The sequence below is a fragment of the Neodiprion lecontei genome, chromosome 3, assembly GCF_021901455.1.
Source record: "Neodiprion lecontei isolate iyNeoLeco1 chromosome 3, iyNeoLeco1.1, whole genome shotgun sequence".
Taxonomy (NCBI): domain Eukaryota; kingdom Metazoa; phylum Arthropoda; class Insecta; order Hymenoptera; family Diprionidae; genus Neodiprion; species Neodiprion lecontei.
Window position 1 is genome coordinate 25,810,153 of NC_060262.1, and position 1,153,433 is coordinate 26,963,585.

The window sequence follows — 1,153,433 nt, forward strand, 5'->3', positions numbered from 1 at the left end:
AGATCCAAGAACTAACAGCCTTCATCACAGCTATTTATTATTATTTTATTTTCCTTCTCCGTTTATTTTCCACAAACTTAATTACTCCCGTATCACACAGATGCCTGATACACATGAATATTTCATTAGCCCTTTCACTGCCCTGAACATACGGTGTTTCCATCAAGTGAAGAAAACATCGAATCAACCTCATCGCCCATAATTTTAACTCACTCCAAAACACAATGGGTGATACGCAAGTTATCACGTATCAGCGACTCGCTGAGGGAAAAAATGTTGATAAACCTGTTGTTAATATTTTTTTAATCTCATTATTTTTTTTTATTTAAGGCGGAAGAACTAACTTACCAATGCTTGCATAAGTTTGAAAACTCGTTCGAATGCTACGCCACGAATATTTTCTTATTCTTATTTTCTTTTTTTCCGTCTTTACGCGTTCATCGTTAATGTGCAATGGTACGGCAAACGTTACACCGTCTTTGCCGTATATTTCTCTGCTAATTGTCAAAGGTTAGTTTGCGTCTTTTTGAACGCAAACGTGATGCAATTATACTACACTTTCTCACCATTAATAATTTCGTTTGAAATTATGTCATTAGAAATAACGATCATGTACGTACGTAAGGCGTCGAGTTCCACAGTGTTACTAACAACGAGAGATTCCACAAAAAAGCCCCAAGGTTCATAGGAATTCCTGGTATTGATAGAACATGTATCCATCTTACTTTTACTCTGCATGTAAATTCTCTCGTAGACGTTTTACGTAATACAGGATTTTATGGTCAGAAACTTCTCGGATAGTCTGACGTCGTGACGAGTGGTACAGAGGCTCGAAATTTCGAATATCAACCGTACCAAGTCTATTTGAATTTCTCATGTCATCCGACTGTTCTGGCACTAATTATTCCGCCTCTGTTGAGTCGATAATCTGACACGTATACACCGAAGAAGGTGGAATACTAATGTACGGCAGGGATTTACACGTCTGCAGTGAATCGCGAGCTGAATAATATGTTCTGCAAGTTCCTCGATCCGGCAGTCTTCGGTGCTTACAGTCGTACCTTCGCGAATGAAAGTGTACACTGTGTAATAATGAATGCACCTTGTATAAAAGCGGAGCGAACCTGTTATAAAATATAATCCATTGAAGTGGACGTCGATCTTTCGTCATGCACCTATAATGGTGTTTGATCCAGCTGACAAATCACGGAGCACAGAATCAGGTGCATAACTACAGGGATAACATTTTCACGAGTCTCTTTATTAGATCCACTTTTGAATCGTTCGACCGCTGAAGGTAAATCTATCGGATCGCGGCCCCGCCCTCGGCCATACGTTAAACTCACTCAGATTTCTTTTTCGCCGTGAAAGCATCGGACTATAAGCATACGGTCAAACGGATTTGGATTAAATTCCTGCAGGCTTAAGAGTCGATGATCGCCGGCCAGTTGACATACATTAATAATACCAGCTGGGATATAGGCACTGTAAGGAATACCCGCAGCTTGTACCAAACCTGTTTTATTGTACCAACTGCAGTCACAGCTTCGTGATTTTGCGATTCTCATCAATTAATCCTACCTACTTCCTGCGTAGATTCATCTGGATTCATTGATCGTGTCAGAATTCTTGCTCTGCGATTTGGAACGCCTTCTAGTGACATTCGACCTTGAGTCTGAAGCTGTGGTCAAGTGTGGTGCAGATCTATGAGCTTAAGAGTTGATTTATCTGATATAGAAAAGGGCTGGAGAAACAATGGAGAACTGGTCAGGATCTCTGTTATATTCACATGATAGTACCTAGCAAATGACGCAAGCAGAAAAAATGTCTGCTACATTTAAGGTATCGACCTCTCAAATTTTCTCCGATTTATCCCGATATGTACTTGGTTTGTTTGTAAAATCGAGTTGCTAGACCAGAATGACCGTATCATAACCAACGAGATTAGTGAAGCAGACTGTACATTCCAGCTTACGGAGGTAATGCTAGATCGTTGACCACTGAGAACCCGGAATAGTCCGGATTGCCCGGTGATGTGTCAATGTGGTTGCTTCATTCCTTCGACATGATCTTCCCTGCTTCCTTTTTTTCTCGAATAGATACTCACGATCAGGTAACATATGCAACTGATGTACTGATGTTCTACCCAGTATCTAGACACACGCACACAGAATTCAGTCCGACTATTCGAATTGCAAAGTATTCAAAGATACAACAAAAAATACCAAGTTGCATACTAGTGTTCATTACGATATTTATTCGGTAATCATCAATTTCACTTTACGCAACATCTGCTTACAGCTTCGACGAGTGTGGCTTTTTTTACATTTTTTGCTCTCCGATTCACCTGACTCGTAATGATTTCGAATCTTGATTAATCGGACATTGCTCAATAGTTGGTAAAAGTAATTTTCGTTGAGAATTTATTCGATTCGTAAACCACTGTACGGCGATTTCGTGTTTGTAATATTGAAATGGAACATGGCGCCACTCTCTTGATCTTGAACTTTTCCATGCAGGCCTCTTGCATCAGCGAGTGGTGAGCTTCCGTGTATAAAGCCGGTTTCTCTGAAAAATGAATCAGATACTTAATTGTGAAACAATTTATCATGTATTACGATACTGTAGCTGACAGATTTAGTCACGTTGCAGTTATTGCACTCTGCGTGATGAGGGTTAATGACGATGTGATGTAACACGTCTTTATGCACGTTTTTTTTAAAACGACAACTCAACTTTTCAAACGCAACATTGTATTTGAAATCTAATGTTGAACATGGTTTGAAACTGACTATCGTTGTTCGAAATGAAACTTGAATCGTACTTAAGTGACATTTTGTTTCATTCAAAGATTAAAAATTAATCTTGGTAGAAGACTTTAACCACATAGAATGAATTCATATATGTATAGCAGTAGACGAATTACTTGTTTTCTACAAAAGATTTTCTTCTATTCATTATCACTGTACCTCAGTTTCTAATTGAAAATTAACGCCGAACTCTGTACAGCTTTGTTTCGTAAATTAACTGACAATTAATGGCTCAAACGCGTATATTTTTGAAAGGGTAATTGACGACCAAATGAATTATTTTTATCTCGCACGTATTCCATACGTTTATATTACACTAAATACCTTTTGCTTTTAAAAAACTCTGCGGCGTATTATTACTTTGTAGAAAAAAGAAGACAGAAGCAACATCAAGTAAATTTAGAACTTGAAAAATCAATTTGAAAAGATAAAGGTGCCACGTCAAGTCGCGACACTCTCGACTTTCTTCGGTTGCGTAAATTTTATTTGTAATCAAATAATGTAAAATGTAAAGTATCGATATGAATTCTTAAATAATTTTTGTCAACTTTGCAAAAAATTTTTCAAATTTCCAATTTTCATTGAAATTGCGAAATCTCTTTTCACCCAGTAGAAACAGGTGCTTAAATATGACAAAGTAAAAGCTTCACGGGAGTTCAGCTGTACTAAATTTTTTGAATATTGTGATTTCTGGTATTTTGACTACAGTATATGGTTTCAACTGCGAGTCAGAATGGCCAAAAAGAGCTCGAGCAACATCGGGATGCAATACCAATAAGAGAAAGGAGCTTTAGGTAAGGAATTTGAGGAGTAGGATAAATTAGGACCAAGATGTTACATTGAGCAACGACTTCGCGTGTCTAGCAGATCAATCAGCCGTTGGCTCAGGACATTTTCGATAAATTATCTTTCCACTGTGGATTCCCTCGACAGATTTCTCAAAACGATCAATCTGTTGGTTGCATATATGTTGCAATCCCTGTTGCAATCACTCGGATTCATCTGATGTAGTGGTGAAAGTTCAGTACGACAATTGCGTTAATTTTTGCATGTGCGACAGAATTATTGTTCAATATCCGCGTCACGGAACAACCGATACAGAAACCAGTTCTAAGTTTCACGGTCGAGATAAAAACTAATAAAAGAGGTGGAATGTGCAGAGGTATAACATTAACAAGCCTGTAACAGATTTTTGAATAGGCTGAAATATTCGCCATCCTCGCACCCTCAGCCTGGATTGTCACGAATCATAAAAAAAGTCATACAGTTTTATTTTAGTTGAAAATTTCGTACGAAAAGGAGCTTGTCGATTGTCGTGTGAAATTTTCAAGGAAATAAGAAGAAGCTGCGTTTTGATAATAATTTTAGTGATCGCAGGATTGAGACATCGAAAGTGAAAGTCTGTTAGAACAAAAATTATACGGGGTGGTCGGTTTTAATCACCCAAGGCGAATACCTGAAAATCGAAAGGATATTCGAGGAAAAATTTCACACAAAACTTATCTGATAGGGAGATCAAAGACGAATTTTTTTGACATTCATATATATATTTCTTACCTTAGTTTCCGCACTACTAGTATTAATTATACAAATAAGCACAAAAATTCATAAAAATGAAATTTAGAATAGACATAATTGAAACGATCTGGATTATTGGTAGGGTTGGATGAATGAATATCCAGTTCGTTGTCAGCCATTCAAACACAAATAAGTGTCTTATATTTTAACACGACATAACAATAATTTCTTCTTGTGGCCTACTTTAACTAAATAGGATTCATAATTAGATTTTTAAATTTAACGTTAAAATTTAACCTATCGTATCGCAACACTTCCACTTATCGCATACTTTTGCTACGTTATCCATCTATATCGAGTTGCGAGTATAACCCATGCTTAGTAATATTTCCACTGAATCGGCATTCCTTTTTCGGGGAAAAGCAGCTGATCTTTGACCGAAATGAAAACCACAAACTAATGAAAATGGAATAAACTGTATTGCAATTAAAGCTGTTGATTGTGATCCTTGAAAACAATAAGTAAACCAGTTTCCACGTATCTAAGTCACGTCACTCTATGAATATAATATTGCAGTACCAAACTTAAAGAGTACTCGGTAATAAATAACAATAGGAAGAAGTAATCCATAAATAAAGTTAAGGCGAGTATGAATGCGATCGTAAATGGCAACAGAATCGTACGTCAATACACATATGACAAATATGGCTAATCATTACATTCAATTGTCGGGGCTGATCTCTCGTGAACAATATTGTGATTTTTATCTCTAGCAATCGACATGTGAAGTCAATTTGTTAAGATATACTATTTTTCATCGTTGATATGTAGGGCCTCTTTGATGTCGGACACAAAAATCTTTCGAAGATATTCTGCCAATTTCTGGACTTCCGCCCAACGGGTTCCATCAGGTTGTTCCAGAGTGCATTCGCAGCTGAAAACATGTTAGAATATAGATTTAGTCACGGAGTTCCCGAATTTAACCAAAATTAATTAGGTATATATTACGCATACTTTGAAGTTATACAAAATCTCTCGTACGAGTTATTGGCTAATTAATTTCATGATGTTTACAAACGATCGAATACGAATACCTGTTTATATTTATTGGAACAGGTATTCGCAGTAGTTGTAGAATAACTCAAATGTATGATTATCCGTCGAGGAGTAAATTGAATTTATCCAGGGAGAATCTAATATTGTATATTACGTAAAAGCGGGTGAAACGAAGAGAAAGGAGTAGCGCGAACTGTCAAGATAGCGTGGTCAAAAAAAGCCTGTTGACCTGAGATGGAAGATACTATTTTTCAACGGCTATCGCATTACGGACTCATGAGCGTGAGATTTATTTCTTTGGGATGGAAAGTTTACTTGTAAAAAATTGAACTAATCATGGAGTAAAACCTCGGTCTTTATCTCAATAGTTAAATTCAGACCATCGAATATTCTAAAAGGTTGCGAAAAAAATGTGACTCATAAATTAATTCATTTTCTAGATAACAGTGACTGCTGGGTGATTGAAAATTATCTTAAATGTACTTTATCGCCTCTGAATACTCAGTGTAAGGGGCTATTCACTTATAGTCCAAGTGACGATCGAATTAGAACGAATCGTTCCAAGCTCTCGATACGATAGCTAACAAGTGATTTCGAACCATTTAAAAATGACGTAAAACAGTTTGAAATTGATTTCAGAGATTTCCAAACGATTTTCGAAAGTTGTCGTGCAATTTTAATCCGTTTCCAACTGATCTTTAACTATTTTTCAGTGATTTAAAACGGTTTCAAGCGACGTGCTTTTGCGATAGCGACGAGTAATTGCCTTAATCCCTCCAAATTTCTTGGCAACTCACTGCACTGCTTATCAATTTTCCCCCTTATATAATTTCTGATGAAATCATTGTCCAAGCTACTCGAAACTATTGTTCTCCTAGCCTGGTTTGTAGATTTCCAACCTACGCTAGCTTAGAGGTGGGCAGATAAAAATCTGATGATATTATTGCAGAAATTATGACATAACAGTGTTCCGCACCTGCTGTCATGTTACGTAGAACAATTCCTGGCTCGCATTGAGAACCCTGTCATGCAACGACACGTGAGTGGGGGAGAAAGAGAAAAAACCCGTTGACTCGCTACTTTTGTCAGGATAACAAAGATGCCGAATTGAAAAGAGCCACGGGCTGTGTTGCAAAGCATATACAATTCGTTGCATAATAATATATCGCATGTTTTGTAAATTACAGGTGTTTGTCTTGAAATACTGCAGCAAGAGAACGAATTTCTGGTCCCCTGGCATTCTCACACTGTTCTTACTCGTCGGTACAGAAAGCGAATAAATCACCTCCGAGGCTAACTGAATTTTCGAATACGAATGAGTCCCGGATTTAATTTGAATTCATACAATTATAATAAATGTATATGTACGTATTTAATTTTACAGCGGCACTCACCTCTGGCGTAACCTTTTTGACTGAGGTGAAAACAGTCTGCAGATGAGTAAGTGAAATCTGTCAACCCGGACGTTGTTACCGGAAACGATATATTTGTTGTAAAAGGCTGAAGTACGATCGCGAAGTCTTCCCTTTGAAATTCCGGAAGCGTCGCAACTTCCTCCTCAATCTTTTGCCATCTGTTGATAAAAAAGCGCTCGGTAATACGGCAATTGTCGAAGTGTTATAGCCTCTGGTAGCCCAGGTAGCACACTTGTCGAAATTTTTATTATCACTTGATTGATTGAAGCCGACATAATATCAACAGGCGAATAAAGACGAGACGGTGACTGAGACATGGTAACGTCTGTTGATAATCTAAAAGTCAAAACTGGGCAAGTCGTATGTCAACGAATGGTCTCAGGAATGTCAAGATAACGACAAATCCAAAATTAGAATTGAATATCGTATAGAACTTGCTATAGTGAATGTACCTAGTCGGATAGAATAATGTAGTAATTCTCGAAATTTTAAGGGCTCACTTGACTATTTTTTAGTGACTAAAACAAGTCAATTTTCAGTCAACTTCAACGGTATTGATTGTCAAAATTGACAATCTAGTGGATATGGTTGACGCGTAGTCAACTATTGGCTTTAAATACGCCCTTTTCATTGATCTCCGATTAATTGATTTGATTTTTTGCCGACAATTAGTCAAATGTCAGTCGACCTTGCGGACCGTATGCTACCTTGGAAGAAACCATACTGTTTTGTCTTGTTGGCTGGTCCAATAATTATTATCAACTGTCGGTACATATACAGTGAAATATGAGAAGATAATGTGATACTTGTGGTAGATAAAAAGAACTAACACAACTAGTTTGTTCAACTTTACTGCTTACGGATTATCGGACCCGCATTGAAAATCTGGTATCAAAATAGGCTCTGGCATGAATAGTTTTTTGTAAATCATTGGATTTAGGAACATCAAGTTTCATTATCGGTGTAACTTTTGCCATTCCGAGACTATTTATAATTTGGTTGATAAAGTTTGTTCAAGAGTCTAAGTGAAACACTTATGTAAGCCACTTACTCGCGCATGATTGCGTAGAATTCTTTCTTTCGCCACTGCCACCTTAGACCAAACAAACAGCTGCATTCCACATCGACCGCTATATCGCAGATTGGTTGTCGTTTAGTAAATTCTACCAATACTTTCAAGTTTGGCGGAGGTATCAACGCCACTATAGTTCTGGGTAAGTTGTCTCTGAGTATTCGAAACACCGTTATAAGGTCTGATCGATGTTTCGCTAATATGGACGAAGGTGAACTTTGGTAACACATTTCGGAGCAGAAATCATTTGGACCTATCAATAAGCTGATCATCTAGAACAATGAACCGAATAATGTGGCTTAAATAATATCCGATCAAGAGTTTCCCACTTTACATAAATTCACTGCTTGATAATTGTGTCGGATATCTTATTATCCAATTTAAATCTCCAGTTGAACAGCTGACCAAATTTTGTAACCTTACATGTAATGAAATCGAATTATTTCAAATAAATTATTTTTAGTCATCTTAAAAAACGTTACATCTACTTCGCACAGCTCCAAAGTTTCGTTGGCAATAACGGAAATTTTTCAAACCTTGTACATCCACAATAAAAATAATTCTCATCAAGGAACAGAAATCGTAATATTGAATGGACAAAAAACACAAAACAACATAACTTGGCAAAAATATAATTCGTTGGATTCCAAATGTATGCGTACTTTCCAATGCGTCTTCAAGTTAATCCTTGGATCGTGCTTAATTCGCTTGATTAAAACCTGTGCCATGAAGGGCATATCGGCGGACATTGCTAAACCTTCGGCTACATTCAGTTGGGATTCCTTGTGAGTTGTGAATGAATCGGAGAGCGCGTAACCGATGAGATTCGGGTTGAAAACCTTCAAACAAAAAAAAAAAAGTGCCAAAGTTGAATGTACACGTGATTCCTGATTGATCAGAAGCCGACAGCGTGAATTATGAGCATCGATGTAACCGTGAGATGAAATAATTATGTAAAACATGCCGCTTCTTCAGCCAGCCGTGCATAAGATAAAATAACCTTTATAATGTTCGGAAGTGTCAGATATTCTCTCCAGCTTGATTGGCCTCCTCCGGACCAGGATACACCACGATTTTCAACGACAACGTGAGGAAACTGCGTTGCTACCGCCCCAAAACCCGCCGTCAAGGAGTCCCCCATTGCTGCAATTACGTCTATGTCACCTGGCCTCAACTTGTGAACAGACGTGGGAGGCTCGGGGGATCTTGTATCTAGTGTGAATGAAGCAATGGAATGACAACGATCCAGTGTTGCACTCGCTTATGTTCCTAAATATTATGATACCCTAAATTCAACGACATACTTGTAAGTGCGCAAGGAAACGGAATGTTCGGACTGACAATGTTTTGTAATTTTCGTTGATCTCTTGCTCGGGCCAATTGCCATCCTCCTGGAGTACTCGTTCTGCCTGCAAGATTCGATATTCACTGTAATTGGTTTCGGTATTTGCATCCATATAATTGTTCGTCAAGGCTGGTCCCTTTACTGTATCCTGGATACGGTTGAGAGAATGCATTCTGCATGTGATGCGGTGAAAGAATGATACCATTTTTTGTTCTATCATGGACTCGAGACGTCATTAAAAGCATGACCTTAATCGATTTCATTAATGGTAAGTTAATAGTAGTTTCATTGCCATGCCACTGAATTAATAGAAGATAACTGTAACGTTAAAAAACCATTCTAATTCATCGTATACCTATGATATTCAGAGCAAATTCACGAACATTCCGGTACACTCCAATATTGTCATCCAGAGCCGTCCGCTGGGATTGACAAATCGTGCATAAGACCAGAAGAAGTTGAATAAAGAAATAGATCCTCATTTCCGCGGTGAATCTAAAAAATTAAACAACCGTGATTGAATTTTTAAACGTAATGTAATTACGGGAATTTTTTTTTCTATCTGAAACATTAAATCAAGCTTACTAGAGACCTGCTAATAAAATTTAACTTGTGCGCAATTGGTATAAGATATTATTGTTTCTTATTTTCTCATCTCTCGTGATGCATAAGTAATCTTGGAATTTATCGCACGTGCGTCGTAATAGCATCAACGTAAAGTGTTTCCAAGGACGTTGGACTAGATGCCAAGAACTTCTTCTAATTATGCATTCGAGGATATTTCTCGTGATTTCTTATAATGCTTGATATCGTTACAGATAAGAAATTCTGTATTTTTTAAATGTCATGCATAATGACGTTACTCTTCAGGCATAACTTACGATTTGAATCAAGGAATTTCTACTCTACGCCCTCAGCTAAGAACGCTGTGCTGTAGAATAGTTTAACGCCATTGAAAATTACAAGATACCCTAAAAAGCGAGGAATTTTTAGCAATTTATTAACTAAATTTCAGCATACGAACACTGCGAAGGTCAAAAGTGGAAAACAACAAACAAAAACCGTGAAACGTGTAAATGATCATCAGTCAGAAAAAGACACGTTTCAAAAACTCACGTTTGCAAATATAAATGCAAGTTCTGAGAAGGGAATCCATATACGGAAGTATTCTTGCAAGCAACCAACATGCGTCCGCAGAAACTGTGATTACAATCTCGGAAGACGTACTGGAATTTTTTAAATTATTAACCGATACGCATAACCGTAAAGATTCCTGGTTCAACTATGAAAACTTATGAACGTCAAATTTCCAGCGCATTATTTTTGCACCGTACTCCTAAACGTGGGTGAAGGATAATTAATTCGGGAAAAATTTCAGAACCATTGCATTTCAAATTACTCATTTAGATCACGTAATTCCTGTTCTTGGAATTGAATCGATGATAGAACCAATTGTGAAAAGTTATTAACGAATTCTCAGACGTTTCACCCGCGGTAGGAATAGCCAATTTTATTCGGCTATGCTATATGAATAAACGGCACGCCTTTGTACAGTCGTAATATGATATGCTCGATATCGTAGTACGCAGATTGTTTTTGCTATCACTTTTGAGGAGGATAAGATTTTTGTGACGTCTATGAACTAGAAAAGAATATTACACTACAAAATTCGTGGTGCAATTCATGCACGCAAATCATGGATACAGCAGCCATAGTATTGGTGTGACATTACTATTATACTAGTATTACTGAACGAACATTATTGTGAAAATGTCAAGCACTTGTGTTAAAGTATCCCCACTGATATTCAAAAGGTTTCCATACATCGGCATATAACTTCCACACACTTCCACTGTATATCAATCCGTTGCAGGGATATTTGTTAAACTATAGTTGTAATTTGGGTATAGTTTAAAGCAGAGTATCACACGTGTAACTATATTTCAAAACTGCGTCAGTTAAGGAAAAGTTTAACGCAGTTGATTCAAGTTACTGAAGATCGTATATTCGAATTCTGCAACAGCTGGTTTCGACTGACTTATACAACCGAATAACTACGACTACCTAGCGTTTACAAATATTTATAGGTGGGTGTATTTTCATTTAAATTTGGTAGCCTTGGCTGTTATAAAAAAATCAAACGAATTTGCACGAGCAAATTTGAATATGCAGTAATATCATCGAGCGTTACTATATTGATCAAGATGTTGATAGACCTAACGTTTTTATATAGCCGACTTTTTGTTCGATTTTAAAATAATTTATTTTATTTTGTTAATCTCGCCTGTTTCCTGTTATTAATTGCAGACTGGCTGAAAAATGGAGTAATGGCTTTTACCGAAATAATATAGACTTATAATTACTGACAAACTCGCGTGTATCAATCTATTTCGTAATGACGTTATTAATCGCGGTATACATTGTTTCATAACAGGGTGAGGCAAAAGTATGGAAACTCCTAGAAATCTCGCTGGGTTCGGTGACAAAAAAATACCCAAGGTTAAATCTTGGGAAATTTTTAACAAGGAATTCAATAGTGACCTTTGATTTGATCTTGGACTTCATCTTCAAACCTTGAAGTTTGATTTCAAGATCAACTTTCAAAAGTTAATCAGACCGTTCTGAAGAAACCTGGTGACTTTTGAGTGCAACATTTTGCGTCAGATCCGCATCCTCAAAAATATCCACGTTATTGTTACCAGTCATACTTTTGACCTTTATTTGACCCGTAGAGGTCACGTTGACCCTGAACCTTGACACATATTGGAACGTAAGAATTCCCGCTTTTTCCGATGCTGGCAACAGAAGTGGGGGTTCCCGTTTGAAAAATCATAGTCGACTTCAAAATGATCTTGAAGATGAGGTTCAAGGACAAATCAAAGGTCGCCATTGAATCCCTTGTCAAAAATTTCCTCAGATATAACCTTGGCAATTTTTTTTTTCTTCACCAAACTCTGGAAGATTTCTAGGTGTTTTCATAATTTTGTCTCACCTTGTATAATAAACTCACGACATCGTAAAATCGTACTTAAGTGACGCAAAAAGTGAGGCTATAAGTTATTTCTATACTCCATTTTCTGTTCTTATATTCTTTGTCCAATATTGCCATGGATATGATTAAATTATTATTGTTATTATCATTATTATTATTATTATCATTATTATTTGGTTTTTCGTTTTTGATCGGCTTAAGAATAATGCGATCGTAATTTATAATTGCATAAGAACCGAATGTCGCGGAAACGCCAGAGAAGGGATGAAAGGGGGCCAAGGCTGACTGGTACAAAATTGAATATCAAGGGATTTATCTGTTGTCAAAAAACAGCTTCACTACAAGTTTTTGCCTCTACGCATTATGTAATATCGTTCAGATTCAAATCAATATCAGTGGAAATTTTTTTTTTTTTTACTGATGTGAATATAATCTTTGTTAGTAAGGGTCTTGTACGTTTATGCATCAAATTATTTCTAACCCTTTCAAACCTTGATTTGATGGTTTTGTAAAAATGTCTCACGCTTGTGAAATCATTGCGGAATAATTCGGAAATCGGTCGATTGAGAATGAATCACATGATCATGATCAGTTTTTGTTACAAACTGCACAATTATTATACAATTCACGATAGGTTAACCACACGTATATTTTATCTCGTGCATTGCTTACTCGCAAAATATTAACAACCGGAACGATATGTGATAGCTAATAAGTGTATACCGATTGACAATTGTTAGATGCAATAATTTTAAGAAGTCGCTTTTGGCCCATATAAAACGTTTGGGTAACGAACCACTTGCATAGACAGTAACAAGATTTAAGATGAGAGCCCTGATTCTAGTTCTGATTAAATGGGCGATAATCAACATCGGTCTACCAAAATTATAGGTTCGAAAAAATGTCCGCACGTTACGTCACTCGAAAATTCATAGTAATCTGTAAGCAGATTAAGAAAAAATCATTCGCTGAAAGCTGCAGTAATTTCCCGTTAGACGGTTTTGAGAGTAAGTTATACTTTGAGCACCGCAAAACACGGCGATTTCTTTGTATTCTTTCATCGTCCGGTATTCGCTGTCATCAATAAAACTTGCAGCGTGCGTGCAACGCATGGGGTACCGATAACCGTACATTTTTCCGTTTATATCTACTTGAGATGCTAACTGAGAATAATGACGCGGCAAGCATACCTTCCCGGATCATCATGGATTCGACCGAGCATCAGTAATGCTCGTCCTCTTCATTCGTAGCATTGATTTAATGAGGGAAAAAACCACTTGCGTTTGTGTGAACTTTCGATGGAAAGATGCGAGATGAAAATGCCGATGTACAGAATAGTGATATTGCAATTGCACTCGTATTATACCTTTGATTCGAGAGAAACCGCGCACCAATATCCAAAAATTTGTCCAATCCACGTGCATCCGCGACACTCGAGAACCGTCAATGGAAAGGCAGACAGCTTTTGACCACTCGTGCAGAACTCTGGATGAACCTCCAAACGAGAACTATATACCACCTTGTTTACCGTCTGATCGTGCAGGTGTCAAGGTTTTCTTCTTGCACCGCAGATCTGATAACCCTGGCCGATGGTAAATGCACTGCTGCAAGGACACTGGGCGGAAACGTTTCTGGCTGAAGGAGAAAATTAAATTTATCTCACAAATAAAGCAATGCATCCAGAATCTTGTTCGGATGGAGCCCCACGTCACAGTGTCATCGGTTCAAGGAGAAGGACTATGTATTATACTTACACGCATTTGCAGTGAGTTTCTCTGTCTGCGGAACGATGCATTCGACTTATTTAAGCAATTGGAGTTACAGCAGCCAAACGTAAAAAAAAAGATATCACAGCTCAACAAAAAAAAAAAAAGAATTTTTTTGTTGTCCTGATTTTGTCGATGAATATTGGAGTTTGAGAACGAAGAATTTAAAAGTAAAATCATGATTATTATATTCTCTCTGGTTTTTATGATATTACAGTATTGTAAAGGGGGAAGATAGTTTCTGATACATTCATTATATTATTTTTAGATTCTTCGTTCTCAAGCACTAAAATTCACAGAAAAAAATCAAGGCACCAAACCAAATTTTTGTTTGTAGTGTTTTTTTTTTCATAAACTTTGGATATTAAGAATAAAAATCGAATTTTTCATCTGAATATTGCCTTTTTGCGTTGATCACTGGAGATAATTACGGAAAATTACGCTTACTCCTTGGGTATGTTTCTTTTATTTATTGTAACACCGGTTGCTTGAATAAAGTGGACGCATCGTTCCGCAGATCAGACAAAGAAATTCACTGTGTAACGCGTGCCACTCATTTTCCTGTATCGACACTTTGAGGAATCTTCCCATTTTTCACGACTTATACCATGAAAGCGTCGGTGCGTTACACGGAAATAGAAATTGCAATTTTACAAATTTGAGAAACTTTACGTACGATTTGCTTTGCTATGACAGAGTTTCTCGCAATTCTATTCTATCACTCACCTTTATCGGTTGTAGCCTAGCCGAAGTAACGAGACACTACCCTCATAGCCATCGTTGGAAATAAACTAGAGAAGCACTGCACTGTATAACGGTATCTTATTAACCTAGAGATAGGATAAAAGACTGAATGACTTTACGAATAAAGTATCCTCATGATTTTGAACTGCGCAATCAAAATTGATGCAACCGTACCCAATGCCTTTGATAGACGATCTTATTCCGAACCTAATGAATCACATTATAAAAGCATTTTTCTGTCATCCAATGGTTGAATACTTGGAGAAGTATACCGAGTCTGGGAAAGGGCGATTTTTGATTATAATTCCCCAGGCATCTTTACATATACGCGCGACGTATGAGAAACAAACCGTGAATAAAAATGATATTCATCGTTGCAGGCGAAACCGGGCAATGGCAATTGTGTGAATATATGAAAGGAATTTTAATTCACGCTCGGTTGTTTACCGAGTCATTTTACCTAGGCGGACGTCTTACTCTAGTCATATTACGCTTGAGGCTAGTTCAGTCTTAATTGATAAATTTCTTCGAAAAATCGTCACTCGTGAGTGCGCAAATTTGATTGTGCTTTAAGATCTTTTTCGAAATGACTTGAACTAATACCGGTCGTAATTTCACGCGCTCGATGTAGTCCATAACATTATTATTCATAATTAATTCAACAACTATTGATTTCCTCTCTCGAACTTGAATTTTCGTAGGTATAGAATCGAAACGCTGTTTTAGCTCGTCGCAAGTGAAGTATCTACGTTGGGTAGAGCAGCAGAATTGTTTTCAACTTCCCGTTTCTCTGATTTCAGAGAAAATAGGAAGTTATTGTAATCACCCCGAAAATGAAAAGTTGAGTTCTCACTAGATCTCCACGTTTTGAAGTCCGGAGAATCACCTCCAATCACCTCCATTTTCAAATGGACGTCTGTGTGTATGTATGTATGTGTGCATGTACGTGTGTGATCAATTTTTTGTCCGACGATATCTCGAGAACGAGTAGTTAGATTTTGATGAACTTGGTCTTAATCGACACACCTCTTTCAGACTTAGACTTGGTTAGATTTTGGCTGTGATTGGTTTAGTAGGTTTTCAATAATTTGAAAAACCAAATTCACAAAACTAAAATAAAAATGAAGTTATCTTCGCAACGGATGAACGGATTTGCATGAAAATTGGTATCCGGAAGTGTTTGGGGTCGCTGATCACATATCTGAAGTCACATTTGCAAAATAAAGATGTCACGTAGTAAATATGCTCGAAAAAAATTGAAACATTCGAAGTTTAATGATAATTGAAAAATTCATGTTCTTTGGGTCGCTGATCACGAATCTGAAGTCGGATTCGCGAAATGCATAATGACAGATGCAAAATTCGTGGAAAAACGCTCGTTTGGCCTCTTTTATCGGAATATACTAGTTTCGAGCACAAATAACAGGAAGTTCAAAGGCTGGCTCACAGTCAGCCCAAATCCGCTTGTTCGAAAAGTGTTCGTATGGAAAAAAAATTCAGAGTAACTGTAATACATCACGGATGCGCTAACTTTGATCGAGATGAAATTGATGCTCCGTATATGAGACAGTATTCAATGCAGTGTAGCGATTTAAAGACCTAATAAGGTGATAGGGAGAGAAAGAACGAAGCTTCTAAGACTTCAAATGTATTTGAACACACATTTGAAAGGTTCGAGCAAAAATTGTTTTCATCCACTGTCGCAGAACGGCAGCGTTATGAGCTGACCCGTTAACTGAAGGATATATATTCAGTCAACGGCTGACCATCGAAGGGCCTGGCCGCTTGAGTCTGGAATCGGCAAGAGACATAAAGTGTGTATTTCTTGTATGAAATGTGAAACCTAAACTCATTATACATCATATCATACATCATACATCATACATCGTACATCATAGATCATACATCATACAGCGTACATCATACATCATCATACATAGTATTGAAGGTCGAAACCAAAGTTTGGATGTCGGATGTTCAGAAAGTGACGTCACCAATTCAAAATCAGCTAGCCGAATTCCTCAGTCGGGAAACAACCGCGCAGTAGAGCGGACGTATGAGAGTCGCGCTCCGCAAATTTCGAGTACCGGGTTCTCAACCTCCCGGATTCCGCGCTCCGGCTCCGCTACGCGGTGAAACTCGACTTCCAGGATAAGCGCTCCGTGGTTCCTGGTTCATGTTTACAATAAATTATTTCAATTCGTTTTTCGCGCAACCCCAAATTCAGTAGCTGTCAGTGCGCTAATAAAATTTCTATAACTTTACAAACTTCTCATAATCTTTTTGGTAAAATATGTCGATAAAAAAATTATATCAAACCTTACACATTATTTTTGATTTGTTCTCACGCTGAAAATATTTATTAGTATTCGAGGTATAACTCGAGGTGGTTGGCGGTTTTCGTTGGAGGTAGTTAGGGGTGGTTGCGGGTAATCTCGGTGATTCAGGAGGAGGGGGACGAGGATTTGTGCTCGGTGAGTAAAACACTTTTATAATATTTCATGGCAATTGTAATTATATTTTATCTAAAATATTTCAAACTAGTCATCTTTACAATAAATTATTTTAATTCATTTTTCGCGCAAGCACATATTCAGTAGCTGTGAATAAGCTTATACAATTAATTCTATTATTAATTAATTAATTAATCAATTACTCAATTATATTAATCCTTACACGATATTTTCGATGTGTTCTTATACTGAAAATATTTATTACTATTCAAGGTATAACTTGAGGTGGTTATCGGTGGTTGTTCGAGGTGGTTGAAGGTGGTCGGAGGTGGAAGAGGAGGAGGATGAGGAGGACGAGGAGGACGAGGATTTGTGCTCGGTGAGTAAAACACTTTTATAATATTTCATGGCAATTGTAATTATATTTTATCTAAAATATTTCAAACTAGTCATGTTTACAATAAATTATTTCAATTCATTTTTCGCGCAAGCATATGTTCAGTAGCTATGAATAAGCTTATACAATTTACCATATTATTAATTAATTAATTAATCAATTATTCAATTATATTAATCCTTACACAATAGTTTTGATGTGTTCTAGTGCTGAAAATATTTATTAGTTACCACCGCTAACCATCTCGGGTTAGCGGTGGTCGATGGAGGTGGACTTGGCGGAGGACGAGGAAGACGGGGGGAACAAGGTGGACGAGGAGGACAAGGATTTGTGCTCGGTGAGTTTGACAATTTGATAATATTTAATGGCAATTGTACTTACATTATATTTAAAATTTTTGAAACTTGTCATATTTACAATAAATTATTTCAATTCATTTTTTGTGCAAGCAAAAATTCAGTAGCTATCATTGTGCTAATAAATTTCATATAATGTTTTATAATTTTCTCAATCTTCTTGGTGAAATGTGTCAATAAGAAAATTATATTAATCTTTACACAATATTTTTGATGTGTTCTGATACTAAAAATATTTATTAGTATTCGAGGTATAACCCGAGATGGTTAGCGGTGGTCGTTCAAGGTGGCTGGGGGTTGTTTCGGGTGATCGAGGTGGACGAGGAGGATAACGAGGAAGACGAGGCGAACAAGGTAGATGAGGATGACGAGGATTTGTGCACTGTGAGTATAACATTCTGAAGTATTGAATAGAGTAGGAGTAGGAGTAGGAATAGCAGTAGAATCAGGAGTAGGAGTAGGAGTAGAATCAGGAATAGGAGTGGGAGTCGGAGTCGGAGTCGGAGTAGGAGTAGCAGTAGGAGTAGGATCAGAAGTAGGAGTAGGAGTAGGAGTGGGAGTGGGAGGACCCCCTATCCTATCGTACTCTACCCTGCTCTATACCCTACCGTACACTACCCTACTCTACCCTACCCCTTCCCACCCCACCATACCCTACCCTACTCTACACTCCACTAGCCATCCCGCCCCTACGCTCCTCCTATACTCCTACTTCTACTACGATCTTACTCGAACTCCTAATCCGATTCCTATTCCTACTCTCATTCTTAAACCTACTCCTGATCTTACTTCTATTCCTACTCCTACTCCTAATCCCACTACTATTCCTACTCCTAATTCTGATATTAATGTTATGGAACATGTAAGACTGCGCGTCGAATTAAATCCCATATCGAAACGAACAATTCTTTTATTGTCATATTATAGCCGATTATAGTAAATAATCTAGTATGTTTTCTAGAAAATTATAAAATTTATAGTTTGCATCACGTATTAATCATAAATGAATCATATATATATCAATGTCGTACATGGACCGCATATACGTTTATACTTTTTGGTCTCTGCATCATTATTACATCTCGTCTATTTTTATTCATGATCTATGTATACATTCTTCTCTCGGGTACCTATACTTTAATTAAATCACTGTTTTGCTATGAGTTTTGAAAGATATTTATTCTCATTATTAATTTCTTGTATCGCCGTCAAGTCGGTAAGTACACTCAGGCCAAGTACTGGCTTGGGCTTACCATTGCAAAGACTGTGTTACTCAGAAGGCGAATGCAGCTAGCATCATGTCGAAATCGGAAACGCTCTGATGTTCTGCGATAAGTTCTCGACTCTACCATTGAAATATATCACGGAGCAATTTTCGGTTGTCACATCTAAGCCCATGAGGGCAACTGTCTTTATATTCTTCGTCCAATGGTGAGGCTGACCCCTTCGCATTTTTGATGAAAATTTTCGCGATTTTGAAAAGTGCCGGAATAGATTCTTTCACTCACTATTCCGACGTAATTTTGCGAGAGAAATCGATTGGGCGCAGTCCCAATACGCTGCGATCAACGCATCGAAAGTTACAGCCAAAAAACAAAACCTGTGATTATATGAATCCTTACGTAATGTTTTTGATGTGTTCTTATACTGAAAATATTTATCGCTATTCCAGGTACAACCCGAGGTGGTTATCGATGGTTGTTCGAGGTGGTTGGCGATTGTTGGAGGTGGTCGGAGGTGAACGTGGAGGAGGACGAACTGAACTGAGTCTGAAAGCCCTGTTGACATAAAGGCAGCTATTCGATAGAAATTATAGTTTATAGTTTACACAGCCCATTGCATGATATTTCATTATAAATACATATGTTTCAATGTATTTAGGAATAATTTATCAAATATACAGAGTTCATGTGCAAATAATAAATGAATTGATTCGACCGCAGTTTGATGTATTCATTAGAGCTTTGACAATAAATTTAAGCTTTGTTACTTCTTTTATTTTATTATGGATAATCAAAAACATTTCCGACTATTCGTGCTGTGGAAGCATGGGGATTAAACCAACTGTAGCAAAAGTTTAGAAACAGTGTATGTAGAGTACGGGTATTTTTCTAATAATGCAAATAGAATAGAATACCACGCCTTGCGAATTAGCTTTCCAGACAGAGATGAATGATGAATTTTAAGGACTGCATTATCTTTGTTGAATACTTTATGGCTCATGGGAAAAGAAAATCTGTAACGATAAAATTGATGCACCGGATCATCGTCGACTTTAACTTTTGAAATTTCCTACCATTTCCGAACACCTCCAACCATCCTATTTACCTATATTACTAGATTAGCTATGATATGAAAAGAGAAGAATTATTCATTTCGAAATGGGATTCTATTCGACGCCCGCTCGATGTATTCCATAACATCAGTATTCATAATTATTCCAACAACTTTTCATTTGCTCTCTCGATCTTGAATTTTCATAGGCATAGAATCGAAACGCTGTTTTAGCTGGTCGCAAGTGAAGCATCTGCGTTGGGTGGAGGAGCGGAATTGTTTTTCGAAAAGTATTCGGATGGAAAAAAATTCAGAGTAACTGCAACACATAACGGATGCGCTAATTCTGAACGAGATGAAATGGATGCTTCGTATATAAGACAGTATTTAACACTGCGTAGTGATTTAAAGACCTAGAAAGGTGATAGGGAGAGAAAGAACGACGCTTCTCAACACTTCGAGTGTATTTTAACACACATTTGAAAGATACGAGCGAAATTTTTCGTTATCCAACTGTCGCAGAACGGCAGCGTTATTAGCCGATCCGTTCACTGAAGTATACATCTTCAGTCAACGGCTGACCATCGAAGGGCCTAGCCGCTTGAGTCTGGAATCGGCAGGAGAGATGAGGTGTGTATTTCTTGTATGAAATGTGAAACCTAAACTCATCATACATCATACATCATACATCATACATCATACATCATACATCATACATCATACATCATACATCATCATACATAGTATCAAAGTTCGAAACCATAGTTTGGATGTCGGATGTTCAGAAAGTGACGTCACCAATTCAAAATCAGCTAGCCGAATTCCTCAGTCGGGAAACAACCGCGCAGTAGAGCGGACGTATGAGAGTCGCGCTCCGCAAATTTCGAGTACCGGGTTCTCAACCTCCCGGATCCCGCGCTTCGGGTCCGCTACGTATTTCAAGTACCGGGTTCTCAACCTCCCGGATTCCGCGCTCCGGCTCCGCTACGCGGTGAAACTCGACTTCCAGGATAAGCGCTCCGTGGTTCCTGGTTCATGTTTACAATAAATTATTTCAATTCGTTTTTCGCGCAACCCCAAATTCGGTAGCTGTCAGTACGCTAATAAAATTTCTCGACTTCCTGGATAAGCGCTCCGTGGTTCCTGGTTCATGTTTACAATAAATTATTTCAATTCGTTTTTCGCGCAACCCCAAATTCGGTAGCTGTCAGTACGCTAATAAAATTTCTCGACTTCCAGGATAAGCGCTCCGTGGTTCCTGGTTCATGTTTACAATAAATTATTTCAATTCGTTTTTCGCGCAACCCCAAATTCGGTAGCTGTCAGTACGCTAATAAAATTTCTCGACTTCCAGGATAAGCGCTCCGTGGTTCCTGGTTCATGTTTACAATAAATTATTTCAATTCGTTTTTCGCGCAACCCCAAATTCGGTAGCTGTCAGTACGCTAATAAAATTTCTCGACTTCCAGGATAAGCGCTCCGTGGTTCCTGGTTCATGTTTACAATAAATTATTTCAATTCGTTTTTCGCGCAACCCCAAATTCGGTAGCTGTCAGTACGCTAATAAAATTTCTCGACTTCCAGGATAAGCGCTCCGTGGTTCCTGGTTCATGTTTACAATAAATTATTTCAATTCGTTTTTCGCGCAACCCCAAATTCGGTAGCTGTCAGTACGCTAATAAAATTTCTCGACTTCCAGGATAAGCGCTCCGTGGTTCCTGGTTCATGTTTACAATAAATTATTTCAATTCGTTTTTCGCGCAACCCCAAATTCGGTAGCTGTCAGTCCGCTAATAAAATTTCTATAACTTTATAATCTTCTCATAATCTTTTTGGTAAAATATGTCGATAAAAAAATTATATCAAACCTTACACATTATTTTTGATTTGTTCTCACGCTGAAAATATTTATTAGTATTCGAGGTATAACTCGAGGTGGTTGGCGGTTTTCGTTGGAGGTAGTTAGGGGTGGTTGCGGGTAATCTCGGTGATTCAGGACCAGGATGACGAGGATTTGTGCTGGGTGAGTAAAACACTTTTATAATATTTGATGGCAATTGTAATTATATTTCATCTGAAATATTACAAACTTGTCACGTTTACAATAAATTATTTCAATTCATTTTTCGTGCAAGCACATATTCAGTAACTATGAATAATCTTATACAATTTATTATAATATCAATTAATAAATTAATATTCTTATAATATTTGATGGCAATTGTAATTATATTTCATCTGAAATATTACAAACTTGTCACGTTTACAATAAATTATTTCAATTCATTTATCGTGCAAGCACGTATTCAGTAGCTATGAATAATCTTGTACAATTTATTATATTATTAATTAATTGATTAATTACATTAATCCTTACACAATATTTTTGATGTGTTCCTATACTAAAGATATTCATTACTATTCCAGGTATTACCCGAGGTGGTCGGAGGTGGACGAGGAGGAGGACCAGGTGGACGAGGAGGAGGACGAGGTGGACGAGAAGGAGGCGGGGTGGGTCGTGGGAGAGGACCTCTCCTCTCCTCAGAGGAGGGGCGGGGGAGGGGGAGGGAAGGGGGAGAGGTGGGCGGGGAGGGGGAAGGGAAGGGGCGGGGAGGGGAGGGTGGCGGGGAGGGGGAAGGGAAGGGAAGGGACAGGGAGGGGGGAGGGCGGGGGAGGGGGAAGGGGAAGGGGGAGGGGGAGGGAGGGAGGGAGGGAGGGCGGGAGGGCGGGAGGGCGGGAGGGCGGGAGGGAGGGAGGGAGGGAGGGCGGGAGGGAGGGAGGGAGGGAGGGAGAGAGTGGAGGACGGATGTCGATGCGAGCCCGTTAGAGTTAATGGAGCAGTACACCCCCCCACCTCTGGCGCCCGCCCTCCCTCCCTCCCGCCCTCCCGCCCTCCCTCCCTCCCTCCCTCCCTCCCCCTTCCTCGCCCCTCCCCGTCCCTTCCCTTCCCTTCCCCCTCCCCGCCACCCTCCCCTCCCCCTCCCTTCCCTTCCCTTCCCTTCCCCCTCCCCGCCACCCTCCCCTCCCCGCCCCTTCCCTTCCCCCTCCCCGCCCACCTCTCCCCCTTCCCTCCCCCTCCCCCGCCCCTCCTCTGAGGAGAGGAGAGGTCCTCTCCCACGACCCACCCCGCCTCCTTCTCGTCCACCTCGTCCTCCTCCTCGTCCACCTGGTCCTCCTCCTCGTCCACCTCCGACCACCTCGGGTAATACCTGAAATAGTAATGAATATCTTTAGTATAGGAACACATCAAAAATATTGTGTAAGGATTAATGTAATTAATCAATTAATTAATAATATAATAAATTGTACAAGATTATTCATAGCTACTGAATATGTGCTTGCACGATAAATGAATTGAAATAATTTATTGTAAACGTGACAAGTTTGTAATATTTCAGATGAAATATAATTACAATTGCCATTAAATATTATAAGAATATTAATTAATTAATTAATAATATAATAAATTGTATAAGATTATTCATAGCTACTGAATATGTGCTTGCACGAAAAATGAATTGAAATAATTTATTGTAAACGTGACAAGTTTGTAATATTTCAGATGAAATATAATTACAATTGCCATCAAATATTATAAAAGTGTTTTACTCACCCAGCACAAATCCTCGTCCTCCTCGTCCTCCTCCTCGTCCACCTCCGACCACCTTCAACCACCTCAGGTTATACCTTGAATAGTAATAAATATTTTCAGTATAAGAACACATCGAAAATATTGTGTAAGGATTAATATAATTGAGTAATTGATTAAATAATTAATTAATAATTTAATAAATTGTATAAGATTATTCATAGCTACTGAATACGTGCTTGCACGAAAAATGAATTGAAATAATTTATTGTAAACGTGACAAGTTTGTAATATTTCAGATGAAATATAATTACAATTGCCATCAAATATTATAAGAATATTAATTTATTAATTGATATTATAATAAATTGTATAAGATTATTCATAGTTACTGAATATGTGCTTGCACGAAAAATGAATTGAAATAATTTATTGTAAACGTGACAAGTTTGTAATATTTCAGATGAAATATAATTACAATTGCCATCAAATATTATAAAAGTGTTTTACTCACCCAGCACAAATCCTCGTCATCCTGGTCCTGAATCACCGAGATTACCCGCAACCACCCCTAACTACCTCCAACGAAAACCGCCAACCACCTCGAGTTATACCTCGAATACTAATAAATATTTTCAGCGTGAGAACAAATCAAAAATAATGTGTAAGGTTTGATATAATTTTTTTATCGACATATTTTACCAAAAAGATTATGAGAAGATTATAAAGTTATAGAAATTTTATTAGCGGACTGACAGCTACCGAATTTGGGGTTGCGCGAAAAACGAATTGAAATAATTTATTGTAAACATAAACCAGGAAACACGGAGCGCTTATCCTGGAAGTCGAGAAATTTTATTAGCGGACTGACAGCTAACGAATTTGGGGTTGCGCGAAAAACGAATTGAAATAATTTATTGTAAACATAAACCAGGAAACACGGAGCGCTTATCCTGGAAGTCGAGAAATTTTATTAGCGGACTGACAGCCACCGAATTTGGGGTTGCGCGAAAAACGAATTGAAATAATTTATTGTAAACATAAACCAGGAAACACGGAGCGCTTATCCTGGAAGTCGAGAAATTTTATTAGCGTACTGACAGCTACCGAATTTGGGGTTGCGCGAAAAACGAATTGAAATAATTTATTGTAAACATGAACCAGGAACCACGGAGCGCTTATCCTGGAAGTCGAGAAATTTTATTAGCGTACTGACAGCTACCGAATTTGGGGTTGCGCGAAAAACGAATTGAAATAATTTATTGTAAACATGAACCAGGAACCACGGAGCGCTTATCCTGGAAGTCGAGAAATTTTATTAGCGTACTGACAGCTACCGAATTTGGGGTTGCGCGAAAAACGAATTGAAATAATTTATTGTAAACATGAACCAGGAACCACGGAGCGCTTATCCTGGAAGTCGAGAAATTTTATTAGCGTACTGACAGCTACCGAATTTGGGGTTGCGCGAAAAACGAATTGAAATAATTTATTGTAAACATGAACCAGGAACCACGGAGCGCTTATCCTGGAAGTCGAGAAATTTTATTAGCGTACTGACAGCTACCGAATTTGGGGTTGCGCGAAAAACGAATTGAAATAATTTATTGTAAACATGAACCAGGAACCACGGAGCGCTTATCCTGGAAGTCGAGAAATTTTATTAGCGTACTGACAGCTACCGAATTTGGGGTTGCGCGAAAAACGAATTGAAATAATTTATTGTAAACATGAACCAGGAACCACGGAGCGCTTATCCTGGAAGTCGAGAAATTTTATTAGCGTACTGACAGCTACCGAATTTGGGGTTGCGCGAAAAACGAATTGAAATAATTTATTGTAAACATGAACCAGGAACCACGGAGCGCTTATCCTGGAAGTCGAGAAATTTTATTAGCGTACTGACAGCTACCGAATTTGGGGTTGCGCGAAAAACGAATTGAAATAATTTATTGTAAACATGAACCAGGAACCACGGAGCGCTTATCCTGGAAGTCGAGAAATTTTATTAGCGTACTGACAGCTACCGAATTTGGGGTTGCGCGAAAAACGAATTGAAATAATTTATTGTAAACATGAACCAGGAACCACGGAGCGCTTATCCTGGAAGTCGAGAAATTTTATTAGCGTACTGACAGCTACCGAATTTGGGGTTGCGCGAAAAACGAATTGAAATAATTTATTGTAAACATGAACCAGGAACCACGGAGCGCTTATCCTGGAAGTCGAGAAATTTTATTAGCGTACTGACAGCTACCGAATTTGGGGTTGCGCGAAAAACGAATTGAAATAATTTATTGTAAACATGAACCAGGAACCACGGAGCGCTTATCCTGGAAGTCGAGAAATTTTATTAGCGTACTGACAGCTACCGAATTTGGGGTTGCGCGAAAAACGAATTGAAATAATTTATTGTAAACATGAACCAGGAACCACGGAGCGCTTATCCTGGAAGTCGAGAAATTTTATTAGCGTACTGACAGCTACCGAATTTGGGGTTGCGCGAAAAACGAATTGAAATAATTTATTGTAAACATGAACCAGGAACCACGGAGCGCTTATCCTGGAAGTCGAGAAATTTTATTAGCGTACTGACAGCTACCGAATTTGGGGTTGCGCGAAAAACGAATTGAAATAATTTATTGTAAACATGAACCAGGAACCACGGAGCGCTTATCCAGGAAGTCGAGAAATTTTATTAGCGTACTGACAGCTACCGAATTTGGGGTTGCGCGAAAAACGAATTGAAATAATTTATTGTAAACATGAACCAGGAACCACGGAGCGCTTATCCAGGAAGTCGAGAAATTTTATTAGCGTACTGACAGCTACCGAATTTGGGGTTGCGCGAAAAACGAATTGAAATAATTTATTGTAAACATGAACCAGGAACCACGGAGCGCTTATCCTGGAAGGCGAGTTTCACCGCGTAGCGGAGCCGGAGCGCGGAATCCGGGAGGTTGAGAACCCGGTACTTGAAATACGTAGCGGACCCGAAGCGCGGGATCCGGGAGGTTGAGAACCCGGTACTCGAAATTTGCGGAGCGCGACTCTCATACGTCCGCTCTACTGCGCGGTTGTTTCCCGACTGAGGAATTCGGCTAGCTGATTTTGAATTGGTGACGTCACTTTCTGAACATCCGACATCCAAACTATGGTTTCGAACTTTGATACTATGTATGATGATGTATGATGTATGATGTATGATGTATGATGTATGATGTATGATGTATGATGTATGATGTATGATGAGTTTAGGTTTCACATTTCATACAAGAAATACACACCTCATCTCTCCTGCCGATTCCAGACTCAAGCGGCTAGGCCCTTCGATGGTCAGCCGTTGACTGAAGATGTATACTTCAGTGAACGGATCGGCTAATAACGCTGCCGTTCTGCGACAGTTGGATAACGAAAAATTTCGCTCGTATCTTTCAAATGTGTGTTAAAATACACTCGAAGTGTTGAGAAGCGTCGTTCTTTCTCTCCCTATCACCTTTCTAGGTCTTTAAATCACTACGCAGTGTTAAATACTGTCTTATATACGAAGCATCCATTTCATCTCGTTCAGAATTAGCGCATCCGTTATGTGTTGCAGTTACTCTGAATTTTTTTCCATCCGAATACTTTTCGAAAAACAATTCCGCTCCTCCACCCAACGCAGATGCTTCACTTGCGACCAGCTAAAACAGCGTTTCGATTCTATGCCTATGAAAATTCAAGATCGAGAGAGCAAATGAAAAGTTGTTGGAATAATTATGAATACTGATGTTATGGAATACATCGAGCGGGCGTCGAATAGAATCCCATTTCGAAATGAATAATTCTTCTCTTTTCATATCATAGCTAATCTAGTAATATAGGTAAATAGGATGGTTGGAGGTGTTCGGAAATGGTAGGAAATTTCAAAAGTTAAAGTCGACGATGATCCGGTGCATCAATTTTATCGTTACAGATTTTCTTTTCCCATGAGCCATAAAGTATTCAACAAAGATAATGCAGTCCTTAAAATTCATCATTCATCTCTGTCTGGAAAGCTAATTCGCAAGGCGTGGTATTCTATTCTATTTGCATTATTAGAAAAATACCCGTACTCTACATACACTGTTTCTAAACTTTTGCTACAGTTGGTTTAATCCCCATGCTTCCACAGCACGAATAGTCGGAAATGTTTTTGATTATCCATAATAAAATAAAAGAAGTAACAAAGCTTAAATTTATTGTCAAAGCTCTAATGAATACATCAAACTGCGGTCGAATCAATTCATTTATTATTTGCACATGAACTCTGTATATTTGATAAATTATTCCTAAATACATTGAAACATATGTATTTATAATGAAATATCATGCAATGGGCTGTGTAAACTATAAACTATAATTTCTATCGAATAGCTGCCTTTATGTCAACAGGGCTTTCAGACTCAGTTCAGTTCGTCCTCCTCCACGTTCACCTCCGACCACCTCCAACAATCGCCAACCACCTCGAACAACCATCGATAACCACCTCGGGTTGTACCTGGAATAGCGATAAATATTTTCAGTATAAGAACACATCAAAAACATTACGTAAGGATTCATATAATCACAGGTTTTGTTTTTTGGCTGTAACTTTCGATGCGTTGATCGCAGCGTATTGGGACTGCGCCCAATCGATTTCTCTCGCAAAATTACGTCGGAATAGTGAGTGAAAGAATCTATTCCGGCACTTTTCAAAATCGCGAAAATTTTCATCAAAAATGCGAAGGGGTCAGCCTCACCATTGGACGAAGAATATAAAGACAGTTGCCCTCATGGGCTTAGATGTGACAACCGAAAATTGCTCCGTGATATATTTCAATGGTAGAGTCGAGAACTTATCGCAGAACATCAGAGCGTTTCCGATTTCGACATGATGCTAGCTGCATTCGCCTTCTGAGTAACACAGTCTTTGCAATGGTAAGCCCAAGCCAGTACTTGGCCTGAGTGTACTTACCGACTTGACGGCGATACAAGAAATTAATAATGAGAATAAATATCTTTCAAAACTCATAGCAAAACAGTGATTTAATTAAAGTATAGGTACCCGAGAGAAGAATGTATACATAGATCATGAATAAAAATAGACGAGATGTAATAATGATGCAGAGACCAAAAAGTATAAACGTATATGCGGTCCATGTACGACATTGATATATATATGATTCATTTATGATTAATACGTGATGCAAACTATAAATTTTATAATTTTCTAGAAAACATACTAGATTATCCACTATAATCGACGGTAGGGTAGGGTAGGGTAGGGTAGGGTACTAGTGACACGGCAAGAACTAACTCACTGAGGCAAGTAGAGTGGAGGAAAGGGAAAGCTGACCGAGGCGCGACAGTCTGGCCGAGATGGTCAACGCCATGTCGTGGTAAGCGGGAGAGAGAGGCCAAGAGAACGGTCGGCCACAGGGACGAAGTGCAGTAATGCGAGTGCGGGTCCGCTCCGTACTGGCCGAGGAGCGGCGGAGGGGTTTTAGCCGGTAAGAATCCGGCACTATCCGACGACATCCAAGAACATCCGGATGTCTTTCGAAGATTTCCCCTTCACCGCTAAAAAAAAAAAAAAAGATAGGGTAGGGCCTATTCCTATTTCTACTCCTACTCCTACTCCTGATTTTACTCCTACTCCTACTCCTGGTTCTACTCCTACTCCCACTCCTGATTCTACTCCTCATACTACTCCTGATCCTACTCACACTCCAACTCCTACTCTATTCAATACTTTAGAATGACATACTCACAGTGCACAAATCCTCGTCCTCCTCGTCCACCTTGTTCTCCTCGTCTTCCTCGTTATCCTCCTCGTCCACCTCCGAACACCTCCAACCACCGCCAACCACCTCCAACGACCACCGCTAACCACCTCGGGTTATGTCTTGAATACAAATAAATATTTTTAGTATTAGAACACGTCAAAAATATTGTGTAAGTATTAATATAATTTTTTTATCGACACATTTTACCAAGAATTTTATGAGAAAATTATAAGAAATTATAGAAATTTCATTAGCGCATTGATATCTCCTGAATTTGTGCTTGAGTGAAAAATGAATTGAAATAATTTATTATCAACATGACAAGTTTAACCAGAACTACGGAAAATTAGTTCCGACGGTCAAAAGTCACTAGGTCAAGGACCTGGACAGCCAGAACCACTGAGCGCTTGTCCCTGAAGTCGAGTGTCACCAGGTAGCGGACGTGCAGCGCAGGAACCACGGAGTGCTAGTCCTGAAAGTCAAATTTCACCAGGTAGCGGACCTGGAGCATAGAAACTACGGAGCGCTTGTCCCGGAACTCGAGTTTCTCCAGGTAGCGTACCTGCTTCGCACGAACCACGAAGCGCTTGTCCTGATAGATCAGATTCACCAGGTAGCGGACCTTAAGCGCAGGATCCAGGAAGTACAGATCCCGTTACTCAAAATCTGCGGAGCGCGGTTCACATCCGTCCGCTGTACTCCGCGATCGTTTCCAGACTGAGGAATTTGGCTAGCTGATTACTGTAGATCGATCACGTCAAGAGAAAAAAAATTTTGGGTCACGTCATTTTCTGAACACCCAAACTTTGGTTTCGAACTTTAATACTATGTATGATGATGTATGATGTATGATGTATGATATATGGTGATATGATATGATGTGTAATTATTTAGTCTTCAGATTTCAGACAAGAAATACGCAGCATATCTCTCCTGCCGATTGCAGACTGAAGTGGCTCGGCCCTCCGACGGTCAGCCGTTGACCAAAGATATATTCTTCAGTTAACGGGTCAGCTAATAACGCTGCCATTCTGCGACAGTTGGATGAAAACAATTTTTGCTCGTACCTTTCAAGTGTTAGTTAAAATACACTCGTAGTTTTACGAAGCTGATTTCCATCTCTCCCTGTCAAAAAAAAAATCGCCGACAATCACCTTTTTTGGTCTTTAAATCAGGACATTGTGTTAAATACTGTCTCATATACGGAGCATCCATTTCATCTCGATGAAAATTAGTTCATCCGTGATGTATTACAGTTACTCTGAATTTTTTTTCCATACGAGCACTTTTCGAAAAATAATTCTGCTTCTCTACCCAGCGTAGAAACTTCACTTGCGACCAGCTCAAATAGCGTTTTAATTCCATGACTACGATAATTTCAGTTCGAGAGAGCAAATGAAAAGTTGTTGGAATTATTATGAATATTGAAGTCATAGAATACGTGGACGAGCAGGGGGACATGAGGACGATGGTGGTCGGTGGTGGATGGAGGTATTCGAAAATGGTAGGAGGTGGCAGGAGGCGGTAGAAGGTGGTCGAAGATGGCTGGTGCCAGCAAGGGGTGGTAGGCGGCGGACGGCGGCGCTGGGAGGTGGTTGGTGTGGGTTGGCGGCGATCAGCGGCGGTCGCGGAGGACGCGGACGATGACGTCGACAAGGGTGCGGAGGAGGAGGAGGAAGTAGCGCCGGCGGAGGGGGACGAGGTGGACGAATGTGGTCGTTGGTGGGAGGAGGTGGTTGTGGTTTTTGGCGGTGGACGCGGTTACGCGTCTTCTCACGGAGATGATGGAGCTGTTTTGCATTTCTAAGTCGCAATCGACAAGTAGTTCTACGTACGCATTTTGTACCGACTTACAATTAATCTCAAGCTTCCATACCGACGCTACTTTGGCTGCTACTCCGTGGCGGCTGCATGCTCGTTACGTAGAGTCGATAAAGCAGAACCCTCCTATGCTCCCAGGCCCACCAGAAAAAGGTATTCGTCGTTATATTCTTCAGTCAACGCTACAACGAAAGTAGCAATAATCATTCTGCCAATTTCGCATTCTCAAGAGTTGGTAAACATATGGTAAACGTCATCTAAGATCTAATGTCAAGTTTAAATCATTCTAAGAAATGTACTGCAATATTATGCAGAAATGCAAATCGAGTTTCCTTTACTCGATTACACATGCAAAAAGAAAAAGAAAAATACTGATGTGTCCAATATTTCTATTTTACTTCCGGCAGCACTCTATCAAGTGCAGTATACATGCAATATGTGTAATTTTGTCAAAAATTCATCTCAGTCCGTACAATTGTTTAACCCGCTGAAATTATGTTGCATATGAAACGTTACAGATTCGGTTCTAATTATATCTCGGAGCTTGAACTAGAGATAAGGCGGGAAATTCTTAGAATGAAAGTTAAATCTTGTAATCTCTATCTTCTCTTCTTCTCTTTCCAATCCCTGTCTCTTCTTCTTTTCTACGTTATAAAACTCAACGTCTCTTTGTCCGTCTGTTCGTATGTTCGTTTATAATTCCGGAACTACTAAACTGATGTTGATTTTCCTTTTTTTTCAGATACATACAACGTCTGGCCAGGTTTTAGGCTGTTTGTCGTTACAACCAGATCAAAAATTCTGGTAATATAACTATGTTTGTAAGCCAAGTGGGAATGGGACGACAGTTGAAGGATAAAAAGCGCGTGTACGCAATTGCATTAAATTCTTTACAAGTTTGACATCGGTCTTGAGGTATTTGCAATTTCACTAGTAAATCGACTTAGAAATAACATCTACCACTATTCAAAATAATTATGATTTGCCATAAAATGAATAAATAAAAGAGATCATCAAAACAAAGCAGTCGACGAAACGAGTGATCCAAATCGTATTCAATGGAATAACTATCGCATATACCTTTACCATATTGGCCAGAGTAACTGACAATTATAAGTATCATGCACAACTCTGAGCTGGACTCGTGGAAGCATGATGCGAATTGTCCGTGTTTTCTTTCTCCGCCTTTCATCGTTCAGCATCAGCATTTTCCTACAAGCATTTGAGAAAAACTTATCATCCATGAATACAATTTTACGCATATTTGTCTACAATAAATTTTCTGATCCTAGTATTTGAATAACTGGAGTACCGATTTTTGCACATGTGATGTGTCACAGCCTCGGTTTTCACTTACTCTGCGGGGGGGAGGGTTCTCTGCCGAAAATGTTCGTGTGATAAATCATAAGATATCATGACTGAGATCAACATGTAATTTATAACATGATTTATCTTGTAAATTCAAGAAAAATGTATAAAAAATTACGTAATAAATTGGAAAAGAACCGAATCATTAAATATACTGGATCAAAAATCATGCATGTTTGTTGAGCTAGGATATCTGATGATTCGTGTCTTTTTGATTCATTGCGTGACCTTTTAAATGTTTTTCTCAAATTTATAAGGTAAATCATGTTATAAATTGCACGTCGAGATCGGTCATAACATTACATGACTTAGGACGTGGTCATTTTCAGTAGGGTTTGTAGTTGCGAGGAAACACAAGTAAGATAACATCTGTCAAACGGTGGTATCAGGCAAGGATAAAGTGACATTTGACCACGAAAGAAACTTGAGCAATACGTCAATTTAATCGTGATACCGCTGCATGTTTCGCATGTACCAATTGTCAGAAGTCATCGTAAATGTGGGCTTGCCTGTCATTTGACTTTGAATGTTACACAAGATTTGCAAAAGTGGGGAAACTTCGCTACGAAATTCGGCCGATACTTATAATTATAAATAGCTTGCGACGTTATCACGCTAACCTCTGACTTGTTGTTCTATACTCGACCCCACGTTTTCTCGTCAAACATTGTTTTTATTACCCGTCAAATTTTATTTTCTCCACGTGTTACGTAGGTACATATTGATTTTTACGTGACATGATATGTCGCGCATCATTGTCCAAGATAAAATGCAATGTCTCTGCGAAGAGGTAATCGGCCCGATTATTGGGGGTAGACAATTAGGTATTCCTGTAGCTGGCATTCATGCACAAGGTCAAATAACTATCAAGTGAACGTATTTCAGTTCGACAATTGTTATCGGTCTATTCCTTCTTCTAGTGTCGAGTCCTTTTCGCCAATTCATTTACTGGCTCATCAGAAGCTACACCCTCGCCTCGATCGACGAATTCGGAATTAAGAAATTTCCCCCTTCTCGCTATAGACTGTAATGATTACAGCTTGATTAACTGTAGAAGAAGTTATAACGGAAATTGATAAATCTTGAAAACCGAGATTTGACAAGCTTGGGAGCGACGCAACCTTGACCTCCGGGCCCCTTCCATCCAATCTTACGCTGACAAAAAGCTTCATCTCCTAATCGATACATAGAGCCTGCCCCTGGAAATAGAAACCTGGTGGTGCGATACTCGACCTCTTAAAAGCTTTTCACCAACGCCACGTAAAACTACGATCCACACCTAACAGAAGGATTCATCCCCACAGCTATATAATTGATGGTGTGGTGATTTTCTCCTTAGGGTGATTACAACATGGATACAATCGATACTCAAAGCATTTAGGAATGCTAATTTTCTCCCTATGCCGAAGAAACTTAGGTTCGCATCACTTAGGAGGAGGACAGGAAGCTTAAAGAGAAGAGAAGATAAATTATTATACGTGAAGCTGAACGAAGGGGAGGATGAGATGCGTCACGCTATCAAGACGGCACGGCTGCTAATGAAGGAATACGAAAACATCTGCAGTTATTCCATGTTTACGCGTCGGTAGTTGATTACTGGGAAAACTGCAGTTCTGCCAACAAATGTTCGCTGCGTAATTCCAAAGGTTTTCCTTCGCGGTGAGAAATTGTCACTTGAGCATTTTCACAGCTAGTACACAGAAGTAACTGTAAAATGTGATTTCGGTTGACATGTGTAATAAATAACTCGCTGTCAGACGATAATAATAACTATGGAAATGAAAAAATGTAGGAAACGGAAAGCCGGAAGTGAAGAAAATAATTATTGGCATGTAAGAACGAGAGTAACACTGTTACACTTGTAGCCTTCAAATTAATCGCGGTAAGTACATTATATTTCAAACAAGGTAATTCAATTTCCAACAACTTGGCATGCCGTTGAAAAAAAAGGAAGTTTTGATGCTGGCGGCAATTGTATGCATACGTACTATAGATGTATATTATAACGACCTTGCTTCACAAATAGTACAACGCGTGTTGTTCGAATCGATGTGTAAACGAATTTCGAAGTGACAAAACGGAAAAAATCCAAATCTCATTATCGTCGAATAAATAACTTTATAGTCGTCGTAATCAGGATAAAAACGAACATAAGAAATTGATTAAAAATAATCAAAATATTGAAAACAAAATATATCAACCGCGTTGCATAATCATCATTAATCTCAGTATTTGGCAATGAACATAATTGGTCATGCAAACTATTCTTGTAAAATATCATACTTGATCTGTATGACGTAATTATAAATTACCTTGAGATTATCTCTACCCCGTGCGAATGCGAATTCGATTCAGCGATTGCGACACGTGATCCACACCAATTGCATAACGTATCGCAGCGATCATGTATATTTCACAACCGACGCTCCTGTGATCCGCAGTTTTTCAAAAACCTTATTTTACCTCTTTCAAGCTTACACACAAGTATCGAAGCGGCGGATTTTTTCGGCTCGAAGAAAGCTTGGTAGTAGTTTGATGTCACGATTTTAAACACAAAACGCGCTTAATCCGTTATAATAACACATCCCGACTGTAAAATCTGCAAGCGAGTTCTAGGCGTGATTTTTATCGTCTTTTTTACTACATCTGGACATTAGCAAATACGACAAACATTGCAAATTACATGGCGTAATGAAGTCTAGGCTTCGTATCATCTTGCAGTCAATTCGATAGTTAAATACTCTCTGTACAGCCGCATTAAGGTCATCGGATCAAAAGTCATTTTATAGCTCATATTATGAATTTTGCGATGAATGCTGGCTACGAGGCGAAATTATGAAATACTATGTTGAGATTGAAAATTTCCGTATCGCGATCATCCGTTGCGCCATACTCAGCATGATGACATAGCCTCGGAATACGGTTGAAATTTTTATCCATATTATCCATTAGCTGTAATCTAATATTAAACAAAACAACACACAAACATTTTTGCAATACACCAATGCCTTGTACAACGGTATAAACGTAAGTTGAGCGCTAATAACAGCTTTTTCCACTTATCACCATTCATTTAGCCACTTATTTTCGATCGCCGTTTTGCCACGAGTAAAAATACTCTCACACCACTCTCTTATTCCTGTTCAAGTTCAGAAGATCATGCGTCAAAGATCGAGCAAGGCCACCTAAAGAAGGGACACATTTACGTATGTGTACATATTATACATACAAATGGATAACGTTGTCAAAAATAGACTAATGATTGTTGCGGCATGATGTTAGAATCTATTATTCGTATCCGGACTCGGCTTCTGAATAATATATCATGAAGCATTACGTACTTTTTTACAACAAAAAGCGTTATGATAATTTGACCTCAGCATAGACCCGCTGCGGGGGTTATAACAACAACTCGCAAGCACGCGCGAACAACAAAGTCAATTTTTATTCAAACAACTCTCGCGAATAGAGATGATTCTCCTCATTTCTATACATCTACGAATGTGAATATGCCGCTTATCACCGACGACCGTGAACTTCACACGGAATCTGTCTAATTGTAAGTCAAAGAGGAATTTTAGTACAGAATTGAAGATCTGTAACCTCATATCCGGAGGTCTATAATGCGCATATAATAAATGGCAAATATCTAATTAAAATTTCATCATCTTTACGCAATTTTGATGAAATATTCGAGCGATGATGAAGCGGTTTCTTTTCAGTACTTATCTCTAGCTCTCGCTCTCTCTGCCTCTCTTTCTCTCTCTTATTTCGCACATTGCAAGAAGAGATTAGAAGAAAAAAAAAAAAACCAAGAAGTTTGTTGACATCGCGAATTAAAGTCGATAATATGTATATTTATGAAAATATAAGAAAATCACATCAGCTCAAGATTGCTTGAAAGGAAAAAATGTATCGACGTAAATCGTAGCAACGTTTGGGTATTCAATTTATTGTTAGTCAACGTCAAGATAAATCCGTCTGTTCGTATTACCCACAATCCAGTATTCTTGCACATCTATCTACGTATATACGCTTACAATTTATGTCCTTAGCAGCTATACGGGGATCTTTGGGTTATGGGTAGACGATCAGATTAATTTTAATCACGTGTAGAGGTCAACACATCCACTTCCCGCATATAATTTGATTATGATGTAGCTTACATGCTCGATATATTATTAGATTGCAAATCTAATTTCTAGTGTTGTAACAATTACACAATATTTGTATCCACAGAAATAAGCTGCAGTATCGATTTAACAATTATATCGTAATGAACTGGACAAGCCATTCGCGAGAACTTCAGTGGTTCACCGGTCTCGCTGTTGAAGTAAATAACGAAATGAATATAATCATAGTAAAATGGAAAATATCAAGAAAATACCGAGGGATTCCCTCAAGTTTGAGCGTGGCTGGTCTTCGTTTCATTAGTCCACATGGATAATTCCACGGTGTAATTAATACTGGAGACTATAGTATATCATTCGACTCAACGTACTATGCATGCGCTATAAGTATGTGGATGTCGGATTTCGTAAGACTTACGATCATGCAATGTGGTGAGTTATGCTTTTGATGATAATTAATCGGAATCAAAGTATACATAATATGGATTACGTACGTTAGTAAGACCATTGATAAGTTCAGTTTAATGTTATTAGAAAATATGTGAGATTGAGCGAGATATGGGAAATAAAGGGAATCCATTCCCTCCACATTTGCAACAATGCGTTTTGTAGGTCCATGAAAAAGTCGTGTTACAGTTATGGTGAACTGAGTTGACATCACAAACAAACCATACTGCAATTATCTTAAAAATCTAAAGCATATCGTGAAAAAGTTTCTAATTGATATTTTAAACAAAACACGAGGAATATAAATGTCATTTCTTTGTTATAATATCGTATATCATTGATAAAATCTCGTGCTTACATCTCGTGACCAAACGGTATTTACAAAAATACAAACACCCAGCTTTTTCCACCCTAATTATCAAGTGGTCCGATATGCGTGTGTAGCGTAGAATGGATCCATGAATAACATTTAGCTTGAATAACCGAACAGTATCGTAGACAAATGAAGCAAATAAGATTATAGAGTGATGAAACTTTAGTCAAATCTGCATGTGAACAGAAATTGAAAACATCTTATCTCTTTTCATTGGTGATCTAAAATTTTGAACAATCAAATGAATGAAAATTAATTTACTAAATATTTTTATTATTTCACAAATTTAAAAAAAAAAGCACGATATGTTCTATTCCCATGATATCTTTATGTGATCGAATAAAATATGTGACAAGCAACCCTGGATGTGAATTGTTTCTTATCCCACAATAGCCCTGCTCTTGGTTCTCCCTCTTTCTTTTCCGGTGATGGCTATATGGATTGGGAAAGCATAAAATAGCCGCGCATCGGCACGGGACGCTCAGTATTTATTCAATCGTCAAACTTTTAAAGTGTTGGTGGGGGTTTCAAGCCGGTTCCAAATATCGCAGAAACATTTGATACAACAATTTTTACTCTAAATTCACTAACACCACTCTCGCTTGAAATATATATTGTACACATCGAGAATCAAGGATTAATTAGTGACGGGCTGCAGGTGGAAAGAGGTAAACGAAGCCCAGACAATTTTTTTTCTTTTAACTCTATTAAATCAAATTCTGAGTGTCAGCTGTGCAGATTTTGCCCTCTATTTGGCGATGTGCCGAAAAAAATATACAAAAACATGTACAGAGAAATGTAAACCATCCCCCTTTCAAAACCAAAAGGCATATGAAATAAAAATTACGCATGGGGCTTTCCACCCTAACGCAGTAAACAGTTGAACACGGCATATTGTAAATTCATCAAGAATTTTTTTTTTATGTTAGGCGACCGCTGAACACCTTTCTGAAGTATATGGAATATAATTAATTCGAGTAGAAAAAAAAATATTATTTTTCATTGCAATTATTTTCAATTCCAATGTTATGTCGTTGCACCGAGATGAGTTTCTTGGTCTCACTTCTGTCACTTACAACTCATACGAATCCCGAATGATGCTCCATTTATCTTGCATTGCATACTTACATTCAACGGTATGCAAAAAGAAACTAATCTAATTGTTCGAATTAAACACAGAGACGTGGTTTGTACGATATTCCTCACCACGAGCATTTATTTATGGATTTTGCTGCATTTATAGGCGTCCAGCAATTTGATCCAATTGATTTTGATCGTCATACGTAAACTTCAAAGTTAGAATCGCCTGCAAGCCCGTAACAATGATTACTCAACTTTCAGGATCGAGACGGTCATGATAAGCAATTAGTTAAGACATGGCGCAAACAAACGCATCGTTACTCGACACTGTTAACACCGTTTCATTTAACTATAAGTGGTAATGAGTGTAAAGTAGTCCTGATTTTTCAGTATAAATCTATCTTGAATTCATACAATTCATCATCCTGTACGTCCATATTATCTGGACTAAGTTACGTACACTTTACGCACATTGGGTCGCGGAAAATTTATGTTTCACAAGTTGGGAAATACCTATTGAAGCATTATTTACCAGCAATCGCTCATACTTATCATACTACGTAACTTGACAGTTGAAAAATACTGGATTTAATACAATTGAATGCGTTTGTGCAGTGATGTATTTACCCGTTGACACACTATAGTTATTATTGTCATACTCATATTTTTGGTCGTTATCGTTTTGTCCAGAGAAAAAGTTCATAGTTCATTCGAACGATGACGTAAAGATAAACAAAAATAGATTCTTAGAAAGAAAGGAACAAGTGGAAACAGACGTCGTTATTCAAACGTACCAATAGGCTATCACTTATAATGATAAGAATTAACGACGTAGTTCAATATTTTTACGAGAGATATAAAATACCTTGTATATCCTGTGCAAATTATTAAAACGTAACTGAATACATGTCATCTTCTTTTATCGCATAATGTGGACATAACGCTACTTCCCTTGATTATAACATGGAATTTGAATATTTCCTCACTTAATAAAATCTCAAGTATACAGACGCGAATTCGTAACACGCGATTGCAATATGAACCGCAAACCTGCGCATGCGTATATAGTGCGTCATTCAGCGAGCTTGACATTTACAGGTTTGATACATGAAAAATTGGATAATTGAAATACTACAAAAAAGCGACGAATTGACGGTATCTTGTAAGGTCATATTTCAATTCAATTACAGGATATACGCAAAGCTTTAAAATTGAAAGAGTATCTCTCACACGCGTAACTTTCGATTTGAAACAGCTACCGAATGCTCAGATCGCGGCATTGATTCTGTAACCACGTGGTCATTCGATCACCAATCAGCGTTGCAAGCTTTCTGTCACATCTCCGCTTTAAGGCCAATACCGAAACAAATGTAATGGAAGGATTCCTTAGGACAAATCTCGCGCCTATTACCGGTGTTGGATGTCCGTCGAACGATCCTGTTCCATTGGTCCATAATCACGGATCATAACCCATCATCGCTGTAATATTCGATACGGTTGGAGCGATGTTCGTAGGTATGTAAGACGAAAGATGCGAGTGATCGCGATCTTGAAATCGATTGCCGATCGCTCGGCGAGCGCACGGAAGTACCGTCTATCGGCAGTGGCCGAAGACCGTGAATAAGTGACGTAAGAGTGAAAAACGCCGGCGTAGTCTGAACAGTCCGGTATTAGATCACGCAATCACGTGACAACTTGGCAGCCAACGAACGCTGCGCGTTTTTCGGCACGTTGCCGCCTGTCAGCCAATAACGAATCGTCGAGAATACGAAGAATCGTTGACCAAATTTCGCGCCGATTATCGGTGTTGGGTGTCCGTCGAACGATCCTGTTCCATTGGTTCAACGAACACTAGGTAATAATAGATCTTGGTTGAATTTTCAGGACGGTCAAAGAGGGACTTGATAAGGTGGAAGGTGCGAGTGAACGCCGTCGTTAAATCGAGCGCTGGCCATCGTCTCCCGTGGCAACGACTAGACCACGTGACCTTACCCGAGGTTACATATAGAAGGCGCCGCGGTGCGGGGAGCCTCTTTTCTTCCACAGTGCGTTGTGGTTGTGTGTAGTGCGATACCGGACCTGGGTTGACGCGGAAAACAGCAGCAAAATGCCCGAAACATCTTACCATATGAACGGCTACGCCAACGGCCACATGCCGCCGGAGCTACAGCAGGGAACCAGCTTCCTTTTCACCTCAGAATCGGTCGGGGAGGGCCATCCAGGTGCGATAATATATTATTTGCCATTTATTCCATCCCACTGGTATTCGCCAGTTATCGGCAGTCCGGTGCCGCCATGGAGAGTCGAGTCTCGACTTGCGCGGCGAGATGCGCGATCTATTCACGTCATTGATCTCATCCTTTTAGGCATGGTTCTTCAGGGAAAACAAAACACGAACGACTATTCGATCGTTTACGAATAATCACCGCATGGAATGACCGACCATTGTTTTACATTCGCTCAGATTTTCGAATCGTCGACGCACTTAACCCCAAGTAACCGACGGCCAGGCAACGTGAGTCAGTGCTGGGCTCTTATTCATCGCCATGTGCTCGGCGTCTCGCAACTTCGACTCATTTTTTTGCAAAAAAATATTCAACGGTGCATAATGTTGGAAAATTAACAAGTTTTCACGAAACTGGGTTAAATTCTATGCTGACGAAACGTCTTGAGACTATAAAGTCGGTCTTTTTCAATCTTTTTCCCTCCTTAATTCTCCAAATACTATCATTATTGTTATTACGATTTTCATTTTCATTCCTAAACGTGAAACTACACTTAATCAGTATTAACTTCTTTACTGAATTCTCTGATGAGTAAATTTACAGGAACTCCCAATATCCGTTATTACACACTTTTTTCTACTAAACGAGTAAACGTGTTTTTTGTTTTTATGTTTCTTTCAAAGGCCGCAGCTTGCCAAATTCAGCTCGTGTGTACTACAATGTGTTATTTTTATTGACCATAAACAGCTACTTCGCTTCGAATTGCAATTAAATTTCTCAATTCAATCGTCCAATTCGTTCGTAATCAAACAACAATTTTACAAAACTGTCGTTTCGCATTTCCCACTGGCTCCCACCATGCTACACCGTCGTTCGATTCTGAATTGATCGCCTCAGAGCAATTTCAGGTTATGCAAATGGTATCAGTTTGAACACGTGGTTTCTTGTGTCCAGAAGCTCATTGATTTACCTAATACTGTAACAGCGCGCAGTATCATGTCTGAAGAATTATCGATTCTATGGGATGTATTATAATACAGATGTGGATTACCATTTTGAGTTTCATACGTTGCACAGATCTGAGTAATGTAGTGGGCTAATAGATGTAATTAGAAGTTTCAGATGCAGCGACGATCCGTAGCTTTATCCAAGCGACATATGTTCCACACAGCCACAACTTTGGAATAATCTGAAATTGTATCACAATAATGTAATGATGCAGCTGATTGGAAAACACTATATGTCTAGAGTTTCGATCACTACCACCTAACTCATTGTTAAGAAATAGACTGCTCCCTTGCCTTTGGTTTAAAAGACTTGAATTAACAATTAACAGAGAATTATGCACAGACGGATATTATTATCGTGCAAAGTATACAATTTACCATTGTTCTTCATGTTGCTGTTATTATTATTATTATTAGTATAAAATTTCTGTCTAAACGTATGTGTAACTAATTTTTCACTACCTCGTGACATTCCTATGGTTGGTGTTGAAAGTACCGGAGAGCACAGAATGTTGTTTTGAGCAGCTTGCAATATTTTTATTACTTTTTCTTTCTGTGTTTATTTCCTCAGTACATCTGTTTCTCTCAAATTCAAGGTCTCTCTTACAGATCTACATGTATATTGTATTTTTGCGATTACTTTAGAGTAACGCTTTGCAACTTCTCGCTAGGGGTAGTAACTTTGAAATCTTAAATGTGTATTTCTTGAGATATTTTGATGTCTCAAGATAAAAAACTCACCCTGTATATTTGATGGAATTATGAGTGTTATTATAAAACTAGGTGTTTGATCTGGAAAACTTAAGAAACGACTACTTTGGTTGAATTCTTAATGTATTTTTTGATATACCATCATTTTATTCAGCCAAACGATTTTCGGTTCCATTGAATTGCATCTGTTTTATTCTCCAGACAAAATGTGCGATCAAATCAGCGATGCCATCTTGGATGCTCATCTGAAACAAGACCCAAATGCTATGGTTGCTTGTGGTTAGTATTCACTGTACTTATTTTCTTTGTAACGCGCTCAAATTTATTTATTTACTATTTATAAACTGTCTAGACTGGCCTTGAGCTAGTTACTGTAGACTCTGATCATTGTATTGAACAGATTAGAAAGAAAGTGAAGATCTTTTGTATCATTCAACTCGGAAATTATAAGAGAAAAATTGATTCCAATTACTTCTTTCTGTAAATTTTCATTGCTATCGTAAAATTTAGATACAGTTTCGCAATAATCTGAGGAAAAATTTACTCAGCCTGCTGTACCATACAATATTCATATGTAACGAACAGATTTAATATTCTGTCCAATTTGAATAAGCCATTTTACTTTATAATTCATTTGACAAGATGCATTTTTCACCGTTTAGAAACCGTTACAAAGACTGGAATGATTTTACTGTGTGGAGAAATTACCTCAAAGGCAGTCGTGGACTACCAGAAAATCGTCAGGGACACAGTAAAGCACATTGGATACGATGATTCGTCTAAAGGTAAGAATTGAACTTCGTTTCTCAGTTTTAGATGTTTTTCCAACCTAATATTGCCTGGAAGGCAACTGTCTTCGGGCAGTAGTCTGATCTGTATTTTTTTCGTGTATGTATAATTATGAATTGTAGATTCTGTGTGATTATTGACTTCGGAATGTTAAGCTAATGATTTTAGAAAATTAACGTGACGACAACACTCTAATTATTATATCTGAATTATGCAGGTGCGAATTTATGCAAAAAAAAAAACAGGTCAATCAACATCCACCTTTACTACTAATCAGTATTTTGCAATGATTTGCTCATCATATGTAAGATTTTTCGTTTAACAATTTTTTTTACTTAATTGAAGCTCTTCTCGTTTTGGTAAAGGTCAATGTTTCTGATGCTCTTCTTATCGAGTGACATAATTGGGCAAGCAATGTTTACTTCAAACACTTTCAAGTCCCTAATTCTCTTCAACTCTTAACTTTAAGTTCACTCCGGATATGGAAAACTTTCAGGACTTTACGTTTGTAGAGAATAGTGAATATTAGTATAACGAGTCGTAGGTTTCGCATCTTTGACTCTGGGATTCTTGATTTTAAACATTACATATTAACCAATATATGTAATATGTATATACGTCATATACATATAACCATCTGTATATATATGATACACGTTACACATACATGCAAATTCATATTGAAGCTAATTCTCACTTATAGCAATGATGATATCTCAGTATAAATGTTATGTAAACCTGATAGCGATTAACGTCATTGTTTTTTGTTACTATTTTTCTATGTTTGCTGATCAAGCTTAATTATATCAGCCAAGAAACAAATCGTTAGACTTGAAATCTTAACTATTCTTTGAAAGAACAGTACTTATATTTTCTTTGTTGTTAAAAAGCCAGGATTGTTGTTCCTCATAAAAATTTGGAATTATTTATTCTTTGTTATTAAGAAATTTCAATCTAAAAAATCCATTGAAATGTTCTGCTGTTCAGATAAAAAATAACTGATCCACAAATTTTGTATTTCCATACACATTGTATAACGTTTTACATGTATATTTAAAAATAAATGATTAAGTCTGTCTTCAACTGGCACTCCGGTCCACTGTTTATCATACAAATTTACGGATTCTTTTACTAGCTTATGTAATATTATGATCGTTCACTATCGCAGTAAATTGATCTGATTTTTATTATGCATATATGTGTAGCAGAGACTCGGGCAAAATATGTGCCAAAACGCATCTAAGAGAAAAAAAATTGCCTTTTACTTGTAGTAAAACTAATATCCATTTATAATTAAATTTTATTTGGCGAACACTTATGTTGTCCTGGTCTCTCCTACAAAAGTTTAGGAAAACGAAATTATTTCTATTATATTGAAAAAGGATTTCAATGTGTAGGTCTATTCATGTGTAAATTCTTATTTCAAGTGGTAAATTTACTCTCATTACATGACGTGTTTATTCGTTTGTTTGACAACTAAAAATGTATGTAATTTTTTTCTTTTTTTTATATCTTGTCAACATGTGATTGCAAGAATTTCATCTCGATGTAACCATAAAAGCGTGTTTGTACATATTTACTGAAGAAGTTGAATATAATAGAAAGTCGGCATGGAAAATGTAATGAAATAACAATTTATACGTGGGTAACAAGTATTGTAATGGTCGTGGCAGGGTTTGATTGGCGTACGTTGAATCTTTTGGTGGCTATCGAACAACAATCGCCAAATATTGCTGGTGGTGTCCATCTGAACCGTGAAGAGCTGGAGGTGGGCGCAGGCGACCAGGTAGATATAATATTTACAGCCCGTGCCCGCAGAGCAGCCAAACATAGATAAATTGCCACTTTATGTTTCTCTCTATACCTATCTCCTTGCAGGTATTGTATGTGTTGGAAATTACTGCGTGCTAATTGTGTTAATGTGAGAAAAAAAAGAAATGAAAGAAAAATACGTGTCGTTTTCAAAATTTTTATGCTCTCTACAAACTAATCGCATCACCGATTACTTTCTATTATGCCACTGTATGTCAATCAAGTTGTGACAATTTGACAAATGCTAACAACAAATAACCGTCTCCATTGCTCATTGGTTTCTTTCACTATTCTTCAATCCTTAAAATAATGCCCTTACTTTTGTTACACTCTGAACAGTTGACAGTATTGTTTTAGTGAAATTGACAGTCTGTTCTGTGAACAAGAAAACTTGCAGGTTTATTGGAATGTTGTTGGCATTTCGATATTCGCAGTAAATGTAGTTTGACTTTGAAATATCTTTTAAGAAATCTTGTATCATTCAGGTGAATTAGTCTGTATCAGTCCAGGTACATGTACCAGCTGGCCACCTCAAGTGTATCTCACTATAACTTTCGAGAGTTTTTTTTTACATTAATCAGTCATGAACTTCTGCGTAAGCGGAGTGATTATTTGTCGACAGAATGGCCCATTGTCCGCTATGGTTTTTATGTGTGCTACAATCTGACAGAAGTTGTTTGCCAAGGTGACAAACCGTTATGAACGAAACCTCCAAAATTTTGTCACTGGCATATATATATATATCAAGTGTAATCTTCACGTTATTAGAGGTAGTTACTACTAATTGTTGGTAAATACTCATCTCGGTTTTGAATGCTGTGCAATGTGCCACGTCTTATACCAGTGTAAGAATTTACTTCATAAACTCTCCCCTTTGAAAACAGGGTGCGTCTTATATTCAGAGGAGTCAGGGGTCGTATTATTGTGTAAATACGGTATATCTTGCATCATCTTCAATACTAAATTTCATGAGTTTCATTCAGTGTCCCAAGTTCCATGTTCTCCTGAAGACATGTCGGTTCATACTCAAATACTAATGTTGTGATGGGTTTCTGAAACGCAGAAGTCCTTTTACCAGTAATTTTAATTAGAAAAAATAAAACCATTTTATATTGTGTAAAACCTTTAATGGCATAAAGATTTCACTTTTCATTCAAGAACTACATTTTATACATGTTTAAAACCAAGATTTCATTTGCCGTGGATTTTACGGATTAAATTTATAATACTTAGATAGTTCTTTGTTGCATATTAGTATTATGATTAGTAGGTCGACCGAGTTCCTTCAGTAATAGAATAATAATTTGCCACTATGGCTGTTTGCCGGACTCTGATACATACGAAGCGACGATAGATAGTATCTCACCACGATCTCATTGCATAAAAAAAAATATCTCTTACAGGGCTGTTAAAAAAATTGTTGAAAGTTATCGAAAGAGAAAAATCAGTGATATTCTATTTAGGTTTGAAAGTGCGATGTATCCGTCTGTCAAGACAATTCATATTTAGGTAACGTAAATGAAATGTTATTCATGTGCAGAGTTAAGACATAGTATAAAATAAGGTGTTGACCCTAAAGATTGTCATTTGCAGGACAAAAAGCATTAGATTTAACGTAATTTAGTTATTTTTCTGTATCGTAGGTAAATAATATGGGACGTGTCTTCAGTGTCTCCAAGCAACTGCTCGTTACTCGAATATTTTTTACATATATAAAAATTTTTATTTTTTGTTTGTTTTTCATTGCAAGGTCCAAAATCATAGGAAATATCCATAGCTTACTCCTATAATTTCTGCAGGTTTTGACTACAAACTGTGCAATGTGCTATTGGCGCTTGACGCCCAATCGCCAAATATTGCTGCAGGGGTTCACGAGAATCGCACTGACGAGGAGGTCGGCGCCGGCGATCAGGTCACACGACATTCATCAATAAAATTCTTCTGTTCTTCCTTTTTCTTGTCGTCTGTCTAATCAAGCCAAGCCTGTGTTAGCCTAATCACAATTGTTGTAGCCTTCTTCTCTGTTAGCAAATAGAATTTTCAATTCTGTACATAGTTTTCTTCGTTTGTTATAATCTTCCAATAGTTTTCTTATAGAGTTTTTCGTTTAACATTTTCCTTGTTAATGTACGCACTAAGGGTACACAATCACGATTCACTTGAGTTAATCGTAACTGTCATGATGATAATGATTTAAGTGATTACACACCAATCCAAATGACGAAATCTCAAATTATTTGTAAATGATTTTGGTTCTTTTGTTGCAGAAAGATTTCCAGATTTTTCTCTTCGCTCTTCATCTTTATATCCTTGTGCGTTCATTCTGTGTATAACTTTTGTTTGCCGGTGGTGGTTTTATCGTACTTATTATGTCATTGTCTAATTTTTCTACGTATTTCACGAAATTTTAATTTATTCCGTAGTTCAAGGCTGCCTAATCATCAACTTTTATCTCTGTAGTTTGGACCATATTTTATTTCTGATTTATTTGAAATATTCTGAATCCCGGAATTAGTTTTTACACACACTTTCCTTTGGATTATTATGTAAGAACTATCATTTGTTAGATGCACAGCTGTACCCAAAACTATGCTTCCGTATACTTTGATTTCAGCATTCTGATCTATTCTACGACTTCTTCGTTGATACAGAAAAACGAACTTTGGTTCTACTTCATCAACCTCTGTATATATAATACCACAGTCTGCGAAGAATTTAAGCAAAACGCTATCATTGCATCTCATTCAGAAACCTAAAGATGCTCATGTACAGGTATCTCTGAACATGATATTAATAGCCAAAAAACAAAGAGCGATAAACTTCGTATGTATGCTGTTACGGATATGCTGGTCCTATGTTAACCGATTTGTAATTCGATGTAGAAACTTATTTCAGCGTAGCGATGAATCAAATGCTACTGTTCCGTTATTATATTATAGTTTTTAAACACTTTTTATCCAAGTAAACGCAGTTTGACACCATATACCCTGTAATTAATTCCCCAATCACTGCTCTGCTCTGTTAGGCACTTTTCTTTATTATGCATGGTTTTTGGTTTATTTGCTTGTATTTTTCTGCTCATATTTACTGTTACTCGCTTTGATACCGAGGTAATATAATACTTGGATTTATTCAGACACTGACTCATGGAATTGATATTAATTTGAGTTTGACATATCTTTTTTTCTATTTTATCATATTTTCAAATATTTTGTTATGACATTGAACACTTTTTCAATCAATATTCATCTTATCAAAGCATAAAATGTATTTAAATAATAAATTCTTATCACGTCGCGACATCACTTTACTTGCAAAAGTAGAAAAAAATTAGTGCTTCAATTATAATTCATGTAAAGTGAAATAAAATCACAAAGTTTTCAATTTGCTTTGATAGTTTTATTCAATAAATCATTTGGATAATATTTACTCTGCGTTAAATAGGGCTTGATGTTCGGTTATGCCACCGATGAAACAGAGGAATGTATGCCACTTACAGTCGTGCTTGCGCATAGGCTGAACCAGAAAATTGCAGAACTCAGACGCAGCGAAGAACTGTGGTGGGCTCGCCCAGATTCAAAGACACAGGTACAGTTTCCAGATTGTACTTTAACTGTTTCTACTAGAAGAAAGAAAAAAATTATAGTGCAAAAAACATTTATTTATCAAACTGTGTATCGAATGATGTCCAATGATGTTTTTCTTATGTATTTGCTACTCTTGAGTGCCATGATGATAATTGCAATTCTGAGGACCTTCATTCACTTAGTTATTATTTTATTAGTATAATTTAACAATCCAGCCTTTCAACACGAGTAAAAATATCTTCTCTTCTTGGTGAATTGGTTCTTTTGATTCTACGACTTGGATCATGGGTTATGTCAGTAATTATTTCATGTGCGTTTTGATTAATTACAGGTGACCTGTGAATACATAATGGATCATGGAGCCTGCGTGCCTAGTCGAGTGCACACAGTCGTCGTATCTTTACAGCACAGTGAAAAAATTAGCCTGGATGAACTACGAAAGGCAGTGATGGAAAAAGTGATCAAAAATGTTATCCCTGCTAAATACCTTGACGAAAGAACAGTTTTCCACGTCAATCCATGCGGCCTTTTCATCATTGGTGGTCCACAAGTACGTACCAAAAAGACAACCAGGTCACATTTTTATTCTTATTATATATATGAAAACAAATCTTGAAGTAATATAACACTGTTTCAGGCTGTTCAATGATTTTTTTCTCATACTATTTGCTACTTTTGAGTGCCGTGATACGAAACACGTTTATGAGAACAGCAATGTTTCTTTCAATTCTTTTCAATTTTTCAAATTTTATGCATGAAATGCTTCTGACTATAGTAATAATATAGATCAGTAATTAAATTTCCAATCTCACTTTAATTGCATTATTGGTTTTTTGAAGAGCCACAATTGTTATTAAATTTTCTTGTGTATCAACAGAGTGACGCCGGTCTCACGGGCCGCAAAATTATCGTAGACACGTACGGTGGTTGGGGGGCGCACGGAGGAGGTGCATTCTCTGGTAAAGACTTTACAAAAGTTGATCGCTCTGCTGCCTATGCTGCAAGATGGGTTGCTAAATCTCTCGTCAAAGCTGGTCTATGCAGGCGCTGCTTAGTACAGGTAAACTTGACTGGCAGTAAAAGCCAGTATGAATACATACGTTTATGTTAAAAATTGAGAATATTAAAACACTCACCAGTATTATGATTAATAATTATTATAAGGCACGTAGCAAATGAATTAGAAAACAACAGTTCACTAGATTTGAATAAATTGTCACATTACACTCTCTTTTATCGTAGGTTTCATATGCAATTGGTGTTGCTGAGCCCCTTTCGATCACGGTATTCGACTATGGCACATCCAAGTTATCACAGAGTAAACTGTTAGACATTGTGAACAAAAACTTCGACCTACGCCCTGGTAAAATAGTAAAGTAAGTTTGACCTTATTTTTTTTTATTGATATAGAACTTTCACGTTAAACTGTACACTGGAAGTGTTCCGGACGGTGTAAATAAGGAGCGAGAGGAAGTACGAAAGTTCCGGGCAACTTGTCATTCCGGGTGTTAGTGCTAAACTGATCTCTCGCACCCCAGTTTTCAGCTCGTCGCTTCGATTGCTTGTAGCGCCACCTGCCCGCGAATCAGATTTTCCACGCGCTTACCACATTTGATGGTGTATGTACGCGAGCGTATTATTCCGGCATACCCATGGAAGTAACCTCGAGCTTTGAATGCGAGTACTTGAGTTAGACGGGCTTCTTTGCGCTGTCTTTCAGAAGCACCCGTTACACCTTGCGTTCACTACTTGCGCCGCGCCTTCGGGGTTTTTTACTTGAACCAATCAAATCTTCGGTCCCCCTCCAGAGGGGAGACCCCCGCTGTCTCGGGGGTACATTCTTTCCATTTTCCGAGTAATCTTGATTCATAATTAATTCATAATTAAATCGTCTTTATGACCGCTCTCGTACAATGGTGTTAACGATAGTCGCAATATCGACCGAATGGTTTGTGGCAACGCCAAATCGGAGGTGGTAAGATTAAAAAATAAATTGTCTTGTTCTACGGGCTCGGTAACCGAGCATTTGACTATAGGAAGATATATACGATTACCATCATCATCTCGGTCATTATGTTAGTGGTGAAACACCGAAGACGTGTACTTTATAAATATACCTATGTGGTGTAATTTGGCTAACCTTATAATCTAAAGAATCTTTGCTTCAAAAAATTTTGAGTACAACATTAGGAAACAATTAGTATCTTACTGGTAAATTATTCGATCAAATCTTGCAAAACATTTCATTGTTCCGTTTACATTTTTATGTATTCGCAGATCAAAAGACCTTAGTCTTCTAGTTGTCAATAAGAGGAAATATTTATCGTAAATTTCTAAAGTAATTGATTTGAAATAAGATTTTTTTGACGGTAGAATGAATCACAAATATAAAATTGTGCGACTGATCTTGATAATAGTTCGTTAACAACTTCAAATTTTTATCCAAAAGTCATTGACAATTCCTTATTATTGCAATCTGTTTACAGGGAGCTAAATCTTCGCAAGCCAATATATCAACAGACAAGTACATACGGACACTTTGGTAGAGACGGATTCAGCTGGGAACAACCAAAGACCCTGATTCTCGATTGAACAGTAATTGATGAAATCGATACAGTTTCTTAACTTAAAACCATTAAACTTAGTAGGTTACGCTATGTCTTCTAGCCCCTGAACATTATTTTCCCCCAATTTGACAAGTGAAATTTATTAACAGGGTTTTATCTTCCTTATTTATTTATTTTAAAGCCCATGTATTGTGTGAGCCAAGTTGCATCGTCCTAATCAAAAATTATACAGAATAGAAAACTCCAGACCCGGGTTTGATCTAAGGTGACAAATACCTAATTTTAATGTCATGGCCGAAAGCCCGTCTGTATTTCCATAGTTTTTTTTTTTTCACAATAGTTGACAGCAATCTTCTGTAATTTTTTTTATCTTGAATGAGATATTAAATACATGTATATATATTTTTTTTTAATTAAAACATGTGCGTCTAGACCATTAAATACGTTACTCTAGTTTTGAAACCTACTTTTATTGAATGGGTTTCAGTACGATTAAAATCAGTAGTTGTTCAGTTCGAAAAAACAAAAAGCAACGCGATGTACACGGAAATTGTAACTTGAAAATTTTACGCAACTGATAATAGCAACAATATAGGTAAAAATTGAGCCCACGCATATATGGTACAAATACAAGGAAGTACAAACTATTCATAATACATAGAAGACAGCAACTTGGCAAAGTTTTTGCCATTGGAGAAGATTCAGTTACATTTTATTTGTAGACATCTACATAAATTGCTTGCAAATCTACGTATTATAGTTTCGTGGTAAGATTAAAATAAATTTTCAAGCTGTGAAGGAACAGAGAAAGATCTTCGAGGCAAGTGAAACCCTATAGTGTAACACATAAAACACAGTACACCTGGAAAATATTCGTGTCATCACCGAAAACAAAACCAAACCTACAAGTAACATTGAAATGAGTAACTATATACATAAGTCTGTATATATTGGCAGTGAAATGTCACATCCCTAGCTCTTAGGTAATACTTAAGGACATGGTATGAGAAGGGGCACCCAAAAAGCAGAATGACATTATTAAGTAGAACGGTAATGATTGCTTTAATCGCGATGCTACACTCAGGTGCTAGAAAATTAATGAAACGGTGGGACAGAGACTGTCTGCTACACGCGATGTCATCTTAACGTCACAATCGATTTTTGGTAAAATAAGACGGTAACTGTAATAAACTAAATTCAAAACAAAACCACCATTTCTTTGATCCGTAAACGGGATATTTCAACTTGAATGGCAGTGAGGAACACAAATAGTACCATACTATACACGATGACTTTTCGACTCAAATTTAGTGTTTTTGGATTTGAAATCATGAATACATAGAAGCAGCGTGATTGAATTATCACGGGTGCAAGATGCATGCCTGGCTACTATTTCTTTAAGTGTTTCTGTTTAGTGATTCTTCGTGATCTAATAGTTTGTAAGTTTACATGAATTTATCCCATAATCATGACCGAAATATTGTATGTGACTTAATGTAGAGGCTCCTAACTCGTCCCCAAGTTAGACACTAAGTGAATCGTTCGTTCGTACCTATTTTATTATTGGATGATACAATAATCTCTTGAATGAGGATTATGCTGGTATCATTCCTCGAGAAGCAGAGAAAAAATTTTAATTCGATTTCTTTAATCATACTTCCTCGTAGATGGAGCTGCATCGTTGTGCCGATTTTACCACTTTATAATTAAGAGCGGCCTCATAAGACACTATTATGTGTAAACACGAATGTGAGGCGAAGTGTATGAATTCAGCATTTTTTGCACAACGACACCCGTCAGAAGGTCTCAATACAAATGATAGTTACTCAGGCACCAAAATTGTACGACAAAGCTTGAAACGTTACTCACAAAAGAAAGAAGAGTTTATCATTGTCAGGCACTGTGGAACCAATTATAGTCAAAATAATGACAACATTTTTTTTGTCATGATATCTGATTTTTTGTAAGCATGACTAAATTCGTCATCTGAATGCAGAAAATGCATAATAAAAAATAATTTTTTAATGAACAGAACTCTTTTAATTCGTTTTAAAGAATAGCTATTGAAGGTGCATTGAAAAACAATAAAAATCTTCAAAAAATTGATAGTTCTATCGTATATACTCCTGTATTACTAACCAATTTTAATAATATTTTATCATTTCTGGTGCTCACGAAGAAATCAGACACACGATGCTGATGCTTGAATACTTTTTTTTTTACAGATACCGTATATGCCTATGCTGTATACTGTAATACTGGCCATCGAATTCTACTGTAGAAAAATTATTCTTTCCTCATCTATTTCCCATGTTTCACCATAGCCGGAGTTTTGAATTACATAGCCTTTAAAAATTTGAAGGTTGAGACGAAGGTAGATCAACATTTTGTTCATCCGGCCTCCTTTGACATTTGAATACAGATTGCAATTGAGTAAACGAATCGAAGCAACAATTCTATCTTCCAGTTAAATATGAAAAGTATTTAACGTGTAATTTCACATTTGACAAGGATGCAGGACACGAGCTGTATCGCTGCGAGGCAGTATCACGAGTAACAACATATAGGTTTGTGTTTGTGGTTAAATGAAAAAGAGCCTACGATCCGCGCTTATCACGTTTACAGTAATGAGATCGCCTTAAGTTTGTTCTGCGTGCCTAGTACAACTTGCCGATCAAACATTCAGTGGCTCTTGACGTCATTTATCCTCTTCACAACTGTGTTATAGATTGAAGTGATTTGAAGTAATTTATAGGAGTAACTAATGAAAACGTATAGTATAAGTAAATAATTGATTCACGGGACTTAAAAGTTGTTTCAGTTATTGTTGTCTCTTTGTTATAACAGATAGTGACCTTATTTAGTAAAAATTGATTATTGTGTCATTTCTAGACTATTCCTAAGAAGAATTATTCGGCACAGCGTATTGTACAAAAGCACAATTGAGAAAAAATTGTAATTTTAAAGTTTTAAAATGCTGCAGTCGTGTTGATGTGATTAGTATTCTATTGTAAGATGTTCTTTATCTTTGGGTTTCTATCTCTTTATATCAAGTGACGATGTGTAAGTGAGAATTCTGTATTTAGTAACTAACTAGTAACATTGTTAAACCCTCGTTATAAATATGATCTATATGCAATAAAGTAATTGGCACTCGTCAGCTAACGAAAGAGAAGACATGCTATAATCGCTTGACCTATACGCCCTAGCATGAAGTTAGTATCGATTTAAATTGAAATGCAATTTAATAAAGCGTAGAAAGTGCAATTTTTATCAATTCCGTACAGCATTTTATACTAATAATATGTAGTCCGGATCGTATACCCTGGAACTGTTCTATGGTTTATGATATTGAACATCTTTATCGCAGATTCAATTAGTGGTAGAATTTCTTGCGTACTTGGTGCCCAGGTACCACGGAATCGTAACAAAAGGATTAATTAGTCGGAAATTTTGGATTCCGCCTGACTCCGATTATTGTAACTGCGTGCGACCCGAGAGATTCGAGAACTCATTTCGTGCAAAACAGAAAAGACAACTTAATTTGTTCTTGGTTAATAAATGTACCAACTGCTTACCTCTATGAATGCATGTACAAGTAGAATCGCAGCGCTTCGCATCACAAATTCAAATTCAGGTTTTATCGGTAACTGTAGAAATTGCTTGAACCATTAACAAGGGTAAACAAACTATTATGGTCGAAGATAATCAATTAGTCTTAATTGATGTTTGATGTGTGAACTAACCTGCGAATGGTACTTCCTGGAGAAAGTGATTGCAGATCGACCAATTTTGTATGCCTGAGGGTCCAATTCGTGGAGAAAGGGATCTACAAATTGATTCTTAGGCTAAAAATTTTTGACTCCACATGGTGGCTACTAGTCAGAGAAAGCAACCGTTTAAAAACAATTTTTCTTGACGCGTTCCGTTCCATGACCATTCAATAGATCATGAAGGCATTTTTGAATACCGATTGATTCGGAGCTTTATTTATTAGATATTCAAATTAGCACTGTTCGTTCGAATTTTAGTCAACGAAGAATTATAACTTGATCAGGAATAATTCAGGGAATTTGTTGGATTATTTTTAGTGGCCACCACGCTTCAGACCTTTCATTTTTATGTATTACGTATAATATTCTTCAATTGTATTATTGTTTGTTGTAAAGTTTTCAATACCATATATACGAACTATACATAACTTAGCCGCCTTAGTTGTTACACACTATAATTCTTATTCCAAGAGTCTGCATCAAGTGTGTCACTGTTGCAATTTTCCTATCCGAAATGCAAATTCGCTCAGGCGCTAAGTAGTTTCATGGGTCCATGTGAAATATGTAACCCGGTAAAGCTCCGGTATGAAGTTTCAATTGGTGTTGACCAAGTAGATTTCCCTTTCGCAGTTTCTTGGAGCTGTAGTGAATAAAGTATAGATTAGAAGATTGGTTTCACAGGATGACGAGAATAAGATTAATAAGTCATTATCTGTTTCGAACATTTTATTTGATATTGTTGTATTCTGATATTCGATAGTTAACAAGCTGCGTAGAATTTCTCTAATACTAGGATTTCCGACAATATAAACAAGTGACTAGGTCATGAGCACGCAGCTCATGCTGTTGTTAGAATTACAAAATTGCCTTATTAAGAAGGTATACACGTCGGGACATTATTGGTTCTGTATGGTCTCTTATGCCTTACTAGCATTATGCGAATTACGAGTTTTAGAGAATTCAAAATAAAGGTTACGTGGAGCGTGCTGGGACGAGGGGACTCGTTTAATAAAATATCGACAGAGAAGAGAAAAACCAAAAGCCTTGATCGTCAAAACATTCGCTGCATCCGATAAGAAGTTGCTTAATAATGGAGTTATAATTGAAAAGATCTGCAAGTCGGTTAATGCAGCGAATCGTCTAGCTGCGTGATTTTTTCTCATATGAGCATTTATATCGGTGTATATTAGGTATACGCAATAATGCTCGCATTGGATAAGAGTGCTTGTAAATTTGCGTGTATACGTATACAGAAACAAAAATACATTCGAACGATCAACTTATAATAAGTAAAATAGAGATATCAGACAAAACAACAATTTAACTAAAACACCGTGGTAGTTATTCATTCTAAATTATAGGCTCAATATGAGCCGTCGTAATAGTTATAATAGTCTTAAATCGTTCTATGGTACAAATTATATAGTAAAATGCTACACTGTTTAATCCAGGGCAAGGAAGTTCTAAACATGCTACCTAGAGACCGCTTACCCCAAGCAATTCGTTAATTAGTTAATCACTCGAATGATCAATCGAGTAATTAATTAGTTTCGTAATACGTGTACACGCGACATTCTTACACCAATATTGGGAACATCAGCGTTTCATTAAAAACTATAATTATTGCTTTATACATTTATTTACATAAGTAATAGCGCTGCTCGGCCTCAGAACGGCATGGGCAGCTCGCATTCAGAATAATACTATACATACATAGTGATTTCAATTTTTTATTGTGTAAAAACGTACTCAAAAGCTACGGGGTACAACCCTCGTTTTGTCGTCGTACACTTTACGTTTCAGTCTCGTCAAGTCCATCGCGCCATTCTGTCTCCTGAACATCTTTTGTGCTTCTACGAGTGCATATAAAGGTGAAAATTTGTCCGTTTGAAAAAGGCACTTTTATTGATAACTCTATATCTCAAGTTGATTAATAAATAACTCGATTGGAAGTTTTTACACGGATATAGAGTACCGAGATGTTCGCCAATTGCTGCCATCGTTATTCTAGATCTGAGAAATTGTTGTTTCTGTACAAATTCATTTCTTGACCACCTTTCGTTCCAGACTTCAAGTCTCGACTCACTCTAGAACGATGCTAGCTTTGGGCTGGTTACAAGGACATAAGACACTTCGTGGTATGTGTGCTGCTACGTGGGCTTCATTGCCCACATCTCCCATTGACGCCTCTCTTGTCTTTCAAAATACGTACATATTTTTCTTAAATCTTTGTCTTTTGGCCGAGGTTTGACCTGAGCCTCGTTGCGCTTTGTTCCCGGGCATACCGACCCTTCCTTCGTCGAGATGCGGTATGAAGTATGAACTATCTTACGATATGGGAAAGCATTAATTACTGAATGGAAGTAATATCAAGGAAGGTCTCGAGGTCAATAGACGTAGATGGTCTTAAGCTGATCCTTGAGTTCTGGCGGAATGGAGCATGTTTCCATCTCGGGTTTTCTCTTCACTAAGCGTCGCCAGCGACCGCCAAGGTTCTTACGAAAACCTTTCGCAAAGCCGGCCCTCTCCGAAGGTAGTGCGTGTACGAGTGTGTCCTGGAATGAGAAAAAAGAGATTTCACCGTTAACATACCGCCACTTTCGTCGATCGCGTATTTGGAGAAAAAATTACGAGGGTAAAGGGTTCTAACGCAGTCACCCGATTTCGCAAGCCTCGTGGCAACGCAGCCCGCCGCAACATCCGTTGAAATCAAACGAGCGCGTAAAAGTCTACTAAAATATACCTGTATATTGTTGTAGAAAGAATATCAAGAGAGGAAACATTCCTAGGGATTGTCGACGATGTAATTTTTGTCACTGAATCGTCAGTCCGCGGCGTGCCGCGTTTTGTAACCAGATTTGTACTCCCCCGCGCTATAACCGGAGTCAAGCGTATAGAAATACCAACTCGCGTGCCTAAACATAGCATATGTTGCCTGTTGGTGAAAGAGAACTGGCCGCGTCGACCGGCCAGCCACTCGCCGTTTCATTTTGACGGAGTTTGCAGCCAGGTAGACGAGGTCTAGACTCTCGGACCGTTACGAAACAGCTTATACGTTTCGGATTTATACACGCTACGCGTTTCTCTGACGACTCTCTTACGAACGTAAGTAACGATTCCTCGAAGCTGCCAAGGGAATGCAGGCAGGCAAGCGAACGGATCCGACCGGCGCGGCGGAATCATTTTATATTCTCTCGGTGGGGGTTGACAGCTGCGCGAAGTCTGGCAGAATATCGAATTGCCGCACACACTCTAAATTTAAATTTCAACCGTTGGCCGTCAGCCCGAACAGCCTGGAGAATATTATAAAATGTTGCCCTACAATCGCTATCAAGGAAATTTACCGAGGTGCAGCCGGGTTGGAAAGGGTGACTGAATGAACTCAAGAAATTTTTTCCGTCTCATTTCGTAATACGGTCAGTAGTGAGCGTCTACGAGTAGACTGCTTAGAATTTTTAAAATGACATTCTAGCCACGACCTCTCACGATATCTAAATAACTCGCGCACGCGCCAGCGTCATTGTCCTTGGTGAACAAAGTCGATAGCGCCACCAACTCATTATATTGACCGTTAAATTATAATCTCACTACAGCAGGATAATCAGGCAGCGGTGTGTATTTTTTTTTCTTCTTCATCTCTCTCTTGCTTTACTTCGTTTCAACTTTATGTCTTCACAAGACACGATATAACGGAGGAAATGAGAAAATGTGTTACGAGCAAATACACCGAGCAATGCTGTAATTCTCGATGATGTTTGAGAACTTTATCGTCGTGATACAAAATTATTCGAGAGTTACTACCACGCGCGTCCAACGTAGATCATTTATTAATATGCGGTAGTGTTATTTCATGAGAAACAGACGTACCTGCGCAACGTGTTATACAAGGTGTACAAGAGACCGTGTGTCTAGACGATACGCATTCTAAGGCTACGTTTCGTATCTTTTTTACCTTTTGAACGATTCGTCACATACAGCTTTCAATGTACGGGCGACGGTCGCATTCTTTGGGAATAACCGGATATCCCCAGTCGTGAAATCAGGCGCTGAAATACTGTTGCGAACGTGAAACCGCGTGCGTCTATACAAGCCACCGAGGAATTTCCGGACCGACGGATTTTAATGTGTAAACACAGCGACTACGATGATTATTTTTTCACCTGATCTCCTTCATCGTTCAAAGATATACATGCCACGTTCTACTTTTGTCCGGCAGGCGGTCTCTGTCTTACTTACTTCTCGTCCACTCTTCCTTTCTTTTTTTTTTTTTTTTTGTTATAAATTTAAAGACGGCATTATTTTCTATTGTATGAAAACGAGGTCGTCACAGTGGCGCCGGCTCGAGTATTCGGGCATTTCGAACGAAGCTGAGTTGCGCAGATTGCGCAAATAGGGCGCCGCTGTAACGGTGCGCCAATTCAAAAAACGAATCGCGGACGAACAAGATATCGTTATGTGACTGCAAATGTACCCAATTGACAGAGCAAGAAGAGAGAGAGAGAGAGAGAGACTAGACCACGTCCGGTACGAGTAACGCTACTTCGAAATTCCCCACCTCGTGAAGTCCGAACCGCATTAGAGATAAGTTCGGTAGGGACTTGCGAGCTTTCGTACCAATACAAGTGGATACCAGCACTTTCCATTTTCTGGGGTAATCAAGGAGTTAGGGATTCAGTGTTACAGGGGAATAAGGAACTCGGAGGTTTCTCGGGGTAAAATTTGAATCGTTCGAAGGCTTACCTGGTCGTTACTGTACAGCGAGTACTGGGGCGGCGGTGTGTGCGGTGGAGGGTACGGTGGTGGAAATTGCCATACAAATTGACCGGCGTAGGTGAGTTCCGGGTCGGCGGAAGATCCGAGGTCCGTGCAGTGCGGCGGCATTGCGTCGCAGGACTGAAGGGCTCCGTTCGCCGTCGGCGATGCGGATGCAGGAACGGGCGCAGCCGCAGTTTGTACAACGGCTGGTTCGGGATGCACGGTGTTCGAGTGATCCTCTCGTTTCCGCAATTTACTGCGAACAAGACGTATTGCAAGCATCGTCCCGTTGCTCCCTACCATTTTATATTTAAGGTAGAGCTTCGTGAGTTTCTTCGGAATGTTGGAAGGAATTTTTTGGCCGGTATGGCGAACCCTCGAACAAGTCGAGAATTCTTACTTTTAATACAGGAAATGAAACAACAACAGCAACGACGGAGAGAAAATCCTTGATTTTTCCCTAATACTCCCAAACAGTCTTTCGACGATTCGTTTTTTCTTCCTTTACGCAAACTCTTTAGCCGAAGGTTTACGCTTTCTGATTTACTCAACTATGTCTTATGACTTTGGGTTGACGTTTGCACGGTGGTTTACTCCGGACGATGTAACAAGTACAATGTTATAATGTTTTTCTGTTATTGTTTCGATCTTATTCCCGTTTTGCAAAGACTAAATTGCCTTACTCTGTTCACAACACACAATGGCGTAGACGATGATCAAAATCGAGACAACGATTTGAAACGATTTTCAAGCACTGAACTTTCAATTCTTACACACGAAGAAGTATGATCGTAGAACATTGGTCGATTACGGTGGGCGTTAATAAATATACTAAATTAAATACACTCTGTACAACATTCGCTAATATTTCACTTTAAGTTACAATACACACATGTTAATGAATTGACTAGTTTTATATATCCTTGGTTTTTCGGTGTTGTTATTATTATTTGTTGGTTTGTTTTTTTTTCTAAACCTTAGGTTTAAAGTTAACTTTTAGCTGTCGGGCGAGTGATATACTCGAACGAGAACTGCCTCGCCGCGCTCATTTCAAAGCTAGTCTGAGGTCTGAGCGAATTCCCAGCGCGCGCGCGCTTATAAAGCTCAACGTGACGTCACTCCCCACCGATTTCCGATTGGTCCGCATAAGCCTCGGCCCGCCAATCGGAGCGAGCCTGTGCTGATTTAAACAGCATATTATGATTCTACGGTTCTCCCCAGACCTGCGTGGCCGTCGACAGCCGCAGACAGTCCTCCACTCCGCAAACGCGCAACTACCAACTGTCACCTTTCGGGAATATTTAAACTTTCGTAGAATCGGGTATGACGAAACAATACGAAGAATATGCCTGCCTGAATGGAAATCTTAATTTTCTCAACCGGGAAAAATATCATCGCGACATATATTTCTGTCGCATTAATACGGTTTCTAAGTATGCAACAGCTCAGTTTTCCACACCTTCACACATGGGAGGAATAAAGAGAAATGGACAATTAGTTGTTTAGTTTACCGTTGAGTTTCGCACATATTTGCCGTGCGGCAACCGAACTAAAATTTTCATTCGTGATTCGTGATTCCTCTTTGTTCGTCTTGAGAGTCGACGGATGAACCGCAACGTTGACGGTACCGAGTGACCGCGGTAATAATCTGCGTTAAAGTCGGTGCTCGCCGCGTGGCTTTGGTTTTACGATTGGTACACGGAAAATGAATGGAAAGATACGAACGGCTAAAAAATCGAAATTAATGATTTCCATCGCCCGTTTTCGTCTTGCTTATTCTGCGCGTAACGTGGTTGAGCGATTGTCCCCAGTCTATCCATTTCTTGCGAATGTCGAAACTCCCTTGAGAAACACTCCCATGAACGAGGAAAACTGAGCTGTAAGTTTTTGACAAACATGGCCGCAAAGAGCGTATATCGTTAGACAGGTGAAATTTATTTATTCTTACACTGTATCATCTTTCTCTTTTTCCCCTTCCATCATGTTAACGCGAAAGCTGTTCTGCCCGTCGGAGACATACGGGTTATATACCTAGTCTATTTTCAATCCTGGGTAATTGAATTCGTCTACTTTTGTGTCTAGCGTGGGTGGCGCCCTGGCCCTGCGTTCTCATGGGCAACCCTTCGTCGTCGGCTTGTACCTGGAAACAGCACGCTCACACGGCCTGTAACCCACCCTCGTTGCCCGTGACCAATCTAGTATTCCATTATTTTCTCTATTTCACTTATGTGTATACCCGTCGCAGCGAAGGTTACCCATTGCTCGGACCCCCATATCTACCTGAGTACAATTTAGGTATGAGCAAACCATAAAGATTAGGCATTATGGTTAGCCACCCGTCCGAGGTTGGACGGAGTGCTCGGTTCGAACCCGAAGTATCCGTATTTGTCTAACATCCACTTTCTAAGAGCCCGTGAGTCAATTGTCTTTAAAACGGTACTTAATTTTCGCAAGGAAAGTAGTGTCTATAGTTAGTGTAACCCAACCACACTCGCAAAATTGTACTTAATCTTCGAAAACGATATACCGTTAAGATTAGCAAAATAAGATCATCCGCAGAGTCAACAAAGGTACATATCGAGTACCTGAAACTCGTATCGGACCATTGATCATGAGCCATCGATAATAGTCGTGGAGTAATGAACGAATTAACAGTATCTATAAGCCGGATGACGCAATTTTCGTAAGTCTAGAGATTGATAGTTTATCGTATTAGTGTCTGGACTTGCTGGTTAAAATATTCCTCTCAGTGAAAAGGTATTATTCTTAAAATCTGGCTAACAAGTGCAAACGGTTACGAACAAACGTCCCTCGGATAATGACACGGTGACTGGGAACGCCGGGAGCAATCTAATAGATGAATGTAATTTGGGATCTACGTTCAGGAACTTCGATGTGACAAAATGATTATGCGAAACACTGAAACGAGATTATTTTACAGAGTCGATCAAGCTGAGTAAGTATCGGAAGCGTGACGGTTCGTTTCACTAATTATACAAGAACCGTTCCGAGCGCGACTCTTTGGCAAGCCTGCAGCTTATAGATAACGTTACAACCGAACGTGCCACGTGTTCGATACTCGCTGGGGGTTATTTGGGGTCATTTATAGGGTCGGTCTTCAGTCACCACGCATCGAACGCTGTTCTAACCCCCTTCAATTTGTAGCAACTGCAATGGCGCCTGTAGTATCGTCCAGCTATACAGTTTGATGCATTATTTTTAGACGCGTAAGTTTTACGCGTGCATCGATTGCACTCGGCGCAGTTTGTTCAATTCCCCAATAACGATGCATAAGCGGCGTTAAACGCGACCAGGTTTTTTCATGTGCCCGATAATAAAGAAGACACAATTTTAAAACCAACGACTTGGCGTACAATTCGTATACGTGTTGTATTTCTACACACCGATATGTATTGATAATTCATTGTTCTTCTAGCTGAGTTTACCTCACACTTGATGAGTGTACCACCCGTGACACGTCAACATGTTATAGCAGCCAGTCGCGACACTTTGACTATCTTTCTATTATTGTTTTGCAGATGGCGACATACGTCAGTGGATAACTTGTATACCCAATGTTTGACGACATTCATTCGGTAGATAAACTCTAAAATCGGTATTATTCCACACTTATCCCCTCCGAATTAATTCCGTTCGCTTCTCCTATATACGGGAAGCCAGTTCGCAAGATAAGCGAACGCGTGTGTCTCGATGGTAATTCGCTATGCCTATCAGATTTAGAAAATGGCATTGAACCTTACTTATGGTATTATAATAATTTCGGTTTTTTAACACTGTATCCGAGTTAGACGATTAAAATGAAATGCAAATTCATAAATTGAACCGCAGAGCAAATATCTCTGAAAAAGTATTCGCACGCGCAGTTTTATCAGAGTTTATGTGATAGGAGGAAAGAAACGGTCTCTATTCGTTACGCGAAGCTTGGATAATTTTGAATGGAATTTTTTTGTAATACCGGAGGAACAACCGTCGCGTTGGAAACTATTCAACGATTTAATCTTCATGCGAATTTTTTCAGCATAGTCTCCTGAGCGTCGGGAGCACTTAGTTTCAATGGCAACTGTCGTATTTGCCAGATCTCTCTATAAGGATACTGAATTTGTAATTTCGATGTTTACCGTAAAGAATGAAGTCTCGTCGCTTTCACGTTCTTCTTACATTATTACGAAGTATTGTCATGTGCGGTGTATCGTAGGTGATCTATAATCACAATATCTATAGCCAAATTATTGATTCTATTATTAGATGCACAGTCATATCGTAAAAACGTGCAGGGTGCTTATTTTATTGACTGGTACCCGCTTCAAGGAATAATGAATTTTTCGCACAATTTCATCTCCGTAAATCGGAGTCAACTGACCAATTAATGAACCCTAAAATATCGCGATAAAAATATTATTAATCAGACATATTTGCGCAATGATCCAGCGTGAGCTACATTGACGAAAAATTTCCGTTTACTCGTTTAGTGTACAAAATTGTTCATGACGTAAATTATCTAAAAACTTATTAATTTCGTTTCATAAGAATGGAAAAAAAAATTTTCGACCGAGGTTAATTCGGTGTAGTGGATAATTAATATGATACAAAAATGTATAAGCGAGTAGAATTTCCTGGAATACACTAACGGTGACGTGGTAAAATTCAGCGGGAAGAACTATTTATTATGTTTGTGTTACGAAGGCCTTCGCACGAAGAGTTCCCAGGCTACTAATATAGCTGCTCGCGCCTGCAACTCGTTTGTGGACAACGGTGCGAATCTAGCTGGCAAATTAGCTGCGATATGTGCCAATTGCGAAGTAGCGCAAAATAATTATTCTATACTTTTGAGAGCACTACCGGGCGTTTCGTTCGGCTGGGGTTTGTTTGAGATTGCAATCAACAGCCCGCTCCAATGTCTACTCGCATTAACTTTAATAACGGAGGGATGAGAGAAATGCGCAAAAGCAACCGATTAAATATTACGTGAACATGAAAATGGTTTCAAATGAGCAACGATTATATATATAATAATAATAATACGACTAGAATTTAATGTACGCAGGCGGAGTAGACATCACATCGTTCAAAATGCGTCATGGTCTGAAAACTGTTAAACAAACCATCAGAGGTGGATATTCTTTCGATAGATTGTTTTCTTACTTGAATCAGTGCAGTATGAGATTAACGCGATTTTGTTGCAAAAGTTTGATTTATTTTTCTTCCACCCAAAACGTCTGAACCTGGCAGTTTGCGAATTCTTGAAAACTGTCCGAGAAGTTTTTACGAAATATGTTTTATTTCTCCCCATCCTTGCGCAAATTGTTCCAAGACATACATTTGGCAATTACAGCTGCGAACAACGGAGAAGAAAAAAAGTTACACGCAGTTGAAATTTGTGGGTAGATTCAGATAATCAAAATTAGTTTTCTTCTGTTTTTGGACAAAATTTAGAAAGGATTTAACCAGCGCGGACGTAATTATCTACTCCGAGTACATAATCTTAACACTCTGGATCAATTGCGAATCGACATATTTGTTCGCACGCAATCAGTGTATTATATAATATGCTCAATTGGCCAGATGAATTCGCACTTCGCGTATGAACGTACATCGCGAGATATGAGGGACTGTGAATGTGAGCTACGAAAGTTGCGAAAAATAACGATCATCGACATTTTATCTTACGTTTTTCAATTGCTTTTTTTCATGCTTTTGTACAAGCGTGACATGACCTTGCCGTGTTATTGTATTTGCGCAAATATGAACAAATGACGCTGTACAAATATGTTGCAGCAATAAAATGATCATCCAAAATAATGTGAAATTAACCCCGCAACATGCGACTAACTGCAGTAATAGCCGCAGAGATCACGACGCACGAGCCTAAGCAAAAAGTCAAAGAAAAGAAAGAAGCGGTAAACGAGCTTGACGTAAACGATTTTGAAACGCGCTATATTCGCGGAGAGTAAGTCGGGTGAATTCGAATAACGGTTTAACGAAGAAGCGAAATGAATCACGAGTAGTACGTTTACTCATGTTAATTGCACTCGTCGGAATTGACAAATTTTTTAGCTCAAGGTGAGGCCGGTAAATTCCACGAGGATAAATTAATCCAAGATTCATGCGTGTATGCATGATCAATAGCGATTATATCATTCAAACTGGGTGCATATCACTTATCCCGCAGAGCTCGTCACTCGTCACGCGTTCTACGTTATGCGAGGAAAATTTTATTTCAACCGTCTTGCACGTGATGGAGAAACTCCAAGTGAATCCATACGTCGGTTTGCAACCGTGGTCACGCGTATACTTGCGTCTACGTATACGGTAGATGTGTGCACGCCGACTACCCAGCAACCCCTGCAGCGAGACGAGTGCGGTGTCCTCTGCATCGACATCGACGCGTTTACTTGTGCAACCGAAACATGTGTCGCAATTAATTGTCAATTTGTGTAGACGCGCGATCTCTCATGCACTGCCCTTAATTGATCTTAACCCACTTATTGACCCACAAACCAATTCAAACCCGTCCGGCGTATTGTTCTCCATTATTGCTATCTAGACGCGAATTATTATTACACATATGAATAGAGAGTCCGCTTCTGCGCTGTCATCTTCCTTGATTTGACTATTTGAGTCAACCTACCGCTTCGCATTCGAAAGGAAAGAAAGAAGAGAGTAAATGATATAAGAAAAGAAAAAAGAAACCAACGGTTATCACGTGCGCGTATGAATTTCTTGGGGATATACGAATGCGCGACTCGGTGTCAGGTTTCCGCGTTCAAATGACACGCCTATCGTTAATGCGTCTGGGGTCTACCGCATCTTCTCGGCCATGGCACTGGCAATACGGAGAAATGGGATGGTGATATGGCTATCAGGCTATGCATGTATGTGAAATCAATTCCAGTATGAATTATTATTTTTCTTATCTACCGAGAAGCAGATTAAAGAAAAAGGATGTTTCGATTTCTTCACTCATTGTTAACCGTAAGTATGACATGTTAATTGTGACGTAAGTATTTTTCAGGAAAGTGGGAAAATTTATATGGGTAGTCAATAAAATCGATAACGTAGTAGTGGGAAATCTACTGCAATATATTGCCGACGAGGTTCCATACGTATATCTCCTCTTTTAGTCAAAGACAAATGATTATCCACGACCGAGGATGCATAGAGTTTGTAAAATGGAGCTGAATTGCAGTGATTTAAGTATATAATACAGCGCTCTTATCAGCTATTAGTAAACCACCATGTGCGCTATTGACGTCAGTACCAGTATCTGTTGATTTACAACTCTCGTTTCACCATATGGATATGAGTAGTTTAGATGCTCGGCTATTTGGGTATTAAGTGTTTTAGAATTTTCGTCTCACGAAGCTCATCGCATGCGTATGATAATACTGTACAACGTGATAGTTTGAGAAAAGTATTATGAAACGTTTGAGATAAGGGTAAGAAGTCGTAGCTACTTTATCATATTTTTGCTCAACTCGTACGAAGCGCGTATATATGTTTCAACTCTCTGGAAGAGAAGGCACTGAATCATGCTCCTCATCTCGTAATATTTCACAAGACTGTTATCGCACAAAATATACGGCCATATCACGAATTGTTTTACTATCAGCTGCAGCTACAATAGCCTGTCGTGTCCTCCTATCTCCCGGTAATACCACGAGCTACTTGCCACGGAGCTTTTTCCGTGAAGTCAATCGTGAATGGACTGGCAACGAGAGGCAGGAAAAAGAATCGAACAATTTTCGAAATAAGAATGTTGCCTACACGCATAGCGGCTACTCCATGTTCCTGGAATAACTTGACTTTCAAATATACACAGATAAACCATAAATCTAGATTTGACACGCGAGTAAAATTTTTTACGCACGTATGTACCTATATTCATAACGTGAACCACACATCGTTCATGTATCTCCGCTTTGGTAAACTCGTTTCCTCTTTTCTTTACTGGCACAGTGCCACCAGGTGTTCGTTGCGTTAGCTGATAGCCAAACAATGATCGTACTTATCGTAGTTAGAAGAGCACGTCGTTATTACACCGCGGATGGACTTACCTGATCGTCACGGCGAGCAATACGATGATAGCCCCGACCAGGACCATGGCGATCAGAACTCCGCATATCATGTACACGCTGTCCACCGTTGGATCTGAAACAACCAGAAATATTCCTCAATTAAACACTGCGAATTGTGCACATTTCGATAAATAGTTCTCGTCACCTAGCTGGTGAAATTTGCGCAGGCATTTCACGATCTGGAACAATGCAGCGTTAACCTCGACGAATGTTACAAGTTCGATGCAGTGCGCGAACTGCGTGGTCGTGGAAAGTGGGCTGACTAGATTGAATTCTGCAGAGCTATAAGAACAAGTCACATGTAACGCGCATAGGCTTGCCTAGTTCAACCAGAAGTGTCGAGCCAAACCGTTCTTTGTGAACAATAATTATTACCAACGAATATACACGAGTCGTGACGTTCGTTCAATGCGCGGCAAATATTTAAATAATTAAATATTGACCAAACAGAAATCACAGGAAACGTGCAAGGATAAGTATAACAGGCGGTGAAGAATGCAGTCCATTCTCGACGGTCAAACTCACGATGTTAATCGTGAAGTGTCAAATACGTCTAAAATTCGCTCCCAACATCGTGACTATCAAAGCATTGCGGTATGTTATAATTTCAAGTCAAAGTGAACGAAGAAGAAACGAAACAGATGTACGATCCACGACTATATATAGGGTTGATGATGGATAATTCATTTCGAGTGATCGAGATGACGTTGCTTCGAGAATTCCATTGAACGTCGATACGTTTGGATTATTTTCTAACGTCACTGTAGATAAGGAACATTTCTACCAACCGATTTATCTTCCGCGGCAGGATATTTTACATATCTCGACGAACAATCGCACATGTTTCAATCTTGAGTGTCTGTTGGTACACACGTAACCAGGTATTGAAGAATAAGCGAAATATACTAATAAATGAGTCTTGAATACGTATTAATTATATTTTTAGGACAATATCAGCGAGGCTAGCATTATACCGTATGTGTGTCACACAAACGCATGATCCACGCACACCAGTCGTGATCTCTCGCTTCTAGATGGATTATACCTGACCGGTCGAACGGTTCCAGGATCTCGGATCACGTGCCTGTGGCGTGTAGGCGAAACCTCGATCGCGCCTCGAGATCGCAGAATTCGAGGCTCGCGATCAGCCGGCTCTCTCCGCGTAGCCGAGAGAACCTCACGGATCGGGCACTCGTGCGAATTTTTATCAATTTCCTCTTTCAGTCGCTCTCCGTGAAATCTAGCCGCCTTTTGCGCATCCGCAAGCGCACCGTTCGCGGTGAGACGATCGGCTCACCGTCTAGTCCGATCCAGTCGTCCGTGTCCCACATCGAGTCTCGGCTATTGGCCAGGGTTAGAGAGACGAGGAAAGTTTCGCCGCTATTCTCACCTTTTCTTTTTTTTCGCCTTTCTTCTTTTTTAGCATGACTAGATCGGCCAAGGTTTTGGCCGTCGGCTTTGTGCGAACTGTAATCGATTCGCGGACTTTATTTTCGCCGTTATGTTAGCCTCGACTCGACCGAAATCTCGTTTCGACGCTGAACCACGGTCTCTTCTGAAATTTTCCGTCCCGTATCGCAAAACCGATCCGGGAAGTCGGAGGTCGAAAAAACGTGGTACTTATCAACCCGACGTGTGATCTCCACCCGGCACTCGAGTCTTACGGCGTAATATTCCACGTATGGAAAAGCTGCGGGAAAAGCGACACCCTTTGATATATTCCATGTGACTTCAGCGTGTCGGGCACGCGCTTGCGAGAGAGTGAGAGCAAAATTTACACGTGTAGGTCTCGCTATCCAAACAAAGACCAGATGCCACCGCAGCTCGGCCCATGTGAGTAATGTAAGATCCCCGGTTCCCGGTTCACCGCTGTACGAATAAGCTTTGCGGAAGGAAATTAGAATATAATAGAAGAATTGTATATACACGGCAGACGATCGTTACCATAGCTACAGATCCCGCTAACCGAGGATCTTTGTTGCGCAACAAGAGTAAAATAAAGTTGCAGGAATAGCTTGATCGAGGACGAATTATTACGATCAATCGAGATTTCCTGCAAATCTTCCTTTTAGCCTTAAGCTACAATTAGCACGGGCGAGTATAACTACTCAGCTTCGTTAAAAATTTATTATGCCAAATATCCACGGCCGTTGATTTTTACTCGCGTTAAGTTGTATTTTACATTACACATGCGTCTGTATAAAATACTCCTTTCATTGGAAATAACACTTGTGCGATAAAAGTTTTACTACGTCAAGTCATGCATGGGACGGAGGTTTTTTTTTTTTTTTTTTTCTCTTTTTCGCGACGATAGCTTCCCGTGAACGTTTTAATCAGTTGAATGAATACGATAATTTTTTTTTCATACTACACATATAGGAATCGAGCTTACCAATCTCTACATGTTAGCTGAATTTTTTTCTTCGTTTCTTACGTCGTCGTGATAAAGTATTTAATTCTTCATAATTTTGCTTTATTTTCAATCTTTAACAGTTTGCGAAATTATTTTAATCGCGGCAAGACGCCTCGATTCATAATCATTACGCAAACGACATCATTTTCGGTATTTCTTAATTTTGTTTGCTTGCGTGAAAAAGTAAATTCTGCAACAATGTTTCAATCTTCAATGGAACTAAAAGATGCAGCTTAGCCAAAGGTTGGCAATTTTTTAAAATTAAATTCCAATGCGGCTGCTGATCACTATAAAAGTGTTAAGAAATTTCGGAAATTTCTTATATTGAAAGTATTACATTAACACAGGAAACTGATCGGGATTTTCTCCGACTCTGTTAAAACCGGTTTACATTTCATTGACTTGCAAACGAGTGACTGGTAGTGACATAAAATATGATCATGCCTTGTCACAAACATTGGTCAGCAGACACTTTTCCTGAAATTTCGGCATCGCATTTATTTCGGGCTTCCTAGTCTCGACAAAGTATTGCGATGAGTTGAAAAAAAATGTTCCGAGCCAATATCTCTCGAGAAGCGATGCAGGAGTCTTGTGATCCGAAGGACTTGACGCGACTCGTTAAAAGTGAGGCATCTCCTGTGGTCTCGCAGACATTTCTTACTACGTGACTATTTTTACGTAGGTGGGTATACAAGGAGTCCTTCGTAGTCCTAGAAGGGCCCTATTTGAATGTTTTTCCATGTAGCGCTAGCGTGAAATTCTACTTATTTATCGAAAGATCATTCCAACTGGCTTAATATTTTGTAGAATACAGTATTAACAAAATCTTCAAACCCCTTGTCATGATAGACTTACGGTAAGTTCACAATCTATATAGATTGCGTAAGATTTTTTTATCTCGTTTTCACCTTTAATTTGCGTCTTATAATCGACGTTCGTAATAACTTGTTCATTTATACCGACGTATATAAACATATTCGCTGTCTATACATTACGATTGTCTTATTACTTCCAAAGTATAGACAAGTGCCAATGAAATGCGTAGTAAAAATTTCTACATACGCAGCGAAGTAACTATGAAGAGAAAGATACAAAAAGCACAGTTAACTTTTTCCTGCACAGCCTCCTTACAGTTTGAGACAGAGACGTGATATCAAGTTTTCAAAATGAAATTCGACGAGGTTGTTTTTTACTTCAAAAATACTCGCCCGGTCAGATTCGCAACGCGCGTACGGCTTATTACGAGTGTAAAGGCGAAGTCTGAAGCAATTCGCAAGATACAAGACCGAGATGTAAACAAGCGCAGGTCGAATCAAGATGTGCAATTATTCGAGCGTTGATAAAAAGGAGCCTGCAACGAAGGATCGGCGTGGGTGGCGCGCTGGGAGTTTCTATGTAGTCGAGTCCGCCGCATAAAAGTTTACTTTGACGATATAGCGTAGGTGTGACAAGAGGTGAGATACGAGATCCGACCCTCTTCGCCTCGAGACTCCGGCCAATTCTATCGTCGCGTCGACGTGCAGGGTGCACTGGCCCCAAGTCAAGAGACTTTAAGCCACGTCGACGGCGTTACTCGTCTACTTATATTCTTATTTCCCTTATACGACGGCGAAGGAACTACGACGCACTTTCGCTAATTATAAACTAGCAGTTCGAATCGCAACCGCAATATCAGTTGCAGTGTCCGTAACGGACGTTTATTCGCACGTTTAGCCGACTGTCCTATCGCCCCTGAGGCGATATAAATAGGCCGATGTACAGAAATTATGAATGAGCCGTGCGAAAGTTTTATGTCTAGGTAACTGGAATCGATTCAATTTCGCGAATAGTACGCGAGTTGATACGCACGTCGGGTCGAGGTCGATACGCGTATTGCTGTATGCATCGGCTACCTGTATACGTATACATGCGCATATATTCACGCATATCCGTACAGGTTGGCGAAATTGTTTACCTGTCCGTAACCCTGACTGCGGAGACAGAGATCGATAGATTTTTAATCAGTCTCGTAGGTAATTGCGAATTGTTCGTTATACGTACACCGTGAGAGACCGGAAGGCATGAATTTGCCTCCACGTATATATAATAATTCTGCTGCTGCTATACTTTGCGAACGGGGTCGTTGAATCCGCAAGGCGTCAAGTATTGTTTGCGGCTAACGAAAGTTGTGTGCGCAGCTTGATTTCCGCCTTTTAAACCGATTAAATTATACCGCAACTTGAGTCATTACTTGTTTCATTTCGCAGGCACGCGTCCTCGGCTCGCTCTCATTACCGGATCTAGATTCGGCTCACGCTATCTAATATCCCCGACTTAAGCCCCGTGCTTTTTTTCCTTGTTCGATTTATACACAGGTACGTGTATAAATAGGCAGGCTATTGTGATAATGGACGAGGAAAAAAAAAAAATAATAACAACAAAGGAAACGACCAATCATCAATTTATCTTCATCCACACTAGTCGCGACCGAGTTGATGGATCACCTACGATAATCGTATTGAACGTTGCGCTAAAATACTAATTGCACGGTATCTGTCGACGGACAAAAGAGCCCGCACTATCCCGAAATAAGCGGCCCGAGGATTGAACTTTTTTCCTCCAAATTCCATTTCTGGTATACCCGCAACTGGTTGGCACCAGCTCGCGCCAGCTGCTGCTCTTCGCGATTTCGAGATGCGCGGATCGTCGTTCCTGGTATCGTTTTACAGACAATTTTCCCCTGAGCAACGACGGCGCGGGACAATGCAAGTGAGAAAGTTCAAGAAAAAACTTTCTGTCATGAGAGGATGATATCTTTGTGCTCTGCTCCTTTCGGCACGCTCAACTTCAGTTTGCTTCCGAAAAATTATCCACGTTACGACGGTTGAATGCGCTCTATATCAATTAAGGATATTAGTTGACCAAAAATCAATACCTACAGTTTATTAATTTCATTAATAGATTGTCGCAAATGATGTATTATATTTCTCTTCGAAAATACACAAAAGTATCGGAAATACTGGAATTTTAAACAAAAACTTAGATATCCATGCTGCTTCTGAAATCTCTTCAAAATATTGAAAAATCCGCAGTAAATTTCGTTCGACTTAATTCGACGGTGGCTCATTTTATTCACACGACTGTTTTTCTTTTGAAATATTTTTCTTTTATCTTGATTGTATCGTTAAATATTTAATCGAAAAATAATCCAGCAGTATTTCCACAGTACAGGTGTTGATTATGATCGACAATTGGCAGTATCGAATTGATTACTGGAAAGAAATCTATTTCAGTGACTTTGTAGAAAACAATAGTGAACTTGAACAATGCGAGAGCGATTTAAATGTCTAGTCAAGCATTGGACTTCAATGTTCACATGACGAGCCTCGGGGCAATGCAACTGACAGTGCGATGCTCGACGCGCGTTGAAAAATATTTATATATTGTTCTTATTCGTCAGTAGCTTGTAGAAAACGAGTGTATGACTCAGCTACTCTGGAGTTACGTTGCGAAATTTTGGCGTACCTGTAATAAGTATATACACGTATGTGCGAAGTTTGAACCAGCTATTGACTTACGCATCGAACGCAATCGCGTTTGACATTTTATCTTCAATACTTGCTTCAGCTCTATTTCCGTCACCAATTTATTGCCCTCCAATCGCATTGCATACAACAGAGAAGATTAGGTAAATGCAATATCCGCACGTGTAGCACGCAGATATTTAGAATATATAGCGTATATATATATACTGCAGTTTACCGGCTACAAAAGTATTCATAAGCCCGCAAGTGTTCGATTTGCGTCACATATTATGACGTTTTGTGTTTGGAAAAGTGAGTTGAAAAATAAGTGATACTATTTTTTGATATGCGTGACCTAAGGCGATGCGCAATTTTTCATTACACAGGTAGGATTGAGAACTGCGAACGATCCTCCGAAACGGTTAAACATCGCACATGGCGTACAAGCAGTTTGTTCCATTCCCGGTATGTTTAACCACTAATTAGTTTCCAGCAGGTACTCATATGCATACGTATTTATCAAGATAAATCTCAGTATTAATAGCTCCGAGGTAACTTCTTGGTACTCTCTTATATTTCCTTTTTGGTTACGTAGAATAACCACTTGAATTTGTCAAAATAACATCATCGCAAGAAACACGTTGCTCGATGGTGGGTAATTTAACAAATTTTGCTCACCGTGATGTGTAAACATCTAAAATCGCCCACGATTGCCGGATAAATTTGTAAAATTTGGCGACAAGGACCGGACACAATATCCCGGAATGCGCAATTGGGATAAAATTGTACAAATCATTATTTACATTAGCCGACTCTTCGATCAATGACTGGAGCGACGAGTGCGTCTTTATTGTTAGCTAATCGCTTTCCGAGCTTTTGGCCTTGGGTTTACAAATTTTACTGCAAACACGTTGAAAATTTTTGTGACGTACAAACGATTGTTTCAGAGAATCGTTGGTATCGTTTCGAGTCTGTAAACTTGAGCAAGAAAACCTTTATTCTCGCACTTGATCGATAAAAGCTCAAGAAACATCTCAAGTGTTTAATGAGATACGGAGTATGATTCAGATAGCTATCTTCGTTGATAGCGGTGATTACTTATTATCTATATTATTATTAGAACCTTATGACGATTATCTTGCATGTCCAATCTATTTCCAGCCTAAGTGAACACTTGATAATCATGCAGAGTCTTCGTTCAGCAGCTGCTTCGTATTGGAGAAACTCTTTACTCTGACTCTAATCATTTACACGGTGATATGTACTATCAATCTCTCATTAATCGGGTTCCGCTTAGTCATGCCGAAGTGGAGTTAAATCCCGGTACGCAAAAGTGAATATTTAGTTTTTATACGTCGTGCTTGTAGCTGAGAGCAGAGACGTATAACCGAAGAAGTTTCCGCCTGACCAGGAAAAGTATCGCGCAACTGCGTATTGAAAGGAAATTGGTTTCTGAACCTCTTCGGCGTAAAAAACTTGTATTTATCCTGGTTCTGAATCAATTTACAAAACACGCAATATCACATTTTAAACTTGGCGTGAAGAATTTATCCCCCAACTTTCTACCACCAACCGTAGTTTGAATTGGACGGTAAGCAGCTAGAAAGTTGAACTGATTCTGCGTATACCGATACAAATAAATTCGAACCGATATCATGATACCGTCGAAATTTCTCGTATACAAATCGCCTACCGCGAATCGACCATCTACCTTAATGTATACGGACGCGTAAGCAGATACAACGAAATGAAAATCAGGCTGGATCGTGCGACATGTAGACACTGCGTGTAAAAATAATCTTCCAAGAAAATCCAGTCGATCTTTATCCGGGTTGGCGATACAGCGGAACGGTCTGGAATTAATCGAAATAGGGTTTATCGTTAAGTTCTTTTTTATGTACTTGAAGATAATTATATTGTGGTTCAGTTCTGTTCGCATATTGCCTGGATTGAGTGCCAGGATCCATGTCGAGTCCTGCAACGGGTTCGTTCGACGGTGTTCAGCCATCCGAGTTCAGTAAGCTTTGAATTTTGAATGAGGGGAATAACGAACGAGGGCTATTCTCGCGGCAGACGCAGACATCCCAGCAATTCCGAAACGCTATTTAGATGGGCGGAATAATTTTTTTTTTTTTTTTTCACTCGTTCGAATATCTCGGCACTCGACTTCAGCTTCACTGCTACAATTAGAACGCGACTTTGAGGTCCGAGGTTGAATCTGTTTTCCTTGGCCCGCAAACCCACCATGCACGTTTCAAATTATCGCTAATCGGCCCATGTTTGTTATACCACGAAATCGCATCTCAGCACATGACGTTATACACAGGCTTAGGTAATCGCTGGAAATAATAGCACAGATGTTTACCGGCGGTCATTAGACCAAATTTAAGATAATCAACGTGACCGGTATATGAGATAACTTTGACAAACCGGAAGAATACAAATTCAGCCACGTAATTAAGATTGTTTTTGAGTTATTATACTTACAAGTTTTTAGACCAAAGTACTACTTTACCTTATTTGATGATCGGAATTTTTATGCATTGTGTATAATTGATGAACATATTATCAATTTTTGCTAAATCGTGTCATCTCCATATCTAGAGTTTATCAGTTTCCGTCTGTTTCTTGGAATTTTTGGAATTCTAAACGTGGCAGTTGAAACTGAAATTTTCGTAAGAAAATCCGTTCGTCCATAAAATTACTAAATCTGATCCCGTTGAAAAATGTCAACGTACGTACTCGATCCACTAATTCCTATCCACTCCGTGTATGGAATTTATCAGTACATAATATCAAAAGGCCTATAACCCCGTTGGTATAATATATGCCACGCGCTGGCCTTCTGATAATTGAGTCTTGAACGATTTGACGGTGATTAGCACAGGCGCCAGAAATCGAAATTTGCATATATTTCGGGTGGTTCGAGGTAATAATTACGGTTTTACGTCACGATTTAAGCGTGGTCGACACACGTACGAGAAAATCTGACTAATACCGGCGTAGGGCAAAGAATTTTCTTGGTCTACTCGAAATAGGTCCATTGGATATATACGTTGTACGACCATATGCACAGCCAAGGTTCGGCTCCGGCTGGCGCTCTTCTAAATCTCATCCTTTTTAGTACAGCTTGGCGGGCGTCGTCCGTCTGAACGCCGGGACGTCGTTTTGTACCCTCTTTTCAACCCGGAGACATCGCCCGAGGGAGAGGAGTTCAACCGAGAACGAACGGGCTCAGGACCGTCTGGTGGTTTACTTTCTCCCGGGCACTTTTACAGTAGGTACCGGAAATGCGTTCGGTTCTTTTGCAATAATTCATTCATTTTCTTAAATTCTCCAATGGAATGATGTATTCTACAATAGATGAAGACTTGAGTATGACGCGCAACTAAAAAATCAGTCGCAGTATTAGTTCACAAGTACAAGGTAATCGGTTCTTTTCTCAGAGCTTGTTGAAACTTGAGTGTGACCAGGAGCCGGAAGATGAATTCATCGTTGGTTGAAAAGCTCCTAAGACCAATTGTAATCGCCATTTCAATTATTGTATAACTCGTCACGTAGAGAAAAATTTTATTCAAAGATATTCTGTAGGAGTGAAGGGTACCTCATATCTGAAAATCGTTTCCAGCGAGTGACGCCAGTTCCAGGGAAGCTGGAAGCTGCAGCTTGGCACCGAGCAGGTGAAGAGAGTTTAAAAATTGTAAGTGCATTCTATTTGCAGACAAGACTCATTTCGCCTACGGACCTGGCTTCTTCAGCGGCCCTTACCCTGCACCGTCGCTAAGCAACGCCCAAGCCCATTTCCCAGCCCCATAGGCTTTTACAAAGCTGCAACAACTGCACGATGTGAAAAATGTTTGCTCGGAATGGCCGCCGCTCGTCTGTCGCTTGAGATTTACAGTGGTGCCGACGGATTTTCTTAAGAGCCAAGGTAACAGCCAGGTTAGGGCTGTGCAAAGGTGAAGACCTACGAGTTGTGGATACAAAGGATCCTAAAAATTTCACGGTCGGAAGGAAATACCGGTGTTTGAGAATCGGGGATGTATCGGGCGGCGTCGGATGAAATCGTGGAACATCGTTGAACAGGTGAAACAGAGTAGAGAGGTTGTTGGCTTGGGCGGAGCGGTTTCGATCCGTCGGTCGTCGGGGTAAAACCAGACTGGGAAGCGGCCACATACCCGACCCTGTCTCTGGCCATTCCCGGTAACCGGGAGATCGATCAGGTCTGCATTACCCCTCGTTGAATTTACTCAGCTGCGGCTAGGTTGGATTTCGAGAGGCCTGCATCGATGCAATTCACCTTGTACGTCAGCCATAGGTCGCCTGACCTTTTCTCTCACCGACAATCGTTCGTCCTGTGATATCGTACCCGTTAAAATCGGATGCCAGGCACACTTGACGCCGGTTCATCAATATCCTTTTTAAGCAGTTCAAAGTTATTTCGAAGGACCATGGGCGTGTTCGGACATTGACCGAAAGTACTGTCAGTACTGAAAATGGTATAGTCCAAGTGACATATACTGTAGATTTTCAGTACTGACAGTACTTTCGGTCAATTTGCGAACACGCCCCATATACAATGTCGACGGTCTCCGCACACCGTGAATCAGATGTGAATGCCCGGTATCGTGTAAGTCGTATCCTTTGTTGGTAAGAGATCCGATGAATATTGGCTGTCACGATTTCTCGCGTAAGTGTGCACAACGAACGGTGGCAATGTCCCGTGTTGCGGGTGTGCGGCGGATTCTATAAAAATTCCACTCAACGAAACGGACTTGTCGTTGTAGGATAGGGGCCGGATTTTATATACGGTATACCAACGTACCATTACGTTTAATGAGAATAAACGGGACTCGAGAGACCATTTCTTCATTTGCACTGACGTTCGCTGCAGAGAGGATCGAGAAAATATATTCATCCAAGAGAATATTCCACGTCTTACGGAAGAAGTTGGAGTAAATTGACAACAAGCGTATCGTATAATTTCGATACACTTGTACGACAAAATTCTTAGGATAATTCTGTTTGTACGAAACATTTACCAAGGTCTCCAGACGGACTTCCGTCGATCCTGCGTTCAAGGTCTTAACAGCACCCTATTCCGACGAGGCAAAGAACGAACTGCCCCTTGTCTCTGTCGCTCTCCTCTCTGCAGTCCGCCACGGTTTCCATTGGGCGCCATGTCAGCGGGCCAGGGATGGCTATGGCTATGGCTATGGCTATAGTTAAACGCCGTTCCCCGAGGCTTGGGATCGGTGCAGGGTTCAACCGTCCGACTTTGTCTGACTATGTGCGATCACGTGGGCAACCAGTGGCGCTCGTTACGAAATTTTCTTCCCACGAAGTCTATACACGCAGGTTGGGTTTTTCTCACTGCCTTTACGAGTCTTTATCTAGCCCAGTGCTGGAGCTTTAAATATAACTCAGGGCTTCGCGTTCGGCGTTTCGTCATTTTCAGTTATCACAACCATGATTTTCTCCTCTTACGTTATAAACATACATACATATGTATGTATATATGTATACCACTCGGAGATGTCGTCCTAAGATTACGTGTCTTAGAATTACGGTCAAGGAAATGTTTCGCGATTGTCAATACAGTATCTATTTTCCGGGTATAATATTAGACTCCACCTGTCAATTAACGTCAATATACACACGTATGCTATATCACGATCGTGGGCGAAGAGTCGAGTCCGACCAAATTTCGTGTACGCGACCTCGATCTTCCACGTGTAACCGTATTAGTCATAAGTCCATTGTGAAAAAAGCTCGGGAGGTTGTATAATATAAAACTCGTATAAAGGCTTCGCAAAGCTGGGGTGCAACGTAACGAATCGACGAGAAACTCTTATTACATGGAAGAAAAACCCGAGCGAAAATCAAAGGTGTATGCATATATGGAGCTCCGTTGCGTATACAGGCAGTGACGTGTTTTTTCGTTATGATCGTGATTTCTCAAGGACTTCGAGAACGATTACAAGGGTGAGCTCACTTCTTGTCAGCACGTTCGTTCGTACAGTCAGTTATAAACTGGTATCACGTGTTTACTGGAATGAGATATACGAGTGTACCACGTTACATGTATAATTTCCAAAAGTAATTGAAACAACCATTCGAGTAATTAAGCCGATTATATTCGCATTACGCGTTTGTGTATTAAGCTCGATAATAATGTATAAAAAAAAAGAAGAAAAAAAAAAACTGCAGTTACCGTCTAATTACATACATTTTCAGCCAGACGGTAGGACCTTGAAATTTGAAGGTTAAAAGTTCCGTCGAAAAGCGCAGAATGCATGTTGCAAACATTTCATTTGTGACGAAATCTCTACGACGTCGAAAAGTGATGATTTTCACGGTGGTGATTCGCAATCAAAAACCACCGACACGTTTGACATTTGCATCGAAACTGGAACAATTACTAGCTCACTAGATTTTACGATTCGATTCGCCATTATTTTCGACATGTGTGGGCAGTCGAACGATCATACGTATTTCTAACGCGCTTATTGTTACAGTCGCACGTGTAATTTTCTCGTGCCAAACCTGTGTGCAAAATTTACTCAGTCAAGCAGGTCATACATGCCGCGTTAATTCATACTGAAATAAAAGCTTGTAATATCTTGTGGATGTTTATTCATTCCGGGTATATTCAGTTGTAATTACGGATCGTTCGCCAAAAAAGCTGGATAACGAGTTCAAACTCGATCGTGAATATACCTCGCAATATAATATTCCTGTCGCAGGAGGTGAATGACGATAATTGATGAAAATAATCAGACACCGTGATGTTAACGGCGTGAAAACGGCGATAAAAACGTCGAGAGATCACCCCGAATGCGTCAGCCGCTGAGGCTACGTCAGGGGATAAAAATTGTTCGAAAAAGTTCGACGGCCTATTTATAAGCACGTGTTAATGTCCGGAAAACTTTTCGGAACGGATATTTTCCAAGAGTATCAAATAAAGTTTGAGGAATCATGCGTCGTGACATCATCTCAGATACGGAGCACGTACAACACAGTATATTCTAATGGAAGTCTGGGAACCAGTTTTGGATGAATAAATTTTTTTGTTTCTCCATGTACGATTTATACTCCATGTACGATTCTTTCCTGCATCGATCAAAAGATTCAAGGAAAATTGTAATCTCAGTCATTACTTGATAATTGTAAGGAGAAGTTGGACGTTTCTCAAGAAACATAAGCGGAAAATACGTGGGTGAACAGATGACCCGAAGATCAAAGTCGTATTGGGATCGAAAGTGTGTTTTGAATTCGAGTCCGAGCGTGATCGTAATTACTGTCCCGATTAAAATTCGTAAAATCGAAGTAGGTCAAATAGAGAATGAAGCGTCCTTTTGTCAGATGAGAAAATCTATTTCCGTTCATCTGCAATAATTTATAGCAATAAAAGTTGGCGTGGTGTAGAATTAAAATTGCGATACTCTATTTCTGTGACACGGATTAATACTCTGTAACGATTACGGCCGACCATCCAATGACCTAATTGATAATACATCGAGCTATAATTTGAAAGCTGAACCCAATTCCACCGTCAACATGACGACTATTCCACTTCCGTCTCTGCAGGCGAAAAGTCGAGGTCAACCATTCCGTTGAATAAATACGTAAGGTTCGATTCAAGCCAGCCGAGAATACAGTGTATGATCAATTTTTTATTTTCAATAGTGAATGCGATGTGAATAACCGTGGGCCAGTACCTTTTGGTACGCTGTCATAAGCGATGACTGCGTCCGAACGATTTTTACGATCGTAAAAGCAACGTAACGCAAAGTTCTTCGGAGATTAAAAAGTTGGGGAAATTAAGATCGTCCGGGATTATGTGCGGTAGATATATAAGTATAAATTAGGGCGAGTCGCAGAAGCGGGGAGCTCTGCATTTGAACCGGGTTCATGGCTCTGACTGTACCGGGAGTAGCTTATAGGTTTATTTATAGAATGCCATCCGTGGAGGATTGACCGTAATACTGGATCACGTGCGTAGAAATAACCTGCTGCATGAGATGCTGGGAGGAGACTCGACGCCGCCCCCCGATATAATATAATATCTGCTGCAGAAAAGGGGCGAGAGAGTTAATTACCCTACTTGAAGGATGCAAGGTGGTTGAGGGGGAATCCCCGGCCTGGGAAAAACATCGATGGTGAATTGTACGAACGGTTCTGCATAAGGCGTAACCGGTAAATCGTCAGGTGAACTTCCAGACGTGTTTAATTCTCGACCACTTTTTACCCCCGCGTTCCGTTTACGCTCGATCTATTAACGGGCTCTGTATCGGCAAAGCACTCTTGGTACGTTTTATGAGAGCTACACCTGAAGACTTGCTTCTGTGTTTTGCTGCAATTTGCAGCACGCAACTAGCGGAAAATAAAAAAAAAAAAAAAACCAATCACTTGGAACATCCCGCGATAGAGTCCATTTATGAAACGTGTTGTATAATGTGTGCAGGTGGATAATTGCTTGGATAAAATCGAAGGTAAATAATTTTAAGCCGTAACGACATGTCCGTGGTGGCAAATGCAGTGTATATTGAAACGGCACGTCGCAATGGACCGTGAAGAAAGTCTCTTTAGATATTTCTCAACGAAGTTATACGAGGAGAAATTCGCGCGTGCGTGTTGTATACACGCAATATACACAAATACAGAGGTACCTATCTACGTTTACTAACCGTGATTCACAATCAGAGAGAAAAAGTTTCGAGCAAATGGTGATCTTAACGTATGGAAGTTAAGCGAAATAACGGTACACTTCACAATGCGCTAATGAGGTATTGCAATTTATCGGCTTGGTTTCCAACCCCAAGGCGGTAACTCGTCTGTAACTATGTACTAGGGATCACCGTATGATGATTTGCGCACATCGGTTCGTAAGAATAGACAAGTATTGGAACGAAATTGAAAATGTTATAACCGATTCTCAAAACGTCAGTCCGAGAATAGACCGAGGCGATGTGACGTAGAAAACGACGACCGTTCACTTTCAACGACTGCGTTTTTATTTTATACTCTTCAACCTCTAATCGTATATATATATATATGCGAACGTCACGGCAGACGGCAGCCTTCTGCCGTGTATAATAATCCTTGCAGGAGTGTTTTTGTTAAATATAGTCGACTCGAGGTTTGGGACTTCCTTGAGCACTCCTTCTGCGTATACAAAAATTCCTTACGTACGAAGATTGTAACCGGTCCAGCAGTTCCCGCGTTATTACGTCACGACGGCAATCTCTGATAGAGACATGCGTAACTGATTTGAATATAACGATAATCAATAAATCCATAACAACGTACATATTTTCATTCTGAGGATTACATCTATTTATACATATAGCCTGAAATCCCGACGACGTTTCAACCGGGTAATTCCCATTCCGGACCACGTTTCAGGGTCTATTTTTCGGACCTACTACCAGTATAATATGTGAAATATGTGACTGTGAGGGAAATCCCAAAAATTGTTACAATGTAATTTAGGACACGTGCAAAAATTCGCTTCAATATCGCAAACTTTCATCACGTATAGACACGGTTTGCATAAGTTCCCTTCTTCCGTCGTTGCAACTGCACGTAAGGTTATTTTACAGATTTGACAAACCTCTGGAAGACCTCTGTTAGCACTTTTTTTTTTTGTTACGGCGTCTACAAGCCATTTTTCATAATTTTTTGCGCCATGTCTGCTGGCTGTACTCTTTGTATTGACGTTAATTCGATTGAAGAAGCGAATACTGTTTGCTTATTAAAGTGTCAAATATTTGTTTCTCACGTATATTTAGTATTATAAATCGTTATGATACCGTGCTCGCCGTGAATAAATTGTAACCGTTGCCACCAAGTCAAAATTACCACTCGATCGGAATTTACCAGGATCTTATTTATTTTCTTAAAAACAAATATTACTGATGTAGAAAAACTGTACAGATTATTTAACGATTTTGAATATTTTTCGAGGAATGTCTAGGTTCTTTTTCAAACAACGCTTTTCTCCATGTTATTACAGTAACTTTGCACTAATGGTTTTTATTTACTTCTCCTTGAAAATAATCATATGAAACGCGGTTGGGAATTGTTAACCATTTTATGAAATTTGTTCAGACGGGCATAACATTTCTCTCTTGTATAAAAAAACTTTGAATTTTTACCTGCACTGGCAACGAATCGATGAGAAGAATTGTCTAGAATCGAGTTAAAAGTTCCAAACTGATCGGAGATTCGAAAAAACCAGAAAAATGTTTGCATACAGTATATCGAATACGATATTTGGGGCATGAAGTAGGGTGAGAAGAGAGGTACAAAACACAAAAAAAAAAAAAAAAACAATATAAACTCAACTGGCAAATTATTTAACAAGTCCAGAAAGTTCTTTTCACCATTAGTCATTCGTACAATTCATTGACAAATATTTAACCTATGCGTTTGTTTTTAGGGCTTAGACGCGTCGCACTTTCATGAAAAATTCAGCAATTAGTATACATTATAGAGTAAGCGTAATGTACGTACTATGCAAAGCAATTACACCTGAGACACCTGAGCTCGTGACTCCGACTGTGAGAATTTCGTCTCTTTTTGCGTACAATGAATTCGTGTCCGCCAAGACCACCGCGAACTAGAAGCACGTATTAGGAAATAAATACCTATAGGTAATATCCACGCTGCTTAAACAGGCAGATGGCAATGTGGATTGATGGACTTCATTGAGAACTATAGAGCAAGAAATTAAGCGGTTCAACAATCAATTGTCATTGCGTGAATTTTACTTATTGTTAGACCTTTTCTCGCGCCGAGGCTTCTACGTCAGATGGTGAATTACTCGTGTGGCTACTTGACTCTTTACAGTGTCAGCTATTTCCAGCCTCTCTTATTGCGAAATTCAATCCAACCTCGATTTGCGCCTACATCGATTAAATCATGCAATTATCTGCGCGGTGATGAGAATCAATATTGTACGGATAATATTGACAGTTATTATTATAAAATCATGCTGATCCGACGGCGGTGCGTCGGACTTTGGAAAAGCTGGTTTATCAATTTTTCTTTCCAGTGTATAATACGGTCGATAGTACGTTGTTGAAATAAGCAGCTTATAATAAACTTTAGAGAGAGAGAGAGAGAGGGAGCGCGGAGTCTGCTCACATTCAACATCTTTATACAGGTAAATATTTTGCCAGCAGTTCAAGAAATGGTTGGATATATTATCCGGCAGTTCGGTTAGAATAACGAACGACGATTTTCAGAAATCGGTTAATTTTCATCAGCACATCGTGGACAAATTTACCTAGTGAAAACCTCTGATCCTGTTTATAGGTATAAGCGGAATGGCGAGTCGGTCGATAAACTGGATGATCTTAGATTTGGGTATCTTGTCCGAGTAACAAAGTGACCAATCGAATTCACGACCTGCCTCTGTTCGGCTGTTTGAAAGGTCAGTAGACACAAGGCGACCGTCAACTCCATGCCTACATGCTCTTTTCTCGTCAGCCTCGGACTTTTACTCACAGATTTGCACGATTGGAATTCAGGAACCAGAGAACTGAATGCACGCTCTGCCAGCTGTTAAAAGATCCCTGTATATTTTAATTCTCTGTGAGACGTTTGAATACCACCGCACGTGAACGAGCGTGCACACTCAGCGTTGCTTCCAGATATAAATTGTTTCTCATGGGATTTTCGAATAGCAAATTCGCGCTAGGGAATAAATCTTACCAACGCTGCTGAAAATAGGCTACTGGTGACTGTGGCATGGAGCGCAGACGCGCGGCTAGACGTTCGACCGCTGTGTTCTTGGGGACGCCCCCGCGATATAGGGAATAAGAAATCGTCTAGGCGTACAATAAAACCATAGACAATCACACGGGCAACCTTTCGAGGAAAGGCCACTCTGATTAATAATCAACATAACAGCGGGCGTCGAGCTATTACCACATTACCACAATTCGCAACATTTCGTGAGGTATACAGCTTCGACGAGGAGTCTTTCGAGTTGGCGTTGCTACAAGGAAATACCAAATCATGGCCATTGGCATATAGACGAATGAGAGGAGCAGCGATACAGGGAAAGCCAACTTTAGGCGAAGGTTACTGCTGGCTAAAGATAACTTATCTTGACCGGTGTGCATGTGGTCAGCATGTGATTATTTTTAGTGTATGAACAGTAAGAAAGTATCACAAGCTAGTCATATTTTCTTAGCAAACTGTTACGTTTTTTTCCTTGATCCCCCAGTTTCCGACTATTACGCGCTCCAGTTATAAATCGCATCATGAAACAAGGATCAGCGGTATCTCGGTAATTTATTCATAGATTATTCATCCACGGACAGAGAGCCGAGCTGCATATCTGCGAGAGTGTAAGAAGCCGCTGGGACAAAAAAATTGAGAGTCGGAATTCAGTGAATGAAATGCGAAGAGTAAGATGAGTCAAGGTTGTTAACTACGCATGCATTTGCAAAATAGCTTATAATTCTGTTGCATTATTTAAACGAGTGCACGCAACTCTCTACGGCCTGCACAAACGGTAAATCGCGATGGATAAACAAGTACGTTTGAAAGTCACAATTTCTGAAATATTTCCCGCAAAAGCATGTAAATTCGTTATTCAGACTTAATTCAAGGATATTTTACAGCCGAGCTCGAGATAAATTCGTTTGCAAGACAGGATTTGAGTGTTGAATTATGAAAAAAAAAAAAAAAAAATGAATGAATGAAAGAAATGTGAAGGAAATGAAGAGAACCACCGGTATATGGCGAACTGTGGTTAAACGCGAATTGAGAACAGTGTCGGATGTACAAAGACGTGCGTGAAAGAAATCAGGCATTATGATGCATGCGAAGCATGAGTGATAGAACGGGTCGCTTTCTGCCACGTTAAAATATTAAGCGATAACCTAAAGCTGATTCGAATATCCACTTGTATGCCGAGATAATTTTATAATCCATTGTTTGCGAATGAAAAAGATATTTGGTCGAAATGCTGCGCAAAATTTTCTTATGTCAGTGAGCGTTAGTTTGATAGCGTAGGCTTAAAACAGACTTGCCGCGATCGGTACCATTTTCCGCTCCCAATGGACTTTGTCGTGAGGCAATTCGTATATTTTTGGATTAGGTATATTCAACTATACTTTAGGGCTCACAAATTGAACGCTCTATGTTTGTGACGGGTATTCAATTATTGGATGAGCCCATAGCATTCCCATAACTTATCGATAACACGAGAATGTTTTTCAAGCTTAAAACAGGAAACGGAACTGTGCATACGAGTATGCGACGAGTCTACTATGTTAATGTGATCGCTAATAGGAATGTCACGCCATGTGTTTCAGGTGTCACAAGACGACCGGTATCCAGTGTTCCTTTGACCGGAAACCGTGTCCCCGGCATTATTCCAACGGCATTATATCGGAGAGTTCAAGAGCTATTGTTGTTGTTGCTGTTATTTATTTATTTAGTTGTGTGTTTTTTTTTTTTTTTTTATGCATACGGCAGAAAAGTAGAGGTCTCTGTTCAAATTTTTATCGACTCTATTATAATAACTCTCCAAGAACTTTGTTAAATCCTCTGTTTCTTTATTGTCACGATATTAACCGGTGAACATCATGTTACGCCATATACTGTGTTCATTCCGGCCAGAATCAGGAATGATTTACTGCAAATTATGGATATTTACTGTTTTTGTCACGACTAGAACTCATGTCTGTGATGTACGTGGATTGCTGTGGTACATATTACTCCAAGACCATTTTATACAGGTAATACGTTCGATGATAGGTCGTAGGAGTTCTAAACATCATAATTTACTGGTTGGTGTTCTGGCGATGAAATAGTCTCACGCCTAGAAAGAGAAAAGATTCGACGAAACTTGTCGACACACCGGCACCGACCGATAAATATATAAACAAATTCCGGGATATCTGTACGGAAAAATTACGGTTTAGAATATGAACATTCAAGTAAACAGTTCCGTTAAAAAAAAGTACTCAGGTAAAGTAGAAAATACGAGAAGCTAATTAGAATTGAGATGATAATTGCTTCGCCAAGTATCGCCGTAACTCCAGACTTGGTGAATCATCGGAATGAATTATTCTGTTCGAATAAGTAATTCTTGTAAACAATTCATCATGCGGAAACGTTCAAAACATTTCGGGAAACTTTTTAGCGGATTTAACTCGTCGTGACAAATGAAAATTTCATTTACTCAAGAGTAATTCATTTTCTTCTTGCAAACATGAGCCAATGGTACAAAAATCAATTAGTGTAGGATTTTGTAACTGTAATTACAGTTTCATCGTAAAAAGAATACATAATTTTCTTCTTTCAAGCGCGCATGACGGGATCGAGTTTTTTTCCATTTCCGTGACGGAATCACGTGTTACCACCTGACACAATAAGGTCTCCATTGGTGGTTCGGATATCACCGTGGTTTCGAATGCAGTGAATACTTCGCTAACGACCGAGAACAGGCAATTTCCGGTGTAGGTTTTTCCACTAATCATAAGCACGAACGGTTCGCTATGGAATAAAACTTCCCGTCGATTTGTCAGCGATTGTAGAAAATTCATAAATATAGCAGGTGAGTAATTGGGTACGCAATTAAGGCGATCATTCTCAAGTTGTTGTTTACATATTTTCTAGAGGGGAAATATTGGCCCTCTGACAGAATGAGTCAATGCTTACAGTGATTTAGCACTTGAAGCGAGACGCAGTGGCTTATCACTTTTTCAGTAGCCAGGTAATTAATGCACGAAAAAAGACGAGCAGCGTTCTGATACCCTGTAGGATTCAACTTTGATCTTCTCTGGCGATAGTTATAATACGGACAATAGACATTGTTCGGAACACTCTTTGCGGTACGATCGAATTATGTTAATTGATTGCGATAACCAAACAGAGGTCAGTTCCTCTGTTATTTTACAGGAAATATTTTACGTAGACTGACCAAGATCTGTTTGTTGTTATTTCTAAATATATGAGTGTGAATATTGTGAACAACGAAAATCCGACTACAAATTTCATATCTCATCATCATTTTCAATTCCTTATTTTACTTGTTGAAAATATGACAACTTCATCGATTTCTTCGTCGAATGGAAACTGAAAAGAGCGAAATTTTGTGACAGGAAAATATCCTACCGAACGACAGATGTAAACGCAACGAGTTCGCAACCGAGCCGTAGATTATGACAATACGCAAACACACATATGCAGCTACTTAAACTTCAACAAACATTGTATAATTGTTGTTTGCGTCACAGCCGTTTGACACGCTGATCACAATTTGTTCAATTACGTTGTCAGGATGAAAAGAGTAAAATGACTGCAAAAACAAGAGATACTCAAGGGTTCGTAGACAAAAATAAAGTGTGCTTGAATATTTTCATGGTGACATTGACGTTGTCGAAGGCTTTTTGAAAAGCTTTAATTAATATTTCAATGCAACGAAATAAGTTAAACTGCAGGTTGCACAAGACACAAGACTCGCTAGCGTTCGTAAAATATTATACCTAAATCTTTCGTTCAAATTACCAAATGCGCTTTGCTCAGCGGTTTATTCCACGACCTCAAAGGACGGCACGTGTCCGCGCGTGGGCCTTGGGGCCCGATACGCCTAGTACTTCGCAAGCCTGCACAGACAGCAGGTATTCAATTACTTGGCGTGTGCTCATCACGCTGACTTATATGCATAGCAACGGTTATCGGATCTAGGCAAGAGTCAGCGTCTGTAATGCATCTGCGACACATTGCACGTGTTCAGAGCTTGCGGGTAGTTTCAAAGGCGTGGATGATCTACGATGTGAAATTCGAACGAGACGTTTTGCGAGAATAAAGTATTTCGCCAATCACTGCAACGTCCGTAATGTTATTGTCTTTACATTTCACGAAGGTTATTGCACTCTGAAAATTCTGGTTTCAAAGTTCTTCTTCTTGTCTCGCGAGGCACGTTCTCAATTATGATTCTAAATGGCTGGCTCCGCTGCGTGGTAATACCGAGATTGCTATTTTGCTTCGTGTTTTCATCCCCATCGTCCTCACCGTTCCGAGCAGGATGGTGCTTGGCTACATGAATCGCGGGCATATTGTATGCAATCGTGCGTAATACGAGAACGGAAGAAAAAAAATGAGATTACGCTTGTCGAGTGTAATGAACGGTGATTAGCGGTAGAAAGAAAGAACCATATTCTTTGTCCGAAAGCCAACAAACTAGTGTCTTTTTCAAAGCTATTCAACGTCGCGTAATGCACTGTATTGTAATACATGTGTTACCTTTCCGAGGCTTGAATCTGTAAGTACCTGTAACGCAATTGTTTAGTTTAAAAACTTATTCCCATTGATGATTCATGTATTAACGTAAGTGACGAATAGTCTGTTTACCTGTGTGCAAAGTCGAAATTGACGCAGTGGGTAACATAATGCTCCTTAGAGAATCGAACGATGATGAATGGATGTTTGAAACTGGAAGTAGATTGTATACAACTGCAGTGTAACCAAAGGCGTTAGTCATTTTCTAAGGCGTTAATTTGCTTTTTTTCCTTCAATATTTTCATCGTTACATCTCATTATACGTATATTGCAAACTCGAACGACATTTGGCAAAAATAGCGGTCACTTCAGCAAATGAATCACCGACGATTACAGTTAGTTATGTGGCGCATGATAGTAAAAGGTGAAGTGGGTCATGATGCGACAACGAACTGTGAAATCACTGGAATTGAGTCTGAATAATTGCGAAGTGTTTACTGGATGAATCGAAACTTCTGAATGTTTTTTTTTCAGATTTTTCGTCGCCAATATGCAAAAATAAAAAAATCGCGTTGAACGAGTACCAATTTAATTTCATAGCAGTTTAAAGCAAAGTTCAGTTAGATATCTACTATTCTATATTGTACACGGGACCTTTCAAGAGACTTATCATTTCGCCTATGGCGCTGCATGCCAACATTTTCAAGCACACAAAATGTAGGAATACCGTATAAACATCGTTAGCACTAATTTTGCATCAACGCAACGGTCAAAAGTAGAAATTGCATAAGATATTGGCCCACAAACTTTAGTCCAAGTTTCGCTTAGAACAAGCCCAAGACCGAAAGGGTTCAACCGGAAATTGCGTGATGATGACACAGCGAAGAATCAGCGTTGGCTTGCTGCTACGTCGCAGAATCTATGAATTGAAATTAGACAATTAAATGTTCGGCGGTTGAGAGCACGGACAATATAGATGAGTGTACCAATTTAAAAGGTTCGCTCTCCAACGATGCGACATTTTACTGTCTGAGCGACTGCCGTGTCTGCATGAATAATCGTTGATGCGTGTCCTAGAGATAGGCGTGGTGTGGTATATATATATATATATATACATAGCCACGCGTAGATATATATGCAGTACACATACATAATGCATACATGTCACCGTTTGCAGCAGTTAAAATTCTTACCTAGCCGTAAAGGCACCGGGTTCGTTCGTTGGTCGTAACTTATCTGCAATCTACCTGCGTCAGAAACTCGAAGTACATAGGTGACTATACTGACCTGACACGACTAGCTATCAACGAAAGTTTGTTTTGTATTCCGTAATACCTTTCCATATAGGTAGAAAGTTCGCGGGGATTTGAAGGTTAATTCAGCTTGCCTGACAGTCAGTCCGACTACATTCAATCTGCGAAGTCTATTCAACTTTTAACCTTCGGCGACTCTGCGATGGTCATATTACCAGGGAGTTTTCCATCGGTCCGTTGTAATCATTCTTCTGGAACCTTGCAGTGCGCTATGACGTCTATTTCGAATGACATACAAACTTTAATAGATGTCGGATGTATACCTACGTTAGATGAGAATAACACAAAATTACCTTAGGATTTGAGCAAGGGGGATTACGAAATCGGATTAAATGGGATCTCGATATAACTGTCTCGGGTGAAAGTAAGATTTGAGTTGAATTTCAAAGCTGTGTTATACGGACAAGGCGCAAAATGTATCCGACTATACCTGTTAACGAAATGTGGCGAGCACTAGATAAGCGTATGAAGATTCTCCTCTGAAATCGTCATCAATGCTCAACGTTTACCTTGGAAAATGAAAGCCACCGAAGGTTCCAAAACTACATCCTGAATCTGTCGCCTGAGCGAAAAACTTCTTTTGGAACAATATCGACGAACTTACAATCGTGCCAGGGGATCGAATGGCGCGTAACTTACAACATTGTTTTGCGTTCACATCACTGATGCGTAGCTTTGCGTAATGTGACAGGCTGACAACGCACGGGATACACTCCTTAATTTGTCGAGCACCATCACTCACAATAAATACAACGCTTCAGTGCCCATGCCTGTCTAAACAACCCAAATGTTATTGCTTGTACAAGGTTAGAAAACAATAATACACCTTCCATTTTTAGTGACGTTTACTAAGAACGAGTATTAGTACCATCTCCGACCCACGGATATTGTTAAAATTTTGATGGGTCTCGGACCCTCATGCCGTTAAGAAAAACGTGCTGGGTTTTAATAAAGACTCACCGAGTTGTGAAAACAATTGCAAGGAATCTGAAACAAGAAAATGAAATGGTTAAAAATATCGCCGTCGGAAGTCAAACGCACTCTGCACATAGATCGGTATCATCAAATGTTCTCTCTGCCTCGATGCTGCATTTGGTCCTGCCAATTGTACTTGGGGACAATTCGTGCGATGTGTCTAACTTTCGAATAAACGAATACTCACCCCTGCGGCATAGGCGCGTAGACATGTTCGTTAAAAAATTTGAGCATCGATTAAACCAACTTGTCCAAGAAGTCAGCATGGACTCAAAATTACCTGAATAGACGGGGCAACTTTATGAAAAACGCTACAGCCTGACAGTTCTCAGAAGGATTTCGAAACTAGCGTATACGTTCCACTATTTAATGTGTTCGGCAAATTTTTCTGATGTCTGGAGCAGGTTTAGCATTACAAGATTCTCTTCGCTGCCAATATTGTATTTTATCGTCAGCACCTGGCAGCTATATAAACCGACTATAGATGAGGAACTAACGCCAATCGATATACGTACCTACGTAAACTCTCGGCGACTGTATTTTAACGGTCAGTGGGCTAGCCGGGGATCGGTAAGTTTGAATTATTTACCAACAAATCAAGGAATAACCTGTTCGTTTCATACATTTCTTACAGCCAGAAGTATTGGCGGATAAATTTCTCAGTGGTAATCCGATTGCCTTGAAAATTGTACAAATATACGTCCAAATTATTCCAACATTGGTGAATCATTTACTCGTTTGGCGACACTTACGATTGATTTTGGGTGAACGAAATCGTAGAGACAATTTAGGAATTTACGAAGGAGTATGTTTGAGGGAATAGATTAAAGTATTTTGTAACAGCTAAATACTAATGCGTCAATTTTACATTGACGGGAAATATTATTTTGCTAGTTTCACATCCAGTCATTCAAATTTAAGCTATACCAAGTTTGGTCTTTCACTTAAGAGTAGAAATTCGCGAGTCCGTTCCCATTATGAAATTTGACGCGCACACAGCCAAGCTGTTCCGCTTTTCGTATACATATACTTTGATTATTTTCTCGACAGCTCTTAAGAAATCCGCATTACTTCAACTGGTTGGTCGTCTGTACATTATAGTTCCCTTTAATGAAGAGACAAAAAAAAAAGGAAGTTGTTAACTCGTGAGATATATTAATTGCAGCTACTTTCACGCCACCTTACAAGCTCAAAGAGCACGAAGTTTCTTTTGATGGCCGTGTGCGGACGGAAGTGAAGAGATTTGTAAGCAGCGTTGCGCATCACTTTTACACTCAAGAACCCGGAGAAATAGTGAAAGAAAATGAAAGGAAGGCAGAAGAAAAAAAAATACGTGGAATAAACCAGGAATAGTGGATCAGTTTCACATGGATCTTGATCTCCGTATAAGAATTCTCGTGAAACTGGAGTCGATAGACGAATTTACACGCAATTTTATGGTAGACGTTGAAATAATTATTTAACGAAAACATAAACGAGTAATGTTTGCTCAAAGTTAAAAAAGTGACTCGGATCACCGGCTGCTGTTTGTACCAATGCCTGACATTAGAAGAAGAAACAAGAAAGCATTCTCAGTTTGATCGCGGATCACAGCACCAAAATAATACGACCCACCCGATCGTTGTAAATGCGTTCGCACTTTAAGTACCTATTTTTAAAATCACCAACACCATAAACAAGTACCGCTGATCTCACGCTGTTCTTTTGGCAGATCGAACAGATGACAGAGGCATACATTTGACCACGAGGAAAGGAATAAGCATTTTCGAGTAAACGGTTAGGTGGACGGATATAACAATATGGGTATGAGAAAATGCTCCTGCGATGCGAACGATGGTTCGATCGAACGGAAGGGATGTACTCGACTTGATCTGCGTTTCGGCTGCGTTTCTAAACGCGGCGCGTGGCTTCGTGCGTCAGTGCAGCACATATCTTGCAGCCGGAATAGATTACACCTAAATATGCGTGCCGACGCTATTTCCGAACGGCCTGGATCGAGGCTTTCGTGATCTAGCATGGCGCTGATGACACGGCTACACTTCATTATTTTTGGCTTCACTCGACTATTTATGCCGCCTGCAGGGTGCGCTGTGCGTGCGCACTATCTTATACAATATCAGCAGAGACACTGATGATACCTACGCCGACGCACCGTCTTATTCAACACCAATGGCGTGATTTCGCATAATTCAGGTTCACGGATGTCGCAGGGAACGCAGTACTCCCCTTACCGTCGAAACTGCGAAAGCAAGGATCGAATGCGAACGGTTCGTTAGACTAACGACAGGAGTGCCATGTATTAATGGCCAATAATGATGGTACCGCGTATCAATTAGTGAACTTTCATTTTTCAATGGTGCTTCGCAGCGTGAGCGTGTGCAGGCACCGATCGTTAGTAGACTTTGATCCGTGAATGGTTACTCAAGCAATAGCGGCACTGTCCGCAAATTGATATTGTTTGTTCAAGGATGGTTACTATTGACAAAGAATGGCGACACCCATCGTTGTCAAAAGCAACCGTTTCGAACAGACCGAACTCCTATTCACCAGTTCTGCGAACGTTTTAAGTGGTTTCCAAGTTAATTCTTTACGACAAATTACAATCGTGTCACTCGAAAATAAAAAGACGCCACGTGATTCGACAACCTTTCTGTACAGACACTTATGTTCTTTCCGCTCAAGGATTGCCGAAGCGAGATAACCTCAAGCGAAGTCCAATCAATCGGTAACGTGTTCTGGCCTGTCTAACGATGCCTGACACCAATACCCATCAGCCATTTTATTTCTAGCAATCTTCGATTTGATATCGAGCTGGTTTCATCACGGTTTCAATATGTCGAACTGGCGAGGAGCCCTTGGCCTCTCTATGCGACCGTCGTCCGACAACATACGTGAAATAAATCATCGTTCCGCGATGTTCCGATACGGCTGGATGACTCTCGGGGCGCCAGGCAAAGTGGCAGCATTCCTTGGAGACCTTTAACTTGGTTCGAGTTGCCTCGCTTCCCGTCCCGGTCGATCGAGGTGGTGTCGTCACGTCAGTAATGACCAATTATCGGAGCGATTAACTTTATTGGTTCTGCATAGAAAATCGAGAAGCTGGCCAATCGCCAGCAAATGACTTCAGGCTTCTAACGGTTCGAGCCTCCGGTGCCTCCAGTGCCTCCAGTTTGCAGCTTCGGGTCTCGTTTCAGTGAATCTTTACTCCGACCCGACGGGGTCTCTGTCCGATCGGTCGAACCTTGGTTCATGGCCAGGCGTGTACACCTCGGCGCGTCCGAGGAACGTGAAGAACACGCTTTGCTCGTATTTGGTTCGCCGATCGTCCATTTTGCTGCGAGCATCTGCTACACATATACCCAATCCTACTAGGCATTGTGGTTGAAATATGTGAATTTATCTGACACTTAATGTGATTTTCAAAATTCATACCAGCTCTTTCATGCCAGTTGTCGACTGGAAGCATAAACTCCTCTTCGCAATTACACTGTATTTCGCTCTGTGGTCAAACCATCATATTCCGAACTTGAAGCGTGTTACAAAGATAAGAGGTTTGAGTTTTGAATCGACCGTGCCTAAGAGGTCTGGAAATTTATGAACTCCACTGACGCAAGCTTATGTTTTGAAGAACGGAAAAAAATTTCTAACAGATGCAACATTAAGCCGCTCGCATCATTGTAGCTTCACCGACAATTCGTTCAATGGAAAGTGATGAAATCAGTGTGTTTCATGTTTGAACAACTGATGCGGTCATTCTTTTCTTCAATTGATACAATTGCGTGAAAACTTGTTGAGTTTGAACGAAAATAAATCAAACACTTGCAGGAAGTTTTCGAAATTAGCAGAGCATCGCACTTTTGTTACATGAATTTGTTATACATGTAAGGTTCAGAATATTTGGTAATTTTTTAATAAAATCCAGAGAATTTCATGAATTTTTGAACAGACGTTTGCATATAATTGCGAAGAAGTCAAAAAATATTTTATGGATTTTTTAAGCCACATTTTTGTTGAATAATGTACGTTATAGGGAAATTTCTTCGATTTCTTTTCGGTTCTTCGAATATCCATAAGAATATATCTAGAAGTGTGTGCGGCGTTCTGTAGAGAAATTTTGTTGACTTGAGCAGAGAAATATTTTATTCCGAGTTCCAAGTGTTATATTTCCCTTTATAAATTAGTTTTCGACCCAGTAACGTACTATAAATACGTAAGCGTTATGGTTTGCAGAAAATACGTATATTTGTTCTGTTTTTGGCGAGTAGTGTTTTACTTTCAAGTCTTCAATGTTTTCAATTTATTCGGCTGCTCTTATTGGCGCAGTACTTGATACGCGTCACTAGTGACAACACTGTAAAAAGAAATTGAACTTTCACTCGCCGCCATTATATAGGAGTAAAAAAAACAATTGTAATGCTTACGAACACAATGAATTTGTTCATGCCGACTAGTTTTTTCACGGACCGAGATCACGCGTCTGTTCGAACATTATTTGCAACGCAATAATTATGAAACAAAAAGGCACACATTTTGTGTGTCCGAAATAGTATATTTCAGAGCAGCATCACTCTGCCGATATGTTTTAATTCAATTCACTGATTGTTTGAATTTGCAAACAATAGTTTAAACTGTCTAAATGCATAGAAGATGGCGGGCAGGCGACATTATATTTACGACTATTTGCATAGTTTTCTTTTCACTTAATGACACAACTGTGCATCTCTCTATCTGAAAGTACGTACAAATCGACATTTCGGTTTCTATATATAATATATCTAGTAGATATGCGTGTGTAGATGCATACAAGTGTGCCACGTAATCGATACCGCGGTTTCTTTGCGAACTTTGCTAAGTATGTGCAATTCTCATTCCGCAATGAATTTTTTCACGATTAGACGTTACACGCTTCGTTAGGTAAGAGCGTTAAATGTCAGTTCTGCAGTTTGCACGAATCAAGGACGCTTCAAACATTGTACCAGATTATATCTACAAATATACAGTGCATGTGAGAAGGTGACGCTGACTAATCGCAATCCTCGAGTTCACTAGTGCCCTCAGACTTACGAACACGTAACGTTTTCGTCCTATTCAGTCGAAATTGATGTTGTGCATGCTCACGTATGTTTTGAGCAGTAAGCTTATGACGACGGTGTCTAATCGATAAGCGTAGTTCTGAGATTACTAGGATTTATTTCAACGTCAATTTGAATAGATGAAATCTCCATCTCCCGTCTCAATGGATGAATATCTGAGATCTGACAATCAAAATTTCAGGTGTGTTTAAAAATGAGCGACATGACAGGCAAAAGTCATTCAAAATCTGAATGATACAGGTACATATATGCTTGAATATATGTGAACACAGGGACCGTTCGGATTTGATGTGATTGATTCAATTGATTCAGACCGGGAATGAACCGATTTTATCACTCGATAGGTCTTGAGTTTTGATCGACGAATGATAAAAGTGTACATATGCAGGTTACTTTAACAGAAACATATATATTATATATATATATAATCGATCCGCGGTTCATCAGCAAGGAAGTGATTCATACAGCGAAAGTTGTGCATCATTTTTGACATTCCGCGATGATCCTGAACCTATTTGGGAGACACGAGGAAATGTAAGAAGATGCGGTAGAATATTGTGAACAAAATATCGATTGGTCTCGTTCCAAATATAAATGTCAACGAGACAACTGGGTCACGTTTTACAAACCATCATCTATGCGTTGACTGGTATATAGATAGCTGTATAGATATTCGTAGATAACGGTCAATCGTGCGAACAAAGCTGACCCAAAAACTCTGAAGCGCAGGGAATTCTGTATCGTCAAATGCCCAAATGAAGGGATACAGGAATAACCGTAAGCGTAATATTTCTCAATTTATGATCTTCGTTTTCCGGTAGTTACATTTTTCGTTTGTATCACGGGTCATCCCCTCTCTTTTATTGGCAGAAATAACAGACGATGATACATCGAGTCAAAGTGAGTCTGGCGTAACGTGCTGCACCTACGGACACATAACCATTCATCTACGTCTATTCTGATATAACCATTGGTTTCAATGTCGCATCGTCAATTGGTCTTATCGCATTGATCTCATAGTGTCTAAGTTGTGGATGAATTAAAGATTGATGGTGGTGAACTAGATGAGTGATCCACATTCGGAGGATCTTCCGTAATCTGTACAATGATGTCTAGAAATATTACAAAATTCCAGAGTCTGACTATAAGGGTGTTTCCCAGTCCAAAGTTAACGTAAGGTAAAAGAGCATTGCCAACGAGATTGTAATGACGTAACAACCTTGCCCATCATAATATTTTTCTGGGAAAAAATTAATTTCCCCAGCTGATCAAGCAACCGGATTTCAGCTCATAGCCGATATTGATCATCGAAGGATTAGAGCTGCCCTCTTTGTGTTGCCGTCAATAGTTTAATATTTAAATATTATGATTAAACTCGCTGAGCCTGCCGTGGCCAGTTTGTTCGCATATATTATTATACCGACGTTCCCGGTATTAACCGCACTTATCTGGCGTTACATTGCCATAATTTGCCGTAAGCTCTACCTGCGCAGTTGCGATATCGCGATGTAATGCAAAATTTCCGACCTCGCGATTTCTAGACAGGGATTTTCATAACGAAAGTTTATGACTGGTAAGCTGTATTGGCGGTGAATAGCAGCTTATTGCTTTGTAATTTTCCCGCGACACAGAATGATTTAGTCCGTACAGATTACATATCGTAAAAATAATTAATTACAATTTCGACAATGATAAACAGGTGAGAAATTGAACTGATATCGATCAACGAGCTACCGCGATATTATTGGTATCACATAAATAATACAAATTTTACAAATCAATGAAATTATTGCGTTCACCTGTTTTTCTATTGGAAGCTGTTTCTGTCATTTTTCAGAGCATGCACCTCAAGTGGCGAATATCAAACCGTGAACTCTGACAATGAACGGCAAATCGAGTCACCTCAGCCGGTTAAAGGGGTTCGGGATTTCTATCCGATTGCGATCAGCTCGCGAAGGTCAGGCGGCGACGCAATTATTACAAACCATATCCTGTTTATTCTTAATCCCGGTTCAGCAACGGTTTCTGACAGACAAATCATGCAACCGCAAATCTTTCGAGAGAGAAAGTAAATACAATATAATTCCAGGAAAAATATCTCTGGGAATACTCTGGTGGCGAACGACTCTCACAATTTAGTATTACACAATAACTGACGATACGCCTTCAACTATATATATATATAATGCACGTGGTCGAGTTCTGATTTCGCAAAAGTGTGCAGGCAGGGATAAACGGTCAGATTGTGGAAGCAACACGAAAGCATCCGCATGCTTGGGCATGGATTCTATTCTCTAGTATTTTCCAGAATACATCTAAACGATCTTACGTGATCTCAGAAGGACATTTGGTTCATTGTCACAGAAATACGTCACATTTTATCGCTGCAACGCCTTGACAGCTGGAACAAGGTGCTCTCCAGATCATTCGACGTTTTTGTCTGATCCAGATGCCTTTTTTTCTCAAATCCAACCCAAATGCTTAAACAGCACAGGTACAAGTGTGTAAAAGTCCAAAGAACACTAGTTGAAACATTTGCTTCATCAAGGTCGCAGAACGCGCTGTTCGTACCAGACAGCAATGGCGACTGACTGAGGTGATCACGCCGTTACGTCACAAGCAATCGTGCAAACGGAGGTTATATGCTTCAGAGGATAGATTATCTTTGTATACAGGCAGGTGTCAGACTGCGTGAAATCCTTAAATTCATTTCATATGAGGGGACTCGATCAACGCAGGTATCAGTAGGAGCTCTTTTCAATTTCACGCCTAAGAGAAGTCCGTCCTGTTCTGGATTTTGGTCCGAAGTTGAGCAATGTTCAAACATCTAATTTCGTTCAATCGAACCGCACAGTTATCAGGATGCCGCTGATTGACATATCTAGTCGTCGGATCTTATCGAAACCACATTGGAGTACCGGAAGTGTCGATAAAAAACACGAAGGTTGATTTTCAGATGAAACGAAGGAGTAACCCCGGAACTCGGTCTTGGAAGAACCAAATCCTTCCTGAGCGAGCGTCGCGACGCAACAGATCTTGTCGTGTTTCTTCACTGCGTAACTAGCTGAGCAACGGGTCGGATGGGAGTAAGTTTTCTTGCTGGGGTAGCTATTATGTTCGTTGGCTTCGGCATGGTTCGTCCATTATTAATACTTCATTACCTTGGGCGCGAAAAAACCCGGTGCATTCACCTTTGGCGATTGAGGTGAAATCAATGAAGGCTTCGGGAATCCACCGTTCGCTCCTCCTCCTACCGGGAACGGATCCCAAGATTTTTTCTCCGTCTGGTCCAGATGAAACTCGTCGACAGTTGTCTGTCTACTCATTGCCAGGCATGAAATTGGAATAGCGGACAAAGAGTATAACCTTGCTCGTTTCACAACCAGCCGCCGCGCAGCGTGATACTAATAACGCCTGGGATTGTTGGTCATTTTTTACCGAGCAATTGTATTTAGGAATCGTACAGCGCGGCGGGATGAGACAATCATTGAAGCAAGGTATTCTGAAATCACGATGTTGCGATACCTTGGCAATGCGGCAAATTACGTCACTACCAAATAGTGAAATTTCGTTGAATGTTTTCTTTACGACGCGCCACCACTTTTCACGTGTAAATAATAAAAAAGCCCCCATGCACTAAAAGGTTTAACGATCAACAGAGGTTTCGTTATCTGCGAGAAGCTGATTCTATGAAATGAGCTCGCATTATCGGAGATGAAGGACTCTCGCGTTGCACTCGCATATTTCGTCTCGTTTCGTTTATATTTTATGAGGCTGCAGAAAAAGAACGACGTGGCTACAGTCAAAACAAAGTGCCCTGCAGCTTGTTGTCTTCTTAATTGCTGCAGTTAAAATAAGACTGTTGACCGGTTGCATGTTGGAATTGCGACTGATTGTTGGCGTTCAAAAGTTACGCGTACGTACGTTTCATACTTAAAAAGGTATATATGAAAGCGCAGACAATGTTTGCCTAAAATCTGATTCGTCTCCGAATAAGTGAAACCAAGTGAATGAAAAAAAAAAAAAAAATAATTACATAATAAAAAAAAGTGAGTAAATCAATAAACAACTTCTCTCGTCTCGCTTTCGTGAGTACCTGATTCAAATTATGAATGTCGAAGGAACCGACAACGAGAATGAATCGCGCGAGTTGTAAAAATTCTACATTACGAAAATGGTTGCAAAGTACGCGCAGAGGCTTACGCGCAGGTTTTCTTTTCGTTTTTTTTTTTTTTTCAAATGACACTGAGCATACGAAAATTGACAAAAAGAAAAAAAAACTAGAAGAGCAAAACAAAAAATCACATTCTCTAGTATCATTTATGCTGGGTAAATTACCGTAGGAAGACAGTCGGGTATAAAGATCGAGCAACAACGAATTAGCATTCCTTGTAAGCCATGCATGTGTTATACCGTATCTCTAGAGCTTGATAAGTACGACCATAGCGGTAGCGTAATGTCGTTGTATTTGTTTTCGTTGGTTATTACCGTACAGTACATGTAATTGCGAACATATTACGTCCTTGGGCCTGCCAGCCTGTCCTCCTCTGTTTCAAATTTCATTCGCTGCCGCGTAATAAAAGGTTCACCAAAATATCCATCTCGTGCAAGCTTCTTCTCCGGAAGCTACAACGACATTCCGCATTACTCTCGAAGGGTTCACGATCTAGGCTAGTAAAGTGCCATACGTGCGTAGCTGTGTACGGTTTTGCTCAATGACGTTTCTAGGCAAGACAATATACGGGGAGTACGTCTGACTTGCTGCGCAATTGTTTAAGACCATTTGCAAATTTCCGACCCTAATTGTTATTGGTGATGTTGGCATGGAATACATGGCACGTAGTAAACGGTTCTTGTGATGCAATTACGAGAGAGGGACCTCCTGATCAACGGGTAAGATAAAATTCGCGTAGGTGGTTGTAAATTTTAATTTGCCTCTCGACATATACGATCGTTAGGCATAATAGCTACTCATATTTTTAACTTTCTAAGCTAACCAGGCCACTTTTTCTACTTCATGGTCACGGATTTTTATGTACAATCCTACGTACCCAACATGAAATTCAAGTATATGTATACACGTAGACACAACGCGTTCGAGAAAACTGATCGTTAGAGATCTGTATACCTAAAATAGTCAACAGGTTCCGCTGGTTGTTCATTTTCGTTCGGTCAAGTAAGTGGAACTGACTTCAGGCGGTTCATTTTGTAAACAGGATCATATAGTTTCAGGAGTCACGTTCAAGAGAATATGATCCAATTGTTGAAAAAGAGTACGATGCAAATTTGAACTTGAAATTACAATAACCGAAAGATTCCGGACTTGTGACAACGGAGCCATTCTTACTGTCTGTCACTACTGCCCGTGTGGCAAACTCAAATTGGACGCTTAGGTTTCGTTGTGCGATTTTCACCGAGGGAATATTGAACTCTTCACGTCTCCGGACGGCGTGCAGTTTGGTAAAATACAGACAGACAAGCGGCGTATAAAATATTTCGATTTAATTTTGGCTAGCCGTGAATACGATGATTTTAGATAGCGACAGGCGTCGATCATGCGCGTGTGAGAACGTGTAGGTATCACCTTCCTTGACCGAGCGGCATTCAATGTCAACGTTCAGTGAGGATCGGGGGCATGTAACCATACGTACCACATACACATACATATAGGTACGTACGTTCGCCGTTCGATAACGTCGCAAATACAGATGATTGTCGTTAACTCTGCAGCCTTTGACGATTGTTGTAAGAGCGCGGTTTTCCGGCTGTACTCTTTGTTCTTAAATTACCAACATGTATATGGCGAACACGCAACTCCAATTACCAGGGCAACAGCTACACGTCTGTTTAGAGCATAAATGCGTGCGCCCTCCGTGGTTGTTGCTTGGAGCAATAAGACGGTTGTGTCACCAAATTGAGCGAGAAACATATGGCCTTTGAACAGAAATTTTCATTGGCTTTTGGAATTGCTATTGGGTCAACGTGTTGTACGCCGGTGTAACCTTGGAGGTGAAACTTCAAAATTTCACCTTTATACGTAGGTACATACATAAAGGAAATATTGCAGTCAGGAAAGTAAAACTCTCCTACAGCCTTGGGTTCGATTTGTGCGACTCGGACATTTCTCTTTAGTCTTTACCTGTCGGCTCGTTATCGGACCTCCCGCTATGGAGACGGACGTTATTAAATTCTAGAACCGCACTTAGGTGTGACCTTTAAGAAATCTTGAATGTGGGAATTGTTTGCTCGAACTTTTTAGCCCGTCAAGAGTTGAACAAATGTTGACCAATTAATGCCTTTCGTCCGTTTCCCAATGACAATGAATACGTATGTTCAAATCTTATCCTCGAGTCAAGCCGAGGCGATCTCAGCACTTATTTTCTTTTCGAACAATATAATTGTCGAAAACATAATTTCCTAAAACGGACGAAGCAATCCGTCCGATATTATTAGATGAGAATATTTAGACCCCAGCTATGACCAGTGGTCACAACTGTGTACGAAAATTGTATGTTCCTCGTCTCAAGGTGCGTAACCTGAACCGTCTATTCTAAAAATGACAAGGTCACTGAGTTGAGAGAACTTTAACCGAGAGCCCTTGTGTTTTAAATATCAAGATATCTGAGCGTAGGATCGAGCGTTCCTGCTTGGTTGATAATCGTTGGCTTTCACGGAGGTCAACTCTTGTCCAGAGAATGAATAACCCTACAGAAGCTACACCTTTCGGTGGAGGACATTGGCCAGAATCGCCAAACTTGTTGCCAAGCGGTCGAGGCCGCCCGTTATAGTCAAATATCTGTTCTACGTGCCCCATAGGCTGCAGGCTCCTTGTATGCATGCGGCTCTTTGTAAATGCTGGCCGGGCCAAAGCTACTCAAATTTACAACAGGTTATATACCCGATTCTGTCCGCGCTTGCCAAGAGACTGAAAGTTATTGTCGGCAGGTGAGCGCTTAGCCGAAATATCAAACGTAATAAAATTTCGTCCGTTTCTTTTTTCTCTTACGTTTACCCCTGCACTTGAAATAAATAATTATGTCATAAGTTTATAATAGTTTATTTCGGGTATTAGTTTCGGGTACGGGTCTAGAATATATATTCCATTTATAATCGTGTAAACCCGTAGCAATTTTTTTTTTTTTATTACAGCCGACTAAATTCAGGATCAACATTGATTTGACCGTTCGTTCGTACACGACGAACGCATGTATAATTGACGTATTATGTTCGTTACTAGAATTACAGCGATAATTGTTTGAAGCATATTTCGGGCAGTCCGCCGAAACGGAAATGACGCGGACGCGACTTTTCGTTTAATTATTTTAAATTGAGATTAGTCCGCACCGTGGTCGACCATGTGAAAACCCATCGCACTTGCACGTTAATTATGCAACCATAAGTTAGGCTGTATTTTTCAATGTTATCATATTGTCGTTGGTATATAAAGTCGCGACACGTGTGATGATCGTGTTCATTAGGTCGTAACTACGTAATTCTATGACAGAAAAAGTATTCCTGCAGACGATTGTTTTGTTCTGTTATCGAAATAGTAAAAAAAAAATAAAAAATCAACAGCACAACTGAAAGATAAGTGTATCGATTTTGAGAAACGACGCGATAAGTTATTTCAAAGAACTAATCTATGTTTAATACAGTGATTAAGATATTGGATTTGATGGTCCCGAACAAACTAATTAAAAGTCTCGCCTTGCGCTGCAATTTTTCAGCGGTTTATTACACCGCGTGAACATGGCCGGTTTTACGAGAAACGGATTGAAAAAAAAAAAATTGCACACCCGTCGTTGACGGTATCATCGCTAGCCAAAGCTCGTTTAGTGAGCGTGTAAAACCTGTTACGTTAACAGTCGTCACGTAATTCAATTACGCTACTTGTCACACAAAATATATATACGTGTTTACGTTTACACATCGATCAATAGCATTAGGTGACGAAAGAAAAATACATGCAAAGAGCCTGAGGATATACGTATATATTTGATCAGAAAAATAGAGGGAGGTAATAATGGAAAGCTCGGTTTTATCGGCGGTAACAGGATTTGCACGGACATGAAGAATCGTACTTCCTATAGATACATGCCTACGTACGTACTGCAAAACAGCGAATGATCGGAATCGATAGACGATTTATCGGCGTAAGGACATAAGTCACAAGGCATTCCGTATTTTCGATCAATTATCGTTTTCTCTGGTGCGTATTGTTTTTCAACATCAAACAATCATTCAACCAGGTTGAGTACGGTTGAATATTTTCAATGGACAGGTGTCGTTGGTGATCATTCAGACGAGAATAATGAAAATAATTTCACTTGTTATTCCGCTCATCGTCCGAGCCACGTTGTGTGTTTCTAATCGATCATCCGCTAGGTGTGATCAACGCCGCGTTATTTATCGTAATCGAGAGTATGCGAATGTAATTCGTCTGTAGGTGATGCCTAGAAAAATCGAAGCCGGAAATTGTTTGATAATTCTTTGAATTGTTCGTGACGAATGAAGAGCTGTGAAGACTTCCGAGTTATATATCACGCTGCAGGCCCTGATACGCAGACTAAATAATTTGGTTAATATTGATGTACGTTAAACCTGCGAAATTTTGACTAACTCTACCCAAAACCTTGAGCGGACTTGGCTCGTTTCGCAAATAACTATTGTCTCGTACATGGCCACGTGCTTCTCGAATGCCCCTAAGGAGGAAGCAGCTGCCCGTGATGTGACTAAACTAATGTTGATTGCCGTTTCAAAGAAAAGGTCAACTGACACTTGAACTTCTAGCAGTTAATATTGATATTAGAGAACGATAATGTACTCCGAATGGCTGCCGCAGTACAAAGCGTCGATCCGTCCGTCAGCAAGCAGCGTCTATTTGTGATCGACGTATAAAAAGCCGATTAATTCATCACTCGACCGAAATTTCTAAATGTTCTCTAATCGCCACCACAATCGGCAGGCCGCAATTCCGTTCCCAATAATTGAAATCACATCAGTTATCATTTGAGTTGTGGATTCGCGATCTATCGACGCGATAGATCGTTGGATCTCGGCAAATTCGTACAGATTCAGGTACGCCCAGTCGGTATTATCGCACGCGATACGCCGGTAAGTGTGATTTGTCCTGCGAGGCTTGAGCTGCACAGGTTATGAGGCGGCCGAGTGACAGGTGATAAATTAACCTGCATCAACAAATCTAGCGTGTTATCGACGCACGAAGCGTCGTCTCGTCGGTAACAAATCCTGCGACACACACATCCATATACGGTACGGTATTTTTACAGTACTGCAGAGCTCTACTTTACAGACAGCGAGTCATACTCTTGCTAACTGCACAATTTGTACGGCGAGTAAACGAGCGAGTGTAAAGTGTGGTGTTAACACATCATTCTAAGGAATAAAGACCGACTGGAGGTGATTAGTCTGCACCTGTGCACGATGAGTTTTGAAAACAGCGGCTGATAAAGATGTCGAGATTTAAATATGCGAGCACCAAGTTATTCCTTCAATTTTTCGTTTCAATCAATTAATTGACGCGGATAACGGAAACCCAGGATTAAGGACTTTGAATTAGTTTTTAACATTTTTTCAGGAATTCGAATGTCCAAAACGCATCTCAATTGAATAACCATTCTTATTGCTTGTGATGTCAGGTTTTACCGAAGAAAATTTTGTAACGATGACTGCGCCTTATTTTTCTCATACTTCGATAGTATGTATAATACAGTCTCTATTAAACAGGATTTACCTTCAAATTTATACGAATGACGTGGTGGATTAATGTCGATTTAAAAGTCTGCAGTGCGTCAGTAAGGATGAACGAGCATGACGACCTCGAAAAATTATCCGAAAATTACCACAAATTATACAAACCGTAAAATAAATTTAAAAAAGTGTGCATCCTAGTATAAAATAAATAACTTTGACATATTTCAAATGTCAACGTATGGCAACGAATAATTTTTCGACAGCGTATGAATCAGAAGGTAATTACGGAGAGCTTGCATAGCATAACGTAATTAAATTACTACGTATATCGTATACGAGGTATTATAATTTCACGCGCACATCCGGACGAACAAGGCTGTCAAACACGCGTACATCCGGTGTCACGCTGTCTTACGTACGGTCTGCTCTGTGTTTAAATTTTCGCGCCATTTTCATGCCATAATGCAAACAGCAATGAATGAATCAGTAGAGATCTTGGTGCCGGTGAACTTGATGTTATTCTGATACAGAAGAGTCACTTTATTCACGTATGATATTAAACCTGGACAAAGCGAATTTTCGATACTAACAATAACGATAAGTCCGTTCCGCGGAGGTGAAATTGGTGTACCATCATCGTCGAGGAGGGGAAAAAAAGTATTTTTGGAACGCCTTGTGACAAGTATCTCGCTTTGCATAATAATCGCGTGTTGTATCGACACTGGCCTCTATTTTGCCGTGCGAGCTTCTTATTTCGATAAGAACGACGACAGTCCTTATTATACTTGAACAAAACACTTCCTTCGCTCCACGCATACATGTGCGATAAGTATAACGTGTTGAATTCACGTATGAGTATCATCATAAACGTCCACTAGGCGTTATATTCCATCAAGCTGCTGGCCAAGCAATTATTATCAAGAATAAATAACGATTTATTAAAACAGCGACATTTTGCCAGTTCTCATCCGCAGAAGGCACGGATACCTACGGTATAATATTTTGCAAACTATTTGCGATTTTCGCATCAAAGGTTACTGAACAGACGCCAATCAGGTTTTTTTTTTACTTTTCAATTCATTCGTAATATATTAATAAATAATGGTAATGCGGTGGTGATGGGAAGATGGTTTAAAAAGTAAATTCAATCCTTCGATCTACGATAATTTTCGTTATTTGGGACATGTATTTTGTCCCTCGCGATTTAGGGTGTGGAACTGTTACTTTTTTTTGTATTCCGACTTGTATCGATGCATATAATTATAAGGTTGTAAATAAATAAATAAATGCTCACCGGTATCGTTATCCCGTCCTTGAGTTCCATCACCACCGTCATCGGCAGCTGTTGATGGTGCTGCAAATGGAACGAACAGGTTAATATATCATAATACCAACGTATACACAACACGTGCAATTATTTATTGAAAATGATTGAGTAAACAAAAAAAAAAGGGGGGAGAAAAAAAATCAGATTGTATATTTGTATTGAATTTATACCACGATACGTTCGCAGAAATGAATATTTACGAGTTTGAGTTTTATATTGACAATGTACTTCCGAGATGTTCATTAGTATTGAATAAACTCCCTCCGCGTAATTCATAAATATTCAGATATTTGTTTTGCTCTCTGAGTATTACATTATATACGGCTGCACGGTAAGCTTGGTAATAAACGCGAGGTTTTTGATTATGATTAACTTTATACTGTCCATCTCTGTACTATAAAGTGTGCAAATTGTTGGTATCTTTAGCGGTACAAAAATCGACTCTTGCTGATTTTCGTCCATATAGATTGATGACATCACGAGAAAAAAAATTTTTGGTGACGTCACTTTCTGAATATCCGACATCCGACATCCAAAATTTCGTTTCAAACTTTAATGCTATGTATGATATGATGTATGATATGATGCACGATATGATGTATGGTTTCGGATGTCGAAAAAGTAACCCCTGAATTATTTCCAGATTATTTTTGCCACTGATTAAAAAGTTGTCTTATTCTCGTGCCAATTTACATCCCAACATCCGTCAGTCGTGTGTAAAAAATCATTAATGCGAAAACTCCTCGCGATGACGTGAAATGGACGGATATATTTTTTGCCGAGTTTTTGGCGACTTGGTATATTTTTTTGCAAAAATAGTCTCAAATCGCGATTTTCATGGTGTTGGCTACCTTCGATTTTCGTGAAATTTTTACCATAAATTCCTTGTGAAAATACAAAACTTTTTAGACTGCCGAATACGGAGACATTTTCCGTTTAGAAGTTTTAACAAAATGAATGTCGTACCTAAGCTAAATTTCTGCGGAAATGAGTTAAGCCTTAAAAATGAAATTATAAAAATCAAATTAAATATTCATTTATTTGGTAAAGAAAAGGCCGGGAGGTATACGTATAATAAATTACACCAATATGATGTTCAATCTATCACCTAACGAATATCTCTGATGCGTACGGTAAAACAATTTTTCTGCATTTTTATCAAGTACAATTGTTTATAGCCATGTGTAAAATAATATGATTATAGGCGCGATGGTTTTCAAATTGCTGTATTAAATTCATAGCAATATGCTGCTCTGCAGGGTTTATCCGGAGATTGCGCTACACTTATTCAATCAAACGGGGAAAGTACGTAATGCACGTGCGTATCATACGCGTATCGTACGTAAATAATCTCACATTTATTGTCCTGCAAAATCCCTGTTATACATAGCTAGGTACCTACGTAATTTTTAACACCTTGTATAAAAGTATAAGCGATAAGATATCCTATCGAGGGAAATAAATTACTACTTGAATCCTCCTTGCGACGCTAGTTGACAACGCGGCTTAATTTTATGTCTCCCTCCTGCCGCCTTGCGATACCGAAAACGTGAGGCTTGCGAAAATTTTCGCTAACCAACAATTTGCTCCAAATGGTCAGTGATCGATCAAGATTATTGCTTTTCGCGATGTATAACCTGATCCTTCGATTCGTGCGAGAATCCAGTTACGGAGAGAAGGAATCTGGTTCGAATATCGCGTATAACAGTATATTCGAAAAACCTGTACTTTCACGCATGATTATTTTTCAAGTTTTTTTTTTTCTTTTGCTAATCATTTTGAACTTTGACGCGTGTACGATAATCTAAAATTAATTCAGTTAGTCTTGACTGAACGGTGAGCGTGAGAAAATACACGACGTAAATAGTTAGATACGTGTTGAGTTTCAATAAACTAATTCACAGACGTTGTCAATCTTACATTTTGTTATTCATTCGAGAATCAGCGGATAAATTCGTTCTAATCATGTCTCGGAGATCGCATCGTGATTGTCGAATCATTGGTATTTTTCAGTTCTGCCTGAATGAGAAACAACAATGTAAAGCAACACGTGCGTAACAATGCAATATTTTTGAATACGCATTGCCGTCATCGGAATATAATTTAATCGATGTACGTAAAACTTTCCCAAGCAACGTATCTTATCGCTCTCGGGCGCACATTTGTCATTTCAGTTCAAATGCGACATACCTATCTAGATTAAAATGCTTACGATCGAGCATTGAAGAGAGTTAATTAAAGGATCTCAGAAGCATTGGTCAAGTCTATCTGTACCTAATTTAATACGCATATTACGTGAAGTTGAAATTCTGAAACAAGGTGAAGTAATCGAGTAAGATAATCATCCCTAGGTGATTCTTGTACAGAAATTCACTTCCCATTCTCTGTCACGTTTAAGTAAATTCTGCACAAACCTAGAATGAAGCATGTGCTTATCATTGTTTAAGTAGGTATAAGTTATAGCAAGCGTTGAATATAATAGCTCGTGTTGTGAATTTATTGATAATGTTATGCCGTTGTAATATATTGCTTGCAGTATGTTTAAAGTCAGGTTCATTTATCACTGGTCAACGTTGAATAATGTTTAATCACTATGTAGATTAATGCGCAGAGTAATTATGTACCGGCAAATAACAAAGCTTCGCATATTTTCACCTCAATAAGTAAATGTTCAATCGCGTGATTTCTAAACAAAATGTAATTTAAGTGCTGATATATATTGTGATCGGTATATTCAAGTGTTTTGTCAATAATCTATCCGAAATGATGCCGGACTGGTTCGATCGCATTCAAAGAGACACCTGCAGGGTATCCGTCATATGAATAGTCGGTTAAAGTAAAGAACAAAAAAAAGAACGCACGTGCTGACAATAATAAGGGGCATTAAAAAATGCTGATAAAACGATCATTGTCAAGTGCCTGTACTTGGTATTTCCGAGTCGTCGATATAATATCTAGTCTACAAGATAACCTGCAGTCTGACTAAAATAGTTTCCATAATTGCAAAATTTTGTTGCAAATATGACGAGTACTTAATAATCCGCATAATTCTCACCCGAGACTTTCTCCATATCAACAGAGGGCAATAAATTATCGTTGGATGATCGGTAATCGCGGCGATCGAAAGTAATCCAGGGATTTCGATAAGCAGACTATTATAATTCATGTACGCCAGTGTGTATTTCTCTAATCGACAATCTATAATGGGCCATATAATATACATCTCGCGATATCATCGGATGAGAAAAGAAAAATTGCACACCTATTAGCAGTTACAATTACGTTCATTCACTTTTATATTATTTATTTTTTTCCAAAAGAAGGGCCTGAACTCACCGACTTTCTCATGCTGTGCAGGTAGCATCGTGAAGAACCCCGAGGTAAATGCGACTCAAATACAGACCGTTTCAGGAAGAAACAGCGTAGAAATAAACCGCGTACGAGGAAAGATAATTCCAAATTGGCGTGTTATATATTCCTTCTGACGTAAGATAAACACCTCTCGCATTAGATCAGAGGGAGGGGAAAAAAAAAAAAAAAACAACTATCAAACGCGAGTATTTCTACATTATTTGACGCACTGTCCGTAGGGTGGATTCAGATCGTCGAGATGCATTTGACGTTTTATGCACTTACACCCCCGCACTGAACGCAGCAGCATGTACACCCCGCACTTCAGAAGCCGATGGAATTTAAAAACGATCGATCCTGCTCAGCGCGGCTGTAAATTCGCGAGAGGATCGAATCGAATCGGCCCGAAGAAAGATCGTCACCGCACTGCCGCCCAGCCTGAGAACGTACTTCCCTTATAAAGACTTAACGTCCGAGATACAAGCGATAAGATAATTATCGACGAGTAGTATGCTTCCTCGCGACGATCTTAAATGATAAAGGATTATTTATTTATCTTTTTTTTTTTAAACGCTTCTCGACGCTCTTGGATTATACATCACCATCCACGAACAAAGACGGCGTCAACGATTTTTCACCGCCGTTAAGTCAGCTGTTTTAGATCCTCCGGAGTTTCACTCGCCGTGGTTCAATTTCGCAATAAAACAGCTCGTATTAATATTAGCGTAAATGAACGGACGGATGTATTGTAAACTGCTGTGTTCAAGCGCCTTTCGATTACTACTGGCTCGTTCGAAAACATTCCAAGCAATAATATGTCAAAGCTAAGAATGATAAGAGTACCCTCGTTTCCAAAAGTTTGTAACGGAGTTTCTCATTCGCTTATTGCGCTGACTGTATTCGTGTACGCAACTCAAGAGGCCAGATACTAGCTAATTGCATTATTCATTCAGATCTTCGTCGCGGGCAGTAATAATCGTGCTCAAAATTGTGGACGGAATGTCTTATTCCGAGGATCGGATTCTTTATTGGACGGTACTCGTCCTGGGTAGACAACATTCTCCACATTCTTTCTTCCTCAACGTTTTGGTTAAATGGTCAATTCATGCGCTCGTGCAATTTGTGACAATGCCCAAATGGTATGTGACATATGGTGAGACAAATAGCGTACAAATTATTCTTTTTTGCGAATAAATGACCGTCATTCAAATTCCATTATGTATGTCAGTAAACCAATTGGGCGTTCGCATTTTCACATTTGAATATGAATAGATGTTTTTTTCTTTCTTGAAAAGTATAGAAGTCTTCGAATAATCGGAATCACGCTGATATTTGTGATAGAAAATTTGTTAGATCAGTTTCCGTGTGATTTACGATAGCCTCGGATAACGTAAATCATATAAATCAACACGAACCACTGAGCGTTAAATTTTTGCTACATTCGTATCACTTTATATTACTTGATGAAAAAAGATAAGGAGGCAAAAATATGCATCAACAAGGTAAACTGTATATCACCGTGCCAATTATAAATATTTACACGATAAGCCAGCAAATCGTTGTGTTATACAGTGATTAAATTGCGTATAGTGGAACAGACTACAATTCTGATTGGCACGAGCACGTGACACAATAAAATGTGTATCTAGAGTGCAGTGTAAGGTAATACATAGTCCTGTTACTTTTGACACTGGTGTCGTTTGTGTGCATTGGTGTCTCTTCGTCGTGTAAAATTCACAACATCTAACTAGGTATCGTATATTTTTGCGATTCACTAACAATCACTGGAAGTTTGAATTATTCATTCTCATGCCATCGCGTCTCTAAACAGAGAATTATGATTATTACCGTTGAAAATAGCATATACAGTAACCCGAGTTGAAAATTTCGTGACGAGACTATCGGCGATTCGTGACCGGTGGCTATAGACTGACAAGATAAAGTGTAACCATGAGAGGAGAGAAAAGGTGAGGGCTACGACTGGCCCATCAGATTACGAGGAGTTCTGCAGTCATAAGTTGGTCCCATGGTCGTCTGCTAATTAAGTTCAATTTACGTAACAGAGTGCAGACTTGACTGTTTCTTAAATTTGCGGCATAAAACCGCTTCTCTTAATCTCTGTTGCATATACGCCCTTTTTGTACGCCAGTGAAATCATTAAATGCCGAAAAACGATGGGATCCGCCATTTTTGCTTATTTCGTAGCATAAGAATAACGTAGTATATGCTTATAATAATAGGTCCGGATATGGGATGACTTAAGAGACACGCGATATATCGTAATACTGTACGCGTTTGCCAAATATGTTTGAGTATGCGAAAAATACCGTATGTCGCGCGATCGTTTGAACGTGTTCAAAATCGAAATCGCCCATACCAGTTAATACCAGATCTTATATGCGGCACGTGATCCGTTTATTGCATCAGCAATAATCCGCACGAGATGCTCAAAGCTGGCTAATGCGCTCGCTTGTCTTTCGAATCTTTCGATCTTTCTCAATTCGGCGATAATCACTTTCTGCTTGAACGCTGAATCGCAGGTGTTTGTCACTGTGCATTCGAATCGTTTTGATCACCCTCGTCGCACACAAAAAGTGTAAGAAAGTCGTGAAGTTCGAGTGATTTTATTACAGGCACTTATATCGCGTTAGCCGGATTTAAAGCAGCATACGATGTTATTTCGGCCAGTCACCGCTAGTTGTTTCATGCGATAACGACTCGGCAACCATTATTATATTATGTCGGCAAACCGACCTTTGTTTTGTTTGCTCTTTCGGCCTGCTGTATTCTGTGAAAAAACAGCCCAATGTTCTAAGTTGTGCGTCTTTGCGATGAGATTTCGTGTGACAAGCTATGAACCAGGGTGTAAATGAAAATTGTGACGCACATCGGTATGAAATCATCCAAGCAATTCTTGACACACGTGTATGAAAACTTTCGTAGCAAAAGTTACGCCGATAACCGCGATAATATGCTTCCAAGAAATTCTTTCCAATCACGTAATTTTTACTCAGGAAATGAGAAAGTAAGTTTTTACTACCGGTTCAAGTTTCCCAAAAGTATACGTTCTGTTAATTGATATCCGAGCAGCTAATACGATGCTATAAATTCACAGACGTCGCTTTCAGGCTTAATCTTCCGTTACAAGTAAGATGGAAAATTTTCCACGGATTAAGTTTCCCAAGGCGAACAAGATAAGAAGCGCAGCTGCATCGCCGTCAAATATCCGAAGAATCACTGGTCAGACCGGTATTCGGTAAGAAAACGACTTGTCTCGTATCTTTCCGAATCATTGATGCCGGATGAATATTGTACATTGATATATTCTGGCTAAAATTGTTCGCCGAATGGAGATTTTTAAACTTCAAGGAAGTGGGAGGAACGAATACTCGTGACCCAGGTGACGTAACGATAAGCTTGGAATTCGCGTGCCTCGTGATCGCAATAGACTCGACGACGAAGATTTCCGTATAATCTTGAGACACTCATCGGCATTACCGAAATAAAAAGTTTGTTAGTAGGTACGTACTGTTGGAGCAAATAAAAAAACCTGCAACGCCCTGAATTTATCAACGGTTCGATTTTTAATCAGCCAGCAGATCGTTGATTCATTAACGGTACCGCCATTCGCGAAAAAGTGTACAAGCTTTAATTACATGTTTACTCTTTCGCCGATGAAGATCGAGTCTATTATATGGTCGTGGCGTCATAATTATTTGAATTTTTATATACATTGACTCAGAGTGTAAGGTGGGTATAAAGTATGGGTATACGTTTTTGGCTCGGATTCTCACCGCGTCATTGTATGCTAATTGTAAGTAATCAAAATGTGTACATGTTGTTTCGTTGGATAAAAATTTTCATTCGTTGATATACTCCGACTGAACGAAATTACAGTTGCGGTAGAAATATAATTCGCAAAGAAATGTGTGAGAAAGATACAATCGTCACATGTGAATAACGGTGCAGCAAACTTGTTATTTTCCAGAATTTGAAATGCATATAATTAAGGTAATCGTTTGTAATAATTAGCACCCTATGCCTTGTATGAGAGGGACAAAAGAACGAGAGATATTTTTTTCGCCAAACGAGGTCTAACCGTCTTCGAATTCAAATAATTACCAGCTGTGCATACCACATTATAAGCGGGGAACGTTCTTCGATTATGCGCGTGTACCATAATAAAATATCTGACGATATCTTTCATTGCTTGTACTTCCGATCGTAAGTGTTGGGTTATTATTTACACGTTATGACGACGCGCGACGCCTCAATCGTGAATACCTTCAACATGTGTCATTAAAGTCCTATGATTTATTTGTTTCGTATTGAAGAATGAGTAAAAACTACCGTAATTTTCGTCACGTGTACTTTGTATTATATATTTAATTTTTTTTTAATAAAGTGATACCGTGTCTGTGATTTTCGGAATATTGCGGTATCTTGTAATAAATTTTATTCGAGCTCAAACTTCTGGAGTAAATGTAGCCGCTTGAAGATATCAAGATGTCATTGGCCCCTTTCAGTCGCTTATTTCTTGGGAATCAAGGTGTAGGTCATGTTTAATCTTTTGCGGTAGACGTTAAAAATTTATAGTCTCAGGGCTAATTGTAATTTTATCTCAAACTTACGACTGCAATGTATACACGTTTCAAAGAAAAACAAAAAATAGAACACTCGCAATTTTAATTTAACCGTAAATATAATCATGTATATACATACAATAACGACGAATTCAAAGGTATCTTCCATACAAAGAATTTCGCCACGCGGCTTCCTTCGCATTATACTTTCGCAAGTTTAAGCTTTCTCTCTATCAACGACGTTGTCTACTTGCACAGCCATGAGTATTGTTAGCCTCTCAGCCCTCGTTTGCATTATCCTATCCGCGAGTGCACTTGACGCAGCAGGAAACGCTTTGACAATTAACGTTGAAGTACAGTCAGACAAGTCATATCCATATACGTAGGTGTTAATGCATGTCGACGAAACAGGAAATTGAAAACCGAAAGTCGATGTAGCTGCGAAGAATTTGTTCCTGTGAGTTACGGAGTCTCGCATCGGTATACTTTTCAAATAATTTCAATTTTATCGTGCCATTCACCTAGATTAGGTATCTGTTTATTTACCGATCATTGTTATATCTTCGCGGATAATGATCATCCTTGTACTAATTGTAAAAGGCGCGTAGTGCAGGTAAATCCCATGACGATCACACTTGTCACGTTTATTAACCATCGGAGAAACAGGGGAACAAGTGGACTGATCCGCGAGTTCAATTTAACCTTATTACGAATATTTTCTTTACAAGTACAACTTGTCGATAATTGATTGAAAAAAGTAGTGCGTAATCAAACTTCGTTAATAAATTGTCCGCCACTTTCATGACTTGTACGTAATTGATTTTGAATTAACCATAGATTGTTTTTTCAATAATTCATGAAATCACAGGTTTAATCTTATAAATCGTAAGAAAAAAAGGAAAAAAATTATTGAGTAATCCATCGACCAATTGATATCTAAACGTTTTATTGATAACACATTAAGTCGCTTCGAGAATGAGCAAAGTTTACATGTAATATATTCACGCCCGCATGTTTTTCTCATGCTCGTTTCACTTTGTTCCTCCTGCAGCTGTTATCAATTGTACGATGCTTATTTACCACTTAAAGACAAATATTTTTGAACGCGTTAAGCTTTCGAAATAATATTATTTCGTTCTGGTTTTATTTGGAAATTTGAACAGCCTGTTTCCGCCGCAATCGTACAACCGCCATGCTTGCTCTGGCCAAAGTGCTTTGATTTCCAGGCTGTCAGATGAAAAGCGTATTACAGTGACGACGTATAGCGTATGCGAGCCTATCTTCGACGGATGAAACGCGAACTTGAAGCGCAGACTGACGACAATTATTTTTTTCTTCTTCTTCATTTTACCAACAAACTCTGTCCTCGTGAATTACGTATCTAACAATAAATTCCGACACTTGACGCATTGTGTTGCAACGTGATTCCTACCACTCGTATAACACGGACAATTGATGTTCTCATTTAGCCGAGGTCATGCTCACTCAGAAGACGAAAAAATGCGCAAGTAGGCGGAGAAGAGACCATCGTCAGACGGAAGATTCGGCGTTAAGGGGTCATGTCGGGTCATGGATCTAAAGAACGGACAAATATTGGGACAAATCCTTTCCTCCGGTTGATTATTTTTTCAAACAATTGAGACTGCGAGTCATATGATTTGTCTGTTTTTTTTCTTTTCAATACTACACATGAGTAAAAAAAATATTTGGCACAATACTGCCAAGTATCAATGAGAGATTATGTTATTAAGTATCAGCGTCTTGATTACGTGTATCATGTCAGCAACGTGACCGATTAATGATCGCTTTGAGACTAACGGTACAGAGCTCACGTTGATTTTTCTGTATTTCTCTCGAGACGTTTCAGATTTTTGAGCAGTGTCGACAAATATAATTAAAAACCGGTTGAATAACATGTTTAGACGGCTAGATTCACGTGCGAATAATAAGTCGGGACAAACGACCGTTGTCACTTGTACACAAATTGGTGTGGGATTTTTAAATTTAATAATTAACAACGTCGAGAGCGTTTTAAAATGGAACGTACGACTGACTCTCGGAATATCGCACCGCAGATGTATGTTGGTTGGCCTATAAAACTTAAGTTTAGACAGGTTATCTTGTCTAGTTTTTCCTTGAAATTCCAACTCCAGATTAAACACATTTTTTCTTTCCATTATTTTTCTCACAATCAAACGCCTCTGGGGTTATCATCGTAGGTAAGCGAGATATCCGAATATCTAATATCTTGTAGTTCTAATCAGGCTTCACCCCAGAATTCCAACTCTCTTTTTGTCTCACCTATTTGCCTCTTCTTATCTCGACATTATTTCCACTAGTGTAGGACCATAAAAAATGACACGATCATACCAAACGATAGGAGCTGATCAGCAGTAAATAACAATCTGCACGTAATACGATGACCTATAAATAAAGCCCGATTGATAATAAGAAATACTCTAAAAAATATGCACATATATTTTCGACCAGATACGTAAGACTGCGCGAAAAGTTGGAAAAAAAAAAAAAAAATCAACTCATACTCAAGGCGCAAACGTGTCAGTAAGGTCTTGGAAATCAACACTGGAATTTCGTGTATAATATTTATCAAGCTATTCGGTCTACGAAAATCGTTATCAATTTTCCATCAACCGCTATATATGTGATAAAAAGTAAGGTGTTAGGTAGACGCCGAGATTTTCGTGAGATAATTTCACAGCTTATTTACGCTGTACGAAAACCCTGGGCGTCGTTTAGATCGGAGATACTACAGTCACGTATCTACGTGTTTATGTAAAAGAATCTGTTTCAGAATCTGTGACCTTACAGAAAAAGCTTCAACCTATTGAAGCGATAAAAATATTAGGATCCTGCCGGGATTTGTCCAACTAAAAAAGCGAAAATGACCCGATTTTTAGCCGTTCCAAATTATTTGGTGCATATTTCGGTTTTCAACCATAAATCGTCTCGGGTTCAAGGACAGTACCGAACATGGAGTTCAACGAATTTATGAAGTTATCTGGATCCAGTGTCGCGTGGGCGAAGACGTCTATTTGCTCGATAGACGACGACGTTGGCATCATTCCCAGCATCATTATTGGGACCCCGCAAGTTCGCGACCTTTGCTCATTTCCACGAAACTGTGCAACGCTTAACACCAAGATGCGCGATTCTCGTGCCAAATGCGCTACAACTTTACACATTTATTTATCTTTCCGATGCCAACATTTTTTTCGTGTTCATGTCATTATGTCACAAGCGGAAGAGAGAATACTCTTCATGATCTGCAAGCTCTGGTAAGTACGCAAAATTTTTCAATCGAAGCAGCAAAACGATTTTTCGATACTTGGGAGGTTTTTGTCCCATGGTGGACGTTTTACTCACGCATATAATCGATGATCAATATTATCAATATTTTTTTTTTCACCCGGCAATGTAATGCCCGATGCCGTGTTCGAATCGAGCTTATCAATTCGAACCTTGAACACACGACCAATATTCCGTTATTGCAGATGAAATCTGTAAAGTATTTCGCCGCTGCAAGAGATAAATCGCGGTATTGCCGAGATTAAACGTTTTTTAATGAGACAGATAACACCAAATGATTCTCGCGAATATCATTGGAACCGAAACAAAACGAGTTCCGATACAGATTTGGGGTAGAGATTAAGCTCACTGCCAGAAACGGGCGTCTCTCTAAAATCGAGATCTTGAATTAGTGTTCGTTACACTTTCATAGAGTAATGCGACCTACATTATATCTTGATACGTCGTAATTTTCACGCGACGAGGAACTTTGCACGCTATATATTTATAATCGGGTCTGCGATCACCTAACGTCAGCGAATTGTTGTAAAAACATCTCAAGTGGTAGAATTTTTGCGAAAACTGTGTCAGTTTTTTGAAAAATATCGTTTCCTTTCCTCGTTTCACTGTTCGTCTGTTATTTTATCATCTCAGACGTTGAGTTTTTCAGAGTTAAATATGCAGTTAATACGTAATATGAGGCCATATTTGCATCATCATTTGTCGAGTGAATTCGTACGATATTTGTCTTAGAGCCCAATGGCGATTTATTATCAGCCGAAAATGAATCGTGGTAATGCAAATTCCCGATGAGCGAATGGAGGAGATTTGGTCACCCTGACGGAGACGAATCTGATAAGAACTACGCTATCACCTGGTCAGGATCAAACTTGCATACGTGAAAATGAGGTATCCTGGTATATTCTTACACCGAATGGCGATGTAAGATTTGTGAGATGAGTTTATTTGCCGTGTGAACTTCCGCTTTCGAAGTACATAATCATTTTCTGTTAAATAATAAATAATCCAAATATTCAGTTGCGTTTGAACGGACTAAAAACAAACTTTATATTCAACCTTCACGGCGATTGTCGTGATAACGTTTCCATTGTGAATCAATGTTTTTGCATCAGCACAAGAATGCTTATCCTCAAATCCTCCACAGTTCTCAGCCTCAATGACCTTAATTCTCGTCGTATTAGTACAGCTTCGATTTTTAATTAAATTTAATTAACGCCTGAGGCACGAAGTCTTATCTAATTACCAAAACGTTGAATCTTTATACCGCAGCATATTTGTTTTGTCGAGCAAGATTTCAAGCGCCGACTGATGCCTTCGGGAAAAAATAAAAATTCCAACAGATCTATTTCTAGATATTTTCATAAAGAGCTCTTGTTCTACCTGCGGCGCCAAAAACTTACCATCGTTGCGGCCGAAAAGAAGACTGTGTGCCGGTTTATGCGAGACACGCGGCTGTGTAACGCGTATAGTTTTAAGTAGTTTTTAGGAAGCGTGTATTTTTTGGCAAGCTTGCGTGAGAAGCTTATAGCTAATGAGTATGCAGAGCAGTCGTTGTTCCATAATTCCAAAATCAATCTTCGCCATCCGTACCGTCGGTTATTTATCGAGGATACGTTATTCGAAAAGAAAAATTCCTCCTGAATTCCATTTTATCTCATTCAATAACATTGGTCATATTTTATCAGTCTGCAGCGCAGATTTAGTTTTTGAAAACACGATTCCTCGAGATGCGTGATTTGGCATTTACAAAAGCAAACGATTATATCGCGCTAAAATTATAGCAATTTTTTCACCCGCTGCAAGATTTCTACAACATGTTGAGAAGTAGGTGTAATGCTGGATAAATAATTTTCTTCTGTTCTTACTGTATTATATATTTAGTGCAGTTCTGAATTGTACGCCTACTGGGTCTAAAAAGTCGTTATTTGTTCATTGCACATTGTGAAAATGGCTGTGAGCCAAAATTTTCAGATTTACGGTGGCAGACAAAGTCTCATAAATAACAAAACAAAACAGTGCATTTTAGAATATATTTTATACCTAGCTATACACAAATTTTTTTCCATTTTTATTTCTAACTACGTATGAACAGAGCACGGGCTTGTAACAAAGTTTAATTACTGGAATTTTCCATTTCTAAGAATCCCCGGTATACAGAAATTCATCTCTCCATTCCCACGCAATTTTACGAATAATGACTACACGCACAAAATAGAGATAGAAATAAAATAACTCAGGAATGATTATAGGTTATAAGATTGGAAAAAAATGCCAGGAACTGGATAATATTTTGTAAATCATGACGAAAATAGAATCGTTATAGTTGACCCACGATTTAAAGTAAAACGCGTAAAGAAATAGAGAAGCTAAATCTGTGAAATTACCGATCACCATCTCATATTGCAATCCCTGAATTTTCAAATCGTTTAAATCATCTCAAATTACTGAAAATCACGAGAATCCAATTAAGTAATTAGAATCATTATGCATCCCCACTAATCGTAAGCTCTAGAATTCTACCGTTTTCAACGTCCTGGTTCTTCAAGTTTACGAATCGTCGCTGGTTTTATCGATTATTTGCATGCTCTCTAAATTTGTATCAGTGAAAATTCACTGATTCCCAGTTATAAGTATACGACTGGAAAAAAACAGTGCATACGCACCGACGATGCAGAGACTTTTCACTGATATCTCACTGATTTCCAGTGTATATGTACTGATTTTCTTCAGTGGTATACTTATATAACCGATTCACATTTAGAGAATGGGCTCGATATCGTAAAATATGAGAGTCGCTGCTATCGCCGATCCTAAAAGTTCAGCGGATGCAGTTTCGAAACTTATACTAATGAAAACTGGCTAATATTCGACCATAAAAAAAAGAAACAGACCGTTTACACAGTATCACAAATTTGCTGACCACCGACGCTGATCAGCCCAAAAATAGCAAACGCAGTTGGCAGTTTTTCACGACCAAACTTAATGGCAAAAGTCTCAAGCTCACGCGATGAAACGACACAAAGATGTCACGAATGTGACGCAGTGAAAATTGGAGGAACGTGGAGTTTTTTTTTTTTCCGTCGACGTCACCGACGCCCTTTCTTCGTCCGTCGCTGCGACTGCGCATCTTTTAATGTTGACAGAGACGACGTCAAGTCTCTCGGAGGACTTCGAAAATAGCCAATGGCTGTTGGCAACTTACTTGCCTGTACGGATATCGTGCAACGTTCGCTGCCGTCCAAGATTCTTGGCTATTAACTCGCCGCGGACACAAGGTCCGTTTTATAAACAACTCGCGGTGTGCTTTTTCTTTCGCTCGGTTTCGATATCGTCGAATTTTCTCGATCTCGAGACTCGCTCCAACAAATACAAATTTTATTCACCACCCACCTATTGAGAACAGTGTTCTCACAGTTTTACGCAAAACTGCAAGTTTCCGTCTACATTCGTGCAAAATCAAGATTATCAGCCTTATCGTAACATCTCGTTTCGATCGCCGCCGACTACTTGGTCCTGATTAACATGGTCGAAGCTTGAAATAGTGTTAGAAAATATTTACGAAGAGTCAAATACGGGGTCACTGAACTAGAACAAGAAAAAAAAAACAACATTTCATCGAGTTCCTCACGATTGACATAACGATCAACTACGTAATTATTTTTCCTGTCACACGTGAAATTTTCTTAAAAAACAAAATTCTTATTGGCTCGTAGATTTGACGACTCCCGAAAGCTGTGTTTGCCTATTTTTACCAGCGTTTATGCTTAGCCGATTATTTTCAACAGAAATAGCGAGGACTTTCGTCTTTACTGCGCAGTGTTAAATTTTTTATCTCTATGATGGAAAAATCCAGTCTGCATGACGAGAGTTTGGATATAACAGTTATTTCAATTACGAAACAATAAAACAAAAACAGCAACAATGAAAGAAGAATCGCATTGCAGATAATAACCACGGGAATTGATTAGAATAATTCAACAGTCATGCGAACGATGCAGGTTAATTCAAGAGAACGAGAAGAAAGGGAAGTGTCCAGGATTACCTTAATAACAAATCGCCAATGTACGTATCAATGCCGATGTTCGATAGTATTGCGTCATTATTGTTTTTACGGCCGGATCTATAATATCTCACGCGTGTACCATCGATTATAATAAAATCTTCAGATAATGCTGATCGTTAAATACTGTTCGCGCTTAAATAATTCCGTACGGTCATTATCATTTGTATGACGTCGGTAGGATGGTATTAAACGTGACTTTTTTAATGGAATTATGTATTATATAAAAATTCGATGTATCTAAATTACTCGCATAGACAGGTCTTGCGTGATAAATAAATGATAAAAAAAAAAAAAAAAAAAACGGGAATGAAGTTTATTATATCTATGTTTTTTCATTCATTCTATTAATTCAAATTGAACTGAAAACAAGAATAGGAAAAAAATAAGCATTGCGGTCGGAATGAGGTCCCCGGAAACGCGCTCGTTTTACGGAATAACAATAGGAAACACGATCGGGAGTGCTAATTTGCCGCGAAGGACGATAAGCCTACTGGCACGAAAGACCCACAATTCGTTTGACTGCAGAAACGATCTGATTATGATGCCCTCGATGCACATTTTGTTTCAACGATTTTTATTGGTATAGAATGAATGGAGGTAAAAAATGTAAAAATATCAGTAAATAAAAGGGTCACAATATCTGTTTCATAAAAGTTTGAAATGTCTAAATGTAACTTGAAGGAAACCAAAATTAGAAACATCAGAATAAACGAGAACATAATAAGCCAAATATAAAATCGTTAGAATTATAAACTTTTGATTTTCTGTAGCCTACCTTTCTATACTTTGACTTCTTTATGTTTCAACTTTCTACCTTTAAGAATCATTCATTAAACAGATTTTTACATTTTCGAAACTTCTGTTTTCTAAGCATTCTGCTCTGTAAATTTAAATCAGTGAAAATTCACTGATTCCAAGTTATAAGCATGCACACTGACGATTTAGTGACTTTTCACTGACATTTCATTCATTTTCAATGCATACACACTGATTGTTTCCAGTGGTATACGCATAACTGATTCATATTTAGAGATTAATTTCTAATCTTTCTACGTTCATAACCCCATCCAAGAGACGAAGTGACCATGTTTTTAGTACTACCGATAACCCCGCGGCATGACGCGACCGAATTTCGCACATGATCCCTGATTATCATTCCTGAGCTCGTATTGAAATTGACCGCTGTCAAAATTGGCGATCAACCAGGTTATTGTACGGGACGTATATCGTGTTTGAAGAGAGTGTGTTCGACTTGACAGGCGACTTTACGGATGGCGGATTAAGTAAGCTGACAGCTCAAGCGCCTATTCGCGAGTGATAGCATATCGCGATATCGCGATGTAGCAGGCACTTCACTTTCGGTAGATTCTCATCTCAAGATACAGTCACTACGAAGTGAAAAGTTCGATGGTCCGGAATATTGGAAAGATTTTAGTATTTCCTTCCATCACAGTGACTCGCGAAGCTGCAAAAAACAAATGCAGTCTGTCCGAGTCTGGGATAAGGAAGCCGTGATTTTTATAAGTAAATGTAATCAGTGAGAGCGTGACACGATTATCACTAAATTGAAAGCTAGTCTCGCGATTTGTCCACTGGAAGCTCGTATCGAAGACCTTCTATAAATCAATAAATCTCAATTGGCACGTATGTATAAACGGCGGTATTATTTCATCCCACAAAACTAACGCGACAGTCGTGCGATAATATTCACTGTCAACAAAAACTTATCTCTCTGCTCGACAATACACGTGACGAGTGAGAATGAAGCTTTACAATACAAGTTGGACCAACTAAGTACCGAGCAGTAAGCTATAAAAGCTGTAAACATTGAACGGCAAACAATTTACTGTACACCTCGTGATTAACTTATATGCATGTATAATACCTGACACCTTTTATTTTCGCAAAATATTTTCACACCCGTGTACAATGGCAAATCTTTACAAGTATAAGACAAGTGCTATTGCATTTTAGACTTATATATAGCATCCAATAAAATGTTATTATCTTAGAAAAAATTACCGAGGCATTCCCCGCATGTAAAAAATTTGCGTATAGGTACATATATACAGTAAAACGATAAGAATTTACGGTGATGGAGTCTATTTTTTACCATCCGTTTAACGTTCGCACTTTTAACTGATGACACGTGACGTAGATTTTTGCGAAGTATAATAGAAACACGTGAGTAGATGTATCGTCTTCGATTGACCAAAACCCGATCACGAAACTTGACCCACAATCAGGGACACGGACTACGACTTTTACTCCGAGTCCGCTAATATAAGCGGATGAAAAACACAAAGAAAAGAGAACATGGCGACAACGCGATGTATGTCGACGATGTAGACGGATGTACATTCTGCGCTACTCGTAGGTATTATGCAGGTGGCGAACGGGCGAGAAAGTCTTTCACCGTGAGTCTCGCGTCTAGACATAATTGTGCGTGCAGGTGAGATTATCGTGTAGTTTTCAAAGGTGTTCACCGTGATGACGTATAGATTATACGCGTCATTCTACGCAGTCTGAAATCACTTTCATTTGCGTGGGGTCCGATCGCCAATGACGTTCTTGCAATCGATGTAAAAGAATAACTGTTCACCTTGCTTTTTGGATAGGAAGAAGCGAAGGCGGTTGCGGGACTCGGTCTTTGAAAGAAAAAAAAATCGATTAATCCTTGCGGGAACGATCGCAGAAGCGTGAATATATAATGCTTGTGGTGAATAATTCCGATAAGGAGACAATTATTGGCAACAAATTGGCAACAAATTGGTTCCATATAAGTATCTGATACAAGAAGGATGCCTAATAAATATTTCCGAGATGAAACCTGTAACACTTTCAAATTCTCAGCAAAAAATTAAATCAGTTCAATGTACAAAAAAATTACTATACTATTTTGCTTTTCGACCAGTGAGAACTGAACAAACAAATGTCCTGGACAATATTTTGTGGAAAAAATTAGAAAAGAAAAAATAAATCTCCAGACTACCAGGTATATTGCTTTTGGCGAAAGGTCGTAGAATTTTATTAAATTCGCATGCCGTGCGAAAAGCAACTGACTGGAAAATCGATAGCATGTATAGGTAAGTATTATCATGAAGGTGACTTGGGATGGATTAAGTATAGAAGCACCGGATAGCTTAAGCCACTTAATCTCAAGCAGTCGTGTATTGTCCACAGTGCACAGAAAGCAAAATATTATGGATATTACGTCTCCTATCGTGAATATACGGACGGCACTTTTTTCAAGTTAAATATAGAGCAATTATGCCAAGATTTAGAAATCCGATAACAAGAGTTACACAACTAAAGAGTTGCATTATGGTTAGATAGATCCACCACGATTGATGTAGATTTGACTCCAACAAAGTGTTATCCATATATCCACCACAAAAGATGCGAAAACTACGCACTTACATTTTTTTCCGTATGACATTCCAGGTTCAATTTGTAAAGAAGCTGTGATAAATTTCCACAGCGATTTTCCAACCGGGACAATAAATTGTTATAAAATGCTGCGTACGTTTTATGAAAAGAAATGTAATCTATCAGTACGACTCCGAGTCGATTGTCATGTGACGTGAGTCAATGCTCGATTTCATTTTCAAAACTTATGTGTTTACCAAGATTTCTTCGCGATAAGCAGAGGAATGCGGCTAACAGACGATAGGAATGAACTGAGATACACAGTGAAGATTCGAATTGCATTCGTAGATTAATCACCGCAATGTTTCGTATCGCATTGTTATATTGAATAAAAAGAAAGTTGATTATTCATGCGAATAAAGTTTTATTTTGTGCAATAATGCTTTTTCTTCAAGGTACGCTTTCGTATTGAATTTTACGAATTTGAACGTTTCGATGAAAATTTTCATGATTCGATATAACGTAAGGTTAGAAAAAAACACTGCCAAAACCGAATAAAATCACGACCGACATGGATGAATCTTCGGATTGACGGTGCAAGCATTTCATATGAAATCATTTCCTTAGCTTCGATTCCGCACGTGTGGCTAAAATAATTATTGCGAGTCCATAATCAAAGCTTATAATATTATATATACAGCTTGAGCCTGTGCATATAGAGTCACGGTTACCGTCTATAGAATTTAAACAGCGGATAATTTGACCATGACAAGCGTTCGCCAATGTCAAGTAGCCAGCCGGTCGAGGCTGACGGATATAATAAGTTTTGGAAATCGGTGGTATGCATATTACATATATGTAATAAGTACATAAACCTCTATGTAAGTGATTTTAAGTGTATACGGAATTTCTTTCGCGATTCGGTAATAAAAATACGAAAGTTTTTACTTCGGTTGAACGAGCTGTCGTTGAAATATATATGTACACGTGCACATTCTATTCACATCACGAGCACCAATTTATCCTGTATTTAAATGCCTTTCAGTCACGTTATACTTTCATCGCTGATCTTGATATTAACGTTGAAATTCTTCTGTTGAAAAATTACGTACTGGCGTTCTTCGATCTTCAATTTCGTTCATCGAGGTTTGGTACGCATTTATATATCCAAGACCAAAAACTCTGACAAACGTATATATATACATATACATGTATATATACATGTATACATTGGTGTAATAAATTTGCGGTTAGGCGTTTATACCGTACACATTTAGCATGAGACAAATTACGTGTACGGTTTATTCTCAAACGATGCATATGATTCGTATAACAAAAAACGAAAATAGAGTTCACGTTTGGACGTTAAAAGATGAATAGACCGTCCGACGTTCTAGACCAGGCGGAGAGAAAGGTTGTGGAAAGTAAAGTACAGGTGTAACAGCTCAAATCGAACCGCAATAAATTCGCGCGTACGTTTGTATGAACCTGAGAGCCAAATTCGCGCAGCCAAAAAGAACAAGAAAAAAAGAAAACCGCGACGCATGTTTCTTCGATCTAAAATTACAATCGTCTAGCAAGCTGACAGGGTGCTAACTGCTGCCGACCGGCGAGTTGTGGGTGCGGTCTTTTCGCCCTAATTTTAACGATTGCTAACTGACCGTCGCGTCGGATGAAAAGAGAGAGTGGAATAGGGAACCAGGGGACGGAAAAAAAGTTGCAGACGATTTATTAATTTGCCGTTTTCAAATTGTTCTATGATTGCAATTAGTTGAACGCGAGCGGTGGTTTAACTACTCGTGGATAATTGAGCGTGTCTCCTCAGTCATGACATTGAAAAATTTGTCTACATAAAAGATACATCTGCTTCCTAACCCAAAGAGCTATTTTTGGGCACGGACAGTTTAACGTTATTACACGGGCAAGGGGAGCGAAGAGGTTCGAAGCATATTGCAGCGGTATTTACTTGTATGCGACGTTAACGTAATTAAAAATTCACGCACGCGTGTATATCTGCGATACTTTGACAGGGAAGTTCTCTCTAACAATAAACTCCACGTCTGTGCACCAGCTGGTTTAGACCTGAAAATCATTATAGAACGACGAAAAGCGTTCGAGCGCATCGCGTTCCGGCAAAATGCGAAATTATCTTTCAATCTTTCAACGTATTCTAAAACGTAGCTATTAACCGACCGGTTCACCTTGTCGACTAAAAATCACGTTATGCAACTGGACGTTGGGGAATAAACTAGATACGGCCGGTTGTTTATTTATGCGCTGGAAAATATCAGTGTAGTAGACGAACCTGGGTTAAATAAGGACGTGAATAATCGACAGTGAGAAAAAATATCGTCAAATAGCGCCAGGCGCCTTGGAGACTCGACTTATACACAGATTCGTTGTTCGGAATTTGGTTTACGGCCAAGTCTGCGTCGTCTCGCCGTTTCATCTCAGGCACGTGACTTGAAAAGGTGAAGATACGTCACTGCGTTACACGCAACGTTTACTCTGTCAGCCGCGTTGCGTTACGGTTAATTTGTTATAAAAAAACAACTAAGTCCGTAGCACTTCGTCTGCCATGCCCGCTCACATATTTGCAATTTTTTCAAACATCGCGGATATTAAGTGTCGATGTATAAAACTTTTGTTTCGTCATACGAAACATAGCCACCGAAGGATATGAGGATATCTCAGTTTGGAAATTCCCGAAAATAGCCTTTTTTCGAAATTTCAACGTCGATGAGGTAGCGGTATAAAAAATTTTCAGCCCAGCCCAGCCCTTTTGCGTCAGCTATTTACTAGAGAAAAAGTTCAAGAATTTCGAAGAAGAGCGAAATCTAATAAAAGACCCTCTTCTGAACCGCCCTAATATGCAATATACAAAGTATGTATCAATCAGCCGATAAAATTGTATAAAACAAAACGTTATCACCTGCAATCACACGTAATTTGATTACAAATATACTCACAATCACTTTGAATACGGAACAACAAATATATAATAGCAATAGTAATAATAATAAAAATAATTCTCGAAACGTTATTCCGCGAATCTCAATCGCCTTAGGTTATTTTTATATTTCAATTTATTGTCAGCCATTGCTGCTGCAGGCTAGCTTTGATCACTATTTAGAGACACCGAAGCTGCTCTCGCTTCGTCTACTAAATACGGCTGCAGTGATCACCGCTCATCCGTGAGCTTTTCACTCTCAGCTTTTCACCGAAGGCGTTGAAGCCAAGTTTTTTTTTCCCACTAAATTTTCCTTAAGATTGATAAGCTGCGGTTTGCGAAATTCGAAATCTTTAAAGCATCATTTTTTATTTGCAAATGCCAAATCTTTCATACGTAAAAACTAAAGCAGAAAAAACATTTTGTGTTGTCATCAATTATACTGCTAAATTCAACTTGACGCATTGAACGCACGTTTTTTTTTTGGAATATAAATTTGGCGATGGACAAAAAGAAAGGCGAGTTATTCAACTACTGATAAAATTTAGTAAATTCATACGATGGACAAGAGTAATTAGATCCATGTAGGTATGTATAATTCCCCGTTCCTTGGAACGTGCGGTGCGGATAAAATCAGGTCTACCTGACGCAAAGTTTGTGGCAGGGATGAAATTTGAGGCGGAGGATTTCAGTAACGTGGCGCCATCTCTACCAGACTTTGAGGACGGTAAAATTGGATCTAGATTATACCTACCTTTGGGAAATAGGCATAACTCGGCTGAACGAAAATGAAATTTATTTTTTTACCACTTTCCAATTACTATATCATTTATTGGCGTAAATGGCACCTGCGCTTTTTGAGATTCTCATTCAGAATTCAATGCAGTCTATAGTGTACGCACGAATTAGTGAACATGATTGAAAGAAATTCGACTTGCAACTTGAATATTGCTGCATGAAATTGTGTGTGCAGTGTCTCCTTCAATTCGCTTCATTATCGTTTAATGACATTATGCCAGTCGCATTTTATACTGTCGTAAAAATTTCAACTTCAAGTAAGTGTACCATTTATTGACCATGTCCCAAATTATTGACCTTTTTTGGTTTTATCTGTTTCATCCTTAGTTCTAAAATTACCAAAAAAATTAATTTGTATCGTCTAACTCTCTAGCAATTGGTTTTTCGTCGTCAAATAATTCACTATTTGCGATGTAATTTATAATTTTGGAAAATAAAAGGGTGAATAATTGTGACTAAACATGTTGATAGGTGGTATACTCTTGACTTAACAATGACACGTCACAGACGGATATAACCCCAATGCCAATTACCATCAATTTCAGAAGGTCTAATAATTTACCATGAACTTACGTGCGATTGCTTTTACAGACCGTGCTCCCATTTTAGGCATTCAAATCTACCCTCGCGCTCTTGAAAATTCAATAACTGATGATTCCTTACCTGAAACAAAAATGACGAAAAAAAACTCATGAGTACAAAGCGATGGAAAAGAAATCGGTATATCTTCAATGTAGGCAAATAGTTTTGGCGTGAAAAAAGTGCGTTGTTAAACATTCTATTGAACGGTGAATTCTTATCGGATTGGCATAAGACGTACAGAAATTTTTGTCTATGAATTGCCCATGGACTTCTTTAATTGTACAGTGCAAGGCCGCAATTTAGTGTCAATCCGATACGTCGTCGAAACAAAATTTACCTGTACGCATAGGTATGTAGTTGCATAACTACCTACAAGGTCGCGGTGGCTTCCAGAGTCGCAAGCAGTTTTTATTACAGATCTTATTCACTCTTTCGGGCTCAATTAATATATGAGGTGAAACGTTTGCACGAGATTTATGAGAGAAAAACAGCGTGGGAAAAAACTACTATAAAATAGAACAATAAACACAATGCAAAACATCTGCTCGATAGTTTCGTGGCGAAATATCGCCCGTACTTCCGAACCCACGAAAATGCTCGATCCCTTTCAAATTTCACGTAAAACACGACCATTGTTGAGTGGAATTCTTCGTGTCCAGACAGGCGCGCTGTCAATTGACGGATAAAGCTCACCTTGCATTCCTGTCACACATCACGCAATTACAAATATCCATTCTTGTACAATTTTTTACCGCGTATCAAAATCGAACGAATTAAAAATATGACAAAACCGTCCTTACGTACGTTTTTTACTTGAAATTATCACAAAACAGTAGACGAACGACGATGTCAGAGTCGAGCTATCGAACAAGTTTCACAGTTTATCATATCATTGTAAAAGATGGATTAGCAAACAAATAAATGGTTCTCCTCCGATTTGGAAAGAACAAAAGATCGGAATGAAATTGCGTCACCTAACGTCCTGAGGTTTTTGCTCTCACACATGTAGGCGGATTTGCACAAACACGTACGATACGAGCAAGATCCAGAACCTGGTACAACGTGTTAGCGAGCTTGAGGTATTGAGGTTGTCAGTGTCAGAAGATACGGATCTCCATAAAGATGATATAGATAGATACGGCGATAGCGAAGAGATACGACTTCGCCGACTGAGGCCGCGTATTCTTAACGACACTGCATGTACAACGGCTAATTTCCCGTATCAGATTAAGGTATGTAATCGGAGATATGGGAGTGTCGATAATTCGCAATTCGCCGCGTATGACCGAACACGCGTGAAAGATGAGCAGCAAACTTCTGGCTTCAAAGTCGACCGAGTTATTATTATGCAAGCACTCATCGTCTCGCGAAGGCGTGTAAAGTTATCTTTCCTTATTGACGTTTCTCGCCCACGTGCAGCCCATTAAATTTCTCAAGCGGTGGACTTGCTTTTATTTACACCGCGAGGTACCTTCAATGCATCTCGTCCAGCTTCTTTCCATAAATTCTCATGACCGTCTCACGCGGTAACGTGATTCGAGACCGAAGTTGTTACAAATCGTTACTCACTTCGGCTTTATATACCGTGCAGAACCGAACGTGTCGTTGATTGAAAATTATTTGACAGGTGCATGTTTCGCGTATAATCCATATTATACACGATGTTTTTGATAGGCAGAAGTAATTATTATGGGTTGGGAGTAATCAGCGCGACGAGACTCAACCCTGGCACGGAATCCTCGAGTAAATCTATTCGCCACACCTCGTGATTCAACAGCTAATATTTCGGGCAGGAAAACGTGAATCGAATTTTATTGCAAGCATGCTGAGGCGTCACTACAATGTACAACGTAGTAGCTTCGATATTGCCCTGATTCTGGTATGCACCTACCGCCGTTAAAATAACTAGAATAACGCGATAATCGAACAATTTTAAACATCAAATGGTGAAATATGCCATATCTTGGATCAACTTTACGTATCCGCCGATACACCTTTCAATGAAAATCATGTCATGTTTTCTACCTTTTCAATACAATTTACCAAAAAAGGTTGCGAGCCGACGAAGAGAAATCAATTCAACGTTAAGTGCGTATACAGTATGTGTATAATAAATTGATTACCGCAAGAGATCTGTGCCATGCGTGAGAGTTGATGATACAGTTTTGGAAAGTGAAACACAGCTCAGCGTTTGTCGCAACACGTTTCAATTCGTACGGCATAAATCTCCTGGAGCGATAAACGGCGCAGCCAGTAAACCGAATGGCCAGCCACATGGTTCAAGATAGATAGGTATACAATTACTTCTACAACGTATATGATGATAATTAGATGCCGAATTTCGATTAGCCGTATGTCAACGGACAGTTGACAGCATCTCCTTCATCGTTGAAGCAATAAATAACCCGGCGATGGTTATCTCGAGATTGCGTCCCTTTTGCCGACTTGCCAATGTGACGACGTTTCAAAACATTTTTCACACTGTTCGTTTTGTTGGCTCGTAGTTACGTGGCGTCGCAGCAATAATGCATCAAGACTTTCAACGAGGTAGAAGTTTAGTAACGTTATCGTAACGAAACATTGGGGAAAAAAATCACCATTTTCTAAATTTTACAATGATTCGGAAGGAACCAAGATTTGGAAATACGAGTGTGATATGTTCCAAAATCGCTAAATAACGGTTTCTCCTCAGCATGAATCGTTACGATAACGTTACTAACTTCAGTATGATCATTTTCACAGACACTATTCGGCCTATGTTTAAAGTATACGTGCAACCGATGATCAAAGCTTGTCAAGGCTGTAACTCTAAGAGCTTTTCTGTACCAATCTGTGAGAAAAAGCTCACCGCAGGAGGGTAAAGCTATTTACAATCGTAGAGTTATCGATTGAACCAATGTACGACAAGTTATCTATCGTTTCATCAATTTGCTGGTATCGGTCTTCGTCAATAATGTAAAAACGAACTGACTTCCTATTTCCGCTCGGTGTATAACGCGTTATAAATGCCAAATAGCTGTTCGTTGTTAAGATATTCATATTCATGTAATGTTCTGACGCACCTCTGTTGAATGAATAATTATCTGGGAAATCCCGCGGTAATGAAAGGTCATCACAACAAGTTCTGGATGCCGTGAAATTTGTTGATTTTTTTCTCACGAATTATTTTTATCGAGATTAATCGCAGAGAAAATGCCGTTTATTATACGCTGTGCCTCGGTGAGGTCTTGATCGGAACTCAAGATGGGTAGAGCCGTATTTGCGCATCGCAGATGGCCGTGCTAGTCTGCCTGTTGAATAACCAACTAACTAACTAACCATAGTACCTGAAACTAAACGTATTCATAATCGTCTTCTTCAGGCAATGACACCGCGCAAAGTTCAGAATGAAGACTTCGAGGCTGGCGAGAAAAAAAAAAAAAAAAAAAAGAGAAGAGAATCCCCGTCACCATGAGTATACAGGCACATTTTTGCCGTTTCGTACAGACGATGACCACTTGCGAATTGCTCACGGTGTGAAGTCTTAAATCTTACATCGGTGTATATTTATTCAGCATTTAGAATTTTAATACAGGAATATATTTAGTTATTAGAATTTCATTATCCCTCGTCGGTTAAATTTATAAATCTGGTCAAAACACACGTGATTATATACCAGTAAGTGATATGCATATGCGAACGCCTAGAGTGACTGTATGCATAAAATTGAAGTATACAGATAAGATTTAAACGCGCGTATATTCCTCTCTCGAATAATGCCGAGACAAATATTATTTCATGACTTACGATGGGAATAACCGTAATCCAAGGTTCAAAAGGTCGAGAAAAGCAAATACGTATAGGTATGCAGCCTAGGAACCAACCTCATCGTTATCCTTATATTGATTCACGACATATCCAAACACCCGCGTGTACTAGCTTTAGAATTCACGATGGATTTACCCTCGCCGATCGCTATTGTCTTAAAGGGTACACCTACCTATTAGCTAGACGCGTTATTCCTTCACATTAGCACGGAATGTAGATGTACAAATCCGATTGCCGCTGCTAACATGTATTATAAATTTGCACTCCGGAGGATCGGGGACTGACGTTGAAGCGATTCAATTTATAACAATGTGTAAGAATAAGTTTCAGTAAAAGACCCAACTTATTTCAATTGTCTGTGAAGTTAGATTGAATTTCACATCATTGTGATTCTGCTTGGTACAGCTCCAGGTTCAATGATCGATACGCGCTCAATATGTGATTCTCAGTGTTGACCAGACCCGGCAGCCTTCTATTTAAATTCATAAAGATGAATGCCAAGGGTAAAATCACCGCATAGACGTGCTGCACGTTCATCCCGCGATCTATAGGGTATCATCAAATCGCTTTCGACCATAAACTGATAATCCGAGTAATGGTCAGCTAACGGGTATTCGCTCTAGTTAATGGGTCGTTTCATTAAGCCACTTAAGGATCCGTCGACTTACATGAGTTGGCGGCGCGTTGTCTGATCCAGTTTTGATACCGAGACTGCTTTGAGTTCACGTGTACGTTGATGCGAATTGGCGATAAAATGAATTGTAATGGTAAAACTGACGGCGACGGTAAACACTAAGAAAAGCTGATCAAAAACGAGCTAAACAAATATCGTGTCCTTCTGGAAATTATTCGTGATTCGTGACAGATTCGTGATTATATCCAGTTTCGATGCGTAGGACAGACGTAACGCGTTGTAATAATCAAACGAACCCTGGAACTGCAAAAGTCCCTGCATTCATCATAAATTCCGCACACGGTTGGTTGTTCCTTGGTTCTATTACTTATCTCCATTATCAACATTAATTGAACTGCAAGCCTTATGGCAAAACTCACGAATCGTGCTTCACCGACCTCTCGGTGTAAATGAAGCGGTATGAAAACTAGTCACGTACGAATATCGTTAACATTGCTAGTCACCCGGGGGTCTAGAGAGGTCGTTAAATCAATCAATCATTTGTTACGAGCTTATAACACAAATTCGTATTTCTCTAACGGTTATAAGACTTATAAGTTTATACGTACTATCGATTACTTACGTTATTTTATCGATATGTCACACCGGTGGAGTTACACGTGAACAATGTAGATTCGCAGGGCGATCGACCCATAAAGTGGCCAGATCCGAACTGTCACCGCATAGTTTGAAAGTCGGATCTGATCAAGTAGGTGATAAATCGACTTTGCACGAATGGAAATGGTGCGATTATCAGTCAGTTCCGCAAATGACAATGGCAATGGCTCTGAAGGGAATTTCGGCAACGCCTAACCTTCGTCGATTCGTGTCCTCGTATGCTGTGTCAAGAGGCGGAGAATTCCGCAGCTGCAGATATGTATGAGTGAATGCAGCGTGTGTGATTGGGGGATGGAGGAAGATGAATATCGTGCTTATTATATACAGCAGACGGACATTACTGTGAGTTTATTTTTATCATTAGCTGCGTTCTTCCTGCGCACACTAATCCTTGACGTTATTACAGCGAGATAATTTTGACTATTTCTTGCGTACCCTTTCAATCTCACTGATACGAATCGAAAATTCGTAAAAATCGTTCGATTCTTGACTACATAGACTCAGAAAAGCGAGTAAGTAATCTGTGGCACATTATATATTGCGCAGCACCGCATGTGGCTCTGGGGTTTAGATTTTCCTACTGCACTGACTCACTAGAACATCATTCTAATCTGCAGTTCATTTATTTAAAATGAGTAAGTTGTTATTGCCCACACAGCTCACGATTAGGTTCAAGAACATTCAAATCAGTCAGAATGATAACATTTGTAGTTAAAACGACATTGTATTTTCAGTTAACATTGATAGCATTACAAACACACAATTTTTACTGTTCCATTTTGTATAGATTATATATGAGACATTCCACCTCAAACAGACCTACGTCTGACCCTCACTATCAGCATTATTTTTTTTGGTTAAGTATGGCGTGGAGTGTTTAAAAAAACATGATTCACCGAGTTTTAGATCTTTCTGATCACAGGTTTGATTTTTAATGAAGGATTATGAAGGATTAGATATCTTGACCATATATCTATTGCAACTAACAATGCATATAAACAATCAAGGGAAAGTTTACCTTGTATAAGAAGAGAATAAACTCTAGTCAGGTATCATAAAATTCAAACAGGAGGGAGATAGTTCTTTGGATTAGGTGACCGAAGACCATTGACAGCTGCTCCAATCGATAAACAATGTAGATATGTAAGATTTTAACACTTAATAAATAAATTAACAGTGTGATATTCCGTGAAGCACAAGTCATAAAGTTAAAAAAGTTAAAAAAGTTAAAAAGACGCCGACCACTATAGTATTGGCATCCTCGTCTCCCGGTTCTCCGTATCAAAAACAATTCAGTCGACCGTTGAACGCAACTAGCAAACAACGACTCCTGGGAAAATCACCAGTAACCCCGAGTGAAGGCAAACAGGGATAGCATGAAGTAGGAACAATAGCAGAGTGGGAAACTCAAATTATGTACCACTTATTGTTAGAGCTAGACAAAGTGTGACATGTGGTCAGTAATAAGGGGTTTGTAGACATTGCTCAGGTGTTCGACATCTTGTCTAAGGTTAACAGAATTTTGAATGTCCTACAATGTTGCAAATTTCTAATAATAGGCGTTTGTAGTAATTAGGTTCTTCACAGAGGATGTTTACATTGTCGTAATTAAAAGAATGATCATTGTTGATTTTTAATGCTCTCAAAAACAGGAAAACCCGATCGATGGGCTTAAAATTTTTCTCCCTTTTGCGCTTTTGGTTTAGAAGCTACAGGTGAAACAAGTAATTGAAGAGTGAGACAAATATGATTAAACATAAAATTGTATTTTTTAAATGTAAATTTAATTCGATTTTTTCGCCGTTCAATTACTTCTTTCGCCTGTAACTTTTAAATCAAAGCTTGCTCGCTTCGATTTTGGTCTCAAAATTTTTGTTTTTTAACAATGAATTCATAAGAAAAAGTTCTGAATTCAATAGATTGGGTCTATTCATTCGAAAATTGGATTTTCGTGTTTTCGGGAGCAGTAAAAACCAAACCCGTGGTGAAAAAAATCGTAAACTCGGCAAAAGATGATTTTTCTTCGCTCTACGCCATACTTAAAAATTAAAAAAATTGTCAGTGGTGAGGTTCGGACGTAGGTTGGTTTGGGACGAAATACCCCATGTATAACATACATACGGTCGGTCGACTGTTAACTACAATTTCATCATACTTGTGGATAAAAATAAATCTCATCCTGATCGTGATTAACGCAATAAATGACGCAGATTTATTTAATGAATCAGTTTCTTTACCACGTGACATGGATACAGACGGCGGCCTGGAAAGCTTAGAGATTCGTGATATACATATCGCAATACTGTCTAGTCCCGCGCTGCAGGCGTGCAATATCACATGATTCGGTTATGTAGCAGAGGACCACGTGCGGCGTTCGAGTCACGTGAAATAAATTATTGCTAAACATTCGACGAGGAGAGATATGGATGGTGTCACCAAAGTTGGCTGACTAACGAGGGGGTCAACGTGCTCGACTACTGAGCCCACTCGAGTTGCGTGGGTGGATTAAAAATGTAATTCTCGCTGTGTACGCGAGCCTTTTTCTTTCTTTCCCATTGATTTTTAAAGTAATTATTTTTCAATATCCCTTCCGACAGTCATTTTAATCCATTGATAATTAATCAGCAACTCGAGACGGTTGTATCGTGACGATCGAAAAATGACAATTCTTCAGGTGGAATGAATCTGTTTTTTTTTTTTTCTCTACAATAATCGAGTCAATAATAAATTAGTAACAAGAGAATATTATCATAAGATACACAAATAAAATTTATCTACCGATTAAGCCGGACGCGACGGAAATTTTTTATTCAGTGAAACAAGTTTCTGTTTTTGAAGTGCGGTAATAAAATTTTTTTTTTACTTGTCCGAAATTTGTCGCGTTTTGCGTCTCCGTGAGATCGAAAGATAAGTTGACATTAGTATTGCAAATGTTGAGACAATTTTTATACTGGAAGTAAGAAAAAAATATTTCTTTGCAAAACAAATGAACGGATATATAATCAAGGTATTTTGATCCTTGGCAGGGATTGTCTATTCAAAGCACTGCTGTACCGTCTTTTCAATTCATAAAAGAAGCACGTGAAGGTTCCATCATAAATTATTACATACGTCACATGTTACTGGAAAGAATTTGGAGGCTAAATCATAGGTGATGTGACGAATCACATGAAATACCAATGAAATCAAGTATATGCTATGCGTATCCATAAAATCGGCAATATGAAATCGTAACACTCAATTGCCTAAACATAAATGCAAAAAGTGGCTGTGCAGCAACCTAAAAGCTAGAATAAGTCAACATAGGTTTCTGGTAATATACAAGGGAACTCAAAAAAATCGTAAGGGGTGACATTTGGTAAGTTCCGGTCCTTCAAAGGAGGTGCGAGCGTTTGATAATCATTTACGTTGAACAAGTCCGCAAAAATAGAAAAAAAAAATGTTTGCTCTTCGTTTCTTCTGTACAACTATGTATATATCACGGAGAATCCCTGGAAGTGAATGAGAAATTGAATCGAGATTCGGTAAATCCGAAAGTTGATATGCAATAACAAGTGATATTTTTTGTCTGTCGAAAGAATAAATTATTTTCCAAGAAACGATTATAAAACCCGATTGATTCTGAATTATTCCGCACTTTCTGAAGGCTGACATTATACCTAATATATGTAACGCTCCTCTTCTCAATAGGATCTGTTTACGTATGATTATTAAAAAATATGACGCACTAGATGTACTATAGTTATTATCTCCGTGTACAATTATTGACATAATATTGGATTTTCAACTGGCAATAATTGTTGAAACTCCATAAATTGTTATATGACAAATAATTGTTTACGACATAGCTTACAGATCAGAATCAGATAGCGTATAACATGTGTGCCAGAACCACACTTGACTCGTGACGATGGTATGCTGACAAACCAGTTTTATTTCAGTAGAAGCAAACTGTTGATACACGTTACATAAAATGCCTTCGTTTCCAACGAATGTTTTCTGCCGCTTCGCAACGCAATGGGCACAATAGCGTGCTGGCCGGGGTTTCTGTATGAATGCTTGTGGTACACATATACACTTACAGAATTTAGAACGAAGTTGAGTGTCTACCTCAAAGGCAAAGGTTTTCGTTTCTTCTTTTTTCACGAAACTTCTTGGGATTGTTTCAAGGTCCAACCGTGACGACTCGGTTTTACGATTTTCATAACGATCAGGTTTTTTTGATTCTTCACCATCAAGGAAGTTGATAAACATCACACCGCGATAAAAGTTCATGCACGCACCTAGTTTTCGTTGAACATTTTTTTTTCTACATTCGCACCTACGAGTAATATTGGTATATGTTCATAGATTACGACAAAGTGATCGAAACCGTGTGCAGTACGAAATATAGTGAAATTTTCAGAATCAGTGCTTAAGGTATTTACTGCCGATGCAAATGTCTCGTAGTTTCGTCGCCATCTCCGAAAACTCACCATATTTACCGTTTGGAAGCTCAATTAATTTTTCTCGTGCCGTTTCTAACGAATTGAAAGAATAAAAAATTACGTTTCCGCAATCGAAAAATGGAAACAATGTGCGCTTTCTGCAGATGAGAGTTACATTTGAATCGATAAAACAGCTGTCACAAATACAACTCCTGAAAAGAGAAAAATCCCTCTTAAACGTGGGAAATTAAGACTAGCACGAAAAAGAAAGAGAATTATAAAAATTATGGCGCGAGATTCCTGCGAAGGATGGTGCGATTTACTGCGGTATTTGCAACAAGACTTCGTTGAAATTTATTACCAGCCGCTGCAGCCATCGCCAATGCGAGGGGAGAGTAAGAAGGAGAAAGAGAAAGAGAGAAGGAGAGGAAGAGAGAGTACGAGGGTCAGTGGACTTGGTCCAGAGCATCCGAGGCACGCACTGTGCAGAAGAGAAAATTGGGATTCAGGGTTTCGGCGCATTGCCAACGGATCGATCCTCGCGAAGACTAATTCGCAAGGTATAACGAGGCGAATTAAACGGAATTTGATTTGGGCGAGTTCGAATAGAGTCCATAATGCGTCAATGTAACTGCATTGATGATCGAAAGAATTGCACTCCATGAATCAAACCGGAGGCGGCCTTGTTTGTTGCGATTTTATGAGGTTATCGGGTTGGATTTGCCGGCACGAAGTGTCGATACTCGGACCTCGTCCCAATACGAGAATTCCTTAGGCGAAGTGGTATAAGCATCGATCACGCGGCGGATTCGCGTTAAACTGTTAACTGAACTTTACACGACAGACGCAAGAACTTTGCTGATTGGCCTTTTCAAGGTAAGCCATAGGTGACTAGATACGAGAAGTTTAAACTGGAAAAGAAGTATACGGGGAATTCCACGCAAGCCCAACCAACGTCTGACCATAACCGTTTTTTATTTTGTTCAAATTTTTTTTTTTTTTGCATTTGGCCCAACTCTGAAACAGTACCCAAAATTTTTGGAGATTTCTTCAGTCTAGTAGTTAATTATTTATAAAAATTCTCACAGGCTGTATTTTTTTTCAAACATCCGAATACGACACGGAAAAAAATGTAACGTAGATTTTACACATGATCTGGTGAATATATGGACAGCACTTTTTTGAATTCAAATCTACATCAATTTTGGTAGATCTACCTAATTGTAAGCATATTGTTAATCTTACTATTGGTTTTGTAACTCTTATTATCGGATTTATAAATCTTGGCACAATTGCTCTACATTGATCTCCAAAAAAGTGATGTCCGTACATTCATCTCAAGAGATGTAAAATCTATAATATTTTTCTTTCCCTTGATGGGTCGATTGTTTTTTTTTATGGCACATTAAACTTTTTTGATTAACCAAATCATCGTTTAAACGGTTTGAAAATTTCAATAGAAAATACAATTTCTGAGAAGTTTTCAAGACCTATGAAAAAGGTCCTTTTCAGAATCACATTAAATATTTATAAATGATTGAGCAGTTGAATGAAAAATCTGAAAAAATTCAGGGCACTGTTTCTGATTTGGGACAATTGTACGAAAAAATGTTGAACAAAATCAGAAATGGTGTGGGTCAGACGTTGGTTGGGTTCGCACGGTATTCCCCATATATAGTCGCGAATTCCCCGCATCACGTTTCGGTCGCTCTAATAGCTGCGCATGGGGAGCGTGCTCCAGTAAAAAATTCGACATAGTTGAGCAATTTGACAAGTGGTGGAGACAGAAAACGAAAAATAACGGTACAAAGAAATGCCGAACTCTCGATATAATACCGCAGACACGGTAACAGAAGACGGTATAAATTCGGGGTTGCTGTTAAATATTTTAAATCGCTAGGGGGTCTGTATAACATTCTTCTCGTCAACTTTTCAATCCAATAATAACATCGTCATTTTTTCGTAATGACTCGAAAGTACGTGTCGTATAATTAAAAAAAAAATAAAAATTCATTTCTTGTTCAATGCTGAACTACATAAATCGTAGAATTATATCTAAAATCTGCAAACATAAGTAACAATAATTACAACAAACATTTCATTTGAATTCATTATTATTCCATAGTAGATTCTATCGTTGTAGTTGACGACCTGCCTATGCTCTCTGGATATGAATTGTTTAGACCGATTGTATTTCACTTATTTGGAATTAATGTCGTAAATTAATTCTACGTATGCTCGATGTAAGTATTCAAGACTATTGTATTCTCATTTTATTATTCGTCGCGTCAATGTTGAAAATATTTTCGGTAATGTATTCTGACCGTAAATAAATGCATTACAGTTCTCAGGAGGGCCTCCTTCAACGTACCGGAACGTAAACTGAAACTTGTTGTTTCTACATATATACCGACCCTTGGCACCGAAAAAACTCTTTCTGTATATCCCTGGAGGTCGAGAACCCTTTCACACATTATTCCGTAGCGTAAAATCCTTTCGTATGTATTCACCATGCGCAACTGTAATGATCAATCGTTCATACTTACCTATAATTATCTACACCAACAACTTCGAAATTTATTAATAAAAATTTTTCTTGCGGGATACGAGTCAACGTCTCTATACGGTTATATCAAATGATACCATACATTTTTTTCTTTCGCCCCCCCTTTTTTTTATCTAATTTTTTTCTTTTTTTTGCGACTGAATAAAAATCTGCGAATGCTTAAACCGCTTACGTTATATGCCTTGGCAAACAAGTTTTCTGTGAAATCAGAGAGGAATAATTTGCAAAACGAAATGTCGATAATTCGTTAAACGAATAGCAGCACGGCTTTCTACTTTGGCTGGATCAGGGATTTCAATATCCGTCTCATGCACAAGCCGGTACGCATAACCGTTTTCCTTGTTCAACCGACACCTTGAGTCGTGGGTTGATTCAAGCTTGAATAAAATCATGGCAATGGGCGGGAAACGTTATACGCGTAAGGCGATGCACTCCGAAACACCTAATCATTTTTCAAGTACGGATTCCTTTTGTGAGAACGGTCTATTCATACGGCATTCATGCGCAGTACGGTGCCGTCGTTAGTACATGACGTGTTCAACCTACAGAGAAGATCGGCATTTGAATCATGTTATTTTTCGAAATATGCAAATACACTGTACACGTATACCTTATACAAACGGACGACTTCTCGCTGTTTTACATTCAAATTTGACGCGTCTCGTATGCCGTGACAATTCGGTGAGGTGGTTCCCTGACACTTATGGCGGGGGCAAAGCTCCAGAAGTTGGTGCAAAGCATGAAATTTCTGTTGAATCGCCCAAACAGCCCGTTTCACAAAATCCTCAACACAACAAATTTATACAATGGAAGTGAATAACATATTCGTAAGACGGTAGATTATCTTGATCGATACATAATTACCGGGAAGAAATTTTCAGATAAAAGAGAAAAAGTTTATCCGTACAGATGTAATTTACTCTTAGATTTCTTGCAGGATATGGAAGTTTATAAAACGAGGAATAAAAATTATACCGCACATTCACGTGTAGGTGCAGACTTGTTTACTCAAGATCAATTTATTCACAGCATAATATCCACCTAGTTACGGAGAGTGGAATAACATTGTGGAAGAGTGTGATGCATCGGCAGCTGTGCTTGTAAAATATTGTGAGAATAAAAACGTGCAATAAGTAAAGAATAAGTCATTAAGCGGTCAATTAAGGATTCAGAGCAACGAGTACATGTGTATGTATGATATTAGCATGCATTAGCGGCATAATCAAATGAGAGTAATGAATACAAACAATCGCGAATAATACCCCTTCTCTTGTGTCCTGGAAAAGGAGCAAAAGGCCAACGAACGCTATGAAATTTGTATAAAAAATATGAAAAGTATAATGAAAGAAGCTACCTTGCGATTACTGTTTCTCAAGCAAAGTGCGTAACGCGCAATAAAGCTAAGAATAGACAGCTACACGGTCGACTATTCTTCTCTTATCGCTCATGCATGAAAACTAGATTAATCCCGTCAAGTGTTCAAATATTTGTTCTCATAACACGCCCCTTCATTTGAGCCGATTGAAATTCACCTCGGGGCCAGCTTGAATGAAAACAACACTCAGGTAAAACCAAAAGCTGTTCATATATTGTACAAGCAGACGAAAAACTACCAACTTGACTGAAATAGCGTTTTTTACTATCGTAATCAGAAAATTTAGACAGTAGAAAAGGTTGTCTATTAGGACTTATCTTCTCAGAATATAAAAACCGTTACATTTAAAAATCTGGTATCGTTGATTATTCTGAAATTTGATTTCTCTTTTCTTAATTCATTCTTTTCTTCGAAGATCAGACAGCGGATTACTGTGCTGGCGAAAGGGAAGAAATATCAGTGAAGCACCAGTTAAAAATTTGAAAAGTTAAAATTTTTATAAGCAGCGACAGTTGCGATATCACCGCCACTTCAAATACAAAAAAACAAACAATGTTGTACATTCAGCTGGGGTGATTCGTTTGTATTGTTAATTAGGGTGAATCGAAATTCGTTGAAAAAAATGTCATCTCTCTGTAATCAAACCATTCGTACCGCTTTGTCTTGACAATTATTGCCGGGACTTAATTTATAAGACCGACATGATTTGTAGTCATGAATATTAGATTCAAAGTTAGATGATCTGATGCCTGACTATTAAGGTGTTCTGCAATGTGCAACGGAGTTAAAATTCATGATATTCACAGTCTTCAACGTCATCTCTTGTCGCATATACTGCTTTTTTTTATTTTGCGTTGATGCAGGTACGCGCAATTACGCAATTATGCAACTTCTCTCAATTATAGTTACTTCTCTCTTTCTCACTTCATCGTCACGCCATGCGTGTTCTTTTTATTTGCATTTCATTCGGCATCACCAGTCGATTTATTTTTCAATCAACTGAATATCTCTGTTGCCGATGAATGGAGAAGGAAGACGAGTTGTAAAATATCTTGTAGAATAAAAATAAATAAAATGGAACTCAAAGATTATTTCTGAATTCGTCAAATTAACATAATTTTTACGAAATACTTCTCGGATTATTATTTATTTCATAATTTAATCATACAGGAAGATATAAAAAGTGTTAAAATACTAAAATACGTACAATTCATGCAAATATCGAGATTTTTTTATTCTGACCAGACTAATCAACGTCTGGCTCCCGAATCTGATACAAATGTATGTTCACATGACTTGGTTGAGTACGGTAATACCAAAAAGTCGAAAGCAATTGGATCGTTTGGTGTCTCGTCCCAAAATTTCCCCTACACGGAAAGATAATGGTTCAGCCAATCTCCGAAACAAGCGTACTAGACTGGATATAGTTCCTCAGTTCCTGTCACGCGTCCATTTTAGCATGATCATAAATTCCATAGAAAAATTACGTATCCTCGTGGCTACCGCATGATAATTTTTGATAGCTATTTATATATATATATATATATATATATATATATATATATATAAACTTACGTTGGAATAAAAAATAATGTAAGCTACCAATTATTCAATCATTTTGCGGATGTGGGCGTTAAAGTAATAAAAGTAACAGTTGCCAAGAATCTATCGTAGACCCCCTCACAGGAAGCTAAAAGCGCGATGGTGACTGATAATTTACGTTGTTATATACGTATATTGTACACACATGCACATAATACAATGTACCTACTCCTTGTCTAAAACGGCTATTCAACAGCTTGTGGAAAAATTGGTCTGGCGGCACGTTATCGTTGTGCCTGTCTCCCCGATCCTGCATAAAATAATTTATACTGGCTATAAATAAGTTAACACACAAGGTGAATCATGTGACTGTTAATACAAAGAAGAAATTGATTTCTCAACCGTTATCCTTCACTTCAGAACATCACGTCGATCAATTTCACTGAGTGGGGATTTTTCCACTGAATATCCCTGATACCAAAACTGATACCTAAACGTGTTTGACTCCGCGTCAAAGAGAATATAGAGCGGAAAGAACCCGGTCACGTTCGTCAACTTGTACCGTGTTTTCATTTCTACTTTCTTCTTCATTCCTTTCTCCAACCTCTCTTTCGCTCTCTCTCTCTCTCTCTCTCTCTCTCTCTCTCTCTCTCTCTCTATGTCTTTTCCAAGATCAAAAATTTTCTACAAACAATTTCAATATTTAAGAATAAACCCTGAGTGCACTTGATTCATGGTTCAATTTTCTCCGAATATTCGCAAAAAAATTCCAAGGGTATTTTCACAGAAAATTGTTAGCCGATAGAAAAACGTCTGGTATATGGATATTACATATTTATGACAATCCGTTATAGCAGTGTAAACCGTGCGTTAAAAAGAACCGACTTGTGTATAGATAAATTTCTTCCACGGTTCAACAAGCGTACTGAATCGATCTCGCCGTGCAGTTAAACAGAAGGTCTCTCCCGATCACCGGAATAAGTGTAGTACCAACACAGGTAGATGACAATAAAATTAATTCAGCACCTGGAGGAAAGACCTTGCGTGAAATGGAGCGCGCGTTTACAATATCAAAGGAGTTTTAAATGTACAACAAGCCTCCTTCTTGCAGTGTCGGATTTCCTCCCGCGGTGTGATGTTGTATTAAAAGCAGTTTGCAACGGTTGAATGTATCCCTCAGCGAGTACACCTCTACACTTGTTCGGAAAAGTTGAAGTGCCGCAATACAGATGGGAACAAGGGATAAGTGTAGGTACGAGTAATTAGAATGGCTATTTAGTCGATGGCTTAAGGTCGCTGCGGGTAATATGAAAACGAGGGCATAAAGCTCTCACTTACAATGCACGATACGATTTTTACAGGTGTTCGGCGTAGGTATGTTAAGGTACTCGAAGTCAACACGACCGCGTTACAGTGCCTATGACAATTAACGAGTTAGTAGACCGTTACGTGTCAATGTCTCTAGCGGACCGGTGGAGTGGGTATTTTTACGAAATTACCTCAAGGTTCCCACCTCGAAACATAATTGATTGTCGCTATATTGTCGAGTATAAGCTAGTACAATATCGGCAAACCTGCGGTCGGACAATCAATCCACTATCCTCGAAGGGATCGACGTCCCGACGTTAATTCTAAGTGACATTTCACTGCAGTTACATAGGTGTAATAAATTTCACCGGCTTAAGTTGGGAAAATATTACGTGTGTTTAATTTCCACTCAAATATTTCTACGAAACAACAATTGACGTTACAAATTTTTTATCATGCGAAAATAACCGAGTTCAAAGAAGAAGCAACGTGGTAAACAGGAAAGATGTCTTCCGCCTCCGGTTGCGCGTGTCTACAATACTGACAGGCGTATTATGGTATAACCTTACACGCTCGAAACGGAAACACTATATGTCTTAGAACACAACTGCGTTACACCATGGCTCGGAAGAATTTTGTCGTAAAAATATTTTATTAGGGGAGAATACCAGGCCTTCCGAGTGTGGGTATAAATAAATGATCAGGTGAAAGTAAACATCTTTGGAACGTCGAGTCTCGTAGTTTGTACCTGACGCGGACAAAGTAAAAGTGATTCCGAGTCGTGAGGTCTACGGGACCGCGTATATTTTGCCCGTGGAAGTATTATGGAATTACGTAATTTTTTACTGATTTAACAATGCCGCACCGTGCGTAGGACTCTCATCGTGTGGTTTTGAAAAAATATCCACATCATGTTTCAAACCATTCGATACTTGCCGAAAAAGACAGACTGTCAGAAAATCGTCGTGACTATTCACCACCAGGTTTTGTTTCAACGAACGATGAGAACTGCGGAAAACTGCTGTACGATCTGACTGATCGATTGATTTATCTAAAATTCGATCGGGATAGATCGAAAACTGACGAAATAAGATCTTGAAGACTCAATGACACTTATCCACATTCCTTGATCAGAATTTAGAGAAAGTGAAAATTTGAATTTGCTATAACGTGTGATTGATCGAAACTTCAGACGCTTTTCGCGATTTCCAAAAAATTGAGATCCAACGCTTCGACGACGAGACAAAACAACCAAGACCAAGGTGGCTAACAGCGTAATTCTGAAAATAACACCGTCACTCTCGGAGCGGAGTGGCGTCCTAATAACAAACGACCCGGACCGTATGAGGTCACAATGAAAGGGGAATGAAAGTGGAATGAAAGGAACGCTAACGCGGTTGGAAGCATGAGAACTCGGAGGAGCCGTACTGGCTAGATGCACACAAGAGGGGAAACGTAGACACGCGGTCGGTGTTCAAAGGTAACAGGTGGTCTCACGGCTCGGTTAGAAGAGGCGACGGGACAGGCAGGAGCCAGGTAGCCAGGCGTAAGGTGAGAAGGGAGAAGGAGGAAGGTAGACGCACCGCTGAGCGCAACGACCTTGAACTTGCACCGATGACCGTGGTTACCACTTTGCTAACGGTCGGAGCCATGCTTCCCACTGCCGATCACGCTCTTGTCGTTAGACCACAATTCGTCAGCGTACAGAGGGAATTTTTGACTGATTACTCTCAAAAAAATTTAGTAAACGTTGCTCTCTTGTACAGGACGAAGGACTTGTTACGGAAATGTGGGAGAATGTCGAAGGATTCCCATACCCCACACAATGCGGATCGATAAATAAGACATGATTGCTCAGAGATTGTACGAGAGACCATAATTGTCAGCATAGTACGCATTGCCGTGGCATAATGACGTGCGAAGGCAGTATAAGTCGGTTTAACAGTCGACAGCTACCAGGATAATCATAGAGTATCACGTAATCACTCGATCACATGTAGGCTGAAATAGACTAATGAATGAATGCCGCTGTCTCTCCTACACCCCTCTTTGCCGATCGCTATAATAAAATTGTCTATTACAACAAGACTTGAATTTTTAATGTCTGATTACAAGTCTTTTGATTGTTCAATTAAAGGAGTAAGTAAGTTGCTGACGATTGTTCGTAGCGGAGTCGTAAAAAAACCGGTTTATTGTTGAGGAGAATAAAACTTGGCGTGATCAGCAAAAGAAGACGCATCGACCGTAGGCTGAGGTATTTACTGTGCCCAGTAAGTACTTACTGCCTTGGCATAGCAAAGGAAGTGCTTTGGCAGACAGATTTTATCGAAGACCAATTGCTAAGCGACTTTCGCTACCATGGTAGTGGGGGGCTTAGACACAGCCGTACGAGACTGATTCTCATACTGATCAGTAGTAACTGCCAGGTATTTCATAACCATTCTTCAAGAGATGCGAGATAGTTAAAATCTGAATTATTTTAATGATATTCATAACTGATGTACCGCGTAAGCGATCATTTCGTATGTCGAATATGTAAAGTAATATCTTGTTTAGCTTACAATTGGTATAAAATGTTATGAGTCTACGAAACATAAGCGTGTAAAGTCATTTTCTACATAAGTAATAAATAGTCCCGTATCTAATGAAAATTTATTCTTGGATTATCATCAGCAGTAAATATGTTTATTGCAACATCGCTCATACCTACTTGGAAATAAGTAGATCGTACTATACTACTTTTAACACTGATTGGCATGAAATTAAAGATTTCTCCGCGACGCAGGATCATTCGGCAGTAGTATAGTAAAAAGTTACATTGACCTCGAAAATTTCAGCTTCCTGGACTTCGAACCCCTACAAGAGTTGCTCTATCGGGTGATCAACGAAAGTGGAAAAGTGTCGTTTACATTCCAGCGAAAATACCTCGACACAACTACCAGTGCACTAACAATCCGTGATTAGTCATCGTCATTAAAGCGATCGAAGTTGAGCTTCTGGAATAGCGGGCTATAGTTGACATGTCTACTCCTTGAATTCAACACGAGGGTGAAGTTCGTGACATTATTGTAATGATGAATTTTTATCAAAACCAAGTCGTTATTTTGCAACTTAACAATTGCCCGAAATTCAGTAAAAATTTATATTTTGCCAATACAACTGCTTCAGTTCTATTATATTTTGGAATTAAAGAATAGTGATTTATATTTCAATTTAAATTAACTCACTGTAAAATTAATTCGAGTACAGTCGTTGCCTTGTCATTCTTATGCAACGAAGAAAAAATAACACTCTTTCGTTCATATCAATCTCAACGTAAATTTCAGTGAAATTTCCTACGAAACGAAGGAAAAAAAGATGGTAATGAAAATTTAAGTATAATAATACATATCTTAACGATCTTCATCGGTTTATCGTTATGTCACGAGAATGAGAGAACCAGACGTAACTTGTTTGTCGCGTACTATTACCTATAGTCTTAAGTCCGCGCAGAATTGTCACTCACAACCGAAGAAGTATGATAATGCGTGCGCCATTAAAACCCCGTGTTTACGCATACAGCTAAACTAAACGAGCAAAATAACAACCATTATGCCCGTATGACGTATACCCGTAAATTTCAACCATTCGACTGTAAGTTCTAATGTCAGACCAAGGAGATTAGACTGTTTCAAAGGTTACCGCTGCGCGGTTGAGGATGAGATATCCACTTGACTCAAAGATCTCTCTATACTTTACCAACTCTAATGGATTACTGCCCAGACCTACATTTATACAGTATGCTGCTAACAAAGGTATTATTTCTTTCGCAGAAGACCTTTGTTTGATATTTCTAAACCGTACCTAATGTCCAGCAGTAAACACACATAGATCATAATTGTTACAAGTTGAAGGAATGAAGTAAGAAGGTTCAGTGATTCGCGTTGCACGCTGCAGCTGACATAGTTTAGAAAAGAGAAGAAAATAATCGGGTACATTGTAATTCGCATGGAACGCGGCCACGTGGAGCCAATAATCTCCACCAAGGATATAATTACATACGTTATAATGAAAATGCATTTCTGTTCTTTTTATCCTCGCGCAGCGCAGGATTATTTAATAACTTACAATTAAAACGCCGTGAGAACTTCGTCTGAACTGGCTTGAGAACTTTTCTGTGCACGACTTGTAGTCAGAAATCCACGACCGATTGCTTTTCTGATATTTCACCTTTTTTGACCAAGTTTTTATACATATCGTAAAAAAATTCTGAATTTCTCCGATCGAAATTGGAACATACTCACTTATCGCTGAGCCGTGAGACGAATATGAGCAATGAACGAACCACCCTGAAATAAGTGACATATAACTTGGTGTGGTCAGTCCGATTCCATCTGCGGCGATTCATTGTGTAATTATGTGGACCAGTCATTGCAGTGGCTACAGTTTTCAATTTGAGGTTTGGTTATAAATATCCGATGGCACGCGCAGAGAAATGCGCAGCGTCTTGATCAACGATATCGCAATTTCGCGAAATTCTTGGAGATAAAACTGAGAACGTTCATATAATCCTTTACACACAAAATGTCGCACGTCTCGTTTACGTTTTCACTTGCGTATGAGAATTATGTCTATGGGTGCAAGTAAAAAACTTGAAATATTGCGTAAGATACGTGAGGTAATTTTTTCTCTACAGGAAACTACGGCGGCCACGACCTTCAGTTATAAACCATTATGCTGAAAGATATTTTTGACGCTCACTTGTATGGATTATTTGGTCAGTGACACGGTGAAGTGAATTCCTAACGACTGCATGGTCCGTCGTCTGTTGAAACTTGATGCGCACGCGCTAAAATTCGTGAGCAGCAATTTGCCAGGACGACCAACCCTCAAAAATGTAGATGACAGATTGCCGCGATGTACGCACCTCAAAAATATTGACAGTTGTCGGTAGAGTTGTGCTTAATTCACAAATGTCAAAATTTTGTGGTTAGGGACAGCTGGTCGCTCTGGAAAACAGTTACTCTCGGATCGCAGTCGTTGCGAATTCACTCTGTATATATCCGAAGGTAAGTAAAGATCGGCAGAAGATGAATGAATTTTTAGTTTTTGTTCACCGAGAGAAACCGGTCAGAGCCGATCCGAGGAACGAAGGTCAAGCCGAGCCTTTTCAACAATTACGATATTTTGTTCAAGGCAATTCTCGGCAATATCTGACAATTTGGAGTGTCACGCGTCGGCGTGGCGCCAAAAATAACTGATAGCAATTGGGATAATTGACGGAACGTGTGTTACATATGATATCAAAGGAAGCGCGTTGTCTTAATGCGCGTTCCTTTTGGGACCTCGGAGTGGGTCCGAAGATTTTGTGTATAATATTACAAGATGGAAGAGTGTGATGGCAGAGAGGCAGAGAAGAGGCAAGAGTGATGGTAGACATCCGTTTGTTGTTCGGTTATTTCGATGCTTCTAGAAGTCGGCGGTTCGTTATTTTTTACACGGCGATATGTTGTTTAGTTCGGTTATCGCTGTATGTTTGGCCTATACGTTAATTATTATTAACCATATTACCGCGTTTGGCGAGTCCGCGACGTAATAATAACAAGTATCATAATGCCTAGAGAACGTGGCATCGACTGGGTGAAAAGAAAGAAAAAACAATCGCGTATAATGCCAATCCAAGCATTACGGCTTAAGGCCATAGCTAGCTAATTGTAAGATAAAAATAAACAACGAGTGAGCAGTCGTTCATATGTGCCAGAGTTGAGAGATAATTACGCACAATTCTAATATGAGCTAAATTTATCCGTACTTTACGTATGTATATTTAGTAAAAACAGCCTGCAGCTTCCACGATTATCATGTAATCGTGGAAAAATATAGCTGGATATGAAAGTTGCGAAATTGTCAGTTGAAATGAAAACTTGTTTACAAATTTTCCACGATGAATTTATATTATGAAAAAATAGGAATGAGTGAAAATCCTAACCGCTGTAGCGTCCTCGCGATCTAACAAAAATTATAGTCGTCTTTGGTAATGGAATATTAACAAAAAGGTGTCATTATGCTGCTATGCACCTAATATAGCTTGAGTAATCGATGCTGTATTTAAAGATGCCTGTAATAAGTCAAATTTGAATTGAAATTGCCTTTTATTCGGATCCATATGTGGCTACAAAGAATCAGTCACGATCGAAGAAGTGATGCTTCCTTGTTCATTTCCTTTTTCAAGTTCAATCCATAAAATTTGTTCTCAAAATTAGTCGATCTATTCTTCATCAATCACACTGATATGCAGACAACAACGTTTTTTTTGTCCTTCTCATTATTATGTGTAGTTATAATGGATATGATGCTCTTGAATCAAAACATAGTAACGAAAAATATCTACCACGTATACTTTCCATGTGATATTTTTTTTATAAAACGCTATTTTTGCTATAAAATTACAATAAAACATTACTGATAGCAACAATATTTATAAAAAAAATTATATCTACCAGTATAATTCTAGTTATTTTGTAGTCTTTCTTTTCATATCATCGATCGGAGTTTCACGGCGGTTTCTTCTCTTTCTAATTTTTTCATTTTAATTCCTCCTTTAAATTCTCTTTCTATCAGTTCGAACTGGTTTTATATGTACAGACACTATTTAAATAGATGAAAATTATCTAAACGCAAAAAAAAAAATACAACAAATTCTGAATTTTAAAGAATAAGAAAAAAAAAAAAAATTACATCACGTAATATATACGTGACAACAAACAATGAAAAACAGATATAGATTTGGCTCAATAAAACCATCACATCTATAATATTTTTTTTGAAAGACGATTCCGTTGCAGCCTGTGTCATTATCTCAAGTATTACATGTGCCATTACATATTACTGATACATTGTATTTCAACAGACAAGTAACAGCATAATTATACTCCAACATTCTTAAAGAAATATCGTTCCGAGCTGACAAAAAAAAAACATTAATGATCACAGGTGGGGCTAATTACAACGAAACGAAAAGTAAAGGGAATACAAATTATCTACACGTGTGTAAGAAGTGACAAATGGCGACAAATAACTGGGTGTTATTTGATACAACAGGCCTGCAGAAAAGCAACGCCGCGCAGTAAATTCTACACGCATTTATAAACTACAGATATTAAACTTGAGTTTCGGGTTAACGAGCAATTAAAGCTGCAACACCGGAGGCAATTCATTCGACGGCTGAAAATTGCGTTACGCTTGAGTCAAAATACAATTTCAGGTTGATTGCTGTACCTGAAACGGTGGTGAAAAATTTGGGTCAAGTTCACCGCACTCGGCCAACGTCTGCCGATTCCGGGTTTCGCCCGCCGAACCATGAAGACGGTAATTTTGTCGATTATTCAATCGTCTGTGATCTATTACGCATTTGATATATAATAATGATTGCCGGAAATTGAATCTGCGCTTTCGGCTCCGCGTAATATTCGTGCGTATCCATTCGTGTCGGGCTTACATCGCGCACGGAAAAGGCCGATGCATCGGAAGAGTCGACGCGATGCAAAGGACGTGTCTGGATTTCAATTCGAAGAGATCCGCGTCGTCACGGCCATATTTAACCGACTGCATAAGTCAAGTATACATGTATGCGATACGTATAGCTACGCACATTCGAGATGCTTCGCTGTGCAACTTATACCTTAAATGCGCAACGTATAACGCATCAGATTTTAGGTATAGTTCACGGCTGGTCTGCTCTTGCGCACTGTCCAGAATACGCTTAATCTCGAGACACGGTATATTCATTGGCAAATGCACAGCGCCATCTCATCTCAGTACGATGTTCTGGATCTTATTAATTACAACAAAATACTTTGGTTTTCGTTAATGGATTTTCCCCTAAGAACATATTTCATCAATTACAGCTGGAATCCAAATGATTTTTTAAATACCTATGTGTTTTTTACGAAGTAAAAAATTTGTGTCAGCTATGCAAGAAATCGACGGAATCTCAACCGAAGAAAAGAATTCTATAAGGTAACATGATGGTTTTAAATGAGAAGAACTTCTTTAAAAACTGACGATAAGTCTGTTTGCACTGTACACGTGGAAAAGTTTAATTTCTTTATCTCAAAATAAGAACTCCGTAACTAACGTAAGAACTAACGTAAGCGTGATAATATTTGCGAGCGTTATTAGCAGCAGGCTGGAATATTTTGCGATCTGCATGCAGTGAGATAAAATTAATACATAATTGCAAAACAAAACTAATAAAAACTGTGACGTTGATTATTAATGTCAAGTAATTTTTATCCCGTTTCCATCACCCAACGCCGCGATAAGATTGTATAATATTGTAATGATCGTTTGCGCGGCTTTACGAACGCGATTTGAATACAGAAAAAATCCAGAAGTCAGCTGTTATAACTTCTGTTTTAAAAATTCATTGATGCAAATTTGAGCGGACGGTATTTTTTGAACAATTGGTCATATAATGGTTGGTGAAAACCAAAGACGATTTTTTCATTAATATATGGTGCTTCAATCAACATCGAATTATACCCAGTACAGGTGGATGTACGTTTTTATCGCCATTATCTTTGCACGCTGCTTATATACACTACCAGTGGAATAAACGAATTAGAAGAAAGCGAAAGGTTTCTAATCTCCGAATACAATGCGCAACGCGTATAATAAACACCCTCAGATACACGACGGCCGGATAAGGTATCGTGAGGTTTTCAGGTATCCCGCACCATGTAACCTGTAATGCGAGATTGTCGAAATGAGACCCGAAATTTGCGAGGTATGAATTTTAAAATAATGAAATATCAGCGTAACTTCATCCCTTCGCCCTTCCCTTTTGCCCTTCGTAGTCTTATACATTCTCAAAAAAAAAAAAAAAATGCCGATTGAATTTATTTGTACATTTTTGTGTTCCCAATTTTCGTTTTTCTACAAGACAAATTTTCGTATTTACAGTCTGTCTACGTTTTAAACTTCGTCTCGTTGACTTTTTGGTCTTTCGCATTTTTTTACCCCACTCTAGAGAACACGTGCGATATAGAACACCAGACAACGGATTATCGCCTTAGCAAAATTACGGACAAAGTGACCTCTGTCCTTCCTAATATGTGTGTTTAAATACTTATAAAGATGCGTCAAATGTCCGCTAAACCTGACAGTTTGCTCAACAATTTGTACCCTGCTTTAATAAGCAGCTCACGAGTTGTATGCTAAGAGACGAAACAGCTGTTCTGCAGGCCGCTTATAATACCGGCTCGGTTCGAGACATCGCTGAACGCTAATGCAGCGCTGACCGTTTTCGAACGTTTATAAAATTGTAAAATACGATCTGCTAAAAATACACCGACTCTCTGTTGAAAATAGCCCTAGGTCTAAACTGAGCGTGAAATTGAACGCGTGGCCCATTTCAAAAATTTTCCCAACATACAATGTTACGCTTGCCCGACTTAGACTTCACAAAGGTTTCCCGCTTTTCGAGGGTTAAATATTCCAAATAAAATTTCTGAGCACCAGAGAAAAATTAAATTTTCATTGGCAAAACTTTGTCCGGCGTAGGATACTGAGCTTTGAATATTCTGATGATACGAATGAGCCGATGATAATCGAATCAGTGGTTTTTTTTCCGCATCACCTGTGCAAATGGTTAAACTAAAAATATAACGGACATCTGCAAGTGTTTCATTAAGTTGGTTTAAATTCTTCTTCGCGAAATATACGCAAATTTTGATGAAAACACGTCGATATATTATATGTACTTTGTGCACACATGTGAACATGGCGATATGTGGTAAGGTAAAGATACGCAATAACGCTAAGTTATTGAACAAATTTCAAGCGAAAATATACCGATCGATAACTTGGGTGGAATAAGAAGTTCCCGAGGAATTTGGAGAGAGAGAGAGCTTGTATTCTGCACTTAGCGACGAAAGTGGTTTAATTAGGAAAGAATGCCAAAATGCATTAGTTAATTGCGATCGCGGTTGGCGACCGGCGAAACGGCGTTTTGGCCTGAAGGCCGGGGAATGCCTCAGGCTAGATTACGAGGTACCTACTGAAGGGTCCGCGTTCGGGTTGGTATAATTTTGGGAGCGGTTTCTGCCGGTCAATTATCAGGCCCTCAACCCCGGCTCGGGACGCGGATCTTAGATCGTTTCGATCTCGGTTTCGCTTTCAAGAAGAGTTTACCCTCCTACCGAGTAACATAGGTATCTTGTTCAAAAATTTTTGGATCGAGAGTAATGATCCTTATTTTGTAAAGACTGTATCTTTGAATGCAGTTCAAGTTTCGTAACACAAAGTGGAGTCAAGTTACTTGAACCTGCAGTCTTTCGTAGTACTACAATTATTATAATTACGAATATTTAGATCATTAAAAACTTGGCCTCTGATTATTGCCTCAGGTTAATTCAAGTCGAAGTAAAAGGTCCGATTGGTCGAGGCCGAACCGGATGGATTTATAGTTGAATTTGAACATTTTTTTAGACCCAAAAATTAGTTTTTCGGAAGGGAGCTTTCTTGAGATGTGCGGGACATTAATTTTGTGAACATTTGAAAATAAATCTGGTTATAAAGTTATCTTGGTGCAGAAAATATTGTCATATATCTAAATTCTGTAATTACTTCTACAGCAAGCGAAAATCCTATCGTTAGATTTTATACAAAGTCATTTTCCTCAACGTAAAAAAAGTAAAAGCATTTGTCTAACAACAAAAATGTCTGAATTTTGATAAGTAAAATTTGAAAATGGTTAAAAAGAAAAAGGTGGCTGGTTAAAAATAATTGTATACATAATAAAATCTGTGCAGAATCTTCCCTATTACGCGATACAAGATTTTTGTTCGCTGCAGCCGCATCGATTGAACAAATGATGCTTCAACGTGAACATGGGCAGTAGGATGATCACGTATTCTGGACGATGGCAGATTGACGCGGGTGTCGATCGCTATACGCTAGTGTGGGAGTTACAGTTATAAGGTGTGTCGTGGGCGAGGAGAGAAATGTTTAAATTACTGCATTTCTTTCTTTTATTTTAAAGACGCCAGTGCACTGTATAGTAATGCAATTTTAAGCCGAGACTAAATGCACCGTGGGCCGATAAACGATTACGAGAAAAATAACGTGAAATAATAGTAGCTGCCAAGAAAGATCCACCACGGTAATTGACGGTGGTCATAGTGTCGTTATGGAAATCGGACTTACCCTTGACGACGTAATGATCCTTGGTATCCATGCCCGATATTTCAGTGGCGTCGATGATAATGTGAACATTCATTCTACCCTCACTAGAACAGTCACAATCCGTTTCCCGTTTCCCGATTCCCGTTTGTCGTACAATTGCACTATATCGTTAAAACGGTGGAATTGCCGCGGGTATTAAACCGTAAAAGCCACACCGCACCGCGAGACGGCGAACCACTTCACCACACAGTTACGTCTCGAAAGAAATCCCACCGAGAAACGATTTTATTTATTGCACGTTCAACCTAGTGTAATTTACCCGTGTTATATAATTTACACTTTATCACAGCTAATCACTTACGCACACAAAGCAAGAAGCATCAGCCGACGTCTGTTCGAGACGCGTTCTTGATTTATATATTTCTCCACCTAATCACACAACATCACCGACTCTCAGCTCTCACCTTGTCCGCAGATACATACACGTCAAAAACACAAACAATTCACTAGACTTTTCGGAAATTATTATCCTGTAGCACCAATTTACTTTCTTTACACCTCAAATATGTACACCTATACAATATACACATGTGTACATATATACGTATATACAAACTTCAAACGGTCACCGTCGCCTTACGTCAGAGGATACGTTACAAGTGCCTGTCGACTAAAGTCACCCAGTAACATTCGCAAGACTGATTTAACACAAGAGTTGAACACCGTCGTCAGAATCGAAAAAATGGATTCCGACGAAAACCAAACGAACAGGAAAGAAAGGAAAAAAAAAAGAAAATTGCACCTTATCACGAGTAACTCAAAGTCACGCTGCGGCGGTCCGTTCGAGCCTCTTCTCACGCCTCCCTCGGAGGCTGAAAGCTACAGCCTGATCGCGACGTTCAGCCGGTTCAAGTAGTCACGAGGGGTGCTCGACGAATAAGTACTGCGTTCATGTTGTCAAATATCATATTTATGCTTCGGTAGAGTGGCGAAGGTATAATATGTTATGGCCCGGCGTCTCACGCCTCGCGAGTAATCGTCGTTCTTCCGCCGTTGGCACTTGTCGTATCGCTTAGCGTAGCACTCGAATTGCCGGGGTAGTGGTGGGCAGCGACGCTCGTCGAGGTAAGAGGTGGGGGTGGGGGTGGGGGGCGAATCCCCGTCGAGTACAGGCAGGTTTCCCGCGGATCACCGACACCGAGGCACCGCGCACTTCTCTCCGTACGTCTACCTTGACTACTTGCCGCTGTCTGATCACAGCCGATCTTTACTACTGCGAATCTTTCGCGCTGCGCGCTGCTCGCTGTTTGGCGGTTACGATTCTATCACAATATCAGCGTTTCCGAGACAGCTTTCTTCGATTATCAGAGACTACTTGTTCGTGTCACGTGGTTTGTACGGAAAGACGGGTGTCCGAATAGTCGCAGGTATAATGTTAGGTAGTGCAATTTTTCATAATTCTTTTCGACGCTCGACTCACTTCCGATGTTCATTCGTCTCTTTGTTATTTGAAAATTGGCTTCTCGTTTATTTACTCATGTATACTAGGATCTTTCGATTCACGCCTATCGAATTTATGTTTCGATCGTTGATTTTTCTCCGTTTACCGATTGCGTTCGGTTCTCTCGATCGAACTCAATCGAGCTCTCTCGACCTTTTCGACCGTGGGTTGTATCGTTGGTAGGGGGAGTTGTTGATAAACTTAATCGTAATCGCACCGAAACGCGCGCGCGCGCGTTCCTCTCACTCGCAGTTCGTTCGACGGATTGCACTCCTCCTGGGAATGCGGAGGGTCATCTCCGGCGCTGCCCCTTCCACCGTCGGTTTTCCTACTCGATGAGCAGCGACGCGACGCAGGAATCAAGGAAGCAGGCAGGCCCGAAAGGCGATCGGGGCGAAATCGGACCGCGATCGAGTCGGGCTCCGTTCGGCCCGAGCTCGACGTACGAAACGGGTACGAACCGACACCCGGGAACCTCGGGGAAACCGTCGTAGCAATCCACGACGCGGCGGCCGCCGATCTGAGCCCAACGACAGGTGGGTCGAGGTTGTGCTCGTTGTACGAAAGGCGGCCCGAGATCGTGGTGGGGCGACACGCAGGTAAAAAGCTGCGCAGGTATCGTTCGACAGGCGGTTAGCTCCTCTGCATTCTCTGTATACGTGTGTGTTTGCATAGACGCCTCAAAGTTAGAAGACGTCTCTCCGTTCGTTATCGGATATATTTAGGTACATCGAGTAGGTATGAATACAATTCTGCCGACACCTGTACTTACGCTTTTACTACCAAAATTTATTTATATTCTTTCTGTGCTCGTTCTATTAATTTTTATGTATATATTGTGATACGTTAAGATGTGTCGCGGTATTTATTCTCCCGATCGTTCGTCGACGACGAACGACGACAGCTTGTCAGCTTGCGCATGTTACGCCTACCTTAGGTATGTGTTCTGGCTAAGGGCCTGTTAAGAAAGGAACACTCTATCTGGTTGTGACCTTCTAGCGCTTCCTTCGACTTCGTCTCTTATACCATACAGGTACACGGTCGATCGATCTCGCGTTCCTGTGTGGTTTTTGTTTTCTTCCCCAAAGGTACAATTTCCGTCGACGAACTGTAGCTGGTGATTTTTTTCATGGTACCGTTTTTGCAATCTCTAATACATGACAGTTTATCCTTTTTTGATGCAGTGAAAGGATGAAGTGCGTAATATTTATACTCTCACAATTTAGGATATTGTAAGTCTTCCGTTATAAAATTTTTTGAAACCAAGAAAAAGAGAATAAAAAAAAAAAAAAAGGAAATGGAAAGATGAATTACCCCAAATCGAGAGGTCGAGACATCTTCACATTTTGAGGTCCGGAGAATCGCCCCCCATAATTTTCAGTTTGTGTGCGATCTGTGATAAATTCTTTGCCCGATGATATCCTGAGAACGGGTAAACGGATTTGTATTTTGATCTCATTCGACGGGGCTTTTCTTAGCTTATACCGCTTGAACCTTGGAGTCGATGGGTCCAGTAGTTTTCGTATCGTTTAAATAACTCCATGAAGAAAAACATATTCATTTGTTAAGGATTTATGAGCTCGAAACGCATCTAAGCGGAAAGTTTTTAGGCTCGCCAATGAAGGTCAACCATGTTAACTACTTACTTTGTGTCACGATCATTCTATTTTTTCTTTTCCACTTTTGCAATACCGTTGTTTCATGCAACTGAACGCTGACATTTTGTCTGCAGTTTAATAAATAACACCTACGCTTTAGCAGATTCGTAAAGTTCACTCTTCAGTGAATTTCTACATAAAACTGCGGCCAAAAGAAAAAGCGGCGCATCGTCGAAACCAGCTGAATTTGCTGATAACGGTTGTAACGATTCATTTTTTCTAAATAAATGTGATTCCAATAAAAATCGGACGGTTATCTTCATTCCCAAAATAATTGTAACGATGAATCTGTAAATCTTTTCTTTTCAATATTTTGACGTAATACAATTACAATGCATATCATAACGTATTATTGAATTGCGTACAGCTCATTTACTGATTACCCAGGTTTAAGTTTGCCAGAAAAAGAATGTCTTAAAAATAATGTCGATATCGTGTTTTAAGTCGATATCAACAAAACGAATTTTTTTTTTTAATTACCTCATTATGAGTGAACGTTAATAAAAATTTTATTACAGAAATCACTGTTACATGATGTAATCATTTATTTTATAAATACCGTGCATAATGACGACTAGAACGCTCAATAAATTGACATTAGTGGTCAACTGTGTCTAAATCAATTAGAAAATGTTATCGACGTGCTTACTACATTTCCAAAAATTTTTAATTATGATCAAAATAGGTATAATAAGAATATTTTATAATTAATTTTCATTCTATTGTGAGTTTGAAAATTAGATACGATTCAAATTAAGAATCTCATTAATTCCGGGTGCATAAATGGCCATCAAAAATAAAAGTTTCTTCACAGTCCTTGATACGTTTCATCGAAGTCATAACATCCAGAGAATAACAGACTGGTGCTATAATCGTCCGAATATGATAGACAAAACACTCGACGCCTGTAGCAGGTAAATTTCCAAAGAGTATTGATTCCGGAATCGTCATTACTTGTCGTTCGCAGGGAATTGAAACCGCAACGCGTAAATTATCATCACGTCAGTGCTAGATAATTTATAAACTGCACGAATGAACAATACCGAATCAGCTGGAGTGAAAGAAATGGTGAAGAATGGGTCAACAAGTCGAGAATAACTCCGTTCTATTCAAATTCACAGTCATGGTCACGGCCACGATGCAAACGGTTACGTAAAGATCCGTCCTTTTGACGTGACCAACTTACATTTTTCCGCCTCAAAGCCCATGGTTATACTTTGCACGTGTCCTGGTAATTCTAATTTTCTGCAAAACACGTTCATACCACCTGCATTTATTTATTTATTTATTTTTTTTACCTTCAACACTGAAGGGAGTACTTTTTTGAATTGTATTTATTGTTTCTTCTTTTGTGAACAAAGAAAACTTGCAAACGCCTATAAAACCTAACTAGGATACTCGACAGTTCGAAGTCAGTGGAAGATTAGCCTTGATGAGACAACAAATAACGTCACCTAGAAATCATTTTAAGCCTGTCAAGTTATATTTCCTCTAAATTCTAAAGGGACCAGCTCTACCATGAATAATTCAAATCAGATCGTGTCCGATAATCCAACCTAATTATTTCGTATCAAGTTTTTTCTTCTTTCACCTCAAGCTTACGATTAGAGCCCAGTTTTTTTTTTCTTCAGCTTTGAGCGATACTTCCTCATGTCTATTTCGAGAAACTTATGCCAGTAAATTATTATCGCCAAACAGTAGTTTTTGTACATACAGAACAGCTACACCGACACTCTCTAAGCATAGAGGTTCAACTATGATAACTTATATATTTTGAAGTCCTATTACCTGTAGGCATAAACTTGTGGAAAACCCAAATCCATGGGATTTGTTGGGAAGAATTGAATTTATGCAGCTCAACGTACGCGACAAAGTGTCACAATATAGTTACTAATATAATCGATGGGATTCCCCGTGTTTATTAATTAAATTAAAAGATATTTCACAATCTTGTTGATGAAATTCCTGTACCTCGTAAGTTAATTATTGCCTAATATTCTATGCCAGTCTTGATTTCTATAATCGTTTCCCAAGAGAATCGACAATTGAAGATTTCCGTTGACCATAAAACATCCCCGAAAGCTACACAACCGTTTTGCTTGAGTCGGAACGAGCGCAGCAATTTTCGCATCAGAAATCTTTTTGATGATATACAGAGTCCGACTTTATTGCCCAGCCAATGTAGAATGTAGACGGTTGTATAATCTGTGAGTGAAGTAAGCGTAATGTTTTGCGAGATGAAGGGATGAGTGCAAAAAAAACTTTTCACTCCGGAAAAAAATCCTACGGAATTAGTCCGTTTGCCAGATATTTATATATATATATTTTTTTGTTTTTATTGTTGTTGTGGCAATGATAGGTTAACAACTTGTTTGGTATTTGCGTTGCTCAATTTCGGCATAAGTCACTCAAATATCCCTATTATCTAGGCTTTTTCCGTACTCCAGGTATTTAAAGTCATGGCAAATACTTGAATATGGAATAATAATATGCTAATCAACTCGCACGACACGCATTGCTCTTATCTACAGGAGAATCTTCGTTTGCCCTTCAGAAGCGTTAGACACGCTGCACAGGTAGGTAACATACGTATATTAAACATCTGGAAAGACCTTCTCGCCTGATTTGACCTCTCCGCACCTGTAACCCCTGACCTTTGCTTTGCCGCAGGCAAAATATAGTTTTCGCGTCGATAAATGGGTGTGCCATTTCTCCACCACGAAAAGTTTCGTCGACCACTCGTCCAGACGACACACACACGCACAGTTTGCTTCGGTACATCTAAAAATAACCCCCGGCAGTAATCTCTTATCGTCGAATTAGACGACCCAATTTCATCAAATCTCCACATCCGGATACTGCAGGTTGTAATGAAATTTCAGAAACGGTTGGAGGAAGTTTCACAACTCAACTTTGAAATAATCAGTTCTGCGGTAGAATTCGATTGTGGCAGCAAGATTACACGACCCAAAAATATCAACTTTATACAGTTCACCGCCAATTATTTCCCAACGATTTAAAAAATAAGTGTGTTGATCAACTTATTTTTCCTAGCTTTGTATTGGCTGTAGATGGGTTTACATGTTGCAACCGAATTCACTCTTATGTTAGGCATGAAGAAATCTACACACACGTACAATCGCATCTCGCCTATATCAATATCTGTAACGTTTATACATTTTACGTCGAGGCTGGAAAACGTTTCTTTATTTTTTTTTGTTTTTTCTTTTCAAGAAATCTCAAGGTAGATCCCGGGATTGTAAATTATCCAAACCCACCGCGAGAGCAATTGCGAATTACGTAGTGTTGCAGTTAGCGTTACATGCCATCAGCATTGCGCAATTCATGTCAGGCGGGGCTAGTCAAAGACTCGATACGCATCTGCATTCAGTGCGACGCTGCAATCCGCTTCCTGCAACATTCCGAATAATCTAATCGGGGGCGAAATAAAGATCGAGGCATACGTAGCTTCATTAGTCTGTGCAACACGTCGCTAATCACGGAAATGCTTTTCAGTTCACCAGGGTACGAAGTGCTCGGATATAAAGAACATTCCGACGAAGCATTCTCTTGATATTTTGCGCTACACCCGCCACTTGACAAAAATCAGAAAAAATTGGCAAAACTGATGCCTAAATACTTGAAAATTTTTCCACGTGCGGTGACTTTTTCTTTTTCTTTTTTTTTTCAACGACTTGATTTGATCATTGCTAAATAAAATTGCTTTGGTCCGGTTGCTGGCAGACGGTTGAAAACAAGTTGCAAAACGTTGCATGCAATTTGTGTCTCGCGGCATAAAAGTTGCGTTAAGTTTACCGTTCTATATATTTCTACAAGCGGTAAAAAGATTAGTTTTGTTTTATGACCAGCAACCTTATCTCTCGACTCTGGCGAAACCTTGGCTGTAATTCTACAAACGATTTGTCTGAGGTTCACGGACAACGAGGCCTGTTATACAAAACATGTACTAGACTCTTTACACTCGATTTTCATTTAGCGCGGAATATTTTCACTTGTCAATTGACATACACGGTGAAGTAACGGGGCGGGTTTGGCCCGTGGAATAATGACAAACTGATCATTACGCAGATCACAGATTGGTAAAAATTTACGGTCGAAAAGATTATTGTATACCAGTCGAGTGGAGTGAGCGAAACAAGTCAATATTCTTGGGGTAGGTTTGATTAATTGCTGATCTAAATTTTGAGTACCCTCGCAATAAACGTATCACCAGCATTATCAGTCTACGAACGCATCATTCTTTGTTACCAAAATGCAGAATAGTTAAACGAATTGCGACGTGAATCGAATCACTGTTTCGCAGACGATCTGCACGTCCAATTAACGTTAATTCTGACTTTCTAAAATAATTCTTCGTACAACACCGTATGCAAATATACAACCGACTGTATGTACGTCATGACGAACGAATGCAATGTGGAGACGTTACTTGAAATACGAAATGCTTCTCCGTGACGCCTTTGTAACACACACATTCTGGGACGCACGTATCGTTGTACAGCACGAGCAAGTACAATCCATACCTAATAGTAGAGTTTTACAAACACATTCGGTCAAGTCAATCGTGACGTGAAATAAATATTAGGATTCGCGAAGCGCGTTTTCACGCACATACGCACCATACAGACAAAATTGTCCATTAGTCACGGATGTAATTGCAATACTCCATTGCTGCCCGCAGCTTAAACGATGAAATAATGTTATTTTGGAGGTGCGCTGATAACTCGCTGCATCATGTTCGAGAGCACCTTATTGTCAGGGGTAAATGGGATGTCTTTCAGAAACGGGGAAATGACGTAAGAAGGAAAGAGGCGTTCTTACAGCTTGTTTTCCCAAGTGCGAAATGAACGAATCTGCTCAGAAGCACACCGATCGAAATCGCAATTATGCTGCAATTGACACGCTCTCCGCTACAGCACGACGTATTACATACGCAGGTGGCTATTTACCGATTGAAACAGTTCCTTTGGCAGGGAGTCGGCGAGCGGGTATTTTCAAGAAAAAAATACCTGTCGCCGCACAATGTCAGCGGTATATGCAATATAGGTATGTACAGTTATCGCTGGAACTAAACTTAAAATTCGCGACCTTGCCTCCACGTTGCGTTACCTGCACACCCGTGTCTCTGTAAACACCAGCTAGGTACGACAATTTACTCGCATACCATGCGCAATTTACACGTAATATTGTGGCAGCGATCTTTGGACCGATAATAATCGAAGAACAATACTTGCAGAATAAATAATAAATCACATCGGCGCGGTGATATAACAACTTGATTAACTGAAACATTAAAATAAGGCATGCAACATTCCAATTAAGTCACGATAGCGCATGATTCGTCAGACTCTTGCTTTCCTCGAGTCTCGTTGAAATTCAACAGTCTTATCTGATGAGCACTCAACGTTTCACATCGCATAACGTACAGTCGAAACTACGATATGCTGGATCATTATATTACCATATAAAATGTTCCAAGACGTATTTAAGTTTCAAACTAATCAGCTACGTTCTTCACGTCATGTATTTCGCGAATTTGCATCTTAAAGAAGTGAGCCTTGCAAATTCTATCGCGTGTCGCGCATGCAAATTTTCTGATCTAAAGTTTCTTAGTTGTAAAAATCGTCAATAAAAATTAACAAATTTACGAATCAGCCGAGTTTCAGGTGAACGGGTAACTTTTCCTATGGTCGAGGGTTAATTGGATCCTTCGTGCTGAGTAGATCGGATGCGACTCGTTGTCAAACTAAGAATCTACAACGATCGCTAGGGATAGAATAAGAAAATGAAAAATTACCAGTCCGACAATGGCACACCATCAATCTTCGTCTCTATCATGAACGCGTAATAAACAGCCCACCAATAGACATGGGCATTCATTCCAAGTGCGCACCACGGTTATGAGAATGCGGAGGAGCGACGATCCGGTGTTAAACGTCTTTGGCACTTGGTATGCGTATACAGTAAATTATATTTTGCTCAGTCGCACGGACGGAGACTCGTGGATGCGCATGTTCGTGTGAGTACAAAAATCCAGAGTCAACGCTCCTTCTGTCCCGAGGGTATCCTCTGCCCTATTTTGTTTATTACGTACGTACGAACTTTTACTCGTGGGCCAACTGACGGTGAGTTTTCTCACGCAATTTAAAAACGTCGGTCTTGGAATTGTTACCATTTAATCATCTCATAGCCTGATTGGCTTTAGGTTAATTAATTCTTTCGACTTCGGTTCACTTTGACTTACTACTCGTGCACCGCTTGGCAAGATCTCGCGTTACAACTATATACCTAAGCTTTTGCTGTTGAAGGTGTTTTAAACTAATTCTTTGTTTCTTTCTCTCCACGTTTAGTAAAATATTTGGAGCAATATTGAGAGAATTTCTGCTAAGCAATATGATCCAACGACTGGTAAATATGGACAATTATAAGTGATGCGAATCGTGAGCAGAAAATATTCGCTTAGCGTAGTTACGTTAATGTCACTGTAAATTTGTTTCGTTTGCGGTTTCGGTGTCAGGATTATGTCAATTGCGATTCGGACTGATAATTTACTCCGTATACATGCAAAGATATGCGTAGAATTGCGACGTTTCAAATACACTTTGCAGAAATAGAATTTCACTTACCTTATGCCACGACCCTGCAGCCTACTGTAGCACCGTTCAACGTATTTGCTCCCGTAATTTGGTTCATGGCTTTATTGAATATCAGATGAATATGTCGTTTTCATTTATAATGCCGGGTAGACGACAGAACATCTTACAGCCTCGTCACTCCACCAAATTGCTTCATCCATTTTTAGCGTGGGCCCACAATTCATTGCTCGAGTCTTCTCGATGTGTATGATTCACTCGTTATGCAATTGTCTTTGCCTGATTATAACCCCAGACCTTCTGCACGAAATTGATGATTCGCAATGACCCAAAATCAAAGGTGCGAACCCATATAAGGTCTCGTGGTCAACGAGTACGTAATTTATGCTCGGACAAATGATAAATTTATTCATCATCGGGATGAAAATATTCGCGAATCCATGTATCAGATGCTACTCCCTTACTTCAGATGTTCTAACGGCTGTTCTCAAATGCGTGAAGCATAAGTTGCTGAAAATGTCACCGTTGTTTTTTTTTTTCATGTGTCCTACGTATAGAGGCTTTTATCATCTTTAACATCTAATTTGCATTTTCATGAAAGGATTGAAATTACATATTTGTTGTTTCTTAAATTGAAATTATGAGTGTGGCAAAAAGATTGATGTCAATTTTGCGACACCTCTAAAGTAAAACTTGATCGCAATTCTCGTTTTTATTCTGCACAGTTTGCATAAGCGTCGCAAAAGAAATAATCACTGAATGCGCAAATCTGGGTTGAATAAATACGACAGTTGTATTTTTTGTGGAAAATCGAATGAGTTTGATTTCAAACATCATCCCGCAACTTCAAAAGTAGGTATAACGAGATTCATTTATTCCAATAGTCATATCACCCACAGCCGAATTGTTTACATGTCAGGGGCATTAACACCGGGCTTCTGATGAGCCTTAACAATCTCTCTATAACGATGCTGTCTGCGAATCAATTTTACACTCGGCACGGTTCCTAAATCTGAAGGCTAAATTTAATACCTACGGAATAGCGCTGCCATGCCGTCATTAAAATCAGGGTATTCCAAGGGCAAACATATAGGTTGTAAATATGTGAAAACCTGAAGGATATGTCTTTATTGATAAGTTTTGCGACATTGAGTGTGTTCGACGGATATTTCGACATTCATTGTACGTGTAATACGATAACGGACTGGTCATCGCGAGTCATTTTCCAAGCGTGTAAAATAATGAAGTTGACTGCGTTTAAACTTGCGAGAATTGCACGTGCTGTTGATCCTGACAGAAAGTCGTTATACATATTCATCTATCGTATCATCAAATGGCAATGGGAAGCAGGCACGAGTGACGCGTAAGCCGGAGCGGATCTTAAAAACCTGTTTCAATAGAAAACAAGATGGTTCGTTGATGATGAGAATTAGCCACTCATCCAGTCCGTATAAAATCCCACGCAGTTTCCGCTCGTCATTCAATTCCCATGGGGATCGGTGGATTCGTGTACACGAAACAAAAGCGTAATAAAGTAAGGTCCTCATCGTCTTGCGAATTCTATTATACACGGTGGCGGGTGATTTGGCCAAGGTCACTGGTCATTCCGTGACGAAGGAGAGTTCCGGGTGGGAGGAAAATGGTATGTCGTGCAAATGCTCGATCTCCCGTGTCTATAATGCGCATACAGCTCGGTATCACCGCGATCAACGCTGTTTACTGCATCGTAAAGTCAGAGCACAACAGGATTGCCGTTACAGAGTAGCAGAAGTTGCTCGAGTACGCGTGTAGTTACGCTCACACCTTGACGTTTGAGAATAATTAATCAATTCCGCGGAAGATGAAGATAAATTTCTGATACGATGCGTACTTTTATCACTGTCTGCGTCCCCGGTTCGCGTCTCTTGCTAGTGGTAAACGATTTTTGCACCGGCTAACCTGGACAGCTTCAATATGTCCTCGGCGCGATTCTTCACGGTCCAAAAAATTTCAAAATGATAATGAGGAATCATCTTTTTTATCGCAGCAAGGTAGCAAGCCAAACAATAAATTGTCCAAATCTGGTGGAGACGATCCTATCCTACATTCAGCCGAATAGACAAGAGAGTCAGACTGGAGAACTGCTTCAGAGTCATGGTGAACTTACCACATCGGCAGAAATTATCAGGTGGAGAGAAATCGCAATACGCCTGCATCGGTGGTTAGCTTGATTAGCATTTGTTCGATTGTGACATAGAATCTTTCTTTGATCACGCTGCATAACTGCAGAGGCTTACTTGCACTTGCTTACGTCATCAAACACTAGATTATGTATTTTTACACGTGCTAACACGCGCCACACGGTGAAATAGACTGACAACGAGCCCGCGTGTATGTGCAAAACCGATGACATGTGACAGCGTGGTAGTAGAAGCGGTGCAAACTCGACCTCCACCTTGTAGGTACACATATACTTATCGAATGCGTCGGACTTGACGGAACGCAAAGTAGCGGAGTCGAATGAATCGACAGTCTAATGAATTGTCGTAACTGACTTCTACTTCCGATAAAGTGTAACAGCTAATTCACGCGTATAGATCATGCATAATAAGTAGAGACACGTGCACCATAGGGTTGCGCGGAAGTGTTAAAAACTGATTAAAACCAGTGGCGATTCAGCCGCAGCGAATGCGATATTAATTCATGTCACCGGATACGGAAGTTCTTGGACTAAGTACGAAGTGTTTTTTTTTTTTTTTTAATATAGTCTAATTGTTTTTCATCTTTTTTCATTCGTCAAGTCCTGAACTGCTCATTATTTAATTCGCCACACCTCATTCCGTCAATGATTTTTAATATAGCGAACATTGCGCGATACGTAAGTACTTAAACAAAACACGGCGTGTTTGGTCTGTTGCTGGTCAAATACAACAAGTCAAGTTGACTTGCGGTACTGTCTTCTGAACTCATTAACAATCATTCCATATCGCTAAAAGCAGCTTCGTTATTGCTTGAAATGGGGCATTTCTCAAACCGCTCGTCAGTCGAGAACTTGTTAGTTTCTTAATTCACTGGCAATCTTTCACTGAAAATAGTTAAAACAGATGAAACTGGAAGACGTTATTCACATTAGCTCATCTAAACGTTCAGCTTTTGTTTCGATTAAGCTCAGGAACTTGCGGAACTTTGTTGGGGAAGAATTTTCCGCTTGGTTTCAGTCACGGAATCTGATTACATAGCCACATCAACTATCAATTTAGCGAAATCCTGATACAACTGGGTATTTTGGGCCGACGTGGAGACTCGAGTAGCGATTTATATCTGCAATATAAGCACTAGGTGTACAGGTATCGGATAATAGCTATTGTGGGAAACGCCAAGGACATTTCGGAGCTGCCACTCGCCGATCGAAGCGCGGAACATACAGCGTGTTAACTCAGGCGTAAAAGTAATTTAGATGCTGCTCCAAGAAGCCGTGCACACGCGTACACATTCGACTGCACGTGATTGTGTACGTGCAGATTTTTCGGGTCGGATGAAATTATTTACGCGATGCAGGTATGTGTAGAGAAGAGGCTCGTTACGTAATTTCACGAGCAAATAACTAGACGGACGAGGTATCGTTAGCCGTTTACTGGAAATACAGTCGATGTAAGTGAAACTTGAGATAATCCTGACATTATCAAGTGATTTACGGCAGTCGAAGCAGCCAAACCTCCGCACAAGTTTCTCCACGTTGAAATATGCGGCAATGCGTGTGTTCCAGTGTGTTTTTTTAATTACGCGCAACACCGTCAGGGAGTGGGACGTAATTGATATGCAAAATACTCGCAAGTAGGTATCAGAGAAATGTTTATCTCATATTCTTTCATCGCATTCCAACATCAGGACAGTGCGTTAGAATCCACGGTCGTTATAAATTTACCTATATCATCGTACTTGAATAATCAATTTGCTCCCAGGAATTAATAAAAAGTCAATTTTTACATTCAGGAATGTGCGGCTAACGCGTCACGATGATTTGCAGACTGCGTCAAATCGATCGGAAACACTCAGACCTCGCTGCACGTCAACACGTAATATGCATCACTCGTGCTTGGAAGAGGCTCAACCCAATAAGCGTCACAGTTGCTTCTAAGGGAATGACAGAAAGGGACAGAAAGTACACACGATTCGTATGCAAGTCGCGTGACTCGAGGTACGTTTTCCATTAGAGAATCCCGAAGGTGTACGCACACAAACACTCGACGCCGCGTCGTAGGATCATTCGCGATCAGTCGAGGTTAGCAATTGGCAGTTTGAACGTGAAGCATCTTATCGGTATAAGTGTAGGTACATACGTATATACGGATAGCGTGTCAGGGCCGGTTCTTAACTTTTGCTCACGTGTTTACGATGGACCCGTTCCAAGCCCTCCATCTTGATTGCCGTGTATCGCAAACGTATCGCATTCGAGTAAATGGCTGCTTCTTATTTTTCCCTCTCATCACTTCTCCCTTTTCTTCATTCCTGGTTGCACCGAGCTATTATTCCACTTACCAACTGTATATAATTACGCTCTTAACGCGGCGCAATTAACTGTTGCAGTGCACGAGCTGCTCACCCGCCTGGCCAATGAATGCATTAAAGGTATACGGTTAAATGAGAAATTCTCGTAATAATTCCTGCACGCGTGTACCCGAGCGGCAGAAGTTTTCGATCCGTGAAGCACGGGTATTTGATGTGCTATTGTAGTAACACGCGCCTGAAACTACCTATCAAGTACAAGGTCAGTGTCGTTTCTTACGGCTATTTCTTCTCGTTCACGCGTGTACCGCAGTTGGACAAAAGGATAAGAGCTGGTTAATCTGGGGAAAGTAAGAGCTCCGATCGAGTCTCCACCGTGTCGAATCAGTTCCGTTCCGTGATTTGCAATTCTATCAGAGACGCGAGCACGAGGCTCGCTCAAAAACTATACGCGACAACCAACGATATGGGTTTATCAACGAACCACTTTGACGCACACCGTCCCTGCATCAGCGTGATTGTCTCGATTGGATTCAATGGACAACGGTGCGCCGTCGGTTAAATCGTAGCCCTCGTCAACCTTCCACCGAGGCGACCCGACCTCGACGATAACCCGGCACGGAACAGCCACGTTTTTAATATTTCAATCTAATTATCCCTCCGTTCGTCTTCCTCGTTTCTCGGTGCGTCGGCAGAGTATTCCGATGCCATTAACCCCGGTGGACATTGTGGGCGGCGCGTTAAATGAATACTACAAAATTCGGGGCAAGTTAATGTTCGCCGAGAATTCATCGGCATGGAAAATTCAGCACGCTGCGTTCTATTGACCAAACTTTTCGGCCTTGCACTGAGCGGCGTGTTTCTTCTTCCCTTTGTTTCACCCGGTATATTAATGCCAGTTCAACATTTATGAAGCAAATCATACGGTGCAATTGTGCTGTCTGGTTGAGGGAGCCTTATGGCTACGTGAAGGTTATCAACGTTTGATTGTCTGATTGTGGACATGTCCGTCTCTTCTCTTTGTAGCGTATAGCTCACCTTCGGCGACCGCCGGAAGTGCCGGAGGAACGAGGCGAGGCACTCTGAAATGATATCTTTTCAAACGTCCTGATTATATCTCCGGGCTTCGGGAACAAATTGCTCGAACAACTTCGAGTCACAACTTCGACAAGACCTCGGTCACGTGAAAAGAATTAACACCTGAACGTTCGCGCAAACGATAACCGTATCAAATTCGGCACGGTTCAAGAAGAATGATTCAAGTACGTCTTCGCGAGGAGACTCTTTCGTCCAACTGACTACAAAGAGGAAAATGTATCCCATTTGCGAAATATGCGGTCTGTTTTGTTTGATAACTTCGGAAATTCCGTGCATATGTAAATTCGTATCTTTGTACATTCAGGTGCAGTATAACGTTTGAATACGTTATTCGCACGTGGAGAGTCCCCGATGCTGTATTTCACAACGCTGACTGCAGACGCAATTAGTGTTACATAACAAACCCATTGTAACTCGTCATAATCTCAAGGTTCGCTAATTAACATTGACCCTCAAACGATCCGCTGAGAATCTTTGTTGCGTCATCAATTTATTAGATCAAGTCACAGTGGAATCGTGCCGTAATCCCAGTCAGCCTTTCACTTCTTCCGTTGTTGGCTTTCGAGTGTTCTAGAAACAATCTTCAACTTTCATCTTGAGGTGCCTTTGTACAGAGTCGTGTGGAACATGCAGGGCTTCGACCACGCACAATTCCAAATTAACAAAATACCGAGTGACGATGGCTGGATTTCATCTGTTCTCGGACTCGATGGACAAGCGTATCTAGCTCGTATGATTCGTTCTGACTATTCATACGCTCACGAGCACCAATCGCCTAGTTTATAGTTATTCTTGTATCACCCGGAAACATTTCTTGCTACGTCTTCTTACATCATTCAAGAAAACACTGCATTAGACCACTTACTGTCAATAAAACGCAAAATTTTGTAACACACGTGAATTGTGCTAACTGGGTCGACACTAACGATGCTAAAGGCAGGGGACTCGTGCTAGAACCATGCTAATACAACGGCCCGAAAAAGGATCACATATTATCACCGTCAAAATCTGTTTATTCCAACTTTTATCGTATCTGTAACCACGCTATGACATACGTGTCTACTTTTGCCCATACAACTGCTGCCTGTGGTGAAAATATATTTCCGTCGGGTACATAGAACGCAGCTACTGGAGCATCTAAACAGAAATGTCAAGAGCTGACATTTTGGAGTCCGTCGGGTGTTATGTGCAACTTTATTTCCTTATGTACACTGTACCGGTACGCCTTTGCCGTGTGATTCTCACCACTGCGACGCGCTAAATCGAAGATCGAGAATTGGAATTATGGAAGGTATTACGCAGGAGTGTCATCGATATAGTTCTGATAATACTCATCGAACTACATCATTATACAGCTCCCTGGTGCTGTGTTTTGATCAATTAACGATTCTCAAAACTGGATAGAACATGAGTTACCGCTCGAGGAATCTCGTCAACAAGTGGTTAGTGCTGTTACGTCTTGTGTTTACAGATGTAACACGCGTGTAGGATCCGGGTAAATGGCTCGATGTGAATAGGGTCACGTAAATGGCTACAGCCTTGTGATAAAATACGGCCGTGATAAAGGCCGTCGGTCAACAGCGGTCAACAAAACCTGAGATTGGGCCTGTTGTTCAAACGAACGTCGGAGTTTGCAGTCGACGATAATAAAATAACTTACGACAGGAGTGCACATCTTTCTCCAAAATAAAATGAAATTCAACGATCGATATCCCTCCACACGATTCGAGATTCATAATTCAACAACTCACGACTGAAAAAGTGTGCAGGTACCTTTAAACACAGTTTAGGAGCTTCTCGGTTGTTCGAAACACAATAATCGTCTCAATTTCAAGGTCTGTAAACGGTTCCCTATTTCAATGTTCTTTGAAAATCGGAAGAAGATATATTACGCTTATTATTTATAGAAACTTTGAGAATACTGCCGAAAACGATTACTCGGCGTCTAGCCGCATTTGATATGTTTTGTCACCGATTAGGACAGAACCTTAGGCTATGGTTATTGAAGTGATTAGCCATGACTAAAAATTACGACATCTGACGATTGATCGATCTCGAGTGGAAAAATACGTGTCAAGTTTAACAAACGGGAAAAATATATTGCACGGTTATTTTCTGAAAAGCAAATTACTCTCGATCAGTAGTGGTTCATTTTCTAGTTTACGGTTTTTCGAATGTCAACTGTCAGGCTGGCCAGTCTCTTCGTAGGTCTGCGTTAAGATTTTCATCCGCCCAGTTATTTCAAACTAAGCATGATTTTGACATCGAATTATATGTTTCATATTGGAATATCTTTGCTAACACAATTTTTCACCTAAATTTTCTCTTTTCACGCAAAATGTGTTTTCAGAAAACAAGTTCTTCAGCTTGTCCGAGTCTCCGTCTTTCCCACTGCTGATCCACTCAACGAAGGGATATCTCCGTCTGCTGACAGGATTACTAATTCATGGTCTTCCCGAAGCACCATAGATTTTTAAAATTACAAGGATAGCAAGTGACAGCGATCGGGTCAGGGCGTAACGATCCTCCCAAAAAGGTGGAGAAACATTGAACAGAAATAGAATAATCGATGGCTTCTGAGAAATGGTGTTACCGCTGCGTCAAATATGGAAGTACACGAGGACACATTTTGCATGAAATTTTCTGCAGACGCTCCACGGTTAAGGAGTTATTTCGGTCATTTGTTGAATCGCTCTGTGCGTGCCGCCCGATGCTCCCACTTTAATTAAGTCTCCTGTGGTTCCTGCGGCTGGCCTGGCATTGAGACGGGAAGAACAAGGCTACGAATCTCTGCCCTCGCATCTGTACTAAGAATCAAGATTCGATCCGTTTTTCCTCACGACCAGCATACCGCTCGGCAACCTCAGTCAATCCGAAATGTGTCACCTCATTTCGCAGGAGAACGTCATAATATATTATAACAAATGTTATAAAAATACACGGTCTCGCTGGGAATAAATTCCGTCAATTACGAGTGAAAATAAATAATCCCAACATATGAGTAACATAGAAAACTTTTTACTTCGTACCGAAAATAAACCAGGGCGTCCAGCATTACTTGAAGTCTTGAGAGTTCCAGAAACATGTACGGCAAAACTTCGTGTGAAAATTTCATGTTCTACTCATGCCATGAAAAGTTTTTAAATGATTTTGTAATAATTTTTCACCCTTTTACGTACCTACGCATTAAAGGAAGCAAGTATAACTTCTAATTCCAATTACTTAAAACTTGTGAAGAAGAATGATGTAGAATAAAAATCATATTTCGTTCAACAGTATTACTTTAATCATCAAGTATCTATAACTCGGTACCGAAGTCAAGGAAGCTGTGCGATAAAAAAGATTAAAAAAACGTGTTTCTATCAGTATGGTATAGTAAAAATTAGTATAGTATAAAAAAAAGTAATGTAGAGCTTGTAAAATAAATGTATAAAAAAAAATCTTGTTGTTATAATATAAATAGCCCTGACAACAAACTTCTTCCTAGTATAATCTACGGGGACATCTGCGGAAATTGTACAGCAAGAGAACAATGGATTTAATACCAGGCGTATCAAGGTTATTTATGCACTATGCCTTAGTTCTGATTGTGCACTGCACAGTGTTATAATCGAATAAAAATTTTCTAATTGCTTCTAGTACATACCCTTGATACTTTTCACATTACGGCAAAGTGCAGAATCAAAGATTCTCTTCTTATCTGCACATTGTCACTTCCTTTGATACGAAAACAATACAATAAGTCCGTTTTAAATACTCGATTCGCGTACTCGTCACGACGAGCACGTAACGTCACGTCTTCGCGGTTTCGAACGAGTGTCCGTTTGATTGTTTAATGAATTTATCGCGGCAAACCAATCAGTTATGTGCGGCGACTGGTATTATGGCTGAGATATCCTCGACGCATTGTTACAACAAAGCGGAAGTGTTCTACTAACTAACAGGTAGTCGGTGATCCAGTCTGCATACCTTAACGCAAGCTACTTCCTGCAAAATATACCCAACACCGTCTGTTTATCACGTGCAATTACTACTCCGGTTTTGCAATAAATTTGTAGCGCGCGCATCCCGTCGATGAAATTCCATTCAAGCGATAAGCCATTGTTTCATTACGCAACTAGTTCGCGTTACAGAGATCGTCATTGTTACCAATTATTTCTAATCCAAGAATAGCCGTACAACACAACTTGCGCTTCGTTCGCACTGGTATAATATCTTACATCGATTGCAAAATAGATATGCATCGATCATAATACTACACACATTCCGAGCTATGATTTCAGTCTCGAATGTTTCTGCTGAAAGCTCTTTATTGCGTTCTGCAGCTGACAGCGGTTTTCTATCATCATAGTTTAGAAAGTCTCCACCTGCAGCGGAGACGCGACAATAGCCTCACTTGCAGTTAGGCAGTGCGAAAAAATTCAAGATTACTCACGACTGTAGAGTTTGTTCAATCCTCAGCTTTCCCTGTACTGAAATATATTGCATCGGTATAACTCGGATCGGTTTAGTTTTCTCCTTTCGTTTAATGATTGGCAGACAATATAGATTCCATTCTCACATTCCGTCGAAATGCGGCGTCAAGTGAGTTGACAACCATTCCGAATTTCATTTTTCACAATTGTCAGTCAACTCAATGCGCAGAAGAAACATCTCGCGCTGCATAGCTGCATCATTAGGCTTGCAGACTGATCTCATTTGGTACCAAGATCCACACAACATTAACACGTGACGATGCGATTGCGCAAGAAAACATCTTGTCGCGGTTTGACATGAGTCATCCTAATGTTTTCCCGCCCAGCCTTCGAATACCTGTAATTTACTTAGTAAAGTAACCGGGAAAGACTAATACGCCGTAAGTGCTCGTAAATGACACGAGAAAGTCGTGTGGTGGTTACCATGAACGGAACGGTCCGTAATATGCCGGCAAGTAAACGGGAGAGTCAAGGTTTGAAACCTACAGAGTTTAACCGGAAGTGAAGAGACAAAAATTGTGCGAATCCGCTCGGAGGATTCTACAGACGATGACTACCAACAGTTTCCAACTCTCGAAGCAGACCGGGCACGTGATTGGATAATATTCTTGGCAAGAGATGATTCGGCCAAAGTGGTAGGTGTGTTAATAAAATTGTGGAAGGAAGCGGCGTTTATTGCCATTTGAAGTATAACTGTGCACGGTGTGTGGCGTGTGGGGCGCGAGTTTGATTAAACAGCTTCGCGCAGGGTCGAACATAGTTCTCCAGGGTCAATTCAGTTGAATTCACTTAACCAATACACGTATGTCGTATCTTATTCGTGTGGTATCAATCTTTGTTTTTGAATGAAATTATATCCCGTAGGTACAATCGGCGAGTTTTATTCCGCCTGTCATGATTATAGTTTTACAACGCGGTTAGTTCGCGCGTTTAGGCATACGATCAATGTATCATTAGCGTTATGCAAGCGAGCTACGATCGCGGTTGGCTTAAGCACCTCTAAAATGATGCATCGACCGGTCGTAAGCCACAACCTCATGACGAATCAAGATTTTTCTCAAACACGTGCCGCGTCACGCATCACCGCATAATATACTAACGTGTGTCTGTTCGTGACACGCGGCTGTTGTTATCGGGACACGTAGACACAGCCATCGATGGACAGACGACACTGAACTCTCGTGCCGGTGATACGGAGAGATACGCAAATGCCTGTATTCGAAAAATAAATATATGGGTATGGACGGGACGCACTATGGCAACAAATATTTGCGGGTTGTCAGCATTCCTATATGCGATGAGAGAAGAATTCGTCTCGAGATCTGACTTTAAATTTATACCAAAGGACAGTCTCGTTAAAGAGCTGCTAAGACAGGAATATGGTATAACGAAGGATCGAACGTGCAACTGAAGTTGATCGAGTTGAATCCAGTTCGAATGATATTCTCTCAAAAGAGAAAAATTTTTAAAATAAGCGAATGAATAAACGAATTTCAGTTACAAAGCATGGTTATTGATGACTCGGAAGAGATCGCATTATTGAATCAGTTCTAGAATAAAAGAGTCGTATCGTTTGGCCAATCTGAATTAACTAGAACTGATTTTGTTATCAAATACAAACCAGGAAAATCATATCTTCTAGCTTGTGCCTCGCAAACAGTCGGTCAAAAACCATGATCGGTGAAATCATTATAAGTCATCAAAAGTCAACCGATGCCTTATTGGAAAATAATCTATCGCTATCCGAAATCTTACTTTACGGATTTGTAAATAATTTGGTTGCAAACAAAATGAATCCTAGCTTATTGAAATTGAACAAGCAGGAAAAGAACAATGCGATGTTTTTCGTTGTAGAAATAATTCAATAATGTTATCTCTTCAAAGTTTTCAATAATAGTGCTATTGGAGCTCAGAACTTATGTTATTTAATTGTTTTTCCTCTTTGCAGTAAGAAAATATTGTTTCAACTAAATACAACTCAATCAGCTTCATATCAGTTGCACCTTCGAAGCTTTGCTATATTATATTTCTGTTTTCATAGCTCTGTGACTGGACAGTACGCATGGTACATATTTAACAGAAAAATAGACATGTCCAAACGAGTATGTAAAGCGAAGCGCCGCGTATCAACACGAGTTAACGATTATTTACTGTTAACAAAATCCGATAAGAGCTCCTACAGCCAAATTATATTCCCAGAAATCAGCTGAACAGTTACTTCGTCGTTAATTTTTTCGAAATTTCGTAATTTGCAGACTTCACCGACTTCGAAAACAAGTTGTGGTGCATAATAACGATCAGTAATATTTTTCTCATCAAAATTGTCCTCCAAGATTTCCGGTTTTTGTTTCTTTTTTATCGCCAAAAATCAAAAAAATTTGCACAATCGCTATAAATTTCAATTTCTGGGTTTACCGTTCGATTATTCGCAGCTACTCGACGCCATGCTTTGACAGTTCGCAGAAAAATTCTCATCTCGTCCATTAGCGCGTTTTTTCGAAAAGAATCATGGAAGAATCAAGAACTTTTGCCATTGCAAAAATTTTTAACAAGCGAATTATCAATCTATCTGCGAGCATCGATCGCGGTACGTTACAGCTGAAATCTATGCATTAATAAATAATTAATAAAGGACAATGATTATATACCTGCTATATTAATGACTGTGCACCTGCAAAAAACGTGCAAACATTATTCATCGTCGATCACAAACCCAATTAATTGTCATGACAAATGCGTTGTCGTCGCAAAAGCAGACACGAGATGTGTGTGGTTGGAATAACAAAAAACCAGTCCAGATATTCATACCTCGCATTACAACAATGTGTGCAATATTTTTCTCGTAATTTCATACTTTGAAATAGTTTGGAATTCTCACAATTTTCCCGGCTCTGTACGATGCTCGGCGAAACAGCAAAGCGAGTTTTTCAATGTTTTTCTTTACTTCGTTCATCTGATAAGTTATTCACCTTGAGAAAGTCTACGGGAGAAATATAATTGCATGTGAATAGAAGATGCATGAGAATAACAACCTGTTGATGAGTCTAACAATCGATATACAAGTCATCCTGCGAAATCTATGGTACACCTCTAGGATCCCCGGCTCTTACAGTAAGCAAAGAAGAAGAAACAACAACAGACAGTGAAATCGAACAGCGAAAAAGCAGTCGTAGCTATAACTGCCCGAACAATTTTTTCGGTGCGCAAAAAGCAGACGAAAAGCAATTTACAGCATGATCAAACCCATCCACCTCGGATCTCGAGTCAAGGTATTTTTTTCCATCTTTGGTTCTGTTCCTGTCATTCATTTGTATTTTTTATTTTTTTTTTGTAATCATTGAACAAAAGCCGCCATTGAGAAGCGAAGGCGTGCTGGAATTCTTTATTCCGCAAGTTAAGAATGGAATTTAATACGTACTATTGAATAAAGTGTGTGAAATAAGTGGCTGTACGTAAGAAATCACGGTCGATATCGTCGGTGCAATTACAAGGTACCAGTAGGCATCGATAACACACCGTTGTAACAACTGCCTGCATAAAGCGATGTAATTATACCGGTATAATGCTCTTATCGCATGGTTGGAACTTTTTTCAATTCAATTTTCGCCAATAAACACCTCGCTCAATAATCGTCAATCAATCCATACGCTGTGTGAATTAGGGCTGAGCGAATAATCGATTAATTGATCGATTGTGGAGTGGATGATGTACACAATCATTATACATACGTGGAAACGGATCGAGGTGTTTGAAGTTTTTTTCACTTCAATCGATGCAAAATGAGCTTTAACGTAGAAATTTAAATGCGCAGGGTGTAAAATTGGCAAAAGTGAAAGCAGGTACATCAACATAAATATCCCACTATGTCAACGTCGCAGATCTCCACAGAGCCATAGAATTAATCACGTAGTTTTCAACCGATTCTAAATCGGAATACGACGCTACAATTACACCAGGACCGAGGGACCGTTTGGTGGGTATTTGATACGTCAATGGCACACTGTGGCCGGACGGTAAATGTTTCTAGGATAATACTAAATTCCATCCACATCCAGCAGTTCGTGGTTATCTATGTCAAGGCCTCAGCTAGATGGGCAGAAAGCCGTATATTTTATAGACGCAGGCATGGACGCATACGGTACATGTACTTGTCTGAAACTTATACCTCTGTATACTCGCGTCTGATGCCTCAGTGAGGAAAAGGTGCCTCCTTTCAAGTCATTGGCATTTCTAGATGCTACGACAATTTGCTTTTGCTGACAGATGGTTGAGGTAAAACCCTAGAGATAATTGTGGGAATTCTTATCAATGCCTACGACCCACAGAGAAGAAATTATGTAACAGACAACTAGCTACACCTGAACGGAAGATTTTTCTTTATATAAATATAAAAAGACTCGACTGTAGGGAGGAATTTGAAATCGGATTCAGAATGCAAGTTATCGAAGGTAGATAACGAAATACCGCTGATGCTATAAACCAGCGAAATTTAAAAGTTCCAGCTCAACATTTTAAAATGATACTACGTCCTCGGTGTTGGGATCGAAACGGTGATAGCAGATCATTATAAATCTCTTCCTGCAGAGTCTTGACCCGCCCAATTCCGACCCATTTACATATCCGGCAAAGATTTGCTCTCCTTTTCACGGACAGTTTATTGAATAATATGATTGAATAACGACTCGTTAAGTATCCAGTCACGAGTGGCAAGTATCGCTGTCTGATCGGCAACAGGTCGTTTTATCGGGGATTAAAATTGTGTGTAATGATCTTTGACATTTCCATGCTTTCGATAGCTAGTCATGGTGTAAGTTACACATCTACAGATGTAATTATCAGTTTCTAATGCGCAGATCGACAGAGATCTACATTCGGGACATAAGTCTAATGGACACTCCCGATGGCCTACTCCCAAACACCGTACGTATAATAGTATCCATTCAATTGACAAAAAGACACCGCGATTCAAGGTTCTGTGCACAAAATCCGCCCGTTAATAAAATGACGTTGCAACATCGTCTGCGGTGGGCCTGTAGACGAGAGTGAAGCAGATTTACTGTCCGCTGCGCGACAGTGCCGGAGGGTTCAAGTTCTTGGGACGTAATATTTATTAGGTAAGAACAACCGACAGAACTCTGCCAACCGCTATTGTATAAGTTCCCAACTGCTCGGTTCCTCTGAGACAATTAACGCCCATTAAACTTTTGGCATTCGCCGCAAGGGTTCCCGTCTACCCTATGGCAAAATACAGAGCTTCGGGCAAACGGTTTCACCATACCAGGTCACGGCAGGTATTCACATCCTATTAGAAACGAGGCTGGTACACTTGACGACTTTTGTCTTTCAGGATATTTATGAAGTTGTTTCAAAAAGTGGATCGAAATTTAAAGCAACACTTTCAAACATGCAAATACGTCAATGTACGCTTAATTGAAATACTACTGAAACATGGAAGTTAATTTAACAGTAAAAAAAAAAACTGTTATTCATAGATGAAAATTGTGGTTCTCTGGTATAATAAGCAGTGAAATTCACTACAGTGAGATTGTGCGAAACTCTGACGTGTGTTCATTAACAGGTTGGTAATCAAATGTCTCAAGTATCGATGCGAGGCATTAATACTGTCCGATCGGCATTAAATGCGAATTTAAATTTAGGAATAAAATTTTGTTCGTCGACGTATAAAGTACAGGTTGCTATGAATTGGCAAATCAAGCAGCTCACTTCAGTTGCGCGGAGATGTTTGAATTCCAAAACCTGTTTCCATATACCGTCGCGACGAGTGGCAAGTATTTAAATTCGGTGCATGTGACACTTGCCGAATTCTCAACCCCCCCACATATAAAAATACGCATATCTGTATGCAAATTAAATACGTCGCCTTCGCGGATTTCTCGAGAAATGAAAAGATTCAAATTTTAAGCAGCGAGTACGTAGGCAGATATTAAACGTACCCACACCGTCCGACGCGAGTAATCGACAATCTAATAAACCTGCGGACAGATATTATTATGGGCGTAAGGAAATAGGTCAATTTGCAGTATAGATGTAACCGTCAGCGTCTACAAATGTGCGTGCATGCTCGCATGCGTGTGTATGTGTGTATACAGCTGCCGAGCGGCAGTGGTAAGGCCTTCTGGAAGGCTGTTTTGAGTGAAATCATTGAGAATTCTGAAAAGCGACCGAGACCAGAGAGCACTGTGCTCCGCCGGCGAATAACCCAATCTTACGCCAAACCGCTGCCCGAGGCGTGAACGACCCGAGCCTATCAGCCCGGATTACCATACTATTACGTGAAATCCACGAGACTGGTATGTAAGAATTACGCCTAGATATACACACGGGATCACGGATACGTTGAGCGAATAATTGGCACCTGGTCCATTGCGAAACGAGCTCTTGACGAAAGACACGTGAGTAAATGGTAAATAAATCATTGCAGGTAATGCAAGGCGGAAAAATAAACACCGGGACGACTGGAGTCAGCGTCTTGAATGACAACCGTGGACGGAAAATCTGTTTTATACTCTCGGAGGTTAAAATTGAATTGCAACTACTGTGCAAGAATACCACGTGGGCGGCGGCCGGTGTCAGAAGCTTGATACCGCGGTACGTGATCGATGGAATAAGTCGAATCGAAAGCCGATGTCCAGTGATCAGGTAGCATTGGCCTTGGAGGGCATTCGACTCCAAGGCGAGAGGCTAATACACGCGGCTGGATGCGACCGAAACTTAAACGAGAATAATAACACGTGCTAGTTTTACTTAGCAAGGAAGCTGTGACCGCGGGTCTGACCCGAAGTGCTTAAAGCGATTTGCAAATCCGAGGACGCGGTCAGAGGAACAATTTATTCGTACAGCGTATCGGGAATATTATATTCGTCCCGCCAGTGACACCGAACGTCGTTGCGTTGACTCAAACGCAATATTAGGTACGCATAATCGTTCCTGGAGACTTGACATCTTTATGGTTAGAACCGATCGAATGGGTTCCGTTTTTTCTACGATCGTTCTGCAGTGGTCGCAGGGTCCTTGGCCGATAATTCAATTGACGACTGTTTCTAGTTGATCAGGTGATACGCCGCACAGAGAGAGTGTGCGTTCCGACGAAAGCTATCGAGGATCGCTATTTACTCGACTCGTGATGAACACATTTGCAGTAGAAGCGACTGCCCAGTTGGTCTCATATCCGTGAATTAGGATACGGTTGATTTCTACAACTCGATGTTACCGAATGGAAAAAATTCTATAACGTGTCTTTAGTGTCAGTGATAGGGTCGGAAGATCGATGTACCTACTTCGCAGCTGTGCAAACCATACCGTTGGAAACGTATTAACGAGCTGATCAGTGAAACGCAAGTGAAACTATATCATGCCTGGTTACTGAGAAAAAAGTGAATCGTAAAAGTGAGTGAAGAACGCCGATTTCAAACTCTTTAAAGGTCATACGGGACGACTTTCGATCTATACGATACCAACACTCCATGTCATTGTCGCAATTTCTGAATACAGTGAATTAATTCACCGCTTCCGAACCACGCTGAAATCAAATTCTCCCAAGGTCTTTTTTAAGTTCGGCAATTCATTGTTAAATTATTTTATTACTTCTCCTCGCATGGAACAAAAAAAATGATCGGCGAGTTTCAGAAGTAAGTCAAGTTGAACTGCAATGTCTCATTGTAGAAATTTGCGCAATATGTATGGATGCAGCGATACTCCTGAAACTTCTCGATATTTTTACAGTTACGTGAGCCAGGGTGATCACATTGCAATTATGTGGATTATTACAGTCATCAGGCACCGCAGATGTTGGAGCTAGGATTATTCTCTGTTCGGTTACCGCATACCTCGTCGTTGGATAAGAAACAAAAGCTTATTAAGTCATTACTCGTGAATGCAGCGGCTATTTAATGCCGCATAAATGATTTCAACGAGTTTTGCGGTTTACTAAAAACGTAGGTACAAGAGTTCTGTGATTGGACATAACCGACCACCGATCACATCGACCACTCTGGCAACACTGAAATTAATGCAAGTATGCTGAAAAAGCCAGCAATCTGATGCAGATCCAGTGCCGTGATTAATGATATTGTAATTATGTATATTTTCCACGTGTCGAATGTCGTAATGACAATTTTTATTTATCCAAGGCTGCCCTGGGCTCGCAGCAAGAAAATGTATTGACACCAATTACGCAATTATAACTACAACAAGGTATGCGGATGAAACGTATTATTACACTTAGAAATTGCTGGGGCATGTGTATTTGCGTTTGGCACATACTCGCGAATTTTTGGCAGATGCGATTTCCAACTTTCAAGATGATATATGTGACTCCTCTCGTGGCCGCAGGGGAATGCCTCGCTGCACGATACGCGAAGTATTATAATAATAAGAATAAGGTGTCCGAAATGATAGCAACCTTCGTGCCTCGTTCGTCACGATTGTATTTGTACAGTGAACCTACACAACCGATCATGGGACCACCAGAGGCCGTCATTGATATAGATGCAATTATCGGTACAACAAGCAATTGACTTCAACCGCACAAAATTGATTCTCGTGCCGTGATCGGCGATCCAGATAAAAATTCCTGAATTGTTTGGATTTAAGCTATCACATGGAGACCGAGTGGAGAACCTTGTCGTCCATATTACATAACGTTTTCGCAAATTAAATTATCACTCGGTTTGTAAGTTGCGAATGAATTCCACATGTCGTGATGGGTGAAATTATTTTAATAACATAGAACGAGTGGGAAAGCAGGGGTATGATTACAGGTTGCAAATAAGAAGAGACAACTCCAGTTCTGTACACAATGTCCGTTTTTTACATTTACTATTTTCTGCATTTTAATTATGCGAAAAGCAAGTTTGTCAGCAGCGTGAGACTGGCATACGTCAAGCTCTCGTGAAATTGAGCTTGACTACATGCCTACAATAACGTATCGCGAATTTCTCTTCTGAAATGAAACGTGGCCAATTATACACGCGCCGCAGCTGCGAGGCTTCTCAACGAACCTTCGGTTCAAAAGCCAAACTAATATCCTATCCGAATCCGCGATGTTCAGGTTCACCCGCATCGTTCAAAAGGAGTATAACAACCCGAATACATAGCGATGTAAGTAATTTAGCATTACGCACAGTGGTTCGCAATTGTTTAATTGCATTACTTGTCCTTCTATTGAATTGCCAATTACACGCGAGTCGTTGCCAAGATGCCATTGCTGTTCTCAATTCCGCTTTATCTGGCTCAGAGCATAAATTTCCGACCAGGAAATTCATTGCCGTAGTCAATTAACGCTCCTATGCATTATAAATCGATACGCCCGTAAGAGTGTAAAATCCAAACACTGTTCCGTAATATCTCTACATTATCATACAGAGTTGCAAATCCTGATCACGTCTCCGAGACAACAAGGAACGAACATGCCACTGCCACGCGAAGAGAGAGATTCCTCAAATAATTTTCCAAGAGCACAGGAATGGAAACAAAAAATGACAAAGCCGATTCGTAAGTAGGGAATGAAAAGCGGACTCACCGTCGTGATCATATTCCGGAGGTAGATGAGGCTGCAGCTGGTGCAAATGTGCGTAGTAGTGGTGATGGTGCAGGATGCACTCGAGGTCCGTACAGTTGAGCATTTTTCCAATATGTGTTTTTGCGGCTGTCCTTCGAAGGTGCGATCAGCAGGATCGCCGGGCGGTCCTTCCTCAAAAAATTTTTCCTTCCTCCTCTTACCGAATCACAGCGCGCGAATAAGCGATCGGTTATACAGCGTCGTATTTGATCAACCGGTTCACCGAATTAAACAGGCTGTATATTATGCGCGCATGTGTTACACGCGTATGTATTATACACACATGAGCATGCACGGTAGGCACGAATACATCGACACACCGAAGCAGGGAAGGAGGAGGCTCGTTTGTCGGACGACGCGTAGTCGGCTTAGCGAGGCGTTGCGAGAAAATGTGCGGACAAGAGAAGAAAAAAGGAAAAGAAAAATGGTTATAAAAAAAGATATAAAACGGAAAACCGGCGCGACAAAGGCGTCGAGCTCTGTATGTATACCATCCGTATCACGCGTGTACGTGCTAAAGGTGTTTCATCTCGCTAATCTCGGATTAAAAATACCGCACGGCCTGTGCTAATTAGCCTTCGTCGTCGAGTTGCGGTGCAGGTGACTGCGATGGTGACGGCGATGGCGATGGTGGGACACGCCGTACTTGTTCCTGCGGATGGAATGTCTCGATTCAAGGGCGCGCAGAGGTGCGAAACGATAGTCAACCCATCTTTGAGACTTTATTTCGGAGCACTGCTGTTCTGCGCTGAGTTAACCAAACGATAACTTCGAAGTTTAGAAAGTAGCTGAATTATACGCGGCGTCCTGGAATTCGCACATCGATCGGGGGAGCCTCGCGGTACGAGCACTCGATCGCTTCCAGAAGCAATCAATACATTAATATTTTAGCGCGCGTGTGTCTGTGTTCGCGCGTAAGTATATCTTCTTGTCTTTCTTTGGTTTTCTTTCTTGAGTTTTATTCTTTGATCTTGTTTAGCGGAAGAGTACGAATCCTGGTCCCCGATCGTCTCAGCTAAGAAAACCAATGTTATACACGTCAACCCGGCAAATATTTGACATTCTGAAATTAGCACCGCACGGTATCAGCATCGAAGTTATACTGAAGGTATCGCGGGGGGGAGTGAATGCAGGTATAGTTTGCGAATGAGAGGGAGGCACGGATGATCCGCGAGGTCCCTCCAGCGATGTGGCCGGTTCGCGGTGTGCTTAGGCTTTCTAAATTGGACCCGTAAAGGTGTCGGTCGCGACGCGGTGTCGAGGATCGGGCGCCCAAGGAACAGCGTAACGTCAGCGGCGAAGAAGAAGAACCGAGTCCATCATATCGATGCGAGAGAGTGAATTCTCATAAATCGGTTGAACACACATCGGGGAGACACGGTTGTTGGTTTCGCTTGTTACCCGAGAGCCGCCCGATGTTTACAGGCAAGTTAAATGTTTCACACTTCGCGAATCGGTCATGCAGGCACGAACTACTTGAAACTGTACGATAAGCTTCGGCGCGAGAGGCTTCGGTTCCTCTCAGGATCAGCTCTCTTATTTATCTCCTCTCTCGCGTCGTCCTCTCCGCTTCTCGGTTCCCCGGGATTTTTCGAATCTTCAACCACGGGGACCAATTTCAACGGGACCGCGGGCTCAGCAGTGGTCACGAGGTCCCGAGCAGCACCACTGAGCAAGCGCACTTTAACACTGCCGGTGATTTAGACTTATCCTACCGTGCTTACCGATTGTAGAGAACGGTATGTGACGTTGACTCTGTGTGTGGGTCACTCAGTCACTAGCGGGCAGTTTACTTTCCCGTCGCCATCTTGCCGCGGACCTCCCTCCCGCCCTCTTTCTCTCTCCCTCTCTCTCTCTCTCTATCTCTCTTTCTTTCTCTCTCTCCGTCCCTCGTGCTATCTTTTTCCATCGCGATCCCGTCTCCCCCTTCCTCTCTCTGTCTCTCGCAATGCAGACACTCCGATCCCCGCGAGCAAAACCTGCGAGAGCACACACGCACGGCTCTGGAATCGACACGTCGATACACGATGGCAAAATACTTTCAGCCGTGTAGGTGCACCATTCACCTCATCGAGGACGACCGAGGCCTTCCACCTTGGCGATCACCCCCTGCATCCGGTCCTCGATCAGCTTATCTACCTACTTCCTCATTCTGGACGCGGTGTTGCATGCATAGATCGAGGAAATGGTCTAATTTTAAGTTTGGCAAATAATGTGTATTAGCCGATGATAATTATGCGACAAGTTCAAAATTTATACGCCGGGCAGTTCTCGAGACGGTCGGAGGGAATAGGAAATGCCACGTTTTGCAGATCGAGCCTTTTCGCCGAGGGCGGGTTTTACCCTTGGGGATGAAACGTCGAGCACACCTGGCACTCCCGTGTCGCTCGACAATGATCGCTGCACCTCGCCGCTCGGACACGCCCGGAAATTAATACATTTTATGGCTCACCTCGACCTTCCTTCGATCCGGATAACGAGACGAGGGCGCGTTTGTTGGTGAAAAAATTTGCAAAAAAATGCGACAAAGCTTGAAAAAAATTATGAAAAAAAAACTGTTGCAAGAGCGATCGCGAAATATCGTACAAATCTACTCACGATATTATACAATACGCAACGGAGAGAGGCGGCATAATAATTTTCGAATCTTATAAATAATGTTGGGCAGGCAGTGATGCGCGCCGGCAATGGCAATGAAACCGAGGAAATTGCTCCTTCTTTTTATGCTTTTTATTAAGGCTCGTACGATCGGAGCGAATCGTGGTGTTCTCGACGTAGGTTACGTACGTACATGTATACTTTACGTCGACATCAAAGAGTTCCGCACAACCGACTGAATTGGCAACTTCCCGCGCAGGAAAGAATCGGTTTCGGACTGCAGACCTCGGAATCGTTCGAATCAAAGCCAGTTTAATTTTATTCGTAGAGTTTGAAACGTGTAGGTATGTATATAAGACAACGTCGGTAATCGAGCGTCGCGCTTTTTGCTGGGTGAAACACGAGTACAAACATCGGTTTTTTACCACCAATCGAAGGTGGTTCGATCGTGAGGATTAATTAATCAAATAGTAATCAGGCCAAGTCATTGTCTAGAAGTAACCGAGCAGTTTGTATAACAAACCTGATCGCGATAGTTTGTCTATAATTATAAGTATATATGTAATATATGTATATGCCTAGGTATAGATCAGAACGTGATCTTGAAATATTCAGTCATCGTACGAAAGTTGGCCAATGAGACCGCGAACAGTAGTTTTAATTTATCGGTTTTTTCGTACCTCACGCCCCAGTAATTTTTAATTATGGTAACGTTCACCACCCACAGGACGGTAACGACCGTGTTCGTTGTTCGTTACGTCTAGACTGCACAACGGCGATATAAGTCTATGGCATGGCAAATGGTAATCTGACCGTTGACGGGGAAACTATCATATTTTCGTAAAACAATTGTGTTCATTTGTTGAAGATCGAGGGTGAATGAGAAATGGAATATCGAGATTGAGTTAAAAAAAAATGCGCCATGATGAAATCGCTTGAATCTAAGAAGTGTATCGATTTAAGTGATGAAAAAATTATCGTTCAAAGTGATAAAAAGTTCGTTGAGAATAATAAAAGTTTCGTGTACAAATGAAACATTTGTCTTTGCAGTTACCTGCGAATAGATATTTCTCCGGTTGGGTCAATATTTCTACCTGTAAGTATAATATGTGCAAATGTATGAAAACAGGAATTCCAATCTGTGAGAAGAATTAGAAATTCCATGAAACGGCCGGTTCGCGACCTTGAGTAGTCTCAAATCAACATAATGTCATTTTGTTAATATCCTGTTGATTTGCTGTTAATTCTGGCATGAGCTCACCGTTTATCTTATCTTCAGCCTTGTAAAAGCTGCACATATAGGGTGTATAAGTATCGCGATGAGTATAATATCGAGTACACGGTGCATAATACGTGCGGAGCGGTTGGTTTTAATTGTATACGAAGGCGTAATCGAGATGTAACCTAGTGAAATTTAATATCCAACTTTCTAGATCCCGTCACAGCGTATAATAATTCTAAACTGTAACAAGTCGGTCTGCATCAGAGTTTACCACGAGGTGACTGTGGCGAGCCGAAGGTCTCGAGTTATAGAAAAAATGATTTATATAGTGGAACAGGTGCCACTGCAATAATATGGTGCAGGCGACGTGAAAAACCACAGGCCGACTCTGCAGGCATGAGAAACGCCGATAAGGTGCAAAAAAGTCTCATATTTACAATACACCTGTACCTACATGACGCGCGTGTCTCCTTGCACACGCGGTACGTACGCCACTCTTAATTTTCCGGAATATTCACGCCCTTTTGATGAACGGAAACGGAGAAGGGTGACCGAGTATAATCCCAGTTCGATAAGGTGAACAGTGACGCGCAGGTTAATCATGGTATCGTAATCGGAGGCTGCGCTCCTCGTTGAAACGCGAAACTGGACGTCCTCGAAGAGAGAAGTAAACCTGCGTGATTTGCTTCGCTACCTGGCGCAGGTGAGCTGGCTACATCTATACCTTATACCTACTCGCTTTCGTCTCTTCGACCGATGCTGTTGTTGTTATATCGACTCCGATCCTGACGTTGATCGTCGCCCCGCGAATTAGCTTTCAGTAATGTAGGGACTCGAAGTATAATATACCCATCCAACATCGCGGACGTATAACACGGAATTTCCAAAAAAGCAAGGTTAATCGTATACATACGTCTGGTTGCGAAGACTGTTATACCTACTCCTCCGGTTGAGATGATTGATTTCTGACGGCGGGAATGACTGTGCATTATTACAGGCGATAGGTATCGCCGTTATCGGTGTTGCTTCGGAGATCTCTTCGATCTTCAGCCTCTAGATAACTTTATGAATGAGGTAAGAACCGGTGCTATGATGGACAGTACGCGTATGAAATACGAAACTGCAGATCCGTATGGACGAGGTCAAAGATGAGATATTTTACGAGTCAGTCAATATCGTCTCCATGACTGCGGTTGAATTACTCTTAAGAATGCTAAAGGAAGCATCGTATTTTTCGAGTTCTTGTTAGGTGTCGAATGTGAGTTATTCATAATTTTGTCGGGAATTTCATTAGAGTTTTAGAGAATTCATAGAATGCCGGTTTCTGTGAAATATAACTAAATATCAATTAATATTGACTTTACTAGGTTTACCTTGTTAGAGGAAATATAGATAGCCATCCTGTTTCTTGTTGCGAGCTAGTATTTCCTTATAAGTTTGTAACATGTACAAAAATGTAAGAGGGGACTTGAGTTTTAATATTATGTAGTTGTAATTTCTAAGATCCTAATCTTAGCTTAATGGTACTTCTGTAAATTACTAACCCACCATAACAAAATATACTTACGTTATGAAAAAAAAAACTTTCTATTTCCCACTTGAATTCCGCAGCTTACGCAATGTAGGTATAAGATTCCGTGAAAAGTTTGGATAAACCGAGACTCGTAGTTTCAAGAAAAAAGAGTTTACTCGGCATCGAGAATCGAAAGGTTGTGAAACTCCATACGTCAACGTCTCGTTCCAGTAATATAGAAAAGCTACCTGTCGGAAAAAATGTGATTCTAAAACTTCAATTGTCGTAGTTTCAATCTGAGTCTATAATCCGGTTACGGATATGTACAATAAGCGAGAATCGTAATTAGTGAAAATTATTTACACGAAGATTGAAGAACAACACCCGGGTGTGACATAAGACTGGAGAGTTGGGAAACTTACTTTTGGTAAAAATTAATTTCCGAGTAGTCGCGTGAAGTTGGTACCGCGAACTTTGTACCTTTCTCGATTTCGAATCTCATAATCCTTGAAATTTGTCATACGAATCCTGCACAGAACTGTATAATTAAGCTCAAAAATTGTTAATCGAATAAAAAAAACTAAATCCCGGAATTTCCCGCTAAAGTAACGTTACGGGGTCAATTCTATCTAACAACGAGAAGAAGAATGACAGGTCTAGACTCTCTGCTGGGGCACTTTTCTATCAAAATAAACGGCTTGAATAAACGGAGACTTCAATTACGACTGTCCAGGTATTGGAACGAACTCACGTCTGATTGCCGAGGAAAGTGGCCTAATATGGAAACGACTCCTGATGAGAAGAGATCTGACGTCTGGGCGTGGTGCATGACCATGCCGCAGTCAATTAGTACAGCCCTGAGTGTTCACCATGTCAATGGTAGCTACTCGCTAGAAATGTCACGACCAGAAACTATTCTCGACAATGTCTAGGAATACTGTGAACTTGGTATAAATATCTACGACATGCGTTGTTCGTGTGTTTTGTTAGTGTTTTTATCTTAAGTGAGAAAGCAAAAGCGAGGTACCAAATACCGGAATCCTACTTCGTACGTTTGGTCGGAAAAAGGAAGAAATTCGAAAAGTCACAGCGACGAGTGATTAAAGTCCCTTAATTTTTCATCACGGATTTTGTTTGCACTTACGCATATAGTAATTAGCATATAGGTGAAAAAATGTGGACCAAAAGGGTCCACGTCGCCAGAGTTATACTTTTCTTCGATTCGTCTATATCTCTGTTCGAAAGTAGACTTCGATTCGGTAGGTTGTAATTTATATTTTTTACGCTCTTTAGAGAACAAAAATGTCTCCCCATACAAGGATACTTTCCGCCACGATCATGCAAGTGTGCGTGCGAATAAACAAGCGGAATCAGAAACGTCACGTGTATTAGAAGCGGAGCGTATAATGGGCTGTATGTAAGTTTGCGGCATGCGAGGCACAGTTATTCGTCTGCAGGTCGGATCATTCCTTACTTCGACACTACAGATATGTAGTACATAAGCAGCTTGTGTAGCCAACCAGATAGAGACCTCGAAGATAATTAAGATAATTGCTTTCCATATTGATCCATAGCTGCAGGCGTGCGTATCTAGGCAGGTGAGCTCGCACAAGATGCTATACGTCGATTCTTCGATGTCCACATAATAAAACATCATTCGATCTTCACGTGACACTCTACAGTTTTCGCTTATATGATCTACGAACGACACGGCACAGTGCTTGGAATAGAAAATTGCCTCACTTTAAATTTGCGTCTGTGCACGCTCGAAGGAAGACAGCGATTTGTTGAAACTAATTTCAATAGCGTGTAGATTTCCTGCGATTGGCTCTATTATCCATAGACAATGCGGCATAATCATCTGCCAATTTTTAACAGAATCAAAACTGAGGCGACTTGTTATTACTGCATACGTAAGGACCTGTGGCAATCTATGTGTTGGAGAGATGAATGGCCTCAGGTGCGGTCGCAAAATTCGAAGTAGGCTAGGTAGTGTTTGTCTTATTACGAAGGTGGAACGATGACATCATCGGAGCTTAAAAACCGGTGCGAAAACAATTTATGCCATAGGTTTATGTGCATATTAAAAAAAAGGCAATAATGATGATAAAAAAATTTCGCAATCATTATACAGCAAAGTAACGGTACGCTTGGAAACGGATGACTACATACGTGTAGAATGTTAATCTAGGAGAAACAAACATGTTTGCGTTTGTTTAAATATGTCCATCTAGGGGTCGTGCCCCCGTTTTTTTTCTTTCCGGCTGTAACATGCACATGGAGATATAATATTCGCTCTGAAATATCCGTTTGCTAAATTTTTAATGACACTGTACGATTGATCAAGTGTAAATTTCCGTTCGGTATACACAATGATGTGTGAGCAGCTATTATACGTGTATCACTCCCGAGATGACAGCTTACGATACGGTCGCAGCTGTCTTATTGAAATGCGGCAGCATTAACAACCGTCGGATCATCGTCAAAGGTGAAAAAATTTTGCGCAATATCAATCGGCTTGTAACATGTCTATGTTGGACTGGTCCAGAAACGACTATTTGTTTTTAGTCACACGTTTAATAGTTCTAGGGAGAGGCAACAGGACGCCTATGAAAATTTGAACCCTTAATGTTGACATTTGGTGGTTCCCGGACGCCATTTTCCATTTTCCATTCGAATAATACGAGAAAATAGTTTTAGTTGTATTCTGAATTTTGTTACTCAGTAATGAGGCAATCTACATGAATGTCCGATACATATTTTTGTAAGGAATTCAACGCTCTACAACAAAGGTCTGTTATAATTTTTTGACAGCTCAACTCTTTCAAAAGTTATTCAAGGTTACAGTTGGAATCATGTAAAAATCCACTTTTTTCGAGATTAATAACGAAAATCCAGACTTATCACAAAACAGTGTGGGTTTCTTTTGTGAAGTATTTCAACCGCTATAAAATCATAATAATTAGAAAATGAATTTGCTCACGTTGAGCATTAATTGAATGACGTGATTGTAATATTAAGTTTCCAGTTGATGTTTGAGAAGTGGATCCAACGACTTTTGCCATTGTTAATTCAATCTCATAAAATAGTTATAATTTAATATGAACTTTTAATTTAGAATAATAAGATTCCCTGTTGATATATTGTTGGGTTATGGATCGTGATATTTGGACTGAATACAAACGTCACGAAGTAAATAATAATTCAAGTGCTACAACGTGTTTTTTTACAAATAAAAAAAAAGCGAACAATCAAATGTGCGCGATCTTCCATATAACGTAGATCGTTCATCTTTTCACGGAATATTTCTTTTAACCCAAACTAACTTTTTGAGTGATGCCACGGTGGAAAATCGTGAATGATTTTTTTCTGAAACACCTGAATAAATACGTATCATTACTTGAAAGTTTGCAACCGCATGGCCAATCGACCACGCACTAAAGCACGCGTGCCAGACTATTTCGTTATGAAACGTTTAAGGCCATAAACAGTAGGACTTTACTGCTTCACGATACACGTGGTCGCAAAATTTGTGGATTCTCCAGATTGTTCGTCCGAGGATAATTCCAACGAGAGATTATCCATCAGCTCAGTTCAGGCTTGCACACATGTCCGACGGGGCCTAAATCGTAACGCACCTTTCACCACGCCCTGAAAGTCCCTGGGCTGTGTTCTATACGAAATCCCGCTTCGTGACGAAACGAGAAAAATCCGATCCGCATGTTAAGAAGTCCCGTCGTTTCGTCTTACGTAACTATAAAATGACCGTTTATGTAACTCTGGGTCAGTTTCTTCTGCGTCCCTCGGATGATAGCGGCGAAAAGCGTTTGCAACTGCTCAATCACGATATCGGAAAAATTTCATCGACGATATCAGTAGTGTAATTAAGATTGTAAAAAAAATAGTACGTATTTTTGATCGGAGTATGACGACGGAATGGGAAACGTGTAGCGGCCAATTTCACAGTCAATTATTGAAATTCTTAAAAGTTTTACGGAATTTGGAATAATTTCGACATTGTCGCAGTTTTGAGCTGCGCATTTAGTTACAGAGACATGGACTTGTCATGCAAATCTATGAGTCACCGAAGAACACTTTCTAGGAGAATTGTCCGCGTCGTCACAGTCGTTAGGAAAATAACCATACTAATTTAGACTTGGTTTGGTTAGTGGATCGTCGCATACTTGACTAGGCATTCGGCTACCTGGCTTGAATATTTATTTCCCCCACGTGTTACATACGGTGTGTGAAAGAATTCATATTTTTCGAAGTTTACAATAGTAATATTCAGAACGTCACTTTCAAAAGTCGAAAACATGCACGTGAATTTCTTCTATTGCACTAATCCTATCTCTTCACTCGAGTTCATCTTGTTAAATTCTAATTCTGTGTTCTCGAAGTCAATAACAATTAGTTAATTTTATTTAACCATTGAACCTTTACTCGATTTTATGAAGTTTATGTTTCAATTAACGACAAGTAACCAACTGCAGCATCCAGCTCTTTAACCGATAAAAAATTACTCTCTTGACCTTTGTTCAAGTCAAACGCAGAAGCGAATTACAGTTTTAAGCAAAAGTGTTTCGTCAGATCATTCAAGAATTAATCTACGACAATAATCTGAGATTTGCGATATACTGGAATTCATTGAACGATTAATCATATTCTGCTAGGTGACAAAGACGCCCGATTTATTTTTAGGCAATAAACGAACGATGTTGTAAGGTCTGTATAAATATTAAATAATCGCGGGTTTTGCATTCAAATTTTGCCGAACCGTAAAAACTTCGGACACATTACATGCAAGTGGCGGAACAAATGAGTTTCAATAACTGGTATAATTAATGTCTGTGATAAACACAGCGGGTCGATGGCAGTTAAATTGATGCACCATTGAATTACGGGCGATTTTGAAACAACGACGCGTTATTCGCGAGGTTTAACCAAACGGCGATTTCCGAGGCATGCGATAATCGGTGCCGCGTGCATTTCAGGTTCGAAACGCGATATCGAGCGGCGTAAAATAGTCTGAAAAACAAGGGGCAGTTAGTCAGTCACGTGGGAGTTATTAGCGAGATGCTAATTGATCGAAATATATACGCTGGGTGGGTGGTCGTTTCTTATTTCCGTATACCTATTAGCCGGGGTAAAGCAAACGGAAGGCCTTGCTTTCGACAATGACCCAGTTCTGCAATAAGGTACCTGCGACTGCCCATAAAGATCAGGTGCAAAACGCGGTGCGCAACGACCCGCCTATGTCGTTCCGCACACCGACATCGGATGCTGGTTTGGCCGTCCGCTCTCTCCGGATTTCGATCCCCGACTCTCTCACGCTCTCACTCTCCCGTTCATCTCACGTCTCGATCCGAGCCGGTCCTGGTTCCACCGACGACGCCGAGATCGGTTCCTTTCCAGTCCCCGACGTGCAAGCAGACTCTTCGTCGCCGGTGGACCGGCTAGCTGTCGTCTCATCGCGAGCAGACAGCCCGCAAAGAAATGGTCTTGACGAAGAGTTTCGTTTCCTCCTGTACGTTACAGCCGCCGGTTTGGTACTTCAGAGGGCGTTTCAGGGCAAATATTTGTCATAAACGCAAACTGGCCGGCTAACTAAGTACCATTTTGGTAGCGTTTACAGTAAACAGTTGCCGATTAGCATCGCTACCATAACGATCCGGAGTTGAAACCGTTCAATTTTACAGCGATCAATGGCCGAAGAGCTACCGAACAGTTTGTAACACTTGATGAATTAGTTTCTATTCGTTTTTTATTTTCGTTTTATTTTTGGATTTCTTTGCTTTGGAGTTTGGTTATCTGGTCACTTTGCAAGTAAGTGTCGATATGCTGTAATCACATGTAGTGTTTTAGTTTGATTGTATTTAGACGGAGGCGTATTATAGTGGTAGATTTGAGAGGAGCCTTCGCAGCTATGATGATACAGTGCTTATAACTCGTACCTCGACACAAAGTGGATGCATAGAAACGTTACAGTTCTTGCTCGAAAGGAGGTTTCATCGCTTACCACTTTCGTGAGGTATTGAGATGAAAGATTTATAATTTATATACACACGAGTTTAGTGAAATACTAACTTAGGAATCCTTCCACGAAGGATACGAGAAGAAGAAATGAAATGACGGGATATATGTATCAGCTTGGAACATTCTGCAGATATTTTACTATTCAGAATTTACAACAATCTGTGTCTGCATGGTATCAACGAAATAAATACACGTCTGTGTTTGAAAAAAATAATGACTGGTCTTAACTTGTGGAGAATTATTAGCCTCTTTGGGTTTCATCTACACATGCCGTATCTGATCCAATTTTTCAAAATCGAGACTCTCTGTATATGTATAAGGTGAAGGCCTCGAAAGAGTTAATATACGTATTTTCGTAATTTTTGTCGGACTCGGAATTCCTTGTGGACAGAAATTACATGACTGAGGGGCTGGAGAAAGGAACGACACAGAAATGAGCTGCTGAGTTGTCGTTTTCTTTTTTTTTTTTTTTTGACAACAACCTGCTATAAACAGACATTTAATTGACGGACTGACATCCAACCAAGACTTATGCCACGTCGTAAAATTATAAATTCTTACGTTGATCGATACAAATATACCCGATGTTTTGTAACATTTGTAACATGTTTAATATATCAGGTATTCGGAAAAAAGAAGACTTCAGTCACACGTGTACATCGTATACGTTGTTTGATAATACGTTAGGCTGCATAAATTTTCTCTGCAGTATTCTTCGAAGAAGGCGTTCCGTTCCAGCGCAGCGCTACAGCATTTGGATTAAATTCAATGTCATGTATCCGCGGTTTAAATTATGGCCGAAGGTATCGTGAACAGCATGCACGAGTGTTACTCGAGATAATTTCAACCACGTTTCAACTTTGCGATTTGCCGGCCGATTTTTTCGCAGGATGCGACGCATAATTTTGCTTTACAAATTTGATTCACACAAGATGTTCGAAGCCAAACAAACGTGACGCAAAATGCACTTTTATTCGCAATTCTTGCTGAAAAAATCGCACGGTGTAAACGTACCTTGATGGATTTGATTATCATATGAACGGTTCAGTGACAGAGTAGTCTAACCCACATTATCGATAAGGCTGGCTTCAACCATCCTAACCCATTTAAAAGGAACCTCATCGATCATATGGGTTGTGCTACTCTGGCACTGAACCCTTCATATAATATTAGCGTCATAGATCGCTGTATACAGATACTGCATATTATTTGATATCTTATTTATGTACCAAGGGCAGGAAAAAAAAATTGCCCTCCGTGAGAACGGTCACAGACCCCGGTCATTTCGGCCACCCTGTACAGAAAGAGGTCTCGTGTAGCCTTTCGAATAACCAAACAAGAAATTTCGTCATCTCGATTAACGGTTGCCTTGGATAGTTTTACGTATCGCAAATACCTACGGACACACGTGTACGTTGCGTAACCGAACCATTTCTTTTACGAATAGTATTTGAAATCACGGTAAAACGAACTAAGCTCCAAAGGAATTTGAAGTAGATACCCCGTAAATAATAGTCTAGTAAAAAATAACTCTGAAGCCCGAAAGGCGCCATGTGGTGGTGGAATTTATCGGCAATATTTCACTTGGTTTCAATATGTCACAGTTACATCTGAAACATAGCTGTAACTTCCTATAAAAAGCTTCATAGATGTCCCAAGTCTGTGAGCAATATATCGTATAGGAGTAGTACTGAAGTCAGTCGCTATAATGAAAACGTTCTTCGTGGATGAAAATCTATGCATCTATGCATTTGGAAACCATTTCTTAATCGTTTTTACAAGTAACTACGCCAGTATCGTATAAATAATATAGTTCAATTTATAACCATCGCATCGTCATTATATCCCTGACAAGAAATACAACATTCTTATTTTCAGACTGGATGAAATTCGCCTTCGAGTATTGTTCAGATTCCACGCCCTTAGTCGGTCTATTGACGGTAATATAAATTGTCAAAAGTAAAAGCAGCAACAAAATATTTCCACGCAAGCCTGGTTAACCGAAGTTGTAATATACTACAATACTCATGAACGGATGATCACGTGTGAGTTTCAAAGTTTTCGAACTATGTAACGTATACTTTATATTAACTCGATCGCTTGTTATAACTGCATAAGTGAAATATGAACGCATGCGTATGAAGATTGTGCACGATGATGAATTCTTCAGTTAAATTTTTAACCGACTTCCAGACCTGCATTCTGCTGTACTGGCAACATTGTTTACCAACAAATTCCGATAAAATACTTTTCTTCTGACATACTAATGGATTTCTGCGACATGACAAATGCTTCACGATCAGTGTACGAGTATGTAAAAACTTTGCAGCAGCAAAGAATGGAGTTTCTCCAAGAAATACGTATGCATTCACACGTAAACAACGAGCACATGCGAGGCTGAATCGCCTGACAAGTGATAGCCGACATGTGTGAAGGCATATGGTGAGTAATCTACGAATATGTCACACGTAGTAGAGAGCTTGACAGAAGGTGAGACTTTCTGGCCAGTGAACACTGCGTACGCAGATTGCATGCACGTGACTTAATGCCGAGATCGGTATATTATAATGTGCAAAGTTGAAAATCTTCTCAGAGGAATCACCGCGCCGTGTTTATTAAGCATTAGGTACATATGTATCCGTTAGTTTTTCTTCAGCACGCTGCTTAGCCTGATTACACGACACGTTCATTCTTCGCTCGTCACATGTTATGTCATAAAAGCGATAAACATTTAACATATGCACATACAGATGACAGAACGAATAATGCCGATACCTTGACGATTGGAAACGGCCGTTATGATATCTGGCGACACAGTCGGAGGATTAATGTCTCGATTACTAGCCCAGACAGTCGGTAAAAGATGTACGTAATACGCGGTCGTGAGGAAATTTTTTATAAGCTATCCATGTATTGCTTTGTCGGTACCTATGTGCATGATGCACGGTGCGTGTTTCTTTTTTTTTCACACTGTAAAACGATGACCCGTAAGTGACACGCTTGGTCGCTAAATCATTGTTTGACGGGAGATCGAATAATCGGACCACTTGAAAATGAATTTGAAAATCGGCACTGCGAATCACGAGACAGAGAAAGGAAGACTGAATGTTAATCACATTGACCTGCAAACTTTTAAGCAGTAAAATAACGCGAACCGATTAAAAACGAAGTATTTAAATGCGATTAGAGACATATGAAATCACTCGCTTGCAGGGGTTAAATCATTATGCTACAAATGTGGCTGCGGCTGGTTGGATTCTGCACGGATACAGGTAGGACGTGGGTTGCGGTACGCGCAGGTTAGTGTGCATAATTAAGCTAATGCAACATGTATGCGTCGCTGATTATCAGTGGGCGATCCGAAACCGTTGAAACAAGCCGTGCAGGGTAACCTTTGCCTGGCATGTACGCGTCATATACCGGACTAAAGCTTGTCAGATTTCGCAAGTACCGTTCGACACGAATTTCGCAAGAGTACGCGTAAAAATAAATTGCTTTCTAGATACCGAGAGTATCGTGTAATGATTGACGGTAAACTGGGAGAGAGAGAAAGAGAGAGAGGGAACAATGTTTTAAAATGTTTCTATTCTGTTGCAGTGATCCAAAACTGGAACAGGAATTCGGTGATTCGAGTACGAGATACGAGGGCTGCAGGTTAATTGCATGTCTTTTACGACCGCATTCGGAATCTCCGCAGGCTGTTGAAACTGGAGCAATCATCATCAGTTATACTGTTAAGGGCAGTGCGGAATATTGGGAACGAATTTCAAATTTGGGGCGTACAAAAGACGGATGTAAAGTTTAGTCGATGGTTTTAGTATCATAGAATTTTGTTGTTACGAAGTTCAGGGTAGGCTGCATTATGCGTTACCTTCGTTGAAATTTAAAAAAAAACTAATTAATAATTCACTCATACATTTAAACTTACGAATTGATAACCAGTTCAGCTTCTAAATTTGCAAACAAGACTGCGATTGTGAAGAAGAGTAATCGAGTACTCGTAACGTTGTTATTACATTTTTGAAAAAAATGAACGCTCATTCGTCAGATCGCCAGTAGTCGTGTCTCATTTCGTTCGTAATTTCATTACACGTCGTCTGAGGTAAATAAGTCTTCGAAATCGAATTTTTTACTTCTGCTATAAGAGTTCCCATAAATTTCGCGTAGTGTGCATGTTACATAGCGACAATATCCTGCATCTTAAATGCCAAAAGCAGAGCCGTGAAGTTTGTGAAATAGGTTTGTCATTGAAAAATAATAAATTATATATATATATGTTAAGGTTGACATGTGGAGTACGGGTAAAAAAATTTTTTTTCTCCAATTAGACCGTCACTCAATCTAAATTTATGCAAGGTGAATTGGGAATGAAAATATTGGCCCTTGTAGGTAGATGCATACCCTGAATACGAGAGATCTATCTTTGTATAGTAGAATTTGTGTCTACGGAACTCGCCAAGTGGGTTGTGCGTCACGTTTGACCCTCGACAATAGTCGTGCCTTGATCTTTATCTCAAAGTTGACATCTGCATGAGACACAAGATGCGGTAATTTCTGGCTGTAAGCCCCTTAGGCGCTTGCCCTTAATCTAAATTCTGCGCTCATATCTATTTCTCAAGCAAGTACGTGTCAACATTCGATGCCCTGTGCTACCTTTCTGCATGTTACGTTTTTCCCTTAAGGGAGGGGGAGAGAAGGGGCGTAAGCGTAGTCGATTTCGACGCTGTCGTATATATATCGAATTATCCAAGCCGCGTATCTGAAACATAAATAAGGGCATGACAGTCTCGTTATACGTAGAATTCTGAACAAAACCACTCCAATCTATTTTTATTCAACGCAAATGTAAAGAAATGGCGTGATGTTTGCGAAATCGCGATAGTAAATTCGTAAAAATCATGTCATTTCTTCATTTTTACGTTAAATGAAATTACGTTGCAGTGGTTTTGTTCAGAACTGCACGTAGAATGAGGCTGTTGTCCTCTTTTTTGCGTTTCAGATACGTGGACTTGGATAATTCGAGATATATACGACGGCGTTGAAATCGACTAGGGCACCCCCTTAAGTACATCGTAAAAAATCACGCAAATCTTAAGTACACGACTGGTTATACTAACCACGAGTTTCGCAATCAACGGCCTACGAGTCCATGCGAATTCCAGTGGAAAATTTACGAGCGAATAATTTCTACTTTAAATTCGTATAGACAGCGGAAAATATGACATTATTATGCGGGCGACGTTATTTATTCCATGCCTTTGCGGAGTACGGAAACTAGTAGAGGTGTCTTTAAAATTCTGACAAATAATAGAGTTTCAACACTTTGCAGATAAATACCGAACGTTTGGTACGTAAGTTTGCAGCTTGAAATTAAAGTTAATTACACAAACGATAATTACTGATTTGTCGCTTCGCTATCAAATATTGTGCGGTAATTGGAGGAATATTGATACATGTACAGTTACGTGTTATCTTTAATGATTTTGCCAACGTCAGAAGAGCAGTGCTTCGGTAAAAAATGATATTATACGCGGGTCAATCCGTTCAAACTCGTGGAATCGCTTTTATCACACGATGAAAATAAATTATGACGATGCTTCCGAATTTTGAAATTAACAGATCATTGATAGTACCGAATAAAATGTTTTACATTTCTTCTTCCTCGAAATTCACGTTCTTAATTAGGTACTTCGTAAGTTTCTCTATGACTGATTCTGCTTCACCTACCTTCGCAAATATCATCAAATTACAATAATTCTTCAAGTTCACAGATTAGGGCAAATTGGTCTGGATTGACGTTATGGATCACGATAAGACTCGTCGTCCAAACCTCTCCGCTACTTTATCCTTTCTAACGAGTATTGGATACCGATTGAAAAAGTTCAAAAAATTTCAAGTCACACCGAGTAACTAGACGAAACAACGAGAAAAGTCATCCAGTCCCAGTTAAAACTCTGTGTTCATTGTTATTTAGCAAAATCATATTTGAACTGTTAAAAAAAATTGTAGAAAATGCGTTGTAATATTATTCAACAACTTATCATCACTGTTCACCAAAATAGAGTTTCTATATCATTTCAGACACGTGAATTTTCGACAAAACTAGAATTTCACTACTTGAAAGCATAAAACGCTTCGTCAGTTTGTAATTCCAGCCATTCAACTGCAGATTTTCTCGAAACCTTGAGTTATCGTGGGGCCCATTGTTATACGATAATTAGCAGATATTTTCAATGGTTAAATGTAGAATCTACGAATTGTCTTCGATTTTTTTTTTTTTTTTCATATACATTGAATCGAGGTACTCGTTCGTCGTTTCACAAAGCAATCAAAGTAACATTGTTTCAACGCACATATGTCGTGCCGATGACGACAGAGACGAGAAATTTTTACCGTCAACTAAAGAATAATAAACATATATTTACGAAAAACACGGGTGTGAAATTGTATTTTTAAAACACGTGTATGTGTATATTTTTACAGCGAAGAACGCACGTGCTAGCTTCTCAATGTTAAAAGTGAAGGATGTGCTAAAATATCAACAACTATACGATACATGCAAATGCGAGATGGATAATTTCAAGAATCACAATTAGCGTCGACGTGTTTTTCATTCATCAGGATCATCAATTATAACGGGCTAAATCCTTGCACAAACTCCGACACACGAATGACCCTATTCGCGTCCGTATCGTCAATTTTTTCTTACTGCAAATTTTCAATCCCCACTTATCAGATCGCGTAGACACTCGAAGTTTATCGAATTCTTCGCCAATGTAAATTGGGCCCGATCCCACGGTACGCAACAAGGATTTACTCCGCAGCGTGGGCCGATTTACGGTTTGACCATGCCCTCCGGTCATTTTCGGTAAAATTATCATACTCGCGATGATCGGTCCAAGGTTGCCGATTCACACCACGACCCGGGTGCCCTTGACCGGGCTAATTCTGTTCTTTGATGATGATACCGCTTTTGTTGTTCTTCGCCCGACAAATATCACCGGTAAGATTGTAATAGGTACACGTGATACGTGTATAGTATGTATACCTGTTCTGCGTGTATCGTGCGATTCGCGCGCGAAACGCAAAACGAGGCGACCTCCGCGTAAGCTTCTCGTTGCCAATTGTCGACAAAACTCGAATTTTCACTTGCTGGAAATTTAGTTTTGGTGAAATTTTCCGCCACCCGTGTATTGCGGGATATTCATCACTTCAATGACGTTGTAATAAAGATGGAGGTGGAAAAGTAAGTTTTGATAGTGTGCAACAGAAGACTTATATGCGTTTAAACGAGGCGCTAGAAAAAAAAACTTCCCAAAACTATGACTACTTACTTCTTTTAATAGTAAAAAAAACTTTCAGAGCAAATCGGGGTTCACCTATTGAATTATTCAGTTTAAAATATAATTCATTCTGATAGTGCTAAAAATGCAAAAGGTAAGCAACGAAATCGCACTTGTCGTAGTTGATACGAATCTGTAATTAACTTATATCCATAACTTGTGCGTATGTACATCGTACACATAATCGCAGCAGACACATTGACGTGACGCAATACGATGCACATGAAAAATTCTACCTCTAGCTGCGAGTGTCTGGTGTTATTAAGGAATTGATATACCATCTACAAAAGCCTGCATAAGATCTCCGTTTTCATATAAGATTATGTAACACAATCTTGATCTGCTTCAGCTATCCTGACTACGGAAAGTTAAAACGAATCAGGACTCGAGAATTGCGTGCTTGAAACTAATCTCTGCAAGATCAAGGAAGCTTGCGGTTTTACATTGTGAAATACGGAACGGACAGACTTACGAAAATTAAAAACTACAAACAATCGTCACGCCTCAATGTAACAAATTACCAATCGCCAATTGTGACGGAGATTCCACACCGTACTGATCCAACGGAGGTGACAGGAGTGAGGCAGGCAACCTCAATATCGGCTCTATTGTGTTCAAAGAGAAACGAGGCAAGGACACGCGGAAGCCCAACTTGTGTATATCAAGATGAAAAAATCTCCACCTCAACGTGCGTCCATTGTTACAATGTACACGATGCATACTGCGAGTAAAAGGCAATTAAAAAATATTAATTATTCCATTTTTTCTATTCACCCGCGCATGAAAGCATAAATCACTCCATCGAAATCAGGAGACATCGTATCATCGTTTACTCTGAGACGTGTTGTTCGAAACATATGGTGCCCAAGCCAAAGAGGAAGCTCGGATTACTTCTGAACCGATAGCAATTGACGATACTAAGGACATCCAAATGATTGAAACTGTGTCAAAATTAATGATGGACCGGAGCATAACAAATCTAAGAGTTGAAGGTGATCAACAAAAAAAATTTTATCAGTATATTGTGCATTCTTTCGCATTCGTTTAACTTCACCGATTTATCTATAGGTACCTATTTAAACGTCTTTTGCACCCATTTGCTTTTGTCCGGCTGATTAGCCAAACACGTTTCATGAATATACATGAATTTATGATACACGAACGATAATTTGAGTATATTCACATCAGATGTATTACTGGAATTAAAATTATCTTTATAATAGTTTCAACTCTGAGAACCGGATGTTCTGAAGCTACAAATCTATTTTGTTCATACGAAAGACGATAATTATCGAAAACGAAAAATCGTTTCAGAAGTTAATGATCGCATGTCATCATCACAGTACAGGTTTAAAACATTTTTTTCATTTTATTATTTATAAATAATAACCTGTTCGGGCCACTGAAAAAAATCGCCAACCAATACTTATTACTACCGCGAAGAGAGATTAAGACTGCCGAGATTTAATAAAATATAATATTGGTCAATCAAGAATCTCAAAGTGCATTCGTGAATCTTCCACGACCTTTCAGATTCGGTATGAAAAAAAAAAACCAGTTCAAAGTCTGGTCAATGTATTTCTATTAACACGAATGATATCACAGAATGTTAATTAAAGGCATCGTCCAACCCGCCACTTCAGATCTCGAACCTTTTACGCGGTGCAATTACCACAGATCGAAATTAGTTGGAATTACTAGAGCAATAAAAATACAAGTTCCGTACTTAAAGAGTATTATAAAAATTCAGATCGTACACACGGTATAAGTATAATATAGGTACTAATTTACTAATTTAAGCCTAATTAGTTCGATTAAAAAATTTGTGAAATGTATTTTGAGCACTTCGGCACCAAACTGTAATGACGCGCCAATCATTGCTGAGAAAAAATGTACTAGTATGAATATTTCATTTGTAAATAGTTCGAATATATAGCTTCGCGGGTTCAATACTGTGACCTGTGAAATGTGAAGCTACATGGTAAGTTTGTTGAAAATAAGGTCGTTTAATGGAAAGATGTCTATTACTTGCCAAATAAAGAGCCGATTCTGTTGTTCATTCCGAAAAGAGATCAAGTCAAGGTACGGGATCGGGAAATTTGAGTGTGCGAATGGTTACAGTCAGTTTTCTGTTATATACGGCCTTCTTTGAATTGCATTGCTGTTGTTGTCGCCATGCATAGAATCCGATTGATTGAGTTGCTGTCCCTCGAGATAATCCCTCGCACGTGCAGCTTCTCTTTTAATGATTAGCTCCTCCGCCAGAAACGCTTCACGTTTTATACGCGCACGTAATTTTCGGGGTGTGCCAGACAGGCACCATTGCACGGTCATCGTCAGCAAACCGACAACGTTCTATCGCAACACAATAATGAAAAATTACATGTATTTATAACCCATAATTGGAGGATCACTCTCTGTTCGATGGTAACAAAATAAATGGCATTCAAAGCGATACGTTTTTTAGTCGATAATTACGACGATTTCATTTGTAAGAATAATAGTTTTCTCGAAATTTTGAAATTACTGTTCAAATTACGAAAGCGAGTCGGTTGAGGTTTGGGGGAAAGAAACGTATGGAATTCTTGCCAAAGGTGAGCTGCTTCGAGAATAAAAAAAAAAAAAAAGCGGAATTTGCAGTGAGCAAAATGGGCAGTTTTTAATGGAGTCGTCTTGTTTATAATTACCTGAAAGACGACGACAAATGCTAATCTTGCAGCCAGAATATGCCAGTAGATTGGAGGCCGTTTGTAGGACAGAACACCGAGCCCGTAAGGATTTCTGTACTCCGCATATCTACATACAGTGATATTTTCGAACTTGCTTTCCAATGGAGCAGTTTCATTAATAAAATCCGCTGTTCTGAAGTACGCAAGAGTATGGTTCAAGAATCCGTGGTCAGTCTTGTCCTCACTAACAACCATCATGTACACGAATCGCGGTATGTAATTTGACGAAAATGCGATTATAAATGCCTGTAACAATCACCCATAACTGAACAGTATTCGGGATTTATTGTTGAATATAGTTAAATAAAATAGGAACAAGGGATCCAAATATGCAAAAAAAATGATTATACGTACGTTAGTAGTAACTGAAATGCGTGCAAGGGCGTCCAGAATACGAGCCCAAATTCCAATATCACGTACACGTCGAGGTACTGGCCGTCTGTAATGTCGGAGAAATTTTTTTGCGTCTAAACGCATTTCGAGAACGTTATTAGCCAAAGCAAAAAACGGCGCCAGCGGAAACGCTGTGACGAAGATGGTTATGAACCCAAACTGGATTACCATTTCCAAATATTCGTTGTACAGGCCTCTTGAACCTGATAAAAACGAACGGTCAACAGAAATTCGTCAATCAAATAGTGGTTCCAGTCATAATATTATTATTGTTATTCAAATATATTCTGATTTTCGCTTAATTCCCTACGAGGGTAAATAGTATGTATTTTTTCACAGTCGAAATAATATAAAATATGAATGACTAGGGCACGTACCCCAATTAAGGAGTTTAAAGTCTCGAATCCATTGGTTCTTACTAGGAATGGGATCCTTTTGATTCAGACCCGTGTGGATTCGGAATAAGACCCACGATTTCATTATTACTGGCAAAATCATCTCTATTGCAGTAGACAGCGCCTGTTTTCCAACCATTATAATTGCCAGCTGTATACTGAGCTCCATAAAACATCCTCCCGGGCTGCATTCTTCCTGTCTGATTTAGTATTTGGGTATATACAACTTCACAACGGTATGCAAAATTCAGGGGAATAGGCTGTCTGAATGATACTTAAAAATTCAAACACGTACCTGTATCCTAATATTCGATTATACTTCTTGGGATATCCAACAAACTTGCCTTTCATAAAAGCTATGTAAAATATGGAAGCGTAGTAGTTGACAAATTGAAACAGGTATACTTTCAGTGTTAAGCTATCGTCAAATTCTGCTTGAGTTCGTAAGAATTCCATTTCCGTTAGGTACACTGCTAGCCAATCGTATATGTAATTCAGTGCTAGAATGCACACCTGTAGAATAATATTAAAACTAGATAGATTTGGATCTTCGAAAAAAGTAAGACTACATAATAAAAGGCTTAAGTATTATGAATTTTTGCAACAATCTCAGTCAGATATAGATAAATAGAACTCCTAACATTTACTTTCGCAATACTGATTTGTATATTTTCTCTCAAGTATGAGAGTGAATAAATTACCAAATTGAGAACAGCTGCGACGGCTGGCAGAGCAAGGGTCTTGTAGCTCGTGGAATCTACTTCATGGCCGAAGAGTGAGTAGCTCGTAATCATTGACATGCGGTACAAAACTACTGTGAAAACAGCGGCAACGGCAGTACAAGTCAGCAGAAGAACAACAGAAAAGCTGAAGAAGGTTGCTGGGACTCGTACCTTCCAGTAACTCACATGAGGCTCTATTTGACGCGTAACTGCATTCACCTAAGAAACAATGGAAAGGAAATGTCTAAAATGTGCAACAGGTTTGATAAATTTTGTACATTTCCATGAAGTACTCGAACACTAGAGATACTTTTTGTTTTATTCTGAAGAATGTTGCTTTGGCAAGGAGAGACAGATATCCTGGTCGAGGGTGTTCCGACGATCGATCCCATTCTATTAATCCCCAGCGATGGCTTAGTTCTACGGATCTTCGCTTCCACAATTCAAGGTACAAGGTAGTCCAAAATGACATAAAAACCGCAAATACTGGAGTAGCCGGATTATCAAACAAGTAAGTTACTTTCGTTAGCAAACACGTCTCGTTCAGTCTCCAATAGTCGCATCTTTTGTCACACTGAGGACACATCACAATCTCACTGGCGGTTTTATCACAAGCTTCGTTTGCCAACTGATTCGAATTTAAAGTAATCAATCCTGCATAAATATAACACCGAATTTCAGAACTAAGAATAAACATTGAACTTACAAGAAACTAAGAAAAAAAATTAATCTTACCATAAAAGAAACATAATAATCCTGCTATACTAGCAGGAATAAGCATGTACGTATAAAAGCCGAGCCATGCAAAGTATATCGCGAAATTTACTCCAAAATAATCCGCGATGGCGTCCAGGGGCTGCAGTTTTACCCATTTACGGGTGGAGCCCCATTCCTGGTAGAGCAGTGATCTTTTGGATCCAGGTTGCTTATAGGTACCCTGGCGAAACATATTGATAATATTATTAATTGTAATTTATGCAGTTGCAGCAAACTTTATTTCAATAGTTATTATCGACGGTTCGAATTCATTCTGCAATTATACTTACATCATGCAATGGATAAGCTGCTGAGTAAACTCCATCGATCAATAGAGATTCAATACCCTCAGCTTGTCTGGCAAGAATAAAATCAACTACCATACATCGTACGCTCCAAGGAAAAAAGTTTTCGGCATCGACGTCAAATCTTAACAAACAGAAGAAATCATGGAAAGTTAATGATGAAACACGACTTCTAGACTTCTTTCACCGATGCAGTGATTCTGGTATACCAGACTCAATTTCAATTACTTTAGCTTCACTCGCATAAAGTATCATTGAAATTTTCTCGTGTCGATCATCATTTCGAACAAAGAATCTCTGGGATATGAAAACAGCAGTGATTGACTAGGCACGCTAGTTTCCATAAATATGAAAGTTGCTGAAAGAAATTAATATTAATATTAAACAGGATATAGCTACTTACAGGTAAATTTTATCTTTAGAAAATTCAGTAGACAACTGATACTTCCGGGTAGGGAATTTAGCAGCATCCAATGTTGCGAAATGAAAAACTTGTGCAAACCAAGTACGTGCATCGTCGAATATGTCGGAAGGTTCTTGACTGCAAGCTCTTTCTTCAGGTGATAGTTTTATCGGCATACGGAGTTTCATAATGTCAGCATATCGGCAGAGCACCTCCTGTTACAAGGTTTAGAATATAATTTTTGAACTGTATTTGTTTACTTCACTAATTTACTGCTGTATAACAAATGATGTGGAAATAGAAATAATAGATGCTTGCGTATTAGCAATAGTGACTCACAACTCAAGGCCAGGTGTTAACAACTAAATCCTTGAATTTCTTAAATATAGGTGTAGCAAGTCATGCAAAGTAGTAGCTATACTACATGAGTTAAATTGATATATGTCATGAATAAATCAGCTTTTGAAAATACCTGAGTAGTAAAAATCTTGATAAAACTTAAATTGTGCTCGTGCTCATATTCTAGGCGTAGACCTTGATCTCGCAAATGCTGCTCAAAGATTTTTCTTCGCTGAGCATGAGATGTGTCCTTATCCACATAAGTGAGCACAAAGTCAGGAACTTCTTTTCTATCATTATTTAGCGAATCAATTTCCTGCAAGCATAATAACGAACTGCGACTCAATCTTACCCTTAATTAGAGCAGTTTTTAAAACCTTTCAATACAAAATGATTTTATTTATAGGTGAAAGTGAACCTTGTGAAACTATGTTGATATTAAACTCTTTTATAAATATATGGACTCAAAAAAAAGTTTGGTGTGTTTCAGTACTGTAACGTTTTACAAGTTTTCTTATCATTAAAGACGATATTATAACTCACCAATGGTACGGAGCGGTTTTGTTGCTCGAGCGCAATCATTTTTTGGCTCGCATCCCATCCAACTTCATCCATCCCCTGGTATGGGGACTGGCCATTGCGGCATAGGTCCATATTTTTGACAATTCTAGGAAGTGATATATACGGTTGGAAACAAGGAAAAAGAAGAGGGAAACACATGACATGTAACATTAAATTAATGAAATGAACAATAAGAATAATATTTATGGTGACATTCAAGGAAAATTTTGATGGGATAGAAAATATGATACACAATTTTGTTGGCACTGATAATATCTGTATTTCAGTATACAGTTCTTGGACTTTGAATATTGGACCTTCTGCTGGCGAATATGGACTTTGGGTGTGAATAAAAATGTTTTAGTCGACCGAAGATATCAGATGTTCAATTATTACCAATTAATTTGAAATGACGCTGAAACTAGCAGATAATACTCAGCAGGTAATACACGCCGAAGGGTTCCAGGGTATGATGAAACGAAGAAACTTGTTAGGATTATTCAGGGAACTATTTCGAATATATTCCGTGATATCTTAGTGTTTGCTCACTCCCTGAAAGCCTTGCTGTCATATTACCTGCTGAATATTATCTGCTAGTTGCAGTGTCATGGATTTTAAATGTGAATCCAACGTTTCAATATAATTTGATTAAGAATCTGTTCAAAATTCTATATGCTAGTGGTCAGACTAGCGAATATTTATTACGTATACACACTTTATTATATTTTCTCTTTGCTCGTAGAAATTCCAGAATGTTGTGCACATTCAGGATATCTAGTAGAAATTGCGCTCCAATATTTCCAGACAACAGGTTTTGTATATAAGAATTGTGTTTTTTTTTTTGATTGCAAGTTTTGAATAGCTTTTAGTAATGAAAACCACTTTCTTAGAACAATTGAATACTGTTTTACTGAATGGTACAAATTATTTCCAACTATTTTTTTTTTTTTGTTTTTGGAATCTGGCACAAAGAAAGTGGTCGAATTGATTTCTGCAGCCAAAACTACACTGCGGCCATGAGACAACAAAAAGCATTATTGATGGAACAAAGCAATGTTACATTGAAGATAAATAAAATGCATATTAGTTTTATAATTAGTAAAGCCAAAAATTAAAATACAGCTCATTCAATCCAGCAACTCCCTGGCAATCTTGGTTTCCCAGTTTTGTCTATCAACTAGATATTCCAGCACTAAACTTGATGACAAAAAGTTAAATGTATCGCTTATAACGTAATCTCACAGATATTCAGATTGAAAAAAATAAATGTTATGTAATCTACACTAAAATGTATCATAATGTGTGAACAGCGATACCACTGATTAATATAAATGAAATGTAACTAACCATTGAGAAATCTAAATGACTCATGTCAATATCCGGCAAAGCAGGGGCAGCGAATGACATTGAAACAGACGACTGATCCTGTACGTCCTTATATTTCTATGTTAGAAAGATCAGTCACAGCCCAACCCAGGAAGCGATTTATATGCAATATAAAAATATTAAAGTTAGAGTTTAGATAGCAAATGAAAGATATAAATATGAAAATACAAACCAGTTTATGCATAAGGCTTACATTAAATCTATTGTACTCACGAATTAATAATTTGGCCGTTTATTAGGTATAGCTGGTATTAGTGACTAGACATTTGGTTAAACGTGATTTAATCCACACTATCACATATTTGTCACTTGCTCGTATCACATGTTCGGCTCCTGCCGAATGGGTTTCTCTTCCTTTCTACCCGTCAACGACTCCTTTATAATATATCCACATCCCACGAACACGAGCCCGTCGGCAACTGATTTAAACTAACAGTAATCAAATTTTCCAACCACAACTCGCCGAGTGACTGCGGCCGAGAATGCGTCACCGACAGCTACGGTCGCGACGTGATGACGTCGGTACGATTAATCTGTTCGAAATTGTTGCCGGGCGACTCGAACGAGCATATACCTATATATCCCTGAGGAAGTCCTCCTGAGAGTACCATAGTAATTAGACAACATAGCGCGTCATACGGCTGAGTCGTTATCCGATCACATTCATATTTCGCAACAACCCGACCTCCGATCTTGGTGTGATATATCAATTCCTCGTGTATGGACAGAGCAGCGCGGTCACGTGACTCAAAACAGCTGTGGAAGCTGTGGAAGGGGAGCCGTGATTCACAATCGAAATCACTTGAAATCATGATCATCGAGCTTAGATAGATCGTTGACTGAAGACGCTTTTTCCAAAACAGCGTTGTGATTAAGGAGAAATATTTCGAACGATTTCATTTTCATCATTCCTTAAAATTTTCCAGATTAGCTGGTTAATAAATGTTTTGAAACAAAATACGACGCTTTTTTTACGAGTACACCAATGCGCGGGACGAAAGATATTCGAATCTACCGCTAACGAATTTTACGATAAACGTAGGTAAAAATCAAATGGTTATCGGATAATTGATCGGCAATTAGCGTACTTAGATATTTAAATATTCCGAAAAGCTGATTAATGTACATTAATTGTCCCGTATATTCTTATTACAAAGACAAGCCAACCCTTTACACGGAGATATAATTTGGCTTGATGTATTTTCAACGAACGTAGAGATGATTGACTTTATTATCAGTATAGATATAAACTATTTCAAAATAGTTACAATTTCCAATAAAAACATTAGCTTATTGTTAAATGATAAATGTATCGTACCATACATATAATACAACAATTATACAATATGTTGTAAATACGTATAAATATAAACTGCATTTGTACTGCAGCTTATGAAGAATCAATAAAATATTGAAAAAATAAAGAACTTACAAGCTATTCTATTGAAAAATGAAATAAAAAGATTGCGCAAGTCGCATTCTTTCCAAGATTTTGATGTTCAAATAGTATCCAGCTAGTTTTAATTAAAAAGAATGTTATCGCTCGATTCATTTCTGTTTACGTTACAAAATTACAATAAACTACGTCCTATAAATATCGGCATTACTCAATCTATCTATTACAATTCGTTTCCTAGAGCCAATACAAGATTTGGATCAGAGGTACTTTGATTTACATATGCGTATAAAATAAAAAATATTTCCTGATTGGCTCTACTGGTTTTAATATTAAAATCAGGTAGCCTCAAACAAACTAATACCACTATTAAGTGTACACGATATTCTAGAGATAATATTACACTATCGAAAATAATCAGTTTATGGAAATACGCGTCTCAGAGTTCGACTTACCGAATAACATATACATATACTATTATGAAACTACCTTCGATTCACGGCAAGCTTAGACAGTAAGAAAATACTCGCAATCCTTGTTTATTTCCAAGCATCGTTATTGCTGTGCTTGACCCATTTTATACACATCGTGATAAGCATTACGTATTAACGCATATGGGAAACAGCTCTCCAATAAATCCATGGTTAGAAAGGGTGATTCTTGAACGATCTGATCGAGGAGAAGGTACACAGATTCTCTATTCTTTGTTGCCTCTTTGTCTGCCTCCTGCCCTAATCTCAAAAGACTGGATGATGCCAGTGCCAAGAACTCCTTCATTCTGTCTTCAATGTCGTTTTGACCACATATCGTGAACAGTGCACCGAATATATTGTTTATGGCAGTGGCCATGCAATGTATATTGTTAGAATGCCCCTCCAATGAAGCCCTATAGAACGAGTTTTCGTTGCGAGCTAATTTCGGAATGGAAACAGCGACGAATACCATTAACAAACAGACTAAAAGATGCTCGTCTTCATCTGCTTCAGCTTTTTGACTCCTCAAAGCTGCTGCTAGGGTTGGATCAACTTTGCACGTCAGCCCCGCAGCAGATGTCATTTCGGAAACAATCCTCATCGGATCGCCCGAAGGCAAGTGGTGCCGAAAGTCTAATATAGAGCTGAGCAAAAATGGAATCCGCTCCTCCAAAACGTCGACCAAAGCTGCCTGGGCTAATTGTCTGAAGCTCAAAATCACCCCAACTATTGTAACCCTTTGAAGAACATTGTCGACTTGCTGTAGCCTTTTGAATTGTTCCTTCATCACTTCAGGCTTATCAAAATTCGTTCTCAATGCAACTAAGACGTCCTTATTACCAGCTACTAATTTTTTCAGTTCTTGCACCTGACTCGCGATGTGCCACATCAGTGTTTCATTCAACATTTTCATACCGTAAGGTCCAATCAGTTCGGCAAGAGCCCTGAGTTCGTTGATATCAGAAAATTCCTCAGCGTTGAAGGGAATCGCACTCTCGGCTGTGAGGCTGACGAATGCTCTTTGATTTCCTGAATAGCAAATGTTTCCTGCGCTTACTCGTCTCAACAACACTTCGGAGTACCACTGCATGTACAACGAAGCTATAGTTTTGTCCCCGTGGCTATCGAGCTGTTGAGTTTGTTGCAACAAAGCATTATTAAAAACTCTAGTTATATCGATGTGAACGTAGTTTTCGACAGTTTGCAATACATTCATGTAAGCTCTAACGCTGACAAATAACTCTGATGGTTTAGCAATGACGCTAGTATCCGGATTGAACATCACCATACCAACTAAAGCTTTGGCGAATCGTGTTTCCAAGTGTTGATGTAAGTACTCCCTAGGAGCAAATGTATATTCCCACACATTGATGGTGGGGCAAGAATTTATTGCGAAACACAATTCTGTTAGAGCCATGTGAAGTTTGTCCATTGTCGTAAGGTCTTCTCGCGTTTTTCTGTAGCTTTCAATACCGGGTTTATGAATCTCGTACATATTTTTCTTGTTCTTATCTTTTTTCTTGCGATTCACTACTTGAGATATTTGCGCTGCACAGTGCTTAGGCAGAAGCTTATCTGACATTGTACACTGCTCGTCGCAAATTATGGTTATTATATTTTTAGCCTCTTTGGCCATTTCGTCCAAAAACATGTTAACAACAGACAGACTTCTTTCTCTGATATGATGACGTTCTTCGGGGCAAAGTTCATGCGTACAGCTTTGAAAATGGCTACACATCAATGGAAAAGCAACAATGTATCGATTCTGGGCAGGAAATTCTAAACACATGTGAAATTGATCTTCGAATATCTTGCTGTAAAAGCAAAATATCGAGAGATCGGAAGTTTCCACCAACATCTCGTCTAAATTGTCAACCATTTTGGTGTGAAAAATAATACCGTCCATAAACGAAGCCAATTCCCTGTTATCCGCGAGATTCATATTGCACTTTGCAACCGACATATAAGCCTGCAATCTAAACCAGTCAAGCCTGAATGCACGAAAATCAAACAACTCGTTATCCTCGACCTGTTTTACTGTTAAACTCGCAATTGAAGAGCACATGTCGCTCAGAATGGCTCCTTCATCCTCAGGACACACAGGCAAATTTTGTATCATTTGATGCAGAGCTGGTGCGTCAAATCCAGCCAAAAATTGGACGTAATATCGTTGCAGGACTTGGGAATACTTTCTAACAAGAGCGCGCAATTCCTCGCAGTGAAACAAGAGTTCAGGGAGCTGCCTGTCGACGAGGTCATCGCCTCCACGACCCTTTCCTTTTCCCTGAATAGGTGGATTGTCACCGTGTCTCAAGAGCCACAGCACCTCGTCTCGGGCATGAGATAATCCCATGAACACTAGCAGAGCTTTTGGGCCCAAGAGCCCTGGATGATCGGATAATATCAGCCCCAACTCCTTCAGGGCTGTTCTCAAAAATTTTCGCCTTTCTCGATGCCTGTGTCCAGCTTTCTGAATGGCTTGACTGTAGCAGTCCTTCACTTCAGATACTCTCTTGCTGTACCCTTTCATGCTTTCAAAAAACGACTGAATGTATTGGTGAATATATATGACTTCGTCTCTAAACAGAGCTAAAACCCATCCTGATTCGAGGGCGGTGGTCCATAGTTTACTGGGTTGCTCCTGGTTGAGGACCGTGTGACAAAGAGTGAAACCGAGGACAACCCATCTTTCTAATCTATCTAAGCTCAACGTTTCACAGGACATCGTGTCCGTAACGGCAGCTTTAAGCAGCTGCCCTGGACTACCGACGAGGCTAAGTTTCTTGTCGGCTCTCCATGTGTCTGCCGATAAATTTCTTCCAGGGTAAATTGGCCACAGCGACATCAGCGCATTTATCAGTAATTTACCATGCGGCACAAACTCTTCGGACAATTTCTTGAGCGGCGCATCGTAGTCCATGATCATCTGGCCTAGTCTCGGAAAGCTGGGATCTGACTGGCTGTGGACCATTTCGTGGGCCGCGTTGAACAGGCCTAAGACAGCTTTTCGATCCTCAACTCTGGACAGAAGTATCATCAGGCTTACGTAGGTGATTACCAGGTCCAGGTAGCCCTTTGTCACGTCAAAATTTATCGTTATGTCCATGTGAACTCCGCAAGCGTCCATCGTAGTCAGCAGTTCACAGACGTTGTCCTTGAAGTCAAGAAGGTCAACAAAGGTGTAGTAGTAGAGGGACAGAGACTTGATAATCTCGGTGCGAAGGTTCGTTATCGCAGCCAGTCCCTTGATGTCGATATTGGGAAATCTTCGGATTATGTATTTAATCGCAGACTCCAACGTTTTGTCGGACAGAAACGCAGGCTTGGATTTGGCATCGCCGCATGCTTTTTTTATGTTGTAAATACGAGTAAGCATACCGGTGCCTCTGTCGTTCAATATAGCCAGTTTCTCAGCCAGCTTCTGCTGGCTAGGAATAATTGGTCGCGCCATATTCGTGGCCTGCTTGTCAATGAACGGCGGTGAATCAGTAGAATCGCCTCATAATTTATTGAACCAAGTGTCAACTGTGTTTCCGGATGACAGGAGACCCCACCCAGGGGTAGCTTGTAGGCTTGACAGGATTTCCAACGTAATTTCGGCGCACAGCGATTTCTGAAATATAACTGATCGATTATACTAACTCGAGTGAGCTTTTTTGACGGTTGTACAACGAAGTGAAATGTTTTCTTACCAAATTTATCATTTCATTGCAACATTGTCACAAAATTATTAACACCCACTACACATCGATGTGTAAACTTACTCACCACTTTAAGTTATCAGTCCTTAAACTCAGCTGCGGCGCTCTCTTGTTCACTGCATCCAACTGCTGTGTGGGGAAATATTCCTCACTAGGTTCCTCAATCTCGCGCAGGCAGTCGGTATGAATCGCTTTTACCAACCGAGAGAAGGGGCAAACCATATGACCATACCGAATACGTTAATGAGAGTATTTTGAAGACAAAATCCATCACGCGTCAAAAAGTGCACAGTGCAATTCCATATTACGGCGTATCACAGAGTATTGTTATGTAACTGTGGATATGCTACATCTTTACGTATTTTTCCGCCTTATGAACTCGCAGTGAAATAGTATCCGCCTGAGCATAGGCAATTCACATTACTTCCATAAGTTCGCAATCAGAAGTTTGTCTTGTAACTGGATTCGAGTCCATGCGTTCTCAACAAAGCTTGTAATTATTAATTGTTTACTTTCGCACACAAATATTGAGCGGGTTTAAGTTTCCATTGTACACATAGCACTACTGTTGTTCACTGACTCGTTTCTAACTGGTCTTTAAAGCTTGGTCGATGTGGTCAGTTGTCTGTACACAAGAGGATCTTCTATCCCGTTGTTCCGCCACGCCGCACGCTGGCTTTAAGATTTCAGTAGCTGGTGTGAAAAAAGTGAATAATATTTTATGACAATAATAAAAAAAAAAATCAAAAATTCACCAGAATGTTCATACCAAAACGTGATTGAAATACTCGGACATAAAATAGAAACGAATCGAGGAAAGGGTTTTTAGGAATCACAAGAACATCCGTTGAAAAATCTTATTGGCATTGTTATGTACAAAAATTAGATGAATGAATCTTTATACAAAGATGTGAAGAATGAAAAGCTTGAGAAAAAAATATACGCACTCCATTGAGGTGAAATTATTTTTGCTATTTCCCTAAATGAATTTCAGAGACACGAAAAAGATGTTGAAGTAAAACCCTTCTGGCAACGTACAGGTCCGTCATATGTGTTGTGATGGTGCTGAGAGAATACTGGTTGCAGAAATAAATATTATTATTCATGAGCAGCAAGATCGATTTCTAAGCCTACTGCAATAAATCTGAATATAGTTTCCATGCAAGTTCTGCGTTATAGGGATGGGTTCTCAGCTGCCGGGCCTTAGCGTGTTAAAGTTTCAAGCCACAGCTCCATGCACCTTACGCTACGGTATTACCGTACATTAAGAACCTCTACAGAAATTACCTACGTATATCCGTATATAGGCGCTGGCTTCCCTATGGCCTCGTTCATCGAATATCGACGTGCCAGAAACCTATTAAAACCGGCACAAATATATTACAATCCGTTCACTACTCCCTAACCAACCAGCAATCGAGAGACGTCCGAGTACAGTAACAACGATCGCTGCCGCACGTTTAAATCGTTGAAACTATATCGTATGTTCTATACTTGAAATTTTCCGCGCAAGTGTGGACATATGAAATTGCAAGACATATTGCGGTTACTGACTTCGATTTTATTACCAGAAGTACGATTTATGGTAACGATCGAACGAGATTGATTGGCTGCGGTATTTAAAAATTATTATAGCAATTTTGCTTTCTCGTTAATCAGTTTTTTTTCTTTCCTGACGATGTTTCAATTACTCTAAATTACTTTGCACTACTCATTTTTTCCCATAAGTACACATTCCATCGTACATGTATACTAATTTAGTGAAAATTTTTCCACATCTCTAGTTTCCTGTTTAATCCATGTTGACGTGACTCGGACAGGTAGATTTTCATTCGGAGCAATCACAAAATTCACGGAGCATTAACCTTGGCTAGGGGGGAAGATAGGAGAATGAGGGGAAAGGGTGAGGGATGTTAAGGGTTCGTAGTTGCCGGCTGGAGGAGGATAGGGGGAGAGGAGGAGAGGTTGCACTATCTGCAGATCCATGCTATTTGCGCAAAGTGGCCTCCACCCTGAAACCACCTACGTTTAGGTGGTTGGGAGGGTAATACATTGTTTGCTCTTCGTTCACTAAACTAAACCGCATTCGGAATTAATTGCACGTTAGGAGGCCGCGGGATAATTAAACCCGTTTGCTTACCCGTTTCCCGGCTGCATCCTATCTGGTTTGTTGCATTTTTCAACCGGACATCTTGTCCCGAAAAATCTGATCCAACACGCTTTACTTCTAATTAGGAGCAACGGCCAGATGCAGTTGTATGCAGCGTAGGATTTCCATAAGTTTTACCGTGTGAAATAGAATTTCATTCTTTGAATCATGCGATGTATCAAATAATTATTTGCTGCATCAGTAATTCCGATAATGAGCGTTCTGCGAAGAAAAAATATACCACGCGGTTCAGGGACATTTATAAAATGTAGAAGTTTTCACCCTTGCAGTTCACTGGACCCTGGATCTTATACAGTATAGAAAACGGTTGAACGGTTTTCGCGTTATAGCGTCGATGACATCGTAGTCGGATAATCTTCGCCCAGAGCGAAGTTGCAGTCTGAAGGGTTGGCTTTCCGACAGCAACGATCGGGGGATTATTACAGAACCCGATGTAGGAAGCTGCGACACAGATTTCGATTTCATGACGTTCCGTCTGGTTGTTAGGGCAGCAGACACAGTCAAAGAGTCGGATATCGACGCATCGATCTTGAACGGTGCGGCTTCGGGATGGCTGGTGCGGACTAGGCAAGAGAGGATCCAAGAGGGTGATGGGGCTCAGGAAGGGGTGGTCCCGACGCGTCAGCACTTTAGTCTCGTTAATGACGTCATTTACCAGTCTCGGGGCGCCGACCGGCGAGCGTAAAGGAGATGTCCAGTGTCGGCTATCTCTTCTCCTATACGGTATACGTATATAGTTATTCGCTGTTTTTTTCAACCCCCGTTCGCAGCTCCTCCTCTTCTTCTTTCTCTTCGCAGGAGAGAATCACCCTTTGGCCATTTGGCCGCTTCGTTCCACGGCACATACGTATTTGTAAAAGCTTCACCCCTACCTTCTTTATGCAGACAGTCCATGGCCCGTACTCGGCCACAGTCCATAGGATATTGCCTGTATATACGCCGTCCGTAGATGGGTGTCATGGTAGTTCGACTCCGCGACGGACGCCCTTGCAACAGTTACCCGACCATTTCCCATTTGGCAGGCACACCAGACCCAGCACTTTTGGTGCCAACCGATAATTGGACGAATCGTAGACACTCGGCTTGCGCCCGATTACGAGCGAAGGTTTCAACCCCAAAGGCAGATCAGGGTCCTGCTGCGGGTCCCGAGTTGAGGCCGAAGGGTTGTACCTACATCGGCCGATATAACGGCGTCCGGATTAAAGGCTCTCCAGAGTCCCTCATTCCGCCCAAAGGTTACCACCAAATATCCTACCTCGCTATCTCGACACTACTTACTTCTCGCGGTTATCTGCGAGGCAAGAGATATAGGCGTCGTGGCCAAGGCATTATCCTCTCGCCGACGAGCAAAACTGACCAGCAATTCTGTTTAATTATAATCGTTAATTTACTTTTGCGAACGTATAGTTTGAAAGCCTCATCATAAATGGTTTCAAGTCATTGATCTAACTTTTGTCACCATTTTCAACCATTAATTGCATAGGTCTGTGCTTTTTTTCTCAAAGTTTTTTTACTGGAGTGTGTCAATAATTCACGAAAGTAGTCCTGACTGTAATATAAAACGACATTCACATGATATACACCACGTCACATTACTTCACGTATATCTGCAGTAGGGTGAATATTGAGTCAGAAGCGTAATAACAGACACTTATTGGGAATAACGTTTGGAAAATAAGAGGCAAATGGATGAAAGTATTCATTGAGCGAATGAAAGAAAAACTGTGAAACGATAATTTATACGTATAATGTTTATGACTTTTTATTAACGTACAGTAAAACACAGGAGTCGAGACTAATATGAGATCGCATTCCACTCGTTCTTGAATCCATGAAATTATGGCATCGGTTACAAAGAACGTGACAAATAGTCTATCGGTAGGATATACCAATACGGCTGGAAATAATCCAGCTGATTACTCATCTCCCAATTTACTTCTATTCCCTGATTATCGATACTTAGGTGAGGCGGCGATTGTTAAAAAAAAAGATTAAAAATCTTCCCAACCGTAACGAAACGAGAATGGTTCATTTTTTGACTCGTGTTTTTGAATCCCGCATTTAAATCACGTAACTCTCCCCGGCTGTAGGATCGTTTGATATTTTTGGCAACAGAATGTGATTTCAGCTATCGCGAAATTGATAATCGTGCAATTGCCGTTAATGCCTCGTCGAGCCAAGTCCAGTAAGAGAATCGCCGGCCGCATCGGCGGGCAGTCTGTAACGCGTTTGGTTCGTACTCAATAATTCTCTCAGAACACGGAGCATCAAATCCTCGGGAACACAGTCGCCAACAAGCACGTGAAGCTATATTAACTCGTGAGCGAGGCTCCACGCATACGCGCACAGCTACGGGTATGAATATCTGCATACCATCCCACCAATTACGTCCCGTGTGGTATACGGCCGTCTGTAAGTACGGTTGCCGAACATTTCATGCAGTTATGATCACAGGCCTTCCGTATGCACGCAGGTACCGCAGCGATCATTGTTCCGGACAATCGTCATCGCTCCGGCGTTATGCAAAGCTATACGCGTATGCACGTGTGTGTATGCGATGTACGTATGCATACCTGTGTGAATAAAATCCGTCTCCCTGTACCTTCGAGCACCGCGTTTGATCGTCCAGACTCCTCTTTCTTTGATGTTGTTAACCGTTGCTTTTAGCTTCAACTCGCAGAGTGCCCATCTCTCGCTGTTGGTTGCAGGGAAAAACTTGAACCGGTCCAGAAGCCAGAGGCGTACGTCCACAGGCACCTGGATGCTGCAACCAATTACCGCTGAATTCTACGTCGGTTTATTTATTTTTCATTCGTTTCCCCAATTTTGTCCTATATTTAACTAGCTTGGACTTTTGACGTCGTATACCTCCACTCCGAGGTCGTTTAATTGGCAAAATGCGTCTGGAACCACCAGCCAACGAACCGTGCTTTACTAGTTTGATAACGTTGCGAAAGAATGCGGGGGAATAATAAATGAAAAAAATCTCGGTATTGGTAAAAATTCCGAACTATAATCAAGAATTATATCGATCGTTACATCGACTTCCACTAATTCCGAATTCTGGTGGTTACACGTTTAAACAGTAAAAATTTCGAATGATTCTGATTGATTACACAAAATTTGCACAAGGTAATACATGCGACTGGGATCCGTCCCTAAGATTATGCAAATTAGAACGACTGTAAATTCTGACTTTCCAGATATTCTAATATTCGGAGTTTCGACTCTTGAGTTCGATAAGATTTGACTTTTTTTCACGTCTATCAATGCAAGACGTGTCGGTGCAGCGAGAAAAGGTCGTTTGACTTCCCTCGAAATTTCCACCCCCCTACCAGCCAGCTGCCATTGCACCCCTGACTCACCCATAAATACGACAAGACGGTGTGTGCTTTTCTTACCGATGAACGGTCACCGAGCAGAAAGTTGGAACCAAGGAGGGTGGGTGGCGTATATGGGAACGGTTTTAGGGCAGAACGGCGCACGCCATGCTGCGACACACGGTTCCGATAACGTAGCCGTCGCCGTACTACGTACGGTATATACGTATATACGTGGGTGTTTTACGATTCTCCATCGCAATCCGTCTTTTATATCAATTTCATTTCCTTAAAAGTATTTTTATCGGTCGGTGAAGCTGCCGCGTTAGAAACGTATAGCGAACGGGTCCAGTAATCGCGCGTGCAATTCGTAAAGCCCGTTGACTCCGAGCGATATGGCTTATGTGGAGGTCCTAAATATGTCACGAGGGGCGCCTCTATGATTAAGTGAATGGCACGTAAATCAGTTGGCCACTCGTCCCCGATAACTAACCTCTCGGTCGTATCTTTGGAAAGGGATTTTTATCGCCAGTCGCGCCGCAGATGCGAGCTTTGAATTTCTTGTTATTTCGCTACCTGTGAGACGCGTGTGCTCGCCTCGAGAAAATAATCCCGTGATAGGGTGAAAAGGGGGTGGGGAAACCGCGTCTATACCTTCGCAAACACGTACACACAATCTTCCGCAATATCGAAGGAAATTACGTTCCCTGTTTACCGCGAGTCGTTACCCTGCACGACGGCAAGCTATACGTCTTGGGAATGTAGAAAAGGCGGCGTAAGCATTCAGAGCCGGGGGATAGAATCCCGGTCGAGTTTCTGCCCCCGGGTTTCCCTGGGGTGCGAAAAGGCTACGTTGTTCCAGACAGACGAAGCGAAGCAGTCCGGCTTTTCGAATGAAAATTCAATTTTATTTTCACTGCAGCTGAGTACAAAGTGATTTGCGATCGATGAATCGACCGAACACTGCATAGCTCTTTTTCTTCCTCTTTCTCTTATTCTTCCGTTTCTTCTTATAGTACGCGTAAAGTGGAAAATGCGATGAATCGAGATGCCTCAGGCTCAATTTTATCTCTCGACCAATGTCCATGTATAATCCAGCGATGAATTATTTTTCATTACCCAATTGAAATTACCAAGGATTTGAATCACGATCGTAGAATACTCTTGGAATTGAGCAATTTACGAGACCGATGCGGATAGCGTTACGGAATCGTCGGTGATCAAGGCACCCCCGAGTGACGTAGAGCGAGGAGTTTCAGAGCCGACACCGGAGCGCTCAGTATTTGTGTTTTTAATTTTCCCGAGCCGTTTTGTATGCAGATATCAAGCGTAATTTATCCGGACGGGTGGAGGAAGAAGAAAAGAGATTGGAGGTAGGGGATAAAGCTATACCGTATACGTGTGGCGGGTCGTGTCTCTTTCGCTGTGCGTTTGCACCAGCCATCGCTGTACGCACACTTTCAATTTCAAATGAACAGAGGAACAGAAGGAGCGAGATGAGGAAGGGTAGCGGAAGAAAAAGTAAACGAAGAAGAAGAAGAGGAGGGACGCAAGTTACCAATTCTATTACCGCGGCTGCAGAGCTTGTTTCGCACAAAAGTCGCGATCTCCTTGACTATTTTGCAGCCCGTTTTATTCTGTTGGTTAATATCGACGCGCAGTGTTGGAAACCCTTAGGTGGATATCAGATCTCGGTGATTGATTTTTCCAGACTTTCGTGAGAGTAACAAATACGGCTTCATAGGTCAGGAGAACTAGAACGATAGTTTTTTCCCATTAGTTACGTTATTCGCACCAGTTGAATCGTAAATTATTGTTATACGCATAAGGTGGATGCAATTTTTCTTCAAGATGAATTCTGATCAGAGTATATAACGTATACATTATACAAGCTCCTAAATACCTTAGAATATCGTTGAAACTATCCACCTAAGCTATGTAGAAGCCTTACAAAATTAGACGGAATCGGTGACCTTGTCTAGAAAAACAAAAGCAAAAAAATTAAAAATCTCTGTTCAGTGATCGTATTTAGTTCGCGGATTATATCCTAAACGTACCCGTTTTTTGTTTCAAAGTCAACAAGATCAGAGAGTAAGGTATATTATTCTGATTTAATTGATTCAGAATTACGGATTTCGAACAGTAATAATTTACACTAAATAAAATAGCCAGACGGTTGAAAAAGCTTTGTTCTTTTGCAATAAGAATGACCGTATTATTACGTTTCGAGTTCTCAATAGCTCAGTTCATTTCTAAAGATGATGGAACAGAAAATTCGGGACAAATTGTCGTACACCAAAAAATTGTGAGTGGTAAACGATACCGAAAGAGAAACGGATGTTATGGATTCTTTTGAAGTTTGGATTGCCGTCATTTTGTAACGGGTGGTAGGTAAACCTTCAAAAAATAGCGTCATATTTCCATTGAATAATTAGTTTTTTCCCAAAACTTCTATAAGTTCATTTGACAGTTTGTTCGAAATATATATATTCAGGATACGCGTCACTGAAAGTAGTAGAAGTTTCAAAGTTTTCGTACGGTAACTCTACCGAATACTTGATGTATCCACAAAATTTCGTTCAAATTGATCGAGCCGTTACTTTATAATTTAGGATACACGAAATAAGTATCGAAAAGTTAAAAAATTTGTTATTTCACAACCAAGAATGGTAGAAGATTTTCCCAGAATTCAGGATACATATTTTCTGTGTACAAACACACGCAGTCGACAGACATACACAAGTGTTGGAAAATATTATTAATAATAATAAAAAAAAAAAGAATAAATGATTGGGCGAGTGATGAAACGTGTTTCCAAGTGAAAGAGAATTTTCGTTTCGAGGCGACATTTTTTACGCTGACAAATATGGCAGGTATTCCATTTTACGATCGTGCCTTTTGGGAATATGACGCCCTTATTTTGTGTTGGTGTTGGGTCGGGTAGATAATTCTTGATTGCGGTCGGTGCGCGATAGTTCAACTATTTATGAAAAAAGTTTCATCCAAGTATTATATATGCAAACAAACATGACATCTTTTCTCATACGGGAGGTTCGTATAATATACTTTGTCTTTTTTACTTTTATTACTTTTGAAAAATACAGTTTGAACAAAATTATCCGGCTGTTTTGTCGCCGGTCAAAAAGTTCCGCTGAAGTATATAAATCGACTAGGTACCTACTTGAGTAGCCTAAGAATCGAAAATCATGTGAAACGGTGCTCGCTTGGCGTGAAAAGTGCAATCAGTCGCGAAATGCGGAAAACCGGGCATTTATTATAACCGTGCAGCGATTGTACAGGCGTAATAACCGAGTCGAAAAACGAGCCTTTTTATATCCTCCATCAAGATCGATCGTGGGATGTGCTTTGGGGACACGATTAACCGGACTGCAGCAGATTCGTATACCATCGACGAGGAATAGGGATATATACCAATCAGCTAGTACAGAGAGACGGAGAGATATACGGGCGAAATTTTTCTACTTTTATTGGTGGTAAAGAAAGCCAGGGGGAGGACAAGGCAACCAGACTCTTCGCCCTTTTTCGTTCCTCTCTTTCGAATGGAGGAAGAGCGGAGAATGGAATCGCGGAAGGGAAAACTGCCTAGCCGAGATTCGACTGAAAGTTGTTTACCACCGCGAAGGAGGTACTTCCGTGGTACAGCTACCTCACCCTCTGCCCTCCGCTATTCCCGGCGTTCTTGGTTCTGCCCCGGCAGGCCGTGAAATCGCAGCGCATCGAGTCGAGTGCGATGCAAATGAAATTGTGAAATTGGTTCGGGAGATTTATCCATTTATCCATTTAGACTCCAGGACGGTGCAGGTTCGCTGCTGGATGCTGTTTAAAGAGCAAAAGGCAACTTTCGAGGAATAAAAAAGCGCAAGCTAAAAAGCACCAAGTATAGAAGTTCGAGCTGGAGTGAGAAGTGCTTACTGCTTCTGCACGAGCTTCTCGTGCTCCGGGCCGTACATATACATATACATATAATACATTATACATAGCCAGCTTTCATAGGAAAATATGATAATACCCCGGCGACGACGGTAAGATTAATTGCCTATCCGCAATTCTAGCCGCTGGTTACACTCGCGGTTTAGTTGCGGATTAATGATTTCCTCATCACGTTCCCCTGCTCTTTGCTTCTACTCTTCTATTATTTTACTCCTAGTTTTTTCACCCTCATGTATTCTTCTTATACTCGTATATCAGTCTGCGGATCCACGGTCTCAAGCTGATCAAAGTTGTTTCATTTACAAGCACTCGAACTACCGAACAATTCTTTCCCTCTCGACGTGTGTAATCGTCGAATTTTCAACAGCATCGCTTCCAGATGAAAGAGATGAAGAAAAAAAAGCAACGCAATTTACGACGAACGGTTCTGCATATCCTCGCACGGTACCTGGCTGACCCGTTTTAAAAGGTTTACGGGGTAATCGCCTAACTTAATTTCGTTCATCTGGTATTAGGGTCAATGAAAATATAGCCACACAGGTATACGCACCTACGTTAGCTACATATACATCTCCACAGGGCTATCGATACTCTCTATATTCAAGATCACAACAGTTTGGTCAGAATTATACCCATGCACACGACTTGACATTGCAATCGGATGTGTACTCTGTAAAAATGAATATTACGGTGAGCGGTGAGTTCGAAAGCAGGGAAAAGTCACCGGAAAGTTTTCGGTAACCGTACGGAAGGTTTGGGGAAACGATGGTGTCCGAGGGGGAGGGGGGAGGTATAGGGCCACGATAGTGCACGAAGCTCAGTCGTACGGAAACCGAATTGCTGACCCGACAGCGTCGTCGCGGGGTTTCAATTAGTCTCCCCCTCATCCCCGCCTGACCCAGCCCCCCATCTTCCTCCGCTCTGCTTCTCGCCCTCCGTACCCCTCGCGACCCCTTATTCACTCATTGCTTTCCCGGCCCGCCCGGCACCGCGCTTACAACCCCTTCATCCAGATTGCCTAAGCTTATAGCGGGGCTCCTCGTCGCCGGATCCAATTATATCGCTGTTAATGACTTTTCCATTTTACCGTTGGACTGTTGGACGGCTTTAGAGGTGGCAGACTTCAAAATAATATTTGACAAATTTCTACCTCCGAACCAGCTCCTTATAAACGATAGAGAGAGAGAGAGAGAGAGAGAGAGAGAGAGAGAGAAAGAGAGAAAGAGTGAAAGACATTGTTGTGACGCTTCCACTCGAACTGCGAATGCAACGTTTTGTTACACGAAAATTAAAGATAACGTGAATTACAGACATTACAGCCGAGTTGTGCCAGTTTGTGAATATACTCGGTTCACATTTGATAAGGAGAAATTTATGGCGACGGAATTGATTGGAAGAGTTCGAATGATCGAATTAAAAGTAAGGGATAACCGATATTAGGCTGAGCGTTTGGAGCTCTTTGCTATGCCTGTTATTGTTCTGTCGAAAAGTTTTATTATCGTATGTAATTCAGGAATGGCAGACGAACTTATTGTTTATTTGAAAATGTTGCAGGTGATTTGCTAATTGACCTCAAAGCTGGAAATCAAGTGAAAAGCTGGCTTTTTATTTTCTGGCTGATTTTGATAACCTTCCCTGCTTTCTGAAAATAAAGATAGTGCACGGAAGTGGGCAAAATGTATCTCAAGATTCAGAAATATTGAAATATACATTACTTGTGATCGGCATTTGTACACTGAGAGAAATTTTTAGTTCCGATTACCACTCAGTCCTTAATTATTTTCATTTTTCACCACAATCGAAAAATACAGTTCTAGGTAGAAAATGAAAATTAATTTTGTAGCTGTTACCAGAAAGTCTAGTATCCGTTACTATTTTTTTTCATTACGATCACTGTTACTATATTTTCTTGTAACCGTTGCGAAAATTTAATGCTTGTGCAACAATAAATTGACGTTAAAGCCTTATTTAACTAAAAAAGTACGGTTAACCGAACAAACTGATTTTGCATTGCAACTACCAAAAAAGGAACGACAATAGCGCAAAATGGTTACGTGTACCCTGTATTTTGTAATTCCAACAATATTCAAACAGTTTTTTTAACGATACCTGCTTTACTGAATTCTTCTAGTTACTATAACAAATGAAATTTTTCTCAGTGTAGGTATAGGTATGGTTTCTAGATACGTTTTGGTGCATGCCCAATACATCTAACAGTATGATTACGTCCCTGATATTCTCATGATAACATCGTTTTCGAATATTATAAAAGAAGTCATGGGTTCTTTATCTGCGTGAACAATTTTCCTGGAGTCTGCAACACTTATGTGTAGGCCATTTGCACTGCAGGTTTAAATACTGTCGAAATATTGAGTGACGTCTGATACCATGTAGATATACTCGTCCAATTTCGGTCTGCGGTTTTGACCATCTGATAAAAACAGCTCCAACTATGATTTCGGCCCGTTTTGCGAGAACTGGTGGCTTTTGTTTTAAATATTGAAAAAATGATAGTGTACGGGCAGAATACCCGTATACATGTTAACGCAGGACTTGTGAACGAAAAATTCCACATCGATGCCCATGCATGTACCGATTTGTGTACCGAAATTACGCAAATCCTGCACTGCGATGTACCTGTAGTTATAAAATGGGTTCGCGTATCGGGCTGTACATGTGTAATGTACTTACCCGCACGCGTATAACACACAAACGATTCTGTGGGCTAGACAATGAACGGTGAACAAAAAACAGGGCGTCGCGGCTGTCCGGAGCTCGTCATTATCCTCGCTTCGTGTAATCGATAGTCGTGATGACCCAATATACGAATTTTCCTCCCTCGAGGTCTGGATCGGTCACAACTGCGATCGAATTAGTCAATCCTGCCGTGCAGGAATAGCTTGAAAATATCTTACGGATCAGTTGTCAGCGGTTCGTAGAATCGAATGTTGAAATTACTTTGATACTAATATGTTGACACAGTTATTGCTTGCGCACTGTTGAACGGCTTGTTAATAGAACTGAATATTTTCTATCATTGATCGGTTTTAAGCTGTTGAGTTACATTAATTGATAAACTCTACCGTGAATTGATTTGCATAATTTTTTGCAAAGAATAGTTCAATTGAAAATGATGCTTGTTCAAAATTCATATGTAATTCTACTTAAGGCGTAGATTATGACAGTTCGTACGAAAAGAATTTGGCTAAGACCGTTTGGCCGTTTGTGCTGATAGTTTATTACCCAGATGGCTGAGTAATCATTTCACTTTTATGGATCGAAGCGAATGAGTTCTTCTTTCCCAATGGGAAAGGTAATAAAGTGGCTGACCATGCGGAGAAAAAATGAAGTGAAAATGTCATGATTTACCTATACGAATCGTCGTAATGTGATAAATATTCATTCATCCTTCGTTATAACTGAAAATATGGATACCAATAACTGTTTTCGATTCAGCGATCGTTATACGACCAATTCTATATGATTCTAACCGATGTTCAGCATTCAACGGCATTCGGGAGTAAGAACATCCATCTGCAAGACCAGCAAATAGTTTCACAAAGGTCTCTGAATTGCTGTAGACAAAGATAGGTTCGCATGCAAGCCAGAGGCAGTAGAAGGAGATGTTATTATATTCATTAGAGCTCATCCGGCCAGATAAAAGTTACTCGACGCAAAAGGGTTTGAGGTTATTAATGATCCCGGGTAATATCCGTTTTTCCTTGTCTATTCCTACGCCTCCCTCTATCTTCATGCTCACTTTTGCTACCGTTCTACGTAGATGTATATAATACATATAAGTATATCGCGCTCGTATTTTGGCTAGGCCCGAAATACGTTTTACTATGGTAAATCAACCCGACACAACGCACTATTATCCTTCACGAGCCTGACGCGATTTATACATGCTAGTTTTGATCAAACCGAATGATTTTTCTCTGAATACACTTTGTCTCGCATGAATACAGCTTTATCCATGGGAGCTGGATCGATTTGCATAAGATGAACACGCAATGATGCATCGTTGAAAAAGTAAAATACCATTATAAAATACTCTCTTTCAAGTACCATAGGATCAGACAGTTTTCCACGTCCCGCATAAGCATCGATTCCTCAAGTAAAGTAGTTCATCGTGAAGGGTGAATCTTGCTTGAAGTCAGGTGTAAATTGAGCGATAAGTCTTTTCAACCTTAACGTCATTTAAACTTACTTGAAATCAAGGAAACACTGGAGGTCTTTCTTCTATCTTGTTGCTTCTGTATTGCTGGTGGACATTTTGACAAAGCTGAGTTGCGAGTGAGAAATGTAGAAGGTGTAAGCGAGGACCGAGGAAAGAATGAGGAAAAGTAGGAAAAGTGAGGAAAGGAAAACGAAAGATCTGGTCGGTGGAGGGATGACCTTTCTCGCTCAGGCTTCACCTCTCCCCCCCTCATCGCTCGCTCTGTCTTTTTGAGTTCCACGAGCAACGTTGTTAAACTCTTTACGACAGCCATTCGTCGCTACAATGGCCGCCCATACAGGCTCCACTCGGTATGGCGGGTATTCCATTTTCACAGCCTGCAAACTGGGGACTCCAATGCAATCACGCGGACTTTCGGCAGCGAGACCCGATATTGCGAGGTATTCAACTTTTCATTCCTCTGGGGGGCGAAAAATCCGTTGCGTAAAAACAGACCTGGGTGGGCCCGATAAGAAAGCGCACCAACTTTCTTCGCTATTTACCAGTCCTACACTTTCTTACTTCCACATACCTAACCACTGTTTCCCGACTTTGCCTTTGCAGCACGAGAACATTCGAAAAAAAGTATATGAATTTTCATTTTATTTAAAAAGCAATGCGAAAAGTTCTATTCGAAAGAGTGAATAACTGGATTAGCGTATCAGATCGATTGATTTTTTCGCTAAGAAATCCGTAATCATTTTCGAACATCAGTAAAGTCGAAGCTTTTTACCGAACAAAAATCACGCTCTCAAATGATTATAACTACCAACGTTTCAGTGTTCAGTTGAGACCCAAAGTATCGTCTCTGTGGTTGGTTCCGTTCATGGGACGACGCGAGTGTCTCGCTCCCGTCGCATACCGGTGACTTCAATTGATCTCTATAAGCTGTAACCTACTTTTTGAAAAAGGAGCTGACAGTGACTGAGTATTAATTGTTAAGATCTCGTATATACCGTAGAGTAACTAGAAATGAAAATTTATCTGGCTTGGCGGACCGTACGTGCAGGTTCGTTTGCCAACCCACCGCCGACCCCAGGTGACCTGCCGCTTCGGCGTGTACCTGTACCAACGGTAAAGCTGTCCCCGTAAGATAACTCTCGAGCCGAGCATGGCACCCCGCAGCACTCGGGAACACAGACACATTCGTATTACTTAACCCGACGATAAACTCCCCTCCTCCTCTTCCCCCGGGGTTCCAACCTCACGCGCATACACACCCTGCACTCTTTTCGGAAAGTTTGCTGAATTTTCGCCGGTATTAAACTTGATTTGTCGCACGTACAGCTCCTCGTATATGCGGGAAGTTTATCGCCACCTACCCATCACACGTCACAGTCCTGAGACGTAAGGTTATCCGTCCAAACGCAAAGATTCGACCAAAGTGCAAGAGGGTGTGAGTGGCCGGCGTATAGTTTTTCATTTTTGACGAGATCAGAGCCCTGTGTGTAACTCGCGGTTGATCGATATTCCGAGCAAATTGTGGATGGTAACTGTTTTCCAGTGTTAAGGGTACTTAATCGAGGGATTCGAACCGGCGTTTCGTCAATTTACGGGTAAAAAACCGACCCGCGGTATGACGCCGGCCTCTCGCGTGACGAGCTTTGCCCAACAAGCTCGTCGAATAACCAGTTTTATAGCTGGGCTAGGCTATCGGAGCTGCAGGGACGCTGATGCTCGATTCATGTTTCGGTACACTGCCATTACCGGGTTTCAAACTTTTATACCGATTCTCGATCGAGTGGGCAAACTGCGCACACCGGCTATCTTCAAACATTTACGAAACGTGTGCTTTCGTTCCCGACTCGCTTCAGGATAAGACTGCAGGAGTATTTTCACCAGGTGGGTTGGATATTTTGGTCAGGATATTGTTTGGCTTGTACAATAATCATTCACAATAGTTAACTATCACGCTGATTGATAGAAAATATTTCAAAAACCAAACTTGAAAGGTAACAGGATTTAGTGGTATTACGTATTATGAAATGGATGGTCAAGAAAGTTGGAACTGAAGTTGCTGAAGTCATGACCGTTCTCTCAAAAATCCGTTTTCTATCGCTTTTTGGGTAGGGTATTTTCAAAAGGGTTGACGATGAACAACCACCCCTTCACACTCGGTGAAGTGAATTTTCCACATGCCCTGAGTGCATGTGAGAAGACTATCCACGCCTCTCTTCGAAGCTCTCGATTGAGGCCATTTTTTCCGTTTTATGGCTCGTAGCTGAGCGCTGATCGAGCTTGCCCTTCGAACCCTGGTTACATTATTTTAAAACTACCTGACAATTGCCCTTATATGCTAAGACGGAGAGAAGGCTTTACTCGGCAAAGGCGCTTGTAAGACGCAACAGTGTGCAGTATAATTTCGTGCATTCTCGTTACGTGCTCTCCGATGCACCAGACGCATTTGTCGTTGGCTATCAGCCCCGCATAATACTCGCCAAGTTTATCCGAAATGTACGTGCATATAACCGTTCTTTCGTGACGGGGCGAATTGCTCTGTTGATGATTGGTATGTATCATATGTTTGGATGAAGCAAATATTTCTGGCTCGTGAACGTCGAGCTTAGCGATCCGGTGACGAATGGCTTCGTAGAATAAGTGGATTTTTCATGCTACTTTAACACGAACTAGGGAATTTTCAACCTCTCTTCAATGATCGCACGCGGATTAATTCCTCGCTCGGATTAATTCTACTTTACGACCTTGTTTTTACGCCGCTCATTTATCTTTCTAAAAAGGTGTTTTTCCGGAGATCGGGAATATTTGACGGGAACTTCATATCGTTTCAATACATAATAATTCCTTCGGGTACGAACAGCGGGCAGTTTTCATCGGTGATATATTGCCCATCAAATTTCGGTACAATCATGCTAAAAGCAGCAGCTGCGAATATATAGATTTACAAGGACTCGCGAATAATGATCTACAGAAACTGTGATATCGATAAAAAGTTCAAGCCCTCCAATTCGTTCGTGATCGAGGATCCACCCCGTCAAGATGATCGCACCCCCGCGAAACGTGGAAATCGAAAGCGACGCGAGTCGGCGGTGAATTCTCCAATGAGCCAGTTCATTAGATACTAACGCATGTAGGTACCCGATGCTAATGCGACATCAATTATGCACCAATAACATAACAATACCTAACACCGTTGCATTGCTTGCATAACAATGGGAGGTAATATCCTTCCATTACGTGCGCGGCCGACGTCGAGTACATAACTGAATGTAAACCGTAATGCGGGGAGTAATTTCATTACATCATGAAAGAACCCGAGTCCCCGAACCACCTTTCAACCTTTCCATGTCGTTTGTTGCAGTTTCGTACGTCTGTATATAGTTATTGCAAGCTCTCCGCTTCCCGCAAATCGATACGGCAATTCAATTAGGTCTCGGTAATTGGACGTTTTCCTTTCGGAACGGTTTACTCTTCGCTTACTCAACCTGTGGACCACTCCCGTGTCTTGGTCAGCTGGGCAAGGGCTTCCAGCTCCTCCTACGCCACACTCAGGTACAAGTGTAGGGAAAATAAAATTCTTTTTACCGGGTATCCGGCATAGCTAAGTCATTGCCTAATTGGCATTGCGCCGTTGGCCCGCATTTTCAGCTCCAGTATTGCACATATCACCAATTATTTTCTCGTTGTTCACCGTTTTTAATGTATGCGGAGAGGCGCCGTGAGGTTCTTTTTTCAAAATATATTCTCAACTGGGTCAGCAGCGCGTACTTGAATGCTCAAGGAAATATTCATCTGCAGGTATAAAAATTTAATTGTCCAATCAGAAGGTGCAGTAATATCACAATCGTAAATTGCTGGTTGTAAGAATCGATTTTAATCTGAGGTGGTGCAATTATTAATGAGAGGTGATCACAGCCACCCCTTATACTCCAAAGGGGCTCCGATAATTGCGGAGAATTTTTCATGCCGATTTCGAATTATCGAAGTTCTAGGATAGCTCGTTGAACGTATCGGAATATGGATATTACCTGCTTGAATTCGAATTGCCGTAAGTAGCGTCGGAAGAATTTTTACCCCAACACCTGTTTCTAGAAATATTTTAATATCACCTCGGTAGGATATTTTTCAAAGTAAAAGTACTTAATTGAAAATCGGACGCTGTTATATGCGCGCTGATAAAACTGGTTTTCGTATACGGCATATGTATAGGTAGTAAAATATCGTTTGTTACTGCAAATGTATAACGATTTTACCTCCGTTGGATTATACGTATTGACGTATGCTAAGGTGAAAGTTTTCGTCGTTCGAATCAAATTTCGGTAGAACTAACATGATTTTAGGGTTGACGTTGTATATATGGATGACGAACCGAGCTTTCTGCTGAAACAGCGAAAAACTTTTCCTTCTTGATTTTCTTCCCAAGACAAACAATCCACGTGGGTCGCGTTGTCATCATCGAGATTGTTCGGATCAATTCACTTTTCAGCACACATAGAGACAGGATCAGTTTGCAAAGAATAATGCTGCTGATCTTGAGTTGATGTTGAATAAGTGAGAAAAAGAGGCTGTAATCCACTTTCCAAGGCGCTGATTAGTTTCCGTGAGCATTGCTTTTGAAACGAGTTATCAGCTGAAAGTTTGTTGAAAGCAATTATCTAAGCGATTATCTTGATATTATTATGAATCAAACATGTTTTTTTGCTGTACGTAAGCCGCGCGATGCCGTAATTCAAGTCGATCGAACGCATGATTCATTCATTTTATAAGTGCTTTTTCAAAGACCTCAGGATTTTCACTTGAATCGCATCGTTTTCATGATGTCTTCAACGCATAATCTCGAGAGAAAAAATGATATGAAAAAATAGCCTGATGTTGCGAGTGGCGTAATCTGCGTGAATCCCTAACTGGTATTCCGTGTTGGGCCATATCACTTCGCAACTCTAGTGCGGAAGATAACCCTCTTGGCCCCGTGCTCATCCTAGTTTATAAAACTTGCGCGTTCATTCGTCTGGCGGGTGGTAACTTCTTCGAAACTCTCGCCGCTGTGAAATCGTGTAACTTCTTTGGGTTGTTGGGAATGGCAGGGGCTGTAGGTCTGTGGGGTAGGTATAAGGTGAGGCTGGAGGCGGTCGGACGGGCGGTTAGTTGATAAGAAGAAGGGTCGGAGGAAATTTTTCGTTTGTTTTAAATTAGCTCGGTTGTCTTCGCCGCGAGGGGTGACTTGACGTACAGTAAAGTCCGGGGCGAAAGAAGAAGAAGAAAAAGAAACAGAGAGGGAGAGAGAGAGAGAGAGCGCGAACGCAGAAGTAAAAGAGATGAAAAAGTGAAAATATTGAAAATACGAATATTACTTTTCCCGGGGGATGGGGTGACGTGTTTTCGTATTGGATAAGGGTGCAGTGCTCCCCGTCTCCTCTCCCCCGTCTCTCTTTCCTCCCTCCCGCCCTACGTACCTACCAACCTACCACTCCGCGTCTATCGATATCTCTCCGGGTAATTCGCCTTTCTGTCGAATTCTATCGTGTGCCTGGCAAAACGAGATAACGGCTGTAACAAAGTACATATCTACGTTATATGTATATACATAACTATACGTGCAAGGTATAAGGTACCCAGAAACGTGTAGGTATATATTTGTTTCACGAGGTCCCATTCATTTACTCCCGGAGTATTTCACACCGTTGGAAATCTCATACTGAGGAATCTCTTCCTTTCAAATATGCACTGCGAATACCTCCCCCACCACTTTGTACATATGAAATTGCGTCAGTTCTTTCCGTCTCTCGATCCTCGAGGTTGTTCTGTCGGGTCAGGCGACTTGACTGTCGGATACCGTAGCGTTCAATGACTCTCTCTCTCTCTCTCTCTCTCTCTCTCTCTCTCTCTGTCTCTCTTTCTCTTTGCGAGGAGGTAGCGCCGCCGCCCTCGTAAACTACCACAAATCGGTAAAATATTCTAGCGATCTCTCAGAGGATAATCTGGCTTAGGCGTGGCCCACGTATAACCCATCGGAGCAGCTAGGGTTGCGGGTTTCAGGGGAGAAACTGAGTAGTATGGAGTGCGGAGGTGATGCTGGCGGCGGTGGTTGCTGGTTCGTGGTGGTTCGTCGTGGTCGGCGGTGGTTGCCGGTGGTGACGCTGCATGCGAGCCGCTGAACTCTGCCTAATGATTATTTGTCGTCGCGGTAAGTGCCGCGCTTAAAATAACATTACTGAGCCGCAAGCCATGCTGGACCGTCCCATCCTCGTCCCTGCATCTCCCATATTTTAAAGGGCAAGATTCTTTTTCATTTATCTCTCGCCGCCTACGCCGCGCGCGTTAACCCTCAACATTATTCATCGCAGGCGTGCGATAAAACAATTTAAAAAAAAAAAAAATTTTTAAAGATGCACGAGCAGTTCTCAATCTAATCGCTTTTCTATCTCCTTAAATTTTCGAAATGGTCTCTAAACGATGCCTTACTACTCGCTATTGACGTTTAACAAAATGATCATCGGTCAAAGACATTTTTTTCACGGTAGAAAAACGAATCACAGAACATCTTTAACACGTTTTATGTTTATTCCACGTCTTGCGGTTTTTATCATGTGATCTTCCGCTTCCCGCCGTTAATTTGCCTCGATTCGTTGGTTAATGACTGATTGAGAACTATAAAGCACGTCGATTGCTTCCGGCAATCCTCGCTAGAACAGCGTGAAAAACTTGCAGCGCTTCATTCGCGGTCCCAATGGTCAATCCCATAAAATATATCGATATTGTTGCGGCAACGAGCTGTAGTTTTGACGATGGTGGATGATGGAGGTAATATCATTTGAAAATTGGTCGAGTAAATCGAAATTCAACAGCGGGGTGTGCAGCAGGCCGGTGCTTCCCTGGATATCATTTCACCGTCGTCGTAACGCCGCGTGTCCTGCGACCGCAGTATAACCGAATTCATAGCGCGGCGCAGTCTGTAATCGGGTATACGTAGGTATACCTTCATATCCGTGCACGGCGAGGCTCCCCTTGGAGCATTCTATCCGGCCCTATTCACTGTTTACGGCTCGGAGCATTAACAGAGAGAATCGTATTATTGTCTCTGCTCCGGCCCCCGCGGCCCATTTCGCCCCTGTTCACCCGCCGTAGCAATATAGGCCATTATTTTTCTCTCGCTTAATCCGGGTATTGCACTCAGCCGCCCCGATTCACCCTGCAGGATAACCTATCCCGACTATCCCGACTATCCCGGAACCTGCAGGACCTGCTACACCATCTACCTTCCTACCTACATGTCTGCACTGAGATACGTACGTGCAGCGCCGAGGTGCAGTTGGTAGAATACCCGGAGTTAATACAGTGTTAATAGTCGACGATAATATATCGGAGCGGAATATTAAGGGATTATTGCCTAGCTTGCGCAAGATGCAAAATGGCGCCAATGGGTACCTACGCGCACAATTCCCACGATTCCTTTACGTGTATGTATATGCAGTGCACACACTGTGGAAGGTACGGTCTTTCAGCGTCTAATTGTAAGCGTCAGTCTTCGCATTACTTGTTCGGAACCCTGTCTCTGTGGATCAGAAACGATTACACGGTTTGGAAGTAAGCGCAGTTCCCCAAAAGCTCGTCTGAATTAAGCTGTCAACGAGAGAAGAAGGCGAGGCTTGTACTTTGCAGCAAAAATTCTACGGTGTGGAATTAATAATCTCTAGGGTGAGATCGAGAAAAATATGTTTCGATTATGACTAGTATCGATGACTCCGACCAAAACCCAAGCACCTAACCCTGATGATATTAAGCGCAATATTTGCAATTTCACTTGGAAAATATTGAGCTTTTTCATAGTATATTTATTCACCATGTTACTCGTGAAGCCTGCGCACGCGGATGTAAATTTCGTACCAAGTGAAAACCGTGTGAATAACCTGTAAGTCATGGATTTGCCGTTGAATTGGCGGTACAAAATTGAAGCTATATACCAATTACCAGAAGCTCTCACCGAACGTCGGGTTCCCATTAGTTATTCGATTAATTACAGATGCGTGTGTTTTATATTACGCTTACCGGTCGGCGCTTATACGGCGCAGCGGTTGCACGATTCAATAATCCTATGTGCTCCGCTCCATACGTTTAGTTCCCGGTGTTCTGAACTCGGCTCGAACTCGGTTTTAATGCTACTCGAATGTTGTTTGTCACGAAATACAAGCCAAATCCAGCGGCGGTTTGTTTAGTCTATTAAACAAAACGTAACGACGTCAGCTGGTGTTCATTAACGAACGCTGCACGGACGCTTCATGGCGATTCATTTAACACCCGATCGCATCGTTAGCCAGTAATCGTCCGGCAGCATTTTATGCACTCTCGATACCTATAAGCTGAGTGCAAGCTCGACGCGTTTACTTCACAGTTACTTGTCAGATTTATTCGCAATAAAAATGTTCAAGGAAGCGTCGCACATTCAATTGAATCCTGTAATTATCGTCAACCGATCGCGGATTAGACCCATCGAAATAAATTTTTCAATCAACTCGACTGTGTTGCTTCCATGCTGGCTTGTTTGATGTTGATCGACTAAACGCTTCTCGAGTGAAGGAGTTGCTTTGAATGATTCATTTTGATTAACATGGAAAACGAATCGACAGGATCAAAAGAATATAAAGCACACTCATTCACTGGAGTATATTGTCAGATGGTATGATGATTGTCGGTTTTTAATGCATAATTGAACAAAAATGGCACATGCCGTATTAAAAATTTGTCAATTACTCGTATATTTTAAGTTACACTTTTTTACAGCAGATTTTAATTTCTAGTCAAGTCAGATCATGAGAGAATTGATTCATTTGGCTGATCGAAAACTAGTTCGAGTGCATTTCGATCATCTGAGTTTGGTATTTTGTGATGAACGAATGGGATGAGGTTTGAAAAATTCATCCAACCCTAAAAATTTCACGGCAGATTCAGATAAAATCGTGATAGAAAAATCAACGTATCCTTACGGGGATACAAGCAAAATGCATATAACTGAAAACAAGGATGCAGCCTTACGTATATATTCCAACCATTCGCTCAATTAATTAATTCGTAATTGACAAATCGGTATCACCAACAGACGGCTTCGTTCCAACGTAAATAATATTTGCGTGGATATTTTCATCGCGTATCGTAAGGTTGTTCGTGAATAATATTCTCGACAGAGTGTTTGAATTGATATTTTCGAGCAAATGCTGCGGCTCGGCGAGAGGCTCTCGAGGTGCGCATGCAGCCGGGCCTTTCAAAAAGCCAATGCACGTGCCGTATACATATACATATCTCTTGAACAATCTGCGGAAATAAAGTCCGGCTCGATAGACAAATTAATGAAAGCGTATAGATTTTTGTTATTGAGGGCCTCCGCCCACCTTTACCACGGTGCATCCCAATGTTCGGGGATGCAGGTTGCTGGCCGCACTCGTCGCTCGTTGCAGGTCTGATAGGATGCTGCACACCGATGTGGAGAGAATATACCTGCATGCCTACTCCGCCCGCCACGCAATCTGCAATAACAACCCTCGCTCTGCACATTCGCTTCTTCTATCTTCTTCCCTCGTTTTAACCTCTCGCTTTTGATGCCCCGACCTCCAACCTCTCGCCCCTCACCCCTCGACCACTGCCCACCGGTCTATGCAGATTCCACGCCTGTTCGCGTTAAATGTTGTAGGTACGTATTCCGCAGCGCGGACCGACCGACACTGCAACAATATCCAACTATGCTGCAGTCTCTTCGCCCTGGGCTCCGGTGTCGTTCTATTCCGCATATTTAAATGATGACTATTTATATGTATGTACTCGTTCGGCTGCGGTTCCGCAATGGCACCGAAAACTCGCATGAAACTTTGATGGAGGGGTTTGTAGGCACTCTCGGTATCCATCTATGAAATTGTCCCCACTATTGATCATCAACGACTGTGCAGTTAGAATCATTCAACGACTATGCAATTCGCAGGCTTCCAAAGTTGATCCTACCGAGGGGTTTGAATATTGCAGTCGCACTAAGAAAAAATTTTAACAGACACCAGGGGGGGGGGGGGTCCTCGTTATTCTTTTCTGTTTTATTTGGGTGACATTTATGAGAAATTCGAAAGAAGACACATGCTTCTGCTAATCGTTTAAGAATTTCGTTAAAAGACGAAAGCAAAGTGAAAATTGGACCTCGGAATTCAAAACAATCAGTATCATTAATTGACGTCGAAGCGAATCACCCGTTAAGATTTGGACAATCCATAATTAATTAACGATGGTTATTTTAAAGCGTAATGAGAATTCGAAACTATCCGAGACTGTTGGTTATGTTTATATGGTATAAACTCGAATAAATGTTAGCATGGCAAATAGAACGTAGAATGTACGGCGTCCCTGTAGCCAGGTTGAAAAATACTGGTTCATATTTCGGAAGAATAAAATAGAAGAGGAATGAAAATCGTACCGCAAAAAGCGTACACCTCGTTCAACAGTCAACTGCATTGATTATATGTACCTGTATATGACCACACCGAAAGCTGCAGTACGCGGTGAAGAGTTGGTCTTTTCAGTTCGCGGGGAACTGCACCGGCAGCAGCATCGGTAACACCGGCAGGCGAATGCTTGGGTTATTTCCAAAGCAAACCAAAACCGGGCGACTAAATGCCGAATCAATCACAACCCCAGCTTCGGATGTTCGAAATGCTGACCGCAGGTGCAGGGCGCAAATGTAAACGTATAGAAACCGGGCCGAGAGCATCGTTGCGGTTACCGGCATTCCGCGATTCATGCATAATAAAGGACTTTGTTGCACGGAACAGAGAACCAAGCGACATCAAATTTCAGATGATCCCGCATCAATTCTCCGGTCTACCAGCTAAAGCTGTTCCTTTATAAATCGAGTACAATAATGATGATTTTTTTTTATCTGCAGGGCGCGGAGTGAAATATTTCGCGACGAGCGATTATTGGGGCGGTTGACAAAATATCGATGTCATTTTTACTCGCTAGCAATAAAAGCACGCCTATAAACGTATCGTCGATAAGAGTACAGATCGGATTTAGCAACTCCGATAGTAAAATCAGTAAAATGTAATTGTGCATGTTACGGGGCTGTCCTCGCGTTCAGCTATCGCCATTAAATGAGCCATACATTCAATATCGAGAAATTTGATTGCCCGCGTGATAACATCCACGGGTAAAAATACCCTTTGATCAAACGCTTGTCATTCGCTGAAGAGAGTTTGCGCGAGGCACGCGGCTCGAAATTATGTCGTTGAATACGGGTAAAAGTTTATCATTTGGTAGAAGCGAAGCGAGATGACGAAGAAAATAATTCAGTTAACGGAGAAAATTGTCGTCGTGATAAAATACGTTTGCTTTAATTAAATTTGAACATTAAGCCGTAATTGAATTCCGTATGTACACAACGTGTGTCAGCCATCTGAAACCCGTATCACGTGATGGCAAAGACCGAACTTGGGTCACCTAAGTAAACCAAAAGTGGCCTAAACTAATAACCCAACCGTCCGAAGCAAGTGGCGGCGAGTATTAAGTTTGAAATAGAGCCGTGCTCCTATTACGTTACTACACTGTCAGTTCACGACCAGCCGAACAAAACCTCAAAGAAACATCTTCGTTTATCTCTCGTTTGGTCTCACGACTGCTTCGTCAATTCGATAAAACTTGTAAGTAACCTCGAGTCCTCCATGCGTATGATGGGGTCGGCTTTTCTATTTGGTTACAGAAGAACATGGCAACCAACTAGATTACACATAACTTTTTATGCAGTAAAAAAAAGAAACTTTGTTTTTGTCATTCGTCTCTGATTCGACGCATGAATGGTCATCTTGGATCGTGGATAGACTAACCGCTAAAACCTTATTCGTAATTACTGTTGTCTCGTTGTGTAAGGCTGATTCCCTTGAACGGGCATGCAATAGTCGGTACGGTATGCAGCAAACAGTGGAACGGTTGAAAGCTTTTGTGTGGTTGCATTTAACCGTTCATTGCGCGGAGGCTGCAGACCTTCGCGAGGCATTTCGTGAAACACTTGTGCATTTTTAACCACTTGCCTATGGATGACGTCTCGACTTCGTGTCTCACTGACATCGTTGTGTTTCCACAGACGCGTATGTCAACCCGCTCCGGAGAATGGTGAGTGGTCTCGTTAACCTCGAAGTTTTGGATTCATCCCTGGAGCAGAGAAGCTGCAATTATACAACTGCGGTGTATACATTCCTGCGGATACACTGCACTATGCATGAGAGCGAATTTATCCATTCGAAAGTAAGAATTTTTCTTCAACTGATGCGACGACGTATTGTATAAGTTGGGAAAACTAAAAGGCACTGGTCGAGGGAGTCCTTCCCTCAGCTCGCATTTGCATCGCTTATACCTACCTACTGCTGGTGAGAGGGAGGGAGGGAGCACGCTCAAGTTTCTTCTTGGTAAAATTAACCACCAGGGGGTTCGCGTCGAATTCCAGATAAAAGAAAAAGTCAAGGGGGGAGGGCTATTATAAAAGAGAAAAACAACTCGGGAGATAGTTGCGTTACGAGCGACCAGGGACGCGTAACAATCCCTATATACCCACTGACTTCGCTTGAGTTTGTCTTCCATGTCACTTTTTCATTAGCGATTTGAACGCAGGGTTGGTACTCGTTGAATCCCGGACTAAAATTCTAGATCCAAAGTTACATAATAATTAATAAGAAATGTGCACGTTCGTTGTTTATACACGTTTCAAAAAATTTGTACGCTGAGAAAAAATTTTTGCACATAACATCCGTCAGGTTCTGTTTCAGCGCTGTAATCATTGATCACTAAATTTTGACGGAATAAATGTGGTTGATTGTTTTTTAACTAAATGCATCGTTACAGAAAATTTCGCATAATTACGAAATGCTTGGAATTCACTGATGATGTATCATATAACATACTTCTTCAACAGCCAAGTCAAAGCAGCTACCGAATAGTTCTTCAAAGAATTGAATTATTCATTCCGAAATGAAACGGGCATTTCCTTTTTCTCGAGCCTTCTTTCGTCACAGGTATACATGAGATGGTTTCACGTTTTTAATAACTCGTCGTTATATATCACAAATGTATATCGCATGCATAGTACGGCGAATGAAAAAAAGAAGGAAAAACGAAATTCATCCGCTGTCTCGACGTTATGACGTCACGACGTCGCGTCAGGGCGTCATGGCTGGTGGTGCGGATATTGTTGGACATTCCTCGGGCCACACGAATGCGGTCATCCGAATGCCAAGCGCGTAAGCCACGCCGAATGGTCCCTCCGCCCTTTCACCCCTTTGCAACCACCCCCGCCGCTGGGGTGGCTGCGCTATCGTAGGGCTCAGCACGCGTGTTCGTGTCACGGGAGCCGCTCCTCTGGCTCGCCCGAGTCGCATAGCTATGCTACCAAATCGCCTTCGCGTTATTTTAATTAATCGACGTGAGAGGACTGCATAAATACTTAAATACACACTTTTAGGGAAAAGCCGGAGTAATTGTTTACCCGACGCGACGGGGTAAAAGGACGGGTGGATCGGTTTACCTTCACTACGGTATCGACTATAGCAAAGGGGTTGCCGCACCGCGAGCCCGGGAAACCCTGGAAATACTGAAAATTTTTAGGAATTCAGAATCTGTTGGTGAGAACGGGAAAATTTCGGGGAATCTTTGTATACTGGAATCTTGTGGTTTCAGCTATTCTGGCTGGTTATTCCACGAATGAACGCCCTGCAACCAACTTTGTTTTACAATTTACGGTTTCTGGGTCGATTACTTCCACGTTGTACCACCTGCGGTGAGCAAATATTTTCCTCATCGATAGCGAGGTGCTGGAAGTATACAGAATTATTCGATGAAGCGAGTTATCAACGATTTGCAAACATAGATGGATAAGTTGCAGCGATGTAACGAACGATAGGTTATACTCGTATTTCGCCACCAACTCCAATGCACGCAACAAACTCATTCCGGAAAGTGTCGACATATTTTGACGCGATGTGTTTGAAACCGGTTTCAGCGATAGTGGCGGAATCTCCGTTATCAATGTGCAAGGTGGGTGTGACTTTTTTTCGAACGATTCGATCCAGATCTTGTCTTGTTAACGAAAAATCATGAAATACGTCGAGTAGCATGAACTGAAATTGGGAGAAAAAGTAACCAGAAACCGATTGATCGACGGAAAAATGAAATAGTTGATAAAATAGAGTTCCTCCGATACTCTGGTATACATCTTAAAAACAAAATCTTATTTTATTCCAGTGTAAAGAAGACTAGTGAATCATTTATTTGAATCACTCGATACAAAGAGTTCTTTTTACTCGATTTTGCTTTTCATGCTGCGTCTTGACTAATCGTGCCTAGCAAATTTCACCCCGTCCATTGACGACTGAACAATATAGAATATATAACATTTCTAAACACATCAATTGCACTCCTCCAGCTTCGGTAAAAGCGAACCAAAGGCATTTAAAGTCTATCGATTAATCCCACGAGGCCCGAAACGAGGGGCAAAGAGGCAGAGCAAAAGGATCCGCAGGCTGTATCGCATTGCGGAGCTGTTAACTCGACTATCGCTAGAGCGCGGAAAAGCGACGGACGAAGGGCGTGGGGAGGGTGTAACAGTGGTTGCCGGGTATGACAGGGTACGTTTCGCGAGCGTCAATTGAAAAATACGCGAGGATAAAACACGCGTGCGGGAGCAGTTTGCGGGACGTAAAAAATCCACGGGGGACACAGCACGCGGTGCTGGGACGCAGTAAACGCGGAGTTTGCGCGGAACCGGAGGTCGCGTGTCGAGATACGTGCCCGGACCATCAACCCTCGCAGGCTTCAATCATGCAATTCACCCCCGGCGACTGTTTGCTTCATTCGACAGAGTAGACGCGTAGTTCGCACTTTTATTCCGGTTTAATTGCACGTTCGTAGATATTTTTCTGTTCCGAGAACCGCAGCTTTCACGACGCGGGCACGGCAAGGAGTGAAAGAGAAACCGGAAGTTGAGTCCGACGATTTGGGCTATGTATTCACCGTTGTTGAAAAATTCTTTCTCCCTCGAGACTACCGGAAGTTATCTCTGTTTCCGAATGTATGGAAGAGAGTCCTTCACTTTCCTTCCCCAGAAATTTGTCTCGTATTCCATTCGGCGGACGACCGCCACCGCCACCGCGATTCAAAACTCCGCAGAACCGAGCGACAGGGAATTGTACACCTACGGATCTCTCCCTCGGCTCTGCGTCCCTCTACGCTGTTCTACAGGGTCGGTATGCGTGCGTGAGCCTATGACGCAGGGTTGGGGGTGGCGGGATTCGCGAGGCCCTGCCTCTGGCGGGTCGAAACAACCCTGCAAGTCGTAAACAACGCTGGAGCCGTCTCGCGGTGCAGATATATGACGTAATATTTTTGTGCGTGACAGATCCTGCCGGTCTGTGTACGTTCCCCTCATTGATCGGACACGCATCGCCACATACGCGCTCCGTCTGGTCCGGCATTCTGGCCCGGAACGCTTCATGATTGGCTCCGATTTCACGCGACTTGGGAGTTTTTTTCTTCTGTCTTTTTTATTTACTATATTTCGCAAAACTTGTCGGCTTTTTTCCCGAATATGTTTTTACAAGGTATGGCGGAAGGAACTGGAGACAGTGACAACGATCACTGGGAGTTTCTCCCGAAATGTCCCTGGAAGCATAACGATGACAGTGTGAGAATATACGAACGTGTGAAAATCACTGAACGAAGTTTTGAGGAAGTGCCTGATCCTCAATCAAGTAAAAAAGGAAAAGACTACGCTTTGTCTCGCTCGGGGATAGATTACCCTCTTAATAGGATCCATGTCGAACTTTTTTTGCGTCAGCCTTTTCCCTTCATTTTGACCTTCTCCGATGGACTTTGAGTAACACGGTTAGTTCCATTCTTCTTCTCCTTTTTTGGGACATCAAGCCGAACCTGCCGTTGGCCAAAAGCAAACTGGGACGTATGAAAAACTTCCGGGAAATAGGGACATTCGATCAACGCATTAATTCCATCGGCAGACTTTTGCTGACGTTTGATTTTTTCCCGCAAAATAAAATTCCTCAATGACCAAGTCTTCGTTTTGACAAAATTTTACTTTACGACGAAAATGTGGACAAATTCTAGTCATTTTCAAGCTAGTGTGACAATATCGCACGTACGTTAGATCAATTCTGATTGGATAATGGTTCGTTTCTGTATCGAGAGCAACTTATCTTCGTTGTGGAACGAGCCTCATGTGCTGTGAGGTGCAGGCAAGCAATAGAGAAAGAATGAAACGCGGGGAACGAAAGGGTGCGCAACGGTTCCGAGAGAGTAAATAGGAGATGGCCGGCGCCGCGACGGTATATACGTCGGTAACAAGATATTGACACTGGCCGATAATGGTTCTTGGCCCGCGTCTGACCGCCGATGCCCGAAAAAAGCGACAGCTTGGGAAAATAGAGGTGAAATCGTTGGTCGAGGATCGCTCGCGATGGGGTGGAATTGCGGTGGTAGCCAGCCAAGGCACCCTCTGCACCGCTATATCCGCCGAACGGTTTTAACAGTCCGAAAAATGTTTTTTTCTATTCTTTTACCGCCGCGCGACCTCTGGGACTGCAAGCTCAGTTCTTATTACTGCAGACGTTAAAAGTTGATTCGGTTATCGATATAAACCGCCTCGTGAATATCGTGGCTTCGAGGATCAGCGGCGGTCGGAATGCAACTGTTACCAAGGGGCGATATTCATCTTGGTCTCCACGGTATCCGCGGTGTATGATTTATACTCGGCGATATTGGCTCGAAGATGGCGAAGTAGGTGATGGATCGAAGCATCGGGCCTACGTCGAGTCGTCCATATTCATACGGTGCAGAATCACTCGGTGAACCTCGGTTCTCTCCTTATAATATTATCGGTATGTGTTTGGTATCGAAAATTGAGGGAATGCCAAGATCGAACTGTAACTCGGATAGGTGATGCATCGGGCAGCTTTGTATATCGCCGGCAAAAACGCAGCTGACATGACTCGAGGATCTTGAACGAGCAAACTTAATAATACGCTAGCAGCATTTCGAAACAAATTACAGCGGGGAGATCGTTTGTTATTTTTATCACTACGATTCTTCAGCTGATGATCAAACACCGTTGAGGTGAAGTTTTTATCAGCCCCCCCAGTAGCGTGGATACACCCATAACAGAATCATTCCAGATTTATGGTTGCGCAAAAAGTTGCAATTTATCCTCGGAAATTGGTCCAACTGATGCAATATAAAAGTTTTGGAAACTTGGTACTAGAAAATAATGATTCTTCGTTTCTTTCAGGAATTTGTCAGTGTTCCACGAATCGGTGACCCCGAATCTTTACCTCGGAGTATCTTTGACTTGAGAATTAATGCTGTCACTGCAGTCACAGTTTCAGGCTCTTTTGCCCGGCTGAAAAATATCATTACATCGGACTATTCCCATATTCTGCGGCGCTAATCATTTTTCATGCTGGCAAAAAATTCCGGGGCCGTTATTTTTGTGTTGTTGACAAAACTCATTTTATATACCGGCATGCCGAGGCTGCTCATTAATATTTGTATGTTCCACATGATGGTCTTTCGTTTATTCCGTACTACCTTCGTCGGGATTTTCGTGCGTCGGATAATGTCTGCTGCCAGCTTATAGCAAGACGAAACCATTAGAATCGCGCGAAGTACGCGAAACACAACTTCCTCAGGAATTCACTTACATCTAGGAAGACGAACCGACTTAATATTTTTCGCTTTATTTTCCACTTTACTCTGCGTTTGACGGAGACATAAAACATTTTAATGCTCCATCACTTTGGTCAGTTTTTGCTCATTGACCCAGTTCAACCACAGGATGGAAGCATAAATTTAATCCCAGTCTCCACGAAAGTACGAAGATTCGTATATGTGATAGAAAGGGCGATATAGTGTGATCGTTTCTGTTGAAGAAAATTTATCAACGCTGACAAGAAAATATGAAGCAACGAAAATTCAATTTCGCTTGTAATCAAATGAAGGCAGGTATTTCAAAACAAGTACAATTAGTGTCAAAGTACACGTGATTCGCAAGTTTGCACGGTAAAGAAGAATAATATTTTTCCGTGCGACTTTTCTTTCTCAAAGCTCGTTGTCAGAACTGTCTTGCTTTGTTTTGAGCTATATATCGATCCTTGCAATTATCAAATATCCACCATAAATAGTCATAGTAAGCATTAGGGTGAAAAGTTATACGGTGAACCAAAGTAGAAATGCTGCACCCTGCAGCGCACCGGCTGTATCAGTTTAATGCAACCAAGGCATTAGCATTAATTCGGGTTAATTTGAGTCGCTGTTTATTTATAATACGTTGATATTAATTTACGGATAGACTAGCGCTAGAGCTAGCCTGGCTAAAAGCATTGTTCCGGTCGGTGCTTTGTCGTTGAATTTGCATTTTGGCGTGAATACATTACAGCTGGTTATTATTAATACCGCAAGTCTCGCGCATTTCGGAAGCACGAGAGTAGAATACAAATGAAGAACAAAAATTATTTCTGGAAATAAAATTCCGGCTATCGATAATCCTAAAGACGTCATTTGATTCCAAAACTCTTTTCTGCGGGGAAAAACCGCCGTTGGCAATTTTACGATGGTTTTTTTCTCCGAAAATAAATCAAAAAATTACTTCAAAATACGTGTGACGTATGAATATGTTCGGCCACGTCATGCATTAAATATATTCTCTGATGTCAATTCGTAAGCTAACGTATGAACGTACACATATTTTGTAAGAAAGGAAATTTGTTTCCACTCCGATTCACCCGGTTATTTTTCTTCTTTCCATGCATAAAATGTGATGGGCTCAAGTTTTTTTGGAGGAAGATCTCGTCTCTCTAAATCATGTTAATTTTTTTGCCCATTTCTTTTGTTGTATTCAGCCAAACAGTCTGAACATGATCTACGGGAATCGTATTTCCCGCATCCCAAGCTACCATGCGAACTATAATATTCAAACGAGAATATGCGATGTCGCTATGGTATCCAGATTGAAGCTCGTGACGCATCGGTATCATATGTATAGACTTAGTAGATATATTTTACTCGTCACGAAATGCATATATCGAACGCACAAGACACGTTCATGGAATACAAAGCAGACGCGTAACAACGGTAGCGCAATCAATGTATCGAGTATAGATGCGCGCAAATCAAATAGGTCATATCGCGAATCTGCAAATACTACTTCAGCGTCACGCTTGGAATGAACGCCTATTTCACGGGATTTCGGCGAGATAACGTTTTTAAACAATAAGTTTTCACTCACGTTGGAAATAGCTTAAAGTCTGAAGCGCCGTTGCGTAGAACTCTTGTCGGACATTCGGTGTTGCAAGGCGTATACCCCGGCCATTTTTCGCTTCGGATATTTTGAGAGCCCCGCGGCAACACGTGAAATAGTACCAGTGTTTTCTGCGTATATTTGCGTGGTCACGGGTCCGTTGAGCAGCTACGCGAAGCAAGTGCATACATTGAATAAATTAGCACAGGATAAACAAGGGTCTGGGTTCTCTTGCGTACCCCAAGCAGTCCGGAACTGCAACGAGTTTGCTCGATTGCAAGACCCGGCTTTTGTTTCACGGTGTTGTGCCGCTACCGGAAATTATGGGCTTCCTGTTTATTTTACTTTGCGTGAAAAGTAGCTTATATTAATCATTTTAAGTTTCTCGATATGAGCTAAAAAATCCTTTACACTAAAAAAGAATTACGCAGTTTTTCTCAATGAAAATCACTGTCTTGATCAATTTTTTAAGCCATCCACGATCGATGTTCACTTGTCTATGTATTAATAACGCTCGATCAATCGCAACATCTTTAAACTGGAACAATGACTAAAGTCACAGGAGCAGTTACTCGTCAGTACTGGTATCACTTAAACGAATTATAGCGAACCATGTATCGGAAACAATCATCGACAAAAAGTGCAATCGTCTGGTACATTGAGCGAGAGATACGTAAAGAGATTACTAATGATTCTTAAGATCATTCCGCTATTCTATACCGACGATCCGAGTGAAGATCTTGATCGGTAAGGGTAGGTCATGACAGTACTTAAAATCGTCGCTTCAATGAATAGGTGTACGTTGACTGGGGTCCGTGATATTTGGAGTGCTCACTAACCTGTTTCAGTTTCGCGGGGGCTCGTGGAGCGGGGCAAGAAGGGGAGCAATGTAATTAATAGGGAACACAATGGCTGGCTTGCGGGGGCAAAAGGGGCTGCTGGCGTTGCGGCCGGGTCTGGGATAAAAGCGGGGATGAAAGCGGAGGGAAATCTGCCGGAGGCCATGACTAGAGGCAGCCGAGAGTATCGCAAGAGGGAAGTAATGTGCCCTGACGGATGCCGACTGAGAAAAGCAGTGCCATCGTCTCCGAGATACCCGTCTCCGTACCTCGACTTCTAGGTCACACAATAGCCCCGCTTGTACTTTTTCCTTGGCAGGGATGCATCTCCCCTGTTTTCAAATTTTCACTACTACTACACCCTTCTTCACCCTAGCCATCGAGCCACGGTCTGATCAAACTTTTTGACACAACAATTTTGCTGCATTCATGCAAATAACACCGTGAAGGAATACAAAAAAATTGTTCAGAGCCGGTATCCGACAACGAGTATAATTGCCGGATACTAGAACACGTGTGATTCTCAACGCATTCGGAACGCTTTGGCAACGAATTTCTTGGAATGCTGTTCCCTTAACCGTCTTAACTTTTTTTTATAACGTATCGTGGTTTTCCCTTCCTTGAGTTGTGTTCGAAACCATAGGTAACTATGATACGTATCAAGTGGCAAGTTTATAGCGACGTTGGAAAAGGCTGACATAATTGTGTTTACAACGCTAAGATAACGCAGCGTAATAGAATATCTCACTCAAAACTTTGGGTACTTATACTTTGGTCGATTTCAAACATTGATGCTACGATTTTAACCGTGTCCCGAAACGTGCGGTAACAGTTGTGCGAGGAACCCACAAATTAGGGAAGAAGCGAGCAGTTCGGGAGAGTATGGGAAATGGAACCGCGAGGTTTTCGTACAACCGGAGGTGTAATTCTGATGCCGTCAGTGATTATCATCTGCATTAGTGATGCGAGGAGTTAGCAATACGGTGTTCCTCGAAACGCTCTTCGCGTCCCTGGGGATTAGCTCTGGCTCCGGTAGCTCTTGGGCTGTTGGAGAACTTGAAGTTGGGTGGCGAACGACCGACCATCTCACTTTTCGTCTCGACGCTGCTTTTCTACACCGCGGCCTGGGCTTGGCCCTGGCAAAACATGCATGGCTGAGCATGGATAAATGATTCAGAGTTTCGAAAATATGGAAAGTGAAGTAGTATGTGCCCATCGAGAAGGGAGAGCCGGAGCTGAGAGGAGGGAGAATGGAAGTAGGGACGATGGAAGGATCTACACGATTTCAAGAGGGTTCTTCAGGCTTCAAGATACCTTGAGACTACTGTCGTGAATCCGTCTCAAATATATTCGTACGGCATACATATATTGAAAGAAAGACAGTGGTGATCAAACTGGATAGAAATAGACAATGTGGGTTTTTTTTTTTTAGGGTTGGTGCGTGGGAAGGTTTTTATCAGCCATTTCTATCACCACTTTTCACCTTTTTATTAAGAAAGTCTTGAGGTAATGTGACTAAATAATGTCCACAATAATGTAATTTACTGAAATAGCTATCCGGTCAAAAGAATCTAGCCTGAATAGTAAAATTAGGGGCTTGACTATCAATTCTCCTATATCTATATTAGGAAGATTTTTGACACTGTCATTCCCTCGAAGAGATTGAAGATAAAAATAATCGTCATGTGTGAAATTTTAGAATTCTTTGGCTAAGATAACTTTTGTAGTCCTTAGTAATTTTCCGAAGTTATAAAACGTATACGAGGAATGAAATTTAAATATAGTGCAAGTAGAGAAAAATCGATTTTATTCATATACATACCAACAGTTGTGGGTGTAAGATGGCCGTAAGGTCTGCTACCAGCTTCTGCTCCCATTTCGTTATTGCTACACGCTACGAATGAAAACTTCGGCTCAGCGACCGAGTACAGCCCACGCATTTTGCTAGTTACATAAACCCGCGAATACATAGTAGATGAATAAGGAAGCTTTCGACGTTAAATGCTCATTGGCACGTTCAGAGTTCACAGCCGGCAGAGTTCGACGACTGCACAAATGCACCACAGGCTTGAACCTCAGCAGCAGCATTATAATCCCGTTGTTCGGCGCGACGGTAACTTGTGAAGAGAATGGGATTGAGAAAAAGCATAATTCGTATAGGAAAATAATTAGGTGTTCCAGAACTTGTGCTATGTTTCAATTCGTAGTTGACGTCCGGCTGGTTAAATTTGGTACAACCGATTTGAACGAGACTCGTCAGGCATTTGAGAAATGTAACACTGTTCGAAGAACCGAGTGTAAGACGTGTGTCGATACGAGTATATTTCTCAATTCATTTACGTTCAAAATTTTTTTCATCGACGCGCTGTGAGGCTCACCGACCAGCGTATATAGGTTCACCGACGTTTCGCAACAAATGCCGTTGAAATACTTTACCCGTCAAGACGCCAGAGGCAACCGGGAGCGGCAAGGCGCACCCTGATCGTAAAGCACGGTGTGGGTTATACGCTTGCATCCCTATATCGGTTACACGAGTGGGTATGCGATGTAGGAATTGCCCGAGCGCACGAGACTTTGGGATTACAACCAATCAATTACCCCGTTTGGCTGCTGTATTTTTCGCAACGGCGGAAATTATTGTGTGCCGGGAGTAATGAGTATGTTTCTCCCGGCGCCGCCGACGGGAGATAAACATCGCCGAAACACGCACGCTCACTTTTCACCCCGTAACCTGTACGTGCGTACCGAGGGATTCTAGGTGTTTACGCCAGTACATGGAATTCTGCTGTTTCCCTATTCGGATGATGAGGTGGACTCGAAATTCAACCAACACTTCATAAATATGTGGGTACCTGCTACCTACTGCCTACCTGCGCTGAAAGCCACGCCGAATCTCCATAGATCTTACTCTATATTGAATGTCCACGGTACGTGAAGAATTGTTCAACCATTGCTTACGGAAAATATTTTTCCGTATACTTCAAGTCAAACCCACGAGTTATTTTTTCAGATTTGACAAATGATGTTGTTGAATTGAACAGAGAGGTGATGATTCTTTTTCAATTGATGCAAGGGCTTTGACTTGACCAGAGATATTATCTCGTAGTTTTTCTAGTATGTTTAACAAGAACTTCGAATTCAGTTTCCCGTTACAAGAAAATCGAAGATTCTACGAAAGGAAGGAGCCTAGTAGGTAGTAAAATGTCCACCACTGACTGTAAGCATCAAGTTTCACCCAAGTTTCCGTCATAGAGAATAGATGATTCGCAAATCCCGTGCAGCAACAACCGTATTGTGTTGTTTCGAAATATCGAAATCCAGATGAAAGCGCAAACTGGATCTCGCAAAATTATGCAAACCTGTATATTGTGCACCTGTACGCTATTTTATACTCTCTGTTCGTCGGTGCAGGAGTTGACGTATAATTAACCCTGCAGCCTATTGTCAACGTCACTTACAACGCTGTTTGACTGCGCAAATCCAACCGGTTCGACCAAATTTTGTCGAGTTATACCGTGCTTATTATACTTTCATTACCGGCTGTTGGTGGGTGACCAATGGGCAGTCCGTTGCTCCTCTGAATAATATTTAAACAGGGTTGATATTGGCTTGGGTAATTGATCATGTGTCAATTATCACAGTCAGACCGGCAAACCGTAAAACGACACCTCTCCGTACTCCACGTTCCGCTTATCGTAAAATGGTGTTTCTAATACGCACAACGGTAAAATATCCGTAAAAATAAAGTCGCGAACGAGTTTCCTCGGAATTGGAAATTAGAGATGAAACATCTCCTCGCCACGATTCGCGCGACGTAGGATTTGCAAAAATCCATCCATGAGCCGTCATTATTTCACCTGGACTTATCACGTCCGCGTTAACGCTCGCCGTTGTTGGCAGCGAAACATCATTAATCGTGCAGGTACATTTGTGTGCGTGTATGTGTGCCTGGGAGGAGAGGGGAACCAACGCTATGAGTCAAATGTGTGTACGAGCGGGCCCGTTTCTGCGCTCGGAAATGCAGTTTTTGATCTACGACAACATTTTTCTCTGACCTGTCCGCCCAGGGTGTTCGGCTGGTGCAGAACTCGAGTTGCCACGTGACTCTACCGAGTTATATTTAAAACCCGCAGTCTTATCTCACGTGGAACAAACGAAAGCCCTCGCTCCGACTCTCGCTTTCTCCCTCAGAGTTGCGTGACGAATTTCATTATTTTTGGCCAATCTCCTGAACTTTTTGTTTGTTTATTTTTTTTTCTTCACGCTGAGTACGTTGATACGATACACGCTTTTGACAGCTTGAAAAACGCGTCAGTAATTGTTGAAGTGGTCCGGTTATTCACTCGTCAAGTTTTCAGGATTGTTAATTGATCTGTTTAGTAGGTATTCAAGTTAATCAGTGATTGTAAACGGGAAGGCTCTATTACTATACTCACTGCGTGTTCGATTCGGACGGTCTTTCGAATCTCCATTTTTATCTGAAATGCAGGTGACCGTGAGCCGTCGATAGTATGTGCGAAAAACTCCAAATCCATAGTAAAAAATGCGACGTGTAACGGAACGAAAAGAAACTATGTCCCAGTTGGTGTAATAATTTGGAGTAATAGCGAAGCAGGCACGCCGTGGAACAGCGGGTACCGTTGCGACATAAGGTAGGAGGGAGCGGTGGAAAGGAGGCGAGGACGTTTTGAGAGAACGCAAATTTCTCTCCATGAGCTTGCGACGGCGACGTCGGCGGGTAGGATAAGTAACAAATAATTTTGGGTGGGTAGAAGCGTTGAAACGGCGAGCATCTTGCAGCGCTCTGCTAATTCTCGTCGCTAATCCGGGAAATCCCAAGTCGACGAACGTTAAAGTAGTCATTGCCTAACAAGGTAACGCTTGGCGACGCTCTCGCTAATATGCACGCGCGCTTCCCTTGGCCAAAGTTCAACGGCGTTATATTAAGTTGCGCGTTGTCTACCCCTTACACAATACTCGAGGAGTAGCGGAGGCTAGGTGGTGAGTAGCTGGTGTGTGCAGGGTGCGGCTATGGGTCTATACCGTGTCCCAGGCATCCGTGTACGATGCGCATGTATAGGCGGAGGTAACGGTAAAGGGGTAACACATGCTTAATAATTTACGTCGCGCAAGTGGCCTGGAACTTACGATGAGTTATATCGTGCTTCCACACACTTGCGGGACGATACATTCATTCATACGGGGAAGAGGAATCGCTAAGGTAAAAGCATCCTCCCCCATCCCCCCGGTTGAATTATTGCCGGCAACATTTCTGGGGTTGTGTGCAAGATATGAAGTCGCTTTTTTGCCAACGGGGGATGGGGGAGCCTCCGGGAAATGAACCAACGTGAAATCAAGCCTTTCGCCCTCCGAGTATTACGGCACAAGTTTCGAGGGAAAGTTATCCTACCCTTACGGGACGAGAGCGGGGGGAATATACTATATATATATATATATATGTATATATAAGGACCGGGGGCTGCCCAAGGAGCGAAATTACTGCAACCCTTCAACGGATTTTGTAATCACCGCGACTTCGCAGTGCTTTGTTACAAGTATGTATACCTTTCATCGATGCCTTGGGTCAGACCTGAAACAGAATCCATTACAGGAACGTAGATTCGATGTAATATACTGTTAAAATGACGGGGAAGAAATACAGCGAAAAGCGATGTAGCGGGTGATCACTTTCAGCGTCACACGTCGTTTTAGTATCACACATCAGTATGGCAAAAGCGGATTCATGCATCAGTCCGACTGTCGGAAAATGTTATCACTCATTCCCCTAATCCTCCCTCTCCAATTAGAGTAAACGCGTGGGTTAATTAAAAACGTAATTGCGAGCAATCGGTGTACAATGGTAAAAAATGAAAATCTCTCAGTGTCAATTATTAACACGCGTTTTAATCCAAGTATCGCGCGCGCGCGCATGTGTGTGTGCTTCTCTACCTGTACTTCATACACGTCGTTCAAAATTCCACACGAATGATTTTATCACCACTGAGTGCTAAAATTCAGGGATATTTCAGCGGCTTGGTTACCCTTCGTTTCACACATGTTCGCTTGCTTTTTCCTGCAGTGTGTCAACGATCACCAACTAGCGTCGTTAGACGTGAGTATCAAGTTTCACGAAACGAAGGGTCGCAGAGGTATGGGAATGGGCAATCACGCGGTGTTTAATGACGTGCGCAGGGCTTTAATCTTGGATTCTCAAGGGACAAGCAAGGGTTGGATGGTCGGTCACACCCTTCGTGACAGGGTCAACCGTGACGAGGTCGAGCAGTAATTCCAAGTTCCGAACGATTATTCGTATGGCTGTGCCAGATCGAAGGTTTCAAGTTCCGACGCAGAATCGTAAAATATTAACTTCCGAGGTGGGTTAAATCCTGTTATGAATAATTTATTTAGACATTTTCCCTGGATTCTGAAGCTCATTTAATTTCAGTTTCAGTCAAGCTAGAGTCGGTCGTGTTTACGAAGACGATGAATTGCAGGCTGTCCATAGACTTGGTAATCAAGATAAATGTCTCGATGTTAATTACGGTTGAAAATAAACGTGTCGGAATCGAAACAACACCGAAAATGCTTATGTACAAGAGAGGAAACGGAGAGATAAGGTAAAATGTTCCTAATGGAGCCGAAACGTTATTCATGAGATAATGCCGAACAGAAGTTATTTACGCAAGGATGTCAGTGTCGTATGATCGACGGGAGTGATCCTCGCACGGACTGGTTTTAGAGAGAAAAGAGAGCACAAGAAATTGACGGTAAGCGATTCTACCGGGAAAGTAAAAAGAAGGGAAATTTTTTAGCAAAACACATTCGGAGACGCACCAATGAAAATGAAACAACAGCAATGATCGTAAAAGCCGTAATATCAATAAAACGGAGTGTAGAGATTAATTCCGTTCCACACGGGAAGACAGAGAGAGAAAGAAACGCAGACACACACTCGCACAGGGTTTTAGACTCTTTAAACGTGTTTAACGGCTTTTGGCCGAGCGTCGCGGATCTTATCTACAGACGTCGAAGACTCCGCTTGAGGAACTCGGGGTTACCTTTTCCTTTGTTAGTCGGGGCGTGAGAGACGTCACGTGTGCGTGCGAATCACGAAAGAATTTGTACAACCATATCGACCGGAACCAATCACCTTGCTAACATCAAGATTGCATAATCTATTCGAGGGAATTGCAGTGTCTCAGAAATCAATTGCAAGATAAACCTATTTGTGATTGGAAATAAAAAAAATTAAAGAGAGAGGGAAAATTACACTCACGGCAAGTTTGAGGGATTAGACAACGTTATCTTGGTAGAAGCTGGTTATGCGCATGTTTGATCAGATTAAACACATTATTTCAGTATTGAAATTGGAAAAAAATTTGGTCGTAATGACGAAATTCCAGGGTTAATAGACTAGAATTCGACTAGACGTTATTTTCATACTGCCAAAAAGTTAAGTTGATTTTATAGTGCGCGGAAAACAAAACGTTTAAGTTATATCTCAAGAAAAGTTTTGTAGAATTAAGACGTAACGTATTTTTTGATGGCAGTAATCGATTAATAGCTCTCGTGATTACTCGTGATTTCGTAAATTTTTCTAATCTTTATCCACCCAAGCTTTAACAGGCGATACGAAGCGATTTAGTTGAATCTACAACAGCCTATTCAATATTTTGGTAATACCATGAAAAAAGTATTATTTCATTAAATTGACTAACGACAAATTAAAATCGAGGTTTCGTATTTATAAGTATATTTTATTTAATTACATTTTCTGCGGATTTTGAAACAATTGTTTCATTAACTTTGGTATTTACAACAAGATATTGTGTTCCCAAGAGAAAAGTTTCTGCAAAATGTGTCTTCTAATTAATTTTATCAAAAAAGCAAACGGTTTTCTCTGAGTTTACTTTTCAGCTTCTGTCTAATTAATCAACTGGAATAATTGAACTCGTTTTTGTTTGATGGAATTATCATTGTAAAAATTCGATGACCAATGTCAATACAACAGTCACGTCTTACCTGGAAGCAAAAGGTAATGATACTACCGGTTTTACTGAACTGGCAATATTGATCCACCAAATATTCAGTGAGATCCGCTATTTGAGTCTAACGTCCTAATCGTACGAAAAAATTAAAGTTCAGGCCCTGGATGCAGTGAACGACTCTACCCCGATTAAACCTGGAATTACGAACACTGGAAGTGAATCATAAAAAGAGAAAAAAGGGTTTTACAAAACATTCTATACTATCGTATACCGCATTTCATTAGATTTTGTAGAAGGACACCTCGAAGCTGTGAATTTCGTATAACCTTCGATTCGGCTTATAACTCTATATCTTGCGTCCAGTGCAGCGTTGTCTAGCAATAAAAACGTGAGAGAGAAAATAACGTGCAAGTGAAACAACATTATTAAAGCAAAAGTATATGCGATGTGCTCGCACCCCAAGTTCGCCGTTGCTTTTTCTACCCTTACCTATATCAACGTAGGCTTGCAGGCAGGGAGGCACGAGAAGCTCGTAAGAAGTTGACTGCCGATCGATAGGCATGGAGCCAGACCATATGTTGAAACAAAATTACGGGCTAAATTGCTACATGCCGCGTGTGCATAAGGGGCCGATTAATAATAAACTCTCCAACGTACTACAGCGTCTTTGCACGTAATATCTGCAGGGGTGTGCGTGGCGGTTGCAGTTGCTTGTTGCCGGTCTTACCCTCGAGATTAACCAAGTTTCTGATTCGTAAGGTACGTGTCAGGATATCCGCGGGTTATTCCGTATTCCATGCTACACTGCAATCCTCGCTCGGGGAACTAAATAATTTCTAGGATTCCCCAAAGTTTTTCCATCAATCGACTTATCCTCTCGAAGGATTCTGTATCATCTTGGTCTCTAGACTCAGTTCGGAATTATATATCAAAATTGATTACGGCCGTCGAAACGCCGAGTTAATCTACACGGGCATGTTCCGTTTACACGAAATGTGAATCAGTGTAATTTAAATCTGTAATTAAACCTTGATTCAGTCAAGTAATAACGTTGCGAGGGTCTTTTATAAATTTTCGAATGGTTGTCGAAATTTCAAATCTGCTCTTAAAAATTTGTCACGGTATGGCAAAACTTTGGTCTGATTTTCAGCCTGTCTTTAAATGAACGTTTTACGCTTGCATTTTCGATATCTCTTCTCCAACTTCTCGCTCCTTTTTTCTTGGAGAAAACACAAAGAGGGTGCGTGCGTGTTGTTAATTACAGAACCCCGTAGAACTGTAGGCCACTGAATCGTGTCCCGCAGAACTGTGGAACAAAGTGCTATGTATCATTGCGATTTTACCCCTTAGAACTGTGGGTCATTGGGCCATCCCGTTCTTTCACAAATTCAGGAACTTGGCGTGCCAGACACTTAAAATAAGGTCTTTTTACTTTCAGAACGATACTTTTAATCGGTATCAGGGCCATTCATTCTCAACAATTTATTCAACATTATTTCAAATCAAGATTGTACAAAAGTAGGCATAAAAAATAACAACCGTTGAGTATTTGTTTCCGAGTGTAGGTTACGAATAAAAATCAAATCCATAGAGCAGTATTTTTCAACAGCTTATATACGAGCTAGATTCAAGCTTCGTTTGAAATTTCCGGCATTCGACGTTTGCTACCGACAAAGACTGTTAACGAACGTTGAAAATTGATTTTCGTGCCAACTAAAATTGAATTTGTTAATAGATCAAAAATTTATGTTCGCCCGCTCTCTGCACCCAGATTCGGATGACGCGTCATAAAAGTGGCCAGTATCATATCCGATGATTTTCACTCATCGGCCCGCATTCTCCCGTTGAGTAAGTTGTCGCTATACGCGATGCATTCCGGTTAAATCGGAGCACTCGAAACGACTGTGTTGCGTCAGTGGGCGCAGTGGTCGTGGTGCTGACATCGGATAACACTTGCCCTCCTAAAAGGGCTCCGAACCAACACATAATGATCCCTCATCCGGTAGGTAGCTCTATACGCATCGGGCTGTACGCTACAGGCTTTACCTACTGCTGCATGCAGCCTGGCTGAGTCATCGTGTCGTGTGATACTCGATAGCGTCATACCTACCGCACACATGCGCTCTCCTCCTCGAAGTCCCCGTCATCCCCGCGGACCCTTCTTCGCCATTCGGCACCCCTTACGTTCGGAACTCTCTTCACCCTCTTGCAGCCCGTCTAAGCCCCCCACCGTCGAGGCATGAACGTGAGAGCCCTTCAATCTGCAATGCCACCCCCCCCCCACACCCCCACGCCCCCGCAGCGCAGCGGGGATCCATTCGCGCACTGCGCACGCTACGTCAGAAGTAATTCTTATTGTTAGGGTAGGTATCAAGTTGTTTCCTTTCGGCTACGGGGAACATCTTTTACCTCTTGTTGGTGTTCAATTTTTTGTTTTTTCAACTTGTCCCCCAGAGTGAATTCCGCGGTAATGGGACGGAGGCGCGGTGGCTTGCTTTCCGGGTATTACTCAGGATCGTCCTTCAATCTTACAGTTCGTTGCGAGCTTTAATTTTTTCCTTTGGCATTGAATTACGCCCTCGCAATAGCCGCCGGCTGGCTTTGCGGTCTTTTCTTTGTTTCGAGAATGATTAAACACCGAGAAGGGAACCAACGTATCCCTGTCTCTTTTCCCTCTTGCTTCTAACTCGAAACCTGTTTCAGTTTCTTGTTTTCTTTTTTTTCGCATTCTTTCCTTAAAATTCCTCCCTCTTCACTTTGCCCGCAAGCTAATTGTACCTCGTTTCGCTTGGAATAATTTCACAAATCCGTCGTTCCGACCTGCGTAAATTAAACCGAACCGATTATCAGGCCAATGGGGTAACTTTGCAAATCGATATCTCTCCTCTTCACCCTTCCCATTAATCCGATCCGAGGAGTCGGCTAATGAATCCGTCGCGGACGCTGATCACTCGTGAACCAAATTATAAGCAACCCAAGACTCCCCGGAGGTGGTTTTTCTAGGTGGATACGAGGAGCCGGCGGATGCTGGGATGAAAGAAAGACACCCCGTGCCCTCGTGTTCGGCCCAGCAGGAGTGCCCGTATATTGAGATGGGGCGACGCTGTGACGGGGTCAGGGAGAGGGTGTAATTTCCCGGTGGGCGGCGGCGTCGGGGCGCGTGGTGCGGATCGGGGCGAGGGTTGATCAACCAGTGTCGTCTCGTCCTCGTGATCGTGAACGTGAACGTGAACGTGTGCTGTATTTGTGGTCGTTAGATTAGTTTTTAACTCGCTCCAGCGCCAAGCCAGAGCCACTTTTCTTTGCGTCAACCTTGTCAATTTTAGTTAAAACATTAATAGCAGTCCCACCAAGCTATAAAGCTACGTGACAAACCGTTAACAAAGAACGATCAAGCTTGTAAATAGGATAGCCTGCATCTCGTTTCTCGGCATCACTGTTGAAAATATTCCACTTACTCTAATCGTAATTATTTTTATTCAACGTTGCGTCGCACATTGGTGTTCTTCTTGTAGTGACGTGCATGTTAGGAATACCTGTTTAGGAAATAAAAGCACGTGTTTTGTGGGTCTTGAGCGCAGCAGAAATTTGCACGTTTTGTTGAACGTGAATCAACGGTACTTAGATAATAGTGCGAAGTGCGTTTTACGGTGATGTTCTTTTGTAAGAGATAGTTGAGCGAAAGTTGGAAATAAATAGCGTGCGATCAGTGCCTGGGTATAAATTTCAAGTGGACTTCGCATTGTTTACACCTGCGTAAAACCGACGATTCGGGGAAAAGCCGCGCATCTCAGCAACTGGTGTTCATATCATTGTACCTGAGCGTTGGTTTGTTTTTCAAAGAGAAATATTTATGTTTTGAGACCGTGTTGGATGTGCAATAATTTGTGTTAAGTGAAAAACAGCAGGTTGGCTTAATCACTCGTTTTCAATCAAGGATCGTAGCCTTTTCACGTTGTTGTCGGTGACGCGGTAATATCAGGAAAATTATAAGACTGACAAATACTGTGATAGCTGGAATAATGCAAATCTTATCATAGTGAACGTAACGGATCAATGTGTGAATTCTAGATTTTATTTTTGAGGAGATTTTAAACACGAGCAGAACAGTAAAGTTTCCGAATTTAACTAGTGACGTATATGAATGTGATTTGGAAAAAAGGTGTCCGGCAATCGACTCACGGATAAAAGGACGTGAATTCAGAGCCGGGGTCGTTATCAGACATTTCGTAAATCGGTATTCGAAATATGCTGATTCCCACTTCCGTGTCACCGACCTCGAGTAACGAGGATGGGGTGGTAAAGCTTTTCGTCGGACAAATACCGCGGCATTTGGAAGAGGAAGCTCTGCGTCCCATGTTCGAAGAATTTGGCAAAATCTACGAGTTCACCGTGCTCAAGGATAAGTACACCGGCATGCACAAGGGTGAGTCGAGAAAAATCATTGACGAGAAACTTTCGCTTTTGATACCGAATATCGATCATTCCTCAGCCGCTGCTGCACTGACTAATAAATAGCGAGATAAAAATGGTTCGGAGGGTGAAGAACCGAGCGGAACAAGGGTGGTCGGAGGGGATGATGGGGGGCTGTGGCTGATCGCAGTGGTCCATGGGGGGCGGAAGGGGGTTCGAGGGTGCGCGCGCACCACGTGCGACGAAACCACACCGGCAATACAACGTGGCTGCCTCCCTCGGCCTGATCGGCGGGCTGAGAGATTAGTCAGGATTTATTCTTTTGTCCTCGGTTAAGCTCGTGAAACAATAAATTTAGCCGGCATTCATGTCCGTCGGAGTCGGATGACCCGATACAGAGCCGTTCAGCCATGATCCCCATAGGCCGGCGTTATCCGGTTTCTTCCTTCTTGGCGGACCGCGGAGCGTTGATCGAAAACTGGTTGAAGAAATACGCCGCAGCGACCTTTTCTAATTCGTTGATAATCTAATCGCTAATCCGAATATATTCAGTTCAATTATTCGCGGTTTTATCGCGTCGCGAAATCCCGGGGCTAACGTGAGTCAGTCGATTTTCCGAGAGGCGAAGAAAAATGTTGAACAATCAATTACGAACATGGGGAAAGATCGTGGGCTCGCTAAGATTGAATTAAGTTGATGGATTTATCTCACCTTCGCGATCTTACGATGCTGTCGATAAGTTATGCTTCATTTCCGGCACGTTGACTTGTATGAATGAACTTTTATTGACGCTTGCTTTCGTTTCGAACCAACCCAGCTCGCCTGACTTTGCCGAGATAATCTGTCGGCCTGCAGGGTGGGCGGATGCAGATATTCTACAATAAATATCCGGCCGATAAGCCGCACGATTTTAATGCGGGGTGACCCGCTGCCTGCCTGATTTTTATTCTGCAGATCCGAAATATTTATTACTAACAAGTCTCCGTTACTCGTTTTCCTGTGTGTGAGTCGAGTTACGTATGTGCATTAATTTAACCTCCGGAAATAGTAAAATATTCAATGAGCAAAATGTAAGCTGCTACTCATTATAGTTTGACGTTATTAATGAACGACGAAGAAAAAAACAAACGGCAATATTGGCGCTCCATTTTTGCAGGTTGGCTACGGAAAATCCGAGGCCAATTTTCAATCCTGCGTTTGTTATTTTCGTACACTTTTACTCAGTATTGATGAATCGTGTTTTTTGACGATGTTCGAATCAATTAAAGGGTATAATTACGAGGTCGCATGAATAAAATGTTGTTAATAGAAGGGCGGCATAACGAAGCTGAATACTCGTTTCGTCGGGACACTTTAAGATTGCTTAAAATTCCGATTCGTTTTGTAATGTAGATCATCCAACGTGGCTCGCGTTTTAGGACAACTTCATAAATCGTGAAGACGATGATCCTGCTAATGAGTTTTTATGAATATTAATACATCGCGAAAGTAAAGGATCGGCTCAAATTTCTCACGCATAATATGTATTCGGATATTCGAGAATTAATGTCGCGGTACAGACTAACTTTTGTCGCTTGAAATATGCGACGGTGGTACAAGGTATAAAGAACAGGCAAAGCGGGATCGGCGGGGCAGGGGGAGACAGAGAAAGAGAGAGAGAGAGAGAGAGAGAGAGAGAGAGAGAGAGAGAGAGAGAGAGAGAGAGAGAGAGAGAGAAAGAGAGACGTGGAGGAGTTACTACTAGCACAGAAATCTCGTAGTTTCGAAACAGCTCTTCAATTTTAATGAGACACGGTCTATTCCGCAACTCCGTCTTCCCGTCACAGCCTTTGTGTAATTATATTTTGACTCGACGCGCTGCCTCCGCATCTGCACTTGTACATTATATAATCTACGATCTGAAATCTTCAATCTGGACTTGTACATGCATAGAGACACAACAGGGTAGGTATATCGCACACGTACATGCCGCGTTTATACTTATACGCGACTATAACCCACCCCTCCATCTTTGTCTCTTTATCTCGCCCCGGTTCTCTATATCTACGATGGCGGATGCTTGTTGCGAATGCTAATACCTCCATCCCCCCCTCCCCCCCCCCCCACCCGCCACCCCCCTGGCTTTCCAGCACCCCTTGCAGAAGCGCCGAACGCTCCGGGTAACTCGGCTCCCATCCCAACGGTTCTTGCAGATTGAGTTACAATCCAACACAAATAGAAAACTACCTCAACCTTCTTACTTTGCATTTACATTATTTCAATTTCACCCCATTGACCCCTCCCTCTCCCACCCCCACCCCACCATCGCCCTTACCTTCTACCCGACAATAATTACCAAGTACCGTTGGTTCGCGTGCTTTCACCCAAGTGGCAGACGGGCTTGAGGTACGGAAAACGGTTCGGGGTACGCGGCTCGCCTTGAATAAAAGCGGCGAAACTCGGTCATTACCATTGCATTGCCTCGGAGGTGATAAGTGTCTAATAAGGCGGGCTGTGCAGACACTCGCGGATTTTATCGCGGGCATGAGATTCGCTGATTTCATTCTATACCTGTTCCTTTCAATAATGAAAGTATCGGGACGGGGTCGTCGAGACGAGTTTACCAGGGTATTTTTCATCCCGACTTCTTTCGTGTCTCTTATTTCTTCTTGTTCTTCCTCTCTAATTGCGTTTTTCCGTTCCACGCGACCCCGCGGGTTCGATTATAAGCTCGTGATACTTTTAACGTCACACTCTATAATACCGCTGTTTTGTTATACCGGTTAAAAGAGTGAAGGATCGCGTTTGTTCCTTCAGGCAGGCAGGCTATTCGAGTTCACGCGAGAAAGAGAACGTTTGCCGCGCATGTTTAGATTCTGCTTTCAGGAAACGATTACTTGTTGCACTCAAATCCGCGTACATGCCACACGTTACCGCGAACCGCACTCTCCATTAATTATGTCTGTTATCTCGGTCACGATCCACCGTCTTCTAGCCGTTATCGCGTTTAACGCAACGAATCGGTCAGATTTTGTTTTCAATGGGTAAAAGTGTGGAACTTACGTGAATCGAGAATTTGGCGCACAATTGCAGCCTTTACTCGATTTCTTTCTGCAAATCTGTCAGGTCTCAAACCACTATTCAAACAGTTTCAACTTTGACATGATCCAAAGGGATTGAAAACAAAGGATGGGTGATGATTTTTTTTAAATTTCTGAATGGTTTTCGACTAAGTAGAAAGTTTTTTATGCTCTAGATTGTTTCGTCGTTCCTCAACAAATCTAGATTAGAATCCTGGGAGTTTTTCTTAGCGGTGTTCGGCCGGCAGTTGGCTCCAAAATATCCTCCCGACAAGCGGCGAGATAATAACATCTCCCTGCAACACGTTCGTATACGCCGGCTGAATGTCCGTCGGTCGTTTTGCCGAGCATCTTCCACGGAGGATCAATCTATCAAAAACGCCTGGTTGCCGAGTGGCCCATTTTTCAGTTCGTCGCAAAATAAGGGAGGAACTCGCTCGACTCGGCGTAACCGTAGCTTCCGTTTTTTTTCCCTCATCGTTTTTCTCCGTTTCTTCCTTAGTTTTTTCCCTTTCCTTTTTTTTTCCACTTTTCAGTCGTAAAAAATGGCGGCTGGTGGATCCGTCACGTTCGTATACCTGTAGCGATGGGTTCGTAGCTTTTGCTGTAATTTGGCGCAGCTATGTGCCGGCTAAAGGAGGTAGGTATACCGCTCCTAATGGCAGTCGTTGAGTGCTCGTACATTGTCCGCGACAAAGTCTGCGTTTTTATTAATATAACGCTATATTGTCCCGGTAACCGTTACTTTTTTCTATCCTGTTTTCTTCGATATTTTCATCAACAATTGTTTCGTGACCAAATGCAATCACTCCACGCTACGCGTCGCGCTAGTGAATTCTATCTTGTACATCAGCAATGTTTCGCTTAAGCGTAACGCGATTCCGTAACGCAGCGGCAGCTGATTACCCGGCATTAGGAAGGAAATAATTTGTCCTCTTGTCATTACTCGGCTCATTTCCCCATTTTTTTCAGCATTCAATTTATGGTGCAAACACGTTGTGGCTCTGAGCGCATATTCTTGTCCATTTTGTTACACGTACAGGCAGTACACTTACTTCGAAATACACGCATGACCTCCGCTCCGGCAGCGGGTTATGTCCCATTCGCGTGAATTGTTGCACGTACTACTCGCGTCATAATTTACCATATAAACGCCATACGCCCTATACCGGCCACGTTCCTACTCGCCCTCACCAGCTCCCTAGAATAACTCGGATGAAAATTTAATTAAACATGAAAATACAGTGACTAGTTGTACGCAAGCTATCGTTGCAGAACTCGCTCGTGATCGCTTCACTGTTACAGACTGCAGGAGAGCTCGTTGAAAGTATAAAGCAAAAATTACTCTAATGCTATTAAACTACGTTGCCATCATGCGTTGGTGCCCCACTGCAGTAACAACCACCAGCCGATGAAACGCAACGCCGTAATTCGTTTTCAAAAGTTTTCTAGATAATAAATTCACCGCATCGAAGCTGTTTTGTTCGAATCGCGAGTCCACGCTTTGTTCAAGAATTGGTTGAACGAGCAATTGTTCCGACATCACAGACCCAATGAAGTGGTAGAAACACTTCGTTTTGCGAACAGCGTATTATATCTGCTGCGGGACCGCGCGATATATTCAAAGCCGAGGACCCAGTCTCTGCAGCAACGGTAACTCTGCTGCGGTATGCATGGGAAAAATATATTTTCCGTCGAGATGAAAACGGAAGAAAAGAAGCCGAGCATGAGGCAGAAGTATACACGTAGCGGAAGTCACTTGGGAAATATGATAGAAACGAAGAGCTTTGTTTCAGCGTTGAAGAGACCAGAAAATGCTATGGGAAAACGGTATCGTTCTCATTATGCTGTGCTTGAAATAGATTTTCCTCGGGCTGCTTCTAGTACCTGAAGCGGAGCTATCCCATGTTCCAAGTCCGTCGCACTGATATTCCCCCCGCAGAGTTTCCGCGATTCTTTGCGTCCGTACAGCAAAAGGAGTCGCCTCTGAACGCTGACTTTACCTGCACGGCGGTTAGTTCGTTATCCTGGATATTGGATATTAAGGATATTAACCGGCGTCCGGTTGCTGCCTGCAAAATCGCTCGGTATCTGGCGCACGGAATACGTTAGCATGTTCACCCCTTTCCTCACCCTCGTCCTCGACGCTTCATCGTCGTCCCGGCGGCGTTCCGTTTCGTCGATGGAGGAAGGCTCGTTCTACGGCCTAATGTCTTAATCTACCGAGTGATAAGAGAGAGTTTTACCGAGGGTTGAGCCGAGTCGTTTGCCTCGGACACAGGGACCGTTATTAACTATTAATATGCGCGGGTTTTTTCACCTCGTAAGACTAACTCACAAGTGTTTGCGCACCATTCGGTCGAAGCGAGTCACTGCAGTTAGAGATAACGGATATTGGGACGATTAGGCGAAGTAATTAAAACTGCTATGCGGATTATGTGGACGTTTCTAAGGCATTCTTAGTTGGTACAATGCTCTTCGAGCGGCTGTGTGTAGAACTTGCTACGCTCATCAACGGGCTGCAGGTCGGTCGAGCAATTTCTACAACGGCGATATTAATTATCATAATAATGGTAGAGTAGAATTCTCTTCGCGGATTCATTCAACGATGAATAGCCCGTGAACTCAGGTCGATTCAAATAACTTTTCGCTTCTTTTTACCCTAATTTTTTTCCTTTACTCGCTCTTTCCCTTTCAAAACTGTCGTTTTAAATGGCTACTCTTGTAATAATTTTATTGCGCACATTTCGCCGAGCCTCTGTTGGGTGATAATTTCTTGATGGTTTCATAGCCTTACCCGGTGATTTCTTCTCTTTTTCCATTGTAACTAGAACTTCAATTTTCTTTCTTTTATTCTGGCTCAGAAATTTTCTGCGAACATTCAGGCGCTGATCAAAAGACTTGAGAGTGTTGGGTTCGCCGGAATTAATCAAGGGTGCAGATTCGAGTATTTTGTTTCTTCTACGACATCTCTTTTGGAAAATGTGCTAACAATCTCGGAATCGTTAAAACAGAATCAAACAGTTGTTAGGTATTATGCAACGTTTACGGCTAACAAACTTTAGGCGAAAGAGACATAAAAGATGCGTGAAGAGATATCAGGGCATATTTTCCCGGGTTTGGAAAAACAAATTTTCGACAAGGCTCGTTGGAAAAAAGGTTAAGCTGTGTAATCGATCATAAAAAAAATACAAAATTTGCGACGTAACGTAAGCGATTTTTGAGCAATTTTTATCACCCATGTTTACTGTTCGTTGAATTTTTCATGACATAATAGGGGGCCATTTAATCATACTGAATAATGGCTGAGAATGCCTCTGAGAATTCTTAACACGTGAGATGGTCCATAAACCGTTCTGCCAATTAAGTATACGATCTTCGAGAGGTTGAAGTTCAGCGTAGTCAGGTGGAAGGAGTGTCTAAGCCCATGCATAATACAGGCGTACGTGTCAGAGTGAACCTGTCTACGTAACTCGGATCGCTTTGGCCAGGTCAGGAAGTTCGAGGGTTTCAAGAGGTTCAGAAGCGGTATCGCCGATAAGGCCCTGCTAGATTATCATCGTTAACGAGTATGGAAATTGACGGGTCTATTTATTCATGGCACAGGTAGCCGCCGCGAGTAGGCTATGAAGACATCGGCCCGGCTCAGGTGCGATTTGTGAATGAATTAAAGGAAATTGCACCGATGAGGTAATCGCAGATTGTCAGGAAGGGCGGCAGTGTCACGGAGAGTCTCTGCAAATCACTAAAACGTCGTGACTCGATGGGTCGTGGATGAGCTTTCGGCTGCTGCTGCTGATGATGCTGGTCTGCCATCCTCGCGACACACTAACAAATGGCTGGGTCCTATATCGGCGTGGCGAAATCACCGGTTGCACGATTGAACGCTCGGCGTTAGGCTGACGTTAACAATTGACAGCTCGACGCGATCGATCAGCCCCTTTCACCCCCAGGAGACGTCGTATGTCCGGATGACGTAAGCGAGCGCGAAGACTGGAATGCATGACCGCGGCACGATACGGTGAGCGGAATCGATGATCCGATTCGCTGACGAAAAAGTCACGGTGATACTTTTATGCCCAAGTCGTTCCCCGTCTGTTATAGCTGAATTGGGTTCGAGGGGGTCCCACGATTTTCAAGTTAGCGATTGAGAGCGGCAGTAGGACCGGGCGAACGACACAAACACCTCCTTTCACCGACGCGAAGGGCGGAGGTGAAGGTGCGGGGGTGGCGGCGTCGGCTGCGGGGGCGGAGGTGGGGGTGGGGGTGGGGCTGGGGAGTCGTTCTCGCTTGGGAATGAGAGGATGCACGAGAGACTGCTCCAGACCGTGGAGGAGAGTGGCGAGGGGGAGACGCGGGGGAGGTGCTGCCTTGGGGTTCATTATTCAGGGCTATTGATTTCCATCCGACTCCTACCACGCCACTAGCACCGGCACCAGCAACCGGAGAGAGATTGACGGCGGCGAGGTCTCTCCCCGCTTCCTCTCTTCTTCCCCTTTTCGTCATCCACCGCATCAACCCGCATACCACTGGACCCCGGGGTACGCGCACTTATCCGGGGCATGCATGCACCTACCCGTGTTTACAACCACGCGATTTCAGGCCGTGGTCGTCGCACCCATCCGCACATTCCATCCCTCCGATCGGGGGGAGCTGGAGGAAATGCAGCCGAGGTCGAAGAGGATTTCTCGACGCAAGAAAAGCCTCGGGGATGAAGATTAGCCGGCTCTGAGGGGGCGAAGATTTGACCGTGGAAAACACGCTTCACCTTGCTTCGGCTCGATAATTCCAAACGAGCCGAAATGCGCCACACGACGCGTTGTTCGACGGGACGAAATTCAATTTCGTCAGGGAAACGACGGGAGGGAAAAAGGCAAAGGGAGAGGGATGAGGGGTCCGAAAGGGACGATGGAAGTCTCGAGTCGAGGAAGACGGAGGCCGCGGCTGACAAATTCGCAACTTTGGAATACCCGCACTGTCAAATAAATGCGGTTTTCACTTCGACAACTGCAATTCGGCGTCAGTATAACACTATCTGATGTTGAATTTCGGTATCGACTACTAAACTTAGTCTGTCGTCGTCTGATTTTGGTCAATTTTGATAGGACACGCGTTGATACGTACACTGCACCCCGAGATTCGAAGAGCGTGGGTCCATCCGATCCGGTTCAACAGCAGAAAAGGACAAGGGTGTCTGCGAATAAAAGGGATTTTCTGGACTCGGCATGTGCCGGTAAGAGGAAAGGGCCCTTCATCCAAGGTGTTGTACGCAGACCGTGAATACGGGAGTGTAAGTACTATCCTAGGTCTGTAGGTACCGCGCGCGGACGACGGTTCAGCGGTTCGTTGGTTCCGAGGGCGCGTATCGAAGTGAGGACGATAAGCGCCGGCGCGAACAGCCGCGTGGTGGGCTCGTGACGTCAGCTATCCTCAGTGTGCGGAGAACGACCGCAGTGTTCACCAATCTCCGTGTCGTCCGACCTTGCAGTTGTTCTTAGGCGTTCTCGGGTGTTTTTCGAACCTGGGGGAGTTCGCCCTTCCGGTAAATAACTATCCCAATCAACGGCCAATCGGCGTGTGAGCAAGACTGACGGAGGAATTGAGAGGATCAAATTCGAGTATAATCAACCGCAGCTGTAGGGGGTGATTGTGTTTTAGCGAGAACGAGAAACTTCACCAGTGAGAAGCCACGCGGTCGACAGACCTGAATCGGTTTCGGACTCGCACCGACCCTTGATACCAAGGTTATCGTTATAAGTGGCCGAGCGACGATATCACCAAGAAGCGAGGACAATTTTTTCTCACGGTACCTCTCTGATCTCTGTTCGGAGGATCGACGCTGAATACCTGCAAAAGCGAAAGCTCAGACTGCGAGAAGCATACCGATTGAGTTGTACCGGTTTCGTTGACGCACAATGGAGAGATTAACGCCAGGTATCAAGTTGACAGCGGAATTGTTAGTGTGTAAAAAGTATAAGTTGTAGTTGCCTTAAAAAAATAACAAAATTGAAAAGCAAACACCGTATACACAGTTAGCATTAAATAGCAGCAGTACGAAACTTTTCTTCTAAAAAAAATCTCGACGGGTTCAATTTTGTACGAAAATAATTATTCGAGTATAACGGTGTACGACGTGAGCGAGGAGTTGTTAAACGTTAATAATTTCTTATCTTCGAAGTTGTAAACGACGGGTGATGGTTGTCGAAAGTTGGTTTAAATTTGGTAATAAGAAATTTTGAAATAAAGTGGTAACCTTACGTGTAATTAATAACGTGATACCTGCGTGCCAAGTAATTAGGATTATAAATTATACGAGCGTCGACACAGACGCCTAACTGTAAAGAAACAAAAAAAATATGAGAATAGTAGAGTCTCGACGACGACCCAATAATATCGTCAGAAAGTGAGAGTGAGATTAGCGTCCGTCCACCGATAGAGCTCCAAAGGAATTCTTCGAGGGTTCGAAAGATCCGCAGACACGCGGACTAACTCAGGCAGCGTGGAGCGCTCAGGGAGTGCGTGGCCGCGCGCCGCGGAACTTTGCTTCTATCAGCCAGGTTTGCCCCTACCTTTCATCATCTACCGTTTACCATTACCATCGACCATTAACGATCCCATGCCCGACCTTCGGCGCTGCCTGCCTCAAATTATATTTCGAGCCAGTCGATGGTATAGCTAGAGTCCCAGAGGATGTTGCTTGGTACGGTTAAATTGGGCTGGTGCGATGAACGGATACGAAACTTACACCGGCCTAAACTTCTTCCAAATATCTTCACTCCTGAATAATTCCGTTTTCATTTGCGGTTCGCGGCGAGTGCGGAGTTTCCCCGGATCGACCATGTACCTTGCTGCCACGTTACTTTCAAATATGTGGGTTACAAGTGCCAAGGTGAAAGTGTTCGCCGAGAGCTGCGTGAGCCACCCTCACTCCTCCCTCCCTCCGACACTTTAAAGCTTACTTACAAATCGCACTGCGTATATTATACGTGCGTGTATACACTCTGGTTTGTTAGTAGATTTCCGCGCGTACCCACAGGCGTCCGCTTTTTGCACCGAAGCGTTGCCACCAATTTCATTCAGGTTGGTTTTCAGCCCGCGCGCAGATCTTCCATCGTCACGCACACGTCGTTCGAGACGAGGGCCTCGCGAGGAAACTTTACGTATACGTAGTTTCACGTCGTTCCATCTAAATGCTCGGCGAGGTCGAAGTTTCGTGATTGCCAGAGGGGACGAGTTTTTACGGGAATTGAAACGCTTAAGGTCCTGCGGCATTCGACCGAGAGAAGGAGGATCGCCGCTCCGCGCCAGAACGAGGGTGCCGGAGGATCATTCTCCGGAGTGACTCGAGGTTTGCTTTTGGCAGACCTTCTAAGAGTTGTGTTTCTCCGTATTTGTAATCGAAGCAGGGAGCAGCCTGACCCGAATCCTCAAGCACGTTGTCGGCCCGACACGGCACGTATAGTGACCGCCCCACCGACGCAACGCCAGGCGGTGCCAGGACCATCCCCGAGTTTTCGTCCTTTCCATCCTTTCATTCACCCTCGATTGACGCGTCGCACCGTTGTTCTTTCGGCATTGTACCTTTCCTAAGCTCCTCATCGACCAGCTTGCGGTGATAATTCCTACCGCGGAAAATCGGAAGACAAAAGGAACGGAAGCTTGATAAGTCGTTACAGTCCTTACAACGACCTGCGAGCTGGTCGATCACGCGCATACGCATCGTGGTTATGTATGGCAAAACGATTAGCGGACGGTTGAATTGGCTTGAAAGAAATTTATGCCAAAAGTTGGATAGCGAAGATCGTACCGTTCGATATCGGCCGCACGCTGATTCCGGACCGTCGGACCGGGGGAGGCGGCCGCTCGACTCACCGGGGAATAAAACCTGATTTAGGACTGCGGTCCTGGAATTCTCCGGGGGACCGGCCACTGCACACTCTCGTTTGCCGTCGTGGCGTCCGAGCCAAGCCATCCTCTTCCTCCCACTGTCCAGGTCCCCCGACGCCAACAAGTGCGACTCTTTACCAACAGCGTGTTGGAAATGCGAGTAGAATACTAATGCCAAAGGCGGCATGACACCGATGCTTGTGGCCGACGGTTAACCGTGTTCCTATTTGTTTTCGGTACCAGCAATCGTCCCGCTAACGCAACCCTTACATGTCGTCGGAAAACTTCTTTGGGCCACCGTTGCGTAATTGAATTATTCTTTTTTCTTTCTCTGAAAAGTACCGCACGTCTCGTATTAAAGCGATGTGTCTACGGTGGAATGACAGATATGACTTTTGCTATCAACTTTCATATGCTTTTTACGAGTTACGTTGAAAGATTTTTCTTTTCGACGAACTTGAACATTACGAATTTATAATGCGTGTAATGTAACAAATATTCTTTAGCCACGATTCTGACAGACTTTCGAAATGGTGAAATTTTAACGAAGTAGATCTTTCTTTGACGCGTCGCGTATTTCCAACAAGTGCCCAAGATCTGCTGGCTCCGTTGCCGTTGACACTATCTCAAACATTGCGCGATGAAATGTATGCAACGATTTGCTATCGCCACGCCCATAAACGTAGATCATGGCCAACAATGGTCCACCGGTAAGCGTATTGAGATTTTATACTTCAATTGCTGACTAGCTGCTCGCGGAAAAGCGTTACTCAAACAGCAACAGTCACGGAGCTGGAAGCATGGAAGTAGACAAAAAATAAAAAGCGTCGAAGAGGGACGCGCAGATATACACGGATACGTGAAGTCCTGTGCTTGGCATCGAGTCGTGGTCCACTTATCATGCATATACCAGTTTTGTACTTGATACGAAACCACTGCATCCCAGATGGAACGGTACGGATATTCGTGAAGAGAACGAGCACGAGGAGAGTGCTTGTGCACATCTACAGAATACGTAGATGCGTATACAACAAAGGGAAGAGGAGAGGCTGGGAAGTGATGACAATGGAAAATAAACGTAGCGATGATGCCACGAGTTTGAAACAATTAACATAACAAAGCGAGGGGTTGAGGAAGTAAGAGAAAGCGAAGTACAGTGGGAAGCTGCACGCGATACGGGGAAGGGAAGGGACGCCGGCAGCCAAGAGAACGATGAAGGGTACGTCGCTGAGAGAACGAGAGATGCGGATAACGGGGTTGGATTAGAGGGAGAAGCCCGCTCCTCGAGAGATCTTGGCATCGCTTCTACGTTGCAACGGCCTATTCTTCCGACTTGCGGGATTTCTAAACATTTTGTCTCGCTACGTCATAAGTCATACAGAAAAATCATAAAATCGTCGAAAGTTTCGACGGTACATACATATGCGACAAATCGCCATTCCATTGCTTGCTTTACCCCACCCCGATCCCTTCCCTCATCCCGCTTCGCATCCCGCCTCGTTACCCTTTCCACCCTTTTCACTTGCGCTGCCTTTTTTAATCTCCGGACCGCCCGAGGGCGAGCTTCAACTACCGCAAGTACCTGTACCTACTGCAGAAATTTTCCAAAAATACTTCCACTCAGCGTTCAAACGGTCTCTGTAAGAGGATCGCATTCATTCGTAAATAGACAGTTTCCGCGGTTTTATCTCCGGGTGAAATTACGTTCTTTCCGATCGACTGAGCCGATCGAGTTCACCGAGAATACGTAAAGGAGAGAAAGATAGGGTCAAAGATAATGGATCGTCGTATTTCGGGGTAATTTATACACCGTCCAACATTGGCCTATCATTAGTAAAATTCGGACACGGGCAAAGGGCAAAAAGTCTAAATTAAAGGTTGAAAATGTCGAGGGTAAGAAATTTTTCGTAGGGGTAGGTTTTGAGCGCCCTTTCCGCGCACGGTCAAAGGTAACGATTACGGTGCAGGAATTAACGCGCCCCGGGAGTACGTGAAGAGTGATGAGGTACCGAGTTTCTGCGTAATTTCCGTTGCCAAGGCTGCACTGCACTCCGCGCGTAACGTGATTTGCGTCGTGACGCAAGGCTCTGCGCTACCGAAACAGGATTTGATTGGCGGCAGACGAATGCGCTCGTTTGAAACGGGTTTTCAAAGACATTAGGACGATACAGCGATTTGTCGGGATTAATTGTCTCGATCGCAATGCGTAGAAACGGAGCAACCGTGTTTAATGGACATTTTCACGTTATGACAACAGTTTTCACGCAGTGAATTATGAAACGAGAGAAAAGTTTGAAAAATATGGAATGCGCAATTGAGGCTATAACTTTTTTTTTTTCCTTGCTTGTATAGTTAGAATTGGAGATTGCTCTTTCAAACTTCGTGCAGAGGTACAGGAAATATATTTCTTTTTAGCGGTAACTGCCATGAAGTTCGATGCACATCTTTTCTCTAGTTCAAGCAGAAAACTTTGTTGCCAGTACTTTCGATGTACCTTAATATTTTCTAGTCTATTGGAGACATTTCTCACAACGGTGGTATTACGTTTTTAAAATCAAGCAGGAAACTCCCCCGATTCAAGTGCTCAATCCACGTTCAAATCTCAGCCCGCGGTTTCGAAGCTACGTAGGTGCGCGCGATATACGCATTGAATAAAGTAGCCAATTTGTGTGCGCTGCACCGTGAAAGTATTTTCCTACCACGTTTGCTTTTTAAACTTTTACAATACATCACTTGGCTTGAAACTCGGGGCTATATTCAACTCTATCCATTTATGAACGCGTCAAATTGTTTATCCACTCGTTTATTCATCCACTGTTCTTTTACCGGGTACAAAAATCCCGTAATGAATGAACGGGAGTTTGCCTTTTAATCGTTACCACGTATTCAAAATAAAATGTACGTATCGTGTTAGTTGCGGTAGAACGGTATCTCATTGCGTAATCTAATATCTTCCGTCCATCGGATACGACATTTATTTGTCTCATGAGATGTAGAAATCGAACTATGATCATTGCGATATATCGTGCCGAGTGGTTAATTACTGTACAAGAACTCTGGACAAGCTGTGCTTATACCAGTGACTATGCGATCAATAATTCCTTGAAATTTCAACTAATTGCGAAGGTCGCTTCTCTGGCTGATTCGCAGACTGTGAGAGACGTCACGTTTTCTTTTAACCCTAAGTTGAGACTTACAGTTTTTTTTATATTCTCGATGTCTTATCTGGTTCATTTGTTGAAAATTTAAAAAACTCCTTCGGCGAGATACGTACTTGAGATAAACTATTTACACACTACTTCTTTCTATCTTTCGTTCACGTATATACGAATATAGTAATAACGTGATAGAGGAGGGTGAAAAATCAATCGGGCCATGAATACCTTATCGAGGCACCGTCTGAATTTTTTAGAAACAGCCATCTTTCGGGATAAGACGAACCGCGGGTGTTGTATCTTTTTGAAAACTGTTTCTACAGTTTTCAGATTTTTGCTGCTTCATTTATGTGTGTCGTTATACAGTAGCTGATGACCTCAGATTATCAAGAATATCTTCCGTTGTCGAGAAAAAGCAGAGATAAAGCTTCGTGGTGAAGGTATCAGTCACACGACCGAAAAAATGGTGGGTAAATAATTGCAGCTTGCATTCCGAGTTGGAGGTTCAAAGTTGGCTGGAGCTTGCGTGTTCCGGCAGCCACTTTCATTGCCAACACGCCGCAAAAATTAACAGTTAAACAATGGAATCCCGTTATATAGCCATTACTCGCAAGCCGAGGTAGAAATAATTAGGAAGTGAGGCCCTGCGCCTCACTTTTTCAACCCCTTCACCCCCCACTTCACCCTTGCCCTCGTCCCAGACCCAGTGAACATGAAAGGAACGGTTGTGCTTTCCCAGCACTCCATATACTCATACTTCCTCACACTTTGCGCATGGTAACACGGAGGAAGGCTTTCCACTGTTACGGCCAGCCTCTGCTAGTTGCTAGATGCTGCTAGTTTCGCGCTGGTTCTACCAGTGGATACATACACTGTCAGAGACTGACTCTTTATGGTCTTCTAATTAGAACCACTTTGTCGAGTGAGGACAGTAAAGCGGGAGAGGATAGGAAAGGTTAGAGAAGAACTGTTTCAAAAAGTTTTTTAACTCGTTTGTACGGGTATATTCACTTAGACCCGTCAAACACTCGTGAAACGGAACCAACTGCAGGAGTCTCTATGTTCATTGTTTCATTTGAAACCATACTAAATCATCTTGTGTTCGGTATTGTGGCTGTATTTTCAGTTTTGAATTCGCGAATGTGGGTTTGATAGCGTGATAAGTAGTTTTTTGCGACTCGTAGAGTTTCAACGAACTATTTCCTAATGCATCACTTCGCAGTTGGTATTAATGTTAAGTGAAATCTGGTTACGGGTGTTAGGACTGGTAAGAGATTTGTGCACAGTAACTTTTCACCGTTTCAACAGAAAAAAATCCTCTCTATACTGATTAGAAATGAATTTGCTCCACTGAAAATATCATTTATCGTAAGCACCACGGCCAGCTATGGAAACCATAGTTTTATCGGTGTTTGAGTACACGTCCCGTGCAAGGAGAGAAGGTGGGGTGAAAATCAATAATCACCACTGACAGTTGACAGATGTGCCCATTAGTATCCACCGTCGCGATACGAGGACCAAATTTTTGTTTGGCTTAACTCGAAATAATACGCGGACAGCTTGGTCCTCGTGTTTGGCTAATCAGCGGCTGATTACACGTGTACCATGCCACTATGATGGCGGGGCGGAAAGGGTAGCAGACGATGCGTAGGGACCAGGGGGGGACGATGATAAAGCCCATGGATCGCCGAGCCAGAATACCAGGGTGGCCTCATGGCCACAGCCTGCCTAGCGTCCCTAATCCGGTGGTCGGTGGTGGCTAGCCAGCCACTCTTCAGCTATTCAAAATCAATAGATAATTCAGCCGGCCTTCGTATATTTATAGACTGCACTCGTGAAACATTTCGAGCAAGCAGTTAAGCCGTGCTTGAGACGTTCGTCGCAGGATCGTACTTCGAAGTGTTTCTAAGTAGGCCCTTCATGATCAGAGGCTGAAGAGTTTGATAACGGCGACCTTCGACTTGGTTACTTCATCCGCGCTGTCAATTTAAGGTAGAATGAATTTAGAACGAGGTATTTTCTCCTCGCGCCCTGGGGAGCTTTGCTAATCCAGCTGCGAACTCCCACCGAATGGCGCAAGCACCCGTTCACAGATCCTCGGGAAATACAATTATGACTCTGTATATGCTTTAACGTAGGAACTTGGATCCTTTTGTGAATACGGGTATATGTTCAGGCAGTTCGTTGATTCTGTAACAAACGTAAGCCTGCTCCTTTGTACGCATTTCATCAAGTTGTTCTAGGTTCAACCAATCTCTTGTGGTTCACCGACGATAATATCCTCCTCATCAGCAGCTTCCTCATCATCAAATAGACATTTCAACTTTTTCATTACCTATCGAAGAGTTTCATAACTGCAATTGATATGTCGGGCCAGTTCAATACTGTTCGAAGATTAATAATGAATGACGATTTTCCTCGTCACGATTTCCGGGGCTCCAACATTGTGTGCTTGAAGTTAAAGCCGTATCAGCAAGGCTATCACTTCAGATTCTTTGTGGGGATCCTATCCGGAAGTAACTGAAGGTGAGATTATTATATCAACTTATCTGAAGTTGACTCTCTAATTTCAGTCGGACCGAAATTTTTAGTTAACTCAGACTTCTCTATTCAATTATGACATCAATTTGCAATCTCTTGCCACGACATGTCTTATAAAATATGGCAGTAAATGTGCGATGTTACATCCAATTACTTTCACGTCTTTCCTCTAGTATTTTATGACAAAATGTGTACATACCGTCGATGGTACAGGCTCATGAGGAGGGTAAATGAAAACTCGTTTTACGAAAACTATCAAAAATTATACCGCTGAGAAACCGGCTCCTTGGTAAGCATAAAAGAGGCGCTGCGCGCAAGCTTTGCATTTCTCGGTCAACACCCTTGGTGTAAATTACATGCTGTTGAGCATACAAAACCAATAGAGGGGGCTTTTTTTTAGTGCAGTAATAAAAATGAATTCACCAGCATTTCACACGGCCAAAAAGCATTAATTTGTAATTCCAACTTTTTTTTTTTAAATCTGCTCGTGGCGTTTGGTCGGGTTGACGAAGAAAGACCGGTAATGACCGTTGCGTGTAGTAATAACACCGCTGATGTTGGTCTGCGTCGGCACAAGACTGAAGAGAGTCAACGGCCTGCGCAATCCAGCGGCGACTGACCAGGGATCGATGGTCAGTCCAAAACTCCGCAGCCTTGTGCCATCAGCACTTATCTTCAACGACAACGACTATCGTCGCGATATGGCTGAGATAGAGGTTTTACGTATACCTCAGTATTTTGATAGCATGTCGTAAAATTGTTGGGTCATCTGCGCGACCTGAGAACTAGGGAATAGAGGGAGAAAAATCTCCGACAGCGATCCGGTAATATTTATTGAATCGAGCCGAAGGATGAGTCCAGATTTTCTGTTTATATTTTTTGCCAATGCAGTTCAAATTGCAGTTGAAGAATTCGTGAAAGTTACTCAAGGTGAATTTCAAATTCAGAATATATCAGCCGCAGCTATCGTTTAGTAACGCTTCGATGTCATTGGAAGTGTTCTATGGTTTCGAAATATACGAAAACTCCCCTCGGCCACTTTTTCTCTTCCAAGATTTATGCGTAACAAAATATTCCGTATATTGTTCGCGAGACGTGGCAAGAAGTTTCAGATTCAGCAACGTAAGGAGCAGCTGGCATATAGGGACGAAAAGAGAAAAAGGGAGAAAAAATACACATAAATAACAACAAAACATAAATAAAAATAAATGTGGGTTGTATAAAAGTTAACCGCCTCTTTTCACATCACGTGTGTAACATTGTATACGTTATACATACATTCTCCTAGTGTTCTATTGATTTTGAAACAACGTTGAAGGAGGGTATTTCTCAAATCAGACAGCCTAACATCGCATTGGACGGATAAGAAAACCACCCTCAATCAACTTTGAATAAAAATTTTCATGCGTTCCATTTTTACCTTTTGAGATATGGAACACTAAAAAGTAAACGATTATCCTCTAGCTTTTGTGACACACACATTTCCAAATAAGTGACTGACAGACATTGTTTGCATTGGAAGGATCGCAACGGTGGCTGGTCAACGGTAATTCGTAATATCGTTAACCAGTCGGCAGCGATTTCCTGCATCTGACGTTTTATTCCCTGGTTATTTTCTCTCTCTGGCCTAGAATGTATATATATATATATATAATATATAATAATAATATATATGTATACATATAGGTATAATATACATAAGACTCATAATTCCCTCTTTGTCTTATAAATAAAAGTTCTCTCTCTCTCCTAAGCTTTATTTTATTTCCTCTATTGTTTCCACTGTTCTCGCCCTCAGAGCCTAGTAGGCCTCCAAACCATCCCGCTTTCCCCGGTCCTCCTTTTCACCCCTTCTCTATCTCATTTTCCAGAAACGCGTCTACACTGACACGCACACTGCTCCATTCCTGAGCTTACGTCGCCCGCACTAACACAGAACCACGGGGGGCGGATGCTCGCATATACTGTACTCTCCGGTCCATTCGCTTCCGTATTATTTTGCCCAGTGGTCCCTTTGTTCCGGTTATTTTCTTTTTTTACCTTTCCTTTTCTCTGCGCTCCTTTTTTTTTATACTCTTCCCCCCGCCTATTGAACTGCAAGCGAGATAATACGCCCTATAAACTCTTGTCGGCGCGACACCTTTGGCGCGAATCCCTCTTTGTCTTAGTCGGATTATTTATTTCTCATCGCTAGCAGAGCGACCGCACGTGACTGCGCTGTTCTTCGGAATTACACACGAATTGGGAAGGTTCAACAGCGAATAAATGACCAGCCACTGTACCGACTCCCATATTTCACGCCGGGAGATTATCTCGAGGTCCACGTATTCGCCGATAATTTAAAACGCCCCGTCCGACTCTACGGGAATTCCGACTGATCGTGAGAAGGAGGCGGGCGGGTAGGATAATATTGTGCCGAGCTGACATCTTCGGTGTTATCCTACCCACCCGTTACCCTATACCGCTACCAGCTTCTGCACTCCGCTGGTCGAGGGTAAGCAACGTCGATAGTCAGCGGAGATCCTGCGGTCACCCTTCGCAGCAAAGCCCAAAGGCTTTCCCACCCCCTGCCTCCCGGTCCTCTTTGCGCTACCGATCCGTGAGCTGACCCGCCCTCGTCCTCGTCCTCGCCCTCGACCCACCCCCTTCTGTGCCCTTTCCTAGTTCAACCGTACCATTCCCAGGCGTTCTATTAGACTTTGCACTTTACCACTGCGATAGGTCAGCTACTGCGCGCTACGAGAGCTCTCGAACGAATGTGCAGCCCGGTTTTTAAGGTAGAAATGTTCCATTCACTTCCATTGTCCGAGGTGTGATCGAGCCGCAATTCCGTCTTTCGGTTTAGCGGTTTTTTAAGAGGGCTCGAAGGCCTGGGGCTGGTGAAAGAAACATTTTTGGAGTGAAATGTTAGATGTTGGAGCGGTGAAGTGTGCAACGTTGATGAGTTGCATCGTCTTCCTCATCGAGTAACGCCAAAAATTTATTTGGGGTATAAAATTCATTCGTACTTTGACTCCGCTAGTTTATCATTCTGACTCTTTCAATTTGTTGTAATATTTATACCTGTTGTATCAGAAGTTGATATCAAAATTTCACTCTCCTTTTTCCTTGCAGTATTTTACTGTCGCTTCGAATCAATTTACAATGTCATTTCTGGTCGACGTAACGCGAGGCGTCGTGAGCGATAACTCAATCTTTCATATTTGACGACGCTTTACCACGAGTCTTCAGACCTTGACTTATTCTTCGCAAGACTAACGTGCAGCAAGAAATTGTGATCAGAATCAATATAGGATTGAAAATACCCTTGGAAAAATGTCATTACTACTGAAAAATGATCGATAACACCATTTCTGTGCGATGTGTCACGAATCAAGAATTTGGGTATTTTATCATAGGAACGAAATGAACTCGGGCTAAAAGAAGATTGACAAAGCGTTTGCAGTATTCGTAGTACTTGATGCAGAATGGACTATACACAAGTACTTACAAACATCGTGTGTCACAACACACTGCGTTATCTGCATCGCGCATCTCTGGGTAATTCCTTAAGCTCACGAAACGTCATCTCCAGACTGGTAGACAGGCTTCCTTGGCACAAATTTGCTAGACTCGTCGTTATCTCCGGTATAATGTTTGCTCGTCAGCGAGACGATGCGGCAATGGTTGCCTGTCGGAGAATGTTCAATTCAATGAATTACCAGTGATCGTTGAAATTCCGAGGTCATCACGGAGTCAAGCACCGCAGTAATCCTTGAAGACTTTTCCCAAAGATTCCAAAAATGATTAGAGGTCCGCTCAGGATTTCCGTCTTCCTTTCGCCTTTCTTTGTCACCGCTACGGGCCATCAGGCTACCTTTTCACCGACCAAGGCTCGCCTTCTATTCTCGGTTCCCGGCTTTTTCTCCTCTCCTCAATTCCCGCCACCCCTTCTCCTCCTTTTCCTCGCTACCTCGTATATATTTTAATGCTACTCCCTACCTATCTCCGAGAATGCAGTCAAAACTGTTATTACGGTTTTAATTAAACGAAAATTATATCATTTCTCATACATCCTTGATGCGGGCAGGCGAAAAGCCTAGCGTTGCTCCATGGCTGCAGGGTATAGGTATACATACGTACAGGAGAAACATTGCGGGCGCCACAATTGCACTGTGGCGACTGTTTTAAACGTTTCGCATTGAAGACGGTTCAAACGACGTAAGCCCTTGGTGCTTCCGCTAGTTACAATTTGACAGTAGTCGGTTTTGCTGCAGGAATTTTCCCCCGACACTTTACGTGCTTACACTTATCCATACACGAGAAACTTTTGTCATGTGTAAATTTTTCAGTTCAGATATCTGGCTAATCCTTAGCCTGAAGCAGCCACGACTCCGAGACGTTGGTCATTCACCTTTTTCGACGCGCTGCCATATTTCATGAAAAGGTACACGGAGGAGTGACACGTTCCTTCGTACCGGATTTCAGTTTCTAAAGCCTTCCTGGATGTGTGGAGCAATATCTGAGCTACCTGATGATGGCGCCTTGAACGCTCACGGCTTCTAGTGGGCTCTTTAGCCGCTTCACCCCTTTCAGTAAAGCCAGGGCTATGAGCAAGGTGCGCACATCAAAAGCAATTTATGCAATTATATGCATCGCACGCCTTCAATGCACCTTAATCAAATAAGCCAAGCGTTCAATGCCGGCAGACAGTCGTGTTGATGCTACCCGATGTATTTCAAAAATGCAACAGTCCATTGAAATAGGACAACGAGAACACACGGGGGGCACAGAAAGGATATTCTTCCTTGGAGGAAAATAACGATCTCGAGCATTTATTGTAGAAGGGATCCTGTTTAGTGGCCATAATATGAAGGAGATACTCACACTTTATACGTACAAGATACCCAGGAGGGGAATTCGGCATTCAGAGGGAACCTTCATCCTTGTACAATATTGATTTATTTATTTTCTCATCTTCTCCGATCATTCAAAGTCCCTCGATTCGAGGTGTATCGTCTATTCAACCAGCTATTTTCGCTTATACGTGCTCGAAATCGCGTTACCGGCGCAGTAGGCTCGCTACTGAATTACCAAGTTGAAGATTGGCATTCTGGAAACGTTCGATTCCCGTATACTCGGTACGTCTACTAGAAAAGTCTGAGCCGTTCGACAGGGACGGCGCAGGGTACATCAGGGATCCCTGCCTCACTTTGAGCCAGAGAAACTTTGCAATTTCTGAAGCGCGCTTCGTCGTCACAGTTGCCTGTACACGGCCGGTGGCGACTAGCTTTTTTCCGAGAGGGAGGATCTCTCCTATGCCTTACCTGAAAGCGCTGCTTCTCCACGTAACAAATAGCTTCGACGTTCGATCGATTAATTCCCTCTGAAGGCTTCTCGTCATTGAGGTTTCAGGAATCTGGAGAGGGTTTTATTTAATCTTTCTCTTTCCTCCCCTGGATTATTTCGAGGAACGGCAACGCACCCAGCCGCTGCGTTTGGAGCTTCCGCTTCGATGAAGAATCACTCGCGCGTTTTTCTCCCGGTGTGTGGTGCTCCTCGGCCTATGTACTCTAATTCCGGAAGAAAACGGAAGGCTATGTGAAGCAGACAGAGACGAGGCTGAGATCGTATGCGCATTGGTTCGAATCAGAGAAGAATCTGTAGCGAGATGGGAACGAATGGGAATAAAAGGAGAGGAAGGGAAGAAAGGCAAGGAAAGGAAAGGATCATGTTGCGCGTAAGATTGGGAGTGTGCTGCTGCTGCTGCTGCTGCTGCTGTTTCTGCTTCTGCCACTGCTATAGCTAGGGTAGAGTAGGCCGTTCCTGTATTGATCAAGATGCGGGATGGAGTCTCCATCCGCTTGTAGTTTCTCTTTCCAAAAGAGAGAGCTTTAACTTCCAGTCTTAGCGCAACTACCAGGAGAGTGGAAGTCCTACGATTCGTCGAACGGCAACTTTTGATGGTTTTAGTCATTTTCAGTTTTGTTTCGGTACAACAAACAGCGTGTGTCACACATCTGCAAGATCGTTACAAGCTCGTCATCATATACGATGAAACACCTGAGACACGGTAGAGGTGAAATTAATAAATGTCAGGATATTCCACGCTTTACGTTTTACTGATAATGAGAGTGAGAGAGATTATACTCGTCAACTACAAAGTGAGCATCGATACAGGATTAATTTTCTTGTCTTGGTTTCGCTTGTTTCATACTTAAAATGCAATTCATTCGAGTTTTCGCTATTGTTTTTTTTTTTTATCACAATGCGAACACTCAATTCAACTCGTTTAACGTACATCTGCAACAAGATTAGCTAATTAGGGGACATCAATCCATGAACCTTGTCTGAAATAGTCAATTCACGAGAGAGCGACGAACGAAATATAAGATACTATATTCTTGTTCAAATATGATTATATATATTTTATACCACGCTCTTGGGGGGGGGGGGTACGTTTCACGAGGCAGACCATTAACTTGAAGCCCGTTTAATTGCCGACTCGCTATTAAATTCTGACAAGCGAAGTTCCTCACATCTTCCCATATTCACGTCCGCATAATTGTAAAATATGCGCTCTTGGTTAGGGACATACATATATACATTTTATATACATATATATACATAATATATATTTCGCAGGGCAGATTTTCAGGGGAGAAACGAGAGGTGGAGTAGGATATATAGTCAAAGATTCAGAGAGGGTGGTTTGCGCGGTATCAGGGGGAGGAGCGAAAGATGGTGGAAAAGAGGCTGGGTACAGGGAGAGGATCACCTACCGAGGCTGGAGACCATTTTACGCTCAGCTGCTCTGTCGTATCTCATTTTTCCATGAGCTTCGTCGCTCCTTCGTCGCTTTCCTCGTTTCACGTCCGCTCCTTTAGCCGAGAAATTCCGTGTACCTACCCTCTATATTCGCTTTGCAGGCGTCAAGAACCACACTACAGGTTCAACGCAGTTACTTGAATTCGTATATCGGCGAAGATTTCCCACCGCATGATCGTTATTTGACTTTTACTTTCGTAAAGGGTTTCCTATGAATAAATCTGTGTAATGGAGACGCCAAGAGTGCTGAAAACTTGACTGCAAAATTCGTATAACGTCCGAACAGTGAGTAGAGCTTCACGCTTTTGCGGGTTCGTTAGAAACGAAATCACTGCCGTGTTACAACGGCTACTTCAAAAACGGTCTCCTCGTGAAATTATCGCAACAGAGCTAACTCGCGGGCTCAATCAAACAGCCGCAATGGCGGGAATAGAGTCATTCGGATTTATCAACTTATTCGTGCGTTGGTCGTTGAAGAGGGTGCGTAGTGGGTGGTATATTTATTCGATGCATTACGTATTCGGGTAAATGACACGTGACTTGATTTACTTCGTCTGTCAGCGGAACGAAATGGGAATGGACAGATATATCTGCGCTGTCTATACGAGTGATTCCCAAATTCCGGAAATTTGAGTCGCTACCAGAATTCAGCTGCTATATTATTTCATGTACGAACGTGTTTCTTTCCATCTTCACAAAATCGTGTGCTCTCTGCTGTCCCAAGACAAGACTGATTTATTCAAACTTGTTTCACTCCAACGCGTCCCCGGCCGACGTATTTAAGAACGTGCAGCCTCGGAGGAAAGACAGAGACGTGCGAGAATTGAATATATTTCGAACGTCAATTTTCGCAAACCGGTGACAGGGATACGTGCACGGCCAGTAAGCCGATAACGTAAAACTTCAAGTACGTGACAGGTTAATACTTTCGTTATGACACCAGAGAAATTTTGATCTGTCGAAATCTTGTTTGTGATAATCAATGCCTGCAATGGACAGCACCTAATTGATTGCCAAATCAACTTTCAATTATCACTGAAATGCTAATCAGAGCAGTGAATTGGTTCAATTAACCCTGACCAATACTAGAACACAAACCCCACAGCTATTTTCCATGTCATTATGCAAATTTCAAACGCTTTTAATCGATATGCATCGACTCGTTCGTGTCCAGGCCTTCGACTTTACGTCAGCTTCGTTTCACCCTTTTCATCCCTTCGCACTCCTTGCGCACCCTTTTCAAGATCAGCTCGGAATTCCTCTCGCCCTCTTTGCCGTAGCCTGCACGTTTGACTTTTCGCCACCCCAGCGTTTAATTGATGCGCTATTTATCGAACTACGCACGCCTCGAGTCTTGGCTGCCTCGTTATTCATTCAAGCACTTTTCCGTACGCAGGCCTTGAAAGAAACCGCATCATTTAAACGAGCCTACCGCCGCTCACACGTACACACAGGTGCACCCTCGATTCTACCGGGTAACGAGGTATACGCAGGCCGGGACACCAAGCCACCCTGCATACTTAAAGGAATCAATACTGCGTACTAAAGTGGCCGAGTTTAGTGTGAAATATATCGCTTACCTCGTGTGAATACCACAGTTCACTTTATTTCACTGGAATGATACAGGAAAAGGGTGTGTCTAAAAAACACTGACAAAGACGAAAGAAAAAACAGTCGCCACAGCTGCCTGTTCGGGAAAATGAAAAGTTCAACGAGTTATTGCAGCCACACTCAATGTTAATTGAGTTCCGTTTTGGAGTCAATTCGGAAAATAGAAATATGGTGGTGCGTTTAATTTTTTTTTTGAATTTCAGTTCCGATTACTATAGAATTCAGAATACAAGTACTCGTAAGTTTGCCGGTTGAGGAACAAACTTGAGTGTGAACAGCCAATCAATATTGAGGCGAGAAATGTGCCAGTACAACTGTACAATGTGCATTCTCTGTATTCTCAAGTGTTTCGTCATTGTTCGGCACATGGTGTACCGTATATCTATACGATATTTGGCGCGATGATAGCGAGGCAGATCGAAATCGTCGATACATTCGAGGTAAAATACACAGAGCGAAGGGGATAGAGAGAAAGGGAGGTGGAGGGGAGGTGGAGGGAGAGGAGGAACATGGGCGAAATGAAGATAGAGGTGAGCTTGGCGACTGTTGCTCGCCAAGACCAAACCAGAGGCCAAAGATAGTAAGATAGAAGCTCCTTGAGTGGAGTGCCAAGCTCCTCGCGGCCTAAGTAAATGCACTCCAGCTGTTTCTCCGGTTTAGTTTAGTCTTTATACGATCCGGTTGGCAAAGTACGAACCGCTCCAGATTCCAAAAATCATCGCGAATAATCAACTGATTGTGAGCATGCGGAAAGAGGGCAGCTTCCATTTTCGTATGTTACGGGTTCCAGATATTCAGTTAGTTGAATATTGCATCGGACCTGAAAAATTCAGATTGGAATACCGGCAACAGTGCAAAGTTCGAGACAATTGAAACAACCTCCGGATTCGTGGTACACGCTGTCAGATTATTTCAATAAATATTGACTAAATGTAATTTTCAAAATGATCGGAATTCCCCTGTGTTACGTTAATACTGTACGATAAATTCCCGTTTCATTACTCATCGATTCGATACACTCTGCTCACCGTGCATTATGAAAGAAAGAACAAGAATTATGGAGGAGTAAAAACATTTTAAGCTATTCCATTTATTTCGCTTTACTCGTTGTGGCTAAGTCAATCGTCGTACGACGTTTAATAGCTTCTTCGTTAATAGATGATCAGTACCTTCAAGTGCATTATAATTAATTATCCACGGATCGCATAGATAACTGCGTAAGTACCGTTACGACATGCTATAAATTTGCCCCAAATTATACGTAAGTTGATTGTTTCACGTATGCCAAATTCAAAATTTTAAATATAAAAAATAATATATTGACGCTGTAAACAAAACTGTTTACCTACCTTGGTTGGTAAAATTCTTCATTCTTTCCAATCTGCAGGTGTGTCATGCTACTTTTCTTCAGTTATGGATATTCCATACCTGGCGTACATCAAGTATGGATTGCTCCATACCGATCATATCGAAGTCGCCGGCGATGCGTAACTTGCGCAACGGCAATTCGGCGCAGAAATGACGATGGAGTTGTTCCAGCGATCCGAAGACCTTGTCTCCATAGTCGAGGCGCAGCTGCCGTAGTTTTAATATTGTTCCACCGGAGTTAAAATATGAGGTTGTGCCTCCTCCTAGGTTCGGCTGGCCTCGCCGGTTAGTTTTACAGCCGAACCTTCTTCTTATATAAAGTCGAAAGCTGGCTGTGCCGAAGTTCATAATAGCTCGAAACCACTTTAAAATGCCAGTGGTGGCTTGAATTACAAGCAGGGCAGAAACGTATTCATCATCCGGCCGGGTTGAGCGTTGTTCTTCGGGGCGCTGCGCATGTGATCGCTCAACGGGTCGAAGGACCCGCCACGTCTACTCCCACTACCGGCGTCCATCTTTCAACGAGTTTGACGGATTTCCCTAGCGACGTGGACGGAGTGCCAGCTGAACAGTTAGCGGTCGAGAGGAAGCCCGCATCCTCTCGGGCGGATGTTCCAACACCTGCAAGGATAGATTTATCTCCTTTGTATTTATCGACGATAATAATTTTTAAAGGGAAACGAGAGACGGCGCAGCAACTTCTTCCGCAGCCAATTTCCTTCTCGCCGACATCGAACCTTCGGTACAAAATGTACCACGAATGTAACTGAGATACGATTCATCGATTGCTGCGGCACTCACACCCAGGTCCCCTTGCAGCGAACGTCAAGCAGCTCGATGAATTTGTCCCGAAGCACGTGTTACTTTTGCGCGATACTGAATTTCCCACCGCGGGATGAGAAATATCACCCCGTGTAACACTCTGAATCATTCCAGAGAGACAAGGGAAACTCTCGAGCATTGCGGAGCAAGCCACCCTCTCGCTCTGACCAACCGAGGCTCACTGTTGCCCTGTAAACAGTCGGCTCACGAACGCCCCTCGTTTGTTTCCATACGTCACTGTCGCCATCCTGCACGGGATATCGATATGTTATTTATCCAAATTGCGCCGTTGGACGAGCACACCGGGTACTCGGTCACCGCCACCGCCAACACCGACACCGTGCCTCCCTCGACTTTTCTGCGAGCTACATCACACAGAGAGAGAGAGAGAGAGAGAGAGAGAGAGAGAGAGAGAGAGAGAGAGAGAGAGAGAGAGAGAGAGAGAGAGAAAGAGAGAGAGACACCCCGACTACTCTTCGGATTTCCGTTTCGGATTTGTTTGGCTGGAAAGTTTTGTGTACCTTCCACCACTGCGTCAACTAGGCTGGAGCAACCGTTGCGTTTTAGTTATTGCCCACCTACTACCTCTCCCGCCTTCCCAACTTTTTAAACATGCAGTTTTCCAAACAACACCCGAGTATCTGCACCGACAGGATTCGACGCGCGTTCCATTAACGTCTCTACCTTGCCACGCGTTCCGCTGCTGAGAGTAATCCGCAATGCGGAACGAAGAAATTTCTTCTACGCTGAGTTTTACTCCGCCTAGCGACAAACGCATAGACCGTAAACGTTTGCACGTTCACTTCCCTCACGTGAATGATTTTTTTTTTTCTTTTTTTTTTCTGAACGTTGCGAGCAATCCCAGTCGTTTTTAAAGAGCCATCAATCACCCGGAACCCAATTATTCTGTCAGCAACGGTGAACGTTCTTCTTCACAAATCGCACGAGCTGAACGGAGCACAGTTTTTCAGACAGTTTGTCGAGTCAGTCAACGCGTTTTGTGGACTTTGCGACAACGTGTATACAGAGACGACATGCAGATTTGAGAATAGCAAAACAGCATCCACTTGCGCGCTTTGCTCTTTTTCTCTCTATCTCTCTCTCCTCCCTCCCTCCCTCCCTCATCATTTCTGGCTTTGGTTAGCGCACGACACCTCTTGATATACGCCGAAAAGTTGGTGCGATAATTTCAAACTTTAGCCAGAAAATGGGTAGCTGGAGTTTAGTCGGGTCTAGCCCTGCATATGTGGCTCCCGGAGGACCGAGAGTAATATTTGGCAATTTATTAGTAATATTTTATCCGGTATCGTGGAAATAATCGCGGTGGAACAACACGTCGGATTGACCGGCTTCAATGTCAAAATTCAATGAGGCTGTTCGCTCGCGGCGTCATCGGCGCAGCCCGTGTAATACTCGTGGATGATATAACGCGTGGATGCTCGCAGGTATGCACCGCGGTGATGTAGCGCAGGAATTGCTGCAGGACGTCGGGGAGGAGAGAGGACGGCCGTAATAAAATGCGCTATGCAAAATATTTCGCATTTCGTTGACGTACAAACGAAATGCAAATCGGAGCTTGCGCTATGCGCCACAGACGTTTGGCAACACTGTTTGGGTTTCACTCCAGGATTGTGTGGACGGGGTTTCAGCCAGGCGGCAACCCCGATGGTGTTGGGTCGTTGGCCCCCCGCCCCTCCCGCCGTCAGTCTATCCGTCCGTCCGTCAACACCTCTTCGCCCTCGGACGACCGAAACTATAAAACACACGTGACACCCTCGAGTCCCCTGACTCACCCCTTCGTCTCTCGGTGCATCGCCCTGCCTTCAGGTTAGACCTCGGAGTCCGGGGTCTCAACCTTCGCGAAAGCACAAGCCGGAATGCCGGGCAGGATCGCAAGCTCGACCCCTGATCGGATCAGCCTCTAGCGTGTTCTCCTTCCTCCCTTTATTTGATTTCTGCAAAGTTTAACAACGACGAGGTTCGAGCAAATTGGGGTAACTTTGGGCCGCTCCTTTTTGTTTTTGCGTTTATTTTCTTGCCCACTCGACGGATACCGACAATTACCCAAAGATTCTTAGTCACTCTTAGAACGACGTGTGCGGGATGAGTGAACTGTTCTTATCCTCAGGGGATGCATGTTTGTGCGTGTTCGCAGAATCGAGTATAGCAGAGACAGGGTGGCGGAGTCAGGAGGGTGTCGCGAATTCCAGAGGCTCTACGGAGAGGGGGGGGAGAGCGTACGACCTTATAAATGATGGGTTTATGGTAATGTGAACGACGCGCGCGGACGAGAGTCCTGGGACAGCGAGAGGAGAAAATGGAGAGAGTGCGGAGCGTGTGTTTTGCGCACTGTGTAAATCCCTGTGTCTCTGCGTATTTGTCGTTTAATTTAGACATTTGCTATACCTTCTTGTACCAACGGCAACGACTTCCTACTCCGCTCTGTAACCCCGTCCATTATAACGTACCGCGTCCATCTGCACCGTGGAAAGTTTTACTTTGCACCTTAAGTTTGGTAAACCGAATCTTGCAGTCATTGTCATATCACCTAGCATTATACGTCGTCCTCGGATGATTCGAAGAGCGATCGTGACTCTTGCGTTATCTCAAGTTTCCAAATGTACCTCGTGACTGGTAGTTATGCCGTATTTATTTTCGACTACGACAATTAATGGTCGAACCATTGAACTTATCGTAAAAAATACAATACGGATGTTATCAATACTGTATACAGTTATTCAGGCATACCTATACGTGTCGTTGAATTTTTCGCGATAGCGAATTTCCGGTACCATTTGACTCTTTGAATTTCATATTGCTCCTAGCCTCCACTTGTTGTTCATGTATTAAATACACGTTATTATCGTGGACTTATTATTAGTACAAGATGACGATGAAGTGCATTTCTAACACTTTCTTCACTTGGTCACTTGTACTCACCAACGTGAAGTTATCCAACACTCTTCTTTTCCGATTGTATGGCGCGTCGTGTTGTAACCTCAGCGCCAATTCTTTCGGTTTCAATGTGCAATAAAGCTAATGCAGGTACAACCGATTAACAAGCGACCCTTGCTTGTGTGTCAGCGGTATAGAGACGAACGGTTTCAACCACGCACGTACGTGACGATATAGTAGGTATACGGGGGTTATAGAACGGTGGCACAATCAGGCTTGATGCCAAACAGTCCTCGCCCTTCCTCGTTGGTCTCACCCATGGGATTGGTTGGCAATTACAAGATGCGCGATAATCCGCAGACTTGGCACCCGCCGCTACTTGCGTTAACCCACCAAGATTAACACTTGACTGTACGTAACTCTTGGCCTGGCTTCGGCATCCCTAAAACTTATATCACCTCGATATTATTAAAGTTACCAACTATACCCAGCGAAAAGGCAAATAAGAAAATAAGCCCCCACTTGATCGGTGACAGCAAAATTCATCCTTCGCAACTTTATGGTGAAGTTGTTTGCAAAACTGGGGGAAACAACAAGAAAAAAAAAAAGATGAAATATCTCAAAGAACACGAAAGTTACGTGTAGCCTCGTGAACTTCGTTTAAAATTTTTTTTAACCAGCGCTTTTCCTGTTTCTTCGACTAAGTTCCTTTTTCGTCTTTGCCGACAACGTTACTGCTTCGGTATCACCGCACGGTTCATCTCGCTCAATAGACTTTCAGTCGAACGTAATGGCCTTGAGAAAATGGCTAAACTACGAGACCGAGAGTGGTTAAAGGACATGAATAATGCAGCCGGCTGCCGTACCGAAACGCATTAAAAATACGATTAAGAGAAAATCGAAACTGGGCGCAAAAGAAGGACTGTGAGCTTTCACTTTCCGTAGCTTGTCCTCAAAACCTCACCTCGAGGAGATCAGATTTTCTCCGCAAAAAAGGTGAATAACGAAATCGACGGTTCGTAATCTCTTTATCCTATTTGAACTGTTTTACTTGCGGCAAAGAACAGTCGAAATTCAAATTCCAGGCAGTTTGAGATTACGACTTTTAAATAGGAAATTCCGTTACGTGCAGCCCTCTTGAAGATCAGCGCGAATCCTGCAGCGGACGCAAGTTGGCGGATAACTTTTCTCGTGTTTGTATACCGCAATCGGTTATTTTCCGCCGCTTCGCCCCGTCCTTCTTGGCATCCTTTACGGCACGGAAGGTGATAGAAACGTAAAAACCGCTTTATCACGGCTGGTAATCAATCGGTTTAGTTAACCAGGGGTGGGAGAAAGGGGCTGCCCGTTGCTTGTTGCATGACTCGTGCTTCGTCACGGCTTCCATGCTTAATCATAATCCATTTCGTATTTTCTCTCTTTTCCTTCTATCTCGCTCTTTCTGGACACGGCTGAATGCGTCGAATCCGTTCATTTTTTTTTCTCACTACCCTCGCCGTGGTCTCTCATATTTTTTGCACCGTAAAACATAAAGTAATACAGTCGATTCGGTTAATTAATCAGCACTGCGGGAGAGACGCGATTAAAACATTACTCTGTTCGTATACTCACATATGAATCCGATTATTAATGCACGTACATTTGAAAACTGATTCGGTCCGGGATTATGACGTAAGTATTTAATTATTCACCCTCGCCTTCACGTACGATGACTATAAACTATAAGGTGGTGCAAATTGGTGAGTAGGACATGAGGATATTATTTTTTACGGTAAATGTAACGATTGATTTCAGCAAGCCGAAATAATCCGAATTGGTTGATTTTGTTGTTATCTAACAGTATCTTTTAAATTTCATAAGGCCTTCACAGCTACCTTACATCATGAAAAATAACCACTAAATAATAAACCTTCGGTTTGTTTGTCTTACGTTTCCTGCCAACAAGGTGATTACCATGCAATCGTTAGCATAACAGTTTTTTACTTGACTTTATGTAATTCTTTTCTGCAGAAATAGATAAAGTTGCACGACGATGACAGTCAAGTAGTCTAGTAGTAGAATAAAGGGAAATACTATTTTATCGTTGGGTTCATCAACCCATTTGTCGAGTAATGAAGAATATCGCCAAACCGGTGTAGACTGGCGTTAGTCTTTTTTTGGGAACATCGCGAGTGCACAGTCGGCCAAAGAACTCCAAGACGGCATTCCGGTCTGAATATTCAACCGTATAGTGCTGCCAAGTAAGGTCTCATTACAGATCCTTTGATTTCAATCTCTCTACCGAATTCATCGTGCTTCAATACATTTTCCTTTACAATACATGGTAAAAATTGTGTTTTCCAAAGTAAAAATAGACTATCTACGTGTGTTCAATTTTAGTATTGCGAATAGTTACAAGTGCAGACAGCTGAAGAAAATACCGATGGAATAAAAAGCTTGAGGCCCTTTCATACTTATAGCTACAACCTCTTCATTAGATGCGTTGTAGGTCGTTCACCTCACCAAATGCAAGGAATGTATAAACGCTCGTGCTAAATACTTGCGTCCCTCTTTTAAAACCACGTCACGTTTCGCGCACCACGTAGGCAGGTATGTACCGATCAATTACTTCAGCCCTGTTAACATTGCTAATGCGATAATGGCGTTATCTTATCCTGCACCATCGCATATCTTGACACGAACTGTTTACAGAGCAACGTTTTATCCCAAAGTCATTCTATATTGCAAAACAGAGTTCAACGGTTATATTGAAGTGTTCATCGCAATACAATGCATCTGGCTATTTCGCGAGGTTCGAGTCAAGTTCCGTACTAATCGGCGAGAATTTTTTCAAGTGGTCGTAAATGCGCGTATCTTATTCGATAAATCACTGTCATTTGTACCGGTTTACGATAAATTACGAACGGTATATCCTTCAACGTTGGAACAATTCCCACGTCACTGATGACATCATTTCGAATTTGGTGCAAATCAAAGTACGTTTAGTATTAAAAATTGACCTAATTCCTCAAAATGTTTTCGATTGCAACAAGGCGCCGTCAAATGTTGTACAAAATTGACATTCGTCGAAATGGCTTGCTGCTCGAAAGCTTTCCACTTTCCCAGCTTTTCCCACACCTTCCAACGGTATAAGAGAACCAACTGACAAAATGCAACTGACACAGGTGTGATTTGTAGAATGGCGAAAGCGAAATCTGCCGAGAGAGAGAGAGAGAGAGAGAGAGAGAGAAAGAGAGAGAAAGTAAGATCAATCAGGATTGCCCGTGCAAACATTAATGAGCTCATGATCACTTACGCGATTGCTTCAACGCACGGTGCGTATACGACGCACGTGCCATCGTAAGACAGCGATGGCCGGTGCAGGGTAATTCCTGATTTAAAGCCAGCTCCGTCGTTCGCCCGATTAAGCTCGTTGACCCTCGAGTCACGTCCGATGCGTACAACTGCGACGGTCCGAAGATCGATACTAGTTCGGAGAAGACACCGTTTCGAGGGATGTGAAATCGATAACCGCGCCGAGATGGAAAATTTTTGCTCTATACACTTATCCAAGGACGCAATCTTCTCGCTGAGGATTATCCGTGCCGAAGGTTTATGCGCGAAGAGCTATTACGGGCCTGAAGTACCGTTTAACCGGGCAGACGGGGCCGTGTTCTATCGCGTACAAGTCTATTGAATTCTTTTTTAATTTTTTTCTATCTTTCCCCATACTCTTCAATTTTCTTATTTTATTTTCACACTACACTCTCACTCGTATACCTTCTCGAGTCTCGGCCGTAAAGTAAATAAGTTTGATAGCTGTATCTCGTCACCGCGTCGCCCGTGCTCTATCTTTCGTCTGGCTCATCCACACCTGCCGCAGGCGTGTCTGTCACATCCCTCGCAGAACGGACGAGGGAGTAATTGTTTTGATTATTAATTTATCGCGGGTGAAGCGATTAAAAAGTTTGAAACAAGGTTATGTTATACCGGTTTTCACAGGTGTGTGAAGATAAGAGTTGAATCAATGAAAGATCGTCGGATGCGCATCTGGAAGCGGTAAGCAGCTTCGGGTATGAAAATTAAGATCAAAAATTCTCGCGTGCGAATCCGACACGATACGTTTCTGGTCATGTATTTATATATAATACGTAAAAGTTTTGTCATCGTGCGGTGTAGCCTAAAGATACGCAGCTGACGTAGACTCTCGGAATGTGTAAGTGTACGCGTGTATTAATTGAGGAAGCGTACGCGGCTTCTGCGAAATTCAGTCGATTGCCGTGAGCCGCTTTCACGCAAGTCACTCGGTTGAAATTTGCGCCATTCGCCTGCGGCCTTTTGGACTCTCAGCCCCTCCGCGATGACAGCCTGACGCTTACGGTTATTAAACTTTCCTCAAGATCCAGCAACGTGAGCCAGGAGCACCAAGTCGCTCGCCCCCCACGTCTGACTGGCGTAGGGAGTTTCGTGTCACCGCGAAATTACCACCGAGGTAAGAGTCTGACGCGAAGGACCGGCGAAGTATCATATTCCATTAAAATGCCATTTTATTAATAATCGAGGAGCCTCCGGGGGATGCGGCACGGTGACAAGTGCCGCAGTAACGTTAGCGCCCAGAGAAACGTTCAACGCAGGCACAACGTGCGTGAGGAATGCCAGTTATAGCGGGTCCCGGGGTTTTTGACGCAGTAAATGTCCGTATACGGGTATAATGTGCGGGTACGTTGAGTGTCGTCGAGCTCAGGAATTTGAAATAACGTATTCAAGTCGTTCACGAGCTTTGATATCGATCAAGTTGGGCAAAGTTTATCCCTCCGATATATATATATATATATATATATATATATAGTGACAAAATTACCGCTTATCGTAAACATGCAAAAGTTTTAACCTGAAGTAATTACAGTTGTACGTCAGGTGTGGTGTGCAGACGGGTGTCATTAACGTTTGAAAAATAACTCGACGAAAGTTTTTAAACACTTTGAATTCACTTCTTGTAGATGCATGAGACGTTCAGTCGTTTCATTTCATAACGTCAAAGCTCGAAGTATCGCGGTTTTGAAGCAATGCTGTGACGCAAAATGCTGGGGGTTTGGGCTGTGCCTGTCTGTAATCACGTTGATTCGGTAGGACTGTGATTGATATGTTTGGCCTGCGAGATTTGAGAGATCGAATCACGATTGAGAAAGCGGTAAATTTGAAGAACCTGATTTGGCTACTTAAAGCAACGACTGCCTGGAATATAAGAGTAGGTACGTAACTTGTTGCTGTTCCTCGTACTCCACCGTTGCACAGTACCAGTGGAATTCGATGGTTTATTGGCTTTTCTTGGACGTGGTAGCATAAGGGAACTGCCGGGTCGCGGAGAAGCTAGGAGGAGGACTCTCCCGCGATATAGACCACGGCACCGGCTTGTTTATGGCGGTACGAACGCGCACCATGTGCTGAAAAATACTCGTTTTAAATTTAAACGTCCACGACGAGGACTGCGACAATATCCTGCGTCAGTAGGTACCTCGCGAGTCCTCTGAGCCGGTCACCTAAACCTGTCACCAGGTTCCAGGGGATGTCAAATTCCCCGAAGGAATGTAACCGATCGGTTCTAGCCATAGCGAAGGAACGAATGGATTCTCTTCTGTGACTTTTGGCAAGATTTTTTTGTCGTTAAAAAAACTCAGCGGTGAAGTGAGTAGTGTTCGCACAAGTAAGCTCAGCCGGTGCAGCGTAGAGAACAAGTACCCTGTACCGGTAAAAAACTGAGCTCTAGCAATTAAGCGCGTTAACTCGGCGTCGTCACAATGTTGTGCCTCTCAACCCCTTCCGCGCAGCTGGTCTTCTCAAAGGAACTTAACTACACCCAAGAAACTACGGAGCAAGGAGAGCGACTGAAGTGCCACGCGCCCCGAGTCACCCGGAAACAAAGATGTCGCCGGTCACACCAGCCCCAGAAACACACGGACGGCTCGTGCGGAAGGGCCGCGAGGTGCGACTGGAGCCTGGCTGCACAATGCTGCAGTTAGGCTTACAAGCCGCTCTTGTCGAGCTGCCAACTCTCTTTCTCTCCTCGTCTCTCTTGCTCTGCCTCTCGCTCTTTCCTAGTCGCTTTGCTTTGTCCACCGCGTGACAAACGCTGTGACTGACTACAAAGCCCTTGACGAGTCGCGAACGGTTACGTTTTACCCTGAGCTTGCCCCTTTGCCCGTTGACACCCACGTGCGATTGTCGCTGGATGCGAATCTTTGCCAAGAAATTGGTAGGGCTCTTTGAATTCTCTCATCGACCCAGAATCATTTCTCATCTCTTACCGATGAACATTTCCGGGATTAATCGAACACCACCGAATTCCCCGATGTCGTTGACTGTTTCATCCGCAGATTATAAAGAAAACCAGCCGGTCAATCGAATTTTTGCCAAGCGATAGGTGCCGCCTACGTGACCTCTGAACCTTCTAGGAGTCGATACAACGTTTCGAGATATTTCTTTGCATCGGTGGGTCTATTAGAGTCCGTTTGGGTCGAGTTGCACAATGTAGGTGAATGAATATGGGTATACCTGTATATGTACGGTCGAGACGGTTAACTCGGATTACACTTGCAGGGAATACGAGTTTTCAGAAAGCAGGGCACGTACGGCAAGGGAATCGAGGCTCTGGGCAGGTTGGCAATGATCGCCAGCCGGTGACTCTGCTGGCCATTAACGAACACATGTCTCTATCTGGACTGTATCCTGGAGAGTGGTGGAAGAGGTCCGGTGAACTCGAGACGCGGGACTTTCGACCCTGTTCGAAGACGAAAAGATTAATCGGTCCTCCCTTCAATATCGCGCGTTCATCCGTCCTCGAAGCGAATACCGATTCGGAACTTCACCAGCGAATTATCAAGCACGAACTTGGAATTGGAATTGTACCAGAAAGACGTGATGTTTGGCAATATGACGTTTGGTCGGTGTAATATATTCGGGTTACGCACAAATTGTGCAACTCGTCTGAGACTTTTGCTGCTGTAGTCAGGATCACCGAAATACTGACTCAGTGACCAGAAGAAGCTTAGTGAAATATTCTAACTGTAAATGTATGAAAATTTATGAATGTTTCATGTATTTCCTGTCACCGCTATAAATTTCTCATCAAAAATAGCTGTAGAACTTGCGATTTAATTTTGAGAAATCCCGTGGGGTAGTCAGCGTCAAATCGAACGGTCGGTTTTCCTGATCCATCTTAACCTGATTGACCTTTCTTTCACATAATCAAAGTGCATATGAAAGGATGCACTTTGAATTTTTTCAGAATTTCTTGACACATGGTTTCTTTACAACTCGTTCGATAAATTGATTTCGACAATGTGTTGATTTTTCGAGTCTACGTAGCTTAAAATTGGATGACGTATAAAGTTTTTTCACAAAAATTTTAGGTTTTCTTGTAAACTTTTTAAGAGTATTTTTTTTTTGGATTTTTCATACCTCGTTTCAGTGTAGTTTTGATACAAAATCGCGAAATTTATTCGTAACTGAAAACTGCCGTGATCGAATGGGCTGCAATTTATATACAACGTGCCTTCTTCAATGCGAAAGGTTGCAGGAAAATTTCATAGTGGGCGGTGCAGTGGTTCGGAAGATATATCGACAAATATTCACACAGTGGCGTGAATTCTGTTCAAACTTCGCAGCGCGGCAAGCAAGTTTTTTACTCTGCGCGTGGCGCTGCTGTGCACTCGAGAGCGATCTTCAATTGTTACGCGGGTTGTTTATAACAGTTGACGACTTTTTCTTGCGGAGTTTACTTCAGTCGATCGCTTATCACAATTCCTGACATGATAAGTGAGTTTCGTACTGCCGGACAATATTTTTGAAGCGTATTCATCCAAGGTAAGAATTTAACGAACTGTTGCGTATCGTAATACCGATTGTATAACTTTTACCGTTCATACCGCCGCATTACAGTGCGTATGGATGAGAAATTTCACAGTTCCATGGAAACTATTGTTTGTAACTTTTGAACTACTTTTCCGCCCACTACGAAATATACAATCTTCGGTATTGAAAAAGAATCCCTCGTATACATACGTATAATATGCCATCGACAAAATTATCGTTTAGTTGACGTAACACATTCTGGAAGCAGCACATCTTTATTCGAATAATCGAGCTGCTCAAATCCATCAGTGTTTTGATGGGTTATCACTCTTCACATTTTGGCATTGAATCGATTAATAATTGGATGATGGATTCTCAAAGTTTTCCTGTTGCTAATACACAAAATCTTTTTACTTTCAGACTTGTTAGTCACAAGATGACGAGCTTGTCAATTTTTCTTAGCATCAAGCTCGCCTCTTTTAACCATTTCATGGCAAAATCGTATCAACGTCAGAAAGTTAGTAAAACAATAAAAGCGTCAAAGTGTAATTATTTTTAAGCCATTAACCGTCGGAAATTAAAAATTTAGTTTCGAAAAGCTGAAATTCTTGTTAGAAAACAAGGAAACGTTATTTTCGTTATTCGCGTAATCATTCGAACGTTAGCGAGTTTCTTAGAATTAGACGAGTCCGTCATCCAGTCATTAGCCGAGGTCTTTCCTACTGGATTGAAGATGTCAGACGCTAGTCGGCTTAACATTTGGATATAAGTTAATTCGGTAAGCCGATTAGAGATACGAAACAGTAACTACACGCGGAGGTAAAACATCTCGGATGGATTTACCCTTGCAGCACACGCACTCGGTCTGGTTGATTAACAATGTAATGTTAGCGGTAAGGTAATCCTGTAATGGTTCAGTCATGTTTGCCGGTAAATAATATATCCATGTACAACGCGTATACCCCGGCCTCTGCACCCTTTGCACACGTATGTTCGAAATGATTACCGCGACAACGTGTTCGAGTATTATTCATACTACAAATATGGCTGGGGGTGCCGGTCGATTTTATATATTGGTAAATAATATCGCCGTTTGTTTTAACGTGTACTTGGGGTGCGATACGGTTTGTCAATAGTTTGATAGCGTCGTCGAATCTACCGCGTCTGCTGTTTCGGTAATTAAAACGCGATCGTTTGAAATCCGGAAATGTGTCATTTTACGGTGAATAAACAATCTGCGACTTCGACTTGATAGCTGAATAACCATTATCATCTTGTTGTTCAGCGCGCCGCTGATAATTGGGATCAGCCATTCCAAACGTGTGTTTCAGTTTTTTTTTGCACGTTCGGAATGTCTGTCTCACAATCCTGCGGGACATGCTTTCACCTATGAACGTGAATTAAAGCTTTCCGGCAATATATTTCGTATTGTTATGTAAAAGTTAAAGCTTGCATCCCTCGTCGAGCAATTCGGCACTCAGTTAAACACAATGGGCTTTGGACAGTCGACAATACAAAATATGTAAATACGATGAACGCTAGTCGTCCCACGAAAACAATGAACGAGACCAGTGCGCACTACGCGTTAGAGTTTTCCAGTTTTCATACGCTTATGAATCTATAAAACTCCCTGGTGGACACTGGCATAAATAGAAAAACTATGTTCCATTATTCTACTACGTTAGTATTCGGCTTAACTTTCTTTCTCGCTTTTTCATCACCGAATACATTTCTTCTTTAAATATGTATACACATGAATCTATTCGGAGCTATTGACGACTTTGCATTCTACCATGACTTTTCGGAAAAAATGCATATCCATATGATTTTCTAGTGACTGATTTATTCTTAGTGATTTATTGAGACAAATTGTGATTGTGCTCAATTGCTATCATATTAATCGCAATTGTATACTGTCTACATTTTGAATACAATGTTGATTAACTCTTCTCGCATTGATTTTCGGTTTAGCTAACTTCAATTTCACTGTCAATCGATCAGGTTCTGCCGGGGTATCATATCTATTTTATCAAACAGTTCGTACCGCAGTATGGAGTGAGTTTGAATTAAAATGACGTCAAAGTTTGTCTTGATTTGGATTGCCTATCGAGAAGATTTACAAATAGAAATACGAAACGCCGAGAAATATCGTCGTGATTAATAACGAATAACTGACTGCCTGTAGAAGCTATTCCTCATGGCCTAGGGCCCGATTCCATCTGAGGAAGCAAGTGTGAAGAATAGCCCCGCGTCGTTAACCCAGTTCGGCGGGCGGAAACTGTTGCTGAAATATACATATAGAACGCAGTTTTATGCACGCACAGAAACCGCGACAAGGACTCCCGATCATTGTCAGAATCGTGCACCCTGAGTGACACGATTCCCCAAGTGTCTTCACCTGTTTTCCAGTTAGTTGTAAATATGAGCGGTCCGTCATCCAGACAGTGACATATAGCTCCCGTAACTACTTTCCCTCGAATGCCCGTCCACCCTCTGGTTCTTACGGTACGGCACAGTTCCCTGGAGGAGCTTCCATTTCCGTCCAGAGACCCGGAGCATCCCTTCAGCAATCAACATCCGCGGTGTCGAGACGTTGGCTCTGCCACTTTTACGCAATGTCATAAAGGGCTCGTCTTACGAGCAACAATGGATGTAAAACGCCGTAACTTTTCTCCCCCTGAATATTTTCCACACCGTACTCCCGCTATTCATCGGCATATATACGTATACATGTATATATACCATTGTATACGTGTAGACATGTATAACCACTGTGTATTCTTTCCCTCCTCTTTTGGCAAAAATCAGGGGCTCGACTTCTTCGAGGTACCGCGTCGCAAAGTTATCTCTGTAAGAGACAAAGAAAGAGAAACAAAAACGTCAGAAGGCACTACGTACCGCATGGAAACTACTTTTCACCTTTTATTACGTTGACTCAGATTTTTTCTTTTTATGTTCTCGTAAAATTTTCTCAGTAGTTGTGCATTGCTGAAAAAAAAGTTTTCCATTATACCTCGAATTACTTTATTACTTGCTCATATACAAATATATTTCGGGCTGCAGCAATATATTTTCCAATTCAGCCTTCTTGAGTTTGAAATAACGAAGCAAGCTTACCCACGGAAAGTACAAACCTGCGGTTTAAAATTTGACAGCAAGTTTATTTTCGTAATCAAAAATGCTGTCATCTGGAACTGACATAAAACAAAGGATAAAACTAGCTTACATGCGGTCAGAAAATCTGGAAAAATCTTCCTGACGTTGTATTCGACGTGTACCGAAAAACACGAATTGAATTTTCCGCGTATTCCCCTGATGAGGTGGTATGGGCGGATGTAATCTGATCGATAGCCCGCCGAAAGCGGAAATACAAAACCTTAAACAGACAGGATGATTGGCGAAATTGACGTGTTTCTTCATTGGAACGTCCAGATACACGGTCGAAATCGGAGAATCGTAGGTGAGGGGTCGAGCTTTTCGTGTTAGTAGGACATTAACGGATTCGAACCGGTCACTTTTGTAGTCCACTCATCCTCTTTCCGGCATAGGTATCTGACACTTCCGTCAACCGTCGCAGACATGCCACCGTATTTAACAAATAATGTACGGAGGTCTTTCGTGGGTCGCACAATAATTTTGTGGTTGGCGACAGTTCGTATATTCACAGGGCCGGGTCTGTCCCGTAGGGAGCTTCCTGCCGCTCTCTGCCGCTCTCCGGTGCTCGCTTCCTCCGAAAGGGTTCGCATCAATTCACTCCTGGGCACCCTTCCACTCGGCCAAGGTTGGGCGCAAATTCGGCGCACTCTCGCCAATTTGCATCCATATGAATACCAACGTGGGAATTACGGGATCGGAATAAATTCAGTCAGTCAAGTTGAGCCTCTGTTGGGACGACGACAAGCCACACAACCCGGCAATCATCGCATTCTAAGCTCTACCTCAGATGTTATAAATTGACTTCGTTTGCCTCTGAAGTTCAACTTGGCTAACCCAAAGGGCCTTGGGTATGTTTCTCTTACATGATTAAAAGATGAACCAATTTGCAAGTCTCGTTTGTCGTGCGAGGTATCATTTCGCGTGTAAAAAACTCCGCTGATCACAAGGCTCTAATCTCAATACTCACCACGTCCAAGTTAGACCAAATTTTGAGGGCTGAAAAGACTCAACTCGCGTAAATGACGTTGAAGGAATCGACTAAAGGTAATTGGCGAGTTCAGGATACTCGAAGGATCTCAGGGCAAGTGTTGCCGCTTTGATACTCTGAGTCTCTAGTCATGTCCCGCCCAGCAGACAGAAGAAACAGATTTCCACCAATTAGAGGCTTAAATTTCTGGTTCTCAATTTGCCTAAATTAAATACCGGAAAATTAACTCGGCAGCTAATTTCGCTGGTGGGAGTAAGAGCCAGTCTGTAGTGCTTATAGAGAAGACCTTTGGGTTGGGGCTATATCTAGGTAGGTACACGAGAAACGGCAGTGAGACGGAGAGACGAAAACGTCTGGGGAAATGAACCCGACCCGCTCCCCCGCATCCACTGCGCCCATACTGCTCCATTGCGTTTCATCTCCGCGCAAATAATTTAATCTAGACTAAGTACATATTTGGGTATAGTTACGTAGTCAGTTGTCGGATTCGGCTTTTGGCGAAATGCCGGCATGACGAAAATTTTGTGTCTCCACCGTTACATCCGACCGGAAAGTGCAGACGGCTGCTGAGAAAAAAATTAAGCTACGTCGAGTGGGCAGTTGCAAATATGATAAATCGCAAAAGATTACCACATGCACATTGCCGTATCTTTCAAATTATAATAGTTTACAGATATACATGAATAATGTAAACGGTGCATTTAAAAAGAGCAAATGTTCAGGGTTGAAACTTTGTATGTCTCAACAGACCGTATCGTTAGTTTCTTTTTGAATTTCGGATCTTCGCTTCTCGGTACGATTCAAGTCCGAGTTACATGCTAGACCGATTTGACGGTGGCTTCACGTGAGCCATTTCCATTCAACACCACGATTGGTGCAGCTGACACGGAGAAGACGGGGATAAGATTTAAAGTTTCATAAATTGTGCCGGATTTTTATAGTTCTGCTAAAGACACAGCTAAATGGAATAAATTGCGTGCAGAAGGCGCGTTCTTGATGCAATTCTTAACGAATCGTTCCTACACGCGAAGAATCCAACTGTGTAATATCTTTATGTCAGGCAGCACAGATAGTCCGCAACGTGAATCGCAGGGTGAGGATACCACATTTGATCTTGTCACCGTGTTGGTATATTCGAATGCTGCAACGTTGGATGAAAACTTTTTCCGATCGATCACACCCGAGGTTCTTCTCAATACAATATTTGACGTTCGGACGAAGCCTGGGGCACCTGCATCCGGACTAGGATTTGGAGAAAAATACCGTGACGTGACCCTTCCTTCGAAGAAAAGTTGGAAAAGTTATTCCCCTCGGTGAAGGGACCCAGAGGCTCGCGAATAGCTGAGAATGATGAAAACGGGCAGGCTTGCAGAGGAGCCGGGGGAGGAGACGCGGGATATCGCGGCCTTTGCTCCGGTTCACTCAAAGCGTCGAGCTTACGGAAAAGCAGCGCTATATTTATGAAAGCAGATTAGAGCTAGACGAAGCGCCTCGTGGGATCGGGACTAAGATACAAGATACGAGATACAAGGGTGAATTTACGAGAACGCCGTGTCACGCGCGCGTCCCGTGACCTCACCGGTCTTCCGTGAGTCAAGACCCGTCCGTTAAAAGGCAGCTTGGCTTCTTGCAGTCGTAGTCACGGCTCAAAGTTCCCGTGAACAATACGGCTGGGCCGAAAATTTACGGTAATGACGAAAATTTCGTCACTAGTTCCAGCGAGAGGTGAAAACATTGAATTCTGTAACTGCAAACTTACACCCGGTTCGTAATTGATCGACAATCAACCGTCGGAACGATCCCAGTAAAAATCTTCGGTGCATTATAATAATCTATTATTTTCTAAGTCTCGAAGAACAAAAAACTGATAAATATTTGATACCGCGATTTCCGATTGAATCGCGGTGGAAGCGAGTGTGACCTGTTCTAATTGACCCCGTTACTGCTATTAATATACCCACCTCATCCCCTGGCTCATTCCCCGCCCGCTTTTACCTCCTTTCGCAAAGCTCCGGTACTAAACTAAAGCGCGCCATTGAGGGTGATTTTTATTCAAGAGACACCGCCCAGCTCGTGCACTCTTGGGGACTCTAAGGGGTGGCCAGCCCCGGCTTTAACTTAGATGTATGTCGAAAGTTTAGCCCAGAATTTTTAATGTCCCCGGGAAGAAATATATAAAAATACTCTTTCCAAACTTTTCCTGTTGACACTCAACTCCAAATTGATGAAGCGTCGTTCCACCATCTCTTTGAAGCCTTGGCTCTGTAACCTCAAGTAAAAGTTACAGTAGTTTGTCGAGCAACGCGCGTGGGTTCAGTTACCTACCGGAGGTGGTGAATTCTTGCGATTCAATTCTGTCAAGCATCTATTAATCCCTTCTCGAAGCATGAACACAAATTTCGGGGTATGACTCGCCATCGAATCGCATCTTCGTAATTTCACACACCATGGTAGACTATGCAAGCCTCCCTTTCGCAGCATGACGTTCCTGTCACTCTTCGTAGCGGCTCCAGCTCGGTTCGGAAATACCAATATAAGCTGCAGCCACAATCCTACCCTTCAAAGTGTCGAGTAACGTGATGTAATTTGAGCTGAATAAGATTCCGACGCAGTGACACCAAGACGTTGTATTAACGCCAGGTGGACTGATGTTGATCGTTAAAAGCCAGAAAAAATTCACGGTGTGCAGGGGTGGATACTTTTTTCCGATTGAACCAGTGATAGAGGATACTCGTATTGCATGCAGTCACCCGACTCAACGTGTCTGTTTAATTTCCGGAGGATGAATTTTTTCCCCTGGTGAAATATAGCCGACAGTGCATTAGCGAATTGCAACGGCGAAGCAAAAGTTGAGCTATGCGGCATACATCTTTCCGTAGAAGAATGCAGTCGCGAAAATATATAATAAAAAGCGTCCGGGGCACATCGCCACCTTTGGCCGCAGAATGGAAAATTTGCATTTCTGTAAGAGCCCGAGTGCCTGCGTCAGTGGAACGCGGAGTACAATGGACGCCAAAAAGTGTCCGCGAAATGGAATTCATAATACGAAGATGGCTTCTCACCGCTCTCCTCCACAAAAGGATACTACGAACGTTGCTAGGCATAAAGACATATAGCGTGGGTACGATATGACTGCATCGCACGGGCGTTACTCAGTCTGCGTATATGCACCTACGTAGACACGGGAACGAGGAATTTGTCGCGGCGATGGCCTGCAAGCCCGGCTGTGGTAGTTGGTGCGAATAAGGCGTTTCTACCTCTTGTGCAAACGTACGCGTCATTGATGCACCCCTACGTAAACAGCGTGTGAGTGTATGTTATACGGCGCAGTGTTACGCGGGGGAAATTGAAATATGCAAACAACACTGCAGTCGCGGCGTCACCTCGCCAGTGACTCGTTTTGAATATATTCCGTTTCCGAAATTTTCGCAGATTAAACTACGAAGGGTAACTGTAGTTGGAAACGGAGGTGAATTTTTCAGAGGACATGTCGGGACCATGATGTGCAACGTTGGACTCGAGAGTCGGGAATTTTGGGATGATTGTACAGACTCACTCTCTGCCTAACGGTACCCTTATAGAATCACCTACGTAGTGGGAAACACCAGAGAATGCACGAAAGCATATACTTTTCATGCTAAGCAAGCATTACCCTGACAACAGCGCCTGTCCTTTGCGTATTATAACGATAAAGACCAGTCACCAATGGCAGGCTTCACAGTGCTCAATAATCAGGTAATTTTATGGGAAATAGGGCAAAGTTTTGTGAAAATAGGGGATTATTACGGTTCCAATATTTTTGATTGTACTTACCAAATAGAGCGAAATTAGATACACACTGGGGTGTCCGTTATGATGGTCGTTTTGGCACCACAAAAATATGTTCATATTACAGAGAAAAAGTTCCCTGTAAATACAAAAATGTTTGGATAACATTAATACGTGCTAGGGGGAGATCGAAATTTTGAATGTAAAATACATTAGCGTTTTGAACCGAAAACATCAATTTAATGCTTGAAAACAATGTTTATAGTTCCACCTAAATGTAGAAACGAAATAATTTTGGCTGGGCACACGTGTTCCTTAGAGAACAACACTCAACTAACTAACTTGACTGTCTTACGGGCTTCGCATCAGAAGCGTAAGATTCCAAAATGTAAACACACTTACAGACATTCTTACAGTTGTGCTCTAGAGGAAGAACACTTTATATTCACACATACAACAGCACAAGAAAACAAATTTGAACTAACTGGTGATGAGAGGAATTAACGACATCAGAGTCAGGGCGGCTAGGTGGTCTAGTGAAGTAAGGCTCCGGTAAAGCATCGCTAGATACCAGGTTCGATTCCTGGCTCCGTCGTTAATTTTTCAAATTTACCAGTTTTTCAAATTTATATCTTCAACACTCAACTAAACCGTAAAAATTAGGGTTCTGTAAAATATCAGAGAGTTTTAAGATTAACCGAATTTTTTTCATTCTTCAGTCAAGTTGGAAGTATAAACATTGATCTTAAGCATCAAATTGATTTTTCCAGTCCATTTTAATTTATGAAACAAAAACAAATTTCTGGTAAAAATATGGGGGGCTTATAGGGGGAAATTGACTGCTTTAGGGTATATTTAGGGGAAACCTTCGGCTTGAGAGTTCTTACAGAGGAATAAAAAAATAGGATACTTTTAGGGAAAAAGGGGGCCCACTATCCACGGCCTGCGATGATGTCGAATAACTTATTCAAAAACAAAATGTGAACGTTGTCACGTTTCGAAATACGTACCCCAGCCTAGATATTGTATCCCTCGTAGAGTCCCGACTCAAGGTATATTGAAGTGAGGTTAGGCGTTGGCTGGATGTTTCTATCAATAAAGCAGCGTTGATAATCAAGTGACAAACGTGTGATGCTCTGCAGCCGTGTACTCGGCGGCGTATAGGAGTAAATCGGAGCGAGGTGGGTTAAGCCGAGGGAAAAGCGACGGAGGAGAACGGGAAGGACAACGACCAGGGACGTTGAAAAGAGGGAGAGATCTCGTTGTATCGATCGCCATCGTAAAATCCGTTTTATGACTTGGACGCTGTCCAGTGACTGGTGTATTAGCCGTCGCATTGCCTCGCAAATAAAACGGTCTTCTCCCCCCTCCGCCCCCACGACGCAGCATCACTTCGATGCTTCGTTCGTTTGTCCATCCGTCTGTACGTACCTCCGTGCCACCCGCATCAACTCTCTCCTCGACGGCATCTCTCGTCGGCGACGGGAAGTTTATAGGCAAAAACCCTTACGAGCCTCCCGTTCCATCGGGCGCCCCCTCGCTACCAAGTATTCTTATACGTCCTCCATCCTCCACTTTATACCCATCGCCGTCGTCGTCGCCCGTCCACCCTCCACCCCTATCTTCGCCCCGCCAACTGCACGGAGAAGAATTACTTTTATAATAGGATTCGAGCCAACCAAGAGTTACGACGATACGACACTGCAATATCGCGTGCAATATCTATTGTTTCGACAGATACGTACGTGGGCACACCGTCCCCCAAGCCCAGCCCAGCCCTCGGATCATCCTTCTCCAGCTCTCGATCCTGCAGGCTTTGGTTATCCCCCGCAGGAATATCTCGTCCTGTGGGATTCTCTATCGCGATTGCCAGATGTCAAAAAATGCGAGATCGCCGCGCCGGTTTCACTCCAATGAATTCTCTCGCTATTTTCAAAAACCCCCGTTTCTCTACCCCAGAAAATCACCCGTGCCCGTCTTCTCGGCCCGCCGAAACTACGCGGTCTTCGGGCCGATCGCGTGCCTGGAGAGATTGGGCCTCCGCCTTCGATCGAGCGGGTCCGACTCCTCCTCGGGTGTCCCGGGGGCAGCTATCGCCGGCGGGATCGCCTTATCAATCACCGGCCACCATCGAGGCCCACCGGCTCGCTACTCCCGCGTTAATGTTCTCTCGTTTAGTTTCGCCTCTTATCTGCCTTAGGGACTGTTTCGAAAATTTATAATATTCTCCCGGACTTATCTAGTGTCGGGAGCACCGAGGTTTCGGGGGGGGGGGGGGGGGGATCGAGAAGGGGGGGGGGGGTTCAAGTAAGGGGACTTTAAAGTCTCGAGGAGACGACGGCGGACGCAAGCGTGCTGCGCCGTGCTTTGCTATCTCGCGGGACGGTCACGCTTTCCTCTTATCACTGGTTGAAGGGCAAGCCCCTAACTTCTCTGGAGCGTCTGGAAGCCGTAGGAGAAACACAAAAAAAAAAAAGAAGAAAAAAATACCACCGTGTATCGGCTTATACTCTCAACGAGCCAAACGACCTGTAAACACGTACAGTCGACGATGAGACTGGATGCAAACCCATCAGCGATTAGCATCGGTCTTATACCTCACTCGTTTTCTCATCTTCTTTCCCGCTTTATCAAGATCGAGAACCGATACTTTTTACTCACTTTGCTTTGCTTTCGTTGCTTCTTATTCAGAACTCGACTGCAGGTCGGTCTTTGACTCCGATATACTCACTCGCGATATTCGGAAATTACACGTCCCTGTAAACGGATTTAACTTGCGGTTGTTTACGCTAGCACGAAGATTTCTACGTACCGCTGAGTGTACCTTGGTTTAGTCTGATGTTACAGATATCGCATGGAGGAAGAGTGAGAAATTTATGGTCGAATCAAAGTATGAGACCGAAGTAAACGAGGGATTGAATGTCGATAAAAGTAACAAGAAATTGATCGAGCTCTACAGGTACACAAAGTGGGATGGAACTACACCTACATTTGTCATCGTTCGTGCAAATCACCACCCAATTCACTTGTTATTAACTTATTATTTATAGTATGATAAAAATGTCCCAGGTTCGTAGCAGTGATCGATTCGGCTTCCCCGCAGACACGTCGCAGGGTGAAACCGGAGGTCAGATTGAATCGGTTTCGTGGATTTTTTTACGTTCCAAGAAAAGGAAGAAAAAGAACAAACGACGTCAACAAATTTGTCACGTTATCGTGTATTTGACCCACGCCATTCGTGTCGCGTGAGGTTCTGGATGGGATTTTCCTCCTCCCTGATCTACACGCATTGCATTCACGCTCAGGTAGGCCGATCGCGCGCTTCGCGGGGGTTCGTTGCACGTGTATCAAAATTTATAAAAGTCTTTCAGGGGTCGGCGAATGCGGTCGTCGCGACAGATAATATTAAACACCTACCTGCCAGGCGAAAGCGACCTCGAGTTAATTCGGCACCGCAAGTGTCGCACGCAAATCTACTCTTGTCACGCCTTGAATAAAAAATATATCCAAGTCAGTCGCTGTTTGGACAGGCTGGATTTACCGAGAGATCTGGACAGGAAAGTTTCGAGCCGTCCTTTTAAAAGTTTAATTCCGCTTTATAGTAGAGTGAAACTGCACCTGCAGATAAGGGGCGAACTCTTCGGGTAATTTATTGTCCCTGGGTTACACGGGTAGGTAAATTCACTTCAAACTCGTTGTCGTTATCACTTTATATCAATATTCTCGTCCTGGGTTGAAAAAAGTTTTTCACCCCAATCCAAACGTGCCATAAACCTTAAATACGTTTACAATGGCTTTCGATTCCCGAAATATTGATATTCGACGACTGTATTTTTGCGGAACCGATACTCGAAGGATCCCCGAAAGTTCACACAGCCGCCTATTCCTTCGATATATGGATTCACTAAGCTAGGAATAAATGTTGGATGTCGAGTTGTTACGAAACTGTGTCAGGATCGATGAAACGAACCATCTGTTCAGTATTCCTAACTCTTCGACGGTATATTTTCAGCGCTTTTTCACCTCGGTTGTCATTTTTTATTTCTATTATTTTTATCCGGACTTCGCGCTGATAATTTCTGTCTCGGTATTGTTTTTCTCCCCGAAATCTACGGCAAAATTTGCAAATACCCAATTCGTATGGTCGCAAGAATTTGCATCATGCTCGCCGTCTGCGAAAGCGTGCGATCTACGTCACAAAAATTTATCACGCAGACACTATTGCCAGAGGTTTCCGGTCGATTTCAATCGGTACCTGCACGTACGAACCGACCAGAAACCTTATGACGTCGTTAAGGTTAGAGCAATGATAATTAACCTCTGAATCTAAGCGGGAGCCAGAGTCTGACCATTATCGGCTGTATTCACTGCGGTCGTTCGATCGCTCCATCCTTGTTCCACTTACGCCCAGCCTCGTCGTCTTCGAGATTTATTTAAAGGGCTCACCTATATCTGATCGCCATTTGGTTATCTTGCCGCAACAAGACGAATGATCCTTGGCACGCGCGCATCTCTTTCGGGTAGGTTCGCAGTCGGAGTTGAAGTTTGAAAACGATCTTGTCGTTAGCAGTTGATCACCCGCACTTTGAAGACTTCATTCCGCTTACACTTCTCTTTTACTCGGGAGTAGATTTCAGTTGGCATTGAACCCTATTTTTTCCCTCATACGACACGAGTAATTGTCAGCTCTGCAATTTCGGAAGCCTTTATTTTTCGGTATTGCCCGGTGTGATAAACGGTATTGGCTCAGCTGTTTATCGAATTTCCGCCGAGTTTCATAATTAAAATAGAGAAGAGTGTAAAAAATGCTCTCGTCTTTTCTTTGCTTCCAGCCAGTTCAGCGTAGAATCTTCACGCTGATGAGGTTGAATTTATTTTTCCAACGACGTTCCAGACAGAAGCGTACTTCCCGCATGTGTCTACCTGCGTGCAGAGTTTCTGTTTTCTTCTTTTTCCTTTGCTTTTTATCTTAAAAAATTCCCAGACGGCACTTGGGCGACTTTTACGACGGCCAGTGTACCGTGTAGTTATCGATGAAATTACCAAGGGTTTCAAAGACGCGTCGTCGTGATCGTGCAGGAGGGCGTACTTTGCGCGATGCAACTCTGGTGCTTGTGCGAACGATTAAAGCTTCATGCATAATAATGGCGAGGCCACGCCACCTTTTACTTTCACATACATGTATACATATATGTATATGATGTATGTATATATACATCTATGTATATGTATTTGTTTTATAGAAATGGTGTACGTGTCGTGTGCCGCGAGTTGAACACAAGCGAAATGATTTAAAACTTGATATTAATTTTCAGAAACAAGGCTCATCTATAAAAATATTCAGAGGTCAAATTACTAGGCTTTTGATAAGAGATTAGCTACACTAGTCAAAATTCAATACAGATCCAATTAAGTTAGAAAACATAATTTCAGACATAAAATGGTGGCGAAACCGTTGGAGACTGTACTCAGCTGTTTGCAATCTTATAAGTGCAGAAGCTCTGATAATTTGCGATAACAGCAGATGTGACGAGTTTGTTCATTCATCTTATTTTTCAGACGCGTATATAGTTTTAGGTACTGCCGATCCATTGTACAAATTTGCTTTTTACGTAGGAAGTTGCCAAAGTGGTCATTTAACTATTTAAGTATAAAAATACAGCACCGGATTTCATTTATCTTCCTATTGAATCTATCATCCGTCATTGTGGATCGTTAACAGCACCTCTTTTGATTCTTCAGAATGTTACTAACAGAATTAGTATGCAAGTAACATTCTTAAGAGTGTGATTTATCGAATGGATAAATCGTTTATTAACAGCGATTTTTCTGTGTTATTACAGGGTGCGCTTTCCTGACCTACTACAGCCGAGACAGCGCGATCAGCGCCCAGGACGCTCTACATGAAAAGCGGACTTTACCAGGGGTGAGTTTTTTATTTCCCCATTTGCTTTATTCTGTGATTCGAAGTGGTCCAATTGAAGACATTATACCGAGTAACCTTGCTACAGTTTAAAGTACCCATCGGTAGTAGCAATGAAAGTTACAACGCAATTATTCAAAAAACATCTTTCCAATCATAAGAAAGGAAGCTGCTATATATTAAAAAAGTCACTAGCACATATATTGGTTATTATATTGCAGCAATAACAAAAATGATGACACAAGCTTGATGATTGTTCAAAGTGTAAAGTCAAGGCAAAACGTGCATCCTCGGCATTTTTTTTACATCCTGGTTTTAAACCTCACGTGGTATTTTAGACATTATTTGATCTATTCTTGCGACAAAGTTCGGTTGAGAAACGATGTTATGCCTTTTTTCAGTATTTTAAACTTGAATTGTCATTAAAAAAGCTGACATGTTAGGGATTCCTGACAACCATGTTTCGACCTCGCATTTAAAAATTCGCAAGGTATGCTTGATCTGATAACATGGAACATCATTCAGCAGCTCGTATAACTTAGGTTGAAAATGTGCAGCTACTTACGCTCGTACATTAAAGGTGCAATGCGACGGCTTCGCAATACGTAAATACAATGGCAGGGTAGATAAAGTCCAGAATCTTAACGCAGCATCATTCCTCGTCTCAAGCTATAAGCGTCTAATTTTATTGAATCTCACCGTTGCAATTTTGCTCGTAAGCCGAGGTAGGGTACACGTCTAGTGTGCTAATCTCTTGCTTAATATTTACTAGAAACGCAACGAGCCCCATGTAGTCGGTGTTTAGCCAAGGGCTGCAATGCATCATTGGATAACTACCACTGGAAGTGCCGTGTCTCTCGTCCCGCTTTTAGTGTTGAGGGTTGACGATACAATCGGTACCTATTTATTTTTACCGACATAATACCACCGACTTAGATTCTATCGAGGAATATCACCGAGCGTACCTTTCGTTATGGCAAATGAAATGAAACGAAGTCATAAAATAAGGGATTTATCACAACTTGAGATATTACTGTAAGTTTTCAAAGATCCGTATATCCTGTCAACTTTGCGTTTTACTCAGAGAATCGTCTCGTAAACACACGTTAAGTATACGTTTAAGAAACCTGTCACTGATTGTGAGTATAAGACTGTTAATTTTTTTGCATAAAAAAAAAATTCATTCTAGTTTTGTAAAGCTCGTACTTCTTTATTATTTATCGAAGATCCAAAGCGGGTTTTTAGCCAAAGAAATTGAAATCCCGACAGCCGGTAACAAATTTTCATCGAATTTTCAGCGAGCTAAAAATATTCACTCGGCACTCTGACATCGTTCCCAATTTGCATGCCAGGTTGCGGCATACGTTGGCGTGCCATTCGCATCATAGTCCTGGCACTTCCAACCGTGCACTTCCAGGACTTTCCGTAGGCAGGAACGGGAGTTGCAGTTACGTTTCGTTAATCTATCCCCGAAACAACACCGAAGCGGTCTTGGCACTGTTGCCAGAGGAAATCGTTTTAAATGTTATGCTGAGAGACGGGGTGGAGGCCTCGCTCAGAGTTATGACTTTATGAAGATAGATACACGCACGAGCCTCAGGCGTCGACCAGCAAAGGGAATAAATTACTCTGGAAAAATTAACAAATTGATTTCGAACCGTCCGGAGATCGTGCCTCGTGAATTTTTCAACAGTTTTCAGTTGTTTGTTCGTTCGGATTTGTTCAATTTTCGCTAACTGGTTAGCGTTTCTCAGTTTTTGCAGCCCCGCCATATTTTTTTATTTCTTATCCGTGATACACTACGCCTCGTTTAACGAACGTGAACCACTGAGCGCTACGTTGTTCTGCTTCGTTGATTGAAAGTTTGTTGAAACAAATAAAGCTGTTCGACAACACGATTCACAATGCGCGTAAATCGAAAGTATTTTATGCGAAAAATTTTCCATCGCGAACCACATGGTATAGAAAACGGAGGATATAACTTTCAGTCGATGTTGGCCTGCAAAGCGCAGCGCGGGAGCAACGAGTACGTTATGTAAAAATGCACTCTGCGAGCAATTGAATCAAATGGATAGTTACGGCGTCGGTGAAAAACATCTGGAAGCTCTTTTGGTCCGAAAAGCAGACGCCTCTGGTTAGAACCAACTTTGCATAATTCAACGTAGCACCGATTATTCAGAAGCGCAGGAAGCTATTGCATAGCTCAGGTGGCGCCAATTTTTCCGACAAAATTTGGCTCCATAACTTGAATTCTCGCAAGCATACTTTTTAGAAATGTAATTTTTTGCGCGACGCTTACGCCAGCAATAACTCAGTCAATAGATATTCATGCTCAGGTAAAATTTGACGGATGAGGACGTTTTAAATTTGAAATGACAATTTCTGCTAAGCCGCTATTAGTCGCAAAAGACAGATACATAATTAAACAACGTCGAAGTTTCTCTTCGCAGTGAAAATGCTTCGAAAAACGTTTTGTCTCTTAAGTAGTAGCCGAAATTGAGTACCTCCGTTAATCTGATTTAATTCGAAAGTTCTTGTCCAATCTGTCAAGCTCTGCCAAACGTTTGTGAGCATGTTTCGATACCGTGATTTTGGCAAAAACCGAGCTCACCGGTGCTGTAATTTAACGGAGCATGAACGAGGCTGTGATTTACTTGGACGATTGAGTAACGAACGCGAAACCTGCTTTGAAACTGAGCGATAGAACCTGGTCTAAAAGGATCGTGCAGGCAGAGCTTCTATACTTAGCTTTCGATTGTTATAAGTTTTTGGTTACGTCAGTGTGCATGACCCCGGTGAAAGAAAGAGTGTTAAGCGTGAAGAATGGCAAAACAGTGCTGAAGCCTGAGAGCAACGAATTGCTTCCGCTTCCGGTTGGCGAAAGTCGTTCTGGAAAATCGATCTTGCCACTCAGTTTTTAAGCTCACTACAATACATCATTCTTACAGAAATGACAACGCTTAGACATCGATTTTGAGCCACGTTTACATCGTTCCGAGTTCGAAATCGAAACCGATTGTTTGCCCTGTCAAAAATAATCTAACAATAAATTGTAAATTTTAACGATCTTGGAATTAGAGTTGTTTTCCTGTTTCGAATTTAAGTCGATTCTCTCGAAATACTCCGTCAAACGGTAAATTTTCAATTGAATTAAAGTTACTCACAGTTATCGGAATATTCAAAGATTTTCAATATATTATTTTTAGTTTATAATAAAACAAATAAAACAAAAAAAAAAAAAAAAAAACAATCTCGTAGGTTTTCCATAATAAAGAAGAGAATCTGACGATACTTATTATAGCGTATTACTCAACACTATACGAAGTGACCATACATTTTTTACGAAGAGGACTCGCAGATTTTCACGTTACGCAGCGTGCGGTTGTTAGAAGTAAAAAGCTGCGATCATTATTTCAAACATGTCTGAGAGATTCTTTCGCAGATTAAAATCCCGCATTCCCGTTTGTCGCCGGAGTGAGGGATTGCACAGGTTGGAAATGCATACACGTCTCACGTAACCGCGGTAAATATGTATCTTTGAATCTGACAGCTGAAACGGTGATATAGGACGTGTTTCGGTAAAGAAACGAACGGAGAGACGTATTTCACCGCCGTTAATCCATGCATGAGAGAATAATTTCTGCAAGTGTAAAATGCGACCGATAGCCGCCCCGAGAAATGCGAAAAGAAACGGACGCGCGGAGATCTCCCCTTCAGGTTGATATCGTCGAGTGCAGGGCTTCGATCCGTCACCGCCATCTCGAATTCTCCGCATTCTTTCCTAACGAATTTTTTGCACCTTCTTCGTGCACCTGCGATTCACCTTCGTCACGTCGTTCGCGACCCGCTTGGATGTTTGGACGTTCATTTCGCAGCTACTCAATTTTACCGGACTTCGTGATTTACCGATGACGTAGCCTGAATACACGCCTTGTGTGAACGAGTATTTCTGGATTTATTATACACATACAATGCTAAGTTTCCTGGAAAATTTTCGGCTCTTCAAATTCGGTTTTGCCCTATTTCTTTTGTCAAAACACTCACGTTGCGGAATTAAAGTCGAAACGGATCTAATTTGAGAAAATTGTTCTATTTAAGTCGCTGAGTTAAAGACGAATCATTATTGAATCTTTCCCACTTTCGATATCCGCAAAAATTCTCATACGAGCTGTAGATTTAATCTTGAATTCATCACAGAGGTGGAAATTTTAGAGTTGCGAGCAATTTTATTTCGGACTATAGTGAAATATTCCCAGCTCGTGCGCAAGTCAAATATAGTGTCATGGCTGAAACTATAAACACAGTTACAAATACCTACTAAATTTTGTGAGATATGCAATGGATTATATCCTACAAATTCTCGACGCTGACGGAATTTGAAACAGTTTATTTGCATACGAAATTTCATCTCATCTATTCACGATGGTTTACTGAAAATTTTCTGATGGACTTATTGGTTTTTCATCGTATTCTTCTGCCTTGATTTATATTTTTTCTATTAACGAACTGGATCATAGAAATGTTTAAGGCATCTTTTGAGTCATCCGTCAGCATCTCAGATGCCGTTTCTCAAAATTTAAGGATATTAACAAAACATAATTCTCGACCGCAGGTAATATCAGTCTAGTTTGCTTACGCAGCAAAAGTCAGCGCGATGATTTACAGCATCTGCGATACACATACATACGTACGTACACGCCCGGTGTAGCTAATCAAACCTAATTATGTAAATAGTCATAAATTTAGCTTGCTCACCACACGTATACATGAGCGAGCAGTAAACAAGGACGTTCTTCAATTTTGGTTACGAAATGAGCATTGAGTAACGCCGGCTCCTGAATAAATTTAAACATTACCAAATCGCAGTAGCCGGGTATGAAGCTTCTCCCTCTTCGATTCCAAACTTATTCCCCGATTGAAGAAGAGGATCGTAGAGTGGAAGATTCGAGAGCAGTCGATTTTTCGACGTCTATCCACCTCTTCGAGGGCGGCGGCTCCCCTCCTTCCACCATTTTACCGCAGACTTGAGATATTTTCACGTTGATAAACTGTCTACTTTGATCCTGCCTTTTTACCCTTTTTTTCTTAATTATCCACTTTTCGAGCACTCCGCTAATCAATTTTTTCTCCAGTATCCGCAATTACAGCGACATCGTCTCTCATCAGAAGAGTCGACGAGGGATCAAGTTGCGATTCATTATCAAGAGTTCGATAATATGCTTTTTCAACCGGATCAACATCCACAAAATGTGTAAGCGATTCTTTAATCGACCAGAAAATATTCTCGCATAAAAGTTCTGCCGTTTTACCTGCGTATAGTTTTTGTGATTCGAATCAGGGGAATAAACGTGGGTTTCCTATCATGAAAGTTTGAGGGGGGAGGGTCATAATTTAACCGTGTGTAAATACGTAAATCAATCGTCGATGCCAAGGAAGAGAAAAAAAATTGTAACCATCTTTCCTCGCGAATGTTGTAATTCGAGCGGATCCGCTTATGGTCGAATGGGGAGTGTAAAAAAATTGATCCATTTTCTACACCACACGTGAAATTCTGATAAACCGCAGGAACATCTGGCGATCTGTTAATGTTAGGCTACAGTCGGCTACGCCAGACTAACATCGCCGACCAACACAGGAACGAAACCTCCGGGCGGAGGCTTGGCAGACGCGGCAAGGTAAATAAACAGGAATTAAATATGGAAAGCTCTATACGCGAAGTAACGGCTTAAGCCGCGGTCGAAACTTCCGAAATTTCGAACCGGACCTCGCGGCCTGCACGGAATCGTTGTAGAATCGAATTGCCTCAATGGCGGAACTGAGCTACGCGAAAGAAATTCGCATTTCTAGAGATCGCAGCTGCTCTTTCGAGTAGGTGCTAAAAGTCATCGACCGTGTGACAAAAGTCCGTAAGACAATGAAGCCCGTTTCGCTCTAACAGCGAGCAAGAGGGCGAAGATTCTGATGGCTATTTTCAGATTTTAGGTACACGGAACGACGTGACAGGAGATACGCGATGGGAGATGAACGCGGGGCGGTCATCCCCGAAATTCATCACATCTGAGTAAACTACTTGATCGCGTGATCGCTCGTCGGTTCTTATCGCGATGTCGGATCCACCTAAGATCCACGCTTGTTTGATACAGCATTCGCGTGGTTGATGGTATGCAGCGGCGTCGAAGCTGAAAATTTTTACGAGCCGCACAGAATATTCGGACGGAGCAAGAATTCAAGGGGCAGGCTGACCTGGGTCGGTGAATCGGGGGAACACCGAGTGGCTTAAAGGTTTGGATAAATTACTCAATCGCGTGGGTGTCTCCGTGGGACTAAAAAATCCAGTTGTTCGTGACAAGGGTATCTGTATCTGCCCATCTCCACCGCCCTCTTATTCGTTCACGTGTACCTTTCCCTCCTCCCCATACGATGTTAAGGGAATTTATGGGTGTTATCCAAATTTCAATTGCGGTTTGGGACGCGAAGTTGCCGAGTCGCGTGAATTTGACGATTACAGGAGGAACTGCGTTCAGTTATTAATTAAGGCCGGGCTTCTTAGCCGCCCCACAGCAGCTCGATTCGACGAGGCGCTACGTTCTATTCCAAAGAATATTAACGACGCTGCATAGCCTTAACGGTTCAACGCTAGAACTATAAATAATCCAAGAGAATGCGGCCGTTGCTTCGCAGTCTTTCTGCGTAAGTATAATCAATATCCTTTGTCGCAACAGATACGAGCGGAGCGTTGAGAAGACTCCTTTTTTTTTTTCTTAGCACGATGACACGACGAGAGGTTGGGATGCGGTGATTGTCGCATTTTTTTTATACCCGCTTTTCGCTGACGATGAGCGTACTCATTTTGTATTCGCATTTTATGCCCTTGCTTTGAACTAGGTTCTTCAGACTCTCATTTTTTTTTTTTTTTTCATCTACGTATATTCACAATGTCAAAATACGGTATACACTTGAGACGTCTGTACTTGAGTGGACTGTATAATCGGCCCAAATTTATGCGGCAAAGTAAAGAAATGACTTATTTATAAATTGATGTATATATACAGACAATCTTAGCTCTCTGCTCCAGGCGAAATACATCACAGTGTACATCGCCTACGAGTATCTAGCCTGAATGCTGAATTTACGTAACATACCTATTTGTATACGCTGGAACATCGGTTTTTTTTCTTCTTTTCGCTATATCTCACCAGTAAACGTTCAATGGGATGTTTAATAATTTACTAGAAGTCTAGAAACAGCGTTTAACGGGAGAACAAGATATTCAGGGAAGATCGGTGAAGGGCCAAGTTACCACGAATTTTTCGGTGGTAAATCTTAAAGTGAAAAATCAGATTTTGACGAAACATCAAAGTTTCGAATGCTCGGAAACCTGACGCTCAAAGTTCCGGAAGGGCGTGACTCCGACAACTCAAGGATCCGAAAGTGCGAGAATGAGAAAATTTAGAAATGTGAATCATCGAAATTCTGAATGATCCAAGATTTTCAGTACTGTGAATTTCTATCTTGACGAAATTCATCTCTTTGATCTTTCATTGTTTTGGACTTTCGATACTTTGACGTTCGAAGCCTTGGTCATTCTGATTTTTGCTTTTTCTAATTTCTTACACCCACTCGTTGAGTAAACTAAGCTGTGTGAGCATATTTTAATTTTCGCAATTTTACTCCATAGAAACTTTATTTTTCGGAATTTTACTCTATCGGAACTTTGTTCTATCGTAACTTGAAATCTTGCATTTCGGAACTTTGAGCAGTCGGGTTTCCGAAAATTCGAAACTTTGTTGTTTCGTAAGTTTTATTCCTCTACTTGAAATTTCACTACCAATTAATTCTGCATCAGGCACTTTGGGAACTTTTCAAATTTGGAACTTCAGCCCCACCCTGTCGATGATTACAGTCACCCGATGATGAAATTACCTAATTTACAGACTTGTGCGAGGTTAAAATTTTCGATCTTAGATAATCTGGTTTGGTCGCATATCGTTTTCATATGGTGCAAACTAGGAATTATCACTGGTGAGAGGTGATAAGATTCAATTCTCACTTTCGATGTTCCGGTAAACAGCTGTAAGATACTGATCATAATTTTTTCGTAATAACCGTTTTCCTACCGCCGGGCAAATTCATCCGATCTACAACACATTTCTTTCCCCCTAATTTCCAAGCGGTGCTTTCACCTTCGCAATAAGCGGTACAAAAACTGAGAGAATCAGAATTCGCGGAAACAGTCCGATTGCCAGTATAACAACGTTAAAAACCCCGCGGAGGAGCGGCGGATTGATTTCGCGCAGGAATGGAAAGGTCCGCATATGTTTCATCGGTACCTTCGTGAGGTAGGCAAGGCGCGACGGGGTTGGGGGATCCTTATCGCCTCGCGTCCGGTTGGCATTATACAGACGTGGCTCTGCTTGGATAATAACGTACGCAGTGCGGGGCGAGGGGCGAGGGACGGCGGGCGTCGCGGCGCGGCCAGAGGCGTGCAGGCGGCGACGCCTGAGTGACCGAGCTCGCTCTCCTGTTCTCCGGTTTCCTCCCTCAGCTCCGCAGCTTCGCCGTGCTTTCGCCCGCCGCCGATAGACGTAGTCAGAGGGCTCCGTGTCCGCTCGCACCCCTCGCGACGCCGCGCGTCGCGGCGCCGCACCGATCAGCACCGAACCCCGACGAGTATCTCCGAACAAGCGCCTCCACCCTCGTGCGCGCCTCGTGGACTCGCGGGCGGCAGCTTCCTTCCACCGTTTCCAACGCTTCCAACGCTTTCCACCGCCTCTCCTCCTCCGCCTCCGTCTCTGCTTCCGCCGCCGCCGCCGCGGAGAAAATCCTGCCTTGGCTCCGGGCTGCGTCGCAGTTTCGCGCGGCCCTTTCTGCCCTTACCCGGCGTTGTCCTTTCGTCGTTAAATCACGAGCTTGCGCGCCCCGCGACTCGCATACTCTGCCATCGCATCTCGCCGCATCCTCCGACTGCATATCACTTTCCATCCGCGGCTATCCTGCACAATACAGCCGACCTTTGGCGATAACTCTTCGTGTATGACGCGGATTTGGTATCGAACGGAGTTTTGCGCGGGAAAAATTAACGGCTCACTATTACGTGCCGGGTTTCGTACTTGAGTTGATTTTTTAACACAAAGAAGAATCTGGAACAGTAGTTCTCTTCTTCTGCTCCAACTAATTCGTGACATTTCGGGTAATTGGTGTTGTTTGGAAAGTTGTCGGGCTGCGGCGATTGTACTCTGCTGAAAAGCTCATCACGTGTCGCGTGTGTACAGTGAGGGTGTGTATTTCTCCGTGTTTCTTGTGCTGTGCAAATTAACGGGGGTCAAATTTCTTGGCATGTAGAAACGTCCGTGTACTTGAAAGTGGCTAAAAAAGAGTTTCACGCTCGTCAATGTTTACTCTGTAAATATAGCCCGAAAGGTTATTTTTTACATCCTTCTCTTCTCTTTCCTTTTTTTTTCCACCCAAAGAATGAGTATTACATAAATGAAATCACTCGCTGCTACCGCGGTTGGCGCGTTTCAATATTAAATTGGTGGTGCTATAGGGTGTCACCAGCTGTTGACTGTACGCGATAAAAATATCATCATCAGTGATAGCCGAAGTAGTGAAATGAAAGTGTCGAAACAGTCACCGGTGGTTCGATCGCTTCAGTCAACAATATATCAATCGGTACGCGAGAATTCGGGAGGAAACGCGTGTCTAACAATTTTCAACCTTCCGAGCGCGAAGTGAACTTGCGCAGAAGCGTACAGCTGATAGCTGCGCAATAAAAGCCACGCTCAATTCGAAGCGCAGTGAGAAAGTGTAACGAGGAACGTGCGGCACGTGGCGTCGCGTTAAATTCAGTACACACACGTACCTAGATTATAGAGTCTCGAGCTCTAATTAACGTTAATCAAATGTTCCTAGTCGATCCGTATTCGTGATACATCGTCAAGTCGTTGCACGAAATTTAATTTTGACTCAAGAAAAAGCTGTTACTAATTGTCTTTGACAAGTGGTGCCTTGTGTTTACGAAGTTGCTCCAATTATACCTGCAGTTGTAACAGAGCAGAGTGGAATTTATTCAGTGAATTGTCTATATTGTGATCAAGAAATAATAACATACGCCAGAAGGCGAAGACGTCATCATGGTTGACTTCATTACTTATCCGGAAATCTCGTACCTTTACGGCGATCTTATGGTGAGAGCAGATTACACTTGGTGATTTTACATCTACTATTCTTGGATTTTGTTTTTTTTCTAGAAAACTACAGGTTATATTGAACGTGATTTGATCAGTTATCAGAAATAGTATCGACGCCTGCCAAACTCATCCAGGATAGAACTGAACTATTTTCTATCCATTCGAAAAGAATTTTTAGTTTAATTAAAATTTCACATAATTTAGTTTCACGCGACGCGTGCTTGAATAGAACGCCATCGCCGTTTGTACTCTGTTTTCGATCCGTGTCGGAGATGCTGAATATCGTATCTAAATACAATTTAAAAATAGATGGATTTTTACTCACTTTCTTTGTGAGGGTTGACGTCGATTACTTCACAGCCAGCTGCTACTTCTTCGTTAGATTTAGCCTTGAGATCGAATTGTGCTTGATTAACTTACTTTGATTTTCATAGCATGCTTAGCTCGGAGTATCAAAGTCAAAATTTTCGAAGATCTTGATTGAGAAAATTACGTTTCTCAATCCCCACCGAGGATGCAAAGTTGTCCATTATTACTCCAAATGAAAAAATCGGTCAAGCAACAATTTTAATTAAGTAATTTCGATAGTTTTTAGAATAACTGATATCAGCGTTAATTTATGAAATCGATTCGAAAAAAATATGTAATAAATTATTGCCATAAATCTATCAAAGCTCGCGAAATGCTGGAGTCTGATTTTATACAGTAATCTGACAAACTTATAAGGTTTCAATTTCAAACTTTGCGAATTTCATTAGTAATTGTTTCTAGAAGTGAATTTGATAGCTCGAAGTTTGTATAACGTAGCGTAAGTTTACCTGAGGGTAATTATTATATTTGATCTGTCTTTGAGATGTGGATTTGATTTATCGTTGAACGAGTGATAACAGCTGGAAGGATGTCGCAGTGGTTGATTTACGCGTGATAAATTTTGACTTGAAGTATGGACGAAAAAAGTGCGAAATGGAACGGAAAGGAAGAGCGAAGATGCGGCGAATTGGAACAGAGTCTCTTCAAGTTTTCAATCGCTCCGCTTCTTCCTAATTCCCGCTTCGAAGTGCTCTTGCCTCCGATTCACGAGTTAATACCGCAGCTTGATCGGGTTGGCTTTAGTTATGATTTGCATGACAATCGTCTCGTCGTCCGAAGATTCGGGACGCTCTGCCGTTCTTCGTCCACTCTATACGCGCTTGAGACGAGATTTCTGCGACGCCGAGTAAATTTAAGAAAGCTAATTAAAATCGGTCTAGATTTCCCGACAGACCGCGAGTTCGCCTTTCCCTAGGCGCTGGATCAAAGCGATGCTCACCCAAAGCGCCCCTCGTGTCGTAACTTCCACAAAACTAACCCTCTCAGTATGCCATTATCCCTGCAACCTCGCGCGAACTATCAAAGCTCGGCAGCCGCATGCCGTGATCCCTGCCTTTTGCAGGTATACTGATGCGGAAGAGAAATTTCGTTTTATCAAAAATCATATGGTGAGATTGAACACGGAATTCCTGAGATAAAGATAACTGCAAATTTCATATCAATTTCATTTATTACGGCACTTGTGGCGATGACCGCGCAAACCAATCAGACTTTAGGATAGTGTAGTTTCTTCGTGCTACAACAAAGAAGATGACGCGACGAAAGCTGTACGTATTTTCACGTTATTACCACGCTTTCGAGCACGAATCGTCGATGGCGAAGGGGAAATTGGAGAACCGAGAACCGTACCGTGTTTGCGAGTTTGAGAAAAGCACCGTGAAGGTAGAAAACAGAAATGCTGGAAGAAAATGTAACGGCTGCCAGTCAGAAGAACGGTGAACGGCGAACGGGCTGCGCCCCCAGTGGCTAGTCTAGCAAGAAACTTATTTCCTCTGTGCGAATGGCGGTGGGTTGGGCTGGCAGGCCAGAGCCTTAGTGGGTAGTAAAACGTTTTCGAGAAACAGGGGTGGAGTGAAAAAAGGAGGACATGAATTGCAGGCCAGGTGGTTTCGCCCTCGCAAGATTTAGACAACCTCCGCGGTCCGCAGCCGTTCGGCAGCTGCGGGCGAAGGTAATTTCTCGGTGCAATTCTCGGTGCCCATTGACCCGGAGATTTGTCACTATTTCCGCAAATTGCAGCGTCGTCGATCCGCACGCACGAGCAAAGAATTACACGCACAAATCACGCCCGTGTCTAGAAAGAGATAGGCCGGTCTAAACTTTGCAATTAATTTCCGCGCAATTAGCGGAGAGGTTCTGTGAGCCGAAAATTAATCCTAGGGTCAGAGTTGGCGGGTGTGGCTTTGGACCAGGCAAAGAAGTACATTCGGGCGTCGCGTCGCGTCGGGAGAAACGCGCTATGTACGAAAATCCATCCCTCACGCCTCCATTCTCCGCGTTTTATCTCCCCGTTTCTTTCAACGAATTAACCAGCTGCTCTCACCTTTTTTCCCTTCCTATTCCGAATACATTTTTTACCAACTTTGGCACCGACCCCGCGTTCGCTCTCGCTTCCTTCCTGCCTAATAGATATAGGTATGAGGACAGGGCGATTAAAGCTGAGGGTGAAGCAATGAGCAGCGCCCGAAATGGGGAAAAAATCACATGGAAACATGTTCAGCAGTGTCATTCTGAAGCAGTATAGAGGTTCTTTAAAAGGCACTCGAGTAGAACGAAAGTTCGGCTATTTTCGCTACAACTGTTTTTTCGAAAATCACATATGACAGGGTGAGTAATAAAATGGCACACCTATCTCAAATTTCTGCGCGATGACTCATTGACGTTAGCGCGAAGAACCAGCTAACGTACAAAATATGATATTACTCATACCGTAGACAAAAATTTTCGTTAGTTTTTGAAAGGCGGGAAGGAAAGAGGTGCCCCGTCGAGTCAGTGACCTCAATCGTCTTTCGCGCCAGCCCCAGGCGCGTAAATATTTAGATTAGGAATATACAAAGAGGGCTCGGAAAGAAATAATTTAAATAAACGCCCTCCGCTGCCGCTGTCAAAATTCTCTGCATCTTCGTATTTCAAACTCCGCCAAACCGAGAGAGCGCAGAATCTGCCGCGTGACTGGCACAACCAAGATTACGCATCCACCGTGCCTGAACTTTCGAGTGGTAATAGCCGATGATGGTTTATCATGCTTGCGGTGCTCGGTTGGAAAAACAGTGCAACATATGCGGTTGAAGCGTGGTTGTTGAATTTTCGAGTGTCGGCAGCAGCAACCAGCCAGCTCACTAGTCGAGATAGCCCCTCGCGTATTTTTGGTGGCGCACTTGAGATTGGGAATTTAACCATTACACGCATTCCACCGAGTATTTTTAATCATTCATATACTCGCGGCTTTGAGAGGCTGTTTCGGAAGGAAAAATAAAACGCGGAGGGAACTTGTCGAAGTATCCGTACGCTGCACTATTTCGGGAAATAGAGACCCATGCATTGACGACCGGTTTGTGGATCGATAGATTCGGTTGGTTGGAAAAACATATCCTCATGATTTGTGAAACTTCTGAATAACAGAGTTGTAAACTATTTATCAGGAATCACGACCATCTTGCATACGCATAACCGTTCCCCGTATTTTAAGTAAGAAAGCAAACACGAGGGGAAATCGCGGACTGTGTTACATTTTATACTTTAATATCCTCGATATATTTTCTCCACCCGTATATAGGTCGTAATTTTAATTTCTCGCCAAACCCACGTGTGCGGCTGGACAAATTAACACTCAACACACAGTTTAACGTCGGTCGAGATATTATCGCGAAGCTTTACACCCGAGAAATTCACCACCCGACAACTGTACGGGACTGAACAAAGCTTGTACGATCAAAATAATGTCTCCGGGGGAACGAAAGTACAAATATACCAGGATAACGACGCCCCGATATATTTTCCGATTTTAATGTAGTTGTTGAAATCGAAAGCTCGACTGTGTAAAATCAGAGATACAGCTCCGGTGAGCAGACGAAAGAAATGTAGTTTTTATTCTATTTACTTTCCTGAACGCTCTACTTGACTAAAAATACGAACAGCAAAATTGAATTCGCTGAACTATTCGTTTGTCTTCGGTGGAAAATAAATTTAGTAACGGATTGTTATCGTATTCGATAAAATATTTTCTTCGCTCTGACACCTGTGAACCCAATATTAAAATGCAAATTTCAAAATATCTCAAACGTTCTTCAGAAAATATTCACTGTCCCCTTTTGTTTCATCCTTGCTCTGCTAAACTTGTGCATTTCACTCGAGGAGTCTGTGTTCAGATATTCTGTCATGTCGCCGATGTGAAAAAGATCAGTTATTGGAGCTTGAAACAACGACGACCAGTAAAATGACCGAAATTTAAAATCCGTTCGTTAAAACAAAATTGTCACCAAACCATTTTTCCGAGTCACGGTAAAAAACGTATTTTTCAGTTTCACGGTATAGTGACATTGATATTGCTGTTTTTGAAAGAAACTTACGTCAACGTCAGCTAGAGCTTTTCCTAAATGAGTGATGGGTATTCGTCTAAGGTGTGTCCGTACAAGGCCTCGGCTGTAACAAACACACGGAACACGTGAAGAGAAATATACCCAACGAGTTCGTGGTTCGGACTGGTGTGTGTACCGCGTGACAGTGACAGACAATCCCACTGAAAATCCTTTCTGATCCGAGAGCATCTAGCGCTTCGATTGTTGCCCTTCCCTCCCACCCGAATCCCCGGCACTTTAGCGCCCCTGGCACACCCTCCCGTCCACCACGCCGACCTACTTCAGCTTGACTGGATGGCTGCAGTAACTTTGAGCCTAAATCTCGTGAAATATTAATGTCCACTGGGTCCGAAGGGTGGTGTGGCAAAAATTCAGGCTCAACGATGCACGTGTGTTGAGCCCGGGGCCGCGGGCTCGCCGGGTCTTCTTCGCGGTTTTACCCGGCCGAGGTTCAGGGCGCCTATAGAACTACGTGCATGCGGGTATTTTTAACCCACGTTACGTTACAACAGAAGGTGTATTGTATCGCGACGCCCTTTGCAAAAGCGAGCTGTCGGCGCGCTCAGAACCCGTATATGCGGTACGTTAACTGGAGCAGAAGCACAAAGCTTGTTTCGGGTTGATCCAGAAGGGGTGGGGGGACCCTGGGGCCCATGGGCCCTGTTCGGGGCGAGGAGATGGGATTACGGAAACTATCGCGCTTTCCCTCGTCGCTAGTTTCGGCTGCTTTGGGAGGGCGCGGGTTGCGGTCTCCTTGTTGATTAAGCCCGCAATTTGCCTTCTTGACAACTGCACACCTTGCCCTGGTGGTACTTTCTTGGATGATACTCTGCGGGGATGAATTTGAACCCGGCCGTTCGGAGTTAACAGTCGGGTCGGAGTAGCTCGTACCAAGGTATATCCTGTAATGGCTGGAGTGCAGAAAACAAAAATGGGACCCGTCCAAAGTTGCTGCAGGCGCTGCAGGTGAAATTATATAATTCTAAGCTGAGAGGCTTGAGCCGCGCGTGATTGCGAGGTTGAAATTATTTGATGCAGTAGTGTTATAACTTGATAAATTTGCAAAATGGAAAACTAGGGCAGAAACTTGAAAGTTTACGCTCGGCAAAGCCTCGCCGAGATAGTGGCAGCGGCATAATTTTAACAGAGGGGCTCTGATGAGCCAAGCTGGCCAACTCCGCTGCAGCACGAGCCTCGGCTGGAGCACGAGACACACCCTCAAAGACACTCTTGCTAATTTAACGATCCTCCGGCACTTTCCGCTCCCAGACTCGCGCTGATTCTCTTCGGTCTACGTTCGCAAGTGGATAATATCCCCAGAAGACGTACCACTCTTTTTTACAGACTCCGAGGGCAGGCAGCCTAGCTATGACAAAAACAACCCGTCTCGACTCTGGGGAGTGACGAATCCGCCCCCGTTTTGATGACGAAGATACTTTCGTGCAGTCCGGCCAGAGGGGACAATTTCTTCTCATTACACTCTGCGCCCCAGACGTGATCCGCAATTTATCATTGACGCATGCTTTCGCGATAATTACTATAAAATCAGCAGTCTTGTTTACCGCAAACACGCGGTCAGTCTCTGTTTAAATCCGGTAAAGTGATGCTGAAACGGTAGACAAATCTTTCACTTACAATCTCCTGAGACTACCTTGAGATCGGACTTTTAACTTGTAGCATACATATAAGCCAACGTAGTATGACTCGTATTAGGTATACGCCGAATGTTTGAGGGTGAACGGGAGGTAATTCTATGAAAAAAATACTTACCGCACGATCACCTTCGTAGACCGACATTCATCTGAACGAATGTCAGGTGAAATAAGGACGTCGACCGCAGTTCGAGCTTTACCGTTGAATTTGGGCAGCTCTGCGTGAGTTATAAAACTTTAGAGCTGTTCACCTTACCGACGTCAGCTTACTTATACGACTTTCAGGGTGCCTATAGAACTGTGCAAAGATCCGCGTATACTTCATAGCTATACCCGCCGGCGTCAAACTCGTTGCACGCACCGTATACCTATGCGGAGCTCGTTCCAACGTCGGTTTAATTTAGGACGCCATTCGTTTTGGGTTCGTACGTGGGGATTACAGGAACGGTGATGAGTTTCTCGAGGGTCACCGGCCAGCGGAAGAGTTGGAACTGGAAGCCTTTAGTGGGATGAAGTTAGCGGACGTCGAGAATTCGGACCGGAGCTGGGTCAGCGTCACCGGAGTGTATAATTGCCTTGATTGCCCGAGTCTAATCTGGTCCTCGTGTTCCCGTCGTACCGTTCCAGCGTGCGCCACGTACGCTTACCCCATCCGCCGAAGAGGACGACCCTCGGCCGAACGAACGAATCTACGGGCGAAGTAGCGAAGACCCGCGAAGAGCGAAGAAAGAAGGGAAGAACCGGCCCGCCCATCGACACGGGGAGCTGCCTTTTGCTTCTCTTAACTAGGCTAATGCGGGACCCCGTATAACGAGACCATTCCCACTTTCCTTCCTCAAAGTCTTCAAACTCTTCATCAAGGAAGTACTTTCACTTAAGCGAGGCATTCTCCGGGATTATGGAATATCTTAACACCTCTATAGTATACCAACATTTACGGTCTAAGGCAAGTAAATTTTCACGAAAATTTTGCACAATGAATTGTCGTGCCTAGTTAATGGAACTCATTCAAACTCTTGAAATTCTCATGAATGTGCGTGCAAATTAATTGATCTTTTATAGTATGTATAAAAGTTGTCAGTTACGAAATGCAACTTTCCATGGTGTCGGTATGATTTTCTAAATCGAGAAATCATTTTCTAAACATATTACATTCGCAATTATGCGATTACAGATATTCGTCATAAAAGAAAATTTCCCTTTAGTTTGAGAATGACGTTATTCGTGTGAACATCATTTCATGTTCATGATTCATTATACATACAATCTTGTGCAGATGATTCTCACGCGTTATTCCGTAAATTTTTTACGCGATGGCACAACATTTCACGCGGCACGTTCAGAATATTCTCGAGCCCGTAAAACATTCTGCTTTTTGCTTTTTACGAGGGAACGTATAAGAGATGGCCTGTAAAAAAGCAACGTGCTTTTTGACAAGCTGTATACTACCTGACCGCACAAAAGAAAAACAAAGTTCTATTTTCAAACCACCAGGGACTTCTAATGGAAATTGCAGTTTCGCGGATAAAATGACGTGCAATCGTCTAACTACGATTAGTAGTTCTCTGAAATCAACTGCATTCGCAAGTCGTTAAATGCACAAAGTTTCAGTTCTATGTGTGCAATGTTTATATTCAAAAAACGGCTGTTTCAATTTTTCTCACGGAATATCAATCATCCATTTTCGTTTATTGAAAGTTCAATGAACAGTGGTGACGGTAGATTTTTTTTTTTTGTGAATTGGTTGTTCGAGGTGTAGTTGCGGATTTGTGCTAACGCGAGCGAATTCTATGTCTCAAGAAGAAGCTGTGGTTTCATCATCGCGCCCCATCGACGATAAATGGTTGCAATAAAAGCACGAGCTGTGCGGATAACAGGGGTTAGTAGTCGGCAGTATAACCTGCGGCTGATATAAATGCTTAGTTGTTACGTTGACGGTAGTATGGATTTTGTAGAGGGGGGGATGCGGGATAACTGACTCAGGCCAAATTACGTGACGTTGGATGTTCGGAGCGTCATGCGTCAGTGTAACGACGTGTTTCCGGACAGATTGGTATAATGCAGGACACATCGAGAAACGAGAACACCGGCACAATGGAAAACATATCACGAAAACCGGTAATCCAAAAATATGGTCTTGCGTAAAAACAATTTTACTGGCAAAATTCCCCTGGCTAAAATTAAATACTGAATCCCAGAAAAATTTGCTGGCAGCTTTTTACCTCAATAGAAGGACAAAGTACCTACGAATAATTGAATTTTAATTGCACGGAGGGAAGCATCAGGAGAAGAGAAAATGAAAGTTAAAGAGACAGAGAACGGAAGAACTGGACTTGCGTGGAAAACAACGGGGGACGATTAGACTTGCAAAACGTGGATCTTGTTTTTGACTTTCAGATTGAATTATTTTTCGATTTTCTGTACAATTAACACTCTGAAAGCTGCAACAAGCTCAAGTCGTTATCTTTGACGTTCATCCACTGGTGGAAGAATCGAATAATCCCCGTACCTTATAACTCCTACTGACGGCTTGAGTTTTCGTTTGAACCAAGCGCCGAGGCTTGAGCGCAGACGTTTCTTTTTTCATTCGCGCAGATTCTTGCTTTCATTTATTCTCTCACAATCGGCTCCGTAACGTTCCAACAACCAAGCCTGGCCTTTGTGTGACCGGAGTCGTCAACAGCGCAGCAATTAATTACATTGAAATCGGAAAATAAATTAAAGACTTAATTGGCCCTCGTGAAGCAGAGTATGGATATTCAAATTGAGGTGTACTACACAAGTATACACTTGGAAGGAGAAATTTTGAAAGAAGAACAAATGCATATCAGGCGTTCCGCTACGTTACAGCGATGGCCGGTTAATCGCGTCATGTGTGCCTGATGGTAGTGACCGATCCATACACGTATGCGCACGTCAAAATATACCGAAGATTAATGCGAGTCATTTAGCATTTGAAACGCACAAAAAGTTTCGGCCAAATGACGACGCGCGACGAGGGCTCAGCAGCGCCGTGAGGTGGCGGCTCATCAATTACATTGTAGTTAGAGCACGAAGGCTACATCGACCTGCACACCTAGTCAAGTATATAGCTACGGATCTGAGGAAAATTAATTTCAATCGCCACTAACGAATCCGCCCCTCACTCCACACCCCCGGTCGTCCCCGATCTTCGTCCCGACGGTCGACGGCTTCAAGAGGCGAATCTCGAGTTTGCCAGGCAGATGTCTATCACCTCGCGAAGAATAATTTTCCTTTCTCTATCCCTGATACCATCCAGGTGAAATCTAATTACCGTCCAAACTCCACAAGTGCATTTGTTTCTATCCTAGGTTCCGCATCCGGAATAATTATAGTTTTTCGGGGCGGATTAGTCTCGAGACGACGAGCGCTTCGTTTGTTATGGCGATTCTTCTTCAACCGGATTAGCAGCCCTCCCAGCTTGAACCGGGTGAAAATGAATTCACTCTTGCAAGTGGATAAGAATATTAACACCGTTTCATGTCTCGTTAATTTCAATTAAAACTATTCAATGCAATTCTCGATCTTCGTATGAAGGAGGAAATTAGATTTGCCGTATAAACGCAAAATTATAACCATATCTGCCTATCAATTTAACATTCGTCATTGACTCAATTGGACATTCATAATCTGTTCGACTCGTAGTTGTATGCAAATCCAGCATGCTCATTTCAGAGAGTACCGATCTTCGGCGGAACGTCAGATACTTGCACTCCACGTGTCATGGCTAACTGCATCACATTAGAAAATTAAGCTGGTCCAGGAGCAATATGTGGGTGGCCAATGGCCGTGGATCTTTGGCCAAAGTTAAGGTTCCTGATTGCCCTGAAGACAAGATCTTGGAAAACCGTTCAACGATTTTTAGGCATCGGCGACGGAAGTCTTGGAAAATATAGTCTGAGCTAATCATCGGCACGTGGAGGGGGTTCAACGTTTATCGCGAACGAGCCACGCCTGTCACCATCAACGCCTCGACGATTAAGCATGCCGTAGCTATACGCGGTTTCTTAGATCAATAACGGTGTCTCGGCTATTCTCGTTATCTCAGAGCGCGTTAGAGCCCGGCAGCTTACTGCACTGAGTAAAAACAGGGAACGTCTCGTTGGCCTTTGCACCCGGCGTGCAGCGTGGTCGAAATGGAAACGTAGCACCGTACAGGCCGAACGAACGAAGCGCAGGAGTGCGAGGGTGGCAAATAGAAACGCGGTAGAGCATGGAGCGCGGAACGTAGAATACCGAGGGGAAGGAAACAGAGGGAAATAGAGGGGGAGACAGAGAGAGAGGGAGAGGAATGGCGCGGGCGAGGTGAGCGGCGCAGAGAGAGGCATAATGTTCGCGGTACACCGCGCCACTTCCGAATTACTCCGGCAGAATCTCATCCTCTCTTCCTCTTTCCCCCGCATCCCACTATCCCTTCCGTATTTGCAGCCTCCATTGGCGAAGACGGACAGAAATTAATTGTCTACTTGCTCCTCGTGCAGCAAACAACTACAATGAACTGCGATCGTTTCTCTTCTCCGTACAGTTGCATGTTGTCTTCTCCTCGAAGAGATCTCTTCTGTACCGATAATTAACTTGACAGATAAGCCATTCCGTGACGCGGTTCCGCTTCCGGATCTTTTTCTTTCTTATAACTACTGTTAAAAATTATTTCGCCAGTAAAACATCTCACGCAAAATAAAAAGGATCGTCGGTCAAATGACTGGTGTTTATTTTAAAACGTCGCCAACTGTGCAGGCACCGTGAGTAGGAAACTGTTCGACTGATTCCGGAAGAGTGCGTTGCACCGACACATCGTAGGGTTGTTTGTACATACATGCCTATTTACTGTAGCGAGGAGGAAGCCAGACGCCGTGAATCGTTAACACCGGATAACATGGGACTGCAAGTCTTTATGGTTCGTTGTTACTCACTGGCACTTTTGAAAGGAGAAAATAGCTAATATGTTCAAGTTATTACTTGCCTGCGTTTCTGTCGGACCTGCAGCTTACATATGTATATTCTCCACTTATAGCCACAATGTTGTAACAGGATTTGAAGAAAATGTTCTTTTTTCCAAGATTGAACTGGTCGAGTATTTTTTATTCTATATTCGTACAAGCAGAACTTTGATATTGCTAATCAAAGCTAATCGCTAATTGCAACACACTGTAAAAAAACGGAAAAAAAATTAACATCGGTATCAGAGTTAGTGGATAAATTTTTGGAGAATGAGTAATTTTATCAACGATTGTTTTAGTGTCAAAGAATTTCACTTGAATACGAACCAATCCAATTTCCGTCTTGCGGATAAATTTTCTACTCGCTATTCATATTCGGGACGCAATTGTTTTTCTTCAAACTGTATTTAGAGGCCTTGGCGTCTAGACTACCACAGTCTGAATACCAGAATAGCGAAGTGCAGCAGCCAAAGCCAAATATCACGAACGGTAACACCGCCGTTTCCATCTGCCGCACCTTGTTCTCCGGCGTGGTAAGAGATATCCTGGATGCATCGTAACGCTGTGGGTAGCAAGTCTAATGGTACCCGCAAAAAGTACGTGTGGCATTGCGACGCTCGGCGTCCTTCGGAGTGGCGAGCTTGCGGGGGGCGCACGTTTCCGGTCTTGCGGCGTCTACTTCCGCCGACGCGAGCGTGTTTCTGGCGCACGTGTGTACCCGGTACTCTGGGTTTCGAGGAACCGCTGTTATCCTCGTCATCGGTTTTTGTTCACGGATGGAGTTGTGACTAGATAGGGCTATGAATAAAGCATCCTAATTTTTACAATGGCATTAAAGTTTGGCAGACGAAGGGAAACGATCATCGTGAATGTGGATGAACGTGGAGGGAGATACGAGAAAAATTTATCGTACTCACGTCGCCTACGATGCGACGGTTATAAAACATCGGTGTAACGTATAACCGTTAATATCATAAATAAATTTTATCTTCCACGATAAAATGACAAATTGAGTTCGTTTTTTTTCTGTTTGTTTTCTTTTTTTTTTTTTTGTAGCTCATCTCTATATACACGTAGTATCGCGATAGCGTAGCGGACCGGCTTGACGATAGGCTTGGGAACAAACTCCCTCGATGTATTAAACATGCCTCTCTTCTCCTCCATTCCCCATTTCATTCCCTTACTCCCCCCTTCCCCCGGTATGGTTGGTCGGTAGCCCAGGCAGCGTCGTCCTTGTGCCGGAGAACTCCTTCAACTTTACTAATGGGGAATATGGAAATTCACCTCTTTCGAAAGGATTTCCTCTTCTACGTAATTATTTAATTAATGGAGATGACGGATTCATATTTGCAAACTACAATGACGTGGAAATGCACAAGCTGTCGCTATTTGTTACACGTCCAAGTAGATTTTTCATTCCGAACTCTCCATTGGTCTACAAATTTAACGCAATGCTCCATTGAAGTAACGTACCATCATACTTTCGCTCGCATAACGAGACTCCTAACGCTTAAACATTTCAATAACTTGTTCAAGCTTGGCGACACCTTGAAGACAGCCGGTCATTTTCCTGCAGTCAATTCTGAATCGTGGAAAAATCTAACTCATTCCAGAACACATGGTGCTGCATCTAGAAAGTTGGTATGTTCTTCTACGGAGGAGGAAAAAACTCGCCGACCTGATCAAGTGGCGTCTACAGTAAATACGTGAAGAACAGCTGTGTTAATTCAGCCAGGATCTTAAAGTTACGAAAGTGTTTAAAACCAGTCGTAACTCAGCTGTCTTGGAATTCAGAGTGCACCAAAATTTGATACTCATTGTCAATATAAGGCTATCATTCGGGTAGAACCATCAGTAATGGAATGAAATCCAGAGAGACGATGTTACGTTAATTCAGTGTTTCGCTGGTCGTAACATAAACTCGACAAAGGTAGAACACACAACGTCGTACCGAATCGAGGTGTCTGCCACTCTCTGGTTTTGGCTCGGTTCTATCCTCCTGTATAATAAAGCCCTCGGAGCACAGCGCGACGTCCTTTTTACTCTCCGTTTCTGTCGGTACAGTATTGTGCCCATGAATCATTGGCGAAGAGGTGAAGGAATCACGTTTTATCCATACGAATGACTGTGATCCAGAATCTGGGACGGGGTGAGTGGTGAAAAGGTTCATTCGACATGGAGTTGTGTTGTTTTTACGTAATTAAATCCGAGGGCCGGACGGATGTCGAGAGTCTGATAAATGAACGGGGACGGCAGTCCTGTGATTGAGAGAGAGCATCGGAGCCCGGGACATATCCGAATATTGAAGCCTGCACCCTCGCTTCTGTCATTCCTCTCCGTCCAACCACGTTGTCAGCCTACGGCTCAACATTTCTGGTAGCGTAAACCCCGATTCCTGCAGCCCCCTGACACCTCGACTGTTTATTTGAACTTCGTTGCTGGAAGCCAACGTGTTTTACGGAGCTAAAAAGTTTGGATAAATTCCTGCGGCCTTCTACCTGCTCGCTCAAAAACTCGGATGATATCAGGAACTTAGAGCCAGACCGCTATAACGCGGCTATCAGATCTGGTGGATTTGTTAGATTGCAGTGGATTCGGTGCAGGGTATCGAATAGTACGGTTGCATTCGAAGCCCAGGGACGCACGGTGTAGACACGTGTTTAACAGATCCTTTGGGATTAAAGGACGACCGAGCGAGAGAATCGATGTTGAAATAGGTGAATCCTGATACAGGCATGAGGCGCTCGGGACCTATTGGCAAAGATGAAAGGTTACGCAGGGGCTTGTATACCGAAATTAGTATTGCCGATTGCATCGGAATTGACGAAAAAATTAATGAACCTACAGTTTTGTTCACATCCTCAGCAACGTCGAGTACCGAAACTGGTACTGAAACTACTCGTCGATACACGCTCGCTATATCTTATACCAACTGTAGATTATTTACTCAAAGCTTATGTCATCTACCGTCGACAGCCTCTATTTAATTAGTAGTCAGTTTTCTCCGGTGATTAATTGGATTCCCTTCGGTTCATTCCCACTCCTGGTTCTAACACAAACCAACGTGGGACTAGGTATTATGACGTGCCAATGTTGAAGGCACTGCATGTCTCACAGTGTGCGGAGTGGTCCCTATAATTATTTATTGTTGTTATCTTCACATACTGGCGACAGAGTTGACTGTCGTAAAATATTAATTTACAGTCCGATAAATATACCCTGTAATGCAGTGTATGTTTAAAATCTCGAGAGTTGATTAATTTCATTGAAACTTGTCACGTGATGGCTGCATGTACTCGGTTTGCTACCGCGGTCTAAAAACAGGGAAACCTTAGTTGTTTCTTTTTATGCTTTGTACACCGTACTTAGACCCACTTACAGTCTGCTGATTAGCAATAATTATTCACTCAATTTACCTGGATTATAATGTTACACAGTGTCGTAATTTTCTTATCAAAATTGTATCGAGCATCTAGAACGTATCGCTGTACGGCGTTTGTATCAACATTTTCCTTTTCTCCTTGATTAATTGATTTCGGGCAGAGTTATAGGTATTAACCGTGTACAAAGGATAGCATGTGCATATATGCATGGGCACATCGAGTAGCATAGCAAGAAGCAATATATTCTCGGCAAGGCGAAGATTTTGCAATCTGGCAGGGAGTAATCTTTGCAGTTGTGTATGGTGAAAGCAATAATAACAGTACAACTCTCGCCACATGACCATACATCATCAGTTTCTCACCCCTCGAGTAGAGCGCAAATCTCTCATTCCTATCGAATCAGCTGCTCCGCTTTGTATTTAGCGCCGATATTTGGTTTGACGAAACGAAATCGCCTTGCCTCGCTTCGACTCGACTCGAGTCAACTCAACTCGCCTCGCCTCGCCTCGTCAGGGTGACGGTGGAGCTTCGTGTTTGAACTATAGTAATTTGAGGCAAGCTAATGAAAGTGCTGCGCAAACAGCGTCGCGACGGCCGACGTCAAAGCCAAAACCCCCGCCCACTTGCGCTACGTTACGGACCGAACCCGAGACCGTCGCCGTCGACCGAAACTCTTTTGCGGTATTGGATATTTAGGATCGACTCACTAAACAGATATAGGTTACCGTGCCTTTCTATCGTCGAGATTCAGTAACCAGTTTCATTTTCATCAGCATTCAATTTCGTCTTATCTTATTGCGTTGCCTTTGCAAATCACGAATAGAATTCACCTCTCAACTCTCGGAAACGCATTTTGTCTTTTAATTTATTACTTGAAATATTCGAAAATATTTAAATTGCCAGTGATTGAGAGAGTTTTCTTAGGGATAAGTATTATTTAAATAATAAAATAAAATTTTGAAAAATTCAGATGAGACTGCCTACTAACTTTGATTGTTGATGATTTTTTGCTGATTGCTTTTATGTGATTTGAATACTTGTAGAGGCTTGATAAAGGAATGAGAAATCTTGGGTGTGAAAATTTTATAATTCTTCCAAGTTATTAACGTTGACGTAAAGAGAAACGTTGAGAGAAAAATTGCTATTCAGCAGCTTTGAAGTAACTGAAGTTGAATTTACAAAATCTGAGTTCGTCAATGTTGTACCACAGTTTACTGAGTTTCAGGTAATTCTGAAGTTGCAAATTAACGAATGTTTCTGAAAATTCATTATTATAATAACGTAATAAACTTCAGTATGATTTCACGATCAAAGGTTATAAATTATGTATATGAATTGCCAAGAATAAAATCGTACCTACCAATGTAGAAAATAAAAAATTACCGTTTATCAAACTTCATTTCTGAAAATTGGAATAATTCGTTGAAAAATGTCTATGATTGGAATGTTTCCTTGAGCCTGTTCAGTTCGAGTTATCATGCTGTGTCTTGATACCATTTATTAGTTATCGCTGATATAAGACCATTGATAAATTTTTATTCAATCGTATTATAATCCGTCAGATTTATCTTGAACCTTCAAAATTCGCTCGCGTCATGATGAAATGATCCATAGTCCAATTCTCACTGTGTAGAAAGCGCCAAACAGAACCTTTCTCAACGGTGAGGTCAACGTTCGTTTTCAGACCGCACAAGAGTGCTGTGAGCGCAAGAAAATGGTGAATTTATTTTGACGTGCAAGGTACACAACACAACAGGATGCCGTACACCGGGTAAAATTCAGAGAGTTCGATTTATTATCGTATGTATAGTGAGTTAAATTTAGGCTTCTACTGATGCTGGCGGGGCGGCTACGGCGGGTTATTTGTGCCCAGGGCAGGTTCAATCGGAACAATCTAAACTTCAGAAACACCAACATTATCCGCACTCAACTGCTCACATACCCAACGGCAAACCGCTAAACCAACTTAATCAAAACATAGGTACACCGATATACCAATACGCGTCACGATTGCAGGCTATTTCGAGCTTTCACGAGTCAGTTCCCAGTTCCGATCTCGCGTTCTCGGAAAACTGATTTCAATGGCAACGTAACCTCTTCCACTCTCCGTGAAGTTACAGCTGCATCTTCACGGTGCACACATTCTTGGTACTGTTATACTCATTATATTATCAGCACTACAACTATATTATAAGTTTCCGGATGATCCGAGGTTCGAGTATGAGGATCCGGTTGAGTTTTACTTCGGGTCAGTTACCTTCGGGATGTCACGTATTGTTTGGAGTTTCAATTCTTACACTCTAGTCACAGGGACATTACCAAACGAACGTGCAGGCAATTTCTATGATAGCTGAAATAATTCATACTAGGCACTTAATGCTTCGGTGTACATTAATTCTGGACCTTAACGAATTAGTGTCTATGTGATCTCCAGCATCGGTCTTTTGCATCGGAATTGGCGATAATTTATTGCTGTGACTACCTTTTCTTGTCGAAGGGTAAAGAAAGGAATGATCGATACAAAGTCGATAAAATATAATGAAAAATTGTCACGCATTTTGAAAACGAAAAGAATCGTATTTGTATCGATTCAGGATGTATCCTAATTCTTTCGCATCATCTGACAAAAGGAAATATGGTTGTAAGTTGAGCTTTTCGGTCTGACATGTCAAGTCGCATTAACTGTGTCACCATTTCCTGAAGTGCCAAACATGCAATTGGAGCGTAACTTTTTCACATGCGTTTTCTACCTTAAAACACGAAATACATATTTACTCTGATCTGCGTGCCGTATGTGGAATGGAGTTCCGGTATCATACCCGTGTGAATTTTAGGTGGATTTTAAGGTACTCGAGGTGAATCGGTGAATAAATCGAGGAGAAGCTATTTTTCAGACGAGTAAACGTGGTATACGGTAGAGCGACGGTGTCGGTGGTGGTGGTGGAAGAGCCTGAATTTTCCACCCTTCGGCAGTGGCGTTGGTATCTGATGTATGAAGAGCCCGGATAATCCGTGGATAGTGTGCTAATGCAAGTTTTGGCAGGAACGCAAATACTTCTTCATTTTTCCCGAGGCGTATATAGGAGCCGCCTAGCTCCTTCACCGTATACCGACTTATCGCGGGGACGAGAGAATCCGCGAGGCGGGGGCGTTAATCTTAAGAAATATTTTGCCGGATAACTATAATCTAATAAGAGGGCCTTCTCTGCTTTCCTAGCCTTGCTCCGTCGCGTCGCCTTGCTCTTACCATCCTAAGGGTATACACCCTTCCTTACGCCGTGCCTCTTGCGCTAGTTGCTCGAGTTTGCCAAGTGGTAATTTCAGCTAATGTCGGCAGAGTGTTGAGTATTTCTATTAAACATACATCTATATATATATATATATATATATATATATATATATGTATATAAACGAGTAGTACCTATTTATTTTAATCTTGTTTATTTTTTGTATTTATGTTGTATATAAATACTAAATATATATATCTCGGGTGGTGCGGAATTTATACATCGCCCTGGTAGCAGCAGCTAGCGTGCGAGGGCGGACTAAACTCCGGCTAAAAGCTTAGAATAATTACGTTATACGAATATTTGCTGCGAGATTTTAACACCGGTACTTCACTCACTTTTCCTACCCGTGATGCGATGCGATGAGATGAGATGCGATGTTATCCCTGACGCTTTCAAACACTCGAGTCTCGATATAGACTCGGTAAACTTGACTCGTCGACGATGCGCTTCATCGTTCGGTCTTCGTTTATCCATCGTTTTTAATGTCCCGGGTGTCTATGTCGACGGATGAAAGGATGTAGGCCAACGAAAGGCATCTCATATCGCAGCATTATCGAGCAGATAAGCCTGACAGAAGCCTGGCATTCGCCATATGGCCGCATATGCTCGCTTTCACTTCACCTCATCGCCACGGGATTGACCTCGTGTGGTGGAAGACGCTGCTACAGAGTATCGAAAGACTTAGTTAAAGTGGTAGACGGTAGTTAAAATTTCACTTTATTTTCTCATCCTACTTAATACAGCGCTATTGGTGAACACATTTCAGAAAATAATCAACTCTCTTAAGTGGTTCAAAAAAGTACACGTATATTTTTGTCGTTAAACCCCACAACACATTTACTCTGAATAAGTCAAGAACGGCGAATTGTCGAAGAAGTTTTAATTGACCTTGATGTGTTTTCTACGACAAAGTAGTAGAGCACGATCGAAGATTCCTCAGCAAAACGGATAATCGAATCACACAATCTTTTTTTCGTATGGTGACACACCACGTATCATAATTAAAGATGTAATAAGAGTTTGATTTTCTGTCGAGTGCGTGTACAGGTCAATTACGAAAACTAGGTTTGTGATGGCTGAATCTGATAGTTTTTAAAGACACTTTAAACTGCGGTACTATAATATACGCGAGTCAAGTGAAAAACAAAGGCAGCGTTTCACTCCTGAGACTGAGTAAGAGTGCAGCAAGACCACTCACGAACGAGCGATATCTCACAAAGAAGTAGAGATAATTAAAGAACCAGTCGCGTGCGAGAATAACATTTAACTCAAAGATAAGAAAAATTGAAACACCCCCTGAGGAGTAGTAAGTGTATATTCCGGTACTCAAGGCCTTGCACCAAATCTCGGCGTTTTCTTTTTTTCGGGTTCTTTATTTTTGCATTTTCTGTCCTCTTGTCCATCCATCTCTGCCTCCATATACTCACGAAGAGTATTTTGATAGAATACCATTACTACCTTCACGCTGTATACCAGAGGCGACGATTATAATTTCACGCGATTTCATCGCGGTTTACTCCAGCTTATCTCTTCACTCTTATCCGCGCCGATCCGCAGCTGGGTTTTACCGCTAATACGAGAACTGCGAAACACCCTCGGCACGAAATTCCGATGCGTCACTCGGCCGTGCGAATCCACGTATCAGCCTGTTTTTCTTGATTCTTTTATTATTTTTGTTCCGCACGTCTCGAAATTTATTGCCCGTAATCACAATATTAAACTTTCAGTTTCCCGGAGTAATTGCCGACTCGGGTTGTACACATGAAATAGCACCGATTGCGCCATGAGTGTATTGCGTGACACACGATCCACTGGAACCCGACAAGTTCCATTATACATTCGCCGTTTAACGTCCCGTAGATAGATAGATACACCCTCCATACGGTACGTAACTATAGCGCTAATACAAGTGCGCTCAAACGAACACGTGGACACACTTACGCGTAAACATTTTCCATTGGGAAAACAAGTTTCGATCTACTCGTTGCCGTCACGTTTATTTCATTGTTGGGAGTAGTGCGTCTGAATGTTTACGGGCAAGCATGAAAAGAGATGAAAGTATAAACTATTGAAAATATTGCAATAACGTAAAGCTGTATGAACAAATTCGTGCCTTCTTGCGAGGTCATCGCCCTGTTTCTCGTGTCCCTTGCCTAATTTCGCAACTCAATTTCTCAGATATGTTCCTCAGTTTGGCGAACACTGCAGCATTGCAGTCACGAGGTAATTTGCCAGCAGACCACGTATTACCGAAACGCTCGAGGTTCCAACCATTTTTAGTTGTACTACCCACCCATAAAGATTCCCTCAGCTGATAATCATGCAGGCAAAATTGTGAACCTTTATCAGCGCGAGTTGTGCCGCAGGAAACGCTAAAGGCTATGCTCAAGTTAGTGAACTGATTGTGAGCCGGTTCATGTTTCGCGACAGCCCCAATCACGATCTCATTTCTTTTTGATCGATAAGCTTAAAATCAGCAGAATGTCAGTCAACCTGAATGCTTTTCAATTGAAGAAGCATCGAATTACCCAAACCGCGTTGATTGCAGGCCATCTCTCATCAGCTACTACGTTTCACCATTTTTCAGCTCAGGGTTGACCCTAATGATAGAGCGACGGTGAAAGAGCGAGCAAACCTGCGCCATACAGAAGAGTTCTGTCAATTTGATCTACCGGCTTCCAGTTCCAACGTCACCGAGCCTCGGAAACGCGTGTAGCTTATTTGCCATCCAAATTACATCTGCATAATAGGTGCGCTGGCTGGGCGTCCTATCGATCCGAACCGTCCCTTCGTTGGTAAGTTCTGCTCGTATCACAATTCACAAACGTCCAAAGGCGCACTCGATATTAAATCTTCCGTTGTTCTTCCCAACTCTCGGGACCGAGTGAGAATGAGAGAATTCTCGAAAGCGAGAGGGACTTTTCGAGGGTCGCAAGTGGAGTGAAAAGGGAGTGAGAGGTGAGGGAAGGGATTTAATTTGTACAAACCGTCGGTGGGTTCCAATAAGTTTGCGTGCGTGCTAGTTTCGGCTATAGCGAAGATCCTTTGCGTTTCTTAATGATTCGTGGCTCTCATCCTCGCCTCCTTAGACGATATCTAGTGGTGGCCGACGGCGCCGAGTGGCGAACCGGAAATGAATGAGAACCAAACTGACCCAATTTCGATATAAATTCGGAACGGGCCTCCCTCGACGCATCTGGAAGCACGCAACGCCCGACTTACGTTCTCGATTGAGGCTCAACTCCTTCCTTTATCCGGAATAATATTTATTCCCACGAAGCTCGTAGATTTGGTGGTTTCAACCACGAAAAAGGGGTTGTAGGGGGCCGTCGTGGGTAGGTAATACGTTAACAAGCCCTATTTATCAATACGGAGGTGTGGCAGTCTGTCTGTGCACGCAACTCGTCGACACGCATTCCCTGCTCGTGAATTAGCGTTGATATATTTGCGGTATCGTGTAGCACGTGCATTTCTCGATACGGAAGATACGTAATGGTCGTTCACTCCGTTTCATTATAGATTCTTCCGAATAAGCTGACTCACGATCGTTGGATGAGGACAATTTAACCAAGATTTTTTTATTCCCAAACACGTAATACTTACAAAATTTAGAATACCTGCACCGATTCGGATAGTAGTGGTGAATTGTATGATTGAAGAGATAAAAAGTTGAATTAAGAAATACAGCATTTCATCAAGTTAGCAACAAATGGCACAGTGACTACAAATGGCGCATTAAGCCTAATGCAAAGGTGAATGAACACGGACTGAAATCTCTAAATCTACAGTGGCACCGAAGAAGCGATAATGCAGGACGAGGCACCTGCCCCACTGATTCACGGGGCACAATCCAATAATCCAGGATCGAACAACGTTATAATTAGATCGTTTCACCCGCGCCTGACATTGATCACGCCCAGCCGTACCTCAGCGGCGGGCTGACTGCAGGCTATCAATATCTATCAATTCTGTGTGGCCAGGAGGAAATGTCATTCGCATGACTCACGAACGGTCCGCGCTGACCAACAAATCGACGCGCCCGGAGCAGACGCCTGCAGGAGAGCTAGTTAATATCTCGACGTCGACGAGACCCCAAACGTATATATCGTCATCTCGTCATCCCTTATCTGGAGGCGCAAACGTGTGTCCGCTTCCATCGATTCGCCGCGTAGATGAGACTTTTTATCAACACGCCATTAAATTTTCTGGCGAAATATAAAGTCTGCTTGTTATTCACTCAGATGAAGAATCTGGTCAGATATGCGAAACGGCAACTAATAAAGAAAAAATGACCGCTCCTCTTGTCAGGTCAGAAAGTTTCCTTTTTTGGCTTGATGCAGCCCCGATGTAAATTGTCTTTTTCAACTTGGAGATTGACGAGGCCTCGCGTCGTTTGAAGGTCCAGTTGTAGGTGAGGGGGTTATTTATCGCGAATTGCTGATGTGGGTATACCCTTTGGCCAAGATTCACCCGCTTACATTAGCGTGCCAACGAAGTTGTCGATCTACATTGTCCGACGATACAAGCCCGTTTAAAGAAACACACGCTCATGAAAATTGCGCTTTCGACTCGTCACGTTTCAAAGTTCAACTTTTACTTCTACAGCGGACGAAGTTTGATGACGAAAAGCGGTATGGCGATTGTCACGCGCTAGGTTAGAGAGAGGGTGCACCAGTTGTTCGAGCAATTTTATCCGCAGGTGGTGACGTATACGCTTTCCAAAATACACTGGAAATTCAGCCACTGCGAATCAGTTAGCCAGAACAAGAGAATTGTGTATGAAAATTTTGTTACGAAATCAGAAACTGAAGTTGGTCCGTTGAATTCGCAATCGGTGAAAATTATTGCTTTTCGGGGGGCGAAGCAGCGTTGGACAGGATTCTACGACATAATCATTCATCACGTCGTGATTGTTGTATTCATTGGTGATTAGGCATGACTCGTTCCCGAAACAACCAGGGACTAACGACCCGTGTCGTACCGAATGAACCGGCCGTGTGTGGACGAGGCTCGTCTCGCTTTACCCGTCTCTCCCTGCTTGTTTGATGTTCTATTACACGTGTCTCCATCCAGTTGCCGGTTTGAACAGGACTATGCTATGACGATACATCGTGTGAGTGCTGCCGTATCCGTAAGTAAATGTTATTTCAAAAATCGATGCCGAATATCGTTTTCATTTCACTTTTCACCGATACTGCTGAACATTCTACTGAAATGACTATCATGTAGTCATTTCTCAAAATCAGTAGTCATCTTTGACATGACGCATTCAGTTACCATGGACCATAATAGTCGATATACTCTGCACATTCTTCCCTACCAATTGACAGCGTTATATAATCTCAGTCTTGCGATACCATGACATTCCATTCATTGTGTGTAAGACGGTGAATTTCATGGAGAAATAAGCAAGGTTTGAAATTCTCGCTGATCGGTATGCATGATCTGACGTCTTCACAGCTCTGAGCATGGTTAGATATTTTTGTTGTCTTCCTTTTTTTTCTCAAGTACTTACAAACTTTATTTTCACGGGTCTCAGGGTGAGCATACACGTATATATATTGCTACCTGCTTTCCACGGGGAATGTCTTCAGACTTACGAGTTCCAAGTATTAGCGTAGAAGTTTCAAGTGTCTCTAGAAAGACGGGACGCAGTGGCGTTCTCTTTTTTCGATGTCCATTTGAGTTGTGGGGAAAATTGTGTTCTTTGCATGAGGTGACAAATGGAAAGTGAACTATAAAACATACCTTCTCCCCCTTTTTGGCAACTACGCTCTATTTGTCACTGTCCACCCTCCAACTAGATTTCAGAATCATTCCTCACCGGCTGTCACCACTCGAGTGCCTCTGCTACTGTAAGACTGCAGTTATGTTGTAATGAGAATAGGTTCGTATCTTTTGTCCAATGCTTTTTGCCATTGCGTTGAGATCACGATTCCTAGAAAGTGAGATAGCATTCCCTCTCGTCTTCAGGTAGGAAACCACAAAACGCTACAATAACGAATACGAGGAATACTTGTAAAGCTTTCTTTTTCGGGGCACGCGTCCTTATTTATTTTATCTCTTTACATTTGAATTCAAAACACGCTTATCCACGTTACTTTTCTTTTTTCATCATGATCAAGTAGAATCAAAAAATGAGAATACGGCTTCTGAGGGTGAAAATAAGTGCATTTTCATGAGCATTAAGCACTTGACGCAAGACTCTGCAAGTTACGAGGCACAGAAAAATGTCGAGTGCCCATCGAATGGCAAGGGAAACACCCGTCAACCCTTTGTTACGTGTATAATTCAGCTTTTGAGATCTACCAACTGATTAGCCAGAAGAGAAGTGTTACAGGCATTTGCAAAGTATAGTCGTGTGCTTTCTGACTTCTCAAGTGCGAATGCCACTAAGCATTATTCGACGCACCCTCCTTTCTGATTGTAAGTAGGACTTGTAGTGTCGGTAGTGGTATATGACTTCCTGAAGTAATGGGAAGTGATCGGAGAGACTATGACAAGCAACGGAAATTCTGAAAATGAAAAAGGAAACCACGTACAGTTAACGTAGTGGTTGAGCCTGAGTACCCAGTTACATGTCTTGATAAAATCTCCATAATGGCCACGTTCAGAGGAAAATTACTAACGTGCCTTCTATTTTCCGAGAAATCAAGGAGCCAAGTGTGAGGCTGCTGGGAGGACACAAGTGCGCAAAAGAGCAAAGAGGTGGCCATTCCGTAATTATGCCGAGTCCAGCTTGATGCGAGCCAAATGCTCGTGAAAACGCTCGGGGCAGCATGGGGACGGCTGGAGAGGGTAGAGTGTCCAAGAAACGTGCAATATGCTGCGGGGCCGGTTTGAGAAATGTGCAGAAGGATCCACGCTCCTAACGAGCGGACCGTTTGGTGAAAGTACGCAATTTGACATTATGACTTTATATTCTCACAGCGTAGGCCCGAGAATCACATGTTCGGGGTTTTGTAAGGATGTTATGCTTCTATGATATATACTTGAATTGATATCGCGTTGGTGTTTAACAAAATAGTCCCTCCGAACTGATTGTTCAGAATATTCCACAAGTGATTGGCCAGTAAGTTTCTGATCTTGTTCAAATCCAGTAGTTCGAGATTTGTCATTTAAGAGTTACTTTGGTGACGTTGACGTAACATGTAGGTATCATAGATGATGTGTTGTATAAATTGGTATCCGTACACAGCCACTGATGTAAAGGGATATTTGGAAAGCTTCGTGAAGCATGAAACGTATACAGTCATCATCCAATACGCAGCCAGTTCTCTTGGTAGGATTAAACCAGCCGGGTGACCGTTTGATGCATAATAATCTTTGGTATGGGTAGAGAAAGATGACCTTGAACGCACCCTCGAGAGCCAATTCAATGTGGCAAGGTGGCTTATCGATCCTTGTTCACAGGAGAATAGGTGCACGAGGTGGTGAATCCAGAAGTCGAGACAGCAAGAGACTTGAATTTCTGCACACAGAGTTTGGGTAACCAGGTAAAGTGTCATTCACCGGAGCGGTCTGCCAACTGCGATCGACGCCAGGCGTCCCTGGCGTCCAGTTATGAGTTTCGGGGCTGCTGGCGTACCTTATAGCGAGAGCGGTACCGGTTAATTGCTCGTTTATGTTAAGCGTAGTAAAACAACGAGCTCTGCACACTTGATGGAGAGAGAGAAGGAGAGACACACACCGAGTTATCTTGGGTTTTGCTCGAGGCTAGAACGAAATCTAGCCCCCAGGGGAGAGCAGCCGGCGTTTAATAAGCCAGCAGAAATGAAATCCGAACTCAATTAGGTTTTTTCTCGGGGTTGTGAGACCCTTCGAGCCCCACAGAAGCCTGTCGTATACTTTAACCACTGTAAGTTTCGAAGGGACAAATTGCCATGGGGTTACATCGATGGTAATTATTGACCTGAACCTGAATATGTAGATCAAGTGATCTTTGATAATTTTGGGAATAATTGAGCACTTCGGTTGAGAACTTACGTTACATATTCCAGTCGATGTTCCTGGCGTTCGAGTCGGTCATGCCACCATGCAGCACTTGATCGCAGGACCAGTGAGCATATAGGTGTTCAAGTTCGGGAAACAGAAATTATATTGTGTCGAGATATTGAGCTGACATTATTTGCAGCGAGTACCTACTTATCACCCGACGTAAGCCGGGGAAGTCTTCATGAAAGAGGTGAACCCTCGGGTCGGCGTAAGCCAAGTAACAAGCCAGTAACTCATTCGCCAATAAATTCTCAAAGAACATCGATCACAATGTTCTATTTTGCTCATTGGTGTTTTTGCCGGCGGCGTTCGATTCAATTCGAGGATGCGGTGAGTCGATATATCTCTCTGGGTGTCATGCGCCGCCAGTAATGGATGGTGGCCGTGCCCTAGGAGAGAGCGTGCCAAGAACTGCCCCCACCATTTCTCCTTCCACCCCTCAGCTCCCCGATCCTATAGCCTGCAGCTACCACGTTACCGACTCCAAAATCTTGATCCTCCCCGCTTCTCCCGTCCGCTGAATCGAGCCTGCCAATGGCACGGTCACTTTTTGCAACATTAGACTGCACGTGCACATTGGGAACGATAATGTTGTATTCTCGTTGTACAAATGAACACACACGTTGAACGATGCATCTGAAGCGGAGCATTTTTCACCTCGTAGACTGTGACGTAGTATTTTGACTAAGTATAAGGGTGCATCAGGGTTTCTTGGTTTTGATAATGATCGAATGTCGAACTGAGAAGAAAAGTACTCGAGCTACACCTTACCGATCTTTTTCTTTTGTCATACGTTACAGCATATGGAGAGATATTGGACATATCTCGAAAAATCAATTTTTTGAAAGTTCACGGTAATAACGTGAAATTCTTTTGTTATACCAATTGGATATTATTTACTATCAACACGTCGTGATAAGTGCAGGATTTTCACCTTTAGGGGCTGCAATCCTAATTTTTAGGGTTAAACTTGAGGAATAATTTTTACAGCTTGACAAGCTGAATTAGCCCGTGAAAAAAATACGCCTTCATTTTTGTTTACGCACCATTGCATATCACAGAATGAAAAAAATCGGTTAGGTACGTCTCGGGTCGGTACTTCCCTTCTGAGTTGACTTACGAGTATATTACTATTCCTAATGAAATATGTGATGTATAGAAGAGAGTTTTCTGAACAACACTTTAAAGCACATGTTTCTTATCGTACCTACACTTACGATTACAAGAGGTATTTGTCACAATTGATTTTCAATTTTTCATATAATTCATGTGCACGAAAAATGATACACTGAGAGTTCTTGGATCTCGTTTGGGAATACAATGTAATTTTTTAGAACGAAAATGATGTCGTGAGAAATTGAAAATGTATGTGTCACGATTCTGACGATTCAAAGAGTTTAAAAATGATATTTCGATAAACTCACTTGATACGCTAATCAGTGATCATCAAACTTGTAGAAAATCTCTTAGAATTGATACTAAAATATTTGCGGAAAACACGGAAAATCACGAACGGAGAAAGGTGTATCAGTAATGATATATTAGCTTGTACTAAAAATGACAAGCTGGAGTCTCGCAGTCGTATTATCTTGAACAATAATAAAAATTAGTCATTAAATTCATTAGAAGGAAAAATATCCTTGCGTGGTACATGAAAATCATTAATAAATAACGACTGTAATTGTACACGTAATTTGATTATTGTGTAGACCGATTTGTCGAGTGAAGTAAATGCGAGTGAGAAAGGTGATTGGTTTGATGTTACGGTAGACCACCAAGAATATTTTGGCGGTGCGGATTTCGTCGGCTGCTGCCGCTGCATCGCGGTTTCAGTTAATTAATTCTATACCGACGCGTGGGTGGAGACGGGGGGTAGGATGAACGCGTTTATAAATCCGCCGTTTGGTAGGGGAAAGAGGACTGGGTGCGATCTGAATACAAGACAAACGCCCGTGTAGCGGATTTATACCGTGTTGGCCGCGGCACAGAGCCGCTAATACGGCTTCCCGACAACAGACGCTCCCGCACCAAACCCGCGCGGTGGCGAACCAACAGCAACGCTCATCCCGACTCGAACGTTCGCGGGAATGAAACTTTCGCTTGCAATCTAGTTCCGGATAATCCCGATATTACAACGCCCACCCGCACCGTCTCACGCGAGAGACTTCCGCCAGCGTTCAGACGTCCTTTTGAAGACGCCGCTGCCTCCCGTGTCCCGATCGACGGCGATACAGACCCTCGTACCCTCATAATCCTAGTCTGGGAAAGGATTTGTATGACCGATCACGAGCGAGTTAGCCGAACCGGAAATTGAAGCCCGTAGTATCGCCTCCGCGGATTTTAGGACTGATCGCAACCCCGGGCGCGAAATGACGGAGGATCGCGAAAAGGCGCAACCCTGACGCCTTGTTTGTCTGAAATTACGTTTTGAGAAACACGCCGAGGACTCCTCTCGCGTAATTGAAACCGAAGCAATCTTATCTCAGTTCGGTGAACGCCACAGCGTCACCTGCAGCCTTGCTCCTCCGTTCTTCCCTCAGCAGGCAGCCTCCGCGATACCGGGGAACAACTATTTCCACGGAGTGAATAGTTAATTTCCTAAAGTTTCAGCCCGGGCGCCTGAATGCGGCATTGATTGGTACTCCAATCAGTTTGAGGGTGAGACCTGCCGGGAGGTGACGGGTGTCGGGTCGCCGCCCCACCGTCGGCTGGATGCACCATCCCGGCAGCCAACCTTCTACGCAAATCTGGCCTACCTCCGACACCGGGGACAAAATTGAGTCGTTCGGAGGTGATTATCATTCGGTGGAAGCGGGGATGGAGGCGGGCGCGGATAGGACGAGTCGAACTATTCTTTTTCTGCAACGACGGCCCGCCAAGATTGCTTTTATGAAAGCTATTTTTAATAACGCCAGGGTAATCTCGATTCGACCTCGCCGTGTCGCGAGGAAACCGAGCAAGCCTTGCGATTTGTAGACGCGTGTAATGAAATTCTTAAATGCGAACTGCTGATATTCTTCTCAGGGGTTGGTCGGTTCTGGGAGCTTTTGTAGAGTCGTCACGTGACACGCGTGACACGCATGATAAGCTTTCGGCAATATTTGAATATCTTTTTTCTCCGACGGACTGCGAAGCGTAGTAGCCCATTAGTATGCATCTGACGCTTCTTGCATTTTTAACCTCAACATCGTTTGTCTGTCTACGTTCTACAGATGACAATGTCAAACTTTTATTTGAATAGATATCCGTCTCGAGAAAAATTTAACCTATCGTACTTCAAAAAGTTCTACGCTACAGACGAAGGTCCTATATATCGATGCTGAACCTCGTTAATTAACCGTTGCTTCGTCAATTCAACTCCGAAGTTTTGATTATATGCGCACATAGTCAGATGACTGTCAAGAAATTTCGAGTCCTTAATTATAAACGACTCAGTTCTATATCCTTCAGAATCCTCACCTACATCTAATTCTGGCGATCTTCAAATACATCACTGAAGCTATAATAATCGCACGCGTATCGTGAAGGTGCTAAGTTATGCTGAATAAATTACACCGTGATACCAGGCTGCACCCTAATTAATCTTCGCAGCAGTCGTTCCGAAACTTCCATCCGAAAGCGCCTGCGCTCTTAACCGGTACGAAATTAGTGATTCAGGTTTCCTTGCATTAGTTTGATCACGTGCCAAAATTTCGTATCAAACCATCCTAGTTAAGGGTTATCACACGAATACGTGAACGGCGTGGCGTATCGAAACGTCAGTGGTACTTTCATGGAAGAATCGGTTTTGGTCTCGCGAAGAATGTCGGCTCGGCGATAAACCGCTGTTGGCGGCTGACGCTATCCGGTGCTATCTCTTCTCGGCAGTAGGAACAACTCCGCGGAGGAGGCTCAGGGCATTGCGCCAAACCAGTTTTAAATGCACTCTTAAATTTCCCCTGGCTTCAACCCCCGTAAACCATCTCGGTGACTCGACCGCGCATCATCCTCCAATCGATGCCAGGGAGGGATGCATCTCTATCTGGCCCCCAACCGCGAGCCCGAATACTCAGCTAACTGGTACCGAACACGCTCGAATAGACTTCCGCTATTAGAGCACTGGTTTACTTCTTCCCTTATGCCCGGAGATAATGGACATTATTACCTTAACGAGGCCCCAGACTCTTAGTCGGTAATTGCTTAGAGATATCCAGAAGTCGGTGTCTGGTACCCTGCACCCTGCAGACCAGACGACGTTACTACCGACGGGCTAGCTGCTCGTTCCCGACCTGTTATTGTTATGTTTTGCTGCATTAAGATGTACCCTGGATGCTAAACGAATGCGCGCATACGTGCAATATCCATTCGCACACAACCGTGAACCGGTTGGAGAGTGGACGCTGGGCATAGGCGATATTATAGGTCTGCACCATGTCGATGCCTGCACTTCGAACCGTTTTACGATGGGTTTAACTCAAGCGGTGATTCCGTCACTTTGTCGTATAAGGGAAATTCCGTCACCTCGTTGGCGTTCTGCAAGATCAAATCTCAGCGACGAGAATGAGTTCCGGGTCACGGATCATTGAGGCTGAATTATACGACTCCATTATCGACGAATTGTCGTAACCGTCTCGACTCGCCGGATGTAGAACCTTTGCGCGAAGTACATGAGTCACGATCAGGGCCTGAACGATAAGAGAGAATCAGAGTTCAATGGGCTGGACAAAACGAAAGCGTCGTGAAAGGAAACGAAGCCATCTGAAGTAATTATATGAAGAGTTTTATCTGACCCGAAATAACGCGGCCGGGCAAAACGCGCTGACTTGAGGCCGCGCGTGTAGCGCATTCCTATTTATATATTTATGCATTTATGTAAGTATCGTTGCACTGTCGCTCCGGACTGCATCGAACCCGGCATCACCGGCTCTGTTTCCGCCCCGTCAAAGCAGATTGCCTGCGGTTTCTAGTGATTTGCGTAGGGCACACATCGGATGTGGGGGGCGTGGAGTATTCGTGGTGCACTTTACGAGGTAATCAAATAAGTGGAGTTGAATAGATTATACGAGCGTCTGGAAGTGGAGCAGAAGCCACAACGCCGTGTCAGTCAGACTGCTTCACCGAAGACGAATGACTGACGGGGGGTGGTCGCCAAAACGACGAGCATTAACGCCAAATGCCATCTTGTCTGGCAATTTGACCAAACGGAAGGACCGAGTGCTCCTCGGTACCCGCCTGGATCATCAGGCCGCACTTTTAATCAGCGAAATGACGGTGTGGATGCCATGCAATATCGGGGTCGTCGAAGGCAGTATCGGCGATCGAACCCCAATAGAAGGAGCGAGGGAGAGGAAGGAAGGGAGAAGAGAGCAAGGACTCCCCGGGAGGGCCGCTCTCGGTTGATAGCTGGTGGCTGGCGACTGGCTGTTGCTGTTGCACGACCGCGGCATTACCTCCGCGCCATTAACCCGCGAAACTTTCCGCTTGAATCTTGTTCTCGACTCGACGATCCTTCGCCTCTCTTCATACACGAGCGAGGAGATCCCCATACTTTGCAAGCGGCACCACCGTAGCGGGAGCCAGAATTGAGTACATCGAAGTCCGTTTGGAAGTTATCAGGGTCCATATACGGACACATAGCAGCTTTATAAACGGAACACTGACCGGATGTCCATGACAATCCTTGCCAAGTCCTTTGAGGGTGCCGCTCGGCTCCATCGAACGGCATTTTTTCCGACCCATTCCTCGCCCTTGGTTAGGGTTGGTTAACTGCGGATCGATCGGGTCCGCATCCTCTGCCCTTCTCTCGACTCCCGAGAAGGTCGAAGATCGCGCTGCGGCGATTTACCGCAAAGAAAGGAGGGATCGACGTTTTTGGAGCGGGTGAACAGGGGGACGGGCGAACCTTTTGGGATCGAGGAACTCGAGGAAAAGTTTTCGAAAGTTCCCGAATATCTGCGAGCGCAACTCTGACGCACGCCTATATCTATAAGCAGTGACGGTAATGGTGCTGCAGGCGGCCGACGACGGGCTGTTGGTGAAGTCGGCGTCGCAAATAAACTGCCGTCTCATTTGGCCTGCCGCGCAATCGATAGTGCCTTCGGGTCTCGATGGGGTCCCCCGGGGGCCCTGCGACTCCCTATCGGGAGCTTTTCGTCCCAGGGCTAGGACAGACATTCGGCATGCTTCGAGATACTCCTGCTCCTTCCGTATTTCCCCTTTCTCTCGCCCCTGAGCCAGTCTCTCCGACACTCGCTTATCGAGGTGCCTCTCCACGGTCCTTCTAATCCCTTCTCCCTCCCCCCTGCCCCTGTCCCTTCTCTCTACTCCTCTCATCCCTGCCCTCCCACCCTCACCCGGGGTCTCTGTTTATATCTTATCCCGAGTAGGCCTAAGGCGGGGAATACCGAAGGAGGGCTGCAACCCGACCAGGGTTAATCAACCATATGGAACCTGATTGCGTTAGCGGTATTTTATCGAGTCTTCTTGCTAACAGGGTTACCCACCCTACGGACGAAACTCTAGTCCTTAGACTAGCTGTTTTTGCGCACTCTTCAAATCACACGTTTTGCCGTCTTCAATCTTGCCGCTGCCCGATGTGCTCTAGATGATTATTGTTTTACATCGAATGAAAATTGATGTGTAGCCAGAAAAAAGTATTTTTATACTCGAGGCACAGATTCGTGAATCAGACATGTTATCCAAAATATCGTTCTAGTTTTTACAAAATCCAACTTCATCTAATAAAACTATACCTTCTTTTATAAGTTACGTGAAAGAATTCAAAATTTTACATCTACAACCCGGACTCAAATTTCGTGTTGACTGCTGTAATTTATGTGTGACAATATTGTATTTCAGTCTGAAATGAATTCTTATTAAGCTTTACAAGATACATTATACATACAGTATAATGTTTTTCCAAATTTAATTCTTTACTTAGGGTTGAAAAAAAAAACAAACAGTACCAATATATAATTATGCGCATAGCAAATGTAAATACTAATATTCTAAATGTATGAAACCGTTGTCAAACATGGAGGATTCCTAATTTAGGTCTAAGATTCAGCTCAATACATCTATTAAACAGCAACCGTAGATCAAACATAACAATAATTCAGCTATAGTTGAGTTTGTATCGATAACGTAATTTTATAAAACAATAGACGATGTTCTGATTTTAATAATGTAATTTTCCTAAACAAACCGTTATAATTCATTAGAAAATATCCGACTACTCCGCAAAGTGAGAACATTCAATTTCTGATTTAGCCATAATTTTTTAAGTGAAAGCAGTACCATGTAATTCATATTTCACATTGAGCACAGAAGTTGCAGGAAATCAGTCACAATCTTACTTTTTTCCGCGTGCACGTCGTAATTTGGAAACTGTGTGTGACGATGTAGCGAATGAAATTCAATTTCCTGCAAGTATCGAGTGAAATTGTGCAAGCAATCCAGAATGCGGTTACCCGTATCGTTCAATTCGTTTCTTTTCAAAGCGGAGATAGATGAAAAAGGGGCTGTACCGAACGTACCTGCAGTCGACAAAAAGTAGAGAGAGTGAAAAGATCGTACATTACCGAGGGAACGTCCTTAGTGAAAATGGTCGTCAATCTGGTCGAGATGCTGATAGGGAGTTCGAGGCTCAGACCCTGTAATTTTCAACTCCAATTTGGGCAAAGATTTTCCAATTCGGCAGCAACGCCTCGCCGCATGGATGTAGCGGAAAGGCTGCAGCAGGCCGGGGGTTTCGCAGGTTGGAGAATAAAAATTCGATGGAGTTAGTAGACAGACAAAGCAGCCTTTGACCACGTTTTCCGGTTCGCTTCGCTTCGATCTTTATCTCTTTACTTCTTCATCCGTCTCGGCTCGTCGAGGCATTCAAGAGGAGGAGGGTACAGACGGGATATGCAGGAAACTTGGACGTTTTCATGCGAAGAGTGGCATCGAGTATTATTACTCTGCGTAGGTACAAGCTGACTGTCCGCTTTCGGTGCTTCTTCCTCATTCACGTACATTATGCGATTTCTAATTAATTTACGGACTGAAAATGTTTTGCTCTCGCTGCTGGCAGGCATAAAACGAGCACACTAGCCAATTAGCGATGCGAACATGATACCGGGCCGAAAACACAAGGCTAGAACCGTCGCTGCGGCGGGGCGAAAGCCTGCGGGGTATTCAAATTCCATTATTCATAATGCATGAAGGCTTTTTATACCGAACTTTCCTCGAAATTAAACAAACGCAGGACGGTGGATTTTCATTCTCTTTTCTTTCATTCTCTGCATTTATTTTTTTTCTTTTTTATCCTCGAGGAACGAGCTTGACTAAAATATTTCCTCCCTGTGTACAGAGGAAACGTCAAAGCTTATCACTGTCAACCCGACGAAGCCACCACGTTATCGTTATAAAATATTAAAATTAGCGACACCAGCTGACTTTATTATTCGTTATGGTTGAGGGTCGAATTGTTTTGAAAATAACGAACCACCTGAAATTGAAATCCCACCACCCCTTCTTCTCTCGTTAAGTGTCGGGGCTTTTTTACCGTTAATTGTACGCAATGATGGAAAAACTTTGCGTTGAGGTACGGTAAAAACAGTCACATTTAACTTGGTGTACTGCTCGATAAAAAGTATATTAAAATCAGTCGACTGACAATTTTCATTTGCAGTGAGAATGTAACTGACAAAAAATGATTAAATTCAACATTGACCTGCAGTGTGAGCGGACCAATTCCAACATTTCAGGTTCATTGACATATATTTAGGTTCAGCTGCGTCGAAATCTGTATCCCATCACTCGAGGGACGCACAACGATTTTATTGCTATTTGAAAATATTGTTCGTTCCGGTGTGGCTATTTAGCTTTGAGAGCAGCTTGTTCTCAGTAGTGATTTTAACGAGTTAATCAAGCGGCGACATTCTGTTTAACGGTTTATTAATTCTGGCTGAAAAAACCTTCTTGCTTTATTTATTCACCGCATTATATAGATTCTTCATCTGAGCTGAGTTCAAGTACAAGTAAAGAAAAATATTGTTACATCAACTGACTGTATTCAAATATAGCGAGAGTAATCGATAACGATTTATGGAAGTCTTTCGATCTTTCGAATTTATTGTATCAACGTGTCTGGCAAGTCAGCCTAATTTTTATTTGACAAAACAACACATCACTTCTCCGGAATAGTTGTTCAATTACTTTTTGACTTACAATTAATCAATTCAGCATTCGAAAATGTGGGGTGATTGTGCAAATGAATGAATGACTCAATGCAATATTAATCATTTGGCAGCTTGCGCAAATTTGTATATTTTGATTGAAATTTCACGAAAACTTGGTTTACAGAACTAATAATTTGGTTGGATTTGAATTTGTTGTAAATCCAACTTACGAAATGTCAGTCGTCAAGATGTTTGACTTTACTTTTGTCAAATTTGAAACCGAACAAATAATCTAACAATAAGCTTCACCACCAGCTACTGTAATAGTAGAAATTTTTATCTTGAATTTGATTTTCCCTGGCACTATAAAATAAATGTTTACGATGTTGTAACTCGTTCAATTTTCCAAATGACCAAAGTTGTTATAATTTTGTTAAAATTTTTGTGTTCTAGGTAAGTGATGCGGTGTATCTATGATACTTATATACGTAAAAAATCCATGACCAGAACCACTCCTGACGTAAGTGAATGCGCTTTTAAAATTTAAATAAAGCCATAGACGCTTGTAAAGCTCTCTTCAAATAAAATATACGGTGTAATTGTTATTCCGGTATTTCCGTATAAGAATGTCAAATGTACCGCACACTGCTTGTTCAATCCAAGGAAAATATATGCAAATGGGTGTCCGGAATGGTTGCACCCGAAAGAAAGACGCGGGCATTATGCGGGGGGGAGGGCGATTATCGCGTCGTTATCTGAATTCTTCAGGAGCAAGAACCGACCTAACTATCGAAATAACATCGGGCCATTACGACCAATGAGAACCCGACGCTATTTATACCCGATATTATTTTGTAAAAGCGAATCACTTCGCTCTCACACCCGATATCTGCCTTTCGTATGGCATCATGTGACGTTCGAGGGGCTGGCCGTGTGAAATATCACGTGATTGCGCAAGGTTTTTCATACAGGGTCGCTGTGATATATCCGTAATGACCGTGAATTAAATCACGTGAATATACGGGCCCTCCGTGTGATATCTTCTCCCCTCCAAATGCTGCACATCTGACCCCAACATAAAAAATAATTTTTACTTCCGTAAGCCATTGGAAAGGTATATTGTTTGCCAGGGGTGAGAGAGGAAGGGTTGGTTCTCCCTGACCCTATAAATTAGCGTTGTCAAGCATGAATTCGAACAAAGCGAAAGCCTCGGAACGTTATTCATTTTCGCCGATGCCCTTTACGTGGATGAAAATTCTAAACATCGTTCGAGTTTGATTTTTATTCATCTTCCTCATCAGCTTCTTCTCCATCATTTCCGTCGACTGAATAATCACGTAAGTTGGGTAAGTTAGTCCCGCAGGATTCACCTCGCAATCGATACAGAGGGTTGAAAAAATGTTAAACTGATTTAGATTCATATTGGTAGGGGTGACTAAGCAGCCAAGTAAAAGTTTTCGTGTTGCACGGACGGAAAGAAAACTTTCTAAGCCGATTCAGCACGTGCGCAAGTTTTGTTCTCCAATTACGAATTAATAAAGACTAACAGCTTTATTGTTCGACCATATGTATACCTTTATGTACACATAGTCCCATGCAGCGGATGGAATATGGGAAGGAGGTAAATGGATGATACTTCAGAGAAGTTAATTAGCAAAAGCAATTGAAATATCATACACATACGTACGTCTCTTATCCGAACCGCTCACTGTTGTTAATTTTTATCCTATGGATGGAGCATTCTACATATGGATAGAAATATTGCGAATGCGATCGACGTGCAGGTGAGGTATCCCAGCACTTATCGTTGAACCAATATTCCCAACTAATACACAATGCGTCCGTTTTGTCGAATGACATGTGTACGTAGGTGTCTAAAACGCGTTGATTGACAGCCATCCGTATAATGTATACATTCACACGGATAATCGCAATTTCAATTAGACGTACCTTCGGATGATAATACGTCAATTGCGACAGGTCATTTGCAGAGCATTGCCGGTACGGAGTAATTATTTGTACGGCCTTAATTGAACGGTAGAATATCAATTAACCTTCCGAAGTGTGGAATTTTCATACTTTTCGATCTCTTTTTTCACTAGACACATACATCATGGTTATTCAGTTCTTTGGCAGAACTTATGTTTAACCAAATAGATTCACTGGAGTATTTATTCCGCTACGAATAGACAGGCATTCATACCGATGCGGTTATAGAGATCATCCTTTGGGAAGTGAAATCAATGAATACGGGGACCCTGTGACCCGGTGTTAGGTGATTCGGTTATTCCCCCATTAAGTTGACTTTACAGCAGCAAAACTTTTAATTGCGAATTGTGGGGGCGTCGAAGCTCATTTCCCAACGGAGATTTCAGTGTATACACAAATTCAGGGTATTCTGGAAATACAGGAAATCCGCGTCCCACAGCGCAGTCTCTACGCGTAGTACGTACTCATATCACGCCCCCGATCATTTGCGCAGCTGTGTTCTGTGTCGAGAAATTTCATCTAATCAACTTTGCTCACCGGCATTTATACCTCAGCGGTGTAATTTGACTCGGAAGCAATTTGCATCGATTTTCCGATAAAACGGAAGAACGGAAGTTATCGGAATCTGGAAACAGCCGCGTTGCAAGGAGAAAAGCTGCATCGCTTCGAACGCGGTGAATTCTCGAAGGCAGCCTAGAGCGTGCATCGCGATGGCTGTGCGCCTGCAGCGAGAGGGATTACGGAACAGAACTAGGCGATATGAAACACACCGAATGGGAAAAATATCTCGACTATTTCATACCTGAAGAGCAATCGCAAAAGGTCGAAAAGAAAATAAAATTTCGCAATAACTCCGTTCACGTGTATTATAGAACGGCGGAGAGACCCTCTAGCGAAATTTTCCTGCAGGTAGCTCCGCGCCCCGTGTCACACACAATCGCAATATCACTTGATACACGGCTGCAGCACAATTGGCTAAAGGTAAATAAGACAGTGCCTCGACAAAAGGCCTGTCTGTCTGTCTGTCTGTCTGCCTGCCTGCTGGATTGCTTGCCTCTCTTACGTCTGGCTCAGGGTATAGGTACGCGAATTCGCGGGCTGACGGTCTGGTGCGATGCCTCCGGCAACGTCTGTACTGTATCTCGTTCCAAGTTGAACGCACGGATAGCCTCGCAGCTATATATATATGTTGAATAAATATAACTACTGTGTGCACAGATATTCCTCCTGGTCATAGCATGTACATATACGAATATGATAAAAAGGATACGGTTCGTTGGCGAAATTTTGGGAAAATTGAAAGTTTTACCAACCCTACTACTCGTTATCGAATGAAATTGAAGGTGATCGTAAAAAGGTTAGTTTGGCTTGAGTTCATTTACGAATCTTCGCAATGGAATATCGCATGCAGTATTGAAAGACAAGGTGATTTATCCGGGCGAAACGGAGAGCGTTTGAAAGAGAACGGAACATCTTCTTCCTGGCAGTGATATTTTATTCTGCGTTTTCTTACGATCTTAGGGTGAACAGGATTTGAGTATTTTCATGCGCTGCGTAATGCGGCGAGTGAAATTCCATCAGTTCTGTAAAATCACGGGGCGGCTTCTCGTCATGTGCGGTGGATTTTAAACCAAACGATATATAGAGCTCTGGAGGCGGAGAAGAAGAAGCTGAGAAGAAATCCTCGATGCCGGAATAATCCGGCTTTGAAAATATTGGGTTACTTGTGAGCCCTCGGTAACGGGCGGGCGGAGAAAAGGAATGGAGAGGATGGAATATTGGTAAACACTGAGCACTCTGCCCCCTTCCCCATTCTCTTCGTCTCCAACCAGGATGATTCCATAATCCAAATACTATAAATACCTGGTTGGCTTCTGACTGCCTCTTGGCTGAAATACTACGTTCCCGGTTCATCCGCCGAGGTAAGAGGTTTGAATAAATGCAGATTCAAATGCGAACTGAGGGTTGAATTACTTATATCTTGTTCACCATCTCTCTCATGCAAAATATCCATTGGACGTAGTATTATCGTAATTATCTCACGTTTCGAGGCTGGAAAATGGCACGTAAGCTAAGATACGCGCTCAATTATCAACCAGATTGAGAAATCGTTCAAAAAACGGAGTTTGTCAAATTTGCTGAAAGCTTGAATCGACGTAAGAAACGGGTTTTGTGAAAGAATTTTCAATTCGCAGATATTGTCAAGTAAGATTCTACAGATACGAAAACGAGGTGCGATTAAAAAGGCATGATTCTTGAGCACAGTCGGGCTGCTGTTATATACGGGATAAAAACTTCCCCGTATACCGAGAATGAAATATACGTATACACCGGTAAAAGTGCGCTTTAAATAATGTCATGCCAGTGTATATAAGGGGGATAGTTGCCAAGAGCTCGGCCGAGTATATATCATGCCGTGCCTATATTACACGTTGGTTCTTGGGAAATAATGATCACAATAACAATAAAAACGATAACATTTCCGCGTGTACCATTGAATGAACCTTACGACATTGAGGAAGAGGTCGGTGGGAAGCGAAAAAGAATACGAAACAGGATCGCAAGTACTGGGTCCTTCAAAATACTCCTGGCTATTTGTCTAAAATATTTATTGCCAGATTTTTTCTCCCCCGTTGGGATTTAACTTGGAGAGTTCGTTCAGGAGGGAGAAATCCCAGAACAGTGAAGCTCGACCGGAATTTCAATGATTCGTGATGCTGCTTGACCAAAGCTAAAACCATCGATAAAACTGAATCGCCCTATCGCTCCGCAGATTTACGTTGATCCGGTAGGTACAAAATCTCGACGCTTCCGTAACAAATAAATAAAATGAACCCTGAAGTTGGCGAAGAATTGTTTAACTTAAGTTGGACTTAAAATGTCAACTTGAAGAAACGATGTCCTATACAATACCGACCTTTCTCTCAATATTGATAAATGATAAGAACGTAGAGCCTGTCATAAATTGAGTCAAAATCTCGCTTTTTTGTATCGTATTAGATCTATTTTAATCCCAGTAACTGAGTGTATCGAATGATACTGACGCTTCGATAAATTCACCTTGTTATTGAGGCTGTCCTCGCCTCAGCAGCTGATCGGTATCCGAGTTCGCGTGTGTTACCACGAGAAGAAATACCCCAGCTTAAGTAATCGAATGCGAAAAAATGTTGGCGCTACTATTATTGTTATTTTTATGATTATTGTTATTATTATCATTGTTATCGTTATTTTTACTTGGTCGGAACGGTTACGCCGAAGACTAGAAATCGATACAATAAAGAAGGAGTATACGATTGTGCGCGCGATATTTCAAGATAAATGGAAGGATAGAAAAAATACCATTCCTATTCGTACCGGTAAAAGACTTGAGCGGTGGTGGGCACATCTGTCAAACGAAAGATGATGCAGCGATTTTATTTAAAATACTCAAATTTAGTCACCGAGATATCATTTGAGGGCGGGAGAAATAACTACGAGCCAACGTCGAATATGAATGCAATTTTTGTTTTTTTTTTCACTTTCCTCTTCCGCGTTTCATCGTGACTCGAAAACCCGATATTTAATGCCCGATAACATCGGGTGATGTGGCGTTGTGGCGTACGAGGAAAGGTGGTTAACGCTAACGAACGCTGCACGAAGGACGAACATATACGATGGATAAATGCGGGAGGTGTGACGCAGGGATTTTGAAATGCATTTATGAAACATATGTATATTCTTTCACCGCCAATATTGCGTCCGATGCCGCTGGTAGCTTGACGCTGAAATAGTGAAACGGAATGAAACCAAACGACATGTTAACGAGGATGCACGGAGAAAATAAAAGTCTTCTTATCGCCGGGGTGAGTATGTAAAGTTTAATTACAAGTTATCGCCGCTCGTATATTATTCCATGTATCAGAACCCGCAGTGAAATATTTGTTTCGCGGTTTGTCAATACCAACCGTCCCACTTTAATTACCGTGAATTATTATGATCGATGACGTACCGCTGTCATACGTTTCTGTTACCAGTCCGTGTCACGGACCATTGATTCCGCATCGGAGGACTCAAAACGAAACCCATCGATTGAAAGCTCCCGGACACTGCGAGCCCGCCATTCTCTTCGTTTCAATGATTGGCATGCATGCACACTGGCGTACGAAGCTCGTCCATTTCGCGGAAATTCTCTCTGATTGCGTTGATTATACGTTGTACTTTTGTGAAATTCGTTTAAACCAAATTCGAGGCAAGGAAGCAATCTTCATGAACAATGGGGTAGAAAGGACCGTCCACACCGCACGTTTCGGTAATCTAAACACGTCTGGAAGTCCTGAGAGACTTCAGCGATTTCGTTTCACTATTGATACGGAAAATGCATGGATGCAAAATTTCCCGGTGTTTCAGAGTGACAAGTTTGGGGATTTTTGAATCGATCAAGGTTGTAAGGTTTCGGAATATCACGAGGTGGGCAAATCGTGGAACTCGCGTAACGGATTGACCTCAAGCTTCCGTTCACCGCACTGCAGGCGATGACGGGAATTCAGTAGGGTGGTATGTGCTGCGGACCGGAAATCGAATTCATTCAAATTCAAACGACAAGGTCTTATTTCAGCCCGAAGTAACTCTTTTAGCGGTCCGACTCCGGTAGCCGCATCGCATCGCCTGCGACGAGCGTCCGATGCGGTATACCTTCCACACCTTCCGCACCATCTAACGGAATACTCCAGCTCGAGTGGAGTGCAGGCAGAGAAAATCCAATTGGCAAATTCCTGGGCGTCACTGGACCGCGAAATGGCTCGTCGAGCAGGCGGCTACTTCCATCCCTTCTCGTGGCGGAGGTGTGAGGCTGGATGAGAGTGGGGCTTGGGGTTGGGGGTGGAGATCGGAGCTTATAAATTGCATACGATAGCACATACTAGCCATGCGCCAGATTAAGATTGCATCTCGGCCGTCCCAATTGATTTCGTTTAATCCCTCCTCGTGGTACAGAGTTTTTCTAATAACTATCTGAAATGGAATTCAATCACTGCCTGAAATCATGGGTAAGAGCTGCGGGTCGTTGTATTGGATTGTGGAAGTCCGTCGAGACCAAACCCGTTCAGTTACGATAAATGAGTTTACGGTACAAAGAGTGTACGCCTAGCCATGTTTGTTTCATTCGATCTTTCGAACTCCCAACAACGTTGTCGCGGTGCCAGTATACACTTAATACCAGACCATAGTTGTTTGTCTTTCCCAACAATAAGCGAAACGGAACGAGGTCAGCCTTCTTCGAACAATCGACAAACTCTCCTGACAGTCCAATGAAAACACCCCTCCTCAACATTTTGTCTCCAGTACCTACGGAACACGACCAAGTACTAAACTTCGTTCAGAGACTCACTGTGGTGGGAGTTATCTGTTGGATCATATAAACTGTTCACGGCTGCTCACTGTGTCTTCGAAACGATTGCTCTTCCAGGTTTCAACCTTTCGTTTCAACGAATGATTACGAAACTGGTAGCAGCAAAACGATTTTTCGCATGCTCACATGGTGATTAATTTGCGAAAATGAAATCGTACCTGCTGATATTGCTTGTACCTTATAAATTTGGAATTTTTTCGCGAATGGTAAGCAGTTTTTAGCGGCGGCTGCGAAAATGGAATCTACACGAACAGGTCAGTTCGCTCTGCATGCGTAAATATACAGCCAGGTGTATCACCAAGTACGAGTGTGTTTGATGACCTGTTTGAGGTTTCATGAAGTGTGCCGCGTAGAGTATGCATATATAATGGTTAATCTAGTCGGTCGGTCGTTACATTTTTAAACTTTTGGTGAGTTGGGAATGCGGGAAAAAAATTGAGGTGAATTTCTGTGGAATCTAGGAAATAAATCATTGTTTCAGGTTCGGAACGAATAATCGACTAGTCGCTGTAGGAGGAGCGAGACAAAGGGGGGCGAGAAATTACTGCGAAAAGGTCGTTCGATGCCAGCAGAAGGCTTGCAGCGGCATGTTACTCGTCCTCCTTTCTTTCTCCTCGTAAAGTCCACTGGATCCGTTCATAATTTGATTCGAGCTCCACCGTAATGGGTTTATGATGTTCTATCAATTTCGCGCGAGCTCCGACCCCTTCTGCTTCAATCTCTCACCCACATACCCATTCCCAAGTCGAAGCTGCCGGTGGAGAACGACTTCAGGGCAAAGAGAAACCGGTCGAGCTTCCCTCGCGAGATATTGCGCTTTCGATTCTCCCCTTTTCGCCCTACTCTTCTTATTACTTTATTTATGAAGCGTTATACCCAACGCTTTCCAAACCCCTGTTTTAACACCGGATTCTTCAACATTAATATGCCCACGATAATATCGTATTAACAGCCCATCTCCAAAACCCGTTCATTCGTCATTGGATATTTGGTGAAACGGTCGAATTCATTCACTCATCAGATATCATGTTTTATACAAAACTCTGTACTGGCTATTGTTTCCAAATATATATTTGGCGTCAGATGCCATCATGGTTCAGATAACTGTGCGGTGAACTGAACTAGTTTTTGAGCTGATCTATCGTTCATTTTATTATTCGTAAAAGGTGATAAATTTTGAATGCAAGTGGCGAATGGCTAGACGAAGCGGAGAACGATAAACTCATTCTGAATTTAATCGTCACAGGTAATAATTTTAATAACTTATATTTTTCGCTTTCATACACTCGAGGCACGTGGTATATTTTTTTAAGCCACAGAGTAAGAGTATATTTTCTGCGGATTAACTTCACCCCGTCCAAATTAATTTTAAGGGTTACATGTTCAACGAAAAAAATAATGATTGTAGGGCTTGTGCAGCGCGTCGTTACGGCCTCGGGTAAAAAAAATTCATCGAATTTAATTCATTCAATAAAAATCTCCGGCGAGAGAAATTGAACTGGAAAATTGTTCCGACAAGCGGGTTTCAGTGTTGCTTGAAATGAAAGCTTGATATCTCGTCACGGCAACCTCACATACCTATAAACAGATATGACGTGTACCATATTTTTACTTTTACGAGATATTACGCCAGATGTTCCCCAAAAGTGTGCATTAAAGTACTGCCGATAGATCTGACGCTGCACGAAGGGTTGGAATAAAAATTTAGAACGATTTTCAGAATTGAGCGTGCAATAATATAACTCAACAAATAAAATCCAATTCGAGTCTAATCGTTTTTCAGGAATTTCAGTCACGTCAATACTTCTACGATACGAGCGGAGCGTCATTTTCTTGAAGAATAAAATATTTCCGTCTATCTACGGACGAAGAAAAAGCGCTCCATTGGTTTTTTTTTCGAAACGGAGAGAGATCCGACCTAAATTATTATAGACAATCGCCGAAGTGAGGGACTCAAGTGGCTTCCCAAAACCTTCTACACAAGCGCTTTATGCAGCGTCTTAGGCTTCCTTTCTAGACTCCTCTGTTCGAGCTTCCGAATTTCAAAGGAGAGAGGCTGGTGACGGAGACTGGAAGAATGGGTAACCAGTAATTGTAGGTTGGCAGGGATTCAATGTAGGTAAATACGCGATCCGCCGCCGCAAGGCTTGGCGACACCGGCGTGCGGCGGCCCCTTTCTCTCCTCCACGGACTCTTTCCTGCGCTGAAGACTCTCCTCCCACCGGCCTTCGCTTCTTGATTCTTGGCTCTCGCCTCTCCTCTCAGGCTCTCTTGCTCCTTTGGTAGGAGGCCAAGAAACCCCAATCTGTGCACCGGCTTCTTTTTTTCTGTTCAGGTCTGTTTCGGATGGACCAAACTTGCGCACAATCTTGAGGGAGATGAGATCTAAACTCAACATTTTATTGCTGCGCCTCGTGGCAGGCGAGGCTCCCTTTTCATACAGGCTTATTTCAACTTTTCATCGGCTTTTCCAAACTCCTTACCTAAACCTAAGCTTTCAAGTCTGCGGTAACTTTTCATTTATTTCGGACGAGGAAGATTTCATGTAACAATTTTATAAATTTACACCTATGTAACGTCTTAAAAATCAAATGTCATCCAGGGTTTCGGAAACAAGCACGATAAACGCGAAATAACGATCTGCAGAATTTATATTCAGAAAGGAAATTAGCCGGAAAATCATTATTATCGACTTCCAGGCAGACATTCCGAATCTGATAATGTGTGCTGCTCAAATTAACATGGCTTTAAAGACATTCAAAGAAGCGCAACGAGTTCATGAAATGATTTTGATCTACTTGCCGCTGGCGGCAAATATGTGAGAAATTATAACCGATGTACTAGCACGGATTAACCCGTATGTTAATTCTATTTTCTACTTGCTCTTGAAGAGGAAATATATGTAAATCGGCATCGTCGAGTAAATTTATGGATCCTAAAACGGCCGTCACACCTCGAAAACAGATCGTCGATTCTTTATTTTTCGCACGATTTACCGGATTGTTGGTATTTGTCAGCAGCCGCTGAAACGTAACTATGCGTCAGGCCCACCCCTAGTTGAAAGCGGCTTTATGCTAAAAAGCTGGAACAGTTTTGCAGGCGTCTAACGCGAGTGCCTTCAGTGTGAAATGTACTTCTTTACCGCAAAGAATTTTTGTGGCTTCTTTTCCACTAAATTTATCTTGTTTTTAGCAGTGATAATGTTATTTCGCTCGAAAACCGCGTTAAGAACAGGGAGAAGATGCTCGTTCGTCACGTGAATTTGAATTTTTGAAACTGTAAATCGAAATTTATCGTGCCCTAAAATGTTCAAAAAAATAAGTCTGACTCTTGTAACTTACGAAAACAAATAGCATATTATTGTGATATATAGATGAACGATCAAATTGTATGATCAAAAAAGAAAACTGAAGGGAAATGAGATTTGCACAGAACGCAAAAGTATTCAAACAATCTTCTCAATGGTTATACATATATTGCTAATATTATGCATAATAGATTGTTCATCTTCTGACGCGAGAAAATTTGTAATCGAAAAGCTGTCCTACCCATTAGAACAAGGCGAGATGTATAAAGTATCGCTTCTTGATGGCACAAATCCCGGTGGAATGTAAGAAAATCAATTCGACAACGAAGATCGGGCCGTGAGAGAGTTGCTGAAACGAAAATAAAAAGTGTGAATTTCTTTCTCGTGAGCTAGCAATACAACCGTGTGATTATCGGCTAGAATAATATAGTAAGTTTTTATGGAAGTTGTCATTCGGACAAGGCACTAAATGTATAACAATGAATAGCTGACAGTGATTTCATCTGCAGATACCGGTAATTTAGTAAAGTTGTCATGCGTACCGACACGTGTGTAAGCGAAACGTGACAATAGTACGAAACTACGAAGCTGCAATCGGTTGACAAGTAGCAAAGTTTTTCAGGTAGGTATATATCTATCAACAAATCGGAAGGAACGATTCAATTTTCCCCGATTCACTTTTGGAAATTTATCACCGTAGGTAATAACTTGAACGTCCGCTGGAGATGAAATCTGCCAGACATCCCTCGCAATCAGCTTTCAAGTCGCGCCTTGTTGGTTATTGGTACTTTCAGCCAGACGTCTGGATACATTCCGTCCGGTGACGTCGTCGAGCTGTATCATTATTTACCCACTTCTCGTCCTGTGCTCACAGAATGTTGTTCTTATTCTAACCGTGACGCATCTGAAGCAACAGTTTATAAGTACCGCGCGATAAGAGGACACAATAAGCATCATCAATTCTTGACAGCTTATCCGGAGTGGGGAATTTTCTGCCCATCATCCGCAGGTGGACAAATAAGAAATCACATTCGATATAAAAAATGGAAACGTGCAAGGTATTAATAATTTTTTAAGGGGTGACGGAAAAATGTAAAACTATGGTCACACAATTTGCGTTTCGTTTCAAAAACGCACGCTTCGTTTTATTGTCCGCCGTGCAAAAGCTATAATCTTCCTTCGGTGTATGAAGAAGTTGGCCTGGGCGACCTAGTTCGAGTTTGCAGTCTTTCATGCATGTGTAGTTTGGAGATCGAGGGCAGGATCAGAGGCCTCGCGGTAAGCAAAAGACGCGATTTATTTGGTAAAATCCAGAGCGACGTGTACAAAGCCGAGCTTCGCTTCCGGGGCTTCGCAGGAACAACAAGGCGGCCCTGGGACTTTGTGCCTGACAGACGCAAACAGACGCAAATGGAGGAGGGTGTTCTAGTCGGCGGTCGTATTTATGGGCCGTTTCCGAATTCACCTCGATGTGTGCAAAGCTTCGCCGAGCAAAAGTGTGGATAAAATAAAATATAAATAACAAACGAACGAACGCTAAACCGGCTCGGCTGATACGCGGGCAATAAGGCGAAATCGAAACCCTAAGACTTATTACGTTTTTTGCGACGAAGGGCCGCGGGTGCTAGCGATGGGCGACGAGGGGGGGTCTATTAGAATGTATTATGCATGCGCAATGGCGCGGTCTCCTCCAAATCACTGAAGCCACCGTCCCCGGATGAAGGGGTTTGTGGTGACGATGTGGAAACGTGGAAGTCTGCCAACCTTCGGTTGGTGGTCTTTTGGCGGCTTACGATCCGCTCCAATAGAAGCTTAAATTCAAGAAGATAAATTGCCCTCCTGGGTTTTCACGCGTACGCCTTGCCCGGAATAAGTAAAACCCCGTGTCTCCCGTATACATACATATCTGATCGGCCCCACGACGGCTTGAGAAAAAATTTATCCCTAATTCTGCCATCATTCGTAGAGCGGTAAACCGCCCTGATTATCCAGGATTTACGTTTCGTCAGTTATTATTTCAGATGTCAAAAGCAGGATTTTGATCGTACATAACTGTAACTGTTGATATAAAATCAATAATTCAAAACCACCAGTTTGTTGCACTAACAAAGTCGCTCAGACAAATACTTGAGACAGATTCATGAGTAGGTGAGTTATAAGCCCAATGGAATTGAGCAAAGTCATTCTGTGAGTACATTCTATTTTAATGAACATAATTCATGAAAGATTATGTCGAAATTCGCAGGGAATAGACCGACCGCAGACCAGACGACGTGAGACTAATTGTAACCAGACAGTTCTAACAAATTAAATTTTAAATATCGCCCGTTTTGTTTTAATGGATTAATATGATTTTCGAATTGTCACTCTGTTTAATTGTCGAATTAATGAAGCGTATGATGAATGCGCATAATGAGAAATTGTAATTACAACGTGATTAAAAAAGAGATTTGCTCCAGTGACTACGAAATTTTTTTTACCGTTGAAACTCAGTAATCCTGTTGCAAATTTTAATGGATCCGACAACTGTCCTTGAATATGTCTTTCTGTTTTCTTTTTCTTTTAATTTTCCGACATAGTTGTCACGTATTTCAGAATTTTTATCAAATCACGAGGAGGAAGAGTCCAATTTTTGTTTAATCACGCTTCCAACGTTACGCTTGGCCCATAATGCTGCAAATTAGTTTCACCGTTCCCCAATACAAACGAAGTACGTTCAAATACGTACAGTGCAGAGGTAAATGTATAATATGTATATGCATGTCTCTTTTCGTACGCGGACAGGGATCGTGAGAGCTCCTAGTTGCTCCCAAAGGCAGCTCCCAGCAGCATCCCAAGGTTAATAGCAGGCTTCTCTTAGGCGAATGACCCCACGTGACCCTGAGGCTTGCACCAGAGGAAGAATTTTGCGGGTGTAGTGGTACGGTTGACTTACCCGTTGAACACGCGCGCGTCCCCCGAGGACCGACAGAAATGCGGCCGCAGGGCTGGAGCCGGAGCAGGTATCCCTGGGGAATCCTTGAAATTTAATATAGAGTCAATTGGAGAACCTAATAAAATTGCTTTCGCCGAAGGCGCAGGCGTGCGACAAATGGCGTAAAGCTCTAGCCACAGGCTGGATCATCCTTGAACGAATCTAGAAATCGTCAATCGATCTGCATGGGACGAGAACCGGCGAGCGTCGAATTCCCGGGGCGTGAAAATATTCCGCGAACCACACAGGCCTGCAGGACTAATTATCATTCCGTTCTTCGAACCGTAGTGCACCACTTCAAAACTGGGGTGATGAAGCCAAGGTGAAACGGCCAGGAGGGCCTAATGGAACTCACCCACCGAATAATGAAACTGCTTAGCATTTTTCACGGAGGGGATGAAGATAAAATAATTAAAAACCACCGAACATGCAGAGCCTCCCTCGGAGGGGCGAAGGAACTGTGTCAAGGGGACGAGTAATGGTCGTTTGTAATTGGTAATAGGATGGAAAATATCACGAAGGAGATTGTTCCTCATTTCGAAGACGATGGCTTCTGGCTCCCGGATCGCCTTGGCTTCTTTTATTGCGTTCTCAAACTCTGTATGATTTCCGGAACAAGTTTGAAAAAAGAAGTGAAGCTCAGTCTCTCGTAGAAGTGCATTTCCAGATATTCATTTGCTCCAACGTCCAACGAAGTTGACCACAGCGAACGTCCCGAGTTTTCTTACCAGCGAAACTTGAGTTTAATTTGTATTATTTGCGACAAGAATGATCGTCCTGGAGCAAGGACTTGGCAACCTCCTCCGTACCAAGATCCAAAAAGACACCATGCTGCCCAAGATCCTCGGTACTATATATGACGCACGGGTATGTCTTCTTTACTTCACAGTTGGAGGTATTTGCGATAACTTCCCTAAGCATCGTACTCTCTTGAGGATTATTTATTTTCCAAGCTTCCGTTGAACTCCTTTTTCCGGTATACTGCCGGAAACAGCTCGCGGTAATGCGCAGCACTGACTGGCGCGTCGACTTCCCTATACGTTAAGAAAGAGAGGCAGGTACGTCGATAGTAGACAAAAAATAAACCTGCGAAATTTGGAATACAATCGAGTAGTTTGGACGAAAATGTCTTGCTGACCTCACTTATCATTGGCAAAGAAGTAATTGTGCATTAGCGTTTTCAACTTATTTCTTGAAAAACGTGAGGGAACGATATTGGATAAAACATTCAATGATAGATGCATTTTTTCCGCATTATGGTTATCAATGTGATACGAATCAATCGGGTTGAGCATAAATTCAGTTGTTAGTTAGGTCAGTTATCGTCTTCCAACGAGCAACTTTCTTCTTGATTGACATAAACTTTTACGTGTTTCGACCAAAATCGAGACATCCTTGCGGATAAAATTTATGTAAAAATTGCCACTGTTCATCTGGCGAAAACTTCTTTTCTGACTAGTTAGAAACTCCAGTCCTTGGACTCACATAAACTCGAATAAACTGAAACGAGTTTCTCTGTATAGCTTGAACATTCGCGTATGACAAAAACTTTTCCTATGTTGTTCGAAAAACTGAGACTTCTTGGAAATATAATTATAACCTGACTGAATCTGTATTCTAGATGGGAACAGAGAACAGGAAAGACTTTTGCAACTTTTAATATAACAGGATAACAGCTGTCATCGCAAGCGAAGGTGTATCTATTCACAAATGTTATTGCATACGGTGCGAAATTTCATATTTCTAGAAGTTTTCATCAAAGTGCGAATTGCAAGTGGAGTATATCTACCTACAGCTGCTTGACCGTGTGAAACGTACATGCACGAAGATGAAGGCTCGACCGAGTGAACGAGTTAAATTTAGAATGTAGCACACGGTACCTACTTTAATTGATTTCGCCTGGCCGACTTCGACGTTGTTACATAAATGTTGAATACTGTCAGTATTCCGCCATCGCGTATCGTAGGTTGTCTATTATTGTATGCATGCGATAACGCGTGTGTTGGTACGCGGGTATCGATAATGTGTGTAACAATTTCCACTCAAATCGTAAATGTAAAGTCTATCTCGACGTGTCATGTAGCATCATGAAATGAATATCACGTTTGCATGTACTTACCCACCTATATCATTCCTCAGCGGAGTATAATATGCAGATCGAGTAATAAATTGCAATACTAGAGCAGCACTGTGTTTAGCTCACAAGTGGCAATATAAATCAATGAGCTGGCCTTTAATTGCTGGCTGAATATTAATCCCGGTATCAATTTGAAATATTTCTATCGCTACATGCCTGTTCTATTAAATACACTAACAATAAAATTAGGTTATTTCACTATCCCGAAAGATTAACCGTTAGTATCTAATTGGTGTCGATGTATTGAATTCAAACGTATAAAACAAGCTTGATGCGGTGACCGCGAATTTTTTTTCAACTAGTGTTACTTCTCGAGTCAAAAATCGTTCATTCCAAATGCAATATTTCACCGAATGTCAAAAATCAAAGGCCAGCTGATAGCATCGGCGAGTAACGTATCGATTCTCTTGTCAGTACACGAATGTTTATGAACACATGAATACGGGCTGGCTGGCGAGACGAGATATATTTCGCAATTAAGTCGGGGAATATTGCGGAATATCATGCAGGAGTTTGCGGTGGCGGGCATTGGTCTATTAACAAAAAGCTATATAACAGGTTTTATGTAAACCTGGATAAAATCGCGCTAACATGAATCTATGGTAACGCATTTAATGCATTTTGCCTCGAGTACCGGCGCCCAGTAACATGCACCGATTCCAAATTAGCTTGGGTATGACGCTGCTGCGTTAGCTGCGGTAAGTAAAGGCAATTACACGAGCCAACTACTCCTTGCAAAGGTTCGATCTATCGGAGTAATCGTGAGTCCCGCAGTATCGAAATATACGTGGCTAATTACGGCACCATGCCGTACGTTTACGTGAGTTAGAATTATTCCGCAAGTAAATGCGTAACTTCGAGAGCCATTACTACGCCTGTAGATAAGCCCCCGACAGTTTATGCGAAGAGAATAAAAAACGTAACATACGCAGTCTCAGCCGGGGTTGTTCGTATCGGTACCACGGATGCAAGTAAAACGCGCGAGGCGTGCACGAAGACAGGGGTCGACCGCGACGTTGTATAGCTGCATGATAATTACGTCGATGAACGCGCGATAGGGTGTCTGTTTTGCATAATGGTTAGAAAACGGTAAATAAGCAGGGTATATGGAATCAGGAGAGTGATAAGAATAGAGTGGAAATTCGTAATCTTGGATACCCGTGGAATCGATTGACCTTTACGATCCTTTTAATTAATCAGCCGTATTAATATTCCGCCCGCGCACAGTAATTTTCTTATTTTCCAACGTTAGAGGGTGTTTCTGAGGGCTTGGTTAGACGCTGACGAAAAAGCCGACCTAACTCGGGGAGACGCGTCGTGCACGCAATGCGTCGAGGCGGAATAGACACGCAGAGATTGCTGCGTACACGCACCCTGATCGATCAACGCCTCTTGTAATCCGCTAAACTGTTTTCCGGACTGCCGAAGTGATGTCCGTCAATCGAGATCCGCACTCTCGAAAAGTATTCAAAGAACTCGGAACAGGTTGGATGTGCTTGCGTGAACAAAAAGAAAAAAAACAAAATGTTAAAAAAAAAAAAAAAAAAGAAATGTATCATGTAAAAATTATGCCGATATCTATCCACTGGTTATTTTTTCACTCATCTTTATACGAGTGTTACGCCAGTATTGAAAAGTTTGCATCACCGCTATAGTTTAGGTGAAATATTGAACTGAAATTTTTAAATATCCGTCAAAATAAATTCACGTAACGTAAACGTATTTGTTATTCTCTTTGCATCAACTCTCCCACTCGCTGGGCGGATGAAAATAAATTTTTAGATCTCGGTTGAGACCGTGCGATTACCACTTTGTAATTCCGAGTCAGGTTTCGGTGCGCGAGAAAAGCCGGTCGATAAGGGTTTCAGTTTCGGGTCCATTTATGGTCTAATCCGATGATAAGTCACCCCGGATAATAGGGATACAGCAGTGTACCAATGACGCGGGGCTCCAGGGGCTTGGTCACGTGGATAAAGCTAAACGAACGTACAGTGTCCAGCGGTGCTCTCTTTTTCCCCGAAAGCTCCACACGTCCGTCTGATTATTTCGCCGAAATTCACGACTCTCGTAGCTTGTAAAACGTTGGCTGGCAAAGGCAGAAAGAAGTGGTAAGTCAAGTGCGGTATAGCAGGATTACTTTTTCTCTTCAACTCGGTTGATTATTGGTTATACGTATAACCATTGGCGAATTGGCACAGGAATGACGTGGCCAGACATGTAATAGTGAATTGCACGAGGGATCCAAGGTGTGTACGTAGATGCAAGGGGTTAATCCTAGATCGTTCAATCATAATTCAAAGCAATTCAAAGAGCATACAGTGTGGTTATATTGCCGGTTACATACGGCAGCTGTGGTTCATTCAAATTACGTGTCAGTATCTAGGCATAACGAATGAATAAAACAGACGTCGATGCGTTTGCATTGCGTGTATTTGGTTGCGTGTGTAGATGGCGTGGCGCCCAGCTGCCGGGATAATGAGTGTAATCACAATCAGCCCACAAACTATACACCTTTGGCTTTGCGCAGTAAGCGGACCGTGTATGCGAGCGTGGAGGATCTTATTTAACACTACGTATGATTAGAAAAGCATGGACTACATTGCGGCTAATTCACGTCCTGCAGAGACTATATTCAAAAGTTACTAGTACTCGCCCTCATGTCGATAAAGCATGCATACAGGAAGTGCATTAATTGCGGGAGAACTAATTGCCGGATTCATTGATTAAATCATTTCCGTTCTCATGCATTGGACTGGTATGTATTTTTTGCCAACTGTTCGAAAGCTTCTGTGATCGATTTAGATGGATCTGAAGGTGACGCTATTTTCTCGGGTTTTTTTCTATTTTTTTTTTTTTTTTTTGCTGACAATGATCGAATGGAAAGCCTGCAATTTATCTTGGTAGCGATAGTAAGTCATTACCATTTTCTTGAAATCCATAGTATATGGAAAATTGTACCCAAGTAGTTTCATCAACGGTATACTCCAGAGATACGGACATATTTGCATGTTGGTTATTAAAATAATTGACTTCTTGTGTACCGATTAGTTACATCAGATCCACAGCACGCAATCTTGTTACGCGGTAAAAGCGATCGAGTGAACAGTATGAGCGACAGTGTCGTTTCTTCTGATCAGTATACAAAAAACTGTGTATATTCTTATGAGTTTCCCAAAGAAATAATCGCAGCATCAGTCAACTTTGTGTAATAATTTGACAAGGTTCTTACCTCACCGCTTGAATAAACGTATTATAGTTAATCGGGGAAACGTGGCCAACGAGCGAGTTTTTTCTTATTTGAATCTTATTTCTTTTCTTTGTACCAATTTCGTAAATTTCTTTTTCACGCTTAGAAGTCTTATCCTAACCCCCTCACTTTCGTACCTTTATTTCCACCTCCTCATTCCCTTTCTTCTTACGGTCTCATCCTGACGCTCCCATTTTCCTTCAACCCTCGTTATCTCAGCCAAGTCGGGCTGATCTTCAGCGTTCACCCCGCCGTCATTGTAGAAAATAAAGTTTCCGTACTGGCTCCGGGTTCTGATTAAAAGTTGGCCGATATTAAGAGATGATGTAGAGACTGAGGCTGCTCACCCGTGCGAGGAAAATGTATAGCTGGGAATATATTTTAGAACATCGGTGCAGACGGCGAAGGGGATAAGTGCTCGCTTTAAATGCATGGCGGCACCAATTCCGAATTTCTAGGATTACCTTCTCGCGATGCAGGGACATGAAAATTTTCTTCCTTCTCGACGCAGTGATGCCTCAGTACCAACCATTTTCAACCATTCATCTGAGACACGTTACAACACGTGATTACAATAAAGTAATTGCATAAATACATGAGCAAACTTGAAACTTTTTATTACTATTCTTCTTCAATACACACGTTTGAGTATGGATCTAGAGTTTTCGAAATTACAGATATCTCTTATTGACAGTGAATAGCGATGGCGTTTATTGGTGTAAGATGATTTTTAGTCATTTGTACGCTCTGAGCTAGATATTCTTACGCTTAGAAAATTTTGAATGGAATTTATTGAGTAAAAAAACATGAGCATTGCTAATAAGTTTCTTTTACTTTTGTTTCAGGTAAGTATTGAATAAAGCCTGTGAGATTTCGAGAGAATTCAGGTTACTAGATCGAGAATTCGTAAGTGAAAGTTAAAATTTTTGATACCTTGTACCGTAGATTGATAAAAACTAAATATCACACATTGGTGTATGTACAGTATACCAACCGGGAAGACTTCCGCTCGTGCATCAGTCTCTGCAGTACAATACGTATTAGACCGGGAATTGAGTCGAACAAAAGGTAAGCAGGTATAACAATGCTTGCAAACAGATAAACGACTGCCATCGACACACACCGTAATCGCTAACTGGCGACAACCGTTATCAACAGCCCATTTTTGAATTTTCCACACCCGTCATCATTCTGTCAACACGTTCTTCATTATTGTGGTAAATTTCTTAAACAGGTGTGTTCAAGAATCGAAAACAATTTAACTTCAAATTCTCAGTGAAAGCTTAATCGACACTGCGGCTAATGTATTTTGAGAATACCCAACGGATAATCGAGCCATCATCCGATAGAAGAACGAATCACGTAATCATTCCGAATTTGCGTCAGGATTGCGGTGCGAATCTGGGCTTGCAATTAAACCCTTCCGTGTCTTACCTTTAAAGGCACGTACGAGTAGGATAGCTTAAGAAGAAAAGAAAAGCGAGGGTGAAAGTACAAATGAAAAAGGGTTGAGAAAATCGACATTTTCGCATCGCGTCCACCGCAGTTCTAACGGGATATTTCCTTTTTACACAAACACGTAACCAGTGTCGTCGTGGTCCAATATCTCGCTGCGTCGCGAACCGCATCTGCATACCGTCTATGTACATTACACCCTCCATCGTACGTACATCTAGATACAAACGCATTCCTAGCTGTGTGCAGAGGAGCGAACGAACGGAGGCGAAGCGCTATGCAGAGACTCTAATGCAACGTCGATAGCTGGGCAGGTGGAGCGTAAGTGCGGGCCCACCTACGTAGCCGGGAGAAAGTAAAGTATATTAAGCTCATCGGCATGCGGAGACCGTTCGTCGGGGCAGCTTAATACGGGGCCGGCACCCCCTATCTTGTGCGAATCGCGCACCGGGGCTCCGCGACGGAAGGGCACGCGGCACGACGGGTGCGGCCCGGGATACAATAATTCTCTAGGGAAACCGTATCTCTTTCCGTAACACAACGCCGCGAAAAAGCGCCAGTTTCACCCTGCGAATATTAATGAACCTTGCACACTCGAGTGCAATGCGCCACTCCTCGCCGCTTTGCGCCCTTCGAAACCACGCGGGATCTCTTCCAACGTGAGGCACCATCAACCAGAATCTCTGACTCCGTTCAGAGAAGGACAACATGATGAGGATTGTTGTTTCGAAGATTTCGTGCACGTGGTCATGGCCAGTGGATTTTATTACTTCACAACGATGGATTGATTACTCGTATCGGTTCTTTCCTGGATACCAATTCTGTGAGTAACTGTGACACTGTCTACACCTAGCGTACACGATCACGTACGTGATTCAGTTCACAATTTATTCCCGATCTTTGCGTCTGTCATTCGGTGGGTGAAATGAAGAAAAAATGTATCCTCGATGGTAGTTTGCAGCTCATACTGGGCTCAATGGTTTAATAGAATTTACTTAACCACGATTTACGAGACATAAAGCAACCCTGGGCTGAAGTCTGTCCAGTAGCGAGGTAAGGCACTTCAACAGCTTGGATATCATTTTACTGAGGCTCATTTTCTCCCGTAAAAAGCTCTCGTGATTACCAGGGAGCTGGGAAATACGTCGTTAATAAATGACTCGTAACGTGATATGAAATCATTCACGACTCGATGGTTCTTTTTCGTCGTTCCATGAATGATGTTCGATTCTAATTCTCCCAATTTGATCTTAATCGTACAATATTTCTAAGGCGACAGCCGTCACTTAAGAAAGAATTCTTAAAGAAATCTTTGCTCCTGCCTGACATTCTCTTTCTCGAATTAGTGTCATCACTACATTGGATAATCAATCTCGATCAAGGCAGTAGAAAATAGACATTGGTGTCGTGGAACGTCTTATGATGATTTATAATTGGAGAAAGCAGTATCAGGATCGAAAAGATTAAGACTTCTCATTTCTTGGCGAAGCTCAACGGTTCAGGGAGCCTCTGAGCTCTAGCTCTTACAGTGACTCTCTCGTTCTCTCTCGTCTATTGTCCCTCCTTCGTAAGCTGGGGGCCAGTCCCATTCTTTTTTTCGCGACAGTTGCCGAGTCCTCTTCATAATGTCTCCGACGTTTCCAACGCCTGGTACGTATAGTCCTCAAGCACGTCCTTCTGGCGGTAGACGCGTATTTTCATTTCTCTTTTTTTACTGTCGTAAATTAATTGCCACTCCATTTTTATCGCCGCTTATTTACGTTGGCAGTTGCCGCCTCGTTCATTGTCTCTCTTGCAGATATTTGCCAAGTTCATGTGCTTGACAGGGGTTAATCTGCGTCTTTTTTTTTAGTATCTCAATATCGAGTCATTTCCCCGAGTCGCAAGAGTCTCGGATTAACGTCATGGTTCTTTCAGTCTGCGGTAAAAGATATAGCGAAGAAAGAAAACGATATGATACGGTTAGTGCGTTGTTTTCACTCTCGATGGATTGATCATTGTTTTTATTTTAAATTGGAATCTTCGAGACCACCTTATAATCAACACGTTCACAAAAAATCCTGTCTAATGACTATTTATCATATCGTATGCATGTAAGTTATACGCATCGTCGTATCATGGGGGTCGTCAAACCGCGCGGAGAATTACAAGTCGGCAAAAAAATGCAAGCACGACGAGACGATGTAACAATAAACTTTTGTCGGGATGGAATTTCGATTAAAAAATTCCTGAAATGCATCGAAGCGTAACTCGATCTAGCCACAGACATCTTCAGCCCCGATAGATAACTCTTCCCTATCCATTCTCTATCTAACTTTAGCATTTCTCTTAAAACTTTCCGGGGAAGCGAAACTTTCGGTTCGCCATCTTTCATGGATTGACAGGCAACACATCACATAGGCACAGGGCTAGGTATATTTTGGCTCAGGATTCAGACTTCGCCTATACATATATAACGGTACATTTATATAGGTATCTTGTGGATCTGTGTATGTTTCATGGAAGCCACGTATAGTTCTGGCATCGCGTTACGTCTGCTCTGGTATAAACAGTCTGCGCCGGCGCCATTGTGAGCACCTCGTACCAACGTGACGCTGCTAACTCGTGATGCATGCCATAGAACCCTGAGCATTCTGGTTTCCTTCTTATTAACGACAATCCGAACCCTGGCGCTAATTATGCACGCGCGTAAAAAGCCCCGTGAACAGCGCATAAAATTCTGCACACATGTTTCTAAACGGAAATACGTGTGTTGTTAATATTCCGTGCTGTGATAAGCTCTGTCGTATACGAGGGAATAAGTTTGCATGAGTAAATGTATACCAGCTGGTGGCATAGGTATTTTTCTTCGTGAAAAATAAAGAGAGAAATGGACGGTGCATACTGTTCGTCGCAAATTTATGTAAAGCACAAATTAATATTTATCAAATACCGTACGTGTTATTCCGCTCGACTGTTATACATTCATCGCGTTATCACCGATTTTCTTGAAGTCTTAAGAGACTAACATTTCACAGACGATGCCATGCTTTCTAGAATTGTAAATACATTCTTCTAAATCCTACACAATCACGGGGTGGAAAATAAATGCTTAGTTTTGTAAAATAGGTGTACCACCGTGTCATTAAACTAACATTAACTTTCTAAGGTACCACTTGGAAAGTGATTTGAAATTTGTTGCGTAGATTTTGTTGGCCATAGTGTTCCATCAGTCTATTTTTCGAATGTATCAGTCAATTATCGAGGTGGCTAATATCCAGCACTTCTTCAACTATTACAACACCGAGTATTACTGGAAAGTAATTTTTGTATACATAATCGATACGGCAAGTAAGGTAAAGTCGTTTACCCAACGACTTTCCTGCTTTGCTTTGCTTATCTCGTACCCAACCTTTAGTGCCATTAACCACTGCAGCCAGACAGCCAGTCAGTCACTCAGCCATCGGGCGCTGTGTTGCGTGTTCCTTGTTTGCGCATTCATCCCCTTTCGTTTCTTTCTCGCTCTGTTTGGTTTATGATTTCAAGGTTATAGGCTCGGATAACGACTCTCGAATACTGCACTTTCGGGGTCGGTCATTTTCTCTTACTAATACACGCGCGGTTTCACGTCTGGAGGATGAGTCGTAAACAGGTGAATTTTGAAGCTACGGGAAATTGAAGTTCGCCGAGAGTCCCTCAACGTATATCGGAAGTTTCATTCCCAAGGGCTAACGCGGCGGACCCACCATAGCCGCACACTGCTAATATACCCAACGCGGAACACGTACCTGGTGAAATTTACGCAGCAACTGCAGTTACCTGGGTCCAGAAACCGGCCTTGTCCTCAGCTCTCGCACATTGGGCCACGGGACTCGCGCCGCTGGTTGCTGAATATCGTTCTCCGCGTGTACGGCACAACTTTGTGCTTTCATTGCTCCATTAAAACGACAACTTTATGTAAGCACGACGCGGATGTCGCGTTATGACTGTCCCTGCACCGAGCTCGTTCCCGTTTCCCGTTGGCGAGGAAAAACACGATCTTTGTCTTCTGAGAGTTGATTACACACGCGTGCAAATGGATGTGCCTCCGTGCCGAGGAGCCGTGTATACTGGCTGGCCTCCGGCTGCTTTTACCGTCGTTGTCAAGCACGCGTGAATTTTGAAAGTAAGAGTATACGTGTCTGCACAGATCTGGAACGGTGAAACCTTGCAGAGGGAAGACGTCTTCGGCGGTTGTTTACCGGGTCCCACGGATTTGTTCAGAGCTGAACAAAGTGGTCGTAATGGGGCAAAAACAAGCTCTACGTACACTTTTCGCAGTTTGAACTTTCGCAAAAGTTACACCGCCGCGTTGTGCCGAGGAATAGAGGGTGCGGGTGCATCGCAGACATTTGTCACCTTTCTTCGAGGAGTCGTAGATGCGAAGAGACGCCCGAATGCCGCTTCTGCCTCCTCCTTGCTTATGCAAACGTATAGCCTCGACTGATGTTTACTTCTTTGCAAACCTAATTTCACTTCACCGGGATTCGGGAAAGGGATTTCTCATTCTCTCCCTTAGCTCGTGATATGGAGGCGTTGCCCGTTTTTCCTGACAAATACGTTTCGCGGGGTTGAAGGTGCGAATTACCGGAGCGAAGTAATGGGTATGATATTAATGATCGCGTGGGTGTAGTTTTGTCGTTTATCAATAAGCCTGGAGAAATGCCGATAATGAAAAGTACACTGGCACAGCTGTGGTTCGCGTTGTTTTTCCCTTTCGCTCTAATTGCGCTGCACCCTTGCTGCTATGTTCGCCCTATAGATGCTCGAGAAACTTTACCTTCCTCTCAGTTCCATGTTGCCTAAATTATGCATCTCTATATACTACACAGAAAATGCGATGCATCGCTGCACTTCTTACCTTCTCGGTCTTGGAGTTTCATTGTTACGTGCGCGAACTCGTCTCGACTCTATACCTTCTACTCGTCTTTATAATCCGTAAATTCCAACTGTTGGGTCCGAAAAGCACTGCCTCTTTCGTTTTACTACTCCAGGCGCTGCAACCGCTACAGCCTGCATTTTATTAGCACCCTCCACATTCATTTCACTCTTCGTTTTCGTTTTTCTTATCCGCTCCTCGCCACCCCAGACAAAAAACCCTACTTTTTCTCATTTCTCGGTCTTCTTGGTACCGTGTCTCGTCACTTCTCAGCACTTCCTCCGCAGCCGCTAAAATTCACTCAACTTAGTTCTTCTCTCGTTTGATAATAATGAAGTAGTGATTAGTTACATTCTAGCGATCTGACAGCGGAAAATCGTCTTTCGGATAATCGCATTGGTACCAACAATCAAGGCCATGACCAAATCAATCACTAACGAGTGCTGTAGTGTTTTCTGCTTACTCGTAAAAATTACAATCAAATGCTGGTGTAGAAAAATTCAGGTATTGAGTCGTCAATGAATTGAATTCGATCTGAACTGTAGCTGCAAAGGCCAACTCTTCATCAAATTGCAGCGAGTTTGAAACAGTTGACAAGATTCAAATTTTGACAATTCAACTTGACCTGGATGGAGGACTAGTTCATTCGTCGTACTGTTTGAACAGCCTAATTTCACAAATGACGTCTATGATCTCCCATGATTGGCCCTCTGATGATTAACACAATTTCTGTGTCCTTTGACTGGAGCCCCAGCTACCTGTCGACCCGTACTTTAACCCGTTTAGCCAACCTCTTTGGCACTCATGATGCAGAAGCTTTGAGCCCGGCACCCGTGGCAAGTAGTACTTCTCTCGGTCGTATTGGAGAAAATTTGACTGGGTTACAGGCGAAGAAACAAAATCGAACGCTCGATATTATACCATCGATTTTTATCGGATGATCTAATGACCGACGAAATGGAATTGAGAATGCCATTTTCCGAAAGTTGGGTAAACATGGCATAGATTTCCAGCGGCGTATGACGTAGACATTTTATCTGCTCTAGCCAGCCCTCCGTGGTACGGGGTAATGTGCAGACAGAAATACTGGCCAGAGAAATTAAGCGGCGGGAGCTGGATAGCCGCCTCAGAAGTTTTTAACGAATGCTACAATTATTATTCTTCCGACTCGAATCTTGGCGGTGCACCGCGGTGGGTAGTTCCGCATGGCTCAGACACTGCGAGCCGTGTTCGCGGTTGTTCGAGAGTTGTTTCGCGAAATCTGTACTCGCCTGAGTAACCAAGGGTAACTCGGTTCCGTCAGGTATGGTAAATGCGCATGGTAAGCTGTCATTAAAACGTTCCGCAAGATCGACTCCGCAGCAGGCTGCGGTCTGCGCCGATGGTAGTGCTTCACGGATCCGGGGGCGACTGAAAGAGGACGAGGGAGGTTCGGTTGACGGACGTCGCATTGTGCTCGTAATGACGCATTCTACTTTTGTAATTCGCCGGGTTGGGGCGAAGCCGGGGGTGGCCGTGGTTACGCGAGTCTCGGAGAAGGAAAGGCACCTTTACGTAAATAAGAACCACACGCCGACTGCATGTATTTCATCGTCATCGGGAAGAATCGCTCGCTGTGAGGGTGAGAATACAGGAGAGAAAAGACCAAGTGAAATCTCCGTCCGTGCAGGTTGACAGCCGATAGCTCACCGCTTGACAGCCGCAATTTCCCGTCTGGTCAACGAAATAAGTAATTTTTCTTCCATTTACTCGCCCTTCTTGCAGCGCTTCCGTCTGTTCCGTTTCCGGGAGTCCCGCGGTTGATTCAACGACCGCTTATCTGTCCCGGTTATAAACTCAGTCGAGGAAACTTATTTCCTTCCTCCTCTACGAGCCGAAGTAAACTTACCAACAGCAATTTGCGGTGAAACAATCGCCTCGACTTATATATATATATATGTATATATGTATACACATACATACACACTCGTCAAAGAAATCCGATCTAGATATCAAGTTTTCGCGTCGGAATCACCGCTCTTTTTGCTCGCTCACGGAAAAGCGGCAGCCTGGGTTTTCACGACAGGCTCACCCAGGGGGAAACGACCTTTCCTCGACATAAACCGCGAAGGTTGCTGTATAGTCACGGCGAGAGCGGTGCGAATGGGGCAAGGCTCGCCTGGCGAACCGCGTCAGGGGATGGATGGACGTGGGAAAGGAGAAGTGATAAAGGTGGAAGAGCACCGACGGAAACAAGGTCTGGGCACCGGGGGTGGTTGGAGCGACGGTCAAAGCAAGCGAGGTCGTCAAGTGGCTGCCACCACCTTCCGCCCAACGGCCGTCCATTTTATTAGAGCATCTTTCTACCACGGCGAATCTTATATCGCTTGTCCACCAAAGCCATTCAGCCCGCTCGTATTCCCTTCCTCGAACCTGTGCGGTCGGTGCTTGGCTGCTTCCCTCCTCGTTTCCTATTTCTCGTCTTCTTCGTCGCCTCTTTCCGTTCTCTTCGACGACCGTCCTCTCCTCGAGTACGCCAGAAAAGTCTCGCTCTCTCAAGCTTGGACGATGGTTCTCTTGATGCGGCGATTCCGCCACCGAAATGACGTCCACCGTCTAGGTCTGTCCTCGTTCAAGGTATATACGTCAAACTTCGGTATACCCGATCTTGCAGCTACTTTGTTGCTGGTGCGCAGTGCACCGGTCGCTTCGGAATTGCATCGCAATTTTCTGTCCGGAACCCTCCGTTCCGTTACCAAGAAATTGCGTCCGTCGCTACGGATTATCTCACTCCGACAAGATTTCGTTTCAACCCGCGGCGCTTCAAAGTACGAGTATCGTTTCACGGTGCGAACCTGAAAGCCGTGCATTTCGACTTTGGTCGGTCACGTTTCGCGTGTGCGGAAGTCAGGCCGCAGGCCGACGCGTCGACTGACGAAGAATTTACATAGGTACCGCTAAGAAATAGCCGATGTAAACTTGCGTACTTAACTCGACGATTAGAGTCTACAATCTCGTCCGTACCTAGGTATAATCGGTTAGTATACGCGGTGAAAATCCGGTATAATTTTGACGCTGCTAGACCGTGGCGTTTATTGCGAATTTATGCAATGTTTAGCCGCATGACCAATTAGGGCTGGAGCTGCCTCATCCCTGGTCGGCAAGCTCTGGCTATACACCCCATGCTTCTGGTGGAAAAATTATGCTTATGCATAACCGCACCGGGTTTATGGTAATGTTGTGGTCTGTGCTCGAATCTTGCACGCGCTTGCGGCCGGGATACACGCCTATGCGCCAACCGGTGCCTCGTTCCGCGACGCGTTTGCAAATAGGCGTTGCACGAGTGCAGTTATATACCTATGGCGCGGGGTACACAGGCGTATGAATAGCAGTAGCCAACTCGGAAACGGGGATAATGAAACACGTCCGCCGTCCGTCGATACGGTAAAAACTGAATTCAAGAGCTTCTCGGGGCGATGAATATTTCGTCACGATTATACGTAGGTACGTTGCGGTGTAACCGAGAGCCTAGAAATTCGTACGGTCATAGGTTCCATGTGGAAAAAGGAGCACTCGTGACCCAATTGTCGAAAGGAGTGCGTCGTCTAGTTCTTTCAGCCTCGCCGTCAACCCCATGCAGAGTGATTCTATTTACAAGAGATATAAAGTTGCCGCCGACTGGGTCTGTACACTTTGTGAAAAGAAGTGCGCGTCGGGTGAGCGGAGGGTTAACTAATTAAGACACAGACGTTCAACGTTCGGGAGAGCACGAGTGGGATGAACGCCAAAAACAGAAGCGACCCACCGTCAGTCGTTCATGGTTCACGCATACGTTACGCACACGTACGAATCGTAAGCATCATCCGTCACTCAGCGGTTGCTGGGTCGCTTTGTCCGCAACGTTTTTTCCATTCGCTTGTCCGGTACCCGTTTTGAGTCGCGCGGCATTCCGAGGCTGAGTACTCGAAAATAAATGAAATTAAAATTAATTCAAATGGGACGTAAATGTCGCCGGAGGCTCGGGGACTCGAGTACTCCTGGCGACCCGGCCGTCCCATCGTTTTCATACCCCCGTCGGAATTACGAGTGTATCAGGTGGGCGAAACGTGACTGTATGTTTCGGACGTCGGTTTTTCCATTAGTTTCACCTACCCCTGGATTTACTTCTGCTGGGCAGCTGCAGCATGGCTTCCGCAACATTTTTACGCTCGCTTTTACGAAGTAACGAACGGTACGCTTCAACCACGGTATTTTAATTATTCGATCGAAAAAATGTCATGGAATTTTATAACGCTGCCTGGATAGTTGCATAATCTGCGCGTGTGACTATATTTTTTATGCAAAACACAAAAAATGATCGCATTCGGTTAACGCATAACGTATTAAATTCTTCTAACATGGCGAGACTAATTGAATTATGTTACGCTGAAACTCACTTTTAATCGAGTATTAGTATTTATCGATTTTAATATACATTTTGTGAACTTTTTGGTGTCAGTTTTAGCTCAAGTTTTTCCCACGTTATATCTAAATACTTATACGGCATATACGATACTTCTTTATCGAGCTGCATAATTGTGAGAGCTCGGAATAACAGCTTACTATAGGTTTCATGTTTCTGGAAATAAACCGACGTACGTGGCGTGGAAGCGGGCGAGGGAGGGATGACTCGATAAGAGTGACTACGTGGGGAAAGGCAAACCGTTTGTTCGATTTTCGATGGAAAAAAATCTGCTTCTGCTCAATTCAAACCATTGCATTTTATTTACAAGTTCAAAAATTCACCGCGAAATCTAGAGAGAAAAAACATTTTTCTTCGGTCGCTGCTTTGCTCTGATTTCCATCACTGCGAAACTCACATACCCATAGCAGATGTTACATGGAAATTGGTTATATTAGAATTTGCAATTCTAAAAATGTAAATCAACGATCATCATAAACAAATATCATGTAGAACCGTCCAGCTGGTCTTCTGATTGCGTAAGACATATTAAATCAAGTTTGACAGAAGAAAGACTGGTGTATTTCGACTTGGATTTCCTAGTGCAGCTGTAAGCTTCTTCAAGATCTTCAAACGCAGCCTTGATTCAGAATAACTCGCTGTTAATATATCGTCGACTACCTTGGGCGATCCAAGTCGAATGAATTATTGCTATCGAATTATGAATGACACGGCAGTGACACCCATTCACAGCGTTGTCGTTAACTAATGGTCTACGGTAGAAAACCAGTGATGGCCATTCAGTTGAATGGTGCGCCTTATACTTGGCCACGTCCATTGGTCATCGGCATTTCGCGTATTGAACGAAATTACTCTTGGTACCGAGGTAAATACGCTACATGTACAGCGGTCTTTTTTGGGAAATGCGAGGTTCTTCACCAACTGGTAATAGGCTTTTCCCGTACAAGTAATCTTCAATTATTGCACAAAATGAGATTGGACATATTACAGAAATAGCGCAATTGTAGCACATCAATGTAGCTACTGAAAAGAATGGAATCTAGAAACTGTCCATTTTATTTTTAGATGTCCATGGAGTACAATTTTATTCTTAAAGCAATGTGCCGTGTTTGAATGTCCACGTATAGTGTATTGTTTACTGCTTATTGGCAAATGGATTCGAGTCGCGAGTAGTAACTACCGCGCAGCATTCGAATTTGCTTTGGCAATAGAGCATCCATTGCGATTGTTAGTTTGGTGGTAGTGAAGGAATGAAGTATATCAACGGGAATGGAACGGCATTTTTTCTCCTACGGGAGTTGATTTCGTTGACCGACGAGACTCGCCGTGTCGAGGGTTGGAGTCCGAAAATCACTGCTGGTCGAAAACACTCAATTAACAACGAATCTGCCGAGATGGGTTCAATACTCCCCGTACCGAGTGCATTGAGTTCAATAGTGGAACAACTACGCGGCGAAATACTGCACTTGATGTAAAAGCAGCGTCCTGCAGCTGGTACGCGTCGAACATAAAAAAAATATTAACGACCGTGGTAGCGGCAGGTGTATATAACCTATACAGAGTGAGAGAGAGAGAGAGGAGAGAAAGAGAGAAAGAGAGATCTACGTACGTTGGCGAGGTGCGGCAGAATATCGGATAGTACGCCCCGGTTCGTAACAGAGGAAATGAAATACCCCCGGACGCGGTGGAATTACGCGGAACTTTGTACAGCTGTCACGTGTATCGTACATTTTTGGGGCTGTTATATTTTTTGAATTATTGAGACTCCCCTTGCGGCTCGCGTAAATATCGTACACAGCGAACACTCGCAGCATCGTTAGGCGAGAATGGCAGACGCTGCATGAGAAGGTCTGGGCACAAGATATGGGAAATAGTTTTTGAAAAAGTTTAAAAGAAAGCAATTTTTAGTGCTGTGACACGGTGACTCTTGGTATTCCATTGAATGGCTCGAGTGTGCGGATGCTTTGGTACCTCGTTTATGAGTTGGCGACCTTCCCTCTTGAAAAAACCCAAAGAATATGCCCCTAATTACAGTAAAACAGCACGCTTTCCAAGTGCAGCCTGCATCAACGATACCCTGGAAAATGGGATGGCACCTTCACATTAATCATCCCGTAAAATAAATGTTTCGTGGTTCCGGTGTTGCTCATCGCATACCCGGCACTGCTGTGACTGTTACAGCTTGAAAAAAACGTATTGCAGCCGGACATTTTTCAAACTACTGAATAATTTTTAATCCATTTGAGTTGGTTCTCCTAAATCATGTTTACGTGTATACGGTACAAGCCACCAAAGCAATTTTATTTTTTCGTACGAAACATTTTACCATGCACACTTGCACCGTATAGACTAAAAATTTTTCAGAATATTCATCGCCTCCTCCGCGGGGCAACAATAATGCAAAACAGTTGGAACCCAATGGACACTCACTGATCAACTTCAACGTTGCCTGGTTGTTAAACTATGCTGACAAATTGCTAATTCTAGTATGATGAAATGTACACCGGGGTTGTCGTTTTGTGCATTTGTATTTTTAATTTTAATGTGGGTACACAACTGTCTGCGTAAGTATGCAGTAAACTAATTCTATTCCATTCCATATAAAAATGTTGGAAATTAGTAATTGATCGAATCGATTCGGGTTACATATGATTGCTCACTAAAATCGAAGAACTTTAAAATCGGCGGAAGGGTATTTTTCGGATGTGAACCTTTATTATATGAGTTTCAATTTTTTGCCCCATTTTTTCCCCCTCTCTTTTACTCCTCTCGTTCGCAAGCATTCATTAAACGGGCTTTCTTCAGCGATGTCTAACTTTTTTCTCAAGTTCATTAGGTGCTCCATTTTTCTCTGCCCCTCACTCTGTTCCTCCGTTCCATCTCCTTCCTTTTCACTCCGGCTTTCCCGGCGGTCCTTTTCGCCCCTTCGCCACGTTGCCTTACTCGCGTCACTAGTGTCTACTTTTTTCTTTACCGCCAGAGCACGTCGCCCGCATCGTGCTCCTCTGCATCTCTTCGCTCCCTTTTACCCATCTCACTCCTCTATCTTTGTCTCTTTTCGTAAGGGCAAGCGAAAACGCGTGTTCTGACGCTGGCCCTTTTTTCAAGCCTTCTTTTCTGTCTTCGATGTCTTATCTTGGCTTGATAGATCTTGCCTAATGGTCACACTGCTATATACGTTATTATATGTATATACACTAGCCACCGACTCCTAACGTCAGGGCAAACAAAACTTTAGGAACTGGACTCCTTCGCCGTTGGCAAATCAACTTTGTTTTCCCTCGAATTCTGTCATCTATTTCAAGTATACTAAAATGTAAGAATAGTACACTATGTAACAAGGGAATAAAGTCAACTTTCATTTGTTTTATAAGGTTTTTTTGTTTATTGCGAAAGGTTATATTCTATAATGATAAGTTATATACACAATTGAGAAAAGTAATATAGAATTTATTATAGACAAGAGCTCTCCGAGGTGGAATAATCAATCGAAAATGCGAATGTGTATAAGATTTCTTATTTCCATGGGATCAAGATATTCATTTGTGCGCGAACAATGCATTAATATTAAATTATTACAGATAAGGTGGATAATTATGTTGCGAAATAGTTCAGTATATAACTTGGACAAAAAGAAATAGTGTGAATTTAAAATTGTATAAAGACGAACAACAATAAGAGAAAATTAACAAAGAAATATGGGATATGATAACAGGTATAGCAGTGCAATCTGACTTATGATTTCGTAGAACATTCGTTCATAATGACTAATAGCAGTAACAAAGAAATAGGCGACACGGTAAAATTTGCATCGACAAAATTTGGTTTACAGCTCCGTAGAAATTTCTTCGCAATAACTATATAGCTTTAATACACATCGAAAAGGATTTTTTTTTAGGTTGCAATAAATAAAAGTTTCTTGAACTCACTTCATAGATCGAATATAAAATATTGTACGACAATATAGTTGAAACATGCGGCAAGCTGCTAGCTGCAATAATCGTCCCACTCCGTGGAACAACGTAAGAGAGCAGATTGCGGTATATAAATCTTCATCCCCAAAATGCCGAATCAAAAGGAGGCAAGATCAGCGAAACGAACAGAACGCTAATTGTAATGAAACAAAAAGAAACAGATGTCAAAAGCAACGAAAATTGTACAGAAGATATACAAAAGTGAACTTACCCCTTTTTGGGCTAGATAAGTGGTGTGAACCAATAATTATGACGTGTGGATTAGAACGATACATGGAAGTATAGATATATAAAGATTAACAAGTTGTATGCTGCGTTATCAAATCACATTTATTATTTTGAAACAGTTGCAATGCGAAAGATCCGAAGAGACCCGGAAGAAAGCATGAAAAATCATTGAATTGAGATTTAGGATTCTGGAAGCTCTCAGTAAATTGGATTTCGCGAATTTTACTGTCAGGTTTTTAGTACCTTGTTGAGTAGGGAATTTTGAATGTTCCTGGGCGATCGGACAGGCGTAGAAAATGTAGCAAATTATTTAATTTTAGTAACCATGATAATTTCTTCTAACACTGGAAAGTTACATTTGACGGTCGGAACGTGAGGCCCTAGAGGCTTTAATTAACCAGACTTGAAGAAGAATTAACGTCGTTCAGGTCGTAGCACCTAGCCTACTTGACGTCGCAAATTCGCAACGACGTTTCCGGAGTTTTCTTTGATATTTCTTACAAGAAGCCTTATTTCAGTCAGAAGTGGACGTCCTCTTGAATGTATAAAAGAACCACTCAGAACAATTATCTAATTCGTCGAGATCTTTTCGAGCTTGGCTCACCGATACTTCCATCTCATTTCATGCCCATGCTCTATCTTCCTTCCACCGATCTTTCAAAAAACAACGGCTGAAAACAATTAGCTAGTTGAACCTGAGTAACATATTTCTGAGTAGTTCGTAATTGGATTCGAATTGTGTAAAATCAGTTACAGGCGATTGCTCATCAGTCGGTCGGCGAATTCACTTTTCTTCTGTTTTTCAATCTTAATAAGTTAGGTCCAGACTGCAGTCAAGTTGAAACAATCGATTTTTTAAGTCAACTTGAAGTAATTGAGCTGTAAAGTTTTCTGGCCAGGCGATCGTGAAACAATGGGTAGAAGTTAAAATTAAAGCGAAAGGGAAGATTATCAAAGAGGTGCTGGATGGATATAAATCATTGTGTCAGAAACGGCAATAAATACGAACTAATTGAATTGGCGTTTGCCTACCGAAACTCGCCCGGCGCCTTTGCAGGCGTTGAATTATTCTTCCGCTTTGTACGTACATCCGCGAATATTAATATTCCAACTCTTGAGTTAATTGCACAGAATGGATTTTAGACGCCCCGCGAGTTTCTCTGCAGGAGCTGCAGATTGGGGCCGACGCAAATTTCTTTTGTCCGCAGGGCGTCTTTCTGACAATACCACCGATTCGCTCAGCGCCTCTAAGCCCCTTCGGTATCTCTAGCGCGAACTTTTCGAATTGTGTCAACGAATGAACGAGAATCGAGTATTTGTGCAAACGAGTGCTTCGAAGTTCGAGCCTCATGCTGGAATTACCGCATCACTTACACATACGCTGTAAGATATGAATTTGACCTTGTTTTTTGATCTCGTATCATATTCCAATTTGCAAATTATCATTTTGTCTTACTAGTATCAGCAGCCACGATGAAAATAATGTAAGAGCTTCGTGAGTTACACTTTCGGTAGATTTTAGTATGCAAAGTAAAGAGATGTATACCTTATGCTAGAAGGTCTTTGGTCCGAAACGGAATTGGCACGTTAATGCTTGTGAAGTAACTTGCCAAGATTGTCGAATAACTGATATAGAGTTTGATCTGCATAAATTTTGCTTGGTAATAAGTATCCCTGGCATGCATAATCAATCGCCAAATACGTAAGCTATCGCGAGCGAGTTACTCATACCTACCCCAATTCGTTCCATTCCTCCACCGAGAATGTAAAGTACCTCCTGGATTCCAATTTAAATGTCCCAGGGGGCTCGCTCGAGCGTGAGGAAAGGCAGTAATATCGAGGCCCGGGATAGTGTTGTTTGTTCGTCATAATCGCCGTCTAATGTCTTTATTTCGTTCACTGCAGGTAATCATCTCTGTACTTTGAGCACGTGCTAACGGTTAGAGAGGTAATTTCGGTGCGGACGTTCTACCTACAGGTATACGCTCCGGCATAACGGAAAATGAATTCAGAATGTCCCTCAAATGGGATACTTCAGCCTCCGGCCCCCCCCAACTTGCCTTGTTTGATTCTGCTGTATAAGGGAAGCGGTCTTTCGCGATTCGGCCTGAAGCGCAACATGTTGAGAGACGTACTGGATAACCAAGTGCGACTAAAATTAATCAGATTATACACTCAGTACTCCCCGAGGTGCATGGCAATTGGAGGGAATGGTAATTTCTAGTTCTCTGAATATCACTCCTCACAAGTTCTGAACATAAACTCGTGGCTCTAGTCAAACGAACATCCATCATTCGCCTGAACAGCCGAATGAAAACGTCTTCGAACGTAACAAGATTGCGTAATGGAATGTGAGAAGAGGGCAAAGCTTTCAGCAGGAAATGGAAAAATTGCACACGAATTTGAACAACCCTCGGGAGTAATGGCAAATGACCCCGTGGCCATCGAGCAGTCGTTCTCGGACCGGTCGATACCCAATTTCCTCCTCCAAGGATGTCACAATTTCTCATTATACAAGTTATCCCAAGAGGCATTCGCCGTTTCGAGGTCACGTCAGCAAGTCACCGGGATATACCCACTCTCGCGTATATATTAGGGCGTTAATGCTCGTATTGCAGCTGCACGTATGTTCCATAGATAGTTGGTTCAAGACATTTCCGTAAATTCATCGGCTACTATAGCTTCCATCTGCTGGCAGACTTTTATTGCAGAAATAAAACGTAATGTCGAGCCATCATCTACAGCAGATCACCGTCCGATATACTTTACCGATGGTCTTGGTTGGTTCGACTGCCCGTATCTATAACGGAATTATCTTAATCTGGCAGATCGATTGACAGCTCGCGAATGACGTAACTTTCGACAAGGAGGTGAATCTGCAGAATTTCAACCTCGATTCTACGGATACGTTGTTTTGGAACGGAGGGACTGCTGGGCGCTTGGTAAACCTATTTCTGACCAACGTATTGACTAGAAAAACTACGGTTCTCGGCATCGGAGATGTGGCAGAAATTTCGATAACCAGTGATCCGACGTTCCGAGCATTCCTCTGTAACGTCTTGTGGAAAAATCTTCGAAATGAGTAACTGCTGTCATAAAATAGCGTATTCAATCTTTCAAAGAGACTTGTTCCAACTTTGAAGTGCGCTGCTCAAGTTCAAAAGAAAACGTTTCGCGAAAGAAATATCATTATGGAATTGCCAGTGATTTAAAAATACCGAAATACGGGTGCAGTACTACTCGTAATGGTGGTAGACGGCATTCTTTGAACACGTTTGTTTACGAAACTGCGGACGGACTGTCGAAGCTTCGAAAGCACGAAACTCTCAACTTTCGGTAGAGTCCACTAGAAAACTCTAGTCTTCAGTCGAAGGTTTCTGCAAAGTACTTGAGACTAGCCTAACATAATTAGCAGACCGCTCTCCGACGAAACGCGATACGTACCAACCTTCTCTCGGCAGTTCCCTTTCCGTCACCGCTTTTCTCCTCCACTCTTCAATTAAAGTTTCGGCTCTCTCCCTGTCTTCGGTAAAGTGTTTCTTTTGAGTTCAATATCCAGCGGTAGGAGTTTGTGATATTCGAAACGCCCTGCTACGCCCTTGCCACCTTACCACATCGGTATTGAATTCGCGAGATTAGCTAACGTGCACGCTTTAAAATGAATGCGGGACAAGATGGAAAGCTGAGTTAAGAAGCGTCGTTCTAATTTTAAGATGGTCGAAACTAGTTAGTGAAAGTTCTGCTTATAGACCATCAACGAATTACTCCTGCGTGTCGAGGTGTAAGCGCGTGGCACGAAAGTTCAACACGGAGAGCTTAACTTGCGGCCCGGTAGAGTGAAACCGTAACTAGCATATGGTTGGTTTTAATAAAGTACAAAACGTGGCAGATAACTGCACCAGACTTTACCCTCTCGCAAAATATTCCTTGATATTAAAAATTTCCGTCCGCATGTTCGAATAAGCTGTACCCCTAACGAGGGAAAATCCGCGTCGGCAGGGACGAAATAAGGCTGCGTACCATGTTCTAATATGGATTATACGACCTTATTTCAATGTTAAAAGCGAATAAGCTCCGCGTCTGTTATACAATATGGCTTGTATAGTCAAGTATAAATGTATGAAGCGAGCAGAAGGTAATTCAGTTCACTTCATACGCATATTGTGAGTATAATGTCGTATTGTTTATCGTCTCCTCGTCTAACCACAGTCGCTAATTGAATCAGTACAATATCAAACGACGAAGATCAGCCCGGCTCAGAATTATTGATTATTACGAAAGACGTGAAAGTGAATACAGTTATTATGCAATATCGTTTTCATATCCTGCTAATTTATCAGACAGTAAAAGTATTTCAAACGTTTCGTAATGCACGTACACGCGCATCTACGTAACTCCAACTGTGAACTAAAAGAGGGTAAAAACTTGAAATACCAAATCCATACTGGTTTTCTCACGTTTCAAGTCTGCAGCTACATACATGCACTAAGCTTTTAAAAGAAAAATGTATAAACTTGAATATGATTGAAGGTGAAAAAGTCTGGTATAACCGAATGACATGGCGGCATGATTAAGAGTTAGAGCTGAACCTTACTCAAACTTACCGAGTCTTACAGTCTCGTGTCCACATGTCCATTACTCTTAGACATTTGGGCTGACAATGAGGAGAGTTTTGAGCAAGTATGCAAAATTTTTCACGTCATTGGACGCGGTGAATCTGTGAGAATTATGCGCTGGTTTTATACAACTGCGGAAAGTTCGCCAGTAGAGGCCCTGAAAACACGGCTGATTGTGACTTTTGCTAATTGACTTTACCCCCCAGCTCCATTGTCAGAATCGTATTGTTACTATTGTCCACTAGCACCCTGCATGGTCTGCGAGTGTCAGCACCGTATTCGCAGCCCATGGCTTTACCGTTGATGTATGGGACCGGGTATATATAGGGTGTTGAATAAAAAGAGCAGGGATATTTTTTGCCGTTGTTTTCGTCGGGAGTATATATAATCAGGACGCGTTATATACAGAAAGAGACTCTTTTGTTTCGGGGTACGGCGGTTCCCTTCTCACTGTATTTATCTAATAGAACGCCCTCTCTCCGCACAGGCCGCGACCTTATACTTCTCCCTTTTCCTCCCTGAGCCGTTGCGCGCACTTTGCGCCACCATTATACGGGCAGTTTCCTCCCCGCCCTAGCATGTCCTCGAAATAATTAAGAGTTCATTAACACAAGATTGATTGCTGTGTTTAGAGCCAGCCACCGCTGCATTCACCCAGCTCCGCAACCACACAACGAGAATCCATGAATAGAGCTCGTTGTTTATCGTTCCTTGCGTATTTTTAGGCGCAAGACATACGAGAACGGGTAATGGCTCTGAGACAATAGTCCGCGATTTATGCTTTGAAAGATAGCACCTCCTTTCCTCACCCTCCACCCCTCCGCCCGCGATAATAACGATCAGGGTTCGCGGCGTGTAAGCGTTTACGTACGACGCGAACACGTGCAAACACGCGGCGCTGTATGGCTCGTGCGAATTTCAAACGGAGAAACTTTTTTCCACTTGCCAACAGACGTAAGAGAAACATATTTTCTCGAGACCGTTCCTGTATCTTTTACGGTCTACTGCAGGCAGTGAATATTTTAGCCTAATCTTTCTTCGTGAATCGGAATTATTCAAGCTAAATTTAACGAATATATTATATCGGAATCGCAAAATCTCCAACGTGAAACCGGCTGTATTTCACGAACAAGATATCCAGCAAGGATCAATGAACTTTACCACACATGGATCTGTTCCTGAATCCCAGTTAAAAAATTCATGGAGCAATATGCCCGAAAATATATATATAATAGATGGGAATGGATGTTCGGGGAATTGCTAATCTACGATGCATTTTCACGCCACGTAGGTTCGAAGCTAAATTGATCGTGCTACCAAAAATTTGAATTGCCTGTTTTAGAACCTGTCTATATTGATCACAAAGTCTGTTTCTATCCTACGAGTACCTATTTATAATTATTTAGTTTTTTCCCCCTGTTTTTCGGGGAATAGTGATAATAAAAATTCATTTAATACATACCATAAATTAATATCTTAAGTGCGAATCAATTTTAGTAAACCCGTCACAGTGGTATCACATAGGAGATATTTCAAGTTGTTTCAGAAAAAGTATCTCTCAAATACCTGCATATTTCAACAATTCCAATTATTATTATATGATGACATATTCTATGTATTTTCAAACATGTATATTAGCTGTATAGACTCGCTGGCCTTGGACTGGAGAATGGCTCGTATGCAAAAGTTCAGAACACCGCATTGGATATAAATTGACTTTCGCCTCCCGCGAATAATGCTCGTTCTGCTGTAGATAAGTATAAAAAACAGGTTGGGTAAATTCATCTGTTATTGTACGAAAGGTGTTATCATCGTGTAGGCTGACTTATGGGATAAAAAACGGATCTTAGGCGCCTTACCAAGTGTAATTGCACATGAATATTAAGCTCCGCGCCTCACGTTTACGAATATGTATATATCCAGGATATCAGGCGCACTAGTGCCGGAGAAATGGCTACCGGGTAGTAAGCAAAACTTTGCATAGCCACGCGAAACTTCGTTCCGTGAACTCGCGTAATAATGGGACATTATTCGCGTGCCTAGATCTCTAACGTAAATAGGAGAAGACGTATGCGCAACGGATATTCTAAAAGCTCCGCAAGTTTGAGAGGTCGCGTATATTTGAATAATGAGGTTTTATCTTCCCGTCTAGCGTGGGGCGTATACATATTATACAATAGTGGATGTATACGTCTCTGTCTATATGCGAGGTTCTATAGGCAGGCTACGTGCGAGCTGATATTCCGCGGACTTACGTAAGCATACACATGTACATATTCACACTGCATACTCCGTGTGTTAGTTTTGAATGCATGGAATATATTGAACAGCTCTGCAGTATTGCATTTTTATTTTTATTCATCGCGAAATCCTTTTTTTTTTACGCTGCGAAACTCATGCCAGACGAGATTAAAGAATTTTTCTTTTATGTATAGACGGAAGCGGTGTAAACACGAAAAAATACATCTTACTAATTGGCGTGAAATTAGAACTCACTGTTACATCATAATTTCACTCTGTAGATCATTTCAACCCTCAGAAATAATGCCAATATTGGCTCTGAAGGTAACGAGGGGTCTTTTACGCTCGAAAAATTACGAATTTACGGAAACAACAGAAGAGGAAATTGTGACGATCATTATTGTTTGCGTATAAAATTTTCTTCGCCAGTTCCTCGAATTGATTATTCGCTGTGCGAGGAGTTAAATAAAGCCGTGGTTCAACTTCTCGAGATTTTATTCGTGGTTGGATTTCCCTCATACTTTTAAGGAGGAGCTGAGCCTGGGGAAGGTGCGAGTTAATTAGGCCAATCCTCTTGAGAAAAAACTTTATCCCTTGTTGGTGTTCTCCGAAAAAGTTAGCTCATTTTCACCGGGACCTGCCGCAGACGTTTTTTTCGGTTTTTTTCTCCTGCCACATCCCACCCTTCTCTTATTTATCATTATATTAAAGTGACTAGAAAAGAAAATCTTTGCGGTAAACTGTAAACGGCTTTTCATACAAGCTGGACAAGTTTAATTGGTTGTGCGAACAAATGTTTCCTAATATATTTTTCACCTCCACGTTTTACCTCAAGACTTCTTGCGATACAATCACATTTACCATCTTCACTCCATATCGCATGCAAGGTGAAATGTATATTATATATGCTTCATACATGACATGCATACGCGTAAGAGTTCAGACTGCCTGAATCTCTCTAGAGGGATCGAGTTTTATGCCGGAAGCGAGTTTGAGCGCCTTTCTAAAGAGTTCCGTAAAGGTTTGATAAAGCAGGCTCATGAAATTTTCCATAATTAACGACGTGGGTAGTCCCCATTCGAATAATCATGCGCATTATCGCTGGATCTTGAGTCGTATTCAAAGTGTCACGCTTGCGTTGTTGAGCGACGGATACGTAGCGACTGGCTTACTAATAGTGATCGCGCGTTGACAATTAGTGCCTTTGCTGAGTATATTCCGAAATGGTGTAATGCAGGTGTAGAAGTAAGAAAAATAAATTGAAAAATTTTCCCGTGGCGGAGCAGGCATAACGACTCTGATAAAGGGTCGCTCGCCCGAGCAAACATTGCAGTAGAAGAAGAGGAAGAAGAAGAAGAAGAAAAAAAGGGGCAGAAAGAAAATAACAAGAAAAGGAAAACCGCGTACCTTCAGGGGGAAAATGATCCACGAAGGATCGCAGGAGCCCCTCTGTAAGCTTGATCCCATTAAGTTTATTACACGGCATCCTGGAGAGTAACAAGAACTGGTGGATTAGGCCAAATCACCGCGGTGATCCGCCTAGCAATCAAGGAAGCCTTTTTTTCCTATCATTTCTGACGATTCCGTCTATACTCACACACAAGCCTGGGAGTCAAACACGTACACGTCGTTATACATATTATCGGGGTCTGCGACCGAGGAGACGAGGCCATTGATCCCTGTCTGTAACGAACTTAAAATTGACGATTGGATTGGGGAGGATCGAGATGAAGTGACCGTCTAGACCTACATCCACGTCTTACGATCAGATCTTCTCTGCTATCGCAGGACTCAAGACGATTCGTTATACGATATAGCAGAGTGTGCACAATTGGTGAAAATATCCGCGAGCTCGCAATTACAGATCGACCGATGAATACGAAGCAATCCATTCTTTGAAATGTGTAGAATTTTGTTGAGCGGAAATAGCATCGAATTCCAATTGCTGGATATTAAATGCAAGCAATTTTTCCGCTAATTGTATCGTTGTAACGTCGAATGGATGCCGCAACGGAACTCGGGAAAAAGATGCGTCTCCGATGGTGCGGGGAAGCTCTTAGAAATAAAGTGAGTTTGGTAAACCCGTGGTACAAGTCAAAGTTAGCTGGTGGCGGCAGGGCGACGGAGGCGCCGTAAAAGTTGGAGAAGTCAATTTTGCAGCTGGAGTTGGTAATGCGATTTGTGCGGGAATAAATAGTTCGACAGAGGAGCTCCATGCCCGACTTCTCTATCTTTCTCTCTCTCTCTCTTTCTCTCGTCCTTGCTGATGGTTCAAAATCGCAACGCGTCGAGGATCCCGCGGCTGTTTCACGGGTAAAACGTCGCCGGCACGTCTGCCGTCAGAGCTACCGGACGTGACGTCGTTTCTCTCAGATGTTTTAGGCGACTTAAGTCACGCGTCAACTGGAATATAAAGGGGAATTTCACCGTCAGAATCGCCGTCGCGTTGTTCAGTTTTCAGCCAATTCTTAGGCCAAGGGCGCGGAACGGAACGGTGTAAACGCCCGGCGTAGAGCCACCGAAATTGAAAATGTCTGCTCGGAAAGGGACAGATGAAGGAGGTGAAAGCGAAACACAGACGAAGAAGCGGTGGTACAAATTTTAAGTTCAAACCGCTCCAGTCTCTGATAGATCAGGCGTGAGAAACCGTTCGGAAATATGTAATCTTTTTCATTCGATGCGGGAGAACAATATTGCTACAATTGCACGTGCAGTTTTCCATCGAATCACACCTTGCCAACTAGACTCATTTGCGAGTAATTTTCACGGGTTCGCTGAACAGTCCTTGAGTACGTAATAAGCATTGCATATGTGCGGATATAGCAGGGAGAATAATCTTTTGAATTAAAATTTACGTTATCTAAACCGCTAATGGCAACGGCGTAGAGGTATCCTTAATTATTATTATGGTTGCCTAATCCAGGGAAAACGTTACGCGCATTTGCCTCCACTAACGACTTTCTTATTTTGCTTGCTGTTTAATACCCAGGAGTTTATGCGACGTATATCCTTTTACACATTTATGTATAATACGCTAATAAGGACAAGCGCATCCCTGGTGAAGAATTACAGCTTACGTAAATTGAAATCATTCGAAAAAAACAGGGGTCAAATATCACTTGTGTTAAAATTTAAAACAAAATCGTACTTGAAATTCGAAATTTTTGTATAGTTGAATGGATGTTTCGATGTGGTGAAAGTTCAACAAGAGCTTCTTATTTTCTCTCGTCTGTTAGCGCCGTCAATTAGATCGAATACATCAAATGGTCATCGATTCTTCAGCGTTTGAATAGTTCCTTAATGTCTCGTGATTAATACAAGTGTGGAATATCTCGATTTTCAGCTTCTGGCAGAAGAACGAAAATAAAGAAATATGGTTGGATGTAGGAAAACATGAAGGAAGGGAAAAATGAGGGTGAAGTGAGTTAGAGAAAGAGTGATGAGGATTACGATCAACTTGGTCACATGATCTAACATTTACACGATAAGAAAAACCGACACAGCGCTGCAGCGGCCAATTTGAGTGCAGACTCTATAATTCATAGGTGGAGCGGAGATTCTGCGTGGATCGCGAACGTTCGGCATATCGTTTATTCTTCCGTGCCGTTGGTGAAAAAAGCTGAAACATGTGTGGATTTAAATAACGAAACGGATACATGAATTGATAAACGAATCAATAAGCTTGTTCTCGTCAAAAAAAAGGATTTGATTTTCGCGTACCTGAAGTCGACCAAATCAGATAGAGAGAGGAATTTTTCAAACCGTCATTCGATCCATCCGCCGCTCCGAGCAAAACTCCGATGCAAGTTTTGCACGAATATAAAAGAGGACCAACACCCCTACTTTCGGGTGTATTTTTGCACTGTATGCAAACAAATTTGAATAATGCAATTGAATAAGTTTCGAAAGTGCATTAGAATATGGCATCTGTGCGAGGGTGCGAACAACGCTAGGAAGAAAGAAAGAACGAACGAAAAAGTCGGGTGCAATGCTGACAGGCTGCAGGAGACGTGCAAAACGAGATGCAGTGGCTCTGTCAAATAACAGCCCCTCCACCCTGCACTTTCTGCAGCGAAACTCCTTCCCGTCAGTACTCCTTGTTCGCTAAAAGAGTGGAAACGTGACCCAACAATACCGCGTTGTCCAGTCGCCGAGTTTTCTCTCTCGACACTGGGCATCGCAGTCGCTACATAAAACCTTTCTCGGTGGAGCCTGCAGTTGTAACACACCCGTGCATCATGCCCTGCACTGCTGCATGCAAACGCGCCTATTTCATCACACACTTGGATGCCGCGGGTGGTCCAGAAGCGGTTCATGACTGCTCAACGTGCAGCTTGTATTGAAAATCGTTATTGCCTGAGAGAGGGTGAGAGATAAAATGGTTGGATGAGAGAGAGGCGGAGGATAAAAAGTAAAATCAGCCTATTGATGTGGCTTCGCCTCTGTCCTGTCCCATTACACCGATCTTGAATACGTCGATGGTGTCGATGCGGTTTCGCGCCATTCGCCAAATAAATTATGCTGTAAGTTATATCAGCTGTGAGAATAAGCAAACATGACAGCCTGTGAGAGTTGCATATGTTGCTATAATATGCTGTGTGAAAGGTGGCGAATAATTTAATAAACAGAATTCTCCCGCATATTGACAACATATGGGTAAATATGTGAAATATAGACGTGTACATATGCTGCATGTATGTTTTTTCAAGTTATGTAAAGCGATTGACCTAAATAGTTATCCCTCCTGGACACTTGGTAAGCCTTTTTTAATCGTAGTTGATATGGTAATTAGTTATAACCGACGAACATTTTTTCGTATATTCCTTTTCTTTCTTTCTCTCTTTCTCTCTCTCTCTCTCTCTCTCTCTCTCTCTCTCTTGTCAAATTAAATCCTGTATGATTTATTCAACGGTTACACGACCTGGATATAAGTCGTTAATTAGAATGGTCGCATTTAAATCTGCAGTAAGCAAATAAATGAGTGCTTCTATGCCGGTAGATTTATATCCCGCTCATTGAATTCCGTGGAAAATGTAACCCGTTAGTAACGGTGAGGATTTAACTATTTGATGAATAGGTAAAAATACGACCAGAGGCTCACAATCTCCAATAGTTAACTGAAGTTTCAGAACGCTATTTGAATTAGGATAGAAAAAATAAACTCTGAGTGCGGTGAAGCGCGAGAAACAAAGCTCTGTTACTCAGCAAAAATTCTTGCATGCTAGAGAAAATTTCTTTTATAGTTCAGCTCACAGGCTTTTATGTATCAGAAAAGCTTCGCGGTAAAATTATAAAATTTTTGCTAGTCAAAGCTGCTTTTTTAAAAAAGTTGTCGTCTGCGTTTAAATAACGTTCTTTTTTTGCATGGCTTAGAATCTGTTCTTTTAACGAACAAGTAAAGTCAGGCATACCATTTGGCAGGTTTAATGAACAACACTTGTAACTGAAATAAGACCTTGCGGTCAGTAATGCAATTACAGTTCAGCGAATTTACCCGTATTTAATACCGATTGATTTTTCATCCTTGATTGAAAGTACGGCTTGCCAAATTTTGTGTCTTTACATGCCGAAAGAAAAGTATCATTATCCAAACGAATAATTATCCTTGACATTATCTTTCCATATCGCTCCGACCTACATCTTGCATTCTACGGTGTGAGTTCGATAACTTAGCTACCATACTCGATCAGAAAGCAGTCAAGCAGGTAATAAATGCGTTCAGGCATCGCACTTTGGCCTATGATACAAACGAGAATAGAACCACATCTAGCCAACTCTTCAACGATTTTCTATGCTGGGGATATTCTTTCCGATTTTGAGTCCATCAATCGACGCTGACACGTGAGATAGATAGAGAGATAGATAGAAAGTCAGCGATACTAGAATTCAGGTGATAGAATTATCTTTAACCATCGAGGTTAATAAAATCAACGTAAGAAAAGCATTAATTACTGGTTGACTATCGTGTTTTTGCGCAAAGATTTGCCCCGATTTGCACCACACGTATTTGCTAGTACCAGAGGGATCTCTCGCTTTATCCCTACGTAACAGTTCATATAAATACTACGTTGAAGAGATTCATTCAGATAGACATTGCCTTGTTTTTCCGAATAAAAAATTTCACTGACGGGTAAGTTCTTCTCAGAGAGTTTCATCTTTATGATAAGATCACGTGTTCGACAAAATTTCAGTTGAACAATCAAAGACCTAGTAGAGCGTGTTAGGAAGATAAACTGATCTTACCACGAATAATCACATGTGCACATCACACGGTAATCAATATTTTATGAAGAGGTGAAAAGCAGTAGTAACCATACCAAGTATTTGCAACTAAAACGCCCGAAGGCAGGCAGCATTGAAGAAAACGTACAGAAAAAGGATAAAAGACAGAGTGACGGTAGTAGTAGCAGCGGGTACTCTCACAGAGAGAGAGAGAGACAGAGAGAGAGAGACATGATTTAATATTACAAAATTTTGTATAATTTTTGAATTTCAAATTACTCTATAAGCTTCCATATTAAGCATTATACAATGGATTGCGATAAGTAACAAATACAATACACTAGTCGAGAGCATGACCGTTTCACAATGTCACTATCAAACGTAGTTAGACAGTAACGAGACACTTGATACACACTTGGATTTATTTAGCCATAATAAAATTTTTCAGACACTAAAATAAACAGCTATGACTAGCGACCTCAGAAATCAATGGAATTAAAATAAAGTATATAGATCAAGATCAAGAGAAACAAAATAATATACCATAGTATCGGTTGACAGGCCTCTGACTTATGGCAATGATCTCAAGTTCCAGTAGATGCGAGTAGCGCCACGCCTAGAAAAGTTTAATTCAGAAAGCTGACACTACTGTCAGGGGAAGAGAGGATTAGAAGTAGACTGATGATAGAGATACAGAGAGAGAAAGAGATTGAGAGAAGGGCGAAAGAGGGAGAGAGACAGCAATTTCAATATGCACTATCAGCCTGTGGCTAGATTGGAATCTTGGTGCAGGTTCTCGGCCAACAAGACTGACTGACCAAACTTTGATGTTGGGATTAAGCGCGTTGTTGGACCTTGCAGGTGATGAATTCGCCTTCCTGGAAGACAGGTCCAATTAACGCGAAGGTTATTCATGAAATTGTTACCCTTGAGAGCCTTGTGGTAATCGTGGTTCAGTTCGACCGAACATGTAATGGTCAGTTTTGAACCGCGAATTCAATCGATTGCACACCACTGCGCAACAGCGTAGCAGGAAATTTTTGCATTGCTAGTAGTTGCAAGCTCAATGAAACCAAAAACATTTCAAAAGGAATTGAAAACGACGCAGCACTTGCTGATTCTTAGTATTAATCATCTAGTTATTCCAGATCAAGAGAGTTCGAAACATCAAATGTTGACTCAGATGTCGTTTTGAGAAAACGTTGGGACCAAGACGCGCGGTGGTTGAATTATGCCAGATGGGGTTATTTTTCCAAATAATGCACAGCGACTCTGGATTGGATGGTAAAATCTTTCGCAATTCCCGAGTTTTGTCAGTCTTTCGTACGGTTCCTTGACGTTGGCAGTGTTTATGTTTCTGTGGGCGGATATACTTCCCGGAGTAACTCTTCTGGACAGAACTTGAATTCTTAGGTATTCAGCGCTTTATGACATCAGTGGTAGTTTCTACAAAGCAAAAGCGAAACAAACACGAGTGTAGACATTTTATTCAGAAATTACATGTTTCGAGACAACTGATGTCATGCATGGCATTCATTGATTGCTATATTTCTAAACTTTCTCCTGAAATGGCATAGCTTCAAATCTTACTTTCATGATTTTCTTGATTTTCCGTAACTCTGAGCAGAAATTGCCACTAACCATTTAACTGACTGAGTGCCTCACCTACGATTCAGTCGATTTAGGCAATGAATTGTGCCGTAAAAAATACAAACTCTCCTCCATTTTTACGATCCCGTCTAGTTTCGACAAAGCTTTGCTTTTTACGCCAATCGGTTGCGAGTAAATTGAAAATTCATTTCGATTACTGTTGAGTTCATTAGAAGTAGTCTTGCAAAGACAAGAGTCATGTTCAATAGGTAGACTAATGACCAAAGTCAAACGATGTGAGCGACTTTGAAGTAGGGATTACGGCTTACATTGCAGAACACGAGTTTCCAAATTGGAATGAATCGAAGGCTCGAGGCGAATCTTGAATACTGACCGCCACACGATATCCCCACCGCCTTTAGCGAGCTCCTGTGCACCTCTCACTTCACACTCGAGTATCCTATCCGGTGATCGAAATGGTTGTGCGTAAGTCTCAGTCCAGTGGTACGCACAACTCGTGTGACAGTCGACGTTAATAGAACGGTAACTGTGTCTTCGATAAATGACACCAAGCTGAGGAATCGCAAAACGATAAACGAAAGAGGAACAGCACGCGCAATGGATATCAGTATTTGGTTTGTCTCGGCAGTTGTACTGCTGACATCGGTGGCAGGAAACGCCGGAGCAACGGGGTTGGAAATCGTTTATCAATGGAAATACCTGGACTGGGTACCGCCGAGTGTTCAATTGGTCGGGAATAACTTCACACTTGGAAACGCGTTTACCCAAGATGTCGACATCGATAGGAAGGGTCGTGTGTTTGTGACAAGTCCAAAGTGGCCGGAAGGTGTGCCAATAGTATTGTCAACTATCACCGACGTGAACGGACCAGGAGGTCCTCTGCTGGAACCTTATCCCGATTGGACGTGGCACAGATTCACCGACTGTAACAGTATTGTCACGGCTTACAGAATCGCGGTAAATATCGTAGTCGAAGCGTTCTTAGCGACTCGCTACCGAAGCTCGATAATTTCCACTAATGATGTACTTTTATGCTGGTTCCACGTTAGGATTATTAATCATAGATATGCATCTTCCAGGAGGGCGTGTGAACAAGAAATGTTCAAGGCTTTTGCAAATTATTCTAATAGATTTACTGTTAATAATTACCAGAGTAAAAGCCTTGGCTGTTTTTTTTCTCACACTACTCAATGTCTCTCATAGATTTCCGTGTTTAAAATTGACGAGGTGTGACTTGTTGATTAATTTGCTCTGAAAGAATTCTTGTGCACGAAACGTAAGCATTAAAAATGATCTTGAATGGATCAATAATTTGACGGAGTATTACAATGCAGTATACATTTGTACACTGTTATTGATAATGCACGAGTATGTCGTTAAAATTTCTACTCATGCTTTCGCGATCAGAAGCGTTGAGAAAAATATTAAATCTCACAGTGACGTAATAACCTCACGGTAGATTTCAAGGTAGTGAGAGGTAGTCCATTCATTTGTGATACTCACGATCTTGACACAGTTTTTTCTTATAAATCACCCACCGCAATTTCTTGTTCATTCGTTATTTACTAGTTACATAATGAAAATACACTTTTAATTGACGCTCCATTATAATCGTTTCACAGCGTATTCCAACTGACATTGGATAACCATTAATATTCATAGAGTTCATTGCAGAAAACTAAAGTATTTTTCATGTTACAAAAGAGAAACAATTTATGCAATTTGCAAAATTATATTTGTACAATCATAAAAAATTTAAGATTCAAGGATTTCCAATTAGTTTTCACTTTGATTCTGTCTAAAGTTTGTTCTGTTCGTGTTACTTATTTACAATTATAATAATTTCTGATAAAAATCGATATTTCTGGAAGCTCAGAGGACCAAATATCAATAGATAGTGAACCAAAATTTTTTTTTCATCACTGATTTTTTCCATGTAAGAACTCAAGTTTGAGAATAGTTTTCATAGAAAAAAAAACACAAACAACCTTCCAATTCGATCGAAGCAGTGCAATTGCACCCTGACGTTGGGCCAGTACAGTTTTCACATCGCATTTGTCAAGTCTCACAAAGAATTACGATTATATACCCTGCAATTCAGATCGATGAGTACAATCGACTGTGGGTGACAGACATCGGTAGAATCGGTGCGGAACGAGTATGCCCAACCAAGATCCTCGTGTTCGATCTGTTTACTGATCAGCTGATACACAAGTACGTGATCCCAGATGAACATACGTTGAATGGAGCTGCAGCTCTTGTGACGCCCATTGTTGACATCGGAGATAGTCCCATCGATACTTTTCTGTACATGGCGGATGTAGATGCGAATGGGATTGTGGTTTATGATTTCAAAAGCGATTATTCCTGGAGAATCAACAACACCCAAAGTAATGCATTCGGCCCGGATGACGAGGCTATGGAGATAACTATCGTTGATGATACTTTCAATTTGACTGACGGCACTTTGGGTATGTCACTATCACCTAAGGGATTTTGGAGCACCAGGTATGCCATGTTGAATTCAGTATTTTATCTTCTATTAATGTAATTTTCAAATCGAATATTCTGCTTCAATTTTTAGTTAGTAGTAAAACAAACAAGATCCCATTTTGCTTCCGAGCGGACAGAAAAACTCTACAGTACTAGACTGGTATTATTTACGATGGGAAACAATTGAGACGTGTTTTAAAATTTATAGATACCTTTACTTCAATTCATTGGCAAGCTACTATCAAAAGTTTACGGATACGGATTCATTGAAACGAGCACAATACGAGGAACCTATCATTTTTCAATCGAAGAAACGGCGCCAAAGCCAAGCCGGTCCTCAGGCGACCTCGAGGAGAGGAATTTTATTCTTCCAGCTTGTACAAAACACGGCACTCGCCTGCTGGAACATAGAGAAACCGTTCAAACCAGAGAACGTAGTTGTTTTAGCCCAGGACGAAGTGGCCTTGCAGTATATAAGCGGCATCAAGGTTATTGTCAACCACATTGGCGAAGAGGAGGTCTGGTTCAACACGAACAGGCTTCAAAAAACGATAAACAACAATCGTAACCCTGCCGAGACGAATTACAGAATAATAAAAGGAAAAGTTGACGACCTCGTCAGAGGTACGAATTGCGAATCGTCCGGTCCCCACACAAATTACCTGGATATATCATCTTGGCGTCGCATTTAATTCGAGTCCAGTTTATGCCTCGTATTTGTTCACGTCATCTCACAATATTACTATTGCCCATCAAACCCAGTAGAAAGTATTCTCTGACGTAAACTTGGGAGGAAGAATAAGCAGTGTTCAATGTTTGGCTGATTGCGAATTAAATGCCGAATTCCGCCAGTAATAGACGTAAGCTTTTACAATTGTATAAATACGAACGTCGTACATCATTTGACCAACTAAGTCACTATGTTTAATTACATATTTGTGCTACATATTATATTATGTTTATCCAACGCAAACTCATGTGTGCTTTGTAATCCCCATCATTCAGATTGCTCGTCGATCTTAAAGGCGTTGACACATACCTAAATCCAGTCGGTTCGCGGTACAAGATCGTCGAGAAGTGTAAAACTGAATTGGATGTTTCTCAGAAAGCCTCCTCGAATTGAGATCACTGTCAACTACTGTATTCCTTTTGGTTAGACCCTTGAATTTTCTTACCGTAGACTTGTAGGTCAAGAGTTGCGAGGTATTACGTTGGTTGTGGCCCAAAAGGAGACTAATGTAACACAACTCGGCTCAAGGTTTGGCAGATCAATTTTTCCACGCCTAATATGTACGTTCGGACCGTTAAAGGGGTGAAAGAATTATTGGCGAGAGGGCAGCAGAGGCGGGGGAGGGATGCGCGTTAAATAAGCTCTCACGATCGTTCGTGGGTTGCATTTTAAAAAATCATTGTACTCGCAACAAAGAGAAACGAAGAAAAATCCTAGGATAAAGCTGCCTTTGCAGCAGGGTGAAGGGCTGGAACTTGCCTGCCATTTTAACGTTCCTAAAGCTGTGCCACTTATTTTTTCAGCCGTGATCAGAGGTGATGATATTTTCCACGTTTTCTCCGTAAGGGGTAAGCGCTGGCAGTGACAGGTAACATGTAGCTAGCAGTTTAGTTAACCGTTTCATTGCAGCCTTTCGAAACGTAACGATGAAGCCTGGAGTTGACAGGCGTATTATGTCGACTGGGAATGTTTCGGCTCTTCTAGATATACACATATACAGTTTCAGAAACTTTGAATCGAGAACAATTTGAGAGTTTCACGAACCTCCTTGTTACGGAGTTATTGAAGTCAGCCAGCCTCTGAAAACAGGTAGGCAGCGATCTCGGGCGTTTATTTCAGCAAAATTATACCGAGCTGTTTCTTATTTCCACCCAATTCCGCGTGTGAGTAACGGCACCGGCACATTCATAGCCGACCCTCCCAAATCTGCCAGTTAACCTTAGCCATCCTTAGGGTCTTGGTGAAATACTACACCCAGCCTTAAATTTGCCCCCCCCCCCCCCCCCCCCCCCCCCCCCATGTAATATCTAGGAATTGTCGTTAAAATAACTCTAGGCATAAAGTACACCCTAGCACTAATTGTAAGTGATACTGCTAGGTATGGGTTGCCGAGGGACGATGACATCCGAAACCCAGAACTGCGAACTGGCATGTTACATTACGTTTTACTCATCTTCCCCGGGTCAATTGCTTACCCTTGTCGATTCTCCCTATTCTCATTACGTTTTGCGGGACTATAATCCGTCCATGCGGACTACGCAATGGCCTAGGCAGCGGGTATTAGCCCGAAGGTATGTTAATTACATCAGCGTGGATGAAACGGTTCAAGGGCTCACGATGGGTCCACGCTCTCTGTCTTACCCTCCGCCCATTTAGTCCCTTCCCCTTCTTCCTACTCGGCCCTTCGAACCCTTTTGCCGAGTTCAGCCTCGTATGTTATTATTACACTCGCTGTTTTTAATCTGAGTTAATAGAGGGAATTCCGCGGAACGGTCCGGGTGTATTTTATGGGCTGTAGAGGGCTGCCGAGGGGACGACAAAACCGTAAAGGGTGGAGGGGATCGCTCGTCTGGAATTTAGATTTTTCACTTTACGCAGACGAAACGACTGAGCGTTGGTATATTAATCCCTGACGTATAATCCGAAACATAGATTTTATCCGAAACCTGAGAATAAGGTGTGCTTGCAGAGACTCTTGCTCTTCTTGCGATACGGCGAGCGATGCAACATTGTTCTTAGGCAGTTGCTCCCTTCAAGATTCGAACTGCAGCGCGCACATACTTTATACTAGTGACCATAAAGAAGAGTTCGTATATCTTTTCTTCCGGAAGGCAGTGTATACCAAAATCCCTCTGTACAGCCAGACCGCAGTAGTGACTGTACTACCGGCTGGGTATCAGTGCCAAACACTGGTAGTTATGTATATTAGGGGCAGTAAAACTGATGCAAATTTATTTCAAAATTCCACGCGGTTCTCGTAAAGTTGTTTTAAAACTACCCTCGTAAAACGATTTGAGATCTTTTCATGGGGGCAGCCGCGCAGGACGATACTTGAATTGTATAACCTCATTTTGTTTCCGAACCTGAAAAGGATATCTTACTGCCTGGCAAAAAATTACTGGAATGCAAATTTTGTCCCAAAAAACTCCCAGAATCATCTATTTCTGGTATCTAGAGGTACTAATCTGCGGGAGAATGTTTTGCTCGCAGTCAATAGTTGACAAGATAGTCTGAAACTACAAACCTACATAACTGGCGTCAGCAGCAGGTATTGTGAAATAAGAAACTTTCTAACTATCACATGCTCGGAGAAGTATATTTGTCTAATTACCACCACCACAGTATCTTGGTGTTCATAGATCGAGTATCACTTCGGTATTGAAACATGTGTTAACCGGTTGAACTGAAACATTCATGCTATCCATTTCATCGTTCATTCTGATCCCAGTATTCACGGCCGTATGCGGCTTTATACGTTTCTGCTCGTATAGTAAAACTGACTGGCATAATACATCCGTTGTGGCTGGTACTCGAGGCGATTTGAACTGACGATCAGTATAAGCGCTTGTGAGGGTAATTCGGTGGTAAAGCGACACCCGGGTATAGCGAGAGCAGCCTTGCTAATCCAACACAATGCTGGGAAATTGATATTCCGAGGCTGAGGTTCAAGCCCGTCCTCGAAACCGTGACAACTGACCGCTCTTGACCGCTCTCGACCATGCAGTCCCACTCGAAAGTTCTTGATAGATATCTTCCCGCGTCTGTAGTCGTTGGAATTTCACTGTTTCCTCGCCGAGTACCGGTCGGACAAACGGACGTCCGATTGGGTCCAGCATGCAATCGACCTGCACCGAAGATCCCCTACGGATCGGCTGATCTCTGCTGGCTCGATTTTCAGGCATACGCGTACATGCGGCAATGATCGGCCTGGTCGCCACCCTACCATTACCACTGCTGCTGTAACCGCACCACTGGCCCTCTCGCCATCCGCAGCCACTACGCATAGCTAGTGAAATAGCCAGTTGGTTAGACCAGGTAGATTACCCATTGACTCGGCCTGACAACTGCACTGCGCGCAGTCCTGCAGGTGACAACATACGATTACAGTCGTACCGTGTCTGCGTTACGTCTCTCTCTCTCTCTCTCTCTCTCTCTCTCTCTCTCTCTCTCTCTCTCTCTCTCTCTCTCTCTCTCTCTCTCTCTCTCTCTCTCTCTCTGTTACTCTATTTTATTTCCTTCTTTTATAATCGCATGGTTATATCATGGTATCATTGAATATCTGTGGAATGTAACCAATGCTGAGACATTAAATACCGATTTCGTTCGGCTAGGTGATGGAAATTATACCATCACTTGCGATCACGATGTGTAAATTTTACATAAATTTAGCTGGAATCAATGTTATTCTATCCTTTTGAGCTTTCTCCGGATATGGTTCAGACATATTAAAATCATTAGGCATTGACGAGTTCAAAGTAGCCTTGGCCAATACTTGAGTAACATAAAATTCAATATACACTCTTATACTGCATTTGTTACGAAACGTGTTAAAAATTGGTTTCGAATCTCGCTGTGAAGTTTCAATAAGTACTTTGAGATGCAGATGTGAAAGCAATAAAACAGCGCAAGGCGATTATCGAGAGTGAAAGCAAGCACCTTGTTTACCGATAAGGTTTGTTTAAACGGAACCGCTGACAAACATGGCTTGCGATGTAAGTTGGCGTCTCTGATTCACGGAGGGATTTCGAAATATACCGAAGACTTGGAAATCCCTGGTGAAGTATTAACGACTGGTAATATCAACTGCAATAAAGTTTCCTCGTATAGAAACTCGCTCGATCTTAAACCAAACTAAAAGTTGAATTCTCCGAAAGTCCATACACGTATAGGTATCAATATCAGCGAAAACAAATTTGATATTCATAGATACGATTTCTTACTTGATCCATCGACCTGAATATTATGCGGACTGGTATAAGCGGTTACATCATCGGGCACGTCTAGTTTCCTAGCGGTAGGTCTAATCTAGGCTCTGGTCCCGTCTCACTTTGGTGTTATTAAAATCATCGGTTCTGTTTCTCCATCAGACTTCGTATAGTGAAATGAATAGCGCAGAGTTGTATTACTTCAGAGGCGTGGTGGGAAAATAAGGCTGGACCGGCAAGCAGTAGCTGGCAAATGCATGGAAATGAATAGGCGTAAATATTACGTGTAGGTACCCGGTACGCCGCGTATTATGAAGTTCACTTTGTATGCAGGTCTCGTCGACTGAGCGGGAAAGTTGCAACCGCCTTCCCGCCTTTTCCACCCCTGCTAACCCCCACACACGCCCACCGCCTACTTATATCCACTTTACTTTTCTTCCCGAACCGTTAAGCCAACGAAAATTCCAACAAAATTCCAAATTCCAAGTGCATTTCAAGTGTACGTAATAACTACGAGTTTTGCTTAAAACGATACTCGAATCCCCCAACTTGTGTCTTCGAAATATTTCTGCGATCGCTTAAATTTACTGCCCTTCTGCAGGGGGTCTTTAATTGCCGGAAATCAGAGAATTTTGTTTTAAATCCAAAACCATTTTCGGACGAATAGAAAAAAATCCTGTAACGGCTACTTTACCAATGGTGAATATATACATATATTTGTTTTTTTTTCTTTGAGAAGCATAATATGCATTTACAATTAATGGTAAGTATTATGTTAGAATGTAATCGAACCCTGAAAATTATTGCGTGAAATTACATTAATTTTTGTGGCTGGCCTGGTCTGGACGCAGACATGTAGAAATATTTTTCAACCAGAGGGTTCTGCTCAAATATTATCTTCAAGTATTACAGTACGCAATTGGGTGTGTTGCAAGTGGTAAAAATATCTGTTTACCCTCTTTGTGTAAACCGGTCTGGATTACGCGGTATGTGTGTTCGGGAAGAGTCAGAGGATGGGAAGACACAAGAGTAATACCGTTTATCATCACTCTGATTACACTCAACCCTTGCCTTCGAAATCCAACATTCCGTTACAACGGAATTTTTCATTATCTCGACAAAGCATTACTCGAATGAGTCTAACTAAATTTTTCTTGTAACAGTAAGTTATCGTACCGACCATATTGTGAGCTGTAAAGATAAAGAAATGTGACAGATCCGTAACGAAATAGTAATTGAAGGGTGCAGTGTGACTTCGGCCAATTAACAAAACATGTGACACTTTCGAGGCAAACAGCTGTTGCCTAGCAGAGAAAACAGCTGTTTATATTAGCACGAGGTGGAAAATGCTTTTAGGTTAAACAAACGTTACTTTATCTTTTCCCGGGTAGCACGTGTTGCCTTTCCCAGGCACTTGGCTTTCACGCCGTTCGGATTTCTGCAGGGGGGAATAAATCTAGCCTATGTATATGCCGAGAAGTCGAATGTCGAGTGGGCGCCGGAGGGAGAGAGGGATCACGGGTGGGACGGAGGGTGGTCAGGAGAGCGGGAGAGCGGCAGAGAGGGAGAGAGGGAGACACTAATTCGCTAATTGCACGAGGGACGAAGTAGCTGCGTGCCTCTCGACCCAACGACCTATCGACCCATCGACCGAATTCACTCGCTCCCTCTCCATGCTCCGTATATCTCACGCTCTCCCCGTCGCCCCCTTCGCCCTCTCGCCGAATCTCCTCCCTGCCTTGGGGCTAACTTTCCCTCTTAGATTATTGCAGGGCGTAACTATTGGAGGGCAGCTCAAGATCCCTCTGACGGGAACGGTGTGACGATGTTGTTTTGTTTCAGGGTGTGATGAGCGACCGGCTGGCCGGGGGCGCCGCACACCTCCTCGGTCTGTTCTTCTTCTTGCCGTGTCCGCAACGCGAAATGTAACAACAACCAACTACCAACAACGAACTACCAACTATCTACCATTCTACTACTACCGAATACTACCTACTATCTACTGCTACCACTAAATGTGGTACGTCACTACTCTACCCTCCCTAGTCGGAGTATCTGGCAATGTTCCTTGTTCAATTTTTGTTTATTTACGTTTATTATATTGTTATATACTGTCACGCTGTTCTTAGAGTCATCGTTGTCGATGTTATGTACAGCTGTAACGTCACGATCATACCCACATATACCTGCAAATTGTTTATTTAATTTTCTCTTCTCACCATTTTTCATTTGTTTGTTGGAAAATTCTATACATTGGGCACACGGATCAAATGGCGTATCGAAGTTACGTTGCTTGCTCAGGAAACATTATCTTACATGTATTTACAATCGCTTTATGTTACAAAAATGTTCCATGACATATACTGCAGTCTAGGTATGTGAAGGCAAATTTGGACGCAGTTGTGTTCGAATTCACTGGGCAGGCATCGCATTAAAACTGTCGAAACTTTCCAATGTTTCACTCTCAAGTTCCTTATCCGATTCTGATCTTTTATCATATGTTAACGGTTCACTTTCGCGATCTTGTTCGACACTTTCTGCTAATCATCAATCGCCCGATAAAAATCAGTATTGTATATACCGTATTTCCGTGTGCTCTCGTAACACGATTACGTATCATTCACGTTTGTATAAATAATTATTTTTATATGTATACGATAATGCAATCTGTACTATATAATCGTTATTGTTATTACTCTTAATATTATTATACTGTTTCAACTATCTACCTCAGTCTTCGCTGACTAAGTTCTGTTGTATATATATAACAATGTGACGTTTGTCGTTGGTTTAGTACGTTGGTTTATCGGTGTTCGATGTTGGCTGCTGTTGTTGGTTGTTGGGTGTTTAGTGGTCACTCTGTGTTGGTGCAGTTCCTACTTTTGTTTCCGTCCTTGAACCTGGCGGTCCTCTCAAACCTCACATCTCATACCTCAGACCTTCTCCGTCTTCAGCACCTATAACAAATGCCTCAGCAACCTCATTTGTGATTGTTATTTATAGAAGTTGTGCGATCGAATATTGTTTCCAATATTACGAACCCATGCATTGACAGACGTCGAAGAATTACTTCGAAATTCCGGCTTCCCACGCTTCGCAAGACTCGAAGCGAATACGCGTAGGTAGGTACACAATTATACATACGCATGAGTTACATGTGCCAATTAAACTCAATACGCGGATTAAATGCAGTGCCTTTTTCAGCGTCACACAGCTGTTACGCGCTTGTTAAAATTTCACATTCGAAACGTCACGTAATAACAAACACGTGTACACAGACAACGTTTCGTTGTAGGGTTTAATTAATTAGCAAGTCAACTGATTCCGCTGTTTATGAATCCGTAAAACAGAGCTCCGCCTCGCGAGACTGTATTTAATTATCATGAAATACTCGATAAAACTTGTAATGAAAAAGGTAAAACAAATCCCCCGTCGTTACACTCATTTAGCAGGTATACATGCACAGACAATCGGTGTTAATGAGTTCGCGTTCCGCGGGCGTTGTTATTGTTGTTCCGGCGCGATGCCAGTTTGCGCTTGAAACTTGGGTGGAAGGAAAAAAATTTTTACTCTCCGAGTATCGATATTGTTATGCAGGGGTCGTTCACACCGCGGTATCTTTGCACGTTCTCTCCCCGGAGAGGCAACATCACGTTTCGGGGTTTTTGGGGCTTAGACCGCCATTTGATTAGAGGGTCGCGCGGCGAATCATTCCCTTGCCAACTTCGTTATATCCCGTCTTTGTTCCCCCTATCTTTTTATCTTTCGTATACATATACATTATGTGTGTGTAAAACGTATATACTATACATACAGAACCGCTTTATACGCCGCGGAAAACGAGTATAATTCCCGAGAGCGAATTGCCGCGAGATAAGATAGTAACTTCCGAAATTCTATCACTCCGAATTCCGGCTCTCATTGTTTTATCACAATGAAAATTTTGAACAAAATTACACAAGGATCATTCAACCGCGCGGATTCGAACTTTTTCACCCTGCTGTCTCTCGCCTCGGACGGCATATACGTACATATATATGTATATATATATACCTAAGGTGCAACGTAAGCTGGATATTGGAAATGCTTCTGCTCACCTGAGCTGTATTATTCGTTTCATTAGCATGGTAATGATAATTGCAACGGAAATCGATACCACTTTCCTATCCACCCTGCAATGGCGTGTAACGACACCCACGTGGGATGTTACACCCGAGCGTCGCGACGTCGCGAGCGTCTAAAGATGCGTTCAGAACGTTCGCATTCCAAGACTCCTGTATGTATAGAATAACTGGAATAGAAAGTGAAACAAAAAAGGAGCCGCGAATAAAAATTGATGCTATTGCTATCCTGAACACGTACGCAGCTATTTTTCTCTCTGTCGAATTCCGAGCTTTCGGGATTTTCAGTGTGTTTCCTAAGCTTCGCCGAAGCTTTTTCACCCGATGGTTTTCAAACGGCTGACCTCACCGCGGCGGTCGTAACCGCGACTTTACACGTTCGTTCGTTCATGTTCACGCTTGCCTCCCTCCCTCGATCACCTTCAACAATTTGCTCCTCTCTCACCCCCGCAGTGACGTCCTCTTACCCTTGCATCCACGGCACGACTCACCCCTTCACGAACATTTATACGCACAGCTACTCCGTTTCGCCTCCGAACAATATTAAAAAGTAATTGGATTTCGATCTCGTTGTTGCCGGTTCGGTAAACTGATGGCACATGCTTCGTATGCTTCCTCGGAAACCGGAATAACGGAATGTCGTTAAAGTTAATTGTCACATAATTACCAGGGTGCTGTTGATAAAAAGTATCTCCGCTCCGGCCAATTGCCAATGGCTGGTGTACCTATGTATGTGTATATATCTATATAAATCCCGTTTCACTTTGATAAGCTTCAATCGTCAAGATATTGTGCAAGTTGAATAAAAAGTTTCGTGTGACAATTATGTAAAAAGAGAAGTCATAAGAACGATTGAGTATTAGATCTGCCAAACTTGGTAAATAACTTACGCGTCCGAATTTTGTATTCATTCAAATCAGACATTTATTCAGATTGTCGGATACACGCGACGATGTCCTCGATCAGATTTCCGAAAAGCTACACATATAGATCTGTGCGAATCGACATAACCAGTGAATGATAACCGTATAGAAGAGACGGAGGAAGGACGAATGTCATTACGACTATCGTAATGTAAAATCGAGCGATTCACGTGGAGTCTGTGTTAGTTATCGCTATTTAGTCCGTTCCGTTCTCCGTCCTTAATTAATTAACGCCGGCTGAATAATAATTATCGAAATGAAAGATGGTATCTGTAGCTTATTTATTGGATCAGTGATATCGGGTAGGTAGCCTGTTCGAGTTCGCTTCCTCGCTCGTTCGCCGGTTCGTCCGCGTGCCCGAGCAGCGATAGCATATCTAAACGCGACTCCCTAATTGATTCATAAATTAATTTGCTCTACGTTGCGAATATTTACGGGTTTTAATTACACTTTGCCATTATCTGGTTTTATGTCTCCCCCGTGGTGCAAACGCAAATGTGACCCCATGGGCGCGATGGGCGCGGTTCCAGGGCATCGCTGATGTCTTCCTGCTTCACGGCCTGAGCGCATTTTCTAACCGACACCACGCGCGCCGCCATTAGCGATTGACGGCGATCCGACCCTAGGTAGATCCTAATCTCTTCCCTGGACGTCTCTTTCGACTCGGATTCTACTACAGCGGGCAGTTACGAATTCTTAGTACCTGGTCGAGCGAGCGGAAGTACAGATGATTAAATTCATAAATCTACATGATATAATGCGTTGAATATCGGTGCTTTGAACTGTTGCTACCGAAATTATGTTTCCACACACTTCAGATTTCGAACCGATCCACAATCTTCGTCAAACTGTTTGACGAAATATTTGTACACGCAATTTTTTTGTAAGCAGCGTCATGTCATGGGGAAACAGAATCTCTATGTCTGTACGTTCCAGAAAAGTCGAATGAATTTTCCAAACGTTAAAATCTTCGAATTTCGAACTAATTGCGTGTCACGATCTGAACCGAGACCTTCAATGAGACACGAAGGATTAGATTATCTGTATAAAGATTCGTTGATGAAATCTTCATACACTCTGCCATCAATATTGAGCATAAACATACACACTGTAAGTAACTAAGACATCAGGCACACTGAGCCCGTGTTATTCCGCCTTATCGTGGCGAAAATATTTTGATCTTGCGATCGTTACCGGTGAACTCTAGCTGCCTGGATGTCAGTCTGTGTCTGGAAACGGGGCGGGATGCTCTCTGCGAGTGATTTATTATCGCGAAGTATCCGTATAATACGCATATTACGCAGGTGCGATTCGTGAGAATGGTTTATCAGATACAGTGATGCAGTTTCGTGCGTGACAGTGACGTCGTGCTGAGATAGTTAATCAAAATAGGTGTGATCATGTGAATGTGCTAGTCTGAATTACAGAAGCAAATCACTATTTTATGAAGCCGAAGCTAGCAGCAGAGTTAGCAGCCAAACGTGTTAAACTTTTTGGAAATAGAAAAATGCAGTTCAGATTTACTCTCGTAATTCTAGTAATATCACAAAATATTGATTTGTGGACTTCGTTACCTTATTTCGAATGAATGTTAGAACGTTTGGCTGCTAATTCCGGCTGCTACTTTTAGCCTTGTCACTATTTTGCACATCGGATTGTGATTTTGATCAATAATCGATTCAACATTTGTTTATTGATAGTTTCATTGGAATTCTTCTCGCGTATCATATTGTGTCTTTGATTCGAAATTTGAATTTTTTTACTGATTCACCTGATCGTTTCTCAAGATTGTCACGGTATATTTCCAATAAATTGTGATTATTCAAGCCCAGTGATAGTGCATGTGGTTCACAATAGACTGAGTGAGATAGATTTCATCGTACGACACTCAACTTCTCACCTACGCTACGATGGAGCACGGATCTTTTCGAGGTAAAATACAACTTGTAATATTTAATTTGTTATTTAATCCTCAATAATTTAGCGGGAATAGATTTATCACAGAAAATGACGCGTCGTTTACTGCATTACTTTTAAATAGTGATGTATCAATATTGTCCGCATTGGAAGCGAGGAGAATTTCAAGGACAAGCGTTTATTTCAGTAACTTTCTGGGCACTTTATTGTTCATTTGTCATTATTTATCCCTGTGATCGGTTTACCTCATGCGGTTGAAATTATTATTAAATGTTTTGGATCCATGTGAAAGATTGCTTATCAAATACATGGCTGTGTATATTTGTAGATCAATCATTGAGATGATTTATACATACGTACATGTAGTACGAAAAAAACAGCGAACAGGACATTGTTTTTTCGTCAGAGGATGATCGCTGGTTATGTTGTATCTGTTTACCGGTTAGCTGCGATCTGGGTAGGGAGTTTATCCAAAAGTTTACGCGATATTTATTATATCCGAGTTCGTGAGAAGAGTATAAGGGCCACGCATACTGAGTAATTCGGCGCGAAGCCAAGAGAAAAAAAGTACGATAATTTATTAATTTGCCGGGTGCGTTTTTGGGTCAGAATCATATCCAGGCAGAATACTCGCTGGCAAGGTTCCCAAATGAATGGAAAAAAGAGAGGAAAAATGACGGAAGAAAAAAAGAGAATATCATGTTTCTGCAAGCTCAGCAGTTTGAGGAAGCTAGTACCCTTCTAGGGATGATATGACGTAAACAAATAAATAAAACGAGCCATAAGTGAGTCAGACGTATAATATATGTACATGAAACATTCAAGCATCACGTGAAGGGTGAAATATTTTAAGTATATTTTGACCCGCGCATGATGCGGAGGCGAAATGATTCACCGTAACAGACATATAATCCGTGGATAAAAGCTCGCGCTTGTGTAACGTAGGTGTAGAAAAACCATTGCCCTATCCACCCGCCGCCGTCACAGACTGGGAAACGAGTTTCAGTTGAAAATGCATTATGCTATTGGCAAAGCCGGCCGGCACTTTGGCAAGCCGATCTGTTTAAACATGTATTTCCTCGGATATCTGCGTATATTTTTGACAAAATATTCAGCGTCTATGTAAACGGCTTGTTCGGAGGGATTCGATTTGGGTGTATAAAATTCTGCGCGATTTATTCGACTTCAAAGTCTAGAAACTTGAAAGTTTTATCGCTCCAATCCCGAAGTTCCGTAAAGTTATTCAACGTTTACCATCTAATAAGGTAATGGTTCGCCTAATTCATTGATATCACGGAGCCGAACGTGAACGTGAAATGGAATTAAAACGTAGCGCACAAACATTCTCGCGCATGCAGCACTGCTGCAGCTTCGACGATTCCGGGGAAAATAAGCTAGTATTCGTTATTTCGATAATCCGATTTTCAAACTTCTGCTCTGCAGCGAAAGTTCGCCGAATTCCTTGAAAAAACACACCTCCGTCTAAACTCTTACGATTTTCAGTCCGAAATGGCACTCAGTAGGGACGCGAATGCAAATCGAATATGACGAATATCTAGGCTGTAACACACGTACCGAGTTGTAGTCGGTACCTGCACAGTAGCTGCTGTAAAATTTAATATACCCCGTATTCAGCTTTCCAGCTATGCACATCTATGCATTCATGTGCCTTTATATATCCGAGCCTTATTGGTTATTGAATTTTCATGCTTCGCCGTCGATGTAGATATTCGCATATAATATGTACAGGTATATGCATGCAGTGCGCCGGAGCGTTGGTGCAGGCGAGATATCCGAGGATCTAGGCTATCAACGATATGTTTAAATCATAGGGACACACGTCTGACTATTGTGATTCGGAATATACAATCCTCCTGTTATATCATACCGGCAGAGTACGTTATAACGCAGGGCATCGTATCGTGCGAAAAATGTAAACAAAATTGCGCGTGATCGTATTCATTCAATTATCCGAAATGACCGGGAGCGAAGAAACAACGGTTGTAAAAACGATTATACAGCATCGAACAATGCGTTGGTCGAAGGGACGGGTCAGAAGAAATTTGTACCGGAATTGGAAGGCGTGGGAGAGAACATGAGGGAAGGGAGTGACGGAACGAAACTGAGCGTATAATGTTAGGGAAAAAGTGATTCCTTAACAAATATTGATGAGGGGAAAACTGTTACGATGATTCAATTCCAGCGTGGGAGTCCTTTTCGTTTCGGGTATAAGATTAATGACTCGGGATAAAGGGAATCGAAGGAAAATTTTTCCATCGCGGCCTGTTAAATCGAGCGAAAAAATAAGAATACATTTGATAGAAATCTACCCTGGCTGCCTGCTCGAAGAGGGCGATGTATTATGTATACGGGATGAAATGGAATATAGAGAAGGAAGGAAAGCCTTCGCATATCGGGGCCTCTGAACCAATAGGGCGGCGTAATAGTTTCGTCGAACTCGCCCGATGCTGTCGGACAGTGATCTATGCCTCGAAAAAACCAAAATTCCTCAATTTCTTTCTCTAACTACACGTTATATGTATAATCTCACCAGAGGGTAGTGCATGCGAATATTGCCAATGGCAACAGGAAATAATTAGCTACTCGATGATTATATCCGAAATCGTATCGAATCGCGTACCCGCGCATGATGACGATTCAAAATTCAAATTGTTTTTGCCTGCGGCATCTTTTCGTTTTTAGTTTAATTGTGAATTCGAAATTTTCAAACCTGCATACACTTAACCCCCAGTTTCAACTTCCCATGGTAGTGAATTTCGCCAAGGGGGAATCAGGCAAAATCGTTATCCCTGCCTTCTGGCATTGATTTCGCGGTATCGCCACTTGCACAAAATCCGTAAATTTTGAGTAGGTACGTGCTCACAATAAATGCCAATTCATGCATATAACGGAAACTTATCGCTATTGCGGTGCAACCCGGCTACATACATGCTAATTTGAACTAGCAGAGTTGCACTGCATTGTGAGCATTATAAATTCTCACAGCCTCGGGCCTCTCTAGGCATAATTATTTCGGAAATGAAAATCACCATTGTCTGTGTATGTGTTTGTTAAACACGTATACTGGATACACATTTCATTTTTTAGGGATCTCGAACATTCGATTTTCACAAAAAAAAAAATAAATAAAAATATATGATTTATTTGCAATTGTCTTATTTATTGAATAGAATAGAACGAGTTAAAAATCATTGCGTATATAATCACATATAATGCGATATATGTTTACGTCCTCACATACATATGGCCATGTAGCTGCTTGATATCGGATATTTAGATTGATCGAACATGAATGTGAATGAAAATTGACTAAATTCCTGGGGAAATTCTTGATCTCCATAAATGGAATACCGATAATGTATGCGACAGAATATAATCCCATTGAATGCGGTGAAATGCAATGATTCGCCAGTGAAATCACATGACTGCTTTTGCTCCCCGCACACAGACACTTTGTGCAAGGCTATAATTACTTTATACGTTTATGGATCTCTACGTTCTTCGGTCTACACGTTCGCATTCATCTCTGCATTCGTATCCGCCACACCAACGCTTCTTCACCTACACCGCGTTACATTATACATATACGTATATCATATGAATTTGACTACGAATTGTTTGGAAATGGCGGACGTAATTGCAATACGACGCAGCTATGAAGTACGTTTAATTATACCGGAAACTAGCGTCAGACACATTAGGAAGAAGACTGGTTCAATCGCTCATGTACCGAAATATCTATTTCTTATCGTGTTTAAAATAATGAACATACGTTTGTTTGACACAAGCTTTTTTCTGAAATCCGAAAACTTGACTTCGAATTATCTGCAGTGTATATTTCACTGTCACAGTTATAAACCAATTTTACAGTTTTGAACAGTTCTATTGTAGCAGAAAATTTTTGACAGCACTGTCAACTTATCCAATTCCGCACACAACTGCTGACGTTGAAATGAACATAAGTATATCGTAATATTTACTCGTTTCACTGACTAATCAAGTATGCATGGCAATTTGGAGAAACTGCTTTCACTCGGCATGTTCCTTGTCAGATCGACGTGGAAGTGGGTCAGCCGCGTAGAGCTTTTTTTCACGTGTGTATGCGAGTGTGTAAGAGCTTCATCCTTGAAGTGGCCAAATGGAATGACAAACGAGCCTGCGCCAAGGGGGGGGCTTCAGGCAATCTCGTATCCTACTTTACAACCCGATGCAATTGCGAAAATAGTGCCGTGGTGGAGATGAGGAAACGCCCGGGCAGAATCTGCGCCGTTTATCGGGGTAACGACGAAAACGAGGCGCGGGTTAACGTGTCGCGAGTTTAGCCGGCAGGACACAAAACGCCGATCCGAGTTCGGTTCGTTCGAGCAAAGCCATTGGCTTAAATCGAATTCTGGGGTATACTGTAGGAGCTGAAACGGCGATGGCGGAAAGATTCGAAGCCAAGTTACACAATAACGCCAATATTTGACACACGTAATGCGAGTGTATATTGAACGGCGATGGCACAAATGCATCGCTCACGCGAGCATCGCGAATTACCGGAAATACGGTTCGTGAATCGATAACGCGATAGGTGGATGGCGTGGCTGCTCTGCTTCTGCATTTCGGTATTGCTGCTGTCTCTCTCTCTCTCTCTCTCTTTCTCTCTCTCAACTGAACAATGAAATTTAAGTACCTACCACCCAAATTTTGTTGCGCCCGTATGAGAAACGTTGCAAGAGTCAACTCATTATACCCACACTTACCCGAAAAACATCATCTTGCACACAAACCTGCAAAAACAATTTACTCACTGGAAATAACAATTTATTGTGTTGAAATAAATTTTTTCGAATAACATTTTTTTTTTATCTTTTACACCAATATATTCCGTTTTCTACATAACGATTTAGCACGCATCTTTACGATTCTTAGCGTGTTAACTTCGATGAGGTACGAGGTGGAAGTTAGTCACGTTAATATAAGAATATTATTGGTGAACCGTTACTATTTTCAAAATAATCCATGACTATTAAGGTGAGTCGAATCTGCAAAACGTGCGCATGATTGATTGCTTCGTCACAATGAATCACAGAATCCTAAAGATAATTCTGAAATTTCACAATACGATTTTTGTCCTACATGAATATGATTGAAATGCACGTTCTGAACTTTAACCTCACGATGATTAGCAAGAGATTTTCTTCGTTACATGAATTAATAAGTTATACCCAGTGTACTAATCATGTGAATCCTGTAAATAAAAAATCATTGAGAAGATCATTACAGAGTACGAATTGGAAAGGAACGATGGTTGAAAATTATTCGCGAATGAGGGACGTAGGAAAGGGTAAGAGGAGAAAACAAAGAGGGGAGAAAGGAGGAACGGGGAATGCAGAGGATAGAGGGGTGTAAATGACGTCGACGAGGATATGGATAATTAATTTCCTTTGTCGAGGCAGCCGAGAGATGCGAGATGCGTGCCACTGACAGGACCGACGACCTCGCGACTACTGCACAATAATTTTGCCCGCTGGAGGCGGCGGCGTGGCAGCCGGGAGTATAAAGCAGGACCGTCGCGAACAGAAACGCGTGCTTGCGCAATGAACGAAGAATCGCGTCATCGAAGTTGCGGGGATCTTGTCGATGAGGAGAATCGCGTGAAAATCGCTCCTTGAAACCCCTTTCGTTTTTAAGCCATGCAGCGCCGAGCCGAACTTGATCGGATATAATATAATTGTGCCAAGTTACACGGGATCTTTGGCTCGAGCGCAGCTTTTACTGCGGCAAAACTTTTGAATAACTTTTCTTCAAAATTGACTCTACCTTGCGCTTCGGCAAGAGTTTCTGTACCTGTAAACGCGCGGGGGAAACTTTTCGCCCGGCTTTCAATCTAGACGCTCCAATTCAATGCCCAGCTTTTCTTCAATTCTTTACGTTTTTGTTGATCAGGTTATATTGGTATAATTGGTAATATAATGCTCACTCAGCCCTGTGGAATATGGCTTGAGATCTAAGGCGGATCGCGAAGAATTATAAAGAGATTGGTTTCCGGGAAACGGTCAAGCCACTTATCACCGAATCGTAGAATTTATTGACTTGAAACGTAATTTGCATGTGCATCACGGGTTGATGGACAGTCAAGACGATTCATTCGCGAATATTCTGATGAAGCATGCGGACACATCGCAAGAAAGTATACCGAGAAATTATATAGCATGGGTACAGTGTGAACGATCAAATTAAAATCAACAAATCATTTAAAGCTACAAATATTTTGCACTTAAAGTAAATTGATTGTAACTGAAATACAGTAAAAATAGAATTTATAATATTTGCCAATAAAGTTCACGTAATGCCACATTGATTTTTATTTGCTAACAATAGTTCTAAGCGTATAGATTTTGCGTGTCATGATCCGGTTTAAAATTTGTTCAACTTATTCCGTTACTTAGTGTAAAATTTTTTCACGAATCGTGTGATTTCCTAATACAAATTTTCTCGAGGACGTTGGCCTTTTTACAAGTATGGCGTATAACTAATGCAATCCAGTGTCTTTTTTCGTTGAAATTTTCCCGTTGAATTCTTTGTCGGGTTGATGACTGAACAACGAAAAGACGGGTAAATGGCTTAGAAGTGGACGTCCTGCAAGATGCAAGAGGATGGGCAATGATCGCCAAGACGATTTTAGTGGGTGGTTTTCGTGTTTTCGGATAAAAAGAAATTTCCTGTTCAAACCGAAGACTGGAATCCTTGATATCAGTTACTGATATCTCAACCAGTTAGGAATAGTTCCGATGAAAAACGAGCATAGACCAAAACTATGTAATCGGGAATGGAACTTGCGTCGTAATTTAGAAAATCAATTACATTCGAGCTTCTGATTCGTACTACCAAACTTTATACATCTAAATGATTTATCCTGGATGCACAAAGCTGCTTCATCTTTGTGAAAAAAAAAAAAAAATGGCCGCATAATATGTAAAGCCACAGCGAGAACTGGGTGCGTCGAAAATTTAATTATTATATTTTATTCATCATACGAGTGCGCCTGATAAAAAATGACCTACTCAAATGCATGCAGGGGAATGCGGTACTTTCAAAACATTTTTATACGGAAGCGAAAAACCAGATTTCTGAAATACTTGATCACGTCATTGTTCCAAAATATTTTCGGCGATCCAGTTAGGATGCACATGTTTCTGATATCCATTTAACATTCTAAATTAAGCGAATGTAAAATTTACCGATTCATAGTGAAAATCCGAGATGCAGTTTTCAACGGAAAGATTGCTGGCTCGTACTTCTTTTCATAATACTGACGCGTCTGAATGAGATGTATCGTACTTTTATTTTTCATAATCGTCTTTTTATTCCGTGCACCGTCTGGCAATTTCAATCTACCTTCCGATTATTTTATGCCCTGTGAAAGTTCGGTTTCGCGTAGTTTTCTCAGCGAGTTTGAATGCAACACCGCCGGGAGCTTATTGCGAATCGTATATAGGAACGAGCCTGTGATGAGATTCCACTATACATGTAATCCTCCAGGGTGAGAATAAAGCGGGATACTTGTTGTTTGCTCCGGCAAATTCTTTTGTACGTTGTTGTTGAAACCAATTGAAATATGGTTCAGCTGAGAAAATTAGCAAAGAAAAGAGAGAAGAGAGACGGGTATATGTAAACGAGCGAATAAGAAGCATCGGCGGAATTGTCGTTAACGAAAGTCATTGTGTTAAGAGACTGCTCTGCGCCACAGCAGCGTGTACTTTTCTTTTCCACTTCCGCGCGGCCAATCTCTCGCTTTCTCCTCTCTCCTCTCTCCTCTCTCCTGATAACCTCGATCCCGTTGGATGCGTGTCGCGGTCCAGACGGTAGGGATATGCCACGGAGATGGAGATGGAGATTGGGATGAAGATGGAAGCAGAGTGTAAGAAGCGGTCGAAACGGGAAAAGAATTTCGAAGATGCAGAGAGCCAGGAAGGACGCGGATGGGAAACGAGCGGCCATGTAAACCGGAATGAATCTCACAGCGGCACGTGGCTTGGCCAGGATCCACACCCCCTCCTCACCCCAGTGCAACCCCAACCCCAGGTCGAACCGCCCTCCCTCGCGTTCTGCAAGCTTTTTATGTTGAGAATTTAAATTAGATACAACCACTCTCCATCCACAGCCACTGAAACCCACCGTGCCTACTGAATCAGCCCTGCAGCAGGAATACCTACCTACTTCCTTATTTTACAGAGGTTTACTTAATAGCGTTATTTTCTTTGTCTCCTACCTCGGATAAGAAATTTAATATTTATGCATTATTCAGAGCGTGCCAGCGCCCTTTGGAATATATATTTACGCAAATTTCTTGTTTGGATTGTTCGCGTTAATGACGCTGCGAGCTAGTTATTCTTATATATATATATACTATATATATATATAGGTAAGGCCAATGAGTTGATCCTTGGGAATAACAATTAAGTCGCTTTGAAGATCTGACTTTCTTTCTCTCGTCTGAATAATCCCTAGGGGTGAAACTTGTCGTTACATTGCAGCCTTCGTCCTATTACCGCAAACAATATCAATCCCGCAATGGGTTCTCAGCCACGAGGAGGAAGTTCGTGAAAACAAGTTATTCCCTCATTGTTAGTGATTTGCAATGGCTCATTATCCAGGCAATTAGTAGTTTGTGTAATGAATTTAAGTGTTTCCGCTCGGAATTAGCATGCTAACTGCTCTGTCTCTATCTCTCACTCTCGTCCTCGCTCTCTCACACTACCTCACCCTGTCTCCGCCCCCAAACTCTGCACCCTGCACGGCGTTGGGGAAGCGTTGCAATTCACGCCACGCTAAACTAGGTTCAAGCGTAGCCCGCTTGCATTCAGAGCAGCTCTCAAATAATTGATTTCATACGAGCCTCGTCGTTAGTCAAACGAGAAATCGGGTAGCTAGAGTGGAGAAGGTTATTCATCTTCCACAATCAAGCATACGGTCACCCACACTTTGAAGTCTCGAATCTTTGATTTCGCGAGTGGTGAAAAAATAATTTAGCCGAAAGGAAGCTGGGAAATTCGGTATCTAAAAGACAGAAAAAAGTTCTGTTCATATAACTAATCGTATCTATCAGTTGTGCGAAAAGTGATACATGTAACAGGGCCGAAAGGCGTTGGCTAACACAAATTTGTTACACTCTCGGAGCATTTTTTAATGCATCACAAAACCTGCGAGTTGGAAAACGTTCATACTTCAATTCTGCGATACCTAGCTGCAGGCTAACTTACAAATAATTTTTCAAACATCCGTAAGCCGATCAGTAATAAAGAAGAAGAAAAAAAAAAAAAAACTGTCAAGGCGAGTTTTATCTCGAGTTAATATTATACAGCGAGTCGCCCAACAGCCGTATAAGAGTTTTGATCTCCTCCGAGATTTATGAGCTTCTGTTTGAAAGGTGTTTCCAAAAACGAGACGATAGCACACATTTTCGTGTACATAAAGGATCGAGGGGTAGAGGAGGAGAAGAAGGATAGTAAAAAAATTCTAAATAACGGTAAATTCCAGACGGTACACAATATCTCGCTGATATTCCGATATATTGGTGCCCGTATCGATGTTTGCCAAAGCGAGAGGCAGTCCGGGGTGGGGGTGAGGTGCAAACAAGAAAGGAGAATACCTCGCGCCACGCCATGATTCCATACCATACCATGGCATGCCATGCCCAAGAACCAGGGAGACCCGGTTCTCGGATGGAGAGTGGAGGGTGCAGGGTGCTAAGGGTGGAGTGTGCACAGCGGAACATACACACTAGCTAGTCGATGTGATTGGCCTTGTGCCAGAGACCTCTAACGACGCTTTCCGAAGGAGGGGAATCCGACTCCGACTTCGTCGCCCGCCGTCGCCGTTAGACGTCGACCTCGAACAGCCGCCTAGCCGTGGAAGATACGTTGGGACTCCCCGGAACTTCGGGAACCTCCAGCGAGTGACGTGGTGAAGCAATGTTCCCGCTATCACATTTTGGCGCTCCTTCCACCCTTCGCCATCCACTATCGCTATCACTCCTCTCATCGACGTCGCTCTCTGATCTTTGCCTTACTTTACTCGCTTTCGCTAATGAAACGTAATAATAGCTAACAGGACTTACTTGTTGTGACACTGAATGAGCTGAGGCAAAGGTCTTGGATTACGGTGCGAGAATTTTCTTACATGAATTCACGTAGAGCGTGTGATGTGTGTCGAACAACCTCAATGTAGAATCACTCGCGATTGGTGAATTCTCCAACTTCCTTGCAGTATATTCTACCAATCGACTTTCAGCGATGTACTTCTGTTATCCAAAAGGACCGTGATAGTGTTACATTGTCAAGTGTGTACTACAGGGCTCTGTCCTCTATCCGGCAACCATGATCAAGTACTTTTTATGAACCGTAATTAACATGGAAGATATTTTCTAGCACCACTTGTAAAACACATGAATCTTCAATCCAGATATTCTTGAACTTTTCTCACGTATGTTATACCGGTTTATCTTCTCTTCTGATACACTCACGCCTTAGCACGATGAACTCAAAGATTACACCAAAGAAGAGGTACTGCTGTGTTGTAATGGTACTGGTACAGACTAATGAATTATTCAATCTTGGAAGGTGAGCAATGAATTTTGAGGCGGAATGAAGATGTTTCACAATCGGCGAGAAGTCGCTGTGTGCGAAAAGTTTCCAAATTTACTCCTCATTTCGTTGCATTAACCGAGGTGTTTTCTGTACAGCAACCGTTTAGCGTTCGTCTATATCGTTTCAATTCACGGTGTACCTAAAACGGGAAATGCTCTCCCAACTACCAGGAGTAAGCACGTTCGTTTATCCTTGCCAACGTCGGCACCAACTCACCCCAGAAACGGAAAGGCCCTCTTTGCGATGCGTCGAGCGTTTTGGCACATAAAGCTCGTTAAATCCACCAGCCACGTAAAAGGGGGAAATTAGTATTGAGAGGAGCGGATGCTGCCGGATTCGACCGGCGAGGATTTTTGTAATTAATACGACAAAGTTTGAGGGACTTTTTGCGAGGCATGAGTCGTCCCGTTTCCTCACTTCTCACTTCCCTTTCCACCGTAAATAGTCCTCACTTCCTCCCTCTTGTTTTCTCGTATATTCCACTCTCTCTCTCTCGCGAGGATACCGCCTTGAATTCTGATGATCAAGATGTTTCTCGATACATTGCATCACGGTAAAAAGTTTTAAAACCAAGGCAAGTCACGCGAGGATATTAATCCGGGAAAGTCTTTACCGTTGCACGTTAATAATACTTATGGGGCGACTGATTGTATTGAAAGGGAGAGAAAAAAAATATTATAACCTCCGTCACGTCTCGATGTTCGGAGATTCCATGATACTGAAGGCGATGCTGCGAATCGACGTGGCTGGGCCAGACATCTTTTATTGGAACTATAACACAGCCCCTCGCGTCTGCCTATTGTTCGAACTCTTTCACCAGCCGGTGCTCTCATTTAATATTTTTTTTTGTGCCTCCGTAAATCATCCCCGTATGATATTTGGGGTGGGATAAATTAATCGCCAAAAAGTTATCCAAGCATTGATCTCTGGATGGTTGTCATCTTTTCGGGACAAATCTAATCACAATTATTCGATACCAAAGATCAATTTGTCCAGATTGCAAGTCTGGGATTCAAAATTAACAATTTTTGATCCAATTACAAAAGTGGCAACCGAATGATCGGAAGAAAATCGAAATACGAGAGCCAATCATCTGACTGTCGTCAAATTCTTCTCGCACTTTACAGAAGAATTCAACTTGCCAATAAAAATCATAAATCAGTCTTGCAGATTTGTCTTTATCGACAATCAAAGAACGGAGCGAAATATCATTACTCTGTCGGAGAATAGAGTAAGCGAGAAATGTAGTCAGAGTGAGGAAGAAATACAGAGAGGATGAGAAGAGATTGGTAAATTGCTTGCAAGGGGATGGGAGGGACGATCGTTACTTTTTATGTTGATGTTATACCAAATTTATGTATGATCCAAAAGGACTGTAAATTTTTACGAGAATGTTTTTCCACAAAGAATTATAATCGTTGTCGTTTGCAGCTTGGAGCCCCCCTCCCCCCTCCCCTTCTTCACCAACCGCTCCTTTCTACTCGTCTCGTCGCTACATGTGTGCTGCAGTTATGTAAATTTCGAACCAGTCGCATCATCATATTCCTATTCGCCCTAACTCTCTTGTGTTTTCTGCTTTCAGGTAAGTCGACCTGAGATTTAACTTGAATTGAGTGTCTCCGAAGCTTCAACAAGGTGTAACCATATGTGTGTAAGTTTTTTTACCTTTAACTACCACAAACAATTACGTTGAGAAATAAGTTCCCCGGTCTGAAAGTGAAACGCGTGCCGTACGGCACGCGATTCGATAAAAGCTAGTCGAGGAATATCTCGGTAACGGGTTCCTAAATGGAGATCAAGAAAATCCGCCCATTAATACCAAAGTCAACGGTCACATTTGCGTCTTTTCCCATAAGAAGAAACGACTTCAGCGTCAACGCGTTCTAACTTGAATCCGTTTAACATCAGCGTCAGCTGTGAGTCGGCACCCCAAATCCTCCCCGGTTTTATTAACTTGATTCGCGGGGCGGTCGGTTTAGCCAAACAGACGATATACGCGGATAAATAGGCACCGGATTGCCAGAAATTGACGCCGTATCCAGCGATCCGCGCTCGCCTGCAGAGGGCTAATGCCGCCCCTGGAAACCCGGTCACGTATTCTGCTGCCGTCGTTCCCTAAGCCCCGACGGACTCCCGATGACCCCCTGACCCCAGGCCCTCTTGGGCCACAGTCAACGTGCATGGCTGATCGCCGCTTTCGCGAACGCACACGTCGAGGGCGCGTGAAAAAGCTCAGCCCTTGTGGCTATCCGTGGCTGTAACCTTGGACCGTGGCGCACGGGACCTCTTAGACTCAATCAACTATTTATCTAGGAGGCGATATCCAGGAGGAAGACGCAGCTGCACCGGATTCCAGTTGAGCGAGAGAATTGCGCTCCGGATCCCCGCACGTACTTACAGCTACCAAAGCTTCTTTTCCATTTTACACCGATGTACGTTTATGTAAAGGCCGTTATATAGGTGGGCGATACGTAAAGGCGATACATGTGCGATACTGCTGAAGGAATCGAGATTATCGACCCGGAGCTTGCTCGCGTATACAAAGCCCACAAAAGCCCTTCGGTGCAAAGGCCATTGTGTCTATTGCTGCATCGACTGTCGGGCCGGAATCAGAAATAAAAACGCGTATCAGATCACAAAATATACCCATAAATTCTACCCGATTTGATATTCCACTTTATTGCTTGGACGATTGAAGCCTCGAAACATATCACCGTGATTTCGTGAGAACAATTTTATATCGTTGAACGGGGTATTGTGAGATCGGTCGAAAAACGTGAGAGAAGAGAATTCTGAGAACAGTCGAAAACGAAATATCCATTGGTTGCGATCCAATAATCAGAAACCGTGGCAATATAATTACGAGAGATCTCGTAACACTTAGAGATCGTGTGCTTGTGTTATAACTCTTGGACCTTGATACTTGGAAGTAGTAATTTTTTTCGTTATAAGACTATGCTAAATGAACGTTATGCAGTACGGAAGCAATTACGTCAAAGAAAGAAACAAAAAGCTTCCTCACCGCAGCTTAGTTGACTAAGCCTCTTCAGTTTTCTGGAATAAAACGAACGTGAATACAATATGAGTTGTAACCAACATGACCTCCGATGGTGTAAATACAAACTATCCAACGATTTGCTGTAATAATGAGATATTGAAAATAAATTATTGAGATGTTCAGCTACTCACGACTAATGTACTGCAGCGAAACATTTTTACGTTTGAACAATTAACACGATTTAGACTTTGAAGCCTTCTTTTCTTTGTTGAACCCTAATGGCGCAAGTACATAAGAGGTGCACCACTTCTCCACTCTGTGAACAAAGAAGAAAGAAAAAGTGTCTGGACGAGAGGAGGAGAATTTTTCGCTTTGTGAAAAGGGAATTTATATAGAGTTAGAGTACACGTTTCCACACTCGCTTACGTATATACATATAAAATGTTACGAGGACGCGTGATGGTATAAATCGCCCTTATAAGGGTCAGACCTATTTGGCAAACCGGTAAAAACCGACGAAAAAGGAAGCGTCTGCTCCTGGAATTTCATCACGGCGTTATTACAAGATATAATTACTTGCTACGTAGGAAATCAAGGATTCTGATAAACCCAATTATCCCACGTACCTTTCTTGAAGCACGCTATTTTCATACAGATAGGAATTCCGGAGATGATGCTAGTTGTTTGAATCTTAGGATTTTTAGGATTCTTCCTGAAATCATCCTTTACAAACTTACAGCACTTCTAGTCTTTTCCTAGTGAAGATAGCAGCCCCAATTATATTATTGATCATTTGACACAGTATACCATACTTCAATATGATAGTGCTCGTCAAAATATTTTAAAACATAGTTTCCAATAATATGCACAATTTTCGTTGCAAAATGTGAGTTAAACAGAATATCAATCTTGTACTCAAAAATTCAATTAATAAAATTCTTGATATTTTTTAATATAAACATTTCAAAGAAAAAACGTCAAACAACGATAATTCTTATTTCATCTCAGAGAATTTTTACGTTTGCTCAACATCTTGCGTACTTCTTAGATTCATGAAGTCATTTCAACTATTCTCAAGCAATCAGGAGTTGGAGTATCCGTATTACGAGCTCATTTTCAGATAAATCAATGAAAGGTGAAAGTAGTATAGGTGTAGATTTAATCCCTATAATGACTAAATAATTGCGAGGGCCCTCTAATTGTTCACCGGCACGACGACGTGTGGATACTTGAAACTGGTACCTCAGCTCGGATGTCCCAATTATGAAAGGTTAAATTAAACCGGGCCGCGGAACGGCAAGGGCCGGGCTACTTGTTACATTACGGTGGCCCTAACGCTTCAGGTTTCCGTTGAAATCCTCAGAGTTTTATATCCGCCAGTTTTTCCACCGAGACTCACTCGAAAGCTGCAATTTTGTAGCAAAATAGTGTTCTAAAAGCGGATTAACGGGGGCATGAATAATGCATTCCCGGCCGTCTTGCTCTTACCGCTGATAATTATGTTTTACACCGGCGTTATACCGTGTTTCGTTAACCAGCTACGAGGGTATGACCGAGTTACGGTCGCTGGTCGTGGTGAATATGGCCTGCAGACCGCCGCACCTTTTCCCCGCCACTTTCCGACTCATGCATTACCGCCGGCATATTCATTACATATCGTTAAGGTATGACTTCAACTGCAAAACTTCATTTTTCAAAGTAGCTCCCGAAATTACCTGTCGTTAAAATAGTTATTCCCGAGCACCGGCTCTCTATCGTTGCTCTGCACATTTATTATTTACTTCGCCCTTGTAACATCAGATTTCGATCGGTTCTGAATAAGTAAAAAAATTAAATCAAAAAAAAAAAAAAAAAATAGTATAAGAAGACCAAGAACAATAAGTAGAAGGAAAAAAATTCACTCGTTTCAACTTTCCAGACTTGAAAACTCCTTCGTAGTTTTATTGTTCAGGTATGTATACGTACATACCTACCGGGTGAAGATTACTTTATACATACCAAGTCTTTCAAATCGTTTGAATCGAACGATTTTAAATAAAAATTAAATATGACAAGTACTCCTAATACTCTCAAGGGAAATTATGCAGTCCTCTGAGAAACCACTGCATCCGGTTCAAAAACGGGTAATTAGCGTTCGACTTGAAACATCGGAGCGTTTGATGTACTCGTAAGCCTGATCGTGGTTCATGTGCGACAAGTGCTGCCGATAATTTCAACTCGGTAGTGTAAACTGCATCTACAGTAGATCAACACTGTGACGAATATGGCTTTCCACCCCTTTCCTCATCGTTTGAGGAAATTAATTGAGACATGAATGTGAAGGATGTGGATGCGAGTATAAAGGGTGAATAGACGGATCGGGGCGGGGAAGAGGCGGTGAGTAAACAAGTCCGAGTATTATGCTATCTAAATCTATCAGACCCGACAGCTTAGTTCATTAGTCTACACCCAACGCTGAGACAACACGAGCTTGCGTACATACTACGTATGGATAGCAAGTATAAACCTCACCGTAATGAAATCATGTTGATGGTAGTTCGATATTTCATTCGTTTGATGTCGCCGAGACTTTTGAACATCTTCTTTTCGAGGCTTGAAAAGAGTTCGAGGCGTGGGTTGGGTCTTTTGATGGATGGGTAAAAGATCAGAGATCGGTTGCACCACCGGCATCATCGCTTCAAAATAGTGACCTAAATCTGATGTCAGGCTTTTCGAAGTACTATTCGATGGATTTTCCGTACATCCTTCAATATTCACCTGCAATATTAAACTCGAATTTACATCTGCTGTATCGAGTTTCGATGGAACAGTTACACGTTTCAGAAGAGATTGGGAATGCCGACCGCGTTAACGCAGTGACCAATGCAAACGGCAGAACCTACCTTGCATCATTTCTCTCATTATCAATATTGATCCCCTTATGAGTATAAATTGATTCCTTAGAAATCTCTGCTCGTCTGCCATAGGCATAGACGTTTAAATGTCTAAAAGTGAAACGGCGAACTAATCGGTGACGTTTGATCAGCCTCTGGGAAAGTCATTCGCCATGCCTCTGGGTATGTACAACTCCTCTCTCTGTTACTCGCCCGAAATTTATCGCTCGTTCAGTTGCTCGTTGACGGACGGGACTCAGCCAATTTCTACACCCCTATTCTCGGAACGAAGAGAGAAAGAGAGATACTTTTCCGGGACCATCTTCACGTAATCGCTTCACTTGGAGTGAGTGGTTTCTTCCCGGATCGCGTCGGCTAACAGACACAGCAGCCGGCACATGCGCTCGTATAAACGGCAAGTACATGTGTGTACGGACGTATCTGTTCGTATATATGTGTCATACACGTACGTGTGTATGCACTGTGTATGTATCGTACGATAGCGAGAAGCAACGGTGGCGCGAACGAGTTGTCGTCAAGAGCATTTTCGCATTGTCTCGTAATGAAGAGTGATGACGGAACCTTCGGAGCGGAGGAGTAGGCGTGAACGAACTGTGACAAGAAACTCGGGGCGTTTATTAGGCGTCATTCACGATAAGCCTCACTCTTTGTTTACGCGACAGGTTGCCGTGAATTAATGAACTAACACGCCTGAGGTGGTTTGAGATCGGTGAGAGAATGGACAGGTTAACAAAGTACACCCGATCGTACCCGAGATACACGCGGCTGCAACACCGACGGTATGTCTAGAGCAAACCACGCTAGTTATCTCTCGAGCTAGTCACTCCCTGTCATACTATGGACTCATTAATATCTAGCCCTAACGATATAAATTAGGGGAATCTCTTTGGCTCACGGCACGCTTAGTTGGTTGAACAAAATGATAGTCAACGCTGTTATAGATCTTGTAAAATTTTGTTGCCGCTGAAAATCATTATACCTACAATTTCGTTGAAAATGGTGTCTCAAATATTCTTGCCGTCAGCAATACCAGAAAGTGTGGAATTAATTCAAGATTCAGTAACGTAACGTATTGTTTTCTGATAAGTCATTGACGAAAAGAATCGGTCAGCATTCCATGATTATTGTACCAATACTTATAAGAAATTATTGATCTTGTCCCTGTCCCATTTTTGAAACTTTTTTGGTTGTATCTGTTTGATCCTTAGTTCGTAAATTACAAAAAAATAAATTTGTAGTGTCTCATCCTCTAGCAATTGCTTGTAGGTCATCGAGAAATTCACAATTTGTGCCGCCAATTTGTAATTTTGGATAATAAATGGGTCAATAATTGAGTCTAAGCGTGTCAATAACTGGTACACTTACGTTGTACCTATGATATCGATAGCGACCATGAAGACGTTTTTCGGAGGGAATAGCTAATGCAGATTCTCGTCTCGTTATTTAGTACCGCGAGTCCAACCCTCCAACTTTGAATCGCATATATCTTTTACCTTCCATCTTGTGACGAGCTGGGAGCTGTTCCTGCAGCACGCTTGATGGCTCGCTTTGGCTGGCGTGCGCTCAGCGCGATGGAGAAAATTTATCTTCGTCTTCGGCGAAAACGTGTTTCTCGAACAATAATCCCCATTATCGCGTTCTTCAAGTCGGAGAGCTCCACGGCTCTTCCATTCGCGCAAGGAATTCACATTTTCAGCTTTGAAATAATACGGCTGCAAGAACGGTAGGAAAGAAAACTTTTTCCCAGCTGCGTCGGATTACAAAGAAATAAGTAGAAGAAAAGAAGACTTTCATTCGATTGAAGAAGAAACAACATTTCAACTCCCGTTATGCGTACGCGTTTTTAATTTTCGAAGAAAAACCCTCATCTCGAAAAGTTTGAATGGAATTACGGCGCTCCGTGAGTGGGAGAAAATCGATCAATCTGACCTTATGAAAATTTCTTTTATTCTTTCTCAGAATTTTCTTTATTAAGAAAAAATATACACTCGTTATTTTCCGAATAACGAATATCAAAGCACAGTTCTAATTCGTTCACGCGTATACGAACGTAGTACAAAACGATCGTCGAGAGTGTTTTAAGAATCGTCTTTTCGGACTGGCCGTAAACCAAATACGTACCGCATTTTTTTCTGTGTCTTTTTTTTTTCTTAAATTCTCAGTTTTCCTCTTTATATTTCCACTGAGATGCGTCTCGAGACTCGGAGCCTTTTCCAGTTCACAAAACCCCGGATCGAATAGCGTATAACCTAGCAAATAGTACACAGCTTCAGTATTGGCTTTACATTTTACCCCATAAGCGGCTTTATTGAGCACTGGATGCCTGTACGCGAGACAAAACCTGTCTTTTCTAAAATCACAAGAAATTGTTCTTGAATTCAAATGCAAAAAATTCGCGCATAGTAAAACTCACGAGAATCTATACAGCTTAGAATTTCTACCTCGGCAGGTTTTTTTGCTGTCTTATTTTACGGTTTACGCGGCGCAATGGCCGAGACTTCATTAGCATAAAATTGAAATGGTAGCGAAGTTTTGCGCGTAAATAGTCAGCTGCAGAGTTGCTCAAGTTTCGTCGACTTCGAACGAACTGTTGGTGGCTATGTCGGAAAGTAAAGACAAGTGTATAAAGAAGTGTATCTGCCTTCGTTTAAGCTATGAACCATTTCGTGTCTACACGGCTGAATCTGTATCTGTACAGATCCGAGCTGCAGCACGGTATAGATAAATGGTTCCAGACGCATCGCAAGATCGTAGATTTTCTCCGCAAACCACCTATTTGCATGCGATGCTCCCGGGTACCGGCTGCGAGTATCAAAATTCTATCCACCTAGCTTCCCATGACAGAAACTTTGAGAAATCTGCGATTATCCCAGCACGTGATACGGCGACCATCGCGTGCCTCGTCGCGCTACAACCTCCACGGTGTAAGAGTCACATTTATTCTCTTGAATCGTTGGTACATTTTTTTTCTTCGCATTTCTGCGTTTTTCGAAGATTTTATAAGGTGTTTTATTTGTTGTGATAATAATAATAATGCATTGCGGAATACGAAATTTATTAGAGACAAGACTGAACAGGTGTGGGGTAATAGAAAGAGAAGAGGTGAATAGAATAAGATTTCTAATCGAGGTTATTGATTTTACAATAGATTGGAAACATTGATTTATACATTCATCAGGCGATTTGTGTAAAAGAATTCATTCGATTTTTGGATAATATTATCGAAAATGGTTACAAATTCACAATAAGACAACCATAATATTTCGAGATCAAAACAGAATTTAATATTAATTATACGTTTACCATACGGATCATATGCAAGAGTGACGAAAAAGTTTTAAGCTTAACATTGTAGAAATACAGTTTAATCGAGGCAAAAGCAGATATGATTAAAAGACACTTAAAATTGTATAAACACGATACCAGTAAGACTAACATATAACCTTGAGAACGAGGCAAAAGTAATATTTGTTGCAGGTGAAATTGATGTAATAATCACAAAAAAAAAGGTGCGGAACAGGTATAATACAAAAGATCCAGCACGTTGCTAATCGGTGCCTTGGCCGTTTCGCCTGAAACTAATTTGCTACTTTGATTTCTGAATTATGAATAAAACTCATAACGATGTCTGCTTACCATTTTCCTGTGATGCTGAGTACTCCTGATTTGAATTTTTGTGATTTCTTACTATTTGCAAAACATACCATCTACTGCATGGATTACAATGGGAAATTTGATGGTTGAAAACTTATTTACCGGGAAACAAAACATTTTAATTTTATAAATTTGAAAATATAATTACGAATATACGGTAAATTACGAATTATTCGAAAACGTACTCAGTAAAGTATTATTATAACCAGAAAAACTTTCAACTTAGAATCAATATACGACGTTACCGGGGTGTTTCGATAGGAACAAGCAATATTTTTCCAAATAGTGGTGACCGATAAACTGAAACTTTTGAAAGGCCACATCTTCCATTGATATTGTTAATTGTAATTTCGTTAGTCAAAGAGTACTATTATGCGATTAATCAATTAATCGGTAGCTTCTATCAATAATTTCTCGATTACTCGTTTTTCTGATTAATCGATTAATCGATCAACCGAACCAACGATCAATTGAAACTATACTCAGAAGTCAAATTCTCCAGTAATTCAATTCAATGTACAATTAAATATTCATTGTATCAGAGTTCTGAAATTCGCACGTACCTACCGTAAGGATTGTTGAGCTGCTGGACCATTATTCGTGGATGATGGCACGGCGATAGCTTCGAGCTCGAGCCTTCCGCGAGGTCTATTAATTCTAGAGGGCAGAGACTTCTTCGGGGCAAAGAGAGGAAAACGGGTGATAGAGGTTTGCGAGGCTTCGCCAGTCATCGCTTGGTTATTATTTTCTCGACTCGGGGTTACCGGCGGTTGTATCGCAGCAGGGGATGAGATGTATGCAACCAGCTGTGCGTGGCGCGTACCCCTCTACCAGCAGTTCCCAACCCCCTTGCCGCTATCGCTGGCGACGATGCGACCCTGAACTTGCTCCGACGCAAGGATCGATATCAGGTTCACTGTCCTGCCTTCTTGTCTCCGTCTTGCGGACCACGCCATTAAATTCCTCTCCATTATCCTGCAACTCTTTCGCCTTTGGGATACAAAATCATTATTCTCCTTCGAGACTTTTCTTGAAATGTCCTCAAGCATCCAACTGCACCGAGCGTAACGTAGGTACGTATAATACTTAAGATGTTTGGTTTTCGCTATGTAGTATTTGCCGTGAGATTCGAAACTTCATGTACGGTCAATATTTTGAATCCTATTTTAACCTCTGATTACCGAAGAAGTCAGATCTTGTGAGAAATCACAAACATTGAATAACAATCTTCTCCAACTTGAGTTTAAAGACCTCAAACCTCAAACTGGTTTGCCGGAATTGAGATGTCTGAATAGTTGAAGAAATGATGAAACTTCAACAGCGCTCCGACTTGAACGTTCTCTTATGCAACTTAGGTAACGTTTTCGATAGATGTTCAGTGGCTTAGAAGGTGTAAAGTTTTTAGGCGTCACGTGCCGGTAACTACCGGCGTTTCTTAATCCGGCAATAAATCGGCTTCGGTAATAACGCCTTGTGGAATTAGCGATAACTGCGATCACGCGTTGCCCAAACTCTCAGTTATTTTTTGCCCCGGACGTGCTGGATATCTTAACCCAAAGTTGGCGCACCCTTAGGCTTCGGCGTTCATTTCCCTGAAAGACGTTAGCAGACGGGACGGGGAGTGGGACGATGACAGATGTCGCTAATTGATGGTCTTTGCGAGACCTGCCTCCCGCTAACGTCATTAGATGTCATTAGCCGTCATTATATCACCCTAATGTGTCTCTAACGGAAGCATCTGCACATATCAGGATCGAGTCTTTGTGACATAATATGCCATGATGAAATTGAAAGCAGCCGCCCAACTTTACTTCTTTCGCGCTGATGACGGACTTGCTTTTCACTTGCACGATATTTGTGCACAGCGGTTTACTTGAAGAGTGAATAGAAAAAAACAAATCTACACCTCGAATTGTGGGATGAGTTTGGATAGTTAGGCATTTGATTACGCATTTTTCATCAATCCTAACTTGTTCTGAAGTTTTTAAGTGACATTCAGGAAAGGAACAATAATAGCTTACAACAAAGAATGCACACAATTGAATGAAGAAAGGCCCGTTAATGTTGTATTTTTACTATGTTCCGCGCTTTCTCGTACGACTTTAAATTTTTCGAATGTGATATTTCAATCGTTGCATCACCCTCACCCATCGGACCGTTATTGATTGACTGGTTTTGATTGCTTATTCATCTGAACGTTGCGGCGGCAGCCGGTAGGTACATACATTCTGGAAATAAATGTGACTCGTAGCTCTCCAAGCACCAATTAAAAACTGTTAACGTTTAATTAAAACATTTCGGCGCCTCCCCTGGGTCTGCAGAATGGTCCTGCCTTCACATAGACGACCTACATGCGCGGAAGGGTTTGACACATAGGCTGTCCCATTTAAAAGTGCAACTGGCCATGTTTACCTGCCGTTGTTGAATCCCGCCCTGTTTCTAATCCCTTCTTGCTTCAACGCGCCTAATGAACAACTTTCGAGGTATGCGCACACCTGCCTCTGATGTGTTTCAAGCTCTCGAAATGGTGCTTTGGGCAAAAGTTCTCCTTTCGCACTGAGACTGGTGAGCGACTTTTAATATAACTCAATGGGCGATACGGACCAGCGAACGAATTTTCTACTTGTCTCGAGCAATGGAAACTGTGCAAGCATTGTTGGGAACGTTAAAAAATAAAATCGAAAAATCGCACATAGACTATAAGAAGCATAAATCGATACGTGTATAATTGTGGAACCTCTCATCACCATTGATAAACGTCACAATGTCACTAAAATTAACCCTGAATCCTTTTATGAATTGGGTTTTTGATTTGAAAATTTTTTTCGATCAAGTATTGCGAAATTCCATAGTAATTTTATGATTTCGAATAGTCTATCGTGACTGGACGCCTTGTAAGAGCTTTGTGGGACGGCATTAGTGTGTATTATATTCAGCTTCTGGGCTTACGAGTCCGTTCGCGATGACACTAAGCTCCGCGTTGGTGCTTGCGCCGGCTTGAGACCTGGATATATACGTTCTTAGGCCATTACCTGCACCCTAGAAGCCCCAAAAGCACGAAAAGCTCCGCACGAGCTGTGCGACTCAATGGAACTACTTCGTGTGACACGGGTTTTACATTAGTTTTGCGCTAGATTTATCACACGTGCCTGCAAGACTCTCCGTTATTTGTCAACTCTGCTCGACACTCTTCAACACTGTTTTCCGATTCGTAGTCACAACCTGCAATGGTGTTCTTACGCGTTGCGAGCCCTTTATCCTTATCATTCGACAAACATTCTCTTCAAATGTCACCACAGAATTTGTTTTAAAAGTTATTACACATCGGTATTGTTCGTGAAATTAGTTTAAAATATTTTAATTTCGAAATTGTAGATTATTTCCTATCGCCGCATCGATGTTGGTTTAATCCGGACTGAGAATCACAGTCGTAATTCAACTGCTAGAAAACCATCGTCAACAGAGCTCGAAATAGTTTTAGGAGAGGGATCAGAAAGGATCCGTCTGTATCTGACTGTTTCAAGTGAAAGTGGTGAGATCCTGACTGTATAGTTGCGCAAATTAATAAAGTTTTAGATCCATCTTAATTCGAACAAGGCAGATTTATTTTTAAAACAAATATAAATCACTAATAACTCACGCCATGCTTTTTTTTGGTTAATGCGATCGCATATTCTGGTATTCTGATTTATTAATAAAAAAAAAGCAATCGATCGGATTCTTTGAGGGTCTAATAAAACGTGGCTTGAAATAAGAAATGAAATTCACCCTCGAGACGCGGTGGAATGTGAGAATTATAAGCGAATTAAAAAGTCAGCCCAGTATTTTAATTAAAGAAATATCTCCCAGGCTTCCAACTACGTGGACCATCTTCTCCTTTATTTTTCTTTTTCTCCTTCTTCTTCTTCCTCTTCTTCATCTTTCTCTTTTGCAAATGACAATAGCTGACTTCACCTCCATCATTTATTCGGAATGACGATGACGATAATGGTGATACAAAAAACTTGCGATACCGTAGATAAAATTGAATTTCACACGTTCCGACAGTGATCTATATCCCGGCTGTTTGTTCCGCAGTACTCATAACATTTGTGCTCGTATATACCCGATGATCGTGTACATGTATGTATAGGCTCTTGATTTTTAAAGCTCACGTAACGAAATTAATTACATGCAAATTATGCGAATTTTCAACGAATTTTCCCTATTACGGGTCCCATGACTGAGGCACGGTAGAGAAATTGCGCATACAGATACACGCGCGTATATATTTCGCGCGAATAATATCGCGAGCGGAACCGCGCAAACAATTTGTGCCCTACGGACATCCCGGTAGTACACACATATATATTTCAATGTCATTTTAATTTGCACACTCGGAATATTTTACCATCGTATATTTGCATTTGCATTTACATTACAGTGTGCTGCAATGTAATCTCGTCGATATTTTGTTATATGCTATAACTTCTCCCAGCGCAAAGCGTAGGTACGATACATCTCGTTATTTTAATTATTCAAATTTGAATATGTAAATGTGTCCAGGTAAAGTCCTTTTCGAGGATACATTTTTCCACCGAGACTGCTTAATTCTCGCCTTCAATCCCGCGGAGAGTCTCGCCTTTCCTTTACAGTGCAACTGCACCATTTTGCGTCCAAAAGTATAGATGGCTTCGCTCGATTCTATCTTTTGATTGCTCCGTCTTGAGAATTTAAATTAATCACCCTCACCCGGTTCTGCAGCAGATAAGCCGTGGGATTCTACCACGAGGCTGAAAAAGATCCGCATCAATCGCACAATTACAGTCCGACAACGTTCGCATCATCACGGAGATGAGTGAAACCAATCTACTCTACACACGCTGCTGAGTTACGAGATGACCAATCTCTGGCTAATGCATGATACTTTGCATAATGTAGGCCTTCAGAAAAGAGGTCGTACGTTCATAGGATGCCGCCAGCTGTGAGGCTCAGGGTTTGCAACTAGTTATAAATTCTCTTTGATACCAGTCGCCTCGATGAAAATAAGGCGAGGGGAGAAGAAATAAAAATACGAAAAGGAGAACATTTTTTTTTTTAACGCGTCCCGTAGCGCGCCTGTGAAATTAGCCGGGGTGTATGGAAAATTATTTTGCAGGCTTAGCTTATGGTTGAGCTTTCCTCACTTTCGCATGAACGTCGCGTGTATAGCTGCAAGCTCCTGCGGTACGGCGCTCGCAACCTGTAATAGTATTACTGTTGGGCAAAGGGTGGAAGGAAGACGGCACGGGTTAGTGTATTTCTCTGGTTTACAGCGCAACTTTGTGACGGTCGCCGCAAACACGCCAGCCAACGGAAGTGGGACTCGCTACCGACATTATACCTAACGATCCTCACCTCATTAAGCCAAGACATGGCCCTATAGTTTTCATTTACACGCACTGCAGAATGACGCACCCTATTAATTTCACACCCAAGCGAATTGCTCGCGAAACTATTTAAATCTGAGCACTAAATATTCTCAAACGTTCGTCGTAAAACGTTAACCATTAATCTCACCGTTGTGTAGGTTGTGTTTTTTCTATTTTCATCGGTCTAGGTTCAATGCTTCACCCAATTACCCCGGATCCCTGTACTCGATCTCCTGAAGTGATCTCGAATATTTATTACCCTTCTTCTATCCGTTCTAGGTCATGCGTAACATGATTCATTTCACGCTCCACGCGCCTACCTGATAATTTTACCATTCATTCAAAAACTCATCATGCTTAATCGGGTGAGCTTTATAGGTATGGGTTGACGTGATATTGTCTGTTCCATGGTCCATTATAACGTTGGATATGTTTTTCAAAGTCTTCCATTGGATTTACCAGCAGCTTGACTTCTCATTTGGAAACCATGTAAATCTCGGATATCAAGTTCGCACGATTGATATAGTTTCCGAACAAGTGTCGATACTCGAGATATCGAAAAGAATTCTTTCAAAGCATAAGTAACGAGGCGTCGTCGGGCGGTTCTTGGGGTGTAAGAATATCTGTCGAGAGCGTTGTTTGCCGGTGAAAGTTACTTATGTTCGGCAAAAGCTTTGACGCGAAGAAGTCAGTTTGAATATTTGCACCAACGTGCCTACGTCTTATACAGAATTTTGCGCCGCTCTCGCCCTCGAGGGAAAGAAGGAGGCTACATAGATGCGGCAACGTTACATACGTAGCTGGTGTGCACGTATAAAGAAGAGGTCGCGATCCAACCGAGGAGTTCAGTTTGCTCTCGAGTCTTCGTAGACCCGAGGGATGGGGTTGGGTTTGGGGGGGGGGGGGGGGGGGGGTAAGGGAGGCAGAGGTGGGCAAAGATTCGCGCGAGTCGACGCGGGCTCACTGACTTCTGATTTGTTGCACAAACATTTCAACTCATCCGCGACAGCGCTATCCGTATCCGTTGGTAACTTTATAGAGAAAATTGCTGTGATCTTTGAGCACTCCCGCGTGTGTGCCGGGACTCGGTTCGTTGCCGCGAAAAGATTTCTAGGCAAACGAGAGACGCCCGGATTACCGAGGGAAAAGCTCCACCGCGATTTAGCTACGTGCCTTCGAGGAGGTGGTTTCCAAACGTTCCTTGGTTAACATTTTCTTTGAACCGTACGATTTTACTTAAGGAGAGTACAATTTCGAAATTTTTTAGGTGAGTTGAAAAATTAACGACGGAGCCAGGAATCGAACCTGGTATCTAGAGATGCTTTGCCGGAGACTTACTCCACTAGACCACCTAGCCGCCCTGACTACACTGTCATTAATTTCTCTCATCACCTGTATTTCGAAATTGTTTTTGTTTTCGTGTCAACTCACCTAAAAAATTTCGAAATTGTACTCTCCTTAAGCAAATTTTTCTCGCTAAAAATATGATATGCGTAGCTCATATCGCCAAAATGAACGCGCAGCCGTTCAAAAGTAAATGGCTAAAGTGAATTTTAATTTCACATTAATAGCCACTTACAGCATATGTGTGTACATACCAACAAGCTTCACACACAAGTCTAAAATGTGTCTCTGCGACGAATCTCAAATGTAAACGTACGATTTTAATTCAAATCTCCTTCACCTTTGCGTCTACACCCTTTACCGCAACTCTCAGCTATTCAGCTACAGCTTCACCGCCATACCTCACCTTATACACCGAGGGGCTCTAAGTGCTTCGTCGCGTCATGCTTAAAGATGTATGTGGGACGGAATTCAATCGGTGCTACCTCGTTGGGTTCTGCCATCTTCGCATTCCTTTTTCACCACTTTCTGAATCTGGAATACTTTCGCTTCCTAGATCACTAGCGTGTTCCAAACTTGATTATGGTCAAGACGAGACTTTACCGAGAGTTTACTATTCGTGACTATTCCTCGTATTATGTGGACGATTCTTCCACGTACGGGGGACTGTAACGAAATGGGTAAAAGGTTTTTGAGCAAAAAGTATTTTGATATTTTTTATCGAAGACGGGATTTCACCTAAAAAATTTTCCCCAATTTATAATTATCATCGAAAACTCTAGAAATTATTTACGTACCGTAGCTCAATTACTTTTTTTTGTTTTATATTCGTCAAATTATATCTACATCTTCCATATTTATCTCACCATCAATATGTCAATTTTTTTTTTTTGTCAGAGAATACGCAATATTTGATTTTTGCCCCAACTTTGAAAATAGTGCGTCTAGCATATTTGTGCGTTCTATAATATCATGGTGTTGGTGATTTTGTATACGAAAGTAAATCGTACACCGTACACGTCAATCGAAATTTATCTTACACAAATTTTATGCCTCACTCGATATTTTTATCTCGTTCTCTTTGACTTGTTTTCAACCATCGTCTCCTTTGTCGAAACTTACCAGGTACACGATGAGATTACCTGACTCCTCGACGTCTTTCTCTCAAGTTACCAAAACGTGATTATCGGAGCAGCCCTGTTGATTACCAATCGCATTCGTGTCTGCACCGATGCAAATTCATTAAAATAACTGACAACGAAAATATTTCGAGTGAAAAACTGGAATATTCTCGAAATTCCGTATCATCTAGCTAGATTACGATGCGCCTAAAGTTGAGTATACGTGCTCTACCCGGCGTGGCGCTTCAATTTCACTTTGTATTCGGTCCCGTCGTAGTCTGCCGCCTAAAAGGCTAAAGGGTGGAAGGGGGGTGGGGGTGCAAACTGCAACTGCACGGGCCGAACGTTGCACAACGTGTAGGAATAGCTGGATGGCGGGGGAGGGTGGAGATGGGTTGTCATTAATATAACTTGCCGCTGCCACGGCATGGCCCATGAATATGTAAACCTGTTTTGTGACGAGAGGAACTCGAGCCTCTGAGAGGCGGCCTAACGTCATTTGACGGGGGCGCCTAGCTTCGTGCACGTCGTCTTCGCGCATGCGCCTTCCACCTTCCGTGCTTTTCCTTCGCCCTCAGATCCCTCCCGCGGTGCGTCCTTCGTGCAGGATACAAGATTACCCATTATCAAGGCCCAAGCAGCACCCGGCATCCTTGCCCTTCCTTCGCTCCGTCGTCCCTCAGCCAACGCCCAACAGGCCGACAACTATGCGCCGCCAAATCTAATCTACTTTTTGTCACGGGGAAACGTGATCCATCTAGTCGGGGCTGCGGGTTTCACGTTTCCGTCGAAAGGGGGCGAAAAATCCATTCACAGGATCCGCGACTTGTTAAGGCCCAACTTTCGGGACCTCAGGCAGTTATCTCGCGTTTTGCGGCTATCGTTTCCTACTTATCTCACGTCGGATTTGCCCCCATTTCTGCGTAATTACCTAGCAGAGCAGCGTCTGCGGGGTCGAATAACGCTCGGAGCTTATACATCGCGGTCACTGCGCCGCGAAGAGAAAACTGCAGCAGCGCGTTTTGAGCGAGGGGGGAAAAAAAGATCCGCGTCTCGCGGGGCGATGATTGAAACGAAATTGAACCGAGGGAAAGAAACGAGAGCCGGTCTTGCACCGGTGGGGAAAGATTTATGATTCTACCAGCTATATGCGAGCGTCAGACGTATCAGTGTCGGGATACTTGAAATATTGGAAGGAACCGCCGCGGCCATTGCCTTTCTGATCACGTTCCCGCAATATTGAATCACCCAATTAGCCTCGGTATAAAAGCGAAAAATTAGGATGACACACTCGTTAGACGCGGCGCGTGCGGTGGAAACACAGGGTCGAGTTGGAGGACCGGGATAGGGGGATGAATGAAACGCCCCGAAACCGAAATCGTGAACCCTGCATACCCTGATACATCCACGCGTCTTGCTTCACCGCGGCACGAATAACGATGCGGCTGCGGTGGCGGCCAGAATTATGAAAAGTTTTATAAACCGCGGCTCAGAGCTCCTCTATTTTCAACCACGGAAATATTATACAAGGGCTGCTGCCAAAAATTCCGTGCCGCAGTATCGGCGCAGACCACATCGTGTTACGGTTGCATGCGTGCCCAGCCAGGCTTACATTCCCGTCTCCGCAAGATAGCTTTGCTTCAGCGATCGATCGATCGCTTCGCTAATGTATCTTTTTTCAGCCTCTCTTTCTCTTTCTGTTCCATTTCTTTTTTATTCCATCCCTCTCAGCCCCTCCAGCCAGTTTCGTTTTTCTCCTCTTTCTTACGTACCCGCGAGAAAATTTATACAGTTCTAGCCCAGAGACACGTTGTAAAACCTTGGCCTATACGGTGATAATCTATGCCAACATGATGAAATCGTATACCCATTACCGAACACTGCGCACAGGGTGGAAGCGTAATTATACTGAAAACCAGTTTCGATTTTCTTATTCGATCGATCAAGCTGTGTTTCGCAGTGAAAATCACACTCAGGGTCCAAGCTATTAGCTTCCATTTCGTCCGAATGCACTTACGACTGCCACTGTGCCCGGGGCTCAGGATGCCTGGTTTTTACTCCCGACTACTCCATATGTGAGGCACTGCAATTTTTACGACAATAAAATCCTGTAATCTCACCACTTGATAAAATGGCTTTGAAAGCTTTGAAATAAACGACCAATTGTATTGAATGCCGGTAATCAAATCTATGAAATCGAGTTCAATTCATCGGCTGTATTATATTGACATATAGTGGCTCAAGTCGTGTAGCTGAAAACCTAGAAAGAAATTTGAACCGTATAGAATTCGCTACTTTTTACATGTTATGATTGTGCTCCATTTTTTTTGCGTTTATTTCTTCAAGTGTCTTCATCTATAAAGCCACATTGATTGTTAAGAACGTTTAATACGCCATTCGGAGTTTCGTAACTGAATCAAGTTGTTTCAAATCTGGTTCAAGAGAGAGTCTCGAAGAAACTTTGCCATAAATCCGTGACGGCTCCAGCGAATTTTCGCGTCGATTCTCCAACACGAAATACCTATACCCGTGTTTCTTTCGCCTAGGTTCTCGGAGTTGTCAGAATTTTTTCTTATTTATCGGATAGGCTGAAAAACGGAGCACGCATGGGGATGACCGGTCATCAATTATCCCCGTATGAAATGTTGGACGAAGGTGCTTCTGGATGTTCCGTGAAATAAAGGGGTCTCAATACGCGTAGGTATGTATACACATATACCTACACGCGCGCACGTATAATATATTCCGATACAGGAGAATTGGTGAATAAATAACCGTTTGTAATAAATTCGATAGTGGCCGTTTTCCTGCATAAAATATTCGCCAATTTATTTCACGTAGCGCACATAATTAAAGCACCACGTGTGCAGGAGCTCCACCATAAATCTCTGGGATCAGCAATAACGGGCTGTGAGACTCGAAGCCAGGCGGGTGTCGTCTGCGCCTCCAGGTTCTGCCTACAATTCGTCGACCACGTGGTGAGGAACGACCCGGTGTCAAGTCACCCGCGAGAAATTATGCGAACCTTATCTTCCCGCCCGACACCCAGGAATCGTCTTGTCGTGTAACCACGTCGTCGAAGACGAGGAGAGAATCCTTGAGCAAGGAGGGAAGAGGAAAAGGAAAGAGAACTGCAGAAGCTCTTATACCCTGACTAGACTCGGTTCGCTTGGCTCGTCGCAACTCTCCTGCATTCGAACCGATTTGCCTGGATTCTCGCTTCGCAAGAAAGTCGCTGTTACGCCAACTGTGGATTTATATCCCTAATCTTCTCAATTGTTTTTATCTCCGGGATAAGAAAATACTCCTCAAGCTATTTAAAGATCATTGGCACGTTAACTTCGTTGTCGGTTTCACTTTGCACCTTTTACAGCTATAGCCATTCAGACTCCGTACTCTTCGTCTAAGTTGTTGAAGGGGTTTGTGGAATTGGCGCTATTTTTGTACCGAGAATTGTGCTTGGCGTACAAAGGGGCCTTTAAAATGCCTCTTTGAATGCAATTATTTTCGTAGCGTCCATAAGAGAAATTTTTGCTCATTCTAGTTTTCACGCAACCCAAAATTTTCTCAAACCCCAAGACCCTTACATTCGAAATCCTATTTCACGAAATTGTATTTGAAACCCGTCGAAATCGATTCTAAACAAATACCGATAGGAAGCTAAATTTTAATGTGTACTCGCAGATGATGTGCGTTAATTGTATTACACTACGTGTCATTCAATCTTGTGCGCACCTTTACTTTTATAAGTCTCAAGTACGCGAATAGTTGGTGCACAAAGTACGCCGAGATTAATGCAATTGAGAAATGGCGGCGGAGGAAAGATTCCGAGGGAATAAAGGACTGGGGTGTAAAGGGGTTGGGGGAGGGGGTGACGGGGGTTTAGACGATGATTATACAGCAACATTGCGCTCGTTTGTCATTCCGGCTGCGCCAAGTGACAGCGATGCTATCTGTCTTTTCGTGGTAAGTTGCCCAACCCTTATTCGCCAGCATAGCCAGCAACCATGGAGACTCCGGGACTGGCTGCGCCCGCATCTGGACCGCCTCCAAGAGACCAAGACACCCGAGGAACCTGGAATCGCGGAGCGCACCTAGATTATAGGGCCAACTTCATAAATTCCCCAAACCCTCGCTGGCGGAGGCTCGTAACTGTTTCTAACCAATTATTATAAATAAAATGTGGGCAACCGTAATGACAAACGGCAGCGGGGCTCTACGGCTTTGGGTTCTCCGCAGCATTGGGCCTGCAGCCAGTGGCTTTGGGTGCTCATCTCTCCCCGTCCTCTTTTCGTCGAACTGCGCCACTGCCGCACGCATTTCATCTCCCTTTGTGCGTTCAAACACCGTTTTATCTCTTGTTTCCTTCTTTATTCTTCTCCCTCCTCCCCTCCCCGCGTGTAACCGCGGTATCTTGTACGTTCCGTCGTTGTGTACGTTATCGCATAAGAATGACAAATTTTGTAGGTAATGTTATACATACTTTCAAAGTGTGATAAATATGAATTTTCTTCATATTATCATTCGCAACTACGTATACTTTTATCCGTATGTATATACGATTCAGCCGGCTGCATGGTGATGAAGTTCTGCGTATTATACTATCCTTGCTGCACTAATCTTATTAGATCGGTTGCTGCTGCAGCGGCATTACCTTGTGCCAGCGAAGCCTGCCAGAATGAAACATCTGGTAGATCGCATATATAGGTTTGTGTGTGTGTGTGTGTGTGTGTGTATAATATATATATGGCTATATATGGCGGGTATATATGTACGTACTAAATAATAACGCGTTCTCGCCTTGACAAATGTAATATGGCTTTAATCGAGATATAAGCTGTAAAGCGTAGACGTTTATTTATATCTTGTTTGCTGCCAACTATCACCCGAATCTCATGAGCAATTTCGCGTGTTTTTAACCAGTGGCTTATATACGCCTGTAATATGGATGTAGAGCGATTATTTTCCGCTTTGTAAACACGTGCCGCCGAAAATTATTCCGCAATCGTGTCGATCTGTGTATAACAAAAACATAATTGCTGTTAGTCGGAGATAATATTTGCAGATTATGAATATATCGTCGATAACTTTTTTCCACTCTATTCTCTCTTCAGCAGTATCGAAGTCTGACCTCACTTTTTTCACGGTAGAACTAACAACCCTGTTCTTAACGGACCTAAATCAGGCTGATCATAAATTCTTTTGCAATGGAAGAAAATGAAGTCCTGCGATAAAACGTTATCGCATTGGGAGAGACCACGTGGTATGGCGCATATGTAGTATGGTGTAAAGTGATGCAGATGATTCAAGGTACTGCACAATGGGTGCGTGCCAGATAGAGGCGGTTCTACAGACCCACAAAGAAATCGCGGTTTCTTAATGATTCACCCCCTTCTCTCTCTGAATTACATACGTGACGTTCGCGGATACGCCCACCCTATTGTGGGTATTGTGTGGATGAATTTACTCCGCCACCCGGTGCCGTCGGCCGAAGGCAAAACGGAAGGACGGGAAAGAGAAATGCGGTGGGTATGTATAGGCGAGAGAGGACGTTATATCAACGCGTATTTTTGCGACTCTCGTATGTAATACGTGTATTCGCCGGTAGTACTTCCCCTTTTATTCTGTTTTTTTTTATTTTATTTTTTTCTTCTCTAACCCTGTTTTTTACCCTCCTGCTCTATTCCCCTCGTGAAATTACAGCTGAAAGTACTTCCTTTCAGCTTTAGTTACAGTCAGATCGTTCCAGTTTCTACCGACGTACATACTTTACGCGATTTCAGCGAGGAAATTGACAATGACACTCGTCATAAAAATTCGCGTCGCGCGAAGGACGTACCTACTTGGAAATCTCACTTCTGAAATATACGTTCGGTTCATACGCTTTCCGTATAGTCTGAAGGGCGGGTATAATATAGGAGATTTGTTTTAAGGAAGATCGTGTTGCATTTGCAGGATCTTGCCTCCGAATAAAATAACTAAACGAATCAGCGGGTTGGTTCTTTCTTTTTTTATTCGAAATCCTGAGAGTCTCGAAGGTAACAAGATCCTCGAAAAGATTATAGCCCCGATATCTGGAAAAAAAATGTGTACGAAGGCTATGAGCGTAAAATGAAATTCACCCCTGCTGTTTTCACAATTTTCGTCTCAAATTGGAACTCGAGCCTTTCACCGTGCCGTTTGCAAAACTCTCGGGTAGAAAATGAACGCAATTCATTTCTCCCTGAAATTTAAACAAAATTTCCCATCTCGTCACGAATTCTTTCTTTTCTCTCGCTCTATTCGTTTTTTGTTACACAAGTTGGGATTGGCGCCTCGCGAATTTAGACAGTACCTGCACACACATCGCAGCACGTAGAGTTAACAAAGTAACAATAGTTGTGGAAACGAGGGCACGTGCGCCTCGGTTAGCCCGGGTCGCGGTGTACTTTTCCGATACAAAGGAAAACAGTCGGTGGGAGGGGTGTATACAGGGAAAACGCGCCATCGTAAACCCCTTTACTTTATCCCAAAGGACTGGAAGGTGTGCGCGCTCTGATCGTTAATTTCACTTGGGGAGAAATAGCGAGGTCGTTCCTGCAAAAACCACAACGATTCGGTTTCCACTGAGCGCCTGTAGAGCTTTGGGAAACTCGGCCAACTTATTTTCTCCTAGTTTCTGATCTCCCCTCAATTCCAGCAAATGGAAGCTTCAAATCAGATCTTTTTTTACCTCGCAGGCTCGACGATCCGGCGATGGTCTCATCGAAAGTGAAATTTCTGATCCCTCAGGAATGTTCGGTTCACTGAATCGATCGTACGGCGTATGGATTGATTTGCGTATTTACATTTCCCTTTATACCGCTTTAACGCGACAAAGAGTCAAAATTCGAATGTCGAGAATTTCTGAAACTGTTTTCCATCGATAATTTCTTCGCAACTTTGCGAAGTAATTTACGATCACTTCGAATCTCTATCGCATTACATTTTTGTAAACACGTTATTCAACTTGGAATTTTCGAAAGTGTTTTCAAGATTAAAAGACTGGATAGAAAAGTAACTTCAAGGTAGTAGTCCGCGAAGTTGGAGGTGAGCAAAAAATAGTGACACGAACGGTGGCGGTGTTCGAAAATCTTGCGCGTCGTTTTAATTTCAAATCGACGAACAATTTCAGTTTGCTATTTCCGCTGAACTCTCTCACACTCTTTCCCGGTCTCTTTACACACGATACGTAATGCGCGTTCGTTGTACTGTAGCCGCTTCATTTCATTTAACAAACTGATCGGGCGACCACCGTTTGTTATCCTCCTGGTCGATCGGAGTTTGCTCGTTTTTAGCCGGGTTTATTGCTGATGACTAAAAAATTGATGTTGACTCATTAATGAACTTTCGCCACAACTGCAGTGTCACCTATCAGACGATCAATTTATACAGTGTCAACGAATCAAACAAAATCACACCGTGCGTGATGTTGATTATTTAAAACGAGTTTGTACTTTGTACTGCACCAGTGCGTGCTTGTCCTTGTTAGATGTACCGATTTAACTCTAATTCATAAAATTTTTCAGTAAACGTTTACTCTGCAAGCACTGTTCCAATCGAGGACTAAACATTACCTACGTAACTCTATCCAATTCAATCACGTGTAGTATACATGAGGTGATATAATTTTCTGAAATACAGACACGCGATAATTATCGGTTTCAATCAACGCTCCGAGGCGAACCAAGAGGTTAGTGATTCTGTAAGAGTGAAAGTAAAATTTTTTATTCTTCGTGTATGCTGTAGAGTGACCTTAAAAGCCGGGAAATCATCAGACAGAATGGTGCGGTTTATTCGAGGTGCATGCAGCGGGTGAGAAATAAAGAATTTTGCAGATTCATGTGGAAGCCGCAAATCGACTGTACGAGGTTTGAAAAAGAAACAGTCCACGTAAGTTGGTGTATAAAACTGCAGATTACACACGTTTGACTGCATTGTGATGCCGTCAACCACAATAATGGCACCTCGCCACCGCCGCTGCCACTGGCACTACCGAACCTCGCGATTCAGCGAACCTCGAATTTGCAAGAGCAAACATTTCCCTAATGCACGCTAACCTGACCGCAACCGGTCACCCGTACGAGACCCAGCCACGGAAATAACGAAGTATCTATACCCTGTCTCTCTGCAGGGCGGGCCGTCCGATTCGGAGGGCGCGGGGATTCCCGGTCACGCCGCTCGCAGTCAGGGTGAATATTTCATCCCCCGGAAATGTACCGTAACAACTTCCATACTCCGACGCTGTTCAGAAATTTTAGGGCCACGGGAAACTAACGGCAGGATAAAACGATCGGGGGGGAAGCGATATCATCTTCGTTTCAAATTATACTCAGCTTTAGATTTCATTCCACGCTGCAATAATTGCTTGATCGTATATTCATTGGCGATATGTACGCCTGCGTTTTTATGAAATTCACAGTTTTTCACGACGCATCTGTGCGTGAGCAGGACTCGACTAATTGTTTAACTAACTTTACATTTTAAGTTATCTATTATGTTTTGCTGTAAACTTGAAACACAGCATTCTGAATAACGACTATTTGACACATTTCTGATGCTGTATGCTGACTTATACAGAGTAAAGTGGAGACAAGTTTATGGTTTTGTTGAATTTTTACGATTTAATGAATTCTTCTGTAGAGCAAGTATATTGGGTTTATCGAAACATATCTCAGAGAACATAAATTTTTACAAACGAAGTCATAAGAAAAACGCGTAAACATAATTTTAGCTGTTGATTGGTAATTTTTTATTTTAAATCACGACGTCTAATATTTTGTAAAAATATTCAAAGGATTTGTATAAACTCCATGGGCGAGACCGGGCACGTTTCCAAGATAACAATAACCCGTGAAACGCGATAAGTTAACTAAACAATTCGCGCGTCGTAGCCGGAGACAGTATATTTCTCTTGATTTGAAATCCGTCGGTAAATTTCTACTCAGAAATTCCGCATGTTTGCCGGAGGGCACAAATCAGGGTTGTCTAATAAGGTCGTCGGGGTGTAAGCCTGAGCGATGAGCTTTTGGGGAAGGTTGGGCAACTGGATATAGCCTCGTCGTCCTGGCGCTTGTGACTGAGGGATGGGAGCCGGGAAAGAGCTTTCGGAGGACGGAAAAAGGGGGGGACGAAGCTCTGGGGACGTCGCAGAGTGCAGAACACGCGGGAGTCAATCCACTTATTGGAATGTCCTCCCGTCTCGTTTTCGCGTTGCTATCGCCTTCCAAGTTCGGAGCTTATTCCGTTCGATTTGTATTGTCGTCGAGAGTATCGCGCTGCCCTGCTACCGAGATTTTCCTGCCATGAGAAGCTGAACGGGCCGCCGCGTCTCTGCATTCTTGGCTTGGCCAATTCATTCTTGCTGCACTGTCCAATTTACAAACGCGCATTACCTGGCCCCTCGACCATTGTCAAGTGAGACTAGTTACCTCCGGTCTCGCAGGTATCTTATTCGATCGCCGACGCGAAGATCCACGGACTGCACGGTACGTTTGTGGACGTGGATTTGACCTTTTCGCTTAACTCCTCTTCTTTCATTTTCTTTTATTTTCAGTTTTATCGGTTATCGTATTTCTTTTTCCTCCACCCTGCTGCTTCCCAGTTCTGCAGAGCGTCCTGCGTTGATCTCACTTGAACGAACTTGAAAGCTCCAGATCGCAGTTCCTTTGGGTCGAGAAAAACTTTGCCGAGTATCGGGGAAAGCTGCCGGATAGTGGCGGGAAAGTTTCAAGTGAGATAGGTGAAAATCAATGGATGTGAAATATTTCTGACACTGCCCGTGCCACTTCAATCTCACGTAAAAAGAATCGTGACGTCCCGTTCGACCCACTGACAATAAATGGTAAATGGGTAATTTTATTTTTTCACCTGAACCGAAACTGAACCCACCCACTGTGTATAGGTATACAGAAAGAACCGTGCTAACGTATTGCGTAAATTCCCTGTCCCTACGGCATCGATTGGGTCTCATAAATTTCATGTATCGCGTAAATATTTGCTCATAATCTCTACTATGCACGTAACTTTTACGTCAGCCGCTTACGGATGTAGATACGGACAGCGGGGCGTCACGTGAACGATGAAACGGTTGCGTCAATATTCCTTCAAGAAAACTCTACATAAAAGCACACCAACGATGAGAAATGAAACGGAGGTATGCGTGGTGCGCGCGTCGTTTTCAATCATTTCAAAGTGATCACGTGTTTCCGCATTCTGAGCTTTCCAACGAAGACAATTGTGCCGCAGTTATCGGTAACCATAAAAATGCGCCATGTTATTGTGAAGGATAAATACGTTAGAATCGTGGGAGTTGGTTGAAGAGAAAACGCCGCCTGCCGGGCTTATTTTCATAGTTCCGTATTATTATATTTCACTTTGGAAGAATTACGACCGTGGCATCTAGGCGCAGTAGAGACTTTGTGTTCCCCATGGTATCTCTCGGAGAGGTACTCGAAGAACCTAGGCGAATTAAAAAATATCGCGAGAGCTCTTAAAGTGAGTGACGATAAAAAGTAATGAAAGTAGTAAAAGCTCCGCTAGGCTCCGGGGGACACTTTAACGATTCTATAGAGGGAACGTCACCCCGGGGCTTGACCAGGGAGATTGAACCCTCTTTTCTCGGCAGGCGTTCGTTCCCTATGTGACGATAGTACAGTGGCCAGCGGTATAGACGTGGCACCGGCGATAGTAGCAGTTTCCTACCTTGTAGACACAACCACCAACGACTTTATCTCGCGCACAATGTAATAACCATTTCTGAGAAAAGCAAAGAAATCACCGGGGACAAACGATTGCAACGACGACTCCACCGGCGTTCCCGGTAAAATAAAATCCTTCTGGGGCTCTTTCTTTTTTACAGTGTAATCTACGCCTGAACGAGTCTTGAGTGGTTCAGGATATATCATTCTGAATTTTCGATCTGGCTGTGATATTTTTCCGGGAACATGTAGAGTTCAGCCGAAAGACAAGTCAATATATTATCGATATTACGTTTCGTTACTCGGTTATACGTACAAACCTGTGGCCTGCGATGGAAGTCCATCTGCCTAACCAATATCAAAGCCTGTGATGCATCCATTTTACTAATTTTCAATACAGGATATGCCAAATTTCGTGAAAATAATGTTGAGCTCTGTAGGACCAATCATTAAGACCATTAGAAAAATGAAATCGTTACTCGGAATTGACATCGCTGTACCTCCTCTGTTTGTACAATTTAACCGTGTAGTGAAAAAGGGGATTTGAATAAACTTTTTATTCGTTCAGGGTGCGATAAGTACCTTGCTCAACGTTCGGCCAACTGCAGAGCTTCGTTGATAATTCTTCGACTAATTTAACTGGCGTGTGTAGTGCGGCGGTGCCGAGAGTGAGGAAAAAAAAAGTAACAAAGCGACGGCTCGCTCGCACATATATTCCCGGTAAAAACTATCGCAGCATAAAGCGGATACGGAGGCGGAGGCCGAGAGACCACCAGGGGTGGTAATCTTCCGGCTGGTATTTTATGTGTGTCCTGTGACCGAGGATCCCTCCGTCTCACAGGAGTATCTACCAGGATTTCACGCAGCCCTCTGCAGACTAGACAAAAAGAACCGGACCTTTACTTGCTTTCGCGTTTTCATGCGAATAACTTTTGTCGTCCATTCGTTTCACTTCGCTAAGGTTAAGGTTAATTACTATTCCCCATCAACGGATACGTGGCAGCACGATGAGATGGATGAATAAGTAATTGAAGATTACATAGAACTTCCGCAGCATCGAATTTCTTACCAACCTCACTGCAGAACAGTTTTTGATTTTTTTGTAAATTGTAGAATGTTAAATTGATTTTGATAAATTGATTTAATCAATTTAAATTGATGATGAACGAAGGTTGTTTGAGGTATGAATGGTGCGAGATTGCCGGGTTCATTTTTCGTTACTTCTCGAAACTCATTATCAGCTCAGCTGATCGGATGGTTCAAACTGTTACTATCCTCTCCGGTATACTTCTTCAGTCCTCAATAAATACAATTTGGCACCACCAACAATAAGAATGACCGAAGCTAACGTTAAAGATATCAACTCTCAGGAAATTCCAAATAGTTTCAATATAACAGGTATGAGCTATCGTTGCGTTTAGCGTCGACGCCCGAGGCTCGCGTTGCGTTATGTACGTCTTTGCGTTCGCAACCTGGTGTTCTATGGCACTGCTCACCGCTGCAGGCTCGAACCCTCCAGCTTTCCGTTTATCTATTCAAATAATTACACTCCGTATTAGCACTAATAAACTAGCTATTCGCATATACATGCTTACGCGTATAGTTGTATAGGTACGTGCGCATATTTAGCACAATCCTGCTGCACCTGGGTAGGTACATAACTATACTGGTGTTTAGCGATAAATTAACGTTTGCTCACGTGCAAGTAGCCGAAGATGCGCGGGCAATGTACATATGTTATAGGGAGAACAGACTAGCGCGTATTACATATCGTCATGATGCCGAGATGCATAATACTTTACGTGGAATTGCGTGACTTGTTATCATTTCACCAGCATTTGCCGTTAAGTTTTTAGATTTAATTTGTTTATTTATTTTTATTGTGCGAAGAGTGGATCAATATCTGACCATCGGATGATATCTAACTTTTGTTTCGATATGTACTTGCTTATTACGCGTGTATGTACATACTTACGTGAAGTAATACTCTTTTTCGCAATTTGCATTCGTGACCTCGCGTGGCGCTTCATGAAACGAACCTCGAACAATATTTGCAAACGGATGGTAAACATGTTAAAACAAACGACGAAAGATCGATATCTTCAACTGGGGCAGATTTCGTTGTATCAGATCAATCGATAGGGTGAAATATTTACACTGACAGAACACAACTCGTTATCGGTAAATCTCTACTGTAAAAAAAAAAAAAAAGAAATCTGAACAGCACGAAGGGTAATATTCTTGAAAAGCTCATCACGAAAGTTGATATCGATCAAATCTACCTGTATGCCGTGGGAAAAAATGAATATATCAATAGCTTTTTAATAATTTAACTTGGGAATTTTTAAACTTATCATTAACCTGCAGGACAGCCATGCTGCCTTTAGTTGTGACTCTGTGACGTTTCATCACGCTTAGCTTCTTCCAATTCTTCGTGGCGGAAGTGTAGGTACACGTAAAAACCAAGCAGATGCACGTATAAATTGTAAGGGTGGGTTTGGAGTCCAGATAGTGACTAACGTTTCAACGAAGCAATTGGAAATGTTTGCTGTTTTTAGGGTGGGCAGGGTGCATGTAACTCGTTTCTCCGTGCCAAGCATACAAAGTTATCGAATTTTATATCAAACGAACGGTGGGATGCGGAATCGCCGTTGCGTTGAGCATTTGCTGCGTGATATGCCAAATTTATGTCCATTGCGATACATGAACGTTTTATTAGCTTCTTACACGTGGATTGGTTATGTCTTGCGCCACCTCTTCTCGTTAATCTTTCGAGTATCGTGAGGATAGAGTTTGTAGTTGCTAGACGAGCAGAGGTGAGCCTGCAGTGTATACAACGTTGGCACGCGACGGCCTATCTACCCCATGTTTTAGCTTTCAGCCTTCAGGCCTGACACTTTCTTTCTTTCTTGCCTTTCTTTCCACTTTCCATCCTTGACTCATTCTTGCGAACGTTTCTCCCATTATTCGCGTGTCCCCCGTGTCTTGCGCTTTTTACTCTCTCATCCTTCTCTTTCTTCGTCACGTTTTTTGTCTCTCAAACATCTTGGAAAAAAATGAAGAACCAGTAAAGAATTTAAGCTCGAATAAATGGTAAAAGTCGCCTCTAGACAGTCGCCACTGACTCTCATTTGGACACCTTTACCAATTCGTAATAAAGGTCATATTAAGGGGTCACTGCGGTTTGTCTACTGGTGTTACCTCTTTGCATTTCCACGCATCTATTCTAGTCTATTCTTTATACCTATAGTTTTTCGAAAATCTCTAAATATTTGCTTTTGAAATCCTAGAACCATTCGAGAATCGAACATTTTGGGCAATGCTAGCGACGAAATGGCTAGTCTGCGAAGAGGTTTGATGACGTTTTCACATAACTCCATCTTGGAAAGGTGAAGATCGCTCGGTGCTTGCACCATCAATTTATTTTTTCATAACTTCCCTGGAACGTGGAAAAACGTGACGGAACTTCTTCGCTCGATTTACCTTGTTTTTGTTGTCTTGGAAATTCGTTCGGCGTTTCCCTTCTCAGCGATCCTCTTTGGGCTGCTGGCATCAAGTTCTCAAGCAATTCCGAGCTCCGATAATCCCCGTCAGCATTCCGCAGTTCCAAACTCCATGGGTCGTAGATAGTTATTTGCTTATTTATGCGCTGTGCACTGGCTATTCCCTTTGCACAACGACGCTTATAACTTGTTTGTTTACACGTTTTCGTGTCTAGCTTTCACCGTGAAATATGTAGGTGACAAAGTGATGAAAGTTCTAATACTCGTTGGCTTTCCTCTGGTATCGTGAAAATGAGTGGCTTGTGTGCCCAGATATTCTCTCTTACTCGTGGTTTCGACCGTACGCGTAGAAGCGTCACTTCGGATGTATGCACAGATTCGGACTGCTTTATTCAGTGAGTTCTTTATATTGATCTTGCTTGTTATGATATACCTATGCAGATAGTGGGAACTTTTTGTAATCCAACCGTTGAATATTCAATATTTCTTGCGGTCACTTTTTGATATTTCACGGTGATTTGTCGTCGGTACATTCTCTGGGCACACGATTATCTCGGATATATTTGCTCGTATCGTGTCAGGTGCCGGTCAAAGTTCCGAATGTTCAAAGTTCAGACAGACTATTAAACCAAATGATCAAAACTCTGAACGTTACCGACCTCCGCATATGCCATGAAACATTTATCGCATTTGCCGTGAAGCTTTTACCGCGTGCGTGTGTGAGAATGTTGTTAGCGTTCCGAGTTTTGGCTATTTAAAATTTTTACCCTTCGGAATTTTAAGCCTTCGTTGTTTTGACCATTCGGAATTTTGATCATTTCGGGCTTTGACCATTCGGGACTTTGATCTGCACCCTTAGATATCATATGCGTGCAATGTTATGCTTCTATGAAATGGTAATCACGATCATTTATTCTTCATAAATTTCTTTTTATTTAATATCTCAAAGCATTTTCACGATATTAACCTTCCACGCCTTACAATTATATGTCTACCTTACACTGAATATACGCATCAAGGTAGGGTGGTGGGCGTATATTATGTCATATCGCAGGCCTCGAACTATTTCGCGCGCTGCTCTCGACAAGATGGCACGATACGTTAGTGCTTAGCCAGCAACAAAGGGAGAGCTTTGATATCTGTATGCCATTTCACTCCGTTATAATGAATTTATGTGCTCTGTTCGAGAGTTGCAGGATTTCTGAACCATCTCGTGGGACAACAACGTCTATAGTATGCATGGTATACTCTCGAATACATAAATTCAGTGCGAATGGTGCGTCTCAATCTATTGATTTTTTTTCTCTTCGGTCATACGTGGTTTCACTGTATAGAGAGACTGGGTTGGGACCGGGTGACTGGATCGAGTTACGTTCAAAAACCGGAAGCGGGAGAAGAAGAAAAAAAAACGCAAATGGCGTGAATCGAATGGAATCGAGGGAGCAGACTAGACGATGCGTTTACGCGAACACGGACCGAATGTTGGGCACTGTGAGTGTGGAAGCTCGTATCGATCTAAACCTACTTTAAACTGGATTTCGGAAAGCCATCAGCGAGACGACAGCGCTATGATGGATTTAGTCGACCTTCTACCCGCCGTGAGCCATGCTGCTGTACCAAGCCCCAGTATCTATAACAGCCGAATCCATTTTAGTATTAGATTTCTTTGCATTGCGTTGGGCCACGCCACTGGCGGCCTTACGTCCATGATACATCTAGGGATGAGAATTGGATGAGAAGACGAGGAGCTCTGTTTATTTTTTAAATCATACCTGTCCTGAGATAAAAATTCTTCAGGACACTGAGTTCTAACTATCGACTGCGGAGTCCGAAAAAATTTTCTCAAGCGACAACACGACTCGTATAAACACGAGCAGCTGTGCTGCAGAAGAGGGTGAAAGGTACTGCCGTCAAAAAAAGAAATGTTGCCGACGATGAGTCCACGCGAAGCGGAATGGAGGAAATCGCTGAACGATCAATCAACGCTGGGCATTAGATGATGCGGAATGAACGTAGTGTGAGGGATTTTAGCAAGATGACTGACTTCTTTGTGCTCCACTCAGACACAGATATAAAACCTTTACCGAACCGAGGATCGACCCTGATTGAATTCTCTTGACAATCACCGATGACCAACACACGTGTAATCTTCCGACGGTGTGGAAATGAGGAAACGTCTCTTCACGTTCGGTTGCGAGATATTTATCGTCCCGTATGACAGTCGACTTGTCTAGTAACAAGGGAAAACTCCCTCGAGAGCTGAAAAATCAAGGAGAATCGTGACGAGTGTAGCGTAAAATATTTACACGCCGACGACAATCCATCAGCCACCTCCCCCAACGTATCCGAGAACTACCCGACCTACCCAACCTCCGCTCGCTTCACGCCTCTGCAACCTTCACACCTCGTAGAACAGAGTGGAGTGCTCTTCATTTCTTGCCACCCACCACAAACATGTACCACCTACGGCTGAGTCTCTGGTATAACGCCGTCAAACAGTCGTCGTGGATTACAGATGTTGGTGCACTGCCGTGTGAATGAGCTTGTGTCGAGAGTATTCCATGATGCATCATCAGCTAAATTTTCTATACCTTCTGCTTTCGAAGCCGGGTCAACGCGGCAGAAACGTAGTCTCGAAACTTTTTCTTTTTTCTTAAAAAAAGCTCGAGCATACAGAAAACTCCTTAATCCCCGTGGAGTGTTTCCTGTTCCCTTTTTTCCTTTTTTTGTTTTTGCTTTTCGTCGAATCGTCGTCGTTCTGACTTCTGCACCTGACGAAAAAGCGTCGTGTAGTTGTCTCTGGATTATTTAAAATATTTAGGCTCCTACTGCAACGTGATATTTCAGCCCCAGGCTAGAAACTAGCGTTGGATGGCACTGCAGGCTCCCCTAGGAGTTGAACAACTTCCTACTCATGTCTACCTTTAGTCGTTCATAATTCCTATCCTGGACATGGATCTCCGGTATTAGATACGTGCAGCTGATTTTAATCGAAGCGTTCTAATAATCCATGATCGCGGGCACCGTGTTCCGCTTTAACTGCAGCGGTGATCGGAATCTAAGTAATCCGGACAGGTGAACCTGCAGCTCAACTGAATGAAGCCGTTCGTTCTAGGCGCTCACCAATCCGACAATGCTTAATTGCGAAAGTACACGTAGAACGCAGAACGTTATACCGGCGGTGCACGATGAACGCAGCGCTTTATCTCCTGCTGTATCAAGTTGCGCAGTCTTCCACATTCATTTCTCGTCACAACCGATAAGCCGCAGCAGGCACCTTCATGTCGTAATATACCCGTAAACGTGTTCAACGTGAGATGTGAAAACGCGATGGTGTGTTCAGTAATGAGAAGTGTAGTTGAAGTCCTGACGGAGTAATTTTCGGCACTAACTAGACGGATTTGATATCGAGAACATCTTCAGCACTCACGCGCGACTTCCAAAATCACGTATTTCTTCGGAATACCTTTTATCGTAAGACTCACCATGTCACCGTTTCGCAAAAAATCGCTATAACGTTCTTCTACCGGTCCTGCATGGTTCCGTTACTGTCGGGTTCAATCACCTTTGAATGGTAGGTTTGTACATGGTCCATGGTGTATACGCTGCTTTTAGGGCCTCGTGGCGCTACCTGTTGGCCCGTCGGAACGTTGTCGATTGATTTATGATGGCCAAGCTACGTCTAGACGTCAGAAACGCCCTCGACGCCTGGTCCTGTCAGGCTGTGTCACGGATATTGGTGGTACAATACCGCTTTGCATATTATGCGAAACCCGGTATGTACAGCTAATTCCCATCTCGCGCTAATTCCGCCGCACGGAACTGAAAAAGTATTTCTGCACCGGGGGTCACCGAAAGCTGACATTTTTCAAGGGAGAGGTAATTACGCAGGGGAAATCTTTACGCCTACAGACCACAGGGTAACAATGGTAATTTCGTATGATGGGTGTCGTAAATTTTGATCCCCTTTCACAGTCCGACCAAGTCCACGTAGCTTGATCGTTATGATTACATCCAGCAATTACTATTGTAACCAATGTTTCGATGGAATAATTTGAATTTATATGTAAATTGAATATAATGGCCGGCGCGCAGAAGTACAGATAGCTCTGCGACCAGCCGGTACCCGGATCCCTCTCTCCGACAACATGATTAACGAGCATCCCCGGTAATAATTTCAAGTTCCCACGAAGTGCAGGCCGCGGGGAAGCTTTCGAATCGGACGCTGTAATCGCCGCAGTCTCGCCTTCATGGTTCAACTCACTGACGAGCCGCAGTACGAAAAGCGCAGAGCTTCAATAGCGCCCCTTTGGAGCGCTGCAATCGATCGCTGCATTTTTTACTGACGTGATTTAAACTGACGAACATATGACGTTATGCATGCACACGCAACTCATCCGACCGGCTTCCACAATGAGGTTTAAAATCATAAATGGAAACGAATTTATCGAGACTTTGTGTATTCGTGGTTGTACTCTGGTATGCACGCTTTTGTCGAACATCACTGAACCATCTATAGTTTCGTTACATTATACGAGTATACGCGGTGATACGTGAAAGTATAAATTAGTGATATTGCAGGGATGGTAACATCAGAATCTCGAATTTTGTGAAGGGTCTTAATTTTCATGGATTTATAATTTTTTCTTTACTCGTGGACAGTACATGATATACCTATTCCTAAACTACTCAGAGTTGGGTACACCGCATCACAGTCATACCTAGAAGTATTAATTTCACGTTAGTTTTGACGTCAGTCGAAGATTCTATTACACCGGATAAACATTAGCTGCTAAAAATTTCGTGTCAAATTTGCAATTGAGACCTTTGATCCACATTTTGTGTCCACGTCATGAAAATTGTAATTCGCGAAGGGATATAACTATGTGAAATTGTATAACCGCGATGTGATACTAGGACCTGAGAAAATGATTAATTGAATTCTGAACCCATTAAGTTCGTTCCTTTGAAATAAACATCGCCATTCACGACTTGGAGTGACATTTGGTCTATCTCTGTAACTGGACGTGACCTGCTTCCCCCACTGAATTCAGCAAAGCCGAGACTGTGCTGCGCTGCCCGTTGGTCAGGGATCTATCTTGTTTCGTCGCCCGTCTGAATTCATCTCGGTGAGGTTGAGCAACGGCAAAGCCAGGGGAGCAAAGTCCTGCCCAGATGGTGATGGGTTGTCAACCCGAACGAGCTGCACCACGTTAGGCTCAACGCTCTCGGATGTGGGTGTATTCGTGGCGATGCCACGAGCTAGACGTAGGTGGGTACCGACTACGTGCGGGCACTAGAGGGCATGTGGAGGGGGGTTGCCGCGGCCTGGTTAATTACTCACTCCCGTCCAGCTTCTGTCCTATCCCGGTTGCCCTCGGGCCTCTCCCGTCCGAGCCTGATGGATCACCCGGTTCACCCGCCACCCACAGAATGGCCAACAATAGGTTTTTGTTTCTTTTTTACTCCGCCTTTTTTTATTGGGAATAGTCGGGCCGCCGGATAGGAGGTCGGCCAGAACAGAACGTTTGGCGCTACAGCGGAGCGCGCGGGGCGCAGAAGCACCTTGAACCGCTTCCCTCGAAGCGTCCTTTCTTCTCCCTCATTTCGTTTGATTTCATTCGTCCCATTGTCATCCGGTTGTTCTTCACCTGTCAGGTTCTCTAACCCACTGTATAAAAAGAATGGGAACGTCAAGTTGGAGTGGTGCGTGTTCATGACGATTTTGACAATTACTTGCGCTGCGGTATCGTCGCTGATTCCATCCCCTTGGGGCATTGACTTCATATGCTTATGTCAACACCCGATTTCTCTATCGTGGAACATCATTTTTTTTTTGGTCCGTTGATACATAGAACAAGAAGTATCGGCGAGAACGGGGTGAGAGAGAGAGAGAGAGAGAGAGAGAGAGAGAGAGAGAGAGAGAGAGATAAAGAGAAAAACTTTTGAAACCGTTCCCTGAGGAAATCAATATGGTAATGCGCAGCCTTAAGTAATGAGAGCCCTTCTAAGCAAAGATGCCATTGCCGGATAAAGAGAGAATCGGCGTTAGAGACAACGAACAAGACAGCAGGAGCTGGTTGTGATGGAGGCCGAGGGTGATCAATCTTAGACACGAAGCGCTCGGGTCCCGGTGTTCGGCCCATTGTACGCCTTACCTATCCTCCCCCGACCCGAGACCCATCCACCGCATCATTCTTCGCCCCTGTATATAGTGACAAGATCACCGGTTCAACTCCTCCAGGCTCAAGCGGAAGAGTGTCGCTTCGTCTTGGGAATTCTGGAAACTCGATCTTATTGATCTTCAGCACGGCGCCACCGTGAAGACTCTTCGAGGAGGCTATCAACCGTAACCGTAAAAATCGTCACGAATGAAGCAGAGTAGACAGAAGAGTTCGTCGTGGTCGGGCCTCAGATCTTCTGTGAAACAAATGGCGGCGATTTGGTGAATCACGTTCCAATTGGTACCAACTTTAGACCTCCGCTGTAGTGGGATACAGCAGCAAACTTGTCGCTTAAATCATAATTGAATTTATCTCTTGGACTTGGATGGTTACTGCTAGACGTGGGTTGCTAATAGTACGCAGGGTACCTTGTTGCCGTGATGGCGAGCTCGCGGTAGTTTCGGGCTGTCTCGTAAGACCAAGGGGTCTCGCTTATTATAATGGGCACAAAATTTACATAATGAATACATATGCAAGCAACTAGCAAGCAAGAGGCTGCTCGACCTGGCCGTACTCTTGAGAGTTAGTTTCTGAACTCCCGGGCATCTTCGTTGTTAGTTGTTCCATGCTTGCAGGATCTAAGCCAGTGTCGCGGTATAACTGGACTTGAAATTATTCTCTGCTGCATGTTCTTCAGTGTCCACGTCTCCACCAGTTGACTGTAGGGCAAGAAACCACTGGCGAAGTGTATTTTCCCGTATTCTAGAATGTCAGTCAGCTGCAGTTTTTCGTGAAAAATTCATTCACAGGTACTACTAAAACATGTCTACCAGTTCCGACTATAGCCGTCATCGAATTCGTAGTTTCACCAAGAACTTTTGAGGTGGTGCCATACGTTTTTTGAATGAATCGAGACGTTTTTTTTATACTATATAAACGAAAAAAAAAACTGTTCGATTTACATGTACGAGTTTTCTCGCGGTATAATTACCTCGATGGTAATCATTGAAAAGCTCAAAGAATATTCACAAATTTAATCTCAACATGATGATAAATAATTCTCACTGTAATGTAAATATTTGCAAATGTTATAAACGCTAGCTTTATAACTATCAGCGACAATTATAAGCTTGCTACTTGTGGTCAGAGTGATGAGTTCTCTGAGAAACAATACATACACACCATTAATCGTACAAAGATTCGGACAGTTCTGCCTTTGTTAACGGCATAATTATTGCTAAAAAATTAATGTGAACAGTCGAGTTGCATTAAAAATACTTTGTTTATCATGCTTAAAGTTGTAAAATCGATATTCTTTGAGGACTTCATCAACAGCGTCAAGTTATCATCACGGAAATGGTTCAAACGGTGTTTTAGTCGATTCACGAGTTTGTTCCTCAAGTTTTTCGCCCAACAAAATCCCATTTCTTATGTTCACAGGGAAAAGGGAATCCGTTGAGCGTGATACTCACTTGAAACGCTTTAAGGATAGAGTGACGTGGCCTCGGAAAAGTTAGGGCGTATAAAATGAAAATGGCTTTAACGAAGCGGTGTTAGTTTAATTGTCAGAATTTCTTTCTTTGCACTAAGTTCATTATAGCGTGACTACACTGAATGCTAATCGGCGAAAGGTGAGTTCTATTGTAAAAATTGCGTGTTCGATGAAGATCTTAATTTCAGTGTTAACGATGTCTAGCAATGCTTTTGAATTAATACGAGCTTCTAAGAACGGAGAATATCAGATTTTATCGAGGCTAGATTGGTTTTTTTTGTTCGTTCTTGTCTTTTCAAACTCTGCTGTAGATTTTTACGATACTCTTTGGTTGTACCGACGTATTCCATTTGTCCACAAATCTTGCTCACCTCGTCCACTTCTAAGAGCTGAAATCTCTATGCTCCGGCTTTCCAATTATCACGTGTACTCGTTCAAAGCTACGCGAATGGCCTTCATTTACTTGCGTTTGGTTGAGTTGACAAAGTGAGGGCTTAACGAGCAGAATGAATGAGGGGCTGAGAGTTAACGAATTGAATAAGAGTCAAGGCAGATTTTCACCATTTCGTTAAAATCGCTTTCGAAATCCTTTGATACTCTCGGCACCATTTACCTTCGATTCTAAAATACGATCCTTTGACGAGGGGTATATTTACAATCGGTGAAATTATCGTTTCATGTACCACCCCTCAAATTATCTACTCTCACGACGCTTCGCGAGGGCTATAACTATTCGTGAAGTAGAATGACAGTGTATATAGCCGTTTCAGTCGAAAGTGTTTCCATTTCTAATCGAACGAACCCTTGCATACGAACTTTATTTCAAAATATTAATAAAAGTGACAGAGTAGATTGTCGAAAGGCAGCGAAAATACTGTGCTTGGGTTGAATCTTCTGCTCGTTGGTCCAACAAGGCCTGATTCGTTTCATTTACAAAAGTATACGAAACGATGTTGCCTAAAGAAGAAAAGTTTGTCACAATGCGTGCTGATGTTACTCGAGTTCGAGGCTTACATTAACGACATTGTGGTTTTAACGGAAACTCTGAGGTGTCTTTCCCGCGAAACTATCCCCAGAGAAATGGCAGTCGTCTCGTTGGTGTAATCGTGCTCCGGAGCAAATACGAGAAAGTTTTCGTCCCAGAAAGTGAGTAAGTTAGTAACCATTTGGGATAAACTTTGCAGGCACGTACACCATTGCGAAATAGTAAATTACTCGTGTCACATACTCGGTTCCCGTTCATTACGTCCAATCCAGCGAGGAGGAAGAAAGGATACTATCCGCTTCATGTGTCACCGGTTTCGTACTCACCTTGCTTTATCCCTATCAGACCAGTGGCATTCGCACCTGTGTATTTTATCAGTAAAGATACGCTAAACTCGGAAGACACGGTACCATGTGCACTATTGTTTCACTATCTCGCTCATCTTATCCTGTAAAGTTTTGAACCACAACATTTTAGGAGGGCTTAGATGATACTGCCCAACAACAGGCTCGCATTGCCGAGCGTAAGCAGAGGCTCCATTCTGGCGCAACACAGTGTGACGTCCATTGTGCCGAAGTTAGCATTGGTGGATTGTTCGGTGTGGCATTTCCATGCAAAGCCATTCTGCGGACGGAGGAACCTGCAGACGGAGAAACGAACCTACTAGCGTTATCCCGCAGGCCACAAGGCTCGTTCTGTGTCCTGATCGCTTGTAACTGCTCCATTTTACGTCTCATTCCTTCCGCATCCGCAAGCGCATAGCGTGCCCGCGAGATTCATGCACTTGTATGCAAACCCACTTGTCTACATCTGTACAAGGAAATAGCCGCGAGTATTATAGCCTGCACATCCTCTGTAGTCTTCGCTGTTGCGACATTGTTTCCAGTATGCGTCATAGCATTAATGCGGTATTTTAATAATCTTGGAATGGATAAATGGATTTATGACATCTATCATTCTGAAGACATCGACCTTTGTTGGCGCTGGTGAAGTACAGAGTGCAGAAAGACAAACGAGTTATCGTAAATCTGTGGTTAAGCACCGGGGGAAAAATGATGGGAAGATCGGTGTATCGTCTTGGCTTTTTCTGGTTTATTAAAATATCGGTGCCGATGGGAAAATTGCACCTCACCAGTGGGAGTACCATGTCGCATAACGTATAACTTCATGTGCCATATCTCTTTCGAGGACCGGGTACGCGTGCTGGTATAGGTAATGCATGGCATTGTATTTTGCGATTGCATTTTCAGGAACGCTCGGCTGCGCTTTGAATATAAAGTGCTTCTGGTCTGTCGGGTCTTCAGGACTCTCCGGGAGTTCCTCTGCACTCCGAACGAGCCACCCCCGATTACGCTAGGCAATAGAACCGATGACAGACTGCTGCTGCGGCTACCTGCAGCGTAGGTACTTGCCACGTACGAAAACGACCCTGTGAAGCCAGGAACCACTTTGTCGCATCCATCGCATGTTCGAACTCCTGGTTTTATTGGAATGCCAACTTGAAATTGCAGCAGGAGTCGAACAGTAGAAAAAAAAACCTCTTTCGTATGAGAAGAATTATTTTCTACTCAGAATCAGATAGTGAAGTCACGCTGACAATTATGATAGAAGAAATTCCGTTTTATTATATTATAGTCACTAGGGTATTGTAGTAAAATGAATATCATGTGACATCAACGCTTAGGTCGTGTATTACTAAAAGTAGTAGTGCACGTATAAACTATTTGTCGTGTGATTATATGTAGTTGTCAATACTACAATTGAGGTTTTGATCATATTATTGAATACCTCGCGTTTTATCCAGCTCAAATTTTTTTATATTCTCAACATTTCCGCCTCAATTCGATCTCTTGAACTTTTAATGCGAAATAACTGCATATGCTGCTTGAATGCGATCACGAGTGTGATAACTACTTGACAATTCGTGTTCGGTGAATTACTTATGGAGATGCGACGACAACGCGCCAGAATCGTCCGGAGTGCATGTCCACTGTATTGTTGGTAACTACAACGTTGGCAACAGCGAAGTAGAGCTGAGATTGCACGTCGGCGTGGATTGCCATGTGGAAAATGATCCAGTGCATGCGTGAATGCGGTAGTTTTCCGTACGGAGTCGATCAGAGGGGGAAATAAGTACTTTGATTTCCAACAAATCACTCTGGCAAGTGATCTTTCATCGTCTCATATTTTTTTATTATTATTCCTCTCTTTCTCGTCTTTCAAGCCGATTCTCCTGGCTCTCGCTACACACAGTGATAAATTAATCGCCGATTTCCGACTATTACAATTTGGTATGCTTCCAAATCGTCGGGACACTTTTTGCGGCTGTGAATTTTAGCCAGGCGCATTTTTCATCCGTGCACCGTTGCCATGCCCCTCAAAAAGAGAATATTCATCTTCCCTGGAGGCGCTCGGTCCCCGCGATTGGCTCGCTTCCAAAAATATTATAAAATTCCCAATTACGCGGCATGGATTGCCCAGGCAAATTGCTCTCGTAGGCGCGGCCTCTGCTGCCTTCACGCTACTACTCTTGCGCTGCAAGGTCCCCGTTTCATGCTTTCGAGTTCGAGACCAACGCAACGAAACGCTACGCAACGCGGCCGTCTCGTGCGGGCAAGACGCAACGCGTCGATCCGAGAGAGTTTCTCCGGTAATCCATTAGCGGAATGCTATTGGGTAATTGCAGGTGAGGGGGCTATCTAGAGACGTCGACCACCTAGAGACCCTGCGCCCTTTAACCCTCTCGCCCTTTCGCCCTCTCGTTCGCAGTCTCGAGCCAGCTAACGGGTCGATATCCCCTCTAATTAAGCACTGGGGGTACAATGACAAACCTATCTTGTAGCCGTGGGGAGGCAGGAGAGAGTAATTCGGTTAATCTAAGGCGGTCGTTGCGGCGTGACGCTCCACTAAATCACTCATTCGTGAATCGAGCTAGAAAGGCTGAAGGCCTGTCTGCCTGCCTGCCGCCTGGAAGTTCCGAGTTCGCTCAAGATTATACGGCCTCCCGTCATCCCGAGTGCTGTAAAAGTTGGGCGAAAACCGTCCTCATGGATACGACACTCGGAGTACGCGCCAAGAAGCATAGCATTTCATGACCGCGATATATTTGAAGGATAATTCGGAGGGTAACAGCGTCGGATGTTGTCGGACTACGATACGGGATAAAAAGGATTCCCCCGCAATTTCGGTGTGAATAATATCGTTTTTTACATATGTACCTACTCATTTTCTTTCAATCATTCAAAAGCACGATTATCAGTGTGGCGACGTACGAAGAATGGGAAAGAGTGAAAACGTGAAAAGACGTATGAAGCATATATCTATAAAAATATACGTAGAAATGGTGTATAGCCACCTGGAAAAGTATATATGTGCAAAAAATATACAAGCATATGTATTTTTTTTTTTTTTTTTATTCTTCATAAATGTTATGTATACAGCATATACTTTTCCATGCGGGATACAATGAATACCAGAAGACAATCAATAATTGTGATATGAAAACGTATAAATTTCATGGATATAATACAGAACATTAAAATTGATCCTTAACGAGCGAATTAATTAAATGCAAACTTTTTCGGATTACTCATCGACTTTGTTAGATGATTGAAATATTTTTAATTGAGACGTCGATCGGTAACTTGAATAATTGCACCTTGATACAGTGTCTAATGGTTAATTTATGAGGTATTAATAACCAGTATATCTGAAAAGTGATTAATGACGTAAAGTTTATTCTGACCCGGACAAATGTAGGCTTTATTTGATGTGTAACAAAGGATGAATTAACATCTGCGTCACGGAAGTAGAATGAGTTTTGAACGCCGTACAAAAATCAATAGCTCCATCTTTTCGGAGTTACTGATGAGAACGAACACGGTGAGAATTCCCACGGTGTTGGGAAAAAAATATTTTAATTACATTTAAACCGATAACAAGTGGTGTATTTGTGTGAATAAAGTGTTTGTTGAGTGGCATCATTAAAAAGACATTTCTAAAATATATTGATTTTTTGTCTTTATGATTTATGCCGGACTTGTCTTGTGGCTAATTAATAACCAGAACGTCTAGTTGGCATTCCTATGTGAATAAGCATTCTGCAAGTGCGACTCTGTTATTGGTTGGAAGATACGCATGCAGCGGTGAAATTTCCGTTGCTAATTTCGCTAAGACAACAAAGCGTGACGCGGTTCGTTTAGTTGCCCGAAATATTGAACCGGATTTGCGCTGTTTCGCATCCAAGCTCGGCCGCCATTGTACGGTATCATTACTCCGTAGACGGCTGACAACCGGTACAAGGCTCGAGGGGGTGTCAGGCACGTGTTGTAGATACATTACCGCATGCCTAGCATTGTGGGCATTGATGAATCTCCGGGTAATCAAGGACTGCTGTACGTCGTCTCCTCCTTCTCGGTCTCAGATGGGCTTATCATTGTGACCACCTACATCCGCGCACTTAATTAGTGGTAGCATCTATCGATGACAGGATGATCACTCTACAAATTGCTTCTCGCATCTGTGTCACTGCACGCTTATACAAGATTTGTGTCACATGTATGATTTATCTATGTATAATACGAGAGGATACTTATCAGTGTCGTAATCTTTGTAATTTCCTGCACATCTACAAGTTAATGTTCAACAGTTTTAAGCGATTCTGTAAAGAAGGAACTATTTTATACGTGCAAAGTAGAGTAAAATAATTTCTAAATTGAGGGGGTATCTATGCCAAATATACGGACGACGAAAGGTGAAACATAGTCTTCGCTGTTAATGTTTTATTATACTGTACATGCAAATTTAACGAATGACGTATTGGAATTCATGTGCCGTTCAGTTTATTGAAGAATTCTGTGTTCGAGCCTTGAAAATATAAGAATGGAAGTGTCGAATGGGTAAAGATACAGGTGAAGAGATTTTGAACTGACGCCAAGCTGTACAGCCATACGTTCCGCATCTCGAACAATTGGCAATTTTTTTTTTTCTTTTCTTTCCTCATCCTCTTCCACCTCTTTTTCCTTTCCGACACCGTACGATTCAAAGCCTATTCCCGTCCCCTGAAATCTACGGTTGAAGTAACTTGATAACGGCGCGTCGCTTATAAAGAATTAAGGTGACCGTTCGAGCGAGTAGGACGATTGAATCCTCGAACGCGAGCGGTGCAGGCCTCACGTGACACAAGGAGGCCCCTTCTGCTGTCCTTTCGTCCGCCTCAGTGAACTGAGAAATAGAAGGAGAGCGGAGGAACGGTGAAAAAGGAGGGAAAAAGAAAAATGGGAAAAGAGAAAGAGAAAAAGAGAAAGGGTGGGGTTGGGGTGGAAAGGGGTAGAGAAAATGGTCAGCGCCTCTGTATTGACCCTGCCATGTCGGGGGGTCGCGCACGAATGCTCTGCTCGTCCGGTCGGATCGAAGGGGCCGATTAAGGCTAGAAGATACCTTGGGTGGAAGTGTTATAAACGATTCTCATCAACCTTTTGATAGGCCTCGCTTATTGAAATTTGCCTCTTACTCGGTGGATTTCTTTTTTTTTTTCTTCTTTTCGCCTCCATTTCTTTTTCTTCCAATAAAACCATGCTCAGCCTTGAGTGCCCAAGCGATTAGTTCTGAACTTCCACTCAGCCTCCAGTCCCTTTGAAGTCTACGTTTTTCACGTGAATTTTTCACAATCACCTGTGTGCATAATGCATGTATAATTCAGACGGAGATTCATTTGCCATTTCCAAAGAACAATCTCTGCACGTCGTCGTATAAAAACCTCCGAAAACTAAAACATCTGCGAATCTCATATAGCTGTGCACATCTGCAATATACTTACCTGGGTATCAAAGAGCCGCGTTTCCAGATGTAGAAATATCGGCGAGGGAGCTGAGGGATAACAAGCAGCAGGAAGGAAAACAGGAAGGCACCAGGCGCCGCTTTTACTTCAATATATTATGGATATTCGTAAATTTTTAAACGATCTCGAGACCTCGAGTCACGTCCCTCCCCACGTGGCATTTGCCGTAGTGACTATTTTGGCCTCTTTAGTTCCTGAAAATTTGAACAACCATCATTGATTTTTTCACAGGCGTGTATATGTGCTCTTGCCTCACTTCTGACCTATGATTATGTGCTAGCTGATCGAAGGTAGTCGAATAACGTTGCCTAATGCAGCGAATAGACTGATGGTACCGGCGTACGATTTTTCATCAAGATAAGGTATTCTTCACAATATAACAACGCGCAACGTCCGTTACACCTGCAACGGAAAGATACATACGTGAGACTCCCATAAAAGGAATCTGCACGGTTATTTTTTACACAGCGAAATGAATCCTCCTCTAAACCCGGTGCAAATACGAACTAGCTTCTAGGAAAGCCAGAGCAAGATAGATACTCTCTACAAAATTTGCATCGAAGTACCATTTGCCACCTCAGCCGAACCCTCGAAGACGAGGATGTACAGCACGTTGTCGTTTTCGCGTCTAGGTGAATTTCCGCGACTGAATCTATTCGTCAGTAGCCGTTTCGCGGGATTGAAATATGCCGTGGACAAATTTTGTGGCTGAAAACCTTGCATATTTCATAGTCTATACCCACCATCGATGAAAAATTTCGGGGTTTTCCAAACAGCGGCATGCAAGCGGCGTTATCTCGCGTCGTATAACGTTAAAGATGTCTGGGATTCCCTGGATACTTTCTACGTGTTTACGAGTTCCAGAACAATAGCCGAACTTCGGTTTCGTTTTGGAACTTTGAAGGTTATGGGATGCTGAATATATATCGCGAATGCATCCGCTGCACGCGGCTTTTCGCGTGTGTTTTCTCAAAAAGTCGATAGACTTTAGGCTGCTGATACGAGCAAGCTTTATGCGCGGTTTTTGTACGTTTAGGATGCGTGTTGCGTAATACTGAAAGTCCTTTGGCTTCATATTCTGCGGTTAAATATTCAGTAAGTTTGCTTTGTAAATTCTCATTGGTTCGGGAATATGTGCAACTTCGTTATTTGCACGATTGCTGCTAATACTGTAATGGCTGCTGGTTAAAGGTGGTAGAAATTATCACAACCCGGCGATGCGACCGGCATCGCGGCACCTAGTATTCACGCCATGCGAATGGGAGTGAGAAGAACGTTAATATAATCTGAAAAACTACCCTGTAATTTTTTTTATCCGTAACCCTTTATTATTTTCATAGATTTTTCCCGCCATTCACCCTTATTTGTTTGGCTATATATGAATCGCCTCGGATTTTCTCATCCCCCTGAATTACACCCACACGAAATTATTTACTCTGGATTGGCCGAATAAGTCGGTGTCACGCTTCACGATCGTATATCCGTAGCGTGTCTTTTTCTCGTTTGGAATTTTCTGCAATAAAATGGAACAGGAAAATAAATAAAAAAACAAATGAATGACAGAACATGGTGGGAACTTTCTTCGTTCACAGGCAAAGATAGGCCAATATTCATTTGAGAAAAACTTCCTTGATCATCGAATATACTGTATAATTATAGGCTTAATTAAGATTAAGAAAATACTGTTCACAGTAGGGAAAGGTAATGCACCTAGAGTTACGGTCTGAAAGAATTTACATTTCATGAGCTAAATTGAAAAACGTCAATTACTCCCGGTAAGTAATTCATAGAATGCAGCGAATGATAATCCCGAAATATCAAGCAGGTTGAGCCCATGTATCACCTTTTGAAAGCACAAAAAAAGTGCCGACATGTTCAATGCAGTCCTCAACTGTCAAAAAAGAGAAGAAAAAAAGACATGAAAATAACGATATTAAGATAAAACGGGGTCAATTGAATTATTCATTAAAACGGGATGAGGTAAAAGTTGACCGAAGTGGAGGATAATAAAAATTAAAAGGTGATGGTATATCGAGCGCCAAGCGCTTCTCTGCTAACATGCATTAACGTCACTTGCCCGACGAAAAATATATTCGCGCTTAGGTAACCGCGTATTGTTTTACCGTAGCGGAATTTACATTTCACTGTAAATGAAATTTTAGCTCGTAAAAATTGCCAAAGAGTTCTTTAAACCGCATTTAGATTATGATATCAAGTATGAATCTACTGTTATTCTTCTGCCAAATGACTAAATTCCTAATTGCCAAAGTTATTTTATTCGATGAAACGCATTCGATATGATAGGAAAAATCCACCCGGAAAAGAGAGCGTTCTGTTGAACCGTTTTTCTCGAACTGCACGTAGCTGTGTATAATCGTAAAATTCCTTCAAGTTCGCGTGGCGGCGATTCATTGCCAGTCATTTTTAGGCATGAAATCTTGAGCGGTGCATCGCTGCAAGCTTAGCAATATCTACACACCGTATTTCCGCGTGCTGTTAAATACTTTCTATAGGACTAAATAGCCATTGTGCTACTCCGGAAATACCATTGTCGAAGCAACAGGTGCTGCGGGGGGGGTAATTATGAGACAGTGTGGGCACATAATGATCTTTCTATAAGTTTAAACCCTGAGGGTAGCCCTGGATGTACAACTTTTGAATGGCCAGGCGTATTTCCGTAGAAAAACGCTCGCCTGCGTCGCAGCTGCGGCAAATAAAAAACCAGTTTATTCGGTAATAATGAGAAATTATTGCGACAATCTAATCTTGCATTTTTTGCTACCAACCAACCCCGGTGACGAATAAAAAGGCTTGTGTGGTATATTTTTACTCGTGAATCAGTACCTGCACCCCGTGACGGTCGTGTTCGTATGGAGAGTGAAAGAAGAAAATAAGGTGATAATAAAAAGTGGAAATTCGCATACTTTGAACAAATGCACTACCTCATTTCTTTCCTTCAACGGTGAAAGGTTCCAATCTTCGAGAGTGAAGAGTGCTCAATCCAGCTGAGAAAGCTGAAGAAAAATGTCAAGACACCTTAGGAAAGGAAGCTACGCTATCTTTTAAACACAGACTTCATATAAATATTTTACGACTAGCCGTAAAGATAGGACAGCAGCCATGGTTTTTCGTGCAGCTGCAGAGAGTGGCTGTAATAATGTATATCGCTCCTGAGATACTACGATGCTTTCATAAAGATTTTTCCCTACCGAAAATATTGTAAATTTTCCTGGGTGCAGCGGCTGGCTGGCTCTGTACAGCAGAGCCACCCCTCGAGGTATATGACCTACCCCTCGACGTTATTATCATACGCGCTATGAGGCGTCGTACGAATTTTCATATTATACCGCCGCGATCGTGAATTTTTTTGTTGCGAACTGAGTTCCTCGGACGATCAGCATCCAAATGTTAACTTCGTCGAGGTCGTCAGCCGCGTGGAAAGCTTCGTCTACCCGTGTATCAGGCGAAACTGCAGGTCTCTGCGAATGCCATTCTCCCTCTATCGATCCGCAAGCTTTACGCGATTGGTGCCTCCCTCTGAAAGTTTCGGCAGAAACCAACGTTGCCAGAGGTGCCCATCCAAAGCTTGATACTTTGATATAAAATTCCGGATTGCAAATTGCAGAGCACAAAGCTCCGTTTCTTTCGGTCCCGTAACTCGACATTAATTAACCGAGCCTTTTCTCGATTACAACAATTACGTTCTAGTGAGAAAGAACCGATAGGTGAGATCTATAACAAACTGTAGTCATGAATCACTTTATATTGAAAATTTACAAATTCAATCGCATGGCCATTTAAAATAAAAGCATATTCACAGCATTAAAGAATTTTGCAATAATTTGTACTGTGGTAAGAATTGGCAAGTTCATGCAAAAAAAGTAATGCTGAAACGAACATATAATGCAGCAGGGTGGGTGAAAGCGAGGGGAGGTATTTTTGATAGCGATCCGCAAGTTGGGAATCCCTGGGTAATGCAAGTTGAGAGCTTTTCTGTCGGATGGCGCCAGTGACAAGCCCGAAAGCTTGAACCGACCGTCGAGGGATGCTGCCGTCTGTCGGATACCCGCAACCCCCTTCGAGGTTATACCAACCCGGCGGAGGAGCGTTGGTTAACAATCACCAATATTTCCGGGTCGATGATAGACGTTACCTACAGACAAATAAATCAACCCTGGTAAGCGCTGTTGATGCGTATAGCATGAAATTTATGTGCCAGTTATTTGATATGGCGGCGAATCGCATAAGAAGAGAATTATCTCTATTAAACTATTTTACATAAGCCGTGCATATAGAATATATTATATAATAATTCAACCCATCGGTAGATGATTCTTATTTCTATCGTCATTTCAATCAGCTGCTTATTCTTATGCTGATACGTCACCTGATGCCGTTCCTGGCAAATAATCTACTGACAAATTATACCAGAATAATAATCATACGAAGTGACATGGCTTTGGTGATGGCTTGTTCAAATAAACTGTAAAATCATCTTCACTGATAAATGCACGGTGGTATCCAGACTAGCTTCTATTTTTCTGTTGAACGCTTCCAGTTCCTAATGTAAAGCATAATTCATGGCACCTACGGGGGTAGAAAAGCAGCGTTTCGGGTGACAGTGGAGAGGGCTGGGCGGAAGTATTGAAATTTTTGTCCAATTAATAATTGAATGAATCAATTTGCCCGCCTCTTCTTGCTCGAGCTCCAATAAACCAGAGGCATGCTTCTCAGACCTCCCATTGGTCTTGAGAAGAGCGTTGCAGTCGCTGCCGCTACGCATTCAACGGAAGGATAAGCGTCGAAGGGTTCGGCAAGACGCCCTTGTCAAACCAAGGCCCACAGATGGCGAGAGTCGTTCGAACGGGAGGGCAAAGATTTATTCGCATTTATTCCCTGTACGATCGCACTGATCTCACGCTTCAGAAGTCTCCGGCCTCCGCAGCGGACGCTTTGCAATTATAAAAAGGGGGGAGGTTTTTGCGCCCTGGGAATGAAAACCGGGAACGTGAACCAGGGAGGCAATGAATCGAGGAGAGATGTATAGCGAGAGAGTGGGGACGGCGAGTGGCGAGCAAAATGAGGTGGAGGGGAAAATGCCGAGTGAAAGAGTGAGGGCGAAAACCTGGGGAAAGAGAGGCCCAGCTAGGAAACCGGAGAAAGAAGAGACGACTAAGGTGTCCGCCATTTCAGCATCCACCTTATCTGTTTGGCCTGTTGCGCAAGGTTTTTAATTACACGGCCGACTAATGAGTTAAATTCTGCCGTCTTGCGAAGAACCTCGAAACAGAGTGCAGAATTTTCAGAGGCCGGGATATTCGGATAAATGTGGAGACGTCTTGTGGCTGGGAACCCTTTAGAGCTGTTTAAACCGTGACTTATTGTGCCTGCATCAGCTGGCAAACTCGCTCCGCAATTACTCGTTTTTATTGTTCTTTTTTCTCCTGGCTTCGCCTATGCACATACCCTGATACATTTATTGTGCCCACCTCAGGTAAATTAACAGTTGTTGTTAGAGGTCAAGAAAACGAACGACGTGACAACGATGACAATGCAGAGCTCTCAACTCGTTTTCGGAAGTCCTCACGCAATGTTGCACATGTTAGTATGCATCTGGCACAGAGATTCATGGTCGGTCTAACTTTGTCGTGATAATCATCCACCTACAACAAAACTAGCGGGCAGCACTGAGAGCTTGAAAAAGTGTTTGCACAAACGTGTTTACTTGCATGTATGCAAATTTTTTTTTATTTCATTGTTTGCCCACTGATGTACCTACCTTGATGAAACAATGTTCATGGAAAGCTTTACAGAGTATTGAACTGGTACGAAAATGGCAAAATCCGTTACGAATAAACAGCTAGTGCTCTATATAAGGTTTCAATTAACGCCTTTCACCAAGTCCATCGTGTTGTGTACAGATACAATTAAAATTCCAACCGCTAATGGTGTTAAATACAATCCACGCAATGTTGTGGAAAAGTATCAAATTGTGGCGTCAAATTTACAACTCGATTTAATCTGTATTTCACGTCAGTGTTAATGTTGATGGAAATAGAAAATGATCTGCAGACGATCGAAGTAACATCGTTTCATCGTTTTAAATTAATACGCAGACACCACCTTGTGTACTTTGAAGGTTAGTTTGTCGTCGATGTTACGGAACACCATCGCAGTCATCACACACCGACCGCGTCACGGATAAAATACTTGACCGGTGAAGTTCAGAGGTCCGTATAAACTCTAATAGAAAGTGGAAACTTAATTAATTACATCCCTAGTCTGACTCTACTCTCTTCGTTTTTCGTTGACTTGTACAAACTGAAAGCATCCCTTCCCTCACTCCCTTTCCTTTTTTCCGTTCCTCCTTGTCGATCGTAAGAGAGTGGAAATTCCAATATAGCGCAAAGCTGATCCTTCGTCTTATATAAGCTCTTTAGGGCAGCGAACACGTATTTGAAATCGAACTTTTCTCCTTCATAAGGTAGGAAGTTGATCCACCATGAAATTCACCGTGTTGTTTTTACATAGAAAAACTGATTCGGATTCTATCTTAGGTATCGAGACCCAAAGCGAATTGCGTTTCGCGGTGAGTCGAGCTCCGTTACCTGAAAATCCATGTGGAAATAGAACTCAACGTAATACGATTTCCGTTGGTCGTTCCTCATAATACGCATATCAATGAAAATTTCTGAACTCGCAGCGATTTGTGGTCGCCATGTGATCGCCCACGGAAAAGGCGACCGGGTCTTAGGGCAAACGACGCATTCAATTGCTCGCGATCAAAGTACCCGCGTCACGTGGGCCACAGGTTCGGCGGTGGGGTGGATGGTTGGCGTGGGGCGGGGAGGAGGGCCGTTCAAAGCATAAAACGAACGCCACTAATTCCGCTGCAATCCGCTTACACCCCCGAACGAACGAGCGTGGGCCTCCGCGCTATGATGGCTGACTGCGAACCAAAGGGAGGTCGTCGGCAAAGACTCGGGGCAAGGGGCGGGGGGCAGTGGACCCGTGTCCGATCACTTGATTGGCTACCTTCCTCAAAAGCTCTCCCAAAGCTCTCCCGGGTCCTTGACGACGGGTAATAATGCCGGCTAGGCTCTGTATCGTCACTGAAGTAGTTTAGCAGTTTTGATGGTCACGTGTTCCCTCATTCGCTGACGTCGTTGGCATGTTACTGTGCCTTCGCAGAGAACCGGCGTGAATGCGCTATGCCGTCGCCGGTACCCCGAGCTTTTGACACTCGGCAACCGTTCTTTGTCGTGGATTTCTTAGCCGGTATCGCGAGTTTCGTATTCGCGGTAACATAGAGTCGAAGTAAAAGCTCTCGAAACTCAATGCGGATGCACGTGCATGGTAAAGGGGTTCGAATGACATCGCGCGAACTTCCTGGTCACCATCTATTCTCCTTTGATGCATGCGCCACTTCCTCGTTCCAATACCATATTCCTCGACGTATTTCTTCCAAGTTTTATGAGGACATGGATGCGGCAGAGAGATGTGCTACGTGCAGAGGTTTTACGGTATGTAAATCCAAGCGCTCCCTGCAGTTATATGTTGGGTTTATTCACCTTTTTTTTCTTTTTTTTTTTTTTGTACACATCTACTTTTCCACTAGTATGGTTTTGATCATTCGATTGCGGCTCGTCGAGGAGACTCACGTCTCTCCACCCTCCTATCAAATCGCGGGAAATCAGATTATTCCGCAGACGCGCAATGGCTGATGTATCGCAATATCTAGCCTCGGTAATCAAAAACCGTATATCTTTATCGCATCGACAATTTCGTGTCTTAGGTACTCTGAGATACGTCAAAAGTCTAGGGACTTTTCAGCCTCTTTTATAATTGTTGAATTTTTCGCTAGTTGTTCCTCGTAAATTACATACGTTTTGATCCGATCGTTTGTATTAGCTGCCTCAGGTGTCTCAACATAAATTATTCCAGGTTACGTGATAACCCTGGGTCATTTTTATAGATGACAGGGTTAAAGGGCCGTTCATACTTGTACACGTATCGGCCGTTACCCCGGTTTGAAATTAACCTTGATAATAGTTACCCTTGCAACTAATTGCCAGTAGGTACGTAATTCGTTGAAGTAAAATGGCATAGGTAGGTATTATACTATGCTGCTACACCGTCGCAGAAATTAATTGTACGAAATCTAAGATTAAAGAGGAATGTTCCGAAGGTAGATTACTTAATTAAAAAGCACTTTCCGTACCGAAAATTATTAAATTTATCCAAACTTTTCGCAGGACGAGAGCGGACACATACCACTAACCGTTCCGTTAACTGTATTTCATCACTGTAGCCTTACAACTTCCGTTTTGTAAATTCAGGCCGTTTGATATTACCCTTGGAACTCTGTAACGAGTAAAGCGTAATCTGATCTTGAATTCATTCCAGCAGGGATATCTTGTTGTTATATATAACTGTACAGCAAATCCCCCTTTTTGATTCAGCCGAATTTCTCATCTTCCCAAATCTACAATTACTGTCAAAAGTTTCGTAAGCAAATCCTTTTCGTTCCACTAATCGTTGGAGAGTATTATTTTCAAGAACTCCTGGTAAAAACGCGGGCTCCGGTCGACCCGAAGGATCCCCAGCTTCCGTTTTCCAATGGCTGCGGCACCTTCACTTCGTTGCATAAGGCTCTTTATATTTGCATTGTTTTAACCCAGCTTAGCGTAACTCAAGGGCTGAACGAAGGCGTGAGCGACACGGAGGGTCGAGCCGGCGGAGGCGGGTCGAGGATTCGGGACGCGGAGGAAAATATCTAAGCGCTTCGGCGGTTGCGAGTCCGCGTCCGGGCTAAATGCCATTTTGAAAAGGGAAGTGTGAGACGAGTCGGAGAGAGGCAAAGGCGGGTGGGGGATGAACGTAGAGAAAGTGGTGCGAGGGATACAGACGGAGTGAAAACAGCGAGAATACCCAGAGTATTTTAACAAATTTCTCAGAATCTATAGCCTTGCTCGTGATCAGCATACGACAGATTCCGCTCGAGTATTTAATTAATTATTAATAATTGAAACGACGGTAACCAGCGAAGGTGTGGGTGTGGGTGGGGGGGTGGGTGAAAACCGCAACGTTTGAATGCTCGGAGAACCAAGTAACTTCGCTAATTACCTAGCTCGGTGTAACGTAGACACGGGGAGAGAAACCCCCGCACATCGACAGGGCGGGGGGGGGGGGGGGGGGGGTGAAAGGAGGGCGGCGAGTCTTACGCAACCGCAAATCAGCGTCTATGTACGTAATAATAATACCATACGTAAACACGTACGTGCCCACGTGGACAGGTACGCAAGGTTGACAAAAAGCGATTCGCACACATATATACGCCAGGCATAACGAAGCGCCGATTCTGTGCGGGTGCGCGTTTCGGCGAAAGCTCGACACTTGCAGCGCCCGATGTGTGCGTGACGGGTTACAGGTGTGTATGGTGACGTGCACACAACAGCTGCCGGTAGATGATCGATAGATCTGTTGGTGTGTTATCGTCTCCCGCCTGTTCCCACCTTGGCCGTCCCGTGCAGGACGTCCTCCCGGCAAGCCGAACAACCGAGAGAGCGGTGGCTTCGTTCGGCCTCGAGCGCCAACCCCGCGTTTCCATAGCGATAGGTAAATGGAATCCGTAGCGAAGCCGTTGCCATGGCTACTCACTTCCCAGCCTCACCTCGCTCACCGCTCGCGTCTCACCTGCTTCGGGACTGATCAAAACGCCATCCACCTCTATCCGGCTTCATCCAGATTCATCGCGGTTCACCCCCTGGATTCACTCCGCAACGATTTACCCTCGCCCCCATTCCCCCGACCCCAGTCACCAATCCGCGATGATTAGTGTATTCGTATCTTTCATTGTTTTCACCTTGACATCCTGCTCATTTGTTACCACTGCCGTTGTTCTTACGCGAATCACGACGCTCTCCCACATGGCACATCTCCTTTAAACGTCGAGCTTGAACAACCCTTTGGAAGAGTGGGACTTTCGTTTTCTATTTTGTCGAGGTGTTTTTTTTTTCTTCTTCCTTTCTTTTTCATTCTCCTTATTTTCTCTACTCCTATTTTCACTTTCTTTTTTCCTTATACATCCTGGATACGTTTGACAGCTCGACACGTACGGCACACAAAGGAAAAAAAGATGTTACGAGACATATTTGTATGGAAATCGCACGCCTATATTGCCGTACGGAGTCTTTTGAAAATTTGAACGTTGAAAGTGAAAAATAAAGATCAATGCTGCGCGAACGCGTATTATGTATATAGCTTCTTTGTCCCGGGGTAGTACCTGTCTCGATTGAATTTTACCTACCCTGCTTCGGATATTTCTATGACGTTGAAATTATTTCCATTAAAATCTAATCCTAGCTGCCACAATGGCGAAACTGTGCAAATTTACACTCTGTGGTAATTTACAACAGGATCCACTTGACTAACGGTTGAGGTGGGGCTCCAGCCAACTTTACTCATTATCCATAATTCGATTTGGAACTCAATTAACCATTAAATAATGTCTACATGATAGAGCGAATAGACAATTATAATCAATTTTACAACCATATTCCGTGGAATTGAACCGTCCGCGTCTCGCTGAAATTCCGAATTCTCATGCATTTCTATTTTGACTTTATGTAATCGCGTACCGCCATCTCCTCGTTTATCCAGATAGTTGGAATATTTTCAGCGTCGTTAAGACGAGCGAATATCACGACGTTCGTATTCTTTCGAGGTCTGTATTCTAAATTTATGATGTGTAATCACAGCTGCTTATCCATATCCATACTTACCCTAGTCGTCATATCGTAAGGCATCACCGTTCAGCATTTTTCCTCGCTGAGTTCAAACTCTAATGCAGTCATCTTCTCGAGTCTAGTGCCTAGATTTTACATCCATGTACCTTGCATGTAAGCGGTTACCTGTCGAAGTTAGTCTCAGGTTCATTACAATGCTTTGATTAACGTCTGCCCTTGAGCACGGCACAGCTTCGAGTCTGTGAGAACGATCAAAGGGAACTCGGTCTCATGCTCCGGGTATGTCGAGTCCTTGCCACGTCTACCCGAAGTACAGCCGCTTATCCTCATTATCCATTATCAATATAGAATAATGATTAATAGCTCTCTGAGGAGCGGAATCGTACGCTCGAACGCCCCAGCGATCGTAACAGCCGAGGGCTTAAATTTATCCCAATGTCTAGGCTCCGGATGACGAGCGCTCTGGATTTTACATGATAGACATGGCCACATCTTTTTACGATCAAAAAACGCGGCTGCTTTCCATTTAAAAAGCTTTCGGTCCGTTGGAGAATCTTTCACTGTTTTTTATTTCGGTATCAAATGATTTGCTTCGCATTATGTAACTCGTAGATCGGTTTTTTGTTTCCAACGAAAACCGGTATTTCGCGTGATAAATGACACTCAAAAAAGGCAAATACTGTGTCTCAGAGTAATTTGGGAAGTTGAAAACTTTTTTTTCCCCCTCATTTTCAATTCTGTTTCCACTCAAACTGACTGAACTTCTAGCTATTGCTGGGTGAAATAATCATTCGAAAAGTGGAAGCGGGTCGTTCCGTTGATTCGAAGCTCAACATGTACTTGGATTATTATACCTGGGTGAAAACTCAGAGACTCGATGCCGGGACTTTGATCGTCGTCGGGCGGCAAGACCCGCTGAGCCGAGAACGAACGGGGCGAACGAGCGAGCTTCGGAGTGGCATGGCTGTACGAAGAGGGGCTACGTGCTAATCAAAGCGTTAATGAGCTGCCGAGGCGTGATTAACATCTCACCTTTCTGCCTTCCATTTTCTACGTTCGAACGCCCCGCCTCGCCCGTTTTATACGCGACAATGGATATTAATGAACTTTATATTAAAGATTTTTACTATCCAAGGTTCTCGGGTGCACCGCTTCTCCGCGCATATACCTGCACACACCCACATTCGTATCTCGTTAGAAGCCGTGCAGAAGGTACCTAAAACTTTTCACCCTTATTTTCAACGAACGGTATAGTATCTTGATTACAATATTTCTCTTAAACGTTACGGCAAAATTTCATCCAACTATGTTACCTGTTGTATCTGATTCCTTTCTTCTCGATTGTTTCAGGTGAGTGTTTTTAACCTGTGAGGATTGCCTGCTAGTGAAAAATAATCGTACCTGCGTTTGTGAGTATTCGTATGACGTGTGTTCGCCAATTACCGACTTGCGAGTGTTTTACTGTTTTTTTTTATTCACCTCACGTTGATTCAGTTATTAAGTTATGGAACTAGGGATTACAACCCGAGCGGACTATACCTTTTTCAACGTTTTACCTCAATTTCTGAAGCAGAAGATGCACTTTCATTACGTCTCTGTTTTCCTTCAGTTTCCATGCCATGTTTCATCTCGTATCATGAGATCAAGAATGTGCAATTTAGGCACTCCTAAGCTTCTACCAACTATTTTTATCTAATGAATAAGTAACTAGGATAACTGTAATACTACGTATGAGTAAACTCAAAATTAGCGGCTATGTGTAACGTATTCGACAACGCGAAAGCTCTCGTGCTGCTGTTTTTCTTGAGTGAAATTAAAATGAAATTAAATTTTGATCATAAGTAAGCTTTAGAGTTGTTTTATACTCTCCGTAGAATTGATATCTTCCTCTTACAAAAGGAGCGTGAAGAAATGATAAGAACGATGACGAAACATGTACTACAGAAATTTCTTTTTACAACCAACAGATCCTTACGACGGATTCCACATTGAATTCAGTCAAGTCAATCAGTGTTTTATAATTTTTCACGCTTTCTCTGTCATGATCGTAATCTTTTTCTTCTACGCAACAACTCACCATCTATACAACGTCAGTTCACAGGACTGTGTGTCTTTTCAATTGAGTCGCATTATATGTCACAGATAGTGACATTAGATGGAAAATAAATTCACACCCAAAATTTAGGACTTGCTGCTTATGCGAGTGTACATCAATGATCAATTTACTCAATGTTTTCAGCATAATATTGTAAATTTCAATTTACTCAGGAATGATACTGACCGTAACTTGTGCGACCTAACCGAACAGAAAAATTTGTACAATGTGGAGGTGTGATAAAATTTCTGAGGAAATCATTTTCCCTGATTGAAACGAAGTTCTTTCAACCGTCCGATGCAATTTGGTTAATTTCCAATTCACGATTAGATTCGAGAGTGTCATGTAATCGTCAGCCCGTGAGCAATTTGATAATAAGTATATACGATTGTTCGGAATTTGAAGAGCTAAATTTACCTGACAAATGAAATTCGGAGACGCAGTTTCCATGTTAAAATCAACGGAATGTCCAAGTGAAATTGATGCTCAATCCCATCATCGTGAATAGATATATTTTTCGAATGACCGACCTGTCGCAAGAAAATTTGTCATTCTTATGTAACTGATAGCTTCATTAAAACTCAGAGTCAAAGTAGGGCATTGTAAGTTTATCAATTCGCCGACAAATGTTGTTATTCTCACAATTATTCACCTTATCAAACTTCAAAGGTTGTAGGTATCTCATACTACAGCCACTCGGCTTGAACGGTATTTTAAATTGTGAAAGACAATCTTTCGCAGAGCTTGGCTTTTGATAAATTATAACCCAGAGAACCATCGGCTGATGTAGACAAATCTTGTTACCGAAAATTCATTTTCGGAGCCATCAGTATCCCAGGATATCCCTTTGATGTGACGATTTTAAGCCGTTACAGTGTACTTTCATCAATTTTTCATTCAATGTTATCAGTATAATGTGGCTGCTCATTCACCGGACATAAACCGTTCTTGCATAAGGCGGCCTGGCGAAAGCACGCTCTCAGGGGGCTGCTGATTTATACACATTACTTTGAAAGACGGGTTCAATATAACGCTTCCGATATCTCGCTGCTGCACTCTTCTCAACGGTGAATATAACCGCGAGCTTATGCCTCAGATTAATTGACCTAATCGTAAGATATATGTATTTTTTTACATACAAAGCCACTCCGGCCATTTTTTTTCGATAGAGCAGTGTCGAGTAAGTGTGAGTTGGTAGACGTGTATCTGTTTACCTATTAGAAGTAGCCGAGCACGTCTGCTCTCTTTTGCACTTCTTCGTATCGCGGAGAGCAGAATAAGACGTGACCTTTGCGGGACAAGTCTGACAACTTTCGAGGAAATCCCAATTTCCAGCGTTACCGTAGACTTTGGTTGCAATCCGGGCAAGGATCGACGGTGGCTTCTGCACTAAGACTACCCTCAGCGACTAACTTTATAAAGTGCCGTGAAACTTGTAATGCTGTAATCTGAAACTGTCATTATATTAGAGCGTTCGCCGAGCTGCTCGACAAGTTGTATCGTTTCCTCTACGTGGGGTCAGATCGTCACTAGGACCGTAAAACATGGCGTACGAACAACCGTGAATCCAACGGCTTGTTCAACCACTGTTATTGATGCTCGATTTATTTTCAGCGTTGAAAATCGTTAAAAAAAAAGGAAAAACGTATCGAATAAAGGTCAGCATCACAAACTCATCCCGCGTTATTTGCACGCGTGTACTCGTGGGCAGTTATTCGCAAGGTAATCTTCGCTCACGGACACCGAATTTTCCTATACCAGTGCACGGTTACGCGTACGCATGAAAGAGTCGAGAATATATCGATTTCACGATGTCCGAGTTATCTTGCGGAGTTGGGGGGCTGGAACCAGGGATGGTGATGGAGCTGGGGAGGGTGAAAACGGAGGCGAGCGAAGGGCGTCGGACGGCACCCCAGGTTAACGTGTCACCACTTTAATTACGTTCATCCTGTATCCTGGCTGCTCTACAAACATCCCTATCCGAGGATCGACTATACGCTGTACTTTCATGGCAAGCCGACGCGACGGTTCGGCTTGTGAAATTTAATAACCTTAAAACCATATTATGATATTAATAAAGCGGACAAATGCATGGAAAAGAATACCCATGCTCGGAGTAACGCGGAAAGGCGATGTATCTACGTATGAAGTATAAATTATCAGGATGTACGCGAAGTCATTGAATGCGCATCGGATTGGAAGATTGGTATTCTGTCGGGTATGTTGATAAATATGTGGAAATATACTACGCATAAGACTTTTACCCGGCTTTATTGTCCGGAGGGTAAAAATATGTGAAATTAAATTAACGGAACCAGACCATTCGTCGAGGGTTGCACGGATTGCATATTGTTTATACCGATTGTGAGCAAATAATGGATGACCCAAATGACCAATCAGGTGACTGATGGAAATAACACGTCTAAATGAGATCGACGACAAACGAATTGATTGAGATTATACCTGGTCGTATACTGGGCTTGTTCCTGTGGAAAACGGGTTAGGTAAATAATTCAAATGTTGCAAATGGATCACGTGAGGTCACTTGCTTTGGATATTGCACAATGCACATGCATACGAGGCCAACAGTTCCGATTCTCTCTTTCCACAGTACGTATTATTTACGAACAATTTGAAATTGGAGGCCGATGTTTTCCACGTATACGTGAATCTACGTTGCGTGATTTCCCTGCTTACACAAAATTCAACTAATAGGCTATAAAAGTAAAGATCGACCTGTACGCACAGCTGGCAAAAAAAAAAAAAAAAAAAATAACTTGAAATTCAATTCGCTACACGGACCTTAGGCTTACACATTTCCCGAGCGCTGCTATGTACACGAAACCACTGCGTCAGATAGAAGCTAGTGAAACTGAATTATCGTTGAAGCCCTTCGATGCGATCGAATCTCGAAACATCGACTTTTACGCGATATGCGACTGCGAAATTGCCCTCGCAGCGACCAGCTATCCACCGACGAGAATGGCGTCCACTTCTGTACTGCTGTCTATCAGAGCCAATCAACGTAAAAATTCAAAAAATTCAAGGACACTGAAAACACTGTGGCTTACCCGTGTTCATAGCTACCCCGTCGCCGAAATGTCACATATGTATGCGCTGCTCAACAGGATTACGGCAATTCATATGAACTGTTCGGAGAAATAGGAAAAATACAGTTCTGATGCGTACTTACGGTCATTTTACGGACAAAAAACTTCACCGGCTAACCGAGAAAGTTGGTCCTTGCAAATTAAGGTTCAGGTTTTTTCGAAACTCATTTTATAGTTTGAATGATCATCGTCAATTGATGCAGATAGCTGTATGTATATGAAGTACCTAATACAAATGAATCTTCATTTCTCCGCAAACTGCAAAATCTCTATATTAGAATTTCCGCGATCCCATCACAAAGCATTTTTTCGACAAGTTGTGTTCGGTACTGCGTTCCCAAATATTCTATTTTATAGTTTTATTCCATAGGTTGAAATAATTTCCGACGAAATGACTAGGCTGGCAAATGGGAATTTCTACACAACTGTAAGGGAGGAAAGGTCCAGGCGTGAATTTTGACACTGCTTTCTCGGACAGGCAATCGCACCACATTTGGCCAGACAATAACCGCGCTTTCTAGTAATAATACAACAGTCGAAGAGTAGCCCCCGAACGCTGATGCGGGTTTTTACCCAGGACATTTTGAAATACATTCAAATTACATCTTATTTCGGTTCACCCATTAGAAACTATCTGCTGCTAATTGTAAAGCTTAAGCTAGTTTCAGAATGTCTGAACCTTCTTTCACACTACTGAATGTTCGTCAATAATCTAACAAACTTAATAGCTTCAAGAATGATCAGAATTAAATTGAAACGTAGTTGACTCATCAAGATTTCTTGCGTACTTAAGATGCAATCTGTGGATATTCCGTATTCAAATACCTGTTAGAAGTCTGAATTCGCGTGAGAATCCGAAGCTGCGTATCTTCGATACAGTTTCAGATGTTACAACCCGTTGAACAACTCACGGTTCTTCTCTCAGAAGTTCTGACGTTGTCGGACTGATCGAACGGCAAATTAACACGACTTGGGACGTTGTTAGTGAAACTTAGATGCAGGTAATCAGTATTACGTCGGTCGGTCCATACAACTGTCGCTTTGAATTCATCTGCATCGCATGGAAGGACTGTCTTGTCCTAGCTTGGATTCAAACATGGCCACACGCGCATAACGGGTAACCCTTTTCATGACATAATTGAGTGTCACTTGGAGTCGTAACAAATGAAGGTGTGCGTACCTCGGTGGGTAGCCAGGGCTGAGCAGTCTGGCTGAAGGTACTCATATAGCTTGCAGCGTCGCCTGGTTCCGACCCCCGGCCTCGAGCGCTTGGGGTCAAGTTACCAGTGACGTCACTGATTAATGGTTCGACTTGTTTAACAAGAGAGGTCGCACGGGTGACCGTGTCCATGCTTCGTCCGCTAAATACTTGTGCTAATGCTTGAACCGAAGCATCAGTCACACCGACCCCAGCCACCCCGGCGGGACTCCCTCTTCTCCTTGGGGACCATTCACACGCCATCGACCGAAGGAACACGAGCTACAACTTGGCAGGAGCTGACGCGCTACCACCCGCAGTTTGTACCATGACTCCTGTATGGGTCTCAAACAAACGCGCAATCAAGATTCAACTCCTTAATCGTGCACGTTGGATCCCGTGACCACCGTTGCTTTATCGCAAGGATTCGCGTCACCATGTAATCATTCACCTCGTCTTTTTCGCGTGGTATAACTTAAGACCAGCACAAAGTCAATGGTTGCTTGGCACGAAAAATGTCATTCGACGACGCGATGAAGTCTGAAAATACAATCTTCAACCGTCACAGTATAAGTTAGTAAGAACAGTAATCGCGGTGCTTGTTAATGTGTACAGGTTTTAACAACCTTGAAATCGGTATTTTTTATCGAAAAAATTTCCAGAGAGTTGGTTACTCTCGGAGCCGCATACCCGCATGTGAAGTCTTAACAATTTTGCGAAGCGATGAAGAAACGCATTCATCGGTAAGTACAGGGTGAGAGGTTGAGGCTACGGGTGAGAAGCCTTTATTGTTTGCAACGGCAAATCTCGTAGTCCAAAGGTTCGCGTGTCTCCTATCTACTTAAATAAACTTTTAAAGATTCTCCGAGGCATCGACCCATGAAAGATGTTAATAAGGCAAGTTTTAACGAGCGACAGCCTGCTTTGCGGACCGAAGGCAATATTCCTCTACCCGCTTGGCACCGCCGCGCCGACCACCTCGCTCTGACGGATCTTTATTAATTGAGCGAGTTGCTCCCGAGGTGTCCCAGCTCCTTGCAGACCGGATTCCTTTTCCTCCATACCTACCAGGAACGCACAGCCCGCCAATTACGAAAGTTTAATTATGCACTGTGACTGGTGAACAAGCTACAGAACTTTCCAGAACTCACTCGTATGACGCAACGCAATGTGCAGTCAGCGTGTGTTTCCATAAACAAATTAGAATCACTCGCTCGCCGTAGCGGGTTATTTTCTCTCCCTCAGGGTTATAAGTACTGTCACGATTATGCCAATCCCCATTGCGCGTTAGAGCTTTGTTGCAAACGTAACGCGAGACTCGAGCCGTGACTTGGAAGAACTCCTATAGGTACGTTCCACCATTCCATTGGCTATCTTCGTCAAAGGAAGGATATTATCGCATTATCCGTTCAAACAAGCTGCCGCGGAGTTGAGAAGGTTGGAGGTGAACCGACTTCGTTGCAGTCGAAGTCGATAATAGTTGGCAAAGGGGTGCGGAGTGTGGGGTGTGGGGTGTGGGGAATGGGGGTGATAAAGTCGTTATACGGGCGACACCTGCCCACCCTCACCAGTCTCATTCCCTGTTTTCTCCCCTCCAGAATCTTCTTCTTTCTCATCTCTTCATCCTCCCTATTACGCGCACAATGTTAAAGGGACTCCTGCGAGATTGAATTTGCTAACGGAAAACGCGAGTGAGTGAAACGTATTTGCTTTTTGTCCCTCACTACATTGAGAATTTCTTCGGCTCCCCACTCTGTCGATCTGGAACCCCTTCACCGCTCCTGCGTGACTACCCTTCCGTCCCAGATTTTATCCTTGCGAATCGACTTCACCGCACGAACCGGCACCACGGTCTACATACATTTGAAGTATACGACGTTGAGAAGATTTTCATTTGGAAAGCCAGAGGGTAAGGTCAATGTTGCGCCTGCGATAGGATTACTGTTAGGATTCATTGGTATAGATCATTTGAAGGGATGAAATTCATCCCTTTTGGTGATGGGGACTTTGAAAAATGACGGAGCATTGATTGATTCCAGTGCGAGTACCACATACGCCACCTAGAACCCTTGTTTCCTCTATCGCTCACCACCAAATCGAATCAATTTCCGTTTTCCCGAGTTGTTTTGGATGCAATAAACTTTTCCAAGACGTGCAAATCTCTCGAACATGCTGCAGCGACGTACTTTCTCAATGACCGGACATTAAACTTGCTCCAGATGATGGCTCAAGCAGCGTAAACAGACGGATGCACAACGCGTGCTTGCCTGCAGTTACACCCATCCTGTTCCCTGCTCCAGTGTATAGTCTGAGATCGTGAAACTAAATTACTCTCTTCGTACATGCGTCATGCCGGTTTCATGAAACCTGGAGTTTACGGCCTTCCGTACACGCTGTGAAGTGCGTAACATGGGTACTTCCATGTAGTCGCTCCACGCCTCGTTTATGCGGCCACATCAAGTCGCGATACACGCGTCTCGAACGAGCCTTTTGCAGTGGTATTTTAATCTGTCCAAGCCTCTTAGGGTCATCCTCGAGTGGAAAACATCGCTCAGATGAGACACAGTAATCATTTCATTTAATACGCCTTTCGTTGGCCTACTCGAAAGCATCAACCTCTATCTCAGAGGAGAATAAGAAAAAGGTGCCAACTGATATCAGGTTGTGGAATTGCTGTCTGTATACCGTGAATTGAAACAACCTCGAGCATGAAAAACTTATACGAGACAGTATAAAGTAACGCGTGATTGATTGCATTGTGAATATAACGTGGCAGTCGAATAACGCTTTCTTCTGCTAGCTTTTGCAGCACCCGAGATGACAGCGGAATCGAACTGCGAATTGATTTCCAAAGCCGGGCTCAGTTACACCGTGAAATCTCCTCGAGCTGAAATGTATATATATCAAATTTTACTAAGGGCTCCATCTGAAGACTCTATACTTACGATATGTTCGCGTCATCGTACTGTAGTTTGTCAGGAGAACGTTTCGAGATCTCCTGAAACTGTTAGTTCCAAGTGAGTTGCAGTCAGCTTCAATATTTGTAATTTTTACTATCCGCGTTCATCTTCCTCAAGCTTTATGCAATTTCAACAACTGACATTTTCTTTTTTTCGTACCGACGTGTCTGAATGAACGACTAATCATCCGATGGAGTTTGTTCATCACAGTGATTTGATAGACCTATAAGTGATTTGATTAACCCAAGCGGTAAGTGACTATTTAATGATTCCCCGTACAGAGAATACCCGTCTGAATTCTGCATAAGTGCTTTCGAAATTCATCCTCCACGGGTCAACACTGCAACTTCGTCGACACGCTGCGCAGCAAGTGACGTGCGAACACGCCTGATGCTGTCCTCGTGCCGGTGCATTCTCTTAAGGCTTCGCATGCGTCAAGGGACACCCCTTGCCTTCGCACCCCGTCGAGAGGACCGTATCGCCAACAAGTCGATAACAAACTGGGTCAGTCGACGGCCTCACGGTACCTATACCTACCTTTCATATTAATGCAACGTATTTATAGAGGATATCGCGTATCGCGTCTCCCTCGGGGAAAGGGAGATGCGAAGCAAAAGTATTTGCAACGGCGAAAAGAGAAAAAAGGAATGCGAAATTTTTGCGACAATAACGATAAAGTGAGTGAAAGCGGTTCGGTTTATTGAAGAAAAGTTCGTCCAACGCGGATGCAGGTTGGCTCCGCCCAATATGCACTCATTGGCGACCGTTCGCGTCGGCCTAGTACCCTGGCCTATGCCCGACCGGGTTACATCGGAGCTTGCGACCCGCCGCGATGACTGGTTCTGGCATCCTGCCGCGTCGTCGCATTCATTCCAGCTTATTACGGGAACAGTTATTTGTTGCGGCGGGACGAATCTGACGATCCCAGGAGGACGGAGAAACGGGCGCCCACCCGACGACGTAACCTTGACAACCCTCTTCTCTCACCTTTCGATATACGTCACGCGTCTCAGCCCCCGTTCACTTTTCGTCTTAATCGCGGACTTCCCTCGCTAAAAATATCTTTACACTTTGTGCATGCGAGGTGTGGGCGCAGTCAGCTTCCAAGCTCACGTGCCCCTATAAACTTCAGCTTATAAAACGGTTACCCGATCATGCGTCGGTCGTGCCAACTACGTGCCTTTGCATCTAATGCACGAGCTTGAAAGCTCGAACGACGCATCGCGCCTGCATGCAGGGCGGTATTTCGCCCGCCCCTATTACCGTCGATTTGTCAGCTGGCTGCAGACGATAACGCATTTCCTCCCACAGCTCCCTACCAGAGCTGCTTCCAGTTTCGACCCTCTACCTCCTATCCCTCACAAATCTGCTGCTGCTCTATACGTCCGGTTCTCTTCTGTCTCTTTCTTTTTTTTTTCTGTTTGGTTGTTTCTTTTTTTACATTCACCCCTTAAGAATTTTATTACCAGGCCTTTTATGGATTCTATACTGTTTTCAGGAACGCATCAACCTGTGCGGGTGAAAAAAAATATGTCCCCTGAATTTACGTCCGATATTCGTTTCTTCAATAATTAATTTTACTATAGCATTCAAACGAATATTAAAAGTTGCGGTACTTGAGAGATTTTTTATCTTCGTTACGCATAACTTTTACTTCAGAGTTTGTACTTTTTTTTTTTTTTTTCTTACTAGAAAGCGGAGGTATAATCGTCTATACTTAAAAGAAAATAATATATTACGTGGAAAATGAGGAAAGTAAAAATGAAATGGTGTCAAAAATACTAAGGTGATGAAGAAACTGTCGCTCAAGACTATACGTCTTATATTGTAGTAAAGTGACACTACTAGAATCGGTGGCTCTGTAGCTGATTTCTCTTTTTCATTTCTATGCATAACATGGTGTCAAGTGAAAATTGAAGTAAAATGAGGTATCTCTATAATAAAATATGAATAGACACAAAGCTGGACCTGTGCATCGAATATCGGTATATCGTACGCATCGCCAATAATAATCAAGCAGAGCAAAATTGTCTGGCAGCTACATGCAGGCAACGGCTACCGGTATCGTCCGGATAGAGGAACACCCCCGTTTAATTACGGAGCGAATAGTCACCCGGATGATTTTCAATACGTTACGAAATGAAGGCGTCGGTTTTTTGAACTCTCACTATACGCGGAATTCAATGGACCTCTATCAGGAAGCCCTGTGCCGTGAATTCGCAACCAGAACGTGCGTGTACGTCGAATAGATCGCGTCACCGCGGATGTTGCCAAGGGTTCATAATTGAAACGAGCGAATGGAAGACAGGGGGTGCATTCGTGCAACGCGTATCGTGTTTCATCGCCGTCGCGATTTATTTGACGTTGCACGAAAAACATGAAATCGTAAAACTTGCCTACGCCTCCGTTGTTGCTCCAAGATGAGACGCGAGGTTTCGATAACTTTGGCCCCCTCTTAACGTCATACTGCAGTGTTGAATTGGAGCGAGGGCACGGAGTGGTTCTGAAGATGACAACGGCTGTCTCCGGACGTTTGCTAAGCTTTAATAAGCCGCGTATGCCGCGTGAAATAGATTCTTCGGCGCAGAGTCTTGTCGCCGGTGCTACCGAGCTCTATTCCCCGTTAGGTACACATAAAGCGCCCTAAAGACGAGGGCGCAGTAAATCAGTTTATACTACTTCCTCTGGAAACTACACCGATTTCCCCGGCATTGTTTGGCAAACAGTAATTCATTATACGATATGACTCCATGAGACTTGAAACCCTCCAGCTCCACTCCGTGCCCTGCACTTCGTTTTATTCCTTCTTCGTCCCGTGGTAGGTACCCGATACTTCAACTGCAAAATCTCCGGGTGCGTCATGAAAATCTTTGCCCTCTGTAAAAAGTGGGTTGATTCTACTCAATGGAAGCCCTAACGACTTGATAAGAAAGTTTAAAGGTCATAGATTGTACTCCGAAGCTGAACAACACGGAGGCTGCGTTCTATAAGTTTCGCGCGCAACACAGAATTGATGGATCAGACAGCTCGTCAGTTTCAAAGAGTGCATGCAAAAGAGTCGATTTGAAACTTCGATGAATTCAGAGATAATTAGACCCTATCAAACAATTTACTCTTTAAGAATCTTGCGAAAATTCGTCTTAAGCCAGTGAAAGTATGATGGGTCTTTTATTAAAAAAAATGTTTCGTACCGTAACTTTGACTCAGATCGTAGATTTTCAATTAGCATACAATTACATGAAGTTTGTGAACTCAATAACGGTCCAAAATTGAAATCAAAGACGTCAATCTCTTTGAAAGATTTGAATTGGATAATGAATCTTCATTAGATGGCGTTGGCACCAGGCAGCCTGTCCTGGTCCAATTACATCTGGTACAATGAGTACCTATTCGCTCGCTTCTCTCCGCGCTTTCTTTTTCTTTGTCTCTATCTCTCCGAGTATTTCCCTCGTGCGACCCTTACTGCCTTCTCTTCTATTTCCCTTCGGTCGTCTGATACTCTTCGCGCTTGACTACGAGAGATGATTGTGCCCCGAGCAATATGTTTTATTTATGCCACATCTCGTTGTCTCACGCTCGTCTGCCCTCGAGGAGTCTCTTTTGGTTAGTAATCAAAGGGACGATATAACCACGCTACATCACTTCTGATAGTCAAAGTGAAAGACGAGTGGAAAAAGGAGAAGAAATCAATCACAAATTTATTGAAATATGTATCTTGAAATTACCATCTAACCATTATATTCTTACAATTACTATTTCAGCCTGCACATGTGGATAGGTAAGAATAGAAAATACTAGAAAATTCAGTAAGATACCAAAGTAATTATCACTACGTGACACTTTCGAAATCATTTTCGATCGTTTTTCACTCAACGTCGCAGAGGTTAGCACGAAAAATTGAAACGCAGCCACGCTAATCGCTGGTGCGAGGTCATGGTGAACCGAATCTGATCCGCATTAACAATAAGCGGCCATCCGCGTGGCTAGACGAGTAACGAAAGTTTCTAACGAACCCGGCTCTTCCAAAGTGAAAAAGCCTGTAAGCGCGCCCTTCTACTTCACCTTGCCCTACCCCCTACCCCTCCCCCCCCCCCCCAGCACCATGAACGTCGGCGTTCTTCCTTCGCCTCCGCCTTTTTCGTCTTCTTCTTCAAAGATATTACGTGCCCGCGATTCGCGCGGATTCAACTTTCTTCGGTTATTTATTAGAGCGTCGGAAAGGAAGTTAATATTCATTACATCAAGGCGATGGTAGCGCGGGTGTGTTGTTCGTGGCTTGTTTCTACCTACCCCTTACCCCTTACCTCTTAGTCCTTATCCTCTGCTCCGCCCGATGACGTATTATTTATTTGCATCCATTACTCAGTACTTGGCCCTGATTATACCTGGCTCTCAGTGGTCCATGTGGGTGATCGCGTCTTAAGGCGAGCCAGAATACCGCGAACGACCCGAGAGGTCGGCAAACACAATTAAAACCTAAGCACAATACGGATTGGACTTGGCGATTAGGTACGCCGCTGTAATCTCTGATGACTAATGCGCGAGAAGAGCAATCTGTAATGCCTGTAAAAGGGATGAAATCGAGACACTCGCACGAGTGAGTAAAGCTTTTATACGCTTCTTATGTATTAGCAGGGAGAAATGCACTCTTGCGAAAAAAAAATCCCGTCAACTTTTGTTTCGCAAAATTCTTAGTGTCCCGTTCATAGGAATAGCGATTGCTTGAACGGTTGAACTCGTTGCGTCGGACATCCGTTAGGAAGGGAGGAATTTGCTTCTTATTAGAATCGCATCATATTTCTCGGATTTTCATTTCTCCGCGCCAAGCCTTCTTCTTTCTTTTATCTCCCTTATATACCTAGAACTCTGGCATCTATGGTATCCGGAAACAAAGTACTCGTAGGTATAAATGGCCTTCTTATTTTCGAGTGTGCTCAAAGCCGTAATTATGAACTACCACCTCAAGCGTAAGGCTGGCGAAGGCGAGAATTCTAAGACGTCGCAGCAGCGCTTGTGCTATAAAGCAGCTGAAAGCAACTTCCCTCGGGAGGAGGAGGGTAGGTAGGTAGGAATAAGATGGGTAGGCAGGCAGGTTCTGCGCTATAGCGTTCAGGTCTAGTTAGACAGGGACGGGGAAAATCTGTGCATGGTAAAGTGCAACGAGGTAGCAACGGATGGTAATGGTAAAGTGGGGCTGCAGGAGAAGGAGGGAGGGGGGGGGGGGGCAGGATGGCCCGGGATGCGCCAGGGAGTTTGTAGGAAGTTGTTGAAAAGATTATATTCGCATCGCTCATCGGGTGGATGCTGATGGGCGTATTTATCGCCTGCACCCTTTTTCCAACTTTTTTCCCTTCCACTTTCCAATGCAGCCAGTCGTATGCATGTGAAAACGCTTTGGTGATGATGTTGGGCTATGATCAAGCGAGGATCACAAATTTCATCGTCCTCAATCACCCTAATGACGTCACGTTAGACCACCGTAAATTTTCTCAACTTGGAACAATTTATCATTCATAGACAGAATTAATTTTTTCCAACCGTAATTTATCGTGCTTTCAAAGCTTCTGTGTGTAAAAGGGCTTTACATTTACAGTATGTTTTTCAAGCGAGCCCTACGAGTGAAGCAGTCGCTGCCGTTACCGAGATAATCCGAACTGTATATATGTATATGTATCTCTATTTAGAAAATTGAAAAACTTGGAGTGTTACGTTGGAAAATGAGTGCAGCGAGAAAGACTGAATAAAGCGTGGGGAGATAAAGAGGATGAGCTGGTAAGCGCGTGATCATCGAGGAGAGGGATAATGCAAAATATGCAAATGAAAATGAGACGCGATGCTTTGTTAGATAATATTGTGATTGTCCACGTAGCCATGGCGAGAAAGAGCTGGTTTTCGGTATCTTGGGTAGTTGGAGAACATTTCTATGCACCTGCTGTACAGCCTTAGGTGATTCACACTCTCTCAATTTGCCTCTTAGCGCACTCCTGCTAAATTTTTTTTCATCTACGTAGACATCTGCTAATCTGTTAATTCTACGCAAACGGGATTCGTGAATCTCCGTACCGGATTGTTCAGCATGAGTCATACCAGGTGCGTCAATGGACGTATAGATTGAGTCGTAATTTTGATGTGAAATCAATGTCGCTCTCGAGCGCATCTCGGACGGTCGCGTGTACGACTAGGGTGCCGCTAACCAGCTCGATCGAAGCCGAACAAAGAGAGGCGAACGCCGGAGCAAGGGCTAAGGTAAAGGTAAAGGGTATGAGCTATTTTGAGATCAGGGGCGAGTGACGCGTCGGAAAGACTTGCTTCAATGCTGAAAGTTTAACGGAACATCACGTCACCGAGTTCCTACATCCTCTTCCGCGATACAGGCCCTTGACAAGTGGGGCCCTTTGCAGCCGCTTTGACTTCAATCATGTCAAGACACCCTTATCGGAAGTGGTCAGAGCGTAATCAGTTCTGAAGAGCTAAACAAAGACCCCGAGTACCCGAGTTTCCTAATTATAATCATTTCACTTACAGCAACATATAGTATATACGGTTACCTGGCGGAAAAGTGCTCTAAGATATTGACGGTGAAAAAGTGTTTACATCATTTTTTTTTTTAGCTACATGGAAGACGTCCTAAGACACCTTTGAGAAATATTGAACAAAATTTTGCTGGTGAAGGTAATGCTGGGACGCAATATTTTTCGTCGATGGGATATATTGTCGGTGGAAAATTATTAGTTTGGGCAAAATGCCAAGGTAAAGGGTTTCGGAGCTATAACCTTTAGTTGTTTGTCCTTTCCTGATTCATCGAGAGTCGCGAAATTTTATCGTAAATAGTTTACCCAACTATTTTGCGTGAGCATCCCTCTCTGCCGTTGGCTGTTCTACTTAATTCTCCCTGGTGTGACGTCAATAAACATGCTAATCAGAAATGCTGAATTCTTCGTCCCCTACAAATTCTTTCTCTCTTTCACTCTCTCATACACTCTCACTCACCACCCCGACTGCCCATTATGCATATACGGCGAAACATTCTGAGCCACACTCACCCCAACCATCTATGTAGCCCTTTATCGTTCCACCCTTTCTGGCATTCCAAAATTAATTATGTTATAAATGAATCCTAGCGATTTGATCGCAAAAATTTCACACATCGAAGTAATATTCACGCTTTTCCAAAGCCGCGCAACAACGTCATCGCCTTGCAAATCTGTAATAATGTACAATAATGCTAAGAGTGGAAAAGCGCAGTGAATGTACACAAACCCTTCGAAGATGGTAACCGCAGCTTTGATGGTGATTGATAGGAGGTACCAATTTGCCTACCTTTGACAGGACTTACATCCATGCTAAATATACGTGAAGCGATATTTTGTACCTATTCGCGTAAACTCATATACGGTAAACTCCTTGGTTGGCGGCTACCCTTATAACCTACTAACTATATCCCAAGAGTTATCTGAAAATTTCCTTTACGATGGGAGAGTTAATAAAGGTAAATATTAGCTGTGGGAGTGGTTTGACGGAAGCTAGCAGGGAGCCTGGTTGAAGCCGACTTGTAACGGCGGAGCCACGAGAAAGGGAAGCAGGATGCCCGCAACTTTTCGTTCGTTATATCTGGTGCCAATGGAGTCTCGAGGTGGATTGTGAGAAACTAACTTCACAAACAACATACCCTTCGAGTTTTAGTACTACCCGCAGTCGATTCAACCATCCTGAGAACCTGCACTGCTGTAAAAAACATGCCTGGGAAATTCAACACCTACACAAATTGACTACATTTTTATCTTCGTTATAGTTAATGGATTTACTTTCGTAAATTCACTACTTAAACGATCTACTTGCCAGCCACAAGCGTAATCCTTTGTCTTTCATCCCGATCGATAGGTCAGCATCCTGGAATGCGGGGTACATCTAGTATTACGTAATTATGAAACATTGGTCGTCTGGGGCCATGTGCCAAACAAGTATCTCGAATATTTCATGCATCTAACCAGAGTAGAAGACAAACCGTGTGCTGAAGCCGTCCCCAGTTATAAATTAAATGTAAATACGCACGAGACGGAAAATGGATAGCAAATACCAGTCTGCCGTCCCGAAACAACAATGCGGCTTAGAGGATAGGCTCTCTGTGAAAAGGAGGTAAACGGAACGAACCTATATGTAGGTGGGCATGGGACAGGAAGGCACGTAGAACGGAAAGAAATCGGATGACGCCCTACATAAAACGAGATAAAATCAATATATACGTAGCCCAACCCATTTTCTGAACAAACACATATACATGCATGCCCATCAAGCACACAAATAATACGTATGTACTGCGAATGATGATAGGTGAATTGATCTTGCAAAAGCGAGGAAACTTGTCACTGAATTCGCAAACACGACAGCATTAACTAATCATCGTTTAAAAAATTTTAACGCACAAATGTCCAATCCAGAATCTTGGACAATCAGACAACTCGAAGTGGCTATTTCTTTCGCGTTTCGATTTTAAATGACTTGGCTGCCAATCGCTTATTTCGATCGAGTTTTATAGGTAGGTGGTTAAGTTTGTAGGCGTGGGTCTAGATGCAGGGTGACAAGAGCAGCTGACCGAGTTACCCACCTGGAAATGACCCGTCATCCGCAGCCTTGAGCTCCTGAATTAGATATCCCGAATCCTGAAACCCGAATCTCAAACGCCGAAAGTATTTTCCAATGGCCATTTTCCCAACGCTATAATCAAACTTGGCAAGTTATTTCCGTGAATAGACATGCTTTGGTGGGATTATTACACCGCGAAAGGTGATTTTATGAAAAATTCAAAGTGCTACTTGTAGGATCCGAAAAGGCTCGATCGTCCAGCCTTCGTGAATATTAATGGAGGTGAATTGTAACGAAAATGTTTCGATTCAGTATGTAATCGATTTCTACCGAAAACTCTCCCGATCTTGAATGACCTCTTAATTTCTTCAAAGTGTAGATAATTATCGAAATTTTCCAACCTTCTGCCTACATTTACCACTACCGCTCCGCAATTATTTTCACAGTGAGTGAACTTGCACGACGAATAGAAGCTCTGGAACTAGCTTTCGATTATAAGAGAATCTTGTATCAAAATGGACCGCTGTCCATGCTAGTGTGAATTCGACAGACCTGTAATGTAAACGTGTTTTTGTAGTCCTTGAACTATTTGCAGAAGCGAAAAAGTAAATTGACTTCACATCATATACCGACGGCGAGGAGCATGAAACGACAAGCGCGCGTGAGCTCACTTCGTGACATTGCAGCGAATCATTCGAGTGCAACGCGTCGCATGGCCGCAATCTCGTGACTGCAGGTGCAAATATAAGCTCGAATTTTTCCTATCCAGCGTCAACTAAGAGCGTGTGAGCGTATGTTACCGTAGCGACCCGTAATTGGGGATGCGCTGCACACCAAATTGAACTTTTTCATCAACGACATGTTATTCCAGTCAACTGACAATGCGACCTCGTATATCCATGGAAACTTAGTCGAACGGCTTATCATAATTTTATCAAATTGTGTATCTGAAACGAGATAAAGTTAGATATATTCGAACGCCGACGGCATTTTTTCATTACAATTTTGTTTCCTCGACCGTGGCCCTTCGCGTTGAAGGATATGGAGCGGCACGAGCCGTTGAACCTCCCAAATGGAAAACCATTGAAAAACAACGGTGTGCCATCCCTGGGATCGAGGTGCGGATACGCCGGGCTGCTCGTGGGTAAAGGTGGCTGGGTTTAGAGCGCGGGTGGAAAACAGTTTACCGCTCACGGTCCATTAGTCAAAAATGTCCACTGACACTACTTGCTGTCGATGCAGTGCAGCGCAACGACCGAATAAGAGAGATTCGCCGAGTTTTATAAAGTTACCTACTGTATTTCAATGTACGCGATAATATGCAAAAATACAATGTTGCGAGGGTGGCGTCGGTGCGCGTATCCGATGGACTCGTTGCCTTACACACGTGTGGCAAATGTATATCACTGATACATGGGCAAAGATATATCCGGTTGATAACGCTTCCATGGCTTAGACGGCGAGCCGTTTACTTGTGTTCTCTTGATAGCTGATAGCTACAGCTTCTGATCTGGCAAAGCTTTTTGGCAGATTGAGCTTTTGTTCTATTGAGTAGGACCTGAAATACCGGTTCACGAAGGCGTTACTTCAGCGCGTTTCTTCTCCCCCTTTCCTCATTCATCTACGGAGACGTTAAATTCTTTCCTGAGTGATTTGTTTATTAACGTTTGCATCCTCTTCTTGACAACGGCTATCCAATACTGTTCGATCAAATCGACGCTTCCAAAGAAGGTCGCAAATATCACAATGGGTTATGCTTTATAGATATTTATCGCAACATCGTCACGAAGGTTGATCAGTGTGGGGATTTTAAAAGTAATGAGATTATTCTCGTAGTATAAATACCTCGCGAACGGCAATTATCAATCGAAAAGAAAACATTCACCCTAAAATTTTCGCCTCCTACCGATCAGCACCTGAAGAAATTATTCATATTTCTCAGCAAATTTTTTATGTTCCATCTCACCCTTCGACATTCTTGACACGGAAATACTTTCGAAACCAGGTCAACCAACCGTCCAATACTAAACTTCGATCAGTACTTTTCCGTTGTTTTTCATTCGCAGAATTTTCATCATAGCATCGCAAGGGTGGAGTAAAAATATAAGAAACTTTTTTTAGTGACTTAGAAGTAAGATGGTCGGAGGTTGAAAGCGTATCGGTAACACAGAGTATACTATATATGATCGCTCCGACAGTAAAGTCCATTTTGCAAGGGTGGTTGGCGACTAGATGCGGCGAGACCGGAGGAAGAGGTTCTCCTCTCATTGTAGATTCCGGAGTAACAAATGTTTGCCGTCATCCGTCGGCCACCCCACCCTTCCTCCGTCGCATCCCCGATCTGCTCTCTCTTTCTCTTTCCCACTAGCGTCAAGTGCTTCATCCCTCTCGGAGATATGCCGTCTGTCTCCTTTCCTCTAATTATCCCTTATCTATATCTCGGCCCATTTAGTTTGCAATGACGTTATCTCGCTCCTTCGGACGAAGTAGACGCCTTGGCTATCTTATTACTCAAAGTGTCGGGTGTACTGCTGACGCTGTACAGCCTAGCCCTCTGTGCTGGGAATCTGTCAAAGGACGCTGCAGTGCTGCCACCACCCCCTCTGATCCCCCTAACCCCTTCTCTTGAGCCTGTATAAGTATACCCATGTCGTGTTTTTACCACTCTCTCGTGATTCGGCGGCGTAAAACAAAAGAGTTTGAACCGGTGCTCGTTTGAACTCTGGCAGCTTTTCACGTAGCTGAGAAAGGAACTTTGGTAGAACTGCGCTTTCCTCCCGATGGATGAACGTTAAGAATGAAGGAAGTTCGAAAAGAAAAATAAAGAAAAAAATGAGAACAGGTGGAGGAAAAGGGATACAAGGGTGGATGTAAAAATTGAGCATATAAACTACGAAGACGCGGTGGGCCACCTTGGCTCTCGTACTCCTCGCTGTCGCCCTCGTAAGGGTATAGCCTCCGGGGAGAGACCCGTGCAGCTAATGGTCTCGGAGCGACTATCCGAGACTATACGGAAACTCCGTTATTTGCGGTGAGCTTTCCTCCCGCCGTAGCTTACTACCACACTATACTAGGCCCACGTGTCGAATAAATAAAACTTGCATTAAGTATTCGAGAATCCTGGAGGACTTCGCAACGATTTGGGACGGTCTGTGACTAGCTGTCGACGACTTTCCTTCGAACCCCACGGAGCGATTCAAAATTTGTCTTCCACTCTATCCCTCTTCTCTTTCGTTGTCGTTGTCATAGTTTTCAACTACACGTCGACGGCGTTGTATCGTGCGTTGGTAAACTACTCGGGATGCTTGCGTGATTTCTCAGTGTCTGAACAAGGAAAACCTCCGCCAGGGGTGAGCATATTTTGTACCTTGGCGTTAGTCCTAGGGAAGAGAACAGTTTGCATTCCATTCCTCTGACGTCTGACGGGGTATGTTTCTGGTATGCCTATTACGTTTTTACCCTCCGAATTCTATTATCTTTCACTGGAATGAACGGCTTGCTAGATCGAAAAATTTTAGTCAAATTAATGGGACGCTAATGCTGGACATAGTTCAGGGGTAACGGAGCACGACGGAATAGTAGGGTCCTATTTTTCAACCGCGTTCTCATCTCACGCTGTACGAACTTGCCCGCCTTCTCTCGCGAAGATTGACTCTTTTTCGTCAAACTGAACCTGAGGTTTACCCGGAGATTTGACCTCGGTGTCACACGACGAACGGAGATTTACCCGCTTATTTCATCGAGTACCTTAATTAAATCTGTGAAAACGTTCAAACGCCAAACGGTAGTATAGATCGAAAAATTTACTCGCCGATTTTCCACTTTCCGTGAATTAACAAATGATGGAAGACACCTTGCGATTCCTTCCACCTCTCGGGTGACTTTCTATGGCGGAAAGGTTCCACGACGAGTTATGAATCGCTTATACGTAGTCTATTAATATAGCTGGGAACGGGGGCGTTGAAATCATGTGAGGCCAAACAAGGAGTGAAGCATGTGGTGAAAGGGTACAATAGCAGCGCTGCCCTCTTCGAAGGCATGACAGTCCCGTATAAACAGCCACGTACGTATCGCGTGACCCTGCATCTCATTGTCACAGAAGTTCCGAGAAAGAGTTCAGGAGGAATTACACCGCGCACACGCACGCGCGATTTGCGTTTTCCGTCTCAACGCGCTTTTGCAGACCCGTATTACAGATCGCTCGGTGCCTGTTGGTGTTGGTATCGCCCATGGTGGATAAGCACGCCCAAGTGTGTCAAAGATACTTGTTTATCTTTCACCCCTTGCCATCGCGACATTGGGGCGCACGTCTTCCTCGCATAGGAGTAAGCGTAACGTCAAGATGCGGCGGGTATATGCAGCGCAGTTTTCAACGCTGACTGCGTCATGCGCCAGGTCGTCGCCATGTCCTTCCGCCGATCGTATCTCTTGCTGTTCATCCGCGTACCGATCTTAGGTAAGTGCTAGGAGCGGTGCGTCCTGAATGTTGTGTACTGCAATATCGATATGTCAATACACCGTTCGAGGAAAGCCAGGGTGTATGGAGAGGGTGGAATCCGGGATAGGGGAGGATCACGGGTGCACCCGGGCTCCCGGAGATATGAACTTTCTCGGATGCAATAAAGTGACAATCATTGCGTGGCGTTGGTTGTACGGTTGACGTTCCTCTCCCCGTTATCGTTCCCTCACCTATATCTGTATATCTGCCGCTTGTTTTATAGTTTCTTGCATCGGTTTTCGCCTCGGCGCCTCGCCTCGTTTCATTCGATGAAATTCAATTCCTTCGATTTTGTTTCACCCGCGACTGCAGGACGCGCCTTGACGGGATGAGGGAGCCGGCTATTCGTCCTTGCGGGGGTTCAACCCCGTGGCCAAAGGCACATTGTAGATTATCCCAATGCGGTGGTAGAAGGACCTGGAGACCAACTTGACGCGAAGTGGAAGCGGTTGAACGTGCGCCCAGCTAGCGAGTACACATATCTCCGAAGTTACTTGCAACCAGCCAGGAATTAACTTAGCGTAATAAAATCGAACTGTTGGCTGATTAGTAGGAAGGAGGCTGCTGCGATGGCACACGGTGTTTGGAAACGTTATCATCGCCACTTGCTCTTCATTTAATTTTGTTTCTACAATATTCGGGGGAGAAAAACTCTCGTCCTACGCCCCCGTCCTCCATCCTTACGAGAACTTCGGTTAAACTTCCTTCTCGGTAACCTCCTCTTCGGTCGCACACAATATTACACCCTGTACCATCAGTGTTGTACGCGTGTAAATATATATTATATATACGTATGCGAATTCTCGCGTTAACGTGTCGTGCCGGCTTCTATCTCCCATCCACCTTTAGGATCGAGGCACGCCCCTTGTATTTTTCAGGAATTTTATATCGCCTTCTATATCGCCGGCAAGTCAAATTGGATAGAACTAAGCTCAGCGTTCTTTCTTTATGGCACGTTGCTGTCTTTCCGTGTGTGTATGTGTGTCGGCGCAAACGACGTTTGCCGCTTAGCGCACGCTTCGCGATATCCGCGCAAATACGACTTTGGCGAATAGATACATAGGTACTATTTTCCGTAGGATTTCTAATCTATATAACCCTTCTCCCGACGGATAAGCCAACCGCACACGTGGCGTAAGCAGTCCAGTTTTTACTGTTCCTTGGGTAGGTAGCGCTATCCGTGGCGTAAGTGATACGGCTTTTTTTGCTTCACTCGTATACATCAGGTACTGTGGTACTGACTATCTTGGCACCGGATTCAGTAATACAAGCAAACATGCGACAAGAACGTCACGGAGACGACGAACACGAACCGCGTGCGATAGACTAACAAAAGTCAGGAAGTCACGACTGCGATATCTTGAAGTCGGGGAATTAGGTATCGGAACGCATTCAATGCACACGGTGATTAGAGCGCAATTGGAAAACCGAAATCTCATTATTGCTTTTCAAAAAATTATTTTATTACCTACACATGAGACAAATGAACGTGTATAACTCAATACGGAATCTCAATATTTGCAAATATCACGATTACGAACTTTGCATACCATGGAGTAAAGCGGCACCAGACATAAGCGGCGGCCCTTTGATTGGAGTTTGAACGTAGATCGTTCAAGTACGGATTTCCTTTAAACTTTGAACGAGAGATCAAGTACTGCAGTTTTATTCTATTTCTACTCTTTGCTATATTGTACCTTATACCCTGTACGCTGTACCCATTTGTCTGTATAAAACGCCACGCCGATTTGTTCTTGTTGGTAGAAAGTTTTCTCTTGTTGTAGTTGATCGAGCCTGAGAAGCGGTCTATGCATGAATATTTATGGTAATTGCCTCGGAGAGTAATATCGGAGCCGTTCATCCGTATATTACTTACATAATTTTAATATTCGCATTTCGTTATCAATCAAGCTTATGCTTGTCGTGAATACTTGTAAAATGGTTAAGAGATAAGGTATTTCATTTATTTATGATATAAAACCAGTTTATTCCAGCGTCTCCGTTAAAAAAAGGCATGTTTTTTCTTCATCTCATAATCACATGCATGTGTATATATACAGCAAACACAGTGTATCTAACAGAAACCCTGAGTTATAAAGCTAGTTTCGTTAGATATCGTCAAAGTAACTGTGTGATTTATTTCATTCAAAGGTATGGAAAAATGTTTCCGCGGTCGGTCCTCAAACAGCTATCAAATGGTGTGAGTGAATATAGATACAACAAATTTTGTGGAATTAAATGTATGAGGAAAGATGTCAAATACAACGAAATATGCTTTGATGCAAATTTTTAATGCCTGCGTTTTTTAACCATAGTCCTATGTCTCTAAAAAATCAGTTCATTACCTGTTATATAATGCACAAGAGTAACGACCATCGAAATAATCGATGTTTATCGCGGCTGGTTGAATAGCGGTTTCGACGATGCGCAAAAATAAAATATCAAAGCCTTGGCGAATATCTGTACCAGTATACCTGTATGTAACCCTGCACCCTTGTAACTCTCGTACATAGACACATGCGAATTCGAGCACTCTGCGGAATAGACAGCGAGTGCACTGGTTGACCGCAAAACCGCGTTCATTCACCCGGAGGAAAACTAATATTCGATGATTATCAATTCAAAACTCAGCCTGCGGCACGGATTTGCGTTGGTTCCTACTGGTTGCGTATCAAGTTTTCTTTTTTACAATCCCCTTTTGGAATATAATATTCGTCCATTTTACATTTTTCTCGTCAAATGTGGAGTAAACGGCCTTTGAAGAGGTAGGGATACGCGAAACCTGATACCGTATAGAACAGACCCGCGTATCGGTAACGCCATGGCTAACAGCCGTGAGATCAAATAACGTTCAAGTAGGTTTAAAGGATCCTGGCCAGGTTTTCAATCCCATTGTGCTGATAATATACACATGTTGTCACTGTGCGCTGAAGTTCACGTTTCAAAAAAATTACAAACATGGGGATAAGCTTCGAGTAATGAACCACTGTAATGTACCACGGAGATACTTTTTCCATATCCACATTATGTGTCCGTCGCATATGTTGATGCACAAACACTGAGCATTGCGTGGTGATCCATAAATCACGGCTGCACTGACAGACTATAACTCTGTAATATAGTTTGCGAACGCATACTTGAAGCTTACAAGGCTTTCCGTTAAACAATAAGAGAAAACGGAATTGTCTGTCGTTGAAATATAGTCCAGGATTCCGGGGAGACTCTGGTAAAACAGTGATACAACCCCTGGGAGCGAACTTTCCGAAACTGTTTCATGCCTTCGTCTTATATTAGACAAACGATCTACGTAATACCCGTTCGCGACAATTTTGAAACTTTGTCTCCGGTGTCAGTTCAGTACTCAGAGGCTTTCAATAACTTACACGGAGAAATATGATACCGATGGAAGAAATTACTCATCCAAAAATAATACTCGCGCTTACGGTGGAATACTGATAAAACAGAGATTATGATTATTGTTGGCCGACGAAGATTTATGCATATTGCGATGAAACGAAGAGTTTAATATTCCGGGAAAGGATGTCGGAATGTGATAATTTCAACATCTAGTAAATAAATAAAGCTTACTCCAGCTCCAAATATATTCATATACGCAAATATAATTTTCATTCCCCCCGAACCGTCTGCTTGAACTTGAAGTCGCGGAAAGAAATCGTTTCGTAATTGCAAACTCGAATTTGACGAGGCAATATAAAGACTTTTAATTAGCGCGAACCCCTGCTCACGAACCAACCCACCTCAATCTTGAGGGTGAAATTCGTTGCCGGGAATTTCAACTGGTTTTTCACCGTGCTGAAACCGGAGTGGCAATTTGAATTACTCTCGCTTTACGAAAAATTTAGACGGTATCTCAAACGAACTGTAATCAGAGGTTCGTGATGAGTGACCAGTGAAACGGTTCTGATAATTGTGCGAACGTGAGATCTAGAGAATGTTCCATTCGTTATTGGAACAACAATGAACAGATAACAGAATAGAAAGTGAGTTTTGATCAAATTTCACTCCGTATTAGGTTGATTTTTTCTATATACCGATATGAAAAGAATATGTGTTTCATTGCGCATTGAGTACACATATTATTGAGCTTTAAGGACCTACGTGTGAACATCTGAGACCACTTGTTTTCTGTCATATGAAAAATCTTCAGTTTTCGACTTATCGTTCATGATATTGGCTTACAATTAGCTAGTTTAGTAAGGACCGCAGAGTCTTTTTTCCCCAAAAATCATAAATTGACGATACATGGTTCCCTGCTCTTTCTCCAATCATTCGTTGCTTTTGCCACTCGGAATGTCAAAACCGTTGTTACCTTTCCCTTAGCTTAATCCTTTAACCTGTTACATAGATCACAAACAATTCGTTGTTATTTTTCAATCCGTATTTTATCGATCGAGGTACAATTTGCAGTACTTACACGTGAATAATTATACATGTTTGCATGGTAAAAAAGGAAATTGGTGAATAACATAATTATTAGACTGAAAATTGCATGCTGGAAATGATTTCAAACTCACCTTTACGTTTCATTCTCATTTTGTTTATTGCATCAAGGGCAATTAAAAACTAATAGGTGCTCCGATATATCCAGATCAGTTTATGCCAGCTAACTAAATTTTAATTCGGTAAACAGAATATACGAATGTATGTATTTGTAAATCCACGTACAGTTCTGATCGCAAAATATAAGCTCGATTCAATGAATTTCAGCAGGCATGCCGGAACAAACAAATAACGCACAAGCCGTCTGACTCTGTCCCTCGATATTTTCAAATAATAAATATCCGGGTAATTGAAACTATATAAACACTGATATAAAAACCATTTCCCTCGTTGATAACCATTCCCCCCTTCCATCATATGTATGTATGATGTACATCATAAATTATTATACATGGACGAAACAGCAAATACTGCGATATTCCCAAGTTTTGAAAAAAACTTGCCTGATAATTCAAAATAGAAATTAGTGGAGCTTTTTTCACTAATCTGATTTCACGTAAGGAACTTTTATCAACAAGCATTGTATGAAAAATTCTATCAAAATGAATTCTCTTAGTTTTGAAAATTCAGATTCAAACCACCCCTTAGCACAAAGCGATACTGATCAGCTCTGCATTTTAATTCTTCAAGTTGTTACGCTGTCACTGCATTGTGATTAGCTGTGATTCTTCTGTACAACATACCACAAAACGACTCGCTGACCTTTGCACGCTTTCTGCATGTGCCTTACCATTTTCGTTTAAGCATTGTAACATTCAAAACGAATTAGTTGTTTACATATTTATCTCGAATTTCTGCCATACTTAAAGTTTACTTTAAGTGACAAAAGATTGATCCAAGCTTAGTAGTTTGTCAGATGTGTGAGATGTTCCGTGTGTTTACGTGCAAGCGTATATGTGCTCAATACGGTGAAATACCAACTAATCTTGAGATTGGATGATTTCTGTCTCGGGAAATATATGTATATCAGGTGCGTGATAGGCGATAATTTCTGTGTCGAAGATAAGGACGCACATGAGATGTTTTCGAAGGAGTATAACATTACGGGCAGTCGGGGTTTCGGTGTCGGTGGCGTTGCTGCTAGATATCGAAACTTAATTAGAGAGATCTCGGTTTATTAGTCGAAGTATGCGACTAGGGAGTAGTTATGGCGGAGGTGGGTTTGGCCCAGGATGAGTCGAGGGTGAACCGTGGGTGAACTCGAGCCAAAGTGGATGGGGGCAAAAAGGAGGGGAGATGCGGGGGTTGAAAAGGGAATTCGAAATTCTAACTAGAGACACTTGGTGGAGAGAAGTTTGCCAAGGAGGTGTTTACGTGAAGTTGCCCTACCAGCCTCTCAGCCACCGGGAGCATCGAGGCGCTAGGCCTCAGGGCGCTGTTAAACAACCCCTAAATGTTGTCACTGTATTAAAATAGTGAGTAGCTGATTGTAACTACCAGCCCAAGTTTCCGCGGATTATAGATGTGGGCCCAAACTCTGAAAGAATGTACATTTTCCTGACGTTTCAATCAGGAAACACACGAGTTTGGTTGCTCGTTGAAGGCAGACGGTGAATCGTACTCCGTTTGACGTTAAGAAATATACGAATCTTAAATTCTAATTGGAATGAATCCCGCAGAAGCGACGTTCCCTTTACTGCCGATCGATTCCAGTAATTAATTATCAAAAGTAATAAATTCCTGGAAGGGTAGCGGGGCTTGAGATAATAGTGGGTATAAGGCACTGCTACTGCTACCTTTCTCCATCTATTTATATCTTTCTCTCTCTCTCTCTCTCTCTCTCTCCCTCTTTCTCTCTCTCTCTCTATCTCCTCCTTGAATAATCTGCATGCTTTTCTTCCCCTTGGCTATGTCGCGGTAAGGAATCCTCTTATTAAATCGTTATTTATTGCTGTAAATTCGTAATTTCTCTCGGTGCGAATAATTGAATCGAATTGCGAACTGGTATAAATGGAAATTAGTCGAATGCTATACAACTCAACAAATTCATCAAAAATTCCTAATCAAAGAAATGGGTATCGATCCAACCAAATGAAAGTGCATCGTGGGACTCTCGGATAACCGTCAGAGGCGAGGATAGGACGTTGAATGCCACGATCAAAATAAAAACCACCCCCTCATCCCCGATTGCATCGAATACGTCGTGGGAGATCAAGGGGTGGAATATACAGACCAACGGCCAAGTTCACGTCGTCCCGTTCTTCGCATGTAGCATACATTTATCTTACTTGAAAGGCGTCTGGTTCAATTCACGATTTCAAGAAGAGGTTCCGGTATCCAGTGTGAAAAACTTACCCAGTGATTTTAATACGTCAGGAGCATGGATAAGATTTTCCTGAATAGTATAGAAAGAAAAGTAAGGGATGTGCGAAGAAGCGACATAAAATCAAGAGGATCGTACCTCAAATTGAATATACGCTTATCGATGCTCCCTCTATGTCTATTAGGATCTGAATCAAAGACGTTACGCGTATCCAGAGGAAGAACGGTATTCTTGAGAGAGAATAAAGCCGACTGGCAGCAAAAGGGGATTGGATCGCTGTGAGCTGTATCTCGCAGAATCTCGCCGGAAATTGTGAGCAAAATGATAGTTCAGCGATCGGATATTCTTCAATGTTTTTGTAACCATCCAGCTTCCGTAGTTTACAGCAAAAAATTTAAACAATAACTCGCTCAATGCGTTGTTTGGTTTACCCTGAGGAGATCACTTTTGCATACCGCTGGAAACATTTGTGCGAGTATGATTGCTCTCACATCCGGTACGAATATCGAATTACGGTAATAAGAAAGAGATGCATGATTCAACTGTTCAACTAAAATCATCCACTTCTTCAGACTTCATATAAAACGAGTTCGCATGGAATAAATGATGAGCTGAGCGTCAAAGACGTCGGAATCGGAACGTCGATTTTGTATCGAAATTTTTTTATTTTAATTTTTTTGCCAAGTCTCCGAATCTCACCCTCACCGGGAGCTTCCATCGATTTTCCCAGCAATAACTCAATCCCCTTTTGGAGAAATGTTAACGCTAATTGCCCCCTTTAATCTTCCCGCTAACACCGAGGTAAAAGTGGAGGATTATAAGCGAGTGTTGAGCGTCATTTGACGCTATTCCTGACCCCAGAGTCCACTTGTTTCGTCAAAACACCCTTTTACAACTTGCCGCGAGGTTTTGATGAAACACTTCTTTTCACAGGAGATAACCGCTCGCTTTTCACTGATGGCAGGTATACAACGTCTATTACTGTTATATGCTATGTGGGAATATCATACTCGGGCCAAAATTCGTCCATTTGATTTGACGTCTTCCAGTCTTCAACAGTCGTCACTTTGTCAACTGTATTATAGGTGGCATATCAAAGAAAGTATTACGAGTTCTATTCATGCTCTTTATAGAAGCGATAGAGTCTGGTCTAGTTCGTGAAATCCGTGGTGGCACAGTTCAACGTTCGTACTCACTTTCTTCGTCGAGAAGGATCATTGGAGATGGTAGACGCAGGTCTACGCCGTGACACTGTGCATTAATGAATCCGCTTTTGCCGGAAATTGTTCTGATCCGTCACAGAAAGGAACAGAGGGTGGAGAGGGATGGGCACGAGAGGAACGAAACTACCGATTGGAGAAGATAGTGAATGTTGTAACTCAGGTAGTGGACGACCGGCAGAGAGAAGGACACAAAAAAATACTTCGTGCATAATGATAAAGATCCTGCGTAGTGTGTACATCGTGGAAAAGTTTGGTATAATGGAAACTTGACATCATGATGCTGCAGAGTATAAATTTACATTAGGTACGTCGTACACGAAGAGGTATTTTTCACTTAACTCAGAAATGGAATAATATCCCACATGCGAACTTACAAAAGTATGGAGGTCGCTGGCATAATGCAAATCGTATTACCCCCTTTCATATGTGTTGAAAATATCATGTACGAGAATATAAATCAACATCTGCTCTCCTTTTGGGAAGGAGTTCGGGTAAAACGGAAGCATTCACTCGTTTGAATTGAAGACATCTATATTGGCGTAACTGCGAAGAGCGTGGAAAATCCGAACGAGACGAGTCCAATTGAAAAGTTGTAACTACACCGTACTCTATTCTACTTCTCGACATGCTCGCTTGCAGTTGAAAATCTTTTGAATCAGTGCTTCCTGATTTTACCCTTTTATTGTTACTTTCTTTTTCCTTGCAGTAAAAACCATGCCATGAATAGAGCAAAGTTCTTCTACGCCGATGCGAGAACGATATTCGAAGGACTGACTGAAACGTGACGAACACATTCAAAATTCACTGTAGGCTGACTCGATACAAGAACCGCGAAAAAATGTCAACTCCAAAGCTAGTCCGGTGTGCGCATATAGTATCGATATGTATGCCCATAGTTTGGAGGACATCAAAGCGACTGTCAAATCCGCATTGCAATTTCGATTTGGTGGGTTCTGTGTGTACCAGTCGGCGGTTCCTTTGTTACCTGCAGCCCATTGACGCCACGCTCCTGCGAACCCTCGGCTTGACCATCTGAGGTCCAGTGGTCCGAGTTACTCGAAAGAGGCGAAAGTAAGACTCGGCGATTCTGCGGGAAGTGGAGAGTTCGGCCAAGTCTCTCGAGCAGAGGTTGCAGGCGCGGTTAGTCTCGGTAGTCTGGTTCTGGTTCGCACTGGCTCTGACCACATCAAAGTAGGTGTTGGCCTTGCTTTGAGCACAAAACGCTCGGTGCCCTGCCTAGCTTTGTGACACCGCAGCCAATATACTCCATCCGTTATTACCTAGCCCCCATTCAATATCCTTAATTAAATTCGGAAGCTTATTCACTGAGGTTAATTAGAGTTTCGTTCTGCTGCCGGACCGCGTCTCATTGATGTCACTAAATAAGCTCGCGAGCTCTGGATTACTTAGTGGATGATTGCTACTCCCGGTGCGAAACGTAGGCTTTCAGATTATCCAAAGCCATAATCATTTTTCCTCTCGTGGTAACATGTATAAAGTGAAAGTACATTCATAGCAACTGTAACGAAACGACTTATTGATATTTTATGAAAAAGCAAATAAAAAAAAAAAAAAAAAAAAAAACAACACATCAGCACCAATGAACGGTGAGTTTGATCCAAGCTTTCGGCATTCAAACAAATGTTTCCGGTCGTCTCCTGATTTTGATTTACTCTAAAGCGTGAGACTAACTGGGTTGCATGATTACGGCTGATTGTGGAATTGATTGAGAAATGATGAAAGTTCGTCTGTTATTGGAGAGCAAATTGTAACATCGATCCGTCCAGCTAATCCAAAGCGAAAAGTCTCGAGGCGTTACCATATTCACTTTCTGCGCAGCATGAGAACGAGCTGAAGACTGGATTCCTTAATCGAACAGATGAGATCTGGTCGTTGAGTAATTTCCTTTCCCCTGCACAGTTTTGCACTCGTTTTTCTCAAAATCCCAATTACCTATACCCGCCGGTGGGGAATAGATGAAAGACGAGAGGGAGGTTGAAGTGAGGGGGGATAGTGATGGCGAGAGAAGGAACAGAGGCTGCGTTACATTTCCTCCTAGGATTACCGGATGCCTGCTCGTCGCTTTGTCTCTGGTTCCTGCTTCCTAGGACGAGGAGTGTTCGCCTGAGATTTGAAGGAGGAAATGAACTGGCGGTATCAACAACCTTCCTAATGACGGGGCCGTCGCGTCTGACTCTATCTTCGAAGCTCATTCCTTCTGCCGTTCTCAAACAATAGTCTTACTTGAAGCCGCGAGAGCCCTTGGCATCTAATGATAGTTTGGACAGGTTGCTAAATGAGATGCTTTACGTTTCAAAAATTCTACATTCGCTCTTGATCCCTGATGCGAAAACGTACAATTACAGTTCTGCTGGTTGTTCAAAGACTCATTTGTAGATTTTCACCCAGTACCTTATTGCTAGGCACCGAGCGTTGGTACGCTACAGCTTATCTTCAGAAAACTTTCGATACTACGTGAATTCAAAAGTGCAATATCATAGAATGGCTAGGGGACAAACAAGGCAATCGCGTAAATAGTAATCGCCTTTGAGTGGGACTTGACCTTCTTCGTTGAATCGTAGATGCAGTTGCTAACACGTAGAAAAACGTACGCGATGGTTCGCTACTAAGCCGTTTAACAAAACTCGGTCTACATTTGCGAGAACATCTACAGCCAGTTTTCCGCCAGGCATTATAAGTGCACTTGAAAATAAAGCTTCGCATTAGGTTCCATTTCGATGGAACCGAGATGATACTCCTGTCAGGAAACGTACACCTGTACGTGCCCTCTTGTTCGTGTAAGGCAAGCCGCTTAAATTCACGGTGGCTCAGCAAGCTCCTGCAGTCGAATACAGCAGTTTAGAGCTCGACCATCCTGATAATCTGTAATCCCATGATTGTTCCTGGGTGGAAATCACACACAAAGAAAGACTTGTTGTACTACGGCTTCCAGCTAAATAATTGCTTGGCTGAAAACATATGGTTTGGCATGGCAGACTACGAATTCGACCACGTTCATGATAACGCCGACTAACGTCCGAGTCGACGACGGCGGCATACTGGGTATAATAATAAATGTGCGAAAGAGTTTGGTCTTTAGTACCTATATGAATTTTCTCTCGTTTGTTCAGCGAGATTCACCGAGCGTGTATACCTGTAGTAACGTGCCAAACTTTGTTCGTTTCCGAGGCAAAGCTCCGAGCACGAAAACCTCATTTCATTTTCATACGCCGGTTGACACTTTTGTGTACACCGAGTTTTACCCTCCCACACGGCACGTTGTATATCTGCACATATATCACGCAGAACCGAATGCCATTCGATTCGACTAAAAGCAGGATCAAAATACCGAGCTGTGTCAGCTGGGTTTCCTATTACGCGATATTGCCAATTAGTCGAATGTTATACGAAACTTTCGGCAATGTTTGTATGGTATACCTTTCTGCGCGGTGAAGCAATCGATTATTATTGTACAACGGTAGCGTAACGAAGGTAGAAAGGTGAATTGCAGCGGCTCAGTCGTGTTCAACCTGAGGGAAAAATCAGGTAAAAAAAAAAATCCCATTGTTTCTCTGATGAAAGTAGTGAGGTTTTTTATAAAATAACTAATACACCGCGGTATATAACCTGCATCGGATGATCAAAATTCCAGGAATTTTTGCGAAGTAACAGATTGAACGAAGTTTCCGAGAGGGAGATATGCTCAAATAGAAAAATAATCTCAACAGTGAGATAAAAGAAAATGAAAAAAACCTCAGTATGGTACAGCAGACGTAAAACAGGGGCTGCTTTGAATGGCGGGTACTTACTTAGGCAAATGTCTGCAATTCGGATTAAGTATTTGTTCTAAAAGCTAGGGGGGGAAAGCAGTAAAGGCCACCTCTCTCCGGGAGGCGATAGGGTAGAGCTCGTCAGAATTTTGTTACCTTCGCCCTAGCGGAGCGACGGAAATGCCGGTGGACCGCGCGCTTCCGAGTCTAATAGAATACGTACCTGGGATAAGAGATTATTGCTAAAGACACAGGGTAAGTGGGTGGCCTTCAAATACAATGGTTCGAATGTTTTCAGGCAAGCTAATCAGACTTGAACGACCGTTTTACCACAAAGCTTTCGTCGATTCGTAAGAACATTAGCGAGAATATTGTGAACACTATACTACTCAGCTTATCGAGTTTCCGCTTCCACGCATGTGCTGGGAAGGCTTATTATATTTATTCGATAGCCGATATAGTGCTCGCGGGCCATTGCAGTTTACGAACTGAGAATAAACTTGGCAGTAGTGCCTATAACTATCCCGCATCGATGGATATACCGAATAATAGAATTACCTTGTGCTTTCAACGAGATTAACAATCGATGCTTCACTCTTTGTACTTCCTGGCGCAAGACGTTCGTGCAAACAACGCCAGCCAGGCCTCCACCTTAACGTTTTCCAAGTGGGACCAGAACATTTGTCAATTAAGAATCGTTCCAGCACGGTTTTGACGAAAAGAGAACAAAGTTCGTTTTGGGAAAGAATTTGAGGAAGTGAACGGTATTAAATACATCCGAATATAGATCATCCGATGATCGGGGTAGCAGACGACCTACGGCAATACAAAAGCAATACGGCGAAAATCTCATATAAAGCACTCTGACGAAACTCAGATTGCAAGATCGTAAGTCTGTACCCACTCCTTGCCTTTTATTAGATCATACATCGCTTCCAATTTGATTGCTTGAAATCTGATCTCAGCCGGTGGCCGGGGGGTGGGGGTGGACGGATATATACGGCGCAGTAGAATCAAGCGCGTAGAGGGTCGCTGAAGGAAAGGCACGAGTTATCAGTGCTCTCGTCTCTTCCTCGAGTTCTTTTCAAACTACGCAATTTCTCGAGGTTTTTCTTTGCCGACAACTTGACGAGAACATGAGAATTCGTGTTCGAAGTTTTGAGCGAAACTTTACGAATTCTGATCATTCTCCTGCCAATGAGAAATGAGCCCAAAAAAATAGAGTAAATAAAGAAGAACGAGAACGAGTAACGGAGAAAAAAAGTAAGAAGAAAAAAGTCGAACCATCATGTTCGCGAAGCGAAGTATGACTTTGATTAGCTTGGCCGAATCGTTATCAAAGCATCCGCATCCGTGTATACTAAGAATCCATTTTTACGATGATAGGGAAAGTTTGTCGAAAATCAAGTTGATTGCATGCATCTTGAGTAGACTATACATATATAATATAATGTATCAAAGTATACGCAGACCCCCTTTCGACGCCGGAATAACTTACCTCCCTTTCGTGGAATTAAATGTAGCTCGAACATGAGATAAGAATCTGTCAGATTTTCACGAGGAGACATCAATGAGAAGGATCGGCAAATCACGAAGCAAGTTGTTGCTTCTCCCTGACGGTCGTGTTTCACCCGTTTCGAGGCACAGAATTTCCTCCAGTCATCACCCTGCTCGCGGTAAGCTTGAGCCGTGGTTAGAAAAGTGCTGAAATAGGCGTCACTCCCTTCAGTCCCTCTTCTCCTTGGTCCCCTTTTCGCCCTTTCGTACCTTCTCGCAGCCGGCCAGCGAGGGGAAATAAAATTTTTCTCTTTGAAAGTGACCGCACCGGAATAGCGGTTCCAGTTACCGCAAACACTTTCGCCCGCTATCAATCGGCTTTTCCCCCTTCACTCCTCTCGGCTCAATCGTCGGCCGTCGTCGTCCCGTCTCGGTGCCATCAGGTCCAAGTAAGCCTTTCATACGAAACCGCTTTTACTGCCGCGGGAGCCCACAAAAGTGGGCGGGTATTCCAAATGAAGGCATTTGTAGGGACTTTATGAGATTTCAATGGGTCCTTAATCTAAAAGTGCTGACAAACCCCGCACAAAAGTTTCCTGCGGTGAACAAACACGAAAATAAATTGATGCCCCGGCGAAGCTGATCGAAGTCACGTTCAACCTTACCGTACTTATTAAACCTGCACCAAATTATTGCTGCGTGATGCACTTTTCAATTTTTACCGTACGAGCAGGCGATAACGCATATTTTCCGCATGCGGAGCGCCGCGGTTCTCTGCATATCGTGTTTGACGTGGTTTCCATCAATGCACGGTATTTCATGCCTCTCGCCCGGCAAATTAACGGAAGTATGTCGAGTAGCGTAGCAAAGTAACTTCGGTATCAAATAGCTAACAATTTGGATCCTCAGCGTACCCGCTTCGGGAGTTTGGTCATGATAAAACAAATTAAAAAAAAATGTCTGTATTAATCAAAGGCCGCGGTAATACGAGAGGAGAAATTCCAGGGTGAGTGCGGGACGGGGGATCGTGTGTTCCAGCAATAACGGCAAATTTCATTAATTGGACCTAATTGTCGGCATATTTCCCGCGCATATTGTTTCCATCCACGTATCCTGCGCCACGCCGAGGGCTCCGCACGTTCCAAAGCTCGGTTAATTCGGTCTAATTTATTCGCAGTTAGATTGGAGTGCGGCTACGAATTATTCAGAGGTTCAAATTGTTCGCGGTTTCGGTACGGAGTCCGCGAAACGGAGGCACACACGCTCGCCGGCAACAACAGGTACACGATTTCCGGCATTTCCGTACATCGGTGCACCAGCGCGGCATACAGCCACCAAACTCAATTCACACGTAACCGTATTATTATATCCTAAACAGCCAAACTATGAGATTGCGGGGGCGGGCAGGGGGGCAGAAGTGCGGAAGAGCGAAGGTCGCGGGTCTCACGCGGTTAATTTCTAGCATAAAGCTGCATGCTGAATTATTTCCGACCGCAGATTTTACCCTCAGCTCGTGATTAAATCGGCCTCAACAGCCTCGGAAAATTCTAGCTACGCCGGCAACGGCGGCGATTCATAGAAGGCACGCTAATTGATCACCACTTATTTTCAACGCCCTCCGATCGATACTTCAAAGAGCCATTCTGTACGGAGGATTTTAAATTGGCGCGCACCTACGTCCAGGACAAACTGTCTCGCCGAGAGTTGCAACGAACTTACGAATGACACCTGCATTTATCGGAGGCGCGAGGCAGATGCGCCGATAAGAGTTAAACCGTGAAACTAGCCGTTCGACCCAGGCGGTATTTCTTCCTCTCCGACTCCACTGCGGGCATTGGCACGCGGTTATTTGAAAGCGAGTGAACCACGTCGTATCGGATCGATTTTCGACACAGGTTCCAGGATCCTGCAGGGTGTACTTTCGCGTTCCGGGTGGGAACTGCAGCCTTCCTCAAGGCACGTGCTCCGAGGCGCTATTTCAACGCTCCCTTTTCACACCTCCGCATATCTGTGAACAGTGAAATACCCGCGATGCACTATTTCGCACACTCGTGGATCCTCGAAGCTTTCGAGCCTGCGATTTCTCCGCATCTTGAGAGCCGCGTCGCTCGTTTCAATACTCCGCGAAAGCCTCCAAGTCATCCCGGCATGACGCTTCTTGCAAATGTTCAGAGACCTGGCAGCCTCGATTCCAACCCCCGTACCCAATCATAGCCGGGCGGCAAGGTGCTTCTCCTCTCCTGGTGGATCCGAACTGCACGGAACAACTAAGCGTACTCCGTTAGATTTCCCGGAATTCGGCTTCTGCGGGTTTGCTTCTGAACTTCCTCCACTTTGACTGCAAGGACCGAGCTTGCGAAGCTCCGTACTTCGTCTACTCGCAAAACTGCGAGTACGTATGCACGCTGCAGCCAGCTTCTCTGACTGCTGCACACATGCAGTGTGGCCCGTTTTACTCGACACCTACATCGCGTACCCTCTGGTACGTTTTCCATCAAGTGTATGTATATAACAGTCTGGAGTACCTGAGCTACCGGCGATGTTTCGTAATTAATATAATTATGGAAGATTCCCGCTACACCGGGGCCATGATTCACCGGGTGATGAGTCGGAAAGTATATATACGCAATCAATTTGAGGCGAAACTTTTGTTCGCGAAGCGTAGGATAACCAATTATTCTCTTTCTCTCTCACACCCATCGTCTACGGTATCTAAATATATCTAGTTTCCAATTTCTTCGATGCGCTCTTCAATCTAGATTGTTTTTCAATAACTGAAATTCAAGGAAACGATGGCAAGAGATGATCAATCGATTTCACGAGGTTCGCGTTGCCCGAGATGGAACTCACAAGCAGCTGCGATGTGTAAGGTACCCGAAGTAGATTTTCCGACGCTACCGGCATCAATCAATCTTAAGACGTGCTTTTTCACGTTCTAGTGCGCTCTCTTTGCCGTTGAAAGTTAATCAACGATCGCCCATAATTATAATCTACGCGGATTCAAATTACATCGTAGAAACAAATAGACGAAGAGAGCAGCTAAACAGACACGGTTAAAATTGAGCGGGAGTTCATCTTTAATACCAGGATAAAATTACACTCGCTCCGTGTCCAGCCTTATATTACGAAGTTCATAGTTTCTACTCATATTAAATATTTCGCAGTCCGATCGATTTTTCCCTCTCACTCGCAATAAGTGTCTCTGTACTCTGTATATGGAAGACCTTCTTCCTCGCGCCACCCTTCATCCCTCCGACCATTTCCACACCCCGTCCAACGAGACACGCGAAGGGCGACCTCAGACTTCACTCCCTGCTCCAGCACCCCTGGCAAACGGCCGACCTAGACACGCGACAGGCGCGCCGTCCTCTGTGATGAATGCCGGCAAACTTTGCGCGAAAAGTCGTTTATAACGCGGCGCTATGCTGTTGCCTGTACGACGAACCCACTGTATGGGCTATACGCGAAGGATATACCCAGGGCTCATAACTCCCCCGTGACTCCCGCCCCTCGGCTCCTGCACCGCGAGCATCGTGCCTCTCGGTCTCTGTCTCGTTCGCAGAATGCTGGGTGAAAGTTCCCGGAGATCGGTGGATCTCGGTTCGTTGTTTGTTGCCTGTTGTGAAATTCATCCCCGGAATGAATTTGTCACTTTCGTCGTCGGATGAAAAGTGAGGAGACATTAGGACTCTGCAGACATTTGGAAAACACTCTACCTCCAATTATTGCTGGATCCGAGTACTGATTTTTTACTGTCTCTGGAAACAAATTACCCTTTACCATTTCGCATTAAAGGACATGCAAACCTGCGAGTAACTTTTTACCGTCATTTCGAGGGTATCCTCATGTACTCTTGTTCCGGGTTTATCGAGTAAAATTAACTTGCAATCATGCGAAACGATAATTCAACGTAACAGCCGTCAACTTTGCAACTTCAACTTTGTTTCATTTCATTATACATCTGAATTAGGATTTTCTAATTGAATTCCTGCAAGCATTCGATCAGAAATTATTTCGTACCGACACGAAGTACCAAAGCCAGGAGCGCCTGGATCAGCAGAATAGAAATACTGTGACGGTTACTAAAATTCCAAAATATTTCATTACAAACTAGACACCGATCTGACAACGAATTGACAACTTGGTATTATAAAAGTCCACCGCTGGAAGCCAATCACGTAGTTGAACTTGAATATCGTTTTCATCACCCTAATCATCGGAGTTCAAACGTGTCTTTCATATTTGCCGGAGGCCCTTGCTGGCACAGATCAGGTCCAAGAAGACCCGAAGAGTGAACGTAGGCAACAATAGAAACCCATAGCAGGCAGCCATTTGAAAGGCAGCGTGTGAAAGATTAAGAGTCAAACCGAGGAAATCCTTTGTCGTCATCTGCCGTTTTCGGTGGCTAGGTTCGTTGGTCCAGAAGACCAAAGCTGCAAAACGGTCAGAAGGTTGGAAAGCTGAAGGTGACAACGAGTGCTGCAAAACCGTCGTACGGGTTTCCAGGGCAGCTTTCCTCTGTGGGCGGAAAAAAAGAGTCCCACGCCCCACGCTGCACCAACTTTCTTCTTCGCCACGTCTCGGTCGACCCCTTTTCCAGCCTGTCATCGTAAACTATGGGGCTGATAAGAAAAGCGGCTTACCGTATTTCTAATTTTCCCGCTCGTTCGGCAAATATTATGCATACACCGTGAATCTATGTCTCCGTGCGTTGTGAAATATTGCCGACCTCGACCGCTGCTCAAACTTCAACTGAGCTGCGGAGAGGAGGAAGAAGCTGAAGCTGATGCTGAAGAAGAGGAACACGAAGGAAAAGAGGAAGGCGAAGAGGAAGAGGAAGAGTGGAGGGCGCGAGGGCCGTATCCGGTGGTGCAGGAGAAAACGGCGAATTTTCTCCTCCCCCCTCCTCCTCCTACTCCTCCTCCGCTCGTATCTTTCGAGAGTGCTGACGCAAGGAAAATCCGGCTATACACTTATCTCGAGATCGTCCCGGAATGGAAAAAGTGTACCGCTCGTAATTGCCCCGCAGTATATATAGCAGCTGTGTAATAACATTCCCGCCTATAGCTGTCCCAGTTTCGCGTCTCGCGTTCTTATCTCGTCCGGTATATAGCGAAATCAATCATTACAGCACGAGAGAAGCAGATCTGACCCTGCTAGTAAGAAAATACAAAAACAAACAACCCAGCAAACCCGCAAGATATATCACTACGGGTGGAGGTGACTCGATTGCAATATTTTTCGATTCGCGGAGGATTGCCGAATTGCAGGGGAGAGGGTGACGGAAGCGGGGATGCCGCGAATACTGGCATCGGACAAACCCCCCTCCCCCTTGTAATTATGAAATGATATGCCCGGAGGGAAAGGCTCCGTGTATCGACGCCAAACGTCGACACGCCGATCGGCCTGCAGCAGGTCCTGTCCGCGGGGGTTGCGGCGACGGCGAACCGACCACAACAACACAAATGCAAATTTACAGTTATTCAATTACTCAATTTCTATCCGCTCTATCAGCCCCGACATTAATCCGATATGGCAATGTCGCAGTTTGCACTGCGTCCCGCGACCCGGTGGTCATCTCTCGAGCTCTGAGGCCGCCCACGGTGCTCCGGAATCGAAACTTGTAATTATCCCATGCGGCCAGGTGCGACGATCGCGGGAGAGGGCCTTGACTCTTCTTCCGACGTGGCGTACGGGCCACCTAATTAGTAAGCCAAACTCAATTACAAAAGCAACGCTCGGCGCGGGAGTCTCCATATTTGATCTATTCCGGCTTGCATGGAGCTCGTTAACTGCTAACAAACATGTACACCGCTAGATATTACTTGTTTTCTAATTAAATTTTACCCGTTGAATTTTCCTCTCTCTCGCTATCTGTTTTTCAGTTTTTCAGTTTTAGTTTTAGTTCTATTAATTTATGCATAAGTGCGATCTACATTGTCAAAATTTTTATAATTTGTTACGTTATTTTTATTTACTACTTCCATCTTGTTAACTATTTGCCCCGTAGTTAAACTAGGGCATTAATAAATACCAATCAATCAATCAATATCTCTCTTTCTCTCCTACTCTCCCAATCTCATCCTCCACGATCTCGTTTCCGTTTCTTACTCTCACGCGCGCGCACATTTCATGAAACTCGCGTATTACGTGTATATTCCTAGTTCATATCTTATTCTCGTGTAGCAAAGTGCCCACGGTCCTACGCGCACCGTGGCTGATATATATTTTCCAAAACAATATCATTCTACTCATGGCTTATTCCTGCTCATTCAAATATTATATCTTATTTTTGCCAAGGAACAAGCAGTCCAATTTCACACCGGTGTACGTACACTTTTCTTATTTTTTGACATCATCAATTCTTCTTACTTTGTCGCAGTGGCGGGCGAGTTCCTCGACTCGCGGAGCTGGGATGGCTTCATTTATAATCATTTCCTGGGGATATATCTCCCATTTCATACCCGGCTACGGGGACGAGGGGCGAGCGCCCGAACCGTCAGTCCGTCAGTGTCACCCCCTTTTACCCTCTTCTACCCCCCCGCCCCCGCCCCCGTTCCTCTGTGGCAGTCATGCCTGTCAATCTTATACATATATCATTCATTGGCCTCCAGCTATAATTTTTTTATTTTACACGAGCTGCTTGCTGCAGTCAAGTATCTTTTTTTTTTGAATCAATAATTCAAGGGAAGACGAGCGTAATTGTTTTTCAGCGTTCGTCCGAAATGATTAATGGCATTGAGAATTTCAGGAGCGGAAATTAGGTACACGAAGAGAGAAAAAAAAAATTATCATTAAATCCATACGCACATTATAATTTTTATTCAAGGAGAAATTTCTTCTTTATTGTGAAAAGCTTGTATTTTCATAATCACACGAATATCCTGTATATGTAACCATCTGATTTTCATCGCATGTGACAAGATTGAACGAATTTCATAATCGATTCATTGAATTGAATCTACACTGTTCTAATTATTGTGCTCGTTTTCTTTTTCCAGGTAAGTTGCAGCACTGACGAGTACCTTATGTATCACCTTCAGAAATTGGGTATGTAGCTATGATCTCCATTTGACCAGAACTTATAAGGTCATATAGATCATTTCTACCGAAGTTGATAAATCGAGGATGTATCTGTGTAGATCGTACTATAAATTCGAGAGAGAAAAAAATTGGCGGACATAATCAACAGATCAAACGAACATATCCTAATTTTAAATGAAGTTCGATCTTAATCGTATGAACCGAGTAGTTTAAGAACCAAAGCACAGCAAGATTTGGATCGATTGCCTATCCGAACAACAGCTTCGAGTAGCCGTCGCAGCATATGATAAATTAATATACTAATTCGTTTACATGTATTTATTAACAGGCTGCCAACCGTGACACGATCTAGATTTTTACCTGACTCTCGATTCATATCATCTCTCGTAAAGACGCACAGTTAGCTTATCTTGTTCCAAATTTGGTCCGAGATTCGGAGCATCCGCATGTTCACCTGTACAGCGAGCATAAACGAAGAGAAATTTGGGTGTGCCCAAAGCGGTCCGCAGCCCGTGGAACAGTAGCAATCGTTAAATGCACGAGGCTGTTGAGTATCGTGTTGACTTGGAAATCAGCCCCCGGAGACTCGTACCTTGTCACTGTGCTCGAACGCGATTTCCTGTAATCCTTGATGCAGGCACAAATGCGTGCATATTCGCTTTGTGTTCCCGAATCGATTCACTCAAGTGTGTTTGGTGGAGCGAACCGGAGCTAAACGAGCTTGCGGAATTTCGTCCGGGAAATATTATCGAAAAGCCAGCTACTCGGAGATGAAAAATTCGAAGTCTTGATCGTTAAGCCGTGTAGACGAACTTTCGTGCGATTGCACGCGCTGATAAGATTTTTAGACGCTAATTTAACACCTCGTGGCACTTCTACGATCTGCGATAACGGCTGGCAGGCTTTGAATTTCGAATAACAGGGCGTGCTCGATTTCGGTCCAATTAAAACGGGCGTATAGGCATTTTATCGAATTATTCGTGGATTCTGTTAAGCTCGCAGCAGCGCGTCGAAGCATCGATAATCTTCTTAGCCGGCCGCCCGTGTTCCATCGAATGCGCTATCATTTGGTTCGTAAAATCCCGGGCCAAAGCTCCAAATACAACAGCTTCGCGTCATAAGCACGCAAAACGTGTCTGACTTTGCTTCCGCCAACAAGCGGATTTTGTTCATCGATTTATTAACGAGTGCGGAAAGGCAACTGTTCACCGCAGCTGCCTGCTGCTGATACACTTCACATAGTTACCGATGCTCTTTATTTTTCCAAATAATATCGTAATTTCCGATGTCAATTTAACTGTGTAACACTTCGTATACCTACCGTAGATTCTTATGTTTCAAACGTCGATGAAACACTCTGCAATGAGTCATACATCTCCTGAGTTTCCATATCATTTTTAATACCTCACTTGATGTCTGGACCAGCTTCATCAACTGCCTTGATGAGTAAGTTCTCACCTTTCGACAGTAAAAATGACTAGCCCAAAAATTTGTCCCAAATCGGACCAAATGTTGCAAAACTATTTTCTTGTGTACTAAAGTATCATCTTGTACAGAATCAAATCAATTATCAAGCAAGTTTTGGAGCAGTATCGAAACTGATATACTTGAGAAAAATAGCTGAAATTTTATATTTTAATTGAGGTTTTGGTGCAGGCCCAAGTCGATTTATTAAGTCGTTTACCTACCTCTTGCCTTAGTAAATTTTTTATTTTTATTAACCGTTTTTCCGACCTTTTCGAGTCACTCGAATGCGAAAATACCACATGACATGTTATTGTCTCTTGAAAACGATCCATTTCTCGAGATACGCTTATGAGCGTAACTAACAGTTGGTTTCATTTTACGGTTTATAGGCATCGAGCGTATGATTAAAAAATACAGGTAAGTCAAACTCGACGGTTAAATGGAATATGAGCTCAAGAGCTAGTTGTAGAATAGTTTTGAAACACGCAAGTGCTTTGTGGCTAGCAGCTGGGTAGTCATTACCTTCAGTCTCTCGCGGCCCCTTCCGTCAAGGTGCAAACGACCAGCTGCAACGTTCGGACAAAGTCAGAACAAAAAAATACCACCCCCATACGTCTATGAAAATGCGCAGAGTAGAATCTCATAGCGTTGGATGAAATTACTCTTTTCCAAGAAGGTGTATAAACCAGGGACCGCCGCGCGGTGCTTAATTTGACGAGGAGAGAGAGCTAGCCGCGATGTAATATAACTTTTCGTTCTCGGATCGGAACGAGTATTTTTTTTTTTTTTTTTATGAAGTTCTTGATTGACACCGCTGAAATTCTGCTACCGAGAAAGTTACGCGAGAGAGTAAAGAGCGAGACGGAGCTGTAGGACAGAGTGAGAGAACGATGTGACGTAATCGTGGAATTCACAGCTCCTGAAACATGGTTCAAAGTAAATATATCGGAATGTTTGACACGTGTCGTCCACCGCCAAGGGTCACGCTACGTTACTACAAGGTTGAAGAATTTCCAGTCTTCAAATGTCCTTTGCAGTCGAAGGTATCCATTCCGCCGAATCAATCAATATATGAACTTCCAACATATTTTCGGCGGAAACTCACCTTCCGTTTGATTGAACTTTTTCCACATGTTATTCGCTGGTGAACCGTCTGATCAATCTGTGGATATTGCGAGACTAACATGGCATATCAGGACACTGTCTATAATTTGGCATTTTTCCCTTAATTTCATGGTCGAGGGCTTCTCTTTCACCGCAAGTCAGCCGAACTTGCGTTCCTCAAACTTGTGATCTTTGGATCCAAGATACCTTATTACCTATGCGAGTCCCTTCGACTACAGGACAGGCGAAGTGGAACTTGGCCCTTGACATCCTCGTCCCTCGTACCCGATCCTTCGGTTCGCCGACGTTGCTGTCGAGCTCGGGGCTTCCTCTCTGTTCTTCTTGTTCTACTTTCCTGTCGAATTTCGTAATGCATGCATGATTGGGCAACTCTCCTAGCGAGTGAGATACCAGCGTGACCAGTCGGCCGTCGGCCAGCGCGTGCTTCTGAGAGTGCATTGCCAGAAATGCTTTAGTTCGGGACTCGAGGGAAATCATGTATAAAGTCCTGCGCTGTACCTTTTGCTCGACCCATCTCCCTTCCATCTCTTTCGCTCTGTTTTATTTTCTACAACCACCGTTGTCACACCCTTGTACGACTTAAAAGTAATTTTATCTAGTCTTTACTTTATTCCAAGTAATACGTCGGTTATCCTCGGAGTGTGAATTATCAAAAGGTTAGGAGTTACATAGGAGAAATAGCCTCGATTACCCGATTGAGACAATGGAAAAATGGTAATTGCATCAAGTTGTATTTGCTCATGGTAAATGATAAGCTTTCTTTTTAGGCTGGAAAAAAAAGTCAATGATGTTTTGACGTCATTTAGATCATTAGCAATGAATGACAGCTATCCGTATAAAATTAAACAGGCAGTCATTTTTTCGCGAAGAAACTCTGTTGCCTATAGCGTATTGAGTTTCCGTCGGATTACGATGATCGGAATCTTGTTTGCGGATACGAAGCTACGGTCACAATTTTGCTGATGCATTCTGAAATCACAACTCCAAAATTTGCGCTTTTTCACAATTATTTTATGAAAATAATATTTAAAAAAAGTTGAGGAATATTTCGGCAGTTCTGAAGTAATTCCCTTTAAATTCTGTTGACGAGCATCCGAAACTAAACTTCAGAAATAAGTTTGTACCATCCTGCACGCCTGACATTTATGACTTTCAAAAAAAATGATAGTGCCAAGTTTATTAGCGGTTTATTCGGATCTATATTTCTCCGACACGTTGAATTGAACTCATATCAATTTCCCTGAAACTGATTAACAATAAATCTACTCGCTCGTTCTTCTGAAATTCTGTTGAATATGTTGAACCAAGAACCGGCTCGAGCTCATATTCATGATATGAGGAACCGATGAAAATATAAAGTTGAGTAATACGTTTTAAACCCTGAAATCACCGATTCGACAGCAGCTTAGCCAAGTTGTTTTCCTCGACGTTCATTGTCATATTTTTCCTTCCTTCATCGTGGAAGCAGAGAAACGGTTCGTACGGAAAATGATGATTCGAGAAAACGAGCAGAATTTGCGACCCTCTGCCTAGGCGAGGAAGTGAAATTACAACTTTGTTACGGGCTGTAAAGGCTGTGGAGAGGTATTCGAAATTGTTTTAATTTATTCCCAACTAAATGCGAACGTAATAAAACTCGTAGTTTTAACACGCTGAGTGGATTACGGTGGTTACTCCTTGTAACTCGTATCAAATTACCCTGCATCAACCGGCCCGGCAATCTGTGCTTAATGCTTCGCGTTCGATTACCCGGTACGGCGTAAGCTCGAAAATCCACCGCGTTGAGCCATCGTTTAGTTTATGATCTTAAAACGTATCAAGTTACAACAAGCTGATCCGGCAGTGAAAATTGTCCGCATTACATTCTCCCACAATTTTCGAATAGCAGCAAGAAAAGCCGTTCATTTCACACGCGATGCAAGCGGAACTTGAATATTGAGCCTTCTCCGAGCAGGATCGAAAGACGGATAATTTTCCGAAAAAATTTCTGTTATTCTCAATCGAGTAAATCATTCATCTGGGATCACTGATTACGATTAGCCTGCACCTGAATCACGTTGTTTGACTAGCTGGGTATAAGATGACGTCTAGCTGGCTGTGAGACCAGTAGGAGGCATTGTCCGTGTTTGTCAAGATGATCGGACGGACCCTGGTGTCCATCTTTCATTGTTATCGCTAATGGAGGAACTTTTGCCTCTTCCTCTCTATTCTACCGGCACTCACTCGTGGTTCTCTCTTCCGTAAGAGAGGGACGCGACTTTTCCAAGAGTTTGGAATCAGAAGATGTGGATTCAGCTACTGCCTATCTTTCATCTAAACCACATTTTTAAACTGGAAACTTTGACGATCCGCACCAGCCAGATTTTTCACCTATCGGATATTTGCTGATAGTGATTTTCAACGCGACTGATTCGTGCACCAAGCTTTTTCAGGCTTTGCGTTCAATTCCATTTCTCTCGATATTATTCCTCTCATCAGTGTGTCTCACTTTACATTCCCGCCCGAATAACGGTGAAATATAAGGGTGAAAGACACTTAAGATTTTCAAATTTATTTCGGTGCTCTGGTCATCTCGTGCGCGATTCCCTGACAGAACTTTGAGAAAAACGTGATAAGGTCCAACCCAGGTTCTTTTATTCGACTCTCTTCCGAGGGATTGAACGAGACAGGAAATTAACAGTGAACAGAGCTCGTCAACGTAGTTCAGCGTTTAAATAGAACAACGAATATTTCTACAGTTTCTTTATCTTTTTCTTTTCTGTGAGTGGTCAACTGGATCCATCGATTTTCGCACTCGGAATCATATGTGACTTACTGCCTCGATCTGCCTAAAATCAGACTACTCAAAAACGCTTTATTTTGTCATGATCAGTCGCATGGTTCGTGTTTGGTGGTTTTTAGCCTGTTCACTGGACTAAGAAAACGAGACGGGATCCGCTGTACAGCGAGGGGAGTCATTGTTGTTCTTATTTTTATTAGCGTTCGAGTCGAGCCGCGGAAACAGTTTGAATGTACCTTCGGCTTAACGGAATTCGCTCGTGCTTTCACCCTAATTGACGAACGAATCGACGCGAATCCCAATTCCGATTCGGATTCAGCGTTGAAATCTCTCGCTACGGTTGCTCTCGCCTGCTATATAACCCCTCCACTACCGTTTCGGATGAATAAAACCGGCCCTCTCATTTAAGTATGACTGAAACATCCCTCAATAAAATGGCCAATTTGTAGAGGCGCCCGGAGGGCTTCGATCCTCAGGCAGCTCGTTAAAATAGGCTCACGAATTCGTAAGCCTGTCGTGGATGGCTGGATTTCGGCTGGGTTCACAAGAATGTTTCGAAGTTGACTTTTCCACTATTTCGCCCTCACGGTCTTCCGGCCCGTCGAATGTAAAATCAGTTTCCGTTGACGCGTGTGTTTTTATACGGTTGTTAATCCGTATTTGGGCGAAAAAAGAGTTGAAAAAAAAAACACAACAACACAGCGTATACCTTACTGTCGTTAAATTCAGTACTTCACATTGAATTGAATTGCAATTATTTTAAGACCCTCGCTCATTGCCAGTGTAGACGGCGGTCTTAAGTCTTATGTCCCGGGAATAAAGGCTTCAATCACTTTCTCGTGCTTAGTTACGCAACGACAGTATCAAACCCGGCAATTAAACTTTTGAAAATTTGATGGTCCTATTTCGACATCGGTGCGCAGGATGCTTCTCAATATATTACTTCTGTAAGGATTGTTATTGAGGGTGCCGTTAAATATTATACGTCCGACATGTTGTAGGACCATTTGCTTAGCGTGAAATTCTTAGTTGACTCTTCGAGTAAGGAAGGGTCGTTACTCTTTATAGATCTTCGACAGAGGAACCCTTAGGGCGTAATATCTTTTATTAAACTCTCAATGAAATGTTCAAATTTAAAACCAATTCCGTCTCGCAAAGACGAGGGTGAGGAATACAGAGCTGCTGCTCTTCCGCTGCACACTTGCACAAGCCTGGATCTGACTTTTGACTGCTCCAATAAAGACCCCGATTCAAACAGACGGTCAAACTTACGCTGCGGGAAAAACTTTGAATCTGTAGGGTGGATCTGATATTTTTTTAACGACGCGAAGTGTTTTAAAAATTGACGTAGAGTTCGGCTCAAAATACATAAACTGAATTACTCATTCTTTTTCATTCGGTGAGCTTCGCCAAACTTTTTTTACTCAGCGTTTTTCTGTCAGTCTTCGTAGCTGACTAATTCAGACCACGTCATTGGTATAATTTCAAAATCTATGTCCAGATGAATCTTCAATATTGTTACAAAAAGTATCAAATTAATTCTGTCGGCCAGGAAATGTATGAAGTGTAAAGCTCGTATCAGTTTTCATGTGACAGGGACACTTTGTGTCTTGGTAATACCTTGTGGGCGGTGATTTACAGAAATTCTTCAAGTGTAGGTTTCCCACACGAGGTATGTAATATTATTCAGACCATATACCAAGAATCCACCCTGAGGTGCTTTCAAGTTTTGATTCCGAGATAAAAGGAGGTATTAAATTATTCAAAAAAACGCTGTACACATTCATTCCCGAGTATTTCGATACCGCAATAATTTAGGACTGGTAAATTTCCATCAGTTTGAGACGAGACCGTAAATCAAACGGATCAGAATAATTAAGCCTTAGTTTATATCTGCGAGACATTCGGGCACATAGGCATAGACATGCACACATACACGGGCGTGCGGACGTATATGTTGCCAACGTAAGACAGAGCGGCACGGAGAAGGACTGATAAATAGAGGATGAGAAACGTCAGGTGAATCGAGGGGGGGTAGTAATAACGGTAATACCTCCACAGCAACTTAGGACGTTGCCGAAGTCTGTGTACTGCAGGGTCGAAGGGTGGGTGGTAAGCTCCACCTTGCCGGCTCCGAACCATCCTTCATCTTTCGTTCGAAACCTTCGACTACTCAACCACATCCTTAGCACGTAAACATATCAGAGACATGTCTGTATTATTAATCTGCCTCCGGCGGTCTCGACGGCGCCCGCCGCCCATACAATGCCATTGGCAACACTCCACCGATTCTGAGAGCCCACCTGAAAGAATATTATACCAATTAACGTAATTAGTTAGATTACGGGTTTGAGGTTGCCTCTTCAATAGATGGCTGAAACTCGTACTTGATAAGAAAAATCTTACTTTTCAATCGCTTATTGCGCTCTACTAATACTCGAAGTTTCACTGATTGTGAATCAGAATTAGGATCAGCGTTACAGTTTTTGCCGAGGCTTGGAAGCAGGCCCAACTCCTTGGCCGAAATGCCCCGGTAATGAGAAGTGTTTGAAGATGGGTCTTGAGCTGGACAATGACTGACCTCCAGACGCGACAATTTCACCTTGATATTTGAAGAAGAGTCTCGCGGATTGAGAATCAGTGTGTACGAGTATACGTCACCGTGAGCGTAGGAGGCTCACCTATCTCCTTGGCTTGACTTAGCTGCTAGCAGAGAGGAGTGGAGAGGAGAGTGGAGGACCGAAGGTACCTCTCTGTCTGTCATTCTCTCTCTCTCTCTCTCTCTCTCTCTCTCTCTCTCTGCTCATAGGGTACTCAAGATGCTAGGGCACGTCGAGCCCCTTCATATAGCTTCCATAATCAACTGCATACCACAGTGTTACCAAGCAGGCACGCTGCTACGGTCGCCTCCGGCATATGAATGCCGTTTGCAGACTCGAGTCGTGCCCGATATTACCAACGTCCTGCCGCGAATGGTCACTTTTTTTTATTCTTCCTCTTCTCCTCTCAACCTGATCAGACAGCCACGGACGCCTCTCTAAGATGATTTCCCCGGGGGTCAAATTTCACTACCGTCACTTGGCACCGCGGCCCGCGTCGCGGATCGTCGCAACCCGCTGCGCCGGGCGGAATCGACGTTGACTCCTACTCCACAGCCTGAATTTACTTCGATGCACTGTCATCGGCAGTGAAGCGAGTTCGTGGGGGCGCGACGGAAAATGACACCGATATACTGTCAACTCATTTTCGCGAACACCCGCAATTCCTATACCTATGTTCACAATTCTTGAACGCAAAAGGGTCGGCCACCCGCAAGTAGTTGTCAGTTGAAGCTCGAATCTTACCCTCAGGACTGAATTGAATCGAGATGTCACCGAATTGGTGAAAACATTTTGTCACATTCTCCCGGAATATTGGTTCCTACCCGTTATTGACGCGGGACGATGTTTCTTTTCTACACGCGACGTATGTCAGTTTGAAATTTTTTCTATACCGCGAAACTTATCCTTACGGTTCAACCTATCGAGTATATAGTTTAAAATATACATTGGATTCAATTTGAGGAAAAAATTTCCGTATATGTGACAATGCATTTTATAAAATTACGCTAAAGCTACAGCTCGCGTTTCTTGTTGCAACTTCAAAGTGATCCTCGTTTACTCAGATATTCTAACGACTCATAATCAGCAATTTGACAAGCGAATCAGCACGCTCTTATAAGAGTACCCAAGTTTCAAATACTTGAAAGGCAGCCAGTCGCAAATTCGGTCCCACTTCGAAGATAATAAATGAAATCTGAACCAGAAATTATTTCCAACGTTTCTCTGAATAAGCACTCGCTAAATGGATCAACGAAGTGCAGAAGGAGTGCGACACGTAAATCCACAAGACTTTGAGTGTCGACAAGATATATCCGTACTTTGAGACAAGAGGTTCCCAACCGTCTCCAACATCTTCCCTGTCCTGCCAACATTTCAATGTCCTCGGGAATTCGTGCCTTGATTCGATCAGCACTGAAAGCGTAATCAATCTGTTCAAACGGTTGCCGATTCGTTGCCTTCGCGATCAACATAATTATTCAGAATCTTTACGGAGTAGGAGTAACGGGAATCCCTGGGGTCTCTCTTGCGTTCACGTGTATCCATGTGCATGTATTTTTGCATTAGTATTGCTCGCGCCTGTGTAGTTCGCTGTGCGGAATGAGTTTATTTTGTAGCTGACGGATCCACGCCAGCAGCCTCCGAAGCCCTCGCTCTCCACTCTCCCGAGAGGTTCCATCGAATAACGCTTTTGCTTTGAGATTATTCCGCCACGAGTACATGGTAGGTACATACGGTCGCAGCGCCGCACTCTTTGCACGGTGGTTTCGCGGCGTTTCAGATCTTATCCAATCTATATTCCGACAAATTGACGTACCTGTACACATCTCGTGAACACGTGGCTATACATATATGCTACTCTCATTTCCTCAAAAAGTGGATTGCGATCATTGGTTACAAGCACAAGTTGTGAATAGGACATATTTACCGCATAATTCCCATAAAAATGGATACCTTGCATACAACACCACGTGTCAGAATTATTCAAATTTTCTCACAATAATCTCGAATCGTATTTATTACAGATAGAGAATACATAATTTAGCTATCGAATGAAATAGTTTATGATACATTTCCGTTATTCCAACACCCATATGTGTGCACGCGGACAGAACAGAATCAGAGATACCTTTCGAAGATATCCTGCGTTTAAACATAAATTTGAAAGCCGTTACTTGCCGCAGAAACACGCATCACGCTACACTGCAAATAATGTTTTAATAACATCTCTGCAAAATGAAAAACTTTCAAGCGAATTACATCGTGGCTTTTATCTCATTTAATATCGTACGTCATATTATAATTATAGAAGTTAAGAAAATGCGCGGGTAAGTTATAACAATGTGTCGTTTGGACACCGCCTCTAACAGTTAGTATTATTGGAGCCAATTTTTTCTGGTCAAAAGTTGAATTATATTCGTCGACGATTATTTTGCGACAGAGAAAATTCATTATTTGAAATCGAACACCTTCCGCTGAATTATTGTGTTGAACCAAATTGTAAATTTAGATCGCTGTCTCTCTGATTTCCCGGCAGAAACAACGATTGCACGGTAGATATAGTTTCAGCAATGGCGGTAGACGCTGACGGCGATTGGAACCACGGATCCCCCTTTTTGAGTATACAATTTCACTTATCTCCGTCACAGGGTCTCGGATCGTCGTGAGAATTGTTTTAGGGTCGGATCCGTATAATGTGTGGGCGAGTCGCGGTCCTGCCACCTGGCGGCGCTAATTAGTGTAGTGGGTCTATGTTCTACGAGAGGACAAGCGAACAAATGACTGCGGTTACCCGGGTGTCCCTTCCGGTCATTATCATTCGTCACCTCCGTGCCCCGCCGCCACGAGAATGATGTCGCGTAAGAGAGAGGGTTAATGATTGATAAGAGGTGATCTTTCGAGGAGGGCCGGGTATCCCGCCGGAGACTTGCAATATTCATGCTTACGTAAGCAGCCCGGTCTCTAATTGTATTACAGGTAATTTACAGACGGTACCGAAGTCACCGGATATGCGGAGCGCGTTGACGTCGTTTAGAAATGTGATCCTACCTTCGAGGAAAGGGGAGGATGAACAAAAAAGTATCGATCTCCACGCGATCCTGCGGGCTCATTCAGATTTTCTCTGACCTCTGATTCGGTAATAGCACGCGCTCACTGACAGGTTAGCAGGCATTCCGAAAACTCAGAGGGGATACAATTCTTCCGGCTAAACATTATTTCTTGTGTTTGTACGATGAAAAACAAAATTTCTCGTTCACATTCTAAGCGAATGATTTCGATTAATTGAAGCTTATTTAAAAATACACAGTCAATAGCTTACCTTCATCAGGGTTTTGATGGGACCTCTGAAGTGTAATCAATTTGAGCGAAAGCATGAGTTTTTATTTAAGAAATATGATGATTTGAACGAACAATTTGCAACCAAAACCGTAAAAGTCCAACAAGAAAAGTATCGGACCTCCGTATCACGGATTCTGTTGAGTCTTGTAGAGATGTTTTTTTTTTTTGCCTAAAATATGGATCTTCTGAATAGATAGTTCCATCTATTGTAAGGAATAATTATTCTGATTTCGTAATGCCACTAAAGGTGGAATATTCATTGGTCGCAACTTCTAATCACGCAATTGGAATTTCAAAAGAGCAAAAATTTTCGAACGAAAAATTGTCTTCAAATACCACTATACGTGTACCTGACACTGATTGTCGTCGTAGTACGGATTTCCATTATTTCCGTCCGAATCGATGCGATTACCTCAAACATACAACGAAGTTGATCTTGATTGTAATTGATCAAGCTATTCCTGAATCATTTGCAGAAATGAATATTGTTTCATTCCATATTATACGCACCCAAAAACAGATAGATTAGTACTTCAATTTGGTCCATCGGATTATCCTGACTCAACTTCGAATTGATTTTGAGCCAAATTTACCCAGTAATCTGTGAATTATTGGTGAATATAACGGGAATATCGGCACGTACTAAGATAGGATGGCTTCTTTCAAGCCGATCGATAAATCCTTATTTAACTTGTATGAAAAACAACTGCCTCGGTCTGAAAATTATGAACCATTCGAGCATGAATGAAAGAGTACTGTTGAAATATTCGCAGCGAGCATATGGGTTATGAATTTAGGCTTAGGTACGCGTACTGGGTAGTGAACGAGCGGAAGCGTCAAATTATTTGTCCGGAGTCCAATTAGGCAAATTGAGTCTTAAAGCTTCTTAAATTTCGCAGCGGACCGAGCCCTCAGTTTTTAGCGAATCAATACGCGGGGAACTCGCTCGAGCTTCTCACAAGCACGACACGAGGACTTCGGCTCCATTATATTCTGCTAGGCAAGCGAGCGCGGAGCTTTAGCGCAAGGCGTGATTGGTAATTGATTTTCAGGCTTCGATACGGAGCTTACTTGGCCCTGCTCCGCTATTATACGCCGTCGCGACGTTGAAATACATGTATATAACATGTACCGCCGGCGGAATTGTAAATATGTATAATAATACTTTAATAATAAGCCCATGCGGCGATTCAAACGACTTTCTATATCACTCCTGTTCGCTAAGCTTCCACTAACGATTGGGAGCTCGTGGAAATTCTCGGCTTAAGCTTCGAGTTTAATTAGTTATTAACCAAATCCTTGAACCGCTTGTGCCATGTTTGGTTCGCCTCTCTGACTTGATGCGATTTAATCTCACTTAGAAATCAGGATCGATATAACGAGGCGAGTATATGTATATTGCATGATTTGCCATCAGGGGATAATAATTACAAATCAGCTACTCACTATTCACGTAACGGGAATTCTTACTTTTCTTTGATAATTGTGATTTTTTTTCACCTTTGATTGGAACATCTGCAGATCTATGCTGTTGAATCTATCGACTGACAGTGATTATTTGACGATCAACAGTAACGAGTTTTTAATATAATTTGTAAATTTTTGTGAGAATGGTATTTTCGCCATCGAGTATCAAGCCGTGGGTCCATTTCGGCAGCTTTATCGTGAATTCCATTTTTTATATTTTTTCATTAGAATAAACAAAATTTTCAGCTTACATAATAAGCGCTGAATAGGAATCCTAGCCAATATTGGAGTAAAATCCAATTTCGCGGCATGCGTAAACACAGGATGTAGACTCGGTTCGCTTGATTTTCGGTAAAAAAAAAAAGCTACCTCCCAATATTGATAGAGAATACCATCCGCAACACACACGAGCTGCCGGATGCGCCCACCATCTTGTTTCCGATCCCACCACACCCCGGGTACGAGTAATGTTGGCAGAGACCTAACTAAATTTTCCGGAGGATGCTGTTGTGAAATTAAGTTGATCATTTCGGATGTTTGCTCTAACGATTATGCACGTTACACACTCGTTTATTGTTCCGTCCCGTGCACCCATGAAAATCCCGGCTGATATATGACGGTGAGTGGAAATACGCAGCAAAAAAAAAAAAAAAAATCGCACCCAGGCCATAAAGAAGAGGCGGCTAATATTTCAAACTTCGTGTCAATGACTTCAAAGAGCAATCATTCTATTCAACGTACAGAAAAGCCCCGTTTCGCAACCCTTTGCATTCCATGCAGTGGAATCACGGGAGTCGAGAGTGACCTACTTGTTCCTCAATTCGATTCACGATATTACGTTTCACTCGCCGTCAAGCAATGATTGACTTACTTACTCGGTGTTCTTCGCTATCCCGACTTCACAGGGGCGGAGTGGAATTCGAAGCGAAGGTACGTCTCGCCAATTTTCGGTTTTTTCACTGTGTATTTCACGACTTGGTCGGTGGCCGCTATTTGCGTTAGTGAATCGGATTACTTTCGGAGCTGCGATACGCGACACGTGATGCATTATTCAGAAGATCGGCAAACCTTCGTTTTGCCGAGTAACGGAAACAAAAAATTGTCCCGTAAAACCTACGAACTTCCGTAGTAAAATCTATCAAATATAATAGTTCAATGAACTGAAAACATCTACCTGATGAGGGTAACCGCTTAGTTGTATTAAATCGAAACCCCGTATTGAGTAAGGGTTGGTCGTGAATGTCTCAGTGCGCCAGATTAAATTGATCGAAGCTTATCCATTGAATCTGGAATCGAGTTCAAATAATAGGGACCGTCAATTTGGCTTCTGCCTTAAAAGCCGTACTATTTTATGAATGTCACGATCAAGTTTAACACACAGTTTCCACCTCTAAATTCAGAGTAGTCCGTCTTTTATCAGCGTCGTATGAGGAATAAATTGGAATTGATTTAAACCCATAAAAGGATTGATTCAATCGCTCATGTCGATCTGTTGAATGATACTTGCACGGTAAAGACAATTGAAAATAATTCGACGCCGTATTGCGGTAATTTAAGAACTGATAAATTTAAAAAATTTGAAATTTATCTAGATTATCATCGACTGATACTGGCGTGCGTGAAAACGCTTCTTCCGTGTATCATGGACACGTAGATGCCCATAATTATCCAGTGGTAAACATGCGGACGGCGCGTATATTCACACCGACTAATGCCAAGTCGGTAAACAGCCGGTGCAGAGGCGATTAAATGTTCGATCTATATCAATATTTGCTCGCACTATCGCACCGCGTCTTTCAAGATGGAGGCTAGACTTCATCCGACGTGTTTGCCCTCGCTTCCGTCGATGTAGGCGGGCGGAATTCTCCTGGGACGAGGCGACGTGCTGCAGGCCCGCTTAGCAGGCTTACCACCCAAATATCTTCTAACTCCCGGATAGTTTTGCCGACTAAAACGGTCAGGCACATTAAACGACCGTCGAATTACGATAACCGGATTTTCTCGTTTTCGTTCGCGAACAGAAAAGGCGCTTACACGCGAGGCTGCAGAATTGTGTATACCTGATGTAATGAAAGGTGAAAGAGATTTCAGAGGAGTTTTGCCTGGCGTGTAATGTCACGGATTGTAAAGTGTACGTGGAATTACGCGAAACTCGGTATAACTTGAAGGTACAGGTATACATTTCAAAGCGACATCGTGCAACCAATGTGGAACGAGGTGAAGCTAATGGGAACGAGAACGCACCTATGCAGGGAAGCGAGGAGGAAAGCTGACGAAAAAACGACAACTCCGAAACTCGGTTAACACTGAGAGAAAGAGAGAGAGAGAGAGAGAGAGAGAGAGAGAGAGAGAGAGAGAGAGAGAGAGTGGGCAGTTTTTCAATGGCTCCGCCCGAGCCTGAATTCTCGTTAATTTTTACTTTCTCTCGCCATCCGCTACGGGGTTCACCATTGTCCACGGTTTCGCCTCGAGCCCCTACAACGATAACACAGAAAACGCAGCGAACCGAGTATACGCCCAACAGCGGGGCTGTCGATAGCAACACTCTCCAATAAAGCGGCTTCACCAACAACGAGCCGCTCTTGTTCTCTATAGTTCCTCTTTCCTCTATACGTCGTTCTCTGTACGTCCCCCGTTAACGCAATTTCGACTTTCTATAGTATCCTATTTTTTGTTTCATATTTCCTCACGTCTGCAACACGCCACTTCTACCCCTTCCCACCCTTTCCTCCTACAAGGACGCGAGCGGCGAACGCACTGCGATGGCTCGGATCACTTCACCGAATCTGGTGAATGGACCATCATGTCGGTATATCTTCAAAATTTTCCAGAAAATCATACAATTTCACATCCCTCGTATAATGCTTCTGAAGTTCCGATTAGTCTCACTGCTATCAGGATTTTTGCTGTAATCAAGCGGAATTCTTCGGTATAATATGACCTTAAACTTTCAAGCTTGATTTACATTGTTCTAAAACTTCTTTATGGCCAATAGTCTCAACAGAGGGAGGATTTTTTTAACTATCATGATAGCTGGCTCGGATGAACGGAATAAAATTTAATCTTTACTGAACGTTTAATTGCACAGTTTTGACAGGATTTCGAATGCCCAACTCCGTTCTATGTTTGTCTGATTGTGAGTTATGGGACCAGACACTCGAGGCTTATACTAAAAACTTTGATCCATCCCAAACGCGAAGCACCACCGTAAAACGGCATCGCAAATACGTACCTGCGATTTGATTATTGCGACGGTGAATTTCCCAGGCCACAAATTTTGTGAGAAATCTGAATATCCCGAAAAAAACGCAGGAGGTCGGAACGTGTCCTTAATTATGCGAAAAGAAGAAAAGAAATTGACTGAAGTAAGCTCAAGTAAGTTTTTCCTAAGCAATCTAGTCATGGATGAATTTTACGTAAAGCATTGCAGGTTCTATAAATCTCGTATTAATGTTCGACGAGTACATCAATCACGTTGTAATGAATTATGCGATCATCTGCGGGTACTTTTCACGTAACAAATTATAATTTGTCCCCGAACGCAGAGCTACTGTCGATTTTTTTAATGGCAAAAGTTAGTGATTGACGTTAGTGTGCAGGAAAGTGGGAAACTGCGAAAACAGAACTTGACTAAGCTTGACCGAACAAAATGTTCGCAGTGGGTGAAGTCACGAGGAACACGGCGTGCTATCGGGTTCGCTGCCTGTCGCATGCACAGGCATTGATTGCTGGTGCTGACCACACCATCACACCCTTTTCTCATCCCCGTTTGCCGCATCGACCCTTTCCCATTACTCTCCGACAGCCTTTGGCAGGCTATCTGACGATAGAACGAAGAACAATCCCCCAGCTAAACTCCCTGATCGTTACAACATTTTCAATCCTTGGTTTTCAAACTTGTACACCCAAGGTGGGAAAATTGACAACCAAGAGCTTTCGGTTTTTTCGCGCGTATTATCGTCGTCACATGATTTTCGAGCACTGGAGTTTGGCTGAGCTCTGAAAAAAGTGTTCGTCGAAATTCGCTGATTTTGTGAAACCTGTGAAACAGAAATGATATTTAAAAATCGTGCCCGCAGCATTTCAACGTTTTCGCAAAAGTATTGAAACTTCTGCTCCGCTCTCACAGCAGAAATAGTGTATACATTTATCTATGAACATTTTTTTCGAATCTTTGAATGAAATATTTATTTCATGAAGAATTCAGATACTCGTTGAATCTTTCGTCGTCTATGTAAAACGTAGCAGCCGACCACATTTATTCACTGTTCAACACGACCGGTGAATTACAATATTAATCTATATAATATTTATTTGAATAGGAGTACGTTGTTGTAGGGTATATAATAATGTATGACGATCACACGCCTTTGTGTAATTGCTGCGTATAAAAAATGAACTAATTGGCCTGTCAGTTTCCTGCTTTTTTATAGCCATATTATTTCGCTCGAGGACCGGTGTTACGAAAGAATAGTAATATTAGAGGTTCACAGAAATATTTTGCAACGTATTTTCATTAATTCTTCTGACAGGTTTCTATTTCAAAATTGATAAATTTATACAAGAATAAGCCCAGTAGCGACAGAATTTTTTCCCGTTCAGTTACGATGCACATTTTAGAATAACCACCACGTAGGCACAATCTACCTGCACACGAATGTGTTTCTGATGCCTAACTAAAATAGAACGTGTGCTTTATAAGCTGCGAACGGTACAAACTTTTGTTCAAAATTATCACGGGTCATATAAGCGAATATCGTAGGTACTCGCGCCTTCGTGAGACATTCGACGTGTACGTATTAAAAGTTTGTACATGGTTATATATTATATACCCTCACGTTATACATAACGTTATACGGGAGGATCGGCAAAGTTGGGGGTGATTAAACACATGCGCGGACAACCTTTTTCAAACAAATCACCCTTTTGATACGTGATTTCGTTAAATTTCAAACCGAAGGACAGATCAAGGACAGATTGCCGGATTGTTTTTTTGTCATTCTCTCTCTCTCTCTCTCTTTATCATCCTCAATCAGTATTTCTCCTTTCTTCTGCGATAACTTGCTAAGCAATGGGAGGCGAAACTACGTTGAGTAATCGTTGACGATTTTGAAAGCAATGTAGATATGTTATTGAATTCTTTTCAACCTTGCACTGCGTGGGTACCGATATTAAGGGTACGCAGCAGCCGAGGAGAAAGAGCAAGAGAGAGAGACAGAGAATGGGAAAAACTGTATGCAAGCGATATCGTTGCTTTGGCAGAGAAGATATTAGAGGCCGTATAAGACACATGTATGGGAATTTATGAGACTATTTCGTATGTAGGCGTACTAAGCAGGTGTGGCTACACATAAATTTCGCATCCTCGGGCATATTTCAGTGGTACGCTTCTCCTTCGTTTTCTGGCTGCTGGTGTGAGGTAACTTACCAGAAGTTACCTGTCTGCCTGCCTGTTCCTAGCCCCTTTTGCTCTCGCTCTCCCTTGCCTTCCGCGCCTCTATCCCTTTTTCCCGCTCGCCGAGTCTCCGCTGTTAACCACCCTCCTCCACCTCGACCTCTGTCTCTCCCTCTCTTTCCATCCCACGGATAAATTCTTCCCCAGAAACTGTATTCCTAAATCACCTCGACCTCTACGTAGCTCTTCTAATTGCTCTACGCTACGTTTAAATTACTTAACCCCAAATTTGTTTCGGATACTTGAAAAGAATGACGCATTATCCAATGAATGTAAAGAACACAGTAGGAGTATTATCCTGCATCTCCACGGAGGGTAGAGAGGAAGAGTTGCTAGCTTGCTCCCACCAAGGGAATACTAATTTACTAATTCGTTAATTTACGGCGAATTCATTTGGCTCGAAGCTCGAGTAAGAATTTATCCTAAACCGGCAAAGGTCTCGGTCTACGCGCAATTTAAAGTCGTTATCATGGACTCGATACCCTTCGCCACCTTCGAGGCTTTCGTATCACGATCAGCAGCTAGCGTGCGCGCATCGTGTTAGCCGATTTTCTCATCCCGTTTTCCCCCCCGCCTCTCGTGCTTCCTCATCTTAGGCTTTTTCCGTGAGGAGTAGAAACTTTCCGGCTGTAGCCGAGGTGAAATAGTGCGACACCTCAACGCTGGACAGGGGAGACTAAAGACGCTGGAAAACCTGCGGCCACTACGTGTGGTGTTTGAATTTTGCAAATTAACAGACTTGCCAACTAGCCCGGGCATCAATCATACAAACGGAGGGTGCTCCGTGTCCAATGGAGAACTTCCAGACGAAGGGTGGCTCAAGGGCTCACGGTCATTAATTTTATTTTCATCAGACTTCCAGTCTCTGTTAACAAGTTAGCCACGTCAAGGGTGGAATATTAGATGACCAAACGGAGTCAACTCTTCAACCTATCCCGGAAACCGTATCAGCTTTGCCAAACCGAAGCCTGGGATAACTGGAAATTCGAGTCACATGCGCTCTCTGCGAATATCAGAATAGTTATTCGCTCTCTTCAATTAGTGGAAGGCATGCGGCTTTTTGCATTGCCGAATCACGCTCAAACGCCAGATCGTGGTTGATTACTCGTCAAATAATGAAGAGTAAAATATACCCGGTAAAATATTCAACAGTTGGACAGAAGCTTAGGCTGGTTAACAATTTTGAAATATAACTTGTCTAATCTTCGAGTGATGAATCGAATACTGAAAAAATCTCAAAGAAATTATTACTGTCCATTGAAAACATATTTATCTAATACACAGAGACCGTGTGTGCTTTATTCTGAAAATTAGTACGATATGATGGATTTCGTCCTCTCTAAAAATCCATTACAATTTCCGAGGCTTATCACAGTAACCGGTTGACTGCCATTTGGTTGAGTGAAACAGGTTTTACCGTACAATTCTAGTCACAATGGTATTACATTTTACCACTAACATATTCTCATTCAATTTTGTTATTGCTGCTCCAACATTTAAACTAAGCTTTGCCTTCTGAGGTACGAGTCTTATACGCTTTCGATAACTAGTTAAATGGTTCCAGTGGATGGCAGGTGCACAGTCACACACGAAGTAAAACTACAAAACGTGTTACAAACTCATTCTCGTGGTCGGAGAAGAATTTGGCGATGGAAGTCGGGACATACTCCATGATTTTTTAGGAGGGGTATCGCGGAGAGAGGGTGGAGGAGGGGGGGGGGGGGGGGGGGGGGGGGTATAAAACTCAAGGTAGGCACTCCTCTGGGAAAGGGGTAGCGGGATCCGGAAACATGGATCCGCAGTGAATCTTCGCCCATGGTATTTCAACGAGGACCGCAACGGTGGACCGCGTCCGGCTTTTCACCGCAAGTTTAGTTAATAATTTCTCGCGGTACTTTGAACCTCGCCTACCTATGACTCTGCAAGAGGTACTCTATAGGTCTGAGGGCTGATGTGAAATGACGTGGCTTTACCGTGGAAGGCCTTGGCGATGTGCGTTTCTTCCGATATCATAAGATACACCTGTAGGTGTGTACTGTAAATGGAGCCCAGATCAAGACAATAGCTTATTCAGATAGTTGATGTGCAAAAGGCCAAAGTACATGTACTATGGACTGCGGTATGAAAAATCGTGGTGACGAAATCGAGCCGGGACAAAGCAAAAGCCCTACCTACTGAAGTGAGTCTGCGACGAGGCGTCATCCAGCGTTTTTGGGCTACTTTTGTCTCCCCTGATTGCACTAGAGGTCGCCCTTATATGTGCGAAGCTATTCCTGTCAAATAGTTAATGATTGGTTTGGTATTTTGAAAAATTGACTATTGCTAGATCGGTTCGTTACTTCAATTACACAAGCTCTTGTTATTGTTGAAGAAAATCAAGATGTACTTTTAACTACTCGAACTTAAATAATTGCATCATGAAAACCACACGGTATAAAATAATCCGCTGGAAATTAGTATTTTCGGCAGAAGAAAAATTTGTACTTGTAAGGGTTTCAACTACCCAGAACTCCCAGCAACCGGAGGAAAAGAAAAGTGAAACCAGGAGCATAGTTCTGGCTCCGTAGAAGTGACATTGTACTCCCGGAAATCAAACGTTCCATTTCCAACGAACAGCTACCAGCGGGTCTTCGTGTTTCATAAGTCGACCATAACGCAACCATGTACCGAACCTCAGACCACAGAATCCCAACTGGTACGAATAACGTCCCTGCCACCCTCGGGACTTAAGGGCTCGGGGGTGTTGTATTATGATTCACACTTCAGCATGGGTCAGACCACGTCAGTCCCGCAGAATTAGTGGAAAATTAAGGAGTTTTGCGTGGACGTGGGAAAATGTGGTTTTAGGCACTGACGATTCGCGCCGGTAAATGCTGTTGCTCTACGCAGCAGTAATAGTCCGTCTAATGAAACCGGAGAGGTTGTTATTTCATTTTGCTTGACTACCCAAGCATTTTCCATTCGTACAGTAGCTTGGAATACCCTTTTAGCCACCATTGTTTTCAACATGCGATGCTCCGATCAGGATATTTAAATTGAATCCTCTGCAACAGGCATAATGTATCATTCAACGATCAATACTTAATGTAAAGCTCTTTTTATGAAGCTCTGTCTGTAACAAAGTTTACTGATTTTTCTCCTTGAGAAAATAATTTGCGTATAATGTACGTGACTGAGAGGTAAGATGTTGTTCGTAGCTTGATGAATTGAGTAATAACCGTCCACGTACGTCAGTTAGTTCACGGACGAGTCAGGCGAAGGTTTTGGATAGTTCAACACATAGAAAACGTACAGCCGGCAAAACATGTATGAATCCTCGTTAAAAACGATAGGGGTGAATTATTTCTCGATGCGTAGAAAATATCTTATTTAGCAAGTAGAATGTTGCTTCCAGTGCAGATGATATTCAATCCCGTTGTGAGGATAAGTAAGGCCTCATCGGAGCATTTTAACCGATGCACGTAGGCAGCCGACCGCTTCGTTGAGTTTCCTTTACATATTCATACCGACCTTTAAATTTGCATCCATGGTAGAAGTGACAGACGGACGATTTGGGAAGGGTTCGCTAGTGTCTTCATCTATTTCCGTCACCCGTTCATCTCTGCCCCTGATCCCAAACCCCGGTCTCCTCGCTCACTTTCTCCTTCGCCATGTTTAGCCTGCTCTCCCGGGACACTTCTGATGGCATAATCGAGTTCTGGCTGGCGAGAAACGCGCCATCTCACAAGCGCGGTATTCTAAGTTAAATGGGAAACGGGTACACCACAAGTGTCGCAATCGTAACCGCAATTATATTTTCTCTTTACCGAGGCTACATCCGTGGGGATTAATTTCGCCGTTTCATGACCTACCCTTCTCACATTATGCGAACTGGATAAAAAAAAAAACTGTCAATATGGTGAAATTTCACTTTTCTTTATGTATTACAGATCCTTGATCTTGAAATTGCATCTGAAAGCTTTTTTCGACGTTAACTTTTACTATTCTGAAACGTTTCAGCTACACTACTCTCCAACTCATTATCAAATGAACAGTATTTTCCATATGATAGTCGCTACGATCCTCCACAGTCTAGGTCTGTGTTTAAGTTCACCACTGTCGCTACTTCTCTCTTCTAGACAACCCGCAACAAGAAATGTCACGAACAGGGCCTAACATCCCGTGGGTTATTAGATTTTATGGAGGAATTCTCATCACTCGATAATCACGTCAAAGTGGCAGTAGTTGTATTTCGGTACAAGAATTTATTTTATTTATTAGACGTCTGTCCTGCGCCGTCGTTCCTCCGTTTCGGGTCCCTGACGTGCCGGATGCTCGAGGCGCCAAAGAGGAACGGGCAGGAAGGTCGCTCCCTCTCGTGGGACCTTGGCGTCTCATTAGACGCGATTCAGTGCCACGCTGGCAGATCCCTGCCTTCCAAATTGTTCCATTTTCCTTCATACATATTTAAATTATTGAAATTGCAGCATTACCATATTCCATTGATTTATCGATGCTTTCTCTCGAGCGACTCACACCCAAAGTGTTTGCTCGAGTGTAAGTAAGAAAGTGAGGGGCGGGACCAACCTTTTGTCAAAAATACACTGATCACGTCTTGAATAAGTCCTAAAATACATGCATCGCGAACGCGGTTACGTAGTCTGCCACTGATCATCGATGAGATTAGCCTCGGCATGGATTGTGTAAGCGATTATGAAAACCGGAGACACCTTTCCAGCTGGTGCAAGTGCGATCACTATTCTACAACGCAATTCAGTCTTCACTGCTGACTATTACTGCAGAGGACGATAATAACTGTAAGCAGTAACTGAAGCATACCACCTGCTTCGTGCAATGTTCCAAACCAAAGTGACTTCAGATGAAAATTGAGCTCGGCTCTTAGCACCAAATCAGATGTGTTCACATAAATCAACCAATCGACTTCGCGTGATGTGTTTCCAATACTAATTGATCATTGTGGACGATATTCAGCTGGGATACGCCGAGGCCATGCAATCTTCTTGTTATGATCCAACCCCTAGCCTAGTATAGGTATTCCACGGTACGGAATTTGCAGTTTTATTGCCAGCTTAAGCCCCAGCGTGTAGAAGAGAAGCTATAGCCAATTTGACGGCTTTACATTTGTACGATCACTCATTATAAAACATCCGTGGAAACGTGAATTCGAACCGCAAGGATTAGTCGATCAAACAGAGTTACACTTGTTTCATGAAGTTCTATATTGTAACTAGACGCGTGATAGGGGATGTCGTTATACGGTTGAAATACCGCAGGGAAACGTGTCGTCCCTTTTTAAGACGTGCCATTCGCAGTGGCATATGTGTACATGTATTCACGCGTATGCTTGAGTGCCTGGCGAAATACTTTGAAACCCCTGAAGAGTGAGGGTCTAGTTTTTGTTTTACTTTTCTCATCTTTTCCTCTCTTTCTTTTCACGGCTCATACACCGCCCCGCAAATTTCAATGGTGAAAACTCAAGTCAACTTTTTTGTGGATGAAAGTTTTCTCGACGAAAGTCATGCGCACACCTGTGTAATGCAGGTCCTAGTCTATGGTATCTAGTATCGCCGGCTTTATTCGCGATAAAAGCTTTCTCCTATCGACTCAGAATGTACAGCCCCTGAACGTGTATTTAACTGCTTCGGCAGACGTGCCCCAGGTGCCTGGTGCGCACCATCATCGTCCAGTGGTAGAGACTTTACTACCAATAAACCCAATGACAGGATTCGTGTGCAGTCCCATGCGTAAATTGTACATTTACTGCGCTATTCCTGCAGTGCAGTGGCCTTGCGATCAACACAGCAAATGTTATGTGGTCAATCGTACACACGTGAACGTTTGTCTCCGGCAAATACTAATCTGAGTTTTAGAAATGGCGAATCGACGATTTGAACGTCGTTCACGAAAACTCTGATTATTTTATTTCCTTAAAGCATCGCCAATTGCTAACATATTTTTGAAACGAGTTTCGGATAACACCAGCCCTCCAAATTTGCAAATTCGTTGAGATTGCGTAGGTTATTTGTTTTCGGTTGGCACGGCAGCCTCAGGCTGTGGAATTGAATCTAGAATTCGTGTTTAGAAGTCAGCCAGAACGTTGCAGATATTTGGGAACACATCTCCCGCCTCAGACCGCACAGCTCGCAATTAAATCCTGAAGTAAGTAACCGTGGCAAGTCGTGCCGAGGCAAACCAAACATTTACACTAAATTTGAACGGATTGAATGCCACCACATCTAAGTGTGTATCACTGAACAGAACTAACCCGTATGCAACGCGGAATTCGGACTCGTGATATCGAAGATTAACCGATGTAAACAGTGCGCTCAAAGCTCAATCCATTTTCTGGTAAATATCCCCTGAATTCAAAGATATCGATATCGATAATGCACTATGCACTCCACTCATCCGCAAGCTGGTAGTAAAAGCACAGTTTTTCTAGTCAGACTTTTATATCCGCGCACTGACCTTTTATAGCTCTTGCAATAAAACGAAAGTGCTAACATGTGGTACTTGAAGTGATAAACTATCAGATGAGAAAAGGAAGAATGGGTTTTAATATGTGAAACTGATCGTGTACCTATATTATTCAGTAAACAATTCATCGATGTGAACGAGATCGAGCTTTCATCGATTTTCCTTCACTACGCATGTACGCTACGATTGCACACATTGGTTAGAAATCTACTTCGTATCTTACGTTCACATAATTATCTGTATCTGTCTGTCGCTGTTTAATGGAGCTACTCAATTGACTTTTTTCCGGGTTTGTGTACCTGCGGCAAGTTGCAACTGGTTCAAACAGCAATCATGCGGAGCAAAGGATTATTCATTTGAAAACTTCGTGTCTAAGGTTCAATATGGCACATTTTTTATCCTTGTGCATTCATGGAGTGTACCTGTTGAAGCAAGATAAATGTCACTGGTACCAATCTATAGCCATATGTGGATAGAATAAGATATATATCCTAAGGGTCTGCGCAGTTTCAAAGACCGTTTGCCTCAAACCGTTCAAAGCGATGAAAGTTATTTCCAATTGAACAAAGGAAACACGTTACCACCAAACAGTGCCAATTTATGGGTGAATAATTCTATTCTGATACGAAGTGGAGAGAGTGGTGGAGCAACGGTTTGGCTTCTCACTCCACTCGCCTGCGAACCTGACTCGGTATATACGAAAGCTGGAAAAATTTTACTCGAAGCACGTGCGTATATTGCTCTGAGTGTGAGTCTGGGGCCGGTAGATATACAGAGTGAAAAATGTGAATTACTGCCCCTAAATATCGCCCCCGCTTGACGTCCGGCACACTACATTTCTCTCATTCTACACCCTCCCTTTGTTGTCCGGTTTTCTTCTTTCCCAACGAACTGTCCAATCGAATAAAAGTTTCAGGAGAAAGTTTATTCCGTTATTAACATTTCTCATTACCCGTCTGTCATTATGAGCCTTGATATCCTTTTGACAATCTTTCAAATATTTGTCCATCAGGGTCAAGAAAATATCGACCTAATTTTCCAACTACTGTTGTCATAGGTATTGAGATCGGAACGAATTGTATATATATTTAACAAGTAACGGGAACCTTGATTACAAATTTTCATTTCACATCAAAGTGTTGTAGAAACATCAATAATAATCAATTGTCCGTGTTGAGGGTCCGAAAAGCTATATTTACATGATCTGGTTTATTAGAAGCAAACAAAAAAATATAGGAATGGAAAATCGATTTAAAAAACGAGATAAAACAGAAAAAAAGGGGCAAAAACTGAAACCAATTCACCGGGCACACGTCGACCAGGCAGTCATATATACCGCATTTGCGTTTGCCGTACCGTACAACACGTAGAAAGCTGGACATGACGGCCCACTAGAACCACCACGAGTCTGCAGGGTGTAGCGGTGCTGTACTCCGGGTCGTAAAATGCATCTGCTCTGGCGCTTCACCAGCGATGCTTTTTATTGTGTTGCATCCCATCTCTGCTCCGCTTCGTTCCGGTTCCACCCCCTACAGCCACCCCCACTTACGACTCGATTCCCGCTTTCTCATTCCCTGCATCCTGCACCGCGATCCTGCGTTAGCGCAATGAAAACCGAAAAAATAAACGAATTAAAAAACAGCAACTGATTTATTAGCACTGTACTTTTTCACCCGCAGCCCGTTTCACCCTACGCTCGTTAAACTGATTCGATAGATTTTATTATGCCTACAGATAGGTAAATTATTTCACCTCTATGTGTGTTTGAACCTTTGTCACGCGGCGGTTACTCTTTACTCAGAAAATCTTTCTGCGACTTTTCAGCACCACGTGCATTTGACGTGCAACCCCCAGCTGCAGGAGACCGTGGTCCGCCTGGTCGTTGCGAAATAATCAGCAAATTGGTAACACGTGCGCTTTTCTTGTGGCCAATGGCACCGAGTAACAATCATGGCTTCTCGTAGCGTTTGAGAATTATTTTCACAAGTATGAAAGTAGAAGGACTTTAGAATAGAATTAAGGTTCCTCTAAATCATTGGTTGAGCACGTTACCCGTAAGAATAATTTTTTTTTTAATTTTCGAAAATCCGCAGCAATATATCCACAATTTACCTGAATACGACAGGAAGAGATTTTCCAAGCTTTTCCACAACAATCTTTGTTACACTGAGAAAAAGGCCAGTCGATTTATACTGATATTATAAAAACCTTATGGCGGTGTATTAATTTTTTAGTGTAAACAAAAATTACTGTTCCGAATGCAAGATGCAAACAAGTTTTGTGGTTGTAACTGAAAAATCTAGTATCCATATGTGACTATCAGTTCTGGGAACGGTAACGCCTCCTCGTCACTGTTACCATAATTAAATGTTAGTACAACAGTGAAGTGATGTTAAAATGTCATCGAAATAACATGAACGTAGTAGACTGAAAAATCAACTCACGAAAATCGTTACGTTGATAGCTATAATCACACACAAGAGTTACTTGTATCTTATTTTCTTGTCATCCTAACAATATTTCAACGTTATTTTCCCACTTTACGTGCAAAGCGTTCACAGTTTCGTATGTTCAATCGTGACGAATTAATGTCGTGTCTTTAAACCAGCTTAGCATTGAAAATTCTCATATATATGACGTGATATACTCGTACTGAAAATTCAACATCGCTGAAGTTGTTTTGTCGGTTTCAATTTAATTTGAGACGATGCTTTACGTTCCCGATAGTATCACTGGACTATTTGGACAAATCTGTGTCCGTCGACGTAACTTGATGGTTCTTGCACGCTATTGGTCAAGAGAAGACGATTGGGATTACGACTTGGAAATGGTTGCCAATCGTGACCCAATGGGACGTGTTATCGGGAGCTGTAGGGACAGCTCATGTTAGAATTTAATTGCTTGCGTAACGATTCGAATTAACTGATCCCGCCGTTGAAGCACGGAGCAATGCATATAACTTGACGTTACGCGACCAGGTGAAGGGTAAAGCGATGCCGAAAGGCTCGGATCTCGGCATAACTCGACAAACTGAGAGGGTTAGGTAAGAGTATTTTTATAGTACAAACGTGGAGCGATTAGGTTCGACAATCGTATATCTCCTCGGTGATGCGACGAAAGTGCTATAACATTACACCGCCGCACCCGCGTCGCAGCCTTTGTGCCCCCTCCGCAGGTACATCCTTTGTATCTCTTAGCCGGCGGCCTTTCGTCGCCGTATCCCTTTTTCCCATCGAAGAGGCTAAAGGCACGCACTTGCCTTGTTTTGTTATTCATTATACCCAAGAGGGTTATCAGCGGTAACGCTGCGCCCCTTTCCGCGCAAAATAAAAGGCGTTGAAGCCACGTTGAAGGGCATACGAGAGTGCTTCACGTTAGAGAGAACAATAAGAGCATGTCTGCTGCTATGAAGGCTCCCTCGCGTGCGCCCCGCTTCGGCCACTTTTCCTGCCTCGAGCTGTTCGAGCCCATCTCCACCCCCCACATCTTCACCCCCTCTCACATCATTTCGATAAAGTAACCGCAAAGCGCGGCTTTCTTGCGCCCTCTCGCTCCTCAATACCGTCCCTTAACCTCCGTAGTCACGCCGCTACGAGAGGAAAATCGATCTTCGATAATTGTGAAAATTTGTGTAGAAAACAGTTCGTGATCTCGTTGGCGCTCTGGAATGCGTTGCAAGGTTCAGGTGAACGGAATTAAATATAATTCACGACTTGTAAGAATTAAGTTGCGCGTTAAGTTGCCTCGGGAGAGAAAAGTTTGGAACTAAATTGCCGTTCTATGGCACTGAGAACTTGTTGCAGAAATTAGAATTACGAAAATTATAACGGATGTATTTGTACGTGTTGTGTATAAGCTTCTGGCGAAGCTGTGATAGGTGCCGGAAATGTTAGGTAATCAAGCAGAAAATTGCATTATTTTCATGCTAAGGGTGCGAGTAGAGCTGGTGGGGGTCTTACTATTTTTTAAATTAGGACTCACGTTTGCCTTGCTCTACTTACGAATCTCCTGAGTTCAGCGTCTCCACCGTCATGGTTATCTCTCGGCGAAGAGTGTCGTAAACCGTAGCGCATAAAATGCAGAGCTGTTATAATACAATTTCAGGAATATGAAAGAAATAACGTGGAATTTGATGCTCCAGAAATTACAGAACCTCATTGCCTCATCTTCGCCGCAAAATTTCAACCGTTGGAATTATTATTATTAATATTATGTATTTACTATCTCCGAAATGAAAATACCTTTCAACTAATGACTAGGATCTTCCATTTCGCTGTCTGTAACTTCAAAACAAGCAACCACTCGAATACCTTGCCAAAAATACACATTCCTAATTCAAACTAAGTTTTACCATGGAAACCAATAGCTATGCAAGTTTAACTAACAGAGTGACTCTATATCCTCTACATTGAATTAGACAATTCTTTTATGAGTTGGGTGCTTTGATTGAAATCAATCAAAACTGAACGTGTTATTGGCACAATAGAAATACGACGATTTAATTGTATTACGCTATATTGCATGTTTGATAATGTACGTGAAAAAAATATATATAATTTAATCTTTATTTTTCTCACTTTCAGGTAAGTGGATTCGAATACATCGATATAACACCATTGCATGTCGTAAGTTACAATCTAAATAATTTTCAATACTCATGTTTTCACACGGGAATTCCAAGTTACAAAATTTCCATGCCGTCAGTAATGTCAGACTTATAAATATAAAACCTTGTCCTACAAGGTGAGTATCAGATCTCCACATCACGATTCTGCTAAAACTTCTAAGGCTATTTCTTTGGCCGAATATATGAAACCTGTGATGTATAGTTCCATCGATTGGGCATCTCTTCACTTCGATCAAAATTTATCATATCAGCAGTCGATTGAGTAAAATGCTGTAGTAAAGAAAACCCGTTGTGTATTTCTACCTCAAATATTAATTCTCATCATACTCTCATGAAGTTTCCATGGTAAGCTCTCGTATAGATTCAAGTGTAAACTGATGAATTATTATTTCTGAGCCATAATGCGAGACAAAGTGCAAATTTTTAACAACCCGATTTACTGTGAATTGAGGAAGGAAAGGCCCATTGAATGAAACTACGCGCAAAAAGCTTCATATTTTGGGCCAAAGAAGCACCCTCAGAGGTTTTGACAGAATCCATTATCTGTAGTCTGTTACTTTCCTTGTTAGTAATGTAATATTTCCGCGTGACCAATGTACGTTTCAAGCTACAAACTACTGACGGACATTTAATGTGTATAAGTAATTGTTGGACGATGATCTAACCGCGAAATGCTTCATCTGCAAAACTGCCCTCGACCTCAGGCATTTGTTTGAACGTGATATTATTGTCAGGTAGACATTTGTAAAGAAAGAACGACCCAAGTCGTATTACATCTGTAACTATGAGTTAATTACGGACTACTCCGTGTAACTTTAGCAGCATTAGTTAGTTACCGTCCTACCAAGAGCGTCTAACTGCATCACGGATGGCATAGTACAGCATAAATATTTGAAAGAGTATAAAATGGTGGCAACCTGCATGAAACGCGAGGGTGATCTAATTGATAAATGATGAATTGAATCCACTGCAACATTATACAACTCCTTTCGGGGATGATAATTATCGGGGAGAAATGTAATGCGACGTACCTACGCTTCGACAAATTATCCCAGCTGAAATAAAAGGAACCTTGGAGCGCCTCGATTTCGCATTAATGTCATTGAAGAGTTATACGGTCCTTGGGTCAATGTGGTCATAAATTCGTGGGGCTGATTTGGAGTGGGTAAGAGGACGAGAGTTTGGTAAGGAAAGGCTAACTATAGGGGAGGTTTTGAAAAGAAGGAGGTAGAAGAAAGAGCTATAACTGATTTGTAGAGAAACTAGCAGCGAGTACCGCTATCGGCAATATACATCAGATGACAAGTTCGTTGAAGTAAACTGTGGTTACAGTCGGTGGTTATGACGACTAAGCAGCATATATACCCCCGTGTAAGTTATCACACTCAGTCATTTTCATGTGAAACTGAAGGCAGCCGAGGTACTCGATACAGTAGATTCAATGTAATTGCATCGCCATAAATGCAGAATAGAAAGTCCATAGTATCGATTCGGAATAGTTATGAGAAATCTCTTGGGCGTTTGAAAGATGGTGAAAATTTCAATTTTCTAGATATTCAACAAGGCCGAGAAATTTTAACGCTGATCATTGGTTGGTCGTGTCCCGGTCGTGAACCTAGCGATTAACAATAAATCAAACAGACGGATTATAAACAAGTGTGGTAAATATAACGACTACTGAATGTCTGGATGTCAACGACAGGACGTACTTTGGCTCAGAGAAATTATTTTCATTAATTGCTCTCGGCAATTTACGGTAAAATTCCAATACTCACATGGCTTTTAAATCCCTGTCACATTAGACTCGACACTTTCGCAGAAACACGCGGTCCAATTGCGTACCCCATAATTCCCCATTTTCTTTCGCTCCTCGCCACTGCCTTGCTCAGGCATGCCAGCGAAATGTCAAAAGCAAAAATCTCTCCTGCCAGTTCGTTTATTTTTCAGTGTTTTTCACTCAGCGTCATACATCTACATCCAAAAGCGGACTGGTATCTGTTGTAACACTTTCCGCCGAAAACGTTCAATCTTAACGCTTCGACTCTGCAGCTGCACAAAATTTATGTTCAACTTCACTCTGGATACTCAATATTCAATAGATTCTATCGAAAGCGGTTTCAATTTCGTTCCACCGCCACTGCCTTTGGTCTCCGCGGCTTCAAGTCGATCGAGGTATTTGTGATTGCCAGCAATTTGAATATTTCGGCGACAAAATATAAGGAAAAAGTTTCTTTTATCGAAAGTTACAACGACGAGTGATATCGAGCTCTGATGTGCCGTCTCGAAGTAGAGTTTTTTAGACCTTCAAGTCAACCCGAATCCATCGATATATTGAGAACTTACGAACCACGCTACAATTTTTTATTCATGATTAGTTTTTGCGTCATGATTCAATTTGCTAAAATTCAGAAAAAATATTATCTTAACCGTGCACATAGCGCTTCTGACAATTTATCCTCCTTGTATGCCTGAGACGTTTCAATTTGTTGCGGCCTTAAAATGCATCGCTATCTTTGCAGACGGCTCACAGCCTGTAAATATATCGCGTGTGGGATGGGCGATGAATAATGAGACGAGGAAGCGTTTCGAATTAATTAGTGCAGCATTACTCTTGCACCCCGGAACTTTAAATCACAATGTATTATAGGTAAAATACATTAATTATGAACGTTGATTTTCCAGAACGGTTCATAATGCAACTACAGGGTACTGAACTAATCCGATAATTTCATCATATTTTATCCATCAACCATGGTCCATGTTTAACATCAAACCTTGACGGGTAGCTGGTGGTTTGATAATTGCTTTACAAGGCGGCGTATTAAAGAGCCCCTTCTTTTTATAACAGCTATTTTCGATGCGGCGGTAATCAAAAATTGTTAATTTAATCACTGCAGAGTCGGCTATTCTGACTCTATAGATCTTTCCGGTAGAGTTGTAACTTACAAGCTGCAAATTTAAGTACAAAAATTAGTTTTTCAACCTCTGTCTTACGGTCTTTGATTCAGGAACCAGACACTCACTTCCGTTCTCTTGTTCCGTGTCAATCTTGATTAACTTCCCACAGCAGTTTGACGGGTAGTGTGAAATTTTCGAATGATGTCACCCGCGCATATCGCACACTTCCTCGCGTTCAAGATTCGGTTTTTCAACGCGTTCCGTCAACGGACATTGAACCAATTTTCATATTGCGACACGGTGATCGCGTGCTTCTTCGACGATACCCGGGGTAGAACGGTGACGGTCGAGGGGTGAGAAGCGGCGGATCTCTGTGTTGGGGTTCTGGGATTCCAGGAGGTGCAGAATGTCGACGGTGTCGCGTGAGCGCGTCCCGCGCTTGGATGGTATGTCACCCCTGATCAATACATTCTTGTACGCCTCGCCGACTTCGTCCGTTTTCCGTAGGTAGCAGGTCTCAACCTCGTGGGCCCTTTCTACACCTCTAGGCTTGATTCAACTAAGGAATAGCCAACCGGTGACTAACGTCATGGAAAACGGTGGCTGGTATCGAGGCTTGCCTATCTGATTGCGAATAGAGACAATCAGGACCGGTTTATACCGCAAGCGAAATACCGTATCTACTCGACGCTGCGGGGGTTTTGTTGCATGCTCTTGGCGGAAGCAAATCCGACCTGGGACATTGATTACACAGGTCTGCAAAGGTATCCTCCTTCAGAAAAATAAATAAATAAAAATATATATATGTATATATTATAGATACGAAGGTTTTAATGTACCAAATCTATATCCGCTTTCCATTTTTTATTGTCACGTACATATATCATATGATTTTTTTTACTGTCCAAAATTCAGAACTTGTGTTTCCTTTTTGCATTTACACCACTTTAATCTTTTTAAATTGTATCTGTACATACAAAACCAATTTGAACCGATAAAAAGAGAATATAAAGGAGAAATTAGAAAGATAGGAGATCCGCCGTGAAACTCCAATCGACGGTATTGAAAGAACGAAAACTACAAAAATAACTGTAATTATACTGGTATATAGATTTTCTGACGATTTGATTGCTTAAACTTTTTAATTTTATAACTTTTTTTTATAAATATTGTTGCTATCATCAGTGTTTGCTTATAATTTGTGAGCAAAAATAGCGTTTTATTTGAAAAAAAAAAAACATTACACGAAAAGTGTACGTGGTACATGTTTTTTATTATTATATTTCGATTCAAAAGCATCGTAAAATCTGTTATAATTACAAATAATAATAAGAAGGAAAAAAAAAAAAACTTTCTTTGCAGGCCAGTGTTATTGAGCCTTGAGATAGAATAGCAGCTCTGCTGCCACGATCTGTAACATTTCTGATTAACTGAGATGAGAAATGTTGAAATTTTTCGAAACAAAGTGCTTTGCTCTATTGGGTTGATGATTTCACCTACATCATCATCTTGTCATCTTATGATCCGTTGATCATATACTCATAGTTGTATTATGCGTGTAGGAAAGATGCGTACGAAAAAGCAGTGCGTAACGCCACTGCTTGAGGAGGAATCATTAGTAAAACTCAACAAACAAAGGACCGCACTGGACCAATCGTGGGAGAACGTGTGCTTGACGGGCAGTAGCGGTCCGTGACCACGCATACGTAACCTACCCGTCTATTGAAAGCATATCCATTGAAAAATGCTTGACGGGAGATTTTTAACATAATGAATCATGAGCTGTGTACTGTCATGTGAGAGCTGCGGCTTAAGAGATTAGCACGCTGTACAGAATTACATCTCTGCCCCTTCGAACTCTTGCAGTCATTTTGAATATCGTTACAAAAAGATAGATCGATTCGCGACTTTCGGATTAAAACCAATCGAACGAGTGAATGAACCGGTATCGAACTTCCTGTCGAGGTACTGATACATCCTGATATTGTTATAAAAACAATGTATTATGTTGTGAGTTTTAGAATTCGTTATTCCTGCCGTATAGTAAGCATATCAATCAGGCAGTCGAAATCATGCTAATGTTGTTGAGGGTAATGTCTGACATGGGATTTTGAAAATCATGAATTGCCGCGGGATTGTGATTTGGGTTCTTGCCTAAGAGTGGTCAAGCAAAACAAAACGCCGATAACTCGCACTTGTGCGTGAACGTGACCCGAAAAAGGAATCAATGTCAGCCCATGACTAGACGAGAGGTGGAAATAACCGGTTCGCGAAGGCACGTTCGTTTCGCCCCATAAAGATTCATGAATTTCATAAATTTTGACAAAGCGAGTCAAGCACCCCCCGCCCCTCGCCCCCTTCGGTGTGATGAACTTGGTGCGCGTTAGAAATTGGCCCAGATTACACTAAATCCAAAGGGCGGAGACGAAAGTCGACCACGGTTGGAGCGACTAGAGCCGAGCGCAGGGGTTGACGGATGGGGAGACCGCGAACCGTTAAATTAGTCACTACATCCTACACTTCGAAACCGAGTCTTGAACGTACCTCGAACATCTCGCGCGAAACAACGCAGATGGCGAATCTGGATGTTCGGCGAAACTGCGAGATATTAACCAGTGGAGAAGAAAGGAACGACGAAGGCGGAAAGTGAAATGTGGGGAAAAAAAAGAGCAATTGTGCAATTGATAATATTCTGTGGGAGAATACTTTTGGGTATTGTGTGGTAGGCAAGGGTTCATATTATTATGCGTATGCAAATGTGCATAACGCATTTTTACTCTGAACATCGCATTCGACATCCATCATCGACGTCATGTTCGAACGCATTGAACCACAAGTATATATGAATTTAGTCATGAACATAATTAAATACACAGGATATCAATTTCTCTGCTGACGGTCGGTTAATTGAATTTACCGATTAAACCCCAGCTTTTATGCAACGATATTCTGTTTGTCAGTATAATTGCAAAATTTCGGATCTCGTGACAGTCTATTAACGTACCTTTTTGTATTTTAATTTAAAACCATCGTTACATTTAATAAAAGTTGAAAACCACTGGTAATTTTTTAATTTTTTATTTTTTTTCTAATTGCTTTGTTTCGAAATTTACTAATTTCATAAGAATATAAACAATTTGTAAAGTCATGCTACCAAAACTCAAGCTGCAGAATGCAGATCACCGTCAAAGTCACCCTCTCAAACCTTCTATTGTTGTTGGCTCCTACACTAGCGCTTTTTTCTTGGAATATTTTATACGTACTTTAAATTACTAAACGATTATTGTCGATATTTCCGATTCGAGCAAAACTTTCGCCCTTGTTTTACATTCAATAAAGTCGGCGAATAACTGCAGTAGCGTGAAATAGCTTCGTGGGTGATGTATGCGAGATTTTGCAAGCGTGATTGAAGACGTGGATGCAAAGTTGCGGATAGGAAAAGTCGTCGGAGGTCGGTCGGCACATATTGCACGTGTGTGTTCTTCCAGCAAGCTTATAGCGTGTTTGTGCGTAAGCTTAGGGCTAAGTCCCCCGATGTAATAACATGCATGCACGTCCCTAGCTAAACTTTGTAACGAGCGCTTTATACAGGCCGTTTTCCTTTCCCTTATACCTTCCCCCCCGCCAACTCGCACCCTTGGTGTTATCCGCTGCCGCTACTCCTGTCGGCAGAATCCAGCCATGGCAGGACCAAGCCTAACCCACCGTCCCCCGACGGAGTGAGAAAACTTCGCGCCTGCACCTTAACGCAGCATCCATGGTGTTGTACCTTGTACATATACCGAGAACGGTGCAGACGAAAAGTGTCCGAAATGTTAGTGCTATCACTTTTCACCACCGACTCAAAGAACGGATGGCAACTTTTATCTAAATCAATTACGCGTCCTTGGAAATGATCTTCTCGAATTTTACGGGAGTGTGCCAAAAATGGAGCGACGCGATCCCACTGCGTCTATGTACTGGCGTGACGTGGAGGAAAATAAAAGATTTGAGTAAAAACACACTGAGGATCATGACGACGAGGAGTAGCGGATTGACGGATAGACGATTGGTGGGTCGGATCGACGGACGGATTCGGGTGAGGCGAGAGTGGAGGAGGACGAGAGAACGTGCCGCGAGTGACAGGTCATTTTCCGGAGCAACGCACCGCCATCCCTATACATACTCTTCGGTCCTCCTCCGCCTACCGGGCCCTCTCGCCCCCTCGGCCCCTCACCCTCGCCCTCCTCTTTGCTGGATCACGGATAGTCCACCCTCCCCTGAAGCAATGCTCAATACTCCGAGACCGATTTCACGCCGTAATAATGCGCCCATTCCGATACCTTATTCGATCTCTCTAACGCCCCTGTAGATCCTAGGGATCTGTTTTAGGAATCACGTTAGCCAAACTTCGGCTGCAACACGTGAGGGAATTGATTAGGTGCTTATAGTTTTCGTTGAATGTACTTTTCTGCTGATAAACTTTCATAAGCATAAAACGCAGTCAGTAATTTTACTGCCGTTGGCACGATTGAGTTACAAACTTTATTTCGTGCCGATCGAATTGATTTATTTTTTTAGATCAGTGTATGCGTGTGTAAGTCCATCGCGGACAGCAGTTACGTTAACACGAATACCAGCTTGGTGGTATGAGTCAGGTTTATACAGATCGAGATACACCATGATTGCTGGATTTAGCAGAAACTTCCGAAAATCCCTGGGCTCTAGGCGTCACGGTTCCTCGCATAGTGAAACTGCGTTTCACTCACGGGGGGAACAAGGAAACATGGCGGAGGCGCGTTTGAGGGATGAGCGAAATTCATCAACCTTCATCGGGGAATGAAAGCTTATACTCCTTACTTTTTTCCTCCATCTTAGTCCTCGCTCCGTTCACCTACTCCCCGGCTTCCCTGCCGTATGAATATTACCAATAATGTTCTATTCACTTCGCAATTTCGACCCCCTCATTCCGCGCATGATTGGGAAAATATTACCAAAATACCTATCCGCCCGGCTTGGAGGGGTTATAGACACCGATGTCTAAGCTTAGGAGATGCGCTCGAGTTCCGCCTAAGCGGAAATAGCTGTTCATCAATTTTACGCGAAATAACGCGCACTGCAGAATCAGACAAGGAGATCCTCTCCACATTCGTATATACCTTTACGGCTGTACCCACCTGAAGTAACGAAATCGCAAAGGATCCGCTAACGCAACCCGCCAATATTATATATGAAGGTTAGATAATCCGTTAAAGGAACCACTCCTGAGCCTAACCACTCGTGATACGTTCTCTCGTTTCTTACAAGTTCCACAGCAATATCCGTACTTTGACGAAATCTTCGGAGTCGTAATAAAAGTACCCTCAGATTTTCCGCATCAAATCTCTCAGATCAGTTCAAAAGATTTTCGAAAAACCTGCACGTGTACGATATCAAATCTGATTCGTCAACGTCAAATTCTAGCTGTTTTCTCGAACAACCTAAGTTCAAGTCTTCCGGGCATCGAATTGCGCAACCACCGATGCTGACTAAACTGCGATACCTATCCTATGGTTGCCTGTCACACATGCCCATCGAGCTCGAAACAATATTCGTATCATTTCCAGTCCATCCTTGGTTATTAGTTTTAATTCACCCTAAGATTTAGCGTGCCTCGATCGCTTCCCCGCAGGTGTTGTGGAAACTCGACAGTTCTGCGCACGTCTTTCGCAAGATACTGGGATGGACCACCATCATCGGCAGAGAGCACAAACTTGCCGTGTTTATGGCTCTGTTTACTCGCATTGATGCTGTCCAAACAGTGGCCAGACACGTACGGGGCTCCTTTGGATCCTCTCACGGTAAACAAAATATCGTTTTCAACGAACTACACCAGGCTGATTTCCCCGCCGTCTCCTGCAAAGCTAACCGTGTGACCGCGGTTGCAGCTACAGCTCGGAATACATGTTTCGTAGCCTGCATTTTATACTCGTTCAGCCAAAGAATGGTGTTAAAAAATTCAATACTCCATCCGACGTTCGTTTACCACTCATTACTTCGTGGCATGAACCACTGCACTCTTCGTTCGAGGAATATCAATCAGTCGTAACGTATGGTAAGTGGGCAATGAAAAAACCGATACACACTTGCTTCGAGCCACGTATCAAAGGATACCTCCGATCGATGTAATTGGCGACTCGTACGGTGCATGCATCACCGTCAGGCAAAAGCAATACTGCATGATAAAATTACTGCGCGTATGTGAGTGTTTTTCCCCGCAAGCCTCAGAGGGTAAACATCTCGCCTTGACCCCCGCTCCTCCCGTTATTGCCGTGTTGCGAGGTGTACACGTTGTATCGGTCTTTGCGGGATAATAACGCTATAATGGGGTCAATATATTAGTCTTCGTTCCGCGACGGGAATGAAACGAACTAAGCGAGAACCTGTGCCGAAGCGCCGGGGTGAACGACGGAAGGGATGAGGAAAATTATAAGATGCGGCGGCATGCCGGCATCACTCACTCCGACAAGCGAGACCTGGCCCGAGTAAACATCTTTCGCGGGAATACGCCGAGTAAAAAACGTGTCACTGATTCTCCTCCCTCTCTTCTCCCGCTTCTCCCGTCCCGCTTTTCCTCTTACTCTTTTTAGAAGGGTGGATTTTCGCCTGAGCTAGGAGACTCTGACTCAATTGGGATTTCATTACATCGGATCCGTAAATTTTTCGAATAGATTTCCTCACGTACCGAAGTGTAATCCTTCCCCAGAATATTCTCGCGGCGGGAGGTCCGTAAAAATCATGTGATCGATGGGGGAGGACGTGATGTATACAGTTACTAACTTCGCATTACTCGCTACCGAATCACGAATTACCTGAGCCTGCAGTCGTAAGGAAGCAATCCTTAGTTAAAAATGATATTATTATACCCGATAGTATTGTGCTTGCAGAAATATAGTAGAATATATTTCAGCATCTAATGCAGGCGTGTAAAGATCCTGAGACTTACTTGGTTTCCGATTTACCCTGCTAGCATGGCTTGTAAATTTACGAGACATTCAATTCTTGTTATTGTAAATATCTTGTACAGTGAGCGTAAAGATTTTCGACGAGCAAATTTACATGAAGATGCATGCGGACGAGCTGAGCAGTTGAATGCAGCTTCCGCCGTCTGAGGTATGTCAGGATGGGTATACACTGCTAAAGTTGTGCGAAAACTTATGTATCTAACGGCAGCCAATATGTATACGCATACATGGATATATTGTACATGTATTACATAGGTGTATGTACACATTGGTTCCCATTAGATCAGCCCTCACTTATCACGTCTAATATTTCCTCGAGAGCAATAAAAACTTGAGGTTATATACAGGTACAGTGTAACTTGTCCAGGGGATCATAATTTGTCACTTTCTCTCCATCCTCGAAACTTTTCTCGTCCATGACAGCTCTACGTGACGGACAGACGCAGTTATAACGCTCGGTAGAGGGCGGATGTAATTTGCGAACGAAGTTTCAACAGCCCTAATATTACATATCTCGTGTGGAATTAATTTCACCATTATTTGTTGAAATGCGTTGGGAGCATCCCTTGCACAGACGGATCCATTTCGCTCAATCTCCTCTCATATATTTCGTATAAAAACAGATTTGCTCTTGCGGTGGGACCGGAGTTGCGGGTTGAGAAGGGGGGATTATACGCGACACACACATGCGCCTCCACGTTCCACCTTACGTTTCCACACACGTGAGCGTACGCACACGTGGAGATCCCTTCTCTCGTATCCGAACTCCGGCTGTATCTCCGAGACACGTTATTCAATTAGAGACTAAGAGGTTCAGCGCTGACGGTGGGCGGAAGGCGGAAGGCAAAGGAACTCACCCTGCTCCTTCGCCCTCTCGGCAGCGCTCCGAGATGGAGTCATAGAAAGACAAAACCTCCCTCTGGATCGGGATTCTATACGGAGGGTGGCGGACGCGTGGCCGAGGTTCGAGCCGGGGGATGGGATGGGGGTTCGGTGTATTGAATTATAGACTGCGTGGATCTGATTGAGAGCGACTTCGGGCCACGGATTACGCGGTAACTACCGCTAAAAGGATCCTCCGCCTTGCCAAACTTGAGACTGAGGAATCCACGCTTTGTTTATTCTCATGCAACAGCACCGACCAAAGTCCCGTGACGCACTGATCTGTAGCGCCAAATTTGGAGGAGAAGATTCACGAGTTAGTGATTCCCGAGCATTTCTGCAGCAGCGCCTCATGTCGAACGCTTGGATTACCGTTCCGGTCAGGATACGGATACCCCTTTTCTCGTTTCAATTAGGAAAATTTCCACTAGCGTGCACAAGTTAAGAGGTCTGACCTGCACCGACGGAAAGAATTCCGGCAACGGAAAGGAAGGCGAGAAATGAAAAACAGGGAAGCTTGCATTTTACGACCCCCTTTGAATTTGAGGTAACTGTGTTATTTTGTTAGTTCTATTTACATTCTGCATAGATAAACAGATACTTTTGAACCATTCGAATTTCCCTTGAGGCTCGAGAAAAGCGGGACTCGACATCAAGCACCACCTTCGCCTCATCCGCCGCATTTGGATTTCTGAATTAACGCCAATGTCACTTCGCTGACTCTGTATTCACGTATTTATGGGGTAACACAGTTGATAAGGACCTCGAGCTGCTGATGCGACTGTTACGCTGTGATCGATATACTCTGAGAATGCGAGTATAAACATCGAACCCATTGAGTTTGGGTGGAAAAAATCATCCGATTCGTTCGATCACATACCCTTCTGGAGTATATCGATTCTTGCACACCTTTCCAAAGGAAGATGTGTGAAAATAAAGCTGCATCGACCTGCCAAGAGTTTTGAGTGGCAAGTTTCAAGATCACCCGATCAGACGAGTCCACCGTTATTACATTCACACCTTGATTCCAGTCTCTACACAGATATATGTATATGTGTATGTACAGCATGATGTGGAATGGCTCCTCCCTCTCTGGTTTTACTGGCCATACCGCTATTCCATCGGCTCGTTGAGCGTGAGTGGCTAAAATGACGAAGTTTCCTCGACGGAAGAGATACTACCGTCACTTATCCATCTACTCACTCTGGAATATACTTACATACTTTTTTCACTTTTATTTTCACCACCTCTGGTTCATACCTCATCTTTCTTCGACTTGATCACCGTAACTGGTCATTCCAAGATGTTTACCTAACGACGTTACGTAACGAGAGCCTGTCTCGCCCTCAAACATTAATCGAGTAGACACGATGACATGTGGAATTATATGATATAACTGCATAATTAACGTCCCTGTGCTATGCGCGTGCCGTGCTTTCGGAACGCGATTCGTTTCAATTTGCTCTTCCCCGAGAGATCCTGTCTAGGAACTTCGAAGTGAAACTAAACAAAATAAATGAAGAAATAATAATAGCAGGATCAACTGGGATTTTAAGAATGCGACAAGTGCGAGGCGCCATTCGAATAATACCACTTCGAGCCCGTGCTTTCTCGGGCACTGCAGGGCGTGGAATTATCTCGTCATTGTATAAATGCATAACAACAGGTTGGGCACTTTGTTGGTTGACGTCCTTACCTTGAATATGGGGGTTTCACTAACTGCTCCTGGAGTAAGGAGTGAAGGGGGCATCAGGAGCGTCTTGCATATTGTGAAGGTATTGCATAAATGCATATATATTCATGTACCACTACTCGAGGCTTTCGGGCGCGAAATTTTCACCCGCCCCTGCAAACCAGTTATGTAAACCACGATGCAAAATTTATTAGTTGTGTAACACGCAAGTGTTTATTGCTCCCCAGTTTATGGAATTCGTTTCGTAAGCTCTCTGCCGACCTGTACGGTTCGATCGTTGCGTAACTGCTTGGATGTATCCATTGAATTTCATACACAATCACTGTGGTAGACTGTACAACAAAAGCTCCGTAAATGCAATTCACAAACCCATAGCCTGGTGACGTAACGCGTATACGGAGACATGGAACCGAAAACGCGGTGAAGACAACCAACGGCAATAAGTGAATGGTATTTTTCGAACGAATATAATTCAAAAGAAAAACAAAGCGAATCCAGGAAATTGCTAAAAATGAAACAGTTTTCAAATATAAGCGCTGGTTGATACATATGCGTTTGCAAATCTTTCGTTACAAAGTTTTTCGCAACTTCTACGGATTGTAGCTGGGCACCCTATCGTCAAGTTAGCCTGTCTTTGGCACCTTATTACGATCGATCATAACTCGATTCCAATCTATCGACCCAGCGAGAACAGGAGAGTTTTCTGCTCCAATAATTAGACTGTGCAATGATAATGAGAAAAAGTTCATACAGAGTATATAGATGTATAGCACAAGTTATCATCATTAAAATGGAATTGAAAGTGTTAAGTGACGCTTCACTTATCTCTTCGGCGAGAGGTAAAACGGAGGCTTCTTTTCTTGAAATAAGGTTTAGTTCTTGAATACAACGCTTCAATCTTCGATCCATCTAAGAAGTTGCAGCCAGAAATAAAATAGGTAGGATAGGACTTGCAGGGAGTGGGCAAGAAAACGAAGTAGAAATGGTATAGTCTGGAAACTTTATCCACTTTGCATGCTGATGGTCGGCGATTCGGAAGACAAAATGGCGCGTGGAGCATCAATGCGGATCGCGATTTCCTTGAATCGATTCCCTTTGTGCCTGGGCGTTCGAAACTTTGTAGCCGATTTACGAGCGTTGAAGTCACCGACCTCTACAGAGTCCACGGTAATCCAACTGCGTTGAAAGATTATAAGGGACTCGTTAGGCGACATCCTGGAGTCTTGATACCAACAATGCCAAGGTCAGTGCAAAAGTCATCTGAATTTTATTCCACCGTCAGCGTTCGAAGAAATCGCAGCAGTCCAGCAGGGCCGGTCTATATTTAGGATTCGTCTTAAAACAATGTTATTCACTTGAAAAACATCACGGTCTAGCGCAGCACGCCCCGGGTTCACGGGGGTTCTCGGTGTGTCGATGCCGAACGAGGGTAGAGAGGTAGCTTGGGAATCGTTAGGGAGACTGGTTGAAAGGGGTAAGAAGCCAAATGCTCATAAAGAAGGTCAAACGGGTCGTAAACGCCTAGGAAATACCGAAAGCCCGGAAGACCGACGGCCCATAGGACCTGCGGTAAAGCCAGTCTGGAACGAAAACCCGGATGAATATCCCCCGCGACTTTTCGCCTCCAGGTTGTACCAGCTGCATGAGAAAGCTCTTCTACATCCCATGCATAGCTGTGGATAATGTTAAATGTACCCCGCGGATCAGTGTTCTGTAATGAACTGCACAATGGTACCTTCTAGTTGTCATACTTGTGGTGGTTGATGCGATTTAGGATTCATCTTGATAAGTTTTACCCACGAAATTATACACGTTGATAATTTTGTCACACGAGAACTTTATTTTCCTGCCATGATATGCTGTCTTTTAGCCATAAATTTATTTATTTTTTTTACAGAACAAAACTACTTTTAAGATAACCTCTCAAGTAGCGTTCGTAGCGAAGAATAAGACAGGAAATGTGCTGGTACCTTGGGGAGTGTATTTGTAGAACGCGGTAGATAAAGGCCATGGACAAGTTACGCAGCGGCTTACCGTGAGTAATATGCATGCCGTGGGGGGAAGTGGGACAAATACTTCCCGTCAGTCGAACTACGTGTAAGGAAGATGAGCGAACTGTTATGCGTACAGCTAATTGTAAGACATTCGGCGCTTGGGTTTCTAGCTCAGCTCGAAACTAACCCGACCGATGCGAGCTAGATTAGTAAATACTAATTACATTAATCAAAGTTCTCCAAGCCGTCGGCAGCTTCTTATTCTACGCCACTTGTACGGGGAGTATCGCAACCAATTTCGCGTCGCACCGCACCAGGTGGATGATTCTCAGCTGTTTCATAATTTTCGAAATCAAATATTTCATGTGTAATTCTCCAAGCCCATGTTGAATTACTTTACCCAAACTCCACGTCACAATGGATGAGAAAAACATTTATCAATCACCCGAATCAATACTGGATTTTTCATGTCATTTAAGTCAAAAAATTAAGGTCTTTCAATTATTAACGGTAACTAAGGTGTATTTAAATACTTTGATTTTGTCATATCAATATACACCTCGATGATCTCCGGCAGTTCATCGATTCAACGAGCACGTATTTGGATGCTTTGGGCCGATGGTTTTGTCCAGCGATAGATGAAAACCGAAATTGTTACTGAGAAGTTCGACAAAAGCACGGACTAATGCCGGGTTCTAGGAAAATTCCTCGGACATATAACGCTCAACCAGCGACATCTGCCCCGCGGCTGCACGCGTGTACGCATGAAGGTTTTCGCAAATCGTATCAGCCTAATTCATATTCAAAGAACGGATCGTATTTGCGAATGAAGAAACGAGAGAGCGAATAACGGTTTAGGTGAATGGAGTCGAATGGAGGCAAGCCTCTCTCTGATTTCGTCTCATTACGTAACACACTGGGCTGAATTTTCCATAATCTACATCAAAGATATTAGAATTGAATTTGGCATAGCGTATTGCATCGCTTTTCTTCATAAGTATATGTATTTGAAAATGATTTTTAGTCGAGTTCGGCCAAGAGAAAAGACTTATCTCCATAACCCAGCCATTACTTACTCTGTACCTTTTTTGCTAAAATCATTGATCCACTTTATACTTCTGCTCCATGAATCTTGTCAGAGTATAATGAAAAATCTAATCCAGTTCGATTTCTCAGATGAGCTATAAACGAACGAGTTTGCCATTCGCACGAACTCCAATGCGTCCATCTCTGGTGATAAGTTCTCTACTTGAGAACGTTTACTGATGACAATGATTTTTCTACTCTTCCACTCCACTTAGAATTGAAAATCGGACCTCATTGTTTCTTCTCTGCACATTCGTAATAACGACTGCGTGTAAAACAATGGAAATGCTTGTAGCGTAATACGTGCATCAATGCAGAAACTTTGTGACAGTAAACGTTAAAAAACAAACGTGGTAAAGTAGGTACTCGAAGTCTCGTGTTCAAGTATTGTGTACAGAAATACGTACTAGGCACACTTCAGGGTTTTGTTAACTTAGAGAAAATCTCCGGCAATTGCGGTAAATATTCATTTGGCGTCCCGCACCTTACTTCGACGGAATGAAAGGCCTGAAATAATCGGCTCAAGTGTACCGCAGGGTTGGGGTGAAGGACTACTTTTGTTGGTACACGTGCCTCTTGAACTCTGCAAGCCGCCGTTTTCCCCGCTCCCACGATCCCCGTCCTCGCTGCTGGTATTTCAGCCTTTGAGGCAAGCAGATCAGTTTCTATGGAAGCAAATAGCGAGCCGCTTGCCTCGATGTCTATGTCCATACCTACACAGGTACGCGATTCATCGCGGTGTCTAAGGGGGCGATATTCCATCCTTAATTGGTGCGTATCAAGACGCCGACGAATCGTAAGACGAGCCAGCTATTTTGGACTCCGGACCTCGTTCTCGTACCGAGTCTTACTTCTGTCCCCCGACCCCAGCTCCGTTGCGCCGCCACTCGTCTCCGGATCTATCCAACCTCCTGGAGAATGGTGGGTAACGAAGGTACGCGACGTAAACATAATTAGGTCGAGTATTCCCATTGGATTCTGCAAAATATTCCCCACTTGTCACAAGAGGCGGAAGATTAAGTTTCAGATCCCCGAATTGAAGTGGTACTCATTCAATCTGTGCGTTGGTTGTTGCTCAGTTGTTAAGAGTATTTTGTTATCGTTTTCTTTTTTTTTTAATTCCTTGGTTTTTTTTTTCTCTTATTTTGTACATTTCACAACCGATCAGCCAAGTAATTGCACGGTTGGTACGAAAAACACGTGCGCGAGAAATATTCGACGAATAAATAAATTGGGCAGTTTGTTTGCCCGTTTCTCTACTGCAGTGTTATTGGTTGATTGATCGCTGTTGCTTCGCGTCAATTATCGAATCAAACTGATAAACGAACGCTCGATATATCAGCATCATTTTTCAAACGCACAGCCACTCATATAATCGTGAAATATCACAAGTGATAGAAAATCGTATTAATTAGAGAAGGTAGGCATTTCGCAAAATTATGGCGGTACTCAAAAGTAACGCGATGTGTTGCAATATTTCCACGAATTATCTAAATGGCGATATTCAAATATCGATGACGCTTCAAAACGGCGTTTTCAATCGCTTCATTGAATCGGTATTATTTCGAAACAGTAGCTGGTTTTGCAATGAGTGAAAATAATTCATGTTCTCTGTGATAACCAACGTCAGCCTGCATCATTTCAAATGCGTACTTGAAGTAAGGTACCTACGACGATAGTATGCGATTTTACGCTGTCGCTTTTATTACGTTCAAGAGCAGAGATTCGACTTTGATGATTTATTTCATAAAGGTTTTGTGCAATCAAATTTATGCAATGATTTTTACACCACTAGATACTCAGATTAATTGTTTGCCGGTCTATGATTTTAAAACCTTTTTTCAAATAACATTTCCTTAACATCCGTATCGACAAATCATTGAGAAGTCATGAATCTCATTCTGCCAGTAAGACAAATAGGTATTTCCGTACTTAAATGTCTTTCTCAGTACTAACCTAATATTACGATTAACAAAATGTAAAATAATCACATCAAATAGTACTTAGACTAAAACAGTATAAATTCATGGGATTAAAGAAAATTCTTCTTGTATAGCCTAAAGATGGCCGGCAGAAACGTAGTTTTGTTAATAAAACACACAAATACCAACTGATTTTTCGCAAAAAAATGTCCTCTCGACTTTGTAACGACGAAAATTGAAGCGTGAAATAATAACTTTAACGGGATTTCCAATCATTGGGACAAATAATTATTTTTAGAGTCAAGATTTTCGGTGCGTACGCGATTCGATCTTCATTAATTGATTAATCCGATCGCTATAAAAGTACCACAACAAGAAAAATAAGATCATCGAGAACATGACAGTAGTATAAGTATAATAGTAGATATTTATCCAAATCGCAATTATTCGAAATTTGGGCGGTGCTACGTGGTCTGTCACAGAGCTCGGTAACAGAAACCCGTCATTATTACGTCAAGGGTGTTGTGCAGCATTATCCAAAGTGGCGAATGCTGATCACGAAGTGCGATGGGCGGGGATTGCGGCTTTGGGGAACACGTAACACGCGAAAAATTCGTAACAGGGTTCGTGTGATTTTGTTGCGGTTAACTCAACCCTTCGAATACCTACCACGAGTCACCGACACGCGAATCACACTATAACAAAATAACTTTACGTCAGCATTGTTTCCGGATTTTGCCGGGATACCATAAATGCTTGTCAAAGCCCGCATATTCATCCACACGACGCATTATCCACGCGTCATTTTTATTCACGTAACACGGGAAGATTAACGCTACTGTTTTAAAGAGTAGGTTTCACAACTTTTACTGGTGTGTCTTTACACACGATCCGGCAGTAAGAAAATTCTGTCTATACAGATGTTCGACGAATCCTGGAAGAGACTACGATAGGCTCTGATGGGTGTATTGATTTTCGCGAACGTGATCCGCAGCTTATGCGCGCTAATTAGTTACAATATCAAGCCTGTAAAGAAGTTTTAATTGCCTGCAACTTGATCCTGGAAAGCACTCGGTTGTTTTGGCGCTCTTCTAGAATATCACAAAACAAGTTCGTTTCCTATCGCTGTAAGGGCTGAGCGTGGGATGGAGGTGAAATCTCGGAATCATGTTTCACCGGGTTTCTAATCGATTTCAACTCAAACATGCGATAAAATTGAAACGCAGTATGACCCGTAGCAGTCAACATGGTGTCACACGATCGCAGCTTGAACACACGTATACAATATTATATCTCCGACATCGTCGTATCTTTCGCTGATCGGGAACCATTCGGGTTGTCATTGCACAATCGAAACGGATACCTGCCGAGAAACCGTTGGAGAAGGCTTGTTTTTGAGCGTGGTTACCCCGGCAACGCGTTTTGCTGCTCCGCGTGGCTTCGCGTCCGTCCTCCACCCCCGCGGCCCCTTCGGCTGCAGAGAGATCCCTCATCCCCGGTGGCCGTAGAGAGCGATCGAGAGAGGGAGAGGGAGAGGGAGAGAGAACGAGAGTATAAGCGAGGTGGGGTGTTACGCGTGGGTTAGCGAAGTCGCGGCCGTCGAAAGAGGCAGGGGGGGTGGAGGCAGGGGTAGGTTTCGCGAACAGTCACTATGACGACGGTGACAAGCGAGGTGTTAGTGCGCATCCGTGACCACGCCTACGTCACGCAAAGTGACGTCAGTCCGGCGACGGTGGCTCCGGGGCGAACGCTAACGTGGGGCGGCCGCCCCCGGAACTAAACGACGGCGGCGGTGGCGGCGGCGGCCGCCTGTTGCTGAACTCCGAGTAGTCCCGAGTTTCCGAGGCGCGCCACCCCCGGCCCCCAGCCTCGCTTTGCCGCCCCCGAAGCCCCGACAGCCCCGCGCCGTCAAGCGCCGAGCGGGAGTCGTCCACCCGCCGCCAGTCAGCCAGCCGACTCGCCGCAACGCCGCGCGCCTGTTTCTACCGCAGCGCATCGCAACGCTATTCCGTTTCGTATATTAAATAGGACACGTGTGAAACGGTGAACGCGAGATATCGACAGTATAACAAGCACGTTCAGGGAGAGTTTCTCCGTGTACCTTTATCCGCAGTACGGCTAGAAGCATTTCCCAAGTTTGTTTTTCCCTCGCGTCAACGAATCAACGGCACGCGTTCCGTCTCCACGTTGGAAACGCTCCTTCCATGGATCATAGGTTAGCATCAGGTGCCCACGTATGTCTTTCCGTACGCACGCATACGCCTCCCTGCGGCTGTATGTGTGCATACGTGAATCTATGTTTTGAAAAAACCGAAAAACGGAGTAACATAACAAACAAACCAAAAAAAAAAAAACTCGTTTTTCGCCCCTGACGAAGTGACACGCGTTCCTTTCGCGCGTTTAATAACGCCCCATTCAGGGATGAACGATGCGAAATTACAGAGCCGCAGATATCACCCACCGGAAATTCGCTTGTGCCGTGCGGATTGCTCCGTGAGCGTATCAGTGAACCTTACTCCCCTGATCACGTCCCCTTTATACGTGCGTGTTGTTATCCTCGTTCTTCCTCGTTCCTGTCAGCCTTCCACCCTTTTCCTCCCCACGCCCTCCCCTTCGTACGAGTTCGTTCGCAGAGGGTGGCGTTACTCAATTGCCAATTTCTGGATGATGGTATTTTTTTCTCTTTCTCTCTCTCTCTCTCTCTCTCTCTCTCTCTGGATAATCGGCCATCAGGTTGAAAATCAACGAACTCATTTTCCGAGTGAATTACATTCTATGTATGAAAATTGCTGAAATACTTTCCTTCGCGCAATCACCCCGTGCTTGTGGAACGCGTGCAATTCGCGTATCCAGCACGCATAACGAGTGCGCGCGCAAATTCGCGACGTGTCCATCTGGAACAGCTTGTCACTTTGATTATAGGGGTTAGCCTCATGCTTGAACTTGAAAACGTAACGTAATCGGCAGAATGAACATATTTATCGATCATTCGATCAGCTGTTGACCGCACCGACCCTCGTTTTTGGAGCCAACCACGGTTAGAGAAGGTTGGGGGTGGCGGAATCGTCGGAAGGAGGAGAAAACGCCATTTGGCGCCCACTGTCGTAGCGGTTCTTCGTCAGTACTCTACGATCTACACCTGGGCAGGCTAGCCGCAGTCGATCTCACCCTCAGTCCGATCAACTCAGCATCGAAGCCGTCCGAACCACTTCTATGACAGCCGCACCTTGCAGGTAAAAGTCACAGCCAGTTTTATTTCATTTTCCGAAAATCATTTCCGGTCCAATCTTCCATGCCGAATCACCGTCTCGCGCCAAATTTTTACATTTCCTGCACCGCGGTGCATACCGTGATTTCAGCTTCCGACTCTAAAAAAAAATTCATGCTTATCTTCTTTTTTATGTTGCATTTTTAGTCTCCATTCCCCGACAAATATTTACATTCGTTGTACCTAGAGGATGTAAAATTTTGTCCCGATCGATCAGGTGCGATGAAAGAAAAAGGAAAAAAGACACAAAAAATTCTCTCCGCTGAAACGTGATACATGGTTCGTCACGTTTGACAATTACCCACACGTATATGGTATTTTTCATTGTTCTTTGACGTTTCATTTGTGCGAAGGGCTGACTGCCGGTGGGCGATGGGTTATACAATCAAACTCCCCAGTTTGTTTCCGTAACCTAGTTAAGAATTCGTCTTGCTCAAGCAATTTTCCCAGAAGAGTTGAAGGTCGCGAAGAGTAGGTATGGTCGCAAGCTGTGTCACCTAACTACGTCACACCGGTCGTTCGAGCCAGGCACTGTCATTTGCATATCATCGGATTCATTCATTCGATAAATGTGCTGAATACATTGATAATGAATTTAATAAGCAAAACTAAATTCATGATTATTCATGAGGCAATTATTATCCCTTACTTGAGCAGTCGGTGTAGTCGCGTTCGGTTCCAAGGCTAGCTGAAATACAAAATGAACAAAAGTTAGTACGTTCGTTATGCAAGAAACGGCAAGGATTAAAAGGGGATGGATTTCGAGGGACGATTGCACCTCATATAGGTTAAACAATGCTGTATAGCGTTCATGGTGTAATGAATATGAAATAGTTGTCCAATTTACATGCTGATTATGGAATTTGAATAAGAATTCAAGGAAAATATTTGGACGGGTTGATTTTGTCGCTTAGAGGGCACACGGCAAATAGAATTTCCAACATCTGCAGTGCGTGAGGATAAATTATAGCTGAGGAAATTTTTCCACGAGACAAATCGATACTGTTTCAAATCAAATTTCAAGGAATAAGAAAACTCAAAACTTAATTGAAAAGATTTGTAACGAAATGCCTTACATTTATACCCTAGTATAATGCATGGCTACGTTCATTTCTCTGTGATCTAACGAAAGCTGCCTTCTCAGAAAACAACGACGTATGTAAAATAAGGCCACGCTGCGAAATAATACCTCCCCGCCCCTACTAAATATGCGCATTTCGTAAAGGCGTGTTCTTTGAAAACAAACCGCTTTCAAAGCTCGATAGTGATCTCCGGTTCGCCCGCGCTTTCAATGGTTACACCGGCATATAAATCCAAATTTTGCCTAAAATTATATCTCTTGCTCAGGTTGAAATATCAAACATTGCGGCTGCGCCCATTCAACGTATGATTAATATTATTCCTGATAACCATTTGAATACTTTCCAAATTTTCAGGGTTCAAAAATTCATATTCAATTCCATACTCATTTTTTTCAGTGACGAGCCGCAGTTAGAGTCCATTATTAGACAGCTATCGTGAACGAATGTGATTGAAATTCAGAGATTGTTTGTAATTACAGCGACAAGGTGTGAGGATTATATTGTGATAGATCTTGAACTTGATCATTCGATCTAATCATTCTACTAGCTAATCCTTGGATAGCAGCGAAACCGGCAGAGGCCATTCTCGTGCATGATCTCAACAATAATCCTTATTTGAATTGCATTTTCTTTGTTTCGTTATATTCTTTCGATCATTTTTTAAGACGAACAACGCACACGGTGAATGTATAAAGTAACTAATTACAATTCTAGACTCACATGAATAGTTTAGAACAACCTGCATTTCCTTACGTGTTACAGATTTTGTATTTTCCATTTTTTTTAGCAGATGGTAGGGTAAGGAGAATGCTTTTCACTGAGTTAAATGACGAGTAAATCGGATTCAACTGACGATTGAAGATTACTTGCAGATTTGTTGACGATCCTGAAATTCACACGGAATGATCTTAGACCGAGTTTTAGAAATTATTCGATGTTCCTTATTTTTCATAGCCATGTCGTGAAAAATATAATCGCATATGCTCTGTTCAAAATGATGCCGGGCCTAGATTGTTCCGAGTCCGTCATAAAAGCTCTGAGGGTGAGTTCCAGCTGTTCGTTCTATTGTTTTGTTCCGGTCGTTAAGCGAATTAACGATAGTTACAGAAAAAGGTTGCATTATGAGTTTTCTTTTCTGTCGCTAGCAAGAAACTACAACAAGAATTCATAGAATTTTTTATTTCCACACCGCTATACAACTTTTACGACTACTTGCGAACAACTGCGCTCGTCGTAAATGACCACTCAGGATCACAACTTTCTATTCCCAACCACCAAAACATCGAACACACTCCGGCGTGTCTTAGAATTCCTTGTCGATCTTCCCAGATCCGGAGCGAGAATTTTCAATCGGAATACTCGTGGCAGGTTCGGTATAGTCACGCGACTCATGGCTCGGTTAGGCAGACCAGAACTAAACTCCCGTGAAGCAATTTGACGGGGCTATAATGTACTCCCGGCTGGTTTACCGGCTGTATGCCTATGTCATGCAGAGAGGCGAGAAGGCCCATCAACCTAATACCACAGCTAAGAATAATTAATCATTCCGCTCTCGGCAACGCTGACTACTAAACGTCATCGCTCTCGGTGGTTTACTCCCGTTTCACAGCGACGATGTGGCGCAGGGGTGGCAGACTCGCAGTGAGCTGCATGGTGGCGACTCCACCTTATCGCCTAGTGTTTGGCGTTTCACGAACACGCGTAGCTACACGCTTAATCCGCGGCGTTGGACCTCGCGACACGACTCGGTCATCCCTGGAACTCCCGTGTACGGCCGCGTTAATGCCCGGCGTGATATTTCAAGCTCCTCGTAAAGTGTCGTCGGGCAAGTGGGGGGAAATTATTATGACTTTTCCGCCCGTTTTACAACCTCCGAAATATTATCGCTTTCACGAACCAAGATGAGGAACGTCGAGTCAAAAATGGCGCTCACCTTCGTACCGGATGGCCACAAATTCAATATTGTCAAGAGTTGTTAACTCGATTGGCAATGAGGGCAGTGGTTAAAAGCCAATTCGTTCAACCCCTAGTTCGGGGTTGACAAGCCGCAGTGTAACACCGTTAAAGTACCTATATTAGACGCAAATCAATACTAATCTGTAGGACGAGGAAAACAGGTAAGAAATATAACCCGAAATCTTTTCGATTCGAGTCAACCGCCGCGCCGTGGCAAAGATATATCGTATTCCACGTCGTGACACCGCCTATAATACCTACCCCTCTCAGCAGTTCTCACCACGTATACCACTTTCCATTGTAATTCCGTGCTCCACCATCCACTTGTCCTGGTCTCCGTCTAATATTGCCGCTAAGCTAAAACTAATGTACTTATACTTTCACTAGAGGTACAAGTAAACTCGCTCAAAATATCCGACTCAATTTATACTAGCTCGATGACTGCTTTCTTCTTTTGATATTCAAATAAGCATGTTTTGTCCGTGAATATTTTTCGTTGTTGTGTGAGGTGAGATTTGAAAGTATCTGTCTATTCGTACTTCATTTCCCCGAAGTTTAATCAAATCGAAAATTATCTCAGACGTAGTGGACAATTTTCATAAAAGTTCTTGCTGTTGTCTCGTTTGAGATCACCATCGGTTCAAGTTTGTACTGCGACATTTACGAACGATCGACCTGGAAGCAGAAGGAATACGTTGACCCTAGGATTTTTGCCACGTTGAGAGTGTGGAGGGTACGAATAAAATAGAAGGTGAGACGAACACAAGTTTATACCTGGTTAGAGGGGCTAAATCTTCCCTACAAAACCTGAGTCGCCCGCGATGCTCGCGGCGTTGGTGAAGGCGTCGATGAAACACGAGATGGCATCCGGAGATATAGAACACAATGGATGGAATTACTTGAACTTGAGACACGGGCTGCAGCTCAGCTCTAAAGTTTATATAGCAAAAAATAATTAATGACTCAACGCGTTTGCGAGGATTTTATTTCACTGTAAGATCCAATGCGTAACTGGTGATTCCTCGATCTATTTTCCGTCCAAAAGATTCCACACCCTCAGGAATTTCATGCCCATTCAAAAGTCAACTCGAAGCATTTTGGAAACCAATCTAGCCTAGTGGCGTTAGTCATTTCAGGCAAATAGATGCGCAGTGATCAGGTAAAGGTAGGCAATCAGGCATCTATTGGCCCGTCAATTCCAACATCCTGCTGGTCTCTCATGTATTATACTGTACGATAGCAAGCTGTATATCTGAACGGTTCACCTTTATAAAACAAAGTGGACAAGTACAAAGTTCACATGCCCAAAATGTAGCTGATACATTGAATTCTATAGACCAAACGGCCGATGGCTTCTCTGGCGGTATTGAATGTAAATTATGAGGTACTGAGCATCGATCTGGCCCAAAATCAAAGTCCTTTTCTGTCGTCTTTACGTTGAGTTCAGCTTTTTTCACTATTTAGCTTACGGATGTGTCATGGAGTGACTGGTTTACCGGGATGTCTGGATTTCTCGAACGTGTTTCAGTCACCGACATTAAAATGTTTCCTTACCTGTCCAATTGATTCGTTTCTTACGTAGAAGTGCTACCGGCTATGAAGTAGACCCAGAATGTTCAAATGTTCATTGATTATTTGTTTTCCAGTTCGATCACCTTTCTAAGTGAAAAGTTGAATGTGCCAAAAACTTTACTGTATTGTTACTCAGATATGTCTTATCAAAGTAACGTAGACTTTGACGTATTTCCAGGACGAGGTTTAAAAAGCTTGTGCTTTTGTTTTTCCAATGTAGAAATTGCAGAACCGTCTGTACTAGACTCAGTACTGAGACTGTTCAAGATTTAGAATCTGCACAAACTGATATTTCACGCATCTTCACGACCAGACTTTCCTTCGGTGAATATTTTTCATGGTATCGGTAATTGAGGTTCACGAGCAGAGCGAAGTGGCTGGGCAGGAACCACGGGTACCCTATACTGTTGTGAATAAATTCTGAACCGCTCCTCTATGAATCTTCTCCGCATCGTTTACCACTATATATAGGCTGAATCGGTATCGCAATATTGAAATCCGCATATGTCGGTCCTCTTCACGCTGTGCGGAGCCGTGAAATCTTTAGAAAGTCACAAGTGAGTTACTGACGACGTCAGGTTACAGTGATTATATGGAACTTTGATGTAATCGTTTACGACACAAGTTATTTTATATTATACATGATTTACTAAACGTATTACTTCACTGTGTATTCTCGTATCGATTCGATATCGATTGAACGATGAGTAACAAACCGTATAACATGCAACTTCCAGTACTTCAATGCCATAGGCAAAGTTCGCAGTAAAACTTCATCAAAGTTAACAAAAGAATTACAGAAGCGCCGGCGCGATGGATCTGGTTTGGTTACAAAGGGAATTGAAACGAGATATCCGGTTGTATGATTGGAACACGTTTCGAATTTCTCATTTCGTGACACCAGCGCAGTCGTTGAATTGAACGTGGCAATATACCCGGAATAGGGAATTTACTGCAATCCCTAAAATAGTTTTTTCTTTCTCTCTCTGTCTCAGGTAAGTGTTTTCAAATGGATCCGAGCAGCCGTATAAAGTATGTGATCCCGGTAACGAACTATACGTAAGTAATAAAGAATTCCCTGAAAATGTATTTTCGTCCCATGCGAGCTGTTTCCCGCGGACCAAATCCTGGTCCAATTTGTAATAAAAATGGAAATTAGCGCGCGCTACGTGAACTGAATACTCGGGGACTTCCGCAGCGTCGAATGACGAGATGTTGAATAAGGAAGACGACCGTCCTCTGCCATTCGCCGTCTCCATCGGTTGTGCGAGGCCAAAGGGCACTGTTATGATTGCTAATGGAAAACTATCCAATTCAAAGAACAAAGAGAAGTAATGAGTTGCCGTTCCTCTTGCGGGGAGAGACGGGTAACACAGTGGTAGCGATACCGGGAGGATTGTAGCCCACGGATGGAAAAGGTTGTTAACATTAGGATCAGAGGGAAAGGTAACCGTCGGGAAGCGAACGGCCATCTTTAACAAGAGCTGAAAATCAGCTATGAGAAGATGATGCCGATGAGAAATTTCATTACTCTTTGCCTCTGATTCTTAAATCTAACTACATAATTACTCTTACTTATCCTTAACTTCAAAGCACCGAATCAGCTGCTCTGCCAATTACTTGACAAGAAATAATGACGCGTTTCAGAGTTTTCCTGAATCAAGAGGGCCAATCGCGGCTCATGAGATATTATACGTCGCGTCCCAACTTCGCGGATTAGATTTGCAATTATCCCACGGTTAGTGGTTCCAGCTGTCTGACCCGCGTACACAGGTTTTTCGCCTGTTTCTTCCGCCTGGAGGCTGGCACCTTTTTGCCATCATGTCCGGGGTTAATTTAAAATTCAAAATTTCAATCTGGCTTGCAAATCTCCGGTCCGCCACCTGGTCGTCTCAGGCGCTTGTAGATTGATCTGATACAGCGTCGCGAGTCTTTGAGGTTGCAACGGTTTGTTCCTTTTCACAATCGTCTTGAATAATACTCGAAGAACATTCGGCATCACACCTGTGAAATGTACGATGTAATTTCAGTCTGAAATCTTAAATGATCATTGCCATTCCAGATGAACGAATGATCGTTCCATCACCGATTTGACAGAGCGAATTATCGATATATTTAAGTGTGCCATTATCGTAGCCATTCTGCAGAGCGCAAAATTCGTCGTCGCGTGTTACGGTTACGAGTATGACTCACAAAGACGCTCGTGACAAATAAGTCAACTTTTCCGGCATCTTTTTCCAAGTTTCCTGCCAGACGTCACTATAATTACTTTATGCGGACATCAGAGGTCTGCGACGACGAGTTGCGCGGCCCTGGAAACTTTTAATTCTTTTCGTCAAAAAACTTTAGCTACTCGTTACGGTATCCCAAGTGCATCTGCAGGAACTTCACGGCCTGGAGCTGTGAGACAAATTAAAATTCATGTCGCGTGCCTTTTCTCGGCCTTAGTCCCACGGGACCTCCCGAATGTCCTCCTCGACAGCGTCGTTCAGGATGGCTACACTCGACCAGACGAGGGTGGCTCCCGTTTCGCCTTTGCGTCTTGCGTTCACATTGCGTCTAACCGAATTTGCAAATCAAATTCGAATCCTGGTCTATGTGCGCAGTTGCGCTTATGCGGTGCCATTTCGGGATCGAATCTCACTCTCTTGACTGTAAGCACAGCTCTAGTTTGGTGCCTAGCAATATTAACCATTCGCTTAATAAAACGATGACAATTTTTCATTCGCATATCAACGATTGTGTATAGCGTAAACGCTGGAGCAAAAATTGTGTAGAAAATTATTATCGAAGGGTACGAATATAGCGGGTCATCTGGACGTATCATCATACGCCGAGCAGACATCACCATATCACTCGATATTCCATCGTGCAGCTTGTGTTTATTTTGTGAGTAAAATTTGTGAATACCCCTGGGACGAGCGGAACGAATCAGACCGTTGATATCGCCCATGCGTGAAGCTCTCGGCATGCTTATACAGTGGATATTAATAAAGCTACGCGAAACTTGGTAATTGAAAGTTTTTAACTTCTACTCATTCGATCCTTATCTTAGCGTATATCTCAGTCTCTTTCTCTCTTCTTCCGCTCTAAGGGAGTCAAAAACCGCCCCTGGATCAAGTATCTGGCGACAGAACAGTGCGGCTTGTTATTTCGCGAGGCAAGACAGCAAACTGCGACCCCACGCAGGGTTGTAGTTTTGTCCCCGCGTATTTGTCGCCTACGTCAACATCCCTGTAAATCCCACGGGACTTCAGTTGTCTCATAGCATGATCTTGACCGATGCAAATGCCGCGGGATTTACGCCTCTCGAATATCGATCTCAAGCACAGATTTTTGATCCAGGTACTTGCTTGAGACGCTATATTCTCCTTGATCTGAACTCCAAGGCCTGCGGTGCTGCTTTCTGTCGCATATAGATATACGGATCTTATACCGGTGTCGTGAAATTATTCTATATACTGCGGTAGTGCTGCCAGTAATTTCCGCCTCGAGATTAGCTTCCGGTAAAATTGTCAGGATCACACAGGTATCACGAGCTCCCCTCTGTTCAGTTCACCATAACAGATTTGTGTAATGACCGAAATCCCGGTAATAAACGGGTTTTGTGATTATACACGTAAGCCTTGTCTGTACATAACAGCCAGAAACGTAAAAATCAGATCCTTGTGTTCTTCTGCTTTTTCGAGGAAAGTTCTGAAACTCTCGTTACCCAACATCGCAAATCTTGCCAGTATTGATGTGATCTATAGCCTTCTAAAAGTCTTACTGTAATGGTAGGAATATTCATTTGACACCAAATCTTGTAGGTGTTAGGTTCAATGATTTTGACAGTTTTATCATCGGTTTATTTCTATTCGCGAAATTTAAATTTGAACAAAAACATTTGTCCCAACAAGTCGTGATGAGGAACGATTTCAAAAGATAGAGATTCACGAAAGTCTTGCCAGATCTTCTTAGGATGGATTATTATTTCAATGAAATAATTATTAAAAATGATTTTTTTCTAGTTTAACCGGTTTTTTAAGAATTACACAGAAATAATTGGTGGATTTGATAAACTTTATTTTACGAATTTAGAATCCAAATACTTCTGTACTTGTTTGAAACTCCTTTTTATCTAACCTCTATTTTCTAAACAGTAAAAGAAAAAACATTCAAACATCACTAAATTGTCTTTTTAGAGAAATTTTGAAACGTTAAATTAATTGCATAATCTGTCGCTTCGGTCGGTAAATATAATGTAATCTATAAAGCTCTAAATCGAACGTCACTCCTTTGGTCGTGAAGAAATCTTTACTTTGAGAAACAAACATTCGTCCGAGAAATAATAATAAGAAATTGCCAAGAATCAAATCAAGAAACAGTAAGAAATAAAAATCAAGAAAACCGAATTCATAAAATTACTCTATCCCCCACGTTATGAAATCACATTACAAATAAGTCATTATAAATATAACGTATAACATACTTTTCTGACCACTTGTTATTTCATAAAATTGCGCACCGAAATTTTTCCTCACTACAAGTATAAATAAATACTTATTGACGCACGGGGCGACGAGACGAGGTTTGTGCTCACCGGAATGCCACGAAGACGACGGTTGTGCCCGTCCTGCGTCCGCCCTGTCCTACCTCGGCCAGTATTAAGTTGGTTGGATTAGGCCAAGCAGAGGATAAACTTGCCCCGCAAGATTAACCTATTCTAGGGCTTTATAGAAACTCCGCAAACCGGGATTACTCTTCACCTAATCCCTTTGGTCGCTGTAACTCGCCGCAGACATATAGAATCCCAAACAGATGTTTCTGTTTACACCGTTGCTCGACTCTTGCGCCATGGCCGTCCTTCCCTGCCTTATTTAATTCTTTCTTGCTTTTTCCACTTATCCTCAGCGCAGTTTTCTCTTCGTCGGCCTGTAGTCATCGAGGCTCTTGGCCGACCGCCGCATGTCCCACGTGCTCTCGATACTTTCATTATTTCAACGATGATTGATTGACGTTTGCGTGAGTCAGCAAAAGCTCCGGAACTACCTGTGGTGTTGAGGGGATCCCAGTCAGTGAGGGCAGTGAACCGTTTGAAAAACGATCAGTATCCGATATCTCTCAGGATCGTTTGTTAGACAATATTGCTCACGGATGATGTTTTATTACATCGGTTATTTCTTGCTGATTGACCTTATTCTTAGTTGAAAAGAAGCATGAGAATGACATTCGTTTAAAAAGTTCCTTTTCGCTTCGTCTCTAAAAAGTTTACAAATTGTTCTGTGATTGTGGAAGAGAATTTTTCTGATAGCTTCAAGTGATCAACAAACGTGTCCGCTTCTGTAAACTTATATTCTTATTCACTGTTGATTAAAATGTATACTTGTAAGTAGTTAAAATAATACATCGCGACCTGCAACGTGTTGTCAAGCAGATTACGCGGGACAGTTTCTCAGCAGCGGTGTAAGGTACAAGGATTCGTATATAAATTCATATTGAATTTCCTCAAGTTGAAAATATTTAACTGCATATCTGAGAAAATTTGTGAATTCTTCTTGTCCAACGGGTGGGCGAGGAATTTTCGTATAATTTTCGTACGGCGAGCGTGAAAGGCTGACGGGAGATTGACGAGCCGCCAGAGAGAGGCGGGTGGTGCGCTCCCCTGGAAACGAGATTGGCTCGCAAAGCCAGGCGGCGCTTGTCCATCTGTTGCCAAGTTAAAGAAAATTGACAAAATTAGATCAGAGATTACGTGGGCCAGCTAATATTACTAAAGTCGGCATGTACATGAGGACCGGTTGCAATTTTTCTGAAAAAAAAAATCCGACAATTGATGCCGCGAAACTTACAAAGCTTGAGTTGAGTGAAATTTTAAATTTCTGATGCCACAGAGGTACTTGAAAACATTTCGTGAATGTGCAGTATCAAATACGGAAAAATTATCATAGTTACCCGTATAAGTCGATTATATCTTATCTTCCGAATAGTAAAAGAATTGAACAGTACCTGATGTCATGATCGGAAATTTGGACAGCTACCGTGTAACGCGCGTGTTTTAGGTTAGAGAGAGAAGTGCCTCGCTGTTCACTTTCCAATTCTACCATCGTACTGCAAAAGCGAGTCCGGAAACCCTCTTATTTAACTTCCAAGAGGCGCGAGGGCGAGAGCGAAGCTCTGCATAGATAAACTCGCGGCCCGAAAAAGACACTGGGACGTCAGAGCTAAGTGACGTTATTGAGATATAAATTGAGATATAGGAAGGGGTGGAGGATCAGCCGAGACTGTTAGTCTTGATTACACGGACAACCGGCTGCGGGTCTCGAAAAGAACGCCGTGCCGAGCTGATATCCCTTCGCGGGGTGCAGCACCATGCCAATATTAACATCACGAAAAGACGCATCGCCCGATCCTCACCCTTTAGTAGCGCATCCGTTGCCGAGTATTGAGACGCTCGAACGTTTCTCGTTTCCACTAATACTCGAACTCTCATTCGTTTCGAATGTCTTTTGAAGTGGCGCCTCGCGTTTACTTTTCTTGCGTCGAAAAACGTGGTCAAACTTCGGATGCGGAAAAGCTGGGCCGGACGAATAGATCGGTGAATGAGGCGATGACTGTGCGAAGAGACGGAGAGGAGCGAAGAGGAGGAGGCGGGAATGGGAATGCCTAGAGGTGGCGCGGACCACCTTTATATAAACTCGAGAGACAAATGGTGCGAGGTCGCTCGAGGGCGAAGCTGGAGACGGTGGAAAGACGCCGAGGAGACGCGGTCGGAGACGCCGGGCGTCCTGACGCCGTAGGAGGCGGGAGCAGGTGTATCGCCGAATACATACTGCGAGCGAATGGGCGACCGGTAATTAAAATGTCTCCTTCAGGAGAAACTTAACTCCGTGTAGAAGCCCCGACCTCCTGTTTTACAGTCTCGCCCCCGCTTCTCGCTAACTGTAAAGCTCCGCAAAGTATGATAAATTGTCGGCTGCAGCACCCCCTGCAGATTTGTTTACACTTAATCGAAACTGTTCGAGACGAATATGAAACCGGATCATCCCAAACCTGATACTCCATCTATCCGGACTTGTTGCAACTGATATTTTGTTGTCGAAGCTTACGCGGAGTATAAATGTTGGTGAAAATTGAGTGGCAGTTATAGGTACGTATTCTATCAGAGTCCGAGAAAGTGGTGGAAGTTTTTTCCTATAACTTTTCTTCGAACGCTACTGAGTTTTATTCTTATCAGTCGAACCTCGGATAAAACGAAGTTTCAATGAATATCAGATTTTTCCGATCGAACGGATTTCTGCAAGAAGTTTCCTACGATTCTCCCACTCATCGAACCTCCAAGGATTAGACGTTATACCTGGCATGGATAAAACCTCGGGAAAGAGAAGCGATGGAAAATGCGGGGAGAGAAAGCTGATTCGCGAGCAGTCGTGAGGTGAGTTTCTACCCTGGGCTCGCAGGGAATCGATCACGACTTTCAGCAGTTAATTAAACTCAAAGTTATTAAATCCGCAAAAACTGAACGATCGATGCTATATACGTACAATATCTATATATCCGCACGTTCGCCGCTCCGTACTTCTGCACCCCATCCTCACCAATCCCCGTTCCTTCATCTCCTTTGCCTACCTCTCATTTTCTACTCAACGTTCATCTTGTGCGAATTGCTCGAGGCTTCAGACGCAAGCGTTGCCTCGTCTCCGCCCTAAGTATAGCTACATGTGAAAATAATCCGCGCCAGGTAAAGGTGTCTTCAAAGATCTCAAACCCAACTCCGAAACAAAGGGTCACGGAATTTACCAAGCTTACGTAGGTACATTAATGCGTTCAGCCTACGAAACCCTGGTAACTGATGTACACGATTCTGTTTCATTATGATTGCGAATAGGGAAGACCGAGTCGCAATTAGATATAATAATTCGTATGGGTGAGTAATTTGGGCCCGTTCAATATCTCTAAATCTCATTGTAGAAGGATGACAATACACCTGAATTCCGGTACATACGATTACTCTCGGAGCAATTACATGCCACCGATTCACAATGCTTTCCGGTCCAACTAAACTATGAATGACTATTACGCGATGAAAGGTGAATATTCTTTTGTCAACTAGATTGGCGTGTCGTGCGATTTTACATGCGTGTGATATAATGTATTTCTCATATCTTCAATAGTGCAATGCTATCCTCGAATGTGAAAAAAAAGGTTATTCCGATGTTTTCTATGTGAAATGTGGAAGCGTGTAAAGTGTCCGAACAACGTCGCCTTCGGGAGATTTACATCCCACGCGATTTGTGAGTCAAATAACTATATAAACAGAATCGGAAAATTGTGAAGATACTTTACTGTTCTTCTGTTCCAAACTACTTTCAAGATTAATAAAATATACGAACATTCGTCATTTCTATTGCCACGATAAGTCTTCGGATAATCGTAATTATTGGTCGTCTACCAACTTGAACCTTAATTCAATAAAGTCGGATACGTATAATACATAGATATATTTCCAAATGTAAATAAATTTGTTCAACTTTCCATCCGCGGACTGTATTAAAAAATACAGAATAAGTCTTCAGAGTTTGTACGAGTAGCCAGAGATTTCACTATAGTTATAATTCCTTCGAATTAAATCTTGCAAAAAGTGTATAAGCGTAAAGATATGATTGAATTAGAAACATTCTTCCAGTATACAGTTTTGACCCCGATTTTGAACACTTGTTCATGGACGAAACAAATCGAATGAGCGAATCTTTTAAACTAGACACACGCAAGATACTTGTAATCAGAGACGCTGCAATTTGAAATATATTCAGCTGAAATTGTCAGGTCAACACCTCAATGAAGTTGAATAGTTGCAATTGGTAAATTAAAACGATTAGGAGTTCCCGACGTGGTGGGGGCAGCGTCAAGTGTCGCAACGAAACGAAGCAGAACTCATCCTTAATGTATTTAAGGATACAAATTTCGTATTGCATTGGGCGTTTTACGAACGGTGATACATAAGGTGGAGGAGGAAGAGCGATAGTGTGCGAAAAAAAAAGAAAAAAAAAACGGTAACATTTCTTTTATGATTGTGAATCTCGTGTATTTTACACCGCATCGTAAACTCCCTCGCGCGATGCTTAATAATGGATTTTTCCCTGAGCGAGGTACCCGGCGATGCTCGGTTCTCTCTCGACGAGAAGCCTAGGGCCTGATCTCCCTGTACCAGCAACCCCCGGTGGATGTACCCACCTCGCGAAAAGAGCAGACGAAGGCGAGAAGAGCGGAGGGGTGTGTGAGTTCAAAAATGTATTTTGCATGTGCAACGTATGCGGCACGGAACCGCGTACACACACCTTGTACATACCTACATAGGCGAGGGTGGAGGTGTTTTTACACGGAGAAGCTCCGGCTTACGTTCAGAAAAGCTACAAATATGTTGAGCGCTAGGTACGAGGGGCGGGGGGCGAGGGTGTCCGACGTCGCGGAGCTCATAAACGTGGGCGCTTGTGGGTGCGGTGCATGCATCGCGTCGGCGAGTGTACGTTGGATAAACTGCTGAGCGAAGCTGTTTGACTTGCACATTTCTGCCGGAGGAGTTGGCCACCCTCGGACGCCCGCCGCGCCATGGGCGTTATAAACGGGGTGGTTTAAAGCTCCCTTGAAATTGGACTGCTGGGAATGAGAGGTCCTGGTGCCATCGCCAGTTCTTCCATGGTGACGAAATTTTCCGGAACGAATAAGATAAGCTTGCCAATCTCGTTCTACATTATCTTTATATGCATCACTTCGGCACCCCGCGCAGACTCAACGGCATAGGTGTACCTCTAATGACGTCGACTCTGTGTTATCTAGAAATCGATTATTGGCAGCCAATTCAAATATTCTTTCATAGATCTCGGGTGTTTTATTCGTAAATCTTACGCGAATAAGCGAAAACTGCCCACGATGCCAATTTAATTCTGATCCAAATACTGGCGATATTTAGATGCTTCATTTTTCCAATGATAAAAACATTTCTCTACAGCTGCTTCGACGTTTTACTGTTTTGGAAGAAAAATATTAATTTTCAGGTACGAATGAACAAATTTGATCTTTTGTTTATCTATATCAATTTTAAACTCCTCTTTACATTTACTGTTCGGTACATTTATACAGGAAAATATTCAATACTGAATATTGTGAGAATCTGGATGTGCAAAATTTGATCAAAGATTTCAGATTACGAAAAATAAAACCTTAGACGTACCTATATGCCGTAAAATTTTTACAAGTCAACGTTTCGGATACTGTGCACAATTTTTCATAGCAAAGAAATTGCTGCAGGTGAATCCGCAGCGTGCACGGAAAAGCAATGCATGCGAGATTGGAGCAGCTGGGAGCTCGATCGAAAATGCATGGAAAGAATGAAGGGCAGCGAATCGGAAGGTGAAACACGGTAACGTGATTTCATTGATTGGCTCGAGCCACGAAATCGTAGCGAAAGTTATTACCCACGAGCCCCAAAGAGTTATATCTCATTGTCAGTCAGCCACTAGAGACCAGAGGGTCGAGGGTGCCGGTCAAATATAGCGCTGAGCTCTCAGATCCCAATTAGCCGGATTGAACTGAAATAGTCTGATCGGATTGGGTAATAATTCGGCAAGGCCAAAAGCCACGAAACACGAATCGACGAGCCGAGGATGCAGAACCCGTTTAGACCTGATATTCTGGCAATCAATAAATCTTCCAAACATTTCTTCGCGGTATGAAGAACTTTCATAAAAACAGAAAAGCTTGCACCTTCTAAAAAAAAGTACTCTACGTTTACTTTGTCAGTTTTGTTTATTTTGTGATACGTTCTGATACAAATTGCTAAATGGATAGTCAAAGATGTAAAAACTACCCTCAAACGTTACGCCCCCTCAAAGAAAGGAAATCAAACCTTTAGTTTAAAAACACTGTGATTATCGTCTTTGATACTAATTAATGCCCAATTGGTTGTAACAAAAACATTTGTATGTCATTGTCAAGAAACTCTAAAAAATCCATTTGCGGTGTTAAACCTTAGCGATGGTTTTGATCCTTTGAACGGCCAAATTGGCACGTGAGAAGAATACTTGACCAATGTTTTCTCATGCACTACAACATTTCACAGAATGAAGAAAATCAGCGAAGTTGTACCTCGGGTATTTTTCTATTGTAAGTTGATAATCCCGAGCCGCGATGGAGGAGGACCGCGGTATAGTCGAGGCGCGAGAAACGCAGCAGCGGGAAAAGAAATCTCAGACAATGGGGCGGGGGTGCCGTCGGCGGGATTCTCGAGCTTACACACCCCTGCAGCTGCTGGAACCTTAATTTTCAAATTAATTATGAAACGCAGCTGGTGCGGAAGTTTTCATTTTTCAGAGCGTCCCTGGAATCGACGTTTTCGGACAAACTGTATAAAGCTTACGCCAGAGTAAAACACACACACACACACACACACACAATACATACACAAAGAAGCACGCGAAAAGAGAGGGAGAAAGGGAAGGTGGATGGCGTGAAGCGGGACCGCAGCGCGGGGGTAAAATAATGGGACAGGAAAGTGCTATTGTACACGCATAAATACAATTCTTGGATTAAAAAAAAAAAGTATCGCCCCCTTTCTCGGCAGCGCTGGAGAGGATCGAGGTGGAGACCCGTTACCGCAATACTCGTAAAGAAGCGGTGGCTTCCTGCGAGAGATACAGCGGCAGTCTCGACCGGATCGAGAGTAGACTCGGTGAATTCAACCCCATACCACTAAGAAATGGCCCCTGGCAATGGGACTGACTGTGTTAAAAAACCGCGACTCAAACACACCCATTCTACACTCAAATACGTCCTCTCATTACTCTTGGATTACTCTTGCATTTTTCACATACCTTTCAAATTCCACGTGTTCGTCCAACTCACAAGACGTAACGTACCATATTTTCATATTGTTCAAACAGGTGACGGATTTTTATGCCCAGACACGAGGCGATCAACCCCTAGCTTTTTGGGGCGGGTGAAATTTTTTTCTCTCATCCTTCGCCTGGTTCGCAGCGACGTATGTTTCGCTTTTTGAACGGGGCGCATAGACGAGGCGTATGAACTTGAGGCGCCCGTTGAGATTTTCCGGTCAGGTCCTGGGGCAACGGGGAGAATGGATGACCGGTTTTTCGCATCTTCCCCCTCGCCCCGCCCAGAGAGAATATACTATTTTACGAACCATAAAATAATATCGGTCTGTACCCGGGTCCGGAATTGATATCGGACTTTTGCGTGCAAAGTGTCCGATATCAGGGCAAGCGACCGCACGCGCGCGAGGAAGAATTCGTAACGAGCCAATCTCCCCCGGAGACGTATTTTTTCCTTGCCTTTTTCCTTTCCTTTACCGCGCGCGGGTTCTCGTTGCAGGGAAGGGGGGAAAACGAGGCTCGGTCCAACTCAACCGAACTGTAAGACAACTTCTCGAAAGCAACCAGCCGTCCAAAGCTCGGCAGGGATGTACGGACAAGTCGGACGTATCCGGCTCAGTTTTATCATTTCAAAATCCTCCAATTCTCCTTTTATATACCTTACCTTTCCAAGAAACACATACCGCTGATACTCGCGGTGAATGCTTTTCTCCGTAAGTCATGTTCCACCCTCCATATTTACCCAAAAAGGATGTGGACAACCGTATCGCGAGCACGACATGTCGACCATTATTTTCTTTGAGAATCTCTTCGGTCCTTTATGCCAATGGTTTACAGTTTTTGAACGACCCTGTATTCAAAGCTCACCGTTTGCTGTACGTGGCATTTTGCGTGATTAAAGTTTCAAGAGCGGTCCGCGCGAGTCTACGAAAACATCTGACTTTGTTAATTTACAAAGAGAATGGGCAAAGAGAGTAAAGTCAAAAAGAAAAAAATTAAAACTTTATACCTGCTCTGACGTTGCCGTACCGCCTTGCGTTTTAACCTCCAGCGTTCACGGCTATAAAGAGATTGCACTGCATAGGTTCGAGCGCAAAGCTTGAGAACCTCGCTCTTTTCACCGTAACGATCATTATCATTGTTATTTCGAGAAAAGGCATCAACCACGCAGTCGCCAACGCGTTATCTCTCTATGCTAATGTCACCGTCTTTCTCCTCCATTTTCCTCCCTCTCAGTCTATCTTTTTCTCTCTTCCTCTCGCCGCCACCCTTTTCATCCCAGCCTTCCACACGCATTATAAAGCCGTTGAGTCTCATCGTCCCTATATTTGCATTGTCTCTGCCGCTAATTTTATTTCCCCGTTGGTTGTTGGAAAGCGCGTGCGCGTGTGTTTTTGTCTGTGCACGCGAGCGTGAAGACACAACGAAGTTGTAACTACGCTGTGTCTCACCGATCAATTTTAAAATAATTTACGTCAGATGAAATTTTTTTCCCAACGTGGTTTCGTCTTAAATCGATCGTAATGGCTTTTTTACCGACTATAAGACAGGTTGTTCTCCGCACCTAAATCGTTTCACTTTCATCTTGCTTGCTCCGTCTTTAATTTCCGTCTTCTTCGCGCAGGTTTTGGTACCGTGCCATCGAACACCTCCCCATATGTTTCAGAACTGGCTTTTCTCCCGAGCGAAAGTAAGTTTGCGCTCAAATTGTATTTCAGGGTAGAAAATTGACAGTTATATTCTTTAAAAAAAAGTATGCTGCAACGGCTTAAGAGCTCGTCTGAACCAAGGGCGGCTCTCGCGACAAAAAAAAAAAAAAAAAAAAATGGGTCGAGGAGGGGGGAGGGGGGAGGGAAGCAAAATTAAGGGGGACTGGATAAAGACGAAAATTCTCGCTGCGTAAAACGCGGATGAGGAATACACTCTTTCAAATATTTACCCCGCTAATGCACCAGGCAACTTTTAGTTTTTAATCCAGTAGCCGAGCAGCACGGGGTGGTCCGTATTCAATCGAACATCCCCCGAAAAAGTCTGGCGAGACGGGGAGCCGTGGGGAAAGTTTATGCGGCCTAAATTGCTTTTTAAATCCTACCTCGAGCCTGGCTCGCCCGGAGAACTCGGCGAGCATGGACGATGCGGAGTTTTACATTTCGCCTTGAGCCTTAGGCTCTGAGCGCAGCCTGAATTCGGGATCGAAAAAAAATGTCCGGAATATATGACGTGCTTTTTAGAGCGAGTCTCGCTTTGTTTCTTTTCGCCATCGTTCCAGCCCCTGATCTCGCCCTGTGCTGACCGAATGGGATAGGCTCAGTTAATCAAACCTGGAACAGGTCCCAGGTTCCTCTGGGAAGCAAAGGCTTTGCTGCACACGCGAGGGCGATAGGATACGTGAGTCGCCGACTGCCCCCGGGCTGTCATTAACCGGGTGTTACCCGCCCCTGCTCTCCCGGCCCTCCTCCTACACCCTACGTGTCATTCGTCTGCCCAGCAGACCGTATGAAAACAACGTTAATGTCATGCCACAGGGATCGAACCTCAAATTGCTCCTGCTTGATCATCCGCTACGGGAAATCGGGGCGAAGAATCCTTTAACGTGATTTACCTTTTCTCTAGTCCTTGTTGATCGACCGATTGTACAGACGATTTTCGATGGGAAGAATTAGTTTTTTTCAGTATCCATGCAACCACGAAGGTCTGCGAAATAAAAAAGGCAGGAAAATATATGATCTCGTAGATTAATTTAAAGTGACGAGTATGTGTGGTTTAAAGTACGTTGACGAGCCGTGACTGTGATGACTACAAATTGTAATAATTTTATTTCGAAATCGATGACAATTGCCATCAAGGTCGACCAATTACGTCAAGGGCCTTGATCTTAATTACCAATTCAAGGTATCAACTTGATATCTTCAGACAGACTAGGCCATTCTCCAGAATACTCATTTTTTCATTTCTTCGTATAACACCTATCAATCGCTACAGCTTATTGGAAAGTTGTGATATGATTTTTAGAAATCTTCAATCCACGGATCTTCTATGATCAATTCTATTGTTGGTCTGAAAAAAATAACAGGTTTCAAAACACACTTTTGACATGATTGAATTTGCACTTTCTCCAATTTGGCAAAGTTACTCGAATACCGCCTTGACGTCTTTCAAATGCAGCCAGACGTCGGGAGAAGGATGCCGACGATTTTCGCGAGCCTTTTCCACCTCTGTCGAAGCCTCTTTTTATACGGTTCGGCTGGGATACCTCAGAGCTAGCTCTGCCTTTGCAAACGTTTGCACAGTTGTCGTGCGTATTATTGTATGGGTTGTTGCCTGAAGCCTTTGCAATTTTGAGCAATAAAATAGCATCTTTACACGACGATGCCGGTGTTTTGCTTCGTCTTTGAAGTTCCACGGGATTCTGGACTCTTGGATGTTGCGACTGCCGAGGCAGACGTGTGTGGGAATATCTAAGGAGTTGCCTCTGCGAAACCGTGCAAGCAGAAAACGCCAACTGTGCACCGATGTAGGGCTCCAAAGCCTTCCCCGCTTCAAAGGAGACGCGCTTCTTGCTGTGGTTGCATTATCGTTGCTACACTGCAGCGTACTGGGATATACACATAATGTATAATAGGGTTATATATCTACCGTGTACGAGTTCAAACAGCATTGTATTTTTGTATCTTCGCTTCCACCTAAAGTGTACAAATGTTCTCGACAATCTTGCTTCAAACCATCGTTTGAAATCTTACTCCCTCTCGGAAGCAAATTCCAAATCTTATCCTCCTCAGATCGAGTTCAGGTATATTTGTACTCTTCCCCAAAGTCTCGTGTAACATTTTCAATAATTCGTATAGAATCAGAATTCGACAAAAACTTATCACCATAACAGATCATACTAGTTGTCTGCCAATGGAGTAAGATTTCACAAATTATCTTTCAATTTTTAAACTGATAACTCAATGTATTCTCTCTCTATGATAATATGTAGCGATTCTACAATACAGGTACGATACCAAATTAATACAAGCAATAAATTGTAATAATAAATCGCGGATGTAATTTTTTCCCATGGTTTGGGTATGATCGTACGTTAATTCCAAATATATGCAGCCTGCGCAAATTAGTACAACGCATAAATTATACGAGTAGGCAAATTATGCCGATCCTAACGGATATATATATATATATTTTCATTCATATTATTGGTCCAAATTGTCCTCGTCTGTTCCAAGGATTGGTTAATGGGTCGTTAATGTAACGAAACGCATCCCTTCGTAATGGAGTAATGAATTATTTAATGCGGCGGAATTACAAATTGATTAATTAAGAATCGAGGGACGTAGCTCCATGTGACATCAAAATTGGAAACCTGGAAATTTCGTCCACTATTTCAACTTCCTACTGTTTACTTGGAATACGTAGGTGATTCTTTTATGCGGGCCATTATTATTGTTTTCATTGTTTTTGGAGACCGTTGATACTTTGTTCAAACGGAAGAGCGACAAAGAAAAATCCAAGTCGTCGTATGAGTTTCCCCCTCTTTTCCTTTATTTTTACTTCGCTCTTTTTCCCACCTTTTCCTACATAAAAGCTGAAACCCAAACGCTATTGTCCCAGCTTAAAAGAACACGGGTGAAGGGCGCTTACTTCTACAAACAGATTTCGGAATGAAAAGAATTAGTTGAGTGATGAGCTGCTCCGCAAAAGGAAACTGCGCCAAGTATATTATCGTATAGGCCAGAGCTATGAGAGTAATTAGAAATACTTTGTTTGGCTCATAAGTAGACCAGAATTATTTCAGTTTGAATTTAAACCAGAGAATAATAATTACTGTCTCCGTATAACATTCCTCAACTGCGCTGCAATCCTCTTAATTGTAGGTATTTAGCTTTATACCAGTAGACGTAGGGAGTGGTGTGTCGACATAGTTGAGTCGGAATTTCCGCACGCGTAATAGCCAGACAGTAATTGTACTTTCCATTCTCGATAGCTGATTGTTCCGACTGAGAAATATGTCTCCACACTGCCACTTTGTTCTTATCCTCAATGGAACCTAAGATATCTTTGAAAACTGGCAAGCTCTGAAGAGCCAGACGATCTTGCAATCAGTAAGCTTTGCCATACAGCATAACATAATTAGTCGGGGAAGTGTACCAGCTCACCAAACTTTCCGATTCCAACGCCACCCTCTGCGAAAATTGTGCGTCAAGCACATATTTTTCAATTGGAGGAAGCAGTGCAAAAGGTAAATCAGAGATCAGGTGAATTGATCCTGGAACTTGAGACTCTGAGACTCGGTACTGGTCTGAACCCGAATTGATATACAAATAACAATAAATCGCAACAATTGGTGAAGTGCGGTGATAATTATCCTGCTGAAGTAATCGGGTTTAATCAAAATATCACATAATCACTTGATTGATTGGTCAATGACTTATAAGATAACATATCAACTTCAAGGCGTTATATTTATTAATGCAATTTAGCGGTAGCTCGATGATATTTTTAACCATGTTGACTGGATTTATCAGTGGTCATCGAAATTCTGAGGTTCGTTAATTCAAATAGAATTACAAATTAGCAGACAATGTGGTTTAATTTATTTGTACTGCGCAGAGTAATTTGTCACAATGGTTCTTCGAATATCTAATATCGGGAATGAGACGAAGTGAATCAATTAAAATCGTGCCTAGCTATCGCGCCGTGTGGCTGGTCACGCCTTTATTGCCGGTTGGTTAGATCCGCGCATAATTTTCACCGCAATTCTTATTGTTCCGTCTAACATTCGTAATTTACGCAAATTCGTAACTACTGCAGGATTGCTGCCATTTCTCCATTCGAAAGATTAAAATTAAGGTAGGTGAAACCTGAATATGGTTCGGTCCCAGCGTGGCCTAGTGTAATTACAAGTAATGTATTCAAAACTGTGTTACGGCATAGCACCGGGTAACGTATATAACACGAGGTACGTATTACGCTTCGATTACACGGCGAAGGCGGAATTTATTCTCAACCTTACGCTATGCACACATCCTCGAAGCTCAACGAGCCATGCTAAATATATGCAATGTATCGTATCCCGAGCGCACCGAGATGGTATTACTATCCGGATCCGACCTGATGCCTGGTGGTGAACGTCTAGAAGATACTCTCGTGAAAATCGGATCGTGATGGTAACTTTAATAGCTTGTGATTTCGTAGATTTTCAACGTATGCGAACCACGATACCTGTGGTTCTATGTTTCCAGAGAGTTGAAGGGACGCGGGTGGCGGCACCCGCTGCCACAAGTCATTAATATTCTCGCTTCTTCCAGTTTTCGTAAGGCACCACTCAAAGCATCCCGGGGTATTTACTCACTCGAATCAAGATGAATAAATATTATTTCATGAGTGTAAGTAAGCAAGCCACCTGCAATTTCACCTCCGGGAACTCTCAACGTTGAACGATAATTAATTCGCTCGGCAAGTACAAGCTGGATGCGTGTACATTGTACACATACGTATGCATGTATACGCGTATATAGACGCGTGCGCGTGTGTGCGCTTGGCATCTCTGATAAGTGACTCCCCGAGAACACGTGATAAACAAGAACGATATCGCGGTATAAGTGAACAGCGAAACGTGGAACGAGGTGGAGCCGCCGGTATTCCTGCCCCTCCAGAGATACGTCCCACACAGCCTCAATGCCATATCAATTTGTCATAACTCTCTCCTAATGAGATACTTACCATTAGGGGCACCTTGAATGTCTCTTCAAATTGCTGTACATTGTGTCGGCGTCTCGTCCTTATCAGATACTCTGTATAGACAGGGATCGCACGAGATGGGGGTGACAGTCTTGAATTATTCACGGCGTGCCGGCGGGGTCTGCGCAAGGTGGTCCTCGGAGCATGGTCACTGCCATTGGCCGGTGTACATGGTCCCGCAACGTACATACATATACCCTCTGAATGGTCTGTAATTAAGTCACAACATTGACGTACGGAGCACCGAGATGCCAGGAACAAACGCTCCAAATGAACACCCTCCGTGTGTCTTGACGCCGCGACGACCCTTCGAGAACGTTTTCACCTACGGGCGACTTTTATCACTGAAACCAGCCGACAGCGAACCGGCCAGGCTGGTGTAAGCTGAGAAAGGTGCCTTTAATGATTTTCATTCCTTCATCTCGAAATTTTCTAGTGCTAAATGTAGTGCTCGTGATATCAAATATGGCATGAAATGGAAATATATGTCTTTATACGCTGAGTCACCACGTAGGTAATTACGAAATCATGGTCACCGATGTTTCGAACTTACACTCTAGTTTTCTCCATTTCACATCGAGCCATTTTTCGGTGCACGTCATTTTTCTACATTGATTCTAAATTAAATCCGGGGAGTCTGAGCATGGTCTGAAACATTTCGCCGGGTGATTTTCTATGGCTCTAATATGGTTCTTCCAAACTTCTGATCTGCATGCCTAGGGTCACGACTTTGATTAATACTCTTCATCGTCGGGGACAAGCCAAGGGATGTGTAACCGGTTTTGGACGTGGAGTGAAGTGAACCGGCGTCGCGTGCGGTCGTATCCACTGCGTCCAGTGCTCGCTGATTTTCAAAAGGTCAATAAAGCTGCACTTTGTATACCGTAATTAAAGACCCGTGGAACTAATGGAGCAACCCCCCCCCCCCCCCATCCATCCCTCGACCCACCGTACCCGCGCATTAGTAATAACGCTGTTATCTGACTCTAGTACTACTTCCATTCCACTCTTTCTGTCTCACTCTGGCTTTGTGCCCGGCTTTTCATCGTCTATAATTACACTTTGTTCGCTCATTCATTTCGTGGTTGAGTTTCGAATTCGCCTGGGTATAGTGCTGCGAAATTAAATTGGACAATTCGGGCGTGTTGCTCGTACGTAAGTTTGTAGCGACGATGCTGCTTCTCTATTGATTATAAACTGGTGCATCGATCACGTTCATTTTAATTATTCTAACTGTGATTATTGTTACCTTCGTGAGGTAAAAGTTGGCAGGTTTGAAGGTTCGGCTCTTGAAGCACAAGCTTTGGCCAAAACGATCCTATTGGGCAAGTTTTTTCTCGATAGTGTTATTCGCTCGCGACACAGCTGGTCAAAGAATAGACTCTCATCAATTTCCATTCATCCTTCATTCTTTCCCTTTTACAGTAATAAATTACTCAATCTGTAGTTCCGCCACTTTTCCTCCTCTTCCATCTTCACTACCTTTATTCTATTTCTACCCGTTTCCACTGATTCGCACGAACAATTTAACCCGGGCCTATTTTCACGGTGCCGCGTCCCTCTTTTTTTGATACAAGCTTTTGAAATAAGATCCTTACACCGGTTAATCGCTTTTCTGCTTTCACTCCGTGCAGCTTCCTTTTTCTCACACCTTGCGTATGCTGATTTCTGTTTCGTCTTCCGGAGAACTGATATCGTTGCCAACCCCGTCGGACCCAGCAGCACCGTATCACCTTGTCACCAGCAAGATTTTACGAGCGTCGCTAGCCCCGGATCCGTGTCATCAACCTTGTTATTGTGGTATGAATATCCTCCTGAAATTCCAATTACGCAAACTTCCGACACGAGGCAGACGTAGAATCCAATATAACGATCGGGACTGCGAAGAAGCTAGGCGATGCGGAAAAGAGACACAGGGTCGTAGGCGTGTATCGAATTTCTCAACCTGATAGCGGCATTTTCGATGTATATGTATGAAAAACAATTTTCAAGACTTTTTCACGTTGCGGGATACTTGCTTTGTTTACTGTCTGGCAGTTAAATATGAGAAATTGTCCATAACATGCATTACCTGCTGTCTTGATTTGGTACTATCTGAATGTTTTATTTTTTTAACACTTGCCCTCCTTTTAACATTTCACCGTGAATCGTGGTGAAAATCACACTCGACGCAAAATTTTATCGTCGATCCAAGAATATGATAGTGCTCATTGGAATGTAGATCAATGTTCACGGAAATTATGCTAACGCAGTTGAGGGGGTAAATTCGTAAATGCTTAACGAGTTCTGAGTGATACGAATCATGATTCCCTGACAAGTTACGGCGATAGAAGAAACGAGTTAGTATACTGAGAGTGTATCATTTATTCAAAGAATTTTTTATGTCGTCAAATGAATTCTCTTTCTGCTGCATTCTCGATAAATCCACGTTTCCATAATTTCCACGTATTTAAATACAGTTGGTCTAATAATTTCGATATACAAAACCAGATCAGTTTTTTTCCGTGCAATTTTATGTTTGATTTATAGGGATTTAAGTATGAAGCACACCTCTGGGGAATACAATATTTCGCAAATAGTACTACCTTCCACCTGATTATCCTTCTTAGAATTAGTACAAAAAGTGCTGCGGCGAGATAGAGAGAGAGAGAGAGAGAGTTGAATTAAAAAATTCCCATGGGAGACATGGGACCTCGAAAAATACAGCATTACTTTTAACGCGTGAGCTGCACACGTCCCTCTTAAAACTTGCATCTCATGTAAAATGTATTCTGAAACAATCTGCGTTTATATTTTGAACCGTAATAACGTTGTTTTTATATTCTATGTTCCAGGTAAGTTCCAGCACTGATTACATTCCCCTCGAGGTACTATAGTTTTCTACACTATGCTGATAAAGCAAGAGGTGAGTGCCTATTTTTCCAGCACGTGAGTGCGCCGGGCATCGTACTCGGGACCCCATTTTCTTGAACTAATTTTCCACTCTCTCCCCCATGAAATAATTGTCCCCCTTCAGCTTTTAACCAGAAGAATATATATACACGTAACACTTAGTCGCAACTGTGACGGAGATTTTCTAGATTTTTTGTCGTCGAAATTACTTCAGTTGCCACCCCTGTAGCGACGGTCGTTGTTGTAATCAAAAAACTTGCGCTGTAAAATGACGCCGACCAAAATAATTCAAGAAATATACCTCGCCTGCAGCGAGGAAATCTAATGTCAAATAATACGCCCCTGGCTGCGCGCCTCCTGCGGCAATACGGATTCAACTTGCGAACGTTATTCTTACCGTACCATGAACTATTTTATCAAGATTTCGCAAAACACTCCGCGTATCCGAGTTTCACCCTGATCGTTCGATCTGTCATATCAAATCCTTTAGATATGAGAGGTCTATTATTTCCCTTATACTTAAAAAAAAAAAAAAATTTTATCACGTAAATCGTCGCGTAATTGTAGATCATTCTGCTCTGCTTATTCCAGTTAAATCATCTACGCCTAGAGGGTCACGCGTGATTATTAATTTTAAAGAGGTGCAGAAAATTACTGTCGCAAGGCCAATTTCTCGATCAATATCGATCGCGACCATTATTTTATCATACATCGGTAGCAGAACTTGAAATACATCGTACAATATATATATATATATGCGTGTGTGTGTGTATGTGTGGTAAAAAAAATAGCACCGAATTTTAATTTACTAATTCCTGGCTAATAAAATAGTACCAGGTCATTCTCAATCACCTCCGACAATATTCACCTCTCCGCACGTCGAAGTTACACCTCTATTGATATGTGACCGGGAAACGGACGTGGAAAATATTTCATTGACGAGTGGTGAAAAATCTTGCTGCTGATATATTTGGTTGAAAATTCAGTGAGAGAGATCATAGATAACTGGTATCTGTGTTCCTGTCAGGCATTTCACGCGTCGGTGAAAATGCAAATTCGCGAAAAATAAACCGCAGTTATAGCTGCGCGGTTAATGTTTCTACGTATATCTGCATTATTGTTCAAAGCTGCGAAATCTAAATTCAAATATTGTGTGTTATCCGAACACGTAAGGGAATACGATATCCACACACGGCTACTGCACCACTTCAGCACATTGTAATTTATATACCACTTAGCACTCGCTTAATTAGCACTAGAGTTATCATCTATTCGTTAACACGATAGCGCGAATGTGCAGTAATTACCTAGGGAGCGTAATACTGTGGGATCGTGTAATCGCCCATTTACGTTCCTCGCCGAAACGCCTTTAGCGATACTTTAAATCAGATCTTGGAACAATATTAACATTTACTCTAAACATTCAGTGATTTTCCTTGTAATGGTACATTTTTAACCATATTGTACGACGGTTGAAATCGTGTTTCCTTCGATACGACGGCTACCTCTTGATAAGTTATGAAAAATCACACAACCACTACTTCGAGTTGCGTCTTTTCACTTTGAAATAGAAGCTAATGAAAGATTGGATTCGAACAATGTCCTCATCCTGAATTATAGGGTCGTGCCAGTCTTTTTATCACGTTTCAAATAAAGCATCGTATGGTAGAAATACGTGGCATGCACGGTTGTATTAGCAGGCATGCAGTCACGTCTGAATAATACGTGTCTGTGCTGTAGAAGGAATTTTTTCAGAAATGTCTTGCATTGGCACGTGTGCACAAGGAGCTTTCTCCGGGAAAAATGAAGTATAGCTTGCAGCACCATCGCGAGATCGACGCAGTTTGCGTTTTAAATATCCAACACGTATGTGAGTTTAAAACAAAGGCCAGAGGCGTCGCGACGCGCAAGTCTGCCTTAATGCGAATTCATGAACGGTTTAATTTGGAACTCCGATAACAGAATGGAACCTTCGCACTTCGAAATGATCGCGGGTCGACAAGCACGGCTCTCAATTTCTCTCCAACACCCACTCGACACAGTCCCCGCAGATGCTCGAAGCCTCTTCTCGTTCCTGAGAATGATTCTCGCGGTATCAGTTTCATTCCCAAAGAACTTTCGATCGGCCCGTTTTCCTCGGCGTGCAAACACTCGCTGACCCAATCCTTTGAGTGAATCCACGATTGGTCAGCCGGCCGCGGCCGAACCTGGTAGCTGGGCTCGGCTGGGGAAGAATGGTAGATTCTCTGGTGACCTTCCTTGAATCCTCGGATTCCCTCCCGACCGCGAACCCGGTCCCTCGATCGCACGCGTTACTCCCAATGTTCCAACTATGAACGGACACAATGGATCCATCTGCCCGACCATCAATCCACTCGCTCGCCTACCTCTCGTCGTCCCTCCGTCGTGGTACACTTGAGCCGCAGAAATGTTTGCATTTACGCGGGGCCCGGGCAGGCAGCCCCGTGAAAGCTTTAGAACGAAGCGACAACCCAAGTACGCCCTACGCCACCCCCTTCGCCTCGCCTTACTTTGGGCTTTCGTACGCGCTACCCGCGTACACGTGATACGAAACTGCGACGCGACGACGCCGCGACGCCGAGGGACGAATGACGCGACATCGAAAGCTGGGAAGATTGAAAGAGCGTTCAAGTGACAAGGAGCAAAGTGCCGTGACCCGGTAAATAATTTAAAGAATGTAAAGCTGGGGGAATAACAGTATTATGTATTGACGGCATATATTATACGTATATGTTATGCATATTTGCTATGTCAACTTTGAACCAGAATATCGAAATTTTACTTTTTTTCTTTTCATACGTGTGTACAATAGCGCTGCAGGTCAACACGATTTTTGCGTCTGACCAATGAATGGATTTATCTGATTTCTTTCACCTTGATCAAATCGTTATTATGCTCCGAAAATTTTGTTCACGTGAGCAGAAGAATTATATTTTAGAGTTCAACGAGGATTAATTGGATCTAAATTATACCAACCGTCGGTGATCGGTTCGATCAGGTAATATCAAACTTTTCAACTGTAAGACAGGTTCACGCAGCAAAAAACAGTTGATAAATTAACCGTAATTGATCGGTGTGAACCATTATAAATTAACCTTTACAGTCAGTTCAGATATTTCACATGAGATAAAATATTAAATTTACACCATCTTACAGTCTATAAAAGTCTAGATTGAATTTTTCCAACAATGCGTTTTTGAAAAATTTATTCAAAATTAGCTTCCTTAAATTGGCAGTTAAAAGTAGACAAAGTTTCTTTCCTGAGGTTCTGATTACAGTAACAAATTTTGATCAATTGGTACGGACATCTATTTTCGTTCTTCTAGGCATAAGCATCAAACGTGAAATTGAAAGACATCATTTTAATTTTTTGAGTGGTGTAACCGATTTTCTTACGTTTCACGCGAAGCAGAACTACTGCCAACCGTTAATATCAAAACCGTAAAATAAAAAGTTTGCACAAATAGTTGGTAATGTCACCAGGCGGAGTCCATCGACCCACGGTCTCGAATGAAATTATTACCGATCCGCGTTATGTCTGACTCTAGCAGAAAGATGAAGGAAAAGCTTCGATCGGGGTTTAGCAAACCACGCTGCCCCGTCTCCGACCCATTACTATTATGCTTAAACCTACCCATTATTTTTCTCGTTCGTGTTTCAATTAGGAATTTAATAACCTTCATTACTGCTGGCGAATTAGCATAATCCCCTCCAGCTCCGCCAATTACCAACTGAAAAAGCGCCCGGGTTTTCAGAGTAAACGACCGCTTTGTATTGGCGAACGAATAAAACGATTCGAGATCAAAGCGTCGCGTCCTCCCGTTTCCGACTCGCGCCGCTGCTCATCCGCTCGATTCTTATAACTGATTCTCGCAGAGTCAATCCGAGGCTGTCTAAAGTACACGGTTTTTTCATATTTTTTCCGTCGTTTCTCATTCTCATTCTCATTCTCGTTTGTTGCCTCAATCCGTCGCTGAAGGCTGTCGATTGCCTTTTGTGTAGCTAATTGGAAAATTAACTCATTCGAAGCGAGAGAAGTTTTTGCGAGACAAGATATATGTTACGTAATACGTATACAGGTATACGCGATCTAAATTCTCGGGTATCTCGGCGAAGGTTTCCGATGTAACTAACAATATTTCCTGCCAGCGATATTAGTGGCATACCAGGTACTCGGTCGACGTTCGGGTTGAATTCAGAGTCCAGCGCACATTAACGGAGATAGCGAGTCCGCTCAAACGTATAATTGCAGGACGAGGCAATTGAGATACTCCCTTGGGAGCGGCCTTGCGCCACATGCCTCCTACCCTTCCTACGGTTCTCTCGATAAGATGCCATCCCTGTTCCTCTTCCTCAATGCTCTCCTTCTACGAGCCTCCAAACTGATAACCGAATTCGCAACGGTATCGTACAGCGATCAGCCCGCGATATATTCGCCACCTCCAAACGCTTCGAAGTTCGGTGAAAGTTTCAATGACCGTTGATAGCATCAATTGTTACCTGCATCTGCTTTCTTTGATCCTCGCATACGCGTGTTTTTATTGATTTTACGATGCGGAACGCTACTGATACGATGTGTTTACTTATTTTTGCGTCTATGAATTCGGGCAAGTAGAAAGAAATTTTTTCGGAGGAAATTGACAAAAGCAAGAAACACCATTGCGGGTCAAAATTTCTCATTATCATTTCCGTAAAGTCATATCTTCTGAAAATAATCGCACGATTACAGTCTGAAACAATATGCAAACTCCAGAAAAATCTAATATCCGCGAAATCATTTAATACCTGTACATACGATATTATTAAAGTTGCCACACGTATCCTCAATGCGGTGATTTTGTCAAGGAATTAATAAAACGAGGCAAGTGATACCAACACTGGGTAGAATGGCAGCTTGCCGAATGAATTGCAAACGGCGACATTTCTCACAAGTTGGGAATTTGCAAAGCGAACATACATGTGCACGCAGAGAGAGAGAGAGAGATAGAGAGAGAAAGATATGCACGTAGGTGTAACACGAGCGAATGTACCCCACCATCGATATACATATATGGAGGAGCCAGGGAAGTTGGCTGTACCCGCAACTAATTATACACTATTCCGCACTTGATTTCCCCGAGGGCAAAAAATAGAGGAAATACATCAGAGGGCCCCGACGAGAGTAATAAGCGCCATTAAGATCCGCCACCCACCAGCCCACTTTTACCTTCTTGTTCTCTCCCACCCCGAGAGCGGCTGCACCGGCCTTCGTTCGCGTCGCGGATTGCTTATTAATGGGCGCACTTTATCCAATTAGAATAAATTACCCCTATTCGTTCTTTGCCTTACCTTGCACAGCGGAGCTGCTCGTTCACGAATTTGGAAAAATTTTTCAACCGGGGAATATATTATGTGCTGATTTTTCACTCGTTATTCAACTATCGCAATTGCGAGCTTGCAGAAAACCGTCCGCCCTGCACTTATATTGCGCGAGCGTAGGTATGTCACTGATCTGTGAGCAGCCTTATAATATGTCTCGAAAATTCGAGGACGTTTATTTCAGACCATTTTTCTGCTAGCTTACGAAAATATCTAACGACGTCCGACTTTGCGGTGAAGAAATTTTCTTTACAGCTATAACAATCAGCGAATTATGTAAGCGGTGAAAATAAAGGTTTCAATTAGCGGCGGAGGAAAAAAAAACGCGAAAAAGACCTCCAATAATCGTGTCTGAGGAGTCGCGGTAGGAATGATGGGTGGGATGGGACGAGGGAGGGCCAAAGGCCAAAGGAATTTACCGGATATTCTTCGTGTCAGCAGTCTGTAGGCCGTACCTTCGAAGCGCTTAATTCGGTTCGACGGAATCGCGCTGCGCAAGCTTTGAGCAAACGAACTTCGATACGCGGGGTGGATCGGTGGGGTCCTTGGACCGTGAAGGATTCGATAGAATTTTTCATATTCAACTGCACGCGCATATCGAACTCCGCGCGTTGTACGTTTCAGTATACGGTTGCTGGGGGGAAGCAAGGTCAGTAAGTCTGAAGACGTCTCGTAGGTGCGTATGGGAAGGTGAAAAGCTGAGGGTACAGTTTCACTTAGCCTTAATCAGAAGATATTGCCAAGAGTACCAAAGGCACTTTGCCGACCGGCGGAGAAAGCCTCGGGCCGCCGCCGCCGCCGCGCTGTTATTAAAAGGCGGGGTGGTTGGTCCCTTCCTCTCTTTATTTTCCGGGCATGCAATAGGCTAGGACTTAAGAGTGTTCCTATGTCAACCTTTGTACTTTTTAGCGGGAATCCACAGCCACCATACATTTCCCATGTGATGCAATAAGACGACTTCCCTCCTCCTCCCGAGCTTCCATATACGCGGGGAGAAAGGGGAGGTTATGAGAGTGTATGCGGAAAGAAGAAACGGGCAATGGGGGAGGAGACGTGGTATTTCTTAATTTCTTTTTCAAACCATTATCGTGAAATAAGACAGCGTGAAAAATGGAGATGTCTTACATATTTTCGTAATAAAAAAAGAACGAACCCTCGACTCCGCTTTGCTGTTCCCTTTTTCATATCTATTTTCTTCTCCATCTGCGTATCTTACACGCTTTGCTCTCGTCTCTTTTGCGCGTGGTATCGTCGTTATACGTGCCAGAGTTTTCCTTGATCGATGCCAATAGATCATTATTTTTTACGATATTTCTCGAAGCTCCTTCGGCCTGAAAAGTTCAACCCTCTGTCGAAAAATTTTCACGAATTCATCCACTAGACCGAATTTTTCTAAACCTTTTAAAATCTCAGTCTTTACACAGACAGTTTTAATTAAAAATTTCAGCCTACGTTACAAGTGCGTATTAATTTGACGAAATATATCATTTTCCCTCGTTTCTAGCGAATGGTTATATTGTCAAAAAAGCGAGCTTGCAAAAATAGACTGCAAGTATTTCACAAATATCCAGCTTCACTTCACTTTGACGTACGTAAACTACACGGACGTATCGGCGATATGATTGATAATAATAAACGTGCTTTCGTCACTGTCACTACGTGCAGCGGCTAGCATCGCTGAAAAAAATCAAAATAATAAAAATCGCGCCACGTCAAAAGAGAGGAGAAAAATAATTTACAGCAGGTAAATAAAATTCGCGGAAGCTCGGAGATGGAATGGGCGTTGATGCAGGGGTTCGACTGGCTTTCGGAGGACGAGAGTGGAAACATCGAGAATTGGATATTCGTGGTGCGAGGTGCTTTATACTTGCCGATTGGAATCACCACGAGCCGAATTTCACGCAGAGTGGCTCAGACTCCGCCGAACTTGGCTTTACCGGCCGAATATACATGCGGTATGTAATACGCATCGTGTCGTCGGTGCGCTAATTAGTGCAATCTCCGTATCTGATTGAGACAAATTTTACGAATTTCAATTAATCAGCACAGCGTTTGTCTAGTCGGACAATCCTTGCCAATCCAATCGATCTAAACCATGAAATAATAATATACACAGCTATGTGAACGAAGATAAATTCACAATAACAAACGTAAATAGCCGTTCAAGTCGAGAAGACTTTTTTTTTATCGAAGGCGCAACAAGGCTAGAAAAGTAGAGGTATTTTTCTCCACGACGTGTTAACAAACGACTGACAATGAGCTCAGGAGAAAATTTCATCAATCACTGTGCGCACCCTGCAGGGCGCGAGGCAGAATGTGGAAGGGAGGTAGATGCGCGTACGTACACGTAAAGTCGAACCGATATTCTACGTCTGCTTCTGGACTCTGATTTAACATCCAATATTCGAGTGCGAAGGTTTTCAATCAAGACCGGAGTTTACACAACAGCCCGCGGCGGTAGGACCCAACTCGATTTCAGAATCCGAAGGCTTGTAGAAGCTCTGAAGAAGCGATAACGACGAAGATTCCAGAGACGTCAAGCAAGCCCAACTACTTTCCTCAGTCTCTTCACCTCTCCGGTAATTTCTCTACAGCGTTTTTCGTTTCCCAGCTCAGTAAAAAAATCTTTCTTTGATTTTTTCACTTGTTCTATTCGTCATCACCTTCCAGAGGAAACGCAGCGTGTCTACTTTCATTTCGCTCGACTTCTTTCAACGGCTTCATTATATCTGTATCGCTCAACGGGAGAATGCCGTATGCATACCGGAAGTGCCAAGATGGGATACGAATCCACGCGACGAGCGTGTATATTATTACTCACGCCTGCCTCCGCGATCTCGTCTGTCTACACGGAAGGCAGCCGTACTTAATACTCGTTCTGCAAAGTCAGCACACAATTCATATTTAGTTTCTTCGGTGCCTGTCGGGGGTGCGAGAACCGTGGGGTTGATGCTAGGCTCTGAGCCGACCTGCAGAGGGGTCAGAATTCCGAGGGGGCGAGAAAATGTCGGGGAAGTTGAAACTTCCGAGTTTAGTTTACTTAGGAAAGAATGCTTCATTAGTCCTACAGGGAGCAGGGGCCGCGGGACGAGATTTTGAAAACCAAACTTTTTCCTAAACTCCCGTTTCTACCCGCTGGAAGAAAATCGTATCGGGCGTAAGCTTTTTAAAGCACACGCAGCTTGTGAAAAATATAAGAAAAAAATCTGCGCAGGAATGATATACCTACACTATATTTGTTATTAATCTCATCATTTCAATCCATTCTTCTTACCGTCCGTTCACATCGATTTTCTTCTCAGCAGAAAAATATTTTTGGAATATCAATTTTTTCAATCCTATTTCGACGATACAATTACGCGGCACAACTTCCTCACAGCTATGAGCTGCCGAGGTTTCATTTCCCATTGCCGTGATAGATTGAAGCACTAATTGAGTTAATTTGAGAACAAACGATCTCGGAGGTAAATTCGATGCCGTAAAGTACGAAAGGAAGAGTTTTTTTTTTTTTTTTTTACACATATTCATATACCAGACAGGTAAAACAATCACACCCCGTAAATAATTTACGGATTTTATTCTACGAACGACAATCACATATCTACGGAGAAGAAGTAACGTCGCGACGGTGACGTTCTTTCGGCGATATATCGGTATTCCAACGCCTCGGCGTTAACGACGCAGGAGGCTGGGTTTGGTCGCATGCGTGCATACGTATATCCGTACGTTGTATACACGTCACTTGCGTACATATAGACGTCAGTGGAGAGAAGGAGGTGGAGGAGGTGGGAGTTTGCCGGGATCCTGGCTGCTCACGGGCCACCGGGGAATAGGGACGTCAAAATATACGGCACGGCATGACAGCGCAACAAAAAATAAGAGGGAAATATGATAGTTGTGTAGCCAGCTATTTCACGAGGGCGTTGCAGAGGAGGCGGAGGAGGAGGAGGAGGAGGGTAGGATTCCGTCGCGTAACACCGTCTGCGTATGCATGTTTATGTACGTATGATATACCTATGTATCCGCAGACGTATACATACACACATATGTACGTACACTTCGCGTACGCACGTGCAGCACATTGGTTGGCTGGTTGGTTGGACGGTGTACCTTTGAAAGCACCAAAGCCGCGATGAGGTGCAACCGGGGTAGTCGGTTGACGCAGTAGGTATCTGTTGCTGTTCGCCCTATTACGTGCGCTGCACATCTGAGTACATATAACCTTTGTGCGTCAGCATCTGCACAGTAGCATTGCAGAAGCCTTTGCGCGTGGAGTCTGGATGCTGCAGGGGTGGAGTTACCGGGCGCAATTAGAACATGCGATTAGATACGTGTTTATAGTTGGCTCGAGATGTTTTCGGACATTCGCGCACCGCGCGTGCAAAGATGTTTAATTGACAGCAACCGATGAACACCTCGTCGAATTATCGTGCAAGAGATGGATGGGTCGAAAGGTATAATGGTTATTACTGAATGTTAAGAAATTTCAATGGGCTTGAGCTGTTAATTGTGTATGCTTTACATCATCCCATCACTTTCATTCATCGCTTGATTGATCGGTGATAAATTTTAAGTACCGTAGTTTATAAGTGTATGGCTTGATGCTTGGGGAGATTTTTAATTGACAATGAATCGGTGTAGCTTTCGTTAAAATTGACAAAGGTCGATATGTGGTTATAGTAATTAAATCACTTACCCGTTTCATCTCACAACGAAATTATAATATAGTCATCGCGTGATAATTAATTTCCTGCTTTTATAGGTAAAGAATTCAAGGAAAACAACAGAAAAGTGTAAACTATGTAATTTAAGTACAACCTTTCCTACCGAATATTCCTTATGTGTTGGTGAATTTGATACATATTAAGACTAACTACAAAGATGAGAAATAAGCAGAAAAGGGGTCGAGAGAAGGAAAGGCATGAAAAAAGGTGCAGAGTCGGAACAAAAACTGAACCTTTCGCAGAGCGAGGTCTTTCGCTCTGTGATTCTAATTCTTTTCTTGTCTTCGTTTCTTGTACACCCTCTGTAATAATTTCCTCGGGCCAAACTTTATTTTTAATGCTTTATATTCAATTTTTTTTTTTTTTTTTTCTTTGCTGAAAGATCAACGAAAATTCCTAAGGAAACTGGAGCCGAGCGACTGCCTATAAATACATTGCATTATATGTGTACATACATACCGGGTACACAACATATTATATTACGGTTCATATACTGGACGTGGAAAGAAAGGGAATAAAGTTGGGACGGTGCTGCCTGAAGAGAGCGTAATAGCCGTGAACAGCTCATTTGAAATCGTTTTTGGGCTTCCTGACGTCGTTCCGGATAGTCGTCTATATTCCAGGAAGACACGAACGGTATATCGGCACACATCGCATGTAAATCGAACGACAATGACACTAAAGTGACGACGGCCATTCACACGTCTCTGCGTATAGCTACATACATGTAGCAAACTACCCTGCCTATAACCCTTCATCCGAAAAATTCGCCGCTTATCTACTCAGACTCCCGTCCTCAAGCTTATACTTTGAACCGTCACAGATTTTGCGATGCAACACGTGTAATATGAATCAGATATTTTTTCCTCCCCTTCGTACAAAATGATTGATTATTTTACTTTCACACTACTCTGTTGATCCTTGACATTGAAACCCGATTCTCGTATTAACCCTTGTCTAATTTTACCTCATTCATCTCATTGTCGTATCGATGGTATTGGGGTAGAGTCCCACTTTGCGTACTTCAATTCATCAACGTAAGTTTCATTGAGCGTAAAAATCTATCTGAGGTCTTTGCATTGAGAGAGCTGCGGTTTATCAGCGTTTTTGCTCTCAACCGTACAATGAAACACAATTATAATGCATAGTTCTTTTTGGCTTGTTCTGCGCGCTCTTTTCTCCGATGAATTAATTTTCGATTTTGGGAACCCCGTGACGCGTAATTCCCCCACTTATGCAAGAGACAGGTTACAAGAAAAGGGCTGAGGGACGAATGGATCGACTGACTGACTGAGTGACACCCTGGCATGCCGCATACATTCATTTCACGGTCTGTAATGCGGTACAGTGTGGAATGTATGCGATGTGTGCTGATGTGCCTGACACTGACATATTAGCGGGACGAGCAGAAAAGGTGGCGCCTTTTCTCTTTTCCTCCTCATCCCTTTTTCCTTCATTCACATCTCACACTCGAGAGTTGAGGAAAAAGTTGATCTCTTCCTTTTCCTTGGAAAGTCACGGAAATTATGTCGTCTCTCTTATTCCCACACTTTCTTCGCGGAGAAAATAAAAGAGTAGATTTTACCCAAAACTGCAAAAAAAGAAGTACGGATCTAGTTTTTTTTACATAATATACTTCATAAAATGCTGAATTTTTCTTAAAAACAATAAAAATCACTGTTGGCAGAGTAGAATCTGCTATATTTACAGTAAAAAATATAATTGATGTTGGTATTTTTCACCAAAAGCCTTGACGTGTTCCTCTTTTCCTGCAGTTTTGACTGAAATCTTCTCGTTTTCCTCTCTCCGTGTTCAAATCCCATCAAGCATAAAGGCAGCTCGTATAATTCACATCGGTTATAGGTACGACGCGAAAAGTGACAGCATTTGGCGTGTGTCGCCATCATTAAAATCCACTAGTCAAACGTTTCCCTATAGATATCAGACAGAGTTTACTTTATAGATACAAGCAATATCAATATTTTCACGGTACTTTAGCGTACCTCGTAGTTCACCGCCGGTGTAGACAAATAATATGTTTCCTGGTTGCATAGCGTGCGTTCTATGAAAAACGCCAGATAAAACGCCTCGCCGCAAATGACACCTCAATTGAGTCAATCCATCGGCACGTGAATTCGCCATGCATGAATTAGATCCATCAAACATATGATTGTATACAGTGTGTCCAGCACTCGTTCGCGAGCTAGGCGATTACGACGTGTTATTGGGGATTAGAAAGAACGGAAGGAGAAAGAAAGCGGAGAAAATGAGTGAGGGCAAGGGGGAAGAAACGCGGAGTGCGGGGATCGGAGACGGAGGGAAAAGGAAAGAAATCGATTTAGGGGTCGGTGTGGAACTGTACGGCATGAATATTAGGTAGATCTCGGTAAAAGGTTTGATGATAAGAAAAGACAGAGCCTGGCCTCCGGGCGGTGGATTGTTTGCTACCTACCTACGATACCTGTATATTATTACTGGGCGTATTTAACAGACCTCCGAAGAATGTAGCACGCTGCATAGCATAATGAAATGAAATACGCTGGAAATATTTAATAAGTTTCCGCGCGGAGAGCCGCCTCGGGACATCTTGAGGCATTCCCGCTCAAATTACGAAGACGCCCCGACTGATAGGATGTCTTCTCTTTGAGAGGAAGGTAGAGATAATCAAAAGAAAAATTACACGAAAAAATGAAAATAATAATAAAGCGAAAGGTAAATAAATGATAACGAAAAATGAAAACATACTGCATACACGTGTACTTAGCGAGTGGTTCTTGTTCTTCCATCATACCATCGGCAGAGCTTATATCCTCCCCGTCACGCGGCGAGCAAATTGAAAATCTCCGGGCCTCTCGGATCACGTTTACAGCTGTGCAGGGAATCTCCTTCTTCTCTAGGAAGCGAATTTAATTTTCAAACGAACCCGCGACGACGCTTCCTTCAATCTCCTGGTTCTGCAGAACGAATAATGTTCAAGTGCCCTTTCATTCTTTACTAACTTTCAACCCGGTTCTCCGTGTTCCATTGGTGAACCCAGAAGCCCGGTGAGCAACAACAAGGGGAAATAAGGCGAAAAGTATCGCAATTTTGTTACATTTCGTGCGCGTGAGGTTCGAGCGGATCTCTCATAACGCTCGGTTAACGATGCTATATGGACTCATAAGTTTGCGCGTACCCGGCCTCGAACCTAGGACCTCAAACCTCGAGCTTCAAGCTTCAAGCTTCAAGCTCGAACCTTGGAGCTCCGAGTTCGTAGACGTGCCCTCCCACACCCGCATGCCCGCATACACGGCGATTATGAAAATACGAGCAGCTAACTGCTGGGTAAATAAGAAAGTTTACTCGCGTGAAATTTCATTCCAACCTAAACTCGCGTAAGCGGTTTCACAGTCGTGTTCAAGGAGGCTGCTTATATTGTTCATTCGCACTTTCCGACGCTCGTACCTACTGCCAAATTTTTCCTTTCATCATTCGGCTCTAATACGCCTAAGCACCACTCGACTAGCTAATGAATCAGCTACGGTACACGGAAGAAATGTTTTGAGATCTACTCGATCTATCTCAATCTCGTTCACAGGTTGGAAAAGTACCGTACCATGAAAATGCCATGCACTTGACTGCATCAGATATATTAATCAGCGTTGAGGATCAGGCAATCGAATCGCATTATAAAGCGCGTGTATATTTATTTTTGATAGCAAACAATTTTGTGAACGGTTACAAAATATTCAGAGGTGGAGTAAAACTGGTGGGTAAAGCTGTTTCCGGTTGGTGAATAACCAAACTGTCACCGCGTGGTGAAGTGCCTGCTCACGTTGGACACGTGAAGCATACCCTGGTGTGACGGAAGGCACGAGTTGGTGTGAAGCATTTGCATATGAAAACCTGGAAGTCTCAAGGCATCCCTTACCTAGTAAAACGAAGGGGGTAAGGTTGGAAACTCGGGGTTGTTGAGAGGGACTCAGCCGAGGTCTGACGGCGAGGATGTGACGCTCACCCCTCGAGCGAGGAACGTCTTAAATATTCAATGGCGTCACGTTCTCAACTCGGAATGCAGATTAGCGTTGGCGAATCACATCACATGGTTCTCAGCTTGATTTTGTATCCAGTTCCATACCCACGTGCCATTCCTCAGAATATCCCGGACTGCACCGCGAGGCGTGCCCATTGTGTACTCTACTTACTTGAGAAAATTCGTGACAAGGGCTCTCTCTCCACTTTTGAGTTCACCGTGTTTCCTTGAATCCGACGCAATTATCGGCAGAGTTTCATGTTCTTGTAATACCGTTCCTCAAAATATCCTCAAATCACAGAATATTCGCCGGCAGGTTGTAAAACGTTTAACCTTAATCAACAAGCCTCTGGATGATCCTCATCTTCGCGGAATACAGACTAATTTCCTGCGGGTAAATTCTACTCGCGTTTATCTCCGTCTTCACCGGTGCGTTTGCGGCCCTCGGATGATTCTTAAGTTTCCTTTTAGTAACTGCTAACCAGGTTCTACGCCGAGGATCACTGTCGTCTGCTGCTCGTGACGTTGTGTGAATAAATACAAAGCCACTTCCCACCCTTTCATGTTGATGATGCGTACCTTCTTGGAGAGCTCGACTCTGGATCCACCAAGAACGCGAGTTGACTGAATCTAAAAATAAATTGAAGTCGATGAGCGGATAGCTCGGTCTTGTTACTTTTCAAACATGGTTCATATCGCCTTAAAAGCCCGGTTCCAGAGTCGCTGCGCTTGCAAGAGTAATCTTGTTTTCAGCTTTGTTCCTCACAGCAAAGAAGTTCTGAGGCCAATTAGTCTAACGGCGCATAATGGAAAATGGTCGACAACTCGTACTTGTTATTCAACTCCGTAGCTACTTTGTTTTATTCTTAAAGTATTGTGCAGTAGCGAGACAATTCATAAATAACCGAAGGCTTCCGCAGGTTCGTCCATCTTGTATAAAACCCGCGAACTACGCATCACCGTCTAAAGATTACCCGAGTTTATCCGAATATAATTAGGTTCTACGAAGTTGCGTAATTTGCTACCGTGAAATCCGTGGTCCGCGATTCTGTTACAAATAGACGTGGCGTATCCTCTTTCCCAGCGTTCATTAGCGAATGTCAATAAGGTATGAGATGATCGGGCACTAATCAGGTATCGATTAGGGAACACGAAACGCACCCGTTGTTTCAAAGAAGTTACCCACACTGCGAATGGTTTCGCGAATTTAAATATGCGGTAGTCCCTGAAAATTAAATACAGTCGCGGAGGTACGAGTAGAATCCATTAAAAGCTGCCCACCCCTGATCGCGATATCTGATCAGGCCCACATCTGTTATACATACCTTATGTACCGTCAAAGCTAATTAATTTCTGATTTGATTAAAGCCAGTCGGAAGCTGGTTCTTGAGAGATGCCGGAGCAAAAAAAAATAAAAATTAACAATTTCGCTCTAGCCCTCGACCCGCCACTCGGGCGAACGAAGCTTCTTAACCTCCCTCCCTTCCCTCGCCTCCAGCCCATCCGCCGTTTCGCCACCCCCCGTTGCTGCCTGTTGTTTTTCGCTTTCGCTACCCGCGCCTCGGATCTTTAGTTTTAATTACCAAGGAGCGCTGACGTTTATTGCCGGTTCTTGCTGCGCTGGCGAGGCGAAGCTGAGGAGGATCTCTGGAGTCTGCCGAGGGGAGAAAGAGACGACGCAAGGAGCGCGGACGAGGCGAAGGGTGAGGAAGGGGGGAGGGGGGGGGGGAGAAGGAGGCCTTGCGAGGCCGGATATGAATTCCCGAAACGAGACGCCCGGCCAACTGAACTTCCGCCGAGGCGTCCGATACCTCGTTAAAGACGATGCAGGCATTTTTCAACGCGAACCTGCCTCGCTACTTCGCCGTTATACCACTTACGGGGTGACCCGTAGGTCGATTGTTCTCGTTATCGCTCCGCCGGTCTTGTTACAGCTACCATTACCCTCCGCGTTGTTACCCTGCAGATACGATAACGACGCCACATATGTGCGATGAATCACATCGCCGACGAAGAGAAGCTACCACGCATAAACTGCAGCCCCCATTACGCGTTTCTTTTCTTCAATGGTATAAATATTTCGCAGCACTCTTTGTAAGGTCATGTCTTCACTATTCGTAATCACGCGATGACGATTTTTTGAAACGAAACTGCGTGCTGCACTGCACGGTTTATTAAACGAATGGTCTAATTTGTCGGTATCTTCACACACGCTTGGGAGGCACGTGCCGCGGTGGTTCAAAGCTACTGAACCAGGTTTCGTGTTAGAAATGTTTGCTTTATTTTTCAGCGCAACAAGTTGCCGTAATTAGAACTCTGTTTGACCCCTGATTCCGAGATCTTGTGCGGGGTTTTATTGTTGTTCAACTTGCGGAGGCGCGCTCGCGTTAGTTTGGCGTTTCGGCCGGTAAAATTACACGTTTTAATTGTTGTACTTTCAACTAATTAGTTGAACAACCGGTTCGTCGCGCTGTACATAATACTCACCCCACAATTTATACAAAATTACGATAGCTGCACGCGAAGCTGTGGTTATAGCTTCCGCAAACCATTCGTACGACACGCGATCGGTGACTCGTACAGAATTTTCAACATTCGGCGGAGATACTGCTCTCCGCAAAATGAAACACCTTTAAATCAATCTCAAGCACGAATAGTACTCTCTTTCCTCGTCTCTGATCTGTTTTTTTACGAATCAATCCATCGAGCAATCCACCTCTCGCCTCGATTCATTGCGAGCAGTAAAGATGTTCGTCATTCTCGTCTGCATCGGCTGTCGATCGGTTGGATCTGATTCGGTTAGATTTCCGAGAGTTCGCACAAGGCTGGGTCTTAGCTCCACAATCGGTGATGCATCACTGATCGATATAGAATATCCCACTTTTGTATCAAAGATCAGTGAGAGAAGAACGGTGGAAAAGGGGAAGAAATATCGAATATCTGTGGTGATTTGATTGACTTCTCGATTGAGTTTTAGACCCAGCGAGAAGCCTCTGCCAAGGAGGTAAGATAAGTACCGCGGACGAGTTTTAACTTGCCAAACTTTTTCGAATCCGAGCTGTTAGCCGGTGATGCTTGTCATGATCCGAAAACTAAATTGGATAGAAGAGAGGATAAGGGTCGCGATGGAGTATAAATAAAGAAGTGAATGCAATATACGAGAGTAAAGTATAAAATTGGAAATCCGCTTATGAATATTATACGATCGTTATTCTGGATATAAGTATCGTGGTAAAGCGGATCTTGCCGCAATATGGATGGACTTTAAAGCAAAGCCGAAACTACGGTTGTACCGCGATACCTCGGTTTTACAACAAGACGTTCTTTTATATACGATATGATCCAATTGAAAACCGTGATCCCCGAAAGCTGCCTGCACTGGATCTCGGAAAATAGCAGGGAAGCGCGATGACTGAAGGTCAAAGAAGGAACGGTTTTATCGAAGTAAATTCGTACGCATTCGTGTATGGTGACTAGGTACGACGACGAGTGCCTGTGTACGTGAGCGGAAATTTAACGTAACTTGACGATTTGTCGTTCGAGTATACCGAAGGTATTTTCCCGAGGCAATTACGAGGAGTGGCATTTACGGTTTGACATTACATGTAAGGTGCGCGTGTGTGCTTTGATGTAATTTAACGAGAAAGTCAACTCTTGTGAACAAGTTTTGGCTTAACGAATATCGCGTCGCGGAGTGAAAGCGGGATCTGATTGGATCGCGTTCGCTCCTGCGTAGAACCGTTTTGCTGCGACTAATCACTTTGTATAAGGGAAAGATGCTTTGGCGCGGTGAGAACGGCGAGTAGCGATGATGAATGGGGGATCATTACGGGTTGGGCGAAAGCTCCGTATAAAACTTTGTAATAAATTTTAAACTTTCTTGAAACAATAAGTTGCAGCTTGAAAGTTGATACTAGAACCGTCATCCTTCATAATCGATTATTAAAGAACCTCGCTGCCCGTCGAACAAAGAGAAACTTTACGACGAGTGTATCGCCGCCTACACCTCGAAGATCTCACTGTACGGCCGAAGAAACGATGCGGAGGCGCGTCACGTGCCAAAATATAACCGTAGAAAATTATTCTCTTCTCGTTTGAGTCTCGTTATTTTTTATACACAGTGCAGTGCGCGCGAAATGAATGAGGTCGCACCTCGACGCCGGGCGTCCGCAGTCGGTGATCTGATATTTCGATTTCATCGGCCGTTGTCACGGAACATAAAGGGCGCTTCGTACGTGTGCACGGACCGCGTAACGGGCTCGTATATACTTCTTTTCCATCGATCGCGTCATGCCTGGTTCGTTCCGATTTCAATTCCCCGACCGTTAAATAAACAGGAAATCCTAAATCCCCCAGAGATTGCATAGTAATCTTCGGGTACAACGACAACAACAATAATTACGCTCAGTCCGCCAATGCAATTGATAGAAAACCAACGAGGAGTGATGGAATGGAATTGAATACGGAGAACACCTCTGCAATCGGAGTTGTAACTGAACCAATTGTTGTTTCTAACCGCACGGAGTCTCGTTTCACGACCTTGGATAGTGGTGAACGGAGTTGGTCGCGGTCACAGTGTTCGGATACACTTCAGACTTAGGTTCTCACCCCTGTGTACACCTAGCCAACAACCACGATTCTGCCTGAGAGTCGAGTATACTGTGTCGTCAACACTTCGATTACAGAAACTATCTGTTCTAGAATCATCTCAACACCACACAGCATAGAGTCCAACTAAGGCCGTGAAACGTCAACCAAAAATTGGCCATAAAAAATTTCCAATCCGATGTATCAACACGGAATACCGAAGTTTTCTCACTATCCAGCGGCTAATGCAAATAAATGATATTCCGTAAGAAAAATATGGTCCGTTTGCTATGTCAACGTGCATGTCACCCTGACCACCGAACAGAGCTTGCGGTATTACTTGGAATTGGTGGTGTCAGGTCTTCCGACTAGACTAAACCGCAGTTTAATTGCTACATATGACACGCTCTCAATTTAGCAAGCTCTCGATCAGTCGCACCTACGCGTAGCTACGGTACAAAGGTCCATTCTTCAGTAGTGCCTCTGGTGCTTTCTTTCCACCATGAATTGATGGTTTGACAACGGGGCAATGAATCGGTCCTGGACTACTCGACGTAGCCGAACACCGGAAGGCTCCTGAAATGGTAGGCGTTAGGTGCGAGTGGCTCACCTCGCGTAAACAAAGCGACCGGGGCTGCTCGTTATTATGTAACCAGAGCCTCGTTATACCGACGGAGACAAATTCTCAAGCTACCCGCCTGAGCGCGGTCTCCTTACCGCCCTCGACTCCGTTGGGATTCGACCGGGTCCAACGGGGTACGTTCTACGGTTCCGCAGTCCGGTAGCTACCGGAGGCGATGGCATTCCACGGCCATGACCCTCGTCCGCAACGAAATTCGGCTCCCTTAAGCCGGATCGTTAATTGAAAATACATCAGTCGTTGTCGATAGTTACCCACTTGGAAGGCCTCGCTTTGAGTTCTGTACTCTATAAGCTGGGTCCCATTTGATGTGGAGTGTCTCGCGTCGGTGGGTTCGCATGTATGTATAAGGTTATGTGGAAACGCTGACGTACTTTGTCGAAGGCGGAATTTGACTTAATTGAAAGCAGTTGCATGTTTATTCACAGTTTTACTAATAATATTTTGATTTATGGTCGGAAACAGAATTTCGACAGAAACTGAATGATTGAAATACCAATAACTCGAAAGCTTTTGGTTTATTCAACGGGTCTTGGTAAGTCCAATTAGTGTCAATTTGGCCATTTATTTGCTGAGCATTTTTGTACCATGAATATCAGAGTCAAACTTGCGAAGATACGTGACGTAATCAGAGCTCTAGAATGGAAAGATGAAAAACGGAAGTATTTTTCGGTATCTTTAAGAATGATTTCATTCAGGGAAAATTCGATTCGGGGGGTGGCCTTTGCGAAAAGATCGTCTCATATCTAATTTATAAAGTAGCGGTCGTTTGTTATTGTTAGCCGAAACAGTTGGGAGCCGGGCGTTGCTGTGTTCGAGGATAACGCGATCCCCCGGCCACCATAAATAACTAATATGGAAGGGTATAGGCGGAAAGGTCGTTGATAGATAACGAAGAGTGCCGTCGCGGGACAATGTCGATAAAAATTAATATATATCATGGTGTCAAGTTCCTCACTCGTGATTGGCGCTGACTTTCAGTTCAGCAAAATGATCGCGCATTAGGTATAACAATACGACTCGCGTGACAATGTCGAGTTAATAATCCGCTCCTTCACTTCTGTCGGCAGAGATATTGATGACGGAGACACGAGCCGAGATCGAAATCGGCTTAATTTGCGAACTATACCTCCGCGCTTCTCGTGACATTACGTTTACAGAAACGACCTTTGTCTGCGGCGCCTCTCCCAAACCTCTGGCCACGTCCCATCCTACCCTCGCTTCGTTCTCCCTTAGGCCTTGCTTCTACCCTTTCCCTAATTAACAGTAATCTCCCGATTATCTGGGTGTCCTAATGCCTCGCTCGGCATTTAGTATGACCTTTATTTCAGCGTCTTCCTTTCCTCTATTGCGACTCTACATATTGGCACTCGTTGCGCAATCTTGATAGCGTTACATGTGCCCGAAGAGGCTTGTCGTGAATCGAGGGAGCTTGTGATCCGCGGTATTCGAATTTGCAATTTACCAAAAACATGGTTCAAAATTTATTCGGATCGATATTCGATAGCTGAGTGTGGGTGGGTATCCAATAAAAATTTAATTTTACTGAAGAGCCACAGTAAGATACCATTTTTTGGCCACATGAATGAAGGAATATCAATTTGAATTTTTCTGGATTTTTTTCCTCCAAGCTCCAAGCAGCATTCTTGCCCACACTTCGTGACCGAGTTATACATGCGAGACCCTGCAGCATCGTACGATTGGTAAAAAAAGGTTGGTATACCGTTATTGTGGCCGACCCTCCGATTCCGGTTTATCCCTGAAAACTTGCGGTCTTATTTTCCAACCAAGTGCTCTGAGAACAAATTAACTTGATCAAGTTAGGTGTAATATAGGTATATATTATATATTCAGTTCCTCCATTTTCCTGTACAACTACATCTGCAGAACGGTGTCGTTACTTTTCTGTATCCGACCGTCTTTTTTATTTCATTTAAGGGTAATTGCCAATCAGAAATTTTTTATTAACGGTGACAAGGAATAAAAAGTTTTAACGAGTGGGTTGTCAAAAGGCGTCTCTCTTTCTCCTCGGTCTCAGTCTTCCAAGTCAAACCCCCGAGAGTACGCCTGAAGGCAGTGAATTATCTTGAAAACTCAAGCCACACCGTCTGTTTGAAGTGCAGCCTTATCTGATGGTCGATAAATTTTCGCATCAAGTATACGAACCGCCGGAGATGAAAGATTTTTCACTACTCGCTTCTCGCATAACATACGAATATCGTAGGCAATTTTCCACCGCGCGTTGAACTCTCCCACCAATACTCTGGGTAAGCTCGGCCTTTCGCGAATTTCAACTTAGGTACTACTAAGGCATCGAACAGCCTCCTTTCCGGAGAATCATGCAAGAAAGTCGAGTGTAGAAAGTAGCTCACATGAAAGGAACAAACAACCGCCAAAGTTAGTTAAAAACTTTGTAGTCAGCTCGGAATTCACCACTCGTCGTTCCTTAAAGTTGAAGAAGCGAAACCCTATCTTGAACCTTGGCCCAGGAACGAAACTATTTGCAAGTCTTCGTGCACTTTCGACTTTCACCGCTCGCAGCCAGGCTGATAAAAGCACAAAGGATTAGTTCCTTAAAAACCGCTGTCGAACCAAGCTTCGAGAAACTACTCATAAAACCTGGTTTACTGTTTCATTGCAAGCTCCCCTTGGTGGCACAGTGATAAAAAAATGCTGTTACTAATCATTTGGCACATTGTTGTACTGAACATCGGTGATTCAACTGCTACTTGTTTATTTGAAACTTGTGTTCAAACAGTTATGTCAGTTACTGGTTGATTAGAAATAGGATACTTTTACCAGTCTAAGTTTTGCGTCAACCGGGTGTTGACTTCATTTCTCCGGCTGATTGTAAGGTAACTTGACGTTCGGAAAAAAGTACACGCCATTAGTCTGAATGTTCAATCAGACATCAATCAAGAGATAATGGTTATTCGTTTCCGCACAATATTGCTCTTCGTAAGCCAGCCCATTCAGCCCACGATAATAGTGATTATTGATCGACTATTTTGACGCATCGATACGATTACATATCCGAAGTGTAGAATAACACTGAACTGACAGTAAGTGTTTGTGGAATTGGATGTTACTCTTTATTGCAGACACATTGAACATATCAAAGTCATAGTTTTCGGCTGACGATGAATGCTAATTTTCGATGTGTAATGAGACTCGTTAAAAATCGTGCATACGCATGTATAATGCATTTGTTTCTTCGGCACTGACTATCCTTCAGGTAACGGTATAGACTGACGGTATCGAAGATTTCATTTGCTTATTTGTGGCCCACTAACGTGACAAAGTGATTATTCGAAGCGAAGCAAGCAGTAGCCTCACGGCCGTCGTCAAACAAGGTCAAGAGGGCTTGCGTCCTGTTAGACTTTTGGAATGCTGCGATATTAATTAGTTCCGACAGTTTGATATCACCTGGCGCAACAGCCGTATTTGAGCTTCTATCGTCAATTAAGTGCGGTCCTGAAAACAGTTTCAAAGGGTCGCCGGGACGGGTCCAACAGTCAAGTGGAGCGAAACACAATGCGACTCCGAGATCAAGCTCATTGAAGATCACGGTACATGCAGCTCCGCATTATTTGATGCGAAACGTCGCTGCGCTACCTTATACATCAATCGCCGGTTGAATGAAAGGCTGAAGACGAAAGGGACCTGGCTGCCGGGAATTATGGGATTCTCGGATGGAAAAGGGGAGAATCGCAACCTGCTATTGTCTAGTTTTCACGAAAGTCTTATTAAACCCTAGAGATTATATTGCCAGCGCGATGCTAATATCGCATTATGCTAGTCGTCTAATGGAGATGCTAATTCCGCTCTCCTGCAGTCAGTGTACCTACGACCAGCCGAGGGTGAAGAGGTTGGTTGTCCTTTCCTCTCCACCGCCGCCACCGCCGTCCCCCGCTCTCCACGGCAGTTCAACTCACCTCAATTGCCAGCAATCGTGCGGAATATCATGAATGTTGAGTATATTTGGACAAATGGCCAAGATTTTCAGCTGTATAACGCTCGCTTTATATCGAATCTTTGCGGAACGGTAGGTATGCCGATCGTATCGGTGTAAGGACGAAAAATTTCACGTCGATTCTCGGTTGCCTGGACAGGCTCGTTTCCTTTCAATTAGGCGAGCAATGGTTGGAATCGGTAAATCCTTTCAAGTTCTGCGCTTGCATTATAGATGACATGAAATTTCCGTGCGTTTGTGTTTTTTTCAGCTCTCTTTCCAAAGGAGAATGCCGTCTCTGACGCGATCAACCTGCTCATGTAAATTTGTACCGAGCGCTTTAGTCCGCAGACACATGTAAAATTCAACGAGGTGAATTCAGGCGATCGTGGCGCGTTGTGTATTCGGCAAAGCCTATTCAGTGTCCCTCTATTCCTTCTCTGATCGCTATTTCCTATTCCACTATTTCTACCCACCCTTCTGGTTCTACTTCGGCTTCTCCGTTTTCCCTCTTCGCACTCTCTCCTCTTCACCCTCGCTCCGACCATTCCTTCGATCCAACATTATTTCGCAAATAGCCTGCCTACTCGACCGATTGGAGGGTCCAGCTGACGTCCTCCAGCCTTTCAACGCGCCCGCTAATCGATATTTGTGTTCCCTGTTCTATACCGTCAAGTTTAGCTTGTTGCTCGGGCGTGAAGACTCACGCACACATGATTCTAGACCGCGTATAGAAAGACCATCACTTAAACTGGGGTTTTCATCAGATGATTATATGTCGCGTAGTCTAGTCGCCGATTTGCCAGTCATTCAAACATTTTTACCGAAAGAAATTATTTCCCACTAACTGCAGTGAATACTGCGAAACGCGAAGCTGAGCGTCCGACTTCTGACTGTATGTAATCGCGAAAACTTGTTCTCAAACTCCATCATGCCTATATTCGCTATATTAATGATGTAGTCAGAAGCTTTGCGACGGCTGGAACAGCAGAATGCACTCTCGAGCTGACCACCGCCGTTACCCAAGTCCTCCAGAACTCGGGACTCCGTATTACCAGCTATACCACCACCCGACTGAACTGGACTTCGAAAACTTTGTTATCGAAACCCAATGTCTTATTACTGAGGTGGGTTTCTACCTCAGCACAGATCACGGAACAAGACTGATTCGAATCCTAGCCTGCTTTATGATGGTATCGACGACATGTAACGACGTCATTCAATATTTTGCCATCAATACCAGTTTCTTTGAGTCGAACCGTACGTAGCGAAATGTAAACTATGTGCAGTGCGCTTTATGCAGTGTGTTTAAACTAGTCCATCTTTGCCCTCCAAGCGAATGTCCTGTGATTTGGAGTTAGCTTTGCTCAAGTGATGACGTGTCGCATTTGGAAGAAATTCGAATAGCTCGTATCTCATACCCTTGCGTGGTGAAAGACGATGGCTTACGTCCTGGGAATATTCATTTGAAAATGTAATCTGCTCTGTCGAAGCAAAGAGGGTAACGCGAACTTTTGGGTGCTTCGTGCCTACCTGGATGGAAATTTGATCGATAGTCGCATTTTCATCACACTTACCCCACATCTCTGGTAATTACTCAACGTCTTGGGGAAAGTAAGGCAAATATAATTACTCGTTCTCCTCGTTGTTGAGTCCGTGGCTAGCGAGCAGCGCGGCATTACCCCCAGTGGACGCTCACCAAAGCGCGCGTATATTGCGTAATTAGAATTTAATTTCCTTCTTGGCGTTGAAAATGGGGGTACACCATAGCCAGGTTGCTGAAAATTCCATTTTACTTTCACGCCTCGTGTGTCATTTCTTTGATTCCTCCTCTATGATATTCGTGCTCTTTCGTATTCTATCAATCTTCTTCCAGCAGGAAATAATGAGTTCAATCTCCTCGACGAACTATGAACATATCCCGGATTAAATTCAAAATTGTTACATAGCGAGCAGAGATGGGGGTACATCCGAGAAACTTGACACGCGCGGGAAGTGAAACGGAACAAGTGAAACACGTGATGAGTTGTTGAGAAGCTGACGAAGTTGCCAAGAGAAGACCGTGAAACGAACACACACACCTCAAGGGCTCTCGGTTGAATATTATACGCGTTTTGAAACGCTACTTTCCTAACTGGCAGTCGACAAGAAGGCAACGAAACACAAGCTCTTCTGCACGATATCGTTTTTCCTCTCGACTATTGCAAATCTTATATAACTGTTGAACGCCGTCGTACCAGGCGGAGCAAATTACTCCTGAACGCTCATTGGTCGTCCCGTTTAGCACCAGTTTGGCCTGAATATTCATACAGCCATTCCCCGCTCCGCAAGCTCTGCACCCACGCCGAGTAAATATCACTCGAAAAGTTCAGTAAGCCAACGTCTTTGCTAACCCAACAAATTACTCACGCCATAGCGAGTGGTGAATGTTGACTTGGTCGACACGACGAATCACTCCACCTTTCGCCAAGAGCCAAGAACCTTTCGTCCACGCAGCTCTTCCTACCCTGTTTCTTCCTTTTTCTCCCTCCGCCCCTGATGGGTCCCCAGGATCGGGATGCGGCAGACATCGGGTACGGCGACTGGAGCCTCGCCTCGTCCCGTAACGTCGCTTGAGATGCACTACCGCAACCTTAAGGAGTGGCACGTGCGTTACCAATGCGAATCCAATATTGGAAAACAATTTTTCTTCCCAGTGAAATTTAGCACGCTTTCCAGGCGCTCGGACCTCCGCCGATCATCCGTTTCTACCCTGTGCAGCCACCACTTACGCGCCGGGATACCTGACCATGAAAGGAGGTCTCAGCCACGGGCATCGATAAATTCTCATATTGACAAATATATTCGTAGAGAGCGGATATCTTCAACCAGAGAATATTTCCTCACGGGACGCGAGGCGAATCTCTGCCACGTTTGCCACTAGAAATTCGGAGATTGCTTTTTACTCTCTGAGCAAAATTCTCACGAGACCTCGTAGATTCGCTGGATTGCTGGTTGCAAAAATTCCGGCAACACCTTGAATTCAATTTCATATTCATATTTAGTGAAAATTAAAATATCCTGAGCTAAACTTCAGCAAACGGGGTCTTCTTAAAAGCGAGAATTCATTCGCGTTGAAATGCCTGTTGTTGTTTAAAGGTTCGTCTCTAGGGTTTAATCTTTCTTTCCTTTCTTTTATTCTCACTCTGAATCATTCTTCAGTCGGATTAGGCGAACTGGATTCCGAACGAAGTGTATTTTTCAGGAAATCTCGACTAGCGGCCTTCATTTCGCGGTATACGATAGGAGGTCGACGCAAGTCCGCTCTTCCGTATCCATCCTCCCGTTCTCGACGGACACAAACCAGGTCTCATACTCCACTAAAATCCAATCGCCCGAACATTTTATGGGTGAACGTGACAGCCTCGCCTCTCGCGCTGCGCGTAATGTCGCGTAATACCAGTAAGTAATCGTAGTTAAGCGTCGTATAGCGAAGCGCCGTTGTAACCCGAGGCCAAGACGCCTGCGCCTGCCGCGTATCGGGCAACTTTACGAGCTCCAAATCCCGCTCTATACGCGAACTTCGGGGCAAGTCGAGCCTGCAGTACAAGTACTCCTCAAGTTGTCGTTCCCGAACTCTCTCCTAGCCCTCCTGAATACATACATAGGTATACACTCGGCGCGTTGACGAGGGGGAAAATGGCGGTGGAAGTTGCGGCGGATGCGCGGAAGATGCGAAGGTAAGGACCGAGGCAGGCAAGTACTTTCCGTACCTTCGGGTACATCTACGGCAAAGATTCGCCGACCTTATACCGACCGGATTATTGCGCTAGTCTAACTCCAGATTTTATTGTTAGCACCGCGTAGTCCTTGCATTACGCGTCGACAAACACAGCCACTGCTTTGCGCACCGTGAATATTTGTAGGAGAAGTATTTTTCCTTTCAGTTTCTCTAGTTCAAAGTCAAACCTGTCACGGCACTTGGGCTGAATACAGCGTCCGAGTTTCAAGCCGCAAGCTTTCATCCCTCTTTTGATGGGAGCACTGAACCAACTGAAATACTCTTCTCGCGGTACCTCAAATTTGATCAGAGTATACTTCTGAGTTACTGTCCTACGTCGACAGAGCCATGATAAAGTGTCAAGAGAAAAGAAGTGCGCCTTGCGGAAAGAGGAAGAGGATAAGGAAAGGGAAAAGCAAAGCGCGACAGGAACATTAATACCGATTTTATAGCGACTCTCTGAAACGTTACGCGGATGTTACATTTATTGAGAAGACTGAAACCGAACGTACGGGAGCGGCGAGGGCGTGGCTGGCTGAAGGATACGAAATGGGAAATGGAAGAAGGAAAACTTGGGGACATGCTTGCGTTGGCAAAATTATATTTTCAGCCTTTGCGCAAAGTGTGTTTTCGGATCTAACGGTCTTGCAAGGACCGTATTCCGAGAAAGGAAGAGAAAATTTTACGGTGCACGAAAGCTCGTCAGACTTTCGGTCAATGATGTAAAAAATCTGGGTCACGTTTACCGTGCAGGGACTGAACCACGGATGATAAGATATGAGGAATATCCATTCAAGTTACATGGCGCAGGAATACACTCCGTTATTTTTTACCTAGGTACTGAAATTCGTCTTTTACGAGATCTCATTTGTCCTCGCGCGATCCGTACGTTGCGTTACGTGGCGGTCTTTTCGACCATGAACAAGGCCATCAAACCTTGCCTCAGGGTCAGAACCCCAAGAATATTCATCATTTCTTCATCTCCGCGATATCGCGTGGTCGGTACAATAGATTTCTCCCCAACATTATGTAATATTCTCAGATATGGAATTTATCGATGCGGTTCCGAAGGCAACGGCCGTGGCCGAATATTTGAGAGCATCGAAGCAGCCAACTGTTGCAATGGTTGTAGAAAAAAAAATAATGATAATAATAATAATGAAAAAAAAAAAAAGAATACTTGGCCGCCGTGAGGGACTTGGCCATAAGCAGTCGAAGGCGTGCCTCCAGTCCCTTCCCACTATTTTCCTCCTTCGGCACTCCCGAAACCGTTTACGCTTCGACGCCGATCAACAATGCCCTTCGTCCCGATAGAGAGGGATACATTATGCATAATTTATGAACAAAACCCTGTTGCGCCTGGCGGTTGTCACGCGGAGTGAGGGATGGAAGTGGCTGGATCCTCGACTCGGCCTTCAGCCGTGCGGCACAGGAACTTGGCGAGAAGCCATTCCCCTAATTCTTATGTAGCTCCGCGTCAATCACGGCTGTCAATCCGGCGAGTGAAAGAGTGAATTAACGTTCAACCGATTACGATTCGAGCGAACATCTGTTTGGCTAATAGTGCCGGAATAAAAACCGATAAATCCTCGCGGGAATGGCAGGTGCCTGGGAATATCTGTCGCAAAGTTTTCCCGATTCCGCGCCTTGTTCCGTCGTGCATTTTCCACGCGTACCACACGACGGTGTTTCGTCGTCACCGTAAGCAGTATTTGCAATAGACGAAAACGGAGAAGAGAAAAGGAGGAACCAAAGAAGCGAGCCGCTGATCCGACCGATGAAATGATTTCGGCAAAGTGACTTAGGCGCTGCTCCTCCTTCTCAGCGTATCTCGTCTTTCTTCCTCTCCGTCTTCCTTCCGCATCGGAATCTCGCGAGGATCACTGCATACAAAGGTATTTCGCTACAAGGCCTCAGATGGTGAGGCAAGACTCTCCTGCGCCCCTTTGCCCGGGTATAACCACAATGGCTCCCTGTTTTATATTTATTTGGGTCTCTGGGTTTTTCTCTTTTCCAATGCCGCCACGGAAGAGCTTCGCATGCGAACGATGCTCGCATTGGCGTGGTGGTCACGTCCGCGTATTTTGGGATACGTGATGTTTGCGCTCGCACGCGCAGAGGGCCGCTTCTCAATGATTAAACTCCGCCCTCCCTGCCCCTTTTTCCTCGTCCCTTGAACGCGGCCAGGGCGAACGAATTCTCAAATAGAAAAGGTGCGAATTTCTAGGATTTCATTAACTTATACGAAACTCTCGTCTGAATTTTATCCTCGATTAGGCACGAGTTCGCAAATTCACGCTGGAGAAATTTACCGTCCGTAAGCATAAGAACTGATTCCTGGTGGAAAAAGAAATCCCGCCCTCGTGTATAAAAAGTTCTGAGGCAAAAAATTTGATCAGTGGAATGTGAGACACCCTGCAGCAGACCGTTGAAGTATCGTAGATTGTTAGATTGGAGGCGAGAGAAACGTCCCTCAACGATAGCAACGGGTCGGCATCGTATTTCAATTAAACTCAACAGTTTAAACTGGCAGGTATAAGCTGGAGAGTCGCTTCAATTTCAAACATCCGTCCAACTGTGGGCAGCGTACCGTTTAAAATTAGGACCTGACCGAGATTTAATTGAAAACTGGGATATAAAAGTGGAGGAGGCAAAAAAGGGGAAGGAAAAACGTGCGTGGGATATGTGTGCGCGAAGTTATGAACATATAATACATCGCGTACAAATGACAGGCAAAATTGAATTACGCAGAGAATAAACTCCTTCGCAATCCGAACTGAGAGCTGGCGCCCATATATTTAAAGCCGCGCAGACGTGATCGCGAGCGATTAATCCCGCGTCCCTGGGTTCCCAAAGGTGTCTTATATATCTTTCTGACGCGCGGAAGGTATAAATATATTTTAATTTTGAATAATACAGTGTACAGCTCAAAGGGTAGGAAATTGCAAAATAATTATACACCTCCTCGAAGCTACTACAGGTGTATTATACGTGTAGTACCCACCATCCAACACTCGCCTTCGTTGAACCATTGCGAAACGTTCAAAGGTTATAGCGAGCAACCCGCCGCCCCAAGCCCCGATGTATACATCCAGAAAACACATAGAAAACCGCGGCTCTCCGTTCTGAGCTGCGCCGATTCGCTGCCGGCTCCCCAGGGCGAGATAACGCTCCATTCTGTAAAACAATCTAATAGTCCTCGCCCCCCTCTCTCACCCTCGGATCACGAATGGTCCTCGCGTGTTATTTCCAGGACTCCTCTTCGCAACGCGTTCTCTCTGTTTACCGGCGAGTACGACCACGGGTCGGACTTATCGGTGAAATTTAACGCTCGAACCTGCCGCAGGTGGGTTCCTCTTATCGATCCCAACTCGACCATCACCGCGTCGCGTCGCTCTCTTCATTCCACGGTGTGCAATCTTGCGCCAAGCTCTTCCGCACTCGCTGCCAGCTCTTTCCTGTCCGACTCTGTATCCCGGTTTTCGGGGCTCTCACCTCGATCGGCGATTATCGTCGGCAGGCGTTATTCGCTCCCTTGTCTAACGGAGCGATTTAGAGTCCTGCAGGGGCGGTTTTCGACCGACGATGGGCCTCGGCTCTCCGCCTGACGGATGGTCCGGCGGCACGCATACGTCTCTCTCGGCTTAGTTGTTAATTTTTAGCTCCAATTTATACCAGATAGGAGTACCGGTTGCCCATTGGACGCGGCTATTACGCGAGCGGCTCGGAGCACTGGATAGTCGCGGAAGCGGGGGTGGCCGAGGGGTTTAATGCCTGTTCCCGTACGCCGCGAATTACCCCACGGAGATTTATTAAAACCGTAAAGCGGCGAAGAAACGACTCCGCCTGGCTGCTGCTACTGCTGCTGCCGCCGCCGCAGACTTACAGGGCTCATTCGGCGGCGTAAGGGTGGCGGAGGGATCGCTGCACCGCCCCGGCGTCGAGGGGGGTGGACTGCTGCCGTTAGCGACCGTCGACGGGGCAATCGCCGAAGCAGTAACACGCGGAATGCTTAGCCACGCTCAGCGGCCCACTCCGGATTAGCCGCAGACTCGGGCTCTATGCCTTACTCGCAGTTTTCCACCCGTGTGTCCGTTTGCTCAGCCAAAACAAAAAAAGAAGGTTGAAAACTCTATAACGCTCGCAAGATTTAAAAAGAAAAATTTTTACGCCCTACGTATGTATGTGTTTTTCGTTTTTATCGATTTGTGGGTGCGATTTTTTTTCTTTTACCAAAAATTCCTTTTATTTTATGGGGAAAAAAGGACGGGATTTTAGCTGGGAGAACACGAGACGCGGCACTGTACGAAGAAATCTGCAACACGTATAGGTGGAGAATATACATACGTGTATGTACACACGTATATATACGTATATATGTAGACCTTGGATTCGATTTTGTCGCTTTATGGAGGGTCGGGAGGTACGCCACGATGCGGGCGCTTTTCACGAAAATTTGATTTCCCACCCTCTTTCCCTTTCTCCGTACCTACCGCGCCTTTTTAGCGAACGTCCACCACCGCTATATACATGTATCTATGTGGTGAACAGATTGAATACCTTTCGGCCAGCCAGGGATCACGGACGCGTCTTCTCGTTCTTTCAGATTTCAGCTTCCTGCACCGGCTACTTCCGCCTCGGAAGACCCGGTCTCTTCTTTCTCTTCCCCCTTTTTCCGCTCCCTCGGTCACTTCTATGCCTTCATCTCTCGCTCTCTCTCTCTTTCTTTTTCTCCTTCTCTTTTTTCTACGACAGCACCTATCCGTGTTTCTAAAGAATCGAACGCGTTCGAAGTCCCAGATTGAATCCCTCGGCATCCCGGATAATTACTCGCCCCTTCGAAGAAACCCGTGTCTAGCTTCCCTCGTGGCAATGCTCCAGTATGTGGGATATAAATGGGTAACCAGAACCGCGACGAAGGCCCGAATAAGGAAAGTTGGGTCGAACGGAGGGACGAGGGTTGGGCACTAGAGACGATTTGGCGTGTGCAATGGGTTGTAACGTACACGTACCATCGGTCGGCGGAATTTGGGCTTGGATTCTGGCCAAGCTTTACTTTCCTTTACTTTTCTTTCCTTTCCTCTGGTTTGCTTTGCTCTGCTTTGCTTTGCTTTACTTTACTTTACTTTACTCGACTTCACTAACAGTAAAGTACACGTGGTACGGGGATAAAGGGAGCGAAGATATATCTATACATGTATATCGACAATCTCGAAAAAGTTGTCGCCGTCACAGAATATCCAGTTTCACTCAAGCTGCAACCGGTTCCGTGTAAGTTTTCCGCTGCAGTTTGCTGACTGCGGCACTATGCACCGCATAAACGTAACCTGCCGGGCAGAAGCGGATTTTTCACGGTAATACAAGCAGCCCGAAAGTTTGTTGGGAGAAAACGTTGACACGCCTTTTACCCTCGCTCTTACTCGGCGTTCTTTGGGAATTTTTTTCACTAAAAACAGTCGTTTCTTACTCTTACTCAAGTAATATGAAAAAGTAAAACCCCTCTGTAGACTATGCGAACACCACTGATGTGTAGAAATTGAGAAGTCACGGAGTGACTATAGACAATGGTGATGTCATTTTTTCATCAAACAGTTATGTATGTATTGAACGGAGGGGTGGCTCTGATGTAGAATTACCCGAGTAAGGGGGGACGTAGAGTAATACGTAAAAAAAAGCATAGGATAAAAGCGAAAGAGTGAAAGAGAGATGAGAGGAGAGTAGTGAAAATAAGGCAGCGTAAATTTACATCGCATTATTTACCAATTGCAAACCTTTCGGTAATTTTGTTTGAGTTTAATTTTTTATTTCCGTCGGCACGGGCGCGCCCTCGGGGGAAGTCGGTACACAAGATTCGTGGGAGCGATCGGCAGATTCATTAAAGCTCGACGGGTCTCGTTTAATCTCCACAAACGTCCCGAAACCATGTTCAATAAACGCTACCACAACGCCGCGATCCTGTCGGGGAATGAATCAGGATCAAGGGGATTTGCTCTAAAAACATCCAATTTAAGTAGATTGCCAACCGCCTCCTCGTAATAAGGACTCCGCGGCCCCGCAGCCACTGCACGAAGAAGACGAAATCTCCGAGGCCTCGTATAAACCGCGGTATAAGCTCCGGAGTATTGAGATACGTGCGCCACGCCACGCCACACTATAGGATCACCCGGAGGAAACTTATCCGAGCAGAACTTGCGTTTTATTGATACCGCCATGTTTATATTCTCCTTGGAAAGTTTACGCTCGTAAACGGCACGACAAACAATTCTGACTGTGCCACGTTCGACGGTAAACAGTGGACCTGGATCGCTGCCGCCGAGCTTAGCCGTGGTTTTGATCAGGGCACGTACATATACCTACCTACCTACCTACCTACCACACTAGCGCTGATACCTCGTGGCTGGGCTTTTTTATTCGGACAGTAAATTCGGTGAATTACGCCTTGGGTAATGGTCCGCGTCTGCCGGTCCGGCCGTGTTCCTGCTTCAATTGGCCCTTCGGTGAGCGAGTACTTGTGCAAATACATTTTTTTTTTTTTTTTCAACCCGCGGTGACTTTTTTCCAACTGCAGCTTTTTCACAAACATCTATTCCAGTGCTACGGATGGTCAAACCCTTTGATCCCTTTTAATCACTCGTATTTTTATCATTCGAATGCCTCTCACTGTTTACCGTTATTTGTTTACGCAAATTCGTATCTTTACGCTCTCGGTTTGTGTAGTTTTTAAACAACGTTTCTCGTCCGTAAATTTCGCAAAGTTGATCTCGCAGTCGAAAGTTAAATTCACCCTCGATCAGAACTGACTTAGTTTACTAGTCTGACTCGTAAAAACCTACTATATTCCCTTGTGCGGATCTTGTTACCCTGTCAATTTAAACGAAAAAGTTTTTCAAACGTCGAGTACAATTCCCTGCCATTCTTTCCAGGGACATAAGACCGGATCAGTCCCCCTTTAGAACCTTGTCACCTTAACTTTTAATTCTTCAAGTTTATCCGCCCTATTGATATGTATTTCTTATCCTTCTTTGCCCCTGTGACTCCTTCGAAATCGTTAATGTGACATAGTTCAAAAGTACTTCCAATCCACCGAAATGTCTGTGTTTCTCAAGTACAACAATTTTTAACACCCTCTCCGGGAGCGAAGCAAGATTTACCATGATCCGAGGACCGCATTTCTACTGAATGCAGCACATCTTGTTACTTGTCAATTTACCCATGTAGGAAATCTTTAAAACGTCTGGTGTGATTTCCTTTCCTTTTTCCGGGTTAAATAATGCACACAATATCTGGAATGACGTGCATGAAAAGCAAACGGGGTAAATATCGTGAATAATGAAGGGTGTCACGGCTTCTTAGGCACCGTTGCAACGCGGCACGCCAAGACTGGAGATAGCTAGGATCCTCTGCAGGACCTCCTCTAGCTTTTCCGTCTCTCCCTCTCTCTCACTCTCTCCCTCTATGCCCTTTGGGCTCGACGAGTAGAGATACAAACTATTTCGTTTCGCGTCGCCCTCGTCCAAGCCTTGCCTGGGGACGTCCGATCGAGTTAGCATGTCCCTCGCCTCTCCGCCTCTCCGCCTCTCCGCCTCTCCGCTTCTCCGCCTCTCCTTCGTCCCAGCGCCCTCGTATAACCGAATAGGGTGCCAGCCGGGGGCTACGATCCACCAGCACCGCTATCAGAATAATTCGCATTTACTTGTTACGTGCCGAGCTGGCAGATACGCAGGTATCCACGTCGGAGACGACGCCATAATGAAATGTCGTCGGATGCAATAAGAATAATATGCGTTCTTATATTTCTAAAGCATCTTTTATTGCGCTCTGTCGTGAGTTTCTTTTTTCCATACCCTCAATCCACCTTTTTTTTCTCTTCTTATTCTTGCTCCGCATTGAATCGCTGATATTATTTAATATCACGGTACCCCAGCAGGAACGTCGAATATTCTCATCCTTAATACGTAATAAACGTTGGTTCGAATTTTATATCAACGATATAGATATTGCAGATTGATATAATACGTTGATTCCACGGATGAATCTCCGTCATCTCATGGCGCTGCAGCGATTACCAACGATTCTCAAGTACCTTTAATATCTTCGTTGGCATTTCGTAGCATTTCGTTCAAACACAATCCGTGTAACGAGTTGAACGATCTTTTTATTCTCTGCTATTATCTTCTTCTATGTTTGTTTTTTGTTTTTTTTTTTTATTCTCTCTTCTTTTTTGCGACGGGTATAGGTATATCTATTTCATCATAGTACATAGATCTCCGGCTATCAACTCACCAGAGCGAACTGCGCTTCATGAGTCGACTTGATCTGAAGATCAAGGGATTTGGCTGCTCAACTGTAAGGACGTTATTACCCACGGAGCTCAGCCACACAAAAGTTGAAAAGTGGAAAATTGACGACATCTAGGTACCCGATTCACGGTGGGCGATTGGACTAGAAAAGTTTTCGTCAAAAAATGCAGGCTGTGTGTAAACCTACAGAAAGATGACTCCGGCGGATGATGGCTCTCCGTCCTCTAGCCTCCTTCCCCGGCAACCCTTGGCTCGGCAGAACTTAAGAATGAATTATGTAAGGCAAAGTACTTCATTCGTCTTGCTCTTGTTATTTGGTGGGTGTAGTTAAACTCCGCGTATTACAGGCTCTGAAATATCGTCGGCAATTTTTAAAGTGAACGTGCCGTGAGTATTCTCCTTCTTTCTCTCACTCTTTCGACCGCTTTTTCGCCCACTCTTGCTCTCCTGCCAACTCTTGGCAACTTTCAAGGAGCAGTTGGCGCCGCCTCACGCCTGCTTGCAAGTTGTGGGAAATTTTATAGACTCGGGTATTGGCTCCTAGACCTTCCAGAAATGACAGAGAAAATATTCAATTTTCCTTGCGAGAAACAGCTGAACACCGTTTTCAAAATTTGATGGCCACTTCTATTTTACGCCCCGTGCGGCCCCTGCGCCAATATTTGTTATCAAGTCCCTTTTGTATTCCGGATCCATTTCCAGTCGGAATATTCTTGCACACGTGCATCTTATCTTAAAATTGCATGCAAATACTGAAAAAACATCGGTTGAAGTGCGAGGACTGAAGCAAGCGAAAAGAAGTAAGTTTATCCTTTCGGCGATATTTTGGGAATTCTTAAGCTACTCAAAAATCCATTCCGAATTGAAATGTGAAATAAATTCACCTCGCGAAATGAGAACAAATGTCTCTTATCCCGGTGAGATTCAAGACGAATATCGAATCGCAATTCCTCCTGCAAGACAAGAGCTTAGAAGCAAGGACTGGTTGAATAGAGTTAACGGATCCGTGGAAGTGTATGTGCGCGTATGTTTGTGTACAAAGTCTTGGGTGCTTGAGTGGGTGACGGTCTCGTGGTGGTAAACCTGTGTAATGTTTGCCGGATGAACGGTTTCCACCGGCATCTGTTTACCGGACCAACGGGTCCGCCTTCCTACTGACTCTCAGTTCAATGCTTTTCCGTGCTGAAGCTCCGCACCTCGTTTATCTTTGCTCCTCTTTGCTCCTCTTCTTCGCCGTTACCCTTCTCCTCCCTCCTGTCTTTCCTAGGAAGCCGCTCGTGCCAGAACCGCTCCCGGCTTTTGATCCGCGGCGCTGAACTACCGGATCTGAGCTCACCTCTGTGCCCAGTAGCGGGTATTCTTTCGGAACCCGCGTTTAAGCGCGACGATTAGCCCCGCTCGACCTGCTGCAGCTCTTTCGAGAAATTAATGGAAAGAGAACCACGCAATCTTTTCACTCTGGCATACGGCTGTGGAATTCTTCCACCCGGTGTTGGAGCGATTCCTTTGCCTGATCAGGGCTCGGAGCTAGTCTTTTGCTTTTTACTCCTTTCGACCGGCTTGTTTCTCTCGCATCCCTGACGCCCGTTCTGGCTGCACTGAATTTAATTAAAACTGGTTGCCCCGAGCCGAAGTATTTTCCGGACATACGCGCAACCCTTTCTCTAGGTTTGAACCGTAGCTGCGATCCGGAAAAGCCGAGCGCGGAAAAGTGAAACGATTTGAACAGCCCCCGGGCCTCTGTACTAGCTCAGATACTGTATCTTTGTTACATCAAACTCCCCGAGTTTCAAACATAATAAATGCGTGACCGAGCTCTGGATCGTCAAGGAGTCTAGCCGTGTGCCTCATGCCGCTGTTAAGCTCACCCCGGAATATGTAGTAGCCATTGGGGAAATTTACAAGTTTCGCCTTCCGTGAACTTGCTCGGGCATCGAGACGGGACGATCTGCAGGAAAGAAAACCCATCTGGGGAGCAGGTGGCGTGATTTTTCCAGACTCTTCGTCTTCTCTCCCATTTTCTTGTTGAGAGTACACGTAGCGAATGTATCTCTGACCCGAATGTATCGCCTTCAAGATGACGCATAGTTGGGGAAAAAAAAAAAAAACATTCACAGCCCCTGAAACAATTGAAATAATGGCATGGAACCGTTTCTTGTACGGTTATTGACTTATTCCGGGGAACAAAGATTCGGACAATCAGGGCTACTCGACGCGTTACTAAATTGTGGAATACATCGTCCTGCAAAACCCTGGGCCCGTTCTTCATCGCAAATGGCGTCTCACCCCTGATGTCGAACAAACCCTGAGACTTTGCTCGGAACCCGAGCAGTCTGACAATGAGAGCGGCGCCGAAGAGTCAGGAAATGTGGATTCGATCGGATGTCCTGAATTTGTCCGCGGCTGCCGCCTCGGCCACGCGGTGCCGTGTTCTGCGGTGACCTCTTCCTCCGCCGTTCCAACATTCGACGATCGCGGGCAGCAGCCACCCCTCGGGTCCTGTGCGGTTGAACCACTCTCTGCTAGCCTTCGTCGTGTTTTCCGAGTCCCCGCGGACGGCGGAGGCACGTCTGTTTGTCCACGTCGAGCGGTGCAGAGATCCCTTTCCTCCGCCCCCTCCCCCAGCCACCCCCCGTTTGACGGTGCGCGTGTACGCCGTGTATCCTGTGTATCCTGACGCGCCTCTATGTGTCCCTCCAGTGTCAGTTGCGCGTGTTTGCCGTGCCCGCCGAGCCGTGTTTCCAACTAAACTAACCTCCCCACGCTTGGCTGCATTGACGGGAACCTAGTGCAGAGCCAAACGGACCCGAAGGCACATCAGACTCGTTGCCTGCACGGGCGCCTAGTGACGTGAGGCGAACCCCCTGCGATTCGGAGCATCCCTCTGCAGACAACCGCAGACCGCGACGGAACGACAAAACCGAATGCGAGAGCCGTCGTCAAACGCGTTCAACCTGCATTCGTTGTCTTAATAGCTACCTGGAACCAATTGCCTGCGATCGCACTGCTCGCCTTGACGATTCTCCTGGCATACTGAGTCGGCGGTGGTGAAGAGTGATGAGTGGTACGCGGTGATACATGCCAGTAATTAAAACTGTAAGAGCCAATCATCTAAAATCGGATAGAGGAACGCATTTCGTACGACACCCGAGTGACTGTATTATCGAAATGGGAAAGAACGATGGAGCAGAAAAATTTGGAATTGCAGTGGCTGTGGTATTATTGCAGTACAGTTATGCGTGAGCAAAAATCGCAGTACGATAGACAAACGAATATTTTTGAAGCGGAAACGACGCTGCGGATAGTAACCATTCATCTCGCTCATCGATATCAATAGATCTGCTTAAAGTTCTCCCTAATAAACTTGCAATTTAAACGAGAATTAAATCTGAAAGTAAAATTGTAGATGCATGAAGGATATTGAACCGATGGCAGCGGTGGGATAAAACTCACGATTAGTCAACTCCGAATCATTGTCCCTCTTGATCAAACACTTTTGTTAAGAAAACACGGTATGATATGCATCCATTTGAGCTTGCACATTCGACACGAAGAATCCTGAAGTAAAATGTCTATCAACCGGTTAACGAAGAAATTGGCTCAAGCGGACGTAACAACGTCTCTTCAAATCGGGTGAGCGGTACTTTTGCTGTCAGTGTGCAGCCAATTACCGTTACCAGGGCATGAAATAACTGCATTATCTCGCAGCAGCGGCTGCTACCTCCACCCCCAACGAGGCCTCCACCCGGTCCAGGTCCCCTCGTCGCTTTCAGGAACGTCGTCGTTGTCGTCGTTGTCGTCGTCGTCGTCGTCGTGGCTCGTCGATCGTCGTTTCTCGTTCCTCGTTCCGCAAAATTATACCGCCTGAAATTTCGATAAAATGGATTCAGTTCGCCCGGCATTGGATTCAATTTGCCGAGTCACCGGCTGCTCAAACAAACTTTCTATCCCAGACGCGGTGGTACCTAGGCAGGCAAGGCTCGAGGTCGGTTCGGAGTTGTGGACTCCCAAAGAGTCACTCGGAGTCGCTTTCCTCTCGGGGGACGTCCTTCCGTGTCGCTCCGTCCATGCGTCCCCGAGAAACGGGTTTGGGAATAGAGTTGACCAAAAAAAGAAGGAATAAAATATGCCGGGACGGATACAGCGGGTGGAGACAGATACATCCGAGACTCTGGAACCTTCTCGGTATTACTTCTGTCGAACAGTAAACGCGTTCTTTAATCACCAGAGATGAGTGATGAGCCAAATTTTCTTTTGTCTGAATATTTTCACCTGAATAATTTACATCTCAAGAATATATAATACCCTAAATACTCCTCTCCGGTCCGTGGGGCAGGGTAAATTTGAATTTTCATTTTCAACACAATGGAGAGGCAAAGGGTGATTTAACATCGACGTAAAACAAAGAAACGACAAAATTGATCGTACTCCTGCGTCTACATCGAAGTTTTCTTGTTCGTTTTTAACGCATTTCGGTGGCTTGTTCTTTATTTTATTTTTCTACCTTCACCCCGACAGTGAACAGCGCAGAAACCACCCACACACGCACATTCCGTAAGGACGTGCGGGACGTCACATAACTTTCGAGCGAACGGAGGAGCGGCGTCGAAAAGAACGGGCGTAGCCAGAGTCAAGCAAAGTAAATAAAAGGCCATTCCAATTGGGCGATCAATTACATCGAGCCTGCATTATTCATAGGGAACCGGCGCGGGCCGCAGAGAAACCTCTGCCTCAACCCATTTCATCTCGTCTCAGAGTAACTCTGTTTCACTAAAGGAGGCGTATTTGCATCGGCGATCATTGACAATTCTTTGCCGCAGTACTCCAAACGAAACTAATTCAGAAACTGAATTGAATATCGTTCTATCGTCTCTTTTCGATTACTTTTGTAGCTTTGGTGACCTTGAATACCTCAAATTTGGAATGTCTCTATTTCGCAGCAAAACCTTTTTCAAAAAAAGTAATTTCGAACCGCTTCACAAGGGTTGACCATCGTTTCTAATCAGGTTCACGGTTAATTGAACAATGCTGATAAGACAGTGAAGAACATGCCATAAAATCAGAGTTAAGACGTCGTGGGGAAGAGAACCTTTTAGACGTGAGTCTGGAAACGAGGATTCTGTGTAAGACTTTCCCGCTTTCAGCACTTGAGTCCAGACGGTGACGCGGGGTGCTTATATACAACGGATCGCAAATCTGAGCTTGCTTAAATACTTAATATTTCAATTAGAGAATCAATTCTGAAACCGAATAAAGTAGTAGCTACACGAGTGTGACTAGCCGGCGGACTGGCGAACCGAGATGTTAAATTCACTTCGAGCTTGTGATTCATCTCCAGTCGATTATAGTTTCTTGCACACGTCGAAATTCACTTTTTCATTCACCGGAACCGATAATGGGGCGGAATGGACTTGCGGGAACCTGACAAAAAGGTGATACTTTCCTGAGTTATATGGCAGTTCAGTGAAAAAGGTCGCCAATCACGTGACGAGCGAACCGAGGTGGAGAGATAGGTTGTAGAAATAGCGCGGCAATTTATCATTTACTTAAATTTTCTCGACGATTCTAAACCTCGACTTCCCCTCCGTTGAATGAGAGAGCTTTACGACGGGAGGTCCAAAGCATTGAGCATTCTCGCTCCAAGTAACTTGCTTTGTTGACAATGACGTTGACTCGATACACCCAACCCTCCTCTCTGGAATTGTCGGTCCGCTAGCCACCGAACAATGCCATCCATATAATATGGCTGTCCGTTTTGCTCTCACCGTTCGCTGGCTAGGCAGCTAATGCAGGATGACAGTTCCTTTGATGAAGGGAGAAAATCTGTATTAGCTCCGACGGTCTTCTGTATCAAATTTATCACCGACGGCCAGTACTTTTCGATATTCATTCGTTTGTTCCCAATCCTCCCTTCATTCCGTCATTTAGCTAATTTTCGCATCGCGCAAGTCTCGCCGCATTACCGGATATCCCGACCCAGTTACGTCACGTAATAATTTGACGGGATCCGACGCCGGTTTTCATTACGATTACAAGTGCTGTTGCGAAATTTCTCAGGCTACCAGCCACGAGTCCGCTTATCTGGCACACTGGATCTCGCAAATCTGGTCGTAGATTCGCGTGTGACAAGGACACCGAGTCTCCGGGTCACGGTTGTAAGTCGCATTAAAGAAAGCCGCGGCTGACCGCCATTTCTCCGGCTATCATCCCAGGCCTCGGCTTATCCATTGAGTGCGTTATGGTCCGATTTCGAGGTCGGCGGTCTCAGGGGCGGCCGGTAAAGAACCTTTCCGTTCCCCATTCCGGTTCTCCGAACCTCGCTCCCTTTTCTTTTCGCTGGAGTAAAGCGGAGGGAACCGGAGCGAGGATCATTTGACCGGGTATCGCTGATTTACATTCCACATCAGAAGCAGACAAGCCTCCACTCCCACTCGTATGCACTCTTCTCTCTTCTCTCTTCTCCCCCTTCAGTTTCAGCCGCAGTGTTTACCTTCAAGCACCGTCTCGAATCTCGGCGACTGCGTACCCACTTCACTCGATCACCGACCGCGGCTCGTTTTCGAATCCGATTCACCGCTCCGGGAAAATAATCTTCAAAGAAATTACGCCGTTCGATAACGACGTCGCTTATTGAGGGGAAAATTCCACCTCGTTGATTGATATCCACGACAGTATACTATTTTGAATCGTCTTAGCAGCTATTCCACGAGCAGACGAATGATTTCTACTCCGTTAATTCCTGACCGAGTTTCTGAAGTCAGGATATGATCGAAGCCTGATAATCAATTATTGCATTTTATGCCCAGAGCCCAAGCTGATCGCTCTGATTATGTACTGACTGTACCTGAAGAATTTTTTCCAAGTAACTCGCATTAATCAAATCTCTGAATGTTATGATAATTCATTCAGCGAACTCTCTACAATGGTCCCTGCGAAGGCGAATACACCCAAACTCCAGTCTTTATTCGGTTTTCAGCGCACAGGGACCCGAGAAAATATATTCACCAGGCATTTCCTGCCTCCATAATTTCCGATCTCATGCTCAAGATATTCCCGAGCATATATGTATTTTTGTATGTATGCATACAGCAATGACTGAAAATAACGCGAGAAAGTTGGTCACCTCAATTTAACGTATGTCAATATATTATAGACCGCCAGGATGGGGATCTTCGGTAATCTCTGCGAGTCCTGCACCCTTGGAAGAACGGACATATACACACATGCGTAAGCATGTATACATTGGTATACGGATCAGGGGTCGGGTAGGCTCTTGGCGAGCCTATAAACCGTATCGAATGGACGGCACGTTTCGTTGCGTTTAAAATAACATCAAGTCAAACGTTTCGAGGTATAAGGGTAGGATGCGAATTATATTCCACTAGCATTTGCCGCGTTTTTTCCGACCCCACATGCTATTTCCTTAAACGTTTCAATCTCTTTTTCTAAACACGCGTGTCGTATCGCCGTAAATGATTTGGTGCTTAGACGATCCACCGTGCATTTTGTTTCATCTCCTTCGGTTTTTCTCCGGACTTTGTACTACGAACTGACTCGTCTTGCTGCTCGGATTCACGCTCGAGTAGCGCTCTCGTGCATTAATTTAAAAATGTTGTAAGTCAGGACTGGTTTGATCGATTCTCAAGGAAGGTACTTGGTTCAAAATGCAAATTTGATGCGACGACTGTCAGTGACGTGAAAATGTGGGTCGACGTTTCCGAATTACGTCGGTCTTTGTTAATCGCATCGCGGCATGGCGAATCAATTGAAAGTGTCCACGTCATGGAAATAAACTAGGTAACGAATGGAGGGGACGTGATACCCACGGACTTTAGTCGAACCTCTCGAGTTCTCAAACCTCGCTTATAAGATATCGGTGTATAAAATAATGGGGTTTAAAGGAGGCGGCTCCATTATCCAGCAGTTTCCCGTTCCGACAATTTTTCCTTTGTTCCATTCCACCCTTGTCCGAACCAAATGGCAATTGACAAACGGGGTGCTGCAATAATAATTAAGGGGTGATCGTCACGTGGCCGATAAAGATAGGTTCCCATCGCTGAAACACGTGAAAATATCCCCACCCGTTAGCCAGATGTGGAAAATTTCTGAAACGTTCGCCGGGTTCCCGAGACAGACCACATCGTGCACCACGCGGGAACCGAGACGCGGCCCATCCTTTTCATCCCCCCGTTTTATCCCCCTGGAACCTGCCCGGATACACGTACGCTTAAGTAATTTAATTAGAGCAACTCCGGTGCCTGTAAACGTGACTTCGTCTCTTTGGGATGGGCTAGGCTAGCTGGCTGGCTGCAGGCTGGGCGTCCACCCTCTCTCTCTCTCTCTCTCTCTCTCTCTCTCTCTCTCTCTCTCTCTCTCTCTCTCTCTCTCTCTCTCTCTCTCTCTCTCTCTCTCTCTCTCTCTCTCTCTCTCTCTCTCTCTCTCTCTCTCTCTCTCTCTCTCTCTCTCTCTCTCTCTCTTTCCCCAATAGTGCTCTCGACGAGAGTGTATCTCGCGTGAGATCCCGCGATAGCGTTGGTCCCCGGTTCGTGCCCTCGGAATTTCCCTTCGGCCGTCGTCTGAACGTCTACAGAATGGGTTTGGCTAGCGAGATAGAGGCCTCTGTGTCGCGACGAGCGTAGAATACGCTAAAATATTGACGAAAGAAGTTGCATAGCTTCTGTCGAACCCCGATCGTGTCAATCGCGGCTAATACTCAACTACCGAAAGTGAGCCCTCAACGTCAAATATTGCAGTCATCGGCAAACAGATACAGCCGCCTTCCCCATCTGCAGCCACCTTCTCTTCTCTTCACCAATCCCTCGGCACTTTTACAGTCCTTAACAGCTGGGTGAAAAATTTGGATCAGTCAATTACGCAATACAATTTCTACGGTTAAAATAACCTGAAATTTAATTAGGTTATTATTCTGTAATTGCTGAGATGTTTTTGACCGCCAAGTTTAACCGAATATTTCGGTTTATTGAGACGCAATTGAATTTTCACTGAATCGAAACTCCGTAACAGTGTTTACGTAACCGCCAGAATATTCATTAGTAATGTACTCCTGAAAGAAATTATTTATAATCAACGTATGTTTAGAATCTCTTGTCGTTTGAAATAATTACTATAAATGATTTTACTGATTGCCGACCAATTGAGGATGATTACGGAACCGTAATTTAGATATTTATAATTTCAGAGCGAATCAAGTCTACGAAAAAGTCCTAAATATGACGCTAGCCATTCTTCAGCTGAATCTTGTCCCGACTATCTTGAGTTTGAAATAATTACAAAGTTTTCACAATGTCCAAGGATTCCATTCTGTCTGCTAACTGAAATATTCATGAAAAATAGTCAACTTATACTTAATTTATCGATACTGAAAAGGTTACTTCGTAAAAAAATAAGAGACTTCTTTTAAACGTAAAGTTTCCAATCTAAGCGCAAGTTTTGATGGATCGGTGTAGCAAAACTATATGCTATCAATATGCATGGTATTATATTTTGTCGGAATAGAGGCTGTGCTATGGGGCTCTCAAAGTGAGTGAGAAAAATAGGGTAGTGATTTTGATTTGTTGGATAGTTGTAAGAGTTATCTCGAGGTTATGCGCGGGTGTAAAACAGTTTCTTCAACTTCTCCTATTTCCCCTCTGCTTTCTTCAACCGCCAACAACTCTTACTTTACCGTCAGCTCGATAATCTTATGAATCCCGAACGAAAACTGCTCCCCACTGTATATATACATTCAGGAATGAAATATCCGGACCAGGTTTTTAATGGCAATTGTAAATAAGCGGAAAAACTGAGCTCTTCCAACTGCGAACGAGAAGAAACGGAAAGAAAAAACAAAATGAAAAAAAGAAAAAAAAAAGACAGAAAGGTGATAAACAGGGGTAAAAAAAAAAGGAACGATTTTGAACGTGGCGTAAACAACGTCGTTGAAAGACCTCTGCAGTGTGAGTTTAGCGAGATAAATCTTGTCCCTGACGCGCGAGCACAGATGTCACCCCCGCGAAATTGTGGCATGCAGCGTTCAGAGTTTGCCAAAAAAGTATAGGAAAATGTCCTCCCCGCGTATTTATGTTTCGCCGGTTTACTCTAAATATTGTATTAAGCCCGCTCGGTATTCGCCACCCCGCGAAAACCCGCGTTATACCTTCGTCGCCCACCCCCGATCCCATCCTGGCTATCACCCCCGCTGCCACACGTGTGTGCCCAACTTGCGCTTCGGTGGAAAAGAGGGGTGGAAGGCAGCCCTCCTCGCCAGCCGCCGCGCAATATGTCAAATTCGTGTGCAATCGACTTACCGTATCGATTTGTATTGTTCGACTCGCCACCTCTCGACAGAAACCCGATAATCTGCTCGGTTCGGCGGGACGCCCTTCGCAGTCCGGGATTCCTTGGCCCTGCGTGCTATTGTCGAAGCGTCTAACGGGCCGCCCTTTGAGGATCGGGCAGTCGATTAACCGGCGCTGATCTGCGCGTCGTGTACTCAGAGAAGACTTGTTGATTCTTTTAAAAAGTCAATGTCTGGACCGATTTCTTAGAAATTTTTTTTTTTTAAGTACGAAAAATTAATGAAATATAATTACTTTGAGATTGCGCGAAATTTTTGTTCAATTCAGTGGCTTCGCTGAAAGAATTCTTTTGATAAAGAAAGGACCGGCCATTTTGCAGGACCTACTTTTTCCGATTTTTTTCAGCCTCGTCGATGCCCGCAGAACTTTTATTCTTCGCGTGGATTCCGCGTCGAGAACCGCGATACTCGAGTTTTCTCCGAAAACTCACTCGTGGCTCGATCAATCATATTCGATACGTTATTTAAGGGGTGTTCCGCACGGCATTCGGCACTATGCTGGCTTCAGGGTGTATACGAGGCCACTCAAATCGAAATAAAAATACAAGACTGATCGTGCCGTTCGGTGATACAGAACCATTACTTGTTACCAACGAAAATCGCTACCGCGGTAGAAATATGCAAAAGTGTTGCAATCTGTCAGCCTCCCGCCGCCCTTCGATGAGTCATCCTTAGTCGAGGGCATTTTCCGACGACAAGCATTTTCGAAATGATTATTATTACCAGCCATTACCGTATATCTGACATTACGTATCGTCGAATCCAAAACCCTTTCTACCTCGCTGAATAATTCTTTCGCCGGTAAATCTTACCGAGAAATTTCTCCATGCACGTTACTCCGTAGCTGCTTGACCGAATACGTTTCGCATTTTGTGCGTCATTTTTCACACAAAAGTCACGGAAATCGTTTTGTTATCCTCACATACACCGAGATGAGAGTTTACTTACTGTTAACGAACCTTCGGATACGGCGGGATAAGTGTTTCGCTATTGTTGTCAAGTTGCAATTGAGCTAAATATGATTTGCTAATTATCGACAAATTTCTGTCGATCATTATTTGGTTAAAATAAAATTTGATAAAAACAACAACAGATTTATTTCGCCATATCGAAATAAACCCTGTTCTACGTGTGGGATTTGTCGGATTCGGAAAAACTGTAACGCGTGCCAATCGTACTCACTAATTCGATCAAAGCATACCCGACGGTTTTCGATTACGCCCGGAAAGCTCCACTAATGATTATCTCACATCTCTGTCACTCCTATAACGCTATAAAATGTTGCACACCTACATGTCTACATTAGATTTTCCGGATTCTCGCATCGCCAATCCATCCGTATACAGAATCTTCTTTACGTATTTGTTATTGGATAGGAAAGGGTTATGTATACACACACACACACACATACGCGCGCGCACACATAGAGTTTTAATCTCTATGGACGAGAACGAAAGCCTACCCTGCAGAGACAATAAAGTCTATCTATTTTATTATATGATATAATCCGTTCAGCTGCCTCGGTCAGAGAAAAATAAATCCATAACTCGTTTGTTCGTTTTACTATATTTTTCTTCCGCTTCTTTACGTCATTTTCTGTTGTATTTTTATTTATTTTTATCTATTTTGTTCTTTTTTTTTGTGTTTTTTTCATTTTTTTGCGCATCTCTACTCTCCTCTCCTTACACTCTTTCCCGTTGGTTTATTTTTCTCCGATAGATACGCGTTATATCTTTCTTTTTTCCCCGGGGTATTACGGGTATGTATAGTCTGATCGTTCCCAAGACACGTCAGCCAGGATTTCTCGCCTGCTGCACCGGGTGGCGAACCGACAGATACATATTTGTATACAAAGCGCAGTTTACTCGAGCTGCCGGAGAAATACTATCTTCGTTGTCCAAATGGCCGCCGATAAAGCTGGCAAGTTTACTGCGCATGAGATTGTATTTATCATCGGCAACTCGACGGCCGCGGCAGTGGCTCGGCGAAAGTCTCTCGCCTCTCTCTCTCTCATAATACGTCCATCTTGCCTCGACGTGACGCCATGTAACGACGCGACTTACGTGACAAAAGCTACCCGCAACCGCGAGGCGACGTCAACAAACGCGAGTGCTCCTCTTATCTCTGATTATCTTTCTGCGATGAAAGAGATTTGCCTATCGCGGAATCCTGAAGGAACTCTCCAGGGAATATCTAGCGCAGCGCCAGATCCAATCGGACAAATGAAGGTCTGACTTGTCTCGGTAAAGTTCTGCCGAATGAACGATCTGTGCCTTGGATGGATCGACGAGTGTGTTAACAACCAATTAGAGAAAAGTTTCCTTTCAACTTGCTTCGGAAAAGCGAGTCTTTGGCAGCGAGGGGTAAGTCATTAATCACTCACTCGCTTCAATTCCCTTTCTCATAGGCTGTGGACATTTCTGCTCTTCCAGCGACCCTCTGCTTTATGATCATCGAAAAAGATCATTTTCTCAAATTGTTATACGTTTCCCAAGCTTTTTTTTTTCACCGCGATCGTGATGCAGACTGTATGAAAATTGTAAATATCATGGTGCAGAAGGCTCTGAAAGGGTTTCTCGCTTGGTAAACTGATCAATCTTCGTAAGAACTCGTGATTAGATTGCAATTAAGCAACGAAAGTTGTCGCTGTGTGGTAGAAGAAACTTTCGACTGTATTCAATTTTTCATCAGAATTTCATATTAACGAGCCTCGTTTCGCGTTTCGCTGATTGAAATTAGTGAACTTGAAGTTACGATATTAATTGAACCTCTCTCTTAACTTCCAAGAGGGCTTTCACGGGTCAAATTTTACGATCTCTCATACACGGCTATAACCTACTGGCGGGGTAAAATATGACTCCGCAAGTAATGTATATTATGTATATTTATATTCCTGAATTTTATGCTTGCCTTAAAATTTTCCAACGGCAAATTTTACCCGCAATCTGCCAGTAAGTGGCGTTGGATCAAATTTCACGTTTACTTAACCTTCTTGTGTCAAGCGGGAGATTGCCTTTTAACATTTATGATCACGAGGTTGGTATGCAGTCGAAAATTGACTGAAAATCTTCACCCCCGTGTAGGCTTATACAACTTCCTTTGGAATATTCGAAACACAGCCAAGACTGCCCCGAGGAATTTATTATGGCTACATCGTTATATCTTTATGGCTATTATGAAAGATACTCCGAATATTTCCGATAAAATTTTCCCTCCAGGCAACGGACACAGGTTACTTTTTTTCAACTCTTGTTACTTCCTTTATCATTATTTTCATCTTTATCGTTACCTTTATTGCTACCTTTATTATTATTGTAAACTCCCCGACGGAACACGCAATGTTGATCGAACCACGACGATTATGTGATTATCGGCTTGTTACTCATTGTCAGCTAGATTTGTATGTGCCAATGGACGGCCATTGAACGAGATCTTGCATTTCATTGCGTTGTCGCTCACAGAATTCGTATTTGTCTTGATGGTAAACTTTGAGTTCGATTGCAATCTATTCACTTCACTCTTGACCGAGCATCCAGAAAATTACGAAGGTTCAATGCGTTACAGAGATAGTTGACTTGCTGCATACGAATAGATGTAGAATGATACTGGCGACAAATTTATTTACCGTTTTTAATCCAACCTCAGCTTTGCTCCAAGTGTCAGAGATACTGTTCCAGTCCGAGTTTTCAAGTACTGGTAACAAGAATGCGACAAGAATTCCACAATGACGGTAAATAAATGAACTGATCTGTCGGAGATGAATATTATAGACATTCTGCACCGCTTTTCAGTCAAATTGTTACCGACAGCGGAAACTGATACACGGTACTGCGATTTCATTCCAATTTATTCCCAATTAACATTGATATAACGTGACTAAGTGATGAAACTTTACTCAAAGTTGTGTTCAATAACAAAAAACCGATAATCCTGAAAGAGCGATTTTTATCACTGTTATTATCGAATTGTCTTGTCGCACGAAGACGCGATTAAAGTTCGGAATGAATCTTCTCAACTTTCAAGCAACGAAGGTGATGCTTATTAACAGTTAAAATATCCAATATCCTTCGTTGTGTATTATTACAAAGCTTTTGTCCGAGGGAAGCGTCTTCATGTCCTGAGCGCAGAGTCGGTAAAGGAACAAACAACCAAGCACGTAATCATGTTATACCTACCTTGTTTTACCGTTCACATTTAGTTAAACTTCTGACTACCCAGATTCCTTGACAACAGAATACGATAATATTTTCTGAAAACATACTTTCAATAAATTCAATTATTGTCTCACCTGGTTGAAAGTATTCGTCATCAGAGTCACAAGCCGAGACGGGACTGACAAAACTTTGATATCCTTAGACCTGCCGTGTACGCAGATTTATCTCTATATTGCGGCGGTCACCTTATCGTAAATTTTTCGTGGCTAAACGAGAAGTTTAAAAATCTTACAATTCCATGTAACTTGAGCATGGAAATAATAATTGTATGCAATTATAAGCGAGGTTCTGCGAACTAAATTCTATGAATAGGGTGAATCGAATAAGATTTTCAAGTTTCAATATCTTCTAATGTGATATCTTCGTAATTGCTCAATTTATTGTACTTAACATATTATCTAAATACATAAAACGGTAAAAACGCAGATTTAGATAGAATTGAGAAATGTCAAGCGTCTCGGTAATTTCTGTTCATCTTGTGTTCGATACGAAAGCTTAGACATGAGTGCTTTGAATAAATGAAAGAAGATGCTTAAATACACGTTTGTATCGAATACATGATGAAAATTTGAGTGTGTAGTACTCTCAACCTGTTTTATAGAAAATTATTATATCTACAAAATAAAATCAAAAATACCTTCTTAGCTTGTACAGATTTCGAGATATTTCGGTTAGAATGTTTGAAAAATTCAAACCGGATGAGTTACCTTTTAGAATTCTGCTACCGAGTTCCGGTTTCGCGAGGGTACGTCGAAGGCTAAAAACTAACATTTCAAAAGTTACATAAGAAGAAAAAAAAAAAAAAGTAAAAAAACAGCCACCTTAGTATCATACAGTCTAACTAAAATCGTAAATGTTGTAAAATTGACAGTCATTAAAATGATTTTTTTCCGAAATAGAGCAACCTTGATTTTATTCTCACAGAGATACTCTATTTTCCCACGTCAAAAGCGATAAATTAGTGCCATTTCGTTCATTTCCCAATCAAGGTATCTGGTGTAACGTCTAATTTCCCTACAATTACACGGTGAAATTGATAGCGGTGTGGCAGGCGAGGTAATTAGATACAGAACTATCATTACGTCGGTGTATAGATGTAATGCAACTACACGTTGTTGAGTGCCTGTACACAGTGCCATGCCAATGTTCACTTTCGCTGCACTTCCCAGTGCCTCGTGTCTCGGTTGCCTTGGCTTGCAAAGTTTGATATCATCAATAATTCGAACTTTGTTAATTAGGGGAATGCTGTTGGTAATGTTGATAACAAATTGGCACCTGTGGCCGCACCCAAGTGACAAGCTTCGCTCCAAACTCTGATGGTTATTACGCCAGTACGTATCTTGGAACGTTGTTAGCGGCAGTGTTTGGTCACGTTATACAAAGATACGTCATTGCAATTGCGAACTTTTTTTACTCAACATCAAAGCACGAAATTATTCAAAATAATGTCAGTATTTATTGAAAAAAGTGGTTTCCATCCCACTCTGATCAGTCCTCCTGTACATCCGAAGAAAGATACATGAAAAAATCCCGCGTGTTTACACAAAAACATTTCCAATAGTTATTGTAATTTTACGACACATGTTTTTATGTTTAAATTTCACGAAAATTTTGTGATTTTGGTTATGGGGACTCCATCTCACTATCTCTGCTAGCGGAGCCTTCGTCTTATTACGGCGGAAATATCTTCAACCCCCGTTGGACTTTTCTCGTCGCTACTAAAGGGGTCGCATCAATCTCAGGGTTTAAAATTCATTGATGCCATTTCCCATTACAAATGCGAAGAGAAATTAATCAATACTCTCAGACGTTTTCATCGTAGAAATTTATTCGACGTTTCGGGTTTATTCAGATTGTTTCCAAAATGCTCGAAATACGTATTTAAAGTCAGGTGCTCAATATTTCCAATTAAATTATGAGATTCCGTCTAAAACAACACAACCGTTTTCTCTGTTTTGACAGAGAAACTAAACATAACACTTGCAGAAGCTTTTGTTGCTACACAAAGTAATCTAATTTTTCAAAAGACAATTGTGTCGTTAATTTTCAGTAAAAACTTCAACAGGCTGTGACTTAAATAGGTTTTAGAACTTTTCTTACGACTTAAATATTACTGTAGACGATGTCACAGTGGCCGAAAGTCAAGAGACATACTCTGCATGAAAACGTGGAGACGATGCTCTGAAAATCTTTAAATTACAATGAAAAACAAGTCCGGGAGTGTTGATTCATTTCCGTTCTCGAAATAAGGGGGGAAATGGTTTAAATTTTTCACGTTTACGAGTGATGAATGCGTCACCTTGAGGGGATGCCGTAAGCTGAATTTCTTTTTTCATATACAACACGAGACATTTATCAGGATTATTCGTATCATCGCCAGCAAATCTCGGGCACGAACATTTTTTCGAACCTTTCAAAGTCGCGTGCAGTTCGCAAGCCGATAATCGTAATGACAAACGTGTGTAATTTTCGCGGGGATGATTGTATAGCGGAGCGTGAAACTTGACTTAAATTTGTAACGACAAAGAGGGTCGGGCGCGTGTGAGGGTGGGATCGGGGACCGGGGAGAAGCCTTGATAACTAAAATGCGGCGTCCCTATCGCTCGGAGTGAAGCGTCGGTGACAATTAGGCTGAAAACAGTTGCCGCACTCGGAGGAGGCAAGGGTTGACTGAAGCGAAGCGTCGTGCGGCTTTCGGAACGAAATTATGGCGGGGAGAACCCTTGTCACGTGAAATTAAGCAGCACCTTAGTTCACATTATCAAGATTTAAACAAATCCCGGGCTCAAGTGGCTGATCGTTAGCAACAGGTGGGGAATGGGGTGTGCTCTAGTTATAGTCTGCAGGTGCGCCAGAGTCCTAGTGCGAGAAGCGATGAAGCCTGAGCTCTGGATGGCGTGCCAAGAACCGCCCTTTCGTCCGCGGACTTAAACTACCCCCGGAGCAAGCCGATATTGTAATTGCAAGCGCTATCCAAGTACCCCAAGATTGATGAGGTGGAAGGCTGAGTTCCACCAACCGTTGCAAATCGCGCTTGTACCACCTCCGCGTTTTACCCGCTGTGACTTACCCGCCAACCCTTAACTTTCACTTCTCTACGTTTAACATATTTCCTGATTCTCTAGCCCCGCGCTGACACCTAACCTTGACACGTTTTAAACTTTATTCTCAATTTTCCAGAACCTTCACTCGCTGACTTTTTCATATTTCATGCAAACTTAGACACAAGGCGTCACATGTGAGAATGTTTTTATTTTCACGGTGGAAAGGTAGAGTCACATATGGGCTTTGACATGATTTATTTAAATAAAATTCAGGCGGTTTCCTCAAACGTAACGATGATGTGAGAGTACGAGATGAGTCGAATAACTCATATCTAATTATAATCCCACTTCCTGATAACCCTTATTTTTTTTTTCACTTGATCGCCGGAGTAGCAACTGCGCAGCGAATATCCGGGATATTCGCAAGAACACGAAGGATCGCTGGAGGGAAATATTTTGGTATACATCGACTAAGGATTTGCATAATATTCAAAGTTCGGTACATTTTTTGAGTACGGTTAGCGTCAGGAAGGATCTGCCGGGGTTCTTGTCACCCTGCGGGATACACCGGCTCGAGTTTTTGGGTCAATGCAAGAACGTAGTTTCTAAGTATTATTGGACGTTCAAAGTCCTACCGTGGCACTGGAGATGTTTGCTTATTGCTTCCGAGAGAATTGTTGACAACAAACTACGTCGACCGCCAGTGCAAGCGAAATATGATGTTGACGTTCTCGGCAACTGTCTTGGTGAAAATGTTTTTCTCCGCCAAGCTATTCCTCCTTTCGCGTATCCCTAAAATACAGCTATTCTCCAAGTTGCCGATTGCCGTAGAATCAATACAAAAATAACAATATCGGTCAGAGAAAAGCAAGGTTATTATCATCATCGCCGAAACGACAGTAAAAAATTGTTACAGAATTTGTATTACGTGTTGGTAAAATTTTGTCAGGTTTAATGAGAAAACGTTTTTTTTCTGTTTCAGGTAAGTGCGTATATGGATTTCCACTCGTAAGTAAAAAATATGTTATACTCGTCACGAGACATTCCACAATATTTTTTATCCCCGTGGTTATAAAATGGCAAAAGTAGGCGGACGGTATCAGCGCGGATGCACAATTGTACGAATGTGTATATATCGATAATCGCGAGGGGGGTTGATACATCAAATACGCCTGTGGAGGAAAGAGAAATTTGGGAGATTGTCTCCGTCTCTGCGTCGAAACCCCCTCTCCGAATCACCTTTTATATTTCCCTGGATAAGCAAGTCGTTGTAACGCGAAATGTTTTGCCGGAGGTAACGGAGGGAATGGTATCCCGGAAAGTTTGGGAGCGGTGGAAATGCGTGTATGTAGGTATACGTATACCATGTGCGTACACGTGTATGTATATACAGCGGAGGAATAACCAGCAGCCATAAACAAACTTTTAGGTTTATCGAGCGAAGTATTGTGGGTTAGAAACGCTGCAAATATTTGATAGCGGCTGCTACCTCCTCCCAACAGAAACACTGGAGCGCTAACCCTCTGCCAACGCCATACCCTCGAGGACCAGCGACCACCCGCACCCAGAAACAACAACGCCAAGAACAACATTGCGAAAAGAATTTCAACGCTTAACTTGCGCTCACCGATAAATTTACGTTTAAAAAAGGAGAGGAGGATCGAAAAATTGAACGAAAATGAAATGTATAAGAAAACACAAAAGTGGTGGAACCCCAATTGACAGCGACGCCGAGCGTCTATGAGGGAATCATTCGTTCCGACGAAAGGCGGGGTAACGAGGATGGGATCGGTGATATTTTTCGTAATAAATTTTACCGCGCGATTCCTCGTGTCGGACAATCAACCATGCCAATTGAATATCAGGGAATTTCCATTTTAAGCTAGTTAACGTAGTTGAACTAATTATTCCTATTATCTTATATAGATTGAAGAAATAACCACTGGCTATTTCTCAACATTTCAGCTCTTTGAAGAAGGCCCTTTTTAGTAGCTATAATTTATTAAATTTTCACAATCAGAATTACATAAAATCACAATCAACCAGAATTTTTGAAATACACTTCTAGCACGCATGACACTTTCAAAATTTAGTAAACTAAATGATAAGAAATAACCAATTGTTGTTTTTTCAATTTATCTGAAACTCCAAAAACTCTTCAATTGTTACTTCGGATGAGGTCGAGAAAATTTATCAAATACAAGGAAGTTGAACCACCGACGCGTGTGGAAAATCCTGGTGCAATTACGTCTTCTGAATGATTGTCGTTTATAGCACCGAGTTGGAATGAAGAAGAGGTAAAAAAAATTTCGTTAAGAACGGTTGAGCAGCTACGGGTGAAGGGTGATATGCAGGAAATGAAAAGCGGGAACTCACAACAAAGAAATGAGTTTTGACCTTTCTATATAACTTGTGCGCGGTCTTTATCGCGGCTTCCCCCGACAGAGTCGGCGACAAATTGAGAGGTCCTCGGATTTTAATTGCTTACAGGTGGAGAAAAGGTGTTCGATCTCGTCTCCCGTTCCCCGGCAAATAAATTAATACTCCTTTGAATCGGAACTCCGGGAGCTTTTCCTCGGAGAGAGAGAGAGAAAGAGAGGGAAACCTCTCGGGTTATGGACTTGTAAGCGTGGGTTGGGGCATGGCGTTTAACTTGAATTGCGTTCCTTTTCACGAAACCCTAGAAATTCTGCGCCACCTGGGGTGAGAACCTCCCTCACTTCCTTTCGATTCCTGTAGCGCTTTTCCTCTATACAGTAACTATGCAATAACTTATGCAGTTACGAATTTTCCACGGTGCGCCTTCGAAGATTCTGCGGCATCAAATTAGACGACGGTTGAAAAGTGACAAGTGGTTCTCAACTCCTTAAGGACTCTCTGACGTTTCGTTTGCGTGTTTCTCAATTAAGAATCAAATCCACAGCCTCTAATCTCACGGGGAGAATTGAAATTTGTGAAAATATAATTTAATTGGACATTCAACATTTTTTACGGTAAAATTATAATCGGAATACGCGGTTAGGGATACATTGGGAAATAGATGGGAGAGCAATTTACAAGAGAATATTCGCAGGCAGGTGCGAGAATATAAACAAGGATTTATCGTTATTCGGGATTTACAAACTCCGAAAAAACCGGGGTATAATTATCACCGCCGGTGAAGTTAATAATATACACACGGTTTTACTTTCACCTAACATATGTATAATAATAAACAGACAGTCCATGCTTTGTACCAAGTGGGAACAAAGAACGTTGTAAACATAATATAAATCTGACTTTAAAATGGCGAAAATCTCTGAAAAATGAATTACAATTTGATATGAAACGTAAAAAGATTCTTTGCGAGATAATTAATTTGATGTTGTGCGTAGCCTGCAGACACAACTCGTTGGGGATTTTTGCGGTGAAATAAATATCGCAGAGGAATGCGTAGAAATATACCGTCTCTTTTTTTCTACACATCTCCCGCGAGGCTTTCCGTCATATAAGAGAAAAAAAAAAAAAAAGAAAACCTCTCGGTTTCCGAGAGATGTCCGTATTCGAATTACCTGCCTGAAATATAAAATAAAAGTGATTGCAGAAGGATCCGAAGCTGCGGAAAGAGGAAAAAAAAGAACGGAAAGCAAAAATAAAAAGGGGAATAAGTCTCGACTAAAGCGTGCTACAAATAATGTATTCTTACCCGAGGGAGTTCGTTCGGAGATTCAATTTGCATCCATCGCTTGGTCCATTCCAACCACTTCCAGGAAATTAAATAGAATTTGCCGCGCATACGCGTCCCGATTCTGCAGTCGCACGGTGCCGTCATTACCGATGAGATTTCACATTTCTAAAAGACAATTGACAAGTCCTCAAGCCTTATATTCGATATTACATTATCAGTATTGTAATCCCGGTGAAATTCATTCCCGGCTATCGCTTCAGCACTCAGAAATTTAGATTCGCGCAGCTAGTTTAACACGTTCGTCGAGATGAAATCGGATATCGCATCATTTTCAAGGCTCGCATGAATATCCAGAGATCCGCTCGGCGTTAACGACACTTTTTACGTTCTTTTAGGCTCGTATAACGTTGCGTCGCCGCGTCGTGAAATTTTTAAAATCGCTGTATATATCGCAAAAGTGTCTCGTAGAAGTCGCTGGGACCCTTGGGATGGCGTGTATAAGTAAGCCTACCGCGAAAAATGAGAGTCAAAGAATGTGAGAGATGCGTTCATAACGTATGCAGCGGGATTATACAATGAGCGATGATAACGATAAGACAGGAAACAGGGTGAACAATAAAATGACCGAGAAAATACGGGGGAAACAAGAGACTGCGCTTCTCAACACTGCTTTTTCGACTCCGGTGATACTTGGGTATGTAATATATATATATATATATATATATGTATATATATATATATATGTAATGTATAATATGTATATGTATATGTATACGTATATATGTATACCTATACGCCTTTGCCTTTTGCTTGTTCTTCCCTTTTGCCTTCATTCAATCAAAACTCTCGCCTCAAAGGAAAGATGAGACCGGAAGCCTGAAACCATGCGCCGCGTAATGAGGAAAGCTCCTCTCCCTCTTTTTCTCCCCTAGCTCCTAACGCTTCTCGCACATCTCTCTCCTAAATAGGGTCGAAGGAAAAACTGATAAAAGGGGTGGCGGGGGTATAATAAGGGGCGGGTAGGCAAGTCGGCACCTACCCCCAGAGCGCCAAGGTTGAGCGGGATGGAAAATGGATAACCTTTGTTGGATAACTAACCTCCAGAGGAAATGACACAGAGAGGTGCCCAACCTTTTCGTTCGCAATCGATTACCCTCGCCTCGTCTCGCGTCGCGAGGGTGCCTCGTGTAAAAACACAATTTATTATTCCTCCTGAAAGCCCGTGCTCTCCTAAGAACGGCACGATCTCGAGGAATGAAGAGTGAAAGAAGAAGAAGAAAATTACTTAAAGGGTGGCTCGATGCTAACTCGATATTAAAAAGATCGTCAACCTACAACAGCCATACTTTTAAATTATGAATTCTTTTCCGCGGACGGAACAATTAACTGTAAGCTCTCAATACGCAATTTTTTTAACATTTTAATACCGGGAGGCCCTTCACTGTGAAAACAAATGAATGATTCAAAGTCATCAACGCTGATTTCCAGATCAGCTTGAATCACAGGAATCGACGACAAAAGATCAGTGGGAGTCACATAGAATCCTGAGAATTTATGAAACATCAATGAAAATCACTTGCTTTGAAGTGTTGATGAGTTGAAACCATTCAAAGTTCACCTCTAAACTTACAATTTCTATGATTTATAACGCTTGCCAAGCGATTTCGTCGTCATTGCGTAATTTAAGTGAATTCCTCGTTATTTCAAAAAATATTTCAGTCATACAAATTTCTCCGACTTACGGTCTGATTTCAAACGGTTAAATTTATAATCCCCTTGAGCGAAGAGTCCCTGACAATTCCATGGATTATTTGGCATTAAAAATCGCATAATTGAACTCATTGATCAATTGAAAGAAAGGTTCAAAGATTTCCTAGGCGTTTTTAATTTATCATATTTCTATGACAGAACGTACCGGAGGTATAGAGATGACCAGCTGCTGTGGCGTTGTTGGAATCGATTTCGATGTCGGTCTCTAGAGTATATCCAGTGACCGGCGTCAAGCTCCTTTGTCACTGCGGAGAGTGTAGAAAATCTGACCCTCGTTCTGACCAGAAGTGTCATCTTCAACATTGCTGCTTGAACCACTTTCTGTGTGGGGTGCGACGAGAACCAAGCCGACTTATTTTATTTCTCCGTTTCTTGCCTCGCATTTCGGAGTCGATTCACGTCAAGCTGTTATAAATCGAGGAGGCGTTCAGAATTAGCATTTCGACCGGCCGTCGTTCGTCCGCTCTGGGAATTCCGGCGTATTCGTGCAAGGCGTCCCGTCCCTTTCGACGAATCGAGACTAATGTCTTTTCTGGACCATGCCGGATAATGGTTGAAATAATTGCTTCAGTTCTATAAGTCCTGTGTTCGGGTTAACAATTTCCAAGAGTGTTTTGTAGTGTTTTATCGTTGAAAACAAAAATATCTGATTTTTAAGATCCAAGAGATTTCGACTTCGACAACAATTTCGAGAACATAATTTAAGTTCTGAAGATTTATTAAGATAAAATAAAATATAAGTTAGTACTGGTACTACAGACAGCGACTATTGACATCGCCGAAAGCTCATTAATCTCGCGATAACGGTAATCGAAGGCTGTATTAACGGCTAATGGTTCAAGTTTTCAGAATACGTCCCAATTTTATTCACCATCCGTCGTAACTAAAGTGTGTAAAGAAAATCGAAAAAGGAATGATTGAAACGTCCAAGCAGCTTTGTGACAAATGCCTCGCGATTTCAGCGCAAGTTCCTTGCTTCGACCAACTTTCATCCCGCAACCAAACCTATAATAACATACGTTTTTGCGTGACTCCTGTACGATTGGAAACATGTAAAAATTGGTCGAAATCAACAAATTTCTTGAACAATGTAGGTATGCAGTGTGCGGGGCGCACAGAAGCTCGCGTGTAACCGGTGATCACTGCTCGTGGCTGAGGGTAAGAGTAAGGGTGGCATGAAAATGAGGAGGAGGAGAAGGATTCGCCCGGAGCCAGAGGTAGGTAGGCTCGCGTGACGCTGGTTGGCGGGCAACGTCTCATCTTGTTTGTTCCGGAGCGGTGGCAGGACGCGTTACCCTCCCGACAACCGTTCCTCTCTTCGCCCCGAGGTGAACGGCGGTGGAGGAGAAGCGGCGGTTTGTCAATATTCATTATACGCGAGGTAAAAGGAAAAAGAAAAATGCGCGTAAAAAATGTGCGTAGAGCTTTTTGCTTGTAAGTAGCCCCGAGATCGCGACGAGGCGCGAAGAACGCACGAAGAGAAAATAGCTGGGAGGGATGGGCGAAGAAATTTAGCATGAGAGAGTAATTTGAACGCCGTTTGTCAAAGCCGAAATAAGATGACGAAGATCCGTTTGAATTTACGTGTATACTTTACACGCGTACACGGAGACGAAATTTCGCGAGGCAAGCAACGTGTATCATACACGTCATAGCTCCCGTGCATGTTGCCTTTTTATTTCCCAGTTGTAGAATATACCATTCTTAATTTAACATCAAAAGGACCCCTCCCTTCAAATTACAACTGCTTTACGCGACCTGTAGTATATTATACCTACCCTAGCCCCGGCTTGTACGCCTCAAATTAAATCCCACCACGTTATTATGTCAATATACCAGCTACAACGGGAGAGTTGAGTTTGCAGGGTGCCTTTACACCAGGATTTTTATTTAATATCTCCCTCCGGCGTTGTACTCTTGCAGCGTTATATACAACACATTCAGGTACGCCGGATGAAAGAGCCTCGAACTGATATTTCAATTTCGACAAAATACGAACCATCGACCATTCCGATACACGGTAAACACAACCCGAATGAACAAATACGATCCTGCAGATTCAAAACTGAATCATTGTCTTCGCCCACTCGATAGTACGTCAAACATTTTTTTGGCGAAGGAGAGTGTTCAAATCGAAAGGTTCAAAGACACGTGTTATATAGTGATAAAACTCACCATATTGCTTCCGGTATATTGAATTGTAAAAACTCCAGTTATTAGGGTGATTTCTATTCTGTAATTTTTCAAATTTTTAAACTCTCGTGCAAGCTCTGTGAAGTTTGACATTTCAAATACACACATTTTTGCTACAGTATTAGAATATATTTAAATTCACAGGACTAATTGTGTGAAAAAAAATTTGGCACTGTGAGAAATCAGTGAGCAATGATTCGAATATTTAATAGAAATATCAGCACAATCTAAATAGCATTCTATCAGTCAGCTGTACCCAATTACAATTTGAGTTTTTTGTGAATTTGAAGTGAACAATTGACCTAAAGTGCTCCATTGACGAGACTGATATTTTTAGAGTTGAGACAAAGACCTGGGCTTTTGAGATTTCTGTTTATTTCTATTTATTCATCTGGAACTAATTTGGGGGGCGTAAAAAAGATACTGGCAAAAATGCTGAAATTTCGTAAAAGCTTGAAATAAGGATCACTCTATTAGTTAGATCAATCTCGTTACTCACTACCAGCAGTGATTTTGTACAAGAAAACCCAGGTCAAGGTTTCGCAATACTGTAAATTTTGCACAATCCAACTGACGCAATTGACGAACACACTCAACGTGGACTGATGGATCCTGATCATTCTTTGTCTTTCGATGGGTTAAAATCGAGTTTGCAGGTTCTGTGTGACTAAGCTGTGTGAGTTAGAACTTGAATTGCGGGGAATATTGGCAGAGAGGTAACCGGTGCCGTGGAGAGGCAAAAGGGTTTTTCAGGTTATCTCGAATTCGTATCTGCCGGTTTTGGAAGAGCGTTCACAACGGTATAGGCCGGGCAAAACACACCCACCCACGCACACAACTCAGGAGCTTTAAGCCGATAAGATCTTTAATATTTTAATTCCGAAACGAGGGACGACGACGCCCCGGAGCCATAATACGCGGAGGACTAAAAAGGGTCCGAGGATGAGGGCAGTCTGAAACGGGGGCCTGAAGTGTGGTCATAACGAAGCTGTCGGCGTGATGGATGAGAGGCGAGAGGCGAAAGCTCGCCGGCTCTCCGAGTGGGCCGGCATGCCGGGGTGAACGGACAAACGGACCGACGGAGGCTGCCCGTGCCGTCCGTCGGCCGCGATACACGCAGCCCGCTATCGCGCCCGCACACGCTGTCTGTCATCAGCATGCTCGGTCACCTCAAACACACGTGGCGCGCGGGTCCTGCCGTGATGGAATATGTTGTATTATATAATTATACTTCGGAGCTATCTGTATTATCGCAGCCCTATAATAACCCTGCGATGTACACGCGCGATAGACGGGGAGAAAGAAACACGCCCACCCTTATTACGATTCAAATTTCACACGGGTTGCGAACTTTTCTTACTTATCGCCGGGATCGAAATTACCACACTACCTCCCTCGCGCGGATGTTGAACTTTTCAAAATCCCTTCACGCACGATCAACCGCTTTAAAAATGAGGATCATCCGTGCAGTTTTGAGAAAATCGTACTTTATTGAATGTTCTTTACAAATTTTTGTTGAATTTCGTACGTGACCTGGGTATGAGACCGTATAAATTTCACGTATTTTTCCAGGATTTTACTACCTCGGAATTCGGAACGACTTGGCGGAACTGGACAGCCATTTACATGAATGTCGAATGAGAAATCACATGTCTATTAGGTAAACTAGTTACGATAGCTCAAAACTCCGGATACAAATGTTATCGTACACCGTACATCCTACATCATACATCATACGTAGTATTAAAGTTCGAAACCAAATTTTGAATATTCGGATGTTCAGAAAGTGACGTCACCCAAATTTTTTTCTCTCTGACGTCATCGATCTATAGTAACCGTCGACGACGAAAATCAGCTAGCCGAATTTCTCAGTCTTGAAACAACCGCGCAGTAGAGCGGACGGATGAGAATCGCGCTCCGCAGATTTCGAGTCCCGGGTTCTTTACCTCCGGGATCTTGCGCTCCAGGTCCGCAACCTGGTGAAACTCGTCTTCCAGAACGAGCGCTCCGTAGTTCCTGCACTCCAGGTATGCTACCTGACGAAACCTCACTTCAAAAACAAGCGCTCCGTAGTTTCTACGCTCCAGGTCCAATACCTGGTGAAACTCGACTTCCAGGACAAACGCTCCGTAGTTCCTGCGCTCCAGGTCCGCTACCTGGTGAAACTCGACTTCCAGGACAAACGCTCCGTAGTTCCTGCACTCCAGGTATGCTACCTGACGAAATCTCACTTCAAAAACAAGCGCTCCGTAGTTTCTACGCTCCAGGTCCAATACCTGGTGAAACTCGACTTCCAGGACAAACGCTCCGTAGTTCCTGCGCTCCAGGTCCGCTACCTGGTGAAACTCGACTTCCAGGACAAACGCTCCGTAGTTCCTGCACTCCAGGTATGCTACCTGACGAAACCTCACTTCAAAAACAAGCGCTCCGTAGTTTCTACGCTCCAGGTCCAATACCTGGTGAAGCTCGACTTCCAGGACAAACGCTCCGTAGTTCCTGCGCTCCAGGTCCGCTACCTGTTGAAACTCGACCTCCAGGACAAGCGCTCCGTAGTTCCTGCGCTCCAGGTCCGCTACCTGGTGAAACTCGACCTCCAGGACAAGCGCTCCGTAGTTCCTGCGCTCCAGGTCCGCTACCTGGTGAAACTCGACCTCCAGGACAAGCGCTCCGTAGTTCCTGCGCTCCAGGTCCGCTACCTGGTGAAACTCGACCTCCAGGACAAGCGCTCCGTAGTTCCTGCGCTCCAGGTCCGCTACCTGGTGAAACTCGACCTCCAGGACAAGCGCTCCGTAGTTCCTGCGCTCCAGGTCCGCTACCTGGTGAAACTCGACCTCCAGGACAAGCGCTCCGTAGTTTTGGCTGTCAGGCCAGTCCAGGCTTGGACCTCCAGGAGTAGCGCTTCCTAGTTAGTGCACTCGAGGTCCGCTACTTGATGAAACTCGACTTCACGGACTAGCGGACTAACATTTATTACCCATTGAACAATCCTCAAGCATCGAGGGCGTGAGGTATCTGGTAAATCTAGTATCGTCTGGTAAAACACTGACAACCAGTAAGCGAGCGTAACGAGCGCACGAGCACGAAAACCAGTTACACTAGGTATCCGACTCCGAGTGAGCTTTAACGAGCGAGTGTTTGGAAACTAGTATACTTTTAATATCAAAATTGTTTTCGTTTTCGGACTTTGAGAAATTGCCGATTGTTTTTGATATTCAAAAAAACCACCTGACAAAATCGTGATGATGCTTCATAAGAACAAAGCATACAGTTCCCGTGAAAAAGCTTCCGGATTGCAGGCGAAGTACTTTATACCATGACAATGACAAACTCAACTTGTTTCGGAATTCGAGTTATAATTATCAATCTGTGTTATCGGTAATTTTCATTACTATTTTACGTTGACGCGATGCACTCGTCACCACTATCTTGTTTTGTTCCGAAGCATCATGTAATTTGACGAACCTACCGCAATGTGTAAACGTAAAACCAAGTTTGCATTGATGATCTTTAACAATAAGTAACAATAAAAACGAAAAACTTTCAAACGCTCTAATGCAGCCGTAATGTGTGAACAAATTATGAGTTGAAAATCATTTCTCTGCGACCAAACAACGGTGCTAATTTTTTGCTAATGAACGCTTTACATGGTAACCGGAAAAGGTCATCATTGATAATGTTCATTTGCGTCAAAATCTGGTGTACTAAAAAAAAATTTTTTCCAAATTCTTCTTTGAATTTGGCAAAGGGACATCTTTCCTTCAAGAAACGCTTCAGTTGGTCACGAATGGACGGACTAGCCACAGGAATTTTAAATCATTGTCAGATAACTCAGAACTTCGAATCATTTAATCTGACAAACTGTTCGAGAATATTGTAACACAACGAACTTATTCGCATCAATTAAACTTGAACCTTGCAATTTAGCGAACTTATCGACTGAACCGTATCGTCAACCCTTTAATAACAAACCTACTTCAAAATAGGCACAATCTACATATACCGTTAGAATTTTGAAATTTCTAAAACTTTGACGGCCATAAATTTTATGGTGGCAACAGTGCTTGCAGCGGGTATAAGGTATGCGGATCTCATCTCATTTCGTCTCTCGTACGTCTTGTTTCACCGCGTCGCGGTGCAACTTTGAATTGTGCTTGGCGAAACGAGTAATTACATCGTTAGCTCGGAACCATTTCATTGTCTCGGATGAACGCGCGTAACGCGAAACAAAGGAACTTTGGATCAAAGCTTGCGCGTCGCTCGAAACGCAAGATACTTCGTTTTAGGTATGGGACGTTCCGTAGCGTCTTCAAAACAAAATCGAACCCACCACCCCGAAGCACAGAAGAGCTGGAGGGAAGAGAAGACTTCTGCCTTCGAGTTCAACGCCGGGACCTGTTCTCCGGTACTACGGCGAAAGCTCCGAGGCCTTGCGGCTTGCTTACCCGCCCCCGGCTTCCGCCCTTGCCACTCCACTGTCTTCAACTATAACTGCATTTAGCGGGCGGTCGTGGTTCGCCGCTGCGTGTTCCTCCGCGCCTCGGCGAGATCGCACGAAATCCCAAAACGCGGAATGAAAGGGGCTAACGAAGACCTGCCTCTCCTCCCCTCTACTCTCCTCTCCTCTCCTTTCCGCTCCTTTGGTGGCGACTAGTCGCGCTCAGCTGCTTTCGTCGGTAGGAGCCGAGGCGTGTGGTGAATTTCGTTCCCCGCCTTCCGCCTTTCGCCTTTCGCCTTTCCCCGTTCTTCATTCCAGAGTTCAGAGTTACACTTTCATCCCCTATTTCACCCCCGTATATACCGGGCTGGGCAGCGAGGGCGATGAGTGTGAGAAAGTGTTAGTGTCCCCCGCTAAGGCGCGAACTGCATACCAATGCGCTTGCCAATTTATCGCGTGTCCTAAGGCGGCGAAAAGCATCTAAAAAAGAAAAATGAATATAAAAGAATGATGGAGGGAAGGAAAAAAATATAGCTTTCAAAGTCGGCTGGAAAGCTGTAACACTACGGCGAATAGAAATCCGCCGGACATTTTGCATGGCCGCAAGAAGCGGGTGTAGGTAGATACCAACGTGCTGTTTGTACCGATTCTTTTAAGAATTCTCTCATTTCGTCTGACCACCAGAATCGCCGCACGCGGTTCATCGCGACGATAACGGAATACTCGAGGGACGGAAATGTAGGGGAAAAAAACCTGATGCATTTCGAGGATTGCTCTTATTTTCCCACAGGAGGGGTTGAATATGCTCCTGAAAATTTATCCCAACCAGCAACGGGAGGATGCTGGTGCGTCGCGAATATGGGGCGAAGAACAAGGGATGCCGGAGAGGGAGGGGCGACGTCAGGAAATGAAAAAGGCTGAAAAGATGCCCAGGGAGCTGAAAACGTTTCTTCAATAGATGTTTGCGGGGGTGGAGTTGACGTTTGTCGTATCCCGGCATTCGACGCTCCGCTCGGTATGCGTCTCCCGTGTTGGACTCACTTTTCTTCGGGCCTTCGCCTCGCCTCGCCCACGGATGACGTAAGGAATCGTCTTATTCAGTATTATTTACGAAGAAACTTTTCACCTACGCATCTACACCACTATATTTCTCGAGACGACAATATAAGGGCTTCCTTTACTGAATTATATACACACATGCACACACACACACACACACACACACACACACACACACACACACACACATGTTTATATATATATATATACCATCGCTCTCTTTTCAGTTTCGCCCTGCGGGGTGGCCGTGACGTGGCCCGAGTGTTTACCCAACTTTCTCAAGATTTCGATTCACTCGATGATTCCCCAACGATCGATTTCTCTCTTCCTTCGCTCTCGTTTTCTTTCCATGTTCCCCCTACTACGGAAATCTCCTTTCACAGTAAGAGAATATTCGAAATCTTCCGACAGCAATTATTTTTTTTTTGCGTTCAAGCAAACAAGCTACCTGCTTTTTTAATTCCAACTTTTGAATTATCCGTACAATCATCTTCTCGTTCTTCGTAGCTCCAAATGATAAACATTGTTCTCAAACATCAATGTATGTGAAACAATTTTGCATGGCGAACCTTACGCTGTACAACCGTATGGAAATGAATGTAAAAAAATAACTGTAAGCTCCATACCACCGCAAGTAGACCGACGTTAAGTGGGGGTGGTGGAACTGGTGAACCCTTCTACGCTGCATCCACCGAAGTAAAATCATTTTACGGCGTCTAGCGTTCACCGCGTAGGATCTTCGCTCCTCATGGACGAGTTCGGATGAACTTAGTTCTTTATTCTTATGCCATCGGTGCTGCGGCTCGTGCACGGCTGTGTGCGTCGCATGTTTATATCCTTTCATAAAAGTGGCACCACAATGCACGTGCATCGAGTAGAGCTTGAACCTTACTCCCTTCCTCCGGCTCTTGTCTTCGTAGCTGTAATACTCCGATAAAACGGGAGGCTCGGATACCGCTGCAGTGGGTCGTTCGTGAAACTTTGTCGTTTGCATAAAATTTTCATAACAAATAAGCACCGCTAAGTCCGAGGTATCGGCAACGAGGCCCTGCGCTTCAACTCCCCGATAACACGTACCAGTTATACGCAGTCGTTCACCTCAGCATCCAACCAACCGTAACACACTCGTCGCGGGTCACTCGTTGAGAACAGTCGCAGTCTACTTGACGCACGAAAAATCCCTGCAGTTACGAAAGAGAAATTTAATTTATCAAAGTCGAAGAGTCGGGGTTTGACGTACATGACGGATGTGCAGGTAGGTGGAATCGCCTTTGATTAGCCAGCTTCTGTCTCCGTATATACATATAATGTGCAGGTAGAGGGATATTTGTAGATATTCCAGCCCTCTCCGTTGCCGCGAATCTCACATACGCCGATCTCCTCCGTCCTCTCCTCTCCGCGATTTAATCAATGCTCGGTAATCACCGTGCCCTGTGAACCGTAGTCTCGAATCGCAACGCGATTACAACGCGCCCTGGGTAGTCGGGCACCCGTCCGTCGGGGGTTGACATTCGCCCGGTGGCGCTGCACGCCCGATCGGTCGTATAGCTGTACCCTTCCTTTTCGGTGGCGTGGGCGGGATGAGCCGATGTTACACGTGTGTTTACAATGGCTGAGCCTCTCATGCGATTCATATCCCCGGACGAGGCTCCGCGCCGCGCTCTGATCTGGCGAAAGTAATTAAACCTACCATCGCCGTCCTAAGCCTAATTAATGTGTGCTGACGCGCCGCCACTCCCACCACCACCACCGGGATGCTGCCTCCCCGATTCACCCCTCAGGTCCGCTCCCGGTGGCGGGGATAATGCAAAACGTCCAGCTTGTGGGGCGGGGGGGGGGGGTACAGCGGAGCTTTTGCGAGCATATCAAATAGGATTCAAACGAAAACTTACCCACCCTGCACCCACCTTTCCACCGATTTATATACCACCGAGGCAAAGGTGAGTTAATATCGAATGCCGCGTCACTGTTGCTCCAGAACCGTTATTTACACGTCCATATACGCGTACACATGTATATATATATATGTATGTATATATATATATGTATGTATATCGCGGTAATCTAATCCTTAATTACGCTTGGCAAATGTTCAAAAACGCGGGTCGGTTGCATGTCAAAAGGATCAAATTTTGCCCAAAAATGTCACACGGACCCTTTGATCCACATTTAATATCGTTCGACGTTATTACTTACTTCTGGCAAAGTAATATATTGGTGATATATGAAGTCGAAAATATGACAGACGATTCGATATACTCTGATGAAAATGTTTACGAGTTGTGTATCTTGAGGGGCTATCGTATAGATATACATATTATAGCCTAACAAGCATTACCTGTGTTCTCCGAATATGACATAGATTTAGAATTATACTGCACACGCAATCAAAGTTGAAATACAAAATACGATGATTAAATAAAAACGGGAATGCGAACGAACTGAAGTTGATTGTTGAATCTATACTTGCGCTTAATTGCATGACTTCGAATCATACGATAAGAGGCGTTTAAACTCAACATAAGATCCAAGTTCTTTCGGTGCATAAGCCGATATCTTCTCAGACTGTTTACAACTGAATTGTGCCGAATATTGAAAGAGAAGGTTACAGTAACTATACTGAAAAATTCAGTGAGATATGTAGTTTGCCATAATTCTCCCGATGCCAATCGACTCGCCGTTCTAAGAATGACCATTTTCACCGACTACATTTCACAAGTCGGTACAACGCGTGCGGTTCGGCAGCCGACAATTTTAATGGAATATTTCCGCGAGGCGGAAGGAAGCCTCTGCTCATTTCAGAGGAAGCCTTTGTAGCCGGAACGCCAATTAGTTCGCTAATTAAAATGGACCAGGGATACGCGCTGGAGTGATAGATTAGGCGCAGCTACTGCACGCAAGATCTGCAGGATCATACTGACGATGAGCTGTGCACTCTTCGATATTCAAGCTCTCTGATAGCTGCAGCCTGCATCCAATGCATGCAGCGTGCAAATGCGGTGCGGAATTAAACGCGATCCCGTGAATCATGTTACGGGGATTTTGAAATGTTTGCGGGCGTGAGAATAAAAATCAGACATGTACACTCTGCAAATGATCGTCTGCGATAATTATACACCACTATCCTAATTTGGTAATTTGTGTCGCATGGCAGTTTTAATGGGCTATAATTTTGTTTACCGTACTCTTTTTTTATTAGTTTAACTCAGTTTTGCTCTGCTTCGTTTTGTTGTTGTTTTAATTTGAACACTGGTACCTACAGAAAATTGATTTTACCTCGTGCAATTAATTGCGCAAACACAGGGAGGTTCGAATTTCGTTCAGGTTAAATAACTGTTTTCGTTATACAACGAGAACGCTCGGCAACAGGCAATAAGCCCCCAGAGTGGGAAGCCAGAGGATGTTATTATATACGGGTATTGCGATTCAACTGTAATAATAAATTATTCCCAGAAAAATAATAAGCTCTTGTTTATTTTCCATCTAACGAGCGGAGCTTACGCGCCGGCCGAATATTTTACGACAATTGGACAATTCGTTCGGCTTGTCGGTGGTTCCAAAATGGCTTATATACCATATCTCGAACGATTATATCTTCGCGTAATCCTATTTGTTGAAAAAATATACAAAAAACTCTAAACTTCTTCTGCGCTGCTATAAGCTTCGCACCCTGAAACGGCCGCGGAAAATTTCCTCGTTGTTTACTCAATAAAGTGGCAGACGTTGGTTGTAATAATAATATTTCCTTGCATCACCGCAATATCAAATATTTCTTTTTTCTTTCTGATTAGCAGGAAAATTAAAGCTTGTACAGATACTCTATACACGTTGGCTGGATAATTTTTACATGCGAATCAGCTCCGCGGAGCGGAAAGGAGAAAGAAATGAAATAATATCGAATGAAATCGAATCCAGGCTCGCGATAACTAATGAACTCGTCGAATCGACCCATTTCCTCAGATATCCAAGGGAGTGATAATGAAGCACCGACACCGGTATGAATTAGGAAGAAAGTCGTTCTCTCAGAGCCTGCAAAGCTTCAAGGCCAAAGTACCCGGCTGAATAAAATGGTTGTCTGAACGTGCAAGCTTCAAAATCGGTTGCACAACTTTAACTAGGAGCGGAACGACCGCGTATCTCAAACTGCAGCGGTAGGAACGCGCACTGCATCCAATCGTGTCGGAATGTCCACTATTCCAGAGACCATTGGACATATTATTATTTTGTTTCTCCACGGATTTTTCCCACTTTTGTGATGATATCACCGGGAAGCGTTGAGAATCGCGCTCGGCGAAATCACGGACAAATTCAGAGTGCTTGTGCTTTTGTAGAGAGAAGATTTGGTACTGTAGCTACACTATCCTCACAGCCTAAAAACTCAGGGACCATACTGAGGTTCTCAATAACACGTACACGTAAGTTTCGGGTGACGTGAAGAATTGATCCGCATCTGCAGTAATGCGTTTAAAAAAATTTGCACGAATTGATCTTTAATGGATAGGCACACTTTTAGTATGGGCAAAAAAAAAAAAAAGAAGCACAGCTTAGAATACGTTAATATCAAGCCGACGGGCGTCCCTTAGCGTTTGACACGAAGCGAGCTCCTCGAGAACACAGCTCAAGCTCATTTTTTCCCCCGGCTAATTTAAATTACACGAAATTTGTCTTACTTTTGACGGAGTTTGCGTCTGCACTGTCTCACTCGATTCTAATTTCAAGCCAGCCACCTTCCGTTCCTTTTATCCTCGAGTCTCACCTCGGCCAAACGGGAGAATTTTTTCTTTTTTTTTCATTCTTTCTCACCTCCTCTTCCATCTTCCTTTCCGTTCCTTTTTTTTTCACTTCTTTGTTCTTTCATCTCGGCAGTCGTTTTCTTACGCGCTTTTATTACACTATTACCATCATCAGCGGGCCTCTGACCGTAAAGTATGGTTTGCGGGAGAGGCTGCCAAGCGGCGAGATGACTAAGGCATGCTAGTGGAAGAAAGACAGAGTACTTCTTCTCCGGAATCAAAAGGAAAAGAAAAAAAAAAAAATACTCGCCGCCACCTTTGCTCCCCAGGTCGCGACCACAATCCCTATAATGGACTTGCTAAAGTGTACGTATATACAATGTACATACACCTAGAATCCGGATTCCACAGAATTTCACGCTCGTGGTTTTTGCCACGGCTGTCTCGGCTCTGCGACAGCAAATTTTCCTCATCAAGGCGACCCATTCATTTCGTCGTTGAAAACTCGAATTCATTTCACCCAGACGCAAACACCCACTTCTGCAGATTGTATTTTCATGACAATTCGAGTGGAGTCCATTGGAAGTTGGTTCGAAGCGTGGGTATCGATTCACTCCCCTTGCACAAATGACGAGGAATGGTAACAATTTTGAACGATGAAGATGGATGTGCGCTATTAGTGCAAACCAAACCCTCGGCTCGAATATTTATTGGTTATTCCGTATTACTCCAATGACTGTCTGCTCGTCACCGACCAAGTGAGCTTGCCGATGACGGGATACATTTCGTGGCTATCAGAGGCAAGGGTTTCACTGTACCCCGTCTTCGTCGCGTTATTCCCTCTGTTTTAGGGCCTGGCTTCAATCCGCGCGCAGTATTTTCACGCTGTCAATTGGCAAAAAGATGGATGGCCTAACCACGGACGCGGCAGCGCGCGATCGAAGTAGCGAAACGAAAACTTCTCCCATGACAACCGGATCTCCAAATGTGCCGCTAAGTGATTGATAAGTGTACGGGCCACCGCACCTGACCATACGTTGTGCGGTTTCCGCATCACGCATGTTCCTCTTGCCTTTTCAGATGCCCGTACGAATGTGAGGCCCTCCCTTCGGTCGCGTTCCTACAACTATCGGACGTCCAAGATGGATGTTGCGCCGTTTTCCTCCGTCATAACTTTTGCTACTTCCAACAAAACATAACAGAAACAAGAATTCGTGGTTTGGGGTCCAATCGAGTTCTACAAGATCACTTAACGCTTTACAGGGGATGAAAATCTGGAGGATTATCAATATTGGGATGATATGAGAACTAATTTGACAGCGATGATTTCAAGGTAATTTGGCCCAGTGTGTGATTCGTCAAGAATTGATCCATCTCGTCCAGTACTATAATAAAAAAAGCAGTTCGGATGTTTACGGCTGCAAATTGGGGTGAAGGAAAGGGATACGCCGCCGATGAAGTGGCGACGAAGTCAGCCACAAAGTCCCCCGAGTAAATCGGACCGATTGGAAAGCCTTTTAAATAGATTGTAAATTTGTTTTCTTCTCACCATCTCGCCGCTTTTCCGCTGCGGGAATGAAGCTGGCCCAGTTCCTGGTGGTTTGGGAATGTCACTTGATTAATGGCCGCGAGTCAGAGGGTAAGCCAGGACGCGCCTACGTCTCGAGGGCCGCCCTGCAGGCTTCCTGCCCTCTTTTCCTCCCTCGCGCGTTCCTTTCGGCGTTACGCTCGCCCCTCGCAAAGCCGTCCCGGCCCTCCGTTTCTCGCGTTCCCGCTGTCGGTAACAGGTAGGGAAAAGTGAGAAAAAAAAGGGATTGCGATGAAAAAATGAATGTTCCACTTTTCACTTGCTAGTGGGTATAATATACCGGAGATTGGGGTAAAGGAGGCAAATTGCCCAACGGAAGAAATCAATTCAACGCACTGCGATCCGTTTCGTCAACCCGGTAGAAATCCCTTTTAACTCGTAATTACAAAAGGACGAACTAAACGCTGAAAGAGGCTGAAAACTTATGAACCATCCTCTGCAGCCGGGGAAGAAAGCTCATCTTCTTCGTTCGATCAGCGCGCGCGAGACACTTGAAGAAGTAATAAATCGTGAAATATGAAATATCTGAAACTCGATCTTCCGTCAACTCAATCTAACGATTTCAATATTTTAAACTCTTCTCTTAGTCGAGCAAACTCCATTCACGCACGACTGACGGCTTAAAAAATTTACGCCCTCGCTCGAACGCGAGACGCGCCCTGCACCTTCTTTCGTTTATCCCGTCATCGGCAGTTTCCTCAACAGTTAATCGCTGAGATAATCAAACCTTTCTCTCACTACATCCCGAAAAAAGTGTCGCTCACTCGTTATAATCCTATAACAGCGATAATAAGATCCCGGTATATTTTTGGAGTCTGCAATGAGTTCATCAGATACCCGAATAACGGCCCGCCCACCCTTAATTCGCGTCTCCAGCTCTGGGCGAGTTGGACGCAGATAACCAGAGGCAGACATTCAATTCCGGTTTGGTATTCCGTCCGCTGTTCTTCTCCGCTCTAAGATTCGACGGAAATATAAACGCGGCTCACATGAAAACTGGGCTTTTTCGGGGTCGGATTGCGCAGGGCTTTACTCTTCAATTTGACGCAGCCACTTTTAGGGCGTTTAATACTTAACCCGTGCTTACCCTGCAGGGTCTAAAGTTGAGTCGACAGGGGCTTGAGGCGAAGCGACGCCACCGCCGCGACGCCTCCCTGCCTGCCAGACTGATCTGCATTCTACGCGGTGAGCGCTAACGTCACCCTTAACGACTCTCCGTGAGCGTTCTGACGCGCACCCAGCCGTACCTGGTCCCCTGGCGAGGTTCCCTGCCTATTGCCCGGGGCTATATCTTTTAAATTCCAAAGAAGTCAATGCGCTAAAAGAATCCCCCGATCTCTTTTTCTTTCTCTTTTCCTCTCTCTCCGTTCATCTCCCATCTTCCCCTTTTTCTCTCTTGCTCCTGCACATCCGCCAGGTCCTCGTTTCCTAAACTCTTGGCACGCCTCGAATCACCTCGACAGCTTATAGCTCGGGTACTCGATTTACAGCGTTGGGGAGTCACGGAGTCAGGGAAGTGAAAGGTTCTATCAATGATGAGCTAACCGCCTCGAATTTATCCACCCTTTGTCGCTGGGTGGAGATTCTTGACAATTTCTCGTCTGCAGCTGGATTAGCCCCGAAACTAACGGCCCAGAATCACCATTATTTTCCGATCTTATTCCTGCGCCAATCACTGTTCAAAAACTTGAAAGACGAGACAATTTCGACAATGAAAAACTTGCGGATCAATTCGGGCTCTCGACTGATTAAGAAAATCTTATCGACACGCGTACACTCGAGAACTGCGTAGAGCGGCAAAAATCACCTCAAAGATCTAATCTCTGTGATAAGAAAAATGAGCAACAAGAGAGAGGGGAAAAAAGGAATAGCAGAAAGAAAGAAAAGACACGTTCTTTCAAGAGTGCACGCTATTCCGAGGATATTTCACTCGGATGGCGACAGAAGGACACCCTCTCTACGGTGCCACCCGAGATAAAACAAACAGATGAAAATAATCAAATGCATTTAGGAGAGACGACGTCCCATTCATCGACGAGACCCCCTGGAGGAGGGATTCGAAGGTAACGACGCGGACGTTTTCATTTCGCGAGGGCGTTAAAACACTACGCGGAATCCGTGATCCGGTCGACCCGCTGCGAGCTGCATGTATGCGTTTACACAAACGCACCCACCTTGTGCCTTGAGGGTACGCAACCACCATAGCCGCGATTCTAGGCCTACTTTTCTAGCACGCCTCTTAAGCTTCGACAGTCGTATTTTCATTAACGCTCTCACTTCCGCAACGCCGAGTGCCGTGGAGGGTAGACTGAGAGCGTCTCGCGTTACGTTCAAACTGACAAACGAGTCAGGCGACAAAAACGCCGGTGAAATATGACGCTTCACGCTCATGGAACGTACTTCCACCTTCGAACCGCGTCGAGATAATACTGAAATCTTCTTACAGATATTCGAACTCCGTTCGTCTTATTACTCAACTCCGCTGTTCGCAAGATCGAAGTGTTTTGAATTCAGTGTCAGGATCGATTCATAGTCATAGTTTAATACTTGTACTTGGATCTAACAAGTGAAAGTGCAGATACTGCAGTTTCTCATCTCTGCTATTATACTGTATTGATAGTAGGAAATTGTTAGAAATTAATTGGCTATCGGTAACATCATTCGAGGGGAAAAAATGATGAACTGTGAAGAGCACACATAATTACTATCCACGTTTCAAGAGAGAAATTTCAGTATCGATGCACGATCACTGATGTACATGAGCCATTTTCAGAGCCACGTTTCATGGTCTTTAATAATATACAACCATGGTGAAAATACAGGAAAATTTCTTCCACAGACTCGGGTCGAATAAACGATACTTTTATATAATCCTGGTGAAAAGATATGCGTATTATATACACGTTCTAGAAAGAAGGGCCAGCGTTCTAGGGTGGCGAAGTCGATGGCAGTTTAGGCTGTTTTCTTGGCAGAAACGGCCGGAGCGGGTGGCTGTATGGCGGCCTAAACAGCTAATAAATAAAGGGAGGCTAGAGTCGCGGACAGTCTCGGTGTTAGCAGGCATTTCGATGCCTCTGTCCAGCTCGCCTGTGAGGAGAAAGATCCCGGTTTCATACATTTTCCATGAGGAGCCCCGCCGCCCATCCTCGCCCGCGCAATCTACACTTTCATCTTGCATTATCGCCCTGATGTCGGGCTACTTATATTCTATTTCTTGTACGCCGACCACCTCTAAACGGACTTGCTTTATTCGGAGTCTCAACGCGCCCCGCCGATATAAATAACCTGAATTTATTTCACTCTTCTGCCTTTCCCGCCGCAGCTCCGGTCCGAAAGTTACAGATAACCTAATAGTCGAGTCGTTGACAACCGACGAAGCTGAGTACGAGGATAAGGGATAGTCTGCGAGGGAGATTTATTAGCATTATACTGATCTGTATCAAGCGCAAGGAGGTACCTTCGAAATTACTTTTATATCGAGCCGTCGCTTGTATTCAGAGCCTGCAACTTGCGAAGCGATTGAGTTTTAGAATCTTGCCTGCAGCTTATCACCTGCATCTTGCTACGGACTTGGTTGAGAGACGGGAAAATTGGCCCTCAACTATTCTTTCGAACAATTGACATCTTTCCAACTTTCTTACCACTGTCAAGATTCTCAGTGCCCTTCTTCATCGATGATTGTTTCCAATTGCACCGAGGTACCTGGAACAACCCGCTATTTCGATTCTCTTTGGGAATATCGGGGCTCCGAAGGCCGCACGTATAACTCGATGTTCCCAACTCATTATTTCTATGCAACGAGACCTAGAGCATCGGGTCTAATTTTATATACGCAAACACGTCGCTATCGCGAGAAGCGGTCTGCTGTAGCCCCAGGAGAAGGCGGCCGTCGCACGGTCGAGCAAATCAAATCTATGCAAAAGTAACGAGTTTGATTAATCCCCTCAGGTCTCGCTGCTCGGAGAAAATATCGGCTGAAAGTCGGTATATTTGAACTCAACTCTGAAATACATCCACTATTTTTCCTTAATGTCATCAAACCCTCGCGTAAGAATTCATAACAGTGACTCGCATGGTTCGCCGTCATTTTGAGAATACATTGACTCGAATGTCGGAACAGAAGTCGTTTTCCAACTCGACCAAATCACTACTGATCGTTTGATTAGCCGCAAGACATTTACTCGCGACGTGTCAGATGATCAGTTATACAAATCACTGCGTCACCAGCAATCTGGTGAAAAAGAAAAAAAAAAAAAAAATTATGACGGTGCGTTAATTAGGCGAGCATACCTTTCCTGGACACATGAAGCAGATTAACCTCCGGATTATTTCTGAGATGTAATTTTTTTTCACGTTATTCGGCCATCCCCGCGGTCGAAACCAGCGACAGGCTTCTTCATGCTTCGGCTGGATAATATCCATGAGAATAGATGATATTGTACGTATACGAGGTGGGGATTTTCGCCGCGAGACAAGGGTTTCGCTAAAGAATGGGGAATCGCGAGGATCCGTTGTAGGTGGCAATGGGCGCGTTGGATGTCCGGTGACTGCCCGCAGCGATATCATCGCTGAATAAACATGACATTATCAAGCGGACTGGCGTGCCTCTCCCTTTCTCCCTCCCTCCGCCCGGCGAACACTCGCAAATTAACATACAAATTGAGCGGCGAGAGCCCTCGGTCCTGCATGTCGGTGGACAAAAAAGTTTCCAGCTCACCCACGCACATAGGTTATACAGCATGCATATACCGGCCAGGATTCAGCTGCCAGGATATACGCGCGTCTTCATCTTTTTGGCGGGGACGCCGCAATTTTTCTCTCATTAATCCGCCTGCACCCGCAGCTCGCGGAGTATCGCGCGATTCTTTCTTCAGTCGGTGGACATTTTTCTAGCAACGAAATAGCACAAGGGTCTTTGCCAGCGAAGGTACGAGGGGCGGTCCGCATTCAACGGATTGCATAAACGACGAGAAGCCATCAGTTCCGGATTGGCGAGCTGATAGGCACGGAGCCGGCATCGCGCGCACGGCAGAACGAACCTCCGGCAGCCTGTCGGATAATTCTACTTATTCGCGAGTACCTCAGTTCGAAAGAGTGAGCCTGATATACTCATACGCTCCGCTGGGTAAAGGGAATGCTGCTTTGATAGCCGCCGGGGATATGGACCGGGTAGATTGGTAGGACCGATGCGCCGGACGGAGTTCATTGGCTTCGCCGCTCGAAGGGCTTGCAGCTCTGTATTACATAGGTAGCTGTACTAAAACGGAAAAACCAAGCGGCAGCGAACGTCGAACGTCGAACGTAAAACAAATCATTTGCCCGAGCTTTGAGAGATTTCGAATTACTTTCTACCCCTAATTTTACATTATGCCTAGCGCAGTTGGTAAGATATTATTCGGTTCATTTCTCTCTCTCTCTCTCTCTCTCTGTCTCATTCTCTCTTTTTTTAATTTTATTTATTTATCTATACTTGTTTTACTTTATTCTATTCGTACTTGTCATCTTCCCGTGTGTCATCATTCTATTTTTTTGTTCATGTATTCATACTTCTACACTTAGTTTTCACCTCTTTTCATTCCATGTTACTGCTTTACTTGTGTCTATGATTTTTTATCCAACATTACCAAGGGCATAATAAACCTTATCTATTTATCTTTCCATCTATCTCTTTTTTTCGGTCATCTACATCAAGCAGAGTTTATAACTATCACGTCCGTTTCAAAATAACAGCAGAAGATTAACGACAGTAACTGCAGGACCGATGAATAATTTGAAATAGAGAACGGTTGGCATTGAGAGAGGAAGACGGAGTGAGACCCCTTGGTTATAATCACAGCTTTGCAGCTCAGACGGAAAATAAGTCCATTAGAATATATTCGTTGCTGTAAGAAAAGCGCGACTATAGCGACGCCCCGCCATAACGACGTTACCCGTCGTTATGAGTTTGAAAAGTGCGTCAAGTTAATTAGCGAAGATGTTGTCAGCGGGGCGGGAGAAAGAGAGAGAGAGAGAGAGAGAGAGAGAGAGAGAGAGAGAGAGAGAGAGAGGGATGATCGTCTCTTCTGCAAGGCAACGGGGGTCGTCAAGTCGGAGGAGCTGGGTCGGGTGAAGCAGGAAGAGCGGCGACTTTGTCTTCGGGTAGCCTCCTCAAAGCAGTTTATCACTTCTTCTTCTTTTATCTCGCCTTTTCTCGTTATATGAAATTAAGCCGGAAAGTTATACATGCATTAACGTTTTTCATTAGTTTTATTATTATTTTCTCTTTCTTCCTTCTCCTTTTTTTCTTCAACCGTCGCAGCCACCCTTCGTCGCGGCAGGAGTTCTCGAGCTCCGCAACGGTCGTTGGCAGCGGTTTACGTCCTTGTGCGATATTAAAGCTCTTCATTAGCAAAAGCCAGCCGGACCCGGGCAACTCATCATCAGTTCGGGTAACTTGGCAACATTTTTCGTCCAGGAAACACACCCACGAGCTGGAGATACATTTTTTGAATGGATCAACCGCGGGGGAGGATCAGGATAACTATATCGAATTCGTTGCATGACATACTTTCAGAAAAGAAGAAGGAAAAGAAGAAGAAAAAAAAAATATAACTATCCGCCGCTTCGAAATATCTCTATAAAAACTAATTGGGTAGTAAAAATATTCGTTTTCGAGTAGTAAAAGTCCCGACGTAAGAATATGAATCATAATAAACCCGGGGCATCTGAAGAGCGGCACGAGGGTCGAGAGACTCGGGAAGCGAAGGGAGAGTGCTGATGGATCGGCAAATCCTGCAGCCGACGCGAAGATGATATTAAAACGAATTGAATTTCATCTCGGATTAGACGAAACGGCTAACTAGATTTCATTGGTGGGAGGAAAGTGTGAAAGTCGAGGCTGCCGCTGGCTCCTCACCCCCTGCATCATATCGCCCAGCTGCTGTACCAGCTCCGGTCCTTTTACAGAGAAAAAGTACGGGGTGGTTTTCGCACTCGCAGACAGGAATATGAGATGAAATTGGCTTCCTTAGCCATTGACAGCGCGTACAATTCGACATTATCGTTGTCGTTCCTTAATTTCACGTCATTTCAAAGGCATCCCCGCGGTGAAGGCGACGCGGAATGGAGAAAGCGGGAGAGCATTATACGTGTTCTCGTACGCCTCTCGTACCCGGGGCTTCGGAAGCGACAACTTTTAGTTGTTCGGTTCAAGTTAGCCGCTCGACAACACGGCGTAACAGGCACTTGATTAAAGTCCCCACAAAGCCAACCTTATTTTTGTGTAACTCGTCCGGATGCCCGTCCACGTTTATATGAAATTTTCTTTGGTAGTACTCGACAAACTGAAGGGTGGGGGGGGGGGTAATACAGGTGTCGGCGCAAAATAGGACAACCGGGAATCGAGTCAACGGGAATACAAGGAAATCTGGAGGACCGGTGTATATAGGAACTCGCGAAGTCTAAAGGGGCCATTGTGAGAGGCGAGGCGACGTTCACGGCGCTCAGCGGGTGAGGGTCGGGTATGCCGGATGTATTGTAAGGAAGAAAAGCATATCCCCGGATCGGAACCCGGGGCACCGTACACGTTTCCCGGCGAACAAGGACTCGCCAGCATCCAAGCGCAATTTTGGCCAGGTCTCATCCCCGATGACCGAGCCGAATCCTTTGACTCCAGACGACATCTTTGTCCCGGGCGACAGTTGCGGTCTCCAGGAATGAGCCTCACGATTATCTCCGAGTAAATGTCACCGCCAGACGTTGGATCCAGGCGACGTCGGTACTCCAGTCAATCTCTCGACGCGTGATTCCGTATTGATTTACGGGCTCTGAAACTCTCTCCCTCCCACTCTACCTGTGTCCGCGAAGAAACGCCCATCGGTGTGAGCTGTGCGCTCACTAGCACCGAGGCATCGCGCTTGTTACGAGAGTAGTTTAGGCTTAGGGGTAATAGAGTGCGCAGTCTAGAGGGCTCGATGGAAGAGGACGAGGCCACTACCCTATAAATGGTAACATCTCACCGTTGCAGCGCCAACTTTGCCTTATGCCAAAGCTTCGCAGCCGTGCTCGGTAGAACTTTCACGGCAAGTGTGCACACTTGGCGCGAATTAACTTCCTTACTTGAGCTTGATTGCGTAGGTCGAACCCTCCTCCGGATCCTCCGTGCACTCCAGCCAATAATCTCCTTACTTCGTATCTTACCCCTCTGATTGATTAATCAGTTAATTATTTGTAATCATTCGGGAAACTGATTTTTCATTTTATGGTAATTTTAGTCATCATTTTCATTCCTGGTGCTTTGGAAATGCGAATATTGTTAGAGTCCTCCAATATCTTTCTCTATTTCAAACTTTTCGACTTTTTACAATACACTAACGAGTCGATGACGTTAAGTTAATCTTACGTTTTAATTATAGCTCGGAATCGCGCAGTGATTCAGGTTCACCGGGACCAGAATGGAACCCGTAGAAGAATGGATGAATCCTGTAGGGGAAAAGAGACTCGTGTGCACTGCCACGTGCCACTGCACGTGACTTTCGCATCCTTTCAAGACTCAAGTTACATATTCCATGCCTTCTATAACTTCCGTATTATACGGAATACCAACACAGTTGCCGGCAGAGCAGCGTTGGTTACATAATCGAAGCATTCGTGTATACTCACTCGATATTTGCACGTTTGAAAACAATTGACTGCTCGAACGGGAATAATTTGAACCAGCGACTCATTCTACTTTCAAAACCTTCCATAGTTCAGATGACGTAAATTCATGAATTATAGGCTTAGGACTAGAGACATTAGACCAATTTCATGCTTTATGTTTATTGAGCTACCCTTGGAACAGAATCGTAGACAAGTAGTGTTCCATATGATCAAATTTATATCAGGTAAACTCTGAGATAGGTTTTTTCGTTGGTGTGTGCATCGCGCACGAAAGTGTACGAAAGTTCAGATACTTTCCTCCCATCGATCATTATAAAAGCCTGTTCGTGAATTTTGTAACGTGATTGATCCCAAGCAAGTAATCCTTCGTCCTATCAACCGCGGTGAGAATTTTATTTCAGGGTAAAGTGACGTTCACTTGATCTTAGTCAGAGTTTATCCACATAATGAGGGGCTTTAATGATATCCTTGGAAATGGCAACTCCTACGACTCCATTAGTAATCCGATAAAAAACGCCGATAAATTTGATCCGTCTTTCGAAGGACACTCGATACCGTACAGCCTTTGGCTCCACAGCAGCTTCGAATCATTGTAACGAGTGGAGCGTGTCTTGCGTGTGTGTATTTGCAAGAATATTTGAACAGGCTGAGCTCGAAAGCTTGGTGAGTGAGAGGACTGTGTGCTCAGCACTTGTCGTCGAGCAAGTCTCTGCTAGTTCTCGGTTTATATTATGTCACGTGAAACACTATTTCACCGACACGCAACGCCTCATTGTGAGTCGACGCACAAGACCAAACAATAACCATTCCACCCTGTTTGTCACACTTCAGTACTATGCATTCTTCATCCGTGTAATGTGCTGCGGCGTCTGCGACAAAATTACATCGTTGAAGGGATTGGATCATTCATTCGTTGCAAATGATTTACAGTGGAATGTCCCGTCGGGTATAATCCTTAAGCTGAATTCCCACTGCTACGGAATGTAAAGCGTAAACTCTCTCCACCCGAAAACTTGTTCGCACTCAAGGTACATGTGATAAAGTGAATTTTTTATTTATTTTTCAGGTGAGTACTTTCAATCTTGAGACGTAACGCACCTGCAACCAAGGATGCTGTTTTGAGGAAAGGTTTGTGGTAGTGAGAAAAATTTAAAGATCATCGCGCACCTTTTTCCGACGTGTTAATCGTGACGCATGACGTTTCTATCTAAAACTGAGATAGATCGAACACGATCTGTCGAACGATGGACATCCCCAGGCGGCTTAGTTTCGCTCCGATCCAAGTCTTGGATGATTGATCGTATAATCGACTCCCGATTCTCATCCCCCAAAAAATTTTCAGCATTCCTGATCCCCTGTAACGTAATTGTGCCCAAGGAGAGAAAAGGAAATGGGGGAAGAAGAAGTAATGAAAAACGAAGATAATTAGCGAAGCACCTGCGGTATTCGCTTTGAAAACAATGGCCAAGGCGCGTGCCATTAATTAAGGGACAGGGAGACCGTCCTCGGCAAAGCAGCCCCGATGTTCTTCGGATACACTCTCCGTGACCAACCGCTTCATCCATTATCCCCAGACAAATTTGTTTTCCGATACAAACACAGATAGGAGACGAAATGAAGTACCAACGGGTGTACACGCGGCTCAAACTTTTCGCGATCGTAAAACTGTCGGGGAATGCCTCTCTCTCGAATATTAATGAGTTCATGTGTATATACCGTTCCTCCCTCTCGCGGAATTGGAGTCTCGAGCCCTGCAGCGCCTCGCCACCAGCCCTTCTGGATAATTCTTGTCATTTACGTTTACTCAGTTGAGACTGTCCGAAACTCGAAATAGACGTACAAACTATATTCTCAAATGTTCGGCTTAGCACAAAGCTGCAGAATCCAACGGTCTTTGCAAGGTCTTCGCTGTCGCAGCAGCATGAATAGGCTTCATTAGGACATGCCCTAAGGCCCTCGGGTTTTTACGGTTATCGTACAATCGGCAAGACTCTGACAATCTCAAAATTTCAACACGTTCATTCATAGGGTTACTCCAATTGAGAGAATATTGGACGCCCGGAATATCCGTCTAACTTACCTCCTATACAAGTGTTGGAAATATTGCTGTATTAAATGTACTTGCTTATAATCAGTCAAAGTGAGTTGTGGTGAAAAGAGACCCTTAAAAAAATTTGTAATTTGAGAGTCATGTAATTTTCTAAGGATGGTTTACACGAAAAACACTTTATCAACTATTTTGACGAACCAGACGAAGACGAAGATTTTTAGCGAACCACTTAGATTACAACGCGGGGATATAATTATGCCAACGTCACAGAAATGGTAGAAACGCTCAAAGCTGTCTCTTTTCAAAGTCGGAAAACATTCGTGATTCTGTTTTTCACGTGAAAAATATTTTTTCCACATACCCCGCGGTGGTAGGTTAGGAAAAAAATATTACAGTGAATGAAAAAAAAACTCGGAAAAAAACGAGATCACTCTCGGCACGAATCGCTCTTTGATCTCGACGTCAACCTTGATATTAGCCGAGGTGCGATGAGACGTCGAGCCTCAAGTCCCGACAACCGCACAAGAGACTCAATCCACGCTCTAAGGAGTTCTTCGCAACCGGGCAAAGTGCCAAGTGTTCATCCTCGCCTCGACGACCTCGACGACCAAAGAGCGGCACTATACACGGTGCGGATATAGAAGAAGTACTGGAACTGCGAAGCTTCAGGTGGCTTGGTCGCGGGCGGCGATGCCAAGGGTGCAAATGTGCGGTGCACTACCCATTCCATTTCCATCCCTCTTTCCTTCTCACACGTGACTCGGTCTCTTTCCGTTTCACCCTCTCGCGGCGCGCACACGAAGAGCCAGGAAAACGGCGAGATCATGGACCGCTTACGGATAGTAAGAGGCAATCACAGGCCTCGCACAAGACCCGGCCGCAGTCGTGGGCTCGTGAGTATTTTAGAGGGCATCACTTATGCAACGCGAGCGGCCCGCGCTTTGCAAAGCGATCCCAGGAGGGCCACACCAAACGGTGAGAGCAGCAACGGAGAACTCTGCCAGCCGTTACGCCGCTGACGGGTTTCAGAGGCACCGCTCCTCGGTGCCGATGGGTTCGTAACGGCTCGGATCAAGGAACACCGACATCCGTGAACCCCGTCCCTGAATACCGAATTCCGAAAACTCAACTTCTGAATATACAATGACTTACTCCCGCTTACTCACGTATGCATAATTAGATAACCGTGTACTCGCGTAATTGCACCTGTTGAATATCGCCTAATATTCCTCTGCGTAGACCTGGTACACAAGTCTAATCTGATGACTAGATTCAAATCACTGTCCTTTCACGTTGATAGCTTCGTCGACACTTTATTTTTTCGATCGGAGTGTCTTCGTAAATTTTTTCAAAATCTGAGAATTTTGATGTGTTGGTTAAACAGGCAAATATTACTTATATTACAAGTCTCGTTTTCGAGATTACATCGCAGTACCGTCTACTTTCACACGCCAGTGTCACGAATTTTCAGAGCTTAACAAAAAAGCACCGCCGGGTCCCCATGGCGAAGCGGTACATAATCATGATACTTGTGTGCAGTCATTGCTTATAGGAACTAGAGTTATGATGCAAATATTACTGTAAAATGTTCGCAACTTTCCAACGGTCATTTGTTATTTCGTGAAAATGAGCAAAGCATACGTGTCAAGTTCAATAGCCGTTTTTAAAAACTCTTCGCTTCGATTTTGAAAAATATAGTTATAAATGTAAGCTACTATCTACTCCTAGTATCATACCTCAGAGTATTGGTAAACTAGAAACGTATTGTCAATTAAAAATCCTGCATGTCGTTCTCGAATATAGGTCGATTCGCAAGGAAATATACTCCAACGATGTAAAAGCGACTATAGATGTGACGCAAAACACATTGGAGTGTGTTTATTGCATCTAATCAAGATTGGTCTAAAAATTTCTTTTCTGGTGGAGCAGGTTAGCTAAATATTTGGCAAATTCCGGTTCCGAATGAGCATTACCGGGGAAACTATCTGAGCTGAAAAAAACCCTGAGTATAGGGAGTCTTGCTCGACGTTAGCGGTAGGTACGGACGAAGCCGATGTGTGCCTGTTTCCTCTCACCGTAATATATTAAAGAGACCAACGTGAAGCGATACTGCGGGAGAAAATGTGTTTGTGACGTGATACTAGGTTGACCCATTTTTCCCTCCGACGTGCGCGACCTGTAAGACAGGCAAAACAGCGTACTTTTCACTCAGCGGACTCGGGAGACACATCTCACCGCCCGCCTTCGCGAAGGATGATGTTCTCCGACGACGTACAACGTAAACGTGATGTACATATTATACCTGTACGGAGAAACGGAACATATGATAACGACTAGAAGTGGAAAAGAGCAAACATAGTCAGGTAGCTGCATTCACTATAGATCAGTAGGTGTGAGAAACTTGAGGCCCGTGATCGTTAAGTGACATAATGCGGTCGATGACGTCAGTATCGCAGTGATAAGCTGTACCCAGATTGAAATTGCCGCGAACAGAAGGTTGTCAACGGGATTAGGGATTCTGGCGCGTGAGTCATTTTCATTAAACTACTCTGAAATTGAAGTCAAAGTCGAACACGGAGCAGCATCAGCTCGGGAACGAAGAACGGGAAACTCGAAACTGAGCCGAACTACTTCCACTACTACTTTAGACTCGTGGTTTACCGTGATTTCAGCTTGTTCCAAGCGGTTTAGGAAGTTCCATCGTAGACCATCGTTACTTCCATCGCACCATCTATCTCTACCGAACGTGTTCCTCTTTCGGGAAAGATAGCTTGCCGAAGGGTTTTAAGGGGCAAAGGTCCCGGGGTGGGCCGGGTTTCCCGGGATTAGGAAGAGTGTGCTGACCAGGATGACAAACATTGAAACGAGTCTTCCGTGGCTGCCGTGATCCCCGGTCGAAATGACCATTGTAACTAATCCACTGAGTTTGGTGGAATCATTCGAAGGTCCGGATCGTCTTCCACGTTTCTGCCTATAATTCCTCGAACAGCTCTGGTAATATCCGTAATCATTCTTCGTGTCTTATAAGCCATGTCTTCTTGCGACGTAACCACGTCTTCGTCTTCGTGCAAACAGATCGAATTCCAAAGGATATCGAATACTGTTCTCCAGTTTTACCTTCGCGTCTGCATGCATATTTCATTCGATTGAACCCTGATGAGGACGAGGTATAACAACAGCATGATGGGAATGTGACGGATATTTTGGTAGTAACAAGAGTGTTTTATATTAAAGGAAAAAAATTGTATTGGAATTCTCGAGAAATTGCCCTCGAGGCAAATATCTTCGAAATTGAACCCGTATGAACTTGAAGTACGTTCAAGTGGTGATATATTGGTTCTTGCTAGTCCCCCGCCGGCTCCACTCACTCGGATGATTCGCCCCTGTATGGATGCCTCGTATAATTAAATGGGAACAATTTACCTCGCTGGCTCCGCGGGAAGTCGACGAGAAACGAACGGCCCTGCAGCGTGCTGCTGCCATTCGAGGGCTAATAAATGCCGAATAGCTTCGCATTTAGCGGTTAGACTCTGAAATACCGGCAGACTCTGAACATGTTAGCCTTCTTTAACTCTCCGTTTCTCCCGCCGGTGCTTGCGGCGTGTCTCAGTTCCACTTTCCTCCAAAATTCCACCGAGTTATAACACAAGCAAGGGGTTGCCCAGGAGTAATTACGAATCGGGTGCTCGTTGAGGAGTTTCCGCTTATTGCTACCGGATTATAACTGGAGCAGCGCTTTACACGTGTTCCGTATAACGAGCGAACGGCGCGGCGCGATTCTTCGCACCTTTGTCGTTAACGAACAGTTAACCCTCGAAGTCGTTTTCCCGCAATGATTTTCCACCCCGCGTTGTGTCGTTCGCGGGGAAAGAACGCACTGTTCCTGAATCCCCGGATTCGAGGAAACGCGATAAAAATTCTCTACCCTTTGCTCCTACCCTTGTATAAATACACTCGGATGCCGGGTCGGGGGGCCGAAGACGACATCGTTTTGTTTTACATTCACGATGCCGCGTTTCCACGTACACGACGTTTCTTATCGGTTAATAGTTACTACGGAAAATAACTACCTGGCCACATGCTTCTCGAGATGCTGCGGCACACGCTCCCCGGTTATATGGAACTACCCATCCCTGCATCGCCGAGTTCTCGCATTCGCTAAAGAGTGAATGTTGCGGAGAAGTAACGCAAGGAAGCCGAAGAGGAACAGCCGGAGATACAAAAGCAATTTTATTATGCCACCGGCGAGTTGATGTACCTGCAGACGTATGAAGCAGCCGAGCTTCACCCCCGCCTTGTGAAGCCGTACCACATAAAAGAAGGAACGGCATGATTGAACTATAATGACGGCAGCCTTGACGGTTTTCAGCCGAGTATAATGACAGCTACGATCGCATATTATATGTGTACAGACAAAAGGAAAGTGGAATAAGAAAAAACGGAAAATGGAGAGGAGGAGATAAAAAACGAGAGTGAAAAATACATATACTGACAAGAACCCGGCTGTACAAAAATTATTGGTGCCACTCAAACGATCTCTTCAAACGTGAACGACGAGAAAATAAAGCTGTTTGAATTTCTCATGTCTGTATTTTCTGCCCTTTGAATAGTAGGCACATACATACAACATGCTGAGTATCGCCGGTACAGAGACGGAAGAAAGAACGTGTTTTCCGAACGGTTGTGCCATGTAGAAAGCAGCCCAAGAAATCATAGAGCGAGATATTTTTTACTTTCTCGTATAGAGAAACGTGAGTTCTTTATCGTTCAAACCAGAAAACTCACCGAGCTCTTTCGATGGATACGTAACGACAAAGTACGTTGTACAAATTGGCATCAAAGCTCGTTAACTCACCTACGAACGTTTCTTCTACTCCGTACGTCGTGCAGCTTGTTCATTATACATTTCACCCATACGGTACCTTTACGGTGAACGCTATCGAACGACCTCGTAGACGTGTTGCCGACTCGTGTACGTTTTTAAAAAATTCCTGTAGAGAGCGTACTTCGAAATTAATTTAAAAAAAATTCGATTCGGTCTCCATTAAATTGATTTATGTAAATGTTATTCGGGATCGAAGACGTCAATGTTTTCATCGTGTCTACGATTATGTGGTACTTTTTTGACATATCCTATAACTTTGATTATAGATAATTCAAGTGGATTATTGTTTCTTTAAAATCGTTTTCTAAAAATTGTTTAGCGAGTTTCTTCTTCGTTTGCTTTTTTTCCAGGTAAAAAACAATAAATCCTATTATAGGTTGATTATGAATAAAGAATCCGAGGATGGTATTTGATTGTCAGATTGTGAAATTCCATTTTAATTTGTGATTTCCTTAATTTATTACAATAACGGAACGATAATAATTGAATTGTTCACCGCTTCACAAGTGCTTCGCTGTTAAGAAATCTGGTAAAAATTTTTAAAATTAATGATTCCTTATTGTTGTTTAGACACTTTTGACGAATGGGTCAAGCCCCATTTTAATTTCTTAATCTAATAAATACGCTACGAGTCTTGATTTTTCTTCCATCAGCCTGCGATTATTCGACTATCGACGAAAAGCAGCCCTCGTACTTCTCACATGTCAGTGTTTAAAATATTGTCACATCGGGCTGTCTCGTATTATTCCCCAGATCAAACAAAGTGCCAGTGTTATCATCGTACAGACACTGAGCACTCGGTAGCTCCACGTATTTCAGTCGATCCTTATCGAGAGGGTGTTTACATGGCGTAAACTGCCATCGGAAACATGCCGTCCACGCGGATTGCAGCTCGATTAATTCCCAATAACCGGCCGTTGTAATGACCGGTGGACAGTACAACTTTATACCAGCAATCACAGATCAATTTTACAAAAAATCCCTGCCGGGGAAAAAGTATCACACGCTGTATCAAGTACCGGAAAGTTGTTTTTTTTTTTTTTTCCGTTTCTCAATTTCGTAGCGAACGCGACGAGCGCCGTGCATAAAACGCGTGGATATTTTCGGCATAGATTTAAGCTGTAATCGAAAGCAAACCCTGCGTCGTGACCTGCAGTGCCGCTCTTTGTATACATTTCACTTATCTCATCCCAGCTCTCACGGGGGAGGCAAGCTTCGACCCTGCTTTGGACTTAGGACCAGTGAAATTCTCTGTAAGAAATCCCACAAATCCCTTAGCTGATCTCCGATCGATACCGCAGTGAGCTCTCTTCGCGATGGTCGATGTGTCGCGTGTAAGGGGTGGATAGGTGCTCTGCCGGGTTTGGGCCTGCTCGAAGTGCAGGTATGGGAAGATATAGGAAGCGGAAAATGGCAAATGGAAAATAGAATGTTTTATTTAAGAATCGAGTAAACTACTTTCGCTCTCGACGGTTCGCTGGTGCTACAGGATACTTCTTCCTCCAAGGCACGTAGAGGTCGATTTTCGTCCGCCATTGACGCCCCCCGCTTTTCCTTCAACGACCACACCTACTTCCTTTGACGATTTCTATATGTGTGCGCGTTACACACTCGAGTTATGAAAAGATCTTGTGTATTTTATAAAAACGTCGCTTTCACTTTTCCCTGCTATTTCCCCCACTCGACCTCTTTACGCCACACCCTCCACACCCCTGTGTTTCGATCTTTGCAAATTTCTCGAAAGTACCGTAATTCCGCTCAAGTCAGGCGAGCCGCACTCTTTTTAAGTTGGCGGTCTTCCATAGCAACCTGTAGCTCGATGAAACTGGAGGAACGACGGAAGAGGATTGTTGGCGTGTTACGCGGCCTTCGTCCCGCTTATACCCGACCACTCGGGAACGGCGAGTGCCCCTCGAGCCTCCTCGCAACACGCAACACTCAACTTAATGAGCGAGCGATACAGATCCACCCCCTGAAACCGTCGCGGGGTGAACGAAAGGCACGCGGGTCTGGCATCACCTTTATCCGCTGTACGTTTGTGTTATCAGGTACACCAATGTAACGTATGCATCAGGGTGGTCCTCGATGAGGTAATTTTTGAATTGCGACTGTTCCACCCCCCAAATCGACACCAAATAATTCAGCAATGGTTCTCTCATCTTCTCATATTTTTATGTCAACTCTAATCCGTCCCGCCAAAGAGTTGGTTTCCCCATTTATCTCTTTTCAAAGAAACAGTCAATCGGCCTAACGGATTTCGATGAATTTTCTAGGAGAGTTTGGAATTTTGAAATGACGATTCCAACATGGTGGAAAAACATCCCAAAAGACACTTGATATTGCCAAATTAAGTCCGTTATTTTCAATTTCAATCATTTGAGTCTAGATTCATAATTAGCGATCCAAGAAGCCCCCCTATATCAAATTTCATCAAAATCCATTTGACAAATTTACTGTTTTCTTGAAAAGGGTTAAATGAAAAAATGAACTTTCTGGTGGCACGCGTTGAAGTTAAGATAAGAATCTGAAAAAATGATGGAATTATATTTGAATTATGTGGAATCGATTTAGGGAGGGGGGGGTAAGATATTCGAAATGCAAACTCACTTTTTTAAGAATCACCTTAGTATACATGTATACCTAATAATACACACATTACACCCACCCCAAACAAAGCCTCGATTGCGCATCGCGAGAGTAGGTAAGTAATTTCATCAATCAGGGATTATATTTGGTCCGATGGCTACCATGAATTTCAAATAAGATATTGATATTTGTTCGTATCAAGTCCTTGACACGTCGGTATTCGATTATTCAGATATTTGGATCCAAATAAAATTGCGGAATAAACATTCCAATGCTGCAGATGAATTTAATCGAATTGAATTTAATTGGAATACTGTCACAATGATGCGGGAAAGAATGCAGCCCCCAATGCATTCCATTTTCAAAGGCCTGCGGTCATTTATTATAATTAACAAGTTGAGAGAGGTAGATTTGAAGGTATTGTACAATATTTATTATTGTATCTGTTTCATTTTTCAATGCCAGAAGCATATCACTCAATTAATTCCATGCGTTACATGTGTCATGTAACCACTACAAGTAGAAGAATACACGAATGTGCTCTCGCAAACGGATGAGATCAGGAGATTAGGGTGGAAAATTCAATAATGAGCAAAATAATCCAGGTTTAATTAATGAAAATTAAACGGCGCCGGTTTAATTGCAAGGCAAATGACGATAAGGCAGTGAGATTAACTCGTCGCCGAGGATTGATCCAGCTTGTACGAGATCACGTAATCGAGTGTCATATGAATAGCGCGTATAACTGACGTGCACGGCGCGGTTCCCTCGACGTTAATTAGCCAAGAGTGTGGAATCGAAATGGCTGCGACACGGGTAGTCTTCGCAATGTATCGAGTCGTAATCCAGCATTCAATTTCAGTTACAAGACTTCGTATACGTCGATATCCTTGAGCACATAAGTATATATTATACGTGATATAACTTAAGCGAGTGCATACAGCGTGGGGTAACATTGATTAGTAATTACCGCACGTACGATCGCGATGTAGTCGCGGGATATAGGCGTGGATGCCTCGGTTGGTATATGGACCACTTGTTGGCTCGCCGGCGTCGTGCTTCGAATACGAATCCGATGTCTTTCGACGACAGGCTGCCGTTCGCACGAGCTGCGTAATTCCACCAAGACCTAGAATTTTTTTCATTCAAATTCCAGCCACAGTCAAGGTTCGTCAACCTCGACCTTAGCGGCTGTCTTCACGAGGTACCTTGTATTACACTTTGTCTTATCCGTTGATACACGAATTATTGGGATAGCAAAAAAGCGGAAGCTTGAGAAAAAGGTAGAACCGAATATCAGGCCTCGAATGGCCTTTCGGTCAAAGTGGCGGATGCGTGATCTATGAAAAGGAAGGAGGAGGCTCCTCGAACCCCATCCTAACTCGCTCATTCAACGATATCCGGGGTCGAGGTGGGAAAGGAAGGAAGGAAGGAAGGAATGAAGGACGGAAGGGGTGCGAGGCTGGTCGTTTAAATCCCTTACATATAAAGGTAAATTCGAGAAGGTGAGGTTATCATGTGTATAGAGAAGACGAGAAGAAGGGAAACGATGACTCATTCCGTCCTACGGAAGCAATTTATCAGCGCTAGAGCGTCGGGCGGCAGGGCCGGGCGTCGCGACGCCTCGCGTCGGTCGAACTTGCGGATGGCATGGCAGTGCCGGGCTGTAGAGCCGCGCCTCGACGCCTCCTAAAGAAACACTTTACGAATGCAACAGGCGATATGAAACTAACTACGGTAGGCCTATACGATGTAGCAACTGGTGGTTGCACCGCGGTAAACGGGCACTGAGAACCGCCTTGCATCGGTTAGGAACGTTCGTTCTCAAACAGGTTGAGGGAAAAGCCAAGGATAACCGAGAGCCGCCTTGGCCCGAAGCCAAGGCGACCCCAGCCGCTCATCGTGTCAAACGAAACCACAGTGACTCGGCTTTTACCCACGGTCAAAACGAAACCATTTCACATCTCATCGTCAGGTGAAATCCGAAGAGTAACAAAGTTTCGAAAGAATCTCGCCGTGATTTCGATACTTAGATATAGACTTAGATATCTTTGTTACATTAAAGAACAAATTTTACGTGAAGCTTTTTGCCAGAAGCTTTGAAGATGTCTCAAGAAAATCAGTGTATGATCTCTTAAAAGTTGTCTCGAGTGAAAATAGTGAGGGGAATTTTTAAGGAGGTTAACGAACGATGAGCATGACGGAACGTGTTTCGTTTCGAAACGTTAAATACAACGGTGACTCGACGGAATTGTCAATTATTTTTTTAACTGAATAACCTCTGGCTATGACTAACTAAATAGTTACTTTATTATACGTACATGGCAATATTGGGAAAGTTGAGTGATGCATAGAGGCACGTAGTGATGTAAAGAGCGAGAGAGAGAGGGAGAAATGACTTTATTTCGAGTTCTAGGACACTGCGATGCCCTAAGGACTATGCAACCTATACGTAGCTGAAATAGGTACACAAAAAAAAATAACAACATAAAAAGAAACTAGAAAATATATAAGAATAAAAATGAAAGATAAGAATAAGATGAGAGAGGGAGATGTATATGTGTTTGAGGCGAGAACGAGAGATGTTTGAGAGGCGAATATCTGGGCAGGTTATACCTCCGACGAAAAAGACATCGAGAATAAAGCAGAGTAAACGGACCATAACCCTGCAGAGGAGTCCCAAGCCGGTTTTTACTACGAAAGCTTTCCGTCGTGCATCCATAAATGATGCAGCCGTCCGGTCGCCGGTTCTTCCGCCAACTCACTACTCGGGCTCTGCGCACCCGGTAGTGGGACATCCTGCGGCCAGTGTCAAGGTGACTGAATAATGCAAGTCCGTAAGGACATCTTGAACATCCAATCCACCGTTATCTGTATACCTGGTCTTTCGCGAATAGCGAATCACTATGCGCGTGGTTTACTGATTTCGCATCTCGGACCCGGGGGAGCAGCTTATAGCAGGGAAAATGCCACATTAAAGCGTCATATATCCGTGTCCTATTCTCTTTGGGCTAATTCGACAGGAAAGTTAAAAGTGTAGAAAAGTTTTTCAAATATCAATACTCTTAGTCGAGAATAACATACTGTTTAGAACGCAATAAATTAAACATCGGTGGTCCGTGCAATTGTTGAGTAGAAATATCGATGCACTTTTGTTGCACAGTTTATTTTCTATTGCGTACTTATTTATTATTTTTGTATTGTTCTATCGCAGAAACGTATTTTTCTAAATTGCAATCTAGACTGAAAGTGGCTGGCTATCGATCTGGTCCAAGTAGTTTGAATTAGTAAAGATGTAGTCTAACTGAAACTGCAGAAAAGTATTATTTATTGCTTAAGATCTTCGCGGAAAATTTTCATTCCGTTTGGAATTACAAAGAAAATACGTGTGCTTCAGTTATACGCATATTTACACGATGTGTATATTTTCGACAGGATATTGTAAGTAATATACTCATGCGAAATATGCTACATAAAAACTTGTTTCATTTTCATTTCGTGAACGGTGGTTAAACACCCGAAGGCTATGAAATCTTTCCTGCACGCTCCTGGAATCCCGAAAATATTGTATCTTGCTGTCGAGGCGAGCGAAGATGCGGAGAGAGCGAGAGGGAGAGAAAAAAAAATTCACCCACCCACGCTCTGTGTGTCCGCGCGTTATTCTATCTACTCGATATCCTACGACCTCGTTCCGAATTTTTTTTATTATTGTATAAATTCGATTTTTTACCTCGCCGTGAAGCCCCGGGCGACGCACGGGGTATCGGGAAACCGGATGCGCTTCTTCGCGGTCCAAGCCAATAAAGAGGAAAATGAAGCAATGAAATTTCATGAAATACAGTCCGACCTGCAGGCGTGCTTTGATGCCCAAGAAGAACGCGTCACGCGCACTTTCGCAGATTATACCTACGTCGATTCGCGTCGGTTTTAATACGACTGTGCACTTCCGCCGCCGCCACCGCCTTTCTGGGAGAGAATCCTCTATTCCCGCAAGTAAGCTTCAGCCCTCGAGATTCGATCAAAACTCTCTTCATCCCCCCAACCTTCTTCCCCTCGGTCTTCGGGTAACAATGCGCGACGGGCGAACGCGGATGCGCGAAACTGGCGAGAGCCGCATGGATCGGGTGAATGTGGAGGCGACGGCGGAGGCGGAGGTGTTGAAAAGCCGTATGTGTGCCGCTTGAAGTAATTTGCGGGTAGAGCGATGCGTGAGTTTGACAGCTGTCGGGCGTCACAAAAGTAGTTAGAGTTAGCAGCCATGTTTTTCGCACTGAAAACCCAGCGCTGCCTGAGCCGTTTCTCGCCTACAATCCAAGCGCGGGAATCCCCGACGTTTGTAATCGGTGCCACTTGATTTTTAATCAAATTAGTTGTAACGCCGCGTCGCAGTGCGTGGCAGCTTTCCGTCCGCCCGCGCTCGACATTCGAAATTCCTCGACAGCCGCGTCCAAATTCATCACCCTGCACGGAAGGGTTTGCTTTTTCAATTTTCACCCCTTTTTACCCTCGCGTGTATAAAATTTTCGTTTTATTTCCATTTCTCACGTTTCTTTCGCCTTCTTTTTCATCAACGCAACCCTCACACACCGCGCGAGACGTACGGAAATCCAAAAGACGGATTCCGAGAGCACCGCATTTGTACACATACGAACGATTCAAGAAGTATTAATAGCCGCGCCAGCGCTGCTTCGGGATCCCTGCCAGCGACCGGGTTGACCGGGGGCGACGATGGTGGCGAGGGCGAACCCATCCCCGGGCCCCGTGGGTGTTCTATACCTAAAATATTCAGCGAATGTATCGATTCCTGAGTAGGTATTCGCGATGGGAACCCAAGGAATTTAATAATCCAACATCGGAAACTTTCTACGGGCCCTTCTTTACCCGCCCATCCATATACCTGCTCCGCTAAGTCGTCTGCCTATCGATGGATAATCTAATCGAACGTAAGAAATTGGATACTGCCTGAGCGCCCGGTGCCACTGCCGTTTTCTTGTCTCGATTAACTTTTGTCCAACGTTCTTGGATGAAATTAAACTAATGATCATCGTCTGCAGGCTTCGATCCACCGCCGCGTCTTCTTTCCTCTTTACTCCGTCTAATGTTCGCCAAAAAATGTTCTCACACTGTTCGCGCTTCGACACTTATTCAAGAAAATTATTAGTATTTCTTGATTACAGTAAAAGAGCGAGGAAATGGAATTTCTATAGAAGGAAGGATGAAATCTGTGGTAAGCATAGGTTCTACTTACATTCAGTAATAATTCGAGGCTGATTACATTTTCTTATTGTGACATAGACAACATCGGAAAATAAAGATGAATAGGAGAGATTTTAGCTTCCACATTGATATCTGGAATATTAAATGGCGGAATCACGCAATCCTTAAATTTTTACCGGCTGTATTCGCTTGTGCAGTTAAAAGCGGACATTTTTTTATCAACGAACACTTTTTGATTGCTTGATTTATCTAACAAATAGTAATGGCCTCATAAAATTGAAGCAGGTCACTGTTTTCGCTATTAAAGCCTCCCAACGTTTTATATGTGTATACATCGAATATTAGTTTTATAATGTGGAGGATACATTTTACGGCAGCAAGCCATACGGTGATAAAATTTTATTGCTCTTCGTTGCAATTAATAAGAAAAATAAGGAATGTGTACCTGGATATGAAAAAAGTAAACACAAATATTGGCGATCATTCTCCGCATTGTTATTACACGTGAATCCGTTCATTGCGTCGTTTTTCTTGAGTGATTCCTTTGCAGATCACCGCACAATGGAAAGTTCTTACACGCTAATATTTGTCAATTAAAACTTGGAATAGCCACCATAGTTACCTACCAAAGAAAGTTTGAATCCGTACTTATCGTCAAATTGGATGTTATGAAGCAATAAAGGAATATTGGTACTTCAGGTGGATTGGTCGGTCAGCTTGAGCTTACTTCTGATCTTGAGAAGGGCATCCTCTACTTGCCCCTTCAAATCAATCCGTCCCTCGCCCTGATATCGTGTTTGCAAGAGATCGGAATCGGCAACTAGTCAGTAGCTCCAACTCTATGGATTGTGTGTATATTCCACTTTACAGTCTCTGTTTCAAGTCGTTCTGCAGAGACTACTTGACAAGTCCTCGAGCTGTGGGGTACCTGCTTATACCTATATTCCCTCCGCAACTGCCTTCGAAGCTGGTGCTACGACTAAAGCCGTTGCCAACCAACAGATGACCTCAACCTGTTTCCACGCACACATGTGTAATATACATATATGCCTGTATATGCAGACGGCGGCCGCCCGCGAACGCAATGAAAATGCCTATACATTTTGTGCGAAGCCCCGGGGTGACGGTTAATCCATACAACGCACGTTTTGGAATTCGATGTTGAAACCAGAAGACGTGGAAGCCTTGCTGATTTGAACTGAATGAGGTAAACTGAAAAGTTTCTTCGAAAGTGAATTCCAATGTGAGCCAATTTCGTAGTTCCATAATGTTCTGGGTTCACCGAGGGGTTGACCATGGCGTAATGGAGCGTGCACTTCATCTCAGGACTTCGGACTCCAAATGTCCTCGCGGCGAAGCCTCACTTAACTTCGGTTACGCCAATCTCCGAAAGACTTTAAAGGGTTCGGTTCAAAGTTTCGTTTACGTAGAATCTCATCAGTACGCGAACGTTTCGTGAATTTATTAACGATTCTAGTTTTTGAAGGCTTCCCAGATAAATTTTCCCATTGCCTAAGAAAATTTTTATCGTAATTCGGAGTTTCGACCTTTTGGATTGACGAGATTCGATACACCGATCAACCTGAACTCTTCAAATGACTCGACCTGATTTCAGGTGAAGTGACTCGAAATGCTTCTGCTCGCCTTGAATTTTTCTTGTTTTTTCGTAATTACTCACACTATATAGGATCCATTCAGAGTTTTGACCCTTCGGATTGATGAGATTCCTTACACTGGTCAACCCGAACCCTTCCAATGGCTTGACCTAATTTCACATGACGTGACTTGAAATGCCGCCACATAAGTTAAGGCGAACTGAAAGAAAAAAGAAAAAACTTTTCACCGACTGTACGCTCGACTTGAAAAGCTGTGAACCCTTTGGGGATCACGTACAATTATTTCGAGGTTCAGAGCAAGGGAATCGATGGTGAAACTCTCGGGTTTACCCCCGCAGGCGAATTGTGAACGTGCGTCTTACTCCTTACGCAAGATTTTCACGTAGTGGTCCAATATAACGCCGATTCCTTGGCCACTGCGTATCCGACTTTAGCTTTGTCACGACGCAACGCGTACTGCGGTGCCCTGCAAGGCACAGTCACGACTATAACTAACGGTTAGGGTTGTTAGGAGGCCGAAACTCGTGAAAATCGCACGGAAAAGGGCGAAATAGTCGGGACACAGACTCGCTGCCAGTTTGGATTAAAGTGTAATTTTGGCGTCGGCTTACGTGTCGCGTAATTGCGTTGTTACCCACCCTCAACACGCGCATGTGAGCGCAGACTAAGGGTTTTAGAGAGAATTTGTGTAGTTGGATTGAAGGCAAAGTTAGTGCTGGGTGTTTCCACTCCTGTGTCATCACCTACCTCCCGCCAAAATTAATTTCAACTCCTACGCGTAACGGCCTGCATCCGACATCTTGCACCGAGCACCTACAAATCAGCTCAGGATGATCGGGACCGGGTGCGAACGTGCGTCTACACCATTTCGTTTTTCGTGAATAATTTTACCCTGATATTCTGAGCAAACTTTGACACGATGCCTCGAGCAGAGGGGACGTATAGACCGAGCCCAATCCTGGACGCCGCTGTGGTCGTGTGTCGTTCATTTTGGCACCCCGCGGGGCACTGCGCCCCAGCCAAAAGGCTGGGGTGTGTTATGGGAAGGATTTCGCGGAGGCTGGTACAGGCTACAGATCTCCCGGTTCGAGCCTCGAAGCACGTATCACATTATTGCTGAGCGGATATACTCCGGTACCAGCTCTTTCCACCCTCTTGAACCGTCAGCCGATACTGTCCTCATCTGACCGCGATCTCCATGATCCAAGTTTCTAGACGTCTCACCAGAGTAATTAATTCTCTCGACGAAATCGCTCTTTGCAGACGATCGTCAAATCTCGGAACGGCGGTTTGGATCATCGGCGCCATCGACGATTATGCCGGGTCTCATGAAGGGCACACGGCTTGCCGGAGGAGGAAAGGGGTATCAGCGGACAATACTCGGTGATAAACTTTATAGAACAAAGTTGACTGTTATGGCTTGCTATTAGGAGAGTCTCGGTAAAACGGGCCGATGAATAATTGGCAGGGCGTGCGATGGCTCGACTCCCCCGCAATACGTTATGCTTCAGACAAATTGCTAGATAATCCACGTTGTATACGGACCACAACCACGGGAGTGGTTTCCCGTTATCTCGGTATCGAACACAGTCTGCTGTTTCAATCCATCTCGTTTTCATCTCCGCGTTGCATTCGGTGTATAGACTGGTGATTCTCTCACAGCTCTTTAAAACGGTTTATTACTCATATGCGAGTTCCACTACAGCCTTGCTCTCAAGGAAAATACCAGGATTCAATGCCATCAGGGACTCGACATATTCTCCATGCATGTTAGGCGAAACGTTCTCCACTTCCGCACCTCGTTCAATGAAATCCCAATGCTATTACTCTCACTTTTCACAACCCTTTGTCTGATAACTACCAAATTGTTCACTGAGGTGATGAGTATCTGTTACACTTTCTTTCATCTGTCAAATAGATGAATATACCAACCAACGCACCGACGTAATTTGAACATGGAAAAGCAGTACGCAGTAGCAATCGCGCACTGAAGTCTTTCGGTTGGTCTAAATCCAGACAATCTATACCCAAAGTGCGGTGAAAGGGTGATTCCCATTCGATGGATCTAATATATCTCGAGAATCACTCACAGTCTTGAACCGGCGGTAGCGGAAGCGGTGGTCGTAGGTTCCCAACGCTGGTCTCGTAACCGTGGTGCCGGTGATGGTGATGGCTGGTGAGGTATTAAGGAATTGAATTCGGAGGCGTTGAGGCTATCGTTCGACTCGGTAGGCTATCGCTCATGGCATGGCTCGGTGAGCGGCCCCCTGCCACCGCTGTAACCCGCCCCACGCCGGCCACAGGAGCATCACAGCGTGGCCGGACTCTCTGCGAGCCTCTTGCGCGAACCGGCCATCCATCACATCGTCATTACGGCCCCTATACGCCCGGCATCCTGTTCCAGGTTTCGCGTGCTCAGTGAGCCGAGGAAAGCTAGTTAGCGAGCGCCTTCCTACTGCCTGGAATGAGTTTGCAACTTGTTGACGAGGAGAAGTAGGTACATATCTGTACCCATACCCAACGAAGGAATTATGCCGCCGAGCTGCTGCGAAAACGCGTCGCCGCGACGCATCTCGGACACATTGCACCGGGGAAATACACCGAGCGGAGGAGATAAATTGGAGTATCACCGGGGCTGCCGCCTAATGCAATCTTTCATCTCAACTTAAGTCGAACGCAGGTTATAACGAACCGGGTCACAAAAAAATGGAATATAAGATTCCGAGATTACATTCTACGCAGACGAATTGTACACCGCGCCGTGGAGCGAAATTACCTGCACCCTTGGGGGCTGTAGATTATATTATAACGTGGACTTTTACTTAACAAAATCACGATTGCAGTAGTCTCAAGAGCCCCAGGGTATCCGTTACGATAGTCCATGGTTATATTTTCATCCCGCGACGTGGTAACTGGTCCTCGTGGTGTAGAGACGCCCGAACGGCTAGCTGGTCCTCGGCAGTTTGCAGGAAAGGTTTAGGAACCCCCGTGAAAGAGAGAAGTATTATTATCGGGGGAAATCTGGGGCTATCCAGAGCCGTACAGACGAGCCATCTAGGGCTATCCGAAGGTCTCCCCGGAGACAACAGATCGGTCACGTCCGGCTAAAAAGAGTCCGGGGAAAGTTTTCTACGCGCGTTACTTCAGCAGAGTCGGAGCCGTGTGTTCGGTAAAGGAGTCTTGACGAAACACGATATGAAGCGCCGAAGGATCCTCTTCATCGATGGGGTGTAAATCACTGATCGGTGCTCCCGAAAATACTCCCCGCTTTTCTCCGCAAACTATATATTTTCTTGTTGCCTCTGGTTACGACATGGTCGGGCGATATGGCAAAAAATCGAAACCTGCATGAGTCAAAGAAGAAAAGGACTACGCACTGTGAGAAGTTCACAACTGGTGAATTCCCGTGCTTCTTCGCCACATCGAGAAGAACGGTGTCAAGGGGGTACAAGGAAACCGAAGGTCTGGTCATTCCGACTTGCGCCAGGCCTACTGCCCGCTATCATTCTTCATCCCCGAGAAGATAACCGCCCAGAACTAAAGGTACTCGTGATGTATGGCCCTGCAGCTTTCCTACCAGAAGAAAAAGCACGAGTGTCGCGGTGTGTGTAATACATAGACCGAATAGATGTTGGAACAAAGATGCTAACTGCGTTTCCGGTGGAACAATCGGGAAGCGGGGAAATATGCAATAAAACGGGTATCGGAGCGAGGCTGGAACGCGAAAACAGAGCTTGAAACGAAGTGATGTTCTGACTTATGCAAATTGTTCGAACCTGGTATGGATTTTGACGTCATGGGCTGTATTGCAGGGGCAAAAGGTAGAACGCCTTGAACTTCGACTCGTGCCACAGGGGTTGAGAATCTTACACGAGCCGAGTTGAACGTGTATTTTTGTAAATGCCGCGTGTGTTCACCTGTCCCTTAATCCGACACAATTTCACGTCGAATACCAATAATATTCTGTTTCAACGCGTGGAGAAAGACTCCCTCACGAGCAGCAAATCGGTATATCATATAACGTAATACATGTAAGAGGCATCGGATTGATTGTTACGGTTGAGTTGTTAATTTGCGAAACAAAGCGTATTTTTTTTGGTATTGGGTATCTTTTTCGTTGAATTTCCACGATACACAGTGCCTGTTACAACGCCTGCACGTGATCCCCTTCTATCGTGCCGCGAAATGTATAGCCTAAATAATAAGCGTTGTACAATATGTATGTAGCGTGTGAGTTTAATGCACGGACGGCCGTCATCGAGCCTGGACTGGAGAGAAGGTTTTTGTAATTAAATTACGGTGTAGAAACGGACACGGCAAGTGATACGTGACTTACAGTAATTGAAACAAATGAGCAGAAACCCTGTCATGCGTGCGGGCATTTTACCGTAAACGTTGTGTGAGAGCCGACTGTTTGCTATATGTATATCAACTACCAATAATTGCCGCAACCTTCCTTCCTCTGCATTCAGAGATAAAATTAGTTGTCATTGGTGGCTTTTGTGTCTCACAAATAACCAGCATGATAGAGTACTTCTACTTTTGTTTTTCGTATAGTTGCAGATACGCCGGATCTTATATGCCAATAAAATCGACACGCTTTATTAAGAATTCTCTCAATTTTACGATTCCTCATTTTTGTCACGTAACCCCCGTTCGTTCCGTAATGCGGTTTCTTGGCGCGAATTTATATTCATATATAAATTACGTGGCAGCGTTCTTTGGTGCTTCATCCTTGTCGTGAGATTTCATTTTCTTGAAATTCAGTAAAAGAAAGGGCATGGCACGAGTATGTCGGTTCGGGGTAATGAACTTTACCTGATAATTATCACGAGGTGGTATGCATCGCCTGATAAACATACTGGATATATTATTAACAAGATTATATTAACCTTCAATTTCCTTCGTAACAATGTTAAGCGTACCGTGCTTCAGGTTTGACCATCAAGATATTTTTATCATATTTCTGGTGTTTATTCGCCGGAAGCTGAACGACCCTTGTGTGAGGAAGTTTTGATGCCATCGTGTGAAAACAAGCGGGTAGCTCTGAGGCAGCTACATACCACGCATCACCTTCGCTATCTGGGTCAAATCAATGAAAAAGTCGGGAACAGACGTGATGAGAGGGAAGATAAAACTGGATGTTTTCCCGAAACGCAGTCAAGCCTCGAAATTTTTAGGAAAATATCTTCGATCAAAGAACCGTGCGTTTTGAAATTATGAGTAACGATCACACACCGCGATATCGTACTTCCATTTTCGTGTTAAAGGTGAATATTTCTCTGGTCTTCCAGCGCATGGAGCATAAGGCAAAGGTTATACCGTGGAAGCGGTATCTTCAAACTGACACCTCCGGTCGTCCAAAATTAGTCTACACCTTACGACGCTTGGATGCACCTCATATTGTTGAATCGGCACAGCGATATCAAAAGTTTAGCGATAACCTTTGTAAAAATCGCCCAACTTCGTTTCGCGTCGAACCGCAGTCGTCCTCGTCCTCGTCCTCGTCCTCGTCGTCACGCCACGAACCGACAGCCGCAGTCTGGCTGCGGTTGATGACGTCACGTGCCGCCCTGGCAGGCGTCGCTACCGCCTCGCGGGAGGCCAGCATGCTGCGGTTTGCGGGCACGTCCGACTTTAATATTGTAACCGCAAGCCCTCGTTCCAAAATTACACCCGCACCCAACCCCTCTTCCTCCGCGAGCAGGCGACCCCGGCGAAGCAGAGGTGGAGGTGAGTGATACCTGGGGCAGGGTGGATCAACGTCCCGGTTGATACCTGAGCCCGCGGAATAAAACCGTGATAATTAGTGGTGGGACGATGAGAATTCCTCCCCTTGCGTGCAGGTAATTCTCCGAAAATTCAACGGTGATACGAGATGCTGGATTAGAGCGGTTGCACGGTAACGATAGGGTGTTTTACCTGCAGGCAACAACAGACACACCAAATTCGGGGAAGTTTGGGCGATGCGGGGGTTGGCTGCTCTGCATAAACCCATAGGTAAGCCGAGGCGGTAAACCAGACTCGAAAATTCGAGTCGGCGTTACTGCCGTTGGGAAAAGTTTTCATCGTTTTAATTTTTCTTTTTGTTTATTATTATTCCACTTCTTATTTTTGTTATTATTTTTTTCTCCGGCACGTCGGCAAAAGTTCTCGATTTACCTCTCTTCCCACCGAGCAATCCGCGCGGCGGAAGGCACAGGCGGCAGAAGAGACACGGCGCTCGTGTAGTAGGCGCAAGGGCGAAGCGGTGTAGCAAAGTGCAAAGATAACGACGATGCCAGCGCCGGTGCCTCAACGGCGTTATCATAACTAACGACTTCATCTGCATAATTATCCCAGAAAATACGTTACTTAACCGGAGATCGGGGTGCAGGGCACGCCGGCTCAGCGACGTCGGACCCGGGCGCTGCGGGCGGGGAGAACGACGGCGCCGCGTGGCGCTTCGCGATGCCCAACCGGACCCACATAGCCGAGCCTGTCTCCACGGGAATGAAACCAATTACTCGGTGACCCCCCTCCGGGCAGCTCGCTTCAGAGAGTTTCCCCTCGCTTTGCCAGAGGTAAGCGAGAAAGGACTCGGAGCAGGGATGTAACGACGACGACGATCCGGGTCGGGATCGCTGACGGGGGAGAAGGGTTCCGACGACATCTAGCTCGAGGACAAACACACACTACGCACAACTTGCCGTCTCACGATCGAACTTGTTGCAGCTCTGCATGACGAAAGCGCCGAAAGTGCATTAGTTAATTAGAGGAACTTTATTAACGATAACCGAGTTATTCCGCATTTGGACATCGATGTAGAGGAAACAAAGCCCGATTGACTGCGTCTCTCATTGACAATCGTTCAAATGAACGTTGCATCCTCATACTTATTACACGTACCGCGCAAGTACAGAGTTGCGTACGTATGATATTTGAAACAAAATTTTTATCGGATTGTGTGTAAAAGTACCATTCGAAATTGGCGAATCACCGAAATCAAATAGTTCACGTCAAACTTACGTGTGCAGGTCGCGAATCATTTTGGTCTATTTGGAAAAAATTCCTTACCATTCGCTTCCCTGGTAGGCGAAACGGAAAGTCGTCAGCTCAGCGTGGAACGATGCTCCGGCCGACGTTCGATAATGGTGAAAAATGCTGTCTAACGAAGCGTGGATGCAATATACGAAAGCGCAGTAACGACGCTTATCGTTACGTCGGGGAGCGGAAAGTGCAAAAAAGACAGTGCGTGAACATCTCGTGAAATACGTACGAATGCCAAACTAGAATAGAAAGCACTTGGCAATTGTTTCGCGTCTAATCCCGCCCGGATTAGGCAAACCCAACACGCACTGCTCAAGGTATTCTTGCGTATATTTTTTCCCTTAGCTACGATAGGGAGAAGCAGTTGTCTGCCAAAATCGCGGCCCTTTTGCAGTCGGAGAGCCATAAAAGCTGAAGTAATCTCCCCTTGAACCCGGTGCTTAGAACGATCGTTACTGAATTTTGGGATCCAAAGCAAATACCTGAGGTAAACTCCCAGCGAGATGAAATTAAGGAACGCCCATCTCGTTTCAACCGACTCTCGGCGAAGGTTCGATCGATCAACAATTTCCCCGCGAATGATCAGGTGAAAATTTCACTAGGAATAATTCGGTGTAGTCGGTGTAACGCATTGAAGGCAGATACATTACAGAGTAATTCGAGCGCCGAGTAATTCTCGATCGTCAGTGTGTGTAAGCTATACTCATTCGAGAAACATCTCCCGGTTAAAATGCCAAGATCGAAATATCGAGGAAAGGTTGATTCGCCGATAGCTGAGTAAATTCGTGAGATTTTGCGGAAAGAGTAATTCCGATTAGCAACATGAAGTATCGCGAGACGATGTCCTCAGCTTCTCCGCGTTACGCATACAGCGGACATAAAATCGAAGGGACCGCTCCTATCGGAATATATTCAAGCATTTCCTACCGCGACTCGTCGGCGTCTTCTGGCTGTATTATTAGAATCGTTATTTCTCGGATTCCGTTGTTCAGCGTCTCGGTAATGGGTTCGTCGGCCGGAATGCAGGGTGCGCCCTAAACACGAGGCGAAGGAAGAACAGAGGAGATAATCGAGGAGGAACGAAAAGTGGCGGAGGTATGAGAAGCTGCACGCCAAGCGTGAAGGGAATAGAGGCTAGAGGCTACGGTTTCAGCGCGTGAGAATCGGCGGAGAATTCACGCGGAGAGTGGATAGAGAAGAGGGCGGATGAAAAGAACGAGGGATAAGGGAACGGAGGGAAGATGAAATAGGAGGAGAGTAATCTGGTCTCCGCGAGAGGGCCTACTACTCTGCTCTCGGGGTCTTTCTGGAAAAAGCGTGCGCCTGCTTCCCGGCGATAAGCCATCCCAAAGAGCTGGCTTCTGTCGTTCTCAACTGCCTCCGCAGCTTTCCTGCCTTCGGCCAAGCCGCTGGGATCGTCGCTAAGTCTTTACGAGTCTCAACAAGGAATCGGCTGTGTCGTCGGCATGTGTCCGCCACCGTCTGTGCGCCCCTGGCTTCTACCCCACATCCGCAGCTCGGCCAATTCCGACTGATCTCCAGAGACTTCAATATGAATTGCGCACTGATAACGTTGCTTGAGTAGCCGTAATATATCCCCTAGAGACTTGCGCCGACGTATCGATACCTACTTCGACGTTATATCTATGCATACATACATGTCATACATATATCATATTATCGCACGTACGTACGTGTGTTACACCCTGCGCGGCTCACCATACGCCACCGTCAGACACACGACACGTGCACGACTTCGACCGTGCAGAAAAAGACGTTTTTTTACACCGAGCCGCCAATACCCATAAACGCCTTGATACTCTCACAACTCCTCTAGGTCAGCCTTCCATTCCCATGCAACTTGTCCTGGATAGTCCCATACGATGGGTCAATGAACTTGATCGAGATTAATGCAATTATCGTCGTCTGACCTTCACCGGTCAGTAACGGAACTTTCAGTCGTCTGGACGATACAGGCGATTGTTATAGCAAAGACAAGGTACAGCCTTTGTTCGGGTCAAAGACGCTCAGCGACGAGCGCTAGTGTTGAAGGTTTGACCCGTAGACCAGCCTCGCTCCATCTACCGACATCGATATTTACAAGGCCATTTGCATATTGCCAAACATATTGAAATCTCGCGATGCACCCGGGGTTGCGTCAACACTCTTGAATATTCAAGAAGGTAACGAAGCAAACCTTGCCCTCCTGCTAGGACTGCTATGCGTCATCACGGTATTCAGACTTTGTAGTACGGATCATCCGCGACGATGCAGAACGTGGAGTAGGACGGCGTTATCATAATTGTGAACTGTCAAGTAATCTGAGTAGCACAGTAACTATGTCGCAGGGCAGAAAGCTCGAGCTTGTCGTATCTTGGAAAGAAAATAAGGGAAAGTTTCATAGCAGTAGCAACGGTTCAGATGAGTGATCTTAAGAATTAAATTTCGAAACAACGAAGGCAGCGAGTATACGAAAAATCTATATGCATTTCAAATGCACTGTGATTATATTAGTGCTTATTTGCTTCGCACAAGGAGTTCATCATTATCAATGTAGAAGTGTAGCAATGTCGCATCTGGTAAAATATCGAGTTCTTCATATCGGGTATAAAGGAGGTTAGCATTCTCAATACAAAATAATGATACCATTATACTCCTTTATGCTTTTGTTCATTTTATAGAGGACGAATAATTTCGGGGCGAGAAATTTCTTGGCGACATCTGGCGAGAGATATGTACTCGAGTTTGGGTGGCGTGGAGAAGAAAAGTGACCGAACCATAGTCGCATTATCTGATAACGACTCGCCTCCAAGTATCCGTGAACACATAAGCGTCTCGAATCGATAACTTGACCCTCAAAATAACGCGATAAAAGTTCATGCCTTCGCTTTCTGGTGATACCGCTTTCAGACTCGTGAGCAGAACCCTCTACTATGTTCTTGCCATTCAACGACTACCATGGTGGTAAACGCTAAGGTGAAGAAAACCTTACAGAGACTTTCACACATGTTGTTAATTCCGTCTAATTTTCTCAAAGTTGTTATTACCTGCTTTCTTCGAATACCGCGGTGAATTTGTTAGCAAAGAATAGAGTAAAACCACCGAAGACTTAAGACTCCAAGAGCCTCGTACATTTGATTAGAAAGCTGGTTTGCCATCGTATCGACTCAACGTAGCTAAGTAAAAGACTGTGCAGGTTGCACGATTTTTCCTATGCCTTTGTGTTCGCGCGATCTGACTGATTGCTTTTCCGGCGCCATATTGTCCAGCCACGCCCAAGGCGTGTTGGCCACCAATTTCTAGCATTGGAACGTGGCGATTGACAGGCACGACGACAACGCCGATTGTCTCGGATTTATTGTCAGTTTTTCCAGTGATCCGAAAAGTCTTCTACACTGCAGGTGCGCATGGAATACTTAGCGGTGGAAGTCTTCCGTGCGGGATGGGAATTGTCAAGAGGTTTTAGTCCATTCGGGCGTAATTCAGATAAAAGGCTTTATATTCGATGCCTTCGTTCGTTCGGCCGGACGGTATTTGGTCGGTGAAAGCCGATTACCGCATTCCAGTGTTTAGGCGTACATACATATACGCGGGTACATCGATGGCCGCTACGTGTACACGTGTAGGTACACACGATGAGCCGGGTAAACCTTATTAGGTACTTGATTGCAAGTTGACGTCTGTCCCTGGGAAAAGTCAGACGAGGGTTAATTCGCCCCCGCGTCGACCCCTGATGTATGTACCTATCATAACTGTCCACCCTCACACTGTTACATCTATCGTGTAGTGGGGCCGAGAAATTTTTCTCGTATTTTTCACCCTTCCGCGTGAGCTGTATTTTTGATAAAATATACACACGTTTGTTAGGTGCAGGGGTTGAAATTGTGGATTCACGAGAAAATTACAGTGCCAATATCTAAGTGTTCACCGCATTGCATGATTGACGGGTTCTCGAGTCGCGGTCGGATCTGTAGCGAGCCCGGTAAATGTAGAAACATTTTTACCGCCGCACAATTCCTAAATATTGGCCATCATCCATCTCGAACCCTCATCAAAAGGGTGACCCTCTACCCGGGCGTCCGTCGACTCCAGCAGCAACCCATCGGATTCTGGGTTCTCGCAAAGGTCAATGACACCCGATTGGGGTCTGGTTATTATTATCGGTCAGACTCGTCAGGCTAGCCGGTCAATAAGCTGGTTTGCTTTTCAGACTAATGGCAGATTTTTCGATCAAGATCCCTAACTTCATTTCTCTCCGATTTTCCTCTCCGCCCAATTGCTTATGGGCTAGCGATACTACAGGGGCAAAAATAATCCCGTCGGGCAGAACGATCACGTCACAGTCGGAGATGATTGGCGATGACTCGTGATTGAAATTGTGCGTGATATGCGGTCCGTGAACGATACAACTACATTTAGTCTGAAACAAAGCGTCTGTTCGGTCTAATAGGAGATGAAATCTTATTTCCTGACGTTGAAATCTGGATTAACGATCTCGTTGCTCGTGTTGAACAAATTCTCACCCTGTTTGGTTCGATGCAGCCGACATGCCGCAACGATGAATTATTTGCATCTGGCGTCAAGTCCGCGTATAAACTTCCTGCTATTATTTTAAATCCAATAATATACACAATGGATGGTATAATTAATGCATAATTGATGTGACGTACTCTAGTATTTTCAAAAGAGCAGAAATGATTGTGCACACGCTTTTCTCTCAGAGCGATTATTTTTCTCTGCAGGTTTCCCCAAGCGCACGTATTACCGGGGACCAGTTCAGATATGTGCATATTTATAACGGTATAATACTCAATTTTTCGAATATTCAAGGAATACAGCGAAAAAAAAAACCACTGCCTAACGGACTTTCGGTCACGTAGCGTAATTCCCATTCGATTATTTGTATATTCGTATAACGCGTCGCGCACGCTAAAACTGTTTTTCAAAATCGATTCATTATAATAATCACATCAGCTGATTGTAGCAGTTAATCGGGTTTAATTCCCTGTCCGATCAGTCGAACCACCTACGTACATCCTGTTAAGCACAAAACGTTTGGACCACTGTTCGTTGAATTCATCACGATGGATTTGCAACAAAATTTAATGCAGTCGAACAAAAAAAAAAAAACTAACGTATCATTCTGACGCGTGAAGGACTTGGTTACAGCGGGGCTGCTGGGCTGACCATCTAGTGCCACTTGGGTCATAGCAATCGAATGAACCTGCATGCTACATGTTGTCCAACTTCGATTCACCCTTCTCATACATGCCCGACGCTCCTTCAGCAACAGATCTATGTTTAATGTTTATACATATACCGCCTGGCCTGGGGTGTAGCTACACCCTGTCACTCAATCGAACCGCATGCCAAATGAGCATGTGGGTCTGAGCATTGATATGAAAGTATGCGCCGTCAGACTTCGGGGGTACACATAGCTGGGTATAGACTCGTTAAAAAAGTGAGTACGTAGCGAAGTTTCACCGTGGAATCGAATAAAAACGGAGGATTTACGCTCGATTACGTGGCGTACGCGACGGCGACAAACAAAGTTGGTATACCGAAACTGAAACGGTGAAAAACACACAAAGGTATAGAGCACGTAACACGGGTATATTCTTCTGAAAATAAAACACATTCGACGAAACGTGTGTACGGATGGATCTAGATTATACATATGGAGATTACACGTGTACGTGTATGGATCTGGATTCCAATTTTGCACGCGTGGCAAAGAGAGAGATTGAATACAGTTCCGAAGCATGTAAGAAAGGAAGGGAGTAAAAGAATATTCGGGGAAAAGCACAAGCGAGAAGAGCGGTACCTACGAGGTGAAGGGTGAACGGGATGAAGGGAAAGGGAAAGGGAAAGGGAGGACGAGGAGGAGGAGGGGGAGGGAAGGTATCGAGGGCAGCTGATATCGACTGGTGAGACTCATCCTCATCCTGTGCTCAACTTTGCAGGCAAAGAGAAAACGGCGAAACGCTATCTTCTGCGATATTCTCCGCTCTTTCAGGGCGTCGCGACGCAGCCATCGTCGCGTCACCTGACCTCCTATCAGCATCTAGCGTCTCGGTCTACGAGGTTCCTTTGTTTACGCCATCGGAACAGCGATAACAGTAATAATCGATCGTGGTCGAGTGGAAGAATTCTCTTCGAGGTAGTACGACATCGCCCCTGCAGCGAGTTGAGAAAACAATTTCTTGCTTTTTCTCACTCCCTTTTGAGCAATTATCACCCGATATGGATAAGTGCGCGGATATAGGTGCACAGAACCGAGTCGAAGCCGCGAGGATAACGAGGAGTGAAAAAAATTTACGACAAGTGCGGTATGTCGAACGAAGAAACCGTGAACGTCCAACTTGGGCATTCGTGTATGGCTTTGGTCTTGCGGGAGCTTGAGTAAGTAAGAATATTATTCTTTGGAAGGGAAAGTTTTATCGTTTTATCCTCGGAGGGAAAATGAAATACGAGAAACTATAGAAACCATTGAAAGTTCGATCTTACTATATATATGTATATATATATATATTATATGTATATACACGCCTCTTGCGAGTTTTGTAATTATCCGTGGTGAGGACGAAAGCAAGACAGACTAACAATTTTAATTGCTCCCAATGGTGCGTGGTACGCTTTTATAGATATCGATGGAGAAAACATTTCCGAGCATTACAGTAATAACGATTGCGCTATTTTATTTCACTGCGAGTTCACGGCTTCAATGAATTGATAAATTACTATTCAACATTTTCATGCGATTCGTAGATACGAATATTGTTCCTGTTACATACAATATGTTCAATATTTACTCTATAAATTTACGCACGAATTTTGTATAAAAACCGTTATCTTTTTCGTCGGGTATAATGTGAAAGCTGCAAATTGTTCCTCACTAACTATTCCCAGTAGATTATTGACAACAGCTATTTTCAAACATCTCTGCTGTGTTGAGTCACGAACTATAATCAGCTGGTTTTTGTTTCTTTTTTTTTTCACTAATTTTAGTACCTAACGTAAAGCTTTTTCAGATCGGAACGAGGCTTGCAAACGTAAGAATAACGTGTCAGACTGATAACTTTTTGTCTAGTTTTAGAGCTTTCGCGTCTCCCTCGACCGCAGACAAAACACAGGTATATTCGTATAAGTACGTAAGCGTTCCGTCGATACTTTCCAGTCCCGTCATAAAGCTCACCCCCGACAGACAATTACTGTAATAATAATACGTAAAAGTTTTCGCGAAACTTTTAGGCCACGTGGTAAACTCCCCGACTGGGAAGGTAAAACGGGCGATTTGCTGAATACGTTCGACCACGTACATTTGCAATATATCTAACGTTGCCACCGAGATAATAATCTGAACCGGCTTAAGCGATGCCGAGCCGAAACTCGCAGGAAAGTATGAAAGGTACAAGCTGGACGTATAAGCATATTACTCGCAAATATCGTATAACAAGCTTACCGGGGATTGTAAGTTGGACAAGAATCGGTATTATCAATCGCATCCGTACATGAGAGATCGAAATATAAATTGATAGAAATCTCTGTCGCTTGAACGAACGCTACGCGATTCGCGTGACTCGGGAAGACCGTTAATTTTCACCTTATGCCCTTTTCACAAGGCTTCTTCAGCTTCAGCTTTTGCAGTGGTTGCAGAGCTGCGCACCTAGCAGATGGGTACAAGTGTAATATAAGATACCAATCCGGCCACTTCACAATATGCGCCTAGCCACCGAGCAACCCCCGACCACCCGCACCGCGTGCATAATGGATAGCAGCCGCGAAATGCCCCCTCATTTCAGTCGCTTTGCCGTTTTCCTTTTGTAACATCGATCTGCCGGCGTCTCAATAATTCAACGCGGGAACGGAGCAAGGCGTCCCCCTCCTTGCCCCGACCCCCCGTCCACCCTTCTTCTCCACCTTTCTCCCTGCTCCCTCTTTGCTGCGCCGCCACTCGCCCTAGTCGCCGACGTCGACGTCGACGACAACGCCTAGCGTCCACGCTTTGACCTCCCCGCCTCCCCGCCCCTCATACCTCATCCGGCAATCCTCATCCCCCTCCCGTCCCCCGTTCCGTTTCACCTTCCATTGCTCCGCGGCATCGACAATACCGCCTGTCCAGGTGTCACTGCCAGATATACCGTGATAACAATTAAACCTCCGCTTGTTGCAAGATGAAAAAAATAAGTGATGTAAAGAAAAAGAGGGGGAAGAAATATGGATATATGAGTGCGTGTGTATGTAATGTGTATTAATATATATTACGAAATGCAATTGCCGAGAGTAGGGGCAGGGGGGGGGAGGTTCCGTATAACAACGATGTACAAATATATGAGTGAAATGGGGAAGGGAAAAGAATTCCGACGTAATTTCATCCCTTCAGAATACTGCAAATCGTACCTTCAAATTTATATCAAGTTAAATTCTGAAAGGCGTAATAACAGTATAATAATAGTCATAATAATGATAATAATAGTAATAATGAATGAGGTGTAATGAAAGAAGGTTAAAAGTGAACTCGGTACCGTCACAAGTTGAAAAACGGGAATTTGCTTCGTGAACGAGATTCGGTTTCGTAATTTCTGAAAGTGTAGCAACTACCTTGGGGCTAAATGGGTTGGCGTGGTTTGATTCGACGTTACGTAATTAGACTGTATAGCCGTACGAAGAAATGAAAAATGTCGAGGCGGAAAAAAAGGAAAAAAAGAATCGGATAACGAATCAAATACAAGACGGGAAAATATGAATATAAATAAAATCAACTTTGCTCTGATGTATATTTTTATAATCAAAGTTTTCAAATGCAGACGTTACCTTCTACTCGCGGGAAAATAATGCGAGAGAAAAATAAAATGGAGAACATTGTTTCTCACTTTTTTTTCTCACAAGTCATGTAAATTAAATCCCACTGAATTGAAAAGTGTCAGTTCTCTCTCATTTTCCTCTCTGTTTAAAAATATATTCAGCTTTGGTGAGCTAATTATTTAAAACAGCAGCACGCTTCCACCAACAAAATAATCAGCGACAAGCCTTGCACTAGGGGGAAAAAAGAGAGAGAGAAAAAAACCACAAAGAAATTACGATCGACAACGAAAGGAACTAGAGAGAAGATGTTGACAAAAAAAATAGCCATTTTCAATCAATCGCATCACCGGTGCGAATCTATTCGGAAAAGGAAAGAGTTTGTAAATTAATTAGGTTAAGCTCTCGTCTCCTCTCTTCCCTTCCATCCCTTAGTCGGTTGGATATTGGCTATAAATAATGGAATTATGTAACTACGTTGGAACCGGGGGAGGACAAAGACCGTTTCGCTTCGTCCCCGCGCCTTATCCCCTTGTTCACGAGGCGCCCACCTTCAATTTCTATCCCTCTCGTACACTACTAGGCACTACTTACCGCGTCCGCCTGTCCTGCCCTATATGCCAATACATTATAGGTACCCTCGCATGGAAATGTGCGTATGTATACACGCGCACATACTGTATATTTTACACGTATACTCGCATGCTTTATAAATATACATGTATAGGCATTGTGCGAAAGGGGTTACTAGATCCTGCATCTGACAAAGACCGGGAATAAAGCAGCGTTACGTTCACCGATTGCTCGCGATTAAAAATTTATTCAACTCGGAGGAAAAAAACTGATTTACCAAAGACCGACAACTGCCACTCATACGCGTCAACGCAAGGTCTTTACCCTTGAATAAATATTCCCTTCCCCGAGTGCGTTTATCGTTTAGCTTGTTGTTAGTAGTATTGGAAATAACGTGTGGATGAAATTTTTAAATGAAACTTTTGCGTCAGAATTATCTGCAGACACAAAATTACGTATTTGTGATTTTTGTGATTATCGTATTCACACTCAAGCTTTTTAGCCATCGCAACTTGATGACATTGTACCGATGATACACCATCGAAATTTTCAAGCGCTGGCTGATTTGTCGTGATTGTAAGAAAAAAATAACAATTTGGTGAATTTACGTAAAGATTTTTTTAGCACATCCGTGTCTCGAATCAGTTTTTTAATTTAATATGTTACTTTTGGGACATTGGAAAGGATTTTTAAAATCAAAATGACGGATAGGAAGCCATCTCAATTTTACCGAAAGTTCAAGTTAAAATTAGATCACTCTGTCATCGGTTAAATGCTACTTACAAAGTTAGGTAAGAGGCTTACCTCTTAACAAAGCACGTTAGTGAAGTATCGACGTTATGTACTGCCTTATAAGAAGGACTCTCGAACGTCGATGTGAAAATAAACTTTGCCAATTGAATATTTTTAAACGGATCATCAGTCTACCGTGAGCTTGTCTTTCACGTTTCCGTTCGATTCCCCAAGAACGTATTCTTCCATAAATGAGCGTAAGTAGACTAATAACCGGTTCGACAGAACGGTTTTACAGGCCGTTGCCTCAGTCTTTTTTGATTGACCTGAAGCATGCGCGATACAGTTCTTTGAACCTCTTCCGTACGTCGTCGTTAAATTTAAGTCACTTATCGTGCTCGTACAATAATTACCGTGCATTATTTGGATCTGGTTGGTAAAATATCGATAAAGACTGAAAGTGAAATTCAGTCACTGGTATTCGTTTTTAAATTGTTTCGAAAAATTGTTAAAAAAAACTTCCTTTGTGTCTATCATATGAAAATTGAAGGAAAATAATTTCAGTTTAAAGCGGTATCACCTCTTTGTTTCACGCATCTTTGAACTATACCGAAAAATAAAAATCTTAACTCGGGGAAACATCTTTTGTTAATTAAAACACTGTGACGATTTTTGAGTTGCATACGTGGATGGTTTCGCATGATTTTCTCGTCGGTTTGATATTTTCGTGATACCGAGGGTCGTTGAACTCTCCCTGGGAGCCCGCTGCCTAACTCAACCTTTTAACACACCTGGTGCAATCTAATCGAGTCCCCTTCCCAGTTTACCTTTTGCCCTCGACGCTCGCGAGTCTCGTGCACCCTTCAGACGTATGTTATTCTTTTGTTCATATAACCAGCACTGTACCCACTCGCCATATTTCAACTATATGTACACGAAATGTTCATGACGAATTCTCCGGTCTTGACCCAACGAACTAACGAACCTAGGGACATTTTTGCTGTCTAATTAACATTGAATTCTGAAAGCCGAACCGACCAGGCGGCACATCGTGAAATATGAAGAAATTAACCAGCGGTGATTGATCGGTGAAAATTCATAATGCGTTGGTGGACAACGAACGTGAATCAGATCGATAATTCCACGAAATCGTGTGCTAGTGAATCCCGTCTGATAGGAAGCCCTGCAGCTGGTAACGGACTGGGTATTGAAATAACCAGCTGATTGCGTGTGGATGCCTGATGACCGATGCGTAGAGGGTGAGCTAGAGTATGCGATGTCAGGGCGTGGAAGAAAGAATGTTATAAAAGAAGGGATGGAGAGAAAGAGAAAGAAACGTGAACGAGAGACGGGCTGACCGTTCGTTCTCTTCGTTGATTCAAGCTCTCGAAGCTTATATCCGGAAATATCGGAACGTACTTCTACTCCGTTTCCAAAGGGTGAGTATTTCTGAAATCTGAAACTGATCCTCGGCCCTAGGTGCTTCAATTACAGCGTTTACGAGCTCGAGAGAGCGCAGCGCCGCGTACGGCTGTGAAAAATGACGAAGAAGAAACTCGGCGATATTGAGAGGAAGGAGCGGAGTCGCAAAGGTGATATGATATGCTCGGTGCAAGGACGGTCGGGGAAAGTGGAGGAACGAAGGGACGGAGCGGGGAGAGATCCCGGAGTGTAAGAGGGTCGTGTACGTGGCACCCGAGGGCTGCTAATCGCGGACCCAGAGACCGGGGCGACCAGGGCGTCCAGGGGTTGCCATGGAGGGTTGCTGCGCACCCACTGTTACATCCGTAGCTTCTCTCGCCGCTCCGTGCTTTCCTAGATACGGGGGTGAAACAAGTCGATATCCCAGGACCAACCACGGCGTTGATCAACAGCTGATGACAAGCCAGCGGTCGCGTGTTCACCGCCGACTAGTTTACTTCGGATCCAGCATCGCATGCTGCAATCGAATCCACCTACGTGCGATTAAACCAACTTCCTCGTTAAACTCCGCCTACAGACCAGAGACTCGGATCGGACTGTTCAAAGATCGCCACGGTGGTGTTGGAGTGGTTTTATACACTTCGCCGTCAGAAATTATTCGTGCAGTTGCGAGTACTGAGAAATCAGACTTCTCATGCTCAGCATGAAAGCCTTAACAACGTTGGAGATATAATTTCATTTAGAGAATTTGGAACGTTGTTGCTTTATACTTTTCAGAAAATTTGTTATTTGCAATCTCTGTGACTTGGTTGTGGATCTCATTCGTTTAACGATGACGATCGATTGGTTGTACGCGCGCGCCTTGAAGAGAATGAATTCTTTCAACAAGGGAAAGGCCGACTTTTTAGGAACTTTGATGATGTAACGTTCTCACACAGGTGTAGAATGCAGCTCGTTAAGCTCATCGTTGCATATTATGTCATTGTGCCAAAGGATTCCAATAGCTGGCGACAAAACCCGTTCGACTACCCAGTGAGTTTGATAAAAGGATGGCACATTGGGTAGGTATACCCGTTTAAAAACACCAATCAACCTGCATGATGCAGTGTTCTGCTTCTGTTCCTCGTCAAATGATGAACAAAGGGAATTCTCTCGGTCCCTTCGCCCCTCGTCGAATTTAGCAGATTCTGTATATCTGGCACGAAAGAAAGCTTCTTCTGTGTCAAGGGGAACGAGGACGCGAATGGAGTAGAAGAAAATTCTTAGTGTATAAAGAAAGCGGACCCCTGATCCTCGGCAAAGGCCCGATAAGCTCCGCGTCAGGCCCCGTTTCCTCTTCGCTTTCCCAGCAGCACCGCCGACCGCGAAGCAGCGAGCTAGCATTTCGCGCGTTTGATTGGTCGGTACGAGCTCCGGTCTATCAATACGGGGAGCGCGCGAGGGTGCGTGGGCTTCCTCGCAGGGTGCGTAGCAAAGAGGGGAAATTCGTAGGGGATAAGAGAGGAGAGAGAGAGAGGGAGAGAGAGTGAGAGCGGGGTTTCGAGGGAGAGCCTGGGGGAGCGTGGAAAGAAGGGTGAGGGGTGCGCGCGGCATGGGCGGCGAGGGAAGCGAGCGGGGGGAGGGGGGATGAGGGGATGATGGGCAGGGGGAAGGGGGAAGGGAGCGAGAACTAGAGGGTGCGTATAAAGCTCGGGCAGCAGTCGCGGACGAACTGCGTTGGGGGTTTTGTCTATAGCTCTCGGAGCTCTGTTCAATTTCATTCGGTAAACAGTAGCAGCGTTGGCTGGGACAGTCTCTCGCCTCGGTTATACAGCGTCGCGGATTTCTCCATCTCTACAAATACGTTTCGCCAAAACCCGAACCGAACCATACCGAATCACCCCCTCACCACCCCACCCCGACATCCCTCACCCAATAGTTAAACCCGTACACACTGAAACACACGTATGTATTGTATGCGTGCGTACACCTCAATGTAGGTACACGATACAACGACTTGACGCGACTCTATCAAAAGTAAACCGAATTTTTACCGAACTCGTAATCTACGCAACCCGCAGATACTCGTCATTCGTTTCTCCACCAGTTTCGTCCTCTCAGTCCCGCGTTAAACGGGAACGCGTTGATAATACTCGCGGTTGATGTTATTGTTTTTATTAATAAAATACTTAAATAAAAAGAAATTGTTGACATGGATTGATAGTTTGACTATTGCAAGAAGAGGAAAAAAGGAGCTGAAGAATTAAATATCCGACTTAAACATTCCAACTTATTTTTAATAAAGTTTACGACCTACATATCTCTGTGAAACTGTACTATGTATGGTACATACACATGTATATAAATAGATAAAAAAAGAAAGTATATTATCTCGGATGTTCAATGAAATATAGTATTGAAGTGTAAAAAATAAGGTTGTTTTACGTCGGTACGTTTTGCCACGGAAGTTTAAAAAATTTTTTAGATACGAAGTTGTATTGAATATAATCTTTCTCGACGGTACCAATGGTTCATATTATGGAGGTGGTGCCGTCGCACCGAAACGACTTTCACATGGTGAGTGTGCACACAGTTTACCATCATCATCGCAATTTTTACTACCTCCAATTATCTTCGATGTATCACACACCGGATTCCGAATCCACTTCGACCAACCAGAAAGTAGGAGATTTGGTTAAAAACGATCAATTTAATTTTCCTAGGAGAATCAAAGGACAATATCATTTCTGATAGGCGGGAGACCGAATCGCGGGTGCAAATAATTTTCGTGATCCTGCTTAAATTAACGCGGGTACGCATCTGGAATCTGTAAAGGGTGTTTTAGTCGGACGGAGCGACGACGGGACGGTGTATACGGTTTATTCTCGTAACAAGTTTGTGTTTATAATGCATACACGGTGACGTGCCGTTCACGCATGCATCGCGCATTCGAGTGCAGGAGTCGAGCTGGCTCACCATGACGCGCCCCGGTCGTCGCACCCCGTTGCACCCGCTCTCGATGGGAAAAACAGCTGCTTTAATGCGCCCGTGGTTTTTATGTTAGTCAGCGCTTGGCGTTTGGGGGAGACGCAAACTTCCCACCCCATGATCCACGATTGGATGATGACAGGATTGGCGAAACAATTGACAAAATTGCCCCAAGATCCCGACATCGCGATATCCCCGCGTATTTTCGAAAACTGAAATTGTTTGTTCGGTAAAAACTATTTGTTTCTCTCTTTTTCTTGTTTTTTTTTTTTTTTTTTTTTAGGACTGTAAGACTGGACCGAATCATATGATTCGAGTCTTTTTAATACCGATATGAGAGACATGCTAATACGGTTAACAGAGCCGCAGCCCGTTGCGAAACATATTTTATCCTCCCTCTGTTATTCGTCCCCCGGTATAAAATTTATATTCCATGAGCATTAATCTTTCAGTTTCACCGTGTTTAAATTTATTCACTTGGCCTAAATTTTGCTCGCATTTCTCGCTCGCGGTCGGTGTATAATATCTCGGAGAGTGAGGTAGAGTGAGAGGAGTGGCTGATTTCGTCTCTGGGAAACTCGCGTGCATAATATAATGTCCCCGAACTTTCGGGCAATACAATTATACAAAATAGGCGTACGGTGGTGAAACAGCTTGCGCGTACCAAAAGTGAACTCCGCGGCGCGTCTTTCTCCCTCTCTCTAAATCTATTATCTATCCACGAAGGAACCGGGATACGCCATGCCTGCCTCCGAGAATACATCCGGCGTCTGCAAGAGGCTCCGCATGCCGAGGGCAGTCGGGCATGCACTCGATCCGGGATCAATTGGGGTCCGCTTTTTTCGCCCGGAGATTCATGGTGCCGGGTCGGGGAAGATTGTCCATAAATCTTATCCCAGTTGAGAACGCGCGGGTTCCGTATTTCGCAAAATAAAGCTCGAAAGTTTTTTTTTTTTTTTTTTTTTTTTTTTTTTCAGGGAAATGCTTGAGCCGCGGAGCGACTTTAAGCGAGCGAAATTTTTAAGGGTGGATTTAAATAACGGCTGCAAGCAACAACGTTACAAGGTATACGCCTATATTCTCGCAACAGCGATCATCGTGCCATCCGGCACAACGTCCAAGGCCATTTCAAACACGTGACGGGTTCTCACATGGTGGCCGGCGGTGAGCCGTGTGTTGATGTACAGCAGTGCATCAATTAATGCAGCGACAGACGCGCGAATGTGTCTCCGCATAACGGCGCCAGGTCTGGTCACTCGCCCCCGCACCTGCAATCCGGGCCCCTCTGTATATGTGTATAATACCGTATTCGCCACATACGCCACAGATGGCATTTACATCCTGGGACCATCAATTCGCCGGTCCTGTCTCTCTCTATCTCTCTCTCTCTCTCTCTCTCTGACGTCCAAGTCTCGCCTCGACGCCGCGTACGTTGCCCCCGCTGCTATTACCCGCGAAACTTCCACCTCAACGCGAGTTATTTCGACTTTACGAGCTCGAGATATCCGCCATCGCGTAATTCCCGCCACTTGCCCGACACCCTCTGCCTCACCCTCAAACCTACGACGTATACCTACGAATCGCGTGCCTACTCCTTATACGCAGGTGAGAAATAGAAAATTATCACCCCCGCGCTGAAGTCGAATAATTGGTTCCGTTTTAGAGGGTTACTCGAGGACTGCTTCCAGGGTTGGGGGAAAATCGGTAATCGCGAATCACGCGATACGGAAAAATGCTTGTGACAAACAAATATGGCAGAGATTGAAACTGCAGTTCTGTGAACTTTTAGCGCAACGTGTAATGCACATCGATATTTTATGACAATGAAGAATCTGATAATACAGAAATTGATATAAAAGATTCAAGTAACCTTTCTCCGCACTGAATCATTTTTTAATAAACATGCATGTTTGCACATTTCTGCACGAGGCATGACCGAATTTGCAGGGAATTGAATAGCAGTTATTATTTTTCAAAAACCAGGAGAGTGGCGATTTTCAAATCGAAAGTAACAAAGTTTTAAAAAGTTTCCACTTGAATAGGTTACCTTACACGATTTCTCATACTAAATCACAATTCAGTTCCAAGTCCTGACAAAATGTAGTGATTTATAGTTTTTTATGCTACAATAACGAACACGCGGCTGTTGCAACACAAGAATGAAATGTAAGACACTCTGCTTTGCGGTGGTGCCAAAATGAAACAGTCAGCGTAGTCAAAGCCACATAATTTAAGAAAGATCTGACTGAGAGATACACGCTTTTCGGATGTTATCGCGATGCCGGAACAACTCGATCTCAACAACTGCGAACAATTATTCAACAAATTTGTAATGCAGCGATTTAGGGATTGTGAAGAACGAAATTACGCAGGCGAAGGGCCGGGCCGAATCCCCTGGAAGCTCAAAGCAAAGCGAAGTTCCAACCCCACTGGCGTTATATTTACGGAACACGCCTGCCAACAACACGTGTGCTGTGGGCTTTCAAATTACACCTTTGCCACCAGTTTATTCGTTTACAAAATGATCAGATAACACGTGCCCAATAAATAGAAAACGCCGCTTTGAACGGGCGAGAATACCTGGTAGGGTGAAAAATACCAGAGAGAAATTCTCAACGATTTATTCTCTTCCATGTCCTTCAAGTTCTTCGTTACATCGTGCATTTCGAATTACTAAAAGAGATCAATTGACGTATCTTACTCTCCTATCAGCGCGAAGGAGGAAATGATTTTTTTTTAATTGTGCCATTATCCCCCGTTTCGCACCCTCTGCACAAAGAATATGTTTGGCTCGATGTGTCTGGTTATCCAATTCAATTTCGCAAAGGAAACAGCCTCGGTGATGAAATATTTCTGCAAGATTATACAAGTCACGCGTGATAGATTATAAACGTCTGTGAGTTTATCGGTGCGACTCTGCTCGATGAAATCAGAGTTCGAGCATCGGCATAACTCGTGTGTGGTTTTTACCACTCTGATCAGGGTGTGCAATGCCGGCGAAATACTTGATTCCGCCCGTTATCGGGAGAAAAGGCAAGTGTACACAGCCCCTGCATTCCGGCGAATTTTATGCCCTTCGTAAAACATCGAGTCGTTACGTATCCTTAATAAAAATAAAAGTAACAAAAATACAGCGTGACAAGTTATTTTCGAACGATCTTCCGAGGGTTCGATATCATACCTTCCCTCTCCGATCTTATATACATATATTACACGCCACTTGAAAAGTATCGTAAAATTGGACGCCTACCCGGGAGCTTAAAGTTCGGAGCAGCTAGTTGAGCTTTGGACACGCAATTACCCGCCGTTAATTATACTCCGTCGAAGGGGGCTTATACCAGCCCTGACAGTAATTCAAACGAAGTTTGACTCCACCGATTCCTCCGAACCGATGAGACGATGTCCCCTGTATATACGTACACCCGGATTGAGATCAACGTCAAATTCTCTTCTTTTCCAATTAACTTTTCCAAGAATACTGGAAATCCCAAAGTCAGCTCAACGCGAGTCAGCGTAATACAACGCAAGGCGGTCTTTGGGTTAACCTCTGGCGTTTTTAATTCCCGGCGTCCTTCGTGAATATCTACCGCTCGAATCACCGATGAAGCGCTCAACGCTCGGCCGTCATTGGCACCCCTTGCAGGAGGATGATATTACGGGTTAATCAAGTAACGAAATGCGTCGGCACCGGATACCGTCGCCGCCTCCATAAATCATGGTGGTCGCCGTGGACGAGCGGAGAGTGTTGGGGCCAACCCTCATCTCCAATCAGTACATTGATTGCAGTTGGGTACAGTCAGGCAACGGCGAGCAGGTCAAATACCGAGGCCCCACTCACCGCTCGACCCAGGCATGATAGCTTATTCAATTTCCGAAGCGACATTCGCCATTCAATTTGGCGGTTATCAACGCGCGCGGAGTCTGTATCTGGATTTTGCACCGTATTCAGAGGGCAGCGAGCACCCCCCGCCACCCTCGAGGCACCATCGCGTTAAGAACCTAAGAGCCAGTCAACCGTGCTCCCCATTTTTTCTACTTTCATCCCCCTCGGCATTCCGCTGGTAACGGTCGGCGGAGCGATCTTTTCTGAAAAATTGGCACAAATTTTCGGCAGCGGGAGAGGAATCGTTTCGCACAGTTTCCGTTGCGCGCACCGTCGAAGGGCTAAACGAGGATCGGATTTTGGTGTTTCTTCCAGCCTGCTGCGGGTTCGTGGAACGTTCAATGCAACTGCACGACCAACTCATCTGCAGCAGCGATATAACTACGAGCGAGGAGAGCGACGCGCAGACGTTGGCTATCATTTCGCATCTCCCCTTGGTGGCATGCTTTCCCGCAGTGTACATAGATAATCGAGCTTAATTAATTGCTCGGGATATGCGCTCGGGGCTTGGCAAACACATTTACTTATTACCATCCATCTTGAGTGGTGTCTCTCCGAGGAATCGATTTTCTAAGTGCATGTACTCCCCGACGACGACCGAGGCCAACGTATGATTATAATTATCTTTGGATTGCACGTGGCATATTCCTCTAATCTCGTGTATACCTACAACTACCTTAGGTATACTCCAGTCTCGGTGTATTATATTATTTGCCAGGTTATTGCGATAGACCGTTCGATTTTGAGGGTCCGCGCACCTTTGACGGGGGAAAACTTTTGGGAAGAAAACGAATCCTCGTACGTTTCAACAGAATTTTATTACAATTCGATCTTTGAATGGAAGAAAATTTATTCAAGTTTGATTTAACAGAGAAACCGAAATTAATTGTGTCATTTTTTGTTTTCATTGTGGCTTGAAAACTAAAACAATGTAACGTCATCTATTAGGTACGAGTATATTCCAACATCGGTGAAATTCGATTGCCCGTAACATCCGCGATTACCTTTTTTTTTTAAATGAAAAACGAAAAATGCTACATGATTATTTCGTGTTTAAAGACTCAAATACACTTATCATATATTACTCGTTGCAATTAGTTCATCGAATTTAATCTGTATCCTGCAGAGAAAAAATATCTCATCCTTGTGATTTTATCCAATTTCAAGACTATCGATATGCAAAACTTCGCGACCATCTCAAGGTTACCACAATAGGCATGAAGAATGGTTAACACTGTCTAACGAGTATCCGTTACCTGATTCTCTCAAATTTGTTTCTCATTCTCGTTTATAATGTTCGATACGAACATGCTGTACAGTTACACTTTAAATATTTCAAAAAAAATTGTAAAATTTCGTTTAAAAGTAATCAAACTTTTATAACGCTCAACGTGTACTCAGAAAGAGAATCTTCTTTGACCTTGTCGCAATGAGTTTTAAATTCCATTTGTTTTTAAGTACGAGCCTCCTAAGACCCACTAAATTTCAACAGTGTAAGCTATCCTTGTCACTGATATCGCTGGACAGATATTTATTTCATCCTTCGATACCGTTCTTGGCACTTCCTTAAAACGTACCCATATTTACTCTTACTCAACCCAGGACTTAGGGCGGAAATAAAAATCTTAATCTGGATTGTCGCGCAACTGTAATTTGGAAAAGTCTTACGGAGTCAAAAAAATAGACAGAACGGACGTCATTGCAGGGTGATGCATTCGTCGCTGACCCGAGGAACGAGGAGGCCAGAGGGCGGCGATATCTCACTTCCTGTATCTATACGGACAGCCGAGTTGCCTTGACGACGTGACAACAACACGCGACTAATGGCCAGTAATCGAGTCAAAGTTTAATTTCCTGAAGCGACAAGGGTAACCTGTGTTTGAAGTCGCCTCCTCCGTTAGGACTGACTAGCGTCTGCAGATGACAGTGTGCGTTCGAAGCAAAGTCATTACACACTCCTCGGAGAATTAACCGTTCACACGACCAACGTTCCGAGCGCTTGGAAATTGTCTGAAAAACGTTCAGTTTATTAACAAACACTCCGACGTCTCTTTTGATTCCCCGACATTTCGCGTGTGTGCTTCAGGTGCTTAGACATACGTGTAGGTATAACTGGCACAGAAGCCCGGAAGATATCCGGCAGCGGAGAAGAGTTGGGAAAGTTAGTTGTCCCTTGTCAAGCCGACAGGGATGTTCGAAAAGTTGGCCCGCCTCCTGCATCGTTAGGCGTCTGCGTCGTATTTCACGAACTGTCTATCGGGGGACGGACTGTAAAAACAAACGCTGTATAAAGTGCCGAGGGGTTCTGCAAAACTCGGTCGAGTCATAAAATGGCACAAAAATAACGCCGTTTGGTTGAATTTTTTTTTCCCCCTTTCACTCCCATTCTCCTCGTCCCCGCGCCACGTGTATATATTTTTTCCCCGTTTCTATTTTCTCGCTTTATCAGCCGACCACTCAACTTCCGTTACTCAACTCGCCATTAGGCATCGATCTGTCCGGAGTTTGAGGGACAGCAAAACGAGGTCTGCTTATTATTTTTCCCCCTCGATTACTCAATCCCTAGGACACAGGTACGTACGTAAAAACTCGTTCCGCGCCCGGCACACCTGCAGATGTAATCCGTTCGTCGCAATTAATTTCAACGCTTAATCTGTCGGTCGAGGTCTCGCGTACGTCCGCAAAAATCGGTGAAATACCAACCCTCTCGTTTTACCACCAATATCGGAGTCGGGTCGGGGATGATAAGAAAAACGACCCCGAAAGAGATAAAGAGCAAGAGGGAGAGAGGCAAGGATGGAAGGGGAGGGAGAGCGAGGATTCGGAGGAAGAATAAGAGAGCCGAGGGTGAAACACGGCGGGCCAAGAAACAGCGCGGTGCGGTGGGTGGGCCTCGAACCTAAAAGGATATCGCGGCGAGGCGGTGTCCCTAGCGTCATGAATCATGCATCGACGCCCCTCGGAGGCCCCGCGGCCGAACCGGAACAGCTCGCGAATAACGCATCCCGCTCCCCGTATCTCAAATAAACAATGTTATTTGTACACGTCCCGCTTCCGCATCCCGCCCCGTTCCGTTCCGTTCCGTTCCGTTTGGTCTCGCTCCAGCGAGTCGTCGTTCAGCCGCGAGGGACTCGGGGACGAGAAACCGGCGTCGAAGGGTTCGAGGCGGCACGGCAGCGCCGAAAGAGAGTTCCTGGCCCAAGGCTCGACCATCCTCGGGGATCTGGCTCGAAAGCCTTGTCAGCGACAGAAACCTCCTCCTTCTCCTCCTCGGGGGTAGCGCGGTGCCGACGTGTTTGAGTAGGAGCGAAATGACGAGGGTGGACACCCTGAAGCAGGACTCTGTAAACTGAACAAATAATGAAAACTTTCTCATTCGCTGGCACGCCATCGACGTACACGCCCGGCTTTCTAAAGACGCGCGGCTCCAGTGCCCCCGGGATGTTCTTTAACTCTTTATTTCCGCGGTTTCCGAACCGCGATGGATGTTTCGAGCCGAAATTACGAATAATTCAAAACCACGCTGCTCCTGAAGCCGAATTTCACCAGTTCAAGGAGTCAAACGCTTAGGGGACATGTAAGTGAAACTCGAAACTTTTTTTTATGGATATGAAATTTTAACCATGGTGTTTTTCTGTCCGTTTGGATTATTCATATTAGTTCAAAACCTGCCGAAAATTTCTGATCTTGAAAACACTTTTTGCCTGTACGCACTTCTTCTTAAAAAAATCGAAATAATTCCACATCAGAATTCTTCTATAGCAGCGTATATAAAGAACAATTGTCGGCATCCAATATCCAATCTGATAATTAACTGTATGAAACTATGCCACTGGCTTAACCCCTTACCGTGCTTTAACGAGTCTGACTCGTGATGAAGATTTTGACCCAAACATTAATATGACGTGCCAGGCTCGTGAACAGAAAGTCGGGCCAAACATAAACATCACGAGCCAGGCTCGTGAACGTAAACATCGTAATATAAAGGTCGTAATTGAATGTTAGTTTCTATCAGTACGCCACGAGAGTTGGTCACGAGTCTCATAATTGCTGTGACAGAGCAGATTAGTTATTGAAATTTAACAAACCACTACAGAATGCAAAATACAAAAGTTTTAAATGAAATCAATGATAACGAATCCAGTGATAGTGATGTGTTTGCGCCAACCAGAAAGCGTCGAAGGTGTATAATTATAGGTGAGAATAGTGAAAAGGAAGGTACGAAGCTCTAATCATGGATTTGATAGAAGGTAAAAAACACACCAATAGTTTGAAAGTATTCTGAATTTTTTGTCATGAAAGCGTCTGTTTTAAATAATTTATGATTGACTAAATCACAGGCATTTACATTTCGGCTCGTATTGTGATTGTTCTCGAGCATCAGTCTGGTTTCTTTACGACGCGTTGACGCCTGCCACTTGTTTGAAACCGAGTTTCGTCGATCTAAATGGTACGGGAAGGGGTTAAAGTGGTTGAAATAAAAGAAATATGTATATATATATATATTAAAAAAATACGCTGCAACGAGCTTTTTAAAAGTCATCAATATTTGGCAATATTTGAGCCAATGTCTAGAAACTTATTGAATACAATGAATCCAAACAAGCGGCAAAGCTATGCAGCATTTGCTGCATCAAGCTCCACTGATATCATTCAAATACAATGTGCATCAAAAGAGTTTGAAGTTTTACTGACGTGTCCCCTTAAAATTGAAAATGGTTCCATATTCCGAAATCTTCCCAACTGAATTATCCGATATTTTTAACTTCGACTCTCACTGATCCGTAATAACCTCTATTCGTATTTCATTCGCACAGGAGAGAGACGCGTCAATTACGTGACTTCTACAGCAATCTAAACCGCGATAACTCAGCGTCTCTATATTCAACTCTCACCCTTCTTCACCAGTCACTTCGATCAACCTTCTTGGCTGCTGAAAATCCCTTATTCAAGTTTGATTATTGACTCGGCAGCTCCAAGAGCCGCGGCAACGGAAGGCGAACTTCTATATTTGCAAGCCTCCGTCATACGTTTCTGACGGGGAGTTCGAGGTGTACCAATTTTTCTTCTACCTTCCAATCTCTCCTCTCAGCTGCCACGTCTTCCTCCATGCGGAGGTTTGTAACAGGTAGAGAGAAGGAAGGAGAGAGAGAGAGAGAGAGAAAACGACGTCCGGAAATAGATTTTAGACCCTTGTAATGTTTTTTCCGTTATTCTCCGTCCACTTGCTCTTATTTTTTTTCCTGCCTGCAGAGAGCGATGATAATCGATAAAAATATATTACTTGGTTAGACTCGGGATACTTGTTTATGTGCCTGCCACGATGAGATTGAGTCGTCTTTCACGTATTTCCTCTTGCCACCGACGTACGTATGCAATCAAATCTTTTTGTGCCTGGAGTAGGCAGGCACACGTTCAAAGCTACTAGCTGTTACTAAGCAAAGAGAACTTTGCGACAGAACTTTGAAAGGGCTGTTTTACTCAGCGATGTACATCATACTGCCGCTGACGTCTCGTTAAAGAAAATTTCGTCATGTCTGGTCGGTGAAATTCAATGACTAATTCCAGTTAATTTTCTGTTTCAGATGAACCGTGCTATTCAAGTGAAACCGGCGGACAGTGAAAACCGCGGAGGTGAGAAAAGCAGGATAATTAATTACCAATGTGACAATTGTAATTTAAATTTACCGCATTAATTACTGCTGTAATTCATGGTTATCGACCCTTCGGTAACTCAAGCGTTTTTCGAAAGTAATCGAATTTTACTTTCCGAAGAGCTCAAAGGGTTTCAATTTTTTCAAATTTTTTTTTCCCCTGCTTATAATAACGCGAACACGACGACTTTCCGAGAACGTTTTTAAACCACCCTCCCTCTAAATTTAATTATAACAGTATATATATATATATATATATATATATACCGAATATTTTAGCTCTTGAAACATGATTATCTGCACGTGTCACGTCGACCCGCTTATTACAGGCTAAATTTCCATCTATACAAGATTAGTCGTTCGCAGAGTGCAGAAAAGTAAATCATTTGACGGAATGAATTTGCTGCTTCTATATTCACATGAGGATAAGTCTTTGACTTGAATCACGTTGCGCAAATTGACTTCAGTAATATTCTCGTCATTAGCCTAGCGTTGAATTTCCCGCATTCGTAACGTTACGACTTACTTTCGATGAGAACACTTTGAGCAAATATACACCTGTGCCTATATTTTCGGAGGCTTTGAATCGTACCATGACAATATTATTACTCATACATGTCACTCTCCTTCACAAGACAAATTGGTTTCTAGACAGTTCCTCCCTCTTTTTCTCTCTCCAAGCGCGTTACGGCATGTACTTGACACGGGACATAATGTAAAAATGGACCGTGACTAATGGAATATTTAGCAAAAACAGCTCAATAATTGAAACCGTAATACAGGTTTTCCATAAGCTTACGGGGATCGAGCCGCGGGTATATCGATCGACGAGTTGCCACCTTTCGAACCACAAATGCCATCGCACGCATGCCGCTATCACTCTTTCGACTGCCTAATTCGCGCGACGCCGAAAGCACGAAAAACTAAAAAAACGATAAAAAAAAATTGACACGTGACAAGACACGTCGCACGGACGAGAATGCATGAATTTTAGTGTAGTGCGGAGACCTTCGTTGGCCGGGGATACGCGGCGCAATAAGCCTATCGATGCTAAAGAGATAAGACGCACGCCAGCTGTTAGCGATGTTATCTACCCACGTTTCCAGAATACCCTCCAACGCTCGCTTTTTGTAACGACATCATTTGCGCCCACGCGCCCAAAGAATCGGCGTTGTTCGCCGGCTGTGCTACCGTCTTACCGGGTGACGAGTGCTACGGGAAAACGGCATTAGGTGCAGGGTGGCTGGCTAGACACTGACGGGGTTGTAGAAGTTCGATCCACCGCACGAGTCGCGTATACGGCAATGCCAGGAGTTGTTATCGCTGCTTGAGCCGGTCCTTCCTTTCGCATCGTTATTTTCAACCTGTCGGCAATTAGCGACGTTTTCTACGTCTTCTTTATACTCCGACAAACAAGGAACGACTCCTCTAGGCTTTTCGGTATTCTTCTGATCCTGACGGGTCACTTACGACTCGATTCATCCAACAACGTCGGTAGCTCGTTTCCCCTCTACTCGAGCTCACCGAACCACTTCAACCAGTAAACAAACGGCGGTAAAATGTTTAGAAAACCCAACAACCTTCAGCGAGGAGGATTCTTTTCACGTTTTCATTAAAAATCAATTACGTCCAATCAAATATTTAGTTGACACTGAATCAGGATATCGTTCCTTTTTCTCCCCGCCAAGAGTGCAATGGTGAAATCGCTTTCGGATTTCCAGGTCTTATTTTCATCATGCAAAGTGAGCAGTCAATTCAACTTGAAGCGTGTTAACGTTCCTTAAACCGCTGTAAATTTGACATCCGGAAAGTGTCATCGCCATTTCCAATGTAGTCTACGACGAATGTTCCGTCGGGCCTCTTCTATTTTGCACTCTGTACACTCGGCGGTGTCGTACCGGTATCCATCCGAAGCACTTTCCGGATCTTAAGCAGGTGGCCCGAGTACGCTTTGCCCGCATGACTTCGCGGCCTGCATCCGTATTGTCGCACTTCTCTCCGTCCCGGATAACCGCAGCCGAGATGGAAAGGGGTTGTAATTCATATGCTAATCTCGAGGAGATGCCATTGTAATCTCCGGCCGCTCGCAATGCCGGCACCCCTCTACAAAATCTCTCCCCCGGACCCCGTTCGCTGCTACCGAGTAGTCAACGTCACCGAGCAGGTTTCTATGCCATACCTCCGTCCTATGCAGCCGAGCATACGTGACTATACTCGCGGTATAGATACAGTCGGGCTACACGCGGAGACCATGGAGACGGTATTGACCGTCTTCCCCTAAGTTCCGAGTATCAATTGCGGTTTAGTGAGTTTTCATCGTGGGCGCTGTACCAGCGTAACAAATTTTGTCAGCCTTCAATCTTCTCGAGCGTTATCTTATCGGTATATATACCCGTACATTCGAGGGGATTGCAATCTGTTTGAAATTTATCCTTCTTTTTATTCTGAAGAATCGTTTTCGGCGTGATGCGAGTGCAGAAAAATGGGGCAACTTCTCCGTCTCGAGCTTTCAATTTTTTTTCTCCCTCGCTTGCGAGTTTGGATGAAAATTTGAAAAATTTACATACATATTTTATAACACTTTGCACTGTCGATTGATAGTTACGATTTCGTCGTTGTTGGCAGTTGGTTTCATCATCGCAGAATCAATCACTGTGTTTTGTGAATTGACACCGATTTCAGTGAATTGAAAATTGATTGGGGTAAAAAAAAATAATTGTGTCAACTACTGGCTCCGATTTCAATCCTGTAAGAGTGGGTCGCGCAGGAAGGCAAGCTATCGTGTGTTATACGGGGACCTAATTCCAGCAGCGTCGATATCTCCGAAAAGTCCGCTTGGAAAGACCCTTGAACCCGAGCGTTGAGAAAAAGGAAAAAAGAAAAAAAAAAAAAGAAAGTGGAAGGAAGAGAGAAATTTCGGTGAACCCTTTTTCGACGAGCTTACTGGAAAACGTGTTTTATTCTATTCTTCCCTTCGGATGGCTTCATTGTTTCCCGAGTCGGAGGCTGTAGGCTTTTTCCCCAATAAAGGTTGCCCTCTACGGACCATCTTGGACCCTCGTGCCACTTAATTACGTCATTTATAGATCCCACTCGCCGCGGAGACACTTTAAGGCAACTTAACTCCCCGGAGTAATGGCCTATTAGTAATACAAAGGCTAGATCAAATTTTAATTGCAACGCGTTAAGGGGTCTCTACGTTATCTTTAATGTCTGTCGGGATGGGGTGGAGCTGTTACTGATGGCCGAGGCTGCACCTTGCCGCGCTGTTTCCCCGACTTGACACTTTTTTCTTCCAGCCAAATTTCTTGCCACTATCTGTCTGATAGCTCGAGGGGGAAACTCGAGAGATATAGAGAGAGAGAGCAGAGCTGTAGAATTGTTTTAGAATAGCTGCCAGGTTAATGTATACAAATATATTTCATTGCGCGCCCTAAGGCTTCACATCCAAACCCAACATTCGGGGAACTTTCCACCTTTGTCTTGCCCCTGGTGACGTCACGGTTCGGTTGAGGAAACCCGGCTCGCCCTTCACCCCCGGGTTCGCTGCTTCTGCTGCTGGGCGCTTCCATTCGAACGGTGCTAAAGCCCACGAAAAGTATCAGCTCGCGGTCTTATCTTCGCTGCGCAGCCTCTTCTGCGTCAGGGGCTGCGGCCATACCGTGGTTATCACAGATATACTCAACCGCCACGCGTCAGTCGGTCGGTGGTTCCCTCCGCCGAGTCGGACAATGAAGAGAAAAAGAAAAAAAAGATGAAAAAGAAACAGGTGAAGTTCTCCCTGTTTCCTTTTTTTCCCGATCACGGGAATACGCTCGCTCCTTTATCTCTTTTTCGTGTTTCATACCTTCCCACTTACTTTTCTTGTTCTTTCCCGCGGGATTTCGAACGAGCCACGAAGGCGAGGTTCTTTGCTCGGAGTTAATTGTGCATTGATAAAACCCCCGCGGATTCAAGAAATGCGTATCTCGCCAAGTTTCGGACTAACTCACGGCTCTCGCGCCGCTATGGCAATTCGCGTTCAATCGGACGAGGAGAGCGAGAGAAAGAGAGAGAGGGAGAGAGAGAGAGATCGAGAGTTTGAGAGGCCGACGATGTAGCGGCACCAGTTGAGCAAGTAGATAAGTTTCGATCCCTCGGCGAAACCACCTTGGCTCCACCTTGCTCCTACCTCCCTTCGGGCCCCGACTCCGCGTCCCCTCCACCCCCTCGCAGCCGTTCGCCTGCTCCAGATAAACGCGTATCCCACGGTATCGCACTATCACATCGCCCTACCTTCGCCCACCTCCGCCAGGGCCAACTTCACTATCGGGATAACGTTTGGATCGAGTTACAAAGATTTTTCCCGGAAAATGCATAAATCGAATATCTTCGGGGTCTCGCCCTCAATTACATGTCTCGATAGGCTCGGCTGACGTCGAAGAATTACGATCGCGAGCCCTTGACTATATATCTATAACGCTGCATATGTGGGGATGGAAAATGTATACCGCTTCGCGAAAAGATCGGAAGTGAAAAAAAGAGAAGCCGGGGGAGGAGGGTTTCGAAAGGAAAGTCTTGGCGGTGACGGTGATTTTGATCGTGAAATTCCAGCCTCTTTCGCTTCCTCGTCGGCTATACACGCGTACACCCTTCTTTCCCGCATCTCCCCGACCGAATTCGAGTTTTCACCGGCCGCACGAACGGGAAAGTGCTGACTTAAATATTAAATGCGTTTCTCTGTAAATTGCTTGCCGTTAACCGACCGGCTCTTCTTCGTTTCGCCCAGCTCCACCCTTGCGGTCTATTCGACATGCGTTAACTCGCTTAAAAGTTTCCTCAAACTGAGAGGTAGAGGGAGAGAGGGAAAGAGAGAAAGAGAGAGAGAGAGAGAGAGAGAATGAACAAGGGAACAACCACGCAACTCGAGGCGCTCGTGCAGGACGAGATAATTTCCCGGGGGTTAATTTTTCATCACCGCTACTTCGATAAACAAAGTATTATCATTCGGCGTGATTAAGTAAGTGGTTTGAAGACGCTTTGTTCCTTGGGCCGGGCGCTGCTCTTAAAAGTTCGGCACGGTCCGTCGACATAGTTTTTATTCACTCTTTTCAAATTCCTCATTGTACACCTTGTACACATACACCTCGTAAAGCGTTCCATATAACGCTGCTCATCAAAACTTTGTTCACAAGTCATCATTTACCATGATTAAGAACCTATTTGCTTCCCCTCTACAGTTATTTATTTATTCATACGTCGGGGCTGTGTTTAGCAAAGATAAAATTGGCAACTGAAATATTTTACTCGTCCTTTTTAACGGAGACGGAAATTTCCAACGAGTGATTCTAAAAATTACACGCAAGAGTATTAGAATATTCCAATAATTATTTAACTATAGAAGTCTGATTATTTTCAGTGAAGATTTTTTTCGAACATGATATTCAGTCGTACAGTCTTACTGAATCTGTTATGGTAAATTTGTTTTATTAAGATAAGAAATTCATGCATTAATCACAAATTATTTGACGCAATATATGATCGTCCTTCTGGCTGAACAGATTAATTTATCACAAGGACGAAAATCTAATTCGAAGAAAAACGGATTGTCTGTCAGGTTCGTAAGTGTAAAGAAAAAGTCATTGATTCTGCAGAAGAAGAATTTTTTTATCTAATCGGGCCATCAAATCACGTCGATATTAATAATAATAGTATTGATCGGTGAACTTCCAGATAATCACTGGCATGATAACAGAAATGAAAAAAAAAAAAAAATTACTAAAATAATGGAAGCCCCGATTCTGACGACGCGAATTAGTTCCGGAAGTAAATTACACGGTAATTCGGGTTAAGGATGGCAAAACACCGTCGTCGGAAGTTTGTGCCTCGTGAAGCGAGTCGCGGGGGAACGTTTGCCACCATTTCGCGGAATAGAAACCGAAAAGTTCGTTTCAAGACGGGGACCGAGGCATGAGAGTCGTTATAATTCCGGCGCGCTGGGGGTTAATTTTTGTCGAACCTGGGGGGTGGAGGCCTGTTAGCGCTCCACCGCGAGGCGGAAGTCGAATTCCTCGTCTCGGCGGGACAATAGGCGACGAAAACCGAGGTCCGTGCCCCGGATCCTGGGGCCGTGCGCAAGTGGGCCAAGAATCTAATTTCCCGAGACAAATCCTTAAATGCGCCCCAGAGCCCGGAGCTGCCCTGACGACGTCGACGGCGCCCCTCGTCGCGTCACCTACATACGGGCTCTCCGCCTCACCTCGGCCACTTCTCCTTAAATGCCTTATTACACGCGCGTTGAACCAGCCCGCCGGGAGTGCTGGAAACAGAACCAACCCCGTGTTTCGAGACGTCAATTCTGCAGAGAGAGAGAGAGAGAAAGAGAGGGAGGTTCGGTCTACTTTTGCCTGAAATTGAAACGGCTGAAATTTAGCCCACTTTTTAACCCTTCTCGCTATTTCTCGCTCGATTTAAAAATCGCGAGTAAGCGCGTCGCGGCTCGCGTCTTACCACGACGGCTGCCGTCACTTCGAATCAGGTGCTGGAAGCGATCTGCCTGCGGTGAAAAATACTTACGAATCTAGTTGCCAATTGTAGCGTTGTTATCTGATTATTTTAATCCCCTTTGTATTTTGCAAGGATAGCCCCAAGATTGGGAGGTTTCCCGTATTTCGCAGAGTCAACGCGCCCACGATATTAGCGAAAAGTTGCACTTGTTGTCCAGGTACCTTACCTCCCTTACTCGGACGAATTTCCTCTATCCGAGATTTCTACACTGAGAGAAAAGAATTGTTGGTGAATCAAAATAATTCATTATGGATAGCGAAACAATGTATATTGTTACCGCCGTGATAATTTTTCGTCGAGATAACGATATATTTGGTAAAATTAAATAAAATTTAGCTCCTGATGGAAAATATATGTTTGATTCGAACGATCCTTTTTTTTCTAGTGATTCAATTAAAGAACATGAACTGCATTACAACGATCGTTAGATTACAATAATATATTACCTATACCCGATGAACGAATGGAATACTCGAAGAAATATCTCGCACTGTACATTAAAATGAAAGTATAAAAGTACCAGAGAAATATTGATTACAGTCAGAAATTCATACCATTTACGAATGTGAATTAAACGAGAGGTGATCCTTGACGATTCTGACGAGGCATACTTCTGTAGATTGTTCATATAACATACCGCTAATTTTGAGTGATCTGCATCGATATACTATACATGCTATGTTAATTTATTTATTTATTCGTTTCTGTTTCTCTCATTTCTGTGAAATTAATTATTTTCTTTTTTATCACCGACAGACACCCACACCGTACGTTGATGATGATGACCTGGTTTATGGGCACAATGCCATCTTTGTTTCTGTTCTGTATTACAGAGTGCATGATGGACGACGGGAGCGCCAGTGCAATCTTCTGGAAGTAGGAGGCACCAGTGGCGGCTGCTGAAGGTAACTTCGACTTCCAGGAGATAGCTAGCTTCCTTCCAGACTTCTATTCTACTTCTCTACAAAATGAAAAAAGAACTTTCTTCCCTCATCACGCCATCACCGGTGACTCGGCCAGCACAGTTTGCTGCAGAGTTTCATTCGCTAATCGCTAATTTCCCACCTCAACTCTCCAAATCCCGGGACCCTCTCCCCCCCCCCCCCTCCCTCCCCCTCATAACGATTCCCCCCATCAACGACGTTGCTGATATCGCGGATTCGAAAGTTCACATCTAAAACTCTCTTCACCGTGATTTTTACATCACGCGAAGAGAAGTGAAACATTTCTCATTTTCGTCATTTGCTTTTCTCGCCGCGATGAAAGAAGAAAAGTGAAGGAAAATAACTTCATTCAATTCCGTTGTACACACTCAAGATCGATGGGCGACGCGCGTTACCAACCGATGACTACCACTTGCTTGCAGCTCGTCAGAAACGTTCAATCATCATCTCGTCAACGTATAATAACTCACTCGTGTTAATCAGTGGTGTTCGATCTAATATCTACATACCGCGTGTGTATCATCATCATCATCATCATCATCATCATCCCCTTCTTCCCCCCACCCCATCATCCGACTCCAATCACCGATCGTCCATTTCTATATTTCTATATACTGTCACGTCCGTGTGCCAATCATATTAGAAGTGTTGTACGTGCCACGTGCGTGACTGACTCGTGTAGCCGTAAAACTGTCGTTCGTGTTTTTACCCTGTTTATTGAATTATTGTTATTTCGTTATAATTATATATGCCTCGTAACGCTCCGATGTAAGTAGACGCTCTTATGTGTACATATAGGTACATGCAAATTAATTACAAAAAAAAAACTTTTCACTTTTCAAGATTCAGAAATAAATCAGCGAGTCCGATTCGGGACGAAGCGAGCCCAATACAGGCTTTCTACGAAGTAAAGCTCTTTCCTGTCGTCTTCTTTTTCACCTCTCCATTCCATTCTGACCATATTCTCCGTATTTTTTGTTCTTCTCATATTCCTTCGTTAAGAGCGTCTACTCAACGTCACGACTCACGCAACGAATATATCCCACCCCACAAATATCAAATATTTTGCTACTGTTTCTCTTTTTCACCTCCACCCCCCCCCCACCCCCCCCCACCCCACAGCCCTTTCACATTGGTTATTTCACGTTTAATTGCTATATTGATGATGGTTGCTACTTAATCATTTATTTACATAGTCCCTTTTTGCAGATGTGACCATATACATACCACATATTATATAGTCGCTCGATCGTTCAATGTGTTGTACCGTTGTCGATGTTTTTTTTTATATATTTATATATATTCGTATAAATACGTGTGTATATATATACATATATACATGCATCTGTAAATATTTTTCTGATTATGGTGTGAGTTCAATTTCTTATTGTATTACCTAGACGTGATTTTGTGATACTTCCCCCAGTCCCCTCAACCTTGTTAGTCGTAATAACGTAACCCAGTGCAGATATTTCTAAGCTTCGGTGAAAAGCGGTTATATAACATGAATTTACACACATCATTAATATCATCATTGTTATTATCGGTAACGCCCGGTGATCATGAGTCATTTATTCGTATATTTGAATTCGTATATTATTTTTCACACACACGTGACTTGCGTGTGCATATGCATACTTGCTATGTATATTTATGCACACACGCATACAGAAAACGTTGTTATACGTACAGCAACCAACAATCAGGCCCAAATTATGCTTAGCGAAATGGCAGATGATAAATTTCAAGTATATCTTTACCTGGTAACGTAACATGATTTGAAACATTATCGCCTCGAAACCGTGACGTGTTATAATAACGCAACGTCAAGAATTAATATGAATAATGTGAATTTTCACTGTATTTCAGTCAATCTTATATTATCTACTTATTATACTATTGCTCTGTGCACAAGTTAGAAATAGCTGCAGTGCGCTGATTGTAAGCATTTATTGTGATGATGCTGTTTTAAATATTTAAATGGCGTGTAACCCCAACAAATATGTGGCTTGTGCACCGTGTTTGGAATTCTCGTTCAAGGTATATTCGTCGTAACGCGGGGGCGAGGAGCATCGCTTTTTCTTTCTCACACATTGTCACATTACTGCAGATAATATTGTAGAAAATTTCGCGAATCACAGTATACAATATTTAAGCTGTTTGCCATTGATTTTTCATTCCGATCGAAAACAAACTACATGTAAAGTGGCGAGAAAAAATTGGTAACGGGAGAAAAGTTTCGTTTGAAATAATTTTTTTCAATGCTCCTTTTATTTTTTATTTCTCTGTTGATTTATTTATTTATTTATTTATTTATTTTCTTGCCAAGCATAAAAACTCGACCCCGCTCCAAAAGTAACGCGACGCTTTGGGCTAACGGACGGATCAACCCTTTGTGTTCCCATGTTTTTTCACTTTGTCAACTCGCTTGAATTTTGTAATTATTGTTATTCGTGCAGCGTGCTGGCATCACTTTGCAATTCTTTCATCCAAATTACTCTACACTTTATCGCAGCGTAGGTATGTTAAACATCGATATATGCGCGATCCGCCGTTTCAATTTCACAACCATGTCCAAACGGTTCAGCATGCCAAACGTCGACCCCAGCCTCGCGTTGCACAATCGGACACCTTGAACGTATCGAGTCCCCTGTACGAATGTCTCAGCCCAGCGTTAGCACAGACGTAATATGTACACATATGCATAAATATGATTTGATGCTACGTATATACATATATATATATTTATATATATATATATATATATATATATATATATATACACATTTATTATATATATGTATATTAGGATGGTGGATGCTGATGTAAAACGTGTAACTTTGTTGTTGTCGGTGTTAGCCGCAAGGTTTTTCTTAATGGATGATAATTGGTTTCCCGACGTACTATACGTGACTAAAGTATTTCTCTTTTCTTTTCTTTTCCTTAAAAAACACCACCACTACCCACCCCCATTCGACACGGCTACGGGATGCAGACAGAAAGCTGTTCGTGGGAATGCTAAGCAAGCAACAGACAGAAGAGGATATCAGACAGTTGTTCGCGGCATTTGGTACAATAGAAGAGTGCACGATTCTCCGAGGACCAGACGGCACCAGCAAAGGTGAGTACCTCAACATTTCTCCTCCTCGAGTTAAATCAACCGCTATAATCGTTCGGCGAACATCAAAGGAACCGATTCGATTGCCTGCGTGTGATTGAAAATCAATTGAAAACAGTAATAAAAATAATAATAAGAATGAAAACAACAAGCTTCCTCATTTTACATTCGCCGAGGGCTCGATAATCCAAATCCATGTACAAAGATACCTGATACGATACGATACGTGACGCGATGCAATGCTTCTTACAGACCTTCGTTCCAAACGCGGCGTACATGCCTAGATATATGTATATTTACTCGACATGTGTACAACCCCGGGGCGAGCCGATGAGGAGGGTGCAGCGTGTATGTGGGGCAACTCCAGGCAGGCAGCACGGCGGTGGTGCGGGGGTCAGATTCGGCGGGCCTGAGTCACAAGTAATTTTGGAGCGCGGACCGTAATCCCTCCGAGGCCTCCTTCGAGTCTCAATCCCACCCCCAACGAAGTCCCGGCGAAGTCCCCTACACCCTAGGGCGCTGCCTGCCTGCCTGCGAACCCCGGCGAGTTTCACTAGTTATTTGTGTATCCATTAGGGCCCCCACGTCGCTAGCACCTTGCAGGATTAATAATGATACCCTGGACTGGATTTTCAATACAACCGATTCGGTATTCCGCGGTGCCAACGTGTCTCCGAAATTCTCTGGCGCTGCACCGAGATGCCGAATTGTTTCACGTGATAAGTAATGGAAAGGAGCAATGGGCTACAGTATTTACGAGGAAACCGACGCAACGAAACGCTTTGGATAAGAATCTTTGCCGGAGAGAATGCGAATTCTCATTCACTTTCACTGTTTAGATTTAATTACCCTTAGTTTCTTTTTGGGTATACCACGACGACGGAAAACCAATTTTGTATTTTTACTTTATAGGAAATGGTTTGGAAGTTTCACGGAGAAAATGTTTACTTTCCGTAAAGCTGCAGTCTTGTTGCGAATAATTTATTTGAAACGTCAAATTTGTGTCATCCATCGATCGGTGAATACTTCGTTTTCGTAGTTTTGTGGCAATCATTGAAACAATTCGTACGTGCGAAACCACGGGAGAATGAGAACATAGTGTACTGAAACAGGTTTAGAAATAGAGAGAGTACATAATCTCGCTGGTCAGAAAAGAAAATCACCTTCGAGAAAAGTAGGAGAAGCAATCTATACACCAAAAGCTTTGGAGCGTCATAAACTTGGATGAATGAGAGGAGTAATACCGGCGCGATAGTGCAAACCGCACATGAGACGGATATACGATAGATACGTATTCAAACATTGGGGTGTTTCAGAAAAAAATAATTTGCGATTTTCCACAATGGCTCTCCGTAAAAAATTTTGTTTTTTAGATAAAAAGAGATAGGTTTGTCTAAAGAAGAGCGTTCCACTAAATGTCAGGAAAGAAATAATGATTGAAGTGCTACAACGTGTTGATTCGCAATTTAAAAAAATGTGCAAAAAAGTGAAAAAAACAAACTCTGTAAGGGGTGCCACTGTGGAAAATTGTGAATTATTCTTTTCTGAAACACCCTGATGTACGTACACGCACCTAAAAGAGAGAGAGAGATAGAGAGATAGAGAGACAAAGATGGGGTAAATAACATGAAGTATCGGCGTGAAAGCGAAATAATTTCGACCTTACGGGTTGCCCCGAGGGTGAAAAGCGGAGATTGGTAGAGACGGAGGCTCAATAATTTTCGCCGGCCAAAGCAGTAATTTGAATATTTTTATTCAGAAATGAGGCCTGCGAGTAACAGAAGGGTGGAAATTGGGTGGACTACTGAAAGTAACGATCGGAGGTGGGGAGAAAATGGGAGGGTCGCGGGGGGGTGGGGAGGGAGTGAGGCGCGAATGTAATTAAATTCCACTTTCAAGCGAAACTCACTTTCAACAGTTAATAAGATTTTGATTCGGAGCCGTAGATGGCAACGTGGCGGGCGATCCATTGGGCAGAAAGACGCATCTTGTCGTTTCAGCCAAGAACGTCGCCCTGCCGCCTGAAACCCTCAAAGAGTGTTTCGCTTGCCTTTCGGCTCTTTGATTAAAGTCGCGCGAACAAAGTGAACTAGTACAGAGAAACGAAGGGGCTGATCTCGCGCTGTCATCTGAATGCCGTATAGACGGAATATACACTGCGCAACTCGTAAAAAGGTACCGAGGTATCTCGTTGCACGTCCACGAGGAATTTCAATTTTCAAATTATCCCCAATGGCGAAAAATTCCCACGTATATTTCTCAAGATGTTTCTTGTATCGCGTAGAAACTATCGAGCATCCCTATTGTCTTCCAATTTTTTTATACCTCAGAGAACTTTTGCTATTCGAAATTTCGCCATAAATCAATATCTAAAACAATATGTGCAGCTTACGCATATTTAATTTGGTTCCGTTCATTTTTTTACAAACCTTTCGTCGACACGTTCGTCAAAAGATCTGTTGTACGAACGTCTCTTATTGGGAATAAAATTTACGCAAATTCGAATCAACTTGATATTACACAAACAAGATAGGTACTCGAATACTTTCAACAATGTACGTTGAGGTCTCTTCGTCAGCCTCAAAATCAAGAATCCAGCATTCATTCCGTATTAATGTTTTACAATCACGTTGCTGTTACTCGTTTGTGATTATATTTGAATCCTTACAGACTAGACTCCACACTCCAATAAACACATCGCATAAAATCAGTGCAAATTACAATCTCACAATGCGTAATTGTTGAACAAATTTCGGCGAGATGTTTTGACATCAGACTAAGTAGAATTCAACCCCGTCGTCGTAACAGCGGCTCGAGGCACGGAGGTCGCCGGTTTCCTTGACGCGTAGGCGAAACTTTCTGGATAGAGTTCATCAGGGCGCCAGTTTTCGCTCTACGTATACAGCGAGTGAGTGAGCCGTCTGCGGCAAGTTTCATAACCAGCTAATCCAGCCTGTAATAGAGAGATCACTTCTAGGGTCAGGATCAGGAGCCATATTGCCGAGGTGTGGAGGACGAGCCGGAACAGACGCGACCTACGAATGACGCAGGCTTAGCGATATGCGAACGAGCACTCCGCATCCTCATTTATCCGCTCATGTGCGTTTCCTCGATGACTCGAAGCCACTCGACACGCCTTGGCAGATTTTCATTTAGTTTCGTCAGGGAACCATCACCGAATGTGGTTCCGCAGGACTTTTCCAGTATTGTGCTTCATCGTGCTCCTGAGAATATCAAACGTGTCGGAATTTCTTGTGGTAAGGCTTTGTACAGGCATTTACTTAACCCAAACGGCATCGTGGTTCGTTTGGTCTTTTCTTATCGCATGCAGCAGCGCGACTAGAACCGCGTTATATAACGATACGAGTTGCACATTTTGAAAAATTCACGGGAGACGAAAAAAGGCAAAGAAAAATGTGTTTCATTGCAGAAAAATTTATAAAAATTTCACATCCTGTCAAACTTGTACAAATCAATTACAAAAATCTCTTGCTATGGTGAAAAAAGACAGCAAAACCGGATATGAAACTCAGATTATTTATTTGAGAAGTAAAGATTTTTGAAAATTCTTTCGAATTTCTGTAATTTTTTGTATCTATTCCGTGTGTACGGAATGGGTGTTTGAAAAAGTCTGAATTCTGGTGTCAGCTGAATACCGAGTAAAACGATCGTATATCACAGAAACGACTATGCAAAGTTCATGGACTTGGGTTTCTCTGAAATGACGGTAAGTTATTTCAAGACTGGATGAAAAAAAAAGGTACACCGTGAATATACAACGCTTTCATGAAATCGAATAAAAATACAGTAAAGCCGCAGTCATTGTTATACTTTGCAACTTGTAGGCAAGCTTACAGAGTTCAAGTTTGTGCGTGCATGCACAAGTTATGACTGTGATTTTTTTCTGCGTACGTTCAACAGAAGCAGTGACATTCGATTACACCGATGCGTGTCAATCAGTTAATTACTCAACTTTTGCGCGTACGATGGATTTCAATATGCATTTCATTTATTTATGGTCTGATATCCTCATCCCAACGTAAATCCTGTAAGACAATTACGACTAACCAATTCGTCAGAGAATTCCGTGCGATACAAAGTTGATTAATACAAGAGCCGATAAAGTGGATAAACACGCCTCGGGTAAAATCGATATCAATGTTCTTTACGGCCTCGCGAGAAATGAGCGCAGAGAAGCGTGTGAAGAGAAGAGGATATACCCACGTGAAATCACGTTTCGCGGCCGAGCAATTATTATTTTCCTTCCCTCCGGCACGGTCCGACGACGGGAGGGGGAGGGAAGTATAAACCCTTCCGAGCTGTGAGTGGAACCTTAGTATCTTGAAAGGTTTCGGAAAAGTGGACGTGACTTATTTCCCGCGCGGCGAATTGGACGGCGAAGGAATGCGAGAGACAATGAATCACGTACATAAGGGTGCAGCGAATTATTGTGACCTAGTTATCTCCGTTATCCTGACACAGCGACTCGAGGAGGTTCAAAGCGCTGGAATCCTCGCCGGGAAAGATCGTCCAATTTTTGCGCGCAAGTATTGCTCCTCATAATACAATATAATTTCCTAGATGAGGTGAACTGCAATTCCTCAAGCTAAGGAGATTACGAAATGTTTATGAATAATGGAACGAAACGTTATTCGAAATAAGTCCCGAGTGTTTCTCGCCATCGTTCGCAATGTGCTGCACGGGTGCAGCTTCTCCGGGAGTTAAAGGTGTACCGGAAAAGAGGGTGGAGAGAGGAGGATATGGCTGCCGGCCAGATAGCGGGGGCGGCGCGCTGTATAAATGGTCGCGGAAAAGCTTGCCGGAACAATGCTGAATTCTCCCTACCTCTTACTGCGACCGACTTTCAAAGCAATCCTCCCCTAAAGTATAATATTAACGCGCCTCTGTCGGACCGGCGCGAATATACCTACGGACACTCCATTATTCGCGACCACGTGTCACAAGTTGCCCGGAATCATCGGCGCAGCTATCGCGTTGCATGCTTTCGAAAAATGAACGAGGTGAATAATAAAAACGACGAGAGAATAATACTTGAGCGAATAAATGAAAATAAATTTTTATCGCATTGCGAACGGTGTAAGGTGGCCGATGGCACGAGGCTGTCACTAAGCCGCACCTATCGGTAATAAAGGATGATGGATATTTATGATCGGTACGTATCAATGCGGGTCACGTGTGCAGGAAAGACACCCGTGCCGAGAAATATGACAAATCGATTATTTCTCCCCGTGGACATGATCCGGTGAAAGGATTTTCTTCTACGCTAGAAAAAAACTAAAGTAAAATATTTGCTTCACCCGTTTTTTAGACGAACAAATACTGTATTTCAGATAAAGACAATATGCTTTTTTTTGGCGGAACAGGGTCTAAACATTATTTTTATCGTAGAAAAAATTCTATCAAAGTATATTAGAATCTTTTTTTCTAATTGGAAACAAAAAATGTTATTATTTACATCAAAGTGAAACCAAGTTGAACTGTCGAAAGTCTGTTTTTCATAATGAAAAACCTTTCAGACTTGAGGAAAAAAATTTTAGCAAAAACTAACGTTTAGAATTTGTCTTGAGCACAAAAGTTTAAATCCATAAAAAAAAAAAACACCCTTGCTATTCATACCCTACTGTGAATATACATCATCCGCGCTGTAATGATAAGTCATTATTCAGTCAGTTTCAAACTCATCCTGAACCTGAACTAAGTAACAAATGATTCACCGCAGCGTATCCCAATGAGCCACATCGCGAATTCTTCTGCCGTACAGTAAAAAGGTGCGTAGCGCTTGTTAATTCTTTGCAGTATTTTTAGTGTAGCAGGTAGGTGCGGTCGCTGCCACACCGCAGTGATATCGAAACGTAGCAGAACGTTTGCCGGGGGTGGTGGGGTGGGGATGGGGAGGGAATATGTTTTGCACTCGAAGGGGATGCACACCCTACCCGTCAAGCCTTTGTGTGCGTTGGCGCACCCCGAGGACTCGCAGAGACCAGCGCACGTAGATATAAACCACTGTCCATGGGGGGTAAGGGTGTGTAGTTCGCCGGTAGGTACCGGTCCACACTCCGCAGTACGGTCCGCTTAACAGAGGGTGCTTCTGGTAGAAGCTCTCAATATGTCGGTCCTAATCCTCTCCCCGAGGACCCGTCGTCCCGCGCCCGTTGTCCATCCTCGTTTCCTCGTTTCCCCCGTTTCCTTGCCCCCCCCCCCCCCGCTCCCTCCCTCAACCCACCACTTTCTCTCGTTCGACTCGTATTACTCTCCGATATACAATATGTATATACGTTTTTAGGTATATGCCGTGTGCGTGTATATGGACGGAAACATTTCGAGACCAGCTGCGTGAGGGATTTAGGAGCTAAGCGATTAATGAATACGTCATATAGGACGTACGAGGATGACAGGACGCTCTCGTTTTCATCCTACAACCTCGGGGAAACATGATTTATACCTTGATATATTTTGGCCTTTGGATTTTCGATAGCAGCCCCCCCCCCCCCTGCAACCCCGTTCGATACCCTTCTCGTCTGCTCAACCTGATTTAGTATTGCGGCATCCAAAATATGGACGCAATAGATTCCCCGAGCCCTTAACGCCGCCATCGAAACCGTGCGCAATGCTTCCCCCCGAATGCTTTTGCCTCCATTTATTATTCCAACTTTCGGATTAACGGCACGCGTTTTAAGGATTTATTACACGTACCCTTCGTCAGTGCAAACGATATTCTATCTAACTCTAATTATTGTAACGAGAATAAAAAAATGCTCTCCGACTTAAACCGTGTTGAATCAACCTAAGATGTAAGAAATGATCAAATCAAAAAAAAAAAAAAACAACAAACATTTTTCTTGCGTTACATACGACGCGATGGATTTACGTGTGTAAAAGGGTAATGATATACCCACGTATATAGAATCCCGGAGATGGGCCGTTCCGATAGTGAATAATGGGCACCTTACGCGACCTCGTGTTATTCCATTACGAGCTTATCTGCTCTTGGAAGAAACTATACAACTATATACGAATTACTGGATATGTTTACGATTTTCCTGCAAATATATGTATATGAATTCTGAGGCATGACGTTGCTATTGTCTTGAATCAATTTATTTTTAGGTATACACACATACCTGTAGATGGTTTTAATGACCCAAGTGACGATGCATTAGTTATTTCAGAATTTTTCTATCGTATAATTGGATTCTTATCAACGTGAGAAAAAATGACTCATACTATCATTACTGTCGAACATCCATTTCATCTTGATCGATCCCGTTTGATGGTTATTATTTTTATCAATCAAATGAATCTATGGAGATAAGTTTACCATATTCGAAGCGAAATTCAGTGGCATCAGTCGTTATTATTATTATTATCATTATTATTATTGTCATCATTATTTGATACTGTCATTATGTGTACTTTTTTTCAATCTAAATCCATCGGTTAGATAATTTTTAATTGATTATTCAGAAGCAGCTGCAAGAATGGGAATTTTCCGATTGGAAGCAATCAAGGCTTCCAAAGTTCTGCATCATATCGACTATAAATTAACATCATTATACGTGATCTCTTGTGGCAAATATATTCATACAAGCTGGCTGAACCACGTTCTGTCGTTATCGAATTCAGAAAGTGAAAAAATTTGGAAGAATCTTTGGAGGACGTAAATTTATAGGATGACAAAGAAAAAAAAAGAATCAACCGTTCGCGTCTAGAGAGGTAAGGTCTAATCCCTGAGACTCTGTCGAATTTTTCTACAACGCATAGCTTATCAGAGAAATCCATGGCGTTCCAGAGTAGGTAATGGCCTTGGGCGTTGAATCGGTAACTCGATATTAAGCTGGGAGTATAACGTCACTTGGTAATATATGTAGGGGGTAAAATAATCGGGTGTATTTTGGAGCGCCCCGGTTTCGGAGACAACGGGGCAAGGATGGCCGCCTCCTTTCTTCGCGACGTCGTACGTTGCACTTAATATTAGGCTCCCCGGAAGTTACGTCATCTCCCGGGGAGAAAAGCCTCCCCATTCCGGTATGAGGGGCATTGTGGCCGGTGGTAGAGATTTACGAGTCCAATATATTAATACGATTACCGTCGTCGTCGACGTCGTCTCTATACGCCGTGCCAGGTTCGATGGCTCAGCTTTCAGCGAATGGCTTGAACCGAATAGAAGCGTTACGTAGCCGACATCCAAATCCGTCGGGCAGTCATCGCGCCAGATCGCAAAAATACGCAGTTTATATCCACCGACGCACATCTCGCTGGCTTTCGGCCCCTTCTGCTCCTGTCGCATCAACCATAAATACGCGGTATTGCCCATAAACCTTTGCATTCGCGCATTACCCATTCCGCGTCCGCATCGTCGCGACTGCCGCACGTTATCAAATGCCGCTGCGGTTGCCCCTCTCAACGGGTTATACTCGCCGTCGGATTGGGGGACCAAAAGCACATCCTGTACGTGGATGTGCGCATGGATATCGGGATCATTCAAACTCGAGGGAATTTCACTACATTGAAATCAGTCCGCGTCAAATGACACTCAATATATAATATATGCTCATGGTTTTCGATCACTCGCAGTATAACGGAAGAATTTGTCTGCAATTTTCGAACGATGCGTGACATCGTCTGCTTCGTACAAGTTCGAGTTAATAAATTGATTCTTTGACCTGTTTTTCAGGCCAGGAATAATAGAGTCAGGATATTAATGATGCGAAAATTCAGAATTCAATTTTGATATTTATTTGTTTTTTTTTTTTAAATCCGTCACATATTTAGGACACAGATAAGTTTCAATTTCTTATTTATTTTACGGTTGGTAAGTAAGGCGTGACAATTTTCTGACCCCAAAGATGTGAAAAACAACCTGTGGGAACACTCCCGATCCATTTGACTGGATTGCGTAAGCCTCTTTTCTTCTGTAAATGGGTACTGGAAACTGTCTTGAAAGCCTTTGTATAGCTTCAAAGTTGTTACTCCCTGATTCACGGGTTCAAATTGAATCCAACTGTTTCAGTACGAAGTCTTATTCCGTTTGTTAAACTTTCTATGTATTCGAGAATTGAACTAGGGTCTGATTTTTTTCCGTTAGTACTTCATCCGATTTGTCAGAATACGTGATTAATTTGATACAAGTACGTAATGACGTGATAAAACAGAATCCGAAATTACAAATCACAATTTTACGAACGATAAGGTTAAAAAGCAAATACATCATTTAATGCATACTACAGAACAACAACGTTAAAGTTCTTTGTGAATATTCAGTCATTGACAAATTTCCTCTCCACAAAAACTGTTGATAAAAATCGACAACGTGCAAATAACATGACAACGTTAAATGAACAATGACTGAGCAATTTAATAACAGTGGAAGGGGATGATTCGTCGGGGTGAATACGTGTATCACATCAGCGAATCAGTAATTTTCCAGTACCGGTGATTATCGAAATAATCGATGACATCCCGCCACGAGTCTCGTGCATGTGTAATCGAAGATAGTGGAAAGCGGTGTCGTTTAGCAGGCAAACAACGCGTCGCGCCAAGACTGATTATTCACGAAAGTGGATAATTTTGTCAATCAAAAAAGTTTGCAATCAACCCGTCAAAGTCATGAGTAAATCGCTAGATGAGGTGAAAGGTGGATGAAATTAACGACCCGAAGTTCGTTCCACGGTTCAGATTAAATTCATTGATATTCGTCAGCTAGATCATTATTTTTCGTAATTGCCGATGGCGTTCATCCATTCGAGTATCCGGTGACAGCAACAAAAAAAAAAAAACAAATGCTTCGGAACATTACGCGAAACAAGTACCTAATTTGCTGCATTACGTGACCAAGCGGTTATGCCCATCGTATGACGCATAAGCTGAAGAGCGAACAACGGGATGTTAAAACTGCCTCCCCACCCTCCCAGAAGTATAGTATATAACGCGTGTGTGCGGATGAACCCCCCGCAGGGCTAAAAGGTAATGGAGGCATTTACCAGTCCTTGGACGTTTCGTTTAAAGGACGTTTTTTACCCCGTCGACGGCGCCCTAACGGCCGCTGAAAAACCCCCGTCACCCTTCTATAAAACTTGCACGAGCTGCTAGCTTGCGTGCTTAACTGAATCTGTCGTGTCCATGATCCCCGTAGGGCGAAGCTCACGATATCCGACCGACAATTCTTCCCTCCAATTTTATCTCAAACAAAAATATCCGCAAAAATATTTCTAAAATTTTGTGATCAATGTGGTAATTTCGAAACATGCTGTGAAAAATTAATTTTTTTCACCGTTTACAGAATTTTCTCGAGTAATGTCGCGTTTCTTGAAGAATCATTACTTTTGCTACTTGCTTTCCAAAAATTCCCATGAATTGATTGGAGTGAAGAAAAAAAAAATTGTCTGCAGTAATTTTCTTTCACAAATCCACTCGAAAGTTATGCGAAAATTTCTTAAAACTTTGCAGAGTTTTGTAAACAAAAACCATAAAAATATCTTTCAAGCCGAAAATGCTGGAGCAAAATTTTTCAATTTCCTTTAATATTACCTCCAAGTTGATTCCGAACCGTTTCTTGTACCGGATCAAATGGTCGTCTCTGGATTTTGGGCGATGAAACGCGGCAATGGATTTTACAGTTGTACCCACAGAGATTTAGGCGCCGTTCGACCGACGTAAACTCCCAATTACTGACCATCGAAACGGTTTTAATTGGCCCGAGTAGGTGGTGGAGGGTGTGGAGGGCGGGCGTTACGAGATGCAAATCGCAGGACACGGCTGATTGGATTATCGTGTACGAAAGGGGTTTGATTGTCAAAGTCGGGACGGATGTGCGTATCTACGGTGCAGACGTGTGCGGGTATGACGTTTCTACCCACGCAGACCTCGGTGTTCGAGGACGAACCGCGCAGGGTTGAAACACATGAATTTCACCCCTTGGAGCATCGCGCGAACAAGGATAACGCGGCTGGGGGGCGCTGCCAGTGTCGTTGAAACAAATGTCCGAATTTTATCCACATTTGTCTCTTCCAAGGCTTGTTGGGGCGCAACGGATTAACGAGTCTCTCTTTTCTCCCCCTCCCTTGCTCCCTTTATTTTCTTCCCCTTTTCCGCGACGCGAGGACTTAACATCCCTCGATACCCTGATCTGCAGAGGTGGAAGGACCAGGCGACGATAATTTGCTAGTGTTTATTTCGCCCGGGTAAAGAAGGGTGGGAAAGAGTGTCAATAACAAACCCGGAAACGACATCGACTCGGACGTAATGCGTGCAATAACATGAGACGAACTTGTTTCCTTGATTGACGCGACGGAGATGCTGCATTCGGGATTTTGGGACTTAGCCTTTCTTAGTCCCTTTATTATGGCGTACGCATATAAGAAAGGAGAACAAGCTGAGTGCGTGGTCGGATTTTCTTCCCCCCTCTGCCCGTGGGGATGAAAGCTCGGAGCCTACATCCCGACGGGGTCTCATCTCCATGGAAAATTCCACCTCAAAAGAAAACCCGGCCGTATTAGCATGCACCCCGGTTTTTCAAGTACGTTAGATGAGAGAAGGGCAGAGGGGGGGGGGGGGGAGAGGAAGGAAAGATTGAGAAAAAAACAAGGGGAAAATGAAAAAATAGAGAGCAGAGACAGGAGAGAAAAAATAGGCAGAAAAATTCCCCGCGCTTCATGATTCTTCGCTTTCTGCACAATTCTACTATCACTTTTTTACTTCATTCGCATTTATCGACGGCTCATACGTTTCCAGTCAAGTCATTCTACCCGTATGAACAAAAAAACAAGGAGAATTCAATTAATATTTGTAACGTTACTTCGGCGTTTGCCGCATTGATTTCCAATTTGATGAACACCGTCGCGCCAATGCGAAAATGATTTCAATCGCTGGTATCCTTTCTTTGTTCATTGCATCGCTCCGTTTTCATCGATTATTTGAAAAGCTTTTTATAACGTGCGACGCATAATTGTAATTCCAGTCGGGAAATCACCACATCGTCTTACTTTTTTTTTTTTTGATCTTTTGTTTAATCGGTTTCAATCCAACGGGGAGAATGATCAAATTCATCCAAAAAGTTAGCTGAAAAAGTAGCTGATAGCTACACATTCAAAGTTCAAATATATATGGGGCATTCCATGACATCGCGATCAAGATTCTATGCCGATGTCTCAGATTGGCTTTATAATTTTTTGTATGAAAGTACATGACAAAAAACGCAGTCGCAAGTTTATTCAAAATTTTCCGACTAGGCCTATCTGAAATATGATTTAAAAACTGGAAGATAAAACTTACTTTCTAAAATCTGAAAACAAATCAGAAAAATCATATGTCATAATCACATGTCATAATTAATAAACAAATAAAATCATAATTATCGTAAAGGAAGAAATGTCTCAAATCTCGCCGCGTGATAAAATAATTATGATGTCAAATGCTGTGGCTTCAATCTTAGGTCTGAGATGATTTCCCGCTTTAAGCGTCGGTGGAGAAAAACTCTCGTTATGTTTCACTTAATTAAAAATAAACGAACCAAACTACACAGCGTAAAATTTTTGTAATTCCGCTCGATGATGCTGTGCAATAAGCGCTTATATACGCGGTTAAGCCCGCCGGTATTCAAGTTGTTGGTTATCAATTACGCGAGCTGGTTTTTTTTAATGCAAATTACATAAATCAAATGATAAAAATTTCATCGCTCTTGCTTGTCGAGCTTGCATTTTCAGGTCGAGCAAAAACGCATGAATAGAATTATTTTTGATTACGTTAAAACTCGATCACTTCACTTCGTATACAATATAGTGATAACCGCTTGAAAAAAATAAGTTCGCACGATAATACCTGTGGGAATTAATACATGTTGAAAAAACATAGTGAGTGCAGATTTTAGCTGAACATTAAAATCGCATGCGCCTCGTCATAAACAGCTGTGACAAGGTCCTACCAAATTTTTTTACATTGATGCAATTATTTCAAGAACGTTCCTCGAGTATCAATGGTTGTTCGTTTAATTTCTGCGGAAAGTGTAAACGCAGCTCGGCGAGGATGAATAATGGAAAAAAAAGAATAAAAAATCAGCAAGTTGAAAAAAAGGGGAAAAATAAAAATTATGAATTTACGCCGTCGCGTCGAAGCGGGGTAGACGGGACCGCCGGGCTGGCAGCCACCGTGATTGCGCGATAATTCTATTAGGCACGTTCCAGCGCGTAAAATGCGGCTGGCGAGCACCGGGAAGCGAGGCCGGAAATTGTGTTTTTAATTCCCGGTGCTAAATCAGGCGGCCCTAAACAAGCATTAACGTTAGAACGCGAAAAGGCGACGACAAGTGACCCAGGAATACCTGTGACGACTTCCCTTCCAAACTCTTAAAATTTTAGGAACTTGGAGAAATTTCAACTCGAAATTGAAGTATCTGGTTACAACAACGTCGTAATCATACGTTTTTTTACATTGGGGCGAATACTTTCGGTTTAGTTTTTTTTTTCAAAGTACGATCACAATGTTTCGTAGACTTTCGCCAAATCACTGCACGTGTTATTATTGCGCGCTAGTTTCATCTCGCCGATATTTTTGGGAGAATGGGACCGAGCTGTTTGAGAATAAATCAGTTGTAAGTTTGGGACCAACCGTGTGACGGGCACGCATAAAACAGTCGCACTACGTCGGTATATAAGCTATACGTTAAGCTACCTGCCGGCAGCGGCGGGAGCTATCTTGTTAAAATTCGCTGCCAGGGAGGGAAAAAAGGAGCATTGAGGAAATGCCCCAATTCGTTCCCGCGTCACGTAGCCACGTTTAGTACAGGCCTCGCTTAATATAAAATAACTATGGTCGTATCGTTAGAATGACGCATTTTATCGCCGCCATTTTAATAAACAATAAAGCGAGGGTCTATCTCTGGGCAGCCCCGGCACCCTGCCACCCCGTCGAACCTCCGCAGCCATCGCCGTCGCCATCGCCATCGCCATTCAACGCCACTGCCATTAGAACTACGCGACGACCCAGTTTGTGAAGTCATTAAATATTTAACCGAACGACAACTCCGCCCACTTCTTTCTTCCACACTTTTGACCACTTCGTATAGTTTCGATAATTTCAATGCTTTCTAAATCCTATATTATTACACCAAATGCCGCTTGTATATAATATTGCTTTCATCTGCCGCGCGTGCAATATGCAAACCTATTTATAAATATTCGTTCAGGCAGCTAGTTCGTAGGTAAAAGGGTCACGATGTCTTAGAATCGAAAACTTCGTTTTTACACTATCAATATGTATAGGTTTTAGACACCCATTGAAAATTTGCCAAATGAGATTTTGTTTTGTCATTTTTTAGAAGGGATCCATCGTGCTTCGGACATTTTTTTTTTTTTGTTTGTCAATTACTGCAAAATAATGATGAATTTTTTCGAGATATATCAAGACAACGCGTACCTGGTGCTCAAAAGGTACAAAAAATAATTAGCGAATTAGGGGGGGCCATCGTGCCCCGGTCTCCCCTACTTATAATTCTAACTACTAACGATGAGAAAATATATGTTTCCTCCAATTTGTACCCTCATGGAAAAAAACACCAACCTAGGTATGGATTCGCACCCCCAACTCATCCTATAATGCTGAATTTTCATATGGAAAAAATTTAAAGTGCTAATTTATACCGAAATTAAGGTCTCTGTTCCGTGAAGGTACTTTGATGAACACAAATACTAACCACAATTGGTTATTCTATTTACATCTGATTAAATACAGTTTAGTCAAATCAAGTTATTTGCAATCTAATCAACCTCAAAGTAGACGCGATCTTCCAATCAACTCTAATTTCCATCGATACTAATCTAATCAGCGAAATCAAAAACAACAAGAAAAGGAGGTTCGAATGATTCTGTTGTCAAATTTTTTCGTAGAATATAAGATTCAAGTGGGTAGGCTGAAAATTCATCGATCGAAATAAACTTACTTGCCTCGATGAAAATCAAGCATTTTTTTCTATGATATTGCGATCGTTTTTAACTTTTTATTATTCTCTTATCACGTGCATTTCTTTTGCGTTACTTTTATCTATCGTTCCCAACTCAACTTTATTGCAGTCTTAAATAAATTAACATTTTCTGCTCATAATCAATCTTCAACGGCAGATTACATCCTGTTATTTTACATATTTCGGATCTGCGATGTACAGAGAAAGTTAATCCCGGTTTGTTTTGCTTCTGCGCCTGAGTTCAGACCACAACATCGTAATGAAATCGTTTTTTATATTCACGTATAAGGCAAAAAATATATGTATGAAAACCCTGACGGTTGACGAAATGTCGCCTGCAGTATTTGATGAAACGTTTTGCTCTTCGCTTGTTCACCTTTCATAAACAGTACTTGAAGTAAAAAAAATTGAACAAATGCAGAAGATATTTGAATAAAAATCAAGTCTCTATAAAAAACGAGAGAAAATCGTCTTACGAATGTTCACATCCATATAATTTAATAATCAGCATCATCAGCGAGGATTTTTATTTCTTCTTCTTTTTCTCGAGTGTAATTTTCGTCCCCGTTGTATAATATAGAGGAAACTTGGTTCGGTGGAATTGAAGGGAGTCCAATGTGGGTGTGCGAAATGAAACCGCGCTTTGAGAGAAGGGCAGCGTAACGTAACGGCCGAAACTGGAGTTTGAGAATTGCAAATCCTTCGAATTACCGGGAGTGACTTTTGCGACAGGATAATCAAGGAGTTGGGCAATTTGCCTGAGAGTAGGAGGAGGAGGTGGAGGAGGAGGAGGAGGAGGATTCGGTTTACGATAATATCGCCCGACGCCGAAAGTGCTGCAATGGTCGTCGCGCGATTCGCACTCCGAAACCAATTACCTCCATAATAGCGCCTATTTATCGACGTCATTCGCGTTACTGATTCCTGCGGATCCCGTCCGCCCTTCGATCCGTATCCGAATACGAGATATTCGTGACGTGCCTGCCGCAATGGCGCCCTGCAAAACCCTGTCCGCAATTCACCCTCGGCTTGCAGCCTCCCCGAATCTTTCCCATATCTCGCAGTGACAGTGCAGGGTTCCGATAGTATGTGACAGGCGCCCATTCACCGCATTGATTTCCCTTTTCGCCGCGTTATCCCCCGCCGCGCCGTGCGGCTGCTGGTTAGGTAGGTATATGTGTCTGTTCGTTCGCCACCCCCCAAAACTGAGGACTTTTTCCTTAGGTATTTTCTGAGTTCTCTTTTTCTTTCATCCCTTACCTCTATCCTGCGGAGCAACGAACTGATTAAATTCCTGTCGATTGAAAATCGAGCTCCCGAAGTATAAACTCTCGACGTATAGGAACTGCCTCAGATTCCTTTGGTTTCGTACCTTCTCCCCCTTTGTTTCGACGAGTTTTCCTTTGCTGGATTTCCCGGGGAAAAACGGGGAGGCTAGTGAGCGGAGCAGCGGGGAAAGAAGGGACTGAAAAATCGAAAAGTAAAAAACCAAAAGGTAAAACGGAAAAATTCAAACGTCAGGCTCGTTAGTTTAAAAAGGCTTCGCATTTTAAGCGGATTAGCGTATTTCAGTCAACTTTTTTTTTTCACTTTATCCACCACCCGCCGATTAAATAAAAAATAACGCTTTGAATGAAATTATCACTTTTCGAGAATTTCACCGACGCGCAACCCTCGTTTGCGCCGCTGTACCAAAACCAACCGACCCCGCATACATCCGGCCTGTACTCCGGTTATATATACCTATCAGGAAAATTGCTCAGCCCGCTAAGTCAGCTTAATTTCTTCATCGCGGCTCTCGCTTATAGTTTTCCCGTCTCCGTCCTTCGCAGTTCCTGCGAGATCGGAGAGGGTAAACGGCTCAAAAGTTTCGCCCGATCGGAACAAAGTTTGATTCGGGATCGAAACTTGGCTCAGGTATCTCAGAACTATGGCGGTGATGCGGTTGATTTTTGGATTAACTATCATCCTCCGGCCTTTCGATTCGCGAGTCCTGCGTGCGGCCCGCGATGCAGAGAGCAAATCGACGCCGTCGTGTGGATGAAAAATTCCGGGATTAAACTAACTGGATTATCAGGTTGTGTCATCAGGGGTGAAAGTTTCACCGACCACGAATGCAGCTAAACGCGACTAATTCATCCCCTTTACTTACCCTGCGACGAAAAGAGGGTCACGCGACCCCTTACCGAACAAATTTCTAATAAATCATTCGCGCGCGGCCCGAAGTCCTACGGGCGCATCAAGGAACAAAAACTATCAGGTACGTGAGAAAGTCCGCATCCGGTTAACGGGCATTGAGCTGATATTACATGAAAACTTCCGAGTTACGCATTTCCAAACACGAACATCTCGCATTAGCGGCTCGCCTTTTGTACCGAACGTGCAACACTTGCCCTGACACTTTCTATTTACCGACCAAACCTTCCCGTCAGTGGTAATTATGTCACGCGTCAAATTGGCAGCAGCTGGGAACTGGACTTCACTTTATCAACTCGTCTGTGCAATCGCAAACATGTTAAAGGACGAGGCATTGTTCGCTTGGCCAGGAACTTGCGAAGGGCCGAGTTTACCGGCCGATCAACTAATGACCGCAATTCAACTAATATAAGCAAATCGTGAGAGTGAACATTACGGCTTTACCCTCACGGAAAAAAACCCCCAACTTGGGTGTAAATTCGTACCCCCAACTCATAGATAATGCTAATTTCCCATAAGAAGAAAGTTAGGGGTACAAATTTACACCCAAGTTGGGGGTTCTTTTCCGCGAGGGTAATGCCTCTCGTAAGGTTGCCATATTTTAATGATACGATAAAATTAAGTACCTGCACGCAAGCATTTTCAGCCATTTTCGACTGTCAAAAGTTTAATTCGTGATCAAGAATTCGCTAGTTTCAATATAGCAATTTCGTTACTTCAAAGATTTTCTCTTCGTTGTAAAGCGGTTGTAAACTGGTACAAATCGACGACCGCGCAAAAGCACTTGGACCTATGTTCATTTGATAATCGAAAGTCTTCGACTATAATGCGTAGTTTGCAGCCGGCTTGAGAGTCGCATTTGGTGGGATCATTCCCTCATAAGTCCACGTCGCGTTGACATCGTAAAACCGTGCCAAGCCTCGGCTTCTGGGGAAGAAAAAGTAATTACTGAGGATTAGAATCCCGGAATTGGAAAGACCCGGTACAACCACTAAAAAGACTGAAGCTTGGTAATTTCTTCGTAACACGTTGCAGCTCGGTTGAAAAGGTTTGAAAATCAATCTGAAACCACCATCTTTCATGAAGTGTTCTCGTTTTTCGGACGAGCTAATGCAGACCGAGAAAATCTGAAATGACGAAATAAGCCCTCCGAACTTTACTAATTGCAATCCAAATAACTCGGCATTATTATTCCCGTCTATCTTTGCCACAACCAACAAACATCGGTCGTAAAATAATACCTACAAATCATTTGACCGTATGACAATGGACATTTTTTAAGCACCAAGAAGTTGCCGCGAGTTTCCTCGAGGAGCTGGTAACATCCTGCGTTCAGCTCCCTTCGGTAGCGTATCTCATTCCCACGAACGAATAACAGACATACGAGCAGTTTACCCACCCTTATACCGGGTATAGGTATTCCTGGTGAATATGGCAGGCCGCCAAGTGTGCTAACGCGACGGTTGCAAGCGTGGTGCAAGCTCAGCGCAGCCCCGCGGACACGATCCGCGCACGAACAGCCCCTCGGTCCAAACGCAGTAGACACACAATGCAGGCAAACACTTTGCATTCGTAAACACGCGTAAACATCCGAGCCGCTTCACACCTTCGCCTCTTGTTTGGAGAAACCCGCCCCTGCACCACAATACCCAGCCGGTGCGCAGGCGAGATGGAGAGAGGGAGAGAGAGGGAGTGATCACTTGCGATTAGTTGCAGGTGAAGCGATTGACAGTCGAAAGATTTGGATGCAAGCTATATGCAAAGAAGTAGAGTAAAGTCGGTAATGGTTTTAATTTTTGAAGGTGTATATGTAGGGGCAACGAAAAGCTTGAGTGGAGTTACCGACCATCGAACAGAACTTCATCGACATATAAATTCTCGTTCGTTTTTGTATGCTGAAGTGATTAAATTCTTGTGTATTCTTCTCTCGATATTCCTTTGTTTGTACGCGTAACATACAATTCGATAGAATTGTTTCTGCTTTCACACGACTAAGCGATTGAAAGGGCAAGTCCGGCCCTTATCAAACCCGTTTCAGATTCGAACGAGGCTTTAGCCGACGCGTATCCTCTGTATAATTTCATTAAACCTACCCGCGTCCCTTTGTTCGGGTCTCGTATACCGTTTTCCAAAATTGTCATGTACATATTTCGTTACAAGTACACGGCAATCGTGATCTGAATTTCCGACCACTAATTACGTATGTTACACATTATTTTTTCATATATCCAAACAGGTTTCTATATTCGAACATTTTATTAACGAATTAATTTTCGAGCACAGGTACGTATAAAAGACGAACGTGATGGCCTCTCGAATTCGAGTCCAACCCTTTCAAACTGTTGAGGGTTGGGGGAGAAGATCGCAGGGTGCGAGGCGAACAAGAGGGGTTGCGGGTAATATGGCGGCAGCTTTTACAGCTTTTAAAAACAAACGACAGAAATCGGCTCCCGGTTCTCTTCACTCTGGTTCAGCATCGGAATCAGCCAGGCAGTGTCGGTTAGGTCGATTTACGCGAATGGAGGCGTTGTTTATGTAAAAGTTGGCGTGAACTTTGAAAAAAACTTGCATTTTCTACTGGTTCACGGTAAAACGCATTGCAGATTTCTCCCCGAGTCGAACAAACATTCCCTCGCTCCACTCTGTACGTCGCTTTCATGTGTGCACACTGTACGTGCGGAACGCGTGTGTGTTTGTGTTTGTACCTTTGAGGTTCTCATTGATACTACACCAACCATACTTTCTATCTGCCCAAGTTATACGAACCCGTCGCTTCTGCCTTTGGCACTTGCAAAGCTTGAAGCTCCGCCGAAAATTTTAATTGGATTTTGTACCAACCGACATACACACAGACCCACAGGACCTCTGGTCGGCACTTTTGCACTGCTGAAGGATTCGGAGCCGTTATCCGATGGGAAGTTTGTTTCTTGTTTTTCTTTTTTTCGTTCTCTCTCTTTCTCCCTCTCACTCTCTTTTCTCGTTTCACACACATTCACTTGTTTATTACTATTCTTCAGACTTATTTCAGAACCTGAAATTGACAGCTATTTGAAACATGTCGGGAATTTGAAAAAGATTTTTTCTCAAATTCGTTGAAAATCGAGGTCATTTTCTGCATACAGTATAAACGTTCATAAACCGATTTCTCTGATATTCGCTAATCATTTCTCTCTTTCGGTATCTTCTTCGCAACGTCATCCGGCGAATTTTGCCCCAGGAGTGATAAAGGCATCCTAATGCACACGCCTTAATACGGTAGAGTTGGAAACGGCGAAACACCAAGTCGGCAAAGCCACGATAACATCATGGACTGCCGGCGCAAGAGGATCTCTCGACTAATTAAATAACTAGCAAGTCACCTCGCGACTTGTCACCGCCACTCCGGTGACTTCACAGTCGCCAGGGTGTCGGGGCATCCGTCGTCTTACCACCCTTTCTTCGTTCCCCTTTCTCTCCCCACGATCTCTATCTCCCTATCTCTATCTCTATCTTTCTTATGCCACCAGCTCTCCGGTTTCTCTGCGTTCTCCTTGTCCCCGTTATTTAATTAAAGTTTAAAGAAGAATCTACGCGAGAACTGGATACCAAAGTATGTAACTTGTCACCACTCCTTCTTGTTCTTCACACCCCGGAGTGGAGGGTGGATTCTCAGTCGTTCGCTTCTCCCGGCGCAGGATGACGTTTTTCTTTTCTTTATTTTTGTTTGTCTTTTCTTTCAAGTGATTTCGGGTTTCGCGACACTTTAGCCGTCTCCTTCAGGACACTAATGGTCCTGCTGTTAACGCTGCCGAGAACTCAATATATCGGCTCGCGTAAAACTTGCAGCGAAAACTTGAAGACACTCGAGTGTTTCTTTTTCCCCCAATTTTGTTATTTCACTTGCAAACGCTCACACCAAATTATTTCCTAAGAAATATCGAATTTCGAAATTAAAGCCACGTTGAGATATGATCAAAATTCTACGTGATAGCAACCGGTATATATGTACTCGTATATGCATGGCTATGTACCAATGGTGGTGAAACCTAAACTCATCGTAATTTTCCACCGTGAAAATAAAGCTCGGTGAGACCGCCTCAAAGAAACTCAATCAAGCTCTCCTGGCTCCTCATCCTCTTCCTCCTTCTCCTCATCCTGCTCCTCATCATCCCTCGGCATGGATCGTGCAGCAACAAACTTAAATTTCGTGTCCGTATCACCCCTTCGAGTCGACATCATCTCGTCTCGCTCCATCCCCGATAACTTTCCTCTTCAAAGTATTGCCGAGGACAGAAATAAATTTGGGAACTGGGAAATTGGGGTGTAATGACGCCGCGGGGAATTCAAATATTAATTACACCAACCTGCAGCTCCGCTCATTTATTCAACTCAGACAATATTATTGCCGGATGAAACTTGTCCCGCAGGAGACGACGAATCGCCGTATCTCCTCGCTCCTTTTTCTTTGTTCGGTATAAATGCTCGGGATTACCGTTCAAACCTTGAGATGGCAGTGGTGGGTTCGAATTTTGCGTAATGCAAACAACTCGTAACGAAGACAGAGTCCAGTTACGGTTATGTTATACAGAAGCGAGGACAAAACGGAAAAACTGGGGCCAAGTGCAAAGGGGATATATATATATATATATATATAGACCGAAGGACGATGGGGAGAAAAACTGCTCATAATTGTCGACTGCGTAAATATTTGCTCTGGCATTTATTGAGGAACGACTAGCTCAGCTAGCTCCTCCCCCTATCGGACAGAGACGTGTAGAACCGCGGTGCTTTAACCTGCCACCGTAATTAATTCCAACCTCCGACCATTTTTTCCAACCCCGGATTCCCCAATTTTACTTTTCGTTCAACGGTACAAAAATAGACGCAATTCTCCCTCTAAAATCTAGCCCCTAAATTTTCGCAGCTCAGTACTTTGTTCAAATTTTATTTTCGTCGTTGTACAAAAACAAAATCCTGAAATTCAGTGACTGTATAGATTTCATTCTTACACTAAGCGACGGCCTTACGTGAGTACAAGAGTAATGATTATTACAATAAACTAAATACTGCAGAAACAATGATTGCTGAATTCGCTGAGATAGAACGCTTTAATACGATCCACATACAGTGATCATCGCTTTGAGCAGTCATGTATCGAGCTTAACAAGTGCTGTGTGTCGATGTGAGTGAAAGTTGGGAACCGAGGCTCACGATATAATCCAGGGAATTCTCGAACAAGTTCGAGATGATTAGGCTGCAAAGAAATTCTTCAGTAGAATCGGAAAGTCGAGTGTCATTAGCGACCTTTTCTCGAGCTTGTATTGATTCGTTGCTCAACAAAGAGGAGAAACTCAACGTCTTCCTTTTCATTCGTCAGACTCTTCTGTGCGGGCTGAAACTGCTACGCCTGCATCTCGCGGATGCTTAGCAACCATTTTGTGGAAACGACGTTCCGCCCGTCTGCCGTTCGCGCAACTTGCATCTTGAAGAATATTACGTTGCCTGATACGACTTTACCGCGCAATCTGCGGATTCCCCAAGGGACGTTTCTCCTTCTTAAGGTTTCCTCCGAAACGCCGCAGGACCCGACTTACGGGAGCTTAACTGGACAACGCGAAGATTACTGTAACGGTGAGATTGGAATTGTTTCGGGATCGATTTTCATCCCGGAAATTTCGCCCCCGTAATTCGGTTGCCATTTCTGCACATCCTGAATCGGTGTGTCATGACGGGATTCCGGGAAGAGATATTTTTTTACGAATTCAAATTTCTCTTTTCGTATTTTCTTCAACGGCCAAAAATATAAGCCCACTTATGCCAAGGACTTTATTCTTCTCCGCAATTGGCTGCACTTCAGGGTACACTTTCTTACTTCAAAGAAAAGTCTAACCCAGACCCACCAGAGACTTGGAGTTGAACACGAAGTTGTAACTATAATACAGCGTTGGCATATTCATAAAACATTGAAGCCAAAAATATAACTGTTATACAATTTTTTAACGATACTGAAGGAATTGAATTTGAAACACCAGTAACTTTTGTTTGATTACAGATTATTGAATTCCATACAATCTTAAGGTTTAGAAATAACGGTTTTTGTACTAAAAATACATCGTTAGAAACTTCAATTCCATCGTTGAATTGCAGGTTAGAATAGATTAGGCAGATTACTAGAAATTCTTGATTGTTTTTTTCTGGGCGATGAATATTTTGACATTGAGCTGTACATTTGAGCAAAACAAAAACGAAAAACCGGAGGATGTTACTCCTCTCCCTAAAATAATTCCAGCAGTTAATTTTCAATTACCACACGGTGTAACGCTGCAGGTTATCGCGGTAATAAATCAAAAATCCTTAGAAATTTCATCCGCGGGTATATTTGAGCGGTTATAATTAGCGGATGATGAATCGTCGGCTTATAACCACAGCGTGGCGGATAGTTATAGGAGCATCTGAGACCTTCTCTGACTCGGCGAGGCTCTCTCCCGTCATACCTCGGCAAGGCATCCTGCTCGTCCTCGTTCGCTCACGTCCTGGCGCGACACGTCCGGTTTCTACCCTCCCGGAGAGACGTCGAGGTTCGCCCGCTTCGCCCTCGTGACTGCGCAATAATGACGTTACGTGGCGCGATATAGCGATCCATCTCTCGCCTCCCGTTTCCCGTTTCCCGTTTCCCGTTTCCCATCCTGGAGCTCCTGCCGTGTCTCTCGTCAGTCATCTCTCGACCGGGCGGAGATCTATCACCAAAAACCGAGCCAACCTAGACGCCGGTTTTCCCTTCCGGCGGAAAAGACGCCGGCACCCTTTTCTCACTCCACACGATGATCCCGAAAAGTATTTAAATCCAGGGTCCCACCTCGAGAGACCAAGCGAACCGACGACCATTGAACTCCGGGAACCGCGCTGCGGTCCTGCTTTTGAATTCTGACCGTATCCTCAATTCTGCCTCCATTTTGTTACCGTTTTGCCAACCCCTGTCGCGTAGCCTTTATTTCTGAGCTTTCTGACTCTTCGGTTCTCCTCTCATACCTCGATCCTCCTCCCTCTACCTTTCCGGATATAAAAAGGCTGAGCGCGAGTGTTTTGTAACTTTGTCAGCGTTTTAAGCTCTCCCCCCCCCCCCCCCCCCACCCCCCTCCCCACCCCCCTTTCTCGCTATTTCTATCTCTCTCACTCTACGCGCCGAGCTTGGGGCCGCAGTTACTCCCGCCCCCACCGGTACCCGTTTGTCGTTCCCGTACCACTTTATAAAACGTGCCTCGTACCAATTAGGGGAGTTCGTACGGTGCTCGCTCGGATTTAGTGGCCTAATTAATGAAATTGATCCGCCCGGGATGTTACCGTTAGCAGCAGCCTACAGGACTCGCTCTCTCTCTCTCTTCCCCGCCTCTCTTCCTGCACCCCGCCGTCTCCCTTCACCTTTCCCGTCTCACTTCCGTCCGCGAATCGGCGGCTGCCGCCTTCGTACACGTGAGCATATCCCCCCCCCCCCTATTCCAGCCCCCGAGCTTCCACCCCCTCGGCTCGAGGCGGTGTGGCATCATCGTGCCCGGCGTGGCCCTTAAGCCGTTTCCCTAATTTGCGGCACAGTTTAGAGATTATATAAGCTCATTACACCAAATACCTTGTAATTAAAATTACACGTATAACATAAATCGCGATATCAAAACCTATTACCCTCTGCTACTGTACAGCCACCCCACGCACGTATATTACAGCTCACGTCTGCCTACACCCGGTGATTGTTCCAGCTTCACGTACATCCGGATGTACACGTATACCCACCTAACGCCTGCATTATCCTCGCGCTCCGACCTCACCATTTTCGCTTTCGAGGATGCTCTCCTAAGCAAGGGCGATACTGCAGGAATGTTATTGTACCGCGCGCAGAGGTTACATCGTGGAAATATAAATCTCAGGAAGGGTTGAATTACCCGGCTAGGAGTAAAGATTTTCGTGAAAGTATATTTCTGAGAGCTGAATCTGAAAAATTTATTGATTCTGGACGCGGTAAGCGAAGGTATGAACAAATTTTTAAAAGACGTAAAACTAGGTCTTATTCAGAAGCATCACACGCGCTTTTGGTGGATACATTTATAATGCAAGCGAGAAGGTATTAATAAGTTTGGTAAAAGTACAGGGAGACAATTGGAAAGGCAAAGTCGTGAATAATGTAATGGACTGTTTTCCTTGCCACCTCGTGAGAAGAGTACGGAGTTTGCTTTCCTGGGCGCCGCACGCTAACTGAAGCACCAAACACCATTAACAAAATACGAAACCCAACCCAAGAGGGGCGCCTGGGCTGGTAACGGTGTTTGTGTTCCATACCCTGCGAACGCGCGTTGCCAACAAACCCATTTCTTTCCTATTTCGCATACAATAGGCCGCCCAGTGCCTCAGCGTAAGTGTGTGTAAATGTTTGCAATAACGCCTGGTCGCCGACAAACAAATGTCGCGTGTATTTCCGTGTCCGTATAATGACGTAATCCCGGGAAAAAGTGTCAAATTACTACACAGCGAACAAGGTTATACCCGATCCTGGATCAGCCAGCCCCGCCCGCCTCGCTCTCGACCCTTTAACCCTAAGCCTTGGGGTTACATAAGCAACGAACCGGCGGCCGAAGTTCTCTTATACACCCGTCGTATGGGGGGGGGGAGATCGATGGCTTGAGCAAGCAGTTTTAATGCAAGAAGCAAACGTAAAAGTCTGTAAGAAGCTTGAGCGAGGTAGGCACCCTATAAACTTCCTCGTGTTTGTCGAGCAATCAAATATACGAGTGGAAAGTCTCACGGGGTTATTGATTGCCGGTCGAGATGGATAGAGACGACCGACCTACCGACAAAATATAACCGGCCATTCGATGAAGAAGAACAGTTTGAGCGAGTGGTTTGCCCCGTTGTTTGTTGTTCATTTCTCTCTGTTCTTCAACGTGCAAACACAGTTTTCGACTCTTCCTATATACACAGCCAAACTTTCCTACCATCCCACTGACATACCTACCCTGCTGTTTCATTCTACAGACTTTTACCCAACGATTCCGTTGCATAGTGGAAGAAGAAGCACGAAAGCGAACGATCCACTTTTTTCACCCTGCAACCACGCCCACCGCATTTCACCCCTTGGATATTCCAACTTGAGCAGTTTCAAATTAATTTCTGACTTCTTTGCTCCTCTGTACGTTCTTTTTTTTTTCTTCCTATCCGTTCAGTCGCGTTTTATCCCATAGATTGCCTTTGCCAATTGTAAACGGTTTTTCATGTAATCTTTTTTCTTCCTTCGAAATACGTATACAGCTACGTCAAATACACCAAGAATAACGTCGCATGCGCGAAAAAAGCAGGTGTAGTCTTCGTTCCGGTGATTCTTCGAATCGTTTCACGTCGCCGGGACAAAGATCATGTTTTCCTAGAGTGACGCGGCATCGTTGCGAATTCTCCCAGGAGAGGGAGGCCTCGGTTTTACCGAAGAGGTGGAGACGTGATTAATGTGCCAACCACCGAGTTGACACCTCCGACCTTGTTACCGGCACAATAGAGAAGACGACGTTTTATATTAGCCGGCTACCAGGCATCTTTTGAATCATCAACCGGAGCTAGACAATGCTCTTAATGAGGACAACTTTCCGCTGATTAACCAGCGAGCGCTTTATCCCGGCTCATTTGCATCCAAGACGCGCAAATACCGTGACTCGAAATCCCCGTGAAATGAAACAGTTCGCTGTCACCTTCTTTGACGTTTCCTCGATTTCTGTTAAAATTTCACTCTGTCCCTATCTTTTTCTTCATTGTGCATGCATCAATTCGAAATTTACACCTTCAGCAACACCCCCGACAATCGTCGATTATTACTTCCAGCTTTGGATCGCGGTATTTTTCGCGGGGCTTACCGACGCGGTGAATTGGCGAAACCCGACTTGGAGAAATAACGCCACTGCATTTTTTAGCGTCCCTAGCCCATATCGATCGAACGACTCGCAGAGTCGAGTGACAGAGTGACTGTACACCCATGAGCGATTCCACGATGGAGGGCAGGCCACGCAACGCAGGGTAGAGCGTTATCATGTCATACTTGAGCAGACGTGGCACCCTCCCTCTTTTCGCCCTAATTCCCTTTAAACATAACCCAACCCCGGTTCTCCACTCCCGAAACATATCCTAATCAAACTTCATTTATTTTTCACGACCAGTTATATCTGATGCGCCCCGTTAGACGGGGGCCCCGGCCGCGTGCTCGAATCGCATACATTATATACAGAAATGTATCTACGCACGACGGTAAGCCGACACACCGCCATGCCTTGCACTAACTAGAGCGTGTATCTGTCAAAGGCGGGCACATTCGTGCGGCTGCCTCGATCAAACGACTCATCTCTCGTCTGCCAGCACGGCCCACGTTATTATACCCGTAACGCGCGGTGCTTGTACGCTCAGCGGTAAATTTTTGTTTTCGTTTTTTTCAAAAAATCAATTCGAAGACGCGTTTGGTTGAAAATTTTCTTGTTGGAACACAATATTTTGTTACGGATAGCAAAATTAAACCTAGAACGGTAATGTTATTGTTTTTACGTATTCCGGTAACGGGAGGTGAAAAAACAACCCAATGTTTTAAATTCCATCTCTCGGGTAAAAGGTATTGTTGAGGGTCCTATAGGGACTCCTTTTTTCTTCGTTTTCTGCGTAAGTTTGAAAAAAATGATCAAAAACTAGTAAGCGAAATACGAAAAAGTAGGCTGTTCCTTTTCGGTGGTAAATTTAAATAAGTGTGTAGCATTTTTTCGACCCCCATTACCGTTCTAGGCTTGCAATTGAACAAATAATTGTTTAAAATTGGAAAAAAAAATTCGTCGAATGAAATGTAATTATGAATACTAAATCTCGATTTTAATTTAACAAATTTAATGAAATAATACCTTTTTCATGATATTATCAAAATATTAAAGCACCCTCTAGTTGATTCAATTAAATTGTTCCATAGGGTTTGATAAATCTGTTTGGTGGATAGAGATTAGTCAAATTTAGAAAATCATAAGAGCTACTAATTGACTGCCGCGATCGAATAATATGCTACATTGTGAATCTAAAAAATGTTATGTTAAACTGGAAAATTACTCTATGTGACGCCTCTAAAGTACTTTCTCGCAGGATAAGTAAGATGAGCAGTTATTAGGAGTGGTTCCAGGCATCTGTCCAATGAAATCAACAGAACTAGTGTAACAGCTTCAAGTTACGTGTTGAAATGGATCTACCAACAACCAAGAGTCAGGTAAATGTTGTTTAGGCTCAAATATATAGAGTCAAAATCGCGTTTTAATATTGTTTCCCGATTCTTATATTATTCGCAAATATTTCAACCAGATAAACGGGGACAAAGTTGAGGAAGCTTGTTGTTTTCTTTTTCCAAACTGTACTTCTTTTCTTCATCGTCGGACTCGCGGTGCAATTATTTTCATCGCCTGTATTTTTTGCCAAATAATTTTTATAACCGTTGTTTGTTTTTCTCTGTTTCAGGCTGTGCATTTATCAAATTTTCGTCGCATCAAGAAGCACAAGCGGCGATCAACACTCTACACGGTAGCCAAACTATGCCGGTAAGTAATGTGAGCTATGAATTTATAGCCTTTCATAAAATTAGTACGTCTTACACCACAACCATCTTCGACCTGATACACGGATAAGGTTGGGTGAACCGCAAATCGGGAATAAATGTTTTTTGCAAAACACTGATAGATCATTAGAAAAATATGGAATTCCATTAACTACAAACAAAATTCCGTGTCGCACACGGCACATCGCTAATTTTGTAATCCCCGCGTATCGATTTTGGATAAAACAACTATTCGAGCTGACGTGCGGATCGTCGAATGGCCACTTGATCTCTTGTCAATTATATCAACGTACGAATTCTATTCCCGGTATGTGCGCGATATTCACCCAGGCTGAACCAAAGGTAAAAATCCATGAAATCCTGTCGATACTCCGGATCTCCTCCAGTTTCGGGGGGTGTAATAAAATGAAAATATTATGGATTAGCCCTGCGTAACGATCCATCAAGTGTTATTGGGCCGCGATAATAGATAATCCAGGAAGGGTTGATTCGCTATCAAACATCTAACGCTTCTCCGGGAATCCGCACAGCACAGAGAACAATAACGAGATCTTCTTTAGAGATTGTACCAATCACAACGCACCGTTCGTTTTCCCCTCGAAGATCGCAAACTTCCTGGATAAATACTAAAATACAAGGGATGAACACCCCGGAGTAAATTTTCCCTGGAACGTTGTATCGCGGACACCGCGTTCTATACCCACACAGAATGAATAGAGGCGGCGAACACGACGCGAGTCGAGTGGTTCTATTAAGCGAGGTCGGCCAATGAAGCGGTTATGGTTACCGGTGGCGAACCATCCCTACAACCTGCACCCTGCACCCAGCACCCACCCTGTCCTCGGTGACAGAACAAGGGTCAGGTTGGACAGGGTTTCTCGGCTCAAGTTGTATAAGCAGTGACTGTACCGCGCCTCACCGCGCCTGGCAAACACCCCAGTAATGACTGGCCAAACACAAATCTGCATAACACTTTGCGGGGGCGAAGGGTGGTCTTCGCCTGTATCCGACGACCAAACTCCTGCCTGAATTCTCAGAACTTTCCCAGCCTGGATTAGACCGGGTTAGACTGAGAATTTGTAGTTATAATTGAATTGTCAACGTTACTGAAGGGGGGAAACCAGCTAGGCTTTGGTTCCTCCGGGAACATTCCACGCTGCTTAACCGCATTGCGTGCCCCGATTCTACGTCAGGGTTTTTATTTTTCACTCCTGGAACTCGGAGACCTGGGCGATTCACGTGCCCTTTGTTACATGTCACTTCGCGATAACAAATGTCCCCGAATTATAATTCCCATTGCTTATAACAATACGTACCTACTTTGGGGCAAGATAGGTACCCCAATTTGGTAGAATAATTGCCAATGATACATTGCATCGTAGTGGTTTTTGGATGGATTGATGACCGAGTCGAATAACGTACCTCAGAAATTTAATCTTATCTTCTGAATTGGCAATTGAACTGATTCTAAGTCCATGACTTTCAACAGATATAGAAAGATAATGCAGGATAGCTGTCTTTGAACGGGGTTAAGCTGCAAATCTTCCAAAACTTAAACAATTAAAATGAAGTCTTCGATAAACTTAAATAGAAATTCTCCGGGCAGTTTGAAGTTCCAACACCCAGGATGAACCCGTCCTGTGTGGAAAGCTCGGTGAATGGTGAGAGAAGGGTGAGAGAGAGAGCAAGAAAGAGATAGAGAGAGAGCGGTCCATTGTCCAACCATGCATAGGAGCGACGAAAGCGGGAAACCGTAACCTAATATTACGTGTAGCCACTCAAAACCCACAAACAGCGTTCAGCCAAAATGGTCGGCTACCTAGCCAGCCTGTGGAGGGGACGCGGCGCGACTAGTCCTTTGCAATAATATGTAGATCAGTTAATTGTTTCATGGAATTATGCAAATCTGAATCCGACGAAGGGAAAATTCCCCCCGAGGAGAAGGAAAGGGTTAAGACGTGATTCCTCTCTTGACAGCTAGTCGATCCGGGCAGCGTCATTTTCCCGAAATATTGAACAGTTACGACGATCCGAAATGCAGCAGCCAAACCTCCGCAACTTCTTGCTCCAGCTGAGTCTTGCGGATTTATTATTTATGAATACAGTAACGAAGTAATTGCGTCTCCTCTTCGTTTATGTGATGCAGCGGGCACGGTTGAGCAGAAATTCTTCGGTGTCGAATATCGTCTCCCAGTTTTTATTATTTCACATTCTGTTCTTTCAACGATATTGGCATAACGAATGGTGCTTTGTGGAACCTGGCGAGTAAAATCCAAAATGGCAGACCTGAGAGCGAGGAATTGATTCGGAGATATAATGAAATCAATTTATGCAATATTTGGTAAACTTTTTCGAATCTACTGTTTCAAATTGTTCAATATCGACCTAAAAATTCAGGGCTGAATTAATTACGCCAGCGTTTATTATCACTCTATTAGCAGCGCATGACCAAAGTAGAATTAAAAATTGTCTATTTGAAATACAGCGGCTTGACCGCAGCCTTGTTCCATTCAGTTTTATGTCAGTGATAATTTTGAGAGAGAGAGAAAATTTTTCATCCATCACTTGGGCGAAAGAGAAAAGCTGGACAGCCCGAAGAAGATGAGCGCGTAACCTTTCGTCGTAAAACTCATTTCAGCGCAGGTACACCGAAGGAATAAATTTCGTAAGCGCGAGGTACGTATCACGTGTGTGTATAATTTGAGTAAGCACACCATTGCAGCAGCGCCGTAAACGCAAGCGTAACTCCGGTAAAACGTTATACGCAAAGCTCGTCGTAGCGCGGGGAGCATGGCTTGGGATTCAGGGAAAGTCTGAGGGTGGAGGATACGAGGGGACGAGGCAGCGAGGCCCTTGTCGCGATTAAAGCCTGTTAGAGGAAGGGATGCGCGCATTGTGTTTCGTGCCCTCAGATATGAGGGCCGCGATCTTCCGAGTACATCTCGAGGGTCCTCGAAAGCTCGACTCCCGTGATCCCGTGACTCGAGACTCGGTTCGATGGCGGTGGCTTCGCGAATAAGAAGAAGAGGCCTCGGTCGAGTGGCCGTTTCCCCAAGAGCGAATACCGGAAGGCACTCGAGACTCACAAAAACACGATTAAAATTTCGCGAAAATATTCCAAACACTTGAAAACTGTAAAGCTCCTTGCTCCCCCCCCCCCCCCCCCCTCTCTAAACGCTATTGCTTTATCGTCGTTACGCAGGATGCCGGTGTAAAGAGCACGGTGAAATTCATCCTCGAAAGACCGACCGCCTCGCGCTGCAAACGAGCGGCAATCAATAGGCTCTCTACTTAGGTACCGGGGATAAGGAAGCGGAATAAAGAGTCCCATTCGCCGGATGAAATTCTGTAGAAAAATTAACGAAAGCGATCCTTTTACCTCTAGCTCGAAGCTGTAGAGAACGTCCGTCGTGTCTTCAACAACCCGTCTTCCTTCCTTGGAACAATATCTCGAGTAGAATTACGCTGTCCGTCTCTTTGTCTCGGGGGCAAAAATAATAATGATGATAAAAATAAAATAACCGTAGGTACAAGTCGGGAGATCCGCAGTCTCCCGATTCAACTCCTTTTAGAGATACGAGACGTCGTGGGTGAGGATGAGGGGCAGCTGGATGGTTTCTCATCGTGCTTGACCAATCTCGGGAAAAAGGATTCGATGCCTCGATGGTCACCCGCCGACTCTCCTCGCAACTCGTCGAATATCTATTCGTTTGACGCGTCTAGTTATCCGGTGAGATGGGTCACGCATTCGGGTGACGCGATACCCGAACTGTTGTCCCGCCCCGAGTTGCCCCCAAAGGTTTCCGGGCATTCGCGTGCATCCCGAATCACGGATAACCGGCATAATTTCCCCTCTCGAGTCGCGCACTCGGAGATACCATCGTTTGTTAACACCTTCGTTCCCTCTTCGTCTTCGTCACGTCGGAGGGGATGGCTGCCATCTTGATCCCGGCTGAGCCGGAAGGTCGCATGACACAAAGGCGAGTGTCAGGTGAAAGGAAACGGGCGAAGCGACGTTTTCCTCGTCCTTCGGGGAGTAAAATGGAGCGACTTTATTGTTCCACGCCGGGGATCTTAAATGGGAGGATATTTTATCGAGCGGGTATTTCGCACTCGATCGCGGGTTGACTGCTGGCGAAACACGCATACGATTACTCCGCTGGCATGCACGTGGAGACTTATCTTCATGGAAAGTTGGGGTCGTAAAATGAGGATGCACGGTACGGTCTGCGTTCCATTACCAGGGGGCGTAGTGTATAGACCCGGACATATAGAGGAGTTAAATGCGCGCCGGTTTTGCAGGGGAACGGAGAACCGCCTGGCAAACGAACCATCCGCCGCTAACGGCGCCTCGTAAAGCTACAAAGAATAGCGGTCGGCACCGCAAGCCGCAAGCCGCTTTATGCAATATCGCACCGCGCCGATGCAAAACACGAAGACAGTTAAAAAATGGAAGGAGTTAAGTATTACCTGTTGGGAGCAATGTCAGCACCGTTTCTATACTCGAATTTTCCTAATACCCTACCGTTTGTCTCTGTCCCATGTTATAAGAGTCGAGGAAAAAAGCTTGTGGTCTGTTAAGCTTTTACGACTTGAATACCAACTTCATAATTCAACAAAAAACTCTTGCGGACAGTAATTACTTCACACGTTTGACTCTCAAAGACAGAACAACTCGCCCTACGTATACAATTAGCTCAGCTCTGATGATTCAAATGATAACGTATGTTTCACACTTAATAAAATGTAACTTCGTCAAGTGTCACGAAACTTCGAGGAAATCGCCTGGGTTGTGTCAGCATTTCTTGTCGATACGTCTTTTTCTCGGTAAATGGCCAATATATCCCGATTGCGGACTGCAGATTTCAACAAGCCGCGTTCAAAGGCGAGGCTTAGATCGCATGGAAACTAGCACCTAGTACCTAGAAACTATTAACGGTACGAAACCACGGTATAGATTGAGCCCGTGCATCGAGTGAGTACAGAGAACGTGAAAACGAAGCAATTATACGTGCTGATTGGAGGCTGTGCCGTTAGCCGCACCATCATCACACTCGCCGATTTATCGGTTGACCGTAATTTCAATAGATATACAACAACGCCCGCAAGTCCCAGTGTCACGTCGATTGCCACCCAGCTCGGTACACGTCTGTTCCTGGCTCGTGGAACTGACGAAATTAGTTGTTAATTACAAATCACTGGTGCGAATTACTTATACGAGAATTATCCACCGGCGAAAATGGACCTTGTCCAGTGATTGGATGTTCATTGCTAAATGAAAGAATTTCCCTGTTACCACTTGAAAAGTTCGACTGACGAACGTCATAACTGTGGTACCAAGCCCGCTATGCCATGCTGGTTATTTTTAATCGTGCGTTATTCGAAGTGATTCACGTGGCATGGGAATCGGGTCGGTCGTGTAATAGGGACTGCAGCCGGGTAACAGTTGTAGAAGCAAGACAACGCAATTACAACTTGCCAGAGAATTACTCAGGGAATGTCTTTAATTAAACGTTAGAGGCAGTTTCCAAGCCTCTGCTGATGGAAGGACAATTTCCTTCCATCCACTTCCTCCGCTCAACGAAGAACGCGGCGAGCTTTGGGTGGCAGCAGTTGTATACACCAACACCGAGACGACGCACACCCGCCGGTAACAAACTTTTACACTTTAAACAAGTCATTACTAGTGCCGCTTTTCCCCCAAACCTAGGATATTCTTGTCGTAAAAATGAGTATTCGGGAAACGCTAATCGGTGCCTGAAGCAATCACCATGAGTGGTTGGGTCAAATAGTGCACGAATGCAGGTACTTTACGACATTTCAGTTTTTCTATGCAATATTACGTGCTCACCGACCCTTGAAATTTCTTATTGTCCCAGCCTGTTTTTTTCTTTCTTCCTCCTATAGATGCGTGATGTGTTTCTAGTTTTTGATCGCGAAAAAATGTTCACTAATTTTTTGGGTTTTATCTCAATTTAACGAATGTTCATTAATTCAAAAATTTCAAAAAAACACTCACGTAAATTTGAGTATAAATTTTCAAACAGTTGACGAATCAATTGTGTATTGATCGCGAAACTGTGGCAAAACACACAGGCTCCAAAAGTCAAAATTTCGCGGATCAACGACCAGGTCAGTTGTCATGGGAATGACCCGTATTGTACCTGATTCCGAAAATGACTATCCAGCCTGAATTTTGGGATGTGTGAAGTGAAATGCGAAGCACCCTGAAAAGGTGTAACCGGTGGATGGAGGGTGCCATGAGGGTGAAATAAAGAGAGACACGGGAGAGCGCATATACCCAGATGCCTGGCAGGTAACGCGCCCCACAAACAAGCGAAGTATCGAGCTGTGTCAACGTGGGGACGCTCGTGCTGACGGTCCTGCAGAATGAGAGAGAGAAGGAGAAGAGAGAGAGAGAGAGAGAGAGAGAGAGAGGGAGAGCATACGTTGGAACGGGACCGCTTCGCCTTTTTTCATTTCAAACAAAATGGTGCTGCGAGCCGTATCGCCGTTGAGCCGAGTTGAGCAGCCATGCGCAAATTGAAAGAAGGACCGAGCGAATAGGCTGCAGCCTCAGCGACCCACCGCCCATCTTTTCTTGGACCCATAATCTTGGCCCACCGGCCCATTTTGCTCGTCGTTTGGAGCACCGGATCGAGACTAATGAACTGTAATCCCCCAATAACGAGGCTTCCAGCTTCACTGACGCTGATATAACCCCCGCCAACAGGCCTACCAATACTAACCCGCCACGCATGCGTGTAAGGTTGTATTGTATAATATGTAATTGGACAGGCCTGCATATCTCCGCCGCTCCTATTGTGCACGGATATAGAGACCAACTCGGCATAAAAATCCTCACGCATGACGAATTTCACCATGAGCAGATAACTGTCGCATTCACTACTATATATGGACGCACTTTCGTTGGCGTTAAACTTTCGCGGACAAAACGTTATCTCAGGTTCATTTTTACGACCACGGTGCAAAGGTACACCCCGTGAATATCGGTGAGATCTTTTCGTCCTTATCAGTACCATTGGTCCGCGTGTGGAATTAGGGTGCATGGGGCACAAAGCGAGGCTGTGATTATTGTTCTATTAATTATGAAGCCGGCCACTGAGTGGGGGGTGTTTTATTAGCACAAGCCTCAGGTGGCTTATCCTTCAATAAATTTCGCTTGCACGACTCTGTTCGGTTCCTCCTCTCCGCTACACAAACGGCAAGAAGCAATCGACTAACAGCCTTCGATGCTGCGTACCGGGAACGATGGTCCACGAAGACTTTTTCACGTATGCATAATGTATAATATACCTATTTCCCGATCGAAACTATAACGATGAGTTTTAATCAAACACCTCCGCAAGACCGGCGTCCATGCTGAAAGCTCGAGTCTCTTCATCTCCGGTTCTCCTCTTGCAGCACCGCGGGGGGTTAAGAAGGAAGGCAATATCAGCTAGGATATTATGTTACCCGTCCGCCTGACACTCCTTCATCACTTATAGGGATGCGGTAGAACCATCGATTCTAACAATCGGGATTCTGCGGCTGAAGGGCACAGCGAGGAAGACGGAATCCTGCATTAAACGGAAATCGTCGTACATCGAGCGACAGGAATTATGAAAATCACGTGTAGATGCGTGGACGGGTGCGTAGTCGTGAGGCAATCTCAGTTGCGGGAACATCAGCTTTCACCCAGATAAGGTGGTCTCGATGGTAACTTCCGCAATAATTTTATGTCGTGCCTTCCAACACGATTTCCGGGCAATCGTCAAATTTATCTTCTCCTCAGGCAAAGGAGGAAAAGACAGCACTCATCTTCCTCGGTTTTACGAGTCTGTCATGCCTAAGACGTATTTTGCGGTCCGGAGAAAGATGTGCGGTCGAGTCCACTCGTCGTAGATCTGAGTGAGTCGCCGAATTACTTCCCGAATGTCACGGCTTCATCTTGAGAAAGTATTTCTTCAACCACGGATGGTTGACGGTGTAAATCGTCGAAAAATTTTGCGCCACACTCGTTGCTGTATTTTTTGTTAATTTTTTATTTTTGCTTTCATTTCTTTCTACCGAAACGTAGATTCATGTTACAGACACCACCGCTATCAGTTTTCTCTTCGCATTTCTATACGAGAAACTAAATTACTTATGCAACATTGCCTGCCTGCACCGTTCGAATAACCGAAGCGAACAGAGCTCCGACACGTGAACTATTCAGTATATATTCATTTGATCGCCGGTTTAATAGCTCCTTTCAAGCGTAAAGTAGTAATAAAATAATGATAGGTTGTCGGAAAATACGAAGCGCGTTAGTAAGTTATTCATGCCGTCGTTTCCAACAGTCCATCACAGCCCGGAAGGGCGGTTCTCGGCAAATATCAGCCCCGCGTATTTCAAACCTTCGGCGTGCGCCATTCAGCTGAAATGGTATAATAACGTAGTACCGTACACGTCAGTACCCGCGGCGTGTATTATGATTTGATCATTATAAAGAGAGCCACTAACTACTTACGCGGGAAAACATATTCTAAACTAATTATTGTACCCGGTTTACAAGTCGTCCATTACTGGTCTTACGTCAAGACCGGACAAATTTTTTATCAGTAATATCTCATATCAGAATTCATTTCTGCGGCAAAGTTTTACGTTGTTCAATTTCTACCCATACACAACAATTCTTTCCCTTTATCTATACACGGAGCAAAAAAATTTATTGCATATTTAACGGAAAATTTGGTAACGCATTCGTCATTTTCTTAATGCAATTTTTTAATTCACATATGTATCCACATGAATGGTAAATGGAAAGGGAGTGCGTTTGGAGGATTGAATTACCACAGTTGATGATCAATCTACTGTCCGTAGGAACATGGTTACAAGTTACTTTACCACGAAGAATCCATTTTAAGCAAGTCAATACACCATTCAAACTAAAATAATCACAAGACTTTGCGAATTTCTCATTCGAAGTTGAATCGACGAAGAAATTGTATAAACTAGACCGCCGACATAAGTGAACTTTCGAAAGTATCTTTCTTCTCTTCTCGGTGACACCAATTTACTAAATTTGCAGTACCTGTAAGGTACCGCAAAGATTACACGTGGCGCAAAACTGTTTCATCGTCCCATAAGATCTGAAAACACGTTCGTAACTTGTTTGGTGAGTAGATGCTGATAGAGATCGTCTGAGAATTATCAATTTACCGCGAGAGTGCGAGAGCATGTCCCAGAAGGACTAAAATATAAATGGAAAAGCAGGCAACAGGTGGTCAGTAGCGTGGGTTCTGTTGTGCTGTAAGAGAAATGCGTGACTGGAGACTGGCTTGTGCGGGACGCGCGAAACGTTAGCGATATATTATATTCGTATCATCAATGCAAATGCCGGGCGTGCCTGAGTTCATAACGGCTATAGCATTACTATATCAGAGAAGATGGTTCTCGTCCTGTCTCCAGGACACCAGAGCAGTCACGTGATTCGCGTAAAACTAACGCTGTCTTTCTCTCTCCCTTCCTCTCTTTCTCATTCACCAGGCATCGTCACGTCCACTTTATATCACTTGAAATTCTGGGCATAAACCGTCTTACGACCGGATTTTTATACTCACGTCAGCCTCCTTTAACCCCACGTTTCCCGATCCCACCCTGCACGCTGTACTCCACAGATATAAAAGGGTGCAAAAATACTCTCCTAAGTAAATATTCACTCCCTTATGTCGATCGGTATAAGTACGGAATCAGTTTTCTCCACGTATTGCGGATGATATTGTACCTTCTTCGAACAGAGTTGAGTGATGAAACAACAAACAAGTATATCGCTCACTGCGCTCAATACCTACTCCATCCGAAATCGCAAACGGCAATTGAAAAATGATATGTTACCGGAATGACAGAGTCCTTGTATCCTGGTCTTCGTCAGTAATTACAAGTGGTATAACGAATTGCACGTGTAATTTCAGTCCCAAATATCGCATCCGTGATAGTGTTCGAGATATATTTCCAATCTTTGAATGAGAACACGTTTCACGTGGACCAAATAAAAACCTAGCTTGCTGCGTCGTCCTCACACGGTGTAAACGGTTGTCCTCTTTACATATAATTATTTACCGTCCGATGTCAGCATAGACGTAGGTACCACAAAATTTACGGGGGTTGTCTAGGACCGCATAGCCCCTGCGCTCGAAGGTACGAGGTAAATGTTAAGCGACAAGGTAGTTTACCTTAGACAGGTCGGATGTAACGCGTCGCGTCTTGGCCTCCATATTCCATTATGATCTTCGACTGTGCGGAGTCTCGTGTACTATATTAAACCATATAACCTCTCGTCTATGGCCCAACGTCGCGTCTACCGCGCGTATATACGTACCACCTGCGGGCACTTCTACAGCGGTGTAGCTGCCTGATTATTTAACCCCACCCCCGCACCTCGTCGCGCCGCCCGGCCTCTTCCCAGCCCCATAAACCTGCCCTCGCTAATCCCGTGGTCCGTGTATACGAAGATATTAACGAGACGTGTTGCAGGGTGCGTCATCCAGCTTAGTGGTAAAGTACGCCGACACAGAGAAAGAGAGACAATTGAGACGCATGCAGCAAATGGCTGGAAACATGAGCCTCCTCAACCCGTTCGTCTTCAACCAGTTTGGCGCCTATGGCGCGTATGCTCAGGTGAGTTTGCTTCACGTCTCCAAGCACATTTCATTCTCCTCCCGATCACGTTCGTACATCATCTTCACGACATTGCACAGCTGACTTCGGGCATCATTTTGTTCTCATCTAACCGCATTTATCCCAAATGGGCGAAAATTCGAAAATCAAGGCTTGTTAACGATTTTGTGTTGAATTTTAAAGATCTTCAAATATTTTTTTCAAAGATTCAGGAGCTTGGCTGATCAAAAATCGGCGAATAGAATGTGAATAAGATGATCCCAAGTGCGGATTTCGTCAAGATATCCTGTAAAAATGACAAGTAACGTAGTGTTTTTGGATTCTTACAGCAGCAGGCAGTTCTTATGGCAGCAGCCACCGCACAGGGTACTTATATCAACCCGGCAATGGCCGCCCTCGCTGCTGGTCAACTGCCTCACACACTGAACGGCATGCCCAACTCCGTAGTACCGCCAACTTCAGGTAATTTCTTCCCATAAATATGTATATATACCTATTGGGGACGAAGAGAAAGATTCAAGGAAAATAAAGGGCGTGCGGCAAGGTTCATAATCGCTGCGCTGCAGCGCGCCGAGGTTTAATTAATTATGTGTCTTTTAACGAGAAACGAGCAGCTCCGAACGAACGTTGAACAGAAATCGTAGCCTGAATTAATGAAATTGTTACGTCGCGACTGGTTGGGTAATACGCTGCCGGTAAAGCACCGCGAATAGTCCGCAATGAGGGACGAATGGCTGACCTTTTCAGTAGCGATTTCGGTGATGTAATAACGTTTATATGCAGCTTTCCGGTTGGGACGAAAAGGATGGCTAATGTTGGCACATAGTAATCGCAATTTAATTAAACCCTCGACGTAGCGGCGCAATATAACGTTGATTGTTAGCGGCCATATTTTCTATAGAGCTATATCGACGTTACAGACAATTGCTCGTTAATTTGTTTATGAAGGCAGGGGAGCTTACATGATCGAACGATTACGCTCTCGCGGATGTTGCAAATCGGTTCGCATCCGTCCGCAGGGTAAATAATGAGGAAGAGGCTTAAATTGAAACGGGTTTCGAATTTGCATAACGTTTGTTATTGCACGCTTTTCGCGTTTATTTATTATAAATAACCCCTCGAAGTAATCGGATTTAGCGGTAATAACGGCGTGACGATTTTCACCGGGGCAAAACGAGAAACGAAAAGAGGACAGCCACCCAACTTCGCTCGTAAACGATATTATATTATCAAAGTCGCAAAGTTTACGTTCGAAGGACATTCGCGAGAGACCGATACAAGTAAAATAAATGATAGAACTGGTTCGCCTGCCGTGCTTTCGACTACAGCTATACCTATAAATCGCGAACGGGGTGGTTCATCGACTGGAAGGTAATGCCGTTTGATAGGGAAATAATATTTTACTCCACTCTTAGATTACTAGCTATATACCGTGGTTTCATGCCTCGATGGAATGCCGCTGGTATTCCCTGTGACTTCAAGCACTCAAGCACCATTTTAAACTCTCACAAGTTTAACTTTATTATCGACTCCTGAGAGTCTTCGGATAACCCAGATATACACCCTCGGAAACTTAACTCTTAAGCGTCCGACTGTCTCGACGCTTTTTTCCTTTCCCGTTCTCTGACAAAACCGCCACGTTTTACTTTCTGAAATTCATCGTACATTGGAAACCTCCTCGTGTTCTACCGTTGCAATTGATCAAATCAACCGATGGAGTGAAGATGATCTATTTTGACCAATCTGGCGGTGAAGAAACCTTACACCTGCTACCCTGCTTGCGAAAATCATTCCAAAGGTCAAGATCATTCCCCTGCGATCCACTTCTCGCCAGATCGTCCGATTGCGGCCAAGTTGAACATACCTGACGGAAATTTGTCGCAGGTGCAGGTGCGGGGCAACCGGTTAACGGGGCGATACCTTCGCTACCTTCACCCACGATGCCGAACTTCAACATGGCAGCGCAGACGCCGAACGGCCAACCCGCTGGCTCGGACCCAGGAGTCTACACCAACGGGATACCCCAGACATACGCGGGACGTGAGTATCAACTCCGGCGCATCTCACCGCCCCTGCGCGCCTCTTGACCAACCGCGGCTGAAATTTTTATGCACAAATAAAGAGGGATGCCTTTTATACCCGGCTTGCGGAGTGAAATCGCGTCTCGCGTAAGAGTTTGAAACTTGGACGCAAATTACGTAACGTGAAAAGAAAAGAAGCTTTGATACCTACCCATTTATAACAAAAGTTGATCGACTTTCTCACGACTCGCATTTCGTCCCATCACTGAAAATGTTCTTGTCACGTAACCTCTATATAATAATCTGTTTTTCCCTGCCGAAGGAACGCGGTGCGTAGTCGCGACGATCGATCAGTTTTGGTTATACACGCTCCGATCTGGAGCTCTGGATGTTTTCCGGGGTATGATCATAGCGAGGGTAGATAATAATCTGAATAACCGATATGTGAACGGAGCTAGCGCCAAGGGGTGCAGCGGGGCCCTTAGCATAGAACCACCCCTGATAAGAGCTGAGCTTACTGAAGTGTAGATGCCCTTCATTTGTCCATTCCAGCCCAGGGACTGCCCAACGGGGACGCGGCGCTGCAGGCGCACGCTGCCGCATATCCGACCATGCAGCCCTACGCCGGAGTCGGTGAGTCCGCATATGCTTCTTTCATCTTTTTCATTTCCGCCTTCTTTTACATTTTTGCTTTCATCTTTTTTCGGGGGCTTGAGGGTCGAGCTGAGTCGGCACTCAGCCTCGGTCGATTCCACTTCTTTTCTTTTTTCTCGCCAAGTTTCTGCAGTTGTAGGTCAAACGGTACCGTTCGTTACTGCGTCAGTAGGTTCATGCATTATACAGGAACATATAGGTCTCAGGATGTATTAATAATTGCAAATTCTATGCTGGTTCAAAGATATCGTAATAGTATCGATTGCAGTCTATGACTCGGAATCTGAGGATTCGGTTGAAGCAAATAATAAAAAAATTAAATTTTTTTGAAAGAATACGCATATCAATGATCCATAAGTTTCTGTATCGTAGATCGAAACATTTCATATATTTACATCGAGAATTATATGTTTCTGAATTGAATATCGTGGTCTTTATCAGCGTGAAAAAATAAAGAAAACTTTTCCGTCGACCGCGTATTTGTTATTTCAGAACCACATTTGCATATCTTCGAAGATCATTAGGAAAAGAAAGAATATCGTGTTACGTTTTCAACTCGGCGTTTGTTCTAAATCTTCTTAGTTTTACTGAAAACGTTCAGTGACTGGCATGAAGCGAAGAAGATACTGCAAACATGCGTGGAACAGTGCAAATGGCGCAAGTCTGGTGTAAACCCGCATCGCTATCTTGTTAAACTTCATGCCATCCCCAGTTTCCATATTTAGTATACACAGAAATTGTACTTTTCCTTCCGTACGGCTGGCTGATGCTGAGCAAACAATGCTTTCACCACTGCGTCGTGCCTCGGATATTGAGGTTCGCAGTGACAGTAGTTCGACCAATGTTTGGTCAGCCGCAGCTACTCCACAAACGGCTAGGAAGATCGTGTCTTTTATAAATCAGGTATTCCGCGACATTTTTCTATCCAATTTTGGATATGCTCAGCGTGTGGTTCACGGTTCTAATCGACGTTAAGTAATTTTTATATTTTTAAATACTAAACGTGAGAACAAATATAATTCCTCGAAATTTGTCAAAACCGCTTTGAAAATAAAACTTACGCAATCTTGTATCGATTTCGGTGGGAGTATTGAGAAATATAATTTGTCGATTTCACATTTTGCCACGATCGAACGGTTTGCTTCGTGTCACCTCGCTTTGAATATTCCGTTTGTATTGCACTCAACTTGATATACAAGACAACGTTAATTGTTTATGCATGATACGAGAATAGCACGAACCATATAAATATTGTACACATATAAACGTTACGTGTTTGTTACATTATCACATTATTACATGGCGTAAAGCTTTTCTGTAATGCTGTAATGTGATTGAGTGTTGGATGCTATTATGAAAACACAAGTTTATTCCCGTTAACCTACGTCGTATCTTCAAATCTTTGCTTCGCAGTGCTTTAACAGTATCCCCGTGATATTTGTTCGCGGAAATATTTGCGCGTGTGTAATAATCGTTCGTCAGCTATTTTTTCCAAACGACAAGATAACGACCAAAACCAAGAATTGCACCTACGATGAATTTTCACCAATCGACTTCTGTACCAAATAAAACTAGCATTCACATATATTTACATCATAGCGATCTGTCGCAGTGCGTGGAAGCTCGCCATCAATAGGAATATATTAAATTCATGTTTACACTGAAATAATTAATTCCGAAGTGAAATTCTCCTCGCGTATGTATACCTTTCAGACCCGAAACCCTAAAGCAAACAGATATCAATCATCCGTATTTTAAATATTTACCACCACATAATTAATAGTGTTGTATAATTCCAGAATGCAATATTCTGTAGTATATACACATTGTACGTATAATACACCCGTGAGAAATTTTCTTTTCTGCGTTTTACATACTAGACAGAGATATTGTTATTTTCAAAATCCAGGAACACTGCGCAGGGCAAAAAGGGAGATTAATAACTATGCCCGAGTTCAATAACTACCAGCTCGAGTAATTAAAATCTCGAATTGCCACTGGTATTGAAAACGTATTATATCTCTGAAATAATAAATCGGGCTAAACTGCGATATGAGGGCCCGCGAAATGTTGCTGGAAGCGATACTCCCATAGCTTCGTTTCACAGAGAAACACAGTACCTGTAGGTTCGGCATTCAATTCACGTACCCATCAAACATATACACGGCTGATTTACAGCCGGGTTCGCCGTTATTTCGTGAATTTAATAAAAATTTTATGGCGATATTATAAACAGCAATTAAAATTTTCATTGTTCACTAGGGCCGCGAGCTGTTGAAAGAAAAGCTGATATTCTCTGGGGAAATTAGCGATGGCACCAAGTTGCTATCGATTGAAACTTGGTTAAATATACATTTTATTCACTGCGGTAATAGAATTCGTTGATAGATATTACGTGTCACTGAGAACAGAATTTTCTCCCTTTCCCGCATGATCAATGGGATTATCGGCGCTTGTTTAATTACTCGCAGATTGGTCGTTGTGCCAATATTAACCGGAGGTTTCGCGAAACGTCTTTATTCGCGAACCCGAAGCTTTTTTTTAAGTAACGCTCGCATCGTAAGCCTGCGACGATGAAAAATATTGAAAGATGAAACAGAACGTGGAAAAATTTTGTATCTGCGCGTTGTTCACCTACTCGTGGTTGAAAAATGACACAGGATAGAAAAAAGAAAAACAAAAAAACAATCAAACGAAAAAATACACCCATATGCAAAAACTATTTGTTATTCGTTATCTGTATTACTGTCGCAGCTTACCCAGCCGTCTATGGACAGTTTCCACAAGCGATTCCGCAGCCGATGACCGCGGTACCTCCAACGCAGAGAGAAGGTAAGTGGCAAGCGTTCTTCGAACGTAAATAAATCTTAAAATTTTTATTAAACTCATACTTAGTCGTAAATACTCCTAATTTTCACCCGCTTGATTTCTTGATTTTTTTCATCCTTTCCCAATATCCTCAAATAATTACGAAACGCTGAATTTACCCCCTAATTAATTTAAAATTCCCTTGACGATTTGAATTACATTTTGCTAACTTCTCGACATTCTTGTTTCCGAATAACATCTTGTTCATCGAATTTCCCCCTTCGAATCGTTATTCCACAAAAGTCTGCGAGATTAACTTTTCACTCTTCCGAAAATTGTATTATATCTTTCGTTGGTCACTATAACGAAGGCTGTGCTAAAGAGTCCACGCAAACCGGAGACCTTCGAAGACACTCGTGAATTGTTTTTATACCTTTTTACATACATACTCGTGCATATGTATATACGTACGTATATATAAGTATGTATGTACATTCCTCGGGCGGGTTTCGCTTTTCCGAATGGTTGAACGGAGGTCGAAAAAGAGATAGGTATATATAGAGAGCGTTCGAAAGTCCTGAAACTGCGTGCCTTCGGCTATTTAAAATTGGGTAATGAATTGAAGGGGGTTCTCGCAAAACACCGCTTAATTAAAACTGCCAAAGGCCAATCGAAAAGACAACCAACGAAGAAACGAACGAACAGAATGACAGAGTGTATATATCGAGTCTACTCTCTCTTGTCTCACTGTACCTCATCTCCCGCTGCCTCTCTCATGCTCTCCTCGAACGAGCGCCTAATTGCAATTAACAACTCGCCATTATTAGAATATACGATGCCTTACAATGAGGTAATGCAAATAAAACGAAAGTTTTAATTACTTTCCTGCTACGCCCTACGGCGGCCCGCGTTACATCGTCGGATAATAGAAAGTTTACCGCGACAGAAATTCACCCCCCAACCCACCTCCCTCTCTCTCGCTCTCTCTCTCTCTCTCTCTCTCTCTCTCTCTCTCCCGTTTTCTCTCCCTTGTACCATCACACCCACCCACACATACACGCGTGCCATTGGTTTCTCTCTGTTTTCCTGCCACGGTCCATTCTTCGGATTCGCTTGTCCTGAGCACCCCAAGCCACCCACATACCCCGAACACTGCACCCCGGACCAGGTTCTGTTGTTACAACAGTTTGTTTCATTAATTTGCTTCACGTCGGACCGAGAGAGAATCTGCACAATCATTTGCAGTATTTCCATACTAATCAATTTCCGTGCAATTGCAGTATGCATTTGGCTCGAGATGCGATCAGGGAACGGTAAAATATATCGTTTTCAAGTTGGGTAAATACCGTCAATGCATTATAGAGATTCAGTTGGATTGATGTCGTTTTTCGCTAACTTTGCCACAAGGTTAACATGCTCTTGAAACTAGCTTTCGGTTATTGACCATCGATCTTCGATGACAGTCGCGCATGCTGTAGAAGCGAAAAGATGACGAATATGTCAGGCGAAATCAATCGGCTGCACGGTGTTGAGAAGTGTTCTGTTGTCAGCAGAATCTCAAATACACCTAATTGTCTTTGTCACGTTTTCGCAATGTTGCGAATAAATGGATTCTTGGATATGTAGGTCAGTAAAACGACAGGGTTGACGTTTCTTTATCGCAATGTTGTCCAATGTTATTCGACTGCGCTAATGCAGGCATTGCACTATCAGTCAGTGTTGTCTTCCGAGTCCGAGATCAGCGGCAACGAGCCTGAAACGACGCAATCTTCGCAGTATCATCTTGCATGATGCTGTGCACATCGAACTCTTTGTTGCTTTAAAAGTATCACATCAATGTCTGACGTTGTTTGGTGTTTCCTTTGTACCTATATCGGTGTCTGCACCTACCTTCATCACTGTTCAATTCTTTACGTTCATTTCCACTTTATATTCGTCAAGTTTATGGCCGTTTCGCGTTATATACCGCGCAACCATGCGGACAGCGAACATCTCTGTATGTACATATAATACATGGGTATTGTATATTATATTGTAGAAAAATCCATCCGACGGCCGCTGTGTATATTTGTTGCAAGTCGTGCAATTGATGTCGTATCTGCTGTGTCGGTGTTGAAACGATGTACGTTTCGGTGTTAGGCAACCACTAAATTTTCCATCAATACTTGAACACCGCGGATCCGCAATCGCTTCGCAAACTGCGAACCGGATTTTTTGGCACTTCGATTACGGGTAAAAATGCGTCTTCTCACTCTACATACCCGTATAACACTTGTCCAATCGGGCTGTAATGTGTCGCTCGCATATGAAAGCACGCCGAGTAGAAAGCTCCCGGCATTTCATGCGAGACACTTTGGCTACACTCTGGTACATACGCGTCAAAGGCACAATTCGTCGATATCGGGGTTCCACTCTGAAATTAACACGGACATACTTCGGCAATTACAAAGTGATCGAACACGCTCGATCGCAATATCGCGAAACGTTTATTCGAAAGCGTATTAAATGCTCAAAGCGTAAATAGCAGCGAGATACTGATATTAACGCGTTGTTACAGGTGAACTGAAACTTCGTTCTGAATAAATTCATACTCCTATATGACTATCGCAATACTTGGCGCGCTAGGGAATCAGTTTATTGTTAGTGGAAAAAAGTTACGAAAGTTACGAGTTTGCTGATTCTATTAGTTCATATATCAACGGCGGTTTGAACAAGCTTTTTAAAACTTTTTTTCATTCTCCCCCTACTTTTTTGGGGCTTGAAAATGTTTCTTTTTTTACTCCTGTTTTGTTGTGCTGCAATTGTATAATCCTTCCCGAGAGAACGATCCAAATCTCGCTTCTTTATTCCTGAAACTAATTTTAGAATTAACAATTGTAATGCCGCTGGAGGCGAAAATTTATGACTCATTTTTCGTTACTCTGCAGGCTTTGCTCCCCTCGAGTCCCACTCTACACACCCTTACAACCTCCCCACGGTCTGCAGGATCGCCATCCCTTCGTACCTTCACCCGCTAATTTGGCTCCCACGTGATAACTTTGTTTGCTAAATTATTAGGGGACAAGGTTCTGCTCTACTTTTTAGCTAAACGGACTATTGAAAAAATATCAATATGTGAAGAAAAAAAAAGAAACAGAATGGGGGTTAAACTATAGAAAGATCAGAAAACTAAAAGGTCGCAACATCGGATTTTTGCCTCTTTATACAACATATGGTCGAGAAATTCTCAGGCAGTTGTTTGTTGATACGTAGGAAATAGCAGAAATATGATGAAAAAACTTTCTAGATCAAAAATAGAAGTTTGGCATAGTCAGTGGTGAAAACAGGTTACAGAAAATTTCAGATCGTAGACACGTCTAAGTTACATAAATCTTCACCGCGCACTGATGTGTCTGTTTTCGATCTGCACAGCGTTATTTCAGCGAAAAAAGATTTGAAATGATTTCCGAATGGGCGGAGTGTTTTATATGAAAATAACGACGGAAGGCGCAGCTCGCGTGCTTAGTAATTAGATTCCCATTGCCCCCATCCCATTATACTTGAATGTCTCTATTAGTTGAAGAGCTAGACCGAAGTACAACTTTCCGACTCATAATCGCTGCTAAATTACGGACATGGTATAAAGTTTAGTGAAATTAACTGAATCCTTCCTTCATGCTTTTCATTAATTCTGAGTCCTGTTCTTCGCTTCATTGTACAACTGAATTCAAAAACGTGTTCATGACGCGTTGTCCGCTCTTTCCTCTCCCTCCCCCCCCCCCCCACACACTCTAAAATTTCTTATACGAACCATGTATGATGAATTCTACCTATCGTATTTTTCCGACAGCGTAAAATTTCACTTTATTTCATGCCCGGTTTAAGCTCGTGGTAATTCTGTGCTGGGAAATTCGCCGAAAGTCGATTGAACGCGTTGCGGTCTTTTTGTTTCTCTTTCTCCCCTTTTCGCTCTTGTTTTTGTTTCAAATTGAAAGTTGGTCAGCCAACTTGAAAATTGCTCAAAAATCAATCAACGTGCTATGACTCATCTCATCCAGCCCATTTTCCATTCAATAAATCTCCCATTGTTGTACTGTGAATCCTGGTGTTGTGTGTTTGTGTATTTGGAAGTATAAATACTCAACGTTAACCGGAATAAAAAGTAATCGAATCAGCAATTGAATAACGAATAATTTCTGTCTTTGTTTGTTGTCAAATTTTTTACCTCAATTCAATTCCTCCGTATTCATTATATGATTGTAATCGTCATACATTCATCAAATCATGCAACGTCGCATCATTGTTAACATATTGTTTCATCCATCATTTCACAGATTTGAGAACAAAAGTAATTATCACCACTTTGGTAATAAAACACATCATCAATTTATGTCAGGTAGAATATAAGCTCTAAAAAAATTTCACCGATTAATAATTATCGGTTGATTAGTTGATTCTTGCTCCGCGTTATTGCTGCAATATTTTCTAACCCGATAATAAAATATGTAGAGTTCATAGATCAGTTTTATATATATATATATATTATATATATTATATATATATATTATATATATACATTATTAAGTATCACGAATCACGCAAAGAACAAACTCATCCAAAACTAACATTCTAACTTGAGTATTATACTTCAAGTTTAGATGTTTAGATGTGCTCTGATTTATATGGTAGGATGCTCTATCTCAGGACCCGAGGGCTGCAACCTGTTTATCTACCACCTGCCCCAAGAGTTCGGCGATCCGGAGCTTATGCAGATGTTCATGCCGTTCGGGAACGTCATTTCATCAAAGGTCTTCATCGATCGCGCCACCAACCAAAGCAAATGCTTCGGTAAGTACTCGTTCCGACGAATTCATATTCCCTTTTTCTTCAATTAATTATAATATCCGGCATACATGAAGATGCGAAAAAAATATCCCCCAATTCGTTTGGAGGTATATCTTTATTCTATACTTCTTACTCTCTCTTCCCCCCCCCCCCCTCTCTCTCTCTCTGCGTATTTCAATAGGTGCACGAACGTTCAGAACTTTTCTAATTTTCATTTTCCACGTACTTCGTCCGGACGGCCGCCGGGGCTTCGACCCCCGTTCTTCAGATATGATCGTGTACCTACTCCAAACGTAATTATACTCCGTCGGGAGAATTAAAAAGGACAGTGAAAAAAAGGAGGGCAGGGGTAAAAGAAGAGAGAAAAAAAAAATCAGAGGGAAGAGGGAAAAAGAAATGACGAATTTCCGACACCCTTGTACGGCTGTTGTGTGCGGATGTGCGTATATAAGCGGACCGACTCTGCACCCCTCGTAATATAACTGGCTTCAATGCTATCGCGGCCCTTTTGTACACGAACATGCGCACGGTGGGGAAAATATTAAAAGAGCGACGCACCCCTTTGATTAATCATGTCCACTCGGATTCACAGATGGATGAACGCACAAGCGGATGAACGGGCGAATGGACCCCACGCCCTTCCGAATGCCATTCAATTCAATTATATTTTTGTCGGATTTCTGTACAATTCGTTCAAGATTAAAGAGCTATGGTTCCATTCGCGTGTTGTACACGCGCCTAATTGTTCCTCCTCGTTAATAACCGATGATTAACCCTCGCGTATCCATATTTTTCGTCATATCCGGACTAGATTTCGGGAAGTTCAAAACGGGCGGGGAGGGAAATCCGGGCTGCGACAAGCATCTAGGAGAGGGGGCGTCGCACGGTTCAAAGTCCATTCGGGGGCGGTTCGCCAACTCTGCAAGGATGTTTCCGGCCGATCTTATCTTTATGAGCTCACCGATTCGTGCGCTATCTGGAGCCATCTAACTTCAAATATCTCCTTCTTTCATCCCCTCATACTTTTCGGTTCTATTATCACCAAACGGTTAAAGAAGCACGACGGAGAAGAAGAAGAAGAAGAAGGGAACGAAGGGCTGCACCGACGGCCACTGCATGGAAACTCACCCTCAAAGAAAAATATGCTACTTTTGCGAGCTTCGATCCTTGGTTCCTTTATGCTTCGCGATGACGTATATATACTTTATATAATATTATATATGTACCGTACCGAAGGCCTATCGCCGAAGCCCCGAACTAGGCACTACGAACCATGTTGATAACCAGGACAAAGGTTCAATCTGCGTAGAGATCTTCTGCGCGAATTAATCCATATGTATATTACGTATATAATATGTTATATACGCTACCTTTGCATGCGAAGCGTATTCGTGATTATAATTTGGTTATATCGTATCGCGTAATTCCCATATCTTTTCACAAGAATAGCCATTGTTGTTGGCTGTTCAAGATAGATGATACCGATTTTACAAGCTCGGCATAATCGGGCATGTGATCTCTTAACACAAATCATTTGAAGATACACTGTGAATCATTACGTATCGACAATTACCAATACGAAAAACTTTTTTTTTTCTTTTGCAATTCACGAATAACGATTGTCATTAGGTTATCTGTATCGAACTTCGAATTTACGGATTGCTTCGAGTTGAGTTTCAGTGGATAGAGCTGAGATTGGCGGAAAGGTTGTTATATTCAGTTGAATAGAGATTTGAGGATCGTAAACGGTCGTTCGGAATTGGCATTCACGTAAAGCAGGAACGACGAGCCTCACCCAGAAGAGATGAGCATCGTTTCATTATCGCTTTCACGGTGAACTTAGATAATACCATTCATTAAAACTTTTTACTCTTGACTCGAAATTCGTCATTATTCCTAAGTGACCATTTAGATTGGAAACGTTCAATTACGATATCGCCCTGCAGAAAAGTCGAAATTTCATAATGAAACTTTACCTGATAAAGGAACTCGTTTCGAAAGATTGCCGCGCAGGGCAATCAGCTCGCGGATAACAAAGCAGACCAATGTCCTTCCATAATATGATTCCCCTGAAGGGATAAATTTGCGAGCCCATTCATTGCTTCCATATCTTTTCCAACACCCAACTTCGAACTCGTACACGTATTTAACACGTGACTCTGCTCCTTCCGCAGGCTTTGTCTCATTCGACAATCCGGCGAGTGCACAGGCGGCGATCCAGTCGATGAACGGCTTCCAGATTGGGATGAAGCGGCTGAAGGTCCAACTGAAAAGGCCCAAGGATGCCAACCGGCCGTACTAACCCACGTCCTAGCCTAGACAATCTGGCCGGGTCGCGCCCTACGTCATAAGCTACAGGGTAAGTTAATCCAACCCTACAAGCCGATTTATAATAATATATAATATATATAATATAAGATATATAATAAGTTTTTGAGCCGATGATCTCGCGTTGCAATCGTAAAAGATATCGAAATCACTCTCGAATGCATGTCAGAGGGGATGAATGGAGTAGAGGCATGAATTGTAACAGAATGTACTAGAGTGAAGAAGAAGTAAAAGTGCTGTTTTCAATATTTGCAAGATCCGTTATACGTAACGGAGTCATTCAGTTTTCGTAACCAAATATAGCAAGAGGAATAAAATTGTGTCTAAGCTACTTCTTTTTATTATGGATATTTATTTATTTATAATATTTTACTTCTGGTATATATTCTATAGAGGTGCAAGAGCACCTGTGCATAGACACCAGAATTGGTATAATACATACATGTACAGTTTATACAGGTATTATTAGCTATGTAGTGTATTATTAGCTATGTAGTGTACTGTTCAAAACATTGAGACTTGCGCTTGGGTGAAATTGATCCTCAATGCTCGGTGATAAATTTGCCACGATGCATTGAAGCAATTACAGATTCGTAGAGGATTGACGAATCAACTGATAGGGTTTTCTTTCGAGGTGAAGGTTTTAAAAATAAATAGTATAAGTCGACGTGGTCACCTTGTTTCCCATCCAACCGCTTAGAGAATTAATGTTTGGTCGTTCGGACGTGGTATCGATAACGGAGTGTGACTGGATCGGATTCGAGATAGAGTTTTCTTATTTTTCCAGATGCTGCACGATAGAGCGAGCCCTACGGACGCTCGACGATCAGATGTGATGAGTTTGAATCATCGCTACGATGTTCCCCACCGTAACAACCTAGTATACTAGTTAGTTAATTCTTAGAGGTTAGTAGAAAGCTTAATTATTACCTACCCAAGGATGACACAAGGGTCGAGGAGGAATGTGGAATTAGGATATGGGAAGATTATTTATATCACATATACCACTAACATATTAATAAATAATTATACTCTCATACTAATAACTTATTATACCAATTATTATGATATAAGTGACGCAAGGAGCATATACAGGTGCTGCGCTTTCGCGCAGGTGACAGCTAGTCATTACATTGTACGATAAGCCGATCAATTTTTTTTTCTCATAACATGACATTATAAGGTATAGTAGATTTTATATACCGTTGCAAGGATTTAAAAGAAAAAAAAATTAACAAAAAAACAAAAAAAAAGAACAAAAAAAAAAACGATAAGAATTAAAAATCAAACTGAACGGTCCTGAACGACTGCAGTTTTTCATGTTACAAATGGCAGGCAACTTTTTCGAGAACAGAATCAGCCTCAGCGCGATACGCGTCCTTTCGAACACTATACATACATACATACATATAGACTGATGTGACGAAAATTGATCGCTAATGTTTTTTTGGTACGTTGTGAGAACCCAACTGAATATTGAATTGATTCGATTCAATGCAAACGTGTACGATATGTACATTGACAAAACTGCAGAGTTGTATAGACCATTTTTGCCAATCAGTACGGTACAGTATAGCAAATAGGCAGACAATTGACAATGCGTGAATAACGTTGACGAAGAAGTATTAAAGGATAAATGGAGAAGGAGCGAGATACAGGGAAGACAATATTCCACGAGATTTTTGTTGAAGTATGGAGGTTGAAGATGCCGCGGACCGCAGGGTGAAAATTATATTATATATTATCATTTTGTTCCGACCGGTTGCATAGCCCGAGAAATTCCAACTAGGCTGTGATTGAAAAGAACAAATCAATGTTTTTTCTTGCAAACGGAAGTTTTCGTCTTTATTCGTGGAAAGTTCGACCGTATTGAACAATGAAAAATCAATGTCGTGGTGTCTCGATGATGGAAATATAAATATAACATAACGTGTATCAAGTTCTAAAATGCATATACATGTGGAACGTACATAATTTCGGTCTATTTATTGTGTTTCTAAGGGATAACTTCGCTTATTATCAATTTAAATCAATGATGTTTGTAAATTTGGGAAAAACAGGTGAAAAATAGAACATCACAACATTATTAATAATGATAATACAAACATATGGATATTGTTCGCGCCCGGTCACCCCACAAAACGCGGAATCTTCGTCTACGAACTTCAAGATCGTTTACTGGTAAGATCAAATCGTTAGTATCTCGAAAGTTGAAAATTGGCATAGGACAAGAAAAGGTGAAGTGGAAAAAAAAATCAGCGAATTTCGAATGAAACCACGGGCAGAAAATTTTTCTTGCACGATACAATCGAGAGGAGGGAAAAAAATTGTTAATAATAACTATAACAATAACAATAATAACAATAACAATAACAATAAATAATAATAATAATAATAATAATAATAATAATAATAATAATAATAATAATAATAATAATAATAATAATAATAATAATAATAATAATAATAATAATAATAATAATAATAATAATAATAATAATAATAATAATAATAATAAAGTAACAGTAATAATAATAATAAAATCACAGTAATAATAATAATGATAATAACAATGATGATGATGATGATGATGATGACGATGCAACAACAAAATAGCATATAAAAATGGGAAAGAAAAAAAAATCTAATCTAGCGGAATAATCAACCAAAGTACCAACTACTAATTTAACTCAAAAAGAAAAAAAAGAAAAAAATTATTATACATACATCATAAATATAACGTACGTTTAAAAAAAAAAAACAAAAAAAAAAAACAAAACAAAACTAGAGACTAGTAAATTATTATATAGTTTTAGCCAATTCACGCGAATGAAAATAAACAAAGGCAAAAAATAAAAAAATGGAATAAAATGAAACAAAACTTTGTTAGCAAAAAAGCGAGTAAGCTATATATTATGCAACTTGCATTCATATATTATGTATACATATATATACGAGTATATATGATGTATAAGGCTAGTTGCCCACTAACATGACTACGACTATACCTATCTAATAATAAGAATAATAACAATAACAATAATAATATTACTAATAATATTACTAATAACAATAACAGTAATAGTAGTAGTAGTAGTAGTAGTAGTAGTAGTAGTAGTAGTAGCAGTAGTAGCAGTAGCAGTAGTAGCAGTAGCAGTAATAATAATAATAATAATAATAATAATAATAATAATAATAATAATAATAGTAATAATAGTAATAATAATAATAATAATAATATATTAATAATATAATATAATATTAATAATATAACAATAATAATAAAATGTTAATAATCATGATAACGATAACGATAATAATAATGATGACGATGATGATGATGATGGTAAAAAAAGATGCATACGGTATCTATGTATACGTATATATACATATGTCAACTGTATACGTATATATGTGTGTATGTGTAAATGTATATATAGATTATCTGTATGTATATATTTGAATATTGACTAGGATATATACAGATACATAATATTGTACGTATATACAATGCATATATACACTATTATACATATATATATATATATATATATACGAAACGGAAGGGGAGAGTGGCACCTTTTATTTGCGCCTCGTTATTCTGAGCTCTGGCACATTCCGAGCGACACAAGCTCAGGGTTAGGCCTAGCCGATGACCCCAATCTACGTGTAACCGGCACTCGCCTGAGCATGTATACATAATTTCAATTATTTATGGAAATGAAAACTGAACTTCAAGATTCACAAGGGTGAACGTATTAAACACGGGCATAACGTATGAACAAAAATGAGAATTTGCAGACGCAATTACGGAATTTATTGTGGTTATCGATTGGTTTCATTATGTTACATAATATATTCATACATATTTATACATAACTCATACACAACACACGCATACCACACACACGCACACACACATGTTCTTGTCACTTTTGGTAAGTTAAATACACAATAACAATAACAGTAATGATAATAATAATAATAATGATGATGATGACGATGATGATGATGATGATTATGATGATGGTGATGATGATGATGATGATGATGATGATGATGATGATGATGATAATGATAATAACAACAATAATAACAACAATAATAAAATAATATTAACAACAATAATGAAAACGGTTAGTATACCAAAGAATTAGCGAAGACTTCGCCACATTACACGATAAGTCATCTACATATGATATAGACCGTATTATATATCCCTATTGTATAATTGAAGACATATATGTCCGTGTGCATCTATGCGATATATAGGTAACAAAAGTTAAGAAAATAAGTAAACAAAATGTGTATAAATATATGCGTACCTACTTATATATATATATACATATATAAAATTTCAGCACTTAATTTCCCATATGATATTGAATGAGTAAAGCAACATATAATAATGGGCTTATACACTGTAGGAGATAATAATGTAACTATCAATTATATAACATAAGATCGGGAAAGTGGAAAAATGAATAAAAATAATAATAAATAAACAAATAAACGAATACCTATCGTATAGGATTTTGAATAAAACCACATAGAGCCATTTAGCGTAGCCAGGTTTCTTGGAGTAAACAGTCGAGTTACAACAGACGGGTATAAATGACTCATTCATATAGACAGACACTGAGAAAACGCGATATTGGTGCGTATAAGGATTATATATGAGGTATTCCACACCATTTCACCTAATCGGTGAAGGTCACCGACGTTGATCTTGGTGTCAATTTTTTTCTCAATTCGTCTATCGAAAAAAAACACGTGTTCGGCCGTTTTTCGATTAGGCAACCTGTGTCGATTTTATGAATTTTCCGATTTTTCAACTTTTTCGAAACAGACTTTTTTCAACTGGCTCTATCTTCAAGAGCTTTCATTCTTTTCAAAAACTGATACAAGTATAAAATGTGTCAATAAGTCCGAGCTTTCTGAAAAAAATTTTTGAAAATTTTTTGAATTCCGACACCTTCGATTTTCCTGAAACTTTTTACTTGCATTCGACCAGTTACAATCAAGTTTTCCTCCGAAGGAAATTATGGACTTCCGATTCGTTCGGGAGTTACACCATCATAAGTGCCGAAAAATTGGAAATATCTTACGGAAATCAATCTTAACTTCAATCAGACAAGTTTTTATGTTATTAAAATACATGTTTGCTGAGAAAAAAAACTTTTCGGAATATCCCAAACAATATAAATAAAAACGAAATCACGATTTTTCTTTTCTATGCCAAATATATTTTCAGGTAGAAAATTTCTAAATATGGGTGTTTTTTTTTGTTTTGCTTCCTCATAGAGGAAGCTTTGTTTCCGTGAAAATTTTTTTTTTTTTTGAGATTTTCATGCCAATGTTTTCAAAATGTCTTAAGACGTTGAAAAATACATTTTTTTTTTTGATTTTCCGTAAGTATGTGTGTGTGTGTGTGTGTGTGACAAAAATGGTTGTACGCTCTCTAACTTTCGTAAATTTCAAGCTATGGTTATAATTTTTTTTGCACAAATTGGGTAGCGTACGAGATCGATCGGTATTGAATTTGACAGGAATCCCTCAAGGGATGTTCTTTTTTTTCGATAGACGAATTGAGAAAAAAATTGACACCAAGATCGGCGTCGGTGACCTTCACAGATTAGGTGAAATGGTGTGGAATACCTCATATATATACTCGTATATAATTAGTTCTTACCAGAGCAGCTTTCAAATTAACTCAGACGCACGGGGCTTCAGCTTGCTGAATAGCGATACCTATAATTATTACATATACATACTACTAGAGACGTGGTTTCTCTCGATGGATTTTATCGATTTAGTTGGTTTCGAGACGTTACATGAATCGTAAGTGTCGCCTCTGTAGCCGCAGCATAATTACGCGATTAATTCAACGTTTATTGTACCGCAACGAATATTATCGAATATTTATCGACCGGATTTCAAATCTTCACGTAGCTCGAATACATTGAATCTATGAGTAATAGACAACTTCCCCGTTGAACAATATATTTAAATAAAAAGACAGCCGCGATCGATTCTGGCACTGCATATCGTGTGTGTCAAGAAATTTCTCGCTTTTATAAATCGCCACTTGATCGTTCGTAATGAAGTTCTACGATGCGGTCGTATCTCCATCCTACAGAAACCATGAAACACGTTGTCTGTTCGGAGAAACAAAAACAAAAATGTGTGAAACGAAAAAAAAAAATACGCTCGCCCCTCACCCTAAACAAAATACCTGGTCAAAAATGCAAAGTCAAAAACAAACAGACACAGGTATAATGCTTCGACGCAAGCACCAAATGATAATATCACTACAATATAAGCTTTTAAAGTAATACAAGTTTAATCGTATGTAAACAAAATTAAAAAAATAACTATAAGGGTAATAATAAAAATAAGAATATTAATAATAATATTAATAATAATAATAATAATAATAATAATAAAATTAATACGAAAATAATATTAATTATTACATTAAACACAATAATAATATTAATACGAATAATAATAATAATAGCAGCAACAACAACAACAACAATACTAATAATAATAATAATAATAATAATAATAATATAATAGTAATAATAATGATACAACCGATAATACTGATAACCTACAATAATGTAAATCCAAGATATTTGATGATATAAAAAGAAAAAAAAAAAAAAAAAAACTATTTTATCCAGAAAGAAGTTTTTGCTACAACCGAGTAGTGTGCATACTGCTAATATACATACATGTGTGAAATAATCGATGTAAAGAGAAATATTACTTACCATTCTAATATATGAAAATAATAATGATTATAAATATGGGCAACAGGTGATCAGTGAGGAATCAACTTTGGATTTATTTTTACATGATACACACATAGCGAAAATATAGAATTTCGCATTCGTCTTACTGAATTTATACGGTTATACGGATCTCGATGAAACGACACGTTCGCGAATCAAGGTCAACTTTGACTCACCTACCTGACTACTTAACCTATATATATATATGTATATGTACACGTGCCCACACTCTCGCATATATATATATATACATGATATAACGTAATACACGATACAGTCGAAACGTCGTCGATGCTCGAAGCGGGCACCGGCATCGAGTAATTAATATTCGCTGTCGCGAAGCCGCAAGTAATTCGTGCGGGAAGATTCCATAACATATAATATCCTTAACGTTTAGCCGGAAGATAAAGAAAAATATGATTTGCCAGTTACGTCAAAGCACAACTTTGCTCTGCGAGTCATTAATATTATTATACATATGAATGAATATTTCAGAATCACGTGAGCAGAGAGTTAAACTAATTTTCCGACATCCACTCTCGTATATACATATGATGACCGCCACGTAGGGCAGACTTATAAACGGTTAGCAGGAAAAATAATAATAATAATAATAATAATAACAAAGTAAAATCACATAAACCAAAATCCGCGCTGTCATAGCGACGCGCACACATATTGACTGTTTCTGTAATAATAATTTATTGTACATGACTTTTGACATGCTGACTCTGCAGGCTGCAGTATTTATGCCGGATTTCAGTGGCAGCTAGCTAACAAAAAAAAAAAAAAAAAAAACGCAGAACGAAGAATATGAGGAACACAGGGAAGGGATGGTTGAACAAAAAATAAAAAATAAAGATAAAGATAAGGAATTAAAAATATTCAAATCCCTTGTATACACTACTACTGTACTGTTTTGTAACGCGTAATTATTATATTACTGTTACAGTCCCAATTTAAATGGAATTAAATTGGACTCATAATAAGTCACAACACAGTCGACGCAAGTCCCGACCGTGTCTGTGATTCTAGGAAACAGGGTATGTTTTTTGCAATTATTTGCGCAACTTATAAAATCGCGTGACAAAGAAAAAAAAAAAAAAGAATATTTAAATGACGAGGTATAAAAAAAATAAAATAAAATAAAATAAAACGGCAAAAAAAAAAAAAAAAAAGTAATGATGAGAAACAAAAACGACGCGTCTTTTCCTTACTAAAGTCATTGCCACTGTATCTACTACTATACTGCTATACTATTTTTCATTAGACATTGCTACACAGGTTGCGAGTGTACAAAATTCGAGAATAGATGGAACTTAAGGGAGTGTCATGGTCGATTTTAACGTTGACGTACATATATCTCAATATCGAAGTCCACGTACCTCAAACGCGAAGAAGAGGTTAACGGTTTCATTCTATACGCAATTCCGAACAAAAACACTCAAATGCATTGTTATTCAACGCAGAAATAAAGAAATAGCATGGATTCTACGAATTTACAATATTACGGTTTTGTTAAAACCATGGCATTTCTTTATTTCTGCGTCAAATGAAAATGCATCAAAGTGCTTTTGTACAGAATTGTGTACAAAATGGGGCTGTACAACCCTTTTTTGCGTTTTAAATACGCGGACTTTGGTATTTGGAGATATATACGACAACGTCGAAATCCACCAGGGTGCCCCCTTAATTGACCAATATACGACGCCAATCAGCCTGCTATTTTCGGAATTTGTACCGACTCGCCCCATGTACGGATAAACTTAACGCTTGCAAATATATCTGATCATTGCATCAATTACGCGAAACTTATATATGTATATTGTATATCATCTTCACAGCTGAAGTCGAATATGGAGAGGATCAAGTGCGCGTTTTTCTTTTTATCATAAATTTAAGACGATTCCTGGTTTATCGAAAGGTCCGTAGTTTCGTCCCTCTTTGTGCACTTGGCTCCTGTCAATTCGAGAGCACTCTTCATAGTAAGTCGAACCTCGCTCTCTCGTCAATCCGGTGTACAGAAGAGTTCTGCTTCATGCGATATCTATAATGTCCAACATACAGTGTAGAAGATTATGAGTGAAAAGATTTATTTTATCCTCTGTCATATATTTACAATTTTTCATTTTTTTATTTTATTCTCTTGTAGCTGAAATTTTCGACAAGTATTTTCCACTCATTCTAAACCATACTCGGGTACTTGTAATTTCACAAACACATGGTGTATATAATATATTATATTATACACATATGCCGGACACATAGATGTGTTTGAGCTATCGCTCAAGACCTTAAATATGCGATCAGCTCATCCCACGCGGCATCCGTACATCTACAAGTCCGTATACTTATTACACATACATACATACATACATCTGATACATCTAGTAATGGCAGGCATCGATTTTATTAATTTTTGCATAAATTTTAATCAATGCGAGTCACGCACTAAAAATCCGCATACACAAAACGCACACAACGTACGCGTTCATTATTCCAACGCGTCGTTGCATTGTATTGTCTGTTACACATTGTATGCTCCTTATGATAGCGCGGAAACGATTACGTAAAGTAAAAGGAGGAAAAAGATTAATTTTAAAATTGACAGACACACACACACACACACGCGGAGAGAGAAACATACAAATAAAAGTAGAAGTAATTGAATATCAAAATGAGAAAAGAAAATAATAAAAAGAGGAAAAAACGAAAAATCGCGCGAGCGCCAATGTAAATAGAAAATATGCGGTCCATTATTCATATACAATAATAGATGCGATTGCTCTAGGCTCCTATAGTTTACGTAAATTATCATAGGCTGGTAGTTTACAGTGTATATCACCCCTATATAATCGTCCGAAAGTTTCACCCTCTACACCTGCAGGCCGATCGCGTCCGTGAAATTATTTCAAAGTCTCTTCTGAGGTACTTACGGCTGTACGACTACCTATGATAGAAAATGGCGAGCCAAGAAGTGAGAAACGTAGATATGGGTTATGTACGTATATACCTACACGTAGGCCTGGACTTACGGGTGTGGAAATTGGCAACTTTGCTGAAATGCCCCGTTACGCGGAATTTGGAAACCCTGTCACGCTTCTGACCAATTCCGTCCCGCGAATTAGGGGGAATTATGGAAGCCGCGGATGTGCAGTCCTTTGCGTAACTAATCAGCTCGTGATTTACCCCGAAACCCGTGAACACCCGACCCCCGGTAACCGACCATCTAACCTCTCATGGACCAATCACGTTCCTTTCCAACGTCCCTGCGGTGTAAACAGCGTGCTCGCCTTCAATCTTCCTTCAATATTTCATCACGGAATTTTTTTACCGAGACTCGATATCGTCTCGCCTCATCATCTTGCGCATTATATATAGCTCGACTTTTATTCGTATAAGAAAAAAAAAAAAAGAAAAAAAATGGAATATTTTATTCAACAGAGAGATAGATAGAGAGAGAGATACATAATGTAATCATATATATATATATGCGGCATTTTATTTTCTTGCGTGTATCCTGCGCACAAGTTCGCAGTTACCGGTAACATTGCCAAATTTTATGCAGTCATTGATGAATTTCTCGAATGAATTTCAACGTCAGATCTGTTACATATTGTACATAAATACCTATATGCGACTTGCAAATGGAACGGATTCACAGTAGTTTTCAGCTATTCAATCAATGCACCACAATTATTACGATTAGTGCAGGCGGAGCTCATTCGATCGAATTGATATATTTGACATTTTTTTTTTTGTAAACCCTTTAAAGCATGCTGTCTACCGGATACATAAAAGATATTTCACCGTGTCCGCCGAATCCTCCAAATTCAACAAAATCAATGGCATAAGGATTTGCTTATTTCTGGAAGTTCATCCGCGAGTACGACGACGAGTCGAATTTTCCTTCGACTCGCGGCAATTTACCGACAGCGATCGGAAAAAGGCTGAGTACGAGCACGAGTATCGACGAGTGTCGAAACTCTCCGAGTACTCGCTCCCACACTACTCGCCAACACTCGCGATGCGTCTAGGAGCAGCTTACTAACTTATTTAACTTATTTGCCTTATCTGTCCATCAAGAACCAACGAGTATCGACGAATATCGGCGAATACCGACGAGTTTTTGGATATGTAAGGTAAGTAAGTTGAACAAGGTAGTTCAGAAGCGAGTATAGTCAAGAGTGACCAGCCCCTCGACTGTCAGTTATAGATATTGAAAGAGAATTTCGCGTATGAAAAATCTGTGTAAATGTAATTTTCGATTACGTTTTCCGAATAATTTTATGCATACGTAGGGGAAAAAATCGTTGATAACGATCATTTTCGACATCATGTAGTAATGAACACGCGATGGCCTCTCGATGAAAGGGGAATTTGTCCAAAATCTTGCAGACAGCGAAGTCCTTCCGTACCTTATACTCTCATAATCACTCAACTCTGACACAATCCACGCGGCACTAAGCGATTATTCAAATTTCACTTGGGGTATGTAAATTTACACATTAGATCGCAGCGAGTAGACGGGACCACCAGTGATCACGGTAGAGAAATCGACACGAGCAGGTCCGTGGCGGGGGAGAATTGCATGTATAATCCGCGTATGTTTATAAATATATGAAATTGATAGCTCGGATCTTTCGTCAAGTTTCCTTTAGTCGCCAGCTGTGCGTTTAACGAATAGATCGTAGAAGGACCGTTTAGGGATGTAGAGGGTAGATAGTACAACAAGCGTAAGGTTAAGATTAATCGTGTCGGACGTTGTAGAGGAAGTTGCGTATAGCATAGTTTTATATAGCAGGCCACTTGAGTAAACCATAAAGCGAAAAATAAGTGAAAAAAAAAATAATAATAATAACAATTACACACATATATATATAAATATATAAATAAAAATATAAATATAAATATAAATATATGAACAAATATTAAATCATATTATAAATAATGACTACTATTATGTATAATTATTGAAAACTTATATAAATAATCTTGACACACCTGAATATATAATATACACACACATACACACTATACATAACATTATATACATTATATATATTATAATAATACATAATTATTAGCGAGTAAATAAACGGTTATTATAATTATAATAGCTGACAAGGAATAACAAACAAAACATATTTTAAATAATTAATTGCCAAAGGTTTTTAAATTATAATTAAATATGTGTATACATGTATGTACGTATGTATTATTTACATACAGGTACATATATTTATACACATATCTATATAGATTATATGAATAAATAAGCGTATAAGATTGATAATTTACACAATGATTGAAAGTTGACTCTAAAATTAAATATAAATCAAGCATAATATATATATATACAGCTAAATACGAACGTAGCCAAATCGTAATGCAAGTTATAACAGATTATATCAAGTTTGTAACAGTGTATTCGGAATTGACAATTATCGTTGACGAAAGTCTGATACGGGGATTGAATTTTTAGCTACACGTCTTTCAGGTACAATAGTTGGTCATATTTTACGACCGCTTATTCTACAATTCACGATTTACGTATCAAATTACTTTGATCATCATCATCATCATCATCATCATCATCATTATTATTATTATTATTATTATTATTATTATTATTATAGATTTTCACGACTGTCATTACTATTATTATTACTATTATCAATACCACCGTTACCAATATCATCATCATCATCACAACCATTATTATTACTGTCATTATTATTATAACTACTATTATTATTATCAATAGTAGTTTTATTATTGTTATTACGTATTTGTTCAACTTCACCTTTCACCTCGAGCATGGCTGAGGGAGATCTCCTTGGAATTTCTTATCTGTACCTACTGCAGGAGTAAATACGAGAATAGCGTAATGAGAATCTGCAATGAAAAAAGGTTTTCTTAAGACGGTGCTTACAGTCAGTCTTCACCGACCGAGTAAAATATCACCAATTTTGACTACTATCAATGACCCTACGCAGCACAGATGCGAACGGGGTACAGTCAGCGCAATTCTATTTGCAATACCGAATAAAACGAAGAAAAACTTTTTTTAGTTTCGTGCAAAGTAACACCAGGAATACATTTCTCAGCGTAATTGATACCTAAAATGAAACTTTTTTTCGATATGTTCCGTGCGGTAATGCATGTAGAATTGCGCTGCTGGGCCACTTTCACATCTGTGCTGTGCAGAGTTTTGTTTACTAGTCGAAACCAGTGATATTTTAATACGGTCGGTAAGGACTGACCACACCATACTTTCAATAGTACTGAATCGTGACAGCCACTTAGACACGTACAATTGATTGCAAAATCAGGGGAAAATTGTATATTTTTGACCAACATAACGTAAATCGTGATGTATCTCGTGCAGTCAAGAGGGCCCGTCCAACATGACGAATTTAATACGAACATGGCTCGGCAACATATTTAGATGTTGATAAATATAAATGCATATGCAATTATCCGTGCAAAAATGCCACCAACGCCAAGATGTCGCCGTGAATATGCCGGTTTACTGGGCAATGGGAGCCAATGAAACACGATTATTATACATCCACATACCATTTAGAATGGTGCACGACGCACGGGTTACTTGAGAACACAAACTCGTGACGAGTCGACATTCGAATTTACTTTATTCTCTACCAGGACCGTATTGGTTCTGCAATTGGCGGTAAGCGTATTTGAGTTGCAATTGTCGGTGAGATGTTTCTGGCATGATACTCCGGGGCTGGAAGATAATACTGGTGAATAAATTCGACCACGCTTCCGCTCCGTTGCGGGACGGTTTCGTTTGCCAAATGCAACAGTTGGCTAACAAGTGGCTCTTTTGCTTTGAACCACTTTGAAATACAATACACACTACCCGGGCGTATAAGTATTATACGTATACTTGTGTCTATGTGTGCACGCACGGTTTCGACTAACGGGGAAATACCGGGCGAATATCAGTTTCCGAGCGTCGTGTGCACTTGGTCAAAATAATAGAGCTAACGTTTGCCCATGGTTTACAAATTACCCGGCCACTGGATTCGAACTGCGTTCACCTGCAAGTTCCATCGTTCGTTATACGCAAGAGCTGACTCTCGATTTCGAAAGTAGTTTTCGAACGAATCTGTGGATATTCCGTGCGCTCATTCACCTGTAAGAATGAAAAAAGATCAGATGATTGATTCCGATCGTGAGCGGCTTTATTGACAAGCTCATTCTTCGCCGGGCGTTGAAACCTTTGCGGTGCGGTGCGTATGGTCGATAGTTGAACCTGTTTCGGAAACACGTGGAGGAGCTCGTATAATTTTTAATTTGAGATTTGGGAGTATTCGCATTAAGTATTATTTTCGACATACGAAGTACTGGTTATCGTTGTCCTGTAGGCGCGTTCAGAATTTACTCTTTAACTGTAATATTAGTCAAAGGGGTGGCGGAGACAAGTGGCAGCTCGGTCAGACTCGTGTACGGTTGAACAAACGGGTGAGGTGACGTGATAAATTCGCAAGGTGTAAATCAATCCGACAAACAACCAAAGATATATAAATGGATAACATTTGTATTATATACCGATTCGTTCGTTTTATGAATAACTGCAATGGAACCGATTACATGAAAAAAAAACATGTGGTCGGATATGCATGGCATCAGTCAAAGCCCGTTCATTTGTTACAGTGCTGTCATCAATTCTATAATCATAGCTATATTATAACGCTAAAGTTCTGTGATTCTGCATTTAACAGATGGGTTAAATGATTTAAAACTGATTTTTGAAGCTTGCTAAGAACTGTATTTATATATCGCATATCGATCTTATTAAGTCTAGTCAAATTACCGTGTATAGTAAAACCGTACCAATGAAATGATTTTTTTTTCATAGTACTATATACATACACTTAACGCTACTCCTTGAGTACTTAGGTATACATTTTGAGGGCTTATAGTGCTTACATACTATATGTACAATTACGATAAGGTTGTAATTTACAATTCGATCCAGTTTTACGATTATCTATAATTAATATATACTTCTCGTATTGTCGACGACGTTAATTTATTATAATGTATTGCAAGTGGGTGCGACAAATATTGTTCAATTTTGAATGCCTCAAACTCACTTACGAATTCACGAAGGAAGTAAGGAAGGAAAAAAAAGAAAAGAAAAGGAAACAGTGCAATTTAGAAGTAAGTCGTTATAGTTCTAGTCAAACGAGTCTAGTATAGTGAATTGAAGTTTCTGAAAATATTACTAGTCGAGATATTCGTAGTACCTGCTTGCAAGACCGAAGCGTAACATATTTTTTAAGCAACCTTAATATTCCTATAAGTATTGTTTTACCAAGTGTGAGTAAACATTCTGTTGATGAGTATCTGATAATATTATATTGCGACATGAATTTCTTTCTGTTTCTTTCTCTCTTTCGATTTGTTAGAAGATTTCCTCCACCCGCTGTAACATGATACTGACAATTGAATATTATAGAAAATATACGATTATAACAATGAATGTAGGATCTTTCGAGCATCATTTGAACGACTATAACTTAACGTAACCAGCTGTATGTTTTAACATGCCGTATTTAGGCAGCATTTTCGAATATCCTTGAGCCTTGCGAGAGTACGATTATAATAATAGTAATAATAATAATAATGATAATGATAATACTAATACTAATAATAACAATAAAAACAATAATCATAATACCACTAATAATAATAATAATAGTAATATCAATAATAATGATGATAACAATAATTATAATATTAATAATAATCAGGAAATCAGTTTTCAAAATTGATTCCGCAAGTGGCAAACAATAAATTTTGTAATTTTCACAGCCTCGGGCATTGTTTGGGTGCCCGCAGGCTTAAGATATGTTGCGTAGTATAATCAAACACTTGATCAAGTGCATAATTTCTCGTTATTTGGGTGAACCTTATGAAATATATTTGTTCACTAAAGAATTTTGCTTGGCATATAATTGCGAATGCTGAGAACTTTTCTTTTGTAGGGATTATGGGCGAAATAACCGGACGAAGTTTCCATGAGAATCGCGGAATCCTTGTATCACTCGTAAAATTCTAAAAGCCATCCATTGTTACGCGTAAAAAGAATCGCTAACGTCCTGCATTATTGAGTTGACTTGTGGGCTGAGATTGTATCCATTGTGAAGTAAATTATCAAAAAACACATCCAAAATCCAAGTAAATTCTTACGTACGCGCGTCAATGCGAAGCATAAACGTTTTAAAATCTTTATTGTATGCAGAACATTACGATAAATGCCAGTATACAAATATTACAGAGCAAGCTTGAATTTCCTTATATACTCAATGAAACATACTACATACATACATATGTATATATGTATACTGAACATTAAACTGTATACATATATGTTTAACACATAGTAATCGTGACGCATATAATTTCAATGATTATGATTTCATCTTGACAGAGAAATAATTGACACAAACGCACACCATAATCGAACAGTCCCGTTTAATAAACAAGTTGTAGAGATGTCGATACGAGGCGGTGTATAGGCATTGTAAATTCAACCTTCAAACATACCTTATATCGATCATACCCGTAATAACTTTGGCATGTCGAAGTCCTAATTTAAATAATAAAGTTATTCGATGGAATTCAACCACATATTTATTGTAAGTAAAGCAGTATTATTCCTTGATAACGAGTATATAACATCTAACTCGAAGTATAAAAATTGATTTCTAATAGAATTATTATTATTATTGTTGTTGTTGTGACTGAATTTAATGGTTGCAATTGCACATTTATATCAGTCAGTAATATTATTGACGTTATTGCAATGTTTCTAATTTCGTATCGTTTACTTTTAAAAACTCTCTGTTGATGTTATTGCATTCACACATAATTGTTACATCATTCATAGAAATTGATCTCCATTATTTATTGATTATTTATGTTGATTTTTTCATTTCCTATTGCTTGTTCTAGTATTTTTATATTCGTATTATATACATCTATAACGTGTATGATAAATATTATTATCACCTAAATTGTAAGAAGCGAAGGAAGGAGCTGAAAAAGAATTAAATGAATTGCAATCTTTTATGATGGATCGATTTATAAGTGAGGTAAAGAAAAAATTGAAGAAGAAAAGGAAATACAAAGTACAGGCGAGGCAAAGAGCGAAGGTTTTAGCATATCAGTGTGTCGAGCTTAGTGAGGCACACACGGAATAAGTTATATAAAATAAATATGCATTTATAAATACACAACCCGCTTGCAAGATTTTCGCGGTGAATCTTAACTCGTTATTATGTATGCATATGCACACATATCTACATACACATGTATACATGTGTGTATTTTGTGTGTGTAATGTAACAAATCGACACCGCGACACGAATATTTCATTGCCGGAATTTTTGATCGCAGTGAATATGAATGAATGTGCGGAGTTTTTAATAATGTACTTGACGGTGATGCATATCGAACGAGGATAACTTCCCCCTCCCCCCTGCCCAAAAAAATAAAAATAAAAAGTAAAAAATAATAATAAAATAATTATTATAAAGTAGAAGAAAATCAAGCGAGGTATAACAGATTTTTTTTCCACCAGAAAAGACATCAGATAGAAAAAAAAACCGGGAACATTCAATATGTGTATTGAGTTGGAATTTCTTCTCGAAAGTCTTGCTGGTGTGGCTATGAAAATCATATAACGTATGCGCAGCAACGGAAAACCTCGAAACGCTGGCGTGGTTGAACTTAAATAAAATACAATGATATAGGAATGAAACGTAACATCCGTTGGTATTAGAAATGACAAATTAATTGATTAGTGCGTGTGTATATAATACGTGTCTACATGTATACAGAGTGAATTGCTAACGATTGGATGTTTGTCAGAACGACAAACCGTCGTAAATTTAGTCGAGAGTTCGGCGCGATATACATATTTAATCTCAAAAACTTTGACAGCTGTTGGTGGCAGTTGTTGTGTTCAAATCGCAGCTGTCAAAAATGCCGAGATTACATACATCGCGCACGATTGGTGCCCCTGGCAGACCAACTGCTCTCAAATTGTAGAGCGTGCGTATTAAATGTTAGCAGACGACGGCCCATGCAACCGCTAGAAAATCTATATATATATGTATAGTGGTTTTCTATATATATAATATATATACAATCACACATGGGAATTGACATCCCACCCGACTTACGTCTCTGTTCACGTCACGCGTAAATATACAATTATCAATATGTATCTAACACGTGTCACGGATTGTAAAATAATTTTTAATCACGCCTCGCGTTCCGGTGGCAAATCATAATTGAATACGTACAGAGTGAAATATATATATATATATTTAACCCCACCAGCGAAACAAAATGGACGCGAGACATGCTATTTCGCATTATTATTTTCATATGAAGTATATTGAATACTACATATTATACTATAAAATGAACAACAATATAATACGTTATTATTTACGTTTATCATTATTATTCGGATCATTATTGCTATTACTACTATAATTATGATTATGATTATTATTATTATTATTATTATTATAAATAATATAACATTATTGTTATTATTACTATTATTATAAATCGATATAATTATACAAAATGATATTAATCACCGACAGTTACGTTAGCAGACTAGATACATACAATTGCGTAATGCTACGAAAATTTCAGAGATGTCCGAAGTGGTTTAAGTCCTCATTGTGCTATAGGATCATGTTACGGAAAAGTTGTAAGAACAAAAATATTATCCCTAAATAATGCTACAACTCGTATTGGCACACAATATAACAGGTACAGCCGGTATATTATTAATTCTTGCCACGATGGTTTTAATATGCACATATTCTGTGTATTTTTTACATTTTTTTTTCCATCCAGACTTAATTGATAAGCCAACATTTGGGTAAAATCAATTTTCACCTCCGTGCTATACAAAAAAAAAAAAAAAAAAAAAAACAAAAACTAAGATCGCTCGTTCGTTCCTTAGTAGTAATATGCTTCTTATACCACGAGAACCTCGTTTAAAAAGAAAAGATAAAAAAACAACCACGAAAAAATGAACACGTAAATGAATACTGTGTACTAAAATACTTCATACTACTGTGTACCATGAATAAGCATGGCACTAGGAAAATCATTCAGATAGTTTTATCATAAAAATGAAACGGTAATCATGATATAGATAATATTATTAACAACATTATTTATATTATTACGCATACATTATTATATATATATATATATATGAATATCGATAACAAAACTAACCCTAGGGTGAAATATATTATATGGACACTTTTGAAATCTGGTGAGCCACCTGAGAGATGACCGGTGAATCACGAGATAAAAAAAAATTGAAAAAACAATGGAAAAAACAAAAAAATCAATTACGATTAACAAAAAAAAATAAATAAATAAAAACAACCGCCAATTACTTTAATTACGTCGACAGTACTACGTATATTATTTGTATGCCGAGCGATTTCATGCAGTTTTCAGTGCGACGCATTTTGACGATTCTTTAAAGGATTATCACGTGAACGACATATTTCGGAGAAGAAGTTCTTGCTTTTAACGAAGATTGTTATAGTCTAAACGCACATTGATGAAAGCATTCGTCGTTCGGCAAAGGCATATAATATATAATTATTAAGGTAAAATTTATAACAGAAGTCAAATAAATGAAGTTAATTACAAATGTAAACTGTATAATAAACATTATTTCCTATTAATAAATCTCGGCGTGTTATTAATTTCACGTCCTATAATTCGACACGCGTATAAAAAATTCTGTCTACCGCAGATACTGTGACTATATTCTTACGGTCTTGATACGAATAAATATAACGCTCGATATATCTTGCACGTGTCCGAACTTGAGGTACATATATTTACAACGAAAGTAAATCGCAGTTGACATTAAACTCACGACGGTATACATTGTGGTAAACAAACTGATTTCTACGGACAGTGCTTGGATTCTTACAACATTTTGATATGATTATTCCAAGGAACCGGAAAACTCGGAATTAATATTCGTAGTTAAATGTAATCGGTGAAAACGTCGTACATCTACCGCGATAGCCCCCCTTGGTTAATGGCTTCCTACGAATCCCCCATGCAACCCAGGCACATCAATATGTACCTGAATATCAGAATGATGTCAACGTATATTTGCACCGCAGCGTAAACATATTCATCCGGATTGAGTTCGATGCTACGTCCGCCCATGAGAAGTTGAGTATCATAGAACAGGTACTGGAAACAATGTTATTCAACTATGTCGATATTCGTAGCTGTTATATACATATATATTATAATTGAAAATGAAACTGTAATAGTTTACAGTATTGATACGTACCACGGATAACAGAAGTGTCATTAACGCAGCAAATATGACCCACAAGGTTTTGATTTGCGTGAGGATCGCCACTATCGCCAGTACCAAAGTACTGACAAGTATGACAACCGTGATGATTAATATCATTCCCGTGTAGTTTGTGAAATCAAACTGAAACAGATCGCGGTGTGTAATACGGTGCGATAAACTTTTTTCCTGCATAAAGATAAATATTCCTCCTAACTTGTATTATACCTTGGCGCACATTGCGACGAACGTTACAACCACGGTCACAAGGGCGGTCATTCCTAATGCTAGAAGTACCAACTCGATGTTATAGTGCGCTGACGCGTACGCGACGCTGTATGACTGGCAAAGCGTCTGTAAAGAATTTTTTAAAGTTCGGACGAATTACACGTCGCGTGAAAAATTTATTGCGCATTTGGCAAAGTTTTGTTGGTGAATCTTTTATCTGCACTCAATTGAATGCAGACTTCTTCCACATGACGTACCAATAAGCACATCAATATCCAGTTGCAAGGCGATTGTCTCCTCACTCGTTCGACGCAGGTAATTGCGATGTATGTAATTAAGTAGACGACTCTGGTAATAACGAGAGGACAATGATTCGGTTTGTCTATTGTTTATACAGTTTTTTACCAGCGCAAGCATATAAATTTGAAAAAAATTATATACGCACGTTGCAGCGATAGCCAAGCCCCAGTGTCTCAGTACCCATAATTTAACTTGCTCTCTGAAATAAAGATGTAATATTACAATTTGAGAAACGTTATCTTATAAGTACAATAATCCAAGGAAGAGTGAATCGAAACTGTAATACGTCTACGAATTTGTAAGAGAGGCTTGGAAATTAGAAAAATTGATGATAATCAATTGATCATTTTCATTATTGTGAAAAATCGATTCCTGTCACGATTTACGTGAAAAAGTTTCTAGCCGGGAGCCGAATGAATGTACTGCTAAATTTTGAGTTCTCATGTAAAGACCCGCTCGAATACTTACACATACATTACAAGAGCTATAAAAGCAGCCGTGAAGGCCAATTCCACAGTTATGATACAATATACTTTTTTTATGAAGAGTCGTCTTATTTTCGCAGCCCTAAACTGCATCGCGTATTGCTCGTATTCCCTCTCGGCGTCGGACATGTTTCTCAGTTCCTGCTCTGCCAGCCATTGTCTGTACAATTCTCGATTTTCCCTTTCACGTTCCGCGACCATTTCGTCAGTGACCGTAACCGTGAATGGACCCTGTTACGGTGCGATCGGAGAGTGATCATTGTATACATCGGGGAAACACTCAAGGTATTGAAATAAATTGCTGCGTATAGCAATCTTTGATCACAGAACTCAAAACTTACACTTCTCACTTTTTGACCTCTATACAGAGGTGGCAGTTGCGGAGGATACTCAACTTGGACGGCCTGCATTTGGTGTCCTCCTGGTTGGTTTTGGAGCGAATATGCGTACGGAGGTGGCGGATAAGGTGGGACGTTTTCGCTGTATGTGATAGTCGTTATTTAGCATTCAATATGTTTATTTAACCTATATAGACATTGCGAATATTCCCTGTACGACTTGGATTAGCTGGTGTATACAATGTAAAGTTTAATAATCACTTCACAGCTCGGGTACGTTCTCCAGGAGGCAGACTTCGATTTCCTGGAGGGTTCATGGTCGAAATTTTCCACACGCTACAAATCTGAGTGATCTATACCGTTTTCAACTACAAAACTACCATGACGCTGAAATAAAACAGTCGAACGTTAGAAAATAATTGAGTAGAGTGTTACAAGGAGAGCAGTGGAATTACCGTGAATTACTTGACGGCGTTTTTCTCATTTTCCGCTCTAGGTGTACACTCAGCTAAATTCTTCTAGTTTAACAGATTTCCTGTTGGCTGAGAAGCGGGGAAATTGTACGTAGACGAAACTGAGTGCTACCTGCGGCTGATAAAACGTCCTGAAACATGGAGTTGAATTCTATACTGCCGATATTAATCAATGGTAGGTCTCAAAGCAAGTTTTATACCTGATCCAGCATGTGTGAAATTGAATATATATATATATATATATATATATTAGGGTGGGCCAAAAAAAATGATTATTTTTTTTTTTACTTTATACTTTGAAAATCGGTTGCTGGATGCCTCTAAAGAATTCTCACCAAATATGAGCTCTTAATTTTGATAACAAGGTCCTCCGCTTTACAATTTTGCATTTTTTCCTGAGTATTAGAAACAAAAATTCATATCTCTTTGACAACTGTTCGTTAAAAAATATCTCTCCTCATATTCTTGTAGGAAATCGAACGCTCTACAAAAAAGGTCTCTTACAATTTTTTCGTAAACCTTACCGTTTAAAAGATATCAAAGCTTAAAGTTTGATTATTTTAAGAGAAATTTCTGTTTTGCTTATGAATTTTTTAACTCGCTTACAAAAAATTTTGATGAATTGCGCAACTCATAGTTTTGTAGGAAATTAACTGCTCTACAAAAATGGTGTCTTATGATTTGTCGATTAAGTTAAGCGTTTAAAAGATATTCATCGTCAAACTTCAATGCATACTAATTTTAACAGTTTTTGATGAATAATTCGAAAAATTTCAATTCAATTCATAAGTTTCATGAAAATTTATTCCAATGTGAGTTCCTAAGAAAAGAGAAAAATAGTATAAAAATATGTATTAAAAATTAAAAATTAAAAAATATATAATATATAGAACTAAAAAAATAAAAGAAAAATAGTATAAAAATATATATTAAAAATTAAAAATTAAAAAATATATAATATATAGAACTAAAAACATAAAAGAAAAATAGTCTAAAACATTTCTCTTTTCTTAGGAACTCACATTGGAATAAATTTTCATGAAACTTATGAATTGAATTGAAATTTTTCGAATTATTCATCAAAAACTGTTAAAATTAGTATGCATTGAAGTTTGACGATGAATATCTTTTAAACGCTTAACTTAATCGACAAATCATAAGACACCATTTTTGTAGAGCAGTTAATTTCCTACAAAACTATGAGTTGCGCAATTCATCAAAATTTTTTGTAAGCGAGTTAAAAAATTCATAAGCAAAACAGAAATTTCTCTTAAAATAATCAAACTTTAAGCTTTGATATCTTTTAAACGGTAAGGTTTACGAAAAAATTGTAAGAGACCTTTTTTGTAGAGCGTTCGATTTCCTACAAGAATATGAGGAGAGATATTTTTTAACGAACAGTTGTCAAAGAGATATGAATTTTTGTTTCTAATACTCAGGAAAAAATGCAAAATTGTAAAGCGGAGGACCTTGTTATCAAAATTAAGAGCTCATATTTGGTGAGAATTCTTTAGAGGCATCTAGCAACCGATTTTCAAAGTATAAAATAAAAAAAAAAATAATCATTTTTTTTGGCCCACCCTAATATATATAGATCCTTACACGATACGACAAATGAAATAGAAAATCAACATTAACTATTTACTCTTATTCTTGATTACAGTGATAGAGGATTGCTCAAGACTTTTGAAGCAAGCAAAAGGACACCGTGGGCGTGGAGAGGCAATTGCAGTGACCTGCATTGATGGACTGACTTACAGAGCTTTTATAAATTTCTGTACAAAATTTCCCCTGACCGTCCCTCGCCGAGTTGCACCGAGCTTTAAAATGTTCAAAATGCCCTATTCAGCTGGCTGCCTTTAGCTACCTTCAGTCAACGCCGATTACTAACCCAAGCTAATACCCAATGTCACCCATTGTAAGTATCTATCCTATTGACAATCGTTCTTACCTTATAGATGAAACATGGTGGCGGTTTCGATGACCAAATGTTCGATAGATAATTCTGTCATTCCTGAATTGATCAATTTTCACATTTTGATAGTGTCAATATTTGCATTCTGAAGGATACAAAAACACTCTATTCACTGTTGATGCAGTAATTACACTTCTTTTGTCATCGTCGACAAACTATTCTAGAATTCTGAAAAAATTTCACATTCGTTTGTAAGTCCGTTATTTGTATTAAATGGAATACAGAGAGACACTCGATACAATTATGATAGAACTTCAGTCGTTAAATTCGTTGAATAATTTCATTGTATTTTGCGACTCTTCCTCGAGATCAACTCGTAGATGTTTGAAGTTCTTATTTACGGCAATAATTAATTAAGTTATTTTGGGTATTCAAATTTCGATCGCGTGTTCAGACTCCTGAATGATTTTTATGTTTATAAGCGCATACGCTTGCATATGATAGCCCGTGATGAGAGATAACGACGTCGCAAGTTTCAACGTCAACTCTCTAAGAGTTCGTTTTTTGTTTGATAGTCTCGCTCTTGTGTATTCCAGTATAATTCTGGTGTCTCTAGTATAATCATTCTTCGATCTCGACGGTCTCAGGGTGAGGATCCCTTTCAAAAATCTTCTAGTCCTGCTGTCCTGTCGAACTTCCGGCCCGACAGTAAAAGATATTGCGAACCTAAACGCGTCTAGACAACCATGAAACGCATCGGTTGCTTATTCTTCAGTGAGGCATTCGAGAATATTTAAGCTAGATGCGTGGTATGGTAATATCCAATTTCTGGGGCAAAATAACCACTAGCATTTTAATTTTTTGCCAAATGGGATGAGTTTTCGTGTTATGAGAAATTAACAAATTGACTGTGAAATGAGCATCGATTGAAAAACTGGGTACCAAGGTTGTGCTGGCCACTCCGGAATCACTATTGTTCCGTGTGCTTTCTCTTGCTTAATTTTTCGCAAGGTTTTCAAAATTAGTGAGAACGGTAGAAAAGAGTTGAAAAATAGGGCGCGCATGTACTGTAAACGGGTCGACGTTAAATGAATCCGGGTCCCTGCTCCACGAAAGGTATTTGTTGCACTCCGCGTTTTCCCTATCAAGTTTATATAGGGTTCTGTAACACTATCTACGTTTTCGTAAAACGCAAAGTCGGCTGACACGAACTTGGTTTCTGGTTCCATTCATCGCGACTCTCCATCAACTTCAAAGTTCATTTTTGAGCTTACATACGATGCAACTAACATTATATGACTGGTCTCACACCGTTTCCAAATTTCTCTCGCTAAACTATTCAGACGCTTATACCGCATGCGCCCTTTGGATTTTTATCACTGGTATGACCATAAACCCATCATAATTCGCTCCGTTTCCTTTGAGAGCTATGAATTTTTGTGATTCGGAGGCTTTTGTAAAGGCCCAACCATATTCTACAACGAAGCAATAGGAATCGAAAATATCGTTCCTACAAATTTCGCAAAATCACGAATTTTGCATATTTCGCTTCTATTCAACTGTATGACTTTGTCCTTGACGATTTCTTTTTCACCGTGTGCTTATGAAGCGAACAAAATGCAGCAACAACAAAAGGCAGCAAAATTAAAAGGTGAGGAAAACTGCTTTAATGTCAAGCATGTTTACAGCTTACAGTCTGAATCAGGATTGTTTTTGCAATAATACTGTTTGACGCAGCAACCTTATTCATGTCTTTTATCTACGACGACTACTATATCAGAAAGGGGAGCAGAACGGGTGATTGTACCCTTCGTAACATTATGACAAACAATGATGAAACATACTTTAAAGTAAACTAAAAACCAATACCATCCGCGTCTTGCCTATAGCAGGAGTGCTATTGATAGCTACTGTACATCCCAGCAAACACAAACTGTAACGGTTTCTGAAAATGTATATAGTTAGTAGTGTAACAAATTGCACTTTACTATTGTATATCAGACAATATTATTCTTCGCGTGGGTAATAAGAACTAACCGTTATGTTTGCGTTGTGCTGCTGTGTCGCAACTATGCCTTTTTACTGATATGCATTATTGAGTGACACTCTGACATCGAGACAATAAGAATCCAGCATATTTCAGCATGCTTAATATGCAAAGTTAGATAGCTAGGAAGAAAAAAAGACAATGTATTTGGTATTCATCGACAATGACAACAATTCGGTTCTTTAGCTAAACAATAGAAGAATGTCAATTTCTTCTAGCTCAAGAACCGTAACATGTAGAATTTCATTAGCGTTTGTATTCTGACGAAACACCACTATTGTTCTTTTGGTAATTATTCTGCAATGTGACCTCTGGTTTACCAGCTTTCGTTCACTGACTGTTGAAAAGTATCCGTTGAGAGAGGTTTCATTGTAATATTAAGATGAAAAATATCGGAGTGCATGAAACATGAACAAAACATTCTACTCTGCCGTAAAGACTGACAAAAGCATCCTCTTGGGAACCTAAAACGTCGAATTTGGTCAACTTTTTCCAATTTCAAATAATTTTGTCGTTGGATTAATTAGTAAAGTTGAGTGCATCTTGTTTAAAATAATGGGACATTTTCTTTCCAAGCGTAGTTTGAATTTGTCAAACAAGTATACAAGAATTTTTAAATACGATGAATATGAAATTGATCGTCACGTACCGAGCTTACAAGGTACGAAATACCAGCTTATATTTAGGTTTCAAAAATTTTTTAATTCTTGAAATACGATTTAAGTATCGATGGTGCAGGACCATAATCAACAGCAAGGTGAGCACACGCTAAAAACTTCATGATTCTCATTTATAGCCCAATCGAAGTACCGTGTCTGTGATAGGATATTGTAGGCGGATAGTTTGATGCTATGTGTGATTGCATTAACTTGCCTCAAGAGACATGATTTACGACAAGATAAAGATACCATTCCATTTTTCAGATGATCGTTGACATGAATGTATTTTTTGTCTAATTTCCCGTCCTAAATTACAAAATCTATTTATATTTATTACGTGCATTGCATAATGGAAACTTCTTTCATTTCGTCTTGAGATAATGCACGTTAAAAGAACCCAAGAGCCGCAGGGAAATATTTATTAAAAACTGTGCAGTGGATTTAAGTTGATTTTAAATATATTTAAAATAAGTTGATAGTAAAATTTATTGTTAATCCTTCTATTAGACGGAAACGCAGGAATTCGCAAGCAACGCGCTTTCAGTACAGCCAGTTGTAAATACAATTATCATCACAATGAATTAATGCATGACACGTAATGAAGGCTGGTGGGGCGCACTGTTATAAAAACGTAGCCAACTCCAAAGGGGTAACCATTATTCTCAAGTATCTAAGACTCTTAATAAAAGCACTTTACATCGTACAGGACCACTAACATGTCGAGTAATAATTTGAACGGTGTTTGGAATGAAGAATTGGCATTCCCGAAACCGGGTGAGGACGTGGTGATTTCTGGAATTGCCGGAAGATTCCCAGAGTCGAATAACTTGACGAGTCTCGGAGAAAATCTTCTCAACAAGGTAGACGTCATCACCGACGATGATCGCCGCTGGAAACTGGGTAGATTAAAATAATTCAAGTGAAAGTATTTAATCGCAAAGTGAATAAATTTCGTATGCCTGTTTAGTACGGAGTTTCATAATTTTACTGATGTGTAACTCTTGAGGTTTCCATTCAATAACCTGAACTCAACTAATCAAATTTGCGATCATCCTCAGAAAATCCGGATATTCCCCAACGAACTGGGAAAGTTAACAACATTGAAAAATTCGATGCGGAATTTTTTGAAATGCACTTCAAAGAAGCTCACACTATGGATCCTGCAGCAAGAATGATACTAGAACATACTTACGAAGCTATTATTGACGCTGGTGTGAATCCTCGCCAACTTCGCGGAACTAACACCGGAGTCTTCGTCGGCGCCTGCTACAGCGAATCGGAAAAAACATGGTTGTATACAGAATTTCAGGTGAGAGTTAGATTCACTAGTCGATCACCACCTTAATAAGAATACCGCTATCGTCGACTCATACTCGACACGTATCGTCGTCACTCATAGTAAATTTGTGCGATAAATTTCACAGTTTCATATCGTTCGTATATGCAATTTTCCACGAGTCATTTTGTTATTTTTCATTGCAATCGCTCTTAAAACGTCTAAATCGTATGAAAAACTTAAAGCTGACATGAACTTATATAATAGGATGTCAATTTTATGACCAAATCGTCAATTATGGGAGTATTAGAACAACAATAATAACTATTAGCGGCTACAACCTTATCAGCATCAGGACTGCAAGGTCGTATCTATAAGCGTATTCGACCTTCTGATATTAGTTGATAAATTTATACTCGAGACCAAGAAAAGTGAAAATAATAATTCTTCCTAGACAGGACTTTATGCAATTAGTCAACATAGGCTTTTATGGTTGAGTTGGTAGCGGAGCGTCGTATCTATCAGTAAATACGATCTTCTTAATTAAACTGTTATTGGATTTCAACGTTTCCGACCATATTGTCATGTCTTAAGCCTAGATACGATTAAAAAAATATGATCTTTTGCATTTATTAACAACAAAAGAACGTATGATAGCGCTTTCAACCCGATGCCATTAGACACGTATCATTTTATTGTCTATCAAGTCCCCAAGCAATTTCAGTGATGTGTAAACCAGGTGCTCATTATGAAGAGTGAGATTTTCTTCATCAAATTTTACTTCAAACCCAATGAGTTGCAACGCTTATTTAGAAGATCTCTGTTTTTGTCCAGGCCAACGGATTAGGCGTACCCGGCTGCTGTCGTGCCATGATGGCCAATCGAATCTCCAATTGGCTGGGTTGTACAGGACCCAGTTACACCATGGACACTGCGTGCAGTTCAAGTTTGTTTGCCATGGATCACGCGTACAGAGCGATTCGAGCTGGCGAATGTGAAGACGCCATTGTTGTGGGATGTAATTTATGCCTTCATCCACATCTATCTCAGCAGTTCTTTCTTCTTGGTATGTTATTTTCTTCTTGGATTTGAGTCTTACTTTTACGTGTCTGTGGATCTAGTCATTAACGAAAAATGTATAAAAAAAAACGTCGTTATTGGAGTTCGTGTAATGAACAATTCTTGAGAAACATGAGATAAGGACAAAGACGTTCTTGTACATCAGGCTACACGTCAAGAATCTGCGATACTTGTGTCGTCTTGATAATCAATAAAGAATTTCTCTAGTTCAATCATTTTTCCATCAGGCGTACTTTCGGCCGATGGACGCTGCAAATCATTCGACGCTAAGGGGGACGGCTACTGTCGCAGTGAGGCGCTATGTGCAATCTATATGCAAAAATCAAAGAATGCTAAACGCTCGTATGCTCATGTTGTTCATACAAAAACAAATTGCGACGGCTTCAAACAAGAAGGAATCACTTTTCCATCAAGTACAATGCAACGTGTTCTGTTCGAACAATTCTACGACGAGTGCAAAGTTTCACCGTCCGAGTTAGCTTTCTTAGAGGCGCACGGTACTGGAACCAAAGTAGGTGATCCTGCCGAAGTTAACGCAGTGGAGGAAGTATTCTGCCCTGGACGAACCACTCCGCTTCAAATTGGGTCAGTCAAGTCGAATTTGGGTCATACCGAACCAGCAAGTGGCCTTTGTTCCGTCGCCAAGGTAAAAGGGTAACTCATGACATTTCAAAACTCATAAATTTCTAAAATTTACGATGTATTTCGAGGAGTTTTATGAAAACCAATGCGACGCTATATCAACCAGACGAGATGGTAATTGGGGGATTACTGAGATACGATGTAGTTGAACCAAATCCATGTATACGATGTTATTCTGCTCGGCCGTCCGTATTTTTTATTTCGATGACTTCTGTTTGATTGAAAAACAAGATAGAAAATCGAAATTTTTTCTTGATAATTCTCTACGTGATTGTCAATTTCGTTCCACGAGGTCATAGTTGAGAAATGACGACGTATTGTTTTACTTGAAACTATAATTATATAGTGTATATAGTGTCTATTCCACCAAAGGTGATACTTGCGATGGAGAGTGGAATCATCCCGCCAAATATAAATTATAATCGTCCCCGCGAAGAAATCGAAGCATTGATGACTGGTCGCATCCAAGTTATAACCGAACCGACGCCATGGAAGGGCGGTTACGTTGGTATAAACTCTTTTGGCTTTGGTGGTGGAAACGCACACGTTTTGCTGAAATCAAATCCGAAAGAGAAGGTCAATAATGGTGCACCTAATGACGACATGCCGAGACTCGTTGCCGTATCTGGACGGACGGAAGAAGCGGTGACAACTTTATTGAATGACGTAGGTTATACAGTTGAACTGATTTCCAGTACCGAAAATATTTCTAATGCGTCTGATGAATGGCGCACCATTATCTATCATCTATCTATATGTCACTATCATCATTTGCAAGTGAATTACAATTTCGATAAATACCCATTTGCCTTTACAAAACTACACGGAAGAAACTTTACAATTACTTTGACGAAAGCACATGTTTTTTTCAGCTTACCTGTGTATATTATTGAAATTTCCAGCAAGACCGATTCCGACTACCGTTTCAAGCACTCATATTCGCCAGTAATACACATCATTTTGTACTTGCAGCATTACTTTGTTCACAGTCGCTGTCTTTTCAGTAAACCATCGCACTTTGAACTCAAAATTGTATGTTTCGATAATCGTAGATATTAAATGCAGTCGAGGTCTGTATAGTAACTGTAATTATGCCTTCCCGTGACTACAGCTTGAAAGCAGACCCGCGGATGTCGAATACATCAGCCTCTTTCACGAAATACATGCTGAAGAGATTGCTGGTCATAAATATCGTGGATATACCATATTGCCAGCCCGAGGCGTGGCGGAGAACAACATACGAGACGTACGATATTATTCTGGTAAGAAGCGACCGATATGGTTCGTTTTCTCTGGAATGGGATATCAGTGGCCTGGGATCGGTGAGTACCACTGTCATAAACGATTCATTTGCAAATTATAAACTCAGCCCATCAAACGAAATGCTTATGATTCAAGGGCACCAGTTTTTCATCAATAACTTTAGTGCCAGAAGAACGAAATGCATAGCAACGGACGCCAATCAATTTATACTTGCATTCAACAGGTAGAAGCCTGTTGCAAATTCCAGTGTTTGCTGAGGCCGTTCGGAAGTGCGAAACCGCTCTGAAGCCACACGGTATAGATATCGTTCAAGTTTTGACTGATAAAAATCCGAAGACGTTCGACGATATTATCAAGTTTCGTGTTGGCACAACAGCAATCCAGGTACAGTACTTGCTTCGTATTGATAATGACGAGGTGTACAGGTCGTGACACTTGTAGGACACTTCGTCATAACTTTTCTACTTTCATTTCAATACTATATAATGGCTTGCTCTATTCATGATGACATACTTTCATGCATTCACAGATTGGTTTAGTGGATTTACTGTCATCGATAGGAATTATACCGGATAAGGTCACTGACTATTTAGCAGGAGCGTTAGGCTGTGCCTACGCTGATGGATGCTTGACTGCGGAACAGACGGTCTTAGCAGCATACTACCACGGTCTAGTATTAACAGAATCTGGAGCAGTTTGTGGGAATGTGGCAGTTGTGGAGCTGAACACCATCGAACTAACGAGTTTGTGTCCGCATGACATACGTATAGATTGCTCGAATGGTCCTCAATGCTCAGTAATCAGCGGACCTGCAGATTCTATGACTAAATTTGTTGCGAAGTTACAGGTAGCTGTTAAAAAATGAGGATCTTTCATAATTTTATCGAAACAAATTTCCTACTTGCATTCTTACTGGCAAAGTCATATAATCAGTTGAATAATGATTGTTAATTTATTATTGAAGTATGATCGATTTCTTACAGGCTAATAATATTCCTGTCAGAGCCGAAGCTCGCGGTAGCGTCGTCTACAAAAGTGGTGAAGTACGGACAGTGACACAAAAACTATTGGCTCATTTGCACAAGGTTATTCCTAATCCAAAACCCTGCAGCCAAAAATGGCTGAACTCAGTATCTCATGAAAACTGGAATAATAACTCGGCTCGTTCATGTTCAGCTGAATACTGTTCGAGAAATCTGATCGCTTCAGTCTCGTTCGAAAAAATATCTCATCTTCTGCCAAACGATGCAGTAATTATTGAACTGGCACCACATAATTTGCTTCCGTGCGCTTTGCGAGGATCGTCAAAAGACGAAGTGACCAATATTGGTCTAACAAGATACTTGAATTGTGACAATGTCGACGTCTTACTTGACGCTGTTGGAAAAATGTACGAAATTGGATTATGTCCCAAATTAAGTAAATTATATCCCGATGTTCAATATCCAGTTAGTCGAGGAACTCCTATGATTTCTCCACTGTTGCGATGGGAACACTCAGAAGACTGGTTTGTCGCTCGTTTGCGAAAGCAAGATAAACTAGATAAAGGAGAAATTATTATAAACTTCGGCCTTCTCGACGAAGAGTTTGAATGGATGTCAGGGCACATCATTGATGGAAGAAATTTGGTTCCTGCGACCGGTTACTTGGCGTTAGTCTGGCAAACTGTGGAAATGATGCAAGGGGATCGAATCCTGAAAGTTTCGGTGGTATTTGAAAATGTGAAATTTCACCGAGCTACCACGATTCCTAAGACAGGTAGCGTTGCACTGCAGCTGATGATTCACAAAGGTAAGATCACATGTCACGCAACGGTAATCGTTGTACGGAGAAATTAATTTAATTGACAAATATTTGAGCATGTAGTAACTAATATTTATTCCTACTCAGGGTCGGGCAGGTTTGAAGTTACTGAAGGTGATGTCAGCATCGTTACGGGTGTCATCCGTGTCGCTTCAAACCCAGCTCTGGAACGTGTCAAAACTGATGTACTACACGTCGAAGAAGAGGAACTTGCCTTAACGAGCAGAGATATTTACAAAGAGTTACGTCTTAGGGGCTACCAATATACAGGCTTGTGCCGGGGTCTCACAGCAGCGTCCTTAAAAGGAACCAGAGGCCGCATATCTTGGCAAAAAAATTGGGCAGCCTTTATGGATAACATGCTACAACTACAAATCCTTGGAATCGACACTCGAGGACTATTTGTTCCTACGGCTATACGGAAGCTGGTGATCGATACAAAGATGCACATACATTATCTTAATTTGATGCCTGGCGACAAAAAAGGTTCAAATTGTTTTTATCTGTTACACCCCCGAATTCTTAAACGTGCGTTAAACGTCTGACGGGCGTAACATATAAGGGCCTGTTATAATATAATGTTTTTCTCGTGGTTGCCTGTCCAATTTATGCTGCTTATAAGTTTCCTAAGATGAAAAACAATAAAAACAGAAGATTATAACGGACCGTTATATATTAAGTTCTTTAAACGTTTGAAGGACGTTCATGAATTCGGGGGTAGGTGTATCATATAATACATGTGCGTGCTTCACACAATGATGGTAATGTTTTTTCGTGTTATAATTTCTCAATGACTAATCATGCATCTATTATCTACACTTGAATAGTACCAGGTGAAAAAAATACGGGGGACCATTTCTCAATTTCAAGATAAGCTCCTGAATCTCGATGAATTTCGAGGTGAATCGTCCATAGAGCAGTACGAGAAATCACTCCTTTGAAACGGGGCTTAATTTCAATGGAAATTTAAGGACATATTCCACAAGTTTACCCCTGAGAATGGTCTCGGTGAAAAAATCACTTGTCTAGAAATTGATTGCCTTTTTGCAATAAATTTTCGCTAAATCACTATATAATTGCAGTTTCATCACTATTTTCTAGAATTTGCTGTACAAGTTTACAAAGATTTGGATATCATCGTATCTGGTGGAATAGAAATTCGAGGACTCAGAGCCAATGCGATAGCGCGAAAAAAACCGGCTGCAGATCCCGTTCTGGAAAAATATGAATTTATAGCTCATCACGATCAAGCCCACGCTGAATTGAAAGTGATAATTTGCATCGCTGTACAGATAGCTCTAGAAAACCATATTGGTATCAGAGTAAAAACAGTTGAACTGATAGACGACGAAGATGATGCATGTGTTGAAAATTTGACGTCTCCTTTGATTCAAGAAGTGTTGAGCAATTTGCCGTTACTCCAAGCTGATTTGAATATCTTTGCACCCCTGACCAAGTTTCCGGAAAATGCTTTACCACCCAGTATCAAAATATCCCAGCCAAAAAACTTGTCCGGTGAACTCGATGCTGTCCTTATCGTCACTCGTGGCCTCTTCTCAAGCAAGAATGGAGAAATATTGAAACACGTGGAAAAAGCTATGAACGGCGGTAGTTTTATGCTGGCCAGAGAACCGCTAGATAATGATCTTGAAATAATACGGAAATCAATGGACAAAAAATTTAACATCGTCCTCGAAAAACGTACACCCAACGAGTTTATAATTCTGCTGCGTAAGAAGGAACAGCTGCCTGGGCTGACGACTGTTATAAAAATTGACAATCATAAATTCACCTGGCTTGACAATTTACAGATTGCCTTGAAGGCGGAAAATGAAAAGGCTGGTCGTACCACTAATCGAGTACTTCTTCTTAGCGAGGAAGATTTACAAAGTGGACTCATGGGATTCGTAAATTGTTTGCGCAGAGAACCTGTTGGTAAAGTGATCCAAGGTTTGTTGATTCAAGATTCCAAAGCTCCAAAGTTCTCGCTGCAAAATCCATTATACGCCAAACAGTTGAAATTGGGTTTGGCGTTGAATGTTCTACGTCCCGGAAGAGTGTGGGGGTCCTATCGGTTTTTACCACTGAAACCGTTGGCTCCCGAACCAGTCTACCATACTAGACTGAGTCAGGGTATACGTGGTGATTTAAGTTCTGTTCAATGGTTCGAAGGTATAATTCAGCCCAACGACCAGAACAAGGACATCAGCCAAGTGCATTATTCCTCGATAAACTTCCGAGATATTATGCTACTCACTGGAAAACTAGCACCGGAGGTTATCACTAAAAACAGACTGGTACAAGGTCACGTGTATGGGATCGAATTCTCCGGAAGAGATGTAAATGGTCGCGCCGTTATGGGGATAATTGAGGCCGGAGCGTTTACGAATCTATGTTTTGGTGAGAAATATCTTACTTGGCCGATACCGGATTGTTGGACTCTAGAAGATGCAGCTACGGTTCCAGTTGTTTATGGAACAGCATACTTGGCGCTCATGTGGATCGGTAAGATGAAAAAAGAAGACAAAGTTTTGATTCATGCTGGAAGCGGAGGCGTAGGGCAGGCAGCTATAACTTTAGCACTTTACGAAGGCTGTGAAGTTTTTACAACGGTCGGCACACCACAGAAACGAGAATTCATTAAAAAACAATTTCCACAAATCGATGACGATCATATCGGAAATTCTCGCGATACGAGTTTCGAGCAACTGATTCTTCGGAAAACGCAAGGACTAGGAGTGGACATCGTACTAAATTCTTTGGCAGAGGAAAAGTTACAGGCATCGGTTCGGTGTTTAGCAACTGGTGGACGATTTCTGGAGATTGGGAAATTCGATCTCGCCGCTGACAATCCTCTGGGCATGGAAGCCTTTTTGAAGGGCATCAGTTTTCATGCAATCATGTTGGATAATTTATTTATTGGCTTTCCGGAAGTGAAAAAATTACTGTGGAAAATGCTGACCGAAGGCCTACAGAGTGGTGCTGTCAAACCACTCGTTCGGACTGTATTTCCAATGGACAAGGCTGAAGCGGCTTTCAGATACATGGCAGGCGGGAAACACATTGGAAAGGTTTGATACATTTGATATATCATATCACATCAATGATTAAATCAACGTAAAGATGATCAATAACCCATAGCTTCTGAAAAACAACGTGACATTATGACGATATACATATCGCGTAGTATTTCCTGTTGGGGTGCGGAAAAAACGTTATTCAACTTGCAACTACACGAGTGCTAATTTTGTCCCTGCGTTGCATGGAAAATTCCATAGAAGCATAAGTTCGTATCACTGGAAAATTAAAGTTTTATGACTTAATAACTTATTTACGTATGACAATATTTTCATCGAACTTTTCACACACTTTCATTCAAGGTGAGCGCGATAACTTTTTTATAATCAGTACGAAGAAATCAATTGCTCCAGCTTGATTTTTATAACAAAACGTTTCACCTTCGGATAGCTTTATTCTTCATTCAAACTGAATCCAACCCTCCTTGTTATATCATAGAAAATTCAAAGTACCGTATTGGAAACTTTTGATTCTTCTTTGACAATTATATTAAAAGGATTTACTTCTCCTTCAATCGAATCAGCATTGCGGTGAATCTCTGAAGTGTTTGGTGCAGCAGGGATAAATAAGTCCGTAGGTCAGCATAAAATTATCAGCTATCGAAAAATTGGGGCGGTAATGAAGTTCCGTATTTGAAAACTTCCGAAAGCGCGTAATGCGAATTATTTGATGGTGAAACTCAAAGTAAGGAAATGAAACTTTTGAGAAACAGCAAAGTTTCGAGTGGTCGGAAGCAAGACGGATCTAAGTTCCGATATGCATAATTCCGTACATTGAAGTTACGACAGAGCAAAGTTCCGAAAAATAGAGTTTCGATAGAGTCAACTGCTGAAAATTGAAATATATCCACACAGCGTAGTTTCCTCAACGAGTGGGTGTACAGAATCAGAAAAATCGAAAAATGAAATGACTAGGATTCCGAACGCAAGAATATCGAAAATCTGAAACAACGAAAGATGAAAATGCTGAAATTTCAGCAAGTGATAAATTCAGAGAACTGAAAATCTTCGACCTTTCGGAATTTTGATGTTTCGGATTTTTAAATATTTTCACTTCCACACCTGCTGTCTCTTTTGCCTCGTGTATTTGTAATATTCGTTTTCGGCTCACGCTCGCCTACGACTCGTACTGCAAATTTACGGAAAAATTACTGCAACCTTAGCACAAAACAAAAATCAATTTGTCGGTTGCTGTTACATTCCGGAGCTTAATTATTCAACACACACTTTCAGGTCCTGATCAAAATTCGTGACCAAGATGCAGCGTGTCAGTCTCTTCTGCCTTCCGCATTACCCCGTTATCACTGTTCAGAGGATGGCAGTTATCTCATTCTTGGTGGCCTGGGTGGCTTTGGTCTTGAGCTGGCCGATTGGCTCGTATTGCGCGGAGCGAAAAAATTAGCCCTCACGTCCCGTAAAGGAGTCAGTTCTGGATATCAACGTATGAGAATCAGTACTTGGCAAAGTTACGGAGTGAAGGTCATCATAACAGTGGGGAAAGATGCCTCGACGAGAGAGGGATGCGAGGCTATACTCCAAGAAGCAGCGTCACTTGGACCGATTCACGCAATTTTTAACTTGGCTGTTGTACTCAAGGATGCCCTTTACGAAAACCAAACTGAGGAATCATTCGAAGAGTCTTTCAGAGTGAAGGCTTGGGCCACGAAGCAGATGGATCAATTATCGAGAACGCTGTGCCCGCAACTCAGGCAATTCGTGGTATTTTCATCGGTATCTTGTGGCAGAGGTAATGCGGGTCAAACAAACTACGGAATGGCTAATTCCGTCATGGAAAGAATATGCGAAAATCGAGTAGCAGAAAAGTTGCCCGGCTTAGCCATACAATGGGGAGCCGTCGGCGATGTCGGACTTGTTGCTGAAATGCAGGAAGATAACAAGGAAATTATTATCGGCGGTACCCTGCAACAAAGAATATTGTCTTGTCTGCAAGAACTCGATGGTTTTTTGAATCAAGATTCTCCAGTAGTGTCGAGTATGGTAGTTGCTGAGAAAAAGTCTGGTGGCGCCAAAGGGAACATTCTCGACACAGTCGTCGATATAATGGGTATGACATTTACTTATGCTATTTTTGATAGGTTGCTTACGAATGCTGAAAATTTTCTCATTGAATTCCAAGTATGCGAAGAAATTTGTGACTCATAGTTTTTCATAGGACTCAAAGACCTTAAAACGGTTAGTCTGCAAACACCGTTGTCAGAGCTTGGAATGGATTCAATGATGGCAGTTGAAATCAAACAGACGTTGGAACGTGAATTTGAAGTGTTTCTAACAGCAGCGGACATTCGTGGTCTCAATTTTGAAAAGTTGCAGGAAATGGCAATGAAACAGGCGACAGAAAGCGAAACGAGGAAAGAGCTGAAGCCTAATACTGATGAAAACTTGGCGGGCATGAAACTGCTTCTAAGAGTTCTGGGCACTAATTATCAACAGGACAAAAACGTTTGTGTCCCTCTATCGACTGGCGCAAACAATGAAAGAGAAGAAATATTCATAGTACCCGGAATCGAAGGAACATACTCTGTATTCCAGCCTTTGACCGGTAAATTGAAATCACCAACAACGTGTTTGCAGCTCGGAATAGCTTCTTCAAATATCAAATCAATTGAGAAGTTGGCTGACTATCTCATCCCAGTAAGCGGTTTTCGTAATACGGGATACTGATTTTCAGTGTAGTGTATTCGAAGAAGTTCCACCGTCTATCAATCATCTTTCAAAATTTGCAGCATGTCGAAGCCAGATATAAAGGATGTCGCAACTTTGTGATCGCTGGGTATTCCTTTGGATCTTTGGTCGCCATTGAGATTGTAAGACACTTGGAGTCTAAAGGTTTCAGCGGTCGACTAGTGTTGATCGATGGTTCACCTGATTACATGAAGGCTCTGTGCAGCGAACACATCATCGTTGACGACGACGCGCAGATGCAATCTCTGTTATTACTGGAATTCATGGATGCGGTTGACCCATCGAAGAGGGCAGAGGTAACGACTTGACCCATAAATATTGCACAGGCATTCATCATTTTCAACTGCACAGTTGTCGTTCCATGTTGTATGACAATTGTAATAAGGACGAATACCTTATACTGTGATTTCGAGAGTTCCGTCTCTGTTGTGTTCTATCATTAAAAATAATTTCGTAAAATTATGTATTTCGAGACAATTGTATTTTTCTGTTTGAAGCTGGCCGTAGAGTTAAAAAAGTGTTCCACCTGGGAGGAGAAGTTGACAGTTTTTACCAAAAATGTACCTGCGGATAGAAATTTGAATTTCACTATAGAAGACCAACAAGCCATGTGTTCATCATTTTACAATCGAGTCAAAGCTGTCCTGAGTTATAACTTTTCCGCACCGTCACGCCTCAACACACCAATAACCTTAATCAAACCAACGATTCAAGCCGTACGCACAATATCAGAAGACTACGGTCTGGGATTGGTGAGAGTCCATTTAATAATCGCACTGTCGCACGAGTGTAAATCTTGACAACTGTAATAATATGTGGGTTACCACACACGATCTCTAATATGTTTGAACACGCTATTGGAATTATAGCATAAGAATGTTTATAAACATTATTGATATCGTATTCACAGATCACTTGCAAGAAAGTAGAAATATGCTACGCGGAAGGTAACCATGTTACGATGTTGGACGATGACATGTGTGCAGCAGCTATCGATGGAAATTCCCTCGAAGATGTCGAAATATGCGAGCCAAATGGAGCATTGTCCCAGAACTGAGAACTCTGCACACGCCTATATATTCTCCTACAGCAGCGGGAGGAACGGTGCTACACGGATCAGTTCTGCAAGTTCATTTCTACAATTGGCAGTTTTACACGTTATGTTAGTTTCTCCCGATTCACTGAAGGTCGATTGATTTTACAGAAATCAGTTCTACAGGGAAAATATTCTTCGGAATATGTTCTGCAGGCTCGTTTCTACAGAAATATTTTTCTAAAGAAAATTTCCCTACAGCAAGGAATTCAAAATTCACTTTAGAAATAATCCGTAGAATTGTTCTACAGGATAGTTTTCTAGTTTCATACATCCAACATAATACACATTTGACACAACACACATTCAATTCATACATAAATTCAACGCTAATAATTTGAATTAAATTAGATTAAATCCAATTGTACGAAATTGACGATTAAATAAAAATATTCTGTAGGAAAACATTTCTGTAGAGACGAGTCTGCAGAATATATTCTGTAGAATATTTGCTCTGTAGAAATGATTTCTGTAGAATCGATCGTCCTCCTTCGGAACGAATCTGGAGAATCGAACTTGTAGGACCGTGACTTGTAAAAACGAACTTGTACGACCGCCGCTGTAGGAATGTACTCATAAAATTATTCACCTGTAGGATTGATCCGCGTGATGCCGATACCCTCTTGTTTCGACAAACAGTGCACTTACATACCTGTATATGTATAGTGAAAATTATGCTATTTCCCATTGTGAAAGCTCCCTTGCTTTCATGGGCTGTAACTCCCCTGTAACTCCCCCTCCCGTCTCCTTACCGCTATAGCGTGCATCTGCTTCGCTACTTATTTTCATTAATAACTAATCATCTATGGGTCAGATGCGAATATGGCAGAGGACTTTTCGTCTCAGAATTTTATTTCCTATCAAAAGCAAAAAGTCGGGCCATTTCTTTATAGAGACCCTGTATATATAATATAAATAATAAAAATATAAAAAAAGATATAAATTTCAACGCACACACTTGTGCGTGAAATGTTTTTTGTTGTAGCGATTTCATCTCAGTTAGCAGACTTGTCGAAATGCCAACTGTTCGTGACAAATTAAAGCAGTCGTACTATTAACAAATGAAAAATTTTTACTCAGAGCAGGTAGAAAATCGACAAGACGATGACGGTGACGGTGACAGTCTGATCGTACAGCATGTGATAATGAATGTTGATAAGTGAAAAGTCGAGGCTGGGCAAACCATGTGTCGACGCATGCCTTCAAAAACTTTAAGTTGAAGACAAAGCCGTGACTAAAATTGGAAATTGTGTAGAACTTGGCACAGTGAAGGTAACAGGATGAAAAGAATTCTGTAATTATTACAATTCCTAAGTTTACAGACGACTTTTACATTGTTGACTATAAGTTGATAACCTAACGGCCATTTGTAGACGTACAGTTGACATTTAGTAAGCTGTTGGGTTCAAATACGCCTTATTCATGAGTCTCCAATTAATTGGCTTCATTTCCTGCTGGCAATAATTCAGACGTGCGTCAATCGAGTGCCACTTAGGCAGCCGTGACAGATGATTACTTGTATTCAAGTAGAGAGACCTGACTCAATTGACACTGCCATTTCCTGTGGCTTTAATATGTACAACGCGAGTATTGCATCCATCGTACGTTGTTGGATAGCTTTCGATTTCGGACGCTATATAACAAACAATAGCTAACTTAATAGAGACACAACGGATAATTTAGCAAAAATAAACGAATTATGAATTTAAGCTCTCTTAATGATTTCTTTCACCACAATGGACAAAATCGTAATCATAAAACATCTTTATTCATTCAGTAATCGGTCTTAGTCAGAAGCCTCTCTCCACAGAAAAAGGAATCGAGCAAAATAAGCACGCTCTTTCAAGAATGGATACTAAATATAACAATCGAGTATTGAATTTTTGATTTACTGCTTTGTTGATATTATTAGAAGAGCTATGCTAGCTCATAGTGTCACTATTCTCGCTGATAATGATCATTCATATATTACATTTTCTATTAAGTAACCATAATTTAATGCCAGTGCAACTTAATGTTCCAACAATCAGTAAACGTATAGTAATATTGAAAGTTGTGGCCATACTTCGTGTTACTCGTACCACATTTTTTGTAATTCCAACAGTACGTGAATCGTTATATTACTGATGCTCATTTTACGAGAATCCTCCGGTACCGGTACCGGTAGCGAATGAAATTTTTGTCAGTGCACCAACAGTACCGTTGGAAAGTTTCAAGGATCTCCTGTAATTGAATAACGCCATCTCAGTGGATAACTGATCTAACCTCAACGTAATCACAAAAAATTTCCCGAGTTACAAAAATGTAACCTGTAATACGTAACGCGTTATGTGACCAACTTTTTTGGTAAGTCACACGGATGCGAAGGTTATTGTACGACATCTTTTATGTTAGAGCTTCGCGTAATTTTGCTAACGAAAAAATTTTGGTCCAAAGATTACGTTCCAGTAATGTTATCGTTTCGTTGCACAGTATTTTGCACACGCTATAAATCGATGGATATTCAACATAATTCTCGACACGTCATTCTTTCTGTGAGCACAGTACATAGAAATATCGGTAAATTATTGCAACAATAACATTTTTCAAGTGGAAAATAGGAACTCACGATTATATTCGCGTTACATCGCTGTAACACAACTGTGTTTATCAGCATGCGTGAGTCCATGACATCGACACAACATTAAGGATGTGGCAGGAATCAGCGTATTTGATGTGTAGACTCCGCGGACTGATTACCACTTTAGATCGGGCTCGAGCCGAACGTTGGCAGTAAAAAAAAAAGGAAAGAAAATAACACGTTGGTTTTCATCGAAAATTATGCTGTGCAGCTAGACACCAGAAAAATATCGACCCGCCGTTTCAGCCGACGAACAATAACACGTACAATTTCACTGACGTTTGCATTCTGACGAAAGTCCACTGTTGTTCGTTTCGTCATTTCTGCAATGTGCCCTCTGAATTAATGGCTTTCGGTCACCGATCCGTGGCTAATACGAATTTTATATTCAGTCGGTGCCATGTAAACAACATTCATTTAATTGAATGGCACTGCTTGAATTTCACCTAACTCGACAATAATTGATATTGTGCTTACTTATACGACTGATCGGAAAGTTATCGTGAACATAAAATCAAATTGACTGTTCACATGATCTGAAAAGTATATAATCACTTATATCGAGATCTCAGAAACGTTTTACTGATATGTACAGCGAATGACGTCGTACACGGGTCACGACTTACAACGAGGTCAAGGCTCTACGAAATTTTATCAGCTGATTTTCGATACAAATGTGGTCGTTTCCTAACTTCCCTTCCTGAATTATAAATATAGTTAGTTCTATTGCGTGCCATATCACACCGGTTAACACGAATTTCGAGTCTGGGCTCAAGATGTAAAATTTCGATTTCTTCCACGTAATTAATAAAGGAAAAAATTGATTTATTAGATAAAGTAGCTTTTATAGAAACAAGACTCAAAATTCGTGTTGACAGGTGATTATTTATCATCGTGAAGAACACAAAAGCAAACTTTATGGGTAATAAATGAAGATTTTGGTTATTATTCTATGTATAGAATCAGAATTTATTTATTTAAATATGTACTCAAAAAAAAATAGTTTCTATTTCGTGTATAGATAATGAGAAATGAAAAAAGTCGAGAGGCAAAAGAATCAAAATGCGTTGAAAGTTTTCGGTAGACTTAAAGCGTTTTCAACTGACCACACTTGATGCACAATGACTCCAATTTCTTTAATTTATCAGGATTTGCTATCGTCAAAAGGCAGGAAATCGCACGCAGTGCGCAACAAGTGCATCCAGTCGTAAACATGATTAATATTACATTAAATTCACGCATCACAAGTCATTGAAGTTGGTGGGGTGCACCATTTTTCGTTATAAAAACACATGCGTCGCCGGGCTGGCCATCATTGTATTTAAGTTTCTGAGACACCTTTGACAAAGGCACTTCTCGCCGTACAGGAGCCTAACATGTCAGAAAAAAATACACACGTCACCTGTAGTGAAGGATTGGCATTCCCAAAATCGGGTGACGAGGTGGTGATATCTGGAATTGCCGGGAGATTTCCAGAGTCGGATAACTTGACAATTTTTCGAGAAAATCTTCTCAACAAGGTAGACCTTATCACCGATGATGATCGTCGTTGGAAATCGGGTAGGTGAATCCAATATGGAGCTTGACAATGCAATCGATAAGTCAATCTTCGGGTTCTTATTCGACATACGATAGTTTATATTGATGACTGAAACTCATATCATTAATTGTACGGACGGCTGCAGATAATCCAGATATTCCGCAACGAACTGGGAAAGTGAATAATATTGAAAAGTTCGATGCCGAATTTTTTGAAGTGCACTTCAAAGAAGCTCACACTATGGATCCTGCGGCAAGAATGATATTAGAACATACTTACGAAGCTATCATCGATGCTGGTGTCAATCCTGGCCAACTTCGGGGAACTAATACGGGAGTCTTCGTCGGTGCCTGCTACAGCGAATCAGAAAAATCATGGCTGTATACAGATTTGCAGGTCAGAGCATTATTCAATGTTCGATTATAAAGTTCATGAAAATTAATGTCTTCCTGGAGCCCCATTGATACTAGTTGAATAGACGTACTCCACAGGATTCCTATTCCCCTACCCTCATATATGACATTAAATGTTGTATGCCCAATGAGTTACTTATACTCTTGCTTAGAAGATCTCTGCGACTGTTTAGGCAAACGGATTGGGTATACCGGGTTGCTGTCGTGCCATGATGGCGAATCGAATCTCTTATTGGTTGGGATGTACAGGGCCGAGCTACACTGTGGACACCGCGTGCAGTTCTAGTTTGTTTGCCATGGATCATGCGTACAGAGCAATTAGAACTGGAGAATGTCAAGATGCCATTGTTGTTGGATGTCATTTGTGCCTACATCCACATTTATCACAGCAGTTTTTTCTCCTTGGTATGAATTTGTGGTTAATATGAATGACATGTATTCATGCGTCTTTCCATTCAAAAATATAAATCAAGACGGTCACATAAAAAATATGAAAATCAAATTTCATCAATGGAATCTGTCCAGTGAAAATTATTCTGGAATTCGAAAAAAAGAGCAGACTACAAATATATCAATACAAATTGACAACGTTTGTAATTGTCGATCCACAACAAGATTTCTACGGGTGAAAATATCAGAAATGAGGCAGTTGCCAAAAAATAAACCCAGATATATTACAAATATACACGTGACAAATGTTAATGAACATAAGATGAAATGTTTTCAAGCATTATGGTCATACCGATAATGAATGCACAAGATTGTTAATCTTCATATTTCTTCTCTGAGGAATTATACCGTACTCGCGCATTCTTAGACAAAATAAGACCGTCAGACACTTTGGGGCCTTTTTGCACAAATTTCTAACAAGAAGCAATCATAAATACATTTTCTTGTAGTTACTGTTTGAACGGTTTGATTCCTTATAGCCGAATCAGAAAGAGAGAGAGAAATCTTACTGCCTGATGAAATATTTTTCCTTTGTATTTATGACTATGTATATAATACAATCCTGCGGTCAAACTGTTCTTGGCACAGTAGAGACGCAGATTAATTATTTTTAGCTATTCGTCAGGATTGCGAAGTAACGATACTTCATCGATGATAAAATATGTATTCTTCAACTACGTACATTTCTTTATCAGGCGTACTTTCCGCCGATGGCAGGTGCAAGTCATTCGATAATGAGGGAAACGGCTACTGTCGTAGTGAAGCGGTATGTACAATTTATCTTCAGAAATCGAAGGACGCAAGACGAATTTATGCACATGTTGTTTATACAAAAACAAATTGTGACGGTTACAAGGAAGAAGGAATTACTTTTCCGTCAAGCAGAATGCAGCGTGTTCTTCTCGAACAATTTTATGAAGAATGCAAGATTTCACCATCCAATTTGGCTTTCTTAGAAGCGCACGGTACTGGAACCAAAGTAGGAGACCCTGCCGAAGTAAACGCTATTGAGAAGGTATTCTGCCCTGGACGGACCACTCCACTTCAAATTGGTTCTATCAAGTCTAATGTGGGGCACTCCGAACCAGCAAGTGGCCTTTGTTCTGTCGCCAAGGTATATGATACTTAAAGGATGAATCGTTCACTAATGTGTTTCTATGTAAGATTTGAAAATTCCAAGATGTCCAGTATGTTAAACATACATCGATCCATTTCAAGATACACTAAAGTATCATCGTTTTTCACCAGATAAATCAATACACTTTCAAAACTTTTATTATCAGCTACTACGTATTGCTCAATGTCTAATAATAACAGATAAATTCTTATTAAAAGATTATCCTCGCGATGGAGAGTGGAATCATCCCGCCAAATATAAATTATAATCGTCCCCGCGAAGAAATCGAAGCATTGATGACTGGTCGCATCCAAGTTATAACCGAACCGACGCCATGGAAGGGCGGTTACGTTGGTATAAACTCTTTTGGCTTTGGTGGTGGAAACGCACACGTTCTGCTGAAATCAAATCCGAAAGAGAAGGTCAATAATGGTGCACCTAATGACGACATGCCGAGACTCGTTGTTGTATCTGGACGGACGGAAAAAGCTGTTACAACTTTGTTGAATGATGTACGTACTAATGAAACTATCTATATCCTATAGAACATTGCTGATTGAGGTGATACATAGATGTATACCGCATATTGAACCGTATTTACTTGCGAGTACATCATATTTTCATTCTTTTTCCATCTTTTATCGTAACACTGCGTCTAGAAGAATTCATGGGCCACATGAACCAACGTTTTATCAAGATATGCGATTCGGAACACCTTTCTAAGAATTTTTATTCGTTGATACTATACATTATTTCGTAACTACAATATTGATTTGATTATAAAAGACTCCGACATTTCAGTTAGCAGTTGCAATTTATACTAGTAAATTTATCCTTCGGCAAAGGGAATATTTAAAAGCCGTTCAGCCTTGCACAGTGACTACAACTGCGTAGCGTGAATGATTATAGCTTGAAAGCAGACCAGTGGATGTGGAATATATCGGTCTCTTTCACAACATACATGCCGAAAAGATTTCTGGTCATTTATACCGAGGTCATACTATACTGCCAGCCCGTGGCATCGCACAGAACAACATGCGAGATGTGCGATATTACTCTGGTGAAAAGTCACCGATATGGTTCGTGTTCTCTGGAATGGGATGTGAATGGGTTGGGATCGGTAAGTGCAATATTTTTTTGTGATTCTCGCGTAACCGACAGATCAATCAATTAGCCGACATGCTTCTCGTTCAGGGATTCAAATTTATGATAATTTTAGTACCAGAACAAATTATATAAGAATGCATGCTGATTTATTTATGGTTGCATTGAACAGGTGAAAGTTGGATGAAAATTCCGGTATTTGCGGCGGCCATCCGAAAGTGTGACGCCACTCTCAAGCCTCACGGTGTTGATATTATCCGAATTTTGACCAACAAAGATCCAAAAACGTTTGATAATATTATCAACTCGCGTGTTGGCACTGCAGCAATTCAGGTATAGTAGTTTTGATGAGCCATGTTTAAATCGACAAAGCAGAAAGATCGTGATACCTCCAGTAATATTCAATCATGACATTGTTACGTTGATTTCAATATTTAATCGCTTGGCTTTGTTTATGAGTGTGTGCTTCCATTCACTTATAGATTGGTCTATTAGACGTACTGTCATCGATAGGAGTTATACCAGATCATCTTACTAGCCACCTAGCGGGAGAGTTAGGCTGTGCGTACGCTGATGGTTGTTTGACCGCGGAACAGACAATCTTAGCAGCATACTTTGGTGGTTTGGTCTTGGCAGAATCTGCAGCAGTTTGTCAAAGCCTGGCAGCTGTGAAACTGAATGCCATAAAACTGCGGAATATTTGTCCACCTGATGTACATATCGATTGCTCTAATGGTTCAAAAAATTCTATAATCAGTGGACCCAACGACTCGGTGACGAAATTCATTGCGAAATTACGGGTAAATTACAATATCTTGTGAAACTCTAAAATTATCCACATCACAGACTAAGACTCTCATTCTCAGTGAATAGTATCTGTTAATCAGTGAAATAATTAAAGACATAAGGAAGATGGTTATTTTAGTAATCGTCATTTCGTTACAGGCTGATAACATTTGTGTCAGAGGCGAAGCTCGCAGCAGCACGATATACCAAACTAGTGAAGTGGAAGCAGTGCGCCGAAAATTATTAGCTCATTTGAGAAAGATCATTCCGGACCCAAAACCTCGTAGCCAGAAATGGCTGATTAACACCATCGCACAGAGTAACCCGAAAGACAGTTCAAACTGCTTATTTTCGGCTGAGTTCTACACAAGCAATTTGTTTACTCGTACTTCGATTGAAGGAATATCCCATATCTTACCGAAGAATGCGGTAACCATTGACATAGCACCACATAATCTGCTTCAAGCCGCTTTACTTGGATCCTCAAGTGACAAATCGACGCATATCGCTTTAACGAACCGTGAAAATGTTGATAACGTTGACGTCTTACTTGATGCTATTGGAAAAATGTACGAAATTGGATTATCTCCCAAATTGAGTGAATTATATCCCGATGTTCAATATCCAGTTAGTCGAGGAACTCCCATGATTTCTCCACTGATACGTTGGCAACACTCGGAAGACTGGTACGTAGTTCGTTTGCAGAAACAAGACAGACTCAAAACTGGGAACAGAATTATTGACGTCAACCTGGCTGATGAGGAGTTTGAGTGGATGTCAGGACACGTTATCGATGGAAGAAACTTGGTTCCTGCAACTGGCTACCTAGCACTAATTTGGCAAACTGTGGCAATGATGCAAGGAGATCAGTATATGAAAGTCTCGGTAGTTTTTGAAAACGTAAGATTTCACCGAGCTACTACAATCCCAAAAGATAGTGCCATTAGGCTGCAACTGATGATTCACAAAGGTCAGATTGATTCTTGCGTAGCAGTAGTCGTTGCATGTAAAAAATAGATGTCATTCACAAATATCGAAACATGTGATAACACAGGTTTATCTACACATAGGGTCAGGCAGATTTGAAGTTTCCGAAGGTGATACCAGTGTTGTGACTGGCTTTATTCGAGTAGTTTCAAACCCACATCAAGAATGCGTCAAAACTGATGTTCTTGTGATGAAAGAGGAAAAGTTTCATCTAACTAGTAGAGATATCTACAAGGAGTTGCGCCTCAGAGGCTATCAGTATTCAGGAATGTGTCGGAGTCTCACTGGAGCATCCTTAAAAGGAAACAGGGGTCGGATAGCCTGGCACAAGAACTGGGCAGCTTTTATGGACAACATGCTCCAAATGCAAATCCTTTCAATTGACACCCGAGGACTAGTCGTTCCTACGGGTATTCAAAAACTAGTAATAGACACAAAGATGCATATACAACATCTGAATTCAATGCCTGAAGACAACAAAGGTAGGACTTATACTTCCGATAAGAAGCGTGTTGAGAATATTTTTCGCAATCATTTTATCGAATTATTATCCCCAAATGACGATTTTTGTTTACTTTTTTCTTAGAATTCACAGTAGAGGCTTACAAAGATTTGGACATCATTGTATCTGGTGGAATAGAAATACGAGGACTAAGGGCCAGTGCCATAGCTCGCAGAAGGCCAGCCGCAGATCCTGTTGTCGAAAAACATGCGTTTGTAGCGCATCGCGACCGAGCTAAGACGGAAATGGAAGTGATTACTTGCATCGCTACACAGATAGCTCTTGAAAACCATTTTGGTATCAAAATAAAAACAGTCGAACTGATAGATGACGTTTATGACGTATCTGCTGAAAATTTGATATCTCCTTTGATACAAAAAGTTTTAAATAACTTACCTTTACTTCAAGCGGACTTGAACGTCTTCGCACCACTGCACAAGTTTTCTGATGATGCCTTAACTTCGGATATCAAAATTTCTTGCCCAAAAAAATTGTCCACTGAACTAAATGCTGCTCTCATTGTCACCCACGGACTTCTTTCAGATAGAAGTCCAAAAATGCTGAAACAAATTCATACAGCAATGAGAGATGGAAGCTTTATGCTGGCTAGAGAGTCGCTAGACAGTAATATTGGCGTTATTCGAAATACGGTGCATGAATACTTCCACGTCATTCTAGAGAAATGTACATCAAGTGAACTGATGATTTTACTTCGTAAAAAAGAACAGCGGACAGGATTCACTACCGTTGTCAGAGTCAGCAGTGATGAATTCACCTGGCTTGAAAAGCTACAGGCTGCGTTGAAGGTAGAAAACAAAAGGGCTGGTCGTACCTCTGAACGAATACTACTTGTCAGCGAGGGAGATTTGCAGAGTGGACTTATGGGATTAGTCAATTGTTTGCGAAGAGAACCAGGTGGTAAAATCATTCAAGGTTTGTTAATTCAAGACTTGGAAGCTCCGGAATTCTCTCTAGAAAATTCATTCTATTCCGAACAATTGGATTTGGGTTTAGCCCTGAATGTTCTGCGCCCTGGGGAACTGTGGGGGTCTTATCGGTTTTTCCCCATGGAACCGTTGATATCAAAACCCGTCTATCACGCCAGCCTCAGCCAGACTACGCGTGGCGATTTACGCTCAGTCCAATGGATCGAAGGTATGATTCAGCCCAGTAACCAAAACACGGACATCGTTCAAGTGCATTATTCGTCGATAAACTTTCGCGATGTTATGCTACTCACTGGGAAACTAGCACCTGAGGTTCTCACTAGCGAAAGGATGTTACAAGACCACGTATATGGATTGGAATTTTCCGGAAGAGATATAAACGGTCGCGCCGTTATGGGATTGACTGAAGCTGGAGCTTTCGCAAATCTGTGTGTGTGCGACAAAGACCTTCTTTGGCCCATTCCAGATAACTGGAGTTTGGAAGATGCAGCTACGGTTCCAGTTGTTTATGCAACAGCCTACCATGCGCTCATGTTAAGCGGTAAGATGGTAAAGACGGATAAGGTGTTGATACACGCCGGAAGTGGTGGGGTCGGACAGGCAGCCATAGCGCTGGCACTTCACAAGGGCTGTGAAGTTTTCACAACTGTCGGTACGCCAAGAAAACGAGAATTTATCAAAAACCAGTTCCCGCAAATCGATGACGAACATATTGGGAATTCACGAGACACAAGTTTCGAGCAATTGGTTTTGCGGAAAACGCAAGGACAAGGAGTGGATATCGTACTAAATTCTTTAGCAGAGGAAAAGTTACAAGCGTCCGTTCGTTGTTTAGCAACAGGCGGAAGATTTCTGGAAATCGGAAAATTTGATCTTGCGGCCAACAATCCTCTTGGCATGGAAGCTTTTCTAAAGGGTATTAGTTTTCATGGAATCCTCTTGGATAATTTATTTAATGGTTGTCCCGATGAGAAAAAGATAATATGGGCCATGCTGACTGAGGGCATGAAGGATGGCGCTGTAAAACCACTAGTCCGGACCGTGTTTCCAATGAACCAGGTTGAGACAGCGCTTAGATATATGGCAGGCGGAAAACATATTGGCAAGGTCTGTTAATTACTTTTTTATATTAGTTCAAAGAATCTAGTGCCATTAGAAATGATCAGTTTTTGCTTTAAACAATCAAGCCTCACTAAAAAACAATTATGTGCATAATATCATATCATACATCATACATTATATCATATCATACATTATACATCATATCATATCATGCATCATACATCATACATCATACATCATCATACATAGTATCAAAGTTCGAAACCATAGTTTGGATGTCGGATGTTCAGAAAGTGACGTCACCAATTCAAAATCAGCTAGCCGAATTCCTCAGTCGGGAAACAACCGCGCAGTAGAGCGGACGTATGAGAGTCGCGCTCCGCAAATTTCGAGTACCGGGTTCTCAACCTCCCGGATCCCGCGCTTCGGGTCCGCTACGTATTTCGAGTACCGGGTTCTCAACCTCCCGGATCCCGCGCTTCGGGTCCGCTACCTGGTGAAACTCGTCTTCCAGGACGAGCGCTCCGTAGTTCCTACGCTTCAGGTCCACTACCTGGTGAAACTCGACCTCCAGGACAAGCGCTCCGTAGTTTTGGCTGTCCAGGTCCTTTACCTTGTGGATTTCGACCTCCAGGACTAGCGTTCCGTAGTTACGGCACTTGAGGTCCGCTACTTGATGAAACTCGACTTCGATCGAATTAAGCAACGGTTCACTGAAATTCATACGACTTAAATCAAATTTCACACGGTGACATACAATTTTGAGATTACGCAATAAGATTGCGTTGTTTGCACCAAGTCATTCGAAATTTAAGGAAAAATTATCCGAGACTTCTAACATAGTTCGACAGATTTTAGTCATGAATGGTGATTACTTCTGAAACCTGAATCTGAAAACTGTAGTTCAATTTTATATGTAACGTTCAATAAGCTTCGTTGTCTTAATTTTGATAAAAAAAAGTCTATACTGAAACACTTATTTCACTTACCTGATTAAAATTTTCGTGTAGAGTTCGCGGATTTCAAAGTCCGTATGAACTTATGCAAATTTTGCTCAATCGCATACGATTCTACTCGAGCTCGTAATAATTAACACTAATTTCACTTTGAATGAGAAAATTTGCACGACCTCCGCACGCTTTAGTGATAATTTTTCATAAATGGTTCTGGATTCGAATTGGATGAAAAAAGTTGCGGATTTACCATAAAAAAGTGTAAAATCGTATAAGAATTATTGATGATCTGGAGAGTGTGTAGGATACTGTTCTAGAATTTATATGAAAGTCTTATGGCGCTTTCAAAATCTTCAATGTAATTGTAATTACGAAGCAAGATAGGAAGTTCACCATTCGATATTCTTCTAGGTGATAATCAAAATTCGTGACCAAGACGAAGGATCTCAGTCTCTTCTACCTCTGGCTCTTCCTCGTTACTACTGCTCGGATGATGGCAGTTATCTGATTCTTGGTGGTCTGGGTGGTTTCGGCCTTGAGCTAGCCGATTGGCTCGTACTTCGTGGAGCAAAGAAACTCGTCTTCACATCTCGAAAAGGAGTCAGTTCTGGATATCAACGTATGAGAATTAACCTTTGGCAAAAGTACGGAGTAAAGGTCGTCATCTTAGTGGGAAAAGATGCCTCGACACACGAGGGATGCGAAGCTATTTTGAAAGAAGCAGCGTCACTTGGACCGGTTCACGCAATTTTCAACTTGGCTGTTGTACTTAAAGACGCCCTTTACGAAAATCAGACAGTGGAATCATTCGAAGAATCTTTCAGAGTCAAGGCTTGGGCTACAAGGCAGATGGATCAATTATCGAGAACGTTGTGCCCGCAACTCAGGCAATTCGTAGTATTTTCATCGGTATCTTGCGGCAGAGGTAATGCGGGTCAAACGAACTACGGAATGGCCAACTCCATTATGGAAAGAATATGCGAAAACCGAGTAGCAGAGAAGTTGCCTGGCTTGGCCGTACAATGGGGAGCCATCGGTGATGTCGGACTCGTTGCTGAAATGCAGGAAGATAACAAGGAAATTATTATCGGCGGTACCCTGCAACAAAGAATATTGTCTTGTCTGCAAGAACTCGATGGTTTTTTGAATCAAGATTCTCCTGTAGTGTCGAGTATGGTAGTTGCTGAGAAAAAGTTTGGTGGCGCTAAGGCAGACATTCTTGCCACAGTCGTAGAAATAATGGGTATGAGATTTTTTTCTTAGCTATGATATTGTGCCTTCGATTTTAAAAAACTTTTTCCGTCAACAACCAAGTACACGGTCAAATTTTTGACCAATCATTTTTTACAGGACTCAAAGACCTCAAAACAGTTAGTCTGCAAACACCGTTGGCTGAACTTGGGATGGATTCAATGATGGCAGTTGAAATTAAACAGACGTTAGAACGTGAATTTGAAGTATTTCTGAACGCGGCGGACATTCGTGGTCTCAATTTTGCAAAATTACAGGAAATGTCTTTGAAAAAGGTGAAGGGAAGCGAGGAAGATAAAGGGTCAGAGTCCAAAACCGATGAGATCTTGACAGGCATGCAAATACTTATCCAAAATCTGGGCACCGTTGAACTGAACAGAAATGTCTGTGTGCCACTAGTAACAAACGGAAAAGAAGGAGAAGAAGTCTTCATCATACCAGGAATTGAAGGAACGTACCCTGTACTACAATCGTTGGCTGTTAAATTAAAATCACGAACAACATGTTTGCAGCTCGGATTGAATTCTTCGAATTTGACGTCTATTGAGAGCTTGGCGGACTATTTAATGCCTGTAAGTGACCTCCGTAAGATTTCACACAAATGAATCAGCGTATGGAGTTTGAACAAGTGTCACCCTGTATTAAATACCTATGAAAACTTTCAGCATTTTCAAGCAAGGTATAAGGGTAGCCACAACTTTGTGATCGCTGGATACTCTTTTGGAACATTAGTGGCCATTGAGCTTGCTAGACGTTTGGAGTCCGAAGGCCTCAGCGGTCGTCTCGTATTGATCGATGGTTCACCTGACCACATGAAGGCACTGTGTAATCAACACCTAATCTTAGATAATGAGGCGGAGTTACAATCTATTTTGTTACTGGAATTGATGGATGCGATCAGTCCATCCATTAGGGCAAAGGTATCGCCAAGGTTTTACTATTAATCGACTTTATTGCTTCGTAAGCGAATCGTTATATGCAACTGTTTGATTTTCGATGAAAATAATAATAAACATCGCTGCCGTCTGGCAAGATATATCGCATATTGCAATCATAATTTTCTATTTACAGCTAGCGGTAGATTTACAAAAGTGCATTACCTGGGAAGAAAAGTTGACAGCGTTCACAAATAATGTACCTGCGGATAAAAATTTGAAATTCACGGTAGAAGAGCAACAGGCCATGTGCTCATCTTTCTACAATCGTATCAAAGCTATCTTGAATTACAACTTTGCAGTATCGCCATGCCTTAATACACCAATAACCTTAATCAGACCTCAGATTCAGTCCGTTCGTACAATATCCGAAGATTACGGGCTGGGATCGGTGAGTTTATTTCACAACTGTGTTCTCGTAAGTTGTACAATTTTGGCAAGAGTACCAGTGCAGTGTATTTAACTTATCGTTGAACCATTTCTGTGCTGAAATGTGCAGATTTACCAATAGCGGGAGAAACATCTCAAAACTTATCGTTGTCCTACTTGCAGATCACTTGCAAGAAAGTTGAAGTATGCTATGCGGCTGGTGACCATGTCACGATGTTGAACGATGACATTTGTGCACACGCTATTGATGTAAATTGCTTCAAAGATAACGCCATATGCGAGTCAAATGAGGCTCTACAATAGAATCAAGACTTCGTTCGCTTGGAACACATGTCTATGGATACAGTGGTTGTAAGTTTGACGCCATGATTACGAATTCTGTAACATACTTGAGCATCTGAATTGTACGTGAATAATGACCAATACGTTACATAGTGATTTCCAAACAATAGTGGTCTCGTTAAATATGCGAAACAAATCGAGTACCGAACACAACCAAGCAATGAACCTTTCTCATTGAGATATCTGGCGCAATTAATTTGTTTGAATGTAAACTAATAGCTGTAGTCTTTAAGACCAATAAAACAGATCTCTTTCAATTTTATTAGATTCATTTGTGGAAAACTCATCCGAATTAATACAGAACAAAATGTGCATGGTATTTTCTAATTTCAAAGCAGTGGAACAAAAAGTCGTTAAACGGATACGTATGATAATTACTTACACGTTTTATTCCCAATCAACAACCGCAGAGAAACAAATTATATTAGTTCACTACACATTGTGCTCGAGTTGTACAGCATAGTATGAGCAACTTAACAGGAATAATATCATGACGCATTCGGGCATCGAATGATTCCCGAATTCTACGATCAGTAAGTTTCTACCATGTCAAAAGTATTGATTCATAATGAGCTTAACAACGATGTTAGAATCACAAGAATAATTTATGAGAAGGTAAGGATGGTCGTAACAAACTATCCAAATATTTTGATAAAATTGTCTCTCCGATATTATTGTTAAATTCGTATGTCATGTATTCTGTTTGTTACGTTGTTTCATATATTCGTTAAGCTTGTCTTTTCTCTGCATGGTCTATATTTTTTCAAGGACTTTTATATTGATTTCTTCAACGTCCGTGTTGCTTAAGAATATAATCAAACAATTCGATATTTTTAAATCTCTTTTGGTTGACTTGGTATTTAGAAAATTGCGAATTGCATTGCATTTTTTTGAATATTGGATATATATTCACAAAATAGATTTATTAGAATATTTACTTGTAATTTTTAATCAGGCATGGAACACCGCAACCCAATGGCAAAATTCGTATGCAATCAAAGAAAATAAAGAAAATAGAAATATGTTTGAAAAAACCTGCGAAAAGTAAAGAAGACCTCCACATGCAATAAGACTCGGAGAACGTCACACAATTTGTTACACACGTGGAAATTGCTCTTTAATTTGTAAAAAGAGAATTGTTCTAACCTTTTGAGAAAATGTCCCACGCAACACAGTACTGAATGTAATCAAATAAAGTATTCCATCGCGTGAATGCTGTGCTTAATGAGAGAAGAATACGCATCCATAAGTTACATAGGTTGTTGCATGAAAAAATACGGTTTCAAGCGAGCAGGAATAGATAGATCCATGCATAAATGTATTTTCCTCAAACTAGTCAGTTTCAAACAATTCGAGGTAAAGATTTCCCTTAAATAAAGGTTGACTAAACAATCTATGGAATTTTACCACAAAGTACGAATAAGACTACGAAGGGTGAGTACTTAAGAGACCGAGTGCTGTGAGTTATAAGGATAGATGCTGGAAAAATCAATATTTTCCCCTTATTTTCCTCATTTGATATTTTCATATAACTATAACGATGAATTTGATATCACTGATTTCGTTTCTTTCTCTCGTCATCGTCTGCAATTTCAGATAATGGCGGGTTAACGATTCTTCAGAACATACGTGGGTATTAAGACCGAACACTGTTTCTATCGGGGAATTGAAAAATAATAACTAACCTCAATTGAACGAGGCTAACAAGATTTAATTTTCTTGTTTAGACTGTGGATTTCTGATACACGTGCTGTATTCTTCAGGTGCAAATGACATAGCAACACACTAAAGAAGAATACAAACAACCTTCCGGCCTGGAAGATCCTCGCCAGGTGCGCGGAAATACAGAAAAAAAGGAATATAGAATTTCCAGAAGTCTAATATTCGAATCTAGAATCTAGTATCCCATATTCTACCTGACGAAGGATAAATGTGGAAAAAATTTCATTCATTGTACTTTGTCATCACCAATTTTCCGTCATTGTTGTCATACAAATGTGTTTGTTGAGCGTGAAAAACGACGTGGTATCCATATTTCAAAGAGTATTCATAGTATAATCGTATCCCAGAGGTCAGGTAGCGCAATAAAATAAAACTTCTATTCATTTTATTTCTAATCCATGTTGAAGCCGCAGTCGAGTGACCTTAACACCTTTGCATTAATTCTGCTCTATTTCTGCATTCAGACAATGCCATAAACAAGAATATTTCCATACAAATGAGAATCAGCTGTATGCGCCGGTTAATGACAATTTTCCTTGACAGTGATGAATTCACCTGCATTCAGGAAAAGCAGCTTAATTTAACTAACATTTTTTTCTAACATTCGTGTGGTGCACATTATGTAACGCACCACGGTCTCTCGCTGTTAATATAAGAAGACAACTGTGTCCAGTTGAGAGTAGTCGAATCGCAGTCTCCGAAACATTTGTGACAATAACGCAAGTAGTTTACTGTATTATATGCGCAGTAATATGCCAAGGAAAATGGAAAACGAGCAAGGTGACGCGGTGGTGATATCGGGAATTGCTGGCAGATTTCCAAAGTCCAATAATTTAACGCAATTTCGAGAAAATCTTATGAATAAGGTGGACCTTATCACCGATGATGATCGCCGTTGGAATACAGGTTAATGATCAAAATTCATCACACACGAAGTGTGGTTGCTTAGTGGCATCTGAAACAGTATCATAAAATTAAGCAGCGGGTTAATATCTTCATCTTTGACGCAATCAATGTACTAGTTTGGTAAATTCATAAGACTTTCATAAAATTCTGATCATAAGATTGATGCGTTCTTGTTATTCCACTCACCCATCTACTGTAAGCAATCGTACAGGGGAAGGGAGGGCTAGATGGAAGGTCTAACTTTATGATGTAAAGAAAATAGAACGACATAAGATTGATCTTTATTTTAATCAGCTTGAGAGGGACACACCTACATAATCATATAATTAATAATAATTAATATAAAGTGTAAAATCTTTTACGACTTATGAAGCGAAGACATGAAGAATTCCATCCTGCCCTCAACTTGCAAAATGGAAAGCTTGTACGGGTAAGATGGAATGTATAGGATCACTCTACATTTTGTAATTGGCACAAACGAAACAACCGTCTTCTGTATCGGCACACAGCACATGTCCCTAACGACAACACAATGAACACTGTACCCAGCCCATACCCAGTCTGTAAGTGATTTCACATGTTGTTCGCCGTAAAATAGACAAAACACGTCATCCTGCGAGTGCTGCTCCGGATGTTGCAACACGTCATCGTCTTATCAGTATATTGTTGTGATTTTAGCTTTATCCATCGCCCTTTACATCGTTTCTTCAGTTCAAGAACCTATAATACGATTTCATCTTGCCCTAAAATTCAATTTTCCATCTTGCCGACATGCCCATTGCCAATAATAATATCGACGCTTCAAACATAGTTTAATTTTTTTGGTTATATATCAATTCATACTATGTATCCTTAGGAGGTACTTACTCTAGAAAAAAAACAGTAACATTACTTACCTCGTACAAACAATGACATTGCAAAAATTCAATGTTTTCGAAAAATCCACCGCGAAAAGACTAAACACATGCAAACTTCGCTAATGACGTCAGCCGAATTGAACTTCGTTCATAAATAAAAGATATTCGCGTGCATCTATGTGCGTAGCGACTCAAGCGTCATGTCACGTGGTTTCGTTTTACAGGTAATTTCCATCTTGCCCTCCCTTCCCCTACAGTAATACCGCGATTTACTCCAACTTGCAGTTACGTCATTGGGCACCCCCCCCCCCCCCCCTCCCGCCGCCCACTACCTCCCACACTTCTCCTATGTCCATAATTTACGTATTATTTTGTATTAAAAAAATAAACAGTATTTACTATAGCTTCTTCCTTAGAGTTTTTCTGTGAGGTATATAATTATCTCTGGTGAGTATTTATTACACATGTGCCTTATGCAGTTGTATAAAACGTGCTTCCCGATTAATGTTTTTTTCAACTTACACGGTCAATGTCGGAACGACCCGTGACGTAACTTCGAGGTATTACTTTATCCAATTCATAATTCAACATTCTAAAGCGAATTATGAACGAAACACCGATATAATCTTGCTAGTAGTAATGTCATCGCTTAACTCGACTGGAACTCATCTAAATGATTTTATGGTATTCAGATCATCCAGATATCCCACGACGAGCTGGGAAGATAAACAATATTGAAAAATTTGATGCTCGATTCTTCGGCGTGCACTTTAAAGAAGCCCATTCTATGGATCCTATGGCGAGAATGTTATTGGAACATACTTACGAAGCTATTATTGATGCTGGCGTTCATCCTGGGAAACTTCGTGGCACTAACACCGGAGTCTTCATTGGTAGCTGCTACAGTGATACAGAGATAACATGGGTCTACTCGGATTCACCGGTAAGAATAATAAATAATACTTGCAGATTATCAACGTGACCAAAATTCACATGAATATATTTTAAACAAACTACAATCGAAATATACTAGAAAATATTTCCAACTATCGGGTTAGCATTTTTTATTAAAGTTCAATAAAGTATGAGCAATAACATTTCCTTACAACTAGAATTACTATTGTTCAATGAGTTATGACCACTACTTAGAAGAGCTCTGTCTCTACCTAGGTAAATGGGTTAGGTCTACTGGGTTGCAGTCGCTCCATGATGGCCAATCGGATCTCTCTTTGGTTTGGATTTAAAGGACCTAGCTATGCCGTAGACAGTGCGTGCAGTTCTAGTCTTTTCGCTTTAGACCATGCGTATAAAGCAATTAGAACTGGACAATGTGATGCTGCGATCGTTGGAGGATGTCATTTGTGTCTTCATCCATTTGTGACTCAACAGTATTTTCTTCTTGGTACAAATGATTATTCCTAGACGTTAAAATAGTTAATATACACATATAACTGTATGAGCTATTGTGAAAATAGAAGCCAGTTGTTGTAGTAAAGGGACTGGTTCTTTAATTGAAAGAAATTTTAAACGTGACACTTCAGTAAAAGTTCACGCCTTCTCGGTTAACATGATATTTCAATTTTCAACAAATTTGCTTGAAACGAATATGTTCCTGCATGTTCGAATTGATTTTATTCGGTATGACACAACATATTCATTCAAATCACGTTGATTTGTAACGTACACGTAAATATTTTCTATTGCAATACACTGAGAAGTCTCCTCAACACATACTAATGTTGGCGTGTTACTAGTGATCGCAGAAACAACTTTTCTTATTTCCCATAATCCCTCGTCAGGAACGCTTTCCCCTGATGGAAGGTGCAAAGTATTCGACGCTGAGGGAAACGGATACTGTCGTAGTGAAGCGGTGTCCACGATTTATCTTCAGAAATCGAAGGATGCCAAACGTATCTACGCGCAGGTTGTTCACGTAAAAACAAATTGCGACGGTTACAAGGAAGAGGGCATTACCTATCCGTCGATTAGAATGCAACGTATCTTATTGGAACAATGTTACGAAGAGTGCAAAGTTTCGCCATCTGATCTGGCTTTCTTAGAGGCACATGGTACTGGAACCAAAGTAGGTGATCCTGTGGAAGTTAGTGCAGTGGAGAAGGTATTCTGCCCAGGACGAAACACCCCGCTTAGAATTGGCTCAGTTAAATCAAACTTGGGTCATTCAGAACCAGACAGTGGTCTTTGTTCCATCGCTAAGGTATGTCGTAGTCAGAGATTCTCCTACTAGATGAAGTATTCAAAGATCTGTAGACGATGTTTTAGATTATTTCCGTTATTTCATTAATGCTATGCCAATCATTACTTGAGAACATATTGACGGGAGATTGAATTAACAATAAGTAAATGTAACTCTTGTCTCTGTTCGAGGCGGCATGTGTTAAAAATAAATGTTTATCCCGTTAAGTTTGAGTCGTCAGTCCTTATGGATCTCGTTCAATGTTATAACTGGCGTTAGAGGATTGATGAACTTTCCTAACAGGGTTCGTAGATATAATAAACAGAAACGAATAATTGAAACTCTATATCGATGGCTACGTGTTAATTTTGAGTCGTCACTCCGATAATTGATGTTACTTGCAAAACGGATACTGAACTACTGAAAGTTTTTGCAGCCGCACGCGTCACTAACACCACACGTATATGTGTGAATTTATATATAAGACGTCCAGATTCTAACACGTAACTAATTTCATTAGTGACCCTCATAGCTCCTTATTTATCATTAAAGAAATGATCGTTATTAACGAAATTTAATTTAATAAGGTTATAATTGCAATGGAGAGTGGAATCATTCCACCAAATATACATTATAATCGTCCTCGTGAAGATATCAAAGCTTTAACAACTGGTCGCATCCAAGTAATTACCGAACCAACGCCATGGAACGGTGGTTACGTTGGTGTAAGCTCTTTTGGTTTTGGAGGTTGTAACGCACACGTTTTGCTGAAATCAAATCCGAAAGAGAAGGTCAATAATGGTGTACCTAATGACGACATGCCGAGACTCGTTGTCGTATCTGGATGCACCGAGGAAGCTGTTACAACTTTGTTGGACGACGTATGTACGGTTGCAACTATTCATACGATACCTGATCATTACAAATTCTTGACCTTAAGTTCTCTTGACAAGCAAGATTCCGTCAGAAGTGAATCTGTGAAAATATATCACTGGAACTAAAATGACCGTTATAATTATCGACGAGGTTATTACCATAATTGGAAAAAATCTTGACTTATTCTAAGTACGTTAGATCACTGGATTCAATGCACAAACATGGCATTATTATAGCTTGGAATCAGACCAGTGGACGTGGAGTACGTTAACCTATTTCATAATATATTCACTGAAGAGATTCCAGGACATTTTTACCGTGGATATACCGTATTGCCACCACGAGGTATATCGGAAAACATCAAACGAAGTGTGCAGTATTACTCAAGTGAGAAACGGCCGATATGGTTTGTATTCTCTGGAATGGGATCTCAGTGGATTGGGATCGGTAAGTATGAACAGACCACTGTCTAAATTTGATAAATGTGATAAATATGCTGATAGCAAATCACTTGATAGATTAATCAAAAGCACAATTGTCCTGGGATGACTCATTATTTTCACAATTTTACCATTGTTCACAAATACTTTTGGTACTAAACAAAACAGTAATACGAGCAGATGTTCTTAGAATTTTTTTACGTTCGACAGGTGAAAATTTGCTGATGATCCCAGCATTTGCCAAGACAGTTCGAAAGTGTGACAAAGTTCTCAAACCTCATGGTGTGGACATTGTCAGTATTTTGACTAACAAGGATCCGAAATCATTCGATAACATTATCAGCTCACGTGTTGGTATTACTACAATACAGGTAAATGATTAATGAACGTTTGTGAATAAACTAACGGTGGAACAGTGGTACTACTTGCTACGACTCATCAATAGATTTTACTTGCAATCTCGTTTTGTTGATTCACAGATTGGCTTCGTAGACGTATTGTCATCTATCGGTATCGTACCAGACAAAGTTACTGGATATCTATTTGGAGAGTTAGGCTGCGCCTACGCTGATGGCTGCTTGACCGCGGAACAGGCGGTCTTAGCAGCATATTTTGAAGGTTTAATTATGGCGGAAAATTATACGGCTTATGGAACCACGGCAGTTGTAGGGATTGATACTGTGAAATTGTCGAGCTTGTGTCCACCTGATATAAACATCGTTTGCCGTAATGGTCCTGAAAGCTCAATAATTAGCGGGCCAGAGGACTCTATGAGAAAAATTGCAGAAAAATTACAGGTGAGCTACGGAAGCCTGGATAACCTATACGTTGATACAGATCTGATTGTGAATTTGTACTTCAGATTTTTATTATGGTAAAACAATCACATACGTTTACATAGTTGAAAATCACTTTCATTTTTCCAGGCTGGGAATATCTTGGTTGGAAATCTACTTCGCAGCAACATTTTCTCTCAAAGCTGTACTACGGAAAGAGCAGGCCTGCAATTGTTAGATTATGTTCAAAAAGTAATTCCAGACCCGAAACCTCGCAGGCAGAAATGGTTGTCTGCCCCTGATGCAAGTAGAAAATCAAAAAGTACTTCAGTTTGGCATTTCACAGACATATACCATACAAGTAAACTTCTCGAGCCCGCTACCGTTGAAGATGTATCCTGTTTCTTGCCGAATAATGCAATCACCATTGAAATAGCACCGGTTAATTTTCTGGATGCCTCTTTGCGAGATTGTGGGAATCAGCTTGTTACCAACATTAGTTTACTTAAATACGAAAATGGTATCGACGTGGAAGATTTTCTAAGCGCTATCGGAAGAATGTATGAAATCGGATTATCTCCTCAGTTATCCAATTTGTACCCCGATATTCAGTATCCAGTCAGCCGGGGAACTCCGATGATTTCTCCATTGATACGTTGGGAGCACTCAGAAGACTGGTACGTCGCTCGTGTGCCGAAAGAAGAAAAACTTAAAACAGGACGAAGAGTTATTGACATCGACTTCGGCAGTGAGGAATTTGGATGGCTGTTAGGGCACGTCGTTGATGGAAGACACTTGATACCAGGAACTGGCTACTTAATATTAATTTGGCAAACTCTGGCGATGATGGAAGCAAAGAAATACACGGAAATCTCGGTAGTTTTTGAAAATGTGAAGTTCCACCGAGCGACTACGATTTCAAAAGAACATGGCGTTAAGCTGGAAATCATGATCCAAAGAGGTAAGATTATTGAAACATGTTTCATAGCGTCGTTGAATCGATGACAAAATATCATATCTCCCAATTCTAATTCATTAACCAAGTCAAATTAATCAGGATATTTCTAGGTGGCAGCTCAGATGCAGCCAAATAGTCTTGATTAATTTTATTATGGTAAGCTTCGTCGCACGCAGTCCCTGCTGGTCATGTACAATTTGCCCCCAATGTTAAAAGAAAAGACCGAGTTTGCCTCTTTGTTACACAATATACTATTACGGCTTGTCTCCTCTTAGGATCGAACGCGTTTGAAGTTACCGAAGGTGGTACTACCGTCACAACCGGATTCATTCGTGTCGTTCCACACCCGGCTCAAGAACGCATCAAGACTAATTTGTTACCCAATATCGCAGAGGAACTATGTCTAACGAGCAAAGATATTTACAAGGAGTTTAACCTTAGAGGTTACGAGCAAACAGGATTGTTCCAGGGCTTAAAAGAAGCATCTCTGGGAGGAACCAAAGGCCGTATAACGTGGGCAAATAATTGGGTAGCTTTTCTGGATAACATGATGCAACTAAAATTTATTGGAGTCAACAACCGGAGATTCGTTCTTCCAATCAGCATTCGGAAATTAGTGATTGACTGTAAAACACATTTACGTCACCTTGATACAATGCCGGATGCTAATAAAGGTAGGAATCACACTTGAAAAGAATTTTCTAAAGCGTTTCTAAATAATTAGAGATCTAACGTTTCTTTTTTCTAGAATTCTTGGTGCAGTACTACAAGGATTTGGACGCTATTGTGTCTGGTGGAATTGAAATACGCGGCATAGGATCCACCAGCATACCTCGCAGAAAACCAGTTGGGGACCCCGTTATAGAAGAACATACGTTTATAGCGTACCGCGATGGAGCCAAGATGGAACTGACAGTTTTAATAAAAATCGCTCTGCAAATAGCAATTGAAAATAACTTCAGTAACAAAGTGAAAACAGTTGAACTGATAAATAATGTGGATAATATATCCCATGGGGACTTAGCATCTCCTGTGATTCAAGAAGTTTTACGCGATATGCCCTTTATACAAATGGATTTAAATATCATTACGCCCCTCAATAAATTTTCGGATGACGCCTCACTCTCCGGTATTAAAATCATCGAGTCACAGAAATTATCAACTGAATTCGATGCTCTTTTAATTATCATCAATGGACTGTTTACAAGCAAGAGAGCCGAAATGGTGGAAAAAATACAAACAGCCACGAGACCTGGAGGCTTCATTCTGGTTAGAGAGCCACTGAAAACAAACGTTGATAGTATTCGAAATACAATGAGCGAAATCACTGACGTCATTCTCGAGAAACGCACCTCTGACGAACTTGTAATTTTGTTGCGTAAAAGAGTGCAAACATTTGAATTAACTACCGTTATCAAGATCAGGAATGATGAATTCACATGGCTCACTACGCTGCAGGCTGCTCTGAAGGTAGCAAGCGAAACGAAACAACGTACCCAAAAGCAAATACTTATTTTAAGCGAAGGCGATTTTGAGAGTGGTCTCGTGGGATTGCTAACTTGTCTGCTAAGAGAACCTGGTGGTGAAGTTATAAGAGGGCTATTGATCCAGGATCTGCGGGCTCCCAAATTCTCTTTGGATAATCCATTGTACTCACAGCAACTGAAATTGGGATTGACATTCAACGTTCTACGCCCTGGAAACCTGTGGGGATCTTATCGGTTTCTGTCGCTGAAACCATTGGCGTTGAAACCCGTTTACCATGCTGAAGTAAACCAACATACACATGGTAATTTGAGCACAATTAAATGGATTGAAGGTAGAATTCAACCCAATGCACAACACAGGGACATCGTCAAGATACATTATTCGTCGATAAACTTCCGTGACATTATGCTGGTTACCGGAAAATTAGCCGTCGAAGTGGCCGAAAAAACGAGACAATCGCAAGGATCTGCAATTGGATTCGAATTCTCCGGACGAGATTTAAACGGTCGCGCAGTTATGGGAATGATCGAGACTGGGGCTATGTCAAATTTGTGTGTCTGTGACCGGGATCTTCTTTGGTCGGTACCGGATAGCTGGACGTTAGAAGACGCAGCTACGGTGCCTGTTGCTTATGGAACGGCCTATTACGCGCTCATGTTGAGTGGTAAGATGAAGAAAGGAGACAAAGTGTTGATACACGCGGGAACCGGTGGCGTTGGACAGGCAGCGATAACTTTAGCGCTTCATGAAGGTTGCGAAGTCTTCACAACCGTGGGCACACCAGAAAAACGAGTGTTCATCAGAAAACAATTCCCACAAATCGACGACGATCACGTTGGAAATTCTCGAGATACAAGTTTCGAGCAACTGATTCTTCGTAAAACTCGTGGACGAGGCGTGGACATTGTATTAAATTCCTTGGCTGAGGAAAAGTTACAAGCATCTGTTCGTTGCTTGGCACCGGGCGGACGATTTTTGGAGATTGGAAAATTTGACCTTGCAGCAAACAATCCCCTTGGCATGGAAGCTTTTCTAAAGGGCATCAGTTTTCATGGAATTCTTCTCGATAAAATATTCACTGCCTCCTCTGAAACGAAAAAGAAACTGGTGGCAATGGTTGATGACGGAATCAAAACTGGTGCCGTTAAGCCGCTTGTTCGTACTGTATTTCTGATGGACCAAATTGAAACAGCATTCCGGTATATGTCAGCTGGAAAATACATTGGCAAGGTTGATAGTTAACTATACCTACCGTTACAGTTACTCTGGTAAAACTGTGCTTTTTAATCTGCACCGCCGATCGTTTTGGAAGTAATTTCTCGTACGCGGCTATCAATAAATAACATCGTAGGCATAATTACAATATACTCTAGACAGAATTTCGTTTTCAGGTAGTTGTCAAAACTGGTGATGATGATGATGGAACACGTCTTCCTCTTGCACTTCCCCGATACAACTGTTCCGAAAATGGCAGCTATCTTATTCTTGGTGGCCTTGGTTGCTTTGGTCTAGAGCTTGCAGATTGGCTCGTACTTCGTGGAGCCAAAAAATTAGTCCTCACGTCCCGAAAAGGAATCGGTACTGGGTATCAACGAATGCGCTTTCACATTTGGAAAAACTACGGAGTCAAAATTGTCGTTGTAGTAGGAAAGGATGCCTCAATTCCCGAGGATTGTGAGGCCATTTTAAAAAAAGCGACAGCACTTGGACCAGTTCACGCTATCTTCAACTTGGCTGTAGTATTGAAGGATGCTCTTTTCGAAAATCAAACGGTGGAGTCATTCAAGGAACCTTTCGTAGCTAAAGCTAGGGCCACGGAGCAGTTGGATAAATTATCAAGGACGTTATGCCCGCAACTGAAACAATTTGTAGTGTTTTCATCGGTTTCTTGTGGCAGAGGTACTGCAGGACAAACGAACTACGCAATGGCCAATTCGGTCATGGAAAGAATATGCGAGAGAAGATCAGCAGAGAACTTACCTGGATTAGCCATTCAATGGGGAGCGATCGGTGACGTCGGAATAGCCGCAGAAATGGGTGAAAATTATAAAGAATTAGTTACTGGCGGTACTCTACCACAGAGAATTGATTCTTGTCTGCAAGAGCTTGACGGCTTCTTACAACAAAAGAGCCCAATAGTATCCAGTATGGTGGTTGCTAAGAAAACGGCTCTTACTAACGGAGCTGAACATATTGTCGATGCGATCGCAAATATAATGGGTACAGAAACAGGATTTCAATTTCGTTGTTTGACTTTCAGTAAAAGCTACAAAAAAAATTCATTTGCAATAACTACTCATACGTTCAATTTGTTGGGAAATTTTTCTGCACGTTTAATGCGAATCATCCTAAACTTGAAAACGTGTGTTCGTTATCAAAGTTGACAGTATTCTTCCTTCCTAAAGTGTACATAATTCTTTATCTATATAGGACTCAAGAACATGAATAGCATGTGTGTACATACACCATTGCCAGAACTAGGAATGGACTCTATAATGGCAGTTGAAATCAAATATACATTGGAGCATGAATTCAATATTTTCTTGACCACATCGGAAATCCGTCATCTGAATTTTGCGAAACTCCAAGATATGTCTCAGCGAGACAGCAAAAAATATGGAAATCGGAAAAAGTCACCGCAGCAACTAGACGATTCTGCCAGCATATTCCAACTCCTTAATATTTTAACAGTTGAGGGGATGTCGAAAAATGTTTGTGTGCCTCTGATGACTACAGCTGAGGATGCAAGACAAGTCTTCATATTACCAGGAATCGAAGGTGCATGTACGATATTTAAGGCAATAGCTGGCAAACTGAAATCGGCAAACACCGCCTGTTTACAATACGGACCATCTTCCCTGAACACAACATCGATAGATGAGATGGCCGACTATTTGATTCCCGTAAGAGCAATTCACGTAATCTTTCAATCTTTTAACAAATTACGGCTATAATACTGTTAACTAATTGTATCATGCACTTAAAAATTATATCTCATAATCCACTGTAGTATGTCAAAGCACGAAGCATGGACCGCAAGAAGTTTCTATTAGTTGGGTATTCCTATGGAAGTATAGTGTCTATCGAGCTTGCAAGACGTTTGGAAAATGAGGGTTTCACTGGTCGCCTTGTGATGCTCGACGGCTCACCTGACTACGTCAAAACATTCTTGTCATCCTTGACGACAAAGTCTGAAGACGAGCTGCAAACTTTCGTGTTTTTGAAGATTATGGATGCGGTGGCATCATTCGCAGTTTCAAAGGTGAACGGGCTTCGTTATGATAATTATTGCCAATCAATTTCTATAAAGTTAATGAATATCTCAAACGAGACGTCAACAAAGATGAATTGTTCCTGAATAATATTAATTACTCGCAGTACTTGTACTACGCACATACATTCATTTACACGTTGCCATATGTTGATATGCATCAATTGATTGCCATATTTTGGGGTCAGTCGCTCATATCTTTATACGTGAATTTTAGGATAAATTGAAAATTTTGTCTACGGATTTGTGCGCAACAATAAGAATTAACATTTCGCTGTTTCAGCTTACCACTGAGTTATTTAGCTGCCGTGACTGGGAGGAGAAAATAGCAGCGTTCACAAGAAATATGCCAAAAAATAATTTATTGAATTTTACACCGGAGGATCAAAACACCTTGTGCTTAGGTTTTTATCGTCGCATAAAGGCCCTCCTGGACTATGACTGTTCAAACCTACTACCAATCAAGTCTCCGGTAACCTTAGTCAGAACTAGAGCTTCAAGCATTTTGTTCGATACAGAAGACTATGGTCTGAAACGCGTAAGTTTTCGTTTCAATACTTGGGAATAATTAACGCAAATGCTATACGAGCCGAGGTACGATATTGTTGTACCTTGAGCACCAATTATAAGTAAAAATCACATTCATCGGTACAAATTAAAAACCGTACGGATAGTGATTGGTGTGAATTGGCTTCGGAAGTTTATTTCTTAGAATAGCATGATTGCATCAAATCACAATATAAATAATTACGCTGGAAAGTTCTTTAAAATTGAATTACCTCTGTTTCGCAGCTTACGCAAAATAAGATGAAAATATACTATGCGGAAGGAGATCACATCACGATGCTGAATGACGATATTTGTGCGGCGGCAATTAACGAGGAACTCGCCCTAAATGTTATACCTGATTCAAAGTGAGGGGTATAAAAAACTGCGTATATCTCGAAAACCATCTCTACATAACAGCACGACATGTAACTTTGCGCACTATGAAAAAGTCAGGATAATTTAATCGAATAAAAGAGTTTATCTAAGTCTAAGAGTTACATTGACTATTTGCATCTACAACCTTGTATCAATTGAATGTATGAATATGGTATAAATGTATGTGTTATGAGCTGGATTGACTCTGACTAATATTTATTCGCGGAAGAATCGACTTGCCACAATAATTTGACGCTCGTACTAAGGCAAAGTTCTTGAACACGGCTTACCTGATATGAACGCGAAGTTTTCCTCTTCTTGGTAGAACATGTATTGAGAGAAGATGAGGTTTTGAAACAAAAGTTGTCACTTACTGTTAGTTGATCTTGACGATTCAGGTTATAGGTGGCTCTGCGTGCTCGATGATGACAGTTTATGGTATAAATTGATGCTATTTTCAAGCGATTGCTCTGGTTACAGCAACTGAGGGTTTTTGCGGGAGGATTTTCAAAAGAGAGAAGGATAATGTACCAATGCCAAACAGGCGTCGGTCAATTAAGCAAAGAGATTTAGATAAACAACTCAACGCCTCTAGTACAATCGAAATTCACCAATCCCAAATGAGCGCGAGTAAATACACTAAAATAGATGCGGAGACAGTTTAATAAATTTGCCACGTTGATCCACTCACGTTGAGCTTGTTAATTAGGTTAGCTGACAATATAAACTAAACACAATTATTAGATTTGTTCAAGTTTGACTAAATTGAAATTGTAATGTTTGGATATTGTTATGAACAATAATATTATTCGATAGTACATATTAGAGGTATGGAATTTATTTGGAGTTAATTGATTCGTCAAGATTTTGAAAGATTTTGTAAAGTACTCTGGTCGAAGGTTGACGACGAACTGCTCCGTTCAAGAAAAGATTTCAAACCAGTTTATTAGAGATTTTTGAAGAACTACTCCAGTTAGGACATGTTTACAAACTGCGCTGGTTCTGCATACCGCAACGCTTTTTAAGGATTTATTCGTTAGCGTACAGATTTCAAATGTGCTTCCTGATTGACTGCCTGCATTTTCACCGCGTGTGCACGCCAGATGTGTTGTCCGCGAAAATGCATTCCGGGATTGTCGGGCATTTATTAAATCCACAGCAAATGGTTAAAAAATCCCTCTGACTCACGCATGCAGATGCTCTACCTAATTGACTGTTGATATTATTTTGTCTTACTATAAGAGAAGGAAAAAAAGAACAAACCGCGCAAGCGATTGACGAAAATAGAGAACAATTGTATGGTATAAAGAAAACGTATGAAACATGTAGAATGTACCTGATATATCGGCGCAGAGAGCGTCGAGGATGCGATACATGTCAACATGTACTCGCGCTTAGTTTAGGAAACGTATTTTGATTACCTGAACTGGTGAATAACGTGATGGAATGTTGAATCCATTTACGATTAATACGTGATGCACACTAGGAATTTTATGATTTTCCGGGAAACAAACTAGATTATCTACAATAATACGGCTGTAATATGAAAATAGAAAGATTATTTATATCGAAATGGGATTCTATTCGACACGCGCTCGATGTATTCCATAACGTTAATGATCATAATTATTCCAGCAAGTTTTCATTTGCTCTCTCGATCTTGAATTTTCATAGGCATAGAATCGAAACGTTGATTCAGCTAGTCGCAAGTGAAGTATCTACGTTGGGTATAGAAGCGGAATTGTTTTTCGAAAAGTGTTCGTACGAAAGTAAATTCAGAGTAACTGCAATACATCACGGACGGGAAAATTTTTATGGAGATGTAATAATTCTCCGTATATGAGACAGTATTTAACGTAGTGTCCCGATTTGAAGACCTAAAACGGTGATTGTTGGCGATTTTTTTTTTTGATAAAGGGATAAAAGAACGAACCTTCTTCAAACTTCCAGTGTATTTTAACACACCTTTGAAATGTACGAGCAAACATTTTTATCATCCAACTGTCGCAGAACGGCAGCGTTATTAGCTGACCCGTTAACTGAAGAATGAATCTTTAGTCCACGCCTGACGAGCGAAGGGCCAAACCGCTTTAGTCTGCAATCGGCAGGAAAGATAAAGTGCGTATTTCTTGTCTGGAATGTGAGAACTGAAATCATTATACATCATACATCATACACCGTACATAGTATTACTGTTCGAAACCAAAGTTTGAATGTTCGGATGTTTGGATGTTCAGATGTTCAGAAAGTGACGTGACGCAAAATTTTTTTTCTCTCGACGTCATCGATCTATATAGACGGAAATCAGCTAACCGAATTCCTCAGTCTGGGAACAACCGCGCAGTAGAGCGGACGGATTAGAGTCGCGCTCCGCAAATTTCGAGTACCGGGTTCTCAACCTCCCGGATCCCGCGCTTCGGGTCCGCTACGCGGTGAAACTCGACTTCCAGGATAAGCGCTCCGTGGTTCCTGGTTCATGTTTACAATAAATTATTTCAATTCGTTTTTCGCGCAAGCCCAAATTCAGTAGCTGTCAGTGCGCTAATGAAATTTCTATAACTTTACAATCTTCTCATAATCTTTTCGGTGAAATATATCGATGAAAAAAATTATATTAAACCTCACACAGTATTTTTGATTTGTTCTCATGCTGAGAATATTTATTAGCATTCGAGGTATAACTCGAGGTGGTTGGCGGTGGTCGTTGGGGGTGGTTAGGGGTGGTTGCGGGTAATCTCTATGATTCAGGAGGAGGGGGACGAGGATTTGTGCTCGGTGAGTGAAACACTTTTATAATATTTCATGGCAATTGTGATTATATTTTATCTAAAATATTTCAAACTTGTCATGCTTACATTAAATTATTTCAATTCATTTTTCGCGCCAGCACAAATTCAGTAGCAATGAATAAGCTCATACAATTTATTATATTATTAATTAATTAATTAATATTCTTATAATATTTAATGGCAATTGTAATTATGTTGTATTTAAAATTTTTCAAACTTGTTATGCTTACAATAAATTATTTCAATTCGTTTTTCGCGTAAGCACAAATTCAGAAGCTATGAATAAGTTTATACAATTTACTCTATTATTAATTAATTAATTAATCAATTACTCAATTATATTAATCCTTACACGATATTTTCGATGTGTTCTTATACTGAAAATATTTATTACTATTCAAGGTATAACCTGAGGTGGTTATCGGTGGTTGTTCGAGGTGGTTGAAGGTGGTCGGAGGTGGACGAGGAGGAGGACAAGGAGGACGAGGATTTGTGCTCGGTGAGTAAAACACTCTTATAATATTTCATGGCAATTGTAATTATATTTTATCTAAAATATTTCAAACTAGTCATGCTTACATTAAATTATTTCAATTCATTTTTCGCGCCAGCACAAATTCAGTAGCAATGAATAAGCTCATACAATTTATTATATTATTAATTAATTAATTAATATTCTTATAATATTTCATGGCGCTTGTTATTATATTTTATCTTGAATTTTCCAACTTGTCACGTTTACAATAAATTATTTCAATTCATTTTTCACGCAAGCCCAAATTCAGTAGCTATCCATGCGCTAATGAAATTCCAATAATTTTTTATAATTTTCTCATGAACTTCTTGGTAAAATGTGACGATCAAAAACTTATACTAATCCTTACACAAGATTCCTGATGAGTACTAATACTTGAAATATTTATTAGTATTCGAGGTATAACGGGCGGTGGTTAGCGATGGTCGTTGAAGGTGGTTGGGGGTGGTTGCGGGTGATCGAGGTGGACGAGGAGGAGGAGGAGGAGGACGAGAACTTCTGCACAGTGAGTGTAACAGTTTTATAAAATTTAATAGCAGTTGTAATTACATTGTATCTAAAATTTTTCGAACTTGTCATGTTTACAATAAATGATTTCAATTTATTTTTCGCGCAAGCATAAATTCAATAGCTATAAATACGCTGATAGAATTTATTATTTTATTAATTCGTTAATTATTTATATAAATCCACACACAATATTTTTGATGTGTTCTTATACTAAGAATATTCATTACTATTCAAGGTATAACCGGAGACGGTTATCGGTGGTTGTTGGAGGTGGTTGGCGGTGGTTGGAGGTGTTCGGACGTAAACGAGAAGAAGAACGAGGGAGACGAGGAGAACAAGGTGGACGAGGAGGACGAGGATTTGTGCACTGTGAGTATAACACTATAAAGTATTGAATAAAGTAGGAGTAGGAGTAGAAGTAGGAATAGGATCAGGAGTAGGAGTAGAATTAGGAGTAGGATCAGGAATAGGAGTAGGATCAAGAGTGGGAGTAGGAGTAGAATCAGGAGTAGGAGTAGAAGTAGGAGAAGGAGTCTAGCCTACCCTACCCTACCCCCCACCCTACCCTACCCTTCCCGCCCCTACCCACCTCCTATACTCCTACTTCTACTCCTACTCCTATTTCTACTTCAATCTTACTCCTACTTCTACTACAACCTTACTCCAACTCCTGATCCTACTCCTATTCCTACTCTCACTCTTGAACCTACTCCTGATCTCACTCCTATTCCTACTGCTAATTCTGGATATTAATGTTACGGAATATATAGATTGCGTATCGAATTGAATCCCATATCAAAACGAACAATTCTTTTATTGTCATATTATAGCCGATTATAGTGGATTATCTAGTATGTTTCCTAGAAAATTATAAAATTTATAATTTGCATCACATGTCAATCATAAATGAATCATATATGTCAGTGTCGAACATGGACCGCATATACTGACATTTATACTTTTTGGTCTCTGCATCATTATTACATCTGATCTACTTTTATTCATGATCTATGTATGCATCATTCTTCTCTCGGGTACCTATACTTTAATTGAATCACTGTTTTGCTACGAATTTTGAAAGATATTTATTCTCATTATCAATTTCTTGGAGGCCGACAAGTCGGTGAGTACACTCAGGCCAAGTACTGGCTTGGACTTACCATTGCGAAGACTGTGTTACTCAGAAGTTGAATGCAGCCAGCATCATGTCGAAATCGGAAACTCTCTGATGTTCTGCAATAACTTCTCAACTCTACCGTTGGAATACCTCACAGAGCAGTTTTCGGTTGTCACGTTAAAGCCCATGAGGGCGACTGTGTTTATATTCTTCATCCAATGGTGAGGCTAACCCCTTTGTATTTTTGGCGAAAATTTCCGCGATTTTGAAAAGTGCCGGAATAAATTCTTTCATGCACTATTCCGTCGTGATTTTGCGAGAGAAATCGATTGAGCGCAGTCCCAATACGCTGCGATCAACGCATCGAAAGTTACAGCCAAAAAACAAAACCTGTGATTATATGAATCCTTACGTAATGTTTTCGATGTGTTCTTATACTGAAAATATTTATTGCTATTCCAGGTACAACCCGATGTGGTTATCGGTGGTTGTTCGAGGTGGTTGGCGATTGTTGGAGGTGGTCGGAGGTGGACGAGGAGGAGGACGAACGGAACTGAGTCTCAAAGCCCTGTTGACATAAAAGCAGCTATTCGATAGAAATTATAGTTTATAGTTTACACAGCCCATTGCATGATATTTCATTATAAATACGTATGTTTCAATGTATTTAGGAATAATTTATCAAATATACAGAGGTCATGTGCAAATAATAAATGAATTGATTCGACCGCAGTTTGATGTATTCATTAGAGCCTTAACAATAAATTTAATCTTTGTTACTTCTCTTATTTTATTATGGATAATCAAAAAAATTTCCGACTATTCGTGCTGTGGAAGCATGGGGATTAAACCAAATGTAGCAAAAGTTTAGAAACAGTGTATGTAGAGTACGGGTATTTTTCTAATAATGCAAATAGAATAGAATACCACGCCTTGCGAATTAGCTTTCCAGACAGAGATGAATGACGAATTTTAAGGACTGCATTATCGTTGTTGAATACTCTATGCCTCATGGAAAAAGAAAATCTGTAACGATAAAATTGATGCACCGGATCATCGTCGACTTTAACTTTTGAAATGTCCTACCATTTCGAACACCTCCTACCTCCCCCTGCCACCTCCGACCGTCAATGGCCACTTTCGACCACCCCCTATCACCTTCTGCCAGCGCCGACCACCTCCTACCATTTCCGAACACCTCCAACCATCCTATTTGCCTATATTACTAGATTAGCTATGATATGAAAAGAGAGGAATGATTCATTTCGAAATGGGATTCTATTCGACGCGCGCTCGATGTATTCCATAACATTAGTATTCATAATTATTCCAACAACTTTTCATTTGCTCTCTCGATCTTGAATTTTCATAGGCATAGAATCGAAACGTTGTTTTAGCTGGTCGCAAGTGAAGTATCTGCGTTGGGTGGAGGAGCAGAATTGTTTATCGTAAAGTATTCGGATGGAAAAAAATTCAGAGTAACTGCAATACATAACGGATGCGCTAATTCTGAACGAGATGAAATGGATGCTTCGTATATGAGACAGTATTTAACGCTGCGTAGTGATTTAAAGACCTAGAAAGGTGATAGGGAGAGAAAGAACGACGCTTCTTAACACTTAAAGTGTATTTTAACACACATTTGAAAGATACGTGCGAAATTTTTCATCATCCAACTGTCGCAGAACGGCAGCGTTATTAGCCGACCCGTTTACTGAAGAATATATCTTCAGTCAACGGCTGACCATCGAAGGGCCTGGCCGCTTGAGTCTGGAATCGGCAGGAGAGATGAAGTGTGTATTTCTTGCATGAAGTGTGAAAGCTAAGATCATTATACATCATATCATATCATCATACATCATACATCATACATCGTACATCATACATCGTACATCATACATCGTACATCATACATCATCATACATAGTATTAAAGGTCGAAACCAAAGTTTGGATGTCGGATGTCCAGAAAGTGACGTCACCAATTCAAAATCAGCTAGCCGAATTCCTCAGTCTGGGAACAACCGCGCAGTAGAGCGGACGGATTAGAGTTGCGCTCCGCAAATTTCGAGTACCGGGTTCTCAACCTCCCGGATCCCGCGCTTCGGGTCCGCTACGTATTTCGAGTACCGGGTTCTCAACCTTCCGGATCCCGCACTTCGGGTCCGCTACGCGGTGAAACTCGACTTCCAGGATAAGCGCTCCGTGGTTCCTGGTTCATGTTTACAATAAATTATTTCAATTCGTTTTTCGCGCGAGCCCAAATTCAGTAGCTGTCAGTCCGCTAATAAAATATCTCGACTTCCAGGATAAGCGCTCCGTGGTTCCTGGTTCATGTTTACAATAAATTATTTCAATTCGTTTTTCGCGCGAGCCCAAATTCAGTAGCTGTCAGTCCGCTAATAAAATATCTCGACTTCCAGGATAAGCGCTCCGTGGTTCCTGGTTCATGTTTACAATAAATTATTTCAATTCGTTTTTCGCGCGAGCCCAAATTCAGTAGCTGTCAGTCCGCTAATAAAATATCTCGACTTCCAGGATAACTCCGTGGTTCCTGGTTCATGTTCACAATAAATTATTTCAATTCGTTTTTCGCGCGAGCCCAAATTCAGTAGCTGTCAGTCCGCTAATAAAATATCTCGACTTCCAGGATAAGCGCTCCGTGGTTCCTGGTTCATGTTTACAATAAATTATTTCAATTCGTTTTTCGCGCGAGCCCAAATTCAGTAGCTGTCAGTCCGCTAATAAAATATCTCGACTTCCAGGATAAGCGCTCCGTGGTTCCTGGTTCATGTTTACAATAAATTATTTCAATTCGTTTTTCGCGCGAGCCCAAATTCAGTAGCTGTCAGTCCGCTAATAAAATATCTCGACTTCCAGGATAACTCCGTGGTTCCTGGTTCATGTTCACAATAAATTATTTCAATTCGTTTTTCGCGCGAGCCCAAATTCAGTAGCTGTCAGTCCGCTAATAAAATATCTCGACTTCCAGGATAAGCGCTCCGTGGTTCCTGGTTCATGTTTACAATAAATTATTTCAATTCGTTTTTCGCGCGAGCCCAAATTCAGTAGCTGTCAGTCCGCTAATAAAATATCTCGACTTCCAGGATAACTCCGTGGTTCCTGGTTCATGTTCACAATAAATTATTTCAATTCGTTTTTTGCGCGAGCCCAAATTCAGTAGCTGTCAGTCCGCTAATAAAATATCTCGACTTCCAGGATAAGCGCTCCGTGGTTCCTGGTTCATGTTTACAATAAATTATTTCAATTCGTTTTTCGCGCGAGCCCAAATTCAGTAGCTGTCAGTCCGCTAATAAAATATCTCGACTTCCAGGATAACTCCGTGGTTTCTGGTTCATGTTTACAATAAATTATTTCAATTCGTTTTTCGCGCGAGCCCAAATTCAGTAGCTGTCAGTCCGTTAATAAAATATCTCGACTTCCAGAATAACTCCGTGGTTCCTGGTTCATGTTCACAATAAATTATTTCAATTCGTTTTTCGCGCGAGCCCAAATTCAGTAGCTGTCAGTCCGCTAATAAAATATCTCGACTTCCAGGATAACTCCGTGGTTTCTGGTTCATGTTTACAATAAATTATTTCAATTCGTTTTTCGCGCGAGCCCAAATTCAGTAGCTGTCAGTCCGTTAATAAAATATCTCGACTTCCAGGATAACTCCGTGGTTCCTGGTTCATGTTCACAATAAATTATTTCAATTCGGTTTTCGCGCAAGCCCAAATTCAGTAGCTGTCAGTGCGCTAATGAAATTTCTATAACTTTACAATCTTCTCATAATCTTTTCGGTGAAATATATCGACGAAAAAAATTATATTAAACCTCACACAGTATTTTTGATTTGTTCTCATGCTGAGAATATTTATTAGCATTCGAGGTATAACTCGAGGTGGTTGGCGGTGGTCGTTGGGGGTGGTTAGGGGTGGTTGCGGGTAATCGCGGTGATTCAGGAGGAGAGGGACGAGGATTCGTGCTCGGTGAGTAAAACACTTTTATAATATTTGCTGGCAATTGTAATTATATTTTGTCCAAAATATTTCAAACTAGTCATGTTTACATTAAATTATTTCAATTCATTTTTCGAGCAAGCACATGTTCAGTAGCTATGAATAACCTTACACAATTTATTATATTAATCATTAATAAATTAATCAATTACTCAATTACTCAAGTATATTAATCCTTACACAATATTTTCGATGTGTTCTTATACTGAAAATATTTATTACTATTCAAGGTATAACCTGAGGTGGTTGAAGGTGGTCGGAGGTGGACGAGGAGGAGGACGAGGAGGACGAGGATTTGTGCTGGGTGAGTAAAACACTTTTATAATATTTGATGGCAATTGTAATTATATTTCATCTGAAATATTACAAACTTGTCAAGTTTACAATAAATTATTTCAATTCACTTTTCGTGCAAGCACATATTCAGTAGCTATGAATAATCTTATACAATTTATTATATTATTAATTAATTAATTAATATTCTTATAATATTTGATGGCAATTGTAATTATATTTCATCTGAAATATTACAAACTTGTTACGTTTAGAATAAATTATTTCAATTCATTTTTCGTGCAAGCACATATTCAGTAGCTATGAATAATCTTATACAATTGATTATATTATTAATTAATTAATTAATATTCTTATAATATTTGATGGCAATTGTAATTATATTTCATCTGAAATATTACAAACTTGTCAAGTTTACAATAAATTATTTCAATTCACTTTTCGTGCAAGCACATATTCAGTAGCTATGAATAATCTTATACAATTTATTATATTATTAATTAATTAATTAATATTCTTATAATATTTGATGGCAATTGTAATTATATTTCATCTGAAATATTACAAACTTGTTACGTTTAGAATAAATTATTTCAATTCATTTTTCGTGCAAGCACATATTCAGTAGCTATGAATAATCTTATACAAATGATTATATTATTAATTAATTAATTAATATTCTTATAATATTTGATGGCAATTGTAATTATATTTCATCTGAAATATTACAAACTTGTCACGTTTACAATAAATTATTTCAATTCATTTTTCGTGCAAGCACATATTCAGTAGCTATGAATAATCTTGTACAATTCATTATATTATTAATTAATTGATTAATTACATTAATCCTTACACAATATTTTTGATGTGTTCCTATACTAAAAATATTCATTACTATTCCAGGTATTACCCGGGGTGGTCGGAGGTGGACGAGGAGGAGGACGAGCTGGACGAGGAGGAGGACCAGGAGGACGAGGAGGAGGCGGGGTGGGTCGCGGGAGAGGACCTCTCCTAGGAGGGGCAGGGCAGGGGGAGGGGTGGGGAGGAGGAGGGGGGTGGAGGAGGGGGGGAGGGGGAAGGGGAGGGGGAGGGGGAGGGGGAGGGGGAGGGGGGAGGGGGAGGGGGAGGGGGAGGGGGAGGGGGAGGGGGAGGGGGAGGGGGAGGGGAGGAGGAGGAGGAGGGGGAGGGGGGAGGGGGAGGGAGGGCGGGAGGGAGGGAGGGAGGGAGGGAGGGAGGGCGGGAGGGAGGGAGGGAGGGCGGGGCGGGAGGGAGGGAGGACGGATGTCGGTGCGAGTTAATACAGCAGAATACCCCCCGCCCGCCCGCCCGCCCTCCCTCCCTCCCTCCCTCCCTCCCTCCCTCCCTCCCTCCCGCCCTCCCGCCCTCCCGCCCTCCCTCCCCCTCCCCCTCCCCCCCTCCCCCTCCCCCTCCCCCTCCCCCTCCCCTTCCCCCTCCCCCCCTCCTCCACCCCCCTCCTCCTCCCCACCCCTCCCCCTGCCCCTCCCCCCACCCCCCTCCGCGCCACCCTCCCCTCCCCCTTCCCAGCCCCTCCCCCTCCCCTCCTCTGAGGTGAGGAGAGGTCCTCTCCCACGACCCACCCCGCCTCCTCCTCTCCTCTGAGGAGAGGAGAGGTCCTCTCCCGCGACCCACCCCGCCTCCTCCTCGTCCTCCTGGTCCTCCTCCTCGTCCAGCTCGTCCTCCTCCTCGTCCACCTCCGACCACCCCGGGTAATACCTGGAATAGTAATGAATATTTTTAGTATAGGAACACATCAAAAATATTGTGTAAGGATTAATGTAATTAATCAATTAATTAATAATATAATGAATTGTACAAGATTATCCATAGCTACTGAATATGTGCTTGCACGAAAAATGAATTGAAATAATTTATTGTAAACGTGACAAGTTTGTAATATTTCAGATGAAATATAATTACAATTGCCATCAAATATTATAAGAATATTAATTAATTAATTAATAATATAATCAATTGTATAAGATTATTCATAGCTACTGAATATGTGCTTGCACGAAAAATGAATTGAAATAATTTATTCTAAACGTAACAAGTTTGTAATATTTCAGATGAAATATAATTACAATTGCCATCAAATATTATAAGAATATTAATTAATTAATTAATAATATAATAAATTGTATAAGATTATTCATAGCTACTGAATATGTGCTTGCACGAAAAGTGAATTGAAATAATTTATTGTAAACTTGACAAGTTTGTAATATTTCAGATGAAATATAATTACAATTGCCATCAAATATTATAAAAGTGTTTTACTCACCCAGCACAAATCCTCGTCCTCCTCGTCCTCCTCCTCGTCCACCTCCGACCACCTTCAACCACCTCAGGTTATACCTTGAATAGTAATAAATATTTTCAGTATAAGAACACATCGAAAATATTGTGTAAGGATTAATATACTTGAGTAATTGAGTAATTGATTAATTTATTAATTAATAATATAATAAATTGTGTAAGGTTATTCATAGCTACTGAACATGTGCTTGCTCGAAAAATGAATTGAAATAATTTAATGTAAACATGACTAGTTTGAAATATTTTGGACAAAATATAATTACAATTGCCAGCAAATATTATAAAAGTGTTTTACTCACCGAGCACAAATCCTCGTCCCTCTCCTCCTGAATCACCGCGATTACCCGCAACCACCCCTAACCGCCCCCAACGACCACCGCCAACCACCTCGAGTTATACCTCGAATGCTAATAAATATTCTCAGCATGAGAACAAATCAAAAATACTGTGTGAGGTTTAATATAATTTTTTTCATCGATATATTTCACCGAAAAGATTATGAGAAAATTGTAAAGTTATAGAAATTTCATTAGCGCACTGACAGCTACTGAATTTGGGCTTGCGCGAAAACCGAATTGAAATAATTTATTGTGAACATGAACCAGGAACCACGGAGTTATCCTGGAAGTCGAGATATTTTATTAGCGGACTGACAGCTACTGAATTTGGGCTCGCGCGAAAAACGAATTGAAATAATTTATTGTGAACATGAACCAGGAACCACGGACTTATCCTGGAAGTCGAGATATTTTATTAGCGGACTGACAGCTACTGAATTTGGGCTCGCGCGAAAAACGAATTGAAATAATTTATTGTAAACATGAACCAGGAACCACGGAGCGCTTATCCTGGAAGTCGAGATATTTTATTAGCGGACTGACAGCTACTGAATTTGGGCTCGCGCGAAAAACGAATTGAAATAATTTATTGTAAACATGAACCAGGAACCACGGAGCGCTTATCCTGGAAGTCGAGATATTTTATTAGCGGACTGACAGCTACTGAATTTGGGCTCGCGCGAAAAACGAATTGAAATAATTTATTGTGAACATGAACCAGGAACCACGGAGTTATCCTGGAAGTCGAGATATTTTATTAGCGGACTGACAGCTACTGAATTTGGGCTCGCGCGAAAAACGAATTGAAATAATTTATTGTAAACATGAACCAGGAACCACGGAGCGCTTATCCTGGAAGTCGAGATATTTTATTAGCGGACTGACAGCTACTGAATTTGGGCTCGCGCGAAAAACGAATTGAAATAATTTATTGTAAACATGAACCAGGAACCACGGAGCGCTTATCCTGGAAGTCGAGATATTTTATTAGCGGACTGACAGCTACTGAATTTGGGCTCGCGCGAAAAACGAATTGAAATAATTTATTGTAAACATGAACCAGGAACCACGGAGCGCTTATCCTGGAAGTCGAGTTTCACCGCGTAGCGGACCCGAAGTCCGGGATCCGGAAGGTTGAGAACCCGGTACTCGAAATACGTAGCGGACCCGAAGCGCGGGATCCGGGAGGTTGAGAACCCGGTACTCGAAATTTGCGGAGCGCAACTCTAATCCGTCCGCTCTACTGCGCGGTTGTTCCCAGACTGAGGAATTCGGCTAGCTGATTTTGAATTGGTGACGTCACTTTCTGGACATCCGACATCCAAACTTTGGTTTCGACCTTTAATACTATGTATGATGATGTATGATGTACGATGTATGATGTACGATGTATGATGTACGATGTATGATGTATGATGTATGATGATATGATATGATGTATAATGATCTTAGCTTTCACACTTCATGCAAGAAATACACACTTCATCTCTCCTGCCGATTCCAGACTCAAGCGGCCAGGCCCTTCGATGGTCAGCCGTTGACTGAAGATATATTCTTCAGTAAACGGGTCGGCTAATAACGCTGCCGTTCTGCGACAGTTGGATGATGAAAAATTTCGCACGTATCTTTCAAATGTGTGTTAAAATACACTTTAAGTGTTAAGAAGCGTCGTTCTTTCTCTCCCTATCACCTTTCTAGGTCTTTAAATCACTACGCAGCGTTAAATACTGTCTCATATACGAAGCATCCATTTCATCTCGTTCAGAATTAGCGCATCCGTTATGTATTGCAGTTACTCTGAATTTTTTTCCATCCGAATACTTTACGATAAACAATTCTGCTCCTCCACCCAACGCAGATACTTCACTTGCGACCAGCTAAAACAACGTTTCGATTCTATGCCTATGAAAATTCAAGATCGAGAGAGCAAATGAAAAGTTGTTGGAATAATTATGAATACTAATGTTATGGAATACATCGAGCGCGCGTCGAATAGAATCCCATTTCGAAATGAATCATTCCTCTCTTTTCATATCATAGCTAATCTAGTAATATAGGCAAATAGGATGGTTGGAGGTGTTCGGAAATGGTAGGAGGTGGTCGGCGCTGGCAGAAGGTGATAGGGGGTGGTCGAAAGTGGCCATTGACGGTCGGAGGTGGCAGGGGGAGGTAGGAGGTGTTCGAAATGGTAGGACATTTCAAAAGTTAAAGTCGACGATGATCCGGTGCATCAATTTTATCGTTACAGATTTTCTTTTTCCATGAGGCATAGAGTATTCAACAACGATAATGCAGTCCTTAAAATTCGTCATTCATCTCTGTCTGGAAAGCTAATTCGCAAGGCGTGGTATTCTATTCTATTTGCATTATTAGAAAAATACCCGTACTCTACATACACTGTTTCTAAACTTTTGCTACATTTGGTTTAATCCCCATGCTTCCACAGCACGAATAGTCGGAAATTTTTTTGATTATCCATAATAAAATAAGAGAAGTAACAAAGATTAAATTTATTGTTAAGGCTCTAATGAATACATCAAACTGCGGTCGAATCAATTCATTTATTATTTGCACATGACCTCTGTATATTTGATAAATTATTCCTAAATACATTGAAACATACGTATTTATAATGAAATATCATGCAATGGGCTGTGTAAACTATAAACTATAATTTCTATCGAATAGCTGCTTTTATGTCAACAGGGCTTTGAGACTCAGTTCCGTTCGTCCTCCTCCTCGTCCACCTCCGACCACCTCCAACAATCGCCAACCACCTCGAACAACCACCGATAACCACATCGGGTTGTACCTGGAATAGCAATAAATATTTTCAGTATAAGAACACATCGAAAACATTACGTAAGGATTCATATAATCACAGGTTTTGTTTTTTGGCTGTAACTTTCGATGCGTTGATCGCAGCGTATTGGGACTGCGCTCAATCGATTTCTCTCGCAAAATCACGACGGAATAGTGCATGAAAGAATTTATTCCGGCACTTTTCAAAATCGCGGAAATTTTCGCCAAAAATACAAAGGGGTTAGCCTCACCATTGGATGAAGAATATAAACACAGTCGCCCTCATGGGCTTTAACGTGACAACCGAAAACTGCTCTGTGAGGTATTCCAACGGTAGAGTTGAGAAGTTATTGCAGAACATCAGAGAGTTTCCGATTTCGACATGATGCTGGCTGCATTCAACTTCTGAGTAACACAGTCTTCGCAATGGTAAGTCCAAGCCAGTACTTGGCCTGAGTGTACTCACCGACTTGTCGGCCTCCAAGAAATTGATAATGAGAATAAATATCTTTCAAAATTCGTAGCAAAACAGTGATTCAATTAAAGTATAGGTACCCGAGAGAAGAATGATGCATACATAGATCATGAATAAAAGTAGATCAGATGTAATAATGATGCAGAGACCAAAAAGTATAAATGTCAGTATATGCGGTCCATGTTCGACACTGACATATATGATTCATTTATGATTGACATGTGATGCAAATTATAAATTTTATAATTTTCTAGGAAACATACTAGATAATCCACTATAATCGGCTATAATATGACAATAAAAGAATTGTTCGTTTTGATATGGGATTCAATTCGATACGCAATCTATATATTCCGTAACATTAATATCCAGAATTAGCAGTAGGAATAGGAGTGAGATCAGGAGTAGGTTCAAGAGTGAGAGTAGGAATAGGAGTAGGATCAGGAGTTGGAGTAAGGTTGTAGTAGAAGTAGGAGTAAGATTGAAGTAGAAATAGGAGTAGGAGTAGAAGTAGGAGTATAGGAGGTGGGTAGGGGCGGGAAGGGTAGGGTAGGGTGGGGGGTAGGGTAGGGTAGGCTAGACTCCTTCTCCTACTTCTACTCCTACTCCTGATTCTACTCCTACTCCCACTCTTGATCCTACTCCTATTCCTGATCCTACTCCTAATTCTACTCCTACTCCTGATCCTATTCCTACTTCTACTCCTACTCCTACTTTATTCAATACTTTATAGTGTTATACTCACAGTGCACAAATCCTCGTCCTCCTCGTCCACCTTGTTCTCCTCGTCTCCCTCGTTCTTCTTCTCGTTTACGTCCGAACACCTCCAACCACCGCCAACCACCTCCAACAACCACCGATAACCGTCTCCGGTTATACCTTGAATAGTAATGAATATTCTTAGTATAAGAACACATCAAAAATATTGTGTGTGGATTTATATAAATAATTAACGAATTAATAAAATAATAAATTCTATCAGCGTATTTATAGCTATTGAATTTATGCTTGCGCGAAAAATAAATTGAAATCATTTATTGTAAACATGACAAGTTCGAAAAATTTTAGATACAATGTAATTACAACTGCTATTAAATTTTATAAAACTGTTACACTCACTGTGCAGAAGTTCTCGTCCTCCTCCTCCTCCTCCTCGTCCACCTCGATCACCCGCAACCACCCCCAACCACCTTCAACGACCATCGCTAACCACCGCCCGTTATACCTCGAATACTAATAAATATTTCAAGTATTAGTACTCATCAGGAATCTTGTGTAAGGATTAGTATAAGTTTTTGATCGTCACATTTTACCAAGAAGTTCATGAGAAAATTATAAAAAATTATTGGAATTTCATTAGCGCATGGATAGCTACTGAATTTGGGCTTGCGTGAAAAATGAATTGAAATAATTTATTGTAAACGTGACAAGTTGGAAAATTCAAGATAAAATATAATAACAAGCGCCATGAAATATTATAAGAATATTAATTAATTAATTAATAATATAATAAATTGTATGAGCTTATTCATTGCTACTGAATTTGTGCTGGCGCGAAAAATGAATTGAAATAATTTAATGTAAGCATGACTAGTTTGAAATATTTTAGATAAAATATAATTACAATTGCCATGAAATATTATAAGAGTGTTTTACTCACCGAGCACAAATCCTCGTCCTCCTTGTCCTCCTCCTCGTCCACCTCCGACCACCTTCAACCACCTCGAACAACCACCGATAACCACCTCAGGTTATACCTTGAATAGTAATAAATATTTTCAGTATAAGAACACATCGAAAATATCGTGTAAGGATTAATATAATTGAGTAATTGATTAATTAATTAATTAATAATAGAGTAAATTGTATAAACTTATTCATAGCTTCTGAATTTGTGCTTACGCGAAAAACGAATTGAAATAATTTATTGTAAGCATAACAAGTTTGAAAAATTTTAAATACAACATAATTACAATTGCCATTAAATATTATAAGAATATTAATTAATTAATTAATAATATAATAAATTGTATGAGCTTATTCATTGCTACTGAATTTGTGCTGGCGCGAAAAATGAATTGAAATAATTTAATGTAAGCATGACAAGTTTGAAATATTTTAGATAAAATATAATCACAATTGCCATGAAATATTATAAAAGTGTTTCACTCACCGAGCACAAATCCTCGTCCCCCTCCTCCTGAATCATAGAGATTACCCGCAACCACCCCTAACCACCCCCAACGACCACCGCCAACCACCTCGAGTTATACCTCGAATGCTAATAAATATTCTCAGCATGAGAACAAATCAAAAATACTGTGTGAGGTTTAATATAATTTTTTTCATCGATATATTTCACCGAAAAGATTATGAGAAGATTGTAAAGTTATAGAAATTTCATTAGCGCACTGACAGCTACTGAATTTGGGCTTGCGCGAAAAACGAATTGAAATAATTTATTGTAAACATGAACCAGGAACCACGGAGCGCTTATCCTGGAAGTCGAGTTTCACCGCGTAGCGGACCCGAAGCGCGGGATCCGGGAGGTTGAGAACCCGGTACTCGAAATTTGCGGAGCGCGACTCTAATCCGTCCGCTCTACTGCGCGGTTGTTCCCAGACTGAGGAATTCGGCTAGCTGATTTTGAATTGGTGACGTCACTTTCTGGACATCCGACATCCAAACTTTGGTTTCGACCTTTAATACTATGTATGATGATGTATGATGTACGATGTATGATGTACGATGTATGATGTACGATGTATGATGTATGATGTATGATGTACGATGTATCATGTATGATGTATGATGATATGATATGATGTATAATGATCTTAGCTTTCACACTTCATACAAGAAATACACACTTTATCTCTCCTGCCGATTCCAGACTCAAGCGGCCAGGCCCTTCGATGGTCAGCCGTTGACTGAAGATATATTCTTCAGTAAACGGGTCGGCTAATAACGCTGCCGTTCTGCGACAGTTGGATGATGAAAAATTTCGCACGTATCTTTCAAATGTGTGTTAAAATACACTTTAAGTGTTAAGAAGCGTCGTTCTTTCTCTCCCTATCACCTTTCTAGGTCTTTAAATCACTACGCAGCGTTAAATACTGTCTCATATACGAAGCATCCATTTCATCTCGTTCAGAATTAGCGCATCCGTTATGTATTGCAGTTACTCTGAATTTTTTTCCATCCGAATACTTTTTGATAAACAATTCTGCTCCTCCACCCAACGCAGATACTTCACTTGCGACCAGCTAAAACAACGTTTCGATTCTAAGCCTCAGCTAACGAGTCGAAATGTTCTTTGCTCTGAAAATCACGAAAGAAATTCAACTTAACCACCTTAGACTTCTGACGGAAATTTCAACGATTTAAAAAAATGCTGGAATCAATTCTTTGATGCACTGTTCCGAGGTCATTCAGCGAGAGAAATCGATTACCTGCAACCCGAATATGCTGCAAGTGACGGATCAAGAGTTACAGCCGGAAAACGAAAGATTTTCTGCGTCATTTCTCTAATGCTTGTGTTTTGCTCTCTCTCACGTCTTTTTTACGTTTCCAATAATCCGATCAGTCTGGAAAGCGTTGTACTAATGTATTTTGGAGACGAAAAATCATTTGCTTCTAAAATCATGCGAAAAGGAAGGTAGAACACTTACCGTTTTTACTACGAATTTCCACAATTTTGAAAAATACTGCAATAGATTCTCCGATGACGAGTACCTGGCTATTTGACGAAGCTGGCCAAAGCAATCGCGGTTGTATTAATTGAATTGAAATAAATGGTCACTACAAAAATCGGAATAGAATCTAAGAATTCAATGTTCAAAGAATTATTCTCTGATAAAATGTGTGCAGAAACTGAATAAACTTTTGAATATACACTGAATGTATGAACGCTTACTTCTCTCATCCTCTTACATGTTATTATACTTTCCTTAAACCATGCATGAATTGAGTCGTTCTCTCACACACTCCGAAAAGGCAATTCATTACACGTGACGACATGCCGGTTGCCTATGAGCTGGAGCACAGGCGCTTCCGTTCCTTCTATTGGAGCGCCTGGCAATTTTTTCGAATTAGTTTCGAGTACATCAAAAAATATGGTCATTACCCACAAAAATACGTCCTCTGATCAAAAACGTATGCATTTAATCACTTCATATAAAAAAGATTCAAATATATACTTACTACTTTTAAATACATGTGTATTAATTCACAATGAAACCATGATTGAAACTTCACCCCTGCCATGCTGGGATTAGACTGAGCTCAAGCTCATCCCACTACAAATGATAATTAAGTATGAATAAAAAATAAAATGACTCATACATTGAAAAAAATGCAGAGAAAAATAATATAATTCTTGGAAATAATTTACACCTGAATCAATCAGACGACGAGAAGAAAGTTTTTGTTACACCTATTAGCTCTCGAAATATACCGATTTATCACTTTGACGAATTTTTTTGGTATCTTGGGAGTGGCCCCTCGTGTCCAAATTATTTCACATAAGAGGTCTTTTGGCAATAAATACCCGTAATTGTTTTTCATAAGGATCCGTTAATCAAGTCTTGAGATAAAAAATCAACAGCATAAAATGCCAATTTTCACGTCCCGTCGAAGATGGAGTGGATTATTGAGTTATCAGCCGCTGGGCACATGTTTTTCTGACCTCAGAAACATTTGTGATCGAATAATTTGAAAATCCCGAGACAGAGGTATTTGGCCCATTCTATCCAGGGATACCCTTTAGGAGGGTGACTTTTGTCATTGATCCAACCGAATGTTATCTCAACGAACAAGCTCCTTCATTGTTGCTTAGAAAAAGCTTTGTAATAATAAATAAGATGACCTGAAGCAAAATAGTATCAATTTGATGGGAACTTAATTACATGTGCGTAAGCGTAGTTCCACCCCCCATGTGACATTACTTCGAAAAACACAAAAACAAGTATCCTCTACTTTTTCTGTTCTTTCAAATACAATTAATTGCATCCAGATATGAGCAATAGGTTTTTAGTTACAAATAACTCGTAACTTTCAACCCCCATAATTATTGACAATTTAACCCCATCGTAATCGGACAAAATGCATTTTTCATTATTCGCCATGAGAATTATCCTCCAATTAGGTTCGTTCTAATATCTCAACTGGAAGCCTGCGAAACTGCGAAGCTACCGCTGGGATGCCTGACTTTGGGGGTTGATTTCACCTCTTTAGAACCGTTTGTCGGGAGAAAAAAAAATACCCGGCTCTTAGATTTCGATTAATAACATACCACAAAATAAGCGAAACCGGGGAGGGACTCCTCGGGCCTTACCTTGGTAGTCGATATTTGGCGAGCCAAGTTACTGATTGTGCGTCTCAGTACAATTTTGCGATAGAATTCAAAGTCTAACTTCTAAATTGTCCAAAAATGTCCGTTGGACGTCAGAATTCCGACAAATCCCGATGTATGTACCGGAAGAGGCTCGCGTCACTCGTCGGTAACAGATTCGTAAACGAGTGATGCTAGTTACAGTTACCTTGATTACCGACGCGTTCCCTTGCCGTCAGGGGTGCTCATGGCATTCATCAGCATGTCTTCATTCTTTCGATGCCTGACCCATGATTTGCGGGTGTTGTTCAGCGCGTAGTAACCTCAAATAGTAGTTGTGCTATCGTAAAGAATAAATATAGGGTATTATAGAAAACTGATACCAAGATGACTGAAGTCAAAGAAAACGTGATTCGTATGGAAGATATATTGGGTGAGAAGGCAAAACCAGATGTGAGTGATCCATTGAAGAAAGTAAACAAGCTGGAAAAACACGTGGAGAAGCTCACTATACCAAAAGGCAAACCAAAGTCTGGAAGAGTTTGGAAGGAACAAAAAACCAGGTGAAAAATAACAACTCTTTTATATTCAACACAATTCTCAAGTGACATATTTACCGCTGAATATTTCTCAAATAAATATCGGTTATTCTATTCAGTAGACAAAATATGTTGATTGAATAGCGTGAAATATGTTTCTTTGATAACTACTGACGAACTAAAGTTAACTAAACAAAACTGTTTCTTTACAAATTTTTATTAGATTTTCATCAATAATTAAAACTCGTGGTACTCGTCTCTCCTTTGAAAAGAAGCAGAAATTGAGGAATGACATGAAGCGTATCAAAGAATTATCACGATCGGTAATTGCGCGACGCCATGCAGAAAGAGAGGCTAAAAAACAACGAAGGATTGATAACTTGAAACGAGCTGAGGAAAACAGAAAGAAAAGTGAAATTGTACAAGTTGTAAGTTCACTGGATTTGACCATATATAATTCTTTGTGAAATTTTTATTTGTTCTCAGTATACGCGTAGTATGAATATTTTTTGTCAAGTGACAAAATGAAATTTTGTAATTTCAGATAAAAAATACATCAAAGATAAAGAAGATGAAGAAAAAAAACTTAAGGAAATTGGAGAAACGTGATACAACGAATATGTAATTTATATCTAACTTAACATTTAATAACGTACTAGAACCTTATCTTGTACAAACGATTGATATTTTCATTATAAAATGACTTCTTCACGCAATTTGACATGTATATCAACTTTCAATTTACACGATCGGTACATCTCAACGCAACAAAATTATTCCAACACTTCAAAATATTAAATTTTTCAACAAAATGTTCCTGCAACAAGGTTCTAAAATACAAGAAAAATAATATTCAAAAAGAAATCTCACATACGCGGATCAAGCGAGTATATACGGACGGATTTATCTGGTATTCCAAAATTGGGAATGTGATTTCTGACATCAGTTAATATTATCTGGTAGTTGCAGCACCTGACGGAGGCTACAGTTTCTTGAGATTCACAAGGTACAATTATCGAATTCCTGAATCGGACAAGAATTAATTAGCATAATAGTAGAATTACAAGTCACCAAAATCGTAAATGCGGAAAAGTGTTATGATCTTCCGTTACTGCTTGTTAATATTTTGCAGAGTTGCAGAGAGTAATGATTATAAACTATTTCTTATTCGTAAAATAAGACGAATATAACATAGTCATCGGAAGTAATAACAATTATTAAGGCTTAACTCGATGATTTTTCAAAGTCTACATGCATGTGTTACGGAGCCAAAACTTTTTGGTCAACAGAATCAGATTTTTCATTTTTTGTCCGTTCCACATGTCTGGCAACAAACTGCTCTAATTCCCAGGTGAGATTATACCGCGCAGAATCTCTCCACTGAAAGTAAAAAATTCAGGATAAATAGATTGCGGTGCAAAGACAAAAATCGATTTAGTCAGCAGAGCCGTTCGCTTACCATTGTCTTTACCCATTTCGGTAAATAGTTGTAACTGGATTTTTCCGTAAATCTGTAACCACAATATTTCAGAATTTCAGTAATTGAATTAACAAGTGTTTGAAGATGTTCGATAGGTGGGGAAAAAAATGAACATGCACTGTCGGTGCTCGGGCTTACCGTTGGTCAATAAGAAGTACGGCTCCCCAATCGTTTCGATGTCTGACACAACGTCCAAGGGCCTGATTCAAAGCCCTAAAGGCCTGCACAGCGTACCACTCGCCACCCTTGAGCAAACCTTTCAGCTGATTCATGTCATTGTACGTGAATTTCGTATCTACCGACGGATCTTTTCTGACGGCGTAGGGTATCCCAACCTGCGTTGTTCAATCGCCATTTAGAATTGAGAATCAAACAGTTTTTCGTTCGATTTTTGGCGTTTAACAATGATACGTAAAATGCATTCGCTCAAATGGCACACACGAAAAAATCATCAGACGTACCGCCATGACACAGCGTGCCTCATTATCGCTGAAATCAATTCCTTCGGCGACTTTTCCCCTAAAAACTGCGAGCAACAGAGCTCCGGTAATGCCGTCTTGCGGCCCTTCCGATGTCGATTTGATGATTTCTCTGTATTTCTGCATCACCGGTTCGAGGTTACTGGAACCTCGCGGCTCCTGGAGGACGTGTTTCATACCTTCCAGTCGTGCCCAGGTAGAATTTAGCTTCCATCTGTCTATCTGCTTTTGCATCATACTGTACGACGAGAAAAAGCAGAGAATCCCGTGAGGCACAACCTTGCAAACATCGAGAACCAGTCTTCCTAATTCATCCTGGAAACATATTCGGGTTGATTGAGCGATTCGCTATTCGACGGAGATTTATCACATTTTTTTATCACCAATATCTGGCAGCCGGGTTTGGTTGTGAAACGTCAACGACCCCACTATTCAAAAAATTTTATCAACTGGAAATTGTGTGTCAATAAATTCAATTCTTAACGTCTAATTAACTAAACAGAGTGAGTCATTTTTATTCATACGATAAGTTTAGAGATACTATCGTCCTGCTTCAAATTATAATTTGCCGGATCTTTATCGAATACATAGCGCAAAAATGAATAATTTAGCTTCTCACTTGAAAACTCAAGGAGTTCACATTGGCGTAGTTCGCCTTGAGCTGAACTCCGGTGGGGCCGCATCCAATCCCTCTAATGTAGACATTTTCTTTCGGCACAACGTGATTTGCGTCTAGCTTGTGCGGAAAGGCAGTTCCCAATTCACTTTGAAACGAGCTCGTTGGAGACAGAGTGCCGGATGCGAGAACGACGGACCTTGCAGCGTTCGCTAATGGCGCAAAAATTACTGCTGGATTCATGCAGAGCATCTGAAGAGTGCGCAAACGCTTTTCGGCATATCCCTAAATTGAAGAAGAATTATGTTTTGAATTTTACGACCAGGACAACCTTTTAAACAGAGTGAAATATTTGGGGAAATGATTGATTGTATTAACTATTTCACTTACTTGGGAAAAATCTTTGACGTAAGCTTCTACAATGCAAGCCCTGTAATCGTTGGCGAGTTTCTCCGAAGCCATAACTTGAAGAGCAAGCGTGAAATCTTCCAAAAACCTTTTCGTCAATGGTGTTATTACGGGAAATGGTTCGATATCCTGGTTTCTGGACATCTCCTCTTTTGCTTTATTGAAATCCATTATTGCCTCAGATGCAGCTTTTTCGAATGTTTTCGCAGTTCCCTTTCCCAACGAGTGAATATTGAACAATTCGCAAAGCTGAACACCCGTCCAAAAATCGCTGCTACACGTTTCGCTGAATTTGTCCTACAGTTTATTATATAATAATAATTTTATGAAACATATCGTATAGTACGGGTTAGAAGCGAAAGTTATCGGAGCTTTTGTGCAGGTATCCGCTGCAGAATTGAATGGTATAAGTTTAGAATAGATGAAATTTTGGCTTGATTGAGCATACGGGGCAATGATATGGGAGATCTTGGATGAGAAATTTTTTCCAAGATAGTATATATAACCAGGGAAATGTTTAAGAATCTAAAATTGAAACCTTGTTCATATTTCAGCGATAGAATCGCTCTGAGTTCGGTTCGAAAGTTGACAGAAACTTCTATAGACTATTTCAAACAGATTAATTGTGAAAAAATATAATTTCTACAAATATAATTCACCTACCACCGTATTAAGGTTATTGACTTGAATGAATTCCACAAGATTCTCAAGATACGTTTGAATTATTTTATACGTAGCATTATCCTCCTTTCGTCTTATACAAAGCAGCTTGGACTCGGCTATAACTTCTAAAATTTTGTCCACCCGAAAGTACAAGCTTCCCACATCCCTGCTCATCTCTTCGATATTGTGAGCTTCGTCAAGAATTACGATATCACCTTGAAGATTTATTTGCATCTGTAATTGCGGATAGAAAAAAGATAAATACACTTATACATATTTGTACATGCATATGTACCTGTATTGTGTATTGGTAGGATCATCACTACACGATCAATGAAGTTTGTAAATATAACCCTACTTAAAATTTTCATGCGATAGATCATAAAATGTTATGAACGAATTCAGCGCGTAATTTATTACATAATTTACCTTGTAAATTCGATAAAATATATAAGAAATCACATAATAAATTACAAACGCACAAATGATCAGATATCATGTATACCGGACATACATCAGATCAAAAATCATACAGTCATTCATACCTATAGTTGATATATGATTTTTGATCTAGTATATCTGAGGATTCATAATTTTGTAATTTATTCTGAAAATATATGTTTTATCGAATTTACAGAATAAATCATGTAATAAATTACACGCTGCATTATTCCATAACATTTTATGATTTATAATACGAACGTTTCTAGTAGAAAAGAGACTCACACTTTCGCGTATATTTCGATCAACTAAATAATTATAAGGACAGAAAATAATTTCGGCTTCCATCATAAGATCTCTCGCTGCGAAATAGGGGCAGGCTGCTTCTTGTTTCCCAACTTTCACCAAATCTTCGATATCCCAAGGTCCGTTGATTCCTAATCCGTGTAGAGCCCAGTTTGTCGATATTCTAGTTCTAGTTTTTTCGTTGAAATACCTGCAACCTTGACCCTGCAATTCAAATGCAACGTTACACTGCATCGTGTCGTGGGTGTCTGCTTTTGAACATTCAGAACAAATAACAGTAACATTTTACGCACCTTGGTTGGGTCGAGAAGCTTTGTGCATAACTCGGTTTTATTCTGATCACCTCCCTGTATGCAAGTGAACTCCCTGCTGCTCAATATCGTCATTCTGTTGAAGTTTATCGTAAATCACACGATGATTAGAAATAATATCGATGGTAAAAGACTTGTTGTTGATATCATTTAAGAAAACGAAAAGTAACGTTTGGTTAGTCTCCCTGAATCTTTAACATTGTAAAATTTCGCAAGAAACAATGCAATAAGAAATTGTCTTATTCACGAAGTTATTCACTTACTTTTTATAGGCGTACGCAGTTTTCTTCAATTCCCTTACTACTTGCTCTATTTGCTTGTGCGTCCGCGATCCGTAATATATTTTTGGTACCTTTCTGAAATGTACAATGACGGTTTTACGAAAGTAAGCAAACGGACAAGAACCGAATATACCTAGAATATACCAAGAACTTCATCAAAATTTCGAAAAAATTTACGTGAGAGTTAAATTTTGTTACACCGTGACGAAAGTCTAGTTCTAGTTACTATACAATCCTCAACTATATTTTAACCTAACTATATTTAGTTTTTACCATAACGGTAAAATATACTGCTGGGTACAAAATGAAACTAAGTTTTGTAGCTGTAACAAGAAAATCCAGTTTGTATCACCGTACTTTTTGATTGTAGTCGCTCGGACTATATTTCCTCGTAATTGTTGCAATAATTTGATGCTGGTGCAATAATAAATTTTTTAATTTTGCAATTTTTAAATTCAACTGAAAAGATTTAATAAACTAAATATATTTAATGTTGCAAGAACAACTATAATTACACTAAATAGTGATTCGTAGCACATTTACTTGTAATTCCGAAGAAATTCAAATTGGTACGACTTCAGAAATTGAATTGATATTGCTGACGGAATCTTGGATTCTAACCCTACCTTTTTACTTTCTGGACTTCAAAGACTGCATCGGGGCTGACATCTATTACGATTTCCGTGGACGTCTTCTCGGCTTGGCACGCGGAATTTGGCGATTGCGAATGACAGATTTTTTTACACGGTTGAAATTCATTGTCATCGGAAATGTCTACAAAATTTTGCAACGGAGTAAAAGTAGCGTTATTTTTGTATTCATCGAAATTTTACGTAACACAATTTTAACATTACTATCAACTGAATATCTGTCATCAATATATACTCTATAGATCTATAATATTTAGTGTTGACAAGTATCTCATTTACAAATTTAAGCGTCCGTAAATTATTTTTTTCCTTAAACATGGTTTATTTATTATATAATTCTGTATGTTTACCATTTATAACACGTACCAATAACATTGTTCCAGTTCTCCGCGCAGCTCGGTTCAGGTTTAGCATTTTGCGCTTTCGCAGTCGATGGAGCGCATTCCTCAGCGCCTTTATCTACAACAATAAATTTAAAAATCGGATGCGCACTTATGCTTACACCAATTTTATAATGATTTTATACTCCAAAGACTGTAGCGCAGTGACACAGTTTCTACACTGTACGAAGAATCGAAGAACCGATTTGATTCGAAAAAATTTCGTCAATAACGAGCAAGAAGAAAAGTGATCTGCAGAATAACCTTCTATTCGCTTATAATTCAATCGAACACATCTTTCCGTGAGAAGAATCCTACAATTGAATGTTTTCAGGCTATGCCATTTTTACTCGCGATCTACTGAATCAATTTTTTCCTATTTATACACACGAACGCCGTAAACAGATTTCTGAGCCGAGAAAGAATAGAATTTAAGTTCTTTATCGGAATTTCAGGTAATCCCAGAAATTGCGAAATGTGAGTTTGTCGAAGAGTTGAAAGCGAAGGTGCGCGCACGAGTGCCGGTACAGTCAAAACACGGCAATGCAGAGAATTGAAAAGAAGACGTGTCCCATTCAAAGAATGGCCCGAAGAATGGCCTAATCCGAGAAGAAACTCGCCGACGCGACTTAAGCCCTTTTGACCGTTTAAAGAGCCGCCAGTCGAAGTCGTTCGCTTGAGCCATTTGTTCAATTCTAAAATCGCGGGAACAATTGGAATCTCGTATAGACTCTCTTCGTTCAAATCCTATTTATTTATTTCATCTCTTTTCTTCGGATCTAATCGTCTTTCAAATTCAAAGAGTTAAAAGCGACTCGCATCGAAGCTAAATTTTCGATTTAAGCCGATTCTGCTGCACCTTATACACGCGCACAAATCTCTTCTCAAAATATCTGTAACGAGATTATAATCACAACGTATAGTGCAATCTGTATGCGATTATACTTATATGTCCCAGTCTCATACATACTTACAACGAATGCATTACGTGCCAATGAACAATGAACAAGTTTTCGGCAAGTTTTTTCTATTCCAAAATACCTATCTGCACTACAAGTGTTTATAGACACATTTCACAAATATTCATATCAGTCACAGTCATTGCATGTAGGATTGCTGCGCAGGTTTCAATGATAGTAAAAAAGAGCGAAATGTTGCTCGGTTGGTAAAGACCGACAACAGTATCCTCTTAACAGTAATCTCAAATCTTACCGCATTTATATACTAGAGATTTTCCTCGCTATCTACTATATACCTACTTCACAACCTACAACTGTAATATAGTGCAAAGCTGAGTACGAAAGGAAGTCAGTCTTTCGTTACCGCATCAGCGTGCACTTTTTGTGCGCAACTACTCTCTGCCACATTTTTACATCCAATACGCCACTCTACACAGCACGAAAGCATTATTAACGTTAGAACGTCCAAAACATAGTTGCATATTTCCGCTACACGGCACGCATCGCTTTTGTCGTCCAGGGCATTGCGTAATATGGTCGGTAACTGATCGATACAAGGGTATAGCGAACATCGCACGCTTGGAAAACGATACATGATATCTAATACTGGACGTATCTTTGCACTTGGCAGAATCCGTTCAGCCGGCGACGATCGACGCGGCATACGTCGAATACTCGAAGTTTACATAACCCCTGTATGCCCGCGATGTGTACGTATAATACATCTTCTCATCATCCCCGCAAGGTCCTCCGAGATCCAAAAAAGCTCAACAGCATGATTAAAGCTCGGCACGTCTCTGCTTCGCTTTCAATTAGATTTCACCCGGATTAGGATCGCGTTACGCTCGGATCACCCGGGTTTCGCAATCAAATCCTTAGACGGTGAAGAGGACCAACCGCACCAAGTCTGACCGCGCACGGGTTTCCGGGACTTGGTAAATTAATCCCATCCCATCCCATCCCGTCGTATCCCGTCCCCTCGTTCTCTACCTCGACTCGTCAAGGATCCGAATGGCGAGGAAAGGCGAAGCCTTCTAAGGATCTTTATCTCCAGGTACAATAACAACAACGGCGATGATGACGATAACGATGCAGTGAAGGAGAACGGAAGGGGCGCAAATGAAACAGGAGGAGGATATGCGCCGTCTTGTTTCCTCGAAAGAATATTTTTCGCACGATGTGTATTTTGCACCCACAACTTACCTCTACCTACCCCATCCGAGCTGCAGCGCCTGCGGATGACGAGGACGAGTTAGCGCCAGTTTGGGCACTGGAGGATCCTCCAAGGACAGACGCGTGTGTATAGGGGTAACTGAGGGTGACCCGAGCCGGGAGGAGAGCCGAATGGAGGCGCCGGAGGAGCGAGGGGGAGAGTCAGCCGAGGGTTAAGATAGGGGATCGGAGGCGCGGGATGGGCGACAGAATTGGAGAGGGGCCAATCAGAGCGCGGACCTCGAGGGTGCCGTTGCCAGGCAACGAACGGTGCGCAGCCAACACCCAAGGGGAGAAAAATCCCTACAGGCTTTCACCCTCGGATACAGTCCGGGGTAAAATTTCTACCCGATTTTCCTCGCCGGCATGAATTTAATCGTAAGCTGGATTCGTTGGATTGATTGCGACTCCGTCCGTAGGTTGGGTCCAACATTTGTCTCTCCTCGAAGGTTCTGAGAAATTTCTTAAAATTCGCATCCAATTTATTAAACTTCATCACCATTGAAATCGAATGAATTTCAACAAATTATAACAATGAGGTTGAAGATTCAAAATAATATACAGTATGGTTTCATTGCACAAACATCACTGGCAATATTTTTACAGGATTTTCAATATACCGGAAGTATAATTTAAAGAATCAACACCATTTATTCACAACCACATAAATAAAGGTCATATGCAATGTATCCTTGTTGTGTTTAGCCCTTGTATATTTGTATATTTCTGGTTATAACCAAGTGAAAATGTCATCGATTACGACGCTTTGTGCCAAACGAGTGCGTCATATTCGACTCTCACTATCATCAATTATAATTCGGGTTATTTGACGAACGCGTGTATCACACGACTGCATCAGTATTTTTTAAACTTCAGTGATCCCAGCATACGTGTGTAAGTACGAAATGCGAATGAATACCACGCGCAATGCACTCGATAAACTCTAATTAACGTATCTTTATCTCTTTTCGGTTCTTCTGGTCGTTTTTTTCATCTCGACGTCGAGACCTACAATAACCGATATATTATAATCACTCCTGTGTTCGCTGAATGATTTGTTGTTTTCGATGACAGCCATCGCGATGCTCGAATACAAACGATAGCGTAAATCATTCGTGATTCATAGGCTATACCTTTGTCAGAAGTCTCCTCCTGGACTCTGCTGCAGTCGGACAAATGATTGAATTCAGATTCCAGCCATTACCAGACAGTGATAACGCGGATTAATTATTCGCGTCTGTTTCTTCCTTGGCATGGTATACGCAGCGCAGCTGTGCTCTGAATTCATTATTTTCCGTAAAAGCACGGGGGGGGGGGGGGGGACAATTTACCAATGTCAATTCAGTGAATGCGGCGAAGAATTAGAGCAAGATGCAGCAAGAGCGAGAAGAAGAGAGACGAGAAAACACAGGCACACTGCTGCCTCTTTGATAATTATAGGAATTTGCACTCTTTAACGACTAGCAATTTTTATTCAAGCCAGCTACGGTGCGTGTCATACATGTCCGAATTAAAATCTGGTGTGGATCAGATAACGTGATAGGATCCTTATCAGAAGCGTTATGTCGCGTATGAACAGGTCTCACTGTCAGGCTCTGAACAAGCAAGTGAATTCGGCCTTGATCGGGTGCAGACAACTTTTGTCTGAAAATTTGATCAAGTATTAGGCAATATGGTAGGCAACATAATTGGATCAATTTTTTTACTAATCTATTTTATCGTTTCTCTAGTCTCATCTTTATTTCATCAATATTCATCTATGTTTTACTCAGATTGTATCTATATTCGATCTGTTTTATTCATTTAGACTATCGCTACCTGTTTAAACCTATCGTTTCGTCTCATTTATTTATTCATCTGTCTATCCTACCTCACTGCCTATTTATTTTATTCGCTTATATTACCTTATATTATAGTCTAACATTTCATGTTTGTTATCTATTCCTTGTTGCATATTTTCATCGTATTTTCAGTTGTCCTTTCTAGATTCATGCATTTCTGTCTGTCCTGTATGTAGTATATTAATTCGGACGGTACTCTTGGGGGGCATTGTCCCAAAGTACGAAATAAACATGGCTTTCTCTCTGTCTCTCTCTCAATATGCAGGCCCTATCAAACTAATACCCCGGGCCCTGAAACTGTACCAGTAACGTATCCTAAGCAAGCGTTAGTATTAGGCTCTGAAAAGGCACTTATTTCAGATGTTTACCAGTCAAGTTGAACGGACACCAGAGAAATTTGAATTCAGCCGTCATGAGATCCTAATCCAATTTACCTGACTGTCTAATCTGCACTGCTGATTAATCAATTAGAATAATAAAAAAAAAAACATTTTTATGCGCTGCTCCCGTTCATCGCAAAGAACGAAGCCACGGACAATAAGCTCATCGCATATGAAAAAGCCCCTAGGGTCACTTGGGGTAATAGCAAGCGCCGTCACGCACTGTAATCGTAAAGTTGACCGAGGGATATTTCCAAGAGAACCTAAGAATTTTTTCCGTGAGGTTCCTTGCGATGGCCTTTTAGTCAACGCGTCGACAGCAACAAAAGGCATTCACTCTTAATATTAAGAAGACATTTTTTTCTTTTTAGGTTACAATATATCTAAATTGATGATCCTGGAATTAGAAACGATCAGTAAAGCGTCAGTTTACAATAACGTTTTAAGCAGAAAAATTATAGCTACAACAATTGGTGTACACAAGTAAAAGTATTCAAATGAAAAAATCATCGAATTAAAGTAACGTGAAATAATTACGTTGGCTTCTTCGCTCAGATCTGAATCGTTTAACTGACATGATTCAGGAATTACTGCGCTATCGTTGTGTTCGCGGATATAACGTTTGCACACCCGTGGCACAGAAATTATAATAAAATTCACCATCTTGTGTACATAATTCGTACGTAGATAAATATGTAAATTCCTGTGAAGTTGGTATGCGTGCAGACTCAATACCTTGGATTTGGTAGCTGCGACTGAGCGGAGTAGTCCTTTCAGTTTAAGGGCTTGATGTCCCGTTATGATTTGTCAAGAGGTCGGCGGGGATACCGTCGAGTTCGCCATTAAGCCGCGGTGGGTGCAAAAAATCAAGTACCAATTAATTCGCAACCGATGAATTCCGGCTCTGGAAATCGTCGCTAATTGGTTTCACCGCAAGCTTGACTTCTCCTGGTCCACGGAAGTTTGTATACACCATAGCTGAAAGTTTTTATCCCCAACACTGGGGACACACCAGCAACCACCCTCTGATTTAGAAGGCGAATTTCAATACAGGGATATTCGCGACCGCAAAACTCAGCAACTGTTGCGCTGCCTTGTCGTACGGTTAACGATAATATTGTTGACCAAGTTGAACCGCGACGTTCTCTAATTGCTCGCACTTGCGTTGGCTTCTGAAAGATTCAGAACGTCACGTCGATACCTTGATTCCGCAAACAAATTGGGGATTAATACTGTAATAACGTGTCAGCCATTTTGAGGATCTTGTCAATTTTGAATTCGTCGATCGTTGAATATCGTCGACAGTTCAATCCTTGGATCACATATCGTTCGGGTTATTTATCATCGATATTTGCGAGTTTATATGATGCGACTTCGACAGTTTCTGCGTTACGTAAACACTATTGAAAATACATTCCGTATGTACAACGAAAGTTGAACATTGTTTAACGTTAATATTTCTATTGAATAGGTATATTGTCGTCAAATTTTGTGTCATCAAGGTGTGCACACGCGACGTGTAAAAAAAACGTATATAAATATATATATATGTATATACGTATGTATATTGAAGTACGATACCCTGGGAGATTATAATTTCGGCAGGATCGTGTATAATAGGTAGATAGACATAAGGTCGTCGCTGAATGCGGATTATTAAAGATAGGTATTCTCGTGGCGTGGCACACGTGTGCTCTTCGCATTAATTATAGGCGATGCCTACTAAAAGCGTGGCAGATGCATTAGACACGAAGACGGTCCTGGATTCGAGGGGGGCAAGGAATGGGGCTCGACGTGCCAGTCGAAGGCAGAGAGGAGATCGGGGCCTCGCAGAGTGTTATTGACATGGTGGTGTCGCACGGCGGCCATCTTGGCCCGGTGGCACCCCTCGCCGTGTGACAGTCAGCCACCCTTTCAACCCTCCAACGACCCTCCCTCCCGACCGGGACAGGCTCAGAGGGTCCCGGGGCTCCTGTCGCTATGGCGACCACCGGCACACACCCCCGAATCCTGAATCCTGAGACCTGAATCCTGAATTTCAAGTTCTAACGCCAACGGAAGACGGAAAAATCGACTCCGTCACATCGCGTCGGTCGTAACAGATTTTAATGTCGACAGATATATCACGCCTGATCATTTCATCCTCCCGATAGCTAGGTCAGGTAATGACTTCATACACGATTATATACGACCGACAATCTTGTGTCATATAAGTTATGTCTTGAAATTATTTTTTGCAATATTTGAATATTCACGGCTTTTTGTATAGAGCAGTAAGTAGACGCGAATTTCCTGGGGCTAAAAAATGTTTATGAAAATTGAAAATTTATGCATTTCACACAGGTGAAATATTTATACGGTATGTTGCGTTGGAATTCGCTACACATGATCGTCACGCCTTCTCCTTGATTGGCCCAATGATAAATCGGACGATTCGATACCGCGGTAGAAAATAAAGATCGGCATAATTGTAGAATAGTCAACCGCGATTGCTGTGATAAAGAATTAAATATTATTATTAATCACTAATGCTCATTACAATTAAAACATTAAATTTGTCGTATCACTTGTGATTCTTTCGCATACCTGAATAATAAACTAACTTTACGATCGAATACTACAACATTCGTATACCTCATAATGGGCTGATTATCATCACATTATTATTAAGTACACTCTGCAGTTACCTAATGCAACCATGAATTAATATGATGTAGTCAGATGCAGACATGATAATTACCTTATACCGAGATCTGACACACTGACCAAGAGCATATCAGAAGATTGAAAGACTGTTACTCAGACGGAAGTAGATGCCTTAGTGCAGGAAACTGATTTATCGAGATAACAGGAATTGTTTTACACCATTCTTCACCACACCACAAAAAAAAAAATCGCAGTCGCGGCAAGTTCTGTACAAAGTTTAATGCAGAATATATATCAAGATTGTCGGATAGCCAAGAATTTTCAAACGCATACCCAAGAGTAGAATTGTCGGACTCGTTTGCCTGGATGATAGTTTCATCATACTTTACAAACGCCGATACAATATCATCCCAGTGACTGGCGATAGATGTACGTCCTTTGTACCTGGCGTATGCCTCAAGCAAGCAAGTGAACACCAAATATAAAATGACATGTAATAATATAACACGGGATATAGTAAAATAGAACAAAGAAAAATCACGAAACACCAAAATCAGTGAAAGCATACAAAATACTGAGTCGCCTATTTTGTGGTTGGGTATAGATGCCTAATTAAATGTTTTACGATATAAAAATTCAATCTCGACCCAATTTCAATTGCGTTTGGGCAGCATTGTAGTAACAGAAACTGGAACAAATGCGAAACTTTAGATCCATTAGTCGATTTACTGGCATAAAACAATTCCAACTTTGATATTCATTAAAATGTACAGTTCTGGCAACTGTCATCTGCAGAAGCGTCGAACTGTGGCGACGTTCAGCAAACCCTCTTGCTTTAAAATTTTTCGTTCATAACAGAGCAGATGCCTGAAAGTTCTTTGAAGATCCATCAGACACGCTTACCTTGTGCATAAACCAATTCAAATACATTTCGTACGCGATATATTTACGATATTTCTCCGAGGCTTTGTCCAAGTTCCTCACATTGCGTATAATTTCGCGAAAATATTTCAGAATGTAATGCATATCGTGCGTCGCGTATTATACGCATGAATTTCCGTTGAAGATGAATTAATTCACGGTCCTTTATTGTAATAAACAAATTTTTAAAAAAGGGTGAAAAACTGTGCAAGCTTGAAATAATAATAACAACTTGATGAAAATAAAGCGATGCGAAATGTCTCGTGATCATAAAATTTTCTGAAGACGTGCGAAGCCGTGCAGATCAAAATTTCGTCGAAAGATTACCGTCGTATCCGTCCGCGCAAACCGCGAGATTGGGATTCGATTCTCGAGTTGCAAAACCATATTCACAAAAAATTTCAAAAATGGCTAATTTTTTTTCCTTCCCTCATTTTAAAGTATAGTAATTTGCCGTGATACTCACTGTCAGATTCGGATTCCGTTTCGTACAATGCTGCATTCGCATTCTCAAAAATTTCTTCAACCTGCTGTCGAAATTCCTCTGAAACAAAAATTTGAAGAAGATTTAAAATTTCTTTCGTCATATCCAATCACCGGATGCACATTCGATACCTACCGATAATATATAAGGTCGACAAATCAGATGGGAATAAATTTTAAATGGAATTGAACCAGTGATTTGGCCCGTCGTATAACGCATGATGCACGCTTTAGAGCACGGACAATCAGTTATATACATGGGAGAGTAAAAGGATCACCGGGTTCCCGGAGGCTGAATACGAGCTTTCGCTAATGGGCATTATATTTCGAATTTGTATTATACGAGAGTTCGGATTATGGGCCCGGCCGTCACGGGCCTAATAACTAGTCTGAGGCTCTCCGCCCATCTGATATACGAAAAAGGGAGCTCGCGTATAATGTGCGGAATAAATAATAATCATCATAATGATGTTAGGAGAGTACGAAAGCTGCTGAACTAATGCAATGCTTATAGGTACGTATAATGGTAACCGCTAGGCGCGGTACGCGGGACATCAAACATACCGCCGAACCTCCCAGGCGTCCCTCCTCCCCCCCCCCCCCCCCCCTCCCCCCCAGCCACCCTGCGCCCTTTCCACCCTATCGTCCTCCCATACGCGATACTTCGACCAACCGAGCGACTGGCTCAGGTATATCTACGTACCTACTCATGCCTCGAACGAAAGTAACTACATAACGAGAACTAATCCTAAGGAGACTGAACAAGCGGTAAGATATGACTAACGATAAGCTGGTTGGACTTTGCAATAAAGGCCAAGTCTGACGAACGAAATGAAGCTTGACGCTTGCGCGATGCGAGTTCTAGAAGCTGTGTCCTTTTCTTGCTCACAGAAAGCGTAAGCACGGGATTTCTAGCGTCACGATGTCACGGCATAACTGAATCGGTGAGGTTAGCGTGATTTTTTTATGAAATTCGCGGGAGTGTTTCAAAAATTCACCGATCAGGAAAAAATTGAGATGGAAATTTGAGAAATCTCATCCATGCTCCTTTTGATTAGCAGAATGAAATGAAATGAAGTAAAGAATATCAGAAATTCGAATCTAAAATAATAATTATTCGATTTGAAAAATAAAGCCCTTGCACTTGAGTGATAACCGTTTAAATCTCACAGTTCGTACGTTTACCGGTTGTATAAGGATAAATAAATTATATACCACAACCTCACTGACTTACTTGCAGTTGTTACTGTTTCTGTGAGGAAGAAGATGACACGCCTAGAACGTGTGTCTACTGCACGAACGAAAAACTGTATTATTCCGTTCGGCGGACTCGGCCTTCAATGCACAGAAATCGCTTTCTACTTAGAGAGTTTCGGTAAAGTTCGGCCTATACCGACTGCGTTAAATGTTACTTATTTTCACTAATATCAAAGCCTACGCATCACTGATGTGAAAATACCACAGCCAGTGCAATTTTACATGCATTGCAGAATACAAATATCTATAAATAAGTTTTGTTTTACGCAACAATCAGGCCAAATTTTGTATCAGTATAATTGGGGTAAGGGTCAAAACTTGACTGGCCGAGATATCGAAATTTCAAACATGCGGGAATAAAATAACGACAGATGAACTGTTCGAAATCTTGATTTTTCAAAATGACACTTTGTAACAGTCAAGTCTAATCAGTTTATTTTGTATGGGCGTTTCTTAGTAATTTGAAAATAATTTCAAAAACATATATCCTAGTCGGACATTGAGAATCCTGTTAAAAATGTTTTACAATCTGCCGGAACATCATCTACTTTGTTGTTAAGTTCTTAACTCTGTCATCTATTTTAGTCTCTGCCTCAGCAATATCGCAGAGCCTTTGATACTCGGCATCTTGATTATGCGGATAATCCGGAAGTCCTTTAATGGGATTGATTAAACGTCTGTCTGAGTTATTTCTTATTATACATAGCCCTAGATACTGTCCACAGTAAATTATCCGGATTGTGTTTGACGTGGTATCGTGTTGATGAAATGGTAATATTGAATATCTTTCTAAACCGAACAAATCCATGACACGTATTTCAATTTCATATACATGTACTTGAAAATATATTTTGGTGGTTATTGTAGGATTTCTAAAAGTCACTTTCAAAATCGGTAGTCTGTTGGGCGGTAGCCCTGGCCACCCTCCTGTACACTTAATTTTCAAATCGATTCAAGTTACAGGTTAAAAGAAATTCAATCCGCTGCGATAAAATTCATTTTGACTATATTTATGCCAAGATATATTTTGCTCTAAAGAAGCAACATAACACATTTGTTCTATAATAAATTTCGAATTTGATATAGATACCTCCTAGGTACACGTTGGGTCAATTGTCATGGAAGGCCATTTTTAGCTAAACAAAAGGGGTGTGTACGTCTGCGTGACAGAAAACAAGTTCGCAAAGAAGTAATTGAACACGAATAAAACTCAGCGTACGTATGAATGCTCCATACACGTTGGATATTTCACAAGTTGACGCGTTGTTATGTGGTATGAAAACATATCGGCCGACCTTTTCAAAGGTGTTCTTAACATAACTAAAACTACTAGTCATTAATTTCGGAGGTCAACTGTTCCACTCATGCATTCAATGGTATTTAATTATCCGTGTCAGCGATGCATTGTAGAGAGTTGAAGTGCATAAATACTTGGATAAACACGCGTAGCACACACTAATGAACATAATAGAATTGGAAATGCTGGTATATATTAGACGGATATGTTGAAACCGCAACAGTCATTGGAATAAAAAAACTGAATTGCCCCAATGATCAACAAGAGTATTCTGTCAAAAATGACTTGAACATAAATTTGCCTGGATTATTCAAAAAGAATCCGTTCACTGGTTATATAAAGTGTCCCATGACTTGATACCCAAGCTTTGATAGTATGAGTCAATCAATAATTCTTCAAAAAGGAATTTCGAGGAAATTCAATTACTCTCGGAGCAGTTAGCATCTACCATTTGTGTGTATTTGTGTGCGGGTGCGTGTAAGATACGCCCAAATTTCAAATTTCTCAATAATTGTTTTATGTATCGCAAATTTCAGAAGAATGGCTCGGCTGATTTGGACGAAGTTTTAGTGATACATCAAGTATTCGGCAATCGGGAGAAACGAATTTGTAGAAACGATACCTTGTCACCACATTTCAGATCGGTGTCTACTTCTTCACTGCGTACAGTCACTGCGTTCGGGAATCCATCGGTGAGGAGATGTACCCCTCGCCCGTGAGTTACGACGAAATAAATCAGCTCATTAAAAATACCAAGGAAAATAATTATTCCGAAAACACACTGAAAGTGCCAGTTTTTTGTCTAACACCGTTGTTTAGAGAGAAGGCAAAAAGATATGGATCATCGACGTGGGATCCGCGAATTAGTGATGAGAACGAGTGTGAATGAAACGAAAGTGATGTTGAGATGGAGAGAGATAATGAATGCCGATAAACGAGATTTTTATTGGTTTCAATGAGGCGATACAAACCGTATCGCAAGAGAACGTTACGGAGACTGATGATTTTACAGAGCAAGAGAACACATAGATTATACACATACATGATTTCGAGACAGTAGACAATACATGAGATATAGCTGATAGGTTTTGAGTCGCGACACGGGCAAGAGGCGAGATTTGACGCAGAGACGGCAAGTAAACATTGCACGCGAGTGTGCGTACATGTGTGAGGACGATTTTGAGTGTCGCGAGACACACATTTAACTATTCGATACTTTGCCGAAACAATCGTGTAACATAATTAAATCTTGAATATACAGAATATTAAACTGTGATCGCAATATTTGCTTACAGTTTTACGGAGGAATGGCCAAACTCATATAAATTCAGTAAACCCATCGCCGAGGGCTTAGTCGCCAAGTTTGCTAAGGATCTACCGTTCGTAATTTTTATTGTACCATCAATCGGTAATTTTTGCCATGTCAATTGTTTACATTGACTTTTGGATTTTAGTATGTGTGTGCAAAAATATTTTTTCGTCACTACGCACGTACCTGTTGCAACTAGGTATTAAAAGTTTTTATAAACCACCATTGAAATACGCCCTAAGAGTTATAAAATGTGAATCGTCATTTGCCGTGATGTAACTTGGTGACTTTATGCAAAATCATCAATTCGTACGTGCGAGATAAACCGGACGAAAACCGCAGTAAGTTGGAAATGAATGCAGTATTTAGATGTTGCTTTGTCGCGGTAACGTGGTGAAAACTATAAATGGCTAAGGTAGGTATGCTTGGTAACAGATACAGGTAGGCATCCTACACTGCAAATCAATTATAGTTCATTTCAGAATGTACAAAGTTGCACTTAAGCTTGGAGAGACATGGCGCGCCATGGAGTATTTTGGCCACTTCCAATGGGATTTCGAAAATGCGAGCATTCGACACTTCTGGAAGCAGCTTGGACCTGAAGATCAAAAAAAAAATTCCCATCGGCATGCGGAACATAGATTGAAATGATTATTGCCTCAAAATGGTCACAAGTCTTCGAAAATTTATCTTCGGGGATGCCCAATGCGAACGAAACACGGACTAAACGACGACACTTTTGATCAGATAAATCCGTATTTCTACATTACACCTTTGAAAGTACCGAAAGGTTTATTGATTTTTCATTCTTTACATACTTTCGTATATTTCAGCCTTTACCTTATCCATGTAACTCTGGGCCTGGTATTCTCCATCTTAGTTCTTTGGGTAATATGGAAGGTATGTCATGGATTTGCAGCCCAAATACTTCCTGTTCAACAATTCTAATTGACCTCCACACCACAGCACAGACAGATCATAGTTGACAACTGGAATTCGGTTCCATGCGATCTAAATCCATGACCTCGAAAGCATCTCAAAAGAGTTCTTCAAAATAGGTACTGTCACGAAAAGAAATGTAATTTGCTTCAATCTTCGTTTTGCAAGTTTCTGTATACCTGCACCTCGCCTCCATTCGAACTGTATATTATCACGTACTATTCCATAGTATTTCACACTTCCACTGTTGAAAAATTTATCACCTTTCATACCATTTCTTGACTTTTCGATCCACGAAATGGACACGTACAGATGAAATAACTGTAATCACGAAATTTTTTCCACCATATTTAAACAATGTGTAAAGACAAGAGCAGAGTTCACACATGCCCGATTCATCATCTCTTGTCTTTTGAGCAATGGTTTTAATCAAATATGTGCAATCGAAACGCAGATTGAGTCAACATGAGTGTAGAAGAATTTCTAGTTTTCTAGAGCTGGCCAACCTAGAAGATCTTTTTCTAGACATTAATATGGCACAAACAACCGTATAATTGATTAATGTGGTACCTTTGGCTTTAATGAACGTATTTTACCACTGAAATTTTGAAATGACTTCGATCGGCTTATGAGCACCCGTTTGTTGAACTATAAGTATCGCACAATAAGTCACCTTTTTTCCATATTACTGACATTAGAAATAAGTTGTAGGGATGCTGCTCCGAGTTGTCTCGAATAGACCGTTGAGTATCGATTCATTGTGAGCACACGTGGTGAAAATATGTAAATTCAACTATAATTTGAACTTGCGTATTTTATTTATAAGAGGAATAAGAAAGAATCCTTGAACACAAATCACCCTCAATGTAAGTTTCAATAGTTGACGTCTTTTCATATTATATAAGAATACATCGGCCAAACGCTCGAGGAGGTTCAATGAACGTTCAGAAATGCTAATCACAATTTTCAGTGAGAATGAAAAATGAAACCTTGAAGTGATTTTGAGTCGACTGTTTTGGATTCTTGAATCCATTCGTCAGTTTTATCGCATTCACCATGCATCATTCAGTTGTATTGAATCAGTATTTCGATACTTAGAACACAAAAGAACATCCATAAGTAAACCTGGAATCAGGGCAAGAATAAATCGTGAACAGTTCAGCTAGCATCTATAAAAATCATAGCAAAAATTCAACGATCTATTTTCTGTTTTTCTCCAAAAAAAAAAAAAAAAAAAAAAAAAAAAACCAGTCCTTCGCCTACCTTACAGTCAGATTCAATACGTCACAGCGATAATCGTACGAAGCCAAGTGACCTGGTCGCTTGGCCGAGTTACTACGCGTAGACTGAGCCGCTACAGCGATATGTATTATGCAAATAAATGAGGGGTATGTCTCGACTCGCGTAACACAGCCTTACAGCGTACAAGCGTCGCAATGACGAAGTAGTCACCTGGTCGTAACTTTTCATTATTCAAAGAGGAATTCGCTGCCGCCGTAACAAACGGCGAAGGTCTTGTCCCTAGTTTGGCCAAGGCGAGTGCGTGCCGCGCCTATAAGGGTGGTCGGAGTACCCCGGGTGAGTTTCGCGGGTTCAGAATTCTGTACGCCCTGCAGAATCCTCTCTGATCTCCGGCGATCTGGGGACCCAGGATACGACCCGAGGGAATCAAGAGACGGACAGAGACGACAAGCGAGAGCCAGCGAGGGAGGGAGGGCGAGAGAGATATTCGCTCATCCCTATCCCTTATCCCTTTTCGTGGCTCTCCCCCTGGCTCCGCGCGGCTCCCAAAGCCCCGTAATGAAACCGTTTTACCTTCACCCTTCGCAGTGGTCCTGCACCACAGAATGCCTCGGCGGGCTTAACTATATTATTCCACTACACGTACACGGCTACACGCACGCATGCGGCACAAATACGCGGTGAACTTGTATCCGAGGTCTGTCTATACACTCCGTTGTAGGTACGAGAAACTCGGCTCGAATCCTCCAGGTCTTCTGAGAGATTACTACTTGTAATTACTTCAGCCCTGGGGACCGCTTCTCAGCCGTCAGAGGGTCTGAATTTCCTTTACAAAGTGTTTTGATCATCGTCGCGGACGAGACCCTAATTTTCAATCGACTCGTCGACGTACGAGTTCTATCCTCAATGGATGAAAATTGTCGGTTTACTGTGAAAAAAAGAATGAATCAAAAGTTCGGCTGGGTTGTAATTCACCATTGACGAATCTGCGATATAACCTATGGTAATTCATATACAATTTGAATGGTTGTTTATACCATTCCTTGGAGTAAATTATAGTGTATAAAAATGATTGTTCAACATGCTGCGTTTCAGAACTACAGCAGCTCTCCAATTTCTAAAGCTTCTAATGCATCAGAATTGTTAATATTCCTAGTTGTAATAATTAGTAACATCTTTTTTTTCGTATAAGTGTAAGAGAAGATGCTCCTTTTCATTCCAAATATAAATTTGAAACATCCTGATTATATTTTAGTACGTAGTTACATTGGGCGAGCTATTGTTTCAAATATATTAGGGCCTAATGCCAATACCAGAGCAACTAATCATTTTCCTGCCGAGAAACGAATGATGTCTGTAAAAATCGGAGGGTTAACAAACATAAGAGCCAAAACCTCGATCAAATGATGACCGCTAGCAATGGATTGGTGGATTAGAAATCGATACTCCGTTCGTGAATTCAGTTGTAATAAAAATAAAGGAGAAGAAGTGAAAGAAGGGGAGAAAATCATGCTTTTCGAAACGGTATTCATAATACACACACTTCAACTTCCACCTGCGTCACAGACGACGAGTATTATTGTTTCATATTTTTTGTTTTTTTTTTTCCATTTTAATTTCCTATTTCCGATCCCGCCAATTAATGCCAACCGAATCCCGTTCGCCATCCATTTAGGCATAACCAAACTCCAAAGGGCCCCGACTGGTAGCGGTGGCACGTGTACGCGGCAAAAGGTTCCGCTCGGAACATTTTGACGGCTCCGAACTTGAAAGGCGGAACGGAACAGCTTGTCGAGATACGGATCTGACCAATCATAATACCGCATAATGGCCACTCGTCCGTCCGTCCGTCCATCATGAGCGCCAACAAAAGCGGAAATTAGTCGGCTCGGTTATGATTCTTTATTAATTGACTGACATTTCCGTCATATTATATTGTATACCGCGTACCCTTGCCAGTCCCTCAAGCCGAGCTTCGGGGCACAGATTTAGAGATTCTTTATAGTGGAAGTTAAAAGCAGAAGGGATTTTGTTAGCTGTGATCAGCTTGCTTGAGGCAATCCTTTGCTTTTTCTCCTTCGAAAAGGTACCACTGCCAGAAATTTCCGGCTTATTGAGGAAGCGTACCCAATTCGAAGTAAAACTATAATAATCGATATCACGAAGTTTCGCAAAGAAATTAAACTGTCTAAAAACTATCAAACTCGAAGCAATCAGTGTGGTAAATATACATGGATTTCACTGCGTAACGATTTTCACCGGAATTACACGGTTTTTGTGTGGCTTCGGGGTCGTTCAATAGTCAATAATCAGGAAATTCAGACTATTTTATCAATGATTACAACGATGCAGGTAGATATAACTGAAGAATTACTGTTTTAAACGTTACGGTATACTAGTGGGAATCTCATTGAATGCAAAAGTTATGTAATCGAGAACATACCTCGGCTATGGGAAGTGAATTGAAATTTCTCCCATACCGTCGACATCGATTTATCGAGTTTAAATATGCCTGCATACGACGGTGAGATTGAAAGTGGTATATTAGGTATTACGAATTTTCGGCTAACATTTATCGATGGTTTTATAGATCAGAGTTCTGCGTAATGTCAGAGTGTAGAAATACCCGTGGGCAAAAAAACTCGCGTAGTAGAGTTCGGACGGCTTTTTTCATTTGTAACGTTGTGACGTGCGACGAATGAAACGGCTGGCTGCTTCTCTAAAACTGCAGCATGTCTCGAGGGTCCTTTTCCGCCACCCTGTTTCCACCTTCCATCACGGCAAACCCTCTCTCGCAACCTATCCCGAGGTTTGCTCGTAATAATTACGCGAAACCACTAATTACTGCCTGGCAGTAATCTCGGCCCCTGCACATTCGCATCGCCCACGCATATAAGGGTGTAGGAAAGAATGCGGGGGGAACTGGGTATACGAGTATACGTACGAAATCCGAATTGAAAGCGTGCGCGGATGTAGAAATTATACCGAGGATCCGCGGTATCGGGCTTTTATATTCCCGCGTTCTTTGCAAAATCAAGTCACGTGTACCGAACTGCGTGCTGCAAAACAAGAATCATTAAGTACCGTCCTCGAATATGAATTGAAAAGATCCTTTTCCGACCATTGTGAGAAAGTTGAGGAAGCCAATGGCGTAAAAGAGAAAAGAAAAATTCACCGAACAAGAAAGAAGAAGAAGAAGACGAAGAAAAAATCGATAGATGTCGGCAATTCTCACTTTCTGCAATCCGCCCCTATTGTGATGTACTTGAAGACCGAACTTCGCCTGAGATTACGCCAGGATCCTCCATTGTTTCTTCCACTCGATGAGTTCAAGAACCCGGACAAGGAGAAGCGGATCCTCATCTCGACAATTGTCATCGCTACATAAGCCGCGTGTATAGCTGAAGACCTGGAGAAAACTCGACTCGAATTCACCGAGTTCGCAACGCGATGAGGGAAAGCGATGTAAATGCCACCGTGCAGGGCAGGTTGATTAATTTTTTAGTCACAAAGTGCACCAAGCGCCGCATGCCGTATGCTGCAGGATTCGCGCACCGGAAGCGATGGCGGCGACTCTATAAGGGCACGCCAGAGGCAGCCGGGAGAAGTTTGCGATTGGTTGCCAGCGAACGTTCGCATATTAACCCCCTTACCTCACCCGGCAGTACCTTCCTACCCTCATTGACATTCCAACTTGAACCCCAAGGGCTCGACGTGAATCGTATATTGTGCGGTAAAACCGGCGTCGCGACGCGACGCGTCCCCTCGGGCGAAACGGACATGGCGGACGTCGCGTTGCATTGCCATTTCTAAACCCGTATATATCGCACGTGTATCCAACAGGTATCGGTGCGAGTCGATATTACGCGGGCAAACTTTCGATTCCGCAAGGAAGCGGTTGACTTTCGCCCTTTGTACCTCCTCGTACCACTGCCAAGTTTTTCGACGGCGAAGCGGTCCTTGTATCTCTTCGACGTCGAGCTTCCACAGTTTTTCCTCCCCTGCATCTCCGAAGGCTTTAAAGTTTTGAAGTTGGGTTAGGTTAGGTTCAGTCTATCAGCCGGTGCGGCGCTGGGCAATTTATTCATCGCGGAAAGCGGCGCGCACCCCATTTGCCGCTCACGTGACAGCCATTTTAATTTTGACCCCCCGAGGGCCTTTGAGTCTCGTCCCCCGCGGTAGCGCGTCAGCCTTCAACGACCCTCTCATTCCCCGTTCCCCGTTCCCCATATCCCATTCTCCGTTCTCCGTTCTCCGTTCTCCGTTCTTCACCCTTCGCCCTCGAGGCTCGCCCTCTCTCATCATCGCTGCCCCGTCTATCTCTCAATCTCAAATCGAATGAAAGCCCGGGATAACCGCCAGCGTTTAATTTCAGGATAAGCCAGGGATAAGTTCAGGCCCCAACCCACTTCTCAGCCGGTGAACGTCGAGCGTTGCTGCACCGATGTGCACGCTGCACACACCCAGCGGGACAAGAGAAAGATCTGCATGTGCTCCAATATGCCCGGCCATACGTTTGATTGCGAGTGACGCCTCTCCACGCACGTGACGTCGACCCGCCATTGTTTACTAATATTGTTTGTTTGCAGCTTCTCTATACTATACGCTACCTCTATGGAACCGATAGAGCGTCATATCGCGATTTTGGGGGTGATTGAACAATAGTTTCGAGATATGCATATACACACACATATATATATATATATATATATATATATATATATATATATGCATATATACGTGTATACGTACGTAGGTTCAATATTTGCTGATTGGAACGCACACGTGTGTTCTATGGGCGAGATACGACCGCCCACGCGATCACAATTCCTATTGTAAGGTTTTCTGGACTTCTCTTCGTCCGATCACCGATAGACAGTTTTCAAAAACAAAACCAAACACCCAAATAAAATGAATTGGTCACTCAGCTCAAAACCTCTGCCGTTTTATGTTTTGATTTTAAAAAATTTCAGCTCTGATACATCGTTGATACGAAACTTTATTATTTAGCAATTTAATATGAAATCGTAATATATCTCTCGTTCTCTTTCAACTTACGTTATAAGTGTTATAACCATTCTCGTAGCTTTTTTTTTTCTTTTTGTTTGTTCATTCGAAACAGTGATGCACACGAATTTGTGTTTATAAGAGAAGCAAAAATCGAGCTATGAATGTTTCAATACCACTACTTTTTCTTCGATTCGCCACTTGAATCGCAAAAATTAATACGATTACTCGACAAATTTTACAATTTTACTTATATCTGAACGGTACGTTTCGTGTACTATGCAGACTCTTATTCACACTCAACTATTTATATTTATACAACTTACTCGAAAAGCTGCTAAAATCACGCCCGTCCGTAAATCACATTACAATACCTAAGACACAAGTCTTGTAGAATGAAAATGTTTTCTCTCGTTACACATCCCTTTGCGATAAGAATATTGAGTTTGGAATATTATTTCAGTGATTAAAGGTTCAGGTAAAGGTTTAAGAATAGTTGGTAACAAAGGCAAGAAGACAAAAAGAATAACGAAACAAACATACCTAACCGCGCGCATCGGCTGTTTGACAGAAATTTCGGAGCTTGAGGAATCGGCATTACGGTGAAATGAAAAAAAAAAAGAAAAAGTTAAAAAAGAAAAAAAAAACCAGAAAGAATGAGAAAGAAAAAAGGTGGAATAAAAGGGTGGGTTTTTCAACGGTACTCGTGCCTCCGCCTCATCTGCAGCCCCATCTTTTCTACTAATTACTACGAAACCAACCCCTTCTCGAGGATCACCCTGAAACGTAGCTCTCGTCGTCCAACCAGCCCTCCTCCACCCCACTCCTTATTCGCCTCTATTCGTCTTGCGGAGGTGAGCGAGCGTCCGTACACGGAGGCTGCACACGGAGAAATACGAAGCGAAGCCGTACCTACAACAGGACACCCACTCACCGGGGGCGTCTAATAATGTCGCCATCCAGGCGTTCCGTCCTACGCTCTCTCGACTCGACGTTCCTCGCTGCTTCCCGCCGTGGCGACGTGCAGGGTATCTATTTTCCTCATTCGCTGCCGCGTGTAATTCTCCCTCATCGTGTCCTACCCTCTTCCTCTCGCTTCGCTCCCCCGCTTTCTTCCTCTTACACTCCGGCTTTGCCTCACCCTGTCTCTCTCGCTCTTCCGCCCCCGAGCCAGGACGACGCCACCCCGGGACTCTTCTCCTCCATCCGTTGCCGACAAAATGAGCTTCGCTTCGCCAGCTACCGCCGCCGTCGCCGCCACCCCCGCAACTCAACCTCGTTTTCCCGCCCCCAGCCCCCAAACCCGGTCGCCAACCCGCCTTCACTCGGGGATTTGTGTTGGGGGGCAGAAAACGACGACGTAGGAGAGAAAAAAGATGAGGAGGGAAGGGAACGAAACGAGGTAAAGTAAAAATATCTGGTTGGTTGACCGAGAACGAAAACCGACGATTCTCCTTTTCGTTATACACGTAGGTACGTGTCTTTAATTATTATTCCGGGCTACGTGCTCCTATATATCATTTTATATATACCTTTATTGTAATGCGTACCTACCTTTTGTCCACGGTGGTCAAAAAGTGTATTAATCAGTCGTTAAATTAAGTTCTAAGATGGAACGTTACGAGTAACAATATCTGACAATAAGCGGCCATTTCTGTAACGCGGCGGATATTATATGATACTTTTATTGATCACTAAATCAATATTCGAAACAGTGATAATATGTAGTAGAATCTTAAAATCGACTGACTTTGTAACTCGATTTGAAGATATTCGCGGATTTACAATACGTTACGTAATATTTATTCGTTTTGCGCCGGTCGTAAGAATAGTTTTATCAAGTATAACGCTGATCGGATGTACGCAGATGAGATCAAGTCGACCGGAATATTGAAAATACGAGGACGAAGCGGAAAAATCAAAGAAGAACCGATATGTGACCGCAAGAATTCCGCAGTCTTCACATAAATACAGTATTCAATATAACCGTGATCTACGACATAGAAGACTGAATTATTGCTAATCCTCAGACAATCGATTTCAAAATGAACCAATCAAAATGACGTAACCTTTGACGATGTAATTGTACAAAGGTGTAAAATGATGATTGGATTTCTAATTTCGATGAAAAATAAAAATATGTTTCAATTGCTTATCAAGTTCTACGTAGTTGTTTTAAAATTCAGCAGTCCGCGAAGCTAATGCGTAGATCGTGCAACGGGGTTGACTTGAATAGTTTTTTAGAAATATTTACATACCGAACATTAAGCGTATAAAAGATGTAGGTTTGCAATAATTCGCGTGACTGCGAGATTGAAAACACAATCTATCGGCGAGCATCCTTGGAAACGCGCGATAGGAAGTTTTTAATAAATTTTGCATTTTTAAAAGTACACCCTGCAGACGCTTTCCTCAAACCGCAGGTTAGAGCGTTGAAAAGTAGCAAAAGAACGTCAGAAATAAAGCGAAACGAGGCAAAATAGATTCCGGTATGAGAAAAAAGAAACCGAATCAGATAAAAAGAAGTTTTTGCGATATCGACATACATTCTCTACCGTCAGCAGACGACTCGCTGTCTCTCGGTGAAGCGCACGTTGGCTTGTCTGCTCTGGTAATACACTATACATTCTGCGGGAGTACATAAGCGGCTAAAAGGTGGTTACAACGGCATAAAGGTACACGCGATAGACGGCGCAAAGAACGTAAATCGCCTTGTCTTTAACCCCGTGGTGGTGAACCAGGTATTTCCTTTTCATTCGTAACATGTAGGTAAGAAAAGTAATTGAAAAGAAGAGATCCAGAGATGTTCAAAGGCCTACACATAAAAGATATTCAAGTTCGATGAAAATGAGAGAAACCACTGACAATGAACTGTTCGTCATCTATTTCATAGAGGAATTTGTTTTAACAGAGTCGAACCCTTCAGCCATTCATAGACACCTCTATATCAATTTCAGATGTTTCATCGCAATATACCATTTTCATTATCCCATCCCTCAGCATCGCAAATCTCTTTTGCACGAACGTCACAATTGCATACAACGTTCATCAAGTTCATTTTTAATATTACAAGTGGATCCGCTCGCGATTTTGTGCAGAACGGTATATAAATCATTCAATTATTGGAAACTTCGTTTGATTTTCTCTTCAATTTCGCAAACTGCATACAATGTGTCCTGGGTTTGAGCCGTTGCATTTTTAGAGGCAAGATAACCTAACGAGTTGAAAATAAATACGATATACCTATACGTAACAGCCTTGACGAGCTTGGGGTGAAAAAATTGTATTTGACACGCAAAGCTGTTAATATGGGAAAGTAAAAAGGGCAACAAACAAGAAATGGAACAAGAAAAAAAAGAGAAAAAAATACCCCGGCACGTTGGAAAGTTCCGCGTTCCACCCGGTACGTTATTTGGCTTAACGGTGTGGGGAATATACTATGCCAATATGACGTGGAGAGCTTGTTCACAGCGAGGGTGGTGGTAGCCATGGCAACGCCGGCACCCGCGAGTGTCGGCTCCAACGCCACCCGAATCCATCGTCTCCCGCCGCCGCGACCCTCCCCCCCCCCCCCCCACCCTTCGTTGCCGACTCCTCGCGCCCCAAGGGGTGAAACCACCCCCAAAGCCATCCCGTAATAGATATAGGTAGACTGCCTACGCCTCCGCGATCAATATGGTGGACAGACGCGACGACAACGAGCGCAAAACACCATTCAACATTTTTACACGCGATGCGGAATAAGATGAAGAAAACACAGAAGAAGGAGGAAAGAAAACAGCAACAACAACAACAGCAACTTACGGGCGTAATAATGGTTGACGGAATATTTGACAAATTTAGGGTGATTCAAGACTCGGCTTTGGTGACGAGTATTGAATAATTTATCACAACGCAACTCTGTGTTTGAAACCTTCGTTGGTTTATTTTTATTGAAAATTAAATACTTCAAAGAGTGTAAAGAGTTAGAACGTGGATTTAAATCACATTGAAGCGCATGATGAATCCAGTTCGAAGCGGAACGTATTTTTGTGGTTTAGTAGAATTTATTCGACAATTGTATGGTACTGAAAACGTGGAAGAGTGCTTGGCGTCGATTATAGATGCCGAATAAAATTCGTAACTATTTTAATTGATGAGCAATTGATTTTATTACGGAAATATCGAGCGCTCAGTGATTGTGTGGTATGACAATCAAATAGCAGAAATTCGGTGTTTTTCAAATAAACCTAAACCGTACAAAAATCTGTCGTATACTAAGATTATGTGAAGATTTATGCGTTTCTGTTGAATTCACTATTCATGACACTCAAGGTGTGATTTATATCGCATAAATTAATGTAGGATTCTAAAACCGTACTAAATTTGTGGAAAATATCTTGACCCATGAGTTAAAACCAATGACAAATCTATATTTAAATTGTTCTCAGAGGTGGGATAAAAACATGTCCACATGACTTTTCTCTTCAAATTTTTATGGATAGAAAAGAAATATTGCTTTAGCGTACCATGTACATCATAGTGCGCTGAGGGCTGAAACAGACTCAATTTATACGTTAAAGCCGTGAAAATAGAAAAAGGTAAAAACGAATCCAGAGGCGAAGCATTAATCAAGGTGATTATTTCTTGAAATTTGTTGAAAAGTCGGTGCTTCGTCAATTTCGCAGGGGTATTATAACCCGATAGATATGCGGCAGCAAATTGCAATTTCTGCAATGGTGCAGCTTGCGAAGCGACGATTGAACGGGATTTTCCAGGGTTATAATCTATACGTAGTTGGGCGTCCGTGAAGTGAAGAGGGAAATTGCCCGCCACCGTATCGCGCTGCGTTTTTCTCAGGTGTGCAAACACGCCCCGGGTGTTATTGCTAAAATCTCAGTTCCCTGCCAAGGTTTAATCTTTAGCCGCCGGCAAGCGTTTTTATTCTATCTACGAACAGGGAAGGACGTCTATACACTCGCAAGTCTGCGAGCGACGTCGTAAAAAGAGAAATGGGAAAACTGAAAAGGAAGCAAAGCGGAATTTATTCGTTCCAATCGCTTACGCTCCGTAGATATCACACCTTGTTTTTATATATTTTTCAAAGATTCCCGCTGAAAGGGGTTATGGAAGTACCTAAGTGCGAGATTTCTCTTTTTTATGAGGTACTGTAACAACATTTTAGTTACAACACTATTGACATATGTATATAATTAATGTAAAAATCAAACTTAATTCCCTAAACACTTCCACGTATTCCAGAATTAAAATTCATCTTCTCACCTATAAAAACGTACGTCAACTTTTCAATGTGATCAACGTATTGATGGGGAAGTATCGTCTAGTTTCGTTTCTATCGTATATTACTATTTTCAATATAAAAATGGAACGTTCGGAACTTTATTGTGAGAGATCATGAGATTTTTATTATCGTTTCATCGAAAAATCCTTTGCTACTTCTAGGTTGCAAACTTTTACCAACATACTTACATTCTATCATCATTCCGTTTCAATGAATATTATAAATGACTGAGACGAAGTGGAGGCAATGTTTAAAAAAGTTCGAACATGCATGGCGGGGATGAAAACATTCCTGGAGCCGTGCGTCATGAAGTTTACTCGTCAATTTAGGACCGTGTTATGAATTCATTGATTCAAAATGCGAGTTAATTCAGGCTCATCACTGGTGGCTTCGAGAACTCGATCAGTAAATTAAGGATTAGGGAGTGCTACATTGCTCTTACCGTTTGACTGCGCAACAACCTTCCGTAATTACTTCCCCTTGGAAGTTGAATTCTCACGAAGCTTCAGGCCTGTTTACACGATTTAAATCCGTTAAAGTGTCCCCTGATATCCGGCGATACGCAATAATTTTAGAGGACGGGGCGTACTCCTGACCAGGAGTGAGAATTATGACCGAGCTCGGAACGTTGTACCTCCTTTCCTGCGCAAATAACGTACCCACATATGACGTAACGCAGGAAGCTCATTCCAATAGATATCCGTGATATCCTTCTTTTTTTTTTTTGTACAAGTTACGAAGGCGTGTGACGGTTGAACGTTGAGGACAAAATCAGACTGAAATATTTTAAACAGCGGCTAGAAATTTCCTGTCCGTTTTCTAGGCCAGAAACACGGACATAGACGGCCGCAAGTTTGGCGAAGTTTATACATCAGCCCGGTGGAGCGCCGGTTTGCCTTTTGAATCTCAAATTGTTCCGCAGCCACGAAAGGGCCATCGCATCGCTTTGCCACGGCGGCAGCTCGGGTTTCAACACTCTACACCGCCTTCAACTTTCAACACACTTTAGCCGGTCGAAGCCACGCGAAGGGCTCTGTGCAAGAAGACCGCGGCGGTCTTTTCAAACTCTTCATCATCCGACGAGAAAGCGTTCTCGCTTGCCTCTTTTTTTTATTTTTAATTTACCCTATTTTTTGTCCTTCCGCGTCGTCAAGATACGCAGCGATTCATCATCTGAGACCTCAAGGCCGCTTGTGTGATAGATTTTTAAGGGCAGGCTTCCATTTAAGGGGATTTTCCAGCTCGACAACACGGCCGAAGTAAATCTTCATAATCAATTACACCGCCATGAGACTTCACTCGCGATTGTGTTAGAAAATTGGAAAACAATTCGCGCGACGATCGCAACTCGGCTTCGTCGGTTCGGTTATCGCTTGCGACTCGATCCAGTTTGAGAAAGGATGTCCTGGGATCCGAACAGTCTGCCCGTACAGGACTGACGAGTACAAAGACGGCTGTCTCTCAGGCATTACGCATTACCAATGCATTATATAATGCCCGTGTGTTTTGCGTACTCTCACTGTGCTACACACCCGAGCACCAAAGCCAGCTGCAAGCTGGTTTATGCATGAATGATCGATACGTGCTCATAGGTATCATCTACCTACCTATGCATACTACAATAGACCCCGAGTGCATATCACTACGAATATTGCAGAGGATCGTCGCACGAAGTGAATACTCGAGAAAAAATGTTACTGCTGCAACAACAAAAAAGAAAAAAGAAGACACTTCGTCAATTGATTTACATCAATGAATCATATGCAACTTGACTTGTCTTCTACCTAGTTTCACGTACCAGACATTCCACGGTTTATGTCAATCTGAAACACATCCGAAGTGATTAAAGAGTATTGGAATCGATGACACATCTGAAATTGATTCTAAGCGATATAGTAGCTAATCAATTTGGTATCGACGTAATACCGGCAGTATCGCTTTTCCGACTTTGTCTGTGAAGCGTTGATTCGAAGTTGGGTAACTTCGGATCCGCAAGCTGAGGAGGTTCTACGAAGTATGTACAATAACTGGTTACTCAAGTATCGATGTAATTATAGCTGTATCGCTTTTCTGTCCTCCGGTGTGGGATGGTGGTTCAAGGCTTGTGAATTTCGGATCAGCGGAACGAAGAGGTTCGAAGAAACCTGTACAGTTCCATAGCGAAGTCGACAATTACATCCGCGAGAGTTAATTACGCCTCGAGTAACACGGGCATCTTTGATGGCGACGATTGGCTCCGGGCGATGTCAAACTAAGGGAGAGAATTCGAGCCAACCGAGTGCTGGAGCAACGCGGGGGAATTTCGAAGGGACTCATATGTACCAAGGCACGGAGGCAGGCGGGCTGTTCTCGTGGAATCGTGAAGAGCGAACTCGAGCTCAAGTACAATTCCGTTAATTATTTGTTGGGCTAGCTGAAGCAGCGTCTAGCGACTGTTTCCGCCCTCGTCTCTCTGCAGCCATTGTCCAGAAGTCGTCTTGGGAACAAAGACACGAGCCCTCCAACGCCCCGCACACGAAACACACTCTGCTTCCAAGCTGGCGCACGTAGATCAAGGCGCACATACGACCTGGAGCCACTCCGCTTTTATCTTAAAAGCTTTCCTCCCTTTGAGACTCTGATATTTCTCTTGGAGCTCGAAACTTCAGGCTTTAGCCTCTGCCTCCACACTCGAGTGTCTTCTTCTTGGTTCTCGGACAGCTTAACGAGTTGCGCTTAGCTTCGTGTTTGTTACATCTCCTGAAACTCTCGCCGTCCATTCTCGTGATGATGCCAGTTCTGTTACAATCGTGGAGCATCTTCAGGGTGGCATTGATTCGAATGCATTCCGCATTTGGGAAATAGCTTAAACAAGGTCGTATGTTTAACGTGCCAATTCAGACGTGTCGCAGATCTTCGGAAGTATTAAAAAAGCATTACAGGTACCTTTGTAAAAAACCAGGACAGTTTGCTGCTGATGTGTTCTTCATCGCGCAGAGAAGACTATGAGCATTAAAAAGACGTTCTTCTCTTGTTACACATCATCAGGTGACATTTAGAAATCCTTGTTTTCATTCGCAAAATAGTATCGCTGTAGGACCTGTGAGGCATGCGTTTTCTCTGTCCATAGTATAATATGAATGCGGATACGAATTGGATTAATATTGTAGGTCGAACATGTACGAGGTTCATAAATTTTACTTTGCCGTCGGCCATGAACCGACGTAAAAGTAAAAGCAGAAAGAAAATAAGGGCGGGGAAAAAAAGTATAAGCAAAAGGAAAAGCAACGCAACGCGTGTTGGGACTCGGTCAAATGAACAAGAAAAATGGTCAAATAGAATCCGGAGTCTAATTCGAAGTAGCAATTCATTGGGCTGCGAGATCATAGCGGCCGCCACCCACTCCAAGCCCGTAGGGATTCCAAGCGGCAGTTATGTATAGTGTATACTACATTTACACACGGTACGTTCTTTTTGCGTGTACATGTACACGGTAAATAAATTGAAAATTCATAGATGCGTTTTCGCAAAGTTGATTAGTCAAAATTCAAATTTCGGATTCTATAGAGTGAAGGTTCGCATCATAGCGCCTTGTAATTACAACTGTCCATTTGTATGTTTCTTTAGATACGGTTTCTGGTTGAACTGTAACGGAGTTAAGTACGTCAACAGAACCGACAAAAAATTCACATTTCGTATCATATGTTGGATGATAAGTAGACCTGAAAATTTTGGTATAAAAACAACAATTCCGCAGTCAAAAGTTTCCCTACGTTACAATAATTTCAAGTTCACGAACATAAAGATTTAAATTACTGGATAGTTATTTCTCAGTGCGCATAACTTTGACGGTATATTCTTTGACAAATACAATCTTACTGTTATAAATATATCAGCTTATCAACCATTACGGAAGAACAATTCTGACGGCCGTTTTTTGTCAAAGCGAAATTCCGGTTGGTCGCGACGCGTCTAGGGCCAAAAATACCCGCATGGCAAGAGAGGACGTAGCAATTTTGATAAATTGAAGGGAAGAAGCGCCTCCCCTGTCGCAGCAAAGCCAAGAGGGAAAATTGTAATACACTGCAGGGTGGCCGGCGGTGAGTGAAAATCCCCCCCTAGGGAAGAGGATGGAGAGGAAATGGGCGTTCTCGATTGAATTTTGCTACCGACTGTATACGGACGATAGCCCCACTTGCGTTGAGCGTTGCACGGCGTACTGCAGGGGTGCCGTTCGCGTCCCTCGGGACCCCGGGAGTCCCAAGGGAGATGCGCCAAGGGTGGTAAATATGGCCACCTATAGTAGCGCATGATGGCGTCTAAGCAATGGTCTCGAAACTTCTCAGTGTGATTACACATCGTGCGATGGTATCGCGATGAAAACTGTACCCTGGTAGAAAAATTTGTTGCGTGCATGATTCTGCGGGGCTTCAACCTTGACTTACCGTTTAACTTACCCAGAAGCAAGTATTTTGGACCACTTTCACGGCCACGATGGCGCTTTGATACCGTAAATGAAGGTTGAGGACAATTTTCATCCTATGAGAAATTTTTATCTTGGTATCCAAGGTCAATGGTAAGAATCATGCATAGATTTTGACGATTCAGTTCCACTTTGGTGGAGGCCCTCCTCAGGGATTGACAGCTCTAACCTTCTTACAGACGACGACCTAGGATTACACACAGTATACGATGTTGCATAAGAGATGTTGGTTTTATTTACGTTTAAAATGCATGAGTAGGTTCAGCGACTGACCTTAAGTGGTCCTTTTATGCCAAATTTGTGAGTGTATCATTGGTTTTCCAACTATTTATTTTATTTTCACCGCCTATTGGTTGCTGGATAATCGGTGTGTCAGATGACAAAAGTGATGCTTCGTTTTTGCTTTGGTTGTTGTCGAATGGATTATGGATAGCTCAAGTTATTTTCGCTAAATGTTATAGTTCTGAGGGGAGCCCCCACCGACGGTCTGAAACGTGAACGTCTACGGATGTGTTTTATCATTGACCTTGGATACCGAGATAAAAATCTCTCACCCGAATCAATAAGGTCGATTAATTCATCCACAATTTTCATGACATTGCGTACGAAGACGGATAGAGAAAAGAGACGCGGTGGTATCTCGCCGAGATTCGGAAAATTCTGGGATTGAAGCCTTTACGAAGAACTTGAGAGGTGCTCTGGTGGAGACTCGTTTCCCCGACAAGAGGAGGACTCGAAATACTGGTGGAATATGTAAAGGACAAAGCAATGGTAAGAGGCCGCCGCGTTCATCGTTCATAATGGTGCACAAAAGTTGAACTACCGAATCCTTGCACGGGCGTATCCCGAGCAATACCTCGTTCCTCTTTTCGCTCGCCCGCTCGTTCTTCACGTTCTTCGTCCGCTCTTGTTAGCTAGGAGAAGGCGAAGGCCCACGGTTTCAGGATCTATTCGGCAAACAGACGGATGCGAACGGCCGACAGACAATGCTGCTCATCGCTCCGGGACAAAGCCTCTATTGCGTAAACACTCGAGCGGTTTAACAATGGGGCGGGAGGAAGGGAGGAATTGGGGGGGGGGGGGGGGGGGGGAGGGGGGGAGGGAAAAAATATAATGCAACCATTCGTCTAGATTACCCTCCCGATATCCGCGGGGGCTTCGCTTTATTTCCGTTAGATTTTCCCATTGTTACACCCCGAACGTAAACTCCTCGATTGATAGAAATCGACCACTTTTGTTGCCGCACAAGTTTTCCTTTACGTATACATAATATATATATATGTATGCTATATGTATATGTATGTGTGCGTATACTTCACTCTTTCTCCCTGAAATGTTATTTCCTCCGACTTGAGTTTTTCTTTATTTCATCTCTTCTTACATTTCCTAGTTCACCCTCGTTTTTCTCTTTCTCTACGCATTGTTATTCTTTCATTCAACCATTGCTGCCTTTCACTGTGTGCGTCTGTGTATTTGTGGGTGTGCACCGCAAAATTCGCAAAAGAAAGAAAGAGAGAGAGAGAGAGAGACAGAGAGGAAAGAAATAAAAGAAAATTGCAGAGAACTCGAGGACACTTGATATCGTTCGTACATATTACGCACATACCTATACGTTCAACTTATACGCGTACGTGTACAAGCATGTATTTACGTCAATGTATGTGCACACATTTGGGGGCACGTTGAGGAATATCTTCCGCGGCTTAAGGATCTTCAACGACGGCGGTGTTCTTTTGAAATCTAGCCGCGCATTCGCGGTGTCGAGTTCCACTGATCGTAGTGTTTCAAAAAAACTGTATTTCTCATTTCTCTCTCTATCTCCCTGTCTCTCTCTCTCTCTCTCTCTCTCTCTCTCTCTCTCTCTCTCTTATTGCCCCCCCTCCCCGAATAATTCGCATCGACACAGTTTCAGCGAATTTATCGCCCGCGTAGGTATTCTTACTCTCCTACTACTCACCGCCCAGCAAATAATTTTGCAGAGACTCTATCTAACAAGGTTAGGATCTCTCGACAAGCCAAGGGAATAAAGCTAAGCCTAGTCTTCTCCCCTCGTGCTGAGAACGACGGTTTCCCGATTATAACGCTGTCCCAGGGGAGATCCGTCATCTGATACATGACCATGTGAATCCATCGTTACGAGGCACGGATACGTTTTCCTCTCATGGGTATATAAATTAAAAGGCCCTGTTAAGTACCGAGGGATTGTTTTAGGCACCTCCCTCTTTCCCTGTCAGCTTCAACGTTACATCTACGGCTATGATATACGGGCGAAGTGTGGATTACCTGGTAATTGCAATTCATATAACACATGTACCAAGCGTCCCAATCAAATATTATACTGTTATATGACGATGTCGATATCCGATGAAAAACTGATCATTTTCGATCAAAGATAAAAAATCGATCATCTTTAGCTGTTTTTTCAGTTTGCTATACTTATTCGGTTAAATAAAGCCGTACTATCAATTTATTATTGCAACAACATCAAATAATGTAAATTGTAAAAATCAAGGTAAATTATAATATCACATTCTAGATTTTCTGGTTACAATTGGTGGACTCATTTTTATTTTGTACCGGGAACTATATTTTTCAATTAGGTCAAAAAAAAAAAAAAACATCCAAGGAATGCATAGTAACTACGACTAATTCGAAATGTCAGGGTAAAACTTATTCGGTAAAAATTCCGATTCTGCAAAAAACGTAAATTTCCTCTCAGCTTTGTTTCCTCATAAAAAATTACATCACACCTTGCAACTCGCGCATAAAATCCGTTCTAAAGCCTGTTACAATTCGGCGTAAAAACTTGATTACTTTTTTCTTACAATTTCGAAGAAAAATCGGTGGGCAAAAATTGCGTCCGAAAAAAACCAGCATCACCCACGGGTTTGAAAGTTCAAACAGCAAAACGTCTCCCGCTCCCAGTTTTCCACGCAGTTTCCATTCTCGGAGGCTTCTCGACTCAATATGCATCGTTCGTCCTCGAGTCTGGCCCTCGAAAAACTCATCAGTGTGAGCTCAGATTCTCCCATGTCCTTCGTATACACTTAGATGTACATAACAACGTACCATGTATAAGTATAAGTAACATACTAGTGATGGATTAAAAAATCTCGCCGGTACGGTGGATTGAAAAAGAAAAAAAAAACGACTTGCAACGCTCTTTTTCATCCATATTTTTCGCCGTGAAACCCATTGCACGCCCAGAAAAACGATTTATCTGAATCTAAACTGCTAAAAACTTAATTTGTTACAAGTAAATTTTTATTCGTGACAATAAATAAAATATTTCGCTTACGTCGTAAAGAAAAGAAAATAAATTCATTACTAATCGAACGGCTTTAATCATCGGCGCAAGTTTGATTTTAACCCTTTTTACCTGTCTGGTAATATATTTGAAAATTCAATTAACACTCGCACGAAACTTTTCTATCAAAACAAGTTGGATGTCCGAGAAAATTCTTTGAATTTCACGGATCTTCCAGGATCGAGAATGAACGCCCTCGGACAGTAATATCACGTACAATGCTCAAATTTTTCGTTATATTATATACAAATATAATACGGTCCAACCAGATGTTCATTTTCAACGTGTCTGCTGCCCCACTGTGAGAAACGAATTCATCATAGAATACTGGGAAATACCCTGAAAGAACCAAAGTATTGCAGCACATCGCTGCGGGATCCTTTCTCTTAGAATGAAGAAGTAAAATTTCGTATCTGGGTATCTGCGTGTTTCACAAAAAATCTGTTAGGATGGTCAAGATTGGTGTTGGATTTTCTTTTGAATGAAAAGAATGCAGAGTATTAAATTTCAGGCAAAAGAAATCTTCTCAAGAGTCATGTCCGTGCACACAGGTAGATACATATAACTGAATTTACTGCTTTGTTCACTTTTGGCACGAAATTTGACGCAGTATCTATAACATATATCTATTTCTATTATACAATATGTACACCAAGTGTGGTACAACGATATTACGAAATAAATGTAGAGCTTTTCGTATTCTTTGGAATTGACCGTAACGCGTCGTGTTTCCAATCATCCCCTGTGCAGAGTTTTTGTCCAATCTGATAATCTCGACGAAGTGGTCAGTAATCGTTTCTCGAATGAATTCTTTGTTCTAGCCAGTTTTTTGTTGAATGAAATAAAATTTTTTTCGTACCCAAGGTTGAAAAAAGTATGAATAAACGTGATCACTCACGTATAGTGAATAATAGAGTTCTTTACCGTTACAATCTTTTCTAAACACATATAAAAACATTGTTTCCATCTATTCCCACTAATCGTAATCGCAACAGAACGAAATAAAATCCGCAGACAATGCGTCGGTTTCCCGAACTCTCGCGGAAAAAAATCTTCAACTTGCGTGTAAGTTCGTACCCTCAACTTTTTTTTTTTTGTTTATGGGAATTTAGCATTATCTATGAACCGGGGGTACGAATTTACACCCGAGTTGAGGATTTCTTTTTTTCGCGAGGGACGTGCACGGGGCAAAGCCGAGGAAAATAAGGAAAGAGGGCGGCGGCGAGGCGAGGCGAGGGTGTCCTGCACCCCGTGCACCATACGACGCGTGTATAGAATTTGCGCAGTAGTAGGTACGCGGGTGTTTCGTGACTCTCTAGCCGTCGTACGGGGCGTGGCAACGCTCGGCGACCAATCGAAATTCAGAATTCCCCCTGCAGAGACGAAGGACAATAAACCCGGCGAGAGACAGGAGTCGAATGAACAGGATCGCCTGCATCCGCGGCGGGAACTCTTCTTGCTCGCTACGCAGGACAAAGGCGTAACGTAGGTACCTACGGGATACGCGTTATATCCTCCGATCTGTCCCGATCGGGATGATCGGCCGCATGCCGAGCCGATCGACAGCTGATAGATCGAAGACGGATGGGACCTGCCACCAATAAAACCGCGATGCTCTCGCCAGTAGTCAGGTTTGCATCGGACAATACCTAGGTATATACATATGCACATATGTACACATATACATATATAAAATATATAGCCGAATTAGGTATGCCACGCGTGCTCCCGCAATGCACCGAATACCTGCATATTAGAAGCATCATCATCGTGCCCGCATGCTGATCGGATTCGATTTAATTAGCGCGAATTCCTATGCGAGAATTCCTTTTCGCATGCCCCGTGATTCATTTGATTTTTTATAATTTTTATTCTTACAGGTACTTAATAGACTTCGATTTTCGACTTGATATTTATTTTTGACTCACGCGTAGATAAGAACTGTAGTTTTTTTGTTTTTTTTTACATTATTCTAAGGACGCTGACGGCAGTTTTCATTAAATAGGTATGGTATGCGAACGGTGGACAGATTGAAAAATAGCTCTCGAAGATATTTTAATGTGGTAGGTGGGCGCGTGTCGAACTATATTAAGAAATATCAAGCTGGAATAATCGTAATTTGGTATACGTGCATTGAAAAAAATTTTCGTTCAATTAGTTCGTGTTAAATATACGCAAATTCGTTTACACCTACATGTAAGAGCATAATTCAACTGCTCGAATGTTAGAATAAAACAATATCAGAAGATTGAGAACTTTGTTGTGTCATGTGCATGTAAAGATCGCAGAAAAGTGACATTTCTCAATTTAAATTCGTGATTATTTTACTTGTTTAATGTCAAGTTTTTCACAAACTCGTAATACATTCGACGATATTTTAATTTTTTTTATTTCTGTGATAGCATAAATAAAGTTCGTAAGATAATGCATTTTTAAATATAAATCGTCATTTCCAACTTACCGAATAGTTTGAATTTCATTAAACCATAAGAGTATATTTCAAAAATCCAACTCCGTCAAAGTAATTCTAGAATTACAAAATAGTGACGAGTTTTGCTCTAATAGTACACGTTCATTTTGTTAACTTCACCGATAATTTCAAAATCCCGTGCGATATCTATTTCACATCTTCGTTTCAAAAATCGGTTACATGAAATATGCATCTTCTGACTACACCGCATAATTAGAAATGAAAGAAAAGAAAAATAATAATATGAACTCTTACGAGTTCATCGCGACGATGTTCGCGAAGCCCGTGTGTATATACACATATTGTTACAAAGGGTAAAATCAGCCGTTGTGCTCTCCTTTCTAATCCAGTAGTCATCATAGTCAAAAGACGTAAAAGAGCTTTCATATAAGTATCACAAAATGAGCAAGCTTACTGCGTCAACCAGTATTATTGTAAAAACAATATTGTTTTTGACTTGCATCTAGAAACACGTATCGCCAATAAAAGCATTTATCATTGCTTAATTTACTTGTCCCTGTTCGTTCCGTAACGCGAGATCGTTACAATATATATATATATATACACACAATATTGTATATAACACAAGTGCACCCTCCTCATCTCTCCGCATTGCACGGCATATATGATACATGAGGTATACCTATAAGATAAAGAGTAAATTTATCTAACGAAAGGATGGGCGCATATAGGGAGAGCTGACTGGGTGGAACGAGACGCGGTTAATTGCCGGAAACGCGGCGTCGCGACGCATCTGAGACTGAAAGCTAGGGGCCGCGGTAATTCTCGTCGTGGGCGGGATCGCAGGCGTTGACTTCTGCACGAACAATGGAAATTAAAAACGTGCCCCGCAGCCAGCGCGGCCGGGAGAGCCGGATGCAAAAATCTCGGAGAAGGGCGAAGGGAGGATCGAGGGCCTGGCAGCGATTCGACGGCGAAACGCAAGACAATGCAATGCGCCAGCTCGTCGACGGACTCGCGTAATGCGTCTCGTCCGCGTCGCCGCAGCTACGTTTGTTCGACGTCTCGTATCCACGTTTCCGCGATATTTCAAGAGGACCTCAACCGTGGAGAGACGAGGCCTTTTTCCCCCGGCTTCGACGTCGACGACGAGTACCAACCCCCTCGTTTCAAACCCTTCATGGCCGCCGATAGTAGCGTGCAGAGCTTTGCCAAAATAGCGGATTCAAGTGCCTGATTCGCTGGCCTGGTTCCCGTATATCTTCACGAGGAGATGTAATAATTTTAACGTTCTTTTTATGACGGTATGTATGTGCTAAGGACGCAGTGTGGTGGCAAGATTTTTAGGTTTAAATTTAGGAAATTACGGCGAATAGGTTTTATCGCTAAAAAAAAATGGCGAATCAAAAAAATATATTTTGCAGAAAAGCGTACTAAAATATGTTATGTTACTTTTATATTCGTGGAACGTGTATCTATTCTTCGTTACGATGGATGATAAAAGAACGTAGGTATCGAAACGCTGCGAAAATTGTATAACTAGTCAAAGTAAAAGTGCTGCATACGTCTGGCATAAAAATAGGAAGAGACGAACAAGGCGGATGATTTGACGAAAATTTGTGAGAGAGGAATGAGCTACGAGCGTAGAAATGAAATTGAGGAATTTTAAGGATAGAAAGTTGGGAGTTGGGAGGGAAAAGGGGGACGAGAAGGTACGGAAAGAACAAAGCAAGAAAAACACGAGGAACGGAAAACCAGATAAAAGACAGAAATGTAATTTTCTTTTCGAAGATCGCGGGCCTCCGGTGGTGCGTCACAAAGCAAACTAAACTGAACAATTCTAGAGAGGTATAAACGGCATGCTGCAGGACTCGCCTGTCTCTCTGATTGTGAGCTTATGCGGCGGAAAGAAAGAGATCGAAGCTAACAGAACCGATTGAGATTGGCTCTGCCCTTTCTTTCCTTAACTTCGAACCCGAGAATATATTATCTTACGGATGGCAGGGAGGTAAAAGTGTGGCGAGATATGAATACGGACGTTACATGTGTGCCAGCTCACATGTCTGAAGCCGCTTCGACGTTCATTCAAGTCCGTGTAAATTCATCTCTCGACGATGAGGCGAGAAACGTAATTTTCGGTTATTGCCTTTTTATCTTATTTTTTTCACGATACTAATTGTAAGTCTTTCGTTGTAGGCTAATTGGCGTGAAAGAAGACGGGACGAGGTGAATGCGTGACCCAACGCAATGTTGTAATTGAATTCAAGTTCTATAACGGGATTTTCAGTATCACAGAGAAGGTTTCAACCAGCTCTGTTGAGAGAAAAGTAAATTTATTGCCCACTTTTACACCCGATCGTGTCGAACAGTTTTGTAAAATTAGCTAAATTCACGAAAGCGACTAAGCTTCAATTTTTTACGATATTAGAGGCTGGCGATTTTTTTTATTTTTTATTTTTTTTTTAGAAAAATTGATCATATCTACGATCTTTCATGAATCATCACGCATGAGATTCGTCGGATCATATATCTTTCACCATTTTTCCAAATTCTTCAACGTCACGATCGAGGATTGCAGATCGAAAATTACGAGCAATGCGTTGCAATTTTGAAAAATTATAATACTTCCAGTATAATTAACGCCATAATTGATAACTTAACTATAATACTAGAAAAATAGAAAGGCCAGATGCAAGAATATTTTCTCATTCATGTATCCGTAACTCAAATAAAGCGTTTCAGTACGTATAAAGGCATTTCAAATAAATAAAAAAATCTATTGTGCAAGTAACCCTGTAGCAATAGCGATCGCGTTAAATTTTGATCATTTTGTAAGAAAAAATCATTCGTAATTAATTCAATGCAAAATGAATACGGAATAATAGAGAATAATTTTAGCGACTCTGCGATAATTTTGGAGATTCTTCTTCTTGCGTTGGCTCGATATGAATCAACCAGTTCAACCAGTTGCTGAATAAAAATTATCCAACGTCGAAAACGAAATGCGGAAAAGTTAACAACCACGAATATTTGTCATCCGTTAATCAAGGTTCGGTTCCACGCAGCTCTCTGCCGTATCATCGTCGATTCTGAGTCGAGCTGTTTCACAGTTTCGGCGAGCGATGGCGCCACGAGTACATAACGTTCGAAATTCAAAGTTCAGGGTATCCCGCACCTATTCGTTTCGCCAAAGAATTCTCTCACGGGTTTATTACCAAATCTCGCGAGCTGCAGCGAGGAAAAGAAAATGATTTTAATAACCGTGAAGAAAGAAATAAAGAAGAACAAAACGAAGCGTAGTAACGAGTAAAACGCAGCCAACTAACCGCCGTGATTCGTTGTATTAATTAACGAATGTATAGAGTTACTTCATTCATTAAAGCAAGACTGATGTATACATGTGCACATACATACATACATACATATATATATATATATATAAATATACATAAATATATAAATATATATGCATATATATACATAATACCATTATACCTGTATATAAGGGTCTGCGGGTTCTGTGTGCTCGCCCACGTTTGCCCCCGGCAATCAGCGCATTTTTAAGTGCAATTAAGAATATCAAGAGCCATTAATTAACATTCGGCTTCCTCTCACGGAGATTTTTCTCCTCTGCCATTACAGCCGTGGTGCAGCAATCAAGGGGCGAATACCAAGGGTTGCAGAATTAAAGGCGAATTTTTACACGCCAAATATTTTCAATACACTTGTGTTGTATTTAAAAAAATTACAAACGTATTCAACAGTGTTGAATAAGAATGCGATTCTTGCTTTTCTCCTTGCATATTTTTTCCAAGTTTATCCGTCCAGCCACCCTGAATCTGCGTTTCACGATCGAACCGTCGGATTCCGTACAATTTCACGATGATATTCGATCGGAAAGACTTTAGTCATATTTCACAATTTTTATGCGAGCAATATATAAGATGTTGGCGGAATTAAAGATACGCTGTAAAAAAGAAAACGAAAATATCGGCTTTTATTTGATGCGTAGGTATATGGAAAGGAACAATCCGAAGACCGTGAGAATATTCGTATGGTTATCTCATCTGGGAACAAATCAAAGGTCAAAAACTGACGCGTACACAGAAAGACGAGAGGCGGAATTAACGTTGAAACGATAAACCTTATTCATGCATCGTGCCTGATTGCGAGAAGAGATGAGCATAAAACTTAGATCCAGGCTTCAAATTTTATTATGTATTCACCGATGATCATTCTCTTCCAGTTTTTTCATTTTTTCCTCATCGTTTTGTTTCATTCCCTTTTCGGCCCGTTCAGATTATTTTTACGGCCAATTTGACCGAGTACTTGACTCGGAATATGATTCGAGGAATAGTGAAACGAAAGAAGCTAATTGACTTTTAGCGGCAACGTCGCGAGTCCATCGCACTTAAGGTTTTAGGGAATGAGCTGGCTGCCTGAATTCAGAATTAAGAGAGAAAACGTTGCAGCGATAGTGCAGTCGTTGTACGGCTCGAGGTGAAGAGGTGAACGTCATTTTTTCGTCCTAAAGAAATTGATTCTTGATACTCTTCGTCAAGTCTGCAAGAATATCGGTGTGTAAAAATTCAGAAATTGAACGAAAAAACCATTCATCGCGTGAGTAATAAAGTACAGATGAAAAAATCAATTTTTCCCTCACGATATATTGGCACGCTTCAATATTTCGAAACAGTAATTTGATCAATCGTCTAATCGGCTTGTAAAAAAAACATCCGGTTTCGCGGCGATAATGCGATACACGGAACAAAACAATTCTTCGTTTATCAAACTTCACTTGGACATGAAAAAGTGCAACTTTCAAGAGTTTCAAACCTTCGGTATAACGTGCAAATGCATTGATCTAATTTTCATCGCCGATCTATTTCAACAAAAAAAAATTACAAACGTGGTTAGGTTCCTTTTAATTTGGGCGTCGACACGAAGTGTTATAATAAGTTAATTAGGGTAATTTGGGAACGTGCGTTGTAAAGGATATCTCCGCGTATACTATACGCAACATAAAAGCGCCAACGCACATAGCGCCGTGGATTTAAATTAAAAAAGCACGCAACACACAGGCGTACGTGCAGCACCGAAAACTCGTACCGCACGCGTAGTCGCTCTGGGCGCGACACGACACCAAAAAACAGGCACGCAACAACGCGTTTGAAGTTTTTTACCTGCCGGTGAACGGAGTACGAGCTGTTGAGAAAAATATAGGTACGTCAGAGTGATGGAATTACCTTTTAGATTACAAAAAACGAAGAGAATTTGAACGAAAAATCAAAACCAAAGTTTTACCTGACACACATGCCTATGATTTGGTTTCGTACAAAATTCTCTGATAAATTTTCTCCTAAATTTCTAAATTGAAAAAACCATTCGAAAATTTAGTCAATTTCTTGTGTGCAATATAGACGCGATGATTGTAAGTATACTGATTTTACAGACAGCCATTCGCTAGTTATTACTCGTTACAGTAAAGATACCGATAATTTATTTAATTTCTTGTGCCGAATCGAGAAATCTGGTGAACCACGCGTTCGATAAAGTACACTATTTCACTCCAGATCTGATATAATGTCTCATTATATACATCGATATCAGTTAGCGTGAAATCAATATCTTTTCGATCCGGAGTAAAAAATAAATGTGCAAATTTCCATTGTGCTAATATCCGTTTTAGATTTTCGGCGATTGCGTGCACTCAGATAATTTCATTTGTTACAGTATTTAGAAAAATTCAGTAAAACAGGTATCGTTAAAAAATCTGTTTGGATATTGTTGGGATTACGAAAAACGAGGTACGCGTAACCATTTTGCGCTATTGCCGATCCTTTTTTGCTAATTGCGACGCAAAATCAGTTTCTGAGGTTTACTCTACTTTTTTAGTTAAATAAGGCTTTAACGTCAATTTATCGTTGCACGAGCATTAAATTTTCGCAACATTTACAAGAAAATATAGCAACAGTGATCATAATGAGAAAGAATAGTAACGGATACTGGACTTTCCGGTAACAGCTATAAAACTAATTTTCATCTTGTACCTACAATTATATTTTTCGATCGTAGTAAAAAATGAAAATATTTAAGGACTGAGCGGTAACCGAAACAAAAAGTTTCCCTCAATGTGAGACGAATTTATTTATATATCTCAGGAAAAAGCATAAAAATAGGATAAATTCACCATTCGCACGGATTAATTCCAGCGTTATACACAGGTGGGTACAACATGTGTAGGTACGTTACACGTGTGCTCGATCCTCTTGCGAGAAACGGGCTCTGCAATAGCTGCATCGCGAGAGTAAAGTGCACGAGTATAATGTGTACGCGCACAAGCGGACCTATACAAACGCAGAAGGCCGAGCCATAGTCGCACATAATGCGTGTAGGTACATGGGCGGTCCCTTTGATCACGAATCCCACACCGTCGCGACCGGATCCGTGGCACACCGTGCACACACGGTTTTTCCGAATATATAAGACTCTCCCGTGTCTTTAAGGGGGTGCAACCATTGCAGTCGTCGTCGCCGACGTCGCCGGTGTGCGAGGCAGCCACTCTTTGTCCTTCGCGGCTCGTCAAAGTGCAGTGTGTTCTACCTACTGCTCGCATTATGCGTTTTCCGTGCGTAGGTGGATTGCACACGCTTTCCTCTCTCTCTGGACGTTGAAACTGACGGTTTCAAAGCTTCCTTGCTTGCGGAAAATTAGGGTGGCTGCTTCGCTGAAAATCTATACTTTTTGGTGACTTCGTTACGCGAAGAAATCGTACGATGAGTATTTGTCGGATTGTTACGATTGCAAGTTACGAAGATCGCTTTGGTAATTCAGTGAAAATGGATAACGGTGGATTTATAAAGAAAAACTTAAATATACCGAATTGTTGAATATCGAATTTAATAGCACCGAAGTTGTGACCAAGAATTGTTGGTGATTGTAAAGAAATGGCATGAAATCTATCGAGTCGTGCCAAATCGCAAGAAGAATGCGGCTCTCGCGAACCTTTTTGGCGTTCGAAATCAATGGGATTGGATTTTTGGAGATATCTGACTGAAAATCCACATCGAAATAGACTATAGCATCCCCTCAAGAGAAAAGAAAATTTGTAAGGATGTATGAAACGACATTGATAGCAAAAGTTCTCGCAATTTTCTCTATGTCTATTGAACTGCTTTATTTCTGTGTGAAAAATATGAAACCACCAAGAAAGTGTACATTGAAATATCGCGGTAACGGAGAGTGTGATTTTCCAGCTCCTCATTTTTTTAATTATTCTGCTCTACCTATTTTCAAACGATTATTCAGATAAATGAGAGCTACGCGATCACATTTTCAATACTGCCTGATTAGTGAACAACTGTGAATTGCAATTAACGCGTATTATGAAGGTATATTCCGGAAAATCAACATTCCATTGTTGGGTGAGTGGAAACGTTTGTCCATGTACCGACAGGTGGCGCCACGTTTCCAAACAGTTACGTGTTGACCAAGCTACGAGAAAACCAAGTAATCCACTTGCATGATTCGAATACACCAAGGCATTCTACTACCTAAGACTACAATTTTTTGTAAGAATTTAAAAAATGTATTCACGAAAAAATCAATAGGTTCTTAAATTTAATTATAATCAAGTGAAACGCACAAATTTTTGAACAATACGAACGTACCGATTGGTTTTCACACATATGAGAAAACGAATTTTCGACACTAGTGCAAGAAAGAAAAAAATATTTTCCAGCAAGGATTAATTTTGCTTAGCACCGACATTACAACATATTTTAATCAGGTATGAACAACAAACAAAAAGAAAACAATATTAGGAATAGAATGGTCAGTGCAATTATACTTTAAAGACACTACGGAAATATTGAGAAGAAAACTCCATCACTTGTTACCGTTCAAGTTAAGAAACTCATCGTCAGCAAGGACACATATCATTCATGCCAGTTGTGTTAAAGTTTCAAGTTTTCTAATCTGTATAACATGTACCTTACACGGCGGATATAAGCTCGACACAGTGCGCTAGCGCGAAGGAAGTCGTTTGGAAGTTCTGTGAATTAGGGGTGATTAGCCGAGGCGTAATTAAGAGCGTTATTATAAAGGGGAAAGTCGAAACGTGGCGGGGCGCGCGTGGTACACGAAGACCCATATAAAGGTGGGCTCCAGGGTAATATAAACCCCGGAGGAAGGAAAAAATACCGAGCGACAGATCGCAGGTAAGATTATACCGGCTCTATTGGGTTGAAGCATATCAACGCCGGGATATCCGAGGACCACCGAGTCCTCCACCACGAGGCAAGCGACACGAACACGAGCACAAACCTAGTTAACACGATCTGATAGCCATCTACACGTACCGGCACCGCTAAATACCTGACCTATATCATCTTATACCGAACTCGAGAGACACGCCAATCCGAGTAATTGGACTCAACGGATTCCACACAGCTTCTGTACAGACTTTTCATCTTCAAACTTCATGCCTGGGCTGTATATTCGCAGGGCCAAAACATCGTCGGCGGTTTCTCTCGTTCGAAAGGCTTCGAGGTCGCGAAATTTTTCATCGTTTGTCAAAATTTAAAGGTCGTTATTCCTGTTGGTCGGGTATTCAAATATGGTACATAGATCTCTGCAATTCTCATTCAAGCTGACTGTTTGCAGACTTGAAAATTAGTATTTTGGACAGGTGAGGAATCCAGAAATGCGTACAATGGAACAGTGATATCAAAATTCGTCGGACTACCGGAATACCAAATTTCAAACGCTCCGTACATTTCGAATTAGACAGGCCGATCGAGTTCGTCCTTTTCCTAACCGAATTGGAAAAACAAATTGAAGACACTCACGATACCGTTAACGATAAGATTATAACATTCACATTGGACGGTTGCCAAGCAAAGTGTGAAAAGAAACTACACGGGCGTTCCTTGGATAGTCGTAGTAAAATTATCCTGCAGGGACACCGAGGAAAAGTATCCTATCAAAATCCCAAACAGTAAAAAAAAATATATAAATAAAAATTGACAAGAATGCATATCTCGTCAATCAGCACTGTTGAAGCTCATGCTTAAGAGCTTTGATATCGTACGAACTTCTTTTCCTTTTTTGAAAGCGACGGGCTCTTCCGACTGCGGACTTGGCACATGACGTTCCGGTTCATTTTACACGAGCTCTTAACGATCTGCAATTGATACTCATTTAGACCGAATCGAATGGTTAACAACCGTCATCGTGCGGTCTGTCAGAACCAAATCACCACGGATACGGTCCGTAGATTGCTGTCAATATTGTAACTTTGTAAAGGTATTAAATCATTCGTAATTTATGCCTTCTAGATTTATGCCTGCGCTCCGTGCGGCTTTACAGGATGCAAAGAACCCTGAAACATTACAGCCACCGCGATTCAAGTTTTTTGCATAGTTGTTCGAACGAAGAAAAAATTCTCGACAGAGGATCGAGTCAGCGATACGCGTGCACGAGTTTGTTGGTACATGGAATTTCACTGCAGGCTATAAAGTAAAATACGAAATCATTCCCCGTTAAAGGCGATTTCTCCATACATTTTTATCACGTCGAAAGTCACGGACTTCGTCAGATTTTTGAGTTGGTAGGTAGGTACTTCGTAAAATGTAGATGTACAGGTGGCAAACGAGAAGCAAGATTAATTTCGCTATCGACAAGTTGCTCGTTTCTAAAATTTGAAGAATCTGGAAGATACGATCTGCGGCTGGTCAGCGTTCTCCAAATTCCACAGACCTCAGGAATCGAACTCACGAGGCGCCAGCAAATCGGAAATATGCATCATCGGCAGGCAGAGTTATAATCCCGACCGCATTCTGAAGTACGATTTACTGTTCTAACGTCAATATCTATCGACTTGGACTTTCACAGACTCTCTCGTAGTTTTTATAGGTATGGGTTCTTGTTGCGGAATTATCGGAAAGGATGCTTTTTGATACCACAAAGAAAAACTATGCGAGCTATGAATTTCAACTTCAGGTACTAGTTAAGGAAGCTGGTTGGCCAAATATTGATACTCTTTCTATTGATTATATCACGCGATAGTCGTACTCCGATAAATTATCAAATTATTTTATTGGTGATTGGACATTTATTTAAAATAGCTTCCAAACGATTGATAATATATCCCACACGTTCTACATATTTGATTCTACGATGGCTCATTTTATCTATAAAGTTATTTTCCACAGGCTCACAACTTTGAACGATAAGAAATAAAGTATCGATATATTCTTCATTTTCCTTTTTAGTTTCTTCAATTTTCCAAGACATCTTCGGGCTTCACCCAACTTCCAAAATCTGCTAAATACCCAACGTACAACCATATCTCGTAACAGAACTGATACCAAGTACCAATTTCTGGCCAACCCACCTCATTAAACCGATGATTCCGGACAGCATACCAATTTCTAATTCCTCATGGTCAGCGGCGTCTATAAGTCGCGAATTGGGGACCGCAAATCTGAAAATAACCCAACGATTTGAAAAGGGCACGATGAGCGCCGAGATTGAGCCGAATTATGCAAGCCGTTTGAATAAAAGCTTGAAGAACGCGGCGTTTTTTGAATCCAAACCCGTTCCTGGAAGATCCGGCCGTCGCGACGCGCGGTCCTGTCTTCAAGGAAGACGGGCGTCGCGTCGCGTCGCGTTGCAAAGACCGCGGTTCTGATGGGGGGTGGGAGGGGGGAGTTGAGACACGGCGGAGCCAGGGAGGGAAACGGCGAATGAGAGGGACAGAGGCAAGGAGAGGGGGGGGAGGATCGCGCGCGGACCACCCGAGCGCGATTTTTGGGGCCCGGGGCTGGCGCCCGCCGACCCGCTGGGAGGTCCCAGTCTTATCTTCCCCCACCTTTGGCTTTGGGCCTCAGTGCTGCCTCTGTACTCGGCAGATTATACGTGGTCACGGCTTAAGCACTGACGCAGGTGTACCTACACACTTGCCGGAATGCCCCCATCCCAACGATACGCATTATTATAACTACGTGTAATAGTACTGAGGAGGTTCCACCACCTTTGGTGATGCCGAAATTTTCGTAACACGGGAACACTATCGTTGATTAGATGTAATAGAAAGAAGTTTATACTATACGTTAATGTTTCACGAATCTTTGGGAGTTCGATGGCGAGTAAAGCTAATTGAAAACTCGTTGTATCCCAGTCGAGGAAACTCCTCCCTCACTCATTAATTATACACGGAGTATTTTGAAAGTTTCACAACGTTGACGCAGGTTTTCTTGAAATTAGTTGAAATTTTTTTAATGATTTTACGATACGTTTAGCGTGTAAAGAAATTGACTGCTACTTTGAAACGTAAACTTATTCCTTTTACATCGAATTCGATATTAGTTTGTGATAAAAAACAATACTGCAAACAGGTGGATAACGGAATATCTCTAGAGCACACGACCAGTGAATTCTTCGTACTGTGTGTGTTACAATGTTTTACAAGCACGTGGCATACTCTGGTCGAATCTATCAATATCCGGACGCGAAGTGAATCGTTACCAATTTATGAGGAGCCATGGATTGACACGAAAGTAATGAAAATTCGTCCATTCAATCGCAACATATAATAATCGGAAAAAAATTGATCAGACATGCACTCAGCGTAGGTCTATCTGAGAATGGTCGAAGCTGATTGTCTATACCTGAAAACCTCTAGAAATCTCGTGAAAAGTGAAAATTTCACTTTGGGGTCGATTACCGGGATTCTCCTCTTTCTCAATTTTCTCTTTAACCGTCTAAGCCGGAAGTTAAATAGGAAGAAAAAAATGAGAACCACGTTAGCCAGCCGCAGAGGAGCGGCGTAAGGCCCGGCAGCGGTATAACAACCGGGAGCCGAAGACGTCCTGAAATGGGTTCGAGGCCCGCATGCGGACCCCGTATTGTCCTGACGTAGCTGGCAAGCAATAGGACCCCACCTTAACCTCTCCGGTCGGCAGGATGAAAGCGAGCAGGTCCTTTGTCTTTCGATTGTCGTTGGAGTTGGAGGCGCGGAGCTACCGGGGTTCCTTCCAGGGCATCTACGAGCAACGAGGAGTGCGGAAGGACCCTGCGGGTAGCCGCTCTCCTCCTGCAAGGCAATGCTCCTGTAGGTACGCGCGATGCTTACATCGTTATATCACGTACACGTGTACCTCCGCATACCTGCACCGATAGCTCCAAACACATGCCTTCTACACCTACGTACGCTTGCGTACCTATACTTTGGTAGAAACGGAGAACGGAGCATGCACGGGACTGCGGGACGCAATTCCCGATGAGAATCGCGGGTTCAGATTGGAGACCCCGGATTTCAGATTTCACATTTGAGATGCCGCGGTGCGCGGTGCGGCTTTGCGAAATGCGGGATCAAGTTCAACCAGCTTGGTCTTGAATAGTTGCAGCCAATGTTAAAGCAGCAAGCGTCCTTTTACACTGTACGTGAATCTGAGTGCGGAATGGATTTGGTCCTACGTGAGTTGTGTGATACTACAAACGGCCTCTAACCGCATTAACGCTTTCAGAGATATTTTAACGAACTGGACGGATAAAAACGCAGTCTTTCCACGAACGAAACCACCGCCAAAACGTCACGTCTCGCATCAACGTGGTGTTTCTTCTTTATACAAATAATGTTTTTCAAGTCAATAGAAGTTCCGCTTGTTCATACCGACGAACTACATTGACGTCAACGGCTAAGAAAGTTCTCTGTCACTTTCCCGATGTTCCTTGACAATTTCTCAAGTGTCTGATTTCTTCCTCATTCTTGGCTTTTACGGAACTGCGGCAGTCCTTTTGATCTATGTGCAAACGGTTCCATCCCAGTACACCAAAGTACACCGTACAAACGAAAAACAGTGATCAATACAAACTTGAATAATTTTGGTATCCTAGTCAATTCATCGTACAACAAGCGAACGGTATTTTTATACGAATGCCTGTTCCTAACTTCCAATGACTCCATTTTCCCGATGTGCATCCTCGGTGATTGACAAACTCGGATATTAAACGAATCGATTTTTTTCGGTCACCATGCAACTATCCCGCAACCCTATCCCGACGAGAAAGAATTTCAATTGACATGACGGTCCGTTACATATATGAGCGTTTAGTTCCCGTAGCAGGTGCGCGGTATTAAACACTATTTTATAGTTTTACAGCCTTTGATGGCTTGGTTTATGGCTTTTCTCGATCCTCGTATAAATGGATCCTCGTACAGGTAACACGGACGATGCTTTATAAATATTACGATGTAATTGTAACTGCAGCACATGCAGTCGCATGTGTATAATAAATTATTTTACGGCCGTCTCGTGTATACATACCGATAATCACTAGCGAGAGGGGACTTGCCACGGCAATTGATTAATTGGGCAGTATTTCCTTTCTCTGCAGACGAATCATCGTTCCCTGTGTATATATATATGTATCTACTTCGGACTTGCACTCTAATTTTAAGTAACACGAGATATCTGCACACTCCAAATGCGAGCACTGGAATATTTTCCATTTCGTTATAGGTACATTTTACGTATGACAATTAGCTAACTCATTCGGGGAACTTTTTTTTCGCCCTGTCTCATACATTCCACGCCATATATCGAAATAATTAAAACATTACTTTAGTTTTTTTTTTCAACCAAGAGTTAAACAAACTACCCGAACCTTTGCGCTTGTCATAACGACGTGAAAAAATGTGCACTTTATCATTTCTGCTTGAATCGCTATCATAACGCGTTTCACGGTTAATGCTTTCCGCGATGCACCGTTCAAGTGTGATTACAATTGCAAAAATCGCTGCAACTTTTTTATTTAGAAACATTTATGCACCTCTGTACTCCGCATTGAAATATATGACTACTTATATGAACACTTGGCACTATTTGCATCACATCGCGGACGAAGACAGACTACAGATGAGTAAAATAAGTAGAAACGAAAGAGAGATGGAGAGGTAGAGTTGAACAGGATACCTGCTGCAAAGCGTAAGAGAAGCCTCTCGGTATAAACGGTTACAGGGATTGCCGGGGAATGAAGGTTGCAATTTACCGTCAACCTCAACAACTCTAATGTGTTATAATATACCTACCGCATAACCATCGGCGACATTTCTAGTTTAGTGGTAAATTGCTCACTACGGATCGTGCAATCTCACGATTAGCCTTGTGCCAAATATCGCTAAGCGATTTTGCAGAAAGAAAGGGCGTGTAATAGTTTTGCGAAAACAAAGAAACTTGCAGTTCGCAACGTTCGCGGTAAAGACGCGGTTATATTTGAAGCACAAGTTACGCATTTTGAGCCGATTGTTGGTATGAAGATATTTATGAAGAAAAGCACGTCGACCTCGTAATGGTGCATAAAACGAGAGCCACTCTTCCGCTAACTCGACAGACGGGCTCATAGTCGATTCGATCATTCAGCGTCAACCTATGAATACTGGAATTATTTATCAGCACAGAATTGCCCATATCTATTCAATGAATTCTCGTTGTGTACGTGCGTTCTCTTTCAGCGTATCGTTATGCATTATATACAAACCACGATACTATATAAGCACTTTGCGCATGGCTTGTAGACTTTGGTATTGGTAAAATTATATTTTCCGAGATAAAAAGATAAAGGAAGAATATATTCATAGATATTTTTAGAAAAAAAAAACAAAGTTTCGACGTAAACTTGTAGATACTATATTTTCCTATAACTATTGTAATAATTTAACGTTGGGGGACCAACAATAAATCGATGTTCATCTGAAGCAATGTAGTAAAGTAAAAGCTCAGAATTAACATTGCAATAACTGGAAACTCTAGCATTGCCATTTACAATCACACTAAATAATTACCTGTACCACATTATCATGTAATCCCAACAATATTAAAACGGTTACAGTGTAACGATACCCATTCCACTACAATTCTCTGTAATAACAATAAAAAAAAAAGTGAAATTTTTCCGTCATTTTCAGTGCACAAACCGCGGTTGGCACATTCGTTACGATTACATTAATTATATGCAGTGACAACTGCGGAATAAATGTACAAAACACGTACGACCCGTCCCGCCTCTTACTTCGTACCTGCCGTGAAGTACGAACAATTGCGTGCACTCTACATAATAAACACTTGTCGAAGTCAACGAAGATAAGCAAAAAGGCACAGCAAGGATGTACGAATGCACCGTTGCAACGTCCGATTCCACGAGTATGGTATACCCGATGTTTTAAACTCGATAAATCGTCGTTCGAGGGTGGATTTGTGGGAGAGGGTGAGGGGGGGGGGGGGGGGGGGAGCAGGGTTTGGAGTGAAATTCGGTAGTACTTACGGCACGACAGGGACACCCCGCGACGCCGACAGCACACATACCTCGTGTGTGCGTGTGTGTGTGTGTGTGTGTGTGTGTCAGGTGTAGAGGTATAAGAGCCGAGACTACACCGATCCGCCTATCTAGCCGGGAGGTGCACGCCATCTTTTCCGGTCTCGTATAATTTATTTTATACTTTAAAACCAGAACTGTCACGCGTTCCGAGGTATAAGGTTGAGTGGTACCACTCCGCGACCAGCTCTTTAACCTCGGTTGAATAAGGGCCTCGACCACGGCATAAATTAAGACCCCCGCGAGTGGGGGGATGAAAAACAAAATAAGACGACGAGGACAAGAGACAATAAGGAGTAGGGCACGTACAGCCACGCTTTGTTGCGTCGTGCGGGGTTTAATCGATACCATCCAACGAAACGATTCGGTAATTTCAACGATTTGTTGATGATTTGGGAGAAAAGCCTCGTCGGAGGACGTTCTTCGTGTCACCCTTACCCCCCGTCGGTGGTTGGAGCACCTTTTCGTGTGAAAAAGTTTTCCTAGAAAGTTCGGGAATACCTTGTCAGTTCTCTGTATTATACCGTACTTGGAAGAAAGATTTCATTCGTTATTACAGTTTGTAACTACTGGAAGATTTTAGCACTTTATAGATATGTACATAGTAATCATTTAAATTATGCTGAAATTGTCAATACTACATTTCGAGGCTGTTGGAGCATGAAATCCGTTGTACGGTTTAATAGCATATTTTCTTATTTAAGCAGGACCTCAGTTTCGAAAATTTATTTTTGCACCAATATGAAAAATCGTCGCAACGGTTGCGAAAATATATATAACGAGTTTCTAGAATCGAAAATAATGGGAACGTATAAGAGATTTTTCCGGATTATACATGCTGCACAACTAATTTTCGTTATCTGTTCAGAATGATGCTTTTCGGTTATACCAAGTAAGAAATGGAAATAATTTAGGACTGTACGGTAACAAAAAGAATAGACATTTATCTCCTTGAGTGGTTCTGTTGACAATATATTCTATTCTGTGAATAAATAATTGCACAAGTATCCCGGACTTTTCAAAGCAACAGGAAGACGGGATCTAGTTCTTTACGAATGGGGCGAGAATCTTCCTTCGCGTTTTTGAGCACAGAAAGGGGACGAACAATAAAAATTAATACGGCCAGTGGGTAGCCGTTTCGCGGCGAAGAGAAGGGGGTGAAATGAATTTGAAAAGTTTATCGCGACATTGCATGCCGGATAATGTCACTTTATTACACCGAAACGACGACAACGAGGCCTGCAGGAGCAGGTCTCGTACACGGCGGCCAGAATTATGTATCGAAACAGAACCTGAAACTCATGATAATTACACCGAACAGGGAATTATACATTGCACTGCGGTATAACGCGCATGCAACTTTGAAATATGCAACTTTCCGACGTCCCGACGACGACGAGGTTAATAATGTCCTCCTCCTTCCCGTCGCCGTGAAACGGTAGCACCCAGAACCCGGGTACGGACCACTCCCACAGCTTAATATCATCGGAACTCTATCTATGCACCTTACTATATGACTGAATAATAGCTTCGATCGATTGAACATGGGGAAACTTTCAAGTATTCGCCTGTTCCCGAAGTTTTGTTTAAGAGTGTACCTAATAGATTTTACCGGATTAATTCTATCTGTATAAACTCTACTGTTTTAAACTCCTGCAGGAATTTGATCAGGAGCCAGATTCCCCTTGTCGACTTTATAATGATTGTTTCATGACCTGGGATACCTGCAAATTGCCTAGAAGATGTACAATACATGAAAGTTTGTGTATATCGCGAGAAGAAAAAAGTTTCTGCACGTGTACAACGAAATCTAAATTGAAGCAGCAATTTCGAACTAAAGTGTCTAGGCTGATTTTGGAAACTGACGTTACGAAAATACAAGACTTTAGTACGTGGTTTTGTTTTATTTCAATTTAGGAATTTGACCGAATTGTCGAGAAAATGCAACGCACGAATTGTGGAGAAAATCGTGGAATAATGCACTTCTCACGCAGTTAGAAATGAGGCGTGAACCGAGTTAAGAATTATGGCATATAGGCTTACGTTTACAAGTCTTACGTTGTAACGAATTCAGCAAAGTCATAAATGATGAAAAATAATGATATATATGATTTCAAGATTATCAACGATTGAAAAGTGATGATACAAAATTTATTTTACTTTCCTATGGATACAAACATTTTTTTTCCGTCATGTTCTGACTGAAGAATTGAATATTTTTCACCGACTGCAGGCAGTGTTTAAACATAAAAAATACGGGAAAAGGTAAAAGTAGGTACACAAAGGTGTACAATGCGCATTATAACGGTTTGATTACGCGCCTATAATATATAATTGTTTCTGCGAGTTGTTTCGTGAATGAAAATGGTGGGTTTAGGAACCGGAAAACGGAGGCGTCTAGCGGTTCGGGCAATCGCGTGACGGGTGTATAATTAGATTTCAATAACAGATTATACGTATTTACTCCCAATTTTATTATTTATACAACTGTAACGGTCGTATTAATCTCTTTCCAATAAAACGATGGATCAAACATCGTCGGAACCTGCCAGATGTCGGTGACACTTTTACAGGGGTACTTTCTAACAGGTAGAATATTATAACACAAATATACATTATGCACGTAGACACGAATTCGCGAATGACAATCAATTTTCTTAAATCCGAAACGCGATCGTCTACACATACATCGTACACATTACATACAATTTATAGTATGTATTACATACAATACAATAAATAAGGCGTACAAGGAAGTTACCTGCACGAAACACGGAACGGAATGTCATTTTAACTACGTAGGTATTATTACTTGTAACATACCGGAGAAAATACATTTCAGAATTCAAAAGTTGTTAGTCGAACGGTTATCCTGAAAGAAGAGGAAGAAAAACAACAAAGGAAATGCAATTTGAACTGCACTGCAGTAGGTTATACGTAATAAGACGGTGCATGATTCTATTATAGAGCGACGAGTAGCGTGTCACCGACGTCGGGCGTCGCGACGTCCGCAATGACACTCGTCCTTTTTGGACAGGGGAAAGAAGAACAAATAGTTAGGAAACGGCACGAGACCAGCTGCAAACTCTCGTTTCGTTGACAACTGACAACGAGCTTCTGGAAGCTAATCCACAAACATTTCCCCGTGTACGTATAAGTATTATTTTACATCCATGCACAGCGAGGGAAGAATGACACACAATTTTTTACAAGTATAAAAATGTAGCGCAAAATAAAAGTTCCGCAATCAACGTTTCACTCAAATTCATCCGTGCCGTACAGCAGTTCTATTAAAATCGGAGTATTTTTCCTACGTCGAAACAAAATTTGACGAATTTACCAAATAGAGAAATGTTTTCGTTTTATTAACTTTATTTATTAAATGACATTTTTTTGAATAAATAAACCGTTATTTACGCCATATTTGGCAAAATTTGGCAAATCCTTTCTCCTTGTACAATGAAAAAAGAAAAACTGTGGCAGTATAAGTAATTTAATCCGAATTCAAATGCTAAATTTTCACGATACGTGCGATTTATATCTTCGTGAATCTTTTCGAACATTTGCGTCGTCAAGATTAAAAATTTTGTCACAAGATCACGATGCAAGCGTTAAAACTGACCAATCTGTTTTGTTTCAGAAACCATATATGTTTACTTCTGCAATTTTTAAGCCAGCTTACTCATTATTCCTGATAATTTTAACTGTTTCAGGAAAAGTGAGTGTTATCCAAGTTGCGTTTGACTTTCGGGGAATCTTTGTAAGATTATGCGAGAGTATCGAAGTGCTTTTCCCGGAGATAAGTAACACCCTGAACGTAAGTTGGACTTGGAGTGACTCACCACCATCGGCACGTTGTCCTTCGTTATTAGCAAATCTATCCCCGTGCAGCTATACATCGTCCTCCGATAACATTCACGGGGTGAAACCCATCAAGGGAAAATGGCACGTGTATTTATACCACGAAACAGGAAACAGAGGCGGTTAAAATTGTCATGACGGAAAGTTTGTAACTAGCTGACGCGATTGCTGAGCAACAGTATACATATACATATAATACATCGGGGCAATATATCGGAGATGACAGATTAGATAAACCGACATGGAAGAAGCCGCTTAATTGCAGAGCCAACGGAAAATTAACTATGACAATAAATTGATGCTATTGCGAGGAGCCTATGGGGGTGGGATCCAGAGTTGTGGAATTGAAGCAGGGAAAGACCGACGAACTAAGAGCTATAGCGAAGCTTGCACGCGAGCTGATCGCCTAGCTTCGGGAGAGAATCAGAAATTAAAGGGACGAACCGCTTCTGGTGTAAATTGGATGTTGTTCTTTGACGGTTAGTTAGAAATGAGCAATTAACAGAGAACGTACGCGGTTTGACTCGAGTCAGACATAATTAGGACCCAACCGGTAGCCGCGCGGCGAAGGTTATTATACAGTAAATAAACTAACGATGGAATTGGTAAGCCTTGAAACCGAAATATTTGAATGTCACATCTATATATGTATAAGTTTTTCTTTTTTTTTTTTTTTTTTTTTTCTTTTTACTCCTCCATCTTTTTATTCCGAAAAAGGCCTTGGGCGGGACGAGCGGCAGGATGGCCAAGGCGAGGCGTAGTGTAGAAATAATTTATATATGGTCTCAGCCGAAAATTCATTCGCTGCCAGTCATGTAAAATGCGTGAGTGACGGGCATAAAGTCGAACCTCACCGCAGCTGACGTGCTAAGAGTTGTTTGAAATTTTATACGTCCCGTACTATGTGTAATGTGTATAGATACAATGTTAATGATAACACAACAACAACAACAATAACAGTAACAATAATTGCAGAAATGGAAAAGAAAAAGGGAATATAAACCGAGATTTCAGACACAGCATGCAGGACTTCATCCTGCGATTACAAAGATCCTTGTGGCTCACAATATACAACACAAACCCCACATCGTCGCGTGTGTTAATTAAGTCACTGCACGATACGACATACCAACGCCGATTCGACTATCGTTTTGATATCGTGCGTATCATATGTATATACGTATACATGGAGTATACATTTTTGGATCCTCGATATCGTTTGGTAAATTGTTGTAACGGGTGTATAGGTTTGTACGCTCGTATCGTTATTGTGTATACCTTTATACCTTATACAGCCTGCGCGTTTCAAGTTCGTCGAAATAGAATCACCCACTCAACAGACACATTCGCAAATGGTGTATCGTATTTTTCATTTTTCGTCAGTAGCTGCGATATGTGAGACAAGGGAGCGAGTCTCTCTTTTTCCTTCGTCTTACTTTTATTTCACCACAATATTAGAGGTCTACATGAAACGTGAATAGCTATTATAAGCAAGACAATCGTATAATTTTATGAAAATATATAAAGTGTTGGGATTCTTGACGAAAATGCAATTGAAAAATCATTGTGAACATCATGTTATTCACAAAATAATTACACATTACGCGTAAAATGAATATTTCGAACGCTAATGAAAGTGAGTAGCCCGAATTTAAGATCGCGATAATAGGATACTCGAGATTTGTATTGTATGCAATTTTAGAAATTGGGGTAACATTCAGTGGTGCGGAATGCAACTTTCGCTGCTGTGTTTACAAGCAGTTTGAATTCACCAAAATGTAAGATTAATAAATAATCACAGATCCCAAAAAATCTCATCAAATTTTCACTAGCAAGTATAGTAACAACAAAATATTTCAGACATATGTATTTCAACAGGAAATAACGACGCTACGTTGCGAATCAATTACCCTACGACAAAACATAACTTTTGTTCAAAATTTGCTCGCAAACTTATCGATACTTCTAAATGACTGTTGAGAAAAAAATCACAGAACCATAATAATTTTTTGAACCCCTATTATTATCGCTAAATTACTCTGAAAAAGTTCTTGTTTTTTTTTAAGAGCATTTACAACATCGATGTATGTAATAAAGCAGAAGATTCGTTGATCGTCGTCGAAATTACATCGACACGTATATACCTTATATCCATTTATACCCGGTTATTTGGCAGCAGGGAGGAAGTTATCAAGGTGATATATTCAGGATAGTCAACCGCGACGTAGTTGCGTAGTTCAAGCCTGGCGGTACCTGGATGCTTAGCCAATGCTTGGGGGTAAATATTGCAACTCGATCCACGTTATAGTTTAGAAACACGTTGGCTAGGACTAATTAGCGACATGCAAGTTGTAAAGAAACGTCGACGAAGAAACTAGCAACTATTAAACGAGAAATTAAACGTTTGGATAATTAAAATACTTGTACGACAGCTATTAACGGCATAACGGCGCTCGAATAATAACGATGCTATACTTGACGAATAATCGCTCTTTTGTAAAGTCGTGCGCGAGTTGTTGTTTTTTTTTTCTTTGTTTTTTGTTTTTGTTTTTGTTTAAATTATTTTTCTTAAAATTTTTTTTATCATGGTCAAATTAATATTTACCTAGATGTAATAAAAAGAGAGAAGCGTGCAGTAAAAAGATGTAACAGTATTTTATCACGTTTTTATGGTAACGCTTTTGAATTAATACGCGCAATTATTATGGAGCCATACATACTCGTAAGTTCTATCGATTATTTTCACACGATGAGAGTAAGTCAAAATTAGTTCTGTGCTCGGTAATAAGTAGGGTTTTATGACAAACGTAAATTTAATAGCGAATAATACAGTTTGTCGCGTACTAGAAATGAATCCTTTCGTATCTAATGTAACTACAAATATATACGTATATATACACACGGACCAATAACTGCATGATACGATAAAACAATACGAATACGCACGTAAAATTGCGTAAAATCAAGTAATGAATTTCAGAATAAATTTTACAATGAGAACGAGTAACAGAACTTTTAACCGGATTGAACTACGGAAGATCACATGGAGTGAAATAGATTTGTGGATAAAATCAGCCGTGAAATGACATACCTAACACCAAATTGCGCATAAAATCATGAGAAGTCAATAAAACAACTTGTAATCTGCACTTCGACATCCCATTATTAGTATAGATGTAATAGACTAGTTGCACCGAGAAAAAAGTCTCATCATCTTGACTACACGGTCTTTAACTATTTTCGTTATTCGACATAACTGAAAAATGTAGTTCTGGATACAAAATGACTATGAGTTATGTATCTGTGACCAGAAAATCTGGTACGTTTTAACATTTTATTCGATTACGCAGTCACTCCTACTAGGTTTTCTGGTAACTGTATAATCACGATAAAATTACGGAATACTAAAAAATTAACAAATATCTCGAATAGACATTTGTATTAGGTATACCGAGTAAACAAAAGAAAGCAAATTTATATTCGGAATAGTTTTAAAACACTCGCTCATTATTGTCATGTATTCCTATGTATACTACGCCAACCACTCACCAATTGCAATTTGGTGATCCTGGTCGTTCGCTTTTTTTTCCAATTCACAATGTTATCTGAAGCATGCACATTGGTTAGATAGTAAACATGACGTTTTCAATACTCAAACTTGTAAACTTAAAAATTAGTCAGGAAGGTCACAAGTCATCAGGTCAACCCGGACAACCAGAACTACGAAACATTAGTCCTGAAGGTCAAAAGTCACCAAGTCAAGGACCTGGATAGCCAGAACTACGGCGCGCTTGTCCTGGAAGTCGAGTTTCACCAGGTAGCGGACCTGGAGCATGAAAACTACGGAGCGCTTGTTGTGGAACTCGAGTTTCACCAGGTAGCGGACCTGGAGCATGGAAACTACGGAGCGCTTGTCGTGGAACTCGAGTTGCACCAGGAAGCGGACCCGGAGCGCAGGATCCAGAAGGTTGAGAACCCGGTACTCGAAATCTGCGGAGCGCGATTCTCATCCGTCCGCTCTACTGCGCGGTTGTTTCCAGACTGAGGAATTCGGCTAGCTGATTTTCGTCTATATAGATCGATGACGTCAAGAGAAAAAAAATTTTGGGTCACTTCACTTTCTGAATATCCGTACATCCAAACTTTGGTTTCGAACTTTAATACTATGTATGATGTTATGTATGATGTATGATGTATGATGTATGATTTATGATGTATGATATCACGTCACAAAACCACGATTACAAGGTAAATGTTGCAGAGGGTGAAATCACCTGTTTTGCCCCCTTTTTCTGATACAGTAATCGTCATAGATTAAAGACATGAAAAAGTTTTCATGTGTCACAAAATGAATAAGATTGCTGCGTCAACCAGCATTATTGTAAAAAAAGTCTTGTTTTTGACTTACACCAAGAAACATCGTGTATCGCTAATAAAGCATATTTCCCATCTTTTAATTTCTGCCTATTTTTCGTTCAAAAAAAATACAACTACAGTAATTTAAAAAAAAAATCAATAAATGCTTCGTTTCACTGTGAAACCTGACGCGATGTGACAATTTTATTTAAAAACCTCAATAAACTCTAAAGTGAGGAATCATAATTACATACTGTAAACCCGGTGAAAAAAGAAAAGTCTTTAATTTGTTGCATAGTGTAATTTCGAGCTGGTCATAGAACAATAAATTCGCGTTACAGCCATGCTTAAATGTAATAAAATGTAGTAAGCTAATCACACGGATTCGACGATATTTGATTTACCCAATTCTCTCGAATTTTCTACGTAAACCAAGCACGAGAAACGAAGCTTTTTCCAATGCAGCTCGGTTCAAAAAATCCGTGAACACCGCGAGCGCGGTATACAACGCAGCATCCGAAGTAGGATCCGCGGCGTAAAGAGATGATAAGATTGTCTATGAGGGTATAAAACTAGTCGTGTGCAGGCGAGGAGGGTGCGTGTTCGACAGTGGTTCGGCAGCCATATTCATTTAATACCTGGAGCCACTTTCAGCGCGGGGGCGGCTCCGCCGGGGTGATATCGCGGTACTTATACGGCAGGCACCGTCAAATTGCGACGGGGCCGCAAAATGGCGTGTCACACGGCTGTTAATCCTTCTATGTGTAAACGTGCTCGGAAGAAAATCCCGGCAGTCGAAGTTTAATCCACGCCGGTTATAAGACACCCGAGAATCGTCGGTGCAGGTTATTCGACTCGAGAATTGACGACCCCGAAAGCGGAAAACGGCACCGGAAGTCAGCCTGTGTCCTTTTAATGGCGGTCTGACACAGCCGCTGCAGGTCGCGCTATTGGCTGCAAGTTTTTTTCGTGTTCGAGGCGTCGCGAGTTCGTTAGTGAAACTACTTTTCCTTTCCTTTCCTTACATTACATTACGGTTTGTATTTTTTTCTTCCCTTCTTCCTCCTCTGATTGTCTCGTGTTTCGAACCCGTTACTTTCATCGCCCCACGCGACGACACACGGGCCATTATGATTCGTGGCCTGCAATGGGAATCGGGCAACCGTTGCACGATATATGCCACGTCGTGTCAAAGATGAGGCGCGATATTAATTTTCGGTGAAATTTCGTCAGCTGTGTACACAGCGCAAACATAACTACAACACATGGTATTAAAGATTTTGGGAACATCTTTGGAGTTTATAAATCATTTTCCAACTAATTACGGATGTAAAAAGAAATATAGCATCGATGTGATGAAAGACTGCTTGGTTTTCCTAATCAAGCAATCGATACTTCGATTATTATACACGGACCTTTTCCTACATTTCGTCATTCGGCAGACACGCATTGCAGCTGCAGCAGATCGAGGGATAAAATTTGTATTCACTGTCTGAACAATTCGTTCTGAACAAAACGAAGGGGCCGCAAGAAGCAAGGTTTGTTAGTTTTAAAATTGTATTCCAGGATCGTTTTATTTATGAGTCACTTGCAGTTGAGCAGATAACCCATTTCGACGAAATCATGCCGTGATCAAAGAACCATCTCTCCGATTATTATTTCAATCGTGTTGATATTTGGAACATCGACAAATTTCGCAAATCTTTTTTAGTTTCCAACGAAAACCAGAAAATTAATTCTACTCACCATTCTCCTTCTCCTGCCAAGCCAAAACTCCGCAGAGCAGAGCCAGGGTCTTCCCGCTTCCCGTAGGACTCTCCAGTAAGCAATGTTCCGATTTTTTGCATCCTTGAATCAGCTGAAATTGCAGAGAATAGATGAAACAAAGTCGATGAAAACTGACAATTTTTACAAAACAATGCGGTACATTTAAGCTGCTGCTATTGAACGGTTGGAAAAAAGGAATCACAACATACATTGCGCGTGAAATGATGATGGAATACAGCCAATGTCGATTTTACCTTGTTCATAACGGCGATCTGCGACGGATAAGGTTTGACCGGAAACTTGACGTTGACACCGGCGATGTACAGTTCTTCATGGTGTACCTCCTTCGGGGTGGGAACCTCCTTTCCCTCCAGAGCAATGGTGATGTGCTTGAATATTTTCTTGTGGCATTCGTCCGGGGCATTCGCAGGAGTAGCGGGACCTGCCGAGTAGTAACCACCGGAAAAACCATCGCCGAGTATCGCCTTCGCCGCGTCTATCCTCGTCATTTTCTTCCTCGTCGTCTCGTCCCGCTTTTCACGCCAATTGAGAATCGACCATCTTTCCAACGTCGCGGAGCTGGATTCCGGAAGATTTTTGCGCTTTCGCGACTTGCGGGGCTTGCGGGGCTGACGACCCCTTCGCGAACTCGAACTGGAGCTTGAGCTTTCGCTCCGATCGCTGGAAGCGTCGTAGACGTTGGCGTTGATCACTGATCCCCGTTTCTTGGTCTCTTTTAGCTGAAAAATGCCGTCCTCTTCGTCTTCGTCTTTCTTTTCCTCGACTTGTTTCTCCTCGGCGTTTTCATCGTCCTCCTCTTCCTTCTCCTCCTCGTTTTCAGACGGCTTTGACTGCTTGGAGTTCTTTTTAAACGCAAGACTGGGGTTCAGGTACTGAGAATTGAAAAAGCTCGGCGGTTCTTCGATCTGCATCTCCGTGTACTGTAGCTCTTCACTTTTCTCCCCGTCATCGTCATCGCCGCTCAAATTTGAGGCGGAGCTCTGCTCGGTCAACAAGTCACTGTCTTCATCATTCGTTATATTTAAGGCATCCTGCGCGATGCGTGGATTGAATTTTCCAGCCATCCTGAAACCGATTTCTTATCAATTACCGAATCGTTGAATACGACTCTTCGTTTTTAATCAAATCATTCAACAACCAACCAATTGATAAAGAAAAACTCTGTACCGAAGGTAGCGGAATCGAAACAAACAAGAATATGTAAAAGGGTTTCGCGAGGGAGTAGAAACTTCTGGAGTTCTGGAAACTTTGGAAGAAAGTCGAGTAACAGGTGCGCAAGTACAGAACTTAGACTCGACTCTAAAATTTTTAATGACGCAAGCTCCGCGTCAAGCACGCCGGCGGATTCATTGAGCATTTTCAAAGCTGTAAATTTTCTCCAAGAACAAAACTCCGCAGTATCTTCATAAATAAAATTCTAGGTTATTTCTTTCCCACCTTCAACTTGGATTCAAATCTTCATTCATAGGTACAGTAAAAAGAGTGCACAATATATAAGATGTCTCGTGTGGTGTCGCAATAAAAGTCCTGCACCTGAAAACGAGCGATGCTTTATAATAACAGCGGAAAGCCTTTTCTACATGAATTAGGGTAAGTACTTGACAAATGCCGCGTACGTACACGGGAAGCGGAGGTAAGGAAAATGAAAAAAATTAGGAAGATGTACAAGAAGACACTCTAAGACGACGATAATCGAGACGAACGTTTCGGCGTTTCGCGCTGCACATGGCATTTCTCGACACGCTACATCCTCTGCCAGCTGTGTCGCGGGCTCATTTTTCTTTACAACGTCGTTGAATGGACTGCACCGCGTGTCGTATATTTCACTGTGCACTCGCAAGACGACAAGTTCCGATGGAATATAGGTGCATAAAGTGATCGTTATATTTCTACACCGCAATTCCATCGCATGCAGTTGTCCCTTTCACACATGCTCGATACTGCTGAATTCGAGTTGTAGGATACATTTGACACCGGAGTAGCTTGCCATATGTCGATCTGAGGCAATACGGAGTGAAAAAAGGGTTGACAAGGAAAAACTGGGGCTTTAACCTGTCAGAAGTTGGTTCAATTTCATTTCGGAATTCCCCAAGCAATGGAAGTTCGTTTCGTTGTTCTTCTTACGCGACTAATTGCGGCAACTAATTTCGTTCCAGTAGTCACGAAGTGATAATGGAATCGCGTATTATTCCTCACTTGTTTTCCACATTTTTCTAACATTTATAAATAAATTTATTCGTTTTTCAACTACGAATTCTTTACAAAGTCTGTATTTTTCACCCAAAAACGCTCTTTCGCTGCGTGAAAAAAATTTACTGAGAAACCGGATTCATCTCAAATTACTGACCGCTGAAATTTTTTCAAACAATATTGTTCCTCTCAATTAATGTGTTTAAATATCCAAATATTACGGCATCTTGATCCAGAAACGCATTTGAATTTATCTCAATAAAATGAGTTAAAAAGTAGGGGTGGTCAGAGATATTAAATCAAAATTACAGTCTTTTTGGATCAAAAATATTTTTGAAGGTGTTTCATGATTTGAAAATAATTCTCATAAGTCAGTCTAATTCGTAATTCCTTTTTTTGACGCCATTGAAGTTCGTAACGTTGATGGCACAATTTATTTTTAGGAAAAATTGTCATTCCATCAGAAAAGTATCAGCTGACTACAAAAACCGTAATAAAAGATTGCATAATTCTATTTTGAAAACACATCTCCTGAATTAATTACTCTAAAATAGCGAAATATTAAATAAATATTACAATTTGAATATATTCTTTCAAGTGAACCTTACTGACTCCAACCTTATTTTTTTTTCCTTTCTTTTTTTCTTTGAATGATTGAATTACGCGTTAACGACTTTTTTAATTTTTCAAATCATTCTATTTTGGTTTCTCCTCAATAACTGTGTGTAATTTCACGGTGAATGAATACAGGAAAAATATTGTCAACAATTCTAACGATGCGTTGGACTGGAAATCGACCATAACATAACATTTAATTACTCATAATTGGTAAATTGAAGCGTAAAATGCTTCTAAAAATGTCGTTTAAACGGACAAATAGATATGTTTACTTCAATTCTAGCTTAAAATGAAATTTGTAAAATAGGTATGCGAAATGAATTATCAAATGTCGAATGGTATTGTATACTGTAAATATTATTATCAGGGTTTTTCTACTACTAACCAACCAGGACTCTGCGGCTTTCAAATTATTCATATTTAATTCAGCGCTTAACAAATACTGTCGGTGGTATGTGCATGAAATTTCTTACGCTACGCTCCAGATAGGATACAAGCAAACATTACATTACAGTTTCAGAGCTCGTTACATTAAACGAAGATTTTGCAATTCCAACATAATTTAGTCGAATCAGAGGGAATCGTTCTTTTTCGAAAATTTTTATAAAATTGTACGATCTATTTGAACAGAGATATTCGACACGTGACCGACGCTGAATGCAGTACCTAAATCTTACACAATATCGAATAAAAAAAAATTGAAAATGCACGTACAAATCTGATCTAAATGGCGAATGCAAAACAGCAAATACACAATGAATTTTAATTAACGATTTCAAGCGTTACTCCGCCCTCGTTCAAAAATGTTCCACGAATGCGCGGTTAAACGTAAGCACCAATAGGTGGACGTTGCCATGACACACGCCACGACCTCGTGTACAGGAGAAATCCGTGGCGTACACATATGAAGCAAAATAAAGCTACGCATGCGTCTCTCTGACTCCGCGCGACCACGCGACTCGATGTGTCGTTGACTGATGCACGCGGATAAGGCCAAACGAGAGGAACGGAGTGACACGGGCTGATAATGCGAGCAGCAAGCTCGCCGTAAGGCCACGAGTGGCGACGATGACGATGAGAGATGGAGCGATAATATACACAGATAAGATAGGGGGGAGCGATACGGGGTGCGAATCTAACCTCAAACGTCAAGATTTTAGCGAATACTCACGGTGACGGAGGATCGAGGCGCCGTCTTACGAAGGCGAGGGATCCTGAGTAGACACAGACGATGATGAATATCGCTGCCAGAACGATGATCATCGCCCGGTGATGACCTATCTGCTGGTTTGTCGGCGAACGCCGAAGGTAAACATTGAGGTTAGAGGACACAAATAGCCGGAGCTTAGCGGGGCCGACTTTCGCTCGGCACTCGACGCTTCGACGTTCGACCGTCGTTCGGGAGAATCGATTCCTCGACACTCGGCGCGGGACACACGACAAGTTTCGAATTTCGAACGCCACGCAACGGAAAGAGAGTAGCACAGGCACGCGAATAACGCGACTTGTTCGGCGGACTAGACGATCGTACTTGTGTAAACATGAGGAATACGAATCTGGGGTCAGAATTGTTCCGTTACACACAGATTTTGAGTCGTGTATGGGGTATTCCACTATAATTTGAACACCGAAGTATTTGGGGTGACGGAGCGATTCTGACTACGGATTCGGGTTCAGTATTTGCAACGATATATCGAGATGTGATCTAATCCACCGGACAAGTGTTTTTCGTGATTTCTTTTTTGTGTTATTACCCGCATATATAACTCAAAATTTAGGGGCGATAGGACGATTCAATTGAACCTATTTTTAACCTATGAATTAATCGCAAGACATGCCTTGATGGATTACGAATCTAATAGCATTCGTCGTTAAGTTGAAACTTGGAATTTTTGTTTAAAAATAATAAAGGAATTTATTACATCATTCATGTGTTTATATATTTTATGAACTGAGAAACAATTCTCGAAAATAATAGGTATCACTGGATTCTAATATTTCATCGAATGAAGCTACCGCGGTGGTACGACATTTTTTCGAGGATTAACATGATCTGAGTATAATCTAATACGGATTTAAAAGAAAAAATCAAAATATCGAATTCTCGTGCCAGAAAATATGTTTCACGATTACGTTAATAGATCCATTCTAGGCTTCAATCGTATACTCAAGTTTAAATTGAAAATAGATTTTTTCATTCAAGATTCCCAAGCTAATATTACGTTTAATAGAATTATTAAATGCGAGTCATCTCACAACATTGTTCGCTTTTTTTACTTTAATACGTGTGAGATCAACTATATAATATTTATTATATGTATAATAGCTCTGCAAAAAGAGACAATTTAATTTCAAATTATAGTTGTAAAATTTAATACTTGCAATATTGCAACGTCAACATCATTTTTGTGCACAAAAATGTTTTAGAATCGGCTAAAAATAAATATGTACAGGTATTATACAGATGGTTTTGAACCTCCCTTAAAAGCAAAATAAGATCGTGTAGAAGCGATAGTTGTTTATAAGAATTGACACACCTTTCGTTCATTTCAGATACAGATATATGATTCTAAAATTCTGTTAATAACAAAATCTGACTTTTAAATAAAAATACATTAACTATTTCAAAATTGAAGTTTTTTCCAGACATTAGAAAGATTTATATTTTTCTTGTATTACGTCTAAATTCGAAAGAGCAGAATTTCAAAACCTGAAATATCCTAAATTCGGGGATGTAAAAATCTGTAGTATGACATCAGCAAGAAGAAAAACCATTCGGACGACAAGAAATTGTGTTTCCAAAGGGTTGTGGCAATAATTGTTGAAATTCTCCGTATTACGTCTTTACTGGAATATTACCGAAGCACAAACGTAATATTCATACGTAATATGAATATCATAATATATGTATATATGCCTGTTGTATAACGCAGTGTAATTCGAAGTTTCTCCACGAAGTGCTCGATGTTTTCGATACTGTACAATGACACTTTGTATTCAAGGGGCAAAACAATCTTTAAATTTAGGTAACGGGGCGTAAGTTATGTATATCCTTCTATAGATATACGCCTATGTACATCTATCGCCATGGATTACAAGTACGAACTATAGACTGCGGGCCGGGCGTTCTATCCCATAAAATGTATCCAGTCTACGATTGTGTTTAGGGTATAATAGGGGGTTCGGTTTCATTATTGTGAAATGCGTCAAATTGCTCGTGTTACACCCTCCTGGAAGAAAGTGCTCGATTATAAATCACATGCACCGAGTTTATGGTCCACATGATTCAGTTTGTCAAATTATTCTCTTCTTCTTTTCAACGGCGAACCATCCGGCCACCCAATTCTCACTTCATTCCTCCCTACCCAATCATCGTCCAAATATAATACCAACGATTTCGGTACGCGATTTGTTAATCGACTGTCAACACTTTTAAAGAATGGAAAATACTAGCTTTCAATCTATGGAAATATTGGGACACAATCGGGCAAACAGATTTCATGGGGAGCTATGTTCTCCTCAACCGATCTCAGGACAGGCAAGTCTCTTGTCCGTCATCTTGGTTCAATAAAAAAAATATATATACATATATATATTCAAGACCATTGTTACAGTTTGACATTATACTTCACACGCGAATTAATGGTAGGTAATTGGTGTGGTTCGCTTTTCTTCATTCGAAAAATGTTTAGTAGGGAAATATTTTGCCCAGTATAAATAAAGGAGAATCCGAACAACGGAGCACCCTAGAAAAGAAAAATTCCTATATATGTATGTTCACAACGGGTACCGTGAATTTGGAATCGCCACGGTGGGCAGGACGGACATCCCTCTTATCTTAACCACACATACGGAATATGAAATATAAATAAAACATATTCTTACTCCAGCGTGCAATAAAAATGTGGGGAGATAAAGGGAGTGCGCGACGCATACGAAATTTTCTTTCAACTCTCCCCGCGGTTTCAGGTTCAGGACACGAAGGTCCTGCAGGAACGTCCGGAGAAACGAGAGCCCGTCTCTCTTCCCCGTCAGTGATTGCCGGCCCCCGGTCAGAAGGCGGCCACCAACAGAAATATTTTTATTTCCGGGGGGTTACGCTTTATATTTACGGCCGCACAACAATAGCCCCGATTTCTCATGCTTTCGTTTCGCGGGGTTTTCCAGGAGGTATTTTCATAATATCAGCGATTTGTCATTCCCCGCTTATAGAACCGGACCACTGCGACTGATGAAATCGGACATTTCGGGGTGACCTTTCGCTCCATCCTTATCCACGCTCCTGCGACTACCTACGGAATAACGAATGAGAAGAAGAAGGTAAAGAAACAGAAAAAAAAAGAACCCAAAAAGAGTTTCTCCGCAAGGTCCGCCGCTTATGATTGATGCGCCGCCAGATGCAGCGTCACCTGGACCATGCACTTCGTACTTTGCTACGTAATCCCGATACTCGGTACCGAAACTGATTCCAGCTCATTTGACTGGATCCAACTCAACATCGCGGAACGCTTCGGAGTTATCAAACCGAATTACTTCCGCTTCGAAGGCGCGTTTCAACCTCATTTTCATTCCTTGTCAAAAATGATCGTTAGCTACCACCGTCGTGCCGCCTTGTTACAGCGATAAGAAGCTCGTAGATTACTAGCTGAGATTGATAGTATTTTCATCACAAGAATTATAAGGGCACCCGTAGTAGCAGGTAATTAGAACAACGCGTAAATTATGTTTCTTCAAACATTGGCATAAAGCTCGACTTATACAGGCCATCGTCGTCCACCGAATCATTTTTTTCCAACAACACTTTATACTCACTTTCTTGAAATTTTCTCAATTTCTTTGGCCAAATCGAAAAGTGAATTCTACCTACTTTTCCATAATTTCAAATCGAAAATATTAAACATTTTTCTGCTTTCTGTACAATCACAGACATGGACAAGGATTCTTTCCTTTCCTCTCCATCAGATTTAATTACAAATTTTTTGAATTCCGTCAATTAAAATCGTTGAACGCGGGAATGCCAGAGCGTTTTTCTGGAGAACCGATGCCTGCTGCGAATCGAAATATGACTAATCGTCGACCATACGCTGACGTTACGCGAAGGCCATAAAGCCTATCGTCTAATTTCCGCGCGCGGATGCACTTAATTAAGAGCTATCTGCGCGCCATCCGTTTATCCACGGAGCTCGAAAAATAATTGTCTCACAGGGGAACATCGACATCCATTGACTCCGTGATAAGATAAGACGAGGGTGGACTCCGGTGTATATACCGTCCACCCTGCAGATAGACGATCTACACAATACGACACCGCGGTCAGATGAGTGCGTGCGCCAGACGCGCCCCGACGGACACGTTGAACCGTGTGCGAATCCAACAGAGTGCTCGAAGCTGGAGGGTGGCTTGAATTAATCGCACCGATGTCCGCGAGACTCTTGCGAGAAGTAAAACAAAACTATCATGCTGGCTGGGGATAAAACGCGGCCGAGAGAAATCCTCGCTCGTGAAAACTGCCTCCGTGGTTTTCTATTGTCCATCTTCCTCTGTCCCGTCACACACGGTGCATGACGAGGTGAACTTCATCGTCCGCGTCATGCCACCTTCGACGGGTGATGTGAAATTCTAATTCTCGACCGAGGACGAGAAGATCGTTCACTGCAGGGGATGAAAACAAGGATTGCGAGAAGCTGGACTCTCCTCAGAGGCAATCTTGTGTGGGGTATTTTCTTGGACAATAACTTTGCGGCGAGAGGGCAAAAGTGGTAGTGGATGTAGAAGGACATCGATCAGATGTGATCACGCTGGAATTAGCCGTCCCTCGCAGGAGCTGGGATCGGCCTTCCACCCCCTCGGTCTGCAGTCCCTTTTTCCTTCGGCCCCGGAAAAAAGGACGTCGGACAAACAAAGAATCGAAGTCGTTGGGACGACTACCCCTATGCTTCGTTGAAACCTGTATATGCAGGCCAGGGTGGTTCGACTGTTTTAGACCTAGGTTGAAAATCGTCGGTCCACTTCTTTTTTCATCCTTTTCATCTTCTCCCCCTTTTCTTCTACCTCTTCTAGATTTGCCTCGAGATTACTTTCTCGAAGACCTTAACCGGATCTCGTAACATTTTAAGCCTACGTTGCAAGTCGTTTAAAAAATATGAATTTTACCAATATCTGCGGGGCAATTTTTAATCCAGTTGGCAGTTTAATATCATTCCTTTCCTCTTGTCGCCAAGTGCGATTCAGCTACTTAAAAATAGCTAGGTGGACGCAAAAATATTTCAGAATTGATGATCCAATTTTGTTTTGTGCGAATTGGCAAAATTTTATATTTGTTCGTATTAGATGGCGGATACAACTGGCGGTTAAACCATTTGAAATTTCATAAGAATTCAACATTTTCGAACCTTTCGAATAATGAATAATTTTTCTTACGGTACAACTATTTACATCTGGAGATTCAAATGAGTGAAAGACACCGGAACGTTAGGTCAAGTGTAAAAAAAAAAAAAAGAAACTGATTATAATCGAAGCATGCAGGAAGTCTTGAGCGCTCACTTTGCATTTGCAAATTGAAACAAGAAGAAATCCCAATAGTTACCGAAATTCAAAATGGAAATGAGCCAGTCGTTTCCGCGTAATACGAGCTTGCGGGCGGATTGATCGATGAGTAATAGCTGCGGGTGAATATTTCATCAGGTTTCGGCTAAACCTCGTGAAAGCATGTAAGCTGAGTCGCCTCGGCGATGAAATTGACTGGCTCGGATCTCGCAATATCCCCGTAAAACAGTGTCGTGGTGAATAAATAGGGCGACAACTCAGGGACATGGGATTTAATGACAAAAAGCTCTCGGTCCTCCGGGTAGCAGGGCGGAGAAGGGTCGCCGGTCGCGAGGAGAACGACGCGGACCTCCCGCTGGGTAATAAGTTTAGCTTCCTCGGGGAGGATCATAAACCAGGGGCCCACGATTTTCGCGCAGCGTGATACTGTGTTCGTAGTCCTCTGTCCTCTGCCGCCGGCGCGTTGCCATAGTTCACCCGTTTCGGTGCTCACTATCCACAAATTGAAGATGTTCCACCATCCGTTCGTGTCGTTATGGTATCACCTTACTGATTTATCGTAGCGATGCTACCGCGCGATATAACCGCGCATGAATACACTTGCGCGACCCTAGAAACCTCAAAGAAAAACGACTCGGTCCTCGTATTAATTAGTAATAACTAATTCTATATCTCACGACGAAATCCCGCGTTAGATAAGATTATATAGGCGTCACGACGCGGCACGAAGCTATTAATACTAACGTCTTAAACGCTTGATAACGTCTCGTACGCTCACTTTTTCAACATGGTAGCTGCTACGAATACCAGAGTATCTGCTGAGACATTAGCCTCGTACGAGCAATTCCTTTTTTCTTTTTCAAAACGCCTAATGAATCTACACAACCAAACTTTTAAATGTTCGTTTTTAATAGACAAACACTGAGATAAGAAGGCAACAAATTTCGCTTACAGGCTACTATTTACATGCGGTAAAACGTTCAGCTGCACTGACTGTGAATCCCGATCGATTTGCAGTTATTAACAACAGTGTTGACTGTGATATACCGTGTTGCCAAGATCGAGCATCTCCCAAAAACCGGAAACCTTTTCACAAATGTTTCAAACGCAATTTCACCCAGCAGACGGAGTGAACTTCCGGAGAGAAATATGCGCCCAGCCTTCGCGTACCCTGAATGCAGGGGTGAAAGAGGAAGAGGACAATGTGGCCCTTCGTGGAAGTTATTAGGGTGTGATTTCATTTCCGAATTTGTCGCGAAACCGCCGTGACCCCCTGCGCCCGGGTTATTTCCTGGCAGGTTAAATGGCCGGTGCAAAAAAGTCATAAAATAAGTTATAATTTGGCGCACACGGCGTCGAACGGCGTCGGTCGGCGTCGGTCGGCGTCGAGCGGTGCTCAATGTCCCGTGTGATCACTGCATCTCACTTCGCTGAACTTCGCCCTCGACTTCGTCCCTCCACACCCCCGTGGCGACCCTCTTCGAGGATGGAATTAGGATGGCCGGCAGCATCGGCTTCTTCCAAACTAGGCGAGGCTGTCCTCCAGACAGTAAAACGTTCTACGCTGCATCGTCTGCTCCTGCAGGAAATACGCGGCCATCGTAACTAAATTAATTAGAAGCAACAATAAAGACGTGGAAATACCTACATCCGAGGAATGAACTTGGAATTGCGTCATCCTGCTAGGGGTTCTTTTTTACTCCAGCTAAAATATAACGCATCTTACTATCTCGTGTTCGAATCCAAGAAGATGCTCACCTTCTTCCGCAAGACTACAGACTTGGAGGCCCCGATGCTTTGTCGAGAGTCCGGTCTGTTCTAAACTCGTAAGCCATCTGGTTACGTCTAATTTCAGCCACCCTCTACACTGAGACTAACACTGACCGATCACGGGTAATCGAATATACGCTGAATATGGAACTGGCAAGGCACGAAACGATGCGTTTCAAGCTGTCAACTGTCATTATCACTTGAACGAGGATCAGAATACAAGCAAGAGCACACAAGCCTTCCGGAGTCGAAAGTTTGAGAAACGGTCGCGGATCAACGGCTTCGATCGGAAGCCAGAGAGGGAAACCGGGATATGCAAACGTGTCTAACCATCGGAACCAATACATTTCATCGAATCCCATTAACGACAGCAGGAGTGAGCACCGAGAACCCGTGTTAAGTGCATCAGCTCGAAGAAAGGACGCCCCGTCAATTGGTGCAGGGTTCTATAAGCTGCACACGTCGTGCTCATGCAGGGAATAAATGTCATCGGAAGAAAAATGTCACGCAGGGGGTTGTCTGTCTGGTACATACGAATGTCAGTGCAGCGTTACCTTCCGTGAACCACAGGTTAAAGGTCAGCAATCTTGTCGCGGGGTGAGAAGAAAGAACCAGCGGATGGCACCGTCGGGAATCGTTACGCGTTACTACGTGATAGAAATGAAAGCCCAGTCGACGCGCGCCGCTATAAAGTTTAAGGCTAAAGACTAAGGCAGTTTTTCCTTGATCAGACAGGGCAGTCAGGTAGACCGACTCGCCGTGTTGCCGACGTGCTGCTGCAGGCGGCTTCGGACTCACGGATGTCAAAGTGGTTTATAGGTGGTAATGGAGACCTATAAACGCCGGAAAGAAGTAATAATTTGTAAGGGCATCCCGTTCTTCACGCTGGACGACCACATATGTCGTTACGTCTGACTCAACCACGCGGTTTAAAACGGGGAACCAAATCGGCGGCGCGGCCACGGCATCGTTCATCGGAACGATACCGGCCACGTCGAAACGGAACACCGGGGACATAAATAACGAGTCCGGCTCTGCAAGTTTGCCACCGTGCAATGCAGCCAGGCATCTGTAACACCGTGTACCTACATCCACTGTGCAGTGACGACACACTCGGAATTGTTCTCCGGCACTGCCGGAGCTGAGTATGCGCTACTAGTTCAGGGTATCCAGTTACAATTGACATATGGAACGGCTTCTCTATTGTGTCTTCCCTGCTGCATGCAGGCCGCTCGATTTTACGTCACCGTTAGCCGCGTGGACGCCAATCGACGTTTACGGGGTCATCGTCGACGGCTCGACTTCCTTCACAAATTACTCACCGATCCTTATTATTACTCCTATCTACACCTCCTATGTTGTGACAGTTTAAACGACCCTGATTATATGCCAGATTATTCCAAAGATTAGCTCATTAGGTTTATCAAATACAATTATCGTTAAATACGTATTTGGGTTAGAGTTACCCGAAATTGAAAGTCGTAGGTTAATTACTCTATCGATTTAGCACAGGTGCGAACGCGATTCCATGAATTTTAAACTCTAAAACACTTCGCTATAATTCCAAGGAATTTTGGGATCTTCGGACAACTTCAAACGATTTAATGCGGTTTCACGCATATTACTAATTTGCCTGTATAAGTGACGTCAAAACTATTTCGACAAGAACGGAGTATACAGTAAAGATCTGACACTGCCGATTGGCTTGAAATTCAAAACACTTCGCGCGATCTCAGTAGACAAAACGAATGAACAAGCTTCTCAGCCAAACCTAAGATGCTGCGTTCAGGGACGTTTCCATCAGGGCAATAACGGTGCGAATGTAGCTACAGTATGCTGATTGGAATTGGTAGGTACGTACTACGAGTGCACGCGTAACGCGTATAGAATTCCCGAAGGCAATAAATCTTTGCTAGGTCGAGGGTGTGGTCAAACACACGAGAAGCTGGACTGCGTGGTGGCGCTGGTCTCACCCCAGTAACCTCCGTCACGACCCCCATGGTCGATCCATAAGACTTCTCATCCCCTCAGCGTCCTTGACGGCGCGCTGGACGCAGCAGGACAAACGACTACTGGTCAAACACGAGTAAGCCATACACAGACTCACGGTTTACTCACGTGTGGGACGCGATACGTCGACGCCTACATTGCCACTGCCATGCCCCGGCGACGTTGCACCCCGACAGTTTCCTTCAATGGGGAATTACTAATCCGCTGATTTATTTGTGAGAATGATCGTTCGAGCAGAAAGGGGTCGGATGTGTCGGTGAACCAAACGGCCAGACGACTGGCGGGTAAAATTGGAGTAATTGAATATAAGTTTCTTAAGTAGCTTACGGTGTGGACAGGTTTCCTAATTTGTGGTCGTGCAATACCTGTGTCCTATTGTCAATTGGTGTAACTTCACGTCAACTTGATGCAAATTGGCTAATCGTGTTGACGGCGGCTGTCTAATTGAACGATCATTGACAAACGCGTCTTGACATTTTCAGCCGTACTGAAATATTCGTACCTATCTCACATTTGAAACAGGTAGCACGAAAATTATTTCATTTGTACGTATTTTCATAAAGCATGCAATAATTTCTTATTCTCCGATTAAGATGTACGTAAACATGACATGTATGTATACTATATTCTCTGTGTTACTTCAATCGAGAATTCTGCATCCCGTCTAGCGTGATTAAAAACTGCAAGTGATAAGTGGTAAGTCATTATTCTTATCCCTGTTCACATCTACCCCATTATAAATTCACGTGATTACTTTCATTGAATTAAATATTGTCGTCAATGATCCTATTGCTCCACCTCTTTATCAAATTTTGGCATCGCGTCTCTCAAAATTTTTAACCAACTAGCAGTAGCCGGTCACCGAAAGCATTAGCTATTCTCATTTCTCGTATTATCGGTAGAAACAAAATTTTTCACATTAGACTATTTGTTATTTCATTCTGAGAAACAGTGATACAGATTCAAAGAACCGGACGTGACTCGCCACGAAGATTGCCAAGGTCATCTGCCACACCTTTTTTGTAGGTACGGTACAACGGAGGTTTGTCGGGCAGAAATTAGCGGGGACTGAAGGAGGTGCGTGGGCCTCACCAGGTATTCCATGCGGATCGGGGAGCTTCAACCGGCCATTAGAGTGACAGAAATTAGGTGGATCTATTTCCATATCGTGTAATGTCTCGCTTCCGGTTGATATTAAGCTGCAACGGTGCATTGATGCCGCATTTATACCATTGAGACCAGTTAGCCCCATTTAGGAGAGTTGGGCCAGGTGTTAAATTGTCTGTGACGAGGCACTTCCACTTCCAGTTTCGGTTCTACCGTCGCGTCACCGCGGAGCCAAAGTGGCGAGTGTGAAACGCATGGGGGAAAAATAGAAAAGAAAAAGGAAAAGGGGTAATCGTTGTAAATTGGGCAGAAAAACGAGCCTCGAACTTCGACACGTTAAGCCGAGTTTGAGAGATCTTCCTTGTAACTTGTATGGGGTGGATATAAATAAAACACCTTTATTACCGGTCAAAACTGTCGAGTCACTATAGGGTCTTCCAGTTTCACACTTTTTCTACAAAGGTTTGAGAAATGAGTCGTTATCTTCTTACTTGGCAGGCTTAATTTACATCTAAGGTGCGTTTTCCTGATCCTCTTAAACCTGATCGACAAGTAATTCAGTCACGAATCCACTATTTTCTTTCAGCACTCCTTTCGAGGCTCGTAATTTTTCTCTCTAAAACAAGCCTTACTTGAATAATACTAAATTCGCATCTCCAGAGCACAGCAAGTTTTTCAATTACTTATAAGCAAGTTAATTTTTTATTCGTTACCAAGAATAAGGAGAAGCGACGATGAGTAAAAGCACGTCATACTATCAATCGGAACGACGGTGAATCATCAATACTAAATAATCGAATTCATTCACGGTAAAGTTTGAATCATTTTCGTGAGTGTGAGTGCCGCACGCAGTTACTTAAATGAGGTGGAGACGGAGTCGGTAACGGCTACCGTCGAAGCTCCACAAATATACGGAAGCGGGGATGTTAATGTTTTAAACGTGTATCGCGGTTTAGCCGCAGTAATGAGACGAGATAAGGCCCTCCATTTTCACCCCACTCCAAGCTTCTGACACGGCGATACTCAGACGTAACAAGGGCCTTTTACCAGGCCTACTGGCCCACACACGTAACTCGGACCCGCATTCACAACTATTTCCACTATTTCACGTTGAACGCGGAATTATTCCTGTATACGAGGTGTGCTTGCCCACTGTGACTAAGAGTTCGTGTAGCGACGGATCCAAGTAGTTCTTGAATTGGATCAAAGATCTTTGATGAAAAAAATTATCAAATTATTCCAACGATAGCTAGAGTTTCGGAGTAAATTTCACGGATGCAATATCACAGCCAGTATAAGTACGAATCGTCCTGATCTGAAGGCCTAAAATGATTTTTCCACACTGATGAAATATTTTTGAAACGGGTGTCGAAATATTGGCCATACAGCAGCGTATATCAGAAACAAAAAGTGTGCGAATCACTGGATACCTGAATCCAAACGAGCTCGCACGAAACCAACATGGCTGCGGTCGGCACGCTTGCGATCATATTTCACCCGTACGATGATACTTGAGGCACGCCATTCACCGAGCGCTTCTTCACGCCCAACAAAATGATAGCAAGAATAGGCTGGTCACGGTTTGACTTTTGAACAACGTTTTCGAAAAATGTTTAACACAGAAAAGCGATTCGATCAAAGTGAAACCGCGGCAGTTCAATTCTGTCGCTAGATAGCGCGATGTGTGCCGCTCTGCTAATATGCATAGCCCGACGACGTTTGTGGCGGATGGAATTATGGGTGGAAAGGCGTAAATTGGGCATACGTTAGACAGGCAGCAGCTGCCGTATACAAAAAGGGCAGTCACACATGAGCCGAAGCACGTAGTTTTAATACGCGTCCGTCTTCGAGATAAGGATCACTCCTCACTTCGTCCGGTTTCAAAGCGTCCGCGACGAGGATGCCGCGCGAAAGTCGTATTCCTGAATGTTCTCGGGCAAAATATATCCCCCCAAACGGTGACCGGGGTGTGTGTATCCATACACGCGAGATACACGCACACGCCGGCGAGGCGCTCACGTAACGTAATTTGGACTCCTAGCTATGGGCATTACCTCGGGGCGTATATAACAATAAAGGTGAGGTTAGCGGAAGCTTCGTACAAATTAATACGCACGCCATCATTTTCGGGACTGACGTGAATTTGCCGGTGTAGCCGCGGCCCGCGGTAGAGAAAAATGAAAGAAGAGAGGAAGAGACGAGAGAGACGGAGGGATTGAGTCGGGTACCGGGAGTAATTTTACACGTATGTAACATGCCATGTACCGCGGTATTAACGTAGGTGTGCCTATTCAGCGTTAACATTGCGTGCACGCGTGTTACACGGACAAAATCTGTACGTATCTAGGAAAGGTTCGCTGCAATTTCTCCCGGTGACACGTAAGATATGATTGTTCCTCGATCTCGGAATTGGGCGTGTATGACTACCGTTCGAGTTGTAGTCGCAAGAGAGTTAGGAAAAGATATAATCAAAACGCGTGACGTTTCGGTAAGATTTATAACCATGCATGCGTACAATGATATCGTAATAGCATTACAGATATGCGACGGTGAAAGTTATACAGCGACGTTGACAAAAGACTTTTTCCTCAATCAGGAAAATAGTCACTTCGATCTAGGCGCTAGTTAATTGATGGCCTGTTTGTTAGCCGCTCCAAAATTAAATCACATAATACGGCTGTAAGGTCACGCTCGGCGTGTGAGCACCAGACGTGAAAGAGAGAAAAAAAAAGGAAACTGAATTATAAAAATTATACGTACATGACATTAAGAGATTACACCGTTCCACGTTTAGCCCATACCGCTGATGGAACAGCAACAAAAAATAAAAAAAAAATCAGTCTACATTCGTTGAATTTATAAATGCCATCGCCACGCACTCTTTTCCGCCGGTCTTTTTTCTAAGCCGTATAATGCATCAGTTGATTAATCTTTGTCACAGACGTCGCTTCGATCTCAGACAAGAAATAGAAACCACCGAGTCTGATGAAAACGAACAAGGCATGGAGGCGAAGCTATACACGTGTAATTTTAGCTAAGATTTTCAGGAAGGAATCATTCCGTTTTCTCTTATCCTTTTAATTCGATCTGAAGTTGTTAATGCTCGGTGAATATAGGACAAGCTGAAAAAATAATAGAGAATATAATGCTTTAATTTCACACGGTATTTCCAAGAACAACATTGGACGCAAACAAGAACGAAAGAGAATTATTGGCGCAGCGGTAACCTTTACTTTTCCCGGAAAAAAACTTGATCACTTAGAAAAATCGAACCCAGCCCCAACAGCTGACCACCTGACTGTTACCAGGTTCCCTTTTCCGAGTACTTCGAGGTGGAGAACACTGCACGCCTAGACGTTCACCGCGGTATCTTCCGCAGAGATCGATCATAATTACGTCACCAGTAAAAGGGGGATGGGCGAGAGGTAAGGAGTTGGATCGGTTAATTTATTATCAGGGGATCTTGAAGACAAACGAACGATAAGGCACGAGGAAGAAAGGACATCGTCGCTCGACTCATCGAATGGGCCGCCGATGTCGCCGGGGATGTTTCCCGGCGTGGTACCAGCTGTCACCGGCACCCAGTGTCGTATCGCGGTCGGATTTCGACCCTCCTCCCCTAGCGGCCGGGCCGGCCGAAGAGACAACGGGGACGACCGTTTAACCAGACATTGACGAAGCAATTACACCCCAATGAGGCCTCATAATTTAATTTAATAGCAATCGCCGAGGCCTGGTTGGCCGCTCGACGGCCGCCGTTCGTTCCTCGCCCGTACCGCTTCGATATTTCGAGATATTTTTCCCGGTCCGAAGGGCTGATTTATCCGCTAATGGACTGGAGCCCGCAATTTAACCGATCGAACGACGCGGTGCGTGCACCGCAGTTTTTAATTCTATATTCGTTCCAATTCGATCGATCTTTTTGCCTCGTTCTTGGAGCCCCGAGTTCAGATTGGGCGTTGAATCAATGAGGATGCCAAATTAAATTTTTTATCGAGGAACCGTTTTTCATCCGCTGACGATTATTTATAGACGTCTCTTGCTTCGAGTCGAAATGGAGACTAAAATTGGGATGGACGCTTGTACTCTAGCGTCAAAGGACGATACGCCTTATCCTCATGGGATTAGAACCAACTGCAAACTACCAAGTCTTTGACGCGTTTCCAGGTACGGCATACATCCGTTTGGACTTGACGCAACACGCAAACAGTTTTAAGTGGCTTCCCGCATGCCGTGTAACGACGGTGACGACTTTTTCAGGTGCCGTACACACAAGCGGTCATGAGGAAGTCGTGAGATACCTTCAGCCCTAAACGCGGAGAGGAAATCAACTTTTCGCTCCAACGTTCAATGATATCCTTGAATAATTTCATGTTTGAATTAAGACACGTAATGGCTAAAAGGGTCTCTGCAATCGCACCTGGCGCACAATTTGCTCAACATCTTCTATCGAGTCACGACAGCCTTGCGGAATCACTCAAGCAAGAAAAATTATATAAGCATCGTTTTCAATTTGTTTAAATAACTTTTCTCTTGTCGTGTCGTAAGAACATGTACACGGAGAAAAAAATAATGTAGATTTTACATCTCCTATGCTATGTATATGGACAGCGCGTTTTTAGAGTTACGTCTGCAGTAATTGCGGCAGGATTTACAAATCCGATAATAAGAGTTACAAAGCCAAAAGTAAGAATCACAACATGCTTGGATGAACCTATCACAATTGACGGAGATTTGACTCCAAAAAAGTGCTGTCCATATATTCACCACGGCAGATGTAAAGTCTACATTACATTTTTTTTTGTTTATCAGCTGTAGTAATCCCCTTTTTGGATGTGTATGGTTACAGATCACTGCAACAGGTTTACTTTTGAAATCCCGGAATATTAGATCCTCTTTCGAAAAAACTGATTGATTTAGTGCAAGATCAATGCAAAGATTTCCAAGTATTTGTGGAATCTTTATAATCGATAAAATTAGCACAAATGATCGGTAGGATGAATTGTCAAAAAGGTGTGAAAGATCATCATACTTACTTAGCTAAGGGTGAAATAGAGGAGGCAGCAGCTCTGCAGAATCTGAGTAATTGAAATTATGATTCAGTCAGTCAAGAAATTTGATAGACAATTTTTGAACTTTGACATTGGTGGCGATTTCATCCATGGACCCGAAACAGTCGTACCATGTACACTTTTTACCTTATCTCTTGTCGCAGCACAAAACTCATTTCAATATCTGACTTGGCAGAGACCCCAAAGCGTTGTGGGTGCAGCCTTAAGCAGCCCTGGATCAAAGTGCTTGGCCAACGGGCAATGCGAAGGTGAATGTCGCTCGACCGGACATCTGGGCGCCAATTACGTTAAACAGTGTGCGCGATGCGAGGTGCTAGGCGACTCGCTACAACATAAACGCACTTATAAGTTTGTGGCATCACGTGTATGTCGACGAAGCGTCATTACCCGGCTGTACTGTGGTTATTTATTACGCCTTTTACCTCCAGGTCAACAGCTGTGTGTTTCACAGCTCTGCACGAATACTGATGCAACACGCAATGGGGCTCTGATGCGGGGCCGTCAAGAGAACCGTCAAGACATCTTTTGAGGTGGGTCTACTTAACCGCGCCACGTATTTCATCGCCTGAGAACATTGGGCGGTTTATATACATATCATCTGTATATATAATATATATACATATATACATATTCTCCCTGATGTAATATTGAATTAGTCGACGGTTCATGTTTTCGGATCAATTTTATGACCATTTTCATTATGGTCAGCTATTGTGAATCGCCAACCGGACCACACTGATCCCTGATTTCCACTTTTATCACCATGTGTAAATCTAAATATCGGTAACTATCAGTTCATTGATTCTAGATCGCGAGATGGAATACTGTCCGTAATTTCGAGTAGGAATCTATTAGTTTAAATAAAAGAACGTCAATTCTGTATATTGTGTTTCAGAAGCGCTTCGACGCTAAAAACTATCACTACGAAATGTTCGAACTCAATTCAATGCCCATCAAAATGACCTTCCAAAGTTCGTCTTTAATACAGTGCTTGCTACTGAAAAGAAGATGATTTTGTGATGGTGAAGAAAGAAAAATTGCCTTCACTGTGCTAAGTAACTTATTCTGATTGAAAGAACAGAACTAAACGCACCTGACGGTATCAGATATGTCAAGAAACAGCAAATCGAAAGAAAAGCCAAGCTGCAACTTCTAAATATTTCGAGGTCGAAAATAAGGGGACAGTAACTTGAACAAAGACGACGCGTAAGAATCCGTGGTAGGTAAGTGAAAGAATCCTAAGAACCAGATTCCTGTGAAGATGCTGCAACGACTTCTCACGAGATCGCAAGTTCGCAGGTAACAATTTGCGGGGTTTCTTCTCGCATGACGCCTGGCGCGGTCTGAAGCAGTAGTCCTAAAGGGTCGCGGATTCAGTGTGAAGCGGCGTGACGGAGAGAAGAATCTCGTACTACGGGGGCACACTTACGTTAGGGACACCCGCGATTCTCGTGGCAACGAGAGAAGAAGGCTGAATAAAAGATGAGCTTCACACCGCGACTTGTCCGCGCAAACGGGTAGCGTTTTTACGTCTCTTGGCCGTCACTCTCAGCCCGTCGTTTCGCGCAATATACGCCGCCTTAATAAAGTCCCTTCTCACCGGAGAGGAAGGAGGCTACTGGGATTCGAGCTCGCTTTCGGATAAATCCAACCGGCGACCATCGGCCAGAAGAAATTCTAAAGGTCCTTGTTCCATGTTAAGAAGCCGCGCGAGCTGCCGACCCAGAGGACACACGTACCCCGAAACTTTCAAGACTCGTCTCAGGCTCGGTCTTTGAGTTACCGAAGCTGCTGCTCTGCAAACGTCACAAGGGACTCGGTATCGCATTCGTGAGAGAACGAGTCAAGTTTATGTGAAACTTCTCACCTCCCGATCCATTTTATATCGGTAAAGAAAATACGAGAGCGTTACTTAATGTGAAAGTATTAAGTGTTTCGATGTTGCTACACTTGGTTACGACGATATTTCTCTGTACGTTGTACGTGCATGATTTTACTGCATTATTCCTACGTTTCAATGACACGATGTAGGCGTCTAGCTCCACGAAACTGCAGTACCCTCAACCTCGAAATCAATGACGAAGGAAGCAGAGCTTCGGATTTGGCATCCCAATTAATGAAGAGCGTGCTTCGTGAAACAGGGATAGTTTGCCTACACTGGTTCGTTAGTTCTGGTGTCGTAATGACTCGGCATGAGGTGGGAAAAATTAATTGACCAGACTGAAATACAGCCGTCATCCGAGAGGTCATCACCAGGATCGTAAACGGATTTGAGGTTTCAAAGGAGTTTGGCGTTATAAACCGATCCTTCTAATCCCCGCGCCGTAAACCTTCGTTATAAGGCCCAATTAACACGAGGCGTGTGACTTCGGTATTGTAAACTCCCACCGATCCTTCGCCCTTGTAGAAATCCAACGACCTATAAAAGCGAGCGCGTAAGCTCGTATTTCAATTCCTACGTTGAAGACCTTTTCGCGTTGAGCGATCTGCAGGTATCCTGTCTCGCATACGCTATAAAAAAATAAAACCAAACACGCGAAGCAAATACATCAAGGACATGAATTTTCCCAGCCTCCATCCGCAGCCTAGGTTAGAGTCATGATTGGTATGTACGCTGCAAGCGATCGTGAACATGTACGAGAACGTTGGTTTGAGTTAGGGTCGTACTGTTTTAATAGGCAAAGGGTGTCCAAGATCCCTGAGATTAGACGACTCGCGTTATTTAAGGGTCTCTGTACAGTTATTTCTTCGCACGACCTAGGAATTATAATGACAATGCGTATAGGACGGGTGTTGAATCGGATGGTACCTACGTGGCCCGAGGAGACGCGCAACATTCCAGTACACGTAGTGAGACTCGAAGGTCCCGAAACACGGCCGTAAACACCTTCGTAGATAAATTATATCGTAGTCATGACGTCTTGTCGTTCATCAGGGATGGCGGGCAGAATTAAAATGAATCGTAACTGCAGTACAGTGTCATATTACCGGGTGAATAGCCGGCCAGCCGTCGTAAAGCATCGGGGTCAAAATGGCGATTGAAATTAAATCGTAAGGTCATCGTCGACTATCATTATACTACCGTCGTTCTTGTACATATACATCAAAGAAAACGATCCTGATCACCCGGTTCGAATTAGTCAAGATGTCACGCATGCACTCGCATGCTTTAATTGAATTCCATAGAACCATTGAACTCCTTCCGTCATCGGCATTTATTGCTAAAATTTTTGAGAAAAAAATGCAAATTTTCCTGAAACTAGAAAAACTTCTGCTATTAGTCGTGTCTGAAATTTTATGACGTACCCACTTAATGGATTCACAAAACCAATCTTAGGTGATGATGTATCGGGTCATCGAGTTTACCTCACGTGCACAGGGTTCCACCTGTTCCCGCACATTCGAAGGACTGGATCCGATCGCGTCGACAGGTGTCTCCGGGATTCGAATAATTCGAAAAATGATCCTACGACGAGGACCGCGTTCTCGAACGCTTGTGGAAGCCTAACCGCGGCGGCGAGATAGAATGCTGCCGCTTCCTCCTTTCGGCTGGAGGAATTGAGGCTGCCGCAAAGGAATGAAGGATGCGGAGGTGCAGGGGGTGAGAGGGATGAGACGGGAGTATAGCCGGGACGAGAAGACGGGACGGACCAGTCGCTGATGGATGGAGCCGGGCATCGGCAAAGGCGTAGGTGTCGCCAACGGTCCTCGGCGAGTACCCGGGAGGCCGGGGTTCGCGGTCGCCGATCCCGGTGACTTCCGCCAATGCAGACCTGCCCGGACGGACGGCCATCCAGTTTTTCACGGCGAGACAAGTGTCGCCCGACACCATCTCCGCTTCGCGAAAACTCACCTCTCCGCCGCGATGCCTGCCTGGAGGTAGTTGTGCCGCGGCGTTATGTGCCTGCAATGGTCCCCGATTCCGAGGACGTGTATCCACGCCCTACGCATTTGAGAGAGGCCTTCTTCCACCCGGAGGAATTTTGCGAATCGACAAAATCCCGTACGTGCAATCACCCGCAACTCCGCCACGTCCAGTCTTGGTCACATTACACTCGGGATGCTCGAGCATTCGTCGCGGCGATCCGTGATGATCGTGCAGGATTACACGTAATTGCTGTTGTCTCGTAACGCGAGAAAGTGCCAGTGGAGACCGTTGCGCCTCTTCTGTTTAAACCGACCTGTGATTGATGGCAAACCTTAGTCCAAAAAACTCCACCAGTCCCACCGTTACTTCGACAAGTATCAGGTGGCATCTTCAAAGTTTTAATAGCCGTCTGCCGCGATGTTCATTTGGTGTTCGTCGGGATTTTGATGATTGGTCAAGGTAAGGTCTGCTCGGAATGAACCTTACTCTTCTTTGCTATAATCTCAGATTGACCATACGTGTATTTAAAATATCACATGCTGCTCGTTTATTAAATCAGATCTACTCAGTACCTACATGAAGTTGTGAGTCTCGACAAATAGTTATCATGAATCCATTTCCTTAGTTTCTCATTCCGGGGTGGATTGTAGCCATTGCATTAATTCCGCTAAAAATCGCATTACCTGCCTCGTGCTTAGTCAGACCATAGAATAATCTTTGAAGAAAAATAAATAATAGGTCATTTTTGACGAGTTAAAATTATGAAATTATATGACGTATACATGTATGTATCAGGCTAGAATGGCATAACATGAGAGATTTTACTTGCTCAGCCAATCGAAAGTGCAAAACCCCCAAGTAGTCCGAAAGGTCCTGTACCTGTTAATCTCCAACCAAGAAGCAGTGTCTTTATCTGTAACGGAGTACAAGTTAATTTCATAACGAGCAACGAGACTACAGGCAAAATGTTTCCCTCCATGGTTCAGCAACGGAAAGATCGGGATCTCATCTTCCTGCGCAAGGGCAGGCTGAAAGGGCTGGGAATACGCTGACGTTGAGATCGCCGGCAATTGTCCGCTGGAAAGAGCGTATCTCACCATAAATATCGGAGACTACCAACGCGGCTGAGATGTATTGCAAGTCCTGCATCCTACCGCTGGCCGGTCCCGGTCTGCACCCGGAGTAGGACTCGATCGGCCAGGAGAGCTCAGACTCCGCGGGTTCCTGCAGGGCCTTCGCTTCCTGCTGAGATAACGACTGCAGCTACTCCTCTGAGAACTCTTACCAGTCTGGTCTAGCCTAGTGGTTTGGCTCTAGCCTGCACGGAGCCGATAAAATCCAAACCGCATAATTTCTCCTGCTTACGGTGAGGAGCCGATTTATGCAGCGCGGGAGGAGTTGTCGCTGGGTCTTCCAACTCCGTTTTAAAATATCTGAGGAACAACGCGTTATCGCTCCATCGCGAGAAACGATCGTCGGAGGCTTGATTCGACTGATTTTCCTCGATTCGTTAGACAGCTCGTCTTGGTTTTGATGAGAGATGGTCGGGCAGGTGATAAAGCCGAATTACGGCAAATTTTGTATACCGCGTTATCCTGCGCACACGGAAGAGAAAAAAATTTACGACCTATTTGTTTCCTGCTGCAGGTCCGATCCACGTAACGTTCCCAAGAAACCGGTACCCGGCAACGCTTCGGCCACTTTCGCTGCTGCGGCCTAATAGACTTTATTGTTTTACAGCCCAATTATAGATTACGTTTACGACGCGATCGTCTCTGAGTGCGTACGCCTCTATTACCTTCCATCTCCTAATGAATCTTACAAAAAATTCAGAGATCCAATTTGAGCCGCATGCGCGCTCGTCGAGTTTACGCTGATGGTGGCATTCGGCGTTTAACCGCGATTTATTTTTCTTTTCCTTTTTGACGCTTATGGTACAGATTAGCCAGCTCTAATTCCGAGGATAGTAACTTCGAATTCTCTATTCGCGATGAGGCTGACTGTTCGGTAATTTCTTGAATTTCACATTTTAATGGTTACGATTACTTACAACATTTCTGGGATTTCTGACTCTCCCTTACGGAGATCCGTACCCTCAACTTATAGATAATGCTGATTTCCCAGAAGAAAATAAGTTGGCTTGTTTCCGTAAAGACTGACAGCGTTGTAAAGATATACAAATAGCCATTTTCAGAGGACTTTTAGAATTCCGAAATTGCGCTGAGGACACACTGCGAGACGTTTGGAACAATCTGTTAAGGAAGCTGGTTCGGGAGTACCTAAGTTCAAATTCAAAACTCGCGGTGTAACTTAAAAACAAGCTGTTGAACTCTGATCCGAAAATGCAGTTATGAAAATATCAAAAACGTACCCGATACCTGCAGCGGTGGGTGCGCAGGGAAGTTTCGAGCCAAGGTTGACGGGCAGCCGGTTCTGGACAAAGTAGATGGTATCAGCGAGCAGGAGATAGAGAGAGAGAAAGAGTTATAAAATTGTTATTTTTCCCACGTATTAAGTTTTCGTCAGCGAAGTCCTAGGCCGAAAGGAGAGTAGGATGTATCCGTATGCGAGGTGTGCCCGAAGAGTGGTACTCGCCGGAAGCCATAGGGCACCGCTATCTGCGCCGCATCTCGCACCCCCAGCCCCCTGGACCCGTGGAGTCGCGGGTTTCGTGAGGACGTGAAGAGGACGTGAGGAGGACCCGGGAACCGGGGAACTGCAGCCACACGCACATAAGCGGGCGCGAGTGCTCCTTCTTTCGGAACGGTGGAAAAGTTGAAAGGGATTACACCGTGAAATTGGAGCCCCTCCAAACGTACCCGGGGCAATTCGTAGTGGCTCGAAGGGTCGGCCGCCGCCGGAAGCGGACTTTCTTTTATTTTTTATTCCTCTTCTTATGTTCCCCCTCGCCTCGGTGTAGACGGGCCATACCGCGATCACGCTGCAGAACCCGCAGCCACCGTTTCGTCTGCCGGATTCTCGGACACTTCTGACATTACCTGGAATCGAAAAAACCCACTGGCTTTAGGTAATTTTGAACATGGTGTCACGTGACCGATTGAAAAGCACTTTTGATAATCAGGATAATTTCACTGGTGAACAAAATTTTGTAACAAGGAGGGTGCTTACCAATTTTTAAATAGCTGTCTATCCACATTATAATACTATGTTTGTTATAATTCGATCGAGTCTAGTTTCTGTGTTACCAGACCAGTGTTTCATTTGAAAATTTTGAATCAATTTGGAGTTTTTCGTCAAGTGATTATGCTATTGTCAAAAAATGTGCACTGACCAGCTATCACCGAATAAAGCTTGCATTAATTTCGAATTGCGGGAAAAAATATAATGATCATGTAGAAAAACTGCCAATGCTGGGTGAAAAAAACGATAGAAACATTGCTCGATCATGTATGCATCACACGTGTGACGTGCTTGAAAGAAAAAGTTAAAATACATGCTTCGCTGGCAGAAAACTTTGAATAGCGAAATGGGTTTGCTACTGTAGCAAGCCTGTTGCTGAGCTGGCAAAGAACTCGGTTGTACTTAGAAAACAAATTTGTTATACACGGAGTGAAATCCTGTTGATCGAATATTCCGATACATACTGCAAGCGTTTATGCTGTCGGAATGCTTCAAACAATTTTATTTTCTTTATGCTGAACTTTTATACTTTATTAGTCTCTGCGATTCATACGCGGTTACAATTACAATTGTATGCATCGATGCTTGAGTTGTATAACTCGAATACTTTTCCTGCTCGATATTTTAAATGTTACGAAACATATATATCCGTGTTCCTTGATCAATTGTAATCGTAACTTTACGAGTTTAAGAGTAAGAAAAAAAAACAGGTTTAATATAATACAGTTCAAAAACCGACTAGAGCTTGAACGAACTGTGAAATAAAAGTGCCAGCATCTCGTAAGGCATTCCACGACGAGCTTCGAGGATTTGAATCACCGAACGAGAACAAAGACAAAGGTATTGGTCGAGCTTAACAGATATCCAAGGTGCTGATGCGAAGATTTTTCAATCGCTTCCTAATTGGTTAGCGAAATTACGTTACGAGGAATTGATCCTGCTCCGCAGCAAGAATTTAAAGTCAAAATGATTGAACGCCACGTCTGCAGAATCCAACACCAGCTGATCTCTAGCATAGCGACGCAAATTATTTTTACATCTGAAAAAGATACCCGGTTCGCAAGCCAGAAACCGATTATTTCTAATTAAGAACAAAAATTCCTATTGACTGAGATAACGTTTTGAATAATTTTAAACATAACATTTGTTGCAAATAGTTCCTGCAAAACAAATTACAGATAAAGAAAAAAAAAATTTCAAAATTTGCAAAAAACAATTTTACATGTTTTATTTTCAGAACTCTTTATTCCGAATATTCCGACTTCAAATTGTAAAGTAAAGTGATTTAGTCCCGTGATTTCCAAACACATAGACAAAGAAACAGTATTGTAAACGACGACAAGGAAATTTTCTAAAACAGTCCAGAAAAATTTAAACTTCAAAATTTTCCGAGAAAGTACCTGTCATTGAAAAACTCTCATTCTCCGGAAACAGAGAGTGAAGGTGTGCGTGCAAGTGGTTTCGAACACTTTCGTAGTGGCCGAGTGGTAATGAGACAAGTTGTTATTTGCACGTGATGTCGATTTAAAAGCTGGATATTTTGTGGCACGTATAATATAAGTAGGCTGCGCGATTATATTCGCATTAGCCGAGGTGTATTGCAGTGCAAAATTGCGCCCGAGACTTGAATCACGCGGTGTAAAACGCCACACACGATGCATTCCACCATATTGTTGCCGTGAAAAGAGCGTAACAATTTCTGCCGTGTCGGCGAACAGTGGAGAAAACTTTCATTTCTTGAGTTCTACCGATTTCACAATCCGCGCTGATTTACGCGCGTTGGTTTGAATCGATTCCCTCGTGACAACTGGTTATGGAACAAAACGTATTACAACATTTAGACACGGTACACCTTATTGCGGTCTTCCTGATTTATTGCTTGCATTCCAGGACTCAAATACTCGCACATACTCCGATATTCCCGCAGTCCAATACCTCATTGGTCTCACCCCGTGCACATTGCACGATTATGCCGCAGCTTTGACCGCTCATACTTATAGCTGTGTGTATAGAATGTGTATCTAAAATTATGCACTCACGTGCTCTAATATGCAGACTTTGTCAAAAAAGTAAGATAGCTTTTTGGTTCGAATACAGTCGTCAATTCTCTCACGAGTTACGAAATGTCACGGAGCCTGCTGACTAGTCCAAAAATTACATCAAGTAGTTGTGTTTTGGAGTTCGTGTTTATTTCTGTTTATATTTTATATATGAGAGTATGAAAAGAGTAGATTCGATACAACATATAACTGAAATCACCTTATTTAACTTGACGCTGAATAAACGACGTATAATTTTTCGTTGGTGACAGAAATTTGGATTCAGGAATTAAACTTGGATCGTCTAACACAACAATTGTTTCACAGAATATCTATTCTAACGTTACTCTTTGAATGTTTCATTATGTTATCTTTCCATAAGAATAGTATTTTCAATTTGGACTGAGGTGTATAATTGCCTAAAAAATAACGCTTTCGAATTGACTTATGGTGTTTTTGCCTAAAAATTCAGTATTATTTCTCTAATACAATTTTATTCTGACTTGATAATCACCGCAAGTTTACTCCGAGCTATAGAATTTCGAAAAGTTTGAGGTACGTATTATCAAATATTTGTCTAGTTCAATCCAAATTTCACTTGAATTGAAATTTCGAACCGCGATTGAAAAATATTTGAAAAGTTTTTCTTTTATTTAAATGTGGAACCATAAAATCATCAAATCCGAAATAGTTGTGCATCTACAATCGGTATATATCAGATAATCAGCGTCAAAATAACATTGCACAAGTCGGATTTTCAGGTAATCCAACTTCATGACCATATACATTACATCAAACCACAACGAAATAACGTCCAGCTATGAAGCAGCGTTATTATTAATACCGCGTGAATATTGACGGATTCGCGAAACGGTTCGAAGAGTCCGATCTACGTGTCACGCTTCCATGATGAAACTTTGTGATAAATATGCGATCGACGTGAAACGCAAGTGCCCCCCGCACCCTGTCCGAAAAGTTTGCAGGGGGGTCGCGACACGCGACGAATAATCAGAGCTCGGTGTATCGGAGCCACGGCTGGTTATGAATGGCCGAAGGTGGTGGTGTCGGTGTAGGCCGCGTATCGAACAAGCATCTGCGTGTCGCTTGTTGGGCCCCGGGGCCCCGGGGCCACCTCGAGCTGGCCGAGCCGCGACGTTAAGGAAGCCGCAGCACACGCAGTCCTCTCCGCCGGGTGTCGAAACACCTCGACCAATTATTGAGAAACTGGAATCCCTGACCACCCAGCCTCCTCTCGCCGGACCACCGCATCTACCGAAAGGAAATCGGTGCAGAGATGAGACCGCACCTCGCCGCTTAATTAGGCCGGGTGTATTCCGAGTCGGCCAGCGAGTAGTCACCGAATGATGTGTGTCCCTGTTTTCTATTTCAGCTTTTAATGCTCGTAACACCGAGCCTTGACGGACTCACTCGCTCCGAATCGTATAAACACCTAATTTCGACGAGACGAGCTGCATACGAATTTCGCCTCCGGGCGTATTCGTTCGAGTATTAAGAAAAAAACCAGAACCGTGAACCTAATGGACGCGAGGTTTTCCGCTGATTCTTAATTATCACGCCACTGCTGCGTATTCCGGATCACGTCGCAAGAAGCGCAAAATCCATTCTTCGAATTCCAGCCGTACGTTGGTGACCGTTGAAGCGAGGCTCATGCACGCTTAGCATATTTGCACATCACGCCTGCATCTCGTTCCCTCACGGTGACGGAAGATCAAAGATTGCCCGACCCTGGCGAAAATACAGTCGGAGTGATCTCAAGGATCGCGATGAAATGCCGATGTGGCGGGCAGAGGGTTTATCGGGAGGATCGGTAGTTCACGAAGGATACGACCGCCGAACCGAGCAATTGGTTGGTATACGTCTGTCCGTGCGTGGAAGAAGGCGCTCTTTTAATTGCGTTGTTAAAAGTTGATCCCGCTGCGCGAAGACGACATTCTGCACCGCGTTTATCTCCCTCGATCTTCGATCGTTCGGTAACCGATCTGTATTAGACTCTCCCCGGAGATCGTATCGCCTGGGGAGTGCGGTCAGCCCGACCCCGTCGCCCGATCTTTATCTCCGGAACACCCTTGCCAATGGACCTTCCGTCCGTCGATCGGTGGATACCGCTGGTTGCCGTACACGGGTGTACACTCACAGTCGCACGAATGGTGTCCCGTCCTCCGCAGCGGCACCCAGATATCATTTCGTCGATCCATCTAATGGGAATCGCATTGGTCACGTATTCCTCACCCGACATCTGTGACACCGCAGGTAAGTAGTGGAGGGTTCGAGGAGACGGAGCACCGTGCAAAAAGGCAAACGAGATCGGCCTTTCTCGACGCGGGATTTTTTTCTTCCGAAAGAACAAAAATGCAAGAAAGCCGCCATTGGGTCTAAGCCTTTGTATCACTTAACCAAATTTCCCCGATCCATCGACGCCCGATGCTTGTCCATGTTCAGCTGACGAGAGTTTCCTCGAACGCACATTCACCACGATATCACTCGCATATGCGAAATTGCACCCTATTTTCAGCTATCAGTGTCGTTGCCAGGGGTGCGGGGGTCGGAACCCACGCATTAGAGGGCTGACTCATCTCCGCGGATCCGTCCGATGGGGTGTATCGGTATCACCCTTCGCCCCATCAGCCGCCAATCCAACCTAACCCGGGTGCCAGTCTCGCCCCGTTCAATCCGTCCCGATTCTTCCCCTTCCAGGATAAAGTTGGGATATGTAACATATTTGTGACGGTTCGATAGGCCGCACCCCGGCTACAGACGCGTCTGTTCGTTTGTGAAATTAGTGCTGGTTTTGTCGTGCTTAAGAGTCGGGGTGATTTCAACCAGGAGCCACTGCATGGGATTGGCAGTATAGGAGGAACCGTGGAAGGACGACTGTGCTTGTGTACACGGTGTTTGTTCTAGCGGGCACTTAAGATCCGTGGTTAATCGCTCCCGCGCATATTAGTCATCGGATCGTAAATTTATCCCAGCATTTTATCTTCGGATTGATTTTTAGTCCAGGATTGGATTCCGCTTCCGAAACTACTTGCAGGTCTGCAGGAGTCGGTGAAATGCTTAAATATCACACGAAGAAGTTTGAAAATTTCAGTTTGGTCAAGGGATACGTGGCCAGAGAATTTTAATGACAAAACACTGAGTTATCATGATTTTCAATTACCCTAGATGAACATATTAGGAATCTACGAAACAGATCTCGTTGTAGTTCAGTTACTGCGCGGTTTGTTGGTCAACTTCACGTTGAAGCTCCCACACGATCCGACCGTTTTCGAATAATTCATGACCGATAAATAAAATCGTTGAACGAGAGTTAATGAGACAAACGCAAGACTATGTTACGTGGATGTGACCAAGCCTCAAGAGCAGTCGTAAGCCGGATCTACACTTAGCACCTATCGGTGCTCGAAGTTGAAACTGCATCCGGTGAACGAATGGTGTTGATTCGACGTTAGCCTTTAAGCCCCAGGTCTGTCAGGATTAATTACACCGCGGCTGAGTACATATATTCCTGGGATGAACGGCTCCTCTGACAGTGACTTCCTTTATCGAAAAATCGTTACGAATGAAAGAAGAGATCGCACCTTGGGTCTGGAATTATGGAAACGGCTGCGTCGCATGTATATTAATTCGTTAATAAAACGGGGGTCTCGTCCTGCAACGCAGCTGCCCGGGGCACGCAGGGCTGATCCGTTTCAGAGAAGGGGGCTTTTAAGCCCACTAATTACGTAAGCAAATTAACACTCGTTCGGCATTCCCTCCGCGTCGCGATACCGGGGCTTCGCTAAATTCGCGGCAACTCATCAAACCGCGCCAACTGTCGTCGCTCTCTCCTGCGTCGCTGCGAGGACGTGTCATCAAAAAGTGCGAAAGCTTAATTGAAGGAATTGAATCTTCCGCCTGGTCAACTCGCAATCAGAGCTCCCAGCTCGCCGAGCCTTCGAGCCGGAATCGCAGTCGGTTACGCTGTCTCGAGGGGTGAGAGGAGGACCGACAAACGGCAGGGAGGCGGCTGGACCAGAGGATCAACCGACAGGCTCCTCCACCAGCCTGGTGGATACCTCGCGCGCTTTCCTCCTCGCCTCTATAAGGATCTCGCGTTGATTCTAGCGTCTAGACAACTTTATACCGCCAAGTGTCACGCATTGCTAAGGCTCTATTCACACCGGGACACCTTTATTCGATACGCTTCTTCGACGAATATGTCATCGAAATTGTGAGAAGTCGGTTGAAATTGACACACAATAGCGACGTCATCACTTGTACCGCTGATGCAATGAGTTTATACAGGTACTGTGGTGACAACACGAGTCCGAAGATTACCATATTTTCGATTTGTTTTAGTCTATAGAGGGCTAGAATTAAAAATACCAACACGGTTGACCAATTTTGCATGGTGACTAGGCGGAAAACAAGTTGCTCAATCAAATCCACCCTGTTTAGCGTAATAGATTTTCTACCACCAGGTGGCATCTACTCGATACACACTGGATCCCAATAACTTCATTGTCTTGTGGACTGAACGAATGAACCTGCACCTGTATCACTTTAAAAAAAGTTCCAATTCGCCGATAACTTAATGGGCATCTTTTCGATCGCTCTTCGCGAACGTTGCGGTAATTAACGTGGCCCTCTACTGGGCGTTGATTAATGGTTTCGTCGCACGACGGACATCGGAAGACGTATAGAGCTTCTTCATTCTATGTATATTAAGAAGACGTTTGATGTCCAGCTGTGTGGATGGAGCTTACATTAGGTTCCCTCAACTGGCAATCGTCGGTCGCCGAGGAAGGCGCAGGATCGGTACAATAAGCGTCTGCTGCGAACCAAGAGCTGGATATACTCTCGGTCAGCGGCTTTGATGACGCGACACTTTTTACATCGTTGTGCCGTATCGTCGGGACAATTCACTCATCCGCTTTTTAACTCGTCACGCGTTACTTATTAACCATATTGCATCTCTTATGCCGCAAGAAAATTTGCCCCGCCATTATTTTTCTATTAAAAATTAGCAAAATTTGGGAAAAATTTATGCGCATGCTTTTACACTTGATTTCACAATTTCTGCGGTTTGATTAATTGCGAGTAAAAGAAACGAGTCCAGCTCTACTTTGATCTTAGGTTAAATGTGTTCGGGATTTCAACAATGAAAGACTATATAGACCCTGTGTTTTTATCGTTAACTCGAGTATTGTTATATGCTTTGCAAGTTTACTCCGGTTTCCGAGCTGCATCGAATAACGATAAATTTTTCAACTTTTTAACCCATCAAGATCGATAATCCACTCATAACTCTGTGTTTGAAAAAGGTGTTTGCCGTTCGCTCTGCAGCGGATTACATGCCCCTTAACGAGCACCAGAGCAAGGCGCACGTTCCTTTCTTCACGCGATTCCGCAGAGGAAAGCGTCCGTCTATTTCCATCTCTACTTCTCGAGAATAGAGCGCAAGAAAAGGACAACAGGAAGAAGAATAAGGCGAGGAGTTTGCCGTTTCCTTTTTCCATCGGGAATCGTTGATCGTCGTTGAGGTAAAAGCGTGGACCGGTATAATAAGCTTCTGTAACGACAAGTGGGAGAGGTAGGCAGCTTCCCCGCAGGGCCTGAGGGCATGGCTTTTTGCATCGGCCATTGTCGAAGGCGTCGGAACAATTCACTTAGCGATTCTTTGGTACTTCGATCAAAGACGAAGAGAAGCTGCGGTGTGATTTTCTCTTTCTTTCTTCTCCTTCGTCTTCTCTTAAATCGTCGCTTTGCCGAGGCTCGAGCTCCCTCTCGGTTTCAGCCAGCTTCAATATTTCGCCCTCAAGACGTGCCCGAATCACAGCGCCCGGTGCAGTAAGCGATGGATGCCACTCAATTAATCTAATGAATCATAAATCCGTTCGCATCTCCTCCTCGTCTCCTCGACTCCTCCCGTCAGGCCGATACCTCGAGATGCAGCTCGAGCCAAACACCGAGACTCGAAGACAGCGGCTGGGGCAGCTGCTCGCTTTTCAGTCCCACCTGCAGTTTGTCGCAAGCCTAATTACGCGTACGAGGTAATATGGCGCCGGATTCACGCTGCAGACGCCGAACGACGAATGCAACGGATCCTTGATACGATTCATCGGGAACCACACAGGATATTATTTCTACTGCAGGACGCAAGAAATTCTGTATCAGACATATTCTCCTTCGGTTGTAGCATCTTAGTAAAAACTTTTTTTAAGACTTTCATACTCGACCACTTTGTGGATACTCTTTTTTCGATACCGATGATACACCGTATCAAGTAAAAGTTATGCTAGGAACGAAAAATAATATTAACATCATCGAAAAAATTCAGTCGTCAGTGACTGTGTAATTTAGAGCAATTCCAGGAGCAGATGTGTGATTTTACTATAGACTATTCAGGCTACGTTCAGTCAAAAATTGTTTTAAAATGTTTCTAAAATTTTTTCGTGTCATCTCTTTAAATTCTCTGTAATATACATGGACCACATTTCTTAGAATAGTGCCACGCTGCATTCACATTTTCGAACAGGTACTAAGTTTGAAACATAGCCATTTGAAAGTGAATAAGATACTATATCGTTATTTGAAAGTTCATGTACTCGAGAGCCCGCGTTACACGGTCATGAAATGAGCCTTCAATCGTTACGAAAACTTTTTTAAAATTTACCAGTGATGACAACCGTTAAGAGTGGCTGCAGGGATTGAAAAGTAAAAATAATGAAGAAGCGAGCAAAACAATGTGGTAATGACCTAAATCATTCGAAAACGAGGAGAACTTTGTAATTTCAATACGAATCCCACAAGTTATAACAAACACCTTTTAAGATCCATGAAGAAATTGGCCCTATTACAGCAAAAAGAAAGCCATACGGATCAAAGTTACGATACCAAAGTTGTAACGCAATAACTTTCGATAATTGGTTGATTCGTTATGCCTCCGTGCAGCTGATGGGAAGAAATTCCTTTCAATAATTGCGTCGCACGTATAATACGCGGTTCATATTGACGTTATATTTAGCATAAGTGAAATCTTTTAATTTCACGTACGCAATCTGCAGGCAGCGCTGCCTTCACATCGTATCGACGCGTTTGATTGCATCTACGAATCGCACTGCTGCAGGTTCAGGCTGCTGTTCGCGTCACCTGCTGCAGGCGTTTCTCTCGTTTTGATTTCGAGGCGATTCGATCACCTGGAGGAGATATTACAGTAACGTGACGAAATACCGGCATCGGAGGACCGCGAGTGTATTTTACGAGTCGGGTTTCATGCGCCTGCAGCAGCAGAGCTGAGTAACCTGATTACTTATTTGGTGTGTGACGTTTTTAGTACGAGTAAATTAAACTTCCTCAATATCGCGGTGGGTATTCACTGATAGCATAGAACGTCTTTCGCTGTGATGACCCACGGAAACTCCACACGTTTAAACTTTTAAATTACTCCTGCACCCGGTAAGCACTCGCTGGTTATGGGTAGGCAAGCCTGTAGAACAAATTAAGAATCTCCACAGTAGCTTCGAACGGCTGGCAATAAGTTTCCTCCACGCATACGCGGCCTATTACCTGTATATATGATTTCCTGCAGGTCCCACGTCGCGCCGAAAGCTCGCAGGCCACGGCCGATGAGAAAGACTCGTTTTGTTTTCTCTCTTTCCATTTCTCTCTTTCTTCTATCCATTTTAATTTTTTCATCAATGTAGGTATAAATTAGCCGTGGCTATCAGGAAGTTCGTCTACTTTCGATCATTCAACAATTGTACAGATGTAACGTGTACGTATACGTTTCCTTTCTTCTGTTAACGCAGGTGGCCTGTTTCTGTTCTGTGGAAACTTATTCACCGTGAACTTTATCCTCTCAGTGCACACGTCGGCACAGTCGAAACAGTGAGAATTTAGGCGCAGGTGATTTCAACTTATATTTTCACTCAACACGATCGTATAGTAAATGGCAAAGACAGATTGATGAAAATTAGATTTGCTCACTTGGTTCTGAATACATGTATTTTTTTCTATTGCAATATTCAAATCACAATTGATTGAAACTCGATGATTTATCTGAAAATTTTTTAAGTTTCCAAAGCAAAGATAATGCATTTCAACAATACCTTCATCCCAAAGCATGTTATAAAATGCTTCCACTCTTGATGCGATAAAAGCGTCTACACCAAAAAACAAAAAGTCTAACAGCTGGAAGCCGCCAACAATCGAGATAGAATGTTACAACATTTATATTGTCATAAACTGGAAGATGCAGTAAGTTCTTGATATTCATAAAGAAACAATCGTCATTAACTCTTGATGATCGGTAAATTATAATAAGTGGCGGAATGCCTGAACTCTTATTCTCATTTCAGGACTCATTTGTTCGTCGAAAACATCAAATATTTTCGAAACATGTAATATCAACTGAATTTTGGTTTCCAATCAACTGAAACCAAAATCCATTTGATATCACGCGAATAAGCCAGAATCATTGTTGTCTCGAGAATCAGTGGTTAAAGAGCCAACGAGGTTGATTCGTAACGTGGCATTCTCTGACTCCGACTACCCTTTTCCCTTTTCAATCCGAGTCTTGAAAGAATTCTTAATAAAGTATAAGCTCGATTAGCCAATTAAAACGTTGTGCAAATAAAGGAATATCAAAGTGAATCATGGAAATAAATGGATCGAGATACAGGTATGTGTGTATATAATTAATGATTCAGCCACGTTACAGAAAGTGGAGCATTGCGGAGAGCAAGGTGAAAAACAAATAAGCCAGCAAATAAACATGCAGAACGAGAGGAGGAGAAAAAAAAGTCCCCGAGAAAACGGAGAAAAAGATAAATGGAAAAAAAAAAAAAAAAAAAAAGTAACAAACAACCAGGGAAACACGAAGAAAAATGCCTGTCCCTGTAAGCCGTACTCGATATTATACTCGACAAGCGCAGGTTGAGAATGTGTGTCAATATAATAGGGGAGCCAGTCGAGAGATCGTAAAATATCGCGAGACAAGTTGAAATCTAGTTGTCTATCTGGCAGATGACCTCATCGCGGTAATTATCTCCGTGGTGAAAAAGCTGTCCAGCCTTTCATGGCTTCCATCGCGGTTTCTGCTGCTGCGGCTCGTACGACTCATGTCTCATGTCTCATGTCGCGCGTCGACGTGCCCCGTGTCCTTAAGGAGCCCGTCACTTAATTGCTTATTTTCCAGGATCTTTGCGCGGATCGTTGGACCGGAGGCAATTAAAAGGGGGTCAGAGCCGCGCGCGTATTGGCCCGCATTTTTCCGTAGAGCGTCCGATTGCTAGCCGACGATATTCACGTGCTGCGTTGTGTCTGCGGACAGGGTGCGGCGAGAGAAACACGCCGTCTCGCTCCGCACATCACACGCGCGAAGCGCAGGAGCCAAGTCGGAGTCGAGTGTTTGCTAATCGCCGTTAAACGTTCCTAAACACACGTAGTTAGCACCGTTTATCCTTCTGCCTCCTCAGACAGTCCAACGCCTTCCGGGGTTTGACTCGACGAGCCAATTTCGGCGCCTCCTCCCATCCCTCGCAACTCCTCTTCGCGTCGATAATAATTAATACCCATCACACGGAATTGCACCCTCGAATCCGGATCGTCGAGACTTGAGCGGATGATATAACTGCGGGAAATGCTACGAAATAATTATTCTTCAGAGATAAACCGTATCCTGCACATCGATGAAAGTCTCGAGACCTAAGGAATTGGTTGCTCAGTGTTCCTATATTTACTCCATTGCTACGTTTCATATTGGAAATAGGTATAGTTTCAAATATTGTAATCTTCTCGCTGGTATAATTTCCAACTTCAGGACTGCGCTTCTGGAATTTTTCACGCTTGAACATAGTCAAATTTTGCTCCTCCGGAATATATTCAGCAATATTGTACACGTATAATGCTGCAGTTGGACTCAATGAGCTTGAATCATTTTTTATGTTTTTAAAAATTTTAAAGCAATAACAAAAATTGCGACGCAACGTTACCCTGAATTACAACAATTGTGCAATAAATATCGTTTTGTTGTTTTCATTCCTAACGACAGTTAAACTTTTCCCAATTTGTCCAATAATTTTTCAATCTTTCAAACATATCGTCAAATTTCACAAAATTTGATTAAAGAAAATATTTGAACACAACCTGCAACGAAAAATCCGAAGATTTATCGAAACCCTGAAAAATATGACCCGAAAGGCTTGCAAATAATCGCCAAATGATAATCTGATCAATTCTATGGAACTGTAATCGGCACTTTCAGGTGATCAACGAACAAAAATGAGTTTCATTAGGATCGAACCGTTTTCCATGTAACCGAATACCTGTTACGATCGAAGGTCCGAAATTCTCGCAGATCAAGAGAAACGCAATCGTTGATATTTTCCCAATTAGTCAGCGTCCCGCATCAAACTCAGGTGCGAATAGGTCCCCAAGGCCCGAGGAACGATCACTCGAAGGAATTAAGTCATAGATCAAGACGCCCGACGGTGACACCGGGGGCATGCGTCGGGGGTAGCAGACGTGTCTCAAACGGCCTTTCTAACGGCTCTAGGCCTGCGCGTAAGTCGACGTCGAGGGCCGCTGGAGGGTCCGGAGAAGCGGAAGGGGACTCGGAGACGCAGGTGCGACGATAACTGCTAACTGATACGAATTACACGAGCCGGATACCCGCGTCCTCGGTTCGTCGAGGCTGCTTTTTCCTCACGTGCAGCGGATGCTGCTGCTGCCACGGCGTCGCGTCGACGGCCGCTTTTGAGACGGCGGCGTATATCGTGATTAAAAGACGTTAGGCCCGACGTGGGGCCCGGCCGTCGGCCGGCTCCGTCGTATTTTAATGTTTAATCGCTCTCACCTCGCGGTCTTATCTCTTTGCCTTTTTATTCCCGTCCTCGTTTTTGCCACCCCGAAAACCCGCGGGGATCCGACTCGGTCAAACTCATCCCGCCCTTCGAACGATCCTCCAATTAACGCGGCCCTGTCAACCGGGTGAATCACGTCGAGTCGCGGTATAAGCTATTATTGTTTATCCTTTCGGACCGATTAATTGAAAAAACCCGGAGGAACGGAAGCTATCTCTAATCCTCTCATGAGCATTTATATGGAGTGTCCCATTTTAACTTACACAGCTGAATAACAAAAAATTGGAAGCCAGTTAAAAAATATTTCGAACAAAAGTTGTTGGGTATCGAAGGACTAACCCGACTATGATCTTCGCTTTGGCGTTGACCTTCATTTTTAAGGATATTTAAAGGTCATCATGTGTTTCTCAAAATAAAACATCGGCTTCCAATTCTTTGCGTTATTCAGCAGTGTAAGTTGAAACGGGACACTCTGTATCAGCTTTTTTATTTTTCCCTAATTTATTTCACAGCCGCGCGCTGCACTGACCATCGCAATAAACTCCACTATACAGCAAGCGTCGGAGAATTTAATTAACGCTCTTGTACACGATGACCTATCGGCTGCATTGCGATATAATTAGAAATCCAGTTATACGCTGCCGATTATCATTCTAATTAAAATCGTCATCAAGCCCTCGGAACTAGTCGTCGTCGAGGTTTTCGATCCTCATCCTCTTTCGGCTGTGTTACGGTTCCTGTTTATTAAATGAAAATACAGACGAACCGCGAATGTCTTGCGTCGTTTGCTTTACGTCTTTCACGAATTTTATCAGAATTCTTGAAAATTTTGTACAAAATTACAACGCTCGGCAAAACTACATAACTCAATATTACAGTTGCGTCAGTGTCTGTCCGTTGTTTTTGCGTCCGATGCAGAAAGTTACGAAAAATAAATAAAGAAATATCCGACAAATGCATACAATTTCATGAATACGAATTGCAAAATATCCGAGTACATTATAACACGATCGCGTGATCAAAGAAGGAATTTGAGGACAGGGAGAAATAATATCAGTGAATACAACTGGAATGAAAAAATCTTGAACATCGTCTTCCGCAAGTATTGTCAGTCTCCGCTGACCATGCAAACGAACATAAAAGCACGTTGTTATCGCGAAGGGGAGACGAGAGTTGATTTTTCGCGAAAAATTTTTCGCCTCGTAGCGTGAGCCGAGACACGAGACGTCCTGCAGCTTCTCTTTCAAGACGAGTCGAAAACAATCCAGCTGAGATCTCGGGGCCCGACTAGAGAGCGGGTTTGGCACCGCGGGGGGCCTCACGGATGCCGCGCGCACGCGGTCCCAAAACCAACATCGGCGCCGACAAATAACTACCCGCATTATCCGATCTCCCAGGCTACCATCTCCGCCATCTACCTTACACTCCTCGGCGTGGCGTCCGGGCGTCGTCGCCTGTGTGTTGCGTACCTGTATTTCCCGAGACAAGCAGCGCAGCTTGTGTCGAAAGGACACGGTAATAAATACCGGACGAGAACGATTAACGAATTTTAACCGCAAGGCATTCAATCCGGACACTCGGTGCTGGTACTGTCGGATTGTAGACGGGCACCTTAAAATCGAGTCAATGCGGGTGCGTCGAGTCGCGGATCACCTTTGCCATCGTACAATTCTGTACGATGCCTTTATGGTCAACGACATAATGCAAATGGTCGGCACCGATAACGAAAAGAGGATTTTTTTTTGTTTCAACGTTTTATGTCTGCGAAAATTTCTAGAATTTTCGATATTTCGGAAGCTATGATGGTAATGTCATTATTCGAGAGATGTTCGTCCCTTCGGGTTATTGCAGTTTATGGTCTTTCCCACCAATTGAAAGATGGAATGAACGAATGTGTGTGGTTACAGAAAAAGTCGCCTGCGAGCCTCAAGGAAATTGACGATAGTTGTATAAATTATAGGTGAAAACTGATTGATTGAACTTGGCTGAATTGTATCGTCTTCGAAAGCTGTTCCATACATATCAAATTGACTACAATTGCAACTCTTGAACGGTTGAAGTTTCATCAGCATAATTTCAGAAACAACGTCGTTCAAATGAGTTAGTTTCATCGCTTTTCTGCAATGATTTCCAACATATGTCGCAGGTGACTTTGACCCTGAAAGGAGAGCGTCTTTGTACGGTTATTGGAAAGAAATTTCAACGTTACGTACAAGGAAACGCAATACCTCCGTATATAAGAGACAGACGAAAAACGGTTATGAGGTTAACGTACCGATAAGGAGAGAACGGCCGATACTGCATATAATCGCGAAGCGCGGAGGACGTATGGTCCTTTGGTCGCGGGAGCGAAGATCGTCCGTCGCGATTGTAAATCAGAGCAAATTGATCGCAAATCAGGCTCGCCTCCGCCCACGCCGCGCCGGACTGCGGTGTGCGGCTGGCCTCGCACGAACGGGTTGGCGACGACTCGGCACCGAGCGGGCCCAAAGCTTGGGGATCAAGCCTACACCTCCAGGCGGCATCGGTCCCACAAACGCGCCGACAAACGCTGTCTCACTAGAAGGCCCCTCTTCCGCCGCCCGGCTCTCGCCCCGCACGCCTCTTATAAAGAGTCCAACGAGCCCGCGTGTGCATACAGGCACTTTATTACGCAGACTCGCGTACTCGGCGTCGGCGCTTGTGTCCCGTGCGTGAATGTGTGCCTACTTAAGTGTATTAACGACGGTTTTAAGGGCGGGGGCGGGGGCCGCGGGGCCCAGGTGCAAATCAGGATCCAGTCTTCACCCCTCTCCCCACTCCCCACACTCCATTGCTCACTCCCTCCGGCTATCGCTGAGTTAAGAAGTAGTGCCACGACGTCGGAACAATGGACGTGGCTTAACCCCGATAATGCCTGTTCCATATATACCCAGCGATCATTCGACGGGCGGAAGAGACGCCCGAACTGCGGCAGCGACCCCCAAGCGTCTGCTGACGGGGACGCCGACCCAATTGCTACGTGGGCCCTATGGACCCAGATGCCCGTCTTGGAGTTGTAATCATGTGGGCTGTACTGCTGCCTTGGTACCTATTGAGTGATTTCATGGATCCCCGTTTGGAAAGTTAGAACTGATTACCTTGCGCGGAAGTATCCAATTTTCAGAAATTATATTGATTACGAGCGTTGATGGGAGGTTATTCGCAGAGGATGAAGCCCTTTTCCAACCTCGGAAATGGTCGGGAAATAAAATAGTTGGCATAAGGATGATAAATCGGTATACGCATTCTTAGAACTTCTGCAAGAACATTTTTTCTTCTGCAATAAAAATTAATATGCAAGTATTATAATGCCCGAATTTGACGTTTCTTGAGTCATTCTAAATGAAAAGAACACCCTGAAACACGTACCAATTTTGGATTGTGTAGAGTCAGTGAGAATTTAGTTATACTTAAAATTACTGAATAGGATCAAGAAATTACAATAAATAGGAAAAAATTTTCAATTTCCTTATGAATATTTCACGTGACCCATCACACGTAAAGAACCTCTTCAATGATAACGTAAAATTCTCAAAAAAATTAATTTCTTTCACCATAGCCATATCGGATAATTAATTATCATTCTCATTAGCAGTAGCGGGGTAAATAAAACACAAAACTTTTTGCGGCGACAGAAAGAACCCGCAATAACTACCGCGCGGTTACCTTCAATGAGAAGATTAGCCCAGTTTACGACCGTTGAACGACACCTCGAGGCCCTGAAGATCGGCAAATTCGCGCAAGAAGCGGCCTGCATCCTGGCCTTAGCGGCCGCTGGAGTCCCGCAGGAATCCGCCGAGGCTGAAACTGCAACAGGGATTCGGCTCCCTACAATGGGGCTCTACTTATACGTTACCGACGTTAAATAAACCCGCACCATCGGGATATCTATAGCCTGGACAGCGAAGAGGAACACGAGCCGAAGAGTCGGCCGCGGATGGACAGGGACAGGTCCGCATTGTTTCCCTTGGCCAGTAAATTCTCCTCGGCAAGGAGTGTAAATGAGAACCAACTAGGCATCCGCGGCAGGAGGGAAGCTGCCGCCTCCTTAGGCCACCTCCGCACATCCCCTTGGTCCATCGGCTACCCGGCCTGCACAGCACCGGCAGCAGGACCGGGCGAATCCTGGTGAGAGAGATTTATTTCACGGCGACGATGCAGCGTATACCTAAGCCCTTTGTCGCCCACCGCGCGGTGAGAAGTCCGCATTTTTCACAATTTTTTTCCAATCCTCCGCATACTCTTTTTTTTTTCATTTTTATTTTTTACATCTCATATGTATACCCGTACATACCTTCGATCCTCCGCAACGGGCCTTGACCTGATCTTCCTCTCGGCTACTGGAATTGAGCCTGCAATCTGCCCCTCTTTCTCTGACCCCGAAACGCGTTCCAAACCGAACAGTCTGAGGGTATTGAAGACGTGTTTCTCCTCGGTTCATCATGATGATGTTCCGTCTCATCCTGCAAAGTGAAATCGTTGGTATCGTTAAAGCGGCTGCCCGTACTCGTGAATTCTTTTCAAATCGTGTAAACTCTGTAACAGAAATAATGTCCAGCGTTAACTTAGACCGCACTGGTAGTGAAACTTGGTAAAATATATCCTCAACCAGTTTGATTCAATGTTGAAACAAACAATTACCAAAATATCGTAAAACTTACACTCGAACCCAAGAATTATAGTGCAATGTAATATATTTCTTCGATTCAACAACCCACAAATCACGAGGTCAAGACAGTTAAGTATACAAATTTTCCTTTTTTGAATGTTTACTATGCAACCTGACCTCAACCCCGATATGTTATACTGATTGTGGAGAAGTGTGCTTTCGAGGCTAACGAACTGCGTTAGAGTGATGAAAATCCGCAGTTCAAATAAGACGGAAAAACAATCGGTTGTTAGGACGAATAAGGAAACATTAGACAAAGTCAATACTATTCCGTTTTATCGTCTCAAAGAATCCTTACCCTCGTATAGACTCCTGAGAAGCAAAGTCACATGGAATAGTAAACAGTTCTACAAATACCGTCCACGGAAAGAATTCACTCCAACCCGCCGGTAGTCCAAAAATGTCCCTTTCCAAGGTGTGTACCTTGCCTTAGGGCCCGATAAAAAGCGTTAACGTCACTCCGGCTCCGCCTGTACCCACCTTAAGCAAGGCATAGGGACTTCTGCAGTCTGTAGCCTGTCCCAAGGTGCAGCTTACGTAGTAACGTAACTCAATCGTGGAAGACAAATTGCGGGGTCCGAGTATATCCAGATGCATTGTGTGGAATAATAAAGATGCATTTTGCACGCGGTGTTTCAAACACATCGAAGAAGACTGTGTTGAAATATTTGAAAGTGTTACTGCATCTTCGTACAGTAAACGAGGCGAATGCGGAAAAGTGCTTTTGTCTTAACGCGATGTCACGTTTAGAGACGTGAGCATTGACGAATTGGTTTCGTGAACACCGATGATAAACTAAACTCACGATTTAAAATAAAATGACAAGGCGGTCGTCTGTGTTTTTACCGACAGCCTTACGACGCTGTAAAACGCCAGCGATGCTGTATGAGATATCTGGCTATCAGTGAAGCTTCGAACGCTTCAGACTGCCGCAAAACTTCGTGACGCTTGTATTCGCAACGTCTAATCACTCGCGTCACCCAATCCAAAAATCGTGCAAAGATGACGAGAGCGGTACAGATCGTCCGATGTGTGATCCATACCTGTCACTGCACGCCATACAGCATAACTCAGCCACCACGCGGTGCAGCGGTAGTTAGCGACAGGGCTTCGTTAAGAAAACGACTTCAAACTCCAATGTCCGATCGCACCCATCCTCGAACTTCCGAACGACGTTTTCACGGTGGGCTGTAACTACATACGTACAAGAGCACGCTGACGCGAGACGTATAGAATGCCCGTCAGTGCAGTATTTCGAGCAGTTGAAAATCACCTGGAGAGAGTGGAATTTGAAAGGAGAAGAGAGGCGGATAGACGGTCCGGTAAAGTACGTCAGATACGAGTCTAGAAGTCCACTATAGACGAGGAATCTCTTACTGATTAGGAAGGTATCGGAATGCTCCGCGCGTCTCAGGCGTCTTTGATCGGGCGCGTCTCGAGTCTCTTCGAGTCCCGCACTTGTCCCTGAAATTAGAGTCCGCTCGCTCCAAGACCGGTATCCGGTTCTTCAATCGGCGCGCGGCGATAGCGCCGTTGAATTAATTGACACTGGAGGTGTCGCCGCACAAAACTATGCAAAGTGGTCCTCCGGCCGGCCTGCCGAAGGACGATGCGGCCCGTTGACTTGATCCTGCGTCGCCGGCAGGACGAACGAGAAGAAGATGCGGGTCTCTGTATTGGTGCCGGGATGCTGCGGCTTCTGGACCAACTCGGAGCTGCCGGCGTCGCGCGTTACTCTCCGCGGCTACCGTTCCGATTGCCACGATTGTCCGGCGGCGTCGGCAACTCCAAAGGAGACGCCTTCGCCCGAGTGAGCGCGTATAGCCGCGTGTGCTGACGTCCCTGTAATATAGACGCCAGGTTTTCAATATAAGGTGAGAATCTCTTTAAGTGCTGTATACATTATTCGGACGTTTCAAGTGAAAAACACACCTGTTTTATTTCCAGCTTTAACCGTCCGATTTCTAGTACATAGCTACGCTCTAGATACCGCCTTACTGAATATGCTCGTTCGATTTGTCGCCGCGTGGTTTGAACATGTGCCTGGAGCAAATTATCCTTTTTCTCAATCAAATCATGCCGCCTATATGACGAACGGTGTCAAAAGTTTTTATCTTTTTCCCCCCTGTTTTTTCAGCATGCCAACATCGCGTTGACTCAAGAGTAAAAGAAAATCGAATACGTTAAATTTTGATTAAAACTTGTCTGGCAAAAAATTCTGTGGATATATTTGTGCTACGACTGATCGATGAAGTCAATATTTTTTCGAATTAGTAGGTCAGTAACTTTGCAGCCACAATGAAGTCCTTTTGACGAATAAAAATTAAGATCCTAATGCATCTGAAAACACGTTTCAACAAAGATGAATTTTTTTGTTTTGCTCAGAAAATCGATATTTCGAACACCGCATATACGTGAATGGTGCGATATTTTTCTATTCTCTTTTCCTGTAGACTGCAGAGAAATATGTATAACCAACCTAATATGTGTCAACGACTTTGTGAAACGTATATATTACTGTCCAGATGCGCATACAATTTTATCGAGTGTACGTACCAATATTGATAATGTCTACTTTTCATAGACTCATTTTTCTCGTTCTTACAAGATGGCAAATAGAGATATTACAGGTTCCTGCGACACGTCGCGCATACCAACCAATACATTGTGCACGTAACGTACACCGTGGATACCAGCCTCTGTGCGTAAATATTGGTCACAGACTCAGCTGTAGTGAGGCTACCAACGGGATGCAGGATATAATTAATCCCGCGCATCCTGGACTTGCGAGCTCTAAATATCCCGTCTGTTTCGGATTTCTGTTACACATTCTCCGTAGGCATAACGTTGTAATTTGTGAAAGCGGTGAAGCCTGCACATCGACTTCTGTGTGCGTGCAGTATCCGTTGAATTGAGCGCAGGAAAGAGGATAGAAATATAAATATCCGACAACGTGTAATAGAGGGTAAGTCAGGCGTGATTTGAGGTGGGATTTCCTGCGTTGCACCTGACAATAAAAATTCGCGACGTTGTAACTCTCGTGCGTTTTCCGCCATCGGAATCAGCCCGGGAGGAAGAGGGGCGTAGGAAACGTTGAAATAGAAGAGGAAAGGGGGTGTTGCTCGAGTTTCCGTTAGCGCGGGTCGCACGCTACCGTAATTACGGGTGTTCCTTGCCTCTGCCCCCCGTCAAACCGTAACTACCGACCAAGACCGAGTTCGACCGCTAACCGGCAGCGCTACCGTGTCGACCGATTCTTCTTCTTCGTCTTCTTCTTCGACCGCGAAACGCCCGCAAGACGAGGACGCCGAGTATTGAATCCCGAGTCCTCATCCCCGACAACCTGCCATTCATCGTAATGCCACGGTGCTTGCGGAAAACGTTAATGCCAGTCTTAACTCTTACGTATCCCATGTTATAACCTATTCGTAGGCTTACACCTACCGCAGTGAACCACCTACAGAAACCGATCCTACGCCTCGCCACCCTGGGAGTCCAACGTGATCGACCAGTTGAGAAATTACTGCCGAAATGGGAATTCGATGATGGAGGATGAAAATGATCCTGTTGTGTGTCTGAGTTCTGACATTACAGAGAACGGTGATTATTTCGACCCAACTTTTCCTTTCTACGTCGATGTCGTTTTGATCTTTAAATCAAAGCACCCCTACAAAGAAATTGCATCGTGTGTACACGCCGAATAAGTAAATTTCATTGGTTGATTAAACTAAAGTACGTGCGAAGTTTGTCACCTAATTTTTTGGCACAGATCTGGGAGTACGTAATATTTAAGATGAGGGTAGTCGATAGTGTCTGGAAGTTGTGTTGACGACAGTTTGATACAATTCACGAGAATTTATCTAATAGCCATTTCATTGATTACCAAATATATAGTAATTGTGGATGAAAATACGTGGTAATTGGGTGAAAACAGAATCGTGAATACCTACAGTTCAAGAACGTACCTAATAAGTAGAAATATACAGATGAAAATGAGTAATACTTTCGTTGTTACGAAAAGCTCAATCAATGAGAGACGCTAATGATCGGTATTGGTATACCGAAACCGTATAGCTTTGATGTACCGCCGGTACAAAAGCGATTCTTCTTCTTTTTTTTTTCTTTATTTTTGAGTACGGATCGTAAATCCTATTATTCATTTACCTGCAGCACAGTCAAGATGCGGGTAGCGTAACGCATCCGAAGACAGTTTATTGGAAGTTTGACGATATAGAAGCAGCTTCGTCTACTTTTCGACGCAAGTTCCACTGTGGTAGTGAGATACTGCTAGAACGAATCATCCCACGATTGTTCTGAAAAGTGAGTAGCATATATGAATATACAGTACGTGCAATAAAGTCATGAATTACGAATGTGTTCGTTGAATTCTGTTAATTACATTTTGTTACTACTCATTTTTTGTTTACGATCGGGACTAACAATAGTTTTCTACTCGAATCATATGTATAAGTTACCCTCGGAGATTAATTAGCTTTAATTTTAGTTAACCCTGAGTATGATTCGAATTTCGAAGAGTATAAATGACTCGGCAATAGCAACGTTAAACGGAGAACAATAAATCCCGACGACTTTATACGTTTACATAATATATACACAGGTGCCTTATACTTAGGCGAAAGGATCAGGGCCCCGATCTATAACCTAGGCAAGGAAGCGGGGCCGAAACAAAAAGTGTAAAACCTACAAGTTTGTTGAATCAATGCTCGGAATCACCATAAAATAGTAATAATAAGCTGCCTAACATCCAAGAGACGCAAGGACTCGAGTATAGAAGCGAACTGCACCTCGCGTCTGTACCGATCACATAATACGTATCAGAAGCACGTCGCTGTCTCAGATTTAGCACAGAGGATGTGCTGGTATAGGAATGAATAATTTTTTACAGAATGATTCGGTAATACACGTGACTTCGTTACCTGCATCAATTTTCTTCCATCGTTTCAACGAGATTTTCAAGATCATATCGTCGACCCGGGTATTCATGATTCGTTGCATGAAAAGGTCGGCGAATTTATGAAACCGAAAGTCTACGATGATTTTGAAAATTTGTAAATTGGCGAAAAAGGCATAATAAATCGCGCTACGACATAAGCCTATCTGTTCCTCCGAGGCATTGTCATCCTCTTACGAGGGTTTCAATGGATCGAAGAAACTGGCTCAAGTCCCTCGGTTCCTCGGGGTGAGTCGGGGCCGTACAGTTGGTAGAAATGCGGTTTGGGATATAGGAACCAATTTGTATGCTGATAGCTATCTCCGAGGAATAATTTATAAACGATATTAAAGCGCGCTCTTTCAGGCTGCCCCGGCACGCTAGACGGTACCGCCAACCTGTTCATCCCCCTTTTATAGAGTTTGGCGTCGCTCATGCGGCCGCAAAGAGTAAAACCCGCAGTTAGCGGTTAGCTGGCTACGATTTTCACCGCTGCGGAGTTGGTCTAGATTTAAACTTAGCACCGGCGATACAGCCGATCGGGGGTTACCCGTTTTGCCGGGTGATCTATAGATCGACTGCTGGATAAACCCTCGCATCAACCGAATAACTAGTCCGTTTTCTAAGAACGCGGATTTGCTGCTCGGATCGGGATCGGTGCTCGAGCCTCACTCCTCGCCAATCGAAGTAGACATTCGACAAAAACGACCAACTACAGGATTTCGCGTGCCTTCGGCTATTCGGAGACGTGCACGAATTAATTTGCCGCAAGGAAGGGGCGGTTTTATAGCTTTTTCATTTCGCATCGCACTTTCGGGCCTGAAAAGGAGACAGCGGTGGCATAGAGTTTATCGAGAATAGTTGTAGTGGGCTTGGTTAACATTCTTATCCTCCATTTCTAAATCCATTATAACTTCGATAATTTTCTTGATATTTATGCAAATGCTGTTTAGAACAACGAATATCGAGAGCTGCATTTAAATGAAAACCTAAAATTTTCAATCCATGGATTGACCTTTACACTTTGTTTCCTACTAATAGATACGCCAGAAAAAATCGATTAATCATACGAAGCATGCAGCTATACCACGAAAAAATGTTACACCTGCAGAGCCCATTTTTTAAAGACTTTATTCTGACAGCATAAATTCAAACAGCAGCACAGAGACGTCTTGCTTCGCAATTTTGTGGCATTAGTGTTGAAAAAATGGAGTATTTTAGAATTCTGAGCTAAGCACAACATTCTCAAAAAGGATCTCGACCGGTTTTCTTTGGCTCATCTGATAAATTTAGCCGCATAGAACCGTTAGAATCCTCAAAACAGACGGCCAAAAAGCATAATAATTGATTTCGAATGAGCATATTTGCAAGAAAAAAAACCTTTTGGCATCGATAAAATATGTTTCTGCAGAATTAATGCTCTCTTAAATTGGGATATAATAAAGAAATTGAAAAAACATCATCGACAAGCTATTAAAATATTCTAACGAAAGTCCTGTTTTTAGAATTTAATCAAGCGTAATCGCTGTAAAAACACGCTAGCTTTAATTATAATGGATAAAATTTGTACAGACACCTTTATGAGATACTTTCTTTGAAATACCTCTTGTGTAAAACTTTTCGTCACAAACTTGTATGAGGATTGAAAATAATCGCGTTGCAACTTCACGACGTTTACGTGGGAAAGAAGGAAGGATTGTTTGAAAAAATAATGACACGGTTTCTTTTCGACTCAAATAACGGAATATATATATATGTAGGTACTAATTTTCGTCTGCTCAATTCGTTGAATTGTCAAATTTGTTTTACTCCCGGTCCTTGTAATCGCTGCAGCGAGAATGAATGAGGATATTATATTTTCTGTCGGAGCTGGTGGGGGAGGGGGGGGGTACTGAGAGTCGTTAATTGCTTCCGCCATAACGCATCATTACGCGGCAATCTACCGTCGTAAAAGATGGTCATTTTTTCCGTAAAAGACGAATGAAAATTGATTTCTTACTTTTGAATCGGTTTGACATTTTACGACAGCTCTAACGTTCTTATAAACAAGAATATCCCGATTATTTTTCCGTACTCCGATCTGTCTAATCGTAAATGGGAATGAAATGGAATATGCAAATAAATAGCGAGATTTATACGTATTTTGTGTTTATTCCGACCTAACGAATGCATGGCCTTCATCGAAAAGTACAATTTGCATTTCAACTTACGAGATCTCATATGCGACGCGATGCTACATATAATATTATGTCTATAATCTGTGGAATCTCGCGAGTTTGTCACTGCAGGCTACGAATGAAGCCAAGTGTTTGATAAATTTGTCCGATCGGTCGAGTATAATTTATACATACACATCGCAGAATGTCTATGCAATAGTACGTGAAATATGTATAATCAACGGAAGCGTATAAGATCTCTGACTCGCGTTTATCTTATACTTGGTCGGCAAAACTTCACACGAAGCCGTCAATTTACGAGGAGATATATCCACGCTACACGTATCATGCACACAAATCGTAATCGGCAATAAATATCCATCGAACTCCTCGGAGCGAGATGAATACATTTTTCTCAGCGTCAACGATCTCGTAACGATCGGTCATGTGATTCTAATCATAGCAGGGCTCGGATATTCAGTATTAATTGAACATAAATTTGTACAGACCATCACACGCACCTGACGTCATGCGTCAGTGGAACCGGTTTCATCACGGACTTTTCCGACGATGAACTATTTGAAGAAATTCGTAAAAGGCAAACCGTTGATCTTTTACACAGGCTGTGTGCAGATGCCGCAACTAAACGTCATGTTTACTCTTCTAATTTCACTGTAATTCCTTTGATTTCCATTTTTTTTTTTTCTCTCTTGCATTTTTCATAGAGTCGAATATTCAAAGCACGTACCTTACATCATCCGCGGCTGCTGCACCAATACTACACTTCAAATTCGCGGCAAAAGCTCGTTTCAGCCATCCAAGCGCATAAATTTCAAGACATAATAAAGCGACCGAATCGCTTCAAGGGACTTTGTTTAAAATAATTTTTCAGCGCACTAGCCAACACAATCAGAGAGGGTTCACAAGCGAACGTGTATGTTTACGAACAAGAGGTAAAAAGTATGCTACCAGAATTTTGAGCAATTTTGAATACAATTCGGTGTAGAGTCGAGTTTCATGCGGTACTTTATCTGTTGTGCAAATTAAAGCATTCTTCGACTCAATTGTTATGTCAACTGGATTAAATGTGGATTTATACACGGGCATGGAAGTGAGGAACGGATTATCAAACTTCTACCCCGACTTTGCTGTCGTAAACATGACATAATCTGGCCCTGACCGCACGCCAAGTATCGTTACAGTCCGACCGTCGCGGCTGATTTGGATCTAGCCGGTGTCTCACACTGATCCTCAGCTCGTCGAATTTAACTCGCTTGCGAGTCTGCGCACTGCGCGCAACGCTGAGTCGGATTGTGGCCACCGTAAAATGTATACACTTTGCAGATACGGAAGAGACAAGTTCCGTCTGCTCTTTCTCGCCCAAGATTGCGATAGAAAAATGTATATCAGTGAATTTTCCGTTAAGACTGTATACCTGGATATACGTGAAAATTTCTTTGATGAAAATACTGCCGGTTGGCCGTAGATTGACTGGAGGTCTCGAATTTAAATGGCAAATAATCTTGGATGAAAAGTTGAGTTTGAATGTAAAAGCCGTATTTCTAAAAATCATTTGAATCTCTTTCATATCGAATATCTGTGCATTCCGAAATTTCGTTCGCTTCGATTTTCATCTTTCTCGTCTACTGTAGAATGTTTGATAACGAATACGTAATTTATGCTACTTTCAATGGCGGATAGAAAATAAATTCTTCTCGTTCTACAATAATTTTGTTTCAAGTTGGAATTATATTTCAACAAAAGTATACGAATAGTTGTCATATAATTACGTGCACTCTTGGACGTGCCAGAAGTTAAATTACCGCTTTATTCACAATCAGTTCATTTCAATATGGATATTCACTCGCAGCTTCGGCACATCCATCGACATATATGATAATGTCATCAACATTATTGCAGTATAGAAAAGGTGTTCAAGATTATGAAATAGCAACAAGCAATGGATGAAATACAAGAACAAGTGGTACAAGAGACGTTTGACAATTGATGAAAATGCCGAGAGGTAAATCACATTCACGGAGTGATAAATGAAGAAGAGACAGCGTTATTTTTAAATTAATATATAATTTCACTCATGTGAGGTTTGGAGTTTCGGCTGGGTCAAAGGGTCTTCGATATACAATACAAGCCATAGGAATACGAATCGGGGTTATCACGGCCACGCAGGACCGAGTTATTATTGCTTTATTTGAGGGTCGTGTTTGAATATCAGGGCAGTGGCTCAGGAAGAAAGTAACTTGTTGAGCAAATTTGCAAAAATTTTACAATACAGGAAACTGTTTACAGAGGCTTCGTTCCATCCCCACAAACGGGTGAGGGACACGACCCCGAGTATCACCCTTGAATATAATAGTTAACAATTTCTTATTTTCTTATCTCGTTTTGTGCATTTTACATAACGTGTCGAACAAACGAACGTCGATTCGTCCCTTGCGCATTTTTAATCAGAAGCACGGTTCTGCCGGAACGTCAAACTTTCTTCCATCTTCATATACACGTCTATAACATATTACGATTCATCGACTCTCAAAAGCCGGCTAAAAACTTCAACTCGAGTGCAAGAGCAGCGATTCTGCGTTGACATCGATGCGTGGTGGATATAAGTTTGGACCCTAGGAGAAAAAAAGTAAAACGAAAACAAGAAAATATTCAATGGATCCAGAACCGTGACTGATCTCGGTAGGATTGCGATTTTGTTGAAAATGTTGCCAACATTTTTACCGTTCGTTAATTACAGTTATGCGTAAAAAATTCAATTGAGATAGCGAAGCGCGTAATTAATCGTAAGCTTGTGGTTCAACCCGGTAATTTTAGACTGGCCTGCGAGGAAAAGAAATTTATCGACTTACCGTCGAATTTTGAGTAAATCTAAGCCTTGGTTTCGTATTTTCATATTTTTGGTTCGTATACGGTTGAAATAAATATAAATAAGGAGATATAATCGATTTGAAAAGTATAATTTTCTGCGGTGCTGTTACGTAGCCTAATACAATTCCTACTAATTGATCGCGTTTTCCAAATTTTTCTGCTATATAATATCATTTCTCTGTTACTCTCGAATTTATTATACACTTTAATCGCTATGTATAATATTCTCTAAAATTTAATCGTAATTTAGTTTAATAACTCCCTCGGTTGATACAAACGATATAATATAAGACTTTTCTTTTTTGTTTGTTATACGTTCCGTTTTTTATGATTGTAGTGGTTCTTTAAAATTCATCTTTTTGTTCTTGTTTATATTTCGTTTTCTACAATAAGAAGACTCTCACGCACGGATTGATTCTGATTCACCGACACGTTCTATTTATGTATTTATAATCAATAATCGTTATCTACAATTTCTAAAATTTATACAGGTTGCATCAAAGATAGATAGGTTGACGGAGAGAAACAGAAACGGTCAGAAAAAACGAGATAAAAACAATTATCAAGCAAGAGATCGAAAGTAATAATAGAAAAAAGCGGGAAGAAACGGAGCCGTGATGAAAAACATTAATAATAATAACAACAACAATAATAATAATAACAACGATAATAATAACAACAACGCATCATGTACCGAATGAGCCACTTTTAGTAGGTAAGTTTGATAAGCGAGAATATTATTTTGGTCTTTGAGCCAAACTCCACTTTTCGTTGGTTTGTGGATCCTTGTAAATTTTGAAGACTTCAGATCAAGAAAAAATCCAATAATTTCGAGGTAAGATCGATTCGATATTGTTTTGAGAATTGAAAATCTTAAAAATGTGAATTTGATTAATTTGTACCACATTTCTTGTATTGGATATGAACGAAAAAGCTTCAACATGTGCATAATAATTGCATAATTTAATCGAATCACGATGTTTTAAAAACAATGAACTTATGCGTCCCGGATAAAATATAAATCACCCAATTCACGGCTCATTGTTTCTTCGAGTAGAAATATGATAAAAAAAATTAGGAGAATCCGTCGAGTGGTGGTCAAAAAATATATTTTACAAAAACGAAAAACGACGTTTCGGCCGGACCCTGACGACTATCTTCAGGAATTATTTGACGACCTTCATAGCCTAGATGTTGTTATAACGCCATTTTGGAAGGAAGTCTCGGTATAATAAAAAGACGTACATAAATTGAAAATTTACCAAAATCGCGAACTCGAACTTGACGATTACGAAAGAGTTGGAAGTAAAAACAAATGGTCTCAATTACGAGTTTGAAGAAGGTTTCATCTGTTTTTCGTCCATAATTTTCATAATTCGATTATAACCTTATCACAAGGCAACGGTAATTTCGATAAATACCTAATTGATAAGTTGTATTATTTTTTAAATCTATTTTGTATTTTTCGTTAGTTTTCTGTTCCTCTCTTTCCTCTCGATTTTACGTACTGTATATATAATAATTATCTGCACGCGATCTGTGAGTCATATAGAACTTGTTTCTGCATTTATGACTGAGTCTGTGTGAAACTTTACAAAATAGAATATACATATACTTTTCCGTCGAGTCAAATTACGTAATATTATTCCATCTAGATAAAGGTATTCATATGTGTATATATATACACACACCTAAATACGGCATGTATGGATAATGTTAGTATGAAAAACGTAACTCTACTACTTCTGTCTCGATGCGAAAAAATCATTATGTCGATGGGGCAGCGTGCGTAGTACATGCGTTGATTATTATCACTATTATCATGATTATTATTCTTATAATATGATTATAATTAATATAATATTTATATACTATAATAATTAATAATATAGAGGATAATGTTTATGTGTTTGTTTTTATGTGTGTGTGTATATATTATATATGTATATAAATATAATATATATGCATGTGCATGTACATATATATATATATACACACATATATATATATATATATATATATATATATATATATAATATAATATAATATCACTAGGGTACATATTTACAAGGTCGGAAATAATATCTAGAGGTGCTTTATATTGCGTTATCATTATTGTTATTATTATTGTTTTTCTTCATCTTCTTCTTCTTATTCTTATTATTAATAATATTACTATTATTATATATTCTTATTATTTAATATCTGCAGGTAGTAATTAGGTTTTTTTTTTATTTCGACCTTTTTTTTTAAATATTCATCTCCACATTACTTCAATTATTTTACTTTAGTGTTTTTCATTCTCTTTTCTTTCCCTTGCATTCTTGAATTTTTAATAATATATAACTGTAATTTACATCGTCGCTCGGCAACTTTTCTTACACGATCTAACGAACACCGTATAATATGTATGCATTTATGAATATATATATATATATATAGTAACGAGACATCGTTTGACGCTCCTCGATTCCGTCAATTACAGTACCTACAATGCACGGACGTTATATTTATATCCCCAATTTTTAATCTCTTTCTCGTTATATTTTTACATGTGTATAGATCGCATATTATAGATCGTTTTAAATTGCTCTCGGCCAAGTACCTTAATCGTCTAATATTTGTAAAAATCATAATTGTGCTTATTCGTTTATTTTTTCTTAGTTTCTTCCTGACTGATTTCACTTTATCTTGTTTTTCATTCTGTTATATTATTTCCTTTCCTTTCATTGAAATCTCATCCATGATCGCTTATATTTATATATACATATATATATTTTATACATGCTGCTTGTGTTTATGCCATGTATGAAATATATACTTGTATATTTAATATTGCAATGCATGAATATATTCTCAACGTTTTACATGTCGTTAGTTTTTTTTATCCTCTCCTCCTCCTCGTTTTCTTCTTCTTCCTCTTTAATATTATCATATGAATATTATCGTTATTACTATTAATATTTATTATTATTAATATTATATTTTCTATCAATTAAAGATGTATATTTACACACAGAGAGACACACCGTTGAGCCACAGTTCGTTTTGTTCGTTACGTTTTTCTGAAAAACGTCATTCAAAATTCGTCCAACAATTGTACATACACGTCGTAACTTCGCGGGTATTGCATTACATAGGATAGTTACAATGATATCGGTAAACCGCGAGACTCGCTCGTCGATCACGAAAGACAGTCATACCGATATAATACCTCGTTCAGCAACAAGCGTTCAGTTATGTGTATCATGTACCTACATCACGAACGCTGTTGTTGCAATTGAAATCGTTCATTCGTTACGCGAGAGTTGTGAGAAAGAAAGAAAAAAACAAAGTTCACTCAAAAAAACCTCCACTTTCCTGCAGACTTTGAAAAGCCTATGTTGTTGTTCTTTTTCTTCCCCTGCAGTAAATAAATGTTAAACGAGGCTAGCCATACGGTTATTAAAACATTTATACAACAGTTATATTATATATATATAATGTACGAAAAGATTGTATACTTCTTTATTTCGTTTTCCCTTTTTTCACGTATTTCACTCTTTTTCTTTTTCTATATTATAATTGTCAGGACTCTTCGCGGTTCTGTATTATAAATTGCACTTTGTATCGTCGGGGGAGGGTTTCCCTCCCTCTTTCCTCCTGTCCCTCCCTCCCTCCTCCTCCTCATCCGCGACGTCGTCCGCCGGTTACCCAAGCCCCTGATGAGGCCGAACCGCGTTCGGCTACGACGGCGGTGAAGTGGAATCGGGCTCGAGTTCGCCACCCTCCTCGGCATCGTCCTCCTCCCGACTAAATTCCTCCAGATCCCCGTCCTCCGGATCCGGTAGCGTGCTGGTAACACGTATCTCGGTCTCCTGTCACGGACTCGCACCGCCCCCGGTTTCCGTATCACCCATTCGACTCCCAGACACGGGTCCGGGGCTCGTCGTTCTCCGTTTCCGTTGCAAACCGTTCACCATATTCTCTATCGACTTGAGCTCCCCCGTCGAGGATGGCGTTCCGGTCAACGCGCCGCCGGGGGAGGGCGATCCCGTGGGAGGACGCGGGGGCGGCGAACGAGGACTGAGGGTCCGACTGCCCGGCGTCACCGTCTCGAAGGCCGAGCCGTGCGAGGGCGCCGGGAGACCGTAGGGGGAGAATCGGTGCCCCTTAAGCTGGTGAAGCGGGCTCGCCAGCGGGTGGGGATAGTGCGCGAAGAGCGCCGGGTGCTGGGAAGCCGCCAAGGCGAGTTGCGCGTTGAAAAGCATCCCCGGCGTCACGCCGGCGTGCAGGCCCAGAGGACTCGGGGGCAGCAGCGGACCGGGGCCCGGGTAGAGGCCCGGTACCGGAGGGTAGAGGCAGGGTAGGAGTGGGGGGTGGAGCGGTGGGCCCACCGAGACGTCGGGCCTCGGGCCCTCCGAACTCGCCGTCGCCGTGCCGCCGCTCTCCGAACCAGAGGAGTCGCTCCCCTCGCCTCGGTCGCTCGCCCGGTCATCCCGGTCCCTTGAGTGGTCCCGTTCCCGGTGATGGTGCGCGGGGTGCGGCGTGTCCGGGCCCACTACGTCAAGCAGTTTGTCGTCGTCGTCCAGGTCCGTCGCCGACGTCGAGGAGCGTCGCTTCTTCGGCGTCGGATCGCCGCCTGAGAGCCGGGAACCACCGCCTGACACGGTCAACAGCGCCTGTCTTCTGCAACAACGGCTCAGAGTTAGCAATCGCGAAATTACGACGCAGTGGATTTTTTTCGTTGGTTAAACGATTTCGGACTTGCAGTATGAGCGTAAAGCAGAACGTGTTTCAAACCGATCATTGTAGCCGCGTGTTTTTTAATTACCGTCAAGAATTGTGTAATTGCAAAAGTTCCGAAAGATTGAATCGCCCTAATTGAGATGTAGGTGCACGGATATACTTTAGAATGCGGGGTACATTTTTTTAACCTGTTGTATCCGTTCAATTTTTCTTTCAAATATGAAAACGAAAAGAATAATCGGGAAATTATTCTTTCCTGCGTACATATAAAACGCGATATCATAAAAAAAAGAAAAAAATCATGAAAATTCCTCATTGTAAACAGTTAATTCACGCAGTTTTCGTACCATAATAATTAGATCGAATCGAATCGGAAATGTATTTGAAGCTAACGGTCAGTGTGCAGTCAAACATGCCGACGGTGATTATAGAACAGGATATTGAAGTTTGCTGACCGTAAATTTTCGATAAAATTTTACGGAAAATAGATCCTTTTATTTTACTAAACATCCTTTGAAATTTGCTGAGATCGATTGTGCAGAAATCAGTTGAAAAAGTTACACGAAACTTGCAATCACTCTTACGTCTATAATATGACAAGGGAATAACATTTCGCATCAAGTTACTTCGCAAAAAGTTTAAGCGAATTTCGCTTAAAGTTCTTTCGATTTTGAATTTTGCAGTTATAAGTCTTTACGTATCTTAAAATTGGAAAAAAAAATTTCAAACAAAAATCATGACAATTTACCAACAGCTGAAAATTTGTGAACGTTAACCGTGTATATCTGAAACAAAGTATGCGAAAGTATGTTGACCGGATGTCTGATGGAAAAAAATGAAAAAAGAAAATCATAGATAGTACGAGAAAATGAAATATAATTTTAAGTCATTGTTAATTTTCATCCAAAGACTGTGACGTCGTAAGATTAACTCATTCTTTCGAATCGTTTCAATTGCACGTGCAATCGCAAATCTGAGAGTATGGACCAACTGCCCAATTCGCGTGGATATAATTACGTCGTTTATTAAGTGACAGATTATAAGGACATCCCGAGAGCGATTTGATTTAAAAATAAAAAATTCAATTCACGGTAATTCGTTCGCATCATGGAAATACTTGTACCCCAGGCAGAGCGGTGAGTGCAACGGACATGCCTCAAGACGCATGAAAAAGCTGATCGGATAATGCGTTCGAAACGTATTCAAGATACGCGCGTGCAGGCGTTTCACTGCTGTGATTAATATTATTATTATTATTATTATTGTTGTTGTTGTTGTGGTTGTTGTTATTATTATTTTTATTATTGTTTTTATTATTATTAACGGCGAGGCAATAAATGAGTCGTAATTCAGAGATTTATCCAGGACAGAAGTTATTGCTTATGACAGACGTGGGATATAATTAATTATCTTAATTACACCGCCGGCGCGGTTTGCATGCACGAGTGCGCCAGTACTTAACCCAAGTTAGTAACCCCCATTCCCTCGGCCCACGTCTGCACCTGGGTCTTGAGTACGCCGGTATAACAAGCCAACCATCTTCCATGTTCCTTACCGTCAACGTTTAGTGCCGATGTCTGCGAACCCGGGTCGCTTTTGAATAATTTTGCGAATTTTAATTAAGAAAAACTCTCATAATTGACATTCCATAATGCGTTGTAAATGTTTTTGGGAAGTTATATACCTACTACAGATACTTGTGATTTCATAATTATCAATCATGACTCACATAAATTTTTACTGTTACCTGCAACAGAATATTGTTTCGCGTATGGGTGCAGTACGAAAAAAAATCGACTTTGGTAATTATTACCAGAAAATTTGCCGTGTTGATTAATTCAGGAGAAACTTCGAGTTGTGGTTACTGTATTTCCTCCTTACTTGTTATCATTTTTTACGGTAAACGATAAATGTAATATCAGGTACAGGGTGAAAGCGAGTTTTGATATAGCTCTAACCAGAAAATTTATTAAATGTGTGTTACTATTTTTTGTGCCTATGATCACTCGTACTATATTATCTTGTGATCACTCGGGTAACTTGCTGTTGGTGCAATAACGAATTAATGTTACGGACTTGTTCAGCTGAAAAAAGGTAGTAAACTAAACAAATAGATTCAATGCTACAATAACAAGAAAATCGAGTATTATATAACAACTATAAAATTACACTAAATTGACATTTGAACGACATTTTTTTGTAATTCAAACAACATTTAAACCGTTATTCTAATGCTACCCATTTTACTAGAATTTTATAATAACTGTACCGAATGAAATTTTTTTTTCATTGGACTATTGTTACATTAAATAATCACTTTCGCAACATTACGTTAGAATTCTAATAATATTCACTCGTTATTTTAACGCTATTCATTCCGTACCTACTACAACTTTCTATACGTAGCAAAATGAACAACATAAAATTTTGCGTAATACTTGAACATGAAAAGTAGTGAATTGAAATCACGTAACGATATATCGTACAGAAGTTGGCAAAAAATTACATAAAGTGGCTCACAAGAACGCTACAGAGCAGAAGGCGAGAAAAACACGGAGTTTCTCTTCCCTTCGCGTATCGTTACAGTGACGCACCCTTTAATAACAGGAATATTTCACACCTCTGACCTCTTACAAATTACAGCAGCGGTGGTTCAAGGACAATTACCGCGGCAGACTCTTTCACGTGTGGATGAGCTCTAACCGTTCGCGCTTTGTTCATCCCAAGGACAATGAGGAACCGAAAGAGACAGAGATAGGGAAAGGAACTCAAATGGAGAGGGAGAGAGAGAGGGAAACGTGGACTCGGCGCGAGAGAAGCGATTAGCTTCGTTGGCGAACAATTTTTCCACGCTTATATATGACGGTGAGCTTAAACAGCTGTTAAAGGCAAAAATAATGCGAAAATTTCGAAAGAATAAACCGCGTGCCAAGTGTTGAAATTCATGAGGGTCGTTGTAAGTGTTGTGCTGGTGAACCCAAAGTTGAATGGTTTCAATTCGTTAAAATTCTACCGACCTCCAACTTATCGTGTACTGTTTTCGTCAATTTTCAGTTGAACAAGTAAATTCCAATAATTTTCCAGCATTCTGGCTGATTTCTATTGATCTTTATGTTTTCCTGTGATTCACTCCAATCCATAAACCACTGAAAATCGCTTATCGTAGTGTTGAGATTATGCGAAGCGTTTGAGCCTAATTAAGTGGTTCAAGTACCGATGACCAACCTGCATAAGTAGCTACTATTTAGAACAAAAAGAAGCCTAGGGAGTCATTGAAAAACAATGGCAGTCACTAATCGGTGTTCCGGACATCGCCGGAAATCTCAAGTGAAGATAGACACCACACGAAATCAACGCCAATGAAACGACGGAATCATTCGTTCCATGTTGAAGGGTAAAAAATGAGCGGCAGACAGGGCAGCGCACGTAGGGTTGGACTGGGTCATGAACGTAGGGTTGTGTCGCGTCGTGCGGGGGTAGGTGAGCTCTCGTCCGATAACTCGGCGGTGTAAGCTGGATGTAAGTCCCAGGCAGAAGCAGCAATGCATCGGCACACAGTACGAGGCTTAGGAGTCCGGTAATTCCCCGTAATGCGATCAGCGCGGCGCACACAGAGAGATGACAGCAATGCCGTGCCGACGAGCAGAGTGGCGTCGACGATCACTCGGCGTCGCTTCTTCGCACACACTCTTCGTCCATAGATCAATAGTACATTGAGTAAGGTTCTCGCGTACATGAACCCAGTCCGCATGTCGGCACGTCGATAAGTAGGTCTTACATTTTTTTCAATAGCTTTAAAATCCAGTCGCAGTATCTAGTCGAGAAGATTTTTGGTATTTTGTTTTTTGGTTTTTTTTTTTTTTTTTGACCTACGGTTTCTGGGTCGGGTTGAAATTCCGAATTTGAAAAGTACCGAAAGCGCTAAATTCCGAATTTTTCGATGGCGAAACTTAACGAAAAGAAATTAATTTTTGACGAAACATCAAAGTGTCGCATGGTCCGAAACCCGACACTCAAAGTTACGAAAGTGCGAAGTTCCGAAAGGATAAAATGCCGAAAGGGCACAACTCTCACCAGGTGAAGTTCCGATAGTGTGAAAGTGAGAAAATTGAAAAATCTGAAACATCTAAATTCTGACTGATCGAAGGTTTTCAGTTTCGTGAATTTCTGGCTTGGTAAAATTTCACCGCTTTGATATTTCTTTGTTTTGGATTTTCGATACTTTTACGTTCGAAATCCTGGTCATTTCGAGTTTCGGTTTTTCTGATTTTGTTATACCCACTCGTTGAGTAAACTACGCTGTGTGAGTATATGTTAAGTTTCGCAATTTTAATCTGTCGAAACTTTATTCTTCGGAATTTTCGGAATTTTACATTTCGGAACTTTGAGCCGTCGGCTTTCCAAACATTTGAAACTTTGTTCTTTCGTAAAAGCTTGATTTTTTTACTTCAATTTTTTCCACTAAATAATATTCGGAATTAGGCGCTTTCGGAACTTTTCAAATTCGGAATTCCAGCTCCGCCTCACCGTTTTTGAAGTATCGTTCGTTTCTTTGAAACTCTGACCACGAAGAGCTGTTTACACGTGAACCTGAATGTTCGAAAAATATTTATTCCATCCAATTCGGCAACTCCGATTCACTTTATACTTGGTGTTTTTTCCGTACGCGTAAATTTCCATACAACAATATTTTCCACGGGAATCTCTGCGCAGAATTCGTGGAAAGTTTCGTAATCGGTAATTTTTAGTATACAATACAATATAATACGTTTGCTAAAAACATACGTGATGTAAGCGAAGAGTTCTAGTTCTTGTTAAAATAGCGAAATCTCCGCGTTCTGCGTCGCTTTACATTGAACGACAGTAACAGTCGCAGCAAGCGTGAATTCCAGTATTCACCTCGAGGCGAGTGGCACTGCGCAGTGGTTAGGAATGAAATATGATTGAATTTATGGCTTGAATCATAATTGACGTTGCTAATGCGGATGGCATATTAATTGAGCCGGTTGTTCGAGTCAATTTACATTCGTATGACAAGTTGCAGTGTTACCACAGCCTATACTGTACGTTCTGTAACATTGCGGTACGGAGACAAGACCATCAATAACAAAGCTTGACCGCTTATATGCATCACACGCGACTGCAGTTCGAAAGGATTTATACCCGAGAGTTGACGAACCGTTTCAATTCCCACCTTTCCCCGTATAATTTTCGACAATTTTCACGAAAATCAGCGAACTCTATTCCCAATCGAACTCGAAAAACTCGACGCAGCCCCTGTTTTATAATCGACTCTTGATCCTCGGCGACCCCAACGATCCCGGTTTCAGCCAACAGAAACTGCGTCCGTGCGTTTTAGCCTCCTACGAAAGGCAAAGATCAAACCGTTCAAAGCGATACGAAGGGGTGAAACGGGGTGGTTATGGGGATGGGGGTGGGAGTGGAGTTGGGGCTACCCTTGTCGCCGTTCCTTTGCGCCTCGCGCGAGGTGAACGCACACCGTCATGCCTGGATTATATTAGGTAGTGTCGCCGCGACGATGTGCAGGGGTGACGCAGGGTGCGAATTCGCCGCCCTGATCTCTCCTCTGCATTTTAAATTTCTACCCCCTCCGCTTTCCCTTCCTTCTGCAGAAGGGACGCCAAAGGGAATCTTTGTGCATACGATACGCGTATGTATATATATATACACCATATGTGTGCGTGTATCGTATATGTGGTGTATAGATGAACGAAATAGATGCGAAGCTTTTAACGCTGTGAAGAGGTTAAAAGAGACGGGAAATTTTTTTTTTTTTTTTTTCGGAATAATCTGATTTCCTTTTTTTGTTTCTCAGTTTTTATTTCCCGGTTGGCTATTCTTCAAAATACAATCATCGATGTAGTAGTATCGTTAATAATGTTTAATTGAGAGAAGCGATAAAAAGCGAATTTCGGAAACGGAAAATTGAGATGCAGATTTGACTACTGAAATAATACACTAGACTTGATTTTTCAGGCTAACTAACTAACGATGAGTAAAAAGTGATTTTCGATGTATAATAAATTCAATTTCAATTGTAATATGAAACCGAACATTTTTATAATCCAGCATAAAGCTCGACGAGCCTTTTTCAACATCACATAGGTACGACTGAAACAATGAATTGCATGCATGCGCATACATACTGCGACACGAAGAGGAGCTATATGGCGAAAAAGTTTTCGCGACAAAGGGATAGCCCCTATAACCCTTTGTGAAGCGACAGCCCGGAGGCCGGAGGAAGAAACGAGGAGGGAAGAGGGAAAAAGATAAGGAAAAAAACAAATTTCAATAGGGAAAAAAAGGATGTACAGAATATAATGTACAGAAAAAAGAGTTCACACACGTCAAGTGGTTCGTATAAGGGATGAAAACCCCCTGGCGAGTATCGCGAATCTCGCGTACATATATAGTAACTATGCACGCGAACGAGAGCTCCGCCCTTCAGCATCACTATGCTAATCCGATGATTGGCTCCAGGTCTGTTTAATCTCTCTTTCCCCGGGCCACCCTCAACCACCGTTAAGCGAAACCATGAGCCAAAACTAACCCTTATTCTAATTAGTCAACCATGCTTTATCCTGCACCTTCGACCTCGCGATGACTCGATTTGCATGTTCGCTCGATTACACCTTTCTCGATGCAACGCCGCATGCCTCTTTCTCTCTCTCTCTCTCTCTCTCTCCCCCTATCTCTTCCTCTCTGTGGCACTTTTGACGAGGCGGAGGAGCAATTTCGCTATCGCATTCTTTATCGACTGTAAATCGGAAGTCACGGACGAAAATGGACTTGCCGCTGTTCAAGTTGAAGTGAGAATTTATTCAACCAATATTTTCCACACGAGGACAGGTATATCAGATTATTTTGAACCACCTTAGCGAAGGCTGCGCGGTATAAAAGAGCACAAGTGTTAGCCGCGTCCGCGCGCGATAAAGAATTGATGCAATAAGTGTAGCATAATGGTCCGAAAGCCCGGATGGCTCGGGGGTTTTGCGGGATATCAGAATAGGTAGATATAACGCGGTGGGAACCTATGCATACTAAGGTAACGTCATCAAAATCCACTTGAATCTTCACCCCGAGCTGAATGAAAACGAAATGGCTTTGAACGCGGCGCTCGGTGGCTGCGGCGTTAACAATACCCCGGGGGTGGTCTTCCCGCGCATAAGCTCATAAACTTTCAATATTGAATACAAATGGATATCTCTGTCTACTTTTGAGGGGTGCAAATGAGCCGAGCCTTACCGACGAGTTCGCCACCCTCCCATACGGAATGGGGCTTGTCCCCCGTTAAGGTTAGGCTTATGGTTACAACACTGATACTGTCGAGGGACGAGAAAGTTTCTACTAAAAATAAATTAGCACGGCTTTAAAAATTTCTCCGGAATACTTGGACGCTTTCAGTTATCCTTGTTCCTTGCGTGGCTGCACGCTTTGTGAATTAAGTTCCCTAACTCGTTTCAAGGCAGTGTTATGCGTACGGAAGAATCTGCTACGGCTTAAGGTACTTGATAAGGTACCCTCAACGCAACTTGTGGACGTATTCGTTACGCGTGATCTGAGATTATGGACAGAAATGGCACGTAGCTGCTTTGATCTACTTAAACACCAATTTTCAAACGCTCGAGTGTAACGAGTATCAAAAACTTGCGTCAAAACGTGCTCGAAGTTGGTTTTCACTCGTGAATCGAGTAATTGAAGGGATTAAAATTCGAATGAATAAGTACAGAATTATGTAAGGTTCTTCACAAATCATACAAACCTATCTTATTATTGCAGGTAAAGATTTGAGCGGTAATATAACCGAAGGAAGGAACTTGATTTCCGAAATTCACGGTGCAAATAAAAATTTTGAAAGCGATACTCACTTTTTCTCTCTCTTTCCAGCCCCCGTATCCCTGAAACCTTTTGCAAACGGGTTGTTATCGATTTTCAACTGCGTGATCTGAAACAACGAAAAGACACTAATAAAATAAAAGATCAGATAAAAATTTACATCCTCGATTTATCATGAAATAATTAATCGAAACTTTGAATATTTTCCAAACATGCTACTTTTGCCTGAACAACTTGCAATTCGCAATATTAACGATAAGAATGAATTTCAGTATCACAAAAATCGAGATATGATAACGAAAATATTTCCAGATAACAGCTGTACGCTTTACTCTAAAAAATGTGCGTTATTTTATCTATGCATTCTGTAGATAAGGTATGACGGCGAACCATCGGAAATGAAGCAGCCTTCGACGAAGGACATTGTACGTACGATAACAAGACAAACAAGGTATGGCGATTATTGCATTGCTTCTGCCCCGGGTGCTGGACCGGAAGTCCACATTTACTTTGCTTATTCGGTGCTGTTTCAATAGACTGACCGTGAATCATTCGAGAGAACGAACTCGGATCCATTCTGTTCCAACGGCACGGTTCACGTTGCTTTCCGTACGATACGAATCACAGCAGTTTCAGACAAGTTTGCCTTGTCGGGGAAAAGAAAATGGAAGTTCCCAATCTTCCACTTTCTTATACTTCGTTCGAAGTAGCCACAGATAGTTATAGCGACTTGTTTGAGTATGAGAAAATGAACCGTATTGGATCACAGATTGATTTTCATTTACCGGTAGTAAAATTTCTCTCTAACACTAACAGAACGAGACTGATAACCGTAACACTTTTTAAAACAAAGAAACTTTTCATTTGTAATAAATTCATTCGACCCATTTATTCACTGCTTTAACAGTGAAACAAGCGCAGGTTCTAGTCGAAAATAAAATACGCAATGCTGGATGTATCTCTCGCAGATAAAATGGTTTCTTGGAAGAGCAGATATTACAGTACGTTATACGGAAATTGGCGCGTGAAGAGTCAAAGCTTTCTTTGGTAACGCGACGACGAGGTTTACCGAGAAAAAGTTGATGCTTCGAAGAGTTTCGGATATACTTGACATACTTTCAACGTGACTGATTCCGTCTTGCCGATGTTCGAGAGAATTTTCTCGTATAACGTGGATATATAACGTACGAAGAAGAGCAGGTAGTGAAGAGATTGAGAATTGGCGATTAGATGCAAAGTTTCGTTTTGTAAAGAAGCGGGGAATAGGATGAAAAAACCAGCGATACCTCGAATTAAGTGTTTTCAAAAAGAACAAACAAGACCGCTTCCTGTCCGATAATTGCATGCACTCTATGGTATGGGTTTACACGTTTTACGATATCCGCCCCTCTTCCGATGATGGGCATCGGCCAATTGTACGTCCAGCAGATAAGCTTAATGGATTGCAGTGCCCGGCGTAGGCATAATGGTTAAGAGAGAGGCGGGGAGTAGTTTTTTTTTTCTTCTTCTTCCATCCTCGACGTACGTACGTCTATGGCGCGTAAACGCGTGTATGTGGAGGTACACGCCTGTGTATACATGTACATAGTAAACGATTCCTAAAACGGGGGCTTAAAAGGTTTATAGGTTTCTACCAAAGTACAAAGGCAGAAAATCAAACACAGATGACGCGAGGGAATGTCATCCGACACGTGGGAAAGGACCGAGCTGGGTATGGACACGTGAGATCGACGCTACGCGACCGGAAACGGAATTGTAAACGGTCAAGTTGTGTCACGGTTTGTCACGCGGTTTGACCGATGCCGCAATTTCCGATCCGGCAGCAATTGCGATATTGTCGGGCGAAAAAGCACGCGCCGAGATGTAAAAATTTGATTCTGTGCAAACCAACCTTTTCGTTTTGGTATGCAGTTACGGCGATGAACTCGGTTTCCTTGAACACGTAACTTCTGAAGGTCGAGTAGGGCAGTTTCAGGATGTCGTTAGCTCTGACGAGATGAAACCTCGGCTGATACTTGTGCATCGAGTTCAGTATCGTCTGTAACAAAAAATTACACCATACATTGGGACAGACTATTTTATCCAAGTTATTTGTATCCGAGCGGTTTAACCACCCCTATAAAATCTCGTGTACAACAGACTGCAGCGATGCTTATTGAATACGCGTGAAATCGGGGTCAGTCTCGTCGTAATCGCTCTCGCAACTAGACAATATATTTACAATAGAAATGAACTTGCCAGAACGTAGAATTGTTAAAATCTGGTGTACACAAGAAAATTGGTGAGAAGTTATACCCTCGAACGGTACTCAAACTTTTACGAAGTTGAATCCAGAATTGTTTTCGAACATTGACTATAGTTTTTTAGTCCATAAAACTCCGTGCGCGAAGACAGTAAAAGTGCAGAGCGTCTGCATTATTGCGTGCGAAATGAAGGAGAAGAAGAAAAAGGAAATATCTTTAGACCGTTGTTACACGCACTGGCTACCACCGAACCTTTGAGAAGAGGGGGCGGAAGAAAAGAAGAAACATTATTCGTGCAACTATTACAGGAGCAAATAACAGAGCACAGGCAATATATGCGGTGCATGCGGTATGCATTGGAGGAGCACCCCTAGCCGCATGGTGCAACCACACGGCGTGAACAAACCCACCGCCTAGGCTACGATCGGCCGCGATTATATCGCCTGTTATTTATTCACGGGGTAGCTCGTCTGCTTCGTCCCGACGCTCCAGCTTTGTAATATAAAAGTGCACGATCCACGTAGGAGCCCCATGAGTCAATCCGATACCTATCCGTGGACCTGCGATCGGTGTGGTATCGATTTTTAGAAATTACTTGCTGGATATTTTGACGGAATTTTGAAATTTTTTAGTTTTCCCCATGCACGCTCACCGTTTTTATACCCAGCATATGATACTGCCACTCTGTTCGAATAGTAGAGTATCTTCGAAATCACTTTCAACTCGTCACGCGCGAGTTCGTGGAAATTTCAGTTGAAATATCGAGTGAAATCTTCACGGACTTTGTATGAACATGTGGTTGAGGAATGAAGTAATTATAACTGAAAAGTTTGATAAATTCTTTCTACGATATTAGAAATTGTGCTACAAGTGAAAACGTGTCTGCGCCTATGTTTGACACTTTTTTGCTTTCTTCAATTTTCAGTGCACGAAATATGAGTCAATTTTTCAAGTAGCAAAAAATTCGAGTTATAAACCGATCACGTTTAGCCGTCGTATCACCTGTCGAACAATAAAATTTCAGCAAATCTTTTTCAACATAGCTAATTAATTAGAGTTCGCAAACGCGTGACTTACCAGCACCAGGATAGCAAAGTCATTATTCAACTTGAGTATATGTGTAAGAATGTAGCGAGTAGGCGCTCACTGTTAAAATTTTGAATACAATGGAGTGATTGGTTACAAGATCAATCCTTAATGATCGATTAAACCCATCAATTGTACAAATTTACCTATAACTTTTCAATTGTAAACAACAGGTATGTTTTAAAATGCAAGAGAAAAGTTTTAAGAAAATAGAGCTAATTAAAATGAGATCCGTAATTGAAAGGAGATTTGCCAGGCCAAATTTGGTATAACCGTACAGAAATTGAAAAGTGAGCTCGGGTATCGAGTGGATCGCGCGGTGCAGATTATAAAAAGCGCGAGAACCGAAAACATCAATGCTACAAGCGTCATTACGATCGCAATTAGTTTGCGCCAGGGCTTAATTGTCGTTGTACCGGATTAGGTCGGGACGGCGGGTAAACAGGGGCGAACAAGGGCGCGATGTGTTATTCAAATCGACGCCCAGCGATTCCTGCAAGCTCTGGCTGCCGCGCAAGCTGAACCCTGCGGAAATGTACGTACCAAACTCGAACGAGCACGGCCACGCGAGATTTATCGCGAACACGGGTTGGACGGCCTTTGTAACGAGACCAGCTCGCGTGCGGACGCACGCACGTAGGAAAGAGAAGAGGAGAAGAGAGGAGAGAAGGACGACGGGACGGAGGCACGCAGGATGCAGGAATTGACGCTGCCCGCAAATCGAAGACATAAAATCTCTAAACGATTACTGCGGAGGTGGTTTGGATGGAATAAGGCGATTTCCGCTTCGGAACGGCGGCGCCCGATTCTTCGCGAGAAGAAACGCTTAGCCGCGAATGCCGGACGATCTTCGCCTCCGGGATTCCCCCGTCCCTATGCAGATGCCGTTCTTCTACCGCGCCGCTTTGTGCGATTCCAGCTCCCGCTCCATCGGCTAACAAGATTGTCCCCGACATTCTCGAGGAGATGCGGGAATCGAAACCGGCATTGCGATAAATAAATTGCCGCAGTGCTTCGAACGGTTTTTTCATTCTTCCTTTGTTTTTTATGGTTTTTTATAATTTTTTTTTTTTTTTTTTTTATTATTTCGAATGCTTTTGAATCGAACTTTTCGAGGCACGCAAAGATCGTTCGTTGGCTAATGTGCGTAAATTGTGTTGTATAGTTGCGGTGGGGATTATCTTCTGCAATACCGAAACAGCGAGAGGGATCTGGGATATTCTGGTACGGCGAAAGAGAATTCAAAACAAATAAACTTTCAATTTGAAATACGTGCTCTGCGCAGTTCAGTTATATAACGCTTATGCCGACAAAAATGGCGAATGGAAAAACTGGCTTCGTACTGCCAAAGTAGCACTACGGCGATCAGAGAGCTAGGTTTGTGGCAAGCGATCGATCTTCGGGTATTGCATAATTAAAGAGACGCATTCTACGTTTTAATTGATTTTCAACCATTCAATTGTAATTAAAAATAACCGATGTATTCTGTCTTTCAATATTAGTTTTATTTCTCGTTTAACTAAAAACTGAATAATGATGCAAGATAAATACTCAATTGGCATTTCGGTAAATTAATGATTGATCACTCAGAGTACGTCACAGCTAATTATTGAATTCGATTTAATCGCTTGCGGTGTGAGTTTCATTTCAGATTTAGTTTCTTATTATTTTTTTCCAACGTTCGAGATTCTACTGGTTTAACGTCATCTCCATATGTAACTTAATTAATGTCAAGAATATCCGTCCCAAACGATTCGAAGTATAACGTAGGTACCTGTGCGCACGGACGTCAATCATTAACTTTACTTCACATAAAACTGTGATCAAAAAAATTCATCTCTTCCCAAAGTTTCATTGGCAATAGCATTGAACGCGAAATAGTCTTGCAGTAATAGTCTTGTTCCTATAGTGCAGTACAGTTCTCGCGAAAAAATGCGCATCTCTCTCTCTCTCTGACTCTCCTCTGAAAATACTCGACTATCCTAAAGACGCAATCAATCCGTCACGCGGTATACGATCAGCGACAAGGGTCGATATTAGCTAGGCGAGTAACGTGGAATCGTGAAGTCGAGGCCATTACGATTTACGATATTCAGCAAGAGCGTGGGGGGGGGGCAAGCTGTCGGCAAAACGTAAGGAGAAATAATTAGCGGTGTATATGCCTACAGACATATATATTAAAGCCGGAAAGATTGCATTATCAGGTCGTTTGTCATTAGCCTATCAAAGTCGGCGAGCAGCTCCGAGTCTCCGCGATTTCTCGGTCGAATGAATAACTCCGCAGGGTCCGGGGATCGAAAACGGTATGTGCGAACACGGCCAGCAATTAGTATTTCTCAGGAACCAATATCTCCAGAAGCCTGCCAGCAGCACCGATTCCCCCGCTGCTAATGCATCGACGAATGGCCGCGCCAAAACCGCCGCAGCGTATTTTAAAGCGAGAAACTGGAGGAGAACCGAGTTTCCCGCGGATTCTCGCCCGCGCACCGAACTGCGGCCTCAATTGAGAACCGGAGATAAGCTCTCGTCCCTCCGGAGGGGGACGGGACGAGTCGCGTACAGAAGCCGCGGCGGCTAATGACTCTGTCCTCCGTAATCTTTAGGCGCTATCTGTCGCCTCGGCTACCTGAGGCCCACCCTGAGACGCTGCGGGGCCCAACCGAGACGTGGGAGGGCCCACCTACCACGATTCAGAGGGAGCACCGCCTCCGGAGTGCGGGAATATCGGCTCGTTTGAGACTGTGGAAAGTTGATAAAAATTTCAACGGGTTGACGGTGACTTCGGAGAGCCGAGATGAGAGAAGGATTAATTCGGGGCTTTGATAATAGCCGCGTAACAGTCGTCGTCCTCCTCCTCGAAGGAATTGGAATTTCCTGATTTATTGGATACGGCAGTGCGAGGGAAACGGCCGCTGCGATATTTTCACAAATTGCACACCGACGAGCATCTTGACACCGTACTGTAAATTAGCGGCCTTTGAGTCAGGCGAGACGGCTGTTTAAAGCATAGCTACGTAAGCAAGTCTTGAGAAATGAGGGCGTGGTATCATATTCTCTCGAAAGTTTTCTTTCGTCGTGTTTATAATGCTTTTACAAGATTTTAAAATTCTGAGACTGATCGACACTCGAATCTACCGCGTATTAATAATATTATAGGTACCGTTTCGGCACTGACCGCACCTTCCATTTTCCGTACGACGAATGCGAAGTGGTTGTTTGCTAATTTTGGGGTCAAGATTGATCCGAGCTAACCGCAGAACTGTTCTCTGAAGTTTTGGAGATATTTTGTACATTGGCCAATTCTGAGCGTTATAGAATTTACCCTCTATCGCTAAAAAAAAAAAAAAAAAAAAAACAACGGAACGGATCGTGTAAAGGGTGATGTTTTTCATCGGTATCATACTGTGCTAGCAGAAGTCTGTTTGATCAAGATTCATCACTGTAGAAAGCTATAGGTATAAAGTTTTCACAAAATATGACAAGAAATTGCGGAGTTGGCAACAAAAAAAGGAACAACAACGTTTCACCTTGCTCTCAATGCTCCATCTAATAACTAATTACCTTGGAATGAGAAGTGTTTGGGTTTCAATGTCTCACCTGACTGACGAATTTTACAATAATAAATAAAAATTAGGTTATGTATCTACGTAGATATAATCATCGTTTTCTCAACCAACGTCTAAGCCCAGTAGACAGATTTCTAACACCAGGTTTTAACGAAATCAGTTTTCCCACCCAAGCCACCCAAGCCCCGATTGAAAACAGTGTGTAACGGAATCGCAACCGAAGCGGGATGCAGAAGCGAATTGATTCAGAGGTGTGGGCGAGGCAAAGCTCCAAAGAATCGTCTAGACGCGCGGATAGTGCTGTGTAAAATTGCACAAATTGCACAAATTGCACACTTCAGTGGCGCCACCTTGGCAGTAAGCGGTAGAGCATAGAAATAGGGAAACTGCATCGCCCCGGCAATAAAGGTGGAGAGAAAGTGGACGAGACAAAGAGAGGCGGCTAGACCGGAGCGTAGAATCGTTCGGTAGCCTAGAGGCTCTTTTACGACCACCGCATGTACGTACAGTCCATCTATCGACCCGGGAGTAAAAAAGGGGTGGTTTTTCGTTGAGGGATACGAGAGTCCTGTCTCCACCCCTACCTTCTCCTCTCAGCGCGGTCCTAAATCGCGTAACTGCCTGCACCCTTCTTTCTTCCGCGAGAAAACATGGCTGTTGACGACATTTCTTCCCGCAGGGTCAGGATCGCTTAAAAACGGCAAATTCATTTCGGGATTATCACTGTGAAGATTGGCTGTTTAAAAAAATTGACGGAAATTTGCCAGTGTAAGGATCACTACACTCGGAGGAAAATTTTGCTTTTTTAGAAAAATCAATTTTTAGACGCAACTTGTAGAAAATTTTCAAAACTGCAAAAAATACATTGACTGAATAAAATATACTTGTAAATACAAAATCTCGATTTTAATTTATTGAATACGCTCTTGTAGAATCAATTAAATCGCTTCGTACGGTTCACTAAATCTGTTCGGTGGATAAAGATTAGTAAAATCTGCAAGATCATGAGAACTAGTAATTAATTACTGCTATCAAATAATATGTTACATCCTGGATATAAAATTTTTTCTTGAAGTGGCGAAATACTCTCTGCAGCGCGTTAAAAATCCTTTTCCGAAAGAGAAGTAAGATGAGCACTCGTTAGCAAGGTCTCCAGGCATCTGTCAAGTATAATCAGCAGAACTAAATTACTCGTAGTCTAGTACCATTGAATCAGCCAGTGAATCCACAATGGCAGATTTCTTTGTCACCGTTCGATGATGCGGCACGTGGCATAATTTGTTCAGTTATAAAAATTAAACAATCATTTCGAAATGGCAACAAAGTCTGTGGAATCGTGGTGCCAAACCTTTCCTTAGACATTACTAAAACACTTTATTTTCTGCGCACTATCAAATCAACTAAACTTTTTGTTTGTGTAGAAATAATATTTGTTCTGATGTATATTAATTCTGAAATTTCGTAGCCGTGACCAAATTTTGGTCATTACGACGAAGTTTTTTTTCTGATTGTGTTAGGAATCTATTTTTGTACTAAATTTGAAACTTCAATATGAGTTAGTGTTAGACCGACAGCAAATTATAGTCGATAGAGGTCTACACCGCATTTTTTCACAGCATACTCTCTTCCTCTCTCTCTCTCTCTCTCTCTCTCTCTCTGAATCTTTTTCATTCTCTTCCTTTTAAGTGACGCGTACTGCTTGGGTACTTAAGCGAGAATAACCCAGTGACTGGGGGTAGTAAATTAACCTTGAGGTGCTTCGGCCTTGACTCTATTGTAAGACGGGCGTACTTTCGTTAGCTTTCTCGGGTGACCCCAGACGACGGGGGTATCGGAATAAGTAACACCGCCCAACTCCACCGTAAGAAGCGGGGGAGCCTCTGAATAAGGGACGTAGAAGCGACTCCGCAGGGGCGGATATCAGGAGAATGTTAAACGGAAATCACCTTGCTTATACTGCAGAGTACAAAGCGTGTCTCTCCCACGAGACTCGCCTCGCTTTGAGGTGTTTCGAGTCGACATCAAGGGGGATGCTCGGCTCTTGTAGGGGTCGTGAAATACGGGAAATATCATATAGACCGATGCAAGGCGTGGGAAAGAAGTGTGAAATTGATGCCAACTTCAATATTGCCTCGCGAAGCACCGAATCTACGGCGAAAATATGGATATAGGTATAAAAAATCGAAGAGTGTGAGGACAGGGAAGGAAGGGACTTTGTTTCCAGATTTCGCCCTCGCAAAATAAGGAATCAAACTCTACATCCTCCATCTCCTTCGCCTTCTCCTCGTCTCGAACCCCAGAGTTTGCTAATCGAGAGGATCGACCAGCCGACATGAGAGGAATTTTTTTTAGAACAAGAGACTTATATTCCTTTCAAATCCCCCCCCCCCCTCCTTCTCTTCTTGACGCAGAATTGCAGCCTGGCGATGATAGAAGCCGCGCACAGACAATGGCACACTGATTGTCCACAATTGTCCAATTCGTTTTTCCTCTCTCTCTCTCTCTCTCTGCCTTTTTTATCAAGTCTTTCCCCCGGGACATTAGTATTGGCAAGAGCACGCTCTGCGGCGGTGACGGTCGCAACACCCTGACGTTTCTTTCCGCGCGAGGTGAAGCGACCCTGTAATTTCGTCGACGTGGGTCAACCTAAAAAAGGCGAAAGGGCTGCGCTCCTGCGAGACGAACGAGCCTGACCCGCCTGCCCGTCGCGCTTGTGGAAAGAAACCGACAACCCCACCCGGATATCTTATTGTCCTCCTCCCCAGGGATGAATGGACCGAATAACCGAACCGTAATCGCGAACGATTGATCGCTGCGTTTTATCTCGATATGGGCAAAGTTTTGGAAAATCAGTAACGCGTTTCGGGAGAGCGTAAACTCCGATCCATAAATATGTTTCACAAAACAAAAAAAAAAAAAAAAAAAACGACCCTTTTATACATGACATATCAGTACGAAGCTCATCTACTTCTGAATACGAATTAACCGTATTTAATGATGCAAAGAGTTTTCAGTTCATTCGGTTTAACAACCTTTGAATAAATTTGTGAATTTCCATTGAACAGAATTATTAATTTCCGATCGTTGGGTGTTGAATTATAACGCTAACATTCACGAATTGTGGAAAAACGATGAATGACATCGTGCCTACTTCGAGGCGTGAGGTCAAATATAGTTCAAATCACCCCAGAGCACATACGTATGTGTGCGTAAAAGTGTCTGCGGGTAAAGCCGTATCGAACCCATAAAGAGTGTTGATTTTTCACGACGAAACAACCTTAGCGATTGAACTCAAGTCTCAAACGACAAGTTGACGAGCGGGAAAAAAAAGCGACAAGCCCAAGATTCTAATCACGCTTGTCAGTCATCACATTCTTAAACAGTCCACTCATGAGAAGCCCAGCCGATAAAAAGAGTCTCATCAGTAGAAGCCGGAGGTACAGGGTGGGAAATTTCTATGGTGGGATTTGAATTTGAAAATTAACCTCACATTAACCCCGACGCAGAGTTTACAGCTCGAAACCTTTAGTCTTTAGCCGTTGTCGCCTCTGCTTTTTTCTTTTCTCAATTCTGTTTCGAACTTTTTATTCCGGTCACACTCGTCTCCATTTTTCATGGTATATCTATCTGGTAGACTATCGTTTTAACCCGAGGCGAAGTGTGGATAACCTTTGCTTCAGAGCCTCGCATATCATGTCAAGTGGTTCTTTTTCGTTCATGATTATTCCGCCGCTTACACCATGCGATACGTCTGAAACTCGATGCTATCTGTGTGCATCACACAAAAGTAATAATTATGGCCCTCATAATCCCTAAATTTCACAGATAACGCGAGATACAAATATGAAAGCAGCCGCTCTGGACTTGGACGTTAATAATTTTCCGAACTGACCGGAACTACTAATTCGTTGGGAAAAAGCTTCATGCTGTTGAATTCACATGCACCGAGGTACATCAAGTGCAAAATTTGTGTATCATGTCACACTGGAAATACATATACTGATGTATATTTGAATTCGTTCGAACATCGCTCGGTCGGTTTTACCAATTCCACTGTCAAAAGACGGTATAACATTCCCGGTTTCCATTCATTCAAGACGCGTTGCGTAGGCTGTGTGCTATTCGGTTTTTTGGGGTACTAAATCGGTGAGTAATCCCGGATCAAATGTCTTCGCGGTTACGGCTATTATATTTTCCGTCAAGAGTTGGAATGATCGAACGTGATCCGATGCTCGACGCGCCTCGGGAATACAAATACGGACCGTCAACTTACATCGGTATAATAATTAGCATGTACGGGAGGGTTTGTCCAGTTTGAGATTATCTAGTGTCGACTCGGACGCGATGACAGCGTCGTGATCGTGTCTTAAGAGGGTGCCCTGGTAGATTTCGACGTCGACGTGTATAGCTCCGAATATCGAAGTCCACGTACGTCAAACGGGGAAGACAAAAAAAAAAAAAAAAAACTCCAATCCGTTTTCACTTGACGCAGAAATAAAGAAATGGCACGGATTCTACGAAATCGCAATAGTAAATTCGTAGAAGCTAGAGATTCCTTTGCTTTTGCGTAAATTGAAACTGGATTGAAGTCTTGTTCAGAATTGTGTACAGAACGGAGCTTTCAAGCCCATTTTCGCGTTTGAGATGAGCGAACTTCGATATCGGTAGACATATACGTCAACGCCGAAATCTGCCAGGGCATCCCCTCATCGTTTACAATAATACACCTAAGGGTTATCAAATCGCAGCACGCGCAACGATCATCGGGCGAGCAAGTCAGCTCAATGAGAAAGGCAAAAGGTGCAGAGGTGCCGGCATGCGGTACGAACTCGAGTCGGTGGGAAAGAGGGGCGTGAAAAAAATGTTCAAAAGCCCCGAAAGAATCGAAGGGTTTTAAACTCTCTTCTCTGCTCTCCTCTCCAGGAGGCTGCCGATAGCCACCGCCGCGACCTTATGCTTCTCAAATAACCGGCGCGGCGACACGTTCGGAATAGGGAAGGAGGCGTACAAATACCATCGGTTGTCTCCTACAGAGGCAGTAAGTAAGTTGGTTAAACACAGCGACTAAAACATTCAAACGACAAACAGCCCCGGGGCGGAGAGACGCGGGGACGGGAAACAGCTCGGTGTGTCTGTCCATTAGTGAGTTTGCGTGGCGGCGCCTCTGATCTCCTGCAGATAAAGCAAACAAGAGACAGTCGATTTTTCTTCCTCCTCGGGAAGCTTCGGCTCCAGAAGCCGAAACCGCCGCCCTCTGATATCCCCTCGAGCGATTTCTCCTTTTCCTTCCCTCTCGCTAATATTATTCTTACTTGATTTTCCAACTAGGGGATTTTATTTCAGACCACGCTTAACAAATTTTGATTTTTTTTTTTTGTTTTTTTTTTTTTTTGTTTCGTTTATTCAATTCAAGTCACCGGCGAACAACCGATTTTTTCGTACACGAATTACACCCGTCAACACGAATTTTGAGTCTGGGTTCTAGATGTGAAATTTTGATTTCTTCCACGTAACTGATAAAAGAAAAACTAGTTTTATTAAATAAAGTTTTCTTTTGTAGAATCCAAAACGATATTTCGAATTTTAAGAAAAATTACCTATTTTTCAAATATTCATCATTAATAACAAATAAACAAACTACAGTTTCGCATTTAAATCATTTATATTCACAAATAATATTGTTTGGATTTTTTATTAGCTAAATAATTAAAATCATAGATTTTCTTCAATTTTGTAATGGCACTTTCCTGACTGTAAAGTCGAACTTTTTCGAAAAGTAGTCATTAATTTTTTTTCCATTTGAGCGATGCTAGCTACACGATATGAAAATACGAGATTTTTGTGCACAGAATATAACTACGCCACGCACTTAGACCTCCAAATACATATATGCAATGCGGTTCTTTGGCGCTTAATCGTCCGTTCGACGGCTAAAAATAGGCGATTTTTTTGGCAGCATAATTTTGAGCAGATGTGACGAGTGGTTCTTTAACGGTGCATACCGCGTGGCGCCTCCTCTATATACAGCATAGACGTCACGAGCCCCAAAGTTGTCGGCAAACAAAGACGAGCCACCTTGGCTACAATCCGCGGCTTGATATTGGTACACGCATCGACGACAAGCAGGCGAACAGCGACGAAAGAATATTAAAAAAAAAAGACTTTCTTCTGGTTGAATCGCGGTATCGCAATTTCCGTCGATCTCTTGGATATTATTCCAATAATTTGCCGGTTTACTTGATTACGCACGATTTTACTCCGTTTTATCACACTTGTCATCATTTGATAATGACTAATTTTTTTTGCAGCTGCGACGTTTTCATTTAAGAACTGCTATGTGCGCAACAAGATTTTCTCTATAAATGAGTTTCGCGTGATTATTTTGAAATTCGGCAGACGTGCAAAAAATAATCAAGTAGGTCAACTTGGAGATTTTATGATTTTTTGTCAGCTGCCTTCTCGGCTAGAAACAGCCTGCAAATCGTCAACAAAATCAAGGCTACGGACTCGCAATCAGACGTTGACATAAAACTAGAAATTTATTTGTACACGTACGAATTCTTCCGCATGATTCACGTGTTTTCGACGATATACAGGGTCACTCGAGAAAGAACGGTCTGAAATTAGTCGCGCTGAAAAATGTGTAGAAAATAAATGCCCGGGTCGTATAGCCAAGCCCCGAATGAATCTCATAATTAATCGTAATCCCAAACCGTTACTCGCTCGAAATCCAGAATCGCGATGAAAGATTGTATACGCGAGGCATTGCGATGCACTTCTTGGCGCCCCGACGCGAGATGAGTGCTTTGAACAGCCCCGACAAAGGAGGAGTCAACCGATAGAGGAGCTGATTTAATTAATTCCGTACGAGGTAACACGACGGAGGAAAGTGGCTCTCGTCGAAGAGTGTTCGTCAAATTGTTGAATCTTGACCGTCGGAAAGATGAGAGAAAAAGCTCGTTGAAGGAAGAGGACTGAGCATGCAAAAAAACACAAGGGCGGCCAAACTGACGAAAATCGAGAAATTCGAGGAATTCTTATTACACCGCTTCGAGTCGTGGCGCCAGAATTGCGAGCGCATCCGACAAACAGAAAAGCATTTTTCGCCGTACGTGAAAGTTCTTTTCGTCGGTGTGGTGGAATCGGGGCGGCGCCAGGCGACTGGAAATCATGTAAGAAGCACCACGTTATGTTTCGGTAATTAGCCGAATCCAACGGGTGTTTTCAATTTGCTCAAAGACACCGCGCGCTGCTGACGATCCCCTCTTCGCAAACCGGGGGATAGAAAAACGCGCGGGGGCGTCTTTACGGGGAAACCTGGGGATCTCTGACGCTCCGGAAGACGCCACGCTGTCGCCTCCGATGTAACCGCGAATGCGACCCGCGGTTTTCTTCGCCGTTGGAAATCAACGAGCACAATTAATCTTTTCACCGCGGGGAAATGCAAGTTAAAATCGAATTTCTACTGGACGTGAAATTCATCAATAAATTCAATGAATTTCTCATGTTGAGTCCCCAACCTCACTGTTGGTCGATATATCATTTCAATGCGACGTCTCTCTCTTTTTTTTTTTTTTTTTGTTTCAATTTTCTCATAAGTATAATTTATCGCGACTACACACTAATACGCAGGGACTGGAATTTGAGACTGTCAAGTAAAGAATAGATTAGAATCTAACTAATGATGAGCATCGACGAAAGCTTAATTAGTTTGGAGGAATATAATATTCGACATTTGAAATTATATTACCGTTATATTTCTACACTCGCAATGAATAATCGCGGCCATTGGGACTTGACTAGTGGAAATGGAAAATAAAAACTCATTATGGTTCATCGATGATTGGCGGTTGGTGATATTCATGTGAAAATTATCAAATTCCCGTGTTCCATTAGAATTACCTATTTGAGGCTGTCGAAAATTTTTTTATGATCTGCAACTCTTCAAGAGCGTGACATCTGTTGAAAAAACCGAGTGATTTCACAATTAGATCGGGGATTTTTGGGTAAAGATATGACAATATAAAAATTCTTGTCGATGTTCATAACCTTTGGCGATATAAGAAAAATATTGGTTCCGGTCAAAAATCACTTTCCAACTTTACGTTTTCGAACCTCTAGAATCTAAAAAAAAAGGTCTGTCGGTCTAGATGAAAAAAATTGAAACATATAGGATTTTACAATCAAATGATGGGCGTGAAAAATTATCACGTCGCGTTTAATTTAAACTTCCGGTTCTAGTGGAAATAAATCGATTTTCAGTGTGTGACCGACAAACCTATACTATTTCCACTTTATTACTTTTTTTGAATAAACGATTATGCTTTTCCCAGTTTGTGTGTTTATTTTGAAAAAATTCATAAATTATTTGATTTTCAGAATTTTTGCGTTCCCAATTCTTCTTTCAAATCTTTTTTCTTTCGTTGCCAAGTCCCATCAGTTTCAGATTTTTCACTCGGCCGTTTTCGAGATCATAGCAAAAGTTTGTCAGACAGACTGACAGGCTCTTCCGGAACTGTTTTTCCGGCTTGTTTTGGGGATAATTCTCTCTAGTGTCATGAAATTTTTGATTGAAAAGCTATAAATTCTAATACATACGCATTCGCATTGGTTCATGGTCGTAACTGCGGTGGCTGAATATATCGTACCGATTAAAAATGAAAAGTACTATTTCAAGACATGTAGTCGAAATAAAATCAGACCATTTGCACGGTGTTCAACATTCGGGTGAAATTGTGTGTAACTTAGAATGTATATTCGAAATATACAACTCACGTTAACTGGTGTATAAACCGCGTAAGAGACCGCGTGGTAGCGATTAGCGGGAGAATGGATTAGGCAGAAACCGCAACTACGACAAGGACTCCAAAAGGGGAGCGCAAGTTAACTCCATAAAGCGCACCGGCGCTGGGCAATCATGCAGCAGGGGCTGTTGGCTGTCCCCTTCGGTTAATCGTCGTCACCCGGAGGTGGCTCTGATGGACATTATGATTGGAGGATTGGCGGATAGAAGAGACCAAGAACGAAGAACGGTGAACGGTCCGTGGTGAGCGGACGTCGCGAGTGGCTCGGCGTTAAGCAGGAAGCGGACCAATCAACGACTCCCCCACCGGCGTATGTGTCGTTCAATTCTATTATTTCAATTCATTTTTCAATATGGCTGACGCGGCTGCAGTCAATCTATAAAAATTTCATAGCCTCCTCTGCCTCTGCAAGCGGTCGTAATATATGCGTGAAGCTGGACCATAACCGCTGTAACCAGTCACTCTGATAATCGGATCGACGTCCATTCTCTGACTTGGGTCGGAAAATTCCGCATACGCATCGGTAAAATTCGATGGGAAAACTCTGAATCCGATCGGCGTGTTTTGGTCTGTGCCGAAGCCTCCCACTGGCCTTGGGTACCTATAACGTGAGAACTCGACGAGAGTATACGAATTGAAGAATAATATTCCCAAGAGGCACTTCCTCTTTCTTCTTCTGCAGTCCTCTATTCTCTTGAACACTTGAGATTTATCAACGAGTGACAAATTACGATGTGGGTATTGTAGCGAGTATACGTTGTACGTACTTGACGTGACAATGGTTACACGCTCTCGGAGGGGCTGCGGAACAAAGTTGAATTCAAATTAAACGGATTATAAAACGGCACGACGTCACGGCTGACACCCTACAGCCTCACGATCATGAAGCAGTCGAAGTCGCGAAAGAGTAAATTCTTGATAAGATATGGAATTGAGCGGTACCTGCTCCGGTCGACATTAAATCAGCTTAGACGACATGCGAACCGTTCGGTCTCACGACTAGCACTCGTGATAACTTTGAAACTGAGAAAGGTGACCGACTTGATGGAACGAGGCGCAGGCTAGGGACAAAGAAAACAACAATAATGAAAATTCTAAGCGAGGACGTGCATCTTGCTCAACGACACTACCGGCTCGGAGTGACGGACTTGTGCTGGAAGCACTGCATACAAGAACGACGTCTGTTTGACTGACTAGTTGCCGACACGGTGACTCGACGACTATGGACACTCACCGCGCGTCACTGATCCCGGCCTTTTCGAGTCTTGAAACCCTGCGTGCGTCTTTGATACGCGCTTTGGAAAACAGAAGGAGCATCGATTGACGCGAAAAATAAAATAAATAAATAATCAACGAAAGACGTGCGCATGTAGGTAGATGCCAACTTGTCATTACTGTACGAGCGACGCGGTGACACATGCCGGTGTCCGTAAAATATGTGACGAACACGTGTCCCTGCATGCGAAAGCTTTTTGTTCTCTTTTCTGTGAAACAAATGTAAATGATTAGGTAATTCATCGCAATTTCAGCGGAAAAGGCAAAAGGCCATCCAAGATTGAAGGTGGATAAAGGGGCGGTTGTGGAGTAGCCGGTGTCATGTGACGCCTGCTATCGGACCCACTCGCAGTTAAGCTTTATTTCACACCTCCGTGGTAGAATAAGAAGATTTTCAAATATAGTTTGAAAGTTTACTCGATTTCGGAGAATATGTAACCATGACGTATTTCAGCTCTATAATTATTTATTGATGTTAATAATTGATTTGGCAAGTCATGTGCGTGTAATATTCATATGAGAAACGAATGAATATTGAATTATTCGCGAACGTTCTGCTGTACGAAAAAGAGTAGCGCGTGTCAAGTCGCGTTTCCAAAAATGATTAAAAATATCTGCAAGTTCGACGGTAATACGTTATAAAAAAAGGATATGATAGAATCGGTACAATACTTGCAAATTTGAGTTTCTTGACCAACTTTTTCCTTGAGAAAATCTATGAAAAGCCATTGATGATAATAATCATATCAGAATGACAAACGATGTGACCGAAATTTTCGAAGACGTATTTGGTTGGACCGAAAAACTTGGTTGGACAAAAGATAGAATTGACACATGTTCAACGGTTCCATTCGCTATAAGAATTTATTATACCGTATGGCAATACTGCTGCACGAATGCAAGTTGGTAAAATAAGAAAATCGACATCACCTGCATCATCAGCTAATCAGCTCTAGTAAAATAGACAAAACAAAAATAAGAAAAAATGAAAATAAAAATATTATCCGTATAAAAGCATCAAGGTTCTACTCGTTAAACGAATTTTCGAACTGCTTGTAACAATTTGAAAGAGAGAAATTAAAACATCATTTGTTCCCAACGAGAAAACTCCTGTCCGAAGATCCTCCACGACTTGAGCACCTCTACAGTCTCGCTGGACGTAAGGAATAAGATACGGGCAAGAGGCGAACGAAGATAGCCGGAGGCAGGACGAAGAGGACGAACGAAGAGGCGAGGGAAGGAAAGGGAAGGGAAGGGGGCAGGGAGGAAGGGAGGAAGAAGGGAGGAAGGCTCAGCGAAGCTAACCGGGAGATGTAGACGGGGCAGAAACCCAGCTGTAGAGGCCGGTGGTAATCATATGTTTGTTTAACCTCGGTGGCCCCTCCGAGGCAGACTACCTCCGGGCCGTTCGCGGCCACCCCGAGCCCACAAAACGAGGATTTTTCACCACGCGAAGGCAGGGGGGGCCGGGGTGTGGGCTCGGTTTTACACCGAAGAAGTGATGGATGACCAGCCGCCGTCACGGCTACTCCCCCAGCTGCGCGGTGCGGAGGACCGCCGGAGATATTAATGGAGGAAGATTTAACGCGGTTTTAACTAACGCCAGCCCCGGAGGGTCTACGTAATATCCGCGCGTTATGCGCACCTCGGAAACTCTCGCCATCATGTTTTTACCGCTGACCCCGGGAGATCCGGGGAACGGAAGTCCGGAAGGAATCCATCCGTCGTTGCGCACCTTCCTAACTCCGGATATTATTTCATCGGGACACTTGTCGCGCCTCAAATATTTCACCTTTATTACACGCGTGGAAAATTCCCGCACGCCGTTTCGACCAACGCTCGACCCTCACCCCTTTCGATTTCAACCTTGATTTTTCATGCTGTAGTTTCATACGAATCACTCGGAATAAGAAGTTGCGATCTGTTGTTTGTTCGTTTTTGTCGGAACGATTCTTCGGAACCTGTAGTTCATACCGTTTTCGCCATTTTGGACAATCGTTCGACGAAGTATTCAATCTATAGGTATTCACCGATTGTAGAGGATGAAAAATAAATATTTTTAAAAAATTGAAAAAAAAAAGAAAAAACAAAACCACTTACCGCATGCTCGGTGATATCAGCAAGAAAGGTTTGTCTTGAGAAGCGCAGGCACAACGCGCCGTTACAAAGCCGAGGAAGATCTTCACACATTATATAAACACATCACGGAAATCTAAACGGCTGTAGTATACAGTTTGCCCGGTCGGGATCTTATCTCAATCTTGTTTGGAACGATCTCGCCGCGTCATTGCAGCCAAGCAGCCAGAACATCGCGCCATTCACCACCCAAAGAGAGGTATAAGATATTTTCCAGCACCGTGCGGAAAAAAAAAAAAAAAAAAAAAACTAAGAATAAGCACAGGGGGATACACGGCAAAACCTGTTCATTTTAAACGATCATACGTAGAAAGGGTTGAGAGGCAGGCGGGAAAACAAATATTATCGGAAGATAGGTAAGGTCGAGAAGGACGAGGCGACCCGGTTACCGCAGGTTTCGTCCTTCGGCCGTCCTCAGTGGGCGATGGGGCGGAGCACCCTGGCGCCATGTCGCGGGGGGTCCGGCGTCCTGCAGGAACGATCTCACGGACGCGGATGACCGCCGGGGTGGCTCGTCACGCACACACAGCCAGAGGAGACGAGCTCTCCGTGCGCCGTCGTGGTATACTTGTAAGGTGGGTACATACGCGTCGGGTTATTAACATGGTCGCTATCGCGGAGGTGTGCTGATGGAGGTTTCCGAGAGATTTGTGATTTAGATGAGCCCGCTCCGAGCTCTCCGTGCTCGCCGCGCGAGTGTCCGTACACACGCAGACACGGACTAGCGCTGGACACGAACGCACCTGAGGACGACTCGCGGCTCTTCGCATGCCTGCAGCAGCAGCTCCTTTGTTTTAACTTTTAAAACGTTCCTTCTCGAGCGCCGACAGCTGCGCCGAGGAAAGAGAAAGAGGAGGATTCCTCCGTCGTTAACTAGTCGCGATCAGGTATAAGAACGGCTCGGGCTTCTCACCAATAACCACCCGAGAATATGTGTAATAAAGATACGTGTGGAGAGGAACCTCGGAGAATATTAGGAGTGCGAGCGTGTGTGACGCTGGGCGTGTGTAGCCACCTCGCGCGTTTCTAACCGACGATGATATAATACCTCCGCCATCCTGCTTCGGATTATAAGTTCACCCAGACATCTCCTGAACCGCTGTACAGCACGCTCGCGGAGAATGTCTATCGCTGGATGTTACGCCCGGCCGAAATTACATCGAGGGGCAAAAGCCGTATGAATATCGTCCCGGAGTGGAGCTAACCATTTCTCAAAAGTCGCTGTGAAAAGGCCCTCGTTTAATTTATAGATTACCCAGTTTTTTCACTTTTTATCTAACACAGGACTTTTTATCTATAACGCTCTGTTCGACCGAAGAATGGACGGCTGAAATCTGATTGATCCAATCGATGCTGTTCGTACGCACGACAACATGATATGAATCCACCAAATTCATACGGTTCAACTTGAGTTGACTGATTGAGAAAAAATTCTGTGACAATAATGCATTCCGGCAGGTGCCAACTGTCAAAATAAAATGTCCTAATTTTCTGTATTCCTCGAAATGGTTGTGAAAGAACCACTGACCGATGTAGCTTTCGAGTTTACGATACTCAACACCTCAAACCACCGGAGTGACTGGCCTGTAACCTCGTCCTAGAGACTTGAGAATATTTCAGGTATAATACAAGACTTTCAAACCCTGCTGCCGAATTCGCAACACTACCATTAATGCCGGAATCCGTACAGTACGGGAGATTTTTCTAGTTATACCAATCGAGCAAGGGGAGCTCGTTGGCTCGTCACGACTAGCGAGAAGCAGTTTGGAAATCAAGGTTCATTCATAACTCATGGAAAGCAGTGGGCAGCCCCTCGGCGCTGACTGCACTTCGGACCCCGCGGGACGGCGAGGAGAGCCTCCTTCTTCTTCCTCTTCTTCTGGCTGGCGCCAACCGAGAGTCATCAATTCACCGAGGTTCGAGGGAAAAATTCGTATTTTGACTGGGTGCCCCACGCTGTGACGCGGGGCCCGAACGGGGCCTTATTCGGAGACCGGACGATCCTGACGCGTTGTTTGTTTAGATGATTACGGGTTCGGTAGGAAAGGACGCTAATCTGGTGGACGGAATGAGACAGAGAAAAATTACCGTAGCTCCATATCACGATGCTGACGACCCGACTCAACGTCTAACTAGGCATCGCTAATTTAGAAACATCTGCTCGGCGGTACACGGACGGAGAACGGTACACCTATACGCTCTGTATAAGTGCACGCCGGAGGAGACGAAAATTGGGGGGCCATTTTTCGTAATTTTCTGTAATTTATAGGGTGTACTTTTGGGCGTATTTTAGGGCGGGCAGCGGGAGATAAGTAAATTTCGAAACAGGAAGAACACCGAATCAGCCAACCACCGTGCGTGGCATATGGCGTGTGCACCCCGACCGATCGAGGCGAACGATAAAGTTGTATAACCATGTAATACCCGTCGTCCGTGTCCTTGTGCGGCAAGTCGTGTATACTTATATGCCTACCCACACCCTCGCAAACATCCATCTCTCTATACCTATCCCGGCGCAGGATGAATGCAACAGCGGCAGTTTATTCGGGGGTGCCGACGGCAGCCAAAGGGGCTGACGGAGAGGGAGGATCAACTTTGATGAACGATATCGCGCCGCCGATCGAAGATATATTCACCGCCACAATAGCCGGCTCGTGCGTATACGAGACGCGGGAGCCGTCGGCCATCGCTGTGAGCTCGGTCACTCGGAGAATTGAGATTTTTCTACTCACTTCCAGCACCACCAATCGGAGGCGTTGCTCTCGAGGATCCCGAGATCGACTTGTCGCCGTTTCATCATCCACGGTTCGAGCGTCGAACCTTCGGTATCCCCGATATTATTCTTCCGAAGCTATTCCGTAAGTTACGACTCGAGAGAAGCGTCGTCGTACGTGAAAATGAATGAGCAGTTGGCATACCTTCACGCGATCGGACGGTACCGGCAACGTCGAAGAGAGCGAGCGGGACATCTCAATCGAAGCCGTCTCGACGGTTGACGTGAAACTATACGATCAGGGAACACGTTCCCGGTCCTCCTCCTTCGCCTAGGCAAGCACGTGTCGCCTCGCGTGTCCCGTGTTAACGCGTCGGTCTTGTCGTGTCGTGGGTGGAAAGAGACGCGCGGTGATAGTCGGGGTCGCGACTGTCGTGACTGGAAGTCCTAACCGATTCCCGATCGCGGTCGAACCGAAGGCGAGAAGATTCCTTTCAAACGCGGTAGCCACCGGATCGCCGGTCACCTTCGGGATGCTGCTGAAAGATCACACCGCGGGATGTGTGTGCGGACCACCCCTTTTCTCTCCCCACTTCGCCATCCGTTCTACACGCATACGTACGAAACGTTAGGGACAAAATACTTTATCGTTATACTCTTCGCGGCTCGATGAAAGGGACCCTCTTATCTCCGAGGTGTCTCCGGGAGTAGAGGCTTCCCGTGTTTCCGAGATAGTCCTTATTAATGCCGCAGCCGTATAATACCCACCCACCCGCTCACCCATCGCCTCTTAGCCAGCTACCGATCAAACGGATGCCTCCGATCCTACCGGCCCTAAAAACACTCTCAACTATCGGTGTCCTACGGATTCTTCCCCCGCGATCACTGTATACACTTTTCTTTCGGCGCGTTATACGCGGTGCCATTTATATACTCTCGAGGCTGGGTGCAGTCCAGATATTTCTGTTTAAATGAAAACGAATGACTATCATTGAATTTCATTCAATTTCACATGAGACGAAAATGTGTCACGGATTGTGTACGTCATTATTGTCGGTTATAAAGGATTTTTATTGAACAATACAAGCTGAATCGCAAAGTATAAAAATGTGTTCAACCACTGGAAATGTTCCTGAAAAATCCCGAATCTTTTACGATAGGACTTGGTAGTAAAAGTGATTGAACAGGTGCAGCGAAACCGCTGAAGATTGCGTCGGAGTTATCGATCCATTATAGAGGGATCGGCACTCGAAAAATATCCCGTCGCGTAACAATCCTTACCCTTATGCATGCGCGATCGACAATTGTACGGAGTGTAGAGTGTCGACGTTGTATGTAGTCGGACGAGTGGAAGCTAGATGTTTTTTCCAAAGCTCGTAAGCAAAAATCGTTTCGTGGAAGTAACTAGTGCCTGCACGGTGGTGTATTTTAGCCTCTAACGAGGAGGGACACGCGTTTCGTCGTAAACCTCCAGAAGTTTCCGAGAGACGGAAGAACGAGGTATTTTATCGTGACGAATTGCGAGGGTGGAGAAAAGCCGTGTGTAGCATAGGGCGGGTATGGCTGTAGAGGATGGAAAAGTGGAGGGAGTTCGGAGTTTGGGGTAGTGGAAATTGTTTCGCTAGAGTCGGGAAGATGTCGAATCGTTCGCCCGCGTAGTTCGTGAAGGGTATACCTCTCCCCGTAGCGAAATTCTTCGTATAATACCGTGTCGTGACGATGCCTCGCAAAGTCGTGCCTCTCCTTTTCACAAAATACTTATCATGTACGTTATTACGCTTGTCATGCAGCCACGGTTCCATCTAGGCACCAATTGATATCACCGGAAACACAGGTATACCTTGGTATATCCAACTTCTTGACGAGCGGAATGGATCACATTTCGTTTCCCAGTTTTTTATCGTCCACTTTACGAAATTAAAGTTACGATCATTGAGGAAATAAGAAAAGTCAAGAACACCCGAACGGAATTGGTACCCGATCAACCGCGGCTATTCAAACCGTTGCCAATTTTCTACTTACGTAAAATACTCGTCAGCGTTTCTGTCGCAAAGAACCCGCCACGGACATTAAAGTAGCGAGAGAAAAGACGGAATTTGAGAAATGGTCGCGTGACCAAAGCTGCAGAATGCGGTAAAAGTGCATGGCACGGATGTCGATGGGCTGCGATAGGTCGCCCAGCGGGTTCGATTGGAGAATCCCAAAGGACCCGAGCTCCCAAGGACCATAATTTTTGGCTGTCAGCGGATCCTCGAGTCTTAATAGTATCCTTAGTGCCCATCCTGGGCTATGCGGTCCACCGGCGCGGAGAAGCCAGGATGTGGGCAATTTTCACGCTGATAAAAAAATCGACACCATCAACCCGCGACTGCATGCTACACAGACGCGTATCGCCACTCTCTGTTCAAGCATATACGTGTACAGGTGCTCACAAACGAAGAAAAGATGCCTATCCCTCTTGCGGGGATTCCCAGAAGAAGATGCTCGTGGAACCATTAGACAGGACCCGAGGCAGAGATACCACCCTCCTCGCTGTATTGTCACGTGACCGTTCAACGCGCTTTTCAACTTTCCAACGTTACTATTCGTCAGATTGCTTTAGTGATAAAGAATTGCAACAGAACAACGAAAATTACGAGTTTAAACGCCACTTTGCTGTTTCCATAACACAGGTAATGACAGATTGATTTTCCTTCAAAATAAAGTCTAGAGCGTGTGTTCAAAAATCGACGACTCCCAATATAGTGAAATATTTCCTTATGCTATACAAGAATACATTTGAGTAATTAGCAAATTTTTATTTTTAGGAATTCAAATTGCACCACAGGTTTGGAAACACTCGTTTCCCAAGAATCTTTTTTCAAAGGTTCGATAGAAAAAAAATTCGCTAAAATAAACCATTGATTCTCGAGTGGCACGTTTTTCTTACAGATCGCTCTCGGCTGCAACCGCAAGTCCATTAAGACATCCTTGCGGATATTTCGGAATTGACGTGTTGAGAATTTCTGAAACTTTCGCTGTCTTCTCAAACGTCAAATGGTATTACCTCATTGATCGAGGAAAACACTTCACCAGGAGCACATCCTGCACCCACAACGCGCTACACCTCGAATACGCCTTCCATACAACCTGCTTGAAGTGAAAGCTCGGCTTCGAGTGCAGGTGGTGTTTAAGTAAAACGAATCAGTTGAAAGGACTAAAAGGAATTCGATGATGCAGGCGCAGGCAATCCGGTGAGACGGATGGACGGTGGTTTGGATGAACGAGACGCGTCCGTGGCTCGGGAGAAGTGTCGGGTCAACTTAAAGCGAGCAAGACACGCTGAGGCGCCGCGGCTCTGTCGTCCTCACGGTCGAACGGAGAGCGCCAAAGCTGGGCCGATTTTTTTTCCCTTCTTTTTTCTGTGCCCCTCTCGGTTCTTCTTCTCGCTGACATCTCTCGCGCCTCTCGAAGGAGTTCGCTTCGTCAAAATAAAATCGAAGGCAAAGATACAAAAGGTCCTTCAAAGCCCGCAGCGATCCTTGTAGCGATAAAATTAATTCCCAAAATGGACTTTGAGCCACGCTACGCGTTGGTGGCCACATGACCGGCCGAGGAGATACAGAGAGAGAGCACCGTGAAAAGGGGAGTAGAAAATACGTCTGGCGCCTAGGTACGCTAGTCGAGAAATTCAACCTTAATCCGCGAAGGTGTGACTAGACTCTGCAAAATGTGTTTGAATTGCGATTAACACCGTAGGTGCGAGCCAGTGTGAACCCAAAGTGGCAGCCAGCCGACAAGCCAAGGATCGTGTTGATGGTCCAACGGTGCAACGGTGCAGCAGTGCACCACTGCATGCAGCAACGCGTTGCACGATCGAGCGCCAGACGTGCCGCTGCACCTCGAATGAAATGAACACAGCGAACTCTGCTAATTAATATTTACCCTCCGACAACATCACGCCCACACAACGTTACCTCGGCTCGCTGTTAACAAACTACCACCACCGATATAACTAGACTCTATGCTCGCCGCAAAGTACACAACTAAACGTACGCTAGCCTGCATATATCCACACGTCATCGCTCGACTCTCGCGAATTCGCATTAAAGCGAGTGTTACGACGGCCCCAAACCGTGTCCCTGTAGTAGGTACGCAAAGCGGATCAAGGCTAGTCGGCGCGTTTTTCAGGAACCAACTTTTCGATCGATTCCATGCGGCGGATAATCGAAGTGACGATTTTCACCATGAGAATCGAACGTTACATTAACGTGCACTTTTCGAATCTTCGATTGTAGACGTTGAAACTATCCTGACGGACGGTTTCGGTTAACTTGAATGTTACAATGTTACATACCTCTCTCAAAGGAACATCGCTGGATCAAGACGGAAGGCACAGATGGAACAAGCATTCGTTTCTCGCTTTCCACACTCGTGCCCGTCAAATCGATGTCACTTTAATTCAAACAGGGTAGTTATAATAAAATCCGGAACTGATATCCCCTGACATTGTTAGATTATTCATGAACTCGGAGATTTTCCAACACTGGATCCAATCTCGGTCAAGTACTGATTATCGATCATCCAATGTCAAAGACGACCGAGATCGTGGCATGTAAATGATAATGCGAAGTGGAACCACGAATAGAATCTTTAAACTAAGCTATGTTCATGCAGCGAGAAACTCGTACGATCGAAGGTAGAGGACCACACGCGAGTTGCGTAGCTATAAAACGAAGCGGAAGCTTGAAAGAGAGGCTGCAGGGTCCAAGTGCCGAGGTCTGATCACACGAACGAGCCTCGTTTAATTATTATTCCCTCGGTTGATATCTCAACTAGCCATTCGCCGCGAAGGGTTCGACCATTTTTTCCAGATCCAGTTCGAGTTCAAGTTCCAACAGCGTCGCCGCCTCTGTCCCGCAAGCCGCGTCCGTTCGCCTTCGTCAACGAATTCCACGAATTCCTCCTTTGTCTCCGGATCCTCGAGGTGGATCTCGTCCTCGAGGTGACCAGGGTACGCGGTCATTTGTTAACAGTGACCGCGGCTTGCTCTGATTTCCAAAATTTTCCAACCCCGAATCGAATCAGCCGCAAGCTAGTTATTGCCCGTTAGTGCAACTTGACGAATGTTGTTCTAGAATGTCAACGACAGTCACGTCGTGGTAAAGATTCCCTTCTGGGTTAGGAAATTCGTAGTCTTTGAATGACTCTGATTCTGAAGTTCTGACAGTGTTATTAGGAAATTTTTCCACTTTCTGATTATTAAACACCACCGTGAAGAAACCTTCTTCCGCGAAGATTAAAAATTGGCTGCACGTCCTCGAGTACCAAAGTCATAACACATCTCTATTAGAGTATAGCCTGCAGTTTGGTTGTACCCATATTTTTTATAAGTAATAAAAACACTTCTTCATATTAGGGCTAACCTTCCTCTACAGACCTCGTCATCGCACTTACAATTTATGGTCTGTACTCTCGGTAATCCGATTTCCAAGTGTCGCTATGTGCACACATCTTCATTCCTCATATTCTACAGTCGATGTAGGAAAGACACCGTCAACTCTTTTTATGATATGAAGTGGCCGCACTTTAGGATAACGCAGCAAGAGATTCTTGTCTAAATACTAGAATCAAGTATCACGTGTGGGATTCCACGTCATTCAGGGTTCCGTTCACGTGGTTATGCTCGAATTTTGACAGTCTCCCAAGGCGGCAAAGTCACTCAAAGCCATTTCCACTTTTCACCAGGTATATATAACGATCGTGTAATTGTCGAGATTAAATTGAAATAAAAAGAATCCTGCGATTCCTTTCGCTGACCGTTAAAAGTATTGTTAAAATTTCATCCCAATCCTTGAGATCGTCCAATTTCGAACAATTCGTTGAACCCGTGTAAATTCCAGTTGAGTGTGAATAAAACAAGGCACATGCAGCAATGCGGGATGCGAGATGACCAAAGGTGATATCGAAAGCGCGACAAAGCGAGCGCTGCATATTACAGCGCGGGTTTATAATTCGAACCCGATTCTCACCCTCGATCCTCACCCTGGCTCTCAACTCCCCTCCACGTTACTTTTATACACCAACTCCCGACCGTGAATAGTAGAGGGGATGACGACCGCCTCCAGAAACGCCCTTCGCACTTCCCCGTGGCAAGGCTCACGTGTGTAACTTTTACGTGGTTTACTACCGCACGTGAGTTCTGCACGGTATACATGTATCACATATATGTATATAGGCGTGCACGCATCACGGCCTGCATTTCCTCCCGTTGTCTCTTTTGTGCATTCGGATGCGGTGCGCAAGTTTCTGCTCAGCTTGCACCGGTTATAACAGCTCCGTGGAATAACTCGGAGAAGTACAATACCGTGTTTGTACGTAGGGTACAGTTGAATTTATACAGCGGATGATGGCTATAACTTTGTAAATACCGCGTGAGAAATACTAAAAAAACTGTCGTTAAAATAAGGAATATTTCGTGAATTTATAGAGCGGATGATAGCTATAATTTTGTAGATAACACGTGAGAAATATTAGAAAAATGTCATTGTAATACAGAAAACGTTGTTAACACTCTGACAGTTAAAACAATACCAATTTTTATGTCGAATTAAGACTGTGCTCATTTTGCGTTATGCCTATAGGCGATGACGAATAACAGATGTGCATATGTTGAAAATTGTTACAGCCGAGTTTCGAGGACTTGAAATATTCACGAGTTTCTTCGGTAGAAACGAATTAAATAGAATCTATTGTTCTACTGGTTATTCGACCAACGAATTTATATAAATAAATTGCTAAAAGTAACAGTATCTATCCGCATTACTCTAATCAACGATGAATCAGATTCAATTCGAACAACAATACTAATTTAAATTATTTACTTCTTATTAATCGACAGTTTTTCAAATTTATACGCAAGCAGACACGTACCAACCGTCATTGCGCCTCTTTCACGTTATATAAACACGAGTGCGCAGCAACAGTGAACAAACAGTCCGGTAGCAATAAATTCCGCGTGCGGTTCCCGAAGCGGTGTATTTTTAATGGAATATTCACAGCAGCAAACGCGTATGCGGATAGATCGAGCGGCGGACCGGCGGATTCTTCGAAGACGTTTATCTTCCAGGCATCGCTCCTTCTCAGGACTTCACAGCCTGCGGTCGCATTACACGTACATGTATGCCTAACTGGATGCGCCTACGTACAACACTCGCCGTATGCTGATGCACGGTGCGAATCCGCATAACACAACCTCTGCAAGTGCGGATATTCTTCTTGCAGGTACGCAACTGCGTCCGCGTGTGAGGCAGGCATATTGTGCATTGCCTGCATCAGGTGGGTGTCACGCGAATGTTTCGCAAAGACGAATTGCGTTACGCGGGTGGCGGTGCGGAGAGAAGCCTTCCGCTTTGAACATTATGCACGAATCTCCGTGTTCGATGGATCCGATTCTGCGCTAAGGTCCTCGGAGATAATTATCCGTTTCTCTTGTTCTTGGAATCGTTCGATTTTGCAGATTCCACGAACGCTTTTGCAACAGCGTGAAACCGAGTTTTAAAGAGTATAACCACCTCGATAATTTCCGTTGAATTTATGTTCCGCCTTGTTATACCTGCGTTAAAAGTGAGAGGTTTTCTTTCAATTCTTTTCTTCGCGTTTCTTCATCGGACTACTCTTGAACGAGTGGTTGGTTGCCTCTGCTGTTACCGTTTACACACGATCACTGTAATTGCATCTGTAAATCATTCTTTCCAGATCCTTCGAACTGAATTTTCAGGCGTACAGTTTGCGCTCAATGATCGTAAGGTTAGGTATACTCGTATAAAATCTCGGAGAACTAGATCGAGCAATTTCCTGTCACGATCACTGACTGTGTCACCGAACTAAGAACTTTCCCAATTTCCTGAATATTTTCCCAGATCTTATTTATAGCATACGCGTAATTGCCCGAGAAAACGGCCATCATTCGGACCAATATTTATACTTATAGGCATAACCGAACTTTCTCGCGAACTTATTATTATACATATTTTTGTACAGGTGAGCTGTTTAGCTTTATATGCTGGTATAACAAAAGTTTCTGGCAAATTCATAGATCGAGAGTGAAGTAAGTTTGTACAGTATTGCTGCACTTGACAGAAAATCAAACAACTATTGGTACATTCCAGTTTATGCAATTTGTTTTGTAATAATCGTCTTGTGTAAATCGTTCATTTTTCTTCATTTTTCAACAAAAAAAGGAACAAATTTTTATTGCTTTCAACAAATTCTCAGACACTTGTGGTATGGAAAAAACATTGTTAACAAGTCCAATTCGTTGATTCGGATTAAACCGTTTTTGAAACTTTCTTTGAATTCAAATGTGAATTAGGTGGATCAAATTGCGTTACCTACACAGAACGACGAGTCGATGAAATTGCGAGCGGCAGAAATATATATTCTTCTCTCATCCTCGTGGCTATCGCGTTCCCGGCGCTAGGCGTAGACTCCTCGGTGTTTATAGACGACCGTGAGGGTCGGGGGGAGCAAACGGGGCTAAAGACGGATCGCCGGGATCGCCTTACAGGCTGTTCGATTCTATTAAGGCGACTCTCCCCTGATCTCATGATCCCCTATTTCCCTCCTTCTAGTCCCGGCTGATGCTCCGCGCCCCCAAAACCCGAACCCCGACCCCTCTTCGGTCACAAACATCCCCAAAGAATTACCCGAGTCGAAATCCATCCTGAAACGCTCAACGAGCCCGCGTACCGCGTCGTTTGCCGCGCCCTTTTCGCCCTGCTGTTACCGTCGTCAGTCGTAATACGGGGGCAGGGTTGAAATTCCGAAAACGCCAAATTCCGAATTTTTTTGATGGGAATACTAAAAATAGAGAAATCAAACTTTGACGAAATATCGAAACTCGACGCTCAAAGTAAAAGTTTCCAACGTGCGAAAATGAGAAAATTAAATAATCTGAAACTTCGAAATTTTGATTAATCGAAGAATTTCAGTTTTGCGAATTTCTGGCTTGGTGAAATTTCACTACTTTGATCTATCTTCGTTTTGGATTTTAGACGTTTTTACGTTCGGAATCCTGTTCATTCCGATTTTCGGTGTTTCGCATTTTTTACACCCACTCGTTGAGTAAACCACGCCGTGTGATTATATTTTAAGTTTCGGCATTTCGCTCCATCGAAACTGTATTTTTTGGAATTTTGTTCTAACGGAACTTTAATTTTCGGAATCTTGCATTTGCGAACTTTGAACCGTAGAGTTTCCGAGCATTCGACACTCTGTTGTTTGATAGTAATTTAATTTTTTTACTTGAATTTTCACCACCGAGTAATTCGTAATTAGACGCTTTCGGATCTTTTCAAATTGGGAACTTCGACCCCACCCCGTAATACGCCGCAAGAAATTCCGAGCAAAGTGCGGCGAAACTTGAAAAAAAATTTCCGCAAATCTTTGGCGAGTCAACCCAGCTTGTGGTTTTGATCAATTAATCTACTGATTCTAGATTTTGTGTACCTCATACTTGGAGAAATCTTCAAATATGAGACGAAGTTTTTCCGTGTGATCGGCTGCTTTAAACATATTATCGCTTTTATTTTAGTTTACCGTTAAGTTTATAAATTACAATACTGTTCATTGGTAGAACAACATGCAAGAATAATTGAGTCAGGGAAAGATTTATAGTCGCCGTATGTTGCATATAGTGTTGACTGTAATAAACTAAATCTCGCCAGATTGAACCGTATACTTCTGAGAGTTTAAATACGACCAGGTAAGAAATAATCACTGTTAAAAACAGAAACCACATCAATTTCAATAAACTACGTAAACTGCTCAAACTGCGAATATTACGTACCGTAAGCAAGTACATTGTACCCAAGCAGCGCAATTTTTCACGTGAAAATCAAAAACTTTTACACAGAATAGTAAGAAATAAACGATCCAAATGAGCAGCCAAGAAAAAATGTCTACTCCGTGTTGGAACAAGTAATTGAATGAAACTATTGTCAAAGCGATTAGATAGATGTCTCACTTTAAGTAGCCGCACAACCATTCGTGGCCACTCTCATAAAATTCCTCATTAATTAATGTAACTTCTAATCTAATCGATCACACAACTCATTACCAAAATCTGATTTTAATCAATTTCGTGATCTTGCTTACAGTTTTCTGTTTGAAAATTAACGTTTAAAACGTGTAGGTATACGTCTAGTCTGCTTCCTCAAAATTTTCGAAAAAAAAGGCCCCTAAGCGTTCGAGATTTTGGAACAGGTACTCGAATCTGATCGATAAGTGCGTGGGAAGATCGAGGGGCGAACGATATCGCGAATCGCAAGTCGATTGATGAGTCGGCGACCGATAAACTAGCACCTACTCGTAGGTGCTATACCTAGAACTCGGCCTCCAAGAAGGACGACGCAGGACGCGTCGCGGACAGCAAAATGGCTACCGCGCGGCTCGCCGGAGTCCCGGATGGTCAGTGCGCAGCGCGCCCTCGACACGCGATTCCACAATAAGCTGCTCAGCCCCGGTTACAGCCGCCTTCTTGATCGCCGTGTTACTTGTGTAGGTGGGTGGACGGGCGAAGCTTTTTCAGGCAGGCGTCTCGGCGCACCGCCGCCGGCCACGAAGCTCCGGGAGAAAAATTGCCCTTCGATTTATTACAACTAATATGGCCGTGGAACAAAATATAAGGTTTTGCAGGGACGGTTTATACGAGTTACCAAATGCAAGGGTGATTTCACTTTCGTTTTTTTTTGCCATGTGTAACAGATCCGTTTTCAATAACCGTTTAAAGTGTAATAGTGTAATATTCAGGGAAGATGTCTCATTTAAATTCAATGTAATAATGGATTATAATCGATTCTTAACCTCGAGTCAATTTGTAGTGTATCATAAAAACACTATGTAAGTAGGCTTATTCGACTTTTATACGGAAAACTGTTATGAGAGGAGTAAACGATGACGATAAAACATTTGCAACCTTAATTATGTCGAATTCGACGCGTCGTCATTAATTCGTCGGAGCTTTAATGGGTTTCTGGTTCCCGCCGAACCCGGTGGCGCCTGCAGACGTCCGGGAAGACGCACCTAGCAGTGATCCGAAGTTCATATGGAACGGCAGCAGCTGCCTCGCGTGTTTGACTGTCCTGAGAGGTTCTCGTCCGTTTGTCCGGTCGTCCGTTTGTGTCTCTTGTGTACTTTGCGGCTTACACCACTCTCCGCCGGCCGCATAAGCCAAAGATTCTAATAGACCTGTTTTATATTTTTGTTTGCCCTTTCAATCTTTCTCCTTTTATTTCTACCTTTTCTTGTTTTTCTTTCTCAATTTTCCTGCCCCGACAAAAGAAACTTCCGAGGACGAAGAATTACTGTCAAGTGGCTTACTCTTTTTACCCCCTTTCTCATGCCTCGGCATGTGTTTACACTAATTTTATTTTCTCGGTCACCTCAAGCTCTCGATAAACAATGATTCCCGAAAATTGTACGAAAATTATACTCGTACGTATAATGAGGATATGAAAAACGGTAGCCTCGCAGACTTGTAATTGATTATTTTTTGTTCCAGATTTTTCACAGCTTACGAACAGAGTAGAAAATCTTCACCGTCACACGGTCGTTTTCGGTTTTTCCCTCGTTCGACGGCAGGTGAAGATAGAGAGAGAGAGAGAGAGAGCGGTTTTATAGCTACCGCAACACGCCTATTAGCCAAAAAGGGTTTTCATGGCCTCTCGGGATATTTTCTGGCTTTTTGCACAAACTGGATCGGCCGGTATACACACGGGGCGGTATACACATCCTTTATGTAAGAGAATTGAGGGAAGAGCCATCGGGCGGCCAAGGAGCCCTTAAAGGCTTCTGTCCGATGTAACAGAGCCATTTTGACCCGAAGAAAGGTGGCTATCCACGCTGGGTATTGAGCGGGCCTTCAAACGGGGGCCTTGGAGCTGGAAGGACTGGCTTTCACGATCGACTGCTCGCTGACAGATCGCCCGCCGGAGGTTCAGAATCCCGAAAAATTCCCAAATTATGCCTCAAAGAAGGCCGACGTGAGTCCTCCGTGCTACCGCAAAGGGGATTCGCGTAGGATAAAAAAAAAAAAAAAAAGATACAGATTTCCACGCTGATCTGGCGGGTCAACACGCTGCGATGTCGGGTTGGGCCTGTAAGATCGGACAGTGGGCCCTGCAGAAACCAAGCACGATGATAGTTTCGGTTTAGGTCTGGAAGGGTGCACTTCTTCTTTCTCTCTATGCGTATACAACATAAGTACCAAAAGCAACGAAACCACTTGACGACAAAATCTCTTCTCTGATCCTAGATTAACCCAAACGTCAAGCCCTCTTTTACCTTATATAGTACAATTTTACCATCGCGGATCGATCTTACGCTTCTTGACTCGCTTCGACAACGGAACTGTGGGCGTAAAAACCAACCGTCTTTGGAGAAAAATTTTTTTTCTTACATCACACGTGTGAAGCTTAAAACTAAATTTTTTTATACACTTTTCTGATCTATTTTTGTTCAGCGCGTCACTCGCCGTATTTAGAATCCCTTGGATCACACGCGGAATTGCAATCACTTCGCTGTGTTTGTACACTATCGAGAGATACTTTTTATCGAAAACGCAACGTGGAGTAAGTTTCTCACTTAACCAAAAATACCTCAATTGCGTTTCACGTTTCTGAATTTTCACCCTGAATATTGTATCATAAAACAACGTCACCCAATCAATACCGGAGGGCTCGAGTCAAGCCAGGGCAAGCACTTATCGTTACAGTGTTGCTTAGGAATCAAGGTGTGCGTTAAATTAGAAGAATTAGGTGATAAAAAATACTGCTTCAAACTACACTTAATGTCTAGTAAGTAAGTAAATTGTTTGGTTTGCGTTACGTACAGTACTTACAAAGCCGTGCTTGTCGCTGATGTTGTTCGTCAGTTTAAGCTTGTGAAAGCTCACCACCTTCTGCATCCACTGTTCCCCGTTGCTCGGAGAGTCCGGATGAATGTACATCCTCTTCGGCATTTCCGGATCCGCTTTACCAGCGACCATCCATCTGCTACTCGATCACGAAACAAAACGAAATTCACTTTGTTAAAAAAATCATGAATTGCGGGTAAAATTGGTGAGATAATTGTGAGCTGGGTTTGCGAAATCGGAAGGATTCACAACCAAGGAAAATTTATTCGCGTCATGCAAGTTTCATAATCATGCTCAGATCACAGGGTCGCAAAAAATCGATTCGAATTATATTCCCCGAAAACTTTTTCCGACACATACTTTGGTTTCTTCAAATTTTCGTTGCCGGAGCTTGCAAATAAAAACCGATCACAAAGTTGTATTTTTCCCGTGGATCAGGATCATGACTTTCCGACTATGTTCGGTATCACGATTTATCGCCACCCCGTTACCTGCTATTATTCATTCACTATCGATCGAGTCATCGTTTCCATTCATCCCCACGTATTCACTTCCTCTTTCGCAACTGCCTCGCATTCGTTCGGCACGTATGTTTTTCATGCGAAAAGCTCTAGCCGCACAGTTCGATACTTGTATAATCCGCGATTCAGAGAGAAATTGAACTGTTTATACACTGTACTACAATGAGGAGAATCGAATGAAATGTCGAAAATGACGGTGGTTCGGCACGTGTCCACCACTTTGCGCACCTATTACGAAACAAAGTCGAACCCCCCTTTGACATTCGAACCCTATTAATCGACCGCGGAACTAATTTCAAAGCGATTTGATATTTCGGCATAATAGCTCTCCTCTCTCGTCGACGCGCGGTTTGTTCCAGCGAGTCACGAGTCGTATAGTCCGCGATAACTCGTAAGTCGAGTTTAAACTCGTATACCTAACCGCAAAAGTTAGACCCCGAAGCAAGTAGGCGGGCAGGTATAATGGGGGGAAGAAAAGCACGAAGCCCGGCGTTGTTGCGGTTCGCGGATGATCAGCCTCAGCTCCTCCACATCTCGACTCGGTCATGAATGTCCTGCAGCATCTCTTGTTGTCAGTCTCCGTAATTCGCTGCGGTCGCTATTCGATTCTCTCTCTTACTGTCATTGCGTATCAAAATGACAGAGACGGAGAGATCCTCGACTTGTTGGCAGTGTAAAGATATTCTATCACAAATGGGTATAAGGAACGGTAGGGTATAAACTAACAATTTAAGCTTTCGCATGAAAAACATCGTGTACCAACCGTACACCGCACAGAAACCGTGTAACCTCCAGACTGCGGGAAAGACGCAGCGGAATTTCAGACTTCGTCTTTACCAGTCTCTTTCACCGAATTCACACGCACTTTCATTACTGTACATTCAATCTCCGTATCACTTTTGCAGATTATAATATTTAGAAACCGTTGTGAAGAATCTCTGCTGCAGCCGGATGCGAATGCATGCGCCATCCCCATACACGTCGAACATAAACTCTGCGAGAATTGATCAGAAATTTTCAAATTTATCTATACGTTATTATGTCTATATATAAATAAGTGTATAATAAAAGACTCAAACATATCCCGCATATTTCTAACCAAGGCGGATCAACCAACCGATGCTTTGCAGAAAGACTAAAGTTTATCGATCACAGGTTGTTTTTTTTTCTTTTTTTTTTTTTTTTCTCTCACACGCTTTACTCTTGTACATCGCACTTGATATTTGATAATTGCGGATAAGTAAGTAAATTCTGATCGCGCATTCCTGTAAAACGATCATCATGTTCAGTCTAACAATTGACAGTGGTCAACGAACCAATTATATCGTGCTAAAATATGACAGTAAATATTATTTTTCTTTGTTTATTTTCATTGCGGTTACGACGAGTATGGGGAATTGTTCGCAGCGCAAGGTCCACACGTATATATATTTATATATAATATGTATACCTGAAGTAACGATCGTGAACAACGTGCTGTATTAGGTACATACGAAGAAACGATCAACGAACCGAGGACAAGCATATTCATTCGATGAAGGAAAGATTGTTTGGAATTGGTTTTTCTCTTTTTCTTTCTTTTAAAAGCACATTAAAATTAACCGAAGTCTCCGTATGAGCCCAAAGTACGTGAAGAGCGTCGAGTCCATTTCCTCACGAATGCACATACATCATGCACATACGTATATGTATAATATATGCGCTCTGCTATTCGACACACATGCAACGCGGACAACTAGCGCGATTATATATAATAATAGGTTGATTATATGATTTCGGACCCGACGCGCCACTTTCTTCGCCGTGAATAAATAGACGTGATAGTCACCTGTTATGAAACTTATAACGGCACTCGTCGGATGCCACGATGTCCATAAGAAGGATGTAGCTAGCCTGTCTGTCTAATCCGGATATCCTCACTTTATACGCGGGGAACATGCGTCTGCGAACAATTTGCAATCGCAAAAGCAACACTCCATTAGCTTTTGGCTGTCCACCGCAGGGTCATCGATGTTTCATGTGTATACATAGATACATGTCATCATTATCATTATCATTATCATTATCATATTACAAGTATAATATGTTGGATATGGTGAAACGTATTTTGCCGGATGTTTTTCCGATCGTTTTAGTTTTTCCTTTCATCCTCACAAGAAACAGCAAACCACGCGAAACAATGATAGCTGCGGGATGGATTCGCCGTCTGCCGCAACCCGCCAAAAGTCGCGTTGCTTCAAAAAAATTCCGTTTGGGGAACTCGGCAGTCAGTCAGTCAGTCAGTCAGTCAGTCAGTCAGTCAGTCAGTCAGTCAGACAGGCAGGCAGGCAGGCAGAGGGTTCAATCGGAATCCCGTTATATCCCCGAGATTGGGAATTTATACCTGTTGTGGAATTTGTATCTGTAGTCGTCGGCAGCAACGATGTCCAGTAAGAGGATGTACTTCGCCTTGGCGTCGAGGCCGGACACCCGGAACTTCATTTGCGGGAACATCTGCCTGGACCCGCCAGTATACAACAGTTGCATTCGAATTAGATCCTCGAGAATTCGTTTGATCCTCGGAAAATTAATCAAGGTTGTGGGGTGATTAATTATCGGGAGTGCCTCCAATTACTTCGTCAAATTCTGTACCCACGTCGAGAGGAAATCACGAGTACCAACTTTCGTCTTAGGTACGTATATAATGTATATAACGGACGACAATCTCTACTCGAGAAAGCGAAGGATACTTCGCGTAAATAATCAACTAACCGCCGAAACTTGGCTGATCCTATGTACTTCGGAATGTATTTATACATAAATACATACGCATAGTCCGTCTGCTCGTTAGGTACAGAATTAGACCCGGTTACAATCGGAATTAATTGCGAGGGTGAAATAAGGGCGGGCGTCGATTCCGGGGGAGGAGCTGATGAAAATTGTATTTAAGCGTGAAGAAGGGGAAGAAAAAATAAGATACAAGAAAAATCAACACCGGAGAAGGAATGAATATAATATTATGTTTCAACGATGGGCGACGATGAGCGATCGTGAAATTTTTCCCAGCGGTCTGCGATCCTCGCCCCTCGCATGCGCCATCCATTCGGCTCCTCGATCCGAATACATTTGTATAAGCTGGAAAGACTGCGGTTCTCGTTGCTTATATATAAGAAACAAAAATTACAACATTGTAACACAAAATGATCGGATACATAATGATACTGTATTTATATGCATACACGGGGCTGAGAATAATTAAAATAACATCATAATAAACAAATCATGTAAATGTGTATAAAGTAAGATTTCGAACGCCATGAATTCAGTTTATACGAGTTTCTACAGACGATATCGTCTGCCGGTGAATTAATGGTCAGTTTCTTAACGAATCATTATTTTGATGTACAAGCATACCTTTCACTTTTTCTTCGATCGGTTAATAACAATTGCTGGTAGAAACCATGATTATAAATACACACTTGTTACACTCTGAGCCGGTGAAAAAAAGAAATTACGAAACGCAGGCCTCGTTGATTCGGACGGTAGACTCTACATAACAAGATAATAATATTGGCCGAGGGATTGTTGTATGGGTCAATAAAATTGACACTGATTTCGACTGTCAACGAGCGAGACCACCTTCTGTCGCAAATCGATAACTTTTTCAACAACAAACGTTTTATTTCCTGCTACTACGTATGCGCAAATTACAGCGCTGCTCACTGTACAAAGCAAAAATTTGGTATTGCTATTTGCTGACGCGTTAATCGTTTCAACAAAATTTACATCAGTGCCAATCTTTGTGGCTCACTGAAGTAAAAAGAAAAAAATTGACGACTCTGTTATATTCAACCGAGGTAAGTCAATAATTGTGCAAAGTATTGTTCAGTTCAATATGCAGAAAAGTAATAGAAGAAAGTTGATAATACCTCATGAATCACGGTTTTGCACTTGCGTAACAAACACTATATGATATGCGTGCCTATTTGCCTAGGAAATATACGGGAGAATTTCAATTTCCAGCCAGCCTATAAGAGCATAGCGAATAGCGCTACCAGATACGTGCATGAGCGCATTTAAGGCCACCCTGGAAGCCAGAGGCTGCGCCGATTACCGCGCAGGACCGATTCTGCTTCTCACAATCGGCTGTATGCAGAGCTGCGCGAAGCGAGCGGCTTATTAGCGGACGCGCACGCGCACACCAAGAAGATGCGGAAGCCCCGCGGTGGCGGGGGAGGGAGGGGAGAAAATAATGGAAGAGGGAGCTGCTGCAGTCTAGCCTAATAAGGCAGCCGAGCATCACCGTCGCACGTTAATGGCATGCATAAGTAGACACTCCGATGTGCAGAATCGCGGTGAAGAAATGCGTTGACGCATTTGCGAGGAAATCAAACTTTTCGAACTACGGTTATGATCGATATGAGATGAGCAAACTGTCCCGCAAAATACCGGAACAAAATCTTCTATGTGCCGAAGTATACTGAATTTTTTTAGAAATTTTTTTCGTATTGATAGGGTTAATTAACATTTAAGATTTGGATGAATCAATCGGATAACAGAAGAAAGTCTGAGCGTTTCAAATAACAAATGAAATATTTGTGTACATTTTTGGTAGTTATAAACTTCATGCGGACTGAACTTTTGCAAATTTCACTTGAGCTCGTAAAATAACGAAGTTCAGACAGATCATAATGGATATGAAATAATTTCTACAAACTTTGCACGAGTTGAACAACTTGACTTGAATCGAAACGTGAAAGTCTTGCATAGCAAAAGTGCTCGATATTTTTCAACGGTGTGGAAATTTTCTGAAACCAATTTCACCCTGATTTTTTCCTTCTATATCAGTAAATTTGTAAATCTCAAAAATTTTGTTGAAACGTAGCAAAAAGTAAACCAGAATATTTGAAAGAAATCACGAAGCTGAAGCTAGCAGCCACAGTTAGCAGCTGAACATGCTAAAGTTTTCGGAAATAAAAAAATGCTGTTCAATTTTATCCTGATAATTTTAAAAAATTATTAAGGATTCAAAGTAATTTAACAATATTTTGATTTTCAGGCTTCATTACCTTATTCGAATGACCATTCGAACGTTTGGCTGCCAACTTCAGCCTCGTCAGAAATCAACGGTTGTACAACATAATTTAAAATTCTACGTTTTTTTTAATAGAAAATAGTTGAAATTCCTCCTGACTTTGCCGTAGCGAAAAATTCTAAATTTCATAATCGCAATGTGCAGTTTATAATACCTCGCGGAGGGCAGATATAAACGCGCATGCAAGAGAACGGGACGCCATGAATCGCACTAGAGGGTTGAGGGTCGTCATTAGAAGCTCGCCATGCGATATTTTCCCTCGAATAATTAATCCGAGAGGGGTTAAACTGGTCTGCGGCAACGGCGATGAAGGTACGCGACGCTTCGCTGCGAAGGAACGCTCTTCACGAATAAGCGATGAGGGGATAACTGACCGCGCGCCATCCGAAAATCGTTATTCCACGGAAACTCGGTTCGAATTTATGCAAACAACTTCAATATCGGTATCGGTGTACCGATGCGGTCTATTAGCATAATTAGGTGTCATAAACATGTCGTCTGGCTCGGGGGCGTGGGACAATGGAGCCGGAGACGAAGCGGTAAACCGAGGGACCCCTGCCCTCCTTACCTATGGTCACCTTTACCTGCATGGGGCTCGACTCCTCGGCTCGACCACGACCACGCTACTTCACATTCTCCAGATCCTAATGGGCCACTTTCTGTTTCGTTTATTCGAGTCTGACGGTCGCTTCGCGGTCGGAATCTGCCGATTTTTTGGCGACACTTTGATTCTTTCATAAATACTGATTTTTTCTTTATTTATCAATTTTACTCGGGCTTTTTGTTTAGTCACTTCTCAGGTACTTGTATCATTCCGGAACGACTGTAAATTTCGCCGATTTTTTTATTTTACGTGAGCAAAAAGAAAACGAAGGAGTTTTACTGGTGCAAAAACTGGCGTAACGAATATCAAAACCATTTATTCGTATAGTGTGGTTGATATATTATTGTTCGAAATTTATTTTATCTTGACGAATTTAAAACCTCGATTAACAGTCGATTATTAATCGAAGTGTGCCTAATTTTTATGTACAATGAAACGGCAAGATGCACGAAAATCGAGAAAGCAGCAATTGTAAGTTGTCAAATAAGTCAATGTATATATATATATATAATTAAAAAATACCAGTCACGCAGTACGGAACAGCTTCTGCGTGTAAACGGCCGTTGCGAGTTACGCACTCGAATCGTCTCTGAATAAATAAATCCACACGCCTGCCTAGGTCGGACCTGAAGAGCAAGGCCCGAATTTAATTCTATTACAATAGGTAATAGGATTAAAGGAAAAGAAGTAAGGAAGCGGCTACTGGGCGTGACCCTTGCTACGCGTGTCTAATTGCCTGCCGGTTTCTCGGAGTATGTTTACCAACCCCCGGCGGCGCCACTGTCGCCGCTTTCTTTGTCCGCTTCTAAATGTGGAACTAGTATTGTCTTGGAATCGGTAATACAACGAGAGATAATTGCAGCCGTGTAATAAATGAGTTTAATTCAAAGCTGTGATGTAATAATTCTGATCTCCGAGCTTCCGATAGGTACAATTAGAAATTCAATGTCTATGGAGTATGTACACACAACTGAATATTCACAGAACTGAAATTCCTCGATCATTTAGAATTCCGACGTTTCAGATTTTTCAACCTTTTCATTTTCGCACTTTTGGAACTTTGATTTGTCGGAGTTACCCCCTTTCGGAATTTTGCCCTTAGGGGCCATTCGAAACTTTGATGTTTTAGACAAAATTTAATTTCTTTAAGTTTTACGACCAAAAATTTTCAAATTTGGAATTTCAGCCCCGCCTCTACCCACCGCGTTAGTGATTGTAATTTATCGATGAGTTCTGCAAACTTGAGCCTCCCCGGTCTAAGCTTTGAAATTAGCCAGATAACGCTTACAAATCTAGATCTTCGATCTGTCTGAAAAACTGTGAACAATTCACTATCCGGTCCTCGTGAAATGCTCGACGATTGATCCTAACAATCCCGAATTCCATGAAATCCTAAAGGAGTAATTTAGATCTCTCCTTAGCTCGATGGTACAATTTCTAAATTAGCCAATGGTTGCCATAAAAAAGAAAAAAAAACCAACAAAAACGAGCTCCCATTTGTCCCGCGGGATTTGACAGGTATCATCGCGTGTGATACGAGTAGGTATAAATGTCGCGTAGCGAGTAAGCTGACGGAAGGAGATCGGTGCAGGTATATTATAAGGTAGAAAATAGTAGTCTCCGTTCTTTGTGAAGCATCTCGTACAAGGAAGCATCTGCTTAGTGTTTGCCGCGGACGCTTTGAATCGAGGAATAGCTAAACTAGCGCCTATGCGGTGTGCTTTAGCGGTAGACACGCGGCGTGTATCGGGAGGAGCAGCACTCAAAACTGAAAACCACACATTCACGCCGGCCCTCAAAGCTGTAAGCCGGATTATCCCCGCTGTGAGAGGCAAAACATGTCACGTGATCCCAGAGAAAAGCTCCCGGATTCTACAGCAAGAAATATAACGTCTTCTTTTCAAATACCCGCGTTATACGGTATACGCGTGTTATTCCATGGGTGACCATACCTCGGCAGTCTCACGTAAATACACACGTTGGCCAATCAAAAACCCAGTCATATCTCCTTTTTTCTTGTTTTTTTCTCACTTGCAGGCACTCCAGAGAGTGATTTTTAAGCCGCCTCTTCAATTATGACTCGAATAGCGTCGCGAAAACGTGTTTAGAAAATGACCAATTCACGTCACGAACGTTTTCATGCGCCTAGAGTGTATCAAATTTTGCATTAGCAAATTATACGCACAATAAAATCCAATTAGACGTATATAGAAGTGAAATCTCATGAGTCGAATCAACTTGGGATGATGCGTCGCACGTGACTTACAAGAGTCGGATGGCGGTTAACGGCACCTCGGTAGACAATGTAGTCATAAAATTGAATCTAAATCTCTCATGGTTAAAATCGTGTTTCCACTGCCGAGACTGATTTCATAAGAATTTAAAACAAGCCGGCTGGTCGGCTGCATGTATACGTGCAAGTTTACACGATGGCATCGAGTGATTTAACATGATTTCACGTAGCTTTAAATGAATTCTAGTGACTCCGTACGTGTGCGGACGTCGGGTGAATTTGAAATCACTCCTCATGCGCTCGTGTCAATGCGTACAAGCGCGTTTACGTATCTACACACGTATACGTATGTAATATACCTGATCTTGACTATTTATGAATGGTTAACTACTCGAGATGTATTGACACTGTATTCAACTCACGCTTGCCGAGACTAATTGCTCAGAGATCATTAGCGTAAAACAATCTTGTCGAGTTAAAACAACCACACCCAAATAACCGGATGGAACCGATTCGTGAATTTCGTTAAAAATCATGCGATAAAAACTACGTAAGCCTATAGAAAAAAATATTACAATATTCAACTACACGTCCTTGTACATATCTACATATGCTGTACTAACTGCACAGTTGGGCCGGTTGAATTAGCCTTCGTTGATGGAAAGGCGCGTGTTAAACTACACGGTGAAATGACGAAAGGAGTGAAAATGAATAAAAAATTAATAAAATTCGTTCACATCTTAACGCGGTCGTTTCGTAGTGGGTAAAACGATCGGTCACGTTTAGGAAATGTATAACAGTACGCATCTGGAAAAGTTGGGCCTTTCAACGAAATCACCTGATCCGAACATGCGACGATGTACGAAAATATATAACGTATAAGGGCGAAAAAGGGGGAAAAAGAAAAGGAGAAGAGATCCATTAGGTTTCTTTCGCCGTGTCACAGGGCACGAGCAAAAGAAACGCGGTCATGCGAAGCTTCTGCAACTTGATGGATGGATATTGTCTCGACCGTTTGAAGCTAGGGTTAGATAAGGTCTTTACCAGGTCGGTACTAAAATAGGTAAAATAAGCATGAAGAAACACAGAACCTGCAGCCGTCAGAAATGTCAGAATGCCGTTGTTCTTTTCCTCCATTTTTATCCTAAATATGTGAAAGAAACGAGAGTTCGACGTCTATAAGGGCGGAGGAAGATTATTGCCGGTACATATATACGCGTATAGAAACGTCCGAGTGACTTATACCCCTGGTTTACGACCGCGTCTTCTTTCCTCTTCCGGGGATAGGCATCGCATTTTCAGAGACCAACCCGGTCCTCAACCTGCGACCCTGCCCTACGTTATCCGCGTTCCTTTCCACCAGACATACCAGACCTCGGAAAGTTCCCCAAGAATCGAACAGATTTTGGATTTAATGGATTTTAGTTGGATAGTTAAGGCAACTATCACAACTCTCAGATTATGGTCACGAACGATTTTGCCCCAAGTTCATTCGAACGTTGTTCCACGTTCGAAAACCGTTCCGGCAAGCACGTTGCATCATCCCGGTGTCAGTAGTCGGGATTTGGGTTTGTTAAAATCACGCGGCTGCGGGTTCGAATTGACATACTGTCAAAATGTTTGTTTAGATCGTTCAAAGAATGACGGAAGCTGTTATTTCTACGGCATAAACATTCGATAAAACGGAACACGAATGCCAAACTTTTGCCAAGTAATAAAATTTACCTGTTACTGCCGCAAGTTTGCGGATTGACTAATCTTAATTGTAGGGTATAAAAGCAATTCTGGTCATATCATTGTAATTATCGACTTTTTTTTTTGCTCGGATCGCAATACACTGGACGCACAATATAACCCGAGTCTACTAAAAGTGTTGAGACAATCGTCAAATTTTCGGTTTATTAATTCGCACGAAATCATGATTTGCCGCAAGCTGCACGAGCTACTGCATATTAAACCTCTTGAAAGGCGTGAAACGAGTCAGGATCGTGACTGTATTCGTATCTCTTGCATAAAAACAAACAGCGGATATTTCCTGCAATAATTCATCTGGAGATGATGATGCAGATAGTGTGATTAGTCTGCGACAAATGACTGTATTAACCTCGGCTATTAACCTCCCGGGTATTGTATCATTATAGTTATTAAAATAACAAGATACTAATTAAAATTTGTAGCGCTGTTAAAACTGAATAGGCACAACACGTATAAAATTGTACACACACATTTCAGCGGAGAAAACATTTGTAAAACATGAATACGCCGAGGTAGAAGCAACGTTTGTAAAAACATCTGTTTTTATTACACCAAGTAAATCCTCCCAACTCTTTTCTCTTGACGAATCAACCTTCGAAATATTGAAATAAACAGAGATTTGATCAATTGGCTCGTGAAAGAACATGGCTCAAGACTATCTATCAGCAGAGTTAAGAACGTATTGTTATATAATAATTGATATCGGATGTACCGTAAAAGTGATTCGAAATGACTTGGAAATTTCTCAAGCTTTTTTTAATTTCGGAGGTTCTGCTCCAGTTTCAAACAACAGTTCATATCGAGATCTTAGTTCGCGTCGAACCTGATCCCAGTATCGGCCTAAAATCCCATACCACATTCAGACCAAACCGACCAGCTCTTAAATATTATATTCCCTCGGTTTCTCCGAGAGGCGGTCCGAACTTTTCGACGACGGTAGAAGAAGCAATAAGCGGGCACACAGCGAGTGAGATGGCTATACGCATATGTATATATAGGTTGTCAGGAGGTGGCGACAGGTGAGCCTGGTTAATTGATCAACGGAATGACGTCGGTTGAAAGGAGCTTAGCTTGATATAACGGTGGGAAAAGCGAACGGACAATTGCCGGAGTTCTAAGAGAGCCGCTCTCTCGGCGAATGCAGTGCGCTTGCTTCACACACCACATCCATCCGTAGGACTTGCACGCGTGAAATGATACACGGCAAAGCGCAATAGTCACGAATCGAAGTTGGTTCGGCGGGTATGAACTCGTGTAGAGCAACCTGCGGGTATAAATCGAAGGGAATGATAATTTATCGCCCGTCGTTAGCACTCGCGAAGCAGTTGTTCGCAGGTTCCTGCACTGATATACAGGCGAAAAGGATATGGCGTACATATATATCGGAGAACTCCGGTAGCCTCGAGTTAATTTATTTTATCGCGCAACGCCGAGCAATGATTTGTTTACATCCTTCTCTCACCGAGTCGAGCACGCATTTATTGCACTTATATAGCTCCGGCTGTACGCGTAAGTCTGTTGCATTTTGCGGATTAACGATTGAACGAAAACTTCGATACGTTTATTGTACACTCAATTTCTACTTAGACTGCAATGCTGTTTTATTAGTATATTTACAATCGTAGTTCACCGCCTGCAAGGAAAGAAAATATACGATACATGCACAATTGTTAACTAATTCAGGCGGATAATTGTAAATTTATGGACACAGTTTCGGGAAAACAATTGTTTGACATGCGGTAAATTTTTATTCATCTTTTCATCTCTCTTGATTATAATTTTCGAGTAACGGTTCACAATTTCGATAGTCCTTCAAAATATCATCGATCTAGCAATCTTTTTCAGCCTTTACAGAATTGTAAATTGTACGAATAACAAACCTATCTACAAACTATAGTTATAGCAACGTATTAGGAAACTTCTGCTTATACACTCGGTCAAAAATCCAAGAAAACCAATGACGGTCAAAGTCCGAACGATTTACTAAAAATTGTTGTTCCATCCGATTGAAAATACCGCCAAAAATGGGCGAATCACACGTATCGCGGGTGAAAAATCGGATCAACGTATAAGAATATGCGAGAAACACGCGAACCGCTGTAGAGGCTGATTATCAGATAAGAAAACGGCCTGTACCTCCAGAGAGACAGTGCATTGGCTGTACGTAGAGGGGAGTTGCGAGGGGGATATAACAGTTCGAGGTTCTCCCTTGTCGAACAAATCGGTATACAAACGATCCTCGTAAAGCAGTTAAGAAGGTTGGGTTTATATCTGTTGCAGGAGCGTTTCGCCTTTGAGTGCCGGAGCAGCAGCCTCTCGAGGAGCCGTGAGGAAGGAGATGAGCGCGCTGATAGGGATGCGCCGATAGCCGAGGGTCCAGGGCCCGCAGCCTCCTCCTCGGGGACCCCTGCGGCGCGTTGCGTCGAGTCGCCTCGTCGCGTCTCTCGTAGACGTCGCCGCGCGCGGTCGACACAGAAATTTCAGAGTTGCGTCCCCCGGTCGTCCTTTTCTCATTCTTTCTCTTTGCTTTTTATTTTCTCTTCCCCTCCACCTATTTCATTTTTTTTTTTTTTTTCTTTTTTTTACTATTTCTATTCATTTTTCATAGTGCGTGTCCCTCGTCCTCTCGTCTTATTGTCTCTATGTCTCTTTGTCCCCGAAAAACCGACCGCCCTTTGTTTTAAGTCGGGGAAGGAACGGAAGCGCGGCGAGGGGGGCGAGAGGGGGGGGTTGGGGGGGAGGGGGGGAGGGCCGGGGGGGGGGGGCTCGCTTAAACCGAAATTACACGATTGGCTGCACTCTCGCGGTCGAGAGAAAGATGGAGGATAAAAAAAAAAGATGGCAAATTCGTACGGAGAAAGAAGACGAAGAAAGGGATAGAGAAGGAAAAAAGAACAGAAAAAAAATCCGGACCACCGTCAAACGCGACGCGATGACCAACGGCTGTACGGACAAGGAAAAGTCAGGAACGCGATATATATGTAAAAAACAAGAAGGTTCCGTACGTATGTGTATTGTGTACAAAAAAAATATATATTTTCCAAATCTTTCATATCAAATGTAAGACCTGAAATGGACAAAGCATCACGCAAACCAAAAAGTGTAATAGATCCAGGTACACACCAAACACACACACACACACAGCCACGACTGTGTACACATATGTAAATGTTATGCGTGTGTGTGTGTGTAAGATAGGTGGGTAGGATAATTACGGTAGAAGATTCAATGTAGCTGTTGACCTTTGTGGGAATTACAGCCAACCGGAGGCTACGCTATTTAAGGTTATACTATCGTAACGCGCGTGTATATGTTACATCCATATGTGTGTGGATTGCGTATATAATATAGACGGCAATTACGTTCCCTCACCTTACATACCTAGGATACAACGTCTGGATGTGTATAATATCGAGCTACAGACTCGGGGGAGATATATTCTCACACCTGAGATGCTGCCTAACAAGAACGTCACTGTATAGATACGTATGGCCACGTATGTGTGTAACGTGTGTGTGTGTGTCCGTGGACACAAAGAAATTTATCGTAAAACAAAATACAGAAGAAAAACCATCAATTGGGTTAAAGGCTAGAATTCCAACTACGCGTTTGGACAGTTTGAAAAAACTTTATTTGTGCAGGTAATTCATCTCGAATGTAAAACATTATTACACTGTACTAATGTTATTAATTCGTTTCGCTAATCACCTGTAAAATAGGCAAGTTCCGTCAAATTGTCGAGTGGGATGAGATACAAAAAAAAAAAAGGTGTTCGCTTGAAATTTATTTTTACCGATTTCGAAACGGAATAGACGGAGCTTCTGCTATATATATGTATAATAGGTAGCGTACCTAAGTTTGGCTGGCGCCACTCGTTATTTATACGAGGATAGGAAGGAGAGCCGAGAGGTAAGCGAGGGCTGAAGGGGGTCGACGGGCCTTAGGGCCCCGTACCCGAGGTCTCTCGAAGGCGGGAGCCGCCCACTAAATTATTATTTGTTTCTCGAAGGACTATAAACGCCGGGCTGCAGGCTTGCCTCTCCTGCAGGACAGAGCTGCGGTCTTCTCGTCGTGCCTCATCTCTCTGTCTGCGTCCTCTGTCCGAGAGTGCCATACCTTATATCTCGCGTTTATGTGTGCAGCTAAGGTAGAAATTTCTGTCCCGAGGCTCAGGGAGAATGGAACATGTATACGTGTAGTATACACGGTAGTATACATATACAGGTAGAGGAGACGAGAGCCAGGTGATATAATGACCGTCCTTCGTTTTTCCATACGCCAACTTTCAACGATATTTCACCTGGGATATAATCTACATCTGGAGGTTACAACTTCTTTCGAAAGAATTTATACACTGTTTTCCCATTTGTTTTTTTTTTTTGTTTTTTTCATCTCAGAGAATGCGACAATTTTACACTCAGAAAATTATTTGGGCCTGATGAGCAAAATTTGGTCCTGGCTACGAGATTTCAGGGTTCATACACATCCGACCAAACATTATTTCCACACAACCGAAAAGTTTGGTTGATTTTATAGAGCGCGGATAAGGAAACGTTTTAGTAATGTCTGAGAAAAGGTTTGGTACCACAATTCCATAGATTCTGTTGCGATTGAGAAATCAGATCTTCAAAGTAAAATCATCTTGTAAAGACTAAAAAATGATCGATTAGTTGTAATTTATGCTATACATGAGTTATGTGCCACATCAAACGATGAAAAAGAAATATACCGTTGTGAATTGACATGCTTATTCAATGGTATTAGACCACGAATGATTTAATTATGCTGATTATAGTAGACAGATACCTGGAGCCCCTCCTAATGACTGCTCATCTCCCTTCTCTTACGAGAAAGGATTTTTAACGCGCTACATAGAATACTTTTCCACCTCAACAAAAAATTCTGTAGATTTACGATGCAACATATTATTTAATAGCGGTAATCAAACAGTAACTCTCATGATTTCGTGAACTTGATCAATCTTCATTCACCGAATAGACTCAGTAGAGTAGGTGTCTGAAGCGATTTAGTTGAATCTACTAGAGATTTGATAATACCATGAGAACAGTATTATTACATTAAATTAAAATCGAGATTTCGTATCTATAAGAATTATTTCATTCAATTACATTTTTTTGTTGCGATTTCCAAACAATTATTTCATCAATTTTGGTATTGACAACAAAATTCTGCGTTCCGAAGATAAAGTTTTCTACAATATGCTTCAACAAATTGATTTTCTTAAAAAGGCAAAAAGTTTTCTCTGAGTGTACGATTTCGTAAAAATTTTCTTATTCGTCATACCAACACTCCTAACAGCATGAATAAAAAAAAACTTCATTAACTGAACGGAATAGTATTACAATTCGACTTAATTTTACGCAAATTATAAATTCCAGTATACCGAACGCTTGTGTACCTAATTTAATTTCACGTTCAGATGTATCGACTAGACTATATATTTTCGGAACGAAACATGGAATAAATGGAATCCGGTGACAGGTCACGAGACAGTTATTTCTGATTAAGTCGAATCGACAGATTTGTTTTTTCTGTTTTATTTGCAATCTCGAATATTATCACGTAATTACTGCTTATGCCGTGCGAAAGCTCAAATATATGATTTGAATTATTAATGCGGGGTTTTTTTTTTTATTTGTTTGGGCATGTATATGAAAGTTGGAGAAAATGAAAGTTTTCCTCATTAATCTACCGCGAAACTTTTGAGGGACGAGTGTTTGTAGTTTGAAATTCTTGAACGTACTGCACTTTCACTGCAACGATGCTAACCAATAATAATAAAACCTAGTTATATCAATAAATGAGAACTTTCTGTCGATAAAATTATTTTAACCTGTTCCTCAGCATGTGCAAACGATTCTTCAAGTGATTTAAAAAAAAAAAAAAAAACAATCACTTAGAATCTCCACTAATCCATACGATATCGTTACGTAAAACTGTAATTTTCCATCAAGCAAGAATGAATTGGAGACAATCATAAAGCAGCAGCTGATGAACTTGACGCGAATTTTCTTCTTCGGAAGTGCAAAATCACAGAATTGAACATACCGATGACCACGCGTCGACACTTTAAGAAATGGAGTGCAGACGTTAAAGTTCGAAAGCCTGCACGGAGAAGGAGACGTGGAGAGATGGGGTCCGAGAAAAGGAGGCCATACAGAAACCGAGGTTGAAATTCGTATCAAAAAATGGATCTCGGGATGTTAAAAAGGGAGAGTAGTTTTAGCGCCTCGACTCGCGAATACAGCCGAGGAGCGTCCTAAGCCGAACTCCTGAGGGCTAAGCTCTGCACGGTCGCATACATAACGAAAGGTAAATCCACAGGCCGTCTCTATTCCGCGGTGAAAACGCCGCTGCGATGAATGAACCCACGCGGTATAATGAATGAACTGGTAAAGAATGTACCGCGAGCCGCGTTGGTGTCGAGGTTTCGCGTACATACGTTAGGGGTACGATGCACAATTTCACCGTGTGCTATCCCTCCGCCTCACAGGCGCCTGTTTCACCGTTGGAAATGAAAACTCGAGCGGAACAGTCAATTCGCAATATATGTATATATATAATATATACGTATATGTATATGTATGAAACTATCACGCGGGTGTGAGAAGGTGCGATTTGCACCGCATGCTGCGCCCTATTCAACAGGGACAAGTCGCCTCTGCATGGCCCATGGGTTATAACGACGACGATGGAGAAGGAAAACAGACTATATAAGAGGCTGCTGCACTTTCTATTTGCACGCCCCCGACACCCTTTTCTATTTGCATTCAGAAATTGGCTGCTTCCACCAGCTCGCTCGCCTCGACACTCCTCGAATTCGTCAACGTTTAAGGGGAACCCGATGCTCCGTGCACCCGCGTCATTGCCCGAAAATTTTTAGCCCCGTCTTTTTTTAATCCAAAATTTGTATTGAAATGACAAGTGGATGGGCGAAGAGCAATTTTCTCGTCTTCACCATTTTCGCAGTGATTCGGTTATACTCTATAATGAGAGAAACTCGCGAGACGTCGTCAAGAAATCAAAACTTGAACCATAAAAAAATTCAATTTCATTCAAGTAAAAGAGTATACCTTTTATACCTAATTCCAAAAATTGTATATTTTTTATTGCGGGTTGTCGAAATTTCGTAATACTTTTCACAAAAGAAACTCAGAGACGGAATCGTCGGCGAAAAATTGCAATCAACACACCTTTGGAAGCCTGTATTTGCGTATACGTGTGATGTATTTATTCTGATGGTTTAATACGCTATGTAGGCTACAAAAACTGCCAGACCTTGGTTCTCAAGTGACAGTGGTTAAAGGGGAGCCCCCTGGCAACGATATCTTCAAGAGGCCATTACTCCGCCATTATAGACACGACTTGATTGGCTTTCACACGAAACTACAGGTCGCGGATTATTACTACAAACGTCCGACTCGCTTCAGAATCGTTTGTAGTCGTTTGTAGTACTAATTTTTTCGTTTGTAGTTTCTTGGGAATTTACTACAAACGTCCTACTCGCTTCACTATCGTTTGTAGTTGTTTGTAGTACCATTTTTCTTCGTTTGTAGTTCCTGCAAAATTCACTACAAACGTCCGACTAACTTCAGAAACGTATCTTTTTTTCCTTTTTACTACAAACGAAAATGTCTTCACTACAGTCAACTACAAACGATTCCGTACGGAAATCTACCGATAAATTCGATTTTTTTCAAAATGGAGTGCTGACATTTTTTCAACCCCTTATATTTTTTTTTTTTGCACTACTGCAAACGGAATCATTGTTACTAGAAACAACTACCTACAAAAAACCTACAAGAATCAACAAAAAATAGTTAGGTTTTTTCAAGTCGGGTGCTAGGTTCACATAGGTCAAAAACTATCGTGTTTTATTAATTCAGATTATACCTGTGCGGAAATAAAGGAGATAAAATACGATAAAATGACCTGGATAAAACCGCACAACTCGGTCTTCGAAATATGGAAAATGAAGCTTAGGACTATTTGTAGAATATTTTCAGGTTGATCGTGCAGAAGCGAAATTCAATTTTTTTTTCAATAATTTAGCCAGAGTCTGCAATTGTGTTTTCAGTTTCAAAAGTCGGTTTTTTCCATTCATATTTATAATCATACCGTACTATACGTTATATAAATAAAAACGTTATAATATATATATATTGTATATGTACCTGTATAACGTGAATATATGTATCAGACATTGGAAACGTGGAGGCCATACATAGTGCATACACAGGCAGAGGTATAACCGCCAATTTCGCGTATCGGAGTTGATTATTTGCCCGGAGGCGGCGATGCCACACCGCGTGGTTGACACGCTAAAGAGCCAAGATGCTGTTATACCCTACAAGGTATAATCCACAAGTATAAGGTATAAGGTATTCCAACTTGATTCGATCGTAATTTTTTTTCTGCTATTTGTCGAATAATTTTTCTTCGTTTTAAATTATTAATTATTTCCAAGAAATTGGAGAGAAAAAGAAAAAAACTCGTCGATAAGTATCATGTTATATATTTTCGCAGTTGAGAAAAATATTCTAACAATTGGTTACGCATTTTTTCAGCTTACATAAATCGATTTGTTGCACACGAAATTTCAATGGCATCTGGAGTACGTAAATTCTGAATTATTATACCTTGAAGAATTTTTTTCGTATAGAACATGAGAAATACTGAAATTATTAAATCCAAGAGAAGTGTGCGTGTGAAAAATTCTTAAACGAATAAAAAAAAAAAATTTGGCGTAACAGTCGAATTGTAATATCACCCGATTTATACACGAATACCCCAGTACTTGCATTTTGCGGTGAAATGACATGAATAGTGTTGAAAATATACAGAGAAAGAAAAAAAATTTACTGAAAAAAAAAACGGTTAGAGGGAAACTATTTGTACGAAAAAAAAGTAAAGACCAAAAAAAATGGTGATAAATAATGAAATAAAAATAAAACAATAAAAAAAAAAGTAAAAAAACCAGTAAATACAAAATCGAAACGATGGATTTAGTTCCAAGCGAAATACTGACTCAAGAACTTCGAGCATGTTTAATATTACGAATTTCGAAAAGTCAAGCTAATAGACGTCAGAAAAAATAGCGAATACACTGGGATACGGAGTGTTTCAAGTACGTACGTGCGTGCGTGCGTGCGTGCGTGCGTGCGTGCGTGCGTGCGTGCGTGCGTGTGTGTGTGTGTGTGGGGGTACGATATGAGAAATATTTAAAATAATGTATTCCGAATGGAGCTAAGGTGGATAGGTAGGTGGTACATGCATATGCCAGGAGTGTGCGAGAGGGTCGAGAGAGCCGGCAAATGGGTGCGATGAAGACGTGACGTGACGGGTATGAGTGAGATAATGAAAGGGTTGGCGGTATGTGCATCTGGGTCCTGCTCACTCTCGCGAGAAGAATCCCAAGATGCCCCGGAGCCACGTTTACCCGCCACATGTTCGCGACCTCGTCTTCTTCTCGCTCTGATCCTCGCTGTTCGCTTTTCGCTTTTCGCTTTTCGCTTTTCTGCCACGAGTGGCGAGCCTATTCAAGACTTTGTCTTCTCCTTATACTTATATACACGTGCATGTAAATGTAACGTTATGCGTAACATGTGTACAATCCTTGTTCGTATTTTAAGTGAAAAAAAGTCCAAATAAAACTGTGCGTGAAAGTAAGAACATAAAAAAATAAGGTACAAAAACGAAGGAGCGAACACTTTTATTCGGCTCCCCACAAAGTGCGGCACTCATGCTTGTGATATGTGACTATCTGAGGCTATATAAGCTTCTGCTGAATCCGCCATGTTGCGTGATTATTAATATCCTATCAAACAGAGATTTAGAGATTCATGCGTCATTGGTCGGTTCTTTTTTATAATACCACAATACGTGGGGAAGGAAATTATATCTGAGTCTCGTTACGTGCGTGTGTGGAAATCGAATGTTACGCGACGTATCGTTGCGATGGAATTAATTAAAATTGTAAAAATGATAGGAAATACGTATTTATATTCTGTCTCTAATTAACAAATTATCACTATCATAATTTATAATTATTTCATAATATGTTGTACCGATAGCTGTATGCATACCTACGCGAATAACGAGAGATAATCTTTTGCACACTTCAAATATATGTATATATATATATATATATGTATATAACTTATTGGTATCGAAAAACATAAATTTACACATCTATTTGCTATCACAAAAAATTTGTTCTTCAACGAATGCCGATTACTATACTCATACCACCTAAATACTTGTCCGCAGATTTTGAATCGATCGGTAAATAATTTCACACCGCGATACCAAAAGACGTCTTCGATTGTAATACATATGTATCTGTACACTTGTTTAAGGATGATATAATTATTATCGATATTAGGTACCCAAATGAGAACCTTGCCTTACATTATTCAATTGATCGGTCGATTGGTTGATTGATTGACTGATTGCCGACAGAAGCTGACAGAAAATATCGGTAACGAATAACAATTGACGAGAAGAAATTTGCAGAGTTTTCGCACCCTGCATGACTGTAATGATATCTCCGGATAATTCGTAATGATACAGGTTCGCATACGTTTACACACGCCTGTACGAAGCGAACTTGTATTACAGGGTTTTTCCCTCCGTTTCATTCCATTATACCTTTTTCCCCCTGTCGGTTTTTATTAAAACCCGATTAGCACCGGCTCGCCACCAATTGTTATCTCTACGCATACCCGAGCTACAGCCGAGGCAGACTGATATGCCACTTTGCATAGGTATTGTTTTCCGGAGCGCGCCTCGCGTCAAGCACGCGAATTCGCGATTGTACATCGCGCGGGGTTTCAGTCGTTTCAGACCACCCGAGCTGCACGCGAACACCCTGGGAACTCGGTTGCCTCATCGCTCTACCTACTTATAAGGTACGCACAACGGCAGGGGTATAATAATAACAATAATAACAATAACGGTAATAACAATAATACGCCTGAAGCGTACGGAGGTTTACACCAATTTTCGATGTTTGCCATTGTCATTTGGGAGCTTATCGGGCCCCAAAGTCACGCGATTTCTTTTAACGGAGGCCAGTTTTCGTCTAAAACGATACAAGAAGATCGGGCAGCTGTAACAGCATCAAATTTTTTGAATACGAAACACGGCGCACACAGAATTTAGAGATTATACCTAATAGGTGATTTTTTCAGTCATGTTTAATGCATGAAAGATAGCGTATAATTGGCTGGTATATAAATTTATACACTGGGTGAAAACGATTTAGGGTAACTATTATACGACGCAGTGTTTATAATCAAAAATGTTCCACTTACAATTAGCTGAGTGAGAGGCTTGAATTCCGGCACGAATCAGCTGTTGCAACCTGTTGTACTTTGCAATTACACAATCCAACACGGAGACATATAGTTACGTGTTTCAGGGTGTTTCGTCCGGAAGCAAAGATTGTTTCTCTTCATTCTGCGTAGAAAACTTATTTTACGTAGTGGAATATAAATCCTCACTGTCTGATATGTAGCTGAAATCCGATTTCAGTCAAACGGTTCGAAGATTGCAATGATCGGAAAGCCTCGGTCAAAGGTAATTTTTAAATGTCTTCAGTTGCTAAATTAATGACTCAACATTAAAGAAAATCGTACAACACCTTTCCAGAGAATTTGATTTTCCGCAAATTGCTTCCCGGATTAAATCGTCCGTATCATTAAAAGCAACTCAATGGTAAAATAAATTCCAAACTTGCCGGTGAGACAGAAAGAAAAAAAAAACGCATCTTCTACGTAGTAACTCATCGTGAAATAATTCAAGTTCTGTTACACTATTTTGATATTTCACGAAGTAGTTTGACTGCAAGCCAATATTCAGTGATAGTTTAATCAGCAAACAGCATCCGAAGATACTCGATAACCGTTTGCTTCTACTCGCAAATTCGGTGCTCAAAAATCGACTCTACCCTAATACATTTCGGAAAAATATTGGCGCGCGCGAGACGTCGACGAATGATTCGAAATTCGGCAGCGAAAGATCGACGAGCCGTGGCAAGGGGGGTCGGCAAGACTGGCGGGGTGCTGCGGCAAGGGGGAGGGGACCGCCAAGAGGGAGGGGAGAATTTGGGCCCGAGGCCCAGTGGAGCGGAGTCGGGGATACGACTAGACGAGGCTGCGGCGCGAGGACTCGTCCTCGTCCTGCTACAGCTCGGCCCGGATACGGTGTCGTATAGGGTTTCGCATCGGGGCCGCTTGGGTAATATCTCGTTTAGAAAGATTACAGGTTCGAAGAGGCTGCCAATGTATAAAACAAACATCGTTAAAACCAACCCTATACTTAGGTGGCCCTTGCGTTATTTACTCCCGGGTTATATGCCGGGTTATTTACCCAGTTATTTACATCGTCGAGCTGCAAGGGCGAGGCGATGCACGTACGTATATTTCGACGCGAGACGATTTAACCTCTCCCTCCCTTCGCCCGGCAGAGCGCGCCATAAAGCGATATGTACAGCGATTCGTCTGCTCGCTGTAACGTCGCGAGCGCGCAGGCGCGCAAGCGTTACGAGCGATTCGCTCCTGCGTCTGTGTGTGCGCGCGCTTCTCTCCCTCCCTCCCGCCCTCCACACCCTTTGCGATACGACGGATGATGATATTGAGATGTAGACCACACCGGTTACCGCCGCGCCGGAGCAGATGCTGAATGCCGAGATACGGAATATGTAATTATCGGTTATTATTATGCTCCCTTCATGATGGATATACGTGTGCCCGAGACTCGACTCGACTCGACTCGACTCGAATCCGCTCGACGCGACTATTGATTTATAGATACAAATTGATTTATACCGGAGCCCGGGTTTGCATATTAAGCGGTATCCCGTACGCGGTTACGCGCCAAGCACAGGTGCACGTATACGAGATACAACTCTATATCAGGTACACGTGCAAGTATGCGTTAGGTTAGATATGAAGCTCCGCATTATTATTACAGCATTGCTTTATATACTACAAGATGCACCGGAGATACTTTTGGGCTGTTGAAAATTTTTAGAGGAAAGAAATCTCGATCCGGTTTATTATCTTCTTTCTGCGATATCGTTTACGATGAAAAAGAAATAAATAAGTAAATACATTTCGGTTAAACGAAAGAGAAAGTATAATACGACGTTGCGCCGGCAGATGGCGTCGTCTGTCAATGCGTCCGCTATCTTTCTCGCGAGAAGAACAACTACAAAATATAAACCCCCGTTGTCTCGGTACACAATTCGAATGATTCAGAAGCTATCGGACAAATGTTGAAAATTGAAAATATTCGTTCGAATTTGAATAAAATTTCTCGTTCAATTCAACCAAATAGTCACTCAACAATTATTATGCTGCAGCAGGAATCAATAGTACACCGCAGGCTAATTGTTATAAATGTAAATTATATCATCTTGTGGTATTGAAATTTCAATTCGAACTTCAACGATAAATCCTCATCTCGAGCAAACACGTAACGTCGTTACATTTCCTAATAGAAATCGCATATAATTAGGTACATTTTTACGAGAGGCAGATATTTCGTTGCATATTTGCGGCAAAATTCTAACTTGTCGAATTATGGGCGCTAAGTACACGTCTGGTTACAGTAGATCATTATTAGAGATATGAACGTTACTCCAGCTGATTTCACTATCGTCAGCTGCACACTGAAATGACCAAACAAAGCCTTGTAATCAGGTACAAGAAAACCTGCAGGATTGCACGGAGACTTGTGTGGAACGAGAAATAAACAAGACGAAAGAAAAACAGATCGTCAAATATTTGCCTTGTTATTAATTATCTTTTCTTTTAATTGGAAACATTATTTCAAGTGTATAATCTGAATAAAATTATATTTCCAAGATTTCCTCGTATCACTGTAAAAAACATGCGGTGTGGACTTGTCCAGAATATTTTTTACGTCAATTTAATACTACTTATCGTCAATCTAAAAATACCTTACGTTCAAGTTCCGAATTGACCAGGAAAATTTTTCAACAGCAGTCCACACCGTTCATATTTTTGGTCAATTTTAACACCGTCAATATTTTACAGTGATGAGCTGAAACAACGACACTAACGAACGCAACTGTTTACGACAATTAGAAACAAGCAATAAGTATACCTACGCGGGTATACGTATAAGATAATTGTATAATTAGAAATAAAGTTACGGGTGCCACGAGGCTAACACCAGCGCCACACTACCGCAAGAGTAGGAGAGCGACGTAACCGCGGAAGAAGAAACGTCAATAGAAAATTGTACGAGGTATAGAAATGTGGGTAGGCGGCAAGTACACGGACACGCGGCCGGGGCTTTTACACCACCGTCCGCGACGCGAATCCTGCACCACGGTCGAAGCTTTGCACACTGCACGCGTGACGCGGCGCGGGGCTACTAGGGCTAATTACCATAGGCGGTCGGAGGTGGATTCGCGACCCTTGGGACGCGGGGGAGAGCGACGGAGATGAGGCGACGGCATTTTGCCCTCGCCAACAGCCCGAGAAGGGAAGGACGGAGAATCGGGCCCCCGAGCAACGTCGCGAGGAGTGAAAAGCGCGAGGAAAAGCTGCGGGGGGCGAGAGAGAGAGAGAGAGAGAGAGAGAGAGAGAGAGAGAGAGAGAGAGAGAGAGAGAGAGAGAGAGAGAGAGAGAGAGAGAGAGAGAGAGAGAGAGAGAGAGAGGAGGAACAGGGGGCGAGGCTCGATAGGGGGGTGAGAAAGAGAGGAGAGGACGGGTCGAGACGATTCTTTCAACGCGTGCTCATGACGCGGGCATATATATATAACGTGTGAATGTGTGACGTTCGATCAGGGTGAACTAAATCCCGCGCTGCTGCATCATGCTCAGTTCGCTGCACATCGCTCTTGTACGTTTCAGGATTATTGGGGATAAGGTATGTGGAATTACAGGCGGAAATTTTTGTACGGATAATAATACTGTATTGATAAAATTAATACACGCACGATTATATTTAACCTTTCGTCTGCACACCCCCCGATACGACCCGTTGACTGGAAATGGGGTCAATCGGACCTGAGATAATATTCAGCCTTGAATATCTCAGCAGCTATAAACTTTTCGGAAAAAAATGTAGAGACACTTTTTGTAATGAATTGATTAAAATTTGGGCCTGTGCGGTCAGATTTGCAAATATGAATAATGTAACCGACGGAAAACATGATTGAAAGTTTAGCGTAATGCTCAGCGCTGTTTAAGTACAAAGAAAAATTTCGGACAAAATGACCGTACGTGAATGTGAGACGAAGGGTTAAACGTGAAGTAGAAAAAACCTTTGGATTGAAACAAAAAAAACTGTACCGTTTGTATATTTTCTAGAAAAAAACAATATAAATCTCCACAATTTTTTGTACCCGATTAAAGTGGAAACGATTTTTAGTCAACCCTGAAATTTTGGCAGTTGAGTGTTTGCTGAAGCCGTAAAGTTGTCAGTTGCCGTGACAATTAAATTAGCGCAATGCAACTTGAAATTTTTAGTGTCATTTGGCTATAGGTGGCAATCGTCACTGTCCACTATTTTCATACGTACACAAAGTGTTGATTAGAGTATATAGAACATCGGTGCATTATGCTTGCAATAATCAAGATGGACTCTCTTCAAGTAGAGAGCTAATTATATAACCTAGATATATTGCTAATGAATATGTTCCACAAGATTCATCCGATAACTTGAAAAATTAAATTCTTAACTTATTGCACTTTGAATATTTAAAAACTGATTTTCAGGATTCATTTTACGTATTCAAAGACGATAAAGTCCCGATTACTCTGTGCCGAGATTTTAAGGCAAAATATGATTATAGATGAGCATTAAGTGCAATTCTCGTTGTTTCAGGTGCTGGATTATTAACTTGAAAATTTTCCTTCTATATCCACGCGTCAAACGTTCTTAATTGGCTTTTATATACCTGTTCAAAACGGCGAAATCCGAGAATACGTAGAACGAATGTAGGTAATCCGTCAGCTGGTTATGGTTTCACGGCTCTTAATTCTACTGATTTGTAAATCGAATCAACGCTTTGAAGAACGCGTGGAGAACACGGAATTGGATGAATTAAAAAGAATTGACTTAATTGAGTTAAAAGTAAAAATTTGGAACGGGAACGCGGAAATTTTGTACAATGCATCACGCGTCAAACGGCAGTAAAAAGACACGATCATCGAGCCCAAAGTCTCCAAAGAGTAGAACTCGCTTCTACTTACTTGGCCGTAAAGACGTTGTATGCGGCATGTACGAGTACATTGTAGACGTAGGCGGTTCACGCACATAACACACGAAGAGTGAGCCGGGTGGGCGTAGACAGGTATTAATTAATCGTCTGACACGTTGTACAGCAGAGTGTGTTGTGTAAGAATAATTGATTGCCGCTATACCTAACATAATGGGATTTATGCAAGAGAGTTATTTGCCGGTAAACAGTAAAATTGCACCGTAAGGTGATTTTTCAATTTCCGCAAAGAGCCAATGGCCAGCCAAATTCACACGATTGGTTATATTTAAAATCACGGTAAAACTGACAGATTACTTTCGTCAAGTGAGTGAATCTGCAGACTCAAACATGGTGCAATTTTGGGGGGTTAACATATCGTGTTGTATTATATTCCGTTTGCTGCTGGAGGCGATGACAATTCGGTATTACTTTTCTAAACTTTCAGCAAAAATCGATGGTTTGTCACAAGTTGATATAGCGTGATTGTTTTTTCAAACAAGTAGTGTAACATACAGCTGGTATCGTGTTTGCAAACTCCGCGCAACTCGCGATGTATATTTCCGTTCCACGTGCAGGAGAGATTGAAGCTTGAGTGTTAAAAGAAAGAGGTAAAAACAAAAAAGTTTATCTTCCTCGCGAACGTCCGCAGAGCCTGAAGCGGGTCTCGAGTGTTGGGTGAATAAAAGTTGAGTACCTACGTAAATTTTGAAAATTTCTACTGTCGATATAGAGGAGAATACAAAGTCTATCGACTGCTGCAGCTGGTGGGCAAAAAATTGTTTTTCAACAAAAATTCAGCTGCTATCGCAGAGTGTTTTCACGTATGACAACGACTTGTACAAAATTCGATGATGCATTTTATGTATGCAGGGAACTCGTGAGGTGACGCAACGATAATATTTAGCAACAATATTTTTGCCTTGCAAAGCTGAAAAAATAGAAACGACGACGCGTAGTATATAATATATATGTATGAGTTTGAGGCACCTGATAAAATCGAACGAGGTATGATTCAGGCGTTATATTTCCATGTATATCGTGCGAAATACACTAAAGTATATTTAGGGTACATAACACTGTCGGTATATAAAATTATAAATATATAATTTATAATAAATATATACCATATAAGCTTTGAAATGTAGAACGCGAAGGAACGGAGAATGTAGTCAAGGCTTGCGTAATCCGTAATGTAGGTATGTGTGAAACTCTGCGTGTAATTTGATAGATTCAGATCGCAACACGTGATATTCTACAATTGATTTTGTAGGATCTCTCATATATACTGTATAAAACATGTATGTACAATGTACATACATACCGATAATTACTATACGGATTCCTCATTTTCTTCGTTTGATTTTTTGTTTCCTTCACTTTCTTTTCAATGTGGATTTATTCTAAAAGTTATACTGGCACGAGTTTATTCTCGCTGATAAATACCTTGAGTGTGAACAAAATGAAGGGTGCAAAAAATGCTCGAGTATGAAATGTAATGGCGTTCGAAATCTTCAGAGGCATGATAATTCCCTAGTAACGATAAATTAAGAAGGTAGGGTATGAACACATGGAAAAGAAACTTTTAATTGTTGTCACTGCAGCCGTCAAAACTTGTTTGGCAATATATGTATTAGGGTGGTCCTTATTTGGGGGTAGGAAAAATTTTCATTGAGACACCCCCCAGATCTGTTTGAAATCATTTAAAAAAATCATCGTAAAATATTAAGCCTCTACGTCAAATGGAACACGTACCTCTAAGCACCGAAAGTTTTAAATGTAAAATACATTTAGTTTTGACAACCAGCTATTTCGAATTGGATGACTTGGTATAAAATAAGGGACCGGTTTGAAACTTGGTAGAATTATTGCTTATACAATGATATGAACAATCCCAGAAAATTTCAAAAATTTTCAATTTTTATTTCCATATAGAAGCCTAATAAAAGTGAGGCTTTTAATCTTATATAAAAAATAAATATATTATAAAATTATGATACAATTTAAAAATTTTCACGGTTTGTTCCTGTCATTATAAGCAACAACTTTGTCAAGTTTCAAATCGGTCCCTCAATTTAGGTATACCTAAGACATACAAAACGAAATAATCGCCTATAAAAACTACATGTATTTTACATTTGAAACTTTCAGAACTTAGAGGCACATGTTCCAGTTAACGTAGAGGCTTGAAACTTGACATGGATTTTTATTTTTTTTTTAATCGCTTGGAACAGATCTGGGGGGGGGGGCGTCCTAATGAAAATTTTTCTAACTAAGGACCACCCTAAATTATGTATATACGTTGCAAGATAAGCAGTCAATTAGAGATATATAACAATTAAATTTACTCTAGAAATAATTTGTAATGAGAGTAATATTTGCTGTAACAATTAAATGAACTGTGATAATAATATTCACAGTATTGTTAGAGAATTCCTTTCGACAAACAATTTTTGACGTCAGCTACACATCCAGAAACAACAGATGCATGTGAATACGGATCACCGGTTGTAAAAAAAATTTCTGATTCGAAACAAAATTATCGAGTTAGAATAAATTTTAATCGCATAGAATTAAACTTTTTTTTTCCATTTTCACCAAGTAAATTATAATAATGCCTACAAGGTTAATATGCAATTAGAATCTATTTATGTCAAACGAATCAGAAAGAAATATTTTCTGATTATTTATATTACGTGCAGGGCTAGAGTGGATGTAAAAATTTATTCCCTGGATGAAGTAACAGAAGCGTCATATAACCTAGATCGGAAGACGATTAAGGGTGAAGTTAGTAACGATAAAGTGACGACAGACCGAAGTAGATTGCTCGCCGACGTGAGTTGCGGTTTCAAAAATATTGCAAAACATATTTGAGTTTAGTAAAATACGATGAGCCCCAAATCTTGAACTTAGAAAGTAACGATTTTTCACAATTAAACTAGCACATCGTCGTTGCGAATTAACGTTACGAACCTCAGCCTAGGCTATGGTAGGGGATTATAACTGGGCGATATTAAAATAAAAGAAAACAATAAATGGTCCTCTTACCGGCCGCTTTTCGTGATGACCATCTCCGTCCCGAGTTTGTAAAACCTTTCCCAAAGCTCCTTACCCTCCAAGGTGACCTTGGGGTCGTCAACGACACCGTCTTCCTCGGGGTGGTGGGGCGGTACGAGGGGGTGGTGGGGACCCGTAAGGGGGTGGTGAGGCGGGAGCGGCAGAGACGGACCCAGCATCCCCGGGGGCAGAGGATGCCTCAGGGGCCTCATCCCACCACCGGGCCCGCCCTGGTGGTGGTGGTGGTGGTGCAAGGCCGCCGCGGCCGCGGCCAACACCGCGGCGTGGGCCTCTTCGGGGGTATGGGGCCCAAGGCCCAGTCCTGAAACAAGCAGCGAAGAACGTTCTCGTCATGTCGATAGAAATTTAAAAAAGTACTTCCAGAGACCCCGTATTATACCGGGAGAATTTTCAGTTTACGTTATAACGTGATGCACAGTCCTTGAATAAGTGTGCTCATTTTTTAACTTGACCAGAAAATTTAATAGGTGCGTAACTGTTGCGAGATAATTTGACGCTGGTGCGACGATAAGTTGATGTTAGTTACACGAGGACTCATTTGAATATAAAAATACAGATTTTGTGCGACAATATTCAGAAAATATAGTTATTGGCGCCTGTAAAGTTGTTATATTGTAGCGATGGACGATTAACTAAAATTTTCTGTAACAACTAACCGCGTGAGAAATGAAATTTTGCACGGTGTAATAAACCTGACGTTCCACTACCTGCAATTAGTGTCCTAATGAGTTTATGGCGCCTCAATGTCATTTTCAACGTAACAAGCTTCTCGTTAAATTGACCGCCTTGAAATATCGTGCTCATGTTGAAACATTCCTATAAATAATCTTCAACATTCGAATATAAGGTACTGAGTTGATTTGTTACGGAATATGTGGTGCGTCGATTTAAATTTCGTGGATCGCGAAAAGTTCGTGAATTTGAGAATGCTAATTACTAATCGCACGTAAAGACCAGCCAATACCCAATAACGAATCCCCGCTTCACTGTTCGTGCAGCAAATCAATCAAGGCATAGGTAGGCGAAGAAACGTCTAAGCGTGCAAACTCGATGCGCAACGCGGCGAATTTAAAAATTTGAAATTGAAGATCGCGATTCGATGCGACGGCACTGGTAATACGCGGATACAATTTATAATTCGACATTAAATTTACTTTCAACGTCTGAGCACCTTTTTTAAAATAATGGCTTGTCAAAAAAAAGGGCGAATGATTAGATACGCAAACTTGAGTGAAAAAATTCGTCGGTTGGATGACAAATTCGCGAAATCAATTGCGAACATAGGCGCAAAATAGGTATAATGTATAAAAAAATCAACAATCAATGCCTTGGGCATATGAACGCGATGTCAGACGCCATCGCAAACAAGAATTGCAAATGGTGTCTAAATACTGTCTCTGAATGTATACAGACACATGCACTTGTTCGGTACCTAAACTTTTATACTCATACCTAACGTAATTTCAATAAATGCATATTTAATTGGTTTTCCTTCCTCAATTGCGTGCCATGGTAACGAGAAGGGTCGAGAAATTCGAGGCGTGTCCGCGTGTCCCCCGCTTTTACAATATCGACGTACGATTGAAGTGCCTATGTTGTTGTCTAATAATACTCGAAAAAATAAATATGGATAAAAAAACAATTTGTGCAGTACGCACTTAAACGTTTAATTAAAAATTTACATAACTTCTAAAGACGCAGTATTAATAACTTAATCGTCAGCTTAATTAATGTGACTTGGTATATTTATATGTATATAAAACATGATGCATAAAACAACGAATATTTTTAGATTGGCAAATTATCAAGTGGGTGTATAATTTTTTAACCGTTTTCCTGCTCACGATAAAGTTGGAACATATATAATGCACATTGTGCAAAATTATCGTTGAATCATGGAATTATTACTTCGCTAAGAAAAAACTGTAGCAAATGACCACTGTCATTTGTTTTTCTCTTCAAAAGGCGTGTAACACGTTATATACTATGCATAGCAATTCAGAGCCAGTGCAAAGATTATTTCGTAATAAAAATTTAACGTCGGATTCATATCATGCAGTTAATATGATATCCCAGATTGTGAATTCGCCGAATTTATAAGTGAAAAAACAAAATTTTGTTCAATGCAGTACAATCAACAACGCAATAATATTTTGACTCGAGAACAATTTCATGTGTTTGTATAAAATGGAATTCGCGTGGGACTTTTTATAAGTTATATACCCATACTATGAATATATAAAGTATTTATTAAATAATAATGAATAAATGTTCCATTGCGATAAAAATTTTCTCTGTAAATTTACTCCACACATAGTTAATAAAACCTGCAGCATTTATAATTCAATATCTTCTTGGCGATAGTTGCTTTTTTTTTATCTGCAGAAAGTTACGTTGATATTACAAAATTATTAACCGCGTAATTATATAGTTATAAGTCAGAATGTAATCGTACTTTAATAGTCACAAACACGTTCGGTGTTAACAAACGCAAGTTAAAGCCGAAATTGACAATTCCCGCGTACCTACGCACATGTATTTATATAATAAATGTAATATATGATGTAAAATAAGGACGAAAATAATAGTTTTTTCATGATAAATATACCATGATTGCTAAGAGATTTTAATTAAAATCAATTCTGATCGCGAGTTTTTGGATTTCTAGTCAGGTAATATAATCGGGCACTTAAAAATGAGCCGCGTCATGTTGTTTATGACGCGTATAATATTCACAGCTGCGGATAATATTATACAAGAGTTGATACGAACAGCTGATCTGACGACTGAATTGCAGGTTCATAATTTATTCGCATATTACAATATGAGAGGATGAAAAAAAAATTATAATTATAATTAAAAAACCTATATGCGAATTATGATTTTAGAATCAATTTAAACCCAGAAAGCAAGAAGTTATCTCACCAGAAACAAAACGAATCACCAGTACTTTGCACTCTTCAGATATAATTTGACAGTCTTTTACTAATTACAGTGAAAATCTTGAGTATACAGCTAAGAGGTTCGTATACTCGCCATTGAGTTACACGAAATTTAAACGTACATAAACGACAGTTGGTATTCAAGAAATGTAAAAGATGTCTCGTTTCGATTATTTAAACTTGAGTAAATCTATCTATTCAGACGTGCACGTAACGTCGGACCGTGATAATAGCACGAGATGAAAAAATAGAATAAATACAAAAAGCATATGAATCAAGCACTGCACGTAAATAAAAAAGACGTGGAGCTAAAGTCGGATGATAACGAAATATTTACCCACATTTAAGCCTAATACAGGTATAATATCTACGTCGATAATCATGCAGACGACTCATGCGTATAAATAAATACATACATATACAATATATATATATATATATTTCTTTTTAGTCGCCAAATTATACGCGCTGCAGCATAAATCTGGAGATTCATACATTTGATTGCGGTTAATTTTTATCAGATCGATTTCACTTTATCAAGGTATTCAAACATTGAGCTTGACTTTTTTGCAAAATACGTCGGCATTACGGATAACCACGCATTACAGACGTTCGATTATAGGCGTATTATATTATAGCCGCTGCAGCACGAGGCGCGGAGGAGCCCGAATATGTAAATAAGTTGAAAAAAATCTAATTACAGGAGCAGGTTTTATCATATCGTTACAGCGTTCATTCGGTGGATTGGCAAAAATATTTTTACGTTTAAAAGATAATGTGCATGACGAGCATTTAGATCCAGTTCTTTAAAATATAATATACGCGTATATCCCCCATTTCACTTGTTGATCGTTTCTTTTTCACCTTTCTTTTTCTCGTTTCTTTCTCAAGAGCTTTGCTCCAATGTTTCAGTGTATGTGTACGTTGCATGAGCATATTGCACACCTATGCTACTGAATTTCAGGGCAAGTAAATTAAGAATCATTCGCGAGTGCGATATCAGACAGACATATGATACGCGAATAACATTAAGAAACCGGTTTTAGCGGATGATTGTTTACATTGACCGTTGTGTATATTTTTACTCACGTTATATTTTCAAATTTTTCAAATCAACTATGTATTATGATGCTGCATGGCGTATACGTTATAAGATGCTGGTGAAAATTCTCTAATCCAATCTAATGTCAATACATACAATATATAATACGAACTCTACACGTCCAGTTTAATGCCACACGGACAGTCGTAATATAATTAACACAAATTAGCAGGGACTGCAAAAGGATCGGGTATATTTATGTATAAGTGTCGCGGTACCGTGGACGATGTAATATAATTCACGAATTGCGGTGCAGAAATGGCCGTCGCGAGGCTAAGTAACAGCGAAAAACGTTCAAGCAGTTATTTTAATGAAATAAATTGAGCGCCCGCAAACGTCTGCGTAACAGAAACTAAATCAGAAGCACAATTACACGCTTTTTTAATAACAGTTATTACAATTATATATCTAGGTATTAATCTCAGTCCATTGACACGTTGGCTAAAAATATACGCGACACCTAGTCGTAATGAATCTTGTGTAATAACTAGCTGTCCAGGTTCAATTGATTCAAAATTGTGTTTAAATTCAGTGTATATATACAGGCATTATATGGTATAATATAACTAGATGTGTGAATAATTACAGACTATGAGTAGAAAGCGGGAGATTCGGCTGATTTAAATCGCGCCAAGTATAAGAATGGTGATAATGTGTGAAAAAATAATTGATGCATTTCTTACTCTTCCAATTTTGAGTTATAGCTGCAGCGGGCGACATCCAATCCTGATCAGAAAGCAGCCAAGAAGCTGCGTATGGACGAGAAAAAAAAAATCGTTTCAAAAATAATCCTATAGTAATAAGAAAAAACTATTTGAAATGTAAAAAATACACACGATATGAAAAACGCGTATACATGCAGCGTAATTCTGCAATTTTTACGAATGGTACGATCATAGAATTGTATAATTGAAGAGACGATCGTCTTTTACACAGCTGACCAGGATTTCAAAAAACGCTAATTTTCTTCCCTAACAATCTTCTGTATCTAATCGTTATTTTCCAACGTCGTAATTGCAAATCTGATGAAATTAAGCTTCTAAAAAATACTGTTAAAATTCAACTGTCACAAAAGCACACCTGCGTTATTACTTCCAAATTACTACACTGAAAGTCTGTATAATTGTTTTATAACGGTGATAAAAAACTCGAAATTTCTGTCCTTCTTTATTTGTATTAATTTCCTTGACTTTTTTTTCGTACGATCGAATTCTGTCCACATTTTTCATTGAAAATGTCTGTCACGCTCCAGGTGCAAAAAATTGCACGTTTACAACTATAATTATATTCGATGTAATATATATCTTTGAGATGCGCGATTAGGGAGAAAACGCTGCTTACGCATTACTTTATAACTATATTTTAGGAGAATTTGTACGCCATACGTGTTTCTTGTCGGATTACATTTGAACGGCCGTTACCGTCGAGGTTTTGTGCCGCTAAACCGAGAACAATATGCAGAGTTATCGGTACTTTGGGCATCAATTACGCTATCTGTAAATCTATCGATGCCTTCAGCGAAGAACAAACCTGCAGGTTTCGAATATTGGACGAGAATTTTAAGAATAACGACATAATTGACTGTACTTAACAACCACATTCGTTATAATATATTCGTTTACACACCAATTCGCGTATGCGGTAGTTTTACTGACGATTGTCCAATATTATATTATACAGGTATGCAAGCTATCTATTGTGACAGGTATGAATGATTAAAAATGCACACACAACGTAAATCATTGCAACAACACGTATGCGCGGAAAATTGTCTCTGTGTGTAATTAAATAGTATAACGTAAACTATTCGTAACCAAAATATGCTATAAATATTGTGAAATAATATTAAACATTCCAAATACTTGTCCCTCATTTGCCGAAGAAGAGAATTGAACGCTGCAGTTCGTGATTTATCCCCCTCGTGAACTGGACCGGAGATCTCAATAGGGCTTGAAATTCCTTCCACGCGACGAATTTTTTCACGCTTTGTCGTTTCGATGCCTGCAGCAGCGAATCGAGACAATTGCTTGTATGCGAACGAGTGTTCTAATGATTCGGCCAAAACCTAAGACTGATAAAGTGCATTCCGAGTTTCCCGCGCGAATAATAATCGTGGGTTCGACGGATAATCTTTTGAACAGTTTCACGAAATGCATCATCAATTATCCTATTGCCCGCAAGTGAAAAGATCAGGTACGAGTCATTTCGACAATTTTACGTTTTAATTGAACTAGCTCCTATTTTACTTGATACTTGTTATTTCCATTTTTCATCCCTCATTTTCCCTACGGAACTAAGGGAAACTATTGCACAAGCTATACGTATACAAACAATTTATACAATTCCAGAAAATTGTATACCTACGAATTACGATGAATTTTTCTAGCTTCGTTAAGCAGTTTGTTTAATTCTTTTTAAATTTGTCATCTAAATCCCTTTTATATCTCTACAGCGCTTTTTTTTAGGTTAGGCCGTTTCGCGAGTCTCGTATAATATACGCGCATTTCTTCTACTAATTCTCGCAATATTGCTAAAACCGAATAACATGTATGCAGGTACATAAGATTATCAAGTATCTACTCAGTTTGAATTTTTCCTGTTCTTGAATTATCGTACGCGTTGCGCGTATAAAATAAGGACGTCGGTCTGCCTTTTAAACCACAATATGGTTGACATGACAATACTTATATTGTTCCAAATTTGGCATTTTTCTATCCGTTACTCGTGATTGTTTCCATTGTCTATGCATAATGTGATCGATGACCAAGCTTTTTTCTCAACTTTAGTAACGCAACTCGCAGATTAATGGTCCAACGCACGTACCGTGAGATGCTATTCGCAATTTTTTTACCTTTCTGTATTAAATGGCGTGTGAATATTTCGCACAATACAATCAAAGAGTACCTAATTCACCGACCCTTATCGCTGTTATACCGCGCTGAGCAGTTAAAGAGAGTTATATCCGTAAAGCTGTACATTTTGTCCGAAAGAATATTGAACCGTGTTCAAAGTTGCCGGCCATAAGTAACAACTGCGTGAAAATACCTCTGAAGAATTGAAAGAATTCCCTGATTTCAACCGCACCAAACCGATTGTGAAACTTTGTACGATCCGGCACCGCCATACCTATATTATATAGCAAGTCCTACGACTAGCGCATATTTTCGCAACAATGTACAACCGGCGCGGACCGCACGACTCGAATATCGAAAGGCCGATGAAATATCGCAAAGATTTCCCGCTTCCCCGCAATTCGTATATCCGGCACTCGGACGAAAATATGAACTTACCGGACGGAGTGAGTCCGTGGGGATTGAGATGGGGGTGATGATGGGGGCTGGAAAGAATGCTCTTTCCCTGAAGATGATGCCCGCCGTTGGGTCCGGGCGAGCTGGTGGGAGGGAGATGGGCCGCCGGATTGTAAAAACCAGCGGCGGCGAGCGCCGCGGCGCTAAAGTAGCTCGCGACCGCCGACGAGGGGTGAGAAGTTTCCCGATGACTCGGAAGCGGCGGCGGTGTTTCCGGGGCGGCAGCGGGACTTCCGGGTCCGCCGGGTGGCGGCGAGGCGCTTCCCTGAGACGAGGAGCCCCCCTGGAGGTGGGTCGGGTGGCTGGAGGCGGCGGTGAGGAGCGACGAGACGCTGAAGTCCGTTGGCCTGGGGGCCGCCGGGGCCGGCAGATGGCTTCCCAAGTGACTCGAGCTCGTCGCGGATCCGGGAATCGTCGGGAATGGCGCGTGTTGATTGAGAGCCGCGGCCGGTGCGGGGTACGCCATCCCAGGCCCCCCCACCGCCCCCCTGACACCCGTCCTGGCAGCCTCGGCCACGTTCGTCTCCAACTCTTTGCCGTCTTCTCGCGGGCCGATGTTCTCGCTTCCGGAGTCGGCCTTCTTACCCGAGATTAACCTGGGCCGAAGTAGGAGCGGAATGCTGGCGCAGTGGGTACCCCTGCTGCACGCCGAGTCTTGTTCGAATCTCATTTAGGCTGGCGAGTCGCGCCGACAGCGAGATTCTTGCGCTCCTTTCCTCCTTCCTTCTTTCCTTCTTCCTTCTTTCCTTCCCTTAAGCACTGCTGGCAGCTTGTCGCCTCGATGCCGATATTAAATCAACACCGCGATGATCGCGTCGCGAGTCGCGCTTCCGATATTCCTTTCCTGCCGATGCGATATTGCGCGAATATCTCCGAATCCTTGCTGCTGCTGCTGCTGCTGCTGGTGATGATGACGACGATGATGATGACGATGACGATGATGACGATGACTGCAATTTTTCTCGATTGTAGTAACGCGATACCGTTTTTGGATTTTTATACCGATCTTTCCGAAGCTCTCCTTCATCATTTTCACACCTTTGTATAATGCTCGTCCCCCTTTTACTCTTTACAACATCCTCGGCTTTTACAGCCGGAACAATATTCATCGGTATGATGTTGTAGTAATACCATCAACACCTCACTATTTATTTATTATGCATGCGCAACGATGTATCAATACATATGAAAATCTCGGAGAACCGGGATCGGTGCACCGGCCGTTCGCTTCCGGCTCCAATCACAAACACGCGCGCACTCACAGGATTGGATTTAAAATATATGCATTATACACATATGTATAAATATGTGCATACACACACGTATATATGGATCAGTAACCTTGTCACGTAGCGACGAGCAACTCGAGGTGATAGCGCTCGTTACGACACGACGATTTTGACGATTCTATTCACTCGGCATAGACCATCTGGCACGATAGATCGTTCTCCCTCATCTATCAACCTCGCCCGTTCTTTTCTCGTACACGGCACACACGAGGAGAAGGATACACGCAGGCTTCGGGGTCACCTAGCTCGTTCTTTGGAATTATTCTCGTTCGTGGTGCGGTTTCGATTTTCGCGGGGCTACGCGACTCGAGTGCGTGGAGTTGCTACTGTCTTTGAACCAGCGTTTATTCCGACCGTGATCAGGCCTGCGAATAGTCGACGCTACGACCGCGTGACTTCGTCAGGCTCATGTAAATCTTGAGTATCAGAGTCAGTGGCATCGCGACGGATTAATACCACGTGTCGTTGCTTGAGAAAACACACACTTTTGCACTTCGACGGGTGGCCGGAAAAACAAGCCTCCTCTGTATCGGTAGGCGTACAATTTATTGCGTATAACGATCGAATCAAACACCACCGGTCGTTTTTATTACTCTTCTTCGCCAAGGTATATACTTATAATACGAAACTTGATCACACTGTATACCATAATCACCGACGTACACGACGACTGTTTCTACGCGTCTGTTTATTCACAACGATTCATCGGCGCACCAAAACTCGATTAGCCGCATATCGCGTTGGCGAAGTTTCTGCGCCGGCGATACAATATCGCGGCTTACACAGCGTCTTCGACGAACAACATCTCGACTACAGCGTATAATAAAAATCACACAAGTAAAAACACGCGCGAGATTTTTAGTCAGGTTCCGACGGCCGGCGAACCTCGGGTATTGAAAATATCGTCTCAACACGGTTGCCGAACAAAACCCGTCTCCCGAATGCAGCTGCGGGCAGCAGGAAGGGTTTCGGCTGCAGTCGCGGGTTTAGGGCTAAGGTGTTACTTGGGTGGCGCCGCGACGGTCACTGAGCAGCGCTAGGATTGACACCTCCTCTGGGGCTCACCCCCACACCTATCGAGGTGTTGGTGTGCTAAAGTCCCGGGACTATAACGTGCAAGGTATACACCGGACGCTGGTAGGCGTGAATGCTGGAGGGCAGCGACGCGCCGACTGAAACCGTCGGGGCTCCTCCTCCCCTCCCCTCGCCGCGCCGACGCCCGCAAGCTCGACGGACCAGGGCTGGAGGGGAGGACGAGTCGGCGGTGGTGGGAGGCGAGAGCCGAGCCGCCCCTCCGCCCGACTGGCGATAATGAGAAGCCGTCCTCGGGATTGGCGCGCCCCAGCCAATCCGGGGGGCGTTGAACATGACGCCTTTTCCGACGCTCCGCTGTCTTCCCCTCCCGCCCCGACGCCGCCGCCACAGCGTCGTCGTCCTCCCTCCGTCCCCACCCGGGCTACGACAAGGGTGTTAACCACGAGTACGCCCATTAGCACTACCCCTCAACTTCTACGCCGCGCTTTTCTGCGGAGACTGATTCTGGCTACGAATTATTCCCGAAAGGCCGTGGGAGGGGGTGAGAAAATTAACTCGCTATCCTCGTTTTTTCTTTTCTCCTCCTCCTACGCCTCCTCTTAAGCGCGGGCGGCGATATACAGCGACGAAAGCGCAAATGTTTGTCCAAGACGCGTTATTAATCCCGCGTTTGATCACCGGTACTGCGGGTCGTATTTTTTCCATAACGGGTAGAATAATGGATTAGCCACCTCACCTCGCCTCTGCTTTTTCTCCTCATCGATCTTTTCCCCTGGCCGCGAATCTCGCACGCCGTCTATTTTCACTTTTGCAGAACGATCGTGTACTTTCGATTTTTCGCTCTCTCGTCCCATCGACTCGAACGAATCATCGCCTGCGGAATTAGAGAACGAATCGACGCTGCGCGGAAAAGTCGCAGGATCGTCAACCGCACAGTTTCGTTCGACGATCGGGTCGCGATTATCGTTATACCTACCTACGCGCAAACGTACATGCGAAGGACTAATTCCAAGTAAGTACCCATCCTGTAACCTACCAAATATCAGCACGACTGCGAAATACCGAAAGGCGTGAGCAAGGGAAATTCCGGAAATAACTCGGATGCATCCTTAAATATAGTTGTTTCAGCAAAAACGGCGTAACCTGAGGTTGGTATACTGCACGGATATACTTATACGGAGAAAGTTCCAGCAAACTGTGCCAAAATTCTCGCGCCGGGCTGCAAACGCCGTCGCGGATCCGAGAGCGTGGCTCGGAGCCTCGGTTGCGCTTTAACCCGCGCCACCCGCGGGGCTGGAGGGGAAGTCAGACCACGCCCACCTTCCCCCTCCCTCCCGCCTCCCTCTCCGCCCCCAACGGCAATGTCGCGAACCCCTCCCGCGCCACGTTCGCGCTTAGGGTGTTGCAGCGACGCCTACCGCGTTCGTGAGTTTACTCAGGGTTCGCCTGTGTCTGTGCGACACGGTTATTACGAACTGGACTGGACTCGACTCGACTCGACTCGACTCCGTTCTCTCTCCTGCGTGCGCGATGGATCCGGCAAAGTCGGAGGCTGGTTTTGCTTTATAATTACACAAAATGACGGACGAGGCGGTAAGGCTTGTTGACCGTACCAACACCGTACAAATGTACGACACGTCGACGCGGACGCCGCGTGCGCTTTGAAAACGCATCATCGGCTTAATATTAAGCTGCATTATACGCGTCACGCACGTATAATCGACGTGTGTAATCGAATCAACGGATATATATCCTCACGCCCGCGTGCGGGGTTCTCACTACGGATGATCTCCATATCCGACTGGCGAGCTGTCACATCGCACGGTCTATTTCACTCTATTCGAATAAACCTTCGTATTCATATATCGCTCTGCTGATGCGCAATTGACGTAAGTATATATACAGACTGTATGACAATTATTACATAAATCATATCGAGACTACTATAGGTACCTGTACATTGATATGGTTATAAATTTATAACTTATTAAGCACCTCGTTAAATACGTAACACTTTATTCCAACCGCCATTATTGTGATTCAGTCTTGGTTTTAATTCCCTTTACTTTAAACTATTTATGCATTCGGTTGGACGCACGTTTAAAATTTGGCCTATTTTCATGCCTCGCGGTCATTGTTCCATTTATTAATCTTTTTGCACAAGACTTGCCGTTGTCAATGCATGAATCGCGAATGCTCTTTTTCGACTATTTTTTATTTTTCTAAATTCATTGTAAACGTTGTTTGAACACTGAAGAGAATTCGAAGTGACGTATCGAATCAGTCTGCGGTGCGTAAAATACGGCAACGAGGATTAGTCTATACCGTGGGTACCTGTAATATATCGCTCCGCAAACGCAAACCGTAGATTAATGCTCAACTAATTACTGGACGTGTTAATTGAAGGAAGAAGTAGAAGCTAGAAGAAGGTAAAGAATACTAATTCCTCACGGCACCATTGCGGCATGCGACGACTATTTACACTATTGCGCGTGTACGTCAGGGTTTATGTACTTAACAAATTACACCCCCAAGTACATATATAATGAGACTTATACCTACACTCTGCGCAGTAATGATATATTAGCGTTGGACCGACGACGTGATGAGTGTATAAATTGTCTGGCTAAATATTAATTCATGTGATTTTCTTGAATTACAATTCGAAAAGAATGAAACTGCAACACAATGATGAAAAAATTCCGTGACAGGGTTGCGCTTAGATTGCGTAATATCCGTTTCGAGACATCCTGCAGATTATTATAGCTGCGACGTGACGAAGCGATTCTGCGAGCGATAATACCAACGCAGCCGCTGGTATAAATATTCGTTGAAATACAGAATCGAATTGCTAACTCTCGGCATATCAAGCCGCTGAGAATACCTACGTATCCGAGACTTGAGAAGCTGCCGCGCTATAAACTTCGACTGCGATAATAATAAAACCCAAGCGAAGCCACCACATCGGTGATATTCTTCGATCGATCCCGGGTCCAGCATCGCGAGGAGCTTCAACAAGGTCAAAACAGGGTACGAGCATAGCATGGCGAGGACTAGGATGAGAGAGCGAGAGAGAAAGGGAGCAAAAACGTAGAGATGAAAAGAAAAAAAAAAAAAAAAAAACGAGAGAAAAACGGCTATCTTCTCCTCCAAACGTCGACGAACGGCGTTGCGCAGGGGTCGAGAAAAGTGGGGGGCGAGAGGGAGGGGGATCCACCGCGGCAAAGCGAGCAAACAGAAGATCGAGAGAGCGATGCGTACACCTATAGTATATATAAGAGTATCACATACGTATAGGTATAGAAGATCATACCTACAAAGGTGCGGAGATAAGAGAGAGTGAGCGAGTGAGCTAGCGAGAGAGAGAGAGAGAGACTGTGGAAAAAAAAAGAAAAATACGAAACGTTAAAGAAGGAAAGAAAAAAGAAAAACAAAACTAAAGAAAGTTGAATGAATAAAAAAAGAAAAAAGATCAACCCCTCGCCGCGCGAAGTGCGCGGTGCTCATAATCGCGCAGATCGCGTTATAATCCGCGGCGAAAAACATTTGACGAGCTACGGTACCGTGGGATGGTATACATGTACATATATACGTACGTATATACCGTGTATAAGGTACACCGGAGGAGAGCTGGGAAAAAGGCAACGTGCCGCTGCCGCTGCCGCTGCTGCTGCTCGCGGCTTTTGCCTACCCGGCGGTTCGAGGCGGAGCCGTCGGAGCCTCCGCCCACCAACCACCCCTCGGCAACTCCCCCACACCCCACCGACGACCCGACGCTTTACTACCCCCCCCCCCCCCCGCCATAGCCCTTCCACCACCGTTCCCCTCCCCTCGCTGCCGCCCTTCACACATCGGCGACAAACTTTTACGGAACCCCCGCTGGTTCTACATCGTGCCACAAGCATCGTCGCCGCGGCCTTCGTCGTGGGGGGATCGAGCGTTACGGGATGGACTTTGGGGTGGTGGGGGTGGGAGGCATCGGCGAAAGAGCGAGACAGACGCGCGGGCACGGCTGTGGTCGTCAATTGTTTTATTACCAAACCCGCGTCGAACGCGGCAGATATTCTACCCGAGATATTCGCGTTTTCTCGTCTAATAGCGTCTAAATAAGGTTCGCGCGGTCGGAAACGGTTTTATCCTGCACGATGCGAGAGGAAGAGGGAGAGGGAAAGAAACAGGCTTATTCCGCCATACGTTGCACTGTATCTCGCTCCGTCTCTTCAGTTCGCTCGCTCGCTCTCAGCACGTATCACTGTATACTTATACGTACATACGTATGCATTTACATTGTATGCACGTGATTCCATCCCTTGCAAACTTTTCGTCTCATGCGCACGGATTGTCCGCAGAGCTGAACTATACGTATACCTACTTATGGGCTGATGCAGCTCGGATGTATATACTTGATATTAACCTATCAGGCTGCGGCGAAACTTTGTGTGCGCTTCGTTGCTGCTTCAGATTTTCATTACGTTACGTCTTGGCACTTTAAATATTTATACTTTGGGTACGTTAGATTTTATGTACAACTTTAATATATCTATTCGCGTTTCACATCGGCAAGTGTTTGAAATGTGATATGAGGAAAATCGTTGATTGTCTCTTATCTTTCACTTACCTAGTCGATTTCAAGTCAGTATAACTTATACAAAATACAGATTCATATCGTGACGTAGATAGAAACAATTATCGATGAATGCGAATTTAATGTGTGAAAGTTTCATGTACCGTATTTTTGATGATTTCATGCGTTTGAACGCAACAAAATTTTGGCTACATCTTCCAGCTGTTGTAGAGATCATCGCGGCAGGAATTTCAAAAGCGTTTCAGTATTCATGTGTATAATTGACAAAAGATTTATTGCCTGTTAGTTACAACTGTACTTCGGTGTATGAAAAAATTTGACCGACAGGTTAGTGAAACGTCACGTATATTTTATATTAAAAATGCGTTTGGAATTCTTCTGAAAAGTTTGTCTGAGAAAAATATATGCTAACGTGTCACACCTTATTTACACGTACGTCCATGAATTGGAATTGTAACAATTAATCACAGATTCGAGGTGAGTATCCAAAAAAGTTTCTAAAAAGTTATTGCACAGTGCTAATATCGCAGGTGTAATTACATACTATTACTCCTCTATCATACTTCCAACATATATAAGAATATCTAGAAAGCGTTGAAAAATTATCATAAATTTTCATCCAAACTGGAAAGTTTTATTTACAGGACAGTAGGTATAAAAACCTCCCAAAATCAGGGTGGAAAATATCCCCGTGCCTACGTTACACTTCACTGCGTGACAAGTTTTGAAAACAAGCAAAACCAAGTTGTAACTCACGTATCTAATAATTCTTAGCCGACAGCAACGGCAGAGTGGAACATATCTCTGACTCTGGATAAGGGTGAAGGAGGAGGAGGGCATGTTCCGCAGACTCGCGGATTCGGGATGAACGTCGAGCGTCACTCCTCGAGCCGAGCAATGCGCCGCCGTGGTGAAAGCTCTATATCGGTCCTACGGGGGCCTATAAATCTTCTTGGCTCATAAACGGGGCGTTTGAAGCAAAACTCGAGGCCTCGTTCCGCAGCCGCTGCAGCATGTGCGTGACGACCGGTCCGTCGGCAGGCTCGGCCAGCTCGACAGCTTCGCGTAACGCGAATATCGCACGTACAATTCCGCGTTACATGCACGCCGCGTCGCCGCTGAGAACTCGACGACCGAATTTAACGCCAGACTTGCGTACACGCGGTACTTACCGTCATCTCTGTATCGCAAGTCGCCTACCTACCTACTTTTTTCTCTCGGGTCTGAACGACACCGAAACATCACTCCCCATAGCTCACGTCCGCACCCGCTTTCAGATTCGTCCCGCATCCCTGGTGAAAATGATTTCTACGATTTTCGACGAATTCTTAAGGAAATCCGGACAACTCGTAGAATTTTGTACAAAATTGTAAGCGTGCATAATTTGTCACGAAAACTTGTAGATTTTCAAGAAAATATGTATTTTTTCAGAAAATTAACAATTGTTTATGAAAAACTATACATATTTAGAATTTTTTACGAAATAATACGAGATGTACCAATTTCTTTAAAAATTTGTAGTAGTAGAAATTTTCACCTGGGATTAACCCTTTCGGTGATACATTTTTCAACTCAATGTTTTTACCTGAATTTTGTAACACGAGGGTTTTTGGGGTCGCTGATCAGGTATCTGAAATCAGAATTTGACAATTTCTAAATCCAAGATGGCGGACCCAATATGGCGTATATAAAATCGAAAAAAAATTTCAAAATTCGACGATTTTGGCCGAAATTCGTTACCCGAGGATATTTGGGGTTACGCGAAGTCACAAAGATCAATTGAAATTGTAAATAAACTGTGCTAAGACTAGAAAATGGAAATTTTTGAGGTGGGACGCTGAGCATCCCACCGTGAGTAAAAGTATTAACCTTCTTCCGTGTCCTGAAGGAAGAGTTGGAGAACTTTCGATTGGCCGCTGAAATTTGAAAATAGAGCCTAAAGTACGGTTGTGGAACCTTAATAAGCAGACTTAGCACAGTTTTTCTCATCTATTCGATAGAGCGCCTATTTCTATAATATATCTCTCTGTTATACCTATCTAACACAAGCTTTATATTCTCCCTCACGCGTCATCCAGCGAATGGGGTGAAAGAACTGCACTGAATCATCGGTTCAAGAAGGACAAATAAAAAAAAAAAAACAACTGAATCGCCACGAGAATGCCATAATAATTGGTGTGAATTGAATTCATCATTTACTGGCCGGTGGTTATTTTCCGGTGCGTTTACTCTAGGTACATCAATGTAATATTCATCGCGTATCGTGAACAAACATTATACCGTATATCTAAGCAATCGCATACATGTATAATGTATGAAAATGGTGAATATTCAATCTAGCGGAGAACCTGCTGCAGCTTGAAAATGCGGTGAATTTCGATCGAAACAATTTGTAGCAATACTGCCTAATGGAATAATTGTTCGTATAGTACGTCACTGTTATATTATCACGTAATTAATGCGCGTGAAAACTGCATGATTGGAGATAATTAGCAAATTGTCTACCTCTAAAATTCCAGCTCAGGGAATTGGAGGAAAACCGTGAAAATTTTTACCGTTGGAATACGTTGCATACCCGCCGCTATTTTACCGATATTGTACTGATTGAATAAAAAGTATTATACGCCCCAGCTTGAATTACTCGTTGTAGAAATTATTCAGAAAACTGAAAATCGTAGGAATATTAATAATAGTGCAGTGAAAAAACAAAGCAGCAAAACTTCAGTCAAAGCATATGTTCGTATTATAGGTATATAATTAATCCTGCGGAAACTATGCAAGCTGCAATACAAGAATAGTGCAAAATTGATTGATTATACATAAATTCTATTCATAATACATGTGTGCAATTTTTTCTATGCTATGTAAACACTCGCTCAACAGGTGAAGATTATACGTTCAGATTTGACGGTACACGTATTTGACGAGAATCTTTTCAGCTGTTCAAACGAAGTCATAAAATTCTGCACAGCCTATATTCTCAAGCGAATAGATTTTCGGTACAGGCATACAACCGCTATGATTAAATCGTGGCAAATTATTCTTCCGGGTTCAACTATCATAATTGCTACAGAACGTAAGTATAACAACGACGCCTTATTACTTAGGCTGCGGTAGTCTCATGCCAATTATGCACCATGCCGTCCCGATGAAGTGCCGTTTTACGTCATGCCGGACCATGTGCTTGCGGCGAAAGCGCCTAGTTATACATAAGACATCGCCGTGCATACGTGCGGATGCGATATATGCTGGTACCCATATGAATTGCGTCCGTGCACCGCAGGCTTTGTACGCGGTGCATTCGTATACAGCGACGTACCGTTGCAACGAGGTGAAATATATTGGGTTACCAATTTAACCTCATCGGTATAAACTGCGGGGATCATCGGGATCCACGATCCCTTCGAATCATCAACTTTCAGAGCCGCGATTCATGTAAACCGAAACCCGTCGTATAACGTTTTCAGCCCTGCAGCTGTGATCGAGACGCGGGAAAAGGACGCAGAGAATATAACGGAGGCTCTGTTTGCCTCGAACAAAAATTCTTTTTACATCTCGTCGATCTTTCCAATATGGATACAATCGTTGAATTCGGGGTTTACAGATCATGTGGTATAACAGTTTATCACAAATTCATTTTCTCAATTTCATCCACTCGAATGATCTGTTATAAGCGTGTGACTCCAGAATCCACGAAACAATTAATTGCCTACTGCAATATGCGTACGTATACGAAGATACATTTTTTTTCTTCACACGGTTAAAACTTGATACAGAGCTGTCAGTTTTCGCATCGCGAATCGGAGTACACGCATAATAACGTACAGCGAATCTGCTGCCGCTACTGTCGCATGGTTGCAGTCGGCGCTTTGGTGAGAAGCAGAAGTGGATGTGGAAAACGAGCGGCGAATATCGGCTGGTAAAAAAGGGTTGAAACTGCGAAAACAACAACAAACCAATTAGGGAGTTTAATGGGCGACGCTCGAACCGCTGTAGCAATCGGATAACACAATCGAGTGGATCAGACGAGGCTTGCGCCATCCCACCGCGACTCGAGTCGAGCTGGGGGTGGAAAAGGGGGCTGGGGATTTGGGGTGGACCGGCTCGACGGGGATCGAGGAGGTCTGGGCTGAAAACCTGGGCGAAAATTCGCAACGTCATTCTCCCGAAGGCGCGCAAATCCGTGCGGATCGATCCTGGACAAACAAACAAAACGCCGCGACGCCCGCCTCTTCGGCGCCTCGACGCCCTCTTCCACCCCTTTTCGCCCCCTCGCGCCTTATCTCTCTCTCTTTCTCTTTCTCGCATCCTCGCGTATTCTATCCTACGAGGGTCTACGACTATATCCGCGCAGCGTCGCCCCTGGAGAACTCTCGACTTAACCAGTTACCCTCAGCTAGCCTGCAGTTCATTCACCGAATTGAGACGCGAAAAGCAATAAGGATCTTCTTCGCATCGGCCCCTCATCGCTCTCTCTTCCCCAGCATCAACCGGGATACAATTATCCATGTACACCTACGACACGCTCGCATTCTGCATCCTGCACATATATCCGCAATTTTTAACACCTGCAGGCATTATAAAGATCTATCTCTGCGATTTTTTCACGGATCGTTAAGCGCTCCTAATAATTCGCTGTACTCACGGCATACGGCGGAAGAATTGTTCGGTATAAAAAATGTCAGACATACATATGTTTCACGTTTGTATTCAATGTGTAAACCTATACGTAACCTTCTACTCAAGGGAACAAAGAATTTAGTGCTTGAAGGTAGAGGAGATTTTCACCGCTTATGTGTAACGTATGATTTATACGAGTATAAGTGAGTGGCTTTGCCAGGGCATGATAAACCTTTTACTTAACCAATACTATCTGCTGTTGTATAATGTAGTATTAGGTACCTACGTTGTTACCTCAAGTACTGCTTACGGATATATATATAAATCAGTACGACGCTCGAAGCGGTGGTAAGGATTTCCCTGACTGTTACAGAGCTACGCTTCTTACACTTTTCTGTTTTTGCAGTAATCCGATGTAATATTAACCTATCGGTAATTGGACTGTCCAGGTTAAAATCCAGGAACAATTATAATCTGAAGTCAGTCTCCGAGTATTCTTGTTTTTCCGTTCATCTGGAAAATACGCAGAAGAATCTGGTATAACATTTATACAACATTACGCTACTAAAATAATTTTCAGCGATTAGGAAATGTATCGGCTGCACCGGGAACTTTTATGATGTCCGATGAATTTTTGGTATCGATTACGTATTTCCATATCCTCGTATATTGTTATAGAAATGAGTGACATCGCTATGCGCTGACATGCTCATATATATGCGACGCTCGTGCAAAAACACATCGCGCCGAAACTCGCACGGTACTTTTGCATTATACGTAGTATAACATGGGACTTATTCGGCGTTCGCGATAAATGCGTATGCGAAGAGAGCTGCAGCGTTTGGTGTTCGGCGTTGGAACAGCTCACCGCGGCGCTCATGCATACACGGAGGATATAATGGCAATGGCGGCGGCATCGGTCCCGGCACAAGGCCCAAAGGAACCGTAGATATCGCATTGCGCGTGGGACTGACGGGACAAAACCCAGTCGGTACAAAAGATCCTGGAAGAGAGTCGCCCGACGTGGTTAAACGGCGAGGCTTCCGCATCCCTCCGAGGAGTGAGACCTGCTGATTCTGTTCGAGTGTCTCGCGTGCCGATACCATTAATTACCCCTCGCCATTTCTTCTTCAACGACGAGAGACTCACGCTATGCAACAAAGGGTCAGATGAAATGGGCCGACCTGAGGGATCGCTGTGGGTACTCTTTGTATCCTAGATGAAACGACTTACTTCGATATCATAATGCGCTGAGGAATCTATCCAACAATTGTAATATAATATTTTTCACAAAATAATTTTTTATAATTTTATAACAGGACGTGAGTAAAAAAAAGAAGAGGCGTTGAAAAAAACTTCACTTTCGATCATTTAACGTATATCACTTGACTGCGTATAATTTACATGGAAGTTGTAGTCCTGATTCTTCGAGAATAGGAAGCCACGGAAAGGTCATGTATTACTATCTTTTAAAATGCGCGCTACCCTTTCATTTATAAGAAAAATCTCGTCAATATTCCGGCTATACTCAATCTTCAAAATCAACCGAGTTAATTTTACCGTCCGTTGGGATATTTAAGTTTAACCCGAGGAATAAACACGTTACGTAGATTTCAATGTCAATGAGGAAGATTCACGTCGACTCGAATCAATTTCCGCGGGCGTACAATCCACATGTTTTTTAAATTTATACCGTATCGATCGGGCCAGAGTTTAAAGCGTATAAACCGATAATTGCCATGCAGATACCTAATTTACAGTTTCTGATAAGAATTGCAAATCACGTTGTACATGCTCGTATAATAAGGTCCGCTTCTCAGAATTCTCGGCGCCGATCTATGCGTGTAACGTATTGCAATACATCAAAAATTCACGAAGCTTCATTTCCATGCATACGATGGGGAAATTAAATGTAATATCCGTGACAATTCCGCGGCCGCAGCATAAAACGGTGCAGATGGAACAACGACCGGAAGTGGTGAGGAAGGTGGTCTGCAGGTTGATTTTAAAACAGCGGTCTAGTTGCGAACGGTCGAACATAGAATAGATGTACGTATAAGCGTATAATAAAACTCGTGAAACGCATGGATGTATGGTACATGGCATATACACGCGTTTATATATCTATACACGGAGAGAAAGGAATTGTTGAAACAACAAAATAGATTTTGTTCCAGTCCATTCGCTTCAACCTAGTATCCCTTATTTGTTCCAAATACAATGACTTCGATTCAAAAATTTCGATTCAGTTAGTTTGTCAAAATGATTTAGTCAAGCGAATTCCTTGACACAACAAAAGCCTTTCTTGTCGCAATCGAGTGAAGTATTGATTGAAGCTTTCATGTTTTTCCGAAATTGAGTAAATTGAATATCATTTCATTTGAAGTTTCGGTGTTGTTCCTCCAAGTCGCATGTTCGTTGGCCGAAACAATTCGTTACTTCAAGTAAAATAAGTTCATGAATTTAGCCGACATAAAATTTACATCGATCGAATGCCATACTTTGTTGATCTAACCGGAGCTTGTTTGGCGCAACTGCTTAAATCGGTTACACTAATTTGTTTACCAGGTAAAAGGAACACCACATGCCTTGAAACAAGTAGAGAATATGTTCATCGTAATTATCAATATACTAAGCATTATGAACAGCCATTAGGTGGTGAACTTTCTCGCTACGGAAGTAGCTTCAAAAATAGTTTTAAAACCGGGTAGTCGGTTAGAAAGCTGGATATGGATAACGTAAGATAAATTTGTCATCATACTTATTACAAACGAAGAAAGCATAATACCACGTTTCGAGTCATCGAAATTGACGTTGAAGACGAATAAACAAAAACTATCGACACAAGTTCAATTTATACTTCTACACATACCTACAAAAATAAGTTTTCAGGTTTTACCCATTAAATATCAAATATATCCCACCAAATTTTGAGTCAGCAGAATTATAAATGATATCATTCGAAGAATACGTTTTGTGCGTTTGAATAACTCTTAATGTTCAGTCAATGCAAAAGATTTTTGCAACAAAAATTACATTACCTGCTTCGACCATTGAGCTCTTGACTATATACATGAATTAAAACAAGGTTAATTCGTCATCATACAAAAATTTCATATTTTTATAATAAAACGATTGCGGTATGTTCAATCGAATTTTTAATATTTTCAATCACACATTTTCTGGATACAAAATTCGCGTTGTCGCAAAGAACTCGCACATAATTATCTTGAATGAATTTATAGTCTCCACGATCATTCAAAGACTAGATACAATTCTACATGAAGTTGTCACAAGTATTTTGTTGGATTAAGTAAGTATTGTGTTCGCCGCATTTTACCGTATAGCATTTAGTCGAATCAAACGAATATAACTTGAATCATTGTCAAATAATCCTTTCCCTCCGTGTGTGTGACGTTGGATCGTTCGATCTAAGGCATCGGCGAAGGGCTCGCAACGACCTAAATGTACGGTACACAACCCGATGACAAATTACGAATGCATTAGGCGACGCTTGCCGTCTTGCTGCCATTGCCATATATACGAGTATATACATGTATACGTTCCACCGTGAACACCCTGTCATTATATTTGCTAATAATTAATTAAGCTATAGTTCGGTACGTTTCACTCGGAGCGAACTATGATAGACGTGGATAAATATCTGCTCACTTTTTAGCTTACAGTACGTGGCCCTATGTCGCGATATTTTGATCTTTCAATCCGGATTTTTGACAAGTATGCAATTGTAGAATTTCCTTTTTTTCTACGAAACTTGAATTCCAAGTTCAATTTTTTACGAACATGCGCGTAATTGTACATGAAAAACCAAATAAGTATATTGTCCGTGATTACTGCGCGGTGCAATATTCAACCAAATGAGAATTATATCAGCTGTTCGAGGTAACCAAACACGCATCGAAGTCCTCGCTTCAGTCGCGTGTCAGATAATGAATTTGATGAGGCACATATTGAATGGCCAACCTAGACATAATTGATAGATACATAATCACGCTTCAACTGAGCCCGGTAAATCAATACCAATTGACCGATTCCGAATTTGAAAGATTTGATATTGAAACTATTTTTAGCTGAAAAGTATCGAGTTTTCACAAAATTAATAAACGCTAGGTAATAAGCAGAATTTTGAAAAATTCTTACGGATCAGCTATTTACTCATTGGCAAGGCAGATTAGGGAACAGATCGTAAGAATAAATCACGGATTGTGATCATGAATTCATTATTTCCTTTCTTTGCTTTACGTTAATTGATACATATATATATAGATCGCCATGCCTAGGTGCAACTTTCATCAAAACAGAAGTAGCCGGAGATTAATTTACGACGGTAAATCGTCTCTAAAAATCCACAGGTGTAATATTTCCAGTACACATCCATGGAAAGTAGGCGTAATTAAACGATAGAAAATGAATTATCTCGGCGTGCTTCAGCACCGACAGACGTGACGCGATTTCGCCCAAGTTCACGCGAAGTCGAAAATTATTCGAGCAGAATAATTGAGTTTACTGAAAAATCGATTCCCCGTGCCTGTAATAGCGTCGACGAGGGGAATCGCGTATGTCCGAAGATCTCGATACACGTTAAGCACAAGCATCAGTTGGACAGGCGAGACAAACTGCACGCGAGCAAAGTAGGACAGGTTATACATACGGTACACAAGGTGCGTTTAAGTAATTGACCGCGTGTCGTTGCAGACACTTGATTGCCTGCATCCTTTAAGGGGGGGGTGGGCACGCGGTGCGGTTCACCCCTAGAGCGAGAAAGTCGTTGTTTGCCTAAAATATCAAGCGACACCCGCGCCGCCGACCTGAGGTCGGTGGAAATTGCAGCTGGCAAGAGGAAGGCGCGTGGTTAAGGTATATGTAAGCTGACAAGGCAGCCGCATTGCGATTCTAACCGCGACCGAACGATCCGTGTGGGTACATCTGTCTCGTTGTAAGGGAACACCGCCTAATAGAATTAGAAATACATATCCCGGCGGTTCCCCCGATCATCGGATCGGGACCGATCGCCCCTGCCGCATGTGCCTGCCTGCTTCACGAGTGGCTGCAGAAGCTGCTGCAGCACGGGCGCCCTTCGTCGAGGGCAGTTAGAGCTCTACCCTCGCGGCTTTGAAATCTACCGGGGATTACGTTTCCGACCTCCGAATGACAAACACCAATCCCAACGAACAAACCCCGCGAGTCTGTATTATACCTGAACGTGTTGTAGTCCTCCTCGAGTGCCGATTTTATTATTTCTATTATCGAGCAGAATCAAAGCGCTCGCTTTCTACTGATCGTTCAACCCCCGGAGAAAATCGCTTTCAAATATTCGCGTGTACCAAGAAACTTCTGCAGGGCTGCAACGGTGTCTCCTGCCTAGAGCGTCGCCTGGGACTTTAACCGAATGCTTGATAAGGTATGCTTTCGCAAAAGTATCACCGGCGACAAACATTTGTTATGACTCGGTGAATTTTTCCTCTCCGTACATTTGCGTAGGTAGCTTCTGTCACGGTTTATTTACGGTAGTTCCTTCAATCAAACCTGCAACTGACAATGAAACACGTGGCTTGTACTCACAGTCGTTCATTGAGAATTTATTACGCTGTGCGACCCGCGGTGAGCGTTGCAGCTTTGACGGTACCTTGACATGTGTCCGATTTTAAAGTTTCACTTGACAAATGATATTCGGACGGAACCCGATTCGCTCCTAATCTCTTCTCTCATCGCCGCGCATTTTGACGCACAACGCAACGTCAAATCGTCTCGAAAGTCGTCTTTCCGCTGAGAGAAAGGCTGAGAGCAACGCTTCGTGAGCCGTATCTGGTACCGAAGATCGTGTGAAGTTTGCTTCGCAGTCAATGCGATAGGTACCATACTCGTATCTACCCAGAAACCGAACACTTTTGCAATAACATTTGTCAAAACACCGTACTCCGCGTACCTGTCAGCCCTCAAAAACATTCAAATACATCGTGCGCTTCACGATCACGGGGTCAAAGCGAAAAAGAACTACTCGCACGAAGTAGCGGTTCAGAAGTTTTCCTTCGAACATGCGAAGGTAGATACGCGAAAACATATACGGTACGATGTTGGACTCGGTCAAGTGATTACTTGCCACCTACTTAGTCCGCCAAGTTGCCGATACACACGTGTACTTGAACCGCACTTGGCCGGACGTACGAGGCAAAAAAGTATTTACAAGACAGAGGCGAAGGCTGAAGCGGCACGTATGGAAGCCGAGTGGCGTACGATAAGATATTTAGACATTTTTACTGATTCTACGCTCGTCACACGCGAGGCTCGCCATTCGGTTACACGGAGGACTGCAACGGTATAGCGGGTGGCGTATATCCCTCCGCAGCTGAGACCAATTCATTAATTTTTTAGGAAGACTCGCGTCATTAGGAGGCAGGTTTGCCCGGAGTTGGCCTGGGCTGGGCCGAGTGTCTATACCGTGCACCGTTGCCTCGAGAACCCGTACCGTGGTAGGTACATTGAATTATCAATGGCTGTCACATATTCATGCGTTGCCGCCATCGCTGGCTTCGAGTGGCTCGTCGCTCGGCTTCTCTACACGCCCGTAGCTTTCCGCCCGGTTTCTTAAGCTCTGTGTCTGCTTGGCACCTGCTTGCTTATCGGCTCACACTGTACTTTCCGAGACGGCACTTTTTACACCCCGCTCTGGTCAGTCGCTCGTTATCCTCACTTTCTCCACTGACGCCTGGTCTAAGTTTGTTAGGAGAAATCCGCGAAGGTCACTTGTCTCTGGGGACCCAGTGAGTATAGGTATAATTGGTGAGGCTGTCAAGTTAGGTAACAATCGCAGAGGTTTGTATCAGCTTGTATGACATGCGATTAGGACCAATTCGACTTGTGACTTTAGGAAATATTTTTGTCAAAATTCTCACACGAAACTCTACCGCATGATCTATAAATATGTTTGAAGGATTGTTTCAGAGAGCTGCGAAAGGAACGGGAAAGTCTGCCTTCCTAGATGCTCAACACTCCGGAAGATAAAATCTTCCAGATCAGTATAGCCGAGTTACTGGGGGAAATAATTGATTAAAAAAATTACCTTACTGACTCTCGAACGATATTATTCAATTTGTTGTACCCGTTTGGCATCCGATATAAGTACGCCAATTGTCTGACTTTCATCTCTCACAGGTTCCAATATACAGAGATTTCTAGAAACGTTATTTCAGAACCAAGCTTATGTGTTTTAGTATTTTTTTTTCTTTTTTAACTACGGTACAAACTATTGATTTACTGGTAAAAATCGCTGATGCACGATTACATTTCTGGGAACCATAACGGATCGTTAAGGGCACTTATTATTTACAGGCGACGCAATTTTGAAACTTGATCACGGTATATCACGTATTTCTGAAAGTTGAAAGCAGACCCTAAAAGCTGCTGCAGATTTATCGTGGACAATGGCTGATTCAACCATGTTTGGAAGATTCCCCCACCACCTTTACCTCTTGCAAGTGAGTTTTTCTACGAAGCGCCCGCAGGTTTCCTAGAGGATCAACAATCGTACGAGCCGAAACGATCATCCGCAGATGCCGACGGGCGTGTTTTGTCGATATTCATTCATTCTTGCACCCTCTTCGAGAATGAATGTAGGTAGAATTGTTGTCCGAGTGAAAACCACCCCTGAGTTACACCGGGACCAATCGAGACCCGTTGGCACACCGTTGAGACGCCCACCAGCACAACCCTGCTCACGGCCAACGCACATGCAGGCACCTAACACCAGCCACCTATGAACGTTAAGATATATCGGCCGACGTGCACGCCATGTGCTCAACCTAATGCTCGCAAAGCTGTGCAGTACACTGGATATGTGATTGGAGGTCTGTGGGTCGGTATAACCTCGTACCCATAATCTTCCGCCACAATCGGGGCGAGTCTCAAAGTGTGCGGAACCGGGAGTCCTCCAGGGTGACAGTCAGGTGAGCTTTCACAAATATCACTCCGCTCGATCGCGTCTGCAAACCCGTTACAATGCACAGCCAACCTTATCCGATGGGGTGTGTTTTTTTTTTTTTTTTTTTTTTTTTTTTTTTTTTTTAATACCGAAATCGTGTCCTCTATCGCCAATTTGTTGATTCATTTTGTTACATTGTGAGGTTTACCCCGATGGATCACCTTACATGGCCTCCTCTTTCTCATCCTCCTTCTTATGCTCCCTGCGCAGTGGTCGAATTTACTCGGGACTGTAAGCGAGACGTGCTTTTGTGTCGATACAAAAATTTCGTTCACTTGCACGCAGTGTATTATAGATTTATCAATGAGTTTATTGTGAGCGATGCACGTGCGTTGAAAGAGCTTTGGAGCAGAGGTCGTTTAATTTCGTAATCGATCGCGGAATGGCAAGAGGATGAAAACCGCAGTTGTCACTCACACGGTACTGCTAATAATTTAACATAACTTTCACCTTGTTCTACCGAGCTTCTGACGGTACGAGGAAAAAAAAACCAAGCCTCGAGGCCGGTACAAGTCAGATAGGAGCAAAACGTGTACAGGTACGGATGAGTGGCATGCCGCTAAGCTATTCTTAATGTCTTCATCGCAATGAATAACACTTTAAACGTAATCCTTACGCGTTGACGCCTATTTCCGCTTCATCCTGAGGGTAATCTCGCTTCGAGTAATTAATTCCCATCAACGCAATTATCGAGTGTCAATCCTTCCGAACAACAATTATCACGTGCAAAGAAGTGATGAGAAAAATTTTCAAAAACTCACATTCTCATAGACTCGGAGAAAGATTTGGTCCGGACAACGAAATTTTAGGGTTAATATACATCCGACCAAACATTATTTTCATACAACCAAAAAGCTTAATTGATTTTATGGCGCGCAGCATACGAAACGCTTTAGTTATTTCTGATCAAAGTTTTGGCATCACGATCCCATAGATTCCGTCACGGTTGAAAAAGTTACACTTAGAGTGTAATTCATGCTAGATGAATTAAGTGCCACATGAAACAAGGACAAAGAAATATACCATTGTGAATTGACAGGCTGATTCAATGGTATTAGACCACGAATGATTTAGTTATGCGGATTATCGTAGACATATGCCTGGAGCCTGTCCTAATAACCGCTCATCTTACTCCTCTTGCGAGAAAGAATTTTTAACGCGTTGCCGAAAGTATTTTACCACTTGAACAAAAAATGTTGTAGATTTACCAAGTAACATATTATTTGATAGCGATAAACGTGATTTCGTAAATTTGACGACTCCTTATCCACAGAATAAATTTAGTGGACTGTGTGAAGAGATTAAGTCGAATCTACCAGAGCGTCTTCGATATTTCGTCAATACCGTGAAAAAAGTATTGTTTGATCAAATTGACTAAATTAAAATCGAGATTTCGTATATCTTGTACGATAATTTTTTTTCGCAATTTTGAAACAATGGTTCGAATAATTTTGGTATTTACAAAAAACCGTTGCGTTCCCAGGATAAAATTTTCTACGAAATGTGTCTAAAAATTGATTTAAAAAAACGACAGCAAAAAGTTTTCTCCAACTGTATCGACTTGTCAATCAGTCGATCGTAGATAAAAGCCCACGGAGAAGAATTATCGAATACACAAGAAAAAGCTTACACTGCATGATACGGAATTCATCCGTTTAACGAAATTAAGCGACACCGCGTGTTCCCCACACCCTGTGAAAACACAACGGCGATCCGAGTTCGCGGTGTAAATCGGGAGCTTTGAGCTAAATATTGGATTCCTTAAGTACACAGAGGGCATGGATTTGCCGACCCGCTATCACGGTGTGAGCTGCGGCCCTCGGCGACAACCTTGCGTCAGGCTGTTGTACGGGTTTAGCTTGCGCGCTGAATTTAAAGAGGACACATCCAGCTACTGGGAAACGGCAACCTTTCATTACCGCAGACAGTCGATCCGTGAGTTCCCGATAACGCCTTGCACGCATTCATGGAACTTCGCAGGAGGTAGAGCCTGTCTTCAATTATCGCAGTCCACGTGCCCCATCGACGCGTGTAATTACCCTGGCGACATCTTCGCGTGATTGTGCACACTGTGTGTGCACGCTGCATGTACTCGTACCTACATGTACACCTATTGCAGCACCGGGTACTCGGAGCGGAGGAGGAATTACTGCGACATGACATAATGAGACACTTAACAGTCTGTTATCATCCCTTGCGGACAACTGCAGTTACAGTGGTCTGTACGTAGGTACTGGATGATGAGACGGTCAGGTGCATAAGGAATGGGACGATGGGCGGTGCCCGGTTATGGAAAATTAGACCATTGCTGGTTTTGAATATATAAACGAGTCCGCGCCGAGGGGTGATAAAATGGCGACGGATGGTTGGGCCGGGAATGTTATGTGAAAAAGGAGAGACGAACCGCGGCTGTTGGAACAACGAAAACGTGGACCCAGAAAATTGGCCACATCCGTGATCAGGCCTCTTCGTCTCATCCTCGTCCTCCTCGTCGCGACTCGTTGTTTCTATTGTCGCTGTCTTCTGGCCTGTGAAACTTGGGCTGGTATTTTCTCGAGGGGTTCTTCAAAAAGATAATGCTCCCCGAGGCATATCTGTGTTGGGTTTGGACTGCGAATGTATGCATGTTATATCTACGCCGTGTGAATCAACAACTCGGCGCTTATCCCCCGAGAACAATTACGCATGTGATATACCTGTAGTCAAATGGATTATTATTTATTGTCGACGTAGAGGGAGGACAGTTTTTTATTGAATTTCAAAAGAGAAACACTCTTGCAGCAATACTTTTTCACTTTGGTCTTTGGATTATTTCACCATGAAAACTGTGCAACTATCATTTCGCACAAGGTCGGACTAATTTTTTTCACTTTACTCGCGTGAATAACTTTTTGATCCATCCGTCGAACCGCATTAGAAAAAAGATGACGTATTTTTACCATGTTTTCTCAGTTTTAGGATAGTACAAGGGTGCATATTCATCACATATTTATTCTAAACATATCATTTCATTATCACCTAATTATCGTTGTATACCTACCTACTCAACGATTGTCAGATTTATTTCATGCTCGATCTTTGACCAGAGAATATTATATTGGCCAAGCAACTAAATGCCGTGTTTTGCGATACTCATCCTCTTGCGTTACTCTTGAAAATCGCAGATATCTCGAGGAATATACTTGAAGCTGGTAATCGGCTTACCGAAATTCCACTTGGCCACGAGAATAAACGCGATTCCCCTTCGCGATATTTTTTCAACTTGAAAGAAAAAGGGTAGAGCGAAGCGGGTTGTTCGCACGGAAAGAAAGAAATCGTTATCTCCGCAAACACCGTTTGAAGATGTTTTCCACACGCACGGCACCGAACCTACATTCCATTTTTATTGTATACCAACCATCGGAGGTACGGACTGACGTATTTATAGTAACAAAAGGATATTATTATACACACGTCGACGTTTCTAGTTCAAAAATATATTATCCATGTTGAGCGTCGACTAATCTTATCGCGTTTACTTGCCAAAACTTAGCCATGCGAACAATTCCAGCGGCACTGTCGCACAGTTCTTGGCGCAAAACTTGAGTCACATCATTTTGCTCTTCCTCGGCCAAGTGACACGGAAATGAAAGCCAGTTTTTTGATTATTTACCAAATTCAAAAGTGTACCCACACGGTTGCATCAAGCTGTATAATATTACTCAAGGTACTGAAAAATTGGCTGTGTTCGATGTTTGTTGCAAACGGTTCTTCGCAACGAAAGGATATAATGGTTTCATGCTACCCTAGAGAAATTCTTCACCGTCATTACCATCGTGACGAAAAAACCAACACGAAGACAGTCGAGACCATATTCGAATTCAAACCTACCGCACCATGTAATTGCACTGAGAAACAAATCCGTCCGAAACATCCTAGCAAGCGCAATTCGCGGCGGCCTCGACGAAAGGTTTCCGCATCAACGAATAGTATACGAGCCTTCATCCACCGCCGTATCCATTACACTTGACCCGTTTTGTTTGCCCGAATCCTGTACCTTTGTTCCGGCAGCGTTACCGTCGCCAGGGCTACTTAATCCTAGAAGAGGAAAGAGCGAGTCTCGTCCTGGTCCACAGCAGGTATAAACAGCGTTCCTAGCGACGCGCAGGAAATAGACTCGACGGCTCGCACTCACGCATCCCGGCGAGTGCAGGACGAAACGTAGGTACCCAGACGGGGTAAGAACCGACGAAGACGGTCCTCCCCAAGCCGGCGGTGGTTTTCACGCACGAACTCCACTTACGTGGGTGGGTGGATTGGCGGCCGGATGGGGAGGGGGGCGGGGGCGATGGAGGCATCGATCCCCGTTGAGCACAAGCCGGAATAAGGCGCAAAACGCGGAAGCCGGCGCAAGCAGCCTCGATCTTGGCCCTTCGCCCCTCCGCGCACATCTCGAATCTCACCCTCGTGTGCCGCCGCCTTCCTTGATAGGGGAGGATTACGGGGCCGCTAGCCTTTGTGCCGAGCATTCTGCGGGTTCTCATATCTGCTCTTATCATCGGGGAAAAGTTCTTTTACTTCGATTGGGTCGGTCATCCGTCCCTCGCGCCTCACTTCTCTACGTGTGTCCATCAGCCGGCCCTTCCCTCTTTTATGTCCTTCTACGGCGTTGTGGCGAGGTTAAAGGTACCTTGCCTAGTCTCGTTTTGCCTTTGGACACAGTTTTCTCTCCTGCATCGTCATTTCGGGTTGTATCCTAGGTTCGAGGGCGACGGGTTGACGAGAATCCTTCCTTTCGTATTCCAAGGTAAAACACGACTGTCAATATCCCGACTAATTTGGAGCACATAATGTGAACGGATGAAAAGTTTGACGTCGAATTGGACGAACGTCGGCAGGATCGATGCTGACCATTCATATGAGATCCGGTAATGAGTGTACGTAAGCCTCGAGTCAAAGAGCGGCTGTCAACCCAACATGGATTCGAAAATGTTGAGATCGAAACAAAGTGAATAGAAAAACTAGATATCATAAAGAACTCGCCGTGGTGGGTGTAACTATTAGGTACATGATCAACAAAATCAGGTAGTCATCGAATTTCAAAATTTTACTTGGATATTTCTTTAATAACGACAAGTCAGTGTACGGTAAACTTGTACCCTATTAACTAAAAACTGACAACTTTCGGGAGGAAATTTTTTACCGTCTATCTGGCTGACGTGTAGTCAATTATATTGGCATTTTTTACCGGCCATAAGTCAAATATGAGTCGACTGTTCGTTACTCGGGAATTATCCAGGCAACCCACGACCTATCGATGCTAAAGTGAAGAATCGAGGGTTTGCTCGGTGTCTCGTTCGAATTATGAGGCAATTAGCGAAAAGGCGTGCACGCATGTTTATAATGTAGGACTGCAGGCCGCGGGAAGTTGAGCGTTGGCAGGCGTCGTGCTGATATCACTAGCAACGGGGATTATTAATTTTCATAACGGTGATTAGGGACTCGACCAATATCATTATAGGTTTCGAGGAGGTTCCGGAGCCCGCCTACGTGGGCAACTCAGTCAGTTCGCTCCGAAGTTGCAGCGATCTCATCCGTGGGAGTTTGACCCTCTTTTATTTTTCGATCCTTTATGTATATACCTTTTAATTTTCTATCCTTTTCTCTCTCCCCACGGCCGACACCGTGTCTGAGCATTGGCGCCGTCGAACGCGTAACAAGGATACGCCTCCCCTGTCTCTACTTCTGGACATTACGACTCCTATGTATATTTGCTTCTCAAAAAAACCTCTACCGCATTTTTATTGCCACGGATATATAGATGGGCGTGTTTTATAGGCGGTGGTATAAAAATCCTTGCGTCAATGTCTGCGGAAAAAAATCTCTACGGTGTATTAATTTAACTAATTAAATTTTCTACGAATCACTTTTTCACCGTACCTCGATGTTGTTGGACAAGTGTTTCAATCAACGAACTCAAAAAAATTTTGAAATCCCGTGATATGTGAGCCTGATCGATTCAATTCTTGAAGCGTAATATGCGATTGAAATCCACGCTGAATATTTGTGAGTTTTGGTCGAAATCAAATCTGGATTACGTATGTAAAACAAGACACAGATCTACATACTAATCTGCAGCAAGAGCTTTTGAAAATGTCAGCACAATTCGTTCGCCTTTTCTTCGTAATCCAGGTCCAGTCAAACATTTATTGAATGCAACTGTTCAAACAGTTTTAAGCTCTGTTTGTTTACCTCCGAACAAATTACGTTCCTAATCTTGTAACGAAGCGTGCCGTCAAGTTTTGTCCGCATAATCGGGGCCGCCTTACGACTTTCGTGTATGGACCAGCCTACCGGTAGGTTTACTCTAAAGTGTCGAGGACTGTCAGGGGTGATTAGTCGGTGCCGAAGGAAAGCAGGCTAATCCCGTATTATCGGAGATAATCGTTGAAGAGGATAAAAGGATACGAGAGGATAGAAAGGACTACGCGTAGAGCTGCATGGGTGAATCGACGATGAAATACCTATAACGTGTAGGGCAAAACGTTGATCTGACAAAAATTTGGTGAAGACGAACGAGTGCCGGGGAGATTCTTGGCGAGGCTTCGGAGACAGGGAGCAAGATCGGAACAACCCGGACAGTGCTCGGCGGATTCTGGGTCTTATAAAGGGCCCGAGATGCGCGGGTCCCAGGACCTAGCGGGCAGCTCTTCGTCCGATGGGAGCGCGCCGAGATTCTTTCTTTCTATTTTCTTAATTTTATTTCTTCCTGCACTCCCTTACGGCTGTCAGAGATGCCGGCCATGGCGCCACCATACGCATAGCGGAGCTGCCCCTCCTGCAGCGGCGGACAAACCGGCAGACGGACGGACAGTCGGCGTTCCTTTTTTAAAAATAAAATGGCGGCAGGCAGGGCACGTCGGGCGGGAAAGAGAGCCGGGGAGAGAGAGTAAAAGAGAGAGAGAGAGAGAGAGAGCGCGGAGAGACTCGGCAGCGAGAGAAGACCACCGTGCCGCGGCGTTCCGCGATTAGACTCACAAAACAAACGGTCCCGGACTTTCTGCTGAATGCCACCAGGGCACCACCGGACCCCCTTTGGCGTTCGGGGCCCGAGGATCGCGTCGGATAATTGGGACTCTCTCTTTGCGTCATCGGATCCCATTATTATCCCTCGATGCATGATCGGCGCAAAGCGCTCGTCCGGGCTGCAGGTCGAGAAATTACCCAGCCTCTCTTCCGACGCGTGATATCCGCCTTATCTTAACAAGCTGCGAGACTAGTGAACAGGTACGATCTGTGTTGGCGCTGATCTTCGCGTCGTTTAGAACTCATCGTGTAAAAGTCACCGTTCGCTTCGTGTTTCGAATTTCAGAGATTCTTCCTCGCGTTGTGATTCGAAAGAACTCTTATTTTGTCGAAAATACGTTTTTCGGTCTTTCAAATTCGCTGTACAAGTTTGGTCGCACGAACAGATCTCTCGGTTTATTTAATTTTTTTTCAAACTTTTCACAGTCTGCGTACTAATTTCCTTTGTCGAAATCAACGTGTTCAATACAGTTCAAATAATGGAGATTTATTTTCAAACCAATTTCAGTTTGAAGGATCTAAAATCGACGCAGCTGCATATAATAGTTGATCGATTCGTTGCGACAACTGCCTTCGCTTATTGACTCGAGGGGCTATTCACTCCGGAATACGAAGTATTAAACCGTTTGAAATTACAACGCGTGAGATCGGCTGAAAATCAAACTTTAAATCTATAGATCCGCAAGGCCGTTGGAAATTATCAGACGTGAAGTCAATTCTGATTCACCACAATCGGAGAGCTGCTTTTGAAAATATACGAGTTATGAGCACCGTATAAAATCGATTGCGATCGACTCAAATTTCACCCGTGAATTTCTGCCTCTCACACGGCATTGCCGGTATTTCTACTTGAGCAAATATCGAGGCAATTTAATGCCACACACGATTAAACGAACGAGTATACAGTCGGAAAAAAATTCTTCATGGATTTGTTTGATGAAAAATTATTTTATTTGAATATGAACTTACTGAATTATTCACTTGTCGTGAGCGAGAAAATATAATTTTATTCGATCGAAATTGATTCCGAACCAATAAACTTTTGTTTCAAGCGGGTAAATTTTTTAAAAGGTTTCGTATTCAAATAGATCATTTTTCTCGATGTAGATAACGGATTCAAGTTTTTTGTGTAACGTTGCATTATTCAGATCCCGTCACCTCCGTCCGGAACATGGAGAAAAATGAAGCGATAAAAGCAGCAAAATTTTAGTTACGCATAGATACGAATCTACCAGAAGGTTTATCTGCTATGCCTACACAAATGTTTGCTTAAATCCATGAAGTCTTCTTAATTCTTACAAATTTATATTTAATTTAAAAAAAATTCAGTATAACACGTCTGAAACAAAATGTTTTTTCGCTTTCAAATTAAATTGGGACTTGTTAAATTTCCGCGGTCACTAAACGTTTCGGTCCGTTCGTACGTATCTCTCTCTACCTGTTTAACGATAAGTACAAGAAATCGCGTTGCCTCCAGCACTGGATCGCTCCACGCGCAGAGAATATCGGGACGTCAACTCGCGCTGAGGCCATCCGTCCGTCCGTCCGTCCGTTCGTTCGTCCAGCTAATTCATACGTAGGGATACATCCGCTCCTGTTCGAACCGCGATGCCGGGTGTCGGTCGTTCGAGTAACAGCCACACGTAGCCGGGGAGCCACGACATGGACATAAATATAGCCTCGGGCTAACTCCTAGAGGCACGGGTTCTACGTTTCTACCCTCTATTGATCGACCCACGGTCCCTCCTCTCGGCTTCCAGCGAACCGGTGAACTGGACACACACCCTGGACGACGCACACGAACGCGCCGAACCTCCGACACACGTAGGGGAGGCGTGCAAAACGTCTCTACCCGCTTCGCCAAGAATCGTTTATACACCCCGCCAGATATACGTGTATATACCTATATACGTATAGAAAAGCACGCATCTGTATGCCTGCGAGGGCCGCTATCTAGCAGGGGTTGCGACCTGATCCTCGTCCTCGCCGATTTGAACACGGGCTCAAGCCTTTTTATCATCAGCTTTTACAGAGTTTTTCTTTCTCATCCCGCTTTTTCTTACCCTGCATGTGATCCGCCCTTATTTTACCTCCCTCGCCGCAGAGCTCCGCGGAAAATCGACGATTTCATTTTATATATTCGCCTGGCGTAAAGCAACATTTTCTTAACGGTATTTCGTGATCGAGGACCCTGTAATTATCTAATGTAGACGAGAATTGTCGATGCGCGTATCGTATATAACAGAGGTTCGATTTTCATCCTATATGAAATTACCGCGGAGTAGGTACGGCTGTTGGGGGTGGGGGGGAAGAGCGGCGAGTTCCGAAGGCCGTCTTCGTTCCACCAAAGTGACCATACTATCAATTTTTATTGCGCCTTTTACGAGGCCCCTCCGTTTTATTAATTAATCGATTTTCTGCGGAAAGGATATATCGCGGCTCCGAGTGTATCAACCGCGTCTCTCAAGAGCCGGTCTTCGGTTTACTCGGCTCGATGGTCAACGACGTCGAGTTCGAGGAGCACGGCGGTCTGTTCGGTTTCGATGCTCGAGGCTAGAGGCCCGTATCGGGCAATAGAATCATCCTATATCGAATCCTCGAATTAGGGTACGGTTAGTTTCGTAAGGTTTATCATCCATCCGCTGTAATGTGGCTGGTCAGCAGACGCGGCCGTCGTGCGGTAACAAAAAATATTCTACGGATGGGCAATAACAGTGTTAATATGCAGTATTGTACGGAGAAAAAATAAGTTTCTACCGATACTTAGTTGCCAAACTTTTGCTATAAGGATTGAGCTGGGATGATCCTATTTATTTTCACCAACTGCCGATTGTATCCGAAATGTGTGAAAATGATGCTCTCGTACAAAATCCTGTCTCATGAATTTAAGCAATTAACTATTTATAAGCTCTGTGTACACGCACACGAGAAAAAATGTTTAATGCGTCAAATATGGCGAAAGAAATTTTTTGTTAATTGAAGTAAATGTGGTTAGGAGTCAAGAACCGAAGTTATTGTTTTCGTCACTCTCGTTTTGAATCAAATGACATTTGTTTGAAAACATTTCTGTCGACATATTTTCGGAATTGAACAAATCCTTTTTCCGTAGGTATGTAGATAATTTAAGTATCGAATAATTCGCAAAGTTGTAAACTGCAATGGCAACAGAAGTTCATCAGCTAAATTTCGCGAATTTTATATACATGCAGTGAAAATCGTGAGGAAAGGATCGATCTTTCAAAAGCTTAAGTGACCGCCGATTCGTGCGATCGGAAGTTTAGAAAACTAAGTTTCACGACATTGCACGTGTCCATGAAATACACTTAACACATCTGAGGCCAAACATCACCTGCGAATCGATGATAAGTCTTTTCACCTATACAAAATAAATATATAACATACCTATATGGTTTTAAATGCGAAAACAATTCGGTATCTGAGAAGATAATTTTTCTCTATTACTCTCTCGGTCATTCAGAAATGTCGAAGTACAATAATTTCGTGATCGATACAGCAAGATTACTTATCATTGGTGAGCAAATATCGAGTCCTATCCGCATCCAGGAAAGAAAAAAAGGTAAAAAGAGAACTAGTTATTAAATTTTTGCGAAAAGTGGGAATAAACTGCATCATCCCGTAGTTCGGCTGGAACGACGGGGGGTGAGAGAAAGATTTCACCAACGAAATTCCAGAAAAGTAGGTTGAGTTCCATGCTCCCGCATCGCATGTGCGCGTGTATATGCGGCGGGAAAGAAAATACCTTATATACACCAGAGGCGGGGTATTGCGGCACGGCACCAGGAGTCGGCAGCTACGCCGCATAACATAGCTTTGTCCTGCGGACGACACCCGGGCGTTATTGAATCGGCAGAGTTATGTGTGTTCGTGGGTCCCCCCCCCGACACACGCCTCTGCACGCCGAGGCTAAGGGATGGCGTCGCGACGCACGCCGTCGCGGACCCTTAAAGCTCGCTTCGCCTGCGAGAAGAAGACGCGAGAGGCAGCAAGGCGTCCCTCCGAGGCGCCGCGACGCGTCATCCATCAGGCACCGCACAACCCTCGGAGCCACCCTCTCGTGGCACCGCGACGGGAACCCGGGAAGGAAATTTCTGCGTGCGGCGGTCGTGAGCAAACGGGATTCCTCATCACGGAGGCTTCCCTTTGTCTCTTCCATTATCTCTTCTTTATGCCGGAGCTGCTTTAACTTACAGCTCCGACAATGAGATAGCGCGCGGACCGGTCCCTGCGGAACTTTCGCCAAAGGGTTCGATCTTGAAATTGAACGAGGTTAAGTGCTCTGTATACATATATAATGTACGTGGCATATACCTGTCTACATACTTTCGGTACGAATGACCCTCGCGAACGCGACTCGACTCGAGGTTTATCTTTTCCTTTTTCGCGCTGCAAATGATCGCTACTGAAGACATAGGATTCGAGATCATTATTTTTAAAATGTATAATTAACGTTCTCATGCGTGTCTGCAGGGTGAAAAACGTCAAATAATTTTCAAATCGGATACGACATTTGAGTGATTAATCGACTTTTCAAATACAGTCGCTGTCCGTTTACTTTATACACATCACTTTTCGTATACCCCAAGCTACAAGCTACCCAGAGTTTATCGCACTATAAAAAGTGGTCTTTATCCAACGCTTTGTTAAAATCTTAAAACGATGAGAAAATGCGACTCGGATGAGAGAGGAAAATAATTTTCTTAGAGGATAGGATATCAGAGTGGAATGGGTTGGATAAAAGGGGAAGGGAAAGGAAGAAGGGGATGGGCCGACACTTGGCTTCTGCAGCTACTTCGCAACGGCGCTGAGAATATTTCAAGATGTTTCCGCGGGGTTGTGTGTATAACGGCGAAGAGCATTCCGCTAAGAAATATCTCTGAAATAAAAAGAAGCTCGGAGCCACTTGAGCCCGTATTATATACACCGAGGCGCCGTTCTCCAGCGGTTAAATAAATCCGTACCGATTAGCTTAGACCTGGTTCCACGGGGCTAATTGACGCTGTTTACTTTTATCAAGAATTATACCGCGATTATGCGAACCCGGCAACCATCCGCAGGTATACTAGGGTGTCCCTTATTTCGGATGTTGACACATTTTTTCGATATACCCTCCCCCCCCCAAGCCAGCTTCAAATAATTTAAAAACAACTGCCTAATTTTTTTAAATATTTACCTCAACTAGGTTTCCCCGTTCGAAACACACGTGTTTCGGACACATTCTCAGTGTATATTTTATTGCAAGAGTGAAAATGTTTTAAAAAATCCGTAACTGCGAGGTTTCAGTGAGGATTAGTCCTACTATCTGAGAAAAAATTCACATCATCGTATCAGGGAATCTAGACGAATTGCACTTCCTCTGTATAAATGAAAATTTTTGTAAAATGAGCTTTCGAGGGTGTGCAATTCGTCTAGATTGCCTGGAATGATGATATGAATTTTTTGTGAGATACTAGCACTAACGCCCACTAAAACTTTGCAGCTGCACATTTCTTTGAACATTATTGCTCTTAAAATAAAATGTATACTGAGAATCTGTCCGAAACACGTGTGTTTTTAATGGAGAAATCCGTCCTGTCGGTGGCACATGTTCAAGTTGAGGGAAAAATCTGAAAAAATTAAGCAATTGTTTCTAAATCATTTGAAATTGATTTGGGGGGGGGGGGGGGGGGGGAATTCGTCAACACCCTAAATGCGGGATACCCTATGGTACACCTAGAATAACAGTCATGTACGAGTGATTCTTAAAATTTCAATTCAATATATGCCTTAGAAAAAAGATGCAAGCTACACAGTTCTAGCCAACGTCCATAAACCCTATGCACCGTACAATTATTAGAGTAGGTACAATGATTTTTATTATACCTATACATATTGTGTATATGGCGCAGCAAGCTTCTCCTTGGGAATAGCTTCCAAAGTTGGGTTAATTGTCAGCGTTCCATGTAATTATTTACAAAGTAGGTTTTTGCTGTATGCAAGCGTATATATCCGTCCGCAGAAGTCGTGCAAATATATCTCGTTGTGTATACAGCGAACACAAATCTACCTACTATAAATCGATGTATACCTGAGGATATGTATAATGTATTTTGGAACAGACTGAGATGGTCTGAGGCATGTAGAAAGACTGGAGAAACAAGAATATATATAATGTATATAAAGCGACTGACCGATGGAATCAAATTTACAAGGAACTATGCGCTATATAATACCTATTTATATATATATATATACGTCGAACGAGACTATGCTGTAACTGCCTAGGGATGCTGTAGCATATAATAGGCACGTATATATACATACATATATATATATATATATATTCAGGAAGCAACAGATATGCGAAACATTTTAACTGCCTCGATCTAAAAAGAATTATTGTGATTCCGAGAAATATGTGGCGCGGCATGGCTCTCGGACGAAGGGATATAGCAGTAATTCGTTGCGAAACCGTTCTAGTGTTAAAATTTAAATCGATCGGACGCAAACTCTCGTGAATAATGAACGGCTATGTTGAAAAAAAAAAACAAAAAACTTCTCACCATCCGCATTCATTTACACTATCTGGCTAGGTGTATAAAATTCCGATCAGCCATGGACCACATTTCATTTTATCACGTATACCGAGACCGGTATTCAAATTTTATATCGTTATTATACCCTATGTGCGTGGATTTCGCGGCATCGCCGCAAGCTCGGAGAAAATAAACGCACCGCTTTAAACTTGAAAAATTCACATTTCCGTGGACTGTAAAAGATTTTTCTCGAACAAGATGGCAAGATGACTTCGCGGTCGGTAGAAAATTTCAAACAAAACGAGCAATTATCTTAAGAGGATCTCGGATCTTTGTTCCGTTTTGTTTCGGCGCTGTTGTTCCCGGTTAAGGTTCCTCCTCGAGTACATAAGCATGCTTCCTTTGGTATAGCCAAGACGTCGGCATCGGTTTGTAAAAACGACCAGACACGCATTTCGATTGTTGCTTCTGTTCTGTTTGCTTGCGCCGAGCGAGACCTAAGCTCTCCTTTTCTTCGTCTCTTTGTCTTCCTTCTCGTGTTCTTTATGTCCTTCGACCTCTTTCGATGGCATTCGTCGCATCGATGCGTTACGTGGAAAGACGAAAACACGCGTGTATAATGCAAAAAAATACCGCACGCAATTATACGGCTATATAACTTGACTGCCAATCTCGATACGAGCTTCGATCCCCAACTGTCACACCTATCAATAAAGGTTCATATTATAATTGGCGTGAAAGAAAAGTTGAGTCTACGAAACTTCGCGACAGGTACATCGATGCACTTGTTCTACTCCTCCTCCGCAGAGTCGAAGGTATTTTTTTTACTCTCCGAAAGATGGTCCCTTCCAGAGAGTTGAAGGGTACTCACGGAACCCTCGACCATGTTACATTGGTTTGTTTTGAAAACGTTAGTCAAGATGACACACAGTCGAGTGATCTAATCCCTCGGTTCGTTGCGGAGCGAGTTATACGGCGAATAACGAAATCCATCACAAGTGTCCACGTATCGAGCTTTGTGGCCATTCGGGAGGATGAGGAGGCGCATCCGTGTTATTCCCAGGGAGTTTGCTCGAGAAAGAAAAATATAAGTTTAAAGAAAAGCTGCAGAATGAGCCTGGCGCTGGGAATGTATAACGTGGCGTACGAACCGTGGAAAAACTTGACCGACTGTGCAATTCTAGAAACTATTTCAATTGTCCGGGAAGACAGCTGATCAAAGGAAAATAATACGGTACACATGGCCTGTTTAACAGGATGATCCCGCGAGAGAGAAGAGTCCCTGGATTATTTTCCGGGCATTTTCGGACTATTTCAGGGCTAATTTCCCCCGCACAAAGACTTTGGGTGCCTGGCTTAACCATTGTTGGCTCTTTCGCCTACTTGCTCTCGGTCTTCGTTCTCAGCTTTTATTCGGTAGTCTCTCGTTCTTTAGCTCGCTCAAATATCTTCTCGAGCAGAAACTCCGAGTGCGTTGTATCCTTCGTTCTGAAATTCCAGAAACGGCGGATACACGCGATCGATTCGTACACGGAACCTGTTGGACGTTGTTTATCGCGGTTGGTTGGGGTGAAGCTGGACTCGGAGCTTCTGAGATGCTTCATGATCGAATCGAAAGGGTTATTGTGCGATAACGCAATTTTTTGAAAAAGTTACGTCCCCGGATGTGAAGAACTTTTTCGTCTTTAACGTAACTTCGAGTCGTTTCTAATTTATACTCAAGTGTAGTGCCAATGGCATGGCGAAACATTCGGCGTTGAGTGCGGAGCACGGTGATGTCCGACCCCAAACCGAGGATTCTCCCCAGATAAGTTGGGCGACTTCCCTCTTCTACGATATGAAAAAATTCTCTACAGATGTGAAATTCCTCGAAACTCTCCCCTTTTGAATCGCATTCACCCCTGATGAAAACGTCGCGCGTGAAAGTACAGTACAGACCGGACAGAGCAGTGACGTTTTGTAAGACGTAAAAAAACATCGATGACAGATTTATTAGCATCGCAACGCGAATATCCTTCTAGACCGGAAACGGTGGAGGATAACCGAGAGTGCGGGCCAAAAAACATCCGGTGGTTGTAAAAAAAAATTCCGAGGCATTTTTCGACCCGTCCATAGCGCCGCAGGGTATTAACAAACCATTAGTGAAAGCCCACAGGGCCAATAAACGTTCAGAACTAATTCCCTTTCAAGTGGTATTCGAGCTGGCATCAGAGCCGCTTTGAATCTCGCGAGTAACGTCTCAAGTGCCTGCCGTCGGTACAAGGTAGAGGATACAAGGTTAGGCAGAGGTATTCAAGGGCGGGCAAGGTACGACAAGGTCCATCGATAATCCGCAACAATTCGCTTGTCCAAATATGAATACATATTTCTCCGTCCGTCATTCGACGCATTATAGATCGGTAGACTCGAGGGGATGATCATCCCGACAAACGAGCGTGCCGCTGCAGTTACTAACTTACAAAAGTAACAGATACGTTTAATCCAATTGGCATTGGCCGGTCCTCGCTTCGCCGAGGACAAGCCTCCGTCCGTCTTTCTGTCATCGGTGACAGAGGTATTACAAGCGAGTACCTGAGCACGCACAATTCGCGCACAAAGCGTCGGCGCATTGGATAGACGTTCGAGCATGAATGACGGGCGCGTCGTTATGCAGACTCAGGTACAAGTGCTTCGGTGGCCGAAGGGAACACGTTCAGCCAATTTCGTTGGAAAAGGGACGAAATTCGCTTTAAAATTAGATCTCGTTGCGGCATGGCGGAAGAAGAGGCCACTCGGGGGTTGTTTGCCCGCCGGCGAAACTCCCTCCTCCGGATCATCCCCGCGGGCTGGAGGACATTCCCCGGTTCTTTTTTCCTAATCGTGGTCCGGAGTACCGCCGGGCGAACAAATTCGCGTGGCTGTTCGTACCTCAGGTACGTAACGTGTGACGTGTCAAATTTCTCCGGGTCAACGCGCGACTCGCTCCCCTTCCCCCCCCCCTCCCCCAGACACGGCAGCTAACGAGAGGAGATTCACCACCATTCACCTGTCAGCGCAGGTAGGGCAACGGTTATAGTTTATTTATCGTTTCCAGGCCGCGACGGCGGCGGCGGCGGCGGCGGCGGCGATCCCAGAGCCCCGCGTGCTGGTGTTTGAAATACGTTTACACGAATCGTATGTTCGCCCTTACCCCGTGGGTTTGGCGCCGGCGTGTGTGGTCCGGCGCATACCTTCAACGCCGGGCAATTATTGCCCGCGTTCCTTTTCGAAACGGCCATTGTTCGAGGTGCCAGTACTTCTACCACCGGCGATAGATGTCTTAACCAGATTGGTGGCTGCGGTACAGACGCAACTCGCGCTCGACTCCGATGAAGGTGGGTATTACATGTACCTACACTACACCGCGTCATTGTACAAAGGATGTTTGCCAGTTAACGCGGAATTAACGTAAGCGTAATAATTGTTAAGATGAAAACTTCAATTGCAAAAGTGATTGTAAGCCCGCAGCGTGGAATTTTATTAAGGAAAAACCGATATCGGGATCAAAGTTTACGAATACTTTCATTGGGAAAATATTCTCCGAGCTTATGAATCATTGCCATTGCCGCGGTTCGCTGTCTTTTTTAATCAGACAGCGACAGCTCGGTTATATTTGAATGTCAAGACGAATAGCCTTCGGCAAATAAGTCGGTAATCGGAACAGCAGCTGGTGATGTCAAGATCTAAAATTGCGATTTCAAGGTATAAGTTAAACATTATTTGGTAACTCTTTGCTCTTGGATTAGATGAAATGCTATGTGCGTAAGAACGTACCACGATTAACGTGAAACTGTGAAGAAAATTACAAAGAGATTAAAACACTTGACCGGTAACTCGCGTGCCTCTTGGACATGTGGTAAACGTTGAATTTGAATTTGATGTTAAAATGGAACCAAAATTGGTACGTGCGGACTACTATGTATGATGGACCAATTTTTACGATCGATTCGGAAATTCAGCAACAGGTAGCGTTATGCAATTAATTGACGCCGATCAATTATAGTCTACAGAAGGTTACCTGAAAGTGTGCGTGTATGTTCGAATGATTCGAATGAGGCGTTTGACCATGCATTAGACGTTTACCTGATCGTAGCTGAGCTTATTTAGTTAGTTAGTATTTCACCGGAATTATTACTTTTGCCGTTCACTGGTGATAGCATTCATTGACACTACTTTTATTATGTCCAGTACATCACGGACAACATCGTAAAGGGAATCAAGATTGCCCGTCACAGCGAAAAGTATTGATAAAATGATCATTTGCGTGTGTGTCGTGTAATAATTGTGATTCCGACAACGACCTGTTGCTGAATATTTGTAAGTACAAAGTAGGTATACGTTATGCGGGATTGATAATAGTTAAAACCGTGACAATTTGTCCAATTTACTGTAGAACGTCAGCTCATTTCGCGTCACATCTATCCACATATTTTGTCTCCGTTAAACGTTGCCAAGCGGGTACGAGTGTGTAAAACTCGATGAGTGAGAGAGAGAGTGAGAGAGAGAAAAAAAAAGAAAGAAACAAGTAGCGATCTTGAAGAGTTGGCCTGCAGCAAAATATCACAACGTGTTCCGATTTCGCGGAGAACACGAAGCGACGTTACAGCGTTCTAAAGCGAGCAAAGCGAGCTTCGAACGAGACGCGCGTATAACGTGGCACAGTGAATGCCCTGGAATTCTTGCGGCGACGCGTAGATTCGCGGTGGGAATATTGGTATCGATAATGCGTGCACGCCGATCCTGAGGTAACGCGGTTATTCGATCGGCGGGGTTTCGGCGGCGGGGTGTCGAAGGGGTCGAAGTCACGTCGAGGAAGGGCCCCTGAGATGGTTCGGAAAATCTCTTTGGATCCCTTTGGGAAAAATCTACCTGGATATCATAGCTGACCGTTTGACACGTGATGACAGCCGGTGGCGCCACCCACCCCCTGCGGTTTCGAGACCCAGCAGGGGGTCCCGGCCGGCCTCAAAGATTCTTTTGTTTCAGCCTCATTAACGTGTTACCGAACCCCCGAAACGCCCTCTTCGTCCCTCGACGCCCGGCCAGCCCTTCACCCCGGTTATTTACAGACACGAATCCACGGAGATGAAATTAAGAACTCTACTTGGCTTGGCGTTTTTTTCTTATCAATCGAGAAACAAACGTTCACCCGCCAACACACGCGAGTCGCTCACTTTACGTTATGTGATTTATACAATATTCAATCCATCGATCCACTCCTAAGTAACCTCGTCGTATACGACGTAACGAATTATTCAATAATAAATCGTTCAGGAGCGGTTCGATCCGGAATGAATTTCGAAATGTTACCGACGTTGCGTGAATTTATGCCGAGGATCATCAGGGTCGCAAGTCACAAGTCCCGCAATGAAGAACTTTGTCAATTTCGAAATATTGCCGCTTGGTCTAGTGGAAGTTTGTTTAACGTCGAGTTTAGCATAGTCGGTCAAGATTACTCTACAAAATTTTTTTTCTCAAACGTCACGTACTACAAATGATTCTTGTTTCACCCGACACATTATACTAAATATTTCTATTTCAGAATACTAAAGTTCCCTTGTCGAAGCACATCTGGATTTTAACCGAATACGAATGAACGAATTATCGCCGATACCTTTCGGCATGCACACACCGATATAATCCCATAGCTGTCCAACGACTATAGCAACGGAGCGAAGGGCTTAGTAGGGGGCGTATAGTGGAAGGCGGGAGAATCTGGGAGCGAGGATCCCTTAAACGGCAGACGCGGTACACGCAGAAGGAGCTTACAGATTTTTTCGAATGAGTGGAACTCGCGCGCGCTCATCAGCCGCCTCATCAGCGTAACTTCAGCTGTCAGGTCGGACATCTTCGAGTTGAAGTGTTTATTGGCGAGTCCCGCTCCAGCATGTACCTACTTCGCGTTGCACCAGCAAATCACGGGTACCCTGATCCCCCCCCCCCAACGGAATTCGGGGCATTCCCTGTTGGTATTCGAAGATTTCGGCGTGCACTCGACTTTGAAACTAACCGCCGAGATATCGCGATCTGGATCCGGGAATACCGAGCGAAAGATTTCCTGCCTCGAAACAATATGCCCGAAATACGTTCGTTGTTTTATATTTCGACCTCGATAAATTCGGGCCAAGACGTAATCTCCGAATTACCTGCTGCAGGAGTCCTCGTACGAATAGTTTTTCATTTTTCAAGAGGCACGCGAGTTACTGGTCAAACGGTTCAATCTCTTTGCAATATTCTTCACAGTTTCACGTTAATCGTGTTATTTTCTCACGCACACCGATTCTTGGAGCATTTCTTCTAATCCAAGAGCAAAGAGCTACCAAATAATGTTTAACTTATACATTGAAACCGCCAGCTGCTGTTACCAACTTATTTGCCGAAAGCTACGCGACCCTGACATTCAAATATAACCGAGCCTTCGCTGCCTGATTAAAAAAGACAGCAAACTGCGGCAATGACAATGATTCAACAGCACGGAGAATATTCCCCCAATGAAATTATTCGTGAACCTTGATCACGCTATTGTTTTTTCCTGCACACACAGAAATGGACAGTTTCGGTAATAAAAATTCCACGTAGAGCTTCGTTAAATTCGATTCAAAATAAGGGCTTATCGTCACTTTCACAATTGATTCAGATATTGGCACGTTTATTTCGCAGTCGCAACGAAGCGATGGAAACGGTTCCGAGCATCGCTTATGCCGATCTGTCGTAGCGCCGTGTACGTACTTTTGAGACACCCTGTACCTGGGTGTTCCTGGAGTGGCGCCAGCACCTTTCTCCCCGATGTCTCCCCGTCGCTCGTTTCGTGCGTCCCAGTCGCTCCCCCGAAAATACGAAGCCTGGACCAGATTTTCATCTCGCTCTGCCGCGGGACCAGAAATTAATAATCTAGAAATGAATAGTTTAGCCGTACTTCCCCGACGCATTCTTTCCCTCGGTCTTCGGCCCGATGCCGCGATGGCCTCTTCGCGAGAAGCGTCACGGCAATGTGCGAGGTTCCCGTCGGAATGTCTGTCTCTCAGTTTCTCCGTTTCTCCGTTTCTCCGTCGATCCTCGGGCTCGCCTTAAGGACGCGGCTAATTAAAGGAAAAGTTTTGCTCCGTTTCATTCGTCAAGTCCGCGCAACGATAAATCCCCTCCTGATCGGGAATTAGCCTCTGTAGCTCTTATAAGAGGCGAGACGGCGCGCAGCGACGCCGTTCTCATTTACTTATATACATATATATATATATATATATACATACGTATGATACAAAGAGAGATAAAAGAGACAGGGTATAAAGAAATTAAGTAGCTACGTTGCGGAAAAAAATGGAAACAGAAAATGACAAGGGCCGTTGAGGAGGTCGCGAAAAGCTCAACGAAAAACGAGCTTTTCCCGATTTCAAGTACAAATTAGATCTGAATCAATCGTCCGAATTATCGCTATTATGTACAGTCCGTATCGCACTTCAGTGAAGGACAGTTTGCAGGTACGTATACTATAATGAGAATGACGAGAAATTAAAAACAATACGAAGTTTTTAAATCAAAGTCGTGTAATATAATTCTTTACTTTTTGCACCTTTAGTGCGATATGCACACCGCGAATAATCCGCGTTCTCCATTAATTTGTCATTCGACAGCCGTTTCGTGTGGTAGCTGAAAGCCAAAAATATATGTAGTCGGCTAGATGAGATGCAAATATGTCTATAGCCTGACTAACACGTGTGTATGTTTGAAGCGCGTGCAGGTATATTAAACACACGTAACTGCGGCGGAATGTTCGAATGGTGAAATTTATATTTTATAAACTTGCAATTAGCGGTGGAATTTACGCGGCTAATTAGTAACACTTATCTGATATTTATTGTTGGACGGAACGATCTGCGGGCGAATGCTTCGTTTACCCGCCGAGTTTATATACCAGACACGGATACCTACTTAGGTAAGTACGGCAATAGATTTTCATGAACTTTTATCATTTCACTCGCGCTGCATAGGCGCAGAGATCGGCAGGTATTTACTTGCACCGAGGTTCGTCAGCTGCATTCACACGACCTGCGAATCGGAGGCGGCGTCTCTGATGATACGGAAAACTTCCTGCATGAGCTGGTTTGGTTTGGGAGATTTTTTGGTCGAGAATCGATACTTGTTTGTAAATTTATTACGAGATAGTCGGAACACTGAGTGGTTGTCAAATAGTCACGTTCGTAAGCTGCGAAGATCTGTTTAAAAAATAGACAATGTAAAAAATACTGGAAGTATAAACGAGAACTTTAAATCTCTTCAAATTTATTAAAATTTAAGAGATTCTTTCAATTTTAATCTGCGATGGCTGATTTTATTCAAATAATTATTTTCTATGAAGTCGATGAAACGAATTCTTCTTTTTTTTTAGTAGGCAATTAAATATTATCACTTGCCAAGTAAAACCGATATCGTTGCAATGCTGTAAAATTAAATATTTAATGATGCACCAACATAATACAGAGAAAATTTTTAGAGAACTCCTAGAAAATAGTTTTGTTAGTCGAATGAGCCATGATAGAGTGAAATTGAACGAATCTGCGAGACTTTGAACCATTCTGATCACATCAAAACTTGTTTATACGTTTCCATTATTTTCTATCATTCTTCTTCTTAAGAGACATTTGTTTAAGCTCTCGGCTATAACATTAATATCGTGACAAAGTTAATGAAAAGTATTCATTTTTGGCCAATCGTGGCAGCCTTGTTAAGTGAATTAAAAAATAAATGCGGTTGAAAAATAAAAATAATCAAGGGGAAAATATCGAAGGCGGTATAATAAATTCCTCGAGCCGAGGACAGCGTATAATAATATCAAGCAATTAATGGCCCCGATAATTATTATTACCTAACCAGAAAATATACAACGCCGGTCGAATTTTCGTTTCTTGTAATAAACGATGCGATAAAACGCGCAGCGGCTTGACTCCGGGCACAAAAAATACCCCGACGAATATTCGAGGAGACATTTCGGGCATCTTCGGTGAGACACGCAGGAACGCGTGTTCTATTAGCTAAAACAAAAGAGCGGCGCCTAGACGGACCCGCCGAGGCCCAAAACTGTCGGACCGCGTTTATTTATGTCCCGAACGACGGAAAAAGATGTAAGTATTCTGGCCCTCTACATTCCACAGGCCGGTTCAGCACGCCTTAAGACCAAAGAAGATAAGACGTATGCTTTTAATTCACCGTTCAATTTTTGCCGCTTTATACACCAGCCGCCAACTTCACGGCAGTCTTCGGCTTCGGGATAAACATGCCGCGCAAACTTTCTCGAGGAATCAATCGAACTCTCAAATTCCCCGGATGATCTTCTTTGTTTATTTTTAATGATTTTAACGCGCTAATACAGAGTCGCCGAAAGTCGACAATTTATCACCGAAATTATAAATTATATCTTGTCATTGCAGTATCGGAAAAGTCCTTGTTAAAATTATCCTTTGATTGTTTCAAATAATTACCCGAATTTTTATAGGCGCGAACAAAGACATCAATTAATTTTACATGAAAATCTTCACAGCATTCGCTTATGTAATACATCCAGTACGTGTATTAATTTATATAATTCGAGGCAGAACTTAGCCTTTGTCAATGTATTTCCTCGGTTTCGATTATAGGATCGATAGACGGTAATAGCCCGGGGGGATTGAGACGATATCATTCTCTACAAGTATATTAACAGCCGCTGCCTGTTATTTCGGCTAAGGTTCATTTTATTTCATTCGTTTCATTTTCTTTTTGTTTTTATTATTTTAACCAAGCGTGCCTAATTTGGTCCTGAAAATCGTGGCCTTATCGCGCTGTCATCTGGATCGCGGTGTCCCGAGTAAATATTTTGAGCGAGACTTTACGCTCCTTTCTTTTCATTTTCGTTTTTTTTTTTTTCAATTTGTTACATTTGTTTCTTTGCTTGATTTGTTTTACGCGCACACGGTGTAACGTTATTAATGACGACGTATCTAGAAGTTGTCTTTCAGCTCCGACGTTTCTGTTACCAGAGAAGAACTGATGTAGATTTAAACGGTCAGGCATCGCTCAAACCGAAAACCATTCCCGGTGTTCAACCCTCGGGAACTCTTCCCCGGGGCTGATGTATCGACGTAATTCAGATCTCGCAGATGGCGCGACTCTTGGGTACGACCCGGTATACCTCCACGCACACCACACACATACACGTGTACGTATACATCTCTCCTTCTGTCCCGAGGTGGATTAATTTATCAACTCACGGTTAGACCGGCGGAGCCAATACATACATACACATAAATAACGTTAAGTGGCGTAACAAACAGCCGGCGAATAAATTATCGTGTTTCGAGTTAAAAAAAATATAAGGTAGGTAATTTTCACAAGGTTTCAGAAAGCTTGGTTTAATTTACTTTTTTTCTTTTTCAGAAAAATAATGTCGCGTCAATCGGAGTGAAAATGTACGCGTTAGACAATTTTCCGGGCGATTTGACGTAAGCGATAAATAACTCCGACTCGGTGGTGATTATAAATTCATACGTATATTGGATCGTCGTACCGCAGTTTGTAACGAAAAATTAATAGACTGGATTTCGTCGCACGTGCGTCGAGTGGCGTAGCTTTTCACGATAATTTATCATGGGATTGCGCCGCAAATACACATCGGCATCCCCAAGGGGATCTCGCCAAACCTCCTCCTCTTTCGACTGGCTGCAGGGGTCTAGTGGCTGCCTAGCCACACGATTTGCTCAATACTCGCATGCCTGGGAGGTGTATATGTTTGTATGTTTACACTGCAGTCAAGGGGATTCCATTACGAGTATATTAATGCGATAAGCCATTTGACAGCTTGGATCGACGATAAATTACGCGGTATGAAAATTATATTGGACGTTTAATACGCTTATGTAGCCGGATTAAGCGAAACGACACTCGAGTTAAGAGTGTTTCACGTCTCCTAACCGACTGCAATTGAAAAATGTTCACATCGAATTCAATCTGAACTTGATGTAAATTTTTTTAAATGGAGAGAAACACAAGTTCCTTAGATTTTTCCTTTAAGGTACAAAAGAATTTTCCACTGTCAAATATTTTACACAGGATAGCTGTTATTTTTTTGCACAACGATATCATCCCTACTGCAAATAGAAACAAATGGCGAGAATAACACTGAGGAAAAAGAATAAAGAAAAAAAAAAATATGGAAACGAGCGAACACAAGGAGAAAGTGAATCGTCTTATTAACTGGAAACAATCGAGATGTGTATGAACTAGAAGTTCACGGTTGTAAAAATGCGAGGGCATAATTCAGCTCGGACGAGACTGCCAATGGGGTAATTTTATTTAATGACGGTTTCGGATCTTCGCCGTTGATCTTTCGTCGTGTTATACCATCGCGGCTCGAAATTGCGAGAAGGTGACGGCGCCGATGTGGAGCTTATATCGCCGGTCGCGTGCGTCCCACCTTCTTTATTCCACGCTTCTATTATTCCTGTCGGCATTACAATGACAATGACAATCATCGCGGCTAGATCGGCTCGACTAGCCGACCGTCGACCGACACGCGACTGGTTGGAAAATTGCAACAAATAACGCCGTGGGGTGCCGGAGAGAAGTGCAGGGCTATTTGTAGCTCGAAGCTTCCCTGCCAAAAGAATCGGGGTGAGAAGGGAGATCAGAAACGGAAACTGGGAATGGGAGACAAAATTCACGGGACACAGCGTGACACGTTGCAAGTATCCATTAGCATGGTACGTTGTAATCAGCATGATCGTTCCGATAGTGACTTTCGGTGTAATAATTGAGGTGGAATTAACTGTAAATAATATAAAAAACGAAATTTCGACCGAATTTATATTTCGTTGGACGGAGCTGCGATTGGAATTTTCAAATTCACCACTGGAATGGAATGCGCGTTATTTATTTTATTTATTTTTTCCCAAAACTGAGAATGAATTGAATCCCCGAGTGTGCTGATCACTTGTTGACATGTGTGACGAAGGATACTCGTTTCATCGTTTGAGTTTTTGCACTTTGAAAATGATCCGTAATCGTAGAACTAAATTTATTCTACCGTTAAGTAACGTTTTCGACACTTTTCAAAGAAGAACTTCAAAAAATTTCATGTACATTCTGTTCTGATATACTTAAATTTCTATAGAACAAGAACGATTCCTAACCGAACTGGAATCTGTCAGTTGTAAATTGAACACGTGTTGAAATTCGTATTTTATCGTAATGTATTAAATTCTAGCACATCTTTAATTATTCACAAATCAACAGCAGACACAAATTTCATCAAAATCGGACAAACAATTTGGATAAGTTATCGCGTGTAAAAAGGAGTAGAAAAACGTCGTTTTTCGAGAAGAATGAAAGCAATTGAAAAACAATTAGGTAGAAACGTTCCGTTTTCTAAATTTTAAACACCAAGAATACAACATGGAAAAAACTAGTTTCTTTCAGCCGTACAATCGCTCGTTATTGTTGCAAGCCTTCTCGATATCGTCAGCAGCTGTACAAAATTGACTCGAAAATCAAATGTAAGATGGTAACTAACCCCGTGAAGTGCAAAGACGTAACAAACGAATTAAAAAAAATAAATAAAAAATTTTCAAACGGCGGTAAAGAAGCAGCGATTTTAACGGGCGGTTCGCCTGAGATCGTGATAATGGAAAACAACCCCCATAAGAGAGCTAATGCGAAACACAATGGATCCAGGAATCGGCGTGGCTGCAGTAGCCCTGCATCAGAACGGGACCAGCGGCTGATCCGTCACCAAGGCATAAATCAATGTTCCGCGTTCCGCCCCCCAAAGAGACTGCATAGCCGTATAAGGCGGCGTTTCTGGATGGCGTAACGGCTGCCGAATGTTTCTATAGACGCGAGTCGAGCGACGTCGTATTATCCGCGACAGACACAATTGCGTGTTGCTTAAGCCACGCGACCGGCTACTTCCGGTCTTCTCCCCGCTCTTGGGTTCCGCTCCGTGATGTCACGTCCCCCGTGACCAACCCTCCCCTGCTTGCACCCTAAACGCCGTCAGGATGTACGGGGACCACCATAAAACCGAGTCTCATCCCCGAATCATTTAATCTTCCGCCGACCCTCCACCCTGCAACTCTATCGGGGCAATTCAGTTTCGCTAAGAGTCATTGTCACAACATGCCGATTGCCTGTGAGAACCGTTCCAATCTCGAAGAACTGATTTTCCTCGGGACACGATTTTCAGTTCTTCAAAAATACCTCTTTTTGCTGTTATCGCAAGTCGCCAAAACTTCCTGCCGAAACAAAGAAACAAAAAAAAAACACGGCGAAAGCAATTGCTTACGAATATCTGACCACGAACTTCTGTCGAATGAAATATTGTGAAAAAAAACTATCTTTACGGTAAATTTTCTTCTCCGCAAATCCAGAGGCAAAAAACGGACGTTGACGTTTGAGTCACGAAGAATCTGTGAACCCTTAGTATAAGACTGCATGGAAAACTCAAAGGTGAGGCAATTCGCAGAGCCAACGCTCTCGTAACCAGAGTAAATACTGCCCGTAAGGTTCGCCATAAAAAACGGAATAAAAAGAGAAGGGAAAAAGAAAAAACAGGCGTAATAGACCGATCAGAGGGTTGGTGTGTCCGATTCGTTAGTCACGGAGTTCTTATGTTAATTCTGGCGTAGAATCCCGATTCTACGGGTCGACCAGTCACCCTTGACGCTAGCTCTATACCAGCGTGGCGAATTTACAGCACGTCTCCGAGTTTATCGCGGGGGTGTCCACCCTCCGTGACCACTAGGCAAAGCTCCGCCATCGCCGGTTAATTTTAACAGGGATTCGTAGTGCGGTTATAACTCGCGTCATGGGAACCAGCGTGGATCTTACAGTACCGCGACTTCATTAATTATACGTTCTGCTATGGCGATACTGCTGCTGGAGCAATAGCGGGGAGAGCTGTGCTTTTTTTCACGTTAATCAATATTGTGAAATAGATTCATTTTCTATAATTACCAGACAAACCTGTAGCGAGACGAAGAGTATCGTTGCAACGACGGTTTTAATAGTGTTCGAACTGCGAGAAAACGCGGTACAACTAATTATTCAGTGTAAATGTACTTTTCGATATTAAAGTTTTTCAGGCGTTGCAAGAATATAACTTTGTTACATTTTTCAGTCGAATAAGCCTTTAGCGTCAATTTATTTCGGGACGAACATTAAATTATCGCAATAGTCACAAGAGAATAGAATAGTTAACGCGTGGCCATGCTCGGAAAGAATTGTAAATGCACGTCATAGATTTTCCGGATTATACAGCTACAAAGCTCATTTTCATTTTACACCTACAACTATATTTTTCAGTTATGGTAAAATATGGGATCCGAATTATCCGATATTGATATCCGAATTTCAAAAAGAAGAAAAGAAGAATTGCAAATTTTTAAGGTCTTATTATGGTGCCAAATCGGATTTCACAAGTTTGATGACGTCTAGCGTCTGGTCAACAAAACACATCATTTTGAAGGATTTCCGATCTGACGTCCGAGAGCAAATGGCTAACCTGTTAGTATAGTATTCTGCCTAACAAGCGGCTAACTCGATCTCTGTAAGGCCCCGAATATCTTTCCTTCGCAGGCTCTGAGTCCCAGACGCGTCGTGCGGCGTCGAGCAAGGTGGTCCAGCCAGTCCCCCCCTGAAACTTAAGGGATTTATAAACGATCATTGAAACACATACCCGAAAAACGACTCCATATTTATCAATAGGCCCGTGGATATCGTGCGAAGATGATTTTTTATTTTTTTTTTGTCGTATCCAGCAAAAAACGCTTTTACGATTATTTATGTGTAAAAGGCCAGAAGGGCAATATACAAATTTTGATGAAACTAAATATCTTCCTGTTATTTCGATACTACAAAATTTATTACGACCCTTGTCAAATCGCAGAATATATATTTATATAAATTCTGTAATTCAACAGCGCGTAACTTCCTCAATAAATTTTTGGGGAATACGTAAAGAAAAGCTTAATTCAAAAACGAAATCTTATAGACCTTCTAATGCTTCCGATTGTAAGTTTTAGATGGAATTTCCCCTACGCCGTTACGCGCATATAGAATGGGCAATAAGTGCTGGAACGGGAAAACGATCAATTGAATCGGACAGTTGACAGAATTTTCTTCAAGGACCCAGATATCGGAAGGGTTAATTGAATAAGCTATAAATTGAAACAGATTACTGGGGTGAAAAGTGAAAAAAAAATCTTGTTTTTTTCCTAACCTTCTGCAAATTATAGGACCTGAAATCTTGCAGTTTTACAGCAAGCACTGAAACCCAACTTTGTCAAAAACTTTCTTCAATCAAAATGTCTGTTCCAATTTTAACCATCATGAATTCCTAGTGTCCAATATGCTAAAATCTAATTCAGAAGTCATGAAACTGCATTAGGTATTTAATATTAAGCTTGCCCAAAAAATGATTAAAAAATGATCGATCGTAAACGATTTTCTTAATGCGTCAAAGCTAACCGATCACATTGTCCCCTCCGAATGAATTAGGTCTCCGTCCAGGGTTCGAGAACCCAAATGACTTTAAATTTATAGGAAAAGCCTCCCGCCGTGCAGATAAGCTCGGCATAACAATATCAATAAAATCGAACGATGTTGTGACACTTGAATTGTCTCACAGAGAGCATCCATAATACGGTATTAGGCGCAGAAGCAATCTTATGGAAACGAAGTAACACTCGATTGACCGTACCGAAAATTCCCTCATCACCGGCTTAGTTACAGTTTTTTTCAAATAAGAGAAAAGTATTGCCTCGTAAAAGTCCGGAGAACCTTCCAAGAGGCACAGGAACCGGCGGGAAGTCGGGCTAATGAACAAGGTCGTTGAAGTGCGGACAAGTCCGAGTCTTCAACGGTGTAATTAGCGGTCAACGCCCGGCGTCTCGTGAGCCTTGCGCCGCTCGGAAAGCCCGAAAAGCTCGAAAAAGATTCATGAGTCGGCCACACACGACGGGCCCCTCGGTGGACCGGCAGCAGCTGTCTCGCGACGCTGACTCGCTGACGCTCATTAGCTATTCATACGTATTATATGCCCGCCATATACCTACCCACCTATCTCGAGACGGGGCCTTCTTGCCTAGGCAGACTCGATGCGCGCGAGGCACGCCATGCCTGCACGATGGGCATTGGGCCCGTTCCCGCCGTCCTTCCTTCGCCTGACCCCAAAACCAATTCTAGTTTATGTGCGCGAGGCTAACGAGACGTCTATATTATTATGCCCCGAGAGGAGCTGGCGCGCAAGCGCTCGGCGAGGCGAAATAAGGGAAGGTTACTTCGGCCCTAGCCCGGGGCTGAGGGGCCCGTCGAAGATAAAGACGAGCAGCGAACGCGGAGACCACCGAAGGAGGCTCTTCACCTCTTCGCCGAACGCCTGTATTCGCTCTTTTCGCCCTCAGATTTCGTCGACGCGGGATTTAAATTTTCCGCCAACCTTACAAGGCCCGGAGGTATCCTTGACTACAATTTTTATCGTACTAATAAGTGTGCAAGGTTGACATACCCTGCAGAAGGTATAAAAAACGAAACTTTTCAATAGACGATTGCTTAAAAAATCAATTCAAATTTTATATTACGATCAAACCTGATGAAACAGTTTTGTATCGTTTGTGACAGAGCCGTCATTTGTATGAATGCGATGATATGACCGTAAATGATCGATGGTACTTGTATGTGGCATCGAATGATTCCAACTCAATCCCACCTATCAATTGCCCGATTCTGTTTTGGATCGGTCACAACGTCTTTCAAACAAAAGCTTCTGGCGAGTTGTACACCGTAATATGACAGTGGACATCGTTGAACTTGATTCCACAGTCATCGAGCTGCGCAGCGATGAGACTTTAAACCTCTCCAAATCTCGCGAAAGTCGTACTCGGATTTCAACTTTCACTGTCGAATGTACTTGAAGAATAAAAAAAAATCACGCGATATCCGCTACGTACAGAGAAAAAAAAATACTACAAACCACTTGGACAGATCGAAAGTAAATTGACGAAAATTGTCGATCCTTTTCGACTCTCTGAACCGATGAAACTAAGTCTGCGAAGTAAATTATTCGACCTCAATTCGAGACAGCGTAAGCTTGTCTACGATACATCCCACGTCCCTATACCGACGCGTAACAGGACACTTCCGCGTCACAGAGATTGAACGATGTTCCAGCTTTTGAAATTAAATTTCCTTTGTTCATTGTACTATTTAAAATTGATACGATTCCGTATCTACTCACCGATTACACATTCGAAGATACAGGTAACGCATAAAAGAGCCGCTCCGAGAGGCTTCGATGTGAAAGGGTGGTCCGGCTTGCTCGACAGTCGATTCCGATCACCTTCCGACGACCTTGTCTTTGTCTAATCTATAAAAGCGAACGAGTAGATTTATGAATGAGGCAGGTACGTCGAGACGTCGAAACGTCGGTCGTCGGGAGGCGATATACGCGCACCTTTGGCCTCGGAGGTTTCATTCAAGTGCTTTCGTCGCCGCGTTCGTTTTTCATACGAACAAGTCGTCCCGAGGGAATTCGCATTGGCGATAGAAGGAGCTGACAACCCGGAGAAAAAGATCCGTTTAAAAAGCGAAGCAGTGTCGTCCTCGTCGGGCAAAAAATCGCCGAGCAGTTTGCCTCGACGTCGTTCCCTATACACTGACGTGTCGCGATGCGTTACAGCCGGGGTTCGCGGTTTGTAATTAAAAGAGGCGAGACCGAGTCTCGAAAATTTTGTCCCGTTCATCGGCGCGAATTCGCCTCGAGTTTCGAGTCGAGCGTTGTTGAGGGCGGGAAAAATAATTCGGCAAAAGAGGGCACGTGTATCCCCGCAAACGTCACGTGGCCTCGGTAACTCCTTCGACGAAACGTTACCCTCCGGAATTCCCTGGGGTCGTTCACGATTCGGTCAATAACTTCGCGAGCCTCGCGACGATTGTCTCTCCGGCTACTGTCTTATGTTTTAATTGTTCTCTGCTGCCGCGTAAATCCTAATTAAGACTGAATTATTTCACCGCCAGTAGGTACCTTATACCCGTCGTGTTGCCGCCGCCAACGCGCGCCTACGCCTTCCATCCAGAAGGGCCCAGGACGTATGGGAATCCTAAGGGAGGTGGGCCTACGCCTCGCCGAACTCTCCAGCCTCGAGAAAATCAATGATGCTGAAAAGGCGCGGGGTCTCTGTCTATAAATACGAGCCCACTCCATATTCCGTCTGCGAAAGGATTATAATTCAGCCCTAAACAGCACCGCTCGAAATAGATGCTTAGTAATGAGCGTATACCGATATATTGAAGACAAAAAGCAAAACCGCATCTTGCCTTGTTTCTCCGCAAATCTCTGTCGCGTACATTGCGGAATAATCTGGTCCAAAGTTTAAACTAACGGTGAGTCATCTCTGAGATATCGCAGTTGCGTGTTTTAAGGAAAACGTAAAAAAAAAAAAAAAATATGGATGTCTTTTTGTACGCAACGACCCAGTTGCGATACAAATGATTAAATATTAACGAATTTGCATCGAAGTAGAACAGATTTTGGAGTCTGCTGAGACAGTTCTGAGGGCTCGATAATTCGGCAGCGCGAAAATTGATTCCGTCTAAAAAGAGGCGGTGATGAAACTTTTCCTCGTTAGACACCATGGGAGGTCGTCGGGTAATTGAGGCGCGTCATTTACGGGCAATCCGATCTAGAATTAGGCGCAATACATATAGCGGTGAAACCCATACCCGAGGGTTGAGTAAGGACGGCGAGAAGGGGAGCGAAGGAGGGGGGGAGGAACGTGTATGTATATAGAGAGAGAGCGAGAGAGGGGGGGGGGGGGGAGAGGTTAAACCGCGTCCGCGAGTTAATCTATGCTAAGTCGGGAGGGCCGGACATGAAAATCCCGTGGCCGGGATGAAATCAACTCCAGAGGGTCCCGGCCGCCGCAGACGCCACCGCGGATTGCCGCGTCATCCTTATCCGAGTCGCCGGGTCAACCGACTAAACGGTATTCTCTTTTCCTAATCGTAAAGGATATTAGAATAGGTTTTATACAGAGTCTCGCCGCCGAGACGCCCACCGCCCAAATCTTGCCGATTTATTATGCACTGTAATCTACGTACAGATATTAATTTATATGTACAATCCAAGAGTGCTGCACACGTCTTTGAGGAAATCGATTACCTACTTGTCGATTTCGGAAAGTGATATGTCTTCGGTAGGTACCCTGTGCTAACTATAATTACCATGCATGCTCCTAAAAATTACGCATGCTAATCGAACACGTAACGTGTCCATTGTTTTCCCGTATAGAGAGGAAATCAATTCTCAAGTAATCAAGAGCGTTGGATTCCTGTAGCCCGAATAACGAAGCTCGATATTTCTTGTGTTTCGTAATTTGATAATTTGGAAAAGCAGGTGCGTACCGTACCTATACCTAACTGTAGCCTGTTTACACTCACAGGCCGAAGTTACCTAAGTTTTTAATTAGCAGTTATCACGATCCTTATTATATGTTCGTATCTCCTAATTATTTTACTGTTTATGGTTATCCAAAACGGTAGAATATCATCCGAAACTTTACTGTCTTACTTTATTTTCAGTAGCGGATCAATGCCATTTTTGTTTTTGACTTTCAGCGCATATATAATAACAATTGTGAATGATAAGGTGCCTGAATCAAAAACGAGACGTTTTATTTCATCGCAGATTCACCGACAGTGATGATAATTGCGCATCAAAGTCCCAATAAAAATGGATTCAATTTCGCACAATATTACACCTCCACTTCCAAACGTATTAACGGTAATTTTCCGTCGATCCCGCATGGAATGAAAATGACCATGTGTCTTATCTTCGTCCCGATGAATTTCACGGTTATCCGTCAAAACACCGGATATGGGGTATAGAGATCCGACCGAAGGAGAGACGAGTGAGGGACCGTTGGAGAGCTATGACGTCCCAGGCGTGTCTCATTGTCCCGGCAAGTCTTTGTCGGCCCCGTTCCATGAGGCCCGGCGACGATGGGGACCGAGAAGGTGTCACGCCAACGCAGCAGCAGTAACTTTCTTCGGGGCGGTAAGAACGCCGACGAAGAGAGGAGGACGCGTTCGCATGGCGGAAAGGGAGCGGAAGGGGGAGAGGGAGAAAAGGAGTTAGGAAAAACGGACGAGGCTCTACAACTTCGCTAATTGCCGCATCACTCAGCGATTCTTTATTTCTCGTAATTTCAACCTTTTTTATCCACCTTTGATTTTTTGTTTTTCGCTCGCCTGGTCCTTTTGTCGCTTATTTTTCCCTCACTTTTTCTCACGTATATAGGAATATGTGGGTGAAACGGAAGATCGATAATTCTCTGAAATCACGTTTAAACGGCTATAATATTTTCCACGAACTATTCTTAAAATGTGCTTTTTGTTACATTTGAAGAGATTTCAACGCAGGTTCAGGAATTTCATGACATATGACTTCTCGGATTTGAAAATTTTTCTGAAATTCTGGAATTCTTACTACTCTAATGTGATATGCTTTCAGGTAAATTGCGCTCCTCAACGCAAAGGCATTGAAGAATTGAGCAACTGATGCTTTGGAGAAACTTCCCTGCAAGGAAAACAATTCACAATGATTCGGGTTGATGCCGGTTATAAATCGAAGATGAAGAATCGATAGATCAAGATCGTGGAACATCGCATAAATAATCAATTGGCAATTGGAACGCTAG

General features: G+C 42.2%; 14 protein-coding genes and 5 long non-coding RNA genes across 70 annotated transcripts in view; 9 read left to right on the forward strand and 10 right to left on the reverse strand.

Moving 5' to 3' along the window:
• Positions 1 to 4,367: 4,367 nt before the first annotated feature.
• On the reverse strand, positions 4,368 to 14,865 carry LOC107225273 (phospholipase B1, membrane-associated). 11 transcript variants are annotated; one of them, XM_015665685.2, is made up of 9 exons: positions 14,701 to 14,859; positions 13,575 to 13,843; positions 9,572 to 9,711; positions 9,176 to 9,280; positions 8,872 to 9,083; positions 8,534 to 8,710; positions 7,851 to 8,143; positions 6,779 to 6,957; positions 4,368 to 5,262 (listed from the first exon to the last, which is right to left on the reverse strand). In XM_015665685.2, the coding sequence occupies exons 3-9, from the start codon at positions 9,696 to 9,698 to the stop codon at positions 5,126 to 5,128; spliced, it is 1,230 nt and encodes a 409-aa protein (XP_015521171.1). In that variant the 5' UTR covers positions 9,699 to 9,711; positions 13,575 to 13,843; positions 14,701 to 14,859; the 3' UTR covers positions 4,368 to 5,125. The 11 variants fall into 11 exon arrangements, with proteins under 11 accessions (XP_015521171.1, XP_046590027.1, XP_046590019.1 ...); XM_046734071.1 differs by lacking the exons at positions 13,575 to 13,843; positions 14,701 to 14,859 and adding exons at positions 10,333 to 10,442; positions 11,041 to 11,095; XM_046734063.1 differs by lacking the exons at positions 13,575 to 13,843; positions 14,701 to 14,859 and adding exons at positions 10,333 to 10,442; positions 10,881 to 11,042.
• A 13,386-nt stretch (positions 14,866 to 28,251) lies between these two features.
• LOC124293311 lies at positions 28,252 to 29,610 on the reverse strand. Its single transcript, XR_006903234.1, has 3 exons — positions 29,559 to 29,610; positions 29,109 to 29,367; positions 28,252 to 28,306 (listed from the first exon to the last, which is right to left on the reverse strand). It is a non-coding gene; the product is annotated as an uncharacterized LOC124293311 (long non-coding RNA).
• Positions 29,611 to 29,853: 243 nt separating this feature from the next.
• LOC124293516 lies at positions 29,854 to 42,923 on the reverse strand. 2 transcript variants are annotated; one of them, XR_006903367.1, is made up of 6 exons: positions 42,766 to 42,923; positions 42,487 to 42,691; positions 42,069 to 42,206; positions 32,475 to 32,606; positions 31,428 to 31,576; positions 29,854 to 30,698 (listed from the first exon to the last, which is right to left on the reverse strand). It is a non-coding gene; the product is annotated as an uncharacterized LOC124293516 (long non-coding RNA). The 2 variants fall into 2 exon arrangements; XR_006903368.1 differs by lacking the exons at positions 42,069 to 42,206; positions 42,487 to 42,691; positions 42,766 to 42,923 and adding an exon at positions 35,075 to 35,525.
• Positions 34,630 to 54,665, forward strand: LOC107223935 (S-adenosylmethionine synthase). Of its 3 annotated transcripts, none has more exons than XM_046734594.1 (10): positions 34,630 to 34,644; positions 40,677 to 41,014; positions 42,937 to 43,014; positions 43,398 to 43,520; positions 47,136 to 47,248; positions 48,781 to 48,924; positions 49,255 to 49,473; positions 49,801 to 49,983; positions 50,166 to 50,299; positions 51,410 to 54,665. In XM_046734594.1, exons 2-10 carry the CDS (start codon positions 40,900 to 40,902, stop codon positions 51,513 to 51,515), a joined length of 1,215 nt encoding a protein of 404 aa, XP_046590550.1. In that variant the 5' UTR covers positions 34,630 to 34,644; positions 40,677 to 40,899; the 3' UTR covers positions 51,516 to 54,665. The 3 variants fall into 3 exon arrangements, with proteins under 3 accessions (XP_046590550.1, XP_015519291.1, XP_015519292.1); XM_015663805.2 differs by lacking the exons at positions 34,630 to 34,644; positions 47,136 to 47,248 and adding exons at positions 38,204 to 38,380; positions 45,198 to 45,310; XM_015663806.2 differs by lacking the exon at positions 34,630 to 34,644 and adding an exon at positions 38,204 to 38,380.
• A 1,309-nt stretch (positions 54,666 to 55,974) lies between these two features.
• On the reverse strand, positions 55,975 to 190,348 carry LOC107223933. 8 transcript variants are annotated; one of them, XM_015663800.2, is made up of 6 exons: positions 188,578 to 190,348; positions 108,668 to 108,727; positions 92,552 to 92,578; positions 68,094 to 68,187; positions 60,004 to 60,274; positions 55,975 to 57,818 (listed from the first exon to the last, which is right to left on the reverse strand). In XM_015663800.2, the coding sequence occupies exons 1-6, from the start codon at positions 188,678 to 188,680 to the stop codon at positions 57,651 to 57,653; spliced, it is 723 nt and encodes a 240-aa protein (XP_015519286.1). In that variant the 5' UTR covers positions 188,681 to 190,348; the 3' UTR covers positions 55,975 to 57,650. The 8 variants fall into 8 exon arrangements, with proteins under 8 accessions (XP_015519286.1, XP_015519288.1, XP_015519289.1 ...); XM_015663802.2 differs by lacking the exon at positions 188,578 to 190,348 and adding an exon at positions 159,227 to 161,030; XM_015663803.2 differs by lacking the exon at positions 188,578 to 190,348 and adding an exon at positions 131,715 to 131,781.
• An 11,518-nt stretch (positions 190,349 to 201,866) lies between these two features.
• LOC124293517 lies at positions 201,867 to 204,837 on the forward strand. The gene is made up of 3 exons (XR_006903369.1): positions 201,867 to 202,030; positions 202,179 to 202,427; positions 203,583 to 204,837. It is a non-coding gene; the product is annotated as an uncharacterized LOC124293517 (long non-coding RNA).
• Positions 204,838 to 209,046: 4,209 nt separating this feature from the next.
• On the reverse strand, positions 209,047 to 215,598 carry LOC107223940 (anoctamin-5). The gene is made up of 13 exons (XM_046734593.1): positions 215,511 to 215,598; positions 213,914 to 214,037; positions 213,504 to 213,686; positions 213,032 to 213,246; positions 212,614 to 212,752; positions 212,303 to 212,504; positions 211,878 to 212,221; positions 211,547 to 211,786; positions 211,141 to 211,358; positions 210,828 to 211,045; positions 210,412 to 210,653; positions 210,016 to 210,303; positions 209,047 to 209,683 (listed from the first exon to the last, which is right to left on the reverse strand). The coding sequence occupies exons 2-13, from the start codon at positions 214,022 to 214,024 to the stop codon at positions 209,450 to 209,452; spliced, it is 2,634 nt and encodes an 877-aa protein (XP_046590549.1). The 5' UTR covers positions 214,025 to 214,037; positions 215,511 to 215,598; the 3' UTR covers positions 209,047 to 209,449.
• Positions 215,599 to 217,264: 1,666 nt separating this feature from the next.
• LOC107223938 (membrane-associated protein Hem) lies at positions 217,265 to 221,052 on the reverse strand. 3 transcript variants are annotated; one of them, XM_015663811.2, is made up of 2 exons: positions 220,955 to 221,052; positions 217,265 to 220,799 (listed from the first exon to the last, which is right to left on the reverse strand). In XM_015663811.2, the coding sequence occupies exon 2, from the start codon at positions 220,635 to 220,637 to the stop codon at positions 217,269 to 217,271; it is 3,369 nt and encodes a 1,122-aa protein (XP_015519297.1). In that variant the 5' UTR covers positions 220,638 to 220,799; positions 220,955 to 221,052; the 3' UTR covers positions 217,265 to 217,268. The 3 variants fall into 3 exon arrangements, with proteins under 3 accessions (XP_015519297.1, XP_015519296.1, XP_046590548.1); XM_015663810.2 differs by having other exon boundaries at positions 220,879 to 220,968; XM_046734592.1 differs by lacking the exon at positions 220,955 to 221,052 and adding an exon at positions 220,879 to 220,947 and having other exon boundaries at positions 217,265 to 220,810.
• A 54,530-nt stretch (positions 221,053 to 275,582) lies between these two features.
• LOC107223939 (CUGBP Elav-like family member 4) lies at positions 275,583 to 805,903 on the forward strand. Of its 17 annotated transcripts, XM_046733424.1 has the most exons (14): positions 586,056 to 586,325; positions 587,108 to 587,343; positions 741,887 to 741,935; positions 749,335 to 749,406; positions 752,441 to 752,566; positions 781,221 to 781,300; positions 791,836 to 791,979; positions 792,309 to 792,441; positions 793,864 to 794,019; positions 794,529 to 794,633; positions 797,409 to 797,486; positions 802,131 to 802,289; positions 804,461 to 804,645; positions 805,402 to 805,903. In XM_046733424.1, the coding sequence occupies exons 5-13, from the start codon at positions 752,461 to 752,463 to the stop codon at positions 804,586 to 804,588; spliced, it is 1,089 nt and encodes a 362-aa protein (XP_046589380.1). In that variant the 5' UTR covers positions 586,056 to 586,325; positions 587,108 to 587,343; positions 741,887 to 741,935; positions 749,335 to 749,406; positions 752,441 to 752,460; the 3' UTR covers positions 804,589 to 804,645; positions 805,402 to 805,903. The 17 variants fall into 17 exon arrangements, with proteins under 17 accessions (XP_046589373.1, XP_046589367.1, XP_046589370.1 ...); XM_046733417.1 differs by lacking the exons at positions 586,056 to 586,325; positions 587,108 to 587,343; positions 749,335 to 749,406 and adding exons at positions 275,583 to 276,679; positions 318,794 to 318,876; XM_046733411.1 differs by lacking the exons at positions 586,056 to 586,325; positions 587,108 to 587,343; positions 749,335 to 749,406 and adding exons at positions 275,583 to 276,056; positions 318,794 to 318,876.
• Positions 413,094 to 416,120, forward strand: LOC107223932 (major royal jelly protein 3). Its single transcript, XM_015663799.2, has 3 exons — positions 413,094 to 413,617; positions 414,762 to 415,168; positions 415,362 to 416,120. Exons 1-3 carry the CDS (start codon positions 413,258 to 413,260, stop codon positions 415,843 to 415,845), a joined length of 1,251 nt encoding a protein of 416 aa, XP_015519285.1. The 5' UTR covers positions 413,094 to 413,257; the 3' UTR covers positions 415,846 to 416,120.
• Positions 805,904 to 823,763: 17,860 nt separating the features above from the next.
• Positions 823,764 to 824,959, reverse strand: LOC124293247. Its single transcript, XR_006903163.1, has 2 exons — positions 824,814 to 824,959; positions 823,764 to 824,710 (listed from the first exon to the last, which is right to left on the reverse strand). It is a non-coding gene; the product is annotated as an uncharacterized LOC124293247 (long non-coding RNA).
• An 82-nt stretch (positions 824,960 to 825,041) lies between these two features.
• Positions 825,042 to 826,487, reverse strand: LOC107223931 (protein lifeguard 2). The gene is made up of 6 exons (XM_015663798.2): positions 826,432 to 826,487; positions 826,174 to 826,312; positions 825,816 to 826,063; positions 825,493 to 825,546; positions 825,305 to 825,395; positions 825,042 to 825,173 (listed from the first exon to the last, which is right to left on the reverse strand). The coding sequence occupies exons 1-6, from the start codon at positions 826,485 to 826,487 to the stop codon at positions 825,042 to 825,044; spliced, it is 720 nt and encodes a 239-aa protein (XP_015519284.2).
• Positions 826,488 to 831,793: 5,306 nt separating this feature from the next.
• On the forward strand, positions 831,794 to 846,253 carry LOC107223941 (fatty acid synthase). The gene is made up of 16 exons (XM_015663814.2): positions 831,794 to 832,164; positions 832,323 to 832,573; positions 833,375 to 833,606; positions 833,848 to 834,266; positions 834,635 to 834,928; positions 835,374 to 835,584; positions 835,749 to 835,909; positions 836,055 to 836,372; positions 836,509 to 837,316; positions 837,416 to 837,814; positions 838,430 to 840,399; positions 841,639 to 842,470; positions 842,579 to 843,057; positions 843,150 to 843,404; positions 843,606 to 843,860; positions 844,019 to 846,253. Exons 1-16 carry the CDS (start codon positions 831,981 to 831,983, stop codon positions 844,163 to 844,165), a joined length of 7,215 nt encoding a protein of 2,404 aa, XP_015519300.2. The 5' UTR covers positions 831,794 to 831,980; the 3' UTR covers positions 844,166 to 846,253.
• A 1,772-nt stretch (positions 846,254 to 848,025) lies between these two features.
• Positions 848,026 to 861,717, forward strand: LOC107223942 (fatty acid synthase). Of its 7 annotated transcripts, none has more exons than XM_046733533.1 (17): positions 848,055 to 848,381; positions 848,507 to 848,757; positions 848,948 to 849,179; positions 849,920 to 850,338; positions 850,560 to 850,853; positions 851,251 to 851,461; positions 851,618 to 851,778; positions 851,928 to 852,245; positions 852,391 to 853,201; positions 853,302 to 853,700; positions 853,805 to 855,774; positions 857,094 to 857,925; positions 858,033 to 858,505; positions 858,599 to 858,853; positions 859,005 to 859,259; positions 859,421 to 859,609; positions 861,328 to 861,717. In XM_046733533.1, exons 1-16 carry the CDS (start codon positions 848,198 to 848,200, stop codon positions 859,559 to 859,561), a joined length of 7,206 nt encoding a protein of 2,401 aa, XP_046589489.1. In that variant the 5' UTR covers positions 848,055 to 848,197; the 3' UTR covers positions 859,562 to 859,609; positions 861,328 to 861,717. The 7 variants fall into 7 exon arrangements, with proteins under 7 accessions (XP_046589492.1, XP_046589489.1, XP_046589490.1 ...); XM_046733534.1 differs by lacking the exon at positions 861,328 to 861,717 and adding an exon at positions 860,556 to 861,185; XM_046733532.1 differs by lacking the exon at positions 861,328 to 861,717 and adding an exon at positions 859,867 to 860,549.
• A 160-nt stretch (positions 861,718 to 861,877) lies between these two features.
• On the forward strand, positions 861,878 to 874,131 carry LOC107223937 (fatty acid synthase). Of its 3 annotated transcripts, none has more exons than XM_015663808.2 (16): positions 861,878 to 862,228; positions 863,778 to 864,028; positions 864,256 to 864,487; positions 864,885 to 865,303; positions 865,870 to 866,163; positions 866,395 to 866,605; positions 866,809 to 866,969; positions 867,078 to 867,395; positions 867,525 to 868,335; positions 868,608 to 869,006; positions 869,081 to 871,050; positions 871,212 to 872,040; positions 872,251 to 872,723; positions 872,831 to 873,082; positions 873,375 to 873,629; positions 873,884 to 874,131. In XM_015663808.2, the coding sequence occupies exons 1-16, from the start codon at positions 862,063 to 862,065 to the stop codon at positions 874,007 to 874,009; spliced, it is 7,167 nt and encodes a 2,388-aa protein (XP_015519294.1). In that variant the 5' UTR covers positions 861,878 to 862,062; the 3' UTR covers positions 874,010 to 874,131. The 3 variants fall into 3 exon arrangements, with proteins under 3 accessions (XP_015519294.1, XP_046589494.1, XP_046589495.1); XM_046733538.1 differs by lacking the exon at positions 861,878 to 862,228 and adding an exon at positions 862,712 to 862,791; XM_046733539.1 differs by lacking the exon at positions 861,878 to 862,228 and adding an exon at positions 863,121 to 863,309.
• Positions 874,132 to 894,840: 20,709 nt separating this feature from the next.
• On the forward strand, positions 894,841 to 895,823 carry LOC107224880 (coiled-coil domain-containing protein 86). The gene is made up of 3 exons (XM_015665119.2): positions 894,841 to 895,131; positions 895,331 to 895,535; positions 895,652 to 895,823. Exons 1-3 carry the CDS (start codon positions 894,956 to 894,958, stop codon positions 895,730 to 895,732), a joined length of 462 nt encoding a protein of 153 aa, XP_015520605.1. The 5' UTR covers positions 894,841 to 894,955; the 3' UTR covers positions 895,733 to 895,823.
• Positions 895,137 to 965,673, reverse strand: LOC107224861 (Fanconi anemia group J protein). Its single transcript, XM_015665080.2, has 16 exons — positions 965,459 to 965,673; positions 961,713 to 962,544; positions 961,438 to 961,549; positions 909,548 to 909,625; positions 901,109 to 901,201; positions 900,719 to 900,866; positions 900,075 to 900,167; positions 899,794 to 899,887; positions 899,480 to 899,704; positions 898,754 to 898,987; positions 898,073 to 898,387; positions 897,686 to 897,967; positions 897,049 to 897,381; positions 896,726 to 896,922; positions 896,567 to 896,618; positions 895,137 to 896,487 (listed from the first exon to the last, which is right to left on the reverse strand). Exons 1-16 carry the CDS (start codon positions 965,548 to 965,550, stop codon positions 896,368 to 896,370), a joined length of 3,300 nt encoding a protein of 1,099 aa, XP_015520566.2. The 5' UTR covers positions 965,551 to 965,673; the 3' UTR covers positions 895,137 to 896,367.
• A 51,938-nt stretch (positions 965,674 to 1,017,611) lies between these two features.
• Positions 1,017,612 to 1,102,018, reverse strand: LOC107224873 (optomotor-blind protein). 6 transcript variants are annotated; one of them, XM_046734042.1, is made up of 8 exons: positions 1,099,552 to 1,102,018; positions 1,096,945 to 1,097,010; positions 1,092,188 to 1,092,518; positions 1,065,044 to 1,065,157; positions 1,062,680 to 1,062,833; positions 1,029,868 to 1,030,014; positions 1,028,009 to 1,028,085; positions 1,017,612 to 1,020,059 (listed from the first exon to the last, which is right to left on the reverse strand). In XM_046734042.1, exons 1-8 carry the CDS (start codon positions 1,100,237 to 1,100,239, stop codon positions 1,019,252 to 1,019,254), a joined length of 2,385 nt encoding a protein of 794 aa, XP_046589998.1. In that variant the 5' UTR covers positions 1,100,240 to 1,102,018; the 3' UTR covers positions 1,017,612 to 1,019,251. The 6 variants fall into 6 exon arrangements, with proteins under 6 accessions (XP_046589998.1, XP_046589996.1, XP_046589999.1 ...); XM_046734040.1 differs by having other exon boundaries at positions 1,062,671 to 1,062,833; XM_046734043.1 differs by lacking the exon at positions 1,065,044 to 1,065,157 and adding an exon at positions 1,065,599 to 1,065,712.
• A 50,743-nt stretch (positions 1,102,019 to 1,152,761) lies between these two features.
• The window catches only part of LOC124293273, a 5,073-nt gene continuing 4,401 nt past the window's right edge, over positions 1,152,762 to 1,153,433 (forward strand). The window contains exons 1-2 of the long non-coding RNA XR_006903184.1: positions 1,152,762 to 1,152,935; positions 1,153,247 to 1,153,433. The exon at positions 1,153,247 to 1,153,433 is cut by the window's right edge and continues 90 nt beyond it. This is a non-coding gene — a long non-coding RNA (uncharacterized LOC124293273). The remainder of the gene's footprint in view (positions 1,152,936 to 1,153,246) is intronic.

Excerpts from the sequence above, each read along its gene's own strand:
- LOC107224873 (XM_046734040.1), bottom strand. The coding sequence starts at position 1,100,239 with ATGAGATTCGAACAAGACTCGGCGTGCAGCAGGGGTACCCACTGCGCC. Across the intron at positions 1,092,519-1,096,944 it reads TATAACTCAAAATTGGAAGA|GACTGGGCCTTGGGCCCCAT; the intron begins GTAAGAAATGCA and ends TGCTTGTTTCAG. Across the intron at positions 1,028,086-1,029,867 it reads CTGCATACCAAAACGAAAAG|ATCACGCAGTTGAAAATCGA; the intron begins GTTGGTTTGCAC and ends TCGTTGTTTCAG.
- LOC107223933 (XM_015663800.2), bottom strand. The coding sequence starts at position 188,680 with ATGCTCAACTGTACGGACCTCGAGTGCATCCTGCACCATCACCACTAC. Across the intron at positions 68,188-92,551 it reads GCAATTGTTTTCACAACTCG|ATCCAACGGTGGACAGCGTG; the intron begins GTGAGTCTTTAT and ends TGGTTGTTTCAG. Across the intron at positions 60,275-68,093 it reads TTGCTCGCCGTGACGATCAG|TAAATTGCGGAAACGAGAGG; the intron begins GTAAGTCCATCC and ends TCTTGTTCGCAG.
- LOC107223935 (XM_046734594.1), top strand. The coding sequence starts at position 40,900 with ATGCCCGAAACATCTTACCATATGAACGGCTACGCCAACGGCCACATG. Across the intron at positions 49,474-49,800 it reads TCATCATTGGTGGTCCACAA|AGTGACGCCGGTCTCACGGG; the intron begins GTACGTACCAAA and ends GTGTATCAACAG. Across the intron at positions 49,984-50,165 it reads GCAGGCGCTGCTTAGTACAG|GTTTCATATGCAATTGGTGT; the intron begins GTAAACTTGACT and ends CTTTTATCGTAG.
- LOC107224880 (XM_015665119.2), top strand. The coding sequence starts at position 894,956 with ATGACTGAAGTCAAAGAAAACGTGATTCGTATGGAAGATATATTGGGT. Across the intron at positions 895,132-895,330 it reads TGGAAGGAACAAAAAACCAG|ATTTTCATCAATAATTAAAA; the intron begins GTGAAAAATAAC and ends AATTTTTATTAG. Across the intron at positions 895,536-895,651 it reads AAAGTGAAATTGTACAAGTT|ATAAAAAATACATCAAAGAT; the intron begins GTAAGTTCACTG and ends TTGTAATTTCAG.
- LOC107223937 (XM_015663808.2), top strand. The coding sequence starts at position 862,063 with ATGCGCAGTAATATGCCAAGGAAAATGGAAAACGAGCAAGGTGACGCG. Across the intron at positions 862,229-863,777 it reads TGATCGCCGTTGGAATACAG|ATCATCCAGATATCCCACGA; the intron begins GTTAATGATCAA and ends TATGGTATTCAG. Across the intron at positions 866,970-867,077 it reads TTGGTATTACTACAATACAG|ATTGGCTTCGTAGACGTATT; the intron begins GTAAATGATTAA and ends GTTGATTCACAG.
- LOC107225273 (XM_046734061.1), bottom strand. The coding sequence starts at position 10,929 with ATGGCTGCTGTATCCATGATTTGCGTGCATGAATTGCACCACGAATTT. Across the intron at positions 9,281-9,571 it reads ATTTGCTCTGAATATCATAG|GCAGAACGAGTACTCCAGGA; the intron begins GTATACGATGAA and ends CGAATCTTGCAG. Across the intron at positions 5,263-6,778 it reads TCAAAAAGGTTACGCCAGAG|CTGCGAATGCACTCTGGAAC; the intron begins GTGAGTGCCGCT and ends ACATGTTTTCAG.
- LOC107223938 (XM_015663811.2), bottom strand. The coding sequence starts at position 220,637 with ATGGCGCGACCAATTATTCCTAGCCAGCAGAAGCTGGCTGAGAAACTG.
- LOC107223940 (XM_046734593.1), bottom strand. The coding sequence starts at position 214,024 with ATGGACCTATGCCGCAATGGCCAGTCCCCATACCAGGGGATGGATGAA. Across the intron at positions 212,753-213,031 it reads TCTAAAGATAAAATTTACCT|ATTTGACGTCGATGCCGAAA; the intron begins GTAAGTAGCTAT and ends CTGTTTGTTAAG. Across the intron at positions 210,654-210,827 it reads CTTTAAACTCCTTAATTGGG|GTTCAAGAGGCCTGTACAAC; the intron begins GTACGTGCCCTA and ends CGTTTTTATCAG.
- LOC107223931 (XM_015663798.2), bottom strand. The coding sequence starts at position 826,487 with ATGAACCCTCCAGGAAATCGAAGTCTGCCTCCTGGAGAACGTACCCGA. Across the intron at positions 826,313-826,431 it reads GAACGTACCCGAGCTGTGAA|CGAAAACGTCCCACCTTATC; the intron begins GTGATTATTAAA and ends TATCACATACAG. Across the intron at positions 826,064-826,173 it reads GAGGTCAAAAAGTGAGAAGT|GGTCCATTCACGGTTACGGT; the intron begins GTAAGTTTTGAG and ends GCACCGTAACAG.
- LOC107223932 (XM_015663799.2), top strand. The coding sequence starts at position 413,258 with ATGGATATCAGTATTTGGTTTGTCTCGGCAGTTGTACTGCTGACATCG. Across the intron at positions 413,618-414,761 it reads TCACGGCTTACAGAATCGCG|ATCGATGAGTACAATCGACT; the intron begins GTAAATATCGTA and ends CCTGCAATTCAG. Across the intron at positions 415,169-415,361 it reads AAGGGATTTTGGAGCACCAG|ATACCTTTACTTCAATTCAT; the intron begins GTATGCCATGTT and ends TAAAATTTATAG.
- LOC107223941 (XM_015663814.2), top strand. The coding sequence starts at position 831,981 with ATGTCGAGTAATAATTTGAACGGTGTTTGGAATGAAGAATTGGCATTC. Across the intron at positions 832,574-833,374 it reads GGTTGTATACAGAATTTCAG|GCCAACGGATTAGGCGTACC; the intron begins GTGAGAGTTAGA and ends GTTTTTGTCCAG. Across the intron at positions 833,607-833,847 it reads TCAGCAGTTCTTTCTTCTTG|GCGTACTTTCGGCCGATGGA; the intron begins GTATGTTATTTT and ends TTTTTCCATCAG.
- LOC107223939 (XM_046733411.1), top strand. Across the intron at positions 791,980-792,308 it reads CCTATGGCGCGTATGCTCAG|CAGCAGGCAGTTCTTATGGC; the intron begins GTGAGTTTGCTT and ends GGATTCTTACAG. Across the intron at positions 792,442-793,863 it reads CGTAGTACCGCCAACTTCAG|GTGCAGGTGCGGGGCAACCG; the intron begins GTAATTTCTTCC and ends AATTTGTCGCAG.
- LOC107223942 (XM_046733533.1), top strand. The coding sequence starts at position 848,198 with ATGTCAGAAAAAAATACACACGTCACCTGTAGTGAAGGATTGGCATTC. Across the intron at positions 848,382-848,506 it reads TGATCGTCGTTGGAAATCGG|ATAATCCAGATATTCCGCAA; the intron begins GTAGGTGAATCC and ends GGACGGCTGCAG. Across the intron at positions 855,775-857,093 it reads GCGGAAAACATATTGGCAAG|GTGATAATCAAAATTCGTGA; the intron begins GTCTGTTAATTA and ends ATATTCTTCTAG.
- LOC107224861 (XM_015665080.2), bottom strand. The coding sequence starts at position 965,550 with ATGATCATCGTTCTGGCAGCGATATTCATCATCGTCTGTGTCTACTCA. Across the intron at positions 899,888-900,074 it reads ACTGCGTACGCCTATAAAAA|AATGACGATATTGAGCAGCA; the intron begins GTAAGTGAATAA and ends AAACTTCAACAG. Across the intron at positions 896,923-897,048 it reads AGGCACGCTGTGTCATGGCG|GTTGGGATACCCTACGCCGT; the intron begins GTACGTCTGATG and ends TGAACAACGCAG.